The following is a 1,153,433-nucleotide window of genomic DNA, read 5'->3' as shown; positions in this document are numbered from 1 at the left end:
GCAAAAATCACAAAAGCAAATCACATTTCTAAATTGGATTGTTCATTCAAGGAGCAGTTGCCTTTGAGAACAAAGCAGACCAGCCTGAAAGATTAAAACCTCCTTGAAATATCAATTTGCCAAATGCTCCAGTAGTCACACTCATTTAATTCATTGTAGTACTGTTGGAGAAATGTGGTTAAAGATACCTTGAGTAACAAAAATGTTCAAATTAGCCTTCAGGACTAAGTGACAATATCTACCTAGTATGTTACCAAGTTTTAATGAAACAAAATCAAACAGAAAAAGCTCAGCACCCCATACATTTAGTAAATTATAAAAGAGCATGACTATGTCAACTAAATCATTTGTCTGATACTGAGAAAATGACATGGCTGCAATAACATAGCTGTATTTTAAAGGTAACTATGAACAAACTACTGATAAATCACCCCTGACAGGCCCATAACAAATCAATGATAACTAAACAAGCTTAACTTTCAAACAAATAAACAGAAGGAAGGAAGAGGAATCATTAAATTCAGCCCTCCTAGAGGCCAACACTGGAGGCAATGGTAGTAACCTGAGAAGAGATGCATGCTCCCCTGGCCTTTCTGCTTTAGCGTTGACGACCTATGGCAGTGCTTAAGGCAATAGAAGAAGTCATTCTTCCTAGCCCCATATTAGAAATGTTAACATTGCCTTACCTCCATAGTGTTTAAGTTACCAAATTTGTTCTTTCAAAACATCTGCATCTGTCCAAGCCTCTTCCATCAGCCTAATCTAAGTGAAAGTTTTTCTCCATTCATGATTAATAGTTTATCATTTATCAAAAGTTTACCCATCCTAGACACTGCTCCAAAGAACCAGGTATACACTGAATCCTGTGTTAATAATAGAATACTGGAATGATCATTCTATTTTCCAGATAAGTGGCTTTTCATTTCCCAGAAGGAAAGCCAAGTGTCTCTTCAGTGACCTGTGCATGTAAGACATGACTTGGTCTTCTGGGCAGACACACTACCATACAGTGACTCAGTGTCTGATCACGAAGCCACACTTCTTGATGAGGTGATTCCCTTAGTCCCTAGGATTCCAGTTATCAGAAAGCACACCAGTAAATGAATTTTCCAACAAAGAACTTGGAAAGACAGTTTCTATAGCATTGTGACTTCTGTTCAGGCTTACTTCAATTAGTACCTACATTTAGTTGATCAACAAACAAGTATTTATATACAGTACCTGGGGGCAAAGCACTGTGCTAGATACAATAGAGGGGTACAAAGTATAAGATGTCCTCACCATCCTGGAATAATCTATTGAGGATACAAAACTTACATGAGGCTGGCTGAACAGGCTTCATGGAGTTATGAGAACTTGGCATGGAAAGGAATTGGAAAGGTGGAGGGGAAGGCATTTCAATCAGTTCAGAATTTTATTGCTTTTGGTCTGAAGCCTTCCAAAGACTTACAGAATAAAATAGATATAATGTGCTGTTAAAATAAACTATCAAGATCAAAACAGAAGTTAGAAGGATTTTTTTTGAGTTTAAGTTTAGGAAACATTTTCCAGTTATTTTCATGAAAGGAATTGTCAGACTAATAATATAGTTTGATTAATAATAGTGTCTATAATAGTTTTAGTTAAAAATTTTTAATTATTGGCAGAAATAGAGAATCTAGTGGTTTTTAAATTGCCTGGGTCAAAACTAAACTATTTTCATCTTCTAGCATTACTTTAAAGTTGACATTAGTTAAAATCATCACCCAACTCCCACCAGTATTTCCAGTATGCTTGCTGGTAACTAGAATCTGTCAGCTCAAAAGGAGTGATGGAACAATTTCTTTTCAAGTTTAAAAGCAGGCACACTGGATTAGAGGAGGAGATGGAATCTGCCATCTTGAATGCAACAGGTGTAGTTTGGGAGCAGGATGTTACAAAGGCTTGCTGATACCCAGGCAAGGCAAGATTGACCAGGGAAACAGGTCTATACTCTCCTTTCCAGATGTCCAATCCACCTGGCTTCTCTCTCATTCTGCTAAGGTCTCAGCTCAGATATCACCTCCTCAGAGAGGCCTTCCCTGGCTCTCCCTATATAAAATCACACCCTCTGTCACTCTATCCTCTCATCCTGCTTTCTAATTATTTGAATGCATGGTTATTGTCTCCTTCCCCAATTAGAATAGATTCTCCATGAGGGCAGGGACTTTCCTGCCTTGTTTACTGGTGTATGTCAAGCTCCTAGAAAAATGCCTAGCACATAGTAGGGGTCAATAAATGTTGAATGGATGAATGTCATAAAATTTGAAAAAAGGTACATAAATCCCAAATAGGTGATTGGACATCATGTTTGGAAGCAATGATCTAGTATAGATTACTACTTGGCTTTAGGAATGATTTGTGATTTGGGAAGGCACCCCATTCTACAGAGTTCCACCTCTTCCATGGAGCCTTTCTTCTATGGTAACCATTCTTCTGAACTCTGAATGCATGCACCTTAATGTGTAATTGTCCTTGTTCCATGTGTATAGAATTCATAAATTCTTTGAGAATGAGGAAAATATCCCATCTTTTTAATCCTCTATTTTGTATCATTCCTACCACTGCACAGGGCACATAGTAGGTGCTCTATGTGCTTACTTGAGTACTTCTTGATTAATTCCAGGTGGGGAAGTTGGCAATAACAAGCTGTTGGAAGTGAGCTTTTTGTTTTCTTTTTTCTAAGACAACCCAATAATCAACTGGCATTAAAGAAATTGCTCATAAATCCTAACAAATCATTTTAACTATAAAGGTAAATGTGATCCAGCAGTGTCCCTTGGGCACTCTTCACACTTCCTAATGAATAACTTAGGGGCTTAGAAAGAAATTAATTACATGGTCTAGCTTTTGGGGGGGGGTTGTCAAATGAACACATTAATTTTTCCAGCTGCCTGTGCTCTGGGCTATGTGGGTTGGGGTGGGTGGACAGCCTGCAAAGATTGTTTCATGCTTGCCCTTTCCAGATTTCTTCTTCTAAGAAGTGGAAGTTGCATTCCTTCTGGAATATGAAGATATTGGAATTCAACTGATTTCTGGAGGCAATAAATTCTCCAGCCCTGGCCTTGGGTCAAAACAGTGTTTGGGGGGGCTCCTGGATGGCTCAGTTGGTTGAGCGTCTGACTTCCGCTCAGGTCATGATCTCACGGTTTGTGGGTTTGAGCCCCGCATCGGGCTCTGTGCTGACAGCTCAGAGCCTGGAGCCTGCTTCAGATTCTGTGTCTCGCTCTCTCTCTGCCCCTCCCCTGCTCATGCTCTTTGTCTCAAAAATAAATAAAACATTAAAAAAAAGTTTTTGAAAAAAACAGTGTTTGGGGTTTTTTCACCCCACAAATTTCAGTGGCTTCTGGAAGTCCCAAACCTCAGCCAAAGATTGCTTCATCCCAGAGTATTCTAATGCAATCTGTGAAGCGAGGTGTTTCCTAAACTCTTTTGAGGTGACTGTCAGTTCCCAGCATGTCTTGCACCAAACTGACATTTCCTACCCAGAATGTATGCTTCTACGTCTTGGGATGTATAGGGCTGCCTACTCAGAGATGGTACCATGCTGGTGGCACTGGCCAGGCATGTGTCTCTTCAGTGTTGTAACTAACCTAAAGCAGAATACAGATTCATTGCCATGCTGTTTAAGATGTTCACTGCTTGCTCATTTCATTTTAAAATGCGTATGAATATATTAGCCTCTTGTTTTCTGTCTGAAATATTCTCTGCTGAACTGAATTGAGATACAGATTTCTGGATTTCTGTTAGGTCAGCCTGCTTTTAATTGCAGCATTAATTACAACTGATGATAAATATTAGGATCAGCCTTCCTACCAGGGTGCTATCTGTCATCAATGCCAGTTATTCCTAAAGGTTTTTGAGTTGTGAGACTCTATTTGATTTTGCAACACCTCTGTTTTCTTTATCTTTTCTTAGGAGGAGACAACTTTTGGCAGGCAACTTTAATGACAGTAGAAAGGCCAGAGGAAAGCAAGAGAAATAGTGGAAGTCAGTGGGCCTGGGGTCTAATTCTAGAGTTTAACCATGCTTCTTCAACTGCGTCTTTGTGACTTGTGCAAGTAATTTGCTTCATTTGGGCCTCAGTTTCATTTGTGAAATGAAACGGCTGGACCGAATACATCAACACTTCATAAACCTTGATGTATTTTAGGCTCACTGGGCAGAAACAGCAGTGAGAATTAGAAATACTGATTCTGGAGCCTTACCTCAGACCTACCAAATTAGAATACATTATGGTGGGCATCTATACTTTTTAAAAGTATCATCAGTAAGTTATATCTATCTATCTATTTATATCTTGGGTTATATATATATAGGGTTAAGACTAAATCAGGGTTTTTCAAACTTAACATGCATATAAATCACTTGGGGAGTTGTTAAAATGCCTGTCCTTTTTTAATGGGTCTGGGTTAAGGCCTGAGATTCTGCTTTTCTGGAAAGTTCCAAGGTGTTGCCCATGTTGAACTTTGAAGTAGCAAGGGGCTAGAATTTTGATGGTTCTCAGCTAGGGGTGAGTTGCCCCCCTCTGCAGGTAGTGTTTCCAGATATAATACATTAGCTAAATCTGGAAATCCTATCCCCAGGGGACATTTGGCAATGTCTGGAGACATTTTGAGTTGTCACAAGTTGTTGGGGCAGGGGGATTGCTAACGGCATCCAGTGGGCAGAGGCCGGGGATGCTGCTCAACATCCTACAATGCACAGGACAGCCTCCCCCTCCAGGAAAAGAATAACCTGGTCTAAAATGTCAATAGTGTCAAAATTGAGAAATGCTGGACTAGATGATGTAATTTAAGGTCTCTTCAAATCTTTACTGTATATGATTTTGGTATATGTTTTATATAATTATAATAAAGGTGTATATTTTGATCAGTGATCAATGGTTGCCAAATCAGGATTTTCTTCCCCAGCCAAATTCCCTTATCACAACAGGAACTTTTCCAACAAACCTTTCAAGATTTTATATATGCTTTCTTTCTCTGGGAATAACAATTGAGCACTAAGAACAGAAGAAATGTTGAGTGTCAGAGCCTGAATGGCCTTTGATAATCAACCCAATGCAACCCTCTCAACCCACAGATCAAGAAATCAAGGCCCACAGAGGGGAAGTGGCCAGCACAAGCTGTGTTGTTTTAAGGAAATTCTCCGCATAGCTGAGACTATTAGGGTAATTAAGTATTTATAAAATGTCAGTGGTACTACCTGCTTCCAATTGGCACATGTTCTCAAAATAAACTGGATAAGAAGATTCATGGTCTTCTCACGTGAAGAACATCACCCCTCACCCCCACCTCAGCTTCCATTTTTATCCAAATATTGAAAGTGATTTTCTAAAAAGCTAAAGTTAATTCATTCACTGAATGCATTCATTCTAATAGGGCAGACTTTGAAAGAAATCACTTTGGCTTATAGTAGTAATAATAATAAATATTTATTGAGGATTTATAAATTTGCTGGACATTGTTATAAGTGCCTAACATGGGCTTACTCACCTTCCTAACTTTTATTTCAGAGATGAGGAAACAGAGGAACAGAAAAGTCAAATTACCTTCCCAAGTTTACACAAATAGTAAGAGGTAGAATTAGGACTTAAGCATGGCAATTGATTATAGGGCCCATGCTATTAGCCATCAAATAAGACTGCTTCTCAGAGCTTGTACTTTACTAAGAGCTAGGAGTTCTTTGAGGGAAGGGAGTATGTCATTTGTCTTCATATCCTCAGAGCCTAACACAGTAATTGGCACATAGTCATAGCTCATTATTTGTAGGTGGCATGAATGAACACTAAGATTTGGTGCTCTTGGCAAAGAAACTCAGGGGGAAGTGAAATGGTTTTCTGCTTACTTCCCTTTCCACTGGTGTCATCAAGAGTTTCCACACAAGTCCTGGCTGCTACTCTGTTGTCTGAACAATTAGAACTTTTTTCGGAGGCAAATGTTTTTATGTTGGGGAGGTACAGTGAGGACAGCCAGATCTGTGAGGAGCTATTCATCTGGCCTGATCAGCAGGTGGGAATGCTCGAAAGCAGGGCCAAGGGGTTCAGTCTGTGTTGTGTACCTGGAAGGTTGCTCCCTCCACCTTTCATTGCCTTTTATGCCTTTTTTGTGTTGGTAGCCGCCAACTCTGACTTGAGCAGATGAACCTATAACCACAGCAGGGGAGATCCCCTTCTTCAAGAAGGAAGTATGAGAAGAGTTCAGTCAGTACTCAGATCAGATGTTCCTCTCCCTTTAGTGGAGGCAGTCTGATCTTATGAAAAGGTCATGGACTTCGAAGTCCAATAGACCTGGAGTCTCACTCTGGTTCTGCTACTTACTACCTGAGTAACTTGACCTTTATTAGCCTCAGTTTTCCTGTACTGCGTGTAATTTTTGGGAAGACTCCAAGTTAACTTCCTTATTATATAGAAAGCCTTCAACAAATGTTAGTTCTTTCTCCCCAGCAAATCCTTCCTTTGTTCTGAGCCTCATGCAAAGAGTATGATTCCCCAGGCTGCAGGCTATCTATAGCTTGTCAGCACATGGTCATCTGTTGCCCTTTATTTCCTTCCCTCTTCCCTTACAGCAGCAGATTTGCCAAGTGATAAATATAAGTTGACCCTGTGATGTTCAAACCCAGGAAAATCCTCAAGATTTAAAGAATCGCAAGAATAGCAATGTCCAGCTAACTGCCAAAATGTATCATCATGTTGAGTTGGTGTAAATAGAATATAGACAATAATACTGCATTAACTTTCTATGGTGATGGATGGTAACTAGACTTATTATGGTGATCATTCCAAAATGTATATCAATATTGAATCACTGTGTTGTACACCTGAAACTAATATACTATTGTATGTCAATTAGACTTCAAGAAAAAAAAGAAATTCTGTGAGTCAAAAGGGTTGAAGTGAACCTAAATGTCCTTAGAGGAACTTTCTACAGATATGCTGGTATTCTGGACAAAGGGATTTGGTACCTTATGGTAGTCATTAAGACTACCTTGGCAGCTGGGAAATGGTAGAATATAAAGAGAAAGTCCCCTGTAATAGAATTCTGCAATCTAGACATAAATTCTATTCCAAGTATTCATTGGCTTTTGAAAAAGTATTGTTTCTGAGGACATGAAAAGTACCAGGAGGTAGAAGTTTGTTCACATATGAATACAGCAAAGCTACCCCAGCCTTGCTTTTCCCCCTACACATGTTAGAATTTCACCTGGTTCCCAGATGCTATTGTGTCAAGCATTTGTTATCAATAACTTTTAAAAGCCAAGATTTCTGGACTGCATGTGAGTTAAATTTGTAAATACTTCTGTGATCTGGAAGAAGAGCTGTAGACTTTGGGCTACAATAGGAAAGCTAGGAGCAAAAATAGATTAGGGTTTTCCCAACTTAACAAGAACATACCCCATTTTTAAAGTGATATTTATAAGAAGAAACCCTTAAGAAACACTAAACTTGTGCTTCATAGTAACATATTAGTCCTGAGCTTTTGGCCCAGGTATGCCACTAATCAGCTTTGAGACATTGAGGATTCACTTTTCTGGGCCTCAGTTTCCAAAGTTGTTAAAAGAGGGGACTAAGGTAGACAATATTATTTTCATACTCACACTTGATGATTCCATGGGAGTGCCAGGGATAGATCTGGATGTTGGTCTTATTTTTGAAAGGCAAGCTGGAGTCTTGTCTTCTTTGGAATCTAACACAGGCAGAATATCAGTAGATTCCTGTCTCTTGTTCCAGTTCTATCAAGATGTGACTGACCAACTTTAAGGGGAGGGCCATGGTGGAGGGAGAGGCAGAGAGCAATGCCTGTGCTATGACTATGCCATGTGTTTCATATTTTCCTAGATTTATACGTGGCCTAAAGCCTGTTTGTTCTGTGCCTGTATTGTTTCAACTCCCATCCATTTCATTGGTTCTATAAATTGGCTTTAACCCAATTCTCTCTGTGTTGGTCATTAAAGTTCAAATTGGTTCCTGGCTTTATGTACAATCCCCTTCTTTCTTTGATAATGGAATCTATATCACTCCCCAAAATGATGGTCGGAAACTTAAATGCAGACTTGTTACTGCTCCCTTCATTGTATTCAGTTTCCTACCATTTACTTTCCTTTGGATTTGCTCTTTACAGTGGTGTCCAGCATCTTGGGCCTCAAATTCCTCTCCGATGGGCTGAGACCTCTTATATGTGAGGAGGCTGTGTAATCCAGTTCCCCTTGGGGATATGTTGTTAGAATTGCCACAGCAAACAGGCCTTAAAGTGAAAAATCAAACCACAACAGTCTAGTCCTAGTCCATTGAAGCTCTTGTGCTGGTAAAAGGTTCTCATTATTTGCCAAGAGCTGAAAGAGTCCCACCTCACTTGAGCACACAAGGGAGTTGTATCTGACACAATGGCAGTTTATCCTGCCCAGGGATGTGGTGGTAAATGTTTAACAACTGGCTCAGTAGGGGGAAAAGCCCTGATTTGTAGTGTGTGCCTATTTCCATGGTGAAAATACTCCCACCATGGCTGATTGCAAGCTAACAGCATGGTGTCACTAAGTGTGGAGTTGGAAAGAGATGGACACAATTGGCCCTTAAGAGCTAATGCAAGGCCTATTGTAGCACACCAGCTCTAAGGATTTTATATTTAATATATAATTCTCCCAACAACCCTCTGAAGGAGGTACTATTATTATCCCATTTTATAGATAAAGAAACTGAGACAAAGAGAGTTGATGTATCCTGACTACGGTCACATAGCTGGTGTGGTAGAGCCAGGGCTCTAACCTTGGAAAGCTCAAGGGTCCTTTTATTTAGTCACTATACAGATGTAATCTTACCATAGGAACAGAGTTTAATTAAAAAGTTAAAACTCTCTTAGCCTTGAAGTCAGTAAAGATGAGTTTTGATTCTGGCTCTACCACTGGCTTGTGAGACCTAGGGAAAGTTCTTCCATTTCTCCATGCCTACATTATGCAAATGTCAAAGGAATTCAATAGAAAATGTTAGTATTATCAATAAGCTTTTCAAAAGAAAGTTGTAGGGATCCAAGGTGTTACTGTTTCTTGAAAGGGCGGGCCTACGCCGGCCGACTCCATCTTGTTCTGTGTCCTTCACCTAGACCATGCCTCCTCCACTTGAGTAACCTCCCGCTCACCCGTTCAAACTTCCTGATCAAAATACGCCCAGCGACCTGCGTAACAGGACTCCAACCCTTCCCCAGCCAATTGGCCGAGGCCACAGCCATTACCTCACCAACTGCCCCTAGACCCCTATAAAACCTTTGTGCTTTTGAAACTCACTCTCTCTCCGGTATCTCACCGCTGCGTTGGTGCAGGTAGGGGATTGAGCTCGAGCTAGCTCAAATAAAGGCTCTTTTGCTTTTGCATCGGACTCGGCTCCCTGGTGGTCTTTGGGGATCACGAATTCTGGGCATAACATTTCTCACTGTCTTTCATGGAATCCATGAAAAAGAGTTGCTTTTGCTGACTGTATGTTTTGTACTTTGACCTCCATTGTTCTTGCAATCTCTTCAGGAGAAAATCTTTAGAAGTTAGACTTGAAAAATATCCAACGGAGCAGTCAACCCCTTGCTTGTTCAGGCAGGATTGCTCCCCATGACACACCCCATGTGTTTTTGTTTAATGTTTCCAATCTTCTTAACAGAGTACATTTCTTCCTCTGAATACTTTGTTAGAAAATTTCTCCAAATCCTTTTGTTCTTCTATAGAGTCTATGTTACATTGTTACTGTTTTTTGAAGGCTCTGCCCATGCCCATTCCCTAGCACCATCACCACTGTTACAAGGTGCTGAACTTTGTATGTACCATGGACAAAGAAAAAGCCCTAGTTATCAGGAAACACTGTAATTTTGGCTGTGCTGGGGAGAGGGAGGAAGCTCCTAGTAGCTGGGACTATAGTTGGCATTATTGCACAAACTAGGGAGCAGTGACAGGAAAACCACACTGTGGCCCAAACACCAAATCTAGTAGGAGGTTCAAGAAGAAAGTAAATCCTCTATACTTCTGTATTGCTTTTTTTCCCTATCCTGTCTACTTCCATGCCAGAAGATTCACGGCTTCATAAATGATCTAAAGTAGGGTCTCTAGGTATGTTATTATCCAAAGCAAGACCCTTTTTAGTGTACTCTTAGCTGAATCAAAACAACAGGAGTAAACTAGATTGTCTTGGGCAAACTGGAGTGCCTGATTTCCCTACCCGGGAGGTTGTTAAAGCTTCCCAAAACTTGAGGGTATAGATTCACAGTAGAGGACGCTATGGTAGGCCCATATTTGACATCAAAGGGTTCTCTACAATTGCCCAGGATAGTACAAGGAAATAAGACAGTTCCCTGGGAAGTGCATCCAGCCAGGGTATCAGCTGAAGCTTTTGTGTGCATATTTGTGCAGCATCTTCTCAGATGAAATTGCCATGCTGAATGCAAAAAGGAAGAACATTTAGCACATTAATTAATTAGAATCTTGTTTTTAATTCTGCTGTAAAGAGTAATCTTTTGTTAACTTGAATGAGATCATAAGCTTACCTTAAGCTTTAATTATAGTGTTATTATTTTAAAATATTGGCTGGCCCTACTCCAGGATACAAGACTGTTTAAATTTAAATACTCTAGAGGTAATTTAAACACATTATAATTTACTGACAGGTACTAATGACCCAAAGGAATTCCAGATTGTTGTAGTTCAAACAAATGATTAAGATGATAACAGACTCTGAACTATGCTAATCACATTTTAAAATTCTCTTGGCCAGAGAGCATAAGTACCTATAAATGGTTGTGCATCTGTTTGTGAATTTCTCTAAGCTGTCATGAGAGGCTACAGCATAAAGGTGTTAGAGAGTTGCGGCTCTTCAGGCACCCTGGCTTGGTTTTGAATTATTGTTCTACTGTAAGCTATACTAGCTACATGACTCTTGGCTAGTTACTATCTCCTTTAACTTTGTAAAATGAGATTAATGATACCCCTCTCAAAGGAGTGTTTGTGAGAATTAATGGGCCAATCTATGTAAAGTTCTGGGCACATAGTAGACTCCTGATAAATGGTATTACAATTTACATTTTACAATTTACATGGATATCTATTTACATTTACATATCTATTTACATGGATATCTATTTACAATTTACATGGATATCTATTACAATTTACATGGATATCTTATTTGTAGTTGTGTATTCTTGTGTGTACTATGTTTATGTTTTCTAGACGTTCATATTTGACTTTGCATCCATGTGCCTACCTGGGTATACAGATATATATTTCAGTGTTTAGTGATGTATATGTCTTTCTGTGTCTGTATGAGTACAGAGGTCTTGGTATGCAACTATATCTATGCATGTATTGAGAGGCTGTATTTATGAAGGAAGGATATTTAATATCTGCATATGAATGTATATCACTGTGCTTTTTTTTAAAGAGTTTTTATTTACCTTGTAGTTGGTTAACATATAGTGTAATATTAGTTTCAGCTGTACAATATAGTGATTCTACACTTCTGTACAATGTTTGGTGCTCATCACAAGTGCACTCTTTAATCCCCATCACCTATTTAACTCATACTCCTCATCTCTCCTCTGGTACCCATCAGTTTGTTCTCTATGAGGAGTTTGTTTCTTGATTTGCCTCTCTCTCTCTTTTTTCCCCTTTGCTCATTTGTGTTGTTTCTTAAATTCCACATATGAGTGAAATCATATGTTATTTATTTGTCTTCCTGTGACTGACTTATTTCACTTAGCATTATACTCTCTAGCTCCATCTATGTCATTGCAAATGGCAAGATTTCATTATTTTCATGGCTGAGTAATATTCTCTTGTTTATATCTATTGCATTTTCTTTATCTTTTCATCAGTTGATGGACACGTGGGCTGTTTCCATGATTTGGCTATTGTAGATAATGCTGCTATAAACATCAGGGTGCATGTTATCTCTTTGAATTAGTAGTTTTATGTTCTGTGGGTAAATACCTAGTAGTGCAATTGCTAGGTCATAGGATAGTTCTATTTTTAACTTCTTTTTTAATTTTCAAGTTACTTAACATACAGTGTTGTCTTGGCTTCAGGAGTAGAACCCAGTGATTTGTCTCTTCATATGATACCCAGTGCTTATCCCCCAAAGTGCCCTGCTTAATGCCCATCACCTATTTAACCCAACTCCCCATCAACCCTTAGTTTGTTTTTTGTATTAAAGGGTGTCTTATGGTTTGTCTCCCTCTCTTTTTTTATCTTATATTTCCTTCCCTTCCTCTATGTTCATGTGTTAAGTTTCTCAAATTCCACACATGAGTGAAATCATGTGATATCTGTTTTTCTCTGACTGACTTATTTTGCTTAGCATAATATCCCCCAGTTCCATCCATGTTGTTGCAAATGGCAAGATTTCATTCTTTTTCATTGGTGAGTAGTATTCTATCGTATATATATACCACATCTTCTTAATCCATTTTTCAGTTGATGGACATTTGGGCTCTTTCCATAATTTGCTTATTGTTGACAGCACTGCCTCAAACATTGGGGTTCAGGTACCCCCTTTGAATCAGCATTTTTGTATCCTTTGGATAAATTCCTAGTAGTGGAATTTCTGTGTTGTAGGGTAGTTCTATTTTTAATTTTTTGAGAAACCTCCATACGGTTTCCCGAGTGGCTGCACCAGTTTGCATTCCCACAAACAGTGCAAGAGGGTTCCCCTTTCTCTACATCCTCGCCAACATCTGTTGTTTCCTGGAGTTGTTAATTTTAGCCATTTTGACTGGTGTGAGGTGGTATCTCATCGTGGTTTTGATTTGTATTTCCCTGATGATGAGTGATGTTGAGCATCTTTTCATGTGTTGGTTGGCCATCTGGATGTCTTCCTTGGAGAAGTGTGTATTCATATCTTCTGCCCATTTCTTCACTGGATTCTTTGTTTTTTGAGTGTTGAGTTTGATAAGTTCTTTATATATTTTGGATACTAACCCTTTATCTGATATATCATTTGCAAATATCTTCTTCCATTCCATCAGTTGCCTTTTAGTTTTGTTGATTGTTTCCTTTGCTGTGCAGAAGCTTTTTGTCTTGAGGTCCCAATAGTTTATTTTTATTTCCATTGCCTCCAGAGACATGACAGGCAAGAAGTTCTTGTGGCTGAGGTCAAAGAGGTTTCTGCTTGTTTTGTTCTGCAGGATTTTGATGGTTTCCTGTCTGACATTTATGTCCTTCAGCCATTTTGAATTTATTTTTTGTGTATGATGTAAGAAAATGGTCCAGTTTCATTCCTCTGCATGTTGCTGTCCAGTTTTCCCAGCACCATTTGCTAAAGAGACTGTCCTTTTCCATTGGATACTCTTTCTTGCTTTATTGAAGATTAGTTGGCCATATATTTGTGGGTCCATTTCTGGGTTCTCTATTCTATTCCATTGATCTATGTGTCTAGTTTCTTTTTTTTTTTTTTTTTTTTTTTGCCAATACCATACTGTCTTGATGGTTACAGCTTTGTCATACAAGTTAAAGTCCAGGATTGTGATGCCTGCAGATTTTTTTTTCAACATTGCTTTGGCTATTTGGGGTCTTTGTGGTTCCATACAAATTTTAGGATTGTTTGTTCTAGCTCTTTGAAGAATGGTGGTGCTATTTTGATAGGGATTGCATTAAATGTGTAGGTTGCTTTGGGTGGTATTGACATTTCAACAATATTTATTCTTGCAATCTGTGAGCATGGAATATTTTTTCCTTTTTCTTTTGTCTCTTCTTCAATTTCTTTAATAAGCTTTCTATAATTTTCAGTGTTTAGATCTTTTACTCCTTTGTTAGGCTTATTCCTAGGTATATTATGGTTTTTGGTGCGATTGTAAATGGGATCAATTTCTTGATATATCTTTCTGTTGCTTCATTAGTGGTATATAGAAACGCAACTGATTTCTGTGCATTGATTTTATATCCTGCAACTTTACTGAATACGGGCATCAGCTCTAACAGTTGTTTTGGTGGAGTCTTTCAGGTTTTCCCTGTAGAGTATCATGCCATCTGAGAAGAGTGAAAGTTTGACTTCTTCTTTGACAATTTGGATGCCTTCTATTTTGTTTTATGGTATGATTGCTGAGGCTAGGACTTCCAACACTATGTTGAACAACAGTGGTGAGAGTGGACATCTCTGTTGTGTTCCTGGTATCAAGGGAATAGTTCTTTATTTCTTAGAGGATGATATTAACTGTGGGCTTTTCATATATGGCTTTTATGATGTTAAGTATATTCCTTCTAGCCTGACTTTCCTGAAAGTTTTTATCAATAAAAGATGCTGTATTTTGTCAAATGCTTTTTCTGCGTCTATTGACAGGATCATACGGTTCTTATGCTATCTTCTATTAATGTGGTATATCACGTTGATTGATTTGCAAATATTGAACCAGCCCTGCAGCCCAGGAATGAATCCCACTTGATCATGGTGAATAATTCTTTTGATGTACTGTTGAATTTAATTTTCTAGTATCTTGTTGAGAATTTTGCATCCAAGTTCATCAGGGATATTGGTCTATTATTCTCCTTTTAGTGGTGTTTTTGTTTGGTTTTGGAATCAAGGTAATGCTGGCCTCATACAATGAGTTTGGAAGCTTTCTTTCCATTTTTATCTTTTGATACAGTTTGAGAAGAATAGGAATTAACTCTACTTTAAATGTCTGATAGAATTCCCCTGGGAAGCCATCTGGCCCAGGACTCTTATTTGTTGGTAGATTTTTGATAACTGATTCAATTTCTTCACTGGTTATGGGTCTGTTCAAATTTTCTATTTCTTCCTGTTTGAGTTTTAGTAGTGTGTGAGTTAGGAATTTGTCTATTTCTTCCAGATTGTCCAGTTATGTTGGCATACAATTTTCATAGTATTCTCTAATAACTGTTTGTATTTCTGTGGTATTGGTTGACTACAACCTCTCTCCTCTTGCATTCATGATTTTATCTATTTTGGGTCCTCTATCTTTTCTTTTTGAGAAGTCTGGCTAGGGATTTATTGATTTTGTTTTTACTTTCAAAAAACTAGCTCTTAAATTTGTTGATTTGTTCTACTTGTGTTTTTTTGACTCTATATGATTTATTTCTGCTCTAATCTTTACTGTTTCCCTTCTTCATCTGGCTTTGGGCTTTATTTGCTGCTTCTTTTCTAGCTCCTTTAGGTGTAAGGTTAGGTTGTATATTTGGGACCTTTCTTGCTTCTTGAGACAGACCTGAATTGCAATGTATTTTCCTCTTAGGACTGCCTATGCTGTATCCCAAAGGTTTTGGACTGTTTTGTTTTCATTTTCACTTTCTTCCATGTATTTTTAATTTTTTTCTTTAATTTCCTAGTTAACCCATTCATTCTTTAGTAGGATGTTCTTTAACCTCCATGTATTTGGGGGCTTTCCAAATTTTTTCTTGTGGTTGATTTCAAGTTTCATAGCATTGTGATCTGAAGATACACATGGTATGATCTCAATATTTTTGTACCTGTTGAGGGCTGTTTAGTGACCCATTATGTGATCTATTTTAGAGAATGTTCCATGCACACTCGAGAAGAATGTGTATTCTGCTGCTTTAGGATGAAAAGTTCTGAATATATCTTTTAAGTCCATCTAGTCCAATGTGACATTCAGAGTTGTTTTCTTATTGATTTTCTACCTAGATGATCAGTCCATTGTTGTAAGTGGAGTATTAAACTCTCCTACAATTACAGTATTATAATCCATAAGTTTGTTTATGTTTGTGATGAATTGATTTATATATTTGGGTATTCCACATTGAGGGCATAAATATTTACAGTTGTTAACTTTTCTTGATGGATAGACCCCTTAATTATAAAATGCCCTTCTTCATCTCTTGTTACAGCCTTTGTTTTTAAATCTAGTTTGGCTGATAATAAGTATGACTACTCCGGGTTTCTTTTGATCTTCATTAGCATGATAAATGGTTCTCCATCCCCTCATTTTCAATCTGCAGGTGTCCTCAGGTCTAAAATGAGTCCATGGTAGGCAGTATATAGATGTATCTTGTTTTTATCCATTTTTATACCCTATGTCTTTTGATTTGGACATTAAGCCTATTTACATTCAGAGTGATTATCAAAAGATATGAATTTAGTACCATTGTGTTATCTGTAGATTTCAGGTTTGTTGTGATGTCTCTGGTCCTTTGTAGTCTTTGCTGTTTTCCAATCACAGAGTCCCCCTTAGGATCACTTCCAAGGCTGGTTTAGTGGTCAGAACTTCTTTAGTTTTTGTTTGTCTGGGAAAGTCTTTATCTCTCCTTCTATCCTGAATGATACTCTTGCTGGACAAAGGATTCTTGGCTGCATATTTTTCCTATTTAGCACATTGAATATTTCCTGCCACAACCTTCTGGCCTTCCAAGTTTCAGTGGACAGGTCTGCTACTAACCTTATGTGTCTATCCTTAAAGGTTAAGGACTGTTTATCCCTGGCTGCTTCCAGAATTCTATTTTTACCTTTGTATTTTGCCAGTTTCACTATGGTATGCCATGATGTTGACCTGTTCTTGTTGTGTTTGAAGGGAGTTCTCTGTGCCTCTTGGGCTTGGATGACTGTTTCCTTCCCCAGATTAGGGATGTTCTCAGCTATAATTTGTTCAAATAAACCTTCTGTCCCTTTCTCTCACTCTTCTTCTTATGGGACTCCTATGATACAGATATTGTTTCATCTCATGGAATCACTTAGTTCTCTAATTCTCCCCCTTGTGATGCAGTAATTTCCTTGCCTTCTTTTTTTCAGTTTCGTTCTTTTCCATAAATTTATCTTCTATTTCACCTATCCTCTCCTCTGCTTCTTCCATACTCACTGTCATTGTATCTACCTTGTTTTGTATCTGAGTTATAGCATTTTTAATTCATCATGACTAGTTCTTAGGTCTGATCTCTACAGCAAGTTTCTCTTGTATATTCTATGCTTTTTTTTCAAGCCCAGCTATTAGTTTTAGGATTGTTATTCTAAATTCTTGTTCAGATATATTGTTTATATCTGTTTTGAGAAATTCTCTGGCTCTGATTTCTTCTTGAACCATTTTTTTGGAGACGGGGGGAGAATTCCCCATATATCATTTTGGCTAAGTTTCCAATTTTAGCATGTTTTAAAAGCTTGCTATGGAAACCAATTTGACAATAAATTTCATATTAAAAAATAAAAAAATAAAAAATAGAAAAAACAAAATAAACATTAAATAACATTAAAAAATAAAATAAAAGCTTGTTATGTCCTACACCTGAGAGTACTAATATATTAAAAAGGGGTCATACCCTGTCCAGAACTGAGCACTTCAGGAAGTATTTTTGGTGTATGTTGCACGCACTCTATTGTTGAATTTTGGCTGCTCTATTCCACTGGTCAATCCTCTGCTGAGCTCCTCCTTGCTTGTAGTAGTGGACTGTTTGGACCTTCAACCAGGTGTGGTTTGATTTGTTTGTTGAAGTAACCCTGGCTCCACTCCAGAGAAAGTCGTGCATTTCTGAAACCTCCTGAGTTTCAGCTCCAGAGGCTTGATCTTGCCAAGCTGTCTCCCTCCAACAGTGGAGATCCTTCTGCCACTCCACCAATCAATTTCCTGGGTATTCCAAGTGATGTGACCTCAATAAAGCTGTGTTTGAGGGACAAAGAACATCCTGGTCCCCCTTCTTCTCCACCATCTTAATTAACTCCCTCCTCTATTTTTAACTTTTTGAGGCACCTTCATACTGTCTTCCACAGTGGCTGCACCAGTGTGCATTCCCATCAACAGTGTAAGAGGGTTCCCCTTTCTCTAAATCCTCTACAACACCTGTTGTTTCTTGTACCACTGTGGTTTCTGTAGTTCATGATCTCAAACTAGGCTATGAAAACCACATTAAGTATGATTTCTCTATTTCCAGCAATGCCTCAAATCCTTTTCCTTTGATTTTATCCTTATTTAGGTGGCCCATGTAGTGGAGATGATTTGATTGTGTTTCTTACTTTTATGAATGCGTGTGTGTGTGTGTGTGTGTGTGTTTGCGTTGGAACCAACAGCTCCTTAGCCCACAGTTAGCTTCTTCCTTTCTCTTGCTTTCTTTTTTTCTTTTCCTACTCCAAAATAGTGTCTCCTTCCTTCCCTTTCCTTTATTGCCTACAGCCTTACTGGCTATTTAGCCCACTAAAATCAGGGGATGACATCTGAAGTAGGTGCAACAGCAGCCCTTGGCTCTGAAACGACTTGTGACCTCATTCAATGTAAGCTTAAATTTGGGCCTCTATCTGTTGGACAGGGAGATTAGCATATAAGTGAATGAATGTATAAGTTGGAGAATCACCAACTTATATATACCTAAGCGGAGCCAAACTGCGAGGTAGGAGCTTACTTTTGTGGTACAATTTTAGAATAACCAAGAAGTTCTCTCCACCTGTAAATTGTTCTCATACTGGCTTGCCATAGCACCTGAAAGTCCACCATTAAGTACTCTGTGTGGGGACATGGAGAATTTTCCCTGTGCTACAGTAACCGCTGCAGTGGCCAGGTTTGTGGCACCCTGTTACATTAAAGAGTGCCAAGGCTCTGTTCCATTTGGTGAACCCACACATTCAAGTTCTGAAGAATCTTGTGAGTTTTCAGGATCATTCTGCTGGGACTTAAAATTGTCACCAAGGGGAGGAAGGCACTAAGAACAAACAATCCTTACCTTCCCCTTTCAGCCTTTCTCTGATTTCAGGTGAGTGGTCTATTATCAAACATCAACCATATGAAGCCCCAAGGTTGGGTTTGGGGACCAGGCACAAAAATCCCCTTTATTCTCTCCCCCTTGCAGTATTTACTCTAGCATCTCCTCATTGTTGTTTGAAACAAAGCAGATTAGATAGATTAGTGTTAAACCATTTTGGTTATCGGTTCTTATGAGTTTTGGTATTTAAAAGAGGACATGGATACAGCTTTGTGCATTCATGCCCACACTTAAGCAGTCCCCCTACATTCTTAAATTAATCTGTTTGCCCCTTGCTCGAGCCAATCTCCCAATTCCTCCACAGTGGAGACCTTCTATTTGCCAGGGAGGAAGCATTCTGATTAAATTAACTTGATTTAATATGTGAATAACTGGCTTAATGTGTTTATTTTTAAAAATAATAATGAATTTTGAGGGAGACCTTGGTAAAAATAAATAACTCTCAATTGGTGGGAGTTTAGCAGAAATCTGGGGCCCTTAAAGGCTTGTTGGGCCTCTCAAGATATAGTCCATAAGTCGGGGAACCTGGATGGCTCAGTTGGTTGAGCGTCCAACTTCAGCTCATGTCATGATCTCATGGCTTGTGAGTTGGAGCCCCATGTTGGGCTCTGTGCTGACAGCTCAGAGCCTAGAGCCTGATTCAGATTCTGTCTCTGTCTCTGTCTCTCTCTCTGCCCCTCCCATGCTCATGCACTGTCTCTCTCTCTCTCTGTCTCAAATATAAATAAACATTAAAGAATTTTTAAAAGATACAGTCCATAAGTAATTAATGCTTTCTTCTCAATGCTTATAAAATGCTAAAATTCACCCACTTTTGTTTTCAACAAGCTTCACAACCATGCTTAATTATGCAAAATGTCATAGGCTTTCTGTTGACATGGGGCTGCTAGGCTCCATAGAAGGGTATGGATCACCCTGGAGGCATGGTGAAGTAGGGGTGACAGGAAATCACCCCATTCTTTCCACAGCAACTAAAACTGAACTTGGAAAGTTCCATAGTAGAAGTCCAACCTAGCCTCACAGACCCCTATGTAATTGTTGAACTTCTTTCCACAAATGTTAAGAACTTCTGTCCCTTCTCCCTCTCTTCCTCTTCTCCTCTTACTTCTACTTCTTCAGAAAGCATTTAAGGACCTTGTTCTGCCTGGTGGTCTATAAAGGGAGCCATATCACTATGAGACATGGCTTCTAAGAGGGAAGACTCTAAGGTAGAAAGCCCTGAAGTATATGTTTTTATATGAAGCAGATGGCTGAATATACTGAAATAAATTGTGAGAGGACATTATTTTTTAATGTTTATTTATTTTTGAGAGAAAGAGAGAGAGTGGGGGGGAGGGGCAGAGAGAGAGGGAGACACAGAATCTAAAGCAGGTTCCAGGCTCCGAGCTGTCAGCACAGAGCCTGATGTGGCACTTGAACCCATGAACCATGAGATCATGACCTGAGAAGTCAGACACTTACCCAACTTAGCCACTCAGACACCCTGAGAAGATATTATTAATAAGTCATGGTAAGTTATACAAATAATAGTTAACATTTTTTGAGCACTTACTATGTGCTTGGTACTGTATTAAGTACTTTGCAGGCATTATATACTCTACTCTTTGAAAGAATTGCATGGTTGTCATTAAGACAGAGTGCCTTGGGGTGCCTGATTGGTTCAGTCTGTGGAACATGTGACTCTTGATCTCAGGGCTGTGAGTTTGAGCCACACATTGGGTACAGAGATTACTGAAGGCTAGGCCAGAAGAGAATTTTCAAAGGTGTGTTGAAATAAAATAAAAAAATAAAAAAGAAATAGAGTGCTTAGATTCACATTCTAGTGCCACCACTTACTAACTTATGACTTTGGGCAAGTTACTTAACTTCCCTTTGCCTAAGGAGTCCTGTAAACTGGAAATAATAATAGTACCTGTCTTATAGGGTGGTTGGGATTATTATATGAGATAATCCATTTAAAGAGCTTAAAACTATGCTTGATTCCAAATATTTGGTCAATTAATGTTATCTTTTGTTAATGATTCTCCCATTAACCTTATAAGGTAGTAACTATTATCTATATTCCAAAGATTATGAAACTGAGGCTCAAAGAAGTTAATTAATTTGACCATGATCAGATAGTAAGTAGTGCAACTAACTAGTGTTCAAACTCAGGTCCATGTGACTTCTCATTGAACTACTTTTCTACTCTATAATGAATATGACAGAAGAAAAAAAAAACAATCATCAATATGTGAGTCCTAGCTTCACTTATATTGTTAAGTGTAATATCTTGTTAATTTTAACTATGCTTTTCTACTTTCATCATTAGTAAATGTTACTGAATTCTATTTCACATATATGCATTTAAATTCTGCATTTATATTTCACAAAAAGAGATCTAGCCTCTGCTAATACTTTTATACCCTAATACCTATAACAAAAACCTAGGGTTTTCCTTAACCTATTAAGTTAATGCATTGTACAATAGTATTATGGGTAGAATTCTGAAACTTGGATTTATGAGCTATTTGTTTGTATAGCAGACATTACTCTCTGCTCAATCTTTGACCAGAACAAATTCTGCAGATATAAATGGTAAATGTACTTCAATAAAGGTGAGGCAATGAGGGCTAAGTACATGATCAGGGAGGGAAGGATAGCTGTGGGTGTTTCATGTCCAGTCTAACTCCCCCCCCCCAAAAATAAATAAAACCTGTCAGTTGGCCAATCAATCTTAGAAGACTGGAGGATTGATGGGATTTCAGAAGCTGTTTCAATGATGGGAAAGACCATTTGACTGCCTGAAGGAAAAGTATTCCAGAGAGAATATATTGTTTTGGAAAAGGTTCAGAGGTGGGAGTGGGATATACCTGCAGGGAACCTGAAACAGGTGTGCCTTCACACATGAGATATAACCATAAGGTGATGAATGTAGCTTGATACAAAGATACTGGAACTTTATATTCCAACAGGGTTGTCTTCTTCAAAGCAGACATCTTGGGAGTCTAGATTCTTAATGCAGCTCAACACACCTTTGAAAATTCTCTTCTGGCCTAGTCTTCAGAGACAAATATGCTAAATGTGCTCATTCCTTTAAGACAGACAGTGGAAATAACTAGCTGAAGACTGGAATAAGGCTCAAAACTTTTCAGCCATCACCTTAGATGATCTTTTGGGAAGCTGGAGAGGTGACCTCTATACCAATAAGGTAAATGGAGCCATCTTACTTGATTAAAAGTGGTGAGACTCATATGACCTTTGATATCTTTTCTTAGGTCTAACTCTTTTTTCCATGTTTATCTTGAGTCGATGGTCATTCTGCCAGAGTTTGCTTACTTGCAAATGGACAACTAAATGGAATTAGGTGGAAATATTTTATACTTTCTACTCTTTATGAAATAGATTCCATGTAACCAAATGAATTTCATCCAGGTCTTAATGGATACAAACAAAAGTAAGAGAACTTTCAGAGGAAACTGGTCTGATACAAAATTGAATAGACAGATATTATTGGCTGATCCAAAATATCTGAGGACTATTATTCTAGAAGGCCATTCAAAGAGCTTGGTAGGGTATATGGGGTGTTTTACCAGAAGCTTCACAGAAATTGACAAGTATGAAACAAACAATTGTCACTTAGATTTAACAATAAAAAATATATGGGACAAATAAACATAGTCTAGGATGGAGCTTGGGTTTGGGATCAAGGGTATTGAAATGACATTGGACAAGGTCTAGATGAACACTGAGGCTCATGAGCTTCACACTATGAGCATAAAAAGCATTGCTTCCAGAACTTAAAGTTTAAAGGGGAAAAAGAGATGGAGTTAATGGTGTCAATGTGTCAAACATTAGATAATGTTAAGAAGTAAGAATGAAGGATGACTCATAATATTTATTAAGCATCTTTTATGTTCTACATTCCTAAAATGTACTGCTTCAAAACAAATCTGCAAACTAGATGTTACTTTATCCATTCTAACGATGAAAAAACTGAGGCTCAAAGAGGTAGATTAACTTGCCCAAAGACACATAGCTAGTAGTTGGAAGAGCTAGGATTGCACATAGATCTCACTGACTGATCATGCTCTTTGTCAGTATATTAAGCTACTCTTTGAGGATGGTGTTTCTTGGTATGCACATGGAAAGAAATAGCTAGAAAAAAAGTATTTTTAAAAAACAGCTAATAGTCTGGAGGAAGCCTTAAGTATGTGGGCAACAATGTGATCCCAGATTGGTGCTGCCAATGACAGAGAATGTTGGAGGAAGAATTAGGTAGTGTTTTGAAGAGAGATTATAAACTGGTGGCCTGTTGGCCAGATCCAGCCAGTGCACATGTTTTGTTTGGCCTGCACAATGTTTTCTAAAATTTCAAATTTAGCACTCATATGTGGATCTTGAGAAACTTAACAGAAGACCATGGAGGAGGGTAAAGGGAAAAAATAGTTATAGAGAGGGAGGGAGGGAGGCAAACCATTATAGACTCTTAAATACAGAGAACAAACTGAAAGTTGATGGGGGTGTGGGGGAGAGGGAAAAGTGGGTGATGGGCTTTGAGGAGGGCACTTGTTAGGATGAGCACTGGGTGTTGTATGGAAACCAATTTGATAATAAATTATATTAAAAAACAATTAAAAATATCAAACCGATTGCCAGTATTTTAAAAGGAATTTTTCACATAAAAATCCAGTTTCTAGCTTGCCTTAAAAAATAAGATCTGGCAACATGGGGCTTGCGATCCTGCATGGCAAAATTAACTGGAGACAGGTTGTACATATACTGGGTACTTGCTTTCCAGTTTCCCAAAGTCTTCAGCACATCTTATACTTGAGCAGCTTTACTTATCAGGTTACCTGCTTAGCCCCTATAAACCTTTTGATTTATGACTAATAGTTTAGATAGTCACACAGGATGGCTCCCTGTATTTTCTGAAGAAGATGCCATCTTCTAGAATACATAGCAATGAAATTAGGGGAAGACACTTTTCATGAGGTGACTCGGTGCTGAGATGTCTATGTGGCTCATCTGACTGGTGTCTGAGAGGAGTTAGAACCATTGTGGTGTCAACCATCAGCCTAGTTGTGGTTGGTACGTTTCTTTTTAGTTGTTTAGCTATTTGGATACAGGAGGGGTGTACTATATTTATTCTTGTTTTTTTGTGATTCTGGGTTGGATTGTGAAACAGTTTTTAGTTGGCAAGCAAAGTAGACAATGAAGACATCCATTGTCTTTGATAAGGTGGACCTCAAGACATGAACAGTAGGGTCTGTCATCCATTACAAAGAATCAATGGTGGCCAGAGTTGTTAGTATCTTTCTGCAATGGAGACATTAGTCTAAAAGTAATAAAGGTGTCAGAAAGAAGATAGTCTATTAGATTTTGGAAAGAAATGTAGGAAATAAAATAGCAATCCAGGAGGATTTTATTAATTTTTTAAAAAGTGAATTTACTAAAGGATTTGTGTCTAGAACTATTATAGCTCAATAATAAAAGGAAAAATAACCCAATTTGAAAATAAGCAAATGATTTGAATAGACATTTCTCCAAATAAGATATGCAAATGGTCAATAAGTACAGGAAAAGATACTCAACATCATTAGTCATTAGAGAAACTTAAGACAAAACCACACCGAGATAGCACTTCACACTCACTAGGATGGCTTTAAGTGAAAAGACAGATAATAACCAGTGTTTCAGAGGATGTGGAGGAATTGGAATCTTCATTTATTGTTGATGGGGATGTAAAATGGTGCAACAGCTTGGAGAACAATCTGACAGTTCCTCAAAAAGTTAAACATACAGCTACTATATGACACAATAATTCCATTCATAGGGATATACCCAGGAAAAACGAAAATGCACATCCACATAAAAACTTGTACATGATCATTTACAGCCCCATTATTCATACTAGCCAAAAAGTGGAAATAACCCCATTATCCATCAATAGACAAAGGACAAACAAAATGCAGTACATCCATACAATGGAATATTATTTGGCAATAAATAGAAATGAAATACTGATACATGCCACAATATCAATAAACCTTGAAAACATATATGCTAAGTGAAAGAATTTGATCAAAACAAGTGTTGTTTGTAAAACAGACATTTCTCCAAAGAAGACATACAAATGGCCAACAAGTATATGAAAAGATGCTCAACATCATTTATCAGGAGAATGCAAACCAAAACTACAATGAGATATCACCTCATAACTATTAGGATGGCTACTATTAAAAAATAAACAAAGAAAAAAATATAAGTATTGGCAGCATTGTGGAGAAATTGCTAAGTAGTTAATGTAAATGTTAAGAATGTAAAATGTTGTAGCAGCTATGGAAAACAGTGTAGACACTCCCTCAAATATTTGAAAATAGAATTACCAAATGATCTGGCAATCCCACTTCTGGGTATATATGAAAATAATTGAAATCAAAATTTCAAAGAGATATCTGCCCTCCCATGTTCATTGCAGCATTATTCACAATAACCAAGATATGGAAAGAACACTAGTGTCCATCAATAGATGAATGTATAAAGAAGATGTATAGACATACAATAGAATATTATTCAGCCTTAAAAAAGAGGGAAATACTGCCACTCTGAAAACATAGATGAACCTGGAGGACATTAGGCTAAGTGAAACAAGTGAGTCACAAAAGGGCAAATATTGTGATTCCACTTATATGAAATATCTAAAATAGTCAAACTCTCAGAATCAGAGAATACAGTAGTGGTTGCCAGGGGTTGGGGAGGTGGTGGGAGAAATGGGAAGTTGTTATTCACTAGATATAAAGTTTCAGTTATGCTAGATGAATAAGTTCTAAAGATCTTCTATAGTTAATAATGTGGTATTGTGCACTTCAAAATTTGTTAAGAGGGTAGATCTCGGAGCGCCTAAGTGGCTCAGTTGGTTAAATGCCAGACTCTTGATTTGGGCTTAGGTCATGATCTCATGATTGTGAGATGGAGTCCCTTCAGGCTCTGTGCTGGGCGTGGAGACTGCTTGGGATTCTCTCTCTCCCTCTCTCTCTCTCTTTCTGCCCCTCCCCTGCTCTCTCTCTCTACAAGAAAAAAAGAAGGAAAGAAAGAGAAAATGAGGGCAGATCTCACATTAAGTGTTCTTACCACAATCCTCCCTTGCCAAGAAAAAAAAAAAGGGACACAAGGAAGTTGAGGGAGTTGTTGGCTATGTCTATTATTTTGACTGTGATGTTATCATGGAGTTTACAGTAAACTCATTAAATCATACACATTAAATATGTGCAGTTCTTGTATATCATTTATACCTCAATAAAGCCGTTAAAATTGCTGTATGAATCCATCTAGATGAAACGTCCAGAATAGATGAATCTGTAGAGACAGTAAGTATACTAGTGGTTGCCCGATGATTGGGAGAAGGGTTTGGAGGGAATGAGGAATGACTGTTAATGGGTATTGAGTTTCTTTCTGGAGTGATGAAAATATTCTAAAATTAGATAGTGTTGCTGGTTGCACAACTCCTTGAATATACTAAAAGCCACTGAAATGTACACTTTAAGTGAATAAATTGGATGGTATGGATATTATACCTCAATAAAGCTCTTTAAATATGAATTTATAAAACAGACATAACTATCTGTACTTCATTGTTTCCCAAACCTGAAAAAAGAAAAATTAAAGAGATTCTGTTCTTAATTGGATCCTCCATTCTTTTTTAACTCCTGAAAAAGTCTTTGGGCCCCTGCCCCTTAGGAATTCAGCGTAAGTTAGTGAATAATTTAGTGAAGAAGGCTGAAGATAGTTGCTCAGCTCAAACGTTCCTTTTCAATTGTGTACCTATCTGAAAAGTCTCTCTTGCCTCAGTGCTCATTTGTATGCTCACCTCATCCTTTACTCCTCAGTGTATGTGTTCTCTTCCTGAGTATAGTTGAAGACAAATATCACCGAATACAAAAGCTAGCCAACTAACCAACCCAAAATACCACATAGAATTCCCAAAGTCTAGTATTGGAAAGGACCTTGAAATGAAGTGTGAAGTAATATATTCTAGACATTCCTTTACATGAACATATGTACAATGAAAGCAATTCCATAATTTCTTTTGATATGAGGTACAGTCAGTCTACCTGCCTATCTGGCAGTTTCTTCTATTGTGAAACTTAAATATAGTTCTGAAAATCCTCAGAGAATATCTGAAAGAACTCTGGGCCTCTAGGAAAAGGCCTGGTGGCTCTACAAAAGGAAGTGGGGTGAAGAAAAGAATAGCTATCTTTTGGGGATGGAAAGGACTCATCATTACTGAAGACCTTATAAACCGCTCTCAACAGGCAGACAGCACTTCAGCTCTAAGACCACAAATAAATTACCTTAGCTATAATAAAAAGCTTTTCTATTGATGTGGAAAAAACTTTAAAGTGGAAACTCCCTAGGCAATTCCTAGTTTTATCTAAGACTTCCCTTTCTCAATTTGAAACTCAATGATTTCCTTCTGTGGTTTTATCATCAATGGTCCCGAGGTCTGATAAGATTGCTTCCTTCCTGCACTTGGAACTCAGCCATTTCACTTGGAGGAAGTAATACACTTGCTTTTCTGGCCTGGCTCAGAGCACAGTGGAACAAGAGGCAAAGGAGATGTGGGGCCACAAAGTACAAAGGCAGGCCAGTGGGACTAGCCCATGGGTGGACTGGAATGGACTTTAGTCTTTTTTTCTTTTTTTGAGAGAGAAAGTGTAAGTAGGGGAAGCACAGAGGCAGAGGCAGAGGGAGAAAGAATCTTAAGTAGGCTCCATGCCCAGGGTGGAACCCTACATAGGGCTCTATCAAATGACAGTTGAGATCATTACCTGATCTGAAATCAAGAATCTGATGCTTAAACCAACTGTGGACTTGAGTCTTCTATCTTCATCTCTGTGAATGGCAATCACCTTACTTTGCCCAGCTAGTCTGTGAGTTGAATCAAGAGCATAGTTTGAAAGTAACAGAGATTTAGGCATGATTCTGGGGAGTAAGCCTGACCCAAGAGAATCTATCTTTCCTGTCACTGGTGTTCTCATTAATACAGCTTTACAAAATTTAGTAAGCTGAGTATATGCCATGGCAGGAGATAGCCATTGTGTGAAGTTCCTGAAGAGCAATTTGACCAATAGGGTAGGAAGTAAAACTAACTTCCCTCTCTTTTTCCCTAACCAGTTAACTAACAAATCAACCTTTCAGCTTTGAGAAATATCCCTGGTGATCCAATAATGTCAACCTCATGCCCAAGATAAGCCTTTCCTAGAAGCAGAATAGGCAGGTCTCCTGTCCCAGAATTTCCTTATCTGTAGTCATGCTTATTATTCTGTCATCTGAGGGCTACTCTTTTTGTTTAACCCCTATGAAAATGCAACAGTCATACAAGGGAAGAGTGACACATTAAAACACCAACTTTATTTAACATGTTTGGGAGACTTCATTTGCTGTTTAGCGGAAGGAAAAACAGGTCCCTGAAGGATTAGGATAAGACATGCAGCAGAGGGATCTTGAGGCAGGGGGCTGGACTGAGAGAATCAGGATCAAGAAGGACAATGGTGTTGGAGGGACAGGTGGAAGGGTGCCAAGAAAGTCAGACCTGCTGTAGTAGGACTTGATCTCAGATGAGAATTTTAGAAACGGGACTCTTCTGTCCTTCAGGCTCACCCAAGAGAACTGAGTGACACAATTGCAGAGAATAATATGGCAGCAAGAGACTCTGCAACAAAAGAGATCTACTTACAGTGTAGTATCTTTGTCAGCCACTAAAATGTAGGTGACCATTGGCTTTTAACCAAAAAGGGATTTGACATGTCTTGTTGTCTATGAATGTGTGGGTTTGGTTACCCTGACAAAGAATACAGTGACAGAGTGGGGTAGAACAAGAATAAAGGTGCAGTGAGTGGGGAGTGGCAGGGGGAATGGCAAGCTCCATGGCATCAAAGGCCCTCATCTGGGGCATTTAGAGAAGGGCTTTGCTGTTTCTTTTTCTCCTTTGTCCTTCCCTTCTTTCCTCTCCTTTATCCTTGTCTCCTCTCTTTCTTCCATTCTCCTAGGACTTTCTGCCTCCTCCAGACTTCTCCCTTAGCTGTGTGTTTCAAGGATGCCAGCAGTGCTCTTTAGTCTGCCATTGCCTCTGGCCCTATCCCAGTCCCAGCTGGTGTCCCTCAGGACCAGAGACGGCTGGCAGACATTGTTTTCACCAATCAAGTCACATATTGGGCCCAAAGTCTACATACACAGTGTTAATTATCAGCCCATCAATTAATAGTGAGCAGCTGTATGCTTTGTGTGTTTTTCCAGAGCTGCATAGGGAGCTCTGGTAGCTGCTCAGTGGCTTGGGCTCTGGTTCCCAGTGGAGTTGGAAGGAACAATTTTTGTTGGTTGGCTGTGGGTTAGAATAGAATACCTGTTAGAACAGAATTTTTCTGCTTCTCCTTGGTATCCAGACTGTTTCCTATTACCTTGTATGATAGTCAATAAGGATTTCTCCAGCACAGGATGCAGCTTTGATAGCAAACCAAACAAAGAGGATGTGAGCATAGATGGAATCTCACCTTACCCAGCAGCCCCTTCCTCCTTCCTAAGCATCGAACTCCTCCTCTAACTCCCCATAATACTAGGCTGTGTTTTGTCTGTTTGTTTTAGGTGGGTTTTTTTTGTTTTTTGTTTGTTTGTTTGTTTGTTTTGCTCCAGAAGTTATCTCCTTATTGGTTATGGGAGGTGAGGGGAACCATGAATTCCTTTGCACCCAAGGGGCCACTGGGAAAGGGAAAGGGATGTGGGGAGCAGGACTCCCTGTCTCTAACCTTTTCTTCCCCCTACCATAGACTGAAGTAATAGGCAGAAAATACTTTGCCATAGATGTTTCAAAAGTCAAACATTTCCCTGAGGCTCAGAGGTACCCTGGGTATTCCAAGCTCTTTTGGCTTCTTTCACTTAGGAGTTTTGTAGCTGCTGAAGCTCACATCTGGCATGAACAGAAGGAAGGGACCAGGGAGTCTGTTGGCCCCCGTGAACTAAGCAGAACCCTAATAGTTGAAGGAACTCGAAAGAGGTAGTGGGGGGTGTCAGTGCATGGGGAGGAAGAGTAGAAGGCTCTCCTGAGAGTACTCCAGAAATTTTAATGTTCTCCACATTCTACTTGTGCTACTTCAGCTTCCTGTGCACATGGTGGATACTCAAGAAGTGCTTACTGAATTGAAAGGGAGAATGAAGTCATATTCTCTGAAGCCACTGAAAAGCTTTTATTAAGCCCATACAGATTTCTTGGGGAGGGGCTGTAAACAGATTTACATCAATCTTTAAGACTTCCCCAAATCACACTGTATATGGGCTATACCCATGACATGGGTATACCCATAACATGTAGGGAGAAAATTCTCTTTTGACAAAAGCAAGCACCGTCTGTAACATGCATTAAACCCTAAGTGACTGATGGATTTTTTCAGATTCAGAGAGGTGAAGTGACTTATTGAACTTCTATAGTAAGACAAGGATGAAGGTGAAAACTTAACTCAAATATTCTAACTTATATTACTAAAAGAATAGCTTTTATTCTCCTGGTTACAATGGCAAGAATGGATATTTTATTTGACAGTTCTGCATATTGTTAATCTAAAGATGGTCAGTTCACCATAAGCAGGAATAGGGAAGTAGCATTATGGTGACTCATGAGATGTAAAATGCTCCCACCCCCTTAATTAAATTGTATTTCTAATAACTTCATAAAGAGTTGTAACAATGCTAATTATAATAATACTTTGCATATGTTCGTGGTTAAGATCCTTCAATATTTCATCTCTTATGTGTTTCCATGGCACATTTCCCTTTGAATGCAAGTCTCTTTTTTTTTTTCATTTCACGTAATGTTAAGTACTACAATGGTTCTTTTTGCACATTAATTCTTTCTTGAAAGCAATTTTTTTTAAAGCTTGCATTCATTGATTTATAGAAGCATGCGTTACTTTTAATGACACTGTATCTAAGTTGTTGCTAGCAAGCCTTAATTATGTTCCTACTTTCTGTCTCCCCTTCCTTTTTTTTGTCTTTTTTTTCTGTCTTGTAATTATAAATAGTGCAATGTTCAACTTGACTGGCTTGCATTTAGTACTTTCCCCAAAGACCCTAGCAGAGGACCTGGGGATGAGCCAGTATTTCGCAAGTTTGGTTTGGACATGTACCCCAGAGGTTTCCCAAGTCTCGAGTCTGCCAAATTGGCCTAGCAATCTCCCAAAAATCACTTCTCCCACTGTGCTCTGCCCCTTGAATTTCCAGAGGATCTATTCAATTGGTTCCTTGTGTTCTAAGAGCCCCAGGTATGCTGGTATCTGAGGCATAGCTAAACAAACCCAGCAGGAAACGGGGAGCTGACTGTGTTACCACCATCATAAGAGCCATTCCCCTCATCCATCTTTCATCACAATTCCCAGAAAACATTAAGTATTTGGTTGCAGAGGAAAAGGCACTTTCCCTGGACTCCTGGGGCTCCTGTTCCATGAGGGCCAGGGACACCTTCAACCAACAAACACACAAAAGTGAACAATATGACTGGGAAATGCTGAAGGGACAGCTTTGAACAATCGTGTGTGTGTGTGTGTGTGTGTGTGTGTGTGTGTGTGTGTGTTTCAAAGCTACATAAATTGAAGCAATTTGTCTAGGCCCATTGACCTTTTTAGATAATTTGGGGGCAGGGCCAGCCATAATCTAAGTGGGTCTCTTAGCCAGTACACTTCTAAGCCCATGTCTATTTTTTCCCTTTCTCCCCATCTCTTTTTTAAGAATGAAAAGAAAGTCCTGTAGTAAAGCTGGATGCAGCCATATTTTTATTTAGCAGAGGCAGAAATATAACCATGTTACTTACATGTGTTGGTCCTGCTCTCCTATCTTTTCTTCCTCTTTCCAGTGTCTTTTCAGCCTCTTTTTTCCTAACTTCTCACTCAATCTGCTCTCCTCTCTTCCTTTCTTTGCCCCTAAAAATATCTCTTCTGAAGATTATAGCTGGAGGGAGGGAGAGAGAGAGAGAGAGGGAAAGAGGAGGGAATAAGAAAAGGGTGGGTGAGGATTTTAAGGAAGGGCAAGTATTTCTCCACTTCTTAGCATATAGCTTCTCTGGATTCCCTTCCCTTTCAAAAAAACTAATAGCAATTGGTACCATACTATGAATATTTACTATGTGCAAGTGATTTCAATATACTATATTATGTAATTTTTATAACTCCGCAAGCTGGCATCATTGCTCCCATTTTACAGATGAGAAAGCTGAGGTTCATCAAGGTTAATCAAATAGAGCCAAACAGCTGGGGTTTAAATCCTGGCTCTGCTGTCTACTAGGTAAGTGAACTTGGGCATGTTAATTTACTCTCTGTGCCCTGATTACCATAATATCTTGCATAGCCTATATTTCGGTTGCCAAGACCCTGTACTTTACTCATCTGTTAAACTGCTAGGTACCCATTTGCTAATTGGAGAGAACCAACCTAGATGTGCCTCAGGACCCTTCTTCTCTTCCCATGGGGTTGATGAACTTAGCCAAAGTTTTTTGGGGAGACTTGATTGGTGGACATTTAGGCCATTAAATTTTTGCAAAATTAAACAAATTAAAAAACATACCTACTTGGTATTAGCCATGTCAGATGCAGAGGATATAGTGGTGAACAAGAAGACATGGCTCCTGTTCACATGGAACTTTCATTCTAATGGAGGCAGATATAAATTATATTATCACACAAATGTATGCAAAATTACAACTGTGGCAAGTGTTACAGTGGATTCAATGGGTAAGATCATGGTGCTATGATTGAGGGAGGCAGGGAAAACTCCTGTAGAGAAGTGATGATAGAGGCAAGAGCTGGAAAAAGATGGGAGTTAATTCTAGAGAAGAGAGAAAGAACTTACCAGAAAAGGAAATTGCTTGCATCTTGTAGCAGGAGGGAGTGAGGCAAATATGAACTGAAGGCAGCTGAGTGTGGTCAGAGTGTAAGGAATGAGCAGTGTGGGGTAAGATATAGTCAACATATCAGGCTAGTAGGCATTGGTTTTGAGCACACAGGCGCATGTGGTACCCTTCCATTGTATTATATGAGGATAGTGATGGCATATCAAAGATTTTCCAGGGCATTAATGAATTCAAATATTCCACTGTGTTGTTGCCATAAGTACATTCATAGCATAAGTTCACGTATTCTAATTTATAGTTTAAATAATATGGTGGCTGTATGCATTCTCAGTTCCCTGCATCATGTATATTTTGTGGGATAAATGGGTTGGCCATAGGAAATTTCCAAATAGTGAAAGGGATTAGGGTTTAGTGTACCATGAAGGAGATGGAGGCACTGGTTACGTATCTTTATAATTGACTCTTCATCACTTATTGATTTACTTTCTGTTTTCCCAACCTCTCACCACCTTGAGGAGTGGAATTTCCAGGGACAGTAGTTGAATTGGCCATGGTAGTGACCTAGAACTGTAAGGAACAGGAAGAGCCAGGGAATGAGGAAAGCCTGTTCTTAGAGAGTGCTGAGAGACAGTCAAAAGCTGAGCATGGAAAGCCTAAGGAGTGAATAATGCAGGGCCGCAAATAGAAGAAAGTTCCAAGAAGGTCTGGAGCCAGGTATGCAAAAGGAACAGAGCAGGAAGTGAAGAGCAAGGGAAGGACAGAAGTGAGAAGGTTTAAGGCAATACCTCAAATGAGGCCCTGAGGTTTGTGACTCATTTTCTTTGGCTGCCTGCCACATAGTGTGTAGGTGAGTTGGCCAAGTATTATGGCATGGGGCTGGGATTTTCCCTGGTTTGCCCAGTGAGAAGTTGTGACTTGCTCAGGAGCATTCTTAAGGTGGGAGGCTGGTTCCCACCAGTATTCTAATTCACAGCCTTTTTCTTGCACCAGATCCTGCAACTGGCCACTTTATTTTTTATTTATTTATTTTTATTTTTTTCTCATTTATTTTATTTTATTTTATTTTATATTTTATTTATTTTTAAATTTGAAGTTTACTGTCAAATTGGTTTCCATACGACACCCAGTGTTCATCCCAAAAGGTGCCCTCCTCAATACCCATCACCCACCCTCCCCTCCCTCCCAACCCCCATCAACCCTCAGTTTGTTCTCAGTTTTTAAGAGTCTCTTATGCTTTGGCTCTCTTCCACTCTAACCTCTTTTTTTTTTTCCTTCCCCTCCCCCATGGGTTTCTGTTAAGTTTCTCAGGATCCACATAAGAGTGACACCATATGGTATCTGTCTTTCTCTGTATGGCTTATTTCACTTAGCATCACACTCTTCAGTTCCATCCACGTTGCTACAAAGGGCCATATTTCATTCTTTCTCATTGCCATGTAGTACTCCATTGTGTACATAAACCACAATTTCTTTATCCATTCATCAGTTGATGGACAATTAGGCTCTTTCCATAATTTGGCAATTGTTGAGAGTGCTGCTATAAACGTTGGGTACAAGTGCCCCTATGCATCAGTACTCCTGTGTCCCTTGAGTAAATTCCTAGCAGTGCTATTGCTGGGTCATAGGGTAGGTCTATTTTTAATTTTCTGAGGAACCTCCACACTGCTTTCCAGAGTGGCTGCACCAATTTGCATTCCCACCAACAGTGCAAGAGGGTTCCCATTTCTCCACATCCTCGCCAGCATCTATAGTCTCCTGATTTGTTCATTTTGGCCACTATATCTGAGGGTGGTTTTGAGTTGTATTTCCCTGATGAGGAGCGACGTTGAGCATCTTTTAATGTGCCTGTTGGCCATCCGGATGTCTTCGTTAGAGAAGTGTCTATTCATGTTTTCTGCCCATTTCTTCACTGGGTTATTTGTTTTTCAGGTGTGGAGTTTGGTGAGCTCTTTATAGATTTTGGATACTAGCCCTTTGTCCGATATGTCATTTGCAAATATCTTTTCCCATTCTGTTGGTTGCCTTTTAGTTTTGTTGGTTGTTTCCTTTGCTGTGCAGAAGCTTTTTATCTTCATAAGGTCCCAGTAATTCATTTTTGCCTTTAATTCCCTTGCCTTTGGGATGTGTCGAGTAAGAGATTGCTATGACTGAGGTCCGAGAGGTCTTTTCCTGCTTTCTCCTCTAGGGTTTTGATGGTTTCCTGTCTCACATTCAGGACCTTTACCCATTTTGAGTTTACTTTTGTGAATGGTGTGAGAAAGTGGTCTAGTTTCAACCTTCTGCATGTTGCTGTCCAGTTCTCCCAGCACCATTTGTTAAAGAGACTGTCTTTTTTCCATTGGATGTTCTTTCCTGCTTTCTCAAAGATGAGTTGGCCATACGTTTGTGGGTCTAGTTCTGGGGTTTCTATTCTATTCCATTGGTCTCTGTGTCTGTTTTTGTGCCAATACCATGCTGTCTTGATGATGACAGCTTTGTAGTAGAGGCTAAAGTCTAGGATTGTGATGCCTCCTGCTTTGGTCTTCTTCAAAATTCCTTTGGCTATTCGGGGCCTTTTGTGGTTCCATATGAATTTTAGGATTGCTTGTTCTAGTTTCGAGAAGAATGCTGGTGCAATTTTGATTGGGATTGCATTGAATGTGTAGATAGCCTTGGGTAGTATTGACATTTTGACAATATTTATTCTTCCAATCCATGAGCACGGAATGTTTTTCCATTTCTTTATATCTTCTTCAATTTCCTTCATAAGGCTTTCTATAGTTTTCAGCATACAGATCCTTTACATCTTTGGTTAGATTTATTCCTAGGTATTTTATGCTTCTTGGTGCAATTGTGAATCGGATCAGTGTCTTTATTTGTCTTTCTGTCGCTTCATTATTAGTGTATAAGAAGGCAACTGATTTCTGTACATTGATTTTGTATCCTGCAACTTTGCTAAATTCATGTATCAGTTCTAGCAGACTTTTGGTGGAGTCTATCAGATTTTCCATGTATAATATCATGTCATCCGCAAAAAGTGAAAGCTTAACTTCATCTTTGCCAATTTTGATGCCTTGGATTTCCTTTTGTTGTCTGATTGCTGATGCTAACACTTCCAACACTATGTTAAACAACAGCGGTGAGAGTGAACATCCCTGTCGTGTTCCTGATCTCAGGGAAAAAGCTCTCAGTTTTTCCCCATTGAGGATGATATTAGCTGTGGGCTTTTCATAAATGGCTTTTATGATCTTTAAGTATGTTCCTTCTATCCCGACTTTCTCAAGGGTTTTTATTAAGAAAGTTGCTGAATTTTGTCAAAGGCCTTTTCTGCATCGATTGACAGGATCATATGGTTCTTATCTTTTCTTTGATTAATGTGATGTATCAGTTGATTGATTTGCGAATGTTGAACCAGCCCTGCATCCCAGGAATGAATCCCACTTGATCATGGTGAATACTTTTTATATGCTGTTGAATTTGATTTGCTAGTATCTTATTGAGAATTTTTGCATCCATATTCATCAGGGATATTGGCCTGTAGTTCTCCTTTTTTACTGGGTCTCTGTCTGGTCTAGGAATCAAAGTAATACTGGCTTCCTAGAATGAGTCTGGAAATTTTTCTTCCCTTTCTATTTCTTGGAATAGCTTGAGAAGGATAGGTATTATCTCTGCTTTAAACGTCTGGTAGAACTCCCCTGGGAAGCCATCTGGTCCTGGACTCTTATTTGTTGGGAGATTTTTTTTTTTTAATTTTTTTTTCAACGTTTTATTTTTATTTTTGGAACAGAGAGAGACAGAGCATGAACGGGGGAGGGGCAGAGAGAGAGGGAGACACAGAATCGGAAACAGGCTCCAGGCTCTGAGCCAGCAGCCCAGAGCCCGACGCAGGGCTCGAACTCCCGGACCGCGAGATCGTGACCTGGCTGAAGTCGGATGCCTAACCGACTGCGCCACCCAGGCGCCCCGGGAGATTTTTGATGACTGATTCAATTTCTTCGCTGGTTATGGGTCTGTTCAAGGTTTCTATTTCCTCCTGATTGAGTTTTGGAAGAGTGTGGGTGTTTAGGAATTTGTCCATTTCTTCCAGGTTGTCCAGTTTGTTGGCATATAATTGTTCATAGTATTCCCTGATAATTGCTTGTATCTCTGAGGGATTGGTTGTAATCATTCCATTTTCATTCATGATTTTATCTATTTGGGTCATCTCCCTTTTCTTTTTGAGAAGCCTGGCTAGAGGTTTGTCAATTTTGTATATTTTTTTAAAAAAACCAACTCTTGGTTTTGTTGATCTCTACAGTTTTTTTAGATTCTATATTGTTTATTTCTGCTCTGATCTTTATTATTTCTCTTCTTCTGCTGGGTTTAGGCTGTCTTTGCTGTTCTGCTTCTATTTCCTTTAGGTGTGCTGTTAGATTTTGTATTTGGGATTTTTCTTGTCTCTTGAGATAGGCCTGGATGGCAATGTATTTTCCTCTCAAGACTGCCTTCGCTGCATCCCAAAGCGTTTGGATTGTTGTATTTTCATTTTTGATTGTTTCCATATATTTTTAAATTTATTCTCTAATTGCCTGGTTGACCCACTCATTCTTTAGTAGGGTGTTCTTTATCCTCCATGCTTTTGGAGGTTTTCCAGACGTTTTCCTGTGGTTGATTTCAAGCTTCATAGCATTGTGGTCTGAAAGTATACATGGTATGATTTCAATTCTTGTATACTTATGAAGGGCTGTTTTGTGACCCAGTATGTGATCTATCTTGGAGAATGTTCCATGTGCACTCGAGAAGAAAGTATATTCTGTTGCTTTGGGATGTAGAGTTCTAAATATATCTGTCAACTCCATCTGATCCAATGTATCATTCAGGGCCCTTGTTTCTTTATTGACAGTGTGTCTAGATGATCTATCCATTTCTGTAAGTGGAGTGTTAAAGTCCCCTGCAATTACCACATTCTTATCAATAAGGCTGCTTATGTTTGTGAGTAATTGTTTTATATATTTGGGGGCTCCCGTATTCGGTGCATAGACATTTATAATTGTTAGCTCTTCCTGATGGATGGACCCTGTAATTATTATATAATGCCCTTCTTCATCTCTTGTTACAGCTTTTAATTTAAAGTCTAGTTTGTCTGATATAAGTATAGCTACTCCAGCTTTCTTTTGACTTCCAGTGGCATGATAAATAGTTCTTCATCCCTCACTCTCAATCTGAAGGTGTCCTCTGGTCTAAAATGAGTCTCTTGTAGACAGCAAATAGATGGGTCTTGTTTTTTTATCCATTCTGATACCCTATGTCTTTTGGTTGGCACATTTAATCCATTTACATTTAGTGTTATTATAGAAAGATATGGGTTTAGAGTCATTGTGATGTCCATAGGTTTCATGCTTGTAGCGATGTCTCTGGTACTTTGTCTCAGAGGGTCCCCCTTAGGATCTCTTGTAGGGCTGGTTTAGTGGTGACGAATTCCTTCAGTTTTTGTTTGTTTGGGAAGACCTTTATCTCTCCTTCTATTCTAAATGACAGACTTGCTGGATAAAGGATTCTCGGCTGCATATTTTTTCTGTTCAATACATTGAAGATCTCATGCCAATCCTTTCTGGCCTGCCAAGTTTCAAAAGAGAGATCAGTCATGAGTCTTATAAGTCTCCCTTTATATGTTAGAGCATGTTTATCTCTAGCAGCTTTCAGAATTTTCTCTTTATCCTTGTATTTTGCCAGTTTCACTATGATATGTCATGCAGAAGATCGATTCAAGTTACGTCTGAAGGGAGTTCTTTGTGCCTCTTGGATTTCAATGCCTTTTTCCTTCCCCAGATCCGGGAATTTCTCAGCTATTTCTTCAAGTACTCCTTCAGCACCTTTCCCTCTCTCTTCCTCCTCTGGAATACCAATATGCATAGATTATTTCTCTTTAGTGCATCACTTAGTTCTCTAATTTTCCCCTCATACTCCTGGATTTTTTTTATCTCTCTTTTTCTCAGCTTCTTCTTTTTCCATAATTTTATTTTCTAGTTCACCTATTCTCTCCTCTGCCTCTTCAATCCGAGCCAAAGTTGTCTCCATTTTATTTTGCAGTTCATTGATAGCATTTTTTTTAGCTCCTCCTGGCTGTTCCTTAGTCCCTTGATCTCTGTAGCAAGAGATTCTCTGCTGTCCTTTATACTGTTTTCAAGCCCAGCGATTAATTTTATGACTATTATTCTAAATTCACTTTCTGTTATAGTTTTTAAATCATTTTTGATCAGTTGTTAGCTGTTGTTATTTCCTGGACGTTTTTCTGAGGGGAATTCTTCCGTTTGGTCATTTTGGATAGTCCCTGGAGTGGTGCGGGACTGCAGGGCACTTCCCCTGTGCTGTCTTGAATAACTTGCGATGGTGGTGGGCGGGGCCGCAGTCAGACCTGATGTCTGCCCCCAGCCCACCTCTGGGGCCACAGTCAGACTGGTGTGTGCCTTCTCTTCCCCTTTCCTAGGGGCGGGATTCACTGTGGGGTGGGGTGGCCCATCTGGGCTACTTGCACACTGCCAGGCTTGTGGTGCTGGGTATCTGGCGTATTAGCTGGGGTGGATTGGCAAGGTGCACAGTGGCGGGAGGGGCAGGCTCAGCTCGCTTTTCCTTCGGAGATCCGCTTCGGGAGGGGCCCTGCGGCTCCGCCAGACCCGCTGGAGGAATGGATCCGCAGAAGCACAGCATTGGGTGTTTGCGCGGAGCAAGCGAGTTCCCTGGCAGAAACTGGTTCCCTTTGGGATTTTGGCTGGGGGATGGGCGAGGGAGATGGCGCTGGCGAGCGCCTTTGTTCCCCACCAAACTGAGTTCTGTCGTCAGGGGGCTCAGCAGCTCTCCCTCCCTTTGTCCTCCAGCCTTCCCGCTTTCTGAGCAGAGCTGTTAACTTATGACCTCCCAGAGGCTAAGTCGCGCTTGCTCTGGGAACACACTCCCTCCCACCGGCCCCTCTGCTTTTGCAAGCCAGACTCGGGGGCTCTGCTTGGCCGGCGAGCCGCCCCTCCACCCCGGCTCCCTCCCGCCCGTCCGTGGAGCGCGCACCGCCTCGCCGCCCTTCCTACCCTCTTCCGTGGGCCTCTCGTCTGCGCTTGGCTCCGGCGACTCCGTTCTGCTAATCCTCTGGCGGTTTTCTGGGTTATTTAGGCAGGTGTAGGTGGAATCTAAGTGATCAGCAGGACGCGTGGTGAGCCCAGTGTCCTCCTATGCCACCATCTTCCCAGGATCCCGCAACTGGCCACTTTAGAGCTGAGAGCTTCAGCACCTCCTCTCTCCAAAGTGTTCAGTTGTCATGAAAGGGCATGGTCGTATAGAGAGGGATATGGGTAGCCTGGGTTTGACCCAGGGTTCTGGAAGCCATGCACTCATTATATGGCCAGGGTTAGTAGAAAAGAGAAGTCAAATGTTGTCACCACTTGTTGAATGTAAATAAGCCCAGCAAGTTCTTCAAGTACTCATTAAGGTGGATATAATGTAAATGGGAGCCAATAGTGTTCAGTAATTTAAAATGTGGGATTTAATGGCATACAGACCTGAATTAAAACCTCAGCTCTACCATGTGATGGCTGCATAATTCTAGGTGAATCACTAAACCTTTCTGTAGTTCAGTTTCCACAGTTGCAAAATGAGGATAAAAAACACATAAGACAGTTGAAGAACTTAAGTGAGGGTATGCAAGTAAACTATTTAGCATTGTGCTTTGCATATAATAAATGTTTAATAAGTAGTAATGATTATTTTATTAGGAAGGAAGCTGGATGTGATCTGCTGTCTCATTTTTCTCCCCGAGTACTTGGAATCTACGGAGGATAGTATGGTGCTTAGTAATGCAGAAAGGTGATAAGGATGGAAACTGCCATTGCAGTGGTTGGGTTAAGGGTGCATTCTAGATGTAAGAAGTTCCAGAATGGGAACTCAATTGTAGTAAACTAGGAAGATCAGTCATATTGCTGCACATCATATGCTAACAAAGGTTTAGTCTGATGGCCCTTGGCATTGGCTCAGGGCTGCCTCATTGGGAGCTGTGTCTGGGGTTTGACTGCTTAGGGGATAGCTAAAACAGTCAGGGACAGGCAGAACAGAAGATGAATGTTAACCTGTGCCTAGGAAGAACCGAGGTGGCCAAATCTGAGAGAGCTGTGTGAAGACAGACACAGGATGCAGAGCCAAGGTCAGGAGGCAAATACCCTTAAGGGCCAGTTCAGAGTGAATGAAGAGCCAAAGCAGGAGCAAAGTGAGTGGGTTCAAGACAGTTGCCATAAAAAAGGGGCCCTGAGGGCTGATATTTGGCTTTATTGGCTGCCAGCTAAATAGTGTGTGGGTGGGTTGACTTGAATTGGTTGGTAAGAGCTGGGGCAGACAGTAATAACAACCCTGCTAGGTAGATATAATTTCTATTTTATAGGGAAGGGAACTGAGAATTAAAGATATCAAACAACTTATCTTATGTCACACAGTTCATCATTAGCAAAAATGGGAAGGTGGGAATGATCCCTAAGAGGACAGTTGATGTGAAATGAAAAGCAAACCAAAGTTTCTTCTTGGAGGGTGGTGTGGGGGCAGGAGCCATAAGCACAAGAGAATATTGGCAGTTGTTATTCTGAGACAGTGTGAATTAGAATTGCCACATCATAAGAGATGCAGTGTGATTTTTGTGGTTCAGGGGTGCTTCTGGAGCCAGACTGCTTGGTTTCAGAATCTAGCCCTGCTACTAGTCAGCTGTATGACCTGGAGCAATTTACTTAACCTCTCAGTGCCACAGTTTTCTCATTTACAAAATGAGCAAATAATAGTACCTATTTTTTAGGGTTGTTATGTAATTTAATTATTGAATATAATTAGAAAGTTCTAATTAGAAAGAATTAGAAAGTTCATAATAAGCACTAAAATTTATTAATATTAATAATAATAACATTGTTGCAAGGACTTAGATAATGCATATAAAATACTTAGCACAATCCCTGCATGTAGTAAGTGTTCAGTGGATGAATTATTATTATTACTATATTCAAAATCACTTAAGATTGTGTAAGCATTGGCCTCAGAAGGAATGAAGTAACCTCACAAGACCCATGGTGGAGACTAGCTTTATGCTAGAAATCTGAGAGGGACCCACTCTTCTCCTTGCAAATACTACCCTTTTCCTCTGACACACCTTTTTAAGCACAAAAAAGTGAGCCTTCTCAGGAGGCAGAATGCTCATGTCATTGCAGATACTGAAGCATAGGTTGGCTAATTGCCAGTCATGGATGCTGTATAGGGAACTGACAGATAATAATGATAGCTAACAGTGATATAGGTACTGTTATTATCCCGCTTTTACAAATAAGAGAACTGAGGCACAAAGCAGTCAAGCTCTTTGCCCAAGATTACATAGCCACTAAGTGGCAATGGTCCCTTCTAAACCTCTGACATCTTCCTATGAAACACAGCAGATTCAGCACCCAATACTGTAATATGAATAAGAATATTGGCTCCAATTTTCTTTTGCTCAGGATGAAGGGGGATGGTGGTGAGTTCTGGATTAGAGGATTTAAAGGAGGAAAATATATGTATTTTAAAGAAAACAGTGAGGTTGGTGGGACCTCTAACACAAACTTGATCATCTCATAATTTTCTTTGGGGCAGACTTAAGCCTTGAATATAACCTCATGAAATCAGCACTGCCTGAGTTCTCCCTCTCAGAAGTCCTTAGGGGACTTCAGGATAAGAACTGGCCCAGAATTGAAGATTGAAGACTCAAGTGCCTACACAAATTTGTTCTACTGTTCTGCCAGATCTGCAAGAAGGTAACTTGCATCTTGTTTGCTGCAATGGGCTCTATTTCGGTCAACAGTTTGATCTCCTGCCAGAGCTGGGTTCACGGGGAGGAGGAGGGGAAGAGAGGGGATTCCCAGCATGTGGGACAGTTCAGAGACAGAAGCAAGCAAGTTGTATTTACTCAGGAAGTAATATTATTTGGCTGGAACAATGAGGTCAAATCAGACAGTAACAAGAACTGAAGAAAGTTCAGTAAGGAGGAGTTTATTCCAGAGAGTTTGACACAAGAAATTTAAACTTTCTATGAGTGGTGATTATGTGCAAGACATATGAAAACACTCCAGAAAGATTCTTACTGACCTACACACACTGTACTGAAGGAAGGTAACACAGAAGTTCAAAGAAGAGACTTGAACATGGGGAGGCTGTATAGTAGCTCAGCCTGAAGGGAACTTGATGTGGGACTAGAGGAAAATGGGGTAAAAGCTACAGGGAGAGAACTGGCATAAAATGGATAAGAAAAGAATTGATGGATACCAAAGAAACCTCTGTTTTATTTAATCACATCTTTACTGAAGATAAGTCCTCTACCTGGAACCCACTTTCCTACCTTTCTTTATTTGACACACATTCATCTTTCTAGACTTAACCCATCCTTCAAGTTGTATTAAAATGATTTGTTCATGCATCTGTTTTCTCTACTGAATTTAGAGCTCCTTGAGGACAATATCTTTGTCTATCCTTTCTCCCTCTGTCCCTATCCCTTCTCTCTCACCTCTTCTTTCTTTCTTTCTTTCTTTCTTTCTTTCTTTCTTTCTTTTTCTTTCTTTCTTCTTTCTTTCTTTCTTCTTTCTTTCTTTCTCTTTTTTCTCTCTCTTTTCTTTTCTCCTTCCTTCCTTCCTTTCAACAAATATATTTTCAATATCACTACACTCCAAGGAAATCAAGAACAAAGTTGGAACAGATATTCCACCTGATTCTGAGCTTAGAAATTGATGGCATGTCTTATGTGAAACTGTCTTAGTGACTACCAGAGAAAATGAAATATTCTGCTGAAATCTTCTGCATATAGGATGTGGTATAATAAATATATATATTTGGCCAAAAAAATTGAAGAGGGTTAACTTTTCCAGACATATTTTATGAGGTCAGAATTACTCTGATACCACAACCAGACAAGAATGCCACAAAAAAGAAAATTACAGGCCAATATTCCTGATTAATACACATGTAAAAATTCTCAATGATATATTAGCAAACCAAATTAAATAATACATTAAAAGGATCATACACCATGATCAAGTGGGATGTAATCCAGGGGTGCAAGGATGGTTCAACATCTGCAAATCAGTCCATATGCTATATCACATTAACAAAATGAAGGATAAAAATAATATTATCATCTCAATAGATGCAGAAAAAGCTTTTAACAAAATCAACATCCATTTATAATAACAACTCAACAAAGCAGATATAGAGGGAATATACCTCAACATAATAAAAGCCATATTTGACAAGCCCACATCACACTCATTGGTGAAAAGCTGAAAGCTGTTCCTCTAAGATAAGAACAAGACAATAATGTCCATTTGTGCCACTTTTATCAAACATAGCATTGGAAGTCCTAGCCAGAGCAATTCTGGAAAAAGAAACAAAAGGCATCTTGCGGTGCCTTGCCAGCTCAGTCAGAAAAGCATGTGACTCTTGATCTTGGGGTCGTGAGTTCAAGCCACATGTTAGGTGTAGAGATTACTTAAAATAAATAAAACTTTAAAAAAGGCATCTGAATTGGAAAGGAAGAAGTAAAACTGTCACTACTTGCAGATAACATGATACTGTATATAGAAAATCTTACAGACTCCATAAAAATCGTTATGATAAAAAAATTCAGTAAAGTTGCAAGACACAAAATCCATATACAAAACTTGTTGCATTTCTTTACACTAATAACAAACTATCAGAAATAGAAATTAAGAAAGTATTCCCATTTATAATTGCCTCAAAAGAGTAAAATACCTAGAAATAAATTTAACCAAGGAAGTGAAAGACCTGTTTATTGAAAACTATAAGACATTAATGAAAGAAATAAAAGAAGACACAAATAAATGGAAAGATATGATGTGCAATGGATTGGAAAAATTCATATTTTTAAAATTTCCATACTACCCAAACCAGTATACATATTCAATGCAATCCCTATCAAAATTCCAATGGCACTTCTCACAGAAATAGAATAATCCTAAAATTTGTTTGGAATCACAAAAGACCCTGGAGTAGCCAAAGAAATCCTGAGAAACAACAAAGCTGGAGGTATCATGCTCTCAGACTTCAAACTATATTACAAAGCTATAGTAATTAAAACAGTGTGGTCTTGACATGAAAACAGACACATAGATCAATAGAACAGAATGGAGAGCCCAGAAACAAGCCCACATATAAGTGGTCAATTAATTTAGAACAAAAGAGCCAAGAATACACAATGGGAAAAGAACAGTCTCTTTAATAAATGGTGTTGGGAAAACTGGACAGCCACATGCAAAAGAATGTAACTGGACCACTATCTTATACCATACACAAAAACCAACCCAAAATGCATTAAAAACTTGAATGTAAGACCTGACACCATAGAACTCCTAGAGGAAAACATATATGGTAAGCTCCTTAACATAAGTCTTGGTGATGATTTTTTTAAATCTAACATCAAAAGCAAAAATAAATATGCAAGCACATGCATCAAACTTAAAAGCTTCTGCACAGCAAAGGAAATAAGCAACAAAATGAAAAGACAACCTACTGAGTGGGAGAAAATAATTGCAAATCATATACCTGATAAAGGGCTAATATTCAAAATATGTAAAAACTCATACAATTCAATGGCAAACAAACAATTCAATTGAAATATGTGCAGAAGATCTAAACAGACATTATTCCATACAAAATATACAGCCAATGGGTGCATAAAAAGATGCTCAACATAATTAATCATCAGTGAAATGCAAACCAAAACCACCATTAGCTATCACCTCACATCTGTTAGAATGGCTATTATCAAATGGACAAGAAATAACAAATGTTGATGGGAGAAAGGAGAGCCCTTGTGCACTGTTGGTGAGATAATAATTGCTATAACCACTATAGAAAACAGTATGGAGTTTCTCCCCCAAAATAAAAATAAAATAAATTTTTGATGCATCAATGGATCCAGCAATTGCACTGTGGATATTTATCCAAAGAAAATCAAAATACTAATTTGAAAAGATATATAGACCCCATGTTCATTCTAGCATTTTTATAGTAGCCAAGGTATGGAACAACCTAAGTGTTTATTGATGGGTGAATGGATAAAGATGTGATACACACACACACACACACACACACATACACACATACAAACACACAGTGGAATATTATTCGGCCATAAAAATAATGAAATCTTGCCATTTGTAACAACATGGGTGAATCTCGAGGGCATTATGCTAAGTGAAATAAGTCAGACAGAGAAAGACAAATACAGTGTAATCTCTCTTATATGTGGAATCTAAAAAAAAAAAAAAAAAAACAGCCAAGTTCACAGATAGTGTGAACAGATTGGTGGTTGCAAGAGGTGGGGGATTATGGAAGGTGTGATAAATGTGTAAACTTTTTTTTTTAGTTAAAATAAATTAAATAAAAATGGAAAATATACACGTATCTGGTCTTCTTCCCCTATTCTTGTCACAAAGCTTCAAAAACCCTTGGAATTTTCAGTGATATGAGTGTCTGGTATGCTAATGTGGTGCTTCCCTGGTGAAGTGGACTAGATAGTTTCAAGTCGACAGGCTGTGTAATTAGAGGGGTGGAACTTTCAGTCCTAACCCCTGACTTTCAGTCAGGTAAGGGGGCCTGGAGATTGAGTTCTGAAACCCCATATAAAACTCTGGAACTATGAGTTTCAGAGACCTTCTGGGTAGGAGAACACATTAATGTACAGCGTGGGCATGCCCAGATTCTACAAGAAAGCATATGGAAGCTCTGTGCCATCCAACTCCCTGACCTTGCATTATGTATTTGTTCATTTGACTGGTTAATTTTTATCCTTTATAATAAAACAGTAATCATAAGTATAGCATGTTTTAATAAATTATTGAACTTGAATGAGGGTTGTGAGAACTCCCAAATTTGTAGTCAGCCAGGCAGAAGTGTGAGTAGCTTGGGGATATCTGACATTTGCTATTGGCATCTTGTGGGACTTTGTCCTTAATTCCAGTTAGTGTCAGGTAGGAGATCCAGTTGGTGTCAGAAAATTGGTATAAGAACAGTAAGGGGCAGTTCAAAACATGTGAATTATCAAGTTCCTTCACAAGGCTGTATAGGTAACAGTTCCAGAATGGAGACTTAGTTAAGTAGTGATAGAGGCAAGTGGTATAAAGAAATACCCACAATTTATGAAGGACACAGATGTGAGTTTCCAGTATGTTGGTCCTCTTTCAAGTCCAGTTTCAGTTTCACCTTATGGTAGGCAGAATAATGACCTCCCAAATATGTTTTTTTTCTCCTAATCCTAGAAACTATGAATATGTTATTTTATATGGCAAAGGGGAATTAAGGTAGCAGATAGAATTAAAGTTGACTTTAAAAAAGAGAAATTATCCTGGATTATCCAAGGTGATCCCAATATAATTTTAAGGGTCCATAAATGTGGAAGGGGTAGGCAGATAAATGAGGGTTAGAGTGATGTAATATGAGAATGACTCATCTGGTCATTGCTGCCTTTGAAGATAAAGAAGAGCATAACTTAAGGAATTCAGGTGACTTCTAGAGGCTGGGAAAAGGAACACAGTTCTGCCAACTCTAATTTTATCTCAGTGAGCCCCATTTCAGACTTCTGACCTCTAGAATAGTAAGATAATAATTCTGTGTTGTTTTAAGTCACTAAATTTGTGGTAATTTTTTACAGCAGCCATAGGAAACTAATATAGACCTATATCCTCTTCTTTGTCCACTTTTACTGACATTGGCCTGTACATTCTCTGCATATAGTGAATTCAACTCAGTTTATCAACTCATTTTTCATGAAGTATTTCATTAATGGGTTTGTATTCCTAGCTAAATTGTGAACTCCTGGAAAGTGGGAATCATGTATTGATGGCAGGTGTTAATTTTATTATTCTCAGATAACAAGAACAAGAACAGCAGAAACAGCTAACTGAGCTAAATACTGATTATTATAAGCACTGTACCCATATTAATAGCTCATTTAATTCTCACAGAAATTCTCTGAGGTATGTACCATTATCATTTCAATTTTATAGACGAGAAAGCCAAGACACAAACAAATTGAATAAATTGTGTAAGGTCATACATGTAGCAAATGACAGAAAAATATTTAAACCCATGAACTGTGGCTGTAGAACCATGCAATTAACCTCTATACTACATTTAGTGTGAATTTAATGTAAAAAAGAGCCTTCTTTTAGCTTCTATTATGTAAAAAATCTCAAGTATTAGAAAGTAGTTAAACTTACATGTCCAACCAAGATGGAATAGCAAGGTCCAGACTTACCATACCTCCTACCTGAAACAAATAGAAAAGAAAAAAAAATGAAACAACAGTTTCAGGGCATTGGACATCAGGCAGTGAAGGATAGTGATTCCTGAGAAACAAACAGAAAAGGTGAGCATGAAGACTTCCTGATCAAGAGCCTACTGCTTGAGACTGTTACCAGGTTGTAGCTCAGGGAGGGGAGCTCAGGTGGAGCGCTCAGACTTCTTGAATTGAAGAGATAGAATGGAGAATCCAGGGAGACAAAGGTGGCTAGACTGCAGCACAGAGTACCAGAGAAGGGAGAGATGCACAAAGAGAGAACTCCAAAGATTTGTGAAGGCTTTCTCTGTAGTACTCAGCAGAGTACTGATTAGCACATATATGTGAAGAAATCACTAGATGTTTGTGGAAAGACCCATTCAAAAAGATTAGGAGAAACAGTACTCAGCACTCACACAAGGCTGGAAATAAGTTTATTTCCACCAGTAATATTGGAAAACCTTATACCTCATGAGGCATTGTTTAGAGTTTTTAGAAGGGATCTTTCCTCAGTAGTGGAGAATAATTAGTGCTACACTAAACACTGACAGCTCTGGAGCAGCCTAAAAAATTTTAAAAACAAGACATGAGAGACCAAACTATTATCAAGTAACTTAACTGCATCTCAGAACAAAGCTCAAGAATATGTATTGAAATACAAAAATATCAAGGAAGAATGACATCAGTAAAATGGTAGGATAGGAGTTTTACCGTCTTCCTCTCAAAGGACAACAATTTTCACCATCACTTATGACAAGAATGCCTTTGTGGAAGTCCAGGAGTCTAGAAGAGAGATTCCAACACACTGTTGTAGCAAGGGATATCTGAGATCGGACACATTGAAGAACTCAGGAGGAATAGTTTCATTTCACCCACCTCACCCCTGTCCTAAGGTGACACAGCCCAGTACCAGAGAGACCTTCTTGACCTGTGACTTTTTTCCATGGGGAAAGTGAGAGTGTGTGACTTCCCCAGCTATGTGGGATGCTGACAAAGAGTCTTATTCCTTTCTTGCACCATCCAGCATACTGAGGTGTGCTATACAACTGGGGGACATAGAGGGGCTTGGGAGATCAGTATTCAGGGCCTTCAGAGGGCTTCAAAGGGAAGCAGATGCTACCAACTGCTTCATGAACTCCATCAGGAAGCCTATCTAAGAATCACTGTGGAATCCCCCAACTGGCTAATGGGCACCTCCAGTGCTCCATGTACCTCACCTACACATACCCTTCACCCCTGTAGTCAGATGTTGGTGTACATGAGGGTGGCAATATGAGACTTTACAGATGGCTAGTGAGTGTATACAGAAAGCCAGCCCAACTTTGTGGAAATGAGAGAAAGCACAAAAACAGGAACATTCAGCATTGCCTAGAGAAAGCTCATAGGAGGTTATCAACACCTGACCTGGCTTTGCAGGACTGAGAGAAGGCATAAAATCCTAAGAATCTCCTTCCCCTCCAGGAGGGACAACAAGTGTGGAGCAAGTGTAACCATAGAAAATGTCTGAGAAAACTTCAGAATCCCTAGAAGGGTAACGGAAGGCATTTCTCTCTCAAAACTCTCCCTCCAGTTGGTAAAAACTGGAGAAAGTCAATTCTACTTCACATGTAAAGGCAAGACACAAGACTTCAAAGACCATGAAAATAAAGGAAATATATTACCAAAGGAACAAAGTTTTCCAGAAACTGAACCCCCCAAAATAGAGATCTGTATTTGTCCAGTAAACTATTCAAAATGGTTTTTGAATACAATCAAAGTTAAGTTGTTTTCAGGATAAAATAGACTGTTATGAGATATTTTATGTAAATCTTATGGCAACCACAAAGCCAAAAACTACCATAGATACATAATAGATAAATAGAAGGGAATCATATCATACCATTACAGAAAATAATTCAATTCACAAAGGAAGACAGCAATAGAGGAAGAGAAGAAAAAAGGAATTTAAAAAAGCCAGAAAACAATAAAATAGTATTAGTAAGTCCTTACCTTATCAAAATTTACCTATTAAAAAAATTTAGTGTTTATTTTTGAGAGAGAGAGACAGAGACAGAGACAGAGAACAAGCAGGGGAGGGACAGAGAGAGAGGGAGGCACAGAATCTGAAACAGGCTTCAGGCTCTGAACCACTGAGCCCGATACAGGGCTCAAACTTGTGAACCGTGAGATCATGACCTAAGCTGAAGTTGCACTCTTAACTGACTGAGCCATCCAGGGGCACTTCAGTAATTACTTTAAATGAAAATAGATTAAGTTCTCCAATCAAAAGGTATAAAGTGCTAAACAAAGTAAGAACCAAATATATCCTGCCTCCAGGAGATTTACTTCAGCTTTAAGGATACATACAGGCTCAATGTGAAACTATGATAAAAGGTATTCCATGCAAATGGTAGCTATACGTCTGTCAGACAAAATAGGCTAAGTAAAAAACTATAAAAAGAGAGAAAGAAGGTCATTATATAATGATAAAGGAGTCAACTCATTAATAATATATAACAATTATAAATATATATGTACCTAACATTGGAACATCTAAATATATTAAGCAAGTACTGTGAGATTCAAAGGGAGAACTAAACAATAATACAGTAATAGTAAGCGACTTCTACACCATACTTTCAACAATATGTAGATTCTCTAGGCAAAAATAATCAATAAAGTAACATTGGACTTGAGTTATACTGTAGACCAAATTGATCTAACAAACATACAGAACATTCCATCTAATAGCAACAGAATACACATTCTTATCAAGTGCCTACAGAACATTCTCTAAGATAGATCATATACTAGAATACAAAACAAGTTTTAACAAATTTAAGAAGACTGAAATCATACCAAGTACCTTTTCCGACCATGCTGTTATGAAACTATAAATCTATAAAAGGAAGAAAACTTGAAAGTTCACAAATATGTACACACTCCTGAACAACCAATGGGTCAAATGAGAAATCAAAAGGGAAATTTAAAAATTATTGAAAAAAATAAAAACAGAAACACAATACACAAAAACTTATGGGATGCATTAAAAAGCAGTCTGAGAGGGAATTTTATAGTGATAAATGCCTATATTAAGAAGAAAGAAAAATCTCAAATAAAAAAAAAACCTAACTCTATATTTCCAGGAAATAGAAAACAAAAAATAACCCTAAAACCAAGGCTAGCAGATAAAAGAAAATAACAAAGATCAGAGCAGAAATCAATGAAATAAAGACTAGAAAAACAATAAAAAAGATAAAAACTAAGATCTGTGTTTTTGAAAAGATAAACAAGATTGATAAACCTTAATCTAGAATAAGAAAAATAGAAGACTCAAATAAAATTGGATGCAAGAGGAAACATTATAACTGACACCACGGAAATACAAAGGATCATAAAAGATTACTATGAATAATTATATGTAAACAAATTGAATGACTTAGAAAAGATGGATACTTTCCTAGAGACATGGAATCATGAAGAAATAGAAAATCTGAAGAGATCAATAATGAGTCAAGGGACTGAATCAATAATCAAAATCCTCCCCCCAAATTAAATTCCAGGACCTGACAACTTTACTCATGAATTCTATCAAACATTAAAAAAAGAATAAATGCCAATCCTCAAATTCTTCCAAAAACTGAAGTGGAAGGAACACTTCTAAACTCATTTTACAATGTCAGCATTACCCTGATACCAAAGTCAGACAGACACTATATGAGAAGAAAATTACAGGCCAACATCTCTCATGAATATAGATACAAAAGTCCTCAATAAGATACTACCAAACCAAATTCAACAGCATTTACAAAGGATCAAGTGGGTGGCACCTGGGTGGCTTGGTTAAGTGTCAGACTCTTGATTTCAGCGCTAGTCATGAACTCATGAACTGTGAGATTGAGCCCTGCCCTCGGCTCTGCAATGACAGTGTGGAGCCTGCTTGGGATTCTCTCTGTCTCTCTGTCTCTCTGTCTCTCTGCCTCTGTCTCTCTCTCTTTCTCTCCCCACTCATGCACAAATGCTCTCTCTCTCTTTCTTAAAATAAATAAACATTGAAAAATTAAAGAATAAACTGGGATTTATCCCTGGGAGATAAAGATGGTTAAACATATGCAAACCAACACATGTGACACACAACATTAACAGAATGAAAGATAAATATCATATGATCATCTCCACAGATGCAGAAAACGCTCCCTCTGACAAAATTCAACATCGTTTTATGCAAAAAAAAATCTCAAAAATTTGGTGTAGAATGAACCCTAACCTGATGAAGGCCATGTATGACAAGCCCATAGCTAACATGGTCAACAGTGAAAAGCTGAAAGTGTTTCCACTAAGATCAAGAATAAGACAAGGATGCCCACTCTCACAACTTCTATTCAACACAGTACTGAAAGTACCAGCCAGAACAAGTAAGCAAGAAATGGGAATAAAATGTGTCCAAATCAGAAAGGAAGTAAAATTGTCTTTGTGTGAATATTACGTATCTAATATATATAGAAAACCCTAAAGACTCTACAAAATACACTTAGAATAAATAAACTCAGTAAAGTTGCAGGATACAAATCAATGTAGAAAAATCAGTTGCATTTCTTTTTTTTTAATTTTTTAATGTTTTTATTTATTTTTGAAGGAAAGAGAGAGACAGAGCATGAGCAGGGGAGGAGCAGAGAGAGCGGGAGACACAGAATCTGAAGCAGGCTCCAGGCTCTAAGCTGTCAGCACAGAGCCCAATGCGGGGCTCAAACCCACAAACTGTGAGATCATGACCTAAGCTGAAGCGGGACGCTCAACCGACTGAGCCACCCAGGCGCCCCAAATCAGTTGCATTTCTACACACTTACAATGAACTATCAGAAAGAAAAATTAAGAAAATGATTTCATTTACAACAGCACCAAAAGCAATAAAAGATTTAAGAATAAATTTAACCAAGGAAATGAAAGATCTGTACACTGAAAACGATGACATCAATGAAAGCAATTGAGAAAGAAACAAATAAATGGAAAGATATTCTGTGTTCATGGATTGGAACAATTAATAATACTAAAATATCCACACTACCTGAAGTGATGCCCAGCTTCAAAGCAAACCCTATATCTCTATCAAAATTCTATTGTCATTTTTCACAGAAATAGAAAAAACAATTCTAAAATTTGTATGGAACCATGAAAGACCCTGACTAGCCAACAGTCTTAAGGAAGAAAAAGAACAACAACAAAGCTGAAGGTATCACACTCCTGATTTCAAACTTTATTGCAAGTTAGCAATAAAAATTGCAAGCTTTATTTAAAGCTAGAGTAATCAAATCAGGCATAAAAACAGATGCATAGGCCAATGGAACAGAACCGAGAGCTCAGATATAAACCCACACATATATATACCCACACATATATGGTCAAAGAGTCCCTGCCAAGGGTGCCAAGGACACACAATAAGGGAATGCTAGTCTCTTCAATAAATGGTGTTGGAAAACTGGATGTCCACATGCACAATAGTGGAGCTAGAATCCTATTTTACACCACCCACAAAAATTAACTTTAACTGTGTTAAAGACATAACTATAAGACCTGAAATTATAAAACTTCCAGAAGAACACCATCAAACCATATTCCTGATAAGGGGTTAATCTCCAAAATATATAAATAACTTATACAACTCAACAACAAAATAATAATAATCATCCAATTTAAAAACAGGCTACGAGGCAGAGGTAGGGAAGATGGTGGCTTAGGAGGACGCTGGGCTCATTGCACATCCTGCTGATGACTTAGATTCCACCTACACTTGCCTAACTAACCCAGAAAACCACCAGAAGACTAGCAGAACGGAGTCTCCGGAGCCAAGCACAGACGAGAGGCCCACGGAAGAGGGTAGGAAGGGCGGAGAGGCGGTGCGCGCTGCACGGACTGGCAGGAGGGAGCTGGGGCGGAGGGGCGGCCCACCGGCCAAGCAGATCCCCCCGAGTCTGGCTGGCAAAAGTGGAGGGGCCAGAGGGAGTGTGTTCTGACAGCAAGCGGGACATAGCACCTGGGAGGTCATAAGTTAACAGCTCTGCTCAGAAAGCAGGAAGGCTGGAGGACAAAGGAAGGGAGAGTTGCTGAGCCCCGGGAAGACAGAGCTCAGTTTGGCAGGGAACAAAGGCACTCGTAGCGCCATCTCCCTCGCCCATCCCCCTGCCAAAATCCCAAAGGGAACCAGTTCCTGCCAGGAAACTTGCTTGCTCGGCGCAAACACCCAATGCTGTGCTTCTGTGGAGCCACCCCTCCAGCATCGGGTCTGACTCCCTCCTGCTGCCACAGGGCCTCTCCTGAAGTGGATCACCTAAGGAGAAGTGAGCTAAGCCTGCCCCTCCTGCCCCTGTGCACCTTGCCTACCCACCCCAGCTAATACGCCAGATCCCCAGCACCACAAGCCTGGCAGTGTGTAAGTAGCCCAGACAGGCCAAGCCACCCCACAGTGAATCCTGCCCCTAGAAGAGGGGAAGAGAAGGCACACACCAGTCTGACTGTGGCCCCAGCAGTGGGCTGGGGGCAGGTCTGACTGCGGCCCCACCCACCAACTCCAGTTATACACCACAGCACAGGGGAAGTGCCCTGCAGGTCCGCACAACTCCAGGGACTATCCAAAATGACCAGACGGAAGAATTCCCCTCAAAAGAATCTCCAGGAAATAACAACAGCCAATGAACTGATCAAAAAGGATTTAAATAATACAACAGAAAGTGAATTTAGAATAATAGTCACAAAATTAATTGCTGGGCTTGAAAACAGTATAGAGGACACCAGAGAATCTCTTGCTACAGAGATCAAGGGACTAAGGAACAGTCAGGAGGAGCTGAAAAACGCTTTAAACGAAATGCAAAATAAAATGGAAGCAACGATGGCTCAGATTGAAGAGGCAGAGGAGAGAATAGGTGAACTAGAGGATAAAGTTATGGAAAAAGAGGAAGCTGAGAGAAAGAGATAAAAAAATCCAGGAGTATGAGGGGAAAATTAGAGAACTAAGTGATACACTAAAAAAAAAAAATAATATATGCATAATTGGTATCCCAGAGGAGGAAGAGAGAGGGAAAGGTGCTGAAGGGGTACTTGAAGAAATAATAGCTGAGAACTTCCCTGAACTGGGGAAGGAAAAAGGCATTGAAATCCAAGAGGCACAGAGAACTCCCTTCAGACGTAACTTGAATCAATCTTCTGCATGACATATCATAGTCAAACTGGCAAAATAAAAGGATAAAGAGAAAATTCTGAAAGCAGCAAGGGATAAACGTGCCCTAACTTATAAAGGGAGACCTATAAGACTCGTGACTGATCTCTCTTTTGAAACTTGGCAGGCCAGAAAGGATTGGCATGAGATCTTCAATGTATTGAACAGAAAAAATATGCAGCTGAGAATCCTTTATCCAGCAAGTCTGTCATTTAGAATAGAAGGAGAGATAAAGGTCTTCCCAAACAAACAAAAACTGAAGCAATTTGTCACCACTAAACCAGCCCTACAAGAGATCCTAAGGGGGACCCTGTGAGACAAAGTACCAGAGACATTGCTACAAGCATAAAACATACAGACATCACAATGACTCTAAACCCATATCTTTCGATAATAACACTGAATGTAAATGGATTATGCGCCAACCAAAAGACATAGGGTATCAGAATGGATAAAAAAAACAAGACCCATCTATTTTCCGTCTACAAAAGACTCATTTTAGATCGGAGGACACCTTTAGATTCAGAGTGAGGGGATGGAGAACTATTTATCATGTTACTGGAAGCCAAAAGAAAGCTGGAGTAACCATACTTATATCAGACAAACTAGACTTTAAATTAAAGGCTATAACAAGAGAGGAAGAAGGGCATTATATAATAATTACAGGGTCTATCCATCAGGAAGAGCTAACAATTATAAATGTCTATGCGCTGAATACCGGAGCCCCCAAATATATAAAACAATTACTCACAAACATAAGCAACCTTATTGATAAGAATGTGGTAATTGCAGGGGACTTTAACACTCCACTTACAGAAATGGATAGATCATCTAGACACACGGTCAATAAAGAAACAAGGGCCCTGAATGACACATTGGATCAGATGGACTTGACAAATATATTTAGAACTCTGCATCCCAAAGCAACAGAATATACTTTCTTCTCGAGTGCACATGGAACCTTCTCCAAGATAGATCACGTACTGGGTCACAAAACAGCCCTTCATAAGTATTCAAGAATTGAAATTATACCATGCATACTTTCAGACCACAATGCTATGAAGCTTGAAATCAACCACAGGAAAAAGTCTGGAAACCCTCTTAAAGCATGGAGGTTAAAGAACACCCTACTAAAGAATGAGTGGGTCAACCAGGCAATTAGAGAAGAAGTTAAAAAATATATGGAAACAAATGAAAATGAAAATACAACAATCCAAACGCTTTGGGATGCAGCGAAGGCAGTCCTGAGAGGAAAATACATTGCCATCCAGGCCTATCTCAAGAAACAAGAAAAATCCCAAATACAAAATCTAACAGCACACCTAAAGGAAATAGAAGCAGAACAGCAAAGGCAGCCCAAACCCAGCAGAAGAAGAGAAATAATGAAGATCAGAACAGAAATAAACAATATAGAGTCTAAAAAAACTGTAGAGCAGATCAATGAAACCAAGAGTTGGTTTTTTGAAAAAATATACAAAATTGACAAACCTCTAGCCAGGCTTCTCAAAAAGAAAAGGGAGATGACCCAAATAGATAAAATCATGAATGAAAATGGAATGATTACAACCAATCCCTCAAAGATACAAGCAATTATCAGGGAATACTATGAACAATTATATGCCAACAAACTGGACAACCTGGAAGAAATGGACAAATTCCTAAACACCCACACTCTTCCAAAACTCAATCAGGAGGAGAGAGAAAGCTTGAACAGACCAATAACCAGCGACGAAACTGAATCGGTTATCAAAAATCTCCCAACAAATAAGAGTCCAGGACCAGATGGCTTCCCAGGAGAGTTCTACCCGACGTTTAAAGCAGAGATAATACCTATCCTTTTCAAGTTATTCCAAGAAATAGAAAGGGAAGGAAAACTTCCAGACTCATTCTATGAAGCCAGTATTCCTTTGATTCCTAAGCCAGACAGAGACCCAGTAAAAAAAGAGAACTACAGGCCAATATCCCTGATGAATATGGATGCAACAATTCTCAATAAGATACTAGCAAATCAAATTCAACAGCATATAAAAAGAATTATTCACCATGATCAAGTGGGATTCATTCCTGGGATGCAGGGCTGGTTCAACATTCGCAAATCAATTAACGTGATACATCACATTAATAAAAGAAAAGAGAAGAACCATATGATCCTGTCAATCGATGCAGAAAAGTCCTTTCACAAAATTCAGCACCCTTTCTTAATAAAAACCCTTGAGAAAGTCGGGATAGAAGGAACATACTTAAAGATCATAAAAGCCATTTATGAGAAGCCCACAGCTAACATCATCCTCAATGGGGAAAAACTGAGAGCTTTTTTCCTGAGATCAGGAACACGACAGGGATGCCCACTCTCACCGCTGTTGTTTAACATAGTGTTGGAAGTTCTAGCATCAGCAATCAGACAACAAAAGGAAATCAAAGGCATCCAAATTGGCAAAGATGAAGTCGAGCTTTCGCTTTTGCAGATGACATGATATTATACATGGAAAATCCGATAGACTCCACCAAAAGTCTGCTAGAACTGATACAGGAATTCAGCAAAGTTGCAGGATACAAAATCAATGTACAGAAATCAGTTGCATTCTTATACACTAACAATAAAGCAACAGAAAGACAAATAAAGACTGATCTGATTCACAATTGCACCAAGAAGCATAAAATACCTAGGAATAAATCTAACCAAAGATGTAAAAGATCTGTATGCTGAAAACTATAGAAAGCTTATGAAGGTAATTGAAGAAGATATAAAGAAATAGAAAGACCTTCCCTGCTCATGGATTGGAAGAATAAATATTGTCAAAATGTCAATACTACCCAAGGCTATCTACACATTCAATGCAATCCCAATCAAAATTGCACGAGCATTCTTCTCGAAACTAGAACAAGCAATCCTAAAATTCATATGGAACCACAAAAGGCCCCGAATAGCCAAAGGAATTTTGAAGAAGACCAAAGCAGGAGGCATCACAATCCCAGACTTTAGCCTCTACTACACTACAAAGCTGTCATCATCAAGACAGCATGGTATTGGCACAAAAACAGACACAGAGACCAATGGAATAGAATAGAAACCCCAGAACTAGACCCACAAACGTATGGCCAACTCATCTTTGAGAAAGCAGGAAAGAACATCCAATGGAAAAAAGACAGTCTCTTTAACAAATGGTGCTGGGAGAACTGGACAGCAACATGCAGAAGGTTGAAACTAGACCACTTTCTCACACCATTCATAAAAGTAAACTCAAAATGGGTAAAGGTCCTGAATGTGAGACAGGAAACCATCAAAACCCTAGAGGAGAAAGCAGGAAAAGACCTCTCGGACCTCAGTCATAGCAATCTTTTACTCCACACATCCCCAAACGCAAGGGAATTAAAAGCAAAAATGAATTACTGGGACCTTATGAAGATAAAAAGCTTCTGCACAGCAAAGGAAACAACCAACAAAACTAAAAGGTAACCAACGGAATGGGAAAAGGTATTTGCAAATGACATATCGGACAAAGGGCTAGTATCCAAAATCTATAAAGAGCTCACCAAACTCCACACCTGAAAAACAAATAACCCAGTGAAGAAATGGGTAGAAAACATGAATAGACACTTCTCTAACGAAGACATCCGGATGGCCAACAGGCACATGAAAAGATGCTCAACGTCGCTCCTTATCAGGGAAATACAAATCAAAACCACACTCAGATATCACCTCACTCCAGTCAGAGTGGCCATAATGAACAAATCAGGAGACTATAGATGCTGGAGAGGATGTGGAGAAACGGGAACCCTCTTGCACTGTTGGTGGGAATGCAAACTGGTGCAGCCACTCTGGAAAACAGTGTGGAGGTTCCTCAGAAAATTAAAAATAGACCTACCCTATGACCCAGCAATAGCACTGCTAGGAATTTACCCAAGGGATACAGGAGTACTGATGCATAGGGGCACTTGTACCCCAATGTTTATAGCAGCACTCTCAAAGATAGCCAAATTATGGAAAGAGCCTAAATGTCCATCAGCTGATGAATGGATAAAGAAATTGTGGTTTATATACACAATGGAGTACTACATGGCAATGAGAAAGAATGAAATATGGCCCTTTGTAGCAACGTGGATGGAACTGCAGAGTGTGATGCTAAGTGAAATAAGCCATACAGAGAAAGACAGATACCATATGGTTTCACTCTTATGTGGATCCTGAGAAACTTAACAGAAACCCATGGGGGAGGGGAAGGAAAAAAAAAGAGGTTAGAGTGGAAGAGAGCCAAATATAAGAGACTCTTAAAAACTGAGAACAAACTGAGGGTTGATGGGGGGTGGGAGGGAGGGGAGGGTGGGTGATGGGTATTGAGGAGGGCACCTTTTGGGATGAACACTGGGTGTTGTATGGAAACCAATTTGACAATAAATTTCATATGTTGAAAAAAAAGGAAAAAAAGAAAAAAATAAAATACACACACACACAAAAATAAATGAAAATGGGCTAAGAGTTTAGACATTTCTCTAAAGAAGACATACAAATGGCCAACAGGTACATGAAAATATATTCAATATTGCTAATAATCAGGAAAACACAAATCAAAAGCACAATGAGATATTACCTTTATCTGTTAGGATGGCTTTTATCAATAAGATAACCAATAGCCAGTGTTAGTAAGGATGTGTAAAAAGGGAAACTCTTGTACACTGTTGGCGGGAATGTAAAGCAGTATAGCCATTATGGAAAATAGTATGGAAGTTATTAAGAAATTAAAAATAAAGCTACAATATAATCCAGAAATCCTACTTCTGGATATATGGCAAGAGGAAACTAAATCAGTATCTCAAAGAGATAACTGTACTTCCATGTACATCTCAGCGTTATTCACAATGGATAGATATGGAAATAACCTAAGTGTCCATTGGTGAATAGATAAAGATAAAGATGAATGGATACAGAAGATATGGTGTTTATATAAATGATATATTATTCAGCCATGAAAAATGATAAATTCTTGCCATTTGCAACAACATGGATGAACCTAGAGAACAGTATGCTAAGGGAAACTGGCCAAATACAAATACTATATGATCACACTTATATGTGGAATCTTTAAAAACAACAACAACAATAAGCTAAATTTATAGAAATAGTAGGATGGTGGTTACTGGGGCTTGGAGATAAGGAGTCACTGTTCAAAGGATACAAGACTTCAGTTATTAGATGAATAAACTCTGGGGATATAATGTACATCATGGTGTCTATAATTAATAATACTGTGATGTGTATTTGAAATTTGCCAATAGAGTAGAGCTTAAGCATTCTTAACAACTACAACGACAAAAAATGGCAACTGTGTGAGGTGTTAGATGTGTTAATTAATCAGGTTGTGGTCATCATTTCACAAATTAAATAATTTCACATGTCAAGTCATCAAGCTTTACATATATAATTTTAAATATATACAATCTTATGTGCCAATCAACCTCAATAAAGCTGGAAAACCCAAATTAAAGCAAAATAAAATTGACAATATTGTACATCCAATAAAATAATTATCAGGCATAAAAAGAAACAGGAAAACACAATCCATAATGAGTAGAAAAATCAATAAATCAGAACAAATATAGAACTGATACAGACACTAGAATTAGTAGACAAGAACATTAAAACAGCTATATTAACACTATTCCATTATTATAACTATACTCCTGATGTTTAAAAGGATAGAGATATAGAAAAATTCCATGTAAAATTTCTAGAGATGAAAGATATCATGTCTGAGATGAAAAATACACTGGATTAAATAACGTCATTGTAGACACTGCAGAGGAAGAGATTAGTGAACAGAAGGCATATGGATAGAAACCAGGCAAAATAAAACTCAGGGATAAAGGGGAATTTAAAAACCAAATGAAAAGAGTATTAGTGATTTGTGGGACGACTGAAAACGGCGTATTACACATGTAATTACAGAAGAAGTGGGATCAAACATTTCAAGAGTCACTGAAAATTACCAGAAATAAAGAAGGCTATCCCACAATGATAAAGACTTCAATTCACCAAGAACACATAACAATCCTAAATTTTTATGTCCCCAATAACACAGACTCAAAGCACTTGAAGAAAAAGTAGTAAAATGTAAAGAAGAAATAGAAAATTGTACAATTATAGTATAAGATTTCAGTAACTTTTGCTTTTTTTATAGTATAAGATTTCAGTATCTTTTGCTTTTTTTCAGTATCTTTTTCTGAAAAACTGATAGAATAGAGAGAAATCAGAAAGAATATAGTAAACTTAAGCAACAAAATCAACCAATTGACCCAATTAACATTTATAGAATGCTGCATCCAACAGCAGTAGAATACACATTCTTTTCGGGTGTAAATGTTCACAGGACGTTTGCCAAGATAACTCATATTCTGGGCCACAACACAAATCTCAATATATTTTAAAAGTTTTAAGTCACAGCAAAAAGTTTTTTTTTTAACGACAATGGAATTAAATCAAACATAGAGACCTCTGTAAAATTCCCCAAACATTGGAAAACTGAATAACAAACTTCCAAAGAACTAATGGGTTGAAGAAGGAAATTAAAAGGAAATTAAAAATAGTTTTAAATAAATTAAAATGAATACACAACATATTAAAATTTGTAGGATTACATTAAAGCAGCACCTATGGTGAAATTTATAGCACTAAATATCTATATTAAAAAAAAACTCTTCTAAAAAGAAGAGCAAAGTAGATCAAAACAGTAAGAGAAAGGAAATAATAATTATCAAAGCAAAAATCAATGGAATAGAAAACAAATACAAAATAGAGAAAGATCAATGAAACCAAAATCTAATTCTTTACAAAACTAAGAATGCTAAAAATACTCTAGCTTATCTGATCAGGAAGGAATAAAAGAAGAAACAAATGTCAATACTGAGAATGAGAGAAGTAACATCACTGCAGATTATTCATATGCTTAAAAGATATTAAGGGAATATTTTGATAACTTTATGCCAATAAATTTGAAAACATAGATAAAATGAACAAATTCTTTGAAGAATGCAACCTAACAAAACTTAATAAAAAATAGATAACATGAGTAGCCCTATAATTATTAAGGAAATTAGATTTGTAGTTAAAAAGCTTTCCAGAAAGAAAACTCTAGGCTTAGTTGGCTTCACTTGTGAATTCCATCAAATATTCAATGAAGAATACCAACTTTTTACAAACTCTTCCAAAAAATATAAGAGGAGGGAATACTTCTCAAAGTATTCAATGAGTCCAGTGTTACCCTTATACCAAAACCAGAAAAAGGCATCATAGGAAAACTATAGACCAATATCTCTAATGAATATAGATGCAAACATCCTCAGCAAAATACTAGCAAATCAACTTCAGCAACATATAAAAATAACTATATGTCTTGACAAGTGGGGTTTATCCCAGGAATGCAAAGTTGGTTCAACATACTAAAATCAATCAGTGTATGAATATACCATAATAAGAGGACACAGGACAAAAACCATATGACAATCAATAGACACAGAAAAATCATTTTACAAAATTCAATAATCATTCATGTTAAATACACTCATAAACTAGGAATGGGAGGAAATTTTCTCAATCAGAAATGGCTTCTATAAAAACTCACAGCTAATACCACATTCAATGATGAAAGAGAATGATTTTCACTGTAAGATAAGAAATAAGATGGATGAATGTTTGCTCTCACCACTTCCAGTTAACATTGAAAAGAGGCTCTGACCAGTGCAATCAGACAATAAAAGAATATGGTACAGAATGGAAGAAGTAACTTTGTTTTCATTCATAGATGACAGGATCTTACAATATTCTAAGGAATTCACAAATGAACTATTAGAGATCATAAATGAGTCCAGCCAGATTGCAGGATATAAGATCAATATTAAAAAATCAACTGTATGTCTATATATTAGTAAAGGTGAATAGAAAATTAAAGTGTAAAAAATGAAATTTAAAATAGCATAAAATTATTATATACTTTGTGATAAAGCTGACAAAAGATGTCCTAGATCCATATGGTGAAAACCACAAAATGCTGCTGAGAGAAATTAAAGATATAAATAAATGGAGAAATAGATGTTCATAAGGCCGGAACCCTAGACATTAAGATGCCAATCTTCCCCAAATTGATCTATAGATTCCATACACTCTCAACCCAAATCCCAGATGTCTTTTCTGTAGAAATTGATAAGCTGATTCTAAAATTTACATGGAAATACAAGTGCCCCAGAATGGATAAAACTTTTTTAAAAAGTTTTCATTTTAATTCCAGTTAGTTAGGATACAGTGTTATATTAATTTCAGGTATACAATATATTCAGCAATTCCATAGTGCATCGAGAGCTCATTATGACAAATGCACCACTTAATCCCCATCACCTATTTAACCCATCCCCTAACCCCCTCCCCTCTGATAACTATCAGATTATTCTCTATGAAGTCTGTTTCTTGGTTTCTCTCCCTTCTTTCCCCTTTGTTTTATTTCTCAAAGTCCATATATGAGTGAAATCATATGGCATTTGTCTTTCTCTGACATATTTCACTTAACTTTATACTCTATAGATTTACTCATGTTGCTGCAGATGGCAAGATTTCATTCTTTTTTATGGCTGGGTAATACTCCATCGTGCATATATACCACCTCTTTATCCATTCATCAACTGATAGACGTTTGGGCTGCTTCCATACCTTGGCTGTTGCAAATAATGCTGCTGCATACATAGAGGTGTACATATTCCTTTGAATTAGTATTATTGTATTCTTTGGATAAATACCCAGTAGTGTGATTGGTGGATCATAGGGTAGTTCTATTTTTAACTTTTTGAGGAACCACCATACTGTCTTCCACAGTGGCTACACCGGTTTACCTTCCCACCAACAGTGCAAGAGGATTCCTTTTTTCCCACATCCCTGCCAACACTGGTTATTTCTTGTGTTGTTCATTTTAGTCATTCTGACAGAGTTGAGGTGATATCTCATTGTAGTTTTGAATTGCATTTCCCTGATGGTAATGATGATGGTAAATGATGATGAACACCTTTTCATGTGTCTGTTGGCCACTTGCATGTCTTCCTTGGAGAAAGGTCAATTTATGTCTTCTCCCACTTTTTTTTATTGGATTATTTGCTTTTTGGGTGTTGAGTTGTATAAGTTTCCTATATATTTTGGATACTAACCCTTTATTGGATATGTCATTTGCAAATATCTTCTCCCATTCTGTAAGGTTGCCTTTTAGTTTTGTTGATTGTTTCCTTCACTGTGCAGAAGTTTTTAATTTTGATGTAGTATTGATAGTTTATTTTTGCTTTTGTTTCCCTTGCCTCAGGAGACATCTAGACATATCAGGCTATGGTCGATGTCAAAGAAGCTACTGCTTTTGTTCTCTTCTAGGATTTTTATGGTTTCAGGTCTCACATTTAGGTCTTTATTCCATTTTTGAGAGAGAGGCAGAGAGAGAGAGAGAGAGAGAGAGAGAGCAAGTGTCGGAGGGGCAAAGAGAGAATCTAAAGCAGGCACCATGAGTCTGATGTAGGGCTCAATCTCACAACTGTGAGGTCATGGCCTGAGCCGAAATCAAGAGTCTGACACCCAACTGATTGAGCCACCCAGGCGCACTGAGGTCTTTCTTCCATTTTGAATTTATTTTTGTGTATGGTATAAGAAAGTGGCCCAGTTTCTTTCTTTTGCATGTGGATGTCTAGTTTTCCCAATACCATTTATTGAAGAGACTTTTTCCCATTGGATATTCTTTCCTGCTTTGTCAAAGATTAATTGACCATACAGTTGTGGGTTTATTTCTGGGGTTTCTATTCTGTTCTACTGATCTATGTGCCTATTTTTACGCCAGTACCATATTGATTTGATTACCATGGCTTTGCAATATAACTTGAAGTCTGGAATTGTGAAACCTTCAGCTTTGTTTTTCTTTTTCAAAATTACTTTGTCTATTCAGGGCCTTTTGAGGTTTCATACAAATTATAGGATTGTTTCCTCTTATTGTATGAAAAATGTTGTTGGTATTTTGATAGAGATTGCATTAAATGTATAGGTTGCTTTGGGTAGTATAGATATTTGAACAATATTTTGTTTTTCCAATCCATGAGCATGGAATGTCTTTTCATTTCATTGTGTCATCTGCAATTTCTTTCATCAATGTTTTATAGTTTTCAGAATACAGATCTTTTACCTCTTTGTTTACCTTTATTCCTAGGTATATTAGTATTTTGCTTGTAATTTTAAATGGGATTGTTTTCTTAATTTCTCTTTCTGCTGCTTCATTAGTAATGTATAGGAATGCAACAGATTTCTTTTAAAAAATTTTTATGTTCCTTTTTGAGAGAGAGAGAGAGAGAGAGAGAGACAGTGTGAGCAGGGGAGGGGAAGAGAGAGAGGGAGACAGAGAATCTGAAGCAGGCTCCAGGCTCTGAGCTGTCAGCACAGAGTCCGACGTGGGGCTTCATCTCACAAATGGCGAGATCATGACCTGAGCCTAAGTTGGGCGCTTAACCATCTTTGCCACCTGGGTGCCCCAAAATGCAACAGATTTCTGTACACTAATTTTGTATCCTTTGACTTTACTGAATTCATTTGTCAGTTCTAGCAGTTTTTTGGTGGAGTCTTTAGGGTTTTCTATATATAGTGTCATGGTATTTGCAAATAGTGAAAGTTTTACTTCTTCCTTATCATTTGGATGCCATTTTTTTCGTTTTGTTGTCTGATTGCTGTGATTAGGACTTCCAGTACTATGTTGAATAAAAGCAGTGAGAGTGGACATCCTTGTCTTCTTCCTGACCTTAGGGGAAAAGCTCTCAGTTTTTCTCCATTGAGGATGATATTAGCTGTGGGTTTTTCATATATGGCCTTTACATTATTGAGGTATGCTCCCTCTAAACCTACTTGGTTGAGAGTTTTTATCATGAATGGATGTTGTACTTTGTCAAATGCTTTTTCTGCATCTATTGAAATGATCATATAGTTCTTATCCTTCCTCTTATTGATGTAATGTAACACATTGATTGATTTGCAAATATTGAACCACCCTTGCAACCCAGGAATAAATCCCACTCGATCATGGTGAATAATTTTTTAATGCATTGTTGGATTCAGTTTACTAATATTTTGTTGAGGATTATTGCATTTGTGTTTATCAGAGATAGTGGCTTGTAGTTCTCTTTTTTTGTGGGTCTTTATCTGGTTTTGGAATCAGGGTAATGCTGGCTTCATAGAATGAATTTGAGGCTTTCCTTCATTTTATATATTTTTTCATAGTTTCAGAAGAATAGGTATTAAATTTGCTTTAAATGTTTGTTTGGTAGAATTTGCCTGTCAAGCCATCTGGCCCTAGACTTTTGTTTGTTGAGGGTTTTGTTGTTGGTTGTTATTTTTCCTCTCTCATTTGTGATTTTATTTACTTGGTTCTTTTCTCTTTTTTCTTGATAAGTTAGGCTAGAAGTTTATCAATTTTATGGATTTTTTTCAAAGAACTAGCTCTTGGTTTAATTGATATGTTTTATTGTTTTTTAAATTTCTACTTATTTCTGCTCTAATTTTTATTATTTCCTTTCTTCTGCTGGTTTTAGGTTTTGTTTGTTGTTCTTTTTCTAGGTCCATTAGGTGTAAGGTTACACTGTATATTTGAGACTTTTCTTCCTTCTTGAGAAATGCCTGTATTACTATACACTTCCCTCTTATGACCACCTTTGCTGCATCCCAAAAGTTTTGGACCATTGTGCTTTCATTTTCATTTGTTTCCATGTAATTTTTCTTCTGTTTCCTTGTAGCTTTATTTAACCTCCATGAATTTGTGGTCTTTCCAGACTTTTTCCTGTGATTGACTTCTAGTTTCATAGTGTTGTGGTCTAAAACAACTTTTATTTTTAAAATTTTTTTTTAATGTTTTTATTTATTTTTCAGACAGAGAGAGACAGAGCATGAACGGGGGAAGGGCAGAGAGAGAGGGAGACACAGAATCGGAAGCAGGCTCCAGGCTGTGAGCCATCAGCCCAGAGCCCAACCCGGGGCTCGAACTCACGCACTGCGAGATCGTGACCTGAGCTGAAGTCGGACGCTTAACCAACTGAGCCACCCAGGCACCCCTAAAACAACTTTTAAAAAGATGAACAAAGTTGGGAGACTAACATTACCTGATTTCAAAAATTATAAAGCTACTGTGATCAAGACAGTATGTTATTGCTATAAAGATGGACAATAAATTAATGTAACAGAATAGGAAATTCAGAAATAGGCACACATATATGGAGAACTGATTTTTGACAAATATACAAAAGTAATTTGTTGAAGAAAGGAGACACTTTGGTATCCAAATGCAAAAATATGAACTTTGACCAATATCTTGCATAATATACAAAAATTAACTCAAAATTAATGACAGCCTAAATGTAAAAATCATAATTTTTAAGAGGTCAACATAGCATAAAATAATTGTGTCTTTGGGTTATGCAAATGTATCTTACAAATGATACCAAAAACAATACATAAAAGAACAAATTGATAAATTTGGCCTCATCAAAATTAAAATTAAACTTCCATGAACGATAACTTCACTGTTAAGATAGTGAAAAGACAAGCCACCCACTGGGAGAAAATCTTTGCAGTGCTCATATCTGATAAAGGATTTGTATGCAGAATATACAAACAACTCTCTTAACCTAACAATAAGAAAATAAACAACTCCATTAAAAATGCGTAAAAGTCTGAACAAATATTTCACCAAAAAAGATACACAATAGCAAATAAACACATGAAAAGATGTTCATCTAAATCAGTAATTAAGAAATGCAAATTAAAACCATAATTAGGTACTACTGCACCATATTAGGATGGTTAAATTAAAAATATATATATCAAGTGTTGGAGATGATGTGGAAGAACTGGAATTCTCATATACTGCTGGTGGAAATGTAAAATGCTTCAACTAGTTTGGAAAACAATTTGGCAGTTTCTTAAAAAGCTAAGTGTACACCTCCTTTATGATCCAGTCATTCCTCTCCTAGCTATTTACTCATGAGAAATTAAAGCCTATGTCCATGCAAAGACTTGTAGATGCATGTTTACAGTAACATTATCAGTAATAGCCAAAAAAAACCCTGGAAATAACCTAAGTGACCATCAACAGGTAAATGAAAAAATATGGTATATCTACACACTGGAATACTACATATCAATAAATAGAATGAAGTATACATGCCACATAATATTTGAATTTTAAAATATTTATACTTAAAGAAGCCAGACCAAGAAGAGTATATATTCTATGATTCCATATATATAAAGTCTAGAAAATATAAACTAATCTGTAGCAACAGCAAAGTGGATTAATGGTCATTTATGGGAGGAGGAGCATGAAAGAGGGATTACAGAGGAGCAAGAGGAAACTTTGGGGAGTGATGGATATGTTCATGACCTTCATTGTTGCAATGCTTTCATGGAGATTTTATATATATATATATATATATATATATATATATATATAATATGATACAATATATACACATATAATATGAATTATATATTCATATACTTTAAATATGTGCAGTCTATTGTACAATTATATCTCAATAAGTCTATTAAACATAAAGAAAAAAACACCAAAAGAAAATAATTAAATTGCTATTATACCTAGAATTATACAACCCTCCTAGTCCAATTCAAACAGTTACCCATACAGCTTAAGTGTTAGTTAGCAGGCAATATGTTTATGGTTTCAAATCACTGGTACTCTTTTCTTCTGAGAAAATATAAAAAGTAAAGGCTATGACCCAGTCAGGTTTTCCAGGGTTAGACAGAACCTCAAACACTTCTATCTCCACTTCCCTGGCCAGTTCCATACATCTTCAGCTTTTCTTTGTCTATAAATATTTACTGAGCATCTAACATTTGCTAGACACGCACTAGGCAGAAATGGGGGTGGGGTGTCAGATATAAAAGTGAATAAGACAGTCCCAGCGCTTAAAAAGCTTTACTGGTAAATAGGATAACAATATCCAACATCTAAGTGTGAAATCAGCAATGTTTGTTTTCTAAGCTCCAGTGCCCTTCTGCTTTCTTCCTCATTCTTTTTATTAAAGAAAATACCATATGTTTTCACTCTTATGTGGATCCTGAGAAAATTAACAGAAACCCATGGGGGAGGGGAGGGAAAAAAAATGAGGTTAGAGTGTGAGAGAGCCAAAGCATAAGAGACTTAAAAACTGAGAACAAACTGAGGGTTGACGGGGGGGGGGGTGGGGGGGGGTGATGGGCGTTGAGGAGGGCATCTTTCGGGATGAGCACTGGGTGTTGTATGGAAACCAATTTGACAATAAATTTCATATATTAAAAAAAAAAAGAAAAGATTCACCAAAACCTCTCCGACTCTTGCCTGAGCTCACAGCTTTTATCAGAACCCTAGCTCTCAATCTGCCTGAAAACAAGAAGACCCTGTGGATTCGAGAACATTGAAAACACCTGGGTTTTGACCTCCCCACCTCTCTGGCTTCTAGCCGCATAAATACACCACAGAGCTATCACCCCACCCATTTCATGCCTCTCCTTGTCCCTGTGAACTAACCTCCCAACACCAATCTGGCTGAAACAGACTTCTAGGATTCCCTTGGATTCCCAGGACTGGACCTTCAGGATGAGGGACAAGGAGAAGCTGACTATTCAGATAGTAGTTCAGGATGTGAGAGTCAGAGTTGTGAGAATATGAAGGGATTGGAAGTGCCAGGTGACTCAGCCCAAACTCGAGGGAAAAAGAAAAACTAAGCATTTTACCTGGCTGTATATCAAAATTTAAGGAATTAGTCATTTAAATTGACTTCCTAATGTATGCTTCCCAGTGGTCATGAGTACAGTTATTTCCATGCAGACAATTCAATATGTATCAAAATAAGTTAGTTTAAGCTACATTTGAACACAACACCAAACTCTGTTCATAAATACTCAAGTTCCACAGTGGCTGTTTCTATACAACTACTTTAGGACATCAGCAAGTGGTGTTGCACCTGGCTCCACCTCTTCTCAACATATGTACACCTTTCTAAGTTATTAAATCACCACTTCCACCTCCACATTGTGTTGCACTCACAACTTCAAGGCACACACAGTGATCTGTGTGGTGTCCCTAGGAGAAGGGTGGCCACCAAGGCATAAGCCCCTGAGCATCTTAGAAAATGTAGATTACTCTTCAAATATTCTGAATTCTTCTGGAGAAGGAAGCATCTGAAGGACCCCTGACATTGGGAAGCTATCTCTTGACTGAAAAGGGGAGGGAAAAGTTACTATTATGTTTGGAGTGGAATTCCCACAAACCTGGGCATTTTAGAAAACCCAAGCAGGTATGAAGCCACTGTATCCTGGATTCCAGTACAGAGCCAACTGCTGATGCAGCCAGCTGTATGCATCCTAAGTTGTAGGTGCCATGGTAAAGTGCCCTTTGAGTGGAAATGAGGCTGCATTTAACATTTTGAGCCATTTATTTGGTCCTTTAAAAAAATCTGGTCTTTTTTTTCCTCCATTACATTATACAAGTTTACTAGGGAAAAAATGATTTTGGGCCTTAAAAGAGATTTACTAAGAAGGAGGGAAATACAACTGTTTTTTTTTTCTTCCACACTGTGCTGTGCCAAGTTGTAATATTTTCTAGAGTTAACCAGGACCAATGAGTTCCATCCCTGGACTTTGCATGCTTTCTATAGTTAAAGTTTTTCAAAGAAGGGGCATCACATTTTACTTTAGGAGACTCATTCTATTATTTACAAAAGTTCAGTACAGTACAGAGGGTTGGGATGAATATTGGTTTAGGGTTAAACTCTCTGATCTTCACTTTCCTCATCTGTAAATCAAGAGACTTAAACTACATCTCTAAATTTACATTCTGTAAACTTTCTTCCATTTCTGAAATTCAATGATTTTTAAATTCATTTATATACTCATTTAGTTATTAAATGTTTACTGAGCATGTAACATGTGTCAGACATTGCATTGTTAGGAGTAGGATGGGGATGTCAGATACAACAGTGAATAAGACATGTTCCTAGCTCTTAAAAAGGTCTAGTGGTTTTTTTCATGCACCCTGAAGGTTCTGAACCTTTTATTTAGGGGGATGAGGAGCCATTGGTGAATTTACTGGTGGGGGCAGGGGGAGGAGAATGGGTTTTGTTCACATTGAGACAGCCAAATCATCCAGTAGAAACCACTTAAGAGGCTGTTGCAGTGGTTCCTGACAGAGGTGACGAGGGCTTATACAAGGCCCATTCAACAGCTAGTCAACAATGTACTATTAGTAAAATTTGAGGGCCCTTTATGTACATAGTTTTGTTACCATTATAGAGCATGCAAAATAGTATGAGGGTCTGCCTTTCCCTACATAGCTTGAGGAGACAATTAATATACTCCCTTAGAAGCTCAAGCAAAACAAAAATTTCACTGTGGAATGACAAAACTGGGAGAGATAGTTTGTAACACAAGATGGTGTTTGAAACCAGTTGTGATGATTAATTCTTCTTTCAAAGTAGGTGCAAATTACTGTCAGAGTTTAGGGGAGGAAAGAAATCTACATCAGCTGGAGTGGTCAAATAAGATTTCATAAAGGAAGGGGTTAGCAGATCTGCAGTAGAGAAAGAAATACATGAAGGCAACAAGGCATAGGTTTGGAGTGCCAAGTGAATTTTTGTGGGATAGCATGCAGTTGGTTTGGAGAATGGTATGAGAAAGATGGTTAAACTATAATTGCAGATAAGGTTAGATTAGGTAGGTTGGAGTCAAATCTGGAAAGGTACCAAAAGCCATGCTAGTTAAGATTTTATTCTTAATGTAGTTGGAAGTTGTTGAAAGTTTTTGAGCAAGAAGAGACAATCTGATATGGAAATGAATTTGAAGGCAAGGTAGAAGATGGATTGAAGAAATGAAAGATTATGGAGGTCAGTTAGGAGGCTGTTGTAGTATAATATGTATGATTATTCTGCCTGTTTGCTTTCCCTCCCTACACACAGGAACACAAACACCAACCACTTTACTCCCTAGGTCACTGATGAAGCAGGTCAGTAGGCATTTCTTGACCTTGGCATATAGAAAATGTTTTGTTTTGTTTTGTTTTGTTTTTGTTTTGTTTTGTTTTGGTGCTGGTTCAAGGCACTTAGCCTCTTCCCCAGTGCCACTGAGTTGAACTTCCCATTGTGATTGGCACACACCTCAGAGTCAACCACCCATTTGCTTGGCATGAAATTCTTATCTCACCCCACTGCCTTTCCTAAGATGTCCAAGATTTTCCTTTAACATTTACACAAAATATATCTGTAACTTCAGGTCCACTACGTCCAGCAGACAGAACTGACCCATAGTGACTTCTGGAAAGAAGGTAGTCACAATAGGCATCTATGAACAGAGGTGGCATTCACACGGTTACCCCAATTAGCTCAGGGTGGAGAAAATTTTCTTTCTGAGGGCAACATCTCTTTGATTTCCCAGAATATCATAGCTAAAGGGTTCATTAGAGAGCATTTTCATACAGATGAGGTGACTGAGACCAGAGAGAATAAGTAGATTTTCCTAGATTACCCTACTAATTAGTGACAGAACTGGAACTAGATGCAGTTTCTTAAGCTCCAGGTCAGCCTTCTTTTCATTATATTCAGCACTCAATGCAATGTTTCTGCTCCCTGGAGAAAAATTTGCCCTTATGTGGCCATTTTTCAGGAAATCGAAAATCTAAAGATAAGGAAGATTAAGAGACCCATAAGAGGAACTAATCAGCTACTCAATTTCAAAAGAAAGTAATAAGAGGTAACACATTGAAGATTACAGAGTGTCCAAGAGCATAACAGTAATGGCAATAAAATATTTAAAAATATTTGTGAATTTACAGAATAAATTTTCATGTCTTTAATATTGTCTTTTATTTGTTGTTAATGGTCACTCAAAAATTCAAATCTCTCTTTTTTTCAATAGGTATGTGTATTTAAAGAATTTTTTTTGACAGAGAGAGAGAGCATGAGCTGGGAGAGGGGCAGTGGGAGAGATAAAGAGAGAGGGAAGGAGGGAGGGAGAGAGAGAGGGAGAGAGAGAGAGAGAGAGAGAGAGAGAGAGAGAGAGAGAGAGAGAGGAAGAGAATTTTAAGCATGTTCCATGCTCAGCACGGGGCTCAATCCCATAACCCTGGGATCATGACCTGAGCCAAAACCAAGAGTCAGATGCTCAACCGACTGAGCCATCCAGGCACCCTCAAATATCTCTTTTAATTAAGCTTTTTATTTTGAGATACTTGTAGATTTTCAAGGAACTATAAGAAACAATGCAGAAAGATTTAAAGTACACTTTTTCCAGGTTTCTGTAATGGTAACATTCTTGAAAAACAATGGTACAATATTGCAGGATATTGACACTGATACAGACAAGATATACAGTATCTCTGTCACCACAAGGATTCCTTCTGTTGCCCTTTTACTGGTACACCCATTTTTCTCCTGACACTCCTCCCATTCAGCTTCCATAATTCCAGACAACCACTAATCTATTTTTCCTTTATATAATTTTGTCATTTCAAGAATATGTAAATGGAATCTTTCAGTATGTAACTTGTTAGAATTGGCTTTTTTCACTAGGCATAGTTCTCTGGGTGTTCACCCAGGTTGTTTCATGTATCAATAGTTTGTTTCTTTTTATTGCTGAGTAGTATTCTGTGGTATGGATGTACCACAGATTGTTTATTCATTCTGCCCATTCAAAGACATTTCAGTTATTTCCACTTTCTGGCCATTATAAGTAAAGATGCTATCAACATTTGTGTAGAGGATTTGTGTGAATATAAGCTTTTATTTTTCTGACATAGAAGCCCAAGAATGTGGTTGATTACTGGATCATATAGTATTTGCATTTTAGTTTTTTGAGAAACCACCAAACCATTTTCCAACTGGCTGTATCACTTTACATTTCCACTAACAATGCATAAGTGGTCCAGTCTCACTGAATTCTTACTAATATTTGGTGTTGTCACTATTTTCTATCTTAGCAGTTATTATAGGTTTGTAGTGACATCTTATCATGATTTTAATTTGAATGTTCCTAATAGATAATGATGTTGAGCATCTTTTCAGGTGCTTATATTCCATCTTTGTATCCTTTTCAGTTAAATGTTTTGTCACCTTTTTGCCAGTTTTATAATTGAGTTGTTTGTTTACTGTGGACCTTAGAAAATCCATTATACATTCTAGATATGAGTGCTTTGTTTGATATTTGACTTGCAAACATATTCTTCCAGTAAGTGGCTTGTCCTTTCATCTACTTTGCAGGGTCTCTCTTCTAAATTTAAATTCTGGTTAGTTACCATATAGTGTTATATTAGTTTCAGGTGTACTATATAGTGATTCAACACTTCCATACATTACCTGGTGCTCGTCACAACAAGTGCACTCCTTATTGCCTATCATTTATTTCACTCATTTCCCCACTCCTCCTCACCTCTGGTAGCCAGCAGTTTGTTCTCTGTAAGGTAAGATTCTATTTCTTGGTTTGCCTTTCTCTCTCTCTGTCTCTCTCTCGCCACAGGGTTTTTCTCAAAGCAAACTATTTTTACTTTAGTGAAGCTCAATGTATTAATTTTTCCTTTTTTGAATTGTGCTTTTGGTGTCAGTTCTACAAACTCTTTGCCAAGTCCTAGACCCTGAAGATTTTTCTTCTATGTGTTTTTCTGAAAGTTTTAGTTTTACAGGACACATTTAGGTCCATGGAACACTCTGAGTTAATTTTTGTATAAGGTGTAATACAGGTCAAGGTTCCTTTTTATGTTTTTTTTTTTTTTTTTTTTTTTTTTTTTTTTTGTCTATGGATGTGCTCTTGCGCCAGTACCACGTTTTATTTTTTTAATTTTTTTTAACGTTTATTTATTTTTGAGACAGAGAGAGACAGAGCAAGAATGGGGAAGGGTCAGAGAGAGAGGGAGACACAGAATCTGAAACAGGCTCCAGGCTCCGAGCCATCAGCCCAGAGCCCCACGCGGGACTCAAACTCACAGACCGCGAGATCATGACCTGAGCTGAAGTCGGACGCTTAACCGACTGAGCCACCCAGGCGCCCCCAGTACCACATGTTTAAAAGAATCCTTCCTCCATTGTATTGCTTTTGGGCATATATGTGTGGGTTCATTTCTGGGTTCCCAATTTTATTTATTATTTTGTGTGCATATCACTCTTTTGATATCACAATCTTGATTAGTATAACTATATACTAAGTCTTGAAATTGGGTAGAATGATTCCTCCCACTTTATTCTTTTTTTTTTCAGTTTTATTTATTTCTTTTGAGAGAGGGAGAGAGAGAGACAGTGTGAATGAGGGAGGGACAGAAAGAGAGGGAGAGAGAGAATCCCAAGCAGGTTCTGCACTGTCAGTACAGAGCCTGACGCGGGGCTCAAACTCACAAAATGAGATCGTGACCTGAGTCGAGATCAGGAGTTAGACGCCCAAGGGACTGAGACACCCAGTTGCCCCCCTCCCACTTTATTCTTATTTTTCAAAATTGTTTTAGCTATTCCAGTTCTATTGTTTTTCCAAATAAATTTAGAATAATCTTTTCTATAGCTATAAAAAATCTTGCTAGGATTTTAGGAAGAATTATGTTAAACTTCTCTATCAATTTGGGGAAGAAATGGCATCTTTACTTTGTTGAATCTTTGAATCCATGAATGTCTTTCCATTTGTTTAGATCTTTGATTTCTTTTATCAGGTTTTTGTAGTTTTCAGTATACAAGTTCTGTACATATTTTGTGTTAGACTTACATCTAAATATTTCATTTTTTGAGCGGTAGTAAATGGTAATATATTTTTTATTTTGGTGATCTCATATTCATTGTTAGTAAACAGAAGTTCTACAATGTATTTTAGTATGTCTGTCTTGTATCCAGTGATCTTGCTGAACTTACTTATTAGTTCTAGATTTTTTTTAGGTTTCTTGGGAATTCCTATGTAGACAATCATGTCATTTTAAAAAGGGAAATTTTATTTTTTCCAATCTATACCTTTTTTATATCCTTTTCTTGCTTTATTGCACTTTTTGAACTTCCAGCAGTATGGTTATTTATTTATTTTTTACAGCAGTATGTTTAACAAGAGTGGTGAGAATGAACATCCTTGGCTTGATCTTAGGGGAAAAGCAGTCATTCTTTTCCCATTCAGTATAGCTCTAGGTTTTTAGAGATGCTCTTTATGTTAGGAAATTTCCTTCTGTTCCTATTTCTCCAAGATATATTATCATGAATCGATGCTGAATTGAGTCAAATTCCTTTTCTGTGAAGATTTAGATATGATCATGTGATTTTCCTTCTTTAGCCTGTTAATATGGCAGATTACACTGATTTTCAGATATAATCAGCCTTGCATCGCTAGAATAAATTTTACTTTGTTATGGGGTATAATTTTTATTGTATATTGCTGATTTCTATTCTTAACATTTCATTAAGGATGTTTGCATCTATAGTCACAAGTAATATTGTGTATAGTTTTCCTTTTTTGTACTGTCTTTGTCTGGTTTTGTTACCAGGATAATATTGGCTCCATAATACTTAGCCTCTATTTTCTACAAGAAATTGTGTAGAATTGTTGTTAATTATTCTTTAAGTATTTGGTATAATTCTCCAGTGAAACCATTTGGGTTTAGGGATTTCTTTTCAAGAGCTTTGAAACTAAGGAGTGCCTGGGTGGCTCAGTTGGTTAAGTGTCTGACTCTTGATTTCAGCTCAGGTCATGATCTCATGGTTTGTGGGATCAAGCTCCATGTCAAGCAGGGAGCCTGCTTTAGATTCTCTCTATACCCCTCCCCAACTCTCTCTCTCAAAATAAATAAATACATAAAAAAGAAGCTTAAAAACTAGGCATTCAATTTACTTAACAGTTTATGGGACTATTCAAATTATCTATTTCATATTGAGTGAGTTGTGATAGTTCGTATTTTTTGAGGAACTGGCTTATTTCATCTGTGTAGGGTTGTTTGTGACATCCTCTTACCCCTTGGATGGCTATAGGGTATATAGTGATATCCCCTCTTTCATTTCTGATATTCGTAAGTTGTGTCTTCTCTCTTTTTTCTTTGTCAATCTTGCTAGAGGTTTGTCAATTTTATGGATCTTTTCAAAGAAGTAGATTTCTGTTTTATTGATTTTCTCTATTTTTCTGTATTTAGTTGTTTTGATTTTGCTCTACTGTTTATTATTTTCTTCTTTCTTCTTCATTTGTGCTTTTTTATTCTTCTTTTGCTAGGTTCTTGAGGTAGAACTAATATTATTGATTTGAGACTTAGCCTCTTTTCAAATATAAGTATTTATTGCTATAAATTCTGCTCTCAGGATTGCTTTAGATATGTCCCACACATGTGGATATTATACTTTCATTTTCATTCACTATTTTTATTTTTTAATGTATATTTGGTTTTTTATTGTATTTCTATTTGGTAATGTATTTTTATTTTTTAAGTTTTTATTTATTTATTTTGAGAGAGAGAGAGAGAGAGAGAGAGAGAGAGAGAGAACAAGCTGGAGAGGGGCAGAGAGAGAAGGTTAGAGAGAAAATCCAAGTAGGTTCTTCAATGTCAGTGTAGAGCATGATGTAGGGCTCAAAACCTTGAACAGTGAGATCATGACCTGACCTGAAATCAAGAGTCAGACGCTTAACCTACTTAGCCACCCGGGTGCCTCAGTTTAATGTATTTTTAAATTTCCCTTGAAACTTCCCCTTTGATTTCATGGGTTATTTAGAAGCATGTTCTTTACTTTCTGTGTGTTTGGAAATTTTCCTATTAATTTTTTTAGTTTGATTTCATTGTGGCGAGTAAGCACACTCTGAATTATTTCAGTTCTTTCAGGTTTGTTGACGTTTGATTTATGGCTCAGGATGCTGTCTCATTTGGTAAATGTTCTGTGGGATCTTGAAAAGAATATGTATTTACAATGTGTATTCTGCTGTTACTGAGTGAAGTATTCTGTAAATGTCAATTAGATCCTGTTTGTTGATGGTGCTGTTGAATTCTTCTTTGCCTTCATTGATTTTTGGCCTAGTTGTTCCATGAGTTATTGAGAAAGGGGTGTTGAAGTCCCAAACTATAATTCTATATTTGTCTATTTCTTCTTTTAGTTCTTTCAGTTTTTGCTTCACATATTTTGCAGCTCTGTTGTTTGGTGCATATACATTCAAGATTTTTACATCTTCCTGGTGGATTGATCCCTTTATCATTTATAGTATCCTTCTCTGTCCTTAGTAATTTTATTTGCTCTGAAGTCTCCTGTATCTAATATTAATACAGCCATTCTTGCTTTCCTTTGACTAATGTTAGCATGATATATTTTTTTCTCATTCTCCTACTTTCTGTCTGCCTATTGCTTTAATTTGTGTGAGCTTTCTGTAAACAACACATGGTTGGGTCATGTTTTTTTTTATTTACTCTTACTATACTTAGATTATTTATAATTAATGTAATTATTGATATGCTAGGGCTTATGTCTGCCTATTTACTTTGTGTTTTCTTTTACTTCTTTACTGTGGCTCACTGGAGTAGACTTTTATAATCACATTATACAGTGTTATGATATTTCTTCAAATATCAAATGTAATTAGAAACCAATTTGTCAATAAATTTCATATATAAAAAAATAAAAAAATAAAATAAAAAAAATGTAATTAGAAAACTCAAGATGAACAAGACAGTGTATTTACTCATATTTTGGCATTCTTTTGTTTTATCTTCCTGAAGCTGAAAGATTCCTTCTTGAATTGTTTCTTTTCTGTTTAGAAAATTTTTTTTTACCATTCATTTTTACAGTAGGGCTCCTGGCAACTAACTCTCTTAGTTTTCCTTCACCTCAGAATGTTTCCATTTCTCTTTTATTCCTGAGTGATATTTTCACCAGATATAGGAATCTGGATTGACAATTCTTTTCTTTCAGCACTTGAAAAAAAGCTGTGCCACTGCCTTCTGGTCTCTGTGATTCCTTATGAAAAATTTGTGTCCTTCAAATTGTTGTAAGGAAGGTGTCATTTCTTTCATGCTTTCAAGATGTTTTTTGTCCTTAAGTTTTCAGAAGTTTGACTATAATGTGTCTTGGTGTGGATTACTTTGTATTTTCTTTTTTAAATTTTTTTTATAATTTTTTTTAATGTTTATTTAATTTTGAGAACCATGAGATCATGACCTGAGTCTAAGTCAGACACTCAACTGTTTGAGCCACCCAGGCACCCAAAGCCTCAATTTTTTTAATGTTTATTTTTGCGAGAGTGATAGAGACAGAAAGAGAGACAAAGAGAGGGAAACACAAAATCCAAAGCAGGCTCCAGGCTCTGAGCTGTCACTACAGAGCTCAACACGGGGCTCGAACCCACAAATCGTGAGATCATGACCTGAGCTGAAGTCAGAAGTTTAACCCACTGTCACCCAGGTGCGCCTGGGTTTTTCTTATTTGGGATTCACTCAGCTTCTTGAATGTGTAGGTTTATATCTTTTTCCAATTTTCTCAAGTTTTCAAACATTACTTATTTAAGTAGTTTTTCCATCTTTTCCTCTTTATTTTTTCCTCTGAGACTCCAATGACATGACTGTTAGATCTGAGACTCTTCACTTTTTTTTCCAAACTATTTTCTCGCTGGTGTTCAAATTGAGCAATTTCTATTGTTTTCTCTTCAGGTTCATGAGTTCTTTCCTTTGTTACCTCCATTCTGCTGTTGAGGTCATCCTTGGTGATTTTTTTTTCTTTTTTGGTTATGGCATTTTCAGTTCTCAAATTTTATTTGGTTCTTCTTTATGACTTTTATTTCTTGCTGAGGCTTTTTATTGCTTTGAGGAGACTCTATTTCTTGTTTGTTTCAAGCATGTAAGTAATTGTGTGTTTAAGTATTTTTATGGGACTGCTTTAAAATATTTACCACGTAATTCTAATATTTATGTCATCTTGGCACTTATTAACTGTCTTCCTTTAAATAACTTTATTGAAGTATAATTGATATTCAAAGGACTGTCCATATTTAATGTGGACATTTTGATGAGCTTGGGCATATGCAAACACTTGTGATATAATTTTTTTCAGTTTGGGATCTTGGTTCTTGGTATGATTGGTGATTTTTTAAACTTACACCTGGATATTTGGTGTATTATTATAAGAGAGCCTGGATCTTATTTAAATCTTCTATTTTGCTGGCTTTTACACTGCTCTGCCAGAGAAAGGGAACACATCTTGCTACTGCCAGGTGGAGAATGAAGTCCAGTTTCCCTACCCACTTAGCCTCCTTTGACACTCAGGTGGCATGGGATCTTCATTATTGTTAGGTCAGGGTGGCATTTTTGGTTTCCATCTACTGATATCTCCCTGGCTAGGAGGAGTAAGAGTGCCTCGTTATACCCTCCACATGTCATCTAATGACACAATAGGGTGGAGTGGCCTTATGACTGCTGGTTAATGGTGAAAGCTCTTACTCTCCACTAGAACTCCTCGACACCACCACAAGCAGGGAGGGGTGCCTCATTGCTGCTGGGTGTGAGTGGAAGTTCAGTTTCCCCAGGTAGTCAGTCTCCACTGACATTGTGGGGAATGAGGGTTTGACTTTTTACCAGCTGGCAGTTATGAAAGTTCTAGTTCCCTATTTGGCCTTCTCTGACTCAAATCTCGTGAGGGTGCTGTGCTGCCTGGTTATAGACCCCAGCGAGTTGTAGGCTCTCTACTTGTCCTTTATTAGCACAGAAAGAGTTGGGCCACCATTTTTTTTCTGTAGCTTTTAGCTGGAATAGAGAAGTTACTACCTAAAATGCTATCATGCAAAGCTGTCCCTTTCCTGGGCATTTCGCTAGAGAAAGCAAGCTTTTGTTGGGACCCTTTCTTTTGTTTCCACCTGTAGCCATTTCCCATTTGGAGATTTCTTCATTTCCGTGTCTGTGATATATGAGGCAAAAGGAAAAATCAAAAACTCAGGAATGTAATCACCATATCATTCTTTGGGTCCTCAGTTTCCTAGCCAGTCTGCTTTCTTGACTCCAACTTCCAGAATCTTCTCTTGTTTCTTTTATATACATAATGTCTAGGGTTTTTACTTGTACTTTATTGGAGGGAATAGGAGAAAGTAAATCTACTCCATCTTCCCATAATCAGAAGTAATAAAATATCTCTTTAAACAAAATTAATTTCTGTGTGTGTGTGTGTGTGTGCGCGTGTGCATTCACACATGCACATGCTTGTCTTTCGTTTTTGTGGATTTTCCTGGGTCTCTGGCTATTCATGGAGTGTCCTGAAGTCCACTGGCTCAATACTAACAGATTTTCTTGTATCTGAATTAGTACCACTAACAACTCTAATTCTAAAGAAAATCTTGTTTGCTTGTCCAAGAAGGCACATTATATTGGCTTAAGGCAGTATTGTGCAGTGTTTAGGAACACAGACTTTGGAGCCGGACACCTTGAGTCTGAGTGCCAATTCTGTTGCTGTGTGATCTTGGGCATGTTATTAACCTCTCCATTCCTCATTTTCCTCATCTCTAATATGGGGATAATGACGGTACTTATCTCAAAGGTGGGAATCAGAACTAAATGAGCTAATATCTAGAAAACATTTAGAACAGTATCTACTTTATCTATAAAACATTTAAAACAGTATCTGTTTTATTATTGGCCAAAATAATATATGAAGGGTTGTGCTTGCATTCTATATCACTAAGAGTGGTGTCTTCTTTCCCTCCCAAGTTCTTAACCTTGCCCACTTCTCCAGTTTTATCTCACACCATTATCCAATAGTTTTCTGCACTCCAATTGCTCTGAGTATTGTTCAGTTTCTTAAACACATCACATGCTCTTTCCACTCTGGGTCTCCATACTATATCCTACTCAGTATTCAGATCTCAGGGGGGCCCTTTCTTGTGTTACAGAGCATTTCAGGTCTCCCTGCTTTGTGCTCCTACAGGATCTTGCACTTCCTCTCATTTATGCCCTTGACCTGAAGAAGCTTCAGACCCAGCAGAAGGTGACCTCTGGTCCCTTCTGGCCCCAACTCAGGCATCTTGGGCCACAATCAGCAGTCTGTGATAATAATAATTATGGAGCTAGTTGGGTTGGGGCTGGGACACAAATAGTTTGAGATAGGTTTGAACACAGCTTTGAGTATATAAATTTGCACAGGAATGTGGGGAACAGAGCAGAACAAAATATTAAAGGAACCTCACTAAATCTGCTTTATAATTTCATTTTAAATGCAGATTCTTAGTCTTTAAACTTTTTAATGTTTGTTTATTTTTGAGAGAGAGAGAGAGAGAGACAGCAAGCTGGGGAGGGGCAGAGAGAGAGGGAGACACAGCATCTGAAGCAGACTCCAGGCTCTGAGCTGTCAGCACAGAGCCCGATCTGGGGCTTGAATTCAAGAAACGTGAGATCATGACCTGAGCCAAAGTCGGACACTTAACCGACTGAGCCACCCAGGAGCCCTATCTTTAAACTTTTAAAAATTGTGTCATATGCAACAACAGTTTACTTATACTGAAAGAGAGTTTTTAAGTGGAGAAATTTATTATTGTCATGCAAAGCCTAAAATTAAGAGTGAATAAATGCTGACTTGGTAAGCCAATTCTGAAAGGTTGCCAACCTCTGGCTTAGATGCCAGAAGGCCCAGCGTGTGGCCTTCAACTGCTAATAATCACTGTTGCTTTATGCTTCCCAACTTAGAGGTCATGTGTACTTGGAGCCCATTGGTCCTTTTCTTCATACTCTTTCTCCACTTCTTTCTTTCAACTTTTAGTCTTTCTGCCTGTTAGTCTACCTGTGTTACACTTTTAATAAATACCTCATTAATCTTTCTTTTGTGTCCCAAACCTTTCCAAGGTCTGTTTTTTTTTTTTTTTGGATGCATGCTGGAGGCAGATAAAATATGCAGCAACTATTTATTATCGAAGCTTGCTGATTCTTCTCCTTTAATGTCTCCTGTATATGACATTGGATTCCCACCATGACCATAATTGGTCAGGCCCCGATTAGCTAACTGCTTTTCTAGCCTCTAATATCTACCTTCTCCAATGTATTCTGAATGCTATTGCCAAATGATTTTCCCACATGGCACCTTTTATCATGCCATTTTATCCTTTTGCCTCCATGATAAAGGCCAAAAGCCTTAACTTAATCTGGTTCAATTCCCACCACAGTCTGGTCCCTATTCTATTCTATTCTATTCTATTCTATTCTATTCTATTTTATAGAGAGCAGGGGAGAGGGACAGAGGGAGAAGGATAGAGAATCACAAGCAGGCTCCATCCTCAGTGTGGAGCCCAACATGGGGCTCAATCCTATGACCCTGGGATCATGAATTGAGCTGAAATCAATAGTCAGATGCTCAAGCAACTGAGCCACCCAGATGCCCCCCAATTCATTTTTTAAGCCATATCACACACTATGTCCCTACCCAGAGCTTGGACCTGGATAGTATACCATGTTCTTAAATTTCCTACAGAGGTTTCTAGATTATATCTTTTAAACTCTCACTCAAAACCCTCTCATCTTTTAAAACCATTCTAGATATATCACCTTCTCCCCACCTTTTTAGATACTTCTTCTCCCTTCCAAGTTGTACACATATACATGTTTTATTCAGCACTTTGACACTTAACCTACAATGCGACTCTAAGTCCTGCTATCTCTCCTGAATGGGACTGAAACTGTATTCACAAACATTCCACTGACTCCCTTGTATTTTTAGCCTTCCTTGCAATTATTGGGGCCATGTAAATTGTACTGGCCAATGAACTGTGAGCTGAAATAATATATGTTACTTCTGACCTGAGGAAGTTAAGAGCCAGTAGGTCTTGTCCATTTCTTCTCCTCTGCGATAATAACCTTGAAAACTATCTGTTGAATTAGCAGGATTTCAACATAAAGGAGCCTGAATTCTAAGCCACTTGACAGGAAACCCCTACCAGCCTGCTCCTGACTCTACATGACTGCAAAACTAACACTTGTATTGTTAATTTGCTGATATTTCCTGGTTTATCTGTTGCCACAGCTACCATTAATTATTCTAATTCATTGGATAACTTTAGAAATGAAACCTTAAAATTTCTTGAGCTCATTCAATTCTAACAAATATCACTTCTACTCCACTTTAGCAAGTGTATAACCACATCCTGGAGCTTGTTATCTTGTCTATCTCCAGAAATTTTAATTCAGATAGCTCACCCTCTGATCAAAGCATCCTAATCTTCCTCCTTTCAATTTTCCCCACTCCCATTAAACTTGTTCTTCAATATATTTGAGACTTTTAAATCTTTGAACCTTCTCTATTCTCACAGTTGCTCACTCCTTGCTCGCTTCATGTTCCATGCAAAGCTAGAACAAATCCTCATTTCTTTTGTACACCCTCACATTTGCCCTTAATTCCTTTACCTACTTGTTTTTCCATCACCCCTGCCCTGCAAATATCCAACATAAGGTGTATATAAAGATTCATTTTCTTTACTTTTAATTCTGGGTTACAAAATGTTACTGCAGCAAATAGCATAAGCACACTGGTATGTACCACTTTCAAAGTTAAGTTTTCTCATCTTACATGTATTCTCAAAATTGTTAAAACTTCTGCTTTTGTCCTAGTCAATTATTTTTCTTTCATTTGTCACTAACGTCTGTGACCAATTTATCCAATTATTCTCAAGACCGCCAAGTGCACTTCCCTCAAAAGATGATCTTGCCTCCTTAACAGAGAATTTAAAAGACACTTAGAAGTGCCCTAAACTAACTGTATTGTATTTATTTCCTTTCCTTGTGTTGTAGAGGAAGAACTTTACCTTTTCCAAGGCAAATCATTCCACTTATGATTTGCTTCAATAGAGTCATTACTCTATCAATTAGGCCCCCCTCACCTCTTCTTTCTCTGCAAGACTTCTTTTTTGCATACAAACATGCTCAAATACTCTTTATCTTAAATAAATCACCTTGCTTAAAGAGTGCCTCTTCTTCAAGCTATCACCTTGTTCCCTTAATTTTCTTTGTAGCTAAGCATCTTGAATAAAACAATTTGTACTCAACGACTGTATGTCTTTGTGTCTGATTTATTACTCAATCTGCAACAATATGGTGTCTGCTTTTGTCTACTGAAACCACTGTCACTTAGAGGCACTAATGAATAATTAAAACAGATAAAATTACCTCTTTTCCTCAAGTAGGATAAACTACTTGACCTCTCAGCAATATTTAACGTTGTTTATTGCTTTCCCTTGGAAAGTCTCTCTTCCAGTTTCCACAACATTCATCTCCTAGTTCTTTGATATCTTTGACTTCTTCCATTTCTCTATGTGATCCTTACGTGTTGATATTACCAATGGTTCCACATTTGGTTCTCTTCTCATATGAATCTAGACATTTTTTCCTTCTGCTCTATCTACTTTTATGCCTTCAACTCATATTCATTGTGAATGATTCCCAATTACATCCATCTTACTTACTTCCAGCACTTCTCTGCCTGGATGTTCCACAGGAACTTCAATCTCAATATGTCCAAAACTGTATCCCATAAGCTAGAGTTCCTGCTATTGATATCTCAGAATGATATCAATTGTTCCTCCATTTGCTCAAGGCAGAAACCTGGAAATGATTCTCCTCTTCTTCAACATCCTCATTCTCTCTTTTCCTATATTCCTCAAAGTCCTTGCACCAAATAATGTCAGTTCCATCTGAAAATTTTATGAATTTTCCTTTTTAAAAAAATTTCACTGCCCAAATTTGGGTTCTTTTCTTGTTTTACCTTGATTTCTCCAAAGCCTCACAGATTATCTCCCTGAATTTGATTATCTCCTGCCTGCCAATCACTGTCCATCCGAAATGGACTTTCAAAAACACAAATCTGATCGGGTCAAGCACTCACTCTAAAAGCTTAGATTATTTTCCATCACCCATAGAATAAGGTTCAAAATCATTAGCATAGTATATGAGGTCTTTCTTGATAGACCTGAACCTAATTTTAGAACCTTATCTTTCAGGGCTTTCCTTCCACTCTCTATGCTCTAGCCACACTGAAATATTACCATTCCCCAAATACCTCATCCTCACAATCAAAGCTAGTGTGCCATTAGCTTCTATTATTCCTTCAATTTGACCATTTATGAACTCCTGTTTATTAATTATATTTCAGTCTTTATTCTCCTTGTGCTTCATTTTGAAAATTTCTGTTGTTATCTTTTCAGGTTCACTATCTTTTTTTCTATAGCACCTAATCTGCCCTTACTTCCATCCAGTGAATTTTTCAGATATTGTATTTTTTCAGCTCTATAATTTTCATTTGTTTCTTTTTAATAATTAAATTTACTTTTTCATTATGTTCATGTATACTTTTAAACCCTATTTGTAATAAATACATAAATAAATAAAACCTATTTGTAATAGATGTTTTGCATTTCGTCTCTTCTAATTCTATCACCTCTGTCATCTATGGATCTATTTCTATGGAATGATTTTTCTCCTGGTTATAGGTCACATTATATAGCTACTTTGCATGTTTAATAATTTTTTTAATTGGAGGATGGAATTGTGAATGTTACACAGTTGAGTACTGCATTTTCTTGTCTTCCTTTAAAGACTATTGAACTTTTTTTTGGGAAACACTTGATTTACCTGTATATCAATTTGATCCTTTCAAGGCTTTTAAAGTTTGTGAGACGGGTGTAGGACAGTCTTTACCCTTGGCTAATTTAGTCCTACTAGAAAGCATGATGCCTCTTGGCTCCCTACTTTTCCTGAGTGAGCCCTGGGTGCTGAATAGTCTCTTTACTCTGGCTGGTAGGAACTTAAATTTCTCAAGTTCTTTGTGAACTCGGAATTGTTTAACTCACAGTTCCCTGACCATTCATTGCCCACAATCGTAGGGTTTTGCCTAATGCATGCAGTGCTTATTATTTTACCAACAGATTCCAGTGGACCTCTAAGCAGGTTTATAGAGTTTTTTTTCCTCTGTGTAGCTTCCTCTTCCTCAGGTACCTTAGCCTTCCTGAATACTGATCTCTGTGTTCTCAATTTGGTAAAACCACTATGCTCTACTTGGATTCTTCTTCCCTGCAGCATGGTCTGGAAATTGACTCAAGGCAGAAAGCCAGGGTTCATTTCATTTGTTTCCCTTCTCTCAGGAACTATACTATATATATGTAATATATATAGTATAGTATATTAGTATACTATACTAATATAATAATAGTATACTAGTATACTATAGTATATTAGTATAATATATATAGTATAGTATATATATTATATATAATATAATATATATATTATATATATATAGTATATATACTATACTTTCTGTTGCTCCATGTCTGTAAGCAAATGTTTCTTTCTCTTTCTAATTTCAACCCTTCATGACTTGAGAAAAAAAGTCTCTTCAGTAGTTAAGTCACTTGACTTATCATATGGTCATTCCATTCAATTCCATACTGAGTCCAAAATGCAGTGTCTTAAGACATTACTTCCATGCATCCTCAAAAATTCTTTTCCATATATAAAAAACAGATTCAAATTTCAGGGATTTAATATCTGTGTTATTCCCATACTCCTGTCTTCTACAACATGTTTGCAGCAGACTGTATTGATTGTATTCATCTAGAGAAGCCAAAGGCCAAGAAAGAAAGAGAGAGAGAGAGAGAGCGCGCTATTTGTTCCACTTGTCTTTAATCAGTAACTTTTATGGATAAATAATAAGGGTTTTATTTCTACTATCCTTACCAGATCCAAGTGATAGCTTGGGTGGCCCATGGGTGGCCCATGGCTAGACATGTGTTGTTTCAGTGTACAAAATCATTAAAAAAAAACATGGCACAAGTCCATGTGAAAAGATGGACGCCATAATGTAGAACATCTGAGCAGCCACAGCTCACACAGGCTCCAACAAAGATCACAAAAAAGGTATGAAGTGGTTTGTGCATAGTATTGCTAATCAACAGTCTAACTTGCCTCCTGCCAGATAGACACTGTGCTTTGGTTGATAATGAGACTACTTAAAGCCAAAGAGATTTAGAACAAGTTGTCCTGGCAGGTTGCCATTGTACTGAGTGATCTTATTCCTGTGGGATTTCAGAGACCACAGATACACCAAGTCACTTCCCAATAATATGACAAAAGTAAAAAAAGAAAAGATTGAACATATCACTCTTGACATTAGATGAAGATTTTAAACTGATATGCAAGACAAAATGTTTACAATGCAGATGTGAACTAAGAAAATTAGATGACAACAACCTACCCTCTTCATCTCTTCTTCCTCACTTTTTTTCCTTCTCTCATAACTCATCTATACTTTACCCTACCCCCAACCCATTTAAAGACAGTTAGATGAGAGTTGTGGCATGTTTAGTTTTTGGACTTACTGAACTTCCATCAAGATGATGGATGACAGGGCCAGGATACAGAATTATAGATGCTTTAGCTTGGGGGTCAGAACCCATACTCATCATCTATCTTGATTTGGCAGGTGAAGTAAGGGCCAAAAACAATTGAGATAATCCTGTCTTCCACTTAATACCCCATCTGCTGCTACTGGCTTCTTGCTAAGTTCCAGAACATGTTGCTTAAAAATGCTAGAAGCCAGACAGAAAAATATACAAATACATAAAATGAACTAAATCCAAAGTCAAACAAATCAACAAAACTAACACCCAAAAAAAATGAAGGTAGTAAAATGGACAAAAATTTCACTTTGTCTATTTAAATCAGGAGAACTACTTTTCCAGAAATGCTTAGTTCTGATTTCCCTTCAACGAGAGATAGATTTTATGTGCTTGAGCCTTGACAAGAAATCATGCCTTCTGGTTGAATTTAGAGGAAGATTTTGCTGGAGTAATTGCTGGGCACCTATGCACCATTGTTGTAAGTTGATAGGCAAAGTGATATTCCACTGCCAATCAATAAAAGATTTATTTTTTCAGCACAGTGCTAGGGTCTCCAACAATTCCACCGTATTTCTGGATTGTAGCTTCTATTTCCCTTTTTAAATTTTAATTCCACTTGAGTTAATATACAGTGTTGTCTTGGTTTCAGATGTACAATATAGTGATTCACCAATTCCATATATTACTCAGTGCTCATCAAGATAACTGTACTGTTAATTTCCTTCATAGATTACTTCATCTATTACTCCTATGCCCCACCCACCTCCCCTCAGGCAACTCTGTTTGGGTTTGTCTCTTTTTCTCCCTTTGTTTGTTTTGTTTCTTCAATTCCACATGAGTGAAATCATTTGGTATCGATTTTTCTTTGCTGACATATTTTGCTTAGCATTATACTAACTAGGCTTATCCATGTTTTTGCAAATGGCAAGATTTCATTCCTTTTAATGGCTGAGTAATATTTCATTGTGTGTGTGTGTGTGTGTGTGTGTGTGTGTGTGTATCTCACATCTTCCTTATCCATTCATCAATTTTAAAAAGATATTTATTTATTTATTTATTTATTTATTTATTTAAGTAGACTACACACCAAACATGGGTCTTGAACTCACAACCCTGAGATCAAGAGTCACATGCTCTACCAACTGAGCCAGATAGGTACCCTTATTCATTCATCTATTGATAGACATTTGGGCTGCTTCCATAATTTGGCTATTGTATGTAATGCTGCAATAAATATAGGGATGCATGTATCCCTTCAAATTAAGGTTTTGTATTCCCTGGATAAATACCCTGTAGTGCAATTACTGGACCATAAGGTAGTTCTATTTTTAACTTTTTGAGAAACCTCTATACTGTCTTCCACAGTGGCTACACCAGTTTTTGTTCCCGCCAACAGTGCTCAAGGGTTCCTTTTTTCCACATCCTCCTAACACCTGTTGTTTCGTGAGTTTTTTACTTTAGCCATTCTAACAGGTATGAGGTGATATCTCATTGTGGTTCTGATTTGTATTTCCCTGATGATGAGTGATATTGAGCATCTTTTCATGTGTCTGTTGGTCATTTGCATGTCTTCTTTGGAAAAATGTCTATTCATGTCTTGTGTCCATTTTTAATTGTATTATTTGTTTTTGGGGTGTTGAGTTCTATAAGTTCTTGATATATTTTAGGTAGTAACCCTTTACCAGATATGTCCTTTGAAAATATCTCCTCCCATTCAGTGGATTGACTTTTAGTTTTGTTGGTTGTTTCCTTTGCTGTGCAGAAATTTTTTATTTTGAGATAGTCCCAGTAGCTTATTTTTGCTTTTGTTTCCTTTGCCTCAGGAGAAAAATCTAGAAAAATGTTGCTATGACCAATTCAGAGAAATTACTGCTTGTGTTCTCTTCTAGGATTTTTATGGTCTCAGATCTCACATTTAGGTCCTTAAACATTTGAGTTTATTTTTGTTTATGGTGTAAGAAAGTGGTCCAGATTTTTTCTTTTGCTTGTAGCTATCTAGTTTTCCCAACACCATTTGTTGAAGACTGTCTTTTTCACCACTAAGCCAGCCTTACAAGAGATCTTAAGGGGGATTCTGTGAGTGAAATGTTGCAAGGACCACAAAGTACCAGAGATATCACTACAAGCATGAAACCTACAGATAACACAATAACTCTAAACCCATATCTTTCAATAATAAAACTGAATATAAATGGACTAAATGCTCCAATCCAAAGACATAGGGTATCAGAATGGATAAAAAAACAAGACCCATCTATTTGCTGTCTACAAGAGACTCATTTTCTTTTATTTTTTATTTTTTTTATTTTTATATACAATTTATTGTCAAATTGGTTTCCATACAACACCCAGTGCTCATCCCAACAGGAGCCCTCATCATCCACTCATCAATGCTCATCACCCACTTTCCCCTCTCCCCCACCCCCTATCAACCCTCAGTTTTTTCTCAGTATTTAAGAGTCTCTTACGGTTTGCCTCCCTCCCTCTCTGTAAATTGTTCCCCCTTACCCTCCCCCATGGTCTTCTGTTCAGTTTCTCAGGATCTACATATGAGTAAAAACATATGGTATCTGTCTTTCTCTGCCTGACTTATTTCACTTAGCATAACACTCTCCAGTTCCATCCACGTTGCTACAGAAGGCCAGATTTCATTCTTTCTCATTGCCAAGTAGTATTCCATTGTATATATAAACCACATCTTCTTTATCCATTCATCAGCCAATGGACATTTAGGCTCTTTCCATAATTTGGCTATTGTTGAAAGTGCTGCTATAAACATTGGGGTACATGTGCCCCTATACATCAGCACTCCTGTATCCCTTGTGTAAACTCCTAGCAGTGCTATTGCTGGGCCATAGGGTAGATCTATTTTTAATTTTTTGAGGAACCTCCACACTGTTTTCCAGAGTGGCTGCACCAGTTTGCATTCCCACCAGCAGTGGTTCCCATTTCTCCACATCCTCGCCAGCATCTATAGTCTCCTGATTTGTTCATTTTAGCCACTCTGACCAGCGTGAGGTGGTATCTCAGTGTGGTTTTGATTCGTATTTCCCTATGAGGAGTGACGCCGAGCATCTTTTCATGGGCCTGTTGGCCATCTGGATGTCTTCTTCAGAAAAGTGTCTATTCATGTCTTCTGCCCATTTCTTCACTGGATCATTTGTTTTTCAGGTGTGGAGTTTGGTGATTTATTTATAGATTTTAGATACTAGCCCTTTATCCAATATGTAATTTGCAAATATCTTTTCCCATTTTAGACCTGAGGACAACTTCAGATTGAAAGTAAGGGGGTGGAGAACTATCATCTATCATGCAACTGGAAGTCAAAAGAAAGCTGGAGTAGCCATACTTATATCAGGTAAACTAGGGTTTAAATTAAAAGCTGTAACAAGAGATGAAGAAAGACATTATATAATTGTTACAGAACCAGGCTGGGACACTGGCAGAAAAGCCAAGCAGCATTCAGAGATCTTGGTGGATCAGAGATTTATTTAACACTGGTGGGCTCAGAGGAGACCGTTTCTCCAAAGATCTGAGCGCCAAATAGGAAGGGTAATTTATAGTTGTCAGCTTCTATATCTGTGGTGGGTGTTCACGTGGGCGGCAAACAGGGCAAGAAGAACCCGGAAGAGGGGTCCCTAAGCTAGAAACCAGAGCTTGTTTTAGTCCCGTGGGCCATCTTTGGCACAGGACTTTATTCATTTCTCCAACATTCTCCCCTTTGATGCCTTTTAAAAAACTTTTAGTAGGCATCATCTTTCAGTTTTACAGGTTGGTACTCTCAGACGGCTAAGATATGTGCTGTAGTTTGGCGAGCAACTGTGTTTTCAATAAAATGTACCACAGCATTCAGTATACAGGGGCCAATAGATACAAGTAAAATTATGGAGAGGAGGGGCAGAAAGCCAGGAAGCCCAATCCATGAGATCCCATCCTTTCCATTGATTGATACTTTTCTGTTGTCTACGTTGAATTCTTTCCTTGAGTTCCTTAACCTTAGTTGTAACTATTCCTGACTGATTTATGAAATAGCAACATTCCTCCCCCAGAAAGATGCAAGTCCCTCCTTTTTCTGAAATGAGGAGGTCGAGGGCTTGCCTATTTTGGAGGGTCACTGCCTCCAGAGAGTTTATTTGGCTTTGTAAGGTTGCCAGAGAATCTGCCACCCATTCCATGTCTTCATCTATCTCTTCAGATAGTCTATGGTATAGTCCTATGGATGAACCTATGCCCCCTATTCCTATTCCTATTCCTATTCCTATTCCTGTCACAATTCTTGCTCCTATCAGAACGGGTAGCAGGATTGCCCGTTTAGCCCAGCACTTGGGGATAAAGACCGTTAGAAACTGAACTTCAGTGTATATGGATATCTCTGGGGTTAAGAAGACAGAATAACATATCTGAGTCCAGTTGGCCTCTAAGCATCGGTAGGCCAAATTAGAACACAGATAGAACACCCCAGAGGTTGAGCATAGGGTTGTATTCCTCTTTAAGGTTATATTTCTTCTGCACACAGAGGTACCGTTCATACCTTCAGGGACTGTACAGATTAGATTGTCGGCATTTGTGAGATGGATTCCAGTTGCCAGGAGTCCAATTAAGACAGGGGTGTTGGTTTTGAGATTTAGGAGCTTTTAGGTCAAAGGGATGGGAGTGGCTAAGTAAGCCCCCCCCCCCAACTGAGGGGCAAGCACATCCAGCAGGTTTGGGTGTGATTATCCATTTTATGGAGGACTTGTAGAGTAGTGTTGGCCAAATGCTGGAGTGGGGAATTGGTAAGCATCTGATTGAGGGCCGACAGGTTCAAACCCTGCTAGGCTGCTGGGGGAGTGGTCGCCTTTACAGCCTGTATTACCCTACCCTGGGTATCCTTCATAACTTTTTGAAGGGCCCTGTCTTGCGCCCCACCCCCATCCTAGGTCTCCCATTGAGGAAGGTAAGTGTAGCAAGCTCGCCTCCCTTTCTGGAGGCCCCTGTTGTGACATGGGTTCCTGATATTTTGGGTTATCTCTACGGTCCAGTACTTAGTCTTTGGGGAACGGGGTGACTGACAGAGAGTGGGTGTTTTTCCCTTGTAGCAATCTTTGTGGAGGCAGGTGTAGGCGCTGGATTCCCTTGACCCCCTTATTGTCATATAACAATCCTGGGGGCAAAATGGTAAGTGGCAGCTGTGAGGGTGAGAGAGGTTATCATAATATATAGGCAATACTTAATAATCTTCCCACCCAGAGGAGGTATGTGAGACCCAGCATGAATCTTTTGTCCCATGTCCAGCTTGTTGGTGCAGTCTCTATCAGCCCAACAGTAAGAAGTAAGATCAGGGCTATGACACCAGTAAGGGGCAAGGGCTGACAGAGCTGCATCCAAACCCCTGGGCCTTGTTCACACATTGATTCCTCAAGCTTCTGCCATGCGCAGGGCAGCCAGCTTTCGGGGTGTGGTTGGAGCAGGGCTGGAGGTCTCAGGGGCCACTGTCCCTTTTGGGGTTCAGTTTAAGTGTGTTGACTGGATCTGGATCACTTCATCAGGTTGTGGGTTCTTTTGAGTTGGCCTTCTTAACTCTAGAATGATGGACCCATGGGGTGATACCTGAAACTTTAAGGGCTGTAAGAATTGTTAGAATAACAGTATGAGGCCCAGTTCACTGTGGTTTAAGAGGTTCCCTCTGCCAATCTTTGACCCACACAGAGTCTCCTGGTTGAAAGGGGTGAACAGGGATCCCTAAGGAAATTGGGGCCCTCTCTATGGTATATCTCTGTAACTTATTTAGGACTGCCCCCAAGGTCTGGAGCTGTTCTCTTATTCCCTTGTCTCCAATCTGGTGTAGGTCTCCTGGGAGTTTTCCTAAACATGGGAGGGGATCACCCATATAATAACTCGAAAGGGGAGAATCCTAGTGCCCCAGGCATGCATGAGGCATGCAAGAGGGCCAGCGGTAGTAAATCTGGCCATGGGAGATTAGTTTCTTGGTGGAACTTAGCCAGGGTTTCCTTGAGGGTGTGATTCATCCGCTCTACTTTCCCTGAGCTCTGGGGTTGGTAAGCACTGTGCAGTTTCCAGGTAATGTTGAGGGACTTTGTCAGGGTTTGTATAATGTCTGCCACAAATGCAGGTCTGTTATCACTGTGTATGGTTAAGGGTAAACCAAACCAAGGCACAATCTCCCGTAGAAGAGCTTTGGCCTCCTTGTGACTTCATTCCGTTCTGGTCGGGAATGCTTTGACCCATCCTGAATATGTGCAGATTACTACAAGAAGGTACCTGAATCCTTTATTTGGTTGTATGTCGGTAAAGTGCACCTCTAAGTCTTTGAAAGGGGTGGCCCCCATCCTTTGTGTGCCAGGCAGGGGCCGTGGGGCAGACCGAGGATTGTTTTTGGCACACATTACACATTGTTCACTGACAGCTCCGCATAATGCTAGCAACTGGCTGATATAGTAGTTCTTTTTGAGGAGGGCTTCCAGTGCAGTTTTCCCTAGGTATGTGAGCTGGTGATATTCCTTCAGTAGGTGTTGTCCCATAGACGACAGGACAAAGATGTGCCCATTTGGCATGACCCACCATCCCTCTTTGCTTAGTGTGCCCCCTTCTATCGAGGCCCAACTTCATCCCTCTTTTGTGTACAGGGGCAGGGAGGCTTCCCTCTTGGGCGCAAGAGGTGTAGGTAGGAGCTTAACCTGGGTAACCATAGGTGGACGCTCTGGCTGTTTTGTCGGCCAGGTGATTTCTTTGAGTTATGGGGTCATCTCCTTTCTGATGTCCCTTACAGTGTAGGATAGCTACCTTGTCTGGCAGCCATACAGCCTCAAGAAGTTTAGTATTTCTTCCTTGTTTTTTTTAACGTTTTTTTTTTGCCTTTAATTTAATTTAATTTTTTTAAATTTACATTCCAATTAGCATATAGTGCAACAATGATTTCATGAGTAGATTCCTTAATGCCCCTTACCCATTTAGCCCATCTGCCCTCCCACACCCCCTCCAGTTTGTTCTCCATATTTATGAGTCTCTTCTGTTTTGTTCCCCTCCCTGTTTTTATATTATTTTTGTTTCCCTTCCCTATGTCTATCTGTTTTGTCTCTTAAAGTCCTCATATGAGTGAAGTCATATTTGTCTTTCTCAGATTGACTAACTTCACGTAGCATAACACCCTCTAGTTTCATCCAAGTAGTTGCAAATGGCAAGATTTCATTCTTTTTGATTGTCGAGTAATACTCCATTGTATATATATACCACATCTTCTTTATCCATTCATCCATCAATGGACATTTGGGCTCTTTCCATACTTTGGCTATTGCTGATAGTGCTGCTATAAACATTGGGGTACATGTGTCCCTTCGAAACAGCATAACTGTATTCCTTGGATAAATACCTAGTAGTGCAATTGCTGGGTCGTAGGGTAGTTCTATTTTTAGTTTTTTGAGGAACCTCCATACTGTTTTCCAGAGTGGCTGCACCAGCTTGCATTCCCACCAACAATGCAAAAGAGATCCTCTTTCTTTGCATCCTTGCCAACATCTGTTGTTACCTGAGTTGTTAATGTTAGCCATTCTGACAGGTGTAAGGTGGTATCTCATTGTGGTTTTGATTTGTATTTCCCTGATGGTGAGTGAAGTTGAGCATTTTTTCATGTGTTGGTTGGCCATCTAGATGTCTTCTTTGGAAAAGTGTCTATTCATGTCTTTTGCCCATTTCTTCACTGGATTATTTGTTTTTTGGGTGTTGGGTTTGATAAGTTCCTTATAGATTTTGGATACTAACCCTTTATCTGATATGTCGTTTGCCAATATCTTCTCCCATTCTGTCGGTTGCCTTTTAGTTTTGCTGATTGTTTCCTTCGTTGTGCAGAAGCTTCTTATTTCGATGAGATCCCAGTAGTTCATTTGTGTTTTGTTTCCCTTGCCTCCAGAGACGTATTGAGTAAGAAGTTGCTGTGGTCAAGCTCAAAGAGGTTTTTGCCTGATTTCTCCTAGAGGATTTTGGTGGCTTCCTGTCTTACATGTAGGTCTTTCACCCATTTTGAGTTTATTTTTGTGTATGGTGTAAGAAAGTGGTCCAGGTTCATTCTTCTGCATGTTGCTGTCCAGTTTTCCTAGCACCACTTGTTGAAGAGACTGTCTTTTTTCCATTGGATGTTCTTTCCTGCTTTGTGAAGGATTAGTTGGCCATACGTTTGTGGGTCCATTTGTGGGTTCTCTATTCTGTTCCATTGATCTGAGTGTCTGTTCTTGTGCCAGTACCATACTGTCTTGATGATTACAGCTTTGTAGTATAGCTTGAACTCCAGGATTGTGATGCCTCTGCTTTGATTTTCTTTTTCAAGATTGTTTTGGCTATTCGGGGTCTTTTCTGGTTCCATACAAATTTTAGGATTATTTGTTCTAGCTCTGTAAAGAATGCTTGTGTTACTTTGATAGGGATTGCATTGAATATGTAGATTACTTTGGGTAGTATCGACATTTTAACAATGTTTGTTCTTCCTATCCAGGAGCATGGCATCTTTTTCCTTTTTTTGTGTGTCTTCTTCAATTTCTTTCATAAGCTTTCTATAGTTTTCAGTGCATAGATTTTTCACCCCTTTGGTTAGATTTATTCCTAGGTATTTTATGTTTTTTGGTGCAACTGTAAATGGGATCGATTCCTTGATTTCCCTTTCTGTTACTTCGTTGTTGGTGTATAGGACTGCAACTGACTTCTATGTGTTGATTTTATATCCTGCAATTTTGCTGAATTCATGCATTAGTTCTAGCAGTTTTTTGGTGGAATCTTTAGGGTTTTCCATATACAGTATCATGTCATCTGTGAAGAGTGAAAGTTTGACCTCCTCCTGGCCCATTTGGATGCCTTTTATTTCTTTGTGTTGCCTGATTGCAGAGGCTAAGACTTCCAATGCTATGTTGAATAACAGTGGCAAAAGTGGACATCCCTGTCTTGTTTCTGACCTTAGGGGGAAAGCTCTCAGTTTTTCCCCATTGAGGATGATTTTAGCGTTGGGTCATTCATATATGGCTTTTATGATCTCGAGGTATGCTCCTTCTATCCCTACTTTCTTGAGGGTTTTTATTAACAAACCATGCTGTATTTTGTCAAATGCTTTCTCTGCATCTATTGAGAGGATCATATGGTTCTTATCCTTTCTTTTATTGATGTGATGAATCACGTTAATTGTTTTGTGGATATTGAACTAGCCCTGAAACCCAGGTATAAAGTCCACTTGGTTGTGGTGAATAATTTTTTAATGTATTGTTGGATCCGGTTGGCTAATATCTTGTTGAGGATTTTTGCACCCATGTTCATCAGGGAAATTGGTCTATAGTTCTACTTTTTAATGGGATCTCTGGTTTTGGAATCAAGGTAATGCTGGCTTCATAGAAAGACTTTGGAAGTTTTCCATCTACTTCTATTTTTTGGAACAGCTTCAAGAGAATAGGTGTTAACTCTTCCTTAAATGTTTGGTAGAATTCCCCTGGAAAGTCATTTGGCCCTGGACTCTTGGTTTTGGGAGATTTTTGATTACTGATTCGATTTCCTTACTGGTTATGGGTCTGTTCAAATTTTCTATTTCTTCCTGTTTCAGTTTTGGTAGTGTATATGTTTGTAGGGATTTGTCCATTCTTCCAGATTTCCCATTTTATTGGCATATAATTTCTCATAATGTTCTGTTACTATTGTTTTTATTTCTGCTGTGTTGGTTGTGATCTCCCCTCTTTCATTCTTGATTTTATTTATTTGGATCCTTTCCTTTTTCTTTTTGATCAAACTGGCTAGTGGTTTATCAATTTTGTTAATTCTTTCAAAGAACCAGCTTCTGGTTTCATTGATCTGTTTTGTTTTGTTTTGTTTTTTGGTTTCAATAGCATTAATTTCTGCTCTAATATTTATTATTTGCTGTTATTTTTCCAGCTCTTTAAGGCGTAAGGTTAGGTTGTGTACCTGAGATCTTTCTTCCCTCTTTAGGAAGGCCTGGATTGCTATATACTTCCCTCTTATGACTGCCTTTGCTGTGTCCCAGAGGTTTTGGGCTGTGGTGTTGTCACTATCATTGGCTTCCATGTACTTTTAAATTTCCTCTTTAACTTCTTGGTTAGCCCATTCATTCTTTAGTAGGATGTTCTTCAGTCTCCATGTATTTGTTAACTTTCCAAATTTTTTCTTGTGGTTGGTTTCGATTTTCATAGCGTTGTGGTCTGAAAATATGCACGGTATGATCTCGATCTTTTTGTACTTGCTGAGGGCTGATTTGTGTCCCAGTATATGGTCTGTTTTGGAAAACATTCCATGTGCACTGGAGAAGAATGTATATTCTGCCTCTTTAGGATGAAATGTTCTGAATATATCTGTTAAGTCCATCTGGTCCAGTGTGTCATTCAAAGCCATTGTTTCCTTGTTGATTTTTTGATTAGATAATCTGTTCATTGCTGTGAGTGGGATGTTGAAGTCTCCTACAATTATGGTTTTACTATCTATGAGTTTCTGTATGTTTGTGATTAATTGATTTATGTATTTGGGTGGTTCCTTATTTGGCACATAAATGTTTACAATTGTTAGGTCTTCTTTGTGGATAGACCCCTTGATTATGATATGATGCCCTTCTGCATCTCTTGATACAGTCTTTATTTTAAAGTCTAGATTGTCTGATATAAGTATGGTTACTCTGGCTTTCTTTTGTTGACCATTAGCATGATAGATGGTTCTCCGTCCCCTTACTTTCAACCTGAAGGTGTCTTTAGGTCTAAAGTGGGTCTCTTGTAAACAGCATATAGATGGATCTTGTTTTCTTATCCATTCTGTTACCCTATGTCTTTTGATTCGGCATTGCGTCCATTGACGTTTAGAGTGCATACTGAAAGATATGAATGTATTGCCATTATGATGCTTGTAGTGTTGGAGTTTCTGGTGGTGTTCTCTGATCCTTTCTAATCTTTGTTGCTTTTGAACTTTATTTACTTATTTATTTATATTTTCATCTTTTCTCCTTTCAGAGAGTCTCCCTTAAAATTTCTTGCAGGGCTGGGTTAGTGGTCACAAACTCTTTTGATTTTTGTTTGGGAAATGTTTTATCTCTCCTTCTTTTTTGAATGACAGCCTTGCTTGATAAAGAATTCTTGGCTGCATATTTTTCTGATTCAGCACATTGAATGTATCCTGCCACTCCTTTCTGGCCTGCATGTTTCTGTGGATAGGTCTGCTGCAAACCTGATCTGTCTTCCCTTGTAAGTTAAGGACTTTTTTACCCTTGCTGCTTTCATGATTCTCTCCTTGCCTGAGTGAATTTGCCTTTTGTGAATTTGACTATGATATGCCTTGTTGATGGTCAGTTTTTGTTTAATCTAATGGGGGGTCCTCTGTGCTTCCTGGATTTTGATGTCTGTGTCTTTCCCCATGTTAGGAAAGTTTTCCACTATGATTTGCTCACATAACCCTTCTACCCATATTTCTCTGTCTTCTTTTTCTAGGACCCCTATGATTCTGATGTTGTTCCTGTTTAATGAGTCACATTTCTCTAATCCTTAAATTGTGCTCTTTTGCCTTAATCTCCCTCTTTTTTTCTGCTTCATTATTCTCCATAAGTTTGTCCTCTATATCACTGATTCTCTGTTCTGCCTCATCCATACTTGCCACCGTGGCATCCATCCATGATTGCAGCTCAGTTGTAGCATTTTTTATTTCATCCTGACTAGTTTTTACTTCTTTTATCTCTGCAGAAAAGGATTCTAATCTATTTTCGACTCCAGCTAGTATTCTTATTATCATGATTCTAAATTCTAGTGCAGACATCTTGCTTGTATCTGTGTTGGTTAAATCCCTGGCTGTCATTTCTTTGTGATCTTTCTTTTGGGGTGAATTCCTTAATTTCATCATTTTGAATGGAGAAAAGTAATTAATGAGGTAGAAAAAATTAAAATTAAAAAAACTAAAATTAAAAAGTATAAAAATTAAAAAATTAAAAACACACATACACAAAATTGAATAAATTATACTAGATCCTAGGTGTGTTTTGGTCTGGGTGTTGAAAGTGGTTTGATAGATTAGAGAAAAAAAGTGAGGAAAAAAAGAAAAGAAAAAAGGAAATCGTTTGAGAATTTGAAAAAAATGAATGCACTGAAGTAGGCTAAAATGAAATGATGGAAGTAAAATAGAATTTGAAAAAACTTACACAAAAGTAAAGAATATAGTTGAAAAAATTAAAGAAAATACTTTTAATAAAAATGAATGTTTTCTCTTTCTGTATTCAAGAAAAGGAAAAGAAATGAACAAGAGAAAAAAAAAGAATATCGTTTGAAAATTTGAAAAAGTGAGTAGACTAAAATAAAGTAGACTAAATAAAGTAGACTAAAATAAAATGATGGAAGTAAAATAGAATTTGAAAAAAATACATAAAAGTAAAAAATATAGTAGACTAAAGTAGACTAAATAAAATGACTAAAGTCACTAAGTAGACTAAAGTAGACTAGACTAAAATAAAATGATGGAAGTAAAATAGAATTTGAAAAAATACATAAAAGTAAAAAATATAGTAAAAAAATTAAAGAAAAATATTTTTAATAAAAATTGAAAATAAAAATGAATTTTTTCTCTTTCTGTATTCAAGAAAAAGAAGTGAAAAAGAGGGAAAAAAAGAAAGAAAATTGAATAGATGGACTTGTTAACAGATTGAAATAGGACTGAAATTACTTCGTTTTCCACTAGAAGTCAAACTATGAATCAGTTTAGAATCCATAAGCTAAGCAGGCATCGAGACTTGTGTTCTTGAAGAGCAAGTTTGGCCCAGTTGGGCAGGGCTTAGTGTAATGGCTCCATTCTCCACTAGATGGTGCTGCTAGCCTACTGGGGTGGAGTGTTGTGGTGCCCGTAGGTGCATATGCGCATGCGCGGGAGCAGTAAAAATGGCGTCACCCAGCCACCCAGTCTCTAGTATCGGTACTCTGTTCTCCCTGATTAGCAGTTGTGCACCCATCCTATGTCTTCAGCTTTCATCCACTCCCTTTTTCACTCTCCATGACCAGACCCCAGGCAGTACCTCTCTCCCGAGTTTTGTCTCAGATGTGGATGTTTTCCGCAGCCCCTTACTTCTGAAGGACTACAGCTTTGACCCGTTCCACCCCTCTGTGGGAGGGTCTCACCGAGCAATGGCTGAACAATGGCTGAATGTCAGCTTCACCCAGGAATGCTTGCTGGACCCTGCTGCTGCCAGTGCCCCAAGACTACTGCCAGATGCCAGCCCACCCCAGAAAAAGTTCACGAGATAGTGTAGCAGCAGCGTTTCAGGGATTATGGAAAATAACACACATCTGGCACCAGGCTTCACCCTTAATGACCTTATTCCAGCACCAGCGAATGTGGCCATTCTCTGGGCTCTGCTGGGACCAGATGGCCTCAACAGTCTCTACCAAATGTCCTTACAGCAGTGGAACTACTTTTTCCCGTGTGGCCCAAGAACCTCCCAGACCTCACTCTGCTCCTAGGTATTCTCCTTTCCCACCAGAGCACCACCAGGTATCGAGCTGCGGAGTTGCAGACTGTGCGCTCCCCTTGTTTATACTCTTAATGGAATTTAAACCCTCCCCTTTTTCCTTTCTCCCTTTTTAGTTTAGTCCCTGTGGCTGTTTCCAATTTTCCACTTTCTCTCCAGCTGCTTTTGGGGAGGGGTGCTTTTCCCATATTCTCCTTCCCCTCTAACCTCCAGCTCCATCCTCTCTCTGCCTGCAAAAGCGGCTCCCTGCCCACCGTGGCTTCTCTCTCCCAAAGTTCACCTCCCCACACTGTGTACCTGCTGAATTCTGTGGTTCATGTTGTGCAGATTATTGTGTTAATCCTCAAATCAGTTTTCTAGGTGTGCAGGATGGTTTAGTGTTGGTCTGGGGGTATCTCATGGATGTGAGACACACAAAATACTTCCATGCTGTTATGCCATCTTGGCTCCCCCTCTCTTCCTTGTTTTTGATACTTTTCCCTGCAGCAGTGAGGCCTCTTTCTTTACAGATGGCCCCATGTACATGCACAGTAGCAAAGGCATACCGAAAATCCGTATAGATGTTAACTCGTTTACCTTTGCTAAGGATGAGGGCTTGGGTTAAGGCGTACAGTTCAGCTCATTGTGCTGATCATCCTTCTGGCAATGCTTTGGCTTCCAGAAATTGGGTGTTTGTGGTTACCACATATCCTGCTCTTTGGCTGCCCTCTTGTAAATAGCTGCTTCCATCACTGAACAGGGTGATCTCTCGGCTTGTTACAGCCTGGTCTTGGAGGTCCAGGCAGCTGGTGTAGGCTTCATCAACTACTTCAGAACAGTCATTGTCAGGTTCTCCCTCCTCCGTGGGAAGGAAGGTGGCTGGGTTTAGTGTTATTACTGTTTTGAGAGTCACCCTTGGGTTTTTGTAGATAAGACCTTGGTATTGTGTCAGTGAGAATTGGAGAGGAAATGATATCCTTGGGTGCTCATGAGGGACATGACTGTTTAGGACCTTAACATTGTCCCAGTGTGAGTTTGTCTGCCTCCGTGATGAACAGGACTGTGGCTGCCAGTGCTCTGAGGCATGGTGGCCATCCTGAAACCACAGGATCAAGTTTTTTTGACAGGTAGGCTACTGGCTGTTGCCAAGGCCCCATGCTCTGAGTGAGCGAGGACTCCAAGGGCTATTTTTCCTTTAATGTACAAAGAGGTTAAAGGGCCTTTCTATGTCAGGCAAACCCAGGGCTTGGTCTCTTCCCAGAGCCAACTTTATTTCTGTGAAAGTGACCTTTGCCTCCTCAGTCCATGGGAGGGGCTCCCAGTCTGGCCCTCCCAACAGGTCATAGAGGGGTCTCGCTATGGCTGAGAATCTGGGAATCCAAATGCAACAGAACCCTGCGGCCCCTAAAAATTCACACAAGCCTCATTTTGTATGGGGCTGTGGCAGTGCGGTGATACTCTTTTTCCTTTCTGGTCCTAGTTCTCTTTTTCCTTTTGTGAGGCGGAAGCCTAAGTATCAGACCTGCTGCTGACAAATCTGTGCCTTTTTCCAAGAGGCCTTGTACCTCGAGTAGGACAGGAGTGCAGGAGGGCCTTGGTACCTTTCATACAGTTTTCTTGGGTGTCGCTGGCAAGGAGCAGGTTGTCTACATATTGGAGGAGGACACACCCTGTGGTTTCCCTCAGAAAGTCGGCAAGGTCTGCAGCTAGTGTTTCCCCAAAAAGAGTGGGTGAGTTCTTGAAGCCTTGGGAAAGTCGTGTCCAGGTCATGTGCATCTGGCACCCTTTAACGGGCTCAGTCCATTCAAAGGCAAATTATGGTTGACTTTGAGGAGCCAGGTAGAGGCAGAAGAAGGAATCCTTTAGGTCGAGGCATGTAAACCATCTGGCTGACCCCAGAATTTGGCTGAGGAGTGTATATGGGTTTGGAACCACTGGGTGCAAGGAAACATTCACTTTGTTAATGGCCCTCAAATCCTGTACTGGTCAGTATCCTCCTCCTGGTTTCTTGACTGGGAAGAGTGGGGTATTCCAAGCCGATTGTCACTCCATTAGGTAGAATACCTGCTTCTCTGAGCTTGGTCAAGTGCTCTTGTATACCCATTCTAGCCTCGAGTGGAAGGGGGTACTGTCTTTGTCTCTGAGCTTGGGCCCAGGGATCAGGTCAACAATGATGGGGGCCTGACTCCAAGCTAGTTCAGGTGGGCTATCTTCAGCCCATACAGAGGGGAATGTAAGCCTGAATTCTGAGGGGCTGCAGGGTTGGGCCTGGGCACAGAATAGTCTCCATTCTTCTTTCCTTGGCAGGGTAATTGCCGAGACCAGGGTTTCCTTTTGCCTTGGGTTTAATTGGAGGCTACTGTGTCCAGTGGGTTCAAAAGTTATCTGGGCCCCAAGTTTAGAGAGCAGAGCTCGGCCCAGGAGAGGAATCAGGCAGTCAGGTAAGTAGAACTCATGCTGGACCTTGTGACCCCCAAGTTCACATTGTCGAGCTTGACATCGCCCATATAACAGTAGCCCCAAGTATGGTTGCTGTCTTTTGGCTTAATGGCACCACCAGGGAAGTAACAAGGGAGTATTCAGCTCAAGTGTCAACCATGAAATTTATTGTTCGGCCCCCTACCTTCACTTCAACCATGGGCTCATGGGGGCAAAGAGAGAAAGAGCATAGTCCCCCTTATTTCGATTCTACCTTGGCCAGACCAACGAGGTTCTCGCCTCGAGGTTCCTCCTGATATCGGCTGGGTTTTGAGGGCCCCTTCCGATTCGGACATTCATTCTTCCAGTGTCCCTTCTCTTTGCAATTATGCACATTGGTCCCTTGCTAAGGGGGCTCTGGGCTTCCCCCTTGTTGGTGGTTGGAGTCTTCCCGTCTTTGCAATGACTGTTTCTTTTAGTACTGCTGCAAGAAGGGTGGTATTCTTTTTTAGTCTTTTCTCCGCTTCTCTTTTGGTTGTGACTTCTCTGTTCATGAAAACTTTATTGGCGACCTCTATAAGCTGAGTGATATTCATCCTGGCAAAGCCCTCCGACTTCTGGAGTTTTCTTCTGATATTGAGGGCAGCCTGTGCCACAAAAGATGTATTTACCATCTATTGACTTTCTGGTGCTTTGGGATTCAATGGGGTGTATACATGGTATTCTTCACATAATCTTTCATTGTAGTCTCCGGGAGACTCCCTAGGGTGTTGCATGACTGATGATATTTTAGTCATGCTCATGGGCTTTTTGGCTTCAGCTCAAACTCCCTGAAGGAGGGCTTCCTGGTATCATCGGATGTTGGCCTGTCCTTCTTCTGTGGTGAAATCCCATGTTGGGCATTCTTCAGGCCCAGCAGCTTGAGCCCAGAGAGCAAAGTCATTGATCCCCAGAGGTGCATGATCTTCTAGATGCTGTCATGTTTCTCTCATTAGCCTTCTTCTTCTGTATTAAACAGTACAGAGTAACTGCTGGCAATCTTCCCAAGTCGGTTGGTGAGTCTGGAAGAGGGACTCCATCAAGTCAACCATTGCTTGTGGCTTTTCAGAGTATGATGGAGTGTCGTGTTTCTAATTGAGGAGGTCGGTTTTAGAGAAAGGTTGATAATATATCATGAAATGGCTGGGCTGGACTGTTCTGTCCTCATTCTGTCTTTCAGGCTCTCTCCTCTCCCTTACAGGTATTTGGAGAGCGTTAGGTCTGGGTCTAGGGAAGTCTGGCTGCTGGACCCTGTGGGGGAGGGTTCTCTGGGTCCAAGAGGGATGGGGAGATGGGCGGCGCTGATTGCACAGCGACTGACTGCATCGCTGCAGGTGAGCAGCGGTGCCAATTGCAGCTGTGGTAGAGAGACAGATGGGGAGGAGTTTTAAGCTCAGGGGGAGGGGGGAGGGAGCTTGGCGAGTCATAAGGACTTGGAAAGACAATATCTTTCTCCGTGTCTCCTGTAAATATTAGAGGAGCGGTGCATCACTTCTTTGGCTCCCTGGGTGAACCTCCGGATAAAGTGGCTAAAACCTTTGCCTGGTTCTGTTTGATAATGATGAATCGCACCCAAGGCAGGGGATTTCAGGCAATTTCCAGCCAGGAGTCGATGTATGGAAATTGATCAGGGTGGCCTGGGTTCCCAGTGACTATTAGCCAAACCAAACCCGCTACACTATTTGAGCATCTAATGTCCCTTCTGGGGGCCATCCTACATTGAATAGGGGCCATTCTAGTTCAGAAAAGGTCCTTGACTTCCTGGGTGTCATTTTCACCCCATAATCGCCTGAAAATCCCTTTTAAAAATTTTTGAGCACAACCTCTAAAATCGTAGGCTTACTCTGTTTTGATCCCATTATTAATTTCTTTCTCCTGTTCAGTGTCGCAAAGACAGACAAAGGGAGGGTATCCCCTCAGATAAGAGGACCAATCAGATACTTCTCTGGTCGCATTCCCGAGGGAAACTTTAGGTGAGGTTTGGCCGTAGCAGACTCAGCTTTGTGACTTGTGATTGGAATCTGATCCGATACTGCTCTAGGCTTTATACTCTCACCAGGACACAGGAGAGCCCATACAGACTCCATAGAATTTTGAGGACCTTAAAGGTGCCTGTCTGTGGAGCCACAAACTCAAACTCGACTGGCAAGCCTGGCCGAGCCACACATTCACACACACACACACACACACACACACACACACACACCGGAGGCTATTACATTCCCTCCTGCAAAATTTTCTACCTGTGAGACCACTAAGGTCTCCGGGGAGTGATCAGATCCCTCTTCCACCCTTTTGGGTGGGCCTGAATACTTTGGGGCCCTGGACTTACTGGTTCTGATGTCGGGTCCAGGTTCTCACCTACCAGGTCTCTTTGAATCTGGCAGGAAAAAAGGAGTGGGGCCGGCCTGAGGCAACCAAACAGGAGACTGCCAAAATTCAGGCAGGGTGCACCTTCTCCTTTACAATTCCTTGCTCTGCCACTGCCTCACTGTCCTTGCAAACCAGTGGCAACAATGGGCCAGTGCAGTTGGGTTTCCCAGTCAGGGAACCAAATATGTTACAGAAACAGGCTGGAACACTGGCGGAAAAACCAACCGGTACTTGGAGATCTTGGTGGATCAGAGATTTAACACCAGCGGGCTCAGAGCAGACTGTTTCTCCAAAGATCTGCACCCTGAATGCGAGTGGGAAGGGTAATTTATAGTTTCAGCTTCTGTATCTGTGGCAGGTTTTCACGTTCGTGGCAAACAGGGCAAGAAGAATCCGGAAGAGGGGTGTCTAAGCTAGAGACCAGAGCTTGTTAGTCCCGTTGGCCATCTTTGGTACAGTACTTTATTCATTTCTCCAACATAATAATTATAGGGTCTATCCATCAGGAAGAGCTAACAATTATAAATGTCTATGTGCTGAATTCGGGAGCCCTCAAATATTTAAAACAATCACAAACCTAAGCAATCTTATTGATAAGAATGTGGTAACTGCAGGGGACTTTAATACTCCACTTACAACAATGGATAGATCACCTAGGCACAGAATCAGTAAAGAAACAATGGCCATGAATGATATCCATTGGACCAGATGGACTTGACAGATATATTTAGAACTCTACATCCCAAAGCAGCAGAATATACTTTCTTCTCAAGTGCACATGGAACATTCTCCAAGATAGACTACATACTGGGTCACAAATAGGCCTCAATAAATATAAAAGAATTGAGATCATACCATGCACACTTTCAGATCACAATGCTATGAAACTTGAAATCAACCACAGGAAAAGTCTGGAAAACCTCCAAAAGCATGGAGGTTAAAGAATATCCTACTAAAAAACGAATGGGTCAATCAAGCAACTAGAGGAGAAAGATATAAAGATATATAGAAATAAATTAAAATGAAAACACAACAATCCAAATGCTTTGGGATGCAGCAAAGGCAGTCCTAAGAGGAAAACACTTGCAATTTAGGCCTATCTCAAGAAACAAGAAAAATCCCAAATATGAAATCTAATAGCACACCTAAAGGAACTAGCAGGAGAACAGCAAAGACACCCCAAACCCAGCAGAAGAAGAGAAATAATAAAGATCAGAGCAGAAATAAATATAGAATCCAAAAAACAAACAAACAAACAAACAAACAAACAGTAGAACAGATCAATGGAATCAAGAGTTGGTTTTTTGAAAAAATAAAAAAAAATGATAAACCTCTAGCCAGGCTTCTCAAAAAGAAAAGGGAGAGCCCCAAATAGATAAAATCATGAATGAAAATGGATTTATTACAACCAATCTCTCAGAAATACAAGCAATTATCAGGGAATACTATGAAAAATTATATTCCAACAAACTGGACAATCTGGAAGAAATGGACAAATTCCTAAACACCCACACACTACCAAAACTCAAACGGGAAAAAAAAAACGGAAAATTTGAACAGATTCATAACTAGTGAAGAAATTGAATCAGTCGTCAAAAATGTCCCAACAAATAAGAGTGCTAGACCAAATGGCTTCCCTGGGTAATTTTACCAGACATTTAAAGCAGAGTTAATACCTACCTTTCTAAAGCTGTTCCAAAAAATAGAAATGGAAGGAAAACTTCTGGACTCATTCTATGAAGCCAGCATTACTTTGATTCCCAAACCAGACAGAGACCCAGAAAAAAATAAAACTACAGGCCAATATCCCTGATGAATATGGATGCAAAAATTCTCAATAAGATACTAACAAGTCAAATTCAACAGCACATGAAAAGAATTATTCACCATGATCAAGTGGGATTCATTCCTGGGATGCAGGGCTGGTTCAACATTTGCAAGTCAATCAATGTAATACATCACATTAATCAAAGAAAAGATAAGAACCATACGATCCTATCAATAGATGCAGAAAAGCATTTGACAAAATACAGCATCCTTTCTTAATAAAAACCCTCGAGAAAGTCGGGATAGGAGGAACATACTTAAACATCATAAAAACCATTTATGAAAAGCCCACAGCTAATATCATTCTCAATGGGGAGAAACTGAGAGCTTTCCCCCTGAGATCAGGAACATGACAGTGATGTCCATTCTCACCACTGTTACTTACCATAGTGTTGGAAGTTCTAGCACCAGCAATAAAACAACAAAATAAAATAAAAGTCATGAAAATTGGCAAAGGTGAAGTCAAATTTTCACTTTTTGCATACTATATGATCCTCTACATGGATAACCCAACAGACGTCACCAAAAGTCTGCTAGAACTGATACATGAACTCAGCAAAGTTGCAGGGTACAAAATTAATGCATTTTTATACACCAATAATGAAGTAACAGAAAGAGGAATAAAGAAATTGAGCCCATTCACAATTGCACCAAGAAGCATAAAATACCTAGGAATAAACCTAACCAAAGATGTAAAAGATCTGTATGCTGAAAACTATAGAAAGTTTATGAAGGACATTGAAGAAGACACAAAGAAATGGAAAAACATTCCATGCTCATGGATTGGAAGAATACATATTGTTAAAATGTCAATACTACCCAAAGCAACTACACATTCAATGCAATCCCAATCAAAATTGCACCAGCTTTGGGGCGCCTCGGTGGTTCAGTCGGTTAAGCGGCCGACTTTGGCTCAGCTCATGATCTCGTGGTCCATGAGTTCGAGCCCCGCGTCGGGCTCTGTGCTGACAGCTCAGAGCCCGAAGCCTGTTTCAGATTCTGTGTCTCCCTTTCTCTGACCCTCCCCTGTTCATGCTCTGTGTCTCCCTGTCTCAAAAATAAATAAGACGTTAAAAAAATTCAAAATTGCATCAGCTTTCTTCTCAAAGCTAGTACAAACAATCCTAAAATTTGTATGGAACCACAAAAGGCCCCAAATAGCCAAAGTAATATTAAAGAAGAAAACCAAAGCAGGAGGCATCACAATCCCAGACTTTAGCCTCTACTACAAAGCTGTAATCATCAGGACTTATGGTATTGTCACTAAAACAGACACATAGACCAATGGAATAGAAAAAAGACCCCAGAATTGGGCCCACAAATGTATGGCCAACTAATCTTTGACAAAGCAGGAAAGATTATCCAATGGAGAAAAGACAGTCTCTTTAACAAATGGTGCTGCGAGAACTGGACAGCAACATACAGAAGAATGATCTAGACCACTTTCTTACACCATACACAAAAATAAACCCCAAATGGATAAAGGACCTGAATGTGAGACAGGAAACCATCAAAACCCTAGAGGAGAAAGCAGGAAAAAACCTCTCTGACCTCCACTGCAGTAATTTCTTACTTGACACATCTCCAAAGGCAAGGGAATTAAAATAAAAAATGAAGTACTGGGACCTCATCAAGATAAAAAGCTTCTGCAGTACAAAGGAAACAATCAACAAAACTAAAAGGCAACCAATGCAATGGGAAAAGATATTTACAAATGACATATCGGATAAAGGGCTAGTATCTAAAATCTATAAAGAACTCACCAATCTCCACACCCGAAAAACAAATAATCCAGTGAAGAAATGGGAAGAAGACATGAATAGACGCTTTTCTAAAGAAGGCATCCAGACGGCCAACAGACACATGAAAAGATGCTCAACGTCACTCCTCATCAGGGAAATACAAATCAAAACCACACTGAGATACCACCTCATGCTGGTCAGAGTGGCTCAAATGAACAAATCAGGAGACTATAGATACTGGCGAGGATGTGGAGAAATGGGAACCCTCTTGCACTGCTGGTGGGAATGCAAACTGGTGCAGCCACTCTGGAAAACAGTGTGGAAGTTCCTCAGAAAATTAAAAATAAAACTATTCCATAACCCAGCAATAGCACTGCTAGGAATCTATCCAAAGGTTACAGGAGTGCTGATGCATAGGGACACATGTACCCCAATGTTTATAGCAGCACTTTCAACAATAGCCAAAGTATGGAAAGAGTCTAAATGTCCATCGACTGATGACTGGATAAAGAAGATGTGGTTTATACATACAATGGAATACTACTTGGCAATGAGAAAGAATGAAATCTGGCCATTTGCAGCAACGTGGAATGGAACTGGTGAGTATTATGCTAAGTGAAATAAGCCGCCCAGAGAAAGACAGATACCATATGTTTTCCCTCACATGTATATGTTGAGAAATGTAACAAGGCCATGGGGGAGGGGAAGAGGAAAACAAAAGTTACAGAGCGGGAGGGAGACCAACCATAAGAGACTCTTAAGGACTGAGAACAAACTAAGAAAGATGGGGGGTGGGGAGAGGGAAAAGTGGGTATGGGCAGGTCGGGGGGCACTTGTTGGGATGAGCACTGGGTGTTGTATGGAAACCAATTTTACAATAAATTATATTTAAAAAAACGAAGACTGTCTTTTTCCCATTGGATATTCTTTCCTGCTTTGTCAATGATTAATTGACCATATAACTGTGGGTTTATCTCTTGGCTTTCTATTGTTGTATTGATCTATGTGTCTATTTTTAATGCTAGTACCATACTCTTTTGATTACTACAGCTTTCTAATATAACTTCAAGTCCAGAATTGTGATGCCTCCACCTTTGTATTCTCTTTCAAAATTGCTTTGGCTATTCAAGGTCTTTTGTGGCTCCATACAAATTTTAATATTGTTTTTTACAGTTCTGTGAAAAATGTTGTTGGTATTTTGATAAGGATTGCATTAAATGTGTGTATTGCTTTGGTTACTATAAACATTTTAACAATATTTGTTTTTCTAATCCATGAGTATGGAATGTCTTTTCATTTCTTTGTGTCATCTTCAATCTCTTTCACCAGTGCTTTATAGTTTTCAGAGTAGAGGTCTTTCATCTTTTTTGCTAAGGTGTATCCCTAGATATCTTATTATTTTGGGTGCAATTGCAAATGGGATGGTTTTCTTAATTTCTCCTTCTGCTACTTCATTAGTAGTGCATAGAAATGCAATGCATTTCTCTACATTAATTTTGTATCCTGTCACTTTACTGAATTTGTTTATTACTTATAGCAGTATTTTGTGGAGCCTTTAAGTTTTTCTATATATAGTGTCATGTCATCTGCAAATAGTGAATGTTTTACCCCTTCTTTGCCAATTTGGATGCCCTTTATTTCTTCTTGCTGTCTGATTTCTGTGGTTAGGACTTCCAGTACTATGTTGAATAAAAGTAGTGAGAGTGAACATTCTTGTCTTGCTCCTGACCTTAGAGTAAATGCTCTCAGTTTTCCCTATTAATTACGATTTTCACTCTGGGTGTTTCATATATAGCCTTTATTATGTTGATGTATGTTCCCTCAGAACCTATTTTGCTGAGGATTTTTAATCATGAATTGATGTACTTTGTTAAATGCTTTGTCTGCATTGATTGAAATGATCATATGGTTTTTATTCTTTCTTTTTTGATATGATGTATCATGTTGATTGATTTGTGAATACTGAACTACCGTTACAACTCAGGAAAAAATCCAACTTGATTGTGGTGAGTGATTTTTTAATGTATTGTTTGACTTAGTTTGCTAATATTTTGTTAAGGATTTTTACATCTATATTCATCAGAGATATTGGCCTATAATTATCTTGTTTTTTTGGTATCTTTATCTAGTTTTGGAATCAGGGTAATGCTGGCCTAATAGAATTAATTTAGAAGTTTTCCTTCAATCTCTGTTTTTTAATAGTTTGAGAAGAATGGGTATTAAATTTTCTTTAAATATTTGGTAAAATTTGTTTGTGGAGCCATCTGGTCCTGGGCTTTCCTCTTTTGGAGTTTTGTGATTACTGATTCAATTTCATTGCTGATAATTGGTCTATTCAAGTGGTCCCCATTTCTGCTCACTGTTTCACTTTTTGTTCCTAAGGTGATAAAAACTGGCCCCAGGTGTCACTTCCTATTATCAAAGTTTTCCCAAATTCAGTTATTCAGATATCACTTCTCAAACTTTGCCACAGCAACATAATACCAATACTTAATATTTATTTACCTAACATATCTTTTACCATCAACTCATTTTTAAAATACTCTCCCCAAGCTATAATATATGTTTATTAATTTTGTAATATATATGTATATGTGTATACACATATATATGTATATATTACATATGTGTATATTATATATATGTATATATATGTATATATGTGTATATTATATATATGTATAATTTGACTTGTGTCATTGTGTACTACTTAAAATCGCCTCACGTAATACTAGCAATAAATACATTATATATATAATGTATATATTATATACATATCAAATTTTGGGAAAAAATGCTTTAAGGAAAAGTTAAAAGAATTGAATGAAATAAAATGTACCAGTGCCTCTCTTAAGTCATCTTAAGACTGAGGACAGTTGTGTTAAAGACTGCTCATTTGCCTGGGTGCCTGGGTGGCTCAGTTTGTTAAGTGTCCCACCTCGGCTCAGGTCATGGTCTCACACTTTGTGAGTTTGAGCCCCGTGTCGGGCTCTGTGCTGACAGCTCAGAGCCTGGAGTCTGCTTCACATTTCTGTCTCCCTCTTGCTCTTCCCCTCCCATGCCCGCACTCTGTCTCTCTCTCTCAAAAATAAATAAATATTAAAAAATATTTAAAAAGACTGCTCATTTGCCACCCAAATCCATTCTTTCCTTCAATAATGTACAGTTGTACTTTGAAAGCAGCTGCCCATCCATCTTGCATCTCAATGCATGTGGCTTTATGAGTATTTATTGCCAATGAATGTGAGCAAAAATGATATGGCCACTTCCAAACCAAAGCTTGTAAGAAGCAGTTGTAACATCTTTTACATTCTCTTTCCTTTAGTTAAGCTGCATGTAGAGATAAGTAGGAAGTCCTGGGGCAAAAGTTCTCTATACTGGCTATAGAGTAGAATCACCAGAGGGAATTTTTTAAAAACATATCAATACTAAGTTCCATCCCAAATCAACCACACCATAATCTCTGGAGATAGAGCCCAGGTGACATCTCAGGTTATAGATTCAAAATCTCAATATTGTTAAAATGTCAATTATCCACAAATTGATCTCTAGAGTCACTATGATTGAAATTAAAATCCCAGCAAGCTTTTCCTGTAGAATTGATAAGCTGTTTCTAAAGTTTATGTGGAAATGCAAACAACCTAGAATAATCAAATAGTGGAAAAGAAGAACAAAATTGGAGAACTTCACCACATACCACCTACTTTCAAAACTTGTGATATACTACTTTAATCAAGACAGTATGGCATTGACATAAAGTATGGCATTGTTTGATGCAGATCCATCAAACAGAATAGAAAGTACAGAAATAGACCCCTACATGTGTGGTTAATTGATGTTTATCAGAAGCGGCAAGGTATTTCAATGGGGAAAGGAAATTCTTTTCAATAAATGGTGCTGAGAAAATATGGATATCCATATGGAAAGAATGAACCTTGATCCTTAGCTCACACCATACACAAAAATTAACTCAAGGTGGAACATAGACAAAAATATAACAGTTAACACTATAAAAATTTTTAAAGAAAATATGAGAATATCTTCATAACCTGGGCACAAAGACATGGAAGGCATACCACAAACAAAATTATTTGTAAATTAGACTTTGTCAAAATGTAAAACTTATGCTTATCAAAAGACACCATTAAGAAAAAGAAAATGATGACTGTGCCAGTCACAGTATGGGTGAAAATATTCACAAGACATCTATCTGACATCTATCTGACAAAGGGCTTATATCCAGACTATATGAAGAACTCTTAAGATTCAGTGACAAGATAAACAACCTATTTTCAAGGGCAAATATTTGAACAGACGTTTGGTGAATAATACATACAAATAGCCAACATTTATATATATATATATATATTATATATCATTTATATATATTATATTATATCATATATATATTTTATATATATTACATATATTATAATATATATAATATATAATGTATATATAATATAATATATATAATATATATATATAAATGATCAGTAAACATATGAAAATATTCTCAGCATCATTAGTCATTAGGGAAGTAGAAATTAAGACCCCAATGAAATATTACTACACAACCGTTAAAATGCCTAAAATTATAAAGTCTGACAGTTCCAAATGTTGGTGAGAATGCAGAGCAACTAGAATTCTCCTCCATTGCTGGTGAGAATGTAAAATGGCACAACCACTTCAGAAAACTTTGTTTCTTTTAAGTTAAACATACATGTAGTATATGACTAGCAAGTCCACTTCTAGGTAATTACTCAAGAAAAAAAGAAAACATGTTAACTGAAACTGTTGCACATGAATGTTCATGGCACAAAACTGGAGAAAACCAAAAGCCCATCATTAAGTGAATAGATAAATAAATTATAGTATAGTCCTAGAACAGAATACTACTCAGTAATTAAAAAAAAAAACAAATTACACATACAATGACATGGATAAATCTGGAAAACATTATGCTAAGTGAATAAAGCCAGGAATGTATGATTCTGTTAATGTACAGTTCTAGAAAATTCAAAGTAATCTATGATGATAGAAATCACATCAGTTGCTGCATAGAGATAGGCATGAGTGACATTGACTATAAAGGGGCACAAGAGCACTTTTTTTGGTGATGGAAATAACCTATATCTTGATTATGATAACTACATCGGTAAGTACATTTTTCAAAAATCATAGAAATGTACATTTAAATTCATGCAGTTTATTTTTATAAATTATGTCAACAAAATATTTAAACAGTTTACTGGGGCATTGTCATGTGTAGTCAGGTTTGATAGCCATAGCTCTATGGCCTTGCTTCTCAGAGTACATTCCTTAGATTAGTAGCATCTGATTCCTTGGGAGCTCATTAGAAATGCAGAATCTCAGCCTCCCTTCCCGCACCTAAAACTGCAGAATCACAGTCTGCATTTTAACAGGATTCACAGGTAATTCAAATGAACATTAAAATTTAGGAAACATTAGCATAGGAGATAATACAATTTTGAGCTGGAGGCAGCCTAGGTCCTGAATCTCTACATGGAAGAAAGCCACCTGCTGACCAGGAACACCCACCTTACACTCTAAGGTGAACAAGGAACAAACTCTTGCAGTTTAAGCATTTTAATTTAGGGTCTGTCTGTTATGGCAGGTTAGCCTATCTAACTACAACATGATTGATCTTGATACCTAGAGGGCCAAGTGCACAGCACAAAGTGGTCTCAGTGGAAAATAACTTTGAAGTCTCATGTTCATGCTTCATCTATAAAATTCAAAGTCCTTTTAATAGAAATATCATGGTGTATTTGTGGTTGTTTGAATGTAATAATAATGTCTTCTATTATTGATAGGCTAAATTACTTCACTGCTTTCTTCTAAACCTGGAAGTAAAACTGAAGCCCTAAGAAGACATGTCGTATGTATCCTGTTGCTTTCCTTTCTTCCAAGGGTTTAAGTGTTCACTATTTGAGAAGCATGGGGTTGGAAAGGAAGCATATTGCACAGAGCAGAAATTAAATGTTTTTCTTACTGTCAAATATAGGATGATCAGATATGAAAGATAAATGTCTGCAAATGGTATTTTATTTTATTTTATTTTTTAATTTATTTTGAGAGAGAGAGAGAGCATGAGCAGAGGAGGGGAAGAGAGAGAGGGAGAGAGAGAGAATCCAAAGCAGATTCCACACTGTCAAACACAGAGCCCAATGCAGGGCTTGAACTCATGAACCGTGAGACTATGACCTGAGCTGAAACCAAGAGCCGGACAATTAACCGGTGCCCCTGCAAGTAGTATTTTAAACAATAAGAATGACTATCTGGCCATTTGACTCTCTAGTCTTTAGTATGCAATTTCAGAGACTTTAAACGGGTTTGGCAAGGAGAGGAAATCATGCAAAGGCAAACCTTCCCTCAGTCTGTCAAATGATATGACAAGATTATTTGCATACCTTACACAAATTAAGGGCCACAAATCATTCTGTATATTTTTAAAAGTTGGTGTGAGGATCCATAGCTAACCTACTGAGCCCTTACTGTGTACCAGATCCTGTGCTGGGCATTTATCTGCATATGATTTTATTTCATACTAGTCACAACTTTAGAGAATAGTATTATTTGCCCTTACTTTTGAATAAGGATAGTGAAGTTCTGAAGCATCAGGTAGAATGTCAGACCTCACAATAAATTGAATATTAAACTCTCTGACTCTAGTGCCATCCTCTTTTTACAACAGCAATCTCTTATCTACCTTTTTATCCTAATGTATTCCTATCATGATAATAGAGAAAGAGCCCTGAGACCCGAAAGAAAGAGAGAACCAGTGAGCAAGTGAGAGCTTTTCCTGTATAGAGAAGGAACAAGGAAGCCAGTTAAAAACAGATGGGGCAGCCCCCTCATCACCCTCCCCACTTCCCACCATTCTGAGGCTCAATGCACCTCACACCTGTCTCCTCATTCTTGCTCCTTTTTCAGTCTCAACACCCTGTCCCCTCTGCAATCCCTAGGCTTTTCTCTCCTGTCTCCAGGCCACCTTATTTCTCTTTCATTTCCTTTGATTCCTAACCACTGCACCATGACCCCACCCTCTGTCACCATCCTTTGCACCCCCACCCCCACTTCCTTTACTCCTTCTGCTCTGTTTCTTTCTCTTCTGCTCAGCTTTCAAGGCCCCATTAGGGCCCCACCATTGACTCTACTCTTACAATGGCTCAGTGGTTTTGAGATGAAGTAAAACGTCACTAATTTGTTCTAATTGGGGGGAAAGGTCAGTCTGCCTTAAATGAAAAGTATGAGTGATAGGATATTTGGCGGGAGAAAATGCAATCTCATTACTTTCAAGTACATAAAGTAATCCCAATGACTAAGACAAGAGGATAAAAGACAAAGCTATATGTTTCAGAGATCTGGAAGTGGTTTGACAAATAAGCATGGCTCGTTTATAATTAGGATATTCAGTGTGAGGATACAAATGATGCTGCTGAGGTCTTTGCACTGAAGTAGGCTAATATTTCTGTTTTTTACACAATTAGTTTGTGAAGAGCGCTTTTTCATTACAGATACAGGTACAATCTCATTAGAAGGATCCAGCATTTTAGATCCACTTTCTTATGTTACATGGTATGTGAGATCAATGTTTTGTTCGCCAATTCTCCAAAAAGAGAAATGGTAAGCAACAATAAAAATATTCATTTCTCTAGTTGCCTGCTATGTGAGAGTTACTATCTGTAAATTTTTTTTTTAAAAAAGCCTGTTTGGTTCCTATTGTTTGGGGATGAGGATGACGAGGTGTAGGAAGAGAACGGAATAGACACGAGCAGAGCCAAATCTCAAACGGTCTTAGTTTGGAGGCTATTAATTCAGAATTAGTGAAAATTGACAAAACAGCTGACTTTATTTTTATGCTCTAAGAAACCAATTTGCTGAGCTAATTTTAATAGTAAACAAGATTTTCCTGCAAAGATATATAAAATTCCTTAAAACACCAATTTTCCATGCATTGTCTAATACTTTGAAAGTGCCCCCTTTGTTTATGTGTAATTGTTAAGCTAATTAGTTGAACTTTCTACCAATTTCTGAAAGCAGGTCCCTCAAGGAAGTCCTATAAGGAAGCCCTTCTTCAGCCTATTTCACTTTATGATGTATGAAAGCAAACAACCATACTTATTTTCTTTTCGAATAGCTTATAATTAAAGTTTACTGGCAATTTGAACTGGACTTCCCCAATTGTTCCTTTATCATGGTGCAGCAATATTCTCACTCCCCCAACACACACCATGTGATAAGCAAGAATGGGAAGAAAGGGGCTAAGTTCTTACCAAAGTGTCTCCGAACCATTAGGAGGCCAGGATCCATGAATTCCCATATGTCCTTATCCTCTATCCCTGACAGTGTGAAGACAATGGGGGTAATTGGCAAAAAGGGACATTCCACCATAGTTTACTTGCAGTCTTAGAGGGCTTCTCTGCCACTCAGAATGGAGATATGCCTTGGTATAGAAACTTAATATGATCTTTGTGGAGATTTTCTTCAGCTACTGGGAAAGTCAATTGATATGAAACGACTTTTCCTAAAACCATAAATTAGGGACTACTTTTTACAATCGTAAGATTTTTCAGCTTTAACCAAAGGATTCATGGAAGGGTTGCTTGAAGTTGTTCAGCAAGCCAAAGCTAGGGAGACAAGGGAGCAGTTTTTATTTACAAACCATTAGAAGTAAATTTGAAGGGATTAACTTTGTTTGAAAGCCAATAAAATTGCTGAACAAGATGATGAGGCTACTTCAAACTAGTCTGGATTTTGTGCATTAGAGTGCATACAAACACCATGCTTGGGAAGGAGCAACAAGAATTATTCACTAGCAGCGTATACTGAATGGGATGAAGTTATTAGATTTAAAAATAGTGACCCATACCTGGCAACTTTCAAGGCAACATCAGAAGGAAAGCCATTGCCTCAAAATTTCGAAGGGAAGTACTCTAGAGACTTTTAAAAGTGAGAATATGATGGCTTCTATTTGCGACTTTGGGAAGATAAAAAGGTCCAAGGACTTCCCTGTGTGTTTCCCCAAATACCAAATTAACAGGGTATTTTAATGGTGGCATAATAAAATTTAATGTAATATAGACATAAACCAGTATTTTTCAGAAAAGCATTTGCTTTTCTGTTTTATGGCTTAAACGAAAGCTGCACTGCATTCTAAATGTGTTTTTTTCATATTGGGGTTCTAATTTTTCTCTGTGGCACTTTTGACGCTAGAATACAAATCAAGAGGAAAATAGAATTTTGTTTACAAATTTCTGCTTACAAGCCAGTCTGAGTGGATACATCCAAACATGGCCAAGGGGCAATTGAAAGAGTTTAAAAGAGTATATAGAAAGTAGCCAAATATACAAATTGAAGAATTACTGACTAATGAAACCACTTGGTATCCTTTTCAGTATATGTTTCCTTAAATGAGACACACCTAATTTCTGGAGATAGTCCCATACCCTTGGGCTTTAGGGTTAGAATCAGAGACACTGTGAGTAGAAAGTTAATTTAGAGAATATCTAGTGCAGTAATTTTTTTCAAATTTTTCTTTGAGTTTCTTCAATTAAAATATTGCTTAAAAGCCCAGCATAGGAACCTGGGAAAAGTGGAAAGTCTCTAATTAAAGTAGAAGTTGAGAAACCTGAAACCTAGTCTATTTTCTTACCACTCCTTCCCTCACATTTTCTGACTGGAAAAGCTGAGGCCTACAGAAAGTAAGTGACTTGGTCAAGTTCACTCAACAAGTGATAATGGATCTCTTAATTGTCTTTCATCTTCTTCATTTTCATTTTCTACCCCCTTGTACCTCTAATAAAAGGAACACATATGCACACACACACACACACACACACACACACACACACCATCGCAGGTGGCCAGTAGGGGCTTCTATTCGCTCTCATAAGCCACTAACATCTCATTGTAAATGTCTTTAATATATTCTATCTCCCAGGAATATTTGCATCTCCAAAGAGCAAAGTGGGAAGAAGGCAGTGGTGAAGCTAGTGAAATGAATCACTTAAGGTGGCATGACAGCACTGTGGCAAATTGTGCTGTGTGTGGGCTTCCTTGAATCACACTCTATAGGCATTCTTATATTTACCCAATATTGAAGGCTAACCCTAGTGGCTTATTTAAAAGGAGTGGCCTCAAACAAAACCTCAGTAGGAATTTGCATTTAGACCATTTTGATCTCGAGATCTGAACAAGCAGAATGAGGGTGAAAGGTACTCCCGTTCTTATTTAGTGGTTTCCATTTTACTGCATTTCTTTCTGAATAGGTGCAATGTTCCAGAATACTTTGCTTTGTATTCTCTATGGCTAGCAGACAGGCCTGTGTGTATGTGTGTGTGAGCGAATGAATATGTGTGGTGTGAGAGAGAGCTAGAGACACTCATAGAAAATGGCACATACAAAGAAACAAAAACTAACACATAGAGACACAGAGAAATAGGAAGAGAGTGACACTCACAAATACACAGAGACACACACACAGAAAAACACGAGAGAAAGAAATGTAATGAGTGACAGTGACAGAGAAAGCAAGACAGAGAGAAACAGTGACATGCATATTACAGAGTGAAACTGAGAGAGGGCAAGTTTGTGACTGAGAAATCGAGAGAGGTACATACAAAGAAGTAGAGTGAGTGACAGATATACAAGGAGAAACACACACAGAGAGACTAAAGAAAACAGTTGAGAGCGAGTGACAGAGACAGAGTGATGAAGAAAAACTTAGGGAAACAATGTTTCTTTTGTGTTCCATATGACTTGGAAGTTAAATTTTAGCATCTCCTTTTCAGAGGCAACTGCTCTGAGCAGTATCTGTTGCTCAGAGGCAAATACTTTAATGTTACTATAGAAAATATGTTCTTTTCTTTCCATTATATTTATCAAATATAATTGCTTGGGGCTCACAATTATAGGAGCATGGGAACCAAAGCTGAAGCTGGGGCTGACATGGGATCAACATGATGAATTGACCGGCAGTTTTCCAGATCCCCAATGCCTGACATTCATATTCCCTTAGCAACCCTGCTGTCCTATGTGCTTTCTGGGTTTATGCCCCATGTAAAGCACATACGGGGGCAGGATGTAGCCCATTTCTAGTGGCTGTATGCCTGGCACTCATTTCAGTCTAAAGATCTTCTTTATGCACTGGTGGGGTGCTCACTTCAGCAGGAAATTCTCCATCTTACCTATCTGCCAGGAAGCTTCCAACTGCCACCTCATACTGGGTGCTGTAATAGTTCCCATGCAAACTGAAAAAAAAAGGGAGGCTCAGTCTGACAAGTCCACACACTGTAAGTGGTTCTGATGACCAATCAGATCTAATAGTTTGGAGCCACTATCCACACTCATGCACACACACACACACACACACACACACACACACACACTTGCATGCAAACATGCACACACACACACAAGGATGCACTCATGCATGCAAACATGAACACACACACACACACACACACACACACAGAATAAATGAATGCTTATATATACCAAAAAATGTGCGCAAGAATGTTTGGAGCAGCTTTACTCATAATAGCTCCAAACTGGAAACAATCTAAGTATACATAGTAAAGCAAGTAAATAAATTATGGATAATTAATTATATATTCTTACAGAAGAATACTATGCAACAATAATAAATGAATTGTGGATGCATACCATATGTGTCCATATTTATAAGAGATATTGGTCTGTAGTTTTCTTATGATATATTTTTCTAGGTTTAGAATCAGGCTAATACTGGCCTCATAGAATGATTTAAGAATTGTTCACCACTATTCTAATTTTTCAAAGAGTTTGTGAAGAATTAGTATTAATTCCTCTTTGAATGTTTGGTAGAATTCAGTAGTGAAGCCATCTGGGCCTGGGCTTTTCTTTATGGATAGTTTTTGATTACTGATCAATCTCTTCCCTTGTTATAGGTATATTCAGGTTGTCTTCCTTGAGTCACTTTCAGTAGTTTGTGTCTCTAGGAATTTGTTTAGCTAAGTTATCCAATTTGTTGGCATAAAATTGTTCATAGCATTCCTTTATAATACATGTTATTTCTGTAAGGCCAGTAGTAATATCCCCTCTTTCACTTCTAACTTCATAGAGTCTTCTTTCTTACACTTTTCTTGGTCAAACTAGCTAAAGTTATGTCACTTTTGCTAATCTTTTCAAAGCACTAGCTTTTGGTTTCATTACTTTTCTCTATTGATTTTTCTCTATCTGCTCTATTCTTTCTAATTTTGTCCTGCTTGCTTTGGTTTAGTTTTCTCCCATTCTTTCAGTGCCTTAAGGTGATAGGTTAGGTTATTGTTCTGTGAACTCTTTTATTTCCTAATGTAGGCATTTAGAGCTATAAATTTTCCTCTAAGAACTGCTTTAGCTACAGCTTTAGCTGCATAAGTTTTAGTAGACTGTATCTTGATTTTCATTCTTGTCAAAGTGCTCTCTGGTTTCCCTTTTGTTTCTCCTTTGATCCATTGGTTATTTAAAAATGTGCTGTTGGTTTTCACATATGTTTGGGTTTCCTCAAAATTTTCCATGTATTGACTTTTAATTCCATTCCATTGTGGTCATTATATTATTATCGTTATATAATAATCATTATCTTACTTCTACCATTTAAATTTATTTAGGATTGTTTTATGGCCTAGCATATGATCTATCCTGGAGAATATTTCATGTGCATTTGATAAAAATGTATTTTAGATTATTGTCCACTAGGTTGTTCTATAGATATTTGTTAGTTCTAGTTGGTTTGCAGTATTGTTCAAGTCTTCTATTTCCTCACTGATCTACTTTTTTGTTCTATTCATTATTAAAAGTAGGGTATTGAAGTCTCCAACCATTACTGTTGAATTGCCAATTTCTCCCTTCATTTATGTCAGTTTTGCTTCATTTATTTTGGTGCTCTGTTATTTGGTGCACATATGTTTATAATTGTTATATCTTCTTGACATATTGACACTTTTGTCACTATAAAATGTCCTTCTTTATCTCTAGTAACATTTTCTGTTTTCAAGACTATTTTATCTTATACATTACATTTATCAATGGCTATGAACAGTACAAACATGCCCATACATTGTCATAATTGTTATTTAACATCTATTGTCATTTTTTTAGCCCATTACGAATTTTCTCCCACCCACCTCCATTGTTCTGTTTTGGTAAATATATTACACAGTATTACATTTCTATATGTCATAGGTCCAACAATACATTATAAACATATTATTTTATACAATTGTTTTTTAATGAGATATGATAAGAATGAAGAAAATCCATTAATTTTCTTTTATAATTACATAATTTCTTTAGTGCTGCACTTTGTTCATGTGGACTTGAATTGCCATCTGGCATGGCTTGCTTTCAGCCTGAAGAACTTCCTTTAGTATTTCTTGTAAGGTGACTCTGCTAGCAACAAATTATCCATGTTTTTGTTTATCTGGTAAAGTCTTTATTTCACAATAATTATTGAATAATCACTTTTCTGGATATGGGGATCTTAGTTGACAGGTTTTTTTTTCTTTGAGTATTTTGAATATCTTATCCCACTGCTTTCTTGCCTCCACTGTTTCTGCTTAGAATTCAGATGTTAATCTTATTTGGATTATTTTGAAAATTATGTGTCATTTTTCTCTTGCTGCTTTCAAGATTTTCTCCTTGTCTTTGATTCCATCATTTTTATAATAATGTGTCTGTTTGTATGTCTCTTAGACTTTATTCTACTTGGAGTGCATTGAGCTTCCTGGACATGTACATTATTGCTTGTTTAATAAATCTGGTAAGTTTTCAGCCATTATTACTTCAAACATTTTTTTTTCTCTCTCTCTTCTCTGGTATTCCCACTACATGTATGCCAGTGTGCTACATGACATCCCACATTTCTCTGAGACTTTATTTTTACTTGCTCTTTTCTCTGTTGTTTTTTGTTTTTTGGCCTACATAATCTGTACTGATTTAACTTCAAGTTTGCAAATTCTTTCTTCTATCAATTCAAATCTACTGTTAAGCTCCTCTAAAGAATTTGTTTTTGCTTCAGTTATTCTACATTCAATTCCAGAATTTTCCTTTGGTTCTTCCTTAAAATTTCTATCATTTTCTTGATATTCTTCATGTGATGCAACATTGTCATCATGTCTTTCTTTACTTCTTTAATCAAGCTTTCCTTTAGCTCTGTGGATATGTTTGTAATGGCTACTTTGAAAGCTTTTCCTGTTAAATTAACATCTGGTCACTCTCTAAGGCATTCCGTTGCCTCCTTTTTTCTGGTCCATAAGTCATATTTTTCTATTTCTTTGCATGCCTTATAAGTTTGTGTTGGAAACTGGGCATTAGATAAAATACTGTAGCTACTCTGAGTACTAGCTTCTCCCCTTTTAGGGCTTGTTATTTTTCTTTGCTTGTTTTTTTTTTGTTTGTTTGTTTAGTTACTGACTGAATATTTTAATGAAGTCTAGTCCCTCCTTTTGTACAGTGTTAAATCTTTTATATTGCTCCAATATAAATATTTATATTACTGACTTTGTATTTTAATGAAGTCTAGTCCCCTCCATTCCACAGTACTAATCACAGCTTTAGCTATGCCAACAGTCACCCTGGGAACATAGTGTAATTGGTAGGGCTCTTTTCTACTCTTCTCCAGACAACACCCAGCTGTTGGGCTCCACCAATTGCCTGATAATTGCTCTATTAGCCACAATAATGCCCTGGGACATGAATTCCTTTGCAAAATAATCCAATCAGAATAATTTCTGAGGCAAGTACTTGATATTTGTTCTGACCCCATGAGAGTTCCTTCCAGTGGTCTTATTACCCTGATCTTTCCTGCAAACTAGCAGACCTATAGTGTAGGCTATGTTGACATTAAATTAATAAATCTCCCAATTCCCTTCACCACAATGCCCACTGTTATTAGATTTAGGCTTCTCCATGCTCTTTCAAAGGAATTTAGTTCCTAAAACAAGCTATCTGTTTTATGGCCTACCTCTCTGCTTTTCACCCTCCTCCCAGGAAAATCTATGAACCCGGGCTCTAGATTGATGGTGAGAAAAATATAAATCTTCTCTTTGAGTGACACCCCCATTCTAGGAGATGAGTGCTCCATGGAGGGATGTGGCAGTATCTGAGGTCTCGACTTGTCTCCCTTTATATGGAAACACCACCTCATTAACTGGGGCAAGTGCTATTGAGACCCCAGTATTCTCAGTGTGCCATATTCAGTATGCCATATTCAAGGTAGAGCTGTTGTTACACAAGTGGAGGTTAGACAGAAGAGAGTCACCACTTCATGACTGCACTGCCCAGAACTTTGCCTCAACAACAGGCATTTGGGGGCAAGATAAGAAACACTGACATCTGTTCCTTCTGGGAAGAAAGTTCTCCAGTTGGGAATGGGGGGGGGGGGAGCCCTGTGCTCATGGCTGTAGCACTTTGGAGTGTAGTCTATCACTGAACTGAGAAGGCAAAGGGAGAGAGCACTCTTGGCTCCAATACCAGATTCTTTAAAAATTCTTTTTAACATTTATTTATTTTCAAGAGACAGAGAAAGACAGAGTGCGAGTGTCTGGCTGAGATACAGGGAGACACATAATCCAAAGCATGCTCCAGGCTCTGAGCTGTCAGCGCAGAGCCCCACACAGGGCTTGAACCACCAACCATGAGATCATGACCTGAGCTGAAGTCGGACGCTCAACTGACTGAGCCACCTAGGCGCCCCTCAAATACCAAACTTTCTTAATAAATTTACATAGATTTTCTTTTTTTAAATGTGTTTTTTTTTAATTTTGTGTTTGTTTATTTTTGAGACAGAGAGACACAGAGTGTGAGTGGGGGAGGGGCAGAGAAAGAGACAGAGAGAGAGAGACATAGAATCTGAAGCAGGACCCAGACTCTGAGCTGTCAGTACAGAGCCGGACCCAGGGCTTGAACTCACGAACCCACAAGATCATGACCTGTGCCAAAGTCAGACGCTTAACCTACTGAGCCACCCAGGCGCCCTTAAATGTGTTTATTTTTTTAAAATTTTTTAATGTTTATTTATTATTTTTGAGAAAGAGAGACACAGAGTGTGAATGGGGGAGGGGCAGAGAGAGACACACACACACACACACACAGAATCCGAAGCAAGCTCCAGGCTCTGAGCTGTAAGCACAGAGCCCTACATGGGGATCGAACTCACAGACCATGAGGTCATGACCTGAGCCATAGTTGGACGCTTAACTGACTGAGCCACCTAGGCGCCCCAAATGTGTTTATTTTTTTAATGTTTATTTATTTTTGAGAGAGAGAGAGAGAGAGAGAGAGAGAGAGAGATGCAGACTACAAGCAGGAGAGGGGCATAGAGAGAGGGAGACACAGAATTAGAAGCAGGCTCCAGGCTCTGAGCTATCAACACAGAGCCTGATGCAGGGCTCAGACCCATGAACCATGAGATCACGTCCAGAGCCAAAGTCAGACACTTAACTGACTGAGCCACCCAGGCACCCCTAGATTTTCTTGAATATATAATTCTTAATTTATTATTTGCCATAATGTCCTAATGATTTTAGCCATTCTGACAGGTGTAAAGTGATATGTCATCATGGCTTCAATTTGCATTTCCCTAATGATGAGTGATGATGAGCATCTTTTCAAGTGTCTGTTGGCCATCTGTATGTTTTCTTTGGATAAATGTCTGTTCATATCTTCTGCCCACTTTTTAATTGGATTATGTGTCTTTTGGGTGTTGAGTTATATACATTCTTTATATATTTTGGATACTAACCACTTATCAGATATGTCATTTGCAAATATTTTCTCCCATTCGGTAGGCTGCCTTTTACTTTTGTTGATTGTTTCCTTTGTTATGCAGAGCCTTTTATTTTGATGCATTCCCAATAGTTTATTTTTGCTTTTGTTTTCCTTGCCTCAGGAGACAAATCTAGAAAAATGTTGCTATGACCAATGTCAGAGAATTCACTGCCTGTGCTGTTTCCTAGGATTTTTATGATTTCAGATCTCACATTTAGGTCCTTAATCCATTTTGAGTTTACGTTTGTGTATGGTGTAAGAAAGTGGTCCAGTTTCTTTCTTTTGTAAATAGCTGCCCAGTTTTCCCAACACCATTTTTTGAAGAGACTTTTTCCCATTTGATATTCTTTACTGTTTTGTCAAAGATTAATTGACCATATTATTGTGGGTTTATTTCTGGGTTTTCTATTCTGTTTTATTGATCTCTCTGTCTATTTTTATGCCAGTACCATATTGTTTTGATTACTACAGCTTTGCAATGTAACTTGAAGTCCAGAATTGTGATGCCTCCAGCTTTATTTTTCTTTTTGAAAATTGCTTTGGCTATTCAGGGTCTTTTGTGGTTCCGTACAAATTTTAGGATTGTTTGTTATTTTATTTATTTATTTATTTATTTATTTATTTATTTGAAAGAGAAAGATAGAGTGGGGGAGAGGCAGAGAGAGAGGAAGGGAGAAAATCTTAAGCAGGCTCCACACTCAGCTCGAAGCCTAACACAGGTCTCAATTTCAAGACCTTGAGATCATGACCTGAACTGAAATCAAGATTGTTCTAGTTCTGTGAAAAATGTTGCTATTTTGATAGGGATTGCATTAAATGTATAAATCGCTTTGGGTAATATAGAAATTTTAACAATATTTGTTCTTCCAATCCATGAGCATGGAATGTCTTTCATTTCTTTGTGTTGTCTTCAATTTCTTTTATCAATGTTTTATTGTTTTCAGAGTACAAGTCTTTCACCTCTTTGGTTAAATTTATTCCTAGGTATTTTATTATTTTTGGTGCAGCTGTAAATGGGATTGTTTTCTTAATTTCTATTTCTGACGCTTCATTAGTAGTGTATAGAAATGCAATGGATTCCTGTATATTGATTTTGTATGTTGCAAATTTCCTAAATTTGTTTATCACTTCTATTAGTTTTTGGTGGAGTCCTTAGGGTTTTCTATTTATAGTATAATGTCATCTGCAAATAGTGAAAGTTTTTCTTCTTCCTTATAATTTGGATACCTTGATTTTCTTTTTGTTGTCTGATTGCTGTGGCTAGGACTTCCAGTACTATGTTAAATAATGTGGTGAGAGTGGACACCCTTATCTTGTTCCTGACTTTAGGGGAAAATCCCTCAGATTTTCCCAACTGAGTATGATTTTCACTGTGGGTTTTTTATATAAGACCTTTGTTATGTTGAGGTATGTTCCCTTTAAACCTGCTTTGTTGAGGGTTTTTATCATGAATGGATGCTGTACTTTGTCAAATGCTTTTTCAGCATCTATTGAAATGATCATACAGTTCTTATTCATTCTCTTATTGGTGTGATGTATCACCTTGATTGGCTTGTGAATATTGAACCACACTTGTATCCCAGGAATAAATCCCAATTGATTGTGGTGAATGATTTTTTAATGTATTGTTGGATTCTATTTGCTAATATTTTGTTGAGGGTTTTTGCATTTATATCCATCAGAGATATTGGCCTGTAGTTCTCTTTTATTCTGGTCTCTTTATCTGGTTTTGATATCAGAATAATGGTGGCCTTATAGAATGAATTTGGAAGTTTCCCTTCCTCTTCTATTTTTTGGAATAGTTTGAGAAGAATAGATATTAACTCTTCTTTAAATGTTTGGTAGAATTCACCTGTGAAGCTGTCTGGTCCTAGACTTTTGTTTTTGTGGAGTGTTTTTATTACTGATTGAATTTAATTGCTGGTAATCAGTCTGTTCAAATTTTCTGTTTCTTTCTGCTTCTGTTTTGGGAGGTTATTTGTTTCTAGGAATTTATCAAGTTCTTCTACATTGTCCAATTTGTTGCCATGTTATTTTTCATAATATTCTCTTACAATCTCTTGTATTTCTGTGGTGTTGTTATATCTCCTCTTTCATTCCTTATTTTGTTTGAGTCTTTGTCTCTCTCTCTTTTTAATGAGTCTGGCTAAAGGTTTATCTATTTTGTTGATCTTTTCAAGGAACCAGCTTCTGTTCATTGATCTGCTTTTTTGATTGTTTAGTTTTTATTTCATTTATTTCTGCTTTAATCTTTATTATTTCCTTCCTTCTGGTTTTAGGTTTTGGGTTTTTTTGTTCTTTTTCTAGCTCCTTTAGGTGTAAGGTTAGACTATTTGAGATTTTTCTTGCTTCTTGAGATAGAACTGTATTGCTATAAACTTTCTTCTTAGAACAGCTTTTATTGCATCCCAAATATTTTGGACCATTATGCTTTCATATTCACTTATTTTCATGTACTTTTGGCTTTCATCTTCGATTTCTTGGTTGATCCATTCATTGTTTAGTTGTATGTTATTTAACCTTTATGTATTTGTGCTCTTCCCAGATTTTTTCTTATGGTTGATTTCTAGTTTCATAGTGTTGTGGTCAGAAAAGATACATAATATGACTTTGATTCTTTTGAACTTGCTTAGACTTGTTTTATGGCCTAAGATGTGATCTATTCTGAAGAATGTTCCATGTGCACTTGAAAAGAATATGTACTCATTCTGCTGTTTTAAGATGCAGTGTTTTGAATATATCTGTTAAATCTATCTGGTCCAATGTGTCATTCTAAGCCACTGTTTACTTGTTGATTTTCTGTTTGTATGATCTGTCCATTGATGTAAGTGGGGTGTTAGTCCCCTACCATTCTTGCATTAGTATCAATAACTTCCTTTATGTTTGTTACTATGATAGGGAAAATACAGGCTAACATAGGTGGAGAGGGAAAGGTTAGGACCTGAGGTACCTTGGTGGGGGAAAAAAACACTTATTTTGGAACTATGCTGGGAGTGTTTGACTACAGTAAATTCTCTTGGGCATAAAGTTCCTCTTAAAAATGTAACAGACACCACCTACTCCCCCTCAGGTTTCCCTCAGGAACTTTACAATCAAAATACCTAAATAAAAAAAGTTAACTATAAAACTTATGTTGTATGAGGGACAATGTGACCATACTCTGACTCCTCACACATTGGAGTTGAGCTAATCAGCAATGGACAACCCAGCACCTAGAGTTATCTAGCCAGCAATGGTAAACCCTGAGAAGGAACAAGGGGGAAGGGATGGAAGTGCAGACCAGAGCCTTATAAAACAAGACATTCGCCTATAGTCGTGGGCATTCGCTTTCAAGTGTCCCCTCTCTGTAAAGAGAGCCTTCATACTATTCTTATTTTCTAATCTTATACTGTAATAAACTTTTGCTTGCTGCTCATTTTGTGTACACTTCTTCATTCTTTGAAGTGGTGAGACAATGAATCCTGGGTATTGTAAAAATTCTTGCAACATTACTAACTGCTTTATGTATTTGGATGCTTTCATATTAGGTGCATAAGTATTTACAATTGTTATATCCTCTTGTTGGATTGTTCCCTGTATGATTATATAGTGTCCTTTTTTTTGTCTCTTGTTACAATCTTTGTTTTAAAGTCTATTTTTTGAATATAAGTACTACTACCCCCAGCTTTCTTTTCATATCCACTTGCATGATAAATGCTTCTCTATCTCTGAGTCTCTTGTAGGCAGCATATAAATGGGTCTTGTCCTTTTTTATCCATTCTATTACCCTTTGTTCTTTAATTGGAATGTTTAGTTCATTTACATTCAAAGTAACTATTGATAAGTATGTACTTATTGCCATTTTGTTACTAGTTTTATGGTTGTTTTTATACTTTTTCTCTGTTCTTTGTTTCCTTTGCTCTCCTTTCTCATGATTAGTTTGCTTTCTGTAGTGATATATTTGGATTCCTCCCTCTTTATTTTTTTAAACATCTGTTTTGGTTTTTGATTTGTCATTACCATTTGGTCTGCACATAACATCTTCTGCATCTAGCAGTCTGTATGAAGTTGATGGTCACTTAAATTTAAATTCATTCTTTACTCCTCTCTCCCTTCCCACGTTTTAGGTATATGGTGTCATACTTTACATCCTTTTATTTTGTAAGTCCCTTGACTGATTTTTATAGATATACTCATTTTTACTGCTTTTGTGCTTTATACTTTTCCTTTTTTAAAGTTTTTATTTAAATATCAGTTAATTAACATACAATGTAATATTAGTTTCAGATGTATTCAACACTTCCATACAACACGTGGTGCTCATCACAAGTGTACTCTTTAATCCCCATCACCTATTTGGCTCATCCCTCCAGACCCCTCTCTTCTGGTAACCATCAATTTGTTCTCTATAGTTAAGCCTGTTTCTTGGTTTGCATCTCTCTCTTTTTCCCTTTGTTCCTTTTGTTTTTTTAATTCCATATATGAGTGAAATCATATGGTATTTGTCATTCTCTGACTTTTTTGCTTAGCAAAATACTTTTATAACTCCATCCATGTCATTACAAATAGCAAGATTTTATTCTTTTTTATGGTGGAGTAACATTCCACTGTATATATATATATATATATATATATATATATATATATACTACATCTTTATCCATTCATCAGTCAATAGACACTTGGGCTGTTTCCATAGATATTGTAGATAATGTTGCTATAAACATCAGGGTGCGTGTATCCCTTTGAATTACATATTTTTTTCCTTTGGATAAATACCTAGCAGTGCAATTGTTTCTTACTCTTAAGGTCTGTCCTTTCCACTCAAAGAGTCCTCTTTAACATTCTTGTAGGGCTAGTTTGGAGGCCATGAATTCCTTTAACTTTTGTTTGGGAAACTCTATCTCTCCTTATATTCTGAAAGATAGCCTTGCTGGATATTCTTGGCTGCATTTTTCTTTTCAGTACTTTGAATATATCATTCAAGGACATATTCTGGCCCTTCTAGCCTGCAATGTTTTGGCTGAAAAATCCAGTGATAGCCTTGTGAGGTTTCCCTTGTATATAACTGTTTTCTTTTTTCTCACTTTTAAAATTCTCTCTTTATCATGACTTTTTCCATTTTAATTACTATGTGTCTTGGTGTGGACCTCTGTGGGTTGATTTTGTTGGGGCTCTCTGTCCCTTCTGGATCTGGATTTTTGCTTCCTTCTCCAGATTGGGAAGTTTTCAGCTATTATTTCTTCAAATAAATTTTTCCCCCTTTTCTCTTTCTTCTCTTTCCTGGATCCCTATAATGTGTATGTTGTCATGCTTGATGATGTCACTGAATTCCCTAGGTCTATTATAATTTTGTTTTATTTTGTTTTCTCTCACCTGCTCAGTTTGCTTTCCATTACTGTGTCTTCCATGTTGCTGGTCTGTTCCTCTGCTTTAGTCTACTATTACATCTAGTATATTTTTTTGTTTCATTTATTGAGTACTTCGTCTCTGATTCGTTCTTTTTTATGTCTTCTATCTCTTTGTTAAGGGTCTCACTGATGTCTTCCACTCTTTTGGCACAAGCCTATTGAGTACCTTATAATTCTTATTGTAAATTCTGTATCAGTATATTCGCTTTAGTCTCTTGTGGTTTAGTACTGTTTTTTCATTTGCACATATTCTTCTGTCTATTCATTTTCTCTAACTCTCTGTGTCTGTTTCTATGTGTTAGGAATGTTAGCTACATCTTATGCTTTTAAAAGTAGTGGGTTGGGGCGCCTGGGTGGCGCAGTCGGTTAAGCGTCCGACTTCAGTCAGGTCACGATCTCGCGGTCCGTGAGTTCGAGCCCCGCGTCAGGCTCTGGGCTGATGGTTCAGAGCCTGGAGCCTGTTTCTGATTCTGTGTCTCCCTCTCTCTCTGCCCCTCCCCCGTTCATGCTCTGTCTCTCTCTGTTCCAAAAATAAATAAACGTTGAAAAAAAAAATAAAAGTAGTGGGTTTATAATGAAATGGTCATGTAGTGTCCTGCAGTGCAGTGTACCCTGTTCACCAGAACCTGGCATTTCAGGGCTCCTATGTGTGTTGCGTGCACCCTACTGTTGTTGCTAAGCTGCATTTACATTCAGTCCAATCATCTCTTTGCTTTTGTGGATAGTGTTTTTTCTCCGTGGTGTTTGTGGGCCATTCAGGGGCCCCCTTGTGCTTAAGTTTGATCAGGTGTTTGCCAGAAATGCAGTAACACCAAACTGCAGGGCACTTCCCCAGTGTTGCCCTCTGAGAAGCTTTCACTGGTGGGTAAGGCCATGCTGTCAGACCAGCTGTCTGCCCCCATCCCACTGCTGGGGCTGCAGTCTGACTGGTGTGTGTGGTTATCTTTTCCTCACCCAAGAGTCACTTTGGAGTGGTACTGGTCCCTGTCAGGTTTGCTTGCACACTGCCAGACTTGTGGCACCACTTTGGATGGGCTTTGGCCAAGGGTATATTGGAAGGGGCAGATCTGAAAAGCTGAAGGGCTGGATGTGTGGTTTTGTCAAGGTTTGTAATGGTCCTCTGGGAGAGGGGACCTGCAGCTGCTGGAACTGAGGCAGGCCTGGCTGGAAGGTTTGGATCTGCCAAAGTGCAAGGGGTGGGGCATATTAGCAAGTTAGTGAGTGTGAGCACCACTCTGGTTTCCACAGGTGTCTGTGTGTCTAGGCTGAGGGGTGGGGGAGAGAAATGGCACCTGCCAGTTCCTTTGTTCCTGGAAAAGTCTTGCAATGATCCCTGTCCCTCCAGCATATGGTCTGAGATTAGAACAAATCTCCCTCCCATATACCCCAGGCATTGTTCAAATTGCTGCTTCCATGTTGTATTTCTGTGTGCTATTTTTTGTGCTGTCTCTATAAGGGTGGAAACTCACTTTCCTGTCACTCTCCTGGCTCTCACAGAGTGAAGCCCACTTATTTTTAAAGTTCCAGGCTTTATGTCTTGTTGGTTGTACGAACTCATGAAATTAGGCCTCTCTGGTTTTCAAAGCCAAATGTTATGGGAGATTCATCTTCCCCATGCAGGATCCTGAGTGTGAGGGTCTGCTTCTCTCCTCTCTCCACATTCATGGCATCCTTCCTTCCTGCAGATGGCCCATGGTCCATTTAGCTCCTAACAACGTGTCTGCCTTTCTTGCCCTCTTCAATGTGCCATTTTCTCTGCATTTAGTGGTGGAGTGTGTTCTGCCAGTCTTTGGGTCATTTTCCAGGTTATTAGTACTGATGTGAGTGTTATCTAGTTGTATCCATGGAACGAGGTGAGCTTAGGATCCCCCTATGATGCCATTTTCCCCAGAAGTCTCCCAACATGTACTTTTTAATTAATGCATTAAATAATAAGACATAGTGATGTGTAATAAATGCAATAATTTAAAAATATGATGAATAGACACTGTATTCTAAAATGTCTGGTAAAGGAATACGACAGGGATGCCACTCTCACCGCTGTTGTTTAACATAGTGTTGGAAGTTCTAGCATCAGCAATCAGACAACAAAAGGAAATCAAAGGCATCCAAATTGGCAAAGATGAAGTCAAGCTTTCACTTTTTGCAGATGACATATTATACATGGAAAATCCGATAGACTCCACCAAAAGTCTGCTAGAACTGATACATGAATTCAGCAAAGTTGCAGGATACAAAATCAATGTACAGAAATCAGTTGCATTCTTATACACTAACAATGAAGCAACAGAAAGACAAATAAAGAAACTGATCCCATTCACAATTGCACCAAGAAGCATAAAATACCTAGGAATAAACCTAACCAAAGATGTAAAAGATCTGTATGCTGAAAACTGTAGAAAGCTTATGAAGGTAATTGAAGAAGATATAAAGAAATGGAAAGACATTCCCTGCTCATGGATTGGAAGAATAAATATTGTCAAAATGTCAATACTACCCAAAGCAATCTACACATTCAATGCAATCCCAATCAAAATTGCACCAGCATTCTTCTCGAAGCTAGAACAAGAAATTCTAAAATTCATATGGAACCACAAAAGGCCCCGAGTAGCCAAAGTAATTTTGAAGAAGAAGACCAAAGCAGGAGGCATCACAATCCCAGACTTTAGCCTCTATTACAAAGCTGTAATCATCAAGACAGCATGGTATTGGCACAAAAACAGACACATAGACCAATGGAATAGAATAGAAACCCCAGAACTAAACCCACAAACGTATGGCCAACTAATCTTTGACAAAGCAGGAAAGAACATCCAATGGAAAAAAGACAGCCTCTTTAACAAATGGTGCTGGGAGAACTGGACAGCAACATGCAGAAGGTTGAAACTAGACCACTTTCTCACACCATTGACAAAAATAAACTCAAAATGGATAAAGGACCTGAATGTGAGACAGGAAACCATCAAAACCCTAGAGGAGAAAGCAGGAAAAGACCTCTCTGACCTCAGCCGTAGCAATCTCTTACTCGACACATCCCAAAGGCAAGGGAATTAAAAGCAAAAATGAATTACTGGGACCTTATGAAGATAAAAAGCTTCTGCACAGCAAAGGAAACAACCAACAAAACTAAAAGGCAACCAATGGAATGGGAAAAGATATTTGCAAATGACATACCGGATAAAGGGCTAGTATCCAAAATCTATAAAGAGCTCACCAAACTCCACACCTGAAAAACAAATAACCCAGTGAAGAAATGGGCAGAAAACATGAATAGACAGTTCTCTAAAGAAGACATCCGGATGGCCAACAGGCACATGAAAAGATGCTCAACGTCGCTCCTTATCAGAGAAATACAAATCAAAACCACACTCAGATATCACTTCACACCAGTCAGAGTGGCCAAAATTAACAAATCAGGAGACTATAGATGCTGGAGCGGATGTGGAGAAATGGGAACCCTCTTGCACTGTTGGTGGGAATGCAAATTGGTGCAGCCACTCTGGAAAACAGTGTGGAAGTTTCTCAGAAAATTAAAAATAGACCTACCCTATGACCCAGCAATAGCACTGCTAGGAATTTACTCAAGGGACACAGGAGTACTGATGCATAGGGGCACTTGTACCCCAATGTTTATAGCAGCACTCTCAACAATAGCCAAATTATGGAAAGAGCCTAATGTCCATCAACTGATGAATGGATAAAGAAATTGTGGTTTATGTACACAATAGAGTACTACATGACAATCAGAAAGAACGAAATATGCCCCTTTGTAGCAACGTGGATGGAACTGGAAAGTGTGATGCTAAGTGAAATAAGCCATATACAGAGAAAGACAGATACCATATGTTTTCACTCTTATGTGGATCCTGAGAAACTTAACAGTAGTCTATGGGGGAGGGGAAGAAAAAAACAGAGGTTAGGGAGGGAGAGAGCCAAAGCATAAGAGACTCTTAAAAACTGAGAACAAACTGAGGGTTGATGGGGAGTGGGAGGGAGGGGAGGGTGGGTGATGGGTATTGAGGAGGGCACCTTTTGGGATGAGCACTGGGTGTTGTATGGAAACCAATTTGACAATAAATTTCATATATTGAAAAATAAATAAATAAATAAATAATTTTAAAAAATAAATAAAATGTCTGGTAAAACTTTAATATAATTTGCAAATGTATGTGATATTTATTACTGTAGAAAAATTACAGGAATGGTTAAAAGTACTATAGTTTTTTGCCTACATTCATAAAGAAAGTGCTACATAGATATTAGTGAAAATTAAGATGTAAAATTTCCCCCTACAATTCATGGGCTCCATGAATTATATTTATGGACTGTTTGGGGGGGTTTCTGAGTTTCAGAACCCCGGCTCTAGGTGCTCCCTGAAATAGGGACGAAGTATTGAATCCTAAGAAGCCTCATCCTAGAATCGAGAGAGAACTAATACACAACTAAGATTTAAGCTATGGCAAAATCTAAGTATCTTTTTTTTTTCAGTTTCCTTAATCTCCATTCCTTCTTCATCTAGACAGCTGAAATAATGATCTATATTTTTATCATTTCTTTCTCTGTTGTGTGTTCTCTTCTTCATATCCAACCCATCTTTGCTCTCCGAAATGGCTCAAAATGTTTTTGTTAAAATTCTTCTCCATTCTTGTTACCATGGTCACCTAACACAAACCCTCTTCAAACTTCTTCACTGACTCCCAAATTGCTTGCTATCAAGAATGGAACCTTATTATCTTTATCTGAAAAGCTCAGTCTCAAATCACTTTGCTTCCCTCTCTCATTTCTTCTCCCACAAGTGTTGGCTCAGGATGCGACATGTGCTGTGGCTGAAGACACTCATCAGTCTATAATGTTTTCAATAGAAAGTCCTAGCACTAGGATACAAGGGGAAGCTGGTTCTGTCAAGTCTCAATAAGCTTTCACTTTGGACAAATTCACACTGTCATTTTTGTTTGCTACTTTGGGATGTCATTGTTATTTCGAGGATTATTTTCCCAATTTTCTGTTAAACCTTTGTTCATCTAACCTGCTCCTTTCCTCCCCTTTTCAAGCCCTGCCTTAAAATGTTTCTGATTGTGGGGGTGCCTGGGTGGCTCAGTCAGTTGAGCAACTGACTTTTGCTTTCGGCTCCAGTCATGATCTTATGGTTCATGGCTTCAAGCCCCACCTCAGGCTCTGTGATGACAGCATGGAGCTTGATTGGGATTCTCTCTTCCTCATTTTTTCTGCCCCTCCCCTTCTTTCATGCTCACCTTCTCTCTCTCAAAATAAATAAAGTTTTTAAAAAATGCCTCTGATTTTGAAAGTATTTCCTCCATTTTCTTTCACTTCTGGAGAAAATCAGTGATTAATTCATAAATCCAGCTGTCAACACTGGTCCCCAGAACATTTTTCTGTGCAACAAGTAATTTCAACTTTTAGAAGCCTATCCTAGTTTCTTTCACAAAATTGCAAACTAAATCGAAGTGCATATATGTCTGCTTATTAAGGCCATTTGATTAGACATCAATCTCTTAACCACACACTTTTACTCTTCAGCTAGGCACTGTAGCAATAGTACTGGAGGTCTGTGTTTAAATAGAAAAGAATATGCATAGGTAAGTAATGGGAGAAAAGAACAGAATAATAAAGCAATTCTGTTTGGCTCTCAACAGGTAAGGTTATTTGTTAAATTTTTTGGTAAAAGCAAAATGTGGCTGTTAGGAAACAGCACAACAGAACCATTTCTGGGCCTGGGTAGATGACTCATTTTAATATTGCTTTGTTAATCAACTGCCTATAAAAATTCTCTATAATGGTAATAACAGGCCCCCCCACCTGTATATGTGATAGTCGTTTTCCGTCATAATAAAAATACCTGATCCTATGCTGTTTGCACTATGTTGAGAAGAAGAAGAGATTAAACTGAACTGTAGATGGGCTCTTCAATGCTCATTTGTTTTGGTATTAAGCAGAAATTTCTGCTCAATTACTATTCTTGTGGCATTCTTAAAGTATTTCTGACTCACCCCCCCCCCTAAAAATCTAGCCTCCCAAGTCACTGAAATGAGACAAAACAAATCCTAAGATGAATTTTGTGTGCATACTTCCCACATTTTTCTTCTGGTATTTTCAGGCTAGGTAGGAATAGGAGTCTTAGCAAAAGCTTCAGTTAAGCAAAATTCTGCTCTAATAAACTAGCTGGAGATCCACTAAATTGTATATAACAATGTAAAGTCAACAGGTGAGAAGGAGAAGGGCCAGAGTGGCAGGTTGCCAGTTTCTTTTTGGACATACTAAATTTTAGAGTCTGGCAGAATATTGTGGAGATGTCCAGCAGGATGTTAGAAATTTAAGTATATTTTTCTTTCACAAGTTTTATGTTTTACACCAAAACACCTGATGCACACTCTTAGATATTCACAGTGTTGAACGGACTTGAAAGCTTTACTTAGACAACTGCTCTGGGGTCATAGAAACACTATGTGAAAAAAATGAATTAATGAATTTACTCTTATTTTCTTGGGTCAGTCTTTGGTCCTTAAAATGCATAAGTTTTGGAAATAATTGGCTCTGCATAATATACTTTTGGTCCTCACACTGTTTTACATAACAAAATGTTGACTTACATCCATATTATTATGCCATCACAAGCACCCCATTTTGCACTCTATTTTCCAGAAGCAACAATTATTATCTTTGTTATTTTCTTCATCTAAAAATTTCCTCTGAGCTCTAGAGTTGAGCTACCTTTCCAGGAAGTTGAAATATGAAGGTTGGCCTCATAGAGATAAAAGAGAAGGATGTATAATTATCTTTGAGAATTAAGCACATTGTATTTCTAATGACACTAATAAAGTTAATAAAATTGGATAATCTAATTGTCTCTCACCCAAAAGAAATGTCCCTAGCACCCTATTTCTATATCTACCATTACCCAGGTAATTTATGCAAAAAAAGCTTCTACTTTTACATAAATTACTTTAGATTGTTATGTGGTTGTTTTCAGCCTTAATTGTCCAGATATAGTGTAGGTCCATGAAAGAAAAGCAGGTTGCCTTGAAATAGATGTGGGAGTGGGATTTTGCATTAGGTGTATGTCATTCATCACTGCTTCCTTTGATGTTTGCAAAGAATTCCTTTTGTGGAGTACACAGAAGACATGGTACACAGAAGCACTTAGGGATCTTTACATCCAAATCTAAATGATAATAATGGAATACAGATTATAGTGATGCTAGCTTTACTCCTATGATGGTTACTTTTTGGAATCATAGTGGGTATCTTTGGAAGAGACATTTTGCAAAATGTCAGTCAGGAATGGAAATTGAAAGCAAAGCTGGTTTAATAAGTTGGTTTAAAATAAGATTATCAGGGGCGCCTGGGTGGCGCAGTCAGTTAAGCGTCCGACTTCAGCCAGGTCACGATCTCGCGGTCCGTGAGTTCGAGCCCCGCATCAGGCTCTGGGCTGATGGCTCAGAGCCTGGAGCCTGTTTCCGATTCTGTGTCTCCCTCTCTCTCTGCCCCTCCCCCATTCGTGCTCTGTCTCTCTCTGTCCCAAAAATAAATAAACGTTGAAAAAAAAAATAAAAAAAAATAAGATTATCAGATGACCCATACCAATGCAGTCTATACCATCTTGGTATGGGAAACCCTTAAGTGAATTGTAAAGTGACCATAAAAGTCCTACCACATTCAGGTCCAGTCAAGGATCAAGTTACCCTGAATCTACTTAAAAACAGCTATGAAAGGATTTGGAAGGTTTTGTAAATTATAATACTTAAGTTAAATCAAGAATAATACTATTGAGAACAACATGTGAACAAAAAATTCACAAGTGTTCTCTATGGGTTCTGAGCCCCCGATTCTGAACTTGCAAGGAAAATTTATAGACTTAGGCCAAAATTTTCCCCTCTTTTTAGACTAGGGTTAGTGGAGAATGTATGAGCAGAATCTTTCTGGTTGCCTTGTTCTGGCTGTGACAATGATCCTCTGACTCTGTAACATTTGCCATACTCAGCCTGGAAACCATACAAAATATTAAGAAATTGTCCTGTCCTATTATTTTGGCCCATGTTGATTGGTGCATAACATGATAACTTAAATTCAATAGCATTTGTATTTTCTGCATGCTTTCATATTAGTAACAATTCCATACTTGATAAACCAAAGCTTATGAAATGTAATTTTCAAATACACACACATCTCCCAATAATGTTATGCTAGGGACTGTTTTCTCATAATCAACCAATAAATAAGAATGACCTCAGCAATGTAGAGTTGGTTGACACTAGATACCATGATCAGTACTGAAAGCAGTTGTTAAATCCAGCCTGTAGTACAGAAGGACTCCGATAAGTAGTTGTTTGAAGACTTTTCATGACACGAAGAATGGCATTTCCTTCACGTATAAAGCATATTATATATATTTTGTCCTTAAACATCATGCTGAATAGTTGTTGAAACAATCCTCATTTTGTGATATTTGATGGATTAAGCATCTCAGCATTCCCTACTGAGAATGTGATAAAATACATACACAAAGAATGGCATTTTCCAACCAAGCTAGAGGCTGAATCAGGTTGGAAAATGTAAAAACATTCCATCTGTCCAGGTGCTCCTAGAGATTATCAGCAATAGTTATACCAATAAACAGTGAGTCTATCCCTAGGATCACATGATCTTGTGGTTAATTCGTATTTAAAGTGAGTGACACTATTCATAATCATCCACATTTCTGAGATAGGTTCTTAAGTCCTGGTGAATGGAAGCTTGGCTTATGGCAATCTGCTAAGAAAAATCCCAACAGCTACTTCCAACTTTTATAAAAACATCAATATGGAAAAGGAAATAATAATAGGCATGACCAACCTCATGATTTCTTAGGAGTGGGGGTACCCATGTTCAGTTTTGGACACTAATGTAAGCTAATGGGAGAAGTGGTACAAAATGAAGATTTTTCACAAGTATCAGGAGGAAACACACAATTTTACATGGTATAGTTTTTAAATTATTTACCCTAGTACTCAACTATCTTTTGTGGATTTTATACCCTCAATTCAATTTGTAACTTGCTTACCAAATGTGGCCTTGAGCTTTCAGAGGAAATTGAATTTCTCTACTTTACTTTCTCAGGTTTACTTCCTGTGATAATTAATTTTATGTGTCAACTTTCTTGGGCTACAGGCACTCAAATATTTTGTCAAATATTATTCTGAGTGCTCCTGTAAGGGTGTTTTTGGATGAGATTAATGTTAAATCAGTACACTGGGTAAAAGATATTGTTCTCCCTAATGTGAGTGGTTGTCATTCACTCAGCTGAAGGCCTGAATAGAACAAAAAGGCTGACTCTTCCTCAAGTAATAGAATTGTTCCGGCCTTACTGCTTTTGAACTGGAACATTGGCTTTTTCCTGCCTTTGGGCTGAAACTATAACATCAGCTCTTTTAGGATCTTGAACTTGCTGGACTTCAGACTGGTACTTTGCTGTCAGCAATCTTGGTTCTCAGGTGTTCAGACTCAGACTGGAATTACACCATTGGCTATTCTGGGTCTCCAGCTTGCTGACTTCGTGGATCTTGGGACTTCAGCCTCCATAACAGCATGAGCCAAATCTATCTATCTATCTATAATTACATATACTTATGAAAATATGTTATATCAAAATATATATACTAACCATATGCATGCTTAATATAAGGAGTATAAATACTTTATATATGTTTTTATTTTTTTTAATGTTTATTTTGGAGACAGAGAGAGACAGAATGAGCAGGGAGGGTGAGAGAGAGAGAGAGAGAGAGAGAGAGAGAGAGAGAGAATCCGAAGCAGGCTCCAGGCTCCAAGCTGTCAACACAGAGCCCGATGTGGGGCTCAAACTCACAAACCATCAGATCATGACCTGAGCTGAAGTCAGGCACTTAACTGACTGAGCCGCCCAGGTGCCCCTTATATATGTGTGTGTGTGTGTGTGTTGTTACATATATGTATATATGTTTATTATAAGGTTTTAGCTCACGCAATTATAAAGGTTGAAGTGGACTTGGAAAGATTAGACATTAGGCATGGCTTAAAAACATTGGGAAGTATATTAGTCAGGGTCTTCTAGAGAAATAGAACCAATGGGAAATATATTGCCAGTGCTTTCTGAGCCATGCCTATCCTCTTATCTTTCAAAGTCCACAAAAAAGAGGAGTCCCTTTTATCTAAGCCCAGACCCTCCATTTCTTTAACATCTCCAACCTCTCTCTCCATTGACTTCTTTCCATGTGGCTGTGATCATATATCGGACTTTCTTATCTAAACAAAAACCATTGTTTGAGACTTCCCACACTCCATCCACATGCCACCCTATCTCAGCTCCCATCTTATGACCCTCTTCTTCATTGCTAAATTTTATTAGAAGTTGTGTCTCAGCCTTCAAAGCTTCACTGCCCACACAATACTTAATATCTTGCAATCAGGCTTCTGTCCTCACCAAACAAAAGTGGTTTTTCAGGAGTTTTTCTAATTACCAATTTACAAATATGGGTTCTGGGGACAGAGGTCAGACTGTAGTAGAGTGAATATCATATGGTAAGTGAGGAATCAGAGACATCAATGGACTATTGAGAGTGTTGGACAAGGAGAGGAGAAGTGGAATGAAATCAAGAAGGGAACACCAAGTTGGATGGAAGCTTGTTTGCTTTGATGGGAAGAACTTGAGTAAGAATGTAAAGAAAACACAAGAGAGAGGATAATTGATACAGCAAGAACCAAGAGGAGTTGACAATGGAGACAACCATTTTGAAACACTTGTGAAATGACTTTTACACACAGTGAACAAATTAATGGTGTTTGGAGTGTCTATCTACTTTTCCTCCAACTGGAATACCTGATCTTCCTAGCTTTGTCATCAGAAACAAGGGAATCTTAGATTCTGCTGTAAGAATTGTGGAATAACTTGAATACCGGTTGTGTTTTCCCATAGAAGTAAGGCTCTAAATCCCAACTACTTGTGGCTAAAAGACCATTATTACTCTTTTCAGCTATACTACAGGTTTAAATAGGTTTTTATAATCTAGTCTGGAGATCGAACTACCACTGTTTCTATGGGGGAAACTCTCTCTCTCTGGTTTCTCTAAAAGTCATAGTAATTCAGATTGGCAACTGCCTATTGATAGCTGGGAGGCTATCCTCCTATTCCACTGAGACTAACATTGGGAAAAGAACTTGGGAATTCATATAGAGAAATTTATTTCAAAGTCATTTTCCAAACTACCCAAGAAAACCAGCCTTATTGATTTGTGGGCATACTTCAATTTAACCCCAAAGTGGTATTACTCAGCTTGCTTGGTTTTATTATTTACATCCTTTGTTCCAAATGTCTCTTAACTGTGCCCTGAAATCAGTTTCACCCTCTCTGTGGAAATGTTTTTGGCCCCTGAGGAAATTCCAAAGAACAGATCACAGAATTTGAAGGTAATATCAAAGATGATTTCCAAAGATCATTTTCAACAATGGTAGCCACTTCAGAATAAGTTTAGTCCAATGGAACCATTTTGAAGTTGTGAGAAATCATTTTATTTAAGTTTTGATATATTTGTTTGAATTTTTTTAAAAAGCATAGACTATATTTTAGCATGTTCACTAGTGTGTTTCTCAGGGATTGATTCCTTTTCTGCCCAGCTAGATTGTAAGTGTTAAGAGACAGGGGCTGCAGTTTATTTGTAGCCCTATCTATAGTCTTATTTCATGTCTTGCAAAGAGTTGATGTTTAATGAATGTTTTAGATTGATAATCAATATGATTCATATTTTCTTAAGTCTGGTATTTATGATATAGGCATGTAAGTAGTAGTGAATCTCATCTTGTCTGTTTTGAACAGAACATAGTACATGTAATAGAAACAACTTGCAAAAAAATTAAAAGAACATATAGAATGGATGATGGCACAGTGCAAAAATTCGTTTTTAATAAAAACTAAATGGATGAAAATAAAGACCCTAAGAATATGGAAAGATTGATATCATTTTTGAGCATAAGAACAGAACACATAGAAACTTAAAACTCAGTCTGACAGCTTGGATGTAACTCTCATGCTACAAACTACTCTGCCTTTCTCCTTCAATTCTTGAGCCTTCCCAGGTCTTCTCTCCAAATCCTATCCTGTTGACTAGCTCACCTCATTTAATTTAATTGGTTCTTATTTTATTTATTATTTTTATTCTGGAAATGGCTCCAAATCTGAAAAACAAGCATTATTTTAAAAAATATTTTATTTTTAAGTAACCTGTACACTCCAAATGGGGCTCAAGTCCACAACCCCGAGACCAAGAGTCACATGCTCCACTGACTGAGCCAGCCAGGCACTCCTCAAAAACAAACTTACTATCTTATGGGCAATTTCTGTAGTTTGTTTCTAAATTGTTTCGAATATATTCCAAAGAGTGACATTTCCCTCAATTTATATAAATACACCAAAATGCAGGTTAACAAAACTAGCACCCTAATGAAAAAAAAATTCCACAAATTGATATTTTGATATCTGTTACATTCTTTAAAACATGTAAATGAAATCTGAGTTGTTATTAACGAGATAAAACATGAAAAATGATGATGTTGGCAAGAACAAGAGTACGAATATTCATGAAGAAGGACAAGCATATATTTCCCTAAACTGTATTGTTCTCCTTCCCAGGAGAGGCCATCTGTCCTCTTTGATTGCTAGTTAAAACCAATTAGCACAAAATGGTATACTACCTTATTGGGTTTCACCACAAGCCTTCTGGTTTCACCCTTAATCTTACAGTTTCCTCTTAAATGTTTTCCGTTAATGGTACAAATTGAAAACAACAACAGCAACAACTTATGTTTGAGCTGAGTGCTGTCTACCAGGGCTCAAGCAAACACTCCTCATTAGTATCTATAATCATTTCCTTATCCCAGAGAGGCAGAGATGATCATAGCTCAAGCCTGCTCACACACACAAACTGTTCTCTTGGCCATTGGAACAGTCACACAGCCAGCTAACTGCTTATTCTTTGCCTACATTGCCAGCACCTGAGGTCCTGGGAGTCTCTCAAGTAGAGTGGCAATAGTGTCAGAAACACTGATAACCCCAATTTCACACGTATTTCCTCAAAGTGAGTCATGATAATACTGGAGTGAAAGAAGCTGGCATTGCTTTACACTGAACACAAGAATAATAGTGACCCAAGTTAGCTATGCATTATAATCACAGGTACATAACTCCAAGTCCTTCAATAGTGCGTATTTTCTGAGTATTTTGGTCCAAACTTCCTTCCTTTAATTACTTTCTAATAAATTCTGTTCTCTCCTTAGTCTAAATTTTCTACCTCTTCTTTTTTTAAAAAAAATTATTTATTTTTAGAGAGAGCAAGAGAGTGTAAGCCCATGAGTAAGGGAAGGGAAGAAAGAGAGAGGGAGAGAGAGAATCCCAAGCAGGTTCTGTGCTGTCAGTGTGGAGCCTGACACGGGGCTAGATCTCACAAACTGTGTACAGTGGAAAGATTAGACATTAGACATTACGCATGGCTTAAAAACATCTGTGCTGTCAGCTCAGAACCTGATACAGGACTCAAACCCACAAACTGTGAGATCATGACCCGAGCCAAAATCAAGAGATGCTCAACTGACTGAGCCACCGAGGTGCCCAAGTCTAAATTTTCTTCTTAATAAAATATTTCCCCCCTGGTTATTGTTCTATCAGTCACTTCTCACTTTTTCTTATATCTGGACCATAGATGCTTCTTCAGATAGTCCTTATTGCTTTGTAAATTAATTTATTCTTCTGGAGAAGATAATAAGAGACAGCACCTAACTATCCCAATTGTAATCAGATATATCCATTACCAAATTTGCATGCAATTATGATAAATTAGCTATACAAATAGTATAGAGTAGATCAGTGTTTCCAAAGAATGGCATTCATACTATTTGTGATATGTGAAATGATTTTAGATGGTACATGGACTAATATTTGTATGATAATATTTATTTATTTATTTATTTATTTATTTAATCAATATACACTAACACACATAAATATATATGGCTAGCACTAGAAAACTGTGATTACTCAGATTCTATTGCCTAGGATAAGATTAAGGTTTCTAAATATGAGGGATGATAATTTTTTAATATAGGTAAATAATATGTTAACACAGATATGCAAAATCATGAAAATGGTACCTCAAAGACCAAAGTTTGGGAAACATTTGTGTTGTGGTTAAGAAATCTCCCACTCTCTCCAGTTTGTTTGTTTGTTTGTTTAAGAACTCTCCCATGTTTTAATGCCCTGCTCTGCCACTTACCAAGTGTGTGACTTTGGGCAAGTCCTCCTCATTGAGTCTTAGTTTTCTCATTCATGAAATGCATCGGCAATAACACTTATTTCAGAGGGCTGAAAAACAAACAAAAAAAACCCTCATAACCTTTCTTCCTGGTTTGAGGGATTGAGCCTTCAAATTGGTGTGAAAAGAAGAGAAATTATAGTTAACAGGCAAAGCATAGCAACATCTAATATCATAGGCATGGGTGAGTGATTTGAGGGAGGATAGGAGAGGCTTTGCTTAAACATTCTCCTAGGACATTAGAAGCAATTTTTTGTAGATATTGGACAAATAAGTTAGGTTGCATAACAAATTCGCATCTGTAATGAGACCGGTCTTCAAACAAGTTTTGCATACCTCTGCCCTTACCATATTAGTTTAGAAGTTATATGTTTCCATGCCTGTTTCCCCCATGAGCTTGTGATCATCTTTAGGACAGCAACTACGTCTATTTACTTATGTATACCACCATCTAGCATAGTGTTGGACTCAATGTAGTGGCTCAATAAATGGCATTTGAACTGAAAATAGTAAGGCTGATTTTGTGTTTTAAAATTTAAAACCCTGGTAACTTTATGATGTAATGTGCTATGTGTTAACCCATATATTAGTGAGAAGAGGGATTCATTTCTTAACTTTTAAATGGCCCCAGAATGCTAGAGGAGTGTCTGTGTTTGTGATTGCAGCCAGATATAATAAAAATTGAGGTTCCGAGGTGAATATAAGGACTGAGATGGTGAATATACTGAAAAAGAAAACCACATTATTCCCTAAAAAAAATTAGCACTTTGAGAAATGCAAGAAATCCTTGGGAAGAGAAGATGCTACCCATAGATGACAGACTTCATATCCCATTCCTACAATTTACTTTATTGATAAAAATAAGTTTCTATCATTTCCTTAATGAAATCTGGTAATTAAGGCATGATGCCCTAAAACATTGTGTCTTCCCGCATAAACTGCTCTGCTTTCCCTTATGATTTAAGCTAATGAGTGAAGGGGAAGATAATTTTTATCACTGCTAACTAATAGTTAAATATATCTAAGGATTGAAGTATTATTTTCTAATATTTGGAGTTAGGAAACAAATTAATTGTTCCATTATCTTCCCAAGATTTTTGGCACAATTTCAATAGGTTTTCCGCTTGCTTGTAAGTGGACAATTTTGGGATAGAAATAGCATCTAAAACTATGAAATTCCTTTTTATAAAATGTATTTATGTTGAGAGAAAGAGAGACAGAGCAAGCAAGGGAGGGGCCGAGAGAGAGAGAGAGAGAGAGAGAGGGAGAGGGAGAGAGAGAGATAATCCCAAGCAGGCTCCCTGTCATCAGCACAGAGTCCAACATCAGGCTTGATCCCACCAACCATGAGATCATGACCTGACCTAAAATCCAGAGCCAGATGCTTAACTGACTGAGCTACCCAGGTGCCCCACAAAATTCCTTTTAATGCCAGCTTTCTTAGAACCTTAGCCTACTAATCATTGAGGGCTTTAATAAACACAAGCTAGTGACTGTGGCTTGCTGGTATGAACATAACTTGATTAAAATTATAATGAGACATGGCAACTAACTTATTTCATATGCAAAATTAACAACAAAAGATGTATCATATGGTAAACAGGAAAGAAATATTTTAGGTACTGTTTATTGAGTTGTGGCCAAATTAAGGATATAGAGATAAAAGGCCAGGCACTCTACCATCTACTTAATGTTTTCTTCTTTCATACATGAGCATTGATATATTTATTTAGGATAGATGTGATACATAAGATTTAAGAGGCACATCTAAGAAAGAGTTATAATAAGACTTCCTGGTCATCCCAGGTATAAAATATCACAAATCCCTTGGATTTTGTTCTGCATTTTGTGCTATGATAGGCTCCAGACTGCCTACAAACAAACAAACAAACAAAAGCCCAAATTTGAGACATCCCAATAACAATCCTCTTCTTAATTAGATGTGGATGAAAGGACATCTTTTTGAACTAAGTTATCACCTCTGACATTTCAAAAAGCAATAAAAGGAACAGAGTGGGAGGCAGCAGGCTTGGATTCTAATCCTTAGCTATATCTTTAACTTGTTTTACCCTATCTTTTGACCTTTTGGAAACTTGTTTTTCCCATCAGTATACCAAAAACAACATCTGCTTCACAGGACAAGCTTGAAAATTAATGAGATGATGTCTGAGAAGTACTCGAATATCAGGTGTTCTGTGAATTCTAGGTACTGTTATTCACTATTAAAATGCATTGCCCTTCTCAGAACCACCTAACTAACCTGCTGCATCTGTGATCTGATCTCAGCACATAGGTGTAAACAAGAAAATGTCAAAACTGGATGCCATGTTCTTCTCAGTTTAATTAATTATGGTCAAGTTTCATTAGTAACTACCAGATTTTATTTCCTTGAGTTTTTTACTCAGAATAGTGAACAAGTACAGTTCACTAGCAGTGCATGGCCACCGTAGGTAACTATTTTGCAAACTGGTTGTTCTTAAATGTGAGTTCTTAGCAATACTAAGGATGAACGATTTACACATATTATTTTGAGAAAGTCTACCCCTGGCCAATTTTTTTCTCTCTGCGTAGGAAAAATGTGTATTTCCAACATCCAAGGATAATCTATTACAGTAACTAAAATATTACAGGGTTTAAGTTTTAAATTAATACAAAATGACCACAACCAGATAATTAGTTAATTTTCCTAGTAGTATTGACCTGTACTTTACAGTTCCCTGGAGGAATGTAATTTTTTGTTTTAATAAACTAAAAACTTGTGTCCTGAAATAATAACAATAATGGTAAATGATTTTTAAGCAGATCCTTTTTAAAATATGATTTCACTTGATACATATTAAAAAAATTTCTATGAGACAAATGTTACTAGCCTGGTTTTCAACTATGGAAACCAAAGCTCAGGAAGGTTTGCTACCTTGCCCATGCTCATAGATTTAGTGAGTGATAGATCTAATTTATCTGATTACAAATTTGATGTATTTTCCATTATACTGTGATAATTGAATATATAGATCCTCCAAGATCTGCCCCCCATCTCTTACAGTGAATGTGTAGCTCTTCTTTAAATTTTTTTTAAGGTTTTATTTGCTTTTGAGAGAGAGAGACAGAGCACAAGTGGGGGAGGGGCAGAGATAGAGGAAGACACAGAATCAGAAGCAGGTTCCAGGCTCTGAGCTGTCAGCACAGAGTCCAATGCGGGGCTTGAACCCACAAGCCGTGAGATCATGACCTGAGCTGAGGTCAGACACCCAACCGACTGAACAACCCAGGTGCCCCCTTACAGTGAATGTGTAACCCTTCTAATGAACCAGCATTCTATTCAAATGAATTTTCACTGAGGATTTATATAGGGTTACCTAGTTGGTTACCCAATCTGCTTTTCCCTTTTCCCTTATAGGTCTGTCTTTGATTACCTTCTTCAGAGCTGGGATTGTAAAACATTAAGGAATACAGCTTTCAAGAATGTTTCCAGTTGCTTTGCATAAACAGCTTTCCATCTACTCTATCACATTGCTTTCTTTGTGCCTCTCTCTCTTCTCTCTATATTTCTTTTTCTCTATTTTCACAAATACTTTTGATTGTTTTTCCTCTAGGGCCCTGTCCCTAGCAAAGTTTCCACTTGAAATGTAGCTATTTCCTATAAGAAATTCCAGGATATGAACAGTCATACCACCAAGTACCATATGCTGTAGCTCCAGCAAAAAGATCTCACAAAAAAATAGCGTTTTCTCTCCTAACAATGTCCCTTCTGCTTCAGGAGCCTGACTCCTCCATATGTTACTTTTTTTTTTCAACTTTAGTTTATATTTCCTTTGTCAATAGACTCTTGTTGCCTCTTTTTGGGGTGGGGGATGGGGAAAGAGTGTGAAGCAAGAATTTCTGGTGGAAAAAAAAAGTCAAAAAGTTAGCCAAGCAACTGAACTAGGGGAAAGTTGAAGGGGAAAGACTTTAAGAAAACATTCTTAGTACGGATAGTTAAGTAGCAACAGGGGATAAATGTAGGACACAGGTGGTCAGCATGTGTTTTGAGTAAAGGCAACAATATCCAACAGAAAGCAAAATTCCTTTAGAATATTACCATTTGCTATATAGGCTCAGAGGGCTAGAGAAGAGGTTTTCCCCCAGGCAATTGTTTCTATTGTGTCAGGTTGCATTACACCAAGCAAAGCCCGACTAAAATCCTGTCTGGTCTGTAACAAGACTGTATTTTAATTCCACTGCCATATCAACCAATCCCTGTAAGTCTGCAATCATAACTTATTCCAGGGAACAAAAGCACTGCCTGGCACAGCACCTCCTGGTATACATAACCCATACTCTTCCTTATCTAATATATCATTTTTAATCTCTTGTGGATATCAGCTGCTGTATTTATTCTAGCAGCATAGAAATTCCATGTGACTCCATTTTGGCCATCTCAGGAGTTAGAAAAGAATTATTACTTTCTTCATTTTGTTGTTCTGATGTGTCTTCCAGAGGTGTAGCTAAAAAATCAACAATGGACCTAGAGAAGATGAGTCCAGTGGTTCGGCTCTTAACAAATCTCCCCAGGAATCTCTTTAATATTGGTCGTTATGGTAGTGCTACACCTGCCCATGTGCCTTTGTACTCATACGACCCAGGGTCTGTTGCCTAAGTTAGAGTAGAAACCCACCTTGATTCAGCTCCTAACCTACTAGCAGAGACAAAGTATTATGCTACAAATGAGCACTATGTAGGCACATAGTCATTCATTTATTCATCATCTAACAATTATTTATTAAATGCATACCATCTTTTGGTATGTTGTTCTAGGTGCAAACAGAGTGGCATATGGGATCTGAACTTTTTAAAAAAGTTTATTTATTTTGAGAGACAGAGAGAGTGCACACAAAAGGGGAGGGACAAAGAGAGAGGAAGAGAGAATCTCAAGCAGGCTCCATGCTAAGAGCCTGATATGGGGCTCAATCTCACAAACTGTGAGATCATGACCTGAGCCAAAATAAAGAGTCAGATGCTTAACTAACTGAGCCACCCAGATGACCCTGGAATTGGAACTTTTAAGTCCTCATTTAAGTTTGAGTGGACACAGGGCAAGGCCGGGGATGTCATACCATTAATAAATCAACAAGCATGCCTCATTACATTGAACATGAAATGACAAAAGAACCAATTAAAGACCTATAAGTATTGCCCAGTCTCCCTGAGTAATCCACTTCAGTGCATTCTTAATTGTCTTCATGATTCTTTGATCATGACTATTTGCTCAAGGATGTTGAGGTGTAATGGTAACAGTTTGGAGAATGCTTCTGAACACAAATTTATTGTACTAAATATTTATTGTTCTGGAAAAAGATGGTGGACTGAGCCCATGTATTTACTTCTCTTCCTTTCCATAGTCTCATTGAAATGATAAAAAACACATTTTCAAAATAATTAAACCATAACATGGCTAGAAAACAAGTAAGACATGCAGCAAGAGCTGAGAAAATTTGAGGAAATCCCTTAAAGATAGAAAGCAGATGTGATCTGATTAATGGAAGACATAGAAGAGGGAAAATTGCAACCCAAAACAAGGGTTGTTAAGGATACTTTCTTCCAAGAGTGCTATAAGAAGTGCCAAGCTCAGACTCAGGAAACAGAAGAGATAAGAGGGCTATGGGGGCAATTTTCAACGTAATTAAAGAACTGCATTCAGTTTCTATACACCAATAATGAAACAACAGAAAGAGAAATCAAGAAATTGATCCCATTTACAATTGCACCAAGAACCATAAAATACCTAGGAATAAACCTAACCAAAGATGTAAAGATCTGTATGCTGAAAACTATAGAAAACTTATGAAGGAAATTGAAGAAGACACAAAGAAATGGAAAAATATTCCATGCTTATGGATTAGAAGAATAAATATTGTTAAAATTTCAATACTACCCAAAGCAATCTACACATTCAGTGCAATCCCAATCAAAATTGCACCAGTTTTCTTCTCAGAGCTAGAACAAATAATCCTAAAATTTGTATGCAACCATAAAAGACCCCGAATAGCCAAAGTAATATTGAAAAAGAAAACCAAAGTGGGAGGCATCACAATCCCAGACTTTAGCCTCTACTACAAAGGTGTAATCACCAAGACAGTATGGTATTGGCACAAAAACAGACACATAGACCAATGGAATAGAATAGAGAACCCAGAATTGGACCCACAAATGTATCGCTAACTAATCTTTGACAAAGCAGGAAAGAGTATCCAGTGGAAAAAAAGTCTCTTTAGTAAATGGTGTTGGGAGAACTGGACAGCAACATGCAGAAGAATGAAACTAGGCCACTTTCTTACACCATTCACCAAAATAAACTCAAAATGGATGAAAGACCTAAATGTAAGACAGGAAACCATCAAAACCCTAGAGGAGAAAGCAGGTAACAACCTCTTTGATCTCAGCTGCAGCAATTTCTTGCTTGACACATCTCCAAAAGCAAGGGAATTAAAAGCAAAAATGAACTACTGGGACCTCATCAAGATAAAAACTTCTGTTGATGGACATTTAGGCTCTTTCCATAATTTAGCTATTGTTGAGAGTGCTGCTATAAACATTGGGGTACAAGTGCCCCTATGTATCAGTACTCCTGTATCCCTTGGGTAAATTCCTAGCAGTGTTACTGCTGGGTCCTAGGGTAGGTCTATTTTTAATTTTTTGAGTAACCTCCACACTGTTTTCCAGAGTGGCTGCACCAGTTTGCATTTCCACCAACAGTGCAAGAGGGTTCCCGTTTCTCCACATCCTCTCCAGCATCTATAGTCTCCTGTTTTGTTCATTTTAGCCACTCTGACTGGCGTGAGGTGATATCTGAGTGTTGTTTTGATTTGTATGTCCATCAACTGACGAATGGATAAAGAAATTGTGGTTTATATACACAATGGAATACTACGTGGCAATGAGAAAGAATGAAATGTGGCAATTTGTAGCAACGTGGATGGAACTGGAGAGTTTTATGCTAAGTGAAATAAATCATACAGAGAAGGACAGATTCCATATGTTTTCACTCATATGTGGATCCTGAGAAACTTAACAGAAGACCATGGGGGAGGAGAAGAAGAAAAAATGGTTAGAGAGGGAGGGAGCCAAAACATGAGACTCCTAAAAACTGAGAACAAACTGAGGGTTTATGGGGGGTGGGTAATGGGTAATGGGTAATGGGTAATGGGTACTGAGGAGGGCACCTGTTGGGATGAGCACTGGTTGTTGTATGGAAACCAAACTGACAATAAATTTCATTAAAAAAAGATAAAAAGCTTCTGCAGTGCAAAGGGAACAATCAACAAAACTAAAAGACAACCGACGGAATGGGAAAAGATATTTGCAAATGACATATCGGATAAAGGGCTAATATCTAAAATCTATAAAGAGCTCACCAAACTCCGCACTCGAAAAACAAATAATCCAGTGAAGAAATGAGCAGAAGACATGAACAGATACTTTTCCAAAGAAGACATCCAGATGGCCAACAGACACATGAAAAGATGCTCAACGTCACTCCTCATCAGGGAAATACAAATCAAAACCACACTGAGATACCACCTTGCACTGGTCAGAGTGGTTAAAATGAACATCTCAGGCAACAACAGATGTTGGTGAGGATGTGGAGAAATGGGAACCCTCTTGCACTGATGGTGGGAATGCAACCTGGTGCAGCTGCTCTGGAAAACAGTGCAGAGGTTCCTCAAAAAATTAACACTAGAAATACCCTACAACACAACAATAGCACTACTAGGAATTTATCCAAAGGATACAGGAGTGCCAATTCATAGGGGCACATGTACCCCAATGTTTATAGCAGTGCTTTTAACAATAACCAAATTATGGAAAGAGCCTAAATGTCCATCAACTGATGAATGGATAAAGAAGATGTTGTTTATATATACAATGGAATACTACTTGGCAGTGAGAAAGAATGAAATCATGCCATTTCCAGCAACGTGGATGGAACTGGAGGGTATTATACTAAGCAAAATAAGTCAGTCATAGAAAGATGTATATCATACGTTTTCACTCACATGTGGATTTTGAGAAACTTAACAGAAGACCATTGGGGAAGGGAAAAAATGGTTACAAACAGAGAGGAGGCAAACCATAAGAGACTCTTAAATGCAGAGAACAAAGGGAGGGTTGATGGGAAGGAGTGAGGAGAGGGGGAAATGGGTGATGGGCATTAAGGAGGGCACTCGGGATGAGCACTGGGTGTTGTATGTAAGCGATGAACCATGGGAATCTACCACAAAAACTAATAGCACACTTTACACACTGTATGTTAGCCAATTTGACAATAAATTATATTTTAAAAAACTGCATTCAGGACAGCTAGGCCAATAGAGCTCCTCTTCTTTCCTACAGCCCTCTCTCTCATTCAGAGCAAACGTGGCTGGCAGTTTAGACTAACCTCCAGGATTAAACCTAAAAACTGCATCTGCATTATAAAGAGTATAAACTACCTGCCTGGAGTGCAGAGGCTCCGAGGGTGTTGGGGCCTGAAGAGAATTTGAGATAGTTTAAGATTCCCACAACAGATATGCAATTTAAGATCCCCTCAACAGATATCTATGAACCAATGATTCTCAGCCCTGTTTGCATATTAGAATCACTTAGGAAGCAGTCAAGTTGAAAACAACTGCTCTAAAGCAATCTTCCTAAACTTTAATGTGCATATGAACTGCCTGGGGAATTCATTAAAATGCAGATTTTCATCCTGCAAATCTGAGGTAGGGACTGAGATTATGTATTTCTACGAAGTTCCCAGGTTCCCTAATTCTAATGATGTTGGTGGAAAGATCACACTTTAAACTGCAAAGACCCAAAAGAATCACAAAAGACTTAAGTTTCAAAACAGAATGTAAATATTAACTAACTTGATTGTATGAAAGTAAACGTATAAACACAAGTTGGGAAGTGGGAGAAGTAGGAAGGTAGAGATAAATAAAATGATGCTAATTTCATTATCATTCATGTCTCAACTTTCAGGATCAAGAGATGTTGTCTAGAGTTAAAATAAGACCTATAGATTTAATTTGTTATTCCAATCTGTTTTTAAAACCTTAAAAATAATATAACAAATATGAGGGAGTGGAATAGAAATAAGAAGCCATGAAAATGAGATAAAACTTTTCTCTCTCAAAATAAAAAAAAGTAATATTTACTGAACTTTATTAAGTTCAGCTAAAAACTATTCTAAACATCTTATATCAACTCATATCATCTTCACAACACTGTGAGGTAGGTACTATTATTACCTCCATTTTTATGGATGAGAAAATGGAGACCCAGAGAGATTAAGGAATTTGCTCACAGTCACAAAGCCAGGAAGTAAACAAGGCCATGACTCAAACCCAGGCAGTTTTGGTTTCAGAATCTATGCTCTTAAAATGAAATGAGTCCACAGATGCTGTTTAAAAGACCAAGAAATGGAAGCATAAACATATTATTTAATGCTAAATTTGAAAGCATATGAAGAATTACATACCTAAGTAGTATCTCTGTCTGAGGGACTCAAGGGCACTGGGGAAATGGAGATGAAGATATGAATTTTAGTTCTTATTTTAGACACTTCTGAGCAGGTTGGAAGAGTTTTGCCAGGTGCAAAGTTATCTAATTTTTAAAAACTAGTGTAATGCTTTTTAATGCATTGGAAAAATAGGAAAGAAACACACCAAAATATTGATGATTATTGTTTTCTAATGGTAGGTAAGGGAAGGTCATTTTTTTTTCATTTTTTTTCAAAGTCTCTGTGTTTCAATTTTTTTTTCTGGAGTTACTTTTATCTTCTAAATAATGGAACAAATTTAAGATGTCAATGTGTAGGCCACATTGCCAGAGACAGTAGTACACATTAATCCATGTATCAAAAACAACTGGCACAGCAGAAGTTGGAGGTGGTACTGGGACCCCTTTGGGGAATTTTTAGAGAGATCCTAGCTCAATGAAGAAATTATTATCTTATAATGGCTCTCCAAAATCAATATGCATACTTATCTAAGTAATCTTGATCCCTCTGCTTCTCCATCTCTACCCTGACAAATGGTCAAGTAGGTATCTTTAATAGGTTATGTCAAGTAGCTTGTCACAGGCTATACTCTTTTACAGTCTTTTGAATATCAGAATCAATTCCATGACATCAGAAATAGCTTCATGAGGCTTTCATGTAAACAAATCCCGGATATGCTACATTTAGCGTGTCCAAGATAACAAGAAAGCTGCCTTCTTGAAAAACGCTACAATTCCCCCATACAAGGCATTCTTTATGGACAGATAACTCATCTTGACAGCTTTGAAGGTCTTAAATTCCTTGGGTGGTTCCCTTATGGATACCCCCTTCTGGTCTAGTTCAAGACGCTAGCTAATCTAAGATCTCTTGCAGTTAATTGTGCAATTTGATCAGCCTAAAGAGCTGAATCTGGGAGATCTTTCAATGTAAAAATTGTCAATGGAAGTGACTCAATATAACCTAGAATTTTCAGGAACAGACAGCTCAGGATATCAGCATTTAACCAGCACCACTTGTTACCTAGTGACTTGATACAAAGCATATCTCCTCCTGATTTGAAAAGCAATCCCCAGAGAAAGTTGTGATTAGTACAAATAGTAAAGAAATATTCACAGAGCTACTTGTGGTTCTTCTTGATTTCTTTTATAACAGGGCTGTTTTGACACTTTGTGCAGAATTGTTATACAGATAATATTGTTCTTGAGCTGCAAGTAAGTGGAAATACTGGTATGATCTGACTTTTGGGGCTAAGCAGAAGTAGGAGAAGATGGCTAATGTTGATCCATCATTCTAGCACACACATAGAAGCCAATCATTTCTTGACTTAGCTTGAAAAGCGTCCATATTCTGATGAACCAAACCATGTACTTTATTCTCAGTGGACAATGAAGTGACTCAGAAATTCTTGAATTTTGTAAAAGAAAAACACAGTAAAGATTGGGTTGCCCCAGGGAGGATTATAGATCTTGCTATTTTAAGGGAAAGGATTCTCTTGCATCTCCTCTTGCTACAGATGGATGTGATGGGGTAGGTCTGATGCCAATTGCCTAAGAAAGTGACACTGAAACAATGGAAGTTTACTTTCCTGTTTCTGTGTTTGGTTTAATTAATCAAGTCTTGAAATAATGCCCTTAGATATTACTGAAATACATTACCACACCTGGAATCATGAGATGCAGAGTCTTTATGAAAAACTGAAAAATTTCAAAGCAGATGGAATTCATGTCAATTCATGACAGGTGCTTGATTCAGAAGACTCCTTAATGAGAATAGTTTTGTGGGTATCCTTAGTAGTATCATCTCTTGATGCTTGATTCACTTAGAAAAGGTCATTTTACTGAGGCTTTCCCAGTAGCAAGCATATCAAGGAGTTACTGACTCCTAAGCTGGCTTCAGGGGTAGGGTGCCTTGTTCACAGTGCACTAATATAGTCTCTATACTGTCTTACAGGGCAAGACATTTATAACTGTTGCAAGGACTTGATGAAATGCTCAATTTCTTACTTTTGTAACACTGAGAGTAACAGGCATAGTGAATTAGTGTAATGGCTAGAACCACATTGAGTAACATTGGATACTTCTTGAAAGTTTGCAGGTCTTTGGAGGGTATCTTGAGAAATCTGTTTAAGAGCTTACTCTAGTTAAGATGTTCTAATTTTATAAATGTCTTTGACACTGATTCATGTGGGTATGAACCAAATCCTTCTTAAGGGGCCTTTGCACCATTCAGACACTACCCTGGCAAAATATATAAAACAACAGTTTTCAAGCACGTGATTGTGGATATGCAGGTCTTCTATACTCAAGAGAAGAGAAGCGTTTAAGTTGAGGTCTACATACTCCATAGCTTTCCACTTGTGGGCAATTTCCAAACTGTAGTGCAGAGAAGTTGAGCCCAAACATAAAGTAGAAGTTTCGTGGGAGTGAGGAAACAGAGACCAGAGTTATGAGTTGCTAAGTTGACTGAAATTTAAGGGACAGTTACTTGAATGAGGAGGTTACAGGAATGTTTGTAGGAGTATTCCCCCATTCCTTGGCCAAACCCTCAGCTGAACAAAGATTTCAGAACTCACACAGTACTTAGGATATGTTAGAGTTCTGACCCATCCAAAATAAAGATAAATTGGTTAACATACCATGCATTTCCTTGAAACCTGAAAAAGACTACACTATAGAAGAAAGAACCACAGACTAGAAATAAGGACCATACCTTAGGACTAGGGCAAAATAGAAATAGCCTCCCTTACCCAATCAAAGCCTAAAATCAGGCCTATACAGGATCAAGGTAATTCTCCAGTAATTTAACTCCCTTCCAAAACAAAACCAAATAATCTTTGAGAAGATAACATAAACTCTAGACTCTATAACATATCGTTCATAATATCCAGTACACCATAAAAAATTAATAGACATGTGAAGAACCAGAAAAATGTAAGTCATAATACTAAAAACAAAATTCATTTGACATAAACCTAGAAATCTTCTAGCTACTGGAATTAACAGGACAAAAGAAGAGTTTGAAATAGTTATTCTGTTTTAAAAATTAGAGATAATATGGGAAGAGCACAAACAGATGTGAGAATTCAGCAGACAAAAGTTAACTCCAAAAAGAAATCAGATGGAAATTTTAGAACTGAAGGATGCAATATCTAAGACAGAGGATTAATTGGAATGAAAGATGACTGAACATAATAGAAAGGGACTCAAAAACAGATCAGAAATTTTCTAAATCAGAGCAAAAAGACAATAACAAGAAGAAAGAAAGAAAGAAAGAAAGAAAGAAAGAAAGAAAGAAAGAGGAAATCAACCAGAATAGCAGATTTGAGACCTGTAAGGCAATATCAAATGATCTAATATGTGTATATATATACACACACATATATATGTGTATATATATATAATACATAAATATATGTATATTATATACATACATACTATATATAAGTATTATATATACATATATATATATATAACTGGAGTTCCAGGAGGAAAGGTTTGAGAGAATGAAGCATAAATATATTTGAAGAGATAATGAGTAAACATTTTTTTAAAAATTGTTTCAAGATACCAACCCGTAAATCTTAGAAGCTCAGCAGACTTCAAACAGGATAAATACACTGAATACACTTAGGGAAATCATAGTCAAATTCTGAAGACCAAAGGTAAACAGAAAATCTTGAAAGCCTCTGAAGAAAGAAATAACATTTCATATAGGAGAGCAATGATAAGAATGATAGTTGCTTTCTTATAAAACATAATAAAGGCCAGATTACTATAAAAATATTCTTGAAAAATGAAGGTGAAATAAAGGTATTTTTGTACAAAGGTAAAAGATTTCATGTCCCACAAACACTAAAAGACATACTGAAAGAAATTAAATAGGCTGAAGAGAAATATAATCAGATAGAAACCTAGTTATGCAAGAATAAATAAAAACCATCAGAAAGAGTAAATTGGTCAATAATATAAATGATCTTTTAAACATTTAATCTTATTTTTTTACACATACGTTATTAAATCTTTTAGAAGACTGTTGTATATTTAATGTAAACATAATAATGAAGGAATATGCAGTTTACAGCATATGTGAAAACAAAATATATAACAAGAACCCAAAGAGTGGGGAAGTAGTCATTGGAAGTATACTGTTACAAAATTATTAGATAGTTCATCAAATAATACAGTATATTTTGAATGTATAATGTGGCAAGTTAATGATGTGTTTAAAATTTCTACTATAATCATTAAAAACAACATAAAAAAGAATAACTAAAATGTCAATGGGAAATACACTGAGATACTTAACAAATTATCCCAAATATATTTAAGAAAGTAGAAACAAACAAACAAGAACAGATGAGATAAATAGAAATCAAGAACCAAGATAGTAGAAATAGACCAAATGTTGCAATTAAAGGACAAGATGGTCAAATTGGTTGATAAAGTAAGACCCCATCATATGTCTCTTACTTGATACACACAATGAAGACACAGAAGCTGAAAATGGATGGAAGAAAAAAGATATTTTGCGCAAACCTTAAGCATAAAAAAACAAGATGTGGTATATATGTATGTATGTATGCATGTATATGTATATGTATATACATACATGCATATATATATATATATATATATATGTATATATACATGCATTACTCCGCTATAAAAAAGAGTGAGATCTTGCCATTTGCAATAACATGGATGGACCTAGAGAGGTATCACGTTAAGTGAAATAAGTCAGAGAAAGGCAAGTACATATGATTCAACTTATATGTGGAATCTAAGAAACAAAACAAATGAACAAAGAAACAAAGCAGCAAGGGGCACCTGGGTGGCTCCATCGATTAAGAGTCTGACTTTGGCTCAGGTCATGATCTTGCAGTCCATGGGTTTCAGCCCTGCATCCGGCTCTGTGCTGACAGCTCAGAGGCTGGAGTCTGTTTCCGATTCTGTGTCTCCCTCTCTCTCTGACCCTCCCCCGTTCATGCTCTGTCTCTCTCTGTCTCAAAAATAAATAAACGTTTAAAAAAATTAAAAAGAAACAAAGCAGCAAATAAAAAGACAGACTCTTTAAATATAAAGAACAAACTGGTGGTTGCCAGAGGGGAGGTTGGTGGGAGAGGGATGGGTGAAACAGATGAAGGGGATTAAGAGGCACAAACTTCCAGTTATAAATAAATAAGTCACAGAGATGAAAAGTATCGCATAGGGAATATAGTCAATAGTATTGTAATAATGTTGGTTGGTGAAAGATGGTGACTACGCTTATTGTGGTGAGCACTGAGTAATGTATAGAATTGTTGAATTATATGTTGTACACCCAAAACTAATACAACACTGTATTTTAATTATACTTCAATAAAAAAGATGTTATGGCTATATTAATATCAGAGTAAATAGAACTCATGATGAAGAGAAATACTAGGAATAAAGTGGGACATTTCATAATGATAAAAGAGCTAATCAATCAAGAAAAGATTACATTCCTAAATGTGTTGCACCTAATAAAAAGTCCTTAAATATATGAAGCAACAATTGTCAGAAAATAAAAGAAAGTATAGACAGTTTTACAAATGTGAAGACTTTAACACCATTTTCTCAGTAATCAATAGAACATGTAGCAAAAAAAATCAGAATATGGAATACTTAACATCATCAACCATTTGATCTAATTGACATTTATGGAACATCAGACCCATTGATAACAACACACAAATTTGGTAAAGAAAATTCACCAATATAGACCATATGTTAGGCCATAAAACAAGTCCCAATAGATTTCTAAAGATTGATATCTACAGAGTATATTCTACAACCAGCCAAGTATAAAATAGAACTCAATAACAAGATACATAGAGATTCCCCAAATATTTTGTATTCCTTGTAGTAAAATTTGAATGATTATTTTTAAAAGGTAATAAATAAATCTGAGGATAAATCCAGAGGTCTGAGAATAGACAATACGAGTTCCATAAATAATAGAAAAATGGAAGGAAAGAAATTATTTAAGAAAACTTCCTAGAACTGCAGGACACTAATTACCAGATTGAAAAGCCCATCAAGTTTCCAGAAGAGTAAATGAGAAAGAAATACACACATACACACACAAACACAAATACACTAAATCTTACAAATTTCAGAATACCAGAACAGAGAAGTTCCAAAAAATTTCAAATTAAAAAGAACAATTGGGGCACCTGAGTGGCTCAGTTGGTTGAAAGTCCAACTTCGGGTCAGGTCATGATCAGCAGTTCATGAGTCTCAGCCCCACATTGGACTCCCTGCTGTCAGACTGTCAGCACCAGACTGGTTCAGCTTCAGATTCTCTGTCCCCCTTTCTTTGCCCTCCCCCGCTTGCGCTCTCTCAAAAAATAAATATTAAAAAAACAAACAAAAAAACAATTAAAAAAGTGAATAATGGTAAGCAAAATAAATCAAAGACAAATACCATATGATTTCACTCATATGTGGAATTTAAGAAACAAATAAAAATGAGCAAAGGGAGGGAGGGAGAGAGAAAGAGAGAGAGAGAGACAAAGAGAGAGAGAGAGAGAGAGAGAGAGAGAGAGGAACCAAGAAATAGATTTTTAACTATAGAGAACAACCTGATGGTTACCAGAGCAGAGGCCAGTGGGGGGATGGATGAAATATGTAATGGGGATTGAGGAGGGCACTTGTCCCTGATGAGCACCAGATAATGTATGGAAGTGTTGAATCACGATATTATTGTACACTTGAAACTAATATAACACTGTACAGTAACTATACTGGAATTTAAAATAAAATTAAAAATAAATAAATAAAAATAAAATAAAATAAAGTAAAAAAGAGTGAAAAAATAAAAGCAAATGAGAATCAGGATGGCTTTTATTTTTCTCTCTAGTTCTGAATACTTGGAAGATGATAGTGCAATATTTTCAAAATTCAGAGGGAACATTATTTTCAACCAAAGTTTCTGTATTCAGCCAAACTGTTAATCAAATGAAATTCACCCCCCATGCACCTGTTCTTTCTTTCTTTCCTTCTTTCTTCCTTCCTTTCTTCCTTTCTTCTTTTCTTTTCTTTCTTTCTCTTTCTTTTTCTTTCTTTCTTTCTTTCTTTCTTTCTTTCTTTCTTTTCTAACTTTTGGTGCTTTCTTTTTTTTTCGAGTTTTTATTTAAATTCCAGTTAGTTAACATATAATGTAATATTAGTTTCAGGAGTAGAATTTCGTGGTTCATCACTTACATATAACACTTGGTGCTCATCACAACAAGTACCCTCCTCAATACCCATCACCCATTTAGCCCATCCCCCTGCTCACCTCCCATCCAGCAACCCAGTTTGTTCTCTATAGTTAAGTGACTGTTTTATGGTTTGCCTCTCTCTCTTTTTCCCCCTATGTTCATCTGTTTCCCACGCACCTTTCCTTAGGAAGTTAGTTGAGAATGAACACTAGCCAAAAAATAAATAGAAAATGAACAAAGAAACAATAAGTATGAGATTCAGGAAATGGTATATCCAATCTAAAAGAACAGTCCAGGGTGACAGCTATGGAGAGAGTAATTACACAGTTTGATGCAGTTGGACAGCATTTTTAGGAGAATTTTTTCCTGGAAAGATGGTGATCAAGATTAAAGACCTGTTATGATGGAACTTTGGAGAATAAAACAGGAAGACATTTTAAGGAAGACATTGCAAAGTAAAAAGGGAGAAAATTAGGAACTATAGGAAAATAGCTGCTCATCACCTACTACATTGTCCAACTTGGCTCTGAAGTGAAAAATATTTGAGAATCCAGAATAATGTAAACACTGTTTCTTAACTAAAAATGCTGCTGTAACTATAGGAAAACTGGGGACCTGAAGTGGCAGTAGAGTAAGAGAAACCCTCATGTGTCGTATCTGGAAATAAATAGGTATTATCTAAGACTGAAATATTAAAAATAATGGCCTATGCATATTATTTAAAGCTATGGAGTAAAGAGCTAAAATGTCAAATGTGGCTGAACATGGGGAAAGGGAAGTAGAAATAAATTGGGTAGAGAACGGTTGTTTTTCATTGTTAAGACTATGATATTTGATTTAAAAATTTTTCATATTTATTTTTTGGGAGACATAGACACAGAGTGAAAGAAGGGGAGGGGCAGAGAGCGAGGGAGACACAGAATCTGAAGCAGGCTCCAGGCTCCAAGCTCCGAGCTGTCAGGACAGAGCCCAATGCGGGGCTCTAACCCATGAAGCATGGCATCATGACCTGGGCCAAAGCAGATGCTTAACCAACTGAGCCACCCAGGTGCTCCTATAGTATTTGATTTTTAAAAATCATGTGTATATATGTACAGAAAAAAAAAGAATCCTATCAAATAATCTCCACTTACATTCTGAAGAATATATGAAATAAAGATATAGAAGAAAAGAAAGTGTTGTAAAGAATATTTTTCTTTAATTTCTGCAACATGTAATGGCATGTAATAGACAAATGGAGTTTTTCCTTGGCCCTTTGTAAAAAACTCCATTTTATGTAAGCAAATCAACACCTTTGGGTTTCTTGTTCAAGAGAGTTGATTGAGTATACATATTTATCACCCCTCTTTCCAATAATAATAACACCAATATTAGAAATGGTTAACACTTATATAGTTCTATCTACCAAGCACTGTCCTAAGTGCTTTACATACCTTAATTATAGTAATTATCACAACTCTATCACATGGGTGCCATCATTATCTGTTTTACAGATGAGAAATTTGAGGCACAGAGAAGCAAACTATCTTGCCTAAAGTCTCAAGGATGGCAGAACCAGTAATTTGGCCCCAAAGTCCATTCTCTTGTTTTTTCTTTTACATTTTTTTAAAGTTTATTCATTTTTTGAGAGACAGAGAGAGATAGAGCATGAGCAGGGGAGGGGCAGAGAGAGAGACACCAAATCTGAAGCAGCATCCAGGTTCTGAGCTGTCAGCACAGACCCCAACACAGGGCTCAAACTCACAAACTATGAGATCATGACTTGAGCCAAAGTGGGACACTCAACTAACTGAGCCACCCAGGCACCCTTCCAAAGTCATTCTCTTAACAACTACATTATACTGGTTTTTACACTCAAACATAACTAAAATAATCATTATGGAATAAAAAAATTTTTTTTTTCAACGTTTATTTATTTTTGGGACAGAGAGAGACAGAGCATGAACAGGCGAGGGGCAGAGAGAGAGGGAGACACAGAATCGGAAACAGGCTCCAGGCTCTGAGCCATCAGTCCAGAGCCCGACGCGGGGCTCAAACTCACGGACCGCGAGATCGTGACCTGGCTGAAGTCGGACGCTTAACCGACTGCGCCACCCAGGCGCCCAGGAATTTTTAAAAAGTATAAAACAAAGGGCCAAGCTGTATCATTTACTGGCAAAAATCCCCCCAATGGTATTTCTTTACATTTACAATAAAATACAAACTTCTTCCCATGCTTTCAAGATGATTTGCTTCCCTCTCCAACCCAATTTCCTACTGTTCCCTTATTTCTTTTTTTTAAAGATTTTTTATTTTTAAGTAATCTCTACACCCGACTTGGGGATTGAACTTACAACCCCACGATCAAGAGTTGTATGCTGTATCACCTCAGCTATCCAGGTGCCCCTCCTTTTACAAAAGGTTTTTTAAATCTTATTTATGTTGGATGAGCACTGGGTGTTGTATGGAAACCTATATATATATATATATATATATATATATATATATATATATATACAGCCATTTTGAACTTTCCTTTGGCCCCTTGGGGCCTTTCCTACCTTAAGGTGTTTCTGCTTTAAGGCTGTTCCCTTTGCCTCGAGTGCCCTTCCTCAGACCTTACCCAGGCTGGCTCCTTCTCCTCATTCTATTTGTTCAAATCAAAATGATCTTCTCTGATTTAGGATCCCATGATTTTAGGGTCAAATCAGACACTTTCCTTGACTAGTTTCTCTAAAACCTCTCACCAGATCTCTATATCACATTACTCTGTTTATTTTCTTCCTGGAACTTAATACTCTCTGAAATTGCCTTATTTATTTGTTGCCTTGTTTATTATTACTAGACTGACTGTCCTTTTGCTATTGTGTCATTAATACCTGTCTCTTCCACTTATTCTTTTCTCTATCATGCCCTTAGTGCTTAGAATGGCACCTGGTACAGAGCCCTGTAAGTGCACAAAAACTACTGGTCAGGGAGGCGGGGAATGCAAACAGAATGGAACAGGCTGCAGTAGATAAGAGACTTCAACAAATTTCTGGAAGCCTAAAAAGTAAATGTAAGAATGGTAACTAGCAAAGCAGAAAAGAAGAAGCCATAGCCTAGCAAACACTTGGAGAGGAACTATTTTTCATGAAAACCTTAGAGTGGGAGTGGAAAGTGAGATGAAAATGGGGGAATTGATGCAGGTCTCTATAAGGAAATGTTGACCTCCTACCCACACATTTCCCATTCCCCCACGTAGAATTCCATGAAGCTGAGCATTTACCCTCAGGCAAAGACTGCCTGAAAAGAACCTAAAGAGCTAGTGTGGGAGTTGGCATCTCAGAAAAAACCCTCCTCATTCTGGCTTCTAGGGTTCTCCAGCCTACCAGCTAATTCACTACCTGTTCACCTAAAGCAAAGCCTGACAGACCATAAGCCCTTCTCACATATACTGAGCTCCTAGTCAGCCTTTCTATTTTTCTCATTCATGAATATAGATGGATAATCACCAATCAAAGGACACCTGAGGAAAACGTCTAACCTAAAAGAAAAAGATCATATTAATGAAAAATGATCTTGAGGAAATATACAATATGTAGAACTGAAGATAATCCCAAAATAATAGCCACCATCATAAAATTCCAAAACACCAGGAATAAAAAGAAGATTCTAAGAATTTCTAGTAAAAGAAATAGTTTACTCCCAAGTGAACAAGAGTCAGAGGGAGATAGAGCAATACCTGCAAAGTTCTGAGAGATAATTATATTGAGTTTAGAGTTTTTAACCAAGCATATTTATCAACTAAGACGATGGAATGAAGACATTTTCTTAGACATTACTTGACAATTGTCACATCAAAATGAAAGAGCAAAGAAAAAGAAAATTGTGGTATCTAGGAAAAAGTAGATCTAAATCAGAATAGTAAGAAAAAGAAGTCCTAGGACTGTCACTATGCAGCAACCCATATTGGAAGATGGAAGATAGAAGAGGACTCTGGGAGAATAGTCATTAGCATTGGTATACCAGGGGCCAGGGCAGTAGGAGTCATTTTCTTTGGGTGTAAGTAAGAATAAGATGAATTTTTTAATATATATATATATATATATATATATATATATATATATAAAGAATTAAAACACCATAGTGAAACAGTAAAAGTTGGAGTTGGTCAGCTTTTTGTTACCACCATGTATCAGCACTCTAAAAAATGTCAGTGAGGGGCACCTGGGTGGCTCAGTCGGTTAAGTGTCCGACTTCAGCTCAGGTCATGATCTCTCCGTTCGTGAGTTTGAGCCCCGAGTCTGGCTCTATGCTGACGGCTCAGAGCCTGCAGCCTGCTTCATATTCTGTGTCTCCCTCTCTCTCTGCCCCTCCCCCCACTCACACTCTGTATCTCTCTCTCTCTCAAAATAAATAAACATTAAATTTAATGTCAGTGATAAATTACTCCTTCCTAAAAAAAAATTGGTGTAGAGTTGCTTAATTTTTGCAGTTACTCTTATGTCGTGGTGACTGCTCTTGGCGCCCTAGGTATCTTGGCATGCCAATAATACCTAGCAAAGAAAGGAGGAGCACTGATGTTATGATTGAATGCATATAATGACCTGAGGGTATGATCAAAGCAATTGGGGGGAGTAGAAAAACAGGAGAATCTATTTGAACTTGATCGTCAGAATATTCTCCATTGAATGGTACAGGAGCATAGCCGTGGTCCTTCAGAGAAGCAATTATAATTCCAGCACACAATGCAGTTATACACTGAAAACTATAGCTATAATCATGTAAACAACTGTTTATTGGTATTCGACCTTTAGAACAATCAATCTTACAAATCACAAGACATTTAACTATGGCTACCTAACAATGTGAATACTATCAACCTTGACAATGTAAAAATAAATGTACAGCTGACAGTGGTTAAAGGGTAGGGGATTATGAGGAGCAGTGAAAGGAAGAGTAGGAGTGTTAATGTCTTTATCTTACAAAGTGGGGGACCAAGAAACATGAAACCAGAGATGGAAGTTTCATTACAGTTAAGATTTCAGAGGTAACTAGTGGTAGAACTGAGAATAGGGACATAAATCATACTGGTAGAGGGACAGATGGGTAGGGATTTATGTAAACTCAGCACATTCACATCTAGCATAGCAGGATGGCAATAAACAATGCCTAGAGTCATTTAAGAAATGGCAAGATAAATGAGAAAAATTTAAATGTCTGAAAAGGTTAAAAGTGATTGTCACTGGGGGGTCGCCTGGCTGGTTTAGTTGGTTGTGCCTCTGACTCTTGGTTTTGGCTCAGGTCATGATCTCACAGTTTCGTGAGCTCGAGCCCTGTGTCTGTGCTGGCGGTGTGGGCCCTGCTTGGGATTTTCTCTCTCTCCCTCTCTCCCTGCTCCCCCCCCACACACACACACTCATTCTGTCTCTGTCTTTCTCAAAAATAAACTTAAAAAAAAAGTGTTACTGGGGAGTAAAATTGAAGGTGGGCAGGGGAGGATTGTCTTTTTTCCCCATATAAGCCCTTCTATTCTATTTGAGTTTTTAACCATGCATTTAACCATATCACTGTGATATAATTTTCTAAAGTTTAAAAAAGAGTAACTTTGAAGGATTTGACAATAAACTCTCTGTAGAGAGAACATACTCTATATACTCTACAACATGCTACCTATGAATTCTTCAAAGTTGTCCTAAGATAGCATAGTTCTATGACTAATGTAACAATGCCCTCACCAGACTATTATAGTTCTGCTCATTTCAGTCACTCAATAATGACTGATGGCTGAAAAGCAGTGAGTTCTCCAAATGAATAGCAATGATAGTGGTATATGCTGTGCCACCACCAATGTTTAGAAGGATGCCAAGTTTTTCTTAAGCCTTGGGAAAATAATGTATCTTAGCATGTAAATCTTTGGCAGCAAGCTAACACTGAACTGTGTAAGATAACTCCTATCAGCCATTTTATGTAAAAGATTTGGTTTTTTTCCTTTTACCTTTATCTTTTTAAAAGTTTATTTATTTTGAGAGGGAGGGAGGGAGAGAGAGAGAGAGAGAGAGAGAACATCCCAAGAAGGCTCCACCCTGTCAGTATAAACCCTATGGCTCTATCTCATTAACCCCATGAGACCATGACCTGAGCCAAAAATCAAGTCATATGCTTAACTGACTGAGCCATCTAGATACCTCTGGTTTTTAATATAGAGAGTCTATTTGAGTATTTATTAGCCTTACTAACATATTTATTAGTCTTATTAAAGAGTCTTATACAATGTATTAATGCCCAGATTTTTAAAAATGAAAAAACAGAATGCCCTCCTCGGAACCATAAAAAAGTTGGTATTGAGTACCACTAAGGTAGGCTATGGACAAACTACTAAAAAGAACAGTTTTTATAGCTACTAAGCTATTCTTTTCTTTAAAATTTATTTATTTATTTATTTATTTATTTATTTATTGGTAAGGGGCATTAAGGAATCTACTCCTGAAATCATTGTTGCACTATATGCTAACTAACTTGGATGTAAATTTAAAAATAAATTAACTAATCAATTAAAAAAAGTAATCTTTACACCTAATGTGGGGCTCAAACTCATGACCCTGAGATCAAAAGCTGCATGCTCTTCTGACTGAGCCAGCCAGGCACCCCTGTAGCTACCAAACTATTCTGAAACTAACTTCACTCTAATCTGTTATACAACTACAGTCACTGAAAAGAATGAGAAAGTGGCAGGGCATATTCGCCATTTCATGGGTAGGAGTTTTACTCACTGAATATCTGAAATCTAAACTTTTTTTTAATAAACAATGTTTTTACTTTATCCTTTATATTTAAAACGTCAGGCATAATTCATCATCTTGCTACTACAGGATGATAATCAGAAGAATTGCTGGCTATTCCTTTCTTATGTATTTCTCTTCAGATTCTTTTTCATCCTTCTTTATTTTCAATGGCCTTGTTTGCTCTCGTCTTTCTCCTTTTCTTCTAACCAAGTCTTAGGCCTACCACTGGCACCCAGTGGCACCCCATGGCATTGCTGATTGCACTCAACGATTTTAAGTGGTTACTGTCCACTACTAAGGGAGTGTTTCTTTAAGAAAACGTCTTTTATTATTTTAGTTGGATCATCAAAATATTTCTTTAATTTCAGATTTCCTTTCACCTCTAGTATAACACATCACTTTGTCCCATAACACATGACTTCATTTCTAGGTGTCACCGCTCTGTTGTCTCTTTTATTAGCGCATTTTCTAGTACATGATTACCACCTGCCTTCATTCAAAATTTCTTTAAGATGGTTAAAAACTTCAGTTCACTTACCCTATCCCCTGAATCAGAGTTCCAAATGTCTTTGGCTGCCCTTTGAAATACTTATCTTCTCACAAACTTATTTTTTAGGCATGAGATGTGAGAGATAATGCAGCAGCTTAAGAAAATAAACTTGAAAGTCTAGCCATGCCTTGGCAAACAAACTCCAAATGAGATGCTTATTAGAAAAGCCCAGTCCTTCAAAAGTGAGTTGCCAATGAGGCGAGAAAATGGGTCTGTGAACTGAAGGATCTTGCTAATGGAAATCAACACTAGTTTCTAGTTTCTGTTTGTAGAGTCAGGTCAGCAGGATACTTTGAGAACTCCCATTCCCGTATCTACTTAGTGCACTTCTGAAAGGATACAGAGCATGTTTTCAGCTACTTCTCCAAAAAGATAACTTGTAGACAGCCCAAGTACACCAGATTTCTGTATGTAAAGTTACCCGTGCCTACTTTCATTTTATTTCTGGCAGAAAAATTGCCCAGATGGATGTCATTCCAAGTACATACTGACATTTATTTTATTTTCCAAAACCCAATCACTAAAGATAATTTAAAAATAAGATTGGACTTCCTACTACTCTATTAGTACTTATCTCCCATTATGCTGAATGTTTTCCTCGGCGAAATGTTTTCTTGGCTGAAAAATATAGAGAGGTAACATAACACCCTCTCATGATAGACACCTCTGTCAGAAAAGAACATTGTGCAGTGCAGTCAATTCTTAATTAACCAGGGTCATTGGGAACAGGCAAAGTATGGATTAAGTGTAATTCTACAGGTAAGTCTTACAGTTTATTTTTATCCATTAATTTCACCCTCTTTTCTACTCACAAGTTTTATCAGAGCTCTTGACAATTAAGTAAATGTAGAGATTTGTGTTACACTTCCTGTCTTATCCCTGTCTAATGAGCAGGGAAATAGAGAGTAGGGAAGAAGGGGAAGAGGCATTATCTACTAATATGATAATCTGTCACTGAATCTGAAAAAGTAGACTGTTAGCTCATTATACAGCCTTACGTTTCTTCCTGATGTTTCTGGGTTTGTTTGTTTGTTTGTTTTTCATTAAGACTGGACCACAAATCAGGAATCAAAAGAACAAAGAAGTCAATTTTATTTTAAAAAATTGGTAATTGTATCAAATGTGTGAAATTCAGCCTCTAGACATATAGTTCTGGTATCTAGAATTACCAATGTTGGTAGTTTCATTCCTCGCCCTATTACTACTTTTGTCTTCCTGAGCAATCTTTCTATTCCCAGGCTCCAATTTAATTTTCCATCTGTGAAACAGGGATTCCTTCAGACTACTCTAGGGTGATTTGAAGAAAAACTGATCATGACTAAAGAGCATATTTTGTTAGGGTGCCTGGGTGGCTCAGTCAGTTAAGTGTCTGACTTCAGCTCAGGTCATGATCTTGCAGTTTGTGAGTTCGAGCCCTGCTTCAGGCTCTGTGCTGACAGCTCGGAGCCTGGAGCCTGCTTCAGATTCTGTGTCTCCCTCTCTGTCTGTTCCTCCCCTGCTCGTGCTCTGTCTCTCTCTCTCTCTCAGAACTAAATAAACATTAAAATAAATATAAATAGCATGTTTGGTTTAAAAAAAATAAGAAAATGCATAATCAATGTGACTGTCAGTGAGCTGAGCTCTAGAAAGACTCTGGTTCCAGCAGGCTACCTTGGGAGGGTATGGCTAGCTGGGGATCCACAGTCTCTGAATCTCATCTATGTGAATATAAATGTGGGCACAGGTCACTGCAGCCTTCTGTGGGGGTTGTGAGTGATCCCAGGCCTACGTGTTGATCTGCCCTTCTTGGCACAGTCAAAGCAATTGTATATGTGAACTGTGTGCTAATAAAGAAGATAGCTCAAAACAGGAGCATTCCTCCCATTTCTTCACACACATGCACACGCGCGCACACACACACACAAATCCTTACTTAGTCTAGAATTTCCCTTTCTCTTGACCTAATTCATTCCCTATCTGTAAAATGAGGAGGTTGAACTAGATGATCTCTAAGGTATCGTCTAGCTCAATGAGTCTGTGTTGCTGCTTGTAAAAACTTGTAACTAACTTTTCTCTTCTTTACTTTGAGCCTTGCCCTCAGCAGAAAATCTACAAATCAGAAGCTAGTTCAAACTGTACTTCTGCATAGGAAAAGAAAAAGAAGCATAGTTTTTTTTCCTCTTCTTTGGGTAATTTTATTATACTCTGAAAACAAAAAATAAGTATTGAAAGTAATGTGCGTGCAAACTAGTTCAATTTCTGTGCTTGGTGGTTTAACAAGTTTTGGTAGTTTTACCAAGGTGAGCCCATATGTTAAATGAAAGTGAAAAAGAATAAAATACTCATTTACAGTGATGACTCAGGCTGGTATTGATAATAAATAAGTAACACTTTTTCAATACAAATTGATGTTATTCTGGTTTAAGAAGAGGTTACATGTTTGGAAACAATGGATCATTATAATCTAGTATTCCAAAATGATATATGTATATATATATATATATATATGTGTGTGTGTGTGTGTGTGTGTGTGTTTGTGTGTGTATGTGTATATACATATACATATATATATATATATATATATATATGAACCAGGGACAAAAATACATGTAAATAGATAAGTGCACAAAAATGTATCTATATATGGCATAGAAGTTATCATGAAAGACTAGGTAACCAGTTTGAACTAGAGGCAGAGGAGGTGGCTAGAACAGAGGATGTGAATAAGGGCCCACTGGGAAGATGGGCTCAAAAGCCAGATCATAAAACACCTTATAAGCACCAGTAAAAACTTTGGCTTGATCTTACAGACCAGTGTGCCTCAAAGTGTGCTATATATATGAGGAATGGTATATGGATAAATATTAATATTTTTGATAGTTTGGTATTTATTTTAAGGTGTATCAGGAAAAAAATTCGACCTTCAAACCTAAAATTTCCTCAGGGAAAAGCTAAACCTTTTTTCAGTGAATATATTCAAAGAAAAATATTACCTAAATAATAGTACAGATGGTACACAGAGCCAAAAATTTTGAGACTGGTGTACAAAGTGACTGATAATTGGGAAAATTTTCTAGATGGGGTTTATTGAAGGGTTTTAGGCAGTGGAGTAAAATTATTAGGTTTATTGGTAAGGAAGATAAATGTACATGCAGCATGGAAGATAGATAAAAGGAGAGCTAGTTAGGAAAGGACTGCAGTAAAGCCTGAACTAGGGCAGTAGCAGGAAGACTGGAAAGGACAGACAGATATGAAAGATGTTAAGGAGACAGCATCTATAATGCTTGGTGAATGGGTGCATTAATCCATGGTCCAAACAGAAAATAGAAACCACTCTGAGTAAAACAAAAGGAATTATATACAATAATAGGTTACATTGGTGATGGAAGAACTGAGATGAAACACGAGGTATGTTGAAGATATACAGAGATTAGCAACAGCAGGAAGCCCTTACCACTCCCAAGGCTGAAAGGACAATAGGAAAGGGTGTTTTCACCAGATACCAAGAGCAGAGGTCACCCCAAGGAAGCTGGGATCAAAGGAAACTCATTCAGTGTTAGCTGAAGACATGGAGGAGATGCAGCTGCTGCCAAGAGACACTGGATTCTCCTTTGCTCCCATCCTGCAATTTTCTATTAGTGTTTCCTATTGGTTGAATCCAATCAAAGCCTCCTAACATGGAAACTTGGGAACAACAGTCTACAGGATCAATCCCTCTGCAAAAATAGCAGAGCAAAGAAAGGTGAAGAATGGATCCAAGGGAAAACCAGCCTATGATTGGCACAATGTGGATTGAAAGTGAGGAAGGAAGAGACATCTAAAACAAAACCTAGGTTTAAGATTTGGTAAGTGTTGTCATTCTCTAAGATAAGAAATATTGGAGGAGAAATAGGTCTAGGGGTACGATGAGTTCATTTATTAACCTTTGAGTTACCTTTGAGGTATCTGTGGAACATCCAACTGGAGAAGACCAAGAGGGAGTTAAAACAGTGGGGAGAACTGGATGGTGATAGAGATTTAACAATTTTATGGGTGGTAGCTACAAACATGAAGATGAATTGCTCAGGTATTACATAAAGAAGATAAGGGGGCCACAGAGGATGCTTTAGAAAAAAAAAACTATCATTAAAGCAACAGACCAAGAAAGAGAATCCAGTAAAGGAGCCCAAGAGGTGAGATTAAAAGTAATTTATCAGGGGGCGCCTGGGTGGCGCAGTCGGTTAAGCGTCCGACTTCAGCCAGGTCACGATCTCGCGGTCCGTGAGTTCGAGCCCCGCGTCGGGCTCTGGGCTGATGGCTCAGAGCCTGGAGCCTGTTTCCCATTCTGTATCTCCCTCTCTCTCTGCCCCTCCCCCGTTCATGCTCTGTCTCTCTCTGTCCCAAAAATAAATAAACGTTAAAAAAAAAAGTAATTTATCAGGAGTCAAAGTAGCAGAGTTTCAAGAAGGGAATCTTAGGGGCGCCTGGGTGGCTCAGTCGGTTAAGCATCCAACTTCAGCTCAGGTCATAATTTCGAGGTTCATGAGTTTAAGCCCCGTGTCGGGCTCTGTGTTCAGAGCCTGGAGCCTGCTTCGGATTCTGTGTCTCCTTCTCTCTCTTCTCTTCTCTTCTCTTCTCTTCCCTTCTCTTCTCTTCTCTTCTCTCTCTTCTCTTCTCTCTCTCTCTGTCTCTCAAAAATAAATAAAAACATTAAAAAAAGAAGGGAATCTTAAAACAGTGCCAAATTCACCCAGAGTGATCAGGTAATATGAGAAAGAGAAAAGAATCTTTTGGCTCTGGCTATTAGGAGATCATTTGTATCCTTTAGGAGAGCAGTTTCCATGGAGATTTAGCGGTAAAGAGCAATTTATAATGGTCTGATAAGAGAATGGGAAATTAGAAAGGAGTTGGAAAGAGTGGTGTGGGTCATTTTTTAAGAAGTTTGTGAAAGAAGAAAAGGGAAGAGAGGGTGGAAGTTGAGGGGGACATAGGATGCAGAGAGGGTTACTGAATTTTGAGTATGATAGCAACTTGGCCTTGTTTATATGTTGATGGAAAGGGATAAGATATATTAAAGATACAAAGAAGAGAGAGAACAGCTGACAAAATGAAGTTCTTGAAGAAATATTAAGAGATAGGCAATAAAGCCAGGTGGAGATATTAAGGAGAAGGACAGGAGAAGGAAAACTTCCTTCTGAGACCAGAGGGAAGGAAAGGAGAATGGACACAGATAAAGATAATGTTTTGGTGGGGGGAATTTAAAGAGTCCATCCATTATCAGCTAAATTTTCTATGTGACATAAGAGTTAAAATAAGCTTCTAAAGAGAGTGGGGAGATGGTGGGGAAGGAAGTTTTGGATTTGTCACTATGAGGTTTGAACAAAGGTTGTGTAAAAGTTGAGAAGCAGGTATTTAGAATGATCCAAAACTAGGGTGTAGCAAAGTAGTTATGTCAGAAAAATAAGAAGTAGAAGATGTGGAAACTGTTTACCAAGACAGGGGTTTCAGTAAAGTACTATGAAGTCTGGGCTCAAGACAGAAGGGATTGATGCAATAAAAGAGCCTGGAGATCCCATTATTGGACACATTCTTCCTCTAAAATTTATGTGTGACACTGGCACAGTGTTGGCTTCTTCTTGGTTTATTCTATTTTAGTTTGGTGGCCAAAAAGAGGAAGAAAATAAGTGAATTAGAGAGCTAGCTATGTGTTATGTCCTGGCCACATAAAACACATTATTTTAGTTACCTACACAACAACATTATGGAATACATATATTCATTATACAGAGGACACAACTGAAACTCACAGAAGCTGAGAAAACTTATTGACATTAACCGCAGCTAGTTATTAGCACAGAAAAGGTTCAAATTCAGATCCGTCTGATTGAAAATTCAGTACTCTTTCCACCATTTCCTGCTATCTCTCTACCAAAAAACAAAGAGAAGAAAGTTTTAAGTGAATTTATTGTATTATCAAATGAGCATGAAGTACTCTTGGAAAGCAGCACTTCCCAAAATGGAGTATCCAAATGGGACTGCCAGTGGTGTCCAAAGGTTATCCTGAGCAGGTCCATAGACTGATCTTTTGTAAAGCTCACATTTGCAGCATGGCAAGGCCTATACTTTGATTTCTGGCATGAATACACCATTCACTTATGATATTTAAACCAGACATCATCTCATTTGTGTCTCATTTAAAGTAGTGCCAGGCTTCCCATTAGTTTTAAGGAGTTTCAGTTTTGTTTTTTTGGGATTTGTTTTGCTTTGTTTTGTTTTGTTTTGTTTTGCCTGTGGCAAGGGAGAGTTGGAGGCGCAGGTGATCCACAGAACTTTTACCACTGGAAGAGGTCCACAGACTGAGAAAGACTGAAAGTCACTACATCAGTGTTCTGGAAGCTGTGGCCTTCCCTCAGGGCTTAGTTAAAGAGGGGACTATGTATTTGAGTGAGGTAATGTTTGACACTCAGAATCTTGACCAGAGTTGGTGAAGGTCTAGGGTCAAAAGCATATTAAATTAGCATAACATTCAAAGCTGGATAACCAGAATCCAGCATCCTCTCCCCAGAAATCCTCCTGGTCCCTAGCTTCGAGCTGAGGTGAACATAAAACAGCTGACTCCTATAGACTCTAGTGATCAGTACTGAAAGCAGGTAAGAATAAATATTCTCTTTAGACTTAGAGATATCCCCACCCTGAAAAAGATGAATTAGGCAGTAGACACTCTGGAATGTATCGGCGATTCCCCTCTTCCACTGGAATAAAAAGAAGCAAATATTTATTGACCACCTAATGCATGGCAGGCACTCAGTTTGTCCTCATCATAAAACCCTTTGAAGCAAGCATTATTACCCCTGTTTTACAGTGAGACACAGAGAGACAAATTAAGTTTCTTTAAGTCGTGTAATTAATAAACACATAACTGGGGACTTATATCTACATGATTCCCAAACTCCTTATAACATAAAGTATTAAGTAACAAGAAAAAAAGTAGACATTTCTGATAGTGATCTAAGCAAGAAGACTATAGTTTGTCCATCGTGGAAGCTATTTATAAATAGGTATGCTATACATTTACCTGGAATCCCTTGGAAGAGTTCCCAACATTTTTTGTGTGTATGTGCCATAAACCCCCTTAGTGTATGGTAAAACCTATAAAGCCCCTTTTAAATGCATGAAATAAATGCATAGGATTGCAAAGAAAACCTGTTCAACAAAATTTAGCTATCAAAATTTTAAAACACTTGTATGACAATACGAAGGTTTTAAATACAAGATATAACAGCAGGCCTACCTACAATTTCAAAGTACATTCATGATCAAAGGAAATGCAAAATTTCATTTAGAGATTAATAAAAATAAAGATGTACTTTTTCTTAATAAAACTATTTTTAAAAAAAGCCTAAACTCTAACCATGGACCCCTTATGCATCCCACAAGAAACCTACATAATGGTGTGTTGGAGCTAACATGAAGTGGCCTATAAGAGATGACTGCTGAATTTTCAGGCAGTTTAGCTGTTTGTTAAATGCATCTATTGTTAATAAACAAGTTATATAAATTCACAATTCAAAAAATTATATTAATAAAAGTTAATAAACACTCAAAACGTATCACTTCCTCATTATTTCACTGCATTCTACTAATGTCTATGTCCTTGAGGTTATTTATTTATATCTATTTTACATTTTTGGCAAATTACTATATAATGGCATGTAATCATGCCATCTCTTTCCAGCTCCACATTTGGTGACATCAGACCAGAAACTTGAAATTAGACATGAAAACCAGCAAATGCTATAAATCAGGGCTTTTATCCAGCAGAGCCAACTGTTCAATTTAATAGCAGATTACTGTGTCCATGGGCTCCAGGTTAAGAACATTTGGTAGGACAAGTAACACACCTGATGATCTCTAGGGAACTCTTTCAAATCAAGGATTCTATGATGGGCATAACAAATTAATTTTAGATACAACAGCAAAAGCATAATCCACAAGAGAAAAGAGAAAATACTGGAATTCATCCAAATTAAGAACTTCTATTCTTCAAAAATACTCTTAGAAAAATGTAAACACAAGGCTCAGACCTAAAGAAAGGATTTCCAAGTCACATATCTGATAAAGGGTTTATATCTAAGATACACAAATAACTCTCAAAACTCAATAAGAAAACAACCAAACAAATGAAACGGACAGAAGATTTAAACAGACACTTCACCACAGAAGTATATGGATGTCAAGAAAGCCCATGAAATATGCCCAATATCACTAGTCATCAGGGAGACAGGAATTAAAAGCACATTGAGATGCCACTATGGAGGTACTAAACTGGATAAAATTAAAAACATGGACTATACCAAGTGTTGGGAAACATGTGGAGCAACTGAAATTTTCATACATTGATGGTGGGAATATAAAAATGGTACAACCCCTTTGGAAAATAGTTTGGTAGCTTCTTATAAAGATAAATATATACCTACCATATGACCCAGCCAGTCTAGTCCTATGTATCTACACAAAAGAAATAAAAACATATGTCTACACAAAAACTCTTACATGAATGTTCATAGCAGCATTATTTGTAATAGCCTTCAACTGGAAACAACTCAAATGTTCATTAACAGATAAGTGGATAAACAAATTGAGACATAATTATATGATTGAATACTACTCAGTAATGAAAAGGAATAAACTATTGACACACATAACAACTTGGATGAATCTTATAAAGAAATTATGCCAAGTGAAAGAAGCCAGCCATAAAAGAGTACATAAGCTATGATTTCATTTATAGAAAATTCTAGAAAATGCAAACTAATCTGTCATGGCATAAAGCAGATCAGTGGTTGCCTGTGAATGTGGAAGGATGGGGAAGAGCATGGGGGAAGGATTACCAAGGGGCACAAGGAGGGGCACCTGGGTGGCTCAGTTGGTTAAGTGCCTGACTCTTGATTTGGGTTCAGGTCATGATCTCATGGGTCATGAGATCGAGACTTGCATCAAGCTCCACGCTGACAGCTCGGAGCTTGCTTGGGATTCTCTCTCTCCTCTTTCTCTGCTCCTTCCCTCACTTTTGCTCTCTCTCAAAATACATAAATAAACATTTAAAACACCCAAAGGGACACGGGGAAACTTGGGAGTGGTGGACATGTTCATTATCTTGGTTGTGTTGTTTCATGGGTGTATACATATATCAAAATTTACCAAATTTCAGACTTTAAACATGTGCAGTATATTCCATGTCAATTATACTCCAAATTAAAGCTTATTTTTTAAGAGTAAGACTGATCCTATTAGCAAAAGGTTTAAATAGACACTTCAACACAGGAGATATATGGATGGCAAATAAATCTATTAGGCAGAGTTATTTGTTCCTAATTAATGTTTTTAAGGCACCTTAATTATGTCAAGCCACTGGAGGTCAATTATTTGAAGAGATAACTATTTCAGATTTGCTTGATGGTAGCCTCATAAAAGTCTAAACTATTCCGTCTAAAGTAAATCACATACTTTCCCCCATATTCCCTACTTATTATGTGAAGGTATGTGGAAGGAGCAAACAGAGAATTTTCCTTTATGGTTGGAGAAGCTGGCACAGAGTAGGTCAATGGCAGAAATGGGACTAGAATCCGGATTTCCATCTTCTTAGTCAAATAATTAAGGGAAAGGTCTCTGTTGGGAAAAAGAGCCTTCTGTGTGGCTCTACAGGGTGATCGGAATTCATGGCAGGTTACTGAAAGGTAAGCCTGCCTGTTGGAGGAATCCATGTTCTGTTCAATTTTAACACACCCTTGGGAGAGATTTCAGTATAATCAAACAAACTTGGTGTTCTGAAATGTTTAAAGCATGCTTTAAGTTGGGTAGCAATTTTGCTTCTTAATCAAAAGGTCTCTTATCAATATGCTATTGCTTGATACTGCTAATCTGTCCATTTAGTACATAGAAAACTCACATTCATCCACAGATCCAGGAACAATATCTGAGCCAACATTTCATTAACTTGTATATTTTTCCCAAACCGATGATTGGTTGTGCGCCCCCCTCCCCACACCACCCTCTTTCCCTTTATATGTTGCTGTGGAGATTTTGGCACAGCCTAGAAAAGGGAGGAGTGAAATGGGTAGGAAAAGGGGGAGTTCAAGGGCGAGTTACCAGGGGCCACTGCTCTCAAAACAGACAAAAAGGACAAAACACAAGAGAGGGAAAACTCTTCTGTCAGAGTCAGGGCCTCCTTCTGTGGGAATCCTGCCAGAAAATTTAAGGTAGCACTGAGAAGGCAACAAGGGATTAATCATATTCTTACCCTCCTGTTTAAGAACGATTTGCAGAGTGCAGACAGTTTATTACACCCAAACCCTTATTCTTCAGTGGAAGACACACACAGTCACTCACCCATGCATACACAATGGTAAACAGAGACCTTAACAACAATCAAGGCACGTGCATGCTCTCGGGCAGAAACAAAGGGACAAAGGGACCACATCCAGAAAAACACACATTTGTTAAGCCCTCAAAAAATTGAGTTAGGCAGACAGGACAGTTAGGGGAGAAAGAGCAAGAAAGCCATAGGTGGTGAGTGAGGCAGCAGTGGAGGTGAGAGACTGGATTAACAGCTAAGTGTGAAAGACAGAGCATAAATGAGTTAGTCTGATTCCATAAAAACTCCACCTAAGGGTGGATTAGAACAGAATGAGACACAAATCTCCTCAAATACTAGTGTTTTGAAGCTAGAATTTTCTCTCAAGACTTTGCAGTCCCCACTCTAAAATAAATTCTAATCACTTTTTCCAGTGAGTTTTCCAGTGATACTACTTTCTCTAGTAGATTCACTTACTGGCACAATTGTGCAAGATCAAAACAATCATATTAGTGTATATATATATATATGTAGATTTATTTTATGTAAATAATTTAAGCCTTTAGGAAATATTTTTCTAAGGAAATGAACATGCACTTCAGGTGATAGAAGGCAAAAAAGGCAAATGCAAAAACATACTGCAACTACCTGAGAAACAAACAAACAAAAAAATCCCCTGTAAACTCAAGCATCTTCTAGCCATTGTAAATCGGAAATTAGACAAAGGGAATAAAAAAAAACACTTACATTTTTTCTTTTTGAATTGTTTTCAGTGTTGGCACACATTCGAAGGCACACATACAGACTGCTAAATCAATGCCCAAAATAATCTCACTATTGTGAGTCACTGGAGGCAGGGCTAAGCTGAAGTAGTGGAAAATCTGAAATACACAATATTTTTAAAGACATGAATTTTTATTACTTTCAAGTGCAGTTACTCCAACTACATTAACGCAATTTTGCTGGGTAAGCGCTGCAAAGCGTTCAGAATGTATTGTTTAGTATAATTGAAATTACCTTGAGTGGAGCCATGAGAGTTTTTCGATGGAGCATATGCTACCTTGACAGTTCATCTTTTGGAGAAATAATAATAACTAATGTTTATTGAGTACTTCCTACGTAGCAGGCAAGCACTGATCTAAACAGTTTACATGGACTGTCATTTATTCCTCACAATTACTTTATAAAGTAGGTTTGATGGCTTATCCCCATTTTACTGATGAGGACACTGAGACTTAGGGAGATTAATGACCGTTCTCAAAATCATACTGTTAGTAAGGAATTAGAGCCCAGATCTGAACCCAAATAAGCTGACTCCAGAGCTTGTGCTATTAACTAGACTACTGTGCTGCCTCAGATAAACAACCTTTTGCCTCAGGTAAAAAATCTGATATCAGGGATTTATTTTCAACACAAAAGAAACTTTCAGAGTATGTTTTGGCATCAGCACACACTGAACCCTCTCTTCTACATCCTCTGGTCTCTGCAGCTACATATGTGGTTCCAAACAAAGATCACTGACTTCCAGAGTTATGAGCCTCAGGGACAGCAGATCCTCTGGCATTGAAGAAAGAGCCAGGAGACTGTATTGCTAAAGCAGGAGAGTAAACTAGCACCTTTCAGAGGAATTTGTAACACAGGTTGAAATATAAAAGTTTTCTGCTTAGCTTTCGGTTAACCAGGAAAGTAAATTAATTACAATTTCCCATCCTTGAGCAGTCCAAGTAGTCAAGACCTTGCTGCAATGTACCTAACAACTGTTTATATGCATATGAACACAACTTAAAATCTGTGCCTCAATTGTATCTGCTTAGCAAACTTTGTTTTCTTTAACTAGTACAGAGATGAGATTTGGTCCAGTCTTGCTTTATCACCCCGTTCATTTTTTTTCATTTTTATTTATTTTTATTTATTTATTTTTTAATATGAAATTTATTGTCAAATTGGTTTCCATACAACACCCAGTGCTCGTCCCAACAGGTGCTCTCTTCAATGCCCATCATCCACTTTCCCCTCACTCCCACGCCCATCAACCCTCAGTTTATTTTCAGTTACCCCGCTCAAAGGTCATTCATTAGTGGAGTCAGGATTATGAAGATTTATGTATTTACCTCTGGTAAAAATACTAGTGGTGATCTAATATACTCTTTCAACCTTTTTATTGGGTAGTGAGAAATAAAACCATGTGAACCAGGATGGTGATGACTATAGACCAAAAAAAGCAGAGGAAGAAAATTGAAAGAAAACTAAAGAAACCATCTTTTGATAGGTTGAAATGTTAAAAAGCTGCTGGGCAAGTTGCCATGGATACCATGTCCTGAATGTACTACTGGGCTGTTCCTCACAGTTAAAGACTAAAGGGCTGAATCTCCAGCTGCACACGTCCCTTTCTGTGCAAGCAGTAGCAACTACTTGAAATGGAACTTCTCTATGTTGATGAATGAAAATGCAATGGGAAATTTCCTGTGCAAGAATCCTAATCTGCTGAAAAGATATTTGAATGAGATTAATTTCAAAAGGATTTTTATCCCATTTCTATATTACCCAAGACTTCTAAATCAAACTCACTGCACAACAACCTTGATAAATCTACATTAAAGAATCAGAAATCAGGAATTGGTCATAGCCACAAAAGACCTACATGGCCCTTTTTCATCACTGACACTTAGCATCCAATGGCACTCATTCTTACTGCCCATTTATTAAGCTGCATGGGGTCTGAACAGGACAAATAATATAGCAAATTGGGAATCCCCTCCATAGATCATAGAGACACTATACCAGAAACCTATACCAAATTAAGCTACTGTGTCAAGAATTCATGGCTTTCTTTATATTCTTTGGATTTTACAAAATTACTAAGACATTGATGTCAAATTACAGGGTAAAAATTGAGCATCTAAGAGGGTTCATAGAAAAAGGCAAAGAAGGAGTAGAAGCAGACCTGTGCACGGCACATGGACTATAGGGTAAAACAGATGCACGTCTAACATGCTTTTTTGTTCTTGACTTTTGTTATTTTATTTTATTTGAGAGTGGGGAGCAGGAGGGCAGAGTGAGAGGGAGAGAGAGAGAGAATCTTAAGCAGGTTCCATGCTCAGCACAGAGCCCAGTGCACGGCTCGATCCCATGACCCTGGGGTCATGACCTGAGCCAAAATCAAGAGTCTGTTGCTCAATCAACTGAGCCACCCAGGCGCCCTGAGTCTAAAAGGCTTAAATACCAGCTCTGTAACTTTACTAGCTTATGACCTTGGGTAAATTACTTAATTTCACTAAATTTTCACTCATTTTACTAATTCCTTTTTTTGTTTTAAGCAAAGTCTACACCCAACGTGGGGCTCAAACCCACAACACCAAGATCAAGAGCTGCATTCTCCACTGACTAAGCCAGCCAGGCATCTCTCATTTGACTAATTTATAACATATGGACAATAATAATACCTACACTATGAAGTTGCTATGAGGACAAAATGAGTCATATATGTATAACCTTAGAACAGTGTTAATTCTTCACCAAATGGTAACTTTTAATATTATTCTCCAACAACTCCAAATCATTGATTTCACTCTGGCTATGGAAAAAATACAAGTTTATGATGGCACTAGCATCTACTTTTCATTTTCTGGGAGAGCACTGGCAAAATCCTCATTGCTTACCTCCTTTTGCATGCAACTTTTATGTTCTCATTCTCTCCCTGACACCCTGCCCCTCCATCCTGCCCTCCATCAATTTATCCATTAATTTACAAATCTCCAGGATCCTACCCTCTGATCTTTAATTCCCCCAGCAATGCCTTTTTATGTAGCTCATGCTCTTCACTGTCCCCCTGTTCCCTGAGAAACAGAACCTGCTCTTTGTGTGGCACTGTGTCTTCTCTGACATTAAGTCATATGAATCAGTGTGTTTTCACTGAGAATTTGTCTTGTTCTCTCTTTTTAAAAAAATGTTTATTAGTTTGAGAGAGAGAGCATGAGCAGGGAAGGGGCAGAGGGACAGAGGGAGAGAGAGAATCCCAAGCAGTCTCCAAGCTGTCAGCAGAGTCTGATATGGGGCTTAATCTCATGAACTGTGAGATCATGACCTGAGCCGAGATCTAGAGTCTGGCACTTAACTGACTGAGACACCCAGGCACCAAAAGAATTTGCTTTGTTCTTAAATGCTTGATTCACTTTTCCCTTATTTTTATTTTGCAAGCCCCCTGACTAATCCTAAATGATCCCCTCTATCACTGGGGGATGTTCCTGTTTTTGCTTATCCATTCTATCATTTTCTCTATAAGCCCGGTGAGTTGCTTCTTTCAGAAGCTTCACATACTATTAGCAAGTTTTCTACATACTTGAGAACACAGATGCACAAATCCTAAATAAAATGAATTACATTTTGACAAGCATGATCAAGAAAAATAAGAGAAGACACAAATAATATAAATCACAAATCAAAATAGAAAAACTACAAATACAGATGAAATTATAAAATTATAAAATAATACCATTTATTACTTTATATAAGTTCATTTTAAAGCCTAGATAAAATGGAAATATGAATAAGATAGCCCCAATTGGCCTGAAAGATATTAGAAAATATGAATAGACAAATACAGAAGAAATTTAAACAGTAGTCAAATATATATTTCCCCCCAAAATACATGAAGCCCAGGTGGTATTATGGGAAAACATTCAAGAAAGATAATTTCTATCTTATACAAACTGTTCCAGAGCACTGAAAAAGATGGACACTATCAGCTTACTTTTCTCATTTTATGTTCCTGGAGAAAAAGATAGCACTAAACTAATATCACTTTTCAATTTAGATGGGAAAATCCCAAATAAAATATTAGCAAATAGAAACCAAAATTAAAAAGAATAGTACTTTCCACCCCCATTGTAAAATTGTAACTATATGTGATGATGGATGTGTTAACCTTACTATGGTAATCACCTTATAATATACGCATATATCAAATTATTCTGTTGTGTACCTTAAACTTACAAAATGTTATGTGAAATATATCTTAATAAAGGGTAGATAAATTCTAGAAAATCTAACAATGAAATTTACACATTAACTAATTATGAAGAAAAAATGCCATAAAATCATCAATAAATGGTGGGGGAGAGCAATAAATAAAATTCAACATTCACACATCATTAAAAAATTATAGACAATTTAATTACACCTTCCTTAACTTCACAAAGGATATTTACCAGAAACCTATATCAAGCATCATACTTATGAATCATTAAAACTCTCCCCATTAGGCAGAAGACATGAATAGACATTTTTTCCACAAAAGACATCCAGATGGCTAACAGACACATGAAAAGATACTCACCACCACTCATCATCAGGGAAATACAGATAAAAAACCACGATGAGCTACCACCTTACACCTGTCAGAATGGTTGCTGTTGCTACAGCACCTGTTGCTAAAATTAACAACACAGGAAACAACAGATGTTGGTGAGGATGCAAGGAAAGGGGAACCCTCTTATAATGTTGGTGGGATGCAATCTGGTATAGCCACTATGGAAAACAGTATGGATGCTCCTCAAAAAGTTAAAAATAGAACTACCTTATACCCCAGCAATTGCACTACTAGGTATTTACCCAAAGGATACAAAAATACAGATTTGAAAGGGTACATGCACCCCAATATGTATAGCAGCATTATCAACAAGAGCCAAGCTATGGAGAGAGCACAAAAGTCCATCGACTGATGAATGGATAAAGAAGTGGTGGTACATATACACAATGGAATATTACTCAGCCATCAAAAAGAATGAAGCCTTGCCATTTGCAATGAAGTGGAGGGAGCTAGAGTGTATTATGCTAAGTGAAATAAGTCAGTCAAAGAAAGACAAATACCATATGATTTCACTCATATGTGGAATTTAGAAAACAAAACAGATGAACATTTGGGAAGGGAAAAGTAGAGAGAAGGAAGCAAACCATAAGAGACTCTTAATGATAGAGAACAAAAATGAAGGTTGATGGAGGGAAGTGAGTGGGAGATGGGCTAAATGGGTGATGGGCATTAAGGAGGGCACTTGTTATGTTGAACAGTGGGTGTTATATGTAAGTGATGAATCACTAAATTCTACCCCTGAAATCAATATTACACTGTATGTTCATCAATTAGAATTTAAATAAAAAATTGGAAAAAATAAAACTCTCTTCATTAAAATAAAAAACTAAACAAAACAAGGATGCTGGACATTAGTACTATTATTCAGCATATTACTAGAAATGAGAGTGAAAAGCAGTGAAAAGTACAAAGTTTGGCAAGGAAGAGGGAAATGATTATGAAACACTCTTAGAGGGAAAACGTCATTATTTGCAGAAATAACATCTACATAAAAATCCTAAGAGATAAAAATTAATAAATGAATGCAGCTAAGCAGAGAGTGCAGAAAAGAGGTAGCTATAATATTGACATATAAAAATCAATCTTTCATGCCAGCACTAACCTATGTAAAAATAGTGGAGAGACAGGTCAATAGAATAGAATAAAAGTTCAGAAATAGATAAATTCATACGAAAATTTGTATATGATAAAGGTGGCATTTCAAGTCTCAGGGACAAAGATGGATTTTTTTATTCAATAGTGTTGGGAGAAATAGATGCTCATTTGAAAAAGAAAAAAATTGGATCCATACCTCACACCATAGAGAAGAATAAAATCCAGCAGATGAGAAATTCTATGTAAAAAAGTGAAATTATTTAAGTTGAATGTGGGAAAAGACTTACTACATGACTCAAAATCCAGATGCAATAAAGGAAAAGACGAACAAATTTAACCATATTTTTTAAATGCACAACATAAGAAAACTCAAAAGACAAATTACAAACTAAGAGAAATATTTTCAGCATATATCGTAGTATCTCTTCTATATAAAGAACTCATAAACTAGAAGAAAAAATACCAAAACTCAATAAAAAAACAGGTAAAAGATATGAAAATATAATTTTAAGTGATAGGAATGGTCTTTGAAGCTATGAAAAGATGTTACATTTTACTCATAATAAAAGAAATGCAAATTAAAACTAATCCAAGATATCGTTTCTGACCCATCTGATTGGCAAAAGCTCAAAGGCTTAATGAAACACTCCAGAAGAGGCTGTTCACAAAAGTCACTCTAAAACCTTCCTGGGTTGAGTAGAAAATGGAATAATTTCTATGGTGTGGTGAAGGATTTCATATTATTTAACAAAATTACATTGCTTTTTACTCAGCAAGTCCACTTGTAGAAACTTACTCTGATGCAAAAAATAAAAATAAATTCAACACAGTTCTTTTTGGAGGTATTAATTATAAATGTAAAATATTGGAAGCAACCAAATGCCCATAAAAAGGAAATTGATTCAATAAAGTATAGTACATCTTCACAATAGAGTATTATGAAGCTATAAAAAAGAATGCAAAAAAAAATCTCTAAATGCAAAAAAATCTCTATAAACTTATAAAGAGTGATTTCCTGGATAATTTTTTTCCAGGATAAATTAAGTTAAAAAACATTTTAAAACAAAGTGCAAGCAAGTGTGTATATTATCCTGTCTTTTGTGTGAGAAAAAAGGGAAAATAAGAATACACACACATACATATTCTGGGTTTTGCAAAAAGAAAAACAGAAACAATGAAAACAGAAACTAATGAAATTTGGTTACCTACAGGAGGTGGGTGGAAACTGGGTAGAATGGATAGAGAAGAAAGTGAGACTTCTCTGAAGGTAACTTTTTGTATAGTTTTGACTTTTGAATTGCGTTGTTTTACATATTCCAGAAATAAAATTAATCAGCAAGGATGGCAAATAAAAGAGAAAACAAACAGAAACAACTGAACTTAACTGTTTATTAATACCATAATCACACAAAAGAAGAAAAAGAACAACTAATTCATAAAGCTTTTGAACATAATGCTTTGAGTACATATCTTCAGTCTAAAGACAAAAAAAATTACTGGACACCTGGCTAGCTCAGTCGATAGAGCAGGCGACTCTTAATCTCGGGGTTGTGAGCTGGAGCCCCAACTGGGTGTACGGATTACTTTAAAATATACAATATTAAAAAAATAAAGACAAAAAACTACTATGTAATTTTGAACTTCATTTAATATGGCTATTTTTTTCCAGGAATTCTGAAACCTTTCTGTGTGTGTACGTGCACTGTAAGGTTGAACAAATAAGTAAATACACTAATATATCCATAATATTCACAGCAAAGCTTCTCATTGTGGGAGAGGGAGATAAAAATATGTACATATATAAAAATGGGAAAGAAAAGGACTAGCCCTGTGCTGTTGGGCTGAAGCTAGAGGTATTAGTTAAACTCAGATTATAAATATAACATTTTGGTAAAGGTCTTAGTGTAATACTGTAATGTGGAAAAAATTAGAATGTTTAATATTGGAAGGGAAGAAAGAAAAATGTCATTATTTTCTCATAATATGATTCTGTACATAGAAAATTTAAAGAACCTACAAACTATTAAGTTTAACAAATAAATAATATGCTGCTGGAATCAAGGCTAATATACAAAAATCTTTTATTTCTATATACTACTAACCAAAAACTGGGAAATAAATTTTTTTAAATACCACTATAATACCATTAGCAAATATAAAAGAGCTATGAATAAGTGTAACAAAAATGTGCAAGTTCTTTACACTAAAACAACAAAACATTGCTGAGAGATACTGAAGAAATACCAAAGATTTAAGTGGCAAAGCCAGAAACAACCCAAATGGTCTTCAATGAATGAATACATAAACAAACTGCAGTAAATCCATACAATAAAATATTACTTGGCAATAAAAAGAACTATTGACATACAGAATAACAGATGAATCTCAAAATGCATTCTGCTAAGTGAGAGAAGTCAGTCTATTCTATTTATATGACATTCCAGAAAAGGAAGAAACATTTGGGACAGAGAACAGACCAGTGGTTGCCAGAGGTTAGAGGGAGAGACTGAGTGAAAAGGCAAAGCATGAAGGAATTTTTTAGGATATTGTAAAGGTTCTATATTTGTTTGTGGTTGTGGTTGCAAAAATTTATGAATTTGGAGTTCATGAAGGAGTATTGAATGAATTTTGAGTTGTTAGTGCTCTTGACATATTCTGGATACAAGTCTTTCATAAGATATGTGGATTATGAATAATTTCTCCCTGTTGAAAGTTTCTTTTTAAACTTATTTGTCTTTTGAAGAGCTGAAGTTTTATTTAATCAAGACAGCATGGTATTGAGTAAAATGGCTAAAATCAACAATACAAGAAACAATAGGTGTTGGTGAGGATGTGGAAAAAGGGGAACCCTCTTACACTGTTGGTGGGAATGCAATCTGGTGCAGCCAATGTGAAAAACAGTATGGAGTTCCTCAAAAAGTTAAAAATAGAACTACACTATGATCTGGCAATTGCACTACTAGATATTACCCAAAGAGTATAAAAATACTAATTTGAAGGTATATATGCACTTCAATGTTTACAGCAGCATTATTCACAATAGCCAAATTATGGAAACAGTCCAAGTGTCCATTGAGTGATGAAAGGATATAAAACATTCAGCATTCCTTCATGAACTCATATATATATATATATATATATACACATATATGTATATATATATATACATATATACATATATATATAGGAATATTACTCATATATATATGAATATTACTCAGCCATCAAAAAGAATGAAATTTTGACATTTGCAAGGACATGGAGGGAGCTAGAGTGTATTCTGCTAAGTGAAATAAGTCAGTCAGAGAAAGGCAAACACTGTATGATTTCACTAATATGTGGAATTTAAGAAACAAAACAAATAAGCATAGGGAAAAAGAGAGCGATGGAGGCAAACCAAGAAACACACTCTTAATTATAGAGAACACACTGATGGTTACCAGAGGGAAGGTGGGTAGGAGGATGGGTTAGATAGGTGATAGGTATTAAGGAGTGCACTTGTGATGAGCACTGGGTATTGTATGTAAGTGTTGAATCACTGAATTGTAAAGCTGAAACTAATATTACATTGCACGTTAACTAACTGGAATTTAAATAAAAACTAAAAACAAACAAACAATAAAGAAATAAAATGTGAACATCCAATAAGCCAGCAGTCTTATTTCTCAATAGAAAAATACTCATACACATACACAGCAGGCATGTATAAGGATGTTCATTGTAACACTGAAACTGTGGGGGGAAAACAGGCAAAATCAAAATGTTTCTCAACAACAGAGTGACTAAATATACCATGGCATAGTTACATTATGACTGCCTTGCAACAAGTGAAGTGATAAAGTTGGAATTCTTTGTACCATTATGAAAAGATTTCAAATACATTCCTGAGTGGCATAAAAGCAAGTTTAACATGTACCAAGTGATTCTATTTTTATATTTTTTAAATGGGAACATTTTCATCAATATAAAAAATAAATTCCAGGTGAATTAGACTTAAAGTGAAAACAATCTAAAACTATTAGAGGGAAATTCAGCAGAGCTTTTTTTATTACCACAGGGTATAAGATTAGTAAATATAAGTACATCAAGATTTCAAACTTTTGTGTGGTAAAATGTCTATCAATAGAAGGAGGTATAAATGAAATGTGATTTTGTCATATGATGAAACATAGGGCCCAAATTATGCATTACATCAGATGCACTTAATCTTCACCTACCTTCTGGGCTTTCAGTCATTTGCTCAATTGAAAACCTGGCTAAGTGATGTCATGACCCTCATTGTACCTCCTGAGGTAAGAACTATAGCAACTTCAATACCCAGGCATGATCCAACTGGATTCATAGAGGTTCTGGCTTTTGCCACCACTTTTGGATTCATATGAATTTGAATGCAGTGGGGAATTGGATCTGGCTTCTCCAGTACCTGCTGGGAAATCCAGATGACAAAATGTGGAATTATTTGTATAGAAGGCCATAGAGATAACATGTTTAGGAACAAATGCAGATCTATAAAAGACAGGATATAGAAAATAACCAGCAAATAAATTCTTTCTTCTTTTTCCTTCTCTTTTGCTTTCCTTTTCCTTGTTCTTGATGTCTTGAGATTTTCTTTCCAATAGTCTTAGTGCAAAACCTTTGCCTCAGGTTATTTCTAGGGACAGAATTTAGCAACTAAAGAGAATGAACTAAGACGTATTTTAAGGATAAGACCGAATTTAGCAATTAAGAAGAATAAACTAGAGCTATAGCAGTGTGGATAGATCTCAAATATACAACATGAAGTTAAATTAGGAAGATATAAAATAATATGCTTCATATCATTTACGTAAATTTAAAAATATACATAATAACACAGTATCATATATTAGTTATAGATAGAATATGTATGTATAGAAAAAGAACTATAAAGAAATGTACCAAATTTTGATGGTTTCCCCTTGGCAGGTAAATAAATGCAATAGAAGGGGAGGTGGTTCTTAAAGGAAATTTTAATTTCTATGTAACTTTCCATATATTTAAAGAAGACAAAAGATCACAGGTAAATATCACAAAAGGGAAACAGTCATTAATTTTTAGTGGTGGTAATATGACTAATTGTCCAATTTGCTATATTCTTTTTTATTAATTTTTTTCTGAAGTACAAAGTGCATTGCAAATTTAAAAGGAAAAATGCATTTTCTGGAAGAAGACTTACTTTATCTTACCTTCCAAGACAAAATGAAAGGTAGGTAAATTAAGCTTACTTTTAAATTTAAAAAACATCTTGGAGCTATTTAATTAGGACTTCTTCAATGAGTCCATAGAAAGGTAGAGTGACATAATGATACAGACTAGCAATCAAGAGACCAGGATTCTAGAGACCTGGATACTCAACATGTCTCTAGGTTTCAGCCTCCTTTCTTTAAAATAAGAGAATCAAACACAAGATGATATTTAGGACCTTTTCTAGTTATAAAATATATAGTTTTGCCTATGCAACAGCAATGACCAATAAAAGGCAGAGAGTATCATCAGACATGAATTTATATGCCAGTATCTTCATGAGGATGAATCTCTGGGGAGAAGAAAATAAGGAAAGTTGGCATGGTCATCCAAGAAAGGTATATCAGTTAATGTTCTTTATTTCCAGCAAGAAAAACTGGCTGTAATGAACTTAAACAAAAAGGGCATTTTTTGGAAGATCATCAGGGACTCAGGTTAGGGAAGTTTTTCATCATTATTTCTTAAAATAAGTTTTTTGCCCCCTCTCCTTCTTATATCTCTATAATATACTGTTAATATGCTTAACGTTGCCCTAGAGGTCCCTTAAACTATCTTCATTATTTTTCCCCCTTTTTGCTGTTTTGATTGGGTGATTTCCACTATTCTGTCTTTCAGATTGCTGATCTATTCTTCTGTATTATCTAATCTGCTATTGATTCCCTCTAGTGTGTTTTTCATTTCAATTATTGTATTCTTCAGCACTGATTGGCTTTTTTTTTGTATTTTCTCTTCGTTGAAATTCTCACTGTTTTCCTCCATTAATTCTCCTGAGTTCAGTGAGAATCTTTATGACCATTACTTTGAATTCTTTATCAGGTAAATTACTTCTTTCCATTTCATTAGGCTATTTTCCTGGGGTTTTATCTTATTCTTGCACTTGGGAAAGATTTCTCTATCTTCTCACTTTTTTTTTACTTATTTTGCCTCTATGAATTAAGAGGAAGAGCTAACTCTCTCATCTTTGAGAAAGTGGCCTTGTGTAGCAGTATCCCCTGTGTAGACCCTGTATGCCTGATGGCTTTGGCAGGCTATCTGGATTTGGAGCCAGCACAGGATGTCGGGGAGCCTGAGGCATGCTGCATCAGGACCACCTTAGTAGAACAATTACAGCTGGGACAAATATGGGCTGGGAAGTCCTGGATCACCTTGATAGGACAGCTGGAACTGGAGCAGGCATGCCATACCAGGATCACCCCAGCTGGATGGCTGGAGTTGCAGTGGGTGCAGACCGGGACCCTGAAGCTCTCCATGTCAGGGCTGTCCCAACAGGGTGGCTGGATCTGGAGCAGGTACACAAAGAAGGATACCATGACACACCATGTTGGGGTTACCCCAGCAGGATGGCTGGAGGTGAATGAGTGCAGGTCAGGGGGTCCTGGGGTGCACTATGCCTTGGAAGGATAACTGGGTTTGGCACAGGTTGGGGGGGCAGTTCCTGGAGTGAGCCATGCCAGGGCTGTGTTGAGGGTACAGCTGGAATTGGTGTGGGCTAGGGGCCTGGGGCTTTCTAGGACAGCTGTAGCAGTTTGGCCAAAGCACCTAGACCCTGCTCCAGTCCATATTAGGGTGAAGGGGGAATGTAAAAAATGATGCTCACTGGCATCTTCAACTCCAGATAGAGTTCCAGCAGTTCCCCACCCATTTTGGTGGATGAATTAAGGTTAGCAAATGTATTTTCTTCACTGATACTCTAGTTTCCCTTCTAATGCCCCAAGACAGGCAAGCCTGCATGCAGACCCCTCAGTGATATCCCTCCCTAAGGCAGTTCACTGCTTTGGGGGTGGAGTTCCCATTATTACCATGTCTTTGTCTCCTTTACCCTTATTCTATGCAGTCCCTCTAAATGTTGTGCAGAGCTGTTCAATCAGCCCTCAGTTCTTTAGGAAGAAATGTTCCTTATGTAGGTGTAGATTTGGTATATCTGTGGTCGGAGGTGAACTCAGGGTCCTCCTACATTGCCATCTTGGGCCATTTATTCTCTATAAATGATTTCTTTGTTTTTCTTGTGTTTGAATTTTTTACAATGAGGATAGATATATTTTTATATATTACTTTTATAATAAAAATACATTTAATTAAAGAAAAAGATTCCTGGTAAAACAATGAAGTCAAGTTGTTGGATGAACTTTTTGGGTAACTATGAGCCAAGTGCTATGTCTTCAAGGACAGCTTCAGAATATAAACTTCAATGGATGATAGCCAATTTTGAAATGCTAAAGAAGACCATGAGCTCTATGGTGACGTAAATTAAGATGGTGAAAGAGGGTCCTGGAAGATATACTAAAAGTTTTAATGCCAGAATTTGAAGAGTAATAATAATTAACTAGGGTTGAGAGAGTGGAGAGAATAGAGTGTATGTTAAGAAGAGAGAAGCATAGGAGGAAAGGCATGAACCCATGAGTAAGTAATCTGGCAGGGCAGGACACCTGATAGGAATTGATAAAAATAAAAATAAGGCCCAACAAAGAGTGTATCAGTTAGAGTTCTTATCTGCAAACCACAATACCCACTCTAAAGCAGTAAAGACATTTATTAACAGATATTAGATGGCTCACAGTATCATTGGGAGGGCTGAATAAACAGGGATAAGGCTGAGTTTCCAGGAATGATACCCAAAACTGTGCCATAGAACTGGTCTGATGAGTAGGAAATTGCTGTCTCTGCCACCGCCAAACACTAAGTGCTAGAAACTCAACTTGAGTGCAACTGTTAGTGCTGCTGGTGTCAATGCCACCTATGTGTTACTGTTGCTCTTGAAATTTGAATGCCTCTTGTGCCAGCAAAGTGACAGCTTTACATAGAGCCAACTCCTTCGTGTTAGTCACTTGCAAATCTATGTCTCACGTGAGTGTGCCTTGTTGGCTGATCCTAAATTAAATGCCTGCTTCCTAGCTGCAAGGGAGGCTAGAAATTTGAGTTCTGATATATAAAGTTAAAGAGTAAGCCTAATTACATTGACATTTTTCTAAATATAGAAAACCTATTCAGAAGATGATGGGCATGCAGCCAGAAATATCAAAAAAGATCATTGCTAATAGACTGTGAAATGCTTTGAATATCTTTATCAAAAAGTTAGACTTTATCTAGGTAGGTGATAGGAAGTAGGCAAAGGTTTTAATTACAGAAATGATTGCCATTTCAGCTACTTTAAAAGCATTTGTAAAGTTTAGGGGTGCTTGGTTGGCTCAGTTAGTAGAGCATGTGACTCTTGATCTTGGGGTTGTGAGTTTGAGCCCTGCATTGGTATATAGATTACTTTAAAAAATGTTAAAAAAGGCATTTGCAAAGTTTAGTAAACTGGATGTAGTGAGAACAATAGGCAATTTTCAATGGTACAGATAAAAGAATATAAAATTCTGGACCCAGGTAGTGGGAGTGCATAAAAAGGGACATGATACAAGATACTTCATGGATAGAATATAAAGGAGTGAAGGAAAGAGGGATTCATGAGGTTTGGTTCTCCTCCTAGATAACCATAAGATTAGCTATCCTGTATTTTATTTGTTTCTGTTTTGTTTTGTTTTACTAGATTAAAGTGTTTCTTTCCACAAATAAAATTATTCTTCATGGATCAATTTTTATATTTCTTAAATATTTACACTTTGTACTTAAAGGCATTTTTCAGTTGAGAATTTCCCAGAGCTTTCCAGTATTTATTATTCCTCTTGGTATTCAGCTCATATTCTGGGGAAAATTCAGTCAGTGTTCTATCCATTCACTCTTTCAATATTTTTTGTAGATTCTATGGACTGAGTATGAGTTTCAAATCTGTGAAGGCAGATTTTTATAATTATTATACTTGGCAATTATGATAAAAGCACAATTATTTTACACACATAAAATATTGTAAATGATATAAAATCACAGTGAAATATTTTATTAAAAATTGTAAAGAGGTAAATATTGTAAGATATTGTCAAACACGGGATTTTAGAGGATTGAGAAATTATTTTAATTAATTTCATTAGAACTATATTGTGAAGGATTGTGATTGCCAGTCTGAGGGGTTTGGACTGCATGCAGTAGGTAATGGGGAGCTACCAAAAGATTTCATGTTTGGAGTGACACACTTGGAGTTGTACTTTATATTGATCAGTATGACAGTTGTAATGAGAGTGGTCTCAGTATTCAGAGGCAGGGAGATCAGTTAGCAAAGTATTTCAGAAAGATAATAATAAATAGTAAAGAGGAAATGGATCTCAGTACTACTATGGAGTGGAACTGATTAGAGGTGAGCAATGGGAAAGAGACCAAAGGTTGGAGTGAGTTTTTTATCTTGGATGAATGAGAAGGGTGTTACTCACACATTCAACTAATTAGATAACTTCAAAAAGAAAAAAAATATATTTAGTGATTGTTACATAGGCAAAGACAAAGAGTTGAAACAGCTACTTAGGTAATTTGATTGGAAAAACATGCTTTTAAGGGAAAAGGAAAGTTTTCATATCTAAATTGAAGAATTCCATCATTGAAATCACTCAACACTTTTTGACACAATTATGTAGACAGAGCTGTGTGAACTCACAACAAATGAGGCATAACATAATATGTTATTTGCTGATAGGATAATTCAAGATTCCTCATTATTCACCAATTAGTACCTTCTTATATGTTATTACAATAGAGTATTTAAACTTTATAAAGGAAGAACTTTGTCTGTGTTGTTCACTGACATAACAAAATGTCTATCATCACAGAAAAGAAAGGTAGAAAGAATGCCAAAGGAAGGAAGAAACAGAGAAAGAGAAGGAATGAGGGAGGGAGAAACAAAGAGGGAAATATGTAAGGAGATAAAAGTGGAATGAAGGTTGAATGGTAGATAAGAAAGAAAAGAAAGATAAATAGGAGACTGTGGTAGGTGATTTAGAACATGATGAAAGGAACCACTTGCGAGCATTCTCTATTGACTAAAAGCAAAGTTGAGAGGTTCAAAACTGTAACTTGATTATAGATAAGGACAAATTTTCTCTAGAAAGTGAAGTCAGCAAGATGGTAGATTAGGAAGCCCTGGACCATCCTACTCCTTCACAAACACACTGATTCAGTAACAGTTCATGAAAAAAATTATCTTTGTGACAAACCAAAATCTAATTGAAAGTCTCCTGCATCTTGGGTGAATATGAAACCACATTCACTGAAGCTGGTAGAGAGATTCAAGACATCCTTTCACCAGAATTTCTGCCCCCAATGAAGCATGATACAATTAGGAAGAAACCCAGCTCCCAGTTTCACCCAAGGGAGGGAAGGGATTAGTTCAGATGTCCAACATCCCAACTTTTCTAAGAGGGATTACCAGAGGACTGATTTCATTTTTCTAGTCTTGGAGCTCTGATGGTCTGGCATAAGTAGCCTCCCATGGGAGAATGGAGGCACCATACTGGGCTGGTAGACACCATATCTCCTCCATTCTGTCCCCTCATCACAGAGCAAGCAGACAAAAACCATAGCTCCCTGCTTTTACCTGAGGATTAAGAGTTGGTAGAAGCTTCTAGAATCTCTGGCTGGGATGTGCTGTGGATGTTTTCTCCTGTATGAGTTCAGTCCATAAAGACATGGTTCTTTCTCCAGGATAGATAACTAGGTCACAAACAAATCTTAAGAAATTTCAGAAAATTGAAATCATATCAAATATCTTTTTTTATCACAATGGGATAAAACTGGAAATCAATAGCAGAAGGAACACCAGAGGAATCACAAATCTTTATAAATTAAACAACACACTCTTGAACAACTATTTGGTTAAAGAAGAACAAAAGAGAAATTAGAAAATACCTTGAGACAAACGAAAATGAAAATACAACATATTGAAATGTATTTGATATAGCAGAAGCAGTATTAAATGATGATCTTCATAGTGATGAATGCCTACATTAAAATAGAAGGAAGATCTCAATAAATAACAACTTTACCCCTCAAGGAACTAGAAAAAGAAGAACAAACTAAGCCCAAAGTTAGCATAAGAAAGAAAATAATAGGTTAGAGCAGAGGATAAAAGAAATAGAAATTAGAAAAAAAAGAAAAAGTCAAGAAAACTGAGTTAGTTGAAAAGGTAAACAAAACTCACATACTCATAGCTAGACTAAGAAAAAGAAAGAAGTTGCTGTGGCCAAGATCAGAGGTTTTTGTCTGCTTTCTCCTCGAGGATTTTGATGGCTTCCTGCCTTACATTTAGGTCTTTCATCCATTTTGAGTTTATTTTTGTGTATGGTGTAAGAAAGTGGCCTAGTTTCATTCTTCTGCATGTCTCTGTCCAGTTTTCCCAACACCACTTACCATTTGCAACTCTATGGATGGAACTAGAGGGTATTATGCTAAGTGAAATTAGTCAGTCAGAGAAAGACAAAAATCATATGACTTCACTCATATGAGGACTTTAAGAGACAAAACAGATGAACATAAGGGAAGGGAAACAAAAATAATATAAAAACAGGGAGGGAAATGAAACAAAAGAGACTCATAAATATGGAGAACAAACAGTTTAATGGAGGGATTGTGGGAGGGGGGATGGGCTAAATGGGTAAGGGGCACTAAGGAATCTACTCCTGAAATCATTGTTGCACTATATGCTAACTACTTTGGATGTAAATTTTAAAAAATAAAAAATAAAATTAAAAGAAAATGAAAACGAAAAAGAAAGAAAACTCAAATAAAATCATAAGTGAAAAAAGATTCATTAAAACTGATGAAATAAAAAGTATCATAAGAGACCACTATGTATAATTATATGACAACAAACTGGATAACCCTAAAGAAATAGAGAAATTCCTGGAAACATACATTGTACCAGACTGAATCTTGAAGAAATAGAAAGTCTCAACAAACTTATAACTAGTATGGAGATTAAATCAATAATCAAAAGCCTCCTAACAGGGATGCCTGGGTAGATCAATCGGTTATGTGTCCAACTCTTGATTTCAGTTCAGGTCATGATCTCATAGTTCATGGGTTCTAGCCCCATGTCAGGCTCTGCACTGGCAGTGTGGAGTCTCCTTGGGATTCTCTGTCTCCCCCTCTCTGCCCTCACCCACCCACACTGTCTCTGCCTTTCTCAAAATAAATAAATAGACTTAAATCTTTTAAAGCCCCTCCTAACAAAGAAAAGCCCAGGACTAGATGGCTTCATGAGTTAATTCTATAAAATATTTAAAGAAGAATTATTCCCAACCCTTCTCAAACTCTTCCAAAAAATTGAATAGGAGGGAACATTTCTTATACATTTTGTGATACCAGAATTATCCTGATACCAAAGCCAGACAAAGACACCATAATAAGACTACAAGCCAATAGCCTTGATTAAGATAGATGCAAAAATCCTCAACAATATACTAGCAAACAAAAGTCAACATCACATTAAAAGGGTCATACACCATGACCAAGTGGGATTTATCCCTGGTATCTAAGGATGGTTCACCAAATGAAAATCAATTAGGGGTGCCTGGGTGATTCAGATGGTTAAACATCTGACTCTTGGTTTCAGCTCAGGTCATGATCTCACAGTTTGTGGGTTTGAGCCCCACATCAGGTTCTGTGCTGACAGCATGCTGTCTTCTTGGGATTCTCTCTTTTTCCCTGTCTCTGCACCTCCCTGCTCACTCACTCTTTCTCAAAATAAATAAATAAAAATTAAAAAAAAGAAAATCAGAGAGGAGGATCCAAGATGGCAGAACAGCATGGAAGGTTTTTTTTTTTTTTTTGCATCTGTCATTCCTGAAATGCAGCCAGATCAACATTAAACCATCTTGCATACCTAGAAAACTGATTTGAGGATTAACACAACAATCTGAATAACCTGAAACACAGAACTTGGCAGGTACACAGTGTGGAGAGATGAACTGGGGAAGAGAAGTTACAGAGTGCAGGGAGCTGTTTTTGCTTGTGGAGCAGGACAAAGACGGAAGGAGAGTATGGGAAAAGCACCCCCCCCCAAAAAAAAGCAGCTGGAGAGAATGTGGAAAAGTAGAAACAGTTGCAGGGACTGAACAAAAAAGGGAAAAAGGAGAAAGGAGAGGGTTTAAGTTCCATTAATACTCTATAATAGGGGGAATGCAGAGTCTGAAACTCTGCAGCTTGATACCTGGTGGTGCTCTGGTGGGAAGGGCAAATTCCCAGGAACAGAGAGCAAGGTCCTCAGGGTCCTTGGGCCACACAGGGAATACTGGTTCCCCTGCTGGGAGGACATTTGGTAGAGGCTATGCAGCCACCCAACTGGCAAAGATGCCACTGGACCCCGGAAAACAATCACATTTGCTCGTGCTGGAACAAGAATGTTAAGTGTGAAGCCTGGTGCCAGAAGTGTGTTGTGATTTTCCATAAAGCCTGAAATGCTGCTGCTACAAGATCATGCGAACTTTTCTGGGGCGGACTGGTACCCAGCCACAGTCTCTGGGCAATAGCAACAGCCCAGTCTCGCAAATGTTCCTGAGCACCCAGCCATTGCTTGGTGAGACCCTTCCCCAGAAGGTCTGAGCAGGTCAAAGCTGCAGTGCCTCAGAAGCGAGGGGTTGGAAAACACAGCCCCATCTGAGATAAAACTCAGGACACAGGTGCCACTGGCAGCCTGATGGCTTGGTTGCAGACAGTGAGAAGCAGGGAGTAGACAGAAGCTGGACACAAAGGAGGGACGCACGACTGCCAGTTGTGGAGAGCAGAGAGTTCTGATACTAGAGACTGGATAGCTGGGTGATGCCATTTTCACTCTTCCCACACATGCGCATACACAGCTACACACGCCACAGCAATCCACCCCAGTAAGTTAAGGAGAGCCATCTAGTGGAGAAGGGAGCTGTTACACTAAGCCCTGCCCAACTAGGCCAACAGCGATCTTGACAAACACAAATCTCCGCCTGCTTAGTTTATGGACTATAAAGTGCTTCATAGCTTGATTTCTATGGGAAACCAGATGTAATTTCAATTGTACTTTATTCTGTTTTCTGGTCCTTTTATTCAAATTTTCTTTTATTTCTTTCTTATTCTTGAACACAGAAAGATAAAAAATCTATTTTTTATTTTCCATTTTTATTAAAAAGATTTTTCTTTAATTTTTTTCTACTATAATTTTTACTTTTTTGTTAATTTTTAAATTCTATTTTACTTTCATCATTTCATTGTATTCTATTTTATTGTATTCAATTTTTCAAATTTTCAAATGTTTTCTTTTTTTTCCTTTTCTTTTTTTCTTTTTTTTTTCTTTTCTTATCTTTCCCTTTTTTCTCTAATCTATCAAGCTTGTTTAAACAACCAGATCAAAACACACCTAGGATATAGCATCCTTTATTTGATTTCTCTGTGTTGTTTTTTTATTTTTTAATTTTAATTTTTTTACTTTATTAATTCCTTTTCTTCCCCCAAAAGGATGAAAAGAAGAAATTCACCCCAAAAGAAAGAACAAGAAGAAATGACAGCCAGGGACTTAATCAACACAGATACAAGCAAGATGTCTGTACCAGAATTTAGAATCAAGATAATAAGAATACTAGCTGGGGTTGAAAATAGATTATAATCCCTTTCTGTAGAGATATAAGAAGTAAAAGCTAGTCAGGATGAAATAAAAAATGCTATAACTGAGCTGCAATCTCAAAGGGATGCCACAGCAGCAACGATGGATGAGGCAGAGCAGTGAATCAGCGATATAAAGAACAAACTTATGGAGAATAATGAAGCAGAAATAAAGAGGGAGACTAAGGCAAAAGAGCACAAAATAAAAATTAGAGATCTCAGTGACTCATTAAAAAGGAATAACATCCAAATCATAGGGGTCCCAGAAGATGAAGAGAGAAAAAAAGGTAGAAAACTTATGTGAGCAAATCATAACAGAAAACTTTTCTAACCTGGGGAAAGACACAGACATCAAAATTCTGGAAGCACAGAGGATTCCCATTAGATTCAACAAAACCAACCATCAACAAGGCATGTCATAGCCAAATTCACAAAATGCTGAGGCAAGGAATGAATCATGAAACCAGCAAGGGGAAAAAAGTCCTTAACTTACAAAGGAAGACAGATCAGGTTCAGAGCAGGCCTATCCACAGAAACTTGGAATGCCAGAAAGGAGGGGCAGGATATATTCAATGTGTTGAATCAGAAAAATATGCAGCCAAGAATTCTTTATCCAGCAAGGCTGTCATTCAAAATACAAGGAGAGATAAAAAGTTTTCCAGACAAACAAAAGTTAAAGGAGTTCATGACCACTAAACCACCCTGCAAGTAATTTTAAGGGGGACTCTCTGAGGGGAGAAAAACAAAGATTAGAAAGGACCAGAGAACACTACCAGAAACTCCAAATCTACAGATGACATACTGGCAATAAATTCATATCTTTCAGTACTCACTTTAAACGTCAATGGACTAAATGCTCCAATCAAAAGACATAGGGTAACAGAATGGATAAGAAAACAAGATTCATCTCTGCTGTTTATAAGACACCTATTTTAGACCTAAAGGCACTTTCAGATTGAAAATAAGGGGATGGAGAATCATCTATCATGCTAATGGTCACCAAAAGAAAGTGGGAGTATCCATACTTATATCAGACAATTTAGATTTTAAAATAAAGAGTGTAACAAGAGATGAAGAAGGGCATTATATCATAATTAACGTGTCTATCCACCAAGACCTAACAATTGTAAACATTTATGCTCCAAATGTGAAACACCCAAATATATAAATCTGTTAATCACAAACATAAAAAAACTCATTGATAACAATACCATAATTGTAGGGGACTTCAACACCCCACTTACAGCAATGGGAAGATCATCTAAACAGAAAATCAACAAGGAAACAATGGCTTTGAATGACACACTGGACTGGATGGAACTTAAGAGATATATTCAGAACATTTCATCCTAGAGCAGCAGAATACACATTCTTCTCGAGTGCACGTGGAAAATTCTCCAGAATAGATCATATACTGGGACACAAATCAGCCCTCAACAAGTACAAAAAGATCAAGATCATACCATATGTATTTTCAGACAACAACACTATGAAACTCGAAATCAACCACAAGAAAAAAATTGTAAAGATAACAAAATACTTGGAGACTAAAAAACATCTCCCTAAAGAGTGAATGGGCTAACCATGCAGTTAAAGAGGAAATTAAAAAGTACATGGAAGCCAATGAAAGTGATAACACCACAGGCCAAAACCTCTGGGACACAGCAAAGGTGGTCATAAGAGGGAAGTATATAGCAATCCAGGCCTTCCTAAAGAAGGAAGAAAGATCTCAGATACACAACCTAACCTTACACCTCAAAGATCTGGAAAAAGAACAGCAAATAAAACCCCAAAACAGCAGAAGACAGGAAATAATAAAGATTAGAGCAGAAATCAATGCTATCGAATTCCTTCCCCCCCCAAAAAAAAAGTAGAACAGATCAATGAAACCAGAAGCTGGTTCTTTGAAAGAATTAACAAAATTGATAAACCACTAGCCAGTTTGATCAAAAAGAAAAAGGAAAGGACCCAAATAAATAAAATCAAGAATGAAAGAGGAGAGATCACAACCAACACAGCAGAAATAAAAACAGTAATAAGAGAATATTATGAGTAATTATACACCAATAAAATGGGAAATCTGGAAGAAATGGACAAATTCCTAGAAAAATATAAACTACCAAAATTGAAACAGGAATAAATAGAAAATTTGAACAGACCCATATCCAGTAAAGAAATCAAATTGGTAATCAAAAATCTCCCAAAAAACAAGAGTCCAGGGCCAGATGGCTTTACAGGGGAATTCTACCAAAGATTTAGAGAAGATTTAACACTTATTCTCTTGAAGCTGTTCCAAACAAAAGAAATGGAAGGAAAACCTCCAAAGTCTTTCTATGAAGCCAGCATTACCATGATTCCAAAACCAAAGACACCACTAAAAAGACAGACGATAGACCGATTTCCCTGAAGAACATGGATGCAAAATCCTCAACAAGATACTAGCCAACTAGGTCCAACAATACATTAAAAAAATTATGCACCACGACCAAGTGGGATTTATACTTGGGATGCAGGGCTGGTTCAATATCTGCAAAACAATCAGTGTGATACATCACTTCAATAAAAGAAAGGACAAGAACCACATGATCCTCTCAATAGATGCAGAGAAAGCATTTGACAAAATACAGCATGGTTTCTTAATAAGAACCCTCAAGAAAGTAGGGATAGAAGGAGCATACCTCGAGATCATAAAAGCCATATATGAAAGACCCACTGTTTATCATCTTCAATGGGGAAAAAAATCAGAGCTTTCCCTCAGGTCAGGAACACGACAGGTTGTCCACTCTCACCACTGTTATTCAACATAGTATTGGAAGTCTTAGCCTCAGGAATCAGACAACACAAAGGAATAAAAGGCATCCAAATCAGCCAGGAGGAAGTCAAACTTTCACTCTTTGCAGATGACATGATATCCTATATGGAAAACCTAAGATTCCACCAAAAAACTGCTAGAACTGATCCATGAATTCAGCAAAGTCACAGGATATAACATCAATGCACAGAAATTGGTTGCATTCCTATACACTAATAATGAAGCAACAGAAAGATAAATCAAGGAATCGATCCCATTTGCAATTGCACCAAAACCCATAAAATACCTAGGAATAAACATAACCAAAGAGATGAAAAATCTATACAATGAAAACTATAGAAATCTTATGAAAGAAATTGAAGAAGACACACAAAAAATAAATGGAAAAATATTCCACGCTCCTGGTTTGAAAGAACAAACATTGTTAAAATGTCAATACTACCCAATGCAATCTACATATTCAATGCAATTGCCATCAAAATAACACCAGCATTCTTCACAGAGCTAGAACAATCCTAAAATTTATATGGAACCAGAAAAGACACCGAATAGCCAAAACCATCTTGAAAAAGAAAACCAAAGCTGCAGGCACCACACTCCTGGACTTCAAGATGTATTATAAACCTGTAATTATCAAGACTGTATGGTACTGGCTGAAGAACAGACACTCAGATCAATGCAACAGAATAGAGAACCCAGAAATGGACCCACAAATGTATGGCCAACTAATCTTTGACAAAGTAGGAAAGAATATCCAATGGAATAAACACAGTCTCTTCAGAAATGTGCTGGGAAAACTGGACAGCAACATGCAGAAAATTGAACCTGGACCACTTTCTTACACCATACACAAAAATAAACTCAAAATGGATGAAAGACCTAAATGTAAGACAGGAAGCCATCAAAATCCTCAAGGAGAAAGCAGGCAAAAACCTCCTTGACCCTGGCTGTAAGCAACTTCTTACTCAACATGTCTTCAGGGGCAAAGAAACAAAAGCAAAAAGGAACTATTGGGACCTCATCAAAATAAAATATTCTGCACAGTGAAGGAAACAATCAGCAAAACTAAAAGGCAACCAATGAAATTGGAGAAGGTATTCACAAATGATATATCAGATAAAGGGTTAGTATCCAAAATCTATAAAGAACTCACGAAACTCAACACTCAAAAAATAAATGATCCAGTGAAGAAATGGGGAGAAGAGATGAATAAACAATTCTTCAAAGAAGACATCCAGAAGGCAGACACATGAAAAAATGCTCAACACCACTCATACAAATCAAAACCACAATGAGATACCACGTCACACCTGTCAGAATGGCTAACATTAACCACTCTGGCAACAACAGATGTTGGCAAGGATGTGGAGAAACAGGATTTCTTTTGCACTGCTAGTGGGAATGCAAAATGGTGCAACCACTCTGGAAAACAGTGTGGAGGTTCCTCAAAGAATTAAAAATAGAACTACCCTATGACTCAGTAATTGCACTACTAGGTATTTATCCAAGGGATACAGGCATGCTGTTTTGAAGGGGCACATATACCCCAAAGTTTATAGCAGCATTATCAACAATAGCCAAAGTATGGAAAGAACCCAAATGTCCATCGGTGGATGAATGGATAAAGAAGATGTGATAAATATATATATATATATATATATATATATATATATATACACACACACACACACACACACACACACACACACACACACACACAATGGAGTATTACTTGGCAATCAAACAGAATGAAACTTTTCTATTTGCAACTACGTGGATGGACCTGGCTGGTATTATGCTAAGTGAAATTAGTCAGTCAGAGAAAGACAAGTATCATATGATTTCACTCATATGATGAATTTAAGATACAAAACAGATGAACATAAGGGAAGGGAAGCAAAAATAATATCTAAACAGGGAGGGGGACAAAACATAAAAGACCCTTAAATATACAGAACAAACAGGGTTGCTGGACAGGTTGTGGGAGAGGAAATGGTCTAAATGGGTAAGGGGCATTAAGGAACCTACTCCTTAAATCATTGTTGCACCATATGCTAACTAACTTGGATATAAATTAAATAATAAATACATTTTTAAAAATTAAAAAAATAAAATCAATTAATGTGATATATCACATTAACAAAACAAAGGGTAGAAATCATATTATACCAATAGAAGCAGAAAGAGCATTTCACAAAATTCAACACCTCTTCATGATAAAAACTCTCAACACACAAGGAATAGATGGAAATTGCTTCAACATAATACAGACCATATGTGACAAACCCATAGCTAACATCATACTCAAAGGTAAAAAGCTAAATGTGTTCCTTTAAGATCAGTAGAAACACAAGAATGCCATTCTCACCACTTCTGTTCAACATAGTACTGGTAATCCTATCCAGAACTATTAGGTGAGAAAAATGAACAAAAAGCATCCAAATCAGACAGGAAGTTTGTCCTAATTGTTCCTTGCTGCAGATGACATAATCTTATATACAGAAAATCCTAAAATCTCCATAAGAAACTACTGGAACTAATCAAAGAATTCAGTAAAGTTGCAGAATGCAAAATCAACACACAAAATTGCACTAAATTTCTAAATGCTGACAATGAGCTATATGAAAAGTAAGTCAGGAAATCAATCCCATTTATTCCAGTGGTGAAAAGAGTAAATAAAACACCTAAGAATAAACTTAACTAAGGAGATGAAAGGCTTCTATACTGAAAACTAAAAAATACTGATGAAAGAAATTAAATAAGGCACAAATGGAAAGACATCTCATGTTCATGAATTGGAAGATTAATATCGTTAAAATGTTCACACTACCTAAAGCCATACATAGATTCAATGCAATCCTGATAAAAATTCCAATGGTGTTTTTCACAGATACAGAAAAAAAATCCTAAAATTTTTATGGAATGAAAAAGGCCACAGATAGTCAAATCAATTTTGAGAAAAAAAAAACAAAGCTGTTAGTATCACAATTTTGATTTCAAATTATATTACAAAGTTGCAGTAAACAAAAAAGGTAGGGTACTGGCATAAAAACAGACACATGGACCAAGGGAACAGAATAGAAATCCTAAAAGTAAATCCACGCATATACAGGCAACTGGTCTTCTACAAGGCTACCAAGAATACACAATGGGGAAAGAATACTTTTTTGAACAAATGGTACTGGGAAAACTGGATGTCCAGATGCAAAAGGATAAAATTAAAACTCTTTCTTATACTATACACAAAAATAAAGTCAAAATTGTTAAAAGGCTTAAACTTAACACCTGAAACTGTAAAGCTCTTAGGAGAAAACACCAGGGAAAAACTTCATGACATTGGCCTTGGAAATGATTTCATGGATATAACACACAAAAACACAGAAAGCAAAGAAAAAATAAACAAGTGAAACTGTATTAGTCTGTTCAGGCTTCTATAATAAAAGACTGGGTAGCTTATAGAAAATAGAAATATATTTCTCATAATTCTGGAGACTAAGAAGTCCAGGATGATGCCATGGCAGTTTTGGTGTCTGGTGAGAGCTTTCTAGTACAGAGACAGTAATTTTCTTTTTCTTTTATGCTTTATCCTCATTTGGTGGAGAGGGCATGGGATCTTTCTGGGGTACTTTTTTTTTTATAAGAGCACTAATCCCATTCATGAGGGCTTTCCCCTAATGACCTAATCACCTCGCAAAATTCCTACTTCCTCATATCATTACCTTAGGGTTTAGGATTTCAATATGTGAATTTTGGGGAGACACAAACATTCAGACCATAGTAGGGACTACATCAAACTAAAAAGCTTCTGCACAGCTAAGGAAACAATACACTGAAAAGGCAACCTATCGAATGGTAGATAATATTTGCAAACCATGTATATGAAAGTGGTCAACCTCCAAAAATATGGAACTCTTATAACTCAATTTTTTTAAAAAAAACCAGTAACCTTATTTTAAAATGGGCTAAGGATTTAGAGATTCATCCAAAGAAGACACATAAATGTCCAACAGATACATGAAAAATGGGCACCATCACTAATCACCATGGAAATGCAAGTCAAAACCACAGTGTGATATCACTTTGCACCTGTAAGGATGGCTATTATGAAAAAAGACAATTATTGAAGATGTTGAAAAATTGGAACCCTTTGCACACTGCTGGTGTGAAAGAAAAATGGTGCAGCTGATATGGAAAACAGTATGAATGTTCCTCAGAAAATTAAAATAAAACCTCCATATGATTCAGCAATCCCACTTCTGGGTATTTATCCAAAAGAATTTTAAAAGGTCTTGAAGAGATATTAGCAATTCTATGTTCACTGTAGCATTATTCACAATAGCCAAGGTATGGAAACAATCTAAATGTTCATTGACAGATGAGTAGATACAGAAAATGGGGGTATATACATAAAATGGAATACTACTCAACCTTAAAAAACAAGGAAATTCTGCACTATGTGACAACATGGATGAAGCTGTAGGACATTATGCTAACTAAAATAAACCAGTCACAGAAAAATAAATGCTACATGATTCTACTTATATGAAATATCTAAATTAGTCAAATTCATAGAATCAAAGAGTGGAATGGTGGTTTCCAGGAGCTTTGAAGACAGTAAAATGGGAAGTTACAAATGAATAGGCATAAAGTTTCAGGCAATCAAGATGAATAAATTCTAGGGATGCCTGGGTGGCTCAGTCAGCTAAGCGTCTGACTCTTGATTTTGGCTCTGGCTATGATGTCATGGTTGTGAGATCGAGCCCACATAGGGCCGTGCTGGGCATGGAGACTGCTTAGGATTCTCTCTCCCTCTCCCTGGGCCCTTACCAACCTCTCAAAAAAAAAGATGCATAAACTCTAGATATCTGCTGTACAACATTGTATCAACAATAATATATTATACACTTTAAATTTTGTTAAGAGAGTAGATCTTTCCATAATAAGATAAAATAAATTTTCTCTAAAGAAGAGATGCCATTTATCCCATAAATAAGTAGCCAGTTAAGAGGTTATGAGAAAGTTATAACTAATAACAGAATCAACAAGGATAATATTCGATTTCTTTATGCTATAGAGTATAACTTATCCAGATCTGTCTCTGAAGGGTTTGAGTCTCATATTTCATTAACTGTGTCTAGGTAATGCTAGTCTGATATTTCTTGCTTTAAGTTTCCTGAAATATCCACTAGTTTTAACTACAGCTAGGCATCTGTGCATACAGGGTCACAGCCAATAAAACTTTGAGTTTCTCCTCTTATGAAGAGTATGATGTCTCCAAGGAAACAGCACAGGACAATTGTACCAGCTGCTGTTTGGGTTCTTGAAAAGCTCTTGGAAGTAAATTCTTTTAAAATTGAGACTTTATTGAACTTTACTGTACATTTTTCTCCAAGGACATTAGCAGGAGCAGCACTTTATAAGCAAGATCATTATTATCTGAGAGGGGGTCAAAAGCACTGCACATTTATGTGTTTCAATTTTAACACTCCCCTCCATCCATCCACATTCTTTTTTTTTTCTCCAAGAGTAGCTATGGTGTTCTTGTTTATGTACAACAGAGCATGTTTACTAAATTTTGTGTTTTTAATTAATTAATTTATTTTTTTAATGTTTATTTTTGAGAGACAGAGAGAGAGAGAAAGAGAGAGAGCTGGGGAAGGGCAGAGAGAAGAGAGAGACACAGAATCCGAAGCAGGATCTAGGCTTCTAGCTGTCAACACAGAGCCCGATGCAGGCCCCAAACCCACAAACTGTGAGATCATGAGGATAATTTTTTATTTTTTTAAATGCTTTTTACAATTTATTTATTTATTTATTTATTTATTTATTTATTTATTTATTTATTTATTTATTTTTGAGAGACAGAGAGGGGGTGAGCATGAGTCAGGGAGGGGCAGAGAGAGAGGGAGAATCCCAAACAGGCTCTCTGCTGTGAGCAGGGGGCTCAATCTCATGAACCATGAGATCATGACCTTAGCAGAGTTGGATGCTTAACTGAGTGAGTTACCCAAGTGCCCCTACTAAATTTTAAATAAGAGTGATAATTTGCACAACTATAGAACTTTTTATGAAACCGATCAAAGTGTTTATTAGGAAAAACTTACTGATGTTGCCATATTTAAAAGAAATTATACAGGTTGTTTTTCTTTTGCACACTTTACATAGCTACTGTTATCAACAAAGAATGGCAATACAAATACATGGAAAATAATGAGAATAGTTGGAAAGAACTCTAGGCTACATGCCTAATTTAATGGGGAAAGAAGGGACCATGAGGTAAGAGGTTGCTTCTTTTTTTTAAATATTTTTAAAGTTTATTTTTGAGAGAGAGAGAGAGACAGCACAAGCGGGGGAGGGGCGGAGAGAGAGGGAGACACAGAATCTGAAGCAGCTCTCCAGGCTCCGAGGTGTCAGCACAGTGCCCGATGTGGGGCTCAAACTCAAGAACCGTGAGATCATGACCTGAACTGAAGTGGGACGCTTAACCAACTAAGCCATCCAAGCACTGTCAAAGGTTTCTTCCTAAAATATTTCTATAAATAATAATACCATGCTTCAGATAAGTTCTTTTATTATTATTATTAATCTATATATTATTAAATAAATAATAATTAATTATTTATTTATATAATAAATTATAAATTTATTAATTTATTAATTTCCAGAACACGTTTCAATTTATGCTCCCACCAGAGTGTATGAGTTTCAGCTTTTCTTAATATCTGCTGTCTTTCTTATTTTAGCCATTTTCACTTTTGTGGTAGTATGACACTGTGGTCTTAATTTGCATTTCCATGGTTACAAATGAGATTGAACATCTTTGGATATTGACTACTTAGATATCCTCTTTGAAGAAATGCTTGTTCAAATCTGTTATCTACTTTTCTTTTTTTAAATTTTTTTAAGGTTTATTATTTTTGAGAGAGAGAGACACAGTACAAGCAAGGGAGGGGCAGAGAGGGAAACAGAATCTGAAGCAATCGGGATGCCTAACGGACTGAGCCACCTAGGTGCCCTTGTTATCTACTTTTCTATTGGATATATTGTGTCTTTTAAAATTGATTTGTGGGTGTTCTTTGTATAGTCTGGATGTGTCCTCTGTCAAATATATGAATTGCAAATAACCTTCTTATTCTGTGGCTTGCTTTTACAATGACAACTAATTGATAAACATCAAGAGTGCCTTTTTAAAAAGGCACCCCGAATACTAATTTATCCTCAGCCATCCCCTTCAGATAAGCAGGGGAAGGAAATTCTGTCCATTTTCCAGATAGGGACACCAATGGCAATGTTAAGACATTAAAGCTGGAACTGGAATCTTATTATCCTGATTCTGTTGGTGTTTCATTAATACCAGATTTATTTTAGATTCCTGTTTTCAGCAGCTCCTTCATCCCCTCCAATGACCACATGTCTATATACAATTTGACTGCCCATTTGGCATCCTCTTGGAGAAAGATTGATCTTGATGTCAACTACAACCAACCTCAGTTTCTGGCTCTCTACTCCATTTTATGTTTCCAGAAAGATTACACAATCATTAAACCAGTCACCAATTAAAGAAATTTATAATAATGTTAAACTAGAATACTGGCTGAAAAGTGCCTCACACATTAAAAGTACAGTAACTCTTATTTAATAACAAGATTCACACTGGAATTTTAAGGTTAGCTGAGGCGAAAGACAAAGATACTCAGAAGATCAACTTTTGAGAACAAAAATATGCTTTCAAATGCTTGCTCAATATTCATCAAATGTTAGAACCAAAGAGAGGTTTGCTTTGTATCCAAAGGGGCCATAGAAGGCTATAGGGTCTCAGCAGAACATATTTACTCACATTATAATAAAGAATAATCCTTTAAACTTTGACAAAACTTTTTGACAGAGTGGGAAAATAAAACATATACCATCATATTGTAAGTGAACTTAATATCCCAACCAGTCCGTGCTCTTCACCCAGTGCTAGTAAAAGTCATAGTTGGATTATTCATTGCCTTCTAATTAAGGGAGTAATTTCACAGATCCATGGAACATCCATTCCACCTAATCCAGGCACTTGCCCATCATTTGGTTGAAAATACATCCAAAACTCTATTTTCTATTTTAAGGTTTTAACCTCTGTTAAAATTAAATTTGGGTTTGTGGAGCCATGGTATAAGGAACAGTCTTTAAAATTCTTTCAAATACTTTCCTGAGAATAGATTTGGATGAGGAAAAATATGAAAGGAAAAGTAACATATTTATTGAAGGCCTCTAAGATACTGGGGCTTAAACTGAAGGCAGAGATTTCAGTAAATCTTTTGGCTTAAATGTTACTTGTTCTGCATCTATGCTCCTTCTAGGTGAATTGTGGTCCAAGTTCAATTCTATACTCTTTTCCCAATTTCAGTTCCTTCCCCAGCAAGTGTCATTACTCTCAAGTACATATTGTAATTCATATTGTAAGCTAATGAAATCTGTATCCTAAAAGAAGTACTTAAGGAAATTGCTTTAATGAAAATAGACAAGAATGATTGTTAATTAGGATATCAATTATTTTATATAAAATCCTTTAAAATTATTCTAGGGTCCTTGAACACAGTTACCATTATTTTGCAAAAATGAAGAGAGGAATTTATAACCAGGGTTATCTTGAGGCTGGTTCATCTGGATTGTCCCAGTTTCTGAATTAGTATAATCAGAGTTTATGAGGTATTAAATGCCTAGATTATGTAAGTACCTCATGTCTGATTAGTTCATAATACATCCTGTATGATATCCAGTGTAGTGGACACTTAATAGAAATGATTTACATTGAAGAGGACATGTTTATTAATATATTTTTCAGTTATTATTTACAATATAATGTATTCATGTTTTAAGTAACAAATTAAGTACCTATGTCAGGCCCTGTGCTAGGAGCTGAGGTTATAAAATACATCATTCATGCATGTGAAAGCTGACAATCTACTGTGGGGACATTCATGTATATAAATCATTGGAATATAAATTGAGAAATGCTATAGTGTTAATAAAGCATGGTGAAATCACAAAAGAAAAATCCACTATTTTGTGTCCAGGATCAGAAAAGACTTCTCAAGGAAAGCAACATTTGAGGTCATTCTTTTTTTTCTTTTACCTTTATTTTGGTTGTTTATTTTTGAGAGAGAGACAGAGTGCGAGCAGGGAAGGGACAGAGAGAGAGGGAGACACAGAATCTGAAGCAGGCTCCTGGCTTCCAGCTGTCAGCACAGAACCTGACATGGCGCTCGAACTCATGAACTGTGAGATCATGAGCTGAGCTGAAGATGGATGTTTAATCAACTAAGCCACCCGCGCGCCCCTTGAGGTGGTTCTTGAAGGAAGGATAGAAGTTGGTCAAACTGTGATGGGAGTGGGGTGTAATTGTGCAACTGTAGAGACCAGCACTGTTGAAGGCAGTGACAAATGTAGAAATTTTATATAAGGGGAACTTGGGATGATAATCTAAATGGTAGGAAAGTCTAGGCAACTTCTCTTAAAGTGACAAAGCCACTTTCTCCATAGAAGTCACATCACTTTGAAGGGTTACTGGAGGTTATGGAAGCTCTAAAGCTCTACCTACATTAAAGCAGATATTTAGGAAATAACTAAGAATTGGTTTAGTTTGGCAGAAGCCTTTAGGTATGGTGGCAGCTAGGAAAGGTAACATTCCCTTCCCAGCAGAAAGAACAGGAGATGAAGATTTCAGTGTAGCAAACCAACACTGGAGGAAAAAATTACATTCATAAATAAGGAACAGTCTCCCTTTTTACAACTAATACCATATGTTTGATATTAGAAAGAGAATCTGCCGTCATTGAAGTCATTAATTCTTACGATTAAACAACAGCATGTTTAAAATTTATATCAATATTTGAAGTTCACGTGTCTTGTATTTCATAGAATAACAGATTCCAATAATTTTATATATTCATCATGGTAATCAAGGCAGAACAACTAACTTTACCTAATGAATGATTATTTTTACATTATAAGTATAATCTAAACTCCGAATCATAAATTTACTAATTGTTCCTCCCTATGGAGGACATGAACTCTTGTCCATGACTATCATCTGGCTATATATAAATCAAACACACTGTAGTCTAGGATGACCTACTGAATTCACATAAAGTACAAATTTTTTACCTGGAGTATTTTCTTCATTTTCTATGGACTACATGATAAAACGAAAGATGAAAGTAGCAATTAGGGCCTTTGTTATTATTTATCATTTTCTTCCATTAAATTGCCAATATTAAAACAGAACATATTAACCATTTCAAGTTTTTTCTTCTCTTAAATGAGCCAGATATGTAGTGGGGGAGAATACAAAAAAAAAATACAAGAAAAAACCAGAGAAGTAGCTGAATTGGCAAAGGTGTGATTGATATGCTTACCAAGATTTACTATGGAGGAGATAGTCAGCTTACCTGCCCAGTTGAAAACAATGGGTCAGTGGTAGATAGGCAAGTATCAAACAGGTAATTTAGGAGTAAAAACCTAAGAAGAGGGTTGCTCAACAGGCAAAAGCAGACAAGCAGAGACACAGCATGATAGGCAAGGTGAAGATACATCACGAATAGGAAAGGTAGTTGAAGAGGTAAGAGCATACTAGTTAGCTAGAGGTTGTTACAGAAAGTCTTGGATATAAGAGTTAGTGAGTTAGATATGAAATTGGGTTATCAAGAACTCAAGAGCTATAAAAGGTACAGGAGTGAGTGATGATGTTCAGGCTGGCAAGGGAGCCCAGCAAGTCATAAAGAGGATCAATGATCTAAGTGAAGTGAGTGGAGTCAGAGCAACTGAGCATTAGTGAAATCAGAGAGCTTGTTAACAAGATTGTGGTATTGTGGTTTGAAATAGAACTGGGCTGAATGAAGTTCTATTATTGTTGGTTAGTGGCAAATGTAGCATGAAGCCAAATATTAACAAAGTTTAGACGATCAATGACTCCTCTATCTGTGGCATCTGATGGGTCATCAACAATAAATATTGATTGCTAGACTGCTCAACATAGATGTTGCTGGTGAAATGGCAAAAGAAGAAGCAGAGAGAAAAAAAGGGTCTTCTAGGTGCTAGTTATCCACAAAAGAGAAGGTGATGAAGAGGTGGAAATGAGAGAAGTGGGTCCAGGCTACCATATTTATGATTACTATATGAATAAACCTTGAGATATACATAGTTTAAGTAAAAACCTCTGGGCCTCACATTTTTTCTCTGCAGAATGTGGTGTGGGGAGGGTTGGACTAATAACTAGTAGGGTCCCCATTCTCCTTTGATACTTCATGGTATATGTTCTGATGAAGCTTTGACTGTGCCACTGTAACACTTCCTCAATTCGAGTGAGTTGAAAGGATCTCCACTGAGTTGAAAAAGACCTCCTTGGTGAGTTAATAAAGAAATCTGTGTTTGCAGGAAAGAGCCAGAGTTCCACTCTGGTGAGATGTACTAGAGAGGTAAGAGGAAATGGCTTTTACGATTTGGTAGCGATTTGGGGTTGTCCTACATAATCGATTGCAATAGAGAGATGATAGAGAACACACGATGGTTTTAGGGATGCAGTAAAATAATGCTATGATTATTAGTTTGAAAGAGGGGACCACAGTTATGAGAGGTTTGAAAAAGGAATGGCAACATACAGAAGAGGGATGATGGAGAGATTTTATTGAATAATGCAATAAAGATCAAGATTCAAGCTGACAGAGAGAAATAGAGAGTGAACTCAGAAACACAGGAGGGATATTCATTTGAAATTAAACAAGTGAACTTTTATTCTCAGTCTTCTCTTCTGGTTCCTTTTCTTCCATCTATAAGCACAAACACTTGACTTCTTCATTTCTCGGAGGCAATATGGCATAGTGCAAACACAGGAGCTTTAGAGCCAAACAAACTTGGTTTGAATACAGCTATGCACTAGCTAGATGGTCTTGAATACATTACTTCATTGCTCTGTACCTCATTTTTCCTCAGCTGCAAAATGATCATAGTGCTTACATCACAAAATTGTTGCAAAACCTAAATAAATACTCCCTAAGTATAAGGCTTCAGTCCTCCCCTCCAACCTACAACCAACCAACCCCCCACAACTGCTATCTCAACCTTGATGTTACTCTCGTGCCCAAAATACGGACCAGAAGGAGAAAAGGCCAGTGGGTCACAAAATCCTGTTAAATGTCATGTGGTCAGCCTCTTGTAGTGGAATGCACACTACATTTGGAATAAGACAGAACTAGGTTCAAATCCAAATTCTGTCACTTATAAGCTGTTTTAAACTTACATTAGTTACTTAACTTCTCCGAGCCTTAGTTTCCACACCGTTGTGAGGGAGAACTAAGATAACAAATATAAAGTGGCGGGCATAGGGGCACCTGGGTCGCTCAGCTGGTTAAGTGTCTGACTGTTGATTTTGGCTTAGGTCATGATCTCACGGTTCATGGGCTCAAGCCCCACATCAGGCTATGTGCTGGCAGCATGGAGCCTCCTTGGGATTCTCTCTCTCTCTGTCAAGCCCATGCTTTCTCTCTCTCTCAAAATAAGTAAATAAATGAACTTTAAAAAAAGTGGCAGGCACATAGCAGGCATGAGTAAACTTTAAAACTCTAGTTTTTCATCACCAAATTTCTGGAGTGAGTTGTTAACACTGGATGGTAAAAATCTTTGCATGTTCCTACCCTCAACTTGGCTTGTTAAGGTCACTGAAAACCTCAGTGCCACATCAAAAGATAGTTTTTCTTTATCACATCTACTTCTTTGCTGCTATTGATACTACGAACCACTACATAATCCTAAACACACTCCCCAATCTGGGCCTAAGGAATATTAGTCTTCATCTGGTTTGCATCTCATAGCTTTGGCTTCTTCTATAGTTATCTGTTTCCATACTTCCACATCAAAGCATTTCCCACTGGCCTTAAGACTCCCATTTGGGATTTTGTATTACTATACAAATGAGACCCTGTCTGTTCTTGGAGGAACTGTTAGAGATCCCCAAATCACTTCACCATGGGAAAAGGAGAGAAATTAGTTATTCTGAAAGATGTCAACAAGAGAGATGGAGGTATCTTTTCCTTGACTGAATTAATAAATTGGCCAAGCTAAAAGTGCCATCGAGAGGGATTAGCAGTTATGTACTGATTGCCCATAACATTGGCTTCTGCTGAAATTATCAAACCACCAAGTTGCACAATTCTGAACACAGTGGGTTTACTGTACCAGGGTCAATACCATCTGTCTCCTGGATTCAATTATCGTCTCTGTGGATGACACACAAATCTACTTGTCTGCGCTGAGCTTAATCCCTGGGTTCAGTCCTGTATAACTAAGGCAACCATATTTTCTGCACCAAAAATCAGGAGACACATGCATGGCCTGACAAAGGATTGTTTTTTCCTGATATGTGAATTATTCATATGAAGACTTTCAAAGATACAAAAATTCAATCACATTTAGTTGCACTTTTAATGAATTTACTTTACCGAAAGGATATCTAGCAGATGTCTATTGGTGTCACCATCAGCATGAGCATACGTTTATTCTTTGTGCCTTCCTCAAGGCTAGATTTCTCTATCATAAATAGGAAACTTGGTCTTTTTTTACATCCTGAGTGAGGTAACTTAGGGTAATGTTCAACTCATCTAACCCTTTGCTGCACACATTTAATCATTTTTTCAAATTGTCACTTTTTTTTGAGGAAAAAATGTTTTTTTCTCACTACTTTATTCTCCCCAATTCTCAGAAGGCTGATGGTTCCTCACCTTACATGTTTACCAGACACAACTGGGGAAGCTTATTAAAATGACAGATTCTTGGGCTCCACCTCCACAGAGACTGATTCGATAAAAGCTGTAGTAGGGCCCAGGGATTTGCAGTGTTTTTTTTTTTCTTTTTTTAATGTTTCTTTATTTTTGAGAGAGAGAGAAAGAAAGAGAGAGAGAGAGGAGGGGAGGGGCAGAAAGAGAGGGAGACACAGAATCTAAGCAGGCTCCAGGCTCTGAGCTGTCAGCACAGATCCCGACATGGGGCTCAAACCCACGATCATGACCTTAGATCATGACCTAAGTCAAAGTCGGATGTTCAATCTACTGAGCCAACCAGGATCCCTCAGAGATTTGCAGTTTTTAATAAGCTTCTAGTAGTTTCTGGTGCAGGTGGTCCAAGTATGACACTTCGTACAACACTGTTCTGTGTGAACTATCTACTGTGTTGTTAATGTTTGAATTCAACTGTTTTAACAAAGGCTTGTATTTTGACCATAAGGGCATATTAAGGGGAAACTAATGTCTGTAATCCAACTTGAAAATAAAGCATGTGCCTTGTAGATTTAATCATAAGACTGTGTGAATCAAGACACCTACTGGCCTCATTATAATAGTGCTATAATCTGTGGGCAAAATATCTGATGAAAACATAGCCCCTTGAGGGCTAAAACTGCACATCAAGAATCACAGCATAGGGGCGCCTGGGTGGCTCAGTCGGCTGAGTGTCTGACTTCAGCTCAGGTCATAATCTCTCAGTTCCTGAGTTGGAGCCCCACATTGAGATTGCTGTTGTCAACACAGAGCCCACTTAGGATCCTCTGTCCCCCTCATTCTTTGCCTCTCCCTCACTTGCACTCTCTTTCTCTCTAAAAAGAAAAAGAATCACAGCACAATAATGGTAATAGTACAAGCAAAACTTACAAAATGGACACATGAAAGCCTGATTGCAGCTTGTTTACATTTTTATTTCAAACTTATTTGAGACCTTTTAATATTAACAAACTGCCTATGTTCAACTTATAGTGACTCTGGATCCCTGTGAATGCCCATCCTAGTATACCAATTTACATGGAGGCCACAATATGACTTTATACTGCACACAGTCTGTGTATTCACTTTCTCCTCTGTGATAGTGGGGGCATCCATGGCCAGACGAGACCTGGATCTAATGCCAGAGCAGAATTGGATGTTTGTGAGCCTCAGTTATAGAGTAATATGAAGTAGTGTATTGTTCTACCTCAGGAAGATACAATGCTTACATACCAACTACACCTGCATAGGACCACACTTCTAGAAACAATGGTCTGAGCTCTCCTGTACTGTGTCCTCTAGTATAGTACCTATACTCTTGAAATCTTCCTAAGCAGTGTCAGTTGGCTCCTGCAGCATCTCCTAGTAGTATGCAGGCCTTTTTCTACCACTACCCAGTTATCTCTGCTGCTTACATTTTATCTTGTTTCCCCTGTGATTATTGCTTACTTAGACCTGGTATGTTTAGTCCTGAGTAGACATCCTTGCAAAAGTAATCCTTTCCTATCATTATACTTGCAAATGTTTCAAGATAAAGTAAAAACCTCTTGGCTGTTTCTTCACTGGGGTAGGCTATGTTTTCCAACTCATGGGCATACTGAGGCCCTTTGTCACCTCCTTATCTTGTACAAGATGAACAATTTGTCCAGTGAGATTATCATTCTGCTCCTGTATCTGTTGGTTTGGAGAGAAGAGCTATGGATAGATTATCTTAAAAAATTTCTTTCTATAAATGGTAATATACTGTACACTATATTCTCTATGTTGTTTATTTCACTTAATAATGTATCTTGGACACCTTTCCATATCAGTAATATAGAGCTGCCTCTTTCTTTTTTTTTTTAATTTTTTTTAATGTTTTTATTTATTTTTGCGACAGAGAGAGACAGAACATGAGCAGGGGAGGGCCAGAGAGAGAGGGAGACACAGAATCGGAAGCAGGCTCCAGGCTCTGAGCTGTCAGCACAGAGCCCGATGCGGGGCTCGAACCCACAGACTGTGAGATCATGACCTGAGCCGAAGTCGGCACTCAACCTACGAGCCACCCAGGCGCCCCTCTTTCTTTTGAACTACTGCCAGGTAGGAGCACCTGGGTGGCTCAGTCGTTTAAGCATCCGACTTTAGCTCAGGTCATGATTTCACAGTTCAGGAGTTCAAGCACCATGTCGGGCTCTGTGCTGACAGCTCAGAGCCTCAAGCCTGCTTCAGATTCTGTGTCTCCTTCTCTCTCTGCCCCTCCTCTACTCACGCTCTGTCTCTCTCTCAAAAATAAACATTAAAACAAATAAACTACTGCCAGGTATTGTACTATATAAATATAAAACAACTAATTTAACTAATCCCATAATGAAGGATGTAGGGTTTTTTCTTCAATCTTTTTGCTATTTACAAACAGTGCTGCAATAAACATTCTCATATACATGTCATATGAATGTGTCACCTGAGAATACTGAACCATAGGACATATGCATTTTTATATGGATATATATGGCCAATTGTTCTCCACTGAATTTACATTCCATTGATGTTTTAAAACTAATGGTAAAAATTTCTTCCCTTCACACACACACACACACACACACACACACACAAATCTTCCCTCCTCTATATTATTTTAACATTAAAAAATTTTATTCAAAATTAATATATTCTTCAAAATTAAAAATATTTGAGGGGTACCAGAGTGGCTCAGTCAGTTGAGCATCTGACTTCGGCTCAGGTCATGATCCTGCAGTTCCTGAGTTCAAGCACCACATCAGGCTCTGTGCTGACAATGCAGAGCCCGGAGCCTGCATTGGATTCTGTGTCTCCCTCTCTCTCTCTGCCCCTCTGCCACTCACACTCCGTGTCTCTCCTCTCTCTCTCTCTCTCTCTCTCTCTCTCTCTCTCTCAAAAATAAATAAACGTTTAAAAAATAAATTTAAAAAAATTTAGAGTAGGTTAAATCCCCTTTTACCATCATTCCCAAATCTAGTCTAATCAGTCCTGTCCTCAAAGCAATCACCATTTTGAGCGTCCATGTTTTTGTATGTATTCCTTTTGATTCTTTTATGTGTGTTGGCAATAATATACATTAAGTGTAGCTATAGAGGATATATAAATTACTTTGTTGTTTGATTTTTATACATAAATGGTATCATATTACACATATCATTTTGCATCTTTTTTTAACTTAACAATAAATTTTTGAGTTCTGGGTACTATTATTTCTTGTTCAAGATGCATGACCATTGAGGATTAGAGGGCTCTGCTTATTGGACTCAGGGACCCAGGCTGATGGAGCAGTCACCATTTTGAACTTGAAAGTTTCCATGGCGTAAGGAAAGAGAGCCCTTCAGAGATTCCCACTTGTCATGGAAGCAACAACTCATAGACCAAAATTACACATATTGTCCTAAGCAACCATAGGAGAGCTGAGTGAAGTCCTACTGTGTGCCCAGAAGGAGAGGTGAACTGAATAACAGTGAAAAACATTACTCTTTTTTTTTAATTTTTAAAATGTTTTTATTTATTTTTGAGACAGAGAGAGACTGAGCATGAGCAGGGGAGGGGCAGAGAGAGGGGGAGACACACAGAATCTGAAGCAGGCTCCAGGCTCTGAGCTGTCAGCACAGAGCCTGACACGGGGCTCGAACTCACAGAGTGTGAGATCATGACCTGAGTTGAAGTTGGACACTTAACCGACTGAGCCACCCAGGCGCTCCAACGTTAATTACTCTAATAATCAGTAAAACTGATGAGTCACAGGACATACACATTTCCTGTTTTAATATCCACTCTCAAATTATACTCCAAAGTGGTGATACCATTATCAGACTGTTAGCATATGTATCTCCCCATATTCTTGTCAATAGTTGTTATTAACATTTTTTCAAGTTTTCCAGTATGATGAGGGGGAATAAATGGTACTAATATAATTTGTATTTTTTCTCATTGCTAGTGTAGTTGAGCATATTGTCATTTATATTGGTCATTTGTGCTTCCTCTTCTGTAAGTTACATGTTCATATCCTTGGCCATTTTTCTATTAACTTGTTTTAAAGTATTCTAACCAGTCTGTAAAAGTGCTTTATAGGGCGCCTGGGTGGCGCAGTCGGTTAAGCGTCTGACTTTAGCCAGGTCACGATCTCGCGGTCCATGAGTTCGAGCCCTGCGTCAGGCTCTGGGCTGATGGCTCGGAGCCTGGAGCCTGTTTCTGATTCTGTGTCTCCCTCTCTCTGCCCCTCCCCCGTTCATGCTCTGTCTCTCTCTGTCCCAAAAATAAATAAACGTTGAAAAAAAAATTTAAAAAAATAAAAGTGCTTTATATATTATGGATATGAATCCTTATCTGTTATGTATGGTTGCAATTTTTTTTTTCCAGATTGTCATTTAAAATTTTTTTAATGTTGGGGCGCCCGGGGGGCTCAGTTGGTTAAGCGTCCAACTTCGGCTCAGGTCATGATCTCACAGTTTCTGGGTTTGAGCCCCGCATCGGGCTCTGTGCTGACAACTGAGAACCTGGAGCCTGCTTCAGATTCTGTTTCCCTCTTTCTCTGCCCCTCCCCGGCTCACACTCTGTCTGTTTACCTCTCTCTCAAAAATAAACATTAAAAAATTTTTTTAAATGAATATTTATTTTTGAGAGAGAGAGAGAGCATGCACACAAGTGGAGGAGGGGCAGAGAGAGAAAGAGGGAGACACAGAATTTGAAGCAGGCTCCAGGCTCTGAGCTGTCAGCACAGAGCCCAATGCGGGGTTCAAACTCGCAAACCATGAGATCATGACCTGAGCTGAAGTCAAATGTTCAATTGACTGAGCCACCCAGGTGCCCCTTCCCAGATTGTCATTTAAAGTCCATTTCTTTTTATTATTTTCCATGGGCACAGAAAACAATGCTTTGTATCTCTTACATAAAGTCTGCTGAAATATTCAAAAATAGTCATAAAGTCACCTCCTAGCTTCCTCTTCTTTGGGCTAAATAGCTCAAATTCCTTTAACCTTTCCTCATAAGACTGATATTTCAATTTCTTTAATCATATTTCTACTTTGTCCACACCTTAATAATAAAGTGGCCTACTATAAACATCATATACTTGTAAACTGTGTAACTGGCCTGCCTGTTTTCTTTCTTCATCTGTTTTTAATTAGCAGCTAGTAAGCTTAAAGCTAAATTTGCTAAAGCTAAATTTCCACCAATAGAAAGAGCATATTCCTTTTCAATTTGTATTTTGAACGCCATTCCTTGTCTTCTTATATCTCTCTTCTTTACCATATATTGTTAAAATTTATATTATATTTTTTATGTGTCATTAGATGTATATTTTTCTGGGAAGAGTAGAGGTATAAATAAATGGGTAAAGGGCAGAGAAAGAGAAGAGAGAGCTCTGAAAAATTCATGATATAAATGCTTATCTCCCAGAACTGTTTTATCTTAATTTTAGCCCAGTATTTGGTTGCATACTTTCACCCACAAGAGCTTGATGTTATACATTCTGATAAATTCTGATCCTTTTCATTCTACTCACTCTTTCTTTTTACACAGGTACCTAACTATCAGTTCATCCCAAAAGTAACAAGTTGTATTTTTCCCTTCTAAATTTTATCGTGTTTCTGTATGAATACTTTCCCTTATTAGTCAAATTCATTTTTAAAAATGTTTATTTTTTTAAAATTTTTTTAACGTGTATTTATTTTTGACAGAGAGAGACAGAGCATGAATGGGGGAGGGTCAGAGAGAGGGAGACTCAGAATTGAAACAGGCTCCAGGCTCTGAGCTGTCAGCACAGAGCCCGACGCGGGGCTCGAACTCACAGACCGCGAGATCATGACCTGAGCCGAAGTCGGCCGCTTAACCGACTGAGCCACCCAGGCGCCCCAAAAATGTTTATTTTTAAGAGCGAATGGGGGAGGGACAGAGAGAGAGGGAGACAGAGAATCCCAAGCAGGCTCCACACTGACAGTGCAGAGCCTGACATGGGGTTCATACTCATGAACCATGAGATCATGACCTGAGCCAAAATCGAGAGTCAGAAGCTGAGCCGCCTGAGCCACCCAAGTGCCCCAGTCAAAGTCATTTTTAATTGAATTCTGTCTTTGAGAATATTTAGCAGCCCTTGTGTAATTTAGTATCATCTTCAAACTTGATGAGTTTTTCTACAAACCTGTTTCTCAGGCATAATAAAATTACAAACTTAAAGACAATCGTCATCCTAACAGTTTGATTAGAATTTCATTGTTTTCTGATAGCTGAGGATTTCTAGTAGCATGGCTATTTATTTCAGTACTAGTTTGCACCATCAATTTGTGTTCCTGCTAAGCAGAATCACCACAAATACAGTGCCCCTTATAAGATAATGCACCCAGGGCTGCTGAGAATACTGGGGACCCCAGAAAGATCTCATATGAATTTCTGTGTCTTTGTCATTTCTCACTCCAGGTAGTACCTGGGTCAAATAGCTTAGAAATTATTATGCCTTCTTTTCAAAAACTCTTGTTATAGCCATCACTATTGTTCCTTGTCTCTGTCATCACCAAAACTTTGTTCCACAGTTAATTTCTTAAGTTTCCTTTATAATATGAGTTCACTATGTATTAGAATGCCATCTTGTTCAGTGTTGTTCCAGTAAGATGAAAATTGAGGCAGGCAGAGTTCAGTTTGTTATAAGAAAAAACAATTAATCACACAAGTGGGGCCTTTCCAACAATAGAATAGACTGTTTCTTAAAGTAGGTGGCTCTTGAGCCTCAAAAGTATTCAAGTAGAGTTTGGAAAGCTCTCATTTCCACCCCACCACCAAATTATACCACTTGTCATCACTAAAATCAGTTAATTAAATTTTAAAATGGAAATATATACTTTTTTGCAGAATATACATGAGTCTTATAAAACATTAACCTTGTACAGAAAAGATAACTCTGCTGCAGGGTAGAGGTCCTATTGGAGAAAATAAGAGGTGATTCAGGAGCAGCATTTAGAAGGTGTGCCAGTTGTCAAATTATGGTGTCTTAACTCAAACAGACTCTTCTATACTATGCATTGTGATGCTGAGGCTGGGAGTCAGAAAACTGCATTTCTACACTTGACAGCTGGATTCATATCAGGGTCTGCCAATAGAAAGTGCTAGAAGGACACTGCAAGGCTGAAGCAGGAAGAAGGGACTTTCTCACTCTTTGTTCCATTTAGCAAATTTCAATTATACAATACAGTGTTACCAAATATAGTCACCATGTTACACATTAGATCCTAAGACCTTAAACATCTTGTAACTGACAGTCTGTGCCCTATTACCAACTTTTGCCTATTTCTCCCACCTCCCAGCCCCTGGAAACCACTTGTTTACTCCCTATTTTTTATGAGTTCAACTTTTATTTTTTTTAGATTCCACATGTAAGTGACACCATGCAGTATTTGTCTTTGGCTAATTTCACTTAACATAATGCCCTTCCAGTTCATCCATATTGTTAGAAATGACAGGATTTCCTTCTTTTTTAAGGCTTAATAATATTCTGTGGTATACATATATCACATTATCTTTATCCATTTTTCCATTGATGGGCATTTAGGTTGTTTACATACCTTGGCTATTGTGAATCTCTGCTATGGAGATCAGAGTACAGATAACGCTTCAAGATAATGATTTGGTTTACTTTGGATATATACCCAGACATAAAATTGTTAGGTTATATGGTAGCTCTATTTTTAATTTCTAGAGGAACCTCCATACTGTTTTTCATAGTAGTTGCACTAATTTACATTCCCTCCAACAGTGCACAAGCGTTCCCTTATCTCCATATCCTCACCAGTACTTATTACCTCTTGTCTTTTGATACTAGCCATCTTAACAAGTGTGAGGTGATTGCTCATTATGGTTTTGATTTGCATTTCCCTGATGATGAGTGAAGTTGAGCATCTTTTCATATACCCGTTGGCCATTTGTATAGTTTTGTTTTTGAAAAATGCCTATTTAGGAAGATGGCGGCATAAGAGGATGCTGGGCTCACCTTGTCCTGCTGATCGCTCAGATTCCACCCACATCTGCCTAAATAACCCAGAAAACTACCAGAAGACTAGCAGAACAGACTCTCCAGAGCCAAGCATAGACAAAAGGCCCACGGAAGAGGGTAGGAAGGGCAGAGAGGTGGAGCGCGCTACATAGACTGGCGGGAGGGAGTTGGGGCAGTGGAGGGGAAGCCTGGCCAGCAAGGCAGAGCCCCTGAGTCTGACTTGCAAACGAGGAGGGGCCAGACTGCATGAGTTCTGACAGCCAGTGGGATTTAACATCTGTAATGTTAAAAGTCAACAGCTCTGCTCTTGGAGAGTGGGGAGGGCGAGAGGACACAGGGAGGGAGAGTTGTTGAGTCCCGGAAGGACAGAACTCAGTGGGGGAACAAAAGCACTGGCAAGCAGCATTTCCCTCTCCCATCCCCCAGCCGAAATTCCAAAGGGAACCAGTTCTCATCATTGACTTGCTTGCACCTCACAAACGCCCAGCACTGTGCTTCTGTGGATCCATCCTTCCCACGGGCCTGCCTCCCTCCTGGTGCTTTAGGGCCCCTCCCACAGGGGACCACCTATAGCAAAGTGAGCTAAGCTTGCCCCTCCCAACCCTGTGCACCTTGTGGATCCACCCTGGCTAATACGCCAGATCCCATCAAAGCAGCACCACAAGCCTGGCAGTGTGCAAGTAGCCTAGACAGGGGCCACACCACTCCACAGTGAGTTCTGCCCCTGGGAGAGGTGAAGATAAAGTACACACCAGTCTGACTGTGGCCCCAGTGATGGGCTGGGGACAGACATCGGGTCTGACTGCAGCCCCGCCCACCAACACAAGTTACTCTGGACCACACAGGGGAAGTGCCCTGCAGTCAGCAGCCACAACAGGGACTACCAAAAGTGACAAAATGGAAGAATTCTCCTCAAAAGAAACTCTAGGAAGTAGCGACAGCTAACAAATTGATCAAAAAAGATTTAAGCAATATAACGGAACAAGAATTTAGAATAATAGTCGTAAAAGTAAACGCTGGGTTTGAAGAAAGCATAGAGAACAGCACAGACTCTATTGCTACAGAGATCAAAGGACTAAGAAATAGTCACAAGGAGGTAAAAATGCTATAAATGAGGTGCAAAATAAAATGGAGGCGGCCATAGCACAGATTGAAGAGGCAGAGGAGAGAATACCTGAATTAGAAGATAAAATAATGGAAAAAGAAGAAGCTGAGAAAAAGAGAGATAAAAAAATCCAGGAATATGAGGGGAAAATTAGAGAGCTAAGTGATGAAATCAAACAGAACAATATCTGTATCATAGGAATTCCAGAGGCAGAAGAGAGAGATAAAGGGGCTGAAAGTGTACTTGAACAAATCATAGCTGAGAACTTCCCTGATCCATGGAAGGAAACAGGCAATGAAATCCAAGAGGCACAGAGAACTCCCTTCAGATGTAACTTGAATCCATCTTCTGCACCACATATCATAGTGAAACTGGCAAAATACAAGGATAAAGAGAGAATTCTGAAAGCATCTAGGGATAAACAGGCTATAACTTACAAAGGTAGACACATAAGAGTAGTGGCAGACCTATCTACTGAAACTTGGCAGGCCAGAAAGGAATGGCAGGAAATCTTCAATGTGATGAACAGAAAAAATATGCAGCCGAGAATCCTCTATCCAGCAAGTCTGTCATTCAGAATAGAAGGAGTGATAAAGGTCTTCCCAAACAAACAAAAACTGAAGGAATTCATCACCACTAAACCAGCCCTACAAGAGATCCTAAGGGGGATTCTGTGAGTGAAATGTTGCAAGGACCACAAAGTACCAGAGACATCACTACAAGCATGAAACCTACAGATATTACAATGACTCTAAACCCATATCTTTCAATAATAACACTGAATGTAAAGAGACTAAATGCTCCAACAAAAAGACATAGGGTATCAGAATGGATAAAAAAAACAAGACCCATCTATTTTCTGTCTATAAGAGACTCATTTTAGACCTGAGGACACCTTCAGATTGAAAGTGAGGGGATGGAGAACTATTTATCATGCCATACTTATATCAGACAAACTAGACTTTAAATTAAAGGCTGTAACAAGAGATGAAGAAGGGCATTATATAATAATTACAGGGTCTATCCATCAGGGAGAGCTAACAATTATAGATGTCTATGCACCGAATACAGGAGCCCCCAAATATGAGAAACAATTGATCACAAACATAAGCAATCTTATTGATCTTATTGATAAGAATGTGGTAATTGCAGGGGACTTTAATACTCCACTTACAACAATGGATAGATCATCTAGACACATGGTCAATAAAGAAACAAGGGCTCTGAATGATACACTGGATCAGATGGACTTGACAGATATATTTAGAACTCTGCATATTTAGAACTCTGCATCCCAAAGCAACAGAATATACTTTCTTTTCGAGTGCACATGGAACCTTCTCCAAGATAGATCACGTACTGGGTCACAAAACAGCCCTTCATAAGTATACAAGAATTGAAATCATACCATGCATACTTTCAGACCACAGTGCGATGAAGCTTGAAATCAACCACAAGAAAAAGTCTGGAAAACCTCCAAAAGCATGGAGGTTAAAGAACACCCTACTAAAGAATGAATGGGTCAACCAGGCAATTAGAGAAGAAATTTAAAAAATATGTGGAAACAAATGAAAATGAAAATACAACAATCCAAATGCTTTGGGATGCAGCGAAGGCAGTCCTGAGAGGAAAATACATTGCAATCCAGGTCTATCTCAAGAAACAAGAAAAATCCCAAATACAAAATCTAACAGCACACCTAAAGGAAATAGAAGCAGAAGAGCAAAGACAGCCTAAACCCAGCAGCAGAAGAGAAATAATAAAGATCAGAGCAGAAATAAACAATATAGAATCTAAAAAAACTGTAGAGCAGATCAATGAAACCAAGAGTTGGTTTTTTGAAGAAATAAACAAAATTGATAAACCTCTAGCCAGGCTTCTCAAAAAGAAAAGGGAGAGGACCCAAATAGATAAAATCATGAATGAAAATGGAATTATTACAACCAATCCCTCAGAAATACAAGCAATTATCAGCAAATACTATGAAAAATTATACGCCAACAAACTGGATAACATGGAAGAAATGGACAAGTTCCCAAGCACCCACACACTTCCAAAATTCAAACAGGAAGAAATAGAAAACTTTAACAGACCCACAATTAGCAAAGAAATTGAATCAGTTATCAAAAATCTCCTAACAAATAAGAGTCCAGGCCCAGATGGCTTCCTTGGGAAATTCTATCAGACATTTAAAGCAGAGATAATACCTATCCTTCTCAAGCTGTTCCAAAAAATAGAAAGGGAAGGAAAACTTCCAGACTCATTCTATGAAGCCAGCATTACTTTGATTCCCAAACCAGACAGAGACCCAGTAAAAAAAGAGAACTACAGGCCAATATCCCTGATGAATATAGATGCAAAAATTCTCAATAAGATACTAGCAAATTGAATTCAACGGCATATAAAAAGAATTATTCACCATGATCAAGTGGGATGCATTCCTGGGATGCAGGGCTGGTTCAACATTCACAAATCAATCAATGTGATACATCACATTAATAAAAGAAAAGATAAGAACCATATGATCCTGTCAATCGATGCAGAAAAAGCATTTGACAAAATTCAGCATCCTTTCTTAATGAAAACCCTCGAGAAAGTCAGGATAGAAGGAACATACTTAAACGTCATAAAAGCCATTTATGAAAAGCCCACAGCTAATATCATCCTCAATGGGGAAAAACTGAGACCTTTCCCCTTGAGATCAGAAACATAACAGGGATGTCCACTCTCACCGCTGTTGTTTCACATAATGTTGGAAATCCTAGCATCACCATGCAGAAAACAAAAGGAAATCAGAGTCATCAAAATTGGCAAAGATGAAGTCAAGCTTTCACTATTTGCAGATGACATGATATTATACATGGAAAACCTGAAAGACTCAACCAAAAGTCTGCTAGAACTGATACATGAATTCAGCAAAGTCTCAGGACACTAAATTAATGTACAGAAATCAGTTGCATTCTTATACACTAACAATGAAGCAACAGAAAGACAAATAAAGAAACTGATCCCATTCACAATTGCACCAAGAAGCATAAAATACCTAGGAATAAATCTAACCAAAGATGTAAAAGATCTGTATGCTGAAAACTATAGAAAGCTTATGAAGGTAATTGAAGAAGATACAAAGAAATGGAAAAACATTCCGTGCTCATGGACTGGAAAAAAAAATATTGTTAAAATGTCAATACTACCCAAAGCAATCTACACATTCAATGCAATCCCAATCAAAATTGCACCAGCATTCTTCTCGAAGCTAGAACAAGCAATCCTAAAATTTTATGGAACCACAAAAGACCCTGAATAGCCAAAGTAATATTGAAGAAGAAGACCAAAGCAGGAGGCATCACATTCCCAGACTTTAGCCTCTACTACAAAGCTGTAATCATCAAGACAGCATGGTATTGGCACAAAAACAGACACATAGACCAATGGAATAGAATAGAAACCCCAGAACTAGACCCACAAACGTATGGCCAACTAATCTTTGACAAAGCAGGAAAGAACATCCAATGGAAAAATGACAGTCTCTTTAACAAATGGTGCTGGGAGAACTGGACAGCAACACGCAGAAGGATGAAACTAGACCACTTTCTCACCATACACAAAAATAAACTCAAAATGGATAAATGACCTGAATGTGAGACAGGAAACCATCAAAACCCTAGAGGAGAAAGCAGGAAAAAACCTCTCTGACCTCAACCGCAGCAATTTCTTACTTGACACGTCTCCAAAGGCAAGGGAATTAAAAGCAAAAATGAACTATTGGGACCTCATGAAGATAAAAAGCTTCTGCACAGCAAAGGAAACAATCAACAAAAGTAAAAGGGACCCAACGGAATGGGAAAAGATATTTTCAAATGACGTACAGGATAAAGGGCTAGTATCCAAAATCCATAAAGAATTCACCGAACTCCACACCCAAAAAACAAATAATCCAGTGAAGAAATGGGCAGAAGACAGGAATAGACACTTCTCTAAAGACGACATCCGTTTGGCCAACAGGCACATGAAAAGATGCTCAACGTCGCTCCTCATCAGGGAAATACAAATCAAAACCATGCTCAGATATCACCTCACGCCAGTCAGAGTGGCCAAAATGAGCAAATCAGGAGACTATAGATGCTAGCGAGGATGTGGAGAAATGGGAACTCTCTTTCACTGTTGGTGGGAATGCAAACTGGTGCAGCCACTCTGGAAAACAGTGTGGAGGTTCCTCAAAAAATTAAACGTAGACCTACCCTATGACCCAGCAATAGCACTGCTAGGAATTTACCCAAGGGACACAGGAGTGCTGAGGCTCCTATGTTTTCTTCTAGGAGTTTAATGGTTCCAGGCATTACATTCAAGATGTTAAACCATTTTTAGTTGATTTTTGTGTAAAGTGAAATGAGGGGTCTAGTTTCATTCTTTTGTATATCTCTTTAATTAGATAAAACTCCCATACACTGAAATATGCAAATTTTGCTGGGACCATTTAATAAGCTTTAACAAATGCATACACACACACAACTCAAGCCCCACTGAGATAAGCATGTCATTTCAAAATTTCTTTCTGCATACTATTTTGTAGTGTACTCTTTTTGCAGTTAAAACTATATTTTGATTATCACTTGTAGTCAATAAGTATAGATTGTTTTCTTTTATATTGTAAATGTAAAATATATTCATGTTGCAAATTCAGATGGTCTTTTTCTCCCAAGTGGTGAGAGCATATAAACATTACTGTTTTGCACCTTGGTTTTACTTCTATCACCTACCAATACATCAGGCATCTTTCCATACCAGTACATACTGCACTAATAAATTTTTTACCAGATATGTAATATTTAATAATAGGAACTTAGTATAATTTATATAATCATCCCCCTGTTGATGAACATGTAAACTGTCTGATTTTTCACTATGACAACCAAGGTTACAATGAAAAGCTCTGTAGATATTTACCTCCACTCTTGTTTTATTATATCTAGGACAGAATCCTAGAAATGGGATAACAGGACTTTTAGGCAGAGTTCATTCTCACATATATTCCACACACCCTGAAAGCACTGTATGTGATTTCTATTATCTGAGTGTGTGTTTTCTGGGTTTTTAAAGCTGGGAAGATAAAGCTTATATTCTAAGGCTGAGGAGCCAAGTTAAGGATCAAGGGATGGAAAAACAACCTGGGGCCTCTGGTCTAGGAATCTAACTATTATAAAGCACAGGGGCAAAGGGAACTGGGACAATCTTTATGACATAATAATAATAGCTAACACCAGAAAACAATACATCACCATTCCCATAAAGGAAAAAAATCAGGAAGGAAGATGTATGATTATCCAGGGAATTCATGAATCTAGGAATTTAGAGCAGTAGTTCACTCTCAAACTTGAATTCAATCAGAATCACCTGCAGGGTTTGTCAAAACACAGATTGCTAAGCCCCACCCCAAGAGTTTCTGATTCAGCAGGTCTTTGGTGGAACCTAAGAATCTGAGTTTCTAATAAGTTGTTAGGTGATATCAATGCTGCTGGTACAGGAACTGTACTGAGAAGCACTTATCTAGACAATAGAGACTAGAAAGATAATTCTCCTATTTCAGCCTGTATCAGCCAAAATATTGTCCCAATTTTTCATTTAGCCCACATGGACAAATTCATGTAGGTAGAGATCTAGTGATAACCATTTCTTTCAAGTGTTGTTTGGATTTCCTCTTTTTCTGTGCATAAAACCATGCCAATTCCTCTTTAATCACAGCTTCCTTAATGTTCCATATCTCTCAATCTCTATTACAGGACTGATATTAGAAATTTAAAATTTAATGAAAAACATCTTCAAAACTGAATTTATCAAGTGATCATATCTGAAATGTAGGTACAGATCTTTGTCACATATGCCTGCATAAAGACTATCTAGAAAACATGCACAGATTTAATATTCCTACTGGTAAGTTGGAATGTAAAATCTCTAGATGTAGTGTGTATTAATTCCATTAATTTACAAGGCTACATGCCAAAATCAAAATCATACTGAATCAGAAAAAGAGAATTACAACTATGAGTACTTATGTATGCATGTACACAGTATTCCTTAGGGCTATTTAACCTTTGAGACATCAAATTTACTAGCTTTTCAGGAACATGCCACCTCCATATGTCATAAAATTTCCTGTAAACCATCTATATATGCAGAAAATAAATGCAAGATTACATGCCTCATTCTGCTATTCTCTTATTTTCATATGATTGATATCTTCAATAAAACTGATCTTCACTTCTAAATAAAAAGAGTAGCCAACATAATATCAGATTGTGCAGCTCAAAAGCACATATGTTTCCAACAAATATTTATTGAGCGCCCACTATGTAGAGTTTAGTAGGTGCTAGGAGTACAAAGCGTTCCTGCACTTGAGTAGTTCATTCTCTGTCTAGTGGGGGCAACAGATATTAATAAATAACTACAAGGCTATGTGAAAAGGGATATTATAGAGGCATAAATAAAATTCTGTGGAATCACAAAAGAATGAACTACTATTTTTTTTTCTTAAGGAATCAGAAAGGTCTTCATAAAGATTGTGACATTTGAACAGAGTCTTGCAGGAGTTGCCTAGTAAAAAGATAAGAAAGGCCATTTCGGGCAAAGGGACTTGTGTACAGGCAGAAGTTTGGTGGAATGAAAGAAATTAATGTGTTCAAGGAAGAGCAAGAAATTTGGTGTGGCTGGGTTTTAGGTGATGGGAATGGAAGAAGTGGTAGATGAAGTAGGAAATGTGGGCAGGAACTAGATTATGTAGAACTTTGGAACCCATGTTAAGGAGTTGGGACATTTTAGTGAGTGGTAAACCTTTGAAGGAAATAGATAATATCTGTCTGTTAGAGCTAAAACATCTCATTCCACCTGTGTAAGTGCTTCATTCATTTATTCATTCATTTAACATACATTGAGAACGTACTGTGTGAAAAGCACTATTCCAAATCACTTTGAGAACTACAAAGATGAATCGAATAGCCAAATAGTTGGCTTCCTAGTCTTGTATCCTGGTGAATTGTTTTGGTCACACACACACACACACACACACACACACACACCTTGAGCAGGAAAAGGGGAGAGAATTATGGACTGAATTATGTGTTCCCAAATTCATATGTTGATGTCATAATCCCCAATGTGACTGTATTTGGAGATAGAGCTTTTAAGAGATTAAAAGAGGTCATAAGGTAGGGGTCTTAATCCAATGATATTGCCCTTATAAGAAGAAGTAAAAGAAATTCTCTCTCTCCAGGCACATGCACTGAAGAAAGGCCATGTGCAGACACAGTGAGAAGGTGGCCATGTGCAAGCCAGGAAGAGAGCCCTTACCAGAATCTGACTATACTGGTACCCTGACCTCAGACTGCCAGAACTGTGAGAAAATACATTTCTGTTGTTTAAGTCACCCAGTTGATGGTATTTTGTTATGGCAACTTGAGCAGACTAAGATGGAGAGAAAGGGTATTGCCAAGTTGATTTTGAACAAGAAGTCATGATAAAACCTTAGAGTAAGTCAAGATTTCTGAACTCATTTAGACAAAGTGTCCACTGAGTACAAGAATCAATTCTACAGTATACCTTGGCTTGAAGCTATTCAGTGATAAAGGATTCACTACCCAATGAGGTAGCCTATACCATAGTGGGTAGCTTCGGTAGTTTGAAAAGTTTTATACCAAGATGCAATCTGTCTGCCGCTAATTACCATTGTTCCTACATTTTGCTCTCTAGAGCCACCCTGCAAAGATTGATAACTTTAAGACTTCTAGGTCTAATAAGCAGCAGTTTTCATTAAAATAGCAGAGACCCTTTTCAACCTTACATTTATAAAATGACCTGAGGTTGAAGATATGTGTTTTTCCCAGGAACCATTTTTGGAAAATGTATACTGACTATGAATTACTATCAGAGAATTTACCTTAAGTCATTTACCTGATATCAGCAACATGGAACCCTGCAATCCCTGCTGTTGCACCCAAGCTATGTCGCATCTGATCAAAACCCATGGGTTGAGGTACCCTGTGGCTGAAGTTTCTCTAGCTCTTCAAGAATTCTAGGTGTTGTCATAGCATGCTGTAGCATGTGTATATTCTGTTATCATAACAAAATCCTTTCTTTTTTAGGGCGCCTGGGTTTCTCAGTCAGTTTAGCATCTGACTTTGGCTCAGGTCATCTCTGGTTTGTGAGTTCAAACCCCACAAAAAGCCCCACGTTGGGTTCCGTGCTGACAGTGTGGAGCTTGCTTGAGATTCTCTCTCTCTGTCCCTCCCCCACTTGCACTTTCCCTCTCAAAATAAATAAATACACTTAAAAATCTTTTCTTTGTACATAAAAGAGTGGAAGTTTACCTGTATTATAAAGTATTACCTAACAGAAATACCCTTATTGGCCAGAAAAACTGGGCTTTCTCTGCTTTCTCCTTGTATTCAATTAGAAGTCACTACTTAACATGGGGAAAAGTCTAACACTTCTGTGCCTCAATTTATCTCTAATACATGAATATTATTTGCCTTTCAATTATGAATATTTAGTGAGAATAAAATGAGAATTTATTAAGAAATAGTTTACACAGATTTGTTCTAATATTTTTCTAAAATGTCTTTAGAGACTTGTTTTTCTAAGGAGATGTAGTAGACATACTTTTCTCTATTTCTTCTACCTTCCACTAAGTCATATACACACACACACACACACACACACACACACACACACACACATATAGGGTACACACACACACACACACACACACACACACACAGGAAAGGAAGACAGAAGGTGGACTGACTAGAAACCTCAGGATCTAAAAAATATCATAATGGTGAGTTCCCTAGGTTTTCTTTTTGCCTCATATATCCCAGATGAGGTGATAAAGGAGCAGCAACTCAGAATGCCAATGAGCCTAGGCAAAAATGTCCCCCAAAAGTACTGCTTTCTCTATCCAAAGGGCCAGGAAAGAGGCAACCTAGCAAGACAGAAAACTTTTAGACAATAAACACTCTATTCTAGCTAAACACCACAGGAAAAGCTGGGTCACATACATAGCAGCAAAGGCAAAGTAGGAAGCCACGTTTTCCATGTTAACCAAGCTATAATGAAGTACCCCCAAAACCCAGCTAGAGTGTGGTCACAGAAGGCCAAACAAGTTGCTGGGACTTCATCCCTGCTGGGAAGTAATGAGACTCCTCTTTCCTACACTGGCTGTCTCTTGCCTCCTCAATGTCAGTAGAGACCATGTGGAGAGCCTGAACTTCTTCCTCCATCTGACAGTAATAAGGCACCACTTCCCCTCTTCACTTAGGGTGATGTCAGAATAGGTTTAGAGAAGAGTCAAGATTTTCACCACCACCCAGTGGTAAGGAGGTCATCATCTGGTGGTGTCAGTGGATCACACTTGGGAAAAGCAGTAATGAAGAACACCTAATCCTCCCATTCAGGGAGGTATTACTGTACACCTAATGGAGAGACAAATGTTACCCTTTTACAGCAATAATGAAGAGCCCCTCTTGAATATCAAGAAAGACCAAGGAGGGAGACGACTTCTACTTCCACCTTGTAGTAATGAAGTAGCATTCCAGCTTCCTCCAATGAAGTTGTCTTAAAGGAGACCAACTGAAGTAGAAGATTTAAATAGGAAACAGCCTTATAATTTAATAACTCAAATCAATGTTTCAATCAAAAATCACTTGTAACAAGAATCAAGAAGATAAGTAACTAAATAAAATAAGACAATGAATAGATGTCAACACAAAGATAACAGAAATATCAGGATAATCTGAGAAGAGATTTGGAGTAGCCATCATAAAAATGTTTCAATGAGCAATTATGAACACATTTGAAACAAATGACCAATAAAAAGCTACAGGAAAGAAAAAAAATGTCTCAGCAAATAGAAGGTTTAATAAAGACCCAAATGGAATTCAGCAAAGTTGTAGGGTAAAAGATCAAAACAAACATTATTTGCACATCTGAATACTTCCAGTAAACAATCTAAAAAGGAAATTATTTTAAAATTCCACATAAAATAGAATTAAAAACAAAATACATAAGAATAAATTTCATTTATTACCAAATTCCAAATTCCATTTATTTATTACCAAATAAGTACAAGATACAACTAAAAATGATAAAATATTGTGCTGAAATAAATTAAAGAAGACCTATATAAATGGAAAAGCATCCTGTAGTCATGAATTGGAAGATTTAATACTGTCAAAATGGCAATACTCCTCAAAGCAATCCACAGATTAAATGCAATCTGTATCAATATCTCAACAGACTTTTTTCCCACAGAAATGCAAAAGCTTATACTAAAATTCATATGGAAATGCAAGGTACCCAAACAGCCAAACAACCTTGAGAAAGAACAAAGTTGGAGAACTCACACTTCCAAATTTCAAAACATATTACAATACCACATTAATCAGAGCAGTGTGGCTCTTGTATAGGAATAGACACGACACTTAGATCAATAGAATAGAGTCCAGAAATTAACCATCAAATTTATGGTCAATTGACTTTCAACAAGGGTGCCAAGACTATTCAATAGGGAAAGGCTATTATTCTCTTTAATAAATGTTTCTGAGACAACTAGATGGTCACATACAAAGGAATGAAGTTGCATATACTTCACACTATATACAAAAATTAAGTCAACACAATCAAAGACCTAAATATAAAACTCTTAGAAGAAACCACAGGGGTAAGTTTTCATGACATTGGATTTGTCAATTATTTTTTTTTAATATGACACAAAGAACATAAGCAACAAAAGAAAAAAAATTGATGTTAGACTTCATCAAAATTAAAAGCATTTGTGTATCAAAGGACAACCAAGAAAGTGAAAAGACAACCCACAGAAGGACAATCCAGTTAAAATTGGGCAAAGGACTTGAATAGACATTTCTCCAAAGATATACAAATTTCCAATAAGCACACAAAAAGATGTCCAGTAGCATTAGTCATTAGGGACATGCAAATCAAAACTTCAATGAAAGGAGCACCTCGGTGGCTCAGTAGGTTGTGTCCAACTTTGACTCAGGTCAAGATCTTACAGGTCATGAGTTCAAGCCCCACATTAGGCTCTCTGCTGTTAGCACAGAGCCTGCTTTGGATCCTTTCTCCCCCTCTTTCTGCTCCTCCCCCACTCATGCTCCCTCTCTCTCTCTCAAAAATGAATAAACATTAAAAACAACAACAGTAACAACAAAAAACTGCAATGAGATACCACTTCACCTCCACTAGAATGGCCAGAAGAATACAAAAAACTGGGGGGGCTCTGGTCCAAGATGGTGACACAGAAGGACCCTGAACTCACCTCCTCCATGGATGTAGCAAATCTACAGGTATTTATGGAGCAATCCTCCTGGAGAAAAACTGAGGGCTGACTGAGCAACTTTTGCACAACAAAAGATAAAGAAGTCACATAGAGAACAAGACAGAGACATGGTAACAAAGGGGACACCCATTGCTGGCATTGCAAACTGCAGTGGGGAGGGGTAGTATTGAGAGACCATGAGCAGATTCATCTACCCTGGAGCACAGAAAAAAAAAGCTGCGGTTTAAAACAGCAACTAGAATATAAAAATTCCAGCCCTAGAACTCCCAAAGAGCACTAGACTTGATGAAACTCTCTCCAGGTCAGAGGGGTTGGTGAGCATCATGGCTAACATCACTTTCCTCCTCCACCTTGATAGCGTAGACAGGATCAGGGTCCAGGCAGCTAGCTGGCCTTGCTGTCTCAGTGAGCCAGGGACCCTAGCCCACACCAGCCCCAGCCATACCACTAAGGTAGCCCCAGCATGGCATACATTGAGACACCCCTGCTCCGTGCTCAGTATAGCTCCAGCCATCTCACCAAGCTGACACAAGGTGTAAAGCACTCAAGAACAATCTAGGCCCACACCATTTTGGATCCAAACAATTTGTCAGAGCACGCTGGTGCAGAGCACCCTGGGAATACCTGTCTTTAGCTGCTCCACCAGAGTACCCACTGCATGGAGCACCCCAGGATTCCTGCCTTCTGGTTCACACACACTTTGACTGCAGCCACCCCAGCAGGTATCCCATGTGTAGAGCACACTGGGACACTGCCTCAGCTCCAGCTGCCTTGCTAGGGCACTCCAGAACATATCAGCTTGCACCCACTTCAGCTTCAGTCATTCTGCCAAGATTCCCTCTGTGAGGAGAGCTCCAGTACTCCTCACCTTGCACCCACTTCAGCTTCAGGGGTCCTACCAGGGTACCCTCTGCATGGAAAGTCCTGCAACCACCCCAGCTTGGGTCCCACTTCAGCTTAGGTCATTCTATCTGGGCAGCCCAGCACAGAATGCCCTGGAGCCCATTCCATGGGCCCATGCCAGCCACAGTCCCAGCCAACCAATGAAACAAGGCACACGCAGTCCACACAGAGGACAAACATACAAAAGACTATTCTTTCAAGTTCAGAAGTGGCTGCTCTGCTTAATTCATAGAAACAAACACAGAAAGTCAAGAAAAATGAGGAGACAGAGGGATATGCTCCAAATGAAGGTACAAGACAAAACCCCAGTAAAAGAACTAAATTAAATGGAGAAAAACAATTTACCTGATAAATAGAACCAAGTAATGGTCATAAAGATGCTTACTGGACTAGAGAGAAGACTGTATGGACTCAGTAAGAACTTCAAAAAAGAGATAGAAAAGGAAAAAAGAACCAATCAGAGTTGAAGAATAAAATAACTGAAATTAAAAACACACTAGAGGGAATCAATAGTAGATTAGAGGGTGCAGAAGAACAGAGCAGTGATCTGGAAGACAAGGTAATGGAAAACACCCAGGATAAACAGCAAAAAAATAATAATAATAATTTTAAAATGAGAATAAGTTACGGCACCTTTTAGAAACCACTAGGGGAAAATCCCCACATTTGAATTATAGGAGATCCAGATGGGGAAGAGAGAGATAGAAGCATAAAATTTATTTCAAGAAATAATACATGAAACCTTCCCTAGCCTGGAGAAAAAACACATCCAGGTTCAGGAATCACAAAGAGTTCCAAACAAGATGAACTCAAAAAGGTCCACATCATGACACATAATACATAAATGTCAAAAATTAAAGATAAATAATTTTAAAGGCAGCAAGGGAGAAGCAACTAGTTACATACAAGGAAAACCTCATAGCGCTATCAGCTGATTTTTCAGCAGAAACTTTACAGGCCAGAAGGGAGTGGCATGATATATTCACAGTGCTGAAAGGAACACACCTACAACTAAGAATACTCTACTGGGCATGGTTATCATTCAGAATTGAAGGAGAGATAGAGTTTCCTAGATAAACAAAAATTAAAGGAGTTCATCACTACTAAGCCAGTCTTACAAAAAATGTTAAAATGACTTTTTTAAAAGGAAAAGGCCATACTTAGAAGTAAAAAAAAAATATTAAGGGAAAAATTTCACAAGTAAAAGCTAACATGCAATAAAGGTAGTAGAGCAATCATTTATAAGGTTAGTATGAAGGTTAAAAGACAAGAGTAGTAAAATGAATTATATCTAAAAAGTTAGCTAACATAATTCACAAAATAAAAAGATGTAAAATATGGCAACATATGCATAAAAAGTGAATGAATGATAAAAGAAGTTCTTTTAGAATGTGTTCAAACTTAAGTGACCATCAATTTAATATTAATCATTATATACTTAGGATGTTATATATGAACCTCATGACAAACCAAAACCTATAATAAATACACAAAAAATAAAAAGAAAGAGAAACAAGCCTAACACCAAAGAAAGTCATCAATCACAAGGAAAGAGACCAAGAGAAGAAAGGAACAGACAAAAACTACAAAAACAATTCAAAAACAGTGAACAAAATGGCAATAATTACATAATTATCAGTAATTACTTTACATATAAATGGTTTAGGTGCACCTGGGTGGCTCAGTCAGTTAAACATCTGACTCTTGATTTCAGCTCAGGTCATTATCTCACTGCCGTGAGATCAAGACCTGCATCCGTCTCAGCGTTTGGCATGGAGCCTGCTTACGATTCTCTCTCTCACTCTCTTTCTGTCCCTCCCTCATTCAAAAAATATATATAAGTGGTTTCAAAATCACCAATCAAAAGACACAGGGCAATGGAATGGATAAAAAATAAGACCCATCTATATGCTGCTTACAAATGACTCACTTCAGACCTAAAGACACACACATAGTGAAATCGAGGGGAGGAAAAAGATATTCCATGTAAATAAAAGTTAAGGAAAAAAATCTGAGGTAGCAATGTTTATATCAGACAAAATAGACTTTAAAACAAACAATATAACAAGAGATAAAGAATGGCACTACATAATGATAAGGGGACAAATCCAACAAAAAGGATATAACAGTTGTAAATATCTATGTATACAATATTGAAATACCTAAATATATAAAGCAAATATTAATGTACATTAGGGAGAAATTGATAGCAATATAATAATAGTAAGGGACATTAACATCCTACTTATATCAATGGAATAGATCATATAGGCAGAAAATCAATATGGAAATAGTGTCTTTGAATGACACATTAGACCAGATGGACTTAATAGGTATATACACAACATTTGTAGGTAATAGAACAAATAGGTACAAACAGGTATTGATAGGTATAAACACAACTGAATACATATTCTTTTCAACTACACATGGAACATTCTCCAGGGTAGATGACGTGTTAGGCCACAAAACAAGTCTCAATAGATTTAGGATTGAAATCGTATCAAGCATCTTTTCTGATCACAATAGTATCAAGTTTTAGAAATCAAATACAGGGGAAAAAAACTGGAAAAGAACAAACATGTGGAAGCTAAACAACATGCTACTAAACAACCTATGGATCAAGAAGGAAATCAAAGAATAAATTTAAAAAATGCATGATACAAGTGAAAATGAAAACACGATGGTCCAAAATCTTTGTGACACAGTGAAAGCCATTCTAAGAGGGAAAATATAGTGATACAGGCCAAACTCAAGGAACAAGAAAAATCTCAAGTAAACAAATTAAATTTACATCTAAAAAACTAGAAAAAGAAGAACAAAGCCTAAAGTTAGTAGAAGGAAGGAAATAATGATCAGAATGGAAATAAATAAAAGAAAGATTTAAAAACAATAGAAAGGATCAATAAAACCAAGAGTTAATCCTTTGGAAAGATAAATAAAATTGATAAACTTTTAGCCAGACTGAACAAGAAAAATGTACAAAAGACCCAAATAAGTAAAATCATAAATGAAAGAGTAGAAGTAACAACTAACACCACAAAAATACAAAGATTATGGGACTACTACAAAAAAATTATATGCCAACAAATTGGGAAACCTAGAAAAAAATGGATAAATTCCTAGAAATGTACAACCTTCCAAAACTGAATCCGGAAGAAATAGAAAATCTGCACATGGCAATTACTAGTAATGGAGTTAAATAAGTAACAAAAACAACATCCAAACATAAGTCCAGGACCAGATGGATTCACAGGTAAATTCTACCAAATATTTAAAGAAGAATTAATACCTATTTTCCTCAAACTATTCCAAATAATAGAAGAGGGAGACAATTGTTCAAATGCATTCTACAAGGCCAGCATTACCCTGATACCAAAACCAAACAAAGACACTATTAAAAAAAAAACAACTACAGGTTCCTTAAGGAACATAGATGCAAAAGTCCTCAACAAACATTAACAAATCACATTCAACAATACACTAAAAGGATCATTCACCACAATCAAGTGGGATTTATTCCAGGGATGCAAGGGTGGTTCAATATCCACAAAGCAACATGATATGTCACATTAACAACATGAAGGATAAAAATCACATGATTACATCAATAGATGAAGAAAAGGTATTTGACAAACTTCAACATCAGTTCATGATAAAAACTCTCAACAAAGTGAACTTAAAGGGAATATGCTTCAACATAATAAAGGCCATGTATGACAAACTCACAGTTAACATCATACTTAATGGTGAAAAACTGAGGGCTTTCCCTTTAAGATCAGAAGTAAGACAAGGATGTCAACTCTCACTACTTTTATTCAACATAGCACTGGAAGTCCTAGCCATAGCAATCAGATAAGAAAAATAAATAAAAAGCACCTAAATTGGCAAGGAAGATGTAAAACTGTCACTACTTGCACATGGCATGATACTATACATAGCAAACCCTAAAGATTCAACCAAAAAAACTATTAGAAGTAACACATGAATTCAGTAAAGTTGTAAGATACAAAATTAATATACAGATATCTGTTTGGTTTGTATATAATAATAATGAAAATATCTGTTTAATTTGTATATAATAATAATAAAATAGCAGAAACAGAAATGAATAAAACAATTCCACTTACAATTTCACCTAAAAGAATAAAATACCAGGGCGCCTGGGTGGCTCAGTCGGTTGGGCGTCCAACTTTGGCTCAGGTCATGATCTCACGGTCCGTGAGTTCGAGCCCCGCATCGGGCTCTGGGCTGACAGCTCAGAGCCTGGAGCCTGTTTCGGATTTTGTGTCTCCCTCTCTCTCTGCCCCTCCCCTGCTCATGCTCTGTCTCTCTCTGTCTCAAAAATAAATAAATGTTAAAAAAATAAAAAAAAGAATAAAATACCTAGGAATAAAGTTATCCAAGAAGATAAAAGACCTGTCCTCTGAAAACCATAAAACACTGGTGAAAGAAATTGAAGATTAAACAAACAAATGAAAAGATATTCCATGCTCATGGATAGGAAGAATTAACATTGTTAAAATGTCCATACTACCCAAAACAATCTACAGATTCAATGCAATATCTATCAAAACACCAGTGGTATTTTCCACAGAACTAGAACAAATAATTCTAAAATTTGTATGCAACCACAAAAGACCCTGAATAGCGAAATCTCTCTTGAGAAAGAAAAACAAAGCTGGAGGTAACACAATCCCAGATTTCAAAATATACTACAAAGCTATAATAATCAAAACAGTATGATACTGGCATAAAAGTAGATACTTAGATCAATGAAACAGGATAGAGAGCCCATAAATAAACCCAAAACTACATATTTAATTAATCTACAACAAAGGAGACAAGAATATATAATGGGAAAAAGGCAGTCTCTTCAATAAATGGTTCTGGGAAAACTTGACAGCTGTATGCAAAAGAATAAAACAAGATAATCTTCTCATATCATTCACAAAAAATACACTCGAAATGGACTAAAGATCTAAATGTGAAATGTGATACTATAAAACTCCTGGAAGAACAAAATAGGAAGTAATCTGTTTGACTTTGGCTTTAGCATAATTTTGCAAGATATGTCTCCTCAGGCAAAGGAAACAAAAGCAAAAATTAAGTATTGGGGCTCACCAAAATGAAAAGCTTTTATACAGTGAAGGAAACCATGAACAAAAGAGAAAAGCAATCTACTGAATAGAAGAAGATATTTGGGAAAATTATATCTAAGTAAAGGGTTAATATCCAAAGTTTATAAAGAACTCATTCAACTCAACAACAAAAAAATCTGATTAAAAAATGAGCAGAGGTGCGCCTGGGTGACTCAGTCAGTTAAGTGTCTGACTTCGATTCAGGTCATGATCTCACAGCTTGTGAGTTTGAACCCTGCATCAGGCTCTGTGCTGATAGCTCGGAGCCTGTAGCCTGCTTCAGATTCTGTGTCTCCTTCTCTCTCTCTGCCCCTCCCCTGCTCACACTCTGTCTCTCTCTCTCAAAAAATAAATAAATATTAAAAAAATTTAAAAAATGAGCAGAGAACCAGAATAGATATTTTTCCCAAAAATGTATACACATGGCCATAGACATATGAAAAGATGCTCAGCATCACTAATCATCGGGAAAATGCAAATCAAAACCATAATGAAATATCAACTTATACCTGTCAAAATGGCTAGTGTCAAAATGTCAAGTAATAACAAGTCTTGGTGAAGTTGATGGAGATGTGCTTCCAGAGAGCCCCTGCCCTGGGAGATATAGGATTCCAGTTATGGAATGAATAATTTACAGAAGTTAATGGCACAGTATAGGGAATGGAATTCAGTCAATGGTATGTATTGTAATAGCACTGTATGGTGACTAGTGGTAGGTACACTTGTGGTGAGCATAGCCTAACATATAGAATTGTGGAATCCCTCTCATGTATACCTGAAATCAATGTAACATTGTGTATCAGCTATACTTAAATTTAAAGAAGAGGATTATAAGTGTTTGTGATAATGTGGAATATTAAAAACTTTATTCATTGCTGCTGGGAATGTAAAAGGTGAAGCTCCTATGCAAACCTGGTTAAACATAGTTTATTATATATAGTTAAACAAAGAATGATTACTATGATTTGACAATTCCACTCCTGGATATATTCCCAAAAGAAATGAAAAAAAGTGTTCAAAAAAAGTATACACAAATGTTCACAGAAGTATTACTCACATTAGCCAAAAGGTAAAGACAACACACGTGTCCATAAATTATCAGTTTGGATCATAATAATGGATAGACAAAATCTGAAATATCCATTCAATGGAATATTATTCAGCTATTAAATGAAATAAAGTACTGAAGAAGAGTTAGAGTGGTGGAGAAGTAGGGAGACCCTGGGCTTTCCTCATCTCTCAAAAAGTTATATTGAGGTCAGATTACTTGGAACACCCAGGAAATCGATCTGCAGAATGGCAGAATGATCTCCACTGTTGGAAGGAGACAGCTTGGAAAGTGTGAGGTGTGTGGATGTGAATTGGGGGAGAGAAAACCGGTGACACCATGGAGGGGAGGGAATGCTTTCCATGGAGAGACAAAAAGAAGAGAAAGAGAGAGGTGTTGAGACAGTGCAGCATCGAACTAGCACAAGAAGAAAATCTCTCTGACCACAGACTGTGGAGTGAGAAGTACTGAGTGTCACAGTTATTTTTTGCAAACATCTTTTAGAGCTCAAACTCTGAGGTTTTGGAAGTACGCAACTTTTTCTGGAGTGGAACTGTGCTGCACACTCCTGGGGAGGAGGGAGTTGGCCCCAGAGTGCATAGCACAATAGAGACATCTCTGGGGTGTACTGGGAGAAAACAGCCCCCTTCTTGGAGTACTTTTGGAAGAGGGTTTATTGCCTCCCCAAGGACAATAGACCCTGTAGGCACAAGCAAAACGCTTTTCTTCAGCAGGGTGGAGAGGCTCTACTCTGGAGAAGGGGAGCAGATCTGCGCTGTTCCAGGCCTTTAAAAGTTTGGGTTTTGAATCCCAGCTGCGTGCCAAGGAGGAGGTGCAGGAGATTTGTGGTGCAGGGCAAGCTGACTGCTCTCACTACTGTGAGGGCTGTATGATTAGTGAGGACTGAGATCCCCAGTCCAGGGATGAGAAATTGGGATGGTGCCATTTCCTTCCCGACACCAACATGGTGGGACTTCAAGAACCCAGTGGCCCCCAGTGGAGGCGGGACCCACTTACACCAAACCCTGTCCCTCCATGCCTGGCAGTATTTACTGGGACAAGATGGACTTTGAGCCAGTGCGGCCGGCCTCTCCTCCAGACCAGCACAGCTACCAACCCCCCAGGCACCAAAGGATAACTCTTTTCTTTTATTACTCTTTCTTCTTTTTTTTCTTTTGGAATCAGGCTCGTAGTTTCTGATTTGATTTTGTGTCATTTGCTTTTATCATTTTTATTTTTTGATCAGGCTTTTTAATTCTTTTCTTTTTCCTTCCTTTCTCTTTTCTTCTGCTTTTTTTCCTCTCCCCTCCTTTCTTTTTCTTTGGAATCAGCCTTATAGTTTTTTGATTCTATGTTTTTTGTTCCCTTTCCTTTTTTCTTTTTATGGAATCAGGTTTCCCCCCTTTTTTCCAGGGTTACTTCAACAAACAAATCAAAGTACACCTAGTTAAAGGTCCAAACACTCCACCTCTGCAAGCAAAAGGAGCTCTGCAGAGGACTGACCAGGGAGAAAGAGCAGCCAAAACACAACAACAGAGTGCACACAGCATACACCAGAAACACTTCCTGAAGTGCCAGGTCCTGGACAGTGTATGACCCATTTTTAATATAGTAGTACTCTCAGGTGCAGGAAGCATAACAAGCTTTTAAGACATGCAAAAGACAGAAACTTAGGCAAAATGATAGGACAGATGAATTCTTCCCAAAGAGAGGTAAGAAGAAATCACAGCCAGGGACTTGCTCAAAACATATATAAGCAATATATCTGAACAAAAATTTAGAACAACAGTCATAGACTACTACCTGGGCTTGAGAAAAGCATAGAAGACACCAGAGAAACTCTTGTTGCAGAGATCAAAGACTTAAGAACTAGTCAGGATGAATTTAAAAATGTTATATCTGAGATGCAAAATAAACTAGATATAGTCACAGCGAGGATTGAAGAAGCAGAGGAGAGAATAGGTGAAATAGAAGATAAAACCATGGAAAATAATGAAGCTGAATAAAAGGGGGGAAAGAAATTACTAGAGCATGAGAGGAGACTTGGAGAACTAATTGATTCCATGAAATGAAACAGTATCTGTATCATAGGAGTCCCAGAAGAAGAGTGAGGAAAAAGGGCATAAGGTTTATTTCAACAAATTATAGCCAAAAACGTCCTTAATCTGGGAAAAGAAACAGGCATCCAAGTCTAAAAGGCACAAAGAACTCCCTTCAAAATCAACAAAACCAGATCAACACCAGAAAATATTATAGTGAATTTTGCAAAATACAAAGATAGAAATTTTGCAAAATACAAAGAGAGAATTCTGAAAGCAGCTAAAGAATAAAATGTCCTTAACCTACAAGGGTAGACACAAAGAGTTAGTAGCAGACCTGTCCACTGAAACTTGGAAGGCCAGAAAGGAGTGGCAGGAAATATTCAATGTGCTGAATAGGAAGAATATGCAGCCAAGAATCCTTTATCCAGAAAGGCTGTCATTCAGAATAGGAGGAGAGATAAAGGCTTTCCCAGACAAAGAAAAACTAAAGAACTTTGTGACCATTAAACCAGCCACGGAAGAAATGTTTAGGTGGACTCTCTGAGTGCAGAAAAAAAAGAAGACCAAAGAAGCAAAGACTACTAAGGACCAGAGAACATCACCAGAAGCACCAACTCTACACATAACACAATAGCACTAAATTCATATCTTTCAGTAATCACTCTGAATGTAAATGGACTAAATGCTTCAATCAAAAGACATAGGGTATCAGAATGGATAGAAAAACAAGATCCATCTATATGCTGTCTACAAGAGACTCATTTTAGACCTAAAGAAGCCTGTAGATTGAAAGTGTGGGGATGGAGAATCATTTATCATGCTAATGATGGTCAAAAGAAAGCCATAGTAGCCATACTTATATCAAACATATTAGATTTTAAAACAAATACTGTAACAAGATATGAAGAGAACATTATATCATAATTAAGGGGGCTATCCATCAAGAAGATCTAACAATTATAAATATGCCCCCAAACTGAAACACCCAAATATATCAATTAATCACAAACATAAAGAAACTCATTGATAATAATACCATAATAGTAGGAGGCTTTAATACCCCAGTTAAAGCAATGGACAGACCATCTTAGCAGAAAATTAATAGCAGAAAACAATAGCTTTGAATGACACACTGGACCAGATGGACATAAGAGATATATTCAGAACATTTCATCCTAAAGCAGCAGAATACACATTCTTTTTTGAGTGCACATGGAACATTCTCCAGAATAGATTACATATTGGATCACAAATCAGCCCTCAACAAATACAAAAAGATCAAGATCATACCATGCATATTTTCATACCACAACACTATGAAACTTGGAGTCAACCACAAGAAAAAAATTAGGGAAGGGGATCCTGGGTGGCTTAGTTGGTTAAGCTTCCAAAGCTTGATTTTGGCTCAGGTCATGATCTCATGGTTCATGAGTTTGAGCCCCATGTTGGGCTCTGTGCTGACAGTGTGGAGCCTGCTTGAGATTCTCTCCACTCCTACCCCACCACAAACATTCTCTCTCTCCCTTTCTTCAAAATAAATGAATAAACTTAAAATATAAAAGAGAAGAAAAAGAAAAAAAAACTGGAAAGCCTTCAAATACATGAAGATTAAAGAACATCCTACTAAAGAATGAATGGGTTAACCAGGAAATTAAAGAAGATGTTAAAATGGTTACAAACAATAGAAACAGAAGGAAATCTTCCAAACTCATTCTATGAAGCCAGGATTACCTTGGTTCCAAAATTAGACAAAGACCCCCCCCCAAAAAAGGAGAATTACAGGCCAATATCCCTGATGAACCTGGATGCAAAAATTCTCAAGAAGATACTAGCAAATAGAATTCAATAGTACATTAAAGGAATTATTCACCATGATCAACTGGGATTTATTCCAGGGTGGTAGGTTTGGTTCAATATTTGCAAATCAATCAATGTGATACACCACATTAATAAAAGAAAGGATAAGGACAATATGGCCCTTTCAATAGATGCAGAAAAACCATGTGACAAAATACAGCATCCTTTCTTGATAAAAACCTTCAAGAAAATAGGGATAGAAGAAGCACACCTTTCATATATGAAAGGCCCACAGCAAATACCATCCTCAATGGGGAAAAACTGAGAGCTTCCCCAATAAGGTCAGGAATACAACAAGGATGTTCACTCTAACCACTGTTGTTCAACATAGTACTGGAAGTCCTAGCCTCAGCAATCAGACAACAAAAAGAAATAAAAAGCATACAAATTGACAAAGAAATCAAACTTTCACTCTTCGCAGATGACATGATAGTCTACATGGAAAACCTGAAAGTCTCCACCAAAACCTGCTAGAACTGATACATGAACTCAGCAAAGTCACAGAATGTAAAAGCAATTACAGAAATCGGTTTCATTTCTATGCATCCATAATGAGGCAGCAGAAAGAGAAATAACAGAATTGATCCCACTCACAATTGCACCAAAAACCATAAGATACCTAGGAATAGACCTAACCAAAGAGGTAAAAGACCTGTGTGCTGAAAACTATAGAAAGCTTATAAAAGAAATTGAAGTAGACACAAAGAAATGGAAAAACATTCCATGTGCATGGATTTGAAGAACAATATTGTTAAAATGTACTCCCCAAAGCAATTTACACATTCAACTCAATCCCTTTCAAAATAACACCAACATTCTTCACAGAGCTAGAACAATCCTAAAATTTGTATGGAACCAGAAAAGACCCCAAATAGTCAAAGTAATGTTGTAAAAGGAAACCAAAGCTGGAGGCATCACAACTGCAGACTTCAAGCTGTATTACAAAGCTGTAATCATCAAGACAATATGGTACTGGCACAAAAACAGACACGTAGATCAATGGAACAGAATAGAGAACCCAGAAATGGACCCACAAGTGTATGGCTAACTAATCTTTGACAAAACAGGAAAGATTATCCAACGAAAAAAAAGTCAGCCTCTTTAGCAAATGGTGCTGGGAAAACTGGACAGCAAGATACAGAAGAATGGAACTTGACCACTTTCTTACACCATACACAAAAATAAATTCAAAATGTATGAAAGACCTAAATGTGAAACCATCAAAATCCTAGAGGAGAAATAGGCAGCAATGTCTTTGACCTTGGCCACAGCAACTTCTTACTAGACATATATCTGCAGGCAAGGGAAATAAAAGCAAAAATGATCTACCTCATCAAAATAAAAAAAAAAAACTTCTGCATGGTAAAGGAAGCAATCAACAAAACTAAAAGGCAACCAACAGAATGGGAGAAGATATTTGCAAATGACATATCAGAAAAAGGGTTAATATCAGAAATCTATAAAGAACTTACCAAACTCAACACCCAAAAACCAAATAATCCAGTGAAGAAATGGGCAAAAGACATGAATAGACACTTTTCCAAAGAAGACATCCAGATGGCTAACAGACACATGAAAAGATGCTCAACATCACTCATCATCAGGGAAGTACAAACCACATTAAGATACCACCTCACACTGGTCAAAGTGGCTAAAATTAATAGCACAGGAAACAACAGGTTTTGGCGAGGATGCAGAGGAAGGGGAACACTTTTGTACTGTTGGTGACAGTGCAAACTGGACAGGAGATGGGTGGGGTGTGGGTTAAATGGGTAATGGGCATTAAGGAGGGCACTTGTTGGCATGAACACTGGATGTTATATGTAAGTGATAAACCATGTTTATAGTTCTGAAACACACTACACTGTATATTAACTAACTTGAATTTAAATCAATAATTTTTAAAAAAGAAATAAAGTACTTATGCATGTTACAACATGTGTGAACCTCAAAAACATTATGCTAAGTGAAAGAGGCCAGACACAAAAAGTCACATATTGTATTATTCCATTTACATGATAAGTCTAGACAAATAAATAGAGACAGAAAGCACATTAGTGGTTGCCTTGGACTTGGTGGATAGAGGAATCTTAAGTGATTACTTAATAGGTAAGGGATTTCCCCTTGGGGTGATGAAAATGTTCTGGGACTAGATAACAGTGATGGCTACATGTAGTGAATGTACTAAATATCTCTAAGGGTAAAATTTTTGTTATATGTATTTTATCACAATTAAAGAGATAGAACCAAATTGAAGTTTCAGAACTAAAAATAAATATAATAAACAAAATAAAATACAAAATGGATAGACTAAAGAATGGAATGATGGGGAGGCAAAAAATAGTGAAATTGAAGTTAGAACCACATAAATTACACAATTTGAACAACAGAAAGACGATAGATTTTTAAATTGAACAGAGTCTTAGTTTTGTGTCTGTGACACAATAACAAAAGTGCTATGATTCATGTCCCTGGAGTCCTACAAGCAAGAAAGAGAGAAGTGCTGAAAAAATATTTGAACAAATAATGGTTGAAAACTTGCCACATTTTACAGAAGACATAAACATGCATATGCAAGATTTTCAAGTCCCAAACAGGATAATCCCACAGAATCCACACCAAAATCTCATGGTAAGACTTCTGAAAATTAATGACAAAATAAAACTGGACAACAGTGGAGAAAAATGACAGTTTACCTGTGAGGGATAAATAATTCAAATGATAGTAATATCAATAATGCATTAAATGTAAATGGTTTTATGACACCAATTAAAAGATAGGGATTGGCAAATTGAATTTTAAAATATGACCCAACCATATGCTATTTAAAAGAAATTCATGCAAAAAATAAACAGGTGAAATGTAAAATCATAAGAAAAGATATATCACATGCAAATTAATAAAAGTAAACCAGGAGTAGATATATTATTAGATAAAGTAGACTTCAGAGCACAAAAAGTTACCAGAGGCAGTGAGGGCCATCATATAATTAAAGGTCTAATACACCAAGAAGACATAGCAATCCTAATGCATATCCACTAAATAACGCAGCTTCAAAATATACAAAGCAAATACTGATAGCACTGAAAGAGGAAATAGTCAAATTTACAATTATAGTTAGAAACTTAAACATTTTTCTGTCAACAATTGATATAACAACTAGACAGAAAATAAACAAGTATATAGAAGAACTCAACAACATTATCAAAGCTGAAAAGATCTTAGAGACATCTATAGAACACTCCATCGGACAATAGCAGAATGCATACTCTTTTCAAGTGCCTACAAAACATGTTTCAAAGTAGACAATAACCTGGACCATAAAACAAACATCATCAAATTTAAAAGAATTGAAATTATGCAAAGTGTTTTCTCTGACACAATGAATCCACATTATAAATCAATAACAGAATGACAACAAGAAAACCCTCAGACATTAGGAAATTAAACAACACACTTCTAAATAATTCACAAGTCAAAGAATAAGTCTCAAGTGAAATAGAAAAATACATTGAAGAATAAAAATGATATATCAAATTTTGTAAGCTGCAGCTTTAGCAATGATGAAAGGGATATTTATACCACTAAATACTTACATTAGAAAAGAGGCAAAGTTTCAAGAGTAAAACAAACCCTAAACAAGCCAAAGCAAGAACATAATAAAGATATGAGCATAAATCAATGAAATTGACAATAGAAGTTTAATGAAAAAAAAATTACAATTACAATTAAAAAATTAATACAATTTACAAACCTCTAACAAGATTAACAAAGAAAAAAGAAGACATCAAAATGATAATAAGGGAATACTAAAAACAACTCCACACATATCAATTTGACTACTTAAATAAATTAGACCAATTCACCGAAAAATACAAACTACCACAACTCATCCAAAATGAAATAATTTGAATAACCTTATATCTATTAAGGAAATTAAATTCTTTTTAAAAGTTTATTTATTTATTTTGAGAGAGAGAGAGAGAGAGAGAGAGAGAGAGAGAGAGAGAGGAGCAGAGTGAGAGGGAGAGAGAGAATCCCAAGCTGACTCTGTGCCGTCAGAGCAAAGTCCGACATGGGGCTCAATCCCACGAACCATGAGATCATGACCTGATCCAAAATCAAGAGTCAGATACTTAACTGACTGAGCCACCCAGACACCCTAGGAAATTAAATTCTTATTTTGAAATCTCCCCTCAAAATTTCCAGGCCCACATGGTTTCACTGGAGAATTCTACCAACTTTTAAAGAACAATTTTTGCCAATTCTCCACAACCTTCCAGAAATTAGAATAGGAGGATAGGAGGAAATTAATTTTATGAAGGTAGTATTACCATGATATCAAAATGAAATGCCAGTACAAAAAAAAGAAAATTTTGAACCAGTTGTCTTTATGAATATAGCTAGAAAAAACAACAAAATATTAGCAATAATATTTAGCAATACATAAGAAGATTATCCACCATGACCAAATGGAGTTTATTCCAGAGATACAAGTCTGGTTCAATAATTGAAAATCAATCATTATAATTTACCATATTACCAGGCTAAAAAAATTATGATCATATCAATGTAGAAAAATAATTTGATCAAATTGAACATTTATTCATGATTAAAAGAAACACTCTCAGAACAAAAAAGAGAATTTGCACCAGTTAATAAAGACCATCCAAATAAAAACTGAAGCTAAAATTTTAATTATTTTTTTTTCTAAACATTTTTTTAACGTTTATTCATTTTTGAGAGACAGAGAAAGACAGAGCATGAGCAGGGAAGGGGCAGAGAGAGTGAGACACAGAATCCAAAGCAGGCTCCAGGCTCTGAGCTGTCAGCACAGAGTCCGACGCGGGGCTGGAACTCACAAACTGCAAGATCCTGACCTGAGCCGAAGTTGGATGCTCAACTGACTGAGCCACCCAGGCGCCCCTAAAATTTTAATTCTTAATGGTGAAATGCTCTTCCCCTAAGAAACAAAGCTAGGAATTTCACTCTCATCACTCTTACCACGCTTTACATTCTAGGCAGTTTACAGTAAGACCAGAAATGGAAATGAAAGGAATACAGAATAGAGAAGAAATAAAACTGTCCTTATTTGCAAATCACACAACGATGTTTGTAGAAAATAACCAAGAAATCTACTCCAAAAATCTCCTATTTCTAATAAGTAGCTACAGCAAGGTTAAAGTATACAAAATAGACATACAAAAAATCAATAATATTTCTATATTAGCAACGGACACACACATGGTTACAGAAATTTTTAAATATAGTACCATTTTGATGGATAGTAACTGGATTTATTGTGATTTTTTCATAGCTTATAGAAATAATAAATCATGTTGTACATCTGAAACTAATATTATATTATTTATCAATTATAACTAAATGTTTTAAAAAGTAAGAAAAAATAGGGGCACCTGAGTGACTTAGTCAGTTGAGCATTCATGGGTTTGAGCCCTGCATTGGGCTCTGCGCTGACAGCTCAGACCCTGGAGCCTGCTTCAGATTCTGTGTCTCCTTCTCTCTCTGCCCCTGCCCCACTCATGCTCTGTCTCTCTCTCTCTCAAAAATAAATAAAACATTAAGAAAAAAAAGTAAGAAAAAAATAGACTACCATTTATAACACTCAAAAAGAAATTATTTGTGTATAAATATTAAAAAACATGTTCAGGATTTATATGCTAAAAATGTAAAACATGGATGAAAGAACTTTTGTAAACATTTAAATAAATGGAGATGAATACTGTGTTAATGGGTTGAAAGACCCAGCATAGTACAGATGTCAATTTTTTCCAAATTTATTCATAGGATAAATTCCCATCAAGATCTCACAAAAAGTAATTTTTTTGTAGATATAGCCAAGATTATTCAAAAATTTGTATGGAAAAGAAAGAGGAATAGCAAACTAAAACAATTTTGGAAAAGAAGAATAAAGTAGAGGAGCCACTCTACCTGATTTTAGGACTCTATAGCTACAATAATCAAGACTATATGGTATTGATTTAGGAACAGACATCTAGATCAGTGGAATAGAATAAAGAACCCAGATGCAACACACCCATAGCAAAGGTAGTGAACTTATTTCAAGATATATTGAGTTTAGGTGAAACAAGCAAGGGTAAGTACCCAGCAGGGATTTGAACATGAACAGAGCTTGAAGAAATATCAGGGCCTGGAGAAAGTTTTGGGAGTCATGGACATTTTGGTGTCATGTGAAACAGGATGAGACTGTGTATATTCAGAGGAAAGCAGAGAGCCAAAGACTGAACTGAAATACATATTTGGGAAACAAGATTATGAAGGAGATCAGTAAGGAAGATAGAAAAAGGGGGAAGTGGTGGTGAGAGAGGTAGGACAGGAACAGTGCAGTATATGGTGTCATAGAAACCAAAAGAATAACATTTCAAAAAGGAGAGAGTGATCTACAGGAAGAATTATAGGCAACCAGAGGTCAAGGATAATAGAGTCCAAGAGGCCCCTGAAGTATCATGTGTCCTCTTCAAACTTCCTGATCAGTTTTGTCTTTACTAAAAGAAATCAGAGAAAATTAAAGAATGATTTAAAGATCATTTGCAGGTCATTTCATTTAGTCTAAATCCAAGTTTCTCCAAGCTTTTCATGGCAAGGCACTATTATGCTTCTCAACCAAACCAGCACAGACAGCTGCTGCTGAAATCAGATGTAGAAACCTCTGAGAGATCCCCAAAATCTATTAAGAGAGGCCATATGTGCAAAGCATGACACTACCATTTCAGGCATGAGGGTATGGGAGCATTGTAACTCAGTGTTCACCAGGATGGATTTTGTGATAAACCACAGGGTGTATCTGACCACTAGATGATATCTTTAGAAGAGATTCCTATGCAATTATTTTTCTCTCTTGTTGTACAACCCACTAAAAAGCATCATTATTAAGTGCAATTAAGTACATGTCTCAATTTTCATCCAAACTTCATTAGTCTTTCATGGTTTGCTCCAATTTCTTTTTCTTATTGAGCCAGGTGAGTCTTAGTTTCTGATTATAATTAAGTGCTGCAATGCTATATTAGGTCCGGCATCCATTATCAACATTACTTTTACCCAATTTTCATTTATAGAATGAATAAATTGACTACTAATATGTTATATTCATTATACCACACTCCAAATTCATGTACTGTAGATGCCCTGAGCATCTGTATATAAGTTGGCTAATGTACAAATATAACCATGATAAGGACTTATCTCTACCCACCATTTGCCTTCTGGAGAGAAATGGCCAACTATAAACATCTTTCACTTACCCCAATCACATGGTAATTCCTGATATCAGACAACTTCCTTTCAACCAGCATCACTCTAGTCTCAGATTTCGTCAGCTGCTTGGCAATTTCTGCAGATCCCTGTTCATGGCATCATTACCATCTTTGTCTACTCTCATTCTGAATGATGCCTGCAGCTACAGGAGCTGGAAAGATAGGGTGCTCGAACGTTTTCTCCTCACACTCACTATTAAGAAATCTTTGCTTTATCAAAATATTCCATTGAAACTGTTACATCCAGAGTGGGGTAGATTTTTAAGCATAGAGAAAAGACAACTCGATTTTCTGGGTCATTTAAATCAGCCCCAAAGATCAAGCCATTCAATCCTCATGTAAAGTGAGTAAAAGGAAAAAGTCATAGTTTGATATTTGGATGAAGTCAATTTTAGATCCCTTTCTGAGTGGAAGCCACACAATGGAGTCTTATTTTTGTATGTATTATAACTATTTCATTTCCCAGATCATCAGACTCAATTATTAACTTAATAATGTTAACAATAGTAGTGACTAAACGTTATTGAGCGCTTACCATATGCTATGTATTGTTCCTAGCGTTCTACATGTATAGTGTCAGGTACTCTTATATTTTATGAATGTCAAATAAATACAGCACAATGTATGGTGAAGTACACAAGATGATAAAAGATAACTACTGTTTTTTCAAGACAAATTTTAGCATCCACAGTATAAATTGTAAATAGAATATAAAAGTAAAAGATTCCAAATAGTAAAAGACAACTTAAAAGATGAAGGAAACAACCAATGAGGAAAAATATTTGAAACATGCATGACAGGCAAAGGTTAATATCCTTAATAAGCAAAATAGTTCTTTTAAACAAATAAGAAAAATAATACCTTAATGGAGAAATGGACAAGAACATGGCTAATTTGCAAAAGAAGAAATACAAAGGCTTAATAAAATATTAAAAGTATATACATTCTCAATAATATTCAAAGAGATATAATATAAAATAGTTATGAGATAGCCACTTGTCACATATCAGATTTACCAAGAATAAAAAATAGACTCAGTGATGACCGAGTGTGGAGAAATAGGCACTCTCATATATTTTTGGCAGGAGTATAAGTTGCTGTAACCTTTTATGGATGGCTATTTGACAATATGCACCAAAAAAGAAAAAGAAAAAGAAAAAGAATTCCTTGACATAGAAATCAACTATAATAATTTATCATAAGAAAATAATAGGGGCGTCTGGGTTAAGCATATGACTTCAGCTCAGATAATGATCTCACAGTTTGTGGGTTCAAGCCCCGCATCGGGCTCTGTGCTGACAACTCGGAGCCTGGAGCCTGCTTCATATTCTGTGTCTCTATCTGCCCCTCCCCTGCTCGTGATCTCTCTCCCTCCCTCTCAAAAATAAATAAACATTGAAAAAAATTAAAGAAAAGAATATAAAAATGTGCAAGGATATATATAGAAGGACATTCATTCCAGTTTTGTAGGTAATACTGAAATATTATGAACAAATGCTATAATAGGGGACCCACTGAATACAATATAGTATATATATATACAATAGAATATTTATATCCATTAAAATATTTTGTCAAATTATATTTATTGACATAGATAGCTATTATCAATGAATGAAGCAAAAATCAAATTTAAAATAGTATGTATTGGGGCGCCTGTGTGGCTCAGTCGGTTGAGTGTCTGACTTCGGCTCAGGTCATGATTCTCACGGTTTGTGAGTTCAAGCCCAGCGTCGGGCTCTGTGCTGACAGCATAGAGCCTTGAGCCTGCTTCGAATTCTGTGTCTCCCTCTCTCTCTGCTCCTCCCCCGCTCATGCTCTGTCTCTCTCTCTCTCTCCTTCAAAAAAAATTTATAAAGAAAACATTAAAATAGTATGTATTATATGCCTGTAAAATACATGTCCATCTTTAGGCATGTGTATAGAAAACACAAAAGAAGGTATATACCAAAATGGCAGCCATGGTTATCATCCTTTTTTTCTATTTTTTAAATTAAATCAACTTAAAGTATAATTTTCTTAAGATAAAATATACAGATTTTAAGTAAAAAGTTCAAGGAGTTCTTAAACTCCTTTTCAAAACAGCTTTACTGGGGTATACTGAATATACAATAAACTGCACATTTTTAAATTGCATAAGTTGATAAGTTTGGGCATACTTATACACCCATGAAACTATCACCACAAACGAGATAATGAACACACCCATTATCCCCCAAAAGTTTCTCCAATGCTTCATTTTAATCAACTCATCCAACCTCTACCACCATGCTACCCCCATCCCAGCAACTATGACCTGGCTTTATGTAACCATGGATCAGATTTTCTAGAATTTTATATATATTAAATGTATTCTTGTCTGCCTTCTTTGGCTAAGAATAATTATCTGAGATTCATCTATGCTATTGTGCTATCATTCCATTTTTTCTGACTAGTATTTCCTTCTATAGACAAACTACCATTTGTTTATCCATTTCTCTGTTGATGCACATTTGGTCTTTTCCAGTTTTTATCTATTACAAATAATGCTGCCATGAATATTTGCATATGAGAATTTATACGAACATATCCTTTCTTTTCTCTTAGATAAACATCTCAGAGAGGAATAGCTAGGTCCATATGGTAGGTGAGTTATTTACCTTTTGAAGAAACTACCAAACTGTTTTTCAAGTGCTTGTGCTATTTTACAATACCACTAGCAATATCTGAGATTTCCAGTTTCCTCCATCTTCACTAACACTTGATATACTTAGTGGTTTTCATTTTAGCCATCCTAGGGCATATGTAGTGACACATCATTTTGGTTTTAATTTCTAATCTTCCTAGTGACTCATGATATTGAACATGTTTTCATTGGGTTATTTACCATCCATATAGGTCTCTTGATGAAGTGTCTGTTTAAATCCCTTGCCCATTTTGAGGAACTGAACAGACAGCTTTCTTTCATATATGTATATTTTTATATAAAATTATAAATTTAAATATATATATATATATATATATAACTTTTATTTATTCTTGAGAGAGAGACAGTGCAAGAGGGGGAAGGACATGGAGAGAGGGAGACACAGAATCGGAAGCAGGCTCCAGGGTCTGAGCTCAAACCCATGAACAGGGAGATCCTGACCTGAGCCAAGGTCAGACGCTTAACCGACCAAGCCAACCAGGTGCCCCGAACAGACAGCTTTCTAAAGAAGACATACAAATGGTCAACAAGTACATGAAAAGATGCTTGACATCATTAATCATCAGGAAAATACAAATCAAAACCATAAACAGTTATCACCCCACACCTGTTACAGTGACTAGCATCAAAACAGAAAAGATGCCTAGTAGTGCAATTGCACTACTAGGCATTTATCCACGGGATACAGGTGTGCTGTTTTGAAGGGACACATGCACCCTCATGTTTATAGCAGCACTATCAACAATAGCCAAAGTATGGAGAGAGACCAAATGTCCATCGATGGATGAATGGGTAAAGAAAATGTGGATGGAGTATTACTCGGCAATCAAAAAGAATGAAATCTTGCCATTTGCAACTATGTGGATGGAACAGGAGGGTATTATGCTAAGTGAAATTAGTCAGTCAGAGAAAGAAAAAAGTCATATGACTTCACTCATATGAGGACTTTAAGAGACAGAAAAGATGAATATAAGGGAAAGGAAACAAAAATAATATAAAAGCAGGGAGGGGGACAAAATAGAAGAGACTCATAAATACGGAGAACAAACTGAGGGTTGCTGGAGGGGTTGTGGGAGGGGGGATGGGCTAAATGGGTAAGGGACATTAAGGAATCTACTCCTGAAATCATTGTTTCACTATATGCTAGCTAATTTGGATGTAAATTAAAAAAAAAAAATAAAATTAAAAATTAAAAAACAACACAAAAGATAACAAGTGTGGGCAAGGATGTGGAGAAAAAGAGAATGCTTGTGCACTTTTAGTGGGAATGTAAATTGGCATAGCCACTATGGAAAACAGAAAGGAGTTCTCTCAAAAGATTAAATATAGAACTATCATATAGCCCAACAATCCCAATTCTGGGTATATATCCACAGGAAATGAAAATAGCATATCAAAGAGATATGTGCATTCCTGTGTTTATTGCAGCATTATTCACAATTGCCAAGATATGGAAACAAGCTGAGTGTCCACCTATGGATGAATGGATAAAGATGTGATTGATTATACACACACGTGTACAGGCACACACGCGCGCGCACACACACACACACACACAGGAATATTATTCAGCCATGAGGATAAAGGAACTCTTGCCAATTGGGACAACTGGGATGGAACTTGAGAGCAGGACACTAAGTGAAATAAGTCAGACAGAGAAAGACAAATATTATATGATATCACATGTGGAATATAAAAAGGACAAACTCAGAGAAACAGGGTACAGTGGTGGTTACTAGGGGTGTAGGGGTGGGGAAAATGAGGAGGTATAGCTCAAAGGGTATAAACTCCCAGTTACAAGATTAAGAAGTTCAGGGATCTAATGTACAGCATGGTGATTATAGCTAAAAATGCTTTATTATATACTTGAGTGTTTCTAACAGAGTACATTTTAAACATTCACACCACAAAAGAGAAATGGATATTATGTGACAGAATGGAGTTGATGACTAATGCTATGGTGGTAATCACTTTGCAAGTTATAGATGTGTCAGATCAACACATTGTAAACCTTAAACTTATACAATGTTACATGTCAATTATATCTCAATAAAGCTGGGAAAAATAAAATGTTCTAAGTCATTAAAAAATTCCTTTGCTCTTTTTATATATCTGGTTGTTTTCTTATTTTGGGGTTTTGAGAATTCTTTATATACTCTACATACAAGTCCTTTATCAGGTATATGTTTTGCAAATATTCTCTCCCAATCTTTGGCTTATATTTGTATTCTATTAACAATGTCCTTTGAAAAACACAAGTTTTCAATTTTGAGAAAGTTAAATTTATCCATTTTTAAGTCATAATTTTTGTGTTGTAAGAAATATGGATGTGTTAAATCTTTCTTTACATTAGATCTTATTGAATTTTTCAGCATTATTTGATATATAAGATATTACATATTATACATATATCACAACTTCTTTTATATATATATATACATATATGTGTGTGTGTGTGTGTGTATATATATATATATATATATATATATATATATATATATATATCACAACTTATTCATCCATTCCTCCATCAGTGGACACTTAGGTTGTTTCTCTGTTTTGGCTATTGTAAATAGTGCTGCAATGAATGCTAGGGGTGTAGGGGTGGGGAAATACCTACAGCGGAGATACCTCTTTGAAATAGTGATTTCATTTCCTGTGGATATATGCCCAGAAGTGGGATTCCTGGATCATATGGTAGTTAGATCTATTTTTAATTTTTGAGGAACTGCTCTACTATTGCACCAATTTACATTCCCACTAATAGTGCACCAAGTCCCCTTTTCTCCACATCCTAACACCTGTTAAGTCTTGTCTTTTTTTTTTAATTGTTTTTAATCTTTGAGAGACAGAGAGAAAGAGCATGAGCGGGGGAGGGGCAGAGAGAGAGGGAGACACAGAATCCAAAGCAGGCTTCAGGCTCTGAGCTGTCAGCACAGAGCCCAACGTGGGGCTCAAACTCAGGAAACGTGAGATCATGACCTGAGCAGAAGTTGGATGCTTAACTGACTGAGCCACCCAAACGCCCCTAAATCTTGTCTTTTTGATAATAGCCACTCTAACAAGTTTGAGGTGATATATCATTGTGATTTTGATTTACATTTGTTTACTGATTAGTGATGTTGAACATTTTTTCATATACTGTTGGCCATTTTTATGTCTTCTTTGGAGAAAATGTCTATTCAGGTCCTTTGTCTATTTTTAAATCAGACTGTAGTGGGGTTTTGTTTGCTTATTTCTTTGGCTATTGACTCATATAAGTTTCTTTTTTTTTTTATTTTTTTTTCAACGTTTACTTATTTTTGGGACAGAGAGAGACAGAGCATGAACGGGGGAGGGGCAGAGAGAGAGGGAGACACAGAATCGGAAACAGGCTCCAGGCTCTGAGCCATCAGCACAGAGCCCGACGCGGGGCTCGAACTCACGGACCGCGACATCGTGACCTGGCTGAAGTCGGACGCTTAACCGACTGCGCCACCCAGGCGCCCCTCATATAAGTTTCTTATACATTTTGGGTATTAATCCCTTATCAGATATATGATTTGCAAATATTTTCTCCCATTCTACAGGTTGCATTTTCATTTTGTGCATTGTTTCTTTTGTTGCGCAGAATCTCTTTTTAAATTTTAGTTCTAGCATAGTTATATTAGTTGCAGATACACAACAGAGGTATCCAATAGTTCCATACATGACTCCCTGCTCATCTTTTTAAGTTTAATGCAGCCCCACTTGTAGATTTGTGCTTTTGTTGATTGTGCTTTTGGTGTCACATCCAAGACCAATATGAAGGAGCTTTTTCCTTATGTTTTCTTCTAGGAGTTTTATGTGTTTCACGTCTTAAAGTTAAGTCTTTACTCCATTTCAAGTTAATTTTTCTGTTAGAAAATAAGGGTCTAATTTCATTCTTTTGCATTTGAATGATAAGTTTTCCGAGAACCATTTATTTCAGAGTCTATCCTTTCTTCGCTGGGCATTCTTGGTTCCCTTGTCAAATATTAATTGACTACATGTGCATGGGTTTATTTCTGAGTTCTTAACTCTGTTCCATTGGTCTATGTGTCTGTTTTTATGCCAGTACCACACTGTTTTAATTACTATGGAATTTATATAGTTTGAAATCAGAAGTATGATTCCTCCAATGTTGTTGTTTCTCAGTATTTGTTTGACTACTTATAGCCCTTTGTGGTTCCATACAAATTTTAGGATATTTTTTCTATTTCTGTGGAAAATGCCATTGGAATTTTGATAGGGATTGCACTGAATTTATATATGGCTTTGGGTAGTATAAATATTTTAATAATAGTAATACCTCCAATAACATGACCACGGAATAACTTTCCATTTATTTTTTTCCTTCTTCAATGTCTTTCATCAGTTTCTTATGTTTCTTGGTTTAAATAGTATTTATTATTGTACAGTATGCACAGTATATATGTATTATATGTATTGGTGTACATATCTTTCACTTCCTCAGTTAAATTTATTCCTAAGTATCTTAATAATTGTTATGGCATTGTAAATGAGATTGTTTTCTTTATTTCTCTTTTGGATAGTTCATTTTTAGTATATAGAAACCAAACTAAGTTTTGTGTATTTAATTTGTATCCTGCAATGTTACTACATTTTTAATTAGTTTCAACAGGTTTTTTTGGTGGAAACTTTAGTATTTTCTATATATATATAATTATGTCATCAACAAATAGAGACAATTTTAATTCTTTTTTTCTGATTTGGATACCTCTTATTGTCTTTTACTTACCTCATTGTTTTGGCTAGAACTTCCAGGACTATGATGAATAGGAGTGGTGATGGGGTGCCTAGGTGGCTCAGTCACTTAAGAGGCTGACTTTTGACTTCAGCTCAGGTCATCATCTCACAGTTTGTGAGATTGAGCCTGGCATTGGACTCTGCACTCACAGTATGGAGCCTGCTGGGGATTCTCTCTCTCCCTATCTCTTTGCCCCTCCCCTGATTTGGTGTCTTTCTCTCTCTCAAAATGAATAAACATTTTAAAAAAAGAGTGGTGAGAGTGTATATACCTATCTTTTTCCTGATTTAGAGGGAAAGATTTCAACCTTTCACTGTTGAATATGCTATTAGCTGTGGGTTTGTCATATATGGCCTTTATGAAACTGGGGTAATTTCCTTCTGTTCCTAATTTGTTGAGAGCTTTTATAATGGAAGGATGTTGAATTTTGTCATATGCTTTTTCTGCATCTATTTAGATGATAATATGATATTATTATATAAATAAGATAAATAATAAATAAGATAAATAAGAATGATAGCCCTTTGGTAAAAAAAAAATGAACAAGGACATGAACAATTTGCAACAAGAAATACAAATGCCCAATACAATATTACATTTCATCATTTCCTTTCTGCCTGGAGAATTTCTTTTAATACTTCTTATAGAGAAGATCTGGAGACAAATAACCTCTGTAAAAAATGTCTTTTTTTTAAACTATCATGTCTAAAGATTCTTTTTAGTGGATGTCAAATTCTGGATTGACAGCCTTTTTGTTTGTTTCTCTCATATACTTTGGGTCTGTATGGTTTCTAGTGATATATCAGCCCTTATTTATATTGTTTTTCCTTTGTATGGAATTTATCTTTTTTTATTTTGGACAGGTTGACTGTGATGAAACAAGGTGTGGATTTCTTTGTACTTTTTTATTTGAATTCACTTAGCTTCATGGATCTGTAGGTTGCTGAATATCCTCAAATTTTAGGAATTTTCAACCATTATTTCTTCAAATATTTTTTCTGCTTCTTTCTCTCTCTCTCCTATCTTGGTTCCAACAAATCACTGCAACGCTGTTCTTTTTTTTCTCAATCTTTTTTCTCTCTGTTCTTCAGATTGTGTCACTTCTATGGCTTTGTCTTCAAATTCACTGCCTCTTCCTTCTGGTATTTTCAATTTGCTGTTAGGTTCATCTAGGTTATTTTTTATGTTATATTTTTGTACATTTTTTCTAGAATTTCCATTCTGCTATGATTCATCTTTATGTCCTTTAAGATTTTTTTCTTTTGTATCTTTGAATATATTTAAGGTATTGATTTAAAGTCTTTGATCATTATAATATCTGGATCATCACAGAGGTTTTTTTCCATTGACAGCATATATTGTCTTAATTTTGGTGATATTTTCCTGATTTTTCATATGTCTAGTGATTTTTTTTGTATGCCAGTTATAGTGAATAATACATTTTAAGGAGTCTGGATTTTTCTTATGTTAGAGTGATGACTTTTGTTCTGCTATGCAGTTTATTTAATAGTGGTTCTCTAATCTGTGGAGGCTTGGTTTTAAGCTTTGTTGGGATGTGTCTACAGTAGCCCTACCTCTAAGGAATGGTCTTTATTCTTAAGTAATGCCCTTTCTGATGCCTATTCTGTGTGCCTAGATTTTTACAAGGTCTCTCCCCTCTGGCTAGAACAGAATTCCAATATTTCCCTACATTGTGTGACCTCTAGTATCTCCATTCTACTCACAACCTCTAACAGACACATTATGCTAGGTCTCATGGCAATTATTCTGCAACTGTGCAGTTCAGACCTCAGCCAAATAACTGAAGGAAATCCTTCAGCAAACTTTGGTCTCTGTGTCATTGTTGGAAAATTGTTTCCAGGCAGATAGATGGGAGAATGTGAGGCTTACCTCATTTTTCTTCTTTCTCTCAGAGTTCATATTTCTCTACTGTCTGTTGTCCAATTCCTGAAAATAGTGTCCTCAAATATTTTTTCAAGTTTCATTGCTGTTTACAGCAGAAGGCAAATCCACTGCCAGTTACTCTATCATGATGCAGAAGATACCCAGCTATTACCTATAGTTTTCTAAATTTTTAATGTTTTATTATTGCTACAATAACCAGAAGAAAGAATACAGGCATTTTTTTTTTAAATTTTTTTTGTTTTATTATTTATTTTTCAGAGAGAGAGACAGAGTGTGAGTGGGGTTGGGGCAGAGAGAGAGGGAGACACAGAATCCCAAGCAAGTTCTAGGCTCTGAGCTGTCAGCACAGAGCCTGACATGGGGCTCAAATTCACAAGCTGTGAGATCATGAACTAAGCGGAAGTCGGGCGCTTAACTGACTGAGCCACCCAGGCGCCCCTATTTTTTAGAACCATAATAAAGTTAAATATAAACCACAGAGAAAATACATATTTTTGAATCAAAGGTAATATTAGATGTCTATGTTACACACTCTATTAGCAAAATGTTATTAAAGATATGATGATGGAAATATATAATTCTTATTTTAGATTGTTGGTTACATTGTTTCATTGAAGTGGCTGAATATTCAAGCTGGAGAATAGTATAAAAACATGAATGGTAGGCTTTGAATGCAAGTTAGTGTAATGTAGATGATTCCTGAGTCTTTGAGAGTATGTATGGATGCATGTACAATGTGAGTGTGTGAAAGGAAAGAGATATGACTGAACGTAACAAAAGAAAAAATGGGGAAATGGAGACAAGATGTATGTTGAGGAAAAGGTGTTTTTAAAAGTAGGAAAAGAATGTGCATAAGTCTACAAGATATTACTGCCCTTATTATGCATGTTATGTATTAATTTATTCACAGTATTGTCATTGATGTGGGACAGCTGGATACACAATAGGGACTTAGTAAGAATGTGTTGGTGTGATATTTCATTTGTTGTTTCTAAAATTCTCAACTATTGTATCCTATCTCTTTGGCATCACTTACCCAATTAGCAAAGAAAGGTATGCTTTTTGTAAATGAGTATGCTTGACTATATTAACTACCTAGGAAGGAAGGATTAATAGCTGATGGATTCAGGGAAGCATGAATTGAAAGTGATTTAGACAGTAGGAATAATAATTAGATTCTGAGGCCCAGGAGGCCCATCTAAACAATGGATGGAAAGAAAAGCATGGGACCAGGTGGGGGAATGAAAGAGTGAGTACATAACGAAAAAGTCAGTTAGGGACCTATGAATTAGTACAAAAGTCAGTAGGCTTCTCTCATACTGTTTCTCCTTTTATGTTTTTGAATTCTCTGTCTCTGGCTCCTCCAGCTTTCCTTTTTCCTCCCACTTATTCCCTCTGGCTGTCTCCCAAAATCCAATTCTTGCCCCCCACCCATTCCCCTTTGTACTCACTCCTTTAGAGTTCATCTATTCTCCCAATTTTGGCTACTCTTTGTATACAAATGAATGTAATATGTCCAGCACCAGCACTAATTCTAGTTTCTTATTTTCTTTTTTATATTCTAGTTTCAGTTACCCAAAAGATATTTTTCCCTTGGGTTTCCTACTGTCCTCTGAAACTTAATACATAAAAATGCTAATTATTCTCCTTTCTCACTGTCCTAACCCTTTAAAAATTTTTTTAATGTTTATTTTTGAGAGAGAGAGAGAGAGAGAGAGAGAGAGAGAGAGAGAGAGAGAACAAGCTGGGGACAGGCAGAGAGAGTGGGAGACACAGACTCCAAAGCAGGCTCCAGGCTCTGAGCTGTCAGCCTAGAGCCTGACAGTGGGCTCAAAATCATGAAGTGCGAGATCATGACCTGAGCCAGAGTCAGATGCTTAGTCAACTGAGCCACCCAGGCACCCCATCCTGACCCTTTTTAAAACAAGAATTCCCCCTGACCTCACCATTTCCACCAATGGCACCACTCATTTTCCAGTGTCTCATCCTTGAAACTGTGGAATGGTTTTGATTCCTCTTAAATCTTTATACTATATCCAATATGCTGCCAAGGCTTTCTAATCCTGTCTCTGCAAAATTCATTGGGTTTTAGCTTCATTTTTCTTTCTAGAATCACATCACATAATATCTAGATTATCATAATTATCCTCTGATATGGCTTCTCTGCCCCAGCCTCTTTTTGCTCTAGTGCATCCTGCTCAGATGCTAAATTCAAATCATGTTATTCCTCTTCTCAGAATCCCTTTAGTCTGCTGACTTTGTCAAGTTAAACTCTTCAGCTTTGACTTTAGTACCTTACCTCAACTCTGTCTGTGTCCCTCCAAACTCTGCTCTCATTCATCCCCAATGTAGAATCACAGAAAGTGATTACATGTATCTTTAAGATGCAAATCCATGTCAGGCATTTAGGAGAGGTTTCTAGGAACCTAGATCTAGGTGTCAGGTATCCAAATATCTGTATTAGTTGAACAGATGGTGGTAGGTAAGACACTAAGGAGGTACAGTATGATGGGAGAAGCAATTCAAAGGCAAAATCTTGGGCAAGCAAGACTTTTTAAGAAAGCAAAAGGAGGAAAACTCAGCAAAAGTGATTTTAAAACTCAATCACAGAAGCTGGGGGGGAATGACTTAATTAGCCCCTACTGTATACTTTGCATCCATTGTCTCTAAACCTCATCAACTCCTGCCAAGGTAGATATTATCAACCTCTTTTTAGAGATAAAAAATAAAAACAACTGTGGCTCAAAATTTTTAGAAAGTTACACAGTGGCAGGGTGAGGGTTTTAATTCAAATCCACATTGGTTTTGATCCAAAATCTGTGCCCTTTTCATTAAGGCCCATTATAAAGGAGCCAAGAATTAGGAGGATTACAAATACACTTTTGGATCTGGTGACAAAGAGGATATTAGCAAGCATCCTGAGTTCAGTTTTGCACAGAAAGAAATTAGAAGTCAAACTGCACATGGGTTGAAACAGAAAAAGCAACACAGCTCTTATGAAATTTGAAAGGGACGAGACATGAAGCTGTTGCTTGAGTATGTAGTAGGGTTAAAGGAAGGTATTTTATGGTAAGGGAGGCCTGTGTATAGTTGTCTCCAGAAGAGAAGGAACCAGCTGAAAGGAAGGGTTTGAAAATGAATGCAAGAAAGGGGATAAGGAGGGTAATACATGGGAATAAAAAGCACAAGTAGAGAGGAGTCAGCTTTGGCAAGATGAGAGAAATAAGTTTTTCTTTTTTAAATTTTTTTTAAAAAGTTAATGTTTACGTATTTTTCAATGTTTATTTTTGAGAGAGAGACAGAGTGTGAGTGAGGGAAGGCCAGAGAGAGAGGGAGACACAGAATCCAAAGCAGGCTCCAGGCTCCAAGCTGTCAGCACAGAGCCAGATGCCGAGCTAGAACCCACAAACAGTGAGATCATGACCTGAGCCGAAGTCAGACATTTAACTAACTGAGCCACCCAGGTGCCCTTTATTTTTTAATGTTTACTTGTTTTTGAGAGAGAAAGACAGAGCGTGATCAGGGGAGGGCCAAAGAGAGAGAGAGATAGAGACACAGAATCTGAAGCAAGCTCCAGGCTCCCAGCTGTCAGCACAGAGCCCTATGTGGGGCTCAAACCCACCAACCACAAGTTCATGACCTTGCCGAAGCTGGACGCCTAACCGACTGAGCCACCCAGGCACCCCGAGAAAAAAGTTTTTCTTAAAGATGGAATATAGCAAGTCAGAGAGGAGGCAGTAAAAGACTTTGAAATAGAAACTATGGGAGTCTCACTGAATCTCTTTACACTCTTGGTAAGAAGTCCAGCATGGGAGGTACTAAAGGAAAGTCGGAAGGAACTGAGGAAACATTCCACAAGGGCCTGTAATGTTCCAAGCTCCTTATGCATGCTTTCTCTTTAAATCCTTAGAGCCCTATTTATTAAGCATTTTATAGAGGAGGTAGTCACAATGAAGTAGATGACAAGAAGTGTATGGATAAATCTTCTCTCCACCTTTCACCATTTCCTTTCTGGATCACATTTCCTGATAATGGCTCACTCTGTTCCAGCCCCTGGGCATCTCCCATGGGCCTTAAAAAACGTCAGGCATGCCCCTTCCACAGAACCTTTGCACTAAGCTATTCTATGTGCAGCAAAGCTCTCCTCCCCCCCCCCCCCCGCCCCAAAGCTGCATTTACTCTCTCCAATTCTTTGAGTTTGGGCTCAAATGCCACCTCCTTTGTAAGGGCAAGTCAGACTACCCCACTTAAAACCACAGTTTTTTTTTAATGTTTATTTATTTTTGAGAGACCGAGAGAGACAGAGCATAAGCAGGGGAGGGGCAGAGAGAGGGGGAGACACAGAATCCATACTGGGCTCCAGACTTTGAGCTGTCAGCACAGAGCCCGATGCGGGGCTCAAACTCAAGAGCCATGAGATCATGACCTGAGCCGAAGTTGGAAGCTTTAATCAACTGAGCCACCCAGGCGCCCCTAAAACTGCAATTTTTTTTTAAATTTTTTTTAACGTTAATTTATTTTTGAGACAGGGAGAGACAGCATGAACAGGGGAGGGTCAGAGAGAGAGGGAGACACAGAATCAGAAACAGGCTCCAGGCTCTGAGCTGTCAGCACAGAGCCCGATGCGGGGCTCGAACTCATGGACCGCGAGATCATGACCTGAGCCGAAGTCGGATGCTTAACCGACTGAGCCACCCAGGCGCCCCAAAACTGCAATTTTTGACACCCATCTTGACACTGGAGCATATATATTCCCAGTCTCTAATACTTTGTCCTACGTTATCACCTTCTAACCTAGTATATCATGTACATGCTTTTTATGTTTTTTCTTTAAGCTGCTGGTTATCTGTCTCCCCACATTAGAATATGACCTCACGGCAGGCATTTTTGTCCCTTTTGTTCACTGATATATCCCACATGCCTGGAACAAACAGTATCTGACACATGAATATTCATCACTGACTATTTGTTGTGTGAGTGAATGAATACGTGAATGAATAGGAGGTTATAGTAAGAAAGACAAAAATTCAGAGTTTAGGAAATTCACAGAAGTAGAAGAGCTGTGAGTGGCAACAAATCCTAAACGTTTGGACTTCCCTGAGGTTGCTGAGGTAGCAGTGAGGAGGAACACTGGGAGTAAGGAAGCCAAAGTCGCTGTGGTGTCGGGGTGTTTTCAGGGGCACCGGGGAAACACTTTGAGAACTACCTGAAGAATTTTATATCCTCAGATTGGTGGACTTACCAAAAAAGATTACTTTCTTTCTTACTGTCACCCTTAGGAGGCTTTTTCCTCAGGGTTCCTTCACCGACTCTTCTTCAGCACTTAGTAGGGTGCTGGGCACACCTCCAAAAGGTGTTTTGATTTAATCATGGGTGGATATTCCTGGAGACAAAAATGGACAAGGCTATGGATGGAGAAGAAAAGACAGGATAAAGATAGGAATAACTGGCTGAGGGAGGAGGAGATTTTGCTTTGACATTGGAGAGAAAATAAAGCAGGAGGAGGAGAAGGGGGAGGAGGAGGAGGAAGGAAGGAAGGAAGAAAAGAGAAGGGACAGACAAAATGAAAGGGAAACATAGTAGGAGAGAATTCGAAGATCTGTATTAGGAGAGGAGTGAAGCTTAAGAAGGGTCTGACATTAGTGGTTTTGAGAACTGCTAATGTACAGAGCACATATTCTTTCTTTTCCTCACATACACACATACAAATCACACACAGAGTCAAACTACAATTTACACAGACTCTCTATCCTTCACACAGTTGTTTATACAGATTGTCTCATACATGCCCATATCCATAAAAAAAAATCAGATCTTAGACATGCACATCCTGATTACCTATATACTTAGTGACCTAAACACACATCCAGGTGTCCACCATGCCTTTATCCACACAGACGCATAGCCAGACTCCCTCACGTAGGCCACTATACATAGCATCCTCTTAAGTCCTTCTCCTTTGTATAAGTGCTCACGAATAGTCTTGGATGTACGCACACACACACACACACACACACACACACACACACACACAAATCCCCACATCCACATGGCTCGGCTCCACAACAACTCATCTCCACTTCCCCCTCCTGTTTAGCATCTGCAATGGGAAAGAACTCGCCATCTTTATAAGAGGATAACTATTAAATAGATAGGGACCAAGAAAAGCATTTGTTGGAAAAGCATTTGTTGTACATTCTTGTTGTCAGTGAGTTTTGGTAGCCAGATCAACAAAGCACTGTTATAATGGACCATCTGCAGTGACATGGGAATCAGGGTTATAAAGAACTTTTGTAATAGGATTTTACCTGTAGCTACGAAAAGAGGTCTACTAATAGAGATCGCGTACAAATAAGGGAGCTAGCCTGTTTAAGAGTGAGGACCTTAACAGCTGCATAATAATGCTAATTATACATGATGCATACCTCTTTGTTAAAGCACTTACATGACTCCCTTAGCTTCTGTTCCAGTTAGCAGTATTACTGGATGTACTTGAAAGTAATACAATTCCATTTCTTTCAAAATGTTCTGCTAACTTAGATTTTTCATTAATTCCGACTGACCTTAACTCTGCCCTTTCTCCCACCCCTAGTCTCCCCTTGACAATTGGGATGAATTAGAGCAGTTTCAGTGTATGTAAAGACTTAAGGTTTTTATCCTTTTCTGTCTTGTACTAGAAGGAAGTGAGGGAGAGAGCAGAACGTCAACACCAAGGCCCCGAAGGGGAATGATCTGGGAGGTCTTAGCAGATGGATCAGAAGGAAGAAAAACAGGAGAGGGATTAAGAGGAAAGGGAGGAGAGCGGGAGAGAGGGGTACAGAGAAGGGGAATGTGGAAAACGTGACACTAGAAGGGAGAGCAGCAGGGAGGAAGAAGCTGAGAGGGAAAGTGCTGGGGGCCTGAAGCCCAGGGAAGCAGGGCACCAGAAAGGGGGCAGAGAGGAGGCAATCGGGAAACCCAGTAGGAGAAGTCCGAACATGGGCTGCAAGAAGGAGAGGTTTGGGAAGGCAGCAATGGAGGACATTCAAAGCCAGTCTGCGAGCTAAATACTATGCGCCTCTAGGAATTTTACACACACACACACACACACACACACACACACACACACGCACACACACATTTACTCAAATTTGTGTGTAGACCAAAGCTAAACTGTGCCTCTCTCACCATTTTGTCTTATATCCACTGTGCACATAAATACAGCACACAAACACTGCCCCACCTCCTCTTGAGAGAGTCTGCCTTCACTGCGCGGCTTCGAGGCGACTTAAAACCATGGCACAGTCGCCTATGACCCTGTCGGCCTCACTTTCATTTCCCAACATCACAGCGATTGCTTAGGCACCACCCCACTGATTGATTTGTTTTCTTTTCACTTCTCTCCCACAACCCCCCTGCAACCTTCCCTCCAAATTCTTTCTCGAGCTCCATCCTCTGAAGTAGCCAGATGACACCCACCCCCGCCCTGGCCTCACAGCAGCAGCGGCTGCTGTATAGGCAGCTTGTGGGTGTGTCAGGGCCCAGCTGTGGAGCTGCTCGAAAATGTGGCCTATCCTTGGGGTCCATGTAGAGGCAGCTGAGCTAGGCAGCAAGCCGAATCTACTCTTTTTGCTCCTGGCCTGAGGTGGGGACAGCGACTCACCTCACCAATATTTGCAACTTCTCCTCAGGCTCCTAAAGGGTAATCTGGCTCTTTGAGCTCCTGGTTCCCTCTGCTTAATGCCTTGGGATGAGCTGTCAAGAGCTGGGGTGGACCACATTTTATGTATTTACTTACTCTATGTCTTACTCAGAAGTGCTCTTCCAGAAGATGAAAAACTGATCCAGGATGTACTCCAGAGCTCTCAATACTCACCCACCTCTGGGTAAAATTCTTCCTCACTCTTTTGTTTAATGTTTATTTTTTATTTATTTTGAGAGACAGAGAGAGAGAGACAGAGAGAGAATGAGTGCAGGAGGGGCAGAGAGAGGGAGAGACAATCCCAAGCAGGCTCCACACTACCAGTGCAGAGCCTGATGCAGGGCTTGAACTCACAAACTGAGTTCATGACTTGAACTGAAACCAAGAGTCAGATACTTCACTAACTGAGCCACCCAGGCATCCCTCCTTTCTCACTCTTGACACCATCACACCCTTCCCCAAAAGGTAGGAAGTAGGAGACACCATTTTGTACTCTCTTTGATCTGCAGTATTAATTTAATTGTCTTATAGCCTGACCATTGGTCCCCAAATCCTCTTCACCATTGACCTCAAAAAGGTCTGGTATTCCTGATACTACTAGGTAGCTAACAATAGTTCACCATGAGGGAAGTAGGGATGGGGGTATGACATGAGTACCTGCCTCCCTCTCTGCATGCCAACCCAGGCCCTCGCCATATTCCTTTTGGGAATCCCTGTAAACCTTCCAAACGGGCACAGGGCAAATAAGGAAGTGCAGGGTAGTCTAAATAGGGCAACCAAGTAACCCCAAGACTCGGTTCCCAAGATGGAGCATGCTTCCACATGCCAAGAACTCTAAACTGTGTGGGTGGCACACCAGAGATACTGAGGTATGCCAAGCTACACATAATAGAGTTTTCTGGCTGCTTTGCCCCAGTACCTCTATCCTCAGGATTCTTGCTTCCTGGGGAGTTTCCTCAACCTAGCTCCCTAGTTGCCTTGAGTGCTAACAAAGGTGTTGTGGGTAGGGCCCTTTCAGAGCCCCAGAACCCCTACCCTGGATCCCAGGCAGCCAGGCAAGGGAGCCCAAGAATACAATACTGCATCTTCAGCCTCAGGTTAAACAAAAGGGGTGGCGAAGAAGGGATTTTTAGAGATGGATGAGGAGATGAAAACTGTGAAGCCCTAGAAGCGTCTCTGGTGACAGAGACAGATGTGCACATACTTGTGGGGTGAGAGAAAAGCCATAAACATGTCTTTTTTAAAGTTATGTATTTCAGGGGCGCCTGGGTGGCTCAGTCGGTTAAGCGGCTGACTTCGGCTCAGGTCATGATCTCGTGGTCCGTGAGTTTGAGCCCCGCGTCGGGCTCTGTGCTGACTGCTCAGAGCCTGGAGCCTGTTTCAGATTCTGTGTCTCCCTCTCTCTGACCCTCCCCTGTTCATGCTCTGTCTCTCCCTGTCTCAAAAATAAATAAAATGTTTTTAAAAAATTGAAAAACAGTTTAAAGTTATGTATTTCAGGGAGTGTTCCCCTGGAGACTTCCTCAGTACTGAGAGTTTTCGCCAGGTGCAGAATGCTCCATGTCCTGTCAGCACTGGCATTTGAGCAGCCGAGGAACAAGTTGGAGTCACCTGGGAGTAAGAGGTGCCCTTAGCTCATTAATCCCTGGGGAAAAACAGGTTTGGGGGAGACCATCACTGGCCAGCAAGACATTTGAACCTGAGAAAGCTGATGTCACTATTGTTTGAAAGAACTCCCAACCAAACCCACTCTTTACTGTCTTGATAGCTCAACAGGTCACAGCACTAGGGTGAGGCAAAAGAAACACCAAAGGTGAAGAAGTTAAGAAGGCATTCACTCTTGAGGTCATGCAGTTGCCAACCATGTTCCCCCATGACACTGCGAATGAGTGCCTCCCTAAAGTTTGCACCCTGAGTGCCTGTCTTGTCTCATCCTATCCTTGGCCCCGTATTTTGGTCAAAAAAGCAAACGTCAGGAGGCCACATCTGGAGTGGAAAAGCCAAAAAAAACCCCAAACGGTCCATTGCCTCACTGCATCTGATTGTACTACACAGCTTGCACAAGCAAAGGAACTTTAACAAAACACTTGGACCACACAACCAAGAATTAAGACAGGGCACATTTTGTCAGGATGTTATTTACCCTGTTTTATTGCTTCCCACACTGGAGAACTCTTAAGCTGCCGAGGCAACTCATTCTATCTTTGGTCAGTTCTATTAGAAACATCTTCCATTACTAAGCAGTAACTTACCCCGCCCCAAGGCTTCTACCCACTGGACCCTAGTTCTAACATACAGAAAAGCTCATCCCATCTTCTACAAGACATTCACTCGAATATTTGAAGAGAAATCCTTATGTGCATCCTTATGTATACATACAGTTGCCACTTATTCCACACCTACTAAGCCCCAGCACTGTGTGCTGAGCCAAACTCCCCACGTGCATCATGCACCACCCTATTTAATCCTCATGATACTTTTATAAGGCAGGTGCTATTATTAACCCCATTTTACTGGTGAAGAAACTAAAACTCTATAAGGGTGAGGACTGGGCTTGTTGACGTTCCTGTCACAGACCCAGTGCTTAGCCTAGTGCCTGACACATGGCAGAAGTTCAATAAACATTCATTGATTTGAATGAGTGAGGCTCAGCGCCCAAGTCACACAGCCAGTAAGTGGTAGAGCTGAAATTCAACTTCCAAGGCCAAAGTGTGTTGTTCTTTGTGTTATTCCCACATTGCTAGTTCCCTCATCTGATCTTCATAAGACACACATCTAAAGTCCCCTCATCCTGATAACTCTCCTCGAACACAGGTCTGTATCTATTTTAAGAATGACTGGGGGGGGGGCACGTGGGTGGCTCAGTCGATTGGACGGCCGACTACAGCTCAGGTCATGATCTCGTAGTCTGTGAGTTCAAGCCCCACATCAGGCTCTGTGCTGACAGCTCAGGGCCTGGAGCCTGCTTCCGATTCTGTGTCTTCCTCTCTTTCTGCCCCTTCCCTGCTTGCTCTCTGTCTCTGTCTCTCTCTCAAAAATAATAAACATTAATAAAAAAGAATGACTGGTGGAATGCTAACTGGAATTAAAATAAAAATTAAAAAACAAACAGAATAAGGAAAAAAAATGATCAGAACTGACCAGAGAATGCCAGCAAGCTCTCTCTTTTGACAGCACAATGCACAGATTTTCAGACAGGTGTACATAGTATTGATGTAACTGTGCTCCATGTCCTCTCAGAGTTGGCCTTCCTGTGAGCTTTCAGTTCCATTTCCAGCCAGAAGTTCTATTCCATCAGGTCTGCATGATACTAATGATCTCATGATTGGTGTCATTCATTCTAATACAAATTTCACTTTATTACACACACTGTGTCTGGACATTAGCATACAAACATTTGTAGACACAATTTCTGTAATTTGCCCTCTCCCCAACTACTTTCTCATGTTAATTACCAGGTAACTCCTAAATACCTGTTTTCCTTTCCTGTCATACCTGCCATTCTCCACTATACCTGGACTTAGAAGTGTTTCTGGGTATTTTTCTGTTACTGGACACAATCTGTATCACCAGGCAGCTGCCTTCCAGATCATGTTTACACTTTTTCCAAGGGCCTAACCTTTCAAAAGAAGAAATAGAAAAAAACAAACAAAAAAGAATCTGTGTTCCTCGGTTGCCAGGCCCTTCAATTCACTACCTCAAATTCCACAATCTTTAAAGATATCTCCCCGATCTTCTGATGGTGTCAAAGAATTGACAGGAATGGGTAATAATCAACAGCTTTGGTAATTCCCTTGCAGGCTCTATGGCACATCCCAGATAAGTGATCCTGGGAGATGGCTCACTCTCTCATATTTGAGTTACTCTCAACTTCCATTGTACCTTCAATAAAAATCCTAATGAGTAAGACCCTGAAGGTTTGAAGCACATTCCCTTGCTTCGTATAGTGCTCAGGAATCCTTCATGTAATTTATGCTTTTCAAGATGGTCCTGTTCACTCCACTGTGATTACAGTCACATATCTATTATTATGTTTTATACATATTTATGTCCATATCTATTTATAGCGGTACAGAGATTCCTCTCCTTCTCTTCCGTTCCTGTGAACCTTTTTCCCACTGCTCCCCCATGACTCAATCTTTGATACCTTTATCCATGACATCTTTGACCTATGGATCCTGAGATGCTGCTGCTTCTTTAAAAACTTAAGCTTTGTTCTCTGGGTAAAGGGCTTTATACCTACTGGACATGTTATATACCTCACTGAGTCAGGAGGGTGTTATTCCCCCTTCTTTTCCTCATCTGTGAAACATTCAACTAAAATTCAACTATGAGCAGGCCACTGTTTGGGGAGCAGTAGGTATAAATCCATAGTTGCTAAAATTAGAAAGGCTGGCAATCTTGCCTAAGCTTTGAGTTCTTTCTATGTTATTAGGATCTGAAACTTCCTTGTTTACCCTTATTAATATTGCTTCAATTGTTGTGGATGTTTTTCACCCTCCCTGATAATATGAACTCCAGAGGAATGTTCTGTACAAATTTCACCTAGTCCACAAACATGACAACTAGTGTAACAATGATTTCAGGAGTAGATTCCTTAATGCCCCTTACCCATTTCACCCATCCCCCATCCCACAACCCCTCCAGTAACCCTCTGTTTGTTTTCCATATTTAAGAGTCTCTTATGTTTGGTCCCCCTCCCTGTTTTTATACTACTTTTGCTTCCCTTCCCTTGTGTTCATCTGTTCTATGTCTTAAAGTCCTCATATGAGTGAAGTCATATGATATTTTTCTTTCTCTGACTAATTTTGCTTAGCACATTACCTTCTAGTTCCATTCACATAGTTGCAAATGGCAAGATTGCATTCTTTTTGATTGCCATCTTTTATGGGCACCATTGGTAACCAAATCATTCAACAACCATAATATGCCACATTTTCTGTTGCCCTGGTAATATGAGCTTCTCTGCTCAGTACTTTGGAGAAAAAAAAGTATATATGTATATTTTACTTTTAGAGAGCATGAGCAGGGGAGATGGGCAGAGGGAGAAAGGGGCAGAATTTAAAGCGGGCTCCATGCTGAGCATGGAGCCCAATGTGGGGCTCAATCTCATGACCTTGGGATCATGACCTGAGCTGAAATCAAAAGTTGGACACTCAACCGACTGAGCCAGCCAGTTGTCCCTCAAAAATTTTTTTTGAAATAAATATGTAAATCACATACATAAATACATAAGCAACATACAATTGTATACAAAAGTTTTATAAGCACATAACTAGCTGCCTTGCTGAGCTAGGAATTACTGGGAATAGTGGGGATATTGACGTTGAGGCTGCATGACTATCCATAAGGGGTATTATAGTGGGGATTTCTACACTGAGTTGAAAGCTAATCTAGCTAGTCTCTAAGGTTCTTCCCACTCTAAGGTTTCATGTTCAAAAACCAATCCTCAAAGGGTATACCTCTTGCTATATGACCCAGAGCCGAAGTCCTAGGCCCTGGAGGCCCTCTGCATATGTTGCAAATGTCTTCCTGGCACCCCTGCTACACGCTCTGAACTCTAGGGTAGTGTTAAGATAATTTCAGGACTGTGCAATTGAATACACTGCTCCTAGACAGGCTGCATCTTCATATTCCCCACTATATTTAGTAAACTCACACACATGGTAAGAACAGATGAATGCTTACTGTATCTGAATTTTCAGATCCAAAGTTGTCACAGAATACCTGCTTTCTGCCATCCCTGAAATTCATGGTAGCATGGTAATGACACTCTGGCCAGGTCATATCCAGTGGCCTTGGCAATTTACAAGCATGTGCTCCTCTATCATGGCATTCTTTAGGGTGGCATGAACCCAGAGTCACACAGTGGAGGAAGTCATGAAAGAAATCACACCATATTTTTAAACCTACTTAGTGTAAAATAAGATTCCAATGTACATTGGAGATAACTTTCAATGAAGGAAATAAAATTAAAAGGAAATATGTTGGAAGTGAGGAGGAGTAGCCCAAGTACTTTACACTGGAAATAACGAGATTTTATGAGATTAATTTTTTGTTTGTTTGTTTGTTTAAAAGTCTCAAATAATTTTAATGCGCATGAAGGGAATCACTTCTTCTCCCTCACTACCTATTCCCTTGTGCAGGGAGACCAGACAATTTTAAATTCACAGTGCTATAAGGAGAAGCCTGACTGAAGTTCACTATTGATTTTCTATTTAGTTGCTAGGATGTTGAGTTCTTTCCGGCTATGATTCTAGGCTATACCACTTAGCAGTAAACATAGTGATAACTTCAGTTGTTTCAGATGGAATATGGTGTGGTGTGAAGGTCAATAGAACAAGAATGAAGATGAATGGACAGGTAAATGGAAGAATAGTTACCACTGGAAACAATGGTTCAGGAGGTAGATGATGCAGATGAGTGTTGGCATCTTAGAAAGGTCACCCTTTTCCTGCATTAATTCTGTATCTATTGTGAAATAAGGCAGAACAATTTTTATTTATAACCAGCTTTTATTACTGGTAAGAGATAGGCAGGAAGATGTAGCTTATAATATTGGTCTAGAGGACTTCTTGATACTGAATTCCAGGATTAACAGAGATAGCCACCTAGACACAGGCAATACTGTATGGAATCAGGCCACTCCCCTCCGCCCACCAGGGTATGTGGAGAGTCCTTCTTTCATAAGAACTAAAGAAAAACAAAAGAGGACGTAGTTCACTTTCAAGAAGGAGGGGGGAGTCTGTTCAAATCCAATTGTTGCTCTCAAACTCATCAACTGTGTCACCTCACCTCTCATGGAGAGGAGTAGTAAAAAATGGAGAGAGAAAAGTACATCACAGTGATGGCCATCTCTCTACATGATAGGAAACATCTGGAGTAAAGAACAAGCATTTCACATTCCCCTTTACTCCAAAGTGGGCTTTTAGGTACAAAATTAGTAGTTAGCCATTTGTGCTGTATGAGAAACACTCTTAGTAAGATCCACAGTGTGCTATCACTTCAACCTACAATTACTTATCTGAATTCAATTAGTGCAGTAATTCAGAGTTATACACTACAGTGATGAAAAGAAAGTCCTGATCACATTTAAATATTCTCTGTGATATAGAATACACCTTGCTGAGGGTAATTTTAGCACATACATGATGACTACTTTCGTCCATCTTAATAAGAGATCCAAGGCCCAGAGTGGAAATAAAACATCAGTATGCATACAAAGTGGCTACCAGTGATAATGGATTCCAAATATCTAAGAAACTTGTATAATTAATAGCTAAATTCCTCTGAGACTGATCCTTTACTGACAAGCACATGAGTAGGGCAAGTTGTCCCTTGAATTTTATAACAACAGTCATCTATCCTAAAGCTGGATAGGAAATTAATATTTTTAATTATTCTAAGACAGCATCCACACCAACAAGACAAAACTTAATAACCTTGTCTATCAATCACTTTTCATAGATGGACAAACTCAGTATTGGGCTTAGAATTATGAAATGGGGTGTTAGAAAGAATTTCAAACAACACAACAAAGATTTAATAATATTGAATGAATTATGAACCAATCTCCATCAGCATTTTTTAGGATGAGTTCTGGCTGGAAGCTATTACTTTTAACATGGTTATGTTCAAACTTTAAATTAAAACATATTTTCTTAAGCACTGCACACAATTATCATTTGCATTATTCCTCAGTAGGTTTAAAAAATTGCATGCAGTGTAAACATAGCTAGAGACAAAACTGATATTGATACCAGACAGAGAGAGTAGTTTATAGTGGAACACACATATTATGTGCCATGCCCTGATTTTGATCCTCTCCACAATGACCAGGTCTCTTGCCGCTTAGATTATATCAAATTTTCAAATGGAACAAATGGAAAAGATGACTAGGAGCTGCCTTTTGATTACTACAGAAGCTACAATAAAGGCAAACCGTTGATGGGAGAAGTAATTAACAACATCACTATTACTTGAAATGGAGTTATACTCTCGCTCCAAACCTCCAACACCCATGAGGAAAAACAACAGCATAAAAAAACAATAATGTAGCAAAAAATGATTAGCCTTAATGTTGGTAATTAAAAGCTGATCTTAACATTTTAAAGGATTAATTACCTTCTAGAGCTTCTAGAACAATCAAATCAAAACTGAATATAAAGGGCATTTGTGTGAAAGCACATGATTTTCCATGCAGTTAGATATGGAGTTTTCTGAGTGCTGTGATTTCTTAGGTACAATAAACACATTTCCTCCATGGGTGACTAAAATTACCCTCTTTTCTTTGGTTGTAAGAACTCCCTTTTTGGCTTTTTACTTTCCATTAGTCTATAAAGGCAACAAATATTTATTAAACGCTGACTGTTCCAGACAGTGTACAGGTTTCTGGGGTTACAAAGATGAATAAGAGCCGTTCTCCACCCTCAGGTAGTAAAAATACTCCTCAGAGGAGTATGTTTAAATCCCTACCACCTAAGTGAGAATTAGTTTTATTGATCCCTTCCCTGAAAGAGATACTAAGGGATAAAAAGGTAGTTGGAGGGTACTAGTGTTCTGGATGTGAAAAGACAGGGAAAGGAAGAATTGTGAAAGGAGAGTTTGGAACGCACTTCTACTAGCATTAATGCATGTTTTCCCTTAGAGTCATTAATCCCTTTCAATGTATCAGGAATAAAATAGAAACACGTGAAATAAAACAGTAATTATATAAAATCTTTACTCGCTCCAGTAATAGAAACTCCTACTTCTTTCAGCCAGTGGATGGAAGCAGGTTTTATGGCCACACTTAAATTATCAGTAAAATGGGTTTGGGATAAAGTGATGAAAGCCCCTCTTTTAGAGGCAGAAAGGCCAAGGTTTCAATCCTAATGCTGCCATTCAGTACCTGTGTGATCTGTACCTCTTAATGACCCATAACCCTGTCTCCTCGCCTATAAAATGAGGATAATAATAAATAATGTATGCAAAGTATTAAACACAGTGCCTGGCTCATAGTGGGTATGTCACAAATCTGGTGTCTTTTTCCCTACACCAATAGCATAGATTTGCTCTTCTTAGTGTATTCTGGGGATTCTGGTGGGTCTTCAACAACTTTTCAGGGGGCCCACGAGATCAAAACTATTTTCATAATAACACTAAAATGTCATTTGTCTTTTTTACACTCATCCTCATAAGTTTACAGTGGAGTGGCATATCACAACAGTTTGAATGCAGAAGCAGATGTGAGAATCCAGCTGTCTTTTTTTTAATGTTTATTTTTTGAGAGACAGAGCGTGAGCGAGGTAGGGGCAGAGAGAGAGGGAGTTACAGAATCTGAATCAGACTCCAGGCTCTGAGCTGTCAGCACAGAGCCCAATGCGGGGCTTGAACTCACAAACCACGAGATCATGACCTGAGCCAAAGTCGGATGCTTAATCGACTGAGCCACCCAGGTGACCCCAGGTGTCTTCTATTTAGCCAGATATTAAAGATTTTCAAAAAATGTAACATAATGTCATTCTTCTCACTTTAAACTGTTACTTTGTAGTTTTTGAAAATGTAGGCTTTTATTTACAAATATATACCGTTATATATATCAACATATAATGGGTCTACCATTGTTGATTTTAAATGAATTCAGAAATAAATATTTTAACTTTCTTAGTGTTAATTTTCAATACAGTAAATATTAATGGACATAACCCATGTGAACAAAAGCTCTTTGGGCTCTCCTGTTTCAGAACAATTGGGGACAGATCATTGAAGTCCATACCATGCTCCCCAAATCTAATTTTAGACCTTGGTTTTCTTCTATTTACCTCTATAGTTTCCATAATTAATATGTATCAACTGATTTAAGTTTTACCCCATTCTGAATTTAGCCTCCATCTCTCTTTGGTAGAGGTGTGAATCTGCTAGGAACCAACCAAAATGTGGGCAAAGGAGCTAGAAATTTCACCAAATGGTTAATCATCTTTGAATAATTGTTCACTGTAACGGTTAATTTCACATCTTGCAGTCTATTTTCTTTTTTTTAAGTTTATTTATTTTGAGAGTCAGAGATATGCTATGGGTTTCAGTGGGGAGGGGCAGAGAGAGGGAGAGAGAGAGATCACAATCACCCCTGCAGTGTGTTTTCTTAAAGGGAGATTTATTAAGATACAGTGAAATTTCCCTTACAGTGTACCATTCTATGAATTTTAACAAATGTATACACCCATGTAACTACAATCATGATAAAAAATGTTCCCTTTGGGGACACCTGGGTAATTCAATTGGTTAAGCATCTGGCTCTTAATTTCAGCTCAGGTCATGATCTCATGGGTCATGAGTTCAAGCCCTGCATCAGGCTCTGTGCTGACAGTGCAGAGCCTGCTTGGGATTCTCTCTCTCTCTTTCTCTCTACCCCTCCCGCGTTCTCATCTCTCTCTCTCTCTCTCTCTCTCTCTCTCTCTCTCTCTCTCAGAACAAATAAACTAAAAAAAAGTTCCCTTTGAAGTCAACCCTTCCCCCTCCCTCAGCCACTGGTTTGACTTATACTCCTATAGTTTTTCCTTTTCCAGGATGTAATATCAATGGAATTAAGTATTATGTAGTCTTTTGAGTCTGGTTTCTTTCACTTAGCAATACACATTTGAGATTCATCCATGTTGTTGCATATGTCAATAGTTTGTTCCTGTTATTATTGAATTTGTATTCCATTGTATGCATGGATGAATCAGAGTTTGTTTCTCCGTTCACTAGTTGATGCATATTTGGGGGTGTTTCAGTTTGGGTGGTTACAAACAGAGCTGCTATACATACTTGTATACAAGTTTGGGTATAGACATATGTTTCCCTTTCCCTTGGGTAAATGCCTACTAATGGCTTCCTAAAGTGACTATAAAAATGACTTGTTCATCATGTATGCCATTGATAAAGATTTGAAGATTTCAGTAATAAAAAAGTCTATCTCCTATTGGACAGCTATGTTCATAAACAGTAAAGGACAGACATTGGGAAATATAAATGCATTCTGCTTGTCAATATTTATTCTAAGGAATAGAGTTAGAATTTCCATATATCATTCTGCTTTTCAGCTTTTGTTCATTACAGGTATGTTGTTCTCATTTGATTACCCATTAGGAAATATAAGTTTATGCATGTTGACTAGTGCTATCATAACAAAATTCATAAAACATTTGATGTCTTTTTTTTGTCTATCATCCACCATAAAATATAAAACAGAACCTGGTGGGGGACATTCCCTTTCACCTCCAGAAAAGGGAGTGAACACAGGGCAGTTATTTCTTATTTAAAATTATTAACCTAACAATGTGGCCTTATCCACAATTTTCAGTAAAACATTAATGAGCCAGTTAGAATCAATATTGAGACAGTGGAATTTTATAATTTTCTCTGCTCTTACAACCACACAGAGCCAAAGGGGATTATTCTCAGGAGAGGAGACCTGAGACCTGGAGAAAGCCAAATTTTTTTAGAATTTATGTTTTTTTTTTTTTATCAGTAGCTAGAAATGTGCCTTTTTATATCCTATTAGAGGAGAAATACTCAAAAACTCATAAGCTGCCTTGAATTTCAGGTACCCCTTTCACACACTTCAAGGCCTCTAGCTTCTATATTAAAATATTAGCTTGCAAATATTACTACAGGACATACAGCAGTCAACCATGTGGCTCTTTTGTAAATGACAGTTACAAATGTGGCTTCAGAATTACATAATGATGATTTGTATTCATAAGAGAAATTGTCTTTTGAATAGCCACAATAAGGTTCTAATCACTTGATTTTAAGATAACTATCAGTGCTCAAGTGAACGCATTTAGGTATATTAAATGAAATCTGAGCTCTGATAATATGTGTATAGAGGAAATTCCTGTCTTAAAACCGTTGACCGTAAATCTATTCCCTTTAGTGGCTTTGGCAGATGTAAACCTATCTTTTCAAAATTCATAAGGCTCCAACATTAGTCATTCCTAAGATACTGCTAAGCTTTGAAATCTTTGAGCCATAGTTCAGACAGCTATCCTTATTCATTTTGCATGGCATATCAGTTAATGTGCCAGAGGAAATGAGGCAGGGAGATTTGGATGACCACTAGGGCTAACAGCAAAATTGCAGATTTGGCCAAATTGTTTTTGACCCTTCTCATCTTTTCTGATCCCCACTCTCACTTCCAGTTAGCCTCTTTTTACTCTCCAGGGCCATTGTATTATCCCATCGTCTAAGTTCAAAGCAACCCAGGATGCCCCCCTCAGAAGTGATCTATACTAGGAGGGCCTGGATGTCTCAGTCAAGTGTCTGAATCTTGATCTCTGCTCAGGCCATGGTTTCATGGTTTGTGGGATCGAGTCCTGTGTCAGACACTGTGAGCTGGCAATGCAGAGCCTGCTTGGGATTCTCTCTCTCTCTCTCTCTCTCTCTCTCTCTCTCTCTCAAAATAATATAAATTAATATACAAAGTAATATAAAGTAATATACAAAGTAAAATAATATAAAGTAATATACAAAGTAATATAAATCACTTTTAAAAAAGTGATTTATACTAAAAATAATCTATCTCTCACTCTCCCCTCTCCTCAAGATCTTGGTTTCTCAGCTGAGTAGCCAAAAATGAAATAATCCTGGTTACTGAATAAAATAATTGATATTAACTAGGGTAGGAATGATTTATAGACTTGAAATTCCTGGGCTAGCTATTTTCTGTTGTCGGCCCAGATCCATTCCCACCCCTCATCCTGCTCCATGGCCTGAAAACTGGGCCTTCTGGGCTGTCAACAAATAATTTTGTCCTCTGGCTTCCCAGTAGGTTTGGCCAATAGGAGATACTGGCGGATGTTTGAAGGACATCATAGTGACATCAGAATATTTATTTCCCAAGTTCCTTTCCAAGTTCCTTCTCAAGGTTGTCTAAGTCAATTGAGCAAAGTCCATACCTTCTGTCAGGTAACCTTTTCATACAGCTTTTTATGCACTCTGGCCACAATGCAGTCTCTTGCTCTTCTGGGCCTAAAGGCTCCCCATTGTTCCTAGTTCTAGGATCTTGTACCATCCTTTGTTGGATTTCCCCAACCCTACTCACACCTCTACTAACAGTACCTTTAATAAACTTTCCTCAATTACACCATTTAGACATGCCATCTCTCACCTACAAAGACACTGACTAGGTCTGCAGGTTATTCGCCCTGCTTTCTTCCTGCCATGCCCTTCCTCCCCAAAACAGAAATTAGACATCCAGATTATGGAAGTTATGAAGCCTATAAGATGTGGAAAGAAACCTCTGCTTCTGGACATATTGGTATGTATACCCTTCTTAAAGATTTAAGGAACATATCTGAATGTCAATAGAAACGATAAAGAAAAAAGCATATGATAGTTCACATAATTCTATCCCTGGCCATGCCCGAGGCACGTAATTCATTTTCACTAATTACACCAATTAACCTTCATAATGATCCAATATTTATTATCTCCATTTTAGTTTTCAGAAGTTTAATTATCATGTATTTTTACATGGATTGATTTAGGTTCATTCTGGATGGGGTTTATTCAGCTTCTTGAACCTATAGTTTTGTGTCTTTTGCCAAACGGGAAGTTTTTGGCCATTATTTTTTCAAATACTCTCTCAGCCTTCCTTTCTTCTATTCTCCTTCTGGGACTCTGACGATAAGAGTGTTGGATATTTTGTTATTGCCCCACAGGCTCCTGAGGTTCTGTCCTTTTTGTTGTTGTTTTCAGTCTATTTCCCTTCTGTTGTTCAGATTAGGTAATTTCTTTTTTAATTTTTTTAATGTTTATTTATTTTTGAAGGAGAGACAGAGCATGAGCGGGGGAGGGGCAGAGAGAGAGGGAGACACAGAATCCAACGCAGGCTCCAGGCTCTGAGCTGTCAGCCCAGAGCCCGACGCAGGACTCAAACTCACAGACTGCAAGATCATGACCCGAACCGACATCAGAAGCTTAACCAACTGAGCCACCCAGACACCCCTGTATTAGGTAATTTCTATTGATCTATCTTCAAGTTCAACAAGTCTACCTTTTATAATCTCTGCCCTACTAATGAGCTCATCCAGTAAGTTTTCTTCCCCTGAGGGATAGAGGAGTCTCAGGGCCAGAGATCAAAGGGGTACAGACCTGGACACATTTTGTGCCATGGCCCCTCTTGCTAGTGCAATCCATCTGCCCAGGTGCCTCTGGGTAGTAGAAGGAAGTCTCTGCTCTGAAGGGACAAAAAGGCTTCCTAAGCCAGTCCACTTTTAGTGGTGGGGCCCCTCTTGAAGATACCTGCCACTCCAGTATTTCTCAGTGGCAGAGTAGAATCTCAGGTCCAATCTCAGGAAGAAGAACACTTCACCTGGCTGCTTATTGTCAGCAGGACTGTCAATCAGTTAATCCTCATTGCCTTCACTTCTGGGCTTGCCTGGTCTTGTCGATGGGACTTCTGTTTAATCAGAGACTAAATAAGCCTACCTGGACTGCCTTCTGTTGCTAGGTTGGCAGTCAGGAAATTCTGCACCTGGGTCACCTTCTGTTGGGTGGTTTGTATGCACCGCCCCTATGTTGTTTCTCTAGTCCTCAGGCTCCAAACCAATTCCTCTCCCTCTTCCCACTAATCAGAATTATCTTCTTGCATAATTTCCTGGATTTAAAGTGGTACTTAGTGGGGAGAATCAGGGAGAGACAAGTCTATGCCATCTTATCCACACTGTAAATCCTCATTCATATTCCAAAGACGAGGAGACAATATCATGGAAAGGCTAAAGAATTTGTCAAAGGTCATACAGCTAGTGAATGGCAGGCGTGGTACTCAAAGCCAGGTGGCTTTTTCCCAAAGTCCATTTCCATACCTTCAGATTTGGGGAAACTCATCAAATAACCAAGGCATAGAGACTGAAATATCTCCTTTATTACACATGGAAGGAGTGAGCCCTGAATATAACTGCTTATCCTACAGTATGATCTAGGGGATGGTTTCAGTTTCTTCCAAGGGTATAGTTCATAGAAGAGAAGAATTTGAAGGCATGGAGTTAAGAAATAGTGGCTTTGATTTAATTGAACCATTTCTTCCTTTCAAAGTACACAATATATGAAAAAGAGGAAAGACCGGACCATTTTATAACTATAACTTCAATTTGGCACTGTAATTAAGTATAGCATTTTCCAAATGTATCCACCTACCCATTGTCGTTATTTTCTCCCTGCCTCCACCCTAGTCAACAACAACAACAACAACAAAACCTTCATCAGACAACAAAAGAAGACTTTATGCCCCCATATATATTAACTCATGCAACTAGCTCCCCTTAAAGGTATTTGGATGGACAAACACTGGTTTTGTAGCATACATTGGTTCCACAAACTACAATCCACTTTAGGGACAAATAGAACACTCAGCTACATTTATAATAATGAGATAATTGAAAGCAATCTAAATTGTCCAATCACAGGGAAAAGTTTAAATAAATTATGCTAATTTCATACAGTTGAATAATATCCAGCCTTTGAAAAGAAAATGGTACTAAAAGGAACCAGGGAGAAGTGGCTGATTTCAGAGATGGGGCTGGTTTCGTACAAATAGAGGCTTATAGATACATTATTATGCCAGAAAGTAAGGAAGTAGCTTTAAAGAAATGATGGGAGCATGTCAAAAGTACATGGGAGCCAACTTGAAGGAGATACCATTGGCCAAATCTGGAATAAATTAAGGATAGAAAAAAAAGTGATTAATTATAAAACATTGAAAAGTAAGAATCCATGAATCCATACTGATAACAATTAGATAAATAAGAGAGGAATGAGGTCTCGTGATTACCTAGAATGCTAGGTGCCGACTGGTGAATGTGAAAGGAGTGATGGAATTGGAAAATTATGATTTTGTAATCATTATGATAAAAAGTTTGGTCCAAGCAGGAATCATCAATACATGCTAAATCTAGGGAAAAGGTTTTATTAGGAGGATATTTTCATGTTCTGAAAGTGTCTTCCTATGCACTGCTTATCATTTTCAAGGAAAATTACTAATTATACAATGGAAAATCATACAATACCTTGAATAGATGATCACAAGTGACATCACCAAGGAAGAACAGACGGACATGGTATACCCACAGATATGTTATCCTAAGTTGGACATAGCATCACTTAAGTACTATTCTGACTAGGAATGCATAAACCTAATCTATGAAAACACCAGGAAGAAAAGAGAAACCACCTATTAAAAAGAGAGAGAAGGGGACTATATTCTTCGAAATTGTCAATATCATCAAAGACAAAAATAGTATGACAGTTAACTGCAATACTTGACCCTAAACTGGCTCCTCTAGTGGAAGAAGAGTAAATGGTATAAGGGATGTTTGGAGTCAGTTAACACAAATATGATATGGCTGGGCCATTAGTAAAAAAAATTGTTTCAATGTTATATTTACTGAAGTTGGGAAGTATACTGTTATGTAAGAGACTATATCCTTTTTTTTTTTTTTTTTTAATTTATTTTTGGGACAGAGAGAGACAGAGCATGAACGGGGGAGGGGCAGAGAGAGAGGGAGACACAGAATCGGAAACAGGCTCCAGGCTCTGAGCCATCATCAGCACAGAGCCCGACGCGGGGCTCAAACTCACGGACCGCGAGATCGTGACCTGGCTGAAGTCGGACGCTTAACCAACTGCGCCACCCAGGCGCCCCGAGACTATATCTATTCTTAAGAAACATGCAGTGAATTATTTTTAGGAGTAAAGGGCCATGATGCAACTTATTCCAAAATGGTACCAGATGGAGGGGAAGAGAAAAAAACAGAGTGCACACAAATGATAAAGTAAGTGGAATAAATTGTTAATAATCAGTGAATTTCTATTTGGCTAAAAAAAAAAGAACAGGCAGGGGCGCCTGGGTGGCGCAGTCGGTTAAGCGTCCGACTTCAGCCAGGTCACGATCTCGCGGTCCGTGAGTTCGAGCCCCGCGTCAGGCTCTGGGCTGATGGCTCAGAGCCTGGAGCCTGTTTCCGATTCTGTGTCTCCCTCTCTCTCTGCCCCTCGCCCGTTCATGCTCTGTCTGTCTCTGTCCCAAAAATAAATAAACGTTGAAAAAAAAAACTGTTTAAAAAAAAAAAGAACAGACTAAAACTCTATATATTGCCATAGAAATATATTCACCACATATTTTAAGGGAAGGAAAGCAGAATGTAATATATAACTAGTATCCCATTATGTAAAGAAAAAATACATATAGGAGCGCCTGGGTGGTTCAGTCAGTTGAGCATCCAACTTCAGCTCAGTGAGAACCTATGATCTCATGACTCATGGGTTCGAGCCCCGCGTCGGGCTCTGTGCTGACAGCTCAGAGCCTGGAGCCTGCTTCAGATTCTGTGTCTCCCTCTCTCTCTCTCTCTCTCTGCCCTCACCCACCCCTCACACTCTGTCTCTAATTCTCTCAAAAAAAACTCATGTAGGCATAAAAACATAGAGAAGGATATACACAAAACAATTAACAAACTTTCTCTTTGAAGGTGTGAATCATGGGAGTTTCATTTTTACTTTATACATTTCTGTACTGCTTGTATTGGTACGATGAACGTGAATTACTTTCATCAATAATAAAAATATTTTCCACTTGGGGCGCCTGGGTGGTGCAGTCGGTTAAGCGTCCGACTTCAGCCAGGTCACGATCTCGCGGTCTGTGAGTTCGAGCCCCACGTCGGGCTCTGGGCTGATGGCTCAGAGCCTGGAGCCTGTTTCCGATTCTGTGTCTCCCTCTCTCTCTGCCCCTCCCCCGTTCATGCTCTGTCTCTCTCTGTCCCAAAAATAAATAAACGTTGAAAAAAAAATTAAAAAAAATATTTTCCACTTAAAAGAATTCACATGAGGAAAAACTCTTCTGAATTCCAAGCGAAAGAGCAAGTCATTCACAATGAAGTTTAACTAGAAATATAAAGCTAAAATCAATGTAAAGCACACATACAATATAGAAAAGTATAGCATAGATATTCAAGTTATCAGTGGCAAAAGTGTAAATATTAAGTTGCAGCTGGATTTTCTTAGCAAAATAAATCCAGACCAAATCCAAAGCGAGTCATTTTTCCAGTTAGGGTAAAACTAAATATTTTTTGACTGTGTTAAGGACCTTTGTGAATAAAACCATAAAACTTTACTAAGAAAGAGAAAAGACACAAACGTAGACTTGAATGGAGAGATGTATCATGTTTCTCAATGGGAAGACTTAATAGTGTAAACATGTGACCATTCCTTCCCTCCTGAGACACATCCTTCTCTTGGCATTTATGCCACAACCTTCTCCTGTTTTTGTTTCTACTTTACTGCCTGATCCTTTTCAGTCTCCCTTCTTCAGTTCTCCTCCCTGGAACCTCTGAAGGAGTTAGTCCTTAACCATCTTCTCTTCTATCTTGACTCACCCGCTCTTGTTATTTCAAATACTATTTATATACTGATGACGTTAGCCCTGACATCTCCTCTGACTGCCAGAGTCATTTTTTCCAACTACCTACTTGACATTGTCTCACTGATGAATCAAACTTAGGCACATCAGATTTCAAAAGTACAAAACAGAACTCTTGATTTCTAACTTTAGCTTGGGATATTTATCCTCCAGATCTTCATAAGGCTCCTTGTCCTCACTCAGGTCTCAGTTTAAGTGTCAACTCCCCAGGCCACCTGATCTAAAAATCCCCTCTCCATATGAAACAGATATTCATTTCATATTGCCCTGCTAAAATGTTTTCATGGCATTCATTCATATCAGAACTTATCCTATTTGTGTATCGATTTACTTGTTTACTACCTATTTCCTTTGTCCCCAGCACCACTACTAACTACAATGTAAGTTTCTGAAGAGCAGTAATCTTGTTTGACTTGTTCATTGCCTTGTTCACTGATTCCCAGCACGTATAACAGTGTCTGGCACATAGTAAGTGCTCAAATATTTATAGAATGAATGAATAAAGGGAAAATAATATGTAAATTTTAAATCATTTCAATCAAACCCCAGGAGTATGGGAGAAAGGGGTTCTTGACAAAGAGATTATTCAGCCTTTTGGGAAAAAATAAGCATAATAGAATAGTGAAGAAACTTCTGAGGAAAAAAAAAGAAACAAGGGAAATTTGTCATAGTGGGTGTTTTTTAAGTTAAAAATCTAATAATGAATAATTAAAATACTGTTGTCCTGGTGAGGTATTGGAGTGTTAAATCCATAGAACAGAAAATTCAGACCAGAGCCAAGTACATATAAACCTTTAATATATGACAAAGGCAGTATCTTGCATGAACCACAGACAGTAGTGAAAGGTAGATTGTTCAGTAAATAATGTGGAGATAACTAACTAGGTATCCATTTCTCCTGTGTACTACAACCTCCCTGGAGTAATACCAGTTTCTTGTGAATCTTGCCAGAGATCACCTCTGTACTTACAAAGATTTTATATTTATTGATTCTTTTCTCCCCATATAAATGGTAGTACACCAGACTGCTCTGAATCTTGCATTTTCATTTGAAAAATATCTTGGGGGCACCTGGGCGGCTCAGTTGGTTAAGCCTCTGACTTCAGCTCAGGTGATAATCTCACAGTTCGTGAGTTTGAGCCCTTCATTGGGCTCTGTACTGACAAAGCAGAGTCTGGAGCCTGCTTCCAGTTCTGTGTCTCCCTCTCTCTGACCCTCCCCCCGCTTCTGCTCTTTCTCTGTCTCAAAAATACATAAACATTTTTAAAAGTTAAAATAATAAAAACATATCTTGGATATCTTTCAATATAGCTACATATTGAGCTGCCACATCCTTTTTAGTAACTGCATAGTGTTGCATTATATAGATGTACCATAATTTAACTAGTTCTCTGTGATGTTGATGGTTGCTTCCAAAATTTTTCAAGTACAAACAAGGCTGCAATAATTATTCTGCTCAGATATGATATTTGTAGGATACTTAGGAGTGGAATTTCCAAGTCAAATGGTTTGTCCCTTTTTATTTTTGATATATTATTTTCAAAATTCCCTCCATTGACGATGTTCCAATGTATTTTTTCCAGTTTTATAAGGATATTATTGACATATAACATTATATAAGTTTAAAGTGTACAACATGCTTTGATGTATGTATATACTTCTAAATGATTACCACAAGAACTCTAATTAACATCCATCACCTCACATAGTTACATGTTTTTCTTGCAACGAGAACTTTTAAGATCTACTATCTTGGCAACTTTCCAATACACACTATAGTGCTATTAACTATAGTCGCCATGCCATACATCACATCCCCAGGACTTATTTATCTTATAACTAGAAGTTTGTGCCTTTGAACACCTTCACCTATTTCCCCCTTATCCCAATCCCTACCTCTGGTAACCACCAATATGTTCTGTTTCTTTAAGCATGAATGGTTTTTTTTTTTTGGATTCCACATATATGTGAGACCATATAGTATCTGTCCTTCTCTATATGACTTATTTCACTGAGAGAGTACCAAGTTAAACTCATACCAGCAATTCACGAGACTGCACGATTCCCCTGACAGTTCCCAATACAGAGTATTTGTAAACTTTCTGATCTTTGCCACTCTGATAGGGGAAAAATGTTATCTTACAGTGGTTTTAGTTTGCATTTCCTTTATAATAAGTGAGTTTGATGTATTTCCATATGTTTACAAGCCATCATTTTTATTTTCCTTAGAGTGGGGAATGGGGAACTATTGCTCAATGGGTATAGAGTTTCTGTTGGGGATGATGACAGAGTACTGGAAATGAGTAGCTCTGATGGTTGCACCACAATTTTAAAAAGCAGATCACAAATAATTATGTATAACATCCCATTTTGTGCCTACCATAGGCATATATATTCACTAAAATGTCCGGTTGATTAAACACCATCATGTAATCCGTGCTTTATCAGGTGGTAGTTCTTTATGGGTGATGTTATTTTACCTTTTCTATCTACATTTCTACAGTTTTTAAGTTAAATTCCAGTTAGTTAACATACAGTGTAATATTAGTTTCAGGTGTACAATACAGTGATGCAACACTTCTATCACTTCTATACAATACCTAGTGCTCATCACAACACGCGCACTCCTTAATCCCCACCACCTATTTCACACATCCCCCCACCCACTTCCACTCTGGTAACCATCAGGGTGTTCTCTATAGTTTAGAGTCTGTTTCTTGACTTCTCTCTCTCTCTCTCTCTCTCCCCCACCCCTCTCTTTTTCCCTTTGCTTATTTGCTTTCTTAAATTCCACGAGTGAAATTATATGATATTTATCTTTCTCTAACTTCTCTAGCTTAGCATAATACTCTCTAGCTTGATCCATTTGTTGTTGCAAATGGCAAGATTTCATTCTTTTTCATGGCTGAGTAATATTCCATAGTGTATACACACCATATCTCCTTTATCCATTCATCAGTTGGCAGACACTTGGGCTGTTTCCATAATTTGGCTATTGTAGATAATGCTGCTATAAACATTGGGGTGCATGTATCCCTTTGAATTAGTATTTTTATATTCTTTGAGTAAATATGTATAGTGCAATTGATGGATCATAGGGTAATTCTAGTTTAAAATTTTTGAGGAGTCTCCATACTCTTTTTGACAGTGGCTACACCAGTTTGCATTCCCACCAATAGTACAAGAGGCTTCCTTTTTGTCCACATCCTCACCAATACCATTGTTTCTTGTGTTGTTGATTTTAGCCATTCTGACAGGTGTGAGGTGGTATTGGTTTTGATTTGTATTTACCTGATGATGAATGATGTTGAGAACAACTTTTCATGTATCAATTTGCCATCTGGATGTCTTCTTTGGAAAAATGTCTATTCATGTCTTCTCCTCAGAATGTGCAATATTTGTATAAATTATTTTGTAAAAATAAAAACTGATAAGAAATACCTGATGGTTGAAACTACTGAATTAGAAAGCAGAAATCTCTAGAAATTTGGGAGAAACAAAAACTAAATATAATTCTTAATTAACTTACACTTCCCAAATAACAGATTACTCTGTCATAGCTTTGGAAGTAGGTTTTCTACTCTGTGTTTACAGGTTCTTTATTAACCTATATAAATCTTTCAAAGTTAAGTCTTAAGGTTTTAAAATTTACCCTAAAATTTTCAGGGCAGGAAGTTTTTAGTGTAGATCTTTATTGTCAACCTTACCTCTATTTAACTTGAAAATTTCTGCGTTTTGCTTTAAAATACGTATCTCCAAAATCTTAAAATTATTTAACAGATAAATATGTATGATCTTATTTGTTTCTAAATTAGCAATTGCATTGATTTGAAAATGGTACTTATATCAGTTTACTGCAAATTGAAGTAGAGGAGTAAACAATATGTCATTCATTCAGTCAGGCAGTCAATAACATTTACCAAATGCCTAATACAGCAGTGAACAAAACAGACTTAATCTTTGCTTTGATGAAAAAGTGAAACTTCAGTTGAAACTAGAAGAATGAGAAGGAGTAATAATAGATGGAGAATGGAGGGAAACACTACTTTAAGAGGAATGGCTGGCTTCTGCACATTTTTAGAAGCAAGAAAAACCTTAAAAGCTTCAGATGCAGTAGTGAGTGAGGAAAAATATAGATAGCTAGATTGTAGCAAGGGAATGAGGAGGAAAATGCAGATGCAGAGACTGCAGCCAGGTCATACAGGGCCTATCTGACATAATAATACTCTTAAGTTCAATAAGAAGCTATTGCAGGAGATGACATAATCAATTGTACCTTTTTAAAAAGTCTCTTTCCCAAACTTCCTTTGCTGTAGTTATAGCCACTAGGTTTTGTGGGAGTACTTGAAAGTTTCCAAGGCCTATCCACACACATTATCTTTCCATATCCTGTTTGGTAGATATCATTTCCTCCATTTTACTTAGGAGGAAACCTAAGTTTACAAAATTATAAGTGAACTCACTAAGATCATGTAGTTAAATATCACAATTAGGACTGTAGTTCAGGTCTTCTGACTCCAAATCTTATACCCTCTATTACCCTGTTTTGGATGGCAATCATATCACTGGCATTTAATTAAACTCATCATCTTTTCAGTAGCTTATGGAACTTTGATCTTAAAGAGAAAGGACAAGATAATTATTTGGTATCCTCTTAATTTTTCAATAGGAAAATAAAAGTGCCATAGATCTGGAAAAAGTTCAATGTTCCACTTAGGGGGAAATCTGGCTAATAGTGAATTATTTGTACAAGATGAACTGCACTCAATATGGCTAATGCTGTTTTCCAGAAGTTTTATTATGAGACATGAAAAATATAATAAAATGAAATAGGAAAAGGTTAAGGCAGATGCACACCAAATAGGGTACAGTAGTTAATGCAAGTAAACACTGCAAAATAGAAAGCACTTACCAGTAACTCAGATGTAACCAATTATTAGAGAATGTTTTCCATAGAAATGGTTTTAATAGTAGCTATAGCTAAACAAAAAGATACATCTTCAAAAACATACACAAAACTATGGAGCACAATTTGGGTACATACAGATAAGTACTATTTATCAGCAAGGCTGTATCTATCTGGAAGTGCACAATGAATTAACTGAAGCCTAGCCAATCCATTTATTTTGGTTATCCTCATGATTGATGTGGAGATCCAAATGATTGAGTGAACCAGAGAAATCAGCATCAATCTTGAGGATGACCAGAATGAACAAAGTGGTTGTGCCTAACTCAACAAGTCAGTAAGTCAAGTGAACAAGTGCTTGTATACACTGGCTGTATGCCCAGAAATGTTCTAGATGCTGTGGGATCTACAGTTAGAAGACACAGTCTGGGCCCTAAATGAACTTATAATTTTGTTGGAGTCACAACTTCTAAAGATATAAAGTACCAAAACAGTATAGCCCATGTAGAGTACAAGATATGGTACATGCTATATGGCTTCAGAGATTGGTATGAGGCAGAGTGAACGAAATTAAGTTAAACATTAAAGAAAGATAAGATTTGAACTGTTGAAGAGAAAGAGAGGAAAACGGTAGCACACTTTCGCTGAATGCCTCCAAAAAAAATCTTTATCTCCTTTCTCCTGGCAACAGCACTGAATTTTTGCTTAGAAACCATTCCGTCCATAACACTTAGCCAAGTGCTTTAGGCAGAGTTGACTGCAGTTCCAGGTGTGCAACATAATTGTCTTAAATCAATCAGGATATTCTAACCTCTTGGCACCAGTGACTGCCTTAGGAACAGGCATGTAACCCAAGCCTAAATGAGTTACTGTATCTTATTCCTCTGGGCACAGTAATCAATTTAAAATAGATACTGAAAAGATCATATCAGAGGAAACTTCTGTGTATTGTCTGGGAATGCTGGAACACAGATTTTCTCTTCTACTGGATCGTATATTATGAATATTCAAAGCTTCTAGCCATTTAAAACAAATAATATGTGTGTACTGGGGAGGTGCCATAGTTACCAAAGATCTACTATCTGGATCCTGAGGGTTAGTATGAACACCATTGAAAGCAGAATAGAAGAGATTCAGAGTAAACCTGGATCCTTGGTAACATCATAAGATGCTAGATTAATCCTTGCCTGAAGCCAGAATTATCTCTAGATTTTTCAGTTATATGAGCTAGTAAATTCCCTTTGTTTGAATGAGATCAGTTTTTGTCCAACCATTCACCTGACTAGAGCAAAGGATTCATGTTGGTGAATAGTGGACAATCATATTGGAGTTTCCAAAGAAACTCAAGTAACAGGGATACAGTTTAGGACTTGATTGATGGGCAATTAGGAACCATAACTTGTTCCTGAAAAAGGATACTTATGTGGGAGCACCTGGGTGGCCTGGTTGGTTAAGCATCCAACTTCGGCTCAGGTCATGATCTTACGGCCCATGGGTTCGAGTGCCACATCGGGCTCTGTGCTGACAGCTCAGAGCCTGGAGCCTGCTTGGGATTCTGTGTCTCCCTCTCCCTCTGCCCCTCCCCCACTCATGCTCTGTCTCTCTTTCTCAAATATAAATAAATACTTTAAAAATTTTTAAAAAGATAATTATGTGAATGAAATGGTGGCGTAGGGATATTGATTAGACTAAGGTGAGAAGAATGGACTGCAGGAAAAAGAACAAGAAGAAAGCAGGGAAATCCTTTAGGAGGAATTGAGGACCTGGCCTATGAGAAAATAGAGGAGCTCATAAGTCTATGTAATTTACCAAAAGATATGTAATGTTCCTAAGATTAAAGTTTCAAATACAATTAAATGATACGCATAGTTAGATAGAAGTCACCATTCCGGGTGATGATGGAAATATAGAGAAACGGCTATAGGAAAGGCAATAATGTATATTGGTTAAGAATATGGGTTCTGGAGGCAGATTGCCCTAGTTGGAATTTGGAATCTTCTATTGCTACTTATAACCTACATTAGCTTATTTTGGATATCAGTCATATCACTTCTATCCAACTATGCATATCACTTCATTATGTTTGAAACTTTAATTTTAGGAAGATTACATATCTTCTGGTAAACTACTTAGTCTTGTATGCTCCTCAGTTTTTCATCTGCAAAATGGGAAAAAAATAACACCCTCATCTTGAGGTTATCATTATGATTAAATATGAGCAGACATGTAAAATACTTGGAAGAGTGGGTAGCACACAGTAATACTCAATAAATGTTAGCTATTATTCAAACACTTTTTCAAGCCAGGATCTGACTGAAAGAAACAAAAAAAGCAAAGAGGACAAGATTTGGACACTTGTGTTATAGCTTCAGGTCTGCCACACTAGCCGTTGTGAACCTGAGTAACTCTTAATCTCCTTGGAGACTGATGAGTCGTCTGTAAAAATATGTATTTTTATGTATCTGTAAAAATATGTAGATGATCTCTAGAGCTATCTCCAGGTCTAATATTTTATTAGTCTATAAAATCTAAGTTGTGAAAATATACAGTATTATATATCTTATATGTTATGTATATTATATACAATATTATATATAAATTAATATTTATATACAGTTATATAGTAAAAATTTATATAACACTTTGGATGCATTAATTAATTTAAGCCTTTCAACAACTCTGAGGTGAATCATTTTACAGAGGCTTAGAGGGTTTAAATGATTTTTTCAAGAATATACAGTTGAACATGGGACTCAAAGTTAGGGCCTTGGACTCTGAACACCACACCACTTAGTATGGCCTGCTACCTTCAGTTAAAAATGCCAAGATTAGCATGGAATCTATAGTACCCATGTAAATTGTTGCAGGCACACATTAGGTTCAAATAACTCTTGCCCCTCATAGAACAGCATCCATTTCTATCCGTAAATAAAAGAGAAGTAGCAGATACAGACAGCATCAACGGGCTTCTAGATTATTGTAGAATATTCCCATTTCCATGAGGGCAGTTATTGTAGTGCTCATGAGAAAAAGAGCCTTAGAGAAGATGGGCTTAAATAAGAAAACACTCTTCAATAAGATCCAAGCATTAATATGATGACACAGTGTCCTGTATATGGAAAGTATGCCGCCAAAATAGGTTAGTAACAAATGGTGCTGCTGGATTAGATTGCAGGCTGTATGTACAGCCATGCTTATGCTAATAATGAAGGTTATGTAATAGCAGAAAACCATCTTTGCCATATGGCTAACCTATGCCAGGTCGACTTCAGGTGATTGCAGGAGGAAAAGCCAGTAGTCATTGCATATCTAAATATGAAGACTTAAGAAAATACAGTCTTGGGTGCCTGGGTGGTTCAGTCAATTGAGTGTCCAACTTCAGCTTGGGTCATGATCTTGTGGTCCATGAGTTCCAGCCTCGCATCAGGCTCTGTGCTGACATCTCAGAGTCTGGAGCCTGCTTCAGATTCTGTGCTCCCTCTCTCTCTGCCCCTCCCCCATTCATGCTCTGTGTGTGTCTCTCTCTCAAAAACAAATAAACATTAAACATATTTTTAAAAAATAGAAAATACAGTCTTGAAAGCCAAACTTAGAGCCCAAGACAAGAAATTACAGACCAAAATCTCTATGTTAGTGCTTTCTAAAAAGCATCAATTCCATGCAGAGATTTAAAAAAAAAAAAAGGTGGATTCTAAAAATTCTCCAGAACCCAGAACAACTCTTGTAGTAGGCCTCACAGGAGGGCTAGGTTCTTCTTAATCAAAATGTCACCAGAATCTTGTATGAAAAAGGAAAGACCATGAGGCAAACTATGACAAAAGCATAATATTCAGACCAATGTAGATCCCACTAGAGTAAAAGAAACTAAACACAGGTATGAAAATAGGCCAGGGCTGTGACAATGGTATAAACAAAATTGACGGCAACCTAGGATGCCAACCTTTTAAATGTGCAATTGACATATATAGGAAGTGGTTAAAATTAAGCAAGAACATAATATACATACCTATATTTTTACACATTTTCTAGAAGCTTTAAAAGGAAATAGCTAAATTGGAATGTGCGCCAGCATATAAGGATATATAACTACCAATTTGGTAGGAGGAGGAAAACCAACCATTTACAATGCCAAGTTACACATAGACTACAGAAATGTCCAGCTTGGGCTGATAGGTAAGTATGCTGTTATACGTATAAGAGCCAACATACATAGAATAAACAGAATATTTGAAGGAGAGAGCACTAAAACTTTTGTGAGTACAAAGATATTTAAAAAATGTAAAATGTGTTAACAAGTTAGTAGTCTATGTCTACTTTACAGAAAACTTGACCAGAAAACACAATTTTTCTCCCAAAATAGAAATTAGGCAATGTTATAATTTTGGAGGTTTTTACTTCTCTACAAACAAATTCGTAAAACATTTCATTGAGAACAAATATAGAATTGAGATTTGCATAAAACAAATGGCTACTTCATATAATGAAGTTTCTATGAATGTAAATAAAAGAATATGATTTTCAGAGGACAGAAATATCCAAAGGAACTACTGCATAACAGTAATTATGTTTTGCATACTAGCTTAAGCAAGAGAACTAGAATCATCAATCACTTAATTATTCACTTTTAGGTGAAAGAGTGATGATAAAATGTAGATGCTGCTGTTTTTTAAGCATACCTTTAGAAGTTAAAAGCCTACAAGAATACCTTTTAAAATCACTTAAAAAGATCAAAAATCAATGAAAACTACAATCCTTTGTTGAAAGAAATAGAAGAAGACAAAAATAAGTGGAAGGACACCTATGTTCATAGACTGGAAGAGCTAATATTGTTAAAATGTCCATGCTACCCAAAGCCATCTATAGATTCAACACAATCCCTATCAAAATCACAATGGCATTTTTCACAGAAATAGAAAAAGCAACCCTAAAACTCACATGAAACCACAACAGAGTCTGAACAGCCAAAGCAATCAAGAAAGAAACAAAGCTGGAGGCATCACACATCTTGATTTCAAACTATATTACAAAGCTGTAGTAATTAAAACAGTGTGGTACTGACATAAAAATAGACATATAGATCAATGGAACAAAACAGAGAACCCAGAATGTATGTAGAGGAAATACTTGAGACATATAATTACGTTAAATGTGTGATAGTAAAAGGGTGTCAATATTCAGGGCAACATGGAAGCCATGTGTTGAAGACTCTTGTGCTGTCTCAGCTAAGTCTTGAATAACAACATAAAGGAGAGCTATACCACCAACCTGAAAAATCTCTCACAACTGTTAGAAGAGAAAGAAAATATTTATATAGTGCAAATGTGATAAAATTTTGGAATCTATTTGTTACTGCAGCCTGGTATATCATAACTAAAAGGAAGAAATACCTTAACTGTGCCTGGGGAAGTAAGGTAAAACTTAAAGTTTTATTTGAGAATGACAAAGTAATATTTGAGAATATTACTTGGGCCTTGGGAAATGAATGAGTTCTCTTTGTGGCAATGAAGGGAACAGAGATTCCAGGCAGAAGGAATAGCATGCCCAAGTGCCTATAGGCACAATGTGATGTGGGAATTGCAAGATGTATATAGATGGAACATGGGAAAATGAGAGAGACACAGAGAGAAAGTGATAAGAAAGGAGGCTGAAGAGTAGATAAGGACTAACTTTGAAGGGTCTTTTATGTATGTAAACAATTTAACTTTATCTTTTGGGTACTGAGAAAACAGTGAAGGTCTTTAAGCTGGGAAGTAAAACAATCAAGATAGTAGATGAGACATGTAACTAGAGGCACTAATGGTGATTAATTAAGTTTTGGTGCATAGAGGATAGATCTTTTTAATTACTCCAACTTTAAGTTCTAATGTCATAATCAAGATCAGAAATTTGTTACAATTATACCCACTACTGAAAAGAAAACACATGCATATTCAAAAAGATCTTAAAAAGAAAGGTTTAGCATAGAGGCAGAAGAATTCAAACTCCAAGGTTTATTTAAAATGATATTCTTAACGGATTCCCGGAAGATGGCGGCATAGGAGGACGCTGGGCTCACCGTGCGTCCTGCTGATCACTTAGATTCCACCTACACCTGACTAAATAACCCAGAAAACTGCCAGAAGACTAGCAGAATGGAGTCTCCAGAGCCAAGCACAGACTAGAGGCCCACGGAAAAGGGTAGGAAGGGCGGCGAGGCGGCGCGCTCCATGGACTGGCGGGAGGGAGCCGGGGCGGAGGGGCGGCCCGCCGGCCAAGCAGAGCCCCCGAGTCTGGCTGGCAAAAGTGGAGGGGCCGAACGGAGTGTGTTCCCACAGCAAGCGCGACTTAGCGTCTGGGAGGTCATAAGTTAACAGCTCTGCTCCGAAAGCGGGAAGGCTGGAGGACAAAGGGAGGGAGAGTTGCTGAGCCCCGGTATGACAGAGCTCAGCTTGGCGGGGAACAAAAGCACTCGCCAGCGCCATCTCCCTCGCCCATCCCCCAGCCAAAATCCCAAAGGGAACCAGATCCTGCCAGGGAACTTGCTCGCTCCCCGCAAACACCCAACTCTGTGTTTCTGTGGAGCCAAACCTCCAGCAGCGGCTCTGACTCCCTCCCGCTGCCACAGGGCCCCTCCTGAAGTGGATCACCTAAGGAGAAGCAAGCTAAGCCTGCCCCTCCTGCCCCTGTGCACCTTGCCTACACACCCCAGCTAATATGCCAGATCCCCAGCACCACAAGCCTGGCAGTGTGCAAGTAGCCCAGATGGGCAACGCCACCCCACAGTGAATCCCGCCCCTAGGAGAGGGGAAGAGAAGGCACACACCAGTCTGACTGTGGCCCCAGCGGTGGGCTGGGGGCAGACATCAGGTCGGACTGCAGCCCCGCCCACCAACTCCAGTTATACACCACAGCACAGGGGAAGTGCCCTGCAGGTCCTCACCACTCCAGGGACTATCCAAAATGACCAGACGGAAGAATTCCCCTCAGAAGAATCTCCAGGAAATAACAACAGCTAATGAGCTGATCAAAAAGGATTTAAATGATATAACAGAAAGTGAATTTAGAATAATAGTCTTAAAATTAATCGCTGGGCTTGAAAACAGTATAGAGGACAGCAGAGAATCTCTTGCTACAGAGATCAAGGTACTAAGGAACAGTCACGAGGAGCTGAAAAACGCTTTAAACGAAATGCAAAACAAAATGGAAACCACGATGACTCGGATTGAAGAGGCAGAGGAGAGAATAGGTGAACTAGAAGATAAAGTTATGGAAAAAGAGGAAGCTGAGAGAAAGAGAGATAAAAAAAATCCAGGAGTATGAGGGGAAAATTAGAGAACTAAGTGATACACTAAAAAGACATAATATACGCATAATTGGTATCCCAGAGGAGGAAGAGAGAGGGAAAGGTGCTGAAGGGGTACTTGAAGAAATCATAGCTGAGAACTTCCCAGAACTGGGGAAGAAAAAGGCATTGAAATCCAAGAGGCACAGAGAACTCCCTTCAGACGGAACTTGAATCGATCTTCTGTACGACATATCATAGTCAAACTGGCAAAATTCAAGGATAAAGAGAAAATTCTGAAAGCAGCAAGGGATAAACGTGCCCTCACATATAAAGGGAGACCTATAAGACTCGTGACTGATCTCTCTTTTGAAACTTGGCAGGCCAGAGAGAATTGGCACGATATCTTCAGTGTGCTGAACAGAAAAAATATGCAGCCGAGAATCCTTTATCCAGCAAGTCTGTCATTTAGAATAGAAGGAGAGATAAAGGTCTTCCCAAACAAACAAAAACTGAAGCAATTTGTCACCACTAAACCAGCCCTACAAGAGATCCTAAGGGGGATCCTGTGAGACAAAGTACCAGAGACATCACTACAAGCATAAAACATACAGACATCACAATGACTCTAAACCCGTATCTTTCTATAATAACACTGAATGTAAATGGATTAAATGCGCCAACCAAAAGACATAGGCTTTCAGAATGGATAAAAAAACAAGACCCATCTATTTGCTGTCTACAAGAGACTCATTTTAGATCGGAGGACACCTTTAGATTGAGAGTGAGGGGATGGAGAACTATTTATCATGCTACTGGAAGCCAAAAGAAAGCTGGAGTAGCCATACTTATATCAGACAAACTAGACTTTAAATTAAAGGCTGTAACAAGAGATGAAGAAGGGCATTATATAATAATTACAGGGTCTATCCATCAGGAAGAGCTAACAATTATAAATGTCTATGCGCCGAATACCGGAGCCCCCAAATATATAAAACAATTACTCATAGGGGTGCCTGGGTGGCGCAGTCTGTTAAGCGTCTGACTTGAGCCAGGTCACGATCTCGCAGTCTGTGAGTTCGAGCCCCGCGTCGGGCTCTGGGATGATGGCTCAGAGCCTGGAGCCTGTTTCTGATTCTGTGTCTCCCTCTCTCTCTGCCCCTCCCCTGTTCATGCTCTGTCTCTCTCTGTCCCAAAAATAAATAAACGTTGAAAAAAAAATTTTAAAACAATTACTCATAAACATAAGCAAACTTATTGATAAGAATGTGGTAATTGCAGGGGACTTTAACACTCCACTAACAGAAATGGATAGATCATCTAGACACATGGTCAATAAAGAAACAAGGGCCCTGAATGAGACATTGGATCAGATGGAGTTGACAGATATATTTAGAACTCTGCATCCCAAAGCAACAGAATATACTTTCTTCTCGAGTGCACATGGAACATTCTCCAAGATAGATCATATACTGGGTCACAAAACAGCCCTTCATAAGTTCACCAGAATTGAAATTATACCATGCATACTTTCAGACCACAATGCTATGAAGCTTGAAATCAACCACAGGAAAAAGTCTGGAAAACCTCCAAAAGCATGGACGTTAAAGAACACCTTACTAAAGAATGAGTGGGTCAACCAGGCATTTAGAGAATAAATTTAAAAATATATGGAAACAAACGAAAATGAAAATACAACAATCCAAATGCTTTGGGACACAGCGAAGGCAGTCCTGAGAGGAAAATACATTGCAATCCAGGCCTATCTCAAGAAACAAGAAAAATCCCAAATACAAAATCTAACAGCACACCTAAAGGAAATAGAAGCAGAACAGCAAAGGCAGCCTAAACCCATCAGAAGAAGGAAATAATAAAGATCAGAGCAGAAATAAACAATGTAGAATCTAAAAGAACTGTAGAGCAGATCAACGAAACCAAGAGTTGGTTTTTTGAAAAAATTAACAAAATTGACAAACCTCTAGCCAGGCTTCTCAAAAAGAAAAGGGAGATGACCCAAATAGATAAAATCATGAATGAAAATGGAATTATTACAACGAATCCCTCAGAGATACAAACAATTATCAGGGAATACTATGAAAAATTATATGCCAACAAATTGGACAACCTGGAAGAAATGGACAAATTCCTGAACACCCACACTCTTCCAAAACTCAATCAGGAGGAAATAGAAAGCTTGAACAGACGCATAACCAGCGAAGAAATTGAGTCGGTTATCAAAAATCTCCCAACAAATAAGAGTCCAGGACCAGATGGCTTCCCAGGGGAGTTCTGCCAGACGTTTAAAGCAGAGATAATACCTATCCTTCTCAAGCTATTCCAAGAAATAGAAAGGGAAGGAAAACTTCCAGACTCATTCTATGAAGCCAGTATTCCTTTGATTCCTAAGCCAGACAGAGACCCAGTAAAAAAAGAGAACTACAGGCCAATATCCCTGATGAATATGGATGCAACAATTCTCAAAGAGATACTAGCAAATCGAATTCAACAGCATATAAAAAGAATTATTTACCATGATCAAGTGGGATTCATTCCTGGGATGCAGGGCTGGTTCAACATTTGCAAATCAATCAACGTGATACATCACATTAATAAAAGAAAATAGAAGAACCATATGATCCTGTCAATCGATGCAGAAAAGGCCTTTGACAAAATCCAGCACCCTTTCTTAATAAAAAACCCTTGAGAAAGTCGGGATAGAAGGAACATACTTAAAGATCATAAAAGCCATTTATGAAAAGCCCATAGCTAACATCATCCTCAATGGGGAAAAACTGAGAGCTTTTTCCCTTAGATCAGGAACACGACAGGGATGCCCACTCTCACCGCTGTTGTTTAACATAGTGTTGGAAGTTCTAGCATCAGCAATCAGACAACAAAAGGAAATCAAAGGCATCCAAATTGGCAAAGATGAAGTCAAGCTTTCACTTTTTGCAGATGACATGATATTATACATGGAAAATCCGATAGACTCCACCAAAAGTCTGCTAGAACTGATACATGAATTCAGCAAAGTTGCAGGGTACAAAATCAATGTACAGAAATCAGTTGCATTCTTATACACTAACAATGAAGCAACAGAAAGACAAATAAGAAACTGATCCCATTCACAATTGCACCAAGAAGCATAAAATACCTAGGAATAAATCTAACCAAAGATGTAAAAGATCTGTATGCTGAAAACTATAGAAAGCTTATGAAGGTAATTGAAGAAGATATAAAGAAATAGAAAGACCTTCCCTGCTCATGGATTGGAAGAATAAATATTGTCAAAATGTCAATACTACCCAAAGCTATCTACACATTCAATGCAATCCCAATCAAAATTGCACCAGCATTCTTCTCGAAACTAGAATAAGCCATCCTAAAATTCATATGGAACCACAAAAGGTCCCGAATAGCCAAAGTAATTCTGAAGAAGACCAAAGCAGGAGGCATCACAATCCCAGACTTTAGCCTCTACTACAAAGCTGTAATCATCAAGACAGCATGGTATTGGCACAAAAACAGACACAGAGACCAATGGAATAGAATAGAAACCCCAGAACTAGACCCACAAACGTATGGCCAACTCATCTTTGACAAAGCAGGAAAGAACATCCAATGGAAAAAAGACAGTCTCTTTAACAAATGGTGCTGGGAGAACTGGACAGCAACATGCAGAAGGTTGAAACTAGACCACTTTCTCACACCATTCACAAAAATAAACTCAAAATGGATAAAGGACCTGAATGTGAGACAGGAAACCATCAAAACCTTAGAGGAGAAAGTAGGAAAAGACCTCTCTGACCTCAGCAGTAGCAATCTCTTACTCGACACATCCCCAAAGGCAAGGGAAATAAAAGCAAAAATGAATTACTGGGACCTTATGAAGATAAAAAGCTTCTGCAGAGCAAAGGAAATAACCAACAAAACTAAAAGGCAACCAACGGAATGGGAAAAGATATTTGCAAATGACATATCAGACAAAGGGCTTGTATCCAAAATCTATAAAAAGCTCACCAAATTCCACACCCGAAAAACAAATAACCCAGTGAAGAAATGGGCAGAAAACATGAATAGACACTTCTCTAAAGAAGACATCCGGATGGCCAACAGGCACATGAAAAGATGTTCAACGTCGCTCCTTATCAGGGAAATACAAATCAAAACCACACTCGGATATCACCTCACGCCAGTCAGAGTGGCCAAAATGAACAAGTCAGGAGACTATAGATGCTGGCGAGGATGTGGAGAAACAGGAACCCTCTTGCACTACTGGTGGGAATGCAAATTGGTGCAACCGCTCTGGAAAGCAGTGTGGAGGTTCCTCAGAAAATTAAAAATGGACCTACCCTATGACCCAGCAATAGCACTGCTAGGAATTTACCCAAGGGATACAGGAGTACTGATGCATAGGGGAACCTGTACCCCAATGTTTATAGCAGCACTCTCAACAATAGCCAAATTATGGGAAGAGCCTAAATGTCCATCAACTGATGAATGGATAAAGAAATTGTGGTTTATATACACAATGGAGTACTACTACATGGCAATGAGAAAGAACAAAATATGGCCCTTTGTAGCAACGTGGATGGAACTGGAGACTGTGATGCTAAGTGAAATAAGCCATACAGAGAAAGACATATACCATATGGTTTCACTCTTATGTGGATCCTGAGAAACTTAACAGAAACCCATGGGGGAGAGGAAGGAAAAAAAAAAAGAGGTTAGAGTGGGAGAGAGCCAAAGCATAGGAGACTGTTAAAAACTGAGAACAAACTGAGGGTTGATGGGGGGTGGGAGGGGGGGCAGGGTGGGTGATGGGTATTGAGGAGGGCACCTTTTGATATGAGCACTGGGGGTTATATGGAAACCAATTTGACAATAAATTTCATATATTGAAAAATAAAATAAAATAAAATAAAATAAAATAAAATAAAATAAAATGATATTCTTAACATTGGAGATGATCATATTAATCTGAATAAGGCTTCCCCCCCCAAATTCCTAATATTTTGAAAATTCCATAATTACTGAATATTAGACTTCTGGCTTTCAGGAATATTAAAAGCCTCAGTTAGCACTGTACATACAAAGAGGCTGACAGAACAAAATATAAAGTTTATTTCATCTCTCACATTGTATAAAGTATATTATATAATAATAGTGTCTGTGTCAGATATAGAAATCCTAATATTGATATTTGGATCATTCACAACATTAAATTATTCTTTTTAATGTTATTTCTTTTATGTCTAAAATAGCATTTAAGTGAGTGCAGTAGATTCCATTTCTGTTTAATATTATAGCTAGCCACAGATGTCAAAAAATTATTGAGTTACCTGTCTATAGAGAACAACTCTTTATTTATAGCATAAATTGGCAGAAATGTTAGATTGTAATAGTACATAAATACTTTTCCATAGTGTAAGGGCACAATAAAAGCTTTTATTAAGCTTTAGGGAACTCAATACAAATATAAAAGCATGGAAATGTCATAAATTCAGAAATTACGAAGATGAACCGAGGATAACTTTTTTCACTTCAAATTATGGCCTTGTTTGACAAGCTCATGACAAATTAATCTTTTGCTTCAGAAACTCCAGGTTTTTCAAATTATCATATCACTAAAGAATATTATACCACCAGGATAACTGCAAAACAGAAGCCATTTCATATTTTTACAGTCTCTCTAAGAGAGAGAGAGAGAGAGAGATAGTTCTCCCCTAATCACAAAGACAAGGGAATTTCTAAAGATATGACAGGTATCATTCACTAATCACAATACACCTTCATCTTTTGAAAGACTGAGTCCTTGGGGCGCCTGGGTGGCGCAGTCGGTTAAGTGTCCAACTTCAGCCAGGTCACGATCTCGCGGTCCGTGAGTTCGAGCCCCGCGTCGGGCTCTGGGCTGATGGCTCAGAGCCTGGAGCCTGTTTCCGATTCTGTGTCTCCCTCTCTCTCTGTCCCTCCCCCGTTCATGCTCTGTCTCTCTCTGTCCCAAAAATAAATAAACGTTGAAAAAAAAAATTTAAAAACAAAAAAAAAAAAAGAAAGACTGAGTCCTTATAATCCATAGAAATTACCAAGATGTGTAATATGGCTTTCATTCAGATTTATCACAGCTATAAAGAAAAATATTACTTAAGATTTTGATAACCTATCTTCCAGCACAGTGGTAAGAGAAGATGCCTTTAAAGGATTTCTCTTAAAAAATGAAGCAATGAATAATATCAAAAGATTGAAAAATTATCTTTTGTAATCTCTTTTTCAAGTAGAAAGGAAATAAAGTTGATAGTAATGATTATAAGATAATGTATTTGCTTTTAATTATTGACATGTTGTTTCTAGTCCTTCAGGATCAACTGTATTATTAATGATGACTACTCTAAAAGGAAACTAAGTGTTCAGACCAAAAAATAGTAGAATGTATTTTTGTTGTACACAAAATATACGAAAATACAAAACTACGGTCTTTTCTGTTTTCTCAAAAGGTTTCATTTTAGCAACAAAAATAATTCATCAAATATTTTCAGTGCCTCTTATGCTCTGGCAAAAGGTGAGGAATAGTTTGGCTAGGTATTAAAAAAATATGGTTTCTGTTTATAGAATTGTTGAATCACTATATTGTCCAAATGAAATTAATATAGCACTGTATGTTAACTATACTGGAATTAAAATATTAAAAACTTAAAAAACATATGGCTTCCCAGAAAGTTAAGTAGAACACTGAAGCTTTCATCTTGATAATACCAAATTGGGTGGAATTAAGCATTACTTTTTACATATTTAAATGGCACAGAGAACAGAAGACAAAGCCCAGGGCCTCGTCAGGTGTGGAATTAAACAAAACGTCCTTATGCAAATCTTGAATCCCCAATTTCTGAGGTCATTTAAGAGTAATCTAAAAATAAATCTGTCTTTTCAATAATCAAAAGGAATATATTGCCTGTCTTGGAGCTGAATGATTATGGAAAAATAGAAGAAAATACGGGGGGGTGGGGTGGGGAAACACCTTATGTATAAAGAAGGAGGGATAAAAATTGTAAGAATTATTGGAGCCTTGGAGCTGAATGATGATGGAAAAATAGAGGAAAATATAGAGGGGGGAAGCACCTTATGTATAAAGAAGGAGGGATAAGAAGAGATAAGAGTTTCCCTTCAGAAACCATGCAGTAAGAAGAAAATGATTTAAAATACTAAAGTGCTAGGGGCGCCTGGGTGGCTCAGTGGGCTCAGGTCATGATCTCGCAGTCTGTAAGTTCGAGCCCTGTGTTGGGCTCTGTGCTGAGACCTCAGAGCCTGGACCCTGTTTCAGATTCTGTGTCTCCCTCTCTCTCTGCCCCTCTCCTGCTAGTGCTCTATCTCTCTCTCTCTGTCAAAAATAAAGAAAACATTTTTAAAAAATGTTTTAAATACTAAAGTGCTAAAAGAAATAAATCATCAACCCAGGATTCTGTGCCCAGTGAAATGATTATTCAAAAGTGAAAGAGTAGGGGCACCTGGCTGGCTCAGTTGGTAGAATGTGCAACTCTTGATCTCAGGGTTGTGAGTTCGAGCCCAATGTTGTGTGCAAAGATTACTTAAAAATAAAATCTCTTTTAAAAAAGCAAAAGAGTGGGGCACCTGGGTGGCTCAGTCAGTTAAGTGTCTGACTTTGGCTCAGGTCATGATCTCGCAGTTCGTGAGTTCGAGCCCCGCGTCGGGCTCTGTGCTGACAGCTCAGAACCTGGAGCCTGCTTTGGATTCTGTGTCTCCCTCTCTCTCTGCACCTCCCCCACTCATGCTCTGTCTCTCAAAAGTAAATAAATAAACAGTTGAAAAGAAAAGAAGCAGCAGAGCGCCTGGGTGGCTCAGTAGGTTGAGCATCTGACTTCAGCTCAGGTCATGATCTCACGGTCTGTGAGTTTGAGCCCCACGTCGGGCTCTCTGCTGACAGCTCAGAGCCTGGAGCCTGCTTCAGATTCTGTGTTTTCCCCTCTCTCTGTCCCTCCTCCATTCACACTCTGTCTATCTTTCTCTCAAAAATAAATAAACATTAAAAATTTTTTTAAAGTTAAAGAGTAATACATTCTCAGACAAAAATTGAGGGAATTTGTTGCTACTAGATCTGCCTTGGAGAAATGATTTTAAAAGTTCTTCAGGAAGAACAAAAATGATATAAATTGGAAACTCAGATCTACGTGAAGAAAGGAAAAACATTAGAGCAGCATTAGGAATAAAGGTAAAATAAAACCTTTTATTTCTCTTATGGTTAATCAATCTAACAAGTAACACTTTGTTCAAAATATTAGCAACAATATACTCAGTTATATAGCTTATAGATAAATGAAATGAATGATAACAATGCTATGAGGGACAGGAAGGAGAAAATGGGAATACTTTGTTATAAGGTATTTGTACTCTGCATGTAGTAGTAGACTATTATTTGAAAGTAGACTTGAATTAGTTGTAAATGTATTTTGCAAAAGAATGGACAACCACTAAAAAGTAAAAGAGAAATGCAATTGATATGCTAAGAACAGAGAAAAAATGAAATCAGTCAAAATACTCAAAACCAGAGAAGACAGAAAAAGAGTGGAAGACCAAAAAAATAACAAAGAACAAGGGCAAGTAATAGAAAACAATAACAAATGTGGTTGATGCAAATTCACTGTTAATCAATAGATTAAATACACCAGTTAAAGACAGAAATTGTCAAAATGGATCAAAAAACAAGACCCAACTATATTGTCGACAAAAAGACACTTTAAATGTGAAGATATATATAGATTAAAAGTAAAGGGACAGAGAAAGATACAGCATGCTAAAAGTAAACAAAAGAAAGTCAGAGTAGCAGTAGTAACAAAAGAAAGTCAGACAAAGCAGACTTCAGAGCAAGGAAAATTATTAGAGATAAAGAAGGGCATTACATAATGATAAAAGTTCAACTCTCCAGGAAGAGATAGCAATCCTTAATGTGTGTGCAACTAACAACAGTGTCTAAATATGTAAGGCAAAAACTGATAGAAATTCAAGGAGAAATCGATTAATCCACTAGTATAGCTGGACCACCAACTACTTGGCCCCTCTGGCCAAAGTCATCCATGACAACTTTAGCATCATGGAGGGACTCATGACCACAGTCTATGCTATCACTACCACCCAAAAGGTTGTGGATGGCCACTCTGGAAAGCTGTGGTGTGATGGCTGATGGGCTGCCCACAACATTATCCCTGCTTCTACTGGTGCTGTCAAGGCTGTGAGCAAGGTTATTTCTGAGCTGAATCGGAAGCTTACTGGTATGGCCTTACATGTCCCCATCCCCAGTGTGTCAGTCATAGATCCAACCTGCTGCCTGGAGAAAGCTGCCAAATACAATGACATAAAAAATATGGTGAAGCAGGCACCAGAGGCCCCCCTCGAGGGCATCCTAGGCTACAATGAGGACCAAGTTGCTTCCTGTGACTTTAACAGTGACACCCACTCTTACACCTCTGATGCTAGGGCTGGTATTGCTCTCAATGACCTCTTAGTCTAGCTCATTTCCTGGTACTACAGTGAATTTGGCTACAGTAACCAGGTGATGGACCTTATGGTCCACATGGCCTCCAAGGAGTAAGAGCCCCCTGAAATACCAGCCCCAGTGAGAGCATAAGAGGAAGAGAGAATCTCTCAGCTACTGAAGAGTCCTTGCCCTAACTCATCCCTCAACACACTGAGAATCCCCAACCTCAATAAAATTTCAATCCCAGAACTCCTGTAGAAAGGGGGAAACTTAGGGAGCCCAACTTTGTCATGTACTATCAATAAAGTGCACTGTATCCAGCCAAAAAAAGAAAAAGCATTTGATAAAATCCAACAAGATTCATTATAGAAACTCTTAGCAAAGTGTGAGTCAAGAGGAACTTCCTTGACATGATAAAGAACATCTACCAACAACCAATAGATGACATCTTCTCTAATGGTAAGAAACTAGATGGTTTTCCCCTAAAATCAGAAACAAAGTCAGGCTGCCCATCTCACCATTCAACATCATTCCTATTCAACATCATACTGAAAGTACTAGATAATACAATATGGCAAGAAAAGGAATACAGGTCGGGAAGGAAGAAATAAAACTGTCTTTGTTCACAGATGATATGATTGTGTTGAAAACCCCAAAGAATCAACCAAAAGGCTCCTGACCAAGAAGCAACTATAGCAAGGTTACAAGGATAAAACACAAAAGGCACAAATTGGAATTTGAAATTAAAAACAATAATGGGGATCCTGGATGGCTCAGTTAGAAGAGCATGCAACTCCTGATCTCAGCATCATGAGTTCAAGCCCCATGTTGCATGTAGAACTTGCTTAAAAAAACCCCAACAATATCATTGTTGTATATGGTATCATGCACTTTAAAATATGTGAAGATGATATATCCCATGTTAAGTATCCTTAACAAAACAAAACAAAATGCAAAAGAACACAATGAAATGTTTGGAGGTAATGGTTATGCTTATCACCCTGGTTGTGGTGATAAGTATCACAAATATATTTATATGCCCAAACTCATTAGACATATACATTTAATATGTGCAATTTTTTGTAGTAAACCTCATTAAACCTAAAAAAGTGTTTTAAACACAATGAATTTAGCACCAAGAAAATGAAATACTTAGGTATAAATCTAACAAAATATGTGCAAGGTATAAATATAACAAAATATGTGCAAGATTTATATGAGGAAAGCTATAAAACTCCGATGGAAAAAATCAAAGAATATCTAAATAGAAAGATATTCGATACACAGAGATAGGAAGAAACAATATTATCAACATATCAGTTCTCTCCAACTTGATCTATAGATTGCATCTATATATATATAATCCCAATGAAAATCCCATCTGTTATTTTATGTGTATCAAAAAAACTAATCCTAAAGTTTATATGAAAATGTAAAAGTCAGGGCGCCTGAGTGGCTCAGTTGGTTGGGTTCTGACTCTTGGTTTTGGCTCAGGTCATGATCTCACAAACTGTGAGATAGAGCCCCACATCAGGCTCCATGCTGTCAGCATGGGATTCTCTCTCTCTCTCTGCCCCTCCCCTGCTTGTGTGTGTGCATGCACATGTGCTCTCTCAAAGAGAACAAAATATTGAAAGAGAACAAAGTCAGAGGGCTGACACTATCTGGCTTCAAGACTTACTATAAAGCTACTTTAATCAAGACAGTGTAATATTGGTGAAAACAATAGACAAATAGATCAATGGAATAAAGAGATCAGAAATAGACCCACACAACTATAGTCAACTGATCTTTGATAAAGGAGCTAAGACAATCAGTGTAAAAAAGATAATCTTTTCAAGAAATAGTGCTGGAACAACTAGACATTCACATGCAAAAGTATTCATGTAGATGCAGACTTTAAGCCTTTCACAAAAATTAACCCCAAATGGATCATAAACCTAAAAGTAAAATGCAAAACTATGGAACTCCTAGAAAGATAACAAGAGAAAATCTATGTGACTTTTGGTTTGTCAATAACTTCATAGAACACAATACCAAAAGCACAATCCATAAAACAAAAAATTAATAAGTTAGACTTCATTAAAATTAAAAACTTCTGCTCTACAGTAGTTGCTGTTAACAGATAAGCCACAGACCGGGAGAAAATCTCTGTAAAACATATCAGATAAAGAACAGGTATCCGAAATATATAAAGAACTCTTAAAATTTACCAGCATGAAAAAAATAGAATTTTAAGATGGGCAAAATATCTGACGAGATACCTCACCAAAGAAGATATACAGATGGCAGGAAGCCTATGAAAAGATGCTCAAAGTCATATATCATTAGAGAAATGCAAATTAGAACACTGAGATACCACTACACACCCATTAAAATGACCAAAATCCACAACACTGTCAACAATAAATGCTAGAGAGGATGTGGAGCAATAGGAACTCTCTTTCATTGCTAGTGGGAATGCAAAGTGGTACAGCTGCTTTGGAAGATAGTTTGACAGTTTCTTACAAAACCAGACATAATTTTACCATATTTTCCAGCAACTGTGCTCCTTTGTATTTTACCCAAATTGGTTGAAAACTTATTTCTCTACCAAAACCTGCACACAGGGGTGCCTGGCTGACTCAGTCTGTAGAGCATGCAACTCTTGATCTCAGGGTTGTAAGTTTGAGTCCCACATTGGATGTAGAGATTATTTTTAAAAAATAAAATCTTAAAAAAAAACCTGCATACAAGTGTTTATAGAAGATGTATTCACAATTGCCAAAATTGGAAACAATAGGTGAATGAATAAACAAAGCATCCATACAATGGAATGTTATTCAGTGATAAAAAGAAATGAAGTATCATGACATGAAAAGACATGGAAGAACCCTAAATGCATACTGCTAACTGAAAGAAGCCAACCTGAAAGGCTATACATTGTGTGATTCCACCTATATGACATTTTGGAAAATAAAATTATTGAGAGAGTGAAAAAAATCAGTGATTTCCAGGAATTTGGAGGGGATGGGCAGATGAATAGTTGGAGCACAGGAGACTTTCAGGGCAGTGAACTTTCTGTATGATACTATTAATAATTGATATATGTTAATATACATTTATCAAAACCTGTAGAATTTACAACACAGAAACCGAACCTTAATGTCAACTATGGACCTTGCAATCCAAGATGTTAAAGATAAAGGAAACTGCAGGGAAATGAGGAGCATATGGGAACTCTCTACACCTTTGGCTAAAACTTTTTCTGTAAACCTAAAATTGCTTAAAAGGTCTATTAATTATAATTTTAAGAAAAGAATGAAGATCTCTTAACATTAGTTCCAGGACATACTGTTAAGTAGATGGAAAAAGCAAAGTGTAAAAGTGTATTGTAAATTATATTTTGTGTAAGAAAGAAGGATAAATATAAATATAAATATAAAAGAAGGATGTATATATCATATATATATGTGTGTATATATATATATTCAAAAGGAAGCATAGAGCGTAGAAAGCAGAAATAATGAGATTTGTACTATGGCCAAGTGGTGGTGCAGGATAGAAAGGATAGGGGATGGAAAAGGAATTGAGGATGGAGGTAATTACACTTTTCTGAGTATTCTTTTCTCTATGGTTCTGACTTTGGGAACCATATCAATGTTTCACATACTAAAAAAAAAAAACCTCAAAAAGGATGGGGTGGAGGCACCTGGGTGGTTCAGCCAATTAAGCATCGGACTTGGGCTCAGGTCACGATCTGGTGATCTGTGAGTTCAAGCCCAGCGTTGGGCTCTGTGCTGAAGCTGGGAACCTGGAGCCTGCTTCAGATTCTGTGTCCGCCTCTCTCTGCCCCTCCCCCACTTGTGCTCTGTCTCACTCTGTCTCTCAAAAATAAACATTAAAAAAAAAGGATGGGGAAAAACAGAAAATAAAATGAAAATAGAAACAAATGAACCTAACTTATAACAAAGCTGAAGGAAGGGGCAGAATAAACTCAAATAATGTTTGAACATGGTGTTTTGAATACATGTCCTCAAACTAAAAACAATGACAACAATATTAACAACAACAAAACCTGAAAACAAATAGTGAATATAAGTTATGGGCTTTTTTTTTCACAGTGAAATGGGTTAGTAATCGTAAAACTGCTTCCTCTGCATTCTAGGATTGAGCAAATGAGTAATTATATTATGGATAATGGGAGCCAGATATCTCACTGTTGGAAAAAGGAGTTTCAACCGTGAAAAGTGGGAAAGCTAGAATCAGCTCTGTGGTGTTGGACTAGAATTAAAGGTTTCAGTGTGAAGTCTTGGATTTTCACACACACACACATATAATTTATATATACATACAAGTAATTTATATGTACAATACATGCATATATATTTCATTTCTTATCACTATATATTATAACATTATAAATTGAAATAAAAAATTTGCATCTTACATACTTTGTACCTCTATATATATAGTAGCTTGGCCTATATACATACAGAGGACCTGGAAGCAAAGACACCTGCAGTAGCAATGAACACACATAGTAACACAGAACTCCTTGAAGAAATGGCTCATTCCAGAGCAGGGGCTGGGTAATTAAAAAATAATTTTGGAGTATCTTGTAAAGTCAGAAAGCAAGGAAGTGCTCAAATAATAATAAGCACATGGCAAAGGGATATAAGCGTCTGATAAAAGGACTTTCACTAGCCAAATCTAAGATTGTTGAAATATCAAAATACATAATGAGAGTGATAAATTATAACCTGTCAAATAAAATGAGAATACATGAATGCATACTACTATAAGTAAATAAATACATAAAGAGCAAAATATATTTTTTACATTAGAGTGCCAATTAATTAATGTAGAAGGAATTATGCAGTTAAAAATCAAAATTTGGAAGCCAAACTATCATGGTAATAATTGGCCTAAGTAAGAATTTCCTGGGGATACTAAAACAAGTGGGTGAAAGTTTAAGGAGGAGTAGGATATTTACATAATTTCAAAATCTCTCTCTCTAACATATTTGTTACTTACAAATTGAAAAATGGGAAGCTAGGGGCACTTAGGTGGCTCAGCCGGTTAAGCGTCCGACTTCAGCTCAGGTCATGATCTCACAGCTCATGAGTTTGAGCCCCACATTGGGCTCTGTGCTGACAGCTTAGAGCCCAAATCCTGCTTTGGATTCTGTTTCCCTCTTTCTCTGCCCCTCCCCTACACACATTCTGTGTCTGTCTGTCTGTCTGTCTCCCTCTCTCTCAAAAAATAAGTAAACATTAAAAAAATTAAATTGAAAAATAGGAAACTTATAGTGGAGAAACTTGGTAGATTCTACCTTATCCAATAAATCAAAATTAATATCAACAGAAATGGACAAACCAGCATTGTTGACTCCTCACCTTAGAAGGACACAATATTAATTCTGTGGTACTCCTGCCAAAACGTGTAGGCTGAATCTAGTCATGGAAAAACAAATAAACATATTTTGACAGTATTCTACAAAAATAACTAGCTTAAACTCTTCAAAAGTATCAAGGTCATTAAAGACAAAGAAAGAATAAGGAACTATTCCAGATTAAAGGAGGCTAAAGAGACATCACAAATAAATGTGATGTGTGATCCTGAGTTGGAACCTGGACCGGAAAACAAAAATCTTTTTCTATAAATGACATTATTAGCATAAATGGCAAAATTTGAAACAGGTTTGTAGATTAGATTACGGAATGAGCCAATGTTAATTTCCTAATTTTTATATTTGCTGTGTGGTAATGTATGAAAATACGCACAAATATTTAAGGATAAATAGTCATTATATCTACAGTGTACTTCCAAACAGCTCCAAATATATATTCTTAAGAAGTTAGTAAAATAACAGCAAAATAAGCCCAGATAAGATAGCAAGAAATAATAATGAATAAAAGCATAAGTTAATGAAATAGACAAAAGCAAACAATAGAGAATGAATGAAGACAAAAGACGATTCTTTGAAAAGACCAATAGAACTAATGAAATTACTGTCAAGATTGAACAAGGAAAAATAAGATAAAAGACAGAAATAAACAATATTAGGAATGAAATGGGGTACCTAATTATAGATATCACAGAAACAAAACAAATATAAAATATATAATAAAATTATGCCAATAAATTGTATCAATCTGTATAAACCATAGATAGATATATCTTACCAAAACTGATATATATAGATATATAGATAGATCTTACCAAAACTGATATCTATCTATATATATATCTATATATATATAGATATATATATAGGTATATATCTATATATATATATATATGTTGCAAAAATTGAACTGGAAAGAAAAGAAATAGAAAAACTGAATGGTTTTATAACCTTTAGGTAAATGAGTAATTATTCAAAAATATATATACAAAAATTCTAGTTCCACAAGGTTTATCAGTGAACAATAATTCACATTCAAAGAACAAAGAATTCCAATCTCACATAAACCAGGCAAAGTCAATCTCATTCATGAACCAAGACACAAAAATCATTTTTAAAAATTACCAAATCAAATCTGGAAATGTGTAAAAATAGCATATCATGGAAAAAAGGTATTTATTCAAAGAATTAACAACTTACTATTTTTATACCAAATACAGTAATACCTCCTTATCTGCAGTTTCACTCTCTGTACTTTCAGTTCTCCGTGGTCAACCACTTTTCAGAAGCATATGTATCGTCAGAAGGTCATTGTTTGCCTAACATTACACCACAATGGCTACAGAATTCATCTCACTTCACCTCATCACATAGGCATTTTATCATCTCACATTGTCACAAGAATAAAGATGAGTCCAGTACAATAAGAAATTTGGAAAAAGACCACATTCATATAACTTTTATTAGAATCCATTGTTATTAATTATTATTATTAATCTCTTACTGTGCCTGATTTATAAATTCAACTTTATTGTAAGCAAATATGTATAGGAAAAACATAGTATACATAGGATTTGGTACTGTCCACAGTTTCAGGCATCCACTGCTGGTCTTGGAATGTAACCCCCTGAGATAAGGGGGAACTACTGTAATGTATTCACCACATCAAAGATTTAAAAAGAGAAACCAAGTGATCACCTCAATGGATGTAAAGAGAACTTGATAAAATTCAACATCCATTTGTAAGAAAAGTTCTTAGAAAATTAAAAGTAGGAGAAAGCTTCTTCACCTGATAAAGGGTACCTGCAAAAAGATGATGCTAGTTCATAAAAAAATGAAGACATCCCCTTTAAAATCATAAACAAGATAAAAACTGCCCAGCATTACCATTTCTATTTGCCATTGTACTGAAGAACCTAGCCTGAATAAATAGGCAAAGAATAATAATTATTAAATAAAATGCATAAGGATTGAAAAAGAAGAGACAAACCTGTCATTATTCACAGATAATATACTATACCAAGAATATGCAAAAGAAGTTATAGATAGATCATTAAGATAAAGAATATAGCTGAGCAAGGTAGCTAAACACAAAATCTATACAAATTAATTGTATTCCTATAACTGGAAACAAACAATTGAAAAACAACTTTATTTTTAATTTTTATTTTGTTAGTATTCTCTACACCCAACGTGGGGCTCGAACTCACAACTGTGAGATCAAGAGTCATATGCTCAGGGGCGCCTGGGTGGCTCAGTCATTTAAGAATCTGACACCATCTCAGCTTAGGTCTTGATCTCAGGGTCATGAGTTCAAGCCCCATGCTGGGCATGGAGACTATTTAATAAAAAGAGTCGCATGCTCTACTGACTGAGCCACCCAGGCACCCCTGTGTCCATCAACTGATGAAAAATGTTTTTAAATGCTATTTCTAATTTATATAACAAAAGTTTCAAATAGGTGTGATCACATTTCATAAAAGATGTATAAAAGCTTTAAGATGAAAACTACAAAGCATTACTGAGAATAGACATAAATGAATTGAGTTATATGATGTTCATGAATTGGAATTCTCAACGTTGTTAAGGTATCAATTCTCCTCAAATTGAACTATGAATACATTTTAATCCAAATAAAACATCCAGGAAGAATTGTTTGTGGAAATTGATAAGCTAATTTTAAAATTTGTATAAAAATGCAAAGGTTCTAGTATAACTGAGACAATCTTGAAGAAGAACAAAGTTGGAGGATTTATACTACTAGTTTTCAAGGTTTACAATAAAACTACAATAATTAAGACAGTGGTATTGGCAGGAAGATAGACAAAGATCAATGAAAGAGAATAGAATCCAGAAATAGACTACCTTGATGACTATCTCACACCATAGAAAAAAAATTTATTCAAAAAGGATTGTATTTCTAAATATAAAATGTAACAAAAAAGCTTTAGAAGAACACATAAAGGAATACCTTTATGACATTTAGACAAAAATTTCTCTTTTCAAATTTTTTGAGACAGAGAGTGTGGGAGAGAGGCAAAGGGGGAGAGAGAAAGAAAGAATCTTAAACAAGCTCCATGCTCAGCACAGAATCTGATGCAGGGCTCAATCCCATGACCCTGGGCTCATGACCTGAGCCAAAATCAAGAGTCGGACCCTCAACTGACTAAGCCACCCAAGCACCCCCAAAAAATCTTAAATAGGACACAAAACACACTAATAATTACAGAATTATGAACTTGATTTTCTTGATACCAAAAACTGTCTTGTTTGCCAAAAAGCTATTATTAAAATCAACAAAAAATAAAAACATTTGTGCATGAAAGGATACCATAAAGAAGGTGAAAAGACAATCCACAGAATTGAAAAAATTACCAATGGAATGGGAGAAGATATTTGCAAATGATATATTGGATAAAGAGTTAGTATCCAAAATCTATAAAGAACATATCACACTAAACACCCAAAAAACAAATAATCTAGTGAAGAAATGAGCAGAAGACAATAATAGACACCTTTCCAAAGAAGACATCCAGATGGCTAACAGACACATGAAAAGATGCTCAAATCACTCATCACCAGAGAAATACAAATCAAAACCACAATGAGATGCCACCTCACACCAGTAAGAGTGGCTAAAATTAACAACTCAGGAAACAATGGATGTTGGTGAGGATGCAGAGAAAGAGGACCACTTTTGCACTATTGGTGGAAATGCAAACTGGTGCAGCCACTCTGGAGAACAGTATGGAGGTTCCTGAAATAAAAAAAATAAAAATAGAACTACCTTAAGACCCAGAAATTGCACTACTAGGTATTTATCCAAAGGATACAAAAATCCTGACTCAAAGGGGCACATGCACCCAAATGTTTATAGCAGCACTATCAACAATAGCCAAGTTATGGAAAGAGCCCAAATGTCCATCCACTGATGGATGTACATACATACAATGGAATGCTACTCAGCAATGAAAAAGAATGAACTCTTGCCATTTGCAACAACGATGGAACTAGAAGGTATTATGCTAAGCGAAATAAACCAGTCAGAGAAAGACAAATATTATATGATTTCACTCCTATGTGGAATTTGAGAAACACAACAGATGAACATAGGGGAAGGGAAAGAAGAATAAGATAAAAACAGATATGGAGACAAACCATAAAAGACCCTTTTGTAAATTTTTTTTAACATTTATTTATTTTTGAGAGACAGAGAGAGATAGGGTATGAACAGGGGAGGGGCAGAGAGAGAAGGAGACACATAATCTGAAGCAGACTCCAGGCTCCGAGATGTCTGCACAAAGCCTGACGTGGGGCTCAAACTCACAAACCACGGGATCATGACCTAGCAGAAGTCAGACACTTAACCGAATGAACCACCCAGGTGCCTCATAAGAGACTATTAAATACAGAGAACAAACTGAGGGGTGCTGGAGGGGAGGTGGGTGGGGGGATGGGTTAAGGGTGATGGGCATTAAGGAGGGCACTTCTTGGGATCAGCACTGGGTATCACATGTAAGAGATGAATTACTGGTTTCTACTCCTGAAACCAATACTAAAAGAATATATACGAGGGGCGCCTGGGTGGCTCAGTTGGTTAAACGTCCGACTTCAGCTCAGGTCATGATCTCACGGTCTGTGAGTTTGAGCCCCACGCCGGGCTCTGTGCTGACAGCTCAGAGCCTGGAGCCTGGTTCAGATTCTGGGTCTCCCTCAATCTCTGCCCCTCGCCTGCTCATGCTCTGTCTCTCTCGGTCTCAAAAATAAATAAAGCATTAAAAAATTTTTAAAAAGAACACATATGAATGGCCAGTAAGCACATGAAAAGATTCTCAACATCATTAGCTATCAGAGATCTGCAAATCAAAACCACAAGATACCATTTCACACCCACAAGGATGGCTATCATCAAAAAAAAATACTGGACAATAACAAGTGCTAGTGAGGATATAGAGAAACTGGAACACACATGTACTGTTAACAGAGATGTAAAATGAGGCAGCCATTTAGAAAATGGTGTGGCAATTCCTCAAACAGTCGAACATAGAGTTAAATTATGACCCAGCAATTTCACCTCTAGATAGATTCCCAAGAAAAACTAGAACATATGTCCATGCAAAATCATGTACTGTGAGTGTTCATAACAGTGTTCTTCATAATAGTAAAAACATAAAAACACCCTAAATGTTCATCAACAGATGAATGTATAACAAAAGTGGTATATCAATACAAGGGAATTTATTCAATCATAATAAGGAATGAAGTACTGATACCTACTATATGGATGGCACTTGAAAACATTATTCTATGTGAAAGGAGCCAGTCACAAAAGACCACAAATTATAGGATTCCATTTATATGAAATTTCCAGAATAGGAAAACTTGTAGAGACAGAAGGCAGATTAGTTGTCAGAGGCTGGGGGTACTGGGCTACAGTGAAAAGTGACTGCTAATGAGTAAGAGGTTTCTTTCTGGGGTGATGTCCTAAAATGTGTTGTGTTAATGGTTGCACAATTCCAAAAGCTATTGAATTGTATACTTTAAATGAGTAAACTGTGTGGTCTGTTAATTATATCTCAGTAATGCTATTTAAAAATATAGCTTTAAGGGCACCTGGGTGGCTCAGTGAGCTAAGCATCCAACTCCTGATTTTGGCTCAGATCATGATCTCATGGTTCGTGAAATCAAGACCCAGGTTGCTACTAGCACGGAGTCTGCTTGGGATTCTCTCTCTCTCTCTCTCTCTCTCTCTCTCTCTCTCTCTGCCCCTCCCTTTCTTGCACTCTCCCCCTCTCTCAAAATAAATAAATAAACTTTAAAAACTATATAGCTTTAATAAAATTAAAAAAGCAAGCTAGAGGATGGCAAAAGATATTTGCAATGCATAAATATGACAAATGACTCATGCAGAATGTATATTTTTTAAACCCTATAAATTAATAAGAGGAAGAAAACAATAAAAACATGGCAACAAATTTGAAGAGACACTTTACAAAAAAGGATACACAAATGAAAATTAGCATGTGAACAGGTGCTCATCAGTAGTCCTCAGTGAAATACAAATTAATGCCACAGTGAAATACCACCCACCAGACTGGCTCTAATTACAAATATTGATAATTCTAATTGTTAGCAAAGATGTGGAAAAACTAGAACTCTCAGGGCGCCTGGGTGGCTCAGTTGGTTAAATGTCCAACTTCCACTCAAATCAAGATTTCGGTTTGTGGGTTGGAGCCCAGCATAAGGCTCTGTGCTGACAATGTGGAGCCTGCTTTGGATCCTCTGTCTCCCTCTCTCTCTGCCCCTCCCCTGCCACCTCTCTCAAAAATAAACATTAAAAAAATAAATGGAATTCTCATTCACTCCTTCTGGAAATGCACAACTATATAACCACTTTGGAAAACAGAGTATTTACCAAAGCTAATCATATGCTTACTCTATAATCCATGACCTGGCAATTTCACTTCTGGGCATAAATCCCAGTGTCATGAATCCATATATATCCACAAAAAGACATGTACAAAATTGCCTATAACAGCTTTATTTATAATAGCCCAAACTGAAACCAACCCAAATACTCATAATCGAAAAAACTGCCAAAAAATTGTGGCATATTCATACAATGCAATACTACTGAATAACAACAACAGAAGGACACACTAATGGTATCAAAACGGCGTGAATGACTGTCAGACATATAACTTTAAACAAAAGAAGCCAGATTCCAAAAGATCACATACTGTATGAATGCATTCATACGAACAACAGTCAAAAAACAGTCAAAACTAACTATTAATGATAGGTATCAGTATACTAGTTTCCTCTAAGGGGATTATAGATAGGGAAAGCTCATACAGGAGTCTTATAGGGTGCTGAAAAAAAAACTTTATTTTGGTCAGGGTGATGGGTATGTGAGTGTATACATAAATTTCTAAAAAGCAATAGATGTATAATAACTATTAGTGCACTTTATGTACTTTACTGTATATTATCTCTCAGTATAAAACATCATCAATAACAAACATGATTCAAGTAGAAGAAGGCAGACATAAAAGAATACACACTTTTGACTTCATATATATGAAGCTCAAAAACAGGCAAAATTAAGCAATGCATTTTTCAAGATACATATTTAAGTGTTAAAATTTTAAAGAAAACAAGGAATGATTAGCACAAAATTCAGATGTTCACCTCTTGAAAAATGGGAGTGAAATATGATGACAGAGGGTCATGTATTGTGCTTTTGGGGTGTAGTAATATTCTATTTCTTAGACTGAGCGGTACGTATATGGATGTTGATTTCTACCTTTTCCATCAACTGTACACATAATTTTCCATACACTTTTCTGCAGGTAGGCTAATTCTCAAAATTAAGAAAAATTTTGAAAACTATTACCCTACAAAGGAAAAATACGTTAAAGTGCATCACACAAAGTTGGTTCTCTGAGAATTTCAGTCATGTTCTAAGGCTATGTAAAAACATTTCCAAAAGGAAATACTCAGAACGTTAGTTATGAAACATTTATCCAAGTACATCAAATATTTCCATAACTGAATTGCAAGAGTAATCAAACAAATTGTGTATGGCACTGACAAAAGAGTTTGAATTGATAATACACCAGGAAAGTTAACTAGTATCCTTTCAACATACTTCTTTCTTTACAGTATTCATCAAAGTGTTGTTTATAATAGCAAACACTGCAAGCAACTTATGTCTACAAGTTAGGTATAAGCTAAATAAGTTGTGGTGCATCTATTCAATTAAGTACTCTGCAAACTATTAAAATGAATATGTAGGTATTATATACCTGTGCTGTCCATATAGTAGTCATTAGGCATATGTGGCTACATAAATTAAAATTAATTAAAATTAAATAAAATTTAAAATCCAGTTCCTTAGTAAAACTATCATACCACATGTGATGTGTAGCTGCTGTATTGGATAGTGCATAATGGAACATTTCCATCATTCCAAAAACTTCTACTGGACAGTGGTTTATAGATGTCTTCAGCAGGTTGTTAAGCAAGAAGTGTATGTTATGCAGTTAGAAAATGAGTAAGTTCTGAAGATCTAATGCACAGCATTGTGATTATAGTTAACAACACTGTATTATATATTTTTAAGTTGCTAAGAGACTACATCTTAAATGTTCTCACCACAAAAAAGGACATAATAATTATGTGACATGATGGAGGTGTTAGCTAATGTTACAGTGGTAATCATATTGCAAATATATAAATGTATCAAATCAACACCTTGTACACCTTAAACTTACACAATGTTATATGTCAGTTATATCTCAATTTATTAAAAAAGAAGTGTAAGTAATAAGAATAGATTCATTTTTAAATCTTTATTTGTATTTGTGCACATTTGTGGAAGGATATACCAAGATATTAAAAGTGGTTATCTCTAGGACAGGTTGTGGGACTTGGGGTGATTTTTGCTTGCTTTCTCCTACTTTTTCTCTACTTCCTGAAAATTTCTACAAGCATGTATTACTTCTATAACCAGAAAAAATCAACAAATTATTAATTATTGGAATAATAAATTAATGGAACAATAAATTATTCCATTTTCTGGCAGAAAATATATAAATTGTTTGTTCCCTTTGATATATTTCTTGAAATGTGTCCCAGGGGAATGATCAGGAATGCAGACAAAAGTTTAATCACAAAGCTATACACTGCAACATTACTCATAATAAGGGAAAATTAGGGTGGAAATAATACTATAAATCCAATAATAGTAACATAGCTACATAAATTTCTGGTTTGCTTTTATGATGAAATATTATAAAAGCTGTTAAAAATAAAATTATCTGACATGAACAGACATGTTCCCAAAAAAGACATCCATATGGCTAACAGACACATGAAAAGGTGCTCAACATCACTCATCAGGGAAATACAAACCAAACCACATCTGTCAGAATGGCTAAAATTAACAATGCAGGAAACAACAGATGTTGATGAAGATGTGGAGAAAGGGGAACCCTCTTACACTGTTTGTGGGAATGCAAACTGGTGCAGCCACTCTGGAGAACAGTATGGAGATTCCTAAAAAAGTTAAAAATAGAACTACCCCATGACCTAGCAATTGCATTACTAGGTATTTACACAAAATATACACAAATACCTATTTGAAGGGGCACATGCACCCCGATGTTTAGAGCAGCATCATCAACAGTAGCCAAACTATGGAAAGAGCCCAAATGTCCATCTATTGATGAATGGATAAAGAAGAGGTGGTGTATATATACAATGGAATACTACTCATCCATCAAAAAGAATGAAATCTTGACATTTGCAACCATGTGGATGGAGCTAGAATGTATTATGCTAAGCAAACGAGTCAGTCAGAGAAATACAAATGCCATATGATTTCAGTCACACGTGGAATTTAAGAAACAAAACAGATGAACATAGGCAAGGGGAAAAAAGAGAGAGGGAAGCAAACCATAAGAGACTATTGCAAACAAACTGAGAGTTGATGGAGGGAGGTGGGTGGGGGACGGGCTAAGTGGGTGATGTGTATTAAGGAGGGCACTTGTGATGAGCACTGGGTGCTATATGTAAGGGGTGAATCACTAAACTCTGAACCTGAAACCAATTTTGCCATATGTTTTTTATAAGTTTATTTATTTATTTTGAGAGAGACAGCACGATCGGGGGAGGGGCAGAGAGAGAGGGAAACAGAATCCCAAGCAGGCTCCGCACTGTCAGCATGGAGCCTGATGCGGGGCTCAAACTCACCAATGGTGAGATCATGAACTCAGCTGAAATCAGAAGTCTAATGCTTAACGGACTTAGCCACCCAGGTGCCCCAATTTTGCCATATATGTTAACTAACTAGAATTTAAATAAAAACTTGAAAAGAGAAAAAATAAACTACAATGACCTTATACTTTTATTTTTTTTCAGCTTTATTAAGATATAATTGGCAGGACACCTGGATGGCTCAGTCAGTTAAATGTCCAACTTCAGTTCAGGTCATGATCTCATGGTTCATGAATTCAAGCCCCACATCCTGGCTCTGTGCTGAACAGCTCAGAGCCTGGAGGCTGCTTTGGATTCTGTGTCTCCCTCACTATCTGCCCCTCCCCCACTCATGCTCTGTCTCTCTCTCTCAAAAATAAATAAACATTAAAAAATATAAAAATATATATAATTGGCAACTAAAATTGTATGTATTTAAGATGTACAATGTAATGATTTAATATACATTTTAATATACATGTGCATATACACTTAATATACAAATACATTATAAAATACATGTACATATATCATTGAAATGACTACCACAATCAAGTTAACTAACACAACCATCACCTCACATAATCATATTTTGTTTGTGTGCGCTGAGAACACTTAAGATCTACTCCCTTAGCAAATTTTATGTATATAATACAGTATTAGTAACTATAACCACCATGTTGTGCATTAGATCCCCAGAATTTACTCAACATGTAACTGAAAGTTTTTACCCTTTGACCAACATCTGTTCATTTCACCCACCTCTCCGCCACTGCTAACCACCATTCTGTTCTCTGGCTCTATGAGTTTGACTTTTTTAGATTCCACATATAAAAGTGAGATCATGCGGTATTTTTCCTTTGGTGCCTGGCTTATATCACTTGGCATAATGTCCTCCAGGTTCATAGATGTTGCAGTAAATGGGAGAATTTCCTTCTTTCTAAGGATGAATAATATTCACATTTTCTTTATCCATTCATCCATAGACAGACGCTTAGGTTGTTTCCATATCTTGGCTATTGTTAATAATGCTGCAATGAACATGGGAATGCAGATGTGTCTTCAAGATACTAATTTCATTTCCTAAACCCAGTAGTAGGATGGCTGGATCATATGATAGCTCTATTTTTAAATTTTCAAGGAAACTCCATACTGTTTTCTACAATGACTGCACCAATTTGCGTTCCCACCAACAGTGCACAAGAGTTCCCTTTTCTCTACCCCTTTGCCAACACTTGTTATTTCTTGTCTTTTTAATAATAGTCATTCTAACATGCGTGAGGTGATGATATCTCATCGTGTTTTTCATTTGCATTTCCCCATTGGTTAGTGAGGTTGAGCATCTTTTCATATATCTGTTGGTCATTTTTATGTCTGATTTGGAAAAATGTCTATTCAGGTTCTCTGCCCATTTTAATCAGATTATTTGCTTTTTGCTATTGAGTTGTATGAGTTATTTACATATTTTGTATCTCAATCTCTTATCAGTGTATAGTGTGCAAATATTCTTATTTTTTAGCTTGCCTTTTTGTTTTGTTGATTGTTTCATAGGCTGTACAGAATCTGCCTTAGTTCATGTTGCTGTAACAAAATACTACAGACTGGGTAGCTTATATACAACAGAAATTTATTTCTGTCTTTTGGAGATCAGGATGTTAATGTAGTGAGGTTCTGGCAAAGGCCTTCTTCTGGGTTGCATACAACTGACTTCTTGTGTCCTCACATGGCAGAAAGGGACCCAATGGGACCTTGGATAGACAGGGATTCTTCTGCAGTTCAGCTAAGCAAGGCTGGAGCCAGTTCATGGGCTGCTTCCAGATATGCATTCATACTGAGGTTGGTGGGCCTGCCTCTGGGACCACTGACAAGTGTGTCCCCTGGTAGGTCTCTGGCCAGGCAGGATTGTGGCTGTGAGGGGCTGGAACTTGCTTACAGCACTGCTTCAATATCTGTAGTTGGATCAAGGACTGCAACCCTATCTCTGGCAACACAGATGGGCATACCATCCAGTGGATCCGTGGAATCAGGTCACTGGCGACTTCAGAGTCCACAACTAGGACCAAGGTTGGTGAGCCTGTTACCAGTGGAATGGGCAGGTGTTACTCTTTCCAGGTCCCTTGGCAGATGGTACTACTTAGTGATAGAACAAGGCTAAATGGGGCTACGCCAGAGTCCACAGGAGCCTGAGTTGTTGCCCAGTCTATAGCCAGGACCACAGTGAGTGAGTCTGCCATCTGGGCATGGGCTAGGCTTCTCAAAATGGTCCTCCTCAGTCTAGTCTCCACTAGGGTTTCACAGTCTACTCCCTGGATTCCAAATCTCCCACAAAGGAACTTTTATCTCTGGATGGCCACCAAATAATTGTTGCTAAGGGTGTAAGGAGTGGGTAACCTCCTATTCTGCCTTTTTCCTGTCACTTTCTTATAGTTTAAATAACATGAGGAAATACTAAATTGATACAAAGTTAAATAAAAAGCAGAAGTGGGGATGCCTGGATGGCTCAGTCAGTTAAGCGCCTGATGGCGGATCAAGTCATGATCTCACAGTTTGTGAGCCTGAGCCCCACATGGGGCTCTCTGCTATCAGCACAGAACTCGCTTCAGATCTTCTGTTTCCCTCTCACTCTGCCCCTCTCTCACCAGTGTTTGCTCTCTCTCTCTCTCTCAAAAATAAATGTTAAAAAACAGAATTATAGTTACAATGCGTTCTTAAAAATGTGAAAAAATTTTGAATTTCTTAGTTATATTTATGTGGGTTTCAATGGGAATGTATTACCCACATAATAATATGCTGAAGTGATGAGCATAGAAAAAGAGCATTTCCTTATAAAGTCTTCCAGCCTGCAAACTAACATCCTAATGATAGAGGTCTTCCAAGCAAAAGTGGGAAATTATTTTTCTCCCTCCTGAAACCCCACTAAAGCAAGTAAGGTGAATTGTGTAAATTGCAAAAACCCACAAAGACCCCCCAAAAAATGTTGGAAGGGGAGAGAAAATCAACATTTCAGGAAAACAGACGGACAAGTGGTAACTGACAGCTGTGAAGAAAGACCTCTCTCCTAACTCAGTCCTCAGGACATTGGAAACCAGCTCCAGGCCTCCCAGACAAGAAATTTAAGATTTGTTCAGATGAAGCAAATTTACCACCAGACCCAGAATACGATTCAGAATCGCCAACTGCCCTTCCAATAGCCAACCGCCAATTCATCGCCCAGAAGTAAACACTATGTTGATTTTGATGGTAAGCACTTCCTTGATTTTCTAGTTTTACTACCTGATCATCCATCCCTAAACATTATTGTTTAGTTTTGCCTGATTTTTTGGATTTCATATAAATAAAATCATATAGTATATATTGTATATAGTTTCTTATACTCAAAATTATATTTGTGAGGCTCATCCATGTTGCTGCATATTGTTATACTTCATTTATTTTTTTACTGTAGAACAGTAATTCTCAAACTTGAGAGTATATTAGAATCATCCAGAAGGCTTGCTAAAACACAGATTTATAGGCCCATATCCCCAGAATTTCTGATTTGGTAGGTCTAAGATAAGGTTCAAGAATTTGAATTTCTGGGGCACCTGGGTGGCTCAGTGGGTTAAGTGCCTGACTCTTGAATTCAGTTCAGGTCATGATCTCACAGTCCCCGAGATTGAGCCCCACATCAGGCTCTGTGCTCAGAGTGCAGAGCCTGCTTGGGGTTCTCTCTCTCCACCCCCCCCCCCCGCCTCTCTCTCTCTCTCTAAATAAATAAGTAAACATTAAAACAATAATTTGAATTTCTAATTGCTTTCTAGCTGATGTTGACGCTGCTGGTCCAGAGACACATTTTTGGAATCACTACTATAGGGGCACCAGGGAGGCTCAGTTGGTTAAGCAGCCACTGTTGGTTTTGGCTCAGGTCATGATTTCATGGTTCATGAGTTTGAGCTCTACATCCAGCTCTGCGCTGACAGTGTGGGTCCTGCTTTGGATTCTCTCTCTCTCTCTCTCTCTCTCTCTCTCTCTCTACCCTTCTTGTACTCTCTCTCTCAAAATAAATAAACTTTTTTTTCAATATATGAAATTTATTGTCAAATTGGTTTCCATATAACCCCCAGTGCTCATCCCAAAAGGTGCCCTCCTCAATACCCATCACCCACCCTCCCCTCCCTTCCACCCCCCATCAACCCTCAGTTTGTTCTCAGTTTTTAAGAGTCACTTAAGCTTTGGCTGTCTCCCACTCTAACCTCTTTTTTTTTTTTCCTTCCCCTCCTCCATGGGTTTCTGTTGAGTTTCTCAGGATCCACATAAGAGTGAAAACATATGGTATCTGTCTTTCTCTGTATGGCTTATTTCACTTAGCATCACACTCTCCAGTTCCATCCACGTTGCTACAAAGGGCCATATTTTGTTCTTTCTCATTGCCATGTAGTACTCCATTGTGTATATAAACCACAATTTCTTTATCCATTCATCAGTTGATGGACATTTAGGCTCTTTCCATAATTTGGCTATTGTTCAGAGTGCTGCTATAAACATTGGGGTACAGGTTCCCCTATGCATCAGTACTCCTGTATCCCTTGGGTAAATTCCTAGCAGTGCTATTGCTGGGTCATAGGGTAGGTCTATTTTTAATTTTCTGAGGAACCTCCACACTGCTTTCCAGAGTGGCTGCACCAATTTGCATTCCCACCAACAGTGCAAGAGGGCCCCGATTCTCCACATCCTCGCCAGCATCTATAGTCTCCTGATTTGTTCATTTTGGCCACTCTGACTGGCATGAGGTGATATCTGAGTGTGGTTTTGATTTGTATTTCCCTGATAAGGAGCGACGTTGAACATCTTTTCATGTGCCTGTTGGCCATCTGGATGTCTTCTTTAGAGAAGTGTCTATTCATGTTTTCTGCCCATTTCTTCACTGGGTTATTTGTTTTTTGGGTGTGGAGTTTGGTGAGCTCTTTATAGATTTTGGATACTAGCCCTTTGTCCGATATGTCATTTGCAAATACCTTTTCCCATTCCGTTGGTTGCCTTTTAGTTTTGTTGGTTGTTTCCTTTGCTCTGCAGAAGCTTTTTATCTTCATAAGGTCCCAGTAATTCACTTTTGCTTTTAATTCCCTTGCCTTTGGGGATGTGTCGAGTAAGAGATTGCTACTGCTGAGGTCAGAGAGGGCTTTTCCTGCTTTCTCCTCTAGGGTTTTGATGGTTTCCTGTCTCACATTCAGGTCCTTTATCCATTTTGAGTTTATTTCTGTCAATGGTGTGAGAAAGTGGTCTAGTTTCAACCTTCTGCATGTTGCTGTCCAGTTCTCCCAGCACCATTTGTTAAAGAGGCTGTCTTTTTTCCATTGGATGTTCTTTCCTGCTTTGTCAAAGATGAGTTGGCCATACGTTTGTGGGTCTAGTTCTGGGGTTTCTATTCTATTCCATTGGTCTCTGTGTCTGTTTTTGTGCCAATACCATGCTGTCTTGATGATGACAGCTTTGTAGTAGAGGCTAAAGTCTGGGATTGTGATGCCTCCTGCTTTGGTCTTCTTCAAAATTCCTTTGGCTATTCGGGGCCTTTTGTGGTTCCAAATGAATTTTAGGATGGCTTATTCTAGTTTCGAGAAGAATGCTGGTGCAATTTTGATTGGGATTGCATTGAATGTGTAGATAGCTTTGGGTAGTATTGACATTTTGACAATATTTATTCTTCCAATCCATGAGCAGGGAATGTCTTTCCATTTCTTTATATCTTCTTCAATTTCCTTCATAAGCTTTCTATAGTTTTCAGCATACAGATCTTTTACATCTTTGGTTCGATTTATTCCTAGGTATTTTATGCTTCTTGGTGCAATTGTGAATGGGATCAGTTTATTTGTCTTTCTGTTGCTTCATTGTTAGTGTATAAGAATGCAACTGATTTCTGTACATTGATTTTGTACCCTGCAACTTTGCTGAATTCATGTATCAGTTCTAGCAGACTTTTGGTGGAGTCTATCGGATTTTCCATGTATAATATCATGTCATCTGCAAAAAGCGAAAGCTTGACCTCGTCTTTGCCAATTTTGATGACTTTGATGTCCTTTTGTTGACTGATTGCTGATGCTAGAACTTCCAACACTATGTTAAACAACAGCGGTGAGAGTGGGCATCCCTGTCGTGTTCCTGATCTAAGGGAAAAAGCTCTCAGTTTTTCCCCATTGAGGATGATGTTAGCTATGGGCTTTTCATAAATGGCTTTTATGATCTTTAAGTATGTTCCTTCTATCCCGACTTTCTCATGGTTTTTTTATTAAGAAAGGGTGCTGGATTTTGTCAAAGGCCTTTTCTGCATCGATTGACAGGATCATATGGTTCTTGTCTTTTCTTTTATTAATGTGATATATCACGTTGATTGATTTGCGAATGTTGAACCAGCCCTGCATCCCAGGAATGAATCCCACTTGATCATGGTGAATAATTCTTTTTATATGCTGTTGAACTCGATTTGCTAGTATCTCTTTGAGAATTTCTGCATCCATATTCATCAGGGATATTGGCCTGTAGTTCTCTTTTTTTTACTGGGTCTCTGTCTGGCTTAGGAATCAAAGTAATGCTGGCTTCATAGAATGAGTCTGGAAGTTTTCCTTCCCTTTCTATTTCTTGGAATAGCTTGAGAAGGATAGGTATTATCTCTGATTTAAACGTCTGGTAGAACTCCCCTGGGAAGCCATCTGGTCCTGGACTCTTATTTGTTGGGAGATTTTTGATAACCGACTCAATTTCTTCGCTGGTTATGCATCTGTTCAAGCTTTCTATTTCCTCCTGATTGAGTTTTGGAAGAGTGTGGGTGTTCAGGAATTTGTCCATTTCTTCCAGGTTGTCCAATTTGTTGGCATATAATTTTTCATAGTATTCTCTGATAATTGTTTGTATCTCTGAGGGATTCGTTGTAATAATTCCATTTTCATTCATGATTTTATCTATTTGGGTCATCTCCCTTTTCTTTTTGAGAAGCCTGGCTAGAGGTTTGTCAATTTTGTTTATTTTTTCAAAAAACCAACTCTTGGTTTCGTTGATCTGCTCTCCAGGTTTTTTAGATTCTATACTGTTTATTTCTGCTCTGATCTTTATTATTTCTCTTCTTCTGCTGGGTTTAGGCTGCCTTTGCTGTTCTGCTTCTATTTCCTTTAGGCGTGCTGTTAGATTTTGTATTTGGGATTTTTCTTGTTTCTTGAGATAGGCCTGGATTGTGATGTATTTTCCTCTCACGACTGCCTTTGCTGCATCCCAAAGCGTTTGGATTGTTGTATTTTCATTTTCGTTTGTTTCCATATATTTTTAAATTTATTCTCTAATTGCCTGGTTGACCCACTCATTCTTTAGTAGGGTGTTCTTTAACGTCCATGCTTTTGGAGGTTTTCCAGACTTTTTCCTGTGGTTGATTTCAAGCTTCATAGCATTGTGGTCTGAAAGTATGCATGGTATGATTTCAATTCTTGTATACTTATGAAGGGCTGATTTGTGACCCAGTAGGTGATCTATCTTGGAGAATGTTCCATGTGCACTCGAGAAGAAAGTATAGTCTGTTGCTTTGGGATGCAGAGTTCTAAATATATCTGTCAACTCCATCTGATCCAATGTGTCATTCAGGGCCCTTGTTTCTTTATTGACCATGTGTCTAGATGATCTATCCATTTCTGTAAGTGGAGTGTTAAAGTCCCCTGCAATTACCACATTCTTATCAATAAGGTTGCTTATGTTTGTGAGTAATTGTTTTATATATTTGGGGGCTCCGGTATTCGGCGCATAGACATTTATAATTGTTAGCTCTTCCTGATGGATAGACCCTGTAATTATTATATAATGCCCTTCTTCATCTCTTGTTACAGCCTTTAATTTAAAGTCTAGTTTGTCTGATATAGGTATGGCTACTCCAGCTTTCTTTTGGCTTCCAGTAGCATGATAAATAGTTCTCCATCCCCTCACTCTCAATCTAAAGGTGTCCTCCGATCTAAAATGAGTCTCTTGGAGACAGCAAATAGATGGGTCTTGTTTTTTTTATCCATTCTGATACCCTATGTCTTTTGGTTGGTGCATTTAATCCATTTACTTTCAGTGTTATTATAGAAAGATACGGGTTTAGAGTCATTGTGATGTCTGTATGTTTTATGCTTGTAGTGATGTCTCTGGTACTTTGTCTCATAGGATCCCCCTTAGGATCTCTTGTAGGGCTGGTTTAGTGGTGACAAATTGCTTCAGTTTTTGTTTGTTTGGGAAGACCTTTATCTCTCCTTCTATTCTAAATGACAGACTTGCTGGATAAAGGATTCTCGGCTGCATATTTTTTCTGTTCAGCACATTAAAGATCTCGTGCCAATCCTTTCTGGCCTGCCAAGTTTCAAAAGAGAGATCAGTCACGAGTCTTATAGGTCTCCCTTTATATGTGAGGGCATGTTTACCCCTTGCTGCTTTCAGAATTTTCTCTTTATCCTTGTATTTTGCCAGTTTCACTATGATATGTCGTGCAGAAGATCGATTCAAGTTCCGTCTGAAGGGAGTTCTCTGTGCCTCTTGGATTTCAATGCCTTTTTCCTTCCCCAGTTCAGGGAAGTTCTCAGCTATTATTTCTTCAAGTACCCCTTCAGCACCTTTCCCTCTCTCTTCCTCCTCTGGGATACCAATTATGCGTATATTATTTCTTTTTAGTGTTATCACTTAGTTCTCTAATTTTCCCCTCATACTCCTGGATTTTTTTATCTCTCTTTTTCTCAGCTTCCTTTTTTTCCGTAACTTTATCTTCTAGTTCACCTATTCTCTCCTCTGCCTCTTCAATCCGAGCCGTAGTGGTTTCCATTTTGTTTTGCATTTCGTTTAAAGGGTTTTTCAGCTCCTTGTGACTGTTCCTTAGTCCCTTGATCTCTGTAGCAAGAGATTCTCTGCTGTCCTCTATACTGTTTTCAAGCCCAGCAATTAATTTTATGACTATTATTCTAAATTCACTTTCTGTTATATCATTTAAATCCTTTTTGATCAGTTCATTAGCTGTTTTTTCCTGGAGATTCTTCTGAGGGGAATTCTTCCGTCTGGTTATTTTGGATAGTCCCTGGAGTGGTGTGGACCTGCAGGGCACTTCCCCTGTGCTGTGGTGTATAACTGGAGCTGATGGGCGGAGCCGCAGTCAGACCTGATGTCTGCCCCCAGCCCACCGCTGGGGCCACAGTCAGACTGGTGTGTGCCTTCTCTTCCCCTCTCCTAGGGGCAGGATTCACTGTGGGGTGGCGTTGCCCATCTGGGCTACTTGCATGCTGCCAGGCTTGTGGTGCTGGGGATCTGGCATATTAGCTGGGGTGGGTAGGCAAGGTGCATGGGGGCAGGAGGGGCAGGCTTAGCTTGCTTCTCCTTAGGTGATCCACTTCAGGAGGGGCCCTGTGGCAGCGGGGGGAGTCAGACCCGCTGCCGGAAGGTTGGCTCCGCAGAAGCACAGTGTTGGGTGTTTGCACGGAGGGAGCAAGTTCCCTGGCAGGATCTGGTTCCCTTTGGGATTTTGGCTGGGGGATGGGCGAGGGAGATGGCGCTGGTGAGCGCCTTTGTTCCCCGCCAAACTGAGCTCTGTCTTCCCGGGGCTCAGCAACTCTCCCTCCCTTTGTCCTCCAGCCTTCCCACTTTCGGAGCAGAGCTGTTAACTTATGACCTCCCAGACGCTAAGTCACGCTTGCTGTGGGAACACACTCCGTTCGGCCCCTCAGCTTTTGCCAGCCAGACTCGGGGGCTCTGCTTGGCCGGCGGGCCGCCCCTCCGCCCCGGCTCCCTCCCGCCAGTCTGTGGAGCGCACACCGCCTCTCCGCCCTTCCTACTGTCTTCCGTGGGCCTCTCGTCTGCGCTTGGCTCCAGAGACTCCATTCTGCTAGTCTTCTGGTGGTTTTCTGGGTTATTTAGGCAGTTGTAGGTGGAATCTAAGTGATCAGCAGGACGCGCGGTGAGCCCAGTGTCCTCCTACACCGCCATCTTCCGGTCCTCCCAATAAAACATTTAAAAAAGAATCACTACTATATAATATTCCCTTATATGAATATGTTATGATTTATTTATCCATTGTACTGTTAATAGACATTTGGATTGTTTCCAATTTGGAACTATTTAGATAATACTGCTATTAAGTAGTCTTGTACATGTGACTTCATGCACTTATGCATGCATATCTACTAGGAATATACTTTTGCTAGGTTGCAGGTAAGGATATTTTTATCTCTTTTTGTTTATTTTATTTACTTTTATTTTTAGAGAGAGAAGATAGAGTGCAAGCAGGGGAGAGGCAGAGGGAGAGAGAGAGAGAGATCAGCACAGAGCCCAACACAGGTCTTGATCCCATGACACTCAGATCATAACCTGAGCTGAAGTCAAGAGTCAGCGCTCAACTGACTGAACCACCCAGGTGTCCCAAGGATATTTTTAACTTAGTAGATAAAGCCAAATAGTTTTGCAAAGTAGTTGTACCAATATATACTCCCCTTAGTACTGAGAGTTTGGTTAACCCACATCTTTCTCAACACTTGGTATAAGCCATTTTATTGGATCAATTGTATTATCACATTGTGGTTATGATTTACTTTTTCCACATAACTAAAGAGTATGAGCAAGTTTTCATATGCTTATTGGCCATTTGGATGTTCTCTTTATGTAAGTGCATGTTCCTGCTCATTTTTCTATAGATTTGTAGGCATTTTGGCTATGAGCTCTTTGTCAGATAGATACTTTGCAAATACGTTCCATGGCTTCACTATTTCCTTTGCTGAAAAGATGTACTGAATTTTATATTATCACATTTTTTTCCTTTTATTACTTTTCTTCAACATGTTAAAGAAATATTTCCCTGCTCAAAGATCATAAATTATTCTTTTATACTATCTTCTAGATGCTGTATTATTTTGCCTTTCATATGTAGACCTATAACCCTGGTGGAATGAACTTTTTATGTATGGTATAAAGAATAAAAATTCATTTTTTGTTTCTGAATTGTTAATTGTTCCTGAACTATTTATTGAAATAAAAGCTATAATCTTTACAAATACTACCTCTGTCCCATTCTCTCTCTCATTCTGAAATTGCAGTTACATTTATGATAGATCTCAATGTATTCTCTATGGTTCCATTCTCATTGATTTTTACCTTTTTTTTTTAAAAAAAGTGTTTATTTTGAGAGAGAGAGAGAGAGAGAGAGAGAGAGAGAGAGAGAGAGAGAGAGAGAGATGGGTGGGCAGAGAGAGAGAGAGAGAAAGAGAGAGAGAGAAAGAATCCTAAACAGGCTCCAGGCTCAGTGTGGAACCCCAAGCGGGGCCCAATTCCACGACTGTCAGATCACGACCTGAGCTGAAATCAAGAGTCAGATGCTTAACTGACTGAGCCATCCAGGCACCCCTGATTTTTACCTTTTGTTCATGCCTCATTCTGGCTATTTTCTTCTGATCTTTCAGTTAACCAAATTACTCTCCAGTAAGGTTTAACCTGATGTCAAGACATATCCACCAAATTCTTAATTTCAGTTATCACAGTTTTTCAATTCTAAAATGCCCATTGTATGATATTTCAAATTTCTCACATCTTTTTAAAAATAGTTTTTAGTCTTCTACCAAACTTCTCAGTCTTGTCTTATATTGCCTTGAGCATGGTAAGCATAGTTATTTTAAAATTTGTGTGTGATTCTTCATATTTCTCGGTCTCCTGTGGATATGTTGCTATTGTCTATTTTTTCCCACTAGTCCTTGTTCATGTCAGATTTTTTATGATTCTAAAAATATTTTTTATTTACATTATTGAAGTATAGTTGGCATACCATGTTATATTAGTTTCAGGTGCACAACATAGTGATTTGGCAATTCTATGTATTGTGCAATGTTCACCACAATAAGTGTAATTACCATAAAATGTTATTATAATATTATTGACTATATTCCTTATGCTATACTTTCATCTCCATGACTTATTTATTTCATAACTCAAGTTTGTACCTCTTAATTCCATTTACCTATTTCACCCATTTCTCCACCCCTCTCCCAAAATGGCAACCACCAGTTTACTCTGTTTGTGAGTCTGCTTCTGTTTTTTGCTGCTTTATTCATTTGTTTTGGTTTTTAGATTCCACATATAAGTGAAATCATATGGCATTTATTTTTCTCTGTCTCACTTATTTCATTTAGTATAACATCCTCTAGGTCTATCCATGTTGTTATAAATGGCAAGATCCTGTTCTTTTTTATGGTTAATATTCCACTGTATATATACTATATCTTCTTTATCCATTCATCTATTGATGGACACTTTGGTTGCTTCCATATCTTGACTATTGTAAATAATTCACATTGCAATATTCACATTACTTTGTCTTCTGCTGTGATTTTATTGTATATTAAATATTTTAATTATAATTTATTTATAGAATTCATTTTAAACTTAGAATAATGTTATCATACTCCAGAGAAAATTTATACTAGCTTTTACCAATATGTGTGGCAAATAACAATATGGAATCACTATACTATAATTTCAGGGACTGATATGATTTGAAGATAGGCTATAATTCCTGCAAAAGTTAATCCAATTTAAGGTCACTCTTACTTCTATGGTGGATCCCTCAGGGCCCCAACCCAAAACATACGGGATTACCTATGCCTTCTGCCTCTTAGCAGGTTTTGGATTATTTTGCTCCTCCAGAGTTTGTATCTTTGCCATGTCTTGTAGAATTGGCAACATCCAAGAGGAAGGGCAACCTCAAAAGGGCAGCCCACATTTCTGGATTTCCATCTTCTTTGATCCAATTCTAGAGCTTCTTCACTATTATTTTTTAATTTTTTTAATGTTTATTTATTTTTGAGAAAGAGAGACAGAGACAGAGACCGAGTCGGGGGAAGGGCACAGAGAGAGAGGGAGACACAGAATGCAAAGCATACTCCAGGCTCCGAGCTGTCAGCACAGAGTCCAACGTGGGTCTCAAACCCACAAACTGTGAGATCATGACCTGAGCCGAAGTTGGACGCTTAACCAACTGAGTCACCCAGGAGCCCCATCTTCACTATTTCTTTTAAATTTTTATTTTATTTTTGAGAGAGTGCAAGTGGGGGAGGGGTAGAGAGAGGGGGACAGAGGATCTGAAGTGGGCTCCTCGCTGACAGCAGTGAGCCTGACATGGGGCTTAAACTCACGAACTGTGAACTGTGAGGTCATGACCTGAGCCAAAGTTGGACATTCAACCCACTGAGCCACTCAGGCACCTCCAGAGCTTCTTCATTATCTTGTTTATTGTCTAGTCCACTGATTATTTTAAGAGATATGTTTTGTGTGAGTGTGTGGTTGTCCTCAGTGGGAGGGTTAGTCCAATTTACCAAATCTGTAATTACCAGAAGTCCCCAGTCATCGTTTTAGTTCCACAATTTTAAAAAAAAATTTTTTTTCAACGTTTATTTATTTTTGGGACAGAGAGAGACAGAGCATGAACGGGGGAGGGGCAGAGAGAGAGGGAGACACAGAATCGGAAACAGGCTCCAGGCTCTGAGCCATCAGCCCAGAGCCCGACGCGGGGCTCAAACTCCCGGACCGCGAGATCGTGACCTGGCTGAAGTCGGACGCTTAACCGACTGCGCCACCCAGGCGCCCCTAGTTCCACAATTTTTTAAATGAGCAGACAACCAATAATAACCTGATAACGTTCTTTTATGAAGTCAGCAACCAAAAGAAATAGAAGAGATCAACTTGGAATAAACAGATTATGCAGTGTATTAGATAGGCTATAGATTCAAGTTCATGTAAATGACATGTTAACTTCCTCTCCCCACGCCACCCTCACAGCAATAAAATGATGGAGTAAAATACAAGGTAAAATACAATAAAAACTTCCATTCCAGAAAAGAATGAGAACATGTGGTAATCACTGCTCTGTAGCATTTATCAAATCTTGCTAAGCATGATGGAAATGATTCATTCCCTACCTTAGACATGAAGGAGTTTACCCTTTGGAAGTCTCTACTTCTGCTCCATCATGACAATCCTCTTATATAGTTACTTCATATTCCCCATGTCTGTCTTTTTATGGTTCTTCCTTGCCTATTTTCTTCAATGGGCATATAGCAGGTGGCTCTTAGTATGCTTTTCTTTGGGGGCTGGAGAACTTTACAACCTGCTTTCTGTGGGTGAAAACTTGGGAGTGCAGGAGTGAGTCTAAGGAGTTAAATACACACAGGCTATTTTTAGTTCCATTTCTTCCCTACTTTTTCATTGCAGAATAGTCTACAAATAGTAAAATTTACTCCTTTTGTTGAACACTCATATATGGCTTTAAAAAAGCATACATCTGTGTAGCCACCACCACAATCTAGCCTTATGATGCTCCTTTGTAGTCAACCCCTCTCTCCAACCCCAGCCCCTGAAAACTACTGATATGTTATCTGACCCTGATGTTTTGCCCTTTCTAGGATTCATATGATATGTAGACTTTGAGTCTAGCTTTGTGCGCTTAGCAAAGTATATTCATGCTGTTGTTTACATCAGTAGTTACTTCTCTTTTACTGCTGACATGTATTCCATTGTATAGATAACCAAATTTTTTTTTCCTCTTTACTCACGAAATTAAGGACATTTGGAATGTTTCCAGTTTGGGGGCAATCATGAAAAATAAACTACTATGAACATTCACATGCAAGTTTTTGTGTGAACATAAGTTTTCATTCATGTGGCTAAATACTTATGAGTGGACAGAAATTGGTTGCACTTTGATACACCAATAATGAAACAGCAGAAAGAGAAATAAAGGAATTGATCCCATTTACAATTGCACCAGAAACCATAACATACCTAGGAATAAACCTAACCAAAGAGATAAAAGACTTATACTCTGAAAATGATAAAACATTGATGAAAGTAATTAAAGATGACACACAGAAATGGAAAAACATTCCATTTTCATGGATTGAAAGAACAAATATTGCTAAAATGTCTACACTACCCGGGGTGCCTGGGTGGCTCAGTCAATTAAGCGTCCGACTTTGGCTCAGGTCATGATCTCATGGTTTGTGAGTTTGAGCTCTGCATCAGGCTCTGTGCTGTCAGTTTGGAGCCTGGAACTTCCTTCGGATTCTGTGTCTTCCTCTCTCTCTGCCCCCCCCCCCACGCTCTGTCTTTCTCTGTCTCTCAAAAAATGAATAAACGTTAAAAAAATTTTAAATGTCTACATTACCCAAAACAATCTACACATTTAATGCAATCCCTATCAAAATACCACCAGCATTTTTCACAGAGGTGGAACAAGTAATCTTAAAATTTGTATGGAACCTCAAAAGATCCCTGAATAGCCAAAGCAATCCTGAAAAAGAAAAGCAAAGTGGGAGGCATCACAATTCTAGACTTCAAGTTATATTACAAAGCTATAACCATCAAGACAGTATGTTACTGGCACAAAAACAGACACATAGATCAATGGAACAGAATAGAAAATACAGAAATGGACCCACAACTATATGGTCAATTAATCTTTGACAAGGCAGGAAAGAATATCCAATAGAAAAAAAGACACTCTCTTCAACAAATGGTGTTGGGAAAACCAGACAGCTACATGCAAAAGAATGAAACTGGACTACTTTCTTACACCATATACAAAAATAAATTAAAATGGATGAAAGCCCTAAATGTGAGATAGGAAACCAGTAAAATCCTACAGAAGAATGCAGGTGGCAACCTCTCTGGCATTAGCCATAGCAACTTCTTTCTAGATACGTTCTCCTTAGGCAAAGGAAACAAAAGCAAAAATAAACTATTTGGACTGCATCAAAATAAGAAGCTTCTGCACAGCAAAGAAAAGAATAAACAAATCAAAAAAAGCAACCTACAGAATGGGAGAAGATATTTCCAAATGACATACCTGATAAAGGGTTAGTATCCAAAATATATAAAGAACTTATATAACTCAATATCCAAAAAACAAATAATCCAGTTAAAAATGGTCAGAAGACATGAACAGACATGTTTCCAAAGAAGACATCCGGATGGCTAACGAACACATTAAAAGATGCTCAACATCAGCCACTATCAAGAAAATACAAATTAAAACTACAATGGTATATCATTTCACACCAGTCAGAATGGCTAAAAGTAACAAAAAAGGAAACAGCAGGTGTTGGCAAGAATGTGGAGAAAGGGGCACTCTTTTATACTATTGGTGGGATGCACACTAAACTGGTGCAGCCATGTAGAAAACAGTATGGAGGTTCCTCAAAAAGTTAAAATAGAACTATCCTATGATCCAGCAATTGCACTACTAGATATTTACTCAAAGGATGCAAAAATAGTAATTCAAAGGGTTAATACACCCCAGTGTTTATAGCAGCATTATCTACAATAGCTAAATTATGGAAAGAGCCTAAATGTCTATTGACTGATGAATGGATAAAGAAGACGTCATATACACGATGGAATATTACTCAGCTATCAAAAAGAATGGAATCTTGCCATTTTCAATGACTGGATGGACCTAGAGAGTATTATGCTAAGCAAAATAAGTCAGTCAGAGAAAGACAAATACCATATAATTTCACTCCTGTGTGGAATTTAAGAAACAAAACAAATGAACATAGGGGCAAAAAATGAGAAGGAAACCAAGAAGTAGACTCTTAACTATAGAGAACAAACTGATGGTTACCAGAGGAGAAGTGGCGGGGAGTGGCTTAAATAGGTGATAGTTAATAAGAGGGCATTTGTGATGAGCACCAGACACTGTAGGTAAGTGATGAATCAATAAATTTTATATTTGAAACTAATTGTTACACTGTACGTTAAGTAACTGAAAGTTAAATAGAAAATTGGGTAAAAAAAAAATAAATAAAACTACAATTAGAGTTTAGACAAAAAAAAATCCAGAAGGAACAATTCAACATCTATTTCAAGAGCATTTAGAGGGGGCACCTGGGTGGCTCAGTAGGTTAAACGTCCGACTTTGTCTCAGGTCATGATCACTTCATGGGTTTGAAAACTGTCAGGCTCTGTGCTGACAGCACGAACCTGGAGCTTGCTTCAAGTTGTGTGTGTCACTCTCTTTCTGCACCTCTCCTGCTCACGCTCTGTCTCTCTCTCTCTCAAAAATAAATAAATTCTAAAAAATTAAAAAAGGAATAAATAAAGAGCATTTAGAGGCCCAAACTTCCTCTTTGCTCAGCTCAGTAGATGGCTGCCATGTCTATTCTCATCCCAGCAGAAGTCTACGATTTTATTCTTTGGAGAAGTCTCTGAAACGCATAACAGGCACATACCTTAATCCTAACCTAACCCTGATACTAAACATAACTGTAACCTATAACACCCAAAGTCTAATCCCTAACACTTACCCTAATGCTAACTGTAAATTTAACACTCTGAAGAGGTCTCTGAACTGCAGCATACCAGACTCATACCCACACCCTGACCTTAAACATAACCCTCACCCTGTCCCTAACCCTAACCCTAACCCTGGCCCTAACACGAACCCTAACCCTAGATCTGAGGGGGAAAAAGGAAGATGTGGTATGTGTGTGTATGTGTGTGTGTGTATAAATATATACACACACACACATACACACACACATACACACACACACACATATATATACATGTATATATATACGTTTATGTATATGTGTGTGTATATATATATATACACACACATATATATTATATATATATATATGTGTGTATATATATATATATATAATAGAATATCACCCAGCCATAAAAAGTACGAAATCTTGCTGTTTGCAATGACATAGATGGGGCTAGGGAAGTCAGTCAGAGAAGACAAATACCGCATGATTTAACTCATATATGGAAATCAAGAAACAAAACAAATAAAGTGAAAAAAAGAGAGAAACAAGCCATGAAACAGACTCTTAACTATACTGAACAAACTGATGGTTACCAGAGGGGAAGTGGGTGGATGGGGGGGATGGGTTAAAGGTGATGGGAATTAAGGAGTGCACTTGTGATGAGCACGGGGTGTTGTATGAAAGTGTTGAACTATATCGTACACCTGAAATAAATATTACACTGTATGTTAACTGGAATTTAAATGAAAACTTAAAACAAATATCTATGAATGGGATTGTTGAGTTGTATACTTAAGTGTATGCTTAACTTTATAAGAAACTAAACAAGCTATTTCCAATGTACAATTTTGCATTTTACCAGCAATGGCATGAGTTTTCCAGTTGCTCTTCATCTTTACCAGCACATTGTGTGCCAGCATTTTTATTTTATTTTAGCCAATATGATAAGGGTGTAGCAGTATCTCATTCTGGTTTAAAATTGCATTTCACTAATGACTAAGATGCTGAGCAGTTTCTCATGTGTTGCTTTGCATTTGTTTATCTTCTTTGGTGAAGTATCTGTCCAATTTCTTTTACCCCTTTTATATTTGAATTGTTTTTTATTGAGTTTTGAGAATCCTTTACATATTCTGGATACAGGTGCTTGATCAAGCATATGCTTTGCACAAATTTTCTCCCACTCGGTGTCTTGTCTTTTTATTGAATTCAGATTTACCAGCTCTTTCCTTTACTAATGAGTATGTGGTACCATATCCAAGAAATTTTTGCCAAACAAAGTTAACAGAGATTTTCTTCTGTTTTCTTCTAGGAATATTACAGTCTTCAGTTTTACATTTAGATCTATGGTCCATTTTAAATTAATTTTGTATAGTATAGTGTGCAAGTTATGGGTCAAGGTCAAAGCTTTCTTTTTCCTTTTCCTTTTTTTTTTTTTTTTGCATATGGATGTCCAATATTTCCAGTACCATTTGTTGCAATGATCACTCTTTCTCCTTTGCAACTTTGTTTCTGAATTCTGTCTTTGGTTCCGCTAACCTATAGTCTATCTTTTCAGGAAAACCACACTGCCTTGATTTCTGTACCTTTATAGTAAATTCTGAATTCAGGATTTGTGAGTACTCCTACCTTATTTTTTCAAACTTTTTTGGCTATTCTAATTCTTTTGCTTCCCACGTAAATTCTAGAATTGGCTTATTGATATGTGCAAAAGATCCTGCTAGAATTTTGATTGGTATTGCACTGAATCTAAGAGTTAATTTAGGGAGTACTGACATTAAGAATATTGAGTCTGCCGATCCATGAACATAGCATATTTCTCCATTTCTTTAGGTCTTTATTTTAGCAGTCTTTTGTAGTCTTTAAAAAATATTTATTTTGAGGTGGGGGAAAGTGCAAGCGGGGGAGAGGCAAAGAGAGGGAGGGGGACAGAGGATCTGAACCGGGCTCTGTGCTGACAAGCTGACAGCAGTGAGTCCGATGTGGGGCTCAAACCCACAAGCCATGAGATCATGACCTGAACTGAAGTTGGTTGCTCAAGCAACTGAGCCACCCAGGTGCCTCCTTTTGTAGTTTCTAACATACAGATTCTGTGCATATTTTATTAGATTTATAAATAGTATTTCATGGGGATTTTTTGTATCACATGCTTTCGAAACCTTGGTTTGTGGTTTCTTTGGCAATTCATTGCCCTCAAAAACTTATAGGCTTCTGGGGCGCCTGGGTGGCTCAGTCGGTTAAGCATCTAACTTTGGCTCAGGTCATGATCACATTTTCTTTTTGTGTGGGTTTGAGTCCTGCATCAGGCTCTGTGCTGACAGCTCAGAGCCTAGAGCCTGCTCTAATTCTGTGTCTCCCTCTCTCTCTGCCCCTCCCCTACTCACACTCTGTCTCTCTTTCAAAAATAAATAAACATTAAAGAAAAACCTTACAGGCTTCTACATAAATAAACTCCCACATATACAATCAACTAATATTTCACAAGGGACTCAAGAATACACAATGGGGAAAGGATAGTTTTTACAATAAATGGTTTGGGGAAACCTGGATAAACACAAGCAAAAAAAAAAGAAATTGGATTCCCATCTTACATGACTCATAAAAATTGACTAGAAATGGATTACAGTTTTAAATATAAGACCTAAAAACATAAAACTCTTAGAGAAAACATAGGGAAAAAATGTTCTGTGACACTGATCTTCGATGTGACATGAAAAGCAGAAGCAACAAAAGCAAAAAAATTAATAAGTGTGACTACATCAAAATAAAAGCTTCTGAACAACAAAAAATGGTTAACAAAATGAAAAGGCAATTTACAGAATGGGAGAAAATATGGAGTTTTGCAAACCACATATCTGCTAAGGGGTTAATAAACAAAGTACATAAGAAACTCCTAGAACTCAATAAGAAAAAACCAAATGATCTGATTTTTTAAATGGGCAGAACAGTTGAGTAGCCAGTTTTTCCAAGAAAACATCCAAATGGACACCAGACACATGAAAAAAATCCTTGACACCACTAATCATCAGGTTAATGCAAATTAAAACCACAATGACAAGATTATACCCCTCTGAGGAGCAATATCAGAGGCTTACTACTACATAGAGGCAAATAAAATAGACTTCACTAATGTATTTCAACTGATCACTAAGCAAATAAGCAAGCAAGAAACAGAAATTGGTCCAGAAAGGGTGGGGGATGGGAGCCAGGGTAGTACTTAGAGCAGATACATTATATGATTTACAATGTCTAGTTTCTAGCAAAATGTTACAAGAAAAGTAAAACCAGGAAGATGTGACCCACCCATGCTAAAAATGAACAAATGAAAACAGGCAAAATAAACTGGGAATAAAAGTAACCAATATCAGATTTGAGAAATATTTCAGTATAGACATTTTAGATATTTTTTTAAGCCAGAAGAAATTATGATCAAATCAGTGAGGATGACAATATCACATCAAATAGAGAATACTAATACAAATATAGAAATTATTTTATTATTTTTTGGTCAATTCAACTTATTTTTTTTATTTATTTCAATTCAATTTTATTTTATTTTATTTTATTGTATTTTATTTTATTATTTTTTCTTCTCAAGTTAGTTAACATACAGTGTAGTCTTGGCTTTCAGGAGTAGAACCCAGCGATTCATCTCTTACATATGACACCCTATTTTAAAAAGAACTAATGGGAAATTCTGGAGTAAAATTGTATAACTAAAAAGAAATATTTAATAAGGGAGCTCAAAACTTTTTAAAAATTAAAAAAATAATAAAACCACAATTAACTATCACCTCACACCTGTTAGAGTGGCTAGCATCAAAAAGACAAGAGGTGAGTGTTGGTGAGGATATAGGGAAAAGGGAACCCTTGTGCACTGTTGGTGAGAATGTAAACTGGTGCAGATACTGTGGAAAATAGTGTGGCAGTTCCTCAAAAAATTAAAAATAGAACTACCATATGATCCAGCAATCCCACTTCTGGGTATATACCCAAAGGAAACGAAAACAGGATATTGAAAAGACATCTACACTCCCATGTTCACTGAAGCACCAAAATAGCTAACATATGGAAACAACATAAGTAGCCATCAGCAGATGAGTGGACACAGAAAATGAGATACACACACACACACACACACACACACACACACACACTCACACACACACACTGGAGTATTATTCAGCTATGAGAAAGAAGGGAATTCTGTCATTTGAGACAACATGTATGGACCTTGAGGGCACTGTGCTAAGTGAAATAAGTCAGGTAGAGAAAGAGAAATATTGTATGATATCACTTATACATGAAATATACAAAATCCAAAGTCATAGAGAGTTGGGGAGGGGGTGTTAGTCAAAGGATACAAACTTCCAGCTAGGAGATGAATAAGTTCTGGGATCTAATATACAGCATGATGAATATACTTAACAATATTATATTAGATACTTAAAAGTTGGTAGGAGAGATCTTAAGTGTTCTCACCATGAATAAGAAATGGAATTATGTCACTGTAATGGAGGTTCTAGGTAACACCATGGTGGTAATCATACTGTAATATGTAAATGTATCAAATAAACACATCACACACCTTATACGTACACAATGTTATATGCTAGCTATATTACAATAAAGCTGGAAAACAAATAAGAATCAACAAAAAAAACCTGACAGTCTTTTAGTCTCATTATTTCCGGTCAGTCCCATGAGGCATAGACTCAGACAGAGATCCTTTCTAGACTTAGTTTTTAATCCTGTCCTTGGTATTTTATTTATTGACCTCTGTTTTTTTGGCTTGACCATTTCTTTTTTTTTATTTTTTTAATGTTATTATTTATTTTTGAGACAGAGAGAGACAGAGCATGAGCATGGGAGGGCAGAGAGAGAGGGAGACACAGAATCCAAAGCAGGCTCCAGGCTCGGAGCTGTCAGCACAGCCTGATGTGGGGCTCAAACTCATGGACTGTGAGATCATGATCTGAGGTGAAGTCGGACACTTAACCAGCTGAGCCACCCAGGTGCCCCAGGCTTGACCCTATCTCAATCTGATGGTGGATACCTGGAGGTTATTTCAAACATAGGTTTGAGTGGGAAGGAAATTCCCTTACTTTAATTTTTGTTGGATCCCATTGTCAGGAAGAAAAAGTCTTGAACGGAGTCTCCTGAAAAATACTTGGAGCCAAAATTTTATCTCCTGCTAATAGTGTCTTCTTGATTACCACTACTTTCTTTTTGGAATTATTAACGGTGTTTTTTTTTTCAACCCTGAATGTTCTGGAAATTACAGGCATCTTAGTGAAATTAGATTATAAACCACAAGCATAGCATGCCTCCCTTTGGCTATCTCTGGACTGCATTGTCTCCCTTGTAAGGCAACTCAGTAGCTAAGGGCAGCACAAAGCAAAAGACAGCCCAATGTTCTGGTGTTTTAAAACCATTTCCTGTAACACTGCAGTTCAGTTTGCAGCATGTTGTCTGACTTCCAAGATATCCTAGGTGACTGGTTCACCTTTAACAAAAGTCCACCAGCTTTCTTGTCTGAAAAATCCCTTGCCACCTGCTGCCTAACCATTTCCACTTTTTGAAGATATCAGGAGACAATGACTTTTCTCTGCCACATGCAGAGAGAATAATTATAACTACAACAATATCCCCAGTGATATTAGAGAAGACATTGCAACTATGAAATAATAATAGGATGTTTTAGGATTTTTTAAATTGTATTTAAAAATTTTTTTTTAATGTTCACTTAATTTTGATAGAAAGGTAGAGCACAAGCAGGGGAGGGGAAGGGAGAGAGGGAGACACAGAATCTGAAACAGGCTTCAGGCTCTGAGCTGTCAGCACAGAGCCTGACTCAGGGCTCAAACTCACAGACCTGAGCTGAAGTCAGATGCTTAACCAACTGAGCCACTCAGGCGCCCCCAAATTTTATTTTTAATTATAGTACAATTGACATATAATATTATATTAGTTTCAGGTGTACAACATATTGTTTCAACAACTTTCTTCATTATGAAATGCTCACCATGGTAAATGTAGAAGGATGGTATTTTAAAAGAAACTTTCAAGAATGAAAAGAGAGCTCCTGGAAGATGTTTTTGAAATGAAAGGAAAAATGGAAAACCCAATAATGACAAAGAGTAAAAAAAAATGGAAAATGGGGATGAGCACTGGATGTTGTATGTAAACGATGAACCACGGGAATCTACCCCCAAAACCAAGACCACACTTTACACACTGTATGTGAGCCAATTTGACAATAAATTATATTAAAAATAAATAATAAATACATAAATAAATAATAAAAATAAAAAATAAATTCACAATATATGGAAAGTGGGACAGCATAGAAAATGCAAGGATTTCCTGCATCCAAATGAATTAAAAACATATTTGGAAAATAGGTAGAAAATAGATGAGTGAGTTTTTTGGTTTTTTTTGTTTTTTAGCTCATAGAATTTATTCAGAAACTCATCACTGGGACTACATTATATCCAGCAGAAACCAACTGAAAAGAAAAAGGCAACGGGAGATGTGATGCCAATAACACAGACTGCTAATAACATAGAGAATTCAACAACAAAAATAATTACTAATTCCAAGGAAAATATCAAGTTGTAGAGGTAATTGAAAGTATTCTAATGTTCTAGCTGGCTCATCTGTTAATTGCTTTTACATCATCAAAACACTAAACACAGTATACTTATTTTTTAATGTTTATTTGAGAGAGAGAGAGAGAGAGAGAGAGAGAGAGAGAGAGACAAAGAGCACAAGATAGGAAGAGTCAGAGAGAGAGGTTGATAGAGGATCCAAAGGGGTTCCAGACTGGAAGCAGAAAGCCCGATGTGGGGCTCAAACTCACCAACCATGAGATGGTGACCTGACCCGAAGTCTGAAGCTTAACTGACTGAGCCACTCAGGTGCCACAACACAGTGTACTTCTAATGGAAAAATGAAGGAGTGGGAAGATCACATGTGCATGCTATGGGTATGACTGTGTATGTGAAGAAAAGCAAAATCCTCATATGCCACGGTGACAGGTTGACAGATGTCAAAAACTGAAAAATCAAGACATAGCAACAGAGACATTTAGTTCAGAAATAACGGGTAAGTATCAAATGATAAAGATACAGGGGGTACCTGGGTAGCTCAGGCAGTTAAGCATCCGACTATTGGTTTCAGCTCAGGTCATGATCTCACAGTTTATGAGTTCAAGCCCCACATCCGGCTCTGCGCTGACAATGCAGAGCCTGCTTGGGATTCTCTCTTTCCCTCTCTCTCTGCCCCTCCCCTGCTCACTATCTCTGTTTCTCTCTCAAAAATAAGTAAACTTAAAAAAATTAAAAAAATTCTCTAAAACAAAAATTAAAGATATAAAGGTTAAATATGGCTGTCTCTGGCAAGGACAAAATGGGGGATGAGATCGGCTGGGTTTACAAGCTTTGTGGGGATATTTAATTTTTTAAACCACGTGCCCAAATGCAATGGTAAGAAGAACGTACACACAACTCTGCCAGGATTCCCCACCTAATTCCAGATTAAACAGAAGTGCTAGAATTTGGCACACCATCTTTCTCATAGCTATCAATCACAGACTACTATGGAGAGCCTGATAGCCTTTTGGACATTCTCATTAGTCTCTTCTATGAGTCCCACTTCACTTTAAATGGCAAGATAGAATCTTGGCAAAGTAAATGAGAAAGATGGATGAAAGCAGGCATAGTGATCTTCAGAGAGGAAATAAGGAGAACAGAAGAAGCATTGCAAGGGCATTCTGAATAATAATAATAATAATAATAATAATAATAATAATAATAAAGCTGCAAACAATGTAACATTCTCTGTTCAGCTAAGAAATAACAGCAGCAGAAGGCACATCAGTTTGGTTTATGTAGCTATCAGAGATTGAATGACTGGTTCCAGGATAACACCACTATAATCCAAAAAAAAAAAATGGTCATCATAAAGCTGTCAAGCATCTTCATATGCGTACTGGTTTTGTGCAACAGAGCCTTCTAGTACTAGCCAGACATGAGGACGGCCACAGTTAATTCATGTCATGTATGACAGCATTAATCCTAAAGTGACTTAATACCACATTTGAAACTAAATAGAACAAAACCTCCTCAATGCTCTCAGGTGCTCCATGCAGCTAACCTCTGGCAACCTTGCCTCCAGAGTGGCACATGGTTAAAAATAAAACATTTTAAAATTAAATGATGTGGTTAGTTACCTGGTAGGTAAAGGTTCTTAATAAATATTTGATAAAGATGAAATACAGGGGAAAGCAATGTAGTATTTGCCCCCAAATTAAGGCGGCAGTGTTTGTTTTTTTAAAATAAATGTTAACATTTGGGTGATAACAGGAATAATAACAAGGGCATGTATTAGAATGATATAGTCTTGCTGAAAATGACAAAGATTGCAGATTATGTTGATATATAGATTCATTTGCTTGAAATAATGTTAACTTAAAGATAACATCAAACAGGGTGCCTGGGTGGCTCAGTCGGTTAAGCATCCATCCGACTTTGGCTCAGGTCAAGATCCCAAGGTAACATGGGTTCGAGCCCTGCATCGGGCTCTGTGCTGACAGCTCAGAGCCTGGAGCCTGCTTCAGATTCTGTGTCTCCCTCTCTCTGCCCCTCCCCCACTCATACTGTGTGTCTGTCTCTCAAAAATATATAAACATTAAAAAATTAACAAAAAAAATAACATCAAACAGTTCAAACATTCTGCTTCACTAATTATAGTTATACAAAATCATATAAGCTTATACTAAAAGATGGATAAAAAATTAAGTCATATATAGTTTAATGTTAAATGAGTTATATTTTATTTTTTAAAACTTATATTTATTTATTTTTGAGAGAAAGAGACAGAGGGAATCTCAAGCAGGCTCTGCACTGTCAGCACAGAGCCCAACGTGGGGCTCAATCTCATAAACTGTGAGATCATGACCTGAGAAATGGGTTCTATTTCTGTAAAAATGTTTAACTTCATCATAACTCCACTAAACCTGCCCATGCCAGCCACCTAGGAGTTATCTTTGAATCATCCCTGTCCTTCACACCCTAAATTCAATCCTTCTGCAGCTTCTGTAGGCTTTACCTCCAAAACATACTCCAACTTTGTCCTCATATCTCTAATTACACTACTGTCACTATTGTCTAAACCACCTTTATCTGGAGCACTAAAATATTCTCCTAGCCAGTCTTTCAGCTTCTACTTTGGGTCACCATCAATCCAAGTGACAGCTGGAGCATCCTCTTTAAAATGTAAATCAGATCATGACACTCTCCAGCTTAAACTTCTCCAATGGCTACCCATTGCATCTAGAATAATCTCCACACTCTTTACCTTGACCAACAAACCCCTCCTTGATGTGGCTCCTGACCCTCTGACCTCACTGTGCTCCAGTATATTGCATTCTTTCTGTTCCTCCAACACTCCCCACTCATGCCTGCTTTTATGCCTTATACTTTCTGTTCCTCTACATGGCATTCTTCCTTTGACCTTTGCATGGCTAGTGCCTTCTTGGCATTTGCATCTCAGCAAAAATGTCCTCTCCTTTGAGACAGACCTTCTCAGACGACCCAACACACTTATATTCTCTATATCATGCAATTTCATTTCTAAAACCAGACGTTCCATTAGCTGATATTTTCTTCTGCCCTTATTTGGCTACTCCCTACTAGAGTGTAAACTCTATGAAAGACATTGTGTGTCTTATTCACTGTCATATCTGCAATACCTAAAACACTATCTGGAACATATCTGATTTGTGATAAAATTTTTAAATATGTGATTTAAAAAGGGGATGGAGGGACACCTGGCTAGCTAAATCAGAAGAGCATGTGCCTCTTCATCTCAGGGCCCTGAGTTCAAGCTCCAACCCCTCCCCCACTCCCACCACTGGGTGTAGACCTTAAATAAATAAATAAATAAATAAATAAATAAATAAATATTTTTTTAAAAAAGGAGATGAAAACAAATTTGTGTTTAATAATTTAAGGAGATGTTCAACTGCTAAGATTTTTGTTCTGAGGGCACAATAAAGCTCTCTCTCTGTGTATGCTTCAAAAGGAGGAACAATCTGCATATACAGAACCTTGAAGGTATGTGTTTGTCCTTTCTCTCTGTTTCCAAAACTTTAGAAAACCCTTGCCTGTAACCTCTCATTTTTTAAAAGGGTAAACAAAGATAAATAGGATTAAATGATCATCGTAAGTGGCAGAAATGGGGCTAGAACCCACCTCTCTGGAGCTCCAGTAGAGTGTTCTTTCCACACTTCTCCTATTACTAAAAATAAACATTTTGGTCATTATCAAATACTGGTTCTATATGGCATAACAAAACTTAAAAGGCAATGCTAATTAGTAAGGGAACTGACGAACTGAAGAAAGAAGTTTGACTTAAGACTATGTGGTTTGCTATGGGGGAGTATTTGAAATTGTAAAACAAATATAAACCACACATGTACAAGCCTCATGGAATACTAACACTCAGCCAAAGCAGAATGATGACATATAGAAGTTAGAGATGTATTGCAATACAATTGCTAAAAGTAATTGGTAACATTGTAAAATGTCACAGATAATGATTAAATTTTAACATATTAGACTTTCAATTCACAAAAAGATTGTGTATAGCAAACCAGTTTCAACGTCAAATAATAGCAGTTTAAAGAAATATTTCTCAACTGTTGGGCCATGTTTGTTTCGGGCATAACACACTTCTAGTAAGTTGATAGATCTTTTTTTCTTTTATTATTTAAACTTAGGGTCACAATACCAAAAAGTCAACTTAACCTGATGCCTGAAAACTTTCAAAATTGACTTGCAGAAAAATATCTTAAAAGATTTTCAGATCACATCATGCTTTCACATTTATACTTCAATCATTTTAATTGTGCAAACACCTTAAGACACCTTAAAACACCAAACACCTTAAGACAATCAGTGGTTAGAATTGCCACTACACTGCCTCCAGATCATACACATTACAAGAGAGGAGGCTGGGGGCCTTATATTCTCCAGCACATTCTTTTGGTTATAAAACAGATGAGACAAAGGAGTCACAAGCTATCAGAATGTGACTCGTATGCATTTGCAAATCAAGCGAAAGTATTAGGTGACTAACACAGGGAGGTCATGCAGGGAACATGAAAAACAATAGATTATCCCTTGTCCTCAAGAAATTTACAACCTGGTTGATGAGAAACAAGTTTACATTAAAAACCACACTAACATTGTACACACATACACACAGAAGGTAAAATCGTAGAAAACAAACTTTAAAAGTTGAGTCTTCCCTGTAAATCAGTTTGTACTATTAGGTACTGCAAATAGGGTTTCTCAGCTTACACAGCTCACTTTTTGGAGTGCACTTAGCTTTGATTCTCTAACACCTCAAAGATTCCACAGAAGTACTGAACCATGTGACAAAAAGTCTTCAGGTGAACCTGGAAGCAATCTTTAAAGAGATCTTTTGGGGTAGGCAAAACACTTTATCTTATTTTGTTTGGTTTAGTTTGGTTTTAATTCTGAAAGCACCAATTTTATTTTCCAAGGGACCCCTCTTTTCAGATGCAAATGTAACTATTTCTTAAACACTCTATTCAAATGTTAACATTTTTCCTTTCTGAATGCTAATTAACAAAAGGAAAGAATGATTTATATTTATTTGGTTCTTGATTTTGAATCAAGGTGAAATATTGATATGTTTCGCTCCTGGACCACATTTGTCTTCAAGGTATCTTTGATTGTAAAATATATATATACAGAAGAGCGTATAAAAATACAAATGTGCAGTTTAAATAATAACTACATACTGGACACCTATGTAACCATCACTCAGGGCAAGAAACAAGATCCCAGGTGTTTTCAACGCATTTTCACAGAAGGAAGGGAGTTTACTATGAGTCTGAGTCTAAATTTTCTTGTTGTTCTTTGATCAGAAACACACGTTTTCCCTCCTTACTTCTCTTTCGATGCCTTAGTCTCAAATTTGGAAAAAGATCCTGAAATAAATAATCAGAAACATCTTCCTTCCCTACTCCTGTACTCAAATTAAATAATTTACATAATAGTTCATAATTGTCCCTGATGATGTATTTCAGGGGAAGAGGGAACATGTAATTAATTAAGAATGAAATATTTTAAACCTATGCTGCTTCTTTTATAATTATGATGTACTTTCCTGGATTGTTGCTATTTTTACTAAACTCCGTGTGAAAAAGTTTGGCGAGAAGGAATGATTGCTAAGCCTAAACACAATGTGGTCTCTAACAGGACTCTCAAGTGAGAGGCCTTAAATACTGAAGATTGCATTGAATGACTGATGTTTCATCTTTTTCAAAAAGTAATACATTGTCTTCTGGGTTTATCATCTTATGTAGTATTTTGCATTTAGGTAAAATCCTTCATTCAACAAGTCGTTCCTGAGTACAATGCAGTACTAGGCACCATGAAGGGATGAACAAAAGTAGAAAAACATAATCCCTGCCTTCAGGGGAGGCCTACAAAACACTGCAGAAGATAAAGCATCCACTAATGAGGCAACTAGAAAGTACTTACAATCCATAAACAATTGTCTGACAGACAGTAAAGCACAGACTGAATGCAAAAACTCATGAAACTAAAAATGGTTACATTTCAAAAGTGGTTTGTAAGGTGGTTGTTTTGAACTTTGAACACATTTTACACACAGGAGCATTATGAATAAATGTTGCCTGGATTTATAGGTTTGCCCAAAGAAACTCATTTAATTCACAATATACGGAAATTCTGTCTGTATACCTATTTGCTATGGAAATATAGTACAAAGCAAATGTGTTGTAATACTAAATCATTAGATAAAAATAATTATGAAATAGCCTTATAAAATATATCAGGGCATATTCTGAATGATAATGCTTCAGAAAAAGCATGTTTAATTAAAGCAGGTAGATGAAGACTTCTTGGAGATTCTGAAAGGGATCCCTATCAAGAGTACATGTGGTTCGTGAGGTATGTCTATTTTAACTTCAAAACATCTATTTTTCATTTTCATTCACTCATTCAATATTTTTTAAGGGGGTGCCTGGATGGCTCAGTTGCTTAAGTGGCCAACTCTTGGTTTCAGCTCAGGTCATGATCTCACAGTTTTGTGAGTCTGAGCCCCACATTTGGACTCTGTGCTGACAGTGTGGAGCCTGGTTGGGATTCTCTGTCTCCCTCTTTCTTTGCCCCTCCCCCACATATGCTATCTCTGTCTCTTTCAAAATAAATAAATGTAAAAAAAATATTTATTGAGGATCTTTATTATGTGTCAGGCACTGTTCTAGGCACAGGGAATATACAGAGAACACACAGCAACACACGGAGCTGACATTGTAGTGTGGGGGGTCGGATGGAGAAACACAATGGTGTCAAGAAGTGGTAAGTACTTTTCCTTGGTAGAGATTTATGATTACCATGACTCCATGTTTATGACCAGTATGAATTTTATATGTATCGCCCTACATGATTGGGGTTGGAATTTCCCTCTGTTCCCCAATAGAACTAAAAAACAGAGGTGAAAATATAGGGTACAGACATTTTCTGAGGTTTCTGAGAACAACTGTAAGATGTGAAAGGGATATGTGTGAGCAAAAATTACCTCAGCTACGATGAATGAGAGGGAAAAATGAGCATCGTTCCTTTGAGGCGGAAGAGATGTTACATCAGGCAGAAGTCACCAAGACTTTCTCTCACTCATGGAGACCTTAGGCACTGTTAAAAAGACGGGACATAACAAGTGTTGGCGATGTGGAGAGCACAGAACCCTTGTGCACTGTTGGTGGGAAGGTACATTGGTGCAGCCACTCTGGAAACAGTATGAAGGTTCCTCAAAAAGTTAAAAATGGAACTACCATATGATCCAATTATTCCACTACTGGGTATTTGCCCAAAGAAAACTAAAACATCAATTCAAAAAGATGTGTGTACCTCTATGTTTATTAAAGCATGATTTACAATAGCAAAGTTATGGAAGCAGCCTAAGTGTCCATCAATAGATGAATGGATTAATAAGATGTGTCACACACACACACACACACACACACACACACACAAACACACACACTGGAATATTATGTAACGATAAAAAGGGATGAGATCTTGCCATTTGTGAGAATGTGGACGGACCTCAAGAGTATAATGCTAAGTAAAATAAGCCATCCAGAGAAAGACAAAAGCCATATGATTTCATTTATATGTGGGATCTTAAAAACAAATGAATCAACAGAAAAAAGCAGAATCAGACTTATAAATACAGAGAACAAACTGATGGTTGCTACAGGGTGGGGAATGGTCAAAATGAGTGAAGCAAAGTGGGAGGTACAGGCTTCCAGTTATGGAATGAATAAGTCAGGGGAATAAAAAGTCCAGTATAGGGAATATAGTCAATGGAACTGTAAGAATGTAGTATGGTGACAGATGGTAGCTGCCATGGTAGTGAACATAGCATAATGTATAGAGTTTTTGAATTGCTATGTTGTACACCTGAAACTAATGTAACATAGTGTGTCAAACTAAAAATAAAAAGTATTCTGGAAGAGGAAGTACTCTGCATTGGCCATTTTTTAAATGTTCATTTATTTTGAAGGGTGGTGGAGAGAGGCAGAGAGAGAGAAAAGGAGAGGGAGAGAGAGCATCCTCAGCAGGCTCCTTGCTGTCAGTGCAGAACACAACTCGCGGCTTAATCTCACGGTGAGATCATGACCTGACCCGAAATCAAGAGTGGAAGGTTTAAGGAGGTTTAACCTACAGAGCCACACAGGCACCCCTACATGAGCCACTTAAACCTATCCTAGACATTTCTTTTCTCCTTTCCCTCCCTTCCACCTTCCCTTCCACTATGCTTCCTCTCCCCTCTCTGTCCTTCCTTCCTTTGTCCCTTTTCTTCCTCCCTTCTCCTGCCTTCATTCTTTCCTTGAGGCAAACATGTATTTGAGGCTTGCTGGCATCATACTAAGCATTAGGGATACAAAGATGAATATGACACAGTCCCCGTCCTGTTCCTCAAGGAGTTTATAGTCTAGAACAGCGTTCCTAACTTAGGGATTAGTTATATCTGGGGGTAGTACTTTTAACTACTTAAGAGTCTGATTGGTATCACAAGCATACCAATCAGAATGTATGCCAGTTCAAAGCTCTAGAGTAGGGTCTTGGGAATCTACCACTGTGCCTGCAGTTGACTTTGTAGTGGCTAGATATTGGAGAGGTTGGGGGTCCTGAAGGAAGGGCTGAAGCAGCCAGGACAATTGGGTGGGTAAGAGCACTTGGGAAGGGAAGGTAGTCCCAGGGTAGTAGCTATTTACCAACAATACTTAATCCTTAGCTCTACTTAACATCCAATGCTTAGGAAAAGTTAGGCAGTGACTGCAGTAAGATTATGTGATTATGTGAGTGAGGGAAGCTTTCCTGAGTGAGTCTTGAGCCTAGTCTTGAGGAAGGTGGTTGGCATAAATTGGTAATTAGGAAGGGTAAGACGTTTAGACATGAGGGATATCCTAATAGTGGAAATGGATACATATACTCAATGCCATAAAGAGATCAATCTAACTGGTGGTGTGGGCAGGGAAAATGTATTGTAGTAGATGAGGACTGACTTTGGAAGCATGGGTTGTGTGCAGCAAGGGGATGAGAAAGGGGGTTGGCTGTGGTGTCAATTGGGAAAAGGGGAATTTATAGGTTAGAGCTAGGAATTTAGTTCTGACACAGCAGAAGAAACAAGGGGGTGCTCTGTACTTCCTTAAGCAATGAATCATATGATGAAAGGGACATAGGACAGAAAACATTCTGTTGACCATGCGGATACTGAAGAAGAGTAAATCCAGTTGAAGAGGCTACTTCAGCAATACTGGTAGAGTTGACTAGGGCCTGGACCAGAACCGTAACTATGAAAACAAAAGGAAGGGTTCAATCTGATAGAAATTGCAGGCCCGTGTGAGGACTAGACAAAGGAGAATCAGTGATAAGCGTAATACAAATCACATCTTATAAGATAAAATGGGATGTAGAAACATCCAAAGGAATATGTCTCTAATACTAAGTCTTTTAAAACAGCAAATTCAGTCATGCCACGATGCTCTTTAATTTACAAAATAAAGATTCTAACTTTTGAAGTCAAAGTAATAGAAACCAATAGTCTTTTTGACACTAAGAACGAGGTTGCTCTACAATACCAACAAGGAACAGCATTAAGCAAAAATTTATATTGGTCATTTATATTTACATTACAAAAGTATGTGGTGTAAAATCCTTGAAATTCACGTGAAATATGCTAGATTTCATTGTTCTGATGTTTAGTTTACTTACTACAAGTCACTTCCAAATGAGTTTTACCTTTCAAAGGTGGGGAGAAATGCTTGATTTTTAACTGAGTTAATTTTCAGTTGACTCCTAAGATAACAAGCAGGCTTTAGGAGCCTAATTAAACCATGTATTTGCTCTAATTACTCTAGCTGCAGAGTACGAGGAAACAAAAGCAGCAAACAGACCTGTTCTGTGTGCAGCAGTTAGGCATTTGATGGTTGTTTGCTCCGGCAGAGGTTCTGAGTAGCACAGAAGTAAAGAAGCTGAGACCAAAGCCATCATCTGCAAGCAGTGGCCGCAACCACAAATCACAGGGCAGCCGTTATCCCTGCATAGTGTAGAAAGCATCATTCATTGTGCATGATTTCATTTATGTCCAAACACAGAGACAGCAATCATCATCACTAGCACCCATTTTTAATAGCAAGAGCAGCACATTTTTATCAACATACACATTAGCTCACAAAGACTATAGAGTTAATACTTAAAAATTTATACATTGGGCAAAAATAATAGTGCATTTATACTGGTTACTTTTTCCTCTTAGGCTTCATTCTCTTGAACAATGCCCACATTTAAGGCAAAAGTTTAATTTTTAAGCCAAGTAAATCCACATCCACATTTCTATTATCCATTTTGATTTTAGCACAAGTAGAGTTTAGAATAGTGATGATCATTTATGTGAAGGAAAAGCCTGATGAGTTTTTATTACCAGTGACTGCCCAATTCAGTCAAACAACTGCTTTCTTAAAACGGGATTCACAGGAAATTTCTTCTAAAGGCAAAGCCCATTAAAGGCATATTTCTTCGTTAGTCAGAAACTGTTTTAAAGGCACTGTGGCTGTGTTTATCCATTTACCTTAGCATCTAGGTGTAAAATACCAGCTGAAATGCTTGTGTTTCCCCCTCCTCAGCTAAACTGGCAAACAAGAACTACTGGAGGTTTTATTACATCTTATTCTGTTGTTTTAAATATCTGTATTTGAGACTCTTGGTTCAGAGTCCAGCCTTCACAGAAATCATACCTGGAAATGGAAAACAATTTCTTTCTGGGGTAACTTGTCATAAATATAAAAAGAAAAAGAAAAAGAAAAAAATATATAAGAGGCAGGAATCTAGAACCAAAGAAAAGCAGAGCATTAAAGTGACCATCTGGTGAGTTCAAACCAAATACAAAGTCTCTACTTTTTGCGTGAACCATATAGATGTCTGTACCACCCCTCTGCTTTATTTTGCCTATGGAAACCTGACCTAAACTAAACAACTATCCTATATCATTAAGTTGTCCAGGAAGATGAAAGTTTAAATACATGTCAGACAAGCTGCAGCATCTGGTACAATTCAGTAATGATGGTCTCCCCTAGAGAGCTACAGTGTTGGAACAACTTTTAGAAGTGAGGATATGTGGTTGACCTGTGTAAAGAAAATAATGTTCTTCTAGCCACACTTTCTCCCTGTTCACAAGTACTATTATGTGCCCCATCTTCTCTCACTGTAGGAAACTTACAAAGTAAAATCCCTCTCTGAAATATCTTATGATATCTGTAACTCCATTTTGATACAGCCAATAATACACTTTGGATACAAATGATCAGAATTGTTCATCTTTCACTGTAATTGTTTAAACATTATTTTCATACTTTTTTCTTGATACATTGATTCTTAGTCCTAGGGGTTTTCCCCAGAGTGGAGATTAATGCATTACAAAGTATCCTTTAAGAGTACTACATAAAATGTAACAAGTTTAGATGCTCTCTTATAGTCTGTTGATAGGAGAACAAACTTAGTTGTCTCTTTAAAAGACCATATAAGCTTAGATACAGCAGATCTTTTAAAAGAAGAAATGATCATGGTGATATTTGTGTGTGTCAATTGCTCCCTTCTAAACTGCACTAGAAACCTCACTGTACAAGTTCACACACCTCTCAAAATAGAATAGAATCAAGTTTGAATGCACTGTTTTTCATTAATAGACTGGGGGAAAAACTTGCAACAAATATGATAAAGTTTTAATATCTTTATTATATAAGTTGCACACAATAAGGAAAAAATACTGAGAATCCAAGAGATAAAGCAAAGGGCACTTTACAGAAGATAATCTATTGTTAGCAAAGATATATAAAAGTTTTTTTCATATTACTAGTAAACAAAAATGCAAATTAAAAGAACAGTTGAATACCATTTCACCCATCTTATCAGTGATTTTTTTAAAAAATAAGAATGTCCAATTGTGCCAAACTGTATGGTGACATGGTAAACTGATATATTATTTTTGAAAAATAATGCATAGTGTGTTCATTCATTTCACCCAGTAATTCTACTCCTTGGTTTCCACCCCAGGGGACTAATTGTAAACATTAAAAAAAAAAAAAAAAGCTGTAGGAACAAGATGATCGTTGCAGCATTATTTATAATATTACAAAATAGAAACAATATAAATGGCTCGAAGCAGAGGGACTATTAAGTACATTAATACACAGCTCCCTAGAATACTCTGCAGCATTTTAAATGATGTTTAGGCTGATCCATAACAATACAGGAAACTGTTACTATCCAATGTTAAGGGAAAAGAACAAGATACAAAATTATATACGTTATAAGCCTACTACTCTGTGACAAAAATCTATAAGGATATGAGGATTTAAAAATCTAGTATTTCCACTATTTTCTAAATTTGATTCAGGATGTCATTTCATGTGTTTCAATACATTTTTAAAGCGCCATGTTTTTACTCACAGTACTTTCAAATGCACTGCCTTATTTTCAGAACACTTCTATCAAAAGCAAAACTCTATGCTTGGAAAACTTATGAAACATCATAATACGTACCATAAAAATCTCAAATCATTTTATTCATCGTCATTTTGGTTGTAAGTGTGGGGAATCATCTACATGTCTGAGCAGACAGCTGAAACATGTAGGGAGCAGCTCCAGAGTCAGGACTCTCTGATCATCCACACTCATTCTGTCTCTGAGAGCCCGTTTCAGAAACCACGGCTGTTCCGAGCACCTGTGAATATGCTGTGCTTATAAACCGGCGGCAGCAGAGGGAAGGTTAAGGTTTCTAATATTTTGGACACAGCCAAAACCAATTTATTTTTTCCCCAAGTGGGAGCATCGAAAAGTAGCCCTTCATCTAAATATGTTTATTATGCTTCTAACAGAGAACAAATTCTTAAGAGGGCAGAGATGTGGCTTATTTTTATGATGTATACATTGCCTGGTTTACTGTTAGATTTTATAAATGAATACCGTTTTGCAGCATCCACCCTAAGGCAAAGGTGAACCCACATTCCATTCTTTCAGATAGAAATATGGTTTACTGTTAGATTTTATAAATGAATACCCTTTTGCAGCATCCACCCTAAAGCAAAGGTGAACCCACATTCCATTCTTTCAGATAGAAATACCGTAGGTCTCCCCTATGTTTGCTCCCAAATCCCTCTTTGCAATTGCGGTCACTCCTTTGACATTTTAATGTAATATTGACTCATCCCTACACTTAGTAAGCTGCAATACTAGTATAAGACAAATTGAGAGAGAGGAGGTGGGGGAGGGCAGGGCCAGAGAGAAGAGAGAGACTTGAAGAGGTTGAACTTACACTCCAGCAGTTTCTCCAGAAACAAGGGAGGCAGTAGTTCTTATTTTTGTAGCCTCAAATTGTAGACTGAAATTCAGCAAAAATCTTTTCTTGACGCGAGGGATGTGAACTATATTCTAGGATATGTATTCGGTGTGATCCTTTGTTCTAGGTACAAGCTTTTCTTTTTCTAAAGTTTTTCAGTCTCGCTCAAGGAAAGGGAAACAATATTATTCTGAAATTCCCTTAGAGGCGCCTTTCGATCCATCTCTCACGGGAAAATATCATGACAGCTCAATGCTGGCGTATTTCAGTGAGAATCGAGTCCGAGTTTTTTGTTTTGTTTTGTTTTTTGTTTCAACATGGCTGTATACTTTGCAGGCCCCCAAATTCGTGCTTTCACGGACATCGCTAATCAAAAAGCCAGAAACCGCATCTTTAGCCAACCTGCGTTTCGTGGACTAGAAATGCGCTCTGATTAAAGATCGTGTTCGTTTTAAAGGCGTAGCAGTTACTGGGTGCCTTAGAGTCGCGGGCTTTTGTCAAGGCTGAGGCCAGCTCGGAAGCGCCTGCAAGCGCGGTAGGAGGCAGGTCTGAGGGCACTGGTCGTTAACACGTTTCCAGGGGGTGCCCACACTTTCTCCCGAGACGCTCAGCTCCCGGCGCGCGGCAGCAGCGAGTGGACCCGACTGTGACAGGAATAGAGAATTTCTGTGAGGGCCGGGGGAAGAAACAGAGGGAGCCTGGCTCGGTCCCTGGGTCTCGGAGGCTCAGGGATTTGCACGAGTTTGATCACTGCCATTAGCAGCTACTCGCGGAGGGTTGTTTACCGCCTGCGTGCGCGACAACTAGACTGCGGAGCCCACTCTGGTATTCAAGCCCCGCCCCCCTCTCCCCTCAGTTCCCCTCCTGCCCCCCCAAACTAATTAATTCACACCGCCTCCCTGCCGGACACTCCCATTGGCTCCTATCCCGTCCAATGAGAACCTTGCAACAGTTTCACCTGGCTCCCGCTTTCCAAATAAACAAACAAACCGTCCCGCCGCCTGGCCAGCTCTCCTCCGCTGAGCGGCCCGGGACGGCTGTGCTCCGCCTCCGCCACACCCCTCGCCCCCTCCAGCCAATCGAGCCCGGGCTGTGGCGCCCCCGCCCGGCCCCGGCCGCGGGCCGCTCTCTCCTCCGCCCCTCCCGCCTTCTCCCGCCCCCTCGTGCCTTCGTGGACTCCTGGTTAGGACCAGCGTGGCCAGCGAGCCCCGCCTCCTCCCGTCGGTCCTCCCGAGGCCCACAGGCCTGGAGATTCACCGAGTATCTAGGCCGGGGAGGAGGTGGCCCCGCCTCTCGGTCCCGGCGCCCCCCTCCCCTGTACACCTTTGCTGGCGCAGCTCGTGCCCCTCCGCTGCGCCGGTAGCTGGAGCCGCAGCGGCCGCCGCGTGAGGCGGTAGTCACGTGTTGTTTGCCCGCCGCCGCGCGCTTTGAGTGGAGTGGGCGGGGGCGGGGCCGAAGCGGGAGGGGGCTGGGGCGGGCGGTCGGGCTAGACGGCCTCTTCCCCCAACCCTCCCCCGCGCTCACCTTAAAACCATCGTGCATCACCATGGCGAGTTGCTCCTTCGCTCGCGACCAGGCGACAAGGAGGCTGAGAGCTGCAGCAGCGGCAACAGCGGCAGCGCTAGCTGCGGTGGCGACCACCCCGCTTCTTTCCTCGGGCACCCCGACCGCACTCATTGGGACCGGGTCGTCTTGTCCGGGAGCCATGTGGCTCTCCACGGCCACTGGCTCCCGGTCAGACTCCGAGTCAGATGAGGAGGACCTCCCCGTCGGGGACGAAGTCTGCAAACGCGGCTACCTGCGGAAGCAGAAGCATGGGCACAGGCGCTACTTCGTGCTCAAACTCGAGACCGCAGACGCCCCAGCTCGGCTGGAATACTACGAAAATGCCAGGAAGTTCCGGCACAGTGTCCGCGCCGCGGCGGCTGCAGCGGCAGCGGCCGCCTCCGGCGCCACGGTCCCCGCGCTCATCCCACCGCGGCGCGTGATCACCCTGTACCAGTGCTTCTCGGTGAGCCAGCGGGCCGACGCAAGGTACCGACACCTCATCGCCCTCTTTACCCAGGACGAGTACTTCGCGATGGTGGCCGAGAACGAGTCGGAGCAAGAGAGCTGGTACTTGCTGCTCAGCCGCCTCATCCTCGAGAGCAAGCGCCGCCGCTGCGGCACGCCCGGCGCGCAGCCGGATGGAGAGCCGGCCGCGCTGGCGGCTGCAGCGGCGGCGGAGCCACCCTTCTACAAAGATGTGTGGCAGGTAATAGTCAAACCCAGGGGGCTGGGGCACAGAAAAGAGCTGAGCGGCGTGTTCCGGCTCTGTCTTACCGACGAGGAGGTTGTCTTTGTGAGGTTGAACACCGAAGTGGCCAGCGTGGTCGTCCAGCTCCTGAGCATCCGTCGCTGCGGGCACTCAGAGCAGTATTTCTTCTTGGAAGTCGGTAGGTCCACCGTCATCGGTCCGGGGGAACTCTGGATGCAGGTCGATGACTGCGTGGTGGCCCAAAACATGCACGAGCTGTTTCTGGAGAAGATGAGAGCCCTGTGTGCAGACGAATACAGAGCCCGCTGCCGCAGCTACAGCATCAGCATCGGCGCCCACCTGTTAACCCTGCTGTCCGCTAGGAGGCACCTGGACACGCTCCCGCTGGAACCCAGCGGCTGGCTGAGAAGGTCCCGCTTTGAGCAGTTTTGCCACCTCAGGGCCATTGGTGACGGGGAAGACGAGATGCTCCTCAACAGGCGCTACATAACACCCAGCGAGCCCGTGCCCACCTCCAGGCGAGGAAGACTGCACCTGCCCAGAGCGCGCAGGTCCAGGAGAGCGATTTCAGTGCCAGCCAGCTTTTTTCGCCCAACACCCAGTCCGGTGCGTGTCCCGCATCCTGTAGAAGCCCCCAGCCACAGAGCTTGCCTGTCCTCTGAAGCATCTCGCCCTGGCAACTCTGGGGAAGAAGACAGTCCTCAGGGCAAAGAAGATCAGGAAGGAACCGAAGGTGACTACATGCCCATGAACAACTGGGGCTCAGGAAATGGCCAGGGTTCTGGAGGTGGCCAGGGCTCAAGTGGCCAAGGCTCCAGTAGCCAGAGTTCAGGAGGAAGCCAGTGCTCGGGTGGAGGGCAGGGATCCGGACATGGCCAGGGCTCAAGTGGTGGCCAGGGCTCAAGCGGTGGCCAGGGCTCAGGGGGCCAGGGGGCAGGAGGAAACCAGCGTTCAGGAGATGGCCAGGGCACTGCGGGTGGGCACGGTTCAGGCAGTGGCCAGGGAGCCAGTGGTGGACATGGCTCGGGCAGTGGGCAGGGATCTGGAGATGGTCATGGCTCAGGTGGTGGCAAGAACTCTGGAGGGGGCAAAGGCCCAGGAGGTGGGAAGACCCCCGAAGGCAGTGGTGAACGTGGAAAATCTCTGAAGAAAAGATCCTACTTTGGCAAATTAACTCAAACCAAGCAGCAGCAAATGCCACCACCTCCACCTCCTCCACCTCCACCCCCTCCACCTGGAGCAACTGGTGGTAAAGGGAAGTCTGGGGGAAGGTTCCGACTCTACTTTTGTGCCGACAGAGGAGCCACAAAAGAACGCAAAGAAGCCAAAGAAGTCAAAGAGGCAGAGACCCCAGAAGGTGCAGCTCGGGGGCCCCACAGAGCCAGAGCTTTTGATGAAGACGAAGATGACCCATATGTGCCAATGAGGCCAGGGGTGGCCGCCCCTCTGGCAAGCTCCAGCGATTATATGCCGATGGCTCCTCAAAACTTCTCTGCTTCAAAACGCCACTCTCGATCACCTTTTGAAGATTCAAGAGGGTACATGATGATGTTTCCCAGAGAGAGCCCACCACCTGCCCCAAGTCCTCCAAAAGAGCCTGATCCTGATAAGGATGACGAGGCAAAGGACAATGACAGTGACAGTGACTATATGTTTATGGCTCCCGGAGCTGGTGCAATTCCAAAAAACCCCCCAAACCCTCAGGGTGGTTCTTCCTCTAAAAGTTGGAGCTCTTACTTTTCTCTGCCAAATCCCTTTCAGGGCTCCCCATTGGGACAGAGTGACCACAGTGAGTATGTACCAATGTTACCTGGAAAATTCCTGGGGAAGGGCCTAGACAAAGAATCCTCATCTAACAGGGGCCCCAAAGACGCAGTTTCAAAGCCTTCAGTTGAGGGGTCATTCTCAAAGCCTGGAGATAACAGCCCCTCCAAGAACAAGGCTAAGAGACCTAACCACCTTTCTTTTATTACAAAAGGAAATAAAATCAAGCCCAAATCACAAAAACCCACACGTGAGCAGAGAGAAGCTGACAGCTCTGGTGACTACGTCAACATTGACTTCACTAAGAGAGATACTAATATGCCAGCCCCCTTTATTCAAGGACTGCCAGGTTCGTGGAGTATCATTGCTGGCCCCAGACCATCAGCCTTTTCTAATTATGTGAATGTTGAGTTCAGAGTGCCATTTCCGAACCCAGCACACAGCCTCTCGAATCTATTAAGAGCTTTTCCAGGTGCCAACCCCCTCTTTCTGGAAGGTGCTAGGTGGCCATTTGTGCCTCTTCCTCCCAGTGCTACAGGTGGTAATGCTAATGAGGAAGAGGGTGACTACATCGAAGTGATTTTCAATCCAGCAATGACACCAGCCGTGCCTTTTGCTGACAGTGCCATTCGCTATGATGCTGAAACAGGTCGAATCTATGTGGTCGACCCATTTTCTGAGTGCTGTATGGACATTTCTCTTTCCCCCAGCCGCTGCTCTGAACCACCACCTGTGGCTAGGCTGCTGCAGGAAGACGGGCTGGAGCGCAGACGCCCGCAGAGCCATTCGCAAAGTTTCTTTGCCTCCGCTAGAGCCGCTGTCTCGGCTTTCCCCACCGACAGCCTTGAGAGAGACCTCTCCGCCTCCTTAGCCTCCGTAGCTGCGCCAGCCTTAGCCGTGGGCCGGGCTTTGGCCGCCGCCTCCGCCCTCGCCGCGGCCCCGGGCATCGGTGCGGCCGCCAGAGGCTTGGAGGCCGCCGCTGGACTTGACTCCGCCTCCGTCCGCCGGTTCCAACCTGTTGCTAGCGCTGCTGCCGCCGAAGCGGTAAGGGGGGCCCCAGACGTTGCCCGTGGCTCGAACCCGAGGGCCCCAAACCCAGATGCAGACCTGGCCCGAGATGAGAACGGGGCTGCAGCGGCCGCCCCCCCACCGCCACCACCCCGCCGCCGGGTGCCGATTCCCCGGGAGCGAGAGGATTCCGACGACGACGACGACACATACGTGAGAATGGACTTTGCCAGACCGGATAACAAGAAGTTCGACTCTCCCCACAGAGGTTGGTAACTTTAGATTTCATTTCCCCACATTAATGGTTATTGCCTAATGAATCGATGTCTACGGTGTTAGGAAAAAGGGAGTTAATATTTCATTAACTGGTGCCTACTTAGCAGGAGAAGTAGAATGCAGTTTTCAGTATTCGTGCAGTGCCTTGTGATCTTTGGAAAAACTTTTAAGTTTTGATCCAATCATACATTTCTTTATTTGGAAAAGAATCGATTGTCATTTAAACATGGGTTCCATCCTTTTAGGAGTAATTAAAAGCTTAAGGATATATATAGCATGAGGATGCTTTCAAAATCCTTCCCTAACAATGATTTTTTGCAAACAGGATACCATAAATTGGATCCCATCAACTCATTTTCAAATCAACAAGTAAAAGCTACTTTTCTACAAATGCCCGTATTTAATTACAAGTTTAATAAGAGCACAGAATATTCAGCAGTGATAATCGACTGTGACATTTGGGGGAAGGAGACCGTTTCCTTTGAAAGTCACTTAAAATCAGTCATTGTTACTTTTTAAAAGCGGTCATTGTTACTAAGCTAGTTTGCTGTGATTTACCAACAAAGTTAAATCTCCATTGTTAGCATAAATGTCTGGAGGGAACAAAACAGAAGTAATCTGAAACAACTAATTAAAAGAAGACAGTATTTGGCTCTGGAATGTGTTTTTGTGTTGATTTGTTTTGTTTTTACACAGGATACATTGCCAACAACCTTGAGTGTTCCTTTCTTGTCACTCGTAGTGACAGGCAAGCCACCTTCGCTGTGCCTCATTTTCTTCATATAACTCCCCCAAAAGAGGGATTTGTGACAACTTGATAATGGGTATGAATATTGTTTGAAAGGTTTAAAAAGCACGGAAAACATCTAATTGGTATGTCTTCTGGGAAATCCAGTAAAGCAACATAATAAGGCTGGAGGAAGACCTGACCCCAGGGGCAGCCTACCCTGGAACCGTAGAAGTTTCTTAAAGGGTTACTTTTCCAAGGAAGAAATAAGGAAGAGTAGGAGCTGTCACATTTGAGAAGCAGACCTTGAGTAATCTCATGTGTACATTATGCAATGTTGTTATCAGCGTGTTTAGACACACGCTCAAGAAATGATTTCGGAAGATGATGTCTCCATAGCCTGTGCCTTTCCTCTTCAGTAGAATGTGCTTCTTTTCCAGTGAAGGGAAGAGATGCACCCCAGCAGTTTCCATTCCAGTAGCTAGTTTAGTGAAGATTTTTGCTTTGCTTGCTTTGTGGAATTCTTTTGTGATTGGATCTCTGCCCACTGTGCTTGATCAGGCAGAACAAGTTGGGGACTGATCACAACAGTCACCTAACAAGCTCCCTGTTTAGTGCAGGTGTAACCCCTCCCCTTTCTTCCCCTGCTTTGGAAAACTTGCTGTTCAAAAACTCACATTTGTGGCATGGACATATTAAACAGCAATCATTAAAACGACAAAAGGATGCTTTGGCTTGCCAAAGGATTCAGTTCAGATCTCCTTTAAATTGTGACCCCCGCCTCCCAACACACACACACACACACACACACACACACACACACACACGCCGCGCGCGCAGTACCTGCTACTACCAGACCCATGCATTTAAAATAGAGAATTCTATTTCCAAGAATTTAATCCATAACCAGCTTTTCAGGAACAGGTCTATTTTATTCATCTGGTCTATTTTATTACATCTGGAAATTGGTCTCAAGCTATGGCTTGAACCTCGCTGCTGAAGTTACTGTTTGTGGTGTTAATGTAGATGTGCCTAGCTGCCTGTTTCCCTGTGGTTCTTTGGCTGGACAACTTTTCATAGAGGTTTGTCTATACTTTTCAATACTCTTTGTTTAAGCAAAGGTTACAATTAGTGAAAACTTGTTCCTGAAATAAACCCTGACTTCCCAAGGATTATCTAGATCCAATTGTCATCATTTTAAGTTAAGTTATTGATTTATAAATAGCTTCAAATGACTTTATAGCTGTTTTGGAGATTTGCTATTCTCTAAATGTATTGTCCATTGAAGAAATTCCTGACTTTATTGAGTGACTACAGAGAGGAGGCTGCATCTTGCAGGGAGGAGGGTGCTTAGGTTAAAAAAAGAGAATGAATGTGGAAGCATTGGGGACTTTAAAGCAGTTTACAAATATAGTTTTATTTTCTGATTGGATTAACACTGAAGTGAAGTTTCAGCTGTTTAAACTGATGATTTAGTTTCTTGCAAAAGTAAATTGGTCCTGAGAGTGATTCGGCACATAAGTTGCTGGGATATATATATATATATATATATATATATATATATATATATATAGAAAGACATATAGAGAGAAAGTATTGCAGGAAACAACTTTTGTTACCATTTTAATGTAAATTGATATGGTAGAATGTTGTCTGTGAAGTGGTAAGAACAGTGTGGATAATTCTGATAGGTTTTTTTTTTTTTTTACTATAAAGCTATAGACTAATTTTCACCCATTTTTTCTCTCTCTCCACCGTCGTATCTACATTAAATATATGTGTGTATATGTATCATATATATGCATCATGTTAGAAGAGAAAAAATCTTCTTTCACAAAGGAACAAAGTCATAGTCTTTATTAGGAGTTATGTATCTCGAAGGGTAATTTTAATTTATGGCAAGTGCTTAGAGCAGTGCCTGGCACATAGGAAGTGTTGTACATGAATTATTATATAACTAATATCATTGTTGTCATTGCTGTTACACTGTTATTATTACCTTTAGAGGCACAAAGCTAAATTAAAATTGTCTGTCCTCAAATCCCAATTTTCAGTTAGTCTTTACTTTCATTTAAAATGGTTTACATGGTTGTTCAGGGCTGGGATCCTTACAGTTTGGGTCTGTTTATAACAAAATGAAGTGAGACTATAAAGCTGTGTGACACCTTTGTTCATGTAACACAAAATTAATATATAATCTCATTTACCCATAGTTACATTGCATATAAGTAGGTGTGTTAAAGCCATCCATTCAAGACAATTAGAAACACGCAGAAAAATAACCTGGGTTTGACTTTTTTTATAAATTAAATAATTTTTAAAGGGCAGAGAGTCTTCACATTTTAAACACATGGGCTATCAGCATTAGCATTTGGGAGGAGAATGTAGTTTCTTATTTGGTTTAGTCTGACTCTTGACTCATACATGCATTTTTGCCTCTTCTCCTGTATCTGAGGTAGAATTCATAGTTTGAAATGACTTAAGGTGAAAAACTCAGATTTTTCCATTCCAGAGATAGGAGCAATAAGGACAGCGCTAGAAGGGGCAATAGAATTGATCAGCCAAATTAGTAATGTTATGATAGCACTTGTTACTAGAAAGCAAAAAGAAAGAAAAAATCCATAGTAACTACCTTTTGAAATGTTATACACTGTTATTAGCATGAAGGAAGGGTAAGCTTCTTTTCAGTGTACTACTGCCAAATCCTCTTGCTCTAAATTATAGGTGCTGAAAGCAAATTCCTTTTGTTGTATTGGAGTTATTTATTATAAATTACTAGAATAAAAGCTTCAGGATAGCGGAGATTTTCAGTCACCATTGGAAGGTCACTTATTTTAGACAACATCTACCCCTATCCCCTGAAAAAAAAATTGGACAGTCGTTTGGAGTAGAGGTGTTTGACCTATAACAATTAAAGACCTCATTCAATTAAAGTTCACTAAAGTTGTTGGCAGTCATTACGCATTTACATTCATTCTAACAGTGATGCTCCCAGGGTAAAAATTTCGGCCACTAGCAAAACATCTTTAAACAAGGACTAGGACTTTAATTGAGCACAACAGAATATCACACGTGCCTAAAAACACAAACAAGATCTCTTGCTTCCCTTTCCTCTCCCAGATCACCAAACATGAACCAAGATACTTCAGAGTCATTGGCAGGCAGCTGTTTGGGGAACAAACTCGGGCTTCCTTAGAATGACACAAAAATCTTCACATTGGATTAGATAAGAGTGACCAGTATAAAGGAGAAATAAATACTGCATGTGAGTTAAAAAGGGCTGTTGTTAAATTGTCAACTTGCTGGCTGAGGGAATGTTTAACAGTTGCATATGGCCTTATAATTTGCAAAACTCATTCACATTCATTATTTTACTGGGGGACAGTAGGTACTGGAACTGAAGCTGCTGTTAAGAATTTTCCCATGGTCAAAGAGGTAAGTGACAGAGCTGAAAACCAAACCCATGCATCTGATTTCAAGTCCCTTTCATCATATGTCCAATCTGTTCTTTTCCTATTGATGAAAGATCATTATATAGATACACTAGACTGGTTATAAAATCAATAAGACATCGGAGAAACTGTATTTCTGGATTCATAATGTAACATACAACCTTGTGAACATGTTTTCCTTCCTTGGACCAATTTGAAAGATTAAATATCAAGAAAAATGAGAAAAAAAACATCATTATATAGGCAAGGATTGAAAAAAATACAAGTTTTCTTGAATTTGATAGTAGGAATTTTGGGGGAAGTAATTCATTTAGAGTGTTACAGCTGTGAACCATCTGCCAGAGCTTGGGTAATTTTCATTACGTTGAACCGTTTGTCATGGCTTTTAGAATAAAAGACTTTGACCTGTACTGCAATTGCATCTTTAAATCTGGTTTGGGGAGGCGTTTGCTAATCTTTGCCTCCTCCACACAAATGGTGTATCTAGTTGGATGCCACGGACACACTGAAAGGAATGGAAGCGAGATGAGAGTGCATTCAGTAAACTTCCATTAATGGTCATTTCCTTACCAGAGGTTAGACATCTTTGGTTTTCCCAATAATCCATCGGCATTTGCAAGTTAAAGCAAAAAGCCCTTTTAATTTCATTTTTCCGTATGTATCAAATCTGATATTCGAATCTCAACTGTCACAGTGGGCAAATAGGAAAAAGCGAGACAGGTGGAAGAAAAGGGGTGGTAGATATAGATGCTCTTCATTTGTTTAAAAAGCAAACTTGCTTTTGGCAGTCAGGCAAGTAGATTTTAGAAGTCTTGAAAATCAAATCCTCTCCTTGGGACATAAAAATCCTTGTTTAAAATTAAATTCATTTTCTTTAGCACCTTTTTAAAAAATGCTTTAAGACTATATAAAAATAGCCCAGACATTTTATTGGCAGTATTGGAAAATAGCTTTTGTAAAATGCTTAATTAAAGCCTGCAGTATGTTTTGTCTAAGAGGTGTGGCCAGGCTCTTAAATGGTTAGGATCATTCACTGGAAAATATCACTTAGTCCTGACTGAGGACTGAGAGATGAAAAAGGGTACCTTTTTATAACAATAAAATGAATACATGACAACATATTCCATTTTCACCACACCTGCCAGCTTGCTAATTTAAAAGCTGTTGATAAAATTGCCAAGATAATGTGCTTGGCTCTCTGAACTTAAGATGTGTCCTCTAGCCATTCTGCCTTGGTTACTGGTTGTGCAGCTATAGGTCTTACATATCCATCTTCTTTTGGGAAGGTATGCTGAACACTTGAGAAACAGGAATTTTTCAAGATTTTTTCAAATGTAGATGTATATTCTATTATAGATTTGCGTTCTTTTAGAAGGTACTTTGTAATTTCTGCTTGAGGGCTTAATTCCTTGTGGAATTAATGGAAAACATATACTTATATGTTTTTTAGTGAAATGAAAAAGTTACTATTTTTCCCCCTTGCTTCCTGACACCCCTTTCACATGGGTTAGGGGTGCATTGGTTGTGTTATGAGAGTCTTAGCTTCATGTGCCTTTTGCCAAATTTGTGTCCCTAAGTTTAGGAAACCATGTCCTTTCCTGGTATCTCTCTGGCTGAAAAGATGAGGAGCACTCTGGGAGTCCTTCGGGAGCTCCGGGAGGACTCATTCCCCCAGGTGTTGCTTGTTCCTGTTTCACAGTAGTTTGGGCTTAGCTTGCAGGAAGGGCCTTTCTCGAAGGGCTTCTTGCTCTGCAGGCCCAAGACTGCACTGCCTGCTGTCCTATCACTTGTTGCCACAGAGGTGGCTTTGCCAGTGTTTAAAGCTATTTTCATGGTTGGATTGGCCACAGTACATCTGATGCTAGCCAGACCTTCTTGGTTTACTGAATATCCGATTCCCCATAAACTGTAGTCATTTTAGCTAGTTTTCACAATTTATATAATTTGCCTTTCTACAGTTACTCATTTTCTACTTGTAGACTTGAACCTTAGAGTATCAATGAAGTCTATCTCTACATTCATCTCAGAAGTTATTCCCAGTGCGCCTGGGTGGCTCAGGCAGTTGAGCATCCAGCTTCGGCTCAGGTCATGATCTCGCAGTTCACGAGTTCAAGCCCCGTGTTGGGCTCTGTGCTGACAGCTCAGAGCCTGGACTCTGCTTTGGATTCTCTGTTTCCCTCTCTCTCTGCCCCTATCCTGCTAGCACTCTGTCTCTCTCTCTGTCTCTCAAAAATAAATAAACATTAAAAAAATGAAAAAAAAAAGAAAGTTATTCCCATGTGCACCAATGGTATCCTTGAATGTCTGACCAATAAATGTGACTTTTCACTCCTGCTTTTTCATAAGTTGTACCTACAGCTTCAAAGGCATACCAACACAGTCCTCACCCCCAGAGCCCACCCACACCCACCCCATGAAGGACACCCTATTGTGGCTGAAGCTCTTACCATAGTTTCTACTGCCACGCCATCCCCAGTTATTCCAGCCACTTGAGTTTAGAGGGGACACTCTTCCCATTGCCATGGTTAAAAGAGCTACATCCCTGGGGACACTCTTCCCATTGCCATGGTTAAAAGAGCTACATCCCTGGAGTCTTAAAGCCTCAAGTACATCTTCCGATAGAAATGAGGTTGTAATTTTAAGTGATGGTTGGGTAGAGTCAAAGCAGTTCCTCTATTAGGTGAAGAACTGCATAGGTTAATATAGGCTCATGTAGATGGACCTCCGAACCTACCTACCATTTATTTACAACATTGCTTCTCTGAGGATAATTTATTCGGAGTTTCAACTAGACAATGAGCCTTGGAATATGTCTCTTTTGTAAATCAGAGACTGCCTATATTAGAATTCTAGTAACTTGGATTCTTTTTTTTAAATTTTTTTTCAACATTTATTTATTTTTGGGACAGAGAGAGACAGAGCATGAACGGGGGAGGGGCAGAGAGAGAGGGAGACACAGAATCGGAAACAGGCTCTGGGCTCTGAGCCATCAGCCCAGAGCCTGACGCGGGGCTCGAACTCACGGACCGCGAGATCGTGATCTGGTTGAAGTCGGACGCTTAACTGACTGCGCCACCCAGGCGCCCCATAGTAACTTGGATTCTTTAAGTCTGCAGTAACTAGGCAGCAGAGCGAAGTGGCCCAAGTGTGTGTTGGGAAGTAAGGAGAAGCTGACCTGGGGTAAGAATCCTGTAGCTGATCCCCAAATATTTTGTATCCAGATAATCAAGGCTGGAATGAACATACATAAGTCATCTGGGGCCCGTTGGCGAAGGGCAGGTGTGCAACAATTGAGCTGACCTTTGAGGAGATGGAGGTTTACAAGTGTCATCAATTTCCCTTAGGGATTCTTTCAACACTTCTGTACCCAAACCATTGCCACCATGGGGAGAAGCGTTTGCTCTTCTGATCTAGGAAGGAGACAATAGAGGGGTACGATTGGTGTTGTAAAGACTAGCAGTAATTATAGCTAGTTTTCACCCTTGAGGGACAGCACTTAGATTTTTACCAGTTCCTAGAGAATCACCCTCCTGTTATGTTCACAGGGTACAGCGAGGTGTGATGATCTGTTCTTATTGAAAAAAAAAAAAGAGGGGCGCCTGGGTGGCTCAGTCGGTTAAGCGTCCGACTTCAGCCCGGGTCACGATCTCGCGGTCCGTGAGTTCGAGCCCCGCATCGGGCTCTGGGCTGATGACTCGGAGCCTGGAGCCTGCTTCCGATTCTGTCTCCCTCTCTCTCTGCCCCTCCCCCGTTCACACTCTGTCTCTCTCTGTCTCAAAAATAAACGTTAAAAATTTAAAAAAAAAAAAAAAAGAAAAAAAAAGCTATATATAAGCCAGAGGCACCACTAAACTAAATAATATAATTGTGTTACTGTGCATTCATCGTTGTGGTATATGCTTCTATTTCTCTTCGTTTCCTTGCATCTGTTTGGCTTCAACACTTGTCTTGGTTGCTCCAGTCTGATCACCAGTTGATTGCAGGGGTAGTGTACTGACTAATAAGTGGAATGAGGAATTTTCAGAAGAACTTGAAAAACTTTTTTTTTTTTTTGAGTTATAGGAAAATTGGAGTTGAAAGATAACTAAGGCATTGAGACTGGGACGAATGGAAAGAGAAAGAGAATAACTGGATATCTTGTTATAGCTTTGGCTTTCTCTGGGCAAGGGAACTATTGCTGCTTTGGACTTCAAACTGCAATAGAGGCATGTTTATGACTGGTATAAAGAGGTCTGGAACGCCCTGGAGGAACTGCTTTCTTGGCTCGCCCTACAAATTTCCAGGGATATTGAAGTCATGTGTGCTTTATTAGTATATTAAAGATTAATGTTCAGGTTTATAGCATTATACAAATTGAAATAGAAAAGTTTACTTCATTTGTTTTGAGAAGAAAACAATACTTGCCAGGTTTTTTTTTTTTTTGGGGGGGGGGGAGGAGTAGGAAAATGTTTTGATCCATCAGAGTCCAATGAGTTTTTTAGAGAAAAAAGAACTTGAAGAGTATACCTCCCACTTAAAGGGGTGGAACTAACTCATCACTCAAAAGATCTTTGATTAATTAGAAAGTAAGAATATCCAATAAGGCAATCATTTATAACCTGTCAGTATCGAGTGGCAATAACATGTCAAAAACTTGCCACATTTTAAAAAATCACCATTTACGCTTCTGGTGGTGGAATGACATCAAAATGAACAAGGGACAAAAAATAAATAAACAAGACACAGAACTAAGATGTGATTATCAGCCCTTTGATACTCATTGCACAGAGCAGAGTGCAGAGCAGAGCGTTGTTGTGGAGTTTAAATCCTGAATTGCTTTCCTTTGCCACCTAGCAAGCTTCTGAGTTACTTCCTTCTCCTGTCCTTTGGAATGTGCTCAGGGAATGTAAACTCATTTTAATATTGGCCTGAGTAAAACAAGATTATAAAGGTAAATATGTAGTTCGAATTCTCACAATGCATTTCAAAAGGAAATTGAATAATTTTTGGATTATCTTGTTTGGGATGGCAGTATTCATTTCTCCTAGCACTGAGTTGACAAATGTATTTTGTAATGTAAACTTGGAATCCCACCATTATATTCTAGGGTTTAGTAGGTTATCAAGCATTCACTTCATGCAGGTATAATTGTTACAGGGAAGCAATTGAAATATGAATCCAAGGGGCACCTGGATGGCTCATTTAAGCATCCGACTTCGGCTCAGGTCATGATCTCACAGCTTATGAATTCAAGTCCTGCATCAGGCTTGTGCTGACAGCTCAGAGCCTGGGGTCTGCTTTGGATTCTGTGTCTCCCTGTCTCTCTTCCCATCCCCTGCTCGCACTCTGTCTCTCTCTCAAAAATAAATAAACACTTAAAAAAAGAAATAAGAATCCAATTTTTAGTAGAGTCTCATTTAAACACAAGTGAAGAAGAAAGTAAAGCAACTCAAATAGTAACAAATGCTCCTAATTTCGGATGTAGTATAATGTTGAGGCAGTAGTCATATGAGGCTTAATTTGTATGTTTTTAGAAAAGATGTGGAATGTCATGTATTACTTAGGTTAGTAAGAAATCATTTTTAAAGTACATGCAGTATGCTATATATGAACATGTTTGGTTTTCATATTAAAACAAAGCAGCAATCCTTAGTTTCTTCTCTGTATTTAAGAGTCTCTTATGGTTTGCCTCCCTCTCGGTTTTTATCTTATTTTTCCTTCCCTTCCCATATGTTCATCTATTTTGTTTCTTAAATTTCACATATGAGTGAAATCACATGATAGTTGTCTTTTCTCTGACTTATTTCCTTAGCATAATATAGGAGGTGGGGGGGATAGGCTACATGGGGGAGGGGCATTAAGGAGGGTACTTGTCAGGATGAGCACTGGATATATATGTAAGTGATTAATCACTAAATTCTTCTGAAACCAATACTACACTATATGCTAATTAACTTGAATTTAAAAAAAAAGAACAAAGCAGCAACGTAAATTAGGTGAGATGCCTTTCTAACCTTACATTTCTGTTAAAAATATCTAGCTGATGGTTGGTGCAAAATTCAATGATGCTCATTTTGCAGCAGATAATTGAGCTGCTCTTATGCACTCGCAGGGATAACTCTCACAGACACCTTCCATCCTTGGTGTAAACCTAATAGATCCATAGAACTTAAAATTTCCTAAGCCCACCGCTGACAGGAAAACTTAATGTCTTTACTAACTGGGGGTGTTTTTTTTAAAAAAATAAACCTTTTAATGTGGAGGAACAGCCCTATATAATGAGTTAGGACTAATAGCCACAAATGGGTGGACGTGGGGGATGGAGACCTTTGATGCTTCATCCACCTGCAAGTTGGTTACATTTTTAAACCTCTTCGGAAAGAACAAGTAGTTATAATGTGTACTGACAGCTGGTTTAATACAAGATGTTATACTTTGAGGGGAGCCTGGGTGGCTCAGTCTATTGAACGTCTGACTTTGGCTCAGGTCATGATCTCGTGGTCTGTGAGTTCGAGCCCCACGTTGGGCTCTGTGCTGACAGCTCAGAGCCTGGAGCCTACTTCAGATTCTGTGTCTCCCTCCCTCTGCCCCTTCTCCACTCATGTTCTGTCTCTCTCTGTCTCTGAGAAATGAATAAATGTTAAAAAAATATTTTAAAAATTAAATTAAAAAAAAGATGTTATACTTTGAAACCTCCTTTGAGGGATGCTTACCATGGATTCCTTTAGATTGGTTATAATGAAACAGAATGTGTGGTACTTTGCTATGATCTGATCTTAAAGGAACACTAGCATGCCATAATCAATTTCCTAACCATTTATCCCCATCCATCCCCCTCCAGTCCAGTGTGTTCTTCAATGTACCAGACCTCATTCCTCTTGTCCCACTCCTGGTCACGCGCCCTCTCAAGAAGCAAAAGTCCAAGACAGTAATACCAGGGCTTCTTTTTATTAGACAGATGAGGATTGTAGCCAAATCTCCTTTACAGGTATCACTTTGCTCTTTTAGGAAAAATGTCAGTGACCAAGTCTGGAGACTGTCATGAAGGCTGTACTTAAATCCTTTTTTTTTTTTTTTTCAGTGGTTTTTTTTTTTTTAAGTTCATTTATTTATTTTGAGAGAGACAGAGAGAACGCAAGCAGGGGAGGGGTAGAGAGAGGGGAACAAAGCAGGCTCTGAGCTGACAGCACAGAGCCCAATGCCAGGCTACAACTCATGAACCGTGAGATCATGACCTGAGTCGAAGTCAGATGCTTAACCAACTGAGCCACCCAGGCGCCCCTGTGCTTAAATCCATTGACTTGTGCCACGTCATCTGTTGAGGGCATAATCAAGCATGTAGGAGAAGAAAAATTTTCTCTTTGCCCAATGCCTGGCTCACTTGACAGCCCCACTGGGAGGAGGTAGAACAGTGTGCGCAATACAAAGTTGCCTTCCACCAGAAATGTCAGAGGGACATCCTGGGGGCAAAAGGAAGAACTGCCCTTGCATTTTTGCCAGGCTTGCACTAGTGTTGGTCACAGGCGGTGATAGTTTGCCATGCCTATGCCAAAGCAGTCTCCTCAGCGTGGCTCACAAAAACTACTAGTTCGATTTTGGTTCACTTTAGAACAGGGTGGGGGTGAAAGCACTTCACGTTTTAATTTTGAAAGTAACTTTTTGTTTTGTCGTCTTGTTTTTCTAGAGTGATTACATTGCCACAAAAACACATTCTAGAAGAAAAGTGATGCTTATGGAGTTTCATCTTTGTCTACTCCAGATCTGTCTACTCCAGATCTCCCTAAAAGAAAGAGAATTCAGAGGCTTCTGAATAGAAAGCAGCTTGAATTTCTATAAAAGCCGACAAGTGGATACAGGCAGGTGAATGATCCTAATACAGGTCATTCGTACTGCTGCCTTATGGATCAAGTAATTTTGAATTAAGAAATTCACACTGTACTTTGTTTTTGTCTTCTGGTTTCCCTCCCCGCCCCTAATCTGTCTCTTTGAAAAGAAACAAATACTATAAAAGCAAGCCTCTCTTGTAACTCTTTCCTTTCCCTCTTTAAAAAAATGTTATTTACAGATGTGTAAATGTGGCCAACACCAATTTTACTGATGTATAATACTTAGATTTAGTTTTGAAGTTGAAAATCCTTCAAACAAGAGCAGAAAAAGAAAAAAAAGTTACGTTAATGAGAAGGTAGGTATGATCTGGAATCTTTTTCTTCTGAGTATTACATACATAAATCATTTCTTGATCAAGGAGTTACACGTTAACTGAACTAATAATCCTGATGAGACATTTCCAATATTTTAAAGGCAGGATCACAGGACAGATCATGTCAGTTTTGGCTCAGTAACAAAACTGCAACATTCTGTCCACATTCAACGTCAACTAAACTTCTATCTTGAATGAACATTTCCAACATTTTTAAAGGCAGAACTGAGAAACAGATTATTTGTTCATACAGCACTGTGATGTTCTGCTCACAAATCAATTGAGCGTTTCCAAAATTGCTTTTAAAAAATTTTGAAACCTACATCTTTCCCCTCGAAGAAGCAAAGTTACCCAGAGCCTCCTCACAAAGCCCCTCTCTGCCTCTCTAGGCCTCTTGGCCCCCTTCACCAACCCCCTTCCCACTGTTCCTCTCTTTCTGGCTCTCTCCTGGACACACACTCTCCCTCCTATGCCCAGGGCTCCTATAAAGATATCAGTTTCCCATATTTAAGAAATTAGTGTGTATGTATCAATCAGTATTCGAACTAAAACTCAAGCCAAAAGGAACCTCTTACAAAGTCTCGTTTTCCTTTGGATGACGAACCTAGGTAAGATGTATCAAATTTTAAAATATCAGAGCAAGCTTCCTCCTCCTGTTTTTGCTTGCCTCTGATGGAAACTGAATTAAGATTTTAGGAACCTGGACCTTTGAGAACATGACACTAACAGGTGGTGATCACAGAGGATAGGTACAAAGGTCTTGAAGCTTGCTTAGAGCTTTGTTACATGGTGGCACACCAGCCGTGACTTGTGCCATCACTGGCAAACCTCATCATATCACAGATGGGTGTGAGTGTCTGTCTAACTGTGTGAGTGCTAGTGTGTGTGGGCACATGTATACGCACACCTTCGTGTACCTGTGTACATGTGATTGTAGATGTACCTGTTGTGCGTAACTCTGTTTAAAAAAAATTGCTTCGCAGTTAATGTGCAGCTTTGAAGTAGTGTAATATTCACCTCAAGTTTTTTGCCGCTCGGTTTTGATGTCTTTGAGCGTGTACTTCTATTTTCAAGCAGGCTTCTAGTACATGTTGCTATACTAACTTTTCTGAAGAACCGAGTTGACTTGTGTGTTTTCCTTGCCTACCAACCAGAGGGATGGGGGGGCTCTGTTTTTCCCTTGTGAATGGTGCTGAGGTGAGGATGTGACCGCAGTCCCAACCCCTCCTTCAGTTCCTTCAGACTCTTCTCTTTTCCCCACGTGATCAAATAGTGCAGTGTGGCTTTTGTTCATCCTGGTAACAGTGCACTCTTCAGGCAGCCTTTCTTCACGCCTTCTGTCACCACTTTATTTTCAAGTAAGTTTCCAGTCACAATCGTTCAGAATCGGGGAAAGAAAAGATGCTTTGAGGGGGAAAAGGCTATATTGCTTTATTTGGATATTAGGTTCTGGGGCTGCCAGCAGACAGGGTACAGCACGGATGTTAACACTTTGCTGAATAAATGAACAGGAGACCTCATACACAACAGTACATCCAAATAGTAACAGGTACAAATAGTCACAGTACAGCATAACAAATATGCAATCTTCTTGACACTACTTCTTAGTTTACAGACACAACTAATTTATTCAGTATTGTGCTGGGAGGATCCTTGTAGAATATGCGTACCAACATATCACTTACCTTCCAGCTACCAGTTTATACTGCTGTTAAGAAAAACCAATGATGGAACGATTTGTGTGTGTGTCTGTGTGTGTGTCTGTGTGTGTGTGTCTTCTGTGTGTGTGTGTGTGTGTGTGTGTGTGTGTGGTGTGTGTGTGTGACCTCTGCATTTAATTTGGTATCAGACCTACTCATTTGGTCAATAACAACTAACACATTTGCTATTTCTGCTTCACAGATCTGCTTTCAGTTGCTCTGGCTTTGTCTTCCTCTGTAAATACTCTTATACTCTCCTTTCTTTGTAAACATCTCATTTGCCGTTTTGGGAGACAATCTTGCAACTTTGTATAGTGTTTATATATATATCTGACTTGCCTTTCCGTAGAGCTACTTGCAATAAATGTGTTCATGGAAGTTGGGTGTGCGGAGACTCATTTTTCTTAATAGTGTTTTCTCTACTCTGTTATAAATAGGTTTTTCTGCTCCATGGAAGCGCTGACTGCATTTTTTCAGAAAAAGCTGTTGGGATAATTTAGGGTTTGGAGAGAAGTTACTATGCTTAGAAACGTGAGGCTTTTCAGCGGTGTCAGCACACGAACTCTTGATTCTCCAAATGTGGAGAACACCTGAGTTTTCATGTCGGCTGTGATGTGTGAAATATATATTGAATTGACTACTCACTGAGGTTAAGGTAATCATTTACAGTCTTCATTTGTATCCTTCCTTTGCCACTTACTCTTGCCTTTTAATTGACTCCCTTTTCATTTACAGTTGACCCTTGAACAACACAGGGCTTAGGGGCACCGACCCCTTCACAGTCTAAAACTCACATGTGACTTTGACTTCCCAAAAGTTAAACGATTAATAGCCTACTGTTGACTGAAAGCCTTGCTGATAACATAAACAGTCCACTAGTATGTATTTTGTATGTTAAATGTATTGTATACTGTATTCTTGCAATAAAGAAAGCTAGAGAAAAGAAAATATTAAGAAAATAATAAAGAAGAGGGGCGCCTGGGTGGGTCAGTCAGTTAAGCATCCGACTTCGGCTCAGGTCATGATCTCACCGATTGTGAGTTCAAGCCCCACGTGGGGCCTGTGCTGACACCTCAGAGCCTTGAGCCTGCTTCGGATTCTGTCTCTGTCTCTCTCTGCCCCTCCGTCACTCATGCTCTGTGTCTCTCTCAAAAAATAAACATTAAAAAAATTTTTTTAAATCGTTAAGAAGAGAAAATACATTATGGTACTGTAGTGTATTTACAGTTAAAAAGAATCCATGTATAAGCAGACGTGCACAATTCAAACCTATGTTGTTCAAGGGTCAAATGTACTTATTTTTAACCCCTGGGAAGGCAACTATGAATATATTAAAAAAAAAACACCAGTGAACAGAAAACATTTTTGCATTGACGGCAGATAGAAGGATGGATGGGTTGAATATCAAGAATATATTAGTAAATCATATTGTCAGCCTTATCAGAAACCAAAGATTTAAAGGAACACTAGAAAAATAATTCCCTCCCTGATTGTTTTCTCTACCAAATCACCCTTGTCACACAGAAGGGCAGTGAAAGACTTTGGGACCAATGCTTGACCAAGGATCAATGGGCAGTGGGGACGGATCTGTGGAGTCAGATGGGGAACAGGGTAGGGAGTCAGTTCTCACATTATGTGCATAATCCACAAGCTATATTGTATATTTGCAGACAGTTGAGTTCATTGTGCAACTTGACCTTACTGATGTACCTGAATTGTGTATAAAGAATATCACAATGGGAAGGTATAATTAGACTGCCTTTGTCATTAAAAAAACTAATAATCAAGAAGTATATATATATATGTTCATTCAACATCACAGATTATATATGAACTCTAGCCCTAGTCCTCACTGTAAGAGAGGCAATCTGTATTTGTCAGAACACAGCCCAAATATACTTTGTTCATCTTAAAACAGCCCCTCAAAGACATGGGCACATCTGTGTTTACCAAGACTACATGATCTCTGTATACTCATTTGGTGATTCACATCTTAATGAGACTTGAACTCCTGGAACAGTGGACAGAGTCAGTGAGGCTTCTTAAACCATCAGCAGAACTCACTACCTAGAAAGCTCTACATTGTGGAGTGCCTGAACAGAACTCTGCTGCTCCACTTCCCTGGTCTCCTACATCTTAACCACATGTTCACTAGAGAATGTGAAATGGTACTGTTTCTTTAAAGCATCAAACCTATTCAGAAGACTTATCAGGTAAAACATGCCTAAGTACACACTAGTTAAGCACGTCCAGTGACTGCTTAGAAAAATATTACTAGGTGCTAATTGAACCCAAAAGGCATCTTGGAAATGCACCTAAATTTTTTTTTTTAATATTTTGAAAACAAAACTGCCCAAAGGCAGAACCTGGAAAATGTGAGCATGGGAATCTGTGTGGGTAAGCCAGAGATCAGAACCCCTAATTTATAAAATGTGCAAAAGAGAAATATGCAAAATTAATGCACAGAATGAAGTTGAACTGTATTCTGTTTTAGAAAAACCAATTCATTTCCTCTCCAAGACATGCATGTTAATGGATGCTGGTTTTCAGGCAGCTACCTTAAGTCCCAGTTTGCTGCTTAAGTGTACTTCAGAGATAAGAAATGCAACTGAGCTGTACAAAATGAGACAACTTTCCTCCTGTCTCTTGTGCATGATAAATGCTAAAGCAATTAGGAACCACTGTTGCATGTTACATTGGAATTTGTCAGGAACATCAGTGCTGTGCTATATAAATGGAGGAAACTTATTTAGAATGAAGTCCTGAGAACCTAAGAGGAGACTACTGGTCTAACTTAATATTAAACATTTAGGGCCATAGAACTGAACCAGAAGCAATCCCCTCGATTTTTCAATCTCAGAATATCCATCACAGTGTTGTCTATTTCACTGGCAGTGATCTGAATTAGCATTTCAATAACAAAAGGAGCAAAGAAATACTGAAATGGAAAGCAGATTCTTAAATGTCTACAGAGAAAAAAAAATGTGAAACTTATAGTTCCTTCTGTAAGTCCAGGAAGCTTTTCAAAATTTTTGTACTTTCTGCCTCATTTTCAGGGAATTGAATACATGTAGGCCTATATTCATGCTCATATTTTTTTGATAACATTTATTTATTATTATTTTTTTCAATATATGAAATGTATTGTCAAATTGGTTTCCATACAACACCCAGTGCTCATCCCAAAAGGTGCCCTCCTCAATACCCATCACCCACCCTCCCCTCCCTCCTACCCCCCATCAACCCTCAGTTTGTTCTTCATGCTCGTATTTTTGTTATTGTTTCTTTTCACTTTCTCAGAAGGAGTTTAGGAACAATCTGTCTGACCTTGCTTTATTATTATTATTTTTTCTTCTTTATATTAGGATAATTCTCATTCTAGGAAGACAGGCAGTATTGGTGGTGGTGCTTTAGAATTATAGTTAAGTATATCACATTCATTACACAGTAGATATAACCCATGTAAGATAACAATACTACAAAAAACCTCTTTTGCAAGACTACTATCTCTTTTTGTGGGAGTGTGACAGTGACACTTGGTGAACACTGGAGTTGTCAAGGGTTTTCATCTGGTTCCTTAACACCTTAGAAAACTATAGTTGTCATTCTGGAATTGGATTTAGAACTACAAGGGATCTTAGGCATGGTGTAGACCAAGCTTTATCACCCTTCCAACCATTTCTCCATTCACCCAGTTCTTTCCCATGGAGAAATTATTTTAATCACCTTTCCTAGCTATTAAAGTCCTGATAGGAAGTCTGGTAGGAGGACAGGATAAAATGATTAGAAATAATTCTTCCTAGTCTAGAGTTTATGACCCATGATACTCCATGGAAAGCGAGAGTTTGCCACATAGGACTTGACAAGGGGATCTTCTCTTCTGCCTCCTTGTCCACCTCCACCAAGAAATGCTCACTACACCAATAGTGATCATAATATTTCACTTTGTGGATTCAGAAACTTAAACCCATTTCCTACTTTCCCCAGTTATTATAAAGTAAAACTTTATCTTGCCAGAATTAATGAGAAAAAACATTACCTAAAATTCTAATTGCTAAATCACAACTGATTTAGACCAGCCTCTCCTAATAGAAATAGTCATATTACAAAAGACACACCCGATGACCCTACATTAGAATCCTTATGTACCACATAGTAAAAAAATCCTCTAGGATGATTTTGATGTACTCTTGTAATGAATAATTACCCTATTCTGGCACCAAATTACTGTAAGCAATGAGAGATAAGACCTCCACTTCTGGTCAAGATAGACCAGATTTACTTTCCCACCTGAATAAACACAAAATAAAAACCCTTCGAAATATGAAACAAGGGTTTTCAAGCCACCAAGCATCAACAAAAGGCAGTGATCCCTATAAGGTGAAAACAAACTTGGTAAGCCCTACAGTTGCCTTGTCTTACTACCTTGAGAGCAGTTTCAGGCAATGGTGCATGGTTGGGAAACCCAAACCAGCCCCTTGAATTAATGAGATGGACCTTTAAGCACAAGGAAGTCAAGATGGCTACAATTCATGACATACAGTCCCCTAGAGGAAGGAGCTTCACAGAGAACTCCAGAGATCTGTAGATGGCTGTCCTTGAGTAGTCAACAGTATACTGATCACACCAGACATGTGAGGAAATTATCTGAGGCCATAGAACGAACCACCTGAAAGGATTAGAGGTAACAGTGCTTGGTACTCACACAGGTTCAGAAGTAGGACATGTGTCCTATCATCCAGAATGGAAAAACCTCAAGAATTGGATATGGGATATTGGATAGAATACTCAGAAGGATATTGCCTCAGTATCGGGGAAAGTTAGTCTTAAACTGAGCAGTGCTCCAGACTTACCTAAGAAATCTTACAAACAAATTTGAAAGGAACAGCTTTCAAATAATTTATTTAAGTGTTTTCCAAAAAAAAAAGAAAACCTTAAAGAATAAAATTACAAACTATCCAATAAAGAATAAAATTACAAAATATCCAACATTGAACAAGATAAAATCACAATTTCTGGCACCAAATAAATTAGTAGGCATGCAAAAAACAGCAATAACAACAGAGAAATATGACCCATAATGAAGAGTAAAATCAATGGAAACCTATCCAAAAAATAACACAGATGACAGAATTAGTATACATGACTATTAAACAGTTATTATAACATACATTAAAACATTATATAAAAATATATAAAAAATAACAAATATTAATTAGAACAAGGAAGGATGTATAAGTGACATAAATTGAACAGCTAGACATGAAAACTACAATTTTGGAGATGAAAAAACGTACTAGATGGCATGAATGGCAAATAAGATATTGTAGAAGAAAAGATTGTTCAACTTGAAGTCACAGCAATAAAGTCAATTCAACATAAACCAAATAGAAAAGAGAAGCAACAAAAAATTAACAGGGTAGGAACATCTGGGTGGCTCAGTCAATTGAGTGTCCAACTCTTGATTTTGGCTCAGGTCATGATCTCATGGTTTGTGAGATTGAGCCCCGCATCAGGCTCTGCACTGACAGTGCAAAACCTACTTGGGATTCTCTCTCTCTCTCTCTCTCTCTCTCTCTCTGCCCCTACCCTGCTCTCTCTCTCTCTCTCTCTCTCTCTCTTTCTCTCAAATAAACTTAAAAAAACAACAGGGCAATAGTGAATAGTGAACTGTGGGACAATTTCAAGTGTGCTAGTATATGTGAGTGAAGTCTGTGCAGGAGAGGTGGAATATCAGAAAAAATATTTTAAGTAATAAGGGACAAAAATTTTCCAAATTTGATGAAAACTGTAAATCCACAGGCCCAAGAGGCTTTATAAATACAAAACACAAGAAACATGAAGAAACTACACCAAAACACATAGTGATCACATTATGGGCAGAGGAACAAAGATAAAGATCACAGAAGCTTTCTCATTAGAAATTGTGCAAGTTAGGGGAGCCTGGGTGGCTCGGTTGGTGAAGCATCCGACTTCAGCTTAGGTCATGATCTCATGGTTCGTGGGCTTGAGCCCCACATCAGGCTCTGTGCTGACAGCTCAAAGCCTGGAGCTTGCTTCAGATTCTGTGTCTGCCCCTCTCTCTGCCCCTCCTCCATTCACTATCTGTCTCTCCCTCAAAAATAAATAAACATTAAAATAAAAAAAAAAGAAATTGTGCAATTGAGAAGACATTAGATCAACATCTTTAAAGTTCCAATAGGATTTTTTTTAAAGTCTACTAGAATTCTATATCTAGTGAAAAGAGCTTTCAAAATCAGTAGTGAAATAAATATTTTTGTTCAGATATAGAACAGCTAAAGGAATTTGTCAGCAGCAGCCTGCTCTTTTAAGAAAGGGAGTTTCTTATGCATGGAAACTTAAACAAGATGGAAATATAGATCTACGCAAAAGAATGAGGTGACTGAAAAGGGAAAATACATGGGTAAATTTATGAACTATTTGTCTTATTACTTAAATGTCTTTAAAGAATACTTGAGGACATCAGTGGGAATATAAGGACCTCTGAAAATTCTTTCTCCCCAAGGCATCAGACTGACAAAAATGGTCAGAATCAACTTTTTTAGAACTCTGGAAATTAACCAAAGACTTGCAGCAATGCAGGAATGGTTTCCTCAAGAACAAACAAAAACCAGTTGAATCTTGGTAAGGACAATGACCTTTGTAGTGTTTTGACTTGCCCTATTGCCATCTCCTCATACCCAGCTATGTGGTAGCCTGGAATACTAATAGCCCTCAATCATTGTGAAAACCAACCAGCCATTGGAGTGGGCAGAAAAAGGTAGGAGCTCCTTCAAAAACTCATTCCCAAATGACTGCCACTATTGACCTGTTTGGTGGTTCCCAGGATGAAAATACTCACAAAAACTTGTCTGTGTTAAACCTAACACAGAGGTGTGCCAATGCCAACAAAGTTTTCCCCAGGAGCATTTGGTAAAATCAATCACTATTAGTTGTTTAATATTGAAATGCCTCAGACTGTGGAGAACAGTTGAGATAAATAATAAGCTTACTAAAAATCTTAAGAAGAAAATCCAGAATATATGATGTCCATAGGAGGCTCTGAAAAACTCTGAAATGTTTTCCTAGAGGGAAAAGAACAGGTGTAGTGATGAGGGGATGCCCAGAGTTGTGCACATGCTCATGTAAGATCTGAGAAGACTCAAAAGTTCTCACCATTGCCTAACCTGTAGGATTCTATACAAGCAGGAGGAAAAAGCTAAAAGAGGGTTGTAAGCTGCCTGGCTGAATGTTGAAGATGGACCCCAGTGAGCTCATAGAGCCACTCAGCAATGACTGGGAGATTTACTGGCTCCAGGCATTTAAATAAATCTCTGTAAAGTAATTATCTGAACACTAATCTAAGTGGGCAGAAACTTTAGTGGACACACATGACAAAGAATACAAATTTTTACAGAATTAGTACAGAAATATCATTAAACAAACAAGCAACAACAACAAATCATTTATTGGGGGACATTTTATATACAAAGTCCTCACATTATTATTTTAAATTTACAATTTTCTTTTTTCAAATGTTTATTTTGAGACAGAGAGAGAGAGAGGGCACATATGTGCAAGCAGGAGAGGGGCAGAAGGAGAGAGAGAATCCCAGGCAGGCTCTAGAATCAGTGTGGAGCTCGACATGGGGCTGGATCTAATGACTGTGAGATCATGACTTAAGCCAGAATCAAGAGCCAGATATTTAACTGACTGAGCCCCCCAGGTGCCCTTAAATTTCAAGTAAAATTTATGAGACATTCAAAGAAGCAAGACAATATGGCCCATGTATAGGAAAAGTAGTCAACAGAAACAGAGCCTGAGGAAGTCTTGACTTTGGACTTAACTAGACAATCACTTTAAATCAGCAATTTCAGTTTTCTTAAAAGTAAAGGAAATCATGAGAATACAAACATTATGTCTCACTAAATAATGAATGTTAACCTAAAGATAGAAATTATTTTAAAACAACTGATAGGAGTGCTCACTCTGGCAGCACATGTAATAAGATTGGAAGGGTAAAGAGAAGGTTAGCATGGCCCCTGTGCAAGGCTGACATGCAAATTCGTGAAGCTTCCATATTTTTAGTCAGAATTTAAATAAAAACTAGAAAAATAAGAAGAAAAAAGTAAACACTTTGCAAAAAAAAACTAAGAAATTCTGGAGTTAAAATGTAGAAAGACTGATATTAAAAATTCATTAGTGGGGCTCAACAATATATCTGAAGAATCAGCATATGTGACAATTGGTCAAATGAGATGATCCAGTATGAAGAAGAGAAAGAAAAAAGAAGGAAGAAAACTGAACAGAACCATCTGAGACCTACGAAGAATGGTCAAGTGAACCAACGTACATGATAACAGGAATCCCAGAAGGAAAAGAGGGAGACAAAAGGGCAGAAAGAACATTTGAAGAAATGATAACCAAAAGCTACCAAAATTTGATGTGATACATTAATCTGCACATGCAAAGAATTCAACGAACTCCAAATAGAAATAACTCAATAAGAATCTCACCAACATAAGTTAGAATCAAACTGTCAAAAGTCAAAAACAGAGAGAATCTTCAAAGCAGCAAGGCAGAAGCAACTTGTCATGTACAAGGGATCCTTTATAATATTACTAGCCAATTTCTCATCAGAAACCAAGGAAGCTAGAATTATTGGGATAATATATTCTAAGTGCTAAAAGAAAATAACGCTATCAACAAAGTATCATATTCTGGTAGAACTATCCTTCAAAAATGAAGATATCTTTTTTTAAACTATTTATTTTGAGAGAGAGAAAGAGAGAGAGAGCATGAGCAAGAGAGGGGCAGAGAGAAGGAGAGAGAAAATCCCAAGCAGGCTCTGTGCTATCAGTGCAGAGCCCAATGTGGGGCTTGAACCCATGAACAGTGAGATCATCACCTGAGCTGAAATCAGGAGTTGGACACTTAACTGACTGAGCCACCCAGGTACCCTAACTATCCTTCAAAAGTGAGTGAGAAAGTAAGACATCACCAGATCAACAATCACTGAAAGAATTCATCATTAGCAGACTGTCATATAGGAAATACTAAAAGGAGTACTTTGGTTGCAATGAAAGGACACTAGACAGTAACTCAAATCCACATGAAAAACTAAAGAATACTAGTACAGGTAATTATATGGGTGAATAAAAGAAACAGTATATATATATATATATATATATATATATATATATATATATATAACTCTTTGTAACTTCTTTCATCTAATTTAAAGGGCAGTTGCATAAAGCAATAATTATAAATCTGTGTTGATGGGCATGCAATATGTAAAGATGTAATTTTTATTATAATAAAAACATAAAGAGGGACAGATAATGGAGTTATATAAGAGCAAACTTTCATATACTCTTGAAATTAAGTTGCCCCTATCTTAACTACATCATTATAAATTAAGATGTTAATTGTAATCCACACAGCAAGCAATAATAACTCCAAATAAATAGAATTTTAAAAATGTCAAGCAGGGGCGCCTGGGTGGCGCAGTCGGTTAAGCGTCCGACTTCAGCCAGGTCACGATCTCGCGGTCCGTGAGTTCGAGCCCCGCGTCGGGCTCTGGGCTGATGGCTCGGAGCCTGGAGCCTGTTTCCCATTCTGTGTCTCCCTCTCTCTCTGCCCCTCCCCCGTTCATGCTCTGTCTCTCTCTGTCCCAAGAATAAATAAAAAACGTTGAAAAAAAAATTTAAAAATGTCAAGCAAATGAAAATGCTATTTAACACAAAAGAAGGGAGTTATGAAAAAATATAGGAACAAAAAAGACATAAGATATAAAAAACAAGGAGCAACATAGCAGTCACAAATCCTACGTTACCAGTAATTACATTAAATGTGAAGGCATTAAACAATACAACCAAAAGGAAGAGATTGGCAGAATAGATATAAAAATTATAGTCTATCTATGTACTGTCCACAAGAGATACACTTTAGATTCAAAGACACAAATAGATTGAAAGTCAATGGGTACAAAAAAATACACCATGTAAAGAGTAAGAAAAAGAGAGATGGACTGGCTATAATAATATCAAACAAAATAGACTTGTAAGACAAAAGTTGTTACTAGAGACAAAGACATTTTATAAGAATAAAAGGATCTATATACATAAGGATATATACATATCCCATCAGAGTCCTAAAATATATGAAGCAAAATCTGACAGAATTGATTAATAGACAATCCAACAATAATATTTGGATATTTGAATACCCTAATTTCAATAATTATAGGACAACTAGGCAGAAGATCAACCAGAAAATAGAAGACTTGCACTACACTATAAATCAACTACATCTCATAAACTTCTATAGAATACTCCACCCAGCATAATACACATTGTTCTAAAGAGCACATGGAACATTATCCAGGATAGACCATATGTTAACCTATAAAAAAGTCTTGATAAATTTTAAAGGACTGAAGTCATACAAAGTTTGTTATCTGACCACATCAGAATGAAATTAGCAGCAGGAAATTTGGGAAATTCATAAATGTATGGAATTAAATAACACATCCTTAAATAACCAATGGTAAGTGAAGACATAACAAAGTAAATTGGAAAATACTTTAAAATGAATGAAAACAAAACCAAAACACTTCATAACTTATGGGGTATGGCTAAAGCAGTGTTTAGAGAAATATTTATTGCTATAAATGTCTACATTTAAAAAACCCAAAATATCTCCAATCAATACCTAACCTACTATACTACACAAAGGGCACATGGCTGGCTCAGTTGGTGAAGCATGTGACTCTTAATCTCTGGGTCATGAGTTCAATCCTCACACTGGGTGTAGACATTAATTAAAAAAAAAATACTACACAAAGAACAAACTGAATCAAAAGCAAGCAGAAGGAAGGAAATAATAAAGATTAGAGAGTAAACCAATCAAGTTGAGAATAGAAAAACAATAGAAAAAAATAACAAAATCAAAAGTTGGTTCTTTGACAAAAAATTAACAAAATTGACAAACCTTTAGCTAGACAGACGAAGACAAAAAGAGAGAGAGAAGACTCAAATTATTAAGATTGTTATAAAACAAGGAACATTACTATTGATGTTACAGAAATGAAAATAACTATAAAAGAATACTATCAACAACTGTTTAGATAAATTAGACATACTAGGTGGAATAGACAGATCTCTAGAAGGACACAAACTACCAAAACTGACAAGAAGAAATGGAAAAATTGAATAGATATAACAAATTAAGAGATTAAATAATTATTTAAAAATTTCCCACAAATAAAAGCCTAGGACCAAATAACTGATGAATTCTAGCAAGTGTTCAGAGAAGAACTGAACTGAATGTACAAAATTTTCCCAAAAGTGGAAGAGGAGGCAAAACATCCCAACTTATTCAATGAGGCTAATACTTCATAGATACCAAAACCTTGATACCAAAGCCAGACATCACAAGAAAAGGAAACTACAAACCAATATTCCTTATTAATATAGATGCAAAATCTTTAAAACTCAACAATGAACCACTAGCAAATCCAATTAAGCAACATATAAAAAGCACAGGACCATACCAACCATGAAGCAACAGAAAGAAAAATCAAGGAATCGATCCCATTTACAGTTGCACCAAAAACCATGAAATACCTAGGAATAAATCTAACCAAAGAGGTGAAAAATCTATACACTGAAAACTATAGAAAGCTTATGAAAGAAATTGAAGAAGACACAAAAAAAAAATGGAAAAAAGATTTCATGCTCCTGGATAGGAAGAACAAGTATTGTTAAAATGTTGGTACTACCCAAAGCAATCTACATATTCAATGCAATCCCTATCAAAGTAACGCCAACATTCTTCACAGAGTTAAAACAAATAATCCTAAAATTTGTATGGAACCAGAAAAGACCCCGAATAGCCAAAGCGATCTTGACAAAGAAAACCAAAGCAGGAGGCATCACAATCCCAGACTTCAAGCTATACTACAAAGCTGTAATCATCAAGACAGTATGGTACTGGCACAAGAACAGACACTCAGATCAATGGAACAGAGTAGAGAACCCAGAAATGGACCCACAAAGGTATGGCCAACTAATCTTTGACAAGGCAGGAAAAAGTACCCAGTGGAATAAAGACAGTCTCTTCAGCAAGTGGTGCTGAGAAAACTGGACAGCGACATGCAAAAGAATGAACCTGGACCACTTTCTTACACCATACACAAAAGTAAACTCAAAATGGGTGAAAGACCTACATATAAGACAGGAAGCCATCAAAATCCTCGAGGAGAAAAGAGGCAAAAACCTCTTTGATCTTGGCCGCAGCAACTTCTGACTCAACACGTGTCCAGAGGCAAGGGAAACTAAAGCAAAAATGAAGTACTGGGATCTCATCAAAATAAAAAGCTTCTGCACAGAGAAGGAAACAATCAGCAAAACTAAAAGGCAACCGACAGAATGGGAGAAGATATTGGCAAACGACATATCAGATAAAGGGTTAGTATCCAAAATCTATAAAGCACTTACCAAACTCAACACCCAAAGAACAAATAATCCAGTGAAGAAATGGGCCAAAGACATGAATAGACACTTCTCCAAAGAAGACATCCAGATGGCCAACTGACATATGAAAAAATGTTCAACATCACTCATCATCAGGGAAATACAAATCAAAACCACAATGAGATACTACCTTACACGTGTCAGAATGGCTAACATAAACAACTCAGGCAACAACAGATGTTGGCGAGGATATGGAGAAAGAGGATCTCTTTTGCATTGTTGGTGGGAATGCAAGTTGGTGCAGCCACTCTGGATAAGAGTATGGAGGTTCCTCAAAAAACTAAAAATAGAACTACCCTACGACCCAGCAATTGCACTACTAGGCATTTATCCACGGGATACATGTGTGCTGTTTCAAAGGGACACATGCATCCCCATGTTTATAGTAGCACTATCAACAATAGCCAAAGTATGGAAAGAGCCCAAATGTCCATTGATGGATGAATGGATAAAGAAGATGTGGTATATATATATATATATATATATATATATATATATATATATAATGGAATATTTCTCGGCAATCAAAAAGAATGAAATCTTGTCATTTGCAACTATGTGGATGGAACTGGAAGGTATTATGCTAAGTAAAATTAGTCAGAGAAAGACAAAGATCATATGACTTCACTCATATGAGGACTTTAAGAGACAAAACAGATGAACACAAGGGAAGGGAAATAAAAATAGTATAAAACCAGGGAGGGGGACAAAACAGAAGAGACTCATAAATATGGAGAACTGACGGTTACGGGAGGGGTTGTGGGAGGGGGGATGGGCTAAATGGGTAAGGGGCACTAAGGAATCTACTCCTGAAATCATTGTTGCACGATATGCTAAGTAATTGGGATGTAAATTAAAAAAAAAAAAAAAAAAAAGCACAGGACCAGATAACGTCACTGGTGAATTCTACCAAACAATTAAAGAATGATCGCCAATCCTGCTCAAACTCTTCCAAACAATTGAAGATGAAGGAACATTTCTCAAGTCATTCTATGAGGCCAGTAATATGCTGATACTAAAGTCAAAGACACCATGAGAAAACTACAGATCCATATCTTATATGAATATCAATGCAAAAAATCCTCAGCAAAATACTAGCAAAACAAATTCAAAAGTACATTAAAAGGATTATACACCACAATTAATTGGTGTTTACACCAGAATGTGAGGTTCATTCAACATGTTAAAATCAGTGTAATACATTTAATTAATATAATGAAGAAAAAATAACCACATCATTTTTTTTTAATTAAAAAAATTTTAATGCTTATTTTTTGAGAGAGACAGAGACAGAACACGAGTGGGTTAGGGGCAGAGAGATAGGGAGACACAGAATTGGAAGCAGGCTCCAGGCTCTGAGCTGTCAGCACAGAGCCTGACATGGGGCTCGAACTCACGAGCTGTGAAATCATGACCTGAGCCGAAGTTGGACACTCAACCGACTGAGCCACCCAGGCGCCCCAACCACATGGTTATTTTGATGCATAAAAATCATTTGGCAATATCAAACAACCCTTCATGATAAAAACACTCAACAACTAGGGATAGAAGGAAAACTCCTCAACCTGATGAAGGGCATCTATGAAAAAAAAACATAGCTAACATCATACTTAAGGGTGAACGCCTGGAACTTTCCCCTTGGATTAGAAACAAGAAAAAGATGTCCACTCTCAGCATCTCTATTAAATATTGAGCTGGGATATCTATCCTGATGAATTAGGCAAATAAAAGTGATAAAGGGCATGAAGATTGAAAAGAAGTAAAACTATTTCTATTTGTAGATGACATGACTTTACATATAGAAAATCATAAAAAAAATCCACTAAAAACTATTAAAACTAACAAATGCATTCAGCATAGTTGTAAGATATAAGATCAACAGAAAAAGTTATATTGCTATACATTAGCAATGAACAATTTGAAAAGAGAATTAAAGTAATAATTTTATTTCAGTAGCATTAAAAAGAATAAAAATGCTTAGGAATAAATTAAAAGAAGTACAAGACTTGTACACTGAAAGCCATAATACATCATTGAAAAAAATTAAAGAAGACCTATATAAGTGGAAAGACAGCCAGTGTTTATGGGTTGGAAGGTTTAATATTGTTAAAATACAACATCACCCCGGTAATGCACAGATTCGATGCAACCTATCAAAGTCCCAGCGGACATTTTTCTTGAAGTGACAAGCTGATCCTAAAATTCATATGGAATCACAATAGGGACCCTTTCTCAATCATGAAAAGGAAGAAAAAAGCTGGAAGACTCACTCTTGATGATTTCAAAACTTACTAAAAACTTACAGTAATCAAGATTTTGTGGTACTGTCATAAAAACAGACATATAGATCAATAGAATGGAATTGAGAGTCCAAAAATAGGTCTAGACATCTATAGTCAGTTGATTTTTCAAAGAATGCCAAGACAATGCAATGGGGGAAAAGAATAGTCTTTCCAACAAATGGTTCTGAAAAAACTGGATAGTCACAAACAGAAGAATGAAGTTGGGGCCTTACCTCACACCATGTATAAAAATTAATTTGAGTGAATTAAAGAATTGAATTTAAGAGCTACAACTATAAAGCTCTTAGAAAAAGACAGGGGCAGATCTTCATGACCTTGGTTTAGGCAATGGTTTCTTAGCTATCCCAACAACAGCAAGAACAACAAAAGGAAAAACAGATAAGTGAAATTCCATCAAAATTAAAATCTTTTTGTACTTTAAAACACACCAACAAGAAATTTGTAAGACAACTCTCAGAATGGGAAAATATATTTAGAAATCAATATCTAATAAGAGACTAATATTCAGAATATATAAAAGTACACTTGTAGTTCAACAATAAAACAAAAAATAACACAATTTAAAAATTGGCCAAGTATTTGAATAGACATTTCTCTAAAGAAGATATACAAGTGGCCAGCAAACACACAAAGATATTCAGCATCATTAACCATTAGGGAAATGAAAATCAAGACCACAATGAGATATCACTTCATACACACTGGGATGGTTGTAATTTAAAAATGGAAAAATAAGTTTTAGAAGGGATGTGGAAAAATTAGAACCTCTATGCATTTCTGGTGGGAATGTAAATGGTGCATCTGCTGTTGGAAAACAGTCTGACAAATCCTTCAAGAAATTAACCATAAACTTACTATATGACCAAGCAAATATACTCCCTGGTATATACTCAAAGAATTTAAAACAGGTATTGAAACAAATACTCGTACATGACTGTTCATAACAGCATGATTCACAATCACCAAAGATGGAAGCAACCAAATGTCAATGGACAAATCGATAAACAAAATGTGGTATATCCGTGCAATAAATTATTATTAAACATAAAAAAGACTGAAGCACTCATATGTGGTATAATGTGGATGAATCTTGAAAGCACAATGCTAAATGAAAGAAACCAGACATAAAAGGCCACATATTGTGTGATTCCATTTATATGAGACATCCAGAATAAGTAAATTCACAGAGACAGAAAGTAGATGAGTGACTCCCAGGGGCTTTGGGGAATGGGAAGCGAATGCTTTCTTTTGGGATGATGAAAATCTTGTGGAACCAGATAGAGGCAGTCATCCCACACATTATGAATGTACTAAATGCCACTTGAATTGTTTGCTTTAAAATTGTTAGCTTAATGTTACGTGAATTTCACCGCAACTAAAAAAAAAAAAAAAAGGAATGAAAGATTGATACGTTACATGAATGAGCCTTGAAAACATTATGCCAAGTGAAGAAAAAAACAGGCACAAAAGGCCCATATATTATGTGATTCTATTTATATGAAATGTCCAGAGTAGGTAAATCTTTATTTTGTTCTATTTTCATTGAAGTATAGTTGAAACACAACATTATATTAGTGTCAGGTGTACAACATGGTGATTCAATAACTCTACATTGTGCTGTGCTTACCACAAGTGTGGCTGCCGTCTGTCACCACACAATGCTATAACAATATCATTGACTATATTTCCTGTGTTGTGCCTTTTATTCCCATGACTTAATCATTCCAAAATTGGAAGCCTGCACTTCCCATTCCCTTCCACCAATTTTGCCCATCTCCCACCCACCTCCCCTCTGGAAACCATCAGTTTGTTCAGAGTAGGCAAATCTTTAGAGAGTAGATTAGTGGTTGCCTGGGGATGGAGAGGGAGGGATAAATGGAGCGGCGGGGGTGGTGGCAGTGGGGAGGGGTGAGGGTGGTTGGGGAGAATAGGGAGTCACTACTAACGGGTATGGGGTATGGGTTTTTTTTTTTCTTGGGATGATGAAAATGTTCTGGAATTAGTGATGATTGCACAGCTTTGTGAATATACTAAAAACCATTTAATTGTGTACTTTAAGAGGGTGAATTTCATGGTAGGTAAGTTATATCAAATAAAAAAGAGAATGAACGGTTTAAACAAAAATAATATGGATGTAGTATGGGGTTTATAACATATTAAAACTACAGTGTATGAAAATAGTGGCACAAAGCTCAGGAGGGAAGAAATTGCCAAGAATACTATTGTAACATTCTTAATGCATATGTGAGGTGGTATTATAAAACTTGAATGAAGATTGTGATCAACCCTAAGGCAGTCACTAAATTAATCAAACAGAATGTCATAGTTACTATACCACAAAGAAGATAAAATGAAATCAGAAAAAAACTCCATTTGTCCAAAACAACGCATTAAAAAGTGAGCAAAATACAAAATGATACAAATAGTAAAGAAATAGCAAGATGATAGATTTAAACCTAACCATATCAATAACCACATTACATGTGATCTACTAAAGGGCAATGATTTTTAGATTGCATAAAAAAGTAGGATCCAACTATATATTTGCTGCCTAGAAGAAATGTACTTCAAATATACAGGCAGAAAAAGATTAAAAGTAAAGTGATTGGGGGGGGGGTGCCTTGGTGGCTCAGTTGGTTAAGTGTCCAACTTCAGCTCAGGTCATGATTTCATGGTTTGTGAGTTTGAGCCCCACGTCGGGCTGTGTGCTGACAGCTCAGAGCCTGAAGCCTGCTTCGGATTCTGTGTCTCCCTCTCTCTCTGCCCCTTCCCAGCTTGTGTGTGCACGTGTGCGTACATGCACCCTCTCTCTCTCCCTATCTCTCTCTCAAAAATAAAGAAATGAACATTGTCTTAAAAGTTTAAATAAAATTAAAAAAATAAAATATATATTTTTAAAAAGTAAAGTGGTTGGGAAAAATATACATGCTAACACTAACACAAAGAAAGCTGGATGGCTATATTGCTATCAATGTAGACTTCAGAGCAAAAAGCACTAATGTTTTCTTTACCATATTACCATTACCATAAGGATAAAAGGATCATTTCATCAAAAGGGCATAACGATCATAAATATTTATGCACCTAATAACAGATCTTCGAAACAGATGTAGCAAAAACTGATAGTTGCCAGGAAAAAGGTCTTAGCACATTGTCTTGTGCCCGTGGCTGCTTCTGCTTACTCGGAGAAGTCAGAAAAAAATATACTGGTTTCTCAGACCAGAAGGATGTGCTTGTGCAAATGGCTTTAGGCTGTTATCTCTTTCCACTCCGTAGGGGGAATTTTCTGTGCTACTGGCCTTAAGGTAGGCAACAGCTGCACATCGGAAAGTACATAGTCAACTTAAGAACATATTTAAACCCAGTAATCTTAAAGCCTGGCTTTCTGCTATACTGATTACTATAAACTAAGTAGGGCCCTATTTTAGCCTAGATGTTTTCCAACTTGTCTTTAACTTTTTCCTGCCTCTCTAATCTGATAAATAACCACATACTGCTTGGTCCAGTTGGCTTGATGTTTGTTCATCTGATTCCCAGCCTAAATTTCAGCTGAAGGGAGCCAAATAAAGAAAGCTACTACATGTGAAACATGACCAATGGAGTTTATAGCTAGTGAACTCGAGTTGTTTCTGTGTGTTTATGTGTATTAATGTAAATAAAATATAACCAACTTTCTTGTTGGAACTAAAGAAATCTTCCCCTCCGCAGAGTACTTACTGCACCTTCTAGACCAGATGATAGATGGCATCTGCATAGTCTCAGATTTACATAACAATCAAGACACTCTGGTCCTTACCTGAATAGCAGTACCACTGGAGAGTGTGTAGACTAGAGCATGCAAATTCCAGGAGCTTGTCTGGACTCAAGAGCCCTGAAGAAACTCAAGTGAGGTGGGCGCCAGGCCAGACTCACAAGGTTTTCTTTAGCTACAGAGGTTTAGACCAGACAGACGAGAGTATCCTGAAGTACAGTGAACTCACTGTAAGTCTCCTGTGTCCAAGGGCTAATTCTAAAGGGCCTCAGGTGCTGTGAGAAGCACTCATCCCTAACTGGGAACTGAGGTTTCCAAAACATGCGGCTCATTACTTCTCATGCGAGAGATCTCTGTAGTGCTGAGTATCTCCACCACACAGATTTCTGATTTTTTTTTTTACAGGCATTTTCATGACTAAAAGGTGATGATTAGATTTTGAGTGTGAAAGAACTTAGTAACTTGTTCTGTGACCTTGGGATAGTTACTTAACTTTTGTAAGGCTCGCTTCCGGCGTCTGTAAACAGAGACCAATCCTTGCACTGTTTGAATACATCAGGGGTGTTGAGGCTCAGATGAAATAACATGTGATGAATGACATTTTAATGACAATTATATAAATGTAAGGTGTTACTTTTTGTTGTTACTGAGGCATCAGGAATAGTCTTAGAGTTTAAGCAAGGGTCAAATTATTATGTCGGAGAAAGACAAGGATCGGACATCTGGCTTACTGTCGTGGCTTGTGACAGACTTGCAATTGCAAACACTTTACTGGCCCCGAAGAAATCAACCAGAAAACTGTTTTGCTTCAAAAGAAAAGTATCACCTTTAAAGTCACCTGTTGGTAGGTTCCATGTGACCCTGGTTGGAAATCAGCAAGTAGTCTCAGACTGCCTTTAGCTTTAGAGCCCGTCCCATTTTCTGCAATCTCCAGTGTTAAGTATTCACTCTTTCACCCCTGATAAACAGAAGGGAAGCAGGTCTGAAGTGCTTCTGCAGGCTCACCTTTCATGGAGGCTCTTGAGGCTAGAAAACCGCTTATTTTAGGGCGTTTAAATTGTTTATTTCTTGGCCTAGTAACACGTTGGGGCTTTTTTTTATTGACTGCATGCATGTACAACTGGCTTGGCAAGTTTCTCTGGTGGAAGTATAACTACCAGGAATTTTCTTTCTGGAGCTTTCAAAGATTATCAATGCTTAGGATCTAGTCTGTCATTGAGGCAACTGAGATTCTCCATTTGGAGTAGGATGGGGCAAGGCAAATGACCACACAGGGGTAAGTCAAAATGTATTTTCTTTTACAGATCCAATGGGACAAGATTTGGAAAAAGTAGAATACTTTAGGACCATGATGAACATATTTTGCCTCATTTCACCCTAAGAGCCTTAGAATACAGCTTCCCATAAAGCATGGTAAGCTAGGTCTTAGATGAAGTAACGTTCATGCATATTTCTGCTGGTCTATCCCTCAGTTCAAAGTGGAAGATGCTAATTATGCCTGTCCATCTTATCAATTCACCCTCATTTTTCCACATGTAGAATAAAGCACCTCTGCTAGATCTTGGAAACTAGAAGCAGTTGTGCATTTGTCAGGGCGTCAATAGCAAAAAGACAAGATACTAAATTATGATAATCTGAGGAGGGTTTAATTAGAAAGATATAGGTGGTGTGTAGGGGAACCACAAAAGGTAATGCAGAAAATCAGGGCTAGCAGCATGGCAGCAGCAGACTTGTCACCATAAATATAGACTTGGAGAGATGAGAAGAAACGGGTTACTGAAACAAGAATGGGAAATAAGTTAAAAGAATAGATCATCTTGAGGGGAGCAGGAACATTCAATGGAGGCGCATAAGCCAACCTGAGTTCACTACATGTCCCCCCATGAAAATAAATTACCCTAACGTCAGTCTTGCCTTTCACTCTTCTATCCTGCTGAGGGTATCCCATTGGTTGAACTCAACCAGAGGCCAGAGGGCACAGGGACCCGATAGGGCAGAGAAGAGGGCAAAGAATGCCATGAGAATCTGGAAGAGGAAAACAAAAAAGAGATCTGACATAAAATGGTATCATGTCAGCAATTTGTCATCCTGTTAGGCCATGTGTTGGGCATGCTATGCACTCATCGAGAACGAAGAGTCAAGGTTACATAAATGTGATTTTAGCTTTCCATGTGTTAGGGAACAGTTTGGTAAGCCAGCTTCCTCTGGACAGCTAATGCTGCAAAAAGCTTCATGATATATCCTAGTCTAACCTAGAATTAGTAAGATTTGGTAGTCAAGATAGAAGAGCATACCTCTTCATAGAAGTAAATATTATAGTGACTACGTATCTTTCTGGTTGAGTTGGTTTTGGATTGTTATCTGTCATGATGCTCTACAGCTAGTGAATATCTAATGAATGTTTGTTGTTGTGGAACTTGGGAGAGAGGACTGTCTGGATTTATTCCTTCAGTGTCCCAACTTATGAGTACTTCCAGTACAGAAGCCTTCCAAACATCCTGAATATACTCTAGAAACCACTGCTTTAAAATAAATGATGTATGACTTATAAATATTATTCAATTTATTTTGGAGCTGCCTAGGGATGAAGGTGTGTGTATAGTCCAGCATGAGAACAAGAGCTGTTCTGCTAAAGAAGCCAACTGAAGTGTTGACCAAACGAATGCAATTGCTCTTTGCTTCTGTGTTGAGAGGCATGGGAAGAACTACCACAGCCAATTCCTAATCAGGGTCTTAAGAAAATCTTTGACAGCAAAGCTGTCCTTTATTTTGGATGCAGACATTGGGAAACTGAGCCACCTCTTAAAATACTTGCTGTCGATCTTTATGAGTAAAAAAGAATGCATGAAGCTTAAAACAGGGAATCTGGAGGCAGAGCTTCAGACAACTTCACCACCACCATCAAAGATGAGCTCAACAAATTATTACGCATGCTTGTTTATTTTTAGATGCAATAGTGCCCTCTTGTGATTAACATATGAATATACTTCTGATGGCTTGGTATAACCAGGGAGTTTTCAATTAACCATGCCAATTGAGGCAAAGAACTTCACTGACACAAGAAATAGAAAGGGTTCTTCAAATTTGGCCAAATGGGAAAATACACTGTACAATCACAGAGTGTCCAGCAGAACTTCTTTTGGAAGCTCAGAAGTGATGAGTGACACCAACTATATATATATATATATATATATATATATATATATATATATATAATATATTAATAAGGTGGGTAATATATTAATTGCATGGGTTCATATTAGGGTCTATACTTCTGAACATTGTTTTGGTTGCTTCATATTTTAATTGAACTAAAAATTTTCTTATAGAGGCTTTTAATGCCTCTTACTTTTAGCAAGTTCTCAACTGGAGAGCTACATGTGTTCATTCTTAATCATCAGGAATATTAACTCACTAATCTGCTTTAAACATTATTAATGAATTCTCCCCTAAATAGAAAGTAGTTCTGCTTCCTTTCTCAGCCAGCAACACAATATTGTTAATAAATGTATTATCTCAAAAATACTTTCCAATGGGTTGTTTTGTTTATTAGACAAAAAGTTTGCATTCCTCTACGTTTTCTATCAGCCATGAGAGTAATCAAAGTCTGCAGAAACTTCTATGGGAGCTGCTCAAAGTGATTCTTTGAGAAAAGACTGCTTGCTGGTGTGCAGATATGTAGTCTATCTGGAAATGCACAAGTTTTTACACATAGCCTGAAGAGATACACAACAATGCATTCTTATGACATATGATATCTTTAATTAAGTTGATATTGGTGAGTTAAAAAACATGAAGTGAAAAGAGGACAGCTAGGGAAATAAGGTACTCTATGACTATTTATAATAAAATGTTTAAACTAAAAAAGAGGAAGGAACATCAATTGGCTTCGTAATTGAAGAGAGAAGACTAACCAAGTATGGTCTTCCCAGTTCTCATACAAGCAGAGACCACAGGAGAATAATTCTTACAGAAGAAGCACAGGGAACAAATCATCATTTTTTTTGCATATTTTTGTTTCTCAAAATTATTTGGGAGAACTTTGCTTAGTAAAGGATGAGCAAAAACAAGATGCAAGAAACATTAAAAAGTGGGGGGCATCTGGTATTAAGAGTCTTGAAGAATACAGCAAAAGAGAAATTGCTCTATTAGATATTATAATTTGGCATGTAACATGAGCATTTAAAATTCTGATTAAAGTGACGAAAATGAACTATTTTTTTTTCAAAAAGTCAAATACGAACTTAGGGAATAGAAATCAAAATAAATTTACTCTTGGTAGTAACTTGATGCAAGGATAGAAGTCCTCTCACTTTGATAAACATGGATACAAACTCTTGTCTATATTGTAGGTTTTCCTAGGTTGTCTGGAAATAGTGCTTCATGTCAGGCCACATCTAAATGACTTGACATTTTGAGCTAAAAGGCTGTTTACACAATATACATATTCTTTACTTACAGAGCAAAATAAGCTTAACACTTTTATATTAAACACCTGGGATACAGTAGGATTAGTAGCACCATGAAAAATAATTCTTCCCCCAAACTGCAGTCTTCTATTTTACTCAGTGTGATTCTTCTCTTAATTGAATTTTTAATGTGCTGTTTTAGTTACTGGGCAAAATATATATCTTCATCTTACAATCCTTGGGGAAAGTCATTCTGGACCCAAAAAGTAAATTCATTTCATTATTTCATTCATACAAAGATAATAGAGACCTTGCTCTGGCACATTGTTGAGGTACATCTGAATCTTCATGGTTACTAGTCAGCATGTCCTCTTGGTCATATATAGTAGCACCATTGGTGGCAGCATTGGTAAAGTTGGGAAGAGTGAGACTTTGCATCCTGGGAATTTTATATATATATATATATGTATATATATCACATTTAAAAACACACAAGGAATTCTGCAAAATGTTATGTCCTCTTCATGCACACTTGACATCGGCTAATTCGTGTCCTCAAGTCTCCTGCTTTCAGCGTTTCTGACTGAGGTTTGCTGGAAAACAAGAAACAAGATAATCAAATTAGCCTTTCCAGATATTTCACTTCTATTACTGGTTCAAATTCACACCCAGACATTCTATTTGTGCTTAAGTAGCTCTCCTTCTGACTCAATGATTAACTTCTGAGCAATGTGACTCTTCTCTCTACCACTAATTATCTTTATTTGTCTCACCCTCTTCTTCTCTTATACGTTTCTCTAATAGTCGTAGAATGAGGGAGATCTGGGCAACTGATGGTAAATAAATGATAAAACAATAATGCATATGAAATGCATAATGATAATTGTTAAGAAAAATATCAAGTAATGATAACTCAAATGAAGTAATATATAAAAATTAATTTAAACTGAAAAACATCCAATAGATTGAACTATCCTGAAGCAAATATACCATATGTGGTCTTATTCAAACACTGGGATGAGAGCCTTGAAAACATCCTGGGAAAAGAGATCACTGGACTGGGGCAGGGATCATATTACAGCTTCAATTCCTGGGGTGGCCTCACTAGAGTTTGAGCAGCTCAGTTATTCAGCAGATCACATGGCCTTTCCTTGCTTTGTCTATTTTGTTACTGAAGGATTAATAACAAGCCATCTGAAACCGCACATACTGAATATTAGCCACGTCTGTTTTTCTGACCTGAGTCAGGTGTATGAAAAGAACAAGTGAAAATAAAAAACACAGTCCACTAAATCCTTAACATTTGTTGGGTATAAACCATCCATGAATTGCTTCTCTCTTCCCCAGTATCTCTGAAGGAAGCTTAGGACCTAAACTAAACTAAAGCCATAAGTAACTTACCTGAACATGTCTGACATATCTACAGTTGCTAGCCAAAAGCTGTAGGAGTTGGCATAGTAATTGCAGGTACCCCGGCCGTGACATTCAATGAAAGGAGCTGAACGGAACTCTTCCAAGCAGGAACCAGGGGAGGCCAGGGCTTGACCTGAGCCCTCTGCTCCTGCGCTTGTGTGCTAGAAAGATAAGGGAAAATGTCCCACAATACCCATGTGCTATAATACCTGAGTGTATACTCAAAGACATGTGCTGAATTTGGCCAAACATTCAAATCCAGTGAAGGAATTAGGGCAAGAGGTAAGAGTATACGTGCTGCCAAAGCGAGCACTGGGCAAGAGGCAAGAGAATGGCACCCACACCAAGGGTACTCAACAAAAGTAACAGGTGGATTACGAAAATATGTTCCAGAAAATATGTGAAGGGGAACACAATACTTGTACAGAAGCTATTTGAGGCTCAAGCTTACTATGAAAACGTCAGGGATTTCTCATATTGGTAAGATACACAGATATGATGGACAGTCAGCTGTGATGACAAAGACAAGAAAAAGTATTTCATACCATCATGAAGGAATAGCCAATCCAGAGAGAATCCCATCCCTGAGGACAGTGGGGAATCTGGATGGTCTGACTGTGAACTGCAATCACCATGGAGGGAGCTTCACATACTGCACATCTGGTAAGGGAAAGGGAGGGGAACACATCTAAATAGTGAGTACGTGGGAAACCGCAGTCCCTCTTCTTTGGAAGCCTTCCTGGTACAGAAACCCATTAAGGTGTCTTCAGTGCTCACAAAAGCAGGATTAAAATGCACTTTGAGAACTGCTTTTGCATAAGCTCTGTCTCCCAATGTACACAATAAAGTTATAAACAAAAACCGTAAGCTTTTTTCAAGAAACTACACAACCCCTGCTAGAGCACTTTCATTTTCCATTCTGCCCTAAATTTGTATTCATACTTGCTACGCTCAATGCCGTAATTGCTGTAAGAGTTTGGCTTAGTGTACTGCACACACTACTTGCTGTCAAAGTGCCCAACTGAGGGTAGACATTTAGTAATGCTGAAACTGTGGTAAGAACAATGCTTGGTGAGCTGGAAAAGACAAGAAACAGACACTTTCTCAATCCCCACCCATTATTCTTGTTCCAAAAGATATTTATTAACCATTTGGCAATATTGAGAGAAAAACAGCATTTCCAGAATGCTGGGCAGCTACCCAGGCACGTGGAAATGTGGCTTAAAATCTATAAAATCAAGTAAAGCAGCAACAAAGTAAATATAGCTGAGTCTACCAAATCTTTAATAAAAAGCATGAAGGGACCTTCTGACATATGACTGAACCAATTTGGTGAAGTTTATCTACAAAATAGGGTACACCCTAAAGGACTTTTTACTCCCAAGAGTTGGGGCTAACAAAAATCACAAAGAATAAATTCCCCGTAAATCTGGGCAACTGTATTAAAAACAGCACTGTGAATTTGCTACTAAGAGAAGCTGAACTAGGTTTAACCTTTATATTCAATGTCAAAGAAACTAGACTTTGCAATGATTCATTCTAGAAACTAGACTAGTCATGTCCACTAATGATGGTTAGTGGACACCTAAGTCAGTTGGGTCATGATCAGAATTAAAAAAATGGCAGTATCTCATAAGCCTAGAAGATCGAGTTAAACTAGAGTTCTATTGTGGCAAAACTCTAGAAAAATTTCATTAATGGTACCACTCTCCTGTTAGTTATTCATGCTCTAAACCTCAGCTATCACTTCCTCCCTCCCATAACTAATCAACTGCCAAAACCTATCTATTCTATTAAAGTGATACATATTCCCCACTGACAGTTCCACTCCATTCCTACCAGGACTATAGCAATACCTTCAATCTAACTGGTCTGTTTTAGGACTATCCCCTCTGTAATCCATGTTGCATTTCCAATGGTTCTGTAATTTTCCGTGAAATGTACCTCAAAAGCTTTTAGGCTCCCCATTATATACCAGATAAATTCCAAAATAAAATCAGATGTTTCATGAAAGTCTTCTGCAATCTGGGTCCAAGCTAACTTTCCAATCTCTTCTTCCTATGCAGCCTTTACAAATTATATTCTAGATACATCAATCTACTACCCATTCCCATGTTCTCTGCCTAGTATGCCCCTCCCCTTATAGCTACCTGTGTCTCTAGTCCTTCCCATCCTTCTTCAAGTACTAACCAGGTTAAAATACATTTCTTCCATATAGTCATCCTAAATTTATTCAGTTAAAATTAAACATTCTTTTCCTTATGCTTTCATAATATTTTATTAGATCTACTGTAGCACTTAGCCAAGCCTGATATATATTAAATTAATTTACATATATTTGCCTAATGATGAGTCTGATTTCATTGTTTATTACACTATTTCTATCATAGGGTTTGGTCAAAAGTGAACCCCCAATTAATATGGCTTAAACTAAATACCAAATTGAATATTATAAAGGCACTTCTGTCTGACCTAACCTGGGAAGAATATGATGAAATTCTTAGCTTTAGATTCATTTCTGACTAGCTACATTAACTGGGGATTGGTAAAAGTCAAAGCTATACCAGTATCTCACCGACTTATGAATGGCTGGATGCTCCGGCCCTTCAGGGGTTCCATGCTCATTGGCATGGGCTCTGGGGTGGACAGCCAGTAAGAATAGTCATTTCTTGAAGCAAAGTTGCAAACATTATTGATGTTGCAGAACATGAAAGGCATGGTACTGAAGCGACGAAGGCAGCTGCCAGCCGTCCCTAGGAATAATTGGGGAGAAAAGGATGAAGGACTATACTATGATGATACTTTAGTTTCTTTTGAAACCCAAACAAGAAACCTTTCAAAGAGAAACTTGCCCACACCTCTTAGATAATAAATATACTTTAGTTCTTCAATTATAAGATGCACACTTACTTACATTTGTAACATTTCTAAAATCAGGAGACATCTTATAATTTATATAGGTATTAGTTGTTGCGATTCATTATATATTCCCCAATGCCATTTTTATGCTGGTGATACATTTATAACAATGGTGTCTCATGGAGAATATTGAGTAATCTATTGCAAACAAGTGAAGAGCACACTGATTTCCTATAATATTTTATTAGTACTTCCCTCCAGGACACCCTCTCTCCCTCCAAGACATCCCCAGTATGTTATCTTGTTTGTTTTTTGCAATCTCTTTCAGCCTAGGGACAACTGTAGTGCTGGCCTATATGAACCATGAACAGGTTTGGAGGTGAATAATAAAAAGGAAAAAAAAAATAAAAGAGAAAGGAAGGATGTGAGACGAAAAAAATTTCAGAACTGGTAAGGGCAATAGAGGTTACTTCTACCAGTGATTAGACTATTTTTCTTTTATTCACCAAAGAATGATGAAAAACTATGTATCCCCTCACACATTTTTAAGTTTAAATATAAATTTTTTCATCGGAATTTTAAATTGATACTATGCCAGTTATTAAGATATTGGTTATTGTCTCTTGGCTCCAAAACCACTTTTCTATACTCTACTTTATGATCTGGAGTCTGGGACTTTGCAAACCATATTTCAAATGTTACCAGCTGTCATGTATAGTGTTTTGTGAATATTTATATTTAAAAACAAACTTTTTATCATGCTTTTAACTGTATCCAATATAATGTTTTGAAACCTAACAATAAGCATTTTTTAAAGTATATAAACTTTTTTCCCAATTAAATATGCTTTACTATTTATTTAAATCCAAGTTAATTAACATACAATGTAGTGTTGGCTTCAGGAGTAGAACCCAGTGATTCATCTCTTCCATATGATACTCTATTTTTGCATATAAAATAGAAGAAAATGATACTTGTCCTATATCTTTCTTGATCATAATTGTGAAAATCAAATTGAAGAATGGAAATCCAAGTGCTTTTTATTTATAAAGTATTTAAAAAATAAAACTCATATTACTGCCTAATTGAGGACAGAACTGGAAATATCCCTGGTCTTAGAAAGAAATGAAATGGAAGAGGTACATAAAAGGAAGGCCCACAATGATGAGACAGGGATATTCGGTTGCATTTGTGCTTTAGGCTGCCCAAAATGATGCAGAATTCTGTGTAGTCTCCAAATTTTCAAAGAAAATTTTGAAGAAAAATCTCATGAATTCTCAATGCCTCCATATTCTTACAATTATAAGGCTTTAATAGACTAATGGTTCTTACTATTTTTTTGCTTCATAGAGAACAGTTTTAGTATTCAATCTGTTACCTCCACCATCTATTTTTACACACCATAATCCCTTCACTAATCCAACATAGACTGTATTTATGTGATCAGGTGACTGTTTCTTTAAATCAAACCTACATCTGCCTCCATTCTTTGGATCAAGCTTTCTCCAGTTTGATCCTTGTGTGAGCCATGGAAGAGACTCTGCAATATGGGATCACCCTTAGCATCTTGGGCCTTATATCATGGCCTTCCCACATCTGAGGCCTAAACTGCACCTGAGCCAGGGCCAGTCTGTAGCCTCCAAGTCTGAATGCACATTATGACAGCCATCGCTTGACCAAATACATGCATTTTGAAAAGTTACAGTGACATGCTGGATAGCAGATTCCATTTTCAGTTTGAATTATATTTTTGAATTTCATGGTTCTCAAAGCCTTCTAATGTATCCTCGACTTGACAGGAGAGCAATCTGAAGTTTACAGGCTTAATTATGGATATAAGTTAAGATGCTGATAGTGAAGAAAAGATGGACTAAAAGGAGAAGAATTTTATGGGAGGAAGACTAGAGAAATTTATGTAAAAGGCAGGAAGCCTAGAGAAATTTATGTAAAAGGTAAGGATATTTTCACAATGAAGATTTTTCAATTATGAAATTAGAAAAAGAAGATGTTACATAAAAAAGTATAAAAAGGAAAGGCAAATAAAAGAGAAAAGATGAAAAGGAGACCAAGAAAAGTAGAAGTAGGAGAATAAAGTTGGTGGGCAAACTCCTACTTTATTTGGCTTCATAAAATGACCTTCATAAAATGACCTTGGTTTCCATGTAAGTGGATATGCTTGCTCTGGTGGGCCAGCACTGCCTGGCAGGTGTGGCCACGTGTCCTAGGAACACAGTGAGTAGAGGTCTCTATTGCTGCAGAACTGTTTTCACAGACTAGTCTAGCTAGAGACCTCAGGAGGCTTCCTAACATGAGACCCCAGAAACTTGGAGCTCAGACTATCTTCTTAGATGTCCTTTGGAGGCAAAGGAGATAATGATCTCTAAAATTGGCAGCTGCAGGTCAAACAATGGGGCCTCAAAATGCAAAGTCAAAATTCCACAAAATTAAGGATTTAAAGAGGTCTTGAGAGTCATCCATCCAGTCCAGCCTCATTCCATCAACTAAACTGCCTATTACAGTATAGAGAAGATGCACAGGAACCCACTAAATGAAGTGGATTTTATATACAAATATGGTGCTTTGTGTATTTTTAATCAACTCTGGTAATACTTTACAAAGCTAAAGCACTTATTTTAGGAACTATAAACTAGCATCATTAAGAAATGACCTTATTTTCTTTGATTTTAAAACCAAGATTCTTTTCAGAATTTATCTTTCAACTTGATGAAGACCAGTGTCAGAGAAAAAGAAACTATCTCCTCTGAGTTGTGAACACTGCCCTCTCAAGTAGCTGCTAGACTGTATAGAGCCCAGAGAATCTATGTCCTTAATAACTAAGCTAAAAGTACATGTGGCCCTTCCCCAAATATGCTGCTTTAGGCCAAGAATTGTACCTTACACTAGCTAACTAATGCTTTTAAAGTAAAATATTACTTATTTAAAACTTACAGTGAATATATTCAGCTGCCCTTGACATGGTCTTCAATTCGGAAGCCCCAAGAGAATAGAGAGATACATTTTGTCCAAAGCTACTCTAGAACCCAACAGGATTTTCAAAACAAAACACAATGCACAGTAAAAAATTAAAATGCCAATGATCTCACCCAAGTCTTGACCATGAGCTCTTTTATTTCCTTGAACATACAAGAGAGAAAAGCCTTCATAAATCTGGACAGTTCCATGTGGGCATTGTGGTGCGTCTGTTGTCTGGCTGTGACGTGTGATGAGGAATCCATGGGCAATAGAGGAGGTTCCTGGGGGGCCTGGGGGACCCTGCAATCCATCTGGTCCAGGGGGACCATCCAAACCACGGGTACCTATTTCCATGGAATCATCAGTATACAAAATTTAAGTAAGCTCTGATCCACTATTATGGCTATTGACAAAACATTATGACCTCATTTGATTCATTAATTTAGTCAATATTTATAGAGTGTCTATAAAGGCATTGTTAGATATCATGTATTTGGAGATAAATAAAATATGGTCCCTGCTCTTAAAGAGATTTAAACATATATTTTTTTTCCTAATGGAATTGGTTGACAACATTAGGCATTAAGTAAGTACTGGGCGACAGAACATCAGATGGGAAGAAGTGATGCTTATTCAGGAAGCCTGTGTGTTATCTGGTCTCTTGCTCTACTACAGGAGTCCAAACTCCAGGACGAAATTTCAGTTTGCTGTTTTGTTCATCAACGAGAAAGGAAGGGTGTGGTTGCCATCAGTCTGCCAGTTTCAGTGCTGAAAAACATTTTCCTTTGAATCTGGGGAATTATTCTCCGGCATACCTTTTTGTTTAGAGAATAGGCAGGGCACTCTAAAGCAATCTTTTCAAAATGTCTATTTTCAATTTGCCACTGATTCCCTTTCTCTAGTTAGCCTCTTGATTTGAGCTTATTTTAAATTTCTCTTTACACACAGGCATTTTGCCACTGTGTATACACATTTTCACTTTGGGGAACCTTCACAGCAATGCCCACATGTGATGCTACCTTGTTTCTTTCCTGTATGCAGTTAATGAAATGGCAGGGTATGGGTTCCAGGAAGACCATAGGTATTACCACTCTGTCTTGCTGCCACTCATATTTTTTGCCAATAAATATTCTTTATGTTTATATTATTCAGAGTTATATTTATATTGTCTAGAATTGCTAACACATATTAAAAATCTATTTAGTTTATTATCATTTATTTCTGTTTTAGCAATCTTACGAGTGTGTTTTTTTAATTTTAATTTTTTTATTGAAGTATAGTTAACAAACAGTATTATATTAGTTTCAGGTGTACAATACAGTAATCCAACAATTTAATACATTAATCATTGTTCATCATGATAAGTGAGTACTTTCAATCCCCTCTATCTATTTCACCCACCCCCAATCCACCTCCCCTTTGGCAATCACCAGTTTGTTCTCTGTATTCAAGAGTCTAGTTTTTTGTCTCTTTTTTTTCCTTTGTTCATTTGTTTATTGAATTCCACATATGAGTGAACTCATATGGTATTTCTCTTTCTCTGAGTTATTTCATTTAGTATTATACACTCTAGGTCCATCCATGTTGTTGTAAATGACAAGATCTCATTCTTTCTTATGGCTGAGTAATATTCCTTTGTGTGTGTGTGTGTGTGTGTGTGTGTGTGTGTGTGTCTGTGTATCACAGATATATATATCTGTTCATCTATCAGTGGAAAGCTGGGCTGCTTCCATATCTTGGCTATTGTAAATAATGCTACAATAAACAGAGGGGTGGGTGTATCTTTTTGAATTAGTGTTTTTGGGTTTTTTGGGGGTAAATACCCAGTAGTAGAATTACTGGATCATTGTGGTAATTCTATTTTTAATTTTTTGAGGAACCTCTATACTGTTTTCCACAATGGCTGCACCAATTTACATTCCCACAAACAGTACATGAGGGTTCCTTTTTCTCCATGTCTTTGTCAGCACCCGTTATTTCCTGTCTTTTGATGGGATGAGTATAAGATGATATATCATTGTCATTTTGATTTGCATTTCCCTGATGATTAGTGATATTGAGCATCTTTTCACGTGTCTGTTGGCCATCTATATGTCTAGTTTGGAAAAGTGTCTATTCAGTTCCTCTGCCTGGATTTTTTGTTGCAAGGTGACTCAAATTATTCTAGGAAGTAGATGGAGAACATATTGGAAATCTAGTGGATACCAGAGTCAACATTATCAGGAGCGCCTATTCATCAATGAACGACAAAATCTGAGTATTAATTTGTCATCTCAGTATACCACTATGACTCTCAAAGCTCTATGGGGATTAGTTTAAACTTTACAAACTCTACAACTACATTTACTGAATTTTATGGGGGAAATTAAATTGTATTGTCATATTTTCAAACATGGAAGGATTCACAATAGTTTCAAGATGGTCATGGGATTTAAATCAATACACTGAATGGGGCGCCTGGGTGGTGCAGTTGGTTAAGCGTCCGACTTCAACCAGGTCACGATCTCGCGGTCCGTGAGTTCGAGCCCTGCGTCAGGCTCTGGGCTGATGGCTCAGGGCCTGGAGCCTGTTTCCGATTCTGTGTCTCCCTCTCTCTCTGCCCCTCCCCCGTTCATGCTCTGTCTCTCTCTGTCCCAAAAATAAATAAACGTTGAAAAAAAAATTTTAAATCAATACACTGAAAAAGATCAGAACAGGTTAAGTACAGGGAGTGCCTGGAAAAACTTTTGAGGAAGACCTGGGTTTTCCAGTGCTCTAAACACACACACACACACACACACACACACACACACACACACACACACACAAGCTTTCTATGCTTTTCTTATACTGGAAAATCTCCTTGTATGTGCTATCCTCTTTTCCCCCAGCAACAGAGTCAGCAGGTAGGTACACTCTCTCAAGAGAAAACTCTCACAGCTCCAATTGGACACCATTCATGTACAAGTGTCTCAGACTTGAGAATGCTATTGGCAGCATTATTCTACTTGTCTCACCTGGCTGGCCTGGCAGACCTGGGTCTCCTTTGCGCCCTCCTGCACCATCAAAGCCTGGGAGTCCGTTGCGTCCAGGATCTCCTGGAGGGCCAATTGGACCTATAGGGGAAGAAAACAGGTCTTCAAATATGGGTGTAATTCCATATCCAGACAGATACAGGAAACTTAAGGTCCTTCAGTGTCACTAAATTCATAATCTGGTCTTGTCTTCAATCCAGATACATGAAGGAATAGCTCAAGCCTGGGACAAACGAAGCAGACAAGGATTTAGCTTTAGTTTTAAATGATCAATTTTTCTCTGCAGAGATTCCCATAGTATGGCAGTTGTGTCTTTGCCTCAGAACAAAATAGGAGTACAAGGCCTGACTTTGTTATCCGTCCCACCACAGGTGGGAGTTGTTACTGCCTGGTTCATTTAGATTATGGAAAGATTGACAACCAATCACTTAATAAGTGAGAAAGACTGAAGTTAGTTTCTAGCTTTGTTTTATAATCAGATTTGGCTGCAAGCATAGAGTCAAATGGCCAACTAGACAGGATTTAGTTTAAAAATCATGAGGTCTCACAGTGGGGAAGTGACAGTCCACCAAATTAGCTTTGTATCCTTCTGGTGGTTGGAACAGAGAAAGCACCAGATCTTGAATGCATTTTCATTTCTTCACAAAATTTGTAACAACATTAACCCAATCGTTCAAATTAGAATAGCCAGAAGAACTGGCTAGGAGCGGTCAGACTTGGGGTAAAGGATAAGATTAGGGCATGAGAAATGAACATTTTCAAGAAAACAGGAGATGGGACCTGTGGCAGTCTGCTATTCTACGAGCTGTTGAGACTCCTCAGAAATGAATTCTGGCAAGTAACAGGAGAACTAGGGAAATATTCCCAAATAGATAAAGCTTAGAAAGATGATCTGCAAAGGTACCTGGTAAGCCTTGAGGTCCTGGTAGTCCTGGTAGACCTTTTAATCCAGGCTGGCCTGGGATCCCTGGTGGACCAACATCTCCTTTGATTATAATACTCTGTCCTGAAGGACCAGGTAATCCAGGGGGACCTAAGAGGTAAAATATTCAAGTTTGAAGGTAGGAAAAAGAAAGGCCAGAAGGAATGGATGCCAAAGTGTCCTAAGGTCAGAATAAAAATTGGTGTGAAAAACACAAGTTATAGGTGTTGAAATACTGCCATGTCCAACAGAAATGTGTCTGGGAAAACTATCATCTCACCCAGAAGACTGAAAAAATAAATAATTTCCTTAGGGTCAATGGAAAAATTAGGCCTACTGTCCCTATTTTCAAGCTTTGAAGCATGACTTGGTTACTAGAAAGTCTAATTCATTACAAATCTGTGTCAGGGGAAGACAATTCTATTTCCGGACAAGTCCATTCTAACATCATTTGCGCTTCTTGTTTATTGTGCTTGTGAAGTGTCCCACTGAACTAGTGATGGAATTTAGCACTTGTCCTATTTCAATTTACAGGAAACCTCTATAAGTCTCCAGAAAAAAGAACTATTTTCATATTGAAAATACTTCCAACTAAAAATGACTTGCTCTTGTGATCTGTTCAACTGAATACGGGAAGGTTAGTATAAAAGCCAATAAAAATCTTAGTGAAGCATTATTGTTAGCCCTGTATCCATCTTAAACTTAAAAGATCTGGTATCAATCTTACATTAGTAAATAGAGAGGTTGAGAGATGAGTAAATAAAGGGAACAATCCCTCAGTTGTTGGGGATTGAGACTCTAAAATTTTAGTTGAAAGACAGAATGCAAACATTCAAATTCCTCAATGTGTTTAAAAATCAGGTATAACTAGCTCCTGGAGTAAGTCTTACCTGGGGGGCCAACAAGTCCTGGATCCCCTTCAGGGCCAGTTGAACCAGGTATTCCACTGGGTCCCTTCATGCCTGCAAAGAAGGTACATACAATGGCACAGAAAAGTGACAGGGGCCTAGCATTTACCCAGTCAAATCAGAAAATGGGTATCTTATCCCAAAGGAGTTTAAAATAAAAAGGGAACTTCAAAATATCCCTTCAAATACCTGGAAATCCTGGAACACCCGGGAGACCAGGATCTCCTTTCATTCCATTGAGACCTGGCCGACCAGGATTACCCTGAATAAACAAAATTGTTGATTTTAGAAAAGAAAATTGGAGGGGGAGAGAATGAGGCTATATAGTATTCATATTCATTTATAGCACTGGCTCTAGAGTCAAACTTCCAAGATCCAAATCCCAATTTTGCCTCTTACTAGTCCGTGTGACCTTGAGTTGATTATTTAACCCCTTTGATTCACAGTTTTCTCACCTCTAACATAGAGAAAATAATAGTATCAACTTCATGGAGGTTTTGTGAGGATTAAATGAGATAGCTCATATTAAGTACTTAGAAAACTGATTGGCATGTAGTGTGTACTTAAGAAATGGCAGCTATTATTTTATTATCATTAACAAAGAGGTTTTTTTTTTTTTTTTAGTATAGCACTGAGGTGATAAGTGCTTCAGTTAGAATCACAAGTGCAAGTGCAGAAATGATAGTCTGCAAGACTTAGCAAAAAATATAGCAGGGCCTGTTACTTAATTGGGTTTGAGGGCCAGGAAAACTATGGGAAGAAGAAGAGTTGAGAGGAAGTCTAGAATGTACCTAAAGGAGGAGTAAGTGTATTAAAATGAAACTCTTATTATTAGGAATAAAAGAGGGGCAAACATGGTACATATTAGTCCAACATGTAAGAAACAGCTTAAAAAAACCAGAGCATGTTGGAAAGACATAGGATCCAGCTTGAAGAAGTTTCCAAATCCAGGATAATTTGAGCATGAAAATAGGTACTTACAGTTTAAAAAACTTAAAAATCATTAAAGAGACTTTATGAGTCCATACTAATAATAAATAAACAATACATGGAAGAGAAGGGAGGCTCTTGCTTACCAAAGGGCTGACTGGTATATGTAGAGGTAGTGCTAGAGTTAAAAAATTATCAATTTGCCACTATTCTAGTATTGGTTGGTTGAGACAAAAATCATAAATAGATTTAACTATATGGGTAAATTCTGATGATGAGCAATATATTTGCATGGTCTTAATGTGCATTCCTATAGTTTTGCTTATTAGTCACAAGGAGAAGAATAGTAACCATGCAGTGGAGAAACCAGATAACAATTTGTTGGAATGATCAAAATTAAAATCACCAATGAAGGGCAGATGGCTATTATGGGCCTAAATATCTGATGGAGGACACAACATCACTCATGTAGTATTCCAGCTTGGGATGCATAACTAGAGTGAAGAAACAGCAGACAAAAGAAGGAACATTCTATTTTTAAAAATAGAATATATTAATATCAGCATGCACTCAGGTATTTAGTACTAAAAAAGCATGACAGTTGCAACTTATTCTCAAATGTTTATATATATACACACACACAACATACAGGGTAAAACATTAACAACCAGTCCATCTGAATAAATGATACATGAAGGTTTTTTTTTTACCATTCTTGGAGTTTTTCTGTAAGTTTAACGTTATTTCCAATAAAAGAATTAAAAAACATGCAAATATAAGAACTAATTTACACAAAAGAAAATGAACAGAACTTGATAATACTAGATTCATGAAATCTTGGTATCAGGCAGTAGTAGTCTTGAATCAAGTATAGAGACATGTGAACTGGAAGAACACGGGAAATGAGTGAAGAGGGAGTAAGTAGAGAATGAATAAAGGGAAGACTAAAATTTAATTCTAGCATGTGTCTAGAAGAAAAGTGGTGACATGAGGAAAAGAGGTTAGTTGCTGGAAAGCTTTAAGGACTACTTTTTTAGATCCTTTTTCTTTTTTCTGCTATAAAGCAGCCACCAGTGAGTTAAAAGACTGAGCCCAGACTGTGTTGGTCGCCAAATCTAACAATCCTCCTGAATGAATGCAAGAAACGTTAATGATTCAAAAAGAAGCATGTGACTTTCTGGGTCACTCAAACCAATGTGCAAAAGTACATGAGTACAGATGTAGGGATATGTTATTATTCCTTTTTTAAGGTGAAGACAGAAGCCTAAACTGTCTATCTGCCTTACTCATAGACACAAAGCAGAAGTGTGAAGTGGAGCTGAAATTTGAACCTAATTCTAATTTCAAAGTCTAAAATATCCCCACTCAACTCTAATTACTTCCCTGTGAAAGGTCTCATCCACATTCAATGCTCTGATATGTGTGTCTTACGAATTTGCTTTCACTGAAAAGAAGGTTTCTCAAACCTAAACAATATACATAGCAATGACTCCAGGTAAAATATCTTCTGAGGAACTCCTTAACTATACAGTAACAAAGTTCCTTTAGTTGGAAAAAATAGGAAACTTGCCTTTTTTTTCTTCGTAATTCACCAGGGAGCCATATATACAGCCTTGACCAGTAAATACTAATAAAAATAATGCAGCTTAGAATTCTCATTTTGAATGCACACACCCACACCCCTTTCTCATCAAATATCTACCCCCATTTCCTACCTGGAGTCCTGGTGGTCCTTGATCTCCTTTCAAACCAGGCAAACCAGGTTGCCCAGGTTGGCCTGGGTTTCCTCTCTCTCCTTTAATACCTCCATTTCCAGGGAGACCCCGGGGACCTTCTGGACCTGGTAGACCTTGATAATGCACAACAAATGGCCAAATTTCAGTATAGCATAAGAGTAGTATAAAAGTCTGGCTTTTAAATTATCAGTCACCTAAATCCTATTAGTTTGCAGAATAAAATCCAGACTACATTAAAATATATAGGCCTATGATAATGCTTTCTAATATGAATTAGGCTGGGTTCTTTTTGTTATTAACACTGATTTGCAGACCATTTTAGTTTGCATTTTATTATATGTTAAATCTAATAAGATCACAGTTAAAGAAAGGACCCAGGACATTATAATAAAGATTGCTTCTGTAACCCCAAGTGTTTAACTTAAGTGAAAGTAAACAAACACTATAGGGCACTGTTCTCAAATTGGAGCATATATCAGAATCCCCAGGAGACTCTGTTAAAACATATTCTTGAGCTTACCCCCAAAGTTTTGGATTCAGGAAGGCTGGGGAGGGGTCCAGGAATCTGCATTCTTACAAGTGCCCTGTAACTAAAGCTGCTGGTTTCAGACCACACTTTAAGAATTGGTACTTAGGACAATCAGGGATTCAAGCAATTTGTCTCATTGCGATTAATATCAAATTGCTATATAAGTAGTTATTTTGTAAGTAGTATTTGTAAGTGGTTTCATTCGGCTTTTATTACTATGCAATTAAGATAGTTACTTGAGCAAACTGTTTGATTTCATTTTAGTGCCATGCTTATTAATATACGGTAATATTTTAGTGTCAGAAATTCATTTAAATTATTTGTGAAGAAAAATTTTGCATATGTCTTGTGAATAAATAAAATTATTTAAAATAGGGTTTTTGCTAAGCTCTTTTCCTTATACAATATTTTTAACTTTTCATTCTAAATAAAGATATTAGGTCCATGAAGCAACCAAGGGGATCTTGTGAATGGCCACATCTTTTGTCACTAGGCGGGAAATAGCTGTTACTTACTTGCTACACAGTGATTGAAGCTAGGACTATCTAGTTCTGCCTTAAGAAATTAGTTATGAAGCACTAAGTAATGAACAGGCAAAAGCACTTACACATTTTCTCCTCTGGTTATCTTAGTGTTTCATTGGTTTCAATAAAAAATGAAAATATATAGTGATTACTTTGGAAGGAAATATCATAGGCAAATGAATTTAGAATACCTGAATTCATGCTTACCTACCAACAAAGGGTCATCTTTTTGATCTGAGATAAAATTCAGACTTTAGTTCTTTTCCAATACTCCTAAGGCCCAGAATCAATGACTACATTCTAACAAGGCAGCATGGCATACAGATTAAGAACGCTGGGCTCTGGAGCTAGAATGCTAGGTTGGAATCCCAGCTCCAATAATCATTAGCTGCTAGACTTTAGCAAGTTTATTAATCTCTTTGGCCTCAATTTCCTCCTTTTTAAAATGGAAATAAGAATGGTACCTACTTTATCAGGTTGTACCAAGGATTAAATAAGATAATATGTATACATTATTTAACACAGTGCCTGGCACATAGTAAGAATTATGAAAGAGACTTTTAAAAATTATTATCACTATTATTACCTTCATTCTTAGTAAAACTTAAAGAACCTATCTTTGAAATATAAGCCCATTTTAAATATTTCAGCTATTTCTATGTTATTTCATATGATAACACTACTCTATCTGGCACATGAGAAAGAGGAAGCAGGTCCACAAGAGCACAATTGTTTTATCTTTAAGCAGTTTAAATTATATAGTCAGCCAAATCCAGCAACCAGAGAGACACACTTAGAAATTCCCTTCCTGTTCATAAAGAAAGGGCTGGAATACTTTACACTAAAATAAACAAAGAAAAGCAATTGTTGAGTTCAAACCCCTTAGATAGGGTTTTCTAAGCAAAATTATTTGCTTTCATCCATAATGTATAATTTGGACTAGAAATCAGGTAGCAAATCATCTTATTAGGAAAAAAATAAACTGTTAATCAGCCCAACAATGACAAAGTAAGAGTAAGATCGGGAAAAAAGGGAATCTTTTATGATTCTTTTCCCCAGGCTGAAAAGTTATCAGAATATTTGAAAAAAAAAAAAAGTAGGCATGTTATGGGCATTGTTCTTTCTGCAATTAAAATAAGATATTGGGAAATTTACATGTTATTAATTCATACCTGCCATTCTGGAGTCCCTCAAATTTAAATTAATGATTTGCTAATGATATAAGGGACATATAGATTTTATTTTTTAAAGTCCTCAACAGCTACGCTCTTCCATTTTTGAAAATAGCCACATAAACACAAATCAGAGCAATGTCAAGCAACAAACTTCAAGAAAATAATATCAATATGCAGAAATTACAAACGGGCCAGATACCTGACTGAAAATCTTAACGCAGTCTTAAAGATAACAATAAGTGTATATCCATTTAAAATTCAACATGTCTTCACGTAAGAATTACCTATTATAAACAATTGAAGCCACAAAGACCTAATGTCATTTCAAACTTGATTATAAACAACTAACATTACCTTCACCAATATGTTAAATACCAGAGCAGGTAGTATTTGAGAACAGCCCCCTTCAATGACTTCTGAGTTATAGCAAAAACAAAACAAAACAAAACAAAAACAAAAAACTGCATTTCTCTTATCACACATGCAAAACATTCAAAAAAAAAAAAAAAAAAAGAATTGACCAGTGAAGAGTCTAACCTTGAAAACCTGGGAAGATCAGAGTTCACCAAAGCTCAAAGATCGATGTTAGCAGTATCAGACATCACACAGTACAAAATAAGATTATGAGTTAGAAGTGGTTCACATTATAGCACAAGTTAAACAATAATCCTCTTTGCCAGCATATCTCACACCTACAGCGTAATCAGTAGGCAAACAGAACCATACAGAAGTATAGAGAGACAAACATTTTCAAATAGAGCTTATTATAGGAAATAAGCTGCTAGTTTTCATTAACTCAAAAAATGGAAAACTCTACTACAGATATCATGTTAACACTACTACCATGGCTTTCCAAAAGTTAGCATCTCAAACATTAAAGTTGGAAAGACAGTACCATTTCGCTGATAGCCTTCCATTCCCTTCACGAAGGGTTAATTTTGTATAAATGTTTAAGTTTATCTTGGCCTCTGGCTTCTCTTAGGAAAAACTCACGATGCAAACTTCTTGATATGTTCAGATTGCCTCAAAGAGGTACAGTTAACTTTAAAAGGCTCATTAGACAAAAATACAAAGATCATAGGTGACTAAATAGAGAAATTAAAATACAGGTACACAATAGCCATTACCAACTGTACTTCTATTTGCCTTCTTTGAAAATCATTCCATGTAGCCACCTTCTGATTTTTTTCATAATTCATCAAGAAGCTTTCTTTTCTGCATTATTACTTGTAACAAGTTATTCAGGGAAAAACCAATATATATATTTGTTCATCACTGAACTTTAAATTATAAAGAGCCAAATTTTCCAAAAATGTGAAGGCCATCAGTGAAAGGGTACTTTAAAATATTTTGACATGCAATATCCTACCCCAAACCACAGAAAATATCAAATTTACTTTATTATTATTCAATGCACATATTAAATCAGTCTATTAACTATTAAAAGAAGGATCATTAAATAAAAAGATAAAAAGCCTACAAATAAGACCACTCTTGGTTAATGTTAATTAACTGTAAACACAATTTCCTTTCCTTACAAGTCTTGCTATGATTTATAAACACTGAGGTTAGCAGAGAGGATAAATTGTGCTAGAGAATTGAATCCTAGGAATTAGAAAACCTAGGATCTATTCTTGGTTCTACTATTTATATCGGTGGGATTGTGGACAATTCAATCTCTCTGGGCTTGTTTTCTCACCCACATAATGCGAACAGTGTTATCTGCCCGAACCTTCCTCACAGAGTTGTTTTAAAGATCAAATTGAATTTTGAAAATATGGACCTGATATCTCCATGTACAAGGTGCTACAGGGAACACAAAAGTTAGCTAGACCCAAACTCTGTCTTTAATGAGCTTATAATAAAAGTACATTATATGATGTAAATGGTGGCATGTCACATAAATATAAAACATTATTATTATTACTGCCAGGTAATAAAACTTTTAAAGCATTTGGCAATTTGGAATTCAGAAGGCAAACTGATTTATGACAACAGTTTGAGAAGAGTCTGGCCACACAATTAGTTAAATAGAATTCCTACCTAAGATAATTCAGAGTTTGAGTAAAGACATTTTATCTATGTGCATGCTGCATGCTATAGTAGGACCAATACAAGAATGCTTAGAAAAATGTCACTGAAATATATATTTTGGTCTGAGTAGGTAACAAGGAAAACTTCAGATTGTATCATAGCAAAACTTCTAAGATCTTAATTGCTAAGAGGTAAAATTTTAATGAGTTATATGCCAAGTCAATTTTGCACATGGAGCTCTCAAAGCATTATTTCTCAAATGACCTAACAAAGTAACTGAAAAAATAAAATAGAAAATTTAAAGTCTTGGACATAAGTGGTAATAACTAAAGATAAGCTGATGAATTGATTAGTAAATTTTAAATCCAGTTTCCATTTAAGGTTGTAGTCTTCCACTATTGCAAAGAAGAGAACACTGTAGACACTAGGTTCCAATAACTATGTAATTTACAGTACATCTGGTAAATAAGATGTCAAATTGCTTTTAAAGTAATGTGGCTACTTCCCTTTTTCTTCTTTGAATATATTCTGGTGCCTCAGAAGAAAGCAATCTTCTTCTAGCCAACACTAAAATCTGGAAGTGATCAAGGCAGCAGACGTCTATGCAAGTCAGATGGGGGTATTCAAAATTACTTCCAAGTATGCTTTAATTTTTCTCTTTATCATGGTGATAGTTAAATCGTATGCACTTGTTTTAATCTTTTTGATGACATCCATTTTGGAAAAACACACGAAGCAGTTAATAGGGATTGATGGAATTTATGAGGTAACAAAAACAAGAGAGTGGAGGCAAGCTCCAGTTTCCTATAACTAAGAGTCTCCTATGATGGCAGAAGCAACTTTGCTTCATCGCTTATATTCTTTGAAGTTTATTTATTTATTTTGAGAGAGAGAGAGAGAAGCAGAGAGAGAGAGAATCCCAAGCAGGTTCTGCACCATCAGCATAGAGTCTGATGTGGGGCTCAACCCCATGAACCATGAGATCATGACCTGAGCCGAAATCAAGAGTCAGACACTAAACCGACTGAGCCACCCTGGCGTCCATTTTGCTTCATCACTTATCATAACTAGAATAAAAAGTCAGATCATAAGCATTGAGCCATATAACTGCCTTTGTAGAAGGATGATGTGTGTTACTAGTAAAGCAGACACTTAACAGAAGAGCACTGGGAAGCTCTAAGTCAGATTCCCAGCTATGCCAGCGATTAACCATATGACCTTGAGCAAGCTTCTTGACATCTTTGGGCCTCTGTTTTCTCAAATGTGACAAAGATTCTCTCTTTGACTAAACTTTAGACAGGCTCCTCTGAGCCTTCTTCTCAACCTGGCCTCAATCCTTGGGCCCTGTTCTTGGTATGCTGAGTCTAGTTTTAGCAAGAACCCTGCTATGTCAGTTTAGGGAGAGTCACCCCACTGTTGATATCTGATCAAGCCCCCCATCCCCCAACCTTGATGTCTAAGTCTTTGGCCTGACTTTAGTAAGGATTCTATAAGGCAAGTTTAGCAAGAATCTACCTTCCCTTGATATTTCTTTCTAGTAATTTTTCATTCACTTACTCCCTCACTCTGCTGGTTGACCATAAATCCCCATTTTTCTTTGTTGTATTCAGAATCGAGCTCAGTCTGTCTCCCCTAATGCAACTGTCGGTGCCCTACTGCAACTGTCTTAAGTAAAACTTGTATTGCTATCTTTAACAAGTGCCTGGTGAATAATATCTCTTTGAAAAGTGTAAAACTTAGGTCTCTTCTACATCAGATACTCTGGCTGTATGAAATTATGGGTCTGCAGAAGGAATTAAGTAGCAAGTAGGAGTAAGTTACTGGGGAATCAGTTCAGATAGAGATAGATGGCTTCCTAAAAAGAAACTTGAAAAATCATGAATTTTAAATTTCTAGCCATTCCCAGTAGTCAGAACTCAGGAATACACTTTCCCCCTTGTAGTTCCTCCTTAGAAATTTGAAAAGGCCTATTTATCTTGAAATAACAAACACATTCAGATATTTGTGGTTCTTTTTACTCCTATTAGGGTAACATCTTTCACTATGAATCAGCAATTTTCCATTGGACAACTTCTGGCAATTAACTGTTCTTTGGTGTGTACTGTTTTTATATGTATGGTTAAAATAAGATTAAGAGGCTTCTATTCTGTGCTGGTTGTAAGGAAATTTTTTTTACTCCATACCTATTAGTCCATTTTCATAGCAGTAGAATTTAGAACTTTGTGACAACCCAAAATGTGAAGATGAGATGATTTGAAAAATTACAAGAGTTGTGGCAAGTCAAGAACTGCGAATTTGCAGGATCTGATAACACAAATTTGCAGGATCTTAAAAAAGAATGCCTTTTCAAGGATGTGGAGAAAGGGGAATCCTCCTGCACCATTGGTGGGAATGCAAATTGGTGCATCCACTCTGGAAAACAGTATGGAGGTTCCTCAAAAAGTTAAAAATAGAACTACCCTATGATCCAGCAATTGAACTACTAAGTATTTACCTAAAAAATATAAAAAATACTAATTCAAAGGATCCATGCACCCTGATGTTTATAGCAGTATTATCTATAACAGATAGATTATGGAAACAGCCCAAATGTCTATCAACTGATGAGTGGATAAAGATGTGGTGCATATGTGTGTGTGTGTGTGTGTGTGTGTGTGTGTGTGTGTGTGTGTAATGGAATATTACTCAGCAATCAAAAAGAATGAAATCTTGCCATTTGCAATGATGTGGACAGAGCTAGAGAGTATAATGCTAAGAAAAATAAGTCAGTCAAAGAAAGACAAATACCATATGATTTCACTCCTACGTGAAATTTAAGAAACAAAACAGACAAGCAAAGAGAAAAAAAAAAGAGAGAGAGGTAAACCAAGAAACAGACTCTTAACTATAGAAAATAATTAGATGGTTACCAGAGGGGAGGTGGGGTGGATGGGTGAAATAGGTCATGGGGATTAAGGAATGTACTTGATGTGATGAGCACTGTGTGCTGTTTGTAAGTGTTGAATCACTAAATTGTATCTGAAGCTGATATTACACTGTATGTTAACTAATGGGAATTTAAATTAAAACTTAAAAAAAAGAATACCTTTGTGAAGGATGGCTCAATTTCATTTACATTAACAGATATAAAACAAAAATAAGAAATACACTCTACTCTGAAGGTAAAAGTAAAATATCATACAATACACTTTTGGGTACTATAAATTTTTGGCTAAAAATGACAAAAACATCTGAATTTTAAAATGTTAAATTAATGTTCCTAACTAGGTAATTTTGGGTTATTCTAATAGACAGAAACATTGGAGTCTACAAGTTCCTTTCAAGTTTCAGAGATAGACCAACATGTAAGAACTGAATTGGCATATATGCTCTTAAAATACATCCAAACACTTGAAAGCATTAGGTACAGATATATATGTGTATTATATGTGTATATATATATATATATATGTGTGTGTGTGTGTGTGTATACATATATATCTGTACCTATATATAGAGAGGGAGAAAGAGAGAATTATATATACACACATATACATATATATACATACACGTATATATGTATAACTATATATACACACATACATATAAATATATATAAAAATATAAAAAAGTTTCAAAGTTCATGCAGTTACTACTTTGGAGTTAAAGAGCTAACCTGTAGGACCTGGATAGGGATCAAAGTTCACCAAGGCCCAATGTCATCATTAACGAAAAGGAAAAATATCAAAATTGTTAGCAATATCAAGAAACTAAAAGCATCACACTACTTTCAAGTTAAACTTTAATTCAATAAAAGAATACTATGAAAGTTCATATTCATGCATCTGTGTACAAACCAAATTATTACCAGTTAGCATCAGCACTAAAATAAAAACAGCACACGTGACATATTTTGAAAGGCAAAAAAATCACTTTTATAATAACCATTACCAATGAGTTCAGACAAAAACAACCAATTCTATGATCAATTAGGTTTAAAACTCCATTTTAATTTGTAGTTTATGAACAAATGAGAAGTCACAAACTACTCATCAGGTAGGTGTTCCTCTTCCTACTATTTTTGTTATTATTTCTTTGGAAACAGTAATTTTTTTAAGCACCTTTGTGACTAATGTCTTTATGTTGACAGTAATGTCCAACAGTGACCTTCATTACTAGTAAAGAACAAATAACCAGAGTGCTGATTAAAATGTAAAAAATGATAATAGTTTGGTTTATTTTATAATTATTGCATGCATACCAAGCAAGATATTTGTGTCAACTCTTTACATGTAAGAGTTAATATGGCTGAGGAGAATTTCACTGGTTTTCTTAAATAGTGAAAACAAGGTAAAACTCTAAACACCTTGTATAAACAATCAAGTCAGATCAGACCAAATCTGGTTTTGAAAATGACCTTCTGAACAAAGTATGTGATCCCATTTGATTCATGTTTTCAGAGCATATCTTATTAAAATTAACTCCAATCACTTCAGAGTTTATCATAATTTAAATGGAAATTTTCATTTTTAAGTACATTAAAAAATGAGCCAGACTTTCAAAGGATAAAAGGACAACTGTTTTGTTTCTTTAACCTTAGATTTCTCTTATTTTAAATCACGAAGGCCAAATTTTTAATTACCTGAAATATAAAAATTGAGTATCAAGTCCCAAAAATCTGTTAATAATCTATCACCAGTGATTGGGCTCAGCGACATTAATCCCAGATGAGTACAAGCATTCCAAACTTAGCAAAATGAAGTGACACAGCACATACACAAAATGAAAAGTGAACTTTGGATGCAAAATTGAGGCTACTAGAGCAGTTAACATAAGACAAATGAGGTATAGACATGAAGTTGGTATGAAGAGATGGCTATTCAATTTAATCATGCTGTGATGTTGAGGATAAATTTGATTGCCTAGTTCCTAGAGAAGATAAAATTTTTTTATTGTGCTTGGTGACATTGGCTGATCATATGACAGAACCATAGCAACACTTTTGGTATGAACCACAAGCATCTATGGGGTGACCACTAAAATGATTTCTGTGATGACATGCTGAGAAGCTCACATTAAAAATGCAGAGGGCATTTTGCTGCCAGGTTATCAGTATAGCTTTATGTTTAATAAAAAGACTAATAAATCCACAATTTTCTTTTTTCTTCCATGTTGATTTGTTTTAGTTCAACTTTATGTAAATGATGAAAGGCATTAATGAAAAGAATGATTAGATGCCAGAGAAACAGATGGAGCTAGGTATAAACCAAGCTATTTACTTGTAAGATGTTCTTATAGAGTCTAAAGTCCCAAAGACTGAATAACCTGCCAGCAAAATGAAATAAATTAACTAATAAATAGACCACTCCCCCACCACTCATGTACATACCTGGTCTCCCAGGAGGACCTTGGGGCCCAGGGTCGCCTTTAGGGCCTTCCAGAGCTGGACCTGGAGAACCAGGAGGGCCTGGAGGACCCTGCACACCAGGAAAACCCTGAAAGCCTGGTTCTCCCTTTGGACCAGGAAGTCCAGGGTTTCCTGGAATGCCAGGTAATCCTCCATCACCCTTTTGACCTATGAAAGCAAAGTGACATTAGGGAACACATTAAATGATATTGAGTATTAGGCTTGCCTGTAAGGCTAAATCTATTCATTCTTATTAGAACAAGTAATAGAATGTGCAAGGGTCATTTCTATCTCCTGCCAAATCCCTAACCCATTAAAAACATTCTTTTTATTAAACATATTAATCTGTTATAAGAAATATTTATTAGAGTATGTATAGAAATATAAAAACAATTACAGCTTGGATCCTGAAAGATACCCTTTGTATTAGGGCACAAAGCAATGATCACATGATCAGTAGCTGTGAGAAAATAAAAAAATAAAAAACTAGAGAAGTTTAAAGTATTGGCATGAATAGGTTAGAGATGGCTGGAGGAAATTCCTTAAACAAATATTTTGAGACCAATTTTGAGACCAATGAAGACGTGGATCTTCAGCGGCTGCTGTGTGTCTCTGAAGACCATTCTATCCAAAATTTAGAATCCCAATCTAGACAAACTGTTCTCAACATTTTTTATACACCATCAACATGCCTGAAAGTGATATAACAGTGGCACATTAAAGTAATAATTTTCACATTGGGATCATGGGAAGGATATAGGAATTTCTATGAGGTATGTCTGTGGTTTGAAAAAAGCCCCCATAGAATAGCCAATGGTCCTTTCAGAAAATAAACAGGCCTACCTGTACACACATTCAGTCATTCATTTAATTCTCTGGTGCTTACAATGAAAGTAAGAACAAGTGCAAGAAAGTAGATGTATATGTGCACATACTCACTCAAAATGCAAGATGTATATTAATATGGAGTTTTCAATTTTTATTATTGGTACATATTCCTACAAAGTTTCCTTATATTACCTTGGTTTTATTTCCATGGGGATAAAAGAGTGGTAGTTTTTTTTCCAACTGAAAGACCTTTTTTTTAAATTTTATTTATTTATTTATTTATTTTGCAAGAGAGACAGAGAGAGAGAGACAGAGAGAGAGAGAGAGAGAGAGAGAGGGAGAGAGGGAAAGGGAGAGAGAATCCCAAGCAGGCTTCTCGCTGTCAGGCTGTCTGCACAGAATCCAATATGGGGCTTGATCTGAACCATGAGATCATGACCTGAACCAAAGTCAAAAGTCGGATGTTTAACCAACTGAGCCACCCAGGTGTTCCCTGGCTGAAAGATTTTTAAAACATTTAGTGAAATCTACTTCTTCGTGCAAATGTGCTTTATATCATTTCCTCAACAGTTACTGATGAAAGTAATGAAGAGATGTCTATATGTTAATTTCTTTAAGAATGCATTTTTATATAGCACAATTCTTTATACTAAATTCTTAATTAAGAACTACTTTAGGATAGAACTTGAGCTTTGAGTTTTCTGGGATTGTATGTGCATTTTATAACAGCAAATGGTGAAGATTGAAAATTAAGTGTGCTGGAACATATTCTCTTTATACGGACTGATTTAGCATGTTTTATTAAAGTTTACCAGAAAGTCCTGGAAGTCCAGGGGGTCCTGGGATTCCAAAGCCTGGTTGACCTGTCAAAGAATAAACCAAAAAATCTCAAATAAATAATAATAAATGAAACAAGGACAATTTTTTTAGGACCATTCAGGTTTTTACTAAGTGCTACTACATATATGAACCATGCAGAAGATTTATCTCCAACATGCAATCACAATTCTAACATGAGAAAACTGTATAAAATATATTCTACTTGTGATAAGTGTTAAATACATCTTTACATATTATACATATAATATATATAAATGGATAATATATATAAATGGAAAATAGATTGCATAGTGAAACAAGGTCATCCAGAGAAGTTGAAAAAAGCTGGGTAACTTCTTCACATGAAAAACTTGGAAAGAAAGTATATGGAGTTTTTCATAAGAAGGAGGCAACCTGATGGATAAATGTGAAGTAATATTCTCAGTACAGAGTGCAAGAAGGTAATTAGGAAGAGAAAAGTGTGTAGTAGCTTAGAGGTTAAGAAAGAAGATATAAGTTGATTGTGGAGAAAAAAGGGCAAAAGTTAAAGAAGACAAAGAAGAAATTAGAAAATTAGGGACAATGAATAAATATGGCACCTGGTTCACCCTTCTGTCCAGCTGGGCCAGGGATACCATCTTGACCCGGACTGCCTTTTTCACCTGGAGGCCCTGGTGGCCCAGGACGACCGCCACCACCTAAAACAGAGTACCGCAGGTTTCACCTATCTTCCCAATTCCATTTCCTTCCATATTCCCCATTCTTTCCATACCAGCTTCAAATAGTTCTATCCAAATGACCACAAAGTACCTCTGAGACACCCCTTTAAACCACAAAATCTTGTGAAAAAGAGGCATTAAAAGAATAAAAGCTAATAAGAGCCTTATTCATTCAGTACCCAAAATTTTCAGTTTCTCATTTTAATCTAGCTGTAGAATATCAAGGAGAGCAAGGTGTGGGAGTGGAACAGGGTGCATTATAGGCCTCAGATGGGGCCATGAGGAGTAATTTGCTTTAGAATGCAGCAAACAAACAACAGTGCTACACCTCACCATTCTAAAAAATACGAGAGCTTCTACTATTGTAGGATACTTGAAATAACTCTCCCTGGAAAGAGCCCCTCAAATAAGGTTCCAAAGTAATAATTTTAAGTAACTTTTATTAAGAGTTGTTCAGTTTGTGCCTAACAAATGGTACTAAATAAATGAATTATCACCATGTTTCCTTGTCTTAAAAATGCTCACAACTCCCAGAAATGATCTGACTTTCTCAAAATGAATATGAGCCTTAGTTTTACAGAACAACAAATCCTTAGGTTTCATGCTTACCTACAGGACCAGGTTCTCCTGGAAGGCCAGGGTTCCCAGGAGGACCACTAATACCTTTTGGTCCAGGAAGTCCTGGGGTTCCTAAAGTAGAGTTCAATTTAATAATAAAAGAAAATCTGCATTGGGTTAAGAATTACAACTCAAACTCACAATTTATAGTATTAGCAAAAAAACAGTGAATAGGAAAAAAAGAAAGATGCTGATGTTTGTAATATTTTTAAGAATAATTATAAGCTTTAAACTTATTTATCCAAGCATGGCATTATTATATATTCATAATAAAAATAATTACCACAACATTACAGTAGTAGAATGGATAGGATTCTATTGTATGAATATACCAATTTTTTAATCCATTCATCTACTGTGAGACATTTGGGTATTTGTCAGACATTTGTCAGGTTTTATGTATTACGAATATCTATCTTTATGGAAACCTGGTCTACTTCCAGTTTTTAGCTATTATGAAGTAACACTGCTATGAATATTTCTGGACCAGTATTTTTGTGGACATGTCTTAACATATCTTGGGTAAATACCTAGATAGGAATGGAACTGCTGAGTCAGAGTAGGTATATGGTGTGTTTTATAAAAAAACAAAAAACAAACAAACAAAAAAACAACCTGCCAAACCATTTGATGCTCATAGCAATGTTTGGGAATTCTAGTTGCTCCAGATCCTTGTACAACATATGGTGGTATCAGTTGCTTTAATAATAACCATGCTGATAGGAATAAACTGCTACTTCATTGTGGTTTTAGTTTGCATTTCTCTAATAGCTGATAATACTGATCACCTTTTCATGTGTTTATTGGCCATCCACATATCTTCTTTTGTGAAACATCTTTTCAAAGTTTTCCCCATTTAAAAAAAGTGGACTGTTTATCTTGCTATTATTGAATTGTAGAGGTTCTTTATATATCCCAGATATCAGTCATTTGTCAAGATACATGTTTTGCAAGTATTTTCTCCTAGTCTGTGGCTTCCCTATGCATTTCCTTAATGATGTCTTTTGATGAGCAGAACAGAAGATCTCAGGTTCTTTAAAAGAAAAAAAACGTGTGGAGCAATTGAATATCTGTATGGAAAAAAATGAACCTTGACCCCTACTTCATACCTTAAAAATATTTTTATTTGAGACAAACCAAACCTAAATATAAAAGCTTAAATATTAAATGTTACAAAAAAAATAAAAGGATATTTCCATAAACCCGAATAGGAAAATATTTGTTGAATAATTCAGTATACAAAAAGCACTAGCTATGAAAGAAAATTAATAAACTGGACTTTATTAAAATTAACAACTTTTGTTCATCACACAACAGCATTGAGAATGAAAGGCAAATTTGAGACAGAAAGAACATACTTGTAATACATGTATCTGACAAAGACTCAGATCCAGAATATATAAAGAAGGGCTCTGAATCAATTAGAAGAAAAGGGCAAACAACCCAATAAATGTGAGCAAAAAACATGGAGAAAGCATTTCAAAAAGATGCTACCCAAATGGTCAATAAGTATATGGAAAGGTGTTTAACATTGTCATTCATTTAAAAACTGTAATGAAAACTTCAATGAGACGCTTCTTTTTGTATGTTAGCTAACTTGACGATAAATTATATTAAAATAAATAAATACATTTGAACATCTAATGTTGAAAAAAAGACTCCCTATGTACTCACCAGAATAGCTAAAATTAAAAGACTGACAATACCAAATGAGGTGAGGACATGGACAACTGGATATTTCACAACACAAAGTACTAACCACAATATAAGCACGACAAGCCACTAGAAGCCACCCAGGAACATTTCAAATGTTGCAGGTTGGACTATAATTTATAAAACCACTTTGGACAACTGGCTAAAAGCTAAAACTTCCTTCCTAGTATCAGAAAAACTATTAAAGCTAAATGTCTACCTACTCTATGATTCAGTAATTCTACTACTAAGTTACTAAGAGAAATGAGTATATATGTCCATGAAAAGACACGTCAAAGAATGTTAATAGCATCTTTTTTTAATAGTCCCAAACTGGAAACAGCCTGAAAGTCCTTCAACAGGAGAATGGGTAATTGATTATTATGTATTTATTCAATGGAAGGTTACAGAGCAATTATAAAAAAACAAACTACTGACACATGCAACAAGATAAATGAATCTTACAGACATAAGTGGAAGAAGCCAGACACAAAGATATATACTGTATGATTCCATTTATATGAATTCCCAAAACAGGCCAGATTAATTGATGGTGATAGAAATCATAGCAGTGGTTACCTTGGCAGGGGTGGTTTCACTGTGAAGAGGCATGGGTAACTTTATGGGGTGCGGGAACTATTTTATATCTTGATATGTATGGTGGGTGTATACACACACACACACACACACACACACACACACACCCCGGTGAAAACTCATCTATAGTCTTGCATATAGTCTTGTATATTTTACTCTACGTTATACTTCAATAGAAGGTTAAGGAAAAGATAACCAAAGGCCCACTCCATCCATGCCACTGTGAAATCCAAAAGACAAACAAACGAACAAATTAAATACAAGCATAAAGAGAGAAGATAGGATAACAATCTAGTTTAGGCTACCTACTTGACTATAGTGCTAAGTCCCTTTGCTTTCATGACTCAGTCGTTGTCATATAAATGAACTGAACAACTGTTCTACCACTGTGTTCCACCCAAGTGTGTGGAACAAGTGTTCTACCACTGTGTGCCACCCAACTGTGTGCCTGAGTACAACTTTCTAAGAGAATCAGCAGTAGGCTAAGGTTTGATAGTGTACATTATCACCTACAAAAAGTCAGGCTTCTTAATTGACTTGTGGGTAACAGTCAAAGGTTGAAAAATGCTCTACCAAACAGTCTCTCTGCTCACAGGATATCGTCCTACTGAGTTGGTAGTACTCATTCTCATTTTATACAGAAATAAATTTGGGCAAAGAGAAGATAAAGAGCTCGTTCAAGATTATGTTGCTAGTCAGTGTCTGATTGGGAAATAGAAATCTGTCAAATAAGAAGTTGCTCTGCAACACAGGTTATACTAGATAAGTAAGGATATAAGGAAGCATTCAAGAAAAGGTATATTACCAGGGAATCCAGGAAGGCCTGGATGTCCTTTTGCTCCAGGGGTCCCTGGTAATCCAGGCAAACCAGTATCTCCCATAGAACCTTTGATTCCAGGGTTTCCTGGATATCCGGGCAGACCAGGTTCACCCTAAAGCCATGAATAAGAAGATAAAACTGAGTCTCTACATGACTTAGATTGTATAACAACATAACATTATTTATAGGGCTTTTATTATATGTCAGTCACTCTGCTAAGTGCTTTACAGAAAGTGCTTTCTTTAATCACTTGTAGAAATTTAACTTGAAAATGCTTTGTTTAATCATCACAACAGATCTTTGAGTTAGGCTTTATCATCTCCATTTATAAATGAGAAAACTGAATCTTGGAGAACTCAAGTGCCTAATGTCTCTAGCAAGTGGCAGAATTAGAATTTGAGCCAAGGTCTGTTAGACTCCAGAGATCATGCTATTTCCACAATATGTAGATGTATTTTCTCATTAATCCCTAACAATCCTATAAGAAATACACTATTATTATCCCATTTTACAGAGTTGCAACTAATAAGTTGTGGAATCTGCATTTGGATCCAGATAGTCTCATTTGAACCTTTGATCATTATCCCTACTATGCTAAAATGGAATTCACTGCTTACAATAAGCATGTCAAACAGTGGTTACAAGTAGGTTCTACTGCAAAAAGTAAACTTAGTCCACACATACATACGTCTATCAAATCTTCAGTGAACATCTGAAATCTCATATATTCCATGAAGCTTTCCAGAACAAAGAAAGCTCATGCTAAGAATGTATGGCAGGTTCTTATTCTGTCAAATCAATAATGGCTTCACATATGCATGTCTTGACTCTTCAACAACACTGAACATTTCTCTGTGGTTAAAGACAACTCATATGTAACCATTTTTGGTTAGTGAACTTTTGCACTATGTTTCCTTCTAATAGAGTCTAAGAATTCATATCCACTTTCACAATTAAAACAAGTTTTTCCCAATAACAATGGGAACATGCTATAACTAAGTCTACCAGTGTCCACTGCTCTGCTCATGAATATCATGACCTCTCCAACAAAGTGTCAGTGTTCAACATCATCTACTGAATACCTCCTTCTCCATTTAGTGCTTATGCTTGTCTAGGTGACTAAGATCATCTATTTGTGACTCAAATGATTCTGCATTATGGTAAAAGCTTTTTCAACTAATTCCTTTTCTCCTTACAACCCCACTAGGCTGGAAATATATGTATTTTGGTCTGAACTTCTATAAATCAAACATCTGGCACATTTTCGCACACATAATACTATACAATTAAATTTTGGATTGAACTGGTTCCATCTTAGGTATTTACACAGAAAAACTTTGAATAAACTACCATAATTCTTCTTACTATTCATGAACCAATGACATTTATATATCAAAATAAAAAGCAGGAAGAATATTCCAATTATTTGCTAATGGCAAACCTGAAAGGCAGTACATGAGCACTTGATGATTTATGATAAAGTATGTGAAATTCTACAATCTATAATTTCAACCAGCACTTGGTTCCCCCCTACAATTCTTTTCACCACTCTATGACCCTACTTTAAATTCTAAAAGGAAAGTAAATGTTTTACCAGGGCTTTTGAAAAGGACTAAAAGTTGCTAGTTTAAGTTTTATCTAAATTTTTATTATTCACAAACTTGCAGAGAAAACAATGAGCTTCAAAACTGTTTTTGTATTCAAAAACATACTGGACAAAAATCCTGTAAATCACTCTGAGAAGAGAAGATTTTATTACAAAACAGAAGCAAGACATGACTCGAATAGACTTAAACCACAATTATCTACATTGCTTCAAATGTAATTCCTTGATATAGTTCTTTTTCATTTAGACAAAATTGACATATAACCTTATATTAGTTTCAGGTGTACAACACAATTTGATATTTGTATATATTGTGAAATGATCACCATAATAAGTCTAGTTAACATCAATCACCATAGTTACAAATTTTTTTGTTCTTGGGATAAAAACCTTTAAAGTTTACTCTCTTAGCAACTTTCAATATACGACACACTATTAACTATAGTCACTGTGTTGTACGTTATAAGTTTGTACTTTTTAACCTCCTTCATGCATTTTACCCACTCTCCAATGCTCCATCCCCATCTCTGGCAACCACAACTTTGTTCTCTGTATTTATTAGCTCATTTTGAAAAAAAAATGTCTATTTTTAGATTCCACGTACAAGTTAAATCATAGGGTATTTGTCTTTCTCTAACTTATTTCACTTAGCATAGTGGCCTCAAGGTCCATCCATGTTGTCACAAATGGCAAGACTTCATTCTTTTATATGGTTCAATAATATCCCATTGTATATATATATCCCATATTTTCTTTAGTCATTTAATCCCATATTTTCTTCATTCATATACCAATGGACACTTGATTTGCTTCCACATCTTGGATATTGTAAATAATGCTGCCACAAACAGAGGGATGCATATATCTTTTCAAATTAGTGTTTTCATTTTCTTAGATAAATACCCATGGTACTTCTATTTATATTTTTTTGAGGAACCTCCATACTGTTTTTCATAGTGGCTGCACCAATTTACATTCTCACCAACAGTGCACAAGGATTCCCTTTTCTCCCCATCTTGCCAACACTTGCTAAAATGTGTCTTTTTGATAGTAGCCATTTTACCAGGTGTGAAGTGATATCTCATTTGTTTTATTTATTTATTTATTTATTTATTTATTTATTTATTTATTTATTTAGAGGTAGGGGGAAGAGCAGAGAGAGAGGAGAGAGAGAATCCCAAACAGGCTCTGTGCTGTCAGCACCAGCCTGACCCAGTCCAGTGCTGGATCTTAAGAACCTAATCGTGAGATCATGACCTCAGTCGAAATCAAGAGCTGGATGCTTAACAGACTAAGCCATCCAGGTGCCCTCATGGTGGTTTTGATTTGCATTTCCCTGATTATTAGTGATTTAAGTACCTTTTCATGTACCTGTTGGTCATTAGTATGCCTTCTTTGGAAAAATGTCTATTCAGTTGCTCTGGTAATTTTTAGTTGTATTCTTTGTTTCATTTTTAGTATCGATTGTATGAGTTCTTTGCACAGTTTCGATATTAACTCCTTATAGATATATGACTTGCAAATATTTTCTACCATTCAGTAGGTTGCCTTTTCACTTGATGATTTCCTTTGCTGTGCAGATCAGTTTGATGTAGTCCCACCTGTTTATTATGCTTTTGTTGCCTTTGCTTTTCAAAACACAAGAAAAACATCACCAAGATGAAGGTCAAGGAACTTGCCTGTTTCTTCTAGTTTTATGGTTTCAAGTTTTACATTTAAATCTTTAACCCATTTTCAGTTAATTTTTGTATATGGTATAAGGTAGTAGTCTAGTTTCATTCTTTTGCCTGTGGCTGTAGGTTTTTCCAACACCATTTATTAAAATGACTGTTTTCCACATTGTATAATCTTGCTTCATCATAAATTAATTGACTATATTTGTGTGGGTTTATTTCTGGGTTCTCTATTCCACTGACCTATGTTTGTTTTTATGCCAATACCATATTGTTTGGATTACTACAGCTTTGTAATATAGTTTGAAATCAGAGAGTGTGATACTTCCAGCTTTGTTCTTTGTCAAGATTGCTTTGGCTATTCAAAATCTTTTGTGGTTCTATACAAATTTTAAGATTGTTTATTTCTTTGAAAATGCCATTGGGATTTTGAAAAGGATTGCAATGAATCTATATATTGCTTTGGGTAATATGAAAATTTTAACAATATTAATTATTCCAATCCATGAGCATAGAATATCTTCATATTTGTGTCTTCAATCTTTCGTCAATGTCATCATTTTCACAGTGTAGGTTTTTCATCTCCTTGGTTAAATTTACTCCTAAATATTTTATTCTTTTTAATGCAATTCTAAAGGAAGTGTTTCCTTAATCTCTCTTTCTGATAGTTTGTTGTTAGTATATAGAAATACAACAGATTTTTGAATGCTGATTATGTACTCAGTGACTTTCCTGAATTTTTTAAATAGCTCTAACATTTTTTGTTGGAGACTTTAGGGTCTTTTATAAATATAAGTATAATGTATAAATATACATACATATGTATACATATATTTGTCTGCAAATAGTGACAGCTTTTACTCCTTCTTTTCCAATGTGGATATCTTTCATTGCTTTTTCTTGCTTTCTTTCTCTAGCTAGGATTTCCAATGCTATCTTAAATAAAAGTGGCAAAAATGAGCATCCTTGTTTTGTTTCTAATCTTAGAGGAGAAACTTTCAACTTTTCACCATTGAGTATGATGGTAGCTGTGGGCTTCTAATATATGACCCATATTATGTTGAGGTAAATTCCTCTGTACCCACTTTGTTGAGTTTTTATCATAAATGGATGTTAAATTTTGTCAAATATCTTTCCTACATCTATTGAGATGATCATATGATTTTCATCCTTTATTTTGTTAATGTGATGTACCATATTGATCGATTTGTAGATGTAAACCATTCATGCATCTCTGGAATAAGTTTCACTTGAGCATGGTATATGGTCCTTTTAATTGCTGTTGTATTGTTTCATTTACTTTGTTAATATTTTGTTGAAGACTTTTGCATCTGTTTATTAGGTATACAGGCCTGTAATTTTTTTTGCTTTTTTTTTTTTGTGGTGTCCTTATCTGGTTTAGGTATCAGTGTAATGCTCATAAAATGACTTCAAAAGTGTTCTCTCTTCTTCAATTTTTTGGAAAATTTTGAGAAGGATATGTATTAAATCTTTAAGTGTTTGGTAGAATTCATCCGTGAAGATGTCTAGCTCTGGACTTTACTGGGAGGTTTTCTTTTTTTCCTTCTTTTTTGATTACTGATTCAATCTCTTTACTAGTAATTGGTTTATTCAGATTTTCTAATATTTCTTGATTCAGTCTGGGAAGGCTGTATATTTCTAGGAATTTATTCATTGCTTCTAGGCTCTCCAATTTGTTGACATATAATTGTTCATAATAGTATTTTATGATCTTTTGTATTTCTGTGGTATCAGTTGTAAATCCTTCTTTCATTTCTGATTTTATTTATTTAATTTACTTATTTGAGCCCTCTCTTGGTGAGTCTAGCTAAAGGTTTGTCAATTTTGCTTATCTTTTCAAAGAACCAGCTCTTAGTTTCACTGATCTTTTTTTATGTCTTTTTAGTCTCTTATTTATTTGTACTTTGACGTTTTAAATTTCCTTCCTTCTAACTTTGAACTGCATTTGTTTTTCTTCTTCTAGTTCCTTTAGGTATAAATCTAGTTTGAGATTTTTCTTGTTTCTTGAGGTAGGTCTGTATCACTATGAACTTTCCGTTTAGAACAGCTTTTCCTTCACATCATATATTCTGGTAAGCTGTATTTCCATTTTCACTTTTCTCAAGGTGTTCTTTAATTTCTCCTTTGATTTCTTCATTGGCCCACTGGTTGTTCAGTAGCATGTTGTTTAATCTCCACTTATTTGTGTTTTTTTTTTCATTTTTTGTTGTAATTGATTTCAGTTTCATGCCACTATGTGGCATTCAGAAAAGATGCTTGATACGATTTGAATCTTCTTAAACTTACTGAGACTTGTTTCGTAGCCCAACATATGAACTACCTTGGAGAATGTTCCATGTGCATTTGGGAAGAATGTGTATTCTGTTGCTTTGGGATGGAAAGTTCTATATATATTAAGTTCATTTGGTGTAATTTAAGGTAGATGTTTCCTTATTGATTTTCTGTCTGGATAAACTATCTATTGATGCAAGTGCTATATTGAAGTCCCATACTATTATTATATTGCTGTCATTTTCTCCCTTTGGGTTTGTGAATATTTGCTTTATTTATTTAGGTGCCAGTATGTTGGGTGCATGAATATTTACAAATATTATATCCTCTTGTTAGAGTGGTCACTTTATCGTTATGTAATGCCCCTGTCTTTTAATACTATCTTTCTTTTAAAGTCTATTTTCTGTGGTATAAGTATAGCTACCCTAGCTTTCGTTTGGTTTCCATTTATGTGGAGTATCTTTTTTCCAACCCTTTACTTTCCATCTCTGTGTGTCCTTACACATGAAGTGAATTCCCTGTAGGCAGCATATAACTGGGTTTGTTTATTTATTTATAAAAGTTTATTTATTTATTATTTGAGAGAGAAAGCAAGAGTGAGTACAAGCAGGGGAGAGGTAGAGAGAGGTGATTAAGAATCCTAAGCAAGCTCTGCACTGTTAGCACAGAGCCTGACATGGGGCTCAATCTTATGAACCACAAGATCATGACCTGATCTGAAATCAAGAATCAGATACCTAATGAACTGAGCCACTCAGGAACCATAACTAGGTCTTTTTAAAAATCATCACACAATGTCTTTTGATTGAAGAATTCAGTCAATTTATACTTAAAGTAATTATTGATAGGTATGCACCTATTGACATTTTGTTAACTTTTCTGGCTGTTTTGTAGTTCCTCTCTGTTCCTTCTTTTGCTCTCTTCTGTTGTGGTTTGATGACTTCCTTTAGTGTTATTATTATATAGCTTTCTAATTATCTTTTGTTTTTCTATTATAGGTTTTTGCTTTGTGATTACCATGAGGTGCACCTATAACAACCTAGATATACTAAAATCTATTTTAAGTTGACAGCAACTTCAGTTTGAACACAATTCAAAACTACATTTTTACTCCCCACTGATTTTATGTTTTTGATATCACATTTTACATCTTCTCATTATGTGCATCCCTTAACTGATTATTGTACAGTTATTTTTACTACTTTTGTCTTTTAACTTTCATACTAGATATGTAAGTAATTAACCCACTACCTTTACTATGTATTTATTTTCACCTTTGAGATTTATACAGTCACATGTTTTCTTGTCACTAATTAATGCACTTTCTTTTCAGCTTAAAGATGTACCTTTTTAATATCTCCTATAAGTCAGTTTAGTGGTAATGAACTCTTTAAGCTTTTGATTGTCTGGAAAAGTCTTTATCTCCTCCTCAACTCTGAATGATAAGTTGGCTGGGGAGGGTATTCTTTTTTGGAAGTTTCTTCTTTTCAGGATTTTGAATTGTTCCATCCTCTTCTCTCCTACAAAACTTCTGCTGAAAAATCTGCTTATAGTCTTATTGGGGTTCCCTTGTACATAGCAGGGGTTTTCCCTTTGCTGCTTTTAAGATTCTCTCTTTAACTTTTGACAATTTTATTATAATGTGTCTTAGTGTTGATCTTTTTGGGTTCATCTTATTTGGGCCTCTGTGGGTTTTCTTGATCTGAATGTTCCCTTCCTCAGATTAGGGAGGTTTTCAGGTATTATTTCTTTAAACAAATTTCCTTCTCCTTTCTCTCTCTCTTCTTCTAGGACCCCTATAATTCAAATGTTATTGAGATTTATGTTGTCTCATAATTCCCTTAAGCCATCTTTACTTTTCAGTATATTTTTTTTCCTTTTTTGATGTTCTGTTTGGGTGAGTTCCACTGCCCTGTCTTCTAGATCACTTTATTGTGCTTCATGTAGTCTGCTCTTCCACCCCTCCTGTATGTATATTTTTCAATTCCGTTATTGTATTCTTCAGCAAAACAGCTACTTCTCCTGGTCTTGAAGGAGTAGCCTTGTGTAAAAGATTCAATTTATTGGTCAACCTTAGCCCTTGTTCTTTGTTGTCTCTCAAACCTTTGTAACTGTCTAAGCAGCCAAATTTACTCTTGACATGTACTGGCTGCTGATGGTGTGCCAAGACCTCTCAGTGTTCTAAAGGGAGGAATCTCAAGTCAGCACCTAGTTTCAGGCTGATTGGAAGCCATATCCTCAGGCAGAAGCTTTAAAAGTACCCAAATATATACAGTCCTGTGATATCACAATAGTAAACCCTGCTGGCCTGCAGACCAGGTGGAACTGGAGGTGTTGCAAAAATCAGGGCTTTAGGCAAATGTATCAGTTCCTTTCTGGGAGGTACCAGCAAACTGTAGCAAGGCTGAGGAAGAATGCAAAGATGGTATCCTCCAGCCTACATTCCCTGAGAGCACACTTGTAGCCTCCAGATGTATGACAAACTTTTTTTTTAACATTTATTTTATTTTTGAGAGAGAGAGAGAGGGGGCAGAGGAGGGCAGAGAGAGAGAGGGAGACACAGAATTCGAAGCAGGCTCCAGGCTCTGAGCTGTCAGCACAGAGCCCGACGCAGGGCTTGAACTCACGAACTGCGAGATCATGACCTGAGCTGAAGTCAGACGCCTAACTGACTGAGCCACCCAGGTGCCCCCACGTGTATGGCAAACTTTAAGTCTGCCCCTCAGGCTGAAGCTCCACGGCAAGTCCCTTTTCACAGACAGACTGGGGGTTTGGTTTAGTCTGCTGTCTGTGTAGGCCCCTGGTGATGGTAGCATGCCAAGAACTGTCTGTCTGATTATTAGTTTTGTGGGATTCAGGAATTCATGCCCCCTGGCCACCAGAGCCAGATGACTACGGAGTGACCCCAGTATGGACTGCATGCACCTGCAGGTTTTTGTGGGGGCCACTGAAGAGCACAGAACTGGCGTGTCACTCTTGACTTTTGCAGGGATGAAGGAGAATCTAGGGCTGGTGCTTGCCAGCCATCTTTAGTGGGGTAATGGGAGAGTGCAAGGCTAGGTCACACTTGCCAGCACTATCAACGTAGAGGGAGAGTACAAAAATGGTGACTGCCAGCACTTCCAACCCTGGAGAGAGGTCCAACGTGCTCCTGCCCCTCTGGCAGATGTTTTAATACTAGCAAATGAATCTCCTTCACATATAGTGTAGACATTTTTCAAACTGTTGCCTTTTCACTGGTTCCTAAGGTGAGTGAGTTTGCATGCAAGCTCTTTAAGAAAGGTGTTTCAGTTCCCGACAGCCCTTTGGATGTAAGCTCCTTTGATCTTCAAAGCCAGAATTTTGCAGGATTGTCTCCCTGTTACAGGCCCCAGGGGTTAGCATGCTTGATGTGGGCCATGAATCCCTTATTTCTCAGGGATTAGCTCCAGATTTGTGGGATCCCTTCTGATTGTGGGTCATCATGGCAGGGGTAGGGTTTTGGATGAGTCAGTATCTCTGCCTCTACTAACCACTATGTGGCCCTTTTACTATTTGTTGTGAAAAAAGCTGTTCAGTTAGTTTTCGGGTCTTTTTCAGAGGGAATTAAGTGTTCTCTATGTAGCTATAGATTTGTTTTGTCCATGAGAAGAGGTATGTTCAGGATCTTCTTATGCCTCCATCTTGTACTGCCCCACCACTATCCTTGTTTCTTAGCAACTCACTAATTATAGAATTCTTTCTTATGCTTGCCATCCCCCAATAATACTATTACGTCTCCTAAAATGTTAATTCTACTCTTTCTTTATAACATAGGCACTACTCACTTTGCACAATAGTATGGAACAACAAAAATGAAGATGCAAGCTGAAACCATGTAAAGAGGTCTTCATAATTAATGAGAAAAATATGATTGCTCCATGACCTTTAAAAACTTTTCTCACAACTTTAAAATCTCTCTTCATGTAAGTTATACATGTAAAGAGAAAAGTCATATATTGCTAAGTTTTCTTTCACAAACTTCCTTGTCTACACCTCTAAAGTCTCTAACCTCTAAAGTCTAAAATCTGTCAATGGTGTCAGTGTCAACATTCCAGTGTTGCCATCTTCCATTTTTTTTTTTTTTTGCTGCACTTTCATTTCTGTTGGTTAATTTTTCCCTTTGAGTATCCGTCTTTTTAAAATTTCACATTGGTTTATCAATGAGAGGCAAAAAGGCAACACAACTACATGCTTTGCTACCAGGGCATTAAGAGAATATCAGATTTACAGTGATTAATGATTGATTCAATTTGAAAGAAGTGAAATAATTGTTCACTGATCATGATACATAACTGTTATTTATATAGTGATTTATAGATTGATGGATTGAAAAGCTAACATACCATGGTAGCTTGAGTTTGAACCATGTTGTTGTGGACTCATGTCATTTAAATAAATTGTGGCAACAAATTTTGTGCATATCAGAACTGTGCGAAGGACTGCCTGCATCTAGTAGAAATGAGCTATAAAATCTTATTTTTCAGTGTGTCACCATTATATGATAAAATAACAACAGGCTACTTCAAATACATGATTTCTTTGTTTTATCAGCTCTGCAAGTATCCAAATTTAGTTTAGAATTTGCTTGAAGGCTGCATAGAGAAAGAAACTAAAAGTTAGCCTCTTGCTTGAAGAGTTGAATATACTATGGACATTTGCCAACTGAAACATATTTTTCTGCTGATATTCATTATAATTTCTGAGACAAGTTATGGTAATTTGATTTCATTATATAAATGTTAACATTTGCTCAGCCCAGCAAAAAATATATAGGAAAACATTTAGAAAAAAATTTAAATGGAATTTCAAATCAATGAGTAAAGAATGGAGACTTTACTCCAAACAAATGGAGTTGGGTTATCTGGATATCTAATTTGGAAAAAAATGAAGATACTTCTCACCTCATACAACATATGGAAAAAGCCAATGGATTAAGGATATAAATATAAAGAACAAAATCATGCAGTATAGAAGAAAGACATAGGTCTATTTTTATAATATTAGGATATAGGAGTTTTTATAACAATTAGAAGATTATGCTTCTGATCTTTCCCACTAAATCTCTTTCCCCACATCTCTCCTGTCTCAGTATGTAGCAACTCCATTGTTCCAGTACCTTAGGAAAAAAAATTTAGAGTCATCCATGATATCTCTCCTCCCATATTCCATAAGCAAATCTTTCTGGCTTGCCCTGGATCCAAACCATCAAGAATCAGGTCTGTATTATTTAAATAGTGTTATAACTGGTCTGTTTTCATCCTTATTCCTCTGTGATCTGGTTCCAAAATAGGAGCTATGATATATTTTTAAATTTAAGTACAATCATGTTACTCCTTCCAGTCACTCCCCATTTCATTCAGTAGTAAAATCCCTTACTATGATCCACAAGGGCTCTAGATAATCTATCTCCCATTACCCACCTAATCTCATCACCTACTTAGTTTCACCTCATTCACTCTGCTTAATCCACTCTAGTCACGTTTATGTACCTCAGACATGTCAGGTATGCTCCCACCTCAGGGTCTTTGAATGACTCATTCCCTCACTGCATGTCACTTGATCAACTGTTATTAGAGCAGTTTTCCCTTACTACTCTATTTCAAAATGTAACAATTCTCAGCAATTCCTATACCCAAGCCTCACTTAACTTTTGCCATACCTTCTAACACACTCATTTGTTTATTGAATAACTCATTTGTTTATTGAATAGATGTCAGCTCCATGCAGGCAGTGAGTTTGGTTCATTCATTTTCTATCTCCAGCACGTAAAACAGTACCTGGCACCTCATATACACTCAATAGGTATTTTTTGAATGAATGAACCAATAAATGAGTATAACATTTGCCTATGTAAAAATTTTAAACTCTACATGATAAATGAACAGTAAACAAGGTTATAAGACAAATAAATGACTGGGAGAAAATATTTGCAACACATATAATAGACAATGGATGCATCGTTATAAAGTACCTGTAGAAATCAATAGGAAATATACAACCAAATCCCTTCCCAAAAATGACGAAAGAACATGAATAGACAATTTGTAGAGGAGATATAAGCATAAGAAATCTCATTTCTAATTAGGAAAATTCAAATTTCAACAATGATACTCCACTTTTCACCTTTTAAACTAACAAAATTAGAATGACTGATAGTACCCAATATTTGTAAAATGAAGAGAAAATAGAAAATTTCTTACACTGATCAAGACAGTATAAAGCAGTAGTGATATTTAAGAAAAAATTAGTCACTAACTATCAACATTACAAAGGCATATATATATGATGAGTTCCCACAACTCTACTTAGAATTTATTCTGTGGTAATATTTACCAAATAATCTTAAGATATGTATGTGAGACATGGGTAAGAATCTTCAGAGCAACATATGTTTCTAATCATGAATATACAGAAACAATTCAGTATTCATAATAGGTTAAACTATTTATGGTTAACCCACACGCAAAATATTATATAATTATGAAAAATAATGAGGCATTTATTTATGGGCTAATAAAGACAGTTTGCTAAAATTTACTAAGTTATGATAGCTAGGTCCAGAGCAGATATATAGTATGAATTTTTTTTGGTGTAAATAAAAATATAAGATTCCTGTATTTGAAAGATGCAGCATCATTTCATGAATCAGTAACTGAGGAAAAATGCTTCCAATTATAATTGTAAGATGCTTTCCATTGTAAGATGCACCTCAATATCAGAGATTTTGAATATAAAAAATAGAGTCTTAAATTGATAAAATACTGGGGCGCCTGGGTGGCTCTGTCGGTTGAGCATACAACTTGGGCTCAGGTCATGATCTCACAGTCCGTGAGTTTGAGACCTGCATCAGGCTCTGTGCTGACAGCTCGGAGCCTGGAGCCTGCTTCGGATTCTGTGTCTCCTGCTCTCTCTGCCCCTCCCCCACTCACACAGTCTGTCTCTCTCTCTTCCCAAAATAAATAAACATTAAAAATATTAAATAAAATAAAATAAAATAAAATTGATGAAATACCTATCATACATACATGCTTACATGTGCATAAAATGTCTTTTCTGGGGGCACTTGGGTGGCTCAGTTGGTTGAGTGTCTGACTTTGGCTCAGGTCATGATCTTGCAGTTAGTGAGTTAAAGCCGCATGTTGAGCTTTGTGCTGACAGCTCAGAAGCTGGAGCCTGCTTCAGAATCTGTGCCTCCCTCTCTCTCTGGCCCTCTGCTGCTCACTCTCTGCCTCTCTCTCTCTCTCTCTCTCTCTCTCAAGAATAAATAGACATTAAAAAGAATTTTAAAAAGTCTTTTGTGAACAACTATTAAAAATAGTAAGAACTATGAATTTGAGGTATGTATATGTGTGGGAAAAGGACTTCTGGTTTCACATTGTTTCATACTGCTTGATTTTTAAAATCAAGTTTATTGGTTACTATTAATATAAAACTTTATAAGACAAAAATCTAGATGTACTTATGTTTTGACCTAGACACTTTCAGGAATCTATAAAGTATAACTAATTATACATATGTCCACAGATATGTCTAAGAATATTCATTATATTATTTGCAACAACAGAATATCATGCAAATATTAAAAATAATGTACAATGACAACGAAAATTGTCTAATATATATTAAAAAAGAAAGATTAAAAGATATAAATGATAAAGCAAATATAGGATAGCATGTATTCTATAATTCTATACACATACAATATATGTAGAAAAAACAAAACAAAATTTTGTATACATACATAAAAAATGTATAGCAAGGGATTCAAATTTATACACTAACTATTATCAGTGGATTTCTATAGGGAAGGGAATGTAATAAAGAATATATGTTATGAAGGAGATTTTCACTTTTACCCTTGACATGTCTGTATTATTATTACTTTTTTAATGTTGTCATGTATTGCAGGTAAAATTTAAATACAACAGAAAAATTCAGAATCCGAAAGGAAATCTGAAAAGTAGACTTTACACTGGTAATCTATAGTTAATATGCAGAGATTTCTCTTGATTATTTCTTACAATAAGCTGATTGACTACACAAACTAAAATCTTTTTGTATACTGTTAAAAAGAAATGATCAAATTCCACATGAGTAAAATCATTGAACAACAACAAAAAAAGAGACAAAGCAAGAAACAGACTTTTAAATATAAAGATCAACCAGATGTTTACCATAAAGGATGTGTGTGGGGATGGGTTAAATAGGTGACAGGGATTAAGGAGGGCATTTGTGATGAGCATGGGGTGTTGTATGGAAGTGTTGAATCACTACACTGTACACCTGAAACCAATATAACATTGTATGTAATCATACTGGAATTAAAATTAAAAATAAGAATTTTTTTTAAAAATTAAAAAATAAAAAGGACAGCTTAAAAGGAAAAAAAACATTACTCAGTAAATTCATATCTCAGTGGGAATTTTCATTAATTCCATGCAAGTTTAGTAACACCATTCTTTTTCTAATACTTCCTAGCTTTGTAGTCTGACTGAATGATTAAACAATATTATAACACAAACAATTGACTAGGAGAAAACATCTGTAACATATATAATAGACAATGTATGCATCTCTCCCAGCTAAAAAGTACTTCCCCAAATGAGTTAGACCTATCACCTTTTTACATGGAATTAAGCAGTTATCAAATATTTGCTGAGTCCAATGATTCTAAAACACATCCTAAATTTGATTGGTGGAGAAACACTACCAAAGTTTTCACACTGACTAGGGGCACAGAGGGGCATGTAAAACTGTTTTAAGAGAACTACCTCTGATATGCAGTTAGGAATACTACAGCACTTTCATTAATTGCATAAGTTACTTTGTTTATATAAGTCTCTTCATATTACTTTATAATAATATTCGAATACAGATCAACAATTCTGTCACTAAAAAGGAAAAATTACGCCTTTGGTTTACTGAAATATACTCAGAGATTAAGATAGAGGGAAAACAAAGAAATCAGAATGTCTCCCCCTCTTTTTGGATTGGCTACAAACCCTACAAGTATCTCCTTACAATATAAGAGAAAACAGAAGGAATGAATTTCTAGAATATACCATGTCATTCTATAGTTTGTTTAATGAAGAATTAGGAATGAGTACAGTATTTTAAAAAAACCACATCTGCTCAGGCATATGCATGGAGTAGAATTACCTTTGGGCCAGGAAGACCTGGAAGACCAATGCCTGAAATACCAGGATCACCTTTTTCTCCTTTCTGTCCAGGTAATCCTGGGGAGCCAGGTTGTCCAGGAACTCCAGGAGGTCCAGGAGACCCTTTCACACCCTGAGGGCCTGTTGAACACATGTAACATGCATTTTTTTTACAAAATATTCTTTATTTATGGCATATCTATGATGCATATGACCAAGGGAAAAGATTTTTTAAAAAAGAACTCTGCAAATTCTGAGTTAAAAATAATCCTTTATAACTAGGATTATTTAAAAGCCTACTTTACAAGGAAGTTTATGTGAAAAGGGTACAGCTAGAGAAAAGATACATGTTTGTCGATTGTTACTCTTAATGTTTCTAAAACTGTCCATTAATTCCCACTTCAAATATTTGTGTGATGGAAGAGCTCTCTCCACGGATTACCTTAGTTATTGCCTCAGTTTGATTTTATCCACAACCAGACTCTATTTTGATAACAAATTTTCCAAAGCCATCTTCCATTGATGGGATTAAATATTTGGGAGACTGCCATCACTCACCTGGAAAACCCATATCACCAATGCTTCCTTTAAGTCCAGGAGGTCCTGTAAGTCCTGGCTTCCCAGGGAGACCAGGGTTACCTTTGGGACCTAGAAAAGTCAAATTGGTTAAATTAAGATAAGTCAGCAATATTGAAGTTGCCTGGTTTCTTGGAGTGGGATGTAATTATAATGCAAGCATGGGATTGGATGGATCAAATCTCAATACATGATTAAGTTCCACAGATCTAACTCAGCATAAAACAGGCAAGAGATACCTAGGAAATCTCCTTCGGAACATATTACAATATAATCATGGTGATAGAGGTCTCCTAATACAAATTAGTTTTAAAAATGCAAAAATTTTACCAGGTCATCTGGTGTCTTGCCCTAAAACATTTCCAATTGGAAACAAAGTTCTATTTGTTGTATGTGTGTAACTACCCTTACTGTATTTATCACAGATAAATCCAATATGAGTCTGCTTTTAAAAGATTCAGAAGTGGCTTTCCCATGTAAGTCTGATATTATGAAACCGGCAAATGGAAAGTGGTATCCTGTTATGACATATTCCCAGTTCATGAGGCCAGGGATAGATGAAGATTGACGGAGAAGTACTATACTGTCACCTCCAACAGTCCTGGCTGCTGTGTTTAGACATTCTTCCTAGAGCTTAGGTGCCTAACCTGTGTGGTGTTACCTAGGTATTTTCTAAGGACCACAATGTTGCCTTAAACATTTTTTCTTTTCTTTTTTTCTTCCACACTGACTTCCAACTCAGGGAAGAGAATGCAGAAGATGTGAAGGATAGAAAGGAAGAGAATTTCTCTTTCGAACTATATTAAGGCAACGTAGTAGAGTCTAGAGCAGAATAACTGACCTGAAGGATGCTTATGAGGATGGAGACTAGCTGATCTTAATTCCTTAGGAACCTAACTAAATAAAGTGGTTTAAAAAGCCGCAAGAGAGGGCTGGATAGAGGGAAGATGGGAGCATAGGAGGACGCTGGGCTCACAGCATCCTGCTGGTCACTCAGATTCCAACTACACCTGCCTAAATAACCCAGAAAACTGCCAGAAGACTAGCAGAACGGATTCTCCGGAGCCAAGCGCAGACAAGAGGCCCACGGAAGACAGTAGGAAGGGCGGCAGGGCGGTGCGCGCTCCACTGACTGGCGGGAGGGAGCCGGGGCGGAGGGGCGGCACACCAGCCTAGCAGAGCCCCCGAGTCTGGCTTGCAAAAGCGGAGGGGCCGGACAGAGAGTGTTCCGACAGCGAGTGGGTCTTAACATCTGGAAGGTTATAAGTTAACAGCTCTGCTCGGAAAGCAGGAAGGCTGGAGGACAACGGGAGGGAGAGTTGTTGAGCCCCGGACGACAGAACTCAGTTTGGTAGGGAACAAAGGCGCTTGCCATGGCCATCTCCCTCGCCCATCCCCTGCCAAAATCCAAAAGGGAACCAGTTCCTGCCAGGGAACTTGCTTACACCCCACAAAAACCGAACGCTGTGCTTCTGTGGATCCATCCCTCCGGCGGCGGCGGGTCTGACTCCCTCCCGCTGCCCCAGGGCCCCTCCGGAAGCGGATCACCAAAGGAGAAGTGAGCTAAGCCTGCCCCTCCCACCCCCGTGCACCTTGCCTATCCACCTCAGCTAATACACCAGATCCCCAGCACCACAAGCCTGGCAGTGTGCAAGTAGCCCAGACAGGCCACGCCACCCCACAATGAATCCCGCCCACCCCTAGAAAAGGGGAAGAGAAGGTACACACCAGTTTGACTGTGGCCCCAGCAGTGGGCTGGGGGCAGACATCAGGTCGCACTGCGGCCCCGCCCACCAACTCCAGTTATACACCACAGCACAGGGGAAGTGCCCTGCAGGTCCTCACCATGCCAGGGACTATCCAAAATGACCAAGCGGAAGAATTCCCCTCAGAAGAATCTCCAGGAAATACCAACAGCTAATGAACTGATCAAAAAGGATTTAAATAATATAACAGAAAGTGAATTTAGAATAATAGTCATAAAATTAATCGCTGGGCTTGAAAACAGTATAGAGGACAGCAGAGAATCTCTTGCTACAGAGATCAAGGGACTAAGGAACAGTCACGAGGAGCTGAAAAGTGCTTTAAACGAAATGCAAAACAAAATGGAAACGACAACGGCTCGGATTGAAGAGGCAGAGGAGAGAATAGGTGAACTAGAAGATAAAGTTATGGAAAAAGAGGAAGCTGAGAAAAAGAGAGATAAAAAAATCCAGGAGTATGAGGGGAAAATTAGAGAACTAAGGGATACACTAAAAAGAAATAATATAAGCATAATTGGTATCCCAGAGGAGGAAGAGAGAGGGAAAGGTGCTGAAGGGGTACTTGAAGAAATAATAGCTGAGAACTTCCCTGAACTGGGGAAGGAAAAAGGCATTGAAATCCAAGAGGCACAGAGAACTCCCTTCAGACGTAACTTGAATCGATCTTCTGCACGACATATCATAGTGAAACTGACAAAATACAAGGATAAAGAGAAAATTCTGAAAGCAGCGAGGGATAAACGTGCCCTAACATATAAAGGGAGACCTATAAGACTCGTGACTGATCTCTCTTCTGAAACTTGGCAGTTCAGAAAAGAATGGCAGGAGATCTTCAATGTGATGAACAAAAAAAAAATGCAGCCGAGAACCCTTTATCCAGCAAGTCTGTCATTTAGAATAGAAGGAGAGATAAAGGTCTTCCCAAACAAACAAAAACTGAAGGAATCGTCACCACTAAACGAGCCCTACAAGAGATCCTAAGGGGGATCCTGTGAGACAAAGTACCAGAGACATCACTAAAAGCATAAAACATACAGACATCACAATGATGATAAAACCCATATCTTTCTATAATAACACTGAGTGTAAATGGACTAAATGTGCCAACCAAAAGACATAGGGTATCAGAATGGATAAAAAAACAAGACCCATCTATTTGCTGTCTACAAGAGACTCATTTTAGACCTGAGGACACCTTCAGATTGAGAGTGAGGGGATGGAGAACTATTTATCATGCTACTGGAAGCCAAAAGAAAGCTGGAGTAGCCATACTTATATCAGACAAACTAGACTTTATATTAAAGGCTGTAACAAGACATGAACAAGGACATTATATAATAATTACAGGGTCTATCCATCAGGAAGAGCTAACAATTATAAATGTCTATGTGACGAATACGGGAGCCCCCAAATATATAAAACAATTACTCATAAACATAAGCAACCTTATTGATAACAATGTGGTAATTACAGGGGACTTAAACACTCCACTTACAGAAATGGATAGATCATCTAGACACACGGTCAATAAAGAAAAAAGGGCCCTGAATGACACATTGGATCAGATGGACTTGACAGATATATTTAGAACTCTGCATCCCAAAGCAACAGGATATACTTTCTTCTCGAGTGCACATGGAACATTCTCCAAGATAGATCACCTACTGGGTCACAAATCAGCCCTTCATAAGTATACAAGAATTGAAATCATACCATGCATACTTTCAGACCACAATGCTATCAAGCTTGAAATCAACCACAGGAAAAAGTCTGGAAAACCTCCAAAAGCATGGACGTTAAAGAATACCCTACTAAAGAATGAGTGGGTCAACCAGGCAATTAGAGAAGAAATTTAAAATTATATGGAAACAAATAAAAATGAAAATACAACAATCCAAACGCTTTGGGATGCAGCGAAGGCAGTCCTGAGAGGAAAATACATCGCAATCCAGGCCTATCTCAAGAAACAAGAAAAATCCCAAATACAAAATCTAACAGCACACCTAAAGGAAATAGAGGCAGAACAGCAAAGACAGCCTAAACCCAGCAGAAGAAGAGAAATAATAAAGATCAGAGCAGAAATAAACACTGTAGAATCTAAAAGAACTGTAGAGCAGATCAACGAAACCAAGAGTTGGTTTTTTGAAAAAATTAACAAAATTGATAAACCTCTAGCTAGGCTTCTCAAAAAGAAAAGGGAGATGACCCAAATAGATAAAATCATGAATGAAAATGGATTTATTACAACCAATCCCTCAGAGATACAAACAATTATCAGGGAATACTATGAACAATTATATACCAACAAACTGGACAACCTGGAAGAAATGGACAAATTCCTAAACACCCACACACTTCCAAAACTCAAACTGGAGGAAATAGAAAGCTTGAACAGACCCATAACCAGCGAAGAAATGGAATCGGTTATCAAAAATCTCCCAACAAATAAGAGTCCAGGACCAGATGACTTCCCAGGGGAGTTCTGCCAGACATTTAAAGCAGAGATAATACCTATCCTTCTCAAGCTATTCCAGAAAATAGAAAGGGAAGGAAAACTTACAGACTCATTCTAGGAAGCCAGTATTACTTTGATTCCTAAACCAGACAGAGACCCAGTAAAAAAAGAGAACTACAGGCCAATATCCCTGATGAATATGGATGCAAAAATTCTCAATAAGATACTAGCAAATCGAATTCAACAGCATATAAAAAGAATTATTCACCATGATCAAGTGGGATTCATTCCTGGGATGCAGGGCTGGTTCAACATTCGCAAATCAATCAACGTGATACATCACATTAATAAAAGAAAAGATAAGAACCATACAATCCTGTCAATCGATGCAGAAAAGGCATTTGACAAAATTCAGCACCCTTTTGTAACCCTTCAGAAAGTCGGGGTAGAAGGAACATACTTAAAGATCATAAAAGCCATTTATGAAAAGCCCACAGCTAACATCATGTTCACTCTCACCGCTGTTGTTTAACATAGTGTTGGAAGTTCTAGCATTAGCAATCACACAACAAAAGGAAATCAAAGGCATCAAAATTGGCCAAGATGAAGTCAAGCTTTCGCTTTTTGCAGATGACATGATATTATACATGGAAAATCCGATAGACTCCACCAAAAGTCTCCTAGAACTGATACAGGAATTCAGCAAAATTGCAGGATAAAAAATCAATGTACAGAAATCAGTTGCATTCTTATACACTAACAATGAAGCAACAGAAAGACAAATAAAGACACTGATCCCATTCACAATTGCACCAAGAAGCATAAAATACCTAGGAATAAATCTAACCAAAAATGTAAAAGATCTGTATGCTGAAAACTATAGAAAGCTTATGAAGGTAATTGAAGAAGATATAAAGAAATGGAAAAACATTCCCTGCTCTTGGATTGGAAGAATAAATATTGTCAAAATGTCAATACTACCCAAAGCTATCTACACATTCAATGCAATCCCAATCAAAATTGCACCAGCATTCTTCTCGAAACTAGAACAAGCCATCCTAAAATTCATATGGAACCACAAAAGGCCCCGAATAGCCAAAGTAATTTTGAAGAAGACCAAAGCAGGAGGCATCACAATCCCAGACTTTAGCCTCAACTACAAAGCTGTAATCATCAAGACAGCATGGTATTGGCACAAAAACAGACACAGAGACCAATGGAATAGAATAGAAACCCCAGAACTAGACCCACAAACGTATGGCCAACTCATCTTTGACAAAGCAGGAAAGAACATCCAATGGAAAAAAGACAGTCTCTTTAACAAATGGTGCTGGGAGAACTGGACAGCAACATGCAGAAGGTTGAAACTAGACCACTTTCTCACACCATTCACAAAAATAAACTCAAAGTGGATAAAGGACCTGAATGTGAGACAGCAAACCATCAAAACCCTAGAGGAAAAAGCAGAAAAAGACCTCTCTGACTTCAGCCGTAGCAATCTCTTACTCGACACATCCCCAAAGGCAAGGGAATTAAAAGCAAAAATGAATTACTGGGACCTTATGAAGATAAAAAGCTTCTGCACAGCAAAGGAAACAACCAACAAAACTAAAAGGCAACCAATGGAATGGGAAAAGGTATTTGCAAATGACATATCGAACAAAGGGTTAGTATCCAAAATCTATAAAGAGCTCACCAAACTCCACACCTGAAAAACAAATAAGCCAGTGAAGAAATGGGCAGAAACCATGAATAGACACTTCTCTAAAGAAGACATCCGGATGGCCAACAGGCACATGAAAAGATGCTCAACGTCGCTCCTCATCAGGGAAATACAAGTCAAAACCATGCTCAGATATCACCTCACGCCAGTCAGAGTGGCCAAAATGAACAAATCAGGAGACTATAGATGCTGGAGAGCATGTGGAGAAACGGGAACCCTCTTGCACTGTTGGTGGGAATGCAAACTGGTGCAGCCACTCTGGAAAACAGTGTGGAGGTTCCTCAAAAAATTAAAAATAGACCTACCCTATGACCCAGCAGTAGCACTGCTAGGAATTTACCCAAGGGACACAGGAGTACTGATGCATAGGGGCACTTGTACCCCAATGTTTATAGCAGCACTCTCAACAATAGCCAAATTATGGAAAGAGCCTAAATGTCCATCAACTGATGAATGGATAAAGAAATTGTGGTTTATATACACAATGGAGTACTACGTGGCAATGAGAAAGAATGAAATATGGCCCTTTGTAGCAACATGGATGGAACTGGAGAGTGTGATGCTAAGTGAAATAAGCCATACAGAGAAAGACAGATACCATATGGTGTCACTCTTATGTGGATCCTGAGAAACTTAACAGAAACCCATGGGGGAGGGGAAGGAAAAAAAAAAGAGGTTAGAGTGGGAGAGAGCCAAAGCATAAGAGACTCTTAAAAACTGAGAACAAACTGAGGGTTGATGGGGGGTGGGAGGGAGGGGAGGGTGGGTGATGGGTATTGAGGAGGGCACCTTTTGGGATGAGCACTGAGTGTTGTATGGAAACCAATTTGACAATACATTTCATATATTGAAAAATAAATAAATGAATAAATAAATAAATAAATAAATAAATAAATAAATAAATAAAGCAGCAAGAAAGAGTTTTATTAGAAATAAGGAAAAAATCCATGTGGCCTCTGAGGGTGATTCATGCTGAAACAGACTACCAAGGTAGGTTGTAAAATTTTCATCCCTAGAGACTTTAAAAAATAGAATCAGCAGCCACCTTTACATGGTTTAATGATTTTCTTGTCTGAAGGCAAAAACTAAAAAAAAGGTAAATTTCTCAGCGCCTATCAGATAACTGTCTCATTTACATATGTTGCAACGTACGTAAATAAAACACAGCACCTTATTTAGATATACTTCTGATTCTCTATACATCCTCACTGCCTCAAAAAGAAGAAATTGAGCCAAAATTATTCTACAAATCTTGTCAGTTGACGCTTGGGCCAAATGGCAACATTTTTGCTAAAAAAGAGCTCCAAATCTCAGTAGTTACCCAAGCATCTTGTGATGAAAAGATCTAAAACATCATCGCATATGATAAATACATAAAATTTTTCTAGGGTTTGAGATCAGTCATTACATTGCTACAGGTGGTCTATCATACTTACCTGATGGTCCTGGTAATCCAGGTTGTCCACTCAGTCCAGGTTGCCCTGGGTCTCCAGGCAAACCCTGGTAACCTTTTGGTCCCGAAACTCCAGGAATACCTTCCAAGGATGAGTAGAGGGAAGACAAGTTAAGTTTATGGGCTAAATGGGTGATGGGTATTAAGAAAGGCACCTGTTAGGATGAGCACCGGGTGTTCTATGTAAGTGATGAATCAATAAAGTCTACTCCTGAAATCAATATTACACTATATGTTAACTAACTAGAATTTAACTATAATAAAATTTTAAAGAATCTTAACCATAAAAATAATTTGACAAGGCAAGCAACCCAAATTCTGAACTATGAATGAAATACAGGAACCCATGATATTCTGATACAGCATGAACCAAATAGCACTGGACACATACTAAACTCCTCCACTTTTTATTGAGCTATCATTAAGAAATTCAATGCACTCATTACTGAAATCACTTTCCTCTTTGGGCCTCAGTTTCTTACACTGTAAAATGAAGGAACTGGAACAAGTTATCTTTAGACTCTCTCTTAGATTCTACAACTATCTTTAATAGCCGTATTGTATTATAATAGCGTTTACTGCTTCTTATTTTACAGAAGGCATAATTGAAAGAGAAGTCTTATAAGGAGTCATTCAAGAAAGATATCTCATTTTAGCATACAAAAAATGAGACAGCCCTGCCTCTTTTCTGACAACATACAAAACTATAGTAATGTCTTAAACTCTTTTTTGAGAAAAAAATCCCACCAAGTCCTGCTCATAGGGAAACATACTATCTGTGTACACACACACACACACACACACACGAACAATATTAACGTTTACAAACCAAAAAGAGCCACAAACTTTACTATAAGCTGCAAATAAACACAGCTAGTTTTAAAGTTCCATGTTTTTTTTGAAAGGCTATTCTATATAGATTAGATTGTAAGTACTTTATTTGATTCATGCTTATCTACATGTTCTGATGCCTTGTTATATGTCACAGTTTTGTAAAACGAAAAAAGAATTTTGTATTTAAAAAATCAATGTTGGGGTGCCTGGGTAGCTCAGTTGGTTGTCATGATCTTGCTGTCTGTGAGTTTGAGCCTCACGTCGGGCTCCGTGTTGTCAGCTCAGAGCCTGGAGCCTGTTTCAGATTCTGTGTCTCCCTCTCTCTCCCTGCCCTTCCCCCACTTGCACTTTGTCTCTCAAAAATGAATAAACATTAAAAAAAATAAATAAATAAAAAATAAATGTTATACTTCTTATTTGTTTCTAGTAAAATAACAATAGTAACACAGTTGTTCCCTAAACCTACTTTCAGCAACTTCCCCCAGGGCTGAGATTGGCTCTTCATAGTCTAATACTTGTTATTCTTCCATGGCAGAATAACAATGCACTGCATTTAGAGCCAAGTATGATACGGATATTAAAACACTGCAGGGCAACAATGTACCACTCATTCCCATCTGGCTTCATGGGAAAAAAATTAAAGGCCCAGCAAATTTCCTAAGCACTGAAATCTGTTTTCCAAGTGATTCTGGCCATATATCCATTTCTCTCAACCACATCCTGTACTACTTTCTGGAAAGCCTGAAGGTGACTGCCTTAAGTCTATTTTAAGACTTCATAGTTTGTGATAGATTAAACTACAAAGAAAATACTTAAATAAAAGTTGATCACTGAAATATTACAAATCAGGTGAAAATTTTCATTACCAAAATTTGATACATCTAAGTGCCTTTTGTTGGTGACTCCTATGCTACAAGTCACTTTTCATGCTATTAAAAATTAAACTTCGGGGCGCCTGGGTGGCGCAGTCGGTTAAGCGTCTGACTTCAGCCAGGTCACGATCTCACGGTCCGTGAGTTCGAGCCCTGCGTCGGGCTCTGGGCTGATGGCTCGGAGTCTGGAGCCTGTTTCCGATTCTGTGTCTCCCTCTCTCTCTGCCCCTCCCCCGTTCATGCTCTGTCTCTCTCTGTCCCAAAAATAAATAAACGTTGAAAAAAAAAATTAAAAAAAAAATCTTTAAAAATTAAACTTCAGATATAGCTGTAAACACATTCACAAATAAATACATTCACTCACCTGGTAATCCAGGGTCCCCCTTCTCTCCTTTTGAGCCCAGCAGATCTGGATCCATTGGTCCAGGAGGGCCTGGAAGGCCAGGCTCTCCTTTACCACCTTTTTCTCCTACAGGGCCAGGAGGTCCTGGCTGACCCTGCAAACCATTATCACCTAAAACCGACATGTGTGTGGAGGACAACAGATCAGATTCATCCTTCCAAGATTAATGCATATAAAGATTATTCATATGTTCCACAGTTTGGTAGGTCACTGACCATCCAAAACACTTACGCGCCATGGTTATTGTCTATGAATAACTTGAATTCACACACATTTTTATACTCAAATAGCACTTCATATATTTTCTGGGGTTCTTTGACAATTATAGGAATTGTAAAAAAAATCAAAATTTAATACCTATATTTTGTTATTTTGAGCTGAGCATTTACATTTCACAGTATCCGAATTATACATGCCACCACATTGAAAACAGAACCTATTTAAATGCCATGTCACATACAAACAAACACAAGTGGGGCACCTGGGTGGCTCAGCTGGTTGAGCATCTGACTCGATTTTGGCTCAGGTCATGATTTCATGGTTCTCATGGGATCGAGCCCTGCATTGGGCTCTGCAATGATAGCATTGAGCCTGCTTGAGATTCTCTCTCTCTCTCTCTCTGCCCCTCTCCCACTTGCATGCACACACGCTGTCTCTCAAAATAAATAAAGAAATAAACATTTAAAAACTTAAAAAAGAATATACAAGCAAGCATTGCTCATTTTAAAGCAGTCAAATAAAAATGTTTTGTATTGACATAAAAGATGTTAAATTTTCTCTCTTACATGCATCTGCCACCAACTCTGAATATTACCTTTGAGACCAGGAACACCACTCCTGCCAGGAATTCCCAAAGGTCCTGGTGGGCCTGGAGGTCCCATCATACCCATTTCACCTTTGGCACCTTTGAAGAATATAAATAATTAACTTTTACCTTTCCTTGACCTTGGAAAGATAAAAGGTAAGTTTTAAGATGGCAACTGGAAGACCTGAGGGTTGGAGGGAAGGCACTAAACCCCTTTTCAACCGTTGTAACCATAGTGACCACTATTGCCAATACCTATGAATATGAAGACTCACTGTGGTTACTTATCTCCAAAGATGGCCTCACAATGCACAACACTTACCAGTATACACACCCTTGTGTAGCCTTCTCCCCTTGAATTTGGGCTGACTCTGTGCCTTGTCCTTGACTAAGTGACATTGTGACTCCCAAAGCTAGATCATAAGAAGTCTTGTGGCTTTCACCGGGGGCTCTTGGAACACTCGGTTTTGGTTTGGGGATTCTCTTGTTTGGAAGCCAGCTGCCTTTAGAAGGAGAGCAACTACCCTGACTTTATCATAATATAACAATCCTAAGCCATGTGAAGAAACGTTATGAATAATCAAAGACATGTGAAGAGGCCAAGGAACAGTCAGGTGTCAGAGAAATGTCATTCTGGAAGTAGATCCTTCATCCTAACAGCTCCAGTTGATGCCATCTGGATCAGAGATAAATGACCCCATTCAAATCATGCCTTAATTCCTGACCCACAAAATCTTGAACAAAATAAAAAAGGTTGATTTAAACCATTAAATTCTGGGGTCATTTTCTATACAGCAATATGTAACAAGAAATCTCCCAGAGAAAAAGTATAATGTAAATAACAAAGTGAGTCTCTTGAAAAGACATTTAACACTTTTCCTTAAGGACTAGGTCAATCCAGAAAAGTACAACAAAGGAATAATATAACGGAATCATAAGAATTTTAATTTCCTGAATCTAAAACCAGAGAAAACTTTAAATAAATTACCTGGAAATCCAGAGGCACCTGCTTTTCCTGGAATCCCTGGTGATCCTGGGGGTCCCATAGGACCAGGTGCTCCAGGAATTCCTGGACTGCCTCTCTCACCAGGGGGTCCTAGAACATCAAACCCAGGAGGTCCTGGATCTCCCTTCTCTCCTGGTATTCCATGTAAGCCTAGTTAATACAACACCAATATTAACCAGTTTTGAAGTAGTTTTAAGAGATGTGTCTGATCATTTTTCTAGCAAACAAGTGACAGACTCCTTTCTATAATAAACCTAACAGTGAGTCAGAGATTCTTTTGGTATCATGCACATAAAATGACCTAACAATCAAACTTCAGGATTTTCAGGTACATTTCTCTATGAAAGTGCTTCTCAAATTATTTTTGGTGAAGGATGAATCTTTTCTTAATTCTTGGCTCATCCTGGACTAATATTTTTCATAAAATACTGTAAAATGACTAAAAGAACTACAATAAAAAACCAAAGACATACATAATACATGTCTACTTTCGGCTATTAAATTCAACAACTACAATTACACTGTCAAATTGCTATAAAAGTTTCTAAATGCTTACTCTCAGTTTCTTTTAATTCCAATGCAGACTGGTAACAAGCAGTTTGTGATTTGACATTGGTCCGTTGACTGCATTTGGATTTGCATTGTTCTAAGGTACTATGGATTATTGGGCTATATTTCCATAATCCATAAGAATGACTAAGTACTGAGTAAGCCCATTGCATGGACCTTTTTGACTTTATTTTAACCTCATTTTACATGTTGTTTTAATAATACATTACCATAAATTTTTGTTGTTAAATTTTGTTTCCCAGTATTTCAACCAGGATTTTACAGAAAAAATATGACATTGAAAAAATGCTTAACCTTAGTTAGTTTTGTAAGACTGAACTACTCCAAGACACAAGATGCTTAGAATATAGGGAAAAGAATTACTCTACAAACACAGAGCAAGTTCCCGCTCCAATACCTATCAGCTATGTGACTTAGTGAGTCACTTAATATTGTTGATCTACATCTGGGGATACAACTGACTGGAAGCTAGAGGCTGAGCCAGGTGACCATTCCAAGGGTCCCTTCAACAATAAGACCTAATTCTATTGTTGAAGGTTCATAGACAATTATTTTTATAATAGAGCAAGATGCTAGGATTTTAAGATCTGTTTGGTGTCATATACCAGCATGTCCTTAAACCAATAAAATTCACTTCGAAGATTAGAGAATTCCGTTTAATTGGCACAGTGGTGATGGTTCCAATGCTGTCATTTCATAAAAAAAATGCTATAAAAATGGGAAAGAGATTTTATATTATTGTATTTGTGAAGTATGATGATACCTAAAAACGAGCACTATTATAGCTCTATATGGATTGCTGCTTATTGTTATATTCCAACTAGTTTTTGACAGCTGAGCTTTTGAGATAAATGATTTGTCCTTTGAAATATGCTCCACAGGGGCGCCTGGGTGGCGCAGTCGGTTAAGCGTCCGACTTCAGCCAGGTCACGATCTCGCGGTCCGTGAGTTCGAGCCCCGCGTCGGGCTCTGGGCTGATGGCTCAGAGCCTGGAGCCTGTTTCCGATTCTGTGTCTCCCTCTCTCTCTGCCCCTCCCCCGTTCATGCTCTGTCTCTCTCTGTCCCAAAAATAAATAAACGTTGAAAAAAAATTAAAAAAAAAAATATGCTCCACAAAAGAATGAAAAGAAACCAAAGACTTAAGTCTGGAGAAATCTTGTTTGTTTTTCAGGTGTAAAGCTTTACTTTAAGATCCAGCTTTTGAGAAAGAACTACAGTACCTGGTAGGCCTGAAGTTCAAGAGGCAGTAGTTACAGTTTAGTAGCAAGATGAACTACCCAGGCAGAAGCAAGTTGCCAAAAGATTGATTAAGTTAGGAGACAAAACTAAGCATGTTAAGATGAGAACAAAAACGTCTACAAGTAGAAGTTATTAGATACTGATTCATGACTATCATATATTAGTAATGAGTAAAGAAACTTACTTTAGGCATTCATTAAGATGTTCATATAGCATATTCTGTAAATGAAATGTATTTGCCAACAGACACACACTAAAATATTTACATTCACAAAAAGTAATGCTCTCTTTAAGGTATCATTTTATTTATTTTATTTATTTTAATTTTTATTACTTGTTTTATTTATTTTTTATTTTTTTTTAAATTTACATCCTCTTTGATGAAAATCAGCTTTACATTTTTATCTCTGATCCTTATATTGCTTTGAATAACCCTTTTGGAACTTAAGCTCCTAAAGATAAGTTAGAATTTAAAACTGAATTTTATTTTATACTATAACAGCTTAGGTACAGAGAACTCAATAATAATCAGTGGATGACTATGATTAAACAAACCCGCATGTACTAGCAAAGATTTTTTTTTACTGTTATTTGTAGTAGTAACAGATATTATGCTATACTTTTCATAGCATAGATCTTTTTCATGAATATTGTCAGAAATAGGCATCCTAGTAAGATCAAGAATTAAGATTATGAAATTTCTTAAATGACATTTCTTTTAAATGACAAAACACAACAGAAATGATAAATTCATCCTTATATAATAATAGGAATTATATGGCTATATCTATAAGGGGTAAGTGCATGAGGGGTATACAGATGCTCTTAATTTATTGGCAGCTAAATGGAACCAGTTACTGAAAAAAGGGGAAAAATTAAAAAACACATTATCTGTGAGAACTTTACACACACACACACACACACACACACACACACATACACACACACACACATGCTAACCAAGGGTTTGATAGATGAAAAAAAGTTAGAAAACTTCATAGATGAAAATATGTTAGGAAACTTCATCTATGAAATGACATGACTAATTCCTTGTTTCTTTGTTTAACATTAGTAGCAATGAGGTTGAACTGATTCAGTTATGTACTTTTTCCTGAGGCCAGGCAAGCATTATAATATATTTGGCTCAGGTTAGGGTATGATATGTGAACATGGAATTGAGTATATCTAACTGACCTCTAAAATATTCACTAAAGCAGCGATCTCCTAGCTAATAGCCAGATCAAATAATAAGAATCAACAATTTCCATTTCTGCCTGGATGAGTAGGGCATGGAATGAAAGCATTTTGGTTATCCTTTGGCGTTTTTTTTTTCTTTAATTTCCCTGCTGTCAAATGAGGAATTGATAATTCAACAGTTCCTTAATTTATAAACATGCATTAAACTGTGTATCCTGCCTTGGAAAGGAGAATGACAAATTGTAAAGTTTAATTAAATTACAGCAGAACGCTGGAGTAAAAAATGCTTGAAAAGCATAATGCAAACATTTTATACTGGGCAGATGACAATATAGAATATTTTGCATTAAGTTTTCTACTGCAAAATGAAACACAGCAAGTATATTAAATAAGCTTATTAGAAAACATTGGTAGCTAGAATTTTAGCCATGCAGTGTAAGTCAGGTATATCAAAATATAAGTAACAGCCTTCCTGATCACCCTTTCATTGAGATGTATGAACAGAAATTACAATGTTTTTGAAACGGGCTAAGATAATTTTCTGCTTTGGTGATATAAATAAATTTATATAAAAAGTGAGTATATGTTTGAAAAAAAAAGTGAGTATATGTGGCTAGTATTAAATATAAAATGTGGTCTATCCTATAGTAAAAAAAAATCTGTGATTTGATAACATATCTATATTAATAAGAGTGCATTCAACACATTTTCATGACAGTTGCTATTAACTTCATTTGTTTAACCATATTAGTTAAGATCTTGACTTCTATGGCAAAGCATATATTTACAGAAGAAAGAGATGAGATTAAATCAGCAACATTACTTTTCCCCTGCCTGTTCTATCTAGACTTTATAAATTAATATACCTATATATCCATAAGTTAAAAAGCAGAGAACATTGGAAGAATGAAACATTTAGAGTATTAGCTAAATTTGAGAAAGCATAAACCACAAATAGATGTATTCTTATTTTGTTCAGCTTGTTATTAACAGTAGTATTTCCACTCTTGTTTAGCTGTGATTTAAGAATTCAGAATGCTTCCAAAACCTCATGCAATTTTGGGAAATAAAAGAAATGACAAAACACAACAGAAATGATAAATTCATTTTAGCCATCTTTGTGGAACAGCAGGCCAAGACTATAATGACCAAACCTAAAAATTGTTTTTTCTCAAGATCCTTTTGCTGCGTTAGTTGAACAGAATGGTTTTTTCATAAGTGTTGAAGCAGCTACAACAACCTGGTTTGAACAACCTGGTTCAAAGCAACACTGTAAGTTTTCTTATTTTTAAGTCAGTAGTAGTGACATGTTAGGGGCCATTAAAAAAAAGGTACAATGTGCCATAAAATAAAATATTTAAACAGGAAATAAGCTAAAATAACCTTTACTTCCAGGATTTTTATATTGTTAATTGGTGTTTCTAGATTTTAACATAATAATTAACAAAATATCTATTGTCATTTAAGGGCAGAAAATATATTTCTACTGTTTCAAAATCAATGTATGGGGGCGCCTGGGTGGCGCAGTCGGTTAAGCGTCCGACTTCAGCCAGGTCACGATCTCGCGGTCCGTGAGTTCGAGCCCCACGTCGGGCTCTGGGCTGATGGCTCAGAGCCTGGAGCCTGTTTCCGATTCTGTGTCTCCCTCTCTCTCTCTGCCCCTCCCCCGTTCATGCTCTGTCTCTCTCTGTCCCAAAAATAAATAAAAAACTTTGAAAAAAAATTAAAAAAAAATCAATGTATGTACATCTGAACATATTCATGTAAATCATCTGACATATTCATGTAAGTTAAGGAATGATTAAGTTTTTCATGTTTGTTTTAACTTCAGGAATTATTACATTGCTTTACAGTAACATACTGGCTCAAGAGTGGCCCTTACTGTGCATAACCAGATGGCTCAGAATCCACAAAACTCAAGTAAGCTCTCACACAAACGTAGAGGAACAATATGATTCTTTATCAGGTTACCAGCTGACAAAACTTGTTTTGCCTATGTATATAAAAAAAGTTTAGGGGCACCTGGGTGGCTCAGTGGGTTAAGTGTCAGACTTCAGCTCAGGTCCTGATCTCATGGTTTGTGAGTTTGAGCCCCATGCCAGGCTCTATGCTGACAGCTCGGAGACTGGAGCGTGCTTCAGATTCTGTCTCCCTCTCTCTTTCCCTTCCCCACTTGCGCTCTGTCTCTCAAAAATAAACAAACAGTAAAAAACTTTAAAAAAAACAATTTAAAAAAAGTTTAGAGAGCTTATGAGTTGCAAAGCAACTGCTGATTTAGGGGCAAAGGGGGAAAAAATTCAACGCACTTGTTTAATTTAAAAAAAGAAAAAGAAATGAGAATGCCTAAAATATATTTTTAACAGAATGTTAAATGTGCAAAGAAATGTTAAAAGATTCCACAAAGGTCTATTAATTCTGCACAGCTACTCAGATCTGAAATAATCAGCACTAGACGTTCTTAGCTCTGTGATTCCAAGACTGCCACTAGCTTAATGACTGTATGCTGTGGCAACATACTGCAATGTTAAACTGTATTATTGTCAATAGATCATTTTTAAATGAACAGGTAGGGAAAATATGGGATTAAAGTAGCTCTTATGCTGTGATCTATGCTTTTTCAGTTTTATAATATTATACAAATAGACATGTTACTAAAATCTGTTTTCTGGAAAACTGTTACATAGCTTGTACTTTACTGATGAGCTAACCAACCTCTAATAATGAGTGCTACAAAATGCACATTTATTTACTCCAATCTTACCAGGTTGGCCTACTGGTCCAGGAATCCCTGGTGGCCCTGGTGGTCCCTGAACACCTATCCCTGGAAGCCCAGGAGGTCCCATTGGCCCAGGTTGTCCATTTGGCCCAATATCACCTTTAAGAAATAAATATAGTTTAAATATTAAAAACACAACAATAGCTGAGTCACTAGTCATTAGGAACCACAACACCCATGTGAAAAGGCACATCATAGTAAGCAGGGATCTTGAAAAGCTAACCAATCATAGAGCAAGAAAAGTACGCACATAGAGCAAGAAAAGTACTCACAGAAGATAACAGGAAATGCATTAAAAGTTACAGACTTATAATTTAACCTATGCTGAGCACTCAACTTCAATACTTAAAATCAACTTCTCAAAATAATACATAAGATTACAAACCACACATTTCTTTTGCCTGCAACTCATCTATAAGTATCTATAAGTTTGGGTAAGTATCTATAAGTATAAAACACATTTTCAAGTTGCTTTTTTAAGGTAGGTAACCTTTAACATCTTCTTATTTGTTAACTTGGGCCCTGTCCCCATAAACAAGCTAAAGCCTGTCCCATCATCAGTAAAATACTTTGACCATAGAAACTTCACTGTCCCTCTATCTTCTGTCTCTCTTAGTTTAAAAAATTTTTTACATATACTAAAACTCTCTAATGTACTCTGATGGGTTTTGACAAATGTATACTGTCATATAATCACCACCAACATCAAGATATATAAGATACATATATAGTGCCATCAAACCAAAAGGCTTCCTGTACCTGGTTGTAGTCAACTCCTCTCTACACTCTAATTCCCTGGCAACTGCTTGATCTGTTTTACGTCTTATAGTTTTTCCTTTTCCAGTATAGCATATAAATGCAATCATATAGTATGTAGCCTTTTCACTATGTCTCCTCTCCCTTAACATAATGCATGATGCATCCAAGTTGCTGTACAAATCAGTAGTTTGTTACCTTTTATTGATGAATAGTATTCCATTATACAAACATGCCACAACTCGTTCATCTATTCACCAGCTGAAGGAAACTGGGCTATTTCCAATTCTTGGCAATTATGAACAAAGCTGCTATGAACACTGGCCTAGAGATTTTTGTGTGAAGTGTCACATTTTTTCTTGGATAAATAACTAGGGGTGGGATTGCTGGGTCATGCGGTAAGGGTATGTTTATAAGAAATTGTCAAAATATTTTTCTTTTTTTAAGTTTTTCTTTAAATTCCAGTTGGTTAACATACAGTGTAGTATTAGTTTCAGGTATAGGATTTAGTGATTCATCACTTCCATACAACATCCAGTGTTCATCAAAAGTGCACTCCTTAATCTCCATCACCTATTTCCCCCATTCCCACACGCCCCCTCCCCTCTGGTAACCATCAGTTTGTTCTCAATGATTACGAGTCTGTTTCTTGGTTTGCCTGTCCTTTTCCCCACCCATGTTCATTTGTTTTGTTTCTTAAATTCCACATATGAGTGAAGTCATATGGTATTGGCTTTTCTTTGATTTATTTCGCTTAGTATAATACTCTCTAACTCCATCTATGTCTTTGCAAATGGCAAGGTTTCATTCCTTTTTATGGCTTAGTAATATTCCATTATATATGTACCACCTTTTCTTTATTCATTCATCAGTCGATGGACACTTTGGTTGTTTCCATAATTGGGCTATTGTAGATAATGTTGCCATAAACATCGGGGCGCATGTGTCCCTTTTAATTAGTATTTTTGTATTCTTTGGGTAAATATCTGGTAGTGCAATTGCTGGATTGTAGGGTAGTTCTATTTTTAGTTTTTTGAGGAACCTCCATACTGTTTTCCAGAGTGGCTGCACCAGTTTGCATTCCCAAAAACAGTGCAAGAGTTCCCCTTTTCCACATCCTTGCCAACACCTGTTGTTTCCTGTGTTGTTGATTTTAGCCATTCTCACAAGTGTGAGGTGATATCTCACTGTGGTTTTGATTTGTATTTCCCTGATAATGAGTGATGTTGAATATCTTTTCATGTGTCTGTTGACCATCTGTATGTCTTCTTTGGAAAAATGTCTATTCATATCTTTTGCCCATTTTTAATTGGATTATTCATTTTTGGGTGTTGAGTTTGCTAAGTTCTGTACAGATGTTGGATACTAAACCTTTGTCAGATATGTCATTTGCAAATATCTTCTCCCAAACTGTTTTTCAAAGTGGCTATAACATTTTGAATTCTAACTAGTAATGTATCAGTTCTAGTTACCCCACGTTTTTGGCAGCACTTGGTATTGCCAGTTTTCCTTCTTTTTTGAAGCCTATTCTGACAGGATAAGAAATGGTATCTCATTGTAGTTTTGACTTGCATGTCCTAGATGACTGATTATATTGAGAATCTTTAGATATGCTTACTATTCAGATGCCTTCTTCGGTAAAGTACCTGTTCAAATCTTTTGCCTGTATTTCCAAATTCAAATTTGGTTGTTTCATAATTACTGACCTTGAAGAATTCTTTATATATTCTGGCTAAAAGTCCTTTTTGTCAGATATATGATATGAAAGTACATTTCGTTTTAATTAAGTCCAATTTATCAATTCTTAAATGTACTGTTCTTTTGGTATTTTATCTAACAACTCTGCTCAACCTACAATCATAAAGAGTTTCTCCTATGCTTTCGTCTAAAATAAAGGATAATAAAGTACTGCCCATGGGCTAAATTTGGCCTGTAGGTTTCATTTGGAACTACCTGTGAGCTAAGAATGGTTTCTACATTATTTAAAGTTGTTAAAAAGGAAAAAAAAATATATGACAAAAAACATAGGTGGCCCATAAAAACTAAAATATTTATTATTGGGCCCTTTATAGAAAATGTTTGCCTCTGTTCCAAAAGTTTTTTTTTTATCATTTTAGGTTATATACTTAAGTCTATGATCCATTCTGAGTTAATTTCTGTATACTGTGTGAAGCGTGGGTTGAGGTTCATCTTTTTGTTTTGTTTTACACATGGATGACCAATTGATTTAGCACCATTTGTTGAAAAAACTTATTCTTCTATTGAAATTGCCTTTTCTATTTGTCAAAAATCAAATTCTATAAGTCTATTCTTGGACTACCTATAGCGTTCCATTGATCTATATGTGTCTCTCATTTCACATATACCACACTATCTTAATCACTGTGGCTTTACATTAAGTTTGGAAATTAAATACTATGAATCCTCCAACTCTATACTTCTTTGTGAAATTATTTTGGCTATTCTAGGTCCTTTCCCTTTCCAAAAAAAATTTTGAATAAGAAACTACTGCAGAATTTTGCTAGGAAACATGTTAAATCTATGAATAAACTTGGAGAAAACTGTTATGTTAACAATATTGAGCCTTCCAATTCATAAACACAAACGATCTTTCTATTTGTTTGGAGTTTGACTTCTGTCATAAGTGTTTTCTAGTTTTCCACATACAGATCTTGCACATATTTTTTAGAACTATACCTAAGTACTTCATGTTATTTTATTCTATTTCAAATAATGCTGTTCTGTGTAACTTTCATTTCTAGTTGCTCATAATAGCATGTAGAAATACAATTTACTTTTGTATATTTGCCTTGTATCCCATCAATTCTTAGTTCAAAGAGTTTTTTTTTTGTAGATTTTTGATTTTCTATATAGAAAATCAAGTCACCTATAAAGAAAGTTTTTTTTTTCTGCCTTTCCAATCTGTATGTCTTTTATTTCTATTTTGGGGGGTTATTTAGTGATGAGGTTTTTTTAATTTAATTTTTCTTAGTTAAAATACATTGCAATATTAGTTTCAGGAGTAGAATTTAGTGGTTCATCATAACAAGTGCCCTCCTTAGTACTCATTACACATCTAGACCATTTCCCACCCACCTCTCTCCATCAACCATCAGTTTGCTCTCTATCATTAAGAGGATCTTGTGTGTTTCCCTCTCTTCTCTGCTCCCCCTCCTTTTCATACGTTCATCTGTTTTGTTTCTTAAATTCCAGGTATGTGTGAAATCATATGGTATTTGTCTTTGACTTATTTCGTTTAGCATAATACATTCTAGTCTCATCCATGTCACTGCAAATGGCAAGACTTCATTCCTTTTGATGATTGAGAAATATTCCACTGTGTGTGTGCGTGCATGTGTGTGTGTGTGTGTGTACACACAACATCTTCTTTATCCATTCATCAGTCAATGGACATTTGGGCTCTCTCCATAGTTTGGCTATTATTGATAATGCTGCAATAAATATTGGGGTACATGTACCCATTTGAATCTGTATTTTTATATCCTTTGGGTAAATACCTATTAGTGCAATTGCTGGATGATAGGACAGTTCTATTTTTAGTTTTCTGAGTAAACTCCACACTGTTCTCCAAAGTGGCTGCACCAATTTGTATTTCCACCAGCAGTGCAAGAAGGTTTCCCTTTCTCCACATCCTCACCAACACCTGCTGTTTCTTGTGTTGTTAATATTAGTCATTCTGATGGTGTGAGGTGGTATCTCATCTTTGTTTTGATTGTATTTCCCTGATGATGAGTGATGTTGAGCATCTTTTAATGTGTCTGTTAGTCAGCTGGATGTCTTCTATGGAAATGTGTCTATTTGTGCCTTCTGCCCATTTCTTAACTGGGTTGTTTGTTTTTGGGTGTTGAGTTTTCTAGTTCTTTATAGATTTGGGGTACTAACTTTTTATCAGATATCAGATATGTCATTTGTTAATACCTTCTCCCGTTCCATAGGCTGCTTTCTAGTTTTGTTGATTGTTTCCTTCACGGTGCAGAAGCTTTTTATCTTGATGAAGTCCCAATAGTTCATGTTTGCTTTTGTTTCCCTTGCCTTTGGCGACATGTCTAATAAAAATTTGGTCCAGCTTAGGTCAAAGAGGTTGCTGCTTGTGTTCTCCTCTAGGATTTTGATGGTTTCTTGTCTCACATTTAGGTCTTTCAAATGATGAGATTTTTTTTTTACCTGAGCATAGTTGACACACGTTACACTAGTTTCAGGTGTACAACACAATGATTCAACAAGTATATATATTATGCTATGTTCACCACAAGTGTAGCTATCATCTGTCACCATATTATTTGTATTTCTTGCCTGATAGCATTTCATTGCTTTATAGGACTTACAGTATGATAATGAAAAAGAGTGGTATGAAAGGACATCTTCATGCTGTTCCATATCTTCAGGTAAAATCCGTCTTTCACCACTAAATATAATGGATCAAGTTTCTTGTAAATGTTCTTTATCATGCTAAGGAAGCTCTCTTTTATTCCTAATTTTGTGAGAGCAACCTTTGCAGAATGAATGTTGAATTCTGCCAAATAATTTTCAGCATCTATTAAGATGATAATATTGTGTTTTTTCTTTAGACTGTTGATGAAGCAAATTACACTGATTTTTTAATGTTTACTTATTTTTGAATGAGAGACAGAGTGCAAGCAGAGGAGGGGCAGAGAGAGAGGGAGACACAGATCCAAAGCAGACTCCAGGCTCTGAGCTATCAGCACAGAGCCCGACGTGGGGCTTGAACTCACGAACTGTGAGATCATGACCTGAGCTAAGTCAGACGCTTCACTGAATGAGCACCCAGGCACCCCAAATTACACTGATTTTCTAATCAGCCTTGTATTCTGAGGATAAATCTTACTTGGTTGTAGAATATAATCTTTTTTATATATTGTTGGATTAGATCTGTTAATATTTTCCTGAGACTTTATATATATATGTTCCAGAGGGATATTGGTCTACAACTTTCTTTTCTTATGATGTCTTTGATGGTTTTTGATTTCAGGGTAATGCTGGCCTCATACAATTGTTGGGAAACAATCTATCCACTTCTATTTTTGGAGAGAGATTGTGTGGAACTAGTGTTACTGTTTCTTTAAATGTTTGTTTGAATTTACCAACGATGCCATCTGGATCTGTAGTTTGTTGGTAGGATTTTAATTACAAACTAAATTTCTTTAATAAATATTGTATTATCCATTTCTTCTTCAGTGAGCTTCAGTAGTTTGTATCTTTTAAGAAACTAAACCTTCTCATCTAAGCTGTCAAATTTATGAGCATACAGTTGTCTGTCATATGCCCCTGTTATTCTTTTAATGTCTGTAGGGTCTACAATGATGCCCCCTCTTTCATTACTAATACTGGTAACACGTGTCTCTTCTTTTTTCTTTTCTTGGCTGGCCTGGCTAGAGGTATATCCATTTTATTAATCTTTTCAAAGAAAGTTATTTGGTATCACAGAATTTTTCTATTGTTTTTCAGTGTTCAATTTCACTGATATCTGCTCTTACTGTTATTTTGCTCTATCTTCTGATTGTCTTTTTATTTTACTTTCCTTGTCTAATTTCTTAAGGCGAAAAGTTGTTCTTTTTATCTAATAAAAGTTTTTCACACATAAATTTTCTTTTAATTACTTCTTTACCTGAATCCTCTGAATTTGATATGTTTTATTTTCATTTTTATTAAATTAAAATACTTTCTAGTTTTCACAGTGATTTCCCTTTTGATTTATGAGGTATTTAAAAGAGTTTTGGTTATTTTCCAAATATGTCAAGATTTTCCCAGATAGCTTTCTATTACTGATTTCTTGTTAAACACAGTATGGTAAAAGACTATACTACATGATTTCACTATTTTCAATTTTCCAAAGTTTGTTTTAAGGCCTAGATTATCATTGATCATGATGAATTTTCCAGGTGCACTTTATTTCTTTTAATTTATCTATTTAATTTGAGAGAGAGAGAGAGAAAGAGAAAGAGCATGCGAGCAGAAGAGGGGCAGAGAGAGGAGAGAGATAATCCTAAGCAGGCTCTGCACTGTCAGCATGAAGCCCAACATGGGGCTCAAACCCACGAACCATTGAGATCATGACCTGAGCCACAACCAGAGTAAGACGTTTAACCAACTGAGCCACCCTGGTGCCCACTATGTGCACTTTAAAAGAATGTGTTTCCTGCTCTTGTGGGGTGGAATGTTCTATAAATGTTAATGTTGAGGAGTTATGCTCAAGGGAAACTCCTAACACTGCTCTGCTTAGAACACTGTACATCCTATCCTTGTATTCTTCTACATGAAGCTGATGCAAAGTATGGTCTATGGTAGTTGAATGAGTATGACAAGCCTAGCTGGACTGAAGACCACCTGATGTTGGGCATTACAGTATTCCAATTTTCTATTTGTAATTTTGTATTCTCTTTATTAACAAGAGCTGCCAAAATTGTATGATCTTAAGGTGCCACAGAAATCTTTTTCTGTCTTGCACATTTCTCATCCTTTGAAAATTGTACTTTTCATAATTATTATTTCATTCTTTTTTTAACATACTGTGTATCAGAAATTTATTTAGTTGAGACCACTTGCTCAATACCAACTTTAAAGAATCTATTCTTTCCCTACTGACTGAGGACATTTTTGTGATATATCAAGTTGTTATATATACATAAGTATGTGTGTATATATGTGTTCCGTATATACATGTTTCTTAACTCTTTCTATCATATTGGTCTACTGGTCTGTTCCAGCACTGGTTCACAATGGTATAATTATAATTATATTGTAATATATTTTAGTAAATGTTTGGTAAATGTTAAGTTTCAGAATCAGTTATGTCAAATGCTTCCAAAAAAGTCCTATTTGAATTCTCATTGAAAATGCATTATATTTAGACAAATTTGGAAAAAGTTGACATCACTGAGCCTTCCCATGCACACATATGATTTATCAACCAGTTAATTTTACCTTTTTTCAAGTTTGTTAATGATAGTTTTAATTTCTTTCACAAATACATTAGGCATACTTTATTTTATCAATTTCTAGATATGATATATATTTTTTGCAAATTACATTTTATTTTTATTTATTTCAATATTTCCATTTCTATACCGTTCTATTTGTTACAATACTTTTGGATGTTATTCTTGCTACCTGGAACATCCTTTCCTAAGGATACAGCTCAAGTGTCACCTCCCTTATGAAGCCTCCCAAGGCATCTTGGATGAAGCCCTGAACAAAAGTAACATATGAGGCAAACTGAATGTTTCCAGTCATCTTTTTTTACCTTTTTAAGATGATTCTAATGCTGAGTCTTTCTTTTTCTAATGTTGAGTCTTAAGCACATTTTCATCCTCATATAGTTCTTTCCTGATGGGTATTAGCCTAATTAATTTATTATTGGTTACCATTTTGCTTTGAAAGTGCAAATCTCCTATTAAAAGAGATTGCTAGGTTCTAATACCCAACTACTGGTATAAGTGTGTCTGATAGGTGAACTTTTATTATGATTTGCTTATTGAATTCTGACAGTGGTTTACTGACCCAAAACATTAGCAATACATATTCATAAAGGTTCCAGATAAAATAAGCACTATCACAGTGATACCATGTAGATTTTCTTATAGTAGTCACAGAGGAGACTATATGCTTTTGTGTTGCTAGTGACTCAAATAGTATCTGGCACAGAATAAGAACATAATGTTTGAGGAATGAAAGAATTATATGGCAGAAAATCCCAACTTCTTTTTCTTCTAGCAACATAGGAACTGTACTGGAGTTTTAATATTTCAGAATGATTCTTATTAGGATATGGGGATCCTATATTTACTTTCAAAGATTAGGAAAATAAATGCCTGTTAAGACACTGATGCTTAAAATAGTCTTCAACCCATTTCTTCCTAACCCGTCTCAAGGATATTTTAATAAACAAAAGTATCATGAGTGAGTAAATCCCATATGGAGACTGCCACATAGCTTATCATTTGGAATGTCTCTATCTGCAATTTTTGGAATCACATGTCTCAGCTAGGGTAGATAATTGGTGGGGAACACTATGTGTAACTTTGAGTGTTACAGCTTACAGGTGGCCAGAACTGTTTACTTGAACACAGATAGGTATTTTTAAAAGAGCTTTATCTGAGAAGAATTAGTATTGGGCTAGTTTGGGGCTTTTTCTGGTAGAATATAGGCTGGATACATTGGGCTGTGCTGTCATATTGCTTTAATGGTAAGTAATCCAACATGTTTTGGGAGTATAGAGTTGCCCAGATTATTCTCTGGAGGCCAAAATATTGACCAGGAGAGCCCCATTCCTTGCAAACCAGTAAGGAAAAAGCAATTGCCAAACCATGTAGGCTAATTCTATTTCTGTATATAATTAGGGGAATCAGAATCAAGTGGGTAGAGGAAATCAATGGAGAAATAAGCAAAGTACATGAGCAGTTCACAGGAAAAGTATGTATGACCCTTAAGCATATGAAAAGATGTTCAATTTTATTCATAATAATGGACATACAAATTTAAACTACCCTGAGAGTAAAGGCAAAGGATCTAGTATATTCAAAGAAATTTTTTAAAAAGAACAAATTGGAGGATTACATTACCTGACATCAAGTCTATTATAAAGCTACTGTAATCGAAACAGTTGGTAATGACTTAAGGATAGTAAAATAGATAAGTAGAATTAACAGCACAAAACAGACCTACACATATATAGCCATCTGATTTTTGACACAGATATCAAAGTAATCCAACGGGAAGGGAGATATTTTGATCAAATGATGTTGAATAAAATTATCTGGAATGAATGATAGTCTTAAACATAAAAGCTAAAATTATAAAATTTATAAAATAAAACAGAATATCTTTGAAACTTTGGGAAAGGAAAGGTTTCTTAGACAAAACACAGAAAATAATAATTATATAAAAATAGATAAATGAAACATCAATAAAACTAAAACTTTTATTCATTAAAATACACTTATAAAAATGGATAGGCAAACCAGATCAGGATAAAATACTCATAAACATATATTGAACAAAGGAGCAGTATGCAGAATATATAAAGATCACTTCCAATTTAACATATAAATAGAAACAACCCATATTTTAAAATGGGGAAAATACCTGAATGTGTAAATAATCCACCAGTACATGTAAAAGAGCTCAACCTCATTAGTCATCAGGGAGATGAAAACTAAAACCAAAATATGTTACCAACACACCTACCAAAACTCAAAATTAAAAAGACTGATAACACTAAATGTTGGATAGAATGTGGAAAAATTAAAACTTTCATACCATATTGATGTGAGTTTAAAATGGTACAATTGTTTTGGAAAAAGGTCTAGTAGCTTCTCATACAACTAACATATACCTACTTTATGACCCAACAATTCTACTCTTAGGTATTCTCCCAAAGAAAAATTAAAGCACAAATCCACAAAAAAGACTTATAAAAGAACGTTCTTAACAGATGCACTCATAATAGTCAAAAACTTGACACAGTCCAGGTGTCCATCAACACAGAATGGATAAACAAACTTTGGTATATTTGTACAATTAAATGCTTCATAATAAAAAAATAAAAATAAAAACTCTCACCAAACACAACATAAATAGATCTCAAAAACAATATTCAGAGTGAAAGAAGCTTTACAAAGAAGATACCCACTGTGCTATTCCATATGGAGTTCTACAACAGGTAGAATTAATTTACAATGAAGAAAAACCATTACAGTATAGTTGTCACTGTGGATACTGGTGTAGGGAGTGAGGAAAGGGGCAAAAGGGAAATTTCTGGGATTATATTTTGATAAGGGTTTGGTTACTCAGGTATATGCATTTGTCAAAATCCAGCAAATATCTCCTTAAGATATGTGCATCTCATTTAATGTGAATTGTATGTCAAAAAGATTAGCAACCATAGAATTGTAATTATAATACACATGCTAAACTATTTAGGGAGAAGCGCACTCCCTAAATTGTAGAATTTACTTTGAAATGCAATAAAAAAATAAGTTAATGGATAAAGGGATGGATTAATATGTGACAAATCATGTATAGTAAAATGTTGATGATAGAATATCAATAATGCATATATAGTAGTCACTAAAAATTTTTTCCTACTTTGCTGTTTATATGAAATTTTAAAAACATAAAATGTTGGCAGAGATAAAATGCTAATTGTAGAATCTTGATGGTGGATATAGGAGTTTTCACTGAACCGTTGTTTTAATTTCCTGTGTGTTTGAAAATTTTCACAATAAAACATTTAGAAAACTATACTGATAACTACTTCTATCAAATTTGCAAAAATTAAAGAGTTTGTCAATATACTCACTTACCAAGGCTGTGGAGAAACAACTACACTCATACACTGCTGATACGGTGCACATGGAGAAGAATCTGACAATATCTAGAGATGCATTTAGCCTTTAATTCGGAAAATCTATTTTCATTAGTCTCTTCTACTATTACACCTGTACACATATAATTAAATAACATGTATGCAAGACAATTCACTGTGATATTATTTCTAATAAGAAAAGATTGCCAAAAACCCAATCTAGTGACTAGCAACTGGTAGAATAAATTGTGGTATATCCAAGCAATTCAATACTAGATGGCTATTTCTTAAAAATCAAGATCTCGATGCAATGACATGAAGCGATCTCTAGGATATAAAATTAAGTAAAATAAGTAATGTGCAAAAAGTCAAAAGGTCTACCTTTTGAGAAAGGTAGAAAAATATATATTCTTACTGGCTTGTATTTGTATGAAGGAACACTAGAAGGATAAATAACTCAAAATGGCTACATATGGGATGGGTAAAACAGAGTGGATGGAGATGGGGTAAAAGGAAGACTTCTCAGTGCCACTTTTATACATATATGATTGTATCACCTATTCAATGAAATAAAACGCCAAAACACCAATGGTAGATGAAAAAGAGCAGTGACAGAGTGGTAGCATAGGCTTTCAGCTAATTGGATTTATCACCCATAAACTTTCCCAAAAGTTTCAATTTCATAAAAGTTAAACACAAATTGAAAAGTAATAATAACTTCTATACCTTTTGGTCCAGGAAGCCCATCCAAGCCAGCACGCCCTGGAGGACCTGGAGGTCCTGGGAAACCACGATCCCCTTTTGGACCAAGTGTTCCTTTGAAACCTGGTAGTCCTGGGGGCCCAGGTGGCCCAGGTAGCCCAAGTCCTGGTTCTCCCTTAAGCACACACATGAGAAAACACAACAAAAACTCCCATGATTTTCTTGGTGTTTATTGTTTACTATGGAGAATTTAAAGCAGAAAATACAAGGTAATACCATTTTTCCCTATGGGGGGGAGGGAGTAGGACAATTAAATGAAAAATAATTGGTGTATTGGAGAGACCATCTAGAAGGATGAGAAATAAAATGATTTGGTTTGAGGACAAGAAAGATAAAGAGAGAATGAGATTAAAGAACTCAAGTGAAGAAATGGGATTACAGACTATTAGATAATTATTTTAAATTTGACTAAGTATGATGATGACATTGTGGGTTTTTTTGAAATGTCCATTTACTTAGAGATGAATACTGAAGTATTTATAGGTGAAACAACATGATTTTGAGATATGAGTTAAAATACTTTGTCAAAAAAAAGAATAGATGAAGTAAATATGATAAAATCCTGATAATTTGGAAAATGAAAAGTGGATATATGAATGTTCATTGTATCACTCTTTTTACTTTTGTGTTCATTTGAGAGGTACGTAATAAAATAAGAACAATTAAATAATAGAGAAGAGGTTTCTCATTAGAGCTGGGGTTATGGTCAATTGTTCCTCCCATGGAAAAAATAGTAATGATGAAAACACAAAAAGTTTAAATTAATTAAATAAAAGAAAATTCAGGAACAGTCAGGGTAATTATATACCATAGTAGTTTGCTGAAGGCTGACTAAGGAAAATTTTAGATTAGCTGAGAAATAATAATAAAAAGAATGGAAAATAACTCAAACAGTTGTTGTTATTGTTATTATTATTATTATTATTATATTACTACGCTAATAGCAATGGCTTGCATTATGTCTGTGGGATGGAATTGGGACTGGGAAACAGTATGGGAAGTTCCTGACATGATATTCAACCAATCATCACATAGGCATGGATAGAGATGAAATGGTATGGTCATACTATAGAGAAGTACAGAGGGAGCTGATGATTGTATTCTCTCATCTAATCTCATCTCATCAAATAACCTGTCACTCTAAAACAGAAACTTTTTGTTTGCTTTAAATATTACCTCCTGGACTATTAAAGAATGTTTTGGGTTAAATATTTTTAAATTAAAATATAATCAGCTAACTTTATTTATATAGTGAAGACTTGGGATAATAATGTCTATATCCAAATAGAGAGCTAAGGCTAACAGGAGAAATAGGAAAAGGGGAAAGAATAAATTAAATGTCCCAGACCTTTGGTCCTGGAAAGCCTGGTGGCCCAGAAGGGCCTTCTAGACCAATTCTGCCAGGTGTCCCAGGTGCTCCTGGAGGTCCTGGAATTCCAGGAAAACCTGTGAAATGATGAGTAATTTTTTAATTTTTTAATCTCCAAAGAGAAGACACTTTAAGAAAGATATCCAAACTCCCAAACCCATGCTTTTACCCTGTCTAATCATGCTTAGTGACTACATTGAGATGTTAAAACTACAATGACATTTTAGATGACTACTCAGAATCAAGCCTTACAAATATCTGATATTCCTTCTCAATCACCTTATGGTCCTACCATTTTCATACAGAGCTAATTTGTGTGGAAGATACATTCTTCTAAAGTAAAATGACAGGTATTACTAATGAGATAGAACTAAACGTAAAGAATGACTACCAGAAAAACTTTTATTCTGCTTATATTTGGATATAGTATGCTAAAAGGCCTACCATATAATTCTGGAAATGAGCTAAAAACAATTACAAATATTACACACATATATACACATAAAGCCAAATCTCTTTCAAAGTCACTTAGAATAAATGAGTAAGGACATGTTTAAATATTTTTTTTCAACATTTATTTATTTTTGGGACAGAGAAAGGAGTAAGGACATGTTTAAAGACCGTTCTCAGACCAATGTGCATGCTTGTCATTCATGAAAATAAATTCTGTGAGGAATAAAGCAGAACTGAAACAACAGCCCTAAAAAATTTCAGTAAATCAAGACAACATGATTAGGATAAAACATTACTTGGATACATATGTGTAATAAATATGTTTTCCGCTTAATACAGCCCATTCATTCAACCAATTATCTACTGAGTGCTTACTATGTGCCAGGAACTTTTCTAGCCCTGAAAATACAATGGTGAACATAAAAGACAATAATTCTGTAATTTTTAAAGCTTATATATAATTTTTGTATATATATGATTTAGATATTTTCTTGTCTATACTGTTTTAGATAAAGACAATAAAATTATAGTGCATACCTGCTGTGACTTTTCATTTACATTACTTATGGTACATAGAAAAGAGGTACAATTAATATATTTTACTTGTTGAGGAAATTATATCAAAGAATAATGTAATACTGACCAGTTAAAATAGCCTGCCTGCTGCCCAGTCCTACATACCTTTGGGACCAGGTGGTCCAGGAAGCCCAATTCCAGGGATACCTGGTTCTCCTTTGCTACCGGGTATTCCTGGCAAGCCTGGCTGGCCGGGAAGTCCAGGGTCACCTATGGAGAAATAGCAGTTTTTTGCAAGGGATACTTTCAGAGAAAGAAGCCAGTAAGTGTTAAAGACATGACCAAATAAATTCCTCACATACCTGGAAGACCTACTTCACCATCTCTTCCTGGGTTACCAGGCAGACCAGGCTTCCCGGGTTGGGTTATGGTCTGACCTGGATCACCTTTAGGACCTAAGAACAAGAGGGAATCAATGTGAATGAGAAGTGTTCACTTGACTAAAGGTCTCCTTTCATTAAAAACAAAAAAAAGAGAAGTATTTATAATCTTTTTAAAATGCACAGTAACAAAAACCCACAAGAAAAATAACCACATATCATATATTCAAGGAATATACCAAACACAAGTATAAAATTTCTAAAAGAAAAAGTAGATGACAGCTTTAAGAGTTTCCAGGATTGAAGACAGCATCTATAAAAATATTTTTAAATGTAGGTTGAAAGATCCTAACAAATTTGAACTGCAGTAAACAAGAAATATGCTTTTTGACTAATTAATGGTACATTAAAGTTTTATGTGTGCAAAGTCCAAATACACTTACTTCTCATTAATTAAAATAATGACTTGAAATAGTCTCAGGACAACGATGGATTTCTACAACATGACATAAAAAGCACTAACCATGAGAGAAAAAATTGATACATCTGACTACATTCAAATTGACTTCTGTTGATATAGGACACCATACAGAGAGTGAAAATGGCAAGCCACAGAGAGCAAAAATTTTGCAGAACAGATAACAAACAACTAATACACAGAATACATATATTTGAAAAACCCTAGGGGCACCTGGGTGGCTCAATTGGTTAAGTGTCCAACTTTGGTTCAGGTCCTGATCTCACGGCTTGTGAGTTCGAGCCCCATGTCGGGCTCTGTGCTGACAGCTCACAGCCTGGAGCCTGCTACAGATTCTGTGTCTACCTCTCTACCGCCCCCACTCCAGCTCGTGCTCTTTGTCTCTCAAAATTAAAAAAAAAAATCAAAAAAAAGCTAAATCAGTAAGAAAGAGAAACAATCCAGTAGAAAAAAATGGTAAAAAAAAAAAATACTTGAATAGGAATTTCACAAATGGATATTGAAACAGTCAATAAGCATATGAAAAGGTCCTAAACTTTAATGTAAACAGAGAAATGTAAAATGAAACTGTCACGAGATATATCAAACTCAGTAGACTGAAAAAATGCAAAAAGTCTAACAATAGAACATATTTATGAGAATGCAGAAGAGTAAGAAATCTCCAATACTGCTGGTGAAATTGGTACAATTGCTTTGGACATAGTTTAGAATTATCTAGTAGAGCTGAAGACGGATTTAGTCTATGCCTTGAGATTGCTCATCTTAAAGAAATACCCTAACCCAGGGATTGGCAAAATTTTTCTGGTAAGGGCCAGCTAGTGGGCCATACGATCTCAGTAGCAACTACTTAACTCTGCAAAATGTTGAGTCTATGGTAGTAATACAAAAGCAACCACAGATAATAGTGAATGTGTGCATATGTGCTCAAATAAAAGTCTCATTAATGACAAGCAATGGGCCAGATTTGAACCATGTGCTGTAGTTTACTGACTCTAGCCTCAGAGAAGTACATGCACATGTTTACCAGAATGAATATACATATATGTATGTATACACACACACACACACACACACACACACACACACACAAGGATGTACACAGAAGCATTATTCATTGTAGGCCAGAAGTATAAATAATCCAAATGTTCATCAACAACAGAATGGATAAATCAACTGTCACACACACACACACACACACACACACACACACACACACAATGGGATACTATACAGCAATGAAAATTAATGTTTTACAGCTATACACAAAGTTAATATAAAGAATACTTACCCTAGGATTCCATTATTAAGAAGTTCAAAAAGAAGCATAATTAAAGTACTTTGTTTAGGGATCCATATCTAGGTGATAAAACTAGGGGGCAAATGGAAGAAAACTGTGCAAAAGTCAGGACGCTGGTTACCTTAGGAGAAATGCAAGGGGATTATGATCAGGAAAGGACAGAGAGAGAAGGATGGACATTTCTAGGATGATGACAATGTTCTGTTTTTTGACATGTGTGGTAGGTACACATGTAATTCCATTATAATTATTTGTTAAACTTTATGTACCATGTATTTAAAAACAACAAACAACAACAATAACAATGAAGACTGTCAGAGGAAATTTAAAGAGGAAACCTCCTCCTCTTTAGAAAACACACACACAATGTGCTCCCTTGCTAAGGAGCTCTGAAAAACCCAAATATAAATGGCCAGGGAAATACATCTCTCATGAAAGGAAGCCAAGAGTGGCCAAAAGATAATACATTTCTGCTTTAAAAATTTTTTTAAATGTTTATTTATTTTGAGTGACAGAGAGAGACAGAGCATGAGCAGGGGAGGGGCAGAGAGAGAGAGGGATACACAGAATCTGAAGCAGGCTCCGGGCTCTTAGCTGTCAGCACAGAGGCTGACACAGAGCTCAAACCCACAAACTGAGAGAGGAGGACCTGAGCTAAAGTTGGATGCTTAATTGACTGAGCCACCCAGGCACCCCAATACATTTCTGCTTTTAAGCACCAAATTAAAAATGAAACAACGATAGTAAACTCACCTGGTATTCCTGGCTGGCCTGGATTTCCTGCCACACCTTGTATGCCTTTTTCACCTACTGGGCCTGGAGGGCCAAAACCCACAGGGCCCATAGGCCCCCTATTCCCTGGGAGACCTGGCAAGCCTGGATTCCCAGGGGGGCCTCTTTCACCCTTAAAAGCAATTCCACCCTGAAAAGGGAAAAATTTAATAAAGAAACATACAGATATAGGTTGGTATGTTGGTATTACTGAATACAACTGGAGAAATGATACAGCCATAAATAGTTCTTAAAAGCTGTACAAGTGTGTGTTATTATGGGATGGTATGTATGATCATTCCACTTACTCATTAATTCCTTCAACAAATATATTTTTTTTAACCCATACTATGTATCAGGGGCTGGTGATACAGCAAAGAACAAAAATAGACAAAAATCTTTGCCTTCATAAAGCTTACAGTCTAGTAATAAGTCAAGAAGTTTATAGTGTAGCTAACACATGGCCATCTACTCACAGTAATCTCTAAGCTTACTATATATAAAACCAAATTCGACTTCTGTTCTCAGATCCAAATAAACCTAGACAAAGATTTGTAGTATAAGAGAAGGGGAACCTCCCATTGACCCATAGGCATCCTAACCTCCTGCCCACCTATTTGTAGCCAATATTACTCAATATAGTAATGGATTAAGAAGAAGGAATTTATAAAACAATTGAGAGAAAAGAGTGGTAAAGAAACACTACATAGTCAATAACAATGTACCATTACTATATATAGTCACACTCTTTTAAGCACTAACTGGGTGTTCATCTTAGCACCAGGACCATCCTAGGAAACAACCCTAAATAACATTTTGGCATCACAGAACTAAGACTATCAAACCAACTCACAGGTTCTCCTTTGGGGCCAGGAAGCCCTGGTAGTCCATCCTGTCCAGGGGTACCGGGTAAACCAGGAAGCCCGGGGGCTCCAGGGGAACCCAACTCTCCTTTGTCACCCTTCATTCCTGGAAAAGTGAGGATGTCACCAGGTTCACCTTTAGATCCAGGAAAGCCTGGAGGACCTGGAACTCCCGGTATGCCCTAAGGGAAGAAAAAAGAAAGAAGGAGAAAAGAAGAAGAGAAAAAAATCAGTTTCTTTTTTTCTAACACTTTTCTGTCTCCAGTTCATCACACCAACCCACCCAGTAACATTTAGTGTATACACAGCTATGAACAAAGTGAGGCATGTGAGTCAGGGAGACTCAAGGAATAAAAAACAACACAAATTAATAGAAACACTAAATGTCTTTTATTATATACATCCAAAAGTGAAAAACAAAGTGTAACTGGATTTCTTCCACTTTTTTTGTTGTTGTGCCATGATATACTCAAAACTTACTGTTAATCCTTTGGGACCGGTTGGACCAGCATGTCCTTTTTCTCCCTTCTGTCCAGGGAAACCAAGAGATCCTAATACACACACACACACACACACACACAATAATGTGAAATTTGACCCTGATCCCCCTGAAAAAGCTCATATAAAAATCAGCAAATCAAATTTTAAAATAAGAACCCCATTCAATTGCATTTAACAAGTCACAGTTTAATTTTCCTATGCTATCCTCTTAAAATGGGCAAATCGGGGGCACCTGGGTGGCTCAGTCAGTTGAGCTTCTGACTTCGGCTCAGGTCATATCTCATGGTTTGTGGGTTTGAGCCCCATATCTGGCTTTGCGGTGACAGGGTGAAGCCTGCTTCGGATTCTCTGTCTCCCTCTCTGCCCCTCCCCCATTTGTATGCACGCTCTCTCTCTTTCTCTCTCAAAAATAAATAAATATTAAAAATGAGCAAATCATCCTTTCTTTTACGTGAATCTAATTTTTCATGTTACATACGATATTGTATCCTTAGGTATTTCCAACTACAAAGCTTCTCAGAGCTCACAGCTACCAATTGCTAATTGGTTACAGGAGTAACCATCCTGTAACCATCTTATTGCTAAGGGGAGAAAGAGATAAGGACACAGTCTGCATATCTTTCTTTGTTCTGATGTAAACCATTTCCCCAGTTCCTTTTGAGTCCTTCATTTGGTTCATCATTACATAAAATTTGGATTAAGAGAAACATTTGGTGCTCAAAGACTAGAGGAAATACTACTAAAGCAGTGTTCCCCAAATGGGTCTCTAGATCAGCTGTATCAGGATCCCTTAGGTACTGTTTAGAAATGCTAATTCTTGGTCCACCACCCCAGATCCACTGAATCAGAAACTTTGGGTGTGGGACCCAGCAATCTGGTTTTAACAAGCCCTCCAGGTGATTCTGATGTCCTCCCAAGTTTGAAAAACACTAGACTAGAGGTACAAGCCTAGATTATTAACTTCCAGTGGCAGCTATAAGACCTGCTCAAAATCTATTTCCAAGTGCTAAATAAATTGTTTTCTTTGGCAGACATACTAGACAGAAAGGTAAGAGATCTGGCATCTACTCTCAGCCCTTACACAAACATAAAGTGTAATTTCAAGAAAGTATAGTATTGGGATATCCCAAGAGACAGTTGAATGAGAGTTGTTGGTCTGATGGATATCAAATATAATTTTGATTGGAAACAGGGAAGGAAGAGTTATATATAGAAAGAGGAATATTGGCAGTTGGTTGCCAAACTACCGCAGAAGCCCCATCCCTTAATGACAACATGTGATCCATCCGTGAAGACTAGAAGCTATGCCACTGGAAACTATACTCAGGGGCCAGGCATTATGAACTTTTTCCCCAGCTTTTTGGAAGAGAGAAGTCTGACTCTGTATGAGCTATTTTCCTCACCATATGGAAAACAGGGAAGATATTTTTCTTGGAATAATATTGTCAAAATGCTTTAATAAAAGATATTGGTGGCTTCAGATATTAGAAACAAGAGAATAATCTACTTCACAGCAGATAGAGGCATTTCATATTCAATTATTTGTGGATATGAGTGAGTTGCTATCAATTGAGAAACTGGCATCATTATAAAACTATGAGCTCACTAAAATCTAGCCAAGTAATATTTTTAAAAGGTTGTCCTGAGGCAGAATGTTTACCTGGAGGACCTGGAAGACCTGGCAGACCAGGTTGACCTGGAGGCCCTGAAATACCAGTTCCAATACAGTTGAAGCAGGTATCACCTTTGTCACCTAGAGGAAGCATAATGAAAAACAAATTTTACTCAAAGGGATACATCTACCTTCTTTGATAGGTTCTAAAGAAGTTTGTACCAAGGGACAACATTGCTACCCAACAGTGTAGTTTAGAGAAGCTTATATCTAGAATCAATTCATTTGGTAAATATTTGCTAAGTGCCTATTATTTGCTGAATACGTTCTAGGTGTCTGTGATATACTGGTAAACAAAACAGAACAAAACAGGCAAAACAAACAAACAAAAAAACAGACAAAAATTCATGCCTTCATGGTGCTCACATTCTACCAGTAGAAAGGGATAATAAACAATGAAGGTAATAAATTATTAACACATATACATATATATCAAAACATGTTATGTTTATAGAAAAAAATACACCTGGGTAAATGCGATTGGACATGGTAGGGATGGGTGGAAGGTTGCAATTTTAATTGGGTGGTCAAACAAGAAGATGATATATAATAAAAAGCTTAAAGGATCTGGCATGTGCCTAATGAATGCAGAGCACTCCAGGGAGAAAGAATAGCCATGTTTGGCATGTAAAAGAAATACTCAGAAGACCAGAATGCTGGAGTACAGCGAAGAAGGGGAAGCAGGTCAGACAATTTACAGATTATAATGAGTGGATATTATAAAATGTCACATAGGCCCCCATAAAGACTGGTTTTTACTGTGAGTGAAATAAAAGTCTAGTAGAAAAATTTAAACAGAAAAGCAAGATGGTATGACTCAAGTTTTAAAATGATGTCTGTCTCTGGCTGCTATATTAAGAATAGAAACAAAGTGCAGTGATGAAAATAGGGCAACTATTTAAGTGGCTACTGCTGCAATAATCTAGGAGACATGACAGCTCATCCTAGAGTGATAGCAATGAAGATGATGAGAATTGGCTAGATTCTGGGTATATCTGAAAGTAGAGCCAATTTGATTTTCTCATGAAACATATATGGAATACAAAAAAGAAGAGAATCAGAGATGACTCCAAGGTTTTTAGCCCAAGCAAAAAGTGTGGCCTGAATTTAAAAAACGGAAGATGTGAGTGCTAAAATTATGGGGGAGGAGGTAGCAGAGATGAGGACTTTAACTTGATCAAGATATCTGGTTCAAAATGTTGAATAAACAGTTGCATGTACTAATTTAGAGGAAAAGACTTATATCTGGACAGGAGACAAATCTGAAAGCCACTGGCAAATAGGTGGTATTTAAAATCATGAGACTGAGTTCAAATACAGAAGAGGAAATAGGACTAAAATACTGAGGGCATTCCAAAATTAAAAGTTGGGTAGATAAATTTAAAATACATATGGAAATGCAAAGTAAGCCAAGACTTACCATAAAGCTACAATAATTTAAGCTAGCAGTGGTGCAAAGAGAAACAAATAGAACAGTGAACCAAATAGAGAGGTCACAAACAGACTCATACGTATAGTGTCATAAAATTTATAACACAAGTGCTAATGCATTTGAGTGGAGAAATGATGGCCTTTTGTATTACAGTACTGAATCAACTGGATATCTACATGGGGAAAAATAAACTCTGATGCCAGCTTCAAACTATACACAAAAATTACTTGAAGACAGATCGAAGATCAAAATGTAAAAGTCAAAATGATAAAGCTTCTAGGAAAAAAACACACAACAGAAGTGGATGCTTATGTCCTACAAAATATATGTATAAGAATGTTCATAGCAGCTTTATTCCTGATAGCCCTAGACCAAATATCATCAGGTTCTTGGGATAAGCAAAGATTTCTAAAACAGAACATAAACAACACTAACCAAAAAAGAGGATACTAATGATTGGATTTCTTTTTTTTTAATAACTTCTACTAAAAAAAAAACGAGTAAAAAAGCAAGTCACAACATGGGGAAGATAGTTGTGATACATACATTCAACAACCCAATTAAAAATAGGAAAAAGACAGGCGTTTTATAGAAAGAATATACAAACTATAAGAAAAGAGGCTCAGCATCAGTAAGTCATCAGGGAACCTGAAACTAAAACCACTCTGGAAAAATGGTTTGGTGACATCTATGGGGAAAAAAACCCTGCACCTACCCAAAAACCCAGCAATTCCATTCCCAGGTATATACACAACAGAAGTGGATGCTTATGTCCTACAAAATATATGTATAAGAATGGTCATAGCAGCTTTATTCCTGATAGCCCTAGACCAAATGTCCATTAACAGTAGAATAAATATTTAGATATTTTCATACAATCAATACCAAAGAGCAGTAAAAAGTATTGCTACAAACAAAAATATAGGTATATCCTACAGATAGAATATTGAGCAAAAGAACCAGACACAAAAGAGCCCATGCTATATGATTCCATTTATACAAAGTTCAAGATTAGGCAAACTGATGTGTGATATAGGATAAAAGAGTGGTTACCTTTGGGAGTGTTGACTAGGGGGCACAAGAGTCCTGGAAAAGTTCTATATTTTGATTTAAAAAAAATTTTTTTTAATGTTTATTTATTTTTGAGACAGCAAGAGACAGAGCATGAATGGGGGAGGGTCAGAGAGAGAAGGAGACACAGAATCTGCAACAGGCTCCAGGCTCTGAGCTGTCAGCACAGAGCCTGATGCGGGGCTTGAACTCACGGACCGTGAGATCATGACCTGAGCCGAAGTTGGACGCTTAATCGACCGAGCCACCCAGGCACCCCTATCTTTTGACTTAGATGGTAGTTATATGGGAGATTATATAGATACATTTACAGAAAGATATATATATATATATATATATATATATATATATATATATTTCTATCTCTGTCTCTACATCTAATATATATTATTAATATTCCAAGAAGGTATGAAGAATGAAGAAACTCAGGACATGTAATATACTGAAAACCAAGTGAGGAGAGTATTTAAAAATGGTGGGGAAAAAAGACTGAGATTTGACATCTGGATTAACAGGGTACAGACTGCTGGTGACTTTGACAAAAACAGCATCTATGGAGTAGTGGATTAGGGGAGCAAAATCTTGACTGAAGTATGCTTAAAAGAAAATGAGAGAAAAGCATCCACAGAGAGCGAATAGAAAATTCTGAAGGAGTTTTGTTGCAAATGGGAGCAGAGGAATAGAGCAGTATCTGGCAGGGGAAGTAGGATTATGATAAGTTATTTTTTAGATAAGTGAAAAGAAAGGTGTATTTGTGTGCTGCTGAGAATGATCCAGTAAAAGGGAAAAACTGATGATGTGGGAGAGGCAGGAATTTCTAGAATGAAATCCTTGCGAAAACAAGAGGGAATGGAATCTATTGTACAAATAGAAGAACTGGCTTTAGATAGGAGCAGTAACAGTAATTAATAGGCAGGAAGGCAGAATATACGTGCACAGATGCAAGTAATGTGGTGGGTAAATGTGGTAGTAGTAATCTGTGAGAATTCTCTTACTGCTTCAATTGGTCAATGAAAGAGGAAGCAAGGTCAGAACACTAAAATGAGAATGAAGAGGAAGTGTTAAAAATTTGAAGAGAGAAGAGAAGGTGTAGGCTCGGAAGATGTGGTAATTTGGAATTACCAAAACTAGGTTTTTGTTCCAAGTTAGTACAATGAAGTGAGAGGAGGGCAATGGAGGCCAAGGTTTATGCATGGGATTGTTTACAATGATGGATCATGTAATTTTACCTAGGTGAAGAGGGAAGAAAGGACATGAAAAGGTTGAGGGATAGTCAAAGTTGGGAGGTATCAGTGAGGCTGAAGTGATATTGGAGTCAGGTTATTATAGGTAGTGAGCTAGCCAGGAGATAGTGGTCAGGAAATGGGACTCATGAGATCAAGATTACAGAGGTGTGCACTATTGGTAATGAGATGGTCTTGGGGTAAGACCCTGGGAATGAGTAGCTGAGGTAGAGTGGAGGATACAGAGGATTTTGCTGATGATCTGAAAGAATGAAGAAATGACTATTGGGATCAAACCTTTCATTCCTTGTTCTCCTTGGAGTCCTCTATCACCTGGAGATCCTGGAGGGCCTGGAGGGCCTGCTTCACATATATCATCACCTGAGATAAGATAAAGGATAACAAGCTACTTGTTGTGAAATATTCAGAAGGCTAAACAAAAAGAAAGCCTGATAGGCTAAAAAAAAATATTTTCAGTTACTTCTCCGCGGTAATGCAAGGACCTATAAGCAAAAGGAAGATATAATACTGGTAATGATTTGAAGAGAAAATTTAAACATCAAAGAATCACCAAAAATCAAAAGTAGAGGCAGCAGTAGCATAATGCCAACCTTCAGCTGGATTCACTTACAAATGAAAACAAAACAAAAACAAAAGAATTTAGGAGAAAAGTATATCTTACTAGGAGGGATTTGAGGACCAGGAGGGCCAGGAGGCCCTGGAAGTCCAGGAGCCCCAGGCTGTCCATCAAGTCCAGGAGATCCAGGAATAGAAAGTCCAGGTGGACCTTCATCACCTTTCTGGCCCCTTTCTCCAGGAAAGCCAGGGGGGCCAGGAGGACCCATAACTGCAGTCCCTAAGATAAAAAACAATTAAAGTGATAAAATGATCTTATTTTGGAGATATTACTTCAGTTCTCAATGAGACATAAGTAATGATAAGATCTTCCTTTAATGTATAATGCAGTTATGTTGTTTTTTCGATGAGAATCAATATCTGAAGAAAGCATGAAAAGATTTTTTTAATGTTTATTTACTTATTTTTGAGAGAGAGAGAGAGGCAGAGAGGGAGGGAGACAGAATCCCAAGCAGGCTCTGCACTGTCAGTGTAGAGCCCAATGTTGGGGTAGAACCCACAAGCCATGAGATCACGACCTGAGCCGAAACAAAGAGTCAGATGCTTAACCGACTGAGCCACCCAGGCGCCCCACATGAAAAGTTTTAAATAATGTAAGTACCAGTTTGAAAGTAAGAAAGAATAATTTAGTGTAGCTTTACTACTTTTGGAAATGTACTAATAACCCTCTACCCACTCTTTGATGCTATGATCTTTTACTCTAAGAAATACTAGAAAACCATTAGCAAGAGAAAAAGAGGCATCTCAGAGTTCTCATGTATACATGGCTTTATTTCTGGACATTCTTCTGTTGCAATGTCTATTCCTGCACCACAAACATATTTTTACAATAATGAAAGTAATTGTCATAATTATAAATAATTTGAAAACTTTTTTCAAAACGGGTAAGAAAAATATGCCCATCTTTGTCCTTTTTAAACACCATCCTAGAACACTTGGGTGGCTCTGTCGGGTAAGTGTCAGACTTACGACAGAGAGAGGGAGCCTGACTCGGGTCTCACGGACCATGAAATCATGACCTGAACTGAAGTCAGAGGCTTAACCGGCTGAGCCACCCAGGTACCCCAGTGTTTAACTGTTTAAATGAATTAACTCTCTCTCTGCTCCTCCCCTACTCGAGCCTCTGTCTCTCTCTGAAAAATAAACATTAAAAAAAAATCTTTATTAGACTTATAAATTTATCTTCTAAATGCAGTTTAGAATCAACTTGTCAGTTTCATTTTTTAAAAAACAGTGGAAGTTTGAATGAGATTAATTTGAATTTAAAGACTAAATTTTGGAGAATCACCTGTTTATAATATTGAGTTCTTATATTAAGAAATTAAGTATAGCTCTCCATTTATTTATTAATTTTATATGATTTACTAATATTTTACAGAATTCTGAAAAAAAGGCATACACATCTTCTGTTGAGTTTATTCATGGGTTAATTTGATTAGTACTGTGAATTTTATTGCTATTACTATTGTCAACTGGATTTTTTTCCTCTTACATTTTCAACTTTTCATTGGTGAAGAGGAAGACAAATTATTTAAGTATGCAACTAGCATATCTTCCCACCTTGCAAACATTCTAAATTCTGGTAATTTGACATTTGATTCTTTTAGGCTTTTGGGTAGATTATAATAGGGTTTGTAAATAACTAAAATTGTGGGTTTTGTTCCATCTTCACACCAGACTTGTAGTGAATTGGCTGGGTACTCCAGTGTAAGGATAAACAGTATAGGCGACTCTGAGTATGTGTATCTTATTTTTGACTTGAGTGAGAATGTTCCTGATGTTTCACCACAAAAATATGACATTTCCTGTACAGTCCTGTGCTTCCTGTATGAAGCAGATAGCTTCATCAAGTTCCCTTTTAAACTTCTTTAATAACTTCTTTACCCTTTAAAAATGAATGGGTACTGAATTTTATTGACTGCTTTCTTTGCAAATATTGCCTATTCTCTTTTAATCTGTCAGTGTAGTCAATAATAGAAATGTTGAGCCATCCTTGCAATCTTAATATACTTCTGAATTGATCTGCTAATATTATTTATTATTGTTGCTTCTATGTTCATAAATGAAACTGAATTATATTTATTACTAGTGTTATCTCCCTGGTCGCTTGGCATCAATGCTTTTAAATTAAAGGTCTTTTTTAAAAAATATGTTCTGAAAAAGCTTGTAAAATATCAGAATTTCCCACCCAACAACTTAGTAGAATTCATTCACAAAGCTGTATAACCACTCATAAAACCAGTGCCTTTTTGTGGAAATTTTAACATTTCCAAATCTTCCATGGTAATTAATATACTTAGTTTTTTTTTTTTTTTTACTTTCTCAGGAAAACTTTAGCAATTTATGTTTTTTGTTTCCTGAGGAATGCGTATTTCATTTAGAATTTCCAATATATTGATATAGTTTTACAGTTTTCTTATAATTTAAAAAAATTAATTGTATTTATGGTAATAATCTTTTCTTTACTGATTTTATTCGTGCCTTCACTTGCTTTTCTCTTGATCACAGCTTATTCTTGTTTTTACCTTTATCAAGTTTTTCCTAATTTTTTTATGTTTATGTTATTTCTTATAATTTTTTCAAAGTAGCTCATTTATTTTTAGTATCTTTAATTTTGTGATAAATTAAGGATACCATTTTGGCTATGTTTAATAAGTTTTGATATAAGTTAGTTTAGCATTCAGTAGATTGTCATTTCCATTTCTGTTTCCTCTTTACCTCTCGAGTTATTTACAAATGTGCATTTTAATATACAAATGTAAAGAAATTTGGTGCTTTCTGTTGTTAATTTCTAACTTCATTTCACTGTGGTCACGGAGCATGGTTTGTATATAATTTTAAAAGATTTTTTTCTGATTGAATAAATTTCTATAAATGTTTCATGTAAGTTTGAAAATAATGTATATTCTCTGCTGCACACAGCTTTTCTCTTTCCCACATACACAGTTTAATTGTCTTGCTCAAATCATTTATACCCTGATTTATTTTACACCTCCTTGATATGTTAGGTATTTACCAATTTATCACTTGTAGTTTTTCAGTTTTCACTTTATATATTCAAAGCTGTATTTTTAGATGCATAAAGTTTCATGACTTTTACATCATTGTGGTTTAATTTGTCTATCTGTCCATATGAAATGTCTTTTTAATGTATTTCTTGAATTGAATTCTATTTCATACTATATTAGAATTGTTAAACCACCTTTCTTTTTGATATCACTTGCCTAATATCTTTCAACTGCTGTATTTAAAATTTTTTATGTCCTTTTAATTTATATAGGCTTATTATGCACAGTATATATTTTTATTTCAATTTTATTTTAGTTTTTGTCTTTTAATCAGTGCTTAGTCCTTTCACATTTATTGGAGTTACTGATTTATTTTTAACTTCTTGTCATCTTATATTTTATTTTCTATTTACCACAGTTCATGTCTGTTTTGTTCCAATTCTAACTTGTATTATGTAGATCAAGTTTTTTGGTTATTTTCTTTCCTCAAAGGATGTGTAAGCCATGCATTTTATTTACATTTTCTCTAGTGGTTACTAAAATTTTAGCCTATGTATTTAAACTTATATTTTTCTAAAAACTTACAGAGTTAATAATATTAGTATTCTCTTTCTCTAATAAGACAAAAAACCTTTATGATTGATTTCCCCCTACTCTCTCTGCACCCTTACATCCTATGTTAATAATGTATATAGTTATCGTTCCATTTTGTTACTTAAAATACCTCTATTATTTTTTTGATCAATACTTACTTAGACCTCATATATTTTACCAGTATCTTTCCTAACCACTGGTTCTTGCATCCTACCCATCCCCACCCCCAACTTCATCCTGAATTAATTTCTTCCTTCTTAGACTAAACCCTCCAATATCCATTTTAGACAAGTTCTGGACGTGGTAAATTTTCTAAGTATCACATGTTCACACTAGGATGATAGTTTGATGTAATACAGAATTCCAAACTCATAGTTATTTTCTTTATAACATTGAAAATTATCTTCCTTTGACTCCATTATCTTCCTCTGACTCTTAGTGCTTTGTTGGTGATCTGCTTTTCCCTCATATAGTTGTTAAAGGTTTCTTTTTATCCTTAAATTCTAAAATGTCTGAACAATGTGTCATTATGTACTTTTGTATTATTCTTATTTCACTCTTGCTTGGTAATTCATAAGCTGTTTCAAAGGGACTCATGTTTTCTTTCAAATAAGTAGAAGTTCTCAGTCATTAATTTTTCAAATATTACCCCTTGTCCCATTCTCTCCCCTTTGAACTCCATGTAAATTCTAGAACTTCTAAATTTATACCTATGTCTCTTAATTTTTCTTTCATATGATCTAATTCTATAACGTTTTTGCTGCATCCTGGGAGAATTCCTTATCTGAATTTTCTAGACACAGTATGTGTTTAGTCCACTATCTTGAAATTGGAAATCCAAAGTATATACTTAGAATTAAATGAGACCCACATTTATTCTTTCTCCTTGGGAGGATCATGGATTTTCACTCATCTGATCATGTTAATATTTCATTAGCCAAATTTTTGAAGGGTGGGGAATAATAATTTATTAAACATACATGTGTGTCAGATACTATACCAGATGCTTCCTCAAATTTTACATAAATCCATACTATCACTTCATTTCAGAGAACATCCAAATAAACATGCTAAGCAAGGGTGGTGCTCAGGCTGGCCAATTTAGAAATGCTGTACTATGTTGTTTATCTTCAACAAGGGAATGATATAACAGTTACTATTGAGCCCCCAAATTTTATTTCACACCAAATCACCATGGGGATTTCTAAGCAGATATTTCTGGCCTTCTAAGTGGATAGTTTACTATTTTTATGCAGGAAATCTTATAAAACTAGGCATTATTAGAATAGCATTCCTTTCCATAGCAGCACAAAAAAATGCAATGATTAATTTTTGGATCACAGAATCATTGGGTGTAATTTATTAATAATAAAAAGTGGAAATTGTATTTTTAGGGTAAAAGGGAACTATCCATCTGACTTGGCTTTTTCTTTTTTAAGTACAAGTGAGAAATTTGGTGAGACAGGTTATAGTAAGAGTTGAGAAGTTTCTGTCAATTACAAAGTACTCATGTCTTTTACTGCCATGCTCACCTTGGAACTAGTATGATAATACTGGACATGGGGATTAGTAAGGATGCTGTAAACACAAGAGCATTAAGTACAGTCTCTTTTACCTGGAGGTCCAGGGAGGCCGGGTGGACCCTGTATTCCAGGAAATCCTCGCTCTCCTTTTTCTCCAGGCAAGCCAGGTAACCCAATGCTTCCTTTTTCTCCCACAGTTACACCAGTCCCAGGCCTAGGGATTACCTTTATTATGAAAGAAAAAAATAAAGGAACTCAAAGAGGAAGAGACTTGTTCTCCTAAAAATAACCTAGCAGCTATATATGATTACAATGCCATCATTTTCACAGAGCTGTTGGATGCAAAACTATTAAGACTACTACACAGATTATGAGTCACATTCCTCATCACTCCTTTCCTTCAACTTATTAGAAACTGTTTAATACCAGTAATAATATTGCCACCCTCCTGAACCCCAGCCCAAGATTACAGAGCTAGAATTATTTTTTATGTCTCTAATCACATTCATTTCATTCCAATTACCTAAGCTTGATAATTATTTACTGAAAATGTCTCTCCGATTTGTCCCCTTCTTTCCTATTGCCACAGCTACTATCCCCATCTCACACTTGGACGAACAGAAGTACCTCTGAAATTCTCCCCTTAAATCCAAATCTACTGCTAACAGATACTTTCTCAAAAACCAGTTTTTCTATGTTAGATATCCAGTGTAAGTCCTCAAAATTCACTACTTCTTACTATGTCTGATGCCACTTTTCATCCTGGACTCTGTCAAGTCTCTTCTCACTTTCAGTACCTCTCTCCTTTATCACATCTCCTGTTATTTTTAGCAGTAAAGTTTTAGGACAGTGAGGACTATCTCATTATACCCACTTCATGCATCTTGCACATTCTTGTCTTTACCTCTGAATATACCATTTCTTTTTTTTTTTTTTAATGTTTAATTTTGAGAGCAAGTGAGCGAGCAACAGAGGGTGACCATGGGAGTTGCAGAGAGAGAGGGAGACACAGAATCTGAAGCAGGCTCCAGGCTCTGAGCTGTCTACACAGAGCCTGTAGTGGGGCTTGAACTCACAACCAGTGAGATCATGACCTAAGCTGAAGTCAGATGCTTAACTGACTGAGCTACCTAGCCACCCTAATATTGTCTTTTTAAAGTAGCACCACGTATATTTATTTCAGTGATGCTACCATTCAACAAAGGGTGCTTGGACTCCTCATTTTTTAATGTTTATTTATCTTCGAGAGAGAGAGTGAGAGACAGAGAGAGAGAGAGAGAGAGAGAGTGCAAGTTGGGGAGGAAAGAGAGAGAGGGAGACACAGGATCTGAAGCGGGGCTCGTACTCACAAACTGTGAGATCATGACCTGGGCTGAAGTCGGACACTTAACCAACTGAGTTTACCCAGGCGCCCTGAATATGCCATTTCAAACATCTGTAATGTCATCTCCCAATCTTTCCCTTTATCAACCCACATTTTTTTCTTCCTGTAAAACAAAACAAAACAAAACAAACTCCTCTCTTTTGGGAGGGCTTTATTGATTTGAATCAACTAACTGATTATTCCTTTTCTCTTGTTCTTTGTAGAATCCCAGTGTTGAAACAATTTCATATTAAATAATCTAAAGAAATTATTAATCTCATAGAGCTGTAATGATAAATAAGCTTTAGTTTTAAGATTGGACTGAGGTACAAATCAACACCCACTGGCAAGGTATGGTATTTCATCCTGGCTCTATTGGATAGAAGAAATATTCAGACAAAAGGAGTCTGAAAGTTGTGGGACTTGGAATGGAGATAGTAGTTCAAAAAGGAAAGTGAGCTGCTGGATAAGACTGCAGTCCCCAAATTTCCATTTCTTCTGGTTTTTATCAAAATTTTATTATCTCATTTCATAAAGAAATTATTTCTTAGAGAACAAAAGTTCTGATTTTACAATGAAAATTAATAAAAATTGTCTAAGATCAGGGCGTCTGAATGGCTCAGTTAGTTAAGCATCTGACTCTTGATTTTGGCTCAGGTCAGGATCTTGCGGTTCATGGGATTGAGCACTGCATCAGGCTCTGTTCTGACAGCATGGAGCCTGCTTGGGATTCTCTCTCTCTCCCTCCCTCTCTCTGCCGCTCCTCCACTCACACTCACTCTCTACTCCCTCCCTCTTTCTCTCAAAATAAGTAAACTTTTAAAAAATTGTCTACGATCTTCTTTATGTATATCCTTGTTAGATCTGTGAAGTACTAACTATCAATATCTGAGACTAACTCTGGACAGAAATAATTAAATTAATATTACTCAAATGTCCTGAACATACAGGCTTTATGGCACTTGCACCTTTGCAGATTTAATGCAATATAAAAGCAAGAGTCTTACCAAATTTCAACACAAATGAAAGCCAATATGTTAAATTGCATCAGTGATATTTTATTCTTAATAAGATTGGAAACGTATTTGACTTAAATTTCATGGTGAATGCAAACATTACAGAAAATCCATAAACCCCCTATGTGTATTTTCATAGAGCAGTTACCTACATTTGATTAAGAGCCCCTAGAAGGCACATACTCAGGGAAGAAAGAGGTATGAATCAGGCAATTGTATAATTGAGAAAACCTATTAAGACCAAATCCATCTTTCCAGGGCTCTGTAAGGGAAAGGGCCGATCCCTCATTCCCCAAATTTCTTTTATTGAAACTTTGTAAGCCATACTTGCACCACCTGCTGGTTTGATAAATACTTTGGCAATCATGAGGCAAAACAACCCAATGCCATAATTTTGGATCTTTACCATGGAGAAGTAATATACAGGCAGAGCAATACAAAGACTTTGAGGTCAACATCACTGAAGTTTTTATATGTAGACATTTAAGCCAATAAAAGTTGATAATGACTTTTGTTGATAATAGAATTTTGTTCTATGAGGAAAAGGTACAGAGTACATTAAGGCACAAAAATGAAAATGCATTAATAAGTTTGATAAATGAAGACTGAAAAGAAACTTACAAGTCCAGGAGGCCCAGTTGGGCCAATGTCACCTTTTTGGCCCTGTTCAATACAAGTGTAAAGTAGGTTAGTAAAAGTCATATGAAAACACTGATTTCCTTAAAAATGTAACAGATATCTAGGTTTCATGAAGACCCAGGAATCCATAATAAAATATCTCTAAGAGAAGTACTACTTGAGGTAATGAGACAATACTGAAATAAGCCTAGTCAGACCTGTGATGTTGTCTCAGATTTACTAGCTATACAATTTTGACCAAATCAATTAACTGTCACATATACAGACCAGCCTTCTAAGGTTTTTCTAGATGTAACATTCTTTGATTTTAAGATTGCTATTTTCTAGCAACTATAAATACTTTAGAAAGAAGATACTGAATAAAGAAATTGGTACCACTAGAATCAGTTAAAAGCATTATATTTTCTTACATCTAGCCTTGTTTCTTTTCATAAAACTTGTTGAAGGCATAAACTAGATGTCATTTCCATTAGTCACAGATATTTTAGAGCTGATGGATTTAGCTATCATCAGGAACAGCTAATAAATTATAACTGCTTTTGTGAGTTTGCTCTTAGAAACTAATTAAAGACAAATTCAGAAGCAAAACTGTTACTCTTAACCAGTAGCTACTACAGCATGAAAAACACAGTATATAACTGTTATTTTACTGGCCAAAACCCAAGGATAGATGTCTCTCTCACACCTCTCTTCTTGTTCTAGACTTGTTCATAGGAACTTTTCATCTATCTAAAAGTTCCTTTTAGTTTAAAGAGTTACTTTGTCCTATCACTTTATTTACTACTTGAAAAAAAAAAAACTCTTGTTCTCTGAGTATTTATTATCTTCCTTTATTCTAGCTGTGGTTCTCAGTCCAAGCTTCAAGTTGGATCTAGTTTAGAGATAAACCAACATTAAAATATGCACCCTCCGGGTACATTCAAGTTTGTAACACTTTTTCCTCCTTGCCTGCAGAACAAAGCTTTTCAGTACTAGTTTTCATATAAAGCAATTAGAGACCAGAGAGACTGGAAAACTGGATATTTTGTGATCTGCTATAAACAAGGGAAATGTGTGCTTCATATATTCTTTCAAGGTCACTTTTTTTTCCAAAGTCACTTTTAAAATAAATAACTAAATAAATGACTTCAGTCAGGCTGTATAGCCAAATGGGAAAAAAATGACAAAGAATTATCCACAGACTTTCAGACAATAATTGCACAGAGAATGGAAATGTTTAGTGTAGACATTCTAAATTCACAGCTACAAGCCTTTTTAGTATGAGGACCTCACTAAAATAGTGCTGAATCCACTTTCTGGAGAACAAAAGTTTTGCTGATACATGCTCAAAATAAAGGCACCAACTTTTCACAATGTAAATGCTAAAGTTGAACAATTCTTTATGTATTTCCACCACATGAATTGTGATTTGTGACAATGACCAAAAATTTAGAGGAAATGGTACAAAAGAAAAAGGAGCTATACCAAAAGATGAATAAAGAAGGTATGTTTTGAATACAAAAGCTAGTTATTTATAACTTTTTCATTTAAAACTCAACCTTGGCATATATATATATATATATACACACACACACACACACACACACACACACACACACACACAATGGAGTATTACTTGGCAATCAAAAAGAATGAAATGTTGCCATTTGCAACAATATGGATGGAGCTAGAGGGTATTATGCTAAGTGAAATTAGCCATTCAGAGAAAGACAAGTATCATATGACTTTAACAAACATGAGGAATTTAAGATACAAAACAGATGAACATAAGGGAAGGTGACAAAAAAACGAGGCGGACAAAACATAAGAGACTCTTAAATACAGAGAACAAACTGAGGGTTGCTGGAGGGGTTGTGGGTGGGGATATGGGCTAAATGGGTAAGGGGCATTAAGGAGGACACCTGCTGGGATGAGCAGTAGGTGTTATACATAGGGGATGAATCACTGGAATCTACTCCTGAAATCATTAGAGCACTATATGCTAACTAACTTGGATGTAAATTATAAAACAAATTAAAAACAAACAAACAAACAAACAAACAAATAAATAAATGAATGAACTTCACCTTGGCAGAGAACAGGATTATGTTAAGTAGAATAAAACCAGTCACTTCAAAGTATTAAACTTCTTACCTTTTCTCCATCCCTTCCTGGTTCACCAGGGGAACCAGGATCACCAGGTAAACCCTTTAAAACATAGAGGACAGAATGACATCAGCAAAAATGGTGGAGTAAGAATGTCCAAACATGCTCTCCTCCATAAAAGCAACAAAGAACACTGGCAAAAATGGTCAGAGTCAACTTTTTTAGAAGTCTAGAAATTAGCCAAAGGCTTGCAGCAATCCAGGAAGGTTTGTTGGGGAAAACAAAATGATTGAATCTTGGTAAGAGCACAGAGCTTTCTGGTATTTGAACCTGCTCTATTCCCATCACCCTTCTTCAGCTCCACACAACCTTGAAAACCAACAGCTCATAATCAAGGTGAATACCAGCACCCTAGCAGCAAATGGAAGGGACAGAACTGGTTGGAGCACTTTCAAAGACCCACTGACAAAGAACTGTAGTGATTTGACCTGTCTGGTGATTGTCTTTATTTGACCTGATTTGAGTTCTCCCAGGGAAAACAGAGAACATCTTTTCCCTGAAGATATCTGTGAAAATCAATCAGAGGTAATTACTAATCATCATGGCTGCCTAAAACATGAAACAAAGACCACAACTGTTCCCAAAAGCTAGGAACTAAGACCCCAAATTTACCTCCCATTAAGCCATTTTATGTTAATTTGTGAATCTAGAGTTTATAAATTGAGGACTGCCTGTTTAGCAGAATCATCTGGACACTGATTTATCTGATTTTATTACTTCCAACTTCCAGTCTTGTTAAGAAGTATCCCTTTCTTTCAGAATGGTCTCCAAAATTTTATCAAATTTTGTCCTTGAAACCTCTTTTAACATTACTGTAGATACTCTTGATACTGAGGTCGCTTGAAATAATGTTCCTGGACTTGGAAACTTTTATTTTCCTCTTTAATTTATAGTAATTAGAATGATCTGTAAAAACTTTTATTGAAAAAACTTCTGTTCACACAAAACATCGTATGTGAATGTTTTAAGCAGCTTCATTCATAATGGCCCATACCAGAAACAACCAAAATATCCTCCAGTGAGTAAATGAACAACCAAACCTTGATACATCCCTACATTGAAATACTACTCAGCAATAAAGGGAATGAACTATCGATATACAGTACCATGTATAATGCTATGTCAAAGAAACCTGATTCAAAAAGTTATATACAGTATGACTGCATTTAAATGAAATTCTGGAATAGGGAATATCACAGGGATGGAGAACAGATCAATTGCTGCCAGGGGCTTTTGGTGGTAAGGATGGGAGAAGACTACAAAAGAACATTGGGGGAACTTTTGAGGGTGATGTAACTGTTTTTTTTATTATAAAGCTGGTTATACAATTATATGTGTTTGTCAAAACACACAGAACTATACACTGGAAATGGTTCATTTTACTGTATACAAGTTACAGCTCAATAAATCAGATTTAAAATATGAAATAAATTCATATTCAAAAGAGAAAGTATAATATTAATTCCTGCTATTTCCAAACTCAAGCTTGTTTGCCATCCTGCTTCTCTACCACCACATACAAATGTTGCCATTTTAGGGGGTCAGGTGGGAAGATGGACCTTTATCTACTCACTGGAATTCCTGGCTGCCCATTCTCTCCATCTTTGCCTGGTTTACCCTATAAGAGTCAAAGAAATGCAATAATATAAATTTGTTATTTAGGAAGTATGAGATTAAAGAATATAATAAGTTTTCTTTCTGCCTTGGACTATATATTAAGTAGACTCTTCAGACTTCAATATTATGATAAATAAATGACTATGTCAGTTGTGACATTTTGAGACAAAGAAAGTAGGATTTACGAGGAAAGAATAAAATTACGCACAAACACACATTTAAAATCTTTTGTAAAGAGTATTAATAGTTGTAACACTTACTCTTTTGCCAGGCTCTCCTTGCTCACCTTTCTCACCTTTCACACCACCTGGAGGACCCTGTACACCGAAAAGTAGTTTTACACAGGTTCGTGGAGTGCTATGTATCAATACCAATTTACATTAAATGACTCTAAAGAATTTTAGGCTACTTACCGGAGGACCACGTATCCCTGGAGGTCCAGGAGGCCCTCGGTCACCAGGAAGTCCCTATGCAGTAATAGGGGAAAGGAAAATAACGTTAATACTAGAGCTAGCTAAAAACACTTTTAACAAGCTGAACAATGGACTCATGTAGTATAACCAAAGACAATAGGATGTTTCTAATTCAAAGTTGAAATTTGCTAGGCAAAAGAACCAGAGCCATCTTTGCTTACCTCAGTTAATTTTTGATGTGTGCACAAGCCAAGTTTTTAGGTAAATAAAAAGACAACACTTAAAATGAAATTATTAATGGTACATTTTATAAAAAGCAAGAATACCCATAACCAGTCAATATAGGAGCTATATAACACACATCCATTTTGGCAGAGAATTAAATGACCCGATCCATACTGATGGCAGAGTTTCAGTCAATCTGTTCTTTATTAGCATTTAAGTGAAACAAAAATATACACACTTGTTTCAAGGGTGGGCCACTATACTATAAGTGATTTGTATGATCCCATCCACTCTAGTAGATACAAGGTATCAGATAATTATTTCTAAACACAACAAGGGTTTATACAGTAACACTATTTGTCATCTAAGACAATGATGATCTACTTTACCATGACCTAATTTCATACACAAATGCATTACCCACAATAGCCAAAAATGCAAATGATCCAAATGTCCATCAACTGATGATGCATAAACAAAATGTGGAATATTCACACAAGGGAATATTATTCAGCCACAAAAAGAAATGAAGTACTGATATATGCTACAATAAGAATGAACCCTCAAACAAACTAAGTAGAAGCCAGACACAGAAGATCATGTATTGTATGATTCCATGTATGTGAAGTGATCAGAATAGGTAAATCTACAGAGCCAAAAAGCAGATTAGTGGTTGCCTAGGGCTGAGAGTTTGGGGGGAAATGAAGAGTGACAATAAATAGGTATGGGGTCTTGTAGGGGGTGGTTGAGGAGAATGTTCTAGGATTATATTGTAGTGACGGTTTCACTACCCTGTGAATATACAAAAAAATGGAACGGTATGGGGCGCCTGGGTGGCGCAGTCGGTTAAGCGTCCGACTTCAGCCAGGTCACGTTCTTGCAGTCCGTGAGTTCGAGCCCCGCGTCGGGCTCTGGGCTGATGGCTCAGAGCCTGGAGCCTGTTTCCGATTCTGTGTCTCCCTCTCTCTCTGCCCCTCCCCCGTTCGTGCTCTGTCTCTCTCTGTCCCAAAAATAAATAAACGTTGAAAAAAAAATTTAAAAAAAAATGGAACGGTACACTTTAAATAGGTGAATTGTGTGGTATGTAAGTTATATCTCAATGAAACTCTTTAAAAATTTTAATTATCTCAAATTCTTGTTATTTTTAAAATACCTTCACATATATAACTATATTCCAGCTTATAATGCATTTTAATGGAAAGCCACTTTTATAGCAAAATGTTCATTGGCTTCCTGTCTACATACTCACCTGATCTCCTTTCTGAAACTCTACATCAATTGGTCTTTTCTGTTCACTGATCTGTCCAGGTGGCCCAGGGGGGCCCTGAAGGCCTTGCTCACCCTGTTTGCAAGATTTAATAAGAAAGTAATATTTCATAATTTACACAGACAATAATACAAAACATAAGCTAAGTCAGTGGCAAGAAGAAAAAAGACAAGTTCAAATGATGAGGAAAGGAGAAAACTGAGGGCTGAATAATCAACTTTTTCCTTTACTCACCTTTTCACCCTTGGGTCCTTGGAAATTTAAGCCCATATTCCCCTGAAGAGAGACATTTTAGTTTAAAATCTCACTGACAATAACAAAAAGAATTCATACCAAATAAAAAATGTAAAGAAAAAGAAAATTACCTTTGGTCCTGGAAGTCCTGGTGGACCAGGAGGGCCCTAAGAATAGTAGACACAGAAAAAGAGAAACAGGATATACATTTATTAAAAATTATTTGGCTTCAGGGGCTCCTGGGTGTCTCAGTCGGTTAAGCGTCCGACTTCGGCTCAGATCATGATCTCGCTGTCTGTGAGTTTGAGCCCCACGTCGGGATCTGTGCTGACAGCTCAGAGCCTGGAGCCTGTTTCAGATTCTTTGTCTCCCTCTCTCTCTGACCCTCCCCCGTTCATGCTCTCTCTCTGTCTCAAAAATAAATAAATGTTAAAAAAAATTAAAAAAATTATTTGGCTTCAAAAAATTATTTGTTTTCATAAAAATTGAGGACTGAAAATGCCCTTCAAAATAGTATCTTCCTGTTTTATTCTCACATTTAAATTGATTTTACCAATCTAGATGAATGTGGAGACTTCTTGTACCAGCATACAAGTAGGCAGAGGAAGAAATGCAAGGATGAGTAGAGGCAGAGGGGCAACACCAGTGCCAAAAATGAATACAAAAGTTAATCTCAACAAACATATCAAATTTCTCATATCAGAATTATAGGTAAATGTAGGTGTTACAAGGCAATTAACTCTCTAGTTCTAAAAAGCATGTGTTTCCCGTTTTTAGTTCTGTCTCATTTTTATGTGACCTGACTTTGTATATCTGAGAATGTTTCAAGGCTTGAAAAGTTAGATAGGCATTTGTTTGCTCAAGTATATCACCTCTTGATCTCAATGGATCCATTTATTTACATATTGGACCCTGGTGGCATTTCTAAGACTTTGCTTCACCTGTTGAATCAGGGTTAACTGAAGGAACATTCAGGAATGCAGAGTGCATCAGTTATATAGCCACAAGAGTTGGGGAAACTCAAGGTGTAATAACACTCGTAGGGTTTACTGATGTTGTAACAATGGAGTCAGGAAAAAGTGCCATAGTCCAGGGTCTCATGCATTGCAGGGTGTCTACAACTAAAATAAACTAAACAAAAGGGTTTTCTAATTCTCCCCAATATATTTCCAGGAAAGCAGAAATCACAATCTTTTCTGGTAGATTCTCTTAGTATTTACCAAATGCTATTTCCTTCAGTCAAGAATAGAGGACCAATTGTCACAAGCAAAATTGTACAATCTATAAAGGGATAATGAAAACTGTCACTTAAATATATGGGACATGAGAGAGTGGCACATGAGAAATTACTTTGACTGAAGTACAATTTTCTTGCCCTTTTAAGAGGGCAATAGTAAAGCTCTAAGTCCAAAGCCTGACTCGAATGAAATCTAAGTATTGCAGGGGCAAAAATACTCAGAATTTAATTACAGGAAAAAATATGAGTGACCATTGAGGTAGTAAAGTAAGAGAACTGGTTGCATACTCAAGGTCTTTACAAGTTGTTGCTTCTTTCCTGAGGTGCACAAATCCTTATCCCACTGCGAAGTGATCCACTGTCCTCACCAATCCTGTTTAGTCCCAGGCCCCTTAGAAACAAGAGCCAATATTTTTTGGGGGGGGAATACCTGTTTTTTGTTCCTCTTAAACTGAAAACTGCAGATGGAAGAAACATGTTTCATCAAGTGACTAGAGAATTGCCTGAGAAGACTTAATGAAATGGCCAGAATCAGCTTCAGCACTGACACATCAAGAGGTAACCAACAAGATATTTTATTTTAAATCTTTGCTTTTAATGAGAAAAAATGAAATATGGCCTTTTGTAGCAACGTGGATGGAACTGGAGAGTGTGATGCTAAGTGAAATAAGCCATACAGAGAAAGACAGATACCATATGTTTTCACTCTTATGTGGATCCTGAGAAACTTAACAGAAACCCATGGGGGAGGGGAAGGAAAAATAAAAGAGGTTAGAGTGGGAGAGAGCCAAAGCATAAGAGACTGTTAAAAACTGAGAACAAACTGAGGGTTGATGGGGGGTGGGAGGGAGGGGAGGGTGGGTGATGGGTATTGAGGAGGGCACCTTTTGGGATGAGCACTGGGTGTTGTATGGAAACCAATTTGACAATAAATTTCATATATTAAAAAAATAAAATAAATTTTTTCTTTTGTGTACCTCATTTTTCTCCATCTAGAAAATGGAACTATTACTTAGCACATATATTGTTCACCATAACATTGTAAAATATCCTGTAAATAATATATATATATATTATAAGCATTGACAATGCATTCTACTTTCAAGTAACAGAAACAATATTAGTATTCCTATAAGAAGTTTTTTAAAGTAGGGGAAATGAAATTCCAGAAGCAAACTTACCATCAAACCTGGTGGTCCTGGGGGACCAATTGGCCCTGGTAAACCAGTGGGACCAGCTGGGCCCTGTTATAAAGGAAGTGAAGAAAAGGATGAAAAAAAAACCCTCATTATATCACACAAAGAACTACACTAAATGAGATTTATACTTAAATAACTGCCACAAATTGCTTATACAATTCTATAATTCTGCAGTATTATAAGCAGAATTTTAAAATGTATAAGAATAAAAGGATTAACTACAAAGAAATTCAACTAAACAGAATGGATGCAGCTTTTAGAAAAATTCTGTTTTACAGTGGTAGATAACAAATGTAGGACAAATACACTGTAAGGAAGTTTTACAAAATAAAGTTATAAAGATGGGCATTTAGTGGGGCTTTTATGCTAGAAATGGGAAAGGAAGGGCTACCAGTTTCAAGGTAGCTTCTCTATTTTAAAGGAAAAAATAACTATGTATTTACCCAAAGAAAATGAAAACACTAATTTGTAAAGGTATATGCACCCCCATGTTTACTGCAGCATTATTTATAATAGCCAAGATATGGAAATAACCCATGTCCATCTATAGATGAATGGATAAAGAAGATGTGGTACACACACACACACACACACACACACGGAGGAATATTCCTCAGTCATAAAAGGAATGAAATCTTGCCATTTGCAACAACACAGATAGATCTACAGGGTATAATGCTAAGTAAATAAGTCAATCAGAGAAAGACAAATACCATAGGATTTCAGTCATATGTAGAATTTAAGGAACAAAACAAAGAAAAGAGATAAACAAAAAGGCAGAGTCTTAAATAAAGAGAACTGGTGGTGCCAGAGGGGAGGTACATGGGGTGATGGGTGAAATAAGTGAAGGGGATTAAAAGAACACTTATTGATTGTGATAAGCACTGAGTAATGTACAGTTGAATCATTATATTGTACACCTGGAACTAATATAACACTGTATGTTAATAAAAATTTTAATAATAAATTTAAAAAATTAAAGATTTTTAAGAGATGCAAAAAATTAAATTAAATTAAATTAAAAATAAATAAGATTGAATACAAGGAAGGAAGTGAGAATAACTGGAACAACAGATAAAGGAATGATGTAACTATTGTGGAACACAATTTGGCATCTTGAAAAGCTGAAAATTTGACTTCAGTGAACTCCAGCAATTCTACATCTAGGTGTAAATCCTGGATTATTCTGTAATTTAAAAAAATCCCAAAACAACCAAATATTCAATAATAGCAGGCTGGAGAAACAAACTGTAGTATATTCATACAATGGAATGTTATAGGGAAGTAAAACTGAATGAACTATAGCCACAGACAGTAATATGGATGTAGCTTAACATATCAAATAGAAAAAGTTGGAGAAAACTACATAAATGTTATATTATTTTCAAGCAAAATTAAACACTCTTGCTTAGAGATATACATATATAAAATAAAACTATCTTTAAGAAGTAATAGAAAACTCAAAATGGTACTTATGTCTTAGTAGAATGCAGAAAGATGTGAGTCCCAAGGGAACCACAGGCTGATTCACAATTATTTGAAATGTTCTAGCTCACAAATGCTATTTTGGGATCATAGGTGTTCATTTGGTAGTTATGCTTCATAACATACATATATTTTGAATGTATTCTGCTGCATTTTCAAATATTACATAACAAACATTTATAAGAGATAAAGGGCAACACTGAGAGTTCTTAAGAGCACATGGATGGGTGATGTCAAGCATGGAATGAGATGGCAGTTACTGAAAAAAGTGCCTGACATTACATCTTAGTAGTCAAATATTAGAAAATACTGATTATTTTGGCAAAGGGATCAATCCTTGTGAAATACAAACCTCAAGAAATTGACTACCTGATCTATAAATACTTGAAAAATATTGCTATTTCTATGTGTGTTATCTATAGGCTAAAATAACTTATTTTCTTAAAATTATGCTTGATGTTCACTATGCATAAATTTTATTCCTTCAGGCTTCAAAACATGTTCATGTGTTATGCATAACTAATAGTGTTACAAATGATGTCTTCTAATATCGTAAATGGGAGACCTATGATTTGTATTTTCAATCAGGCCATTTACAATTATCAGGACTACCCCTACTACTTACTGATCCTCACAGCACAAGAATAAGAATACAGAAGCCTATTTCCGCTGTCAAACCCAAAAACAAAAATTTCCATGGAAACCGGATAGAAAGATAAAATAACAAAACAGTCCTTTATAAAACTCTCTAGATTGCTTTCATTTTCAGGTATGAGGTATATGCGACGTCTATCAAACTTCAGATGATGATTTCTGTAACTAAAACAGAGGGTACTAAAGGCTGAAGAGGAAAAACTGATGCTGTGATTGTATTTAATCAGTAAAGAAGAAAATCACTGGATGCTTACTTGTATTCCAGGAGGACCTGGATATCCTGGATTACCCTTTGGTCCTGGCAGCGATGACATAATTATACTACCTGGTTCTCCCTGAAAGAAATTATCAATGGAAGTTGTAACTAACAGTTACAACACATGAAAACTGGCAAAAGCACAAAAAACGATCTGAGAATTAAATCTGTCACATAAATGTCCTGAGGATTAGGTGATCTCAGTAATTAACATGAATAAATTTACCTTTTAAAGACAAATGGGAAAGTGACCAAAATACACTGAAGTACAATCAATTTATTAAGAGCCTGTGATACCTTCAGTTACTCATTCATTACAAAAACATTTCTTAAATATTAACATTTGCTAAGAATTGTGTTAGGCTCTGGATACTCAGTAGAGAAGGAGACAAATAAGACCTCTGTCCTCATGTTGCTAACAATATACTGGAGAAATGCAGACCATAACATGTAAACAAATAAGATGACAAAATGTTCTGTTAAAGGCTATGAAGAAAAAACATGGTACATGATAAAGAAATAGTGGAGGACTAAGATGAATTGCTAATTATGTGACCTGATAGAGGTGCTAATTATTGTTACAATGGCAATCATGATATATAAAGGTATCACATTAACATGTCGTATACCTTAAATGTATGCAGTGTATGTGTCAAATATATTTCAATTAAAAAAAGAAATAGTGATGGAAATCAGTTTGGGTAGTCAAAACAAGGGCAATCTGTGAAGGCAACATACAGGCAGAGATCTAAAGGATAACAAGTCAGCCAGGTGAAAATGGGTAAGAGTACTAGGTAGTTTAAGGAGCATGTGTAAAGGACCCCAAATGTGAAGAGTTTGTACATTCAAATAACTTAATGCAGACCCGTGTGATGAGCGAGCCCAGGGAAAAGTGGTTTAAAGAGAAGTCTGGATATGTAGGCAGGGACCAGAATACGCAGGTCTTACAGGCCATGGAGAGGAATGTGGACTTTATCTCAGAGACAGTGGGAAGCCCTGTGAGATTAAACTATTGATTTATGTTTTTAAAAGATCATTCTTGACTACTATATATAGAATAAGTCAGGCTGTGAGGTGACGGGATAGTAGTAAAAAAAAAAAAAAAGACTAATTAAGAAGAAGCTATTGCAAGAGTCCAGATGAGACATTATGGTTAGTCTGGTGGCAGTGAGGATGGAGAAAAGTGGATGAATTTAAGATATATTTAATTAATTAATTAATTTATTTATTGAGAAAGAAAGAGACAGGGAGGGAGGGAGAGAGCGCTTAAGCAAGGGAGAGGCAGAGGGAGAGGGAGAGGGAGAGAAAGAATCTTAGGCAGGCCCCATGTCCAGTGTGGAGCCCAACGTGGGGCTCAATCTCACAACCATGAGATCATGACCTGAGCTGACATCAAAAGTTGGATGCTAAACCGACTGAGCCACTCAGGCACCCCAAGATATATTTTATAGGCCACATTAACAATATTTAGTGATAGAATGGAATGAGGAGGTGTGTGAAGTTGTAGAAGACGTAAATATTAACTCTCAGGTTTCGGGGGGGTCTAGGTCTACATTGAACGTGTTAATTTGAATGTCTGGGGGATATAAGAGTAGAAGTCAGGGATCCAGTTTAATACATTCATCCAACTCAGAAGAAAAGTCTATTTTATTTATTTATTTTTTTAATTTTTTTTTCAACGTTTATTTATTTTTGGGACAGAGAGAGACAGAGCATGAACGGGGGAGGGGCAGAGAGAGAGGGAGACACAGAACCCGAAACAGGCTTCAGGCTCTGAGCCATCAGCCCTGAGCCTGATGCGGGGCTCGAACTCACGGACCGCGAGATCGTGACCTGGCTGAAGTCGGACGCTTAACCGACTGCGCCACCCAGGCGCCCCAGAAAAGTCTACTTTAGACTCACTATCCAGTAGCTGGGTAGTAAATAATACCATGAACATTAAGAATATTGCTAGGCATAGAAGAACGTGTCAGAATTGTGTCCTGATACCTGCTGCATAGAATAAAATGAGCTTTTATAGAAGACTGTGATGACCAGAAAGACACAGAAGCAAAATCACCAAAAGGTAGTGTCACAGACGTCAGGGGAAAAGAGCATTTCTAAAGGGAGCAAATGGTCAACTGTATCAAAAGGTAATGGGAATTGAAAGATCAGAAAAGAAATTTGAGTCTTATATACACGTTTACAAGTATAACAGCACACAAAAGATACTTAAAGCCATGGGAACAAAGGAGATTACTTAAGGGTAGCTTGTGTGTACCTGCACAACTTCTAGAAACATCCATTTTAAGACAGAAGTCACAGACATTATCTGATTGAAGTTGTAGGCTTTTCATATATTTTATTCAAAATGTTTACTTTCCTAGCATGGAATGCTTACCTTCATACCTGGGATCCCAGGAGGTCCCTATTATTAAAAAGAAAAGGATTGTTTTATACATATGAGAGGGGATCGAGCAAAAGAACATACTACTTTACAAATAGTCAGTTGAGTGGATTACTGTAGGGTCATTCTAAGTACAAAGTATCTTAGAGATGACATTTATATGAAATACAATGGAATCCTTACATTTACCCAGCACAGAGCTATACTACCAACTTTTTTTTCCTAAAAATCTTCTTATAGTTTACTAGTTTAAAATGTACTAACTTTGCTCCACATGAACACACTGAGCTCACTTTCTACCCTTCTGCTTCTTCTGTCAATTCCTGTGTTCATTATAATCCTAAATTTTATAACTTACTGGAGGACCCTGTAAACCAGGAAAACCGGGACTGCCTGGAAATCCACGTTCTCCCTAGAAGGAGTTAAAAAGAAAGAGTAATGGAGGAACAAGAAACAAAACATAACTATACCAACAAACAATGACTTACTAAAAAGATTTTGGTTAAAAGGCATTTTGAAACATGCCAGATTGCCAAAAATTCATTAGCTTTCCCTTTCCAATTACTTCAGTGTCAACTGCCCATATCAATTCAACCTTCTAAGATACTTTTATCCCTACTCATCAATCCCAATCAGAAATAAAGAAAAAGATCTTCTACCCTAGTCATTTTCTTCTGACAAATCCATTTTGAGACAATCACACCACAGATTCCTGGTCATCATCACATTTAATAGTTAATGATTTATCTCAATTTCCTGCCCATGTATTATATAGATCCTTATTTTAACTGCCCCATTGCATTATTCTTTTATTGTAAACTATTTCAAATTATTTTTGTAAAGAGGAAAAGATGGTAAGAGAGAATGCCATTAATATCACCAAGAGGACAATAATAGCAATAGTTCTAGCAATTGCAGGTCATTATGTTTTCCAGGCACCCAGTTTTTCTCACTCACTATTGTAAAGTAGTAATATAGACATTTGGTTTAGAAAACAAAAGCTAAAATTGCTGTAGAAGAACCCCAATGCAACCTCCTTTCTAATACCTACATGCCATGGTAATCCTAGAGACATCTTTGTCAGAGGCTTAAAAGAGCAAAATTATTACAGGTCTGTGCCTTTGAGTTATTGTCCAGTACTCCTCTCTCCATCACTTTTTACATATGGAAAAAATTGGCCCAGAGAGAAAGGAAGTGGCCTGCCTATCAAGTTTAGAAGACAGAAAACCAAAGAACCCATATATTCTGATTCCATCTCTAGAGCTCATTCTATTAGTTACATAGTAAAGAATATTAAAAAAAATTAATCTGAAAGTATACATAATGAATCCATCTAGAACATTTTTTGCTCTCATAATTGGGGGCCTCAAACACAAAGTAATCATGACATCTGCTAAGATGCTGCTTTACAAAAAAAAAGAAAAAGATCTCTTTAATGATATGGCATGCTATATACATTGTTGACACATTGGTCTTTCAAATTTACAACTTTGGCTAGTGGTTTGTTGCTCAAGGCAGGCTGGCAAGCAAACAAACAAGTAACCAGAATATACACAAGAATGTAGCCCATTTTAACAGCAATGTTCCATGCAAACTAACTCCACGCAGGTAAGTTTGTCCCAGCTGAAATTAAGAACACAAGTAAGCCTCACAAATCCAAAATAAAAAATTTATTATTGTTGTTGTTATTATTATTATTATTATTGGCTATTATTATTGTTATTGTTGTTATTGTTGGTGGTAGTGTTGGTAAGGGTCACATGATTTGAAGAAAAGTTGGAGGTAAAAATAACTTTATTGCCTTCAAGTATATACTACAATAATTATCACAAAATATAGCCTTCATGATACAAAATAGTTTGTTCAAGTTATTTTAAATATGTACCCTATATAAAATCTAACACATGCCATTAGCTACAAAATCTAGGATATTTCATGAACAGTTCCACAAAGTATCATGTGCAGAATGGAAAATGCTGAAAGCATATACAGAAAATAATAACATTGCATTAATATATAGGAAAAGGAAAAAAGTAAGGGAATACGATATAAACTATCAAAAAAGCAAATTTTCCTCATTGTTTTTCCTTGCTATCACTTTATGATAAACCCAAACAGCTGATGAAACACAAGAAAAATGGTCATGAAAAAATGTTTTATCATATGTAAAGTTTTATTTTTCTTTTTAAATTGTTAAATTCATCATTTTTGCCGACAGGGAAGAATTTCTGTTTTCATACTAATAGTTTATAGTAAAAATTGATGTGCTGTATTATAGGTAGATTTTTAGGATTTTTCTTAGGGATGTTATTAGGCAAGGTCAAAAAAATGTTTTAAACATGAATTTTTGAGAACTTACATTGTACCTAGTTTTTAAAAAAGGCAAAGCTAATGAATGACACTCACAAGTATTACTCTTAACAACTGATGTAATATTTGAAACATATATCCTAATTCCTTTTTAACTTTCACCCTAGTTTACACTAAAGTCAAAACAGGATTCAATAAAATAACTTTCAATCCAATGCAATATCACAGCTGAATACACGTGTTTAAAGAATTACTGATGTTTTAATATATTGAAAATGTTAACTCAGAACATATCCTATGTATGTTCTAGACCTGTAGCTACTATATCGCCAACATTCTTCATATTGATTTCTTCAAATTTTAAAATCTATTTTTATCAAGCATATTGCCTAAGATTAAGTTGAAGAACTCTTACCTTGGTTCCATTGCATCCTGGGATACCTTGAGGTCCTGGGGCTCCATCGTGGCCTGGCATTCCCTTTGAAAAGAGATATAACACATGTATAATATTTCTTTTAGATTACTTTTTAAGGGATCTTCAATTAAGAAGCCAAATTCTACTTACAGGAAGACCTGGTGTCCCTGGAAATCCAGGAAGTCCAGGAGGACCCTATAATTAGAAATAAATTCCTTGAACCAAACAACAATCAGTACGAGTACAATTATATTCTACCCAAAGGAATTATAAAAATTACATTTAGAATAGCAATGAACAAATGTGTCTCATTGATTATTAGCATTCATTCTTGCTATAGAAAAAAACTCCTACACATGTTTAAAAGTCTCTTTTATGGGAAACTATAGAAGCAACTCCTATTTGAGGGAGCATTGTCTTCACTGCACTTAGCAGGAGCAGGCAAATTAGTGGAAGAAATGTCTTTTCTAAAAGATAAAGCAGTTCTGCCAGGTTGGTGATGAATACTGAATTTAGCAGGGGATGGGTAAGTGGCAAATATATCTGCTCCTGAGAATATCAATGTGATCACTCCAAAAATTCTTCAATCAAATTTACTTGTCAGAATTGGCAAAAATACAAGTTTGACAATATTCTTTGTAGGTGAGGCTCTGGGAAAAGGTACTCTTATACATAGCTAATGGGATTCAAACACCACGGAGAGAAATTTGAAATATCTAGCAAAATTACACATTTTTACCCTTTGAAGCAACCCATTTCTAAAAACCTATCCAAAGGTACACTAGAAATTAGGAAACAAAATCAGAATTGAAAGGTTATTGACTGCAACACTGTTATAACTGAAGTTTGGAAATGACCATATAACCATAATTATAGCTAAACACTAGAAACTATAGGGACATAACTAAATAAATTATGGTACGTCCACATGTTAGCCAATGCAGCTTCTAAAAAGAATGAGAAAAATCTATGTACACTGAAACGTGTAGTTATCTCCAGGGCATAATATTAAGTAAAAGAAACGAAGTATAAGTAGTGTATAGAATATGCTACATTTTTATGAGAAGGATGGTGATACAAAACAATGAAAAGATATACCAAAAATAGTAAAAATGATTACCTGTGGGGGAAAGAGGAAAAAGAATTAGGGGATGGCAAGAATGGGTGGGAAGCATCTCTGATTATACCACTGTTAAACAACAATGTAAATATTTTAAATAATTAAAGGTAAAAATTTAGAAGAGGTAAAAATATTATTAAAAATTGAAAACAAACTGAAACTGGTGAACCTAATATAAACCAAGTTGTTGACATAAACCATACAAAGAAAAAAATTACTTTAAGTGCCTCTAAAACATATTTTGACTGCACTTTCTTAGTGAAATTAGTCTATTCAAAGAGGAAAAAAGAACAGCAAAGAAATAATTAATGGCATTTAAAAATTCTATTATTACTATTAAAATTGAAATTGCTATTTTGTTCACTTGCAAATTGCTATTTTGAAGCTATCATAGGCATATTGTAAGATAAAGAAAATAACAAATTATATTAATGCTATTAGGAAACAAGATTTTCATCACAGGGAGGGAAAGGTGGTGAAGTGAGGGAGAGTAAGTATACAAATCTCTTTTCATTTTATTTATTTTTTTTTTTAACATTTATTTATTTTTGAGACAGAGAGAGACACAGCATGAACGGGGGAGGGGCAGAGAGAGAGGGAGACACCGAATCGGAAGCAGGCTCCAGGCTCTGAGCCATCAGCCCAGAGCCCGACACGGGGCTCGAACCCACGGACCGCGAGATCGTGACCTGGCTGAAGTCAGACGCTTAATCGACTGCGCCACCCAGGCGCCCCTGATCTCTTTTCATTTTAAATTTCAATTGGAAGTAATAATATAAGCTCATGATATTTTTTCACTTTAAAAAATACATATTTCCTAATTTTGTCAACTGAAAAGACATAAAATCAACTGACCACCAGTAACCATGAAAACCCCTAACACCAGATGGTAGCATCTAAATCACATCTTTCACTAAAGAAGAACCTAAAATCAGATATATGGTCACTTTCAGATTTGGAGAGTAAATGTACAAAATGAGCCTGAAGAGTCTTGTGTCAGAGAGCAAGGAAATTACCAAAGGTCAATAGAGTTTGTCAACAGGACACAGGAGAGGGGCCAGCCGACTTAAAGGGGCTCCCACAGGCCAAAGATAGGAGAATTTTGGCTTCAAAAATAATAATGAGTAAAATTGATTTAACCACATAAATTCCACATGTTTATAATGATAACAAATTCTATAAACCTTCCTGACCATCACTCAAAATTGCTGGTGTACTAACTCATTACCCTATTAGAATAATTCATTGCCCCATTACAATTCCAGCTGAAAATTAGAATTCTAGCTGATAAAAGATTCATAGAATTTTTAAAATCTCCATTTTGCACCTCTGAACAAAAAAGTAGATCTAGGCAAAGATCATCAATGACTACTAAACCACTGGATCAAAAGTTGATGGGGGAAATTTTGTTGGCAAAATCAGGCTCATATACTGAACCACTGATCAAACTTAATACAAAAAAGTGGGATAACAGATATTTGTGCAAGAAGATGTAATTCAATAGTAAATACACAGCACTACATACAAAGTATTCTTTTTTTATGTTTTCTTTAATTTTTTGCAGTATAATTTATGTATAGTATAATGCACAAATCTTAAGTGCACAGCTGTTTCTATATCCCCAGAAAGTTCTCTAGTTAGTGCCTCTTGCAAGGCAACCTCCAGTCTGTAGGAAATATTGGGGACAGAGGAACAATTTAAATGACATCATGAAGAAACAATCAGATCAAGAATGTGGAATGTAGGTGCCTGGGTGGCTCAGCTGGTTAAGTGTCCAACTTTGGCTCAGGTCACAATCTCACAGTTCATGGGTTCAAGTCCCACGTTGGGCTCTGCACTGACAGCTTGTGGTCTGGAGCCTGCTTCAGATTCTGTGTTGCCCTCTTTCTCTCTGCCCCTCCCCCGCTCCCACTCTGTGTCTCTCCCTCTCAAAAATAAACATTAAACAAGAATGTAGAATGCAGTAGAATACAAATGACCCAGTTTCTCTAATAGCATAATAAAAGAGTTTTAAGAAACATAGAAACCAAATGCAATATGTGAAGCTTGAACAAACCAATTGTAAAAAGACATTCATCTTTGAGACAACTGAGGAAATCTGAATAAGGACTGAGTTTTCAAGTATATTTGAAAAATTATTGCTAATCTTTTGAGGTGTAATAATAGTATAGCAGTTATGTGGTTATCAGTTGGAGTAACATATTGAAATATGTATTCATTGGTGGAATGGCTGATATGAGGGATTTACCCAAAAATATTCCAAAAAAATAGTGTGTGTGTGGGGGGGGGGTGGGGGGATAGATGAAACAAATTTGTCAAACTGTTGCTAACTTTTGAAGCTGAGTGATGGGTACATAGAGGTTCATTGTATTATAATCTCTGTACATTTGGGTATGCTTAAAAATTTCCATAATAATAAATCTTTTAAAATTTGCATGTCAAGAGTTGCCTCTGAGCTGAGACATAAGGATGCAGGACCTATCAGGCTACCTATTCGTAAGTACTTCTGAAGTTCTAGTTGAGGGACATGGACTACTCAGGCACTGCTAGACACTTGCAAAGGGAATTGAGAGAATGGACAATTTTTTTTTTGAGTCTCAGAAGAGCTTATGACATAGTTAATGGTAGCTGTAGTTATTTATGAGATATATTATGATTCTTAGGAAAAGCTTCAATAGTCTATTGCTATCCACTTATTACACAATAACACAGAAACACATCTGCTAATAAAACCAAGGGTTTTGAGTTTCTTCCCTGATTTTCCAGGTCCTTACAAACACCAGGCATGAGTAGCACATAAGGTAAGCTACATGTTGTTAAGAAGTATAAAGCAAATAGGATGTTTTAGTGTTTACGTAAAATTTGTACATCCACTAAATTTTTGGAGATCAAGGGATCAGAATGTTTTAACTGTCTTTGTCACATAAACAGACATGCTATGTCATCACCCATGTACTTTATACTTGTATAAGTATACTCATCAATCTATGAACACAGAATTTTAGAGCTAAAAGGCATCTTTGACTCTCTAATTTAACAAATGAGAAACTGAGGCTCAGAAAAGTTAAAACCCAGGACTATTTTTGAACTATAGTTTCCTCCCAGGTCTAAAACACACTGAAAGATATATTTCTACCTGAAAGCTTTTCAGAAAAATTACACTAAATGTGTACTTCCATTTTGAGACACATCCTGATTTTCAGAACATTAAAATGAAAAAGTATACATCTTAGAATTGAGAAAACATTGTATACTTCCAAGGTAGTTTTCTTTTAAGCTTATTGATTTATTTTCAGAGAGACAGAGAAAGCAAGCAGGGGAAGGGCAGAGAGAGGGAGAGAGAATATTGAGGCTCCACACTCTTAGCACAGAGCCCAAGACGGGGCTCAAACTCACAAACTGTGAGATCACGACCTGAGCCAAAACCAAGAGTTCGACACTTAACCGACCAAGCCACCCAGGTGCCCCCAAAGTAGTTATTTTTTTTAACACAGTGGTTTAAATTAGTGCTTCCCAAACTGACAGTCTTCAAGATACACAAAGAAAGTTATAATATTTGTACATAGTACACTGGGAAGGATATACAACCTGCAGTGATTGGCCCTCTGAACCCAGAGGACTGAGATGATCACAAGGTTGGGAAGTTATGTTTAAGTCAGTTGTAAGATATCCATATTTTTAATAAATTGACAAATTGCTAGGATTTAGCACTTTTGTATTTCTTGTCCACATAAAGTAATTTAAAAATTTGGTACATTAGTTTAAATAGACACCTGGATATATAGATAACTGCCAAAATAATAAAGAAAGGCTAATTGTAGGCATATGCCAATTCTTACCTTTAACTTTTTAAAAACTATTTCTTTTTTCATTTTAATAGGAATCTTTTCCAGTTGTCTCATAACACTTCATTTGCTTTTTCTCTGTCTTGACCAACAAAACATTTGATATACAGCCAATATCACTTACTCTGATCCCTTTTGGTCCTGGTGGCCCTGGAATTCCATCATCACCCTGAAAAATACAACAGATTTAGTTCTCGTTCCTCCAAAAATAACCCTCAAATAACTAATTTTAGATTATGACAATAAGAGCCTTAAATTTTTGTGAATCTTTGTGAAAGTGAGAAACTTACTTACCCAAGGAAGAAGCATTTATTATTGAGACTGAAAGCACCTTATTTTTTATCATATAGAAAATAAGAAAGGTCTTGGGGTGTCTGGGTGGATCAGTTGGTTGTGCTTCTGACTTCAGCTGGGGTCATGATCTCACAGCTTGTGAGTTCAAGCCTCGCGTTGGGCTCTGTGCTGACAGCTTGGAGCCTGGAGCCTGCTTTGGATTCTGTGTCTCCCTCTCTTTCTGACCCTCCCCTATTTGCATTCTGTCTCTCTCTCAAAAATAAAAATAAAACATTAAAAAATCTATAAAAAAGTAAGAAAGGTCTTTATTTACTAAGAAAACTGCTGATATGTAATAGAAACTTTGTACCTGACTTGTAAAATTAATTATGAAAATCATACAAGACAAAGATGTAGTGGTAGTGATACTCCTCAAATCATTTATGCATAAGGAAAATACAAGCTGAAAATCTGGGCATTTTCTATATATTTTTTAAACATTATTTTTAAAATTTTATTATATCTTCTTTTAATGTTTTATATTTGGGAGAGAGAGAGTGCAAGTGGGGAAGGGGCAGAGAGAGAGGAGGACAGAGGATCCCAAGTGGGCTCTGCGCTGATAGTGGAGAGCCTGATGCAGGGCTCCAACGCATGAACCCTGAGATCATGAACTGAGCCAAAGTCAGATGCTCAACCACTCAACCAACTGAGCCACCCAGGTGCCCCAGGCAGTTCTATATTATGTCAATCTGCTGCCATGCTGGTAATAAATGACATCATCTGAGCCTAAGTACGTGCTGCTCTTGAGTTTGCTGTTCTAAACCTTTGCTTTGTTTTATAAGGCACTTTCTACAGGAAGAGCTTAGGAAAGAACAAGAACAAACCAGACACTCCTTTCTAGCTTCTTCTGTTGACTGTAAACAAAAGAGGCTGACCACATGTGTGTTAATCTATTTACCCATTTCTAGTTACAATTGCATTGCTGAGAATTTGAGGTTTTGTTTCACTAAGTTTTTATTAACTAGTTTTTTAGAATAAAGAAAACCCAATTCTGCTCCAAAAGATGGGAATTTCAGTGGAACATATAAGCTAGTAGGCCACCACCTGAAGCGTTTAGACAGATTTTATTAAACTGAGACATCTTGCTTTACACAAGTGGTTTCTAAATCACACAACTCACAACCTTAGAGGCTCCACTGGGGGTTCCTTGATGCTTATGTCACTACCCGCTTTCAATCAGCGCAGCTTTGTTTTTATGTTTTATGTGGGGCTTCCAGGAAAAGCTTCATTTGGGAAAAGGGTTACCTGGTATATTAGTTTCTTATGCTGTTTTTATAAATTACTACAAACTTAGTGGCTTAAACCAACACAACCTTACTGTTCTGGAAGTCAGAAGTATGACAGTGGTCTCGGTGGCAGAACACTGTTGCTTTCTGGAGGTTCTAGGATGATAAATCCATTTCGTTTCTTCCAGCTTCTAGAACAGCCAGCCTTCCTCAGCTCTTCAATCTTCAAAGCCAGCTATGGTTGAATGAATCTTTCTAACACTACATCACTCCTACACTGATTCTTCTGCCTCCCTCTTCCACATTTAAAGGACTCTTGTGATTATACTGGGCCCACCTAGATAATCCAGAATAATCTCTGTGGTTGAAGACCAGCTGATAAGCAAATTTAATTTCATCTGCAATCTTAATTTTGCTTGTCTATATAAACTAACATATTCACAAATCCTGAGGATCAGGTCATGGACATCAATTAGGGGATGGGCATTATTCTGTCTACTATCCTTAACTTTTTAAAAAGTTTAATAATCTCTTTCCACAACAGACTCATCTCTAAGGAGATTAAAGTAAATCCAATTTTATTTTATTTTATTTTATTTTTTTAAATATTAAATTTATTGTGAAATTGGTTTCCATACAACACCCAGTGATCATCCCAACAGGTGCCCTCCTCAATCCAATTCTATTTTAAAACAAGGAGAAGACTGCTTAATGAATCTTTTTGGGTCTTTCCACAAAAGGCAGGTATAAGACAAAGATTCCTTAATGTTGTACTGGTTGTACTAACCAACATGGTTAAATAAGAGACAGATAATAGAGGTACAAAAATTGGAAAGGATGAGGCAAAACTACCACTAAAAGCAAATAAATGATTGTATGAGTGGAAACCCAAGAAAATTACATGAAAACCACTATAATCAATAAGGTAACTCAGGAAGATAACTGTACACAGAATTAATATGAGAAAATAAATAGCTTTCTTATATACCAACTACCAGTTAGAAAACATAATGGAATAAAATATACAGTTTACAGTAGCAAAAGCAGGATAAAATATCTGGGGATAAACTTAAGAGATGTGCAAGATTCATAAGAAGAAAAGGTTAAAACGTTTCTGAAGTTCAAAATGGGAAATAAGAACAAATGGAAAGGCATTCCATGTTCTTGGATAATAGGAGTCAACATAAAAAATGACCAATTCTCAATAAATTTAGTTAAAATTTGACACAATAAACAGAAATAACATGAGTTTTGAAAAGACAACTAGATAAGGTGTCTCTAAAGTTCATATGGAAAAATAAATAAGCAAGAACATTCAGGAAAATTCTGGGGGAAAAAAGAGCAGTAAGGGGACGCTAGCGCTGTCAGATACAAAAATACAGCATAATACATCAATAATTAAAATAGTTTGGTTCTGACATTTGAATAAACATATCATTGGAAGAGTATGGAAGGTCTAAAACAAGTGCGTATATTCACATGATTTTGGTTTATAATGAAAGTGGCACTGCAAATCAATGGGGAAGTTTACATTGGGACATACTTGTGAGGACATTTGTAAAAAAATAAACATGGAACTTACATCACAAACCGCACACCAGGATGAATTAGAAATAGATAAAATATTTACATGAAATGAAACTATTAATATACTTGGATAAAACATGCGAAAATTATTTTATAATCTTACAGTGGGGAAGGCATTTCCTACTCAAAATTCAAAAGCCATAAAGGATCCCTGAAAAACACAGATATACAAAAATAAACACACACGCACATACTCAGCAAAGACATGACCACCTAGGGGAAATAACTGCAACTCACAGACCAAGGGTAATCTCCCTAATGTATAAATAGCTCATTAACATATAAAATTACCAATAATACAGTAGAAAAATGGGCAAATGATATGAAGACAGTTCACAGAAAACACAAATGATTCTTATACCTATGAAAAGATCCTTAATCTCACTCTTAATAAGAGAAATGCAATCTAAAAGCATTGAAAGACCATTTTCATCTATCAGATTGACAAAAAGTCAAGTCTCATAATAGGGTTGGTGAAACTATAGGGAAATTGATCTTCCTGTATATTGCCAAACCAAGGATAAATCATATAACTTCTTGGGGGGCAATTTGGCAATATCCATAAAAATACATAAAAACATGTACCCTCCTTATGATAATCTTACAGAGATAATCCCCTGTTGGGGAAAGGAAGTCTATTAAAATTATACATCTTAGCAGCACTGTTTGTAGTGGCAAAAAACTGAAAATTATTTAACTAATCATCAATAGGGGACTGGCTTAATAAATTATGGTTTATACATGCAGTGGAATACAATCAAGTTATAAAAGATAATGAGGAAATTCTGTGTGTACTGACATGAGATGTCTACAATATATATTAAGTGAAAAACAAAGGCCAAACATGTTTAATATGCTACCAGTTTATAAACAAACGTAGGTAAAAGTGCGTCTGTGTGTATATAAGCATGTATGTGCATGTATATATTTGTATCTGTGTGAATATCCATAAAAATTATTGAGCATATTCACAAGAAAGTACTAGAAATTAGTATCTGTTAGGGATATGTAGAAGTCAGTGGCTAATGGATACAGGTGGAAAGGAAATCTTTTTCACAATGTACTTTCCTATGTTTATTTATTTTGTGTAAGTGAATATATTATCAAAAATTAATTTAATTTTATTTTTAAGAATAAAGAAATCCTTTGTAAATTTTTATATATACAATCTATACATGTATTTGTTTTATATATCTTTACTTTCATATATAAGAATATATATTGGGAAGCCTTGGTGGCTCATTTGGTTAAGTGTCTGACTTCAGCTCAGGTCATGATCTCACAGTTTGTGGGTTCAACACCCACGTCAGGCTCTGTGCTGACAGCTCAGAGCCTGAAGCTTGCTTCAGATTCTGTGTCTCCCTCTTTCTCTGCCCTTCCTCCACTTGGGCTGTCTCTCTTTCTCTCAAAAATTAATAAATGTTAAAAATTTAAAAAAGAATATACATATTAAAAAACAATCCTACCAAATTTTTGACTGAGCATATATGCCAACATATATGCATGTACTAGAACACCCAATCACATAAAAATTATAAAGTACAAATTCAGCTGCATTGGGAAGCACAAAATGAGACTGGAGATAGAGGTACAAAGCTCTTCAAATTTAGAATCCCAAAAGTTTAGAAAGTAGTCCAACCTTTTCATTGTACAGATACTGAAATGGAACCACAGCAAAAGACTGGACTAATTTCTAAATCTAAAATGCATACAATCACACCATTAAAAGCTGTTATACTAATGTACAATAGTTCTAGTTAATGCTAAATTATTTCAAAGGGATTCTAAGGTAGTTAACTTTTTTAATCTGCCGCAAATCTTTATTAAAAGTGCCACCTTTCAGCAAGCATGGTGCACAAGAAATTCAGCCCATAATTCACCTGGGTAAACTCAGGTGCAAGAAATGTATCTTTATTTTATTATGGTTCAAAGTAATTTCTATTTCAAAGCTAACATGACTGAACACTTCACTAACATGACTGAAATTTAATCTCAGTTGCTTGAAATCCCCATCTCATTTTTATAAGGCTGTGTCTAAATTATGGAGAGCTTAAGGAGTTCTGAGATGTTGAGGAGTGAGATAGTCCAGTCCAAGCTAGAATTCATTGAGATGTCCCATGCCAGTAGGACACATGCATTACTGCTGAGTTAGTGCTCAGTTCCATCCACTTGACTCTTTCAGATCCAGCTGCTACTTCTGTGCCACTCTTGGGTGCACAAGAAATAATCTGCTGTGTTTGCACTTCATTAGACATAAGAAATTCTGCTAAGTGCCCCATCTACTTAACTTCTAGGCAGTCATTTAGAGTCTTGCTTTTTCCTTAGTGTAAAGTTCTACTCAGAAAATTTAGTGCAGGTCCCTTCTGCTCTTGAATCTAACAAGACTACCTTGATATACTGTCACTTCCTCAGAGATCATGCCCAAGCACACCCCAACAATCTATGCTCTGATACAGTTAAGTGTTTACGAGTATTTATGTATTTAAATTAATTTCCTCCTTTATTGGAAAGACTTGATGAGTATCCATTTGATCTCCTTAATGCTCTAATGACATAATGTACCACTATTAGATGAAATAAAATTAGGGAAAAAAAAGGTTTTTAAAGTACTTTTCATTTCCAGGCAAAAAACAGAACTGGCCCCTTTCATGGTCAGTTCACCAGTCTACCTAATATAGATGGTAAAGGGCAATCAACCAAAAGAACTATTTTTAGAAAACCCAGAAACTTCTCCCAATCTTAGCATTCACTATTATCTCTTTGATTCCCTATCGTAACATGCACATAGGGTGATATCCTTGCTTATGGTATAGGAGAGATTGCCTACGCAGCAGTCAATGGGGAAAAGTCTTCCCAACTGATAGGAAAACAGTACCTTTGGATCCATGAGCCTGCACATAGGAAAGAAAGGGTGTATGAACCTATCCTCTCATCTTTCTCTCCCACAGAACAGCCTATGTGACATCTACCTCACCAAAGTCACTGATATACCTGTCCCAGGTAGTTGCCACGACTCTGAATTTGACAAACTGCTGAATATGCCACCCACCGTCCAACCCTATAGGTAAACACCTTACTGCTGTGCCACTGAATACAACAAATGGACATGTCTCTAAACATGAAACATTTTAGTACCTCAGATACCTCAACAGTATCACAGTGGACCTGATGTGTTGCCACAGTTGGACTCTGACACTACAGAAACAAAATGCCTCCTCACGTGTCAAATTTCTTCTGTCTGAGATGGGATTAACTGAAGCATCTGGGAAAAGGGAAATGAGATCTGCCACTAGGGCTATTTTGACCTCCATAGTGGTGGTTTCCTCCTCCCCTATACCTGTGCCCACCTGACACAAATTTTCCAATTCCACTTAAGTACCCTTCCCACCAGAAGGAACTTTGGGCTGGCTGACTCCCATGGCAATCAACGGCTTTTATACTACCAGCACTGTGTGTGTGTGTGTCTCCCTTGGGGTATTATTATTTGGTAAAAGCCTGGCCTTCAACATTCCTACCAATGTAACACGTACCTACAGGGAATTGATAACAGACTGCCAAATATTCAAGACAGTCTCTCCTATTGAGCATATCAAACTAAACAGAGTAAGAGGGGAATTCCAAAACCAGGTGTTCTGGTTAGTGAGGAGAACTGTCACATGGTGGTATTGATTCTATTCATGTGTATGCTCCAGGCAAATTTTCCTACTCAGGGTCATTCAATTACAGCAAGTTATGTACAACCTGTCTTTGACCATTATTTAACTCATCAACGACACTACTTCAGTTTTGGAAGCAGAACAGACTAGCCTCAACACAGCCCTCAACTTCCTCTTGGCCGTCCAAGGCAAGATCCTCACTGGTACAGTTCCATGGGGAAAAATAGGACAGTGGGGGAAGTTGGTGCTTTTTCTAGTTAAACATTTTGTTTATCACACTGTCACAGTAAAAGGTTTGACTATTCCTTTCATTTTGGCTTGTTGCCTTAATCAGCTACTCTGACACCTGGCAGTTTAGCTCTCTCCAGCTCAGCTGAGCTCCTGACAAAATTCAGTTTTTGTTAAGGATACCAATAACTACATACAATTAGCAGCATCTTCCAAAACCATTTGAATATGACAGTAATATTCAGTTTTTTAAACCAACAACAAAATATAGACTCTCAGCTATCCTATTATTTTATTTAGATATATTTTTAGTTGACTTGATACCTAGTCCCACATTTAAGATGACTTAATGCCTCTAGTATTACTGGATGGCAACCTGGTACATACCTTTTGTCCCCGAGGCCCTGGAGGCCCTTCTGGACCTGGAAATCCAGGCAAACCCGGATGGCCTTCCAAACCTGGAAACCCTCTCTCCCCCTGCAATTGAACAAGAATGAAAGATGAGTGAATTTTCAAGCAAAGACATGGTTGAGATTCAAAAAGATCAAAAAATTATCTAGAGAAAACTAACTTAATTTAATGATACTAAATTCACAGTACCCACAAACAGGAGAAAACCTGTAAGATGTGAGTGGAAAACCACAAACCATTCTGAATTTGTCATATATGGTAATGCAATCAATTACTTTCCTGTAAAGGTAAAAAGCTTATCAGAGAAGAAACGAGGTTTAAACATACTGACATCAAGAGTTTACCACAGAAGATGGCAGTAAATCCAGGAAACCAAGTCTGTAGGGGTTACATAAAATAAATATGGTGCAGGGATGAAGAAGTGCAAAAGGAAACCATCTGAGAAATTTTCAGATTTGTTGCAAAGTAGAAGAGTTGCAGAATTATCCAGAAGGGAAATTCATTACTGACTGGAGATAAATTAGTCAGAAAAGGGCTCTAGAACATCAAAAAGTTTATATTTTTCTTATTGTAAGATTAATACAAAAAGGAATGCATGGTTATTGTAGAAGCACAAAAAAGCATAAAAGAAAAAAAACACCAGGAGGAAGAGTTAAGATGGCAGAGTAGTAAGGGGACCCTGGGCTTGTCTCGTCCCTGGAACATACCTAGATCAACATCAAACCATTTTGAACACCTAGGAAATCGATCTGGGGATTAGCAGAACAATCCATAATTTGAGGGAGAGAATGCAGCAGGTACATGGTGCGGAGAGGTGAATTGGGGGAGAGAAGAGGCCGGTGCCACAGAGGAGGGAGCCATTTTCATGGAAAGCAGAAAGAGAGAGGGGGAGATTGAGCAGGGCGTCAGGTTTGCACAAGAAAGCACTGCCCCTGAAAGCAGCTAGAGAGAAAGAGTGAAGACACACACAGGAGACTGCATGAGAAAACAGTTCCCCAAAACCATTGACAGGGGAAAAGGGAGAGGGTTTCAATACTGCCAGTTTTTTTGTAAACAGTGGAGCACAAAGTCTGAAGTTTCAGAGCCCAGCCCCTAGTGGTGCTCTAGCGAGGAAGGAGGGCAGAGCACCGGCAGCGGACAGCATGGTCTGAGGATCCCCTGGGTGACACAGAGAGAAGCGGTTCACCTGCTTGGACTGCATTTGATAGAGGTGATACGGCCTCTCCTCTGGCAAAAGACCCAGCGGGCATGTCATCAAGCTGCCATGTCATGTTCACCTCTGTAGGAACAAAGACACCAGCTGAGAGCAACAAACCCTGGAGCCGGTTGTGTGTTGCAATTTACCATAAACTCTGAGCTGTTGCCACTGTGTGGTAGCACGACCATTTCTGGGACAAGCTGGCCACAGTGTGCACTGGCCACAGTGTGCAGAGACCGTGGGTTGGAACAGCGGGGATCTGTGAGGTGTGGGATTTTGAAACACAGCCACACCTGAGATAAAACTCTGGAGAGGGGCACAGCCTGGTAGGCAGACAGCTTGGACACAGATAAGAGGGAGATGGGGAGCTGATGGAAGCCAGGGACACAGGAGGTGTCAGAGGTGACTGATAGTGTGCCTACAAGGGCACGAACTTCCCATTCCGGAGACTTGAGAGAGGGATGAAACCATTTTCACCATTAGCCCACCAACACTGATCGACCTCAGTGGGCTAAACAGCGCCACCAAGTGGAGAACAGAGATAACATACCAAAGCCCTGACCACCTGCACACTCAGGCACATCTCCACTAGGGCAAGTGGGCCTGAGAATCAGAACAGCAGGTCCCTCCCCCCATAAGACCAGCACAAATCCTTTCCAAGGACTTAGTCTACTGACCATAGACTGCTGCAAAGTTTCAGCTCTAGGGGAAACTGGATCTACCTTCATGTGGGGTTTTTTTTTTTGTTTGCTTGTTCATTTGTTTTGTTGTTGCTTCCGTTTTTTTGTTGTTTTTCTTTTGTTTTTGGATACAGAACAAGCAACATTTTTTATCTTATTTGATCTTTAATTTATTTTATTATTTTTTACTTTTAAAATTTTAAATCTTTTTTCTCTCTTCTTTTTTTTCTACCAAGCTTCTCTTAAACAGATCAAAGCAGAGCAAAACACGCTTAGCATCTAACTTCCTTTATCTGATTTTTTTAATTTTTAAATTTTGATTTCATTTCATTATTATTTTTATTGTGTTTTTCTTCCTTAAAAGTGACAAGATAGAGGAATTCACCTCAAAAGAAAGAACAGGAAGAAATGACAGCCAGGGATTTAGTCAATGCAGATATAAGTAAGATGTCTGAACCAGAATTTAAAACAACAATTATAAGGATACGAGCTGGGCTTGAAAAAAGCATAGACAACACAAGAGAATCCCTTTCTGCAAAGATAAAAGAACTGAAATCTAGTCAGGCCAAAATGAAAAATGCTATAACCAAAATGCAAACCCATATGGAGGCCATAAAAACGAGGATGGATGAGGCAGAGGAGCGAATTAGCGATATAGAAGATAAAATTATGAAATATAATAAAGCTGAAAAGAGGGAAACAAAGGTCAGGGATCATGAAGGCAGACTTGGAATTCAGTGATTTTATTAAGACATAAAAACATTAATATCATAGGAGTCCCAGAAGATGAAGAAAGAGGAGAGGCAGAGGTTTTATGTGAGCAAATTACAGCTGAAAACTTCCCTAATCTGGGGAAGGACACAGACCTCAAAATCAAAGAAGCACAGAGAACTCCCATTAAATTCAACAAAAGCTGGACATTACCCAGACATATCATAGTCAACTTCACAAAATACACAGACAAGGAAAGAATCCTGAAAGCAGAAAGTGGAAAGAAAGTCCTTAAACTTATAAGGGAAGACAGATCAGGTTCACAGCAGATCTGTCCAAAGAAACTTGGCAAGTGAGAAAGGAGGCAAGATATATTCAATATGCAGAATGGAAAAAATATGCAGCCAGGAATACTCTCCAACAAGGTTGTCATTCAAAATAGAAGGAGAGATCAAGAGTTTCCCAAACAAAAACTAAAGGAGTTTGTGACCACTAAACCAACCCTACACGAAATTTTAAGGGGGGGGGGTAAAAAAAAAAGATGAAAAGCAACAAAGGCTAGAAAGAACCAGAGAGCATCACCAGAAATGCCAACTCTACAGGTAATATAATGGCACTAAATTCATACCTTTAAATAATCACTCTGAATGTAAATGGACTAAATGCTTCAATCAAAAGATATAGGGTATCAGAATGGAGGAGAAAAAAAACAAGATCCATCAATATGCTGCCTACAAAAGACCTATTTTAGACCTAAACACACCTGCATGTCGAAAGTGAGATAGAGAACCATCTATCATGGTAATGGCTGCCAAAATAAACCCAGAGTAGCCATACTTACATCAAACAAACTAGATTTTAAAACAAAGACTGTGACAAGAGATGAAGAAGGGAATTGTACCATAATTAAGGGGTCTATCCATCAAGAAGACCTAACAATTGTAAATATTATGCCTCCAACTTGAAAGCAGCCAAACATATAAATCAATCAATAATAAAAGGAAACTCACTGATAATAATACAATAATAATAAGGGACTTTAACATCCCACTTACAACAATGGAAAGATCACCTAAGCAGAAAATAAACCATGAAATAATGGCTTTGAATGACACACAGGACCAGATGGACTTAGCAGATATATTCAGAGCATTTCATCCTAAAACGGAAGAATACACATTCTTTTTGAGTGCACATGGAACATTCTCCAGAATAGATCACATACTGGGTCACAAATCAGCCCCCAACAAGTACAAAAAGATCAAGATCACACCATGCATATTTTCAGATCACAACGCTATGAAACTTGAAGTCAACCATAAGACCAAATTTGGAAATGGGTGCCTGGGAGGCCCAGTTGTGTAAACGTCCAACTCTTGATTTTGGCTCAGGTCATGATCTCATGGTTTGTGAGTGAAAGCCCCACATCGGGCTTTGTGCTGACAGCATGGAGCTTGCTTGAGATTCTCTCTCTCTCCCCCTCTCTCTCTGCCCCTTCTTTCTCCACTCTCTCTCTTGCTCTCAAAATGAATAAATAAACTTTAAAAATAAAAGAAAAAGAAAAAAATTGGAAAGCTTTCAAATACATGGAGGTTAAGGAATATCCTACTAATGAATGAACGGGTTAACCAGGAAATTAAAGAAGAAATAAAAAAATACATGGAAGCAAATGGAAATGAAAACATGACAGTCCAAAACCTTTGGGATGCAGCAAAGGCACTCCTAAGAGGGAAGTATATTGAAATTCAGACCTATCTCAGGAAACAAAAAAGGTCCCAAACACACAACCTTACCTTACACCTAAAGGAGCTACAAAAGGAACAGCAAATAAAGCCTGAAGCCAGCAGAAGAATGGAAATAATAAAGATTAAAGCAGAAATAAATGATATAAAAACAAATAAACAAACAAAAAACAAAGAGTAGAACAGAGCAACAAAACTAAGACCTGGTTATTTGAAAGAATTAACGAAATTGATAAACCGCTAGCCAGACTTAACAAAAAGAAGAGAAAGGACCCAAATACATAAAACCACATATGAAAGAAGAGAGATCACAACCAACACTACAGAAATACAATTATAACAGAATACTGTGAAAAATTATATGCCAGCAAACTGGGAAATCTGGAAAAAATAGACAAATTCTACAAAATTGCATACTACCCAAACTCAAACAGGAAGAAATAGAAATTTTGAACAGACCCACAAAAACCAAAAAAAATTGAATCAGTAATTGAAAATCACCCAACAAACAAGAGTCCTGGGCTAGATGGCTTCCCAGTGGAATTCTATCAGACATTTAAAGAAGAGTTAACACCTGTTCTTCTCAAACTGTTCCAAAAAATAGAAATAGAAGGAAAACTTCCAAACTCATTCTATGAAGCAGGCATTACCTTGATTCCAAAACCAAAGACCCGAGTAAAAAGAATATCCAGGCCAATATCCCTGATGAACACGGATGCAAAACTTCTCAACAAGATTCAACAGTATTCAACAGTACATTAAAATAATTATTCTCTTAAAAACTGAGAACAAACTGAGGGTTGATGGGGGGTGGGAGGGAGGGGAGGATGGGTGATGGGTATTGAGGAGCGCACCTTTTTTTTTTCAATATATGAAATTTATTGTCAAATTGGTTTCCATACAACACCCAGTGCTCATCCCAAAAGGTGCCCTCCTCAATACCCATCACCCACCCTCTCCTCCCTCCCACCCCCCATCAACCCTCAGTTTGTTCTCAGTTTTTAAGAGTCTCCTATGCTTTGGCTCTCTCCCACTCTAACCTCTTTTTTTTTTCCTTCCCCTCCCCCATGGGTTTCTGTTAAGTTTCTCAGGATCCACATAAGAGTGACACCATATGGTATCTGTCTTTCTCTGTATGGCTTATTTCACTTAGCATCACAGTCTCCAGTTCCATCCACGTTGCTACAAAAGGCCATATTTCATTCTTTCTCATTGCCATGTAGTATTCCATTGTGTATATAAACCACAATTTCTTTATCCATTCATCAGTTGATGGACATTTAGGCTCTTTCCACAATTTGGCTATTGTTGAGAGTGCTGCTATAAACATTGGGGTACAAGTGCCCCTATGCATCAGTACTCCTGTATCCCTTGGGTAAATTCCTAGCAGTGCTATTGCTGGGTCATAGGGTAGGTCTATTTTTAATTTTCTGAGGAATCTCCACACTGCTTTCCAGAGGAGGGCACCTTTTGAGATGAGCACTGGTTGTTGTATGGAAACCAATTTGACAATAAATTTCATATATTAAAAAAATAAAATAAAATATGTTAAAAAACAACAAAAAAAGAAACCTCAAAAAAAATTATTCTCCTTGATCAAGTGGGATTTATTCCTGGGCTGTGGGGCTGGTTCAATATTTGCAAATCAATCAAAGTGATACACCACATTAATAAAAGAAAGGATAAGAACCATATGATCCTATCAATAAATGCAGAAAAAGCATTTGACAAAATACAGAATCCATTCTTGATAAAAAATTTTCAACAAAGTAGGGATAACTGGAACATACCTCAACATCAAAAAGGCCATATACAATAGACCCACAGCTAACGTCATCCTCAATGGGGAAAAACTGAGAGCCTTTCCCCTGTGGTCAGGAACAAGACAAGGATATCCACTGTCATCAGTACTATTTAACATAGTACTGGAAGCTTTTGCCTCAGCAATTAGACAACAAAAAGAAATAAAAGACATCCAAATCAATAAGGAAAAAACCAAACTTTCACTATTTGGAGATGATATGAGATTCTATGTAGAAAACCCAAATGACTCCCAAAAAAATTGCTAGAACTAAGTTGCAGGATATAAAATCAACGTGCAGAAATCTATTGCATTTCTATACACCAATAATGAAGCAGCAGAAAAAGAAATCAAGGAATCAGTCCCATTTAAAATTGCACCAAGAACAATAAGATTCCTAGGAATAAACCTAATTAAAGAGGTAAAAGGTCTGTACTCTGAAAACTATAGAAGACTTATGAAAGATATTGAAGAGGACACAAAAAAATGGGAAAGCATTACATGCTCATGGATTGGAAGAATAAATATTACTAAAATGTTTCTACTATTCAAAGCAATCTACACATTTAATGCAATCCCTACCAAAATACCACCAGCATTTTTCACAGAGCTATAACAAACAATCCTAAAATTTGTATGGAATCACAAAAGACCCCAAATATCCAAAGCAATCCTGAAAAAGAAAAACAAAACTGGAGGCATTACGATTCCAGATTTAAAGCTATATTACAAAGCTGTAGTCATCAAGGCAGTATGGTACTGGCACAAAAACAGACACATAGATTAATGGAACAAAACAGAAAACTCTGAAGTGGACCCACAACTATATGGTCAACTAATCTTCTACAAAGCAGGAAAGAATATCCAGTGGAAAAAGGACTGTCTTTTCAACAAATGGTGTTGGGAAAACTGGACAGCTACATGCAAAAGAATGAAACTGGACCACTTTCTTTCTCCATACACAAAACAAATTCAAATGGATGAAAGACCTAAAAGTGAGGCAGGAAACTATAAAAATCCTACAGGAGAACACAGGCAGAAACCTCTTTGACCTACGCTGGACCAACTTTTTTTTTTTTTAATTTTTTTCAACGTTTTTTATTTATTTTGGGGACAGAGAGAGACAGAGCATGAACGGGGGAGGGGCAGAGAGAGAGGGAGACACAGAATCGGAAACAGGCTCCAGGCTCTGAGCCATCAGCCCAGAGCCCGATGCGGGGCTCGAACTCACGGACCGCGAGATCGTGACCTGGCTGAAGTCGGACGCTTAACCGACTGCGCCACCCAGGCGCCCCTGGACCAACTTTTTAATAGACATGTCGCCAAAGGGAAGGGAAACAAAAGCAAACATAAACTATTGGGACTTCATCAAGATAAAAAGCTTCTGCACAGTGAAAGAAACGATCAACAAAACTGAAAGGCAGCCTATGAAGTGGGAGAAGATATTTGCAAATGACATATCTGATAAAGGGTTAGTATCCAAAATCTATAAGGAACTTAACAAATTCAATACCCAAAAAACAAATAACCCAGTCAAGAAATGGGCACAAGACATGAATAGACACTTTTCCAAAGAAGACATCCAAATGGCTAACAAACACATGAGAAGATGCTCAACATCACTCATTGTCAGGGAAATGCAAGTCAAAACCACGATAAGACACCACCTCACACCTGTCAGAATGGCTAAAATCAACAACACAAGAAACAACAGGTGTTGGCGAGGATGCAGAGAAAGGGGAACCCTCTTGTACTGTTGGTGAGAAATGAAACTATTGCAGTCACTCTGGAGACCAATATGGAGGTTCCTCAAGAAACTAAAAATAGAACTACCCTATGATGCAGCAATTGCACTATTATTTACCCAAAGAATACAAACAGATTCGAAGGGGTACATGCACCCCAATGTTTATAGCAGAATTATCAACAATAGCCAAACTATGGAGAGAGCCCAAATGTCCATTGACTGATGAATGGATAAAGAAGAGGTAGTACATATATACGATGGAATATTGCTCAGCCATCAAAAAGAATGAAATCTTGCCATTTGCAACAACCTGGATGGAGCTAGAATGTATTATGCTAAGAGAAATAAGTCAATCAGAGGAAGATAAATGCCATATGATTTCACTCATATGTGGAATTTAAGAAACAAAACAGATAAACATATAGGAAGTGGGCGGGGGGGGGGAAGAAAGGGAAACAAACCACAAGAGCCTCTTAATGATAGAGAACAAACTGATGGTTGATGAAGGGAGGTGGGTAGGAGATAGATGGGTGGTAGGTACTAAGGAGGGCACTTGTGATGAACACAAGTATGTAAGTGATGAATCACTGAATTCTACTCATAAAATCAATATTGTACGATATGTTAACTAGGATTTAAATTTAAAAAGGGGAAATACATACATGCATACAATGAGGAATCACTAAAAAAAAAGAAAGAGGGCATTCTAAAATTAACTGGCTTATATTCTTCAAAAATGACAAAGAATACCTGAGGAACTGTTCTAGATTAAAGGAGACTAATGAGATGTGGTAGATAAATGCATGACCCTAGACTATGAGGGGTAAAATACACACACACACACACACACACACACACGCATACACATACTTTGAACAATCAAAGGGAAAACTGACAAAATTCAGATATGGACTGTGGATTAGATAGTAGCATTATATCAATGTTAATTTCCTGATTTCAATAATTGCACTAGGTTATTTCAAAATTTAAATATTAAGTGTCTTTGATAGAGCAAAAGTGGTAAAGGATGTAGAAGAGTTCCTTGTATTACTTTTGCAATTATTTTGTAACCTTAAATTATATCATAATAAAATGCTACCCAAAAATTAAAAGAAAAAAAGAAAAACCCATCAGTAATTCCTCTACTCAGAGTTACTATTTGAACTGTGACTCAAGTCCAATTCTGAGCACAGCATTTAATCAACACCAACACAGGAGGGCTGCCAACCCACCAGTGAGGGTTCACTACATCTTATCGGCATCTATACAATAAGGTTGCCCAATATGCATATCTGCACAGATAGATAACTGGGGGTTGCAGAGTCACCATCTATACTAATATACCATCATATCAACACATTAAGGGTTAGTTGACTTGCATATAGCCAATTATAGAAAGAGTATGTATCCCGACAACCCTAGGCAATCCAATAACAGAAAGCAAATCCACCACTATCAAGTTTAAGAACTGTGAGGGCTCATAGCTCCATGGCATGTGCTCCCAACAGCAGGGTCGCAAGGAGTTCCTCTACTTTTCTAAGGCTTGAAGGCTGAATCTCTGGCCAGAGGCTCTGTACCTCATTCTGGGAACCCTTTCACACCAGATCCTATCCACAGTGACAGCCTACGTAGCACCTAGAAAGAGAAAGCATCTGTATCTATAAAGCAACTGACTAATGGGCCATTGCAGGCACATACCCCTAGAGGTTAAGGTACAGTAGAATTTTACTACACACCCCCGGTGTGTGTGTATATGTGTATGTGAGAGAGACAGAGAGACACACAGAGAGAATGTGTATGTGGTAAGTACTAAGTTTAGTCTAGGTAGCTTAGATAATTTTGTATTAAATAATTGTTATGTTGAATCATTTTATAATAAAAATAAGTACTTTGAAAAAAAAGCTACTTCTGGCCAGTTTCCACTCATTACTTCAAAGCCAATAAAGCAAATGTCAGCCAAATAATGGTAGGTCTAAGAGCCCAATGTGGGGTTCAATCTCATCAACTGTGAGATCATGACCTGAGCTGAAATCAAGAGTCGGATGATTAAGCAACTCTGATACCTAGGCACTCCTCTTTGTTATTTTAATTAATGATATAATTATAATAATTTAGTATTAATCAAACTCATCAATTATTTTCAAGGAAACAGAGCAAGAGGGTAAATAAAAGGTTCAAACTTTTAGAGCTGGATTGTCTCAAATCATTACATAGCTCATTTCTGGCAGGGCTGGTAGTAGAAATCTGACTGCAAGTGCAAGTCAAAAAGGAAGCTAGAAGGAAAAGAAAAACTAGTTCAAGTAGATTTCCATAAGTGGAAAACGTAGCTACATTTTGGGATCTCCACTGGTATTTACAGCATCTCTCTGCCAAGACTTGAGGATAATATTTGAAGAAAGCAAATTTTCTCAGAAGCAAAACTGCTATTTAGATAAGAGAGGAATAAACCAGAAATTGAAAGAGAGGGCTAAAAAGTTTAATTGTGTTTGTATTAATAAAACCATATACCTATAAATTACATATCCTGAAATCTTCTCATAATAGTCAAATGTTGTTGTGGCCCTATCTAGCTGACTGAGCAATATTATACCAAGGAAGATAGAAGAGCACCTACTGGACAGTGGCAAAAAAAATTGTAAGAACCATCTCCAGACTTTAAAGGTAGAAAGTTTCCTGCAGTAGAAACTATAGAAGCCTGCCATGAGAGGGGTGAGGGAGGTTTTTCTACCTAATTCCTACGGATGGTAGGGAGGGTTGACATCTCTTGTTTGCCTACCTTTTGCTACCAGTGGTAAGGCAATCATTTCATCCTTAAAACTAACCTAAAATTTACTGTAACTTGCTAACACTCACAAACATAGAAAATGGCATAATCGTATCTTTGTGAAGGTCAAACTTCTTTAAAAAAAACTGGTTTATGCTGCTTGCCCATATTTGGAAAAAAATTACTCTTATTTTCTCTCTCTGCCTGTCCCTTGGATACTGTTTTACTCTGGATTCCCTTTTTGACCCTTCTCTGTCTTTCTCTGGGATATCTCAAATATCAACACTGTTTTTCTAAAATCTAGGCTCATAGGGCTAACTGTCTTAAATATCTCCACTTGAATATCACAGAGGAACCTAAAACTCAACAATAATAATAACAAACTATCGAACTATTCTAACTCTTTCCATGTTTTACCTTATTTGATTCTCCCAATGACAATGACAATATGGGGTAAATACTACTATTATTTCCATTTTACAGATGAAGAATTAGAGCAAAGAGAAATTGTGTAATTTTCCCCAGAGCAAACTTCATATAAAAAATTGAGTTTGTTATCTTTCTACCCTCTTCTCTATTCTAGGAAATAGCACAACCTAGACCAGAAATGTGTAATAATCTTGACTCCACTCTCCATTACCCCTTCATCTAATTAATCATGCTATGTCCATCATCCCATTCTTAGTGCCCAACGGAACAAATAGTAAATATGCATTCAGTGAATGAACTCCCTTAATGGATTATATAATACTTATGGCACATACTTTTGCCCAAATTCAGAAAAAAAAATGTTAGGGTTAAGAGAAATTATATAAAGGATAACTTTTTGTGATAAAGCACTTTTATATACACAAGACAGTATTAAAAAGAATAACAGACTGATTGACTTAGAAGGAGAACATGCTTTGTGAGTCAAAGGTGCCCATTAAAATGTTACAATTTTATAGGAAGGGCACTTTATAATCACAATAAGAAAGTTACATGATCATGGGCATGAAAAACATATTTTAAGAATGCTTTCTCAAGACAGATACAAAATTAACAGAAAAAGTACTGGATTTATGAGGATAGAAAAAATAAAAAGTGGGACAAACTGCTATAATGAGCATTAAGGTTTACATTATTTTTGGATTATAATATTGCAAAAGTCTAAAAACTATATAAACACATGGGAAAGGCAATGCCATTAATGAACAAATGAAAACAATGATTAACTAAAAAAATGAAGTTATAGGCAATTTTCTCTTCTTTTTGAGTAATTACTATTGTGTTTTTATAATTATATAGTACAAAGAAATATTTGATGTAATATAATTAGGAGAACAAGAATATAGATCTTTGACAACTACCAAATGGAGATAATGTACGTCAGATTAAATTGTAGCTTGTATCAAAACCACTTAGACAACTTGTTAAAACACAGATTGCCTGGTCCTACCCCCAGAGTTACATTGAGTAGGTCTGCTATGGAACCTAGGAACTTGCATTTCTAACAAGCACCCAGTAAGTACCGATGCCACTGGTAGAGGGGAACACCTTGTTAAGATAATGTGTCAGTGTGACATGAATTTTATTTTACTTTATAATTTTTATTTAAGTATAGTTGACATACAATGTTATACTAGTTGCAGGTGTACAACAGTGATTTGACAATTCTATACATTAATCTATGTTCACCATGATAAACATAGTTACAATCTACGTGACATGAATTTTAGGTTGTCAGCTGGTTAATTTCTTGTTGTCATCAGGAGTCTAGCAAGTTTTGTTTTTAGCAGTGTGCACTTGGACACATTTCTTTGCCAGAATTGACATATTTTATTATTTCTGTATTAATCTTACTTTTTAAAAGCAGATTTACTGCGGTACAATTAATATACAATAAATTGCACATATTTAAAGTATACAATTTGAAATTTTTTTCCACATAGGTGACAATCAAAATAATGAACATATCCATCACTCACAAAAATTTCCTTGTCTTTTCAACAAATGTTGCTCAAACAACTAGACATCCATATGTAAAAAAAAAATCTAGACAGAGACCTCACACTCTTCATAAAAATCAACTCAAAATGGATCAAATAGAAAACTATAAAACTCCTAAAAGATAACACAGGAGAGAAAATCTAGGTGACCTTGGGTGTGGTGACAACTTTTTAGATACAAAAAGGCATAATCCATGAAAGAAATAACTGATAAGCTGAACTGCATTAACATTAAAAGCTTCTGCTCTGTGAAAGATAGTGTTAAGAGAATGAGAAGATAAGACAGACTGGGAGAAAATATTTGCAAAAGACACATCTGATAAAGAAAAATTATCTGAACTATACAAACAACTCTTACAAGTCAACAATAAGAAAGCAAAAAACCTGATTTTAAAATGGGCCAAAGAGTTTAACAGATATCTCATCAAAGAAGATATACAGATGGAAAATAAGCATATGAAAAGATGCTCCACACAATATGGCATCAGGGAAATGCAAACTGAAACAACTGCATACCACCACATACCCAATAAAATGGCTACAATCTAAAACCATGACAACACCAAAGGCTGGCAAAGATGTGGAGCAACAGGAACTCTCATTCATTGCTGGTGGGAAGGCAAAATGATACAGCTACTTTGCAAGACAGTTTGGCAGTGACTTACAAAACTAAACATACTCATATGATCTAGCAATGATGTTTCTTGGTATTTATCCAAAGGAATTTAAAACTTACATTCACACACACAAAACTGCACATGTATGCTTAATAGCAATTTTACTCATCATTGCCAAAACTTGTAAGTAACCAAGATGTCCTTTAGCAGATGAACAGATAAAGAAACTGCCACATGCAGACAATGGACTATCATTTAGCACTAAAAAGAAATGAACTATTTGGCTATGAAAAGACATGGAGGAACTTTAAATGCAGATTACCTAAGTGAAAAAGGCCAATCTGAAAAGCCTTCACACTGTATGATTCTAACTATATGATATTCTGGAAAATACAATTATGGAGACAGTAAAGAGATCAGTGGTTTCCAGGGGTGGGGATGGTAAAGTTGAACAAGTGGAGCACAAACGATTTATAAGGCAGTGAAAATATTCATATGATAATAAAATGATGGATACATGTCATTATACACTTGCCCAAATCCACAGAATGTACAACACCAAGAATGAGCTCTAAGGTAAACTTGAACTTCAGGGTGATAATGATATACCAAATGTAGGTTCATCAATTGTAACAAATGTACCACTCTCATTAGGGAAGCTATGCATGTATGCATGTGTGAGCCAGAGGTATAGGCGAAATTTCTGTATCTTTCTTTCAATTTTACTGTGAACCTAAAACTGCTCTTAAAAAAGTAAGTCTTTAATTAAAACCAATATTGAAGTTGGGGCGCCTGGGTGGCTCAGTCAGTTAAGCTTCTGACTCTTGATTTCGACTCACATCATGATCTCACGGGTTCGGGGGTTTGAGCCTCGCATCAGGCTCTGTGCTGACAGCTCAGAGCCTGCTTGGAATTCTCTCTCTCCCTTTCTCTCCCTGCCCCTCCCCTGCTTGCTCTCTCTCTGTCTCTGTCTCTGTCTCTGTCTCCCTCTCTCTTTCTGTCTTTCTCAAAATAAATAAACTCAAAAAAAATTTTTTAAATAAAAAAAATATTGAAGTGAACATCATAAATATAAAAATTTTTTCCATGTTCTCTTTTATAATATTTTCCTCATGCCTCTACTCATCCCCCACCCCAGGTGATGACTGATTTCTTTTCAGTCATTATAAATTAATTTTCATTTTCTAGAATTTTATATACATGGAATTATACAGAATGTTCTCTTTTGTCTAACTTTCCATTCAGCATAATTATTTTGAGATTTAGACATGTTGTGGTTTATGTCAATAGTTCATTCCTTTTTATTGCTGAGTAGTATTCCATTGTATGAATATATGACAATTTGTTGGTTCATCCACCTGTTAAATTTTTTTTAATGTTTTATTTATTTTTGAGACACAGAGAAACAGAGCATGAATGGGGGAGGGTCAGAGAGAGAGGGAGACACAGAATCTGAAGTAGGCTCCAGGCTCTGAACTGTCAGCACAGAGCTGACGTGGGGCTCAACCATGAGATCATAACCTGAGCTGAAGTCAGACGTTTAACCAACTGAGTCACCCAGTCGCCCCATCATCCACCTGTTAATAGCAATTGAGTTTCCTGTTTCTGGTTATTACAAATAAAGCTACCATGAACTCATGTACAAGTTTTGTATGGACATATGCTTTCACTTCTCATCAGTAAATGCCTAGGAAAGGACAGTCATCTGATAGGTTTATGCTTACCTTTTAAAGAAACTGTCAAACTTTTTTCCTAAGTGTTCGCATCATTTTGTATTTGCATCAGCAATCTTGCTATTTGTAACAACATGGATGGAACTAGAGTGTATTATGCTAAGCAAAATAAGTCAGTCAGAAAAAGACAAATATATGATTTCACTCAAATGTGGAATTTGAGAAACACAACAGACGAACATAGAGGAAGGAAAGGAAAAATAAGATAAAAACCGAAAGGGAGGGCAAACCATAAAAGACTCTTAAATACAGAGAACAAACTGAGGGTTGCTGGTTGGGAGGTGGGTGGAGGGATGGGTGATGGGCGTTATGGAGGGCACTTTTCGGGTTGAGCACTGGGTGTCATATGTAAGAAATGAATCACTGGGTTCCAATCCTGAAGCCAGGACTACACTGTATGTTAACTACCTTGAATTTAAAGAAAAAAAAAAAAGCAATCTATAATAGTTCTAGTTGCTTTACATCCTCACCTATACTTAGTATGGATGTATTTTAATATTTAGACATTCTAGTAGGTTTATAGTGGTATCTTATTATGGTTTTATTATGCATTTCCCTAATTAACAATTTTGAGTAACTTTTAATGTGTTTATTTGCCATATACATATCTTATTTTGTGAAGTACCTTAAAATCTTTTGCCGCTTTGTTTCTAATTTAATTTTATTTTGGGATACTTGTTTTATTATTGACTTTTGAAATGTCTTTATGTATTTTGGATAGAAGGCTTTTTAGGAGATATGTGATTTGCAAATATTTTTTCCTAGACTGTGGATTGTGTTTTCATTCCCTCAACAATGTCTTCAGAAAAACTAAGTTCTTAATTTTGATGAAATTCAATTGAGCAAACATGGGATTCAACTCATAGGCCCAAGATTAAGAGTTGTAGCCTCTACCAACTGAGGCAGCCAGGCACCCCCACCAAGGAAATTTTAGTAGTGACTATATATTTGGTAATATTAAGGAAATGTTAATTCTTCCAGTATAATAATGGTATTTTTGGTTATGGTTTTAAAACTCCTTATATATTAAAGATATACAATGAGATACTTATGGATGAAATCTAGGATTCCTTTCAAAATAATCTAATATGTGTTTTGGCAAAGGGGATGGGGTAGAAGTGAAATATAACTAGCCATGATTTGCTACTTATTAAAGAAAAATGATTGAGGGGCGCCTGAGTGGCTCATTTGGTTAAGTGTTCGACTGTGGCTCAGGTCATGATTTCATGGTTCAATTTGTGAATTCAAGCCCTGCGTCGGACTCTGTGCTGACAGCTCAGAGCCTGGAGCCTGCTTCAGATTCTGTGTCTCCCTCTCTCTCTGCCCCTCCCCCACTCGTGCTCTGTTTCTCTGTCTCTCAAAAATAAATAAACATTAAAATTTTTTTTAAAATAAAGTAAAATGATTGATACATCTGTGTTTATTATATTAAAAAAATTTAATTTGATTTACTTGTCCTTTTCTAGCTTCTTAAGCGGAAAACTTAGATCATTGATTTTAAATCTTTCTTCTTTTTTTTTTTTTTTCAACGTTTATTTATTTTTGGGACAGAGAGAGACAGAGCATGAACGGGGGAGGGGCAGAGAGAGAGGGAGACACAGAATCGGAAACAGGCTCCAGGCTCTGAGCCATCAGCCCAGAGCCTGATGCGGGGCTCGAACTCCCGGACCGCGAGATCGTGACCTGGCTGAAGTCGGACGCTTAACCGACTGCGCCACCCAGGCGCCCCTTTTTTTTTTTTTTTTCAACGTTTAAATCTTTCTTCTTTTTTAACATAGGTATTTAAAATTCTTTCCCACTAAGCCCTGCTTTAACTCCATCCCACAATTCTCAGCATTACTCAAGGCTCACCCTAAGTGTAGTCTCCACCTGTCACCATACAATGTTATTGCAATATTGTTGACTATACTCCCTATGCTGCACTTTTCATCTATATGACTTGTTTATTTTATAAGTGGAAATTTGTACGTCTTAAGCCCCTCCACTTATTTAACCCATCCCTCCCTCATTCTCCCTTCTGGCAACCACCACTTCATTCTCTGTATTTAAGAGTCCAGTTTTTGTTTCTTTGTTTGCCTTTATTTTTATGTATATTTTAATTGTATACAACAATTGTGTTTGCAGATTTTTTAAATTCTCTAGTGATGTTTTTACATTGTTGTACAGTATCCATTCTCTCTGATGAGAAGCCCGTCATCATTCATATCATTGTGCCTCTTTAGGTAATGTGTATTTTTTTTTCTCTGGCTTCCTTCAATATTTTCTCTTAATCTGATTTTTCAGTAGACTCATTATGATGTGTCTAAGTATAGTTTTCTTTGTTGTTATTCTGCTTGTGATGTGCTGAATTTCTTATATCTATAAATTTATATTTCTTCATTCTTCTGCATGTTGCTGTCCAGTTCTCCCCGCACCATTTGTTAAAGAGACTGTCTTTTTTCCATCGGATATTCTTTCCTGCTTTGTCAAAGATTAGTTGGCCATACTTTTGTGGGTCCAATTCTGGAGTCTCTATTCTAGTCCATTGCTCCATTGCTCTATGTGTCTGTTTTTGTGCCAATACCATGCTGTCTTGATGATTACAACTTTGTAGTAGAGGCTAGAAAGTGTTATGCTAAGTGAAATAAATCATACAGAGAAAGACAGATACCATATGTTTTCACTGTTATGTAGATCCTGAGAAACTTAACAGAAGACCATGGGGGAGGAGAAGGAAAAAAAAAAAAAGTTAGAGAGGGAGAGAGCCAAACCATAAGAGACTCTTAAAAACTGAGAATAAACTGAGGGTTGATGGGGGGGGGTGGGAGGGAGGGTAGGGTGGGTGATGGGCATTGAGGAGGGCACCTGTTGGGATGAGCACTGGGTGTTGTATGGAAACCAATTTGACAATAAATTTCATATTTAAAAAAATTATATTTCTCACCAAATGTGCAAAATTCTTGCTATTACCACTGTCCTATTAATTTTTATTCCTTTTTCTCCCCTGTTTTATCTCTCCCATTGTTAGGGGACCCCATTTACATTTACATTAGACCATTTTTATTGTCCTAGAGGTCACTGAGGCCCTATTCTTTCCCTTTGTTCTTCAGGTTGCATTTTTGCTCTGATTCATCTCTAAGTTCACTGACCCTCTATTCCACTGTCATCATTCTGCTGTTATAAGCCAATCTGGTTAATTGTTCTTTCTGATATTTTGCTTTTCAAATCTAGATTTTCCTCATTATTTTTAGTTTCCAGTGCTCTATTGTGATGCTCTATTTATTCATTCTTAGGAGCACATTTCCCTTTAAATCAACAAATATATTTATCTTATCTGCTTTAAATCTTTATCTACAAATTTTAATAGGTGTCATTTCAGAGTTAGTTTTCATTCATGAGTCTTCTTCTTGACTATGGATCACTATTACCTGTTACTTCTCATGCCTATAATTTTTAATAGCACTTTAGACATTGTATGTTGTAGACATCCTAGGTTCTTTTTTCTTCCTCCGAAGAGTATTGAACCTTTGCTTTAGAAAATAGTAAACTCAGGTGAACTAAAACTTAAAAATTATATTTTCCCTTCAGTGGACAGCAGTTAAATCTATGTTCAGTTATCACAGCCTTCCAGCTATTCCTTTTGGTGGATTGTGTGAATCCTCCCCTATACATATAAAGTTCAGGACTCAATCAAGAATTTGGGTTTATAGGGAAATTTTTGGGCTCCATTCTCTGTGGCTCCCTCTATTGCAGCATATCTCCTATCACTTTCCAGTCATTCTGGAATCCTCAACTTTTTCCTCAACTTCTCAAGCCAAGAAGACTGTGGCTTTTAGTCTGGATTCTAGCCATCCTTTGCCAAGCAGACTGAAGGGTGCTCTCAGGAGAAAAGCCACCTAAGCGTAAACTTGCTCAGTGTACTCCCTTTCTTTCAAGAGTAGAATCTTCTCTAACTTTTTCCTACTTTCGGTCACTATATGACCATTAAGTAGGTGTTATTTTTGTCCAGAGTATTTACTTCTTATTTTAAGAAGAGTTAGTCTGATAAAAATCACTGTGCCAATATCAGAAATGAATCTCTTTTGTTCTTTTTATCACTACAGAAAGCACGCTTACTATAAAACTACTCCCGGGGTGCCTGGGTGGCTCAGTCGGTTGAGCGTCCAACTTTGGCTCAGGTCATGATCTCACAGCTCATGAGTTTGAGCCCTGCATCGGTCTCTGTGCTGACAGGTAGGAGCCTGGAGCCTGCTTTGGATTCTGTGTCTCCCTCTCTCTGTCCCTCCACTGCTCGCACTCTGTCTCTCTCAAAAATAAACACTTTTAAAAAATAAAAAAAATAAATAAAACTACTTCCCTCAAACTAATGTCACTTAAATAGGTGTTTTAGGCGTGCCTGGGTGGCTTAGTCGGTTAAGCGTCTGACTTCAGCTCAGGTCATAATGTCACAGTCTGTGAATTTGAGCCCCACATTGAGCTCTGTTCTGACAGCTCAGAGCCTGGAGCCTGCTTCGGATTCTGTGTCTCCCTCTCTCTCTGCCCCTCCCCTGGTCATGCTCTCTGGCTCTCAAAAAAAAAAATAAATAAACATTTAAAAATTTTTAAAAAATAGGTGTTCTAGATAACACAATTCAATTATTATTAATAGGTGTTCTGTTAGAAAGAAGTGGGTCAAATGGAACTTGGAAATATAGCATTGCAAAACAAATAAGTTTCTTTATATCAGGACTTTTAAACATCTTTAATGTGCTAGTAGACATTCTATATCCCTAAATGGAATATGCTCTTGAAATAATATCCTAAAATTTGTCATATATAATTAGAAATATTCACTGATTCATTCAAAAATATTTATTAAGCCCTAGACAGTGAAGACTAGAGTATAAACCCATTTCTCCTAGCACAATTTGCTATCGTGTTTTAATCTTCTAATTTCACTGTCAGTCATTGATTCACAGTGGCTAGGTTTATGCTACTTAATCCTCACCAATACTTAGGTTTTTTTGTTTTGTTTTTAAAAATTTTTTTAACGTTTATTTATTTTTGAGAGACAAAGAGAGAGCATGAGCAGGGGAGAAGCAGAGAAAGAGGGAGACACAGAATCTGAAGCAGGCTCCAGGCTCTGAGCTGTCATCACAGAACCCGACGTGTGGCTCGAACTCATGAACCTTGAGATCATGACCTGAGCCGAAGTCAGATGCTTAATCGACTGAGACACCCAGGTGCCCCACCAATACTTACTTTGTAATTATCGTATGTATACAATAGAGGTGCTGCTATTAGAAAAGTGAAATAAAAATAGAGGTTCACTAATCGTTAACTTACATGGACTAGATAAAAACACATGAAATTGGCTAGTATGAAACTCAATACAGATGAGTAGCCTGATAAATGTTAGTTTCTTTCTTAGTGTTTTTTTCTTCTTTTGCCTATTAAGTTAGTGGTTTTAACAAGATTGATCATAGATAGGTTGGTAGACTACAGCTCTCAGACCAAATGCAGTAAGAAGTCTGTTTTGTACAGTCCAAGAGCTAAGACATTTTTTTTATACTCTTAAAGGACTTTTAAAAAAAATGTTAAAAATTGTGTGATAGGGATATTATATGGCCCACAAAACCTAAAATATTTACTATATGGTCTTTTACAGAAAATGTTTGCTAACTCCTGAGATATAGTCTAATCCTTATAATTATCTAAAATAAGCAGTATGGTAGAATTCATTTTATTTACTTAGATGCTGAGGTAGAAGCCCTGATTTAAAAAAAAAACATATTAAAACACTATTTTACTGGTTTTACTAAGTTTTCAAAGGCTCATCTCAAATCTCACCTTTTCTCCTTTTACACCACTACAGTCACATTTTGATCCTGGAGAACAACCATAGCAAGCCTATAAGGAAGAAAAAGAGGGAGAAAGATTATTAAATATGAACCTGAAAATCAGTCTCTGACTTACCCTTCAACTAAACTCAACAATCCAAATTTGTAAAACTAATACCAGAAAAATATCTGAACAGATATATACCAAATTGCAAACAATAGTTACCTCTGGGGAAGCTTTCACCTTTTATGGTACACATTTCCATTTGATCTTTTCATAATGAGCAGATGTAACTTTCATAATTTTAAAGTGAAAAATATCCTTTTAAAAAGATACTAAAAATTAAAAAGCAATTCAAATAATTTCCCTGTAATATTATTTGCCATTTGTCCAAGCTCTTAGGAACTCTTTTCTTTCTCCTAACATCACATTCAAGAAATGACCTTTCAATCTGTATTAGCAATGACCTTGGTGACTAGCTAAAGATGTCTGACAGTCAAAGTTGCTTGACTCTGCACTCGTGAGCAATCATGGAGCATAAAATATGTAATGCTATCTTTTACCAACTTTTTTTCTTCGCTCCCATTCTCTCATTGCTAGTAGTTCAGTCTATAATGACTCCAACAAGTTTTACCACAAATGTTGTTCCCACAGCCTAGATCCTCTAAAAAGCCACTACTAATAAATTCCTTTATTCATATTAAGAATTGAGGTCTTGAAGCCAGAAAAATATCCTCCTCCAAAATAAGGACCCATAAGAGAGGCACTTGGCTAGCTCAGTCAGTGGAGCAGTCAGTGGAGCCTTGATTTTGAGGTTGTGAGTTTGAGCTCCACGATGGGTGCAGAGATTAGTTAAAGACAATAAAAATCTTAAAAAATAAAATAAGAACCCATAAGAGAAGAAGATAATAGATGACTTCTGCCATCCAGATCTACCTTATACTCTGACATAAAGCTGAACTCCTTAGAAAAACAAATAGTAGTTAGTTTAACCTATGTAGATAGCTCTCCATTTATGGACAGTAAGGTGGTATATTTTTCTTTTTTTTAATTTATTTTGGTTTTTATTTTTATTTTTTTGATTTGGGGATCTCTTTTATTTTTTATTTTTATTTTTATTTATTTATTTTTTCAATATATGAAACTTATTGTCAAATTGGTTTCCATACAACACCCAGTGCTCATCCCAAGGTATACTTTTCATTAAATAAGAGAAACTTTTATGTAATGTAAATACCAAATAATGTGTATCAATGCTCAGCCTTGGAAAACTGTGACTTAAAAAGTACCTAAGTGTCCTTCCCAACATTCCCTGTGTTCCTTTACTCCAACTACTACCAGAATACTTTCCCCAATCCTTATCAAATTACTGACCTCATCCTTCTAGTCATAACTCCTAATCTACTCAGCTGCAACTAGAAGCCAGCCAGATGCTGGAACTCCTTTTCCTGATTAAGAGCAAACAACAATGGTTTGATGTTGGGGGTAATCTCTCACTCTGCAAGTTGCTGTTCCTGTAACAGATGCTCCTGACATTTCTAATCGAAAGGCTGTTATGCAGCTATTATTCATCATACATAGTTGATATTAGCTTTCAGTATTATACATCAACTACATTACAAGTGAAATGGACTTATACAGACTTACTCATCAAACATGAATTGCGCATTATTAGAGGCCAGAAAACTGGTTAAGCAATAAACATGAATAAGACACAGCTCTTTCCAACATATAAAACTAATTCAACAAATACTTATTGATCACCTGTTATATGCCAGCCACTATGTCACATTAGGTGTAGGTAGAGATGCAAAGACCGTACATTACTGCTCTCTAATGGAAAGGATAATTCCATACAGAAAAATTACATTACAGTGTGTCAGTAACAGAGGTTAATTTAAGATGTATAACTTTTTTGTGTAAACATGAATTGTAGATTCCAAAGTATAAGCTTACAAATTTTAGAAGATACCAATTCACAAGATGAGAACTGTCAATGGTCATATTCACTGAATTGGATTGTGCATATTATCAATAATCAGTTACAAGCATTAATGGAGGATAAAAGATAGTGTACAAAATGGCTATACATTTAAAAACAATTAACATTTGACTTTGAAATGTATGTCTATACTTTATTTTTAAAATTTTTTTAACGTTTCTTCATTTTTTAGAGATGGAGAGAGACAGAGAATGAGTGGGGGAGGAGCATAGAGAGAGGGAGACACAGAATCCGAAGGAGGCTCCAGGCTCTGAGCTGTCAGCACAGAGCCTGATGCGGGGCTCGAACCCATGGACCAAGAGATCATGACCAGAGCTGAAATCGGATGCTTAACCAACTGAGCCACCCAGGTGCCCCTGTCTACACTTTAAATGTAAATATTGGTGCATAGTTTTCTGGTGTTACAAGTAAAAGATGGTACAACTTTCCATTTTCATCTTTCATTAAGAAATCCTTCTTTTTAAAACATAAATTAAGCTCCTGAGAATAATGCAAAACAATAGACAGAAAGGGTTTGTTAATATGGAGAAGATACTACATGAATTTTACTTATAATATTTTTGACTTCTAAGTATCCAAAAATATCCTCCAACTTCTAATATAATTTTTAAACAAACAATATAACTTTGAATAAGTGTGCATGTCAATTCAAAGGTAATTTTATATATAATTTTTCTTTAAAATCAGTAATTTCACCTTTTTTCACTTATTACTTCAAATGTAGCTATACTTTAGAGAGGTCACTACTTAAAACATTTGATATTTGTTTGAATTCAGTTTTAAAATGTAATTTTTATTCTATTTATTCCACCTACTTTACAATGACACTGGTACTCTGGCTTTTTTTGTTGTTTTTAAAGCCAATTGTAATACACACACCGACCACTAGATGCCACTTTTCATACAGTTATAACAGTGATGCCCACATGGAAATAGCCCCAGTTTGACATTAGGTTAATGCAGCAACATGTTTTTTTTACAAAGAGCCATTAATATTAATTAGGTGCCCAATAAGCACAAAGCACAGTTTTAGGGCTATGAGTTGTACCATAAAATGTGTAGACACGAGTGCTGTTTTTAAGAAACTTCCAATCTAGTTAAAAAAAACCCAAAAAACCCTATGCCTAAATAAATAAAAATAAAATTTAAATACAATGGAATAATGACATAGGAGACAATGGTAACAGAATGAGCTCTAAAATACAAGAAATACATTCTGAGTTTACTTCAGCAATTGAATCATTAGGAAACTCTAAAAAAAGAATATATAAAAAAAGGAATCTATAAACAAATCATTGCCATATCCTAGACCTCAATTTTCTCTTTGGTAAAATGACAGATGGATGATATAACCTCTTTAGGAAGCTTCCAGATCTTACAGTATGTGATTCAGTAGGATTTACCAAGTAAAAATGAGTGGTATAGTCAATAATTGCTATCAAAGTTAACAAAGAGGACTCCCTTGAGTGTGGAGTGTTCACTAACAGCTCTGTAGAGAAGGTAAATAAATCAACTTCAATTTTGAAGAATGGACAGAAAGATATCTAGAGGAAAAATGCCCATGCTAAGTACTAAAATCAAAACACAAAATTTTTGTGGGCAAAGAGCCAGATTAAATATTAAGTACCTCTGTCTAAGGACTTCTTAAATCCATATGAGAAAAGTATAGTAGGAGATAAGGCCAAAGAAAGAAAATATTTTAAAAAACTGGAAAAACTAATTCTGCAAAGTCACTGAACACCGTTAAAACAAGAAAATGATGCAACTATATTAATGTTTTAAAATTCTTAGGGAGAAAATAATAAAAAGTATGGAAGATTTCTTATTATCACATAGAAAAACACATCACGAAGCTACAATAATTAAAACAGTATGGTGTTGTTCAAAGAACAGGCAACTCAATGAACTATAACAAAAAGACCAGAAACACACACACATTATATGATAAAAATTGACTTTTATCCAATAAATGTGAAAATAATGGATTGTTCAACAGAGGGTGCTAAGACAAGTATAGAAAACAATGAATTGAGATCTCAGGCCCCCACGGTTAAAAAAAAAAGAAAAGAAAAAGAAACAGATATGAGAATTAAAAGTGGAAATGAAAGCAAACTTCTGTATGTATTAAGATCACTTAAAGAAATTCACAAAAATTCAGGTATTAGGATCCCATCTTACAAATGCTATTTCAATAAGCTTGAAATTGGCTACCAGAATCCAAAATTTTAATAAACATCTCCAGGTAATTCTGATACAGTGATTCAAGCTATATAAACTACAAAATAATGGCATAGAAAAATAAGAAATAGTCCAATAATGTGACTAGTTAAGTATCCTGACTGATATGCCTGCTTAAGAAAGAAACTAAAAATGCTTTTAAAATGTAAATATGTCTTAAAGCATCAAAGAGAAGCACAAAAGGAGGTATCAGGCCAAAATCTAGAGAAAAAAAAAATAACAGTAAACTGACCAATGAAACTACTTTTGCCCTGAGGGCATTTAGAAAAACTGGAGAATTTAAGATTCTTGTTTCACAACTTCTTCAGTGTAAAGGTATTATATAAGTACTCGATGGATTTCATCCCTAGGGAATTTTAAGAAAGATACCTTAGCACTCAGCAGAGAAGTACAGGGGGAAAACATCTTTGAGAAAGTATAACCACAAACTGGCCCACATACAGATCTGCAATCTAAATTAGCATCTAGCTGGGTGACCCAGTAATCTCAAATTACAAATTTGCTTAGAGTAGACTCCTATTGCTTTGATCTCCCAGAGGCTGGGCAGAAATACATACAAATCTTATGTAGAAGAATATACCTTCATAGTAAACTTCAAAGAATTCAAAAAAAATTTTTTTATATTTTTAATGTTTATTTATTTGTGAGAGAGAGAGAGAGAGAGCAAGAGACAGAGTGTGAGAAGGGGAGGGGCAAAGAGAGAAAAGAGGGAGACACACAATCTGAAGCAGGTTCCAGACTTTGAGCTGTCAGCATAGAGCCCAATATGGGGCTCGAACCCAGAGCTGTGAGATCATGAGTTGTGAGATCATGACCTGAGTTGAAGGTGCCCCCCCCAAAAATTTTCTTGAAAGGAAAATAAGGTATCCTATTCAAAAATCACTAAGCACACAAGGAAACAAAATACCATAAGCAAAAACCTAGAGAAACATCTGACAGCAGAAGCTGCTCAGCAATTTCGGGTATTAGAATTATTAGACACAAAATATATAACTATTTTTATAATCATTATAGATATTTTAAAACTTGAAAATAATAAATGAACCAAGAAATTGTAAAAAAAGAAAGGTAACATAGCTGAATTGAAATAAAATATAAATTTTAGAAGTTAAAAACCATGAAATTTAAAACTCAGTGGATGGGCTTCACAGCAGACTGCATATAGCTGAGAGACAGTTTAAAACATGACAAAGTTAAGAAATTATCTATAATGTATTATAGATATAATGTATTTCTATATATTATAAATATATCTATAATTATCTAAATTATCTATAATGTATAGATATAATGTATTTATAGAGATAAAACAGGGAAAATGTGAAATGATAGTGAAGAAGCATGGAAGCAAAGTGAGGAAGGAGAGCATATAGGTAATCAGGTTTACAGAAGAAGAGGTGAAAGAAGGAATGGAGCAGGGACAAGAATTAGAGATAATGGCAGGGTTTTCAAGAAATAATTAAAAATATCTGTAATTCAAGAAGTCTGAAAGATCCAATGGAAGAAAAATCAAAAATTTGTACACTAGATACAAATTAGTAACTTCAGAACATAAAACCAAAGACAAGGCTTTAAAAATATCAAGAAAGACAAGGGAGACTGCCTTCAAAGGAGTGGCAATTATTTATAGATTAATTCTCAGAAGTACAATGGAAGCCAGAAGACTAGAATGGCATCTTTATATGCTGAGAGAAAACTGTCAACTTATATTTTTTACCCAGTAAAGATACCTTTCAAGAGGAAGGTGAAAATACAGACATTTTTAGACAAATAAAAACTGAGAAAGTAGGTCCTTAGCAGGACTACACAAAATGAAATTCAAAACCTTTTAATATCTTCTCCCTTCATATGACAGGAAATGCAATTGAAATGGGAGGTCTAAAATACCAAAAGTAATGGAGAAAAAAAGTGTTATATTCATGGGTAAATGCAAACAAGTAGTAACTATAAAACACAATTATAAAGAGAGCCACAGGGTTCAAAAGTACAGACCTAAAAGAAAATCACAGTGATAACACATTATAAATCAGGAGAGGATGACTGAAGTTAAAATATTTCTAAGGTTATTGTAATTGTGTAGAAAACAGGCATAGGTATTGACTACTTTAGACTTTGATAAGGTAAGCATACAATTTAGGTATTCTAATTCCTAGGGTAAACCTTAAAAGAAGGTAAGTGAGGTGTTAATTCTAAAGGAGTGGAGGGGACAATATTTAATAAATCCAAAAAAAAAAAAACAAAAGAGAGAAAGTGCTATCTTAGAAAAAACAGGAAAAATAAAAGAAATGTATCAGTAATTACATCAAGTATAATTAATTGTAAAATGACATGATACAAGGAAATAATCAGACAAATTTGGAATGTGGTACATATGAAGGACAACTACCATGGACTCTTCAAAAAGTCAATGCCATGCCTTGGCTTTGTGAATGACAGCTTGAAGAGCTCTGTGGATCATCTCCCTAGCAAACGAAAAGAGCTGGTGACATTTAGGAAAAACAAAATTTATGTCTCTGGATATTACCCTAAGAACCTACAGCAAATGAAGAAACACCATTCAACAAAATTTACTACATCTTAGTTATGAAGAACAAGAATCTATGGCCTTTTAGCCATGACCCACCCCCTTCCTCTCCCCTTTCTCTATTCAGCTTGACAAAAGCTCCACACAAGGTGGAAGCAGACATGAACCTGGAGCTCCTTCTCCCTCCCTCCAGCTATGAGTTGAGTACTACAGTGTCTCACTAGAACAGGTCATCAGCATTTCTCATTCTCCCCCTTGACCAGTTCGAAGTTGTAAAACCTCTATTCCAAATTTAAATAGCTGAGAATTCTAAGGCTTTTGTGTTCCACATACCCTCAACTCACAAGACAAAAACTCTACCCCAGGTATGGCCGACTGAGAGTACTGTACTCAACTGCCCTAACCACAGTTCACTCACAGAGCACAGGATGGATACTAGCAGAAGCAAGTTGAGAAGACCAGATGCTACTGTCCTTCCCTGTGCCCCTGCTCGTAAAGCAGAGTGTCACTTCGAGAGAAGCAGGTCACTGTTCCTGCACCCCACTCTGGAACACTGTCATGGAGGTTTTACCTGGGTGTTGGTGGGTCTGGGGTGGGGGAACCATAAAACCAGAGACTTCTGAAGCTCTCTCTAAGGAACTTGAGTTTACTTGGGACATTCTAATTATAACAATGTATTTTTGAGTTTGTAACTTATATAGATATAATATGTATAACAATAATAGCATAAAAAGGAGAAAAAGGGAATAGAGTTTAAGAGGAGTGATATTTCTGTATCTTACTGAAATTAAGTTGCTATAAATCTTAAGTAGATTCTGACAAGCTATGATGCCCATGGTAAGCACTACAGCAACCAGTAAGAAAATAACTCAAAAATACAGTGAAGAAAATCATTAAAGTAATTATAATATTTAACTAGAAGGTATTCACTTCCTAAAAAAGAAGGCTATAAAGGAGGTACAGAAGAACAAAAAAAGCATGAAAAATATCAAAAACAAAAAAGGCAGAGAAAAATCTAATTATATCAATAATAACACTGAATGTGACTGCATTAAACAAGCCAATCAAAATTCAGAGATTGTCAGACCATATTTAAAAGCAGGATCAAATGATGTCTATAGGAGAATACATTAGATTAAAATATACAAAAAGCCTGAAAATAAAATAGAAATACAATCAGGCAAACAGCATCAGCAATAGACAAAATGTCTGTTTATCCCCAATACCTCTCCAATACTGCCAAATTCATATGTTGAAATCTTGATCCCAATGTTATGGTATTTGAAGGAGAAGACTTTGGGAGGTAATGAGATCACGATGGCACTGCCCTCAGAGTAGGATTAGTGTGCTTATGAGAAAAAGCCAAAGAGTTACCTAGCCCTCTTTCTGGCATGTGAAGATCTAAGAAATCAGCAGCCTGCAAGCCAAAAGAGGGCTCCCACCAGAACCTGACCATGCTGGCAGCCTGATATTAGAATTTCAGCCTCCAAAATTGTGAGAAATACATTTCTATTGTATATAAAGTACCAAATTTGTGGTATTTTGTGATAGCAGCATGAACTAAGATAGCAACCATAAGCAAGTTGGAGTGGATATACTCAGACAAAATAGATACAAAATTATTACTGGACATAAGGAAGGACATTTTATAATGATAACAGAGTCAAATCACCATAACAAGACATAACAAGTATAAACATGAATGCACCTAACAACAGAGCCCCAAAATACATGAAACAAAAAGTGACTGAATTGAATTTAGAAATAGTTCAACAACAATAGTTGGTGACTTTAATACCCAAATTCCAATAATGAGCAGAACAGCAAGGCAGAAGATCAATAAGGAAATAGAGGACTTAAACAACAGTATAAACTAACTAGACCTAAAGGACATCGATTCAACACTCTACCCAAAAGCAGTATAATATACATTCTTCCCAAAATTGTATAGAACATTATGCAGGATAGATCGTATGTTGGGCCATAAAATAAATCTTAATAAACTTAAGAAGGATTAAAGTCATACAAAGTATGTTTTCCTATGATAATGGAATGAAATTAGAAATCACTAACAGGAAGATGGGAGCCCTGGATGGCTTAGTTGGTTAAGCGTCTGACTTTGGTTCAGGACATGATCTCACAGTTCATGGGTTCAAGCCCCACATTGGGCTCTGTGCTGACAGCTCAGAGCCTGGAGCCTGCTTCAGATTCTGTGTCTCCCTCTGTCTCTGCCTCTCTCCCACATGCACTCTCTCCTTCTGTCAAAAATAAATAAACATTAAAAAAATTTAAAAAAAGAAATCACTAGCAGGAAGAAACCTAGAATATTCATAAGCATGCAGAAAATAAGCAATTTATTCCTAATTAACCTTTGGGTCAAAGGAGAAATCACAAGGTATTATGAGAAATTCTTTGAAAAAAATGAAACTAAACCCACAAAATACCAAAACATATGGGATGCATTTAAAGCATTGCTTAGAGGAAATTTATATTAGTAAATGCCTAGGTTTAAAAAAGATGTCAAGTCAATAAACTAATCTTTTACCTTTAGATATTAGAAAAAAGAGGAAAGGGGCACCTGGGTGGTTCATCTGTTTAAGTGGCTGATTTTGGCTCAGGTCATGATCTCACGGTTCGTGGGTTCAAGCCCTAAGTTGGGCTCTGTGCTGACAGCTCAGAGCCCAGAGCCTGCTTTGGATCCTGTGTCTCCCTCTCTCTCTAACCCACCCCTGCTTGTGCTCTCTCTGTCTCTCAAAGGTGAATAAATGTTAAAAAAAAATTTTAAAGAAAAGAGGGAAACTAACCTGAAGCAAGTACAAGGAAGAAAATAATAAATATGTGAAATTAATTAAATGGAGAATAGAAAAATAGAGAAATAGAGAAAAGCAAAGAAACCAAAAGTTGGTTCTTAGAAAAGATTGACAAAATTGACAAGGCACAAAGAAAGAGGGAGACTCAAGTTAATGGGTTTTTTAATTGAAAGACTCAAATTATTAAAATCATGAATGAAAGAGGGGACATTGTTACCAACATCAATAGTAAGAACAGGGAACTTCCTCAGGCTAACATTATTCTTAACTGGTGAAAGATTGAATCCTTTCCCTACAAGATCAAGAACAAGACAAGGATGTCTACTCTGTTCTTTCAAACATCATTCTAGAGGTTCTAACCAGGGTAATTAGATAAGAAAATGAGCCATTCATATTAAAAAGGAAGAAGTAAAGCTATTTCTATTCACATATAACATAGTCTTGTACATAGAAAATTTCATTAAAGCTAATAAATAAGTTCACAATATTACAAGGTATAAAATCAGTATACAAAAGAATCAATTGTATTTCTATACACTAGCATGAAATTAAGTAAAAATCCATTTGCAACAGTGTGAAGAAGAATAAAATACTCGGGAATAAACTTAACTAAAGATATATAAAACTTTTACTATGAAAACTAAATCATTATTGAAAGAATTTAAATAAGATCTAAACAAATGGAAAATAACCTATGTTCACGGATCAGAAGATATAATATTGCAAAAATAATAATGCTTCTGACTTTTTTCAGACTCAAAGCAATCTTTATCACAGTTCAACTACCTTTTTTTTTGCAGAAATGGACAAGCTGACTCTAAAATTGATATGGAATTTATATGAAATTGCAAGGTACCTCAAAAGTCAAAACAATTTTGAAAAAGAACAATGTAGAATTCACATCTCCCATTTTCTAAACTTACTACAAATCTACAATAATCGAACCAGTGCAGTGCCAGCATCAGGACAGACATAAATCAACAGAATAGACATGAGAGTCCAAAAATAAACTCATGAAAATATGATGAATTTGTTTTTTATAAGGGAGTCAAGAACATTTACTAAAGAATAGTTTTTTTCAGCAAATAGTGCTGAGACAACTGGATATTCGTATGCAAATGAATGAACTTGGACCTCTTCCTCATACCATACATAAAAATTAAAACAAAATGGATCATAGATTAAATGCAAGAGCTAAAACTATAAAAATATTTTTTTATTTTTAAAAATTTATTTATTTAAAAAAATTTATTTATTTTGAAAGAGAGAGTGCAAGCACAAGTTAGAGAGGGGCAGAGAGACAGGGAGAGAGATAATCCCAAGCAGGGTCCACGCTGTCAGCACGGAGCCCAACATGTGGCCGAATCTCATGAACTGTGAGATCATAACCTAAGCCAAGATCAAGAGTTGGACCCTTAACCAACTGACACCCAGATGCCCCTAAAACTATAAAACTCTTAAAAGAAAATGTAAGAGTAAATCTTCCTGACCTTTGGTTAGTCAAAGCCTTCTTAGATACATTATCAAAAGCACAAATGACAAAAGAAAAAATAGTTATTTTTTAAATTTCATAAAAATTTATTTTTTTAAATTTCCATCAAGTTACAAAAAATTTGTGCTTCAAAGAACACTATCAAGATAGTGAAAAGACAACCCATAAAGTGGGAAAACATTTGTAAATGATGTACATGATAAGGAGTGTGTATCCAGAGTATGTAAATAACTCTTATTAACTTACTGGCAAATAACCAAATTTAAAAATGGGCAAAAGAAGCAAAATGTCCATCAACAGATGAATAGAAAAAGAAGATGTGATAGATACATACAATAGAGTATTACTCAGCCATGAAAAAGAATGAGATCTTGTCATTTGCAATGACATGGATGGATAGGTATAATGCTAAGTGAAATAATTCAGAGAAAGACAAATACCATATGATTTCACTCATATGTGGAATTCAAGAAACAAAACAAATGAACAAAGGAAAAAACAGACTAAAAAATCCCAGACTCTTAAATACAGAAAACAAATAGGTGGCTGTCCAGAGGGGAGGTGGGTTGGGGGCTAAGCAAAACAGATAAAGTTACAAAATAAATATGTCACAGAAATGAAAAGTACAGCATAGGGAATATAGTCAATAATATTTTAAAAATATTGTTTGGTATAACTATACTTAATGCAGTGAGCACTGCATAATGTACAGAATTACCATTATGTTGTACATCTCAACACAACACTGTATGTTAGAAGTATGTTATACTTATAAATAAATAAATACATAAGCAAGAGAGAACAGAAAAAGTGAAAAAAATAAATATTTATAAGTATTGGTAATTAAATCAACTCAATTTTGAAATATTATATATATATATATATACATATATATGTATATATATATAAAGATATATATATATACATATATATGTATATATATATATATATATATATATATATATATATATATATAAAGATAAAAAATACCTAGTGGTAAGGTAGGAGAGAAAAAGCAATGTCACATGCTAGTCTTAGGAAAATGACTTTGTATATCTCTATGTGTAAATTTGGAAATATTTTAATACTTACATTCAATGAGGAAGTTAGTTAAGACACTGGGTTAAAAATTAGTGATGAAGGCCACCTGGGTGGTTCAGTCACTTAAGCGTCCAACTTCGTCTCAGGTCATGATCTCGTGGTTCATGGGTTCGAGCCCCACGTTGGGCTCTGTGTTGTCGGCTCAGAGCCTGGAGCCTGCTTCAGATTCTGTGTCTCTCTCTCTCTCTGCCTGTCCCCTGCTCTCACTCTCTCTCTTTCTCTCTTTCTCTCAAAAATAAATAAACATTAAAAAAATCATAATAATAAAATAAAATAAATTAGTGATGAGAGGAAGGAGGTATTTTTTAATGATAACAAGAAAAATAAAGGCAAAGTCTTCAGAAAAAGATCTATAAAAGAAAGTCATGGTCCAAATAGGACAGAAACCAAGTGAATTTGTAAGGCTACATTTGACTATAATTCAAGACTCTAGTTTGAGCTGCATAGATTTTGTGGCTTAAAATTATAATTTTTTGTCTCTGAATCCAGTCATAATATGAAGTTCTAAGTATAACTGATATTTACATAATTATATTGCTGTCCATTTTTCATCAAATTTTAGATTAACTCTGAAGGCAAATCCTAGGAGAATTAATTATTATGATAGAACAGCATGTACAAGTTATAAACTCTGATAGCAAAATAATGACACAACTGGGAGAAACTGGCAGGAGAAGGATGCAGGAGAGTAATATAGGAAGCCTTTTTTCCATAAAAAAATAAAATAAAAATGGGAAAAGGAATACGAATAGACATTTCTCCAAAAAAGATAATATAAATGTTCACTAAACACATAAAAAGATGCTCAAGATCATTAGGAATCAGGGAAATGTAGATCAAAATTACAATGAGATAGAACTTCACACACAGTAGGATTGTTATAATAAAAAATATATAACATCAAGTGTTAACAATGATTCCAAAGCAATTAGAACCCTCAGATATTGCTGGTGGGGATGCAAAATGATGCAATTGCTTTAGAAAACAATCTGGTAGTTTCTCAAACAAACATATGACCCACAGCAATTCTACAATTCCACACCTAGGTATATACATAAGCAAAATAGAAACATATATCCACACAAAAATATATACATGAATATTCATAGTATCGTTATCCAGAATGACCTAAAAAGTATAAAACAACCCACATGTCCATCAGTTGGTGGACTGACAACCAAAATGTAGTATTTGCATGCAACTGAATATTATTCACCAATAAAAATAAAAGAAGTACTGGTTCACTCTATAACATGGATAAACTTTAAAAACATTATGCTAAGTATAAAAAAAAACACACAAAATACCATGTGTTGAATGATTCCATGTACATGAAATTTTCAGGAAAAGTCAAACTTACAAAGACAGCAACTAGATTTGTGGTTGCCTAGGGCTCAGTAGTTGGGGGACCATAGCGAGTGACAGCTAAGAGTTTCTTTTGGGGTTGATTAAACTGTTCAAAAATGGATATTGGTAAAATTCTAAAAAGTATTGAACTGTGAACATTAAGTGGGTAAATTATATGTAAATTATATCTCAATGAAGCTGTTAAAAAATCAGTGTCATGTGAGAAGTCTATTCTATCAAGAATAATCAAGGTTCTGGGATTTTTCCCTAGTTGGAAGCTAACCTGTTAGCCTGCCATAGTTTCATGGATACTGGCAGAAAATACAAGACTCTTTAACCAGGGACAATAATTTATTATTCACAGCAGTGGCTCTAGCTTCCCTGAACCACAGTTCCCACAGGGTGATATGAAAACGACAAGGTAATGCCTTCACATACATATTATTGTTTAGTAGAAAAACTGAATGTTTAGAAAACCGACATATTTTATAAAGGACAGTAAACTTGTTTGACTTTTGCTCTGAGATGTTACCTTTATTATACTAGACAGTAAAGAAACCTGGTTTTTCCTCCAAATAGAAATACTATTTCTATTTTCCAAGTTGCTCACTACACAAATACCTTTGAAAAGATGATCCGGAACAAAGAGCCAGCTCCACTCCTCTCGAGATATACAGAGACATGAGAGAGCTATAGTAAATTTTCTTCCAACATATTCCAGATTTTTAAAAATTTAAGAAAGTAAAACAAATGTAGGACATGAACAGCTATAAAAGACTTTTTAGGACCATTAGGGACATCTGAATATTAAATTATACTTTAAAATCAGTGTTATTTTTTTGAAGTGTGATAATGATAATGTTTATGTAGTATAATGTCCTTTTCCTTTGGTGAGACATGATGCCTGCTGGGGTATTTAGGTATATAATGTACATGACATGTGCAAATTACTTTTAAATGGCTTACCAAAAGTAAGTGTTTTTTTACTTCTTGTGTATGCTTGTGTATAAAGTTTTTTACACACTTTATACACACTTTATATACACACACAAATTACTTACATAATCATTAAACTTGCACATACACAGATATTGGAGAGCAAGAGACAAAAATATAAAGTAAATATGGCAAAATGCTAACAAGTATTGAATCTACAGGGACAATACAGTGCTTTTCATGGCATGTTCTTTCAATTTTTGAAAATATTGTTACTAAAAAGTTAGGTAGGTAAGTAACTAATAAAAGTGTTAAGAGGCAAGCATCCTCAAACTGCAAAAAAAAAAAAAAAAAAGGACAAATTGCGACACGTATGTTGTTTCCCAGAGACATCAAAACATAAGGTTACATGGAAAGGTTCAAATAAAAGATGAAAAAAGTTGTATCGTACAAATAAATAAAGAAACCTGATATCACTATACTAATTTCAGATAAAATAGATTTCAAGACAAAAAGATATTCATTACAAAAAAAGACTTCATTACAAAAGATAAAATAGGGTCACTTCAAAATGATAAAAGATTCTGTTCACAAGAAGTACACTTTAAAAATACCGAAAAGTTGTATGCACTAGTAACATCCTAAAATATACACAGTTGAAAGTACCAGATCTACAAGGAGAAACAGACAAGTCGACAATCATAGTTGCAAATTTTAAACAGATCTCTGACTACTGATAGCACATGGAGACAAAATAATCTATGAAGATGTGGAAAGAGTTAAACATGACTACAAACTTGTTCTAGTGAACATACATAAAATAGTGTACTCATCAAATTAAGCACACACATTTAGATCAGGCACACCCTGGATATTTATAAAAATTCACCATACATACACTAGTTTTTAAGGTTAATCCAAGCCAATCTTAAAGGATAGAATTTATGCGGAACATGATCTCTGACCATAATACAATTAAGTTAGAACAAATAGTTTAAATCTAACCGAACTCTTCCAGAGAACAGAAAGGGAGGAATAAAGCTAACATAACCATGATACCACATCTAAATAGGACTAAGTGTAAATGGAAAATCAGAGGTCAATCTTACCAATGAATATAGTGTAAAAATTCTAACTAAAATGTCACAGAGGTGGATTTAACCTAGGCCCTAGCTATTATTGAAACGAAAGAAAAAGTTTGAAAAAGAAACAAAAATGTCATTCACAGATAATATGACTGCATAGGAAGAAAATTTAAAAGAATATACGTAGAAATTAAAAATAATAAAGTTTAGCAAAGTTTCTGGGTATAACTCTAATATATTAAAGTGAACTATATTTTTATATACCATCAGAAAACAAAAAAAAATAAAATAAAATACAATAAAAAAAGACAACTTACAATGGTGTCCCTAGTGCAGTCTCCCAGAAAAAAAAGTAAAGGAACCAAATATGATGAGCATTTGACAAAAAGTGTATGAGAAATACCTGTTAAGAATAGGTGAAATGTAAATGTAATCATAGAGTTTTATCTTGCTCTACAATAAACAACATCTTCATAATATTCACATCTTCAAAATACTATAAACATCGCTTACTGATTTAGCTGAAAACAGCATCTTTTATTGGGAGGAGTTAGAAGAGATAATAAGGGCGGTAGCAGAAAGAGCACTTCATCTGTCCTAACACAAAGCAAGTAGATAATGTGTTAATAAAGAAAAAAATTATTTGTAAGTTTTTGTTCTTAAGGAACTGATCCAGGAAGTCAAAATGGATGAGGAAAGGAACATGTTTTTTCAGTATAAGTTGTACTTTCTAAGCCATATCCATGCAATATAATATTGTGTCATATTACTATACAATGGTTACTCTCATGAGTCTCATAAACTCTTAGAAGATATTCATTTAAATTTAACATTTCAAAACAGAAGTCATCTTTAACCTGGCGACTCTTAACACAGAACCTCTGTTTTAGAGAGTATGGATAGTCCAAGGCTAAAAATTTTACATATCTTTCTTTACATGTTTTATTTGGTATCTCATCACAGTCCATAAACAGATCTTGCTGTTTCTTCCTCATAAATGCTATCAATAAAAGAATGGTAGCAGAGTTGAAAGAGGTCTTAGACTATCTAATCTATTCCCCTGGTTTTATACAAGAAATGGAGGGTCAGTCAATGACAGAGCCAGAGCTAGAATGAGTTTCTTGACTTTTCCAATACTTTACACTGATTCCCATTCACTTCCCAAATCTGAACAAAAGTCAAGGTATTTTGCCAGATTTTGTATAAAGAGGAAACATTTTCTTCTCACTGCCATAAAAGTATTTCTTAAAAAATCAAATCGTAGATGAACATATTAATCAATTTGAAAGTCCTATAACCAAAGCTGCCACTTTCTACAAACCCAGAACTGAAAATATGAGGAGACTCATTAAAATATGATGACTACAACATGTTATTCACCAATAGTAACAGTTAATGATTTTCTCTGATCAAAAACATAATAATTTGGGGGCATCTGGGTGGCGCAGTCGGTTAAGCATCTGACTTCAGCTCAGGTCATGATCTCGCAGTTCACGAGTTCGAGCTCCATGACAGGCTCTGTGCTAACAGCTCAGAGCTGACAGCTCAGAGCCTGGATCCTGCTTCAGTCTCTCTGCCCCCTCCTTGCTTGCACTCTGTCTCTCTGTCTCTCTCAAAAATAAATACACATTAAAAAAATGTTTTTTTTTTAAACATAATAGTTTTTAAGAAAACTAAAGAATAGGGGCACCTGGGTGGCTCAGTAGGTTAAGCATCCGACTTTGGCTCAGGTCATGATCCCGGGGTTCGTGGGTTTGAGCCCCCCCGCATCCGGCTCTGTGCTAACATGTCAGAGACTGGAGCCTGCTTCAGATTCTGTGTCTCCTCTCTCTTCCTCTCCCCCGCTTGCACGCTCTGTCTCTCAAAAATAAATAAAAACATTTTGTAAAATGTTTTGAAGAAAACAAAGAATAAAGATACACTCATTTAGTTTTCAAGAAACTATTTTTTTTCCCAATGGGGACGGAAGAAGGTTGGGGAAAGGGGGTGAGAGGCCTAAATAAAAGGTTACCAAGCAGATGTATTCTAGACTGTAAGTTTATACTCATAAACTAACATTGAACAAAGTTACCAGGAAGATTTAAAGGCATCAGTTAACAGACATTGGTATCTTATCTGGAAAAACTAGCAAACATGTCATTATCAGAAGTACTTTAACCTTACAAGTCTATAGCCCTAGTGATTTTACACTTAGGATAAAAAAGCAATGCCTATTTTGGGTAAATTCTTTATTTCCATGTACTTTTGGATACCATTTGAAAATATGTCAAATGGAGAGCTTTTTAAATAATTAGGTTACTAGATGCTTTTAATGGCATTTGTGTAAATGTGATTTTTACATTAGAAAGTTATCCTAAATCAGAATGGCATTTGTTAAGAGTAGATTCTATGATTAGCAGATAAGAAAGAAACCATTATAAGCTACTCTAATCAAGAGCAATTTTCCCCCCGATTTTAGGTGCCAATAACCAAAAATTAAATTTGAAGAGTTTTTATTGAGTCTGGCTCTGTACAAATTAATATGGGATATATGGAGATTATTAAATATATTATCTCCCCAGAAAATTTTATAACCTAAAAAGGAGTATTAGAGAAATAAGCAAATAGTATTTAGTAAACAGAATGAGATAAATGACATAAGATGAACACAGTATTCAAAAGAGAAAAAAACGTTTAGAAAACTGGTAATAAACATAAAATGTACTTTTTCATATGCTACTCTAGGAGGTTTTTCCCTAGCAAGAATTCCCAAAGTTTTTAAGCAGAACAACACTATGCGAAGGAAATAAGTATATATGCACATGTTAATTATCTAAATTTGAAAATAAACACAAGTGAGGATCACAACATGGCAGAATTAGCTTTCCAGTCCTCAGCTCTACATGATGTATGATATCCACTTAAAATATTTCTAACCGTCCAGTCTCACCTAGTTTACACCTCTAATGATGATGAACTCAAAAGGCAGCCCACGGTACTGAGGCTTAAGACACTTTTGCAGTATGATTTAACCTGCTTAAGTCCCTTACAAAGAAAATTCAACAATGGGAACTTAAGCAAGTAATAGATTAAAATCATCTTAAAATGAGGTCAACCCAACAAATCACTTAATATTGCTTCTTAAAAGATATGATATAACCAGCAGAAGAAACATGTAATTTCTGTATTTAAACTGAAAGCAGTTATTTTACTTTGGGAGAATAGGGAGGTGGGCAGGACTTATACATAAATGGTTTCTGCCATAATGATTATTAATTTTTAATATGAACTTTTGGCAAGAAAATCTGATGATATATATTTCTTATCTAACCTGCAACTAAGGGATTATATGCATGGCATAAATGTGTTAACGATTCGGGGGTGAAAGGGCTACAAAACAATAAAAATGTAGCTCTTTACAATTCACAAATTATATCACATATATCATATTTGGTCCTCTCAGTAATAATGCTGTGATGTATGCAGGTATATTTATGGTTTTAAATGCAGAAATTGAGGTTTAGAGAGCTTAAACAAGCTTATCTAGGACCACATAGTAAGCTAACACTTGAGCTCAGATTTTTGTCTATTGTCTCTAAGTGCCATTAGTAGTAGAAGTACTACTAACTCCAGAAGAAAAGTATCCAAACTTCCAACTAAGAATTAGTGGTGCAGAATGATGGGATGATAAACACGATTAACACAATAAAGTCACTGGATTTTAAGTTATAATTTAATTTTGGATATAATGAAAACTTCCAACACCATTTAAAATGGTTTATTTTCAGATAAAGGAGTTAACCACAGCTATGGCTTCACAGAGAAAAGAAAACTGAAGAGTAAGATAAACCTTGATTTTGTGGCAAGAAGGTCTTTATGGACTGTCTACTGACAGCACTGCATGCAGCTCTCCATTCTACCAGGCCTGTACAGACGTATCCTGAGTTTTCAGCAGTAAAGGAGTTCCATAAATATAAAGAGATTAGCACAAGTCGAACTTATCTGTAGTTATTTGTTTTAACTTGGCCTTGGAAAAGTACTAACATCACAGATAAAAGAAACAAACAAAAAGACCACAGTACCATGATGATAAGAATAAAAACTTCAGAGTTGTGCTGAGCATAAATATGTCTGGAATGTCTCCTATAAAGCAGTCAAAACCTGTGTTCTAAGTGCATTTAAGACTCAGTGAGTCCAACTCCAGGGCTCTATGCCAGTGTAAAACTGTACTAACATGCCCCAGGCCTGCCTGTTGCCTGCTGGCAGGAAGGGAAGAAGAAGAAATTGTTTTTTGCCCATACACTGAGTAGACCAACATTTCCTGTGCATTTCTAACAGAATTACCGGCTGATCATCTCAGCTGCTGGTATTCATGGCAGGAGGACCTAATATGATCTTCATCTCACAGGCAGCAAAGCAGGAAACCCTGCTACCACTTCCAGTAAAGCAAGTGTTCTGCATGAACGCCTGCATGGTATTTTCCAACATGGGCAGAAATCTGGAAAACCCTAGTTTAGTTCAATCACAAAAAGCAGGAATGCTTCAGTTCTGGTGGTTTCACTTATAACCAATAGGAAAAAAACAATGCCTTATTAAAAGTGTTCTTGATTATGGAACACTGATTACATAAGATCCCTTATCAAAAGTGGGAAATAGTAAACCATCACCACCACAGCCTCTCCCAAATCACAAGAGCTCCAGCTCCATGCAATAGTCTTATCAATATTTAGAAAACTAACAACTTCCTCTAAAATTAAAGCTGGCAGCACTTTTTCAATACTTGTCACTCAAATAGAGCAATTATATCCAAAGCAGCTTCAATTTATATACTATTCAAAATCTATTGTTACTTTATGCTCTTGTCATAACAAAAATCTGTCCTTTACTTATTAGCCTCATCTTAGGGAGACTATAGTTGACAAAGACATGATTTAACAAGAGATGAAAACAGAAAATCCTCTACAGGCAAAAAGTGTCCACAATATACCTTACAAACACAGAGTCAATCAGTGAGCTTTTATTTTAATAAAAAATAGCAACAACCTGGCAATGTGCTATTTAATCAAGTTTGTTAACATGGATTTGTACCTGATTTCTATCACCAGCTCATTTCCAGTGAATGAATACTAGATTGCTGGGTGAAAAGCTTTAAGAACCATACATAAACTAGCAAAAACAATTTGTTTATTTTTTAAGTGTTTATTAATTTTGAGAGAGAGTGCAAGTGAGAGAGAGGCAGAGAGACAGGGAGAGAGACTATCCCAAACAGGCTCCATGCCTTCAGTGCAGAGCCGGACTCAGGGCTTAATCCCACAAACCATGAGACCGTAACCTGAGCTGAAATCAAGAGTTGTACACTTAACCAACTGAGCCACCCAGGTACCCCACAAAAACAATTTTAAAAATCAAAGTCTATGAGGCTAGTCATCTGCAAACATAATTCAAGGCAACAGTGAATTTGAAACAAAAAGAATGAAATAAATATTGCATACCAGAAAATCATAAAAGTACCTTCCAATGGCACATCTGGTAGAACAAGAGCTACAGATATGTGATTAAACAAAATCAAAACAGAATGTATGCCATTTTGATTTGTGGCTAGACTTTCAAAAATCGAATGTCTTTATTTTCGAGGGAATACTGACCACATTCCTAGTTACTAACCCTCTTCAGTGTGTTGGCACATCAAGAGATGGGCTGTATGAAACTCAATTCCATAAACATTTGTTGCATGCTTTACTGTCTCAAAAAGCAATGAGAACTGCTGGGGATGGGAAAATATGGCACAAAGATGTATATGGTACAGAGAATCTGCCTTCAGAGACCCGGCAATTTAGTTGGAGAAACACACAAAGCAAGTCAATTTTTATTATAATATAATAAAAACAATAGGAAATAAAAATACTATGATAGAAGTATAAATAAAGTGCTATAAAAATAAAGGACTAATTCAAATTAAGAAGAAATTGTGACAAAAGAACAACCAAAAGGCAGATGTTAAAGGAAAATAATATGAACAATTTTGCATTTGGACCTGCTCTGCCCAATACAATAGCCACTAGCCACATGTGCGTATTGAACAACTGAAACGTGGCTAGTCCAAATTGAGATTTTTCTACAAATGTAAAATACCAGCTTTCAAAGAATATAAATATTCCATTAATAAATTATGTATTTATTATACACAGCATGTTGAAGTGATAACATTTTAGATAGAGTGTATTAAATAACACATAACTAAAGTTCATTTCACCTGTTTTTAAAAATAATTTTTTAATGTTTTATTTATTTTTAATACAGAGAGAGACAGAGCATGAGTGCGGATGGAGCAGAGAGAGGGAGACACAGAATCTGAAGCAGGCACCAGGCTATGACCTGTCAGCACAGAGCCCGACGCGGGGCTCAAACTCACAAACTGTGAGATCATGACCTGGGCCGAAGTCGGAACCTCAACCGACTGAGCCAGCCGGGTGCCCCCATCTCACCTGTTTTTAATCCTTTCTTAATGTTACTTCCAGAAAATTTAAAATAATATACATGACATGCTGTGACATTTCCATTGAATAAAGCTGATCTTGAAAAGGAAAATAATTGTCATGGTTACTTGCAAGATATAAGGGCAAAGAGTTATCCTTCTGTAGAATAAGACATTCTTAGACAAGATAGAGAGCCAAGGAAAAAAAGAGAATGAAGAATGGGTGGAAAAAAAGTATCTTATGATGGGAGGAAATATTAAGAAGATGGTAATGAATAAACAAAAATAAATCTTCTCATCACTTGGGTAATAGAAAAAGGTCTGTACATCTTCCTTTTCCATTACAACAGTAGTCCTAAATCTGACTGCCTTGTCCCCAATCCAGACCAATTAAGTCTAATGTGCACCCAGGGCTCAGAACCAATGTGTTTAAAAAATTGGGAAGACTCATAGCCTTGAGAGAAGATGGTTGAAATCAGATTATTTCCTACAAAAGCACTCTGTACTCTAAGCCTGAGGAGCAGAGTTGAATTGATTGACATTTGGCAGTAAAAGGAACCTAAGGATGAAAAACTGTGATGTCAAATTGGGGTTGTTAATACTAAGGGAAGAGAAAGCTGAGTACAGTCAACCACATACCCTGTAAACTAAAAAGTCAATTTTGAAGTTCAAAATTATAACTGTGATTTCATGACCAAAGATTCTAATAGGACAGTGATTATGGGCAATTTTGAAAAGTAAAATTGTATCAAACAAGCATGAGAATTCAATGAGAAAGAAAAAAGACGTGTGAATAAACCAGAGGTAGGACACAAGGGAACAAGTAAATCAGACTTTTAAAACATGTGATACATGAAAAAGGGGGGAAACAAAATAACGATGGGCACAACTGAGTAATGTAAACATGTAAGACCAATCACAAGAAAACTAAAAACCTAAAAGAAACCAAAGCTAATGTGGAAAAATTGCTTAGAAAAACAAAAGTAGCAGAGAAGTGGTTAGTCTAGTTTTGGGGAAACATTTGGTTTTCTTCATCTCCAACAACAAAGGTGGTCTTCAAAGTAAAAAGAACAGGGGTTGAGACTCTATTTAAGGGCAGGCAACATCATAACTGCTGCATATATTCATCTTTCAGGTTCAAATAAAGTATACATTAAGCTATTGAAAGCTTTCTCATTACCACTGTTAGGAAAAATTTTAAATGTATGGAAAGTAGTAAAGATGTTTAGATGACTCAGTATTGTTAAAAAGAGAAGAGTTACAGGAACTATGGAAAAGTTAATATGACATAAACGGATAAGAGAATAGTTTTTAGATAAAGAAAAGGGAATAGAATAGTGACTTTAATTTCAGCAAGCATTTAACATAATATACTTAACAGACAAAATGGCAAAATGTGATACAATGAAATTTGAATTTAGTCACATGGATTCCCTAAAGCCCTTTCCATAGGCCACAATACTTAATTCCCCTCCTACCTTTCTGACCTTACTTCTTCCACTGTTCTATTGTTTAACCTCACGTTCTGCTTCAAACATCTCAAAAAGTGTTCATGTTCATGCTTTTGGGCTTTTGCTCTTGCTGCTGCCTCTGGCTGGAATGCCCCAAATTCCATATATTCACATGCTTGGCTCACTCACTCACTCACTCACTCATTCAGGTTTCAGCTCAAATATTATCTCCTCAGAGAGTTCTGCTCTGATAATTCTATCTAAAAAAGCAAAACCATAATTCTCTATTTCTCATTTTTCTTCATAATACTTATCATTATGTAGTCCATGTATGTACGTGTGTGTGTGTGTGTGTGTGTGTGTGTGTGTGCGTGTGTGGTGGGGGGCGACCATTGTTCATCTAACTAACCTCTGTCTTCTAAGTTTCCCATTGGGAATACAGGACCACAGGCACCATGCACTGACAAACTGCTCCACAAATCTGCATGAAGTGGATGTGTGCATCACATGGAAATGTGGAGGTCATGGTTTTCATACAGCCCAAGAACATCTCAGAACAAGGTCATGCTTCACCCAGGCTGTTCTCAGACAATGAGCATAGCCGGAATACTAGCACAGATCCTTTCCTGTAGGACAAGGGACTCCACTGACAGGTGACTTTGGCTCAAGGACTCTCCATTGGCCGGGCTAAAATTTGTTATAACTGTACTATACAGTCTGTCATGCTTAGTACTCAGTCCTTTCTTCCCCCTGTCCTTTCACAGATGTCAGACCTTCAGTGCAATCTGAAGTTGCTCCCTGCCTATTATTGCTTCTTTGTAGTTTATGATACCTCTTTGAACTAGCCAAGTTACTAAAACTGAGTTGCCTACTGAAGGTTCTAACATGCTCAGAAAAAAATGATGACTTTTAAAACAAAATTATAAAAGACTGCCAGATAAAAACTGTAATGAAAACCATAAAAAATGTGAATTATCATTTCAAAGAGACTTTAATGATTTAGACAAAATAAATAAACCTAAGTATATGTGAGTTAAATACTTCTTCACTAATGTGCTATTGATCTACTTAATTCAGTCTAGTTTCTTGAACACACAGTTAATAAGATGGCTGGTTCCTTTAAATTATGTTTATATTTACTCTAATACCAGATCCATTATTTAATGTATCATCAAGAGAATTACTATCAAAGAGTGTGAACTCTTCATTTTAATTGGTATTCAATGTAAGCAACCAAACCATTACTGTTGTACTGAAAACCAGCATGATGTTATCGTCAGCAATGCTATCACTGAATATCACATTTGCAGTAAACATCCGTGGGTACAGCTGACCTGCCAGAACACCCATGAAGAGAAAAATAGGTAACAACAGTAATAAAAATAAGCAAATTGCTCTACTTTCTCCCACTTACATAATAGGAACAAATGACACTTTTAAACTTCTAACCTGTTAGGAGAAAGTCATAGTTTCTGATTGAGGTGATCGCATGGATATAAACTTTTTTTTAGCACTTTTTAATTATCAAAAACAGCTCAAAGATTTATAAACATATAGTTTCCACTTTGGTACATAGCACAATACTTTTTTACCACGATAAATTCTCAAAGTCCTAACTGCAAAAAGCAACATAACATCTTTATATGCTGATTTTGACTTTAGGGACTGTTCAGGGGGTGGTGGGGAGGAGAGGTGCGAATGGAATGAGCTCTGGTGATCTTATACACATATCCTTTAGCTAGAGAAGCTACACTTTTATCTGCTTTATTTCTTTGAGACTTTTAAAATAAATGATTGAAACTGATACTTCTAGTCTGTCTAAAGGATAAACACGTTATGACCTACCATGTACACCATATATATTTCTCTTACCTTTTTTCTTCATCTTTCCTCTCTGTTCTTCTAATCTTTCTTGCTTTTATTTACTTTTCTACCAACATTGCCAGTGTGAATGGCACCCCCTGGAGGTGAACAATGTAAAACTAGAGCAGTGGTCCTGGATGCCTGAGTCCCACTAAGAGTTTCAGGAAAGGGTACTAATGCTAGGTTCAAATTTTCCCAAAGATTATGCCCCAAATTATACATATAATTAGTTTCCCTAGTAAAAAGTAGTGATTTTCTGAAAATTATAATGGTTTTTTTAACCTAGTTGAAAATACTCAAAGTGAATCATTATTTGTATTAGAAAGATGAAGACATTTATCATAACTTAGTTAAAATCTTGCTTTTCTTTATTAGATCTTTTGCTTAATCTTGATACGGGTGTTCACAAACTTGACTTCAAGACCTACTATATATGTACAGTAATTAAGACAGTGTGGTATCATCATAATAATTGGCAAATAAATCAATTAAACAGAATACAGTATATTTGATTTTCTTTTTTTAAGTTTATTTATTTATTTTGAGAGCAAGAGAGCACACACACAAACTGGGAAGGGACAGAGAGAGGGAGAGAGAGAATCCCAAGTAGGCTCCACTCTGTCAGCACAGAGCCCAATGTGGGGCTTGATCCTGCAAACCACGAGATCATGACCTGAGCCAAAATCAAGAGTCAGACGCTCAACTGACTGAGCCACCCAGGCTCCCGTATATTTGATTTTCAATAACAGTGTCAAAACAATCTAATCGGGGGAAACATTCAAACAATGGTGGTGGGATAATTGAGAATCTCTATGGGAAAAAAATAAGCCTCAATCCCTACCTCATAACAAATACAAAAATTATTTGAAATGGATCACAGACAAAAACATAAAAGCTAAAAACCACTGTTGTTAGAGGAACATATCATTATGTTTTGAGGTTAGGCAAACTTTTTTTTTAGACAGGAAAAGAAAAGAATAACCACAAAAGAAAAAAACTGATAAATAAGATTTCATCAAAAGTGAAAATGTCTACTCATCAGAAGACAACATTATCAGTATGAATAAGCAAGCCAGAGAATGGAAGAAGATATTACATATATTTGACAAAACTGATATCTAGAATATAAAAGGAACTCCTACATTACAACAATAAAAATACACAACAACCTAATGGAAACAGAGGCACAAGATCTGACCAGAAATTTTAAAAAAGAAGATATACAAACGGCCAATAAGGATATGAAAAAGTGATCAGCATCATAAGTTATCAGTGAAATGGAAATTAAGGGCACAATGAGATACCACTATACAATCAGCACAATGGCTAAAAATAAAAAGATTGACAACATCAAATACTGGAGGAGTTGTGGAATAAGTAGAACTCTCATACATAATTGATGGTAATTTAAAATGGCATAAGCATTTTGGAAAAATTGGCAGCATTTTATGAAGGTAAGCATATATCTTCCCTATGACCCAACAACTCCTCTCCTAGGTATTTATCCAAGAGAAATAATAGAAACATAGGTCCACAAAAAAAACTTGTAATAAAATGTTTCTTGCAACTTTATTCATAATATCCAGACACCAGAAAGAGGTTAGGTATGTGTCATTATGATAATGAATAAACAATCTTTGATTAATTCATACAATGTAATACGACTCAGCCATTAAAGGAATGCAACATGGATCAGTCACAAAAATAGCACACTGAGTGAAAGTCTTACAAAAAGTGGTACGTATATTATGCCATATATATATAAAATAGTGAAACAGGCAAAATGATTCTGTGGTAGAAAAAAATTGGAACGAAGAATGCCTCTTGTAGGGCATAAGAGAAAACTGACTGGGAAGATGACAAGAGAGAACTTTGTGGAGGTGATGTTAATATTCTATAACATGATAGGGGACTGGGATACACAGGTATATGAATCTGTCAAAATTCAGTGAATGCACGCTTGAGATTTATGCATTTCACTTTATATAATTATATACAAAAATCTATAAACAAATATTGAATATATATTAATAACATATGTTGAAATATTTAGAAGGAAATGTACTTATTTCTGCAATTTACTTGTTTTTTCTCTAATAGCTTATTAAGCCATAGTTTCTGTACAATTCAATGATTTTTAGTATATTCATAGAGTTTTGCAAACATCAGCACAATTGATTTTAGAATATTTTCATCATCCCAAAAAGAAATCATGTACCCATTAGTCACTCCCAATTTTCTCCAACACCCTCCCAGCCTTAGGCAACCACTAACCTACTTTATGCCTACAAAAATTTGCCTTTTCTGTATATTTCATATAAAAGACCCATTTTGAGTTAAATTTTGTGTATGGTGGAGGTAGGGGTCCAACTTCACTATCTTGCATGCAGACCCAACATAATTTATTGAAAAGCCTATCTTTTCCTACCCCTGTAAAAAATCAATTGAAAAAATTAGGGTTTATTTCTGGACTCTCAATTCTATTGCATTGATCTGTATGTCTTTCCTTATGCCAAAATAATATAGTCTTGATTACTGTAAATCAGTAAGTTTTGACATTGGGAAGTGTGAGTCCTCCAAATTTGTTCTTTTTCAAGATTGTTCTGGTTATTCTGGGTCTCTTGTATTTCCTATGAATTTTGAATTTTTTTTACATTTTTTTGAGAGACAGAGCGTAAGTGGGGGAGGTACAGAGAGAGAGAGAGGGAGACGCAGAGTCTGAAGCAGGCTCCAGGCTATGAGCTGTCAGCACAGAGCCCGAAGCAGGGCTCAAACCCACAAACTGTGAGATCATGACCTGAGCCGAAGTCAGTCACTTGACTGACGGAGCCACCCAGGTACCCCTCCTTATGAATTTTAGGTCAACTTCTTGATTCTGTAAAGAAGCCAGCAGCAATGTTTATGGAGACTGCACTGAATCTTTACATCAATTTGGGGAGTATTGCCATCTTAACAATATTAATTTTTCAGGTGCATAATCATAGGATGTATTTCCACAATTTACTGTTAAATGAGTCAAGTAATTCATATGGATTCTTGGGTAGATAATAAAATGAATATAAATTGACACAGAGACAGAACAACTGTACCAAAATTCAATGGTAAAATCTAGATAGTGGCTACATGAGTGGTCACCGTAAAACTCTTTCAACTTTACTCCAATCCTACTGCCAACATATTATGTTGATTTGGATCTTTGCACATTGCTTCCTACAATCTCCCCTGGCTCTTGTATTCAACTCACCTGTGAACATTACCTACCACATTCATCCAGGCTTTCTATACAGATAACTGGACTAACTGCCTACTGCTGAAACCTGCCACATATACTGGTTCTGGTCTATACTCTCTATGTCCTGTCCATGTTCATCATACATCTGGCTGCAAAAAAATCAAAGGTGATACTTCAATTTTTCCCTCCACAGGAGCTCCAGGTCCTTCTCCTGTGGTTTCCTCCCTCTCGAATAATCAAAGGGAAATATAGAAATACAAATAACCCAACAGGACTGTGATAACTGCCTAGTGGGGAAAAAAAGAAGACAGGTAGAATGCTTCCCATAAGTTTTCAAATGCTGTCCATAAATTTTCAAACTATAAAACCCTCAAATTACAAAGAGCAAAGATATGTAATGTTCCAAACAAATTATAGTAGTAGGTAACTGGAGGGCCATTTACACAACTATTTCAAAGCTAAAGGTAACTTTCTCACACTACTTCACTTCTACCACAATCATTAGCAGATAGCTTTCCAGTTAGGCTCATTGTGACTAAAAATAAATAAATGATACTTATATACATACGTACATACATACTATTTATAACTTGACAACAATTAAAGCGCACCTAATAATGAGCAGAAGAAATAAGCCACAAAGAGAGATAGCTGTTCAGCAGGCAGTTGCCTAGACTCACTCACAACTCAACTGACATGCCTTGTACTGGCTAAAGGTGCATTACTCAATTTGGTACCTCGGCAAAACAGCAAACAGCTATAAACAATGTATTTTAGTCAGTACTGAAAAAAAGAGTGATAAAACCAAACAATTTTGAAGTGACCCCTATTCCAGATGAAGGAAATAATTCACATGTGTGTTTAAGGGGGAGGGGCAATGGGGTTGAAAAAGAGGAGAGTTACGGATTAGGACACAATAGGAACAAGTCAGCCTTATACACTAGACAACAGTGCTTCTCAAACTTTCCTCTGCTATGAGTCATCTGTGAAGCTTGTTAAAAATGCTGATCCCAGGTTCAAACCCTCAGAAAGTCCTTATGCTTGAAGTTGGGTTCAAGACACAATCAGATTCTATTTCGCAAGCATCCCAGGGGATGCAGCTGTGAGTAGTTTTCTGACTAGACATTATGAAATACTGAACTAGAGAATTAGGGCAAATAAGATTTTACTCCTATCCTTCATTCTTTCATCTTCTTGAAGGTCTAATTGTTTCTAGCATCATTTAAACCTAGACTGATGTAAAAATAACATGTTAGGTATAGATATTGATCGGAACATCTAGAAGTCATCCAAATTTGGGAATTAAAAAAAGAAAAAAAACTTCCTCACCCTATGCCCAATACATTTTGGATTTTTTCCAATTATTTTGTTTGCAGTTTTTCTCTCAAACCCCCGACTAATTCTCATCCTTCCTTGGCCCTCTGGTTCCATTCCTCCTACTATACTTATCCCTATCCCTCAATGTTGCTCTTAAACAGTCTAAGTAATCTTAGAGTTCTAATGATTTTACCTTCCTTTCCCCAATTTTGTTGAAAGGGAAAGTTAATACTTGATCTCTGCCTATATACATGTACCTTTTAAAAAGCCCTTCTCTCAAAGTTTCTTCTAAAACTTGTAAGCTGTCACATACCTTTGTACAAGGCCAAATAAGAAGTTAAAGATTTTAGGTAACACCTCTAAGCTTCACCCACTTAATCATTCTACAGTCACTTGATGAAGTAACCATGTATTTTTTCAATATTTCTTAAGACTGAGCAATAAAGTTTATTTCTTTTTTAATTTTTAACGTTTATTTATTTTTGAGACCGAGAGAGACAGAGCATGAATGGGAGAAGGTCAGAGAGAAAGCAAGAGACAGAATCTGAAACAGTGTCCAGGCTCTGAGCTGTCAGCCCAGAGCCCGATGCGGGGCTCGAACTCACGGACTGTGAGATCATGACCTGAGCCGAAGTCAGATGCCCAACTGACTGAGCCACCCAGGGGCCCCTAAAGTTTATTTCTTAATTGTCCTGAAAAACTATAGCAGTCACAATGGATTACATATTTTAAAACTTTTATTTTACCCTATCATTGGTCACATTAGCCCCATATGGTTGGGTAATTCTTCAAAGTAATTCCTATCATCTCCCTTCCCCTTCTCAAACAACTTTAAAACTTCGAGCCAAATTCTTCTGGTGTCTCCTGATATTGGCTAGCCTTCCATGTTGTAAAGCAAACAGAATAACAACAAGAAAGGCTCTTTGCTATGAAGATTTTCATTTCTTTAAGACTTTGAAGAAGAAAAACTAAAAGCTGGACCTATTCCCAAAGAGCGTAAGTGCCCTCTTAATCATTTGGCAATTCCCACGGTAGCTTAAAATACTACACCGACTCAGACATCATAATATTTTGCTTTTGGGGGGAAAATCTCAAATGTGAATATTGCCAGAATTTTAATTACCATATAGTATTTTAGTAACTTCTCAACCTTCCTGTAATAGCTTTAAAAATCTCTTATTTTTTAATTCCCAAGAATAAAAACCGTCTAGGTCTTTTCTTTCCTGTCTAGTTATAAAGTGACATTCTCAGTCTGGAAAAAAATATATATATATAGAAATACTGAAAATTATGAAAAGAGCACAAAAAAATTCCTGAACTCCCAACATCTAAAGTTGGACTGTACTGGAGTGCCTGGGTGGCTCAGTAGGTTGAGTGCCCGACTTCGGCTCAGGTCATGAGCTCATGGTTTGTGGGTTCGAGCCCCACATCAGGCTCTATGTGGACAGCTCAGAGCCTGGAACCTATTTCAGATTCTGTGTCTCCCTCTCTCTGCCCTCCACCGCTTGTACTCTGTCTCTCTCTCTCTCTCTTTCTCAAAAATAAATAAACATTAAAAAATTAAAATTGGACTGTATTAATGCACTGATGTGTCTAATACCAGAGTCTATCAATCTGCCATGTGTATGTACATGCATGTGTGTGTGTATGTATTTTCATAATACACATTTATTTATTATATACATACACAATGTATATAGTATACTATATACTTTTATATAACATACAATGTAATATATATATTATATATAAAAATTCATACACATACATGTATGTTTTAGAGAAAAAAGCATCATAATTTAATTGTTTTATTGTTTGGTAATAAGAGATCAATGAGGGTAATATATTTGACAACAATACCCAAATGTAGGGGACTAGTTACATACATTACAGTATATTTATTCAAATAAATGCTAAAAAATATCTTGCTTTTGAAAGATATTTACTGAAAAAGGAAAGTTCTCATGATATAATGTACTTAAATAACCACAATATAAAACTGTGTTATAACACAAAGAAAAATCTAGGCCCAGATAGCTTCATTAGTGAATCTGATCAAACATTTAAGAAAAGAAATACCGATGCTACAAACAATTCCAGAAAATACAGTAAGAGAAAATACTCATTTAGAAGACCTCTATTACCTTCATACAAAAACTAGACAAATGAATTACAAGAAAATATAATTAAAGACAAATATCCCTCAAGAACACAGATGCAAAAATATTTAATAAAATAGTACCAAATCAAATATAGTAGTATATAAAAAGATATTACATCCTTTTCAAATAGGGTTTGATTCCCAAAATGCAAGATTGACTTAGCAATCAAAAATCAATAAATACAATCCTATTCATTAACAGAGTAAAATCATATGGTTATGGGACAAAATTCAACACCATTCATAATAAAAATGGTTCCAAACTAAAAATAAATGGGAACGTCCTCAGCCTGATGACATGCATGTAAAAAAAACATATCTAACAGTATAGTTAATAAGGAAATATAGGAGATTTTTCTTCCTATGACTGGGGACAGATACAAATGTCCCCTCTCATCACTTCTATTCAACATTGTGCTATTGAGCCTAGCCTTTGTAATTAAAAAAAAGCAATAAAAAAGCAAAGTCATACAAAAGGGAAAAGCAAAATGGTGTTTATTTGAAGATACTATGATTTTTTAAATGTAGAAAATTCTAAAACAATGAAATCTAAACAAATGAATTTTGTAACATCACAGTATAAAAAGTATTTATACAAACATCAAATTAACACTAAATCAATTAATCATTATAAAATGAAACATTTTTAGATACTATCATTGACAATGGCATCCAAAGTCATAATTACTTAGAGATAAAGCTAATGAAACATGTACAAGACCCATACAATGAAAATAATAAAATATTGCTGAGAAAAATTAAGGGTCCTTAAATAAAGGGAAATATATGCTAGGTTCATGTATTGGAATCTAAATATTGTTATCAATTTTCCCAAAATTAATCCATAGATTCAACTTAACCCCCATCAAAATCCTATGAGTCATTGTTGTAGAAATAGACAAACTAATTCTAAAACTTATATGGAAATGCAAAGGACATAAATGATCCAAAATAATATTGAAAAGAGGAAGAAAAATGTAAAACTTACCTTACCTAATTTTTAGACTCATTCACTATAATGCTAAAGTAACCAAGACAGTGTGGTGTTAGTAAGAGGATAGATCAACGGAACAAGATAGAGAATACAAAATTAGATACACACACAAATAAAATAAAATGATTTCCAAAAATGGTACCAGAAAAGTTCAAGGTCAATAATGCCCTTAAATATATGTTACTTTAGAGCTTCTAGAAAAATATTATAAATATCTTTGTTACTTCAGCATAGGAAAATATTTGTTAGACAAGATACAGAAGGTACAAACAATAAAAGAACAAATAATAAGTTAGATTTCATCAAAACTGAAAACTTCTGTTAATAAAAAAACACCATTAAGAAAATGAGTAGGCAAGCAACAGAGTAAAAGAAAACTTTTGCAAAACATATACATAATAAAGGACTGGTATCCACAATATATAAAGAACAGCTAAAATTCAACATTAAATGGCATTTTTAGCTTGGAGATATAGAAAACTAGAAAGACATTACTCCTAAACTTGCAAGAAGAGAAAAGCTAAGCAACTTGTAAATTAACAGCTTTTCTTGGAACTATCACCAAGAACAGAGACCACAGGACAAACAACGTGCCCAAACCTCTAGAAAGAAACAATTTTAAAGCATTTGCTAACCTGGGGAAGACAATACTGAATGCCATATAAGCTGATAGGAGGATTAAATTAGAAATTTTAACTAAATGCTAAAAGCCAAGCATAGACTAGCCGGAGTGTGAAAACCCTGGGAGGTAGCAAATTAGAGGAGCTCACACTCTGTGACAGCCTTCTCCAGGAACCCCACCAGACATGGGTGGGAATGTAAAATGATGTAGTCACTTTAGAAAACAGAATGAGTGCTCGCTTCGGCAGCACATATACTAGTAAACAGAATGATAGTCCTCTAAATAGTTAAACATAGAGTTACCATATCACTCAAATTCTACTTCTAGGTATATGTCAAAAATAAATGAAAACATACATCTACATAAAAAGTTTCATACAAATGGTCATTCAGCATTATCTATAATAGCCAAAATGAGAAAATAACCAAAATGTCCATCAACTGATGAACTGATAAGCAAAATGAGGTGTAGCCTTCTAATGGAATATGATTCAGTGATGAAAAGGAATGAAATACTGATTTATGTTGCAACATGGCTGAACCTTGTAAACATTCTGCTAACTGAACAAATCCAGCCACAAAAGACCACATATTGTATGATTCCATTTATATGAAATATCCAGAATGGGCAAATGTATTGACATAGAAGTAGCTTAATGGTTGCCTACATGTGGAGGATGAGGGGAGAATAGAGAGTTACTGCTAACTGATACAGGATTTACTGCTAACTGATACGGGGTTTCTTTATGAGGCAATGAAAATGTTCCAAAATTAGACTGCAGACATAACTGTACAACAATATGTGAATACACTAAAAAACATTGATTTGCATTGTTTTAAATAAGTGAATTACATCTCAATAAAGTTTGTTATTTTAAAAAAAGAATAACTGGGGGTGTCTGGGTGGCTCAGTTGGTTGAGTGTTGGACTCTTGATTTCAGCTCAGGTCATGATCCCAGGGTCTTGGGATCGAGCCCTGTACTGGGCTCTGTGCTGAGCATGAAGCCTCATTGGGATTCTCTATCTCCTTCTGCCCCTCTCCCCCACTTGTGCATGCACACTCTCTCTTTAAAAATAAAAAAATTAAAATTAAAATTAAAATGTGACTATATCAAAAAAATAAAGTTGCAATAGCAATATTATTTTTTTTAATTTTTAATGTTTATTTACTCTGATACAGAGAGAGAAAGGCAGAGAAAGAGAGTCTCAAGCAGGCTCTACATTGTCACCACAGATCCTGACACGGGGCTCAGTCTCACACTGTAAGATCATGACCTGAGCCAAAATCAAGAGTCAGACACTTAACTGGCTGAGCCAGCCAGGCACCCTGAAATATTAATTTTGTCACACTAAGATATTCCAAAAAAGGAAAACAACATAAACATATCCCTCATGAACATAAATGCAAAAATCCTTAATAAAATATTCACATACTGAAATCAGCAATATACATAAAGAATAATATATCAGAACTAAATGGGGTATGTCTCAGGAATCCATGGCTAGGTCAATATTTGAAAATCAATGTAGTCCTACAAATTAACAGTCAGAAGAATAAAAACATCATGCAGTAAAAGCATATAACAAAATTCAACACTCATTCATAATAAAAACATTGAGCTAAAAATATAAGGGAAATTCTTCAACCTAACTAAAAGCACCTATAAAAAATACATATGTGGGGGCGCCTGGGTGGCTCAGTCGGTTGGGCGGCCGACTTTGGCTCAGGTCACGATCTCTCGGTCCGTGAGTTCGAGCCCCGCGTCGGGCTCTGTGCTGACAGCTTGGAGCCTGGAGCCTGTTTCGGATTTTGTGTCTCCCTCTCTCTGACCCTCCCCCGTTCATGCTCTGTCTCTCTCTGTCTCAAAAATAAATAAACGTTAAAAAAAAATACATATGTAGTGGTGAAAAACTGAATGGTTTTGGAAAGAAGCATCTCTCTCACCCAAAATTAGGCTGAAAGTCCTGGCCAGGGTAGTGAGACAAGAAAGAGAAACATAAAGCATATATATTGGAAAAGAAGAAATAAAAATGTCTCAATTCACAGATTACATGATTTTCTATGTAAAAATCCCATGACTCTTAAAAATACCTCCTAAAATGATAATAAGTGAATTTATCAAGTTGTAGCACATAAGAATAACATGCAAAAATCAATTTAAATCAATTGTATTCCTATATGCTAGCAATGTGCAATTGAAAACTGAAACTAAAATGGAAACATCATTACCAATGCCAACAAATAAAATATTTTAGCATAATCCTAACAAAATATAAGCAGTTTTATATAATTTTTTAGCATTTTTAAATTTTTTTTTCAAAATTTATTATTTATTTTTGGGACAGAGAGAGACAGAGCGTGAACAGGGGAGGGGCAGAGAGAGAGGGAGACACAGAATCGGAAACAGGCTCCAGGCTCTGAGCCATCAGCCCAGAGCCCGACGCGGGGCTCGAACTCACGGACCGCGAGATCGTGACCTGGCTGAAGTCGGACGCTTAACCGACTGCGCCACCCAGGCGCCCCAGCATTTTTAAAATAAAATGCTCATAAGGGCAGGGGATGGGCTAAATGGGTGATGGGCAGTAAGGAGGGCACTTGGGATGACCACTGGGTGTTGTATATAGTGATAGATCACTAAATTCTACCCCTGAAATCATTATTACACTATATGTTAACTAACTTGGATTTAAATAAAAAAATTAAATTAAAAAAAACATAAATAGAGAGAGAGAGAGACAGCACTAGCGAAGGAGAGGGGCAAAGGGAGAGAGAAAGTTCGAGCAGGCTCCACGCTCAGTACAGAGCCTGATGTGGGGCTCGAACCCACGACCCTGGGATCATGACCTGAGCCGAAATCAAGATTCAGATACTTAACTGACTGAGCCACCCAGGTGCCCCTAATATTTATTTTTTAAATACATTAAAATATCATTCATCTTGGAAAAAAATTAAATGCTCATAAGAGAAATTAAAGACAATATATATATTTTTAAAATACAAAATTTATTGTCAAATTGGTTTCCATACAACACCCAGTGCTCACCCCAAAAGATCCCCTCTTCAATGCCCATCACCTACCCTCCTTTCCCTCCCACCCCCCATCAACCCTCAGTTTGTTCTCAGTTTTTAAGAGTCTCTTATGCTTTGGCTCTCTCCCACTCTAACCTCTTTTTTTTTTCCTTCCCATCCCCATGGGTTTCTGTTTAGTTTCTCAGGATCCACGTAAGAGTGAAAACATATGGTATCTGTCTTTCTCTGTATGGCTTATTTCACTTAGCATCACACTCTCCAGTCCATCCACGTTGCTACAAAAGGCCATATTTAATTCTTTCTCATTGCTACATAGTACTCCATTGTGTATATAAACCACAATTTCTTTATCCATTCATCAGTTGATGGACAATATAAATGAAGATGCATATTGTGTTTGTTGGTTGAAACGTACAATATAGTAAAGATATCAATTCTACCCAAAATGATATATACATTTGGTATAATTCCAATCACAATCATAGCAGGAACTTTTGTAGACATAGAAAGGCTAGTATAAAAATTTATCTAGAAAACCAAAGTAAGGTAGAGGGGTGCCTGGGTGGCTCAGTCGGTTAAGTCTGACTCTTGGTTTTGGCTCAGGTCGTGATCTCGCAGTTGGGTAAGTTTGAGCCCTGCATTGGGCTCTGCACTGACAGTGTGAAGCCTGCTTGGGATTCTCTCTCTCTGTCCCTCCCCCACTCTGTCTCTCTCCAAATAAATAAAGGTGAAAAAAGTTTAAAAAAAAGAAAAACAGAGTAAGAAGAAACCCATTAAAGGATTTCAACACTTGATGACAAAACTACATAATCAACACAGAGTTGTACTGATGAAGGGATGTACACATAGATCAGTGTAAAAGAACAATCAGGGAATAAAATCATGCAAATACGGTCAAGTGATTTTTAATGAAGGTACAAATACAATTCAATGGAGAAAGAATGGTCATAAACAAATGGTATTCAAACTGAAAAACCACAGAAGCACGGTTCTTAAATGGAATTCCAAATTTATACAAATTTAACACAAAATGGAAGATACATCTAAATTTAAACTTTAAAACTATAAAGCTTTTGTAAGAAAATATAGGAGAAAATCTTCCTTAGGCAAAAAATTCTTAGACAATAAAATTAGTCCAACACACACACACACACACAAATTCTTAGAGACATGACAAAGAAGGCACATTCAATAGAAGAAAAAAAAATGATTAATTGGACTTCATCAAAATTTAAAATGTTTAAGTTTTCAAAAACACTGTTAAGTGAATGAAAAGAAAAACTATAGACTGGGATAAAACATTGTAAATCACATAGTAAACAACAGACTTGTATCCCAAGCATATAAAGAAATCTGAAAGTTAGTAAATACATCCCAATTTAAAAATGGGCAAAGGACTTAAACAGATACTTCACAAAACAACAAAATAAGGTATATATATAAGCATATGAAAAGATGTTCAATGTCATGAACCATAAGAAAAGGAGATCTAAAACCATGATGAAATATCACTACAAAGGAAATATATGAATAATTCAGTTTCTCTACATGCTTATCAGCATTTGGTGCTGTCACTATTTTTCATTTTAAACATTCTTATAGGTATGTAGTATCTCATTGTGATTTTAATTTCCATTTCCCTAATGGCTCATGATGTTAAATATAATTTCATGTGCTAAAGTGTCATCTGTGTACCCTTTTATATGAAATGTATATTCATATCTTTTACCCCTTTTCTAACAAGATTCTTCTAATGATGAGCTTTGAACTCTTTATATATTTTAGATACTAATACTTTGTTGCATATGTGTTTTACAAATAGTTATTCCCAGTCTATAGCTTGTGTTTTCACTCTTTCAACAAAGACTTTCACAGAACAAATGTTTTTAAATTGGATGAAGTCCAATGTATTACTATTTCCTCACATGAATTGGGATTTTGGCATCAAGTGTAAGAACTCTTCACTTAGCACTAAGTACTGAGAATTTTCTTTTTTTTTTTTCTAAAAGTTTTAAACTTTTATTTCTACATTTACGTCCATGATCCATTTGAGTTAATTGTTTTAAAAATGTGAAGTTTAGGTCAAGGTTCATCTTTATGTCTATGGATGTCCAACTGCTTCAGCATCATTTATTGAAAAAGCTACCCTTCCTCAATTGAACTGCTTTTATTTCTTTGTCATGAATTAGCTGGAAATATTTATGTAGGTCTATTTCCTGATTCTCTATTCTGCTTCATTAATCCATGTGTCCACCCCTCTACCTTTACCACAGCTATGTTGACTAACTGTATCTAGGTAGCAGGCCTTAATATCAGATAGTGTGATTCCTCCACCTTTGTCCTTCTTTTTAAATATTCACAACTGAGTTTTTAAGCATCCTGCTCTAACCCAGAGTCTGAACACATCAACTGTACATCTAAATAAGTATTCAATGTCTAAGTACTCATCGTCTAAGTACTTCAATCATGGGAATTGATAAAATGAGAGAATGGAAAAGCTTAATTTTATGTTAATTGTTACAAAATCAGTGTTATTTCTGCAGCATATAATCTGCCACTCATATATCTTAATACATATAAGTCATTTTGAGAACATGTGGGTGACTTGGATGAGTATGTATAAAAACAATTATTTCCACATAAATCTCTCTCTACATTATCTATCCTATAAATGCACTGAACAACACATCTGCAAAAAAACATGTTTAATTTATAATGACAGACCAAAGTCCTTTTGGAAGTACATGCTTATTGAATGCTGAAATACAAATTAAGAAAATCGCATAAACATATTGAAACTAGAAATATGTTCTTGTCTATAAAAGATTTAGCATGTCAAAATAGAAGAACTAGATGTTCTCTTACCTCTTGCCCCTTGTACTAACTGCAGCTGATTATATCTTTACTTATGGGTCTTTCCTCCTTTTTTGCCCTTCCTATCACCCATTTGCCATAAGAATCCCTTATATAAAATGCTGACCCATGAGAAAATGCATGTGTTAGAGTGAATCATTTTTCTAGAATAATCATTTCAAGCAATTCAATGATGGGTCCTGTTATACCTTGAAGCAGCTTCTTTTATGTAGTCTCCATAATGCTACATCTGCTTGGATTTGCAGAGAAATTCTGCAAAACTACACACAGAGCTCAGTATTAAAATTGTTTTAGTCAAAAACAGCCTTAAATGTAGACTTGTGCTTAAAAATTAGTTTATAATTTTTTATTATAATTTTTTTAGAGAGAGAGAGCATGACTGGGGGAGAGGGGCGGAACGGAGAAAGGGTGAGGGAGAGAGAGACAGAGAGAGAATGAGAATCTTAAGCAGGCTCCACTCTCAGCATGGAGCCCAACGTGGGGCTGGATCCCAGGACCCTGGCGTCATGACCTGAGCTGAAATCAAGAATCGGATGTTTAACCAAGGTGCCCCCAAAATTAGTTTATAAAAACAAAAAAGAAGTAATGTAGCCTTAAATAGTTGTGATCTGTTTTCTTATTGAGATTTTTAAAATTATTTTCTCAGCATCAGGCAATTATCAAAATAAACCACAATGTAAACAAAGCATAGTCACAACTCAACACTGTATTTTAAGGTACTTCAGTTACATCTTTACCCTATTGCTGGCAAAACGCTAATTTACAAGACAATTAAAACTGAAAATTGGTTAAAATTTCAAAGAACATTTATATGATACCATTCTTTACATCAGTTCTTTTATGTTGGAGATACAAGACATACCTTATAAATGCTGGTTAATCCCCCCATGCAATTGGGGAGCTTACTCTAGTGATACATGGTACTTTATTTGATGGCTATATAGACCCGTAATCCCTGGATAACAGAGAAACTACACTGTACATACATTTCTTTTTTAAAAAAAAATCAGAACTGGAGTTAAACAACTGCATATCTGTTGCCATATGATTTCTACCGATGATGTGACTCACCAACATGAAGTATGTAAATAAAAACCAACATAAAAAAACACTACATAAAAACAGCCCAGTCACTAAATTCAACTCTTCAAAGAAGTCTTAATTAAGAAAAAACTTTAACTTGTCTACAGGCTGTCCCAGTACACTTCTTAAATGGTCACTACTTGAGTTAGCAACTTATGAAGTGAAATTGTTACTTTCCTCTTTCATTTTCCCTCTGAATTCATTCTGCTCAAATTGCTTTATATGCATGAAGTGCATTTAGTTAATAAAATCGAGAGTCTTTTCCCCTAGTGTTCTCTATTTTTTAATGAATAAGATCCCTAAAATAAATAGACAATTCGAGACTCACTTACTGAGCCCCATCTACCATTGCTATCTTTTTAGGGGCACCTGGGTGGTTCAGTCGGTTAAGTGTGCAACTTCGGCTCAGGTCATGATCTTGCAGTCTGTGAGCTCAAGCCCCGCATCAGATTCTGTACTGACAGCTCGGAACCTGGAGCCTGTTTCAGATTCTGTCTCCCTCTCTCTCTCTGCCCCTCCCCCGCTCGTGCTCTGTCTCTCTGGCTTTCAAAAATAAATTAAACATAAAAAAAAATTAAAAAAAAACATATCTTTAAAAAAATTCTCCATCTCTTTGCAAAGTCTCAATAGCTACTCAATAACTCAATAGCTACAAAATAACCCATTTAAAATCCATTTTACAATGCTTTCTCTATAAAGATGAAAATGATAATCACCCATACTTAACATAATAAAAATGCCCATCAGAAGGTGCAAGTGAGACAGTAAGGATTTAAGAGCTGGGCTTGGAAGAAAGAGAAATATAGCAGAACCAGGTACTATTTAGGAGTATATACTATCTTATCTAGAGTCAAAGAATTACAAATCCTATAAAAGACTCAATGATTTTCCATACCTGTGCAAAACTCATCAACCCATATGCTCACAAGAGATGGGTTAGCTTCTACATATCATAATAAAAGAACAATAATCAAAATTTAAATTATAGGTTATAATGCAATAGAAATGGCCAGACATTTTTGGAATAGCTTTCAATCTCTATAGAAGAAAATTTTACTAATAAGCAGGAATCCCTACAGTTGTGTTAAATATTTTACTTGTCCATTTTACTTCTCCAATTAGCTATATACAGCAAGTTAAATCTCTCTCACTCTACCATTTCCATCCTTTCTTTTCATATTTAATGATAAATGTTACATTTGAAAAATAAAAACAGGGAAGGCACCTGGGTGGCTCAGTTGGTTAAGCATCCGACTTTAGCTAAGGTCATGATCTCATGGTTCCTGAGTTCAAGCCCCAAATCAGGCTCTGTGCTGACAGCTCAGAGACTGGAGCCTGCTTCAGATTCTGTGTCTCCCTCTCTCTCTGCCCCTCCCCTGCTCACACTCTGTATCTCTCTCTCTCTCAAAACTAAACATAAACAAAATAAAACAAAATAATTAAAAAAATAAAAAATAGGGGTGCCTGGCTGGCTCACAGTTGGTTAAACATCTGACTTTTAGTTTTGGCTCAGGTCACGATCTCACAGTTTGTGAGCTGGAGCCCCGCATTGGGCTCTGTGCTGACAGTGTGGAGCCTGCTTGGGATTTCCCTCTCCCTCTCTCTCTGCCCCTTCATGGCTCTCTCTCTCTTTCTCTCTAAAAAAAATAAAATAAATAAACATTTAAAAACTAAAATAAAAAATAAAAACAACCTCAAAATGGGCTGAAACCTACACATAAGGAGTTAAAACCCTAAAATTCTTAGGGAAAAAAAACATAAGAAAATCTTCATGAATCATATTGGATTTAGCAATGATTTTTTGGAAATGACACCAAAAGCACAGGCAACAAAAGTAAAAAAATAAGTAAACTGGACTATATCAAATGCAAAATTTTCTGTGCATTAAAGGACACAATCAACAAAGTGAAAAGGCAACCTATGGTATGGGAAAAATATGTTCAATTCATATCTGAAAAGAGATTAATATCCAGAATATATAAAGAAATTTACAACTCAAAAACAACAACGTGGTTAAAAAAAGACAAAAGATTTGAATAGGTATTTCTCCAAAGAGGATACAGAAGTGGCCAAGTACATGAAAAGATTCTCAACATCATTAGGCAAATGCAAATCAAAAACCACAATGAGATAGCACCTCCAAAAATTAGGATGACTTTTATAAAAAAAATAATTTGGGTTGGTAGGAATGTGGAGAAATTGGAGTCCTTGAACACTGTTAGTGGAAATGCAAAATGGTATAGCTGCTACGGAAAACGGTATGGCAGTTCCTCAAAAAATTAAAAATAGAATTGCCATATAATCCAGCAATTTCACTTCTGAGTACACAAAAGAATTAAAAGCAGGGTCTCAAAGAGATATTTGTACACCCAAATATTATTTTCAGTTGATCTTGTTTGTTATTCCTTGCCATGGGAGGTGGTGGTTAATATATTTGCCTTTAAGTGTTGTCCACAGGTGCCTCCCAAGTAGCTGCCTCAGCCATGGGAGAGTTCTGAGTTAGGCAAAATAAGGGCAAGTCTTTTGAGCTAGTCCTTCAGGGAGCCACCAAATTGGTCAAAATAAACAACCACAGTTCCTTAAGAATGAGGCCACCTTACTCCCTCCAATTCTAGAAACTTGTACAAGGAATGTGGACTGTAGTCTTCAAAGCTTCTGCCAAACTAGAGAGCAGGGAATGGAGACTAGGTAAGTTAAAACACCACCAAGCTCTCTTACTGGAATTCAACTGCTTCTTCCTTTATTAAGCATTTGCCTAGTTGCTATATTTTTTTTGTTAGTTTCCAGATTGCCAATAAAGTTGATTCTGAGAATATTTGCTAATTTGCTATTTGTGTAGAAAGATAAATTCTGGGGGTTCCCTACTCTGCCATGTTCAATGGCATCAGAATCAAGTCTGATTACATCTAAACATTCTTTCAAGCCAAAAAATTACCCTGCGACTTCGCTGAATTCATATATCAGTTCTAGCAGGCTTTTGGTGGAGTCTTTCGGGTTTTCCATGTAGAGTATCATGTCATCCGCAGAAAGTGCAAGTCTGACTTCTTCTTTGTCAATTATGATGCATTTTATTTCATTTTGTTGTCTGATTGCTGATGCTAGGACTTCCAACACTATGTTAAACAATAGTGGTGAGAGTGGACATCCCTGTCATGTTCCTGATCTCAGGGGGAAAGTTCTCAGTTCTCCCCCAGGGAAATACAAATCAAAGCCACACTGAGAAACCACCTCACACTGGTCAGAGAGGCTAAAATGAACAAATCAGGAAACTATAGACGCTGGCGAGGATGTGGAGAAACAGGAACCCTCTTGCACTGTTGGTGGAAATGCAAACTGGTGCAGCCGCTCTGGAAAATAGTGTGGAGGTTCCTCAAAAAACTAAAAATAGAACTACCCCATGACCCAGCAATAGCACTGCTAGGAATTTACCCAAGGAATACAGGAGTGCTGACGCATAGGTTCCTCAAAAAACTAAAAATAGAACTACCCTATGACCCAGCAATAAAACTGCTAGGAATTTACCCAAGGGATACAGGAGTGCTGATGCATAGGGGCACATGTACCCCAATGTTTATAGCAGCACATTCAAAATAGCCAAATTATGGAAAGAGCCTAAATGTCCATCAACTGATGAATGGATAAAGAAGATGTGGTTTATATATACAATGGAATACTACTTGGCAATGAGAAAGAATGAAATCATGCCATTTGCAGCAACATGGATGGAACTGGAGGGTATTATGTTAAGTGAACTAAGTCAGTCAGTCAAAGACAGATATCATATGTTTTCACTCATATGTGGACCTTGAGAAACTTAACAGAAGACCATGGAGGAAGGGAAGGTGAAAAGAAAAGTTACTAACAGAAAGGGAGGGAGGCAAACCATAAGAGACTCTTAAATATGGAGAAGAAACTGAGGGTTGATGGGGGTAGGGGAGAGTGAAAATGGGTGATGGGCATTGAGGAGGGCACTTGTTGGGATGAGCATTGGGTGCTGTATGGAAACCAATTTGACAATAAATTATATTTTTTAAAAAACACAAAAAATTAGCATAGCATCTAATAGTTAAAAAGTGAAAAACAATTAATGGATGAAGTGCCACACTTTGCTATGGGCAAGAGGGGCCCCATAATTTAGCAGACCTCACTCTAGCCATTCTTAAGCTGCTCCTAGTTCTAGGAGAGGAATCTATGGGGCTGAAGGGAAAGAACCATCAGAAGCCTGTGCCTCCCCCTTCTAGATCATAATTTAAGTACCAAAGATCCCCAAATTTCCCGCCCAAATATCCCCCACCAAGAGCACACTGTATACACTGTATGTTAGCCAAATATCCCTAAGCCACTTTCATGAGCATGAGCCCACACGGACCTCTTCTTCAGGTCTTCTCTCCACCAGCCTTTCTCAGCTCACTAGCTTTTCTTAAGCCCTAAAGAAAATTATTCATGTAACCATTTTACCCATTCTCCCAAATATGGTGCAATTTTATTATTTTTATCTAATGAATGCCTTGGGGTATTATGGCTTAATTCTCTCTTGGAACCCATTTTGAAGTGCTGTTCCGGAGGGGGGATCTTGCTATCTATATGCCTACTGTTGGCTCCAAGGGGGTGTAAAAGCAAGTCGGGACCATGGACAGAGCTTATATAGCTAGGCTGGAGTGAAACCTACATTAGAGTAAGGCCCCTCATGCAAGACAAAGTCAGGTATCTAAAGAGAAGGCCAGCCAAGGATTAGAAGTCAGATTTCCCAGTGCAATCATATTCTAGTGTTAACCTGTGAGGAGTCTGAGAATTCTAAACTTGAACTTAACCTTCCAGTTCATTATAAAGGCATATGTCAAAACATGAGAATACATTATTCTACTTAATAGTTTGTAAGCTTGGTTTAAAATGTTTTTAAGTTTTACATGTATGGTATGCACAGTTGCATTTGTATTCTTGGCTCAGTCTACAGAAAGGCTGACACAGTCCTGAATAGATAAACCAAACCAATTAGTTATCTCTGTAAAGTCAATGAGGTTCAAACTGGATAATGAACTACCGGTAGACAGTATCCAAACGATTTACACTTTATTATATTAATGCAATACATATAAATATTGTAAAATGAAGATCTGAAATTTGTCCATTTTCCCAAGAGTAATATGTGCAATGCAAACTTTAGGGTATCAGCAACTTTCTTCTTTTTAAATTGTTTTAATGTTTATTTATTTTTGAAAGAGAGAGAGACAGAGTGTGAGCAGGCAAAGGGCAGAGAGAGAGGGAGACACAGAATCTTAGCAGGCTTCAGGCTCTGAGCTATCAGCACAGAGCCCGACACAAGGCTCGAACCCACAAACTGTGAGATCATGACCTGAGCCGAAGTCAGACACCTAACAGGCTGAGCCACCCAGGCACCCCAAACTTTCTAAAACCAAGAACTAAGACAACTCTGAATCAACATGAAACCCCAGATAACTATAACACAGCATAGGTATTCTTTCTAAAAACTAGCTTTTAGGCCTAAATAAGCCTACTTGAAGGTAGCATATTTTCATAAATTACCCTTTACTATTATTAATCATAGTGACAACTAAAGTCCTTGCTAAGTGAGATGGTCCTGCCCACTGTTCCTACACAAAGTCAGCCACAGACAGTCATGTTTTATACTATATGACCCAGAGTTCCCATGCATGACTATGGGTAATTATAGACCAGGAAGGAGCAATGTAACTCAAAAATAATCAATCCATTGACTGGCCAGTAGACTAGGAGGTGGCCAGCATGAAAAAAAAAAAAACAGATTGAGCAGATTTCCTCCCATGAATTTGAACTAGGAAACAAGAGACTAATGTAGGTAGCAATGGGAACAAAGCCAAGAGGTCATGATACAGAATGGCCTCAAAGGCTATGTTGGCCATGTGCAAGCCTGTAATAAGAGTGAATAAAAACTATGAGGTAGAGAAAAAAAGAACAAAATAAATACATATAGACAATATGGAATCTTGAAGCTCAAAAACAATTTATCTTCTCTTCGCTGCCTCACTTTTGGAATGCTCTACAGTTCCATTCTACAATAACCACTCCACCCATATCTTGGGCTAGACTGGATATCTAGTTCTCATAACCCAGATTATACCTACCAGTTCCCAAAATAAAAGACTGTTTCTCCAATCAAAATTCAAACAAATCATATTGCATTGATTAATTTGACTGAAATTATAAATATTTTGATATGGCTTTTTATAAAAGGCAGCTACATGAGATACCGTATTTTATGAAATTCTATTTCATGAAAATTCAGATTTTCACAGAAAACCCTGCGAATATCATTCCTTACAAAACTATATATCCCTTTAATCTTCCTTAGTAATTTATGGAAAATTTTCCAGAAATGTGTTTACTGAGAATAGTGGAGAAAGCAAATAGTGAAATCACTAATATCTCAAAAAGAAATACATAAAAAGGAATTCATTAAGAATAGGAAGTTCAGGGAGCCTGGGTGGTTCAGTCGGTTAAGCCTCTGACTTCAGCTTAGGTCATGATCTCATGGTGAATTCAAGCCCTGTGTCAAGCTCTGTGCTAACAGCTGAGAGCCTGGAGCCCACTTCGGATTCTGTGTCTCCCTCTCTCTCTGCCCCTCCCCCGTTCATGCTGTTTCTCTTTCCTTCAAAAATAAATAAACATTAAAAAACGGTTTTAAAAGGAAGAGGAAGTTCAACAGTTCATAATATTCAGAAGGAATTTTTTAAAGTAAAAATAAGTGGTTGTGCTCTAACAAATGAAATATACAAAGGAATCAGCAGTTTGAAATATATACTCATTCCCAATATTCCTATTAACATGTCATTCAATTTAAAACATATTTTGCTTTTTTAAATTTTAAAAAAATGTTTATTTTTGAGAAAGAGAAAGAGTGCGAACAGAGAAGGGGCAGAATCTGAAGCAGGCTCCAGGCTCCGAGCTCTCAGCAGAGAGACAATGTGGGGTTTGAACCCATGAACCATGAGATCATGATCTGAGCTGAAGTCAGACGCCTAACCAACTGAGCCACCCAGGTGCCCTAAAAACATATTTTAAAGTGGGCTTCAGAACACCTGGGCAGCTCAGTTGGTTGATCGTCTGACTTCAACTCAGGTCATGATCTCACAGTTCACTACTTCAAGCCCTGCATAGGGCTCTGTGCCAACCAACAGCTCAGAACCTGGAGCCTGCTTCAGATTCTGTGTCTCCCCCTCCCCACCTGTCTATCAAAAATAAATAAACATTTTAAAAATTTTTAAAAAGATAAAGTGGGTTTCAACTGTAACATGTCAGGAAGCATACTTGTTTTGCTTTCCAGGATATCTATTTAAATATGAACATTACACAGGTTTCTATAGACTCCCTGATCTTTTTTGAATAAAGAGGAAAATACAATGCAACTCATATTTTTAACATTATCAGCCATTTATTAATGTCGATTTCTCATATCAAAGGTTGTATATGCCTTTCCTTTTGACATATATTACCAATTCACTAAATATACTTAAAATGCTGTGTACTGATGGTCAGAAAACACCTATGTAAGTCATAATTAATTAATTTGACAATCAAGTCAATACATGTAGAAATCCAAAACCTTAAAAAATAGTAAAACCAGAAATATCCTTGTAACTTAAAAACTGATATACAAGGTTGATATTCCTTTTTGTACTTACTACTAATACCATAAATAGGCCTATTCAAATAATAAATTTATCATGCCATTTACTTGCTGAAATAAATCTATATAGATGCTGTTATTGCTATATTACTTGTCATATCACATTTTAAATTCCATGAACTCAGGGATACTTTTTTTTTGCTTTTAAACCACTTTATTAATTTAATATTGTGAAAAGGATAGTTTTTCCTAAAATTAAGTGAAATTGCCCTACTGGACAGAAAGTTTCATACTGAGACAAAACAATATTTAATTATAAATTGGTAAGTAGAAACATCAAAAGGTTTACAGAAAAATGAAATCACAAAACTACAAGCTTGTAGAGCAGAGGCCACATTATTAACCTCAGTGAAAACCTTAGGATTCAAGGTATAAGGCAAAAGTCATGATTATCAGGTTCAGGAGTTTGGAAGCACTTATGATGCCTCATTTGCTGCTCCTTAGTCTTTCTCTTGATTTCCATCATCTGCTGTATGAACTTTTCTACACCATCTCCCTCTTGATTGTGATCAATATGCCTGTTAGGTATGTTCCACTGAAAATTAGGGACAAGTCATCTCATTGGCCCCAGGCTAACATTTCCTCCAGGCTTCTGGCTTTCACTCCCTCTCGAATTGAGTGATTCCTCTCCATTCTGCACAGGGCCCTGTTCTCTTTCATTTTCCTGCTGGGCATTTTCTATGTTGAGATTTTTCACCGCTTGTTTCTCTTTGGATGCCATTGCTCCTGGGTCTATCCTTGCAGTTTCCTCCTCATTCCAAGGCTCACTGCAAGTGTGCCGCCAAGCAGTTAGACCTGAACACCTGTTCCCCCTTCACTTCCTAATCTTTGGGGCCACCCCTGGCCCACAAACCTTCAGGGCCACTGGAAGCGGGTACCACACAAAGGGAGCAAGGGAGCGACCAACTGCTGGGTCTTGGGATCCTGTCTTTTAACAGCTATATGTTGCCAGACCCCAGCAAAATACAGGGAAAACTGTAGGGGCTCCATAAATACTTGTTGAATGAATAAATGACTCAAGAAAACTCAAGAAAAATTGATATTCCTATTTCAAGGAAGAGTTAAAAACTTACCTAAATGTTTGCATTACTCCATTAATGGGATATCTCCAGTACAGCCCTTTTATTTCTACTCTTTCCTAAATATGTAATCACTTAGTCCTACCTCCTAAGTTGACTCTCTTCATACCCTCTCTTTCTCTTGATACTGGGGTTAAAATTGCCAAATAAGAAAATTTTCAAAGATTATACCCTCCCTCTGCTAAATCCTATTCCTTTAGTCAGGAATCCCTCCCTCATCCCATCATATTTATTTAGTACCAAAGACAGAAATCTTTACAGTAAATATCATTACAAAAATTCCTTAGTGTACAACATTAATGTCCTTTCCTTAGTACAATTTCTCATTTGTTTATAGGGTTATAACTTTTAAAATCAATATTAATACTGCAAATAAAATGGTATCTATCAATTGCAATGGAGCAAGATAAATATATCTGCATTGTGAATGAATGAATGAATGAATAAGTAAATAAATAGTGAATGAATAGTAATGAATTTAATCATTCTCAGCAAGCCTAAACTTTGAAATTCAGATTACTGTATGTAGTCTCATCTGACACCAAAACAAGGAAAACACAAAAGAGACTATTCTGGGTAGAAAAACCTAAATAATGGAGTGCTACACCATGCTCATGCATTGGAAGACTCTACATAGAAAATACGTCAATTCTCCCAAATTGATCTGTAGGTTTGATTAATTCCAATTAAAATTCCAGCAAGGACTTATTGACACAAACTAATTATAAAATTTATATAAAATGGGCACTAGAATACCTAAAACTACCTTGAGAAAAAAGAATAAAGTGGGAAGAAGAATCTGTCTACTTAATATTAAGGCTTACCATATAGCTACAGTAATCAAGACAGTATGTTATTAATGAAAAAAGAGACACCCATATCAGTGGAACAGAGTAAAGAGCCCAGGAATAGATACACACAAACAAACCCAGGTGATTTTTTTTCGAAACTATAAGAGCACTTCAATGGAGAAAAGAAGAAAAGACAGCCTTTTTCAACAAATAGTGCTGAAGAAACTAAACATGGATCACAGACTTAAATGATTAAAATGAAAGTATAAAACTATTAGAAAATCTTTAGTATCCAGGGATAGGTGAAGTGTTGTTAGATGACACCAAAAGCACAACTCATAAGAAGAAATTATTGAATCATTGGACTTCATCAAATGTTAAATCTTTTGCTCTGCAAAAGATCCTATTAAGAGGATGAAAAGACAAGCTACAGATTGGGAAAAAATACTTTCAAACCACATATCCAACAAAGAACTAAATCTAGAATATATAAAGAACTCAAAAACTCAATAGTAAAAACACAAAACAAACAGTCCAATTAGAAAATGGGCAAAAGACAATGAAGAGCCATTTCACTGAAGAGGATACAAAGACGGCAAACAAACACACCAAAAGATGTTCAACATCATTAGCCATTAGAGAACCACAAACTGAAACCACATTGTGCTATTATGACAAACCTATAAGAATAGCTAAAATGAAAAATAGTGTCAACGGTATATACTGGTGAGGGTGAGGAAAAAACTGGATCACTCATTTAGGGTAAGAATGCTACTCTGTAAAACAGTTTGACAGTATCTTTTAAAAGCAAACATGCAACTACCATATGACCCAGCAATTTTACCCCTGGTCATTTAGCCCAAGAAATGAAAATTTGTGTTTACACAAAAACCTGTGCAGTAATATTCATAGCAGCTTTATTTGTAATAGCCCAAAAGTGGAATCATCCCAGATTTCCTTCAATATGTGACTGGTTTAGTAAACTGTGGTACATACATAACATAGAATATTACTCAGTAATAAAAAGGAATAAACTATTGATAATCAGAAAAACTTAGATGTATCTCCAGGGAATTACACTGATCAAAATGCTAATCACATAAGGGGCGCCTGGGTGGCTCAGTCAGTTGAGTGTCCGACTTCAGCTCAGGTCATGATCCATGGCTCGTGAGTTTGAGCTCCATGTTTGGCTCTATGCTGATAGCTCAGAGCCTGGAGCCTGCTTCAAATTCTGTGTCTCTGTCTCTCTGTGCCCCTCTCCTGCTCATGCTCTTTTTCTCTCAAAAATAAATAAACATCAAAAAATTATTTAATTAAAAATACTAATTACATAAAATTTCATACTGTATTATTCTATTTATGCAACATTCTTGAAGGACAAAATTTTAGAAATAAAGAACAGATTATGGGTTGCCATGAGTTAGGATGATGTGGGGGAAGGGAAAAAACGGGAGATGTGTATGGTTATAAAAGCACAATAAAATATCCTGTGGTGTTGAAACTGTTCAGTATTTTAACTTCGGTCATGGATACATAAATCTACATATGTGATAAAATTGTACAGAACTAAAACCCACACACAAAAATGAACACAAGTAAATATGGTGAAATCTGAATAGACTGATAGATTGTGTTAACATTAATATCCTGGTTGTGATATTATACAATAGTTTTGCAAGGTGTCACCATTTGGAGGGAACAGGTAAAGTATACAAAAGAACTCTCTGTATTATTTCTTAGAACTGCATGTGAATCCATAATTATTTCAATAAAATTTTAAATTAAAAAAAGGTCATTTGAAAAGCTGTTCACTCTGTTATAGAACCTTCTAAATTACTTAATATTAGCAATGACCAGAACTTTAATTGCACATTTCAAATTGCCTACATAAATTGGGAACATAGTGACATGAAACAATTAATATACCTTACCACAGCACCCAATCTACCCACTATTGCCCAGTAAATGTTTGGAACTGCCTCTGGTTAAAAGTAAAGTAGGACTTTGATGGAAGAAAATGAAGAACAGTAAGGAAATATATGTACAATTAAAAAAAATCTACCTCTTCAATGCTATTATTAGAGGAGAATTTTGAGTAATTATTTTCAATACGAAGTCAATAATATCAGCAGAAAGCAAAGTCAAGCAGCATTAGAATAAGACATTATGCAAAAATGAAATAAAAACTAGGTGGAAAAGTGTTTTTAAAAATGCAACCTCAGAACCCCAAAGTAAATGTGCTTCAATTCAATTCAACAAACATTTTATGAGTATGGAGTCTATGCTAGTGCTAAAGGGGAATGCAAATTATATCCTCTAGAAGTTCACAATCTAGTGAGAAAGGCAGACACATAAATAACTAATGATGATACATGGCAGACATTGATAAGTGCTATAATAGAAGTGATATACAATGCCATAGACAAAGCTCTAAGAACAATTTGTTGTATGATGCAAAGGAGTCCAGAGCCATTTATGAATCAGCCAGCACATTTAAATATACACTGAACTTCTAACCTTCCTATAATGTGTCTTAGGCATTGAGAAAGAAAATTGCAAATGCATATTTTAAATGAGAACATATAATTTTAAATAATTCTGTGTAAATTCTAATACATGGGTAAGTTTCTTAGTAAAAAATAATTCTTTTTTCTTAAGATAGAAACATTTTAAGTATGAAATATACTAAAAACCAACACAATATTGGTTTAAATTTCTTATAAGTAATTTAAATCATTTAAAATTACTAGGGGATATTGGTTCAGTTGTTTATCAACTATGATACGTTAGCTGTATAAGGAGTTAACTGTAAAAAGCTAGTGAATTTTTAAAACACATAAAATGTTCTGACTTAGAGTTTAAGGTGCTCTTTGGGGGCGCCTGGGTGGCGCAGTCGGTTAGGCGTCCGACTTCAGCCAGGTCACGATCTCGCGGTCCGTGAGTTCGAGCCCCGCGTCGGGCTCTGGGCTGATGGCTCGGAGCCTGGAGCCTGTTTCCGAGTCTGTGTCTCCCTCTCTCTCTGCCCCTCCCCCGTTCATGCTCTGTCTCTCTCTGTCCCAAAAATAAATAAAAAGGTTGAAAAAAAAAAAAAAAGAAATAAGGTGCTCTTTGGAATTACCCTTGTTTTCTTGTGTAAAAAAAAAAAAAAACATGTTCATTGGTATAAGTTAAGGAGAAAAGATATTATGCCATGAGTCCAGTAGCATCCCAACCATCATAAAAAGGGAATTATTTTTATAAATATCACGGGGTCTTAAATATATGAAAAGATGCTCAACCTTACTCAGAACATAAATGTAAATTAAAACCACAATGAGATATCATTTTTCACCTATCATATTAGCAAAGATATAATGTTTGATAGCACAATGTGTTGGTGAGGGTTGGGGAAACAAGCACTTTTATCTATTACTAGTATAAGTATAAATTGGTACAACCTCTATGGAGGATAATTTGGCAATATCCATCAAAATGACAAAGGCACATACCATCCAACCCAGCAATTCCATTTCTAGAAAATTATCCTACAGATAGTACACATCTGAAATGACCTATTACAAGGTTATTTGTTGCAGAAAGGTAATAGCAAAAGTCAGGAAACAAGCTACATATTTCTCAGCAGAGGATTGGTTAAATAAATTATGGCACATCCATACAATTGAATAATACTACGTAGCCAGAGCTCTTTATGTATTAACATGGAATGATCTTAAGCAAAGTACAGAAAATGTATAAAAATAGGAAACATAAGTAAGTATGTGCATGCTTGCAAGTGCCCGCGGTTATATATGCATGAAATAGCTCTAAAAGCAAAAACAAGAGAAGTTAGTTAAGACAGGATGCCTCTAGGAAGAACTATGTGGCTGGGCACAAAAAATGAAAGACTTTTAATTGTATAGATTCTAATAACTATCAAAATTTGAGCCACCTGAGTGGCTAATCAAAAATAAGTGTAAGTTGTGGGATGGTGGGGAGAAAAAGAAAAACAATCCAAAGCAGCACAGCACATCTTCCAGAGCAAATTATTACAGCTAATTTCGGTTTAAAAAACACCTTGGTGCAGGGGAAGAACCAAGGGAAACAATTTATTTCAGTCACAGAGTCAGCAGTTAAACAGGCTGATGTTTGTTTCATGGCATTGTAATTTTTCAAGTTATTATATGTATTATAAGTCTTGCTAAGTATTATAAATATTGTAGGGACAACGCCACTGAATTTTCCCAATTAGCTACAGGAGAGCTTTACCTTTAGCAGATCCTCGAGATCCAAAAGAAAATACTTGGTCAGAGAATCCACATTTTGGAATAAATCAATATTTTGCACATAGAGTGGAACTATGTTAACAACATTGTGAGCATCATTACTTTCAAATTAGTGTATATGGAATAAACAACTTTGATTTACTTATTTTTCCTTTGAAAACTATTAGTTAACTCTCTTTTTTCTCTCACTTTCACCATCCCTCCATCCCTTACTCTCTGCCTCTGTCTTACACACACACACACACACACACACACACACACACACAGTTTTAGAACTCAATATAGATCATTATTTCGTCCTCAACCCTATGTACAATTCTATTGCACTCATCATGCTATATTGTAATCTGCCTCTCAACAGAACTGTAGGTTTTTTGAGTGTGAGGAGATTATGTACTAGTCAACCTGGCGCATGTACCAGAATGCAAAAGTTTGATGACTGTCTCACAAACCTCCTCCTCCAAACACTTTCTAATGTAATGATCATTTACTTTATTCCGATAATTTATTTTTTATTTTTATTTTTTAAGTTTATTTTTGAGAGAAAGAGAGACCAAGGGGAGGGGCAGAGAGAGAGGGAGAGAGAGAGTCTCTCAAGCAGGCTCTGCACTGTCAGCACAGAGCCTGACCCAGGGTTTGAACTCACTAACCAAGAACTGCAAGATCATGACCTAAGCTGAAATCATGATCATTTTTTGGGGGGGGAGAGAGTGGGGGGCATGCGTGAGTGAGGGCAGATGGGCAGAGGAAGGGAGAGAAAGAGAGAGAGAGAGACAGAGAGAATCTTAAGTGAACTCCACATTCAGCGTGGAGCCAGCCAGATGCGGAGCTCCATCACACAACCCTGGGATCATGACCTGAGCCGAAATCAAGAGTCCAACACTCAGCCAACTAAGCCACCCACTTGACACTATTCTGATAAATTTAAATCAGAAAAAAATAACAATATCATATCCTTCCACATGTTTCTTGTTTTGTAAACTTTGAGAAATTCTATATTAATTTTAGACAGTATATCTGAACATTTGCATATAGGACTATTTATATTTGGCATTTAGACCAAAGGACATTAAAATAAAAATATTTTTCGGGGCCCCTGGGTGGCTCAGTCAGCTGAGCGTCCGACTTCAGCTCAGGTCATGATCTCCTGGGTTCGAGCCCTGCGTGAGCTCTTTGCTGACAGTTCGGAGCCTGGAGCCCACTTCAGATTCTGTGTCTCCCTCTCTCTGCCCCTTCCCCACTCATGCTCTGTCTCTGTCTCTCAACAATGAATAAACGTTAAGAAATTTTTTTAAATAAAAATATTTTTCAAGGTATCATTTGAAAGCATAAATAAAAAATTTTCTTATGCATAGTGTACTAGTTTGAATAGTCCTCCCAAAATTCATGCCCACCCAGCCCCTCAGAAGGTGACCTTACTTGGAAATAGGGTCTTTGCAGATGTAATCAAGTTAAAATGCAGTCAAATTGGATTAGGGTGGGTCCTAATCCAATGACTTGGTGTCTTTACAAGACGGGGGAGATTTGGATACAGAGACACACACACAGAGGGAAAACATCATGTGATGATGAAGGTAGAGATTGGAATGATGTATGTATAAGCCAAGGACTGAAAGGAACCACCAAAAGCTAAGAAGAAGAAAGGAATGATCCTCTCCTAGAGCCCTCCGAATGAGAATGGCCCTTCTGACACTTGGTTTCAGACTTCTAGCTTTCAGAATTGTGTGAGGCAATATTTTTTTGTTATCTTAAACCACCCATTTTGTGGTACTTTGTTAGGGCAGCCCTTGGTATCCATGGAATATTATATGTTCATTGCCAAGTAAAATGAAATAGTTAACTAATGTTAACAGCATTATCTTGGTTCTAAAAACATCCTAGTATTTTCCAGCTTGATCGTAATGAGATAATCAACAAAGGGGTAAAAATCATCTTCCACATCTCCCAATGTGAGGCTCTGGGAGTCAGTTTAATCACACAAATCCCAAATAAATCAAGTGCATTCCTAGATCCAGATTTTGTTCCAGCTGTCTATGAACCAAGAGGGGTGCCTTCACCGGACACTGACTCTGCCAGCACTCTGATCTTGGATTTTTCAGCCTCCAAAACTGAGAAATAAATTTCTCACCCCAACTATGATACTTTGTTATAGCAACCTGAATGGACTAAGACAGTAATTCATTCTGTAAGTACAATAAAGGAAAAAATACTATATAATCATCTCTGTACATGCAGAATTATAGTAGCCATTTCTGATTAAAACTCTCACCAAACTAGGAATAAAAGGTAACTTCTTTAATCTGATAAAAGGCAGCCCATAAGGCACACAGCTAACACAGACTTTCTCAACAGTAGAACTATTGATATTTTGGCCTGGATGATTCCTTGTCATGCAGACTAGATGGGTATAGGTACTGTGTTTTGGAGGATAGTGAGCAGCATCTCTGGCCTGTACCCACTAGACACCAACAACAGCTCCCAATCATGACAACCAAGAATGACTCTAGACATTTCCAACTGTTCTCTGAGGGCAAAGTTTATGAACCCATTGAGAACCATTGAACTAACATCACATTTAATGGTAACAGACTGAATGATATCCCCCTTGTAATTGGAACAAGGCAGAAATGACTAATCTCATCACTTTGCTCTCACTGCCTCTACTGAATATTGTACTGGTGGTCCTATCCAAGACAGCAAGGAAAGATACACAACTAATAGGCAGAGAGAATGGAAGGGGAAAAGTAAAACTTTTCAAAAATGGCATAATTGTACATATAGAAAATCCTGAAGGATCTACAAAAAGTTACTACTAAAAATAATAAAACTGGTACACTGAAATGTATAAGGCACTGCCAAGAAAAATTAAAGAATACCTAAAGAATAAATATAACATAGACATACAAAGGGAGATTTAATATCATTAATGTCAATTAGGCTATAGATACAAACACAATCCAAATAAACTTGCACTGCCTGATTTCAAGCCTTATCATAAAGCTAGAATAATCAAGACAGTGTGATATTAGTATAAGGATAGGCAAGCAGATCAACAAAACAGAGTATATGGTCCAGAAATAGATTCATACATAATATGGGCAATTGACTTGCAAAACAAGTGAAAAGTAACTCAATAGGAAAAGGATTGTCTTTCAAAAAATAGTGAAAGAACAACTGGATTTTCATATTAGAAATATTTTGGACATCAGTGAAATGGTTGAGTAGGAAACTCTGAGCACCTGTCCCTCCACAGAAACATCAAAAAATCAAGGAAGAACTGTCAAAATTAAATTTTTCAGAACTCTGGAAAATGATCCAAACTTTACAACAACCAAGAAAATGTTGAATCAAGAAAAATACAAGTGAAAAGTGGTAGAAAAGGTCTGTGGTGCTTTTGTTTGTCCTTACCCAGCTGCCTCCCTGGCTCAGTGGCACCTTCCAAGAGGGCAGCCACCTTCACACTGTGGGACCCTTGTCCTTGGTACCAGAGGCAGCAGAGAAGATTTTGTTCACAAAGTATTGTTTGTCTGCACTAACCTGTCTGGGGGCCACCTGAAGGGCTGATGCAGGGCATTTGTCTTTGTTTCACCTAACTTAGAAAAGACTCAGGACAGCAGAGCAGTAGTCATTGTGAAAAACACTGTAAGGTGAATGGACAATTCACAGTTGCCTGGGGCAAAAGACTGAAGGTAAGGCATATGGATAAACTCCCAAAAGCCTGTGAGGAAAGCAGTGGAGTTTTTTGGGGGAAAAAAAAGCATTGAAAAATGTCCATGTTTACTGAGGAATTTAAAAAGCCAGGTATATGTCCAGGGGAGGACCCATGCTCAGCAAAGACCTGAGAAAAACTTATGTTTTCACAATGGCTGATCTCCAAGCACAGTATAAGCAGGAAGTGAAAGCTAAGGCAGAGTTGCAAATGTCCTGGCTAAGTGTTGAAGGACTGCTACAACAAAGAGCCAATGCACAAAGACAGGAGATTTTTCTTCTTCCTCCTCTTTTTTTTTTCTCTTTTGTTCTCCTTTTCTCTCTCTCTCTTTTATTGGTTCCTGGCATTCAAAGAAATATCCTTCAAAACACTATCTCATGGGTGCCTGCATGGCTCAGCCAGTTAAGCATCTGACTTCAGCTCAGGTCATAATCTTGCAGTTCGTGAGTTCGAGCCTTGTGTCAGGCTCTGTGCTGACAGCTCAGAGCCTGGAGCTTGCTGTGGATTCTGTGTCTCCCTCTCTCTCTGCCCCTCCCGCACTTGCAGTCTGTCTCTCTCTCTCTCAAAAATAAACATTAATTTTTTTTTAAAAGCTATCTGAGCAATAGTTAAAGCAACACAGATTTCAGTACCACACATGACAAGGTATATGGTCTCTACGTAAATAAGTTGCAAATGTCACTAAACAAATAGATAGCTACTTCCCTCAACAATAAAAAAGAGGAAAGTCTAGTAAAGGGAAAAATCTGATTTCCAGTTACCACATTTAAAATAATCAAATTCTGTTTTCAACCAAATATTACAAAGTAAAAGGTAAGTGTAGCATGTTTAAGAAAAAATAATTGACAGAAGTTATCACTGAGGAAGTCCAAATGCTGGCCTTATTAGACAAGGACTTTATCTTTTTAATTTATTTTCTCATTAAACTTTAGTTTTCATGGGTCTCAAAATTCTGTCACAGATTTTTGGTCAAGTTATTTCCATTAAAAATTACTAATTTTAAAAACTAATAACTTAAAACTGTCACACACACACACACACACAACAAATGGCCCACAGAACATTCTTCTTTCCTTCTGAAGGTTTTACAATGCATTATTATCATTAACTAGTCTTTTACTATTAAACTTACATGGCCAATTGACAGAAACAGTTCTGAAACCATTCTTCCACCACTGTTTAAAGACTGGGGTGGCAGGTATCAGGGTTAATATTAATTTTGCCTTCTGAGTTTTCTGGGCAGACTTGGTGACCTTGCCAGCACCAGCTGTCTTCTTGTCCACTACTTTAATGACACCCACAGCAACCACCTGTCACAACCACCTGTCACATGTCATGAACAGTAAAACACCCCAGAGGAGGATAGTCACAGAACCTCTCAACACACATAGGCTTGCAAAGAACCATTTATTAACAATGGCAGCATCACCAGATTTCAAGAACTTGGAACCATCTTCCAGCTTCTTTCCCGAATGATGATCAATCTTCTCCTTTGGCTCAGAAAACATGCAATGTGAGATTGGGACTATCTAGCACAGGTGCATATCCAGCACTGATTTGGCCTGGATGGTTCAGGATAATCACCTGAGCCATGAAGCCAGCTGCTTCCATTGGTGGGTCATTTTTGCTGTCACCAGTCACATCACCACAATGGACATTTTTTACAGATATGTTCTTGACATTGAAACCCACAGTGTCCCCAGGAAGAGCCTCACTCAAAGCTTCATGGTGCACTTCAACAAACTTGACTGGAGCAAAGGTGAGCATTACCAGGTTTAAGAACACCAGTCTCTACCTGGCTCACAGGGAAAGTACCAATACCACCAAATTTGTAGATATCCTGGAGGTGCAGAATCAAGGGCTTGTCAGTTGGATGAGATGGTGGCATAATGCAATCCAGAGCTTCAAGCAGTGTGATTCCACTGGCATTGCCAACTTTATGGGTGACTTTCTATCTCTTGAACCAAGGCATGTTAGCACTTGGCTACAGCCTGTTGTCACCATTCCAATCAGAAACTGGCACAAATGCCACTGTGTCAGGATTGTAGCCAATTTTCTTAATGTAAGTGCTGACTTCCTTAATGATTTCTTCGTATCTCTTCTGGCTGTATAGTGACTCAGTGGAATCCATTTTGGTGTGTAAACACCAACATTTAGTTGTTTTACACCCAGTGTGTAAACCAGAAGGGCATGCTCATAGGTCTGCCCATTCTTGGAGATACCTGCTTCAAATTCACCAACACCAGCACTAACAATCAGGACAGCACAGTCAGCCTGAGATATGCCTGTAATCATGTTTCTGATAAAGTCTCTGTGTCCTGGGACATCAATGATGGTCACATAATACTTGCTGGTCTCAAACTTACACAGGGAGATATCAATGGTGATATCACATTTACTTTCAGCTTTCAGTTTATCCAAGACCCAGGCATACTTAAAGAAGTCTTTTCCCATCTCAGCAGCCTCCTTCTCACATTTTTTAATAGTTCTTTTGTTGATCCCACCACATTTACAGATCAGATGACCAGTAGTATTACATTTGCCCAAATCTATGTGTCCAATGACAACGATATTGATGTAAGTCTTTTCCTTTCCCATTTTGGTTTAGTTTTAGTGGTGGTTTTCATGACACCTGTGTTTTGGCAAAAAACCCATTGCAAAAAAGCTAGACAAAGACGTTAAAACAACTGTCTTAAACATACTCAAAGAGCTAGAGAAAACCACGGACCAGGAACTAATGGAAACCAGAAAAACAATACGTGAACAAAAGGAAAATACCAACAAAGACATAGAAAGTACAAAAAGGAACCAAATAGAAATTCTAGAGCTAAAAAGCACAGTATTTGAAATGAAAACTTCAACAGAGGTGTTTAACATCAGCTATCACAGGCAGAAGGGAAAAAAATCAATAAACTTGAAGATACAACAATTGAAATTATCCAGTCTGAGTGGAAGAAAAGAATGAAGACAAATGAGTGGAGCCAGGAAACCCATGGGACACCAAGCTGAACAACGTATGCATTTTAGAAGCACCAAAAGAAAACGGAAAATAATATTTAAATATTCTTTTAAGAGTATTTTAAGAAATAGCAGATGAAACCTTCCCAAGTTTAATTATACATGAATCTACACATTCAAGAAGTTCAATGAACTCCAGGTACAATAACCTCAAAGAGATCCAAGAAATATTCTAATCAAACCGTCAAAGACAGGGGCACCTGGGTGACTGAGTCAATTGGGAGTCTGACTTCATGATCTCACAGTTTGTGAGTTTGAGCCCCACATCAGGCTCTCTATTGTCAGGGCGGACCCCACTTTCGATCCTGTGTCCCCCTTTCTCTGCCCCTCCTCTGCTCATTCTCTCTCTTTCTCAGAAATAAATAAAACATTAAAAAAACAGTGCCAAAGACAAAGACAAAGAGAGAATCTGTAAAGCTGCAAGAGAGAAGCAACTCAACACAAAGAGATTTTCAATAAATTAGCAGCAGATTTCTCATCAGAAACCATGGAAGCCAGAAGGCAGTGGAATGACATATTTAAAGTACTGACAGTAAAAGAATGCTGAAAATCAAGAATTCCCTATCTAGCAAAAACCATCCTCCAAAAATGGGAGGTAAAATTAAGACATGTTTAGATAAACAAAACCCAAGAGCATTCATTGCCAGTAGACCTGCCTTACAAGAAATGCTAAAGGAATTTTTTCAGGCTGAAATGAAAATACACAAGATAATAACTCACAGCCTTATGAAGAAATAAAGATCTCTAGTAAAGGTAACTATATAGCTAAATATAAAAGCCAGTATATGATAGTTTCAATTTGTAACTCTTTTTATTTCCTATATAATTTAAAAACCAAACACACAAAGAGATAGTTATATTTTACAAGGCACACAATATATGAAGCTGTAACTTATGAGAACAACAATATGATATGAATTCAAATCAGACTGTTATAAATTCAGGTCATTAATTTTAATCCCTATGGTAACTACTAAGAAAAATGTAGTACTACTATGTAAAAGAAACACATAAAAGGGAATGAAAAGAGAATGAAAATGGTACCATACAAATAATAAATTATACACAAAAGAAGAAACGAATAGAGAAAATGACAGGCAAAAAAGTTATAAGACATACATAAAATAGCAAAATAGCAATGGTAAATCCTTTTTATAAGTAATCATTTAATATGTAAATGCATTAAATTCTCCTATCAAAAGACAGAGACTGGCAGAATGGATTGAAATTTAAAGAAAGAAAAAAGATATTCCATGCAAATAATGACCAAAAGAGAGCTAGAGTAGCTGGCTATAATATGAAACTATATTTTAAGCCAAAACCTGTTACAAGAAACAAAGAAGGAAGTTACATATGTTTTTAAAAAGTAAATGCATCCGTAATTTATAATAATTATAAGAATACACACCAAACAGTAGAGCCCCAGTATATGAAGCAGATATTGATAAACACTGAAGACAGAATTAGACAGTTTTATAATAATTGAAGTTGGAGACTTCAATAATCAAGTTTCAAAAATGGATAAAAACATCTAGACAGAAGAATAATAAGAAAATAGATGTCTTGCACAACACCTTAAACCCAGTCCTAAAACACAAATATAGGACACTTCACTCTACAGCAGAATATATAGTCTTCTCAAATGTGCATGGAATATTCTTCAAGACAGAACCTATACAGGCCACAAAACCAGCCTCAATAAATATAAAAACATTGAAGTCCTATAAAGTATATTCTCCAACCACAAAGGAATGAATTTAGAAATCAATAAAAGGAGAAAAACTGGGAAAATCACAAATATGTGAAAATTAATACACTCTTAACCAAAGGTCAAAGAAAAAAATCACAAAGAAAATTAGAAAACACTTTGAGAAGAATGAAGATGAAAACACAACATACCACAACTTATGGGATGCGATAAAGGGAGTAGTGCCAGGGAAATTTATAGCAGTAAATGCCTACATTAAAAAAGAGGAAAGATTTCAAATCAGTAACCTACTTTTGTACCTCAGAAAAACTAGAAATATAAAAGCCAACTAAATGCAAAGCTAGCATAAAGTAGTAAATTATAAAAATTAGAGTGGAGATAAGTTATATAGAGAATAGAAAAACAATAGAGAAAAGTCAATTAAATCAAAAATTGGTTCTTTGGAAAAGATCAGCAAAATCAACCAACCTTTACCTAGACTGAGAAACAGAGAAGATGTAAATAACTGAAAATAAATAATGAAAGATTATGGAACATTGCTACTAACTTTACAGAAATAAAAAGGATTATAGGAGAATACTATAAATACCAAAAAAATTAGACAACTTAGATGATATGACCAAATTCTCACAAACATGCAAATTATTAAAACTAAATCAAGAAGAAAATAGAGATGGAGCTAGAATGTTTTATGCTAAGTAAAATAAATTAGTCAAAGAAAGACAAATATCATGATTTCACTTATATGTGGAATTCAGAAACAAAACAAAAGAGCACAGAGAAAAAGAGAAGCAAACCAAGAAACAGACTCTTAACTATAGAGAATAAACTTCTGGTTATCAGAGGGGAGGCAGGGGGAAGGATGGAGGAAATAGGTGATGGGGATTAAGGAGTACACTTGTTGTGATGAGTTTTGGGTATTGTATGGAAGTGTTGAACCACTCTATTGTACAGCCAAAACTAATATGAAACTGTATGTTAACTAACTGGAATGTAAATAAAAACTTTAAAAAGCAGATGAATGGATAAAAAAGAAGTGGCATATAGAGAGAAGTAAATATTACTCAGTCATAAAAAAAGAATGAGATCTTGCCATTTGTGCCAACATGTATGGACCTAGAGGATATTATGCTAAGTCAGAGACAGACAAATACCATATGATATCACATACATGTGGAATCTAAGAAAAAAAACAAGTGATCAAATAAAGCAGAAAAAGACACTTAAATACAGAGAACAACTGGCAGTTGCCAAAGGGATGTGGGTGTGGGGACAGGCAAAATAGATAAAGGGGATATAGATGCACAAACTCACAATTATAACATACATAAGTCTCAGAAATGAAAATAAGCATAAAGAATATAGTCAATAATATTGTAATAATGTATGGTGACAGTGACTACACTTAAAGCGGTAAGCATTGAGTAATGTATAGAATTGTCAAATCACTATGTTGTACACCTGAAAGGTAACATCATGTGTGAATTATATTTCAATAATTAAAATAAGGAAAATGAAATAGAGAATCTGAGAAAAAAGAAACATAGAATCTGAGAAAGCTTATAACAAGTAAAGTCATTGAATCAGTAATGAAAAACCTCACAACAAAGTATAGTCCACAGATAGCTTCTCTCATGAATTCTACCAAATATTTAAAAAAAATTTAACATCAATTCTTCTCAAACTCTTCCAAAAATAGAAGAGGAGGTAATACAACCTAACTCATTCTGTTAAGCCAATATTATCCTGATACCAAAACCAGACAAAGATACTAAAGAAAATTAGAGACCAATACCCTCTATAAAAAACAGATTTTAAAAATCTCAACAAAACACTAGCAAACTATATCCAATAATATACCAAAAGGATTATATACCATGACCTAGTGAAATTTATCCCATGATTGCGAGGGTGGTTCAATATAAGAAAATTATTGATACAGTAGGACACATTAATAGAACAAGGAGAAAAAAAATCATGTGATCATCTTAATTGATACAGAAAACACATATGACAAAATCCAACACCCTTTTATGATAAATGTACTCAGAAATTAGGAATAGATAGAAACTTTCCTTTTTAAAAAAATTAATTATTTATTTTTGAGAGAGAGAGAGAGAGAGAGAGAGAGAGAGAGAGAGAGAGAATCCCAAGCAGGCTTTCTGTGCCATCAGCATGGAGTCCAACACGGTGCTCAAACCCAAGAACCATGAGACCATGACCTGAGCTGAAATAGTCAGACACTCAACCAGGTGCCCGTAGATGGGAACCTTCTTAACATGACAAAAATTATTTATGGAAAACTCACAGCTAACTCAATACTCAACTGCAAAAGATTGAAAGTTTATCCTCCAAGATCAGGAGTAAGACAAGAATGCTTGCTTTTATCAATTCTACTCAACATGGTACTAGAAGCCTTTGCCAAAGTAATTATGTAAGGAAAAGAAATAAAAGACATCTAAATTTGAAAGGAAGAAGTAAAACTGTATCTATTTAGAAGACATTATCCTCTATACATAGAAAGTCCTAAAGAATCCACAAATAAAATATTAAAGCCAATAAATGACTTCAACAAAGTCTTAGGGTACAAGATGAATACAAAAATCAATTTTGTCTCTATACAATCATAATGAGCAATCTATAAAGGAAATTAACTAAATAATTCAATTTACAATACCATCCAAAAGAATAAAATATCTAGGAATAAATTTAACCAAGTAAATGAAAGACATGTACATAGAAAACTAGAAAACATTGATGAAAGAAATTTAAAAAGACCTGAATAGGGGTGCCTAGCTGGCTCAGTTGGTAGAGCATACAACTCTTGATCTCAGGGTCATGAGTTCAAGTTCCACTTTTGGGGTAAAGCTTATTTTTTTTTCAAAAAAAAGTGGGGAGTGAAGATGTAAATAAGTAGAAAGACATCTTGTGTTCCTGAATTGGAAGACTCAGCAATATCAAGATGGCAATACCACCCAAAACAATCAACAGATTCAGTGAAATCTTTATCAAAATTCCAACAGCTTTTTGAGCAAAAATGGAAAAGCTGATCCTCAAATTCATGTGGAATTACAAGGGTCCCCAAATACCCAAAATATTGTAAAAAAGTAAAAGAAAGTTATAGGACCCACACATCCCAATTTCAAAACTTACTATAAAGCTAATGTTGGTACTGGCATAAGGATGAACAAATAGCCTGTGGAATAGAATTGAAAGTCCAGAAATAAACCCATACATCTATGGTGAATTGATTTTTGACAAGGGTGCCTAGACCATCCAATGTGGAAAGAATAGTTTCTTCAACAAATAGTGCTGGGATAACTGTATATCCACATGCAAAAGATTGCTACCTCGTGTCATTTACAAAAACTAATTCAAAATGTATCAAAGAACTAAATATAAAATCTAAAACCATTAAAATCTTAAAAGAAGCCATAAGAGTAAATCTTCATGATGTTGGATTTGGCAATGGAATATTAGATATGACACCAAAAGTATGAGCAACAACAAAAAAATAAATTGGACACCATGAAAACTAAAAACTTTTGTGCATAACAGGATATTACTAAGAATGTGAAAAATGACCTACCAAATGGGAGAAAATATTTGCAAACCGTGTATCAGTTTAGTGCCCAGAATACATACAGAAGTCTTATAACTCAACAACGAAAGGACAAACAGTCCAATTAAAAAATAGGCAAAGGCCTTGAATAGACATTTTTCCAAAGAATGGATACACAAATAGTGAACATACACATGAAAAGATGCTCAAAATCATTATTCATTAAGAAAATGCAAATCAAAACCACGATGAAGAATTATTTCATTAACAAACTAAGATGACCATAATAATAACAGTAATATCAATAAAAAAAATAAAAACTATTTGAAGGAGGTGGAGAAATTGTGCTCGTGCACTGCTGGTAGGAATATAAAATGGTTCAGCCCTGTGGAAAACAGTTTGGTGGCCCCTCAAAAAGACAGAATTACCATATGGACTAGTAATTTTATTCTTAGGTATATACCCCAAAGTACCGAAATCAGGTGCTCAAACAAATGTGTGTGTGTATGTATATATATATATATATATATATACATATATATACACACATATATATATGTGTGTGTATATATGTATATATATACACATATACACACACATATATGTGTTCATAGCAGTGTTATTCACAATTGCTTAAAGGTAAGCAATCCAAATCTCCATCAATGGATGTATAGATAAACAAAATGTAATATATTCATATAATGCAATATTACCCAACCATAAGAATGAATGAAGTACTGTTAAATGATATGATGAGGATCAACCTCAAAAATATTCTAAGTGAAAGAGGCCAGACACAAATGGTCACATAATGTATGAAATATCCAGAAGAGGTTAAATCCACAGAGACAAAATGCAGATTGGTGGTTTTTAAGGGCTGAGGGGAGGATGGAAATAGAGAGAAACTGCTTAAGTATGGGGTTTTATTTTGGAGCAATAAAAATGTTGGAACTAAACAGAGGTGGTGGCTGCACAACATGGTGAATGCACTAAATGTCACTGAATTATTCATGTCAAATGATTAATTTTATGTTATGTAATATGCACCTCAATAGATTTTTTAAAGAATTGAACTAGGATCCTTACATACTGTACACAAAATAACTCTAAATGGTTCAAAAGCTCTAAGTATCAGATAAATAGAAGAAAAATAGGCAAAATTAAAAACTTTAATGTAGTTAAAGGTTTCTTGCACTTGACACAAAAAGCAATAATGATAAAAGAAAATAATTGATAAACTAAACTTATTTGTTAAGGGAAAGAAAATACAACCCACAGAATGGAAAAAATACTGTGTGTGAGAGTGTACATATGACAAAGAATTCGTACTCAGAATATAAAAATTTTCAATTTAAGAAGATAAGCAATAAAACTTTTAAAAAATGGGCAAAGATTATAGAATACAGATCACAAAAAATATTTGAAATAAGTAAGTCAGATAAAGATAAATATCATATGATTTAACTCATGTGGAATTTAAGAAACAAAACAGATGAACATAGGCAAAGGGAAGGAAAAATAATATAAAAACAGAGAGGGAGGCAAACTATAAGAGACTCTTAAATACAGAGAACAAACTGAGGGTTGCTAGAGGGGTGGTGGAGAGACAGGCTGGATGGGTGATGGGCATTAAGGAGGGCAGTTGGGATGAGCACTGGGTGTTATATGTAAGTGATTAATCACTGGGTTCTGTTCCTGAAACCATTATTACACTATATGTTAAGTAACTTGGATTTTTTCTTTTTCTTATTAAATATAATTTATTGTCAAATTGGTTTCCATAAAACATCCAGTGCTCATCCCAACAAGTGCCCTCCTAACTAATTTGGATTTAAATACAATTAATAAAAAAAGATATCTGAATAGTCAATAACTACATGAACCCATGTTCAGCATTAGGAAAATCCAAATAAAACAAGATACCCTCTCATATCCACTAGGATGTCTATAATTAAAAAGATCCTATACACTGCTGGTAGAAATGTAAAATAGTATCATCCGTTTGACAAATATTTCCGCAGTTTCTTGTTAAATACTTTATATAGTCCATTTATTTGTATCTACCCAAAAGAAATGAAAATTATGTGTACAAAATGACTTGTACACAAACGTTCATCGTGAAAGATAGATCAGTGGCTCCAAGGGAACAGAGACAGAGCAGGATTTCACTGGAAAAGGATATACGTGAATTTTGGGGGGTAATGAAACTATTCAATATCTTAATTATTGCGGGTGTATGCATTTGTCAAATTTAGTAACTGTACACTTAAAATGGATGTCGTTTATTATATGTAAACTATACTTCAAAGAAAGTTGGTTTAAAAAAATAGAGGAGAGGGAAGCCGAAATTGGGACTTGGATATTTTCAGTAAGATTTCCACAGGCAACTCCCAAGAGGGACGCTTCATTGAGGTCCCTGTTTGAGCCAAGGAATGCGGAGGCCAAACATTGTTGGAATAGCTAAGTTATTCACTTGTTCCCTTAAATTTACTAAATGGTATGCTGTATTTCCTGAAATATTCAAAGTATTTATTTAAATTTCCTTTGAGTGGAAAAGAACCCCCTAAATTAGTTTAGGAATAATAAACTTGTATATATGTGACATATATGTGTAACAATATATGTACCTATACTGTATCTAAATATTTAATTTCAACTCAATAAATAATTGAATAATCAAAAACCTTAGGAAGCTTCCTAGGAAATCAAAGTGCTCAAAGTAGTCTTAACAGTTTCTTCCTATGGCTACAGATAAACCTGTTTTCTTGTTTACAAATTAGTTTTAATTTTCTCTTTACAACTACTTCCACCTCTCCCCCCCCCCCATTTTCCTGTCTCTCTTTTGGTCCATTTAATTTCTAGTCAGATAACACTACTTAAGGAATTGTATCTGTTTTTTTTAATGTATCAAATATTGGTATATGCATATTTAACTGGCATATGCCAGTGAATACGGTATTAATACCTTTAGAAATACCAATACCTTTAGAAATAAACCAGAAAAGTTCTTTTAAGTCATCTTTCCACTTGATGGTAAAGACTAAAGAAAGCTGAAGAAAGATACTCAAAAAAGGAAAAAACAAATTAGTATGCCTAAGGAAAGGCAACTAGATTTCACTGAATTATACTAAACGAGACTACAGATCCTGTGGAAAATCACAGTCATTATTTATTTAACACATACTATGTAATACACATTAAGATACTTCAGGCTAGTATTATTGACCTAATGAGTACGTGGAAAAGTCATGACTTAAATTAAGCTCGACATCAACATCCATGCTCTAAAACAAACCATTACTCAATTCTACTATAGAAACTTTAAAACCAACTATTTATTTATTTATTTTTATTTTTTTTAAATCTATTTTTAATTTAAACCCAAGTTACTTAATATATAGTGTAATAATAATTTCAGGAATAGAATTTAGTGATTCATCAGTTACATACAACATCCAGTGCTCACAAGTGCCTCCCTTAATGCCCATCACCCCTTTTAGCTCTTTCCCCCACCCAACACCCCACCCGCAGCCCTCAGTTTATTTTCTGTATTTAAGAGCCTCTTATGGTTTGTCTCCCTCTCTGTTTCTATATTATTTTTACTTCCCTTCCCCTATGTCCATCTGTTTTGTATCTTAAATTCCACATATGAGTGAAATCACATGATATTTGTCTTTCTATTGCAGGGACTTCATACTGCCATAAAAAGAGAAGAATTTTTCCTACCTAGCAAACACCAAAACGCTAAAACAGTCCATCATTCTAATCCTAGGCCCTTTGGTGTCCAGGATACACTATTTCAGCATTCTCTCTACCTCGGTTCTGAAGTATAACCTAACTTCCAAATCCTACTCTTCCAAAAATTTGCCAAATTCCAATAATTTGTCATTCCTGACAAAGGAATGGCTAAGAAATGTGCAGAATCTTCCAAGAGGATGGATATAACAGCCTAATAGCATGCCACTCTCACTTTACCTAGCTGCATTCACCTATACCATCTTCTAGACAAAATCAGAAAGTCTGCATCCTTTCAGGAATACAAACCCTAAAAGTGTTATCTCCCTTCCACAACACCCTTTGCTCCAGCTGGGTGACAAGGCCGAATCTCAATCACTGAGTTTGACACAATTTTCTTTGTCAGGAAAATTATAACTTGGGGTTGTGTACTGGGGAAGAAACAGGAAATATGATTCAAAATTTTCAATCAATATTGGAAAAAAAAGCATAAACTAATTAAAATTTATTTAATTAAGGCTTTGGAATAAATTATAGAAATTACAAGTAATTAAAAACTAAGATACCTTTTCGAAGTATTTATTAAAGAGTGATGACATATCTTACAAATCCTGAATATTTCTAATTCAACTAGAAAACACACATTAATTTATTTTTGAGAGACAGAGAGAGCACAACCAGGGCAGGGGCAGAGAGAAGGGGACAGAGGATCCAAAACAGGCTCTGTGCTGACAGCAGCAAGCCCGATGTGGGGCTTAAACTCTTGAATTGCGAGATCATGACCTAAGCTGAAGTTGGATGCTCAATGGACTGAGCCACCCAGGTGCCCCAGAAAACACTCAAATAAAACATAAAGGTTTGAAATTACTTTTTTAACCAGGAAGGAATTTGTATTTTATAGCAACTTTTATGTCAATTTATCTAAAGATTTTAGATACTCACAAGAACCTAAAATAATAGGTTTCATACATACATTACATATTTTCCTCCAAATATAAGTGAAAAAGTTGGATCCAGCATTCAAAATCACTTTTTTAGTGTTGGCAAAGTAAAAGTGGAAAGGTGTGTGTTACTCAGTGGGGGGCAGGGGGTAACATAAGGAGAATATGTATTATGTTTTATATGAAAGAGTACAAATTAAAAATGACTCCTCTTCATTGTGTTCAATGACAAAATTATTACTGGCATTAGGTTATTCTGGCAGCCTCTGGAATTTTTTTTAAGACTTTTTAACCTTTATTGATTTTTGAGAGACAGAGAGAGACAGACCATGAGTGGGAAAGGAGCAGAGAGAGAGGGAGACACAGAATCCGAAATAGGCTCCAGGCTGAGCTGTCAGCACAGAGCCCAATGCGGAGCTCGAACCCATGAACTGTAAGATCATGACCTGAGCTAAAGTCGGATGTTCAACCAACTGAGCCACCCAGGTGTCCCGCCTCTGGAATTTTTAAAATTTTTTTAAATGTTTATTTATTTTTTAGAGAGAGAGAGAGAGACAGAGTGTACATGGGGAGAGGGGCAGAGAGAGAGGGAACCACAGAATCCTAAGCAGGCTCCAGGCTCTGGGCTGTCAGCACAGAGCCCGAGGTGGGGCTTGAACTCATGAACTCTTGAGATCATGACCTGAGTGAAGTTGGACACTTAACCAACTAAGCCATCCAGGCACCCCCTGGAATTTTTTACTTAAAACAAAACATAACAAAACAAACAACAACAACAAACACTGAAGTTCTATTTTACTACACTTGATCTTAGCCAAAAGGCTGAAAAGCAATGAAGTTCTATTTTAGAAAAGCAGATAGGAGAAAACTCAAAAGTTGACCTGTTTATTAAAAAAATAAAATCCTGTTTTAGTTATTTCATTAATTCATCTAGCATTCTTGTCCTTAAATAATGATGGCATAAAATAGTTAACTGTAAAATATGTTGTTAAACTGTTTAAATCCAAAAAATGTTGAAATCTACAGCCATAAACTAATATTCAATATTTTTAAATATTTTTTATTGCAAAAGTAATAAGCATTTACTATAGATAACTGAGGAAATACAGATAAGAAAAAAACCCTATAATTTCACTATCATCCTCTAAGTCTTTTTTTTCCACTTAATTTTGAATAAACATTTATCAAGGAGATGAAACTTTAAGCCCTAAAGTATTCTACTCAAGTGAACCAAGTTAATGTTCCTATAAATACATATTTCCATTAACTGTGATTTAAAGAGTATCTATGTTTATATGCTTGCTTTCTATATCAATTTACAATTCTATTAATGTTTAAACCCAATAAAAAATCTTTACAGAATTTTTAAGTACCATGAGGTAAAAATACAGATGAAAAAGTAAACATGTAAACAAAACTAAGAAAAAGATTATAATCTGAAATAACTTAATCCCTTTGGCCTCTTGAATATTTTTCGTTTTTCAGATTAAATCAGGACTTGATTTTAAAAGGAAGCCTGGGCATGCTAAGTGAATTAAGTCAAAGACAAACACCATATGATTTCAGTTATAAGTATTATCTATAAAACAAAACAAATTAATAAACAAAAAGCAGAACCAGACTATAAATACAGATCAAACTGATGGTTGCTAAAGGAGAAGGGGAGGTGGGCAAAATGGGTGAAAGCGACTGGAGAGGTACAGGCTTCCAGTTATGGAATTAATGGGTCACAGGAATAAAAGGTACAGCATAGGGAATATAGTAAATAGTGTGGTGATGTCGTTGCATGGTAACTGATGGTGGCTACACTCCTGGTGAGCAAAACATAACCATAAGAGTTGTTGAACCACTATGTTGTATACCTGAAACTAACATAACATCATGTGTCAACTATACTCAAATAAAAACAAAGCCTGGGTAAATAATGTTCACAATGCCTCTTGGAAATCAGAAAGACTTGATTTTGAACTCATCCTTGTTTTTTACCACATTGACAAATTCAAGTTCTAATGATTTTAACCATCTGAAGAAAAAAAAATATTTCCCTTTCCCTATATGTGTATCATGGTTTGGATTAAAAAAAAATGAGACTATAGGTGTGAAAATCTATTAGGAAACAGATACGTTTATAAGCTCATGTTTTTAATATAAGGGTTGTCAATCTGCAAATTCAAATGTGTCGGTCACATTAGTCAGGAAAACAAATTCAAGCCCCTGAAGATGAACCCCTTTTTCAGCCTCTAAAAAAGGTGACCTTTTCAGTTTAGTTTCATTTGTTATTTTACAACATTAGTCTGTGGTTTTTTTCCATTATACAGTATACACAAATGAAGGCATGAAGGCAGTGATAAGGTCTAATAAACTTGTGACATAACAAAAAGAAGTCTTTACTGCGACTGTGGAGAAAAATGAAATGCCCAAATAGGCTGTAAAAGATAAGCAAGCAAACAGAATCGAGAGAGGTGATGGCAAAAAATGAATTTACCCACTATTAACCAAATTACTATGAACTGAGTATACTCATTCTGAAGGAAAATCATCTTTAAAAATTAAAAACCCAGTCGGTTAGGTGGCTCGAACCCACAGACTAGCAAAGTCATGACCTAGGACGTTTAACTGACTGAGCCACCCAGGTACCCCTAATATTTTTTAAACACGTTTTGATCTTACAGATAAATGTCTTTGGTGTTGCATGTCACTAGCCTATATAAACCTTCCCCATTTAAAATCTATCCTTTCAGGGGTGCCTGGGTGGCTTGGTCGGTTAAGCGTCCGACTTCAGCTCAGGTCATGATCTCACGGTCCGGTCCGTAAGTTTGAGCCCCGCGTTGGGCTCTGTGCTGACAGCTCAGAGCCTGGAGCCTGTTTCAGATTCTGTGTCTCCCTCTCTCTCTGCCCCTCCCCTGTTCATGCTCTGTCTCTGTCTCAAAAATAAATAAACGTTAAAAAAATTAAAAAAAAAAAAACTAGAAAGAAAGCTCTTATTTTCTTTCTTCCAAAATGTATCCAGTATTTCCAGGGAGTAAGAGGAATGGGAGATGAGGAAATCCATAACCTATGGAGATAAATTCTGCCAGACAGTGGAAACTTTCAACATACTCACATCTGAAGAAAATGTATAGTTTATTTTACAAATCACAATGTAATAAGAACTGACTCCTTCATTTTGAAACAAAACAATGAAAATTAACATGACCTTAAAGCTAGGGCAAATTGGCTCATTAAAAGCCAGCTAGGAAAACTACTAGGGAAGGGATACTGAAGCTTAATAAATGCTTCACATTTCAAACGGCTTCCTGAAACTAAATTAACTCAAAATGGGTAAGGCCATTTCCTACAGGGTCATTGTTCAAGCATTTTTCCTACAAAGTCAAAATGAAGGAGGATAGAAAAAGAGTCTTCTTATTTCAAAATAAACTGAAGTACATTTTTTCTAAAATAATTTCTAAAATATTTTTATCTATGACCAAATCTGACCTATTATAGTTAAATTCTTTGTTTCCTAAACATTGTCAAAGAGAAATAAAACCCCTCAATAAATAGAAAATAAAAACTATCATAACAATGCTAGTTTCTCTTCCCTCAAACTTCACAGGCAAGATCAGAAATATCTTTATCCTAAGATTAAAGAAAGATTCCGAGTATGAGAAAATTAATTAATCATTAAAACTTTAGTTTCTGTTAATTATGTGAAAGGCTTTCTGCTAGATGATGTGAAGTATAGAAGTAGAAAATTATCACTGCTCTTGAGGTAACTTCTATACTGTTGGTTTAGACAGATGGATAGATGGATGGATAGATAAGGTAGACAGATACACAGGTAGAGATATAGGTATATAGATGACAATATGTAGTTTTAGAAGTCTTCTCAAAGGAAATAATCTGAAATACAAATAATTTTATTCAAAAATGTTGACTGCAGTGTTATCAAAAAAATGAAAGCAGGCTATGTTGAATCAATTGCTATTGGACTTGCCGTCTTCCATAAACTATCAGAAAACTGCAAAATATGTGAAACCAATATTTTTAGACATTGGGAAAAGTTAGAAAAGACAGTAGTCTCAACACTTATATTAAACGTTCTCTTGAACGCCCTAACAATAAGATAAAGAGGAAAAAAAAAAAAGAGTGTGCATAGTAGAATAAAAGAAGTAAACCTATCTCAATTCACAAAAGACATAATGACATTTGCAGATAATTCTAAGTAATCCACAAAAGACTTCCAGAAATAGTAAAACAATTTAGCAAAATCACAGAATATAGGTCAATAAAAACATCAATTTTGTTTCTATATATTGACAATAACTGAAAACAGAAAATAAAATACAATACCATTAATAATACTATTAAAACAAATGAATACTTAGGGATACATTTAGAAAGTATGTATAACACCTACACACTGAAAAGTAGGAAACATTACTGAGAGAAATTAAAGAAGACCTTAATAAACAGAAATATATATCATGTTCATTTATCAGAATATTGAATGCTATTAATACATCAATTTTCTCCCAAATGATCTTCAGATTAAACAGTCTAATTCAAAATTCCATGAGTTTTATTTGTATGAGTTGAAAAGCTAATTATAAAAGTTATATAGAAATGCAAAAGATGAGGAGGAAAAGGATGAGAGGAGGAGGGAGAGGAAGATGAGGAGGAGGAGAAAAACCAAAAATCTGAAAAAGAACAAATGTGGAGATTTGCACCACCTGATTTAAATCCTTATTATAAAACTACAGTAATGAAGACAATGTGGTATTAGCTTAAAAATATACATATAGGTTGATCGAACAGATTAGAGTCCAAAAATAGACCCACACATATATGGTTAACTGATTTTCAACAAAGGCACCTAGTTATTAATTCAATGGGGGAAGAGATCATCTTTTCAATAAATGGTGCTAGAACTAAACATAATGGGGAAAAAAAACTGCACCAGTATTCTTACCAAATACCATACACAAAATAACTAAATGAGTAAGAAGGTAAAACTATAAAAGAAACTTTTAGAAGCAAACATGGAAGAAAATCTTGATGCCCTTAGGGTAGTCAAAGATTTTTTATAAAGGACACAGAAAGTCATAACCATAAAAAGGTGATAAACTGGACTTCCTCTCTGAAAATACCAGTTACAAAATTGAAAAGGCAAGCGACCAAAAGGGAGAACATATCTACAAAACATGTATGTATTAGATTAGACAAGATGTTGAATCCAGAATATATAAAGCTCTTAATACTCAGCTATGATAAAACAAAAAAGAAATGGCCTACTGAAGCACATGACATGGATGAATCACAAATGTATTATGTTAAAGAGGAAAAAAAAAAGCTAAACTCAAAAGGTTACATACTGAATGATTCAATCTATGACATTATGAAAAGGTAAAATTATACAAAGACAAAATAGATGAGTAATTGCCAGAACTGTGGGTAGGCTGGGGGGAGGGGGCTAATTATAAAAGGGAAGCATTTTATAATTATAAAAGGGAAACATTTCATATTTTGAAATGATGAAACTGTTCTGAATCTTGATTATGGCAGTGGTTACAAGATCATATGCTTCTATCAAAACTCATAGAATAGTACACCAAAGATAGTAAATTTTACTAAATATAAATAAAAAAACAACTATAAGAAAACTACCACGTGATTACAAAACTCAGATATCAAAATGGTTACAATTAAAGAGTAACTGGGGCACCTGGGTGGCTCAGGTCATGATCTCACAGTTCCATGAGTTTGAGCTCCAGCCTTACATGGGGGTCTCTGCTCTCCATTCTCAGCATGGAGCCCACTTCAGATCCTCTGTCTCCCTCTCTCTCTCTGCTCCTACCTTGCTCACACATTGTCTCTCTCTCAAAAATAAACTTAAAAAAAAGGGTTACTATAATAATAGCAAATACAGTCAGGGATGAGGAATAACTAGAACTTTCATACATTGGTGGAATGTACAATGGTACAACCACTTTGGAAGACAATTTATAAGTTTCTTGTAAAGTTAAAAATAGACTTATGATAACCCAGAAATTCCATTACTTGATATTTGTCCAAGAAACCAAAAGCACATGTCCACACAAAGACTTGTTGCAACGTTCATAGCAGAGGAAGTGGGGGAAAACTGAAGACACTTTTCTCCATTCTGACTCAGTACTTGGTACTTTTCCACTCCTAGTCTTTGTCTTCTTCCGCCTCTGGGCCCCTAGGTCCATAAAACCCTGGGAGCTTTTTGTTTGGGGCTTCTTCATCAGTGAGATGACCTACCCCCAATTCTGTGCTTATCCAAAGGACCTGGAATCACTGTGTTGAGAAAAATGTAAATAGGAGGGAAGGAGAGTCGGCCCTTTCCTTGGTTTAGTCTCTTGCTTATACAATCATAGTAAGCAATTAAAGACTTGACTGTTACTTTCATTTTGGCTTGTTTTAGTTGGCTACTCAGATTTAGGAGCTCAGCCGAGCTCCTGACAATATGATCATTTAAATAGGTGCCAGTTCAACCAACAGAATGGGAAAAGATATTTGCAAATGCCATATCGGACAAAGGGCTAGTATCCAAAATCTAGAAAGAGCTCACCAAACTCCACACCCGAAAAACAAATAATCCAGTGAAGAAACAGGCAGAAAACATGAATAGACACTTCTCTAAAGAAGGCATCCAGATGGCCAACAGGCACATGAAAAGATGCTCAACGTCGCTCCTCATCAGGGAAATACAAATCAAAACCACACTCAGATACCACCTCACACCAGTCAGAGTGGCCAAAATGAACAAACAAATCAGGAGACTATAGATGCTGGCGAGGATGTGGAGAAACAGGAACCCTCTTGCACTGTTAGTGGGAATGCAAATTGGTGCAGCCACTCTGGAACAGTGTGGAGGTTCCTCAAAAAATTAAAAATAGACCTACCCTATGACCCAGCAATAGCACTGCTAGGAATTTACCCAAGGGATACAGGAGTACTGATGCATAGGGGCACTTGTACCCCAATGTTTATAGCAGCACTCTCAACAATAGCCAAATTATGGAAAGAGCCTAAATGTCCATCAACTGATGAATGGATAAAGAAGTTGTGGTTTATATACACAATGGAGTACTACGTGGCAATGAGAAAAAATGAAATATGGCCCTTTGTAGCAACGTGGATAGAACTGGAGAGTGTGATGCTAAGTGAAATAAGCCATACAGAGAAAGACAGATACCATATGGTTTCACTCTTCTGTGGATCCTGAGAAACTTAACAGCAACCCATAGGGGAGGGGAAGGAAAAAAAAAAGAGGTTAGAGTGGGAGAGAGCCAAAGCATAAAAGACTCTTAAAAACTGAGAACAAACTGAGGGTTGATGGGGGGTGGGAGGGAGGGCAGGGTGGGTGATGGGTATTGAGGAGGGCACCTTTTGGGATGAGCACTGGGTGTTGTATCGAAACCAATTTGACAACAAACTTAATATATTGAAAAAAAAAAAGAAAAATGAAAAAAATGAAAAAAAAATAGGTGCCAGTTATTTCCTGATGAAATTTAACACTATGTTTTTAGTCTAAGGAAATAGGAATGGAAAAGGACCTCCTCAATCTGTAACTATGAAAAACTTAAAGCTAACATAAGGGCTAAATACTGAATATCTTTCCCAAAAGACACAGTACCAAAATGGATGTCTTCTCTTACCACTTCTATTAAACTTGTACTGGAGGTCCTAGCCAGTTCAAATAAAGCAGCCAGCACAAAAAGGCATAGGAATTGAAAAGGAAAAAGTGGAACTCTCTTTCTTTGCAGACAGTATAATTATGTACATGGAAAATACAAAGTAACTACTAGAACTAAAGAATAAATTTAATGATGCTGTTCTATATCGTAGATTACACTTACACTGTTGTATGGATCTATCAAAATGCACAGAATGCATGCATAAAATAGGTGAATTTTATAATATGTACCTCAAACCCTAGAAAAAAGGAAAAATTAGTAATATCTTAGGATAAAAATATCAATCTAAAAATCTGAAACTATAAAGATTCTAGAAGAAAACATATAATATTATTGTAACCTTGGAGTTTAAGATTTCTTAGAGAAGACACAAAACGTACTGAAAGGGAAGGGGCATGAGTGAGCTTGGGGTAATGGAACAGTTCTACATCTTGACCTGACTGTCGTTACTGTGTATACAACTGTTAAAAAACAATGGAACTGTTAACCTAAGATCAGTGAATACCACTTTTTGTAAATTACACTTCAATAAAGTAACAGTTGAAGTGCAAATATTAAAATGTTCACAGCAGCTTTACCTGTAATAGCCACAAACTGGAAACAAACAAAATGTCCATTAACAGGTAAATGGAAAAACAAAATGTGGCATCTCCATACGATGGAATACTAACTACATAGCAAGAAAATAATGAGCTATGGAGACAAATCACAACATGGATGACTCTCAAATGCTGAGAGAAAGAAGATAGAACAAAGTATACATACCACATGATTCCATTTAAATAAACTCTAGAAAATGAAACAAATGTAAGAAAGCAGATCAGTGGTTACTTGGTGGTGGAAGATGGAATTGGGAAGGGAGGAAGGGACTACAGGAAGGCATGGAAATCTTTTGGGGTGATATATATGTTCCTTATTTTTAATGTGCCAATTTCACAGGCATTACATAGGCCACAACTTCTGAAATTGTATACTTTAAATATGTGCACTTTACTGTATGTCAGTTATACCTCAAAGTTGCTTCAAAACTACAGAGGAAGATTTGAGCTCAATAAAAGAGCTTTTCCTTCTAACAACCAGAAAAATAGATTTTTAGAATTAAAAGAAACTTCATAGGTATTGCTGACAAGGTAGCATACATTCCCTATTTGAGCAATTTTAGTAATGGGACATTTCCATTATTAAATAGCTTAATTGTTAGAAAATTATTGGTATTAAGAGTTCCTGTAATTTAATCCATTGATTCTCGGTCTTGTCTGGTCTCTGGTGCTATCTAAATCTACCCCCCCTCAAATTCAAAATTCATTCAACAACTAACTACTGAGAACCAACTATATACAAAGAACCAGTCTATATACTGTCTATATACTGTGTGAATACAGTCTATATACTGTGGTGAATACATAGATATAAAAGACAAAGACCCTGATTTATGGATTTTCTAATTTAGTATCTAAAAATAACTCTGATTATCTTTCTTCATCAGTCTCCTCTGCTTTGGTTCATATAGTGAGAAATTTTCTGACTTGGCAATTGGACTGAAGATGGTAGGAAAGACACAAGTCCAATCTAGTATCATCATTTTCTATTTGCTAGGTTTATTGTGTCTACTACGATGAATACAAGTACAAAGTCATATTATCAGCTCACCAATCCCTAAACCAAAGTGGTATCCTGGAAAAAGCATGAGAATAAGATTCCTGCTCTGCTTCTGCAACTAGCTACATCCGTCATCAATATTTCACTTTCCTGTAAAATGATGGAGCTGGTCTCTGTAGTGGTTTTCAAACTTTTTGGTCTGAAGACCCTCTTACTCCCTTAAAAATCATTGAGAACCCCAAGAGCTTTTGTTTAGGTGGGTTATATCTAACAATATGTACCATATAAAAAACTGAGTAAAAAATAAAAATTAAATAAAGCTGAGAAATATTTAAAATAATTTATTCATTCATTTAAAATGAACAATAATGAACCGATTACATGTTAACATGTTATACATTTTTATGAAAGCGAATTACATTTTCCAAAAGTACAAAAAAAAGTACGAAGAAGGATTGTTTAGATTGTTTTACATATTTTTGGCAAATCTCTTTAATGTCTGCCTTGATAGAAGCCAGCTTCCTCGTATCTGTTTCTGCATTCACTCTGTCTCACTCAATATGTTGTTTTGGTTGAAATAGTTGGGATCTCCATATCTGCTTCTGCATTCATTCCGTTGCAATATGTTGTTTTGGTTGAAATATATGAAGAAAATCTGCCTTCATAAAGTTATACATTTGGAAATTTGAGTATTTTAATAGCCTTTTAAGATAATTGTGGATATTCTTTGATACAATGCCAAAGCTCTGTAAGTGGTAGAGTCTAAGGTTACTTGCAACACAGAATCTGAAACCTTATCAATTAACTATTTGTACTCAGTTACATTAAAACTCATTGATCTATCTTGCCTCTGAATGGATCTTTTATCCATGCATGATATGGTAACATCATGCATTAGTCATTTGGAAAATACTGGTCCACTGAGATTTACACAACTTACGAATGTTAACACATTTCATTATACAATATCAAAAAAAAATCATATACATTAATATAGTTACCAATCTCATTAGAAAAGGCTAAGATTTTGAAAGCTGTCAAGCTCATAGTAGCAAATTCCAGTTTTCCAAAATTCTAGTTCTTACTTGAAAAGTTCAAATTTGTTTATTGGCAACAAATACTGAGAGTAATTTTCCTTTAAGTGATAGAGTCACTTTGCTCATTTTCAAGAAAATGCCTGCCAAATACCGAAGTCTGAATAACAACAGTTTGTCTCAGTTGTTCTTTCAATAAAAATGTGTTCCATGCAAAGATCAGCTAGTTTGAGCCACAACTGAATCAACTGCACACGTGCTTTCCCTAAAAACAATGACCTTACTGCAACATACAGAAGAGTTGTGTGTATACTTCCCATTTTGTCATACAGTATGTTAAAAACATGTGCACCTGAGAGTCAAGACTTAGTAAAATTAATGCTACACTGAGACGATTCTTAATTAAAATTGGTTTTTTATCCCCTGAGAATATGAAGAATACAACTACTAGGACAATTTGGTACACTGCACTAGCAGTTTTACCCACCATCAGTGCAAATGCCAACACAGTGAAAAAGGCACACTTTGAAACCACTGACCTGAAAGATCTTTAAATGTACCTCTAGCTCTAAAATGTCTAGAATTATGTAAATAGTCACCATCTTCCATTTGTACAACTCTACAAAACATTAGTTTCTCTATTAAGTGATACATCTTACATTTAACAAATACATCAATTTCTTACAAATCTGCTATTTGTAAGGACATGCTCATGAGGTCATGCTCATGAGGTCATGGAACAGGACCTATTTCTTCCTTGCTAAACTAACCTTGATTTCATTCAGATTTTCCCACTCTCCAACTTTTCCAGGCACCAATGTGCTTTGGGGGAGGGGGGTGGTTAAGTCACTGGTCTAACTCTACTTTTATGGTCCTTCATTTGCCAATGTACTGGTATAAATATATCCATATAAAACAATTCTAACCAATGAGATATAAGGGGTGTTTTCAGAGTGGAGGTATGGGACTCTTGAGAAAGTTTTCAGTACTGAAAAAAAAGGACACAAATGAACAAACAGTTCATACTTTTCTTTACTGGTCATTGCGGTGTCTGCATGTGCTCTCTGGAACTGCAGCAGCCATCCTGCTAGTATGAAGGGAACTAATCTGAGAGTAAGCTGATAGGCAGAGTATGGCAAAACAGAAAGTGGAAAGAACCTAAGTCATTATTTGGCTGAATTAATTAACCTTGGAGATATTCTACTTCAAAACTTCTTGTGAAGTGAGCTAAAATTTGTCTTTATTGTTGAGACCATTGAACTGGTGTTTTCTACCACTTGGAACAGAAAAACCTTTATCTCATATAAAGACATTATTATGTCTATCCTTCATATACAGAAATGTTTTACGACATCAATTAAAAGATGAGATTATGGACAGAGAAGGACCTCTCTTCCTTTAGCAAAGTCCTAGAGAGCTCAAAATGCAGAATACACTAAACAATCTCACTAGTGTCCGATTCTTAGTACCATTTCCCTCCCAAAGTTCCAAAATCTCCTTCCCTATCCCGTTAATGTCATATATACTATAAGAAATTTTGGATGCAAATCAGCCATTTCTCATAACATATAGGAAGAGTGTTATTTGACTGAATTGTAAGATGATATAAATGCCAACAGAATTTCTTACAGTCCTATTTTAGTACTCACTGTCATAAAACCAATTCCATTAACCTGACTAGCACTTGCTCATAAATGGTGCTTAAGTCACCAAGTTAATAAGTAAATGTAATGTTTACATCGGATTCAGTAAAATTAAAAAGTAAGTTAAAAATTAAATTTAGCGAAAGCTTGTTTCCTTTATAACATTTGCCTTTGGTTGGCTTTGGTTAGCAAATAGCAAGGGATTTAAGATTCTCATTTCAACAGGGCAGCAAGTACCATTGCAGACTACACTTTTGGTTAAAGGCCAGCAGAAGCTGCTAAAGGAACAAAGGGCAGTTGGACCTGGATAGATTATGAAGGTAAATAAACTCAAGCATTGATGCATAAAATGAGAATCTGGTTTGTTAAAATTAAAGGAGCCTATGTATCAGAGATCACACTAAAGATACCTCTCCAAAAAAACCTCAAGAAATACTGCTATTAAAAACAAATCTTTGTAATCAAGATTTAGTTAAGTGGCTGGGTGGTTCATTTATAATGTTAATTAGAGAGAATATATTTTCAAAAATTACTTCTGTTCCATAGTTGCTATTGTCAGAAGGGGATGAGATAATGGAATCATTACATTTTAAAAAGAAAATCATTAGAGGATAGGACCAAATCAACCAACCAACTGGCAATCAATTGAGCATCAATTCCATAGTCACTCTACTAGATAGAAAAAAATGATTAAGGTTGTCTCATAGGCACTCTTCTACTGATAGGAGTATAATTGGTAAGACCATTCTGGAAAGTAATTTGGCAAGAGCAGATCTCTGTCATTCGGAAACTTAAAGTTTAGCTATTCAAATGCCACCTGGAAAAGCCATAATGCATAACAGTTTGTGATTTTACAGAGGGATACATTTGAATTGCACAAGCTACAAGGCTGGCATAAAGGCAATAAAGTCTCTTCGCTAGTGAGGAAACACAAGAAGGTAAAGTGGGAGTGGTACAAAATGGACGGGGGACCTCTGATCTCATATATACTTACAAGTTTGTTTCTAAAAGAGGAGATGGGGGCTGGAATAGCATCAACCCAAAGTGGGAAAAATAGATTAGCAATTAATGGGGGGGAAGGTCCTGGAGTAACACTAAGGGAAAGATGAAAGCAAAGGACAGAACTAGACAAAGACATGGCCATTTAAGTGCACACATCATAGGCAGCTACGGGTCAGGGCTGGTGAAGAGGGTGGGGAAGGAGAGCAGAAGGGGCTCCCACTTCAGTCGCATTCCAAAATTCTCCTAGGGAAGGAGGGATATCAATGGGTTTGAGGTATGTTATACCCTTGCTATGGCTAGGAAGAAGTCAGTAGGGGAGTTATTCATGGAGGGCAGCCTCCACCTTCTGTCCAGGGGAGAGATGCACAGGAATGTATGGTTCACAAAATTAAAATTTAGGCCCTTGAAGATGGATGGCCTAGGCAATTATAGTAAAGCGTTATCAAAGGATGGGCCAGTGGTGAGTGTATCTTTAAAATCAAGTTAAGTGACCAACCGCAGGACAGGACTATGGGCAGGGCAGTGGGAATTATTGAACTTTTCAGCATGACTTTACTTTTCTGTATTATCTATAATGTATTAAATAGGAACTGAGGAAAATCTCATGAGCAGGCTCTAGAACCAGACCTTTCCAGTTCAAATCTTGGCCCAATCACTTACCAACTGCATGACCTTAGACAAGTTATTTAACTACCTTGTGGGCCTCAGATTCATTGTACATAAAAATGGAAAGAGTATTGCCTATCTAATAGGGTATAACACAGGAACTACTAAAAAAAAAGTTAGCTATCATAATTTATCTGTTAATGTCATTTTTCTAAATGTCAGAGTCTACTATATATACCAAAGACTCTGAAAATACTTATGGCCTCTAACCCACTAATTCCCCATAAAGGAGGAAGTACTAAAAAAAATAATACAAAATATGGAATAAGAATTGTTCACGGCAGTTTTTCTTACAATGGCTTTACAAACTTGAAATTTAAAGATATATTCTATACGGATACCTGTCTGGCTCAGTCAGTAGAACATGTGGTTCTTGATCTTCAGGGTTGTGAGTTTGAGCCCCACATTGGGCGTAGAGATTTTGTTTTCTTTTAATTTACAGGTTAGTTAGCATATAGTGCAACAATGATTTCAGGAGTAGATTCCTTAATGCCCCTTACCCATTTAGCCTATCCCCCCCCCAAAACCCCTCCAGCAACCCTGTTTGTTCTCTGTATTTAAGAGTCTCTTATGTTTTGTCCTCCTCCCTGTTTTTATATTATTTTTGCTTCCCTTCCCTTATGTTCATCTGTTTTGTATCTTAAATTCCTCATATGAGTGAAGTCATATGATATTTGTCTTTCTCTGACTAATTTTGCTTAGCATAATACCCTCTAGTTCCATCCACATAGTTCCAAATGGCAAGATTACTTTTTAAAAATCTTTAAAAAAATATTCTGGGGTGCCTGGGTGGCTCAGTCGGTTAAGCTTCCGACTCTTGATTTTGGCTCAGATCATGATCTCATGTTGTTGAGATCATACCCCAAAGAGTCCAGCTCTGTGCTGATAGCACTAGGCTGCTTAGGATTCTTTATCTCAGCCCCTCTCCCTCATGCGTGCATACGCAGCCACTCTCCCCCCCCTCTCAAAATAAAAACATAAGCATTTAGAAAGTATTATATAGAGGTACATGGGTGGCTCAGTCAGTTAAGCATCAGACTCTTGATTTTGGCTCAGGTCACGATCTCACAGTTCATGGGATAAAGCTGTATGTTGGGCTCTGCACCGGAGGGCAGGGAGCCTGCTTGGGATTCTCTCTCTCCCTTTCCTTCTGCCCCTCCCCTGCTTGCACTCTCTCTCTCTCAAAATAAATAAATAAACTTAAAAAAATATATATATATATATTCTATAAAAGTGAATAGGTAAATTAATTGTGGTGTTTATAAATATAAATTGTATACAGCCATTTAAAACTAGTATCTTTAAAGGAAGAATTTTAATAACATGGGGAAATGCTTGATAAGTGAAAAAGCATTAAGTTATAAAACTATATATAAAGTAATTCCAGCTTTTAAAAATTTTAACCAATATACTCTTTTAAGAAAAGATTAGATACATAAGAAGGAAAATCATCAAAACAGCAATAGAGGTTATTTCTATGCTATTGGTAGAATTGTGGGCATGTTTTTATTTTGTTTATAATTTTCTGTATTTTTCAAGTTTCCCATACTGAACATGTATTACTTTTGCTATCAGACAGAACCAACATGGAAATTGGTTGAACAAATGAACAGATATACAGTTCTTGCTTATGATTTAATAGGGAAAACAGATAAAATCCCATGAACCAAAATACTTGTAAGACCAAATATATTTGGATACTAGACAGGAAGAGCATAAATACTGCGTGTTCAAAGAAGTCTAAAATCAGTCATTGGTATATAATAGTAAGGGAAAGTTTAAGAGAAAGACTATTTATTCTCACTAGCATGTAAACTCCATGAAGGCCAGAAACTTGTCTATCTTATTTAGTTTTATCCACAGTATCTAGCACAAACTGATTTTGTGAACAGTACATATCCAAGAATGTGGAAATAAAACAACATAAATACAATTCTTAAATACTTGTAAGTTGCTGAATAAATATCTGCTGGATGAATATAAACATCACACTGAAACTGAGTGAAGATTTAGATCGATAGGACTCTAATCAAAATGGAGAGGCAAAATATGTATGTAGTAATCAAGATTATAGAAAAGCTGACCTAGGCTACAATGGAGAACATATATTATAAAATGTAATGAAAAATAAGGTTGGATGGGGGGAAAGATAATGTTAGACCCTGAAAATGAGGCAGAAAATTTGAGAGTTAACGCAATAAGAAATGGCAAGTCAATAGTTTGTAATCACAATAATGAAATCTTTAATTTATTCATTATTTGCCAAGTATTATTCTAAATACTTTACATAACTCTTCTCATTTTATCCTCAAAACAATCTGTGACATAGGTACCACTCACACCCTTTTGCCAATAAAGGAATTTGACTCCAGAGGCCAAGCTTTTAAAGACTGTATAAGACCTCTCCAAAGCCCACGAAACATGTCTGAAGAAAGATACCAGAAAGCAGTGAGATTCAAAAACATCAAAGATGTGTTTTTATTCTGTGGTCTTGGACTGGAATCAGTGATGTAAGTACAAATTCATGTTGTTTAATCATATATATACAAAGATAGGTTGTAAAAAAATAAGATATAGACGTGGGTATGTATCTATGTTTTGTCTGTTGAGAAGACATAGATGCAATGACACCTCAATAGCAATGAGCACACCAAGCACCCAGGCACTGATCTCTAAATACCATTATCCAATAAAAGAATCAAAGCTCCCTGGAGAAACAGCTGATTCCAAGGCTGGGGCAGAGAAAGTAGAAAAATGAGGCTGGAACATCTTGTGGTACCAGAATGTAAGGCAATGCTCAAAAAACGATAGGGACACACTGAAAGGACACAGGAACCAACTAGAAGAGGCTCCTGTTAGCCAAAAATGGGGTAACTTCAGCCAAAAAACAAATAGCAAAATTCATTATAAGTCATAGAATAAAACAAATATCCATAATTCCATACTACCTTAAATAACTGAATAAATAGATAATAAATAAATAGCAGAGAACATAAAGTTCTGTTACATTAGAATTCAATTATTAAATGCAGAAAATGTTAAAACCTGAAAATCACCATTTGGCAAATGTCAAAGTAATAATTATTCAGGCTAGAATCCTCAATAGATGCTAAAATTAGCAGGCAAGTATGATGAGAAACAGGATATTTACATTGTTTCATAGTATCGCCCCAAACAGTCTCACAAGATCTGCTTACTTTGTAATTATGAAAAGGACAAAATAGTGACTTTATGGCATATAAACCTGGCAGACATAACATGAATCAAGTTATCAAGGTTGGATCTTGAGAAACTTAACAGAAGACCATGGGGGAGGGGAAGGGGAAAAAAAGTTACAGAGAGGAAGGGAGGCAAACCATAAGAGACTCTTAAATACAGAGAACAAACTGAGGGGTTGATGGGAGGTGAGGGAGAGGGGAAAGTGGGTGAAGGGCACTGAGGAGGGCACTTGTTGAGATGAGCACTGGGTTTTGTATGGAAGCCAATTTGACAATAAATTATATTAAATAAATAAATAAATACTGTATCAATAACATCAGAAGTTAAAAAAAAAGGTTAACTCAAGTAAAGAGTCTTATGTGTCGTATATACAAACATCAAAAGCCAAATAAAAACACAGAAAAAAATGTACACACTCTTACACAAAGGACAGGTACATACATAAATATATACACAAGACTAAAGTTGTATAGATAGTTGAGTAAATACAATTGGATATGATAGGTAAGTGAATTGGTAAAAACAACATATGTGAATTGGGCATATTAAGCAGAGTGCCACCATATACACATACCCTGTTTTATCACAATAGACATGCTCCTGAAAAGTTCAGTATACTTAAAAGAAGGATAAAGCAAATCTTTCCTCAAAATAATCATCCACCACAAATTATAGTTGTTTTAGAAATCTAACTTTAAAAAGTTAGTTAATATAAAAATGTGATTGTATAAAATCATACAACCTGCAGCAAGCAATTGCTTCTATATTGCTTTTAAATTATCTCTCTATATGTAGACCTACATATGGAGATCAAACTGATCTCTATTATGATCTTTTACTCTACCTCCAAAGCTCTTTCCGTTATGCCATGCTACTTCTCCCAACATCAGCAGGAAGAGATATAATCCCCATTATCATTTCCCTTTCAACTCTTGTGTCTCCACCACCAAAAAAAAAAAGAAAAAAAGTAGCAGAGATCCAAACACTCTGAAGAGCAAATAAGTCTTTACAGACCACATACAAAAGAGGCAGTATAGTACAGTGATTGAGGGTAAAGGATTTGGAGTCAAGGTGTCTCAATTCACATTTCCAGCTCCCCAACTTAATACCTCTGTGATTTTTTTGCAAGATACTTAACCTCTATGATCCATAGATTCTTGATCTGTAAAGTGGGGATAACAATGATATACACCTCATAGGTCTGTTGTGAAGATTAAATATGATAATGTACATTACCATATTAGCACAGTGCTTGGCACATAGTAAACACTCAAAAATGTAAGCTATGGTAACAGTGTCAATAAATTCTTCCTATGGAGCAGTTAATTCATAGCATACTTCACAGGAAAAACTGTTCCTGGTCACAAACCATAATACCACCCTTAATGAGTTGTTGCCACTGGTCACAAGAGAGATGGTCCGTTTAAATTAGAGAAACCTATCCATCTACTGCACAAAAAACTCACTATCCATAAATCTAAGTGTGTATCCTACTGACAGTGAATAAATACAGGTATAATTACCTTTGCATAAAAATGTTATTTTCACCACTACAAATGACCATTGCAATCTAAACCTGCCTTTTTCTCTTACTACTAGGTAAGTAACATAAAAGTTACTCTATTCCACCTAATAAACACTCTACTTAAAAAAAAAAATCTTCCACATACTTGTGATATCCCAATTTGGCATGACTTCAGGGATAAATCACTTAACTATGAAAAATGAAAGCAATTTAAGTTATCAATGGTCTTCCTGATATAAAAGTCCCAATACTAGACTACTGCAGCCAATAATCAGTCAGCCCCAGTACCATCCAGTTTACTCTGGAGAAGGTCACCAATATCCCTGCACTAATATGGAGAGAAGATACCATTCAGATCTTTGAGATTAAAACATTTCATCTAACTAGGATATTGATGTGTGAAGCAGAAAAACCAAACCCCTGGCTTTATTACAGGCACAGTGTCCTAATGACAGAGAAATGGGATACAAAAATGATCTTTTAAAATTACATAGAAAGAAAAAAGAAAAAACTGCATGGTATCTTCTGTAACTACTTCATGAACACTCAACCATTAAAGAGTCCAAGAAAACAAGCTTGCTCCCAAGTTTTGTCAGCCATAAAAAGAGATCTCACTTTTAATATAAATTGATTTAATACAAATTGATGTATAGTATTGTTATACATACCTGCACAACTGGTATCTGGTACACATTTACTAATAGCAATGTCACATAAAAAATTTGAAATATTTAATCAAACATCCACAAAATCTTTGCCCCTGGCCAAATGCCATAAGCAGTAAGCACCATGATGTTTTTAAAGGTAACTATTTTCAACAACACAACTGTAGTTTCATCTAAAGGTCTATAAGCACTATCGAGTGGCAAAACTTTACCGCATTGAGATGCTCTGCATCCAAAAAGCAATTTTAAGTCATCTAATTGTTTTGGAGGCAAAATTACAAACGTAGTTACAAATACTTGATATTCATGGTTTTTCAGCAGATTTGCTATCATAATTATGCTGTGCTTAGAGTAATATGAAAGTTAGTTTTCATACCTTGAGTACACATTTTCTGGAGGATAAAAGAAGGACAATGTAATGTAAGGTATGCTGAGTGTATAGAGAAACCAGACAGCTAACTTAAAAGTGGACCCAGATAAGCCCTAACATAGCAGCTGCATATATAAAAAAGTGCCAAGTCACTCAACCACGTGAAGGCCTAAGCCATTCTCTCACATTAATGATCACTCAAATATAACTTTTAAATAATCTTTCACATACTTAATTCTTTAGAGGTTAAGTGAAATGAAGGATGATGGCTTCAGACTGGAGAACACTTCTTTAACAAAGCCATTCATTCCTTCACATCTGCCTCTTCCCCAGAAAGAGAGTGGGTGGGACTACCCAGAGATCCTTCTAGGAGATATACTGGGGTTTTAATTCTCCATTCCTAAAAACTAAGTGAAACTTTTCGCTCTGTCATTTCACATGAGCATCCTCCTTCACTGTGCTTTAAACCAGAACACTTATTCCCGGGGGAAAAAGAGAATTCCTTTCCTTTAAACAGGTGATGGGCAAATTCTCCATTTGTTTAGGTGCCTTAGTTTTTTTTTTTTTTTTTTAAGTAAACAACAAACAGAAACCCAAAACTTAAAATTAAAAAAAAAAAAAAAAAGACGCAAAAAAGACCTGAAGCCTAAGGCCATCCGTCTGGATCTCCTTCTTCTCTGGTGTGTTACCTGAGCTTTTGCGATAAGAATGTCAAAAGGGGAACTAGGTCTCTACAGAGGCTTTCCCGGCCAGAGTAGGCAGATTCGTGCTGCTTAAGGAAGGGGCAAAAGGGAAGCACTTCCTGGGCGCGCTCAGCACTTTGATGGCAGCTGGATTCGGAAAAGCCTAAATATTAATACTACAGCCCAAGTTTAAAGAGTGCGTGGGTTGGGCACAACTAGTGTAAAGGTTAGCCGGCAGGCAGGGAAACTCCCGAGGGCGCAGGGTGGGCAGGAAAAGTTTCAAATACCCTCCAGAGCCTGGCGATCTGTTCACCGGCGTCCCCCAGCCCCGGCCCCGCTCCGACCCCCGAGCGGCTAGATGCTGGAAAGCAAGTAGCCCTATTTTTAAACGTAAACCTCTCCCCCTGGGCTGAAGAAGGCTGGAGTTACCAGCGTTGTAAATAATGTTTGCTTTTTGTTTTCCTAAGCAAGTAAGGGCAGACTGGAATTCCCTAGCCAAGGCCGAGGAGAAAGGAAGGTAAAGGGACAAAAAAGTAACTTCTGCGTGAGAGTGAGGTGACGGGGGGGGGGGGGGTGGGAGGGTAGGGGGTGCATGGAGGGGGGGAGGTAGATCGAAGGACTTACCGCAGCCTCTGCAGGCTGCCCCCAAAGACTGAGGGCCAGTAAGAACAAGCCGGCAGCCAGGCTGATTCCACGCAGTTGCATTCTTCTCCGGCTCCCGCAGCTCCTTCAGCACCCGCACGAGATCCCTGGCTAGCTCGGACCAACTGACATAATCTTGAGGGTTTATGGGGAGAGAGCTGGAGTCGGAGACGGACAGCGAGGGTGTCCCAATTGTGCCGGTGGGCTTGGGTGAGACGAAAGCTTTTTAAGAGTTGAACGGGGGTAAAAAATAATAATAATAAATAATAATAATAATAAATAAATTTTTTAAATTGGGGGGGGGAAAAGGAGAAGCTTTTCTTCCCTCCCCCCTCCCCTCCCCAAAGCCGATCTCTCGGGAGCACTTTTCCCTTCTGTCCGGACTTGCAAACTTTTTCTTCACGCAGGTCCCACAGCTCTACTTTCCTCCCTCTCTCCTCCCGCACCGCCCCCTCCCCACCAGCCCTGGGGAATTTGAGGATCACTCCGCTCCGGCTTTAGCCTGCACCAGCAACCTGCCAGGGAGTGACGCTCAGTTATTTGGGGGAGGGAAACTTTCAGGCCAGTTGACCGAGCACCGTAAGTCCAACCGGGAAGCTTTTCTATTTGTTCACTTGCACCTTCCGTTGGCATTACTCTTCCCTGCCCAGTCCCACTCTCATTCGTGAGATCCCCAAAGCCAATTACAAGTAGACCTTAGCTGGGACTATTTTTTTTCGCGGATGGATCTTGGAGGAAGTGTGCCTTTTATTGTTAATGGCTAGAAAGAAATTTTGGTCGCCGCTCCCAGGGCTGCTGGTGCTCTTTGCCTTACACCTGCTCGCAAGACAGTTTCTACATACAACAGAATATGTGAAAATATTAGAACTATATAAGTATATTTATATTATTAAATACATTCTTATAACCGAAGAATTAAGAAAATGAACATACATGTATGTGAAGACTTTATGCGTGTTATATACATCTAAGATTGAGGCGCATTCAGGAGATATTAGTAATTATCATATGGTTGGATGTTATTGTAATATAGTCATATATTTTTTATTTAACTGCATCGCTAAATGCCATAATTTTTACCTTTTATATTGAACCAACGTAAAAGGTATTGATTCTCATTGCGGTTGTGTTTCAGAAGGATTTAGTACAGGGAATTAAATAACTTTCTTGCAGTTGCCTTTAAAAGTAACACAAACACCAATTGGAAACGTTTATATAGAGTTAATGGCATTTGCACTGATGTTTCCCAAATAAAGTAGACTTGAACATTACTTTCGTAATCCTGATCTACAGATTGGTTAAAGTACCAACAGGCCCAGAAAATACTTTGTGTGGACTCCTGGGAAGATCTTTCGGAGATTTGCCCAAGAATTCTTCAGAACATTTCTGTTATCTCAGACCCTAGAATCTGTCACTTGGGAGTCTTTCAAGGCTTTGGACCTATTCATGGGGGCCCTCTCATCCTTAGGTTCTACTCCATTTTGGCTAGATTTCCAACTCCAGAAACCACCACCACCGCCACCCCCAAGAGCTTAGTATACAATCAATTAGAGCTTAGTATATACAATCAATTAGAATGAGTGTTGTATGCATTTGGGCCAAGTGTGCAAGTGCAGTTTGGGGCCCATTTGTAGAAGTCAGTCCTGTGCCCTAAATCTATTTATGTGTAATTGTTAACAGTGGTTTATGGAAGTGTATGCTGCATAGCTGCTTAGATCTTAGTCTTATAGGTCTCTATGGGCCTGTGCATGAAAACTATGCAGATGCGTGGGAATGTTATGTGCAGAGGTGCCTGAAAGTGAGAAAGACGCCCGGCTGCCCAAGGTAGGGGGGATGATTGACAACAGACAGCCCCGCCCCTTTCCCCTCCATTCCTTCCTCTCCTGGTGTATGGAACTATCTTTTGAGTGCGGCAAGTTGTAGCGGGCACCGCTGACTGTTTCCCTTTGGGGCACGTCTTATCTAGAAGCTGAATTTAGTTTCTTCCGAAGTGAGTCAGTTCTCCCCCCAAGCCCGTCCTCCCGAATAAGGAAGCAGCCGCCGAGCATCAGCGGAGCCCTGATGAGCCTGGGCTGTGGAGCCGCTTAGCAGTCTCCCGGGACCCAGCTCCGGAGGAGCCGCAAGCATGCACCCTGGGTGAGCTGTTGCTGCCCCGAGCTCCCCTCCCTCTTTTCCACTTTGAGCTACTTTGCCGGGCCAGGACTGTAGTTGTACTTATGTCATTGCAGAGAAAGTGGGGGCAGGCAGCAAGAAAGGGTCGGGGGCTATGGACAGACATAGGACCCCGGAGCCTAGAGAGCCCATGTTACTCACCGTTCCTCCTGTTTCAGGTTGTGGCTGCTCCTGGTTACGTTGTGCCTGACCGAGGAACTGGCCGGAGCGGTGAGTCTCTTCTCCTGACCCCTTTCCCTCTTCCTCCCTTGACCCCCTCTCCATTCCACTTGTGTTTGTGTTAGGGGGTTACAGAAGGTTGCACTGCGAAGTAGAGTTCACATCACTCTCGTTTCTAGTGGGAGTCAATGGGGTTCTTAGAGAGGAATAGCGCAGTGTCACACGTATGCCTTTGGGACTCAGGCATCTTTCTGTCCCAAAACTTCGTAGCGGGTTGAGAAAATAAAAGTAGAAGACACAAGAGGCACACATTTCCCAGCCTGTTCCCAGACGACTTAAGAGGAGTGACATCTGATGCCTTTCTCTGCATCTATCTCCAAGGAGGAAGAAATGTAATTTTCCCTGCTCTACAAGAACATGAATTGGCACACAGGTTTGAGAGTGGGAGGAGAGCACAAGGAGTGGGAATTGAAAGTGTACTGAAAATTATGGAAGTTAAGCTTAAGTATTTGCTTGTGAGTCCTTTGACAGTACCAGATGACAACATCTGGATTCTTTAACTACCTGAACTGAACTAATACCACTAATGGTGTTCAATTTCTGTCTGATGTTTCCTTCCACTGGTTTTCTGTGTCATCAAAAAGTTAAAAGTTAGTGTTTAGAATAGAAAAAAAAAATCTAAAAGTTAACATTTTATAGGCTGTTTAGATATCATCCATCAAATCAGCTAGGAACTGCAGGCAGAGGAATTTCTGTAGACATCTGGTCAAGAAAAGTTTAATGGATCCCAGAAAGTGGAGAGACCTCAAATGTAATTACTAGGATAATTTACCAAAGGTGGAATGACCCAAATAATCAGAGATGCTGCTGTTTTCCAGCCTCAGTAGCTGTTTATGCTGGCAGAAATAAAGTTAGCTGTTAAGTTCAAATATGAAGTTGTTCCAACTATTAACTACTATATCACTGCTCTACTTAATAAACTGTTAATAGCCAAAGTTACGCACTATATAGATGACAGATTAATATATATTCCAAATATTTACTTTGTAGGTTTTGACAATTTAAAATGATTGGCTGTATTTTTAATACTTAAAATGTTTTTAAATACTATTTATGGAGCCATACTTAATGCAACCCAATAAAATCGGCTAATAGTTTATGGGAGGAAAAAGGATTACTTTGTCCTGGCATATATCTTTAAGAAAATATTAGAGTGAAGTGAAATGATTTCTCTTATGAAAAGAGAATGATGCCAGAATACTTGACTTTTAACATCTTGTGACCCCCCCCCCACCCCCTAACTCAGAATATCAGCTCCTATGTAAGTAAATTCTAAACTTTGTAAACAGAAGTATTGATCTAGGGTTCTGCCTACTTCTCCATCTGATTCCTCCAGTACACAAGTTTACTTATGTGTTACCTTGAGACTCAATACTACATTTATTGAAAATGCCACGTTTTGATTAGTTAACAATTTGGGAATCTTGCCACTTGTAAAAATGTTATGCTTGGGCAGCATACCCTCCAGCAAAACCTTTATTTTCAGACTCTAGCTGATTGTATTCAGTGTACTTTGGGAGAAAAGGCATTAACAAATCATTCTAGATAGCTGGAGACTTCCCAAACACTGCATCTCATCACTTGATCTCCTTAAAAGTCACTGAAGGATTATGCCTTAATTCTTAGAAGTATTTAAGCATGTCTCCAAAATTAAGCACTGCTTTGGTGTGTGGATTTTAGATTCTGTGTCACTGTTTTACAGTGTCACCTGCTGTCAGTGTGAGTGACCCTGGTAAGACTAAAATAAACCTTGAGATACACTGACAATATTTTTTTTAACCTTGCTTATGTCCAGAGCTGCTTCCTTCACTGCTATTTACTCCTGCATAATATCTTTGGCAGTGTAAAGCTATTTTGTTTTCATTTTGTGGAAAATGGCAAAGAAGAAGAGGAGAGTCACAAGATAAGTTCTCAAAAGGTGACTTTTCTGAAGACAAGTTTCTTATTTGTTTTTACTCTTTGTACCGGATTCTCATCTATATTGGATGGTCTCATCTCCTCCTCTCAAGTCCAGTTTATCCTCTGGGTTTGTGATGTTTCACCTTTCAAGTGGTCTTAGATCTTTGTATTCTCTGTACCTTGTTTGACTAACATTAATGAAAAATAACTTACAACTAGGCTGACAAGGAACTAAGTTGTGGTTCTCTATAAGAAAATTTGTTCACTGTGAGAGTTAAGTTGCCAATAACATAATGTTGGTGAGCATTTGAGATAGGGTCTTTTAGGTGCTTTTGAGTTCTCTTTGTTTATAAAGCAGTGCTATTTAAAGGGATGGAAAGCTAAATGTTAAAACCTGGGATTAAAGAATGAGTTTCTGTAAACTTCTTTTAAAAGAATGATGATCTTCATTGAGGTGAAATATTGGCACAATTTATCTGAATGAGATAGAGCCTAGGATTTCAGAATATCCATAATCAGTTTTGGTTATTAAGTTCCTGAGGCACAGCACACAAAGATTTATTTAAACATAGTTTCTAACTTTCTAGGATTTCACTTTCTCAGACAATGGTGGTCATTACATTCCTTAAAAGATAAGATACCTAATGATAAATTATTATCTGCATGTACCTGCATCGTTTTAAAGAAAAGACTACAGGGGCGCCTGGGTGGCGCAGTCGGTTAAGCGTCCGACTTCAGCCAGGTCACGATCTCGCGGTCCGGGAGTTCGAGCCCCGCGTCAGGCTCTGGGCTGATGGCTCAGAGCCTGGAGCCTGTTTCCGATTCTGTGTCTCCCTCTCTCTCTGCCCCTCCCCCGTTCATGCTCTGTCTCTCTCTGTCCCAAAAATAAATAAACGTTGAAAGAAAAGAAAAGAAAAGACTACAAAGATTCATGTCTCGCCATAATAGGCCAACATGACCAGCAGTTAAAATATGCGCCCAAAGTAGTCAGGGTCCTTATTTTTTTGTCCCACTTTACCCTAAATCTGCTTTCATGGGTAGCTCTAATACAAGCAAGTATATTTGAAGTCAAAGCCTAATGAGAATCATTTGGGTGGAGAAGATGCAAAGGGGAGAAAATACACGTCTGGCTATTCCCTTCTGCAAAGAGCATAGGCAAAATGCCTTTAGCCACATTCAAATCAAGGTGTGATTGAAATACAAACTTCTTTCCTTAAAGTTGTAACCATAAATTCACCCATTTTATGTATACAATTCAATGATTTTTAGTAAATTTGCCAAGTTGTGCAACTATCACCATATCCAGTTTTAGAACATTTTCATCACTTTGTAAGATCCTTCATATCCAGTCATATCCCCATTCCCACCCCTAACCCCAAGCAAGCATGAATCTACTTTTTTATCTCTATATATTTTTCTTTTCTGGGTCTTTTCATATAACAGAATCATATAATATGTAATCTTTTGTTTGGCATCTTTCACTTAGCATAGTGTTTTTGAAGCTCATTCATGTTGTAGCGTGTATCAGTGTTTTACTCTATTGATATTGGCATTTAATATTGGTATTCCATTATGGATATACCCCATTTTGCTTATACATTCACCAGTTAATAGACATTGGGCTCTTTCCAGTTTTTGGCTATTATGAATAATGCTGTTATGAATATTAACATGTAAATCTTTGTGTGGACATACAATTTACTCTTCTTGAGTAGATATGTAGGAATAGATTTGCTGGGTCATATGAAAAATTTATATTTATGTTTATTTAAATATTTTTCCATTTTAAAATTGGGTTGTCTTATTATTAAGTCGTAAGAGTTCTTTGTATATTCTGGATACATGTCCTTTGCCATACATATAATTTGCAAATATTTTCTCCCAATCTGTGGATGATGGTTGGTCTTTTCATTTTCTCAGCATGAAAATTTAAAGTAGTCTTTTGCTATACTTGCTAGCAAATAACCTATATCAGATAGTTATGAATAATCACAATATATAACATGTATATGTGTGTGTACACCTAGAATATATCTCTTGGGATGACTGGGGATACTGATACATATGTATGAGTACATCATCAAGGGAATCTTCAAATGAATACATGAATGGATAACACATAACTGATAATGTGGCTACATTATTGACAGATCAAAAACAAACATTTCAAGACAGGAGAGGAGGGGAATTAGATATTAGTATTTAATGTGTTACTAAAGAAACAGATGTATAATTACATATCACAAATTTGTTTTATTATATTTATTGATGATTGTATTTCAATATAATTGGTTTCCACTGTAATCCCATGTGCTTTATTGAATATATTTAAATTTTTTTAATGTTTATTCATTTTTGAGAGCGAGAGAGACAGAGCATGAGTTGAGGAGGGACAGGGAGAGAGGGAGACACAGAATCTGAAGCAGGCTCCAGACACTGAGCTGCCAGCACAGAGCCCCATGCAGGACTTGAACCCACAAACCGTGAGTGAGATCATGACCTGAGCTGAAGTCGGACGCTTAACCGACTGAGCCACCCAGGCACCCCAAATACATTTAAAAATATTATTCTGAAAAGGAGTCCATAGGCTTCACTAGACTGCCAGAATAATCTATGACATTACAAAAAGAAACCCTGGTTATGCAATTGGATTTTAGAATAAACAAATTGTCACTTTCTAAGGCTTGTTCAGGCATGAGGGCATTTGTATTGACTACGAATACAAATAATCTGTTAGATTTTAGGCATATCATGGAGTCCCCAGTAAATATGCCCTTATATACTAGAATCTTATGATCCAGCCAGATCACAGGAGCAAAATATGCTGTTTCCCTAGTTACTTCCTTAATATAAGAATGAAATAATTCAACATCATATTGTAAGTCCTAGCCAGAGCAATTAAGCAAAAAAGAAATAAAGGCATCCAAACTGGAGAGGAAGAAATTGTCACTTTTTGTAGATGACATGATATTGTTATAGAAACCCCTAAAGATTCCATCAAAAAAAATGTTAGAACTAATAAATTCAGTAAAATTGCAGGATACAAAATTAATACACTAAAAAATCTGTTGTATTTCTTTACACTATTAAAGAACTATCAGAAAGAGAAAATAAGAAAACAATGCCATGCACAAGTGTATCAAAAATAATAAAATACCAGCGAATGAGTTTACCAAGAAGGTGAAACACCTGTACAGTGAAAAGTGTAAGACATTAATGAAAGAAATTGAAGGAGACACAAATAAATGAAAACATATTCTGTGTTCATGGATAGACAAAAATTAATATTGTTGAAATGTGCATACTACTCAAGCAACACACACAGATTCAGTGCAATCCCTATCAAAATTCTTGTGGTATCTTTCACAGAAATAGAGCAAACAATTCTAAAATTTGTATGGAACCATGAAAGATCTCAAATAGTCAAAGCAATCTTGAGAAAGAATAAGAAAGCTGGAGGCATCACACTCCCTGATTTCAAACTATATTACAGAACTATAGTAATTAAAACAGTATGGTATTGGCATAAAAACACATAGAACAATGGAAGAAAACAGAAAGCCCAGAAATAAACTCATGTATATATGGTCAATTAATTTGTGACAAAGGAGCCAAGAATATACAATGGGGAAAGGACAGTCTCTTCAATAAATAGTGTTGGAAAAATTGGACAGCCACATGCAAAACAATGAAACTGGATCACTATCTTAGACCATAAACAAAAATTAATTCAACATGCATTAAACACTTAAATATAGGACCCCAAACCATTAAACTCCTAGAAGAAAACATAGGCAATAAGCTCTTTTACATAGGTCTTAGAGATGATTGAATTGGATACCAAAAATAAATAAGTGGCACTACATCAAACAAAAAAGCTTCTGCATAGAAAAAGAAGCCATCAACAAAATGAAGAGGCAACCTACTGGAAGGGAGAAAATAATTACAAATCATATATCTTGTAACAGGCTAATATCTAAAATAGACAAAGAATTCATACAACTCAATAGCAAGAAAAAAAGAAGACCTATTAAAAATGAGCAGAGGATCTAAATAGGCATTTTTCCAAAAAAGACATACAGATAGCCAACAAGTACATTAAAATGTGTTCAATATCATTAATCTTCAGAGAAATGCATATCAAAACCACAGTGAGATATCACTTCACACATGTTGGAATAGCTAGCATCAAAAAGACAGTGATAACAGGTGTTGGTGAAGGTGTGGAGAAAAGAAAACCTTATGCACTGTTAGTAGGAATGTAAATTGGTGGGACCACTATGGAAAACAGTATGGAAGTTCCTCAAAAAATTAAAAATAGAGCTACCATGTGATCCAACAATTCTACTTCTGGGCATTTATTCAAAGAAAACAAACAAAAAAACAATTTGAAGAGATATACACACCCCCATATTCATTGCAGCATTATTTACAATAGCCAAGACATGCAAACAACTTAATTATTTATTGATAGATGAATGGATAAAGAATTTTCTACACACCCACACACAGTGGAATATTATTAACCCAAAAAAGAATGAAATTTTGCCATTTGCCAAAACATGGATGGACCTCAAGGACATTATGCTAAGTGAAATAAGTCACACAGAGAGAGACAAATATCATATAATCAATCTTATATGTGAAATCTAAAAAAAGAAAAACCAAGCTCATAGATATAGAGAACAGATTGGTGATTGCAAGAGGCAGGGAGTAGGGGATGGGAGAAATGGGTGAACTGTTTTTTTTTAGTTTCATAAATTGAATAAAATTTTTTAAAGAATGAAACAAATAGATCAATATCAATTGTCAATATGTATTAGTTTTTACTTGCCCCAATTATGTGAATAGTTCCATAATTTCACCACCATGCTTGGAGTATAGACTTGTCCTATTCTGTATGGATGACAGAACATACACACATAGAAAGAACTTATTAGGAAAGTGCCATGTTATATTAAACTATCAAGTCCTTTTAAGCTGACTATATGTCCCAGTGAGGTAGATCATAGGGCTCTAACTTGTTTTAAAATCTGATTAAATGTACATAAAAGACCTGATAAACATGCTCAAAGGAAAACAGTGATGGGAAAATTAGCTAAGAGCAATTATCCACTCTCTTACCATCTTTAATTATTCCCTCTCCTAGGATTTCTTTTCTGTTCTACTATAATGTCTCCTCCATTATAAAAAAAATAATTAAAAACATAGCTTTATTTTTCTCCATCACTCTAACCTTCTCATTCATATTGCCACCAAACTTCTGGTTATTGTCTACTGTTCTTCCACAACCATTTACCTCTAAGCCTATTACAGTCTAGACTGAGGCTATTCCACCAAAATTGCTGTCTTTCAAGTTACTAATAGCTGCCTAACTACCGAGCCCAGTGGATTCTTTTCAGTTCCCATTCTATCTGACTTATCTATTGGGTTTTCCTCCAGTTTTATTGAGAAATAACTGGCATACATCACTGTATAAATTTACGTCATACAGCATGATGGTTTGATTTATATGTATTGTGAAAAGATTATCACAATAGGTTTAGCAAACATACATCTTCCCATATAGATACAATAAAAAGAAAAAAGGGGAAAAAGTTTTTCTCCTTGTGATGAAAACTCTCAGGAATTACTCTCTTAACATCTTTCCTATATACCATACAGCAACGTTAGCTGTAGTCATCGTGTGTACATTACATCCCTAGTACTTATTTACCTTAAAACTGGAAGTTTATACCTTTTGAACACCTTCTTCCAATTCTCCTTCCCCCCATCCTCTGCCTCTGGCAACCACAAGTCTGATCTCTCTACTGTAGTGTTGGGCATTTTCCAATCATTCTGAAACTACCTTTACTTTTTTAACTTTCAAGACACTATGTCTCATTATTTATCCTTGTACTTCTCAGATATTTTTATTTGATTCATTCAACATTTTTTACTGAGCAAGCACTATATTCTAAACAGTATGTCAGGCTCGGATGACACAGTGATGAACAAGTCTGATCTGATCTTTGCTGTCATAGAGCTTATAATCTTCATTACTCTCTGGTCCTAAAATGGTGCTTTTTTTCCTCAGCATTTTATCCTTTGCCTTCTTCTTGCGTCAACAGTTTTAACTATGACTCCTATACATTGATGACTATCAATTTATATTTCCAACTTAGACATGTCTTTTGAGTTCCAAACCTATATTTCCAATTACCTAGTAAGCCCTTGTACTTGGATATCAATTCGTTGATACATACAAAACACTTAAAACAGTGCCTAGAGCACTCAACCAATGCCAGCTATTATTATTTTCTATTGCCCCAGCACAATGTATCCAAAAATGAAACTGTTTTCCAATCCTTTCCATGACAATCCAACCTGCTGTTCTCTCTCTTTTCTATCTTTGTGAAATATCACTATTTACCCAGTTTCAAGCAAGAAACTATAGAATCAGCCACTAACTCCCATTATCTCCATCCTTCTCACCAAGCTCCATTAGTTTTACCAAAAATCTGTAGAATCTAGCTATTCCATTCATATTCTATTGGTTACAAATCTCATCATCATGTATCAATAGCCTCTTAACTAGTTTTTCTACCTCCTGACTTCATTCTAATCTCTGCACCGCCACCAGAGTTATTTTACTAACAGCAAATACAATTACGTTATCTCCTCATTTCAAACCTTTGTTGGTTTCTCGTTTCTTGCAGTATTAAAATACATACTCCTTAGATTAGCACATTTAAGGGCCTTCATTATCTGGCCCCAACTACCATTCTAGCCTCATGTCTGTGTGGTTTTTTTCTTGCCAGCCCTCCTTCTCTAGCTCATAGTGTACATTACACTTCATTCAGACTGAACTCTCTATTTCCAAACTACCTTAGGTTCTTTCCTATCTCTTTGCTTTTACATATGTTGTCCTCCTTACTTGGAATGTGTTGCTCCATTATTTACACTTTCTCCTCTACCTAGGGAACTCCTACTCAACCTTTAATACTCAGATAAAATGTTATTTTTTCTATGAAACCATCCCAGACCTCTTCAGAAAGAAAGTGTTCTTCCTTCCCCCCAGATTCCAAGGTTCTTTGGGCCTCCTTGTAGCCCCTGCCATGTAGTCATGAAAGTCCTGTGCTTACTTGTCTGTGTTGCCCTGTTCAGCCTTGTATATACAATGTCCAAGATACTGCCAACCATATAGTGGGTGATCAACAAGTGACTTTCAAACGAGTAAGCAGATTTATTCCTAATGGCCTGCAACAACTGCCTTTTCCTTGTCTACCTTAACAGTTACTAGTGTTAACTCTAATAACAATTGCTTTGATGGCAAAATAGCAATCTTTTTCAATAGTGTAACATAGAAGAGAAAAGACTCTGGAATCAGACTTGTGTTTGAATTCTGCCTCTGCCCTCTAACAGTTCCTAGCTGTGGGACTTAGGGCAACTCAACTTACCTTCCTGAGACTCAGTTTTGTCATCAGTAAAAGTTGCATAATGACATCTTCCTCTCGAGAGTGCTGTGTGGTTAGAAGAAATAACATATGTGAGATTACCATTCACAACATATGTGCTGAATTCCCCTTCTGTCCCCCCTGTAGGCATTCTTGATTTCTTTTATTCTTGAGGGAAAACTAAAAAAGGATTCCCCAATTTTGACAACTGGTACATGACAAGGTGAGAAAAAGGGAGATGTCAAAGTAGCCTCTCTCCTCCACAGACTGTATGTCTGGAAGATTGGCTCTGTTTCTCAGTTGTCCCCCTTATCTCTTTTTCCCTCTTCTACCACATTAAAAGTGACATATAATTTCTAGTGCTTTAAGTTTACAAAGTATTTTCTCAATATTATTTTATCAGCTGCTCACAGTGACCCCGTGAAATATACAGGGCAAATATTTTCAGCCCAGAGGGATTAACTGATTTATTCAAGATCACACATCCAGCGAATGGCAGCATTTGGGTTAAAACCCACTATACGGTGCTGTCTCTCTAATTCAGGCATTTTATCGTCTCTTATCTGGACTCCTACAACAGACCTGACTGTTCTGGATTCAGTCTTCCACTGCCTCCTACCTTCTTTCCTGATATCCATCTTCTCTGCAAGCAAAGGCCTTATTCTAAAACACAAATATGATCGTACCACTCCAACGTTTGTGAAAGCTCCTTATACCCATCATCATCTGGCCCTGCCTACCCATTTGATTCCATCTGCTGTTATTGTTCTAGAACTGATGTTTAGATCACAGTTATACTTTTGATGTTGGCTCAACATGCCATGCATAGTCACTCCTGCTTTTCCTTCTGTTTGAAACACCCTTCTTTTCTCATCCCCTGCTTTCCTCCTGTCTCTGCAGATGGACATATTATTCTTCCCTTAAGGCCCACTTCAGTGAATATTTTTCTGAAACGACTCCTTTCTATCCTTCTGTCTCTCCTTCTGTTTTTCCTTCTTTCTTTCCTTCAAAATGGTATTCATTTAGTGCCTACTATGTGCCAAACACTGTAGTCATCCCTGTCGTTTGAAGGGCCATGGCAAGTACTAAGCCAGGGTGGCTGGAGTGTGAGGGTCGAAGTGGAGGGAAGTCGGCAAGGATGGTGTAAGAGGAGGCTGGAGGAATAGGAAAGAGCTAGACATTCCCTGCACTCTTGTTGGCTCCCTGACTCCGCAGAGCATTTACCTAATACCTGTGGTAAGGTGTATTTCCCTAGATGGAGGATGATAGGCATCATAGTTATTGCTGGCCACCTACTCTGTGTTCAGCACTGACAAACACTTCATGCATGGTGGGCTCAAATCTGTGGCACAAATCTGCCCATTCCAGGTTTATAAAATTTAGGGAAGCCGTATGTGTCTTTTCTCAAGCTCTTTTTGTGTTCCATGCCTAAGTCTGGAGGTCTACTTCCTAATTTTTTTTTTTCCTTTATGGATTATAGTGTGGTCAAAAAATAGAAAACTCCAAATCTGGAGCCAGATGTTCCTGGGCTCAAATATAGACTCCAGAACAAACTATGGCCTGAGGACCATTCACTAAATATATTAACAGCTGTAAAATTATTACTATTGTTATTCTTCTCTGATCACTCACTGTGACTTCCTGTGTGCTAGGAATGAGTAGTGAACACATTTGATGGGACATTTTAGAGAAAATTGCTTAATTATTTGTTGAATTCCTGTCTCAAGCTTCCTAGGGGAGAAGAGGAGGTAGAATTGTTACACTGGTTCCAGTTTCTCCAAAGTCCTCTACCTCTGTGGCCTTACCTTTGTGACCCTCTGTGGAGACCAAAGTCCCAAGTAAAGATTACATCTCAAGGGAGCTCCTCAGGCATCTTTGAAGTCCTAGTTCCCCTTTGTCTAACAACAATAGGGCTAGTTTGCCATTATCTTTCAATTTGGTTTACTTGTACTGGGGGGGGGGGGGCAGTTGGTGCTCTTCAGTGGCCTTAAAGCTCTACAGCATTTACCTCAGAGAGACCAGGCTTTCTGGGACTCCTGGCCAAGAGGCTGAACTGGTCCTTTGGGAGACAGATTCTGTGTTGAGGAGGGAATAAAAGTTAAGTGGTATTTCTCCTTGCTCTCTGAAGCTTTGAATGACCATTTTTTTTCTTACCCAGAGGGAAGAGGGTTGGCAGAGACAATTGAAAATGCCTAGAATCTCTAAATTGTTTGTAAGTGTCGCAGATCCCTTAAAGATGAGGATTAATTTTAGACTTACAAGATTTATGTGACCTTGCCTTGGAGATAAGATTAAGTTGCATAAATACTTACCAGCACCTAGCCTGCAACTAGATATCCAGAGCATGCTCAAAGATAATAACGTTCATATTGATGTTGATAATGATGAAGAAAAAGAATGACTAGAGCATTTTTCAAAATTTACAGTAGACCCTTTTCTCCCCAAACTTTTTTCATATGACCCCCAATATAATATCCAAATTTTTTCATATGATGCCCAATATAAAATCCAAACCAAAATAGCTGTTTTGCGGGGCACCTGGGTGGCTCAGTCAGTTAAGCGTCTGACTTCGGCTCAGGTCATGATCTCATGGTTCATGAGTTCCAGAACCGCGTCTATCTCTGAACTGACAGGTTAGAGCCTGGAGCCTGCTTCGGATTCTGTCTCCTTCTCTTTCTGTTCTTCCCCTGCTCATGCTGTGTCTGTGTGTGTCTCTCTCTCAAAAACAAATAAATATTTAAAAATTTTTGAAAAAAAAACCTATAGGAGGGTTGGAAGATGGCAGCGTAGGAGGATGCTGGGCTCACCGCGCGTACTGCTGATCACTTAGATTCCACCTACACCTGCCTAACTAACCCAGAAAACCACCAGAAGACTAGCAGAACGGAGTCTCCGGAATCAAGCGCAGACTAGAGGCCCACGGAAGAGGGTAGGAAGGGCGGAGAGGCGGTGCGCGCTCCACGGACTGGCGGGAGGGAGCCCCCGAGTCTGGCTTGCAAAAGCGGAGGGGCCTGACGGACTGTGTTCTGACAGCAAGCGTGACTTAGCATCTGGGAGGTCATAAGTTAACAACTCTGCTTGGAAAGCGGGAAGGCTGGAGGACAAAGGGAGGGAGAGCTGCTGAGCCCCCGGACGACAGAGCTCAGTTTGGTGGGGAACAAAGGCGCTCGCCAGTGCCATCTCCCTCGCCCATCCCCCAGCCAAAATCCCAAAGAGAACCAGTTCCTGCCAGGGAACTTGCTCACTCCGCCAAAACAGCCAACTCTGTGCTTCTGCGGAGCCAAACCTCCGGCAGCGGATCTGACTCCCTCCCGCTGCCACAGGGCCCCTCCTGAAGTGGATCACCTAAGGAGAAGCGAGCTGAGCCTGCCCCTCCTGCCCCCGTACATCTTGCTTACCCACCCCAGCTAATACGTCAGATCCCCAGCATCACAAGCCTGGCAGTGTGCAAGTAGCCCAGACGGGCCACACCACCCCACAGTGAATCCCGCCCCTAGGAGAGGGGAAGAGAAGGCACACACAGTCTGACTGTGGCCCCAGTGGTGGGCTGGGGGCAGACATCACGTCTGACTGCAGCCCCGCCCACCAACTCCAGTTATACACCACAGCACAGGGGAAATGCCCTGCAGGTCCTCACCATGCCAGGGACTATCCAAAATGACCAAGCGGAAGAATTCCCCTCAGAAGAATCTCCAGGAAATAACAACAGCTAATGAACTGATCAAAAAGGATTTAAATAATATAACAGAAAGTGAATTTAGAATAATAGTCATAAAATTAATCGCTGGGCTTGAAAACAGTATACAGGACAGCAGAGAATCTCTTGCTACAGAGATCAAGGGACTAAGGAACAGTCACGAGGAGCTGAAAAGCGCTTTAAACGAAATGCAAAACAAAATGGAAACGATGACGGCTCGGATTGAAGAGGCAGAGGAGAGAATAGGTGAACTAGAAGATAAAGTTATGGAAAAAGAGGAAGCTGAGAGAAACAGACATAAAAAAATCCAGGAGTATGAGGGGAAAATTAGAGAACTAAGTGATACACTAAAAAGAAATAATATACGCATAATTGGTATCCCAGAGGAGGAAGAGAGAGGGAAAGGTGCTGAAGGGGTACTTGAAGAAATAATAGCTGAGAACTTCCCTGAACTGGGGAAGGAAAAAGGCATTGAAATCCAAGAGGCACAGAGAACTCCCTTCAGACGGAACTTGAATCGATCTTCTGCACGACATATCATAGTGAAACTGGCAAAATACAAGGATAAAGAGAAAATTCTGAAAGCAGCAAGGGATAAACGTGCCCTCACATATAAAGGGAGACCTATAAGACTCGTGACTGATCTCTCTTTTGAAACTTGGCAGGCCAGAGAGAATTGGCACGATATCTTCAGTGTGATAAACAGAAAAAATATGCAGCTGAGAATCCTTTATCCAGCAAGTCTGTCATAGAAGGAGAGATAAAGGTCTTCCCAAACAAACAAAAACTGAAGGAATTTGTCACCACTAAACCAGCCCTACAAGAGATCCTAAGGGGGACCCTGTGAGACAAAGTACCAGAGACATCGCTACAAGCATAAAACATACAGACATCACAATGACTCTAAACCCGTATCTTTCTATAATAACACTGAATGTAAATGGATTAAATGCGCCAACCAAAAGACATAGGGTATCAGAATGGATAAAAAAACAAGACCCATCTATTTGCTGTCTACAAGAGACTCAGTTTAGACCTGAGGACACCTTTAGATTGAGAGTGAGGGGATGGAGAACTATTTATCATGCGACTGGAAGCCAAAAGAAAGCTGGAGTAGCCATACTTATATCAGACAAACTAGACTTTAAATTAAAGGCTGTAACAAGAGATGAAGAAGGACATTATATAATAGTTACAGGGTCTATCCATCAGGAAGAGCTAACAATGATAAATGTCCATGCGCCGAATACTGGAGCCCCCAAATATATAAAACAATTACTCATAAACATAAGCAACCTTATTGATAAGAATGTGGTAATTGCAGGGGACTTTAACACCCCACTTACAGAAATGGATAGATCATCTAGACACACGGTCAATAAAGAAACAAGGGCCCTGAATGAGACATTGGATCAGATGGACTTGACAGATATATTTAGAACTCTGCATCCCAAAGCAACAGAATATACTTTCTTCTCGAGTGCACATGGAACCTTCTCCAAGATAGATCATATACTGGGTCACAAAACAGCCCTTCATAAGTTTACAAGAATTGAAATTATACCATGCATACTTTCAGACCACAATGCTATGAAGCTTGAAATCAACCACAGGAAAAAGTCTGGAAAACCTCCAAAAGCATGGAGGTTAAAGAACACCCTACTAACGAATGAGTGGGTCAACCAGGCAATTAGAGAAGAAATTATAAAATATATGGAAACAAACGAAAATGAAAATACAACAATCCAAACGCTTTGGGACGCAGCGAAGGCAGTCCTGAGAGGAAAATACATTGCAATCCAGGCCTATCTCAAGAAACAAGAAAAATCCCAAATACAAAATCTAACAGCACACCTAAAGGAACTAGAAGCAGAACAGCAAAGGCAGCCTAAACCCAGCAGAAGAAGAGAAATAATAAAGATCAGAGCAGAAATAAACAATATAGAATCTAAAAAAACTGTAGAGCAGATCAACGAAACCAAGAGTTGGTTTTTTGAAAACATAAACAAAATTGACAAACCTCTAGCCAGGCTTCTCAAAAAGAAAAGAGAGATGACCCAAATAGATAAAATCATGAATGAAAATGGAATTATTACAACCAATCCCTCAGAGATACAAACAATCATCAGGGAATACTATGAAAAATTATATGCCAACAAACTGGACAACCTGGAAGAAATGGACAAATTCCTAAACACCCACACACTTCCAAAACTCAAACTGGAGGAAATAGAAAGCTTGAACAGACCCATAACCAGTGAAGAAATTGAATCAATTATCAAAAATCTCCCAACAAATAAGAGTCCAGGACCAGATGGCTTCCCTGGGGAATTCTACCAGACATTTAAAGCAGAAATAATACCTATCTTTCTCAAGCTATTCCGAGAAATAGAAAGGGAAGGAAAACTTCCAGACTCATTCTATGAAGCCAGTATTACTTTGATTCCTAAACCAGACAGAGACCCAGTAAAAAAAGAGAACTACAGGCCAATATCCCTGATGAATATGGATGAAAAAATTCTCAATAAGATACTAGCAAATCGAATTCAACGGCATATAAAAAGAATTATTCACCATGACCAAGTGGGATTCATTCCTGGGATGCAGGGTTGGTTCAACATTCGCAAATCAATCAACGTGATACATCACATTAACAAAAAAAAAAGAGAAGAACCATATGATCCTGTCAATCAATGCAGAAAAGGCCTTTGACAAAATCCAGCACCCTTTCTTAATAAAAACCCTTGAGAAAGTCGGGATAGAAGGAACATACTTAAACAACATAAAAGCAGTTTATGAAAATCCCACAGCTAACATCATCCTCAATGGGGAAAAACTGAGAGCTTTTTCCCTGAGATCAGGAACACGACAGGGATGCCCACTCTCACCGCTGTTGTTTAACATAGTGTTGGAAGTTCTAGCATCAGCAATCAGACAACAAAAGGAAATCAAAGGCATCAAAATTGGCAAAGATGAAGTCAAGCTTTCGCTTTTGCAGATGACATGATATTATACATGGAAAATCCGATAGACTCCACCAAAAGTCTGCTAGAACTGATACAGGAATTCAGCAAAGTTGCAGGATACAAAATCAATGTACAGAAATCAGTTGCATTCTTATACACTAACAATGAAGCAACAGAAAGACAAATAAAGAAACTGATCCCATTCACAATTGCACCAAGAAGCATAAAATACCTAGGAATCAATCTAACCAAAGATGTAAAAGATCTGTATGCTGAAAACTATAGAAAGCTTATGAAGGTAATTGAAGAAGATATAAAGAAATGGAAAAACATTCTGTGCTCATGGATTGGAAGAATAAATATTGTCAAAATGTCAATACTACCCAAAGCTATCTACACATTCAATGCAATCCCAATCAAAATTGCACCAGCATTCTTCTCAAAACTAGAACAAGCCATCCTAAAATTCATATGGAACCACAAAGGCCCCGAATAGCCAAAGTAATTTTGAAGAAGACCAAAGCAGGAGGCATCACAATCCCAGACTTTAGCCTCTACTACAAAGCTGTCATCATCAAGACAGCATGGTATTGGCACAAAAACAGACACATAGACCAATGGAATAGAATAGAAACCCCAGAACTAGACCCACAAACGTATGGCCAACTCATCTTTGACAAAGCAGGAAAGAACATCCAATGGAAAAAAGACAGCCTCTTTAACAAATGGTGCTGGGAGAACTGGACAGCAACATGCAGAAGGTTGAAACTAGACCACTGTCTCACACCATTGACAGAAATAAACTCAAAATGGATAAAGGACCTGAATGTGAGACAGGAAACCATCAAAACCTTAGAGGAGAAAGCAGGAAAAGCCCTCTCTGACCTCAGCCATAGCAATCTCTTACTCGACACATTCCAAAGGCAAGGGAATTAAAAGCAAAAATGAATTACTGGGACCTTATGAAGATAAAAGGCTTCTGCACAGCAAAGGAAACAACCAACAAAACTAAAAGGCAACCAACAGAATGGGAAAAGATATTTGCAAATGACATATCAGACAAAGGGCTAGTATCCAAAATCTATAAAGAGCTCACCAAACTCCACACCCGAAAAACAAATAACCCAGTGAAGAAATGGGCAGAAAACATGAATAGACACTTCTCTAAAGAAGACATCCGGATGGCCAACAGGCCCATGAAAAGATGTTCAACGTCGCTCCTTATCAGGGAAATACAAATCAAAACCACACTCAGATATCACCTCACGCCAGTCAGAGTGTCCATAATGAACAAATCAGGAGACTATAGATGCTGGAGAGGATGTGGAGAAACGGGAACCCTCTTGCATTGTTGGTGGGAATGCAAATTGGTGCAGCCGCTCTGGAAAGCAGTGTGGAGGTTCCTCAGAAAATTAAAAATAGACCTACCCTATGACCCAGCAATAGCACTGCTAGGAATTTACCTAAGGGATACAAGAGTACTGATGTTTAGGGGCACTTGTACCCCAATGTTTAGAGCAGCACTCTCAACAATAGCCAAATTATGGAAAGAGCCTAAATGTCCATCAACTGATGAATGGATAAAGAAATTGTGGTTTATATACACAATGGAATACTACGTGGCAATGAGAAAGAATGAAATATGGCCTTTTGTAGCAACGTGGATGGAACTGGAGAGTGTGATGCTAAGTGAAATAAGCCATACAGAGAAAGACAGATACCATATGGTTTCACTCTTATGTGGATCCTGAGAAACTTATCAGGAACCCATGGGGGAGGGGAAGAAAAAAAAAAAAGAGGTTAGAGTGGGAGGGAGCCAAAGCATAAGAGACTGTTAAAAACTGAGAACAAACTGAGGGTTGATGGGGGGTGGGAGGGAGGGGAGGGTGGGTGATGGGTATTGAGGAGGGCACCTTTTGGGATGAGCACTGGGTGTTGTATGGAAACCAATTTGACAATAAATTTCATATATTGAAAAAAAATAAAAAAAAATAAAAGCTTTGATGAGGAAAAAAAAAAAGAAAAAAAACCTATATAGCTGTTTTGTCAGTAAGTAAATGTTTTTAACATTTATTTTTTTGTAAAGTCAGTAAGAAGGAAGAGATTGAGAAAAAAAATAAAAATCTGAAATTGAGAGCTATTAGCAGTCTTGGTGTCCAGCTTTTGTTTTATTTTGGTTATAGAATATGAAGAAAATTCTGATTTACCCCAATAAATAGTAGACATCATAGGGTGAGGGCTCTTTCATTTAACACCTGGTCTTGCCATTATCAGGATACACTTTAGTTAAACAGATGTGGCAAGAGAATCTATATTTCTAGGTATACAGACACTACCTTCTCTCTCTTCTCTCTCTCAGGCATACACATAAATACGCATTGTTACCTTGTTAAGTTGGCAACACACATTAACACAATCAGTGGTTTCTGATGAGTTAATGCTTGGTATGTAACCCATTTAGATGCTTCATGCTGTCTTTTATTGCAGTTTTAAAATAGCTTAAATATATATATATATATATATATATATTTAAATGAAATTAAAATTAGATGTTGCAGAACTGTTGCGATACCTACACAATTTTAAAACACCGAATTATATAATAATTGGGAATTAAACTTCATAGGACAGAATGAGGTGCTATAGAAGGTGAGAGAAGAAAGGTTGGTATGGGTTGTAGTTGGGGAAGGCTTCACAGAAGTAGGATTTGTGCCAGGACTGAAGGGACTAGTAAAAAATGAGTGGTAAATGTGAATACTCTATGTTCTACATATTCCAGGACATCCTTGATTTCCATTTTCCGTCTCTAAGCCGTTATAAATGTATTTGTCCAGAAAGATGATCCATCTTTGATTTAAAATTTTTTTAACGTTTATTTACTTTGAGAGAGAGAGAGACAGAGTGCGAGCGAGGGAGGGGCAGAGAGAGAGGGAGATACAGAATCTGAAGCAGCCTCCAGGCCCTGAGCTGTCAGCACAGAGCCTGATGCGGGGCTTGAATCCACGAGCTCATAGATCATGACCTGAGCCAAAGTCGGACCCTTAAGTGACTAAGCCACCTAGGTGCCCCTCATCTTTGATTTAAAAATGTAGCACTGTTAAGTCATCAGAGAGACAAACTGATCAGAGCATGAGGAAAAATATGGAGGAGGTATCAGGGTGCAACATCTTTGAGGAAACTAGGAATAGGTCCTTTCTTCCAGGCAATCATAGCTCCCTGCCATGTCTCACTCCTTGCTGACCAGTGAGCAGTCTAAATTTCAGTTCCCACTTGCACCCTCAGTCAAGTTTACTTTGGCAGTGGACCCTATGAACACTCATACACTGTAGCCCTAGCAGGAATGAATATGGTTAAGTAGAGGACAGTGAGCAGAGCTACCTGGCTAAAACACAGCAGTAGAGGGAAATGACTACAGATAATTGGAGCAGAGTCAGGCCATGGAGGCCTAAAAGCCAGGCAGAGAAGAATTTGGCTACAACGCACTGTATTGAATGCTGCGATCAGTGGATTTTTTGCCCATTCTTCTTGGGCCAGACAGTTGCCTATACAAATAACTCCCTATATCCTATGTGTCAAATGTAAATGCACATACCAAGAGTCTTCTTTTTTATTTACATTTTCATTATAAAGACAAATACTAGCTTTAACCAGTTTTTGCCTTTAGTTTTTTCCTCTATATATGATGCTCCTAAATCACCTCTTTTATCCTTCCCCTGCTCAAGAAGTTGTAACATCACCTAGACACCTAGTCGATTAAAATTTCCTATTTCTCCCCCAACTTCCCCAATCTCTCCCTACTGGACTGCCAGAAGAATTGAAGGCACAGTGGTCAAGTTGGAAGAAACCCATAGCTTTTTCTGGTTTGATGCCCAGTACCTGTTTGGAGCGTTCAGCCTGAGCTCTCCTGTCTTGAAGCCATGAGAGAAGCTTGAAGCTCACACTCTCTCTCCCTAATGGCCATGAGAGCAAAAGGTGCTGACAGAGATTGCTGCTTCTTTGTCCAATGACTCCCAGTTTATCCCCTCCCAGTCAGAGTATTAGTGGGGAAAAGAGAGTTCTGCCATAAAACATTGTTCTTTAGAGCTAAATTGACAGCAGTTCCTTTGTCTATTTTGAAGGATCACTCAATGCATTTCTACATGTCCATTTCTCTGTAAGTTTGGTTATGCCTTCCTGTATACCTGTGAGAGTATGTCTTTAATTAAGGTTTTTTTGTTTGTCAGGTTTTTTTTTTCTTTTTACTGTTAAGTGTCCATTACTGTTTTAAAAAACATTTTTGAAACAATCTCAGCATTACAGAAAAGTTTCAAGAATGGTACAAAAAAATTGTTCTTTAACATTTTGAGGGTAATATGCCAATGTAATGTCACATAATTCCTTAATACTTCAGTGTACATTTCCTTCCAACAAAGATATTCTTGGGGCACCTGGGTGGCTCAATCAGTTAAACATCCGACTTCAGCTCAGGTCATGATCTCAACGGTTCTTGAGTTTGAGTCCTGTATAGGGCTCCTTGCTGTCAGCGCAGAGCCTGCTTTGGATCCTTTGTCCCCTGCTCTGTTCCCCTCCCCTGCACATGCTCTATCTCTCTCTCTCAAAAATGAATAAACATTAAAAAAATATTCTCCTATATAACATTTTTCTATTTAAAAAGTTAATAACAAAACAAAAAATGCTTTATATAAAATATTACATAAAATAATATAATGAACATTCATAATCATGTAATGAACATAATATAATGAATATATGAGCATCACTCAGCTTAAGAAATAAAATATTACCAGTGCAATTGAAACCACCTGTGTATCACTCCCACAGGTCCGTGTCCATCATCTTATTATATATCATTCATTCATAACTTGGAATTTCTCTGTGGGTTTCAGGTGGGTCTATGAGTGCCCCAACATTGTATGTAAATTAGATATGTATGTACATTTTTCTGGGGCGAAAAAGTCCATAGCTTTGATGAGATCTACAGGGATAAAGGTAAACTGTATGCAAAGCACTGTATTTCATGAAAGAATGGTCTACAGTTAGTGTACATCCTTTTCTGCCACTCATTTATTGTTTAGCCCTTTGTCTTCTGGCTTTCTTCCCAACCAACTCACTGAAATTAACTTCTTAAGAGTTACTTCTTAATCGCCAAAATTGAATTGCTTCTCTTCATTGAACTACCAGTAGCATCTTACTCTTGGTTCACATATCCTTCTAGGCTCTCTCCTGCATCTTCCTTGACATTCTTCTGTCTCCTTTGAAAAATAACACTCAAAGTCTCATTCAAAAATTACATTTGAAAATTGTAATACCTACCTCATGTGGCTGGGAGTATTGACTATAATATGCAGGAAGTAGCTGGTTGTTGTATGTGCTTCAACAAATGATAGCTATTATTGGCAATTAATTCTCATATCATTGTGGCACAGCTCATCATCTCCCAGCACCCCCATGTAAGGTGTCAGTAATGGACAGAGGTCATTTCAAGTAGACAGCCTGTAATTACCACCTTGGCTTCCTGCAGTGCTGTTCACTAGCCTCGTCATAGCCCCTATACCTATTAATAGTCCTGGTTAGGGCAGGATCAGTGAGCCTTAGAGTCTCCAGGAGAAAATAATTTAGATGGGGACTAGTTAGCCTTACATTACATAGGATATATTTTTAATTTCATCCTCCAAAGTTCATAATGTTCTTCTCAGCCTGGTCACCTTTAAGGGCCTCAAATGGTGAAAAGGTAGTTCTTTCTGCCTTGTTTGTTCAGCTTTTTCCCACTCTGCTACTGAATACACTGACAAATGAAGGTGCCAACTCTATTATGAAGGACACCTGCTGGCTTCAAACTGGCCTAGAGCCAGTTATTCTGGACAGGCCATTGAAGAGCCATATGACTTTCAGTCACTATTTACTTGGAACAGAATGAGAGAAAGGATTTATATTAAGTTGCCAGTCCCTTGAGCCTGCCATGTCCTGAGTTGTCCTCTTTATTTTTCACGGCCACCATTAGCTGCCAGTAACAGTGACATGGTTCTGTTCATATCCATAATAGAACCTTGCAATATTTGAGGACACGAGCCTCCAAGAAGCACCAAGTTCCCTTAACTGAGGCTCATCTGCTGAAAGAAAAGCAGCCAAGCTATTTTTTTCCCTCTGTTAGGTAGAGTTTGACTTCATGACTGCCATCCCTTCAGTCAGGATAGGATGGGCTATGTTGCTATAGCAAATGACTCCCAACATCTCAGTGGCTTAAAATGGCAAAGGGTTAGTTTTTGTTTACACTGCATGTCCATCATGGGTCACATGGGGGACATTATGCAGTCCTCAACCTGGGACCTAGATGCCACCATCTGGAACACTGCTGATGGTTGTGGCAGAGGGAAAGAGAGCCCTGAAGGTCTCACTCTCCAGTACCAATTAAATCTTATTTCTATATCTGACACATGTCACTGTTTTCATATATCATTGGTCAACTTTGATAAGGGATCAATTGGAGGCCAGAAAGTGCAATCCTATCATGTGCCCTGAAGGTGGAGAGCTGGAAATACTCAGTCACCCCATTATTTAATGTGCCCTGTCGAAAGACATCACTGGTCTCTCGAGCCCTGTCCTTTTTTCCTGGGATCATTTTGCTAAGTTGCTTTCTTTCAACTTCACTCATTCTTGTTTTCTTGCTTCTGTGGAAATCAAGCTGCTTGATAATTATTGTCCATACTGTAGGCTGTGTTGTTTAATGCAAGGTGTTTCTCCCCCCAACCTTGATTTGAATTCCTTCAGCCTTTTTGGTGTTCCTGTAGTTTGCTGCAGTGATATACAAAGTTGTTGACCTAGAATGGTTGTTTCAGTAAAGTGCTCTTTTGGACTCTTCTTCACCTCCTGCTGTTTTCTTTTATAGTCCAAGAACAGCTATAATTTTGTGCTCCTCTGACCATAAAGATGAGGTTAAATGACTTGCCCAAGGGTATGTAGTTAGTTGGTATTAGAGGAGCCTGAACTAGAACTCACATTTTCTGACTCAGAGTCTGTTTTTTTTTTATTACACCAGGTCCTATTATAAAGAAAGTTGTATAACTGGCTGCTGTGTAATTTACTCCCAAAGATGACTGTTAACAACAGAATCTGGCCTTTAATCTTGAACAAAAGGAATTTTCCATTTAAATGTCTCCTTTTGAGTATTTTGATGAATTCCATGTCATAAAATCAGATTCCTGGGATTCCTATGCCAATGAATGTGTATTCTTTCTTGAAGCAAACAAATAACTGGCCCTGAATAAATCAATGACATGATCCCCACTATCTGCAAGATTCAAACATAAGGACTTTCACCACCCCTGCTGCATCTCAATGTAGAATAAGCCATTGTATATGTTGTGTTATTGCAAGTTGGTTTCTTACAAGTATTCAGAATGGGAGACAATGTTCAAGGATTAAAACTACAAATTGCATCAAAAACCTGGTGAGAGCATTACTGCATATGCTGTATCAGCCTGTCTCAATTTGGAATTCATTTTTGTGTGAACTGCTGTGGTCTCTTCTCATACAGAGTTTGCTCTCAAGCTCTTCAGTGATGCTTCATGTCTTAACGAAATTTGCTATTACTAATGGCTTAAGAAAAGGTCCTAGCCAATGGGACTGTCCCTAAAAATCATAGATAATAAAGGAGACATCTCTAATATAAAGACAAATCTTAATACATAGGCACAGAGATCTCGTGAAGATATCAACCAAATATTACATGGGTAGCCTGGAGTATACACAGGTACCACAAACCTCTACTTGGGCTTAGTATAGGCCCGATTACTTAATACACCATTGAGTCTTTATAACGATTCGATAGTATACACTGTAGGTTACAGAGAAAGAACCTTTTTAAAGAATGCCACACAGAACCCATTAGAATGATGTTCTGAATAGTTCTAACACTTTGTCTTCTGGCATCAGGTGTTCTTGATTACTCTTCTGACACTAAAACCCGAGATGATTGTCACATATAGAAGCATAAGGCTAGATATTGGAGGACAGTGGCCAGTAGTGCAAAGTTAAAGCCAATTTCATTTATGGGATATCATGATTATAGACTATCTTCCATAATATTTCTTTACAGTGTTTTGTTGTAGTCATTTAGCTAACAGGTCCATTTTCCTCATGGGAAATTTCATACATGAACACAGCAGAGAAAACAGTATATATAATATGACTCCGTGTCCTTATCACCCACCTTCAACAGTTATCAACCCATGCGAATATACTATGAGACCATTATGAGAATTACCATAACCATTTGCATATCATGGCTATGAACTGTTTTTAAATGCCTTTTCATTTTTTATGGCAACTGTAAGTATAAAAGGTATTTACATAAAGGAAATTATTTTGATATCCAAAATATTTATGTCACCAGAATACCTCAACCACAGATATTATCAACCAGTTTCCTAAGAAACTTTTAGATTTCTCTTTCCACAACTTCATTATTAGCGTATAGCAATGCAACAAATTTATTTGTGTTAATTTTATGTCCTGCAACTTTACTGAATTCATTTATCAGTTCTAGTAGCTTTTTGGTCTTTACTATTTTCTATATATAGTATCATGTCATCTGCAAATAGTGAAAGTTTGACTTCTTCCTTACCAACTTAGATGCCTTTTACTTCTTTTTCTTTTTTGATTGTTGTAGTTAAGACTTCCAGTACTATGTTAAATGAATGAGTAAAGAAGATGTGGTGTGTGTGTGTGTGTGTGTGTGTGTGTATACACATATATACATACTATGGAATATTATTTAGCCACAAAAAAGGATGAAATCTTGCCCTTTGCAACAGCATAAATAGATCTAGAGGGTATAATGCTGAGTGAAATAAGTCAGTCAGAGAAAGACAAACATCTTATGATTTAACTCATACGTGGAATTTAAGAAAGAATAAAAATGAACAAATTAAAAAAGAGATAAAAAAATAACTAGACTCTCTAGACAGAGAACAAGCGGTGGTTGCCAGAGAATAGATTGGCAGGCGGGTGAAATGTATAAAGGGGATGAAGTGCTTTGATGAGCACTGCGTAATGTATAGAATTGTTGAATCATTATATTGTATACCTGAAACTAATATAACACTGTATGTTAACTATACTTGAACTTACCAAAGAAAGAGATTCTTAGACCCAGAATCTTTCTATTAGGATCTATCCATTATATCAAATTACTTGAAAGCTAAAAAAGTACTGTTGCTTTGCATATTGTGGTCTTTTAACCTTTGGGTGTCAGCAAATGTATTCTTGGGGATCTAGAAATTCTTACGTTTAAGAAACATTCTTCTAATATCAAAATGGTAGTAATCTTTCTGCATGTTCACTCTGGTACTCGTGCTGAATTCATTTACCAGCACTTGCCTTTTAAAATGGCAATGCAGGGAGGTTTGCAAGATGGCGGCTTAGGAGGACGCTGGGCTCACCGCACGTCCTGTTGATCACTTAGATTCCACCAACACCTGCCTAAATAACCCAGAAAACCGCCAGAGGATTAGCAGAACAGAGTCGCCGGAGCCAAACGCAGACGAGAGCCCCACGGAAGAGGGGCCCCTCCTGAAGTGGATCACTTAAGGAGAAGCAATCTAAGCCTGCCCCTCCTGCCCCTGTGCACCTTGCCTACCCACCCCAGCTAATACGCCAGATCCCCAGCATCACAAGCCTGGCAGTGTGCAAGTAGCCCAGACGGGCCACACCACCCCACAGTGAATCCCGCCCCTAGGAGAGGGGAAGAGAAGGCACACACAGTCTGACTGTGGCCCCAGCGGTGGGCTGGGGGCAGACATCAGGTCTGACTGCGGCCCCGCCCACCAACTCCAGTTATACACCACAGCACAGGGGAAGTGCCCTGCAGGTCCTCATCACGCCAGGGACTATCCAAAATGACCAAGCGGAAGAATTCCCCTCAGAAGAATCTCCAGGAAATAACAACAGCTAATGAGCTGATCAAAAAGGATTTAAATAATATAACAGAAAGTGAATTTAGAATAATAGTCATAAAATTAATCGCTGGGCTTGAAAACAGTATACAGGACAGCAGAGAATCTCTTCCTACAGAGATCAAGGGACTAAGGAACAGTCACGAGGAGCTGAAAAACGCTTTAAACAAAATGCATAACAAAATGGAAACCACCACAGCTTGGCTTGAAGAGGCAGAGGAGAGAATAGGTGAACTAGAAGATAAAGTTATGGAAAAAGAGGAAGCTGAGAAAAAGAGAGAGAAAAAAATCCAGGAGTATGAGGGGAAAATTAGAGAACTAAGTGATACACTAAAAAGAAATAATATACGCATAATTGGTATCCCAGAGGAGGAAGAGAGAGGGAAAGGTGCTGAAGGGGTACTTGAAGAAATAATAGCTGAGAACTTACCGGATCTGGAGAAGGAAAAAGGCATTGAAATCCATGAGGCACAGAGAACTCCCTTCAGACGTAACTTGAATCGATCTTCTGCATGACATATCATAGTGAAACTGGCAAAATACAAGGATAAAGAGAAAATTCTGAAAGCAGCAAGGGGTAAACGTGCCCTCACATATAAAGGGAGACCTATAAGACTCGTGACTGATCTCTCTTTTGAAACTTGGCAGGCCAGAAAGAATTGGCACGATATCTTCAGTGTGCTAGACAGAAAAAATATGCAGCCAAGAATGCTTTATCCAGCAAGTCTGTCATTTAGAATAGAAAGAGAGATAAAGGTCTTCCCAAACAAACAAAAACTGATGGAATTTGTCACCACTAAACCAGCCCTACAAGAGATCCTAAGGGGGACCCTGTGAGACAAAGTCCCAGAGACATCACTACAAGCATAAAACATACAGACATCACAATGACTCTAAACCCGTATCTTTCTATAATAACACTGAATGTAAATGGATTAAATGCGCCAACCAAAAGACATAGGGTATCAGAATGGATAAAAAAACAAGACCCATCTATTTGCTGTCTACAAGAGACTCAGTTTAGACCTGAGGACACCTTTAGATTGAGAGTGAGGGGATGGAGAACTATGTATCATGCTACTGGAAGCCAAAAGAAAGCTGGAGTAGCCATACTTATATCAGACAAACTAGACTTTAAATTAAAGGCTGTAACAAGAGATGAAGAAAGACATTATATAATAGTTACAGGGTCTATCCATCAGGAAGAGCTAACAATTATGTCTATGCGCCGAATACCGGAGCCCCCAAATATATAAAACAATTACTCATAAACATAAGCAACCTTATTGATAAGAATGTGGTAATTGCAGGGGACTTTAACACCCCACTTACAGAAATGGATAGATCATCTAGACACACGGTCAATAAAGAAACAAGGGCCCTGAATGAGACATTGGATCAGATGGACTTGACAGATATATTTAGAACTCTGCATCCCAAAGCAACAGAATATACTTTCTTCTCGAGTGCACATGGAACCTTCTCCAAGATAGATCATATACTGGGTCACAAAACAGCCCTTCATAAGTTTACAAGAATTGAAATTATACCATGCATACATTCAGACCACAATGCTATGAAGCTTGAAATCAACCACAGGAAAAAGTCTGGAAAACTTCCAAAAGCATGGAGGTTAAAGAACACCCTACTAACGAATGAGTGGGTCAACCAGGCAATTAGAGAAGAAGTTAAAAAATATATGGAAACAAACGAAAATGAAACTACAACAATCCAAACGCTTTGGGACGCAGCGAAGGCAGTCCTGAGAGGAAAATACATTGCAATCCAGGCCTATCTCAAGAAACAAGAAAAATCCCAAATACAAAATCTAACAGCACACCTAAAGGAAATAGAAGCAGAACAGCAAAGGCAGCCTAAACCCAGCAGAAGAAGAGAAATAATAAAGATCAGAGCAGAAATAAACAATATAGAATCTAAAAAAACTGTAGAGCAGATCAACGAAACCAAGAGTTGGTTTTTTGAAAAAATAAACAAAATTGACAAACCTCTAGCCAGGCTTCTCAAAAAGAAAAGGGAGATGACCCAGATAGATAAAATCATGACTGAAAATGGAATTATTACAACCAATCCCTCAGAGATACAAACAGTTATCAGGGAATACTATGAAAAATTATATGCCAACAAATTGGACAACCTGGAAGAAATGGACAAATTCCTGAACACCCACACTCTTCCAAAACTCAATCAGGAGGAAATAGAAAGCTTGAACAGACCCATAACCAGCGAAGAAATTGAATCGGTTATCAAAAATCTCCCAACAAATAAGAGTCCAGGACCAGATGGCTTCCCAGGGGAGTTCTGCCAGACGTTTAAAGCAGAGATAATACCTATCCTTCTCAAGCTATTCCAAGAAATAGAAAGGGAAGGAAAACTTCCAGACTCATTCTATGAAGCCAGTATTACTTTGATTCCTAAACCAGACAGAGACCCAGTAAAAAAAGAGAACTACAGGCCAATATCCCTGATGAATATGGATGCAAAAATTCTCAATAAGATACTAGCAAATCGAATTCAATGGCATATAAAAAGAATTATTCACCATGATCAAGTGGGATTCATTCCTGGGATGCAGGGCTGGTTCAACATTCGCAAATCAATCAACGTCATACATCACATTAACAAAAAAAAAAAGATAAGAACCATATGATCCTGTCAATCGATGCAGAAAAGGCCTTTGACAAAATCCAGCACCCTTTCTTAATAAAAACCCTTGAGAAAGTCGGGATAGAAGGAACATACTTAAAGATCATAAAAGCCATTTATGAAGAGCCCACAGCTAACATCATCCTCAATGGGGAAAAACTGAGAGCTTTTTCCCTGAGATCAGGAACACGACAGGGATGCCCACTCTCACCGCTGCTGTTTAACATAGTGCTGGAAGTTCTAGCATCAGCAATCAGACAACAAAAGGAAATCAAAGGCATCAAAATTGGCAAAGATGAAGTCAAGCTTTCGCTTTTTGCAGATGACATGATATTATACATGGAAAATCCGATAGACTCCACCAAAAGTCTGCTAGAACTGATACAGGAATTCAGCAAAGTTGCAGGATACAAAATCAATGTACAGAAATCAGTTGCATTCTTATACACTAACAATGAAGCAACAGAAAGACAAATAAAGAAACTGATCCCATTCACAATTGCACCAAGAAGCATAAAATACCTAGGAATCAATCTAACCAAAGATGTAAAGGATCTGTATGCTGAAAACTATAGAAAGCTTATGAAGGAAATTGAAGAAGATTTAAAGAAATGGAAAGACATTCCCTGCTCATGGATTGGAAAAATAAATATTGTCAAAATGTCAATACTACCCAAAGCTATCTACACATTCAATGCAATCCCAATCAAAATTGCACCAGCATTCTTCTCGAAACTAGAACAAGCAATGCTAAAATTCATATGGAACCACAAAAGGCCCCGAATAGCCCAAGGAATTTTGAAGAAGAAGACCAAAGCAGGAGGCATCACAATCCCAGACTTTAGCCTCTACTACAAAGCTGTCATCATCAAGACAGCATGGTATTGGCACAAAAACAGACACATAGACCAAAGGAATAGAATAGAAACCCCAGAACTAGACCCACAAACGTATGGCCAACTCATCTTTGACAAAGCAGGAAAGAACATCCAATGGAAAAAAGACAGCCTCTTTAACAAATGGTGCTGGGAGAACTGGACAGCAACATGCAGAAGGTTGAAACTAGACCACTTTCTCACACCATTCACAAAAATAAACTCAAAATGGATAAAGGTCCTAAATGTGAGACAGGAAACCATCAAAACCTTAGAGGAGAAAGCAGGAAAAGACCTCTCTGACCTCAGCCGTAGCAATCTGTTACTCGACACATCCCCAAAGGCAAGGGAATTAAAAGCAAAAATGAATTACTGGGACCTTATGAAGATAAAAATCTTCTGCACAGCAAAGGAAACAACCAACAAAACTAAAAGGCAACCAACGGAATGGGAAAAGATATTTGCAAATGACATATCGGACAAAGGGCTAGTATCCAAAATCTATAAAGAGCTCACCAAACTCCACACCCGAAAAACAAATAACCCAGTGAAGAAATGGGCAGAAAACATGAATAGACACTTCTCTAAAGAAGACATCCGGATGGCCAACAGGCCCATGAAAAGATGTTCAGCGTCGCTCCTTATCAGGGAAATACAAATCAAAACCACACTCAGGTATCACCTCACGCCAGTCAGAGTGGCCAAAATGAACAAATCAGGAGACTATAGATGCTGGAGAGGATGTGGAGAAACGGGAACCCTCTTGCACTGTTGGTGGGAATGCAAATTGGTGCAGCCGCTCTGGAAAGCAGTGTGGAGGTTCCTCAGAAAATTAAAAATAGACCTACCCTATGACCCAGCAGTAGCACTGCTAGGAATTTATCCAAGGGATACAGGAGTACTGATGCATAGGGCCACTTGTACCCCAATGTTCATAGCAGCACTCTCAACAATAGCCAAATGATGGAAAGAGCCTAAATGTCCATCAACTGATGAATGGATAAAGAAATTGTGGTTTATATACACAATGGAATACTACGTGGCAATAAGAAAAAATGAAATATGGCCTTTTGTAGCAACGTGGATGGAACTGGAGAGGGTGATGCTAAGTGAAATAAGCCATACAGAGAAAGACAGATACCATATGGTTTCACCCTTATGTGGATCCTGAGAAACTTAACAGGAACCCATGGGGGAGGGGAAGGAAAAAAAAAAAGAGGTTAGAGTGGGAGAGAGCCAAAGCATAAGAGACTGTTAAAAACCTAGAACAAACTGAGGGTTGATGGGGGGTGGGAGGGAGGAGAGAGTGGGTGATGGGTATTGAGGAGGGCACCTTTTGGGATGAGTACTGGGTGTTGTATGGAAACCAATTTGACAATAAATTTCATATAAAAAAATAAAATAAAATGGCAATGCATCAGAAGGTTTTTTTTAATCAAATTAGATTTAACTTTATTATGTAAGTGTTTCTCATATAGACCCATGAATCCATTCTAGATTTCCTGGGCATTCTGAAGAATGAGAAATACCACTCTAAGGGAAGAACATAGGAAAATTTGAGAGTTTTAGCAAACAAGTTGCCATGGAAACAAATGCATAGGCCCTGAGGTTTATGCTAGCTGTGCCCTTAGTGAACAGAATGTGGACATTCTGGTGGAGCAAAAAGCTTTCCAAAGAACATGAGATTGAAAAGTTAGTGATGGAAAATAAGATTAGAAAGGTATACTGGGACTGGATTATTTAAATCAAAACATAACATTTTTCTGTAAGGTTGAAGAGTTTTCACTTTTATATTTTCCATCAATGTGACATTATTTCATATAAGATTAGGAATGTTATAAATGTGGATGCTATAAACTTTGTATGTTTGGTAGGAGAATATTTCGGAAGTCATTTGCTACTGTGCATGTGCAGTGTGGAAGCCTGCTTCAAAATCTAGGTAGGATTCTGTACTGGGTTTTAATATTGTGTAAGTAAGATAATATTCTCTTTATTTTGTCTCCATGAATAATCATTGAAACTGGCAACAATGGGAGTGCCTGGGTGGCTCAGTCAGTTGGGCGTCCCATGTCAGCTCAAGTCATGATCTCATGGCTCTTGAGTTCAAGCCCTGGCATCGGAACTTACCTCGGATTCTGTGTCTCCCTCTCTCTCTGTCCCTCCCCTGCTCATGCTCTGTCTCTCTCCCTCCAAATAAATGTTTAAAAATTAAAAGAAAAGAAATTGACAACAGTGAAGGCTTTAGTCCTTTTTTGTCATCCAGAACTGAACATTATTTTAATTTTATACCTATCTTACGTGGAGCAATAATCTGCTGGACGGAGGACTCCCCTCTGCTGACACACAGGTTATTTAACTTTTTTAAATGTTCATTTATTTTTGAGAGTGAGAGAGAGACAGAGTGTGAGAGGGGGAGGGGCAGAGAGAAAGAGGGAGACACAGAATCCGAAGCAGGCTCCAGACTCTGAGCTGTCAGCACAGAGCCCAACGCATGGCTCGAACCCACGGACCGTGAGATCATGACCTGAACTGAAGACGGACAACCAACCAACTGAGCCACCCAGGCGCCCCTGACTCACAGGTTACTTAGAGGCAGTCAGAGGATTCTAAGCAGGCTTCAGGATGGAAACTTACTAATGCTTTCATTTCTCACTACAGAACTCTTAAAAACAAGAACATAGAATAAGCTATTGTATGCAAATGCCTACTACTATAATAGTATAATAGTAATATTACCATATTATAATATGGTAACCATGGCAAAATGAAGATGACAATAGCATATGCCAGTCATTGTACTAATAACCTTATTTCCAATTTTATATCATCCTTACAACAACCCAGAGGCAGTAGGGTGGTAGGATTTTCCTTCTTTGCTTGAGGTGCTGTTGACATCAGGTAATGTACACTAATGGAAGGCCCTAGAGCTCATGTGTTTGTGTTTCATACAGGCAGTTTCTCCTTACTCATCTTCCAGTGTGGGTGTGCCACCACCATAATTCTCATTCCCATATCACAACATGAGCCCTTCATCAGCATCTAATATTCATATGCAGTTAACCAAATCTCTTTTATGTGTGCTACCTCATTTGATCTTGGCAAGAACACTATGAAATAGGAAAGGAAAATTTTGTAGAGTGTTACATTCATTTCAGATGAAAAAATGGAGGCTCAGGTCTGTGTAATTTGCTCAAGGTTTAAGTCTTGGTCACATTACCTTCTGCTACTGTTATATATATATATATTCAATTTGACCTTCAACTCCTTTCAAACTGTTAAAAGTGTATTCATATATATATATATATATATATATATATATTGCTTAAGAAGGAGAAAGAAACTAACCTTCATTTACTATATCCTTCACAGCATGATGTCAGGCATACAACAGGCACTTAATAAATTCCTGTTGACTTGACTTGTTAGATTTTATATTTAAGTGGAGGAAGGGCTAGGAGAATAAAATAAATTTTAGGTAAGGCTTGCTATTAGTACGTGGCTGCTTATTAAGCTGAATAATCTCTAAATATTCCTAGGAACTACCTACTACACAAGGGTTCCAAATATTTTACCTGACATTTATTATACTCTGTCTAAAATCAGACAGTTATAGATCCATCCCTTTGGCCACTGATACTCCTAAACATTATCTTAATATATATCTAGAAAGTATAAGTCATTTACATATTAGTACAAAATTTTTTTTTAATCTTCGCTGAGGATTTGGCTAGAGTAGTTTTGAAAGACCATTTTGGAGCAAGGATCACTACTGGGGAGAGATGTGAGAAGTGTATTAGGATTGTTTATTATTTACTATGACAACAATAACCAATACTTGTTTAGAATAAACTGTGTGCTAGACTCTGTGCCTTAATTACTATTATTACCTCATTTTACAAATGAGATACTGAGATTCAGAAAAGTTGAATAACTTGCTGAGGGTCATAATGCTAGCAAGTGGAAGAACTGGGATTTAAACTGACATCTGACTAACCCAAATCTGCCATTCTTAATCATTACTCTGCACTACCTAATCAGTGGGAATAAAGAAAGGCAGGGAAGAAGAATGGAAAAGGATATATAAATGGTTGCTAGGAAGATACCCAAGCCAAATATTTACTAAAGTCACAATGGAGACTGCAAATCTGTGGACTTAAGTCCTGTAGCAGGTATTTTGGCCTAGATTCCTGTAGGTAATCACCTTCCTTTCCTTCAGCATTACTGGCTACTTTGCCTTTATTTGTGATTATTTGGTTACCCTCTTTGGTCTTCACAGTTGTTGTTTCTCAAGTGGATCCTGAACAATATAGTCAGATCTCCTTTGTAGAAGTCTTATCTCCAATGTGCAGCTCAAAATGTGTTACTTATAAATTCTCATCATGCAGGGCTACCAGGAGCAATGAATAATATGTAACGAAAGTTGCTTTTTGCAACTAGTAAATTGACAAGCTGATCCTTCTTTCAGGGTAAACTTTAAGCAACCCATTCTCACAGACTGGAATGATGACTAATAATGATGGCATTACCTTTACACTTCTGATAAGGGCTTGCATATGTTACCTGATTTGAGCTACTCACCAGTTATATGACATAGGTAGAGATTATTACACCCATTTTATAGCTAAAAGGGACTGAGGCTTATTGATTTTAAGTGGTCATCTGACTGATAGGCAGAAAATCCATTTACAGAGCCACAACCTGAATCCAGTGGTCTTCCAACAATCCCACATTGTTTGCTTTTCTGCCCATCCCGTGACCTGATACATCCCATCTCACAAAAAGATCTATTTTATTGCAAACCTCTCTGTGAACAAAATAAATGGTACAGTCCTAGAGTAGTCAGTTGGAGTGGCTGAGGGGAGAGCTCATATGGGACAAAGGTAGTCAGGAAAGTTTCCTTGGATGAAAGGAAATTTGAATTGTAGCATGGTTTATCAAGTTCCCTCCTTCTTTGATAAATCCTGTAGGTGGGAAAGAAATAAGTTTCCCTGATTCTAAATGCATGGGGTATAGGTATGTGCTGATAGGGAATGGTGAATGTGTTGAGTGTGTTGGGGGTAATGTTTGTAGACCTTTCAAAAGTAGGTTTACATGGGACGCCTGAGTGGCTAGGTCGGTTAAGTGTCCGACTTCAGCCCAGATCATGATCTCACGGTGGCTCTTGAGTTTGAGCCCTGCGTTGGGCTCTGTGCTGACAACTGAGAGCCTAGAGCCTGCTTTGGATTCTGTGTGTCGCTCTCTCCCTATGCTCCCCTGCTCCTGCTCTGTCTCTCTCTCTCTCAAAAATAAATAAACATTAAAAAAATTTTTTAAAATAGTTTTACATGAAATGAAGTAGTTGGAGAGAGGAGAAATCCTACTCATGTGCAAAGATCCATCAAATTGCACTGCTTCTGCAAAGCATGCTATAACCATTCTGACCTCCATTAATATTTCTTTTCTCAGAAATTCTCTAATAACTGTAGTCTAGACAAAAGATTACAAACTGGTGAGCCATGGTTCAAATTTGGTTCAAAGACATGTCTTATTTTCACCAGCACTGCTGTATGCTACTTGTAGGATTTTATTTGCTTTCTTGGAGAGAAGGGCATACCTTTGAGACTACAGGCTTTTCATAACACCCTCCCGGTCCAATAAGGCCCTCCAGATGCTCTGGTGTGATGAAATGCAACTATAGTGGGATATTCAGATGTCAGCAGTTCATAGCTAAGGACACGTGTGGTTCATTGAGCAAGATAGCCCTCTTCTTCCTCAGCATGGATGTAGAATATAGTTGGGAATGGTCTCAGCATTAGTGTCTTCCCAACTGGAGAGAAAATAGAAAGTGGCACCAAGCTTTCTGAGAGATTAGATCACTGTCCTGTTATATTTCTTTCTGCCTCAGAGCATTTTCCACTGAAATTGATTAAAGTCTTGTAGTTAACAGGCAGATTGAATATAATCTTTCCCTCCTCAACCTATTAGTCACTGACTACTGAGCATAACTCTGAGAGTTTTGATTAGAGAGTTCTATTAAAAATCATCATACACTGCATTTTCCATGTCTCTATGAATTTCCCTTTGCTCTGTACGATCGCCATAGACTTAACCCTCAACCCATGTGTTTTGTAGCAAATGAGATGGGGAGAGCATGAAACCTTTAATTAGTGTCTCTTAAGAATGTGATGGTTCTGAACAGCTTTGCACAGATGAGAACCACTAGATACTATCCAAACTGTTCCTGAAAACCAGTAGTAATAGATGTTTAACTCCTACATTGCCTTTAGTCTTTGTGAACCTCTAGAGTACAATGGACCTAGGCTGGAAAACCAGTTCTGACTGGACTATACAGAAACCAGGAAAAGTCAGTGCTAGAAAAACCATGGAAACTGCCTTAATGTTGCTAGCAGCATGGCAGGTCAGGTTATCTCTTCCCTTTTGGGATCCTGCAGACCATGCTGAATCAGCTCAGATGGACCAGATTGACCCTAGCTTCTGGTGTTATGATTAACTTTGTAAGGCGGGCAATCCAGTGACTCATTTCCCTTAAATAGATAATTTTATTTCTTTTAAAATGTGTTAAAATGAAATCTATCATCTTTTTGCACCTGAATTTTAACATGAGTACTTTCATTTGGAGATTAATTTTGTGTGGGACTGTGGTGCTGACTCTCTAACATGATGATCCCCAAATAAATCCTTTTACCTTGTATTACATTAATGGATGTAGCAATCTTCCTATGTGCCATTAAGGCTACTAAACATTCCAAGTGTATAATCTACTCTTGTAAATTCCACAGTAAGGTGTTACCAACCTTCAGCTGTCCCCAAATGAGAACAAATGAGTCAAATAAGAGACTGCCCAGCAATGATAAACAAGACCTTTCAAAAGAAAGTCACTTTCTTAGTTTTGATTATTTGGCATGCATACCCCAAATCAATTTCACAGGACTCCAGGCTGGATGGACTTTTTCACTGTGCCAGAATTGTGTTGAATTAGCTGTAACACGAAATTCAATGTGCCATTTCCTGCATCAGGGAACTGCCTCTGTTATGCAATGGTGGTTTGGCTAACAGGTGTGTAACCACTTGAATCATTATGTGCTGCCTGTCAGAAACCCAGAACTTTCCTAAGTCAACTGGGCTCTCTTTTCATTTGGTGGAGTTGGTCCCTGGGGTGGTTGGGTGCCAGAAGGTCACAGGAAAGGCAAAGGTATTTAGCACTTTTGTCAAATTAGTGAGGATAAGGGTGGGGTGGAGTGATTCCCCCCCAAACCGGCCCCTCAAATGGCACATGATGATGATAATGATACCTGACCTCTCACCTCTGTTTCCTCCTTCCTTCTGAATTTACGGCAGTCCTAGATTTAGTAGAGTGCTCCTTCACACAATAGGCTTAAGATATGTTAAGCAGTGAGAACGTATCTCTGTTTTCAAATTTCCGGTGAGAGAGACAGAGAACCTCTGGCCTGTGTGTTGTACTGCATCTAATATTTCTGAGAGAATATAAATCTTTGTTTTACCCTATGTTGTGCCAGATCCTCTAATATAATTAGAATCAGCAGTAATAAACCAGTATTTTCATACAATAGTTGTTTGGGAAAATGAGATAAGCCTACAAATCGACTGACTGACACCATCTCTCACTCCTTTTACTGGGCAGGCATTTTGGATGGGCCCCAAGAACACATTTCCTGCCTTTTTATTAAAACAAACACTAATGTTATTCCTGTGAGTCTTTTCTTTTTCCCTGATAAGGCTAATCTCCTGCTCCTCTTCATTAAGACCTAGGTATGCTTTTGTGAAAATGCCTATTTTAGCATGTGAAATGCAGCCCTCCAGCCCAGCAGGCACTCCTATTGCCTCCCTTGCATGGGCTCCAGAAGTCTCTCTTCCTTTCCTCTGATCCCCTCCACCACTATTGTCAACATTGAGTATCTCCTCCCTTCAAACAACAGTAGAAGGGAAAACATGCAACTAAAGAGGTGCACTTGAAATGTCCATAGCTTTTAAAATAAAAATGCTCTAGGGGCCCCACCTGGGTGACTCAGTTGGTTAAGCATCCATCTTCAGCTCAGGTCATGATCTCACGGCTTTTGAGTTCAAGCCCTGCGTCGGGTTCTGTGCTGATACCTCAGAGGCTGGAGCCTGCTTCAGATTCTGTGTCTCCCTCTCTCTCTGCCCCTCCCCTGCTTGCGCTCTGTCTCTCTCTCTTAAAAATAAATACAAATTAAAAAATTATAAAAAAAAATAAAATTAAATAAAAATGCTCTAAGCATCAACCTTGACATGTGCAGGTGCCCTAGAGGTATAGGTCTCAGATACTTACAGTAGGAAAGCAGTTGAAATACATCTCATTCTGTTTTTCCTGCTGTTCAGTGAGAGTATCCTGGATAAATGAAATCCATAAATGGCCTAGTACCATTATCTAACCCTTTGTTTCAAGGAAATAGGGCCAATGGATACTCATTGGGTACCAATTGGAAGACTTTTGGCCTTGCTGCTTATGGCCTCAGTTGATTCACTTCACCTCTTCTGGAGTTGATTCCTTTGCAAAATGGTGAGAATAGTATCTGCCCCCACACCTCACAAAGTTGTACACAAGTTCTCACATATAATGGATGTGTACACAAGGCTCCACAGAACTTTAAAGTGATATTATTTCAGACACCTCCCATCCCTATCTTGGAGGAGATGAAATTGCCTACCATTTCCTATCAACTGGCAGCTAGAAGAAATTAAAGGGTAAACTTATTATAATCATCAATCTTTTCTGTAGCTTTATTATATTTTTAAGGCTCTGTCCACTTGCCAAGTGAAAGGTACCTCCTCCGAAAGACTTTATGATCCTGGTATGCAATTATGATTTACTGGCAAGATTTTTTAAGAGAAGATATTTACTAGTACCTACCTTGGCCCACCCTTGGGCTTATCTTTCTTGTGCATTAATCATCATATTGAAGTGCAGTTTCTTTATTTTTCATCTACCTTTGCTGTGCCCAAATTCTTCATCTTGGCAGATGTTGATTGTTTTACCCTCTGACAGTCCCCCCCTTTTTAGTATGAGTTGATGTCTAGACAGATAACAGTTATGAAAAATTTGGGAGTTGATTGGTGTCCTAGGTGGGCTGGCATATGGTTTGTTTAGGAGAAAACATTCTCTGTTTAAGCTTTAAAAAAGCACATCTCAGTTGTCATTCATACAAGATGGAAATTGAGTTTTTGGTGCAAATATCACTTGAGAAATGGAAATACAGGGTGGAAAAGTGATATTGATGGCCAGAGTCTTGCTGCGGAGGGTCAAAAGCAAGCCTTTGTTCACCCTAAAATGGTGATAATCAGTTGTTGAAGAAATATTTATTGATCAATTATATTAATTATGCACATATTCAGAACCTTCAGAGAACATGCTGATCACTTCCGAAACACCCTCAGACATACTGCTTGACAGCCACTTGGGAAACTCTGTCCTTATTTTTAATTTCTCACCTTCCCCAAGGATCTCTCTTCTGGATGATCAAAGGAGGATCCTGGAGAAGACTTCAAGGGACAAGTCTGGAATAAGCTGCTTGAGATACACAGAAAAGTTGATCATGCCCAAGTCAGGGAAAACATTGTTGGGGGAAATCTCATTAGCCATTCAGTGAAAGAATGAAGATCATTCTCCACCCTGGATCATATAGTGCCACTATTATCCTTAAGAGGGGCATAGCTTTCAGCAAGAAATTTGGTATTCAACCCATTTTCTGCCTGATGCCTTGCCATCTTTTCCAACTACTTTTGAGGGGCTTAAGTTGAAGAAAGCAGCATAATGCAGTTTTTATATAGCTGACTGGAGGGCAGCAGGCTGTTTGCCATACTGGTTAAAAGCAGATGAGGTAGTAGTGCTGGACAGACCTGAGTTCCACTCCAGCTCTTCCTCTTCCTAGCAGTGTGACCTTACACCAGTGGTTTAGCCCCTTCAAGCTTACCGAAGCCTGCATCTTTGCACTGGTAAAATAGGGATAATAATAGTACCCATGTACTAGGATTGTTTTTAAGAATAGATGAGATAATGCATGAAATCACTTAGCATAGTAATCACTTGATTACTGCTGGTAGTTGTTCCCAATGTCATAGTTTCATTATCATTATTATTATAATATATAATAACTTCCTATCTTTGTGGTTATGGAGGGTCTCTGGGAAGTTCTGTTAGCCACAGCTTAAGAACAGCTGCTAGATTCCTCTCCTCACACACTCTGGCCAAGTCGCTTCTACCCAAGGTAAATTATGCCTTCTGTGAGTACAGATTGCTTAAAAGGCAGGCATGGCAACCACAAGGTTCCCAGCTATGGAGACCAAACATCCTGAACATTTCAGTTAGGCTGCATCTCTTCGTAATTCCCAAAGTCCAGTCCTTAAATGGTCTAGACCAGTGGTTTTCAAAACTTTTTAACAAAAACTTCCTCCATCTTTCCCCAACTAAAATCATACAAAGAATCATAATATATAAAAGATACAAATATAGCATTCTATTCATATGGAATTTTTCATAGGTTCATATTTATGGTATTTGTACGGTTAACCCTTGAACAACATGGAGGTTAGGGGAGCCTATTCCCTGCACAGTGAAAAAGTCATGTGTAACTTTTGACTCATCAAAAAACTAATCACTAATAGCCTACTGTTGACTGGAAGCCTTACTGATAACATAAATGGTGATTGACACAGATTTTGTGTGTTGTATGTACTATATACTATATTCTTACAATAGAGGAAACTAGAAAAAAAGTTATTAAGAAAATCATAAGGAAGAGAAAATACATTTGCAGTACTGTACTATATTTATAAAATTATATGTGTATAAGTGGACCCATGTAGTTCAAAACTGTGTTGTTTAAGGATCAACTGCATATTATTTTCAGTGCACAAAATGAAACTATTGCTAAGAATGACAATTGTAGTCTTTTATCAGTGTCTATAATACAGGTTTTTTTTTGCATTTTGTTTTCTGTATAGTAGTATTTGAAACATAAAGTTCACAGAGATGTAGAATTGCAAATGGCTGCAGGTTTTGTTTGTTTTAGTAATTGATCCAGAAGCTTAAAAGAATATTAATAGAAAAGATTTGTGTGGCCTTGTATAAGCTACTTATCTTCCCTGAGCCTTGGTTTCCTTATTTGTATAATAGTACCTATCTCAAAGGGTGATGTGGGTTAAATAAGACGTTGTATATAAAGTTTTTGCAGGATTTTGTAGGCTTTTCACAATGCTTGGCACATGATAAGCAATGAAGAAATACTAACTGGCACTATCATGATCACTACCATCACCACCAGCAGCGACAGCAACATCTGTTCGAATTCCTTAAACCACATGGCAATAGAATTAGTCAGTAGATTCCTTAGCTCATCGCTGTTGGGTGGGAATCACTTTTTCAAATGAATCTTACAACATTAGTTGTAAAATGCTTAGTAAAATGCTTAGTCTTAAATGCTCATCTCTGTCAGGTACTAACATTAGGTTCTGTAGTACACAATTTGGAAACCACTGATATAGATGTCTGCCTCAGTTTCTGCAAAGTCCTTGCCTGGCAGATTATGAGCTCTTTGACAGCAGGGTCTATATTTTATTTATTTGTATATTCTTTGCAGTGTCTGGGACAACAAATGTTCAAAAACTATTTCATGGATTATATCCAAGTTCCCTAGATTTTAAAGAAATTTTCCATCATCTCTAACCACCTTTCCATGTAAAAGTAGAATTTCTTCTCACCACCCTCACTGTTTTTCCAACATTGCTGTAAATTTTTTTGCTGTCTCCCGAATTGAAGGTCTCAACCTTTTTGTAGGGAAAAAGTTCCCCAGTTTCTCAGCTAGAAGCTCCAGATTTTGAAGGCGTAAAATCCTCTAAATAAGGAAAGCAAGGTACTACTATTCAACAGTCACTAAAAGGTCACTGGCCCACCTTCTCAAATCACTGTTTGGGGCTCATCTGAGATTAATTTAGCATTAATCTCTCATGGGAGAGGCAAAAACATTTTATTTTAGACTTGACAGTTTCTAGTTACAAAAGTTTCTTCTAGCAGTCATAGCAAAGCCATTAATTACATATAATTTGCTCCCAGAATTTATGTGTCTTGTAGCAAAATCACAAATGCCATAAAGCCTTGAAAGTTGTGTATTAATACAACCTATTCTTATGATCCAGAAGGCAAATTTAGATTGACATGCTTAGAGTTAGAGAAGTCCTGCCTTTCTGCCTCCCTTCCTTCCTCCCTTCCACAAACATTGTATAACCCCCACCACTACTATGACCATCAGTCCTCACTCTAGGAGTTAAGAGTCTAGTAGAAGAGACAGATACACAAACAGATTTCCTTTACAGTTATTACATGACATTCTATTTGAGATATGAAAGGATATTGTAAAAGCACAAAGGAGGAAAGTATCTAAAGCAGCCTTGATAGGACATCCTGAAAGATAGAGAGCACTTTCCCAGGGAAAGGGGTGAAGACGAAAAGAAAGACTACTTAAGGCAGAGGTTGCTGCACTGAGTATAAAACCAGGGCAAGAACCATCATGGTGTGTTTGGAAAACTCCAAGCAGTTTGATGTTAGAGAAGCATAATGTGCCAGGTAGAAATCAATGCAAACCAAAGCCAGAATAAGCAGGCACAAGAACAAGAAGGACCTTGGATAACATAAGCCTGAAAAGTATCATGTAAATGATAGTGATCTCCTAGAAGATTCTAGTATAAGGGTGGACACTGGGAGGCCCATAGAATGGTTTGATGATGATTTTTCCAAATAGTCCAGTGAGTAAGAGGTGATAAGGCAGGAAATAGGGTGAGGATTATAGCAGTGGAGGGGAAAAACAGATTCAAGAGATACTTAAGAGATAAAATTGGCAGGATTTGGGGATTTAGTGCACATGGGGTCAGAAAAGGGGGAATTATTAAGGAAAGCTCCTGTCCTGGTATCAAGCTTAGTGACGATGATGACTGATATGGACAACATGGTAAGAAGAAGAGATTTAGGAGGAACTCAACTTGGCCATCAGTTTAGAAATTTGAGATGACCAACCTCCCTTGGTCTATGCAAGTGTAGATAACCATAAAGCAGTTGGAAATACTAGTAGAGGATTGGGCTAGATATAGATATAGGAATGATGGATATTTTTGAGAGTGGTTGAAACTATGGTAATAGATGAATTTAATTAAGGGGAACATGTGGAATAAAAACAGAAATCTAAGAATAGAAGCCGGGCACAACACCACTATTTAACAAATATTTCCTGAGTATCTATGCTAAATATGGAAGGAATGTCTATGCTAAATATAAAGTGCCTTGACCTCAAGAACTTAACAACCCAGTTAAAGATGAAACCAAGGGTGCCTGGGTGGCTCAGTCAGTTAAGCGTCAGACTCTTGGTTTTGGCTCAGGTCATGATCTCATGGGTTCACGAGCCCTTGCATCAGTCTCCGCATGCTGACAGTGCAGAGCTTGCTTGGGATTCTCTCTCCTTCCCTCTCTGCCCCTCCCATTCTCTCTCTGTGTCTCTATCTCTCTCTCTTTCTCTCTCTCTCAAAATAAATAAATAAATTTAAAAAAATGATACTGAATTTCAAACTGTTCCTCAAAGTAGCAAGATTCTGTGGAGCTACCATCCCTGCAGGCTACTGCATGGGGCAAGGAAAAGGCAGAGCAGCCCTCTCACTCATACTAGAACATGCTTCCCTAGAAACATGTTCAACTTCTCTATGTATGTGTGTGTGCACACGTGTGTGTGTATTTTTTTTCAATGTAAGGTTGGCTTGGGTGGTGGTAGGTGAAGAGAACCCTACTGTTAAAAAAGGAAGTTGGCAATCACCTCTGTAAAGAACTGATTTAAATATAATCAAAACCCAAAATATGTGAAATGAATATATGGTTCAAATGCTACTTTTGATGAAAAGGAAGGGATGTTATCAGTGTTAAAAGATAGATGATTTATGGCTGCTGTTCAGTTCTATTTCATTCACTTCAACATCATTAAATCATCACATATTGCTAAGTATGAAATAATATATGGGAAGGTGGAATGCATATTTGTTAGGACGTGCCTGCCAGATGAGGTATTGGGTACATGAGACGGGGCCAAGTAATGTTGATTCTTAAATATTACACTATTGAATTTGGATATGATCAGATGAACAGTTAGAAGCCATTGTTCTCCAGTGGGCTTCTGCCTTATGTCTGTTTTAGAATGATCGGTTTAACCTTTTCATTCATCACATATGACACATGAGGTAAATTGACAGTTACCATTCCTCAATGATGAAATTTCCAGAAATTAAAAATTCTGCTGGAATGTTAGTCAATGTTTCTATTGAAAACCTGAGTAAAGGATAAACTGCATGTGCAGCTGATAGCTTCTGTCTCCTCTCCATCTCCAGTAATTAAGCAATAAGATATATATCAGGTTTACAATTTATCAGTAAAGGAAATAAATCCCTGGAAATTGAACACTTAATCAGTGTTTTTGATTTTAGCCATTCTGACAGGTATAAGGTAAAATCTCATTGTAGTTTTGATTTGTATTTCCCTGATGATGAGTGATGTTGAACATATTTTCATGTGTCTGTTAGCCATCTGGATGTCTTCTTTGGAGAAATGTCTGTTCATGTCTTCTGCCCATTTTTAAATTGGATTATTTGGGGTTTTTTTTGGTGCTGAGTTGTATAAGTTCCTTATATGTTTTGGATACTAACCCTTTATTGGATCTGTCATTTGCAAATATCTTCTCTCATTCCATACATTGTCTTTTAGCTTTAGAGTTCTTTGATAGGAATGGATTAATAAAGTTTTCATACATCGAAAGTGAAAGATGAAGTAGTTATTGCCAAGTTTTTACTTTTGTGTATTAAAATAAGTTATAATTGGTCCCTTGAAAAATAAAATAAATGTGCTTATTCATTATTATTATTATTATTATTATCATCATGAAAGCTTCTAGGTTTCCCTCCATTTGTGCAAAACCTGTATTCTAGCCAACTTGGTTGTGAAACAAAATTTCATAGATCAGACATTGCAGCAGGTGTAGAGGGAGAACTTGAAGGGGGCCATGAGGACTAGGGTGGGAGGAAAATCTGCTTCCAGCAGCTGAAAAGGGAGACAACTTTTACTTGCTTGAATTTGATAAGGTTAGAATAAATAACTTTTATATGAATCTCTGCCAAATCAAATATCCAGGTAAGGCATACAACATTTGTTGCTGATTTGTCAATTATTTAAGTTTAATAATTCACACTAGGTTAAGGGAAGACAAGTTATGAATTTTAGAAGACTATTAGTGGCCCAGAATATAGTTGTTTGTAGTAGTCTATCTGAGCCCAAGAATCAAGGCATTTAATATAGTGTTTGGGCATAAAAATTTACATTCCCTAGACATTGCTGCTCCCAGCCATATGATGTAATCGACATGCTGGGAGTATTCTGTAACCTAGAAACAATAAGACCCTGGATAAAATATAGTTTTATGCATTTCTTGGATCACAGAAAGTAAAGGCAGATTCAAAGAACCATCTCAGTTCCCTGAAGTGAAAGAAATAAACCACCAACTAAAACAAGAGCTGGTATTGGGGTGCCTGGGTGGTTCAGTCAGTTAAGTGTCTGACTTCGGCTCAGGTCATGATTTCATGGTTTGTGCGTTCAAGCCCTGCATCAGGCTCTCTGCTGTCAGCACAGAGCCTGCTTCATATCCTCTGTCTCCCTATCTCTCTGCCCTTTCCCCGCTGGTTCTCTCTTTCTCAAAAATAAATAAATAAACTTAAAATAAGTAAATAAAAATAAATCAAGAGCTGTGAATGAGAGCCAGAAGAAAGCCAGACATATGGAAATTGCTCTGTGTGAAAATACCTATAGTAGTTCTGCTTTCGGTTCACTAAGACTTGGAATAGCAGTAATATTGGGGACACAAAGAGTGGAGATCTGAAGCCGACATTAAAGCAGGACACTTGAAGAGACCAAGGTGGTCCCAGATTAGTAGCATCATTCTTCCCCAGGGAAAGCAGACAAGAATACCCTTTGGAAAAAAAAAACAACAACAACAATTTAGGCCTGCAATTATACATGTTATAGACAAGCATGTATGAGTTCACAATAATCAAAGATCACCAAGCACTTGACAAAACAAGACACCATAAGCGAGAGTCAGCAGCAACAATAACACACAGATTTATATTCCCAAGGACTTGAGATATTCAGAATACCTATGTACGAAGTGTTTTTAAAAATTAAGAATATATCACGAAGATGAACAAGCAGTAAGAGACTATTAAGAGTTACCAGGAAATTTTGAAAAATAATTATATGGAAGTTTAAAAAATGAGCAATATATTTGTCGAAATAAGAAATACAGTGAATTGTTAAAAACATCTCAGAACACAGGTAAAGAGAAAATTGCTGAACTAGAAGAAAAATCAAGAAGAATTATCTACAATGGAGACTGAAATACAAGGAGTTGGAATATAAAAAATAAGAAATATGGAGTACAGAATGAGAACACTTATATCTGATTAGAGCCCCAGAAGACGAGAATAGAGGCAATTGAGGAGAGGTGCTATTTGTAGATGTAGTCACTGAGAATTTTCCAGAACTGATGAAGTACACAAATCTTCAAATTCAGGAAGCACAATATATACCAAACAGGATGAGACAGGTAGAGAGATAAAGAAATAGACTGAAAGATAGAGATAGGGAGAAAGAATCCTCGCCTACACACATGTAGTGAAACTTTAGAACACTACCAACAATAAAAAAAATCTTAAAAGCAAAAAGGCAGATCATTTACAAAGTAGCTTAGACTGATAACAGGCTACTTATTAATCACAATGGAATGCAAAATTTAATGGTAATGTAGGAAGAAATTCACAGATTTAACATTTTAGGAGATTTCAAAACACCTCCCCAAATTATGGATCCTTAAAGCAGATAAAAGATTAGCAAAGCTATAGAACATTTGAATAACCTAATTAACAAGCTTGATACAATGAATATTTATGGAACACTGTACCCAGCAAGTAGAGAACACACATTCTTCTCAGGCACACATGGAACATATGTAAAAATTGACCATATATTGTGCCCTAAAGCAAATTATAACAGAATTCAAAGAAATTCATATACACAGAACATGTTCTCTAGCCAGAGTGAAATTTAGTTAGAAGCCAATAACAAAAAAATAATTTTGTAATCCTCATACAGACATTAAAAACACATTAAAAAAGGAAATCATAATGTAAACATTAGAAGTGAATGATAATGAGAATTCTATACATCAAAACTGTGAGATGTAGTGAAAGGTATACATAGAAGAAATTCTATAGTATTAAATGTTCATAATAAAAAATGAGAGACTGAAAATTAATCATATAGGCATTCAGCTTAAGAAGTCAGAAAAAGAAAAATAGAATAAATGCAAAAGTTTGAAGAAAATAAAAGTAGGAGCAGAAATTAATGAAATAGAACATAAACAGTTAGTGGAGAGCATCCTTAAAATCAAAAGTTGGTTCTTTGAAAAGAATAATAAATAATATATAATAATAATAAATGAATAAATAAATAAATAAATAAATAATAATAAATTCCTAGAAGACTATTTTAAAAATGAATTCTGTAGTTTAAGTTTTACCAAATTTTCATGAAACAGATTATCCCAATCTGTATACAAATCCTTTCAGAGAATAGAGAAACTTACAGTATCCTCCTACCCAACTCATTGTATGAGATCAGGATAACCTTTAGGAGAAAAAAAAAAAGATAATGGCAATGAGAGAGTAAAATTACTGGATAGTTTCTTTCATGAACATAGATGTAAAATCCTAAACAAAATATCAGGAAATTAAACCCATCAGGATATAAAAAAAGAAAAATCTCATGACATTTTCAACTGATTCCAGGAATGCAATAGTATTCCTGACATTAGGACATATATAAATGTAATTTACCATTATAATAAATTAAAGGAGAAGAAAAAAATATCTGCTGCCCTCAGTAGAGAGATTTTTGTACAACAGTATGTGGATAACTCCCTGACAATTTATTTGACCTCCATAGAAGTTTTTATATTTTTAGTTTATATTTTTATAAACACTTTTATATTTTAAAGTTTTTTAAGTTTATTTATTTATTTATTTATTTATTTATTTATTGAGAGAGAGAGAGAGAGAGAGAGAGAGAGAGAGAGCACAAGCTGGGGAAGGCCAAAGAGAAGGAGAGACAGAATCCCACACTGTGAGATCATGACCTGAGCCAAGATCAAGAGTAAGATGCTCAACCAACTGCACCACCCAGGTGCCCCAAATTTGAAACATTTTTAAAGCAACAAGGAATAAACTTTATTTCTCAAATTTCAGTTTGGTTACTCTCAGCATGTAAATAATACTAATTTTATCTTATTTGAAAATAAAACTTAAAATTTCCTGATTACAAAATAATATATCTTTATTAAAGAAAGTAGGAAAATACTGAAAAGCATGAACAAGAAAAATGTGATCACTCATAATTCCACAATCCCCACCATTTTAGCATATATCCTTCCAATAGTTTTTGTGTATGTGTGTGCATTTGTAACTTACATGAATGTGATCTTACTGTATATACTACTTTGTTGTAATTTCTTATTTTCGTTTACCAAAATTATGAATATTTTTCATATCATATCCCTAATTATATATAGTCTTGTAATGGCTATCTTATATCATATCAAATGGTTATACCATAATGTGTTCAGGTACTCTCCTATGTGTATACATTTTAGGTTATTTTCAATATAAATTCTTATGGATAATGCTGTGATTAATGTTCTTTATAGCTGAGGCTTTATACTTATCTATAATTTTCCCTAGGATACATAACTGCAAGTAAAATTGCTAAGTCAAAGGATGTGCACATTTCTAAAAGCTCAAGAAATTACCAATTTCAGACACATATCCAAGTATGTACATGAAGGTAACATCTCAAGTCAGGTTTGGGAGACAGTTGACTAATAAGTTTGAAAAAGTCTAATCTGTATTGCATGCAATGCACCAGAATATATGCCAGGTATAGTAAAGTTTTAAATGGAAGAGAGAAACACTGCCAAAATCCTAAAAGAGAATGTAGAGAAATATTCTCATAAGTATAAAAAGTAGGGGGTAAATACTGTTATAAAGATCTGAAAGCATAAAAGAAAATATTGATACGTTTGAACACTTTCTAAACTTTTTGTGTCAAAAATATATCATGAAAAAGTTAGTAGACAAATGCCACGTACCAGAAAACATTTACATGTGCACAAGAAAAGCTCAATTTATCACTACGTAACGAGGTAAAGACTACCTATTGTTTATATGTAAGTGCATGTATGTATGTGTGTGTGTATAAATATAAACATACACACACATACTTGCTTGTGTCTTTTTCAATAAAGAGAAGTCAGATCTTTCTTGGGAGCTGGAAAAGAGATTTTCTGAGACCAAAATGAAAATTACAAAAGGTTTTTTTACTCTGACGTTCTGGTGAAGTGAGGCATAGGCATTTCACCCTGCTATACTTGAAGCCCAGATAGAAGGCATATTCCTTTCATCATTGCTTCTTCATTGCTCCAGTCTTGAGCTAAGGGCAAATATAAGTGAGCCATGAAAATCTGGGAGTGACTATTTAAATGCTGATAATCTATTCCAAGCTAAGATGAACAATGAAGCAGTACCACCTGTATATAATTTGTATGGCCAAAGTCTTTATACACTGTAAAAGAGAAGTCTTATATTTTAAGGCACTCTGAAGGAGAAAGGAGAGGGAAGAGAAGAGAAGAGAAGAGAAGAGAAGAGAAGAGAAGAGAAGAGAAGAGGAGAGGAGAAGCAAGTTGAACTAAACTACAAACCTAAAGACTTTTTCCTAGCAATAGTAACAGCAAAATATAGAAACCATTCCTTACAAAATTGTCTTAAACATGTTTTCCTAGCAAATACTAATCTCTACTAACCTTCACCTCATAATAAAGGAGGCTTAGTGTTGGTCTTCAGAAAAGAAATGTTTTATTGGCAGCCATGTAGTCTGGATAGAATGTCTTGTAGAAATCATAAAGCATGCCTTGACTGGTAGTAATGATGACAAAGACAGAATAGCTTTCAGGCACTGAAAATAAACTCCCTGAAATTAGCCATCTCCATTATCTTCCTCAATGTAAAACTGACTATCCATACCTTCCAACTCACCGTGACCTCTCTGTTAGACAAGTAGGAAAACAGAGTGGTCTGGGAAGTCTCAGAGCTTCTCTATTGTCTGGGTTTATGTACTTGGATGGACTCTTCCACAATCCTTTTTCATTATCAAACTTTCAAGATGGTTAATAATGAAAGATGCTAGGGTGAATCATTGGGCTATTCAATGATTATTAAAATCTTCTGCCTCCCCTGGGTGTCTCATCTTGTATCCAGCCCTAGCATTTTGTGTGTTGAAAAGAACATTGCCTGAAGGGGAAACACTTGGACAAACAGTATGCTTGGAAACAATCCAACTAAAAACTTTGAGGCATGTTCCTGACCCAAACAGGAACATATCCTATTGTCTTTTTGCCCCAGTTTTGCTTGATTTGTAATATCCAAAGAGTTGGAATTTTGAATAAATTCCAGTCTAATTTATACCAACCTAGAATGTAAATTTAATTCAGCAATTTACAAAATAGACAGGTCTGGTACTTCTGAAAGGCACAAAACAGAGCATCTTAGATACTATTTAAAACCGTCAACCAAGGCAGAATCTAGCATAGTACATTGAACCAAGTAGGCATTTAGTCAACTTTTGCTGTATCAAACTTAATGAATTAGTAAAACAGCATTTTCTCTTAGTGTCTTGCTAAAAACTCTTCAGTGGTTTCCTATTAATAAGAAATCCAAGTTCAAAATCCTCTTCCCATTCCGTACCTAGCTGTAGTCACCAGCTTTATTCCACACTACCTACTGGCCTCTTTCGCCTTGGCCAAATAGGTAAAGTCTTTCAAGCCCTTGACTGGCCATACTACAACTTGCCCAAACACTTTACATTCTTCCATTTACAGCATGGATTCCACATCCTCTACTTATTCTGCCCTGATACTCTAGTTCCAAAGTACTTATTCCCACTTTTTTCTTTTGCCTTTCCCTCTCATTTAACTCTTATTGTGGATACTTATTGGTTTCTTCAAATTTCAGGTTTTCCAGGTTTTTTTCCCCTCTGCCAGATTATTAACTCTTAGAAATGAGGAGCTTCTATCTCAATTCTTTTTATATATCCTACCTCTTTTTTCTGGGTTCTTAACCTAGGGAGGGGACCCCACTAAGGGCCTGTGGATAGAACTATATTTCAGTGTGATAGATGTCTTTGTAATGGTACATCTTATTTATTTTTTAACTTTTTCATTGAAGTCGAACATACATCCATAAAAAAACGCACAAACCATAAATGTACAGCTCAGTAAATTTTTACAAGGTGAACATAACTGTATAATTAGCATCCAGAAGAAACAAAAGTCTTGCCTGCACTCCAGAAGGGCCCCTCATGCTTCCTTCCAATAGGTACCCCCGAAGGGTAACACTTATCCTGATTTTTGACACCATAGATCAATTTTGCCTGTTTTTGAAGGTTAAATGATAAGAATTGCTGTTAATCTTAGTTTATGCACTTAAAAACATAATTCTGAGAAGGTATCCAAAACCTTTGCCAGACTGCAAAAAGTCTGTGTTGTGTGCACACATGTGCACATGCAACACACACACACACACACACACACACACACACACACACCACAATTACAAGAACCCCTGGACAATTTCTTAGACCTTCCTAGCTCTAGGATTTCTAAGAGTCTGATCTTTAATGAGGGAAAATTTACAGAACTAATTGCAAAAGCAAAGTGACTCAGAATCTGATAATTCCTAAAATAGATGGGCAGTGCCTACTAAGGTTTGCAAAGATTGATTCATTGTTAAGTCAGTTCTTGCTGCGAGGGCAGGGTGGGGAGAGTACTTTTTGACTGAGCAAAGATGAGCTTTATTTAAGTATTTTATCATAGATTGCTTGCGGCTTTGTGTGCTTTTCTCTTTCAAAATAATTTTCAGAAGTCACCCATTTTGTAGATGTTGAGGATATTTCATTTAGCACAGGGTCTTGCAATGCATAAGGAGCTCAATAAATATCTGATTATTCATTTTGTGCTTCAGGTGGCCATCTTGAAACAAAATGTCAGTGAATTAAACCTTTCAAAAAGGTACAGCTTGTCTAATTTGCAGGGTTTTTTTTTAATAAACAAACTGGAATAGAATTTGTTTGCTTGGTGCCAATTGTAGGGAAATAGGTTTGCACTGAGGATGAACACCACATGGACCTCTGAGTATAAGCAGAGACTAATTTACTTGTTCAAGAAAAGCTGCAAACTAGCATCAGTTCCCTGCAATGTCTTTGGAACATAAATACATCACTATACCTATCCATGTATTTTGCTTAGGGAGTTAGATGGCTCCTATCTGCATGTTCTTTTTGCCTAGCATTTTTCTTGTCTTGAATATCTTCCACATATTCAATATCATTTTTGGAGTGTTTAGTATTCACACAGAACTGCATTTAGAGGCTGTGGCCGATGAAGCAAATAGAATATGCTGACCCCAATCATCCCGTAATTTAATAACTACTTTGAGAAACAAGATATAATAACAAAAAAAAGAGCTAAAGAAAAGTATAAGGCTGACTATATTCAAGTAACAACAATAAATGACAAAATTATTGAATGTTTAGTGATTAACGTCTATTGGGGTGGTTGGAAGACCTCAAAGAAGAGATCATCACCACTGTGGCTGATTCAGACCTTCTATATAGGAGAGGCTTAGGGGGTAGCAATCTGATTAGAAGGGAGGGCTGAAGGGCTTGTCTTGAAGCTGCATTTACATTACCAAACACATTATTCTTATGTGGACTATGTGTTTATTTGTGGTAGTCCTTGAAGAATAGATGGGGTCTGGCTTAGTGAAGGAGAGAGGCTCTTCTTGAGTTGAGGATTCAGAATCTGCTGTGTGTATAACTGCCTTTGTGGAAAATGTAATGTGGAAGACAAGGTTTCTATTTTCAAGAAAGTTGTATGTAAGAGGTATGATATACATACATAGAAAGTCATTACAGATGGAAAGCATTTTAAAATAAATGCCAAGTTCAGGCAATAAGTGATCAGAAGAGAAAGCATTCAGCATTTGCCTTGGTGGTCAAGGAAGGCTTCCTGGATCCAGTGGAACATGAGGTAGGCCTCAAAATAGACATGGAAATTGGATAGGCAGAATGAAGATGGAGCCCAGGCTGAATTACATTGATTGTCTAGTCTCTGACTTCTCAGTCAGCATTGAACACTCTTCTTGTGACTCACCTTCTGCATGACATCATTTTAAAGATCTTAAGCAAATAGTGCCTTTAATTGTTTTAGAATGATAAGCTTTATTTCCCCCAACCAGCCTGTTGAATGATTATTTAGCATTAGGAGGTAGTTCTGGATCATACCTTACTGTCCTGAAAGAATTAACAGGACACTCCTATAGGTATCTCACTGCTAGGAGTTCAGGCACTGGGCCACAGACTTTAGATAAGAGAAATGCCGTGCTGGAGTACACTTAATAAGAGGGAGCTTCTCTGTCCCTACACATTTGATGAATTCACTCAGTTTGGGAAAACCCAAGCCAGGGCACAGACGTTAAGATGAGTAAAGAAAAGCTCTGTTCACCTTCTTCATTCCAAGGTTGTGAATTCATTCTTGGGAGGCCTTGAGAAGGGAGGGTGGAGAGAGTAGGAGGAGGAGTAGAGGTGGGGGATACAGAGTTTCTGACCTGAATTCCACAACAGAGGAATGTGTGAACAGTGAGAGCACAGGTACAGGCTAGTGCTCTCACATACCTGGGGAAAGCAGTTTTTATCCAACTTCCATTACTCCATAAACAGTTGACAGTTTGCTCTCAAGAATTAATGTTATTTGCTGCGTTTCCCCCAGAGTTTGGAGAATGAGAGAGGGGTGCTATGAAAAGGGAGGACAGAGAAATAACATTTTAAAACAGATATGTCTAGAATGACAACGTGAATGGTTTAATGAGAGTTAAAGCAGTCTTGGATCAGTCATGTTTTAAAGGGGGAATATAAGGAACACAACTAGTGTTTGTTCTGATTTATCATAAAACTACAAGATGGTTAACAGGGATGTAAAATGAGGTCAGCCTCTCTTATTATGAAATCCTTTGAAAAAAGCCAGATTAATATATTTTGAACTGTTTTAGTGAGTGACTCTTGGGCCAGGAGTTGGGTTCAGAAAATGTGAAGTGTCTGCTGGCATAAGCATAGTACATTTGTTCAAACTGCCATGCAAACTGTAAGGGTAAATGTAAAATAGAGGACATAAAAACAAGGCACATGAAAAGGTAAAGGAAATGCACAAAGTGCTTAATCAGACTGACAGGATAAACCAAAGAAGTCGAGTCACTTCTATTCTATCAGATATAATGCTTTCTAGATATCAGGTTAAAGAAAAATATGAGATACCTATAGTTATAGTATCTGCTGATTGTGATTTTTCCTCCCACAGTATTTTTCTTTGTGAATGAATACTATCAGGGGGGCTTCTGCTCCTCACCTTAAGATTGATTCTTTTAGCTGAGGGAGCACATTTCATAGTGCAGGCAGGATCTGCCATCATGGAGAATAGTCTCCCTCAACCCCCAAATAGATGTTCTTCTTATTTTATTTTATTTTATTTTATTTTATTTTATTTTTGGTTTTTTGTTTTGTTTTACTTTGTTTTATTTATTTTATTTTATTTTACTTTATTTTTAGAGAGAGAGCAAGAGTGGGAGAGAGGGGCAGAGAGAGAGAGAGAGAGAGAGAGAGAGAGAGAGAGAGAGAGAGAGAATCCTAAGCAAGCTCCACACTTAGTGCAGAGCCCGATGTGGGGCTCGATCCCATAACCTTGGGATCATGACCTGAACCGAAATCAAGAGTCAGATGCTCAAATGATTGAGCCACCCAGGCTCCCCTTTTCCCTTTTTAAACTGTGAGTCAAAATCTGATGTTCCAGAAGTAGCATGTGGAAGGCCATACAGTAGTAACATGTGGTTAGCCTTTGATGAAAGAGCTGTTTATAAACTTCACTAGTAAAGGGTACTCTTGTCCTTATTGTTTTCTGTAATGCATGAGGAGGCAAAGACAAACAATGGTAAATTGGATTCTGTTGGGGTGGGATGGTGATAATATTAATATAAATACAAGATTCACTCAATAATATACATAAATGTAGTTTTCTTTTTTAAATATTTTTAAACGTTTATTTTTGAGAGCCAGAGAGAGACAGAGCATGAACGGGGGACAGGGGGGAGCAGAAAGAGAGGGAGACACAGAATCAAAAGCAGGCTCCAGGCTCCAAGCTGTCAGCACAGAGCCCGATGCGGGGCTTGAAATCACGGACCACGAGATCATGACCTGAGCCGAAGTCGGTTGCTTAACCAACTGAGCCTCCCAGGTCCCCTGCATAAATATAGTTTTATAAAGAAGGTGGTGTCTAGCAACATAGAACCCCAGAACCTGTATTCATATATGGATCATTTTTAGTGTCAATTTTTTATTGAGGAGTAATACACATTCAATAATGTATAAAAACCTTAACTGTTCAGTTCAATACAGAAAAACAACCACCTAGATGAAGATATAGAACATTTCTAGAATTGCACAAGACTCATTTCTATTTAACTTCTATTACCATAAATTATTTTTGACTGTTCTTAAACTTTATAAAAATGAAATCATAGTCTAGCTTTTTTGTCTCATCAGGTCTGTGAGATTTATTCATATTGTTGCAAGTAGAATTTACTACTAATTTTAATGTAAATCAACCAGTAAATAATTCAATGATTTTACAAGTAGATAATGAATACCTTATATGCTCCAGGCATTGTGCTAGGTGCTAGAAATCCATAACCCAGATAGATGTATGTGGCCCCTGCCTTCAAGGAGCTCACAGTTTTAGTAGGTAAGATGGACAGGTTAAAAATGATAATATAGCCACACTGGCTTCCTTGCGATTACTATTTGCAAGAGAGATTTTTTCCATCCTTTTACTTTCAACGTACTTATGTCTTTATAGTTACTTAGTAACAACTTTATTGAGGCTTAACTCATCTAACAGCATTCTATTCGCTTATTTAAAGTGTACAATTCAATGATATTTCGTATATTTACAAATACATACAACCATCATCATGGTCAAGTTTGAACCACTTTCACTGTCTCAAAAAGAAATCCTATACCCATTAGGAATGACCCCCCCCCCCATAAACTTATCTGCCCAGATCCTAAGCAACTCCTAATTTACATTCTGTCTCTGGAAATTTGCGTATTCTTGACATTTCATATAAATGGAATCATACAGTATGTGGTGTTTTTAACTGGGTTCTTTCATTTAGCAGAAATATTTTCAAGGTTCATTAATTTGTACATGAATTAGTACTTCATTCTTTTCTATGGTTGAATAACATTCCATCATGTGAATAAACCATGTATTATTCATCCATTCATCAGTTTAAAGACATTTGGATTTTTTCCACTTTTTGGCTATTATGAACAGTGTTGCTATGGACATTCACATATGTTTACCGATGTCTTGAGGATATACATAGGAGTGGAATTGATGGGTCAAATGATATCTATATTAACTTTTTAAGGAACCATTTAGACTGTTTTCCAAACCGGCTACACCATTTTATATTACCACCAGCAGTGTATTAAGGTTTCAGTTCTCACATCCTTGTCAGCACCTGTTATTGACGTTTCGATTATAGCCATTCTAGTGGGTATGAGGTGGTATCTCATTGTGGTTTTGATTTACATTTCCCTAATAGCTAATGATGTTTAGCATCTTTCCATGTGCTTATTGGCCATTTATACATTTCCTCTGGGGAAATGTCTATTCAGCTCATTTGTCCATTTTTAAAGTTTATTTATTTTGAGAAAGAGAGAGAGAGAGAGAGAGAGAGAGAGAGAGCGCGCAGGGAAGGGGCAGAGAGAGAAGGAAAGAGAGAATCCCAAGTGGGCTCCACACTGTCAGGGTGGAGCCCAATGCAGGACACCAGTCCACACACCACAAGATCATGACCTGAGTCGAAATCAAGAGTCAGATGCTCAACCGAGTCACCCAGGTGCCCCTCATTTGTCCATTTTTAATTGGGTTGTTTTCCTATTACTAAGTTGTAAGAGTACTTTATGTGTTCTAAATATAAGGACCTTTGATATATGATTTGCAAATATTTTCTCCCATTACCTGGGCTGTATTTTCAATTTCTTGATGATGTCCTTTGAGGCACTAAAGTTTTTAATTTTAACAAAGTCCACTATATTTTTTCCCCTTATTGCTCATTCTTTTGGAGTCATATTTAAAGATCCATTGCCAGATCTGAAGATTTATGTCTGGTTTCTTCTAAGAGCCTTATAGTGTTAACTCTTACGTTTAGGATTTTGATCCATTTACAGGTAAATTTTGTATATGGTGTGAAGTAAGAAGCCAACTTCATTCTTTTGCATGTGGATACCCAGTTGTCACAGCATCATTTGTTGAAAAGGCTTCCTTCCACATTGAGTGATCCTGAAATCCTGCCAAAAATAAATTGACTCAGATGAATGGGTTTATTTCTGTAGTCTCAATTCTATTCCATTGATCTATATGTGTATCCTTACACCAATACTACACTGTCCGGATTACTGTTGTTTTGTGTTAAGTTTTGAAATCAGGAAGTGTGAATCCTACAAGTTTGATCTTATTTTTCAAAACCAATTTGGCTATTCTGAGATCCTTGCAATTCCATATGGATTTTAGAATCAGCTTGAAATTTTTTACAAAGAAGCCAGCTGGGATTCTGGTGGGAATTGAATTGAATTTATAGATCAACAGGGGAGTCTCACCATCTTAAAATATTGTTTTCTGATCATTGAACATGGATTTTATTTATTTATTTATTTACTTATTTATTTATTAAGTTTATTTTTATTTATTTATTTATTTATTTATTTAGAGAGCAAGCAGGGCAGGGGGAGAGAGAGAGGGAGACAGAACCCAAGCAGGCTCCACCTGGCAGCACAGAGCCTGATGCAGGGCTCCAACCCATGAACTGTGAGATCATGACCTGAGCCAAAATCAAAAGTCAGACACTTAACCGACTGAGTCACCCAGGCACCCCTATTTCCACTCATTTAGGTTTAAAATTTTTTTCAAATATGTTTTACTGATTTCAGAGTATAGATTCTATACATTTTTATTGAATTAATTCCTATGTATTTTATTCTTTTGGTGCTATTATAAATGGAATTGCTTTCTTTTTAATGCTTATTTATTTATTTTGGAGAGACCACACATGTGCAAGCATGGGAGGGGCAGAGAAAGAGAGAGACAGAGAGACAGAGACAGAGAATCCCAAGCATGCTCCACACTGTCGGTGTGGAGCTGGACACAGGGCTAGATCCCATGATCTGTGAAATCATGACCTCAGCTCTCCCCCTTTGCCCCTCCCCTTTGCCCCTCCCCTTCACTCGTGCACTCTCTCTCTCTAAAATAAATAAATAAATAAATACATACATGCATACATACATAAAATACAAAAAATATAATTGATTTTTGTGTACTGATCTTGTATCCTGCAACTTTGCTGGACTCTTTACTAGTTCTAGTAGTTTCTCTTTTACTAGTTTTAATGGATTTCTTAGATTTTTTTATATACATTATTATGTCATTTGTCAATAGATAGTTTTGCTGTTTTATAACATGTATGACTTTGATTTCATTTTCTTGTCTAATTGCTCTGGATACAATTTTCACAGTACACTGCTGAATAAAAGTGGTGAGAATGAACATCCTTGTCTTGCTCTAATCTTAGGAGGAAAACCTTCAGTCTTTTACCATTAAGTTTGATATTAACTTTAGGCTTATTGTAGATGTCCTTTATCACATTGAGGAAATTTTCTATTCCCAGTTCATTGAATGTTTTTATCATAAAAGCATGTTGGGTTTTGTCAAATGCCTTTTCTGGGTCTATTGAGATGATCATGTTATACATTACATTACATTACATTAATTTATTTTTATTTTTATATTACATTAATTTATTTTCAGTTTTGTTTGCTCTTCCTTTTCCAATTCCTTAAAGTGTAATTTTAGATTATTGATTTGAGATCTTTCTTCTGTCTTAATATAAGCATTTATAGCTATAAATTTCTCTTTAAGCACTGTTTGAGCTGCATCTCATAAGTTTTGGTAAGTTTGTCTTTATTTTTATTTATCTCAAAGTATTTTATGATTTTGCTTTTTATTTCTTCTTTGATCCACTGGTTATTTAAGAGAATGGTTCAATTCCACATACTTGTGATTTTCCCAAGTATTTTCCAGCTATTGTTTCTAATTTCATTACACTGTAGTTGCAGAACATACTTTGTATTATTTCTATCCTTTTAAATGTATTGAGGTTTGTTTCATGTACTAGCATATGGTATGTCCTGGAAAATATTCCATGTGCAATAAAGAGGAATGTATATTTTGCTGTTGTTCAAAGGAATAATCTATAGATGTCTGTTAGGCTTATAGTGTTGTTCAAGTCTCCTCTTTTCTTATTGATCTTCTGCCTACTTGTATCCATTATTGAAAGTGAGGAATTAAAGTCTCCAACTACTTTTGATGAATTGTTTTCTCCCTTCACATCTGTTGATTTTGCTTTATGTATTTTGGTGTTCTGTTAAAATGCATATATGTTTATAATTGTTATATCTTCGTAAATGATTTTACCATTATTAAATGCCCCTCTTATCTCTAGTAACACTGTTTTAAAGTCAATTTTATCTGATTTTCTCTTTATTTAAAGTATGGCTTTTTATACTAAAATTATGATTCTATAGTTGAGTCAAATGGATCTTGCTTTTTATCCATTCTGACAATCTATGCCTTTAAATTGCAGTAGTTAGTCCATTTACTTTGAATGTAATAATTGTTATGGTTGGGTTTAAGTCTGGTTACTTGCTATTTGTTTTCTATTTGCTTTCCCCCTGTTCTTTGTTCCTTTGTTTTTCCATTCCTGTATGCTTCTGAATTAATCACAGATGTTTTTAAATTTTGTTTTGTGTTCCATTTTATCTCCTCACAATATTTGCTTTTTATTTATGGCTCTTGGTTATTGTAGTTTTTAATGGGGAGGTTTCCACAGTGCTTGCGCTGGGAATTACATTTCATCACAATACACATGTTCATGGGTAGAAAAATATGGAATAATCAAGATTTTCTTTGTACCTGGATCTCAAAGACTAAAGTAGAGGTTAACATAACCATTAATCAGACTGGACTGATGATAATATTTCCATTTATCAAGTACTTATTATGTGCCAGGCACTGTGCTAACTCCTTTATGCACTTTAAATTAAATCATTTAATCCTGACAACCACCTAATGGAGGATATATGAGAAAACTGAGGCTTGGTAACCTTCCAAAGTTCACATAGCAAGCAAGAGGAGGTTCCAGGGTTGAAACTCTGCTAGAAATAGTGGAGATAAAAGAGAAGTTGCATATTATTGTTGGGGTGCACTTGAAGATTTCTCAGCAGAGGTGAGATGTGAGCAGACTTGTATTTCAGCTCTGGGTGCTGAATTGGAAGTTGATTGGAGGAGATGAAATCTAGGGCTGAGAAACCAGTGAAGACACCACTGTTATAACCTAGGCGAGAAATGATGAGGGCATAAAATTAGTAATAGTGGAGGTGGAAAGGAAAATTCACATTCTAAAGAAAAAGAGAAATGAATGCATGCACTGGAATTAATATGACCTGTGGGGCACCTGGCACCTGCAGGGCTCAGTTGGTTAAGCGTCTGACTCTTGATTTTGGCTCAGGTCATGATCTCACAGTTCATGAGTTCAAGCCCTGCATTGGGCTCTGTGCTGACAGCCCGGAGCCTGCTTGGAATTCTCTGTCTCCCTCTCTCTCTGCCCCTCCCCTGCTCTTGCATGTGCACGTGTGCTCTCTTTCTCTCAAAAATAAACATTAAAAAAAGAGAGAAACTATGACTTTAGAAAAAAGAATTAACATGACCTGATATTGCATTAGTCATAAGGAGTGAGAAAAGAGTAAAATTGAGAATGAAAAGTTCTTACTTTGTGCCTAGTACTGTGCTAAACTGAGGAAGAATAATAATATCAATTATTAATTGTAATATGATCAATTGCATAGACATATATATGTTAGACTATGTACTAATGCTGTTGACATTAATAACGTTGTTGTTGTTAATGATACTCTTGTTGCCAATAACTTTTTAATGAATATGATAGTAATCAACATTTATTAAGTGCTACAACGTGCTATGTAGTGTTCTAATGGTTTTGTTTACATACATTACCTCCTTGAATCTCCGTAACCGGTTAAGAGTTAGGTACATAATTCTCATTTTGCAGTTGTGGAAGCTGGGGTACAAGGAGGTTAAGTAACTGCCTAAAGTCACACAAGCTAGGAAGGAGTGTGGCCAAATCTAGCCTGAAGGTGTAGCTATCTTTTATTTGGTCTGCACAATATTTTAAGTTAGTTTGTTTTTAACATGTAAACATAAAGACAATTCACATTTTTTAAATGTACAGATAAATGGTTCAGCTTGTTTTTTAAAAATATGCTAGAATGTAGCTACACTTGGCTTGCTTTCCCACATGGCAATGTTCAGCCAGGCTCAATGAACTTCCCCTTTAGAGGAGGCGTAGGCTCTCATAGACCTCAATGCCCACCCAGCCTGCTTCACTCATTTATGTTACTTGACTGTTTCTCTGGGGATATCAGTCAGGAACCTTAAGGCGTAAGACATAACCTACAGTTCTCAGGGAATTTTAGAGGTAAACAAACATGGATAAAACAAAAATTAAAAATACAACTTATGGTTTAATAATACACCCATGATTGAAGATACAGCATTTTAAAGAGATAGTGATGAAGTAGGCATTTTAATCGCAGATGTCTTACAATTGAAGAGTAGGTGAAAAATAAAGTTGTAAGTGGTGTTTATCTACTTTATGGAAATAATATTCTAATAATAATAGTGCTCACCATGTCCCAGTCATTGTAATAAATGCTTTATATGCATGTATCTCTTTGAATCCTTTCAACAACCCTATGAAATAGATGATTATTATCCCTTTTTTATAGGTGAGTAAACCAAGGCCCATACCAGTTTGGCAATATGTTCAAGGACACACAGTAACTTAGTGACTCAAGAACCCTGAGCTGCCAACTTGCCGTTCAATGTCCTTCATAGTATAATTTCAGAAAGAGTTGAAATTCTAGACAGTTTCCCCATTCTCTAAGGACAGGTTGTAAACTGAGGAGGTAAAATGGTGCAACGAATTTGCAAGTAGATTTGCCTCAGGTGTTCCAAAGTTGTCTCTAAATTTCTTTCAAGGAACGGTTGAATAAAAGATGAGAGAGATCAGTAGTGGTGAAAGAGATCCCAAAAGTTAATCAATACCACAGATTGTTCTGGATTGAAATTGATGTTATTGCTTTGTGGAAAAGGTCCTAGGCCCAATGTGTATCCACTCCCCTGTCCATTATAAAGCCCAGTAAATAACCTGTGGGCCAATGGATACCTCACTATTCACTCTGGCCAGTGCATGATCTATTCCTCTAGCTCTGAAGAAATCCAGTTTCCAAAAAGTCAGTTTAACATTTTTTTCTTAAATGGCAATTCAGCTATTTATGCACTAGTTTACTGAGATAATCTCCTTAAGCTGTAGTGAGCAATTTATATAGGAAAGAATATCAACAGCAGTCTTGATTCACAGAAGTGAAAAATAGCCTTCATAAATTTAACCTATGTTAATTAGATATATTAAGATTAGATTGTGTTATGGAAATGGATTGATGGCATTACCTAGTTAACTGAGTGTAAAGCAGAAATTCGTCTGCTAAAAAGTCTCAATAATGCATAAACCCAGGAGATTCCATGCTGAATCCTTAGTGTGTTGGGTCAGTTAGTGGATTCTTGGGATCATTATCAAATATTGGTGACAGTGGGATTTGTAGGACAGACCACTGGGTTCAGCCTCTTGAAGAACTCTGAAGGACTCTGGTTGTTGGCAATAATGAAGAGAGAGGTCAAAAAGAAAATTTGTAGAGCAAATAGATGACTCTGAGTCTCCAGCTCCTGGTGGGATGTCTTTTTTTCTGTACCATCCAGCCTTGAGAGCTTTTTAAAAATATTAATTTCTTTTAAATGTCATATGGGGACAACTCTAGTATTTTTTCACATGTAATGCTCTAATGCTACTAGTGTGCCTCCATCAGTTGTGAGGTGTACTTTAAATAACACAGTAGAATAACACACTAAAATTTGTGATTTTCTGATATAAATAAACCAGACTCAAGTTTATTCCATGCATCAGTCAGGATCTCAGTAGAAAGCAGATGGCATACTCAAAAGACTAATTAAAGAGAATTTAATGAAGTGACTATTTACAAAAGTGTGGGCATTTTCCCTGGGCACAAAACAGAATAGAAAAAGGTAGATCTGCAGAGGCAAGCAGAATATGCAGCACAGCCCTTAACAATATGTTAGATCAATTGCAGTAACAAAAACAAAACAAACCAAATTTCAGGGGCTTAACATAATAAAAGTCCAATGTGAGTCCATGGAAGAAACAGGTGCCTCTGTTCCACGTAGTCATTCAAGCACCCAAGCACCTTCCATCAAGTTTGTGTCATGGCCTAAAGCAGAGGGCAGCAATCTGTTCTGTAAGGGACCAGGTAGTAAATACTTCAGGCTTTGTAGGCCAAACATTCTATCTCATAACTACCCAGCTCTGCTATTGAAACATGAAAGAAGCCATAGACAAAGCTTAAATGAACAAGTGTGGCTGCATTCCAAGAAAAATTTTATTCACAAAAATGGGCAGTGGTTGGATTTTACCCATGGACCATATAGATTGCCAACCTTTGCCATCAAAGTCTTCCTTGGAGGCTGAGAGGGAAGATGGCAGCGTAGGAGGACGCTGGGCTCACCGCCCGTCCTGCTGACCACTTAGATTCCACCTACACCTGCCTAAATAACCCAGAAAACTGCCAGAGGATTAGCAGAATGGAGTCTCCAGAGCCAAGTGCAGATGAGAGGCCCACTGAAGAGGGTAAGAAGGGCGGCTAGGCGGTGCGCGCTCCACCGACTGGCGGGAGGGAGCCGGGGCAGAGGGGCGGCTCACCTGACAAGCAGAGCTCCCAAGTCTGGCTGGCAAAAGCGGAGGGGCCTGACGGACTGTGTTCCCACAGCAAGTGCGACTTAGCTTCTGGGAGGTCATAAGTTAACAGCTCTGCTTGGAAAGCGGGAAGGCTGGAGGACAAAGGGAGGGAGAGCTGCTGAGCCCCCAGATGACAGAGCTCAGTTTGGCAGGGAACAAAGGCGCTCACCAGCGCCATCTCTCCCACCCATCCCCCAGCCAAAATCCCAAAGAGAACCAGTTCCTGCCAGGGAACTTGCTCACTCCGCGCAAACACCCAACTCTGTGCTTCTGCAGAGCCAAACCTCCGGCAGCCGATCTGACTCCCTCCCGCTGCCACAGGGCCCCTCCTGAAGTAGATCACCTAAGGAGAAGCTAGCTAAGCCTGCCCCTCCTGCCCCTGTGCACCTTGCCTACCCACCCCAGCTAATACACCAGTTCCCCAGCATCACAAGCCTGGCAGTGTGCAAGTAGCCCAGACGGGCCACACCACCCCACAGTGAATCCCGCCCCTAGGAGAGGGAAAGAGAAGGCACACACCAGTCTGACTGTGGCCCCAGCGGTGGGCTGGGGGCAGACATTAGGTCTGACTGCGGCTCCGCCCACCAACTCCAGTTATACACCACAGCACAGGGGAAGTGCCCTGCAGGTCCTCACCACTCCAGGGACTATCCAAAATGACCAAGCAGAAGAATTCCCCTCAGAAGAATCTCCAGGAAATAACAACAGCTAATGAGCTGATCAAAAAGGATTTAAATAATATAACAGAAAGTGAATTTAGAATAATAGTCATAAAATTAATCGCTGGGCTTGAAAACAGTATACAGGACAGCAGAGAATCTCTTGCTACAGAGATCAAGGGACTAAGGAACAGTCACGAGGAGCTGAAAAACGCTTTAAACAAAATGCATAACAAAATGGAAACCACCACAGCTCGGATTGCAGAGGCAGAGGAGAGAATAGGTGAACTAGAAGATAAAGTTATGGAAAAAGAGGAAGCTGAGAAAAAGAGAGATAAAAAAAATCCAGGAGTATCAGGGGAAAATTAGAGAACTAAGTGATACACTAAAAAGAAATAATATACGCATAATTGGTATCCCAGAGGAGGAAGAGAGAGGGAAAGGTGCTAAAGGGGTACTTGAAGAAATAATAGCTGAGAACTTCCCTGAACTGGGGAAGGAAAAAGGCGTTGAAATCCAAGAGGCACAGAGAACTCCCTTCAGACGTAACTTGAATCAATCTTCTGCACGACATATCATAGTGAAACTGGCAAAATACAAGGATAAAGAGAAAATTCTGAAAGCAGCAAGGGATAAACGTGCCCTTACATATAAAGGGAGACCTATAAGACTCGTGACTGATCTCTCTTTTGAAACTTGGCAGGCCAGAAAGAATTGGCACGATATCTTCAGTGTGATAAACAGAAAAAATATGCAGCCGAGAATCCTTTATCCAGCAAGTCTGTCATTTAGAATAGAAGGAGAGATAAAGGTCTTCCCAAACAAAAACTGAAGGAATTTGTCACCACTAAACCAGCCCTACAAGAGATCCTAAAGGGGACCCTGTGAGACAAATTACCAGAGACATCGCTACAAGCATAAAACATACAGACATCACAATGACTCTAAACCCGTATCTTTCTATAATAACACTGAATGTAAATGGATTAAATGCGCCAACCAAAAGACATAGGGTATCAGAATGGATAAAAAAACAAGACCCGTCTATTTGCTGTCTACAAGAGACTCATTTTACACCTGAGGACACCTTTATATTGAGAGTGAGGGGATGGAGAACTATTTATCATGCGACTGGAAGCCAAAAGAAAGCTGGAGTAGCCATACTTATATCAGACAAACTAGACTTTAAAATAAAGGCTGTAACAAGAGATGAAGAAGGGCATTATATAATAATTACAGGGTCCATCCATCAAGAAGAGCTAACAATTATAAATGTCTATGCACCGAATACCAGAGCCCCCAAATATGTAAAACAATTACTCATAAACATAAGCAACCTTATTGATAAGAATGTGGTAATTGCAGGGGACTTTAACACCCCACTTACAGAAATGGATAGATCATCTAGACACACGGTCAATAAAGAAACAAGGGTCCTGAATGAGACATTGGATCAGATGGACTTGACAGATATATTTAGAACTCTGCATCCCAAAGCAACAGAATATACTTTCTTCTCGAGTGCACATGGAACATTCTCCAAGATAGATCATATACTGGGTCACAAAACAGCCCTTCATAAGTTTACAAGAATTGAAATTATACCATGCATACATTCAGACCACAATGCTATGAAGCTTGAAATCAACCACAGGAAAAAGTCTGGAAAACTTCCAAAAGCATGGAGGTTAAAGAACACCCTACTAACGAATGAGTGGGTCAACCAGGCAATTAGAGAAGAAATTAAAAAATATATGGAAACCAACGAAAATGAAAATACAACAATCCAAACGCTTTGGGATGCAGCGAAGGCAGTCCTGAGAGGAAAATACATTGCAATCCAGGCCTATCTCAAGAAACAAGAAAAATCCCAAATACAAAATCTAACAGCACACCTAAAGGAACTAGAAGCAGAACAGCAAAGGCAGCCTAAACCCAGCAGAAGAAGAGAAATAATAAAGATCAGAGCAGAAATGAACAATATAGAATATAAAAGAACTGTAGAGCAGATTAACGAAACCAAGAGTTGGTTTTTTGAAAAAATAAACAAAATTGACAAACCTCTAGCCAGGCTTCTCAAAAAGAAAAGGGAGATGACCCAAATAGATAAAATCATGAATGAAAATGGAATTGTTACAACCAATCCCTCAGAAATACAAACAGTTATCAGGGAATACTATGAAAAATTATATGCCAACAAATTGGACAACCTGGAAGAAATGGACAAATTCCTGAACACCCACACTCTTCCAAAACTCAATCAGGAGGAAATAGAAAGCTTGAACAGACCCAGAACCAGCGAAGAAATTGAATTGGTTATCAAAAATTTCCCAACAAATAAGAGTCCAGGACCAGATGGCTTCCCAGGGGAGTTCTACCAGACGTTTAAAGCAGAGATAATACCTATCCTTCTCAAGCTATTCCAAGAAATAGAAAGGGAAGGAAAACTTCCAGACTCATTCTATGAAGCCAGTATTACTTTGATTCCTAAACCAGACAGAGACCCAGTAAAAAAAGAGAACTACAGGCCAATATCCCTGATGAATATGGATGAAAAAATTCTCAATAAGATACTAGCAAATCGAATTCAACGGCTATAAAAAGAATTATTCACCATGAACAAGTGGGATTCATTCCTGGGATGCAGGGCTGGTTCAACATTCGCAAATCAATCAACGTGATACATCACATTAACAAAAAAAAAAAAAAAGAGAGAAGAACCATATGATCCTGTCAATCGATGCAGAAAAGTCCTTTCACAAAATTCAGCACCCTTTCTTAATAAAAACCCTTGAGAAAGTCGGGATAGAAGGAACATACTTAAAGATCATAAAAGCCATTTATGAAAAGCCCACAGCTAACATCATCCTCAATGGGGAAAAACTGAGAGCTTTTCCCTGAGATCAGGAACACGACAAGGATGCCCACTCTCACCGCTGTTGTTTAACATAGTGTTGGAAGTTCTAGCATCAGCAATCAGACAACAAAAGGAAATCAAAGGCATCCAAATTGGCCAAGATGAAGTCAAGCTTTCGCTTTTTGCAGATGTCATGATATTATACGTGGAAAATCCGATAGACTCCACCAAAAGTCTGCTAGAACTGATACATGAATTCAGCAAAGTTGCAGGATACAAAATCAATGTACAGAAATCAGTTGCATTCTTATACACTAACAATGAAGCAACAGAAAGACAAATAAAGAAACTGATCCCATTCACAATTGCACCAAGAAGCATAAAATACCTAGGAATAAATCTAACCAAAGATGTAAAAGATCTGTATGCTGAAAACTATAGAAAGCTTATGAAGGTAATTGAAGAAGATATAAAGAAATGGAAAGACATTCCCTGCTCATGGATTGGAAGAATAAATATTGTCAAAATGTCAATACTACCCAAAGCTATCTACACATTCAATGCAATCCCAATCAAAATTGCACCAGCATTCTTCTCGAAGCTAGAACAAGCAATGCTAAAATTCATATGGAACCACAAAAGGCCCCGAATAGCCAAAGTAATTTTGAAGAAGACCAAAGCAGGAGGCATCACAATCCCAGACTTTAGCCTCTACTACAAAGCTGTCATCATCAAGACAGCATGGTATTGGCACAAAAACAGACACAGAGACCAATGGAATAGAATAGAAACCCCAGAACTAGACCCACAAACGTATGGCCAACTCATCTTTGACAAAGCAGGAAAGAACATCCAATGGAAAAATGACAGCCTCTTTAACAAATGGTGCTGGGAGAACTGGACAGCAACATGCAGAAGGTTGAAACTAGACCACTTTCTCACACCATTCACAAAAATAAACTCAAAATGGATAAAGGACCTAAATGTGAGACAGGAAACCATCAAAACCTTAGAGGAGAAAGCAGGAAAAGACCACTCTGACCTCAGCTGTAGCAATCTCTTACTCGACACATCCCCAAAGGCAAGGGAATTAAAAGCAAAAGTGAATTACTGGGACCTTATGAAGATAAAAAGCTTCTGCACAGCAAAGGAAACAACCAGCAAAACTAAAAGGCAACCAACGGAATGGGAAAAGATATTTGCAAATGACATATCGGACAAAGGGCTAGTATCCAAAATCTATAAAGAGCTCACCAAACTCCACACCCAAAAAACAAATAACCCAGTGAAGAAATGAGCAGAAAACATGAATAGACACTTCTCTAAAGAAGACATCCGGATGGCCAACAGGCACATGAAAAGATGTTCAACGTCGCTCCTTATCAGGGAAATACAAATCGAAACCACACTCAGGTATCACCTCACACCAGTCAGAGTGGCCAAAAATGAACAAATCAGGAGACTCTAGATGCTGGAGAGGATGTGGAGAAATGGGAACCCTCTTGCACTGTTGGTGGGAATGCAAATTGGTGCAGCCGCTCTGGAAAGCAGTGTGGAGGTTCCTCAGAAAATTAAAAATAGACCTACCCTATGACCCAGCAATAGCACTGCTAGGAATTTACCCAAGGGATATAGGAGTACTGATGCATAGGGCCACTTGTACCCCAATGTTTATAGCAGCACTCTCAAAGATAGCCAAATTATGGAAAGAGCCTAAATGTCCATCAACTGATGAATGGATAAAGAAATTGTGGTTTATATACACAATGGAATACTACGTGGCAATGAGAAAAAATGAAATATGGCCTTTTGTAGCAACGTGGATGGAACTGGAGAGTGTGATGCTAAGTGAAATAAGCCATACAGAGGAAGACAGATACCATATGGTTTCACTCTTATGTGGATCCTGAGAAACTTAACAGAAACCCATGGGGGAGGGGAAGGAAAAAAAAAAAAAAGAGGTTAGAGTGGGAGAGAGCCAAAGCATAAGAGACTTAAAAACTGAGAACAGGGGCGCCTGGGTGGCTCAGTCAGGTGAGCGTCCGACTTCGGCTCAGGTCATGATCTCACAGTTTGTGGGTTCAAGCCCCGCATCAGGCTCTGTGCTGACTGCTTGCTCAGAGCCTGGAGCCTGCTTCAGATTCTGTCTCCTTCTCTCTCTGCTGCTCCCCCGCTCACGCTTTGTCTCACTCTGTTTCTCAAAAATAAATAAAATGTAAAAAAAAAAAAAAAAAAACTGAGAACAAACTGAGGGTTGATGGGGGGTGGGAGGGAGGAGAGGGTGGGTGATGGGTATTGAGGAGGGCACCTTTTGGGATGAGCACTGGGTGTTGTATAGAAACCAATTTGACAATAAATTTCATATATATTGAAAAATAAATAAATAAATAAATAAATAAATAAATAAGAAAAAAAAAACAACAAAGTCTTCCTTGGAATCCTCTGTATCTGAGGGCAAGTAAGAGGAGAGCTTGTGGAAGATTGCATGAGATATTTTTATGGATCACACCCATAAGTGGCATATAAGAATTCTACCCACATTCCATTGGCTAGAACTCAGTCATGTGGCTGCACCTAACTTCAAGTGAGGCTGGGGAATATAAGCTAACTATGTGTCTGGAAAGAAAAGGAAAATCTTTGATAAACATGTAGCCAATCTCTACCACTTACTACTTCAAACTTTGCTCTAAATCAATATTTCTCAAAGGGTATTCCATACATGCAACACATATACCAGAGACTTTCTTAGGAAAAGAAAATGAGTCTGAGGCCTTATAAGATTGGGAAATATGGGGCACCAGCATGGGTGGAATAGTCGGTTAAGCTTCTGACTTCAGCTCAGGTTATAATCTCGTGGTTCGTGGGTTCCAGCCCCATGTTGGGCTCTGTGCTGAAAGCTCAGAGCCTGGAACCTATTTCAGATTCTGTGTCTCCCTCTCTCTCTGTCCCACCCCCCACTTGCACTCTGTCTCTCTGTCTCTCTCTCTGTCTCTCTGGCTCTGGCTCTGTCTCTGTTTCTCTCAAAAATAAATACACATTAAAAAATCTTTAAAAAGATTGGGAAATATATTTACTAGAGCCTCCCCTAATTTGGGATTTATAATGCATATTAATATATCAAAGGCTGTGAAAAGCCCTGTAGTGTATAAAATTGTAAAAACTTTGGCAAGATCTGCTTTATAATGAAGTCACTGGTGCTCACTTGCATTCTGAATGGAAGATGAAGAGAGTAGGGTTACAGGTAGTGCTGGGGGAATTATTTGCAATCCCAGATATGCTCATGGGAATTCTTTATGCATGAAAACTTAAAAAAAATAATTGTAAAACCAGTACATGCATAGTTAAAAACTAAAAGTACCCTTCCTCTTAATCCTTCCCTACAGTCTGTATCAATTACCTGCTTACTTCAATTTCTGTGTATTGTACTTGTATGCCTATTGCTGTGCTCTGCTTCATGACTCTGGCATGCTGTCCTTCATGCCACCTTTACATTCAGCTCTCCCACTGGAATATAAATTATATGATTCCAAAGACTTTTGTCTGTTTCATCTATCCCTTTGGTATCTTCAATGCCTATAACATTGCTTGACATGTAGTAGATGTTCAGTAAATGTTGCATAAATAAAATCTTGTACTGCCTGATAGACTAGATTTACTCTTCATACACAGAGCCAGGTAAAACCATGGTTTTTTCCCCTCTCCTTATAACCAATAGTCAATTCTAGTTCCAGGCACCCCCCAGTTAGGACAGGCCACTTAGGGTATCAAAGAAAACTTCCCTGTTGTTCAGAGCAGTGATTCACAAACTGGGATGATTAAAAAATCACCTGGGGAGCTTTTAGAAGAGTGTAGATTTCCAGGTTTCCAAAATCCACATTTCTAATAATGAAATCAGGGACTCTGGAACTTTAAAAAAACACAATTATTACTCTTTCAAATACACAAATATTTAATTAAAGGTTATTAAGTACCAACAGTGGACAAAATAGACTAAATTCCTTATTTTGTGGAGTTTGTATTCTAGTGTGTGTGTGGGGGGAGCGAATTAGCAAATAAAATAGTTAACAAATAAATATATAATGTGTCAGTTCATATTAAGTCCCATGAAGAAAACTAAAAGAATAATGTGGTATGAAATGGCAGGAATGCATATAATATTTTAAGTGGGGTGGTCATTGAAGGGTGCTGGTTGTTTTCTGATTTTCACCACCTCCCCACTCCCTCCAGCTCATTCTTCAACATTCTCTGTTCTGTTCTGTGCCTATGGTAGCCAGTCTCCAAGATGACCCACAGTGAACCTCAGCTCCTGCTATTCACACCCTTGTGTGGTCACCTCTCATATTGGCTCAGAATCTGTGTGACCAAGAGAATATGGCAGAGGTGACAGTGTGTGATTTTCAAGGCTAGATTGTAAAAGACATTGCAGCTTCCACTTTGACCTCTTGAATCACTCATTCTGTGGGAATCCAGGTGCCGTGTCACAAAGCCACTCAAGCAGTCCTGCAGAGAGGCCGAATTGGGGAAGAACTGAGGTCTCCTGCCAACAACCATCATCAACAGGTCACTCATGTGAGTGAGCCACTTTGAAAGGGGATCCTCCAGTCCTAGGCAAACCTTTAAATGACTGCAGCCCCAGCTGGCATCTTGACTGTAGTCTAATGTGAGATCCAGGGCCTGAACCACCAAGATAAGCTGCTCCCAAATTCCTAACCCACAGAAACTATAAGACAACAGAAATTTTTATTGGTTGAAAAGAAACTCAAGTGACTCTGATGCTTAGTTGGGTTTAGCATTCTTCTCAATATTTTTTTTTCATAAGCCATGACATCCAATGAAAATTCACATGCATGACCTGTAGAAATTTTTTTAAGAAAGAGAGAGAACATGCAAGCTGGGGAGAGGGGCAGAGGGAGAGAGAGAGAGAGAGAATCTTTAAGCAGGCTCCAAGCTCAGTGCAGAGCCCGACACAGGGCTCGATCCAACGATGCTAAGATCATGAGCTGAGCTGAAACCAAGAGTCAGATGCTCAACCAACTGAGCCATCCAGGTGCCCTGACCCATAGACATTTTTAACAGTGGCTAGTTCTGAGAAAGATGACTGGAATGTGCCTGTGGGAAGGGTAGGAAACTTTACATATATTTTATTATGTTTTTAAGTAATCTCTACCCCCGACATGGGGCTTGAACTCAATGACCCCAAGATGAAGAGTCGCATGCTCTACCGACTGAGACAGGAAGGTGTCCCTATATATTTTATCTATGTATATATACACCCTGGGGCATGCATGATTCCAAATCTACACATACTATTGTACTAAGTTAAGCATACTAGGAAACTCAGGCAACATGACAGTTCAGGGAGGGATGGAGGGGCCCAGTTTCCATCATTAACAAGCATACAAAGTGGTGACAAGGTCTCTCCTGGACTTTCATAGCACCCTGGGCATAAGTCTAGCTCTGAACACATGTTGATAATATTAAGATTATGTGTCTGAAACCTTAGTAAGCTGAGCTGTCTCCAAGGCCTAACTAAAGTACCTGGCACATAACAGATGCTAATTAAAGCCTGCTAAAGTGAACTGAATAGAAGAGCCATCAAATTATGAGGACAGGAATACAGAGTTGGGGCCAGATCAGCAATGACAGTGATGTTGCATTATGTGTAGATCAGAGAGTTGAGTTAGAGCTCTTTAAATGCTCCCCCTCTCAACTATTATTTAGATTTATCCTAGGGGTTAGAGCATAGTTGAGGCTTCAGGTGAGAAGCAAATGGCCCCAAAAGTCAAGACTGAGAAGGCTGGAAAGCAGGTAAAAGCCCGACTGGTATATTAAGATATCTGAAGAAAAGGCAGAGATGGAGTAGGTAATGGAATCTATTCTATACCAGCATATGAAGAAGGGTGTTAAAAGCAAGATGTTGGTATCATTTTCCAAGAATCTCAAACAATCACATTAAGTTTCTAAACTCTCACTGATTCTGATTGTAAAATGTCTCTTCTTCAGGTAGCTCAGAAAAAAAAAATCTTTTAGGATAATACTATTTTCTTTCATCTTCCAGTCAGGTTAATCCATATTCTTGAGATCGGCAATTTGTAGTTCTTGAAATGTTAAGGAGAAAGCATACCAGGCATGTCAGATTAGTGGTGTTCACCAAAGAGGTACATTGTGATGCATACCCACACAGACCAGCATCTTTCATTAAATACCAAAAAAGAAAAAAAAAAAACTTCATTCCTGAGACAAACACCATCAAAATGATTGAAAAAGCTACAGTCCAAATCATTCAATTCTTAATCCCTAGGGATGCTCTTCCCCTACAACCTAGCTGAGTAAAGAAGGCACTTCCTTGGAGATAGCAATTATATTAGAAAGCCTGGAGCCTTCCCCTTGATTACTTAAAATGATACTAAGTCCTTGAGCTAACTTAGATGGATGGTAATGGTTTCCAGGGGACAGAAAACTCAGAAAAGACAACTTCATTGCACTTCCTTTCCTGTCTACTTACTTCACGCTTTGGAAATACTTTTGTAAATTTTATTAAAGAGGCTGCAAGCCTTTTTAAAATGGATCAGAGAGCTCTCTCCTGATTTCAAATAGCTGAATGAAATTCTGCCAAGTGCTGATAATAACAATCCTTCTGTGTCATGGATGGTCAACCCTTACTCCCACCTTTAGAGTGAATGTGAAGTTCTAATCAGTGTAATGAATGAAGTACTTATTAACCTCTCAAAAAATACCCCAAATTGCTGTTCTTTTGTGAATTATATTGGTAGATTCTAGCTTTTTCCTCTGGTCCAGCTGCTCGTCCAGGGGCTTTGTGATTAAAAAGGCAGGAGGTTATTTACCAAATGGATAAATGAGGGGGTTGTTTACTAAAGAATTCACTTGACGTTGAGAACATTCTCTCCATGTTGAAAATAAGATTTGATTTATACCCCTTTAAAAATTACCTTTGAAGACTAAAATGTGAGGCACACCTGTGTTTAGGGACTATCAGTGGTTTATAAGCAGCAAACAAATGTGTAGAACATTCGTTTCAGGTATATATACCTTGGACAACTTTAGGCCCCTACAAGTCACTTAGCCTGGCTGTCTCAGTTTCCCCATTGTTTAAGTGTGATAAGACTTTTCTACCTCAGAGAGATGTTTTGAGAATTAAGCCGTTAGTGAGGTGCTTTGAAGATGAGCTACCATGTTTTTGTGATCCCTTTGCTTCTAGTCTGGTTCAGTTGCTACAGCAGTTAAACATATAATGTTGTAAATATGCCATGTTTGTTTTTCATATAACCATACTTTCTTGAAAACAAAATTTGCTCAAAATATTTTCCTACTCTCTGCCTTTGGTCTGTGTGGGGCCTGGGGTTAATTAGCATCCACAGGCTCTTATCTAAGCCTTTTCGAAGGGCTAATTAACTAGTGTATACTTTGTCAAATTCTAATGAGAACTGATAAGGCATCTTCCTACTCAGTTTTATTTTCTCTTGGGGAGGATATATTATTTTAGCAAACATTTGTTTTTTTCAAGAGACAATATTTGTTAATTTAATTAATGTTTACAAAATACCTTTAAGGCCCATGGTGGATACAAAAGAATATAAAAGAAAAAAAATTAAAGGAGCTGATGGATTTGAGAAGGTTAAGCTAGCTACAAAAAAAAAAAAAAAAACAAACTGTAAGCCACAAACATTATGCATATGCGTGAAGGGACTCTCCAGTAAATGAGCACTGAAGTGGGCTTAAGGTGACAGGCTTGACTGATGTAGAGGCCTTGCTTTGGATAGTAATGAACAAGATGAAGTGCATAGGATGAACTTGGTGGGGGAGATATAATGGGCTTAATCAGGGAAGAAGAGCTTAATCAAAGGGGGTAGGGAAGCAGGGAGAGGGAGGTCTGGGGGGCGGGGGGAGGGGAGAAGAAGTGCTGGACTGGGATTCAGGAGACCAGAGTTTAGCCCTGATGCAAACTTCGCCATTCTGTAGCTCTTTGACCTTTGGCTTGTCGCTTTCCCTCCCAGAACTTTAGGTCATCCCCTCCACAATACAGACGTTGGAACTGCAAAGGGACTTGCAACCAGGGTATTTAAGGATTGGATAGCTTCCTCGAAAGAAGGGAGTTTTCAATTTTAAATCCAGTCTCAATAGTTCTCATGGCTGAAGAGAAACAAGATTCCAAGGTAAAGAAATGAACCTTCTGATGGCTCCTCCATTAAAACCCAGGACCAGAATAAGGAAAATCTAACCATGGACAAAACAAACAAACAAACAAACAAACAAAAAACACGTGAGAGAAAATTCTGTATCAAATACATTTAATAGATTCCTTGGGAAGTAGTATCATGTAGTAGAAAGAACACAAGCCTAAAGAACATGATCTTTGGAGTTGAATACACGTGGCCAAGGTTTGAATCCCATTTTATCCACTTAGTTGGGATTTCTGGCAAGTTCCTTAACCTCTCTAAGCCAGAATTTTCTAAATATTAAATTGGAATAATAATACTATATACTTAATAGTGTTGTTTTGAAAACTAAATTAGTTAATCTGAGCAAAACATGTTGCACTCACCTGGCTTACCATAAACACTCAATAAATGGCAGCCATTTATAGCTCCCAATTAGTGGAGCCCTGCTTTGTCTTGACTGTTTTGCTAGACAAGTTAGATTACACAAAGGGGCCTCTTTAGCTCCTCCTTAGCTCCTTCCTTAGAGTTTTTATTATCTTTAAATTGAGGGCCTCTGTGTCAGCTTACACAACAGCCCCCTTCCCCAACACAATTAGACTTCCTCAGCTCCCCTCCCAGAAAACAAGTTTTGAGGCATCTCTGCTGTTTTCAATTTGTCGGTATCTGGATCTGCCTGGTCCCAATCTAGATATGGAGGGTTGGACTGTATCCTTGTTCTCCAAACGCCTGTGGGTGTATCTGATGTAATTCCTATCAACATAAAGAGTTTTTCACAGAATCCTGAGGAAGCCCTTTCCCACAGCCAGACAGCTCGACCACCCTTCCTCCCATTCACAGGGGTTTACTGGGGGCCTCCGCTAGGGTAAAGACTTCGGCTCTGTTACTCAGATATGTCAGGCAAAGATCTGTTTGGTGATTAGTTTTGATTAGATAGGAGTTCCACACAAAAGGGGGCTTGTGCATTTATTGTCGTTACTGAGATTAAGGGAGCCAGGTACTGCTGTGGGAAGCTGCCTCTTTGAAAAGAGAGGCCATTCTTTGATGTTGAGAGGCCCAGCCTTCCCCAAGAGAAAAAAATGACTATTAGTTTCCTTGATTTGGCAAAGCACTTGAAAAGCACTTTAACCAACTCCTTAGCTTGGATAATGCTTGTCTGAGGGTGGGAGTCCAAGTCTGTGCAGGGGAAGCAAAGTGGAGATTTTGGTTTTTTCACTTGTTTCCCATGATCTCAATGGCAGCTTGACTAACATTTTTCTCCTGCTTTTGTTCTTTCTCTTCTTTCCATCTTCCCTGTCTCCCATGCTGGCCTCTTTTTTTTTTTTCCCAAGTAGCTCCTCTGTCATGGTCTACATTGATCTAACCCATACCTCTCCATAGCACTGACCCATTTTTTTGACACATACAACTCCTATCACTGTGCACACTCCTTGCACTCAAAATCTTCGTCTCGATACACTTAGTTACTTGGATGATTAGAAGAGAAATTATATAGATCATCCAAAAGAGTATATATATTTGCCTTTGAGTGCTGTACTGTGCTTAATATCAGAATAGCAGTGTGTCTGATCTTGAAACAGCCACCTAAATAAATTCAGAAGGCATGTTATAAGGAAGATCTAAAAGCATGAAAACCTGAGAAGTGACTCACTTTGCCTTCTCCCTTCTTTGTCCTCTACTCAGTGAAGCTGGACAGTGTCAGCCCTCCAACTGATTCTTTTTTTTTTTTTAGAGAGAGAGAGAGAGAGAGAGAGAGAGAGAGAGAGAGAGAGAAGCACATGAACAGGGTAGAGGGGCAGAGGGAGAGAGAGAGAATTATAAGCAGGCTCCATGCTGAGACCAATGTGAGGCTCAATCCCATGACCCTGGGATCATGACCTGAGCCAAAATCAAGAGTTTGACGGTCAACCAACTGAGGCACCCAGGCACCCCAACCCCCAAACTGGTTCTAAAGACAAGCTTAAGCTAAGTGGAGTTGTTCTCTTCTTCCCCCATCCTGTTCTTGTTCTCCTCCCTCTGATTTAATCACGTAAGGAACATGCTTGGCACTGAGCCTGGCATATAGGAGGTACTCAGCCAATGATAGCTAAACCAACCCCCACTTGATCCCCTTTCCCTGCTTTATTTTTCTTCATAACACTAGTCACTATCTTCCATAGAATATATTTTATTTAGTTTATTGTTTGTGTCCTTTCCAGTCTCCCCACCCCATATACACCCTCAACAAAGACTGCACAGAGGCAGGGGATTTGGATGGTCTCTGCTGTGCCAGTACCATTATCACTTAGGATGTACCTGACATTTCATAGCTGCTCAATACATATTTGTTGAATAAATTAAGTAGGTTTTGTCTGTTTGTTCTTCTCTGGGACATTTATTAAGTGGATACTCTCTTGATGATTTTAGTGAGCTCACTTCTTCCAAGTAAGAAACTGCACCCACCTCAGAACCAACAATGAAAATGACAATTCAAAGGTATTAAGTCACCTAAAAGTGCCTTGCTCTCAAGTGCAGGTTTCTGTCATCTAGATGTCAAGATCAATTGATAAAATGAGACAACATTTTCCTAGAGAGGATAGATCTCTTCCCGGAGGATGCCTGATTCAGGACAGATTTGGGGGCTGGCTGAAACAATGGTCCAGAAACCTAAGAAGGCAATCAGTTAAGCAAGGTTAGGAGAAGCTCAGAGAAAGCTGAGCTCTTGCTTCAAATCTGAGTGATTTCAGCTGCTCCTGTGAAAGGAGGGAGTGTTTTTCTTGTATAAATCTCCAGTTCTGCATCTGACCTTATTTCTCTGTCTTGCTGTGCTTTGGCTCAGAGATGCTGCTCTGAACGGAAAACTTTCTCTTTGAATGGACTTGCACTTGAAAACTTCTGATTTGGTGGGGTCCATTGTTGAAATTTCACAGGATATCAGAGTATCTCAAGGTTGAAGGTTTGAGAGAGCATTTCATGCAATGATTTTCAAACTGTGCTTCATGAAGTTAGGTACAATCTCTTTCTTTGGCAATTAAAATGTTGGCTATTGCCAACTGTTGTTAAGAGTGTGGGAAAATGGTCACTCTCCTACCTTGCTGGTGGGAGTGGAAGTTGATGTAGCCTTTTTGTTCAGCAATTTGGCAACACATGTCAAAAATTTAAATTCACGTACTCTTTGACTCATCAATTCCACTGAGACTATTTCACAAATATACTATATTTCATCAATTCTAAGGTGCACATTTATTTTATAGATGTGCATTCTATGCACATTTTAATATCTCTGAAATTGGGGTGCATTTTTAATTCAATACAGTACTTTCCCATATTCACAAAATGTTACTATACAAATTTTTTTTTTACTACATGGATTTTCATTACAGTGTCACTTGTAACAGTAATATTGAGAAAAGCATAAATGTCCATAGATAGGAGACTGTTTAAATAACTTACATTCATCCCAAATAATATCCTATGGAGTTACATAAAAGAGTGAAATTGATCTATCTGTGATAAGAAAAAAGTGTTTGAGATATATAATTAAGTAAAAAAAATTAAGGTACATAATATTGTGTTGAGAAAAATCTGTTGTGTAAAAACCTATTTTAATAAGATCCAGTATATATACAAGTTCTGACATATATGTACAAATGTTTTTATGGTAGGATACGTAAACAGCTGTTATCAAAAATTTCTTCTTGGGCGAGGGTTGGCTAGTGGGAGACTTTTACTTTTCATTTTGTACCTTTTTGTACAGTTTGAATTTTCTTACCATGTTCGTATATTGCTTTATTTTCTTAAAGACTAAAAGAGGTTTCTGGGAGATGAATTATGGTCCTTTTTCCCTTTTTATACTTATCTGTATTAAAAGCACACAATAGATGTTATTTTAAAAAGGAAACCAATAAGATGGCCCCTGTCTCAGTAGAGTTCATAGTGTGATAAACCAGAGAACAGATGCTTTACTAGGTCCAATAATAGAGATTTGAACAAAGTGCTGAGCGGGGGGAGCCTAGAGTAGAAACTGTGTGACTTTTACAGTGTCTGGATTATCTCCAGAGGCATCAGGGAAGTATCATAAAAGAGGTGACATTTGAGCAGAGGCTTAGTAGAGCAGAGACATGTGGTGGGAAGCATTCCAGGAAGAACAGGCAGCTCATGTAAAGGCAAAGTGGTGTGGAAGGGCATTGCTTGTACTGGAAGTGTTGAGAGATTCTGTATGGTCAGAGTGTGTGTCTGTGTTTGAGCATATGCAGGAGAGTGGTGGGTAACAAAAACAGATGAATGCATGATTCACTGCATTAATGTAGTGTCTAGATGCTAGACACTAGACTAAGTGCTTTCAGCTTTTCACCTCCAATCCTCAGAAGAGTGTTTAGGAATCAATAGCCTTGAGAACAGAAGTAGTGGTAAAAAATAGCGCAGGGTTGCAACATAGACCAAATTGGGCTCCAGTCCAAGAAATTTAGTCCATCTGATTCTTCCTTAAAGGGTTGTGATGAGCATTTAGGGAAGTTGTAATATAATGTGCTTGGTGTATAGTCAGAACCCATGAAAGTTAGCTGCTATTAATATTCTCATCCTTATCATTCCTTCCCTCCTCCAGCTAGCTTAGTGTTGCACATATACAGTTGGAACTCGGTGACCCCTGCAACAGAATGATATGTGAGAGACCTAGGTAAGGTGTGTGGCAGGGAAAGATATAACAGAGCTCTCACTTCCTATTCCCCCACATCCAGCCCTTGATACCATAGAAGTCAGAACATTTTGCCAAAAAGTACCTAGTATATACTCTCTCTGAATATGTAAGGAGGCAGACCTCTAGGAACCTGAACTAAATTGAAGGATTTGTAAAATCTCTCTGTGAAGCTGATTACTCCCAAGGCTCTTAGACTATATGGATGACAGAATAAAAAGGAAAAGTAAAAAAAAAAAACACCAACACAAATCAAATCTAAGGTAAAGTCCCTTAGCATCAATAACCCAGGCAGTGTAGCACCAACACCAGGACTGAAGCAGGCCGACTGTCAAACATGGTTGCTATGGTGTTCTGGGAATTGAAGTTGGAGGTTCAAAGTTCCTTCTTGGTCCTTTATTAATGGTGTGATCTTGAACATACCATTTCCCCTCTAGGGAAACAGCCCTCTGTTCTCACCTATAAAATATGGGAGTTGAGTTAGGGTTGGATTAGGTAGGTAAGGTCAGCAAACTGCAGCCAAATCCAGTCTGCCACCCATTTTTGTAAATAAAGTTTTATTGGGACACAACTTTGCCTATTTGTGTAAATATTGTTTGTGGTCGGTTTTGCACTACAACAACAGAGTTGAATAGTTGTGACAGAGATTGTATGGCATACAAAGCTGAAAGCATTTACTATTTGGCTCTCCGCAGAAAAATTTGCTTATTGCTGACTGATATGTAAGGTCTCTTCCACCTTTGATGTTCTGTGATTATCTGTCCTGCTAAAGGCTTGATACATGAGACCATCTGTAATCATTAGGTTTACCTTGGAAGCCTTTAATGAAACCTGGAAATGTTTCAGAGATTCCATCTATACATTTATTATTAATGCAACAAAACTTTTCAGACCATTTGCTGTTTGCTGTGGACCATGCTGGTTCTGGGGTGCAATGGGGAATGAAACAAGACATGATCCTGGCATTCATGGAACTTACAGTCTACTGAAGGAGACAATTATTAACAGAACCTCATCACATCTTTCACTTTGTAAAGCAAAGTCAACTAATTATTTCACAGTAGGTTGATGACTAACCAGGCTTACCTATTGGTTTATGAACACCTTTATTCATTCATTTGTTAGTTTGCACATTTATTCATTCAACATATATTTATGAAATTATTACTACATGCCACGTGCTGGGCTGGTCTAGATGCTGAAATATACTAATGATGGATGAAATTCCTGTACAAATGGACTTTACATCTTATTGGGGGAGATATATATTAGTCCAAATATATCACAAATAAATAGATAATTATTAACTATAATAACTGCTCTGAAGAAAAGGAACATGATCATACAGCAGCATATAACAAAGGAACATCCTCTAGACTGGAGAGATCAGAAAACGATTTCTGGGGAAGCATTTCAGCTAACATTTGAAGGATGAATCGGACCAATAATCTAGATAGTACTAGTGAGAACTGTTTCTTTTTTTGATTGATAGAAATGGAGTTTAGAGGCATCTAAATCAGTATTTTTCCAACTACAGGTTGAACGAAACCCATTCTTATTTTTAAAAATCAATTGTATGGATCCTGACCAGCATTTGTTTTCCGTAGAATGGAATGAACAAGACAGGAGTAGAGTACAATAGAATAGAATGAAAATTCCCAGTTGCATTACTGAAAATGATTGTTTTGTGAAACTATGTAAAATGCCTCTCTTATTGTGAATCTCAATCCAGAAAGTGAGAATAACTGATCCAAATGACCTGCCTTGCCTCTATACGGTTTACCCTTAGACAACATGTATCCTTCAAGAAAAGAAACGGTTCTCACTAGTACTATCTAGATTAGTAGTCTGACTCATCCTTCAAATTTTAGCTGAAATGCTTCCCCCAAAATCATTTTCTGATCTCTCCAGTCCAGAGGATGTTCCTTTGTTATATGGTGCTGTATGATCATGTTACTTTTCTTCAGAGCAGTTATTACGGTTAATAATTATCTATTTGTGTTATTTTTGGGTTAATATATATCTCCCCCAATAAGATGTAAAGTCCATTTGAACAGGAATTTCATCCATCATTAGTATATTTCAGCATCTAGCCCAAATGAATTGTGTGGATCCACATATATGCAAATTTTCTTACCATCCAGTACTGTAAATGTATTTTTCTTATGATTTTCTTTTTTTTTTCACGTTACAATGTCAACTTTATTTATTTTTTATATTAAATATAATTTATTTTCAAATTGGTTTCCATACAACACCCAGTGCTCATCCCAACAAGTGCCCTCCTCAATGCCCATCACCCACTTTCCCCTCTCCCTCACCCCCCATCAACCCTCAGTTTGTTCTCAGTATTTAAGTCTCTTATGGTTTGCCTCCCTCCCTTTCTGTAACTATTTTTCCCTCTTCCCCTCCCCAATGGTCTTCTGTTAAGTTTCTCAGCATCCACAAATGAGTGAAAACATATTGTATCTGTCTTTCTCTGCCGATTTATTTCACTTAGCATAAATACCCTCCAGTTCCATCCACATTGCTACAAATGGCCAGATTTCATTCTTTCTCATTGCCAAGTAGTATTCCATTGTATGTATATATAAACCACATCTTTTTTATCCATTCTCCAGTTGATGGACATTTAGGCTCTTGGCCAAATTGTGGAAAGAGCCTAAATGTCCTTATGATTTTCTTAATAACATTTTCTTTTCTCTAGATTACTTTATTGTAAGAACACAGTATATAATATATATAACATACAAAATATGTGTTAGTCAACTGTTTATGTTATCGGTTAAGGCTTCCTGTTAACAGTGGACTGTTAATACTTAAGTTTTGAGGGAGTCAAAAGTTATATGCATATTTTTGACTGCACAGGGGTAGGCACCCCTAACCTCCATGTGGTTCAATGGCCGACTGTATAATTACAATTTATCAGATAACAGCTCTGTTCTCCAGTTTCCTATCTTTAAAGACAGAGGGGTATGTTCTTCAGGTCTTTCTAAGTTTCCTTTCATGTTCTTTTCAGAGAACACATTAGTGAATGGGAGAACACCAGCCATCATTTCCTGAGCACCTACTCTGGTGCCAGACAGGGTGCAACATGCTTTGTGTACATTATACACATTTAATCCTCACAACAATCCTACAAGAAGTATAATTCATTGTCCCCTTTTGAGATAATGATATTTGAGGTTCAGAGGGGTTAAGGGACTAGCCCACTAAGTTTTTCTTGCATTAATAATTAGCAACAAGACAAACACAAATAAATTCAACTTGGTAGTCTGAACATTCAACAGACATGTTAGAAATTAATCAAATCTGAAACACTGGTTGAGGACCCTGTTTGATAATACAAGTTCTGTAGACCTTTCAACTGAGTTTGTCTCTCTGTATTCTCCTTTCTAGAAAAAGAGTTTTCTAACTCCTGGGCTGCTTGGATGGAGTTTGGACCCACTTAATTCCAATGTGGCAAAACTTGGCTCCCTGCAAGTGAAAAAAAAGCATCAGAAAGTAGGACACTGATGTCACACTATCAATCCCCTCACCCTGAAAGTCTCCAAAACATAATCTCTAAAGAAGGGGAATTTGGGAAACAGTAGATTCCTGTAGGATCATAATAGGGAATAACACAGTGATCGCATCTCCAGGCTGGGAAATACAAACAAAAGATGCACGGCAAATGAAACTACAATAGCAAGGCCTCTGGGAGGAGATTCTGATGTCATTAATACACTCAAACTGGTTTCTTTTAAATTTCTTAAACAAAATAGATTAGCAAGTGCCTCCCCATATTCTTACGTGAATAATTTCATTCTTCTTTAACATACAATAAGAATAGGCAGGGAGAAATCCTTCAGTGACTAAATAGAAGGAAATTAATAGCCTTCTGGGTCAGAGAATTATAATTCTGAAGGCAGATTTCCCTTAGCCAGATAATGAACTGCAGTTAAAGAGAAGATTGGAATAATGTGAAGATAATTTCACAAATGCCCCTTTTTAGGACCCTCTGGTTTAAAGTGGCAATCTGCAGCATGATGTGATGAAAAATTACTTTGGACTGGGAGTCCTAAAAACTCAGTTTGGATACTGTCACTCATCCATGTTTGCATAACTGTGGGAAAGTCACTTCAGTGAGCCTCAGTCTCCTCATCTTGTGATGTGGGAATGAAAACAAGACACCTGACCGAACACTGTTGCATGAGGGTGTTGTGAGGATCAGATGGCAATAACCCTTAAGAAAATGTGTTTCATAAACTTAACATTTCTACAACAATGTACAGTGTGAGGATGATACGTTGAGTTCTTGCTTAAGAATTTATAATGAAAAGTTCAAACTCCTCAGAAGAGTCTTTAGTATAGCTCATAATCTGGCCCTACCTAATCTCTCTGGATTTATCACTAATTATGCCCTTACAGGACCTCTCCACTCTACTTATATGGTTCTATTGTCCGTCCTGCAAATAAAACATTCTCTTTCTTACTTCTGTTACTTTACTTTCGCGGTTGTTCTTGCCTCCTCTCCTTTTTTTTTTTTTTAACTTAACTAAAACAGATAGGAAATGCACCTAGCTTAAGAAGTGCCTCTTCCTTGGGGTGCCTGGGTGGCTCAGTCAGCTAAGCGTTCTGAGTCCTGATTTCAGCTCAGGTCATCATCTCATGGTTCACAGGTTCAAGCCCAGCATCAGGCTCTGCGCTGACAGCATGAAGCCTGCTTGGGATTCTATCTCCCTGTCTCTCTGCCCCTCCCCTGCTCACTCTCTATCTCTCTCTCAAAGTAAATAAAAATGAACTTAAAAAAAAAAAGAAAGACCTCCTTCAGGAAAGCTTTCTACATCCTCACCACTACTCAAAGTATGGTAATCACACCAACAGGATAGGCATCACCAAGGAGCCTGTTAGAAATGCAGATTTGCAGGCCTCCCCCAGACCTACTGAATCAGCTTCTGCATTTTAAAAAATTCCTCACTGCACATTACAGTTTGAGAAGGGCTGTCCTACACAACTCCAGCCTACACTCGACTTCTCCCTTCTCTGAACTTCTAGAGCACTTAGGGTTGTCTGCCTTGGTATTGAATTTCTCTCCAGTTAAACTATTCAACTTTGACACTGTAAGTAGTTGGGGAACAGTTATATATTTAATGATTTTCTATATAGAAATAATTTTTTTTACCTGCTTTAAATGCCACGGAAGTAATTGTGTGTTTGCTTCATATAAGCCACTGTGGTTACAAAAATGAGTAGGAGGTAGTACCTACCCTGAAGGAGCTCAAGGTCCAGTAAAGGAAGGAATTCCTTCCTTCACTCTTTCCCTTCCTTCCTTCCTTCCTTCCTTCCTTCCTTGCTCTCTCCATCCCTACCTTTCTTCCTTCTTTCCTTTGTTTGATTCCTCAACATTTCCCAAACATCACTCACTCAGACACTGCATTAGTTGTTAGGAATATGAAATAGCCAAGACAAAGCCTCTGCTTTTGAGCCTAGTGGAAATACATATACATAAACAAGTAATTTTAATAAATGTTTGTTAATGTTCTAACAGTGTTACCTGAAGAATATAGTTGCATGATTAATTTGGGATTTGAGGAGGTAGGAAAGGCTACAGAAAGAAATTAGGGTTAAATTTGGAAGTTGAGTTTGAGTTTGAGTTTGAGACCCCAGGGAGATAGGGGTCTTCTATACAAGGAATAGCATGGGTGCATGTACCACACACGTGTGCGCGCACACACACAAATACACGGTGTGTTTTAGGGAATAGCAAGTAGTCAGTTGTGGCAACATCAGAATATATGTGTGTGCTGGGGTAGGGGGCAGAGAAGTCAAGATGACTGGAAATAAGGCTCAAAATTAGGCTGGAAGTCACAATACAAAAGGTCCTATATAACATGTATCACACTGAGGAACTTAAGTTTTTTTTTTTCCTTTCATTATACAATGAGGATTTCTTAGTGATTTCCAGATGTTATCTCATAACAAGTGCTCAATAAAACTTCCTTGAATTGACTGTGTAAGGTGAGAAAAGAGTCTCTTCAGGAGTATAGGCAAAATGTCCCTTACTTTGCTCTGGATTTTGCAGTCTTGATTAGGATCTGCAAGAGGCTGCCATGGTGGTGGAAGAAAATGAGCCTGACTGAAGAGACTTCCCTATCAGGATGGCAAAGTCAAAGCACAGCTCTAAAGGCTCAGAGCAAATTGATCTGAATAAAATGTGACCCAGACAGAATGTTTGATGTGAGTGAAGAACCCTTCAAGGCCTCCTTTAAAGGTAGCAGGCATACAAGGTGTCTGGAAAGTGAAGGTGCAAGTACATGAGCTTGGTGTTGACATAAGCTCGCAGCTGTGAAGATAAAGATGGGAGGTTTGGAGTCTTTACACCCAGCTTCCAGGCCTTCCTCTTTGACTTACTAGTGGTGTGTCTGTGTTTGGGGGCTGAAAGTAGGCCCCACTACTTTCTGTTTTTATCACCTTCTTCCCTATTTGGGAAAGATCTTCCTGTGTAAAACCACCGGGACAGCTGTGGTGTTACACTACTAACTGACAACTACTTTCCTTGCAGGAACTTGCTTTATTGACTTGACTTTTGAGGAACCTCTGAAGAGGTTCTGATAATCCCAGGCACAGAGATTTGTGAGAGATTGCAGGATGTCAGTTGATTAATGGAATCAGACTTTCAAGGCTCAAAGGGAATGGGGAAAGTATTGCTTAGCCCACCAAACCCCCTCTACCAAGTGATAATCTCATTTTGAGTTTACACTCTTCCAATAGGCCCACATCACCTCCAGCTACAGTTCACTCTGTCCTGTGCTACAGTAATTCTCTTTGGCCACTCTGAGTTTGAGGAGGTTCATCCTTGTTTTGAGCTACTGTAATATCACATTGCATAAGTAGAAATAAACATGGAATAGCCTCTAGATCAAGAGGCTTGCCCTGCATTCTTCTGCAAAGTTTAAGGACAGTTCTGGGAAGTGAGGTTGAACACATATGTAAAGCAACTTGGGACGTAAAGGTACAGGTGAAGGAACTGGGGCTGTTGAGACTGGAGGATAGGAGACTTCTGGAACACGTAAGCTGTCTTTAAATATTTGGTAAGCTTTCATGGGGAAAGGGATTAACCTTTTTCTGTGTTGCCACAGGACTGGGGCTAGGGTCAATAGGTTGAAGCTACAGGAAATAAATTTCAGCTCAATATTAAGAAAAGCCATCTAACCATCTGACTCTCTAAAGGCATGATAGGCCACCTTGGGAGGGAAGGACTCGCCAGTCAGGGCAGTTATTCCAACATTGGCTGAATTTAAGAAATAGAAAGGATGTTGTAGAGAACGTTTTGTCATTGAATTGAGCAACCCTTGGTAGACCTTGATGTGCCCTCAAGGAACCTTGATGTTCCATAGAGTCATTTGAAAACCACTGGTTTAAGTGACTTTACACCTAGTTTATCCCTGATCATACACCAGTATACCTGGAGATTTGACCCATTTTTCCAGGTTGTACCCTCTTCACAATCTGTTCTTATTTTTTTAATGTTTTCTTAAACTTGCTCTAAGTAGGGAGCTCTGTGCTGTCTAGTAGATTGTATTTCTCATGTCTCCAAATGAGGCCTTGAGCCAAATGACCTGTGACCACTCCACACAGATAGGTAAAAGAGTTACTAAAGTTATTAAAGTTATGTGGTACATTCTGTCTCTGCCCACACCTCCTCCTCCTCCTCCTCCTCTCTCTCTCTCTCTCTCTCACACACACACACACACACACACACACACACACACACACAGTTTGATAAAATTGAGATCCAGAAATGCCAAATGACTGGTCCAAGATCATATAGCTACGTAATGTTAACATCCAGAAATGAAATCAGAACAACATGCTTTTAATTATTAATGGTATGACTTGAATCTTTGAAGACATTTTAAGCCCTTCTCCTGAAATGTACTCCTACTAAATATTTATTGAATTAATTTATCTGGAAATATATTTAGTAAGGTAAATCTATGGTTTCAAGATATAAAACAATATCTGATGGCATTTCAGATTTCTTTTATCTCAAATCAGTGAGGCTAAAGCTATCCTCTGAAGCTGCTGTGATCTTAATGCATGAGACATAAGGTGACTATGAACACACCTGTTGCTCCCAGGCTCTCTCCTGTGAAAAGATTCTGGGATGTTCTTTATGCATGCTGTCCAGGTTTTATGACTTGGAGGTTCCACCCAGTTTCTTTTAAAATCCCTTGGCTAAAATCGAATGCTGTCCCAGGAATGACTTAGTGCACTGAGCCTGGGATGGCTGAGTAGCTCCTTTATTTACCACAAGCGTTCATTGCTCTGAGGCTCTGGGATTCCTCAGGATGAAAGCACTCTATAAATATTTGTTATTGTTATGATAACCAGTATGGCTTCTTGAGTGAGATAAATTTGTCTTCTGGCTTCTGCTTCTCATAGCTTCCTTCCCTATCCTTTTATTTCTCTCCCCAGATAATTTTTAGGTTAGAGAAACAATCTATTTGTGCAGTTAATTAAGCTGAGTGCAGTGTGATAGGTGTTAGCAACTTTTCAGGTTGTGACTGCTAAGGAACAAAGAAAGGCACTGAAGCTGGAGGGGGGTTCACATAATAAATATATTATTTTAATCAGCCAGAGGGGAAAAAAGATCCTTGAGAACAGAATTAAAAGTGATAGCAGAAAAATAATTAAATATGGCATGGAGAGGTCATGGGGACCAGCTTCTACAAAATTAAAAATGGTAAATCAATGTTTGCAATATCCTCTAGACTATAATCATGATAACTCTGGCTTTCAGGTTCCTATAGGATGACAGTCAGACTGTTTACTGGGAACACAAAACCTCCCCAATCTGGCCTCAGACTAGTTTTCCATACTCATCCATTCCTTCTCTCTCCAATGAATCATTCCCATCCCTCATTGCTCACAAAGTTCCTTCCCCATTTCTTAAATCACAACATTCAAGAATTCAGGTGACTTCAGATGACTTTGGGTTACTTCAAGAATTCAGGTGAATTCAGGTCCTTCAAGAATTCAGGTGATAATTCCTTCATGAAGCTTTCCTGACTATGCTACCCCCAAATATCCATCTCTCTGCCCCCTCTTCTGAAATCCGATAAACCTGTCTGCATTCTTATTTGGCACATCAGTTTAGGGTAGCAAATTCTAGTCATTTTCTCACAGCTCATTCTTGTCTCCCAAATATTAGCAGTTTATAAGCTCCTGAGAGACAGAGCCCATTGCTGCCTCTTTATGATATGTCCTTGTGTTCCCAACAGCAGCATGTGGATAGTAGACACTAGATTAATAGGCTAATAACTTCATGTTAAGGAGAATCCTGGTTGGACAGAATGGAAAAGCGACATTCATGGTTGGATACTGCCATGAATGAAAGGATGTGGGGACCCTAGCAATTGAAATGAAAGAAAATGATAGCTCTCTGGAGTTTGGGTTTATTTAGCAGCTGGGTACGGGCATTTGCTGGAGCCATGACACAGACCAAAACATCTGGTTGCCGCCAAATATGATTGACACAGCTGTTGGGGTGCTTAGAAGTACTTCACTCTTGAAGTTAATGACTTTTGTCCAGCTGTGGCCAGTCTTCTAGCAGCTGCTCTGAATATAGCAGCTCTGGATTTTATCTGTTGACTCTACACAAATAAGATAGATAGATATATATATGGGGCTTCTTTTTTATTTTCTTAACTACAAATACATTATGCCAATGTTATTTTCCTAAAACCCATACTCCCCAAAGCCAAATGATGACAGCCTTTGTCTTTTCACTTCCCTGAACATATGAACGTTTAAAATAAATATCATATATTTTCTCACTCATCCTTACTCCCCACTACCTTGCATTACATATTTATACTTTTCTCCCACTCCAAGCCAAGAACCTGTATCAAGTTCTGAAACACAGAATGGGCACCTAGTAGGCAGTTAATAAATTTTTCCAAGTTTGGCTGATTTAATTAAGGATCTGCTAAATAGAGTCTAAAGGCTAAACCATCTGTGTTTAATTTTAAGAAGAAATGACTAGAGATAGACTTGATCATGAATCTCCTAGTACAAGGTACAGTATTACATAGATAGTATAGGTAGTTTCCTCCATTACCTTGGAGGACAGGATAATAGGAACAAACCTGCAACAGGAACTTGCTTGAGTTAGATAAGAAGACAAACATTAGCAGAGTTGGTTAAAAACAAGGACTTTGGTTATCAGACAGCTCTGGATTAGAGACCCGGATCTGGTCACTTACTAGCTTTGTGGCCTTGGGTAATTTACTTCATTCTCTGGCCCTCAATTTTCTCATTTCTTTTTTTTAAATGTTTTTTTTTTAGTTTTGAAAGAGAGTCAGAGTATGGGGAGATGGGAGCAGAGAGAGAGGGAGACACAGAATTCCAAGCAGGCTCCAGGCTCTGAGCTGTCAGCACAGAACCTGATGTGGGGCTCAAACTCACAAACCGTGAGATCATGACCTGACCTGAAGTTGGATGCTTAACCGACTGAGCCATCAAGGTACCCCTCAATTTTCTCATTTATTAAATGAGGATAGTGATAATGCCTACTTCATGGGGTTGGTTGGAGAATCAAATGAAATGATGCAGGAGATGTGCCCATTTTTTTAGGAGGTGGGGAAAGAGCCAGTAAAGAATGAGAGGTTGATGGCACAGGAAAGGGAGGGAATCCCTGATGGGCAACAACTTGGAGATAATATCTTTTGATTGCAGTAGATAGATCTGCTTCCAAAATGGTTTGGGTTCTGCTCTGTCTTAAACCACATCACACTATATATCTCTAGTGTGGATCCAATCTCTAGGATTCTGAAGCTCTTTCCAATTTATGTCCTCTCCTCATGCCTGATCTAGAAACACCACCCTCTCAAAAGGATCTAGAGTCCCAACTTTCCATTTTAGCTACTTTGTTCTACCCATATCTTACCTTATGCTATGTTGTCAGCTCATAGAATTCAAAAGAAAGTGTTACTAAGGCAAACCTTCTGGTCTATTACATCTGCAGTCTCCCACATCAAAAAGAGTATTGATTAAGTTCTATGAAAACTTATGGAATGAGAAGATGAGACAATTTCTTGAGGATAATCATCCATGGAACTTAGGTCTGCTTCGATGCGACAGGTAAAATAAGGTGGAGCCATATTGGTCCTCAAAGGAATTCTTACTGTTTTCTAAGTTACTTTACCTGTTAATGTTTATGCCCTCATTCAGCAAATGCCCACTCTGTACCATGTGCTGTGCCTGACACTGGAAATACAGAAGTGAATAATATATTGATTTGCTCATGAGGAATTCATAGTCTAGTAAAGGAGACAGAAAAGAAAACTGACAGTTTTAAAGCAGAGTCCAAAGTGCTGTATATAGGGGTGCTGTGGTAGTTAGTCTAGGACAACCTAAATTTTATGGGAGATGTCAGGCATGACTTCTTGGGGAACCTGAACACTAGTGATATTATATAGGAATAACCTAGAATATGCTTTCAATCATTTGCAAACGTTGGGACTTTATAAATTTTGGTAAAAATTATTTGGATATAGCCTACAACTGATTTTAACAGATTGATGTGTTATGAAGGTTAAAAGTATATAAAATGCCTTTCTAACCAGAGACCTTCCTAGTGCCTAGCTAACCCTGTTCTGGACCATCTGTACTTCACTACCAGAGTTGCTCTTCTCAAAGTTCCCAGAGACAAGTTGGCAAGTTGGAGTTATCAGGAGAAGGGGGAGAGGGAGAAGTAGGGAGAGGAAGAAGGGGCACATTGCCGGGAGAAGTAACAGTGTGTGCAGAAGGAATGGGATGAAAGATGGGATTTTTAGTATACAAGGAGGTTGGTGGAAATGACAAGATTAGGTGGGAGAAGCAGACATAGAGGGCTTTGTATGCCATGGAAGGAAACTGGACTTCATCCTCTAAAGAAAAACCACAGAAGCAGTTTGGCATAATAGGGACCATTACTGTGTTGCCATTGTCTCTTCTCAGTGGTTATTGAGGAGGAAAACTGAGGCAAGGGGTACAAGTGGAATTTTTACAAAATTCCAGGGTGGAATGACATTTTAGGGCCAAACCTGGTATGGAGTCAAATCATTTTCTAGTGTCTTGACTGAGAAGTCACTCAGCTCTTGGCTGTTGACTGTGAAATAGCAAATAGGGGAGGCCTCGCCTATCTGTTGCAGGTTTTTGGATCTTGTATGGTCTCATCTCCAATGTGTATAATGATAAAACCCTGCCATATGTCTTCCAGTTCTAACATTCCTTTTGCTCTTGTCCAAGTCCTATGTATTTGCAAGCTCTCTGTCCATCATTGTAAGCATTCACCGAATGAATTATCTATACTTGTCTCTGTATATATGTATGTATGTCAAGAAGATAATACTAACAACCATGAGACAGCTTAAAAGGAATAAAGAACAGTCTAGAATGAGCGGTGTGGATGAAAAGTATTTAGAGTTCAAAATCCTTCTCTTTTTCCCCTTAAAAAGAATTGAAAAGACTTTTCTGCACTTTGTTGTTATATCATGAGGAAAATGTGTCAACGTTTGCAGGCATTTTTCATTTTTTTTCAGATGAAAGGTATTACTTCTGCTCTTATTATTTTAATAAAGTATTGCAGATGAAAATTTCCAGGGAAATGAAGAATAATGATTACACACATGAACCCACTGTCTGTATTGATGGCATGTTTCCAGCTTCTTCACACTTATCTAATTTAATCAGGCTGTTTTTCTTGGACAGTCCTTTAGGTAGGTGATGCAAACTTAGATTTATGGTTGCTGTTTATGAAGAGGGTTAATATTCCTACACTCTGGTATTTCCTGCCTCTTTTTTTCTGACGCTTCTGAATGTTTTAGAAAAGTTGAAGTCTGGGTACTCAAGCACAGTTCCATAGATCAACATTCCATGTTTCAAATCTGATTTAATATTGCAATGTGTTCTTTTACTGCTCCAATCTACCTGCCTCCTAGGTGCCCTGTTACTGGGTGAGCTCCATAGCTTCCTAGGTTGCTTTGTAAGACTTTTCCATGTATGTTATGCAAATTACAACCCTTAAGGATAGATCCTTGTATTGCTTGAACACCTCCCCCCATTATGGTTGAGATACGGACTTTGGAGCAAGATTATCTAGGTTGCAATCCCAGATCTGCCATTCATCAGCTATTAACTTTGGGTTAGTCTTGCAACCTCTCTTTGCCTCAGTTTCCTCCCCAAAAACCTGGGGTTATTAATAGTATGTACTACTTTGTGGTTATGGTGATAATTAAATGATTTTGATATGCAAAGCATTTGAACAGTGCCTATCACATGGTTAATATTATTATTTGCTATTGAAACTTTGTATTTGATGTTCCCTCTCTCCATAACTTTGTTCCCAAAGAGATATGGATAGCGGACTCTTTACCATCATGCAGATGTCCACCCAAATGTCATCCTGTCAGGCCTTCTCTGGCCATCTAAAGTAGATCTCTCCTTACCATGCTCTATCACATCAGCCTGTGGTTTCCTTCTGTATCCAACCATTGTTTGTCTCTGAAATTATCTGGTTTCTTCATTGATGTATTGTCTGAGTACTCTTGCCAAAACATAAGCTCCATGAGACCAGGGACCTTGTCTGCCCTGTTTCCCACTGTATCCGTATAGTAGTGCATAGCATCTGGCAGTGTTCAATTCATGCATGTTGAATGAATAAGCAAATACAGTGATTCCACTTTCTGAACCCAAAACCAGAGTTCCTCTTTTATCAGAGAACCTTCGTATGTTCAAAGGTATACGAAACAGTTGGGAAATATACTTTAGATCCTAAAACATTGAAATTTCTGGCATGTTTTTGATGGTTTAGGTGGTGATAGGACAGAGAACATCATTAGCACTGCTTTAGAAAATCCAAGCCTGTGATCTCTGCAATGCTAGTGTCCCCTATAGTGATCATTGCAAAATGAGTAATTTATGTTGTTGTTCATTCCTTCTTCTGTTCCTATGGGTCTCCCTGGATAGATCTTGACATTCATCTCAATGGGTGTCCTTGCCATTTTTATTGTGGTATCCCTAGAGTATTTAGCACATGATTTGCACATAGCAGGAGCTCAATAAGTGACAACTATGTTTACAAACATTCACTTTTTCTTCAGCATTGCAACTGTACATGGCAGTGCGGTGTGGAAAGAAAAGAGACCACTTGCATAGGAATTTCAATAGTCAGGGCTTCTAGTTGTGGTTTAAGAAGTGGATACACTAACAACAGCCAACCTCTTAATAAGAGATTGTCTAACCCAGGCCCTAGAGACTTCTCAAAGAGACCATTGTTTGGTGATTTCAAGGTGGGCTCCCTCTCAGACTTTCAGGTTACCATAGAGATGGCATGTTTTTCTTCCTAAATGATATTTGCTTGTAATCTCAGAAGTCTGTTCAGCAAATTAGTACAGGTGATTTGGGAGTGGGGAGGGGGTGGCTATGGCAGTTTTGAGGTCTGGCTACCCTATAAAGGCCTAGTGTGCTAAATGAAGTGAGGAAAGAAACTCTAAAAACCATCGTAAGAAAAAGGCTATTGTTGGAAAGCCCTTCTTTCTCCTTCTGGTGAATGAGGAAGTATTAACATGAGGAAAGAAGGAAAGGTTCTAGGTCACAGGGTTCAAAATTCAGGGCTGCAATGTGCCGGTGATAGTTGTTGCCACAGAAAATAACATATGTAGGGGAAAATGTGTGTTCATAAGTTGCTCCAGTCAGTGTCCTATAATAAAGCACTTATAGGACTCTGCTCAGCAGTATAGAATCATTTTACAGTGTTTGTTGGTTTAAGTTTATCTGAGTTTGTGCTTCTTTAGGAAAGACAATACCTTAACATTCCTTTTGCATCCTGCATAGCACCTTATTTTGTTTCATCTGCAAGGTTTTCTTTCCTTTTCCAACTCCCTGATATAATCTTTCTAAATCACTTGTCTGATAGCATCACTTTCTATAAAAACATTTAATGGCCCTGCCCTGCCAGTTGAATAAAGCCAAACCCTTGAGTCTGACACTAAAACCCTTTCAAGATCTGTCTTTCCAGTTTACTTCTCACCACTTCCATAATATACTCTAATCTCAGACATCCTGGAGTACTTACCTTGCATTTCCTGGATATGCCCTGTGCTTTTTTGATTCAGTCTTTCCCACCACCCCTTCCCCCAGCAAATGTTTACTTATGCTGTTCCTTCCCTCTGGAATGCCTCTCCCTCACCCTATAATCTCTAGCTAATGAAATTCTTCCCATCCTTTAAAGCTGATTTAAATGCCACCTCAGTGGGAAGTGATCTTTTGGTGGTTTGCATTCCTCTAGCCTTTTCTCCTAATCTCCTTTTCCTCCTTCCAAGGCTTAACACAAAGCCCCCATACAGGTATTTGAATATTTGTAGAATCGTAAATGAACTGTAGGCTGATGCACATATATCCCAAAGCCATAGAGGCAGAAATGGTGGCTGTCTAGCAAGGCTAGCCAAGACACATAGTGTGTACTGAAGCCTGTTTTCTCATTACTTCCCATGATAACAAGAGAAGATGAACTTGGAGATTGTTTGGGAAGTGATAATCAAGCAAAGAGAAATAGGCTCACTTGACTACAGCTGAGAAGGACTTTCCAAGGAGACCTGGCTTGTCACTGCACTGAGGAGTGGAACACAGGCCTTAGGGGGGAAGAGCATTGGAACCTAGAAACCCTGAGGACTGTGGCCTTGTCTAGCCTTTATTTCTTGCCACCATTACCTGCGTAGCTCAGCCACCCTATCAGAAAACTCAGTGCCTTTACCATCACCTCTCCAACCAGTGGCCTATCACCCGGATGCCAAAGAAACTATGTGATGGGATTTCACAGGGAGGGGATTGATAAGAGTAAAGAAAATCAGTATGTATCCCCTTAAGACATTCTCACAAGGAACCCTAAGTTCTAGAAAATCTCATAAGATGATGGATGATTGTTTAGAACCAGTATAGTATAATGTAATGCCAGTAACAGAGGGTGTAAAGACATACCCCTTAGGGACCTTGGCATGGTGCTCCAAACCACCTACCAGAAATTTCATTCCCATGCTTTGTCTTAAAAATCAAAACCAATTTTGTAGCCTCCTCCATCATACAGTTATGTTTGTTTGAGTATTTAAAATGTTTTAAGTTGAAGTTGACACTCCAAAGATGTGTGCTAGGTTTATGATGTGGCTTTCCAAGGGCTACCTGGCACAGAACTGAATATCACAAGAGCATTGTCAACTCTGATGCAGTGAGGATTAAATGAGGTAAATGCATAGAAAGCTTGTAGCTCAGTGCCAAACACAGAGTAAGTACTCCACGCATGAGAGTTGCCTGTGGTCGATTCCTCTCAGAATAGAGTTTCTGGTCCATTAACAAATTCATATCTTACTCAAAGGTTTGTTACAAGGATTCTGTGGAGCAGGTATGCAAAGCACATCAACTCCTTGCTTCCTGACAAAGCAAAAGTCTACTTTGGAGGGGAGTGCTTTGCTACTCACAACTCCCTGAGTAAAATGTTGAGTTGTATTCACTTTAAACATGTTTTTTGAATTTGCTTCTTATGGGTCAGGTTTTTAAAACATTTAAAACATTTTAAATCATTTTAAAAAAATGTTTGTTTATTTTTGAGAGAGAGAGAGACAGAGTGTTAGTAGAGGAGGGACAGAGAGAGAGGCAGACACAGAATCCAAAGGAGACTCCAGGCTCTGAGCTGTCAGCACAGAGCCTGATGTGGGGCGCGAACTCACAAACTGTGAGATCATGACCTGAGCTGAAGCCGGACACTTAACCAACTGAGCCACCCAGGTGCCCCTTCTTCCTTTCTATCTGGAGACAGAGGAAGGAAAGCAGAGGCAATAGCCAGATGGGGAGCACGCATTCGTGTGTGCGCATGTGCATGAAGATACACACACACACACACACACACACACACACCATGATAGCCTCACCAAAACTCCTCCTAATGCCTATATTTAACGCCAAAGTGAGGACTGCAGGCCAGAACGTTCTGACCAAGATTTCTGTGTACCGAAGACCTTGCTACATTGATGGGGGAAGAAGAGGTTTTATAATAGCATGGCAATTATCCAGGCTATTTGCAGAGGATATTTTATCTGCCAGTAGGCTCTCTGGCAGAAATGATCTCTGATTACAAGCCTGCAGTGAATATAGAGAGAGTTTGTTTTACTATCTTGCCTCTGTGTGTGTGTGTGTGTGTGTGTGTGTGTGTGTGTGTGTGTGTGTATAATTTGTGTGGTTTTTTGCTGCCTGAAAAAAATATAGCTTCAATGGTTTCGCCTTGCACATAACATCTCTATTTATCCCAGTTGGAAAGAACTTTATTTTGTTGTTCTTGTTTTTCTTCCTGTCCCTCTGCAAGCAAAGAATCCTTTTGTATCTTGAAACATCTGACTTTAAGATCAAGGTACAGTCTTATAAGAGTATTACCATCTGGGATCTGTCACAGAGGCCATGTAGCCTCTGTATACCAGCAGATCATAACCAGGCTCAAGGTGTGACTGTGAGATTCTCCCAAGCCACCCTTTGAACACACACACACACACACACACACACACACACACACACACAGAGTCATTGGCGTTTTAGAAATACTGCTTATTTTTTATGTTTAAAACTTAAATTTTAAAAGTTAAATCATACTCATTGCCAAGTAATTTACTTTTAAATGAAAAAACTACTGATAAATATAAAGGAAAAAAGACCACCCCACCCTTCCCTCGCTCCTGAAATAGCCACTGTTAACATTTATAACAGTGGCTATTATATCTTTCCAGAACATAAATTCATTTAATTTCACTTTAGTAATGAAAAATAAGTTGTCAATAGGGCACAGTTCTTTTGGGGATGGCAGTAATGTAACTTGCAAGGAACCAAAGTCAGGGTGGTTGGATGTGCACCTGAGAGCTGATTGGAACCCCTGAGGGTAACCTTGGCTCCAGTGGAATTCATCGCGGATAAAACAGAATTAAGTGCTAGAACATAAGCCATTTCTGAGGGATTGACTGTCCTTGCTGAGGCTCTGTAGTGTAAGCAAAACTTTCCCTGCTCATTGCTGGCTAAAACCTTGAGTTCGGGCTCTTGAGAAGGGAAGGGTTAGATTTTGACAGTCCTATGCCCACAAACCAGAAACAAAGTCAACACTAAGTACCAAAGTCCTTTGAACATCATTTATTTTTCAGTAACCACTCTTTCAAGAAACTCTATTAGAGGCACTTTTTGGGAGCGTTTGGATGTATGGCAAAAAGACATGAACTACATGTTCTATAAGATTTAGTTGTTACCTATAGAAAGGTGAATGATTTCAGTCTTTCTTAAAGCTGTAGCACATTAAATATTCACTTATATCATCACCATCTATAACCATTCAGGGCAATGTATTTATATATAAAGATTTCTTTAGACACCTGAATTGAATTCATTTTTTCCCTCATTTTTTTTCCACCTACCCAAACAACTCTGGTTCTCAAACTGTAGCATGCCTCAAAAGCACCCGTACGGCCTGGGAGAAGCAGTGGGGTTGCTCCCAACTTTCTAACTTAGTAGGTTTGGAGTGGGGGGCTGAGAATTTGTATTCCCACAAGTTCCAAGGTGATGCTGATTTTGCTGGTTTCAGGACCAGTTTTGGAGAACCCCTGCCCTACAAGAATGTACAGGAATGGTTCTATCCCAAAATATTTTAGAAAGAAGATGAAATTGTATAAAATTTGCAAAATATTATTCTCAATTTAGGCTAGTTTTATAAAAAAAATTACTGGATTTAGCCACCACTACTCCACCACTACATACCTGTTGCAGATTTTATTTTTTAGATTGATAATAGCACTTTTGTTCCAGGACTCCTCTTAATCTACCTCTGTACTTTGTAATCAACAGAATTGTTTCAACATTTGTGTTTCTGAAAAAAATATAGTCTTCCAGTAACTTCAGGTGATATGTAGGCTAGTCTCATTTGGAGAGGATTTCTGGCTCTGCCAATTATTAGCTGTAGACCCTTGAGCAAATGACTTAACACCTCTGAACTTCAGTCTCCACGTCTGTAAAAAGGACAAAGCCCAAAATAAGCAGAAAGACACCTGGCTTATCCAGGAAGTGTGAGCATTAGACAAGATAAAGAATGTATTAAAAGCCTAGTACAGGGGACAAGGAATGTTAGGCCCCCATCCCTGTTTTATTGTCTATATTTATGTTGCAAGTGATTCTCTGTCATGATTTCCAGTGCTGATTAATCTGTAATAAGTTATAAATATCTAATGGAGCTTGGACAACATCTTAAAATTATCATAGCAAATCAAGTTTTCTCTATAGTTTTAAGGCATTTTTGTGTCAGGAACAAGCAAGAACAGGTTCAATGATAATAGCATCTATTGGCGCTCACTACTATGACTGTTAAGAATGATCTCATCTAGGGGCGCCTGGGTGGCGCAGTCGGTTGAGCGGCCGACTTCAGCCAGATCACGATCTCGCGGTCCGTGAGTTCGAGCCCCGCGTCAGGCTCTGGGCTGATGGCTCGGAGCCTGGAGCCTGTTTCCGATTCTGTGTCTCTCTCTCTGCCCCTCCCCCGTTCATGCTCTGTCTCTCTCTGTCCCAAAAATAAAAATGAAAACGTTGAAAAAAAATTAAAAAAAAAAAGAATGATCTCATCTAAACATAACAACAGCTGTATAATGAGGGTATTATTATTATTATTATCATTATCTTACTGATGAGAAAATGGAGGCTCAGAGAAGTTAAGGTAACTCACTAGGATGCTAGGAAATGAAGAGCCAAGAGTTAAACCAGGGGCTGTCTTCTCTCCAAAGTCTGAACTTCTAGCTACTACCTCTTCAGCTCGGAATCATAAGTGGTCATTGTCTGAAAGGGACCTTAGACATCATTGTCTAGTCCTCCCATTGTAGAGATGAAAGAACTGAGGCCCACGATCAGGGGCAGGGGGTGGGGGTGGCAAGATGCCCCCGCTGACTAATCACAGGGCCAAGAGCTAAACTTGGGTTCAGTCCCACCTCTGTGATTTTTACAGCAGTGTCATTTTGCTTTGGTACAAATAAAAGTTTCACTCCCCAATTCAAGCATTGGACAAGCAATACCTCTGTTGAATTCAGAGAGGAAGTTAGATATTCCCATGTTTAACAGCCAGCTTTCTGTGGGAGGAGGGGAAAGCTCTGATTTGTAGCATTTACCAATTTCCACGGTATAAATACTCCCCAAGGCTGATATCAAGCTACCAGTGTGATGTCACCGAATGCAGAGTTTTGGAAGAGATGTACACAATCTAAAGTCTTAAGCGGATGGGAGCTGGCTCTAACATACCTCGGCCTCCATCTTTGTAGAGAATGACAAACCAAACCCTGCGTGTTGTTCCAAGGTAATATTCCACCAGTCAAGAAGAGAAAAGAGTGTTTCTTACATATGCCAGGATTCTGAAATCAGTAGAATTGGTATTCTGGCCAATTCTTCTTTTAGGGTTTAGGACTGGCTCTCTTACTGATATTGAGCCCCTGCCAAGGGCCTCTTGTGATTTATTTATAGAATCTTTATTTTCCTGATGGGTGAATACATATAGTGTGTCATGGTCTATCTTTAGAAATGCAAATCCCTTTTCTCAGATGGGATCTTTGAGATTCAGGATAGATTAAACACTCATAAGAAGTTGTTTGTTTGCTTTTATTTAAAACAACTCTACAAAAACCAAAAACCTTCTCAAAACTTATAAAATAACCTAAGGAATATGTATTTATTTGAGGAAATTTAGAAACTACAAGCAAACAAAAGAAAATAGGTAAAAAAAAAATCTGTTATTCTAAGATCCAGAGATAAATGTGAACATTTTAGTGTGGATACTTCTAATATTTTTCTCTTCCTTTATGCAGATAAAAAAAATTTTTAAATGGCTCTACTGTAAAGGAAATCCATTTACAAATGAAAAGATATCACAGATTATTATCCTCCTCATACAGATCCTGCCAGTCTACTTGTATTCACGGAAATGGTATTTTAGCTATATTTATGCTGATGTTCTACCCGCATCTGAAGATAATACTACTAATGGGGATTGTTATCTGTGAGGACAGATGGGGCTAAAAAGACCAGAGTGACAGTCTTAGCCCTTTCCAGTCAGTAGACCACTATTCACACAAAGACTGTTTTTGAGTTACAATTGCAGCTGTGCTGATATGGTGGTTGATTGGAACTCTGTCTCTGAGGCCTGAGGTCATCCTGGAGCTCAGAAAACAACCTCCTCCTGTACTCCCTTATTGGTGTAGCCAGCCCGGCCTGCCTGCTGCTGGTTTCCTGCTGCCTGCAGCTCCGCCCATTGTTTGAAGTGGGGCCTCCGAGCCGCTTTAATGGGTTTTCTTCTGCCTTCCCTGCTTGGGGTTGCCTCACTGCAGCTCACCATACAACAGCCTGATCTGGTATCCTGGGGCCATCCATCCTTCACACATGTCCAGCCCAGCAGGACGCTGTTAGAAATGGAATTTGTTCATTCCCTCTACCCAGTCTTGATTTTAGTGAAACAATACCCTAGAAAAAGTTAACAGTCATGATAACAATGCCAGATCAGTGACTCTGGGAAATTAATGTTTTTTTTCTGAAATAGATGCTCATTATTAGGTTGGGGGGACAATAGCCAACAGGAGTTGCCAAAAGGTAAAGGTAAAGGAACTGACCTCTCTGGAATCTTTGCCTTTGGCTCCTTTGGCTCTTAGTCTCAGGTGTAGACTTTCTTGACCGATTCTCTTCTGCCATGTTTCCTGAGTCCGACTGCTTACTTGAAGGCCCAAGTTGAAAGACAGCTAACCACAAAATGCCTTGGGAGATGTAACTCTTAATTAGGAGCTGCTTGAAGTTGTGGTAAAGTGCATAAATATAAATGGGTGATATTTGGTGGATTTATGCTGACATTTTTTGTTATAGTGCCTCATTATTGGTGAAGGTGGACTGCCAGGCTTGCTCCAGAGAGAAGAAACCTTTTTAGCTGGGAAAACATGATGAAAGAGAACCCAGGCCTGTGAACGGTTTGTGAAAGATAAAGCATGTTTCTAGTTCCAGAAGAGTTAAGAGTAGCTGTGTGACCTTGGGAAAATCACTTCACCTATCTGTGCCTTAGTTTCTTCCTCAGTAAAAAGACAGTAAAGGTAATATATCCCTCATAGAGATGTCATGAGAATTAAATGAGACAGAGTATGTGAAGTTCTTCACACACAGTGCCTGCCTGGCACAAAGTAAAGGCCCATTAAAGGTTGGCTATTTTCTTTAAGAGGTAGGCAGTGTCCCCAGTCCCCACCTGTAAGGTACTAGTCCCAAAGCAGGGAGTTAAGTATTAATGCCATCAGATGTGTGTCCCTAGTTTTCCCCTATCGTGTTGCTTTGAATCCTTGCGAATCACAGCATTTAGGAGCTTTAAAAAAACACAGATGCCTGGTCCCTACCTCCAGAATAGGGCCCTGCCTCCTTACTTCATTTGTGGTGGGGCCTGGGCAATGGGAGTTTGCAAAACTCCCCAAGTGATTCTAATGTACATCAAAAGTTGAGAACCATTTGATTTTAGACAGATGCTGCACATCTGTGATAAAGATGATGAAAATTAATATCATGCCGTTGAAGGCAGCTGCGTGCCACCACTGCCACTCCAGCCTTGATCATGGATCTTTCCCAAATCTCTTGACCCAGGTGAATAATCACCAATCCACAAAATTTGCATTGGCCCCACCTGTGTTTACCAGCTGTCCCCCTCCAGCCATACTGTACCCCTCCCCATTTAATGTATCCAATTTGCAAGAGGGGGGGATAAAAAGCTCACACCTGGCTTCGTAATTAAGTTGAGTAACCATACCATGGTAGTCTAAGAGTTAACCTAATTAATGCTGAGCTCTTATGCTTGGGCTGTTAGCTATTGCTCAGCTTTTATTAATTTAGGCTTCAACATGTATCTGCCTTGTCCGCAATTCCAGATGGTGCTATAACTCATACCCTTCTGTCAGTTCCAGAAGATGACTACATGTGTTTTATTTAGATAAACTGTAATTATGCCGACTTTCAACTGTTTTGGTAATTTTGGCCCATTTGTGGATAAGTGGTAAAATACACTCTTCATTATTACATACTAAAAATCATCTGAAAACAGATTTGTTTGGTTAATGAAGTCTTATAGGATGGGAGATATAGGTGAGGGAACATAGTCCTTGAGGTTTTAGTTAAGTATGGATTAAAAACAAGTAGGACAAACTTTTGTTTGCTTGGAGGGCTCAAATCCAGGCAACAAAAACCTACCTTGGGAGGACAGCAGTTAGGAACAGGTCCCCACCCTATACATCTATGATGTATTCTACCTTAGTGTAGACACTTAATCCAGGGTGGGGCCTATTAGTAACATAGGCAGAATCATTCCCCCATCTACCCCCCATGGCTAGTATTCATCTGGGTAACAGGCTTGCTTTACAGTTAATTTCTCTGTAAAATAGAAATATAAATTATAACCACTCAAATACTTGCATTTATGCCTGGATTCTTTCCTGTTAAAGTCTCATTGCTCTTTTTTTTTTTAATTTTTTTTTTTTCCTTCAACGTTTTTATTTATTTTTGGGACAGAGAGAGACAGAGCATGAACGGGGGAGGGGCAGAGAGAGAGGGAGACACAGAATCGGAAACAGGCTCCAGGCTCCGAGCCATCAGCCCAGAGCCTGATGCGGGGCTCGAACTCACGGACCGCGAGATCGTGACCTGGCTGAAGTCAGACGCTTAACCGACTGCGCCACCCAGGCGCCCCATAAAGTCTCATTGCTCTTAATGGAGGAAAATGGATATGGTTTTTACACAGGGACATGATTTACTAAGCAACTGCCTGAACCCAAAAAAACCCAGTTGCAAACAGATTTATCAATTTGAAATCAAAGAATCTTGGATCAGAAACAAAAGATGGTTGACCATACAGTACTGTATTAATTTAAATCATTCTTCTCTCACAAACATTCACTGGAAATGAGTTACTGATAATATGTTTGTTTTTTTTTTTTTTGATACTATTGTTTTTAATGTGTGACTTCAATTACTGAAGAAAAGTTAAAAGTATCTTTTTGAAATGTTTAAAACAAATGCCTTCTGGAAAGGCCTTAGTGCTGAGCCTCAGCAAAATTCAAGTTTTATCTTAAGCACAGATCTTTTGTATTCCGAAATCTTCCCCAAACTCTGAGATTCTGCCAAGTAGGATGAAAAAAGCAGAAGGGGAGGATAGTTGGTTTTGTTTTGTTTGTAAAGCTGTTCCCTTTTTGTTGTTTATTCTTGGTGGCCAGGAGAGAGGACCTAAGTTGCTTTGTTCTTTGGCTGGGATCACTATTCTACCAAACGAAGGATTTTGAAATCTTTAGTATCCTGCCTTAAAGTAAAAGGCAGAGGCAACTTTTGCGTCTAAGTGGATTCTAAGTGGAAACTCCAGTTTTGGGTGTTTTTGGGTGTTTGACTTTAGTCATGGAGTCCCGCCTTGGAACTTTTAATGCATATCTGAGCCTTCGAGAAACATTACTTTTTGGAATGGGGTTGCTTTTATTCTTGGAGCTTCATAAAAAATGGATACAGTACTAGCACAACCAGTAAAGTGGATCTTTACAGACAGAACAGTTATGAAAAATAAAACAAAAATCAAACTATTTTATTTTATCCCTACCACTTGGTCATAGGCAGTTAAAGGTTGTCTAATCAATTTCACTGTTGATATTCTTCCATGCTGCCTGATAGGGCCACCTTTGCTTAATATGTTTAAGCACCTTTGCTAGATTTGTTTAAATGGCAGGCAACTTAACTCTCCCCGGTCCTTTCTCCCCAACTCCCCCTCCGCCTTTTTTGGCTTTTTGCCTTTGCAGACAAAAATAACTGGTAAATTATGTTCATTTCATCCTAATTTGGAATGGAAGGATAAAGTCAAAGTTTTACTGCAATCTTTTTGGTGCCTCAGCCACTTCTGGCATCCAGTCACTCTGAACAATTATTGAGTGTATGGATAATGAATGCTTGGTTTTCTGGTTCAACTAAGAATTAATCAGTGAAGTCAAATTGCAAATTTAAAGACCCTTCCAATCTCCAAATCCTGTTCATCTCTGATCCCAAACCTATATGGCACTATGGCAAGGAATGTTTATTCTTGTTAGGTAACATTTGTTTTGTTATTTTTTTTTTCTTGAAAGAGAGGAGCTAAAAGAGATAAGCAGTAGTTTTTAGTGTGTAATTAGATATCCCATCCAACCAAAAACGAACCTGTTATCTGTATATCCCAAATCCTGCCACACTACTGTCCCCCTCGTTTATATGGCATGAAGACAGGAGCCATATTTTGGTGGCTTACACATAGCAGATGTCTGTTAAATTGAATTTAGTCTATCTTATATTTTATGAGTTCATTGTCAGCCCCCAGACTTTGCACATATGTAGCAGGTGCTCAATAAACCTTGGTAAATTGAATTAATTCTGTGTGTTGGAACTGGAACAGGGTAGGAATTAACGAATTCCTTTGGTTAGAATATAACTTGTAAATAAGCATATGTGTTTATGATGTGTCATTTGGGACATACACGCTTTGCCAGAAAACCAGACTACTGCTGAAATATTCATGTTCCTCAATTTAAAAGTATAGTGTAATTTAGATCAAAATATATAATAACTTTAAAATTTTTCACCTGTAAATATTTCAGTATGTATCTCTAAAAGGTAGTCGTTTTGTATAACTACAGTAGTATTATCACAACTGCAAAAATTAAGTCATAAATATCATTTCATTTTATTTTATTATTATTTTTAACAACCATATATTTTAAAAGTCAGATTTCTTAACTATTTGCCAAAGTTCCCAGCTTCTACCTTTATTTTCTTCTTCTACTCTGTTCTTTTGCTACCTCAGAAAAGAGAGACTCATGTGGTTTTTGGAGGAATATAACTGATGCTTCTCAATCATCCATTGTGGGGTCCTGGGCTTGGATATTTTTTTCAGGTAGATTTCTTGGGGACAGGGAATATGAGCTTTTTCATGTGTGGATATTGTGCCAAGCATATGAGTTGCCTTCTTTAATCCTCACATTATCCCTGCCAAATAGATTTTATCAACAAATACCTGATAGTTGAGTTTTGTAAGTCACTTTCGGACACTGGATATGAGTCTATGTAGGCGACCTTGACTTGGCAAAAAGAAGAATAAAAGAAGCCAGTGAGCATTTATTGACCACTTGCTGTGAGCCAGGCACTATGCTACAGGCTCTTTATGTATTTCATTTAACTCTCAAATAACCCCAGGGCATAATTATTCTAATCCCCAGTTTATAAATAAAGAAACTGAGATTCAGAGATAGGAAATATTTTGCTTATTTTTTTAGACCTTTAGTTAAAAAATCTGAAGATCCTAAAGGCTAGATATGGCTAGAGTTGTTTACAATGAGAAAAGAACTTAATGTTCTAGGCTCGTTCTGCGTGATTTATCACATATTCTTACCAGAACCCTGTAAGATATGTATCATTGATCTTCAATTTAGAGATTAGGCACAGCAAAGTGAAGTCACTTATCCAAGGCACAGCAGGCAATAAAGTAGCATAAGGGGAACTTAGACCCAGGACAACCTTAAAACTTGTGCTTGTCCCCTTGCACTGTGCTATTTCTCCAGTTACTGCTAACACTTAACATACAGAATTGTCTTTGCACCTTACTTATGGCAATTAATGTGTATTATTAACATGCTTATTCTGTATTCTCATATGTGTATTATAGCTAATTGTATTTTCAACTGAACACAAACTCCATGATGGCAAGGATCTGGGTCTGTTTTGTTCTTTGGTAATATCCCCATGGCCAAGAACAATGCTTGATATGCAGTAGGTGTTAAATAAATAGTTGTCGAACGAACATGTATAATCTTTGTTCCCCTGACATACACACTTTTTGTGGGTCAGTGAATCTTGGCCACCTAAGACAGCAACTAGCACAGTGCCATGCACCCAATAATAATAATGCCTTTAAATTGGGCTTTATATTTACCAAAGTGTTATCATGTATGCTAACTTGAGTGTTAACATAAACTGAAAACCCAAGACCAAGATTTATGGGAGATGTCAGGAGTTGGAAAAAAGTGGTCTTCGGAAGAGGCTGCAACACTCTAAATGAGGGAAGGAAGAAAAGGGACAACTTCCAGGGAAAGATAATGAGCACCTCTCCTTCTGGTGAAACCAGTAAAGGGTTAGCAACTTGTAAGTCTTAGCTTGAGAATATGTTAAGAGGCCTGTGCAAGGCTAGGGGGAGCCGCCAATCACTGTGTGATCTGTAGAAGCAGAGAGGGTCTGATCTGTCAGCCTGAGTGCCCATAACCTCACCCTATCTAGACCCTCACTCTTCCTCCACCCCCTGCAACTTTGCTAGTGGCTATGGAAAGGAAATAAATATTTCCAGCCTGCTTCTAAGATTTGGTGGATGCTACAGGGGGAGCTGGGGAAGGAATAGACTTCAGCCCCATTTGGGGGTCTTAGAAGAAACCAGTCAGCTCTTTCAGGTCAGTTACAACTAGGTAGGCTCAGAAGCTGCTAGCAGAGAAGTTACCACATCCTCAGAGTCTTATAGGCCAGCACATGTAGTCTGTACATGGTAAGGGGATGGTGGGAATGGTGCACTGCAAAGAATAATACTGTTTGGGGTGCCTGAGTGGTTCAGTTGCTTGAGTGTCCAACTTTGGCTCAAGTCATGATCTCATGGTTCATGAGTTTGAACCCCATGTCGGGCTCTACACTCACAGTGCAGAGTCTGCTTGGGATTCTCTCTCTCTCCTCTCTCTCTGCTACTTTCCTACTCTCTCTCTCTCTCTCTCTCTCTCTCCTCTCTCTCTGCTACTTTCCTACTCTCTCTCTCTCTCTCTCTCTCTCTCTCTCTCTCTCTCTCTCAAAAATAAATGAATAAACTTAACAAAAAATAATACTGCTTGGGAATTCTCATGGTTCTGATGCAGTTCCCTCACCTAACGTTTGTTTGCACTATATAATAATTGTGTTAATTATGCCTCTTAGTGAAACTTTGCAGAAAAAACAAGTGTTTGTATTTCAGACATCCACAGGAATGCTGAGAAAGGAAGGCAGGACTAGACAAATCTGAATATATTCCATGAAAGTAATGTCAAATTGCATGGATGCAAGGCCCAGACACATTCATCATTTAATTTGATCTTCATGCTAATACTGTGAACCAGAACAGTTATACTTCTCTCCATCTTCTAGATAGATAAGTGGGGTAGCAAGGAGGGTAATTGGCTTGCCCAGGAACATACTGTTATTAGTTGGTAATTCTTCTGATTATAATTATTTTGTTCTTTCCACATTATATCTCAGTAAATAATGAACAATTTGTTTGTAGGAATATTAATCTGGTTTTGGTATTTTGTATATAAAGGAAAATATGAGAGTCCAAGGGCAGGGTGTTATCACCAAGCAGCTGCAAAGATCTATGTAAGAAATAAGGAGTCTGCACTATCAGTGAATAAATTACTCCCAACTCCAATGGTAACTTCTGTCCCTCTTATTTTTAAAAAAAATTTTTTATGTAATCTCTTCCCCCAATGTGGGGCTCGAAATCATGACCCTGAGATCAAGAGTCACATGCTTTACTGACTGAGCCAGCCAGGTGCCCCTGTCTTTTTATTATTGGTCCCCTCATCAGTACTCACCAAAATTGCCTATTCTCTTCTTTCCTCTCTGTAAGTTCTTTCCTATTCTACTTTAGTGGCTTAGTTTCCTCCGACCTCTAAATGTTGTAATCTCCCAGGGCTTGGCACTAAGCCTTCCCTTTTCTTTGTATACTAGTCAATCTTAAAGATTTCCATGGTATTAGTGATCTCTTAGATGCTGATGACTTCCAAAGTTATACCTCTGGTCCAGAACTGTGTTCCAAGTTCCACACCCACTTTTGTATTCATTCATTCATTCAATTTAGGAAATATTTATCAAGTGCCTGCTATGTGCCAGGCACTGTTCTAGGCACTTTGGTTTCATCATTAAATAAAACAGACAACAGCTTTCATTTCACTTACATTGAGGGAGAAAACAGACAGTGCATATATTAAGTTAGTTGTATGCCAGAAGGTCATAGGTGCTATGGTAAAATGGAAAGAGGCACCTGAGTGGCTCAGTCGGCTGAGCCTCTAGCTCTTGATTTTGGCTTGAGCCCTGCATTGGGCTCTATGTGGAGCCTGCCTAAGATTCTCTCTCCCTCTGCCCCTTGCCTCTACTCATGCTCTGTCTCTCTCTCTAAAATAAAAAAAAAAAAAAAAAAAAAAAGGAAAGCTAGAGCAGGTGGTTGAAAGTGTTGGGAAGGAAGTAGCAATTTTAATAGGGTGGTCAATATAGGCTTTATTGAGAAAGTGAGATGTGAGCCAACACTTGAAGGAAATGTGAAAATTGGCTCTGTGGATATCTAGAGAGTGTCCCAAGCAGAAGGAAGAGCCAGTTAGTGCAAAGGCCCCCACAGTGGGAATTTGGCAAGGAAGCCAGTGTGGATAGAGTGAAGTGAATGGGAGGTACAGTTGTAGATCAGGTTAGAGGGTTTAAAAAGAGAGTATGTAAGGGTGCCTGGGTGGCTCAGTCTGTTAAGTGTTCAACTTCAGCTCAGGTCATGATCTCAAGGTTCATGAGTTTGAACCCCACATCAAGCTCTGTTCTGACAGCTCAGAGACTGCAGCCTGCTTCGGATTCTGTGTCTTCCTCTCTCTCTGCCCCACCACCACTTGTGCTCTGTCTCTCAAAAATGAATAAATGTTAACAAAAAAACTTTAAAGAGAGTATGTAGATCATACACAATCTTGTAGGCCATTGTAAGGTTTTTTTTGCTATACTTTGAGAAAAATGAGAAGCCTTTGGAGAAATGGGGGTTGAAGGAAGACATTATCCACTTCTGTTTTAAAAGGTTGACTGGCCAATCAGAGAAAGACAGATACCATATGTTTTCACTCATATGTGGATCTTGAGAAACTTAACAGAAAACCATGGGGGAGGGGAAGGGGAAAACATAGTTTAAAACAGAGAGGGAGGCAAACCATAAGAGGCTCTTAAATGCAGAGAACAAACTGAGGATTGATGGGGGGTGGGGGAGAGGGGAAACTGGGTGATGGGCATTGAGGAGAGCACTTGTTGGGATGAGTGCTGGGTGCACTTGTTGGGATGAGCACTGGGTGTTGTGTGGAAACCAATTTGACAATAAATTATATTAAAAAAAATAAATAGAAGAGTGACTGGCTGCTATGGACGGGCAAGAACAGATGGAGGAAGACCAGTTAGGAGATTACTGCAATCAAATTGTCTACTTGATAGCTCTTCTTGGATATCTCAAAGGTATCTCAAACCCAACAAAAGATATCCGCCTCCCCATCCCCACAAAAACCCTTTCTGGCCCTCCTCATTGTTCTTTATCGTAGTGAATGGTTCTACCATCCACCTAGTTGCTCAAGGAGAAACCTACTTATAATCCTTGATTCCTTCCTGTCTCCCACATCCCCAAACCAGTTCTTCACCAAATCCTGTTGATTTGTATCTCACATTACATTTCTCTAATCTGTCCTTGTCTCTTTGTCTTTACTCATTTTTCAGACCACCACATCTTTAGCTTGAATTACTACAGCAGCCTCCTAGTTGTCTTCCTTAGCCACTGTTCTCTTCTCGTATATTTCCTACAGGGCAGTTAGTGATTTTTTTTTAATTTCTTTTTAACGTTTATTCATTTTTGAGAGACAGAGTGCAAGTGGGGGGGGGCGGTGTGCAGAGAGAGAGAAGGAGACACAGAATCCCAAGCAGGCTGCAAGCTCCGAGCTGTCAGCACAGAGCCCTATGCAGGGCTCAAACCCACAAACTGCAAGACCTCAGCCGAAGTCTGACACTTAACCGACTGAGCCACCCAAGGACCCCTCTACAGGGCAGTTACATGATCTTTTCAAAATGCAGATCTGCTCAAGTCAGTGTCACTGATTAAAACTTTTCATTTGTTTCCCATAATCCTCAGGATGGCCCACAAGATTCTGGGTGCTTCCATCTCCAGGCTCAACTCAGCCCATCCTTTCCCTCACTTATTACATTCTAACTATACTTTCATTTCCTCAACTATACCAAATAATTTCCCTGACTATACCAAATAATCTACTAACTCAGGACCTGCTCATTATTTATTTCCACTATCTGGAATGCTTTTTCTCCCATTTGTTTCTTTTTTTTAACTCTATTTTTAATATTTATTTATTTATTTCTGAGAGAGAGAGAATGTGTGAGAGAGAGCAAGAGCGAGAGAGAGAATCCCAAGCAGGCTCCACGCTGTCACTGCAGAGATTGACACAGGGTTCGAATTCATGAACCGTGAGATCATGACCTAAGCCGAAATCAAGAATCAAACCCTTAACCAACTGACCCTAACCCTTAACAGGTGCCACCCCCCCATTTGTTTCTATGACTAACTACTACCTCAAGTATTAGCTTAACTGACATTAGTCAGAGGGGCTTATCATCCCTGAGTACTCATCTAATTTAAGCTTCATCATTAATCCTCCTCATAGCCTTTGTTCTTTTTCTCCAAGTGTTTATTACAATTTCTAAATTTATAGGTGGGTAGTAGAAACTGCATATCTACAGACATACAAAACTGCTGCTTAGTACTGTTCTATATGTTTGGAACAACTCTGTAAGTCATGTAGGTTCCATGAGGGTGAGAGCCATGTCTGTCTTGTTTTCAGTATATCTTCAGTATATAATATAGTGTCTAACACATATCAGGCACTATTAAAAAATTTTTTAATAAATGAACAAAGTCCCTTTTCTTCTCCTTAAACCAACCCCATACAGCTCTATAATTATACCATGTAGAGTCAGTTTCATTTATTAAATATCCATTGAGTGCTTACCTAGTCAAGCCCAGTGCTCTGCCCTATTGCAAGCCCAAAGAATTTAGCAAAACATGCCTGCCCTTGAAAAACTTACGGTTTTTTTTTTAATGTTTATTTATTTTTGAGACAGAGAGACAGAGCATGAATGGGGGAGGGTCAGAGAGAGGGAGACACAGAATCTGAAACGGGCTCCAGGCTCTGAGCTGTCAGCACAGAGCCCGACGCGGGGCTCGAACTCACAGACCGCGAGATCATGACCTGAGCCGAAGTCGGCTGCTTAACTGACTGAGCCACCCAGGCGCCCCGAAAAACTTTTGTTTAAATAAAAATGCAAGGCACACCTATCCAGCAAGATTTCTGCCTAAAATTATCCATAGAATGTGCCATTGCTTTTCCCACTCAGTGAACACAGTGTATTTGTTGTTCAAAAAGGGTGATAACAGGGCACCTGGGTGGCTCAGTCAGTTAAGCGTCCGACTTTGGCACAGGTAATGATCTCACGGTTCATGGGTTCAAGCCCCATGTCGGGCTCTGTGCTGACAGTTCATAGCCTGGAGCCTGCTTCGGATTCTATGTTTCCCTCGCTCTCTGCCCCTCCCCCACTCATACTCTATGTGTGTGTGTCTCTCTCAAAATAAGTAAACATTAAAAATTTTTTCAAAAAAGGTGATAGCATAGGAGTGTTCTCAGGGGAAATTTAGGTGGCCCTTTGGGTGGCACCTTACTTAGTTCATCACGTTTCTGAATCTGGCTCTAAGCATTGCCTACTTGGGAAGTTAATTTTGTCAACCCGGAGGGAGTATATATTTTTCTTAGGGCATACCCACACTAGCCACGTTCACAAGAGGTAGATACCTAAACTAGAATACTAAATGTGTTGAGTTAGCATAAGAAAAAATAACTATTAAGAACAACCAAATAGCCACATGAGCAAGTTTTCAGCCTGTAGGAAAACCCATGTGGGAAGCCAACAGATAACAGGAAGGCTGCTTGGTGCGTTCAAGGGGAGTTGGATGTATAATCCCAATATTTGTTGCCAGCCAACTGTAATGGGTTGATCCATCCATTTTCAGGATCAGGATGTGCTGACCTTAGTAAATGGAAAGTAGATTTCTTGAGCCAGAAGTTCTTCCTAGCTTTGGCAGTGCCCATTGCCAAGGATTTCCTTTTGAAAATGCCCATTTTCAATATTTCCAACTGACCTTCTTCCTCCCAATAGACTCTCTTTCTTCAAATATGATAATAACATTGATTGTGTTATTGTCTGGACTGGCGCTCAGCCTAGAACCTCTGCTATTTCTTTTAAGGTGACTTTGCATCTCACTTGTTTTATCTAACACGCTTTAATTTTGTTCATCAAATTCTTAGAATTTGGTGAGTGCTCTGTGGATTCTCCATTGGGAGAGCAAAATGCAATCTGACCCAGGACACACTGCCATTTTTTTCAGGCAGAAGAAAGATTATTAAGTGGTAGGAGTAATTAATTTTGTCTTGGGCAGTTAAGAAAAGCTTTCCAGAAGAGGTGATGTCAGAGCTGAATCTCAGATTAGAAGCTTTGAGGGTGAGGTGGAGAATATGGTAATTTTGAAGTAGAGAGAACAACTTGTATTAATGTTATATGTTATATGTAATATATATAAATGTATAAATGTTATTGCATACCTGTAAGGCACTGTTATGTATTAGAGTAAATAAAACAGCCCACTGGGAGCTTAGATAAGTCCAATGGCAGAGAGCTTAGGTACATCTTCTGTCCCATGGCTCTCAATCAACCTTATAAACCCTGTGACATAGCAACTGTTGACTGTTCTGCTTGAAACACACTGTACACCAACCAAGCCTTGAGACTTGAACTGTCAAAATCTATCCTAAGTAGGCAACAACAAGTATGAGAGTCCTTCCCCTAAAAGCTTCTAAACGTTTTTCTCTTCTCATGGCCTATATGAAATATAGTTATTTGTGTAAATATACAAATTTGACTTGCCATCCTGTCCATCCCCCCCTAATAGTAGACTGTAAGTTCCAGAAAGAGAAAGAACTTTAAATTTTCATAAACCATTTCAGATATTTGTCATTCCTATGCATGTCTTTATACTTTTAGTACATTCCTCAAAAATGTAGAATATTGCTTTACATGTTTAAATTTTCCATGAATGATATAAGGCACAGCACTCTCCAGTTTGCTGTTTTATTTTTTTAAATGTTTATTTATTTTTGAGAGACAGAGAGACAGAGCATGAATGGGGGAGGGGCAGTGGGAGAAGCAGACACAGAATCTGAAGCAGGCTCCAGGTTCTGAACTGTCAGCACAGAGCCTGATGCGGGGCTTGAATTCATGAGCTGTGAGATCATGACCTGAGCCAAAGTCAAACACCTAACCAACTGAGCCACCGAGACACTCCCAGCTTGCTGTTTTCATTCAATATTATGTTTTAAAATTCATCTATGTTAAAGTCCTCTTTATTTCATTTTAACTGTTATATACTATTCCATAGTATATCTATAATCCCAGTTTGTTTATCTTTGTGGGCATTTAAGTTATTTTTCCATTTTTGAGGCAACATAGGCAACCATTCTGGAAAACATTTGGCAACATCTAGTAAAGTAGAAAATATACATGTTCTTCCACCCAAGCAAGTCCTTTCCTAGATATATACACTAAGATCTACTGTATATATTTACCACATGTGGTTGTTTAAATTTTAATTAATTAAAATTAAGGAAAATTTAAATATTAGTCCCTCAGTTGAACTGGCCACAGCACTATCTACACTGAATTGAACAGCACAGATACAGAGTATTTCCATCATTACAGAAAGTTCTATTGAACTCTCTAGTTGTGCCTCAGAGACTGACATTATTTGCATATTCGCAGTATACTGTGAATGCAAAAAACATTTGTTATCTGTGGACTGAATGGATGTAAAAATATTACATAATGAAGCTGTATATGTTAAGTGTTAAATGGGTTCCAGGAATACTAGCTAACCAAGTTTAGAGGGGATGGGATTTGATCAGAGCTTCAGGGTCCTGTGCATGAGTTTGGAGAATTGAGTAAGGTGTTTGTCCAGGGTGGTCAAGTGCAACATAGCAAGGAAAGGAGTTGGAATCATCATGGTAGAGGAAATCAGATAAGCCCCAACACAGAGAAACTGTAGCAAGAATCAGATCCAAGGCAAGACTGTGAGTGGGGAAAATGAGTCATGAGGTCAGAAACCAAGAAAGATTAAAAGGAAGCCAAGAGGTGGAGTCAAGGCAGGTCAGAGAGAGCAGTTCAGGACACTGGCTCTGAAGCCTGTGCTCCTTGCTTTGAGATCAAAATCTGTTCATTTCCCAAGTAGATTGCCATCACTCACAGGAGTGGAGGGCCTGTCTACTTTCAGTGGAGGCTGTGGTTAGGAGAAGGTTATCTGTAAGAATGTGGAGGAAGATTAGGATTTGGTTCCCACAACAAGTAGCTGTGAACACTTGGAAGGGTGAGAGTGAGGCCTGGACTAGGCTACTAAGAGCCACATTTCTGAGAGACTAATGACTCTGGGAAGAGCAAGAGACAAGGGAGGGAGGGAACAAGTGTAGTAAAAGAACAGATCAAAAAGGAAAAGGGGATGAAGGGGTCAAGGGTAGGATGAAGACAGAATGCAATGAGAGAGAACATTATACATGTCTTAATATTGGTTTTCAATTAATTGTAGAGTTTTTTCATTAAATAAATTAAAAAAAAAACACCCAGCAGGAATGTGGTGTGAGATTCAGAAACCATGGGTCTGATTTAGTCTGAAAGTACAGTTTTAGCCCCAGGCTTTTGTCCAGCTCTGGAGCTACCCTGTAGTCCATTCCTGGTTTTCCTGAAAGCTCTCCCCCCCACATCCCCACTCCCATCTTCCCTACTCCACTAATTTCCATAAGTCAGAGGTAGTGATTTTAAACTGTTGGTTCATTTTTGGCAGGGAGGGGACAGGTGTGTGGCCACAGGGAAAGTTGGGGATGAGTGGAAAATTAGATAAATTCATTGTAAAGTGCATGAGTCAAGAAAGATATCCTATGTCATTCTCTGATATCTTGTGAAGCTTAGCTTGACAATAAAAATTCTCTCTCTCCTGGCCTACCTCTCGTCTTTTACATGCTATAGATAGTCCAAACTCAATTAAGATTCCAGTTGCCATTTTCAAAACTCAATAATCAGATTTGTGCTTACCTTCAAAAGAAATAAAACTAACTGCAGGACCAGACCAAACAAAGCTGTTTAACTGCTTGCTTACAATAGTGCAGACTCTTTTCTAACCATGGCTTTTGAGAACTGTGGCATATGGCAGAAAAGCTAGAGATAGTTCACTCAAACGGGCAAACAAACCTATCCAACCTTAGGAAAGTAATTGTTCAACTGGAGATTGTGCATTATGAGAGTAGCCAATTATCTACCAACAGTGGGTTTGCAATCCCAGAAATCTTTGCCAATGGCTTTCTGTACTCTCTAGTGATACTGACTGACGTTTGGATTCCTAAGCAAGGCCAGTCTGAAAGAGCTGTGTGTGTGCATTGCTAATTCCTTACAAAGATTACAGCCTTTTAATTCCCAAGACCATTTCTTGTTCTGACTCCTCTGCTTCTTTCCAGCTCATGTCACTTCACTCTTCAGCCTCAAATTCCTGTGCCCAGGCATGAGCCAGTCTACTGAAATGTAGGCAACTGTCTTGGCATGCATGGGAAATCAGATGTTTGAAGAAAATGGATGAATAACCATGTGTCCAAGAGATCCATAGGGCTTAGGGAATTAAAAGGCTTATTCTTGTGGTTAAACACTGGGAATGCCATCTCATTCCCGTCCACTGATTTCTCTATTATCAGCTGGTAAGCCACAAGCAGATCTCTTGTTCATCTGCCAGGATGCAAACTAGCCCTTCTTTCTAGTCGCACTTTTATTCTCAGGCTTAGGAATGCTGCAGTTATTCCAAAAGGAATCTGGCTGGCACAGTTAATTGGACTTATTGGGTCATAATTACAGTATCACAGCATCAATCCACATTTTCCTGGATTTGATTACTGAACCTTCCTAATATATATCTTTGGGTCCTGATGCCATCAGTCAGGACCCTGTGGTTGAACCTACTATACTATAGATGTCTAGGCTGAATGCTTCCCTGAGCCCTAGGTTGATGAATAAACTGTTTCCTTAGGAGGGAGGTTTAGGAAAGCAACTGATAATCATAAATACTAACATATGTTGAGTGCTTGCTATGTGTCTGGCACTATGCTTGCATTATCTCATTGAATATTTACAATAACCACACAAAGGCAGATACTATTGTCAATGTCTTGTGTTTACAGTTGAAGAAACAAAGATGTAACGTACCTTGCCCAAATTACACAGATAGTAAACACAGAATTGGAGTTTACTGCCATATCTGTTTTGGTTCAGAACAAATGCTCTTAACTACTACATCATTTTGCCTTCTTGGAAAGTGTCTGTCTGCTCTTTGCTTCACTAGTAAGAGCTCATCTGATCCTAATTTGTTAGAAACTGGAATACAGTAGAATAAACACGTTTCCTTTCTGATGAAGTGATGGGTTATACTGTCCTATTTTACATGTCAGCAATGGATTTGAGACAGGTTGTGAAACTATGTAGATCACTCATCAGAAGTATTTGATTGGGCATCTATTATGTGCCAGCACATGCTGGGTGACTCAAAGATGTGTGAGAGACAGGTATTACCATCAAGAAGTGAGTGTCTTACCAGAGAAATAATGCTAACCCACAGAAACCCCTCCCAAACATATTTATATATGCATATTAAATAATATGCCAACTCATGTGAAAATTCTAAGTGTTGTGGGAAACAGTGAGGTGTTAATAGAAGGGACACTGGCCTGAGAACCAAAAGGTGTTGTTTTAAGAAATTGTTGTGTAATGGTTAATTTTAATGTTAATTTAAAAATAAAGTGGGGCTACTTGAGTTATTCTGGGTTTTTTTTATTAGAAGCAGAAGAGAAGAAATAATCAAGAAGTCCTCGTGGATGAGATGAACTATGAAGGATGGTTAAAATTTGAGGTGATAGGCAGGAAGGAGGAGAAACCAAGTCCAAGGAATAGGGAAGGGATATTAACAGTATGGCAGAGACGGGGAAATGAGCCTAGAGTGTTTATGGGCCAGCAGAAAGGATATCCTTATAAATGCTTTAAGGAGTAAACCCCACAAAGTTAGGCATAAGGAAAATCAGGGACCAATGCACTGATTAATTGTTGATTGATTGATTTTTATTGTGGTCAAAAACACATAACCAGGGCGCCTGGGTGGCTCAGTCGGTTGAGCGTCCGACTTCGGCTCAGGTCACGATCTCACGGTTCGTGAGTTCGAGCCCCGCGTCAGGCTCTGGGCTGATGGCTCAGAGCCTGGAGCCTGCTTCCGATTCTGTGTCTCCCTCTCTCTCTGCCCCTCCCCCATTCATGCTCTGTCTCTCCCTGTCTCAAAAATAAACATTTAAAAAAAATTTAAAAAAATAAAAAAAACCACATAACCTAAAATTTATCATTTTAACCATTTTAAAGTGTACAATTCAGTGACATTAAGCACGTTCACAATGCTGTGCAAACATCGCCACTACCCAGTTTCAGAATTTTTTCACCACACCATTGGGAACCCTGTACCCATTAGGTGGTTACTCCCCATTCCCAACTCTCCCTAGACCCTGGCAACCATTCCACTCTTTTTATCTCTGTGGATTTGCCTATTCTGAATATTTCATATAAATGGAATCATACAAGACATGGTCTTTTGTGTCTGGCTTTTTTCACTTAGTATATATTTAAAAAATTCAGGGGCGCCTGGGTGGCTCAGTCAGTTGAGTGTCCGACTTCAGCTCAGGTCATGATCTCACAGTCTGTGAGTTCGAGCCCCACGTCAGGCTCTGTGCTGACAGCCCAGAGCCTGGAGCCTTCTTAGGACGCTGTGTCTCCCTCTCTCTCTGCCCCTCCCCTGCTCATGCTCTGTCTCTCTCTGTCTCAAAAATAAATAAAAGCATTAAAAAAAATTCATCCATGTTGTAGTATGTATCAGAATTTCATTCCTTTTTATGGCTGAATCAAATTTTGTCGTGTGAATACACCACATCTTGTTTGTTTATTCATTCATCTGTTTATAGACATTTGGGTTGTTTCCACCCTCTGACTATTGTGATTAGAGCCTCTATGAACATTGGTGTATAAGTTTTGGTGTGAACACTTATTTTCGATTCTTTCGGCATATAACTAGCAGTGGAATTGCTGGATCATATGCTAGTTCTATGTTTAATTTATGGAGGTAAAATAATGCTTTTCACAGAAAGCTGGCATAGTGGTTAAAGGAAGGGCTTTGACATTTGAGTTGAATCCTGGCTGTGTAACTTACTAGTTGTATGACTTCAAGCAATGAGAAGTATGATATAATCACTGAGCTTCAGTTTTCTCATCTGCTAAATAAAGTTGTTTGGGGGATTACATGGCATGATACATAAAGTACTCAACACAGTGTCTGGCACATAGAAAGCACTGGATATATGGTAGCTACTAAGGAATACCCTATATTAGTCTCATGTAAAATGTGATGTCGTCAACATCACAGATAAATAGAGGTGTAGCCCTCTTACTGACTTTGCTAACTACCCCCACCCCACCTTGTATAACTCAGAAAATGATCTGAATTTTGAGAAAAGTGAGCAACCCTGGTTTCTTAACCCCTCAATTTTTTTATTTTATTTTTTATTTTTTAAAATTAACATCCAAATTAGTTAGCATATAGTGAAGCAATGATTTCCGGAGTAGATTCCTTAATGCCCCTTACCCATTTAGCCCATTCCCCCTCCCACACCCCCTCCACCAACCCTCAGTTTGTTCTTCATATTTATGAGTCTCTTCTGCTTTGTCCCCCTCCCTGTTTTTATGCTATTTTTGTTTCCCTTCCCTTATGTTCATCTGTTTTGTCTCTTAAAGTCTTCATATGAGTGAATTCATATGATTTTTGTCTTTCTCTGACTGACTAATTTCACTTAGCATAATACCCTACAGTTCCATCCATGTAGTTGCAAATGGCAAGATTTCATTCTTTTTGATTGCTGAGTAATACTCCATTGTATATATATACCACATTTTCTTTACCCATTCATCCATAGAGGGACATTTGGGATCTTTCCATACTTTGGCTATTGTTGATAGTACTGCTATAAACATGGGGGTGCATGTGTCCCTTTGAAACAGCACACCTGTATCCCATTCCACCCCTCAATTTTTAATTATTTAAATTGTTTGTATATGTGGGAGCCTATGTGCACACACATACATGTACACACTACTAATTATTCTAGTGAAAAACTTTTTTCAAAATGTCAAAAGCCTGTGTGTGTGTGTGTGTGTGTGTGTGTGTGTGTGTGTGTGTTTTATAAAACAGATCCTATTCAAGAAGAGGCAACTCAGTGTAGTAGTTAAGAGCCTATGTTCTGAATCAAATCAGACATGAGAGTAAATTCCACTTCCGTGTTTACTAGCTATGTAATCTTAAGCAAGTTACATCATCCTACTGAGCCTCTGTTTACTCATAAACATGGAATATTAATAATAGTATCTACCCTTGTTGACTTATTGTGAATATTAAGTGAGATAATGCAAGCATAGTGTAAGATGTGTAGCAAGCACTCAACCTTCAGTTGTTGCAGGGATGCCCATAACTTTGACCTTCCTTTCTTTCCAGAACACCCACAAAGCCATCAAAGTGGCCCATGGGAGTTAAACAGCAAAGGAACTTTAGCCAGACCTGAAAGAATACCAAATGGCCATAAATATTCTTTCCAAATGACATGAAATTCCACCATAACAAAAGCAGCTCAAGACTCTATAATCTCAAATGCATCTTTTGAGTTTCCTGCTTCTGATTAGTCTCTCTGTTGGAGGTTGTATTTTTCTAAGATGGATTAACTTTCCACCTTCACAGAAAAGAATCATATAGTATTTGAGCTGAAAGAGGAAGAGGCAGTGAAAGGAATTAACATCTATTGTGCACAGTGCACCCAACTTGTCTTTTTTGATCTTTGTAACAACCCTGTTGTAAGTATCTGTATTCGCATCTTGCAGCTTCAGAAATGTGCTCAAAAGTAACTCATGAAAAACTAGTAACTGTTGGAACCAAGATTTGAACCCAGATTTTTCGAAAGCCTTCAATTTATTATACCACATTTGGTTTAAAGACTCTCTGGGATCTTGTTTTGCTGTTGGGGAAGCAGAAGCCAAAAAAGGTAAAATGAGTTGCCCAAGGTCACTTAGCCAGTCAATGATGAAGCTGGGGCTAGAAACCAGTTCCAAGAATGCCAGCTCATGTTACTTTATTGCCTCTTAATTGATGAATAATGTAGTGGTTCATCAGTTAAAAAATTATTAAAAGATTGGAACGAATCTGGAAATAAATTCCATCTGTACCTTAATTACTTCCATTTTATGTTCCATATGCTTTATTGAAAAACTTTTTTCTAGTCAGAAATGAACCAGTGCCCTGGTGTTCCCTGAATGCTTGTGTGTCCACTGCATCTGCTGCTTGATATTCAGAAGTAGTATGTAAATGCAGGCATTCTACTTTTGACTGCAGTTCATTTTCTAAACAGATGTTAACTACTGTGATGGTTAATTTTATATGTCAACTTGTCTAGGCTCTGGGTGCCCAGATGTTTGGTCATATATCAGTTTAGATGTTGCTGTGAAGGTATTTTTATTTTTTTAATATTTATTTATTTTTGAGAGAGAAAGAGAGACAGAGACACAATTAGCCAGGGAGGGCAGAGAGAGAGAGGGAGACACAGAACGAGAAGCAGGCTCCAAGCTCCGCGCTGTCAGCACAGAGCCTGCCATGGGGCTCGAACCCACGAACTGTGAGATCATGACCTAAGCTGAAGTCAGACACTTAACTGACTGAGCCACCCAGATGCCCCAAAGTACTTTTTTACATATGATTGACATTTAAGTCAGTAGACTTTGAGTTAAGCAGATTACTTTCTACAGTGTGGGTGGGCATCATCCAGTCAGTTGAAGGCCTTAAGAGAAAAAGACTGAGGTCCTCTGAGGAAGAAGAAATTCTGCCTCCAGACTGCCTTTGGACTTGAGCTTGTCCTGAAGATTTTGAACTTGCCAGCCCCCACCTTGTGTGCACTACTTCCAATCAATCAATCAATCAATCAACCAAATAAGCATGCACACACACACACACACACACACACACACACACACACATCCTCTTAGTTCCGTTTGTGAATTAGTCAGGAGAGCCCTAAGACAACCACCTACTAATATACCAGGCACAGTATGAGATTCTGCAAATATAGACATCTCTGTATAGAGATTTGTACAATGTGGCAAAAAATGACAAAACACATTGCTGAAGTAGGACAAGGTGGGAAACAGAGCCACAAGGAAAGCATTGAGGTGTATTTCCTGATGCTCTTTACACTTGCTAATGATACTAATGATACTCAGATTTTATTTGTAAGTGGACAACTTATTTAATTCTGAAAGAGAAATTTTGACAGTAAGCAAAAATAGATTCCTCTTAGACTATCCTGATCTATTCATTGAATTTATTAATTCAGTAAACATTTCTTCAATCGTGGCTTTGTGCATGGTGTGTAATAACAATGTGGTAATGGTCTGAGGAGCCTCAAAGTTACTAAGGCCCCTTCTTAATCTTGGCCTAATTTCTGGTACCCAGGCTAGGGATGGAGAAGTTGCTTGATGTAGCTGTGGCGTGAAAATTGGGCACATGGAAGCCCACTTGTCTCTCTGACAACTTGATTTGGACCAAATTAGATAATGCACCTATGAGCTGGGGTAGTAACCTGTCCCCAGCCTCATACCTCCTGGTTTCCAAGACTGCCTCCTGAGTTTTCAGCCTTACCAGTGCCTATTTTGCATGAGCCATTCATCAAAAAGTCTGACCCTGGGTATTTTAGAGAAGGCTTATGCCCTTAAAACGTGAATTCCATTTATTCCCCCAAACACAAGTTTTTCTGTCACTCCCTGCACTGGAGTCATATACAGTCTTGTGGGAGAGAAGACTAGTTAATGCCCATAGAATACTTGGAGAACCAAGCAAGGCAGCCTATGAATATTTTAAAAAATTTGTCTTCTCCACAGTATTTGGGCTGCTAGCAGGACTACGGAACTTATCTGAATGTTTCTCCCTGGCTAACATGTGAGCTCCACAAAGGCAGAGACTTTGTCTCATTCTGCTTTGTACCCATACAATTTTGGGCCCACTTCTTCTGCTCACATCTTAAATGTGGGTGCTCCTCAGGCCTCTGTACCAGGATGTCTCCTCTCTCTGCACAGTGCCATCAAGTCACAATTCTATGCTTCAGCCCAAATCTGTCTTCCAAACTCCAAGGCCACACATATCTAACTGCTGATACATGTCTCCCTGGCTATTCACAGTACTTCAAACTCAGTACTTCATTCTCTAGACACACACACACACACACACACACACACACACACACACACAAATTGGTCCTAGTCTATGCTCCCCCAGCTCAGCAAATAGCACTACCATTCTCCCTGTCACTCCCTGTTGACTCCTTTCTCCTTCACCTACCACATCTGCTCATTCACCTTCATCCATCCATTCACCAACTCAAACCTGAATTCCTTTTCTAAAATGATGTTTTATAGAAAACTTCAGAATAGAATAGTGCACTGAAACTCCTCCCATGTACCAATTGCTCAGCTTCAAATTTACCAGTTTATAGAAAATCATGGTTCATCTATCCCCACTTCCCTCCACCTTCAATTATTTTGAAAATAATCCCAGAGATTATTTCATTTCCTATTTCATTATGTATCTCTTCAAAATAAGTTACAAACATATCCAAAATCCCATTAGCACACCAAAACCCAAAATTAACAATTATTAAATATCCAACCAGGGTTCATATTTCCTCATTGTTTTCTTTATTTATTTTTATGACAGAGAGAGAGAGAGAGAGAGAGAGAGAGAGAGAGAGAGAGAGAGCATGAGCATGGGAGCAGGGCAGAAGGAGAGAGAATCTCAAGCAACCTTCACGCTCAGCCTGGAGCCTGCCAACTGACATGGGGTGGGGTTCAATCCCTGAGATCATGACTTAAGCCAAGATCAAGAGTCAGAAGCTCAACTGACTGAGCCACCCAGGTGCCCCTCATTGTTTTATAAATCGTTTTGCTGTCTTACATTTGAATAGTTAAATAAAATCCCTACATTGCAATTGGATAAGTCTCTTAAATCACTTTAATATATAGTGACCCCCTTACTCTTGTCTTTTTCTCCCTGAAATCTTATTCTGAAACAAAAAAACTCATCATTTATGCTGTAAGGGTTTCCCATGGTTTTGATTATTGGTTGGCATTCCCCTACATTTACTGTAACATTATTGTAAAGTATTGATAGTTAGCTCTAGAGACTTGATCAAATTCTGTTTCTCTCTCTCAAAGACTATTTGTTCAGGTGGCTTTATGCTTTCATTATGAGATGCAAAATATCTGCAATGTCTGATTGTTTCTCTTTTTGTGGTGTTGTTAGCAGCCGTTAATATTCATTGCCTCAATCTGTTATTTCATAGAATCTGTTGATTCTCTAATTCTGTCTTTTTCCTCCATGAGAAACATCCCCTGATTGATTTTGATGGTTATCCTGAATTCATTTGGGATAGGTAGGATAAATAGTTGAGTCTGCCACCACTCGCCTTTTTTAAGCCAATTTTTAAAATACAGTAAAAACTTGGCTTGCAAGTGTAATTCATTCCAGAAACATGCTTGTAATCCAAAGCGCTCATATATCAAAGTGAATTTCAAGAACGATTGGCTCAGTTGTGGTCATGTGAGGTTCAGCATCATGTACTACCCATATTGCAAGACAGCACTCATTTATCAAGTTAAAATTTATTAGAAATGTTTGCTCATTTTGTGCAACACTCGCAGAACAAGTTACATGCAATCCAAGGTTTTACTGTAATTAGTTATTCCCCTAGCATCCTCCAATGGTGGCCAGTGAAGGGTTTTTGTTGGATGTGGGATAGGAAAGGGAGAGTTACTGTTACAAACTCATGGAGTTTTAAATATTTTAAGAATTTTATTTTTGCAGTTATCATTATTGATTATCAAATCACCAGTCATTTGACCATTGAAAGCCTGTTCATATTGACTATAAAATCCTTGAGTACCCTATTAGTATTTGTAACAGCTTTGCTGAGGTATAATTGACATATAGTACTTTGCACATATTTAAAGTATACAATTGGATCAATTTAGACATATGTATACAACCATGAAACCTTCATCACAATCAAGATAATGAACATATCATTCAGTAGCAAATGTTTCCTTATGCCCTTTTGTATTATTTCCCCTCACACTTCACCACTCCCCATCCTTGGGTAATGACAAATCTGCTTTCTGTCACTGGAGATTAAATTTCATTTTTCAGAGTGCTATGTAAGTGGAAATATAGAATATATATGCTTTTTTTACTGGCTTTTCTTTCTTAACACTATTATTTTGGTATTCATTCATGATATTGCCTGTTTTAATAGTCCCTTATGAGATATGTGATTTACAAATATTTTCTCTCAGTCTCAGGCTTGTCTTTACATTCTCTTAAAAATATCTTTCAAAAAGTAGAAGTTTTTAATTTGGATCAAGTCCAATTTCTCAATTTTTTTCTTTCTTACATCAGGTTTTTGGTGTTGTATCTAAGAAATCTTTGCCTAATCTAAGGGCACAAAATGTTTCAACTAATTTTTCTAGTGAAAATTTTAAAGTTTTAGGCTTACATTTAGGTTGACAATCCATTTTCAATTATCTTTTGTATATGGTGTGAGGTATAAATCAAAGTTCATTCTCTCTCTCTCTCTCTCTCTTTGCATATAGATGTCCAATTGTTCCAGTATCATTTGTTGAAGACTATCCTTTCTCTGCTGAGTTGCCTTTGCAACTTTGTCGAAAACCAATTGACCATATTTGTATGGGCCTATTTGGGGGCTCTCTATTCTGTTCCATTGATATATGCATCTATCTTTATACGAATAACACATTGTCATAATAAGTCTTTCAGGTCAAGTCCTATAAGTCCTAAAGCTTTGTTTTTCCATTTTGAAATTATTTTGGCTATTCTAGGTCCTTTGAATTTTCATATGCATTTTAAATTACATTGCATGTATGATGATCAATGGGGGAGAAATTGTTTTCAACAATAGCTTTCTATTTCTTTAGGTCTTCTTTAACTTTCTCAGCAATTAAGTTTTCAGTGTATGGGTTTTGCACATGTTTTGTCAGATTTATCCCTGTTTCCTACATTTGATGCTATCATCATCATATTTTTAATTTCAATTTCCAATTATAAATATATAGAAGTATAATTTATTTTGTATATTGATCTTGTATCATCAAACATTACTATACTTATTAGTTCCAGTAGCTTTTTTGTAGATGTCATATTATTTTTTACATTGTCATCTGTGAATGAAGACAGTTTTACTTCTTCCTTTCACATTGGACATCTTTTCCTTATCATTCTTTTTTTTAAAGTTCATTTATTTTGAGAGAGAGAGAGAGAGAGGAGAGAGAGGAGAGAGAGAGAGAGAGAGAGAGAGAGAGAAAGAATCCCAAGCAGGTGCCACACTGTCAGTGAGGAATGTGACATGGGCTCGATCTCATAACTGCCATAACCTGAGCCGAAATCAAGAGTTGGAGGCTCAACCTACTGAGCCACCCAGGGGCCCCTTCCTCACCATTCTTTGTCAGACTGGTTAGAACCTTCAGTACCATGTTGAATATAAGTGTAAATGTGGATATCTTTGCCCTGCTCCTAATCTTAGTGGAGAAAGCATTCAGGCTTTAACCATAAGACATAATATTGCCTGTAAGATTTTTCAAAGATACTCTTTAGCTGATTGAAGTTTTTTTTTTCTAGTTTGCTTTGAATTTTTATCAGGAATAGATGCCAAATTTTGTCAAATCATTTTCCTATTGAGATAATCATATGTTTCTTTTTCTTTTTTGGTCTGCTGAGATAGTGAATTACATTGATTGATTTTTGAATGTTAAACTAACCTAACATTACTGGGGTTAATTGCACTTGGTCATAATGTACCATAATTTTTATATATTGTTGGATTCAATTTTCCTACATTTTTGTAAGAAATTTTCTGTCTATACTCCTCAAAGATGTTATTCTATAATGGTAATGCTTGACTCATAAAATGTATTAGCGGGTAATCCCTCACCTTCAATTTTCTGAAAGAGTTTGGGTAGGATTGGTATTAGTTATTCCTTAAATATTTGGTAAAAATCACCAGGAAGAGTATCTGGCTTAGGAGTTTTCTTTTTGAGGAGATTTTAACTACAAATTCAATTTTATAAATCAATGTAGGACTATTCAGATTATCTATTTCTTCTTCAGTGAGCTTTGATAGTTTGTATATTTCAAAGGAATTACCAAAAATGTAGTTGAAGCCTTGCCACAGATCTGAAATCAGTTTTTCATTTCACTTTGCCTAGAAAAAAAAAAAGAAAAGTAGATGAGTTTCACAGCCATGAAACATAGAATCAGAGACAAAAATACTGGACCACTCCTTTGCTTATGGGCTTTGTATAAGGCCAAAAAGTTTGAACTGGAGTTTGAACTTCACTTGTGATATATAGTGCTGTATTTTTTTTTATCATGATTCTTTTTAAAGTCTGTTCCCACCAACCAAGTAGACTACTTGACTAGTTTCTATTTTCTGCATATGAGAAGGGATTAGGGCTGTTTCTCCTAATTTTAGAAATGCAGGCATACGTGACAAGTTGGTTTGTCTTGTTCACCCTGCAAGCAAAATTAAAATTAACTTCTGAAAGGATTTACAGCTTAAAATTGCAGCCATAAAATTAGGTAAAAGTAACATGCTGTTCTTGGCAAATGAAGACAGAGATCCTGGTCTGCTCTTTACTGGATTTGGGGGGAGGGGGTCTCCCTCTCATTTTTCTTCTAGTCATGAGGGATGGATTTGCTACGAGCCATTCTATTTCCCTGGTTCAGATCCTCCTCCCCATGTCATCTTTCCTCATCTCTGAGCAAGGCAAAACATATTTAGCCTCATCTACATCAGTGGGCCTTAGAAACATTGGTGGTCCTTAGAGACATAGGCCTTATGCCTCTAAGGCCCACTGATGTAGATAATAATAAATATTATTTTTATGGAAACAACCTGTATTTGTCTTCCATTCTGTCTCCTTCTCGTAGTTGCTACAGCTGGTAAACTCCACATGGGCTTACCATCCACCTCTGCTGGGCATTTGTTAGACTCTCTTTCCCTAGTATAAAATACAGAAATATCAGTGTCTTTAAATCATTTGGACTCAATAACAGATGAGTTATTCTGTCAGGATATTTCCAGCAAAATGCAGCCTTTGTCCTGGAAGGCCCAATCCTTCCCATTTCTGTAAGTTCAACTCTTAGACTGTTTATCAAGTCTTTCATCCTAACTTAGGCTCCCAACTAGAAAGCTCAAAGGATTTTGTTTTCAAATTTTTGGAATGATTTTCCTAAAGACCTCATACTATAAATGAGCAATACGGCTCTTGGCCAAGCCACTAAAGTCCATGACACTGTATACCAAGACTAATAGCAAGAGTAGGCTCACAAAAAGCAGAAGGACATGCAGCCCCACAATGCATGCACAGCTGAGGAAACTGAGGCCAGCCTAACCACTCAAAATAATCTTGTATATTTTTATTAGAAAACTATCATCCAAATTTATCTGAAGTAGTCAAAAGGGAAGACTGTTAGAGTGGACAGTGAATACCATAATTCAACATAAATAGTACCATTTTTGGAAAAGAGAGAATGTGGCATTTAAGAAAGGATGTATGAATGTATCATATATGAATATATCTCAATAAAATTGTTACAAAAAAGAAAAACATGTGACTAGAATTCACAGAGAAATGGATGGAATTCAAGAAGCATTCCAAGAAAATGAAATCTCTGATAAATAGATGTCTACGAGTACAATATTAGAGCTGATAGATGGGTCTGCAATGGTAGGTTGAGCCTGATTTAGAAGGGCCCTTAAATGTCATATTTAGATGTTGAACTTTGCAACTTTACAGGTAAGAAGGAGTAATCAAAGGTTTTTGAGAGAAGACAGTTTCTTCTTTTGATTATATTTATCTCCTTCATTAGGTTTTAAGTTCCTTGTGTGAAATAAATGTTTTCTAAATATTTGCCTTTTTCCATAGTGGTCAACATAATGCCTTTATACACGGCAGATGTGCATTGATGGTTGTTCTCAAATCAGTGAAGCGGATTAGATGTAAGAAAACCTTGGTTCTAGTCTTGTCCCTTGTTGGCCATGCCCCCTCTATTTAACTGTGCCTTAGATCCATTCACTTCTCCGCATCCAACCTCCATAACCGTTGTTCAGGCCACCAACTTCTCTCATTGCAACAGTTTTTTAATTGGTTTCCCACCTCACTACCACCCCCTCCTGTCCATTATCCTTACTGCCACTAGAACATTTTTTTCTAAAATATCAATCTGATCAAGTTATTCCCTACTTAAAATTACTCAGTGACTTCTTGTTGCTGTGAGGATAAAAATCAACCTTCCCAACATGTCCTATAAGACTCTGTACCTAACATGTCCTACAAGACTCTGCATGAGCAGGTATTTCCCTGCCTGTACAGTATCATCTCATGTTACTCTCCCCTTTACTTTCTTGTTTCAGTCACTGTGGCTTTCTTTAAGTTCCTCCTATGTGCCATGCTTTCTTTCACCACAGGGCATGTGCCTATATTGTTTCCTCTGCCTGGAAGATCCTCTGCTCACTCCCATCCCTTGACTTAGTTTATGCCACTTCATTCTTCAGACCTCAGTTGAACTATACTTTCTTAGATAAACCTTCACTGATCACACCATGGAGGCCAAGTGCCCCTGTTATATGTCCTCATATCCTTATGTTGGTGTCCTTTGTATCATATAGCACAATTATAATTAAAAGATTATCATTTACTCTCCCAATGTCTGTCTCCTCTACAAGGATATACAGCAAAGAAGCAAGTCTGTTTTATTTAATGTTATACTCCCAGGGTATAATCCAATAGCTGGCAGAGTAGGCACTCAGTAAGTCTCTGTTGAATGAAAAAATAATGCTTATGTCTTAATGACTTAAACGTCGTAAATTTTCATAGCACCCTGTTTCGCTCTGTCACACTTTTCACAATTATTATTCTTTAAATATTTGTGTAAGTATTTATCTGTATCCCATATGAGAATGGAAGCTCTGTGATGTCAGGGACTCTATTTTTTAACTTGGTTGTAGCTTACACAAATGAAATGTACTGATCATAAATGTGTATTTTCATGAGTTTTGACAAATGTGTACACTCATAAACATCACTCCAAACAAAATATAGAACATGTCTGCCATCCCAGAAAGTACCCTTTTACCTACCAGTCAACATCACCTTCCCACCCCTGCAGGGATAACCACTATAATGGCTTCTATGATCATGTACTCCCTTTGCCTGTTCTAGAGCTTTGTATAAGTAGATTCATACCAAATGTGTTTTTATGTGTCTGGCTTCTATAATGTTTGTAAGATTCATCCATGCAGTTACACGAATCAATAGTTTGTTCATTTTTAAATTCTTGAACAGTATACCACAATTTGTTTATTCATTCACCCATTGATGGAACTATTTCCACCTTGGGGTTATTATGAATAAAGCTCTATGGACAATTCCTATACAAGTTGTATTCAATGTTTTTGTCATCATATCCCCAATACCTAGCATAGTGCCTGGCACTCAATAAATATTTGTTGAGTGAATGAATAAATCTAATCCTCACAATGTTAGTTATAATTCTACTTTCCTTCCTGCTTTGGATATTAGAATGGAAGTAAGAGTGACTTGATTACAGAAACTTGAATACCGTCTCAGTTTTCTGAAAAGTAACTTGCAGAGTTTGTACTAACAATTACTTCAACACACCTCACAACCAAACTTGTTGCACAAGTGTGTGATGTCATGTGCCACTCATAGGATTTCCCAATAAAATCGAGGATGCACAGTTATATTTAAATTTCCCAATAAACAACAGACAGGTTTTTAGTATAAGTGTGTCCCAAATATTGCATGGAACACATTTATGCTAATTTGGGACACACTTATAATAAAAAGTTTTTCCCTTTTTTTTCTGAAATTCAAATTTAACTCAGCATCCTGCATTTTTATTTGCTAAATCTGGTCACCCTAACTATGTGTGAACTGTGGAGCCTTGTGTCCTTAGGCCCTTTCCAGCCTTAATGCTCAAAGATGCCTCACCTGCTTCCAGAGAATGGCCCTAGGAAGTGCTGTTCTTTCATAGCTGCTCAGTCAGTAGTTCCTAGCAAGGGAAAGGGAGGCATCTATTTTAAGAACATTATGGGCAACATTTAGTTTGTCTATTTGTGTGTTAAGCGTTTGCTTGGCAAATTCATTTGAAGGTCTAACTGAGCAGTACATCCCCTCAGGCCCTGGTTCATTCTGGCTGGCTCCGGCTTTTTCAAGTGAAATCCAGCATGGCTGTTTTCCTCCCTACCCCTACCCCAACCCCGTCCCCATCAGTTGTGTTTGTGAATGTGTGTGAACACAGACACATGTTGGAGGGAACTGCCTTCCTGAACTACTCAGTAATGTCTGGTGTCAGCTTCATCCTTAAAATAAAGTGTGGGTGACAAGTTCCACCTGGTAGGGAGCCAGCTCCCACAGATCACTTCCTTCTTTCCCCAGAGCTTTTCATTCATAAAGTCAGAGGGAGTTGTTTTTAAAAGGCAAATGAACATTAAACATGGGACAAGATTCAGGTTGGTTTAGGGGTGCCTGGGTGGCTCAGTTGGTTGAGTGTCTGACTCTCAATTCCAGCTCAGGTCATGATCTCACGGTTCATGAGTTCGAACCCCACACTGGACCCTGTGCAGTCAATGTGGAGCCTGCTTCAGATTCGCTTTCTCTCCCTTTCTCTCTGCCCCTCCCCCATGCTCTCTCTCTGTGTCTCAAACTAAATAAATAAGCTTAAAAAAAAGATTCAGCTTGGTTTAGTGTGTGTATATGTTTAGACTTCAATGAACAGGTTTGGTTTTAAAATTGCTCAAAGTAAAGCCAGACTTTCTGTATTATTAGCATAAAGTTCAGAAACCTAGGCAGGTGCTTAAGGGGTCTGGTTTGGTGGATGAATACTAGCCACAATCATGAATGTGGCCCCAGGAATAGGTCTGATCCAGCCAAAGAGGCCTCGCTGGGTTTCCAGGCCCTGAGATGACCCACAACTGATAAAATGGCATCTTATATCACTTTTCCCCTTTTAGAAGTTTAGCTGTGCACTGAGATACGAAGCCCTGGCCTTGAGTCTTCACTTTGTAATTTAGCAAGTGACACTAACTCTCTGAGATTTAGGTTTGTTTTGTTTTATTTTTTTAATCTGAAAAATGGACATATAAAAATTCTTCTTTTGTATGTTTCAAGAGTATCTATGAGAATCATATATGAAGGTTGTTTAGAAAGTGTAGAAATGGTACAAGTAATATTGTAAGATCAGTAAACTAATGTTGGTAAAGGATGCAAAAGAAGAAAAAGGGCACCTCTCTTGACCCTTATTTTTCTTTCCCTGACTCCTCAATTTCAGGGTAATTCTTGGAACTAGTGGCAGTGGGTCTGATGAAAAAAAAAAAAAAAACAAGAGGCAGGGAGTGAGGATACCTGGGTTCTTATGCCAACCCTGACACTGAACTTCCTATACTGAGGAAGTCATTAACAGCTGAGTTGTCATTTCCTCATCTTGAAAATGGAAAACACAGGCGCCTGGGTGGCTCAGTCAGTTAAGCATCCGACTCTTGGTTTCGGCTCAGGTCATGATCTCATGGTGCATGAGTTTGAGCCCCACATCGGGCTTTGTGCAACAGTGCAGAACCTGCTTGGGATTCTCTCCCTCCCCCCTCTGCTCCTCTCTCTCTCTCTCTCTCTCTCTCTCTCTCTGTCTCTCTCTCTCTCAAAATAAATACACTTAAAGTAAAAAAAAAAAAAAAAGAAAATGCAAATCAGTCATTGAGTGGACACCTGTTAGGTACAGCAGGCATAGTACTAGATATTGTAACTATAAATAATACCAGCTAACATACATTGAGCATACTATATCTGGCAAGCATTTTGTTAGGGGCATTATCTCTAACCTCATGAAATCCTATGAAGTAAAATATTACCCCTGTTTTAGAGTTGACAAAATTGAGGCTTAAAGGGTTGGTTTGAATTGATTTGCCTTATGGTGAATAAACCAGTCTTCAATCTCAGGAGAACTTACTGTCTAGGAGGGTAGTTGTAGATATAAAAAAATCATTGTAGGGCACTTGCATGGCTCAGTTGGTTAAGTGTCCAACGTCACCTCAGGTCATGATCTCACAGTTCATGGATTGGAGACCCACGTCATGCTCTGTGCTGACAGCTTGGAGCATGGAGCCTGCTTCAGATTCTGTCTCCCTCTTTCTGCCCCTCCCCCTCACACTCTGACTCTCTCTGTTTGTCTCTCTCTCTCAAAAGTAAATTTCAAAGAAATTTAAAAAATGGAGGGGCATCTGGGTGGCTCAGTCAGTTAAACGTCCAATTTCAGCTCAGGTCATGATTTCACGGTTTGTGGGTTCGAGGCCTGTATCAGGCTCTATGCTGACAGCTCAGAGCCTGGAGCCTGTTTCAGATTCTGTGTCTCCGTCTCTCCTGCCCCGCTCATGCTCTGTCCCTCTCTCTCTCAAAAATAAATAAAACGTTTTTTAAAAACATTAAAAATTTTAAGAAATCATTGTAATATTGTATATGGGTTTATGTTTCTACACATATCTGTACATCCAAAATACCCATTTCAGACTTATGGTAGGAAATCAAATGAGATTTGGTGTGAAAGGTGTTTTGAAGAAACCCGAAGTCATCAAAACAGAAGAGTTCTGTTATGTTGTATGAAACCAGGATTGAGCAACCATTTCAACCATTTACTGAGCTACTTCAGCAAGTATTTATTATATTCCAAGGTGCATCTGAGTTTGCTCTATGTAGAGTATTAACAGGCCCCAGCCTCTTTACAACACCACCTCTTCTATCTTCCAAAATCTGGTCACAATTCTAAAATCCACACATTGTTTCAACTTCATCAGGATCAATCATCCATTGATTCTACTACCTTCTTCACTGCCTGTTACCCACCGCCTGCCTGTACTCACTTCCCTCCTTAGGAAGACTCAATCCTTTTTACCACATAGCTTTACCAAATACCTTTGAATCCCTTGCCGTTCTTTTCCTTTATCACGCTCCCCTAGCAGAAACCAACTTTGATTATCTCTGATTCTTCTGCTAATGTGCATCTGTCCCCACCTGGCTGAACAAGGCTAGAGAAAACATCATGGTGTTGATAGCTGATGTTCCTTTAAGTTCATGACCACTAACCTCAAGTGGGCCCTTTACTACAGTTTGTCATTCTTTCTCTACGTTTGCTCCCTTGGTACTATCATCTAGTCTTGTATGTACATACCAGTGGTGGCAGAAATGGTGCTCACCAAATAATCCCTGTTCTCTCCTAGTTTCCATGCTGTTAGGTCATCTGTTCTGTCTAGTTCTTTCAAAGGGGAATATGAGCACAGTGGGGAGAAACTATTAGCATCTGACGTAGTAGAGTTGCTAGACATAAGCATCTTGGAAATTCAAATCACGTTTGGAAAGAAACCACTAAAGAGACCTGCCTATCCCTCATTGAATCATGACATGAACAAAAAATAAACCTCAGTTGCATTAAACCACTGAGATTTGGGGGTTTTTTACTACAACATAGTGGAGTCATTACTGACTAAAGTACCATATGTACATGTCTAAGCTAGCCATGCTCCCTGGGACTCCAGATTCCATAGCCAGCTAGCTAGCTGATTTCTCCATTTAGATGTCTAATAGATATCTCAAAACCAAAATTCTTGATGCCCATGAAGGCCACCTCCTCCAACAGGAGATGTCACTCCTGTGCTCAAAACCATTCTTTTTAAAACGTTTTTATTTAAATTTCAGTTAGCTGGGGCACCTGGGTGGTTCAGTTTGTTAAGCATCTGACTCTTTGGCTCAGGTCATGATCTCACAGTTTGTGAGTTCAAGCCTGGCATCGGGCTCCATGCTGACAGCTTGGAGCCTGCTTGGGATTCTCTCTCTCCCCCCTCTGCCCTCTCTGCCATATTCTGTGTGTGTGTGTGTGTGTGTCTGTCTCTCTGTCTCTCTCTGCCTCTCTGTCTCTGTCTCTGTCTCTCTCTCTCTGTCTCTGTCTCTCTCTCTCTCTCTCTCTTGAGCACAAGCAAGGGAGGGGCCGGTAGAGTGGGAGACACAGAATCCCAAGCAGGCTCCAAGCTGTCAGCATAGAGCCTATGACCTGAGCTGAAGTCATACATTCAACCAACTGAGGCACCTAGGTGCCCCTCAAAATAAATAAATAACTAAATTTTAAAGAAATAAAATAAAATTCCATCTTTGTCCCAGCAATTAAAAAAATAAACATAATCAAAAAATAAATAAATTCCAGTTAATTAACATGCAGTGTTATATTAGTTTCAGGTGTACAATAGAGTAATTCAGCACTTCCATACATCACCAGGTGCTCATCACAAGACCACTCCTGAATCCTTATCACCTATTTCTCCCATCTTCCCCACCCACCTCCCCTGTCCTATCAGTTTGTTCTCTAGAGTTAAGAGTCTGTTTCGTGGTTTGTCTCTCTCTCTCTCTTTTTTCTTTGCTCATTTGTTTCCAAAGGCAAAGTTCTTAGAGTGGTCTCTAAAATCTTTGATGATCTGGCTCCTGCTACATCTCTGACCTCCTCATCATTTCTATTCCCTTTATTCCATTCCAGCACTCTGCTGCTTGCCAAACATAAAGCTGCTCAGCCAAACATCAAGCATGTTCTCTCATCTACTGCCTTTGCTCTTGCTCTTCCCTTTGCCTGGAACACTCTTACCCCAGATTACTACCTAGCTCTCTCCCTCATTTTCTATAGCAGAGATTCTCAGACTTTACCGTGCAGTAGAAACACCCAAAGTGCTTGTTAAAACACAGATTGCTGGGTCCCACTCTGAAATTTATGATTGATTAGGTCTGGAAGGGGGCAATAATTCACATTTATAATAAGTTTCCAGGGCTAATGACAGTGGCCCAAGGACCATGCTTGAAGAAACACTGTTCTCTGCTCAGAAGTTACCTTATGAGCAAAGCCTTCCCTGACTTTCCTATATACAGTAACAAGCTGACTACAACATTTCGTGTCCTTCTTGCCATGCCCTTATTTTCCTCTGTAACACATATGATTGGACAAATATAGATGTAGCATTTATTTGTTTACTGTTTGTCTTCCCCTCTGGATTGCAAACACCATGACAGCGGGGATTTGGTTTCACCTGTGGCTGTATGATACAGCCTCTAGCTGCCATGTCTAGTGCAGTACCTAGCACATGGTAGATGCTTAATAAACATTTGTTGAATGAATGGTCAAGATAAAATGTTGCACAGCCAGCTTCCTGTGACCTACGCTTCTGGAGGATCTTCTCACAAGAGTAAATCACTTTGGCCAACCGTTCAGCCACTCCAGCTAAGCTAAGCTGCTCTTATATTCTTACATCACATCTCTTGCTTCCTGGTTACCTTTTGTGTCGTTGTCATCCCTGCCACCACTCCTGACAGAAAGCACTGGTGATGCCTGGAAAAACATACTGACTTCTGGAAGGGACACTGTGATGTAAATGTCTATTTCAGGAAACCAAAGGGAGAGGGAGAATACCAAGCAGAGCCAGTCTAACACTTGTAACTCCATTGTTGTGAGATCAATTATTTCACAGCCCTTTACCAAGTACCTGCTTATGCAAGGGCTAAAGAGAAGAATAAAACAGAGTTCTATTTCCAGTTTGATGGCAGAACCAAATGTGTTGTGTCAAATATAGCAAAGAGGAGGGAGTAAAAACTTCTTCCAGAAATTACTGAAAGGCAAAAATTGGTGGTGGTGGTGGGGTGAGGTCTTCACCAAGAAGATGATGTTTGGGCTGGGTTTCGAAGAATGTGTAGAAGTTTAGTTTGTGATGAATGGGGAAAAGGGATAGGGAAGGCATTTTAGACAAAGGAACCAGCATCAGCAAACAGATAGATGTGATACTGGTGATAGATAGATACTGGTGATCTTAAAAATATTTAACAATCAATTATATGCAGACATCAACAATTCAAATGGATGTCCTCACCAAGCTGAGTGAATATCAGCCATAGACAAACTGGCATGGACATATCATTGCATATCACTTGACCCTCAGCTCCAGAGAGCAGTCGAGTGTTACAGGAATGTCAAACAGTGTGGCCCAGCTAATATTAATGTAATAATAATAGCTGACACAAAGTGCTTACTGTGAGCCAGGCACTGTGCTTTGCATGCTTTATCTTCTTGAATCCTCCAGCCAACCCCTATACAGTAGATATTGTTGTCATTTCCATTTCATACTTTAGGTCACTTGTCTAAGGTCAATCCCATCTAGGCTGGGATTTAAGCCTATACAGATTGACTCCAGACCTTATACACTTAACTAAGGTATACTGCCTCAGGTAATGACTAGATCCTAGGATGCCCTTCTAATACTGTGGGAATATACAAAGAGGTAAAATATATTGATCTTTCTCTTATCAACATTATTGTTTGGTTGAGGAAACAAGACTCTCAATCATGCAACCTAAAAAACATTGCAAGGGCTGTCCCACAGCAACATGTGACACTTGTTCAATAGGCAGAATACTCAGTGTCTGCTGTGTCTTTTTACTGAGCTGGAGTACTCATGGAAGAAATGGAACCTGAACTTGGCCTTGAGGGGTTTTGAATAGTGGGAAGAATATGGAATTAGGATAACAATTGCTAACAGTGTGACATGGACCGAAGTTATTTCCTTCAGAGCTCTTATCTGTAAAATGAGTGGTGTGGCTTAGACTATAGTTCTTAACAGAAATACCCTACCCCTAGGAGGTATTTTGGAAATTGTGAGGGCAGTTTTCGTTGTTAAAATGATTAGGGGGAGGAGGGGGGCTCTTGTAGGAGCCAGGAATGATAGGTGTTCTACACACTACAAAGAATTGTCTTATATCTTTCCCTCCATTTAGAAGACTTCTGGACATTCAGGGAAGTGAAAACTGTTTATAATTTTCTGAGCCTAGAACATAACCACATGCTACGTATTGCCATGAGTTGTTTCTTGGTTTTATTATTACTGATTAAAACTACACAGTAAATAGGGGCGTCTGGGTGACTCAGTAGATTAAGTGTCTGACTTCGGCTCAGGTCATGATCTCACAGATTGTGGGTTCAAGCCCCACATCAGGCTCTGTGCTGACAGCTCAGGGCCTGGAGCCCATTTTGGATTCTGTGTCTCCCTCTCTCTCTGCCCCTCCCCCACTTATGCTCTGTCTCTGTCTCTCTCTCTCTCAAAAATATATAAACATAAAAAAAATTTTTATATTAAAAAAACCTTCACAGTAAATAAAGGAAATATTGAACTTTTTCCCCCAGAACTTTACCGGGAGTTATTCACCATTTCAGAGAATTACCATAGTAATAGCAACACTATTCATCGTACTTGAGTCACCAATACCACATCCCAGTGTCATTCTGCTTCAGCAAGCTGTCCCATTCATAGTGATTCTGCACTGAGCTGCTAGCCTTTGACAACTTCATTCCATCTTCTAATATAGTGATGTATGAGCATTTACATATTGGAATATATATTGTTTCATTATAAATGGCTTTTGTTTTTGCTTTGCAATACAATTATGGCATAATATGTGCTTTTTAAAGTATTGCTTACATCTTTATTATAACTTATTCCTATGCATTTTTTTTCAAGATGCCAAGAAAAAATAATATACATTCACAATAAAAAAAAATGGTGTGCCAGTCTGATAGAATTAAGAATGGCTGTACCGGATGATCTCTCAGGGCCTTTCCAGTTCTAATTTTCTGCGGATGTAGGGAGGGGTTGGGTTTTGAGAGGAATCCAGAGAGAATTCCAGGATGGGAATGACACTAGTGATGTGGTCTGGTTGAGAAGGAGTTGGAGTATCCCCAGACAAGCCAGGATAGGGAAGAAACTTCCTCAGAGCCTGGTCTTGTCATGTTCCCTGGAAACAACTCCTTTCATTCCTCCCCCCTCACTGTAATTGAAGACTCCTGGGGGATCTGCCAGGGCCAGAATTACAGGAAATTGCCTTGTGGCCAGTGGGCCTTCTCTAGTTACTTTCCCCAGTGACAGAGGGCAGTGATGGCTTCCTGTCTGTTAGCTGGATGTCTTTGCCTCCTTGTTCTGCCAAGTTCCCAAGAAACCTTAGCTTCTGTTCCTTACATTTTTATTCAGTGCCTGTTAATAGGATTTTATCCTCTATGTTTTCCAGCTCCATTGCTTCAGGCCTCCTTGCTCTATGCTAGTAATCTTGAAAGTTTTGGTCCATGATAGGCAAATTTTATGGGACACCAAAAAGGCATTGTTTGGAAGTAGGCCACAGCTCCAAATGGATACCACTTCAACTTTGGCAATGCCTGTTGAGTCCTCTCCCTTAAAGAGGATAACTTTTATCATTTAGTAATATAATTGCTCTTCTTCTTCCTAATTATATGTGCTCATTGAAGATTACTTGTAAAATACAGAAGTATATGTAGAAGCAAATGCAAATTATCCACTATCCCAAGGAATATAGTACTCAACATTAGGCAAAGGTGACAGCATGGGTGAAGGTTAAATTCAGAGCTGGTCTGTCTCTCTGTTCTCTATCCTATGCCTGCCCCCCTGCTTCCTCCTCCCACAGCACCTCTTGATCTCACCCTTATGAATACTTGCCTGTCCTATATACCATAAAATGGAGAGCAAACTGGAAAGTGTACAATAGCACTTACCATGTCAAAGGCATATAAGAGAGATAAAATATCTCATATCAAGAAGGTGTTTGGAATCTAAAATAGGAATATTTTGTCATAGCTCTGCCATCACTACCTTATTACCGAGGTGTTGTGGTGATAAAGTGTTGTGGGAATGTCTAAAGAGATAAGAGACCATCTGTGAAATTTACAGTGCTCCCTGGGGATTAGGAAAAGACTCACAGTACAAAGAGGCAAGAATGATTAAGTATGAGACTGGCTCATAAATATGCCCTTCTCTTTTGAAAAAAAAAATAGCCAATATTAAATAAAAAAGTTGGATGATACTAAATCCATCCTAGAGATAAAGTTCTTGTTATAGATAATAGTTAGAATTTATGTTTTGCTCTTTTTTCCCAAGGTGGATAGGGTCAGAATGGCATTTTTCTCATTTTTGAGCCCTTGCATTGAGGCTCTGGTACACAGAGGACTTAGAAAACTCTAAGACATAAGGGTTAAGGTCAAGGCTTTTGAGTTAGATATGAGTTCAAATCCCAGCTCCATTCATATGGTCATCAAAACTTCCTATGTGCCATCCACTCTTGTAGACACTGGGGATATAACATCAGACAATATAGATAAGGCTGTTACTTACATGGAGCTTACATTCTAGCGGGGGAGAGGGGATGTTAATGTTGAAAGGATAGTATAGTAATGTGATGGAAGTAATAGGGCTGCCTTAGGTTGAGTAGTCAGGAAAAGTCTCTCTGAGAATAGACAATTGAACTAAGACGTGGATGATAAAAAGAGGCCAGCAATAAAAAGCATCTAGAAGAGCATTCCAGGCAGAAGTAACAGCAAGGGCAAAGGCCCTGAGGCAGGAACAGGCTTAAGCTTTTATAGAATGAATACCAGTGTGATTGAAGAAGAGTGAGCCAGGGAGAGAGTGAAAAGGTGAGGTTAGACAGGGTCAGTACATGTCAGGTCATGCAGCGGCTTTGTAGAAATTGAGCTAGTAATAATAATAATAATCATAGTAAGGCAAATAAGAAAGAAGGAAATTGAACACTTTGGGGTATACTGTATGGTACCAACTGAGGAATTTGGATCTCACTGGGCACAGGACTGTTACTGTAAGGTCTGAATGATGTGTTGCAAATAGAGCCCGAGGAGAAAAATTCCAAGAGCAGAGTACAGGGTGGCCATTTTCATCTATCATTACATTTCTAGACCTTGAATTTCTCTCCAGTTCTCTGCTACAGCTACTGCTTTCTCACTGAACACAAATACACAAGTCCAGTATGACTCAACATTACCATCAAATGAGATGATTAAGCCACTCTAAATTTACTTGGTTAGGAGGAGGGTGGCTAAGGGTTAGGTTCCCTGGGGCTACATTGCTTCTTGGTTCACATAGTTTACTAACTTTTCTCTCTCTCTCTCTCTCTCTCTTTTTTTTTAATAGGGAGAGAAGTCTTATGGAAAGCCATGTGGAGGCCAAGACTGCAGTGGAGGCTGTAAATGCTTTCCTGAGAAAGGAGCGAGAGTAAGTTGCTTCTTCCATTGCTGAAAGACACATAGTCAGAGGAGTTGTGACTTGAAGTGTGTGTGTTTTCTTTAGAATTAGGCTGCTTAGAATTTACTCTTATGACTTCATCAAACAAGAAAAGTGATGAGGACCAGCTGGAAGGAGCTTTGCTAGCTAACTGAGAGGCAGAACTAGATTGGTCAAAGTCCCTGAGGGACCAGGAAGAGGTTTCCTTCATTGACTTAATGCCAAGGTTTCCTCAAGGTTTCATCTGAAGTACTTCCAAAAGCCAATTTGGTGGTGAAGAACCAGATTATGTTTGTAGATATACATAAATTTTCATAGCTCATTAAAAATTTTTTGTATTATTTTTTACTTTAGACAGAGAGAGTGCCAAGTGGGAGAGAGAAGCAGAGGGAGAGAGGGAGAGAATCTCAAGCAGGCTCCACGCTCAGCATGGAGCCCAACATGGGGATTGATCTCATGATCTCATAACTGTGAGATCATGACCCGAGCCGAAATCAAGAGTCAGACACTCAACCCACTGAGTCACCCAGGCACTCCTCATAGCTCATTTGTATAAACTTGGTTCTTTTCTCTGGGAAACAAGTGGTCCAATTGTTATCTACAGACTAGGGATGTGACTCGTCAAAAATCAAGGGTTTACAGGGTAGCCTTAACATCCAAAAATGTGGATGACTATTGCACACAAAGAATGATTTATTGATATTACATTAAAACTTAGGATTTGTTTAAAAGCATGATGTGATGTATTCAGTGTCTTGTTCCTTATTAGCAATGCACAGTTCAAACAGTGCAGATTGCAATGAGCACAGTGCATTGGCACAGCATTTCCATCAGTCCCTGTATATGCATACGAAAAGCATTACTCCAGATAATTTGTACCTCTACTTCTCACAGAACAAACCTACATCTTTAGCGCGACTCATAAAAAAAAGCATTTGAGGGGGTTCAATCTTGAAAAAATAAAATAGAATCTATGCTTCTGGGATTTATGGCCACCGTTTAGAATTCATATCTTCCGACTTACCGCATTGCGTCTGTAATCTCATCACACTCAAGCCTAAGAGCTTCCGCTGTCAAAGAGAGGTAGCATAAATAGGTCAACCAAACCCTCAAACCATAGCCAAACAGGGAACAGAGTGACCACTCCACCTTCTCTTTTGTTATCTTCCATTTAGAGTAAAGTGAAATATCAAACTATGCCAGAATTTGAAGGAAGAGAAAAAGCTGTCTCCTCATCAAAAGGGACAACAAGATCCATTATACATTAAAGGCATTGACTTAGAGAATCCTAAAATATCAGAAAGAGAAAGTATCTTAGTGAGCTTCTCATCTTATCCACCGATTGTACAGAGGAAGCAGAGTCTGAGAAGGAAAATGACTTCCTGGGGTCACACAGCAAATCGATGACAGATTCATACTATTACCTGGGTCCTTTGATTTCTTGCCTATTTACTTTTACCCACTGGTGCCTTCCAGAGAAGTCATGTTCACTGTAGTCACCAGGGCCCATGCCTTTGCCTCTGATCTACAATCAGGATACATTTCAGAAAACAGATAATTCTATAATAAGTAATATGAATACATTCTCAAGCAGCATGCAAGCGATATAGGCAAAGCAGAAGTCTCCTTTGAGACTCTAGTACCTCTATTGTCTTCCTTGTCTTTCCCTCTACACAATCAGAGATATGTAGAAATATGAATAAAACTAGTTTTATTTTCTGTATTTTTTCCCCAAACCCCATCCTAAGTATATATTCTGTGCCTTGTTTAGTTTTTTTGATTTTTTTAGCCATTTAATATGTTTTATTTTTAGAAAAACACATTTTTTAAGGTTTATTTTATTTATTTTGAGAGAGAAATAGAGCGTGTATGAGTGTGGAAGGGGCATAGAGAGAGGGGGAAAGAATCCCAAGAAGGTTACATGCTGTCAGCATGGAGCCTGACACAGGGCTCGAACTAACGAACTGTGAGATCATGACCTGAGCTGAAATCAAGAGTCAGCCGCTTAACCGACAGAGCCACCCAGGCACCCTGCCATTTGATATGTTCTTAAGATCTTTTTCCCTATCCCTTAGTTTAACCCAGCCATTCATTCCCCTTTTGGTGAACACTTAGGTTTTTTCCCAAATGTTTGCCATTAAAAAAAAATGGCAGTGATACAGTGGAAATCCTTGAACAGATCTTGTTCTCATGTCTAGCATAGATACTAAGGATCAGAATTTCCAGATATAAGATAATAGATATTTTTAATTTTCAAAGCTAATGCTCACTTACCCTGTAAAACATTCCAATTTACACTCCCATCAGCATTGTACAAGAGCTCCCACGTTTCTATACCCTTGCCAATACTTGATATTTTTGCTGATATGGGTAAAATCATCCCAATTCCCAGACTGCATGTGATGTTAAGTGTTATTTGACATACTCATTGAACAAATTTTGTATTTCTTCTGCAAATCTCTTGGATATGCCCTCTACCTACTTTCATCATGGGTGATCCTTATTGACTTACTTTACCTCTGCAAAGGTATAATAAATAAAAATGGCCCAGGTGAAACTGATGAGATTTGAAGTTTGACACAAAAGGGCATTTTCTGGAAGGTTACAGGGGATATAGGAGGTGGTTGGTCAGACCCCACAACCAGGGAACTGAGAAGCAGATCCAGGCTGTTTGTTGGGTTGCAGAGCCTTTAAAAGTAGAAAATCTTTTTTTTAACATTTATTCATTTTTTAGAGACAGAGAGAGACAGAGTGTGAGCAGAGGAGGGGTAAAGAGAGAGAGGGAGACACATAATCCAAAGCAGGCTCCAGGCTCTGAGCTGTCAGCACAGATCCCAATGTGGGGCTTGAACCCATGAACCGTGAGATCGTGACCTGAGCCGAAGTCAGACACTTAACTGACTGAGCCACCCAGGCACCCCAAAAGTAGAAAATCTTCTTATATATCTGAACAGAGGTTAGTCTTACACCAGATACACATGACTAAGGTGACCTCATTGTTTAACCTCTGGCTGAGATTTTGATCTTTGAAGATGGAAGGCAGTGGACTTCCTCAGTATGGAGCTCTCATTTGGGTTCCAAACATCTGGAGCCCTAGTCTGTCTTCTCCTTTGAAAACATGAGTGGTTGAAGGGATGTGGGACTGAGGAAAATAAAATATCACCACAAGGATTTTTTTTTTCACTATTTAAAAGATTCAGAGTCTGCACAGTTAAACATGGTCCTAAAGTTTATTTGTGAAGTCTGAAGTTGCTGGGAACGTTTGTCAAGGTTATTGAGCCAGACCAAGCTGTATTTTATGAGTTAAGACCAGGGATGTCCTATTTCCCAGATAGATCAGGAGGCCGGTGCACGTGGGGCAGACCCTGTGAACACGGATGCTTGAAGCCGCCTGGGCCACCAGGTCCCTTTTAGTCTTTCCCCCCTACCCTCCTGCGTTCCCAGGGCCAAGCAGGATTGTTTAAACTGGCCCCAGCACTGTTGACCCTGCAGGGCAGCCTCTTGGTACCCCTTTTGTGCAGATGTCAGAAAGATTTGAGACTGTTTTCCTTAGCTGAGCAGCAGACCCCATTTGGATTTCAAGCTGTTCCTCTCGAGCTCGGTGAGCTGGGAGGGGAACAGAACACTGGGTCATCCCTGAGATATGCTGCAGCCCTTGGCTGGCCCGTCTTCTGCCTTGGGGAAACATCAAGCACATAGCTTGCCAGGCAGCGTGTACTTTTCCTTTGCCAGAGGCCTCTTGAACTGACTAGGACATTTACACAACACCTAGCACTCCTGCACACAACTGCAATCCAACCCGTTTCTGGCTTATGCTCTCTCAAACTGCCTTCTTGAAAGTATGCCCTGCCTGGTAACAGCCTCTGCCTAGCATTGCTGCACTGCTCTGTACGTTTCCAAAGCATCTTCTCCCAGGGTCCGTATGAGCTCCATGCAACAAGTAAAGAAACTGATAAGTGATTTTGCCCAAGCTCCCTAGCCTGTTAGTGGCTAAACTTTATTTAGCCTACGTTAGGAGAACAGCGACTTTATAAAATGGCACCCCTGCTAATGTTAAAGAAAGGGAGGGGCACCTGGGTGGCTCAGTCAGTTAAGTGTCAGAGCTCAGGTCAGGATCTCAAGGTTCGTGGGTTGGAGCCCTGTGTCGGGCTCTGTGCTGACAGCTCAGAGTCTGTAGCCTGCTTTGGATTCTGTGTCTCCCTCTTTCTCTGCCTCTCCCCCACTCCCGCTCTGTCTTGCTCTCTCTCAAAAATAAATAAACATTGAAAAAATAAGAAAGGATATTTTCCCCCCAGACATTGCAATTTGGACTTACTATTTGACTTTCAGTTTCCTGTCTCGGGGATATGTTTTATTTTATGGGAGAACTGTTCTTTGGACTTTTTCTCTTCCCTAGTATTTTTTTTTTTTTACATTAGATTGAACAAAATATATCACTTTTCCATTTTCATCTCTTCCCAAGTCTTCCCTACTGGATTTGCAAGCTACCTCTGCATTGTTTTCCATCGGCGTGTTTGTCTGAATCGGGAACAGGTGGGACTGTTCTGTTCTGAGCCTGTTATTCCTTAGTACTATTGCAGGGGCACCTGGGTGGCTCAGTTGGTTAAGCTTCTGACTTTGTCTCAGGTCGTGATCTCAAGGTCCGTGGGTTCGAGCCCTGCATAGGGCTCTGTGCTGACAGCTCAGAACCTGGAGCCTGCTTCAGGTTTTGTGTCTCCCTCTCTCTCTGACCCTGTCCCGCTTGTGCTCTGTCTCTCTCTTTCTCTCTCTCTGAAAAATAAACATTAAAAAATTTTAATATTATTTCAGAATTTTCCCTGTTTTAACAGTGTTCTGGCATTTATATATCACATTGAGCTCCTAATTATCCATGCCATCTAAAGGAACATTATCATAGATTATCCCAAGCCACAGGGAATATTTGGATTCCTCCCAACCCCTATAAGGGCTGTGTGCCCCTGTTTTTCGGCTATGTCCTAGCTAGAGAGTTACGCGTGAAACAGCACAGATTTCTTAAATCATCTCATGCCTGCATCCTGCTGCTTCTCTGTCAGAAACTGTGTGTTTCCCATGAATTCCAGGACCAGATGCATTAACCACTAAGTTTTTGTTTTGTCTTGTTTTGTTTTTGTTTTTGTTTTTGTTTTTACTCTCCTCCTGCAAACAGCTGGCGTTCCCTGTGTCAGCTGCCTGGTTCCATGGCTACCAAGAGGCCTCTCCATTGGCTCCTGATTTAGGCAATGTTTATGTGCATCTTTCCCTTCTCCCTATGTACCCACCCCCCCCCCCACACCCCTGTGCAGACCAACCACTGCCACACACACCAATGTCCTAATCCTCTAACTGCTCCACAGTCAGAGCTCATATTGCACATGACCTCCTTGGGTGGCCAGGCCTTGCTCAAGCTGCCTGCACTCAAGCTTCTTGCCTTCATTGCCCCACCTACTCTTCAGCCCTCCATGGGCTGGCCTCACTGCAAACACTGGTCACCAGTAACCTGCTTGCTGCCAAACCCAAAGAACATTTTTCATTTTTAAAAAAATCTTCCTTCACTTCTCTACCGCACGAGATACCTTCTTCTTTCCTGAAACTCTCTGTTCCCTTGGATTTCATAATGTTCTCTCCTAGTTTTTTCCCTACAATTTGGGACTCCCCAGGGTTTTGTCCTCATCCTATTTCTCTTCTCGCTGTAGGCCTCTCCCAAAGTAGTTTCATATATGCCAGGGATTTCCACTCCCACAAATACAATGATAAATATTAAATCTGTATCTTTCGCTCAGACCTTTTTCCTTAGCTTCAGGTCAGCACAGTCAATTTCTGCTTGGATTTCTACTTGCACCACAACCATACCTCATACAGAATTCAACTATCAATCCCCACCAGACGTGTCCCTTTCTAAGTCTTAGCTATGTTTTCTCTATCTCAGCAAATGGCACCACCAAGCACTTTATTTGCTCAAGCCAGAAACCTGGGAATTGTTTTTTTCTTTTCTTCACTACCACCTCCAATTCATCTTCACATTCTGCCCACATCTTCCTAAACAAAGCCCAAATTCATCCACTCTTCTCCATACCTGTCTGTCCACTCCAGACCTGTATAATGTCTTGTCTGAATTACCCTAATAGCCTCCAGACTGGTCTCCGAATCACCAGTCTCACTCTTTTCCATTCATTTGCCACTCTGCTATCATAATCTTTCCAAAACATAAATATGATCATGAAACTCTTGCTCAAAATCCTTCAGTGGCTCCCCATAGATCTCACAATAAAATCTTAGTTCTAGTAGGGCTTACAAAGTCCTCTGTGGCCTGGAACTTCACTGCTTCTCCAACATTATCTCTCGTTGGAGCCTCCTCCTTCGGAAAACAAAGCCAGGACATACACATGAGCTGAACTCTTTACAGTTCAGACAACCTGCTGTTATTTCATAGGATCTAGGGTTTCTACCTGCTATTCCATTTCCATGTACTCTCCTTCCACTAGCTCTACCCTCTCTCTGCTGACTTGCTTCTATTTACCCATTCTTTAAAACCTTACACAGGTTTTAGAACCTCCTCATGAAGCTTTCCACCATATGCAAGGCTGAGGTTATCTACGTTCTCTTCATTCCTTTCATGCTGAACACAGCAATCTATATTGACTTGTCTGCCCTCCCCTATATTATGAATTCCTAAAGGACAGACACAGGGTTATTTTAGACTCCGAAGGGGCAGTAGGCACTACAAACAGTTTCATGAATGACTGGCCAACTGTCCAACCAATTTGGTGAGTATGGGTCTAGCCCTACTCTCCACATCCTGGGTTGGCCATGAAGTTACCATGAAGCAGATGAGAATGCGCTGTCTAGGGAGGAATCCCTCCTGCTAAAAGAAGGCAAGGAGCCAGGGCAGTCATTTCCATATCATTTTTAGATCCCGTTAGCCATAAGGGCCCCAGCTCTTTTCCACTCTGGTTCCTATAGCTTGCTTTGGGATTCTGTTCTACCTAACTCCTCAGAATTTTTGACCCTGACCTCTTTTTTTGTCTGATTGCTTTTTAATTTGTGCCTGCCAACGCAAGGGACTTGGCAGAATGCTTTTATTTTGCTACCAGCAATTGGTCCTTCCTCCAAGATGAGGACATTCTTGAATAATTGTGAGTCAAAGATAATCACAAACTTTCTTTTTGACATTGATTGCATTCTCCTCTCCACCAAACCTTTTGCTTAAAGCCTCTTAGCTTTATGCAAAGTTGATGGTCTTCAGTTTCCCTTGTTTTGCTCCCTTGTGGGAGGAGAGGAATAGCCTTTGTGCAGGGAAGTAGCCATTGGGTAGTACTAGGGGGGAGATAAAAAAAAATTAAAAGTCTCTGTGTATTTAAATATACTGTAGTTATTTAGATTGAGGATAATTGATGATAATGTTAAAGTGTAGTGTCTCTGAGCTGAATCAAGATGCATTCATAGCCCAGCAGATGTTTGTGGTTATCTTAATCCCTTCTTTGATCATTTTGGGGTAGTGTGGGATTTGTGGGATATATTATCCATACTAGTGAGGGAGGCTTCTGTTAGAAAGGAGCCAAAGAGCTGGAGGAGAAGATAGTACACAGCTATGGAATCAAGAGCACCGCTCTAGATATCCAGAGACCCAAGTGCCATGCCTGAGCGTTGCTAACTAGATGACTTTGGGCTGATGCTTCCCCTTCTCAGGGTCTTTGTTTACCTATCAGTAAAATGAAGAGCTTGTGCTGAGTAACCTCAAGATACCCACCAGCTCGGATCATCTAAGTCAGACACTGTTACTGTACTGTACTGTGACAGTTCCTTTCCCCTAAAGTGTCTTCTCGTGCTCTCTAGTGTTGCCGTGAGATTTGGAAGGCAATGTTTGACAGTGTTCTACCATGTGGAGTAATGTCCTGGCAGCTGCCTCTGATGTAAATCACTTGCTGTGGCTTTTTACTGCTGGTGCTGGAAGCTCCGAACAGGTGAAGTTGCACTCCTGCAGGAATGTACATTCCTCCCCCTCCTTGGTCATCTGACTGGTGTGACTTGAAAAGTATCACAGGGCTATCTCCTCACCATCCACACCCCCCAAATATCTTCCCTGCCTTGCCTGAGAATCACTCTTCTTACAGTTATTGCTTCATAGACCCACTCTTTAGGTTAATTGTTGCTCTACCCTTGCATTGCTTGAATAAGTTACATAGACTATTCTGATGAGAGGAGGCAGGTGCACACTGTGCACCTGGTGAGGAGTTGTGTGCACAAACCTTTTGAGACCACTTAGTTTTCCTTGGCCTGGCTTGCTAACCAATATGTCAGAGACATTGGATATCAAGCCTTGGGTGAGCTTCTTGCATGCCAGTGTGTGACATATTCTCTCCTCACGGAGTCTGTCCTCATCTTCCCTTGTCAGCTGTTTACCCCTTTCTGAACTTCCTCCTTTCTCCATCCATGCTTCCTCACCTCTTGCTTCAGCATTTCTAGCTGTCCATCCCTCCTTACCATTTGCTCCACTGTGGCCTTCTCACTCAGTTCCTCCCCTCTGCCTTTAGTTCCCTGGGATCATTTCTTGTGGTACCAGTCCTTTTTGTCATCTATCAAAAGGCATGAGAACTACAGCAGCAGGACATCAGAAAGAGTTGCTATGGGGGTGCCTGGGTGGCTCAGTCAGTTAGGTATCCAACTCTTGGTTTTGGGTCAGGTCATGATCTCACAGTTTGTGAGTTTGAGCCCTGTGTCAGGCTCTGTGCTGACAGAGAGCCTGCTTGGGATTCTCTCTCTCCCTCTCTCTCTCTCTCTCTACTCCTTCCCCACTCGTGAACTCTCTAAATAAATAAATAAATAAATAAATAAATAAAACTTAAAAACAAAGGAAGAGTTGCTGTGATGTACTTTATAGATGCATACCCACTTATCCGGAGATTCTAAACCTCAGAGCCTGGATGAGTGGTCTTCAAAATTGGAGGGGGGAGGAGTGCAGTGCATGGAAGTCAGTCCATAAGGGTGTAAATATTACAACTTCCAACTTAAGTTGAGAAAGTCTAGAAAGCAATTAAGATTTGGATTAAGTTATTTAATTTCTGTAAAGTGTTTAAAACTGTATGTGGCAGGGGCGCCTGGGGGCTCAGTTGGTTGAGCGTCCGACTTCGACTCAGGTCATGATCTCACAGCTCGTGAGTTTGAGCCCTGCATCAGACTCTGTGCTGACAGCTCGGAGCCTGGAGCCTGCTTCAGATTCTGTGTCTCCCTCTCTCTCTGCCCATAACCCACTCGCATCCTGTCTCTGTCTCTTCAAAAATAAATAAACATTAAAAAAAAATTTTAAATTAAAAAAAAAACAGTGTGTGGCACACTAAGCACTAGTGTTTGTGTTAGCTATTATTACTGCTATTTTAAGCCTTTGAAATATGTAATACACAGGCATCCTCACCAGGTGGGGGCCTGTCTTCACCTTTCCAGTTGCATATGCGCCATAGGTATTCCAAGGGAAGAGTGGGAGCCCACAAGATAGAAGGGGTGACCCTGGGGCCCTCACATTTTTTCCCTATATGTGTACCAGAGATATTGCTATTTCCTGGGGCCCAGTTAAGTGGATTTATGGTTTATATTGTCTAACTCCATTAACCCTCACAAAATGGATAGTTTAAGAAGACTCCTACAAATAAACCATATATCAAAGATAATACTAACAACGTAAGCATGTGAAGATGGCAGTGATCACACTTCTACTCCTAGACCAAGTTTTTCCATCAACTTCATTAAAAGGTTAAAGCTAATTATATCAGACAGGAAGTTGGCAAAAAAGTAATGCAAGAATAATCAAGAAGACTATATAAAATATGGATTTATACCCATTCTCAATAATGAAAATTCTTGTCCTAAGTGTATATAGAATCTTGAAATGTTAGCTAAAAATATAATGAAGCCATCCTGACAAGACATTTGACATGCTATTTATTTCACCTTCTTACATTTTCTACTTATTATGTGTTTCATAATATATATGTAGAGTAGGACATGTATATGATTTAAATAATTATTCATAACATTGTGTGTAATATATAAATATATATTATATTTATATATATTATATATAATATATATATATTATACAGAGAGACAAAGATAAAGAGAAGAAGCATGCTCAAATTTTTTAACCTGAGAAAAGTATGCAATCAGAAAGTTTTGGAGGCCACTGACCTAGACCATATTTACAATAGGTGGGGACCCACAAGCAGAGGCAAAAGAACTTTAAGTAAGAGAAAAATAACTATCTTGTTGTCTTTTGCTCTTTCCCTGTAGAATGGCCATGCCACCAACTTTAGAGCTCTACCTTGGTAATTTATATAAAATAAAACAATAGGGATATCAGGAGTTGGGAAACGTGAGGCAGTAAAGAAATTTTAAAATCATAAAATTTCAAGCCTAGAAGGTTGGATCCAAGCCCTAAGTGACATATCACAGTTTATAAAAGGCTTTCTCAGCATGCTTGTGAAATCCCTTACCCTCACTCTAAATATGAAGACTTTTAGAAGAAAAAGTTTCAGAGAAGTTAAGAGACTTTCCCAAGGTCCTTTGTAAGAAGCATAGCTGGATTTGAAAGAAATATTCCATTCTCCTGCTCACTGTTCTTTCTGTCATGCCAAATGTCCTCTTAATCCCATGGCCATAATCAGATGAGCCAATTTTGGCTGGATGGTTGTAAATGGAGGGACACTTGTGGTGGAGAAAATCTGCTAAGACATAGACCAGGTATCAGTAAATGAGTAGTCCTTCCCCACGCCTAGTGAGAAATAACTCCTAACTGTGTGGATAGCATCTGTTTATACTCTTGTGTGGGTTTTAAAATGTTTTCCTAATACTCCTGTCTTTTAAAAGTTAAAGAAATATGGGGTGCCTGGGTGGCTCAGTCGGTTGAGCGTCTGACTTTGGCTCAAGTCATGATCTCATGGTTCATGAGTTCAAGCCCTGCATTGGGCTCTGTTCTGATAGCTTGGAGCCTGGAGACCAGAGCCTGCTTTGGATTCTATGTTTCCCTCTCTCTCTGCCCTTCCCTCTCCTCCTCCTTCTCTCTCTCTCTCTCTCTCTCTCTCTCTCTCTCTCTCTCTCTTTGTCTCTCTCTCTCTCAAAAATAAACATTAAAAAATGTGTTTAATAAAACAATTTAAAAAAATAAAATAAAAGTTAAAGAAATAAAACACATGCATAAGGAAAGCCTGGATTTCATCTGTGACTACACGTTTTGCCAGGAGGAGTCATGTCAGTCTTTATAGTTCTGGTGTAGGTCCCTCCCTCTATGTAGGCCACTCATTGTACGGAAGTTCACTGCAATGGAGTTAGAAATGTGTGTAGATGAAATTACCAAGAATATATCAGGGAAGTAATTTGGTGTCTATTCCTAGAAGCCTTGTCTTAATATAAGTCTTGCAAGAATGTTCGAGAAAATTAATTGCATGGCATCTCTCTTAAGCTATAGCAGAAGTGGATGGGAAAAAATGTGCACTGCTTTGCAGAAATTTGCTTCACTGTCATCTCTTCAAAAGAGCTTTTATTTTAACAAATAGGGCACATAGCCATTTGTTTAATGACTACCTTTATTTATAGAGGTAGAAGTCCTAGACTATGTTCTGTATTTTGTTTTCCTCATTGTGCTGTGTGAGGCTCAAGCCCATTAGACAAGATTTAAGAAAGCACTCTGGGGGCTAAATATTGGTGCAGGCACTGTGGGGAATGCAAACATATTACAAGTGGCAGACCTCATTTAGGGAGACTACACACACACACACACACACACACACACACAACAGTGCTTCACTACACAGCACTACATCTGATTGGAAATCTGAAAGGCAGAGCACAAGTCCTTAAAAGGAGATATTGGTATGGACTGGAGTGATTAAGCAAAGTATTTTTTTAAGTTTATTTATTTATCTGAGAGAGAGAGAGAGTGCCCACGTGTACAACTGGAGAAGGGGCAAAGAGAGAGAGAATCCCAAGCAGGCCCTGCACTGCCAGCACAGAGCCCGATGTAAGTCTCGAACTCATGAACTGTGAGATCATGACCTGAGCCAGAGTCAGGCGCTAACTGACTGAGCCACCCAGGTTTCCCGACCAAACTATTTTTTTAATATTATAACAAAAATGTTTCTTTATGAAGATTCATTTGGTGGGGGTTGTGCAGGGTGGATTGGAGTGCCAGACATAATAGTAAGTAGAATGCTCCCTATTTTTATTTTTTTGAATTTTATTTATTTATTTATTTTAATTTTTTTTAACATTTATTTATTTTTGAGACAGAGAGAGACAGAGCATGAACAGGGGAGGGTCAGAGAGAGAGAGGGAGACACAGAATCTGAAACAGGCTCCAGGCTCTGAGCAGTCAGCACAGAGCCCGACGCGGGGCTCGAACTCACTTACCGCGAGATCGTGACCTGAGCTGAAGTCGGATGCTTAACCGACTGAGCCACCCAGGCGCCCCTTTTATTTATTTATTTTGAAAGAAAGAGAGTGTGTATGGGAGGGGCAGAGAGAGAGGGAAAGACAGAGAATCCCAGGCAGGCTCCATGATGTCAGCGTGAGAGCCTGACATAGGGCTTGAACTCATGAACCGTGAGATCATGACCTGAGCTGAAATCCAAAGGGTCCCTATTTTTAAAGGTTAAGTGGCATATCCAAAATCACCTAGAACACCAGAATGGAAACTTTGCATCATTTTCTGCTGCTCAGATCCTATCTTTCTTTGAATGATTCTCTCCAATCATAAACACACACATAGACACACATGTACCTTAACCTAAAATAGTGATTTGATAATGAGGGCTTGTCTTAACGTTAGATGAGTGTATAACCTTTTCATTGTTTTTAATCAGCTGGAAGAGAGTGCTAGCTTCCTTTCCTCACATTCCTCTGACTCCTTGGAAATGAGTATCTCCATGAATTAGTCCCTACTGATCCCAAATGAGGAAAATTCATCCCCAAACCCAGTGAAGTCGGCAGCACTGAGGTGAGCCTTGTCTTGATTAAAGAGAAGATTGCCATGCCCAGTGAGAAAAGGCCAACCCCATGGCTCCTGAAAGAGCTTCTGTTGCCTAACTTGACACGTTTTGTTACAGAAGTTATGAGTGAAAGGTAGGGTTTGGGAATCATGGAAGAAGGAAGTCATTGTTTCCCGTGAGACAAATTCTGAAGCTTGGTCAGCAGCAGTATCTGCAGTGTACCTCAGAATTGTGTCCTTAGGCTGAATCACCAGCTGTGACCATAGCAGGCTCATTCTGTGAATGTTAACTAAGCACTCGGCTTTGCTATGACAGCTTTTACATGTTTTCATCCTCAGTTTTACAAGCTTAGTTTTAGTCTTTAATTTTGGAAAACCCAAAGGGAAAAAAAAAATGCTCATTCCTTTGGACCTCAGGGAGATTACTGTATATGTTTGGTTATTGTCCATATCAAAGAAACCATGATCTCTGTCCTTGTGTATGTCTTTGCCAGTCCAAGTAATTGTAGTGACTTGGCATTCCACTGTTTTAGTTGGGTTCCCTCTTGGAGCTGACACCAGTCACTGATTGCTGCCCTCTTCGCATGTTGCTGGGGGAATGCCAGCAAGGCTAGGAGCAAAGGAGGGAGCTAGGGAGAAACATGCTGTGGGGCCCACAATGGAATGAGGGGTAACCAGGGTTCAGGAGCCAGGTTTCCCCAGAGAGAGACAAAAAGAAAGCAAACAAAAGGAAGAGACAGGTCTAAACAGGCTCCCCAGACAGGGCCCCTTTGCTGTAAGAACAGAGCCTTAAACTTCACAAAGCTCAGGGAGGGAAGGGAGCCAGGGGTTAAACATAGCCTTTGCAATTCACCTGAAGAATTATTAACTGAGCATACACAGAGAGAAAAGCTACACATGTTCATATAGACCAACATTTATTTTTCTTAAAACCCATTCAGACACTCCATGAACTCAGAAATGTATCTAAGCCTGCATGTCCACATCGATATTGATCCCTACAAACCTGAAAAGTGCCGACCCCTACACAGATAGAAACATAGAGACTCAGAGAGATTCAGCAGGGCAAAGACACCCTGAGCCTCATGATGCCTAACATAGACTGGTGTTTAAGACATGTGATGGAGAGTTTAGTGACCTCATAAAATCCATTATTGGAAGCATGACCCATGGCTCCAGTGACTGACACCACAGTAAGGCAAACTTCTCTCTGAGTTTTACCTTCCAAATCAAATCAAAACCTAGCTAGAGCTCTGAGAGCAAGAAGGAAGCCTGTCTCCTTCTTCCCTTGTGAAGTGAGGAACCGGGCTTGAAGGCCTCTGGGGCTCCCTGGAGGAACCGGAGCGTGGAGTGTCACAGATCCCTCTGCCCCCTCCATCCTCCAGGCTCATTTATGGCCTAATGACAAAATGCCCCCACTCTGACCAGCTCCCAGAGGGCCTCTACCAGTCCCCAGCTTCCCAGATTCCTGAGGGGAACTTGATCTGGCCCAGGGGCCTGCACCGGCTCTTCACATCGTCCCTAGAAGTCCCTGCTCCTTGGGAGCCCCCAGCACAGAGCTCACTCCCATACCCAGCCAGCCCCACGGAGGCACAGGAGGCCGGGTCTCTGAGGGAACCTCTCAGGGTCAGTTGCAAGGGTGCCACACAGGTGAGGGGGCCCTGCCGAGGCCAGCAGGAGTGACAGAACTTCCTCCCCAGCCCAAGGGGGAGGTGGCCACTCCACCTGAAGCAGCTCAGGGTGACCATAAACCACTGACTGCTGCCCCACTGTGCCCGTGGCCCAAACTAGAGTGGCCCTTGGCCCTTTGCAATGGGAGAAACGAAAACAAACACAGCTTGGGAACTTTGGACCAGCTTCCAAACTGAAGGTCCTCAAGTGTCCCTTGTCCCTCATCCCCCACAAAAAGCATTTGCCTCATGAAAAAAGGGAAGACATGTAGACTCTCAGGACATCAGAGCCAGTCATCACTTTAGGAATCATCTAGTCAAACCATTTCTCTTACATATGGGAGTCCAGACTGGGGAAAAACTCCAGGAGTTTTTTTTTTTAAACTCCTTTTCTTTTTTTATGAAGGTCAAGTGTGTGTGGGGGGGTGGGGGTGGGAAGAATGGGAGGAGAGAGAGAAAGAAAGAGAGAAATATTGATTTCAGAGACTATATGCAAGCCCAAACCACAGAACTTGTAAGCAGGAATGCACTTACTTGCCCCAGTGGCCAGATACTCTTTGTACTTTCCAGAAATCCACAGAGACCCAGAAGAGGGAAGGGGAAATTTGTCATCTTCGTAGTACAAATAAGCCCAGTGGCTGAGAACACAGGTTTTGGAGCCAAATAAACCAATCATTTAAGACCCGGCTGTATCATTTACTAGATGTGTGATCATTACCCTGTGTACTCTTGTCCCCCAGGGAATATTTGGCCAGGTCTGGAAACATTCTTGATTGCTATAATTGGTGGGGTGCTACTGGCATCTAGTGGGTAGAGGACAAGGATGCTGTGAAACATCCTACAATGCACAGGACACTTTCCCACAACATGGAATTATCTGGCCCAACATGTCAAGATGTCAAGGTTGAAAAACTCTACACCAAGCAAAGGGCTTAACCATTCTGAGCTTCAGTTTCTTCATCTGTGAACTGGAGTAATAGTAACTCTCTCACAGGGTTGTTATGATCACTGTATAGGCATGATATTAATACACATAAAGCAATTGGGATAGCTCCTGACACCAAGTTAGTGCTCCATTAATTATTAGCTATTAGTATGATCAGAGCCTCCCTTAACTTTATGTTCTCCTATAGTTACCATCCCATTTCTCTGCTTCTCTTCCACCATAACCCCTTGAAATAGCTGTTTAGGGGCACCTGGGTGGTTCAGTCAGTTTAGTGTCTGACTTTGGCTCAGGTCATGATCTCGTGGTTCATGAGTTCGAGCCCCACGTTGGGCTCACTTCTGTCAGACTGTCAGCACAGACCCTGCTCTGGATCCTTTGTCCGCCTCTCTCTGCCCCTCCCCCACTTGTCATCTCCCAAAAATAAATAATGAAAAAAAAGAAGTAGCTGTTTATGCTGAAAATCTTCTTTTCCCATGCTCTCTAAAATCTACTCTAATCATTGCCACCACTCTTTTCTCATAAAGGTCACCAGTGACATCTACGTTAATTCCAATGATCAGCTCTCAGGTTTCTTGCTTGGCCTACCACCAGCATTTGAAATGATTTTTCACTCTCTCTTTCTTGAAAAACTTTCTTTGCTTGACTTCCAAGATCCCACTCCTTTGATTATCCTCCTACCTCGATGGAAAAAGCTTCTCAGTCTCCTTTGCTGCAAGTGGAGAGGGACTTGGTCTGATTTGTTTTGTTTCGTTGAGTGAAGGAATGAATAATATTTATTGTGAGGATTAAATAAGATAACATATGCAAAGAGCTTAGCACACAAAAGCAGTTAATAAATGGTCATCATCACCACCACTACAACTGTTATCACTGATGTTATTGTTATTATTTATTATTATTATTATTATTGCTATTCTCCCCTACTGCTTTGAGTCCCTTGAGCATGGGATCAATGTTTAGTTTGTCTTGGTCTTCCCTTGTATAGAACTTTATTCAATGGAAGAGTATATATTCAAGCCTGGATATATATCCAGAAAACAGTTTACTAGGGACAGGAGTAGTTAATGAGGGCATAAGACTGGAACAGGACCTTAAAGGAGAAACAGATTTGGAAGAGCTTGGCTGGGGTGGGGGATGGGTGACTAGGGGCTCATGGGAATCCAAAGCATCCAGAAGGGAGTCACACCCTAGCCACTTTTACTCTCCCCTTCATAAATGATGGGGCCATAAAAGGAAGGGAGTAGCAGTTCTCACCCATTAATCATCCCAATTCCTCCTCTCCCAAGTATGGGGGAGAAGTGAGACTGTGGCCAAATGTTAGCATGAACAGAACGTATCTGTTGGGTTTGACAGAGTAAGCAACATAAATCCACTTTACTCACAGGAGTGGTTAAAATTCATTTTCATCCATCTTGAACTTTTGAACACTAAGTTCAACACTAAGTTCACTAAGTTTGAACACTTGAACTTTTGAACATCTTGAACAATTTTGTACACTAATCAGCTCCTACCACCATCTTTAAGGATTGACAAGTGGCACTTATAATTAGCCTGAGAACTTGGTCCCTTAAGGATAGCCACTGGAAAACACACAACCCAAATCTTACTAGGAAACTCGTGAACATTCAAAACATCCATTAGGTATTGCTGATCATTCTAATAACATAATTTGGCAGCATTTGGAGTGAAAATGAGGTAATAATCAAATAGGCTATTTGAACCAAGATTTTTTTTCCATTAAAAGTAGAATGTCTAGTTTTTTATAATATCCATGCCATTGACTACTGCCAGCTGTGGCATTAAATGATGGCTAGCCTTTCCTTTCTCTCTTTTACCACCTACTTCCAGCACAATGTCTGTACCTTAGAACTGAGAAAGGCTATTAAATAACACCCATGTATATCTGGTCCCTGACCATCCAAAACCTACACTCCTGCTCACTTGAATTACAGCCCATATGCAGTAACCAACCTGCTTTGCAGATGGGTCAGCCTATCTAGCTTACATAAAACTCCAAAAAATTGTTTTAATTTACAGAACCCAAATCATTGACTTCAAAGGGAATTATGTTAATACAACTTTATTTTTAAATTAGCATTTATTTTCTTTGAGTTTGAACTTGCCATCAACTCAAAGTTCTTCCAAAAATTAACTTAGTTTCTAAATTTTCTAAACTTTTTAATTTTAACAACAGTTTTATTTTTAAGCCTTCCAGTAGGTTAGGTGTTTAATAAATACACAAGTCACATAAAGGCCACCATGATTTTCCAACTGGCTGGGCTGTTGGTGGCTTTTGGAAGTTTTATTATTTGTCAAAGATCCTCCAATATCCATCTGGCCCACAGATAACCAAGTCTCCTGAAAGAAGTGTTGATAGAGCCCAAGGGGAAAGTTGTAATTCATTCTGGAAAGGTAACCCAGCTGTCTGAGTCCCCTGGGCTTCCTGTAGATGCCAAATGAGTTCCTAGCCTCGTAATCCCATCTGTGATCTAAGTGTATCCAGAACCTACCCACTCGTCTCCTCCTCTTGACTAATGTGCTCACAGAGATGTATTTTTTCCTAAGATATAAGGGTTGCCTGCAGAACTATCAGAGATCATGATTGTCATCTTTTTCACCATCATAAAAAGTGATAAAGATAATACATAATAATGAGATAATAATATTTTATAAATATTTATAAAGCATTTACTCTGTGCAGGCTTTGTGCCAGCTATCTTATATGTGTTGTATCATTTAATGTTTTTAATGATATATAAAAGTCATACCACAAAGTTCACCATGTTACACTTGAGGAAACAAAGATTTAGAGAGGTTAAGTGATTTGCCAGTTTCCCACAGTATGTAAGTGGTAGAGCTGAGAGTCCGAGGCCCCCTTCCTAGTCCCCAAACCCATGCATCTCTTTCTACCTCCCTGATGGTCTTTAATATGTACCATGCTCCATTAACATTTTCCCTAATAGGGAAAATAGAAAACTGTAACTTTCTCCTTTCTCTCTTCTACATCCTGCTCTCTGCTCTTTTGTCCCTCAAGGGATTGTTTTGCTGTCCCTAGCAACCACCTTCTTCCTGCCCACACCTCCTTCATACACACACTAATATACAGCACACAGTTCCCCTGTCAAAATCTGCTCTCAGCTCCTGATAGTAATTTGCATTGAAGGTCTAAAAGACTTATAACTTCTTAATTTGTTATACCATCTTAGGACTACTTTTGTATAATAATAAACCATTATTTAGCATAGTGATATAAACAACACTTTGGCAGTAAGCTTGGATTTTAAGTTCCGCTCTGGTTTCCCCATGCTAAATGTGTTACTCTGGACAGGGAACCTCTATTATCTTCAGTTTTCTTAGCTGTAAGATGGACTCAGTAATGCTATATACATCAAAGGACGTTTATGAGGGCTAAACTGAACATACATGCTAAATGTATAATACAATGCCTTGAAACAGAGCACATGTTCAATAAATGGGAATAGTTACTTTGGTGGCATCTGTGAAAGAGTAGAATGGGGAATTATAGAGAACCCATCAAGTTGTATGGCCTAGAATCTCCCTAGGCTGCCTGCCCACAAGGCAAGCTTTGATTAAAAAAAAAAAAGCATTTATTACATGAGGAAGTGAATGATAGTATGCCAGGTAGTATACCAATCAAGTTGAATAGCTCTTGCAAATTCTTGCCAGTTTAATCAACTAAAAGCATAAAGATCACTTTTGGCACTAAATCTCTGACCGCTTTCCTCACAGCAATCACAGCATTTCTCTCTTTAAGAAACTACAGTGATTCCCCGTTGTCATCAAGGAGCAAAATTTCGCTTGACCTATACGATATTGAGCATATTCAGAAGTTGCCCAATGTCAGGATGGGTCTGACCTGCCTGAGATCAAATAGTCCTGCCAGACCTGTGTGGTTGTAGAAAGGCAAAAGGCCCACATATAGTTAGCAGGTTGAGGTGAAAATTTGGAATATAGATTTCAAGCCAGGTTATCAGTTTAGAGCTTAATTTGATTCTGACATCCTATCCAAACATGGACAGGATGAGCAATCAGCAGAGTTTCAAACAGCAGGATGTCCCTATGCAATCTAAGAGCAAATACCAGAGACCTCAACTTGACTAATAATAATAGTTGCCATTAATAATTTACCATATTCCAGACATTTTGCTAAAGGCTTTACTCTGAATTAATTATCTCATTTAACTATGATAATCTTATAAAGGTAGGGGCGCCTGGGTGGCTCAATGAGTTAAACATCCAACTTCAGCTCAGGTCATGATCTCATGGTTTGCGGGTTCGAACCCTGCGTTGGGGTCTGTGCTGAGAGCTCAGAACCTGGAACCTGCTTCAGATTCTGTGTCTCCATCTCTCTCTGCCCCTCCCCTGCTTATGCTCTGTCTCTCTCTCTCTCAAAATTAAATGACCTTAGAAATATTTTTATAATCTTATAAAGGTAAGTAGTATTATCCTCCCCATTTTAAAAGTGAAGGAAACCAAGGATTGCAGAGCTAGAGAGTGGTGAGGCTGGGAATAGATGCCAGATCCAGCTGATTCCAACATACATGCCCTCAACCACTATACTATATTAATGCCTCCCAGAAGACTAGAGTGCTTTTGGTAACCACAGACCAGACAATTGGAGATTTAGGCACAAGGATTAAATGATCCCAGCAATAAAGCTGACTTGCTGTTTATTCAGAGAATTATTGAAGGGAGGCTCATGGTATTTTTCTACTGTGTGGTGACAGGAGTTGGCCAAGAGTCTGAGGTGTGGCTGAGGCTATCAGGGAGGAGCTAAGAGAGATTCTGGGTTAGATTGAGGCAGGCTACTGCAGGGATTTTTCAGGATTTTATTTCTTTTGCTGCTGTATACAAGTTCACTTTGTCCTATAGATGTGTCCTGGAAATTTTGTCTTTAATGCCCTCATGTATTCTCATTTTCAGTGATCACAAATAGAATTATAGTTCTTTAAATTTATTATCTGCTTCCCTTGACCTATAAAGAAAGTAGAACAAGCAAGAGGAGATGGCTTTCTTCCTTAAAGAGCTCTGTAAACTTCTGGTAAATTAAATGACAATTCTTGGAGTCTGTGAGCTACAGAAATAGCCTCAGCAGGAAATTGCTGAAGAGTGTGTGACAGTGTCAAGTAGGTGGCCTCTATTGGAAACCACCTTGGTCCTTTTGGAGGATGGAGATAATGCTGTGAGCTACCTCTGAATGTTTTCTTCCCTCTAGTAGTCAGTGGGAGGAGGAAAGAATGATGGTATATGAGGCCCCACTGTTTACTGTAGATGCAATCCTGGAATCCAAAGAAAATTGCTTCCTTAACAACAATATTATAATTGGAGCTATATTTCAGATCAAGGACACCATATTAAATAAATTAAAAAATATGACCAACAATATGTCATATTAGCAAAGATACAATTACAGTAGGACTATAATAATTCTAAATAATAAAATTAAGGCATATGCCTTTTAAGGGCATAGATACACTGTACATAATGATTATAAGAGGGGCCTCTGCTGTATCATCTTTTTCACCAAAATATAAAGTGCCACTTAAAATAAACAATAAAATACACATTGACTAAACGTTTTATAAACATTTTTTTCACCTTCTTAGAGTGTAACTTTAAAGTGTTTTCCAAAGTTAATTTTCCCCACAGAGCCATTTATAAAATGAAACTCCACAATCACCCAGATATTGTTCAAACCATTTCCAAATGTGTCTCAAAAATTAATACCAGCAATTTCCCTTCCTAATCTATTTTCTCTGAATTTTGGCAATATGTATCAATAGTCTTAAAAATGTTCACAGCCTCTGACCCAGTAATTTCACTCATAAATTTAATTGAAGAAAATAAGCAAAACAGTGCAGAAAGATTTATGAATGAAAATATTCATCAGAGCCCTGTTTATAACAGTGAAACCATGGAAAAGAACTCAATGTCATATAATATGGAAATGGTTAAGTAAAGAAGTAATGTATATCCCTTGCAGTGGAATATCATATACTCATTAACCTGATGTTTCTTTGAAGAATGACTTGGAAAAATGCTCATGATATATTGTTAAATGATAATTATGGGAAACAAGTATTTATACAGTGTTATCACGAGTTTTTAACAAGAATAATTATAATACATACCCAACTTTTTCAAAAGATTAAAAGAACATTAATATTATGGGGGAAACATTGGACAGGCAGTGGGGAGGAACCCTCAAAAAAGACTGAGGAAGTATACAGAAATAAGGTGTTAATAAGAGCTGAAGGAACAAGGTGACAGCCAAGTAGGGTTTCTTGGCAAAAGGCCTGCATCTATTCTGTGAATGAGAGGGAAGACTCAAGCACAGGGACCGATCATCCTAGAGTACTGAGGACAGAGGAGTTTTCCAAGACATGGGACTTTAAGTGTTAAAACTGGGAAATTCCTGTGCATACCGAAGAAAATAGCCTGGGAGATGTGTAGTGTCATGACCAAAGTCATGCAGGAAGCAGAACACCAGAGTGGGCATTCAAAGGGCTTAATTAGACTCCCTGCTCTGTTGCCTATTAGCAAGATATTTAAATTGAGGCTTAGCTGAAGCTATAAACACTTATCTTGCTTGTTCACCATGTTGTTATGCAGACCAAATTCAATTATTCACAAATACAAGGGATTATCAGTAACCAGAAACATGGACTAGGCACATACGACATTGCTTTGAGCACAGTTCTAAGATCAGGAAAGTATTAATAATTCCAAATTTGTAGAATTGTGGTGAAGTCTCAGCAACAGTATATGTTTAAGTACATGGGAACAAAGTTTGTCTTCTAATCAACACTTATTAAACATTTGCTCAGCAAAATACATAAATATATAAATAATACATGAATACATATATACATAAATACATAAATAAACATTAGCTCTGATGATTATGTGTGGTTGACTATATGTCTCAATTTGAAAATAGATTATGGGGATCCCATGCCACCTAATAGCAGCTCTGTGAGACAGGTACTTCCATTAATGCTCCTGTTTTACAGATGGGAAAATTGTGGCTTAGAGAGGTTAATTCCCTTTCCTAAGTTTATACATCACTAAGTGACAGGGCCTTTTGTCTCCCAGTCCAGCACTCTTTTCCACTTCACTAAATAGAGGCCACAATTCTGTGGGGTATTTTGTTACCAATCCACAGAGAATTTCAGGATCCTTTAGAAAGGCTGTGAAACAATTAGAAGGTCTGCAGGACACCTCTCACGGGGTAAATGTTTTACCACCAGTTCTGGGGGAGGAGGTAGAGGGACCCTGATTTGTAGCATGTGCAGATATCCATGTCATAAATATTCCCACTATGGCTGATTTCAAATTGCCAATATGAGTGGCTTCTGTGAACTGGCCAGTGCAGGCCAGTTCCAGCATGCCACTAGAAGCAGAATATTAACTTTGAGTTTATATAAATTTCTTGAGTTTATAGAAGTTCAGTGAGAATTAAGGTATGGGCATTATTCAAGGAGCTTAGTTTTCATATGTGAAAAAGGTAGGCAAAGGGAACACAACGTGTTAGCACACTCCAGATGATGGGACGATTTAAGGGAAGACCCAGAAGAACAGAGGAGTTTCTGGTTACTGTCCAGGTCTGCTGACAAGTTCAAGTCTGGCCTCTCATGAAACCTCTCAATAAAACCAAAGCTAACAACTATAATAGGGATTAGAGAAACTTTTTTTCCCTTACTTGTCACAAGCTTTTTGTTTTCCCACCAACGTTCTATTTTGAACATTTTCAAGCCTTAAGAAAAGTCACAGTGGAACAATGAACACACACACACACACACACACACACATATGTGTATATATGTATATACACACAGACATATATATATATGTGTGTGTGTGTGTATGTATATATATATATATATATATATACCCTTCACTTACATTTACCAAATTCTTAATATTTTTCTTTTTTTAAATATGTATTTATTTTTGGGAGAGCGTAAGCAGGGGATGGAGAGAGAGGGGAAAAGACAGAGGATCCAAAGCATGCTCTGCACTGGCAGGCTGACAGCAGCGAGCCCAATGTGGGGCTTGAACTCACAAACCGCAAGATCATGACCTGAGCCGAAGTCAGACGCTCAACCAACTAAGCCGCCCAGGTGCCTCTTAATATTTTTCTACATTTGCTTTTTCACTATTTATTTTTATGAACTATTTAAGAGTCAGTTGTAGAAATCTTGACTCTTCACCCTTAAATACTTGAGTAAGAATATCCTAAGAACAAGAGCACTATTCCATATAATTACAGAATAGTCATCACACTCAGGAAGTATATACAATGCTAACCCAATATTACAAGAATAGCATCTGTGTTCAGACTTCCCCAATTGCCTAGTTTCCTTATAGCTTTGTCTTTTTGATACAGAATCTAATAAAATACTATGCATTGCATTTAGTTGTTGTTCTCTTGGGTCCTGTCTAATCTAGAACACCATACCACATCTTGCTTTTTCTTTTTTGTTTGTTTTTATGACATTGACAATTTTGAAGAGTCGAGGCCAGTTGCCTTGTGGAATGTCTGTCAGTTGGATTTGTCTGAGTTTTTCTCGTGAATACATTGTGGTTAAACCTTTTTTCTGTGATGTTATATCCTTCTCAGTGCCTCACAACAAGAGGCACATGATGTAATTTTCCCCATTATTGGTAATGTGAAGCTTAATCATTTGGTTAGGTTCATGTCCAATGTATTTCTCCACTGCAGAAGTAGTAAAGCTTGGACTTTGTGTGAATATCCTGTTCCAGAAGCTTCTTTATGCTGAAAGTACAAGTTACTTTATTACTGAAAATATAAATTACATGGTTCATTGCAGAACCATGGGTTGAAAAGGCATTTTCCCTAATTAAAAGAAAAAAAATAGAAGATAAGATTTATTTAAAAAAAAACTGGCACTAAGCCTCTTAGGCAAATTCATGAGCTATTCACATGACAAGGGATCTTATCTAAATGAGGTTTCCTTATCAAAATTGTGAATTGCTGGTGGAGGCTCACGCCCCAGTCTGTACACATATCCCTACAACTTAGCCTAGTGCCTAGGCTGCAGTAGATGTTCAGGAAACCCTTATTGAGTAAGTTCCTCCCCAGTTGTACTGTCTCCATGAATGAGAAATTAATCACACTAAGCAAAAAAAATGTACTTTATTTTCTCAACTGGCACCAGCTGGAGTTGATTTGGCTGCTTAAGCACTACTCTTCTCATGGGAAATGACAGAGCTTTCAGTTTTCATCCAGGTATTTGACCTTACTTAGGCGTTATTCAAGTCTCTGGTTATTCTAAAAATCTTAGCTTCTCTATATTAAAGTCAGAAACTGTTCTAAATAAATCAAGGATCAGTCCTGTATTTGTTAGGATTAGACTTGGCTGCAAATGACAGAAAACACAAAATAACAGTGGGTTAAACAATACAACCATTTATTTGTCTCTGATGTAAAAGTCCCTAGTTCTGGCCAAGATGGAGTAACAGGGACCAGATTTACCCTCCTGCCTGAAACAAGTGGAAAACCAGACAAAATGAAAACAATAGTCTTTAGACGTTGGACACCAGGCAACAAAGAACAGTGATCTCTGAGAGACAGGAAACAAACAAGGTGAGCCCTGTGATTGCCCCAGCTTACTGCCTGGAGAGAGTTTCCAGGCAGTGATGGAGGGAGAGGGAAGCCAGGCAGGGCCACGTGGATGAGGAGACAGAGCTGGGAGTCAGGAAAACCAAGGCAGCTAGAATTTTCAAGATACTGTAGTACTGGAGGAGAGAGAGAGAGAGAGAGAGAGAGAGAGAGAGAGAGAGCGAGCTATGTAGAAAGAGAACTCTGGAGATCTGAGAAGAATTCCCCCCGAATCTTCTGCTGAATGCTGATCAACACACACATAAAAGGCCAGGTAAAAAACCACCCAAAAGGAGCAGGAGGAATAATCCTTAGAGATCACACAGAACCAGGAATAGTGCCTGTCCCCACTAGCCAGAGTGGAAAATCTCAATTCACAGAACATCAGAGAACTCAAAAGGGTCTGGCCAGTCGTGGTGCCAAATTAGCCCTAGACTGAAGGCTGCTCTGGACCTGCCTAATGAAGTTTAAAAACAAGAGTTGAGAGGATCAAACTGTTTCCAAGTAACTTAAATGTGTTCCAGAACAAAGCACAGGGCTATTTATAGAAGTATAAAGTATCCAACATCCAACAAGATAAAACTGACATGACAACCAGTTAAAAACTACCAGACATTCAAAAGAAAAAGGAAAATACAACCCATAATAAGAAGAAAAATCAGTCAAAACTGACCCAGAAATAATAGATGATAAGATTGGTAGACAAAGATTTTTAAACAGTTATTATAACTCTTTTCTATATGTTCAAGAGGCTAGAGAAAAGATTGAGCATGTTAAGTAAAAACATGGAAGACATTAAAAAGACCCAAATAGAACTTCTAGAGATGAAAAACTTAGTGTCTGAGATAGTGGAAAAGTCTATATAGGTAGTTGAGGGCTAGTATGGCAGCTCCATAATCACCAGGGACCCAGGAACCTGTCTTGTTTCTCCACCATTCTTGGTATATGGCTTCCATTTTATGCTCCAAAATGGCTGTTCTAGCTCCAACCATCATAATCTGCATTCCAACCAGCAGGATGGGAGACTAGGGCAAAAGTGTGTGCCCCCAACCATTTAAAGACACTTAAAAATCACATGATGTCATTTTCCCTTGCATCCCATTGGCCAGAACTTAGTCCCACGGTCATATTCATCTGAAGGTGAAATCAAGAACTATAGTCTTTATTCGGGGTGGCTTTGTGCACAGCTACAATGTCAAAGTTCTACCACTTAGTGAAGAATGGGAAAACTGAAATTGGGGGATAGCTAACCATCACTTTTCCAGTTCAGAACCTTATCAGGGCAAGAGAAGTCTTGATCCAGTTTGAATAAAATCATGACTCCTGGATTAAAAATAATCTGAATGAGACTGCACCTCAATGTTTTTGATAATCAAAAATTAAAAATCTGAGGGGCTCCTGGGTGGTTCAGTTGGTTAAGCATCTGACTTTGGCTTAGGTCATGATCTCACGGCTCATGGGTTCAAGCCCCATGTCGGGCTCTGTGCTGACAGCTCAGAGCCTGGAGCCTACTTTGGATTCTGTGTCTCCCTCTCTCTCTCTGCCTTTTCCCCACTCGTGCTTTGCCCCCCCTTTCAAAAAATAAACATTTAAAATTTTTTTAAAAAATAAAATAAAAATCTGATTAATTCGTTTTGGGGTTGACTTCCAGCCCCCATACTTCCATATACTTTTGACATTATCTCAAACAACCTGACAGAGTAGCTCCATTTTCCCAATCAGTGACACCAAGCCAGAGATGGAGTTTAACATTTTGTTTGACTTATGCCTATGTTTATCCTGGCCAAGAAACCAGGGTCATTCAGTGTGTTTATGCCCTAGTCCTGAAACAGCTCAGTTTCTTTTCTTTGTAATACAGTCACTAACACCTGCAGCTGAAACCAACTTCCACAGGGGCATCCACATCGCATGCCCTGGAACCCAAGTGCCTTCTTCCTGATGGAGAAAATTTTGGTACATGATAGATACAATCTTTTCTATTAACCATATAACTCCTACCCAGACTTTCTTTTGGTTGGCCATATAACATTCCTAAATCTCAAATCACTTGGTCGTTACAAGTCATTAACCGTTTTGAACAGCCTTTCAGTATTTCTGGGGGTATTATTGCTCTCATAAGGCCAAAGTGGATGCCATTCTTTTCAAGAGGTGGTAAGCAGCATGCAATTGATCTGTTTTTGTCAGGAAAGAAAGCATTGCTGGAAAATGATAGTTCTTTCAAAGGTGCCATACAAGCCAAGTATATGGCTGGCTCACTGAGTGGTCCTACAAAATATTTTGCACTAGCTCTGTGTGCTGTCTTGAGCAACCCTGATCAGAAAATCTGTAGAAAGTCAGTCCTGGGTACTTTCCATTTGCTATTGGCTTTGATTGCATTAACAACCTTGCAGTGTGACATATTTTACTTGCCCCCACCCCATATAAGCCCTCTTCTCCTGTAATCACACTGCTTTTCTTACTATTAAGAATAATGGTTGTGATGGTGATTATTAGCATCACCATCACCATTATTCTTTACACTAAATAATAGTGATTTCTGAGGTAGAATATCGATAGGGTGTTCATATAGCAAACTAACAACCTAGAGAAATGGCTTGGCAGAAGAGGTTGGGATGGAACTTCCAGTGCTGATTTGGACCCCAAACTGTGACCTCAAGGGAAGATACTTTTCCCTTGGATTCTCCTACTGTGTACCTGTACACCAAGGTCACAATGGAGTAGGTTCAGTAAACATACTCACTGACCTTCTGTGCCCTATCCAATTTGATTTCTCATCTGGCATCCAGTAGACCCAGAATATACTGTCTTGGCCACTTGGGAAAAGAGAGGATGGTTTTTGACCTGACAAAAATGCTGTTTGTCAGGTACAGTTTTGTTTTTAGTAATACCTTTCTGTTTGGATAAAATGAAGGATAAGAGTGGAGAGTTGATGTAAAGGGAAAATGACTCATGGGATAGGGTAGGGGTTTTTACTCAATAAAGAATGGATATTAAGAGGTTAAGTTGTTTTCCAGGTGAAGGTAAAGAGGAAACCTTTGTTAGGCATGGAGGCATGCTTGAAGCTTGATGCTTTATGAGCTCCAAAAACTGGAACTTTGTTCCATTTATTTTAACTAACCCCTCATTAACCAAGACTGTCAAAAGATTGAGGTGAACACTTGAACTGTCAATGACTATTAACACTGTAAATTGAAAATATTTGCTAGCTGAGTTCCTGTCTTTCCAACCTCTCTTTTTTATTGATTTGGAAAACAACATTCTTTGAACTGGTTGGCTCCAGATCTGTGAAGTGTTTGGATCTAAATAGCGAATTGCCCCAAACGAGGCAAATCAAAGAGGTGTGTGTGTGTGGTCTTAAAAAAAAGTTGTTGAGAGTTTCTCCCAATAATACAAATGGACAATTTAGCTTTAGGACCTTCTCTTTTTTTTTTTTTCAATATATGAAGTTTATTGTCAAATTGGTTTCCATACAACACACAGGGCTCATCCCAAAAGGTGCCCTCCTCAATACCCATCAGGAACCTTATCTTTTTTTTTCAGTGGATGACACCTAAATAAAGCATAAGAGCTGCCTGTCCTCTACTAGTCAGGCAGGGCAACAGTGTAGTGTTAATAAATCAAGAAATAGAACACTAAACCTACTGGATGTATTACAATTCTTTCTGCCTCTGTATTTGGGGTTTCTTCATCTCACTTACATTTCTCAAGTGTGGCCCTTCTTCAGATGTTGTCTTGCATCACCAGAACATATTTTCAAACAGCAAATTGGTATCTAACAATCTTCCCTCACCCTGGTCCCTCTATTAAAGAGGTTCTAACTTCCCCCAGGCCCTCTTTTTTCTTGGGAGCCCATGTCTGATACATTCTTGTCACTTTGTATGCCATTGGCATGGTATTTTGAAGGCATTTTTAAAGTGTCTCAGTGATAAAGCCCTGTGTCCTGCCATTTCCTGTAATCAAGGATATCAGATCCCACAACAGTCAGCTGTAAGTACTGAAGAGAACAGAATGACAGTCTCTGAGACTGGCTTCCCTCTCAAAATTTTAGAGGGCCATCCTATGGCCAAAAGAGGATGTTCATCTCTAGGTACAGACACCCCAGGGCAAATATTCTCTTTTAACCAATAGGTACATAGCAAATATTTACAGAACACCTATGAAGTGTACAGCATTGAGCTAGGTACCAGAGTAGAAATATGACAGGCATAGAATGGTCTTCATCCTGGATGATATTCTATTTTCAGCTTGAGGAAGGGAAAAATACATTGCAAAATCTAAAAGTAAACTGTCCAGCTTATGAACCATCATGACCTTTAGCTTGCACCTAGTACAATTGTGTCTTCAAACCATGGACTCTCAAGTCCTAAGATTCAGCAGAGTGCTTTAAAATCTACCTAGCAGCCCTTCTTGCCTCCACCCCTTTCAACCAGTCACACTGCTTTGGATTTCTATAAGATTGTGTTTCTGTAACAAAGGTTCCATGGCTTTCGAAATTAAAAAAAAAATTTTAATGTTTTTCTATTTTTGAGAGAGAGAGACAAAGTGTGAGTGGGGGAGGGGCAGAGAGAGGGAGACACAGAATCCGAAGCAGGCTCCACACCCTGAACTGTCAGCATGGAGTCTGACATGGGGCTCAAACTCACGAACTGTGAGATCATGACCTGAGCCAAAGTCGGACGCTCAACCTATTGAGCCACCCAGGTGCCCCTTCAAAACTTTTTAAACCATAAATCAAGTCCAACCCTCTCATGTTATAGATAAGGAAATAGAGCCCCAGAAAGGGAAAAGAATTTGGTTGAGGGTCCGTAGCCCATTAGAAGCTGCAACCCTCAATTTTCTGATTCCCCTGATTCACTTCCCCATGCCATCCATCACCCTAGCAACACGCATTTCTAAATATCAGAGTGGCCTTCTTTCAGGAAGAGCCACTTGACACGGGAACCAGAGGAAGTTGCTTCGCGGTATTCTGAGCCAAGTGCTTAGATCCTGAGTTACTCCAGGAGGCCAGAGAAAAGAGACATCCTTTCTCTGAGGGATATTATTCAGACTCCCATTTTTCTGCCCCCAAATGGGTTCTTATCCGTCACAAGAGAATATGAAGGTTCATTGAAGTCATGGATACAAAGTATCTGGCGCATGGTAGATGCTAAACAAATGGTAAATCTTAATAATACAGCTATTTCTTTGTAACATAAAGTGGTATCTTTCATTGATGTGTCTCCCAATTATTATATAGGCAAAGAAAATGAGGATTTATGAATCAGAATCCAGGTCCACAGTGAGTTAACCTGGTATACCAGATAAATGCCAATTTCATATAATTTGGTGGAGTCAAGGCACAGTCCTCACTTCCCAGGGAGCCTGGCAAAGCGTGGCAATCCTAATGTGCCCCACTGTGCCAGTTCAGAGAGCTAAACAGATGATGTGGCACTCAATTTCTTTTGAGCACAGATCTGGAAAATACATAATAATAAATAAATAATCTGGCATAAATGGAGGAGAAAATTGTCAGGATGGTTGTTTCTCTTGGATAAATTCAATTTCTGAAAAAAATCACACATGCAATTTCCTCACTTGGAATTAACATACTCATACATCACTACAAATAGGAAGAATTCTGTCTTCTGGAGAAATGACCTGAGAGGCATCATTGATGGCATTGCCTGGTTTCATGGAGCATTTGCTTCCTATTTAGTATCTGTGACTTTGGCTGGGGAATTTTCCAAGGCAAAGGTTATGTTTTGGGCTTGAACATCAAAGCACCACTCATTTGTACCCCCATCCTGTCTCAGTCCTACACAGTTGATTTTCTTCTAAAGGAATAGTGGTTTCCTTGGGTTTTCTGACTTAGATATTTCAATTCCAGGGTTCCCACTTTTAGTTCCACTTGGATTACAAAATAAAATATCTCCTCCCAATCACTTTATCTCATCTGAGTAGTGGTCCTGACTTATTAAAAGTGAAGCAATTTACCCCAGATCGCTTAGCAAGAAAGTAGCAAGAGCCAGGAGTAGAACTTAATACAACTTTAGAGTTTCAGAGCTTAACCCCTATCCTCTATTGCTCAGGGATTTCAAAAGCAAGAGGAAGCACTCATGACTGGTGGTATCAAGAATTAGTTTGCAGAGGAGATAGCAGTGAGCCTTGAAGTAATGGATAGGATTTTGACAGAAATAAAGCAGTAGAGTAATATGAGTGTGCCTGCCATACAGGTAGAAAAGCATGGGGTAAATTGTGGGCCAGGGTACTTAGTTTGGCTTGAATATGGGATCATTTGAAGGGAGTATTGCAAGATGACTCGAACAGAGTTGGGGTTATGTTATGGAGAACCCGTTTGGACAGGATGGATTTATACTTAGTTCCATAAGCAGCTAAAGGTTTCTTCTTTCTCCCCTTTTTCCTTCCTTCCTATTTTCTTACCTTGACTCCTAAATAAATATATGCTTTACAGAATAAAAATTAATCTAAAAAATGAATACCACAAGAAAGCCCCTCAACAGAGATATTAACATCTTCCAGACTTTTCTCCCATGCAAATACATACATATAAATAATTCCATATCTTGGAAGGCATAATTCTAAGATTCCTGCTACTTGCCTATATGCCCTGTATAATCTGCTCCTCTTTCAGAGTGGGCAGACTTGTGAATATGATGTGGTATCACTCCCTCAGTTAAGTTATGCTATATGGCAAAGGTGACAAGATAGTCACACTTGTAATTACATTGCATTATATAAGAATTTTCTCCCTGGCTTTAAAGAAGAATCTTCATGTTGTGAGAGAGCCATTTTGCTAGGACTTAGGAGCTGGGAGTGACCCCCATGAGTCAGCCAGCAAGATATCAGGGACCTCAGTCCTAAAACTACAAGGAACTGAGTTCTGCCAATAAACTGTGAGCTTGGGTCCACAGCCCTCAATGATACTGCAATTTCAACCTGGTGAGTTTATTAGCTATGTTTTCTTATTTTCTGCATTCTTGATGCTCTGGCATCTGGGGCCTACTGTCTGGGGAGAGATTGTCTTTCTCAGGGCTAGCCAATTCTTAGAGATAGCAAATGACTTTCCCAGGAGGCTACATTTCATATACAAACCAGGCAATCCAGACCCCATATCTGAACCACCTCCTCTATCTGGCTTTTATACTCTAGGAGGGAATATTCCTCTGCCCTAACCATCCCAGAGCCAGGTACCAGACAACTAATGACAGATCCTATACCTGAGAGCCCTCAGAAATTATTCAAACAAGCCAATCCTAAGCCTGCTTACCCTGCCTTGCCTTTTTTCATGAAAGCTACAGTAAAGTCTCTTGCCCATGTTTTCCCCTCACTCCTTCTACCTCCTGACCAACCCTGGTGCTTTCCCCTGTGGCCCTGTGTGACATGCTGTACCCTCCTTTTGGGACCTGTCATAACAAACTATCTTTTCAATGGCAGTCATTCTCTGATCTGTTGGCTTCACTGTACCTGATTGGTAATAAAACCTACATTTTAAAACAGTGAGAGACCCTTAGCAGAGGGCCTAGTTAGACCATTGCTTAGATTCCTGGCTCATGGAAACTGAGAGTTAATGAATTTGTGTTGCTTTAAGCTGCTAAGTTTAAACTGCTAAGTTTGTGGAAATTTGTTATGCAGCAATAGAATACTAGTACATGTGTAAAAATGATAATTAAACATTCTGTATTCTTCTCTAATGTAGGTTTTTTCATTTAATATGAGATATATATACACACGCCATTAAAAAATTTTGAGTAAGGGAATGAAACACGTGGGGCTGAGAATTCAAACAGCAGTGAAATTGTGTGACAGTTGAGAGAAGCAAGAGGGGGAAAAAACATGGAAGTAGATTATAGCAGTCATCTGGATTGGTGGTTCTCAACCTTGGTCTCACCTAGAGAAATTTTTAAAATCCTGGTAGGGACTCACCACCCCCAGCGATTTTGATTTAGGGTGCAAGCTGGGTATCCAGTGTTTTACAAACTCTGCAGGTGATTCTAGTACACAGCCAAAATAGAGAACCGCAAACAGATCGGGTAGAGAGTACCATCTTAAATGTAAATGGCTTTATTGAAATAGGAAAGGAGGGATGGGTAAAAAAAGGCATTGCTGAAGAAGCCACCAATAGCCCAGCAGTAAGAAGACTGGGAATCGTCCTGCCCATCTTGCTTTTGTTGTTGTTTGGTTTGGTTGTTTTTAATTAGTTTTCTACTCATCTCATTAGTGTTATTAGGAGAATTTTCATGGAGAGATAGAAACTTGAGGCTACTTATGCATACATGCAATGGTAGGACTCTTGAAGAGATCTAAAGGAGCATTCCAAGCAAAGGAAATGATTTGAGAAAAGTCTCAAAGGTAGGCATTAGTGTTCCAGGTACTGGCCTAAACACAGTAGAGTAATGGTGCTGCCACACAGAGGCTTTGACGCTGTAAGAAACTAGGAGTCATTCTCGTTCTTGAAAAGAAGGGGAATAAACTGATTTTTCAAAATGGTAGGTCAGGAAGATGACCCAAGTTTAACATGAAGAAAAGTTACAGAAGACCTAGAAGCCAGGGAGCTTACAGGCTGCTACAATAATCAAAGCTTGAGAGAACAAAGCTTACTATATGGCAAAGCAATGGAAGGAGAGAGGAACAGGACAAACCAAGAGATGAACCTGAAGAAAAGACAAATTTGAAGGACCTTCTAGATGTGGGAGTAAAGGACAGGAAGGAAGGGTTGCAAGCTTTTGACATGGTAGGCTGGTAGTAACGCATCTGATCAAAAGGTATCTATTTTGACCTTGTAGTTAGAGAAAGGGTAAATTGGTTAATTAGGTTTCAGGTGTTCTTGTGTGTCCCTGGATAACAAGGGAATTCATCCACTGTAGATTCACCCTTTCTCAGGGTGGGTGGATGAAGGATGGATTTCACAATGGAAACATGGTAGAAAGAAAGTGGTTTAAAGTAGTTTGTCTTCTTCTCTCTGTAAAGGGGAGAACTCCCTCTGGATGGTTGCATAAATTAAGTACTAGCAATCCCAGCTGCCAATAGAGTGCACAGGTTTTTTTTCTCTTTTTAGACCCCCAAGGTAGAACTTGCTGGGGCCGTATCTGCTTGTGACTCATATCTTTGGCTGTGGTTCAAGCCTTGGCATGCTACATGTAAGCTGGTCACTTGTAGCTGGAGCAGCAGATGGTCCATTCCTCCCTCCCTTAAATGGCTGAGTCTGCCCTGGATCCTTAGGAGTGTAAATAATTTACTCTCTATTCCACCGAGCCCAGTTAATATTACTTCTCCAAATACCCCTGCCTGTGCTTTTATATTGACTTATACTTTCCTTGCCAAGGCCTTCTAACCATCCCTTCTGATCTTTATTTTATTGGTAGAAATGCTGGCCTGACTCGAACTCTGAAATAAATTGTGACAGATAGGAGCATCTTAGCCCAATGGGACTTTTAAGTACAACTGTCCCCCTCCCTTGGGGGAATTTTGTATCACAAACAGCTGTGTGAGATCCTGCTTTTCATCAAAGGTTTATTGGTTAATGAGGCCTGTGGCTGGTGTGGTTTTCCTGTGTTTAGCTTTTGGAACTCTCGGAGACAGTTCCTTGGAATAGAGAGCTGACAGAATTATTGCCCAGCAAGCCTGCCGGCCCCAGACCACAAGACTCCACCAACACTGATGAATTTTATGGCAGAGTCAATGGACAGCGCAAGTATTTGAGAAGGCAGAGTGAAGAGTTGTTGGCATCCTGTCCCGCTGTCTGAAGAAGTCTTTGAGGCTTCTCATTAAGCCTTCTTTTTTCTATCTCATTTTACTCTAGGCTTTGTTGTCCTTCCTCAAGTGCCTGAACAGGGATTTGAGGTCAACTATGGTTTCAGGATGAGGTCACCAGAGTGGCACTTGGGACTTACCTTCCCTAGTTTTCTTGTGGCAAAGGGGACCCTTTCCATTCAAACTTGCAGTAACAGAACATGACCAAATTCCACTTTACCCTACCATTCCAGCCCTTGAAGCTACTTAGCTGCTCTTACAGTAGTCCATTACATTTGTATAAACCTTGAAAATTTTGAAAAAGGTACTCATATATTATCACAGTTGAGACTCCTATCACTTCTATAAGTTTGTGTATCAATAGTTGCTCTATAACAAACCACCCCAAAACTCAGTGGCTTAAAACAACATTTATTATTTCTCGCTGGTCTGTAGGTTTGCTGGGCATTGGCCAATCCAAGTTGGGCTGAGTCATGAGTCTAGGACAAGCTAGGGGTTAGCTGGTCTAGGCTGGGAGTGGCTGTGCTTCACATATTTCTCACACTCTTCCTGGAACCATGGGATGGCCTGAGCCTGCTATTTGCATGGTTAACACAGAGATGCAAGAGTGGGAAGAAACAATAATGCCTCTTAAGGCCTTGGCTCATAACTGACTCATTGTTACTTCCACATCATCCAGTTTGCTAAAGCCAGTTACATGATTGAACCCAGAGTCAATGAATAAGACATATATTCCACATATTTTATAGAAGAAATGAGTCAAGTGGCAGAGATAGAGGAAGGGCAACGAATTGGTGTCAATAATGCAATCTTCCACAGGTAGGTAGGGCAGATATGACTATTCTCATTTTACAGGTAAGAAATCTGAGACCCAGAAAGCTGAAATGATTTGCCCAAGGTTATACGGAAAATTTGGACACTTCTGGAATGCAAACCCAACTCTCATGACCCATGAGAGGCCCATGTGCCTTCTTCAGAGTCATCACATCTACTTTTCCATTTGGACCTACTTGGAGTTGCAGGATAGATGAAAATCCACCCCCCCAACTGAAGCACATAGGCACAAATTCTCCTGTCCCTGAAACAGATGTAGGAACTTTCCATTTTTTTAAATTGTTTTAACTTTATCTAAATCCAAGTTAGTTAGCATATAGTGTAGTAATGATTTCAGGAGTAGAACCCAATGATTCATCACTTACATACAACACCTAGTGCTCATCCCAACAAGTGCCCTCCTTAATGCCCATCACCCATTTAGCCCATCCCCCAGCCCAACACCTCTCTAGCAAACTCTCCATTTTTAATAAAAATAGACTTTTAAAACAAAAACCCAAACATCACATGATAGTTGGACCAGAATGACCTCAAACCCACCTGTATTCTGTCAACATGCTTATTATTGACTCTGAGCTTTGCTTAGATGCTAATAGGTCCAGGCTAGTTTTCTTTTAGCCCTTCTCTGACTGACTTTGTAGAGAGTTCTTTTAGTGGCACTCAAATTATGAATCTGCCCCTTCCTGCCCAGTCTGGGCTGGGTAGAATTTTAGTCCAAGATGCTCAAACCTCACCTGAAGAAATATGAGCTAGTATCTCTGATGCAGCCTGTACGATTTTTTCAGGTGTGAGTCTCCATGGAAACCTTGTGTTTCTGTCTTTCTATATACTTGTACTCCTAGATCTGGCTTCTAGCATCCTAAAGTAGGAAGGTACCATCTGACCTTAACTTCTCATCTTCTGGATTTCTGGCCAACATTCACATGATGTAAGCACACCTCAGTGTGTTTCTAGACAGAGGTCTCCATGGCCCCAGTCTCTGAAAGCCCTTCCCTTTTCCTTGGCATAGTTTTTTTTCCCCCTGAGTTTTTGTTTCTGTAGCATAACTTCCAGCAGCTAGTTGATATGGCTGCTGGCTCTACCATCCAGGGAGGCTTTGCCTAATCTCTTGATTCCAAGGGCTAACTAATGTGGCATAGCCATAGCAAGGAGGCTAAGTTCCGATCTTTCTTCATACTTGCATGTATGACTGGAAGGCAGATTACTTGCAGTAATTTCTGAAGGCAAAAGGTAAGTGAGTGACCTTTATAGTGGTAGAACCAAGAGAAAATTATGGTTGTCCTTGAGCTTTCAGAGACAATAACTAAATCCAGAAGGAAAGTAAATAAGGACAAATGTGTTGCCAAAAAAAATAGCTGCTGATGATAAAGAACCTCAATAAATTCAAGCAGTGTCTGCTTTTGGTCCTTGATTATCTTTCTGGCTCATTGCTAGGGAGAGAGAGCTGTACAGCTACCATGTCAGAGAAGATAAGGAAACAAAGAAGTGTAGTTAGGACAATTACCATAGGTATTTTGCCTTCTGCTTTGGAATGATCCATCACTGGACTATGAGGAGGAAGGAAGCAAAGGGGCAGCTGGCAGTGTGGCACCACATGCTATGATTTCTGATATGCTTGTCTGGTAGTTGGTATAGTACAGTAGTAATATGTGTGGGCACTACAGGTAGACTGCCCGGGCTTGAATATCTTTTGATATGGGACATTTGGCAAGTTTCTTAATTCTTTTAATGTTTATTTATTTTTAGATAGCGGGGAGAGGCAGAGAGAGAGACAGAGAGAAGAGAGAGGCAGAGAGGGGGGACAAAGGATCTGAAGCAGGCTCTGAGCTAACAGCAGAGAGCCTGATGTGGGTCTCGAATTCATGAACTGTGAGATCATGACTTGAGATGAAGTCAGATGCTTAACCAACTGAGCCACCCAGGTACCCTGGTAAGTTTCTTAATTCTAAGTTTTAGTTATCTCATCTACAAAATGGGCTTAATGCATCCTACTTCATATGGTTGTTGTGAGAATTAAATAAAATAATGTTTATAAAGTGTTTGGCACAATGCTGGGTATATAATAAGCACACAATAAATATTAACCATCATTAATATTAACTGATACACCTTTCAGGGACTCACAGAAAGAGTATATTGAGACTATGTGGTATCTACTGATTGTTCCTTTTTTTAGTAAACTCTTAAATATAGTAAAAGCTCTCCTCATTTACCTCCATTTAGCTGACTTGGTGGACTAAGTTGATACTTTTACTTCCTACTGAACTACATATTGACTGATGCTCAGGGTACAAGGAAAGCTCATGGTTAGTAAGTTACCCTCTGATTAACCCTTACACTTCTGCCCCACTGTGTTGAATTGATACTTACCAAGCACTAGTTGTTTTCTTGCCAAACCCATGTATGCCAGTTGTACCTACTAATAAGATTAGGTAACTTAATGTAAGTTTATGAGATGTGAGTATAAAAAGGAAGCTATTGTTTCCATGAAAACAAACTTCAATGCTCTGGAAAGATTTGATAAAGAAATGTTACTTTTAAAAGATGTTCTATTGTTAGAAAAAAACAACAACCCGACCTGGAAATCAAATGAAATGCATTAGGGAGGTAACCTATGTAAGAAAGAATCTGTGCAATTCCAATAAGAGGACTCACACTCCAGAAAAGGGCTTTCGTCTCACATCACATCACCAGATTGGTAAATGAATGTACATTTGTATGTTTTAAGTTGAATTAAAATGCTTAAGGACTGTATGTATTCTTTTACGTGATTCTTCACTTTAACCAGTCAGTTACTTATTCTAATAATGTTATACAAAAGAGCTTCTACTGTACAATGTACTGTGTTTAAGTGCTTTGTATGCTGTGGGCTTGAAAGAAGGGAGAATTGTCCAGTAGAGTATATTTGCCAGTTTTATGGATGGAAGATTGCAATAGGCAGAATAATGCCTCCACATCCCAAAGACATCCACATCCTAATCCCTGAAACATGGGAACATGCTATATCATATGGCAGGGAGGAATTAAGGTTGCAGATGGAAGTAATGTTATTAATCAATTGACCTGTAAACGGAAAGATGATTCTGGATTTTCCAAGTTGGTTCTGTGTAATCACACAGGCCCTTAAAAGTGAAAGAGGAAGGCTGAAGAGAGAATGTCAGAGTGATATGAAGTGAGAAGGACTTGGCCAATGTTTCTGGTTTTGAAGATGGAGGAAGGAGCTATCAACCAAGGAATGTGGGCAGTTTTTAGAAACTGGAAAGACAAAGACATGGATTATTTCCTGGAACCTTCAGAAAGGAATGTCATTCTGCCAATATTTTGATTTTAGCTCCGTAAGACCCATTTCAGACTTGTGACCTACAGGAGAGTAAGATAATAAATCTGTGTTGTTAAGCTACTAATTCGATGATCATTTGTCACAGCAGGAATAGTAAACTAATGTAGACGTTTAGCCAAGTTGATGACAAAGCCTACCCCTTAACCGCCCCCACCCCCACAACTGTTCTTGTGGGAAACCTAGGCTCTTTATACTTTCAGGACCCTAGACACAAGATTCACACACTTAATATCTGATTCTGGACTTAGAAGTACTATATTTACTCAGGTTTTACCATTTGCCAGGCAGTATGCTGAATGCTAAGGCCACACTGGTGAACAGCATAGATATAGTCTTTCTTCATCAAGCTCTCAAGCTGTTTTCATTATCCTCCCATGTCAAAATCTGTACTTTGTGGGGAGGGGATTCTCAACATCTTCCTGTTCCTGGACTGACGAACACCTTGTTTCTTGCTCAGTTGTAAAATAGGATATTTAAGCCATTACAAACACTCTTCTTCCTCTAACCATTTTCCTCAGATTGCCTTTGATTTGTGATTCTGGTATCTCCATTTTCATCCATTCACCCATCCCACAAAGTGATCTCCCAGAATTCTGTCATTACCATCTTCCAACATCAACATGCCAGCCACAAAATAGATATTTCACCCAGAATAAAATAAGGGTGGTTCTCTTGTGCTTCATCTTCCCACATGGCCAAGTTTATTATATTTATTTTTTTAATGTTTGTTTATTTTTGAATTGGGGCTGGCACAGAATCTGAAGCAGGCTCCAGGCTCTGAGCTGCCAGCACAGAGCACGACGTGGGGCTCAAACCCATGAACGCAAGATCATGACCTGATCTGAAGTCAGATGCTCAACTGACTGAGTCACCCAGGCGCCCCCATGTTTATTTTAAGGTTTCTACTCCACTCAGGTGTTTTCCTCCATCCAAAATGAACCACCTCATCAAATTCCAGTCTCTCACATTTATCAGGTCCAGGTCATATCTGCCTTTAATAATGCTCTCTGTAACCAGAGTGGTTCATCTTTGCCTCTCTAGTACATATAGTTATTTCTGGGCCATGCCTTCATGCCCCGTATTATTTATGTCATTTCATTCTCTATTACTTGTGGCATCTGTGTTTTATTACTTCCTTGATTAGAAACCCCTGTAATAGTTTCCCAATGCACCCAGAATAAAGTCCAAACTCTTCATTATAGCAGTATGTATGGGCCATTGTGATCTGGTGGCTCTGTGTTCGTCTCCATTCTAGTGTCATTCTCTCCACCCCTCCACCTGCTTTAACTCATTTGGGCTGCCATAACAAAAAATACCATAGACTTGGTCACTTATAAGCAACAGAAATTTATTACTCACAGTTCTAGAAGCTGGGAAGTCCAAGACAGAGGTGCTGACAGACCTGGTGTCTGAAGAGAGCCCGCTTCCTGGTTCATAGAAGGCCATCCTTCTGTGTCCTTACATGGTGGACAGGGTGAGGTTGCTCTCTGGGGCTTCTGCACATTATAATCCCATTCATGAAGCCTCCACCCTTATGAACAAATCACCTCCCAAAGGCCCCACCTCCAAATACCAGCATACTGGGGGAGTAGGTTTCAACATAGTAATTTGGCAGGGACACAGACGCTTAGTCTATAGCACTATTCTTGGCGGTCTTTCCAATATCCTCAAATGCACCATGTTCTCTTCAACTTTTGGGCCTTCAACATGCTACATCTTTCTGAAATGCTTATCATCAAATGTTTCTTCTTTCACTCCTACCCCCACCGTCTTCACCTGCTTTACTCATCCTCCAGTTGACAACTCAAATATCACTTTCTATAAAAATCACCCCTGTATTAGGGATCCCTTGATAGTATCCTCCCTTAAGCACATAATCCCTTAGCACCATACATTTCTCTGTAGTCCCATGGATTTCCTTGCAACACTTATTGACTTGTAATTACTTGAATTTTTATTGCTTTCCTCTAGATATAAGCACCATATTTTTTGAAAAAGAGAGTGAATGGGTGAATAAACTAACGAATGACTGATTCTTTAGTCTCAACTTTTAAAATGGTTTACTATCTGTCTCCACGTAGAATGTAAGCTTAGCAAAGCCAGGAACCTCCTCTATCTTATTGACTGCTGCTGTGGCTTATAGTATATACCAAAAAAAATGCTAGTTAAAAATGATTTTGGGGGGTGCCTGGGTGGCTCAGTTGGTTAAGCATCCAACTTCAGCTCAGGTCATGATCTCACGGTTCATGGGTTCAAGCCCCACATCAGACTCTGTGCTGACAGCTCAGAGCCTGGAGCTTGCTTCAGATTCTGTGTCTCCCTCTCTCTCTGCCCCTCCCCTTCCCCCACTCACACTCTGACTCTCTCAAAAATAAATAAACATTAAAAAATGATTTTGACATTTTTGTAGAATTCAGTCAAAACATATCTTTGTTAATTCTTATGCCACTTATAGATAAAGAGAAAAGCAATGAAGGCAGGGAAAGCTTCCTATGTTTTGGGATTCCCTCTGAACCTGGAATCCTGAAATTCTCTCCCTTTCCTTTCCTGTCATCTAAATGATGTTACTTAATACCACCTAGAAAGTATATAATGTTGTTTGCCTCAAATACTTGTACACAATTTTCCCATATGAATTAGTTGTATTTTTGTGGGACAAACAAACCAGAAATAATCAGCCCTGTTATATAGATCAGTGGTTCTTACACTTAAACATGAAGCAGAATCACCAGATTATTTGCTAGAATAGCTTATTCCTAAACCCAAGCCCAATTCTGATTCTTTAAATCCAGAATTTTGTATGCTGAAAACTATAGAAAGCTTATGAAGGAAATTGAAGAAGATATAAAGAAATGGAAAAAGATTCCGTGCTCATGGATTGGAACAATAAATATTGTCAAAATGTCAATACTACCCAAAGCTATCTACACATTCAATGCAATCCCAATCAAAATTGCACCAGCATTCTTCTCGAAACTAGAACAAGCCATCCTAAAATTCATATGGAACCACAAAAGGCCCCGAATAGCCAAAGGAATTTTGAAGAAGAAGACCAAAGCAGGAGGCATCACAATCCCAGACTTTAGCCTCTACTACAAAGCTGTCATCATCAAGACAGCATGGTATTGGCACAAAAAACAGACACATAGGCCAATGGAACAGAATAGAAACCCCAGAACTAGACCCACAAATGTATGGCCAACTCATCTTTGACAAAGCAAGAAAGAATATCCAATGGAAAAAAGACAGTCTCTTTAACAAATGGTGCTGGGAGAACTGGACAGCAACATGCAGAAGGTTGAAACTAGACCACTTTCTCACACCATTCACAAAAATAAACTCAAAATGGATAATGGACCTGAATGTGAGACAGCAAACCATCAAAACCCTAGAGGAGAAAGCAGGAAAAGACCTCTCTGACCTCAGTCATAGCAATTTCTTACTTGACACATCCCCGAAAGCAAGGGAATTAAAGGCAAAAATGAACTACTGGGACCTTATGAAGATAAAAAGCTTCTGCACAGCAAAGGAAACAACCAACAAAACTAAAAGGCAACCAACAGAATGGGAAAAGATATTTGCAAATGACATATCAGACAAAGGGTTAGTATCCAAAATCTATAAAGAGCTCACCAAACTCCACACCTGAAAAACAAATAACCCAGTGAAGAAATGGGCAGAAAGCATGAATAGACACTTCTCTAAAGAAAACATCCGGATGGCCAACAGGCACATGAAAAGATGCTCAATGTCGCTCCTCATCAGAGAAATACAAATGGAAACCACACTCAGATATCACCTCACGCCAGTCAGAGTGGCCAAAATGAACAAATCAGGAGACTATAGATGCTGGCGAGGATGCGGAGAAACGGGAACCCTCTTGCACTGTTGGTGGGAATGCAAATTGGTACAGCCGCTCTGGAAAACAGTGTGGAGGTTCTTCAAAAAATTAAAAATAGGCCTACCCTATGACCCAGCAATAGCACTGCTAGGAATTTACCCAGGGGACACAGGAGTACTGATGCATAGGGGCACTTGTACCCCAATGTTTATAGCAGCACTCTCAACAATAGCCAAATTATGGAAAAAGCCTAAATGTCCATTAACTGATGAATGGATAAAGAAATTGTGGTTTATATACACAACGGAGTACTACGTGGCAATGAGAAAGAATGAAATATGGCCCTTTGTAGCAATGGATGGAACTGGAGAGTGTTATGGTAAGTGAAATAAGCCATACAGAGAAAGACAGATACCATATGGTTTCACTCTTATGTGGATTCTGAGAAACTTAACAGAAACCCACGGGGGAGGGGAAGGGGAAAAAAAAGAGGTTAGAGTGGAAGAGAGCCAAAGCATAAGAGACTGTTAAAAACTGAGAACAAACTGAGGGTTGATGGGGGTGGGAGGGAGGGGTGGGTGGGTGATGGGTAGTGAGGAGGGCACCTTTTGGGACGAGCACTGGGTGTTGTATGGAAACCAATTTGACAATAAATTTCATATATTGAAAATAAATAAATAAATAAAAATAAATAAAAATAAAAATAAGCACATTTTTTAGGGGTGTTTGGATGGCTCAGTTAGTTAAGTGTCTGACTCTTGATTTCAGCTCAGGACCATGCATGATCTCATTTTCACTGAATCTCAAAGAAATCAGTTTGTCTGAAACCTCAGAGGGTCTCTATTCTCACTTCTCCATTGTTCCTTCAACTTATCCTTTTAAAAGCTCACTTATAAAAATGGTAAAATAATATTCTAAATATCCATTAAATTTAACTTTTAAGGGATAAGCAGTATAAGGAGAATAGAAAAAATAAATCAGCCTCTATTCATGAAGTTCATGGCAAAGAAAACAAATACACCCATTAAATATACAAAATCCCCTTCCAACTACTGGTTTATTTGATTTACCTGAATTATAAAAGATATTACTTATGTAATTAAAAACTAGAAATTAACAAAACAGCCTCCTCCCTACTGATTTTGAACAATGAAGGCTCTTCAGGGGAACAAGAAAGTAAGGAATGGGCTCCAGAAAGAAGAAATAACATATACAATGAAATCCATTATGGTTGGAATAGATGACAGTGACAGATCAGGAAAGACTCTATGTAAGGCTGCAAAGTCTGGGCTTTTAACTTTGAAGGAGATGATGATACAAAGAAAAGTTCTCAACATGTAACAGTCAATTTTGCACTTGAGAAAGCAACTTGGATAACAGGGTAAAGGTTGAAGAGGAGAGGGTCAAGTCAGATGGTAGAAAGACTAGTTACAAGGCTTCTATAAAAGTTCAGAGGACAGCTGATGAAACAATGGATAAAAGATTTGTATCTGGTAATCTGCATTTTATTTCTTAGTGAATGGGGAATCTGGTAGAAGACAGAAACAAAAATGAGCCTCAAATTTCCATTCTGGATGACAAAATAAATGATGATGCCACCATAAAAACTGGGAATGCAAGGGGCCCAAGTGCTGGGGTGCCAACCACAAAGATAATGAGTTTAATGTGTGGAGAAAAAACCAAACATCATGGAACTGAATTAGAATCTTAACCACAATGGAATAGCTCCATGGTTTATAAAGTTCTGAATCAAGTAGCAAAAAATAAAATAAAATAAAAATAAATAAATCCAGAATGTTGCCTAGGAATCTGCATTTTAACAAGCTCTCCCAGGTCATTCTGATGTTGATTGTCCAGGATTAATCCCTTGAGAAAGGCTAATATGAATTTGAAATTGGGTATCCAAGCAGTGTAGTGACCTGATCAGATAATATTAGCCACCATTCATTGAGTGTTAGTGTTTGCTGGGCACTGATCTACTCTAACAGGCTTTATAGAAAGCTATCACTATCTTTTCCATTAGCCTAAAAGAAGGTATTATTATAATCCTCCATTTTGTAGGTAAGATAACTGAGGCTAAGAGAGGTTAAGTAATTTGCTCAGAGTCACACCACAGACACTAAGTGGTAGAGATATTTGACATATTCTCACTCCAAACTGCCTCCTCTTCCCCTTAATTCCAGGCTACTTGCCTCCCACAGAGCTTTCGTCATTGGCAGACTTCTAGATCCTTGGCATGCTCAGTGTGCACTTACTTCTCCAGTCCTAATCAGAATTATGATCTGTTGCCTTTAAAGGTGTTTTATTGCAGGTTACTAAGGGAAGAAGCCCTGTATTCCTGCAGTTCTTTGTTTTGCATTTCTTTAAACAACTGGCCCCAGGGAAAGAGGCCCTTCTTTAGAAGAAATAAATATGTTCTTTCTGCCCTCTTCACATACCACATTAATTATCAGCTACAGGAGAAACTGCCGAAACTTCTGGCCCACTGGGCCCTTCTTCTTCAAAGCAGGAAGCAGCACAGCAAGAGAAGAGTTTCATTCTGAAGCTCAAGTGCTCTCCCGCATACAGTAATCTGGGACAAAGGTTCAGCATGCTGGGTATGATAAGACAACCACCAATAGGTGGAATGTTTAGGGAAAGTAGATTGGTATCTACAAACAAAAACTCTCATCAGAGATTTGAGGTAAATATTAAGTGACTTCCCTTTACATTTGGCTTTTCCTGTACACTTGATATTAGAATGTCATACAGAGACCTTTCATTAACTCAATGTGAATAAATTACTCTGCATACATTTTTCTACTTGCAGCAGAAGATGAAGCTGAAAGTGCTTTGCTGGCTAGTAGAGGTGGCTAGATGGTGGCTCTCTTTATTGCAGCCACCTTCTCCTGCTCCAGAACAATCTGGACACTTAAGTACTATACCTAGAAACAAAAGCTAGGAAAGGATTTCCAGAGGTTATTAGATTTCTGCCAGGCAAGATCTAAAATAAAGATGCGAACAGTAGTTCCATGCTCACTTTATGGACAACGTACTGAGAAGAATTATGAGGCCACATATGGGCGGGAAAGAGTGCCAGAATTGATTAGTGATGTCTGCCATGGACATGAAAATACAGAGGGCCAGTAAATTGGCTACTTTTTTTTGTTTTTGCCACTCTTGCCCCAAGGTTTCTTAACCTGATTGTACACAAACTGCTGGGAGCTTTTTAAAAAACTACTGGTATCTGGGGTCCACCTCAGACCAATTAAATTAGATTCTCTGGAGATAAGATTCAAGCATCTGAGCATCCACGATTGAGAGCCACTGCTCTGCACCAACACAGATATGCAGATGACTTAACTTAGCAGTTCTCAAATGTACTTCCTTCAACAAGAAACTGCAGGTGGTCTGAGGAGCTTGTAAGATTATGGGTTCATGGAACCAACTCTTAAAATTTCTAATCTGGGGGGGCACCTCGATGGCTCAGTCAGTTAAGCATCTGACTCTTGGTTTCAGCTCAGGTCATGATTTCATGGTTCATGAGTTCTAGCTCCATGTGTGACTCTGCACTGACAGAGCCTACTTGGGATTCTCTCTCCCTGTCTCTCTCTGCCCCTCTTGCTCATGCTGTCTCTGTCTCTCTCAAAATAAATAAACTTTAAAAAATTTCTACCTTGGGGGGCAGCTGGGTGGCTCAATTGGTTGGGCATCCGACTTCAGCTCAGGTCATGGTCTCATGGTCCATGAGTTCGAGCCCCACGTCGGGCTCTGTGCTGACAGCTCAGAGCCTGGAGCCTGCTTTGGATTCTGTGTCTCCCTCTCTCTGCCCGTCCGTCTTATTTTTTTTAATTTTCACTTATTTATTTTGAGAGAGACAGAGAGAGAGATACAGAGACAGAGAGAGAGTGCAAGCAGAGAAGGGGCAGAGAGAAAGAGGGAGAGAATCCCAAGCAAGCTCTACACTACCAGCACAGAGCCCAACACAGGGCTCCATCTCACAAATCCATGAGATCATGACCTGAGCTGAAATAAGAGTCAGATGCGTAACTGACTGAACCAGCCAGGTTATGCAAGAATTTATTTTTTAAAAACTCAAGAAGGATCCTGATGTGCAGTCAGGTTTGAGAACTACTGTTCTAAGCTATGCTTAATGCCTCAGATAAATAAAAACTTTGAGCAGAACCTATTGCTCTAAGACAGTGTTCATCAATCCTGAGTACACACCAGAATCTCCTGGGAAACTTTTCAAAGACACCAGTACCTGGGTCCAACCCCTGATCAATTAAATGAGACTCTCTAGAGTGGAAACTGGATGATTCTAACGTGCAGCTAAAAACTGAGAATCCCTGCTTTAGAGAAGTGAGATGCAAGTATCTCCTTTGAGAATCTAATCAGGTGCATTTCATTTCCCTTTTCTTATGGATTTAGTTGCTGACTTAGTCTAGTGCTCTGGTGTGGCGTTAGGTGGTAGAACTGCTTCTGTTTCCTAAACCTTGTTTACCCACTAGAATCTATCATTTATGATGGTTATGGTGGTCTTCTGGGTCTTCCTGGAGTTAGTAAACATTGGCTGCAACCACTCATTTTTTTTAAACAAATAGCTACTGAATGCATCAGTGTTTATAAAATATAGATTCCAATATCTTTTACCTCTGTAAACAAAGGTTTTTGATGACGGTTTATTTAAAATTTTTTTAGATCATCATATAAAAAACAGAGCAACTGATGTTTTTAAGAGGCAGAGTCTTTGTAAAGACAAAGTTGTATTTAAATATTTAAAGCTAGAGGCATGCAAATAGACAGCTTAACTACAATCCATGATTGGCTCTTGTAAGGGAGGAAAATTTTTTCCTCATCCCTCTTAGGGTCCCTGGCTGGGTCTGAAAATTAAACTGACAGAGACAGATGAGCAGGGGAAAAGCACGCAAATGTCTTTAACGTAAGTTTTACATGACTACATGACATGGGGGACTTCACAAGGAAATGACCCAAATAAATTGTTAGGCTTATGTATTTTTATGCTAGGTTTGATGAAGAGTGGACAGTTGTGTAGAAATATCGTAGGTTAAGGGGTATGAAGGGAGTGTAGTAAACTGATGGAAACTTAAAAGACCTCTGGGTATGGGGAGGGCGCCTTTCACATGAGGGTTTTATGACCTGTTTCAGGGGAGAAGGGTGGGGGGAAGGTCAAAGTTACCTTCCTGCTTCTGCTGTTTTCTCCTCAACCTTAAAACATTCAATATGCCAAGGTGCCATATTTTGGAGTAGCATGTCCTCAACCCTGTCACCCTGCTAGTGCCTTTGAAAGCAAAAGGAAGGGATGTGATTCCTTTCCTTTAGAAGCTTTGCCATTATGTTTATCTGCTTCACATTAGTTGTATGAGACAGCCAGGTGACCACAGACAGTCAGCCTTACAGGGATGGTCACATCAGAGACTTGAATGGTAGAGCAGGACTCTCCTTCTTCCTCAAAATGTGTCTTAAAAAATTACTCCATTTTGGGGGGCCCGGGCATTTGACTTTGGCTCAGATCATGATCTCATGGTTTGTGAGTTCGAGCCCCATGTCAGGCTCTGTGCTGACAGCCCAGATCCTGGAGCCTGCTTCGGATTCTGTCTGTCTGTCTGTCTCTCTCTCTCTCTGAGCCTTCCCTGCTCATGCTCTGTCTGTCTCTCAAAAATAAATAAACATTAATTTTAAAAAAATTACTCCATTTTCTTACTTATGCTTGAATTTCCATCATTAGTGATTAATGTATTTGATTTAAACATGCCTTCTTTGGATCCTTGTTTTAAAATATAAACAAAACCAACACATTAAGTCCTTAATACCTCCAATACCTAGTACCTCCAATACTGTCAGGTGGAGAAATTACACTAAAGGAGACAGGTAAAAAGGCTTAGAGGACTAACTCCTCTTGTTAATACAGGTTAGTTTTTCCTAGCACTGGCCATTTCATGACTTCCTTGCAGAGGTAACCTGCTTTGAAAGGCAGTGTGAGTCCTTTAAGTAGTGAATTGGGGTCTAACCATCTCTGTAGCCCCAGCACCAGTTTGTGTAGTTGAGGAAATGGCAGCCAGTGAAATGTACCATCCTAAAACTGTCATGGAAGGTTTTGGATTCAGTCTTGGATCCATCTGATTGCATCCCAACAGCCAAACCTCTGGGGGACAGCCTAATTATCCTTGTAAACAAGACCATTTCCTTTCCCTCCACCTGTGGAAAACAGGACCCAACAAACCCCTCACTGATGCACTGCCCCATGCATGTGCTCTGAGAATAGACCATTGTGTTTTTGCCAAGAGCTGGTATCAAGTGAATAATCTATTCCTATACATTTACACTCAGTGCAGAGTATCCCAGGACATGTTTATACTCAAGAAAGGTTAGTATTAACATTGTGTCAGGGAATTAATCCATTTTAATTGTAAATGCCAAGAACAAACTCCCGTCTTTGGGGCCCAGATGTATGACTTTGGTTAAATATTTATAGATCAGTTGGAATGTTTACTCTTAATTCTGGAGCTAGGTATTTACTTGCATAATTGCATACTCCTTCCCAACCTCCAACCCCATTTACTGTTCTGTTTTCTCTCTAAAATATAAGTGGATGGGGCAGGGGGAGATGAAGGGAACATCTGGCTACTGGAGTCGAGCTAGTGATATTGATGGGAGTTGACCCTGAGATAGAATCACCAGAAAACTACTCTAGGCATATTAACGGGATAATGGAATGAGCAGGGGCCTCAGAATCCAGCAAGTCTGGATTCTCTTCTCAGCTCTGCTACAAATCAGTTGTGTGACCTTCTCTGGCTCACAGTTTCCTAATCTATAAAATAAAGGAGACTAATTTGAATTTTTAAAACTCTTTCCAGCTCTGAATCTTCCCGGAAGCATTCTCTAACCCATTTTGAAACTCCTACCCCGTCAAGGTGTAATATACTTAGGCTCTCTGGAGCACTACCATTCAATAGAACTTTCTGCAGTGATGGAAATGTTCTATATCTGTGATGTCCAATAAAATAGCCTCTAGCCACAAATAACTATTGAAATGTGCTGGAAATGAGCACTTGAAATGTGGCTGAGGAACTGAATTTTATTTTTTTATTAATGTAAATGTAATAGACACATGTGATTAGTAGCTGCCATATAGGGCAGTATAATGCTAGATGATTAGCAACAGTATTGGCTAGCTCTGTACAGAAGGCCATTATCTGTGTTAATGATGGCTCCTAATCTGGGGAAGATTAAAGAAGTAGTTGGTAAACACTGTTCAGTTGGAATGCTCTTTCTCTGATGTGGAAGGTGGGATATAATCAAATATTCTAGATGTGTTGAAGTTTTCCAAATGCATGACTCCTGAGTTCTTATTAGTTCCACTAAAAAGTGGAAGAGGGTGGCAAACCATTGAACTAATTTCCTCTTTTTATCTGTCTGAAATGTTAATATGCTTTTAGCTGCACTATGTTAATCTGGGAAAACAGTACCACTGTAGGGCATTCTAAGATATACACAGCAGATTGCACAGAATCAACTTCCATCATTCCACATTAATTAAACATTTTTCATACAAAAAAAGAGCTTGTTTACTTAATTTGAAGAATTTTTCTTCACCATTTAGTATTTTATTGATCTATATCCCGTAGCATTGGCTGCAGAGAGTTATTAATCTGTCTGAATTAAAAAACAGTGGCAGGTCTTCATTATACAACTCATAGAGTTGAAAATAATCTATGACTGTTCCTAGATTTGCCTTTCCCGCTTCCAAATGTACATTTGTCTTGATACAGTAAATAATATTAAGTACTATTATTGTTATATTACTAGTAGTCACATACCTAAATACTAATAAGCACTTATTAGTCAAAACTTTTTATTATAGCTTTTAGAGAGCATATAGGACTCATGATTAGTCTAACAGTATTTGAAAATATACTAAACTCCAGTTCCATAAACTGGTTAGAATGGAGGCTTCTAACTAATATGATCCAGTTGCCCAAGTGGCATTATCTGTCTCTGGGATGGTAAATCCATGGCATGAAAGCTGTCATTCCCCACCCATTCCTTTGTCTTTTGCTTTCTTTTCTGCTAAGCTTGGACCTAGCCTGAGAATTCTCAACACAGTTTCTGGACAACCAGGATCAAAACCATTAAGGCAAGCATCTGGCAACATTTAAGATGAAACTTTTCTTCTCTCTCTAATTTTTTTTTTATGAAATTTATTGACAAATTGGTTTCCATACAACACCCAGTGCTCATCCCAAAAGGTGCCCTCCTCAATACCCATCACCCACCCTCTCCTCCCTCCCACCCCCCATCAACCCTCAGCTTGTTCTCAGTTTTTAACAGTCTCTTATGCTTTGGCTCTCTCCCACTCTAACCTGTTTTTTTTTTCCTTCCCCTCCCCCATGGGTTCCTGTTAAGTTTCTCAGGATCCACATAAGAGTGAAACTATATGGTATCTGTCTTTCTCTGTATGGCTTATTTCACTTAGCATCACACTCTCCAGTTCCATCCACGTTGCTACAAAAGGCCATATTTCATTTTTTCTCATTGCCACGTAGTATTCCATTGTGTATATAAACCACAATTTCTTTATCCATTCATCAGTTGATGGACATTTAGGCTCTTTCCATAATTTGGCTATTGTTGAGAGTGCTGCTATGAACATTGGGGTACAAGTGGCCCTATGCATCAGTACTCCTGTATCCCTTGGATAAATTCCTAGCAGTGCTATTGCTGGGTCATAGGGTAGGTCTATTTTTAATTTTCTGAGGAACCTCCACACTGCTTTCCAGAGGGGCTGCACCAATTTGCATTCCCACCAACAGTGCAAGAGGGTTCCCGTTTCTCCACATCCTCTCCAGCATCTAGAGTCTCCTGATTTGTTCATTTTGGCCACTCTGACTGGCGTGAGGTGATACCTGAGTGTGGTTTTGATTTGTATTTCCCTGATAAGGAGCGACGCTGAACATCTTTTCATGTGCCTGTTGGCCATCCGGATGTCTTCTTTAGAGAAGTGTCTATTCATGTTTTCTGCCCATTTCTTCACTGGGTTATTTGTTTTTCGGGTGTGGAGTTTGGTGAGCTCTTTATAGATTTTGGATACTAGCCCTTTGTCCGATATGTCATTTGCGAATATCTTTTCCCATTCCATTGGTTGCCTTTTAGTTTTGTTGGTTGTTTCCTTTGCTGTGCAGAAGCTTTTTATCTTCATAAGGTCCCAGTAATTCACTTTTGCTTTTAATTCCCTTGCTTTTGGGGATGTGTCGAGTAAGAGATTGCTACGGCTGAGGTCAGAGAGGTCTTTTCCTGCTTTCTCCTCTAAGGTTTTGATGGTTTCCTGTCTCACATTTAGGTCCTTTATCCATTTTGAGTTTATTTTTGTGAATGGTGTGAGAAAGTGGTCTAGTTTCAACCTTCTGCATGTTGCTGTCCAGTTCTCCCAGCACCATTTGTTAAAGAGGCTGTCTTTTTTCCATTGGATGTTCTTTCCTGCTTTGTCAAAGATGAGTTGGCCATACGTTTGTGGGTCTAGTTCTGGGGTTTCTATTCTATTCCATTGGTCTATGTGTCTGTTTTTGTGCCAATACCATGCTGTCTTGATGATGACAGCTTTGTAGTAGAGGCTAAAGTCTGGGATTGTGATGCCTCCTGCTTTGGTCTTCTTCTTCAAAATTCCTTTGGCTATTCGGGGCCTTTTGTGGTTCCATATGAATTTTAGGATTGCTTGTTCTAGTTTCAAGAAGAATGCTGGTGCAATTTTGATTGGGATTGCATTGAATGTGTAGATAGCTTTGGGTAGTATTGACATTTTGACAATATTTATTTTTCCAATCCATGAGCAGGGAATGTCTTTCCATTTCTTTAAATCTTCTTCAATTTCCTTCATAAGCTTTCTATAGTTTTCAGCATACAGATCCTTTACATCTTTGGTTAGATTTATTCCTAGGTATTTTATGCTTCTTGGTGCAATTGTGAATGGGATCAGTTTCTTTATTTGTCTTTCTGTTGCTTCATTATTAGTGTATAAGAATGCAACTGATTTCTGTACATTGATTTTGTATCCTGCAACTTTGCTGAATTCCTGTATCAGTTCTAGTAGACTTTTGGTGGAGTCTATCGGATTTTCCATGTATAATATCATGTCATCTGCAAAAAGCGAAAGCTTGACTTCATCTTTGCCAATTTTGATGCCTTTGATTTCCTTTTGTTGTCTGATTGCTGATGCTAGAACTTCTAGCACTATGTTAAACAGCAGCGGTGAGAGTGGGCAACCTTGTCGTGTTCCTGATCTCAGGGAAAAAGCTCTCAGTTTTTCCCCGTTGAGGATGATGTTAGCTGTGGGCTTTTCATAAATGGCTTTTATGATCTTTAAGTATGTTCCTTCTATCCCGACTTTCTCAAGGGTTTTTATTAAGAAAGGGTGCTGGATTTTGTCAAAGGCCTTTTCTGCATCGATTGACAGGATCATATGGTTCTTCTCTTCTTTTTTGTTAATGTGATGTATCACGTTGATTGATTTGCGAATGTTGAACCAACCCTGCATCCCAGGAATGAATCCCACTTGATCATGGTGAATCATTCTTTTTATATGCCGTTGAATTCGATTTGCTAGTATCTTATTGAGAATTTTTGCATCCATATTCATCAGGGATATTGGCCTATAGTTCTCTTTTTTGACTGGGTCTCTGTCTGGTTTAGGAATCAAAGTAATACTGGCTTCATAGAATGAGTCTGGAAGTTTTCCTTCCCTTTCTATTTCTTGGAATAGCTTGAGAAGGATAGGTATTATCTCTACTTTAAACGTCTGGTAGAACTCCCCTGGGAAGCCATCTGGTCCTGGACTCTTATTTGTTGGGAGATTTTTGATAACCGATTCAATTTCTTCGCTGGTTATGGGTCTGTTCAAGCTTTCTATTTCCTCCTGATTGAGTTTTGGAAGAGTGTGGGTGTTTAGGAATTTGTCCATTTCTTCCAGGTTGTCCAATTTGTTGGCATATAATTTTTCATAGTATTCCCTGATAATTGTTTGTATCTCTGAGGGATTGGTTGTAATACTTCCATTTTCATTCATGATTTTATCTATTTGGGTCATCTCCCTTTTCTTTTTGAGAAGCCTGGCTAGAGGTTTGTCAATTTTGTTTATTTTTTCAAAAAACCAACTCTTGGTTTCGTTGATCTGCTCTACAGTTTTTTTAGATTCTATATTGTTTATTTCCGCTCTGATCTTTATTATTTCTCTTCTTCTGCTGGGTTTAGGCTGCCTTTGCTGTTCTGCTTCTATTTCCTTTAGGTGTGCTGTTAGATTTTGTATTTGGGATTTTTCTTGTTTCTTGAGATAGGCCTGGATTGCAATGTATTTTCCTCTCAGGACTGCCTTCGCTGCATCCCAAAGCGTTTGGATTGTTGTATTTTCATTTTCGTTGGTTTCCATATATTTTTTAATTTCTTCTCTAATTGCCTGGTTGACCCACTCATTCGTTAGTAGGGTGTTCTTTAACCTCCATGCCTTTGGAGGTTTTCCAGATTTTTTCTGTGGTTGATTTCAAGCTTCATAGCATTGTGGTCTGAAAGTATGCATGGTATAATTTCAATTCTTGTAAACTTATGAAGGGCTGTTTTGTGACCCAGTATATGATCTATCTTGGAGAAGGTTCCATGTGCACTCGAGAAGAAAGTATATTCTGTTGCTTTGGGATGCAGAGTTCTAAATATATCTGTCAAGTCCATCTGATCCAATGTCTCATTCAGGGCCCTTGTTTCTTTATTGACCGTGTGTCTAGATGATCTGTCCATTTCTGTAAGTGGGGTGTTAAAGTCCCCTGCAATTACCACATTCTTATCAATATGGTTGCTTATGTTTATGAGTAATTGTTTTATATATTTGGGGGCTCCGGTATTCGGCGCATAGACATTTATAATTGTTAGCTCTTCCTGATGGATAGACCCTGTAACTATTATATAATGTCCTTCTTCATCTCTTGTTACAGCCTTTAATTTAAAGTCTAGTTTGTCTGATATAAGTATGGCTACTCCAGCTTTCTTTTGGCTTCCAGTCGCACGATAAATAGTTCTCCATCCCCTCACTCTCAATCTAAAGGTGTCCTCAGGTCTAAACTGAGTCTCTTGTAGACAGCAAATAGATGGGTCTTGTTTTTTTATCCATTCTGATACCCTATGTCTTTTGGTTGGCGCATTTAATCCATTTACATTCAGTGTTATTATAGAAAGATATGGGTTTAGAGTCATTGTGATGTCTGAATGTTTTATGCTTGTAGTGATGTCTCTGGGACTTTGTCTCACAGGGTCCCCCTTAGGATCTCTTGTAGGGCTGGTTTAGTGGTGACAAATTCCTTCAGTTTTTGTTTGTTTGGGAAGACCTTTATCTCTCCTTCTATTCTAAATGACAGACTTGCTGGATAAAGGATTCTCGGCTGCATATTTTTTCTGTCTAGCACCCTGAAAATCTCGTGCCAATTCTTTCTGGCCTGCCAAGTTTCAAAAGAGAGATCAGTCACGAGTCTTATAGGTCTCCCTTTATATGTGAGGGCACGTTTACCCCTTGCTGCTTTCAGAATTTTCTGTTTATCCTTGTATTTTGCCAGTTTCACTATGATATGTCGTGCAGAAGATCGATTCAAGTTATGTCTGAAGGGAGTTCTCTGTGCCTCTTGGATTTCAATGCCTTTTTCCTTCCCCAGTTCAGGGAAGTTCTCAGCTATTATTTCTTCAAGTACCCCTTCAGCACCTTTCCCTCTCTCTTCCTCCTCTGGGATACCAATTATGCGTATATTATTTCTTTTTAGTGTATCACTTAGTTCTCTAATTTTCCCCTCATACTCCTGGATTTTTTTTATCTCTCTTTTTCTCAGCTTCCTCTTTTTCCATAACTTTATCTTCTAGTTCACCTATTCTCTCCTCTGCCTCTTCAAGCCGAGCTGTGGTGGTTTCCATTTTGTTATGCATTTCGTTTAAAGCATTTTTCAGCTCCTCGTGACTGTTCCTTAGTCCCTTGATCTCTGTAGCAAGAGATTCTCTGCTGTCCTGTATACTGTTTTCCAGCCCAGCGATTGATTTTATGACTATTATTCTAAATTCACTTTCTGTTATATTATTTAAATCCTTTTTGATCAGCTCATTAGCTGTTGTTATTTCCTGGAGATTCTTCTGAGGGGAATTCTTCCGCTTGGTCATTTTGGATAGTCCCTGGCGTAGTGAGGACCTGCAGGGCACTTCCCCTGTGCTGTGGTGTATAACTGGAGTTGGTGGGCGGGGCCGCAGTCAGACCTGATGTCTGCCCCCAGCCCACTGCTGGGGCCACAGTCAGACTGGTGTGTGCCTTCTCTTCCCCTCTCCTAGGGGCGGGATTCACTGTGAGGTGGTGTGGCCCGTCTGGGCTACTTGCACACTGCCAGGCTTGTGATGCTGGGGATCTGGCGTATTAGCTGGGGTGGGTAGGCAAGGTGCACAGGGGCAGGAGGGGCAGGCTTAGATCGCTTCTCCTTAGGTGATCCACTTCAGGAGGGGCCCTGTGGCAGCGGGAGGGAGTCAGATCTGCTGCCGGAGGTTTGGCTCCGCAGAAGCACAGAGTTGGGTGTCTGCGCGGAGCGAGCAAGTTCCCTGGCAGGAACTGGTTCTCTTTGGGATTTTGGCTGGGGGATGGGCGGGGGAGATGGCGCTGGCGAGCGCCTTTGTTCCCCACCAAACTGAGCTCTGTTGTCAGGGGGCTCAGCAGCTCTCCCTCCCTTTGTCCTCCAGCCTTCCCACTTTCCGAGCAGAGCTGTTAACTTATGACCTCCCAGACGCTAAGTCGCACTTGTTGTGGGAACACAGTCCGTCAGGCCCCTCCGCTTTTGCCAGCCAGACTCGGGGGCTCTGCTTGGCCGGCGAGCCGCCCTTCCGCCCCGGCTCCCTCCCGCCAGTCCGTGGAGCGCGCACCGCCTCGCCGCCCTTCCTACCCTCTTCCGTGGGCCTCTCGTCTGCGTTTGGCTCCAGCGACTCCGTTCTGCTAATCCTCTGACGATTTTCTGGGTTATTTAGGCAGGTGTAGGTGGAATCTAAGTGATCAGCAGGACGCGCGGTGAGCCCAGCGTCCTCCTAAGCTGCCATCTTGCCGCTTCTCTCCTCTCTCTAATTTTTGCCATGGGGACGTGATCAATTTATAAGAAACAAAAACAAAAGCACATCCAGCACTAGAGCTGATAGGAACCCAAGAGTGCACTTGGTTTATGCACCTTATAGATGAGGAGATTGAGGCTGAAGGAGGAGAGAGTTATACAAGGTCAAAAAGTCAGTTGGTGGCAAAAATGGGACCACATCCCAGCCCCCTGACTCAGACTTGGCAAGAAACCACCTCCAACTCACCATGTGATCATTGTACCTTGGATGTTTGATGTAAGATTATAACTGCTCTTGAGTTTACTGGAAATGATGTCTACTTGCCTGGACAAATGAGGCTGGATAGCCCTGACTATTAAACAGGGTTAATCTCTTGGTCCATCCAAACAGGTTATTTGATATATTTTCCCATGAGTTAGATTTATGTGTTTTCCAGACATTTGTGTCCAGTGCCACCTGACTAGAAGGAAGAAATAGCAGCCCATTAATTGAAATGACCACTCCTGCTGGAATGTGTAGTACTAATTAACAAATATGATCTTTATTGTTATCATTAGCAAATTCCCAGATGTTTGCCTTCTGTAATGTGTTGCTCTCCACCTAATAATTTGTTCCTCTTACTTATGGCTTGTGTTCTCAATAGGGGTTGCTCCTATGCAAAAATTGCTTATTACGTCTAACAACATTGATATCATTGTCAAGCCATATCTAAGAGTTGAGCCCTCACAGTTTCAATAGAGAAAAACCTGCTATTCTAATAAGAGGCAAGAGCAGGAACCTGGAAGTCTTGGTTTTCAGTCCTTTAGATTGTCTTTATGATCTAAATAATCCTTTAGGTTGGAAATGTTAAATCATTTGCAAATGGGAATCATGTTTATTTTATATTCAATAGTATAATTACCATAAATGAACAATCAGGGGAAAGGTATAATTCTGGTTAATAGAATTTCTGTGTGACTGCCAGATGCATCTGTTTCTGAACAAACATTCAGTGCCTCTGTTTATAAAATGTGTTTATGTCCTAACGTTTCCTTTGCAGCCGAACATGGCCATTATGCAGCAAGTTGTATTAGAGTGCTTTACCCTCCTTTCTTTTTTAAAAAAACGCTTTGCTGTGTCTTAAAGATCCCATTCTTTGTTGTTGCAATTGGTTCCTTATAATCCTCTAAGTAAACTAAATTTTGGTGTGTTTGAAGCTGCTCAGCTATTCTGAAGTCATGAGTAAGAGGGGCCTCATCCCTCAGTTTCCTCAGGAAAACTCACCCTTCAGCTAATAACTTCTACTTGTAATTTCATTTCCAAGACTGACTTGGTTCTTGCCATACTCTGGGGTCTTGAAGAAGTGATCTGGTCATCCAGGGATCTTTTACAGAGAAGATGGTGCGAGTGTCCTTCCCACCAGTGCAAAACCAGCAAAGATAGAGTTGTAAATGTTTGGTGTTTTTTTCCACCATAATATCTCAACTCATCTTTCAATGAAACACCACAGCTCATCCCTAATGAGTGCATTGCTTATCTCCTCTAGGGTGTTAGATCCTAGGATGTTACTTCTCCCAGGATATTTAGCCAGGGAGAGACTCCTTCCAAAGAGTTTATGTGGTAGAAGTGTATACTTTTGAAAAAGGAAGAAGTCTGACTGCCAACATCAGCTTCTTCAACTTCTGAAAAATCATTCTTCTTTCTCAAATGCGCTGTCACCACCATCATCATTTTCACATGGAATCAGATACCTTCCAATCATTCAAGGATAAAGGTATCTCATCCCACATTATGATCCCCCCACATCATCAGCTCCTTTCAAACTACTAGGCTCAAGGCCTTGTCAGCTTTTCCTGTGGAATCCTCATACAGAATAAAACTAGTATAAAAGTAAGCTTTACAAATGCTAATTTATAAATGCCTGACATTTGTCTCTATGTTACTGAGGAATCTGAATGAAGCAGGTCCCCTGTTGTAAAGGTCCAGGGTTAAGGCTATCAGAATTTTTACTCCTGCTCCTTTTTACCTCCTAACATGTATTGTTACTCTTAACCTCAAACCATCCAACCTCAAGATACTCCCAGAGTCCATCTCTTCACTCATCCAGCAAATTATGGCTGGAAAAGAACCCTTTACTGGTTTTTGGACCTCTATAAAGCAGAATCCAAGATGGAATTTAGACATACAAGAGATTTATTGAGTTAGGCTCATGTGAGGCACAAAGGAAAGGGGTCCGAAGGAATTCAGGGCTATCAGAAGACAGTTCAGGTCCAACTCTTGTGAAGGAGAGAGGGAAAGAAAGAGGATTGGACAAATTGAAGCTCAGACTGATGCACAATTTTAAGAAAGTTTCAGCCTAGCCAATAAGGAATTCTCAAGCCAAAGTCACTCATCAGAGGAGTCCCTGTGTCACAGGAATGGGCCTACCTTGTTATTCTTGCCATGTACAGTCATTGGCTGGAAACTGCCTTTGGAAGCATATCCTCAGCTCAAATGTAGTGATGGATCCAGAGGACCAACAGTAAGGCCATCTGTCAACTATGCCCCCAAAGCAAGAGATCTAAGTGGCACATTTTCATGGCTGAAAAAAAAAACCCTAATAATCACTGGATTTAGTTCATTGGAAAATCATCTCCAGCTGTTACTCTGACCTAAGCACTGTAAGTACATATTATTTCACCCATGTCAATGTTGTGGCTCACAGCACTTTTGTTTGAATCAGTCATATTTTTCCTTAAACCTTATCACTTCTCCTCCACCATCACTAATTAATCATCATTAATTAATTTATTTTTTGTCATACAGGCAAAAAATCCAAAGCATCAGCTTCTTCTTCTTCCTTGAGTCCATCTTTGTTTTTTCCAATCCTCTGAAAGATAGGCATCCTCACCATCCTTTGTGACCCAAGCTATTCTGCTTTCTTCCTCTTCTCAGTTTCCATAATCTGTCTCTTTCCCTTTTGCTATCAGACATGTCCAGGTGTCTCCAACATTGCGTTTACCTTCACTCTATCTCCATTTGTCATCCAAATCACTCTCCCATCATTCTATACTTGCTGCTATTGGTTCATTACAGGATAGTACCTTCTCAAGTGTGTGTGTGTGTGTGTGTAAGAGAGAGAGAGAGAGAGAGAGAGAGAGAGAGAGAGAGAGAATCACCTGTAGGGCTTATTAAAATACAGACTATTGGACTCTGAGTTTCTGATTCAGTAGGTCTGGGGTGGAGACCTGATAATTTGAGTTTCTAACAAACTTCCAAGTAATGTTGATGCTGTTGATCCAAGAACCACATTTTCAGAAGCACTGATATAGCAGTCAAAGAGTATGGCTTCTGGATCCACTCTTCATGAGTTCAAATCCTGGCTCTGACTCTTATTGTGTCACATTAAACAAGTTCTTAGTTCCTCTATGCCTGTTTCCTAATCTGTAAAACAGAGATAATAATAGTGCCTACCTCATAAGGTTGTTGTGAACATTATATGATTTAATATATATAATTCTTAGGATACTGGGACATGCCTGGAACATAATAAATACTGAAAAGTGTCAGTTACTTGTTTAAGTTGCCCAGAATTCTAGAGCCAGTAGGAATCACTTAGCTCAGCCTTCATCAAATCCAAGTCAAAATTTGTGTGATGCCTTTACTCTTGCTATGTGCAGCACTTAAAACTTTACTAAATGCTTTTCTTTAAGTTGGTTCATGGTTTTACCTGGCTAATTTATTTAAAAATGAACCTGTAAGTGAAAAACCAGTGTCTTCCAAATGTAAAATAGAATATATATATATATATCTACTACAATAAAAAAGACTTATCTATGTATCATCTCAAGCCACCAATGGTTTGGGTAACCCTCTTAGAAAGATGACTGATTTCACTTATAAGCCCTCCTTTTCAAATAAGGAAACTGAGATCCAAAGAAAAGGAAGTAGTCACTTAAGAACACAGAATGTTGATGGTAAAGCTGAGACCAAGTCTCCTAACTCCCTGGCTAGCATACTTTCTTTACTGCCTCTTGAAAGAAATGCCCCACTACTCCCTCCTCTTGCCTTCTGATGAGTTTCTAAAAACTGTATCTCTATTATTGAAGATATTTCATTTTCTATTAAGGCTTCACCATTTAACCTAATTTTAAAGGTTTTGTGATGGCATCTGTTGTTATGTCATAGGGGTTTTGGCCATGGTTAAGTGTTGTCCTAAGGGCTTAGAGTTGGAAGAGAGGCTGAATGTACTGGCTGCTAGATAATTAGGAGGAAGTGTGAAAAATGAACGTGGGCAAGAAAAAGGAGTCAAGGTTTGTTAACAGGGTGAGGTTGGCAGGCCAGTGTGACAAGAAAGAACTGAAAAACAGATTCAGGATTCACACAGAACTTGGACCTTAACAAAATTGGGGGAAAGAGGGGACCAGAGCAGGGAAGAGAAGAGAGCTTCTGAATGTGATATTGTTTGTGGGAGGCCCTGGGCAGGCAAGGGAAAAGTAGATTTTGCTACCCAGTCTCTTTATTGAACCATCAGCCCTTTCTCAAGGTTCTTCAGTGCCCAAGGACATCCTAGCCCTCACTTTGAGAAGTGCTGCTCTACATTTTAGAGTTACTAAAGTGTGTATCACTAACACAGATTCTTCTAGATAACATAGACCCGATTACATAGACCCTCTCCTTGGTCCAGGCCAAACAGCTAGGCCATCAGACAGCTCTCTTTAGGAGATAACCCCCCCATCCATTTTGGGGTGCCCTTTATTTTTCTTTTTCTCTGTGAGGGTCAGAGTGGCTTGAGCAATCAGCAAAACCAACACTGGGGGTTCTTTGTAAGTGTACTTTCAAGAGAGAGCCTTCTTAAGGCTTCCAACTTTTGGAAGGCTTCCGTGGCAGGTCTAGGGAAGAGTTTATACAAAACTTGGTCAAGGTTTGCTTTTTCTCTGAGGCACCATTTTCCATTGTTGCTGTTATATCGCTGGAGTTAAGAAGTTTAGGATTTGCCTGGATAAGGTAAGGTGAAAAAAATGCTTTACCCCCTCGTGGTTTCTTCAAGCTCAACTTACCCTCTCTCCATCCGCTCCCATCCTTCCACTACAGACCCTATGATCCTGGCATATACCCACCTCTGACCCCTTTTCCATTCTGCACAATCCCTCAAGATAGGCAATAATATTCAGAGTGCCCACCCACATTACCATATCTTTTGATACAAAATTTAGAGGAGTGTGTTAGCTGTACAAAATGGACATTTCAGCCTCAAATCAATGTGCATTTAACATGCACAATTGGTTGATTTCATCTTTTTTCTTCCCTAGAGAGGAACTAATTATTCCCCTTGCATATTAGCAAACCAATGTGTCATATTCTTTGGCACCTGGAGTGTTTATCCAAACCAAACTACAATAGTCTCCTGATATCAACTTCAACTGTCCAGGAGTGCTTTTGTTGAAACCCTATTTCAGCCAACTTAGGAAAGAAGATTATAGAGTGAAAGTCATTTTTCTTTAAGTGTGCCTGTAGGATTACAGATATCTCAGTGAAATGCTCAGTAAAATCTTGATAAGCCAGAACTTCTGCTATCTGGGATATTTGTGGAATTCTTCTTTAGGAAGAATCATATATGATAGGAAAATGATCTGAGAAGAAGTGAGGGATATGCCCAGAAAAAAAGGATCCTCCAGGTAGCATCCTGGGCTCCTTACTTATTTAGTCCATGACCTACATCTTTAACACCTACAGTCTCAGATAATGGAAAATGATGTACTGGAAGATAACTCAGAGCCCACCTAGTCCTCAAACAGCAAAGGAAGATTTTCCATCATCTCCCTGTGACTGACTCTATCTTGTGAGGCAGGAATGTTGCCTCCGACAATTTAGAAAGATTTGCGTCAATAAAGGTTTTCCCTTTAGGCCTAAACGAACCATATAATTCTGTAAACTTTCACAGTCTGTACTCCAAGAATCCCCATTACATAAAAGATTTACTGTAATCTCTAACAAATGATTTAATAAATTAATTAGTTCTCTGAAAGATAGGACACCCAGGAGCCCACGGATCACAGATCGTAGAATAAAATTCTCAAGGGCCGAGGAAGGGTTTGTGAATCAGACAGTGCCTTCTCCAGCTTGAGAAAGGGGGGGGGGGGTTCTAGTTTTGCTCCAGCCTGGTCTGGACTCCATGGGGCTAGATGCATCCTCTGGTCTAACTTGGTTCTTGGGATTTTCCATGCAAATCATTCAGTGGTCTCAGTACCTATGACAAGGTGTAGAATTCTAATTTCAACAAATACTTTTGACTATGTGAATGAATTCTAGGGATACAAATAGGAGTAAGACATAGTCCCTGCCCTCAAGTACCTCACTACTCAGTGATAGGAAGACACCAAGAGATTAACAATCACAATTCAGACAAACAGATATTATTATAGAAGTATAAACATAATGCAAAGTAAGCACTTTTTGTTAGTTAACAGAGTGGAAATAGCTGTAAGGATGATGCTTTCCTTTGCTGATAATCACTTTTTTATTATGGGTTAAGATCAGATATATCTGAACAAGAAAATGAAAAGAAACATAATTTGTTCATTACTGTACATTAATAGGGATATACACTGACCAGCATAAAACTTCTTACAAATGTTTCATGGCATGAGAATTCACATTTGGGCCTTTATTGACTATGTAATGTAATATTACTTTTGTATATTTGTCTCCTCCATTATAATATAAGCTACATGAAGGCAAGGGAATTTTTTTCTGTTTCATTCACTGTTGTGTCTGCGGAGCCTAGAACTGAGCCAGTAAATGTGTAATAAATATTTGTTGAGGGGCGCCTGGGTGGCTCAGTCTGCTAAGCGTCCGACTTCGGCTCAGGTCATGATCTCGCGGTCCGTGAGGTCGAGCCCCGCGTCGGGCTCTGTGCTGACCGCTCAGAGCCTGGAGCCTGTTTCAGATTCTGTGTCTCCTTCTCTCTCTGACCCTCCCCCGTTCATGCTCTGTCTCTCTCTGTCTCAAAAATATATAAACATTAAAAAAATCTAAAAAAAATTAATAAAAATTATTTATTGAACCAATGAGTCAAGTAAATATAGATAATTAAAAATTATGATACGTTCCATGAAAGAAAATTAACATGTGTGGTTACAGATTACAACAAGGGGATCAGATGTAGATTAGGGCATCAGGATAAGTCTCTCTGAGAAAGAGACACTTGAGCAGAGACCTGAGGAGTTAGAGCAAAGACAACAGTGTTACCTTTCAGACAACAGACAGCTCACATTTGGCATACAAAAGCCCCTGGAAATCTGAAGATGTCTGGCTTTTAAGTGACTCACATTCACAGGCTACTTGGTTGACATGTTAAGGAACTGGTTTGAAGTGGCAATTTGGGGTTTTTCTTATTTAAAAGATTCTCAGAGAGTCCCAGCTCTACCTCAGTCTTTGGGTTTAAAGCCAAGGAAGCAGAGTCCAGACCCAAGTTTCCCTCCTGCCTCAGTCCCTGTGTGGAATTCTGGATAGACTTAGCTCTGTGCATTCAGCTTCTTGAAACTCCTCTGTGAGCCCTTTGTAGCTGGCACCACCGTTCAGGATGCTTTTCTTCCTTGGCTTGCCTGGCAAGAGATGGGTCTGCCATCTGGAATCAGAAAAACAGCCTGCCAGCCACTGAACAGTTCAGCCTGGGCCCCGGACAATGAGAATCTGGCAATAGGCAATTCCTTGTCTGCAATTTGCTGATTATCACACCCCAGGGTGTGGGATTGTACAGCCAGAACCGCTTTGCTCTGCCTCTCATCAAGGCAAAATGAACACAGATCCTGACAGGTCAAATCTTCCCCCAGACCTCAGAGGTTGCTGTACAAAGGACCAGGCTTAATCTCTGGCCAAGTGTATAATTCATTTATCTGCACGGTCATGAATTCTGGGCTCTCAGGGCAGGAAGCATGGGGCATTGTGACTGGTTCTACAGGCCCAGGGAGTCACTTAAGCCCTGATTGTATTGTGGAGGGAGGGATTTTAGAGACAAAGCCCTCTGTCCTCCAGAGATTGAGCAGACTGGAAGGGGAGCCTATGCACACAAAGGAATGGCGCTTTAGGGAAAGGTTGACAGCCTTGTCATCAATGCCCGTGAACTTCTCTATATCATGCAAGTGATGACAAGGGGGCTGGAATTAATTATTTCATAGACTTTAGCCAAGGGGAATTGAAATAGGTAAAGAGTTCATCTCTGGATGTTTGCCTGATGCACATCCACCACTTTGTAGTGGAGGGAAGTTTTAAACACCAAGAGCCATTTTTTCATTTGTTCCCTTCTCAGGGAGTTGTTGGGGGGGGGGTGTCTTAAGTTTTGCCTCCAGCTGTCAGATCTCCTTTACCACCACCCAAAACACTTGAAGTAAAAGGCAGTGCTCTATAGAGAGCTGGTACTTTACAGCTAATTGGAAATTGTTTGAAAATTGATGGTTTCCTGGCTTGGCCAGCTGGTTCCCTCTCTGATCCTCTGGACTTCCTGCTGAACAGAGATGAGAATGGGATGCCATTCTGTGTTCATGGAGTTTCATTTGCACAGTTCCACAGCCTGGGGGAGACTGACCTATTGCAATAAATGTAGCCTCAAATTTAGAGTTATTTTGGATTTTGAAAGTATTTCAAGCTCCGTGTCTTTCATGTCACTGCAACCTACACTGTACTGTGCAATGGAGGGCATTTTAATCACAAATTATATGTTATATATATGCTGCAGGCTCCAGAAATTGAGGAGGCAGATTATCATGGAAGGCAGATAGTGCTGCAGAGGGATGCAGAAAACATGGCTCCAGTGCTTACTCTGACCTTGGAGAGGCACTTCACCTCATTGTACTGTGAAAAATCCCGATGCCTCCGTTTTCCCTTTTCCCTCATATTCATTTTTGTGGTGTGACGTGAAGGATATGAGGCAGTCCCAAGCCCAGATCACCCCCAACAAGCCTCTTAGTACCCACAGCTGACAATCATTCATCACTCCACTAAAGGTCTCTCGGTGCAACCATTATCTGAGATGGGGTCAGGCATTAACTACATTATCAGTCATTAATACATTGCCCCTCGTATACATTTATCCAATCAGTCTCAACAGAAAATAGGGACCCCTGGAGAAATTGGACAGGATTTTGTTTGCTTAGTCTTTTTACCCTTTGACACCTGGTTTCTAGATCATCTGCAAGTACTTAGACGTCCTGCTTCAAGTGAGTTCAATTATATGCCAACCAATATCCTTATCATCATTAAGACCACCAGAGGACTCTACATCCCACTGTGTCCCAAGCAGTTTGTTGCTTTGTCTCCATTCATCAAGTCTTTGTTAAGCACTGGTTCTAGTACTGTGCTAGGTCCTATCGAGGATATGGGAAACATTTCCATAATCTTTCTCTAATGAGCTTGTTCTCTGTTGGAAATAAGTCGATAAAAGCTACAAAATACACATTTAAGAACCATCTGCTGAAGTGACATGAGTGTTCCAGATGGATTAGTCAGGATAGGCTTCTTGAAGGAAGGTGGGGCTTTTCCTGGAACCTTGAAAAACATGGATGTAATTTTAACATGCAGAGAAGGACGAGGGCAGTCTGTGTAAAGAGAAGTACATGAACCAAGGTCCAGGGGTGGGAATGAGACTATAATGCATATGCAGGAGGTCACATAAAAGACACAAGGGCTGAAAAAATCAGCTTTAGACCATAGAGTGAAGAGCAGAAGAATTTTGATTTGATCCTTTAAATCAATATCTTCAAAACTGTCTTGATCATACACTCCTAACAGAAAAATACACTAGCATACCCCCAATATGTGTATATTTATTTATAAACTTTACACTTATACTAATGCACTCATACATAATAAAGCATACCCAAAAGTCATAAAGGATGATGTAATGAAATTTTAAAAGCTTTAATATTTCCTTCTCACATGCCAAAGAATCATCTTGTGCTCCCCCTGGGGTGCCTGTGCCCGTACCCTCAATACCACTGTTCTAGAAAATTAGCTAAACATTTTGGGGCCACAGAGCCCTTGAAGAATCTGATGAAAGCTACACATCCTCTCCCCTCCCCAGAAATCCATGCACAGATGCTTTTTAAAAAACTTTTTCATACATTTAATTTCAAGGAGGGTGCGGCAGGGAATGAACCCTCTGAAGCTTACTCATGGACCCCAGTTCAAGAACCCCTTTTCTAGGTAGAGAAAAGCACTGAAGACTTTTGAGTAGCTTCATGGCCTATAGACTTTAACCTTTTAGGAAGTTGAATCTGCCCAATGTGCAGAAGATGAATTGGCTGCAGCCAGGGTAGGGTGGGGTGGGGGCAGATGGTAGAAGCAGGGACACAAGTTGATAGGCCATTTCAAAACCTCAGGCCTGAAATGCAAATGTAATGACAATAGAAGAGAGAGAGAGCAGTTGTAGGTGACATTTCAAAGGAAGCACGGACAGGTCTCAGTGATCAATAGAAAACGAAGTTAGGGGTGGCTGGGTGGCTCAGCCAGTTAAACGTCCGACTGCAGCTCAGGTCACGATCTTGGGTTCACAAGTTCAAGCCTCGTGTCAGGCTCTGTGCTGACAGCTCACAGCCTGGAGCCTGCTTTAGATTCTGTGTCTCCCTCTCTCTCTGCCCTTCCCCCACTCGCTCTCTCTCTCTCTCTCTCTCTCTCTCTCAAAAATAAATAAACATTAAAAAAATAAAAGACGAAGTAAAGGGAGGGGAATCAATGGCAGTCCTGAGGCTTTACGTTTGGGGTGGTCAGGGAAGGGCAATGGCTACTGGAAATCATACACTAGTTTGAATGACAGCCCAGCATCTCAACAGAAATGGTCTGAGGGCAGTGAGAAACATGGGAGTGAAGCTGGGAGGAACAATCGGACAGAAGACACAGACTGGGGCATTGGAACAATGGGAGGGGAGGCAGCTATGAGAAGAAACAGAACAACAATAGTAAACATTTACGTACCAGGCATGGTTCTAAGCACTTTATGTAAGTTGATTTGATGAATCCTTCTGACAACCTCTGTGAAGTGCCAATATGATCATTCCATTTTATAGATGGGAAACTGAAATATTTTACAAGATGGGGAAACTACCCCAAGGTCACACAGCTAAAAAGTATCAGAGTAAGGATTCAAACCCAAGCAGTGCCCCTGAGCACTATGCCATGCTGCTTCTCAAGAGAGAAGGGTGGGAAGTGAGTTATAGGAAAGTCCACGAGGCAGAGGGGAAGAGGAGGAGCTGAGGAAAGGACTGGTACCTTCTGAGTAGCAGCCTTGGATCAAGCATTGTGATAATAATAATAATAATAATAAGCAGCAGCAACAGCATAGTTGAAACCAGCAAGCAAAGTGAATATATTTTATGGGACAAAGTGAATATATGTCATTTTTAAATCACTCAGCACCCAAGTGCCTTTTCTAGTTGGAAAGGATCTCTCATTGTAGGAGTCCGTTGTGGGCCAGGGCCCCACCTCTCACTGTAGAAGACAAAGGAGGTCAGATACTCCATTTACCTGTTCCTGGGGAGCTAGGGTGAGGGCATAGGACCTCTACTGCACCAACAGGACACTTTCCCAGTGACTTGCAATCTGTAGCAACTGTAGGCTAAGATGATGAGACGAAATTCAACCATGGTCATAGTTTGTGCTTGTGTCTGTGGCACCCTGACCAGACTGCTCCTGCTACCTAGGCTTCAAAGTCTCCTCCACCCTTCTGTCTATTCTGGAGCTCTCTATATCACAGATTGGAAAGATACAAATGAAGCAAAACAGGGATTTACTGGATGGATGGAGAGCAGGGGTGGGCAATCATTTTCTGTGAAGGGCCAAGTAGTAAATATTTCAGGAGTGGTGGGCAGCTATAGACAGCCGAAAATATGCTGAATATATGGAGGGTTGGTTTCTTGTCGTTTACAGCCAAGACCTTTAATACAAATTAGATGAGTTATTGCATCTAATCCTTACCGCAGCCCAGATAAGTAGGTGCTACTGCTAACCTGACATCGAAGATATGCAAACCGACACACAGGGACAGAGTCTGCCCAGGATCACACAGACAGTAAATGCTAGTGCATGACACAGCTGAAATTCCAACCCAGACCTATCTGACTATCACACACAAAAGAGATGAAGAAAATGGAGATGCAGCACTTAGTGGTCTCAGAACCTCTTCTGAGATAACAAAAGAGAGGAAATTATTTCCCCCAGTTGTTCAGAGGCACCAAAGTGATCACTACCATGGAAACAGAGAGGTACGCAGGAGCTTGGGTTTAATGTGTTTATCTCCCTCTTGGCTGCTTCTATGCAGTCTATTAAAATACTGGTTTGAGCCTCTATCAAAAGGTTACACTGACCTCCCAATTCCTGGATCCTCCGCCAGCCTTTTGCTTGCTGAGAAATCCATAATACATTTGAGTTGCAGCCCAGAACACAGTCTGGTAAGACTGTGGGGTTTGAATTCCCTCTTTAGGTCATTGGGACCTATGTGGGATCCAGGTGACAGTAACCAAAGTACCGCATTGTTTCTTCTGTTAAGATGTGTGCCTCTTGAGAACATGTAAAGCTTGCTTCCTAATTTCACCTGCATATGGAAATATGTGGTCTGCACTATTTTTTGAGGTGGCTCATAGGCAGAAGATCACAAAAGCTTATTTCATTAGCAACCCTCTGTCCTCTCCATGTGGCTAGGGCAGATGATCACTTTCACACTGAGCTCAGCGGTCTGGAGCTGTTGTTTTGCTAAACACAGAAGACAACCGCCAAAAAGCCACAGGTTTTCAGGGGTGGGTGGGAGAAGTTTTGGGCATTTACAACTTCTCAGTCTTACCCACTGGGCCTGGAGTTCCTTCAGTAGGACTGCTGTGAATGCTTACAATAATATGGTGTTCCCTCTGCTCAGTGCACCATTTAATTGAGCTAATTAATGACAAGTAAACATCTCACAACAGTGAGCCTTCTGTTGGAAGAGTCGGAGGTAGGATCAACACGCACACTGGTGAAAGAGGCTTCTTGGACCAGGGCATTTGGAGTGTTGTTGGTCTGACCTGTTCCTGTGGGTGCACGTTTGCATGCATTCTGTTAAAATAACTTACTTTTTAAAAGCTAGTTGGGAAAATTTGCAAGTGAGTTTCTTTATTGTCTTGTCACATGTACTGATGGAGTATTTTCCTCTGTGATTTTTATCCCCAAACTTCAGTGACAGCTAAAGAAGAAAACCTTATGTCAGCCAAGTTGTTGGTTGGGAGAGAATTTGTGAGGGCCCTGTGTTTTGTAGCACATCCCCCAAGAATATTTTCATTTTACTCTCTGCTCATGTGGCCAAGAAACACCTGAATGGTGGCAGGAAACAGACATCTCTTTGCTGTGGATCAAACCCAGCTCTGTGGCTGTCCAGGCTGGCTCTTTTTTTGGATGAACGCCTGGAGCTAACTAGCAAGAGTGAACTCAGGGAAGCCATTGGGAGTGTTCATTATTTCTCAATTATCTCCATGTGAGAAAGGAGCAGTGGTTAGGACAGTTGAACCAGCCTACAACGGTTTCAGCACGATCAAACATTCAAACCACCTAATCACCATGCTGGGATCATATTCACCTGGTACTGAATCCTTTTGCAGAGCATTTTCCCATCGAAGATTTTCATTTAACCCTCCAAACAATCCAGTGCAAGTTCCATGATTAGAGGCTGCCCTATAGATCAGTTGGTCAACAGCCATGCCATTTGGCAGGTCAAGTGCATATGTATATATTTCCAGGTGCCCTGGTCCTGGGACTTGGGAAACTGGCATGACTGGTCAGCCCAAAGAGAAGCAGAGCCTAAGCAAAACTGAGCTCACAGTTGCATGTTTTTTTTTGATTGGTGACCACCAGTGCACAGTAGGTGATTAACAGGAGAGTTGGAACCCTCAGTTCTTTGATTTTGCCATAAGTCTTTCAAATTAAATCTATTTTTTTCCAACCAAACTCCATGCCGATTCTGAGCATTCTAACTCAGAAAATGTTGCTTAAAGGTGAACACTACATATTACATTGCAGCAGTGCAGCCTTGCTTGGTTTAATCAAAAAAGAGTGTTTGATAGCTCTCCTTTCATTCCCCTGTGAAAGAAGCAAAAAAAAAAAAATGTTGATGAAGTTATCTGAAAGAACTCATTCTTCACGGGGACTTTCCACATGCCCACTCAGGTAAGAAAATCATATGTCTTGGTTAAGGCCACAAACAGAAAATACAAATCATAACATTGTCTTCCACCTTTCTCCTGAACAGAACTAAGAGAAAATATGACAGTTGTCATTTTATTAAATGTCACATAAGCTGCCCCAACTGTTACGCAGGGCACTCATGTCTTTGACACATATGACTAAGCTGTTTGAACAGGATGGGGACTCATGTCTGTCCTCTAATGAATCACTGGTGTGGGTTGGTATTTCTCCAAGCATACACAGGAGCCTTTGTGTTCACACAGGTGCAAGGATGATGCAATTTTGATGTGCATTCACTTCAACTACAATTTAGAGCAGAGGTTTCCAGCCTTGGCTGTGTATTAATATCACCTGGGGAGCTTTTTAAAATCCCACTGCCCAGGCAACACCCTGTAGCAGCTTGGGCTGATACATAACAAAGTATCAGAGACTGAGTGGCTTGCACAACAGAAATTTATTTTCTTACAATTCTTCTTTTTAAGTTTATTTATTTATTTTTGAGAGAGACAGAGATGGTACAAGTCGGGGAGGGGCAGAGAGAGAAGGAGACAGAGAATCACAAGCAGGCTCCACTCTGTCAGCTTGGAGCCCAACATGGGGCTCGAACCCATGAAACCACAAGATCATGACCTGAGCAGAAACCAAGAGTCAGACGCTTAACCGACTGAGCCACCCAAGCATCCCTTCTTATAATTCTTGAGGCTGGAATTCCAAAATCAGGGCACCAGGATGGTTGAGTTCTGGTGAGAGCTCTCTTCCTGGCTTGCAGATGGCCACTTTCTTGCTGTGTCGTCACATGGTGGAGATAACTTTGATGTCTAGTCCTCTTGTTAGAAGGGCACCCATTCTCTCCATTTGAAATGCTACACTTATGACCTCATGTAACCCTTAATCACATCCTTAAAGACCCTTTTCCCAGTATGGTTACATGGTAGTGGCGAGGGCTTCAACACACGAATTTTAGGGGAACATAATTCAGTTCATCGGATACCCTAAACTAATTAATTAAATCAGACTCTCTGGGGATGAGACCCAGAAATCCCTAGTTTTTAGAGCTCCTCAAGTGATTACAATATGTTGCAAAGTTGAGAACTTTGCTATTCAGACCCTTGCTATTCAAACTGCAGAGTAGCAGCAACATCACCTGGAAACTCATGAAAAGTACAGAGGGGCACCTGGGTGGCTCAGTCAGTTGAGCATCAGACTCGGCTCTGGCTCAGGTCATGATCCTAGGATCATAGGATTGAGACCTATGTCAGCTCTATCCTGAACATAGAGCCTGCTTGAGATTCTCTCTCTGTCTCTGTCTCTCTCTCTCTCTCTCTCTCTCTCTCTCTCTCTCCCTCTGCTCCTCCCCCCTCTATCTCTCTCTCAAATAAACAAATAAAGTAGAATCTTGGGCCTCATTTCTGGCCTCTGGATCAGAACCTGTATTTAAATAAGATCCCCAGGTGATTGAGAGCATCTAGCAGGTTTCTACTCTAGAGAATCTTCCTACTGTAGTCAAACACTTGCAACAATAACTATGTGAGTTCTCTGCATACTATAGGATTATCTCCAATTCCAGTTGTTTGTGCAGTCTTCTGACAATTGCTTGACAATACAGAGTACATGAGGTGGTATGCTGGGGTTTGATCGCTTACTCAGGTGCCATGCACATTGTTGGGTAACCGCCAGTCAATGAGTGAAGTGACTGGTTTTAGGTTCTCTTCCTAACAGGGCTACAGTCCCCTTTCTCTTCCTGGTGATTGATTTGCTTTTGGATTAGTTTCATGGAGTTGTCTTCTCGCAAAGCCATTTGAAGCATTTTGTTCACTCAGATGGGTTGCTTAGCTTTTTATTGCCAAGATTTTATGTATTAAGAGGGTTTGCCACTAACCCAATCTAGATGCTTCCTGTATGTACTGCTTATACTTAGCTATTTCCATGGTTTCCATGTAAATCAACCTCTTTGTCTGGTCTTGTTACAAGATAGTTGTTAATTGCATGGTTGTATGGGTTATACACTTAAAATTGGTTAAAATGGTAAATTTTATGTTATACATTTTTACCACAATTTTGAAAATTTATGCATTTTACTAAATGTGATGATGTATCCTGGTTTGACTCCTGGAACAGAAAAAGGGAATTGGTATGAAAACTGATGAAATCTGAATAAAGCATGGAGTTTTCTTGATACTCATACCAATGTTAATGGTTTAGTTTTGATAAATGTACAATAATTATGTTACATACTAACATCAGGAGAAACCAGGTGATGGGAATGTGGAGTATATAGGAACTCTGCTACCTTTGTAATTTTTCTATCTCTGAGATTGTTCCAAAGTAAAAAGTTTATTTAAAAAGACAAAATTGCTTCTATTATGAGCCATCATTTTGAAAAGGAGATAGAAATGAGCAGTAGAAATAGTCTGATGGAAATCAGCAAGAGCTAGAACCCTTTCCTTTTTTTTTTAATTTTTTAAAGTTTATTTATTTTTGAGAGAGAGAGACAAAGAGACAGAGTGTGAGCCAGGTAGGGGCAGAGGGAGAGGAAAACACAGAATCTGAAGCAGGCTCCAGGCTCTAAGTTGTCATCATAGAGCCCAATGTGGGGCTTGAACTCATGAACCATGAGATCTTGACCTAAGCCAAATTCAGACGTTTCACTGACTGAGCCATCCAGACACCACCCCCCATTGCATTTTAAATAAGGTTTCCTTTATTCAGTTTCACAAGCACTCAAGGACTTTGCTTGAGCAAGTGTCCCCTATTGGTCCTGCATTATTAACCCCTTCCCTGCAATGGAGCATTGCCATCCACATTCAAGTATACTGTAATGTTTCCTCTCTTTCTTTTTTTAAATTTTTTTATTTTTAAATTGTTTTAATGTTTATTTATTTTTGAGAGAGAGAGAGACAGAGTGTGAGCAAGGGAGGGGCAGAGAGAGAGGGAGACACAGAATTTGAAACAGGCTCCAGGCTCCCACAAACCATGAGATCATGACCTGAGCTGAAGTTGGATGCTTAACCGACTGAGCCACCCAGGTGCCCCAGAACCCTTTTCTTCTTCAGAGGACACTTTTCTTTCAGAGTTCTAAGCTGTAACAAACATACATATTCATATATGCATTTGTTTATTATATATTTATATATTTGCTACATATATATTTTGGTTGTATCTTATTTGGTTTATATTTTTTAAATATATAAAACATCATAATCACACTATCAAATGTCACTTCAGCATGTGCATTAAGAGTGCGGAACCCTGGGTTTGAATAGTGCTTCCTCCACTTCCCAACTGTATGGTTGCAAGTAGTAATTTAACTTCTCTTTGTCTCATTTCCCTTATATATAAAGTGTGGATGACAATAGTACCTCCTTCCTAAGAATTTTCTGAGCATTGAGACTGTGCTTATGAGGTGCTTAGCACAAGCATGACATACAGTAAATATTAGATGTTATTATTATGTGCAGGGACTATATTAAGTGTTCTATATACATTTACATGTATATAAATGATCCTCATATAAATATATATGATCCTCCTATAAGTCTCATTTTAAAAAATTTTTTAATTTAAAAAATGTTTATTTATTTAGTTAGTTAGTTAGTTAGTTAGTTAGTTTTAGAGAGAGAGCAAATGCAGGGACGGGGCAGAGAGAGAGAGAAGGGGGGAAGGACAAAGGGTCCAAAGTGGGCTCCGCGCTGACAGCAGTGAGCCGAATGTGGGACTTCAGCTCACGCACCATAAGATCATGACCTGAGCCGAAGTCGAACACTCAACCGAGTAAGCCACCTAGGTGCCCCTAAATTTTTTACCTTTGAATTATATGTACAATGTGCCCAAATCATAAGTGTACAGCACAAGAAATTTTCACAAAGTTAACACACCCATGTAAGCAACAACCAGATCAAAATACAGAGCATTATCATCACCACAAAAGCCTCCCATATGTCCCTCTCTCAGTCTTACCCACTACAATGAATTCCATTTGTTTATTTTTATTTTTTTTAATGTTTTATTTTATTATTTATTTTTGAGAGAGAGGGAGAGAGAGAGTGCAACAGGGGAGAGGGGCAGAGAGAGGGACAGAGAATCTGAAGCAGGCTCCAGGCTCTGAGCAGTCAGCGCAGAGCTGGATGCAAGCTTCAAACTCATGAACCGTGAGATCATGACCTGAGCCAAAGTCTGAGGCTCAATTGAGCCACCCAGGTGCCACTCATTTGTTTTAGTTTCTATTCAGTTTCAAAGATCCTTCACCCTCCATATTTCACAGTTTAATTTAATTTGGGAGGGATATATAAAACATAAACATGGTTCAAAAGTCAAAATTATACATTAGTAGTAATCTATTTTTCCTCCTTCCCTCTCTTTCCTCCAGCACCGAATTTGAAGTAACATGGCATTTACTTTATTTTTTTAATTTTTTTACTGTTTTTTATTTTTGAAGGAGAGAGAGAGAGAGAGCATGAGCGGGGGAAGAACAGAGAAAGAGGGAGACACAGAATTCAAAGCAGGCTCCAGGCTCTAAGCTGTCAGCACAGAGCCCGATGCGGGGCTCGAACCCACAAACTGTGAGATTGTGACCTGAGCCGAAGTCGGACGCTTAACTGACTGAGCCACCCAGGTGCCCCACATGGCATTTATTTTTAAATGAGAATCACACAGCACTTTTGTCAGAAAAATTACATGGATGATAATTTCCAGAGCATTCTGAAGTACTTTGCAGTCCTCTCTATTCAGTTTAATAATATTAAGTGAGCACCTACTATAACAAAGCTCAGTAGTGGAAAGAAAAGTGAACCAAAGGCCTATCTTTAGATGCTTCAAGTTCAATTAGGGAAACAGGCCTTGGACACATACTTCTAGTTCAGTGCACACTCTGAATATAATAACAGACATACAAAATTCTGTATGTAAATTAGCATTCACAATAACAACAAAAAAGAAAATCTATTTCAAAAATTTTTAATGTTTTATTTCTTTTTGAGAGAGATAGAGAGAGAGAGGCAGAGTACAAACAGGGGAGGGGCAGAAAGAGAGGGAGACAAATAATCTGAAGCAGGCTCCAGGCTCTTAGCTGTCAGCACAGAGACAAATGCAGGGCTTGAACTCGTGAACCACGAGAGCCTGACATGGGGCTTGAACTCACAAGCCATGAGATCATGACCTGAGCCAAAGTCGGACACTTAACCAACTGAGCCACCTAGGTGCCCCTGTAATGTATCTTTTTTTGTTTTTGTTAGTGATTTGTCTAACAAAAAAGATATATTGGACATTTTATAAATAAGAATTTTTAATATTTTTAAATGTTATTTATTTTTGAGAAAAAGTGAGAGTTAATAGGGGAGGGACAAAGAGAGAGGGAGACAGAGGATCTGAAGTGGGCTCCACACTGACAGTAAAGAGCCTGATGCAGGGCTCGCACTCATGAACTGTGAGATCATGATCTGAGCTGAAGTCGGATGCTAAACTGATTGAGCCACCCATGTGCCCTGGAAGTCACTTTTGTATTTTACACAGGGGTAGCAACCCAACTTTATTTTTCTCCATACAGCAGTGCTTCTCAGTCTTTTTCAATGTCATGGCACAGAGAGAATATGATAGCATATGGTTGGCATAATGTGGGAAACTAATGGGGCTGCTCATGGCCAGAGATGGAGGCTATCAGCTTGGGAGCTCTGACCACTTTAGGTCTTGCCTGGCCATCCTAAGGGTCAAAGGGGATCAATAATAACTCTATACTCCTCTAATCCATGTGTGGCTTTCAGTGTGACACACTGGTTCAGAAGTTCTGTCACACAGTAATCTACTCTTTCTAACACCAAACAATCCAACCTTCCCTTGCTGTGAAATTGCATTGATATTATCATGCTTCTGAGCTCTATATTCTATTCCATTAGTTTATTTGCCTTTTATTGCCCTACAATAACTTTTTATTATTATTATTATTATTATTATTATTATATTTTTGTAGCATGTCTCAAACTACAGAAGGACAAGTCTCTATTCCTTTTTAAAATAAACTTAGATAGGCATAGACATTTATTTTTCTACATGCATTTTAGAATAAGTTTTTTTTTAATTCCTTAAAGTATCCTGCTGGCATTTTGATTGGAATGGCATTGAAGTGGTAGATTTAGGAAAAATTGACATCTTTATAATAATAAGTCATCCCATTCATCAGTATGGTGTCTATCAACATTTATTCAGATATTTTATACCTATTAGTAGAATTTAAATATTTTATTATACAAAAGTGACTTCCAGGTAGATTAAAATCCTAAATGTGAAAGGTAAAACTATAAATGGAGAATTTTTTTTAAGTTTGCTTTTAATCTTTATCTATTTTTGAGAAAAAGAGAGAAAGCAGGGGAGCAACAGAGAGAGAGGAGACACAGGATCCAAAGCAGGCTCCAGGCTCTGAGCTATCAGCACAGAGCCTGACGCGGGGCTAGAACTCACGATCTGTGAGTTCATGACCTGAGCTGAAGTTGGATGCTCAACAGACTGAGCCACCCAGGCACCCCAAGAATTTCTTAATAATTTGAGATGGTATAGGACTTCATAAATAAAACCCTGAAGTACAGAACATAAGGTAAAGAAGTCATGAATTTTACTACATCAAATTTGAGACTTTCAATTCAATGAATGACACTACAGACAAAGTTAACAGACAGATGCTAGACTAAGAGAAGATATTTGCAATGTCTAAAACTGACAAGGAATTAATATCTAGAATGACTAAGAAACTTTGGTAAATTAACATAGAGAAACACAGAAAACACAACAGAAAAAAAAAAGGGCAAAGCATATTCATAGAATGGACAACTCACTGAAAGAGAACCTGGATTGGCTAACAAGCCTATGAAGAGAGGCTAGTATCTTGCTTGTATTCAGAGAAATACAAATTAAAATAACCACGAGATACCAAGTTATGCTCATCCAAATGACAAAAATTCAAAAGATAACACCAGGTGTGCATAAGCATGTGGGGGGAAAAAATCCTCAGCATCGCTGACGGGAGTGTAAGATGGTATAGCTTTTTGACGAGCAATAAGATGGCAGTTATTGATAATAACAATGTATACATTCCTACAACCCAGCACCTCACTCCTGAGTTTGTGTCATGGGAAACCTCTCTGTGGTTCTAAAATGGGATGCTTATAAAGATATTTATCACAGAATCATTTGTTTATCACAGAATTCATTTGTGTAAGGGATTGGAGGCAAACTAGGTGTCCATCAGTGGGGAAATACACATGTAAAGTGTAGTGAATGCATACTAACAAGGATTAGAAGCCATAAAATAGTTGTACATATACCAAAGAGATCTTGAAAACATTCTTGTGAAAAAAAAAATAATAGAAGAATAGCCCAGTAACATTTACATCAACTTACACACACACACACCAAAAACTATCTATTGTATCAATGTATCAATGTATTTATATCTATCTATCTACACACACAGCAACTATCTATTGTATCTATGTATTTATGTATCTGTGTATCTGTATATCTATCTATCTATCTATCTATCTGTCTACCTATCTCCTGGACTTACATCAGATACATTATAGAAGGTTCCTGTGAGGGGATAAGAATGAGAATGGAGATTTAGGTGAAGGAAAGTAATAAAATAAAAGGAGGGACTTTATATGGACTAATGATAATATTTCATCATTAATTGAGGGGTATGATTAACTCAGCTTTCTATACCTGAGTTCCAAACAACAACAACAACAACAACAACAACAACAAAAATATGTTTAAGTGTTAGGAGAAGGGAGACAATAACCTCAACCAGGGAAATCAGAGAAGTCTTTTTAAAAGAGGTCAGATTTGAGCTGAGCTTTGAATGGTAGATAGAGCCTTGGTAGAGAGTTCTGGAAGAGAGGGGTATATTTGGCAAGGAAACCACTTGGTCGAAGCCAGGCGGTGAGAGAGTACAGGATGGATTTAAGTATCAGCAAGGAGACTTATTCCTGGAGTCTAGTCTGGGAAAGAGTGTTTAGTGGAAAGCGTGCAAAGGCATTTGGGATCTGAATGGTGAAAAAGTTTTCAATGTCTGGTTAAGGAGTAAGGGTTTTATTTTGAAAGTAATAGGGAGTGATTTACAGTTTTCAAACAGAAAAGCAATAGGATCAGATCTAGGAAGATTACTGTCAAGAGTGGCAGATGGCAGCAATGTTTGGATGCAGAGAGAACTCCAGAGATTATTGTCATTATCCAGGTGACAGCCAATGAATGACTGAGCTAGGCTTGGTTATTGGTCCCTAAGGGGATCAATAAGAGGGTGTAGACATGAACTTGAGAAATTGATGGGACCTGAGAAATAAGAGTGATGTCTCATCTTTATAGAGGAGGTAGTAGAAGCTTTAGGAGGTGGATAAAATCACCAAGAGGTGACCAAGCAAGCACCTTTGGGCAGAATGGAAGGGACCAGTGAAGAGGACTGACATGATGAAAGACTGAAGGACCCACAGTACCGTGCAATGAAAGCCAAAGAGATGGTCCCAGAAGGGAAAAGAGTGTTCAGCAAGGACTAACACTGCAAAGAAGGTCTATGGGATCAGAATTTAGCAGAGGTCACTGGTTACTTTCCGGAGAGTACTTTCAAGAGGGAGTTGCTGATAGGCCCAGATTGCCAGGGGTTGGGAAGGGTGGTAAGAGAGCAAGTGGAGGCAGTGAGTGTTGTCTGGTGTATCAAGAAGTTTGTTCTGGGAGGACACAGTGGTGGAGAGGTCCCTGGGCAAGGGGTGGGAAGAAAGACTTTTGTTTTACTTTTGAGTATCAGGTAGATCAGAGCGTGTTTTAAAGACTATAAGAAAGCAACCAGTCCAGAAGATATAAGAGGGAGGAAGGGTAGTTACTAGAATAGGATCCTAAGGGATAGGAGGGCCCCTGTGAGCCTTGGAGCAGCCTATCTGGCAATGCTTATGGAAAGCCAGCCTTGCTATATACCTTGATTTACATCTTTCCCCTAATCATGCCCCTTCACCTTGCCTTTGAGGGGTCTTCTCTCTTACATATGGCCTTACTAGAGCTCCCCTCCCATTTTACCCCCTCACTTTCTTTTCTTCTCCTGGGTTCCAGAGAATGGTTGCAACTGGACTAAACAAACCTCTCTTTGTCAGTCAGCAAGTCAAGTGAAGCAATTAGCTTCTGGGTTCTCAAGCTGAAGGACCTGAAACACTCAAAGCCTTGAAGGGGAAAGAAAGTACTTGAAGGTTTGTTTACCACTCAGCTTTAGGGGACAATAGTTGTTACTCTCAGCTATGACAGGCTTCACTGGGGACTTTATCTCTATCAAATCCTCTGTTAAGTTTTTCTGAAACATTGCCAGCACCAGATCTAGAAACTTTTCAAATCCTCACAAAACTAGAGAATGGAAAAAAAAAAAAGTGGTGATGGATGGTGGGGTAAGGGGGACATGGGCCTCTTTCCCTGTTAACCTCCCCAGATCAGGCCCCTGGACTGGCCAACAGCTTTTTAATATGTCTTTTTTCTACCCCAGGTCCTAGGGTTTGGCTAGTTTTGCTTTCTTTTCCAGCTGCCACTTCCTCCCTCCCCAATTTCCCATCCAGATTACTTCTCAGAATAGTTTCCTGATTTATCCCTAGCTCTGCTTTCCCTGGGAAGCAGATCAATGCTTTAAGTCATTTAAAGTGCTTTAATTGCTACTATCACTAAGGGAATAGTTGTGCAATATAACAAAAATGTAAATGACACTATGGAAGTGGGGAAGGTACAGTGAGCTGTGTACTTGTAAGCTACCTGCCTCCCTCCTTATATAACATGCCATTGACTCTGCATCAGCTGAAACCACTGCCCTTTGAGCTGGATACTAGACCCAACTACAAGGTCTTCAGTCTGTGGTGCATGTGGCATGGCATTGCCAACAGTGGATTTTCTCCACCTGTGCCTCTCCAGGTTGTGCTCTCTGGCCCCAGATTTTGTGTTGACAACACTGACTCAAGTACTAAATGCTGTCCATCATTCATATCTTATAGCTAGTTCAGACTTCTCACTTTGAGCAAAGCCAACTTTCCCAATAAATCATCTGTTTATCAGGAATTGCTAGCTCCCTTCTGGAGCACTCTCCAGCCATGACCCCAAGATCAGCTATGTCAACAAGGCTCTCATGTCTTCCATTTGGGCCTATCCCTCCCCCTCGCCCCCATCTTCACCCCCATTACTTCTGATGTATGTACCAGAGCCAAACCCTGGAAAACCCCACTGCCTGCTTTGCCAGCTCCTACTCTTGGACTGCCAAGTATTGTTTGAGGAGGCCTCCCTGACAAAAACGTTCTCTAGTGTCAGCACAGTTCTTGGGGCTGCTTGGCAACCCTTCAAACTTTTCTAACAGCTGACTTCCTACCCATAGCATCTCCTCCTGGGCTGTTTCAGTCATCCTCAGCCTCAACTACCTTCATTCTTATATAACCTCACTTCCTATGTTTATTGGGAAAACGGAGTTCAATTTGAAACGGACTTTCTCCACTCTCCTCTTACTTAGCAAAACTTGTCCTGGGTTTGTTTGTTTTTTGGGGGTTTGTTTTTGTTTGTTTGTTTGTTTGCATCCTTCTCCACTGTCTACTTTGGAGGACTAAAAGGCCCCCCTCTATTTCTAAGACAAACTTACCAACATTCTTTGGTTGAGTTCAGAATCATATCCTTCCTGCCTTCCTCCGCCTTATGATAATACTCGTGTGTAAATAACTCAATCTTTCTTTTTTTTTTAATTTTTTAAAGTTTATTTTGAGAGAGAGAGAGAGAGAGAGCATGAGCAGGGGAGGGGCAGAGAGGGAGAGAGAGAGAGAGAGAGAGAACCCCAAGCAGGCTCTGCACTAACAGCGCAGAGCCCAATGTGGGGCTCGAACCCACCACCCATGAGATCATGGCCTGAGCCAAAATCAAGAATCAGACACTTAACTGACCGAGCCACCCAGGCTCCTTCATAACTCATCCTTCTGACTCAGAGTGAGCCCTCAAGGGCAAGGTCCATATTACATTTCTTTCTATGTTCCCAACATGTAGTATTGTGGCTGACATATAGGAAGTGCTCAACAACTGTTTACTAAATTGATGAGTTGTGAAGGGACTAATTAGAATGACTTGAGTTCTTTGCACTTTGTGCAGATACTTAATGGGTTAATGAGGGTGCCACCGGGCAGCAAGAAAAATGAAGGGAAGAATCAAGAGGGCTCAATAAGTTCCAGAACCAGGGTTTTTCATGGAGTTATATAGTGTCATGGTGGGAATATTTTATGTAGAATTGACCTGTCACTTTATAAAGGGAGTAGTGGAAAGAGCACTAGAGTGGGAATAAGAAGGTCTGGCTGTGCCACTTATAAGCTGTGTGGCCATGGACAAGTTAATTAACCTCTGGGCCTCAATTACTTTCTCTAGTACATTGAGGACGAGGTTATTACAAACATTAAATGAAGTTGTAGATGTGAAAACACTTTGAAATCTGAACCCCCTCTCCAATGCAAGTTGGTAACTCTTATTCTTGATATCACTATGACCCTGGAGCTTCTACTTTTCATCTACACCACAGCCACCATCACCCCTACAACCCATCTTTCCTGCGGCAACAGAAGCTAGATTTTATCTCAGCTTCTAACTGTCCATCATGTAAAAGGGAAAGATATCAGAATTGTGGAGCCCCCACTTTCAACACCCCCTTGCCATCTCCTTTTTGGCCTGTATGTATCTGTGTTGATGACTTCACTTGTCTATGGGTACTATTGCATACAGTTGGTGGGGAAGATGTATATCATCCCATCTTCTGAAATTCAAATCCATGGCTGACTGAGAGCTATATGGTGGACTATGCTGGAATACTAACAAGCCCTACCATTTTCACAGACTCCTGCGCCTGTGGGCCTGTATATTTGGGTTGGAATATGTATCTCTTTATCTGCATGGGTGTGGCTATGAATATGGGGTGTGGGTCTTTGAGGGAACTGCACTGAGAGTATGTGAGTAAGTTGTTCCTCTCCCTTCGATGCCCCACCCTCCCCTTTCAGAGCTCCCTGAACCCTTTGGCATGGGTCCTGACAGGGAATTTCTTTGATCCTACCCTTCTTTTATTCTCCTTCTGTTTAAGGAGCAGTAGTTGGTTACTCCACATTCCCTCCTACTCCCAAAACTTGATGGCTTCTCGTCAAAGACTTGGGGAAGCCAACATCGATCCAGAGGCAATCAGCTCACACCAGCTCAGTATTGGAGCAAAGGTTGTGCAAAATATCAATGATGGGTAATTTATTATGTTGGAGAAAAAATGCCACATGCATTCCTTGTCTAATGGAATAGATACACTGCAGCAAGAATTGCTGGCAAGTGAATTTCTGGCAAATCCTCTTTCACTTTGATTTTTATTATAAAACCATGGCTATGTTTTACTGGAAAAACTAAAAGAAAAAATTTGGCTTTGGGCTGTAATTAAACCACGTATTTTAAAATAAACCACATTTTTAAAACTACAATAATAAGGTGATAGTGCAGGTCCAATCATTTTTAAACTGTAATTAGAATCCTGTGCAAGACAGTCAATCTGCCCCCACCTTTATCAGCTTTAAATTCTCCTATCATTCAAATTTTTTTTCCTACTGAAACCTCCTCCTCATGGCTTTTATTATTTCATAGCTTACTGCCTTATAAACCTAGCAAATGGGAAGGGGGGTTGAAAATTGGAAGTTTGGTTATTAGAGTATATTTCCCCCAAAGCAGAGCTTTGTCAGTAGAATGAACTCTCAGCCCCTTTCGCATACATTGTCTTAACTGATGCCCAAGGCAACCAAGGAAACAGGTGGGGCATGTAATATCCCCATTTTGCTGATGAGAAAACTAAGGTATAGAGGTGAATTGGCTTTCTCAAGATCATGCAGTTAGAAAGTTAGAACAGGGAATAGAACCTAAATCTTAAGGTTCTGCTGTAACCAGGCAATGGCAATATCAATCCAAGTTTACCAGAAGGCTTTCTCTTATTTCTTATTTTTTTATTTTTATTTTTTGAAGGGGGCCAGCAAAGAGAGACAGAGAGAGAGAATCTTAAGCAGACTTCTCCACACCCAGTGCAGAGCCTGATGCAGGGCTCAACTCAGGGCTCGATGTGGGGTTTGACATGGGGCTTGATCTCACAACCATGAGATCATTATCTGAGCTGAAATCGAGTCAGATGCTTATCTGACTGAGCTACCCAGGCACCCCTACCAGAAGGCTTTTTTAACAGGCCTGTGCCATCAAATCATACACAAGTTGTCTTCTAAATTCTAAGAAGGAAACCAATATTATGGCAAATTCAGTATTTCAGTTTTTCCAACTCTTATATCAGTTTTAGATTAAATTCATCCCGGGGCGCCTGGGTGGCTCAGTCGGTTAAGCAGCCGACTTTGGCTCAGGTCATGATCTCACGGACTGTGAGTTCAAGCCCAGCGTTGGGCTCTGTGCTGACCGCTCAGACCCTGGAGCCTGTTTCAGATTCTGTGCCTCCCTCTCTCTCTCTGACCCTCCCCCGTTCATGCTCTGTCTCTCTGTCTCAAAAATAAATAAACGTTAAAAAAAATTAAAAAAAAAAATTCATCCCCAGTAGAGCTGTATTTATTTTCTCATGCAGTCCAGAAACTCAGTTTATGCTTTGTAGTACAGTGGGGCTCTTTGTATAGATTGCATGCCCATTCAAAGGGGTGTGGTGGCTCATTCAACTATCTGTAATGGTTACAGAAGTGGTTTTTCTGTTTTTTATTTTTATAGTCAATGGTCATATTTATAGTGTTATTTGATTTTTGGTTCTTATACTTCCCAATTACAATATTGACACAAAAGGAAAGTTTGGTCTGGTTTTGGATGTAGTTTTATGAATATGTTGTAGACAACAGGGAGACCTGAAAATTCTTCATCATCTTATTTGCTTCTATATAGCAGACACCTCTGCTTCATCCTATTTTAACAATTATTGGTGTTCCCCAGGGGCAAGGGAAAATATGTTTAAAAACAAAATTCTCCAATTTCTGCTCAGCACAATGATCATCAAATTAGTATACTGTTCCTGTAATCTGTTTTCTGTCCTTAATATGCTAGCATTAGGGACTCAGAGCACACCAGAATTTGTCTACAAGAGCCTAGAAAACTGTCCATTGCCCACAGACCAATTAAAGAAGCCATTTTAACTGTAGAAATGGGAGAAGGAGAAGGAAGAGGAGAAGGAAGAGGGGGAGGAAGAGGGAGGAAATTCAACAAAAAGAAATCTCCCATCTTTTTAAGTTCTGGGGAGTATCATTCCTTCAAATGCCTGTTATGACTTAATTTATTAATTCCACTAAATGAATTTCTATTAAATATTACTTGTTCCAGTGAAAAGATTGGGTAAATTGAGATCAGTTGATCTTCTGTTAATGAAAATGGCAATATTTCCTGCCCAGAGTAGCTCTTACTGTCCCTTTTCAAGTGGGTTTGGGTTTCTACCTTCAGAGCATTATTCAACGCAGAGAGGTAATGTAGCTTGGTGGAAGAAACAGACTTTTATATCACCAAAATTAGCCTCATTAATTGCTTGATGTATGACCTCAGGCCAGTTTCTTACCCTCTATGAATTTGGATTTCAGTGTCCTCGTCTGTAAAATGAGTCTAATACGCACTTATTAGGGCTGTTAGAGGATTTAACGAGATGGATTCAAGGAGATGGTACTTAGTAAGTGCTTGGTAGTAAGAAGGTCATTATTGTGTTTTAGAAGAGAAATGTGAATGAACAGGCAGAAAGGAGGGATACAGATTGTTGACTAGCAAGAGTTAACTTTATCACTCTGGGAGGTGTCTTGCTGAAAATTTCAACATGCTGACAATAGCCAATGGAATAGGTGTGTGTGTCTTTGCAAACAAAACATGTAGGTGCATGTCTTCATGCCTCGGCTGGCTGCTGCAAACACTGATTATAGCTTAAGAACCAGAAAATAAATGTGTTTTCATTTGGGTGTTGAGGGCAAGCTTCTGATACTGCTTCTTAGCTGTGGCAGACACTAACAATTTGGGGGGTTCACACTTTACTAGACACCAATCACCTTTTACGTACGTATGTATGTATGTATGTATGTATGTAGGTGGGTAAGGTCACTGCCCTTGCTGGAAAATTGTAGATGATGCTATTGTTATCAAGCTGAGCCAGGGTTTTCTGGGCCACAAAATTGGTCTGTATATCTGTATGATATGAGTCTTTGTCATACACTAGACTTATTCTTCACCTACTGGTATTCTTTCTGCCTTATTTACTTCTATGGACAATGTTAGCCCATTAGTGCTATGACTAAGAGAGTGGAGTGTGAGGCTCTATGGATGGCTGTCTCCATATATTGTAACAGAAGGAGCACAGAGTTGATTGGGAGGCCCTGACACCAGCTCTGCCACTCACCAACTATATGACACGGGCAAGCCCCATCGGCTAACTGCTTTGCAGCTTGGTATCCTCAGCCTACCACGCAGATGTGTTGTGATCCTCCAAAGGAAGGGCAAAAGAAAAAGTATTCTGAAGTGTCTTAAATATTCTGCCCTTGGGGGTGTTATCATTAATTTCCTTCTTACCACATATTTCATGGCTAAGAGAGAGACCCCAGCTACTTAGGCCAGAGCCTGATAAGTTCTTGCATTTCCTCTACCCAGCCCCATTACTAAAATGGGAATTCCAGTTGGATGGTAAGGGCAAAGTGTAGAATTCAAGCTGCCTAGTCCTTAGGCTAGAGGTCAGGGGGTCAGCAATCTCTGCTTCATTTTCCCCAAAGGCCACACAGGGGTTTTTCAGGATAGCAACAAAGTCTTTTTAATCTAATTTTTCCCCTAGCTAATGAGACTTTGGACGTGGCCTTCTTGAAGATTCCCAAGTGCACATTTAACTCTGCATTTTCTTGCACTCCACAATTACACCTTTTTCTCCAGAATTATATTTTGAGTGCCTACCGCATACCAGACACAGCATCTCTGGAGATACTGTGGTAAAAGTGTCAACTGAACTCCCTACCATCTCAGACCTATGGTCTATTGAGAACAGCAGGTTCAGAATATCCCCTTAAATGGTCCCAGGTATCTTAATCCCCACTTCTCCAAAGGTGGACTCCTCAACTTCCATCCAAGGCTCTTCTTCCCCTAGGTTTCCTCAGGTCAGTGAAGAGATCCACTCAGTTGCCCAAGCAAGAAACCTGGGAGTCATCCTTCATAACCCTCTCTGTCTTACCCACAAATTTGATTCTAGCACTAAGTTTTATTCTTTTTACCCTCTAAACTCTCTCTCAAATCTATCTTCTCCCTGTCTTTTCCTGCCACGAACATAGTCCAAGTCACCGTTATTTCTCTCCTGGAGGTCACAGCCTCCTCATTGGGTTCCTTGTCTCTGGCCTGGATGCCTTATCCACTCCCTTCCTATATGTGCAGAGTTGATATTGCATGGATTTTGACAAGTTCCTTTCCCTTTCTGGGCTTCAGCTTCTCTGCCCTGAACTGGATGATTTCCTAAGTCTTATACAGCTCTCTTTTATGTGGCTCTGTGATCAGATGGTTCTTGATTGCACTCTGGTACAGCTATCTAGCCTTCCAATGAAGGTATTGCTGTACCTGGCCACTGGCTTCTCAGTGTGTATATTCATTCATTCATTTCTCCATTCATTCAGCATTTACTGAGGTCCCATTGTGTACTAGGCACTGTACTTAGTACAAGTGATTCAGTGAGGAAAAAGACACAGGACTTGCCCCCAAGGAGCTCAATCTGTTGGGGGTATAGGCACAAACAGGCAACCTAGCCCATACTGTGGGGTGGGGGCAATCATGGAAGGCTCCCTGGAGGAGCTGATAACTTTATTGGAGTTTGAATGATAAATAGGAGCTAACCAGGAGAGCAGAGATATGTACAAAGGCCCTGGGGCAGGATGCTAAGAGAAAGTAAAGCAAGATTGGTGGTTGGCAAACCAACTAGGAGGCTGTGGCAACACTGTAGGGGAGACATGAGGAAGACCTGAAAGAAGACCATCAAGATAGAGAGAAATGGGCAGGTTTGAGTTGTATTTTGGAGGTGGAATTGACAGTCCTTGCCGGTGGATTGGATGTGGAAGATGAGGGAAAGAGAGAAGTCATGGGGAATCCTTGGGCCTCTGGTTTAGTCAACTTTGTGGATAGACTGTCATTTTCTGAGTTAGTTCCATTAACTCAAGAGGAAGGAGCTGGTTTGGGGAATGGGTTTAAGGAGAAGATGATGAGTTCAGCTTTGGTCATGTTGAGTTTGTGATGGAATATTCAAGTGGAGAGGCCTGGTAAGCCATTAGCTATAAGAACCTGGCACACTGAGAAGAGAAATTGGGGCTAGAGGTTCAGACTAGGGAGTCATTAGCATGTAGAGGAAATTCTTTTAAGAGAACGAGCCCAAGAGAGCAAGGGCACCAACACTGAGTAAGGGGGGAAATGCTCTCCACAGATGTGGGACACTGGCATACATGCTCGTTCATTCCTGGGCACACATCTCTGCCCCAAAGAGAGTTTTTCCATGATATGTGTGCATCACCCACTTAAACTTAAGAGAAGGAACATTAGGTACCCAATCATAACTTCTCCATTTTACCATGAATGATACCTAAAGAGGAAAGAGAACTTATACTTTCATGCCAGTTGTTTTCATTAACTCACTTAAATGCTTACAATAATTTACACCAGAGCTATTATTCCTCAGAGCCCTAGAGTCACTTGCCCAAGGTCACATAGCTATTAAATGGCAGTAATGAGATTTGACTCCAGATCTTTCTGATTCCAGATCCAGCACCATGATACCAGGTAACAGCACCGAACAACCTCTGCTGTATAGCTGGATCCTTAGGAAAGCCTGGACACACCCCCTCTTCCCTTCTGCTTCACAGATATCATTTGCATCCCCCAGCTTAATGCTTTGCTCTCCATTAAAATACAAATCCCCTTAGGGAGAAGTAAAGCTCTAAGTTGTTGTCAAGTCATTTATGCCTCAGTGGGAATGAGTTTCAGATTCTTCAGTAGGCATAAATTTTAATTTTATGGGAGAAGGACACTGGAAACTTCAGGGAGGGATAAGAAGAGAGAAAGGGCCTAGTAATGAAAAGTCAGCTCTCTCTGTTTCACAATCCTACCTAGTCTGAGGCATGTGCTTTTAAGATTTGTAGATACTATTTCTGTATACGTGTACTAAATAGTCTCCCTTTATCCATGGTTTCACTTTCCATAGTCAACCACGGTCCAAAAGCAGATGATCTCCTGACCATAGGTCAGAAGGTCAATAGTAGCCTAACCCTACATCACAGTGAGTACGTCATTGACCTCACTTCATCTCCTCATGTAGGCATTTTATCATCTCACGTCATCACAAGAAGGGTGAGTACAGAACAGTAAAGATATCTTGAGAGAAACCACATTCACATACCTTTTCTTACAGTATATTGCTATACTTATTCTATTTTATTATTATTGTAAATATTTTACTGTGCCTAGTTTACAAATTAAACTTTATCCTAGGTATGTATTTATAGGAAAAAAAGATAGTGTATATATGGGATTTGGTACTGCCTGCAATTTCAGGAATCCATTGGGGGGTCTTGGAATATATATCTGTAAATAAGAAGAGACTACTGTCCTTTATATGCAGACCCATTGCTGAGTCTGTCACCCTGGTTATCTGGGGTTGGGGATGTGGGTGTGGTCTGATCTAAGGTGACCTTTAGCTGCATACTAACCCCAACATACTGTGGTCAGCAGGAGGCAGCCAGCCTGGGCTTCAGTCAGGAACTGCAGTTCCTGGCCTCAGGCATTCTCTTGAGTCCCAGTTCATTCTCTTGAGAATTAGACCCTGCTGTGCATATTTAAAATCCCGAGCAGATGGAGGCAGGAGAGCTTGTTGGAAAGACTTGGAGGAGTCCCTTCTGCCCTGTCTCGGTCTGTTTGCCAAAATAAATGACATGTATCAGGGCAGGGCATTGGTCCAAGCCCATTGAAATTCTGCTAGCAGTCCAAACAGTGATGGTGTTTCAGATTGGTTCTGTGAAATGATCAAAGTTAGGAAGAGAGAAATGATGTGTGAGCATCTGGTTGCTGCAGCCTACTGATGGGGACAGTCCCAGGGGCGGGCCTGGGGAAGGGGGGGCAGCCTCAAGGACCCCCTAGGACATCTGCCACTGGCAAACAGGGAAAGAGCCACACACTGGCAGCAGGCAGTCTGGTTTGAGTCCCATGCTGTTTTCCTCACCAGCTATGTGACGTGAACAAGTCCTTCCCCTTCTCCAGGCCTGCCCCCCACCCCTTATATAAAATAGAACCTAGATGAAATGGTCTCCAAGGACCCTTTCTGCTCGAACATTCTGTGACTTCTGTGACACTGGTTTGATTTTATTTGTAATGAGAGAGGCCCACCCACCTACCTGCTTATCTGTAGCTACAATGCTCTCACACTGACCTCTGCTGGCCATTTTGAAAAGTGCCACCGATAGCTTCTTGGGAGGAAAAAAAAAAGCAGTTCATCATTATTGATTTAGTATTAAGGTTCAACAATATGCTGGGCACTGCGACAGAAACCTTGTGTACTGGAGATGAGCAAAAAAGAACACATAGCTGTAAGCACAGAATAAGCATATCTAGAGATGGCTGACAAAACAACGCACAAAAGAAACGTGTCTCCCCCCCCCCCCCCACTTTTTTTTTTTGGCCATCTTCATTTGTTCGTGGTGCTCTGTGCCACTGTACGAAAGGACCTCAGTGGGTAGGAAGATTCCTTGTCTCATATCCTATGACTGCAGGCTCCAGAAGGGCCTGGAAACCCACTGAGGAGGCAGTTCTGGGCCAGTAGTATCTCAAAGCCTTGAGACATCCCACAGGCCCTGCTTCTGGCCCCTAGATCATCAATCTGAGAGGTTTCTAGCTGGGGCCAGCCCAGACACTGTACCTCAGAGGTATACATTCCCCTGAGGGGTGCCATTTCAAAAATCGCTTTGAAAAAAGAATTCGAAATCAAAGAATCCATGAGTTCTTTTTTCTAAATATGAAATTTATTGTCAAATTGGTTTCCATACAACACCCAGTGCTCATCCCAACAGGTACCCTCTTCAATGCCCATCACCCACTTTCCCCTCCCTCTCACCCACTATCAACCTTAAGTTTATTCTCAGTTAAGAGTCTCTTATGGTTTGCCTCCCTCCATGAGTTCTTTCAGAGAGTCACTTTAAGCTCTCCGGCTGGAACGGAAGAATTGGCTCTACAACTGTGGCAAATTCAGCATGGCCACCCAGCCAAGAGAAAGGAAGCGGGCCATGGAATCCTGCTTTTTATGGATGGAATCAGATTTCCTGTTAAGTCCAGACCTAGAATTGTCTCACTCCTAAGTCTCTTTAGTTACTCTTGCTGAGCATGTGCTCTACAAAGGCAAGAGACCAGAGCTGGAACGTGCCAGCCCATGGCATGTGCCCATGCCAGGCACTGCTCAGGCTCTAGTGATGTGAGCAAAATGGGAATTGGGCCACACCACAGTCTGCTTTCTCAGTTCAATGGTTTATCGTGCTCTCCACCTCCCATCCCTTGATGTGGGAAAGCTTTGGGCAGGGCTCAGATTTGGGTCAAGCATTCAGTGCCTTGACCGCATCCTCTCTGCTAGTAATAACATGGCCTCAGCAAGTCCATCCTGCCCCTATCCTCCCACCAACTGGTCTCCTCCTCCCCCAACAGCTGGTTCTTATCTGTCTCCCTTGTTCCAGCCTCAGGCATGCTGCCCTGGCCTCATGCTGACACACACATGTTCTCCTGAATGCTCATTGATGAGTTTCAGCCCTGAAATGCTGCCTTCTTCCCATCCTCCCCTTCCCATCCCCAAACCTCTGAGGGTTCCCTATTTGCTACTATATCAAGTCTTCAACTTCCTTCCTTGCTTTTCAGGCCCACCTCAATTGGGGCCCACTCAGCCTTTCCAGTGTGGGCCGTGACTCCCCCCAGACATAAACAGAATGTAAGCATTTCACAAACCCTCCACAGCCAACCCTTTCTTTGTGTTCCTGCACTACTTAGGCTCTGTTCTGGATTTGTGCTGTTTGCTATGCTTTTGGGTACATTAGTCTTGAAAGCGAGGTCCACATTTTAGACTTCTTTGTTAATCCTCAACACCCCAGCACTATTTTTTAAAGTATTGTTCTTTTTATTTTTAGATATAGATAGATAGATAGATAGACATAGATATAGATAGATAATTTATTTTTCTTTTTAGTTTCATATATACATACATAGTAAAAGTTTACAAGGGTAACAAATAAACAGAATCATTGTAAACAAAATTCCAACTACGGGAGGTAAGGGCCTAAAGAGTGAAAGTTCATGCCCTGCTCCACCATTCCCAGAAACAAGTTCCTTAAGCAGTCTAGAGCCCAGCACCCAGTAGAGGCTATATGTTGGGTGCTAGAGAAGGTCAAGTGGTGGGTGGTGCCCCCAGAAAATTGCATCTCTTTAGGAAAAGCATTTTTGTACTTCTTTGCAAGAGTCCTTGGTCTTTGTGGGCCTGATTGACACTGGAAATTTTACTCCAAAGGCCCCACACAGCTGGTGACCACTTGCATCTCCAGCACGTGACTGTAGCCACTCCAGAAAGCATCTTTCCTGTTTCCAGCCTTTTAAAAAGTAACCATTGAAGGTGAATATTAAAGGGCATGTTTAATGGGCTTTTCTGAGTTTTTCACAGGTCTGTAGGAAATTGCAGACAGTCAGTAAAAGGGCCAAGAGGTAGAGGTGGGAAGCGTTCATGAAAATAAGCTTTCTATCTGGTATGGTGTTGCGTTCTCTGAGAGGTAATGCATGTTACTAATGGTTTTCGTCTTTCTGCCAAGAAAATTCAGTCCCTACTGGGATTTGTTCTAAATGATAGACTAGCCCGCCTGTGCTGCACCCACTGGGGTTAATTCTCTGTCTCGGTCAGCTTTGAAATGTCAGCCTGAACTTTCAGACTTAATTGTTACAGACACTTTATAACTAAAGCATTCAAAATATTAAAGCTTCTCCCTCTTGCTATTATAATTAATACTTAATGGATATTTTCAGGCTTCTTGAATTTTATACATTCAACAGTCTACAGACAGTGGGTTGAAGGGAAGGAGATATATAGAAAGGGAACAAATAAATAATGTGTGTGTGTGTGTGTGTGTGTGTGTGTGTGTGTGTGTGTGTGTGTTTCCTGTAAGCATCTGTTTCCAGTTGCAGTGATGGGGTCCTGGGATCTGCCAATAAAGATGGGCTTTGACAGATTGGTCAGCCCATGGGTTTCTGGGTTCTCCCCTCTCTGGACCCCCAAGGCAGTGTTCTTTAGACATTGCCATTTCTGGACTTCACTGCAAGTATGTGGTTGGCCATTTGAATGGGAGTTATAAAATGTCATGATGTTCTCCAGCATTCAGTTCTTTCACTATTTTGACAATCTGATGGATGCTCTGGCATTAACTAGGAAGAAGACAATATTATCCCGCCTGAATAACTAATCTCCTAAGAAGTACAAAGTTAAAGGATCTTGGTGCACATGAATCTTATTAAATGTGCTTATAAAATATGTTCTATCCAAATAAGCTTAGCAGCCCCTAAAATAGCCTTTTCTGATCCGTGTCTGGAACTTTGGTATGCTTCACAGATCTCTAAGCCAAAATTGTTTAGTGAAGAGATGACAGTATTCTCTGTGTATGGGAAAATGGGAAGCATTGATGTTAAGTACTCTACTGACTAAGTGCACTCCTTCTCTCCATCTTAGGGGCGACCGGGACCAATTGGAATTCAAGGTCCAACAGGTCCTCAAGGATTTGCTGGCCCCAGTGGTTTATCAGGGTTGAAAGGAGAAAGGGGCTCCCCAGGTCCCCTGGGACCATATGGACCAAAAGGAGATAAGGTAAAAACACCAGAGTTTCATTTTTCTTTGACTGATGAACCATAGGTATGAAGGTGAAAAGTCCTAAATCTCAGTTCTGTTCGTTTATGGAAATAATACTAATCCTGAGTACCTTGGTGCCAGGCTATAGACTTTAATAAGAGACAGGCTGTGTGATATGCTGCTAATAGATCAACCTATTTCCAGAGAGACTCCTATGGCAAGCAAGCCATAAAGTGCATGTATTGGCTACTTGCTAGACACGTGAGCTTGCTGGGGTGGGAATTCATGTGGGTTTGGAGTGGGCATGGGTCAGAAGTTCAATCAGATGGGCAATAGAGGTCAGGAATCCAAGCAAGGAGACTGGGAAGCAAGATGTCGGAATGCTTGGAAGCAATCTGGGCTACAAATGTAGGGAAAGAGATGCAAGAAAGGAGATTGATCATGTTGTGGTAGCTGGCTGAGTTTAGCAACTTAGTTTATGTTCCCTTCAGATTTTAATCACCTCCTCTTTGCCCCATTGGTAAGGGAGAGATTCCCAGCCTAGGGTTCTGAGGATGGCAGAAGACACGACACCTGATACTGGACAGAAAACATTGACAGCAGGTTTATTACTCACATATGCTCACAGTGCAGGGTGAAAGGACACCACCCACCACACAGGGCCACACGGGGGAGGCAGACTTTGTAGTGGCAAAAGGGTGAGGTGCCCCTTGGCTCCTGAGGGAGGCTTGTTTGAATAATACAGTGGGTCATCAAGGAACTGAAACCAGACTCAGGGATAAGCAGGAACTGTACCTGCTCTGTTTGATAAGGAGGGCCATTTGCCTAGGAGACCTCATCTAGGGGAGCAGAGTGATGGGGAACATGTGGTTAGGCCTTTTGAGGCCCTCCACCCCAGTTTTCCCAGTTTCAAAGCAACATGTCATACTGAGCCATCATTTTAGGTTTTGCACCACATTGCTTAAGATAAAAACTGGTCTCAGAACACAGACATGTTTAAGATCTTAAGTAGAGGCAAGGTGACACAATGTGGAGAGTGAGGTATAAAACACTTCTAAAAACTTAGGTCACGAGGGGCGCCTGGGTGACTTGGTCGGTTAAGCGTCCGACTTCGGCTCAGGTCATGATCTCATGGTCTGTGAGTTTGAGCCCCGCATCGAGCTCTGTGCTGACCGCTCAGAGCCTGGAGCCTGTTTCAGATTCTGTGTCTCCCTCTCTCTCTGACCCTCCCCCGTTCATGCTCTGTCTCTCTCTGTCTCAAAAATAAATAAACGTTAAAAAAAATTTTTTTTAAACTTAGGTCACGAATCACATGAACAAACGCACCAAATCTAATGGACATCAGTTGGATTGTCTCTTACATTCCTCTTCCTACTCCTTTTATTCTAGGGTCCCATGGGAGTTCCTGGCTTTCTTGGCATCAATGGGATTCCGGTGAGTGTGTCCACAGAGGTATTTTTTTTATTACCACTTCTAGGTTGTGCTTCAGAGGTCAAACATCTTAGCCTTAGCAACATCCTGTGGCATGCAAGCATTCTCTGGGTCAAGTGTTGAGATGCACGTGATAAGGTTTGAAGAGAGGTGGTCACACACACTTTCCCTGGGATTTAGTTACAGGTAGCACTAAATCAGATGGTTGGGACAGGTGCAGGCATAAGAAACCATCAATACCTTAGCCAAAATGGGTTAGGTTTCATGAGCTGAGGGGAGCTTTAATTAGGGATGAGGGACTGGTTCTGAAGTGCGGAGACAGTGCCGCATTCAGAGCACATACGTACTCATTATAAGAAATTATGAAGACATGTGATATTAGATAGAAAAATACTTAGAGATATCTTGATACATTTCGTTCCAGTAATTTGTTCTCTTCCACCTTACCTCATTGCAGAGTGAATTTCCCTTTAGTTTTTACAAAGCGACCATTCCAAAGATCACTTGCAGGCAGCCCCTTCCCTTTATCCCGAAACCTGGTTTTGCTGGAGATGAGTGAGGAATCTGGAGCTCACAGATGTCTCCTTTTCTCATTACATCCAGTCCAACCCCTTAGGTTCTCGATTTTCACGCTGTATCCCTACTTATCTCACCACTGGAGAATCCATGATAAATAACATTTCGCCAGCCTTGAAAATACAGTATTTGCAACTTGGCTTCTATCAATTTTTAGTTATGTCTTTTGGCACATCTCTATATACTACATCTTTAGCCTGAGCTGTGTTTTTCTATAGCAGAGCTCTTCAATCTTGTTTAAGAGAAGACCCAAATGTTGTGTGGAAGCTCAGAGTACAGATCAGGAAGAAATAGAGCTTCTTCATTTCAGGGACATGTTAGAGCCTGCTTTTATCCTTTCAGCCTTGAAGGGGTTCTTCTGAGCCATATCTAAGCACAGTTTGGCAAATCCTAGACTTAACAGCTTTTTGTGTGATACTGCATAACCATCTAGTATCAAGGAAGGGGTCTTAAATCTCTTTGTGACAATCTCTAGGTATTTCTTGGGTGCCGGCTAGGTGCTATGACTCTACTATGAGGATACAGAAAAAACTTATGGATCTACACTCAAAGACATTATCATTTGATCCATTTTCTTCCAAGATCTAGCATACATTTGGAGTTGGAGGACAGAAGTCTTGCTTCCTTGTATTTGTTCTATGTATCAACAAATAAGCCATCAGAATTTTGCATTTTATTCAACTGCAGACTCTGAAAAATGCCCAGAAATGGGCCAGCGGGCAAATAAGAGGATGGGGTTGGCTGTCCTTTTATAACATCCTCTGGCATTTTATCCTGACTGTGTTCCCATCTGCGCTTTATCCAGAGCCTCCACTCAGACTGTGTATCTTCTGGGAGCCACTAGGTGAGGAAAACTAGAAAGCTGGAGATCACCTCTTGCATTGCTCCTGCGGAGCTGGCTTCCACTGGAGATGAGTGGGGGATTTGAAGCTTGCAGCAGTACTATGCCCTTCCTCCTGTAGTCTCTTTCTAATGGGGGGGCTGAAGGAAGTGAATCCTGTGACGCAAAGGCTGATTCCAATTCTGGACTAGAACATGCCCTAGGGTCCAGCTGGACACTTCTGCCTCCAACTTGTGGCCAAGAGAGCCATAGACTTTGCAGGGATTGATCATTTCTCGTTGGGGCTTCATTGCTTGGGAGAATGAGTTACAGGTGTCCAGATTCCTCCAAATTAATGTGCCACTCCCAATAGAAGTCCCCACTCACTCGGCCCTTCCCTTGACCAAAGGCTCTATGTGTTTTCTTTTGACTGATTGCATTACTTTCAGGCTCCAAGCCTCTCTCACTCCATGAAATGATTTTTTCCTTGTTCCTTCCCTCTCTTCCATCTATTCGAGATGTATTTACTGAGTATCTTCTGTCCACTGCCTACCTCTCCCTCCCATCTCTAGTGTCTTAGGAGTCCTTGGTGTCTGTTCCATACACCCTAGCTCCTTATTACATATGGCCCACAGTATTTATTATTTGTCTTGTGTAATGGTCTTATCTAGCTTTCTTGAAAGCACAGAATAGGTCTTCTGCTCCACTCAGAAGCCTCAGAGACCCCAGGGCTGAATTCACCATGTACTAAGAACACTAGGAACACCAGAGGGGTGGTTGGGTGGCTCAGTCAGTTAAGTGTCTGGCTGACAGCTCAGAGCCTGGAGCCTGCTTCAGATTCGTGTCTCAGTCTCTCTTTCTGCTCTTCCCCTGCTCGCTCTCTCTCTCTCTCTCTCTCTCTCTCTCTCTGTCTCTCTCTCTCTCTCAAAAATAAACATTAAAAGCATAAAAAAAAGAAATACTTGGGGGACTGATTCCAACTTCTAGTGCCTACAAAAGCAACAGTTCTCAGACTGGCAGGACTCCCACAGACACAGGAAAACACAGACACCCTTGGCCTAGTCAGACTAATTATTTTGCTCTACTTTTGGCAGCTGAAACCAACAGCTTCCCCAACACATCTTACTAAACTGGATTACTGCACAAATCTGATTCCCCTGTAACATACGTGTCACTGGTTTTAGTCTCCAAACTCTGCTTTTGCGTCATGTAGTTTCAACAAAAGTGAGCAAGTATTCACTGTATGATCATCCAAGTCTGTGCATCAAGGGCCACAGCAATCAGTCGGGGGAATGAACAAACATGGGGTGCCTGGGTGGTTCAGTCGGTTAAGCATCCGACTTCGGCTCAGGTCATGATCTCACAGTCCGTAAGTTCGAGCCCCGTGTCGGACTGTGTGCTGACAGCTCAGAGCCTGGAGCCTGTTTCAGATTCTGTGTCTCCCTCTCTCTCTGACCCTCCCCCATTCATGCTCTGTCTCTCTCTGTCTCAAAAATAAATAAACGTTAAAAGACATTTTAAAGATATTCAACATTAGCACAACATAGACCAGGGGTGGTTTTTTTATAATATTACAGCTGTAAGTTGGGGCTGTTGGCACCCACAAGAAATGTATGTTTATCAAATGTTTTCAGTTCTTGGGGCACCTCTGTCGCTCCGTTGATTAAGCCTCCAACTCTTGATTTTGGCTCAGGTCATGATCTTATGGTTCATGGGTTCAAGCCCCACATCGGGCTCTGTGCTAACAGCATGGAACCTGATTGGGATTCTCTCTCTCCCTCTCTCCCTGCCACTCTCCTGCTCACTCTCTCTCTGTCTCTCAAAAATAAATAAATAAACATCAAATGTTTTCATTTCAAATAAGTCTGGAGCAGAAATTTTCAAGTTGTCCTTTGCAATTTATGTTTAGCTTTTCTCATGAAGTTAATCTCAAACATTTTCCTTCCTAAAGACTAGTAAATGAACATATCAGATTTATACCTTCAAAGTGAACACATACTCAACAAATGGAAATTTTCCCTTTGAAGTCTGGGCTCTGAGGAACATGGCTTTTCTGGATTACAGTGCATCTTCTTATTCTGTGCATTCAGTCCCTTGCGTTTATATAGAAACATGGTTTCCTCCCTCAAAAAAGCTACATTCTCTTAGAGAGCTGGCACACATGTATATAAAAGCATTAACTAACACTAGAAAAGGCAAAGTGCCATAAATGCTGTGGTTCTACTGAGAATTGAAAAGTGATTGTGTATTTCATTTTAATGTTGGCAACAACTCTATGAGGTAGTATTATTCATCTCCATTTCACAGATTGTGAAACTGAGACTCAAGCTGGGGAGTGGCAAAGTTGGGATTGGAACACAAACTCAAAATTCAAAACTGACTCAAAACATTCTTTAGCTGTCATCTCATGGTATCACCTGGACAGGAAGGGGCTGACAGGTCAAAGTCAAATGTCAGAGGTGAATTCCAGAGAATTTAGCTAAGGTAGGAAAGAGTGAGCAAGTACTCCTGGAATCCTGCAGGTGGAAGATACTAGGAATTCAGGCAAGAAAACTACAGGAATATTGGAGCCCCAGTAAAAATACTGTGGATACCAAGGGATAAGAAGCCAGGCAAAGGTTTTGGTGTCAAACAGAACCAAGGCCCCAGGAGTAAAAATGGTCCCCAATACTGAGCCAGCCTCTGTCTTGCCTTAACTCATTCCTGTTACCCAGCTGAGAGATAACCTCTAGCAAGTTGGGATGGGACATTTTTTTTTCTTCAAATTTTTTATTTAATTTGTTCTTAGTTAACATATAGTGTAATATTGTTTTTGGGAGTAGAATTTAGTGATTCATCATTTACCTATAGCACCCAATGCTCAACATGACAAGTACCCTCCTTAATATCCATCACTCATTTAGTCCCTCCCCCCTGAGCCTCCCTCCATCAACTCTCAGTTTGTTCTCTATCATACAGAGTCTCTTACGGTTTGTTTCCCTTTCTTTTTTTTCCCCTCATTCCCACATTTGTTTTGCTCCTTAAATTCCACATGAGTGAAATATATGTTATTTATCCTTCTCTAACTGACTTATTTCACTTAGCATAATACATTCTAGTTCCATCCACATTGTTGCAAATGGCAAGATTTCATTATTTTTGATGGCTGAGTAATATTCCATTATATACCCCATATTCTTTATCCACTCATCAGTCGATGGACATTTGGGTTCTTTCCATAGTTTGGCTGTTGTTGACAATGCAAAGGGGCACATGTGCCCCTTTGAATCTGTATTATCTTTATCCTTTAGATAAATACCTAGTAGTGCAGTTGCTGAATCGTAGGGTAGTTCTATTTTTAACTTTTTGAGGAACCTCCATACTGTTCTCCAGAGTGGCTGTGCCAGTTTGAATTCTGGCTGGGACATTTTAAAGTGGTGATCAGGATTGTAGGAAGAAATAGACAATCCACCTGAAAGGGTTGATTGAAGAGAGTTGCATGAAGGGATGTAGACATGATTCAGGGGAACAACAATGGATCGTAAATTAACTAATATCACTTTTGCCACCCCTTGGCCCAAGGGGGAAAGAAAGAATGGTAATACTAAGAACCCTCTCAGGCCTGGACCCATGGAATACTGGCTGCTCAACAACAGCCAAGACTTGTAGAGAAATGTGGCCATTTCCAAAAATATGGCCAGGGAGGGAATGGGGGAAATAAATGACCTGTGCTCTTTCTCTTCCTGTTCTTTGACCTTCTGCTTGTGTCTCCCAGTGGCCAAATAAATACAACTGGGAGACAGAGGGCAAGGGAGTCTAGGTGGTACTGTTCATAAAGGTCAGCTTCCCAAGGCACAGATCTGGGGAAGGTGGAGGGTAGATCTTCAGGGCAAATAAGAATATCCATTTCATTTGGTAATAAAATGTTGATGACTTATTAAGCTGTCTGTTTCCCCAGTGCAGCTAAAAATCATCACCTGAGTCTGGGCAGACACAGATTACAGCAAGTTTATTGCAAAGATAAATTTATTGCCCATTCTTCTGTTCTTAGCATTCTATGAATCCAGAAGTCTAGACTCATATTTTTGTATCAACAGATGGTCTATCTCTGACAACTATAATAACAATGAAAATGCATCAAAATTCTGTGGGGTATTTTCTCAATAAGAATTTGACAAAAGTTCATTTCCTCTAATAATTTGAAAAGTTGATTTTTTAATACATGGCATGTTTTTGTCAAATTATTAAATATACACACTTCGTGTTAAAAAGTGCATGTGGGAGGGTAGGAGTCTACCTTTTATTGACCCGTCTAGATTTCTGTTGTTTCCGGTCATCTCTTTGCTCCACCCAGCACACAATCCACTTTTGATAGATTCAAAAAGATAGATTCTCTACAAAAGCAGACTCTATGCACCATGGAAGCTCCACTTTAGAAAATTATTGAATTCTGATCAATTATGTGATTGCTAATTCCCCAAAAACAGCCTCAGTAGCAAGCATGGAGAAGAGGAGACAGATCCCTAACTGCAGCAATAGCCTGATGTACGATAATGACAAAATAAGATTGGAAGTGTACTTCTTCAGAGAGTTGCTTATTTTTTTTACCAACCATATAGAATTTATTTATTTATTTATTTATTTATTTATTTATTTATTTATTTATTTATTTTTAATATATGAAATTTATTGTCAATTTGGTTTCCATACAACGCCCAGTGCTATTCCCAAAACATGCCCTCTTCAATGCCCATCACCTACCCTTCCCTCCCTTCCACCCCCCCCCCATAAAGCCTCAGTTTGTTCTCAGTTTTTAAGAGTCTCTTATGCTTTGGCTCTCTCCCACTCTAACCTCATTTTTTTTCCTTCCCCTCCCCCATGGGTTTCTGTTAAGTTTCTCAGAATCCACATAAGAGTGAAAACATATGGTATCTGTCTTTCTCCGTATGGCTTATTTCACTTAGCATCACACTCTCCAGTTCCATCCACGTTGCTACAAAGGGCCATATTTCATTCTTTCTCATTGCCACGTAGTATTCCATTGTGTATATAAACCACAATTTCTTTATCCATTCATCAGTTGATGGACATTTAGGCTTTTTCCACAATTTGGCTATTGTTGACAGTGCTACTATAAACATTGGGGTACAAGTGACCCTATGCATCAATACTCCTGTATCCGTTGGGTAAATTCCTAGCAGTGCTACTGCTGAGTCATAGGGTAGGCCTATTTTTAATTTTTTGAAGAACCTCCACACTGTTTTCCAGAGTGGCTGCACCAATTTGCATTCCCACCAACAGTGCAAGAGGGTTCCCGTTTCTCCACATCCTCTCCATCATCTGTAGTCTCCTGATTTGTTCATTTTGGCCACTCTGACTGGCGTGAGGTGATATCTGAGTGTGGTTTTGATTTGTATTTCTCTGATGGGGAGCGACGTTGAGCATCTTTTCATGTGCCTGTTGGCCATCCGGATGTCTTCTTTAGAGAAGTGTCTATTCATGTTTTCTGCCCATTTCTTCACTGGATTATTTGTTTTTTGGGTGTGGAGTTTGGTGAGCTCTTTATAGATTTTGGATACTAGCCCTTTGTCCGATATGTCGTTTGCAAATATCTTTTCCCATTCCGTTGGTTGCCTTTTAGTTTTGTTGGTTGTTTCCTTTGCTGTGCAGAAGCTTTTTATCTTCATGAGGTCCCAATAGTTCACTTTTGCTTTTAATTTCTTTGCCTTTGGGGATGTGTCAAGTAAGAAATTGCTATGGCTGAGGTCAGAGAGGTCTTTTCCTGCTTTCTCCTCTAGGGTTTTGATGGTTTCCTGTCTCACATTCAGGTCCATTATCCATTTTGAGTTTATTTTTGTGAATGGTTTAAGAAAGTGGTCTAGTTTCATTCTTCTGCATGTTTCTGTCCAGTTCTCCCAGCACCATTTGTTAAAGAGACTGTCTTTTCTCCTTGGATAATCTTTCCTGCTTTGTCAAAGATGAGTTGGCCATACGTTTGTGGGTCTAGTTCTGGGGTTTCTATTCTATTCCATTGGTCTATGTGTCTGTTTTTGTGCCAATACCATGCTGTCTTGATGATGACAGCTTTGTAGTAGAGGCTAAAGTCTGGGATTGTGATGCCTCCTGCTTTGGTCTTCTTCTTCAAAATTCCTTTGGCTATTCGGGGCCTTTTGTGGTTCCATATGTATTTTAGGATTGCTTGTCCTAGCTTCGAGAAGAATGCTGGTGAAATTTTGATTGGGATTGCATTGAATGTGTAGATAGCTTTGGGCAGTATTGACATTTTAACAATATTCTTCCAACCCATGAGCACAGAATGTTTTTCCATTTCTTTATATCTTCTTCAATTTCCTTCATAAGCTTTCTATAGTTTTCAGCATACAGATCTTGTACATCTTTGGTTAGATTTATTCCTAGGTATTTTATGCTTCTTGGTGCAATTGTGAATGGGATCAGTTTCTTCATTTGTCTTTCTGTTGCTTCATTATTAGTGTGTAAGAATGCAACTGATTTCTGTACATTGATTTTGTATCCTGCAACTTTGCTGAATGCATGTATCAGTTCTAGCAGACTTTTGGTGGAGTCTATCGGGTTCTCCATGTATATTATCATGTCATCCACAAAGAGTGAAAGCTTGACGTCATCTTTGCCAATTTTGATGCCTTTGATTTCCTTTTGTTGTCTGATTGCTGATGCTAGCACTTCCAACACTATGTTAAACAACAGCGGTGAGATTGGACATCCCTGTCGTGTTCCAGATCTCATGTTAGCTGTGGAATTTTCATAAATGGCTTTGATGATGTTTAACTATGTTCCTTCTATCCCGACTTTCTCGAGGGTTTTTATTAAAAAAAGGATGCTGAATTTTGTCAAATGCTTTTTGTGCATCGATTGACATGATCATATCGTTCTTATCTTTTCTTTTATTAATGGGATGTATCACGTCGATTGATTTGCGAATGTTGAACCAGCCCTGCATCCCAGAAATGAATCCCACTTGATCATGGTGAATAATTCTTTTAATAAGCTGTTGAATTTGATTTGCTAGTATCTTATTGAGAAATTTTGCATCCATATTCATCAAGGATATTGGCTTGTAGTTCTCTATTTTTACTGGGTCTCTGTCTGGTTTAGGAATTAAGTAATACTGGCTTCATAGAGTGAGTCTGGAAGTTTTCCTTTCCTTTCTATTTTTTGGAATAGCTTGAGAAGGATAGGTATTATCTCTGCTTTAAACGTCTGGTAGAACTCCCCTGGGAAGCCATCTGGTCCTGGACTCTTATTTGTTGGGAGATTTTTGATAACTGATTCAATTTCTTCACTGGTTATGGGTTTGTTCAAACTTTCTATTTCCTCCTGTTTGAGTTTTGGAAGGGTGTGGGTGTTTAGGAATTTGTCCATTTCTTCAAGGCTGTCCAGTTTGTTGGCATATAATTTTATAATTTTTCTTTTTTTTTATATATGAAATTTATTGACAAATTGGTTTCCATACAACACCCAGTGCTCATCCCAAAAGGTGCCCTCCTCAATACCCATCACCCACCCTCTCCTCCCTCCCACCCCCCATCAACCCTCAGTTTGTTCTCAGTTTTTAACAGTCTCTTATGCTTTGGCTCTCTCCCACTCTAACCTCTTTTTTTTTCCTTCCCCTCCCCCATGGGTTCCTGTTAAGTTTCTCAGAATCCACATAAGAGAGAAACCATATGGTATCTGTCTTTCTCTGTATGGCTTATTTCACTTAGCATCACACTCTCCAGTTCCATCCACGTTGCTACAAAAGGCCATATTTCATTTTTTCTCATTGCCACGTAGTATTCCATTGTGTATATAAACCACAATTTCTTTATCCATTCATCAGTTGATGGACATTTAGGCTCTTTCCATAATTTGGCTATTGTTGAGAGTGCTGCTATAAACATTGGGGTACAAGTGCCCCTATGCATCAGTACTCTTGTATCCCTTGGGTAAATTCCTAGCAGTGCTATAGCTGGGTCATAGGGTAGGTCTATTTTTATTTTTCTGAGGAACCTCCACACTGCTTTCCAGAGTGGCTGCACCAATTTGCATTCCCACCAACAGTGCAAGAGGGTTCCCGTTTCTCCACATCCTCTCCAGCATCTATAGTCTCCTGATTTGTTCATTTTGGCCACTCTGACTGGCGTGAGGTGATACCTGAGTGTGGTTTTGATTTGTATTTCCCTGATAAGGAGCGACGCTGAACATCTTTTCATGGGCCTGTTGGCCATCCGAATGTCTTCTTTAGAGAAGTGTCTATTCATGTTTTCTGCCCATTTCTTCACTGGGTTATTTGTTTTTTGGGTGTGGAGTTTGGTGAGCTCTTTATAGATTTTGGATACTAGCCCTTTGTCCGATATGTCATTTGCGAATATCTTTTCCCATTCCGTTGGTTGACTTTTAGTTTTGTTGGTTGTTTCCTTTGCTGTGCAGAAGCTTTTTATCTTCATAAGGTCCCAGTAATTCACTTTTGCTTTTAATTCCCTTGCCTTTGGGGATGTGTCGAGTAAGAGATTGCTACAGCTGAGGTCAGAGAGGTCTTTTCCTGCTTTCTCCTCTAAGGTTTTGATGGTTTCCTGTCTCACATTTAGGTCCTTTATCCATTTTGAGTTTATTTTTGTGAATGGTGTGAGAAAGTGGTCTAGTTTCAACCTTCTGCATGTTTCTGTCCAGTTCTCCCAGCACCATTTGTTAAAGAGACTGTCATTTTTCCATTGGATGTTCTTTCCTGCTTTGTCAAAGATGAGTTGGCCATACATTTGTGGGTCTAGTTCTGGGGTTTCTATTCTACTCCATTGGTCTATGTGTCTGTTTTTGTGCCAATACCATGCTGTCTTGATGATGACAGCTTTGTAGTAGAGGCTAAAGTCTGGGATTGTGATGCCTCCTGCTTTGGTCTTCTTCAAAATTCCTTTGGCTATTCGGGGCCTTTTGTGGTTCCATATGAATTTTAGGATTGCTTGTTCTAGTTTTGAGAAGAATGCTGGTGCAATTTTGGTTGGGATTGCATTGAATGTGTAGATAGCTTTGGGTAGTATTGACATTTTGACAATATTTATTTTTCCAATCCATGAGCAGGGAATGTCTTTCCATTTCTTTAAATCTTCTTCAATTTCTTTCATAAGCTTTCTATAGTTTTCAGCATACAGATCTTTTACATCTTTGGTTAGATTTATTCCTAGATATTTTATGCTTCTTGGTGCAATTGTGAATGGGATCAGTTTCTTTATTTGCCTTTCTGTTGCTTCATTGTTAGTGTCTAAGAATGCAACTGATTTCTGTACATTGATTTTGTATCCTGCAACTTTGCTGAATTCATGTATCAGTTCTAGCAGACTTTTGGTGGAGTCTATCGGATTTTCCATGTATAATATCATGACATCTGCAAAAAGCGAAAGCTTGACTTCATCTTTGCCAATTTTGATGCCTTTGATTTCCTTTTGTTGTCTGATTGCTGATGCTAGAACTTCCAGCACTATGTTAAACACCAGCGGTGAGAGTGGGCATCCTTGTCGTGTTCCTGATCTCATGGAAAAAGTTCTCAGTTTTTCCCCGTTGAGGATGATGTTAGCTAGGGGCTTTTCATAAATGGCTTTTATGATCTTTAAGTATGTTCCTTCTATCCCGACTTTCTCAAGGGTTTTGATTAAGAAAGGGTGCTGGATTTTGTCAAAGGCCTTTTCTGCATCGATTGACAGGATCATATGGTTCTTCTCTTTATTTTTGTTAATGTGATGTATGACGTTGATTGATTTGCGAATGTTGAACCAGCCCTGCATCCCAGGAATGAATCCCACTTGGTCATGGTGAATCATTCTTTTTATATGCCGTTGAATTCGATTTGCTAGTGTCTTATTGAGAATTTTTGCATCCATATTCATCAGGGATATTGGCCTGTAGTTCTCTTTTTTTACTGGGTCTCTGGTTTAGGAATCAAAGTAATCCTGGATTCATAGAATGAGTCTGGAAGTTTTCCTTCCCTTTCTATTTCTTGGAATAGCTTGAGAAGGATAGGTATTATCTCTGCTTTAAACGTCTGGTAGAACTCCCCTGGGAAGCCATCTGGTCCTGGACTCTTATTTGTTGGGAGATTTTTGATAACCGATTCAATTTCTTCGCTGGTTATGGGTCTGTTCAGCTTTCTATTTCCTCCTGATTGAGTTTTGGAAGAGTGTGGGTGTTCAGGAATTTGTCCATTTCTTCCAGGTTGTCCAATTTGTTGGCATATAATTTTTCATAGTATTCCCTGATAATTGTTTGTATCTCTGAGGGATTGGTTGTAATCATTCCATTTTCATTCATGATTTTATCTATTTGGGTCATCTCCCTTTTCTTTTTGAGAAGCCTGGCTAGAGGTTTGTCAATTTTGTTTATTTTTTCAAAAAACCAACTCTTGGTTTCGTTGATCTGCTCTACAGTTTTTTTAGATTCTATATTGCTTATTTCTGCTCTGATCTTTATTATTTCTCTTCTTCTGCTGGGTTTAGGGTATCTTTGCTGCTCTGCTTCTAGTTCCTTTAGGTGTGCTGTTAGATTTTGTATTTGGGATTTTTCTTGTTTCTTGAGATAGGCCTGGATTGCAATGTATTTTCCTCTCAGGACTGCCTTCGCTGCGTCCCAAAGCGTTTGGATTGTTGTATTTTCATTTTCGTTTGTTTCCATATATTTTTTAATTTCTTCTCTAATTGCCTGGTTGACCCACTCATTCGTTAGTAGGGTGTTCTTTAACCTCCATGCTTTTGGAGGTTTTCCAGACTTTTTTCTGTGGTTGATTTCAAGCTTCATAGCATTGTGGTCTGAAAGTATGCATGGTATAATTTCAATTCTTGTAAACTTATGAAGGGCTGTTTTGTGACCCAGTATATGATCTATCTTGGAGAATGTTCCATGTGCACTCGAGAAGAAAGTATATTCTGTTGCTTTGGGATGCAGAGTTCTAAATATATCTGTCAAGTCCATCTGATCCAATGTCTCATTCAGGGCCCTTGTTTCTTTATTGACCGTGTGTCTAGATGATCTGTCCATTGCTGTAAGTGGGGTGTTAAAGTCCCCTGCAATTACCACATTCTTATCAATAAGGTTGCTTATGTTTATGAGTAATTGTTTTATATATTTGGGGGCTCCGGTATTCGGCGCATAGACATTTATAATTGTTAGCTCTTCCTAATGGATAGACCCTGTAATTATTATATAATGTCCTTCTTCATCTCTTGTTACAGCCTTTAATTTAAAGTCTAGTTTGTCTGATATAAGTATGGCTACTCCAGCTTTCTTTTGGCTTCCAGTCGCATGATAAATAGTTCTCCATCCCCTCACTCTCAATCTAAAGGTGTCCTCAGGTCTAAACTGAGTCTCTTGTAGACAGCAAATAGATGGGTCTTGTTTTTTTATCCATTCTGATACCCTATGTCTTTTGGTTGGCGCATTTAATCCATTTACATTCAGTGTTATTATAGAAAGATATGGGTTTAGAGTCATTGGGATGTCTGTATGTTTTATGCTTGTAGTGATGTCTCTGGGACTTTGTCTCACAGGGTCCCCCTTAGGATCTCTTGTAGGGCTGGTTTAGTGGTGACAAATTCCTTCAGTTTTTGTTTGTTTGGGAAGACCTTTATCTCTCCTTCTATTCTAAATGACAGACTTGCTGGATAAAGGATTCTTGGCTGCATATTTTTTCTGTCTACAACCCTGAAAATCTCGTGCCAATTCTTTCTGGCCTGCCAAGTTTCAAAAGAGAGATCAGTCACGAGTCTTATAGGTCTCCCTTTATATATGAGGGCACGTTTACCCCTTGCTGCTTTCAGAATTTTCTCTTTATCCTTGTATTTTGCCAGTTTCACTATGATATGTTGTGCAGAAGATTGATTCAAGTTACGTCTGAAGGGAGTTCTCTGTGCCTCTTGGATTTCAACGCCTTTTTCCTTCCCCAGTTCAGGGAAGTTCTCATCTATTATTTCTTCAAGTACCCCTTCAGCACCTTTCCCTCTCTCTTCCTCCTCTGGGATACCAATTATGCGTATATTATTTCTTTTTAGTGTATCACTTAGTTCTCTAATTTTCCCCTCATACTCCTGGATTTTTTTATCTCTCTTTTTCTCAGCTTCCTCTTTTTCCATAACTTTATCTTCTAGTTCACCTATTCTCTCCTCTGCCTCTTCAAGCTGAGCTGTGGTGATTTCCATTTTGTTATGCATTTCGTTTAAAGCGTTTTTCAGCTCCTCGTGACTGTTCCTTAGTCCCTTGATCTCTGTAGCAAGAGATTCTCTGCTGTCCTGTATACTGTTTTCAAGCCCAGTGATTAATTTTGTGACTATTATTCTAAATTCACTTTCTGTTATATTATTTAAATCCTTTTTGATCAGCTCATTAGCTGTTGTTATTTCCTGGAGATTCTTCTGAGGGGAATTCTTCCGCTTGGTCATTTTGGATAGTCCCTGGCGTAGTGAGGACCTGCAGGGCACTTCCCCTGTGCTGTGGTGTATAACTGGAGTTGGTGGGCGGGGCCGCAGTCAAACCTGATGTCTGCCCCCAGCCCACCGCTGGGGCCACAGTCAGACTGGTGTGTGCCTTCTCTTCCCCTCTCCTAGGGGCGGGATTCACTGTGGGGTGGTGTGGCCCGTCTGGTCTACTTGCACACCGCCAGGCTTGTGATGCTGGGGATCTGGCCTATTAGCTGGGGTGGGTAGGCAAGGTGCACAGGGCCAGGAGGGGCAGGCTTAGATCGCTTCTCCTTAGGTGATCCACTTCAGGAGGGGCTCTGTGGCAGCGGGAGGGTGTCAGATCCGCTGCCGGAGGTTTGGCTCCGCAGAAGCACAGAGTTGGGAGTTTGTGCGGAGCAAGTTCCCTGGCAGGAAATGGTTCTCTTTGGGATTTTGGCTGGGGGATTGGCGGGGAGATGACGCTGGCGAGCGCCTTTGTTCCCCGCCAAACTGAGCTCTGTTGTCAGGGGGCTCAGCAGCTCTCCCTCCCTTTGTCCTCCAGCCTTCCCGCTTTCCGAGCAGAGCTGTTAACTTATGACCTCCCAGACGCTGAGTCGCGCTTGTTGTGGGAACACAGTCCGTCAGGCCCCTCCGCTTTTGCAAGCCAGACTCAGGGGCTCTGCTTGGCTGGCGAGCCGCCCCTCCGCCCCGGCTCCCTCCCGCCAGACCGTGGAGCGCGCACCGCCTCGCCACCCTTCCTACCCTCTTCCGTGGGCCTCTCCTCTGCGTTTGGCTCCGGCGACTCCGTTCTGCTAATCCTCTGGCGGTTTTCTGGGTTATTTAGGCAGGTGTAGGTGGAATCTAAGTGATCAGCAGGACGTGCGGTGAGCCCAGCGTCCTCCTAAGCCGCCATCTTGCCTCTCCACTCTGCATATAATTTTCATAGTATTCCCTGGTAATTGCTTGTATTTCTGAGGTATTGGTTGTAATAATTCCATTTTCAGTCATGATTTTATCTATTTGGGTCATCTCCCTTTTCTTTTTGAGAAGCCTGGCTAGAAGTTTGTCAATTATGTTTATTTCTTCAAAAAACCAACTCTTGGTTTCGTTGATCTCCTCTACAGTTTTTTTTTTTTTTCTGTATTGTTTATTTCTGCTCTGATCTTTATTATTTCTCTTCTTCTGCTGGGTTTAGGGTATCTTTGCTGCTCTGCTTCTAGTTCCTTTAGGTGTGCTGTTAGATTTTGTATTTGGGATTTTTCTTGTTTCTTGAGATAGGCCTGGTTTGCAATGTATTTTCCTCTCATTACTGCCTTTGCTGCATCCCAAAGCGTTTGGATTGTTGTATTTTCATTTTCGTTTGTTTCCATATATTTTTTAATTTCTTCTCTAATTGCCTGGTTGACCCACTCATTCTTTAGTAGGGTGTTCTTTAACCTCCATGCTTTTGGAGATTTTCCAGACTTTTTCCTGTGGTTGATTTCAAGTTCATCGCATTGTAGTCTGAAAGTATGCATGGTATGATCTCAATTCTTGTATACTTATGAAGGGCTATTTTGTGATCCAGTAGGTGATCTATCTTGGAGAATGTTCCATGTGCACTCAAGAAGAAAGTATATTCTGTTGCTTTGGGATGCAGAGTTCTAAATATATCTGTCAAGTCCATCTGATCCAATGTATCATTCAGGGCCCTTGTTTCTTTATTGACCATGTGTCTAGATGATCTATCCATTTTTGTAAGTGGGTTATTAAAGTCCCCTGCAATTACCACATTCTTATCAATAAGGTTGCTTATGTTTGTAATTGTTTTATATATTTTGGGGCCTCAATATTCGGTGCATAGATATTTATAATTGTTAGTTCTTTTTGATGGATAGACCCTGTAATTATTATATAATGTCCTTCTTCATCTCTTGTTACAGCCTTTAATTTAAAGTCTAGTTTGTGTGATATAAGTATGGCTACTCCAGCTCTCTTTTGATTTCCAGTATCATGATAGATAGTTCTCCATCCCCTCACTTTCAATCTGAAAGTGTCCTCAGGTCTAAAATGAGTCTCTTGTAGACAGCAAATAGATGGGTCTTGTTTTTTTATTCATTCTGATACCCTATGTCTTTTGGTTGGCGCATTTAGTCCATTTACGTTCAGTATTATTATAGAAAGATATGAGTTTAGAGTCATTGTGATGTCTGTAGGTTTCATGCTTGTAGCGATGTCTCTGGTACTTTGTCTCACAGGATCCCCCTTAGGATCTCTTGTAGGGCTGGTTTAATGGTGACGAATTCCTTCAGTTTTCGTTTGTTTGGGAAGACCTTTATCTCTCCTTCTATTCTAAATGACAGACTTGCTGGATAGAGGATTCTCGGCTGCAAATTTTTTCTGTTCATCACATTGAAGATTTCCTGCAATTCCTTTCTGGGCTGCCAAGTTTCAGTAGAGAGATCCGTCACGAGTCTTATCGGTCTCCCTTTATATGTTAGAGCACATTTATCCCTAGCTGCTTTCATAATTTTCTCTTTGTCCTTGTATTTTGCCAGTTTCACTATGATATATCGTGCAGAAGATCGATTCAAGTTACGTCTGAAGGGAGTTCTCTGTGCCTCTTGGATTTCAATGCCTTTTTCCTTCCCCAGTTCAGGGAAGTTCTCAGCTATTATTTCTTCAAGTACCCCTTCAGCACCTTTCCCTCTCTCTTCCTCCTCTGGAATACCAATTATGCATAGATTATTTCTCTTTAGTGCATCACTTAGTTCTCTAATTTTCCCCTCATACTCCTGGATTTTTTTATCTCTCTTTTTCTCAGCTTCTTCTTTTTCCATAATTTTATCTTCTAGTTCACCTATTCTCTCCTCTGCCTCTTCAATCCGAGCTGTGGTCATCTCCATTTTATTTTGCAGCTCATTAATAGCATTTTTTAGCTCCTCCTGGCTGTTCCTTAGTCCCTTGATGTCTGTAGCAGTAGATTCTCTGCTGTCTTTTATACTGTTTTCAAGTCCAGCGATTAATTTTATGACTATTAATCTAAATTCACTTTCTGTTATATTGTTTAAATCGTTTTTGATCAGTTTGTTATCTGTCGTTATTTCCTGGCAGTTTTTTTGAGGGGAATTCTTCGGTTTTGTTATTTCGGGTAGTCCCTGGAGTGGTGCGGAACTGCGGGGCACTTCCCCTGTGCTGTCTTGAGTAACTTGCGTTGGTGAGCGGGGCCACAGTCAGACCTAATGTCTGCCCCAGCCCACCCTGGGTCTACAGTCAGACTGGTGTGCACCTTCTCTTCCCCTCTCCTAGGGGCAGGATTCACTGTGGGGTGGCATGGCCCGTCTGGGCTACTTGCACACTGCCAGGCCTGTGGTATTAAGGATCTGGCATATTAGCTGGGGTGGATCGGCAAGGTGCACAGGGGCAGGACGGCAGGCTCAGCTCGCTTTTCCTTTAGAGATCCGCTTCAGGAGGGGCCCTGCAGCACCGGGAGTGAGTCAGATCCCCCGGAGGGATGGATCCGCAGAAGCACAGCCTTGGGTGTTTGTGTGGTGCAAGCAAGTTCCCTGGAAGGAACTGGTTCCCTTTGGGATTTTGGCTGGGGGATGGGCGAGGGAGATGGTGCTGGCAAGTGCCTTTGTTCCCCACCATGCTGTGCTCTGTTGTCTGGGGCTCAACAACTCTCCCTCCCATTGTCCTCCAGCCCTCCTGCTCTCTGAGCACATCTGTTAGCTTACAACCTTCCAGATGTTAAGTCCCGCTTGCTGTCGGAACACACTCCCTCCGGCCCCTCCGCTTTTGCCAGCCAGACTCGGGGGCTCTGCTTGGCCGGCCAGCCACCCCTGCGCCCCGGCTCCCTCCTGCCAGTCCATGGAGAAGACACTGCCTCTCCGCCCTTCCTACCCTCTTCCGTGGGCCTCTTGTCTATGATTGGCTCTGGAGAATCCTTTCTGCTAGTCTTCTGGCGATTTTCTGGGTTATTTAGGCAGGTGTGGGTGGAATGTAAGTGACCTGCAGGACGCGGTGAGCCCAGCGTCCTCCTACGCTGCCATCTTCCAAGAAGCCTCTGAGACTTGCTTATTTTTCATCAATTAGCTTTTAAGAGAGATGGTGCCGTGGAAACTGCTTCTACTCTTTTGACCAAAAGTCAGCATCATTTCCTAGGCAGAGACATATAAAGCCCCAGGCTTTTCCAATACAGAAAGCCATGCCAAGCTTCCCAGGCTCCAGTCTGTTCTGAGGAGTCCCAAGGCCTGGCATGATTCCCTGATGGTAGCACTTCAGCTGCCAACCAGCTGAGCCCCATCTTAGTACATCTTTGTACCCAGGAAAGATGAAGTTGTAGCATCCTGAGTCTCATCTCTTCAGGCTTGATTTCTTTAGTTTCAGCATGGGTCCCATTAGAGCATGGATCCTTTGGGGAGGGGTAACACTGAGCTACATATACCTGAGTGTAAAGAAAAGCTATGAGAGTGTAGCTCTCACAGAGCTAAGGGAGTGGACAAGGAGCCAGAGTTTGGCAGCATACTTGGTTTCTCTTACTGTGGAGCTTGTCAGAGTAGCTAAGAGTCCTGTGGCTGACTTGATCCCTTCTTTTCTCTTTGAACAGGGCCACCCAGGACAGCCAGGGCCCAGAGGCCCACCTGGCCTGGATGGCTGTAATGGAACTCAAGGAGATGTTGGATATCCAGGCCCCGATGGCTATCCTGGGCTTCTTGGACCACCCGTACGTTGCCAGATCTTTGCACATTATTTCAAATGGCTTTCTTTGCCTCCAAGTGTGCCCCTTTTCTGCTTTTATGGAGATGTCATTAAGCATCTGTAGGGCAACCACTGCAACCCCTTGTTCAATGCAGGAGTCTATGCTGGCAGCACAACATTAAAAAGTGTAAAGAAGAATATCAGTTGCAGGGGGTGTACACATGCTCCACTACTTAGAGTTTTTTTTTTAATTATCCTTTTAGAGTTGGCAAGATTGCAAAAAGACTGTAGTAAATTTCAGAGCAAAGTACACACTTGGGCTATTTGACATGTTCCCACATCACATACTTGGAGGGCTTACATGGGATCATGGAAGCTCTAATAATGACCCAAAGGGTTTGGCAAGCTTGGTCTAGACCAGTGATTCTTAACCAGGGGTGATTTCCCACACCAAGGGTCATTTTCCAGTTATTATTGGCATTTTTGGTTGTCACAACTGGGAGCATTCTACTAGCACAGGGAAGCTACCTCCAACATCAAGGAATCATCTGTCACAGTCAATAGTGATAAATGAGAAATTCTACACTACACTGACACAGTTTTCCCCCTTCCCCCCACACTCTCATAACCCTTCATTCTGGGATTGATATGGCATTCATTACATCCTGAGGTCACCACTTTTGTTTAATTTTATTCATAAGATAGAGCTCAATTTTTGGATCTAAATGATCTCTAATAGGTGCCATGCCCTTGTAAAGCTACTTTTATAAGTGACTGGAAAGAGAAAAATAATACATTCAAGCCCATCATCAACCTTACTTGAAATAATCTAAGCAACCAAGGGTACTGATGTGATATATCTAGCTAGAAATCATGCTATTAGACAGATTCCATAGCTACATGAATTCATTGGCATTTTTTTCAGTGTGTCTTATTCCAATGCTATCTCATGTATTTTTTTGTTATTAAAGTATAATTGATGTATAATATTATATTAGTTTCAGGTGTACAACATAATGACTTGATATTTGTACACATTACAAAATGATCACTACAGTAAGTCTAGTTACCAGCTGTCACCATACAGAGTGACAATTTTTTTTTTTCTTATGATGAGAACCTTCAAAGTCTACTTTCTCAGCAACTTTCAGGTATGCAGTAAAATATTATTTACTATAGGAGCACCTGGCTGGCTTAGTCAGTGCAACATGAGACTCTTGATCTTGGGGTTGTAAGTTCAAGCACCACATTGGATGTAGAGATTACTTAAAAATAAAATCTTTAGGGGCACCTGGCTGTCTCAGCTGGTTAAGCATCCAACTCTTGATTTTGGCTCAGGTCATGATCTCATTGTTCATGAGACTGAGCCCTGCGTTGGGCTCTGTGCTGAGAGTGCAGAGCCTGCTTGGGATTCTCTCTCTTCCTCTCTCTCTGCCCATTCCCCACTTGCGCACATACTCTCTTTCTCAAATTAAATAAATATACTCTTAAAATAATAATAATAATAAAATAAAATGTTTTTAAAAATTATTTACTATAGTCACCATGCTGTACATGACATCCCCATGACTTACTTATTTTGTAACTGGAGGTTTGTATCTATTGATCCCCTTCACCCATTTTGCCTATCCCCTTACCAATCTCCCCTCTGCAACCACCAATCTGTTCTCTGTATCTGAGATTTGTTTTGTTTTGTTTGTTTTGTTTTTGTTTTTGATTCTACAAATAAGTGAAATCATATGGTATTTGTCTTTCTCTGTCTGACTTATTTCACTTAGCATAATATCCTCAAGGTCCATCCATGTTGTTGCAAATGGCAAAAATTCATTCTTTTATAGCTGAATAGTATTCCAGTGTGTGTGTGTGTGTGTGTGTGTGTGTGTGTGTGTGTGTGACATCTTCTTTATCCCTTCATCCATTGTTGGACACTTAGGTTATTTCCATACCTGGGTATTTATACCAAGAAAACAAAAACACTAATTCAAAAAGGTATATGCACCCAATGTTCATTGAAGCATTATGTAACTAGCATTTTATTGGAAAAGCAGCACCATTGCCTTCAGTGACCAAGTTGTGGGTGTGGGTATACATGTAAGAAAGTGAGATAGACAAAGCACAAGCCTCAGATTGGCATAAAGGACCTTGACATCTAAAGACCAAACCAATATGTAGTGGGGGTGGGGAATGGAGAAAGATGTATTACCAACATAGTACCAGCTGTTTGAGTCACAAAGGCCTCCAAACACTGCCATGGCAACAGAAGAGAACAAATCACATCTGTGTTAAGAGAATGGAAATCCAGCAAAGTAAGTAAATGTTGCCCCCAAGAGGGAGAAAAGAAATATTTAGATAATAAACATCCCCTGACAGCCAAAAGGACAAGGTTAAAACCTAATCCTGTCCCTAAGCTTCCCCTTAAGCCTAAATAGGAACTTGGGCTTATATTTTACTAAGCTGAACCTTAATAACCATGCTGAAACTCCAGTGGCTATTCTTTCAAGCTTCTTTGATAAAAGTAGTTTCCATAAGAATAAGGGGAACAGGAAATGTTAGGAAGGAAGCTGGTTTGTTTTTCTGAGACCATTTGTTTTTCTAACATACCTATGATCCTTGAGCTCAAGGGATCCATAATTCAGGCAATTCTTCAGTCCGCAGAGCTTAGTCCTACTCCCAATACTAACTGGGAAGTCCCCTGACTTCCCCTTAGCTATAGGGATATTGATTTTCCCCAGGAGGGCAACATTTAGCAGACATTAGCCAGCATCTGCCAGTGAGACAGTAAAAAGCCTGGTTGACAGACAGGTTGGGTATACTTTGAACTGTTTTCCATGTTAATAGTGAGGCACACCAGACTCTTAGATGGGTGTTGAAGCTGAGGTCTTATGGTAGAAACACAGGATAGAGATGATTTTGTAGAGATCTCTTAAACCAGAGGTTTGCAAACTGGCCCATGTGACCCTTGGCCTGTGGCTTGGTTTTACAGTTTTAAAAGTGTGTGCAGAAAAAAGAGAAGAAGCGTATAAGGCAGTGCCCAGATACAGCCCACACAGTCCAAATTACTTACTCTCTGGCTCTTTACAGAAGTTCTTCAACCCCTGTCCCAGACAAAGGCCCTGTCAGAGACAAATCTATGAGGGGTGGAGCAGATGAGCTATAAGCTTATGAATGACATGCGCATTATATGTGGACGTTCAGATCAGTGTTCTGAAGAGAGTCAAAGTGTCTTACTTTCTAATCCCTTTATAGACTTCGGACTCAGGATTTGGGGAAGCAGGTATACAGCTGTGAGACACAACACCTGTTTTGGGGATGCACTTTTTGTTCCTTAGCACAGCCATAGAATAAACCACATAATTTTACACTCTTGCCGTTGCGTCCCCTAGGTGATCAGGTCATATCATTAACAAAGCTGTGTGTGTTTGTGTGCATTTCCTCACAAGTTTTTCTTATTTTACTCAGGGGCTTCCTGGCCAGAAAGGCTCTAAAGGTGAACCTGTCCTTGCCCAAAGTAGTTTCAAAGGAATAAAGGTAAGAGCCTCTAAGGCAGACCGCTAACTAGGCTGGCTATAAGCTGAGCTTCCTGGGATTGGGCCCCACCTCCAATAAAAACATTTCTAGAACTAGCATCTGTGTCTCTAAGGAGCAGATCAAGCTAGATTTAAAAGGGATCTGGAGCTTTTTGTGGTGGAAACACTGACAGAAATGTTTGCAACCATACCGTCAAAGAGATTTGCTTTGTAAGATCTAGACCAAAAATAGGAGACAGATCAGCAAACAAACGGTTTGCATGGGTATCATTTTCTTTGACAAGCCAAGACATTTCCTAGAGACAGATACTTTTTTTCTACTCTGCAATTCTTGATGTCTGCATGCCTTGGTATGAAGCCATGCATATCTCTGCCCATCTTAGCATGACCACCAGCCCAGGATCCTGGCCCCGCCCTTTTCTGTACCTGCACACCAGCCCATCCCTAGCTGGGCCCCTGGCTGTCTGCAAAAATTGCCCATCAACGCTGCAGCTGGCTGGAAAACTTTCATCTCTTCCTAGAATTGACAAGAACCTTCTGTATTCTTGTGACTGTACTCTTGATGTATGCTACCTGGCATCCTGTGGGCCCCTCAGTAAACTCTGGTGCCAAATGATTGACCCTATTCCCTTGCAGAGTAGGAGGTGAGCTCATCATTTCCCTGGTAGCAGATGAGTATCTATGTGCCCAACATATGAAGGGAAGATGCACACATGTTCACTCAGCTGAAGATGGCACCTTTCTGTCTTCTATCCGTGCACAGAATCAGGAACATTAGACATCATTTTGGAAGTCAGTGATTGGGGTGGGTGGCCGAGAACTGGAGAAGGCACAGGGTTTGGGCTCTTGGCTTAGGTTCCACAGCAGAAGATAGAATGGTAGACTTGGAAAGGACCTCATGATTGTTGGATTCATGTTGCTCATTTTACAGATAGAAAAAATGAGGTACACTGAGGCTGTGTGACTTCCTCAGACTCACATAGCTAGTTTACCGAAGAGCTAAAACCCAGGCAGTGCTCTTTCTGTGCTGCAGAGAGCTGATTTTTGACTGTATGCCAAATGGGGTAAGACTAGCAGGTGTCAAAATATGGCCATTGTCGTAGCAAGCACTGATTAAATGGTTTTGCCAAAAATCAAAGAGACCCTGGACCCAGTGGAATACAGCAATTTCCACAAGATGGTTATATTACAGATTCATACAGTGACTTAAGATGCTGCAAAGTAATTAAAACGTAATCAGAGACTGTATGCTCTGTTGATTCTCCCTTGAAATGTCTGATTTGCATTGTATACATATGGGCACAGATTCTCTGGGGATGAAGGCACACGGGAAGGTAGCTTTGCTTTCTTCCAGAAAGAGCAGGAAAATCACCAGCCCACAGAAGCCGTTTCTAATTGATAAGTTTCTAGCAAAGGTGAAAATTAATTAATCCAAGTAAAATATTAAACCCTGTTCAACCAAGGCTATAATATTTGTCTTCTAGAGTCTGGATTTTTCTTAGGAAAAAAAAAGTAAGTGGCTGAATATGTCCAATTCATGCATTATTTAAAACACAAGACCTTGACAGAGGAGGCCCAAGCATCAGCAGTGTTGTGTTTCTGCCCGTGAAGTGTGGGTTAGTTATCTATGAAATAATACCACAGCTTTAATGGATCTCTTCAGAGTCCTGCCTTTGTCTGTTTTTCAGGGGGAGCCTGGACTGCCTGGACTGGACGGAATCACTGTAAGTTGTTATATATGTGTGAAGCTCTCAATGTTGAGTCAATAGCTACTACTGGTCCCTTTGCATTCTTTATGGTATTCAAAGGTCTTTGGAGACATTCTCAAGGAAAATCCAGACAGTTGAGGTAGAGCGGATCACACTGTTGACATTTTCCAGGTGAGAACATTCTGAGAGAGTAGACCATCCCCCTCAAGTTAACACGACAGGCAAGCTTTCAACCCTTTAGGCCAGGGACCTGCAAACTCCCTGAGATGTATTAGGAAAGAATTTTGCCTTTCATTCAGCAACTGTTTACTGTTTTCTGTGTGTGTCAACTGTTGTGGGTAAAACAAAACAAGTAGAACACTCTTCTTTAGAAGCTATTCCATATAGGGGTGCCTGGGTGGCTCAGTCGGTTAAGCATCTGACTTCGGCTCAGGTCATGTTCTTGGGGTTCACGAGTTTGAGCCCCGCGTCAGGCTCCATGCTGACAGCCTAGAGCCTGGAGGCTGCTTCGGATTCTGTGTCTCCCTTTATCTCTGTCTCCCCACCCTATTCATGCTCTGTCTTTCTCTCTCTCCAAACTAAAGAAACATTTTTAAAAATTTAGAAGCTATTCCATATAGAAATTCCTTTCAGGGACTTTTAATAAAATAGGGAGTCCATGAGGAGCCATGAGTTGTATTAATAAGAGCTTTCTACTTCCTCGAATTGCCACATTGTCATTGCTTTCCTTTGAAGTGGCTTAAGAAAAGCCACATCTTTCTTCTTTCTTTCCTATATGAGGGTTCTTTCCTTTCTTCTTTTCATTCGAGAACAGGTATTGAGCTCCCACTAGCAGCAAAGTGCTAGGAGTGATCCCGGAGACAGTGTAGACATGATCTTTGCCCATGCCCAACCTACCCCATCCCCCACACACCCAGATGTGAAAAACTAGTAGGACTGGGGCATAAGAATTCCACAACAGCTTTGAGAAAGAGATGCTGTCCACCTAAAGATACATCATGGGAGACTTCATATCTTCATATCTAAGACAAAGAAGGTAGCCTCATAGAAGTGTGGGTAATGTTTAGGCTGGCTGGCAATGGGAGGAAGCTTCCTAAACGGAGAGAGCAGTGTGAGAAGAGGTAGGTAGGCAGGAAACGGGATGCAATACAAGCACACATGCAAAACAGAGGTGAAGTGAAGATCAAGCACACACAGATCCCCTAGTGCCAAACAGCACTGGCTTAGATGGTGTGTTAACTACATTTGTACAATCACATCCACTGTGGTAGCTGCATAGGTCTTCTTAGGAATTCATTTCTCTGTCCACAAAGGTAAAGTGTTCGCTTACATACACAGGCATGATAAATACATCACTTAGATTTGGGGAGGATGGTTTGGTGGCTGAATAAGAGATTTGTGGTCAGTAAGGAGACCACAGGTTATTAATTTTATCAAGGCAATGTTCTATTTCCTGGGGAACCTCTGAACCCCTACTTTCTCTTGACTTCACTTAGCCCCTCCATCCCTTACATATCACCTTATTACCATCCCCAGCTTTAATTGAGCCATACTTTGGCCCATGCCATCTTTCTCTTCAGATTTTGTTGTCTGCCTTGTAATATTGTTGTTATCAATTCAGTTCCACGTATTTTCTTGTTTCTCTTCTGTTTTTTTCTTTGACCCACGGAAATGTGTGTTGTTTAATTTCTCGGTATTTGGCAACTTCCCAGCTATCTTTACATGGCTGATTTCTAGTTTGGTGTCATTGTACTTAGAGTGAACACTTCGTATGATTTCAATCCTTTTAAATCTGTTGACATTTGTTTCGTGGCTCAGCATATGAAACAATCTTGGTGAATGTGCCATATGCACTTAGAGTATGTGTTCAAGCTGTTTTGGGGTATAGCAATCTAAAAAATGTCCATTAGGTCATTAGGTAGCTGACAATGCTATTTCAATCTACTGGGTCCTTACTGGGTTTGTTTGTTTGTTTGTTTGTTTGTTTTGGGGTTTTTTGTTTGGTTTGGTTTGCTCTAGTTCTGTTTATTACTGAGGAAGGGATGTTAAAATTCTCCAGATATCTTTGCAGATTTGTTTATTTCTCCATGCAGTTCTGCCAGATTTTGCTACATGCCTTTTGAAGCTGTGCTATTAGATGCTTATACATCTAAGATTATTATGTGTTCTTGATCAATTGACCTAGTTTACCATTGCAAAATGTCCCCTCTTTATCTCTGGTAATATTCTTTGTCCCGAAGTCTACTTTATTTTATATTGACATAACTGTTTTCATGTTCTTTTTAAGTTTTTTTACATCACTTTAATATAAAAATTGTCAAATATTGAGCAAAGATGAATGAATTTTGCAGTGAACATCCATACCATTAATATTTTACTATACTTGCTTTATCCCACGTCAATCTATCTATCCATCCTTATCCATCCATCAATCCATCTTATTGTCAATGCATTTCAAAGTAAATTGCAGACAATAGTACTATTACCCCTAAATGCTACAGCATGCCTATCATTACCTAGGCTTCAAAATGTGTTTGCATCTTTTCTTTTTATGTAAGTTACATACAATGAAATACACAAATCTTAAATGTATACTTGCTGAGTTCTGACAGATATATATTCCTATGTAACCCAAAGCCATCTTAAGGTATAGAACATTGTCATCACCTCAGAAAGTTTCCTTCTGCTCCTTCCCAGTCAATTCCTGCCTCCACCCAAAGGAAACCACTGTTTTGATTTCTCTCCATCATAGTTCAGTTTTTCCCATTCTAGAACTTTATATAAAGGGAATGATATAATATATAGGCTTTGGGAGTCTGGGCTTCTTTCACTTAGCACAATGCTTTTGATATTTATCCACATTGTATCATATATCAGTAGGTTGTTGCTTTTTATGGTGAGTATTTATTCCACTGTATAGATGCATCACAGTTATTTATCAGTCCTTGTATCAATGGACACCTGGGACATTTCCAATTTTTTTACTATGAATAAAGTTCCCGTGAACATTCTTGTGCAATTCTTGTGGACACATATTTCCAATTTTCTCGAGAAACTGTCTTCTTTTTGACCTTGGGGTAAAAACTTGTGTCTTCAGGGCCCACAGGGAGCACCTGGACCTCCAGGAGCTGTAGGACCCATGGGACCACCAGGATTGCAAGTAAGACCAACCTAAATCTACCCATGTGATCACAGTATTCACAGGGATGCTTCCCCACCACGGCCATGGATTAAATAGAAGCTTATATAGGCTCTCCTAGTGGAAATTCTCCAGCCTATATAGGCTCTCCTCCTCCTTCCATTCTTGGAGGATTAACGTGAAACACGCTTCTGTAAGGAGCTATTTGTTGTCTCTATCAGGGTCTTTCTGCCTATCCACTGTGTGCTTCCAAAGCCTCCTACTCTAGCTGAACCTAAAGTATGGCCCAGGAGCATAACTGGCACATCTGTTGCCCGTTTCCACTCCCCTCACTCATGACAGACCTTGCCAATTAATCACATGATCACCACCATCACTCACCCTGGTCACAAAAGAAGCTTCAAAATCCTTCTCCACACTGCAGCTTGGACAGTGCTACCTACTTACCTGTCTTTCTGATACCAAACCTGTTTGCGTTCACTGGTATAGAAAAAGCATATAGCCAGTTATCCATGTGGTTCTGGGAAAGGCCCATCCCCAGATTGTTCTTTCTCCACAGGGCATGAAATCTCACCACTGATTACTTTGGTTTAGCTTCACCAAAAGCCATTATTTTTAAATTTCTGGCCATTTGGGAGGAATTATGCACGAGTCTTTACCACCTTAGCATAAATATGATTATCAGGCCAATTTGGGAGATTTCAAAGGAGATTAAAAAAAAAAAGAACCATGGGAGAAGGAGCTAGAATCTGCTCCACTAAAGCCAGAATATACTGTGAGGAGGAGGGGCACCTGGGTGGCTCAGTCGGTTAAACCTCCAACTTCAGCTCAGGCCATGATCTCGCAGCTTGTGAGTTCAAGCCCTGCATCAGGCTCTGTGCTGACAGCTTAGAGCCCGGACCCTCCTTCAAATTCTGTTTCCACCTCTCTCTGCACCACCCCTGGTTGCACATTCTCTCTGTCTCTAATATAAATAAACATCAAAAAAAAAAAAAAGAATATACTGTGGGGGCCTCATCTCTAGTGACTCCCAACATGCTCAGACTCTTTTTGCCTGAAACTAACAAGTGCTCTTTCCTTACATTTTTTAATATAGGGTCCTCCAGGTCCTCCCGGTTTCCCTGGTCCTGATGTAAGTATACTTTGTCTTGGGGCATTTGGCCTCCTACCACTAAGTACTCTAGTTTCCCCAGAGATATTCTGGTTTGGTTAAACACACTTTCTGGTAAAAAAGAATGCATTCCAATTTAAGTTCCTAGAGCTTGTTTAGTAATTGATTTTGTTTTTCCTCCCTGCAACCCTGTGCCCCAGGGGAATATGGGGTTAGGTTTCCAAGGAGAGAAAGGAGCCAAGGTAAATAGATTTTGGAAAATACAATGTGCATTCCATATGCTCCAAGAAACATCTCTGGCTGCACACATGTGCCTGATTGTGTTTTAAGGGGATTTGGACTTTTGCCTTGGGAAATGAGCATTTCCCACTCCACATGGATCCTCTGGTGGGATCTGTGGAGGGCTGCATGTGCACATGCCACACATAGGTTCCTGTGGTCTTTTTCCTTCAAAATATTGTAGTCTTCCTGCTTCCTACTTGTGAAGTGTATATATCTTACAAACATACTCTCTTGAAATAGATTCCATCTTCCTTCCACCTGGGTATTTCCCTGGTATTTTGTATATTGTCTCACCTTCTCTTTCCTCCCCCTCTTCCCTCCATCCTTCCTCTTCCTCCTCCTTCTTCTCCTCCCGTCTCCCTTTCTATCCCCTCTGTCTCTCCTCCTTAACCTCTCTTTCACCACTCTCTTCTATCCCCCTTCCCTCATTCTCCTGTTTTCTTCTGCACAAACTGGACAGTGATTTGGGAGCCTCAAGGGAGACTGGAGCTTGTCCTCTCCACCCTTCATGGCTGCCTCTTGTAGATTGCACTGCCTTCAAGGAGCAAATACAGCCTCCAGTGTTCCAACACAGACTGCCTCTGCTTGTGCTGTTGGCAAGGACTAGACCAGTTATAGTCCAATCACCATTGCTGAGAGGTGGCCATTCACCTTGCTCAAAACGCTTTTTTGCTCTCTTCTAAACACCCTTTGATGCATGACCATAGCAACCATAAACTTGTGGTTTCCTTTCATTCATCTTGCTTCTTCCCTCTGCAGTGCTGGTACAAAATGCATTTGTTCAGGCTTATACTTCTTCCCACCCCTTGGCACTGATAGTTTTGTTGCCTCACTGATGCAAGGGTGAGGGTAAAGAGGCCAAAGTAATGGAGAGCTTATTTGTGAATTACATCCAGGGGACAAACCTAGCCTCTGAAGTGGTCCGTGTGGTTTCTGCTTTGCTTAACATTCCCTTTGATCTTACAGGGGGATGTTGGCCTCCCAGGCCCTGCAGGACCCCCACCATCTACTGGAGAACTGGAATTTATGGGATTTCCCAAAGGGAAGAAAGGATCCAAGGTAGTGAATATTTAATCCCAGGAAATGTTAATAATCCTTTTCCTATTAATACCAAAGTTCAACTGTAATAACGAGGCTATATTGGAAAGATATTCTGGGTAATGCTTTTTTGTTTGGAAGTGAGGGTAAAGCCTTCTTTGTTTTGTCCCTTGCAAAAAGCTCTGTAAAATGTCTGTGTGTTGGTGTGTGGCTATGAGTGGGCCGGGGCTCCTGAGTATTTATTTAAGTCCTATTTTCTGTGTTTTGCTTTTTCAAATTCAATTATCAAGATGCTGAATAACTTAAAACAAACATTAAATAATTGGGTTTTTTCGTCCTAACTCCCAACCCTCTCAATACTTATGTTGTCCCCAAAGCACTATGACAGAACACATAGGGTATAAATGGTTGCTTTTAAATTATCTTTTTAAAGAAGTTATTTGCCCTCAAAACCTGACCTTACAAATAGAATATACTGTCACTAAGAGGCAGTAGATGCCCTAATTCACCTGATCTGAACTACCAAGGCTAAAGTTGTTAGACCTGTTTAACTGAGATATGTTATAATCTCTATTTCGATGTGAGTGGGTGTGTATTTGAATGCCTGTATGCTGTTAAGGTATGCAGGTATCTTTCAGTAACCTGCATTTCCTTCCTTCCTTCCTTCCTCCCTGGGGTTCCCTTAAGTTTTGTGACCCTGCTGCTGTGGTCAAGGGGCCCAGTCAAGGGAAGGTGCTTACTTCCATGTCTTTAATTTTGTCTTTGAGAAAGCAATAGCTCCAGGCCCTCTTCAGGTTTACAGAAAGTAATAATTAATTTGGGAACACTTTGGGAACATATGAAAGATCACCTGCCTCCCTGATCATTCCCAAACCTTAGGGAGCCCTTTCATGGCACAAATAAGTAAATTAGCATATCAGGGAAAGACAAATTAGAATGTTATGGGTCCCTATCCAAACCGTGGTTGTTACTTTTTTCTCCAAACCATTGATTTCTTTGCAACCTGTAATTTGTAACAGGAAATCACACTGAACAGCTCTTCCACTAGGAAGATAACAGATGACTGTCTTTTCTGTCTCCCAATTAGCCTCAACATTTGAGATTCTGTTTTAGACAGTTTCCATTCCCTGCCGTGGGCCTTGGTCCTTCCCACACCACAAGGGCTCCCTAAGCTGATATCCTGCCACAGTTATTAGTTGGGAATCCTGGGGAATTTACACCACCTGATACCCCATTGGTTCCCCACTGCTCATCCCATGCAGCTCAACGGAGCCATGTCCTTTGTGTTCACTGTTTCCTGCTGTTACTCACTAATCTTTGGTTGATTTTTCAGGGTGAACCAGGGCTTCCAGGTTTACCAGGAATAAGTGGCCCTCCAGGTCTCCCGGTAAGTCTCCCTGTTTGGTCAACATGCATTTAAGGACCTGATTGGACAAGAACTATAGCAATAGAAGGCTAACAGGAAGACCCCTTCCTGTGGTTATTGTAGACAATTCTATCATCTTCATTGTTAGAAGGCATTTAAGGAAATATTCTTGTTTCTCAAACCTATGGAGACATTAGCATGGTTCTTCATGAAGCCATAGATCTTAGCAGTTATTAGCTCAAGCTCTAGAATTAAAACAGACCTAGGCTTGACTTTTGGTCTCACTAATTTCTACCTTTGTGAACTTGGACAATTTTCTTAACTTATCTGAGTTCCAGTTTCCCTCAAAAAACGGGGGGGGGGGCGGTGATAATGGTGTAGTTATGAGGATTATGTGAGATAAATGCATGAAAAGGACTTAGTACCTGCCTGGCACATATCAATTGTTCAGTAAATGGTAGTTACTCTTAGTAGCCCTATCTTCACTCCACTATCTGCCCTTATACCTTAGAGTCTTTCCCTCAACTTATACCTTTTGAGGGGCCCTATGTTCCAGGCATTCTGCTAGACATTAGTAAATAACAGTCAAATAAGTAAAAGTCCTTGTCCTTGAGGAGAGTACATTCTAATGGGGGAGTGAGGGAAGATACAGACACTAAACAAGTAAACAAATGTATCAAGGACAAGTTCATATAGTAGCAAGTGATACATAGAAGATAATAAAAAAGGGTAAAGTGATGGAATGTGGATTGAGAAAAGGGGTGGGCTACTTTGGGCAGAGTGGTCATGAAGGGCCTTTCTGAGGAAGTGAACATTATGGAGAAGTGAGTCAATGAAGATCAGCAAGAGTGTTTTTGATAAGTGCCAAGACCCTGAGGTTGGCAAAACTTCACTGCTTGTGAGGAACAGCAAAAAAGTGAGTGTGTGGAACAGAGTCAGCAAAGGCAAGAACCAGGGAGATAGGCAAGAACCAGGGAGATAGGCAAGAGCCAGACCCTTTGTAGGTCGAATGTGGCTTTTGTGTTAAATGAAATAGGAAGCCATCAGAAGGCTCTGACTTACATTTAAAAATTTTTTTTCAATGTATATTTATTTTTGACAGAGAGAGACAGAGCATGAGTGGGGGAGGGGCAGAGAGAGAAGGAGACACAGAATCCAAAGCAGGCTCCAGGCCCTGAGCTGTCAGGACAGGCCCTGAGCTATCAGAACAGAACCCAACACAGGGCTCGAACTCACAGACTGCAAGAGCATGACCCGAGCCAATGTCAGAGGCTTAACTGACTGAGCCACCCAGGCACCCTGGCTCTGACTTACATTTTAAAGAAGATCACTCTGACAGGGGTGGGGGTGGGGTGTGGAGGATGAGGGGAGGCTGAGGCAGCAAATAGAGGCTACTGCACCAATCCAAGGGAAAGATGGTAGTAGTTTACACTAGGATGATAGCAATGAAAATGGAGAGAAGTGCATGGATTCGAAATGTAAAAAGTGTAGACTTGTTATTATGGGACATTTTAAACATACACCAAGTGGAGAAAATGGTATAATGATCCTCCCTTGTACTCGTCACTCAGCTTCAATATTTAGCAACTCGGCCAATCTGAAGCAAGTAAGAGACATATCATTTCAACATAAATAGTTCAGCATTTCTAAGAGAGAGGAACTTTTTAAAAACATAGTTACAACATCATCAATGTTAATCAATTATCAGTAATTACTTTATGTCAGTTAAGTCAGTATTCAGATTTATGATTATCTCATAAATACATATTTTTTATACTTGCCCTGTTAGAGTCAGAATCCAACGATGCCCACACATCACATGTGGTTGATATGTCTCTTAAATTGTGAGATGTGTTTTGAAGAAGGAGTTGACAAGATGTTCATGGATTGGGTGTAGGGGTCAGGAGGAAAATGGATGAATTCAAGATGATCAGGCCTGCCTCTGCTTGAAGTGGGGATAGATGACTCCAGAGTTTCCCTACGGTTCTTTGAAATGCTTCTATGATGGCCTGTAGAAGCACAGGGGCACAGAGAATCATCTGTCCTATGTCCTTGATCTTAATCAGTTCAATGTCCAATGAATCAGAAAGGAGGAGAACCCCGAAGTTAGACACAGGACATGTAGACTTCAGATCCAGGTCCAGCTCTGGAACCTTTTCAAGTCTCCGAGCCTCTCTGTATATCTGTAACATGGCAATGGTCATATCTACTATTTTGAGGCCCAACTCACAATATATGTGACATTTCTTTACAAAGTATAAAGCTGTGCTGTCCAATATTATAACCACTAACCACATGTAGCCACCAAGCCTTGAAATATGGCTTGTCTGAAATGAGATATACTGTAATTGTAAAGTACACATGGATTTCAAAAACTAGGTATGAGAAAAATGATCTAAACTATCTTATTAATGGGATGCCTGGGTAGCTCAGTCAGTTAAGCATCTGACTCTCGATATCAATTCAGGTCTTGATCTCACGGTTTTAATTTCAAGCCCCATGTTGGGCTCCACACTGGGTATGGAGCCTACTTAAAAAAAATCTCATTAATATTTTTTACTTCAATGTCAAAATGACAATATTTATGATATATTTTGTTATATAAAATGTTATTAAAATTAATGTCACCAATTTCTTTTGCTTTTATAATGTAGCTACTAAAAAAGTTAAAATAATGTAGTAGCTCACATATTTCTTTTTTTGAAAAAAAATTTTGGGGGTGCCTGCGTGGCTCAGTTGGTTAAGTGTCCAACTTCAGCTCAGGTCATGATCTCACGGTTTGTGAGTTGGAGCCCTGTGTCGGGCTCTGTGCTGACAGCTCAAAGCCTGGAGCCTGCTTCGGATTCTGTGTCTCCTCTCTCTGTCCTTCCACCCCTTGTGCTCTGTCTCTCAAAAAGAAATCAACATAAATTTTTTTTAATGTTTATTCATTTTTGAGAGAAAGAGAGAGACAGACCGTGAATGAGGAGGGGCACAGAGTGAGGGAGACACAGAATCCAAAGCAGGTTGTGGACTCCGAGCTGTCAGCACAGAACTCGATACAGGGCCCAAACTCACGAACCATGAGATCATGACCTGAGCCAAAGTCGGACGCTTAACTGACTGAACCACCCAGGTGCCCCAGTAGCTCACATATTTCTATTGGATAGCACAAATACAAAATACTTTGCAAGTGGGTTGGGAAACAAGGTTTGTACTTTCCTTTATGAGCATTGTACAGAGACTCTAATCACCTCACATCATCCCCAAGAGGTAAGTAAGGTGGGATGGGCTTATCTCCCTGTAATGAAAAGGAAACCATGGCTTGAATGGATGAAGAGGCATGTCCAGAGTCACACAGCAAGTCATTAGCAGAGTTGAGACTGGAATCCAAGTTTCTCAAAAGCTAGCCAATTCATACTGCCTTTATCATACTGCTCCCTACAGTCTAGTTCGTTCTTCTTGTGGTGGTGGATTTTATGATATCTGGTGTTATTGGGTTCTCTGGCTCATGCTCCCTCCCTCTGATTTCCTCCCATTCCTGTTGTGCCTCAGAGGACTTCCTCTACTACGGTTTCACCCCATTCCCTTTTGTTCCATAAAAGAAAGGGAGACTGACAAGAATGCACAGTGATAAACTGCAATACCATTTCAAGCTCAGCATTTCTGGGGTTTCACTGTGTAGACTGCAAAATAGAAACCTCAGTTGACTGTAAAGACATCCAAGCTGGAAAATACCTCCCTTCATGTGGCACAGAATATTTTCAGAGAGTGGAAGTCAAGAACCCAGAGTTCTCAGCCCACTTTGGCATGGATTTGATGTAAGACCCTGGGCAAATCATTCTTTCTTCTAATATGTCTGTCTGCCTAATGGGAACATTTGCAGGCACCTTATGTGCCTTCTGACAGAATGGTTGTAAGAAGAAAGATGGTAACGTGTTTGAGGTGCTCTAGGCTTTCCAGAGGAAACACACTTCTCAAATCCAAAGCCTGCACATCAGCTTTCAATTATCTCCAGTCACTGAGAAACATGGCAGCACTGAGGATGCAAATCTCTAGGGAATTCAAAAATGTTTTCTTTAAGCATTTGTTTCCTTTCCATCCAAACCCAAATCTTTGCAAGAGCTGCTGACAAATGGCCAACCTGACAAATGTATGTGTCACCTTCTTTGTCTTGTCCCCTCTGGCAGGATCAAACATCCCTGATTTTCTGGCTCAGTCCCAGCTTCACACATTTTGCCATGTTGTCCCCAGCAGTTGTGGGCACAGGTACTCTCATGGAGAGCATCAGAGAGAATCTTATACTTGTGTGCCCTGTGTCCAGGGGAACAGCAAACACAGGGTAAGGCAGAATGGAAGAGATAAGCGGTGGGGGGGAAACTGAAAAGAGGAAACTGTCAAATCCTGAGGAACCTATTGAGTAGATCTGAGGCAACTACTGGACACGTGGGGTGCTCCTTCAACTGAGCACCAGGCTTTCCAGGCCCTTCAGGTAGGTCCTTTGGAGGAGGGGCCCCAGCTTGACAGACTTAAGCTGGGCCCTGGGCCCTGGTGCCCTGAGAGCCATAGCAGCCCTGAGACCTGCACAGGGTTTAGAAGGACATTTGACATTTCTGACCCCTCATGTTTCCAATCTCAAGTGACCCTTGCAGTGCTGAGCAGAATGGATTTCTGTAGTTTGGCTTCCAAAATGTTACCACGGATCACTCCCCGCCCCTCCCCCATGGCCTCATTCCCCCTCAACTATGTGCTTCAGCCTCCCCCCTGCCTTTCCTAGTTAGAGAAGCTGCCCTGGTTGTGGAGGTGGGTCTAGCCATGTCCACCGCTTTGGCTGGGACCGAGGGGAGCCTGCTTGGTCTTGAGGGGAGAAGCTCGAGAGGAGGATGACTATACGGTGGCCTGCCTCTCTGATGAACCTGCCTCTGAGGGCCCGTGGCCAAAGTGGCCTTCACTGGGCCTGGGGGCTGACACCCCCTGCTTCTGGCCTAGTGTTTGAAGCTTGTCATTTTCTTGCACTGCCCTCCTCTCCCCTGCCTCAGTGACTATGGCACCCCCCACTTACTGCAGGCCACGTGACTGACGTTGAGTTTTTGCAGAGCCACTAACAACCTTGAACCAAAAATGAACAGCTAAGCCAGTGCTCTAGTGAGGTTTTCCTAGACATTGGTAAGAAGAGGTATGGGAGCAGTGGATGCAGGACAGCTTATGACAAGGACTGACTGTGAGAGGGTTGGGGCCCAGGACATCTTTCTAGAACAGCTTGTTCATCAGGGCCCTGTATGGTACCTCCTGTACTGGGAGACAAGCTAAGCCTACATCCCAATATCTTGCCAAGTCATGTATGGTTTATTGGCTTTAACCACCACCACCCCCCGCCACACACACACACACACACACACACACAAATAAGTTTCTTTGATTTTGTCCTTTTTAAACTTTTTGGGTATTTATTTTTGTTCACATGGTAGCACAAGCTTTCTGAGAGAGCAAGAGTCCTGATACACTTTCTGCTTTCTGAAGAAGGAGGACAAAGTCCCGTTGTCTTTCCAACTACAGGCAAGATAGGTGGAGAGTGTGAGACAGTTCCTGGACAGTTCTAGGACATGCTTCACTTTTTGCAACAGTTTTGGTCTCCGGGTCATTCTTTTTAATTCAACAAGTATGTATGGAACCACTTTGTATGTGTTCAGCCTGCAGAGTAACATGTCTTGGAGGAGATGGAAGTGAGTGTGACGTAGACCTCCTGCTTACAAACTTTCATACATTTAAGTCATCTCAGTGCTGTAAGAGTCTGGGGCAGTGTGGGCTGCTATAGCTTCCATGGCCAGACCAGGGAAAGCTGCATGTTTGGCTTCAGAGACCCATAGACAGATTCCACCAGGTGGCAGCATGCCTTGCTTTCCCATTTGAGATGCAGAACAGATTTCAAGTAAGTTTGAGTTCATTTGATGCATAGGCCTTTCAAATAGAAATCCTATTCAGCATGAGGTCTGACCCAGTTGACACACAACTATTGACGTAGAAAAAAGAAAGGCGAGAAGGAACCAAAGCTTGCTTTGAACTAGACCCTTCACAGATGCACACTCGACCCCGCAATAAAAAAGACACACACACACACACACACACACACACACACACACAAAACACATTAAAAAACAAAACAAAACAAACACAACTTGGGCCTACAAAGCTAAGGTTTGTTCAGCCAGCTTTCAGTACCCATGGGAGTCCTCTGAGTATGTAAGAAGAAGGAAAAACTCTAAGTGGGATTAGAGCAGAGCCTACATAACCAGCTGAGCCAGGTCACATCAAGAGGACAACAGGAGACATGCCACAACATTTACCATCTTTTACAAGCTTACATTTGAGAAAGAATCACTGCTTCCTTTACTCTTACAATAGGCATGAATGTTGTTTGCCAAAATCTATGCTCCAGAAAGTCCAATTTTAAACAGTAACAACAAAATGGCCTTGATGAGGTTTGCCATGAAAGACTCTATCCACTTTAATAATGAACTTTTCTGTATCTCAAGGGCCCAGAATATGCTTGCCTTGGACCCAGAGGGAAGGAAGCTTTTCTCACTCAGTCTGCTCTTTGGATTTCTGCTTGTCCCCAAGTCAGGTCTATGACTGAAAGTCTTCAGTCTTTGAGCAGGGCAAGAGGGATTGAAGACCATCTCATAGTGCCCTTCAGAGTACTGCTAGGGTATGCAGGGTTCTAGACCACACCTAGAAAGAAATAATCCTTCCCACTGAAGAGAATGACACAGTCATCATGTCTCCAGAGGGCAAAAGCTCTTCCCTCTAGTATCGACCCCCAACAATTAACAAAATTCTCCATCTGTGGGTCAAAGAAATGAGTTCCTAGGTGATGGAAGACAGCTTATTTTCATGGAAAGGGCCCTGGAATGGAAATTTGAAGACCTGGCCATCTCATTGATTCTGTAACCCATATGACATGCTTAACCCTTCTGAATGTTAGTGTTACCATCTGTAAAACCAATGAGGTTAGATATTTAATCATTTTTATGCTGTCAGTCCATGTTGCTATGAATACATGTACTAGTGTTTAGGGGAACATGACATTACTTCTAAAACCAAGAGGGAACCTTGAATCAGTGGTCCAAATTATATTCAGGACCCATGTGTTTCTCAGACAGTGACAAGAGACTCATCATGGTGAGCCTCCCCAATAGGTCAGTGGCACTGATTTAAAGTTACTTCCATGCTTTGGATGGAGCCAGGATACCTATGAAGAAATGGATGTTATAACTTGTGGTTTCTTTTTTCCTTTAGGGATTTGGAACTGCTGGAAAAAAGGGTGAAAAGGGAATCCCTGGTTTGCCAGGACCTAGGGTATGAACCTGGAATGTTGCTTGCCTAAGTCTGTCAAGTCACCCAGTCCATATTTTTTTGTCCTGTTTGCATCTTTATGTTATGTAACCTGATGGCCACCAAAGCTTCTTTTATTTCTCTTCCTCAGCCCTCTGACAGGTCTCTATGATCTCCTCCTTTTCACTTTGCCCCATTTCCTTGACTTAGTGGCTCCTTTGAATAAGGAATGGCTCCTCAGCCTACTTACTCTCTTTGTTGTCGTACATAATTATCTTCTGGGCTAAAAATGGTGTGAGTGTTGTCTTGTTTTAATTATATTTTATCCTGAGGGAATGTGGGCAAGAGTGTGGGTGTTGCAGGAATGGAAGAAAGAGGGCCAAGTACAATCTTTATAGGACAGAAACAAGCCTGGGATGTTCTAGAACATAGTGATGTTTGCAATCAACAATTTCTGATAATAAGCTCAATTCAAGTGAAGAAATAATTGTTAGCCTCGGTGATTTTAAGTGTTTCAGTCACTTAGATGTTGGGCTGTAAGCAATTGGCCAGCCTTTAGCCTTAAAGAAGTCATATTTTAGAAAATTATGATTTTAGTGTGATCATAAATCTTGTTAAGAGTATTTTGAATATTCAGCAGTGTTCACCCATTACCCCACCATTTCTTCCTCTACTTTACTCTCTTGTCTTGAAAAGACATAATCACCAACCAAGAATGCATTTGGGGTGAGAGACAAGAGGCCCTCCCACAATCTATTTAAAAAGTCTCATGACTTGGAACTAATGCACACTAAGTATAATACCACCCATCCCTTCTACCAAATTCCACCTAGTACTTAAAATGTTTCCATTTGTTTAGCTCTTTAAAAATGCTCTGTGTGGTTATTCAGCCTGATGGATTAGTGCTTAGAAGAAAAGTCATTAAGCCAGGTCTAGGAACATTCTCTTACCTGATTTTAGGATAGGCAAAATCCTGAACTCAGTTGGATAGCTTTGTTATGTAAGTCTATTGGCTTTTTCTAGTGTGGGCTATTAATCTTTCTAAGGTGCCTCCATTCTCTTTACAGGGTCCCATGGGTTTAGAAGGACTCCGAGGCCCCCCAGGGAGTCAGGTATTTTGGTTAATATCATTAAAAGCCCACATGTAAAGTCATAATTAAAAGGCCCTCTTGCTTTACTTAATGTGGCCATCAGTCCAAAGGGAATCACTGCTTATAATACAAAGTATCTACCTCTCTTTGGTATAATCTCAGCCACTATCTTCTTTTATCTTGACCCAAGAAGCAGAGTCTCCAGTGCTACCAATCCAGTGCCGTACCATGGTCATACTTACTTATTACGTTATCGGGGTCTAGCAAGGCCAGCCTGCTTGTATTCATCTCTAGCCGGTGGCCCTTATACCTCCTAAGATGCAAGGTGGCTACCTGGTCCATATTGCCTTCTGGAACCTTTTACACCCTCCAGAGTCAGGTAGACTCCTGGAATACTCTGGCATGCCAGCCAACGTCCCTGTGCCATTTGCCCTGGCCTCGTCCAAAGACCAGTCCCCCCGTATGCTCTTAGACATTTGACTTAGTTGTAACTATGTTTCTGTCGCAGGGCAAGAAAGGGTCCTCAGGTTTCCCTGGATTTAATGGATTTCCAGGAATTAAGGTAATGTTGGGAAGTGAAAATCCTGGATTGGGGAGGTGGAAGAGTGAAAAATTACCATAAATGCTGTTTAGTCCATTTGGCTGCTATAAGAAAATATCACAGACTGGGTGACTTATAAACAACAGAAAATTATTTCTCACAGTTTTGAGAAGCCCGAGATCATGGTGCCAGAATGGTTGGGTGAGGGTCCTCTTCCATGTCACTGACTTCTCACTGTGTCCTCACATGGTGGAAGGGGCAAGCTAGCTCTCTTGGCCTTTTCTTATAAGGGCATTAGTCCTCTTAAGGGCATTAGCTCCACCCTGATGACCTGATCACTTCCCAAAGATGCCACATCCTAATACCATCACCTTGGGCATTAGGTTTTCAAAATGAATTGAGGGCGGGGCGGGGGGAAGGAGGACACAAACTCTTGGACCTTAACAAATGCCTACAGATGAGATGAAGTATTTTTTAACATTTTAAAGGTTACTCTTTTCATATGCACTTCAGTGCATAAACTACTTTTAACACACAAAGCCATTGAGCATTCCTTAGATTCCACTTGATCAATGGCAGACTAAAAGGGGGAGGCTGTGAAAGCAAATCCATCTCTACAAGGAAGAATATTCTACTACTGACATGGTTTAGAATTGCCAAATTTTTTGGGGGGGATTGTTTTTAAATTCTCTACAGACGATGCACCCCCTCATTGCCTGTACCTAGGACAGGCAGCTCCCACCACCCTACCTGGATATGCCATTGTATCTGATTCTGATACCTGAGTCCCCCTTTTGGGGACTGAGTCACCCTTTTGGAAAGTCCTTTGACTTCCTCTGCCTGACATCATCCACTAACAAGGCCAGTGATGGTAGCAGAGTCTTAGGCCTGCTAAGTGTGGAGAAAATTTTGCAACTGCTCCTTCCTTTGCACCTCTTTGGTGCAGCAATGTTGTCTGTTCTTGTGACATGTTCCTCGGGTCCAGAAGCAGATTATCCTTGAGTCAGGTTGCAAAATAAAATTGAGATCCCTTGTTTTTGACAGGTTTGCAATTGAGTGTAAGGCCTCTGGCCTGCCTTATGTTGCCTTCATCTGAAACTTATTGAGCTCTGGAATTAACCTATGGACTAGTTGGCCCTGGGAATCAGGGGTTGCAGGAGGAGAAACCTTTCATTTTCCTGAGGAGTGGTTTTGAAGGCACATAGATCTTGAGTGATGAGGTCACAGAAATATTTGCATTTAACACATTGAATCTTTACAGGGTGAAAAGGGTGGCATTGGCTTGCCAGGCCCAGATGTTTACATCGATACGGATGGTGCTGTGATCTCAGGTGCAACTTTTCATTGATTTGAGTGAAAAAGAAAGGACCAGGACTTAAATTCTATATTCCCTGCGATTGTGAAAAGGGCACTTTGTCAGCCACTGGATTGCTGCTAAACCCAACACCCTCAAGGGCCCCTCATGAGTCCTGTACTTAGAAAATTGAACTCCAATGTCTTTGGGCAAAGAAGTCAAGCCCTATGCTTCATGTTTGTGTTGGGTCCACTAAGACTAGGATTTGGGTCAGACTGGGCCTGAACTTGCTGAAAATTGTTCTCTTAAAGATGCTTAGGGAAGGATTGGTATCCTCCCCAGCCAGGCTGACTGCAGCCTTGTACCATGAGACACTTGGTGTCTCATCTACATGATCCCATTCATGCTTGGGTTTGACGATTTCATAGGAGGTGGAGAAGTATCCAACTCTTTCCATTGCCTTCTCCAAACATCCATATGCCCAGTGTCTCTACTCTTTGCTTGAGCAAAAGGCTTCTACTATTGTACCTCTTCTACCTGAGTGTCCTGAATTATTTCTCCTCTCTCATCTTCTCTGGCCCATGCCCTAGCCAGTAAATTCATTGAAGCCAAGGTGTTAATGATCGACAGCGGCTTCTTATGTTCCACTTCCAGGGAACCTATGTGCATAATATGAGTGGTAGACTTCAACACCGTAACACAAATAGTAGACATTTGATGCATGACAGCAGGTTGGTAGTAGTAGAAAAACGTTCCTAGTACTTACCAGATCTTACCATGGAAGGTAAACCCTGGCCAGACTGGTTCTGGACATTAATGGAGACTTAGCTCAAGTGGGCCCATTATCACTGAGGCCATTAGCATCTGAGAGACCTATGAAGTACAAGAAAGGCACGTCCACCATGAGGACATCTCCTTGCAACTCCTCTTAGACATTTTGTCACATTAGTGGGCCTTCTCTGGGTTTGCTTATGGCTTTTTTCTTTCATCACAATGCCAGGTTACCCTGGAGACCCTGGTGTGCCAGGCCTCCCAGGACTTAAAGGAGATGAAGGCGTCCAGGGCCTGCCTGGACCTTCCGGCCTCCCTGGCTTGCCAGCTTTACCAGGTAAAGCAAACTAACCCACCCCCTGCACAGATCTGTCCTCTATCCATTCTGGTCTGGGTATGTACCTAGCCAAAGTCAAAGGAAAGGTAAATGGTAGTCACTAAGCTCCCTACCACTGTCCCAAAGCTAATGTATATGAAGATAGGACCTGGGTGAACAGCTTTCTTTTGGCCTGAATAATGTAGCATTGCTAAACAGGCAACTCTACTGAGGTTTGTGGTAACCAGAGGGGGCCAGTGTTGGCCTGCTAGAACCCTGTCACTCTTCTGTGGATGTGCCATCCCAGCTGATGCTTGCCAAAAGGGGCCAACAAAAGCCCAGAGGAGAGTTTGTACCCAGATCCTCACTCTGTGCTTAACTCAGGCACTAAATGGCCCAGGATCCTATGGATGACACCCTTGAAACAACAATTGGAGGGGCATACCTGTATATCATTCTATAGTAGTAAACAGAGAAAGGGCATGCCAGATTCTGAGAGGCCATGGTGACCCAAATATAAAGCTTCAGACATTGCTTTTAAAGGCATCAGTTTCTAAGTTCCTTGGAGATGGGCATCTGTAAGGATACCTGTGCTTTTAAAGCAGCCACTGGAGGGGGCGCCTGGGTGGCTCAGTTGGTTGAGCATCCAGCTTTGGCTCAGGTCATGATCTCGCGGTCTGTGGGTTCGAGCCCCGTGTCAGGCTCTGTGCTGACAGCTCAGAGCCTGGAGCCTGTTTCAGATTCTATTCCTCCCTCTTCCTCTGACCCTCCCCTGTTCATGCTCTCTCTCTCTCTCTGTCTCAAAAATAAATAAATGTTAAAAATAATTTTAAAAAATATATAAATAAATAAAGCAGCCACTGGAGGAGGTACAGCTGATCCCACTACCAAGGTTGAAAAATCACAAAGTACAAGGCTGGAGACCAGGTTTCCCTCTCAGGTTTGCCACTAAAAAGCTTTGCGCCCTTGACCATGTTTCCTCATAACTTTGGGTCTCAACTTACTGAGGAGTTAGGCTAGATGATTCCTAATGAGCCCTCTAACTATGATGCAAGAGAAGGGCAAATGCTTTTCCAAATTCTTCCTTTGGAGTTAGTTTCCAATGTATGCCACTGATTGCAATGCCCCTGAAGGGTAGGGTGACATGAGTAGCATTATTGTGTGGGCTTATTCTTCCAGGTGTCCCAGGTGCCCTAGGGCACCAAGGAGTTCCAGGTCTCAAGGGGGACAAAGGAAACCCAGGCCGCACCACAGTTGGGGCAGCTGGCCCCCCTGGCAGAGGCGGTTTGCCAGGCTTACCAGGCCTGGCAGGCCCACCTGGTAAGTCATTCATTTTTCTCTTTGGTGTTGAGACTCAGGTGTGACCCAGATGGCAGAACACTCATGATTTTTGAGGGAGAGAGCATTTCACAGGAAAAATAGCCAGGATACACAATGACTGGCAGAGGGGCAGTGACAAAGGCCTTGTTCTCTCTGAGTCAGAGCCTTCTTCTACAGGTTAACAACCACAGCACTCAGAGTGCTCATCAAGAAAAAAGCAAGCTAAGGCCACCTCAATAACCAAACACTATCTAATTCCTTCCAATTTCTGTACTCATTTCATTCCACCCTCCACTGTTCTCAGCCCCTTGGCCTCTGGTCTTGCAGCTCATGATGAAGCAACATTGGCTCCTTCAAGCTCCAGTGGGGTGGGCTGAGAGCCTGAGAAATGGAAAGCCAAGCCTGGATCCTCAAGATGGTTGCTAAAAGCCTCTACAAGGCTTATTTTCCCTAAGTGTCCTACCTGAGTATGGAATTCTAGATTCTAAGAGAAAGGCTAGAAATATGCCCAGTGTGCTTGTTTGTAATCTAAACCCCATGACTTCTGCAGCTTGCACCCATTCCCTCAAACTTTCTGGGGTAGACTCTGGGCCTGTTGGCTTACTGAAGCTATCTGGGTCATTCCTGTACCCTCACTGTCTAGTCCAGTGCCTGGAACATAGTAGACCTTCTGTAAGCAGTAGTAGAATGAATAGAATCAATAAGGGATAAGACTTGCTACAGACTTTGGGTCCCTGTGTCTGCTTCGGTTGTTTAGCCTCAAGGATGCTTAGTCCTCAGTGACTGAGCTGCTGTGCTGAGTCATGTGAATCTAGGCTCGTGTGAGATCCTTCATGCTTCCTTTGTCCTGAAGGTCGAACATTTGAGACTGGAACACTACAGAACACAGAGCCAGGGTTCCCTGGTCTCCGAGGAGAACGAGGTCCAAAAGGAAACCCAGGCCTCAAAGGAATAAAAGGTAATTTTGTCCCCTTGGGTTTCTTTGTTCCCCACACTCCTTGCAGAAAGCTTTCCGGGGAATGAGCAAACTAACGGCCTTGGGAATGTGAACAAAAGCAATTTGGGATCTTGATCGGGGATTTGATTTTAAGATTGTTGGAAGGGCTATGTTTAGGGCTCTGAGACTGAGGCTGGAAGTTGAGGTCACATAGAACAAAGTGGCTTGCAGGCTGCTCATCCTATTGTGTCCACCTGCAGAAGCTGTTGCCGTTAACCCCAGTTATTAACCAGTACATGCGGCAACACTTTTCAGCTTGCAAGGCCAAGGATGGATGCCACTTATCATTAACTTCAGTCTGAAGGATAGGACTCTGAAAAGGTCAAGAGTTGGCACTCTGCAACAACCAACTGGCTCCAGAAAAATAACTGCATCTCCCTTCCCACCCCCCGATGTTGAAGGGCTAACTGATTATGCCAGCCTTTGGCCACACTGCTCTGTCCATCTTCTTGCTGCCTTTGGGTCATTCCTCTGTTTCATACTCTTGAGATGCAGATGCTTAAAGCTCAAATAAATCAATTCATTTTAGTTGCAGCCCAGGCCTAAGTGGAGGAAGAGGTGAAACTCTGGGCTCCAGAGAGGTTTGGGGATGGCCTAGGGAGTTCAAGTTATCTGAGATCTTTCCCCTTCTCTCACAGAGTTAACAGCTCTTCTCAGCCTCAAGCAGAGAGGTCCTAACTTACTCTTCCCCTTTCTCATTACTGAATCATAAAATGTCACTACGTAAGTATAGGAGCTAGTTGAGAAGTTTTTAAAAGTTCCATCTCTGTTGTTCAGCTGCAAGGAGGACTATTTGGAGAAAAAGGAGATGGAATTGCAAGTTTTGACTTAGGATGTTAACCTTTGCCTTTGTGTGACTCACTACAGAGCTAGTGTACTTCCGGATACCATTCTCGCTCCTGAAAAGATATAACTCTAATGCTCCCCATTCTATATTCCCATGGGACCAGAAGGTTTTCCCTAAGTCTGGAATAGTGATGGTGATTCTCAAGCTTCACTGTACATGAGAATCACCTAAGGGAGATTACTCAAAATTAGATTCTTGGTTCTGGCCTCCTGAGAGTCTGCTTTGTTAGAATTGGGGTGAAGCCCAGCAAGCTGCCTTATGAATAGGCAACATAACTGACTGTGATCCATGGATCACACTTGAGAAATGCTACAGACTGTTCTTTCCGAGTTTCAGGGATTATCAATTTTCTGAAAGTAAAAAGAGGCCCTTCAGGATGTTAGGGGACCTCAGAGTCACCTACATTGGCCTAAGTTCTCATTTTCCACACCATAAGCATGGAAGGTACAGGTGGCTGGGCTATAGTGTTAGTGATTCCTTGATACCACTTCAAAGGTGCTTTGCCAAAATCCCTGTCATACATTTATTGGACATTTGTCTCTGTGTACAGAACACAAGGGAAAAGACATTATGATGAAGAGAATTTTTGAGTGGCTTAGATTCCAGATCCAAGTGGTTAGCATAGGGCAGTGGTTCTTAACTCTGGCTGTACATTAATTAGACTCACTGATCGCTGGGTTGTCTCCCCTGAGAGTAATGAAATCAAATCACTGGTACAAATGTACTTTGATAGAGAGTAGATCTGGTTCATAAACCTAGTTCATGTGAGTTTGTTCTCTGTGGACATTCTGATTCCCTCCAGGGAGTTGTTCAAGTCACAAATTACCACTGTTGTATCATTCTTTTTCTTAGAAAGATGGTCTATTTTGTTTAATGTTGTCTTTTTCTCCTCCAGGCGACTCGGGGTTTTGTGCTTGTGATGGCGGTATCCCTAACATTGGACCACCTGGGGAGCCAGGCCTGCCTGGGTCACAAGGTCTCATTGGCCTTCCAGGCCTTAAAGGAACCAGAGGAGATCCAGGCCCTGGGGGTACACAGGGCCCATCAGGGACTCCAGTAAGTCTCACCAAACTTTGGCCCTGAGGGAGCAATAGGAGCTTTCCAGTGCCCCGTACTCCTCCCCAGTCACGTTCCTAAAACACAGGAAAGACAGATTGGAATAAAACAAAGCTTCAGGGTTTTGATCTGTAATATTAAAAAGTCAGACTAGCTGATCTCCAAAGTCCCTTTCTGCTTTGACCTACCTATGTTCCCTCCTTTCCCCCACTTCCTTAATCCCTCTCTTCCTTCCACAAAATTATTTGTATTTGCCTAACACTGCGCTGGGCCCTGAAGATGAAATCGAATTAAGACAGGGTTACCATCCTCAAAAATTTCAAAGATTTAGAAAGGATAAGAAAAAAAATGGGCAGTTGTAATCCCAGATGAGGAAATTATCAAGTGCCCTGAATAGTGCCAAAATGTACCCAAGGTTCTGCTTTAGGTCAGACCTATGCTAGGTACCAGAGTCCTATAATGTATACATCTCCTGATTGTTCCCTTTTGTCTGTTTTGTAGGGTTTATTTGGACCTCGGGGTCCTGCAGGCCGCAAAGGAGAGAAAGGGGAGCCAACTCTCAGTTCAAGATCAAGGATGCCAGGGGAGCGGGGTGATCCTGGCCCCCAGGGGCTCCCTGGTAAAACAGGAATCCCAGGGAAGGATGGAGTACCAGGTTTACCAGGTCTGCCAGGCCTCCCAGTAAGTTGATAGTTCCTGGGTGATAAGCTCTATAAATCCTCACATCTGACTTAGTGGGGGTCCTGATGGCCACTAACCATGAGACAGGGTAGAACATCTCCTCCCACCTCTGCCACTGAAACTCTGTGCTCTGTGCTTTTCTTTTCTGTAAAATGGGAATCTTTTTCTCAAAATGGGTCATTGCCTCATTTGAGAAATGCTAGTACCCATTGACCATATCACTGAAAATGCTTTAGCTTCTCAGCTTTCCCTTGCAGGTAATCCGGCTGCTTTCTGTGACCCAACCCCTGCCAGGGACTGTTACCTTGCTCCAGTTTCCGGCCCCTCCCCACCACTGGTCTAGAATATTTTGTATTATCAGAGCATCAAGAATTGACAAACTTCATTTCCATGAACTAAATGAACTAAATCAGAGGAACTGATTGATAAACTAGAGTGACGGAGAATTTTAACAAAAAACCAAACATTGGTCACACTGGCTACCTCTTTCCTATGGTCAAACAACTCAGGATAAATCTTTAAGTTGGGATTGCATTCTTTCTTATGTGTTCTCTAGGGTGATGGTGGACAGGGCTTCCAAGGTGAGAAGGGGTTACCAGGACTTCCTGGTGAAAAGGGCCACAGTGGTCCAGCTGGTCCCCCAGGAAATGGACTGCCAGGATCTCCCGGACCTCGTGGGCTTCCTGGAGATCAAGGAATAGATGGATTACCAGGGAAGCAAGGCCTCCCTGGGCTTCCAGGTGAGTCATGGAATCAGATGGCCATGGACTTGAAAAACTGACCCCTTGTAGAGTGTAGATATGACCCAGGTACATGAAATGTGTCATAAGAAGAATTTTGGCTGGTTATAATCACTTCTTGCAATTTTTTAAGGTTTTTCATGAGGACAAAGGATCATAATTGTACATAATTGTGGTACACTTATACAGAGCAATCTAGACTTCAGTTCTACTTAGTAAAAACAAAACAAAACAAAAAAAGACTTCCTAACAGCAGTCTGAAAATGTAACAGAGCTGTCTTGGGAGGTTGTGAGCTCATAATCCCTGGAAAATTTCAAGCAGATGCTGGATGGCCATTTGCTACAAGTATCATTGAAGTAATGAGGAAGAGATTGGATAGGTGTCCTCTTAAGTTATATGGTACTATCATCACCAGAGAGGAACCTTTCCTTAATTCATGAGATCTCAGATTGAGAAGAGACTCTACTTGTATCTAGTCTAATCTTTATTTCATACCTTAAACCCCTCGCTTTTCTATCAGCATTTCAGGAATTGTAGGGAGTGACAGTCCTGCTTGTAGATTGTGATGGTGCTATGTTAATAAGTCACCTTCTTGCATACAGCCAGAATAGCTCTCCATCCCAACTTCTGTTTCCATTAGCGGCACCATCCTTATTGTTATCTGAAGTTTGAAAACTTGAAATTCATTTCTTATTCTTCATTTGCAGTGCTTCTTATATTCTTTCCCTCCTCTTCTTGCTACTAAGTTCTCATTGTCTCACACCTAAGCTTATCAAATACCTACATGCTTTTCAGAATAAATGGACAGTTGGAAGGAAGGATGAGTGGATGGATGAATGGATGGATGAGTGAGTGAATGACATTGGAAGTAAGGATGAGTGGATGGATGGATGGATGGATGAGTGAGTGAATGACAAACAGCTTCCTAAGTGGTTTCTCATCCCCTACCTCCAGACTTTCCTCACTCAGTTCTGCTATGAACAATGCTGCCAATTCAGTATTTGTAAAGCACTGATATCATCACGTCTCGCCGCTAGTCCAAAGCTACAAGCGGTTGCCTTTTTCTGGAATGCTCTTCCTCTTTTTCTTCTGTGCAGTCAGATTTTATCTGTCTTTCAGGGTACACGCCTACTTCTCCACTAAACCTTCTCTTGACCTCCACAACATATGCCATTTCCTCTTAAATTACATGTTTTCTTCCATTAATACTTTTAGTTTTCCCAACTGCTTTGTAAGTGTCTGGATACTAAAGAAGGCAATTCTTTTTAGCATTTCTCAATTTGCCTAGTATAGTGTAATGTTCCATAAGATACTAATATATATTCACAGAAGACAAGGGCTTCTGAATAACCAAGGGGCTATTTCTTAGACCTATTTCTTCTCATTCTACCTTGTCACCTTGAAGAATTACCAAAAAAGAATACAGAAACCAGGTCTTGTCATGTTTATTGACTTTAAAACCTACTTGCATGTGTTGGCATACCAAGGATGATGGTATATGTTAAAAATTGATGATTCAAGATTCTTAAAACCGAGTTGTATTTCAGTTTACAAAACCCTGTGAAGGCTGTGAGGAATTTTATCAAACTAAAGTATTGTACTTTTGGAAGTCCTAGCTTTGCCTCCATCTCTGTTCCCAGAGATATTATTCATGGTCATTCCACTATCCCTGTGCCAATTGGGTCTTTATTCTAGGCCAACCATTTCTGTAGGCAACTGGGTTTTAAACTGAGTTATAAACTGAGTTACCTATATGCTTACACACACTCAAATCTGGCTATTATCAACATTCTGACTGCTTGAAAACAGGCTGAGTCAACAGAAGGAGGCCCATGGGACCATTTGTATCCTAAACTTCACTAGGCCCCACAGAAAGTTCTTAGGAATATAGTGATATAGTAACCTCTAGCCTGAGAGATACCCTATGCAGAAAATGTTCTTGTTGTAGTACCAAGACTTTCCAAAAAATTACTTCCGATAAGAGCATTAGCTTTCTTTTTCTTTCCATGGCAACCACATATAACTCCTCAAACCTATCTTTTTTTTCCACACAATTTTAAAAAGACATAACTTGGGAGCCCCTGACATTTGCATGATGGCCATTACTGTTGCCATGAAAATGAAGGGATGCTGTTCTTTAAATGTGTTCACTCCAACCAGTGGTGGCCCAGGCTAGAGCAGCTGCCTTGGATAGGGATGTAGTCACTAGAAGCTTTTCAACCTAGTGGTGTGAGTCATTACAAACCTTGGATGAGCAGACAACTGGCTGTTTCCAAAGAGGCTCTGATCCAGATGGTCACAGTAATCAATTACCCTGGTTATTATTGAAACAGCAACTGTGTCCTTGATCCTGTGTGGGTGCCAGCTCTCTCCATTCGATCTGGATAGGGAATTTGATTAGTGGGCATACCCAGTCTGCAGACAAGACTCCCCTTGGGCCTCAAGGAACTTCTGTCTGGGTTTAATTTTCTTCTTTACTTGATTGGTCTAGGTGACTGTTGCTGCAGGGAGAGCATTGGTAAAGGAGGCTTAGACACAGAGGGAGGTGAGAGCTAGCTCAGCCTCGAGGTTCTCAAACACTGATGTTGCCAAAATGTCCATTCCTTTTTGTTCACCTTTCTCACAAACACTCATGATGGCCTGAGCACCATGCTAGAGCCTTTGGCTGGGGAGGGGTGCATGAAGGCTGACACTGACACTGTCACTCCTGATTTTTGGGAGGGGATACAGGAGTAAATGGGCATGCAGTCTCTGAGAGGGACTGATTTCCTTCACCATGCTTGTTGATGGCTTTGCTGATGTCTGCCTTGAGCACCTTCATTTTATGAACTTAGCTGGGGTTGTAACTTGCCTTGAGAGGTAGCTGGAAGATGAACACATGTCTGATGTTTATTCACTGGACCCAGAGTAAACTGAAATGATAGAATCTTGATAAGCAGAGGTGCTTTTTATTTTGACGATGAATTTGGGCATTTATGGAGGAAATCCTGACTAATTAGATTGTGTGTTATAGAACAGAACATGGATAAAGCTGATTTATGCTTTGTTGAAGAGAAGGCTCTGAATTCACAGATGTGAGGTAGAAGACAGAGATGTAATGTGAAAGAGCCAGATACCAGGATGACTTGAAGGTCTTACCTTCTCAGCATTTTGACCCTCCACTTGCATACACAAGGGTGCTGTGGTGTACAGGCCTGGTCTGAAGCAAAAGGGAAACATGACCTTGATTTCCATCTTCCCTTTTTCATTATTTGTCCTGTCCTGGAACCTTTCCGATGCCTGACCTTGGCCCCATGCTCTAAACGTTTGTTTTTAATCTGGCTGTGACAGGAAAAGAGAATTTATGAAACTTATCTGATGATTGAGGATGGATGGTTCATGTTTGGACCCAGCGCAGAGATATTTGTGTTTTACTGTTTGTTGTAAGGTTGAAAGCGATGGAACTGCAGTGTTTGATACACTGGAGTCAATGGGCCATTGAAATATTTGGGGCAGGAGAATCTTCTGCGGGATCCCTCTCGTGATACCATCTAGGGAGGCAGTTCTTCAACCTCGTCCAAGGGACTGAGGCCCAAGCTGAACACAGGACTGGCAGTCCTCTCCCAGTGAGGCATCTCATCATAAGGTGCTTGCCCATAGGTTATAGTTCCACAGTAGGGAAATAGCCCTGAGAAATAGCCCCATCATTTCAATGTCTGGCAGGATGGAGATGGGTGTGACCACTAATGGGGCAAGATCAGGCCTATGGCTATCTCCACCTGTAGAAGTGTGGCTATGGGAACCTGAGGTCTGCAAGGTGGAAAGTTGCTGCCCAGGCTACAAAGTAGCATCACTAACCTGACTAAGGTAGAAACCAGGGGCTGGTCTTGGAGGAGCTCTTCTGAATGCTCCTCCTTAAATAAGATAATAAAAAACTACTGTTTGCTGAGCAACCGCCAAGGTGCCAGACACTGTGCAGAATGCTGTTAGCATTATTTCATATAATCCTCACAAGTGCCACATGAGAAAAGTAGCTCCCGTTTTATACATGAGGCTCAGAGAGGTTAAGTATCTTGTCCAAACAGCTGGTTAATAGCAGAACTAGTATACAAGCTCAGGTCTGTCTGGCTCGGTGTCTATAGTGTATTGGTTAAGAGCCCCCACCTCTTAACCAATACACTATATTCAATTCCCCATGTTTCTTTGTGAATAGAGCAAGTGCAGAAGGAATGCCATTTAGTTGAGTAAGCAGTCTAAATCATAGATTGTAAACATATCTTTAAGAAAGGCAATTTGTGATTTATTTTATGTACAGGCAAAAACTATAGCAGTTTACTAGAACTGTTGGCTCTGTGGCTTAAAGCAGGCCTTGGGGGATTGTTTTAATGAATAGGCAAGACTAATTTTAATTAGCATAGCAATTATTTGTAAATGGCACTTGAGGGAGCCTACACAAAATTTGTTCATCGGTATTTTATTAAACCTCCCCTCTGTGATCTTGTGTAGACTCTTTTTATTTGAATTATGAATGAGCAAGGAAGAATTTGCTAGGGGAAGGCTATGCATGCCAACTTCAAAGTCTTGAACAGTGAAATTGACTACTGCATCTCCCTGAGTACCAGAGTTGACATTTTCAAAGGAGGAGCTGAGGGAATGGTCATTGTTTGTCTGCCATGGCCAAGAGAGTGGCCTTCAGTGTTTGTCTGATACAGAAATACAGCTACCTCTCACCCACAGTAATCATCAATAGGTTTCTGTAGATCCCAAGTGCTGTGGGTCAAAAGAACCCGATGGTTTAGGAAAAGAACCCAATAGTTTGTTTTCATTCCAAGAAAAGGGCAGACATGTGAACTTGAGGGGTCTTGACTTCAAACCCTCCAGTCTAGTCATATGGCCATAATGGATCCTCAGGCTTATCCCCAAGCACCCATCCTAGGGAGAGGCTTCATATAAGGGTAGGGTGAGGAGGTCATTGCCATTTGCTGCTGCTTCTACATAGGCTACCTCTAGGAAATCTTGTTAGGTAACATCTACTGCATAGGTAGATGCATAGGTAGATGCCTGCCCACTGGACATTGATGGTTTAGGAGGTGACATTCTGGCACTTGGACACTAGCAGTACTCTTACCTATAAGCAGTTGCACTAGGGGGTAACTCCCAAGAGCTTCTGATGCCACAATTCTTTTGCACGGGCTCCAAGCTGCTGGGTGGGAAGAGCTTGGTTGGCTCATCCAACAGAACTGGAGGAAAGGAGCATGCTAGGAGAGCCCACCTGACTTAGTGGGCTCACAAGATGCTTACATGTTACCATTTACAGGGGTCACCTTGCCATGTATAATTCCTGGATCATACGGTCCATCAGGCTTACCAGGAGCTCCCGGATTCCCAGGTATGGAATGAGGCCAAAGAAAGCCATTGAACACACTTGTAAGGGCCGTGGGCTGAAGGAAGCAGGGCATAGCCTGGTAGCATTTGGGGATCCACATTCTTCCTGAGAGGGCAGCCTTGAGGATTGAGGCAATAGAATGGCTCCTGGAGAGGTCTGTGTGGGGAGGTAAGAGTAAGAGGCCCTCCAAGAGACTAGGATTCTTGAGTGGACATTACAAATGAAACCAGCCGCACTGACTTTCCTTTCCCCTCTTGATTCATGTTTGGGTTTGCAGGTCCTAAGGGGGTCCGTGGCCTCCCTGGGATTGCAGGCCAGCCTGGATTGCGTGGAAATAAAGGAAAGGCTGGAAGTCCAGGATTAGTTCACCTTCCTGAACTGCCAGGTAAGGAAAGAAGCTTTTCCTTGCCTGCTTCTCCTTTTGTGTGAGAGTGAGTTTGTATTGTGGTAGCCATCCCCTGATTATAGGAAGTTAGGTTCACACTCTGGTGTGGGTGGGATGGATTTTTTTTTTAATTTTTTATTTATTTTTGAGAGAGAGAGAGAGTACAAGTAGGGGAGGGGGGAGGGTTTTTTTTTTAATGTTGTATTTATTTTTGAGAGAGAGGGAGAGTACAAGTAGGGGAAGGGCAGAGAGAGAGGGAAATGCAAAATCTGAAGCAGGCTCCAGGCTCTGAACTGTTAGCACAGAGCCTGACGTGAGGCTTGAACTCATGAACGGCAAGATCATGACCTGAGCCTAAGCCAGAGGCTTGACTGAGCTACCCAGGCGTCCCTGAGTGGGATGGCTTTGACTTCATACTCAGGCAAGGCAGAGCTTCAAGATAGAGAGTGACAGTATATCAGAGCAATAAGGGCCATCAGCTGGAACAATCCCTTCATATTCAGATGAGGAAATCGAGGCTCAGATGGAAAGTGACTTGCTTGAGGTCACAAAACCACTAGTGACAGAACTAGTACTCTACCAGGTTATCTGACTGCCGAGTACCTCTGGCAATTTCTAGATCAACTCCCTCTAGCTCAGAGAAAGAGATCCAGATGAGTCAGAGAGAAGTGGTTCATATCTATCCCTTTGCTCACACCCTCTTGCAACCTTGTTCTATGCTGCACCAGTGGTTCTCAAACTGTGTTCCCTGCAGCACCAGCATCATCTGGGAATTTGTTAACAAGGCAGATTTGGAGACCCTTGGCAGAGTTACTAATCAGAAGCTCTAGGGGGGCGGTGCCCAGCAATCTGGATTTTACCAAGCACCTTCTCCTCCAGGTGGTTCTGACCCACACTCAATTTGAGAACAACCCTGCTCTACAGCACAGGGCTCATCTTGGGCCACACAATCTATGGTTTCTTGGTGCTTCAATTTCCTCCACCCCCGAGGAAGAAGGAGGCAAGACAGCAGGGGTTAGATGACTTCAGAAGAATTGGGCCTTTAACAGGAAGTCCTGGATGTAATCTATGCTCTTTGGCCAGTGGATCAGCCCCAAGAGTGGGTTGCTAAGCTCAGCTGAAGGCCTGGCCTCACTGAGCTAGAACCTTCTCCGGTTCACATGGCACAGTCCTTGCTTCTGGCAAGTCCTCCCAGGACCAGGGCGCTCCTGACTTTCAAGAGAAGTGACACACATTATTAATATGTTAGTTAGCTTTTAAAAAAATGTTTATTATTTCTGAGAGAGAGAGAGAGAGAGAGAGCTCCAGCAAGGAAGGGGCAGAGAGAGAGGGAGACACAGAATCCAAAGCAGGCTCCAGGCTCTGAGCTGTCAGCACAGAGCCCGACATGGGGCTCGAACCCACAAACCATGAGATCATGACCTGAGCCAAAGTGAGATGTTTAACCGACTGAGCTACCCAGGTGCCCCTAGTTAGCTTTTATAATAGATAAAGAAAATCTGTGTCAGAGATCTCTACCCAGACCTGTTACTTCCAAACCTCCATGGTCTTTTATTTTTGCCTCTTTACATTTAGGATTTCCTGGACCTCGTGGGGAGAAGGGCTTGCCTGGGTTTCCTGGGCTCCCTGGAAAAGATGGCTTGCCTGGGAAAATTGGCAGTCCAGGTTTACCAGGTTCCAAGGGAGCCTCTGGTGACATCTATGGTGCTGAAAATGGTGCTCCGGGGGAGCAAGGCCTACAGGGATTGCCAGGGGACCAAGGATTTCCTGGAGACCCTGGCCTTCCAGGACCCAAGGGTGACTCTTTTTGACTCACATATTTAACAATCTACAGAAAGTCTTCCCGTGGCGGGTACGCTTGCATGAATATACGCATGAGCCTGGGCTGGTGAATTAACTGGCAGGTTAAAAATAAAAAGTCATTTTGTTCTATCTCTCCCTGTTGGGAACTTTTTCTTAAATCACCTGAGTCTATTCTCCTTTCTTAGTAAATCCAGAAGTGACCACAAGGAATAGTTAGATTTCTCGTAAAGCCTGTGATTTTGCTGCTGGGAACAGCAGCAAGGCTGGCGCCGAGAAGACAATGGCATCTGGGGTGTACCCCGGGCCAGGTTTCTGCACTGCAAGTTGGTGTGGTAACCAGTCCCTGCTATTGATCCAGACTGTGACCATCTGCCCCTTGCTTTCATTAGGTCTGCCTGGGAAGTCAGGCTTGCTGGGCCCCAAAGGTGAACGGGGCAGGCCTGGAACACCAGGCCACGTGGGACAGCCAGGGTCCCCAGGGCCTGATGGCCGATTCGGCATCAAGGGCAAACCCGGGCTCCCAGGAGCACCAGGCTTTCCAGGCCCTTCAGGTAGGTCCTTTGGAGGAGGGGCCCCAGCTTGACAGACTTAAGCTGGGCCCTGGGCCCTGGTGCCCTGAGAGCCATAGCAGCCCTGAGACCTGCACAGGGTTTAGAAGGACATTTGACATTTCCGACCCCTCATGTTTCCAATCTCAAGTGACCCTTGCAGTGCTGAGCAGAATGGATTTCTGTAGTTTGGCTTCCAAAATGTTACCACGGATCACTCCCCGCCCCTCCCCCATGGCCTCATTCCCCCTCAACTATGTGCTTCAGCCTCCCCCCTGCCTTTCCTAGTTAGAGAAGCTGCCCTGGTTGTGGAGGTGGGTCTAGCCATGTCCACCGCTTTGGCTGGGACCGAGGGGAGCCTGCTTGGTCTTGAGGGGAGAAGCTCGAGAGGAGGGATGACTATACGGTGGCCTGCCTCTCTGATGAGCCTGCCTCTGAGGGCCCGTGGCCAAAGTGGCCTTCACTGGGCCTGGGGGCTGACACCCCCTGCTTCTGGCCTAGTGTTTGAAGCTTGTCTTTTTCTTGCACTGCCCTCCTCTCCCCTGCCTCAGTGACTATGGCACCCCCCACTTACTGCAGGCCACGTGACTGACGTTGAGTTTTTGCAGAGCCACTAAAATCCTTTTTAATCCCTTTTATCCTTATGTGTTTCTGGGGTCTTCCCATAGGCCGTCCAGGTGAGAAAACAGCACACAAGCCCATAGACTGATGCCCCCGCGGCTTTCCTGCTCAGGGAATTATCTGACTATACACTCTAACCTTGGCAAGGCCAGGGGTCCCCAAGCCCATGCTGTGGGGCTGGCCCCCATTGAATTTCCTTCCCTTGTTGTGGAATCCCCTTCACAGCCCCCCATTAGAATCCTGGGGCTTGCAGCTACTTGATGCTTTTCAATTCATAGAAAGCCAAGTCAGCCATTCAATTAGGTCCTTGGGGGCCCAAATACCTCTGTCGTCACTGATTTAATCCTTTGAGTTTTTTAATTTCCTTGCTTTGTACCTGAACATTCCACTCTGGCAGCAGCTCAGGAGGTTAATCCCATTGACCAACTTAAAGCCTGGTGAAAGAAGTCTCAGACAACCTAGGAGACCAAATGGGCCTTGGGGATTTCTACAGTACTTGGCACTAGGGGGCCTTTCAACCTTAATGCCAAGGAACTGGCTGACTTAACTGCTTGCATGAGGGATTAAAAGGGCAGCCCTGTATCCATGGCTCCCTGGGAGGCTGAAACAATGGCTCAGCTTTAACCTCTACTTCACTGATTGGCTCAGGAAACAGCCATTGTAGCGCGATTCAGACTGGAAGTACCAGGAAACTGGACTCCAGATGCCACCTTGGCTTCCCAGAGCTCCATTCAGAGGCTAAAATGTGTCACCACATTCATAAAGGGGGAAGAAGTTCTAATCAGAAGGGGGTTTGCTGGCCCTGCCATGCTGAGAGTAATAGCCACTGGCGTGGTGCTCTGGGTGGTAAGAGCTAATGCTTCAGCCAGCAGAGAAGTCTGCCAGTTAGCAGCCTGCAGAGGCCATGGTTACAGGACCATTTCCAAAACCCAGCCAGCCAACCAGCCAGCCAGAAGCCATGGGAATGGGCAGTGGCCCAGATCTGGACACAGCCTTGCTTGACGGCTGTCCCGTGTTCTCTCCTGTACTGATTCAGGACATCCTGGAAAGAAAGGTTTAAGAGGCGAGACAGGTCCCCCTGCATCAGCTGGAAAGAGAGGCCTGCCTGGGTTGAAAGGCCTTCCAGGATCTCCAGGGCTGATTGGCTTCTTGGGGAACTCAGGCTTGCCAGGGAGCACTGGGTTGCCAGGCCTGCCGGGTCCAAAGGGTAAGTGAAGTGCTCAGAAAGGCACTAGTGGGTGCCTCAAACGGTCATCCATGCTGCCCAGCTTGCCCCCCTTCTCTGCCTCGGAAGGGGGAATGGGGCTGGGGCGGGGAGGGAGGGAGGTGGGTGGGACTTTTTGTGGTAAGATGGCTGGACAAAGCTAGCACTAAGGGAAAACTCCAGCCACGGTGAATCACCCTCGCTGCTGGCCAGGCGGAACACTGGGCTGAATAGCATTGTCAGTAAAGCACAGGACGGTAACTGTCACACTGTGTTTATTCATTTGCATGATCCCCGTACCATGGAGCCCGATTGCTCTGTTTCTGTGATTGTCCTGCTAGTGCTCTGTTTCTGTGATTGTCCTGCTAGACACCAGAGGTTGGATGGGAGGCATCTCCATTTTCTACAGGGGTAGATGACTGGTCCAAGGTCACACAACTGGTCCTAGGCTTTTTTTTTTCTCTGTGCCACTCGTGAGCTCTAACTTGGCAAACCATAAGAGAGGTGCCCACCTCTTCTCTCCCTTCTGTTGCTTAGTGTCATGCCCCTGTTCAGGGAAGTAGTATAATGTGTAAGGACTGACAGCTTGGGCTTTGGAGTTAGAGAAACCTGGGTTTGAATCCCTTCTCTACAACTTCCTAGCTGTGTGATTTGGGGTAAGTACTTCCATTTGGGGTAAGCCTCTCTGTGCTTCCATTTCTCTGTATGTAAAAGAGGGATCATAATCGAAGTTCTTTTTTCTCAACAGGTGAGAAGGGATCTGCTGGGCTGGTAGGTTTTCCAGGGATACCAGGTCTCCCTGGTATTCCTGGTGCAAGTGGATTAAAGGGCATTTCTGGGTCAGCCGGAAAGGTGGGACCATCTGGACGGGCTGGTAGTGCTGGTAAAAAAGGTAAGCTGGAGCACTGAATTCTGAACTTGCTGTCCATGCTTCCCAATGTACATTTTGTGTGTCAACTTTGTTCCTGGTGTGGCTTATAACAGTCTTGTGTTAGATAATAAGATTTAGGGCTTCTGAATGAGGTCTTTTTATTTTTTTTAGAGTTTTTATTTATTGTGTGTGAGAGAGAGAATGCAAGTGCATGAGCAGTGGAGGGGCAGAGAGAGAGGGAAAGAGAGAATCCCAAGCAGGCCCCGCAAGGTCAGCACAGAGCTGGGCGTGAAGCTTGAACTCAGGAACCGTGAGATCATGACCTGAGCTGAAACCAAGAGTCAGACACTTAACTGACTGAGCCACCCAGGCGCCCCCCCTAAATGAAGTCCTTTTAAACCGAGAGATCTAATCACTTCTGAGTTATCACTGCATATTAGAGGCCCCATCATACATTCCCAGATACTCAGTGGAGGAGGCTTTTGAGTGGGGCCAAAGTTGCTGATGGACCTTGGGCTTGTCAAAGGAGAGGGCATGCACACTGATGCAAAGTTGGGGAAACAGGGCCAAGAAAGGGCCCAGAAAGGAAGCCTGGGGTGGGAGGGGGGACAGAGAGGGGAAGAGTTGAGATGAATGGTCAGCTCATGCCTGACTCCGTGTGTAAGCTTCCTTTCACGAGGGTCTCGCAATCTCCACCCCTGCAGGAGACAGAGGTGACCCAGGGCCAGCTGGAATCCCCAGTCCACAACCTCCAATCCTGAACCTGCAGCTGAAAGGAGACAAAGGCTCTAGAGGCTCAGCTGGATCTGACGGATTTCCTGGGCCCAGAGGTGCTGGGGCAGGCAATGGGGCAAGAGAAATGCTCAAATTTAACCTCCCTCCTGAGAAAGGGCAAGACCCCCTAGACTGGCAGTATGAGTGGCAACCGGGGTTCCAAGGAGTCTGCCTTCTCTGGGCCTGAAGGGTGCTGGACTTTGAGGCTGCCAGTTTTCACTGCCACTGCAGGAAACTGAGGTTTTGAGCCAGAGGCTGTCGTACCCCTGGAGGAGCCTGGCGGATGATGGGGCGTGGGTACTAGCAGTGCTAGAGCTGGGATGGCCCTGACTGGTGCCCCCTAAGGCTGAAGGCACCTCCCCCACCCACACCTTCACCCCCAAGCTAACCGTCCCCAAGGTTAGCTGTGATCCAGGGTACCTGAGCCTTGGGGGAGCAGGTTTTTTCTTGCCCAGAGTCCTTTTTCTAAGCTTGTTTGTGTCTTTCCCAGGTGACAAAGGAGAGGCTGGCCCCCCAGGGCCACCAGGCTTGCCTGGAGTTCCCGGCCTCCCCAGTATCATCAAGGGACTTAATGGGAAACCAGGCCCCCCTGGCTCCATTGGATTACGGGGCTTACCCGGCCTTAAAGGGTCCCCTGGAATCACAGGTTTCCCAGGAATACCAGGAGCAAGTGTAAGTGTGCCCAGATCTTTGTCTCTCCACCAGGGAAGGGCCTCCATAGCAGGGGGACATGCCCCTATTGCCCATCTTTCTGGCCCCAGCCCACTTCCCAGACCCCTCCCCCAGCTCATCCTGGACAGAGTCCTCTCATTGAGCCTGACAGGTCTTCCCACTCTCTCCTGAATGTCCCTGCCTCTGGGCCTTTGTTCATGTCTCTCCTGTGTGCCAGAGCCTGCTACTCTGCAGCTAACTGCCCAATGCCTACCCATGCTCTGGGCCCTAGCCCAGGCACCCATTCCTCCAGGAGTCCCTGAGCTTCCTCCCTGCTGGCATGCTGCATTTCTCACTGCTTATATGAATCCCAATCAGTTCTGCATGGGTCTGATTTCCTCAATGAGGTCATTAGGACTTGAGAACAAGAACTGCCTTACCTGCTCTTTTGTTTGCACCCCTCTGCCAGTATCACTCATTGAGCCTGGCACATCATAAGGATTTGGTACAGGCCTCTGGATATTTTTTGATTTCAGGAAGGTCATTGCTGCTTCCATGCAAGGCAACGATTGGCAAATAATCAAACCAGCTTGTCTGGGTTCTTAAAAGGCAGGATGGTAGAGTATGGGTAGCAATGAGATGCATTTGGGTTTGAGTCTCAGCTCCATGGCTCATTAGCTCTATGATTCTTTGCATATGGCTTAACTTGCCTGAGCCTCACTTTTCTCATATGCACAAAATGGGAACAATATTCAAACCTCCTTCAGACAGCAGTGAGGATTAAAGGAGATGATATGTGTAAAGCAATTAGCACAGTATCTGGCAAATAGTGGGCTCTAAATAAGTAGTAGCAATACTTGTAGCAGTATTGAAGGGGCTGAATGAACTAGGTCACAGAACACCTGTGCTCCTTACAGGCAAAGTCCTTGTCCTTTATTTATCTTTTTAAGTTTATTTATTTATTTTGAAAGATAGAGCATGCACGAACTGGGGAGGGCAGAGAAGAAGAGAGAGAATCCCAAGCAGGCTCCACACTGTCAGTGCAGAGCCTGATGTGGGGCTTGAACTCACAAACCATGTGATCATGACCTGAGCTGAAATCAAGAGTCAGATGCTTAACCGACTGAGCCTCCAAGGTGCCCCAAAGTCCCTGTCCTTTAAAAGTCTCAGTCCATCTGATGGAGAGAACACACACACACACACACACACACACACACACCCCTGAAGCAACTGCAAAAGAAATCATCCTCAGCTGGATGGTCCTTGCTACTCATGCACTAAGAGGAATGGAATCAAAGTGGCAGGGGTCCCAACATGAGCAAAGGCTCAGAATTAGCAGATATCCCAATGTGCAGAAAAAGTAAGGCAAATGTAGGAGGTATCCTAGGTAGTGGGTCAGTGAGCACAGTGACCTGGTCCAGAGCTTAGACTCCCACCCAAGGCACTAGGTAGTGTATGTCTTTAGTAGGGACATCGCAACAAATCAAAACTATCCAGATAGCAGAGGAATAACTATACTGATAGCAGCTGACATGCCCACTTCCCAGACTCCGATAATGTGTTGGACATTAGTCATAAAGTCAGTTTAGCCTGTGAAAATGGTAACATTAGCCCAAATTCAGATTCCAGTATACACACATACAGCCTGCTAACTGGTTCCTTGCAGGAAGCCACAGCTTACAGAATCTGTGGCTGAGGGCTGTAGCTCTGCATGGTGAAGCAATACTTCCTCTTGTGCATAATGGCTCCAGAGTGCACCTGCAGTACCCGGCCTGTCACGTCCTGTGTTTTGTAAGAGACTTGCCAGAACAGCCACACCTGATTTCCCAAGATTCCAATTTGGATAGGCATTGGGAAGTGATGAATGACGAGACCAGGATTCATCTGCAGAAAGAATCCCTCCCCTAAAACATCTGAGTATGCATTTCTACCCTTTGCTCATCACCTTGCCTTCTGGAGGATGCCCACCACCCCGCAACCCACTTCACCCCTGCCACAGCATACAGTCAGCAGTTCAGGGAGGGGGGGGTGGGTGAGAGCATGGGAGGCCCTGAGCAGTGGGCAGAAATAATGATTTACATATTGCTTCAAAGGGTTCACAGGGTCTCAATGGAGCTCCCGGACTCCCAGGAGCATCTAGTCTCCCAGGTTCAAAAGGTGAGAAGCGTTTTCTCTTTTAATGTGTTTTTCCAGAGCAAGGTGGATTTCTAGCAGGTGCAGGGCTCTTCTGGAAGGAAGCTCTGTGTTTAAAGGAAAGTGAATTGATTTACATTTCCCCTTTGGCCAAACCCCATTTGCAGTCTCTACTCCTCATAGACATGTGACAAACAGTGGTTTGACCCACGTGCCTTCCAGACTCAGCAACAGAGGAGAACCTCAGCTCTAGACAGTCTTTTCCCCTGTTGAACCCAGCCCACTGGGCAGGAAAAGTTCCCATCCTTGCTGCCATCATTGTTCCATTCTGGTGATGTTCTGATGCCCCTCCTTCTATCATCTTCCCTGCCCATACTGAAACTAGCAATGTCTTCCCAGTGGAGATATGCTTCCTGTAGCAGCATTTCTTGCCAGTAGGCTGAGAGCATCCCAGCCTTTTTTTGGTGATTGGTTACCTTCTACCCACTGCATACTTTTGTCAAAGATCTCCTCTGTCTACATGGAATCTGAAAAGGTTTTTCCATCAAAAGATCTCTGCTACAAAATGAGCTATAGCTTCTCCTGACCACTTCAACAATATCTTTATATCCCCAGGAGATCAAGGCCAGACCCTTGGAATTTCCGGTAGCCTGGGACTCAAGGGACAACCTGGGGAATCTGGGTTTAAAGGTAAGTCCACTGTACTTTTGACCTCATGTGTTTCACAGACTCCTTCACACTGAGGATCAGGAGGAACTTGGGAGGTCAACCCCAAGTTCTGCAAGTTCTGCAAGTCCAATGCAGAGAAATTCCTACCTGACTGGCAGCCCACAGCTTCCCCAAGCAAACTAGCCTGCTCCTCCTTCAAGACTCATGGAGATAAGTCTAATAAGACCTTTGAGATGATGGCATCCACCTCCTTAGTTTATTGTTATCTAAACAGTTTCTTGAACATTTCTACCCATTGCTCCTACTTCTGGGGGCACTCGAGAACAAGTTTACTATCCTTAGCGGGCAGCACCTTTCAAATGGGAAGTTACAGCTGCCACCATTTTCAGAGTCGTTTCACTGGACCTAGCTCTCTTGGCAGGTCAAATGGCTTCACCTTCCTGCTCACTCCCTCCCTCCCTTGGAGAAATACATTGCCCAAAATGTGGCCTAATCACTCAGCATCTTTCTTGATTTTGTAGGTGTTAAAGGAAAAGATGGACTAGCTGGTGACGTGGGTTTCCCAGGAAGCAAAGGTGAAGATGGCAAAGTTGGTATTTCTGGAGATGTTGGCCTTCCTGGCTCCCCAGGTATTGTGCAACAGGACGACTTTACTCTGATAAAGTAAGGGTTAGCTTTAAGCCATGACCCTTTCTGTCCCGCTACCTTGCTTTCATTTTCAGGACTCCCTGGGATTGCAGGCATGAGAGGAAATCCAGGGCTACCAGGTTCTGCAGGCCATCCAGGGGCCACTGGGCCCCTGGGAGCCCCCGGCCTAATAGGAACCAAAGGTATGTATTTTAGAGGAGGAAGTGGGGAGAGGGTTTCTGCTCCCCCCCACCAAAAAAAAAAAAAAAAAAAAGAACAGCAACTACTTTATATTGCGAGACACTATCTGGGGCAAGCCACATCCAGGGGAGTCATTGATGGGGCCGTGTGATAGATAATGGGAAGGGGGAAGGAGGAGGAGGAGGAATGGAGGGCAAGCAAGAATGGGAAGAGGAGAACATGGAATCCATGGAGAGAAGAGTTAGCGAGGAAAGTTGTTGTCCTGGTATATATAGCCTTTCCCTGACTTCAAGATTGGGCAGTGAGTCTCTGGGAGCTGGCAACTCAAGATCTTGGCATTGCCACTTGGCATTCTTGAAGATATGTAATTATCTACCACCCTGCTCTTAAAGCTGTATTGGTTTCTACTGAGAGTCAGGAAAAGCAAAGGTGGAGAGTGGAGGTTAGGGGTGGTTCGGTCTCCCTGAGGGCCTTGAGTTATGCCTCTAGGAAGACCGCAATCTTTGCAGTGCCCTTGGGGGCAAGACCTTTTGCGGACCCTTCCTGATTCAGAGTTGCTGGAGCCATTTCTGATCTTCTCTCCCCTCAGGTTTCCCTGGACTTCCTGGTTTACATGGACTGAATGGGCTTCCAGGAACCAAGGGAACCCATGGAACTCCAGGTTAGGAAGATCCTCAAGGGCAAGCAGGAGAGTGCCAGTTCTTCCAGAAGGCTGGCAAGGACTGGCCATGAGTTCTCAACTGTGTTGTATCCTATATCCTTAAACTCATGGATCTCCTTGCCAGCCCCCAATTTGAGGTGCCTTGATTTGTGGAGAAAGGAAGAAAGAGTCTGTCCTTCTATCCAGAATGAGCTCTCCTTCCTGTTTTGTCAGTATTCAGCTTCTCGTGTATGTCAGGCAGGCCTCCAGCAAGTGAGCGAGGCATGAAGGCCTCACCTGCACTGAGTTCTGTCCTCCTCTTTCTGTTTCTCCTCCTAGGACCTAGTATAACCGGTGTGCCTGGGCCAGCTGGCCTGCCTGGTCCCAAAGGGGAAAAAGGTTCTCCAGGAATTGGCATCGGAGCCCCAGGGAAGCCAGGAGTGAAAGGACAGAGAGGTGGCCGAGGTAAGTGGGCCCAAGTCAGGCCTTATAGAAGTTGAGTAAGGCCTGGCTAGGGAGCCAAGGCTGGGGCTCATCAGGACCACGTGGCTTACAGGGTTGAGAGTTAAGAGTTCACTGGGGATTGTGCATGTCTTCACACTTCTGGGGATCTCAGAACCCAGTGGAACTGACTTCTGAGAAAGAGAAGGGAGGCCATGCTACAATGCTAAGGCTTTCCTGGAAGGAGTGTCAAGGAATAGTCTAGTGAGTTCCCTCCTGCTCTCCCTTATTAACCTCAGGGTCTGTCTTGCCCACTTGGCCAAAGCCTGAGATTAATGGCCCCGAGGGACAGGGCTTGTCCACTTAGCAAGAGATTTGCCAGAAGTTCCTCAATGTCCAGCGTGGATCGCCCTCCCGAGGCCCTGAGAAGACAGTGCGGCTGCTGGAAGGAGCCCAAGACTAAGAGGATAAATGTCTCCCTAGGACAGGCACACACAAGCACTCAATTAGGATTCATAGGTTACTAGCAAACAGGTTTTACCCTGATCTTGGCCCCTGACTCATCATATCCTCTGAAGTCTCTTTCTGAGCCTCCCTCTACCCACCTCACAAATAGAATTAATTCTGATTCTTTAACTCTCCTCAGAAATGTTCTGAAGACCCATATACATTGCACTCAATGTAAAACAGGAAATGAATTCAATGTAGCATCACAGCTAGGAGTATGGGCTCTGAAATCAGACCATTGGATTCAAATTCCAGCTCTACGTCTCACTAGCTGTATGACCTTGAACAAGGAAGTTACTTGTCCCTCAATCCCCAGTGAACTCTTAATGTTCCTTTTCTGTAAAATGAGCATAATAAGAGAATCTACTGCACAGATTTGGTGGAGAATCAATGAGGAGTGAGGTAATACGTATAAAAGCACTTAGTGCAGCACCTGGCACATTGTAAGTACTCAAGAAATGTTGCCCAGTATATCATTGCATGGTACCTGAGGAAATCATGTTTGCAAAATGCTCTGCTCCTCTGTTATAGTTCTAGGGCTTGAGGTCCTACCACACTTTATTTGTTTATGTGCATGGTTGTATAATGTGTGTATGTTTTCCAGGATCTAATTCCTACATTAATTCATTTTCTGCCGGATTTTATATTGGTGAATCTGCTCTGTCTGCATTTACTCTTTCCTTTGGTCTGGACAAACCTGTTCTTTTCTGAAAGCCAGCAGCTTCTCCAGAGGGAAAGCTCAAACACTGCCTGAGCCTGTAGGGAGATCGTGTGGCTTCTTTCACAGGAGGTAGCAAAGAGGGGACTCAGATAGAAGCAAAACCCAAATGTTTTCAAATCTTGACTATGAATGCCTGGCCATTAAATTATCCATTTCCTTTCGCTGTCTGAGGTAATAAAAATCACAATTACAAATTCAGTAAACAGCACATGTCAAGATGGATACGTTTTAGGAACATAATGTTGATTAAAAAAAAAAAAAGCAAGTCGCAGAGAAATACATTGGGTATGATCCCACTGTTAAAAGTTTATAAATAAATGCAAACAACCAATATATTGTTTAGGGACACAGATATACATGGGCAAAGCGTGGGGGTGCTGAACACAAAATTCAGGAGTGGTTGCCCCCGAGAGTCAAGGAAGAGGGTAGGATCTGTAAAGGGCATGCACAGAAATTCAAAGGTAATGTTATCTTCTTTTTCTTAAATTGGGTCATTGGAACAGAGGTGTTCATTGTATCTGGGTTATTTTTTACTTATGATTTATAAATATTCTTCTGCTCTTCTCAGTATCTAATTAAAACAATGTTTTAAAAGTATACAGCAAATATCATACCCCCCCAGAGGAACCTATCTCTGACATGATCATAGAAATCAGTGTAAAATGAAGATTTACCCCTAAGCAAACTTCCAAAAGCAATCCTTGTCCCTGTAATACCTTTATCTAAATAGTTCTGAATTATGCCATTCATTTTCACATTTGCACTAAATATTTAGAAGCTGCATTTGTGTATTTAGGGTTTTCTGTCTTTTTATGAATTTTTAAATGTTTATTTTTGAGAGAGAGTATTAGAGGAGAAGGGGCAGAGAGAGAGGGAGACACAAAATCGGGAAGCAGACTCCAGGCCCCGAGCTGTCAGAGCAGAGCCCGATGCGGGGTTCCATCTCACAAACCATGAGATCGTGACCTGAGCTGAAGTTGGACACTTAACCAACTGAGCCACCCAAGAGCCCCTAGGGATTATTTTAAGTCTCTGACACCGAAATGAGTTGGAAAAACATGCCATTGTGCATTTTCATGTGCTCATTTAAAGTGTCTCATTCTTAAAGAAATATGCGAGCTTTTTTTTCTTTTTTCTTTTCTTTCTTTCTTTCTTTTTTCTTTTTCTTTTTTTTTTTTTTTTCTACTTGACATCAGAAGTACCTCTGTTTCAGGTTTAATGATATATTGGTGTAATTCTAAAATCAAGAAACAGGTAAAAAGAGAAGGCAGCTCCAAAAACTGCTATGGGAGCTTCTAACAATCTGTGTGCTGCCCACACTACTATATGATGTCTTATTTATTGGTTTTTGCTTAATTTCAGCATAGATATGTATTATATATAAAGGTATATTTTCAGGAAAAAAAACAATATGTCTTTCTTTTCAGATTTTTACCCTTGTGAAAAAGAAAAATACTTCAAAGGTTCATCGAGACATAACTGACCATACTAAAAGTAGCACCATGTGACTTTGAAGCTAGTTTTTCTTTTTGTTTTCCTTTTGTTTCTTTTCCAGATCTATAATAATTGGAGACTTTTCTTGAAATTTCTTTTTTTATTCTTTATATTTCCTCAACTTTCAGTTAACAAATGAGCTGTTAAAAAAACACCTGAATTAACCAATCTGCCATCTTTCTTTACACGTTTTTATGGATTTGCCATTTCTTTACTTAAATATGAGAAACTCAACATTAATATTTTTGGCTTTCCTTGTCAGAAAAATATAACTCCACACTAATCTTTTTGGATTTTATTGTTACAAACAAACAAACAAAAATCATCTCAACCCCCAGAATACTTTATTAACCAGTGTGAATCTATTTCTCTTCATTTGAATTTCTTCTAGAAGATACCAAAATAATAAATACATCTCTTTCATACTAGAAGTATAATATGGACTTCTACATTTGTATCTATGGCTTCGATGTGTTTTCCCATATAGTTTCCATGTATGTAGTTGACGTGTGAATGTTAAATAAATCTTCCCTAAGCAGTTGAAATTTTTTGGTTTTGAACATTATAGTAGACATCGCTCCGCAAACATAAAACACGCAGTATTAAAACGTGAGCAAACAAGTATTCTTGTATCTACTCCAATAAATGGCATTTTTCTTTGACCAAAAAGGGGGAAGGGATTTAGTGTAGACAAATTTGTTCTATTGGCAATTAAGCAAGCACTCAGCTGGTATCATGAATTACCTATAAAAGCATTTTTGAGTTTGCCTAGAAGACCCAGAAATTAGCCCTAGAAGACACTGGGAGTCACAGCGTCCTTGCAACCTCCATTTCTGACCCAGCAGGTGTCTGTTCGGACTTGCTGGAGCCGGTGCCTCACCTCAGTTTGTAACCTTCTCTGGGCACCATCAGACATAACTGGCTAATTTAATGAAAATGTGTGACTTCAGTTCCGGGTGCTGCAGTCATACTTTCTTTTCTTCCCGGTTTGAGGGAAATCTGTCTAAAATATTTTCATTTCCAGCGACGCTGGGAGCTAGAACTTTCCAAAGGTCCATCCCCATGAACTACGGCGCCTGCTGTCGGCGGGGGACGGGGCACAGGGAACCCGGAGTCGCTGAGACCCTGTGTGTCAGCGTGTGTGAGACCCGTGTTCCTCTACCGGCTGCAAAGGGAGACTGAAGGGAGAGCGCCCTCTGCTGGCGTTCTCCGGTCTGGCCCCCTATCTAGCCGCTTCCACTTTTTCTGCTTTAATTTCCATTTTCTCTGAGAGCTTGGCCACACGAAGCCCATGCAGCCCCTTTTATTTATTATTTGCAGGTTTCCCAGGCTTCCAGGGACCTGCTGGTCTGCCCGGTGCCCCAGGCCTCTCCTTGCCTTCAGTCATAGGAGGACAGCCTGGCGAGCCCGGGCGACCAGGCCTAGATGGAGAGCGAGGTAAAGACAGGAAACCCAAAAGAGGTTTGGCCTTTGCCTTCTGTCCGCAGTTTGGGGAGATCCTAATACAGTCCAGCCCCATTCCTACTGCTGGATGTGCATGGGCCTGCATGGCCTCATGTCCCTCCCCCAACAGGGACACGGGGGACTGCAAAGGGCTGTATTTGCAAAAAGGGTTTGGGAAGGTCCAGGCACTGGGACCCCAGATGCAGCAAAGGAATGTTCTCTGCCCTGGGAACAGGCTTTGGCTTGCTATTAGCCCTGAGGCCTTCAGTGGTGGCCACCTCCTTCTCACCTGCCTTCATTCCTCTCTGATCTTATCCCTAGGCCGCCCAGGCCCTCCAGGGCCCCCAGGGCCCCCTGGGCTATCCTCTGATCAAGGTGACCCTGGAGACCCTGGCTTCCCTGGAATTCCTGGCCGTCAAGGGCCCAAGGGAGACCAAGGAATTCCAGGTTTCTCTGGCCTTCCTGGAGAGCTAGGACTGAAAGGTATGGCTGCTTGGCTGGCTGTTGGGCCCTTACCCAGTCTGCAGTTAGAGACAGCTCCGTCCTGCAGCCCTGTGAAGACAGGCCAGCTAAGAATGTTCTTCTTTCCCTCAAATCTGTCTAGTCTCAACCCCTCCAACCCCCACCAGCACCACCATGCCAGGCCCTGACTTGCTTTCCTTTGGACTTTACCAGGCATGAGAGGTGAGCCTGGCTTCATGGGGATTCCAGGCAAGGTTGGACCACCTGGAGACCCAGGACTTCCCGGGATGAAGGGGAAGGCAGGGCCAAGAGGTGAGTTAAGAACATGTACCCAGCTGATCCAGAGCTCCCTCGAGGGATGGGTCTGAGGGTAATTGTCCTATAGGACTCATGCTAAGAAAGCCTGGATGTCTGGGGCAGCCGGATGAAGCTCCTCCCTGGAGGCTATTTCTCCACCTTGAGGATATCTCTGCCTCCATCAGCTCCCAGGACTGAAGACCATTGCCACCACGGGTCCAGCCCACTGATCTCCCCTCCACATTCTTTCTGCATCGGCAGGCATTGGGTTTGCACTCATCACCACTCACCCATTTCCTCAATCCAGAAAGGAAGAACGACACTCTCCATCCTTTACCACCATCCCCCTCGCTTGCACCCAATCCATTAGCAAGCCCTGAGGGTCACGTCTCCTAACTGTGCCTTGCATCTGCTCACCTCTAAGCACCTCCATTGCTGGCACCCAGGTCCAAGGCACTGACATTTCGCGTGAGAATCACTGCAGTGACTTGCTACCTGATCTCTCTGTTTCCTCCTCTGTTGTGCATCTCCCCCAACAATTATTTCTTCACAAAGTGGTCAGAGGGATCTTAAAAAACATAAATCACCCCCTGGCCTCCCATAGCATAGGAATAAACTATGGCTCACAAAGTCCTATGTGATACCTCCCTCTTCATCCTCATCATAGCCCTTCTTTTTTTGTGTTCCTGTTCTTGCCACACAAGCCTCTTTCTGCAGGGCTGACTGCAGGGCCTTTGCACATGCTAGTTCTACTTCCTGGAATACTCTTGCCCCTCTGCCCCCCAGGTCCTTCTTTTTTTTTAATTTTTTAATGTTTGTTTTTGAGAGAGACAAAGAGCGAGCAGGAAAGGGACAGAGAGGGAGACACAGAATCTGAATCAGGCTGCAGGCTCTGAGCTGTCAGCACAGAGCTCAATGTGGGGCTTGAAATCATGAACTGGGAGATCATGACCTGAGCCAAAGTCCTATGCTTAACCGACTGAGCCACCCAGGCGCCCCACACCTTCTATTCCTTAATGGCCTCAGCTTAAATGTCACTGCTTGTAAGGGGCCACTTGTCACTCTTTCTAAACAGGTTCTCCACTCCATAGCGCCCTCTGCTCCCTGTCACTGTCACTGCACTGTTCATTTCCTTTGTAGCACTTCTCACAACTTGCAGTAAGACTAATGGTATTTGTCAGGTTATGCATTTTTCATCTTTATCACCAGACCATAATCCCCATAACGGGTCTGTCTTATTCACTCCTCCATCCCTTAATCTACCAGGGTGTGGCACATAGTAGGCACTTGAGATATTTGTTCAATGAATTAGTAAGCGAATTGACTTGTTTGGCTTCTCTTAGTAAACCGGCAGGCCAGGCTCAGGGTCCTAGGCTGTGATGCCAACTGAATCTCTGAGGTTGGATGCATCCCCTTGGCCTCCTTGGCCCTGTTCTCTGACCAGTAAGTGAATAAACCAACCATCCCAGCCCTGAGCCAAAGCTCAGCCCACCTTATTTGCAACAAACATTTCCTGACTTGCCTACCATGTACCAGTGTCTGTGCTGGGTCCTGAGGAAACAAGATGAATATAACCCATTCCCTGCCTTCAAGAGTCTCCCAGTTCACTGGGGAGATAGATCCGTAAGGGGGACATTGTGTAAAGCGTGGTGGCAGTCACCCCAGAGGTGTCTAATGGACTGTGGGGTGGGACAGGGGGGACAGGAAAAGTAGAAAGCTGGTGATTGTGAGGTGGAAAGGAAGGCTTCTGGGGACCCATGCCTCCTTTGCCTTTACCTGCTATTTCCATGTCCCCCGCTTGCCTGCAGGCTTTTCCGGACCCCGGGGTGCTCCTGGACAAACACCAATTGCAGAAGCTGTCCAGGTTCCTCCTGGACCCATGGGTCAACCGGGCATGGATGGCATCCCTGGCCTCACGGGAGACCCTGGGGTTCAAGGCCCTGTAGGCCTACAAGGTAAGGAGGGCACCAGCACCAGAGAAAGGGGACTTCTCAGGGAGCTAAGATAGCCTTGGCTGAGAAGCTGAAGCTACTGGCTGGGAACTCCAGCCCCAAGGGGGCACCCGCATCAAGCATCTCCTCTGGTCCTTCATGAAGCTCCCAAGCTTCTTGCCAGGAAGGGGGGCCAGCTGGGTCAGCAGTTCTACTTGGCTTTAGAGAATGTGTGGGCAGAGCATAGCAACTACTCCAGCCGGCTTGTCCCTCTCTCATGTGCTGCTGAGGGAAGGTGAGAGTGTGGTGGGGGATAAAGAGCAATGGAGAAAGCCCAGGGCTGGGGGGACAGGAAACCCAGCTTCCAATCCCAGCTTTGCACCAACTGGGGTAAGTTAGTAGTCTCTCTGGGCCTAGGGGTCCTCGTTTCTGACAAGGGACGCTGGCAGGTTCTGTGCATTGTATGCGTCGCTGGGAGGAGAGGAAGGAAGGAGGAAATAGGTGTGAGGCGGCTCAGAAAGGCTAAATTCAGAGTGGTGGTCCCAGGACAGATGTCCAGACTCCATCTAAGGACTAGCCCCGGGAGGCTCAGCTCTGAGGGCTCTAAAATGATGGCAAGTGCGCCCTCTCCTGGTGAGTCCTGGGCATGACACATGAGTCCTTTTCCTCTGGGGTGGCTCTTCTGGACCTCCCCCATTGAATATGCTGCTGTGAGCCTTCTCTTCTTGCAGGCTCCAAAGGATTACCTGGCATCCCTGGAAAAGATGGTCTCAACGGACTCATTGGCCCACCTGGGCCTCTTGGTGATCCTGGTCTCCCTGGACTGCAAGGCCCTCCAGGACTCGAAGGTCTGGTGATGTCAGCACTAGGGAGCAGAGGGTTTCTGTGAGGGTATGAGGCCTTGGGGTGAACCAGAATCTCACAGCTGAGAAACAGGAAACCTGGCAGTAAAGTTTGGCACTACGAAGAGCCTGGAAAACCGAACTGTATTCCATTCGCTCCCACCCACCTCTGAGCCTGTGAAGGATTAGAGCCCTACATTCTGGAAGGCAAAGGACTCTTTCAAATCCTTTTCTGGGTTCTCTTCCAGCTCTTGAGAGCTGTGACTTTACTCTAGTATGCCCCACCCCTGCCCCTCACTGCCCATATTCTGCCCACAGATTCTGACATGGATGGGCAAGGGATGATTCAAGGGACGATTCAAGGGACAAGAAAATTCGAGATAACGTATGGCCGCTACTTAGCTCCCATTTTATATCAGAGATGGCAAACCAGTTGTCCTGAGTAGAGAACAGTTCCGAGGCTCGGTGGGAAAGTGGTGTGATTAACTAGCCACGTTGCATGGGCGGGAGAGAGGGTGTGATTTTGTCCTGCCAACCCTAATTCTGCTATTGCTGCCTCAGATTCAGCAGGTATACTTATGTCCTGTGAGAGCCTGCAGGGTCCAAGAAGTAGCCCCCTCCGCCCCCTCATCCCCTTGTAGAGGACCCAAGGCCAGGTGACTGTGGGAGGGAAGCTGGATAGCATGCTTTTTCAAACATGGGACTCCGTAGCTGGATTCCTCTGAGTTGGCATTCCAGGTCTACCGCTTACCAGCTGTGGGACTTCTGAGCCTGTTTCCTTATCTACAAACTGGAGTGATAAGGGGATCCGGTGAGCTAACACGAGTGTGTATACAATGTGCCCTGCTCAATGCTCAGCACAGCGTCAGTAGCTGCTGTTATGACTGGCTCGCCCCTTTTCTGCTCTCTCCCTCTCAGGAGCTCCAGGGAAGAAGGGTCCCTTCGGGACGGCTGGAATGCCTGGGCAGAGCGCGAGAGTGGGTTACACGTTGGTGAAGCACAGCCAGTCGGAACAGGTGCCCCTGTGTCCCGTCGGGATGAGCCAGCTGTGGGTGGGTTACAGCTTGCTGTTCGTGGAGGGGCAGGAGAAAGCCCACAACCAGGACCTGGGTAAGTACCGGCTCTGACACCAGCCATGGCCATCCATCCCAAGGACCTAGAGCCACCCTTTTCAGTCCTCCCAGCCCTAGGTGGGCCCACTGTTTGGTGGTGGGTAACAAGCACCAGCTGTTGCATCAGGCACACCTAGGTTTAAACCCCAGCTCCAGGGTGCCTGGGTGGCTCAGTGGGTTAAGCGTCTGACTCTTGATCTTGGCTCAGGCCGTGATCTCAAAGTTCGTGGGTTTGAGCCCCACATCAGGCAGCGCAGAGCCTGCTTGGGATTCTCTTTCTTTGCCCCTCCCCTGCTCAGTTGTGTGTGCTCTCTCTGAAAAATAAAAACATTTAAAAAATGTTTTTAATCCCTGACTCTACCACTTACTAGCTGGGTACCCTGGACAAGTTATTCAACCTCTCTGAGCTTCCACTTCCCCCTTAGTGGAAACAAAGCTAGTTGTAGAACCTATCTCATAGGGTGGTGTAAGAGTTGCATGAATCACCCAATGTAAACTGCTTAGAACACTGTTTGGCATATTAGGTATCCATTAAACATTAGCGATTAGTAGTAGTAATAATGAGATGACCTGTGGGGCAACAGTGATTACCCAATAATTAATTGTGTTGTCTACAGGTGTGCAGACTGTGAACAGCAGATTCGGTCTATTAAATGCTAGTTCTACAAAGCAGGTTAATTGGGGAGTTGTTACATGGCTTATAAAAACGTTCTTTTCAGGGTGCCTGAGTGGCTCAGTTAGGCATCTGATTTCGTCTCAGGTCATGATTTCATGGTTCATGAGTTCAAGCCTGGCTTCAGGCTCCATCCTCTCTGACAGTGCAGAGCCTGCTTGTGTCTGTCTGTCTGTCTCTCTCTCTGTCTCTTAAAATAAACAAACTTAAAAAAAGATTCTTTTCATTATCAAACTTCCCTGGTGCATTGAGAATAGGATTTGACCCACAGACTTGAGTGTATGTACAGTGTGCCAGGATTGTAAGGAGAGGCACCCCTGCTCCAGTCCAGGCAGTTGCACGTAAACCCATTTAGTCCAGTCCTAATGGCCCTGGGGATAATCTCAGCCAGACCTTACCTGTCCCTGCCCACCTTCTCTCCTCCCAGGATTTGCTGGCTCCTGCCTGCCCCGCTTCAGTACCATGCCTTTCATCTATTGCAACATCAACGAAGTGTGCCACTATGCTGGGCGCAATGATAAATCCTACTGGCTGTCCACCACCGCCCCCATTCCCATGATGCCCGTCGGCCAGACCCAGATTCCCCAGTACATCAGCCGCTGTTCTGTGTGTGAGGCACCCTCACAAGCCATTGCTGTGCACAGCCAGGACATCACCATCCCGCAGTGCCCCCTGGGCTGGCGCAGCCTCTGGATTGGGTACTCCTTCCTCATGGTAAGGCCCTGCACTGCCCCCTTTCCCCAGTGTAGAGATGGACCGCAGGGAGAACTGGGAGGGTGACTCAAGCTGGTCCTCAGGCTCAAGTGGCATGAGATAGAAACCACAGAATTTGAAAAGAAGGAACATGCTTGGTCTGGCCTTGACTAAAGACCAAGCAGGCTCAGCTCTGCACAAATGATGGGTAATTCTATGAATAGAATCGAGCAGTTTGCACTCAGTGGTCCAGGGATGAGAATTTCTATGAATCACCAGCAAAGGCCCTAACATCTCTATGCCTGCTTCAGTTATGCCACAAGCAAGGGAAGGAGGAAACTCCCGATCCCGGTGGACAGTGAGGGAGAGGCTGTCCCCACTGAAGGCCAGGACATACTCTAATTGCTCAGGCCAGGCACGGACATTTCTCCTCTTCTGCCCCCTCTCCTAGGTCCCTCTGGCCACTGTCATCTCCTAATGAAAGACTCAGATGAGGGCACGCTGTGTTTGTACCTCATTGGTGGGATTTTTGCTGCTTCTCCATCTCAGTGGGAAGGCTGTCGTGTTCCTAAGAGCTGAGAATATCTGTAAGCCCAAGGAGGCATCAGGTCCCTCCCATGACATTCTGTGAATATCGGGGGACATTAAATGAGCAAAAAGTCAGGTTTAGGGCCAGAATAACTCACAGGTAAAACCAGTGTGGCACCCACCAAAGTACTCTGGCTCACCAGAACTTCTTTACTAAATTGCCAGGGGTGACATGATGAGAAAGTGTCTTTGAAGAGTCACCAAAGCCTTAGGCTTCCTCACATTGGTGCACGTACCTAAGATGAGGCCCTTCATCGTTTTGCTCTATGTGAATTGGGCAGCTTATCCCAAAGGAATATAGAATCACCTCACCTATCATTCTGTCCTATCCACCACCCAGACCGGGAAATACGTTGGAAAGGCCCCTGAAATTCCACAAGGAATGCTACAAAAGCTTTACAATATCTCACCTGTTTTGCTTATGGGATCACTCTTAAGATCTTATTCAGAATCTCTTTGCTTTTACTTTACACATAATTCTATCATACTAGAATATCTATATTTTCCTGAAGACCTATAAGGGTGGGAATTTGGACTGCCTAGTATGGCATCTTGAAGCAATAAGACATGCCTACTAAAGACAAGAAATGAGGGAGAAAAGGATTCAGAGGTGGCCTAAGGACTCCACAAGCTGTGTCCCTTGGTGTGGGGACCCTCCACAATTGCCCAACACAAAAACCAACATTCACAGCAATAAGCCTGTGTCATGTGCAAAATGTAAAATATACAGTGTCTGCCATTTAGTAAGTCAGGGAAGCATGTTGTTTGTTCTAGAAAGTTTTCTGAGGATCAAAGCGAGGAAAACTCTGATGCTGCATTTATCAGGAAAGGTCACTTAGATGGAGACCAACTGTCCCAAAAAGTATGCCATCCCTGAGCGTCCTATTTGGCCATCTGTCCCATTGGCCGTTTGCTGACCCGGCTGTGTATGAAGCCTCTTCCTCACCTCTTGTGGTCCTGATAATCCAGCTGACATGAAGAGAGGAGGGGGGATGGGGAGTGGAGACACAGGGACCACTGTGGGTACAGTGACTGGAGACTATCGGCTAATGAGTGGCACTGATGGGGAAATCCTGACCTTGTATGCGGAGGGAGCCCTGAAGTGAGGGCCAGGACTTAGGCCAAATGCGATGCCCACTTGTACTCAGCAAGCAAAACACACTGCATGTTGCCCTGAAGGGGGTGGTGCAGACTGAAAACATAAGAAGTTCTAACAAAGGTAACCTCAGAGTGCTATTGATAGGCTAGGGGAGGGGCCTGTGGTTTCACCACTTTGTGGAGCATTGTGCGCTCTCTCTCTTGGAGTACACCACCAAGGGCTGGGAGTTGACAAGGGCCCTGAGAAGACCTGCTTTCCAAAATCTATTGCATCTTCCTTAATCCAGCCTTTCTCAGACTTGTCTGTGGAGATGTGCGGAGAGGCAGCGAACACACCTTGAAACTCAGTGGGACGGCGGCAGTTTGGGAGACGCTGGCTGAGATGTACCCAGTGTCCAAATGCAGTGGGTTAGGAGGGCACTAGGGGCCGCTCCTGGCCCTGAGGAGCTACAAAGGAGGGATGAGCGGACGCTGGTACTATAACACAGCTTTCCTGATGCTGGGGCAGAGCCAAGAGCCCAGCGTTTCAGAAGGGCCCACACCTCCCATGGCAGGTGCAGCTCACACACTTGACCCTGTCTGTTTCAGCACACTGCTGCTGGCGCCGAGGGCGGGGGCCAGTCCCTGGTCTCACCCGGCTCCTGCCTGGAGGATTTTCGTGCCACTCCTTTCATCGAGTGCAGTGGGGCCCGGGGCACCTGCCACTACTTTGCCAACAAGTACAGTTTCTGGCTGACAACAGTGGAAGAGAGGCAGCAGTTTAGGGAGGAACCTGTATCTGAAACACTGAAGGCTGGGCAGCTCCATACCCGGGTCAGCCGCTGCCAGGTGTGTATGAAAAGCCTGTAGGGGGGGGCTGCCACCCTGCCACTTGCCCTTCCCTCCCCCACACAACGGTCACCTCACAAACCCCAACGATCTGAAGAAGGAAGGCCCAAGCCCTATTGCCCACCTGTCAAGTTGTACATTGGAGTCTCATTTGGGCTGTACTGGACACTGGTCGCCCCAACCCTCAGCCCCAATGGGTGAGCTCACCCTACTGAGATCTGCTGTCCCATTTCAGTCAACCTGGTGCTACCATTTGATTCCGATGTTTGTGTGATTATTCATGGCTACCTCAGAAAGACCCACTGGGCTACTGCTTCCTTAGACCACTGGCTTTCCTCACTGCCTTGATCAGAAAGGTCTTTGTAATAGCTGGTAAGTCATTTCTTTATGTCCAGAAAGCACCATGCATTATTTGGCTTAAACCAGAACACAGTGTTTCCACATTAAAAACAAGAATCCTCTGGCTGAATGTTCATGGATGGCTCAAGCCTGCATGGGGCAAGCTCTCACTCTTCAAGGACATGCACTGTGTCTAGGCAGGCAGCAGACCTGGAATGGGGTGCCAGCCAGTAGCCTGGGGTGAGCTTTGCCTCCTTGTAGGGTGAGCACAACTGGGCCCCATAATGCTTAGAAGGGGAGCTCATTAACTTCATAGGGTCATAGACAAATCACTTCCTCCTTGCTGGCTCCCTCCCCGGCCAGAGACCTAGGACTTGGCCTGGTCCAGAGTAGAGCAGAGGATGCCCCAAATGCATCCAGGCCCACCAAAGGAAATGAGAACCACAGCCCTTTCTCCCAGGCTGGGGTTAGAGAGGTGGATGGGTAAGGAGGTGTGAATTTTGCTTTTGACTCCAGGAACAAAAAGGCAAAGGCAAATCCCTTGGCCCAATTTCTCAGAAGTCCCTGTTTATTTCAAATGCCATCCAGATGTGTGCAAGGTGGCAGATCGAAGATCCGGTGTGTTGGGTCCTTTGCGCTTTGAGGCTGTTGTTAGAGACTTTCCATTAAAATGTCCATCCAACTGCTCTTTCACAGGTAGCCTGTTAAACAATTTTAATACGGTTTTAAACCTCATAAAAATCTAGCACACTCCTCTCTTTAGCAGTTGGCAGACCTAAAGAAAACCTGAGTTGACTATAAAGTATATTGTATTCTATTCAGGGGATGTGTTTTCACCATTTCCTCTATCACTTTCCCAGAATACTTAGCTATGTTGACATGAGGTGATTCCTTCCAGCTGATTCTGTTTCCTTAAATATTATGTAAACTGTGCCAACACAGACCAAGCATAATCAGTATAATCTGTGTTACTGTTACTTTCACCTCCTATCTCAGTAATAAGCATGGTGCCAGCCTTGTATATTGCAAATAAAAGGAATTAAATATCAACATTTGACTCTTTTGACATTCTTTGATGAAAACTTTTCTAAAGTCCGTCTCACTACAATTTGTGAACCCCACCCCCGCACCACCCTGAGGCTATTAATGCAAGCTGAGCTTTACAAGAAAACACTGAGGCAGGAAAAATACAATTAAAGTCAAATGGCTGAAGGCAACCAATCTACAACTTGTTTCAAAATATGCCTATAACTGTTTTTAGCCCTATCCAGGCTAGAGTTCAAGAAATGGGTTTTTATACTCTGGGTCCACAGGATCCTTTATAGACAAATCGAAAGTAGAGAAACGAGGTTGTTGAAACCAAATCTAAGACATATATGCATATATTTGTATATGCAGAATATAGCTATTCTGGACCAATAAACAAGAGAGTAACGACACTGGGAGCATTCAGGAAGGGAACCGACCTGTGGGAGACACAGACATTTCACTGCATACCATTTTGCACCTTTTGAATTTTGAACCACTGTAATATACTACCTACTGGGAAAAAAAAAAGAATAAAATGGAATTTAAGGAGACAAATGTTCTAATGTTCCTAAATATACAAGCAAAACAAAGCAAACTTGGGTTTTGTGCGAGCTTTCAAGCTGTGTTGCTGGCCTTCCATGGGACTTGGTGGAGGAGGGAGGTGAAATGCACACAAGTTAACAGGTAAGGAGAGGAAAATGGGAAGACACCACTTGGACTTGAGGTATATCCACACAAAAGAGTGTTTAGCAAAGCCAATTTGATGAAGAGATTTTAAGATTTACTCTGTTGCTCATCCTGAAGTGGTTTGGAATGGCATCTGATGTACTTAAGATTAAATGTCACCACATGAATATTTTTTTTCTAATTATGACTGCCAACCAAAGTGGAGTCTAATTGAGACACAATTTTTTAGTTCCCCCAAATCAACATTCAAGTCAGTGACTGGCAAACTATACAGCTTGCAGGCCAAATCCAGCTCGCCACCTGTTTTTGTAAATAAAGTTTTATTGGCTTACAGCCACGTTCATTTGTGTGCACGCTGTCTTTGGCTGCTTTTGCACCTCAACAGCAGAGCTGAGTAGCTGTGACAGAGGCCACGTGGCCTGCAAAGCCCAAAATGTTTACTATTTGGCCCTTCACAGAAAGTTTGCCAACCCCTGATTTAAGCGATCATGATTTAAGGATAGGGTGACATCTGACAAAAAACATCAGTAAGGACGGTGACAGTAACCCATCAAATGGTGAGGTTCCCTCAAATAGGAAGGAGGCCAATGAGTGCATATTTGATATAGTTTCTTTGACACATTTTTGATGTAAATTATAATTATTTAAAACACATATTCAAATAATTTAACAAGAACTTTCTCTCCCTGATGCAATCACTTTATTATTAGAGAAAGAGAATAGATTGCTTCTTAGTATTTAGCCCCAAAGAGGTCACACCTGAAAGGGTGAAGAAGCACAGGGTAACCATCTCTCCTCTGCTGGTGCTGGAAGCAAGGTGGGAGTTGCTGTCTGACCTCCACCTTCTCGTTTCAGTAGCTGAAGACTTGCAGTGGCCAGGTAAGACAAGCTGGGAAGCAAGGGACAGCTCCTAATCTGTCTGCTCCTACATTCCATGATTGTTCTAGTTCATTCTGGGGAAGGGTTGCTGTTGTTTGTTTTCTGAGAAATGGTGATTGGCTCAGTCATGATTGCTATCAAGTTTGTATGCTGTTGGCATATCAGGCACTTGCTGACTAGAAAAGTGTTATGTAAAGGCTTCGTGTTCTTCTGGTGCCAGGTGGAAGACAGATCACCAAGATGAGGTTCCATTATTCTATACACTCAGAATTTCGAAATCTTCCTCCAGGTCAGACTCCTCTAGTTGCTCAGTAGAGTCGATGAATTCTATCAGGATATGGAAATGAAAAAGAAGAAAGCTTGACACTTAGGTTGGAGTGGTCCATATGGTACTCAGTAGTTAAGACTGGGCATGTTTTAATTTTTTAAAAGTTATTTATTTATTTATTTTAAGAGAGAGAGAGAGAGAGAGAGAGAGAGAGAGAGAGAACAAACACAAGTCGGGGAGGGACAGAGGGAGAGAGACAGAGAGAATTCCAAGCAGGCTTTGTACTATCAGCACAAAGCCTGATGTGGGGCTCAAACTCACAAACTGTGAGATTATGACCTGAACCGAAGTTGGATGCTCAACCAACTGAGCCCCCGCCAGATGCCCCAAGACTGTGCACGTTTTAATAATTTTGCTGCAGAAAAGCATGTGTAGAGGAGACCCACAGGTGGGGCCACTGACGAGTGCTAGAAATTCTTTATAAAGAAGCTAAATAATGGAACTTGTTACCTAGTCTTATTCATAGTGATGAGGATGAGACTCTGTAATCTTTGAGGTAGCTTTCGAATCACCCATGGCCTCTGGTTTGTTTTTTGAACCAGACCATGAAAGTTCTAGGCATTTTGACTTTGCAAGGAACTTTTGCATCGAGGTCATTTTCTTCTACTGCCCCTCTTGGAAATTGATAAGTATCAGTTCCTCAGTAGATTAAAGTCATCATTCCTTGATCAGACCAGCTGAGTGGAAATTGTACATTCCATGGAAACATGGGCCACCATTGCTTCTGTCTCATAAAACAACTGCTACGCCTAGGTCTGCTGGCCCAAGAGCCCTGGACCAATGGCTTACCTGCCCCAGAGGTTGTCACTTCTGGCTTGGCTGGAGGAACAAAGGGAGGCCAGTGTGATGGGTGTTTCTGAACTAATTCAAACATCCTTAAATTTTCCTTTAGAATTTCCTGAGGAAACACAGCAACAGTTGTAAACACTTCAGACTTACTACATTTCTGCTCAATTGTCCATTTGTGATCCCAAACCCTATGAGAGGGACCTGGTTGTTGAAAGGTGAAAACAAAGCTGTAGCCAACATACCCATCCTCTCCTTGACCCATCCGAAGACCCAGCCCTCTTCAACTCTAGATACTGTTGGCCAGGAAGGAAGAACCATGGAGGGAGTATCTGATGGAAGGTCAGTACTAACTGCCCACGGTCCATCAGGAGGTTCAGGTCGTATGCCAGTTGCACGGGCCTAACTCAATACGGGGCTGACAAGTTCCTGAAGTGTTGGCTCCAAAGAAATGTGTGTTAATTACATTAAATCTGCCCCAAGATAATACATGGGTTTGGTTTGGTTTGGTTTGGTTTTAGCCCAACACTTATGGTATACATCCTAATTTAGATGGCATAGTATCACAAGAGACGTTTATTTGAACTTTTTTTAAAAATGTTTTTTTAACATTTATTTTATTTTTGAGAGACACAGCATGAGTGGAGAAGGAGAAACAGAGAAAGAGGGAGACATAGAATCCAAAGCAGGCTCCAGGCTCTGAGCTGTTTGTCAGCACAGAGCCCGATGCGGGGCTCCAACCCACGAACCATGAGAGATCATGACCTGAGCAAAGTTGGACGCTTAACTGACTGAGCCACCCAGGCGCCCTTCATTTGAACTTTAAATGTGGTATAAATACAGTTTTGCTGCATTCTGAAATGTTAAGCATTGCCTTTAGAAAATGATTTTCCATTATGTTTCAGCCAATTATTAACTGGGGTTTGAGATTCAGCTTGGGACATTAGTGTAAATTATTTGTTCTCTTGTGAAGATAAATCTGCCCTTCTTACACTTGCAAGAGGCTCTGGGCTGCCATATTGTCAACTTTTTTTTTTTTCCAAATAGGAGAACATCATGTCTCCTGCCACCCCATCCAGGGCGTTTTAAACTTCTCCCTGTGATCTCCATTCTTTCCATACGCATTTATCAATGTCACCCACATATTTGGCATGTGTTAGAAGTGAGAATGGGGTGGGCAGATAGAATGATTGGTGAGCTAGCAAAACACTATCAATACCCTTTTACACAAAATACCAAGAAGAAAGAATATCTTGCTTTGGTATTTACAGATTTCTGAAAATTGTGTTTCCTTTAATGGCAGCATGTCTGTATTTTATAGAAATGAGACAGTTGAAAGACAAGCTTCCTAAACCATAATTGACTATATGAAACTGTAAACAGACCACTAAACAAATAAAAAACTTTAGTTTAGTTCCTTCAACCATTTCAGCCTTATGAATGGAATAAGGAAGAATTTAGGCTGAACTCTATGAAATCAGCATTTTTAAGTTAAACTGGTAGAATATTCATGGACTATTTCATGACTATTTCATGTAACTCGTAGGCATAATGAGATGAAACATTACTTAGCTAAAAATATCACTCACTTGACATACTAAGCATATTTCAACCCAAAGTTTTTCTTTGGTTCCCCCAAGGTTCTGCATAACCCCCCACATCTTAGTTTCTCTCTTGAAATAAAGTCCTAGCAGGCTAGATTTAGGTTACTATGAGAAACAGTCTTGAAAAGGAATCCTATTGAACAATTTTGTTTTTAACACTAAGAAAAACATACATACCTTCTGAACAAGGCTACACCAGTTATCAAAGTCTTTTTCTTCTTTGCAGAAAAATCCCTTGGGGGGGGGGGAAACAAGAGAACACAACTTAGAAGTGGGCAGGTGCACTACGTCAGGCCCTATGCACTGCAAGATGGAGCCACTGGCCCAAAGCTCTGATATGGGCCACTCTCTATAGATGTGTCTTCTGGCAATAATGAAAAATACTGGCAGGATTTCTCTCTCTCCTAGGTCATTGCCTCACCTGGACACACACATTTACTTGTTCATTCCATCTCTCCCTCTCCATCTTTATCTCTTTCTCTCCCTCCCTCACTCTCTCCCTCCCTCTCCCTCTTTCCCTGTCTTTGGCCTTCCCCATCCATCTCCCCTCATACTATGAGACACAGTAACTTGAAGGCCAATCTCCAGAGCATGGGGTTAATTCCATCACATTCAGTGCACAGACACATCCATAAAAAAGAGTCAACTAAACCAACAGATAAGCCAAATAGTACTTTTAGCTAGAGGCGGTACTTAATAAGATGGCTTTCACCTTAAGGAAATTATCTATTAGAATAAAGGGGACCATGAATCTCCTTCCCCATCCTCAGAATCATCCTTCCAGGGGGGAAACCCTGCAACTTCCTGGATTGGGTGTCCAGAGAAATCAGCACTAGGCACGCAGAAGTGCCCCTGGGTGCCCTCTTATCCCTCCCTCCCTCTGTATGTCCTACCTTATTCCATGTGCCTGTGTGGCAATAATTACAGGGCAAGAAGTAAAAGGGGAATGACTGTAACACTAATAATAACTATTTGCAGAATGCTTACAATGTGCCCGGCACTGCGCTGAGTGCCTAATGCACAGTATACGTCATACGACCCTACGGTGAAGGAACTATTGTTTTGCTCATTTTAGGGATGAGAAGACTGAGGCTTAGAAAAGTTAAGAGACTCCCACTAAGTCCATAGCTAGTAAGTGGCAGGGCCTGGATTCCAACTCAAGTAGTTGTCTTCAAGGTCCACCCCCTCCCCACAATACTATGCTACCCCTTGTAGGGGTTGGTGACTGAACACATTCTTGCCGCCCTACCTGGCAACCTGGATGACCCTCAAGGAACCAATCTGTAATAGGGTGCTGTTGTATCTCTTGGCCCGCCTAACCTTCAGATACCCACCAATGCTACGGAAGGATCCAAGTTCAAGATGTTCATTCGCTGAGGGGATTGCAGGCAATGGAAAGTCTGGTCATCAACTGTTCCATTTTCCTCGGTGTTAACAAAAGTCTGGGTTGTGTGAGGGTCCAAGAAAATGAGCTCATCACCTGTTTGGAATGAGATATGCTTAATCTAGAAAGAACCACTGGCTCTGGCCTCACTGCTGCCCTTGGGAGAGGCACTCTGGTTTTCTAAACCCGTCCCTTGGTGACAATGAGAATGAGGTGACAGAAAGCCCGAACTTGGGTGATCATGCTTGAAGGAAGCCAAGTCCAATCATTTGATGAGAAGACTTGCCCTAGCATTTGCATCTCCTTAAGGTCCAAGACTGGAAATGGAGAGTGACAGGTTTGAGAAATGGTTTGAGGAATGAGAGACCACAGATGACATGGCAGGCTCTGTGAGCAGCAGTAGCAAAGAGGCAGTAGGTAGGATCACCAGGGCATGAGCCCAGGTGGCATTAGGGGGAGCTTCCTGCCTCTTTCAACATGGAAAAGCATCTCACTCCACACCATCAGTGCTCAGACCTCCGGTCAGAGAGCCCATCTGGTAAGAAAAAAGGCCTTGGCCTTCAAAATAAATGGGAATGAGGACTCTGCAATGGATAGGATACCAGGGCTCTGACTTCTGGTCTTGATTTAGCTAGCAAATTAGTCAATGTTAGCAAGTTAGTAATTCCTGTTGGAAAGCACTGCCTTGGGCTTCTTAACATCAGTACACATACGCCTCCCTGGGAGAATTCACTTCAACATGTTCAATCTTTACAAATGAGAGGAAAGCCACATTTTGTCAAATTGAAAAGGCCTAGTCCAATGATGACCCTGGAGGAGTCTGAAATAATAAAAGCTCTACTTTGATATTCAAGAGGCTGAGAGTCCCTCTAATGCTCATCAGAGGCAGGCTGAGCTGCCAAAAGTTCCTAAGGTGGAACCCCAACCTCACTGTCCAGGCCTCAGGGCCATGTGGGCTTCTGTGTAATAGACTGGGTTAGGCAACCAAAGAGAGATCTACCTGAGGCTGGAGGGCATGGTAGGAAGAGATGCCCCAAAGAATCTCCCTGGAATGGCACCCAGGGCTGTGTTGGGCCCCATCTAAGTACTTCTGCTGGCAAAGAATGTGTTTCTGATGTCTGATGAGTAGCTTAACTTGTCTGTGTCACAGACCAAGGGCAACCATTCAATTCAATTGGTCTTAAATTCTCTTGTTTTTAAACTGGGGTTACTAGGCCTGTTCCAGTTACCTCACAGGGCATTATAAGAACCAGAAGGTTTCTTTGCTGTGAAATGCTTAAAATACAATACAAATACAAGGTGGCCACTGAAGTATCTTGCTTTGACTCAAAAGTATTTCCCTACAAATACATGTTTAAGAGTATATGAAAATCAATGCCCCCATATGACTTGTTTTATGAAAGTCAAGGAACATACATATTTCCCCTAGACCACAAGTGGGTGAGATCAGTTATATCAAAAAAGCATGAAGTCACAAAGAAAAGCAACAACCAGAATGTTTAGAAGGAAGCCTACTTATGACGACAGAAAAGTAAGAAGGAAAGGAAGTTCTGCACAATAAAATAGAGATCCAGAGCATGGTTAGAATCAAGCATCCTACCAGGGCGTTTCAAGTTAAGATGCTGGGAATAAGAGCATCCTCTCTGATTCTGGCTGTGTGTGTGTGTGTGTGTGTGTGTGTGTGTGTGTGAGATGGAGCTTGGCAGGCTGCACTGTTCCTTAGAGTGCTTAAAAGAGATACAGGAGAATATCTAAGAAGCCCTAGAAGTGATGTGGGGACTAAATCAAGGTCTCTAAAGAGGCTCAAGTGCAAGAGGCAGTCTGGTCAACCATCTGCAGACACAGGGCTCACACTACGCATCTCAGGTGACAACCTTTCTTTACTCAAGTACAGGGGACAAACATCTCCTGTCTAAGCAGGCAAAATTGGAGAGCCAGAGTCTCATCCTGGCCTTAGTGTCCACATTGAGAGCTAAGAGGGCCCTCAGGAAGCAATGTGGCATGGTAAACAGGGATGGCCAAATCGGGATTATATCCTGGCTTTGCTACTTTCTAGCTGGGTGGCCTTGAGGAAACAATCCCTCTAACTCTTAGTCTCACTATAATAACAAGCTCTAACTCACAGTTATGCTGTGAGTTATTATGCTAACTATCTATATCTATGCATCTCTATATAGGACTATCTATATCTATACATCTCTATATAGGACTATATATGTATATGTTCTCTATATATCTACCTACCTACCTATCTACCTACCTACCTACCTACCTACCTACCTACCTACCTTCCTACCTACATGGGGAGTGGTACTTGGTGGGGTCTCTGACACAAGACAGCTGTTCAGAAAATGGCAGGTCTCATCTGTTCCCTCCTTTTAGGCATTTTACAACCCGGAACCCCAACCGAGTACAGTAAGGGGATAAGGCAGAAAAGGGGATTTAGGGGGACTTTGGAGCCTCAAATGAAGGTGAAGCAAAGAGTTTATGAAAGCCAATGGGCAAATGGGTACTATGTAAACCTCTCTCTGGGGGAACTAAAGATTGCCCTCACCCCTTTCACGAGTAGTCAACCCTCACAAGTCACCCTGACCCAATGGGCTCATGAAACAAAAGGGCTATGCCAGCTTGGCAAATTCTCTCTGGGTAACTTGAGGAAAGCGAGGCCAGGGTACCCGGGAATCCCAAACACTCTCCATTGAGCCCCCTCCAAAATTATTTAGTATCTGTTTCAGCCTTGTGCTCAAGTACCAAAATACAGGAAATTGACTTTTTTACAACATTTTATTTGACAGGATCCCAAAAATTTAGAAGCAGAGGCTGTCTAAATTTATATAACTCCAAATACTGGATTTTGTACTTGGAGAAAGAAACGAATGCCTCCATGGTTTGCAAATTTTCCATCAAGCTGTAGTTTTGGGCTCCACCAATAGATGGCAGCAATAGAGAGCTCAGGCAACTGTGTAGACAGCCTCAAAGAGAAGAAAGAGTAAGCAAAGACCAGACCAGTTGGGGGTCAGGAAAGGTGGGGCTATCTTTTACTGAGTGCATACTACATGCCTGGCTATTTGCTGAGTGCTCCCCTGTGAGGTGACAACACGGAGAGTTAAGGGGTAGGCCTATTTTCTTTTTTGGTTTTCTTAAAAAAATTTTTTTTGCTGTTTTATTTATGAGAGACAGAGAGACTAAGTGCGAGTGGAGGAGGGACAGAGAAAGAGAGAGAGGGAGACACAGAATCCAAAGCAGGCTCTAGGCTCTGAGCTGTCAGCACAGAGCCCGACTCAAGACTCGAACTCATGACTTGTGAGATCATGACCTGAGCTGAAGTTGGATGCTCAATCAACTAAGCCACCCAGGCACCCCTCTTTTTTGTTTTTTAAAGTAAGCTCTAAGCCCAACATGGGGCTCGAACTCACAACCCTGAGATCAAGAGTCACATGCTCTACCGACTGAGCCAGCCAGGGGCCCCAGCCCTATTTTCCACTAGAGGAAACTGAGACTGAAGAGTTGATATTTGTTTCCTGCTGTCACACAGCTGATAACTGGGAGACTGCATATGAGGCCAGGTATGTCTGTTTCCACCCCCTCCTCACCTCCCTGAATCTCCAAGGAGTTGGGGGGGGAGGGTGGCCAAGCCCATTTCACCTTCTCCTCTGCACATCCCTTGTGCCTTTCCCCAGGTCTGCTCTGGCTCGCTCTTGCCTAACTGAGGCTCTCCCTTGTAATCTAAGCTCATGTTCCTCGAAGCCCAGTTTCAGGCCACATCGCCCCCTTCCCTGTGCTCTTCAGCACTAACCAGGGGTCTAGGCCCTTGGTACTCAACGTGCAGTGTGTACACCAGCAGCCGCAGGACCACCTAGTTAGAAATGTAGACTCTCAGGGCCCACCCTGGACCTCCTGAATGTGCATTTTAAATAGGCTCTCAGGGGGCGCCTGGGTGGCTCAGTCGGTTAAGTGTCTGACTTCGGCTCAGGTCATGATCTCACGGTCCGTGAGTTCGAGCCCTGCATCAGGCTCTATGCTGACAGCTCAGAGCCTGGAGCCTGCTTCAGATTCTGTGTTTCCCTCTCTCTCTGACCCTCCCCCGTTCATGCTCTGTCTCTCTCTCTCTCTCAAATAAATAAACATTAAAAAAAATTAAATAGGCTCTCAGGGTGATTTGCATGCACATTAAAGTTTGAGAAGAACTGGGCTAGCTCACCTTGTGTGCCATGGGCCTTAAATGACTCTGACCACAGCTAGTGAATAAGGCAGCTAGATTTCCAGAGGCATCGACCTAGGCAGGGGATCCTGGGATGCTTGTTAGCATCTGCATTAGGAAGTTAGTGGTTTTAAGGCTTAGCCCCTGTTATCAGAAACAGGATAGCTCTGTCTTTGCCTCCTTTCACGTCTACCTAGTCATGGCTCTGAACAAGGAGGCAGCAGGCCCAGCTGCATGGAAGTCAGAAGATGGCTCCTAGCACGAATGCCCAAGCCCCTAAAAGAGGGGGATCAACAATGCCAGAAGAGTGAAACCCTGCCACCCTGGACCCCACAGAAAGGAGACAGAGATGCTGAGATAATGCTGTGACCTTGGGGTGGTCCAGTGGGAAAGCAGCTATAGAACCATCTTATCAAGAGGCAAGGAAGTGGGACACTGAAGGAGGGGATCCACTCTCCAGCAGACACAGAGAAGTGTTACTCTCCACAGATCAGGCCAGAGACAGAATGAGCTGGCCAAAGGCCACAGCATCTCTGGGCTAGAAGAGGGCCTCCTAACTGGAATTGCCTGGTGTCACGTGCAAACCTTCTGCCCACCCTCCCCTGGCCCATGACGACTTACTTGTGATTCCTCTTTTCTTACCTAAGAATCCTATGAAATAATAGGCGTTATTTGGTTTTCCTCCTAAGGCCCCTAAAGACTGGGGCATCTTAAAACACTCCTAGAGGGAAAGAGAGTGCAAGATTCTCAACTCACTTGTGGACTGCTGCTCACGGATCTCTGTACTTACATGGCGGTGTGATGGGCGGGCGGCACTCTGGGCCTGGGAAACGGGGTGACTTACTTTGAACGCATCGACATAGACAGGATTGATTTGGTTTATGCCCAGGCGAAGGGGCACAATAAGCAGCAGGGGTTTCCAGGCTGGGCAGCAGGCAAAGGTGCCCCTACTCTGATTCGAAGCATTCAGAGTGCCGGGGGTGCTCTCACCAACTGTGTCAGCACTTGAGGGAAGGACGCAGCACATTTTTTCTGGAAGTGGAAGACAAGAGAGCTGGGTGAGTAAGGGGTATCCGGTCATATGAGATACACCAAGGGCGAAACTAAGGGCAACCTCACATGACATCTGCCTGGGAGGCCCTCCCATCTGCCACTGAGGCCCAGCTTGCCCGACCTCGCCCCACAGGAAGCCCAGGCCACTTCTCCAGCCCTTACTCCTCTTCCTTCTGGCAACCGGGCACTCACTTACCTCCTGCCAGATATTAGGGGCTCATTGAAAAAAAAAATCTGATTTCTAGACTAGTTTTTCTGCCTTTGAGACAGGGACTGTATCTTTGGTTTCTCTAACCCCATGGCCGAGAGCACAGGGCTGGGGCAAATGGGGACCTCCACAGAAGACCTGTTGGTTTAACTGATTATCCATACTTTGAGTATCCTGCAGGGAAAGGGTCTGATAGCTCACTGAGGGTCAGAAAAGACCCTCATTGTTTTCTTCCTTTCAGAAAGCTGAAAGGAAAGAGAAGAAAAGGCATAGCGAATGATTAACCAGAGTCCTGTGCCCTCCCCCCAAGCTTCCCTGCTTTAGTGGAGCAGGCCAGAGAGTCAGTGCCTGTCTGTCAGTCTGTCTGTCTGTTGTCCCTCTCTCTCCCTCTCCCCCACCCACCCCCACCCCACACACTTTCTGAATGTTGAGGAAGGACCTCAACCACCCACCACCTGGGAAGGTAGACAGGCTAGGGACTCACTGATATCTTCAATGACCACTGTGTTATCCATTGAAACATAAACAGCCAAGGAATTCCATTCGTCAAATAAAGCAAGTTTTCTGCAAAGTAACACACAATGAAGTAAAAATGGGGGAAGATGGCAACAATAGCAGGAAGCAGTACAATATATGCCCACTGTTCCTAAAGTCACCAAATGCTGAGCCACAGAGAAGTTAGGATTCGGGTCAGCTCTGGCTCCCCTGACCGAGAGCTCTGGAACATTCCATGTCCGGGGACCTTGAGAATGCCACAGAGTCACTGTTTTAGAATGCTGAAAAAAAAGTCCTGCTTTACAAAATGGAAAAGTCTACCTCACAAAGTGACTCCTGTCAGGCAAAAGAGAAAAGATGCCAATGTATCTGCTCCCAGAGATTTTGTTTTCTCTTCTTAAACAAAACACATTCTGACTTACTGCTTTTTTCAAAAAAAGGAAACTGTCATGAAGTTATAAATATAAATATAAAATATAAAATATAAATACATACATATGTTTGGGAGCACAGATAATGTTGAGGATAAGGCTGAGGAAAATGCAGAGAGAGAGAGAAATATCTCTTACACCCCTCCCCATGTGCAGTACAAATGCTGTTCAAGAGACGTGGGCTGCATATGGCCTTGGTGTGGGGCCTCTCTGGTCAACAGCTGAACAGAGAGAGAGCATGCTGAATTGTATAACTTTGGAGGAGGTTAGAAAGAAAACCCCTTCAACACAAGGATTTTCTGAGGTCTGAGTAAAGCACCATTGCTGGGGTGCCTGGGTGGCTCAGTTGGTTAAGCATCCGACTTTGGCTCAGGTCATGATCTCACCATTCATGAGTTCAAACCCTGTGTTGGGCTCTGTGCTGACAGCTCAGAGCCTGGAACCTGCTTCAGATTCTGTGTCTCTCTCCCTCTGTCTCTGCCCTTCCCTTACTCACACACTCTCTCTCAAAAATAAATAAAAACATTTAAAAAAAAAACAAAAGAAAAAGTAAAAAAAAGATTAAAAAAATAAAAAATAAAGCACCATGGCCATTTCTCTCTTATGTTTCCCTCTTACCAGTCTGAAAGAAGGTGTATTTAACCTGGCTACTTCTGGAATTCTTGAGTAAATCACAGCCTCACTGGATAAAACAATATATATATACATATATATATATGATTTTCCTAACCAAAGTAGCTCCCAGGAAGAGGTTAATTACCATTACACTTTAATTTCATTCCTTGTAATGTATTACCTTTCCCTGATACACTAATACTCTGTTATTAATGATAACAATCACAGTGACTCAAAACCCACTTAGGGGTGCCTGGGTGGCTTAGTCGATTGAGCGTCTGACTCTTGATTTCAGCTCACGTAATGATCCCTGGGTCGCGGGATCAAGCCCTGCGTCAGACTCGGCACTAAGCATGCATCCTGCTTAAGATTCTCTCCCTCCCTCCCTCCCTCCCTCCCTCCCTCCCTCTCTCTCTCTGCCCCTCCCCCACCAAAAACAAGCCACTTAAATTCTTTAAAAAAGGTATGTTTCCATTTGCTTATTGTTGAGAACTTCAAAATTTAGAAGAAAGAAGCAGATTCTGAAGGACATCATGTAAAAAACAAACATTTCAGGCTGGGTTTGGGTCTCGGCACAGCCATTCTCATCCATCTTCTACACCTTCGACCCTGGGTTCCTACGGTGCTTCCTGAAATACTGCCAGATCTTCACTCAGCAGAATCAATGATGCCCCCCAAAGGGACTATGGACTAAGGCAAGGAAGTGGTCACAGGGGGGTTGCAGCATTAGCAAGGAATAACGCCAAAATACAGATTTTGCTTGGGTCCCCAGGAAATCCAGACTACTCCCCTCGTGAGCACATTTTCAGAGCATTCTGGTTCACGAAGACTGGCTAATAATTGAAACAGTGCCCCCTCTGTACTTTTCATGAGCAGGTCCTGCCATCATCCTTCAGAGAGCCTGGGAATTGAAGAAGCAAGCTACGCCAAAGGATTCCAGATGGTTTCAATCTTCTGATGCCTAAATCCAGCTTCAGATTCTGGATGGCATCTCCATTCACCCGTCAAGTATCTACTGAGCACTTATGTGTGCCAGGCGGTTTTATGTGCTGGTGTTACTGTAGTGAACAAGACAAATGTAATCTCTGCCCTTGCGGAGTTTTCATTCAGTGACAGGCTGTCAGGAAGGAGAGTGACAACAGGTGAGGTGGCCTAGATGTATAGGTGCTGATGCCACCCATCCCATTCACTTCTAAAATGTTCATCTTAGATTCTCCACCTTGCCTCTTGGTATGGGCAGTAAATTCTGCGATTTAACAGAGCAACTGCACAAGTACCATGCTGGGGTACCTGGAGTCTGCCAAGACACAACAAACTGATCCCAAGACTCCCTTGGGGTTTGTCTCCTCACACAGGTGTTGAGTTCCTTGAGGCAAGAACTGTGTCTAGTTTATTTCTGTATACCCAGCACTTTGCACAGCACAGCCACTCAGTAAATGTTGAATGAATGGGGCACCTGGCTGGCTCAGTTGGTTTAGCATCTGACTGGCTCAGGTCATGATCTCACGGTTTGTGGGTTCAAGCCCCGCATCAGGCTCTATGCAGACAGCTCAGGGCCTGGAGACTGCTTCTGACTCTGTGTCTCCCCCTCTCTCTGCCCCTCTCCCGCTTGTGCTCTGCCTCTCTGTCTCTGTCTCTCTCTCAAAAGTAAATAAACATTAAAAAATTTTAAATCTTGAATGAATGAATGAATGAATGAATGAGGTTTTTTTAATACTATACAGAGTGGGAGTCCTTGTCTTTCCTAAGCTAGCTCAGCCTCCACCACTTACTATTTAGCCTTTTGGCTTCAAAGTGACCCTCAGGCTGATGGTTCCCTGGAAGGTGAACACCAACCTGCAGAGGGAACAGATACTGAATGAGTCCTGAGATGCCTCCCTCTATACCGGCACCAGTGACTACGACTCTGAAATATGATAACAGATGTCCATACTTGCACACTTCAAAGAACTGTCTAGGCAAAATAGTGCAGATGTCTGGTGGCTTAGTGGGATGGCAGGAATAGTTAGATTGATGGGACACTGAGTTGGCAGAAGAAGGAGGCATAGGAGAGAGTACAATAAGGCAGATGCCAGACTCTTTTACTTACTTTAACACCTGTGCAACTGTATTTGGTCCAAACCATTCGCCAATTGATTTCCCTTCTCCTACACCCATTTGTGCTGTTTTTATGTGGAAAAAAAAAGATGTTAGCAAAAGTTCTTCTAGCACACCACAAACTCCTATTTTTTTTCATAAATAATTAAGCAGATGGACAACTTAGCAGAGCCACATATAAGGCAGGGGGTGAAAGCAGTAGGTACAGACATTGCCATAAAACTACTGATGTAACCTTACCCATTTGATGGATAGAGTAGCAACAATCCTTTCTATCTAAGAAGCACTGTAGGATCCGTTGGTATTCTTTGGGTTGTTCTTTTTGTTTCTCCCAGTTCCAGTCTTTTTAGGAAAAAAAATGAGTTAAAATCATTTTTACAACTGTTTATTTACCTCTCTGCACTCTTACTGTAACCACGGGGTTAGAGGGAAAACACACGAGTTGCATCTGGAAGGCAGGAGTGATCAAGTTAGAACATTCCTAAGGAACTCCAATATTGACAACAATGGCATCTGGAGACATTACTTTCAAAGTCTCAGTGGGTGTAAAGTAAAAGGAAAACAAGACTTTAACCAAGGAATTGACTTAGCCCAAGGGCTTGAGCTAGATAAATATTACATGACAACAATGTCAGGCAAGGCCTTTCTGGTCAGCTACTCAGCGAGAAGGAGCTCACCAAAAACCCAGCAGTATATCCTTAGATCACTCTGATGCCACAGTGTCTCATCTCTACACAGACAGCAATAGCTTTGGTCCCTATATTTTGGCCACATTGCCAAAAGAGTCTCAATTGCCAAAAGAGTGGGGGGTACTGCTCTTCTCACACATGACAGTGCACAGGGGAATATACACAACTTACAACTAAGGGTTTAAAAAACAATTGCATGCTGCCATTTTTACACAACCTTGAAAACGTCCACACTGACCTTTGGAAAAACACATACCTTTGCTATCAAGCGTTCAAGGTTTCTTTATGACCAAAGCCAAAATAACAACATCTCTAGGAATCCTATCTGTGCCTTAGGCATGGCGCCCCCAAATACTGCAGGGGCTATTTATCCCTCCCGAAGGACACCCACAAAAATTCTCCATAATCGCCACTGTGGAGGGGATGCGCTTCTCCCCTTCCCTCAGCTTTAGGAACTCTGTGTAATGGGACAGACCTCCGGGGCTCCGTTTGCTTCCAAGACACAAATTTCTCTCCCAAAAGTTCGAGGGAGATTTTAACCTCACAGCTGAAGTATACTTGAAGCCAACGGCCATTACCTCCAGAGTCTTCTGTTCTCTTTGCTTCCAGTGGATCTGAAATCAAACTTTTAAACTTTGTGGCCATCATAGTCTTCAGAGGGTGAACCACATCCAGGTTGTTTTTGTTTTTGTTTTCATTTGCTACTGAATTGTCCAAGTCTGGGGAAATCCTGAGTAGCTGGCTGCTAAGTACCGCTAAATGTTGACTGATGATAGCGATGAGTGAGTGAATACTTAATTATGGAGTAACTGAATAGGAAGCCCTCCAAAATACTTCTTTACAAAACTACATCTTCAAGGGGCGCCTGGGAGGTTCAGTCGGTTGAATGTCCAACTTTGGCTCAGGTCATCATCTTGTAGTCCATGGGTTTGAGCCCTGCATCAGGCTCTGTGCTGACAGCTCAGAGCCTGGAGCCTGCTTTGGATTCTGTGTCTCCCCCTCTCTCTCTGCTCCCCCCCCCCCCAGCTCTCTCTCTCTCTCTCTTTCTCTCTAAAATATAAAAATAAACAGGGGCGCCTGGGTGGCTCAGTCGGTTAAGCGTCCGACTTCGGCTCAGGTCACGATCTCGCGGTCCGTGAGTTCGAGCCCCGCGTCGGGCTCTGGGCTGATGGCTCAGAGCCTGGAGCCTGCTTCCGATTCTGTGTCTCCCTCTCTCTCTGCCCCTCCCCCGTTCATGCTCTGTCTCTCTCTGTCTCAAAAATAATAAAATAAACATTAAAAAACATTAAAAAAATAAAAATAAAAATAAACATTAAAAAAATACCAAAATTACATCTTTGAATATATCTTAGCTACAAGATCTATTTCAAATTCTTCCTGCTATTTGCTTTTATATTAAAACGACTGAGGCTACTGACTTTGGGGTTTTATGTTTTCCTCGTTTGCTTCCCACAGAATTCACTTCCAGGAAGATCGTCTTGCTGTGTTTTATAAATGAGAAATTAAATAGAATGGACCTGCTCCAAGAAGTATGTGTACCGTAGAGAAATCACTGGACAATGAGTCAGAAGACCTGCCTTCTTCTATTCCCAAATCCACGCTTTCTTGCTGTTTGACTCTGGGTAAGTCCTTGTACTTCCTAAGCCTCAATTTCCTCATCTGTAAAACTGGAATTATGATACTACCCAGGAAAAGTGGGTTTAGGCTCCTCTAAACTCTGAAAATAAGGCATTAAGCCCTAAAACCTCCCCAGGCCCTTCTGCAATCCTCTCTGGTAACTGCAGCAGGGTGTGTGAGGCTGCCAGAGTGGGGGGAAAGGAGTGATGTTTTCATACCTCTGAATCTCAAGGAGCAGCAATGAATTCAGCCAATGAATTCATGCAGCCAATGAATGCAGCAGGCCAATCTCATCCAAGGTGTCCTTTCCCTCCCTCATCTCCATGTTAAACCAGGCCTTCGCCCAAGTGCCTGAACTGGCATCCAGCCAAGGTCATCTACAGATGCCCACAGGGAAGCACGCACAGACCTTAAGAAAGCAGGAGACTCAAGGGTTCCAAGCATACCAGAAGTTTCTTAATGAAGTGGCTTCATAAGAAAGCTAAATTAAGGATTCCTTCATTGTCAAGTGGATATTCTCAGTGAACCCAAACCAAAACAGCACGAGCTCCCTCATTAGGCACTTCCTTTAGGTCACTTACATCCTCACCAGGCAGACTTTTTCAATGAGGTCAAGAAACAGATTTACCACCACACCCTTCTTCCTGCTCCCTTTGTTATCTGACCTGTTTAAGGACTCACTTGAACAACAGCGAAGATGGAAACTCTAATGACACACCTGCCTCAATGTTCAGTTCTGTCCCAGGAAAATAACTCTCTGGCTTCGTGAATCACAAGGAAATGCCGGCTGTTTCCTTCTCCTGGGAGGCTTTATTGACTTTTCGGCCCCATCACTTGAGCTGGCAGATAGCATTTTAGGACCTTCGGCTCTGTTACTGAATGCTCCTGAAGCTCGGCACCAATGCTAAAGTACCAGCAGGAAGTGCTACTGCAGAGGTCTCTGAGGCAGAACGAATTTAACTCACCCCTGCCCAAGTGTCTGCAGATAAGAGCTTGAGCCAGCATCATCTGTCCACAGCGGAGCATGCATCCCCAGCCGGCATCTGATGAAGGGCCAGTTCCCCCTGTTGGCAAAATGGATGGGAATGACTATGGGTTCCTTGGATTGCCGTTTCCTGAAACATTGGCAAATGTGGGAATCATACAAGACAGACAGAAACACAGACTCTGAAAAGAGACAAGAGATACAGCTGAATATCAAACAGGGCTTGTTATAGGGTGGAACTTGCAGAGATAACACTGAGTTAGCCAAAACAGTTTCTATGACCAAAGACAAAACAAGCAAATGAACAAAACCTGCCCCTTAGGTTTTCTCCTTGGGGACTTCTAGGTATGCATGCAATTTTTGTAGATGACTGCCAGGTATGACTACCAACACTGGGCCCATGCCATGTCATTATCTGCCTAACCAAACCTGGCTTTTTGCACAGCTCACTTCTCAGGGAAGCCAGTCTTACCTTAGTTAAGGAATAAATGCTACCAAAGGCAATCATCAACATGGTCAAAGAGATCTGGGAGGCTCTTGACTGTTCTAAATATACATTAGAAGACCTCAACAGCAAGAAGGACAATGTAAAATAGAGGAAAGAGTCCCAGATTAGGCATCAGAAGAATGGTCTCTAGTTACCTGATCCAAGACTCAACTATAGACTGGGAACAACAGCACGCACCCTGCCTGTTAGTGGATATTGTAAGAACTAGATGAAAAAATATCTGTGCAAGTGTTCTACAAACTCACTCAGGATGATGTAAATATCTGGTGTTATGAGCATGGCCATAATTGAAAATGCTACTAATAAATTGGAAATGTGCTACATCTTTAAAAGGCATAAAACCAGTTAATAAATGAAAGAAGACAACAGGTTCCACTTTAAGAACACTTGATGTAATGAAAATCCCATGTATGTGGCCAGGGTGAGCTCAATATCCTTTTTCAAGGTACCAGTGAAATCAGATAACTTGGATGGCAGAGGAGACATTCTGCTTTCATTGCTCTCTGTCCTCAACATGGGAGTGGAAAACTATGCTTATAAGCATGATCTCACAAGACTAACTTTAAGGAGGGTCATCAGCCATGTAAGACAAATGGGCCACAGTGGCCACCCTTTTCCTTTTGTTGTGGGGACTGAAGGAGAATTGCTACAGAAAGATGGGGAGGGTTGAGCCAACTCATAAACTGGAAGGAGAGTCCTTTGGCTCTTGCTATAATGGAAGAATTATAGGACACATTAGTACAGGAGAGATGCAATGAAGACTAGATAAAGAAGAGATCATCTATTGACACAACATTGTCAGAATTGGGGTACATGGCCGGCTTAGTACAGGAGAGATGCAATGAAGACTAGATAAAGAAGAGATCATCTATTGCCAAAACATTGTCAGAATTGGGGTGCATGGCCGGCTCAGTCAGTAGAGCATGCAACTCTTGATCTTAAGGTCATGAGTTCAAACCCCCATTGGGCATTTAGCCTACTTAAAACTTACAAAAAAAAAAAAACATTGTCAGAGTTGAATTGCAAATGTTTTTAAGCCTTGTAAAGATCTCTTCACCTAGAGAAAGTTAACAGTTTAAAATCACTGGGTACTAGGGGTGCCTGGGTGGCTCAGTCCATTGACCATCCAACTCTTGATTTTGGCTCAGGTCATAATCCCAGGGTCATGGGATCGAGCCCTGTGTCGGGCTCTGTGCTGAGTGTGGATCCTGCTTAAGTTTCTCTCTCTCTCACTCTCTCTCTCTCTCTCTGCTCCTCTTTCCAGCTGGTGCATGTACTCTCTCTCTAAAATATAATTAATTACTTAAATAAATAAATAAATAAATAAATAAAATCACTGGGTACTAAAGATTTTTCCTTTGTGCATTTTACTGCTTGGGTACTTCCTATGGAAAGCAAAAAATGTCCATGTGGACTTTGTTTTGGGCACTGATCAGAAAGTAGGATTTCATTCCAGTTATTATGTCTAGTCCTGCATCAGAATCAATCAGACAGGTTTTCTCTTAGGAGAATAGCTTCCACCACTTGGATTTGACATTCTTTTTCCTACAGGGCCATGATACTAGGAATAGGCCACCTTACTTGCAAACATTTTACAGATTTTCTCTAAAGGGAGACAATTCACTTAGCTTATTGACCTTTTTTTTCCTAGACAGCAGGTGGTAACCTAACAGCTGATAATTAGTTCCAAGGAAATCTATCATAGTTCATCTTCCAATGGTATGGTGCTTTAATATCATAGGGGGTGGAAATCATAGGAATTATTTTCTTTCATTCAAGGCATAACTGTCTTTAATAATCAAGTAACTCCACAAAGCAGTGGATTATGAGTTAATAAATATTACCCAGACTAGAAGTTTGACTTTCTGCTTGGTCCTGGAAAACAACTAATACTACCTGGTGCCGGAACACTTGGAGGTGGACTCATAAATATCCTGGCAATTACATATTCACACCAAGGAACCATACATGATGCAGTACTTGGGCAATGAAACTTTTGAATAAAGTATAAGATTTAAGTATTCCCCTAAAGCAAATTCTTCACCACAGTGAGCTGTTAATTCTGAGGTTTCTGGGATGTCACTGATCACCTCAGGCAAGCTATCTACAAGGAAGAAAGTGAAGTACAACAAATGATATACCTACCAATTGGTGAAAATTTCCTTCTGTATGTAAACCACAGACGAGCACTTATATCAGACAACAGCTTAGATTTTTCTGAAATTAAATGTGAAATTAAAATTAAATCACCACATCCCATCTAAAGATATCTGCCTTTGATTTCTGAGCCAGCAGGAAACTCATTTTCAAATAAACCAGTCAATTCCATTGTTTGGGGGCTAGGGAAGTTCATAGAAAACCCAGTATCACCTTAGCCAAGTAATTTCAGCATTCCCTTTCACCTATGTTTTGACCAGTACTACTGGCCAGGTGGTTCCTGTCTCCTACTCACTGAGCTCCATGGCCCTGGCAGGTACTAACACTGGGGTCAGTGGCCAAAAGACAAGGGATAAGAAAAGCAAGGATAACCCACTAACAAGGCAACCAGCCCCTGCCTGAAATGATGATAGTTGGTTGGATCTCTCATCAGTACCCAGTGTCCATTATCTAAAACTAGGGGTGTGTATGTGTGGGGGTGTGGGGGGTGTACACGTGTACGTGTGCATGCATGTATGTTTAACTAAAAAGGAAGATCCACAATAAGTAAATTAAGTGTGTAAAAATATACACCACCACCCAGTGCAGCTGGTATTTGTAATCTAATGGATAAATTAGACACCAACACTTTGGTGTCTTTATTCAAAGCATTTTGTGCATCTTATGACATAAATTTACTTCAATGACCACATATACAGCGGCTTTCACGTGTCCATCTGTATAGAAGTTAGAGCCATTGCACTTTAAGAGAAGAAAAGAAAATTTGATTTTAGCCAATAATTTCTGTTTTCTCTCCTGCCTTTCCTTTGAACAAACCAGAAAGTTGAGTGGTCTGAATTCTCCCTGCCCTTCACGTCCCCAGTGCCTACTGCATTATGGGCAGCAGATGTACACTGGTTAAGAGTAAAACTTCTGGAGTCATATTCTGCCTGGGTTGGAGCCCTGACTCTGTTCCTTGCCAACTGTGTGGCCTTGTCACATAATCTCTCTGAGCTTCAGTTTTCTTATCCTTAAAATAGGGAGACTAAGAGCACCTACATCATAGAGTTGTGAGTATTCTGCAAGATAATGCATGGAAAGTGTTTAGATGGTACGATATGCGGTAAGCCTGTGATACATGTTAGCTGTTTTTATATACTTCCCCTCTCAAATGTTCACACCACTCACTCCTTCCTCTGATATTCTCTAGGCCTTTCAGCTTTCCTCTATGCTAGAAAGGCTGGGGGTAGTTGTATGGACATTTTAACCATAAGTGCACTTTGAAAGGTATTTCCCAACTTAACATTTGGATATGGCCATATTTGACAAGCTGGGGACTCCTGTTATCATGGAATACAGAACTAGAAGAGATCCTTTCCAGTATTCCTCATTTTAAGTACCTGAGAAGGAAGTTAAGATCCAGAAAGAGAAAGTGACTTATCTAAGGTAGGGGAAGAGTCTGTATACAAAAGGTCTCCGAACTGCTAACCCTCAACTCTCTCCACTGTTCAGGATTCTCCAATCCAGAGGATGAAGCCAGACACAGGGTGGAGCCAGAAGATGCTAACTTCCCCTCCTGCCTTGTGATCAGGTCCTTCCTATTTCTTCCTCTATGCTAGGGCCTTCAAAGAGCATCTCTCCTCAGACAGACAGACAGCTGAATCTCTCCAAGCTCAGGCTTTATCAGGGTGCTGGGCTGTTGGCAGTTTTAGGTTAAAAGATCTTCCCTGGGGTGCCTGGGTGGCTCAGTCGATTGAGCGTCCGACTTCACCTCAGGTCATGATCTTGTGGTTCTTGAGTTCGAGCCTCGTGTCAGGATCTGTGCTGGCAGCTCAGAGCCTGGAGCCTGCTTTCGATTATGTGTCTCCCTCTCTTTCTGCCCCTCTTCCACTCATGTTCTGTCTCTTTCTCAAAAATAAATAAACATTAAAAAACTTTTTAAGTAAAAAACAAAAGGTCTTCCCCAATCTGTAAGTATATAAGGGTAAGGAAGAAAAATTCAAGCCTCTTTTCCATCTAGCTGCTGTGGCTAAAAGTTCTATACAAAATCAGAATAAACTGAGACGGTGCTACAGTCAGCAAAAGATTTACCCCTACAAGACTTCTTAGTGTCTGATGTGGTTTCTGACAGCCCTGGGCTGATTAGAGGTCCCCTGGGTGGCAGCGTCTTTCATCTAGATAGAAAAGGACACAAGGGGAATGAGAAGTATGTAGCCCAGGCATTACAGTCTAAAACTGGTTAGTGATACCACGAGTGGGTCCATGGTTTTTGAAAGTCAAGGCTTATGGAATTCAGGGGTGCTCCTTTAAAGAAAAGAATAAAAATATATATATGACCCTTTCAAATTGCACAAACACCTATGATCATGTGAACATGCTGCTAGGGACTCTCAGGGCCTCGGAAGGGACCTGTGCAAGCAAGGAGTCTGTGGCTTGACCTCCTCTGGCTGCAAGGTATGTCCACCTACAAGTGGCATGAACAGTTACCAAAATCACACTCCACCAACCCCACAAGGAAAAATGGATAGGACCTTAACCTCAGGCACCCACCTCATTTAGGTTCTCACAGACAAATGCTACCAAACCTTACCCGTTTTAAGGAGATGCTGTTTCCCCAAGATCCATACCAGCTCATCCGTATCTGGAAATTCTTCTAGGTAGTCAGCAAAAATAGTAATCTGGTTTTCATATTTGGATAAAACTGAAAGAAAAGGAAAGAAACTTAAGCAAAATGTAACAGAGGGGGTTTGCTTCTGTGGTTTTACTGGTTATTACCTTTGTCCTGAAGGTGAAAGATCATTGGCTTGAATCGAATGGAGGCAAATCCTTGTCTTGGAGGAACAAAGATACTCACAAAGCCTCAAATCCTTTAGTAGAGGGATTTACTTTTGACCACCTATTTTCACCTTCCTTTTCTCATGGTCCCATTTGGCACCATCTCCAAATATTTAGTTCAGGATCATTTCAAAACCTTTTCATCATGGGGTATTCTTTGTAAACAGCCACTTATCTAGCTTCTCCAAGCAAAAGTGGATCAAGGTGATACAATAATACCTAATACTTGCATATCCAACTCCTGCCCACATTACAGGGAATATTATGAGGTTTCTAGTGGCTGGAGGCATTGGAAGGGGCTGTGACAAACTCCAAAGATTACAAAACTGTGAAAATGTAGTATTTTAGCTGGAAGACCAGCGGTTTTAACAGTACTTTTGTTTGCCATCTTATTCACATATGACTTCTGCAAAGAAGAATCTTGAAGCTGACGATAACTATAACTTGTTCTTGGGATTCACAAATGACCATGCTTATCTCTCAAGATAAAGTAACTGAATAACATATAATTAAACCTTGTAAGTTCACAGGCCAGACTCTCAGAACTTAGAACCATGTAATGTGAGATGAGGTAAAATTCACTTTTGTACCACCTGTGGGGAAAGAGTCTGCTCAAAGAGTTAAGACTGACTTATGAGAGGGTCCTAATCTCAAAAGTTCTCTTTAAGTGACTTCATGAGAGAAATAATATCATAAGTGGTAAACAAATTTCCAAGATAACCCACAAAAACCTATTTTAACCTGCAACCAGGAAATCAAATTGATGGTATATTTCATCGTGTATATGGTGCTGTGTCTATGAGAAAACACACTTCAAGTTCAAAGCTAATACATCCAACACATGCCTTCTCACCTGAGCTCTTGGAGGCTCCCCAGCCCCTATGGGGAAGGGAGCTCAGAGAGAGTAGGTACAAGCACCTGCAGGGACTCTCCCACAGCAGTGCCCGAAAGCCCTAAGGGAATAATTTTCCTGTAAAAATGGCATTGTGAGATATGTTTAACTCACTTGAAAGGACAAACTGTTCTCTTTTGGCTTTGTTTTCTAAGGCAGGAGCATGCTGTTTTCATAGAAATAAATGTTCCTAAATATAAATGAGTCCTCTTTGATCATGAAAACAGGTTAACCTGCTCTCACTGCTTGGTTGGAGGATGACATTATGCTGTGTATCATTTGTATAAACTGAAGTTATAATTTGTGTGAAGTTATAATTTTAGAAACACAGCTACCCAGTAGTTCAAGAAATACAGCATTTCTTGAGATGTATTACAGAAGTCCAATCTTTCAGGGATTTAAGTAGCTTTTCTCCTCAGGATGTTTTAATCATTAAGGTTATAGACTCGGCAGTCTTTCAAACCTAAAGAGGTTAGAAATGAGACAGCCATTTTGTTCCCCGGTGAAAACTCATCACTGCTGAATCTGCCAGAGAACCTGTGCCCTCTTAGCTTCTCTGTCACTGGCCTCAGCCCCTGGCCTAAGCCCAGGAAATACCAGGCTAAAAATGACCACCCAGGTCAGGCCATCCCCAGGAGGTGGTGGACTGAGGTGGTGTAAGTCACACTGTGTACCTTCCCACCCTACTCTCTACCCCTCACACGCAGAAGAAATCAGGTTAAAATGAACATCCAGTGGAGCCTAGAAACAGAGTCAGAAAATGAGGGGCCTGAGAGGGGCGTGGGAAAGGGGCAGCCTGTCTGGCATTCCCCTGGTAGGGGTGAGGAAGGGTGCATTGGGTGAATGCACAGCATGTATGCATATAAGCTTTGGGTCTTTTTTTTAGTACTGGCCAAGAAAAACCATTTCTCTATCGCCAACCCTGGCCAGCTGGTCAAATTAGTACAGCCCCTTAAAGCCTGTGAGAACTCCACTGCTTCATTTGGGATGGCCCTGACCAAAATGGTATCCAAAGAATTTTCCTCTTGCTCTTCAGCCCTTCTCAGGCCAGAAAGAATGTCAAGATGGTCTCTGTTCTTCCCAATTCTCCTCTTAGAAGATGGACTCCAAGAATGCAGGGCTACAGCCAGCCCCAGTTGAAGCTACATGGATGAAACAAATGAAAGCCAGAACAGAAGTGAAGAGCAATAACATGGGGAGAGTGTATACAAGAGGATCCAGGGAGGAAAGAGGAATAGGTCTTCCACAAGGAGAACTCAGAGTCATGAAGAAGCAAACTGGGGCATCACTGAGGTGCAGAAGTGAAATCGCATTTCCAACAGAATCACTTCTGACTAACACAATCCTTTAAAAAAATTCATAAACTACTTTTATCTTGCCTTAAATGAACAAACATCAGCCCCATATGAGTTTACTGCCCCTTTCATCCTGTTTAAAGAGATAGGAGCTATACAGGCAGAGCTACAAAGACCACAGCTGGGCAGACCAAGAATTAGCTTCTACAAGGTCTGATGAACAACAGGCTTCACTCTGTTCCATTTTACTTTAATAATAATTATTGCACTGAAGTCTCTGCTAGGTTGGCTTAGTGGTCAGCTAATAACTGAACAAAGTCTTCCTTAAACTCTTGGAACCAGCAAGTCTCCCAGTCTTGGCCAAGAGGCTATGTGTACATGTTGGGACATGCCTTCAACATTCAACCAGGTGGCTGATAACTCTGCCTCAGTCTTCCCTTGTGCAGAGCTTGAGATCAGCCAGAGCAAAAGCTTAGAACCCTGTCAGCTCTTTCCTGAGCATGCACACAACACTGGGAATGCACACAGTCCTGAGCATGCATATAGTCTTCTAGATTCCCAGGGATATGCCCGAACTTTTCAAGCTCCAATGGACATGTTACTCCCTAGGTTTTTCTTTTAAGCTTTCTGCATCAGGCATCTATGATCAGGCCTGATCTACTGCATCAGGCATCTATGAAGTTAATCAGTTGCCTCTAACGGTTTTCTTTTTTTAATTATTTTATTTTTAATTGAAGTATAGCTGACATACAATATTATCTTAATTCTAGGTGTACAACATAGTGATTTGACAACTTATATGTTACTCAATGGTCACTACAATCAGTGTAGTCACCATCTGGCACCATATAAAATTATTACAATATTAGTGACTACATTCCCTATGCTGTACTTTCAGTCCCCATGACTTATTTATTTTATAGCTGGAAGTTTGTACCTTCTTAATCCCCTTCACCTATTTTGCCCATCCCTCACCTTTTTCCCCTCTGGCAACCACCAGTTTGTTCTCTGTATTTTTAAGTCTGTTTCTGATTTGTTTACTTGTTTTGTTTTTTAGATTCCACACATAAGTGAAATCATATGGTATCTGTCTTTTTCTGGATGACTTATTTCACTTAACATAATACCTTCTAGGGATGCCTGGGTGGCTCAATCGGTTGATCATCTGACTTCAGCTGAGGTCATTGATCTCGCAGTCCATGAGTTCGAGCCCTGCACTGGGCTCTGTGCTGACAGCTCAGAGCCTGGAACCTGCTTTGAATTCTGTGTCTCCCTCTCTCTCTGCCCCTCCCCTGCTCATGCTCTGTCTGTCTGTCTCTCTCAAAAATAAACATTAAAAAAATAATACCCTCTAGATCCCTCCATGTTGTCACGAGTGGTAAGATTTTGTTCATTTTTATGGCTGAGTAATATTCCAGTGTGTGTGTGTGTGTGTGTGTGTGTGTGTGTGTGTGTGTGTCTGTGTGTCTGTGTGTGTGTGTGTGAGTATATCTCTCATCTTCTTTACCTTTTCATCTATTGATGGTCAGCTAGGTTGCTTCCATATCTTGGCTACTGTAAATAGTGCTATAATAAACATAGGGGTGCATATATCTTTCTAAACACTGTGTTTTCTTCAGGTAAATACCCAGAAGTGGTATTACTGGATCATATGATATTTCTATTTTTAATTTTGTGAGGAACCTTCATACTGTTTTTCCTAGTGGCTGCACCTCTAACAGTTTTCCATAAAAGCCTCTGAGGAAAGGCTTTCTGTGGCTAACTTCCACGGTTCTGAAAAGGTTGACTCTGACCATTTCTGCCAGTGTTTTTCATTGCTCCTATAAATAGAATTTTCAGAGGTCCTCACTCTACCATTTCTGAGATATCTTACTTTAATATTTTTTTCCAGTCATTGACTGTATTTTTAAAGGTTGGTTTTTATAAAATTGCAAGCAAATGAAAAAATGGCTTTGAACAATGGCTTTCTGATAGGGCTTAACAGAGACACTTGTACCTGAAGGTTCCCAGATTCTGTGAGGCTTGTGTCCCACAAACAACACAAATTCTCTTAAGTGAAATCTGTCACAGAATCTCAGGGCCAGAAGGGGCCTGAGATACCACAGCATGTCTTCCTTGTAGGCCACCTGATTCTAAAGGCATGCCAGGATACTGCTGATTCCAGGACAGCCTTCTCAGCAATACATGCACATTTAACATAGTATCAAGTAACAGCTTCAAAAACAAGAAAATATCCATGGAAAACAGGTATGGTAAGGGCCAAATATTCATTAACATATTCATCCCATAAACTTTTACTGAGTACCTACTATGCACACAATGGATAAAACATCACTGAGACGTAGCATCCATCCTCCAAAAGCTTTTAATCTAGTGGAGAGGACAGGTCTGAAAACAACTAATAGCAATAAGTATTATAATAAGGGAAAGCAGTTGTACAACATAGGGAATGTTGTCAATAATATTGTAATAATTTTGTATAATGACAGATGGTAACTAGCCCTACCAAGGTGATTATTTCATAACATATAAAAATGTCAAAATACTATGTTGTATACCTGAAACTAATATATTATTGTATGTCAATTCTAGTTCAGTTTTAAAAAGAAAGCGATGTGAGGGGCACCTGAGTGGCTCAGTTGGTTAAGCATCCAGCTTCGGCTCAGGTCATGGACTTGCAGTTCGTGAGTTTGAGCCCTGGGACATACTCTGTACTGATAGCTCAGAGCCTGGAGCCTGCTTCATATTCTCTGTCTCCCTCTCTCTCTGTTCCTCCCCCACTCACATCCTGTCTCTCTCTGTCTCTCAAAAATAAATAAAGATTAAAAAATTTTTAAAGAAAGCAATGTGGAAGGCAAGAAACGATTAATTCCAACTGGGGGTGAATGGGCCTTGCACAACCTAGAAAAGGTGGTATCAGAGCTGAGCCTTGATAGAAATAAGATATAAGTGGAAAGGGGGAAGGGAGAAATTCACTAAAAGGATTTGGCAAGCAACTGAGTGTGGGGTGGGGCTGGGGGGAGAGAGAGAGAGTCAGAGTTAAAAATACCTTCCAGTTTGTAAGTGTGAGTGATGAAATAAACGGTAGCAGAAAAACATGGTGCAGGGTAGGGAGATAAAGTTTGGTCTAGCCACAACATGTAGGACTCATGGGTTTGGTTGACAAAGGAAGGGTTTAAAAAAAAAGTGAAGAGGGGCATGGTAGATGGCAGGTAGATAAGCAGAACCTAGGAAGGCAGGAGGAATTCAGGACAACACAACTCAGCCTAAAATGTGCCTTCACCTCCTTCCTCCTGGGTCCACTTAGTGTTCTTGCCTTTCCAGCCTCTGCCCACCCATGCATGGACCCCACCCCATCTTCATTTCTCTTCCTCCCAGTGCCCTGCTTTTCTGACAATGAAGAGCTTTGAAAATAGAGAACTGGACATCATTCCTCATTATTTCCATGGGGGATTTTCATGTCCCAAACTGAAAGGTTTCTTGAATGTATTCAGCAAGTCAAATCCTAGCAATGCTGGGTGGTCAAATAATGTGAAAGACATGCATCCTTTCTCTACAGACCAGTAAAAACTTTGACGCCCTTTATCATTTAGACTTACCATATAGACTCTTAGCCGAAGGGTTATCATTCAGCTAGACTTTATGACTTTCTGAGATTCTATTTAACTGACTAGTACTGATGGTGGTGTAGCATAGGAGGCTGCACCTGACCCATTGTAGGGCAAGTCAGCAAAGGGATAACCAGTCTGTTTGGCAAGAGACTATTGGTAAATGAGTATTAAATGAAAGTACTCCTTACTTTTCAGCTAGAAAAATCAACCAGACCATTGATAGCTTGGCCCCACAAAACACAACACATCTTACAGAATTCAGTCACTTCATCTTACTGACACAATGATGGTAAGAATCAAACATAAGGCAAAATTGGACTCTTTGGTTTTCCTTTAAAGTGATTCTTTTGAAAAACTTATTGCCCTTTTAAGTATATTTTTGTTGTTGTTCTCACTTAAGCATAAATTATTGTCTGCTATCTGCTGACTGAAATGCATTCAGAAATATCCATGAGGAGGGGCACCTGTGTGGCTCAGTGGGTTAAGCGCCCAGTTCTTGGTTTCAGTTCTGGTCATGATCTCATGGTTTGTGGGTTTGAGTGCAGAGCCTGCTTGGCATTCTCTCTCTCTCTCTCTCTCTCTCTCTCTCTCTCTCTCTCTCTCTCCACAGCTCTCTTTCTCTCTCTTAAAATAAATAAATAAACTTAAAAAAAAAAGAGATATCCATGAAGAAATGGGATCCCATGCACAAACTGGTGAGGAAGGCAGGATCTACCTTACACATACATCACCTCTAAATTGCTGCCTCATTTTGCTTTTGATAAGGTAACTCTGCTCTTTTTGGAGAGATGCATTTTTTCAGAAGAAAAAGATGTCACTTAAAAAAAGTTTTTTTTAATGTTTATTTATTTTTGACAGAGAGAGAAACAGAGCATGAGCGGGGGAGGGGAATAGAGAGAGGGAGACACAGAATCCAAACCAGGCTCCAGGCTCGGAGCTGTCAGCACAGAGCCCGATGCGGGGCTCAAACTCACAGACTGCAAGATCATGACCTGAGCCGAAGTTGGACACTCAACTGACTGAGCCACCCAGGTGCCCCAAGATGTCACTTTTATAAAGCTTATCTTTGTTTATAAGACATACAAAGAAGGTAGGACATTGGATGGATGGATGGATGGATGGATGGATGGATAAAAACATTTTATTGGTTTTATAATTCAAGACTTGAGGTAACTATCCCACAAGCTGAGGTAAGAATCACCTTGATTATTTATCAACAGGTTTTGTTGTGAAGAATCAAACTGTTAAGTGGGAAGTGTGGTTGTATTCACCAGGAGTACAGTTGCACATTAGTGCCACTGCCACATCATACAGTGGGTCCAAAAAAGCCCCTGTGGCATTGTATCTTTGATTTTGGATGGTACCCAAGCTAAAAGAGAAGGAATACTCAAATACAGAGCTCATGATTCATGTAGGTAGCACGATATCATGACAGTATTTAGCCAAAATGAAGAGTGTATCAAATAATTTTGCTCTACATAAAAAATGTGGGGGGTTTTTGGCAGATGAAGAGAAGGAGGGATCACTCTTCACCCCTCTTAAAAACAGCCCTAGCCTAGGAAACCTAAAATGTAGTTTCTAATCCTACCCTGCCACTAACTAGCTATGGGACCTTTGAGAACTTACTGCACTTCTTTGGGCCTTAGATTCTCCATCTATAAAATGAGCAGTGTGTTTTTCAAACAGCACATCATAACTTATCAGTGGGCTTTGAAATCTATATAGTGGGTTTCAATCAGCATATTTAAAAAATGAAATTAAATAGGGGCACTTGAGGGGTGCCTGGGTGGCTCAGTTGGTTGAGCATTCGACTTCGGCTCAGGTCATGAGCTGGCAGTTCTTGAGTTTGAGCCCCGCATCAGGCTCTGTACTGACAGCTCAGAGCCTGGAGCCTGCTTTGAATTCTGTGTCTCCCTCTCTCTCTGCCCCTCCCCCACTCACACTCGGTCTCTCTCTCACTCAAAACTAAATAAACATTTGAAGAAATTTTAAATAGGGGCATTTGGGTGGCTCATTCAGTTAAACATCCAATTCTTGGTTTCAGCTCAGGTTATTATCTCACAGCTTGTGAGTTCAAGCCTGCATCGGGCTCTGTGCTGTCAGCAAGTTGCCTGCTTGGTTCTCTCTCTTTCTCTCTCTCTCTCTCTCTCTCCCTCTCTCTCTGCCCCTCCCCTGCTCATTCTCTCAAAATAAATAAATACGCTTTAAAAAATGAAATTAAATAGAACAGAAAATATTACAATATATCATACATAACAAGGATTAATATCATTTCACAAAACTTGTGTGTATATAAATTAGGTTGAAATATAAAATGTATTTCCCATTGTATTGTTGGATCAAAAAAGCTTGAAAGCCAGTGGTCTAACCTATATTGTCCATACAGTGGCCACTAGCTACATGCAGCTGTTTACATTTAAATGTATTCAAATTAAATACAACTAAAATTTAAGTTACTCAGTTGCACTAGCCACATTTCAAGCACTCAACAGCCACATGTGGCTACTGGCTACCATACTGGACAGCACAGCTATAGGATAGCTCCATCATCACAGCAAGTTCTATTGGGCAGACCTATCTTAACAACCTATTTATGGTTCTGTAGGAGGTAGAGATAGGGTGGGTTGTTAGGAGGAGTACTTTAAGCTCTGGGAAGAGAAGATGGATTCACTTGTCTTAAGAGAGTCTGTATGTGAATTTCTAAATAAATGAGCCAACAATTATTTATTTAAGTTCTGTACTTGGTTCTGTGATGGATACAGAGGAAATATCCTCATAAATATTCACTATGTGTTAAATGAGCAATCTAAGGCATCAGAAAAGCATGATATCTAAAGATATGAGCCTTAAGTAAATGAAAGATCTAATAATAAAAGGCAATATATAAGCAAGTATTGATAATAACTGAATGCTATAAAAATTCAGAAAAGGGGGAAATCAAATGAGCATTGGAGTCATCAAGATTTCAAAGAGGGTATAGGATTTTAACTGGTCCTTAAATTATTGCTTCCATTAGGATGAGCAGAGGTAAGATAGGAGAATATTCCAGATCAGAGGAGTACTATTAAATATGTATGTATCAGAGACAGGGTAAATTCTGGAGAATAGTGAGCAATGAGATTAGAGAGGTGGCTTGGGACTGGATTGTACAGGGTGGAAAGCCAGCCAGTAGAGTAAAGCCATTGACAGTTTTCAGAGTTCTTTCACATGATCCTTGAGACAGCCCTTGAGATAGGGCAGAGATCATTACTTACAGTTTGGAGTTGAAGGAACTGAGATTCAGAGAAGTGATAAAACTTGTTCAGAGTCATATAGCTAGTGAGAAGTAGAACAAGGATTCAAGTTAATCTAACTCTTGATCCAGTATACTCCCCACTATACTTCCCACTATACTGGATGGAGAGTAGCTTGCTATTAGGATAAAAGCTGGATCCGAGGCATTGGAGATGGGACACCAACGAGAAAGTTGTTGTAATAATCCAGGCATCAAGTGTTAAAGGCCTGGCCTAAGGTGGCAACAAATCAGATGCTCTGGTTATATAACATACTATAAAACAAACTAACAATGCAGTACCCACTGTTTATAAGAGAGAGTAAGAGTAGACAGTCTGAGGTTAGAACACTATAATTATTTTTAACTGGAAATGATCTAAACTACCCCAAAGGAATAAATATTAACAATATAATTCATATAGTGTGTCCGGATTTTTCCAGATGGCTGAAGGCAATGTTTTGGACACGGTTCCTAAGCAAACAACTCTTTATACGTCTATGCATTTTTATGAGCCATTTCTGTCTTGCAAGTGTTTCCTTCCTCTGTCAATTTCAGTGTTCATTTCTCAGAACTAATTAGTCATATGATTTCTTACCTCATCTAGATTTCCAATGAGAAAGGACTCATGCAAAAAGGTCAAGGAGCTACAGGCTTTGAAGTTTTTCCACACTATTTAGTAAAAGTAATTATTGGTAATTAATTAGTTAATATTTACTAAGGAAATACTAAAAGACACCATTACCAGACTAATCATAAAGGATCTCTTCAGTTGTGTCACTGAGCTGCTCAGAAACTTCCATGGGCTTCCAAGATTGCTCCAACTGATAGGAATCAAATACAAACTCATCAGCCTGGCATTTAAGGCTCTCTCCAATATGACCACCTCCTACATTTATTTGTATTTGTTCCCCACTGCTCATTACTCCTTCAAGATATGTACTCTTTTTAGCCAAAAATAAACCACATGATACATTGGAGGCTCCTGGCTCATTCATGTCCTAGTTAAACACTTAAGTCCTACCTCGAATGCTACTTTCTCTGTAAACCCTTCTTCCTCAATTTTGCCACCAAGAAATACTTTTTCCTTCTTCTAAGCTTCTAAAGTCCCTTATTTTAACTTCTTTTATGGCACTGGGCACTTTGCTCTCTAGGTTAGTGTTATTCGCAGGCTTGTCAGCTCTCTGCCATTGGAATGAACTCCCATCCTAGGACACACTGTGTTTATCTCCGTATCACCTAAAGCTCCAATCATAGTGCCTTGCAATAAGTTGTCCCCCAAGGTCTATCAAATGTTTGTTGAATGAATGAACACAGTGATAAAAGTCTAAATGCTGGTTTATATGTTTATGCAAATGCAATTTAATAATCCTTTGCAGAGTACCTACCATATGACTGGCATTGTGCTAGGCCCTGGGGAGAGTAACACATGTTAAGCAATTCCAAGTCTAATGGGAAGATAGAAAGAGAATTCATTTTTATATGATACGGTCTGTGTCTGTACAGGGGGCTAAGGAAGCACAGCAGAGGATCATCTAAGCCAGCCTAGAGTACAGAGAAGGCTTTGGGAAGAGAGGTGATGACAGGGCTTAGCCTTAAATAATGAGAGTTAAGCAAATATGGCAAGAGAAGGATATTCCAGGCAGAGGAGAAGCTTGGACCAAAACACCAAAGACTGAGAGACTGTAGAACAACGATTCCATATGGAAACTGTCAGGGGTTGAAGCTGGAGAGGCAAACAAGCCTAGGAGATGTTGGCCTTGGAAGCCTTAGTAAGGGTTCTGGACTCAACCTAGGCTTCATGGAGCCCCTAAACACATTCAAATACTCCCAGGAGGAACTCTGGGTATCTCGTACATTAGCAGAATGTAAACAGTGCAACAAGTAATCACCGGTAATGCAAATCCTAGTTGATGTTTTTTTTAACATTCATTATCAAATTAAATTGTTAACACACACACACACACACACACACACACACACACACACACACCCCAAAACCTGAAGTGACCATCTTTGTCAAGGAAGAGGTTAAGGTGGGTCTGGTCTCTGTGTTGTGACATGCTTAGTGGTACAGCACAATGGGAGAGGCTCTTGAGTCCTTTCCAGGAACAGGACTTTTCATTTAGAGTACGTTCCCAGTTTTCTCCTCTGTTTACCATCACCTCACTCGCTTCCCAGACCACGGGAATTTTCCCCATACCCTTTCAACATCACACTTCATTAGTAAATGTTGCCAGCAGACATATGATGTTTAAAAATTCTTTACCTTTGACGTAATGTAAAATTATACTGCCAGAGTTAAGTTTTGGGATTACATAAAATTACACATGTACCTTCACTTTCAGAACAAAAGATGCATTCCAAGTTAATCCTAAGGCAAATTTCTGTAAAGTGAACTTGATTTTCCAACATTATTTTATAATTATTTGAGCCATGTTGCCCCAAAAAAGACAAATTTTACCCCATCTAAAAAGATACAGCTTGCAATAAAATGGTTCCTCATCCCTGACGTGCACTCTATGTTCCAGATACCAGGAAAATAAATACCTATCTACCCAAGAGCATGAAAGACCCAACCCACCAACCACAGCAAAAAGTACTCTCTAATATTGGACAAGCAGAGAATCTTGATCTGCTAAACAAAACACAGATCCATTTTTTAACTCTGAAAGTGGCTCTTAATGAAGTGGGTTTTCTTATAAAATGCTCAGCCATCAGTTCTTTCATTAATACTAAATTACCTTATTCTAAATTGAAAATGTCTTTTATTGCACCTACCCTAGTGACTCCACTCCTAGGTTTATACCCAAGAAAAATGATTGCTTTTGTCCACCAACAGATATGGCCAAAAATGTTCATAGAAGCTTTATTCATAATATCCAAAACTTAGAAACAATCCAAATGTCCATCAATGCGGCACTACCAACACAGTGTTCGTGTTCTCCCAAAATTCCTATGTTGAAGCCCTAATCCCCAATGTGATGGTATTTGGAGGTGTCCCTTTGTGGTAATTAGATCATGAGGATAGAATCCCAATGAGTGGGATTAGTCCCCTAGTAAGAAGAGACACCAGAGAGATGATCTTTTTCCATCATGTGAGGACACAACAAGGTGGCCATCTGCAAGCCAGAAAAAGAGACCTCACCAGATATCAAACCTGCTAGTGCCATGAACTTGGACTTCTAGCCTCCAGAACTGTGAGAAATAAATGTTTGTTGTTTAAGCCATCTGGTGTACGAAATGTTGTTACAGCAGCCTGAATAGACTAAGACGTGGGAAATGGATAAATTGTGGTGGATCATACATGGGAATGGTACATAGCAACAAAAAAGAACTAATATTATGTATAAAACATAGATGAATCACATGGACATGTTAAAGCAAAGGAAGCCAGACACAAAATAATACCTAGAATATTATTCTGTTTATATAAAGTCTGAAATCAAGCAAAACTAATCTATGATAATAATGGTCAGAATAGTTGTTACAAGGGCACCTGGGTGGCTCAGTCGATTAGCATCCAACTTCGGCTCAGGTCATGATCTGGCATTTGTGAATTTGAGCCCCACATCAGGCTCTGTGCTGACAGCTTAAGAGCCTGGAGGCTGCTTTGGATTCTGTGTCTCCCTCTCTCTCTGCCCCTCCCCTGCTCACACTCTGTCTGTCTCTCTCAAAAATAAATAAACATTTAAAAAAGTTAAAGATGTTTAAAAAAAAGAATAGTTGTTACCTTTGGGAGGTGGTGTTGGCTGGGAGGCAAGAGGGAAACTTGGGGGTGGGGTGGAAGGAAGAAATGCTCTTGATCTTAATCTGGGTGGAGGGTGCACATATATAACATTTAACTGAGCTGTACACTTAAGATTTGTGCACTTAACTGTGTGTAAAGAATACTTCAATTCAAGCAAAAAGAAAAAGTTAAGTCTCCATACTGGATTTATTTCTGGTATAGATTATTGGCGATTAGATCAATATTATGCTAATAACAAAATATTCTTCTGTTATCAGGAGTAGAGATAGAGTTCTAAATTTGTCGCACGTCTCTGAACACACACACATTGAATCCCAGTGAAAGCAGTTTGGGGCTTCAGATATTATTTAGATGTAAGGCTAACTTACTGGGTTTTTCAACTTACAACATTCCAAAATGCCATCTACTTTTCAGGACCACTTTGATTAGAAATTCAAAAATTTATTAATTATTCTTTTCTACAATAGCATTAGCTTGTCTTCATAAGAGAAATATATATTGAATTTCCCCCCAAATCTTAGTGAAAGAAAGCATTGTAGACTTAAGAAAACACTGGCCTATGAATTAGAAGACCTAGGTTCTATTTCTGCTCTGCCTTTTACTATGCAAGTCACCTTGGGCTATTCTTTTAAACTAAGATTCCCTTTCCTTATCCATAAAATGTAGATAATACCTTCCCACCCCCCCCCACCCCCAGGGCTATGGTGAGGATCAAATGAGAGAATAACTGTCAAAGTGCTTTGTACACTTTAAATAAGTGTCAATATCCCAAAGCTAAGTGTTTCATTAGAACTTGTGCCTGGTTGTGGCTAATAGAAAATTTACTTAAATTTCAAAGCTTGTAACCTCAGTCTCACCTGTCTTACATTTCACCAGAGAATTAGGATCAGCAAGTGCACTCACATTCTAACATCTCTGAAAAGTTGAAACAATTCCACAATAATGAATACTGAAAATAGATGTGTACAAGGAAGTACAGTGAATAACTGTCTGCCTTGTTTTTCCCAACTATGACTTTTTGGTGTATTTCTAGCTATGTAATATCCATTATATTCAGTTCACACTTCTAGAACTTTGAACTGCTTCTACAACACCCATGCCATAGCTCCCCCTCTCCATCATGAACTTCACAATAACTGCCCCTAAAGGCGGTTCCCATTTCTACTTTCTTCCATCTACTGAGACTATGGTAGCAAAACTTAAAAAACACTCCCTACTCTAGGGGTGCCTGGGTGGCTCAGTCGGTTGAACATCTGACTTCTGCTCAGGTCATGATCTCACAGCTCACAAGTTCAAGCCCCGTGTGGGACTCTGTGCTGACAGCTCAAAGCCTGGAGTCTGCTTTGGATTCTGTGTCTCCCTCTCTCTCTGTTCCTCCCCTGCTCACACTTTCTCCCTGTCTCTCAAAAATAAATAAACATTAAAAAAATAAAAATAAATATTCCCCACTCTGAATTCTTTGTCAGAACTTGGAGTACTCCTTGTCACAGAGCCCCACATAGAAAGTGCCTTTTCTTAAGTGTCACCTTTTGAAGTTTGTTTCTCTGATGACAGGAAGTGATATAGGCCAGAGTTGCCTCAAAATGCTTCCTGTCACCAACTATTCTTTCCAGCTGATCCAGCAGGAAATGTCTGGAGAGTCATGCAGTGTGAGTGAGAGAGGCTTGACAGAAGGAAATATTAGGGTGATTTTGGTTTCAAGGACCCCAGTGGTTCCTGTTCCTGGAGATTTTGTTCTTAGTCCCACAGTTAAGTTCTCCAAACTAGAACAAACCTACCAATAAACAAACAAAATAGACTACAGAAGGAAATCTGGAAACTTTCAAGATCCTTGAAAAGCACTCCCTTCAGGCATCAAGTCCCAGTTAAGAAATTTTTCTTGAGCCTTCTGAGCTAGGGAATAAAACCTGATTTTACAAGAGTAGATTGACAGCAACAAGAAGGGCCAACTGACAAGAAAACAGACAGAATATAATAAAAAACTAATATGGATTAACACACACACACACACAAACACACACACACACAGACTAAATGGCCTGGGACCATTAAGTGTGGGGAACAAACATTAAATCACATTTCAATAGGCCTTAGAATACCACTGTATTATAGCAAGCAATAATTGATAGTCATAACAATGATCCTTAATTAATTAAATTATGCCTATAAATGCTGTATAAGAAATCAGAGGACTAAATTGTCTCTAGGTAGTTTTTTTTCTCTTTTTGGAGAATTCTATTCAAGACAGAATGTTAAAAGCTTATGGTGCTCAAACAGAGGAAATCATGAGCCATTTTTGAAAACAGGTTACTAAAAATGCCTTTTCCCCAGAAAGAGTTAGGTAACTGAGGTCTTACTCAGTAAGATGAGATGAAGGCTGGTTGTGTAACAGACACAAGTGTTATTGGGACGTCAGAGAAAGGAGATAAGCATGCGGTAGCATAATTAAACAAGGCTTCATGGAGGAGGCAGGGCTCAGGGTTGGGTTTGCTTTTAAGTCTCTCTCCATCCAAAGCCTGGTTGTAGCTTCCTCTATTGCCACCCTTAAGCAATTGTGCCAGGGCCTCCAGTTTAGAGTCACTAAACAGGACTAGTTTAAAGGGAAATATAATGATAGTGAATAAAGACAAAGATGGGATGCAGATCCTGTCCCCCTTTCTATTGCACCACAGGTACACACTAACTAAGTCTTCCATGTCTGAATAAGCAGAGCTCCCGGTATAGGCAGCAATTCTGCCAAGCAGCAAATAATTTGTGGGAACAATGGATGGCACCCCATCCATAGTTCTGCACTCTGAAATTACTGGAAAAGCAGGGTTTATCAAAGTATTTTACTTGATAGCCTACTTTTATTTAGTAAACAGAAGTGTGCCAATGGGAAACTACAAAACATTACTGAAAGAAATTAAAGATGGCACAAATAAATGGAAAGACACCTGCATTCATGGATGGAAAGACTTAATGTTGTTAAGATATCCATACTACCCAAAACAATTTACGGAGTCAACACAATCCCTCAAAATCCCAATGGATTTTTTTTCAGAACTAGATAAATTCATAAGGAATCTCAAGGAAGTCTAAATAGCCAAAACAATTTTTTAAGAAAACAAAGTTGGAAGACTCACACTTTCAAAATATATTTCAAAGCTACAGTAATCAAAACAGTATGATACTGACATCAAGACAAACAAATAGACTAACAGAATACACTAGAGAGCTGGGAAATAAACCGTTGTGTATATATATGGTCGAATGGTCTTGGACAAGGGTGACAAGACAACTCAATGAGAAAAAGACAGTCTCTTCAACAAATGATATTGGGAAAACTGGGCATCCACATGCAAAAGAATGAAGTTGGACCCTTATCGTACACCATATACAGAAATTAATTTAAAATGAATTAAAAACCTAAACACAAGATCTAAAAGTATAAAATGCCTAGAAGAAACCATAGAGGAAAAGGTTCATGACATTGGACATGGCAATGATTTCTTGGATATGACACCAAAAGGACAAGTAAGAAAAGCAAAAATAGACAAACGGGACTGCAGCAAACTTCAAAACTTTTGTGAATTAAAAGTACATCACGTTGAAAAGGCAACCTATGGAATGAGAGAAAATATTTGCAAATAATACATCCGTTAAGGGACTCATATCTAGAACATATAATGAACTCTTACAATTCAAAGACAAAAATCAAATGATCTTATTTTTTTAAATGGACAAAGGACTTGAATAGACAGATGATACATAAATGACCAACAAGCATATCAAAAATGTTCAACATCGCTAATCATCAGAGAAGTGTAAAGCAAAACTTCAATGAGCTATCACCTCATACCCATTAGGATGGCTACAGAAAATAACAAGTGTTATCAAGCATATAGAGAAACTGGAAGCCTTGTACATTGTTGGAAGGATTGTAAAATGGTGCAACCACATTGGAAAGCAATATTGGAGGTTCCTCAAAGAATTAAAAATAGAACTGCCTTATGATCCAGAAATTCCATTTCTAAATATATATTTAAAAGAATTGAAATCAGGGTCTCGAAGAGACATTTGAACACCCATTTCCATAGTGGCATTATTCCCAGTAGCCAAAAGGTAGAAGCAATCCAAATGTCCATCAGAGGATGAAGGAATAAACACACGCACGCACACGCACACACACACACACACACACACACACACACACACACACACTAAAATGTTATTCTGCCTTAAAAAGGAAGGAAATATGACATATGCTACAAAATGGATGAATGTTGAGGACATTACACTCAGAGCCAGTCAAAGAAGGACAAATGATACAATGATACTGTATCATTCCACTTTACATAAGATATCTAAACTGGTCAAATTTATAGAAACAGAAAGTAGAATGGTGATTTCTAGGGACTAGAAAAAAAAGGAAGTTGCTGTTTAGTAGGTATAGAGTTTCAGATTTTCAACATGAAAAAGTTCTAGAGGTCTATTTCATGATAATGTGAGTATATTTAATACTTCTAAACTATACACTTAAAATTATTCAAGATAGTAATATTTTTCTCATGTGCTCTTTACCACAGTGTAAAAATAGCTAAAATTAAAAAGTGGTATACCATGGGGGTAGGAGTCAGAGAAATTTTATCCATTCTTAACTAGATGTTTACAGGGAAAAAGGCTATCACTAACAGTATTCATGGTTTCTTTAAGTAACCACTTATACATCTTCTGATTCCAAGAAAAGATAGAATAAACATACTTTTTTTTACTTTTTCCAATACATATGGCTGAAAAAAAACACTGGACATTTTATATATGTGTATACATAATATACAAAAACAGTGGACATTATTATATATATACATATATTTATATCATATAATATTTTGTATATTATATAACTCTGAAAGGTAGAGAGAAGACAGTCTGGCTAGGGACTTCAAGACCTAAGTAAGTTCTCTGGGTTTTGTTTTTGAGTAATACATCCTGGACCCAGTGATGGAGAAGCCAGCAACCCAGAAATACCAATGGCTGCAGACAAAAATAGACCCCAGAAAAGCTCTAGCCAAAGGAACAGAAAGTGGTAGCCTAGCAAGACAGAAATCTTTTAGACAATAACTTCTGTACTTTAGCCAAATGCCACAGGAAAAACCGTGGCCCTACTCCACACCCATCAGCAAAGACCAAGTGCAGAGCCTAGACTTCCACCTTCATCTGGCAGTAAAGAGTCACACACCCTCCTCCCCCTCTCTCTGAGGTAGTTTCAGAAAAGGCTTAGTGGGTATCTGGAACTTTCATCCCTGCTAGCCAGTAACGAAGCCCCCAGAACATGACAGTAAAAGAGCCCATAAGCAATAGCAAGATGTTCTTCTCTCTCCAAGCCAGGGTTCTGTCAGCAGAAGCCTAGGGAGAGCCTGAAATTTTACCCCTGCCCAGTAATAATGAGATGCCCCTATTCCTACCCCAGTATCAGTGAATGGTAAGTGGGAAACCTTGACTCCCACTCCCATCTGGCAATAATGAACTCATGCCCCCATTCCCTCATCAGAGCAGTCTCAGAAGAGACCTGCTAAAACAGAAGATTTAAATAAGATCCAGAGTCTCATAGCATAATACTTTAAATGTCCAGTATACAACAGAAAATCACTCATCATACAAAAAGTCAGGAACATCTCAAGTTGAGTGAGAAAAGACCATCAACAGAAACCAACAGTGAGATAATACATTTAATTAAATCACCCAAGAAAAAAATTTTTTATTAAGTTTTTATTTTAATTCCAGTACAGTTAACACATAGTGTTATATTAGTTTATTAGTTTCAATTGTACAATATAGTGATTCAACAATTCCATACATCATCCAGTAGTCATCACAAGTGCCCTCTTTGATTCCCATTACCTATTTCACCTATCCACCCACCCACTTCCTCTCTGGTAACCATCAGTGTGTTCTCTAGAGTTAAGAGTCTATTTTTTGGTTTGTCTCTCTCTCTCTCTTTTTTTTCTCCCATTGCTCCTTTGCTTTGTTTCTTAAATTCCACATATGAATGAAATCATATAGTATTTGTCTTTTTGACTTATTTCACATTATACTCTGTAGCTCCATCCATGATGCTGCAAATGGCAAGATTTTATTCTTTTTTATGGCTGAATATTCCAGTGTGTGTGTATGGTGTGTGTGTGTGTGTGTGCGTGTGCATCACTTCTTTATCCATTCATCTACTGATGGACGCTTGGGCTGCTTCGGTATCTTGGCTATTATAAATAATGTTGCTAGACACATAAGGGTGTGTATATCTCTTTGAATTAGTGTTTTTGTATTTTTTGGGTAAATACACAGTAGTTTACTACTGGATCATAGGGTAGTTCTATTTTTAACTTTTTGAGGAAACTGCATGCTCTTTTCCAGAGTGGCTGTACCAGTTTGCATTCCCACCGACAGTGCACAAGGGTTCCCCTTTCTTTGCATCCTCACTAACACTTGTTGTTTCTTGTGTTTTTGATTTTAACCATTCTGACAGGTTTGAGGTGATATCTCATTATGTTTTCTTTTTTAAACTTTTAATCTTCATTTATTTTTGAGAGAGAGACAGAGTGTGAGCAGATGAAGGGCAGAGAGAGAGAGAGAGAGAGAGAGAGAGAGAGAGAGAGAGAGAATCTGAATCAGGAGTCAGGCTCTGAGCTGTCAGCACAGAGTCCAATGCGGGGCTAGAATCCCCAGGCTGTGAGATCATGACCTGAGCTGAAGTCAGACACTTAACCGATTGAGCCACCCAGACACCCCTCATCATGGTTTTGATCTGCATTTCCCTGATGACAAGCAATGCTGAACATTTTTCATGTGTCTGTTGGCCATCTGTAGATCTTATTTGGAGAAATGTCTGTTCATGTCTTCTCCTTTTTAAGTTGGATTATTTGGGAAGTGTTGAGTTGTATAAGTTCTTAATTTTTTTGTATACTAACCCTTTATTGGATGTGTCATTCGTAAATATTCAGTAGGTTGCCTTCTAGTTTTGTTTATTGTTTCTTTTGCTGTGCAGAAGCATTTTATTCTGATGTAGTCCCCAAAATTTATTTTTACTTTTATTTCCCTTGCCTCAGGAGACATATGTAGAAAAATGTTATTATGGCTGATGTCAGAGACATTACTGCCTGTGCTCTCTTCTATGACTTTTATGGTTTCAGGTCTCAAATTTAGGTCTTCAATCCATTTTGAGTTTATTTTTGTGTATGTTGTAAGAAAGTGATCTATTTTCATTCTTTTGCATGTTAGCAGACCAGTTTTCCCAATACCATTTATTGAAGAAACTATCTTTTTCCCATTGGATATTCTTTCCTGCTTTGTCAAAGATTAATTGATCATATAATTGTGGGTTTATTTCTGTTTTTTTTAATTCTGTTCCATTGATCTATGTGTCTATTTTGTGCCAATTCCATACTGTCTTGATGGCTACAGCTTTGTGTAATATAACTTGAAGTCCAGAATTGTGATGCCTCCAGCTTTGCTTTTCTTTTTCAAGCTTGTTTTGGCTTTTAGACATGAGTATACATTGTACTTTGTGCAATGCTTTTTCTGCATCTACTGAAATAATCATACGGTTTTTATCCTTTCTCTTATTCATGTGATGTATCCTGTCAATTGATTTGTGAATACTGAACTGGACTTCCATTCCAGGAATAAATCCCACTTGATCATGGTGAATGATTTTTTTAATGTGTTGTTGGATTCAGTTTGCTAGTATCTTGTTGAGGATTTTTGCATCTATGTTCATCAGAGATATTGGCCTGTAGTTCTCTCTTTTTGTGTGTGTGTGGTATTTTTATCTGGTTTTGGTATCAGGGTGATACTGTCCTCATAGAATGAATTTGGAAGTTTTCCTTCCTCTTTCATTTTTTAGAATAGTTTGAGAAGTATAGGTATTAACTCTTCTTTAAATGTTTGGTAGAATTTGCCTGTGAAGCTGTCTGGACCTAGACTTTTGTTTGTTGGGAGTTTTTTGATTCCTGATTCAATCTCCTTGCTGGTAATCAATCTGTTCAAATTTTCTATTTCTTCCTGCTTCAGTTTTTTTAGGTTACATGTTTCTAGGAATTCATCCATTTTTCTAGGTTGCCTAAATTGTTGGCATATAGTTTTTCATAACATTCTCTTAAAATTGTTTGTGTTTCTGTGGTGTTGGTTGCTATTTCTCCTCTTTGGTTTGTGATTTTGTTTGAGTCCTTTCTCTCTCTCTCTCTCTCCCCCTCCCTCCCTCCCTCCCTTATTTTATTTATTTATTTATTTTTTGGTGAGTCTGGCTAGATGTTTATTAATTATTAATAGGTGGTTTTTTAAAAAAGATCAACAAGGGGCACCTGGGTGGCTCAGTTGGTTAAGCATCTGACTTTTGATTTTGGCTCAGGTCATTATCTCACAGTTCGTGAGATCCGAGGCCCACATCAGGCTCCATATGCTGACATCACCGAACCTGCTTGGGATTCTCTTTCTCCCTCTCTCTACCCCTCCCCCACTCATGCTGCTGTCTCTCAAAATAAATGAATAAATTTTTAAAAAGAAATAAATAAAATAAAAAGACCAACAAAATTGATATATCTTTAGCTACAATAGGTAAGAAAAGAGAATACCCAGATAAATAAAATCAGATATGAAAGGAGATATCACAACCAATAGCACAGAAATTAAAAGGTCTATAAGAAACTACTACAAACAATTATAAGCCAACAAAATGGACAAACTAGAAGAAATGGTTAAATTCCTCAATACATATGACTTATCAATAGTGAATCATGAAGAAACAGAAAATCTGAACAGAAGTATAACTAGTAAGGAGATTGAATCAGTAATCAAAAAAAAAAAAAAACTCCCAACAACAACAACAACAAAAAAGTCTAGGTCCAGATGGAATCACTGGTGAATTCTATCAAACATTTTAAAAAGAATTAACTTCTTTTAAAGAATTAACTTTAAGTTCATTCTTTTAATTAACTTTATTCTTTTTAAAAGTAATTTCAGAAGCCAATTTTTCTTAAACTCTTTCAAAAGACTGAAAAGGAGGGAATACTTCCAAACTCATTTTGTGAGGCTGGCCCTACCCTGATGCCAAAACCAGAAAAAGACACTAGAAGAAATGAAAATTGCAGGCCAACATCCCTAATGAATATAGATGCAAAAACTTCAAAAATATGAGCAAACTAAATTCAACAGCATATTAAAAAAAATCATACACCGGGGTGCCTGGGTGGCTCAGTCGGTTAAGCGTCTAACTTCAGTTCAGGTCATGATCTCACAGTATGTGAGTTCGAGCCCTGCGTTGGGCTCTGTGTTGACAACTCAGAGCCTGGAGCATGCTTCAGATTCTGTATCTCCCTCTCTCCCTGCCCCTCCCCTGCTCATACTTTGTCTCTCTCTCTCTCAAAAACGAAATTTAAAAAAACATAAAAAAATCATACACCACAACCAAGTAGGATTTGTCCTGGGATGCAAGGATGACTCAACATATGCAAATCAATCAGTGTGATACACCACATCCACAGAATGAAGGGGGAGATCACATGATTATCTCAACAGATTCAGAAAAAGCATTTGACAAAATTCAATACCCTTTCATGGTGAAACGTTGAGTATTTTAAATTTAAAAAACTAAGGATAAAAGGCCATTACCTCAAAATAATAAAGGTTATATATAGAAAGTCCATAGATAACATCATACCAATGGTGGAAAACTGAAAGCTTTTCTCCTAAGATCAGGAACAAAATAAGGATTCCCACTGTCACCACTTTTACTCACTCTGGTACTAGAAGTCCTGGCCAGAGCAATTAGGCAAATAAATAAATAAATAAATAAATAGACATTTAATCAGAAAGGAAGAAATAAAATTAGCTTTGTTTGTACATGACATAACCTTACATGTAAAAATCCTAAAGACTCCACAAAAATTGTTAGAACTAATAAGTGAATTTAGCATACATTCTAAATATTAAGTTTTTTCAGGATACAAAATGAACATACACAAAATCAGTTATATTTCCATATAATAACAATGAACTATCTGGAAAAAAAATTAGAAAATGTTTCCATTAAAATAGCATCAAAAATAATAAAATACTTAGGAATATATTTAACCAAGGAGGTGACAGACATGTACACTGTAAATGACAAAACACTGCTGAAAGGAATTTAAAGGCACAAATAAATTGCAAGACATCCCATGTTCATGGATTAGAAGACAATACTGTGCAAATGTCCACACTATCCAAATCAATCTACACATTGAATGTGATCCCTATCAAAATCCCAGTGGCATTTTTACAGAAATAGAAAAAATAATGCTAAAATTCATTTGAAACCACAAAGGACCTCAATAGACAAAGGCCCCTTGAGAAAGTAAAACAAAGCTACAGGCCACGCATTTCCTAATTTCAAAATATGTTAAAGTTTACAGCAATCAAAACAGTATCGTACCGGCATAAAGATAGACACATAGACCAATGAAATAGAACATAGTGCCCGGAAATAAACTCACACATATATGGCCAAATGTTCTTTGACAAGCATGCCAAGAGTACACAATGAAGAAAGGATAGTCTCTTCAACAAACAATGTTGGGAAAACAACATTCATATGCAAAAGAAAAATCAGGCCCTTATCTTACACCATACACAAAAATCAACTCAAAATTAAAGACTTCAACATAAGGTCTAAAACTATAAAATGCCTCAAAAAAAGCAGGGGAAAAGCTTCGTGACATTAGTCTTGGCAATAACTTTTTGAATATGACACTAAAAAAAAAAAAGGCACAGTTAACCAACACAAAAACAGACGGGTGGGACTACACCAAACTTAAAAGCTTCTATTCAGGAAAAAAAAAAAATCAACAGAATGAAAAGGCAATCTATGGGATAGGAGAAAATATATTCAAACCATGTATCTGATAAGTGGTTAATATCCAAAATAGGTAAGGAACGGCTACAACTCAATAGCAAAAACAAAAACACCCAAATAACTATTTAACATTAAGCAAAGGATTTGGATAGACATTTTTCCATAGAAGACATACAAATAGCTAACAGGCATATGAAAAGATACTATACATTGCTAATTGTCAGCAAAATGCAAATGAAAACCACATTGCTAATTGTCAGGGAAATGCAAATCAAAACCACAATGCAAAATCACCTCATACTTATTAGGATGACTATTATAAAAAAAATAAAAAATAACTAGTAGTGGTGAAAATGTGGAGAAACTGGAAGCCTTGTGCACTGTTGGTCAGAATGAACAAATGGAATGGCCATTATGTAAAACCCTATGGCAATTCCTCAAAAAATTTAAAATGAAACTACCATATGATCCAGCAATCCCATTTCCGGGTATTTATCCAAAAGAACTAAGATCAGAATCTTGAAAAGACATTTGCACTGCCATGTTCATTGAAGTATTATCCACAATAGCCAATAGGTAGAAATAACCTAAATGTCCTTCAATGGATGAATGGATTTTTTTTAAATGTGGTGTATACATACAAGAGAATATTAGTCTACTATATAAATAGAAATCCTGTCACATGCTACAACTTGGATGAACCTTGAGGATAATGTGCTAAGTAAAATAAACCAGTCACAGAGTCACAGAAGATCATCAAACACTGCCTCATTCCATTTACATAGGTACCTAAAGTAGTCAAACTCAAAGAAACAGAAAGTAGAACAGTGGTTTCCAGGGGTTGGTTCCAGGGGTTGTGCGAAGGGGGAAACGGGGGGGGGGGGGGGGGGGGGGGGGGAGGGTTGCTGTTCAATGGGTATAGAGTTTCAGTCATGCAAGATTAAAAAGTTCTAAAGATCTTCGATACAACATCATGCCTATAGTTAACAATATTGTAATGTACACTTAAAAATTTGTTAAGAGGGTGGATCTCATATTATACATTTTTTACCACAATAAAAATATGCGACATGTGCAGCTAAAACCACTGCTGAGTGGGAAATTTATAGCACTAAATGTTTGCCTTAGAAAGGAGGAAAAGCCTCAAATTAAAAAATATAATTTCCTACCTCAAAAAGAAGTGCAAAATAAACCCAACGGAAGTAAAAGGAAATAACAGATAAGAGCAGAAATTGATAAGATTTAAAACTAGAAATCAGTACAGGGGCGCCTGGGTGGCTCAGTCGGTTGAGCATCCGACTTCAGCTCAGGTCATGATCTCACAGTTTGTGGGTTCGAGCCCTGCATCAGGCTCTGTGCTGACAGCTTGCTCTGAGCCTGCAGCCTGCTTCAGATTCTGTGTCTCCTTCTCTCTCTCTGCCCCTCCCCCGCTCATGCTCTGTCTCTCTTTGTCTCTCAAAAATAAATAAATGTTAAAAAAAATTTAGAAATCTGTACAGAAAATCAATGAAATAAAAGAGCTGATTCTTTGAAAAGATCAATAAAATAAACTCCTAGCAAGATTGATAAATTAAAAAAGAAAGAAGACAAAAATTCATATCAGAATGAGACAGGGGATATCACTGGAGACTCTGCAAACTCCAAAAAGATAATAAGGGAATACTACAAACAAATTCACACATATACATTTACAATTTAGGTAGACGGGACCAATGTCTTGAAAAGTGTAAACACATACTCACCCAATATGAAATAGATCATTTGAGTAGCCCTATAACTATTACGGAAATTGAATCTGCACTTTTAAAACTCCAAAAAAAGAAATCTCTGGGTCCAATGGTTACACTGGAGAATTCCACCAACCACTTAGAAGAGAATTAATACTGATGTTACACAATCTCTTCCAGAAAATAGAAGAGTGAATGCTTCCCAACTCTTATAAGGCCAACATTTCATTGGTACTAAAATCAGACAAAGTCAGCACAAAAAATTAAATAACAAGCCAATATCATTCATGAATTCACACACACAAATCCTTAACAAAGTATTGGCAAATAGAATTCAGCACTATATAAACAAATTTATACACTATATGACCATGTGGGTTTATTCTAGGGATACAAAGCTGGTTCAGTATTTGAAAATCAATCCGTGTAATCCACCATATTGACTAAATAAGAAAAATAATATGGTCATATCAACTGATACAGAAGAGGCTGTTTAACAAAATTCAACACTCATTCATGATAAAAATCCTCAGAAAACTAGTAACTGAAAAGGAATCGCCTCAACTTTAAAAAGAATATCTACCAAAAAAACAAAAACAAAAACAAAAACCCTACGGCTAACATCATACTTAATGCTGAGAGACTAACCACTTCTTCCTTAAGATTGGAAACAAGGCAAGCACTCACCACTGCTATTCAACACAATACTGGAAGTCCTAGACAGAACAATATGGGAAGAAAAATAAATAAATAAAACGCCTATAGAGTAAAAGGGAAGCAACATCATTGTCCCTATTTGCAGATGACAAGATAGTCTACAAAAAAAATCCTAAGAAATCTACCAAAACAAATAAACAAACAAATAAAAACAACCTCCTAGAACGTAGTCAGGAAATTCAGCAACAATGCAGGGTACAAGCTCGTCATACAAAAATCATTTGCATTACTAGCAATGGACACATGGAAACCAAAATTAAAAATACAATACCATTAGGAGTCACTCAAATAAATGAAATAGTAATAATTCTCAAAAACTATGTACAGGACTTGTATGCTGAAAACTACACAATGCTAAAAATGACACAATGCTGATAAAAGAAATGAAAGAAAATCTAAATAAATGGAGAGATATTCACCGTTCACGGATTGGAAGGGTCAACATAGTAAAGATGTCAATTCTCCCCAAATTGATATACAGGTCAAATATAATTCCTATCAACATCCTAGCAAAAATATTTTTTAGATATAGGCGAGATTATTCTAAAATGTATAGGAACAGGAAAAGAAACAAACGATATTGAAAAAATAATAAAGGAGGAGGAATCACTCTACCCAACTTTCAAATTTATTATAGAGCTATAGTAATGAAGACTTTGGAGTACGGCAGAGTGACAGACACATAAACAGACACATGAATCAGAACAGAAAACCCAGAAATAGGCCTATTCGAATTCAGCATACTCATTTTTTTTTTTTTTACCATGGTACAAAAGCAATTCAATGAAACTGAAACAATTGGATAGCCATAGTTTAAAATGTTAATCTCAGGGCACCTGGGTGGCCCAGTCGGTTAAGTATCCAACTTCAATTCAAGTCATGATCTTGTGGTTGTGAGCTCAAGCCCCACATTGGGCTCTCTGCTGTCAGCACAGAGCCCACTTTAAATCCTTGGTCTCCGTCTTTCTCTGCCCTCCCTTGCTCGCGCGCACGTGCTCTCTCTCTCAAAAATAAACATTAAAAAAAATTTAATCTCAACTCAAACCTCACACTATATACAAAAATTACAAAAAAAATGGATCATGGACTTCAAATGTAAAATGTAACTATAAATCTTTTAGAAAAAACCTAGGTAAAATCTTTGAGATCCAGGGCTTAATTAAGTGTTATACATAACAACAAAAGCATAATCCATAAAAGAAAAAAAATCGATGAATTGGACTTCACCACAATTACGTTCTTGCTCTGTGAAAAATCCTATTCATAAGATGAAAAGACAAGCCACAGACTGCTACTTGCAAATTACACATATGACCAAGCATTGTATCTAAACTATATAAAGAACTCTCAAAACTCAACAGTTAAAAAAAACAAACAATGCATTTAGAAAATGGGCAAAGTACATGAAGAAACATTTCATGGAAGAAGATACAGGGATGGCAAACACACAAAAAATGTTCACTATCATTAGCCATTAGAAACATTCAAATAAAATCATAAGGTATCAAGCACTATGCACCTATCAGAATGGCTCAAATAAAACAATGACAATACCAGTACTGGCAAGGATGCAGAGAAACTGGAACTCTCATACGCTGCTGATAGGAATGCAAAATGGCATAGCCACTCTGGAAAAAGTCTGTCAGTTTCTTTAAAAACTAAACATATACTTACCATATGACCCAGCAATTGCTCTGCTGGGCATTTATATCACAGAAATGAAAATTTAGGTCCAAACAAAATCCTATACTCAAGTGTTCATAATAATTTTATTTATAGTAGCCCCAAACTGGAAACCAAAATGTCCCTCAATAGTAGAAGGGTTCAACCTAACCCTAATTTTGGTATATCCAAAGCATGGAGTACTTCTCAGCAATAAAAAAAACAAACTATAGATATACCTATCAACTTGGGTGGATCTGAAGGTCATTTTTATGAAGTAAAAAAAAATTGGAAAAGTTACATATTTTATGATTTCATTTGTATAAAATTCAAAAAATGACAAAATTATACAGAGAGAGAACAAATTAATATTTGTCAGGGGTACAGACAATGGCAGTTAGTGGTAGGTGTGACCATAAAAGGGCAGCTTTCTAGTGATGGAATATTTCTGTATCTTGATTGCTGTGATGGTTACACAAATCCACTCATGTGATAAAGTAACACAAGACTGTGCACACACATCATTCCAGTGTCAATTTCCTGCTTTTCATATTGTATTATGATTATATAAAATGTCTGGGGTAAACTGGAGGAAGAATATATGGAGACTTTTTGTACTATTTTTACAACTTGTGAGTCTTTTATTATTGATAATAAAAAGTTAAACCACTTAGAAGGCAAATAACTCAGAAAGAAGAAAGTGGAAGCTAAAACCCAAGGAACAAATAAATAAAATGTTTTATTATAACAGCCAGTTTTATGAAGGGATAGATTTTAATTTTTTTTTAATGTTTATTTATTTTTGAGACAGAGAGAGACAGAGCAGGAACAGGGGAGGGGCAGAGAGAGAGGGAGACACAGAATCTGAAACAGGCTCCAGGCTCTGAGCTGTCAGCACAGAGCCCAACGCAGGGCTCAAACTTACGGACCGTGAGATCATGACCTGAGCTGAAGTCGGACACTTAACCGACCAAGCCACCCAGGCACCCCTGAAGGGATAGATTTTAAATGGGGAAGGTTTATATAGGCCAGTGACATGCAACACCAAAGACATTTATCTGTAAGATCAAAACGTGTTTAAAAAATATTAGGGGTACCTGGGTGGCTCAGTCAGTTAAACGTCCTAGGTCATGACTTTGCTAGTCTGTGGGTTCAAGCCCCATATCAGGCTCTGTGCTGTCAGCTCAGAGCCTGGAGCCTGCTTCGGATTCTGTGTCTCCCTCTCTCTCTGTCCCTGCCCCACTCACACTCTCTCTTTATCTCTTAAAAATAAACATTAAAAAAATTTTTTTAATATTAGAGCCACAGATTAAAACGTCTCCTCTTAAATCAGGCAACTGTCAATTATGTTTGCAATAAGCCACATAAACGAATTACATCTTTAAACAATGAAAAATGAATTGCGAAGTACCTTCATGCCAGTTGTTCAAACTTTATCCAGTAAGTGGTAGGGATGGAGGAGTTTCATTCTGGTTAACCCAGAATATATCCCTGAGACTATTATATGGTTAATTGATTCACATTCACCCTGTGTAAGGTATCCTCAGGTTTGCTTCACTATAGAATATTTTCATTTCCAGTTATGCTATGAAAAGAATATTTGCACTGAGTAAAATATTTTGTGATACTTATCACCTTTCTAATTAGAAAGGAGCACCTGGGGGGAAATTAGCTCTCTCTGCACTGTCCAAAATGATAACCACTAGCCACATGAAGCTGTTTAAATTTAAAATAATTAAAATTAAATAAAGTTTAAATTTTAGTTCCTACACATTTCAAGTGTTCAATGTGAATAGTGGCGATTGTGAAAATTAAAAAAGGGAAACATCAATAAAATGTAATCAAGAGGCTAGAAGGGGAGGTGTGTCAATCACAGACCCCCAACAGGAAGAGACCTATCTTGTATTCCCATCAGAAAGAAGCCTATACGTTACTATCCCAGCAGGAGGAAGAACGATTTTCTCCTTGGGTGGAACCAGACCAGCCAATGAGAGACTCACAATTCAACCAGTAAAAAGCCACTACACTTCAAACTCCCAGGTTACCCCAATGGACTTTTTGCTTAGAACAGCTCCTACCAACTCCCCCCTTTTCCTCTACAAAAAGAGCCTTCCTCTCTTTTGTTCTCCAGATTTGCCTATGGTTTTGCGGTAGCTTGCATGTCCTGAATTGTGATTCTCTGCTATTCCTTAACAAACCTATATTTGCTGTTAAAATCACTGCCACTTTTAAAGTTAACACTACCAAACTAGAAGAGCATAGATACAGAACTTTTCCATCATCACAAACAGTTCTATACAACAGCGTTGCTCTAGAGTGTGAAAAACATGTCATTTCCCTACAATCAGAGGTAGAGTTACAGCCCAAAGAGCTACAGGAATTAGTATTGCATCATCTGAAGTTTTCATTAATACATAATTTCATCTTTAGCAATACTGAGCAGTATGTTGCAGTATGTTCCTGGATTTCAACTTTAGCTCCAACTTTTACTAAATTGTGTGGCCTTAGGCATGTTAGATTACGTCAATTCTCTGAACCAGCATTCTCAGTTTTAAATAGGCGGGGACTAGAGGGACAATAGTACCTACCTCATAAGGTTGTTGTGAAGGATTAAATGAGATAAGACCAATAACTGACACAGGTGATCTATAAATGTTAGTTATCCTTAACATTATTAAGTCCAGAAGATGAATTTGGCATGTTTTAGGACCTACAATCTAGGTGACCAGTAGAAAAGCCAATAGGAAACATTCAATCATAAGAGCAGCAAGGGAGTCAGTCCCAACAGGGGCCTCTTTGACTCTTGATAGATAAACAGTAACCACATTATTCCTTCATAACTTGGGGCCAGAGACAAAAGGGACCTTCTCCCTTATACATCTGTTTATCTTTCAGCTTTCAAAAAGCCAAGGGGTACCTTACCCTTAGCCTTAAGGGACTCAGAATTGAAAGTTAACTGCCATGTTGCATCAAAATTTAAAAAAAAAGAAATAAAAATAAATAAAATAAAAGTACAGCACATCATCTATAAAAGATTACCCAAACAAGTCACTCAGTAGGAGAGGTACTTCGAATTGTTTTTCCAGCTGTTTTTAGCAATCAAATCCAATTCCTTGATGTATTATTAAGGTAAAATGTTACTATATTCACTCTTGTGTGAATACCATACACCAAGCCTGCTGTATTTCTGTAATCAACAAGATAAACATTTACTGAATACCTACTACATACAGGACACTCTTACTCTACATCAGCCCATCAGCAAACTAGCATCTGGCAGGCCAAATGAAGTCCACTTGTGTTTTTTTCTATTGTAAACAAGGTAGTAATGATTTTTACATTTTTTAACTGCTGGGAAAACTGCCCTCAACCACTATTATCAAACACTGAATGGCTCTGGAAATTAGCTTTTGCTGAAGACTTGATAATGTTCCTTAATCAATCCAATCTAAAATAACAAGGCAAACAGCCTTCTTTTTGAAAGTTACACTGCAGGAAAGTCATTTCAACAACTAACCTTGTTTGAGTAAAAAGCAATGTCCACATGCTTTATACACTTCCCATGCTCTCACAAGTCAAAACAACAAAGTCACAATGAGATACCACTTCACGCCGACTAGAATGGCTATAATAAAAAAGGTAGACATTAACAAGTGTTGGTAAAGATACAGAGAAACTGAAAGCCTCATGCATTGCTGGTGGGAATGTAAAATGGTGCCGAGGTGGTAGAAAACAGTTTGGCAGTTCCTCACAAAGTTAAATAGAGTTGCCTTGTGGCCCAGCAATTCTACAAGTAGGTATGTATCAAGAGAAATGAAAACATGTCTGCACAGAAACATGCACACGAATGTTCATAGGGAAGCATTATTCATAATAAACAAAAGGTAGAAACCACCCAAATTCTCATCAACTGATGAACCAATAAATAAAATATTGTAAAACCATACGATGGAATATTATTCAGCCACAAAAAGGAACAAAGTTACTGATAAATACTAAAATTTGGATAAATGTCAAAAACATGCTATGTGAAAGAAGGCCGACACAAAAGACCACATATTGTGTCATTCTGTTCATGCGAAAATCCAGAAAAAGAAAATCTGTAGAAAAAGAAAGTATTGGTTGCCTAAGGCAGGGGGTAGAAATGGGGAGTGACTGAAAATGAGCACAAAGTATCTTTCTGGGGGGATGGAAATCTTTTAGCTAAAACTGCAGTGAGGGTAACACAACTCTAAATTACATTAATAATAATCAAATTGTACATTTTTTAAAATTTTTTTTTGTTAACGTTTATTTATTTTTGGGACAGAGAGAGACAGAGCATGAACGGGGGAGGGGCAGAGAGAGAGGGAGACACAGAATCGGAAACAGGCTCCAGGCTCAGAGCCATCAGCCCAGAGCCTGACGCGGGGCTCTAACTCACGGACCGCAAGATCGTGACCTGGCTGAAGTCGGACGCTTAACCGACTGCGCCACCCAGGCGCCCCCAAATTGTACATTTTTAAAAATGCATAACACCAAAAGCATGGCCTACAAAAGAAAAAATTATAAATTGGACCTCACCAAAATTCAAAACTTTTGCACTTCAAAAGACACCATAAGAAAATGAAAAGACAAGCAATAGACAAGAAGAAAATATCCACGTATCATCCATCTGGCAGGGACTTGTATTTAGAATACATCAACAATTCTTACAACTCAACAATAAAAAGGTAACAAAGATCATAACTCAATTCAAAAGTGGGAAAAACATATGAACAGACACTTCACCAAAGAAGATACACAACTGACTCATAAGCACATAAAATGATGTTCATCATCATTAATTGTTAAGGAAATACAAATTATAACCAGATGAGTTATCATTTCATACCCATTTAGAATGGCTATAGTAAAAAGACAGACAATAACAAATGTTGGTGAGGATCTGGAGAAACAAAAACCCTCATTCATTGCTGGGGGAAAAACAAAATAGTGCTGCTGCTTTGGAAACAGTTTTGCAGCTTCTTAAAAAGTTACACGTAAATTTGCCATATGTTCTAGTAATTCCACCCTTAGGTATCTACCAATAAGAAATGAAAACATATGTCTACAGGGAGACCTGCACACAAATGTTCTTAGCAGCATTAGTCATAATAGCCAACAACTGGAAACAAACTATTAACTAGTAAGTAGACAGACAAAATGTGTCATAGCTATAAAGTAGAATACTGTTTGGCAATAAAAAGCAATGAAGTATCGATACATTCTACAATAAGGATGAACCTTAAAACTATTATGCTCAGTGAAAGAAGCCAGGCATGAAAGACCACATATTGTATGATTTTATTTAGATGAAATCTCAAAAAAGGGAAAATTTATAGAGACAGAAAGTAGACCAGTGGTTACCTGGGGCTGGGAGTGGGAATAAGAATTAACTATAAATAAGCATGAGGGCAATCTTATTGGGAGAGTGAAAATGTTCTAAAACAGATTATGGGGATGGCTGCACTACTAAGTAAAGTTACTAAAAATCATTTGATTGTACATTTGAAGTGAGTGAATTTTATTCTATGTAAAAAATATTTCAATAAAGCTGTTAAAAATAGGAAAGGAACAGTAAGGGAAACTGGGTGAAGGGTACACGGGAATTCTGCTCTATCTTTGCAACTTTTCTATAAAACTAAAGCTATGCTGAAACTTAAAAAGTCAAATAAAAGTTAACAAGGGTATGTTTGTCGGTTGATATCAGTATTTGGCAGTACCTATCAATGTGAAGAGACGTTTACAAAGATGAAATAAAAAATCTCATTACGGATCAGCATTAACAGATGAACATTTGACATGATTCTTAAAATGGGGAACATTGACTGTAATCCCCAATTAAACCAAATGTTACCCCCCCCAAAAGAATTCCATTATTCTTATTAGTAGTTCTGTATTACAAAACAAGTACTCAACTATTATTTTATTTTTGGATTTCATCAAAAAACATTTGTTGAAATTTGTTTTCTGTCTTGTTATATACGTGCCTACAAATTATCCTCAATTTTGCCTTTTGGCCTGCAATACCTAAAATATTTACTATCTGGCCCTTCACATAAAGTTTGCCAAGCCCTGCTCTACACTATAACAGGATACATACAAACATTATCAGTCTCTTTCTTGAGTGTATTCTTATCATTACCTAGTTTTGGCATAACACCCTCCTGGATATGCCTATAAAGGATAAGCCTTGCATCTCTTCTGCTATGGCACTATTTGGGATTTCCATAAATAGAAACACTATTAGCTTAATATTTCTAGCAAAGCCTCCAGGCCATCGTTGTTATCATGACACTAAAGGGCCAACACCATACCACAATATCAAGACTCTCATCGAGTTGTGATGTCACCAGGCCATGGACTCACCGAAGTCAATTAGATATCAAGTGGCTCTTACGGCCTCACACCCTGCCTTTGGCATCACCCTGGCACATCACCTTACTATGGAGGCATATGCCATCACTGCTGTGACAGAATTCTGCCCTGATGCCGCTCCGCCAATATGTCAGAATAATTAACCCCTACTTCTTTCCACTCCTTTGGTGGCGGCAGAGAGGGGGAGGGTAGCCACAGCCATCCGCACAAGCTCAGGAGGTAGTCCTCAGCTCCTACTGTTGTCCCTTCCGCCTGCCACTGCAAGTCACAGGGCCCCCGTGGGACAGGACCTTCAGGCTCCCATAACTCTCTTGCCAGGACCCCGTACCCGTTTCTCGGGGCCGACTCAATGGCCCAACAGTGACCACCCACCCCGGTTCCACACGAAGCCGCTCCCCGTACCTGACTCCATTCTCCAGCTGTCATCCTGGGCCAATTCCACCGGCCACTTGACTACGGCGGCCGCAAGGACCCTGGGACTTGTAGTTCCGCACTGCTAGGGGCAGAGCCGGCGACCGCCGCAAAGGCGCCTCCCTTCCCGGAATTGCCCTCGAACTGCAACTCCCAGAGGCGCCCCGCGGTGGGAAAGGGGCAAAGGCACGAGAAAAATCAGTGATTGGTGGAACTCTGTCGGCTCTTTTGATTGGCAGTCAAGGCTGGGGACGTGAGGCGGTCGTTGGTCCGGTGTTGCACGGAGATCCTGGAAAGGCGAAATGGAGGGGTGTGTATCTAACCTAATGGTCTGCAACCTGGCCTACAGCGGGAAGCTGGAGGAGTTGAAGGAGAGGATCCTTTCTGATAAATCCCTGGCTACTAGAACGGACCAGGTAAAGGAGTTCTGGGGCCTCTCCGCAGGCTGCCGTGTCGACCAGACCCAACGTGGCCGCCTGGCCTGGCCCAGACGGAGGCCGGTTCCGTGAGGGCCAGATCCCCGCCCCCACCGCCCCATCCTTCCCCGGGGTCACCTCAGGACTCGGGATCGGGCGGTAGGAGCTAGCCCCGCAAACCTCTAATATTTGGGGGAAGAGGAGGCCCATACTAAGCACGCTAAATTTTGGATATTTCTAGAACGTTTACCGCGTTTCTCAGAAATGCCTACTCTTTGAGATACCCGTGAGGAGGAGATGGAAAGCTTTTTTTTTTTTTAATGTGTTTGTTTACTTTTTCTAGTAAATGTATACAATGAAACATATGTAACCGAAAGCCAATTCTCTGGAGGGCAGTTTAGTAGGATCTGGGGATAAGGTCGAGTGGAAGAAGCACACGTTGTTAAAGTAACCCTGGATCATGCGTCCGGTAGCATTGTCCTACGAATACTCAGGAGAGAAGTTTACGTGGGGCTTTCAGAACATAGAATGGCAGGACCTGATTCAGTCTCCCTCAGAAGAGTGAATGTTGTAATTGGAAAGGTTTTGCAAAGGAGAGAAGGTTGGTTAAACCTTGAAGGGTGAGTGAGATTTTCTTAGAGGGTGAAGGGGCATTCTTAGGCGGAGGCGGAACAAAAGTGAATGGACTTTGGGAAATCTGCTCTTCGGCTCAAGGGACCCCCATGCTTTCACCCTGCGTTTCTAGAGAGATTCACTGTGACCTCAACAAGCCAACAAATATTTATAGATTGCATTCTACATGACAGGCACCCTGCTAAGCACTAGTCAGACAGCATCATATACTTGTGAATCCCCATTTTGTGTCTTTGAGAAGAGTAGAAGTCAGGAGACTTTACTCTGGAACTTTCCTTTATTGCTTAACCTGAAAATGGCCTTATCTTTATTTAGTTTACTTTCATTATGATCTGATCGTTTTTAATACTTTTAATTTAACTTAATAATGTCAAATGAAGTTTTAATAATCTATTCATCAAGTCAATGGCATAAAAAAGAGGGAAGCTATTCAAGATCAAGAGACTTAAGAACCAACAATCCTATGCAAATTATGGGCCTTGTAAGGAGCCTCATGGAAGCAAAGCAACTGTTAAAAAAACATTTGGGGGACTACTGGGGAAATCTGAATACAGACAGCTTTAGATGTTATAAAGGAGTTAGTGTTAATTTTTATTGGTGTAATAATGGTCTCATAGCTATTTTAGACAGCATCCTTCTTTAGATACTGAAATGTTTAGGGATGAAAAGTCATAATATTTAGGATTTGTTTTTTTTTAAATGTCATGGAGGAAACTAAGTGAGGCAAATATGACAAAATACTAAATCTAGGTGATAAACATATGGGTTTCTATTATATTCCCTCTATTTTTATGTGTTTGAAATTATGTTATAATAAAGTTTGAAATACCACATTCTTTTCCATAGAGCTAAGAAATACAGCCGTCACTGCAAAAAGGAAATTCCCTTTGAGAGAAATGACTAACTCCTAGCTTATTATTTTTTAAAAGCAACGTTGCTGTCTAATTTTGTGGGTAGCATGATTTTTAAATGATTATGTGGATAATCTCAACTAGTTGTATAGACATTTCTTTCCCATAAGATTCATTTGTTCTTGGGGGGCCTGAGTGGCTCAGTTGGTTAAGCGTCTGAGTTCAGCTCAGGTCATGATCTCACAGCTTGCAAGTTCACCCCTGCATCGGGCTCTGTGATGAAAGCTCAGAGCCTAGAGCCTGCTTCAGATTTTGTGTCTCCCTCTCTCTCTGCCCCTCCCCTGCTCTCGTGCTCTCTCTCTGTCAAAAAAATAAATAAACATTAAAAAAATTTTTTTTAAGATTTTTTTTTTTTACCAGAGTATCTATAAATTTTGTGTCAGACAGGGGTTTGTGTTCCAGCTTCACCATTTAATAGCTATGTGACCTTGGACGAATTGCTTACCCTGAGGATTCTTAGTTTCCTCATCTGTAAAATGGGGCTCATGTCCACTGTACAGGATCATGGAGATTAAATGAGATGATGCTTGCAAAACTCCTAGTGCAGTGCCTGGTATAAAAGAACATAAATAATATAACAGTAAATAGCCAAAGCTTTTTTTCTGCCAAGCCTTGAAATCAGTTTCTTGCTCTGCCATTTTCATGGCTGTATTCTGCACAGAATTACACCTGTCAGTGGATTCTCCTCCATGTGACTAAAACCTTGGTGTCTCTTACAGCAATAAGTAATATAGTTTAAGGACCTGAGGGTCCAGGGCTCTCTACTTCTTGTTTCCAAACTGTAGGTTTGCTGGCCTCAATATTAATTTTTTATGCTTTCTTACCTTCTATTTCATCTCAAGAATGTTGATCTTCTCACTTCTCTGTTTCCCGTGCAGGACAGCAGAACCGCATTGCACTGGGCCTGCTCAGCCGGACATACCGAAATTGTTGAATTCTTGCTGCAACTTGGAGTGCCCGTGAATGATAAAGATGATGTGAGGACCAGGCAGAGTTGATAAATGCTCAAGTTATCTGTAGCCTCTAGTCTAGTGTTCACTGAAAACTGAGTATTAAGTTCACAAACAAAATTGAAACCTTTATGACTAGACAGTCACAGCAAGGGGCCCTGGTGACCAGGCACAGGACTAGAGGTTGCCGTATTTTAGAATGTTCATTCTGCCATTCAAACCCTGGAGGTTAAGGTTAACACGCAGATTAAGGCTATAATACTACAAATCCTTTTAATTATGTTGGGAAGTTGTGGGGGGGGGTTGTTGTTGTTTTTTTTGTTTTTATTTTGTTTTGTTTTTGGTGAATACGACCTGAATACTTAGGGCTTGGATATCCTTTTGTTGTTATAGAGAGATTTATTGTAATGATATTGGCTCTATTAAGATAAAACTTGTGTGGGGCGCCTGGGTGGCGCAGTCGGTTAAGCATCCGACTTCAGCCAGGTCACGATCTCGCGGTCCGGGAGTTCGAGCCCCGCGTCGGGCTCTGGGCTGATGGCTCAGAGCCTGGAGCCTGTTTCCGATTCTGTGTCTCCCTCTCTCTCTGCCCCTCCCCCGTTCATGCTCTGTCTCTCTCTGTCCCAAAAATAAATAAACGTTGAAAAAAAAATTTTTTTTAAGATAAAACTTGTGAAGAATAAGGATGGAATTTTTTGTAGGCAAAGATTCCTCTTCAAGGATACTCACTGAAATAATACTTATAATAGCCAAGAAATAAAAACAATTTAATGCAGGAATGGTTGAGTACAGTATGAATATCTCTACAATAAAATAATATGCAAGCAATAAACATAAGAATCCAAAGAATAACGTGCAAAATCTCACAACAAAACGATAAGTGGACATTGTGGGAAATGCAAACTCACAGAACTTTATATCCTGCCATCCCAATTTGAGAACATATTATATATATATATATATATATATATATATATATATATATATATATAATTATTTCTGTGTTAGGGGATTATGGGTGGTTTTTTTCCCCTCTTGTATGCATCTACTGCCCACATTCTCTGCAGTGCTTAATGAGGGAAAAAGAATGTTATTTTCTTAAACCGTTCACACACAGCTTTGTGTAAACCTTACCTGCATGCTAGTATTAATCCGTGTGCATTTCCTCTATCACCCTACCCCCCCCCCCCCCCCCCCCCGTTTTTGTGCTGCCTACCTCTTTCACAGGCAGGTTGGTCTCCACTTCATATTGCTGCGTCTGCTGGCCGGGATGAGATCGTAAAAGCCCTTCTGGGTAAAGGTGCCCAGGTGAATGCAGTCAACCAAAATGGCTGTACTCCCCTACATTATGCAGCTTCCAAAAACAGACATGAGGTAGGGTTCCATTCCTTGGCTGCCGTTTTTGAGTTCTGAAGCTGTCTATGGCCACAAACCGATGCCTGCGTTGTTTTCTCCTCCATTGGTCCAGATTGCTGTCATGTTACTGGAAGGCGGGGCTAATCCAGATGCGAAGGACCATTATGAGGCTACAGCAATGCACCGGGCGGCAGCCAAGGGTAACTTGAAGATGATTCATATCCTTCTGTACTACAAAGCATCCACAAATATCCAAGACACTGAGGGTAACACTCCTCTGTAAGTGACAAGTAGCAGTCATTTGTATTCTCCTTGACATTAGCCTTCTTGCACTAATTACACATCGTTTTCTTTTTTTATTCTGCTTGGAAATGTAATACATGTGTATGACCAAAAAAAAAGTTGAAAGTACACAGATGTGTGAAGATGAAAATTAAAATTCCCTATGTCATTTTTTATATATTTCCTCCCATTCTTTTGTACACAAATGTACATATTTAAAAAAATTTGTTTGCAAAATTAGGATAATGCTATGTACGTAATTATATCTTGTTTTTTTAACCTAGTATATCATGAGCATTCCCAATGTTGCTATTTTTAAAATGTTTTTCAATGGCCATATGCAGTTCCACTTTATGGATGTGCCAAAATTTAATCACTCCTCTTCCTGCACATTTAAGCTTTTTTGGGTTTTCCACGAGTATAAATAATGCCACGTTGACCAAAAATCTCTGGCCCTCTTGCTTATAATTATCTTAGTATAGACTCTTAGAAGTAGGATTGCTGAGTCAACAAATACACACATTTTAAGAGTATTGCTAGGTATTACCACGTTGCTTCCAGAGGAATTGTATCATTATACCCTTCCAGCAACAGTTTGAGGGTGCCTATTGCCCCCTCACCAACACTAGAACTATTCTTTTGTTCTATCAGACATGTTGCCTCGTAGTTATCACTTATATTTTTTCATTTTCAGGGAGGTTAAACGTTTTTTAATGCCTTCAACTAATTAGATTTCTTCTCTAACTTGTACCTTTTTGGGTTCCTTTCTCTGTTTGCTTTTGGGGGATTAAATTATTTTTAGTGATTTTTTTTAAGCTCCCTTGATTGACATACTAAAAATGTTAACCTGCTGTGTTACTTGAAACTTTTTTTCCCAGTTTGTCCATGTTCATTATTGTTTTAAAGAACAGAAGTTTTTCAACTTCTAAGCAGTCAAACCTAGTCATCTTCCCTCAGGAATAGAAAGTCCTTTCTCACCCTGAAGTTAGTTAAATACTTACCTATATTTTATTATAGGCTTTTTTTTTAACATTACATTGGTTTTGGTTGACAGTTACTGTTACTGTCAAATCCATCTGGAATTGATTTACATGTGTGACTTGAGGCCGTCCTCTGCCTTGGTATTTTTTTCTGCATTACTTGGCTACTTTTCTTCCTTATTGGGTGGTGACTTTTTTGAACCAGAAATTCTATGAATCTCCTTTTTAGTCTAAAGTGAGATTCAGTTCTTTTAAGTACCGTTTTCTTAACTCTTAGTTTTTTTTTAAGTTTTTAAAATGTTTATTTTTGAGAGAGCAGGGGAGGGGCAGGGTGGGGGGGGAACACAGAAGATCTGAAGCAGGCTCCTTGCTGACAGCACACAGCCCGATGCTGGGCTGAAACTCATGAACGGTAAAATTATGGCCTGAGCCAAAATCAGACGTTTAACCGACTGAGCCACCTAGGCACCACTTCACTCTCAGTTTTAAAAGTCTTTTCTCAGGGCACCTGGGTGGCTCAGTCAGTTAAGTGTCCGATTCTTGCTTTCAACTCAGGTCATGATCTCACAATTCATGGGTTCGAGCCCCACATGGGGCTCTGTGCTGATGGTGCAGAGCCTGCTTGGGATTCGGTATTCCTCTCTCTCTCTCTCTCTCTCAAAATAAATAAATAACATTTAAAAAATAAATACATAAATAAAAATCTTTTCTTTAGTCCTGAGTGACTCTGTTTAGAAAGACTTGCAATTTCTAGCTCTTTTCTCCATAACAAGGAGGAACCCGAAGAGTCAGGCAGGAAAGGGTCCTGGGAAGAGGCTAGGATTGAGGGATAGCTGGAGACTGTTTACTCAATTCAAGCTTAGCCACTTAACCAACTATATCAAATACTTACATTAGGTAACTTGGAGAAGTAAATTAACCTTCCTGAGTCTTACTTTCCTCATCTGTAATATGAGAAGAATAATTCCTTCCCCACTACATTGTTTTGAGGCTTAAATAAAATAACATGAGATGTGCCTAACACCCTGCCTGATAAACTGTAAGTGCCTGCCAAAGTTTTCCCCTCAGTTACTGCTCAGCTGTGTCATCACAGGCAAGGACTCTAACTTCTGTCACAGTTTCAACTGTAAAATGGTGATAATAGTACTGTGCTGACTTACAAGTGGATATAAGGATCAAATGAGGTAAAATCTTTTAAATGGTTCTTTGAAAAATTTAAACCACACAACTTGCTATTAGCCTGTTATACAGATTGGGGCTTTTCTAAACTCTAGCCCTGAATTATTGTGTGCATTCGGTGTAAACCACCCTAATCTCAGGGGCGCCTGTGTGGCTCAGTCAGTTAAGCGTCTGACTTCCGCTCAGGTCATGATCTTGTGAGTCTGTGGGTTTGAGCCCCACATGGGGCTCTGTGCTGACAGCTTGGAGCCTGCTTCAGATTCTGTGTCTCCCTCTGTCTCGGTACCTCCCCGACTTGTGCTCGCTCTCTGTCTCTGAAAGATGAATAAAACTTAAAAAACATTAAAAAACTAAAAATTTAAAAATTAGAAAATTAAAAAACACCCTAATCTCCTTAAAACATGGAAGTTGCTCTTAGGCTGGCATTTCGATCCCTTCTTGTTCTGTAATATGTCCAGAATTATGATTTATGATCGGGTATTACAAGGCCGTTCCACTGAATTTTAATTTACGAGCGGTCCTTCCCAGGCAAATTGATTTTCCTTTCCTGATTAAATACCCTGGTACTATACTCCCTAATAATGTGCAGTTCAGACCATGTATCAGGAAATCCTCATCGTTACATGGAGCTGGTAGGGACTAATCAGTCTTTGTGGTCTTCAATTCCAGACACTTAGCCTGTGACGAGGAGAGAGTGGAAGAAGCAAAACTGCTGGTGTCCCAAGGAGCAAGTATTTATATTGAGAATAAAGAAGAAAAGACACCACTGCAAGTGGCCAAAGGTGGCCTGGGTTTAATACTCAAGAGGATGGTGGAAAGTTAAGCAGCTCAGATTCATTCTTCCTGTGTGTGTCTTGTGCTTGTCCCCAGTGCCCTGGAAGCTAATGTACTCGTGCCCAAGGCACCATCTGAAGATGATGGAGGTCTTCTCTCATCTTCAGTGTCCTATAAATCTGTCGAGTATCGTTCCTGCTGAGGTGTTTGGTCTAAGCTTGCAACTTGCTTTCCAGGCATAGATTAATTGTTGAGATTGTTTTACTCTTGTTGTGTATGATTCTGTACTGAATCTTGGTTAATTTTGAGTAAGCGATTCTGTGGCTGTTGTGAGTCTTTGGCACCCTCCCGCATACTCTCGAGTCCCCTGTGAGGCAGAACAACCCCAGTAGCACCAGGCCATTTGTCCCACCACGAGTTCCTAGGGAGGTTTTCGAATGTTCCCCCTGTCTGGTCAAAACACATCCTGACTTGTCTCTCAAGCTCACTCAGAAGCCTATACCAAATATTTGTTTTTCTCAACAGTACACTGCAACTTTATTTTTGTTACAGGAGGAATACATATATATTTTAAAGGACCAAATTTTCCGTTGGAGGGCATGCTACCCAAGTTAGGAATTCATAAACACTAAAATATAATGAAAAATAACAGCTTGTGTACCCATGCATCTTTTTAATAAGCCCTTTTCTTCCAAAATAAAATGTGTTGTTTTTAAAAAGGGAGTTTCAAAGTACCTATATTAAGTCACCGTCCTGTACTGCAAAGAAATGTCAAGCTTGTTACATGTAACAAAAATGAGTTCTGATTTGTATTTCAAAAACCAAAAATAAAATGTTAGAATCTTCCAGTTTTTCTTTCAAATCTGTTAGAAACTCATGCAAGCCTTAAAATCCTTCATAAAGACATTTCTCGCTTTTGCCGACTCCAAAGTCCATAAAATTCGTGAAGTTTGAACTGCCACTAAAAATCTTTAAAAATACTCATCTTCTGAATTGCTAATTAAATGTGGAGCAAAAGAAAGTAAGTGGAACCTTGAGTTCAATTTAGGGAAACAACTCAAATGGTTACCAGTCGTAAACTCTAATGGACTCCCAAGTGGCTCTTCAAATTATTTTTTTAATTTAAATCTTATGCTACAAATATTGCTTAAAGTAAGTGATCCAGGTGAGCCCACAAACTTAGATTAATTTGGGGTCAGAGACTTAACCCAGTAGCTAAAATGAGTTTTGTAAACGTGAACCATGTCGTTGATAGGCAAAACTTTTACATAAATATTGTGAGCGCTGATCTTTACAAATATTAATCAGGGAGGCATCTTCTTAAGGAATTAAACTTCTGTTTATTGAATTCCAGGGTTAAAAATGATGACAGGGGAAATCATTTCTTTCCAATCCTTTTTAGCATGATCAGAGAGTTAAGCTGTGTCTAATTGGGCCTGTCGGGTCTGAAGGCGTTTACTCTTCGTAAACGCTGACTTTATTAGTCTGAGGTAATAGGCTTTGTGGGTGTGAAAGAAAACTGATCTTTGATCTTCTTTAATAAGAAACAGATGGAACCAAGCCTCAGTTAAGTTGTGGGCTATTGGCATTTTCAGTGAAGTGGTTTGTTAACAATAAATCACTGATTTGTATAAACTAAGGATGCTAGGGGCACTGGATATTGATCAGATTGTTATCTGTTCATAAAGGAAACCCAATAGAGATGAAGCTGATTTAATGTCAGCAGGTTTTATAGTCACTTCCAAATGAACTGAAGAAAAAGAATTTTAATTGCAAAGCTTAACTGGAAAGAAGTTGAAAGATGTGAGTAAATAGGAACAGTGGAAAAAATTCTTAAGTACCTTGGACGGAACCTACAATTTGAGTTTTATGATATTCAGGGTAAATCAGCATTTTACTTCATAATTTTAGACACAGCAATGTAACTGTATGACCCCCATGTTTTGATTTCCCAGTTTCTTAACTATACCAACTACAATGAACTCATTACATGGCTGTGCCTGCTGCTTTCTGTTTCTGTGTCCTATTAACACTATAGAGCCCCCAGGTCAATCTGTGAGCAAATCTGATACAGAGTGGGGGCTCCTTGTTTTGGGTTCTATGGCTCCAGGCTCACAGTTCTACTGCAGAAATTTGTATGTGCATTTTTCTGCGAAAAGGGCTCTGTAGCTTTCATCAGATCCTCGAAGGGATCTGTGACTCGCCAAAAGGTTAAGAGTACCCAGTCAAGAGAAAAAAAAGAATACTGAGTCAGTTTTCAGGGGCTGTGGTTTCTACAACAATATAGTTCTCCCACATTATATAGTTTATAAATATTTATAATCCCTTCTCCACTGCAGCCTTTAAGAAAGCAAAAATCATCTCCACTGTATAGTTGAGAAGATACCCAGAGCTAGAGGAATCTAGCTTTCCTCGATCCTGGTCCATTTTCTTTTGACCTCTATTCAAAAAATGGACCAAATGGAAAGTACTATGACATTTTGATAATAACCTGTTAGTTGTAACACCTCCCCACTGCTCCCCCGCCCCCGCGCTTTGCTTTTAGTTATGTTGGTGGTTTGTTTTTGGTTTCCTGGAACCCTAACATTAACATCTCTAATTCTTTGTTTTGCCTTGTTTTGAAACCAAAGCTCCAAAGACAAGATTATTGACTACTGATTGATTTAAACCTTTCATAAGACCCTCTAACTTGTTTTCCCGCACATAGACATTGTGAAATGATCTTTTCATTACTAAAACTTACGGTTTGGGGACGCCTGGGTGGCTCATTTAGGCGTCTGACTTCCGCTCAGGTCATGATCTCACGAACCGTGAGAAGTCGGAGGCTTAACCAACTGAACCACCCAGGCATCCCAGAATGATCCAGCTTTTTAAAACTACATTTACCCCTTCCTGCCTCCCCAACTAAGAAGGTAATTCTGTATTATCTCCCACCTCTACCCCATAATAGGCCATCACAATAACACACATGGTGTGTGTTATTACCCTCAGAGGTGCTGCAGTTGAAAAAGGTCGCTATTACCTCAAAGCTCCCTTCTAGCTCTTCCACCTTTCCTTACTGAAAGTTCATCAAACTTGAGTTACACAGCGGCCAGTGTAAGAGCTGCAAATATTGGGGCGCCTTGGTGGCTCGTTAGGTTAAACGTCTGACTTCAGCTCAGGTCATGATCTCGTGGTTCATGAATTGGAGCCCCGGGTCGGGCTCTGTGCTGATGTCGCAGAGCCTGGAGCCTGCTTCAGATTCTGTGTCTCCCGCTCTCTCTGCCCCTCCCCTGCTTGCTCTCTCTCAAAATAAATAAACATTTAAAAAATTTTTTAAAAAGAGCTGCAAATATTAACTTCTCAGCATACAATATTGGGGGTAAATTTCACCTGGTACTCTGAAGGACATTGAAGATATCCATATACATGATTTCTTAGCCATTTGGGCAAGAATTACTATGTTTTAGTCCCTTTTTCATAGACCACTGTGATTTGGAGGCCCTCCCCAGTGCAGCACCAAAGCCCAGGCTTCCTCGCCTGCAGTCAGCACACTACTGTTGATCACATGCAGGATTTGTCATAGTTAGCCAAGCTGTAACTCCTCAGGGACAAGAGTTTGCTCTGCTGCTCACTGTTGTATCACCTGTCACCGTATCTGGTTCATAGTAGCCATTCAATAAATATCCAGTAGATGACTGAATAAACATGAATTCGAGGAGAATAAGGGCCTATAACCAAAAAGCTTTTCTGTTGACTTGAGCGTATCCTAGTTGCTAAATACAGAAACAGAGAAGTCCCCGGAAGTCTTTTTGGGTAGTGCAAAGCTAATGATTATGAAACCCAAGGCTGTTTTGGGATTTGATTGGGACCACCCACTTAAATTTTAACGACCTAAGGCAAAATAAATCTGGTAGTACCCTCTCTGAGAATTAGGCTGACATGTAATCAGAATGTTTGGGTAATGATCTATTCCATTACTTATTTTCTGATTCACTTTTGTTCTGTTCCCTTATTGGAAAGCTCTTCAACATGAGCCCATTTTCCTGCCCAAGTAAAATTTAGTGAAAATTTTTTTGTGATTTAATATTTTATAGGGTCTCAGAACTGATCACAAACAAATACATGGTGTGTTATGGAAATGCTAATAGGAGATTAAGGACACTGAAATGAAAGTTGCACTTATCCAGAGTTGCCTTGTGCATAGGTAGTGTAGATGGTTAACCCATATGGTTTAATGTGAGAAGAGCTGAGAAGGGTCCTTTTCCCGGAAATCTCTCCCCTCTGGATTGTTCCAGTGCGTGAAATTCCACCATTTAGACTCTTTTCCAACCATTTAGACTCTTTTTTTAAGCTTATTTATTTATTTTGAGAGACACAGAGACAGAGCAGTGGGGAGGGACAGAGAGAGAGGGGGAGAGAGAGAATCCCAAGCAGGCTCCACGCTACCAGTGCAGAGCCTGATGTGGGCTCAAACCCATGAAACCACGAGATCATGACCTGAGCTGAAACCAAGAATCCAACACTCAACCAACTGAGCCACCCAAGAGCCCCCACCATTTAGACTCTTTGGATTAAGTAATTATCTGTATTCAATAATCTTCTTCTAAAAGGTAAATACTCAAAAGAGAGCTAACTCATTATCAATCCAAGTGACATCACTGGGTGATAAAAGATCATGTTCACTAGACAAGAACAGGTCACAGAACAAACAGCTGCTTTTTTTTTAAAATGGTGTCAAGGGTAGAGGTAGGTCCTGAGCAATGAATTCTGCCTGAGGGATGCAAAACTGAGTGGGTCACTGAGCTAGTAGTTGCATGAGAGTCCTGGGTGTTTGGAAAATAAGACACCAGATGGCTAGGAAGGGTACTGAAAGGAGAGATCCAAAGATACCACTTCAAATTAACCTCACCTACATCCCAACTTTGCCCAGCTAAGGTTTCTGCATGGACAACATGCAGTCTCTATATTTTTTTAAAGTTTATTTATTTTGAGAAAGAGAGAGAGAGAGAGAGGACATAGCAGGGGAAGGGCAGAGAGAGAGAGAGAGAAACCCAAGCAGGCTTCGCACCATCAGCACAGGGCGAGACGTGGGGCTCAAACTCACAAACCATGAGATCATGACCTGAGCTGAAATCAAGAGTCAGAAGCTTAACTGAGCTACCCAGGCACCCCTGTACTCTATATTTTTAAATCCAGTCTTTCCCCTGCATTCTTGTTGATTTCAACTCAGCTTCGAGGCTATGGAGATCATTTTGAGTCACACAGCATCATAACCATTCCCCCACAGGAGGAAGGCATCCACAGATTTATTAAGTGTGCCTTTTGTGTTTTTATCTAAGTTACTAGCTCTTAATCTTGGATCCAGGAAGTCTTAATTCATCTAAAACTGTACATGACACTTTGTGTATATAAATGTTTTTCTATGGAGAGGGGTCCAGAATTTTCAGCAGATTGTTGAGGTGATCCGTGACCTCAAAAAAAGTTGAAAACCACTGATTCAACTATTCACCAGTATTTTGAACAGAACATTGCTATTAAGGAAAGAGCTCTAAAAGACCACCAAGAGTGACTTCTTTCCTGCTCAGCACTGATCCATCAGAAATTTGGGGGTGTAGTAATTATTATGTATTAGTCTTTTTTCTTCTGATTTGCCTCTGTTATAAAACTGGAAGAGATAGGTGAATTACAGCTACCTTGGTGTTCTGGTCATTGAGATTTTTACACAGAGCTGGTGTTTTAGTTTTTAATCTTTAAATATTAGATCATTCTTAAAACCTTCATTATTTTGCTTCCTGGACCCATAAGATACTGTATACCATAATATTATATTTAATGCAAATGGAATTATATATTTTTTTAAGTTTATTTTAATTTATTTTGAGAGAGAGCACACGGAAGGGGCAGAGAGAGAGGAAAAGAGAGAGAATCCCAGGCAGGCTCCGTGCTGTCAGCACAGAGCCTGATGTGGGACTCAAACCCACTGACTGTGAGGTCATGACCGAGCTGAAGTCAGATGCTTAACTGACTGAGCCACACAGGCACCCCTTTTAAAAAAAATTTTTTAATGTTATTTATTTTTGAGAGAGCAAGAGTGCACATGCGAGTGGGGGTAGCTGAAAATTGACACATTAAAGAAAACACCTAAGTAAAAGCTGTTATTTCTCTCCATGGCTCTGGACATGTGTAATGTTAATTTTAAGTTCAACCTACCCTAAAACAAAAGACTCTACATGAATTAATGTACAAGTATGATCTCTACATAAAGGGCTTCACAGGGGCACCTGGGTGGCTCAGTTGGTTAAGCCTCCAAATTTGGCTCAGGTCATGATCTCACGGTTCCTGGGTTCAAGCCCTGTGTTGAGCTCCATGCTGACAGCTCAGGGCCTGGAGACTGTTTCAGATTCTGTGTCCCCCTCTCTATTAGCCCCTTCCCTGCTCATGCTCTCTCTCTGTCTCAAAAATAAATAAACATTAAAGAAAAGTTTTTAAGTAAGTAAAGGGCTTCACAGCTTAAGAAAATTCTCTACATGAAAATCTGGATGTGGTAAGTTAGAGATTCATTACTTCATTTAAAAACGATTCACCTTGGAAAGAAGTCAGATACAAAAAAAAGTACATACTGTATGATCCAATTTGTACAAAGGTCAAGAAAAGGCAAAGCTAATCTCTAATGATCAAAAGCAAATCAGTGGTTGCCTAGTTCCAGTGTGATGGGGGGATTGCACAAAATTGTATAGGAAACATTTTGGATTGATGGAAATGCACTATTTATTATTACTTTTGTTTATTTATTTTTGAGAGAGAGAGTGCTGTGAGCAGGGGAGGGGCAGAGAGAGGGAGACACAGAATCTGAAGCAGACTCCAGGCTCCAAGCTGTCAGCACAGAGCCCGATGTGGGGCCTGAACTCACAAAAGGTGAGATCATGACCTGAGCTGAAGTCGGACACCTAACCAACTAAGCCACCCAGATGCCCCTGGAAATTCCCTATTTAAATTGTGGTTTCATGGGTGTATCTACATCTGTCAAAACTCATCAAATTATACACTGGAAATAGGTGTGGTTTATTGTATGTAAAGTATATGTCAATAATGTTAATAAAACATTCACCTGAGGAGCATTAAAGTAAGATTTTATTAGTATTATTTATTGAACTTCAAAATAAGATAGAAACTCTGATTACAGATGAAAAAGTCTACCTATAAATTTCTTCAAGGTAGGACGTGGGTAAAATATGATCAATGGAAAAGACATTTTAACAGGTGGAGAAGAGGTGACATCAATGCACTTTAGTTAATATTTAGCATGTATACAAGAATAGTATCTATTCACGTGGAATATCCCAAAAGCGAAACAGATCAAATAATTAGTTTAGATTATCTAAAATAGATCTTAGGTGTTCATTTAAAACAGTTTCCCATTTCTGGCCCTTCCAAAGTAGATAGCATCGGACCCAGTAGTAACATAATATCTCATTAAAAGTGAAATTGTACATCCCCTATGATGTGTATTCACCAAAGGAAAATACTATTTGGAATTGTCTACTACCTGGAATGTACTACCTGTACATTATTTTCAATTTAAAATTTAGGTTATTTAAAAATGTTGCTATGCTCAAGATATTGTATAGCAGGGTGGGTCCTTGGGAAATCTAATGTGATAAATGAAACACTGATTTCAAGACCTAGTTTTAAATGCTATGTACCAATTAAGATGTACCCTTTACTTATTCTCCTCCGGAATTTTTGAGGATTGTTTTTTCTAATCTATGACAGAATGCTGGTAAACTCTTGTCTTTGGGGCCAATGTGAAATGTGAAAATGAATAGGGAAGCCTGGACGGCTGATCATAGAAATAATATGGACCCCAGTTAATGCCACCTTGTCATGTGTGCATGTGGAATGTAACAAAGTGTAGCTAAAAATAGAGAAATACGGTTTTCTGAAATACAAAGTAGATGTTGCTACAAAACACTTTCAACTGAATTAAAAATCACATGCCTTATCCTTAGTTATGCTTACATGTTAGTAAAATGATAAGTAATGCAGGAACCCTTGTGCTTATTTAGTAGTTATCTTGACCTGTTTATTTAGGATTGATGGTGGGAGCACCTTGTTAGAAGAGGGTTGGTTAGAATGGAGGGAGGTGATGGGAGATTGGTTATGTTAGCTGAATTCCAAATCCCAATTATGGGTTCCTTAGTGATGAACACTACTTAGGCTACCGGCCTATGGCTTATTCGCTCCCTTTTCCTTGCCACTCAAGGGCTGGATGCCAATCCCGGGCTCAGGCTCAGGCTCAGGCTCAGGCTCCGGCTCCTGCTCCTGCTCTATCTCAACCTCAGGCACCAGAACAGGCTCAGGACCCAAGGCAGGCTGTGGAGCAGGCTCCTGGACAGGCTCAGGCTCGGGGTTAGGCTCACAATCTGGTCCCAGGATGGTATCAGGTTCATTCTCATGGATGGAAGGTGGCAGAGGCGCTTCTAGGTGGGTAACGTCTTCAGCTGGTATGACCTCGCACTCTGTACTTTGTTTTATCTTTGCCATTGGTCTGCAGGAAGAAGGCCCAAGGAAGAAGGAGTTAGGGTATGCCATTTCACATGGAACCACAGATTGTGTCGCTTCAGTGACCATGGGTTCCAATCTGTTCAAGACCTCTGTGATTTCTAATATTCTGACTCATTGTCAGACCACGAGTTCATTTTGTCTCCTGACCAGAAAGGATAGATCTCAACAATATAAAGAGAGTTCAAGAGAGAAAAGCCAGTATTCAAAAGGTAGGAAAAGTAATGTCAGGACGAAAGGGTCTAAATAATGTGTTTGAGGGCCAAATCCATGGCTCTGAGCCACCGCTAGCTCTCACTCTATCTAGCACAATACATACATAGTTGTGCACAATACAATACATAGTTGTGGAAGCATAGAAATGGAGAGAGAAACAAAGGAACGAGTGTGATACACATTCAAGAAGAAATAGCAGAGTGGTCAAGAGAGTGGGCTGTGGTCAGAGCCACATGCCGATTTCCATGGGCCACAGGCACTCTTGCCTTCATGGTCCTCTTGTTCCAGGAAAAATGTGAAAAATTATTTTTTTATGACCATGTTGGTAGAAAGACGAGTATATCAGCATGATATATTAACACATTTTCTTAGACCTAAAAGGGTTGTTGCAGTGGTTCAATGAGTTGATACACATAAAGCGCTTAGAACGGAGTCTGGCACACAGGTCTCAAGAAATGGTGGCCATCATCGTTCTCCATATAAGCAGTGAGAGTGAGCAGAAAGATACCCCCAACATGTTAAGCTAAAAAGAGCAATTAGGAAGAGCTGTCAAGTAAAGGCAACAAAATAAGATCTTACTCAAGTTCTGTGGTGGTTTTCGAATTTCTCTTCCTTCCTTTCCCCTTTCCCTTCGCCTTTGCCTTGCTCTTTGCGAAGCACACAACAGAGATGATAATGGTGGCACCTACTACGGTGCCCACCAATGCCCCCAAAATGATTCCAACTTCTGGATCTGGAAGATATAAGCTGCTGGTTGGTAAAGTGGAATGTACTGTCTGCCTTTTACATGTGCATTTGTGACCAGTGCAGAATATCTACAGCATTCATACAGTGGGAAAATGACTTGTGGAGCTCGGAAACCCCGAGAACTCGGCCAGACTCATAAGGGGAGAAGAAAGATGACTGGCTTGACTATGTTGCTTACCCATTCACATTGATACACATAAGAAGACATATGCCTACGGGGGGAGGTCACTTTCAAAATGGGGCTTAGAGAAGTGGGTTTTCAATGGGCATCTTCTCTTGTTTTTGCTTTTTTAAAATGTTTATTTAGAGAGAGAGCGTGCATGGGCACATGCGCATGCGCATGCACACACACACACACACACACACACACACACACACAGGGGAGGGGCAGAGAGAGACAGAGAGAGAGAATCCCAAGCAGGTTCCACACTCAGCATGGAGACCAATGTGGGACTTGATCCCCCGACCCTGGGATCATGACCTGAGCCAAAACCAAGAGTCGGACACTCAACCAACTGAACCACCCAGGCACCCCATCAATGGGCATCTTCTTGACCAATGAAAACCTGTGGAGCTACAATCTGGTAACCAGAGAAATGACCTCTGTTACAGGCAGGGACGTTTCGCCAGGCTTATTCAGAGCATAGGTGAAGTAGTTCCCTAAAAACCTCTCCCACAGATTCCATGCTCCCCAAGGAGCCTCGTGCATTCCGACCACTGGAAAAAGATGTGCCCCTTTCCATGAACAGGCATCTGGTTTATTAGATCAGTCTATGGAACAACCCAACAAATGTGAGATGACCCAGCTGAGCACCAGACCTTCCAGCACTAAAGTTCTGTCCCTGGGGGACCCTGTCTGAGCTCCAGGGGGCCCGTCCCCATCTGCCTCCCTTCAAATAAGACTGAACATCTTATACTTTGAGATAAGAGGCTAGTTGAGTTCGTTGATCATCATTTCGACTTTTTATGGTTAAAGGAATCCATGCGTGTAAATTGCAAAGTGAAATGAATGATTTGACTAGACTTCTAGCAAAGAAACAGCAGTCCCTTCCTTCTCCTCTCCCCATCTCTGTGTCCCATTCACTAGAGGCAACCACTCATCTCTCTCTCTTTTTTTTAAATCATCTTGATATTTGCCCCCATGTTTCTATTATGCTTGTTCTAATTCTCCAATTTTTGTCCTTTTTTGATGACTTCCTACCCTGGAAGGTGAAGATTGTATTCTTATACCCACCCCCCACCCACATTCTCCTGATAATATATATAGCACAAGTTGTTTTTATATCAAAGTTTGCAGTATGCAAATGTTCACAGCTTTGGAACATAGTATATATATTATGATTCTGGTACATTTACAATTTTTCATTGAAGTTCATTATTACTTCATTTGGGGATTTTTTTTTTAAATGTATTACTACTAACCCCCCAAATTTCCACCCAAACTATTAAAAGTCCTTTTCTTAGATTTACATAGGTCAGATAATCTATCGGTTTCTTTTTTGTTGTGGAGGGGGGGGTGCAGAAAGAGAGAGAAGCGGGGCTCACCAGAAGCAGGGCTCATGTTTACCTGAAGCGGGGCTTGAACTCACAAAGCATGAGATCATGACCTGAGTCAAAGTCAGAAGCTTAACTAACTGAGCTACCCAGGTGCCCTTTATTGGTTTCTTATGTTTTTCCCCCTTGGAGACGTCCCTTCTGGAGCCCTCCATCCTCCTCCCCCAGCATGGACTGTTCGTTCTCCTAAGCCTGCTGCTGTACTGTCATCCCTCTCCTGCCTTTCACCTTCATCCCTATTTTCTAGATAAAGAAACAGGTTTTGCAAGTTCTTTCAAGATCCAGCTCAAGTAGCACTTTTTTTGGTAGAGTTGCCTGGGTTCTATAAGCATAATTGTTTCTTCTTTGGTGTCCTAGAGACCCTGTACAGACCACTATTATAGCATTTAAGACATTTTACTGTGTCCTTCTAGTTAAACTGTGAGTTCTTGAGTGTAAGACATGTATCTTACTAACCTCTGTATCTCTATCACCTATGATAGTTCCTGGCAAATAGTAGATATCCAATTAATTTTTGAGGGAGGAAGATAGGGAAGCAGGGAGGGAAGAGAAGGGAAGGGAAGGGAAGGGAAGGGAAGGGAAGGGAAGGGGAAGTGAGCAGGCAGTCAAATGCCAAAATCATTTAAAAAAGTATTTGAGTGGAAGCAAGGTTCAAGTACAACTGCTGAGTCTCTACATGTGCAGTATAACTGTACCCTTGGAAAAGCAAAACAGGATTGGGAAAGATATAGAGACACACAGAAGAAATGATCAAGGGACTGTGGTAGAATGAGAACACAGACAAAGACCAAAAAGATGTCCCTTCACCTTTGAATAGAAATTAGCTGAATGAAGAAGCAACCTGGAATTGCAAAATGTTTTTGTTTTTTCTTAAGTTTATTTATTTATTTTTAGAGAGAGAGAGAGCACAAGCAAGGAAGGAATAGAGAAAGAGAGAGAGAGAGAGAGAGAGAGAGAGAGGATCCCAAGTAGGCTCTGCACTGTCAGCGCAGAGCCCAACACAGGGCTCAAACTCAAGAACCGTGAGCTCATGACCTGAACTGAAATTAAGAGTTGGATGCTTAAGGGACTTGGCCCCCCAGGCGCCCTTGTAAAACTCTCACCTCTTTGTTTTCAAGTTTCTTTATTTATTTTGAGAGAGAGTGGGGGGAGGGGCAGAGAGAAAGTGTTTGATTCAGGACAAGTGGAAGGAAGAAACCTTAACTTCACAGGAGAGCAATGGTCCAAGGGAACTGGCCACCTGGATACGGTATATGCTTAAGTCACAGATCCAAGTGAGTTAGAAATAATGAATAGGTGACATGATCCTAAGTGTTATTAAGTGACCATTCAAAGGTGTGGCAAGGTAGCCCTTGTGACAGCTTGCCCCCGATTGGCCCAATTTTACAACTCCGGGCCCTCAACTCTGTGCTTAGTAACTGAGCACCTTTGAACTGGAAGGTTGTGTTTGTTTTGGGTGTTTTGTTTTGTTTTGATAGAAAGAGAGCATGTGGACGTGCACCTATAAGCGGGGGAGGGCAGAGAGAAAGAGAGAGAGAGAGAGAGAGATTGAGAATCCCAAGCAGGTTCCACAACCAGGACAGAGCCCAGTGGAGGGCTGGATCTCATGACTGTGAGGTCATAACCTGAGCCAAAATCAGGAGTTGGAAGCTGAACAGACTGAGCCACCCAGGCACCCCTGAGAGGTTGTGGTTTAAAGGCATCCTGGCTGTGCCAGTCACTAACTGGATGACCTTGGGCAAGTCACTTAACTCCTTGAGTTTCAGTCTCCTTTTCAGTAAAATTAGGCTAACAGTACATTGTGCCTCCTCAGCAGGGTGGTTGGAGGATTGAGTGAGATAACGCTCACCACACCTGGCCATGTATCTGGCACACCATTTGTGCTCCACAAATATTAGCTGTAGGTACAAGTGCTATTATTGCTATTATTAGAGACAGATCTTAACAAATTACTGATGAACTGGAAAGTTTGTGAGCTCCGTATGTGACACAGATTGCTAGTTTCACCAGGATTCACCAACAGCATCACAAAGAAAATTCGTTCTGGTAATATCAATGGGGCTGCTGTTTTATTTACTAAATAGTAATATCTACTTTCTAGAAATGTTATGAGGGCTAAACAAAATTTTTGTAAATGACTTAGGGCAGATTACAGCACATATTAAGTTATTAGATTTTAGGATAGTAATTCATCATATCAACCTATAAATAAACCACCAAAGTCTCCAGAAAGGCAGGAAGGACTAACCAGGGATCCTAATTCATTTACTGGGTTGGCAGGCCCAGGATACTTGACCTAAGGAGAAACTATTGAAGTTGGATGATCAACTCACGTGAAGAAGTTAGGTCAATTTCGCAGGAACTATTGCCAAGGTTGTTGATAGCAGTGCACAGGTAATAACCTTGTTCAAAATTGGTCAGATTTCCAATAACCAAAATCCCGGTGGCTGGGTCTGTCAGAAACAGGAAACAGACTTTTGAAATCTCTTATGTGGCGACAGATCATAACAATGTAGCAGAATTGCTCAATTCCCACCCACATCCCTACATTGGCCTCCCTTCCCGGAGATGTTCTGGATCCAACTAGACCCTGTGGGACTATTCCAAAGGTAGCCCATCTGGAACCATCCCTATTCTCTCCATACCCACCACCTCCGAGCCAAAAACAGGCTTGACTTCTACAGGCTGGGGATAAGACCAGACCATAGTCATCTTGTTAGGAGATCTTTTGACATCCCCTTTCCAGAAAAATTGAAGACTGAGTTCTAAAGATGAGCAACCAGCCCCACACACATACTGTCAGCCAACCACACACACCACACCTTGCCAGGGGCTGTGGAGGACGGTACTTTTTTTTAAAGTTTATTTATCCTGAGAGAGAGAAAGAGACAGCATGAGTAAGGGAGGGCAGAGAGGGAGGGAGACAGAGAATTCCAAGCAGGCTCCGTGCTGTCAGCACAGAGCCCGACCCGGGACTCAAACTCATGAAACTGTGAGATCATGACCTGAGCTGAAACCAAGAGTCAGAAGCTTAACTGACTAAGCCACCCAGGGTCCACAGAGGGCTGTACTTACTGAAGTTTTCTTTCACTGGGACGATGTCTCCTCCTTCAACTTTATACCAGTAGTACACAGGGGAAGGTGTCCCAAGGACCGAGAGGCAAGAAAGAGATATAGGATGGCCAGTTTCTGGTAGTCCTTGGATGCTGCAAAGGGGCTTAGAAGGTTTGACTGTAAGGCAACGACAAAGAGTAAACATCCTGAGGGGGGAAGCACTCTGTAACAACTGCAGTCACCTCCTCACTGTCATTTTGTAGAATGTGCGCGCTCCATTTTTAAAGCTTTGAAACGTTAGTTTGACAGTTTTCTGATTGTACCACCAGGTGGGGGTAGAGCACTTCAGGTTCAAGGGCCTTCCAGTCACCAGGCCATTAAGATTCTAACAGCATCTCTTCTGTCGGCCTCCTCCCCAGATTCATAACCATGAATCTCGCATTGTCTTAAAATATGCCTTTATTAAAACTGCCAAATGTAAGCAAACACTAAACGACTAAGGACAGAGTTTACACTTTTGAAGCACAGTTTTAAAGGAAAATAGGACCCTTAAATACGTTGTAATAAGTTGTTAATTATTCTTTTTACAAAATTTGTTTTACTAATGCTATATTTTTCCTTTCCTTTATAAGTCTTTTTTGACATTAATTTCTCTGGGGATGGGTGACACAAAACTATTGGAGGGTTTGAATTTGCCTGTGTGCCTCATCGGTAGGGGAAGCCCATTTTGAGAGGATGTGTTACGTGAAGCTGAGATCTTTATTTATCTTTCACTCCACGTGCATTTACTTGTTTGCCTTCTATGTGCCTGGCACTGGACAAGGCACCAAAAATTCAAGAGTAACCCTGAAACACTTCTGAAGTGGGGTGGGGGGAGTAGTGAGAGATGAGGCCAGAGAGCAGCAGAGGCCATAGCTTGGAGAGCTTTGTATTTCGTGTATTTGTCTTAAGTTTATTTATTTATTTTGAGAGAGAGAAAGCACAAGTGGGGGAGGGGCAGGGAGAGAATCCCAAGTAGGGTCCACACTGCCAGCGTAAAGCTCAACACAGGGCTCCAACCCACGAACCATGAGATCATGACCTGAGCCAAAGTCAGACACTTAACCGACTGAGCCACCCAGGTGCCCCTCATGTGTTTTATACAGAGAGCAGGAGCATCATGGAAGGAATTTAAATAGGGGAAGGACAACGGTCATTTTTAATGCTTTAGTTGATTTGCTTGCTCTCTGGGGGTGCGAGGAGGGAAAATCGTCACAAGGTATCAAGGAAGTAGAATCGACAGGACATAGTGACCAGAAGAATAGGGGGCATGAAGAAGAAAGTGTAGGCAATGATGATTCCTAGGTTTCTGATTTGGACAGCTGGGTACATGAGTTTGTCATCCTGAGATAAAGAATACAGAAGGAGCAGGTTTTCAGGAAAGGAGGGCAGAGGAGGAAGGGGTGACGATAAGGTCAGTTTGGGACATACTGAGTTCTAGCTGTTTATGAAAACATCTCCGTGGAGAAGTCCCATGGGAAAGTGAGAATCTGAATTTCCTCATTCATCTTGCTGCTCACAGCTTATTCGAAGCCTCGTGTTACATGTAGATAATAATCTAAATTCCAATACTTACCAACTCACCTTCCTTCTCTTCACCTAGGCCTGAAACCCTCCAAAGACACAGCTTCTCTAGCTCAGGCCAGTTATACCTTGAATGCTCTGGACTCCCCCAGCTCTCCAGCTCTCAGTTTGGAGGCAGCAGTTAAGAGCACAGTTCTGGATCTGCATAGACTGCTCGCTCTGCAGTTTTACTCTAGATGGTGTTTAGGCAAGTAACCTAACATAACCACCCCTCAGCTGACTCCTCTGTAATCCAAACCATCCAAACATATTGGATACTATATATCCTAATATATTGACTTTATCTCTGACTAATCCAAATATATTGAATTTATGCAAATAAAATAATTCCTATAAATGCCTTGCACATGGACTTGCTGTTGGGCATGGTCTCCTACATTTTGTGGCCTGCTAACTGAAGTTAAGCTTCCAGTCTCGGACTCTAACCCACTCTACACATGAGTGAGAAGACGGATGCAGCTGTAGCTCTTTGACACCCTTCACTAGCCCCATTGTTTAAACAGGTGTTTTTTAAATTAAAGTAAGTATTTTTTCTATTTAGCTCTTTATTCTCTTTTCCTTACCCCATGGCAACTGTCACTAGATTTAGAAACTGATTATCACCATGATGATTTGATCGGATCGCCTTTACAGCAGAATAGAGCATTATGAGCATAAAATTAAATGGGGAGTGTTTCTAGAGCCCAGAACCAAACCCAGATAGGCTTTTTTTTCCCCCCGCTGGACACATTTCTCTCATTTTATTTTTTTATTAGCAAAACACTTAGCGAATCACTTTGAACCACATCCCAAACCTATATATTTTCTAAAGCTACTGAATCAGGATGGGATTGCCATTTCAACCAGTTAACATCCCCAGTAGAACTTGGATGTTTCACTGGCATAGCCATTGATCTACCATTTAGCATTATTGCTTTCAACAGAACCGGGTTGGGAGGAAGAGGCTTACCTCACAAAGTAAATAAAAATGCTTCATTGTGTTCTCAAGCCTTCTCTAAATTCATCGTTTTCTTTTTATGTGCCAAATCACAGAAGGAATAGGGTGCTTATTCCAAATGTATACAAAATAATTATTCAAACTTCTATCTGGGTATTTTTCAAAGCTTCATTTTCCAAGGCTGTCATACCTAATGGATATCTCTCAAATGAATGGTCGTCCAAACCACCTGCGCCTTTGCTCACTGCTGTTTCCTTTACCTAAACTGTGTCCTGCCACCCCAGCCCCTATTTTCTAAACTTTTGGAGGGCTGAAACCCTGTCTTTTCTATCTTTCCATCACCATTGTGTAACACAGTAACTGGACACGTGTTCAGGATTTGTTGAATGAATTTATGCATGAATGAGCAAAAGCATGGGATCTACGTCCATCACTGGGTAATGGAATGTCTCTGGGAAATTCATTGCTAGGAAGAGTGATCTCTAAGGAAATATCAACACCTCTCCCCACAGCTGGCCTCCTTACTCCCCACAGCCCCCACCATGCCCAACTCCTCAGACAGAGGCTTGGCTTCTTTAGGTTGTTTCTGGTCAGAAGGACAACCCAGAGCCAGGGAGCAGCAGAAAAACTTTAGAGGGCTAATTCCCCCAAATGCTTTGAAAGTTGAATCTCCAGTATATCATTTGATCCTCAAACCTGTAAAGACAGGGCAGAGATTACAACCCCATCTCCAAATGGCCAGAGAAAAGTGGACTGACTTGCCTGAGGCTACTGAGGAGTGGAGTATGAGCCAGAACCTAAGCCTTCTGACCCCCAGCATATATACCACACTGTTTAGCTCCCATGTACATGACTAGTCTTCCAAACTGGAGCACCAACTCTCCCAGGAAAGGGCTTGTAATTCTCTTGTCTTCCCCCTGTACCCCAATGCCTAACATGGGGCTCAGCAAAATAAAAGCATGATTGAGCTACCCCACTCTTAAAAATCAGCTCCTGATGACCTTTCCCTCTTTTCCAGTTGGGTAGATGTGGGCAAACCTCACAATTCATTTTGGGCATCACCTGGGAGGCAAGCTCAGATGATTCTGGATGGTTCTCCTGGATGTGCACCTTGTTACCAACTACTGCTTTTCCAAGCTAGTCAATTATCAAGTCACTGGTTGGATCTAGTTCCTTCTTTCCTGTGATGGATGTACACAGCTCAAGAGGAACAATGACTGGATCAGCTCCATTTGGGATTACTTAGAAATGGGAGATCCCTTAGCTCAAATGGTTGATTGGTGAGGTTTGACAGTCCTTTCGTTTCTCCCTTCAGTACTTCCACAGGCCCGCAACAGGAGCAAAACTCTCATTGTCCTTTTAGAGACTGGAAGGAGTGCTAGAAACCACCAAAAATTGTGAACTCTCCAAGAGCAGAAACTATGCCTCCATCACTGTAAACCTCATGGGTTCTGGCACAAAATAGGCACTCAATAAATACTGTATAAATGAACCACTCCAAATGCATTTGAAAAGCAGATATGACTTGCTGAGTGCCACATAACAAATATCTGTATATAAATAAATTCTCACTATGGCTTAACATGTGGTCCTTTCTCCAAATAGTGCTAACTTTTTTTTAAAAAATATAATTTAGTGTCAAGTTAGCTAACATACAGTGTATACAGTGTGCTCTTGGTTCCGGGAGTGGAATCCCATGATTCACTGCTTACATACAACACCCAGTGCTCATACCAACAAGTGCCCTCCTCAATGCCCATCACCAATTTTCCCCTCTCCCCCGCCCCCGCATTTTAAAAGGGGCTCTCCTGCCTTTATTCAAAAGAATGATTTAATGGTGGGAATTGTGCCCGGTTTGGGAGAGATAATAAATTGACAGTTCTCTCCCCCAGGTAGGACTGGCTCCAATTGGAGGTTCCCTCTGAAGGAGTTGCTAGTGATCATTTAGTGGCAACTGTGCATTGTCCCTCTGTTCCCATTCTACCCATCAGAGATACGGATCCCGGAGGTTGGGTTATCTTCTGCTTTCTGCCATTTTGGCAACACGGTTTCAACGTGTTTTGTGAGTGATTTCTCAGTGTTACTATGAAGGTTGGGATGGTGGTGTGTTTCTCTTTCCCTGCTAATAAAAGGAGCCGGGAGGATATTTACCCCCTGGGACTTAATTAGCACCATAACTCACTGCTCATTTAAGGTCTTAGTTGTTCCAAGAAGAGAAAAAAACAAACAAAAAAAATTGCCCGTACCTAACACATTGACTTTGAGGATGCCTTGATTTTTTCCAACAAAGTCAGGGGGGTTGTTAACATCACAGACGTAGACACCACTATCTGTTGGTTGCATATGTGAAATAGTGATAGATGCGTTATCTGGGTCGTTGGACCCTACAATCCGACCTTTAAATTGCCCGATGGCTGTAGCTTGTCCACCTTCAGAATAGTAAATCTAGGACATAAAAATGACAGAAATGAGAATTGGAGAGTGGCCAAGGCTAAGGTAAGCTACCCAGAAGCACCCTCTATCCGATGTCACCTTTGTTGGTAAGAGGCAACATCCCCACCCATCCTCTCCCGCAGGGAACAGATCCCATGGCAAAAGTTGCCCAAGCCAGGAGGGTGCTTTAGCTTTCTCACAGGTGTGCGCAGCCACCTCCTCACTTGTGCACAAAACAGTTCTATGATGTCATCAGAGCAGTGATGCATGCCCATCTGACAGATGATAAACAGCTGGAGCTGACAGGATTCAACTCCTACGCTTTGGCTAGATCAAGATGCTCACCTGATGACCCTACCTGGAGGAAACTCACTGCCTAAAACACAAATGCCTGATGGGAAACCAAAACCATCATCCTCCCCCCCCCCGCCCCTGACTTTATAGACTTTGTTTGATTTGAGTTTACTTTACTCAGTGGGACTGCAAGAATATCTGGTTTTCCTAAAGTTAGAGTATTCATACACACATACTCCTTTGGAGAAGTGAACTTGGGTTTATCCTGCTTGTTAGAAGAGAAACATTTCATAGCAGAAAGGCCCCTGAGAAATCATCTGGTCCCATCCCCTCATAGTGGCCTAGGAAGTGCTTCGTCAATGGCAGCTAGTACCATTCTCCTCACGTGGAAGGAGGCAGAACTGGAGTTATTCTTTCATTTAGACAAATAAGGGCACTCAAATCCAGAAAGATTAAATGGCTCACCCGAAGTCACAGGATTCATTTATTATTATTATAATTTACCACAGTCAAGGAAGACCTGGATTCTAGTCTCATCTCTAGTAGAGATATGAATAGTTAGATCATAATGGCAACCGTGGGAGCGGCATGGTGAGGTGGAAAGAGGCCTGATCTAGGAATCAGATGGTCTGGGCTTTAGCCACAGCTCTGCCTCTGACTGTGACATAGTCAGGGAAGGTGGCCTCTGGTTATGCCTCCATGGCAACCTGTGATAAGAAACTTTGTGATAAGAAACTCTGTTATTTAATCATCTTTCCAACCTTGAGTTTCCACATCTGAAGGAGGAGCCCAAGCAAGATCGTCCAAATTATGAGATGTATTCCCCAAGTCTAGGCACATAAGTTGATTTTAGGTGGCACATAAATGAAAAGTTATTACAAAGACACATATCTAGCACATCAAGTCTGTGACTTCATGGATATTATTGCTTAGGGTGACACTAAGATATTTTTAAAATTTGAAGAAACCAAGTCAATATAGAAAATGACATTAAATAATACTGCTGGGGGCGCACAATTATGACAAAAATCATAAAGACATAAGGGGTTGAAGCTTGGGTATCACAGGACTAGGTGATCCCTAAGATTTCTTCATTGTACACAGTCTATGCACACACTTTGTTAGTTTTATATAAATGTGTGTTCAAGTGATTGTTTATTATTTAATAAACTGGTATTGCGCTAGTCCAGTAGAACTAATTAATGTTTTCATAAAATGTACTTAAAGAGCCTTATTCATTGAATTCACTCTTGTAACATTTTAGAAGAAACTGAAGCCCAGAGAGGGAAAAAAAAAAAGACACACACAAAGTTTACAGCGGGGAAAGATCTAGCACCCAGTTCTTCTAATTCCTTGTCCAGTGCTATTTACCTTAATAGGATGAGGGAGGGAAGGCAATCAGCAAACCAAAAAATATTATCAAGATAAATTCAGATATATTCCCCTTCAAATAGCAAGCCAATATATTTTTAAACTAAAGCAGAAAGGTAGATTCTGAGGGAAAATTCAAAGAGCATATTGAAGGAGAAAAAAACCTGTTTCTCTCCCCGAGTTCTCTAATATCAACTAGCTTTTTTTCCTGCTACAAATGAGCCATTTATAATTCAATTTGTCCACTCACACCTACTGAAATCACTAACTTTTGTCCCAAAGGAGTCTTGTTGGACTTACAAACTGGAAAGTCAACATTAACACAAGGTATCCCAGTGGTCCAGGAGGAGGTTCAGCTCATCAAAGGTCTATTACCTTAATCTGGGTTAACACCCAAGCTATCCGGCTTTCCATTTCACTAGCCAGCATTGGGCTTATTTACTTTCTAGTCAACAATTTGAGGTCCTGTGGACTTTTACCTGAAACACATCCTGCGGTCCCTCAAGGAAGCCCTTCTACACCTTAGACATCTGGCTGCTACCCCTGCTCCTGGGAAGACTGGGGGAGGGGTGAGTCAGCCTGTCTTATGCTGTGGCCTGGCGACATCACAACAAGATACATCAGTCCTGCCTACAGCCCTCAGCCAGTGCCAGAGGGTAGGGAGAAAATATCTGGTTTCTGCAGAGAGCAGAGACCCAAGAAAGCATGTTTTAGGCCAGGACTAGAACATTCAAAGAAGCCACTGTAAAAGTCACAGTGTTGGTTATGAAGCAAGGTGCAATGAGCAGGTAAGTCATGAGGCCCTGGACTTGTAACTTCCCTGTAAAAAGGACCTTCACCGGAGCGCCTGGTGGCTCAGTCGGTTAGATGTCCAACTTCTGCTCAGGTCATGATCATGCAGTTTGTGAGTTCAGGCCCCGCGTTGGGCTTTGTGCTGATGGCTCAGAGACTGGAGCCTGCTTCAGATTCTGTGTCTCCTCCTCTCTCTGCCCCTCCCATGCTCGTGCTCTGTCTGCCTCTGTCTCTCAATAATAAAATAAAACGTTAAACATTTTTTTTTAAAAAAGGACCTTCACCAACGCTTCTACCCAAGCTCCTCACACTGTAACCTCATATATATATCTTGCCCTTTCACAAATAATACTAAAAGGTGTCAGGGATAGGAACAGAGGTGAGGAGGGATAACAATGGGCACCTAAAAGGGAAAGGCCTGGCCTGAGAAGGAAAGTCCTCAGGGCTAGCCAGTGGCCAGACACAGAGATGGAGGGACTTTTCTGTTAGGGGAAGTCCATGCTGTCACACTGTCCTTGTAAAGAAAAAAAAAAAAAAAGGAATGTTTTCCTGAAACTGCTTATCTAATCACACAGGAAGTACTGAAACGTGGTTCCATTTGCCACAAAAGAATAACTCTTTTAAAAATCAAAGCTGAACAATGGCCAAGACCCAGCCCATGATCCTGTGAGGCTTGTACCTTTTCAAAGAAAGTATATTGTCAGTTTAGAGATCAAAGCAACTGAGGTCCAGGAAAAGCCATGGATGTTCAACAGGCCATATCCTTTGGGAGGTAGGGGAGAGAAAATCTGCTTAAAGAAAATCACACCTATCCAAGTGTTCCCTTAAGTGGTACTTGTTAGTTTTTGGCCTACTTGTGCTTCATGGATGCCCTACTTTTCTCCCAAGGTCCTCTCTGCTCCTTGTGATGTTCGAGGCTGATATGGAGACACATTAGTTATAAGACCCCTTTAGAGATCACTTCATTTATGGTTTCTAAAGTTGATGACCCTTCAGGAGCCAGATGGATATTGGGGTTATGGGGTTATGGGAAACAGCTGAGAGGGGATGGTGGCTACTGGTAAGATCATAGAGGAGAGTGGGGAATGTGGTGAACTGGGGAGCCAATGCACACAAGGCTTTCAAACTATGGAAACACACACAATCCCGGGCCGGTCAAGAACATGCATCCACTGGCCAAATTGGGCCCAGAGGCCTCCAATTTGCAACCTCTGATTCATCTTCTATAACATAAAAGGACACTGGAGGCTCCAAAAGAGAAAGTGATTTTTCCAAGATCACTCAATTTATAAGCAGATCTGGAATACGGACCTCCTGACTCTCCCTGAATACGTGAAAATGGCACTCATAGTCCTGCCTTAGGCGAGGAAGATGATTCTTAGGTAATCTTTCCCTTTTGGGGCCATTCCATCCCTTACTCCAGCCCAACCCTTTTCCTGCCAATTGCTGCTATTCATTGGCACGATGCTTCCCATGCCGAGCGGTCTCACCACCTGATGCCTTAGACATCTGCCAGCTGCAATAACAGCCTTTCCCCTCCTACTGTGCCAAGTTCCTATTCACATGACACCATGCAGCTGGGAGCCAGATTTGTCCAAAAAGATTTTTTTTTCCCTCAGCTTTGTGATATTGTTCTCTAACTAGAGGCTGGAGTATAAACAAGAAGGGTTGAAAGAATTCAGTCTGCTTTCTGTTTGAGGCTGAGTTGGAATTCATAAATGCATTTAGCCTCCAGAGCTGCTTTTGTGGGTTCCTTTTGGAAATGTGGAGGGTGTGGAAGTCCACAGCAAGCCACCCTTTCTTTCCCTTCAGCTTCTTGCTTTCCCGCACGACTCATAAAGGGGATAGCCTTGGGAAGGGAAGAGTGTGGAGTGGCAATGGCCTCAAGCCCAGCACTTTTTCTGGACTGTCCTTGTGGACAGGTTGCACAGGGGAGGGAAAGAACACCAATAGAAAGATATCCCTGTATTCAAACTACTACTTGCCCAGCCTGACAGTTGCCCTAGATCCCACCATTTGAATGGCTTCCTTTGGGTGAAGGCGCAGAAAGTCTATGCTTACACGATTTTCTTTGGAAGAGAACAAAATTAAATATCAGTAGGGGTGCTTGGCTCAGTGGTTAAGCATCTAACTTCAGCTCAGGTCATGATCTCACAGTACATGGGTTTGAGCTCCGAGTCGGGCTTTGTGCTGACAGTGCAGAGCCTGGAGCCTGCTATGAGGCTCTCTCCCCCTCTGACACTCATGCTCTGTCTCTGTCTCTCAAAAATAAATACTAACAATTTTTTAAATAAAAAATAATAAAATAATAAAATATCACCAGTCCCTAACACCTTAGCATTAGGTTAATTGATCAGATTTAGCAAGAGTATACAACTGAGGCAATGAGATATAGAATAGATAAACTTTGATGGGAGGGGTGGTGGGAAGGGAAGAACTTGGAGTGTTTCTCAATGGGAGTGACACTGGTATTTTGGGCAGACAATTCTTTCTCACGTAGGTTTATCCTACATACAGCAAGATATTCAATATCTCTAGCCACCACCTACTAACTGCTAGTTATAGATCTCATTTATAACAATTAAACCAACACCCCCTTCATTTTCAAGTGCATGTGAGGAAATGATACACCCCCACCCTGCCAACATTTAAAAAGCATTTGATATAATGGTATTTGTAAAGGAGAGGCCAGGTGGGGAGAATCTGAACATCCACAGAATATGATGACATTAGGTTCTGGAAGGAAGTTGTCCACATTAAATGTATGCTGGGGAGATGAAAATGGCAAAGGGTTCCATCCAGTATGGATGTTATAGAAGAGTTAGTACTGTCTGTGAGACCTATGCTAAGTAGGATCAATGCCTGTTCTGTTCATGGGCAGGTGAGATCTCTTTAGTTTTACCAGTTAGTGTCTGGGTGGAAGAGGAGGAAATTGGTGTGATCAGAGGGGCACAAAACCACCCCAGATTTCCATGCTAACTTGCCTGTTCCAGGGCCTAGAGTCTTCAACTAAGTGTCCTTGATGAAGGATTGATCATCTAAAACTGTCCATGTCTTCCAAGAGGAAGGCTTCTCTAAAAGGAGGGACTTGCTAATAAATATCCTGGCCCTCTTGGTCGGAAGACTTATGGGATACCTTTGCAGTCCCCATTCACCAAAGGAACCCCTTGGAGGGGATAGTAAGAGATAACACCCTCCCCTGGGTGCTGAGAAACACTATATCTTGGAGTCAACTGATCCTTTAACACAATGATGTTGGGGTAGGAGAAGAATATGAGCCTATGGCAAGAGTTGGCCACTTCCGTGATCAAGGCAGCAGTATATCTCTGAGCCTTTTGGAGGAGGCTAAAAAGAATTCCAGACATGGGCACGAGAAGGCAAACTCAAGACTATCCCAGTTTTGCCAAGAGCTTGTGCTGATTTGGACCGTTATCAAATTTGAACCATACCATCCCACTCCTAAAGGCTGGTGTCATTGCCCTAGATATTCCAAACAATGAAGGGGTCCAGTAGTACACCAATAGGTGTTCTTACCTGAGAGGTCCAGCTACATCTTCCCCGAGCGTCTCTTGCATGCGCCATATTTAGACACTGACTGACTGCCTTTTCCTCCATACCCTCAGTATTGAGGCACGGGCTGTGCTGTGTTTGAGCAGAAATGGGTGGATCTGAGAGCTGAATGCTACATGGTAAACTGCCACATCAACCCAGGAGTTGAATTGAATCACTCAGTGATCAGTCTGGCAACATCTTACGCCCATAAATCATAGAATTGTCTAATGGCACAGCTGTCTCTTTTTATCATCCCCCAAATGTTCACCAGCCCTTCCTAGATAACATACTACATGCTTTACTGAATTCTGGATGCATGGACGTACTCACAGAAGAAATGAATTTGAAATAGAGGCCAAATCCCATTTTGAAAAATACCATCTCAACTGAAGAGGTCTACAACTTCATTGTTGAGCAGACTTTCTGTTCAGCAATAGGAGCAGGCAGAGAAGCCTGACCCTTGTCTTTAGACACAGGGACCTGGCAGTCAGTGGAACAGGAAACTAATCCTGGGCCAGGATTCCCCCAAGAGCTCTGCTGTTAAGCTATACTAAATGTTTCTTGTAGGGCTGGATTCCCTAGTGCCTATGATTCAGAGGGTATTGATGGGATGGGGATTTTGCAAAATCACCATTTTGTAAGTAATGATACACTTTGAATTGAATTCACTGAATTACACATTCAATTACTACACATTCATTGAATGGCTACTACATGGAAGGCTTCTCAGTGCTTTACAAGCATCGTCTCATTTAACCTTCACTGTAAACCTATGAGGTAGGTAAGTAGCGCCATTACACAGATGGGAAAACTGACCCTCTGAAGGGTCAACTGAATTGCCTAAGGTCACCCAGCCAGCAAGTAAGTAGCAAAGCAAGGAGTAGAACCAATATCCATCAGGAGGTTTCCACTGGTGCTCCAAAATTACTCATGTGGAAAAGCAGAGAGAAGCACATGCTTGCCAGGATGCGAAAAGAGGGGAGGGACTCCAGTTCTCTGGAAGTCGACCCCCAAGGATGGTTGAAATGTGGATCTCACTGGAATAAGCTGAAGCAAGATGGAAAAAGAGAAAGAAGTGAAAGCTTGACTTTATAGAGGTGTTTTTCACTGTCTCTAAGCCAAGTGTTAGACCTACTCTACCCTGTCTTCTATGCAGCTGAGGCACAGGCATAGCACAGGTCTCATGCACTTGGAGAAGCATCTAAAATGTTTTAAGATCAATGGGGCACCTGGGTGGCTCAGTCGGTTGAGCGTCTGGCTTCGGTTCAGGTCACAATCTTCCAGTACACGAATCTGTGCCCCTCATCAGGCTCTGTGCTGATGGCTCAGAACCTGAAGCCTGCTTTGGATTCTGTGTCTCCCTCTCTCTCTGCCCCTTCCCTTCCCACAGCCTCTCTCTCTTTCTCTCTCTCTCTCTTCAAAAATAAATAAACATTAAATTTTTGTTTAATGTTTTAAGATCAAGAAACATGTTCTCACTGAATCAGTGGCTCAGCCCAGAGGACCTCCTTTGATTTGGACATCCCCAAACCCTAGATAGCTTAAATTCCTTGCCTTGCCTGTACTTGCCATTTTGAAGAAGGAGGCAAATGGCAAGGAAATAATCTACTCAACAAATAACATTTTAATAGTTTCTTTCCAAAGTGCCCCGAAGAGATGCCCTGAGTTTAAGCCATGTTCAGTTCAATCACCTGCACCTTCTGTGTATCTCCAGGCCTACAAAAAACTCACTGCGGGTCACAAGATCCTCCTGCCTGCGGCTCCCAACCCATAACTACATAGTTCAACCAAGAGGCGGCCTTGTAAATTCCAGTGTCAGAAAAGGCGTAAAGAACGATTTGTATTTTTGACCTCAAATTGGCCCCGGCCTCACTTCCAGGCAGTTGAGGACATCTGGATTTGAGTACCAAGCATAAAAAAAAAAAAAAAAACCTCAAAATACATTGGCAAGACCTCTCTAAATTCGGCCTCTACTGGCAAAATGGGAAAGCCTTCAAGCCTGCAGATAAAGAATGTATTGAAAAGACTATTTAGGAAACTGAATTTTCAAAAGGAAGAAATTTCACATGATTATCACCATCCACAATCTGAGAGAGCAACCTGCAAAGGAAAGGGATGTTTTCTCAGTTGATTGCAATATGTGAGGTCTTGGGTCAGGGCATTTGGGTGACAAAAAGTGGTAAAATTACTGTTGTTGCTGCTACTGCTAATTAAGGTGATAAAGCTGTTTACAAGGGAGAAAACTTACAGGACTTTATATTTTTTCCAAGCATTTTCACATGCATTATGTTAGTGGATTCCCCATGAAATTGCAGGAGAGAGTTAGTGCTCCACCACATTTTGAAGAGAGGCACAGAGTGATTCAGACACTTGTCTGAGGTAACCAGTACTGGGCAAAAATGTTGAAAGTTGATTGGAGAGTGGCATTAATGAAATCACATGTTGAACTGTGTCTCCTGCTACAAAAGTCCAGGCCCTCTGTTGAAGAGAACTTAGCACCTCCAAAGGACCAGATATGGCTGAAGTGACAAGGGCCAAGGTGTGGCTCCTCCCAGCTAGCACCCTCCTTCTTCTCTACCTCTGCCCTTAAAACTCCTCTAGCCCACTCAACTCACCCTCCATTTTTCTACTAATAAAAACCCTTCCTTTTTTTCAAGGCCCAATTCAACTACATCCGACTATTCCAAACCATACTGATTTGTTTCTTCTCTGAAATCCTTGTTTTGGACCATATATCCTTTTTGAAAATCTGATGAAAGCTATAGGCCTTTTCTCTCAAGAGTTATGTATTGGCAGGCATGTTGCACACTCATGCAGATTGTTACATATGCTCTCTCTTTCTCTCCTCTCTCTCTCTCTCACACACACACACATGCACACACACACTTTTGAGTATACAATTTTAGTCCTTGGGATAATTTAAAAAGGAATTACCCTTAAGGCCAGATGAAGAAAACCTGAGATTAGGCAGCTTACAGGTAGAATGATTCTCCTTTGACTTTCATGCACCCTCTTCTAGCAACCTCTTAGCCCAGACCCTAGCCTACTTTCCCTATCCTGTATCCTCTAGCTTCCTGTTGCCCTTGATTACCCACGGTTCATCACTACCTTGGCCCTTGTCTACCCATCTGGGAGTCTCATTCCATCAGGACTCAGTCAGGCACAATGACTTAGCTCACTTGACAGGCAGATCCCAGATACTACATCTGCCAGAGATCTGCAGATCAGGTAGGACATGTATTTGAACTGGGGTCTTCTAGAAATAATAGAGAGATTATCCGAGGGGAATGAGAACCCTTTCAGAACTACTGCTCATTTCACCCATAAGAAGGGCCATTCCTGTCTACTCTAGAAAACACAATATATTCAATGTTCACCTACTCAGATTTGAGATAATAGGCTATAACTGAATATGAAGAGAGGACAAAGGCCAAGTCACATAGATGATGGTCTTCCCTAAACAGTTGTCTTCAAACTCTTTGTATCTGAGGTTCTGCCACTATTGTCACTGGCTTACCACTCCTTCACATACCGACCCCAACAGTTTATGTCAGAACTACCAAAGGGGAATAGTTGAGGAAAAAAGTCCTTACGGAAGTTGGTGGTAAGTCCTTCTTATGAAAGAATGACCACTGGATGGAAAGCTTGTCCCGGGAGACCACAGTGCTGGTGTAGGTACAGACAAGTGTGACATCAGATCCAACAGTCACATTCACGACGCTGTCTGGGATGGTCACCTGTACCATACTACCTTGATCTGAAAAGATAATCATCAAAAAGAAAATGGTACATACTCACATTCTGATGACACTCTTTCATTACAAAGCACTTTCAATGACATCTTATTTGAGGAATCCAAGGGAAGGAGGAGAAGGTACAATGGGCTGTATGGCAAAACTGAGCAAGCAATGGGCATGGGGGTAGGGGAGCATCTAACAAATTACAATGTGACAATACTCAAATCCTATGAGATAATAACACCAAACTGTGAATTTCTTCTGCATAAGAATGGCCTTTCACAGAGGTTCTTAAAATGTCCAGGGACACAAAAAGGTCCATAAGTATGGAGAACAACCCATCCAGTTTGCCCAGGACTAACATATTCCTTCGATGTGGAACTTTTCAGTTTTAAAATCAGGTAAGTCTCAGGCAAACCATACTGGTTTTGCTAGGGCTTTCAGTGCTTAAACCAGGAAAATCCCAGGAAAACCAGGATAAGTTGGTCACCCTACCCCTAAGACAATTTTGAGAGGCTTCAAGATCAAAATGATATTCATAATAATGCCAAGATGTTATTTTTCTTTTTCACTCTCATTCTCTCATGAATGTACAGTGGAGTGTTCCACTAGCTACATGGCAGGTGACATCATTGCTTTGGCACCTAATGAAATGTGTGCTTGTGGATTTTTGTTCAAATAATTTTTAGTTTTAATTTCTAATTCAGTGAATATAGATGGCAATAACTGACATAGCAAAAACTCTTTGGAAGTCCTCAATAATTTTTAATTGAAAATTTTATTGAGATAATGGTAGATTCATTCACATACAGTTCTAAGAAATCACACAGATATTCCATGTACAATTTACCCAGCCCCCCACAATGGTAAAATTTTATAAACCTGTACTATAATATCACAATTAGGACACTGGCATTGAGACAATCCACTGACTGTATTGTATTTCTCCAGTTCTACTTGTACTCGTGTATGTGTATGCATTTAGTGTTATACAATTTTATCACATGGGTGGTTTTATGTATCTACCATCGCAATGAGGATACTGAACAGTACACTGATCCCTGATATTGCCCTTTTATAATCACCCTCTCTTCCCTCCTGCACCCCATCCCTGATTCTAAGCATTGGTAACCACTAATCAATCTGTCTTCGATTTCTAAAATTTTGTCGTTTTGCACATGTTATATAGATGGAAGTATGGTAACCTCTTGGGATGGGCTTTTTTCATTCATTATAATTACCTAGCAGTGAACCCAAGTTGTTGTATGTATCTGTAATTCATTGCCTTTGATTAGCAGCATTCAATTTGTTGAACAATTCACCCATTTAGGAACATTTGGGTTGTTTCCAAGTTTGGGCTATTGAATAAAATGCCAATGAACATTCATGTACAGATTTTTGTGTGAATATAAATTTCCATTTCCCTGGGCTAAATTCCGAAGAGTGCAATTTCTGGGTCAGATGATAGTTACGTGTTTAGTTTTATTAAAAACAAAAACAAAAATTGGCCACACTGTTTTCCAGAGTGGCTATCCCAATATACATCCCCCCCAATAACATATGAGTGATCCAGTTTCTCCACATCCTCCTCAGCCTTTGGTGTTGTCACTATTTTCTACTTCAGCCATTATATAAGTGTGTAGTAATATATCACTGTAATTTGAATTTCCATTTCCCTAATGCAAGTTAATGATGCTAAACAACTTCTTGTGATAATTTACCATTTGCATATCAAATGGTATGTGAAAGGTCTATTCACATCTCTAGCCCATTTTCTAATTGTACTGTTTAATTTTCAACTGTTGAATTTTGAGAGTTCTCCATATAATCTAGACTCCAGTCGAGACAGTTTTATTTCTTCCTTTCCAATGTATAGGCTTTTAATTTATTTTTATGACTTATTGCAATCACCATAACTTCCGGTACTTTACATGTACAACTTGTACATAACATAATACAAAATATGTTTTTTCTAGGTTATTTGTAGATGCTTTTTTATTAAGTTGAGGTAATTCTCCTCTGTCGTGGGTTGAATTGTGTCCCACCAAAAGATATGTACAAGTTTTAATTCCAGGTGACCTTATTTGGAAATAGGGTCTTTGCACTGTAGTTAAGGATCTTGGGATGAGGTGATTCTGGATTTAGGGTGGGCCTTAAATCCAATGACTGTTGTCCCCATGAGAAAAAAGAGGGAGATTTGACACCAATACACAAAAAGAAAGGCCATATGAAGATAAAATCAGAAATAGGAGCATTGTAGCAGCGCCTGGGTGGCTCAGTCAGTTGGGTTTCCAACTTCAGCTCAGGTCATGATCTCACAGTTTGTGAGTTCAAGCCCTGCATCGGGCTCTGTGCTGACAGATCAGAGCCTGGAGCATGCTTCTGATTGTGTGTCTCCCACTCTCTCTGCCCCTCTCCTGCTCATGCTCTGTCTCTTTCTCTCAAAAATAAATGTTAAAAATTAAAAAAAAAGAAATTAAAGAATTGTATATACAAACAAAGGAACACCAAGAACTTCTACCAGCCAGGTAGCAGAATGGCATGGCACTGATTCTCCTTCAGAGCTTCTAGAGAGAACCAATATTGCCAAAGCTTTATCTTCAGACTTTCGACCTCCAGAACTCTGAAAGAATAAATTTTTCATTGTTTGTTTTTTTTAATGTTTATTTATTTTTGAGAGACAGAAAAAGAGAGAGTGGGGGAGGGGCAGAGAGAGAGGGAGACACAGAATCCAAAGGAGGCTCCAGGCTCCAAGCTGACAACACAGAGCCCAATGCGGGGCTCAAATCCATGAACCATGAGATCATGACCTGAGCTGAAGTTGGACGCTTAGCCAACTGAGCCACCCAGGCACTTCTAAATTTCATTTTAGGCCACCCAGTTTCTGGCAGTTTGCTACAGGAGCTCTTGGAAACAAATGCATCTTTTATTGTTTAACTTGCTAAGAGTCTTTATCATGAATGAGTACTGAATTTTGTCAGATGCTATTTCTGTATCAATTGATATAATCATTTGCTTTTTTTCTTTAGCCTGTTGATATGATAGATTACACTGAATGACTTTGCATGTTGAACCAGCCTTGCATACCTGAAATAAATCCCACTTGGCCATGGTGTAGAATTCTCCTTGAACATAGTAGGATTCAATCTCCTAGTATCTGGTTGAGAATTTTGAGTCTAAGTTCATGAAAGAATTTGGTCTATGGTTTCTATGTATGATAGTCTATGTACTATCTTTGTCTGGTTTTGGTATCAGGATAATATTAGCCTCATAAAATGAGTTTGAAGTGCTCCCTCCTTTTCTATATTTTGGAAGAGATTGTGTAAAATTGTTAATTATCTTTTAAATGTTTAGTAGAACTATCCAGTAAAAGTATCTAGGCTTGGATATTTCTTTTCCAGCACCTTTTAACTTATGAATTCAATTTCTTTAAGGGTTATAGGGATATTCAGATTATCCATTTTATATTGGGTGAGTTTTGGTAGTTTGTTTTGAGGGAATTGGTTCATTTCTTCTAAGTTGTCAAATACATGAAGGTAAATTTGTTCATTGTATCTCATTATTGTATTTTTAATTACTACAGGATATGTGGTGATATCCCATATTTCATTTATGACATTGGTGATTTATATATCTTATCTCTTTTTTATTTTTACCAGTCTTGATAGAGGTTTGTAAATATTATTTATCAATTTTTTTCAAAGAACCAGATTTTTATTTCATTTAACAATTTTCCTATTTCAATTTCATTTACTCAGTTCTTTATTATTTCCTTTCTTCTATTTGCTCTGGGCTTATTTTATTCTTCTTCTTCTAGTTCCTTGATGTGGAAACTCCAGTTATTGACTTGACACTTTTCTTAATTTCAAATGGAAGCATTTAGTGTTAAAATTTTCTCTCTCAGCACTGCTTTAGTTGCGTGTTACATATTTCCATATGTTATATTTCATTTTAATTCAGTTCTATCTATAGCCTGTAAATTTCCTTTGAGATTTCCTTTTTGGTCCATAGATCATTTAGAAGTGTGTTGTATAATTCTCAAGTATTTAGAGACATTCTTGTCTTCCTGTTCTTGATTTCTAGTTTGATTCCATTGTGCTTAGAGAACAGGCTCTGCATGATTTCAATTCTTTTACATTTGTGGAGATTTGTTTTATGGCCAAGCATATATTCTATCTTGGTAATATTCTGCAGGTGCTTGGGGGGAAACAAATGCATTCTGCTATTGTTGGGTGGTGTTATATACAAAGAGACATACTTTAAAACACTGTAAATACTCACTAAGGTAGACTGTATTATGAGCCTTAAAACACATCTTAACATATTTAGAAGAAGAGAAATCACACAATATATGCTCCCAGACAACAATGGAATTAAAGTAGAAATAAATTAACAAAAAGTTTATTGGAAAGTCCCAAAATACATGGAGATTAAACAATACATTTTTTATTTTTTTAAACAACACACGTTTAATTTTTTTAATGTTTAGTTATTTTTGACAGAGAAAGACAGAGTGTGAGTGGGGGAGGGGCAGAGAGAGATGGAGACACAAAATCGAAGCAGGCTCCAGGCTCTGAGCTGTCAGCACAGAACCTGACACGGGGCTTGAAACCACGGACCATGAGATCATGACCTGAGCCAAAGTAGAATGCTCAACCAACTGAGCCACCCAGGTGCCCCTAAACAACACACTTTTAAATAACACATGGGTCAAAGAGGAAAGCTCAAGAGAAATTTTAAAATATTTTTAACTAATGGAAATGAAAACAACTTGTAAAAATTTGTGGTATGCAACAGAAGCAGTGCTTAGAGAGACATTTGCAGCATTGAATGTGTATATTAGAAAACAAGAAAAGATTTAAAATCAATCATGTAAGCTTGCACCTTAGGAAACTAGAGAAAGAAGAAAAAATTAAATCCAAAGTAAGGAAAAGAAAAGGAAAATTAGAGCAGAAATCAATGGAATTGGAAACAGGAATTCAATACAGAAAACCAATGAAATCAAAACTGGCTATTGGAAAAGATCAATAAAATTGGTAAGACTCTAATTTGTCTAATTAAGAATAAAATAAAGAGAACACAAATTACTAGTATCGGAAAAGAAAGAGGGTCATGACTATAGATACCATGGACATCAAAAGGATAATAAAAAATATTAGGAATAACTCTCTGCCCACAAAGTTGATAACCTGGATAAAATGGACCAATTCCTAGAAAGACACAATCTGCTAAAACTCACACAAGAAGAAGTAGACAATTTTGGCAACCCTATATCTACTATATATCTATTAAAGAAATTGAATCAATAATTAACAACCTTCCAAAACAGAAAGCACCAGGCCCAGATGAGTTCACTGGTGAATTCTACCAAACATTTAAGGAAGAAATTTTACCAATTCTCTACAATCTCTTTCAGAAGATAGAACAGAGAGAATATTTCCTAACTCATCCTATGATGTCAACATCACCTCAATATTAAAATCAAAGACATTACAAGAAAAAAAACTATAGACCAATATTTCTCATGAAAATAGATGCAAAAATCCCAACACAATACTAGTAAATCAACTCCAACAATGTATAAAAAGAATTCCACACCATGGCCAAGTGGAATTTATCTCAGGTATGCAAAACTGGCTCAAAATTTGAAAATGAACTAATGCAATCTATCACATCAACAGGTTTCTTAAAATCACATGATCATATCAGCATATGCAGAAGTATCAAAGTCACATGATCATATCAGCATATGCAGAAGAAGTAGACAAAGTCCAACGTCCATTTGTGATAAAAAAAAAAAACTCCAGGAATATAGGGGAACTTCCTCAACTTGATAAAGAACATCTACAAAAAACCTGCAGCTAACATCATCCTTAATGATGAGAAACTAGATGCTTTCCTACTAAGATCAGGAGCAAGACAAGGATGTTCCCTGTCATTACTCCTTTTCAACCTTATTCTGGAAGTTATAGCTAATGCAATAATATACAAAAAGGAAACAAAAAGTATACAGATTGTGAAGGAAATGACAAATGACATGATTGCCTATGTAGAAAATCCAAAAGAATCAACAAAAAAACCTTCTGGAACTAATAGTGATTAAAGCAAGGTTTCACGATGCACGGTTAATGCACGAAAGTACATTGCTTTCCTACATACCAACAATGAACAAGTGGAATTTGAAATTAAAAACACAATACCATTTATATTAGCAACCCCCCCCCAATGAAATGAAATACTTTGAGTATAAATGTAACAAAATCTGTATAAGAGCTGTAGGAGGAAAACTAGAAAACTCTGATGAAAGAAATAAAACAAAATAAATGGAGAGATATTCTATGTCTCAATAGAATAGGAAGACTCAATATTTTCAAGATGTCAGTTCCTCTCAACTCGATCTATAGAGTCAGTGTTATTCCAGTCAAAATACCAGCAAGTTAGGTGTGCCTGGGTGGCTCAGTTGATAAGGTGCCCGACTTCAACTCAGGTCATGATCTTGTGGTTCGTGGGTTCCAGCCTTGTGTCGGGCTCTGTGCTGACAGCCTGGAGCCTGCTTCAGATTCTGTGTCTCCCTCTCTTTCGGCCCCTCCCCCTGCTCGCACTTTGTCTCTATCTCTCTCTCCCAAAAATAAATAAACATTAAATTTTTTTTCTAAATCGCAGCAAGTCATTTTGTGGATATTGACAAAGTTATTCTAAAGTTTGTATGGAAAAGCAAAAGACCCGGAATAGCTAACACAATACTGAAGGAGAAGAACAAATTTGAAAGACTGACTTCCAAATTTGGAAAAACAAATTTCAAGGCTTCCTGTAAAGCCATAGTAATCAAGACTGTATACTATTTGTGAAAACAAATAGACAAATAGATCAATGGAACAGAATAGAGAGCCCTGAAATAGACCCACCTGCATATAAAAGAGTCAACTGATCTTTTTTAAAAATTTATTTACTTATTTTGAGAGAGACAGGCAATGAGAGAGAAAGGCAGAGAGAGGGAGAGATAGAGATCCCAAGCAGACTCTCCACTGCCAGCACGGAGCAGGACGCAGGGTTCGAACTCATGAACCATGAGATCATGACCTGAGCAGAAACCAAGAGTCAGACATTTAACCTACTGAGCCACCCAGGTGCCCCCAGCTGATCTTTGACAAAGGAGCAAAGGCAGTACAGTGGAGCAAAGATGATCTTTTCAACAAATGGTGCTGGAATAACTGGCTGCCTATGTACAAAAAAATGAATCGAGACTCAGATTTTATACCCTTCACAAAAATAATCTCAAAATGGATCATAGATAGAAATTAAAAAAGCAAAATATAAAAATTCTAAAACATAATATGAGAAAATCTAGATGACCTTAAGTATAGTAATGAATTTTTAGATACAACACCAAAAGCACAATCCATGAAAGAAATAATTGATAATCTAGACTTTATTAAAACTAAAATATTCTGCTCTGCAAAAGACACTGTCAAGAGAATGAGAAAACAAGCTACAGACTAAAAGAAACCATTTGCAAAAGACATGTCTGGTAATGGTCTGCTATCTAAAATATACAAAGAACTCTTAAAACTCAATAATAAAACAAGCAACTGGATAAAAAATATCTGTATTAGGGGTGCCTGGGTGGCTCAGTCAGTTAAGTGTCCAACTTTGGCTCAGGTCATGATCTCACGGTTTGTGAGTTCAAGCCCCGCATGGGGCTTTGTGCTGACAGCCCAGAGCCTGGAGCCTGCTTCAGATTCTGTGTCTCCCTCTCTCTCTGCCCCTCCCCTGCTTGAGCTCTGTCTTGCTCTCTCTCAAAAATAAATAAATACATTAAAAAATATATCCGGATTAAAGACCTTAACAGACATCTCACCAAAGATGACATATAGATGGCAAATAAGCATATGAAAAGATGCTTCACGTCATATGTCATCAGGGGGATGCAAGTTAAAATAATGAGATACTACCTCACACATATCGGAATGGCCAAATTCCAGAACACTGACAACACCAAATGCTGGTGAAGATGTGGAGCAATAGGAACTCTCATTCATTAATGGTGGGAATGCAAAATAGTACAGGCACTTTGGAAGACAAGTTTGGTGTTTTTTTTTTTTTACAAAACTAAACACAATCCCACCACATTATCCACCAATTATGCTTCTTGGTATTTACCCCCCAAAAGTTTAAAATTTATACCCATGCAAAAATCTGCATGTGAATTTTTTGTAGCAACCTTATTTATAATTGCCCAAACTTTGAAGCAATCAAGATGCCCTTCAGTAGGTGAATGGATCAATAAACTGTGGTATATACAAACTGGAATATTATTCAGTGCTAAAAAGAAGAGCTATTAAGCAATGAAGAGATATGGAGGGACATTAAATGTTTATTACTAGATGAAAAAAACAATCTGGAAAGTCTATATCCTATATGATTTCAATTTTCATATTCTGTAAAAGGCAAAACTATGGAGACAATATAAAGATCATTGGATTCAAGGGGTGAGTAGTGAGGAAAGCATAAATAGGTGGAGCACAGAGGATTTTTAGGGCAGTGAATATACTCTATGTGATAATATAATAGCACATACATGCCGTTATACATTTGTCCAAACCCATAGAAATTTTGTCTATTTTATTAGGGAACTCCTATTTAAATCTGTCATTTTAGCAGACAGTCTCTTTTATTTTGTTTTATTTGTTTTACACACAGGTCTCAGCCTACTTTTGTGAGCTGTGGTTCTAATGCTAGTTTAATTTTTAGAATCTCTGCAGTATTGTTTTGGTCTCTTTGGTTTATCTGCTGTCACTAGGGCTTCTGTTTGTCCCTCATCCCATTGCCTGAGAGGGTGGAAGTGTTTCTCTAGGTCAGGCTGCTGGGTGTCTCTCAGTGGGGGATTGATATGGTGGGACACTCCTACTGGTACCCCTGACTGCTCCTGTGTCTCTGGGGGCAGGGGGAGTCTCAGACACACACAAAGAGCCTTCCAGAACTGAACATTTGCTGTGACTTCATTCCTTTTTTCTGTTCTACCCTCCCACCTCAATATCTCTAGATGAAAGTGAGTTCTCAGGCCTAGTGAGGAAAGAAAAGGCTTCCTTTGTCTACTATTGTTAGTGTGGCTTCTGATGACTCACCCAGTGGTGTTGGGCTCACATGATGTCAAAGGAGCTTTCATTAGATCTGGTGGAAGAATAATCCTCCCTGGGCTGCCCTCTGTGGCTAGGTTGGGATCTGGAAATGCCAGAACTGGCTACCCTTCTTCTGTTGGGTAGAAAGACATAAAACACCTTGCCACTGTGTTATTTCCAGGGCTCCACACCATTTTGCTTTCTTCTTACTGTCTTTCAGAGTTCTCCCTTGGTTGTCTCTTACATTATTTCCAGGGAGGGTTTACACTTGTGTTTAGCAGAAAGAAGCAAGGAGAAGCATGATCTATGCCTTTTATCCAGACCAGAAATTTCCCTCAAGTTTTTTTTTTTAAATATAATTTATTGTCAAATTGGCTAATATACAGTCTTCGTTTTGGGGGTCCCTCAAGTTTTAAGAGTGTAAAAAGGTCCTCATACCACAAAGTTTGAAAACAGTTGGCCTTCCAAAAGAGTGAGCTGCCCCTATTATTTGGAGGACCACGCAAGAGCCCCCAACCCAAAAACCTAGCCCACCACCGTACTTGAAATTCTTGGTACTATACAAGCATCTTCCAAAGGGCTATGATAAGGGACAATACTTTGGGGAATACTATAGAGGCATTGGCTCACTCGATTAACTGGTTATTACCCATTGCAAAGTCAGAGAGTATAGAAGTTCTCCAGGATGGAACAGAAGACTGTCAGATAAGTATTAGAAGAAAAGGTCAAGTTTAAGAGATGTTCTTCATGCTGCAGGGGAACTAGAGTGAGAGTTCTAGCTGCTTGCAGGGTTACAGACAAGGAGTAGGAGTAGAATGAAGATACAGAGATCATGGGAAGATCAGAGGAAATAGTACACAAAGCCAAATCCTGGCCCCCTTCCTAATTCTGCACACCCAAAGACTTCTTTCATTTTATTTTTCATACTTAATGACAGGTAAAAGGAATCAGGGAATTGACAAACATTTTGAAAAATTAGAAGAAAAAGCACACCATTGTCCTGAGACCCCTGGTTTTCTGTACTCAATAGCCAAGTTCTCTGTCACAGCCAGGCCACCTGGTCCAGCTGCTTCTGTGCCAGAGGTTAGCTGTTTAGAGAGAGGGCAATTGATACTGTGATAAATTGAGATACGTGATTTAGGATAGACACAATGCAGCACCTTCTAACTCAATGCAGTTTCCTTCTTCCCAGTGCTCTATATCCATGCTGTCCTGGTTCTGGTCATGCCTTTCCAAAAATTAAAATTTGCATACAGAAAATAGCTACTCTTTCCAATGGAAACTTTATTGGGGAAGGCTAAGTGGCTCTCTCCTGCCCTCAAAGACCCCATTTCATTTCTCCTGGAAGTTAGACACATCTCTGGCTATGCTTAAATGATGACTTCCAAATGTCTTTAAAGTGTTCAAAATAAAAAGGACAACATGGGGATTTGGTGGCCATTAAAGTTCCCAGAAACTTTTCCCCCCAGAGATTTTTCAGGTTTTATTTGGCCATGATTTTCGCCATCATTTTTGTCTTCTAGTTTGGGTCTCAATATCTGTTATGGGATGGGCTCATGGTGGGAGCTTATGACAACGTAAGCACGCTGCTCCCGCCCTCTCCCCCCCCCCTCCCCCCCCCCCCCCGCCCCAAGCCTTTTAAAAGCTGCTCTCGGTATAAGTGCTTGAAGGCAGAGTAAGCATTAATTCTCACACAAGGCAAGCCATGGAAGAGGCCATGGTGCCTACCGACAAATACACAAATAGAGCCTATTTTGTGCCACATATAGTGCTAACCACTGGGGAAGCAATAATGAACAAGACAGACACAATCTCTGCCTTCCCTATCAACACAGTGGGAAGTCATTTTGAACACAGACCAGAATGAGGACAAACGAAGATCAAGGATTGGGGAACTATAAACGTGATTTAAACATTTTCAACATTTTTTAAAATAGGAGACATATAAATGCCCAAAGAAGTTGAGATCTGTAGAAGCTCAACAATATCACCATAGAATAAGAATGGCAACCTCCAAATCTAGTGTGAGACAGTATTTTCTAGGACTACAACACAGTGTCCTGTAAATAAGTAACAGTTGGCAAGACAATACTTCCAGACCATTTTATTGCCCAGATTCCCAATACTCAGCACCATAATCAATCCTTAAATTGTAAAGAAAAGATGGTGCTCAGAAATTGTCCATCCCTAATACAGCAACAATACACTTCAGAGCCAAAAGCTACATATTTACAGATGAACTTTAAAAAAAAATGTCCCATGAGTCTGGGTGGCTCAGTCGGTTGAGTGTCCCACTCTTGATTTCAGCTCAGGTCACGATCCCAGGGTCTTGGAGCCCCAAGTCATGCTCCATGGAGCTTGCTCAAGATTTTCTCTCTCTCCCTCTGCCCCTCCCCCACTCATGTTTTTTCTCTCTCTCTCTCTTTCAAAAAAATTAAAAAATATATATGTACAAGATATGTCACATGTTTCCATTACCATACATTACTTAAACCTTTGAGATCATTCTCTAGCCCATTCAGTAGAATTTCCTGTAAACTGAAAGTGATTCTGTGAGAAGCAGATAAAAATAAAAGTTCCCTTCCTTTGGATAAATTTACTCTACTTTGGGAAATTATTTTAAAACTGTAAAAGGGAAAAAATCTCTATATTAACAAGACTGTGAATAAATAGCAACATGAAGATTAGTACCTGATTTAAACAAAACTCAGAACTGCAATTCCCCTCACTACCCTGGTTGGATTAAAAAGCAAAACAAGGGACGCCAACTCTTGATTTCGGCTCAGGTCGGGATCTCACGGTTGGTGAGTTCAAGTCCCACGTCAGGCCCTACACTGACAGCACAGAGTCTTCTTGGGATTCTCTCTCTCTCAAAATGAATAAATAAACATTTTTTTAAAATTTTTTTTAACATTTATTTATTTTTGAGACAGAGAGAGACAAAGCATGAATGGGGGAGGGGCAGAGAGAGAGGGAGACACAGAAGCGGTAGCAAGCTCCAGGCTCTGAGCCTTCAGCCCAGAGCCTGACGCAGGGCTCGAACTCACGGACCGCGAGATCGTGACCTGAGACGAAGTCGGACGCTCAACCGACTGAGCCACCCAGGTGCCCCTAAATAAACATTTTTAAAAAATAAATAAAAATCAAAACAAGCAACACATATGTGGTTGAAATATGTGTAATAGCTGTTAAAAATCAGTGCTTATTATTAAAAAATGCTAATCCAAAGTGTATGCTTTTTACTTAAATTAACCAATGTTTTTAAGAGATTTTTTTAGTGCCTCATGTTTTGGTCGTGGTTTTTCACTCCAGTACTTAATGCCTACAACATGGCAGGCACTTTGCTTATAGGGAATTATTCTTTTAATATACCACAGCAAAAATATTCCTTTAAATAACCATATTCAACATGAGGCATTTGCAGTGATTTAATTTTCTGCAACTTCACATATAATTGCCTCATTTTTGACTTATAATATAACCAAATTATCACTTTTTGGATTTGACTGTGAAACCGAAGTTCAATTATATTACTGCTGTAAAATGCATGGCACATACCTCCAGAAAATGAAAACATTAACATATCTTCTTAAAAGGTGACTAATATATATTACAAGTATCTGAAATGATATGGGTGAACTTTTTTCAGAAGACATTTTTTATGAAAATGATTTTCCTACAATGGAATTTAACCTAAGACTTCCTAAGAAGTCGTAAGAAAGATTTTGATTAAATCAAATTTTAATGGAGTGTAATTGACATATAACATTATACAGAAAGATTCTGATTAAAATCTGTCTTGCTTAGTTGTACAGAAAACTGATTTTAAATATGTATGTGAAAATTATTTCTGAATGCTTGAGGTTTGAGAAGTTAATTCATTCTTTTATTTTTCCAGCTTTACTGACATATAATTGACATATAATAATGTGTAAGTGTAAGGTGTACAATGTGTTGATTTGATACACTTATATATTGTGAAATGATTACCACCATAGTGTTACCTAACACCTCCATCACATCACGTAATTACCATTTCTTTTTTTGTAGTGAGAACATTTAAGATCTGCTCCCTTAGCAAGTCTCAAGTATATATCCAGTATTATTAACTTGAGTCACCACGCTGTACATTAGATCCCCCAGAACTTATTCATCTTCTAACTGGAAATTTGTAACTTTTGACAAACACCCCCCAGCTCCTGGTAGCCATCATTCTACTCTGTTTCTATGAGTTTGGATTTTGTAGATTCCACTTATAAGTGATACTCTACAGTATTTGTCTTTCTCTGTCTGACTTATTTCGCTTAGCAGAATGCTCTCAAGGTCCATCCATGTTGTTCCAAATGGCAGCATTTCAGATGATTCATTCTTCCAACAAACATTTACTATGAGCCCACTATGTGCCAGGCACCAGGCTTGACACCAAAAAACGGGACATTCTTTCTGCCCAAGAAATAAGTCCAGGTAGCACATCAAATTTCACATTGATAAAAACAGTATCAATCATTTTACAGCCACATCTGGATCAACTGAGGGGCACTACCAATGACAAGTACAGATTACTGAAATCTCCCTCTCTCAGACTTCTATACGTATGTAAGCACAGGAAGCAATATACCATATTTCCATTCCATCTGCTAGACTGACACCATCATATTTTGCTATGGGCCAGCTAGATTATCTGTGTACAGATATGCAGTATACACTATATGCCAGCAAAACCAGTTATGTAGTCATTTAAGAACAAAGGCTCTGAAGTATTTATTGGTCACTCTGATTGGGCCTTGTTCTAAAAGTCACAATCAAATAAAACCTTATCATCCAAGTTATTTTTTAAACAATGGGAAATTGTATACAAGGTATAAACCCAATTTTGTAATGTGATATATATACTTGCAAAGGAAATATATATATATAAGAAATTATATATATATAAATTATATATATATATATATATATATATATATATATATATATATAAGAAATTCAACCAAATCTTTGAGTGGTAGAATTGTTGGTGATTTTTATTTTCTTATTTATATGTTTTCATAGTTTCAACCTTTCCACAATGACCATACACTACACGTGTAATCAGTAAATTATATATATATACACACTATTAAATTATATATATAATATATATATTACATATATAAACTAGCTAACTAATTAACTACTATTAGTTAGTTAGCTAGTTAGTTACAGTAAAAACCATTCTTGTAACTATTCCAAAACTGCTGTCTAGTACAGGCCTGCATAAGGCCTCGCACAAGGAAATAGCTATTGACTACATGTGTGATTTTAGGGGGCTGGTGCAGAAGACCCAGAGATAACCAAATTAGCTAATGACTGGAAGCTCTTTAAGAAGGAACAAAGACTTTCACTGTCTAAAGTTAAGGTTTAAAATGAATATTCCTGGGGAAGGGAAAATTGTGACATGACATAGTCCCATTAGCACAGAAGCTGAGAAAGGTGTTCTAGCTGTTCCAGCTCTGAGTCCTGGTTAGATCACAGGATAAATGCAATATTGCCTTCTGGTGATTCCATAGAACACATGTGTTTAAACATTTAGTAATGAACATCTAGAGAACTATTACTAACTACCATATAGTTTTGAAAAGTAGCACTTTTAATTATACAACTTGTCTAATATTCTTTGTAGGAACCCCGGAAAATATGGAAATGCTGGGGAATACATGAAAATCATCTATAATCCCATCAGCCAGAGGTAATCACCATGAGCACTTTGGTATATAACCTTCTAGCAATTTATTCTAGTCAAATGTGTGGATCTGCTCTTTCACTTAATATTTTATCCTGGACATTTTCTTATGTCATTAAATATGCTTAGTAAACCTCATCCTAATGACTGCCTAATACTGCCAATGGCTTAACAATATCAGCATGACTGTAAATAATATTATTGTACCTAGCTAACATCATAAAAACAGATTCAAATGTATCTGGTACTTGAGAAAATGAGCCAAGAGATTTTCTGAATTAGTGATCTCTCCTGGGTCTAACCAACATCAGGATTTTGACTTTAAAAATTATTTTGTTTTGCTCGGATCCCTAAAAACACCCATGCCATGTACAACAATAAATCACTCGCGGATTTTCCAAAATACAGTCTTAGGCTTGGAAAACAGCAACACCTAAAGAAATCTTAGAGAGTGAAGCATAGTAGGCCCTCCAAGCCCAGCTCTGCCTGTTGTAACAATGCAAGTTGATCACAGTGAGTTCCCTTAAAGGAAACACTAAACTGAAACAGAAAAAAAACACAACTATCCCTAGTGCAAACTTCAGCTTATGAGTAAATTAATCTGTTCACCTTCCCAATCAAGAAAAGGAAAGCTACTGTGATTTTTCAGAGAAAATTTTTTTAATTCAGATGCTACATAAAACAATTACATTTACGACATGGCCTATATTTGCTAAGCTAGAGTTCTAACATTTATTTTATTCTGCAAACGAATCATAATTCCCTTGAAGTGCAAGAGAAGAACACATGTAAAAATTCATGATTTGAGTTTAAAAGAAAACCGTTCCCAATCATCTTTGATGGTTTGGAGACACTTCCCTTACCTGCAAAGCAGCTTAGGATCAGACAGACCTTCCAAAATGCGAACACCATTGTGTCGAGGTTCCTTGAGCTCAGGCGAGGCCCGGTAGCTTGCCTGGGCTAGGCTGAGTGTCAAACTGGCTTCTTCAATCACACCAAGGTTTGCCAGGCTTATCTGCTGGTATCACGAAGCAAACAGCTTCTTTGGGCTTACTTATTGGGTATACTCCTTTCTCACAGCAGATGTGTGTTTCTTTGAAACACTTTTCATGGGGCGTGTTTCTTGATATATTTGCTACTGTGTTAATAATAAACCCATGTATTTAAATTCTTCAAGCTCTTTGTACACAGATTCTCTAAGTTTTATTGTTTAAAATCATACTTATTAAAAAGTTAAATTTGGGGGGACTATACAGTTGGAAGTGAACCTATGCAAATAAAAGCTGACAAGGCTAATTAATTTCAAATATTTCCATAAAAGTCTTAGAGTATGGATCCACTAACCTCCTTTTACAAATTAAGTTAGTAAATTCGTGCTCTGAGATTTTCTCAGGAGACAGGGTTCACAGGAAGGACACAGGAGTTATGAAGCAAAAAGTATTCATTTCTTGTGTGAACCAACTGTGGACACATCACACTTTTTTTTAAAGACCTGGTGGTTCTCACTACCTCGGCAGTGGAATGAATAGTATGCTCTGGCCTCCCTGGTCAGAAACCCTGTAGTATTTATGCACCCACCTAACTTTGTAAAATCAGGTGAGTGAATAAACGCTTTAAGACTTCCATTGGAGGGGCTCCTGGGTTGCTTGGTGGGTTAAGCGTCCAACTCTAGATTTCAGCTCAGGTCACAACCTCACGGTTCAAGAGTTCAAGCCCCACATGATCTCATGGTTCAAGAGTTCAAACCCCACACCTGGCTCTGTGCTGAATGTGTAGATCCTGCTTGGGATTCTCTCATTCCCTCTCTCTCTCTCTCTGCCCCTCCCCCACTCATGCCGCTCTCTCTCAAAAATAAATAAACTTAAATAATAATAAAAATAATAAAGACTTTCATCGGATAAATCTGAATTTTTGCAGAATTAGGTTACTGAGTAGGTGCAATAGGGTTTCTTGGGAAAGGGAGTTCCCTAGGAGAGCATGACAGGCTGTATAGGTGAGAAGCCTTCATAACAGTGTTCCTCTTGTGTTTAAATTCAGATGCAGGAAGGCCTCCTCTGGCTGTTCTTTCACAATATCTAAGTCCTGTTGTTTTTACCTGTGCAATGGCTCTCACATTTGTCCTTTCACAAATTTGCTGCTTCCACCCTGGGTCAGGTAGTTAGCTCTTTACTCCTGGCCTACTGTGGCAGCTTCCTAAATGGTCTCCCTGACTCCCTCCTCCTTCATCCTGTGTACCAGCCACATCCTGATGTTTCAACCCTGACTAAGCATCTTCAATTAACACCATTATGGATGCCTTCCAACAAGACCAAAGTCCTTCATCTGGATTCCCTAACTTTCCAAGATCTGACCCTCACCTCCTCTGAACTTTAGTCATGTTAAATCATCCACCTGAAACACGCTGTCACGATTTATTGCCTCAGTCACTCTGAAACATGTACGCACTGCACTGATATGTTCTGTGAACTTTAATTTACAGGGAATGTTTGAGCCCAGCTCAGCGGAGCCGGGCCAATTTCCCACTGCTTCCATCAGGCCTGATTCCTTCCCACAGCCTTTCTTGTTCATGCTCATGGCTGGTGCCAAACCTTGTTTCCAGGTGAATTCCAGCATTACTTAGAATTTTCTCCTCCATCCTCTTGCTGTCTATGCATATTCTTAGGGAAGATCAGTAATGCCGTCTTATGTGAAAATTTTGACGAACCTGCATACAACCCCTGTCTGGGCCCCACCTTGGAAAGATCTGCACTGTACTTAGAGCCAATACCTTATGGTTGGCACTTGCTTTCCAGTAGTTTCTTCTTTATTAACTGGGTCTCCCCTAAATCCAATAGCTGAGCCACTCAAGGGCAGAGACAAGGTCTTATACAGGCAGGTCCCAAATTAAGAAAGGGCATATACTAGGGCACCTGGGTGGCTCAGTTGGTTAAGGATACAACTTCAGCTCAGGTCATGTTCTCACGGTTCATGAGTTTGAGCCCTGCATTGAATTGAGCTCCACACTAACAGTGTGGAGCCTGCTTGGAATTCTCTCTCTCTCTCTCTCTCTCTCTCTCTCTCTCTCTCTCTCTCTGAAAATAAATAAATAAACTTAAAAAGATAAATAAGGAAAGAAAGGGCATATACAAAAATGTATTGGTAAGCCCATTGACTGAATCCAAGAACACATTCCTGTCAAAGCAGGATGCTTTAAATGGAAGTCTCATTCCCAGACTCATGTGGCACATAGGCCATTGGTGTGAATTCTGGTTGCTGGGCCATATAGAGCAGGGGAAGAGGAGAAGGAGCAGTAGGTGGCCAAGTAAGAACATTCCTTTCCCTTCCTAAGACATGGGTTGAGCACAAAACAACATAACAACATTTTTCCCCAAATAACTATTGCATATTTTTGACACCCACCTTCCTTTCTGCTCCCAACTTTCATGGCCCCCTGGCCTCTTGATTTCCTTGGTTGCCCTGAGGGAGGGTCTAATTCACCAGCCATAACTCATGCTCCAAGACTACCTTTTCCTTTCCAACCTTATTCCTCCAGTCCCCTTCCTCCATAGAAGCAGACCATCAATCAGCTCTATGCTAGGAGGGGAAAAAATCAATTGCCATAAACGTTCCCCAACCTGTTTACACTATCGAAAATGGAATGCTTGCTCCCCCCTCCCACCCCAAATAAATCTCTGGCCAGGAGTATGAAGCAATGCAATAAAGAGAAATGGTCTGAGGGAGGAGGTTTTGCAGAGGAGGGCAACTTGTGGGGCAGCCCTCTGGAGGTCCACAGCAGGTCTTCTCAGCCTTGGTTCTGAGTCCATTAAGTCTCCAAAAGATCCATGAAAGTAATACTGGCTTTTCCAGTGGTGAAGAGCTGGGACTGGGAAAGAAATTTCTAAGACTGGTGTTTGAAGCCAGGGGCTGCCTGTGTTTCCTTCCATGCCCCATAGGTGACAGGACACTTTTGAGAGTGAATAGGCTGCTATTAGCCATTACGGAACGGGACAGTGTAAAACGTAACAGTCCCAGGCAAACTTGGATATCTGGCTACCTGCTTACAGTGGAATTTTAAGCACAAAGTCGGTGCTAAGTAAAAGCTTTCTAATTAATTCACTATGACTAAGCTAGCTGGCCCTGAAATGGGTGGCATGAAGAGTATGATATAAGGCTATTGCCCAAACCCATCTGCACCAGAATGTCTCATACAAACACATAATTCTCTAGAACATTGACGTTACAATGCCTACATTGCTTCTACAGGTAAGACCTAATCAGGACAGGAAGAATTCTGTTAAAACCAATTCAAAGAGATCATCTAAATTCTCTTCTTGGTATTGAATTTTGATGTTATTGACAAAGAACTAGCACATGAAGTATTATTAAGTATGCTTCATATTTTTACAAGGCTTTATAATTTTTCAACTGCTTTTCCATTTTATCTTTGCAACTGATGAAAACACACAGGGCAGGTATTATCTACATTCTCCATATAAAAAAAAAAAACCAGAGGCTCAGAAACGTTGTGTCCTTCCCAAGGCCACATAGCACGCATTAGATGCTGTTCTTCCTGTCACAGTGGCACAGTGTGAATTTAATGTAACAAACGTGTTACCGCTTCCAGGATTCTTCTTTGGGAACTTTCAGAAATCTGCAGTATCTGACATATTTCTCATTTTTTTAACTTAAAAATTACAAAAATAACACATTTTGATTGTAAAGGGGTTTCAAAGAACAAAGGAGTATACAGAGAATAAGAAGAAAGTCTCTATTCTCTCACCTACATGTGTAAGCCCATGCCACACTCACAATAGGATTTTCACATTTTTCTCAGAGCGTCTATGAATTTACACACACACACACACACACACACACATGCATGGTGGCTGTTTTTTAAATCACAAAGGTCATCATACTACACATTAGTGTTCTATAGTTTGTTTCTTCCCTTGAAAAAGCATTTTTATTGTCTCTTTAGGTCAGCATGTCCAACTACATCTATAGAGCTGCCTTATATGCCTGAAGGCTGGATGATATTTCACAGTACGGATGTACCACAACTTACTTAGCCATTCTTTTGTTGGCCAATTCTTATGCCTAATAGTTTTTCACTATTATTAACAATGGTGAAATGGACATCCCTTTGCCTACATCTCTGCCTGCTTGTGTGATTATTTCTGTAGATTAGGTACCTAGAAATTGAACTGCTGGACCAAAGGATATGAATGCTTTAAATCTTGGTAGATGCTGCAATATTATCCACCAGAAATTCTTTACAAATCTACACCTTCACTAAGACTGCATATGTGGAATTTAAGAAACAAAGCAGATGAAGGGGGGGGGAGAGGGAAACAAACCATGAGAGACTCTTAACAATAGAGAACAAACTGAGGGTTAATGGAGGGAGGTGGGTGGGGGATGGGCTAGAAGGGTGATGGGTATTAAGGAGGGCACTTGTGATGAGCACTGGGTGTTGTATGTAAGTAATGAATCACTGAATTCTACTAAAACCAATATTTGCACTGGGTTAACTAGAATTTATTTGTTCATTTATTTCAGAGAGAGAGGGACAGAGAGAGACAGAGCACAGAGGAGGGGCAGAGCAAGAGAGAATCTTAAGCAGGCTCAACGACCAGTGCAGAGCCGGACACGAGGCTCGATCTCACTGTGAGATCATGACCTGAGCCAAATCAAGAGATGGATGCTCAACAGACTGAGCCACCCAGGTGCCCCAACTAACCAGAATTTGAATAAAAAATTTGTAAAGAAAAAAAAGAGAGTGCCTGTTTCCCACAGCCTTGTCAACAACGAAAATTATCAGTCATATATTTTACTGGTAACGTGGGCGAAAGCTGGTATTACGTTGCTGTTTTAATATTTATTTCTCTAACGAGGCTGAGCCTTTTTTCATAGGTTTACTGGCCTAGTTGGTATTCCTTTCCCTGTGAATTGCCTGTTTATGACCTTAGGACACTTTCCATTGAATTATCTGTCTTTTAATATCATAGAAGTGCTCTTTATACCTTAGGAATCTTAATTCATATCCCTTAATTAAGGATTAATTAATTGATTGATAATTAAGAACTAATTTTAGAGGAACTAAGTTTGGTATATATATTATCAATATTTTCTTCCAGTCTGTCACTTTTTTTTAATTTCACATCTTCTCCCATAAAGAAGGTTTGCATGTTGTCTTTTTTTTAAATTTCATGTCTTCTGTTGTAGTTAATCTGGGAATTTTTTCTTCACAGCTTGTGAGTTTCATGTCTTCCTTAAGAAAGCCTTCCCTAATTAGGGGCACCTGGGTGGCTTAGTTGCTTAAGCATCTGATTTTAGCTCAGGTCATGATCTTATGGTTCATGAGTTCAAGCCCCATGTCGGGCTCTGTGCTGACAGGTTGGAGCCTGGAATCTGCTTCAGATTCTGTATGTCCCTCTCTCTGACCCTCCCTTTCTTGCTCTCTCTCTCTCTTTCTCAAAAATAAATAAACTTTAAAAAAAAGAAAACCTTCCCCAATCAAAGACTATAGAAATTTTATTATGTATTATTATACAATATTAATATATATTTTCTCTTAATGCTTCTATAATTTCGTTCCGCCTTTCAGTTATGGCAGCTCTGTCCTCCCAGTTGCTCAGGCCAAAGACTTTGCATCATCTTTGCTTCTCTTCCCTCATGTACCACATCAAATTGTCTACAAATCTTTTTGAATCCATGCTCAAAATATAACTGGACTCTGATGACTTTGACCACCTTCACTGCTACCACCCTGGTGTGAGCCACCAGCATCAATTGCCTGGCTCACTGCAATGGCGTCCTAACTGATCTCCCTGCTTCTTCTTTGTCTCCTTACATTCTATTTTCATCACAGCAGCCAGAATGATCCTTTCACATGTAAGTCAGAACACATCTCACTTTTGTTCAAGATCCTCCTATAGTTCCCGATTTCTCTTACAAGCTGAAGTCTTTAAAGTAGCTGAGAAGATGCTATAAAATGATCCGCCTCACCCCCTCCACCTCAGCTCCTACCATTCCTCCCTGCTCACCCTGCTCCAGTCACACTGTTCTTGTTGACCCTTGAAGAAGCCAGGCACGTTCCTACTTTTCTGGGCATTTGCCCTGGCAGTTTCCTCTGTCTGTGACCCTTTAACCCCAGGTATCAGCAGGGCCAACTCTCTCATCTTCTTTAGGTCTTCACCCAAATTTCAGTTTTCAACCACACCTCCCTTGCTCACACAACGTAAAACTGCAGATTTTTCCACTCCAGCCCTCCCAATTCCTCACTGCCTTTTCCTTTTTAGGTAACAGTCATTACCTTCTAACACACTATGCAGTTTACTTATTGTTAACTTTTCCACCCAGCTAAAATGTAAGTTTCAAGAGGGCAGGGATTTCTCTCTGTTTCATTTACTATTTATTCCAAGGGTCTAGAACAGAGCACCTTGCCCATAGTAGGTACTCAATCAGTATTTGTTAAATGAATGGATTTGGGAATCTGTATTTAATCCATTTGGAATTGATCTTTGTGTATTGTGTGAGATAGGGAGAAATGTTTTTTTTTTTTTTTAGATGTCCTAATGTCCTAAATCAAAGCAAATCATTGCCCTTTGAAAGAATTTGGTCTTTGGAAATAGCTTTGTCATTTGAGATTAATTTTAACAAATAAGGTAGGTGATCAAGTTCAGTGATGCTGTTTTGTGCTCACAAAACAGGACATAATAATAAAGTAATAAGCCTGTTGTACTTGTGTGGCTTGGGAACAGGCTCAGAAGGCTGTCTTGGGTTCCCAAAAGACAGACTGAAGCCATTCTTACTTATGGCACCAGCATGAGATAGAAACAGAGAGACAGATCTAGGAGTAAAGATTTTCATATATATTTTTTGATCCTTGAAGTAGTCATCACAGGAAAACCAAAATTTATTGGACTTCCTTCTACATATTTTTATGGTTTTGTAGGATTTTTTTAATTCTAAATACCATCTAGAAGGGCAGAATCTGGTCAGTGCTTAAAGGCTTTAATTCATTCCTGTTGGAATGGTTCCGAAGTGAGTGTTTCAAAAATTCCTTGTGCAATCACAGCACTATTGAGTCTTCATTGCTTTTTCTAACTCCCTGCTAGGCAACTCCACTTACATGGCCTACTGGCACTTCAACATTTACTTCACACAGATCATCCTCTGGTCTCCAAACATGTGCTACTTCCCAGCCGCTGTGGCTGGCACCCCATTAACTCTTATTTGACTCCTACTTTAATCATTCTGCCATTCCAGGAGTACCAAATCCTACTGAGAGCTCTTCGGCCTATCTTCTCTTTTTCATCTCCAGAGGCTTTGACCAACAACAGCCTTATCTGTGAGGAGGATGACTGGCAGCCATTTCACAACAGTGAACTGGTAAAGGAAGGTTAAAATGGCTGCTCACTAGATGTGTGCCCTAAAGGATGGGGAGGGGGAGCAGGAGCCAATAGGTACTGCCCAGTGAAGAGAACACAAAACTACCTGTGAAATACATAACAGGAATCATTGAGGTCGATTGAGAGAGGTGAGAATATGAGTCCTGTCATCCTCTAGTTTGGTCCTTGTTAGCTCTCATTTAGATAGTTGTGGTTGCCTCCTGGCCCATCTCCTGGCCTCCAATTTTCCTCTGTCTCAAATCCATCCTATATAATCTTGCCAGATAGGTTTTCCTAAAGTTCGATCTAAACGGGTCATTCTCATACTCAAAAATCTTCCATGACTCCCCATAACCTTTTTTCCAAGGCATAAACATTATCCAGCATTTAATAGGTGCCCAACCTACCCCTCCTATTTTCTGCAATTTGTAGCACCAAAGAATGTCAGGGCTGGCCAAGGCCTTACAAGTGGTCACCAAACAAAACTGAATACTTTCTTTTCCCTGAACACATGCCTTACTTTTCCATCCCTGTGCCTGTGCAAGCCTATTCCTTCCTTCCTGATCTGCTACCCCACCAAGTTGAATTATCAGAAATCTACTCATCCTGTGAGCCTCATCACAAATGTTAACTCCTCCATAGATTGTCTCCTGATTCCCACATGATGTGATCTCACTGTTATAGCATTAATTTTTGCACAGCACTTAGTGGATATCACAACTATTCATGTACTGGTCCTCTTCATACCTCTAAGAATGCAAGCTCCCAATGAGGATAAAGACCATGTTTAGGTGATTTTACACACACACACACACACACACACACACGCACACGCACACACACACGCATACACACATGCATGCACACATTATTGGCCAGGCATTGTGTTAAGTGCTTTATATGCAATATCTCACTTAATCTTCTTCACAGTCTTATGAGGTAAGTAGGATTATTATCCCCATTTTAAAGGTGAAGAAATAGAAGTTTAGGGAAATGAAGCAATTTACATAAATCTCGTGTACAGCAACAGATAGACTCAGGACTCATATTCTCACCTCTCTCAACTGACCTCAACTATTCCTGTTATATAACCCACATCCTATTACACATGTATTGGGTAGTTTTGTGTTCTCTTCGCTGGGCGGTACCCGTTGGCTCCTGCTCCCCCTCCCCATCCTTTAGGACACACATCTCATGAGCAGCCATTTTAATCTTCCTTTACCAGTCTGCTGTTGTGAAATGGCTGCCAGTCATCCTCCTCAAGATAGGGCTGTTGCTGGCCAAAGCTTCAGCCCCTGGTAACCATCCTATTGATAAAAATGAGGCTCAGAGAGAATTTTTTTTGAAGATCAGATAAACGCCAGAGTCAGGACCTCACCTCAAGTCAGCTGACTCCAGAATATGTGCTCAAAACTTATGGTATACTGTGATTTGAAGGATTGGGCATAGTTATGTTTGGTTAATTCACTTTTCCAAGTTTGTGATATGTCAAAGTGACTATTTGAAAGGGTATCACTCACTTGGATGTGCATGATCCTGGTGTATTTGTTGAAAAACAAACTTAGAATAACATCATTCTCATTAACAACTTCCTTATTCCAGGTTAACACCTACTTGTCTTGAAAACAGTAAAAAGAAGAGGTGGCACATAATTTTACAATTCTCCAAACCAGGAGACTGAGAGTCCCAGACTATGGGTTCTCATGTGAATTCTGTGATAGTGTTAAGCAGTGAGTTTCTCTTCTCCTTTCCATCCCTGTGTGTAAGGACTGGAATTTCTCTCAACAAACAACCTGGTGTGAACACACAGTCCCTAAATGTGCTCTCTGGACACCTTCCTGGAAGTCCTCCAGAGAACTGCCAAAAGTGACCTCCAATAAGACTGTGAAACAGGAGTGTATGTAGGTAGGATCATGGAAGTTCTCTCCTCTTAGATTTGGGAAATCTTTGTTTCATTTCCTGGACGGAAGAATCATGCAAAAAGTTCTCCTTTGGCAAGTCATGTTTTAACAGTAAGTATGAGTCAGCTTGTGTTGAGTAGCCTAGGATTGCTTACCTAGCGATAGTAGGGAGTCTGGAAGGGGTTAGTACCAGGAACTCTATGTTAACTGATAGTGTGACTCAACCTGCTGTGTACATTAAAGTATCTGGGGAAGCCTACTCCTAGGCAATTTGTGTTGACGCACTGTACAAACACATGTCGTAGGCTCTGCTTTGAGAAAAATCACATGTATGTGCAGGAGCAAGCTTGCACACGTGTGCACACACATGTACCCACCTATTCAACCCAAAGAGGTGTTAGATCTTCTCATTTCCTTCCAATTCCTTCCAATTAGCAGAGGTCAAACTTGAACCAAAAAAAAAAAAGATTACATTCTAATTGTATAATTGTAGAGCCTTGGGTTGTTGTGGGTTTTTTTTCCCAACCAGTCCTATTCAACACTTCCTAAAAATGCCATATACCTGAGTGAAGTTAACCCTACGGACTAGAGATCTGTTTAGAGCCAAGTGATTGAAGCCTTCTGCTGCTGCCCAAGCTGATTCAAGGTACCTGGGACATGGTAATAAGAGTTGTCAAATGCTAAGGCTTCCCAGATGATAGTCAGGCCCCAGGTTAAGCATTCTGTATGCATTATGTCTCAAAATAATCCTATGAAGGAGATTCAGAGAGGTCAAGTGAGTTTTCATTGGTCACAGAGTTTGTAAGTGGCAAAGCCAAGGCTTGGGTCCAAGTGCGACTTCTCCAAAGCTCATGCCTTTGCCGATTATGTGATGTGACTTCCTGGCACTGCAAAAGGGACAGTAGAATACAAAACAGCCCCTGCTTTCCTGGCTTCCACTCTTGCTGGAAAGATAAGACAAATACACACAAAACAGGGATTGATACTAAGAAGTACATGTCTATAAAAGACTGCATTTTGCGACACAGCAAATAATACCAGTATAGAAAGAGAAATGTGGGCCATTACAAGGGGTGGCTGTGAGCCCCCAAATACTCATTGCAAAATAAGTTCCAGGACATCCACCTGGCAGGAGACAGGGATTCTGGAAGGATTTGAGTAGAATTTTTGAAGGGAAAGAGAATGAACCATGAAAAGTGAGAGGTAGCATTTCAGAGAGCAAACATGACAAGGCTGAGAGGCCAGGTTGCTTTATGAAAGGGCTGAAGACAAATCAACGTTGGGAATATCTAAGAAAGAGTGTTGTTAAGATGGGAGTCGGGCATGAAGAAACTGACAAAGAAGACCGACAACAAAAGCAGAGGAAAACAGCAAAGGTGTCCAATTGTGCCGGATCGGGTTTCAAGCAGAGGAGGCAAATGAAGGGCTTGTTTTTGCATCTGCTCGTCTGCTTGGTTTTTGTCCTGCACGGTGTTTGTTTTTGCTGTTTTGTGTTTGCTCATTTGCTAGTTTTAATGAGGCAGCAGAACACAGCGTCAGAGAGCATGGACTACAGTCAGGCTGCTTGGCTTTAAGCCTGGCTCTGCCACTTACCAGCTGAGGAAGGACTGGGAGCAAATTACTTAATTTTTTGTGTCTCATTTTTCTCATCAATAAATGAGGTAAAAGAAGATCTACCTCGTGAGGTTGTTATTGTCCTAAGAATTGTCTGAGCTATTATTTGCCGTATGCTTAGAACAGTGTCTGTATATAGTAAGCAGTATTAGATGTGCTTGCTGTATAAATACGAATGCAATTCCTTATCAACATTGAAACATGTGGGCAGTTTCTAAAATCATTGTGTGAAGCTCTTTCTCTTGGAAACAATTGGTAAAGGGGCACCTGGGTGGCTCAGTCGGTTGGGTGTCTGACTCTTGGTTTTGGCTCAGGTCATGATCTCACAGTTCATGAGTTTGAGCCCCACATCAGGCTCTGCACCGGCAGTGTGGAGCCTGCTTGGGATTCTGTCTCCCTCTCTCTCTGCCCCTCCCACTTGTTTTCTCCTCTTTCTCTCTTGCTCAAAATAAATAAAAATAAACGTAAAACAACTGGTAGGGAGAGCCATCCAGGCAGATTTCAGCATGGCAACTGAGAGGACCTTAGGAGTGGCTGCTGCCTTCAGATGGGGCTCTCTCAGTCCCCAACACCAACTGCTTGTACCTGGCTCACTTCATGTGATCTTGTTTATTTATTTAATGTTTATTTTTGGAGAGAGAGAGAGAGAGAGAGAGAGAGAGAGAGAGAGAATGAGCTGGGGAGGGGCAGAGAGAGGGAGACACAGAATCTGAAGCAGGCTCCAGGCTCTGAGTTGTCAGCACTGAGCACAACTCGGGCCTCGAACTCACAAATGGTGAGATCATGACCTGAGCCTCAGTCAGAGGCTCAACCGACTAAGCCATCCAAGCACCCCTTGTGGCTCCTAGTTTAAAGTGAAGGGATGTCCAGGTTCCTAATATGCCCCTAAATTTACAAGGAGAACTCATAAAAGAAACAGTTTGGGCCAGGAATCCAGGCCTGTCTGAGCTCACAGCATGCTCTAACCTTTAGAGTCTAAGGGAAGTATCTGTCCTCCTCCCCTAGCTGGGGTCCCTCCCTCTTCCCGGAGGGTTGGGCCACTGGGGTACAGCAGCTCCCCTATCCTCATAGCCTCCTTTATTGCTTCAAGCCTTCCTGTACTAGAAGTACTAGACAGTTCTGTACTTCTGATGAGTAGGAAGACTTAGGGTTCCCACAATCCTTTGCAACAGCAACTCTGAGGAAAGCACAGAGCTGAAATCAGCAAAGCAGGAATGTGCAAGCTTCCTCTGAGTTACCAGCCCTTGACAAATTGTGTCCTCCTCCTTGTGCTCATTTAGGGGGTTAAACTGTACCTCAAAGTATGAAAATGTCACAGCTCAGGAAGAATTTATGCAGCAAGTAGCCCCAGACCAAGCTACAAGGATGACCAAGTTTTTCTTCAGAACTACCATCCATTACAGCATTCCCAAGCACTGACCTTCCTGTGGTCCCTTATTCCTCATATTGTGGATCTGCTCAGGGCTACTCAGCAGGGAGCTTGGCCTGAGCCTTTCCCAGTGGTTTTCTGACAGTCCTGGATGGAACCTTGTGTCTCTCCCTCAGAGGAGATGCTCTTTCATTCTGCACCCCAGGAAGATGATGGAGTCCCACTTGGGCAGGGTGGGTTTACAAGCCTGCTGGCACCCAGGTGTCATCCCTGGAGATGGCTTCGCACCTTTGCTTGTGAAGAAGGATTAATGGTAAGAATGTCAGGGCATGCAGGAAAGGCAAGGACCTTGAGGCTTCAGTCCAACCTCACCACTACCACTGCTTTTGAATAGGTAGTATAGCTATACTCCCACCCAGGTGCAGCTACCAGAAGATAGCTATAGAAGGCCCACTTCCAAAGTTAGAAATCAAGTGGCCCATCAGGCAGAAAGGGTCAAGGCACAGATGTGACATATAGCATTAGACCAAGTCTTGATCCTTCATTGCACAGAGCACCAGACCTGTCCTGGCTCTCACAACCCATTGTGGAGGTCAAGCAGGAAGTAGAACATAGGTCTTCTCTTTTGGTATGACTTCCTGGGAGGGGAAAAGGTGTAAAAGTGGGAAACTCAGGACTTGTTCTAAACAGTAACATATCTGATGAATAACGACTCTAGAGCCCTTTCCAACTGGGCGGAGGTGCGCAGCCTGGTCCCAACCCCAACTAGCAGGAAGTAACTTTGGCCAATCTCCACCATTTCATGACCCTCCCAAGGCAAACAGTGCCTGGTCTCAGGTGGGACCTGCATCTGAGAGCCCTGTGGTAAAGACTTTGGGTAGAGAAGGCGCTACGCAAAGCATGTATCTGTGGGGAGAACTGTTTTTGACCTATACATATCTCCCTGGCACTGCCACCACACATCCCACCAAGACTCATATTCCTTACTCCATTATTCAGCAAGGTGTGTGTTCAATGAGTGACTGAGAGGTGTGATGATAAGACAGTCTAGCCCTCCATTGCCTCTCTGACCTCAACTCTCACCACTCTCCCCCTTGCTCACTCCTCTGTAGCCACTCTGGCCTCCTTGCTATTCCTCAAATATGCTAATCATGGTCCTACCCCAGGGTCTTTGCACTTACTGTTCCTTCTGCCAGCATGTTCTTTTCTATTTGTATGGTTTGCTCCTGCCCTTCCCACAAGCCTTTCCTCAAAAGTACCTTCCCAGAGATCCCTGTCAGAAAGTATACCTGTCACCCTCTAAGCCCTTTCTCTGCCTTTATTTTCTTCTCATAGCATTTATCCCCATCTTCCATTAGATTAAATATTTTGCTTAGTGTCTTCCCACACTAAAATATGAGATATGTGAAGGCAGGGATTTTGTCTGGCATGTTCATTCTTGTATCTCCATCACTTAGAACAGTCCCTGGCTTAAAATAAGTGTTCAATAAGTATTTGCTGGAAAAATGGATGAGTGGATACAGAAGGGTACTTATATATTTTTCTTGGTGCATATTTACATATAGTAAGTGACATTGGAAACATACATTTATTCCATTCATTCTTTTACCAAACACATATCTACTGCATGCGCTTATGTCCCACGCATAATATACTCAGACTCATGGAAAAGAAAGACAAGTAGACAAGGAATGGCCATAGGATGCAGCTAATAGTGTCCAGGGGTTTTGGAAGCATGGGGAAAGAGTTAGTGAAGGCTTCTGAAAGGAGATGGTTCTTGAAGAATAGGAGATGTTAGTCCAGAGAAGAAAATTGAAGTGGGCAGATGGAGAAAAGCTCTTCAGTGACCTCTACATGAACACAAAGGTTCATCTGGGCAAGAATTTTACTATGTGGGGCCACAGAGTGGCAGAGAAGGAGAGATGTAGGGGGAAAACAAGGCTGGAAATGAAGCAGAAGTGCTTATTGGAAGGTCTTGTTTGTTCTACTAAGTACAGAGTTAAGCCTTTAATTTTTTAAATGTTTATTTATTTTTGAGAGAGAGAGAGAGACAGAGACAGAGACAGAGAATGAGTGGGGAAAAGGCAGAGAGAGGGAGACAGAATCTGAAGCAGGCTTCAGGCTCTGAGCTGTCAGCACAAGGCCTGATGAGGGGCTCGAACTCACAAGCTGTGAGATCATGACCTGAGCTGAAGTCAACCGCTTAACCGACTGAGCCACCCAGGCACCCCCAAGAGTTAAGCCTTTAAGTCAGAGTGGGACAACTTGCCATCCATGAAGAGAACCAGCCTACAGATATGTGCAGTGTAACTTGTAAATGTATCTTTTTAAATTTAATGGCCAATATTTTAAAAATAAAAATAATTCACATAAAAATCCAGAATTTCAGTTTTCTTGAACTATCTGAATATCACACCCAACTAGACCACATGGCTATGACTGCCAGCATCTGCACAGGAGTTGTCCTTGTTAAACAGGACTTTTGCTCTCTAATTTGTCAACCTCCACCCAGCCTGCTTCATTATGTTATGGCTGATCACAACCCCTCGTATGGCCAGGAAGTGGCAAGCCTTGGGGTTTGAGTCTTTGTCCTCAAAGCCCACACTCTTACCCAGAACACAATTAATGCCTGACACAAAGAAAGTCCTCCATAATATTCTATTTGAAGAATTAACAAACTCATACCATTGTATGCTTCTGGAAGTTTTTTCCCTCTGCCTCTACCCAGGCAGATCTTGTCTAATCTCAAGGCCTAACTCAGATAAAGCCTTCTCCATGATTCTTCTCCCTGATTTCAGTCTCCCCACCCAACAAGATGTGACCTTTCCTGTAACTATGGGGCAGAGAATACAAAGGCAATAAAACTGGAGTGCAGGGGAGTATTAGGGGGAGCAGTGGGATGTATAGAGCTAAGCCGCAGGGGAAGGGGGAAATTTGAGGTTTGAACTTGAGAATTTGTGTACTTGAGTGAAGGGTGCATAGAATTGGTGAAAGCTGAGGCAACTGTAAAAGAACTACTGGGACCTCATCAAAATAAAAAGCTTCTGCACATGAAGGAAACAATCAGCAAAACTAAAAGGCAACCGACAGAATGGGAGAAGATATTTGTAAATGACATATCAGATAAAGGGTTAGTATCCAAAATCTACAAAGAACTTATCAAACTCAACACCCAAAAAACAAATAATCCAGTGAAGAAATGGGCAAAAGACATGAATAGACACTTCTCCAAAGAAGACATCCAGATGGCCAACCGACACATGAAAAAATGCTCAACATCACTCATCATCAGGGAAATACAAATCAAAACCACAATGAGATACCACCTTACACCTGTCAGAATAGCTAACATTAACAACTCAGGCAACAACAGTTATTGGCGAGGATGTGGAGAAAGAGGATCTCTTTTGCATTGTTGGTGGGAATGCAAGCTGGTGCGGCCACTCTGGAAAACAGTATGGAGGTTCTTCAAAAAACTAAAAATAGAACTACCCTATGACCCAGCAATTGCACTACTAGGCATTTATCCAAAGGATACAGGTGTGCTGTTTCGAAGGGACACATGGACCCCATGTTTATAGCAGCACTATCAACAATAGCCAACGTATGGGAAGAGCCTAAATGTCCATCGATGGATGAATGGATAAAGAAGATGTGGTGTGTATACACACACACACACACACACACACACACACACAATGGAGTATTACTTGGCAATCAGAAAGAATGAAATCTTGCCATTTGCAATTACGTGGATGGAACTGGAGGGTATTATGCTAAGTGAAATTAGTCAGTCAGAGAAAGACAAAAATCATATGACTTCACTTATATGAGAACTTTAAGAGACAAAACAGATGAACATAAGGGAAGGGAAACAAAAATAATATAAAAACAGGGAGGAGGACAAAACAGAAGAGACTCATAAATATGGAGAACAAACTGAGGGTTGCTGGAGGGGTTGTGGGAGGGTGGATGGGCTAAATGGGTAAGGGGCATTAAGGAATCTACTCCTGAAATCATTGCTTCACTATATGCTAACTAATTTGGATGTAAATTTTAAAACATAAAAAATAAAGTTAAAAAAAGTAAAAAAAAAAAGAATTAAAACAAACCCCAGTTTTTCCTTGCTTGGAATGTTGTCACCTTTCTTTTTATTTCTTCTTGTTGTTCTCTTTCTTTTCTAGCTCTCTGTTTCTGTACCTCAACTGACATTAAACTGTTAATAGACAACCCACAGGCTAACAAAGATCACTTTCAGAAGAACTGCTCTGACAGCAGCCAAAATGAGATTGCACCAACAATCCCGAGAGAGCTGTAATAAACTAGAACAATCTCCAACCATGTCGACAGCAAGTTGTGCGGCACTTACAGATAAAGAATACTGCATCCTGGGGCAAGACCACAGTTCTATACTCCTCTCTTCTCATCCTATGAAAACCCCAACCCTACTTTGGCTCAGGGAGTTATCTGATGTCAGGCATTCCCAGATGTGCCTGAACTGAATAAAGCCTGTAACCTCTATTTCAGTCACTTTAACTATTTTGTATGTGACAGTCCGGTGCAATGACTCCAGTTGGGTCTGGATAAGCCCTTGAACCTACTAAGATTTCAGACAAGAACACAAGTCAAGGCATCTCTCCCTCCATTCTTAGAGGCCCCTATCGGGTAACATGTGATGTCCTGTTCCCACTCATGTGCTCTAGTTCTTTGTAGCATTAAAGTTGCAGGCCTTGATTCTTTGAGAGAGTTAACCTATTGTCTGAATGAAGTCACTGTCTCTATTTTTTTTTTTTTTGTCTCTGTGAGTTCTCTGGCCGTCTATGTTCTCTGGGATCGGAGAATGAGGTGATGATCCTAAGGTAGAATGCCTTTCTTTCTTCTTCTATGATGGAACTTTTATTATGACCTAAGTGGAATAACTTTGAGGAAGACAATTTTGAATGGCAAGGGTTCATTTGGGATTCTTGGGACACATCAAGACTTCTGCCTTAGAACAAAAAACAAACACATAAACAAACAAAGAAACAAACAAACAAATAAATAAAATGGCTAACAACAAGCAGCTTTCTTTAACCGGTAAGGTGATGCTGAGAAAAGAATAAGATCAGAAAGATTCCAATCTCTTGATTCTTTATTTAAAACAACCTCAGCCTTCTCCTTCCCTAAAGAATTCCTTCTTTCTAATTCTGTGTCTTCCCCTGATAACCCAAACCCCTCCTGGATTTCTACCTCTCCGTTCTATGTCCTTTGCTCTGACCTCTTTTCTCCTCCTTTTTCTCTTTATCAGCTCCCTCTAACTTCTAAATCCCCACCTTCAGAACTCTCCAGACATGCAAAAGCCATAGAGATAGAAGGCTGCATGGAGGAGGTGGTATCTGAGCTAGGCTTTGAAAAATGGGACAGGATCTGCCTGAGCAGAGACAGAGGGAAAAACTTTCTACACAATCCCTGAAGGTTGTCCCTCTTTCACTGACTGAGGAATAATCCAAACCTGTCAATAAGGGTGTGATAAATCTGTCTCTAATTTTAGGGACCCATTACAAACCACATTTAAAGCATCAAAGCTAACACCCCAACAGCAATCTGCATATTTTTTGTTAATTGCCTTGAGCCTGAAATATCAGATGGCATTCAGAAGCTTAAATTGTCTGGCAGACCACGCCCATTCATGAGTTGTAACACTTTGAATCCAGTGCTTTTTAGTTCAGCATTTTGCAGGGAGCATAATAAGCAAAGAAAAAATCCACACACCACAAATTTATGTCATTATAACTTGAACAGCAACCACAAATCAAAAATGAGTAATAGATATGCAAAAACTAAAGAGGAAGGAATCCAAGTATATCACTAAAGAAAGCCAACTAGTCCTAAGAGAAGAGAGCAAGGGAAGGAAGGAACAGAGAAGAAATACAAAACAACCATAAAACAAGTAACAAAATGGCAGTAAATACATATCTATCAATAATTACTTTGACTGTAAATGCACTAAATGCTCAAATCAAAATACATAGGGGTGATGGAATGGATTTTAAGAAAAAGACCCATCTAGGGGTGCCTGGGTGGCTCAGTTGGTTAAGCATCCAACTTTTGCTCAGTTAATGATCTCACGGTCCATGGGTTCAAGCCTCACGTCAGGCTCTATGCTGACAGCTCAGAGCCTGGAGACTGCTTTGGATTCTGTGTCTTCCTGTCTTTCTCCCCACCCCCACCCCCGCTCGTGCTCTGTCTCTCTCTGTCTCTCAAACATAAATAAACATTAAAATTTTTTTAAAAAGAAAAAGATCCATCTATATGCCGCATACAAGAGACTTATTTCAGACCTAAAGAAATATGCAGATTGAAAGTGAAAGGATGGAGAAGTATTTATCATGCAAATGGATTTAAAAAAAAAGCTGGGGTAGCAATACTTACATCCTATGAAACATACTTGAAAACAAAGACTGTTAGAAGACACAAAGAAGGACACTCTGTAATCAAAAAGGGAACAATCCAGCAAGAAGATATAACAATTGTAAATATTTATGCACCCAACATGAGAGTACCAAAATACATAAAACAGTTAATAACAAACATAAGGGAATTTATTGATAGTAATACAATAATAGCAGGGACTTTAACACTCCACTTATATCAATGGACAGATCATCCAAACAGAAAATCAACAAGGAAATGCTGGCTGTGAATGACACATTGGACCAGATGGATTTAACAGATATATTCAGAACATTCCATCCTAAAACAGCAGAATACACATTCTTTTCAAGTGCACATAGAATATTCTCCAGAATAGGTCACATATTAGCCACAAAACAAGTTTCAACAAATCCAAAAAGATCAAAGTCGAGCCATGCATCGTTTCTGACTTCGGTTCTATGAAGCTAGATATCAACCAAAAGAAAAAAATCTGGAAAGCACAAATACATGGAGGTTAAATAACATGCTAGTAAACAATGAATGTGTCAACCAAGGAATCAAAGAGGAAATCAAAATATACATGGAGACAAATAAAAATAAAACAGAACAGTCCAAAATCTTTGGGATGCAGCAAAAGCTATTCTAAGTGGGAAGTTTAGAGCAATACATGGAACTAGAAAAAAAACAGTAGAAGGAAAGAAATAACAAAGATTAGAGAAGAAATAAATGAAATAGAAACAACAACAAAAACAATAGAACAATGAAACCAGGAGCTGATTCTGTGAAAGGATAAAAAAAATTGATAAACCTTTATCCAGTCTCATTGAGAGACAGAGAGAGAGAGAGAGACAGAGAGAGAGAGAGAGAGAGAGACAGAGAGAGAGAGAGAGAGAGAGAGAGAGAGAGGACTCAAACAAAATTATAAGTGAAAGAGGAGAAAGAAAAACCAACACCACAGAAATACCAAAGATTATAAGAGAATACTATGAAAAATTATACGCCAACAAGTTAGACAACCTACAAGAAATGGATAAATTCCTAGAAACATATAACCTCCCAAAACTGAATCAGAAAGAAATAGAAAACTGGAACAGACCCATTACCAGGAATAAAATTTGAACAGACCTATTACCAGGAATGAAATTGAATCAATAATCAAAAAACTTCCAACAAACAAATGTCGAGGATGGAACAGCTTCACAGGTGATTTCTACTGAACATTTAAAGAAGAGTTAATACCTAGTTTTCTCAAACTATTATTCCAAGAAATTGAAGAAGGAAAACTTCCAAATTCATCTGATGAGGCCATAATTACCCTGATAACAAAACCAGATAAAGATACTACAAAAAGAGAACTACAGGCCAATATCTCTGATGAACAGGATGCAAAATTCTCAACAAAATATTACCAAACTGAATCCAACAATACATATAAAAAAAAAAGTTCACAACAATTAAATGGGATTCATTCCTAAGATGCAAGGGTGATACAGTGTTCACAAATCAATGTGACACATCACATCAATAAAAGAGAGGATAAAAACTATACGATCATTTCAGCAGATGCAGAAAAAGCATTTGACAAAGCACAAAATGCATTCATGATAAAAACTCTCAGCAAAGTAGGCTTAAAGGGAACTACCTCAACATAATGCAGGCCATATATGAAAAACCCACAACTACCATTATACTCAATGGGGAAAAACTGAGAGCTTGCAACCTAAAAACAGGAACAAGACAAGGATGTCCACTCTCACCACTTTTATTCAACATAGTACTGGAAGTCCTATCCGTAGCAATCCGACAACTAAAAGGAATAAAGGGCCTTCAAATTGATAAGGAAAATTTAAAACTTTCACTATTTGCAGACGACATGATATTATATATAGAAAATACTAAACACCCCACCAAAAAACTACTAGAACTGATAAATGAGTTCAGTAAAGTTGTAGGATACAAAGTCAATGCACATAAATCTGTTGCATTTCTATACATTAATAATGAAGCAGAATAAATAAATATTAAGACAATAATCCCATTTACAGTTGCATCAAAAATAATAAAATACCTAGAAATAAACTTAACTAAAGAGGTGAGAAGGCCTGTACCCTGAAAACTAGAATTCATTGATGACACCAACAATTGGAAAGACATTCCATGCTCATGGATTGGAAGAACAAATATTGTTAAAATGTCCATACAACCAAAGCAATCTACAGATTTAATTCAATTCCCATCAAAATACCAAAAGCATTTTTCACATAACTAAAACAAACAATCCCCAAATTTGTATGGAACCACAAAAGACCTTGAGTAGCCAAAGCAATCTTGAAAAAGAAAAACAAAGCTGGATGTGTCACAATTGCAGACTTAAAGTTATATTACAAAGCTCTAGTATTCAAAACAGTATGGTACTTGCACAAACGTGGACACATAGATCAGTGTAGCAGAATAGAGAGCCCAGAAACAAACCCATGATTATATGGTCAATTCATCTTCAGTAAAGGAGGCAAGAATACACAATGGGAAAAAGTCTATTCAACAAATGGTGTTGGGAAAAGTGGAAAGCTACATAAAAAAGAAGGACACTGGATTTTTTTACACCATACACTGAAATAAATTCAAAGTGGATTAAGAAATCTTGTCATGATGAGCACTGGATGATGTATGAAATTGTTGAACCACTGTATTGTACACCTGAAACTAATATTACATTGTATGTTATCTACACTGAAATTAAAAATTTTTTAATGGATTAAGGACCTAAATGTGAGACCTGAAACCATAAAAATCCTAGAAGAGAGCACAAGCAGTATTTTCTCTGACATCAGTCCTAACAATATTTTTCTAAATATGTTTCCTAAGGCAAAGGAAACAAAAGCAAAAATAAACTATTGGGAGTACATCAAAATAAAAAGCTTCTGCACAGCAAAGGAAACAATAAACACAACTAAAAGACAACCTACTGAAGGGGAGAAGATATTTGCAATTGACATATCTGATAAAGGTATCCAAAATATATAAAGAACTTATAAAACTTAACACCAAAAAAACACCCTACAAATAATCCAATTTAAAAATGGGCAGAAGAAGCTTTGCACAGTGGCAGTATCGTAGCCAATGAGGTTTATCCAAGGCGCGATTATTGCTAATTGAAAACTTTTCCCAAATGGGCAGAAGACATGAATATACATTTATCCAAAGACATATAGATGACCAACAGACCCATGAAAAGGTGCTCAACATCACGCATCATCAGGGAAATGCAAGTCGAAACCCCAATGACATGTCACCTCACACCTGTCAGAATGGATACAACAAAAAACTCAAGAAATGACAAGTGTTGGCAAGAATGTGGGAAAAAAGGAATCCTCATGCACTGCTGGTGGAAATGCAAACTGATGCAGTCACTGTGCAAAATAGTATGGAGGTTCTTCAAAAAAACTAAAAATAGAATTATCATATGATCCAGTAATCGCACTACTCAGTATCTACCCAAATAATATGTAAACACTAATTTGAAAGGATATATGCACCACTATGTAGCATTATTTACAATAGCCAAATTATGGAAGCAGCTTAAGTGTCCATTGGTAGATGGATAGATAAAAAAGTGATACACACGCAAACACACACAAACACACAAACACACACACACACACACACACACACACACATGCGCGCGCATGCTTACACATTATTCAGCCACAAAAAAGAATGAAATCTTGCCATTTGCAACAACATGGATGGATCTAGAGACTTCAATGCTAAGTGACATAAGCCAGAGAAAGACAAATACGATATGATTTCACTCATATGTGCTATTTAAGAAGCAATACAAATGAACAAGGGGAAATAAGAAACAAACCAAAGGAGAGACTCTTAACTATAGAGAACAAACTGCTGGTTAGCAGAGGGTAGGTGGTGGGTGGGATGGGTGAAATAAGTGAAGGGGATTAAGAATACACTTATCTTGATGAGCACTGAGTAATACATGGAATCGTTGAATCACTATATTGTACACCTGAAACTAATTAACACTGTATGTTAGCTATAGTGTAATTAAAGTAAAATCAAAATTAAACATTTTTTTATGTATGAAATTTATTTACAAATTGGTTTCCATACAACACCCAGTGCTCATCCCAAAAGGTGCCCTCCTCAATACCCATCACCCAACCTCTCCTCCCTCCCACCCCCCATCAACCCTCAGTTTGTTCTCAGTTTTTAACAGTCTCTTATGCTTTGGCTCTCTCCCACTCTAACCTCTTTTTTTTTTCTCCTTCCCCTCCCCCATGGGTTCCTGTTAAGTTTCTCAGGATCCACATAAGGGTGAAACCATATGGTATCTGTCTTTCTCTGTATGGCTTATTTCACTTAGCATCACCCTCTCCAGTTCCATCCACGTTGCTACAAAAGGCCATATTTCATTTTTCCTCATTGCCACGTAGTATTCCATTGTGTATATAAACCACAATTTCTTTATCCATTCATCAGTTGATGGACATTTAGGCTCTTTCCATCATTTGGCTATTGTTGAGAGTGCTGCTATGAACATTGGGGTACAAGTGGCCCTATGCATCAGTACTCCTGTATCCCTTGGATAAATTCCTAGCAGTGCTATTGCTGGGTCATAGGGTAGGTCTATTTTTAATTTTCTGAGGAACCTCCACACTGCTTTCCAGAGCGGCTGCACCAATTTGCATTCCCACCAACAGTGCAAGAGGGTTCCCGTTTCTCCACATCCTCTCCAGCATCTAGAGTCTCCTGATTTGTTCATTTTGGCCACTCTGACTGGCGTGAGGTGATACCTGAGTGTGGTTTTGATTTGTATTTCCCTGATAAGGAGCGACGCTGAACATCTTTTCATGGGCCTGTTGGCCATCCGGATGTCTTCTTTAGAGAAGTGTCTATTCATGTTTTCTGCTCATTTCTTCACTGGGTTATTTGTTTTTCGGGTGTGGAGTTTGGTGAGCTCTTTATAGATTTTGGATACTAGCCCTTTGTCCGGTATGTCATTTGTGAATATCTTTTCCCATTCCGTTGGTTGCCTTTTAGTTTTGTTGGTTGTTTCCTTTGCTGTGCAGAAGCTTTTTATCTTCATAAGGTCCCAGTAATTCACTTTTGCTTTTAATTCCCTTGCCTTTGGGGATGTGTCGAGTAAGAGATTGCTACGGCTGAGGTCAGAGAGGTCTTTTCCTGCTTTCTCCTCTAAGGTTTTGATGGTTTCCTGTCTCACATTTAGGTCCTTTATCCATTTTGAGTTTATTTTTGTGAATGGTTTAAGAAAGTGGTCTAGTTTCAACCTTCTGCCTGTTGCTGTCCAGTTCTCCCAGCACCATTTGTTAAAGAGGCTGTCTTTTTTCCATTGGATGTTCTTTCCTGTTTTGTCAAAGATGAGTTGGCCATACGTTTGTGGGTCTAGTTCTGGGGTTTCTATTCTATTCCATTGGTCTATGTGTCTGTTTTTGTGCCAATACCATGCTGTCTTGATGATGACAGCTTTGTAGTAGAGGCTAAAGTCTGGGATTGTGATGCCTCCTGCTTTGGTCTTCTTCTTCAAAATTCCTTTGGCTATTCGGGGCCTTTTGTGGTTCCATATGAATTTTAGGATTGCTTGTTCTAGTTTCGAGAAGAATGTTGGTGCAATTTTGATTGGGATTGCATTGAATGTGTAGATAGCTTTGGGTAGTATTGACATTTTGACAATATTTATTTTTCCAATCCATGAGCAGGGAATGTCTTTCCATTTCTTTAAATCTTCTTCAATTTCCTTCATAAGCTTTCTATAGTTTTCAGCATACAGATCCTTTACATCTTTGGTTAGATTTATTCCTAGGTATTTTATGCTTCTTGGTGCAATTGTGAATGGAATCAGTTTCTTTATTTGTCTTTCTGTTGCTTCATTGTTAGTGTATAAGAATGCAATGGATTTCTGTACATTCATTTTATATCCTGCAACTTTGCTGAATTCATGTGTCAGTTCTAGCAGACTTTTGGTGGAGTCTATCGGATTTTCCATGTATAATATCATGTCATCTGCAAAAAGCGAAAGCTTGACTTCATCTTTGCCATTTTTGATGCCTTTGATTTCCTTTTGTTGTCTGATTGCTGATGCTAGAACTTCCAGCACTATGTTAAACAACAGCGGTGAGAGTGGGCATCCCTGTCGTGTTCCTGATCTCAGGGAAAAAGCTCTCAGTTTTTCCCCGTTGAGGATGATGTTAGCTGTGGGCTCTTCATAAATGGCTTTGATGATGTTTAAGTATGTTCCTTCTATCCCGACTTTCTCAAGGGTTTTTATTAAGAAAGGGTGCTGGATTTTGTCAAAGGCCTTTTCTGCATCGATTGACAGGATCATATGGTTCTTATCTTTTTTTTTTTTTTGTTAATGTGATGTATGACGTTGATTGATTTGCGAATGTTGAACCAGCCCTGCATCCCAGGAATGAATCCCACTTGATCATGGTGAATCATTCTTTTTATATGCCGTTGAATTCGATTTGCTAGTATCTTATTGAGAATTTTTGCATCCATATTCATCAGGGATATTGGCCTGTAGTTCTCTTTTTTGACTGGGTCTCTGTCTGGTTTAGGAATCAAAGTAATACTGGCTTCATAGAATGAGTCTGGAAGTTTTCCTTCCCTTTCTATTTCTTGGAATAGCTTGAGAAGGATAGGTATTATCTCTGCTTTAAACGTCTGGTAGAACTCCCCTGGGAAGCCATCTGGTCCTGGACTCTTATTTGTTGGGAGATTTTTGAGAACCGATTCAATTTCTTCACTGGTTATGGGTCTGTTCAAGCTTTCTATTTCCTCCTGATTGAGTTTTGGAAGAGTGTGGGTGTTCAGGAATTTGTCCATTTCTTCCAGGTTGTCCAATTTGTTGGCATATAATTTTTCATAGTATTCCCTGATAACTGTTTGTATCTCTGAGGGATTGGTCGTAATAATTCCATTTTCAGTCATGATTTTATCTATTTGGGTCATCTCTCTTTTGTTTTTGAGAAACCTGGCTAGAGGTTTGTCAATTTTGTTTATTTTTTCAAAAAACCAACTCTTGGTTTCGTTGATCTGCTCTCCAGTTTTTTTAGATTCTATATTGTTTATTTCTGCTCTGATCTTTATTATTTCTCTTCTTCTGCTGGGTTTAGGCTGCCTTTGCTGTTCTGCTTCTAGTTCCTTTAGGTGTGCTGTTAGATTTTGTATTTGGGATTTTTCTTGTTTCTTGAGATAGGCCTGGATTGCAATGTATTTTCCTCTCAGGACTGCCTTCGCTGCGTCCCAAAGCGTTTGGATTGTTGTATTTTCATTTTCGTTTGTTTCCATATATTTTTTAATTTCTTCTCTAATTGCCTGGTTGACCCACTCATTCGTTAGTAGGGTGTTCTTTAACCTCCATGCTTTTGGAAGTTTTCCAGACTTTTTTCTGTGGTTGATTTCAAGCTTCATAGCATTGTGGTCTGAAAGTAAGCATGGTATAATTTCAATTCTTGTAAACTTATGAAGGGCTGTTTTGTGACCCAGTACGTGATCTATCTTGCAGAAGGTTCCATGTGCACTCGAGAAGAAAGTATATTCTGTTGCTTTGGGATGCAGAGTTCTAAATATATCTGTCAAGGCAATCTGATCCAATGTATCATTCAGGGCCCTTGTTTCTTTATTGACCGTGTGTCTAGATGATCTATCCATTTCTGTAAGTGGGGTGTTAAAGTCCCCTGCAATTACCACATTCTTATCAATAAGGTTGCTTATGTTTATGAGTAATTGTTTTATATATTTGGGGGCTCCGGTATTCGGCGCATAGACATTTATAATTGTTAGCTCTTCCTGATGGATAGACCCTGTAACTATTATATAATGTCCTTCTTCATCTCTTGTTACAGCCTTTAATTTAAAGTCTAGTTTGTCTGATATAAGTATGGCTACTCCAGCTTTCTTTTGGCTTCCAGTCGCATGATAAATAGTTCTCCCTCCCCTCACTCTCAATCTAAAGGTGTCCTCAGGTCTAAAATGAGTCTCTTGTAGACAGCAAATAGATGGGTCTTGTTTTTTTATCCATTCTGATACCCTATGTCTTTTGGTTGGCGCATTTAATCCATTTACATTCAGTGTTATTATAGAAAGATACGGGTTTAGAGTCATTGTGATGTCCGTATGTTTTATGCTTGTAGTGATGTCTCTGGGACTTTGTCTCCCAGGGTCCCCCTTAGGGTCTCTTGTAGGGCTGGTTTAGTGGTGACAAATTCCTTCAGTTTTTGTTTGTTTGGGAAGACCTTTATCTCTCCTTCTATTCTAAATGACAGACTTGCTGGATAAAGGATTCTCGGCTGCATATTTTTTCTGTCTAGCACCCTGAAAATCTCGTGCCAATTCTTTCTGGCCTGCCAAGTTTCAAAAGAGAGATCAGTCACGAGTCTTATAGGTCTCCCTTTATATGTGAGGGCACGTTTACCCCTTGCTGCTTTCAGAATTTTCTCTTTATCCTTGTATTTTGCCACTTTCACTATGATATGTCGTGCAGAAGATCGATTCAAGTTACGTCTGAAGGGAGTTCTCTGTGCCTCTTGGATTTCAATGCCTTTTTCCTTCCCCAGTTCAGGGAAGTTTTCAGCTATTATTTCTTCAAGTACACATTCAGCACCTTTCCCTCTCTCTTCCTCCTCTGGGATACCAATTATGCGTATATTATTTCTTTTTAGTGTATCACTTAGTTCTCTAATTTTCCCCTCATACTCCTGGATTTTTTTTATCTCTCTTTTTCTCAGCTTCCTCTTTTTCCATAACTTTATCTTCTAGTTCACCTATTCTCTCCTCTGCCTCTTCAAGCCAAGCTGTGGTGGTTTCCATTTTGTTATGCATTTCGTTTAAAGCGTTTTTCAGCTCCTCGTGACTGTTCCTTAGACCCTTGATCTCTGTAGCAAGAGATTCTCTGCTGTCCTATATACTGTTTTCAAGCCCAGCGATTAATTTTATGACTATTATTCTAAATTCACTTTCTGTTATATTATTTAAATCCTTTTTGATCAGCTCATTAGCTGTTGTTATTTCCTGGAGATTCTTCTGAGAGGAATTCTTCTGCTTGGTCATTTTGGATAGTCCCTGGTGTAGTGAGGACCTGCAGGGCACTTCCCCTGTGCTGTGGTGTATAACTGGAGTTGGTGGGCGGGGCCGCAGTCAGACCTGATGTCTGCCCCCAGCGACTGCTGGGGCCACAGTCAGACTGGTGTGTGCCTTCTCTTCCCCTCTCCTAGGGGCGGGATTCACTGTGGGGTGGTGTGGCCCATCTGGGCTACTTGCACACTGCCAGGCTTGTGATGCTGGGGATCTGACGTATTAGCTGGGGTGGGTAGGCAAGGTGCACGGGGGCAGGAGGGGCAGGCTTAGATCACTTCTCCTTAGGTGATCCACTTCAGAAGGGGCCCTGTGGCAGTGGGAGGGAGTCAGATCCGCTGCCGGAGGTTTGGCTCAGCAGAAGCTCAGAGTTGGGTGTTTACGCAGAGCGAGCAAGTTCCCTGGCAGGAGCTGGTTTCTTTGGGATTTTGGCTGGGGGATGGGCGGGGGAGATGGCGCTGGCGAGCGCCTTTGTTCCCCACCAAACTGAGCTCTGTTGTCAGGGGGCTCAGCAGCTCTCCCTCCCTTTGTCCTCCAGCCTTCCCGCTTTCCGAGCAGAGCTGTTAACTTATGACCTCCCAGACACTAAGTCGCACTTGCTGTGGGAACACAGTCCGTCAGGCCCCTCCGCTTTTGCAAGCCAGACTCGGGGGCTCTGCTTGGCCGGCAAGCCGCCCCTCCACCCCGGCTCCCTCCCGCCAGTCCGTGGAGCGCGCACCGCCTCGCCGCCCTTCCTACCCTCTTCCGTGGGCCTCTCGTCTGCGTTTGGCTCTGGCGACTCCGTTCTGCTAATCCTCTGGCGGTTTTCTGGGTTATTTAGGCAGGTGTAGGTGGAATCTAAGTGATCAGCAGGACGTGCGGTGAGCCCAGCGTCTTCCTAAGCCGCCATCTTGCAACCCCCCCAATTATGTCTTCTAAAATAGCCTTATATTAATTCCCCCAAAACAGTACTGTGTCTCAAACATACTAAGACATTTGGTAAATACAAGTATGAATTAATACCTAAGACTAGCATTTGCCACCTGCCAGGATTCCAGGGAATGGGATTCTAGAAGGGTACATTTTGATAGAAAAGTGAAAAACTGGTCTGAAACATGAGACTACTCAGTTAAGTGAATAAAGCAGAGGGCACAGGGAATATCATAGCATGTATATAGTCCTTCAAAATCCTCAAGCCTTGGATATGGGAATAGAAATTATTATGTTCAGAAGGTTTTCTGAATAATAGTAAGTAGGTAGTTATGTAGCTCTATGAATCTGGACCTTGAGAAATCAAAGTCTGGCCTGGAAACATAGACCTGGAAGTCATCGGTGTACAGGTTGAAGCTGAAGCCATGGTATTAGATGAGATCATGGAACTAGTGAGAGATGTTGAGAGGGGAAGAGATGAGGACAGAAGACTGAAGGGACAGCTATTTAAGGAATAGATACAGGAAGGAGAATTTCCAAAGGAAGCAGAGGAAGATCAGCAAGAGGAGTAGAAGGCAAACAAGTAGTGAGGAGAATGGGATCAACGGCCGCTCTGTCACTAAACCCCCCTGTGATCTTAATCATTCCACCTCGTTCTCTAGTCCCTGTTAATCATCACTTGACTGTTCCCAACTGAGTGTTGGAGCTGAGCCTTTAGAGACTATTTTTTTAAGTTTTTTAATGTTTTATTTATTTTTGAGAGAGAGACAGACAAAGTACAAACAGGGAGTGACAGAGAGGGAGGGAGACACAGAATCTGAAGCAGGTTCCAGGCTCTGAGCTGTCAGCACAGAGCCTGATGCAGGGCTTGAACCCACAATCCATGAGATCATGACCTGAGCTGAAGTTGGAGGCTTAACTGACTGAGCCACCCAGGCACTCCAAGACTGTTTATGCCAGGGAAATCTTAACCTTGACGCTATTGACATTTGGGGCCAGAAAATTATTTTTTGTGAGGGGCTGTCCCATGTATTGTAAGATGTTTAGTAGCATCCTTGGCCTCTACCCACTTGATTTCAACAGGACACAGCCCCCCTCCCCCAACAAAGCCACCAGCCATGACCACCAAAAATGACTCCAGACAAAATGGTCTTCAGTTGATAACCACTAATCTACACAATCTTCTCATATCTGAAATTCTGGTAGGAGACATTCAAGTGGTGAACCTTAGGCAGATGGTTAGTAGGGTCTAGAACTCAGGAGAAAAGCCTGGATGAGGGTACAGATTTGACAATTTATCAGCATATGGTGATAGTTGAAGCCATGGGCATGGATGAGATCACCCAAGACAAGGATGTGTCATCAGAACAAGACCCAGGACAGAACCTTAGAGAGCACTGACATTTAAAAGGGAACCTAAGAAGAAAATTCAGAGAAGAATAACAATAATTCTACTAATGCTATGACTGTCATTTACTACCACTTTCCATGTGCCACTGACTGCTAAGTGTTTCACCAGCATCAGCTCATTTAATACAGAACAAAACTTTATGTAGTAGGCGTTATCATTCCCCTAAAAGGAAACTGAGGCTCAGTGACCTTATGTCCAAGTTTATGCTACTAAGTCAGTGGAAGAGCCAGGATTTAAACCCAGATTTGGCTGCCTTTTCAGTTCACACTCTTGCTGCTGGGAAGCCTGAAACAGTTTGGTCCTGGGACCCAAGAGATGAAGGAGTAAAAGAAAGAACAGAGTAATCCATAACATAGTATCAACCAGTCCAGCAACTTGGGAAGGCCAGATAAGTACAGAAAACATCCAGTAGATTAACAACAAGGATGTCATGGATGACCTTGGTGAGGATGATTTCAGTAGGCTGTGGGAACCCAGGCCATATTGCAAACAATTGAGATACTGGACAAAAGAAATGGAAACAGTGAGTGGAGACAATTCAAAAAGTTTAGATTTGAAGAAAAGAGGATAGATAGGCATAGCTACAGGGAGGGAATGACGTAGTGTCTAGGGAGGCACTTATTACAAAAATTACATGTTTAATATAGATTTATAAAATATTGGTGAGTCAAAGGTATACCACAAACCAGAAAAAATATGGGTAGCATTTTGGCAATTATCTCCCTGGCCCATCAGTGCCCTATACAACATACAGATACCTACATTTTTACAAAGACATTATCAAACCATTCATATTGTTCTGTAACTTGCTTTTCAACTAAAATACATTGTAAACACTTTGCCATGGGAATAAATGTGCTGTGTAAGAATCATTCCAGTAGCTGCTTGATATTCCTACAGGCTATATTGAAACATATCTTACATTGTCAGCGTCCTTCTCCTCTTCTCTTCTCTTCTCTTCTTTTCTCTTCTCTTCTCTTCTCTTCTCTTCTCTTCTCTTTTCTCATGTCTCCTCTTCTGTTTTCTTGTCTTGTCTTCCCTTCCCATCACTTCCCTTCCTTTCCTTTTCCTTCTATTCTCTTCCTTTCCACCACCCTCCACACAAGCTTTTGTGTAGCAGAAATGTAATCAATTCAGTCAAAATAGATTTAATCTTGAATAAAATATCAAAGAAAGACCTTTTTTGACAAGAGAATTTGTTTTTTTTTAAAGATGAATGATACTTGATATTTTAATAGTTATTAAATAGTTATTTTTGGCCTCTGCATTTATGGTAAAGTGGGAGTACGGGTTATCTGCTGAGAGACAGGAGGAAGGGGACTTAAGAAAACCGAGGAAGAGCTGAACTGGCTTCTTAGGTGAATGGGAGAGAATGCTGATGAAGGGCATACAAAGGATCCATGGCAGTGTGGAAAGCCCATCTGAGACTGAAGCCAGTCCCCATGCGTAGGAGGTAGACATTCTGGTTTGACCTAGGTTCAAGGTTCTGCTATTATAAAAGTACAATGGGTGGACCAGTGGCAAGGCAGTTTGAAAATATTAGTAAGATAGTTGGCAGGGGCAGAAACAAAGAAGAGATAGCTGATAGATTGCTTGGGAAATAATGAAAGGTCCAAAGGACTAAAAGGCTAAATGAGTTAGAAGAGTAACTTTAGTGACAATAAAAACATAAAGACTAGAGAGATAGAAGGTGCTGGTCAGAAAAGTGGAATTTTAGCCACCAAGGATGCCACAACTCCAGGGCACAAGGATTGAGACCAAAGCCACCTCTTCTGGGACCAGTCCACTCCACGTCATGCCAACACAGAAACTATAACCTCTGGGTTTACCACCATGTTAGTCCAAATAGGCAGAGATTATAGATGCTAAGCCCAGGGAACTCTAGCCATTAGACTTGGTTTCCACTCTCCTACAAGATATCTGAGGCTAAATCCACTAGACCCTTACCCTACTAATCATTGCTCCTCCTCCCAGCATCTATTCCACCACCATCCCTATAATGCCATGTACTTCCTTGCCCCTGATCTAGCACTCCATTTGTACTCCACCCCCAGAAATTTTCCTCTGTACCCACTGGAATGGCCTCACCATATCCAGTAAACCCTCCTGTGTCCTCAGACTCTTCACTGAATCTGTTAGGTAAGACCTAGTGACCACCACTGCAGCCCTCTGGAGTAGGGTTTATCTTTTCTGTCCTCAAAACAAGATAAAAGGGTGAAATTGGTGTTCTGCTTGCTCCCCATTTCTGCTTTCAGACCATTACTTCCCTATGCTCCCCAAACAAACAAACAAAAAACTATAAAAATGAAATACAATCCTTTGAGGCCATTTAATTATATGCCTTCTTTCCCTCTTCACCACCCATCAAATTACCTGTGGGCCACTCCCCTTGTATTTACTAATGACTTTGGCCCCTGATCCACAGCTTTTCTGCCCACTTCAAGCCCTAGCACAATCCTGAGTGATTTCAACATCTCCAAAAATAACCCATCTGACGTCTCAGTTCCTTTACCTCTTCGTCTCCAAAGACCTTCTCTTTCCCTTTAATCTCACACACCCGTAGCTACACCCCAGATCTTGTTATTACCTGTAACTGCTTCATTCCCAAAGTTATGAGTTCAAGCATCCTCATCTCTAGCCACGATCTCCTATTCCTAGTTTTTTCAATTAGCACTGTGATCACTCCTCCACTCCTAAAGTCCATGCATCCCTCTACTTCCTCTCAATCTATTAGGGCTCTTTTTTACTTCCTTCATTCCTTAGCTTAGATGCCATGGTTCATCATTTTAGTAACGTCCTTGGCAATACTAAGCTCCCATGACTTAAACTTGTTTTATAAAAACTCCACCCTGTTAAATCCAACTCTGGTTTCTCTGTATCTTCAGCCAAGAACTGTTAGAGAAGTTCACACAACAGGTCATACTGATTTACAAGAAATTCAAGATCACCAACCCTAAATGCACCCACATCACTGCCAGACAATCTTAGTAAATTTCTTTGGTCAACTCATTCTCCAGAACAAATATTTCAATCCTTCTCCATCTCCTTAAGCCCCAGTTCTCCCTTCATATCCATTCCTTCTCTCAGCAGTTCCAGCATCACAGAGAAAATTATCTGCTTCCATTCTCATTCCCTTCTGTTACATTAGAAAAAGGTGTTACCACTTCTCTCCAATGACAATCCCTCTACACACAACTTTGATCCCATTGTCTATCTTTCAGGAGCCTTGCACCATTAATGATCCCTTCTCTTTCTTTTTGTTCAATTTTCCCCTCTCTATTGGATCCTTCCCAACAGGTTTGAACATGTTCAAGCATCTCCATTAAAAACAAAACAAAGTAAAATAAATTAAAATTCCTTAACTCCACACTTCACTCAAGCTTCCACTATCCCCTTCACAGCGTATCTTCTTCAAAGAGCTGACTCTTCTTACTGTCATTGTTTCCTTGCCTCCTATTTACACCTCATCCCATTTCCATCTAGTTTCCAGTCCCTTTATGGCAAAACAGCTTCTGAGCAGATCATGGTAACTTCCATATTGTCAAAACTGATGGGCATTTTTCATTTCTTATCTTGCTTGATTTCTTGTCAGCATTTGACCAGTTAATCACTTCCTCCTTCTTGAAAAATTTACTTCTCTTGGCTCCTTAAAAAGTGAACTTATTATAATTGTAGACATACATGCAGTTGTAAAAAAGTAATACAGAGAGATCTTACCCTTCACCCAGTTTTTTCCAGCAGTAACATCATGCAAAACTATGTTGTAATATCCTAACCAGAATATTGACAATAATACAGTCAAAATACAGAACAGTGCCATTACTGTGAGGATCTCTTACAGTGCTTTTTTAGCCACAGATCCTTCTAAGGGCTTCCAGATCCTTGCTCTCCCCCCATTCCTGCCCTTTAAAACTAATATGTCCTCCATTTCTAAATTTTATCATTTCAAGAATGTTATATAATTGGTATCCTAAAGTATGTAGTCTTTTGAGATTGGCCTTTTTTCACTCAGCATAATCCTCTGAAGATTCATCCAGGTCATCACATGTATCAATCAATATTTCTTTTTATTGCTGAGTAGTATTCCAGGGTATGGATGTTCATATATATTTTTTTAACCCATTTACCTGTTCTCTGTTTATCTCTTGAAGGACATTTGGGTTGTTTCCAGTTTGGAGCTATTATGAATAAAACGCCAATGAACAGGGGCGCCTGGGTGGCTCAGTCAGTTAAGCGTCTGACTTCGGCTCAGGTCATGATCTCACATTTTGTGAGTTCGAGCCCCGCGTCCGGCTCTGTGCTGACAGCTCAGAGCCTGAAGCCTGCTTCAGATTCTGTGTCTCCCCCTCTCTCTACCCCTTCCCTGTTCAGGCTCTGTGTCTCTCTGTCTCTCAATGATAAATAAACGTTTATTTTTTTTTAATTTTTTTTAACGTTTATTTATTTTTGAGACAAAGAGAGACAGAGCATGAACAGGGGAGGAACAGGGGAGGAGCAGAGAGAGAGGGAGACACAGAATCCGAAACAGGCTCCAGGCTCTGAGCCGTCAGCCCAGAGCCCGACGCGGGGCTTGAACTCACGGACTGTGAGATCGTGACCTGAGCCGAAGTCGGACGCTTACCAACTGAGCCACCCAGGCGCCCCTAAATAAACGTTTAAAAAGATTAAAACAATAATTTGAAAAAATGACCATTTATTCACAAAGGAGGTAAATTTGTTGAGCATGAGATTCTCCCTCTCTCTCTGACCCTCCCCCGTTCATGCTCTGTCTATCTCTGTCTCAAAAATAAATAAACATTAAAAAAAAGCGCCAATGAACATTCATATATAGGTTTTTTTGTGAACATAAATTTCTATTTCTCTGCGACAAATGTCCAGGAGTATAATTACTGGGTCATATAGTAGTTGTATGTTTAGTTTCATAAGAAACTGGCAACCTGTTTTCCACAGTGGCTGTACCATTCTATATTTCCACCAGCAATGTATGAGTGATTATTTCTCTGCATCACTATCAGCATTTGGTGTTATTACTGCTTTTATTTTTGCCATTCTGGTAGGTGTGTGGTGGTATTTTATTGTGGTTCTATTTGCATCTGTGTAATGGCTAATAGTGTCTAACATTGTTTCATGTGCTTATTTTACATCTGTATGTCCTCTTCAGTGAAATGTCTGTTCATCTCTTTTACCCATTTTTAAATAAAATTGTTTGGTTTTTTACTGTTAAGTTTTGAGAGTTCTTTATATATTTTAGATAATGAGTTCTTTGTTGACCAAGTGGTTTGTAAACATTTTCTCCTGGTTTGTAGCTTGTCTTTTCATCCTCTTAACAGAGTCTTCTGCAGAGAAAATGTTTTTAATTCATTTTTAAGTTTTATGTAGCCCTAGATCCAGAAGATTTTCTCCTATGTTTTCTAAAGTTCTATACTTTTACACTTTATATTTACATCTGCAATTCATTTTAATTTTTGTGTAAGGTGTGAAGTTTAGGCTGAGGCTCATATTTTCTTTGTGTGTGTGTGTGCCTGTGAATATCAAATTGCTCGGACACTATTTGTTGTAGAGGCTATCCTTCCTCCATTGAACTGCTATGTAAAACAAACGAAAAAAAAAAAAGTCGGGCATATTTGTGTGGGTTTATTTCTAAGTTCTCTATTCTGTTTTAATGATCTATGTGTCTATCCCTCTTCCAATGCCACATTGTCTTCATTATTATAGCTTTGTAGTAAACCTTAACAAATGATGCCTGTTTTGTTCACCATTGTATCCTCAGCTCCTTGAACAGTGCCTAGCAAATTGCAGATACACAACACATTTTTTAATATTTTGGGGGTGGAGCAGCTCTGGTTGAGAACAATGTTATGATCTATGCTTTCTAATAGAACTTTATCCAATGACAAATTTTTTTTTTCTATCTGGATTATCTACTATAGTAGCCACTACACATACGTGGCTATTGAGCAGTCAAAATATGGCTAGTGCAACTCAAGAGCTGATTTCAAATTTTTATTCAATTTTATCTAATTAAAATTTAAATGGCCACCTATAGGGAATGATACTGTTTGGGCTGCACAGGTCTAGAGGGTAGCCATTAAAGAGTGGGACTAAAATGGAGGCATGAATAAATCATTAGGTTTTAAGAAATCACGAACTGCTAAGCCAAAGTTTTGAATGCATAAACCAGGTGAACAGTGAAGCCCCCAGGGCACCACCATGAATGTTGGGTAGAAAGGCTATGTGCTAGAGGCTAAAAGGCCTGGATTACTTCAGGGGCATGACCAGTGTCTAGCAATATAAATGGGGTACGGTAAGTGAGTGATTTGTCTGACATGTGCCTTAACATTGTGTTTCCAGCAGGGCAGAAAAACAATGGCCTGGAAGCTTCCTCAGAAAAGCAGAAAGATGTAAGTCCCTCTTTCACTCCATATAGATTAGTGTCCTTGGCAAAATGCCAGAGTCAGCTAGGGCAAGGAGGAGCAAGTAGCATTTGGTGATAAGGAGGAACATATAGGAGAGCTTTTTTTTTTATCACATAACAAAGGATCTGGTGGACACAGTGGACATATTTGTGAGGGAAAGGTGTCATGGGAAGAGGGGCTGGGGAGAAGGGGCACAAAATAGAATGAGAACATGAAAGATGGCTGCAGCAAGTCTGCTCTCCAAACTGCTGAAGTGGCAGCAAGCCCGGTCTCTCAGAAAAAGGCTCTGTTGTCCTGATTATGAACTCTATAATAGGGTATTAAGTGTTTAAAATTTTTTTGAATGAAAGTGACTTTCTGTTACCACATGATATATATTAAAATTTGCAGGAAAGTCAACATTTTGTGTAATGTTTTTTATTGTGGTAAAACACACACAACATAAAACATGCCATTTTAACCATTTGAAAGTGTATAGTTCAGTGGCACTTGGTACAATCATAATAAATAAATGATTTTAAACAAAAAAATGGCAGTGGTGCATTTATAATGGTGGCCAGTGATGGGAATATGGTGGCCTTCACTGTTCTCACAGCTGCAAATGCAATGAAAGTGTAGTGTCAAACTGCTTCAGACTAGGTGCTGGCTGAGTTACATGTGATCTTGAAGTGGCTGGTGGCTGTTGTTTGTAGGCTCTGAGTTGGGTGCAGATACCTTTGATTCACTCGAAAAGGAGGTATAAGTGAATGTTCAGTGTAGTTCCCTCCTTCTGCCTCTGAAGAAGCCAGTAACACTATTCTGAGCCATAGAAGTTAATAAAGACTTTACTAGCCTTGTTGCCTAATCTATAAAATGTAGTAATAGTCCCAGAGTGGTCATGAGGAATATATATGTAAAGAATGTATTAGCAGGAAAGAGGACCCTGGGAAGATGGCGGCGTAGGAGGATGCTTGGGCTCACCGCGCATCCTGCTGATCACTTAGATTCCACCCATACCTGCCTAAATAACCCAGAAAACTGCCAGAAGACTAGCAGAACGGACTCTCTGGAGCCAGGCGCAGACAAGAGGCCCACGGAAGAGGGTAGGAAGGGCGGAGAGGCGGTGTGCGCTCTGTGGACTGGCGGGAGGGAGCCAGGGCAGAGGGGCAGCCCGCCTGCCAATCAGAGCCCCCGAGTCTGGCTGGCAAAAGCGGAGGGGCCAGACGGAGTGTGTTCCAACAGCAAGCGGAACTTGACATCTGGAAGGTTATAAGTTAACGGCTCTGCTCGGAGAATGGGAGGGCTGGAGGACAAGGGGAGGGAGAGTTGTTGAGACCCGGACAACAGAGCTCAGCTTGGCGGGGAACAAAGGCACTTGCCAGCGCCATCTCCCTCGCCCATCCCCCAGCCAAAATCCCAAAGGGAACCAGTTCCTGCCAGGGAACTTGCTTGCACCACGCAAACACCGAACGCTGTGCTTCTGCGGATCCATCCCTCCGGCAGGTCTGACTCCCTCCCGGTGCCACAGGGCCCCTCCCAAAGCAGATTTCTGAAGGAAAAGGGAGCTGAGTCTGCCCCTCCCTCCCCTGTGCACCTTGCCCAGCCACCCCAGCTAATACGCCAGATCCCCAGCACCACAAGCCTGGCAGTGTGCAAGTAGCCCAGATGGGCCATGCCACCCCACAGTGAATCCTGCCCCTAGGAGAGGGGAAGAGAAGGCACACACCAGTCTGACTGTGGCCCCAGCGGTGGGCTGGGGGCAGACATCAGGTCTGACTGCAGCCCCACCCACCAACTCCAGTTATACACCACAGCACAGGGGAAGTGCCCTGCAGGTCCTCACCACACCAGGGACTATCCAAAATGACCAAGCGGAAGAATTCCCCTCAGAAGAATCTCCAGGAAATAACAACAGCTAACGAACTGATCAAAAATGATTTAAACAATATAACAGAAAGTGAATTTAGAATAATAGTCATAAAATTAATCGCTGGGCTTGAAAACAGTATAAAGGACAGCAGAGAATCTCTTGATACAGAGATCAAGGGTCTAAGGAGCAGCCAGGAGGAGCTAAAAAATGCTATCAATGAGCTGCAAAATAAAATGCAGACAACCACGGCTCGGATTGAAGAGGCAGAGGAGAGAATAGGTGAAATAGAAGATAAAATTATGGAAAAAGAAGGAGCTGAGAAAAAGAGAGATAAAAAAATCTAGGAGTATGAGGGGAAAATTAGAGAACTAAGTGATGCACTAAAGAGAAATAATCTATGCATAATTGGTATTCCAAAGGAGGAAGAGAGAGGGAAAGGTGCTGAATGTGTACTTGAAGAAATAATAGCTGAGAACTTCACTGATCTGGGGAAGGAAAAAGGCATTGAAATCCAAGAGGCACAGAGAACTCCCTTCAGATGGAACTTGAATCGACCTTCTGCACGACATATCATAGTGAAACTGGCAAAATACAAGGATAAAGAGAAAATTCTGAAAGCAGCTAGGGATAAACGTGCTCTAACATCTAAAGGGAGACCTATAAGACTCGTGACTGATCTCTCTTTTGAAACTTGGCAGGCCAGAAAGGAATGGCAGGAGATCTTCAATGTGATGAACAGAAAAAATATGCAGCCGAGAATCCTTTATCCAGCAAGTCTGTCATTTAGAATAGAAGGAGAGATAAAGGTCTTCCCAAACAAACAAAAACTGAAGGAATTTGTCACCACTAAACCAGCCCTACAAGAGACCCTAAGGGGGACCCTGGGAGACAAAGTCCCAGAGACATCACTACAAGCATAAAACATACGGACATCACAATGACTCTAAACCCGTATCTTTCTATAATAACACTGAATGTAAATGGATTAAATGCGCCAACCAAAAGACATAGGGTATCAGAATGGATAAAAAAACAAGACCCATCTATTTGCTGTCTACAAGAGACTCATTTTAGACCTGAGGACACCTTTAGATTGAGAGTGAGGGGAGGGAGAACTATTTATCATGCGACTGGAAGCCAAAAGAAAGCTGGAGTAGCCATACTTATATCAGACAAACTAGACTTTAAATTAAAGGCTGTAACAAGAGATGAAGAAGGACATTATATAATAGTTACAGGGTCTATCCATCAGGAAGAGCTAACAATTATAAATGTCTATGCGCCGAATACCGGAGCCCCCAAATATATAAAACAATTACTCATAAACATAAGCAACCTTATTGATAAGAATGTGGTAATTGCAGGGGACTTTAACACCCCACTTACAGAAATGGATAGATCATCTAGACACACGGTCAATAAAGAAACAAGGGCCCTGAATGATACATTGGATCAGATTGCCTTGACAGATATATTTAGAACTCTGCATCCCAAAGCAACAGAATATACTTTCTTCTCGAGTGCACATGGAACCTTCTGCAAGATAGATCACGTACTGGGTCACAAAACAGCCCTTCATAAGTTTACAAGAATTGAAATTATACCATGCTTACTTTCAGACCACAATGCTATGAAGCTTGAAATCAACCACAGAAAAAAGTCTGGAAAACTTCCAAAAGCATGGAGGTTAAAGAACACCCTACTAACGAATGAGTGGGTCAACCAGGCAATTAGAGAAGAAATTAAAAAATATATGGAAACAAACGAAAATGAAAATACAACAATCCAAACGCTTTGGGACGCAGCGAAGGCAGTCCTGAGAGGAAAATACATTGCAATCCAGGCCTATCTCAAGAAACAAGAAAAATCCCAAATACAAAATCTAACAGCACACCTAAAGGAACTAGAAGCAGAACAGCAAAGGCAGCCTAAACCCAGCAGAAGAAGAGAAATAATAAAGATCAGAGCATAAATAAACAATATAGAATCTAAAAAAACTGTAGAGCAGATCAACGAAAGCATGAGTTGGTTTTTTGAAAAAATAAACAAAATTGACAAACCTCTAGCCAGGCTTCTCAAAAAGAAAAGGGAGATGACCCAAATAGATAAAATCGTGAATGAAAATGGAATGATTACAACCAATCCCTCAGAGATACAAGCAATTATCAGGGAATACTATGAAAAATTATATGCCAACAAACTGGACAACCTGGAAGAAATGGACAAATTCCTAAACGCCCACACATTCCAAAACTCAAACAGGAGGAAATAGAAAGCTTGATCAGACCCATAACCGGCGAAGAAATTGAATCATTTATCAAAAATCTCCCAACAAATAAGAGTCCAGGACCAGATGGCTTCCCAGGGGAGTTCTACCATATGTTTAAAGCAGAGATACTACCTATCCTTCTCAAGCTATTCCAAAAAATAGAAAGGGAAGGAAAACTTCCAGACTCATTCTATGAAGCCAGTATTACTTTGATTCCTAAACCAGATAGAGACCCAGTAAAAAAAGAGAACTACAGGCCAATCTCCCTGATGAATATGGATGCAAAAATTCTCAATAAGATACTTGCAAATCGAATTCAACAGCATATAAAAAGAATGATTCACCATGATCAAGTGGGATTCATTCCTGGGATGCAGGGCTGGTTCAAAATTCGCAAATCAATCAACGTGATACATCACATTAATAAAAGAAAAGATAAGAACCATATGATCCTGTCAATCCATGCAGAAAAGGCCTTTGACAAAATCCAGCACCCTTTCTAAATAAAAACCCTCGAGAAAGTCAGGATAGAAGGAACATACTTAAACATCATCAAAGCCATTTATGAAGAGCCCACAGCTAACATCATCCTCAATGGGGAAAAACAGAGCTTTTTCCCTGAGATCAGGAACACGACAGGGATGCCCACTCTCACCGCTGTTGTTTAACATAGTGCTGGAAGTTCTAGCATCAGCAATCAGACAACAAAAGGAAATCAAAGGCATCAAAATGGGCAAAGATGAAGTCAAGCTTTCGCTTTTTGCAGATGACATGATATTATACATGGAAAATCCGATAGACTCCACCAAAAGTCTGCTAGAACTGATACATGAATTCAGCAAAGTTGCAGGATACAAAATCAATGTACAGAAATCCATTGCATTCTTATACACTAACAATGAAGCAACAGAAAGACAAATAAAGAAACTGATCCCATTCACAATTGCATCAAGAAGCATAAAATACCTAGGGAAAAATCTAACCAAAGGTGTACAAAATCTGTATGCTGAAAACTATAGAAAGCTTATGAAGGTAATTGAAGAAGATTTAAAGAAATGGAAAGACATTCCCTGCTCATGGATTGGAAAAATAAATATTGTCAAAACGTCAATACTACCCAAATCTATCTACACATTCAATGCAATCCCAATCAAAATTGCACCAGCATTCTTCTCGAAACTAGAACAAGCAATCCTAAAATTCATATGGAACCACAAAAGGCCCCGAATAGCCAAAGTAATTTTGAAGAAGAAGACCAAAGCAGGAGGCATCACAATCCCAGACTTTAGTCTCTACTACAAAGCTGTCATCATCAAGACAGCATGGTATTGGCACAAAAACAGACACATAGACCAATGGAATAGAATAGAAGCCCCAGAACCAGACCCACAAACGTATGGCCAACTAATCTTTGACAAAGCAGGAAAGAACATCCAGTGGAAAAAAGACAGTGTCTTTAACAAATGGTGCTCGGAGACCTGGACAGCAACATGCAGAAGAGTGAAACTAGACCACTTTCTTAAACCATTCACAAAAATAAACTCAAAATGGACAAAGGTCCTGAATGTGAGACAGGAAACCTTCAAAACCCTAGAGGAGAAAGCAGGAAAAGACCTCTCTGACCTCAGCCATAGCAATCTCTTACTTGAAACATCCCCAAAGGCAAGGGAATTAAAGGCAAAAATGAACTACTGGGACCTTATGAAGATAAAAAGCTTCTGCACAGCAAATGAAACAACCAACAAAACTAAAAGGCAACCAATGGAATGGGAAAAGATATTTGCAAATGACATTTCGGACAAAGGGCTAGTATCCAAAATCTATAAAGAGCTCACCAAACTCCACACCTGAAAAACAAATAACCCAGTGAAGAAATGGGCAGAAAACATGAATAGACCATTCTCTAAAGAAGACACTCGGATGGCCAAGAGGCACATGAAAAGATGCTCAACGTCGCTCCTCATCAGGGAAATACAACTCAAAACCACCCTCAGATATAGTGGCCAAAATGAACAAATCAGGAGACTATAGATGCTGGAGAGGATGTGGAGAAATGGGAACCCTCTTGCACTGTTGGTGGGATTGCAAATTGGTGCAGCCACTCTGGAAAACAGTGTGGAGGTTCCTCAGAAAATTAAAAATAGACCTACCCTATGACCCAGCAATTGCACTGCTAAGAATTTACCCAAGGGATACAGGAGTGCTGATGCATAGGTGCACTTGTACCCCAATGTTCATAGCAGCACTCTCAACAATAGCCAAATTATGGAAAGAGCCTAAATGTCCATCAACTGATGAATGGATAAAGAAATTGTGGTTTATATACACAATGGAGTACTACGTGGCAATGAGAAAGAATGAAAATATGGCCCTTTGTAACAACATGGATGGAACTGGAGAGTGTAATGCTAAGTGAAATAAGCCATACAGAGAAAGACAGATACCATATGGTTTCACTCTTATGTGGATTCTGAGAAACTTAACAGAAACCCATGGTGGAGGGGAAGGAAAAAAAAGAGGTTAGAGTGGAAGAGAGCCAAAGCATAAGAGACTGTTAAAAACTGAGAACAAACTGAGGGTTGATGGGGGGTGGGAGGGAGGAGAGGTTGGGTGATGGGTATTGAGGAGGGCACCTTTTGGGATGAGCACTGGGTGTTGTATGGAAATCAATTTGAGAATAAACTTCATATATTGAAAAAAAAAGAATGTATTAGCATAGTTCCTGACATATAGTATGCTCTCAATAATCGATAGCTATTATCATTATATTATCCAGATTCAACTATGCCTTCTATTAGATCTATTAGAACAGTGGATGTATCCTCTCTGTTCAATTATAATAATGTTAAGCACAAGGACTGTGCATCTTCATTTTTTATATCCCATTGGTCCAGCAAATCACAGAAAGTGCATATACATTTGTTGAATGAAATAATAATTATTCTTTTACATCTGCTTCCTTCTTTCTCCAACGCTAGACAGAGTATGATTGTTAACAACACAGATTTTGGGGTCAGACAGGTTTGAATTTTGGCTCTGCCACTTTCTACCTATGGGAACTTTGGCAAATTACTTCACACTCTGCATCTCACATATAACATGAAAAAAAATCTACTTCATAGAATTAAACAAGAAAATATAATACATAGAAAACCCTAAATATTCCACCAGAAAACTACTAGAAGTAACAAATGAATTCAGTAAAGTTGTAGGATACAAACTTAACGTATAGAAATCTGTTGCATTTCCATTCTAATATCAAAGTAGTAGAAGGAGAAATTAAGATAAAAATTCAATCTATAATTGCACCAAAAATAATAAAATACCCAGGAATAAACTTAACCAAGGAGGTTAAAGACATGTACTCTGAATCTATAAACATTGATGAAAGAAATTGGAGACAACACAAACAAATGGAAAAACATACCATGCTCATGGATTGGAAGAATTAATATTGTTAAAATGTCCACACTACCCAAAGTAATCTACAGATTCAAGGCAATCCTTATTAAAATACCACCAGTATTTTCCACAGAACTAAAACAAATAATATTAAAATTTGTATGAAACCACAAAAGACTCTAAATATCCAAAGCAATCATGAGGAAGAAGAATAAAGCTGGAAGCATCACAATCCCAGATATCAAACTAATACAAAGCTGTAGTAATCAAAACAGTATGGTACTGGCACAAAAATAGACATGTAGATCAATGGAACAAAATAGATAGGCCAGAAATAAGCTCATGCCTATATGTGTCAATTAATCTATGATAAAGTAGTCAAAAATATACAATGGAAAAAAAGTCTCTTCAATAAATGTTGTTGGGAAAACTAGGCAGTTATATGCCAAAGAATGAAACTGGACCATTGTCTCACACCATACACAAAAATAAACTCAAAATAGATTAAGGACCTAAATGTTGAGACATGAAACCATAAAAATCATAGAAGAAAACATAGATAGTAATCTATTTGACATCAGCCTTAGCATCATTTTTCTAGATATATCTCCTCAAGCAAGGGAAACAAAAGCAAAAAATAAACTATTGGACTACACTGAAATAAAAAGCATTGCACAGTGAAGGAAAGTATCACCAAACTAAAAGGCAACCTACTGTATGGGAGAAGATATTTGCAAATGATATATCTGTTAAGGAGTTAATGTCCAAAATATATAAAGAACTCATACAACTGAACACACAAAAAAACAAATTATCTGATTAAAAATGGGCAGAGAACCTGAATAGACATTTTTCCAAAGAAGACATGCAGATGGCCAACAGGCATATGAATATATGCTCAAAATCACTCATCATCAGGGCAATGCAAATCAAAATCACAAGATACCAACTTACACCTGTCAGAATGGCTAGGCTCAAAAAGATAAGAAATAACAAGTGTTGGGAAGGATGTGGATTAAAAGGAACCCTCATGCCTTGTTGGGGAATGTAAATTGGTGCAGCCACTTTGGAAACAGTATGGAGGTTGCTCAAAATATTAGAAATAGAAATACCATACTATAAAGTAATGCCACTACTGGCTAGTTCTAGCACATCACTGAAAGAATCCTGGGAAAGTCACTCGTTTTCATGCACATGTCTCTTTCCCACTGGTATGCCACAAAACACTGAAAACCCACCATTTAATTTATTCCCTTAATCTGAGCTCTGTCTTTGATATACTAAGAAGAGCCAGGCTAGGAATAAGGATACTTAAATTCTAATCCCAGTCTTATGAATTGGCTGTGTGATCTTGACCTGTTTGGACTCTAGGTTCCTTACCTGTACAATAAGGAGGTTAGACAACAGGTGTTCTTAAATGAATCTTTCAGATATGCTTGTGTGTGTGTCTGTGTATGTGTGTGTGTGTGTGTGTGTACACGTGTGTTTACAGTTATAGCCAGGTAGAAGTAACATACAATGAGCTAGACATATTTAAAAAGTATAATTTGATGAATTTTGATTAAAATCACCACCACAAACAAGATAATGAGCATATCCATCACCCCCAAATATTTTTGTGCCCCTTTATAATGCATCCCTTCCTCTCTCCAAATCCGTTGCTAGGTAACCACTAATCTGCTATTATAGAATACTTTGAATTTTCTAGAAGTTTATTAAAATGGGATAATACAGTAAGTATGTATGCTGTTTTCCTTTATTCTGCTTGCTTTGAATTAAACTTGATCTTTTTCTAGTTTCTTATTGTGAAAGCTGAGGTCATTGATTTAAGATCTTTTTTTCTAATATAGCTGTTTAGTGCTATAAATGTCCCTCTAAGCACTGTGCTAGCTATTTCCCACAAATTTGTCTCCTGTTTTCATTTCACTGTTTAAAATACTTTTTAATTTTCCTTGAGACTTACTCTTGAGCCATAGATTATTGAGAAGTGTGTTATTTATTTTCCAAACATTCAGAGAATTTTCCATATATCTTTCTTTTACTGATTTTTAATTTACCTCCATTGTGGTCAGAGAACATATTTTGTATGACTTGAATCCTTTAACTTTATTGAGACTTGTTGTATGACCAAGATCTGATCTATCTTGGTAAATAGTCAATGTGCATTTGTAAAGAACACGTTTTCTGTTGTTGGGTTGACTGTTGCTTAGGTGTCAACTAGGTCATATTTATTATTTGTGTTGTTCAAATCATCTATATATTCTTGCTTATTTTCTATCTCCTTAGTTTATCAGTTATTGAGAAGGATGTTGAAGTCTCTGACTAAAATTGTGGATTCGTCTATTTCTCCTTGCTCAGTTTTTGTTTCATGTATTTTGAATGTGTTGTTTAGGTGCAAGTATTTTTAGGACTGTTATGCCCTTATGATGAATTAACTACGTTATTATTATAAAATAGCCCTCTGTATTTCTGGTAATATTCTTTGTTTTGCAATCTGCTTTCTTTAATACTATACTCACGCCAGCTTTTTAAAAATCAATGTTAACATGGTGTATTTTTCCCTGTCTTTTATGTTTAACCTACTTGTGTTTTTATACTTAAAGTGGGTTTCCTATAGGCAACATATAGTTGAGGTTTTTTTTCTAATTTTCTATTCTACCAATCTCAGTCTTTTAATTGGGTTGCTGTGAGACCATTAATATATTTATTGATATTGTTCTGTTTAAAACTACCACCTAGTTATTTGTTTTTTATTTTTCCCAACTCCACCAAAGTCTGAAAACTGCTATTTCATATATTTTGCCCATTTTTTGAGTTGTTAATGTGGGAAGATGAGTCCATTCTTTGTTACTTCATCATTGCTGGAAGTAGGAGTCCTTCACATTTTGTTTTTCATGCTGATTTGTTATTTATATTATGGACATTAGCCTTGTCTTTATATGTATGCCAAATAGGTTCTTGCAGTTTATCACTGGTCTTTTATTTATGTATTTTTCTCATAAAAGTATTTTTAATTTCAATTTTATCAAATCTTTCATTCTTTTCCTTTGGGTTTTTGTCATGGTTATAAATGTCTGCCCTATATTTTCTTCTCAACTGTCATGTTTAAAAGAAGAAAAATAACTCCTCAGTATAAATGAGTTTTATTTTTAACATCAAGTTTATTAATTATAAAATTAATACATGCACATGGTAAAAACATCAAGTAGAACAAAGGGCTATAGATAAAAATGGCCCCTCTTTGCCAAATTCCTCTTAACAGAGATAACTCCTATTGGCAATTTCCTGTATATATTCTTCCACACATATTCTGGACACACACACATACATGTGTATTTATCCTTTTATACACAAATGGGACACACACACAAAGACCCACACACAGAGTTCTGCAATCTTTCATTCAACATTATATTTCTGAGTTCTTACTGTGACTGAGTTTTATCAGATTTTTACCAGACTGACAGAGGGACAAGGGCAGTCAGAGAAGATGGAGGGGGATGTGCACAGGAAAAGGCATATTCATCTCTGTAAAGCCAATACTTAGCACAAAACCTGGCACATAATAATTGTCAATAAATAAGTTTTAAATAACTAAAAGGAAAGAACTTAAGAAAACTGGAAACAAAGTGCTGTTTTGACCATCTCAGGCCAGATGTAGTCTCCGGACCGAAAGTTACCATCTCCCAGGGCAGCAAGGAACAACATATGATGATGGACGAGGACATGGAGCAGCTAGACCTCTAGCGGGCAGTAACTTCCCACTATGTGTCTCTTCCCCCACTAGATATACTGTCTCCAGCACACACATTTAGTGCAAATGCACAGTTAACACTGACTACACAGCAGGAAAATCTGGGAGCTCAAAGACTACACAGCTGAGCTGTATCACATTTACACACTCATACAAATAGCTACCATTATAGTACCTACTGTGGGTCAGCACCATATCAGGAACAACAGCCATATAAGGTTAATGTGAAGTTATCCCCATTTTACAGATGAGAAAATAGAAACTGTTACAATCCAAGTTGACTTGTTCAGGGTCACACAGCTAGTCAAGTAGCTTCCAGAGACACCTGTGTATCTTAATTAGGTCAGCCTACTTTTCTGCCCATCCCATACCACATTAACTCCTATATCATGGACTTTGTGCTATTTTCTTTGCCTGGCATTCCCTTCCTCCACTTGTCTCATCTGGTGTTTTGTAGAAGCTAGGCAGAGAGAAACATGGGGTTGTGTAGGATCCATGCTAGGCCATGCAATTTGTTGTCACGGATGAGGGGTGAGTCAGCCATAGGAGTCCATGAATAAGAACAAACACATGGGGTATTAGAAGTTCAGAAAAGGAGTTGAGCCTGGAAACTAGAGAACACCCTCAGCTAGAATGTAGATACTGCCACAGCTCAGGAAACTCTAATGCAAACATTTTTCTCTCCCTAGGCGCTTTTGGCGAGCGGCTCACAAACACAGCCCTGTTGCCTGCAGTCTTACAGCCACTGGCCTATGTATCTCCCCCCATCTCAATCCTGCTCATTCTCAAGGCCCACATCAAGTTGCATCTCCATGAAGCCTTTCCCTATTAATGGAACTCATTCCACTCTTTCCTTTGTGAATTAGTTTTACTTAAAATCAGCACCATAAGATATATGTTTGTATACTCTCTTGCCCTTTAATCATTTCAAGTATCTTGTTTCTTTAAGTTGACTCCTTCACATTCTTTTTCTATTGTTTCTCTGTCTGGTCTGGGTATTGTAAAACCTGGCTAGATTCCAGTCCCAATTCTCTCACTAATGAGCTGTGTGACCTAGAGCTAGTCACAGCCTCTCTGAGCCTCATCTTCCCACTTTTGAGGGTTTCTGTGAGAACATAGTAAACATTATAACACAACATATAAATGTAAGGTATTATTGCTGAAGACATTTGAACTAAAGTGCCTCTGCCTTTCACATCCTACTTAGTGGATGATTCTATGTAAGAAATAGAAATCACTGCTGTTTGTTTCACACTAGGGTCCTTGGCAATGGTTAACAGGTTTAGAACAAGAATATTGCACAACTGTTAAAGATGGGGGCAGATCGAGGGATCTATATGCAGCTGATTCAGGGGCTTTCCTTGGAAACTACCAGGTGATTCCAGGCTTGCTCATTTTTAAAGCTTCCATCTTTCTGAACGTTTCTTCATGTAAATGATCCGAGTCAATGCTATGAAAAATGAAAAGAATCTTGTGTCAAGTCAAGCCAGCAGATGCCTTCAGTAGCTTTCCTATCCGCAAGGATAAGATTCCCATTCCACTTGCTCCATAGCACCACCACTGAGTTACTTCACCCACATCAACTGCCTCCCTTAGCCTTAGCTCCTTTCCTTGAGAAAACTTCCTCTTGGACCCTCACTCTTGTCCCTCTCTGACTTTGTCCAAGGCCCCATTGCATCAGTCCATTAGTTCCTGCTCCTGTATATGGAACCTCTCCCTCTCTATGGGCTTTCACTCAGACTACAGAATTGCCTATCCTCAACGAGCCAGAAAAGGAAAAGACCAACTCTCTCCCTCCTTCCTGCAGTTCCACCAGTCTTCCCAGCCATAGCCCTACATCTCTTCTCCTTTTCACAAACTTTAAAAAAAAATTTTTAATGTTTATTTTTTTTGAGAGAGAGAGAGCACAAGTTCGGGGAGGGGCAGAGAGAGAGGGAGACACAGAATCCGAAGCAGGCTCCAGGCTTCAAGCTACAGGCACAGAGTCTGACACAGGGCTTGAACCCACAGACTCTGAGATCATGACATGAGCCAAAGTTGGACACTTAACTAAGCCACCCAGGTGCCCCTCCTTTTCACAAACTTCTTGAAGGATTAGTCTCTGCTCCTTCTCCCCTCCTTACTTCCTATCCTCAAGTCACTGCAGTCTGGTTTCTGGCCCCACCATGCCACTAAACCAGCCCTTGAGAAAGTCCCCTCTGGCCTCCAAATGACTAAACCCAATGGATATATGTTTCAGTACTCGTCCTCTTGAACCTCTCTGCTGCATTTGATACTGTTGAGCACTTCTTCCTTGAAATTCACTTTTCCCATAGCTTCCAGGACACCATTTCTCTCCTGGTTTACTCCATAGGTTTTCTTTCCCATACCACTTCTTAAAAAGTTGGTATTTCCCAGGGCTAATTCCCCAGAGATGTTCCTCAGAGGTTCTTCTCTTCTCACTCTCCCCAGAGGATCTCATCCATTGCCATGGCTTCATCTATCATCTCCAAGGCACACTCCTATATCCAACTGCCCACCTACTAGAAAACTTCCCACAGTGCAAACTCCATATGTGTGTCCCTGATTAAAACCCATTGACTACAAAAGAAGGTACAGCTCTTTCAAGTGTGTAGTGAGGTAAAGATTTCAGTTTTTAATGGATAGAAGCTAATCTTTATCTAGCAAAGTGAAATGAGTAACCATGCTAATTATGAAATTGTACAGTAAGTAGATACTTAATGCCACAAAAGTGTAACAAGACCTTCAGAATTTTTTTTTACTGACTTAGCAAAAGTTGCCTTACCTCTTGATGTATAGAGCTCACTGTTGGGCAAGAGGTAGGCCAATATGCTTAGGAAGCCCAGAGGTCTTCTGGGAGTTAAGAGACCAGTTATTATCAATCCCTTCTTTCCAAATTTAGAATTAGGAACACATATCAGGGTGAGCTAGGGGCCTTTATCCAAGACCCAGTGCCAGTGAAAGGCGCCACAGCCCATAAAATAAGATTATCTTGAAGAAAGAAGGTTTAAGTGGGTCCCCTGACTCAACTCAAGGGCCTATGTCTTTGTGGGGCAAGGGCAGGTTTCATATATATATATATATATATATATATATATATATATATATATTGTGTGTGTGTGTGTATCTGTATCTGTGGCTGATTCCAGGAGCTCCTCTAGACCCAACCACCCTGACATATACAGTACTTTAGAGAACAATGGCTGTATGTTTGGGTGTGGACTAATACATCTGTAGCCTTAAAGCCCAAGTATAATGGCACTGCATGGCTAGCAGGGATCCAGACCAGCCAGGGCATCACAGTCTAGTAATCAAACTTCTGTGGGACTGGTTAGATTCAGTTCTTAGGATAAGCCCCCTGTGGCAGCGAGAAACAGGAGCAGCAGTGGACTGATTCTTCAACCAACTTTGGAAGCAAAACTAGCTCTACCTTGGGGACCAATTTTGGAAACGTGAGGAGAGGCCTCAAAATGTACCACTGCTAGAGTATCAGAGATAGGGAGAGAGGGAGAGAGAGAGAGAGAGAGAGAGAGAGAGAGAGAGAGAGAGAGAACGAGAGCAAGGGCTGAATTTGTACCCAGAATTCTGCTAACAGGTCTTACTAATCACATATGGCATACAGGCCTTACCTACCCCCTCAGTCTCACTTCTTGACACATTCTGCTTTGCACTTTATGCTCCAGAAATAGCAAACTCCTTGGATATTTCCCACCCATTTCCCTATCAAGAACCATAAACTGTACTGTTTATTGTCTGGCTATCTTGCTCATGCATCTCCTGAGCTTGGACTACCCTTCTCCATCCTTACCACTATTTCTCTTGGCAATAGTCCTGAAACTTAACTCAGGTGGTCCTTCCTCCAAGAAGTTTTCCCTGCCTGTCTTGGACTGGGTGGGTTGTCTCCTGCCATGACTCCCTCAAGACCTTACGATCCCCTTATTGCATTATTCAGTTTATGTGCCTGTCTCTACCACTAAGCCCACTGGCCCCTGAAGAGCACAAATCATGTCTCCTGTCTTATTCACTCTTGTCTCCTAGCACCTGGCACACTTGCCTGGTACATGGCACATATTCAGCAAGTACTGGTAGAATGAATGAAGGTGAGCTCTGTCTTCTGAGGCCACAATCTCTTTTATTCCTTGACCTTTTGAATGTCTAGACACATAGTCTTTATTGGATATATCATTAACTGTCCCTTTGCCTCTAGATGCTCTAAATTACTAATTGATCTTCTGTATGTATTTACTATATGCAAAGCAATGAGCCAGGAACTTTTTATTGGGGCAGGGGGAGAATACAATGAGGAATAAGATTCAGCCTCACACTCAAGCAGCTCTTAGAAAATAACCTTTTTCCTCCAGCCTTTGCAAGGAATTTCCCCCTTTTAGAAGGCTCTCCTGGATTTACTCCATCTCTATCCTACCACAGCATTAAATCATCCATAGTTTCCTCTCACCTTACGTGGATAAGTATATATTTCTATTAATTTCAGTGTTGTTTGTTTTATATATACTCTAACATTCAAAACTGATTTGAGGTCAGTGAATGGTGTCTATTCTGTGTGTGTGTGTATGTGTGTGTGTGTGCGTGTGTGGGTCCTTTGTTTTGTATTCTGAGCTATTATTGCCCACTGTTATCAACTTATTGATCGACAAGTTATAAAGGTTTGAAGGCTGGCATGAAAACACAATGGAAGCACATTGGTTAAAAGGCAAAGAGCAAGAGATACAGGAAACAGCATAACAATTTACAATAAAAAAGCAAATAATGGCATGCCATCACAACAAAAAAAAAATTCTCCTTGCTGTCACTTAGGACCATTGCTGAAGCACACACAATATAGAATGCTACCACATTAAATTACTCAATATTTAAGGAAACATTAGGATTGGTCATTAAGCTTATTCCAACCTGCTAACAATATAGGCTGCAGTTATTTCTTTTGAGAAAGACACCATTGAAGGTCCCTAAATCCCTGACGCTTATCATGTTGTGAGTAACTCCCCCTTTCTGGGCAGTAATCACCACACTTTCAAGCCTTTGAAACTAACATACTTCACTTTGCTAGTAGAGAACCAGCTTCTGTTTCAGCCATACTTGTAATCAGGCCTTTATGTTGTTTGCATTTATGCTTCAATCCATCAAATTGGCCTTGAATGTGGAATTTTTGCACTCGGCCTTTATTTTCCATTATGTGTTCCAGTTCTGAATTCCAGAAATGAATGGCTGTTTGGTCACTGGTTAGCTGCCAGCACAGCATAGCTGTATCCTAATTAAGAATGACTTTGTGTGTCAATGCCAGCCTGCTGAGCTGGCAGATGGACATTGACCAGAAAGGGTCAAGACCTCTACTTCCTATCATTGCATCATTATAGCTTCATTTCCTTGAGTCTTGAAGACTCTCAAATGTAAACATTAAGACCTCTAGCAAGTATTAGAAGAGAAAATGGAAAGAATCTAACATTTATGGAGCACCATCTATGTGCCAAAGGTTGTACTGGGTGCATTTATAATTAATGTTTCACTTCATTCAATCCCCATGTCAACACCAGATAGTCAAGTACTAGTATTAGCTCCATTTTACAGACAAGGATACTTAAGTGCAGGGAGGTTAGGTAACCATGGGTATGTAGCTAGTAGATGCTAAACCTAGTATTTAAGCCAGACCTAAAAGAATCTAGATTTGATACTCTTTTTCCTACACCATGCTGCTTTTCTTAGCAGTGAGAGCCAGTGCTGCCTGTTCTCTGCCTCTCTCTTTGGCCCCGTGTCCAAGGAGGAGGCCTACTGGTAATTTCACTTCCTTTGATATTTTGCCTCGGCATGGCTTGCTCTCAGTTCTTCTTTCCCCACTGCAGTAGCCTATGGTCAAACCCAACATGTCTGCCTTGACCCCCTCCCTCCCACTTCTCCCACCACATTAACTTACTAGAATGTCTGTAGTTTACATATTGGCTGAATCAGTGCATCACACAGCATTTGCACTCCAAAATCCTTGAGGTCATTTCCACTTAGGTCTAGCAGTGTCAGGTTCTCATTTCTGTTGAGGACAGAGGCAAGGGCTCCACAGCACGCATCTGTGAGATGACATTCTGCTAACCTAAGGAGGATTAGGGATTTGAGGAAGAAATAAGTTTTATCCCAAGTTCCAAAAAGACCCTCCATTTCATATATAGCCTGGAACAAGAGCCTGGTGAATAAAGGGTCCCTGTGCACTTACCACAAGGTCTGTAGTTTACAGGAGGGGTGTTTCAGCCCTTCGCACAGCACCTGCATACCCTCATCCCCTAAGGCATTATCACTGAGGTCAAGGTCTCTGAGGTACTCATTGGTGTAGAGTGCATTGCAAAAATCCTGACAACACTCTCCAGTCAGGTGGCAGGTCCACAGTCTGCCGGGAAGTAAGGTAGAGAAGGCTGGCATCATTTCATCTGCACTGAGTCACTTTAGAAATTCTATTTGCCCACTGGAAAAACACATTAGAAACTCAGAGTGTCGTGTAAAAAAAAATCCCCTGGGCCAGGTCCAAGCGGAGATTGTGGAGTAGAGGAACATTTATTCCCCCCCGAATTATTTGGATCTTCAATTATTGCTTCCTTGGAGATTCAATCACCAGGCCAAAAAATACTCATTTAATTTTAAGAGTTGCTGAAACATCAGGAAACTCAGCCTGTGGCTATAGTCCATGATACTTACGCCAGATCCTTTAACTGACAGTCAGGCTGTTTTAATCCTTCGCACAGCCATTTCAGTCCCAAATCTTCAATTTTGTTATTAATTAGAAGCAGCCTTATCAGGCTCCAGGTGGAGCTCAGGACTTGGGCGAGGGACTCACAACAAGCCGCAGAAAGGGAACACTGGGAAAGCCTGGAGGAATGGGGATACCAAGGTGGCTGTTAACCATAGAGTCTCACTGAACTTCAAATGCCAAGGCCCATGAGAACAAGGATAAGTAGACACTTACACAAGACTCTCGATTATACCCTGTGCATGCTGCAGACCTTCACAGAGATGCTGTACTCCTATGTCCCCTAGGGTATTGGCGAACACAAACAACTCATTTTAGAGTCTGACTCACTTGCAAGAAAGAAGAGAGCTCCATACAGCTAGCATCTGTTAGGTAACATGTGCTCAAGCTACCAAGAGAAAAAGAAGAAAAATCAGCCACTGCTGCATTTAGCTTTTCCTAGCCTCCCCATATAACTAAGTTCTAGCCATCCTTCAAGTTCCAGCTCCTAGTGCAGCTCCTTCACAAAGACTCCTCCTGAGGTCTCCAGCTCATAGGGACCTCCTACCTTTCCTTGGGCTCATCTGGCATTTCTAAATGATTCCACAGTGTTGGGCACTTCATTACACATTGAATGAACTGTGTTGTTCTCCAATTGTTTCATATCTGTGTGCCCTTAAGGGCAGCCTTGTCACTTGTCCTTCTGACAAAACTACCTACATCTAGTCCAGTGTTGGGTGCATAGTAGGTGTTCTTTATAGAATTAATATTTAAGTAGTGGCATTCCTGTAAGCATGCAAGATGGTAATATAATGGAAAGAGCATGAGATTTGGACACAGATTTTGGAGTCACATCCTGACTATACCACTTTTGAGTGTTGTGACTTTGGACAAGTCACTTTTCCCCATGATCAGATTTTAGAGTCACATCCTGACCATACCACTTTTGTGTGCTGTGACTTTGGACAAATCACTTTTCCCTGTGATCTTCAATTTCCTCATCTGTACAATGGAAATACAAATCCATTTTTTAAGGTTATTGGAAAGAGTGAATTAGATGAAATAACTTCTGCCAAGCACCAAGCATAGATCTTGGCACACAGCAGGCACTTGACAAATTCAATAGTCATAAGATGCTACCAGACAGTTCTAAGAAACTTACTCTAGTTTCTACACTTTACAGTTGGAATGTCTGAGACCTTCACAAAGATACTTCACCCCTGTATCCCCCAGGGGATTTTCACTCAGGTCAAGCTCAGTGAGGTTTGGATTGCAAATGAGAACAGAGGCAAGATAGTTGCAAACAACCTCTGAGCTTTCAGGGAGAAAGCTAGCACACAACCTGGAGAGAAAGAAAGATGAACAGAGATAAAACTGGCTGTTTTACCATCCTACTCACCCCCTGCCACAATACCTCATGAGCAGAGAAAATAAAGGCCTACCCATACAAGACTGCCAACCTTGAGTATGTCACAACCTCCAGAGGAAAGAGTTATACATTGCTCCCACAATACTGTGTCCCCCAGTAGGAATTCAGTAAGTGTTGACTGCCCCTCAAAAAAAGTATTGGGAGGAAATATCAGGGCAACCTAATCTTATTTTAACTCCCTGCATGAATTTATAATTCTATCTTACAGTTTCTCTCAAATCCCGGGGGGGGGGGGGTACTATAATATCCTTAATAAGCTTCATAGTCAAAAGATCTTGCCTCTGATCTAAAAGTCCATTATCGGGGTGCCCGAGTGGCTCAGTCGGTTAAGCATCCAATATTGGCTCAGGTCATGATTTCATGGCTCGTGGGTTTGAGCCCTATGTCAGGCTCTGTGCTGACAGCTGGGGCCCTGGAGCCTGCTTTGGATTCTGTGTCTCCTTCTCTCTTTGCCTCTCCCCTGCTCACATTCTGCCTCTCTCTCTCTCTCAAAAATAAAGAAACATAAAAAAATTTTAAGTCCATTATTAATTAATTTTCCATCCTTACAGAGACCCAGCCCATCATTATCCTCCACATGATATTCCTTGTTTGGGATGAAGAGTGGTTTTTACCAACCTTCCTGTCTTCTAAATCTTTGTTTCTCCATATTAAGTAGTTTAATTTCTTGAACTATTTCCCATCAACTTTTTCTTCCAACATTTAAAAAAATTTCTATGATATACACTACAATTTTTGAGTCCTCAATTTTCTCTTGAGTTACCAGGCTCCAACCTTAGCTTTGAAGGAGGGCTTATAAGTACACATGTCTGTATCTCCCCAATTTAGAAATTTTAAATAGAGGCATTCTGCCAGAAAAAAAAAAGTTTCAAAGTGGATTTTTTAAAGCTTCAATGCTAAAGAGGTTTTGCCTTTAAAAACCCACATATATATTATGATAGTTAATTTTATGCCTCAAGTTGGCTGGGTCATATGTCCACACATTTGGTCAAACATTATTCTAGATGTATTTGGAAAGGTCCTTTTTATATGAGATTAGTATTGAAATCAGTAGACTTTGAGTAAAGTAATTTACCCTCCATAGTTTGGATGGGCCTCATCTAATCAGTTGAAAGGTTTTCTAGAAAAAGACTGACCTCCTTGGGAAGAAGACAGAATTCTCCCAGGAGAATGCCTTCAGACTTAAGCTGCAACGTTGGCTCTTCCTTGTGTCTCTAGCCTTCTGACCTACTTTGCAGATGTTGAACTTGACAGCCACCATAATCCACATGAGCCAATTCCTTAGAATAAATCTCTCTATACAGTTGACCCTTGAACAACACAGGTTTGAACTGCACAAGTTCACTTAAACACGAATTTTTGATAAATACAGTATAGTACTGTAAACGTATTTTTCTCTTATGATTTTCTTAACATTTTCTTTCCTCTAGCTTACTTTGTTTTAATACAGCATATAGTACATATATACAGAATGTGTTAGTTGACTGTTCATGTTATCAATAAGGCTTCCAGTCAACAGTAGGCTATTTGTAGTTAAGTTTTTGGAAGGTCAAAAGTTCTATGTGGATTTTCAACTGGCGGGGGTAGGAGTGGCACCCCAACCTCCATATTGTTCAAGAGTCAATTGCATATTTTGTATATATCTTATTTGTTCTGTTTCTCTAGAGAACCCTAACATGTATATGATAAATTTTTTATTAAAATCATTACCATGGACTTTGAAGTCAAACACATGTCAGTTTTGAATTGTGCCTTTACCATGTTATTTAGTCTTATGATCTTAGGTCTCCAGTTCCTCATCTGCTAAAATGGGGATAATAATTAAAGGAAATAGTGGATACAAAGCACTCAGCACAATGGTTAGCACAAAGTAACTGTTCAGTAAGTGTGGGTTATTATTATAGTCATTGATGTTATTGTTACTTACAATGAAAATTCTCTTCCTAAACTTGTTGCATAGAAACAATTTTAGGGACTGTCACTTTTTATTCTTCCTCTCCATGACTCTTTGAAATGTTTTGATCACAAAATGTCCATTTTGAGTTGCATATTTAAATTATTTTCTTGCAGTAAGGAAACTAACAGTTACAACTTACTTGAGCTTCTGTAATTTGCAATTTGGATCTTTTAAGCCTTCACAGAGCAATTTCAGAGCTGAAGCTTCCAATTTTGTTTCCCTAAATTCCAGATCAGTGAGCCACTGACTGGTGCTGAGAACAGCTGCTAGTGCCCCACAAGAAGCAGGAGATATAAGGCATCGGTACAACCTTCAGAGAAAAGAAGAATGACCTCATCATCTTGTTCATGCTCTCCCCACATGCAAACAGAAATTGACAAAAAATGGTATGAACAGAGAAAACAAAATCTCCTGCTATCAGTTACCTCAATGTCTGTAAGACACAGTTTGGCTGCTTTAATCCTTCACACAGAAGCCTCATTCCTGAATCTTCCAGGGTATTTTTTACAAATTCCAAATCTGTCAAATACTGGTTAGTTTCAAATACTAAAGAGAGGTCCCTACCACAAGAAGCTGTGAGGTGGCAGAAAATCAGTCTGTGTGGAGAAAAAGATATTTCAGAGAAGAAAGAAAATAGGACTCCCCTTAAAGGTACCTGTTTGTACCTTATTGATGTAATGAATTTTTTCAATCCACTCAACAATTTATTGGGTGCTTACCACTGTGCCAAATGCTAAAAACACAAAAATAATGAAGACCCCAACTTGGCCTTCAAGAATGTCCAGTTAATGGGGCAAAAAAATTAGAAAACCATGGATACAGTGTGAAAAGTACTTCAAGTGGTATGCATAAGGTATCATGGGGACACAGAAAGGTAGTACAATTCAACCTAGCTTGGGGTGGGGCTTGGAGGATCAAGAAATATTTATAAAAAAATAAATACTTGAGTGCTGTTGTGAAGGGGGAAGAGAAATTGAACAGCTGGATGAAGAGAATGGAAGCAGGAGGAAGAGGAAGGGCTGAGGGACAATCCACTCATGGAGCAGCCAGTGCAAAGGCCAAGAGATGCAAAGGCCAGAGACAAGACAGAGGATGTTTTGTTTGAGAAACTTCCAATTACAGCTGACCCTTGAACAACTCAGGGGATTAGGGGCTTCAACCTCCACAGAGTTGAAAACTTTTGACTACAACTTTTGACTCCCCCAAAACTTAACTACTAATAGCCTATTATTGACCAGAAACCTTAACAATAATCAATTAACATGTATTTGTATGTTATATATATATATTACATACTATATTCTTACAATAAAGTAAACTAGATAAAAGAAAATGTTACTAAGAAAATCATAAGAGAAAATACATTTATAGTACTACTCTGAATTTATTTTTAAAAAAATCCACATATAAGTGGACCTCCACAGTTCAAACTCCCTGTTGTTCAAGGGTCAATTGTATTTGCTATGGCCTATTTTAAAAGACTAGAAGGACAGGGGCGCCTGGGTAGCTCAGTCGGTAAGCGTCCAATTTCAGCTCAGGTCATGATCTCACAGTTCGTGGGTTCAAGCCCCGTATCGGGTTCTGTGCTGACAGCTCAGAGCCTAGAGCCTGCTTCAGTTTCTGTGTCTCCCTCTCTCTCTGCTCCTCCCCCACTCACACTCTCTCTCTCTCAAAAGTAAATAAACATTAAAAAAAAAAGACTAGAAGGATATATATGTATATATATATATATATATATATATATATATATACACACACACACACACACACACAGACACATATATATCAAATTATTAACAGTGGTTATCTTCTAGGTTGGGAAAGGGTGAGATTACAGGGAGACATTTACTTTATAGGTATTTAAAATGTATTTACAATGATCATAAGTTATCAAAGAGTAGTTAAAAATTAAAAACATAATATATGCTTACTATAAACAATTTCTATGATAGAGAAAAACGTAAAGAATAAAGTTTTTTTAAGTACTATATTCCTATAACCCCAAAATAACCACTGTTAAAATTTTGGCACACGAATTTCCAGGTTTTTAATGCATGCATACATATGTTCTTTGTAACAAGTGAAATCATAGGAAGATGTATTTTAAAAAGATAAAAACTTTTTTGGGGCACCTGGGTGGCTCAGTCAGTTAAGCATCCGACTTTGGCTCAGGTCATGATCTCCCGGTTCATGGGTCCAAGCCCTACATCAGGCTCTGTGCTGACAGCTCAGAGCCTGGAGCCTGCTTTGATTCTGTGTTTCCCTCTCTCTCTCGGCCCCTCCCCTGCTCACACTGCCTTTCTCTCTCTCAAAAATGAATAAATGCCAAAAAATTGTTTTAAAAAAGATAAAACCTTTTTCCAAACCTCCTCTCCAATTCCACCTCCCAGAGATAACCAATGTTAAGAGTCTGGTGTATACCCTCCCACTCCTTTCTCCAAGATCATAGAAACATACAGACACACACACAGATTTTATTTTACAAAAATGTGATCATAGAAAAAATTACATCAAGTTTACAATGTACTTTGTCATTTGTCCTTGCAGTAGGCCCATTGATAGAAACTAAGATTCATTTACAGCAGAAAGTCATATAGTAAGTGGCAAAGGACTTCAGGACTAAACCTGAAGTCTGTCTGATTTATACAGAAGGCTTCGGAAAGTCAGTGGAGATTTAAAGTGAGATGGTCATATCCCTCTAATGCCAGGAAGCAGGAGACAGACCAGATATCAGAGGGCTGCAGTCCAGGGAAGAAATAGGGTAGGGGTAGCTGACCTACGATGGTGGGGGCAGCAAAGGTAGACAGATTCAAGACATGGTTTGGGGGTGAAGCAGCCAAGATTTATGACCATTTAGGGTCACTACAATATTCAGTGCTGGGCCAATGGGCAATGAAGCTGTTCCCTAGCTCCACATTCTTCCTCCAAGGCATTCAGAAGGCCACTGGGGGATTGGGGCTGCCTCTTGTTCTAGAAAATTCCATCTCTAGGAGGGACAGGCCCCCTGGTGTGGGACAAAGCATTATGGTGGGGTGGGCATAACTTCTTGTATTTGATTACAAGTCCTTTACGTTCTTGATTCTAAGTCTTTTCTAACCACTCCTGCTATTTCCGGCTTTCAAGGACTTTCAACAATATAGCAGGTCCTCTTATGTCCTGGAGTTGGGACAGAACCTTCCTCTCACATTCCCTCCCACCCCCACTATCACTGGAAGTTGGAACAGTCCCAGAGTACAAGATTCCAGAATTGGCCCCAAGACTTCCTTTTTCTCAAGCCCTTCGAGGGAAAAGTACCCTCTTGCTTGGGCTTATTAGGTAGGTATGGTTAGGTATGGTTAGCCTGCACCCCATCTGGCCCTGGCTGGAGGTGTACTAGGGTGGGGCAAACCAGTCAGTGGACCTTTCAGAGGGTCTGAGGGAGGAGGGGCAGGGCAAACAGATGGTTGGAAACACGGGGTGGGGGAGGGGACGAGAGGGCAGGACTGGAGAAAGGGGGACAAGGGGACCAGACAAGGGAGGCGGAGGTGGGGTGGGTGTGTGGGGACAATGTGGCAGGATGGGGGAGGGGTGGGACGGGGGCAGGGGGGGATAAGGGGGCAGGACGGGGGGGGGGCAGCGGGATGGGGAAGCAGGGTGGGGTAGGGACGAGGTGGCGGGTCAGGGGAGGGGGTAGGATGAGGGAGTGGGACAGGGGGCGGGGGGACAAGAGGGCAGGACAGGGGAGGAGGGGGGCAAGGGGGAGGAGGGGGGCAAGGGGGAGGAGGGGGGCAAGGCTGGATGGGAGGAAGGGAAGGGGGATAAAGAGGGAGGGGAAGGGGGACAAGGGGAGAGGGGCAAGGGGGGTCTACGGGACAACTGGTTTGTTCGTTTCTGCAGGGCCAGCCAAACCCCTAAGGTTCTCAGTCATCATGGCCTTGAAACCCGACGACCCCAGTGGTGGGTTCCAGCACAGCAAAGTGGTAACCTTCATCAATGAGAAGATGGCTGGGCATACAAAAGGCCCAGAGTTCTACCTGGAGAATACATCCTTGCCCTGGGAGGAGGTGGAGGACAAACTCAGGGCCATCCTGGAAGACAGCACAGTGTCCAGTGAGGCCAAAGAGGCCTGTGCCTGGAGCAGCCTGGCCCTAGGTGTGCGCTTTGCCTGCAGGCAGGGCCAGTTACACAAGCACAGGGTACACTGGCTGCATGACTTCGCCAAACTGCATAAGACCACTGCACAGACCTTGGCCTCAGACCTAAAGGAGTTCACTACACAGCAGGAGATGGAGCACAAAGAGGCAGCCTTCCAGCCACAGATGGCCCAGGCCAACCTGGAAGAGGTACAGACAGAACGGGATTTCCTGAAGTGGAAGCTCCTCCAGGTCTTAAAGATTATCTCTGCTTGATCCCTGCCCTATCTCCCTGCCCCATCCCCTCACCACCCCCAGAATGGGTCTCAACACTGCCCACTTTTCTCCCACAGCTGCAGTCTCTGCAGAAGCAGGTCCAGGTCTCAGAGGAGCTAGGCCTGGCCACAAGGACAGAAGGAGCAGGTGAGGTAGAGGAGGCGGGAGTTGCTGCCACTTCTACTCCTTCTACGGGCACTGCAGGAAGAGGAAGAAGAGGACAGAAGAATGCAGAAGGCGCAGAAGCTGCAAAGGAGCCAGGTGGAGGCCGCATGCACCTGCTTGGAGCTGTGGAGCGGAAAAATTACACCGCCAGTGGGCAGAGGAAGGGAGATGTTAAGTCAGTGGAAACAGCCATGTTTTATTTCTCTGGGACCATCAAGCCTAGGGCCACAGTCACACCATCACCCCTTCCTGTCCAGCTCCCTGCCTCATTCACATACTCCTACGCCTGTCCCTTTTCCCCCTTCCCACCTGCGCCCACACCAGTCCCACCAGCAACACCACTCACTGTAGGAAATCCAGTTCAGACATCGCCCCACTGGAGGCCCTCTGAGGTTAGTGTGAGGTCTAATGTGGGGTCCCAGGGAAAAGCCCCTCAAGAATCCCAAAGAGACAGGAGAGACTCTGATCCCTATCAGCATAGAAGACCTCCCATATTTCGCAGACCTGGGGATTGGGACTGCCCTTGGTGTAAAGCTGTGAATTTTTCAAGGAGGGAAATTTGCTTCCGCTGTGGGAGGGGAATCTGGCTGCAAAGCCCTCAGTAAATTAAGAAATGTTAAATAGAACAGAAACCTATACCAGTGGAAAATCAATTTTTGAGGGATGGGGGAAAGGTGAGGGAGGGGACTGGGTGGAGTGGGGAAGGGGATAAGTGGGAGAATGGGGCTAAAGGAATGGGAGGGAGGTGGGGTGGGAAGTGGAGAAGGTGTAGATTGACAAGGAGAGACATGTTTTGATGACCCCCTTTGTATTCCAGAGCATTAGTGTTCCATACCCCAGAAGCACCGTAGCTTTTGTTCTTACTCCTAAGCCCTAGTATCTAGTGGACATGAGCAGCCATGTATATGACAATCCACCCATCTCCCCACCTAGGCTGTATATGATGGGAGGAGTGGACATCTGACCCATCCTTAGCCAAACAGGTTCTCGAACAGAGAGGCAGATTTCACAGAGTGGTATTGGGCAAGAAAGCAGTGGGTTATTTGGAGTTGGGGCCAAGGTCAGAGTCATGAATGCCGAGGCCACAGCCAAGGACTGGCCCCGGCTGTCAGAGAGAAGAACTGTGTGCTTTATAGAAGCCAAGTGTCTTAGAGGATAGCAGAATCAGATCCCAGGGAGCAGATAAGGCATAGAGAAAGCACAGGAGTTGATCTTGTAACCCCAGAGATGGAGACAGTGGTGGTCTTTCTACAGTTGTGCTGCATGAAAATCCAATCCACACAGATACCCTTTAAGTTAAGTTGAGTGGGTTCCTGCTCTGGGTAACCAGATTATTTCCAGGTCAGAAATTGGCACCAAGAAGAGCAGTCACAAACCACAGATCATCCAAGAAAAATGTCAACACTGGCTGGGGAGGAGTATCAGAGAGTTACAGGTAGTGAGGATTCCTATATCCCAAGAGTCTCCCGGAATGAACTGGACAGGAAGCTTGTTCGTGTTCTGATCAAGTTATATCATGAGAAACCATCAAAATAGGCCTGGGGTTAACCCTGGGCTTACAACACAGCAGAGATTTGCCACCCCTAAGATGAAATCCCTCAGGACTGATGAAATCACCAGCAGGACATACAGAGGACACCAGCACCAGATGCAGACAACTGCTATGGCTGTATAGCCCCAAAACATGAGAATCTTCCCTAGTCCCCAGTGGCAGAACTGGGGACAGACAGATCTGAACAGGGAACCCCTACCACTTCCAAGGAGGTGAGTCAGCAAATGATAGTGCCTAGTGGGTTTGCTGGTCTAGTTTATGGACCAAAGTGTGGTGCTATCCTGAGCAATTCTCTCCCCAAACCCACTGCCAGAATAATAGTGGGAGGGGGGATCTGGTTACAAAGGTCTCAGTGAATTCATAAATGAAATAAAACATATCCCAATGGGAAATCAATGTCTAGAGGGAGGGGGTAAACTGGGAAAAGAGAAGGGGAGAGGATGGTTTGTGTTTCCTTTCTCAAGATTCTAAGTGGTGTTGAGGGAGACTAAATGTATGGATTAGCCCACAGGTAGAAGGATCATGAGGTGTCACACCTGGAACAGAGTAAGAAAACTGGAGGAGCCCTGGACATCACCCAGGGACTACAGACATAGAGCCTGAAGCTATAATGGCCTTGGTTCATCGCCATAGCTCTTGGATAGGACTTTGGGCTGTCTCCTATTGGGGCAGGTGTGGACAACCATCAGGATTGGGGGCAAGATCCCTAACCTGCATTTTCAGGAATATCTTTGGGCTTGTTTATATTCTTCTAAGACAGAGTTTCCCAGCCTCAGCACTACTCACACTTGAGGTTCAATAATTCTTTGTTGCAGGGGGCTGTCTAGTACACTGCGGGATGTTTGACAGAATCCCTGACCTCTGCACATTAGAGGTCAGTAGCACCCACTCCCCAAGTTGTGACAAGCAAAAATGTCTCCAGGTATTGCCACACGTCCACTGGAGGGTGAAACTGCCACTGGCTGGGAACCATAGAAGTGACAAGGTCCTTAGGAGTAGTCATGACAGTGGGAAGAGAGATGCAAGGAGAGCATTCTCAGCAGTGCCCAGGGCTGCAGGGGAGGCCCTAAGGTAGGAACTGAAAAGTATTCATTGGATCTGGTATTATTTCGATCTTTGAACAGATCTGGGCCAGGGAGGGGTAGAACCCAAACCACAAAGACTGAGGAGTAAATGGGAATTGAGGAAGTGCAGGCAGGGGGGCTCTTCAAGAACTCCTAGCAGTAAAAGGAAGGAATGGGGTACATGGCTGAGAGAGGGTTCCTTTTAATATGGGAGAAACTTGAACCACGGGGAAGGAGACAACTGAAGAAAGCTTGAAAACATACAACACACAAGAGAGAGACCCTGCTTACCACATTGGGAGGCATGTCCATTGTATTATTCAATAAAAAATAAAATATGACGGCCAGTTTTTTGTGTGTGTGAAACAAAACCCCCAAAGCTCTGTAACTGCATATGCAGGATGGATATATATATATATATATATATATATATATATATATATATAATAGGTTTATATGTGCCTTATTTTACACATTGATGTTTGAAAAGGCATAGAAAAAAAGGTCTGGAAAGATATTTAGCAAACAAGGTGTTACCTAGGGAGGTATGGTCAGGGCATGGTAAGCAGGAGTGGGGATGTTGGGGTATAAGGTGGGGTGGGGTATGGGACAGTAGGGTGGAGGGCTTTTATATCTTTATATACTTCTGTGTTGTGTAAAGTGAAATAATTAAATGCTTAAAAATAAAAAAAAGTGAATTTACTTGCTTGGGGAGGTTTGAAAGGCCAACTCTTCCTCTAGGACAGGAGGGAAGGAAGGAGAACAGACACTGATCTGTGTGGTGAGGGGTCTGGAAACAAGGGAGCTCGTGCCTGTGTGCTTGAGATGTGGAGTGAAGGAGACAAGATACCTGAGAGTGAGCACAGAATGGAAGGCAGCGTGGTGGGTGGGGAGTTTCTGAGCAATGGCACTTTGGGGAATAACAGCAGGGGATGGAGGTGAGGCATGGAGGGAGAGAAAAAGATCACTGAGCTGCATGGAGTGGGACAGGACCCAACTGAAAGAAAACCAAGGAAGAGGACAGTTGGATCTGGAAGGAGAAGAGGGTAGGTCCAGGAGGGGCACAGACACAGATCTCTTAGATGTTATAGACTGCCATCCACTCCCTACAGCAAAAATAGCATATACAAAAGGGACAGAGGCTGGAGGGGCTGACAGGGATCTGTGCCTGACTCTCTACCCCTTCTAGGTTTGTAGCATATCTTATCATTTGCTGTTCTGCTATGGAGAAGCTGAGCACTAGTTATATTTTGTTTGCAGGTCCCATCAGCTGGGGGTACAATTTCTAGCAATCCAGTTTCTACCTTACAAATACCTAAGTGTTTAAAGCAAAGTTCAACTTACTTCAGGTCTTTGATTTTACAGCATGGATTACGTAGTGCTTGGCAGAGCAAGTGTAGCCGAGACACTGGCAAATTGTGTAGCTTGAAGGACCTAAAAAGATGAGAAAGCAAAAATAATTTAAAACAAAACAGTTAAGAACAAAATTTTAAGTAAAAGGCTTACTTTGGCTTCTGTTTACCATACTAGTATTCATTTACTTCTTCCAAAGTCCTTAGGAGGTATTATCCCATTTTGCAGATAAGGAAATTAAGGCAAAAAAAAGTTAAGATATTTGCCTAAGGTCACATAGGTAGGAATAGAATGGAGGTCAGCACTCAGATCTGTCTGACTTCAAAGCACAAGCCATGTTACTGTGTGCCAGGCACCAAGGTAAGCACTTTACATATAAAATTATCTTATCTGGTCCCTAACACAATGATGGATATCATAATCATCATTTTGCAGATGGCTCAGAGAAGTCAAGTGAGTTGCCCAAGCTATCTACACTATAACTATATTTTGGTTGTCAGTATTAATAGAATAATCATTAAAAACTAGAAAAGTTCATATGTTTTGAACTAAAAAAGTTCAAATGTTCATATGTTAAACATAATTCTATGCTTAATTTTTTTGAGGAATACCCAAAGAAAACAAAAACACTAATTTGATAATATATATGCACCCCTATGGTTATTGCAGCATTATTTACAATGGACATATTATGAAAGCAACTCAAGTGTAGATCAATAGATGAATGGATAGAGATGTGGTGTGTGTGTGTATGTATGTGTGTGTATGTGTATTTATATATATATATATACAAACAATACATATATATATGTATGTATATATATATATATACATACACAATGGAATATTACTCCACCATAAAAAAAGAATAAAATCTTGCCTTTTGCAACAACATAGATGGATCTAGAAGGTATAATGCTAAGTGAAAGAAATTAGTCCAAGAAAGACAAATATCACATGATTTCACTCATATGTGGAATTTAAGAAACAAAACAAATGAACAAAAAAAAGAGAGACAAAAAATAAACAGACTCTTAAATACAGAGAACAAATTGGTGGTTGCCAGAGGGGAGGTGGGTGGAGATGTGTGAAATAAATAAAGGGGATGAAGAGCACACTTATCTTGACAAGCACTGAGAAATGTACAGAATCACTGAATCACTATATAGTACACCTGAAATTAATATAACACTGTATGTTAATTACACTTGAACAACAAAATAAACCTAAAACAGTACAATAGTGAACTCTCTGTCAACATGCTTGTGAAAAGAATATTTTGGGGTAAGTTTTGAAGAAAGTTTAAGCCCCTTGATAAAGGCAATAGGGCTGGGGTAGGGACTCCATTTAAGGCTGATTTTCTGGAAATCTAGAATGAACCAGAAGCCTCTCTTTGTTTCCACCAGTGTTTAAAAGTTCTCAATGCATTTATTCATCATTTTACTTTATAATATACAGTTGAAGTGGTCTTGAATTTATCAAGACATTGTAGCCAAGGTCCTTGGTAATTCCAAGTCCATGTAACCTCTCCTACTCCTTCCACTCTAGTCCCAAACACTCTTGCTGCACTTCCCTTCCCCTCCCCACTTCCCTCAAACACACCTACCCCACACTCATTTCTACCTCTATGCTACTCCCACTGAGGAAATAGAACTATCAGAGAAAAGACTCGCGTTAACACTTCTTAAGTAGAGCCTTCTGCCCACTCTCTTCTTCTCAAGGTCCCCTACCTCTCAGCTGGTCGTACAACTAAGGTACAACAACACAGGTCAATAAGTCAATAGAACTGTATTTTGCAATATACAGAATCTATATGAAATAAGTGGTTTACCTAAGCCTCTTTGAACCCTTTGTGAAGGTGGAAGCCCGGTGGAAAAAGCCCAGGATTCACAGCAATATATGCAGGAGTACAATTCTGTCCCTTACTAACCTGAGGCTCTCTGAGGCCTCAGTGATGAAGTATATGTAGAGGAGAGTGATGACCAATTCAATGTTAAGTTTACCACCTTTTCCAGAATAGCAGTCATCAACACCAAAATAGTAGAGTCCTCAATGATAATCTTGATGACTTACATGCTCATAACACTTTTATAATTATAAAGTACATTCACAAGGTAACAGTGAAGACTAATATATATACACACACATACACACACACAGTGGCTAGCACAGTGCCTAATACATAATAAGTGCTCAGAATTGTTAACGTTCCCTTACTGTCTACTTAGTCTAGTGTCTAATATGTGATATATATTGAATAAATCCTTACTGGGTTGACTGACATAAAATATAGAAAGTGGAGATGATTCATTTTATTTATTGACAATACCAGAAATGATCGTGTGCCTGAATACTTGAAATAAACAAGAAAGCCCATGATTTCTGAAGGCCAAAACATTGGAGAAAAGACATTAATATACTCACTGATTAAGTGTAAAGACTGGTGTCATGAATGCAGAGGCTTGCTCTTCCTCCTCAAATCCAATTAGGTGCTGACACTTCAGAGACACTGACAGATGACTGTGACTGCTTTTTACACAGAATGACATAGCCAGAATGTCCATTTTTGTGTAGGTAGGTTGAAGCAATATAATTGATTGTAAATCACCAATTATCTTTTCTGCATATTCTTCTTCCTGGATCTCATACAAACAATGAAATAAGTCCATTGGCTCAATCTGTAACATAGAATATTTATCCTTTATTTCTTTCTCAGTCCATTTCAATAATTCCTCTCTAAGTCCTGGGGAGACTTTTCTTCCAAAAGTAGTTTCCACAGCTTTTCCCTTTCCTTTACGTAAGAGGCCAAACAAGAACTGTATCGTTAATGATGAAAACCCTTTCCCATATTGTTGGAATATTTCTTGCCACGTTTTCCCCACTTGATCAAAAAACATCCAGTTGCCGTCATTCTTTAGGGCATAGAACACAGCAGTCAAGAACTCTTGGAAACTGAAGTGAAGGAAAGTGTAGACATTGACACTTCCTTCAGATTTTTTCAAAAAGTGATTTAGAAAAGTGCAATTGATATCATATACCCCTATCCCATGTATCCTGAGGTCATGGATTTCAAATAGGACCTGTTGGTTCTGTAGTCCCTCTGCAGCCAAAGAGCAAAGGCCCCACAGACAACTTTGTCCCTTCCACACTGAGATACCTGTAAGGGTTTTGAGGCACTTGGAAAAGTAAAACAGATACACATCAGTCATGGTCTGAAGTGACCTCATAAGACTCCTGTCACCATCTTCCTGTGACTGCAGGACACTACAGATCATCCAGGAGATGATGGGAAGAGAGGACATAATGTCAAGGCTTTGATTTTGTTGCAGCTCATAAAAGACTCTCATTGCTGCATTAGCACCTGAAAACTGACTCAAGAAATATGCTCTCTTTTCAGCATTTGTAAACCAAATGATCTCGGCCTGGATAGATTGTTTTAACAGAGAGTGGAGCTTCTTCATGGTTGCAGGCTGGGCAATTATCAGCAGGGAGGATTCAGGGAACAGTTTTTTCCTCACAAAACTATGTAAGAGGGTCTCTACTGGTTTCTGCTCCTGGGGGTTAGCACTAAGATCCTCTTCCAGGTTACCTACAGGATGCTGGAGCTCAGGAAATCCATCAAGTATGAAAAGAAGCTTCTCTGGATACACAAGAATAACGTCCAGGATTGGTCCATCTATATCTTGAAAAGTGTTAGTGATTAGGTCAGCAGCACTAAGGTTAGCAATATGGCTTATTTCTCTGCAGTTTACATAGATGAGAGAGTCAAACCTTCCTGGAGTAACCATTCCTGCTGCCCAGTCAAACATGAACTTGTGCACCACAGCTGTTTTCCCAATCCCAGCACATCCCTGAAGCACCACAGTTTGGGATGAGCTGCAGCCCTCTTCGTCAGGATCAAATACATGTCCCATATCAATAAAATTATCTTGTTGAGGAATCCCACATGGCGTCTTTTCTGATATACCATGTTCTTTTACAAGAAGCAGCCGTGACTCTATGTGATTGCCATGATAACATTTATGGACTCCTATGTTTAGGTATTTTTCTTTCAGATGTTTTCTAAATATTTCCCGGGAATCTAATGAGGTGACACCAAGAGTTAGTAATCACGGAATCCTAGACAACAATACAAAACAACAGCTATAACTAATATCACCATCTCCACTTGGACATCTTATTTTACATGCCTAAACCTGAGCTCTGGATTTCTGTGTGGGTGCCCTCCCCCCCCCCAAAAAAAAAACCCTCCGCAGGCATGTCATCTCAATCAAATGATGTCACCCAGTTGCCCAGAAAAATATTAGGAGCCATTCTTTATTTATTTTTTCCCCTTGAATCCTCCACATCCAATCAATTAACAAGGCCTATCATAAGCCTTCAATACACTTATTTATCACTACATTCTCAAATACCAACCAAATACAAGGTACTACTAACTGTTTCCTGGAGAAAGAAATAGACTCCTACTATTCATTTACTCTAGCTTATCTATGGCTCCTCTCCACACAGCAGCCAACATGATCTTCTAAAAATATCAATTACATCATGTGACTACCATACCTGAAATCTTTCAAAAGCTTTTCATTGCACTTCGTATAAAATCCAAAACCTTACCCTACAAGGTGTGCCACAAATCACTCACCTTCTCAGTCCCTAAAGACACACTAGCTTACTTTTAGTTTCTCACAAATGCCATGTTCTTTCCCACTTCAGGGCCTTTCTAGTAGCTTTTCTCTCTGCCTGGAACACCCTTTCTGCTATTTCCATGGAGAGCTTTTTTTTTTTTTTTTATCCTTCAGATCTCAACTTAAACATTACTTCCTAGAAGAGGACTTGCTTGACCACCCAATTTAAAGCAGATCCTCTCTATTATTTCCTTTCCCAGCACCTTGTTTTCACTTTATAGCTCTTATCATAATTAACAATTGTTTATTTTTTATCTGTCTTTCCCACTAAACAATAATCTACATGAAGACAGGGACCTTATTTGTATTCTTCACCATAATATCCTAAGTACCTAGTGTGGTGCCTGGCACATAGTAGACACTCAACAAATAGGTTACTGAATATGGCTATAAATACTTTTGAATTAAAAACAAGTCATTTATTACTGCCTATTCTGTGCCAGATATTTTACTAGGCTCTTTATATATATTTCTGATTGAATTCTTGCAATAATCCCATGAAGTAGGTATTATCCACATTTTATAGTTGAGGAAACTGAAATTTGTTACCAGGGTTATAAGTTCATGCATATACAATCTGCACACAGGTCTTGTGCTCAGAAGGGCCCATTGGTATAATGCTCTGCTGTCGCTATCTTGGATTTAATACTTTTTGAACAAGGGGTCCTGTGTTTTCATTTTGTAGCATAGCCCATCAATTATGTAGTCAGTCCTGCTTATCGCATTAGATAATTTGTCCAAAGTTCAACAGCTAGTAAGTGATAGAGACTTACTTAAGATTAAGGTTTGTCTAAAGCCATAGTCCATATGCTTAAATACTATATTACATAGTTTTTCACTTTATGCAACTAGAAAAATAATCCAAGGAGTCAGTTATCAAGTTCAAACTTCTGTCAAGTGAATGTCTAAGTTAGCATTTCTCAAATAAGTGTTCCTTTGAACACGATTTTGCAAGGTATTAGTAAGAAAGCTGTGGAAAAGAAGTCCAGTGGTCAAATAAGTTAAAGGGAATACACCCTCTATCTCCTTTTAGAGTTTCTCAACGCATGTAGCATGTGAAAGGATCTGAAATGACCTATAGTAAAAAAAGAAAAAAAAAAGGCTGTTTAACTTGGTTTAATCCAGCATTTTCTGGTCTAAAATGACTATATAACCCTTTCCCAAAAGCAAAGTTATTTTCTCCTGGACAATAGTGCTCTGTAGAACTGCTTTGGGGAATGCTGATCTAGATAACTGTTAGCAAATTTCTTCTGTAAAATTCCGTAAATAGTTTAGGCTTTTGGGTCTCTGTTTCAGCTACTCAATTCTGCCATCTTAGCTAGAAGGTAGCCATAGATAATATGTAAATGAATGGGCATGGCTGGTTCTACTAAAACTTTATTTATAAAAATAGGCCCCTGGCTTGATTTGGCCCACTATCATAATGGCCTCAATTTAGATCACTCCAGAATTGGATAGGTCTATTCTAGCCTGTGCATCTAAAATTCTGTACATCTGGTGCCTGACCACCATCAGAGGTCCTCCTGGTATTCCATTACCTATTCTATCTGATATAAAATTCCTATTTGTTATAACAGTTTGGAGCTTCATAGATACTACCAAAAAAAAAAAAAAAAGGCTGCTGCTTAATGAATACAGGGAAAGAATAGGAGTGGAATAGGGATGAGAAGCCAGGTTCATAGGAGGCACTTTTCACAAAACAAAAAGAGTAAAAGAGAGAAGACATCTACCTATGAGCTCCTTCCATGACAATGAAGCCTGAGAATTTGAAGCAGCTGTGGGAGGAAAGAGTTGAGATTAACAGAAGCACAAATACACCTTCACATCAAAACATGAAATATACAAAAATTTACCCACACTGCTACAGCCATTCATGCTGTTCCCCAGACAGAAATACAAGGAAGAAAGTCATCTCACATCTATTCTGACTCACCCACAAAGTTATAACTAATGTCCAATGTAAAGTAAAATGTAAGACCTTCTCAGATATATATTGAGGGTATAAACATTTACATTTATATGCTCTGTAAGAAAAATTTTAGGCATTAACTTAAAGGCTCATACATTATCTGAAGTGACTGTTTTAGGTATTTTTCTTTCCATTGAACATTAGCCTATTGCCTCTGTTGGAGCTTCTGTTGAACTTAACTTGTTAATGAGAAAGAATAAGGCATTGCTGATGTTAGTGTGATGGATACATACAATGATCTACAATTTGAACACATATACACATACGTTCATTCCAAACACATATATAGGTTTATAGGTAGAAATACACAAATGAAGGCACATGTGAATGTGTTCACATGCACACGCACATACACATACACACACAGCCTCCACATTCCTATAGGTTTTTAGTACTTGCACACCTTTTAAAAGCAAGAGTGAGGGGCGCCTGGGTGGCGCAGTCGGTTGAGCGTCCGACTTCAGCCAGGTCACGATCTCGCGGTCTGTGAGTTCCAGCCCCGCGTCGGGCTCTGGGCTGATGGCTCAGAGCCTGGAGCCTGTTTCCGATTCTGTGTCTCCCTCTCTCTCTGCCCCTTGCCCGTTCATGCTCTGTCTCTCTCTGTCCCAAAAATAAATAAAAAACGTTGAAAAAAAATTAAAAGCAAGAGTGAGACTTATACTTGGGAGAAGGTATGACTAGACGGATGGGAGGAAGCAGAGTCTGGAGAGGCAGATATTAGAATGTCACAGAAATGGGCAGGCAAGTGAGTAGTCTGTTGAAGATAATCAGTTTCTATTCCCCATAACTAAATATTCCTTGGAGCTCAGGAATCAGCCACAAGGGGAAGAACTCCAGCAATCTTCACTCTTTGCTCTTTTGTGCTGTCTCCTGTGAAAATCTGTGGTTACAGTAAAGGGAGAGACTTAAGAGTCTTTTAGGATTATAAATGCTTTTGGAATCATGGAAAACAGTAGAAACCACAGTTGCCTCTTCTCTTTTCTTTCTTTTTCCTCATTTTGGAAAACATAAAAAATATGGAGACATTTTAAAGAGATTATTAATAGGCAAATACTGTATCCATGTAATATTTCATTATACACACACCTATACACGGGCAACACAACGTTAAAGATTCGGAAAAAAAATCCCAAAGTCCATGAGGAGACGTAGGAGAAAGAGAATGAACAGGATTACCTAGATTGTACCCTCTTCTTACCTCATTCAGTTACTCACCTTTCTGTTCAGACAATAAACTCCAAGTACAAGCAGGTTCCATATCTTTTCTTTTCTTTTGACTGTTCATCCTGGCAAATCAAGAAGACTGTAATCCAAAACAGAAATGATGACTGAAAGGCCTAGTGGAAGCCCAGAGTAAAAAGGAACTCAAGGAACACTACTCAAGGCATTACAGAGTTGGGGAAGAGAGAAGGCCCAATAAACCAAGTAGGTTGTTGGGGACAAGTCCCAAGAGTGGGACTATGGGATCACACAAAGATAGATCAAAACCAACAGTCTTCAACTTGAAGAGGCAAAAAACTAAAAGAGGATAGAATGTCTGTAAACTTTTGGACAGTACAAATATAAGAAATATGAAATTGGGCCCTGAATTGGGTTACTAAGGGAGCACAGGATTTAGAGAGTACAAGTTCTAATGTCTAGGGTCAAGATAAAAAAGAATGAGTGTGTCTTTCCACAACATATTTTTGGTGCCACTAATAAAGGAAGAATTCTAAGACCATAGATCAGAATACTGTGGTACGAGAGAAACAGTCCACAGCGTTAGGAAACATAGAAGCCCTAGTTCCATTTCTGTAACTATCGACCTATGGACCTTAAGTAAGATTCTTCTACTTTCTGGGTATGCTTTATTATTTTCAAAATGGTTGAGGGACTGTTAGCGCAGGTTTCTTTCCAGGTTGAACACTGTAAGATCAGTGGTTCTCAGCCCTAGCTGCACATTAAAATCACCTTCATACCACCCTCCAGAATTTTGTTTGCAATATTACTTACCACTTTCTAATACATTTGAAAGTTTTCTTATGTATAATGCTCAGTGTTCATTTTCATTCTTTCCCACCTTAAGTTTATTTACTGGTCCCAATTCTCAGCCTATGCCATGAACTTTGCAAGTCCACACAACAGAAATGGGGCTTATTTTTCCACCTCTTGTCTTTGAGCTCAGCCTTGAGACTTGCTTTGGCTAATGAAGTGTACACAGATGTTACTCAAGCAGGAGCTTGAAATATACTTGCATAGTTGGTCATGTCCCTTCTTGTGATTCTACCACTGGTGTGAGATGAGCCATGAGAGACACAAGTGCCAGCTAGTCCAATGGTCTGAGGAGAGATGCATGAAGCAGAGCCACATGAGTTTACTCATAGTCCTGAAGCAAGTAGTCACTCTAACCTAAATCAGAGTTGTCTGAAAAAGCCCTGACTAATCAGCTGAATCCCAGCTGGCCTCCAGAAGTGTGAGAATAAGCACTTAATCAGTTCTTAGTTTTTCATGCCACCAAGATTTTATAGTCATTGTTATGCATCACTGTGGTGACAGCTAACTGATATACCTTGCTTAGGAAGTAAATGCCTAGAAAGTGTTTGGCATACAAAAGACATTAAATGTTTATTAAATAAATTGAATGAATGAATAAAAGCTTTTTGAAAAAAAAAATCCCAGGCCTGGTATACATTCCTGATAAATTAAATCAGAATCTTTTTTTTAAAATCAGAATCTTTGATGATAGGTTTGGCATCGATTTTTTTAGGTTCCCCAGGTGATTGATTCTAATATACAGCCAGAGAAGAGTGCCATGATTCTAACATTTAGTTATTTTTGATAGGGGAGAGTATATTGGTGAAGCACACAGGCTTTGAAATCAAACAGAAGGGTTCAAGCCCTGACTCTACCACTTATGCTGTGACAACCATTGAATTAACATTTCTAAGCCTCAGATTCCTCAACTGTTAAGTAGGGATAACAACAGTACTTTCCTTATAAGGTTATTATGAAGATTAAATGAAATAATGCATATAAAGTATTCAGTACACTACATGGTACACAGCAAAGGCTCAATAATCCTAAACTATAGCTAATATTGGCATTGCTTTATCATTTGATATGGGGTAGAAATGTCTTTTAACTCACATAGACCTTACTTAAATTCCATTTCCACTGCTGTCTAGCAATATGACCTTGAGGAAATTGCTTAAACTCTGAGACTACAGTAACCCATCTGTAAATTACGATGATAATAATGATTTCACTAATTTGTTGTGAGGATTAAATAAGACAACATACATAAAACATTTAGCACAGGACAAAATGCAATATAAATAATTATGAGAGGAAAAATAAGCTGGCATTTCTTATAACTGACAGAAAGAAGTTACATTCCATTAAAATCTCCACATAACAACCTCATTCTTAGGAGATGGAATGTTCCCAGCACAGTGTTATATTCCCATGCCCTGGACACTTTTCCCAATTAGTAGGGATATCTTGTCCTCCAAAACATAGAAACAATTCTCCAGTTACGGTAAGAGTTCCTGCCCTCAGGTAATGATGCTGGAGAGATGCATGGCCACTTACTCTCTTCCTGGGAAATTTCAAACATGCCCATTATTTTGATCATCCTTACAACCTCTTATTGTTTATCCCAGTCTAGCCCTCCACTCTGAGACTTACATTTATATATCTAAAGGCTTACTCAACATCTCCACTTGGATGTTGGCATCCATCTTTTTCTTACCTCCACTGGTAGCTTTTATTTGGTTTGTCCAGCATTCTTTCCTGATCTGTGTTCTGATAAGAAACACTATCCCTCTTAGTGGAATAATCAGATTTTCTGTGACTGAATTTAAAAGCCTGAGTGGAGACTACAAGCACTGAGGTTCTGCTACCCAAACACTCCAAGCTTCCTTAGTTCCTGACCTCCTTGAGGCCTTGTTTTTCAGCACTTCCTTTGATTTTGATCAACTCCAGTAGTCTTCCAAAAATCCCTATTTTTGCTTAAGTTACTGAGAACCAAGTTCTGTTGCCTGCAGCTAAAAAACCCTGACATAGAAATTATACCAGAGAGTGAGTTACAGTCAACAGACCTTTGGAAAAATTATAGGGGTATTTTATAACTGGTTATTAGACTGAGTAAAAGGCTGTGAGATGGTTCAAATTCCAGGACAAGAAAGCAGTATCCATCATACTAGGATCTCCACTAGAACATATTCAATCTTTATGCAATGTAGTAAATTATGGCCTCTCCAAGAAGACAAATCAAAGTAAGATGTCTCCTCTGGGCCCCTGAATTACAAAATGGTAAAATGGTGATTCCTTCCCTGGGCTGGGGCAGCACCAAGCTTGGGGACACAAGTTAGAGAGCAGGATATGGGCTAATTCCAGCCCCCATTCAGACCCTTGGCTGTGTGCCTTTTCAGTCAACAAACTACACAACTTTTCATTGTGACTCTACATGGTATGCATGCTGCCAAAAATAAGAGAGAAATGCTACAAATTTAAACATCAAATCTTACCTGCAGGCCTAAAATGAGACTCTGTGCTTTTTTTTGCTGAGATATAATTCACATATCATAAAACTCACCCTTTTAAAATGCACAATATAATGATTTGTAGTATCTTCACAAAGTTTTGCAACCATCACTATCTAATTCTGGAACATTTTCATTACCCCAAAAATAAATGCTGTGCCCATTAAACAAACACTCCCCATTCTCCCCACCCCACATCCCCTAGTAACCACAATTCTACTTTCTGTCTCTAAGGATTTGCCTATTCTGGATATTTCATATAAATAGAATCATACAACAATGGTCTCTTGTGTCTGGCTTCTTCAACTTAGCATAATGTTTTCAAGGTTCATCCATATAATAATCCACATTCACTAGGATGGCTATAGTTTTTAAAATGGAAAATGGTAAAGATGTGGAGAAATTGTAACCCTCATATATTGATCATTGGAATATAAAATAGTACAGCCACTGTGGAAAAATTTGGCAGTACCTCAATAAGTTACACATAGAACTACCATATGATCCAGCAATTCCACTCCCAGGTATATATCCAGAAGAATTGAAAACAGATATTTAAAAAAAAAATTTGCACACGGATATTCATAGCAGCACTATATACAATAACAGAAAGGTTGAAACAACCCCAGTATCCATCAACTGATGAACCAATAAACAAAATATGATATATACTTACGATGAAATATTATTCAGCCATAAAAAGGAACAAAATATTGATATGTGCTACAACATGGATGAACCTTGAAAACATTATGCTAAGTGAAAGAAGCCAGACACAAAAGGCACATATTACATGATTCCATTTATATGAAATGAAAGGCAAATTCATAGACACAGAAAGTACATTTAGTGGTCGCTAGGAATTGGGAGAAAGGAGGAATTGGTAGTAACCCCTAATGGTTACAGGACTTCTATTTGGGGTGTTGGAAATATTCTCAAATTAGATAGTGGTGATGGTTACACAACATTGTAAATATACTAGAAATCACTAAATTATACACTTTAAAAGGGTGGATTTTATAGTATGTAAATAAAATCAATATCAAATAAAATCAATAAACCAAACTTATTGTGGCAATCATTTTGCAATATATAAATATATCAAATCATTATGTTGTACACCTAAAACTAATACAATGTTATGTCAATTTTATCTCAATTAACAAAAATAATCAATTGTAAAAGTAGAAAAAAATTAATATAAAATGCAACTATAAAAGAAAATAGGAAAGTAGAAACAACCCAAATATCCATCAATGGATAAATGGATAAATAAAATGTGATATACACACTATGAAATATTATTTAGCCTTTAAAAGGAAAAGTCTGAAACATGC

At 38.8% G+C, this 1,153,433-nt stretch overlaps 9 protein-coding genes, 1 long non-coding RNA gene, 1 other non-coding gene and 3 pseudogenes across 23 annotated transcripts; 7 read left to right on the top strand and 7 right to left on the bottom strand.

Annotated features, from left to right (window-relative positions):
• The first annotated feature begins 247,474 nt into the window (after positions 1-247,474).
• Positions 247,475-314,945, top strand: LOC101093503 (annotated as a pseudogene).
• A 45,612-nt stretch (positions 314,946-360,557) lies between these two features.
• Positions 360,558-368,037, bottom strand: LOC123383485. The gene is made up of 3 exons (XR_006593234.1): positions 366,434-368,037; positions 363,790-363,932; positions 360,558-361,018 (listed from the first exon to the last, which is right to left on the bottom strand). It is a non-coding gene; the product is annotated as an uncharacterized LOC123383485 (long non-coding RNA).
• A 686-nt stretch (positions 368,038-368,723) lies between these two features.
• Positions 368,724-386,970, top strand: IRS4 (insulin receptor substrate 4). The gene is made up of 2 exons (XM_011279425.4): positions 368,724-372,526; positions 384,377-386,970. Exons 1-2 carry the CDS (start codon positions 368,776-368,778, stop codon positions 384,379-384,381), a joined length of 3,756 nt encoding a protein of 1,251 aa, XP_011277727.3. The 5' UTR covers positions 368,724-368,775; the 3' UTR covers positions 384,382-386,970.
• A 7,602-nt stretch (positions 386,971-394,572) lies between these two features.
• LOC111558803 lies at positions 394,573-394,679 on the top strand. Its single transcript, XR_002739942.1, has one exon. It is a non-coding gene; the product is annotated as a U6 spliceosomal RNA (small nuclear RNA).
• Positions 394,680-408,927: 14,248 nt separating this feature from the next.
• Positions 408,928-646,486, bottom strand: COL4A5 (collagen type IV alpha 5 chain). 7 transcript variants are annotated; one of them, XM_023249434.2, is made up of 53 exons: positions 646,048-646,483; positions 554,219-554,278; positions 533,406-533,495; positions 526,113-526,157; positions 521,174-521,218; positions 521,024-521,086; positions 518,657-518,710; positions 518,293-518,319; positions 515,911-515,991; positions 513,500-513,562; positions 511,213-511,248; positions 511,082-511,123; positions 510,830-510,922; positions 509,356-509,409; positions 509,203-509,259; positions 508,899-508,943; positions 507,314-507,367; positions 505,163-505,204; positions 502,255-502,387; positions 497,084-497,257; positions 496,699-496,782; positions 492,664-492,756; positions 490,983-491,053; positions 490,493-490,684; positions 489,622-489,790; positions 487,076-487,168; positions 486,879-486,983; positions 485,724-485,821; positions 484,340-484,490; positions 472,498-472,611; positions 466,713-466,880; positions 465,734-465,823; positions 464,881-465,030; positions 462,794-462,892; positions 455,399-455,488; positions 454,842-454,981; positions 440,076-440,202; positions 436,973-437,053; positions 436,244-436,342; positions 435,638-435,688; positions 433,980-434,165; positions 432,267-432,275; positions 427,115-427,123; positions 424,329-424,462; positions 421,873-421,945; positions 421,666-421,737; positions 420,758-420,886; positions 419,836-419,934; positions 416,971-417,183; positions 413,583-413,760; positions 411,553-411,667; positions 410,996-411,168; positions 408,928-410,187 (listed from the first exon to the last, which is right to left on the bottom strand). In XM_023249434.2, the coding sequence occupies exons 1-53, from the start codon at positions 646,126-646,128 to the stop codon at positions 410,106-410,108; spliced, it is 5,076 nt and encodes a 1,691-aa protein (XP_023105202.2). In that variant the 5' UTR covers positions 646,129-646,483; the 3' UTR covers positions 408,928-410,105. The 7 variants fall into 7 exon arrangements, with proteins under 7 accessions (XP_023105202.2, XP_023105204.2, XP_019679708.3 ...); XM_023249436.2 differs by lacking the exon at positions 416,971-417,183 and having other exon boundaries at positions 646,048-646,484; XM_019824149.3 differs by lacking the exon at positions 427,115-427,123.
• Positions 601,998-604,818, bottom strand: BEX4 (brain expressed X-linked 4). The gene is given in 1 exon segment (XM_011279394.3): positions 601,998-604,818. A coding segment is annotated over 1 exon segment (357 nt). The 5' UTR covers positions 603,231-604,818; the 3' UTR covers positions 601,998-602,873.
• Positions 609,888-617,669, bottom strand: LOC123383519 (annotated as a pseudogene).
• Positions 646,487-647,929: 1,443 nt separating the features above from the next.
• Positions 647,930-964,191, top strand: COL4A6 (collagen type IV alpha 6 chain). 4 transcript variants are annotated; one of them, XM_011279393.2, is made up of 46 exons: positions 647,930-648,201; positions 648,396-648,447; positions 789,897-789,977; positions 884,006-884,140; positions 885,512-885,556; positions 903,951-904,067; positions 907,502-907,570; positions 909,258-909,293; positions 912,376-912,438; positions 913,514-913,549; positions 913,729-913,770; positions 914,777-914,869; positions 916,182-916,235; positions 923,490-923,549; positions 924,593-924,637; positions 925,125-925,178; positions 926,419-926,488; positions 927,452-927,559; positions 928,718-928,858; positions 929,712-929,816; positions 931,598-931,758; positions 932,260-932,439; positions 932,996-933,179; positions 935,672-935,725; positions 938,477-938,548; positions 938,823-938,930; positions 940,506-940,727; positions 941,123-941,284; positions 942,939-943,109; positions 943,855-943,998; positions 944,682-944,807; positions 945,242-945,423; positions 947,496-947,559; positions 948,151-948,225; positions 948,726-948,833; positions 948,927-949,034; positions 949,622-949,693; positions 950,012-950,137; positions 954,156-954,272; positions 954,600-954,761; positions 954,954-955,052; positions 956,846-956,992; positions 957,700-957,816; positions 958,729-958,920; positions 960,023-960,309; positions 962,563-964,191. In XM_011279393.2, exons 1-46 carry the CDS (start codon positions 648,191-648,193, stop codon positions 962,821-962,823), a joined length of 5,118 nt encoding a protein of 1,705 aa, XP_011277695.1. In that variant the 5' UTR covers positions 647,930-648,190; the 3' UTR covers positions 962,824-964,191. The 4 variants fall into 4 exon arrangements, with proteins under 4 accessions (XP_011277695.1, XP_019679707.1, XP_019679705.1 ...); XM_019824148.1 differs by lacking the exon at positions 903,951-904,067; XM_019824146.1 differs by lacking the exon at positions 913,729-913,770.
• Positions 964,192-965,540: 1,349 nt separating this feature from the next.
• Positions 965,541-1,022,449, bottom strand: ATG4A (autophagy related 4A cysteine peptidase). The gene is made up of 13 exons (XM_004000782.4): positions 1,022,303-1,022,449; positions 987,464-987,574; positions 984,883-984,954; positions 982,210-982,308; positions 979,179-979,280; positions 978,931-979,003; positions 975,785-975,864; positions 974,884-975,071; positions 974,682-974,760; positions 969,789-969,934; positions 968,632-968,688; positions 966,854-966,962; positions 965,541-966,063 (listed from the first exon to the last, which is right to left on the bottom strand). Exons 1-13 carry the CDS (start codon positions 1,022,310-1,022,312, stop codon positions 965,993-965,995), a joined length of 1,197 nt encoding a protein of 398 aa, XP_004000831.1. The 5' UTR covers positions 1,022,313-1,022,449; the 3' UTR covers positions 965,541-965,992.
• Positions 1,022,450-1,022,543: 94 nt separating this feature from the next.
• On the top strand, positions 1,022,544-1,030,640 carry PSMD10 (proteasome 26S subunit, non-ATPase 10). Of its 2 annotated transcripts, none has more exons than XM_004000781.5 (5): positions 1,022,544-1,022,727; positions 1,025,150-1,025,248; positions 1,026,449-1,026,595; positions 1,026,690-1,026,777; positions 1,029,688-1,029,830. In XM_004000781.5, exons 1-5 carry the CDS (start codon positions 1,022,614-1,022,616, stop codon positions 1,029,693-1,029,695), a joined length of 456 nt encoding a protein of 151 aa, XP_004000830.1. In that variant the 5' UTR covers positions 1,022,544-1,022,613; the 3' UTR covers positions 1,029,696-1,029,830. The 2 variants fall into 2 exon arrangements, with proteins under 2 accessions (XP_004000830.1, XP_004000829.1); XM_004000780.6 differs by having other exon boundaries at positions 1,022,545-1,022,727; positions 1,026,690-1,026,856; positions 1,029,688-1,030,640.
• A 6,247-nt stretch (positions 1,030,641-1,036,887) lies between these two features.
• On the bottom strand, positions 1,036,888-1,074,591 carry VSIG1 (V-set and immunoglobulin domain containing 1). Of its 2 annotated transcripts, XM_004000785.5 has the most exons (8): positions 1,074,351-1,074,591; positions 1,058,503-1,058,666; positions 1,054,892-1,054,999; positions 1,048,714-1,048,912; positions 1,043,929-1,044,084; positions 1,043,187-1,043,306; positions 1,039,132-1,039,285; positions 1,036,888-1,038,322 (listed from the first exon to the last, which is right to left on the bottom strand). In XM_004000785.5, exons 1-8 carry the CDS (start codon positions 1,074,397-1,074,399, stop codon positions 1,038,001-1,038,003), a joined length of 1,272 nt encoding a protein of 423 aa, XP_004000834.1. In that variant the 5' UTR covers positions 1,074,400-1,074,591; the 3' UTR covers positions 1,036,888-1,038,000. The 2 variants fall into 2 exon arrangements, with proteins under 2 accessions (XP_004000834.1, XP_006943975.1); XM_006943913.4 differs by lacking the exon at positions 1,054,892-1,054,999 and having other exon boundaries at positions 1,074,351-1,074,584.
• A 21,657-nt stretch (positions 1,074,592-1,096,248) lies between these two features.
• Positions 1,096,249-1,096,373, top strand: LOC111558898 (annotated as a pseudogene).
• Positions 1,096,374-1,121,664: 25,291 nt separating this feature from the next.
• Positions 1,121,665-1,147,957, bottom strand: LOC102902092 (NACHT, LRR and PYD domains-containing protein 12). The gene is made up of 10 exons (XM_045050389.1): positions 1,143,341-1,147,957; positions 1,140,908-1,140,997; positions 1,132,820-1,132,990; positions 1,132,534-1,132,704; positions 1,130,185-1,130,350; positions 1,129,246-1,129,337; positions 1,128,978-1,129,148; positions 1,128,502-1,128,672; positions 1,128,211-1,128,381; positions 1,121,665-1,123,731 (listed from the first exon to the last, which is right to left on the bottom strand). The coding sequence occupies exons 1-10, from the start codon at positions 1,144,828-1,144,830 to the stop codon at positions 1,123,650-1,123,652; spliced, it is 2,775 nt and encodes a 924-aa protein (XP_044906324.1). The 5' UTR covers positions 1,144,831-1,147,957; the 3' UTR covers positions 1,121,665-1,123,649.
• TEX13B (testis expressed 13B) lies at positions 1,135,603-1,137,585 on the top strand. Of its 2 annotated transcripts, none has more exons than XM_019824143.3 (3): positions 1,135,603-1,135,709; positions 1,136,271-1,136,716; positions 1,136,860-1,137,585. In XM_019824143.3, exons 2-3 carry the CDS (start codon positions 1,136,303-1,136,305, stop codon positions 1,137,550-1,137,552), a joined length of 1,107 nt encoding a protein of 368 aa, XP_019679702.1. In that variant the 5' UTR covers positions 1,135,603-1,135,709; positions 1,136,271-1,136,302; the 3' UTR covers positions 1,137,553-1,137,585. The 2 variants fall into 2 exon arrangements, with proteins under 2 accessions (XP_019679702.1, XP_019679701.1); XM_019824142.3 differs by having other exon boundaries at positions 1,136,271-1,136,758.
• Positions 1,147,958-1,153,433: the final 5,476 nt, after the last annotated feature.

Source organism: Felis catus, chromosome X (assembly GCF_018350175.1).
Source record: "Felis catus isolate Fca126 chromosome X, F.catus_Fca126_mat1.0, whole genome shotgun sequence".
NCBI classification, from domain to species: Eukaryota; Metazoa; Chordata; class Mammalia; order Carnivora; family Felidae; genus Felis; species Felis catus.
This window is presented reverse-complemented; position numbering and strand designations above follow the sequence as displayed.

Bases quoted from the DNA above. Each gene is read 5' to 3' on its own strand.
- COL4A5 (XM_023249434.2), bottom strand. From the start codon at position 646,128: ATGCAACTGCGTGGAATCAGCCTGGCTGCCGGCTTGTTCTTACTGGCC. The intron at 521,087-521,173 runs GTAAGTAGAATT...CTCTTTTCAAAG, and splicing joins CAGGGACACCAGGTCTTCCT to GGAATGCCAGGCCACGATGG. The intron at 496,783-497,083 runs GTAAGATATACT...ATCTTATCTCAG, and splicing joins TGGTCCTCAAATCCCTCCTA to GTGATGATATATGTGAAGCA.
- IRS4 (XM_011279425.4), top strand. From the start codon at position 368,776: ATGGCGAGTTGCTCCTTCGCTCGCGACCAGGCGACAAGGAGGCTGAGA.
- VSIG1 (XM_004000785.5), bottom strand. From the start codon at position 1,074,399: ATGGTGTTCGCATTTTGGAAGGTCTGTCTGATCCTAAGCTGCTTTGCA. The intron at 1,048,913-1,054,891 runs GTAAGAACACCT...TTTATGTCCTAG, and splicing joins GATGTAGCTGGACCTCTCAG to ATTTACTATTCTGAAGGTGG. The intron at 1,038,323-1,039,131 runs GTAAGATCTTAT...TTCTTCCTGCAG, and splicing joins AAAACCACCACAGAACTTGA to ACCAATGGCAAAGATAAAAC.
- LOC102902092 (XM_045050389.1), bottom strand. From the start codon at position 1,144,830: ATGGGACATGTATTTGATCCTGACGAAGAGGGCTGCAGCTCATCCCAA. The intron at 1,128,673-1,128,977 runs GTAAGTATCATG...ACTTCCCGGCAG, and splicing joins TGTCAGTTAAAGGATCTGGC to ACTGTGGACCTGCCACCTGA. The intron at 1,123,732-1,128,210 runs GTAAGTTAATGT...CATTTTTCATAG, and splicing joins TGTAAACTACAGACATTCTA to CATTGACTCGGATCATTTAC.
- COL4A6 (XM_011279393.2), top strand. The intron at 885,557-903,950 runs GTGAGTGTGTCC...CTCTTTGAACAG, and splicing joins TTGGCATCAATGGGATTCCG to GGCCACCCAGGACAGCCAGG. The intron at 949,694-950,011 runs GTTAGGAAGATC...TTCTCCTCCTAG, and splicing joins GGGAACCCATGGAACTCCAG to GACCTAGTATAACCGGTGTG.
- TEX13B (XM_019824142.3), top strand. From the start codon at position 1,136,303: ATGGCCTTGAAACCCGACGACCCCAGTGGTGGGTTCCAGCACAGCAAA. The intron at 1,136,759-1,136,859 runs GTCTTAAAGATT...TTTCTCCCACAG, and splicing joins TGAAGTGGAAGCTCCTCCAG to CTGCAGTCTCTGCAGAAGCA.
- PSMD10 (XM_004000780.6), top strand. From the start codon at position 1,022,614: ATGGAGGGGTGTGTATCTAACCTAATGGTCTGCAACCTGGCCTACAGC. The intron at 1,022,728-1,025,149 runs GTAAAGGAGTTC...TTTCCCGTGCAG, and splicing joins TGGCTACTAGAACGGACCAG to GACAGCAGAACCGCATTGCA. The intron at 1,026,857-1,029,687 runs GTAAGTGACAAG...CTTCAATTCCAG, and splicing joins ACTGAGGGTAACACTCCTCT to ACACTTAGCCTGTGACGAGG.
- ATG4A (XM_004000782.4), bottom strand. The intron at 982,309-984,882 runs GTAGGTATATCA...TTTTGCCAACAG, and splicing joins AAGGAAATTTTCACCAATTG to GGGGAACTGGCCCTTCATCA. The intron at 969,935-974,681 runs GTAAGAAAAGAG...CATTCCAAACAG, and splicing joins TTATTTCATAGGATTCTTAG to GTGATGAGCTCATTTTCTTG.